Below are 1,067,529 nucleotides of genomic sequence, written 5' to 3'. Positions count from 1 at the left end.
CCCTTCTCCTGGCTGCTGATGTGGAGGTGAACTACTGCAGTGCCAGATACCACACAATGTGTGTTCTAGTCATGGACAGGATTATATGAACTAGCTGGAATTCTGGGGGGGAAATCTGTGACTTCCGCGGAAGTTTAGGAGCAGAGGAAAGGTAGAAAATTCCAGATTTAATGGGAGCTGCCTTAAAAACACACCAAGCAGGTGATTAGCCAGAAGGAGCCGTGTGAGTGAGTGCTACATGGCAGAACCCAGTGTTAACAATGCTCCCAAAGCACGAGTCAGGCCCCAGAAACCAGATTTTTTACAAATAATCAGTGTTGGATTCTGTTTCTTGGCTGTCTGACTGTTACACCTATCAGGAGTCAGTTTCCAAGCTGCCCTCCATGCCCTCCTAAGGACGGCCAGACGGGGCCAGACCAATGGCCCATCTAGCCCAGTGTCCTGTCATCGGACAGGGCCAGAGCCAGTTCTCGCACTCCTGTTTGCAGAGAACGGGACCCCAAATGCTTAAAAGCACAAAATGAACAGAAAGACACTCCCCCATCCTTTTTACTGTCCTGCAGGCTAGGGGCCTGACTCATGTTTTGTGAACCCCTGAGCCGGACAGCATGGCCATGATGTTTTCCTAAGCCAAGTACCTGGAAAGCACAGCTGGGATTGGAGCCTGTTGTGCTAGGCTCTGTCCAGAAACAGGACAAGGCCTTTGTCTGGAAACACAAGTTACACCAAGTTAAGTCCATATCTAAAGCACGAATGAAAACAGTGCACCTGTGTGAAGACAAGGCCTTGGAGACAATCCCTGCCCTGCCGAGCTCGCAGTCTAGCCAGACAAGGGGGAGGAGACAAAGCATTTACCTGGCTGGTGTCTGACACCTTACACTTCACAGCATCAGCACTAGCTGGGGTGGTGCCTCTGACCTGAAATGTGTTGTCACCTGGTGCTGCGGAGGGATTGACTCACCCTGACCCAGTCCTAGATCAAGCCAGCCAGCAAGAAGAAGCAAACAGCAGCATTGAGGCACAAAGGCAAAATACCCATTGATGCTGGAGCGTGACATGCCCCATAATAACAATGCCCAGCTCTTACGTAGCACCTCTCATCCCAAGAGCCTGGTCAGCACCATAAGCCAGGGCAGGGGAGTGACCTGCCTAAAGAGAAGGAGCTGAGTTGAGAGCTCAGGTCTGCTGACTCCCTGTCCGGTGCCCTGTCCACTGGACCATTCTGCCCTCTGGAGGAGGGGCCCAGGCCAGGCTCGAGGTCACCGGCAGGACACACTGGGCTGAAAACTGGAGGAATTGCAGTCTGTATTATCCTGGCCCCTTGCCCTTAACCACAAACATGCACTAAAAACAAAACACCCTGAGAGTGGAAAATGTAATGGGAAATGTTGCAGGGTTTGTGTACCATGCAGCCCTCTGGGATCTCAGGTTGAGTGCACAAAGGGCCGCATCTGTCTGGCTGTGCAGGGAGAGAGCAGAGAGCGGGTTGCTGGGTGTGGCACACAGATCCCCTTTGCTGGCGCACCTGTGCATGCTGCCACCAGCCGGGGGGAGTATCGTGGGCAGTGAGTGACGCACAGATGAGTTTCCTTTGGAAACCCGCCTGCCTGCTTGGCTTCATGGACATTGGTACGCAAGGGGCCCGATGCTCCTCTCAGCCATGCCAGTGTCCATGCCATTGTTAATGGAGCGAGGGGGTAAGACCAGTGTGAGGTCAGACCTGGACCCACAGTGTTCACTCTCTAGCCAAGGGGTAGGCTGGCCAGTTCAGGCACTGGGCCGGTGCCCCAGCATGCTGTGGGATACTGGGATCTCCTGCCGCTTTTAGAGGGGCTGTTGGGTGCTCTGGGATGGAGGTGTTTGTGCTCTAGCAAAGGGCTGGGAGTGGAAGAATTCTTTCTTGGTTTTCCTGTACCGCTCTGACCCAACGCACTGTGCCCTCAGGACAAGTAGCTGGCCTCCCTGGGCCTGATGGTCCTCTTACACTGGTGTGGAACTGGTGTCACCCCTTTGACTTCAGTGAGATTACTCCCAGTTCACAATGGGGTGAGTGAGAGAAGAATTAGGTCCCCTGCATCTCACTGCACCCAGCAAGAACCTCTCCTGGTGAATAATAAACCAGCCATGGGGCTATGTGTCTACTCAAATTTTCAGGGGCAATAATCCGAATGGCAAGGAGGAGGGGAGTGGGTCTCTTTCTCTGCATGCGTCTGTGTGTGTGTGGTGGGGGAGGGATCCCCAGTGCTGGGTGCAAATAGGATTTAATCCAAGCTGTACATGTCAGGAACCAGCATTAACCCCCCTTCCCTGAGAAGCATTAGCCGCCTGTGTGATTAGATCCTATTAGGAAAGTGGCAGTGAATGTGCATTTAGCCTTGAATTTTCCTCTGCAGCCAGAAAGGTTGCTTGTAATTGGCTTTCTGTAGCCCATCTTCTTACTGCTGGGAACATTAAAGGGTGACGTGGAGGACTCGGGAACTCACAGCTTTCTTTGTAATGGACTGAAACACTCTCCTCCAAGCTGCCAGTGTCTCCTTGTCTTTGAGCTGCAGATGCCTGGAGGATCCCAGCCCTCCCAGTGGAGTAAGAGATTTGCTGTAATTCACTGGGGCATGATGACTCTTCCCCAAAGAGTGAGGACCCTGCCTGCCCACTAAAGAAATTAAAAAAGGGGTGCAGTATGTGGGGGATATCCCTGGGCCGCAGGGCATGCCTGTGCAGCTCAGCTGCTGCTGCTTGGTCCTTCACAAGAGCGGTGGGAAGCCAGCTACTGAACTGAGCTCGGGAGAGCTGTCTGTGATGCACTGCCCGCCTCTGGAACCAGCACCGGGCAGGGCTCTGGCCGGGTCACGAGTCTCCCTGTTGGCTCATGGTGCTTCGCACCCTGGCATCTCAGAGCACTGTACGGCGTGCTGCCAGCAGACCAAGGTGCAGTCACTGCATGCTTCAGCCTCACAAGTGGATTGGCTTGTTTTGGAGGTAAGTGTAGGTTCTGGAATCCACCATCCGGCAGGGGCTCGGCTGGGACCCTCATAAGCTGGGGCACTGTCGGAACCAAACCCAGATCCCACATGTGAACGATGAACGCTTGAACCACTAGCCACCTATTCCAGGATACAAAGGGCAGGGGTTGAGCCCACTCTGGAAGCAGCCCAGTGGATCAGTGCCAGTGGGAGCCCCATCCCAGGTCCAAAGTGCAGTTTCCCATGGGCTAAAGGGTGGGATCGCTTTCTACTTGTTCTTGACTTTGGCTGGTAAGTTTCTATCAAAATGTTTCTCCTGTGTGCAGCTTCTGCAAAAGTTTCCCCCGGTTGAACCATGACGCTGCTTCGTGGGAGTCACCAGACCGCAGTGCATCATGGGAGATGATGTAATCCAGCCAGAGTGTGTGTGCTCCTGCGGGTGGGTGTGTGTGTGTGTGCACCTCCGTGCAAGTATCTGTGCATGAGAGAGCTTGGCCTGGGCGTCAGTCCACCCCTATGTGCGTGCGTGTGCCCACGCGTTTGTGTGTGAGCCACTGTGACTTGTCCTTTAATTAAACCCAGAGACCGACGTTCTCCGTCGCATTATAACAATGTGACGGTGATTCACATTTGGGGCCTGACGGGGTCCCTTTACGAGTTCTGCTGCACATCAGCGCTGTGGCCCTGTGCTCGTGACACAAAGGCAGAGCCTGTCTGTTCATCCAAGCGATCACATCCAGGTACACCCCGGAGTAACAGCCGTTCAGCTAGCTCATGCACCTTCCCCGAAGGGGTGGCTGACCGGGCTGACATGCCAGGTCTGCTTTTCCCCTGCCTGGCATCTCATGTCCTCACTTACACCTGGGCCAAGTGGGTGTGCAATGCAGCCAGACCAGAACAGCAGCATGCTGCACCGGCTTGTCACAGCTGTGAATGAGGGATTCGGCTCAGCACCTCAGCCCGCTGAGCGCGCAGGGCCAGCGAGTGCTGCGTGGGCAGGTGCTGGGCAGCGCCCAGCTCCGGGGAGCAGGGCCTCGGAATTCTGGCACTTGCTCTCTGGTCACAAGGTGGGTGAGCAACCCCAGGGACAGAGTGAGGGAGGGAGAGTGGGCTGGCGTCAGCAGGGAGAGGGTTAACTCTCTCTCCTGAGTAGGGGAAGGCCACAGCTGTACGCCCTGAGTGTGGGGATTACCAGGGGGCAGGGCTGGTCCAACTGTGGTGAGTTAGGGATTTACCCCAGATCACTATAAGGGGCTTGTGCTGGGGCTTTCCAGCCCTTTAAGAGCAGTGGTTTTCCAACAGGGGTATGCAGAGGTCTTCTAGGGGGACATCAACTCATCTAGATATTTGCCTAGTTTTACAACAGGCTACATAAACAGCCCTAGTGGAGTCAGTACAAACTAAAATGTCCTACAGACAGTGACTTGTTTATACTGCTCTATATAGATGCTGAAATGTACGTACCATGTTTATATTATGATTGATTTATTTTATAATTGTAAGATAAAAATGAGAAAGTCAGCCATTGTTGAGTACTAGTGTGCTGTGATGCTTTTGTCTTTTGTTTGATTTCATAAGCAACTAGTTTTTAAATGAGGTGAAACCTGGGGTTATGCAAGACAAATCAGATGCCTGAAAGGGGTACAGTAGCCTGGAAAGGTTGAGAGCCCCTGTGCTACAGGGAACATGTTAGCAGGAGAAGCTGCCTCTGGTGCACTCAAAAGGGGGGCTGTGCAAAGGCCCTAGCCTACATGAGTAAGGGTTCAAATATGTGTAGCTACAGGAGGCTCCTGGAATCTTGGTTTTAAACCCAGGCTAGGCACTTGGGGAAGGGTCTGGGAGCTCTCCTGTGGCTTTAGGGATGCTGGGGGGTGATGTACACACCAATGCTGCACCAGAGCCTTGGGCTGAAAAGTGAAGCAGAAGTATCAGGTTGAAGCTAGAGGGGGGATTTAGGGAACCAAAAAGTCATTATCTGGGTTAGAATTTGGCCAGGCCACTGACCTTAGCAAACTGATTCTTGTGAAAAGCATCAGATCAGACTAAAAATGCTCATCACACAGCTGGGTCAATGAACATGAATAGCCTGTCTTAAAATTACAGTGTTGGAGAGCCTTTGATTTAAAGCTGTTTTTAGCAGCCCCTGCCACTTTGAATTTTGTGGAGTGGCTGGAAAGGGGGGGCTGAGACAGCAAGGCTGGCTGGCAGGTTCACATCACATCCCTTGTGTGTGAAACCCAGGGACTATTCACTACTAGTGAATTAAGCCAGGTATCCCATTAGACCCCCAAATTTATCTTCAGGAGGCTTGTGCATGACAACTCTGAGCTGGGCTATCAAACATCAGAGAGGAAATAGCTAATCATCACTAAAGCTGGTGATCCATTAGCTAGGGAGTCCGATATATCCTAGGGGCACAATTAATGTATGGCTGTCACAAGATAAAGGTAGCGTTTTTGTTTGAAATAGGTCAGGCTAGTTGCTCTTCTAAGGTGCTAGAGAATGATACAGACACTGGACGGCAAGCAAAGGAGAAACAGCAGCTGTACACCTGTTCCATGGCTCTGTAGAGAGCACACCTGGGGTGGGGGTGTGACCACTGAGCTCTTTGAAGAGAGGACACCATGTAACACCGCAACCAGGAAGAATGAGCATGAGGCTAGGAACTGGGAAAGTCTCTGTGTTTATCCCAGATCTACAACTGATTTGGTGTGTGTTTGTGAGTTACTAAGATTTTGTGTGTCAGTAATAAAGCTCGCTGGGCCTGACAGATGTAACTGACAGCAGGTTTAGGTGCTGTCCTAACTTCACTGACCAGTGAAATTACACGGGTACATTCAGGGGTTTAAATGAGAGCAGAATCTGTCCCAATGTGTTTGCCAGCCCTGCAGGTACGGTGTAGATCCATTAGTTAAGGGCTGTGAAGTGCCATGTAAGAGTTTGCATTCAGAATCTTGCCGTTTGTGTCACTTCTGCACACGCCCTGCAGTGGTGGCAGATGATGAAGGCATGGGGCTGTGTGCGCAAAGTGGAGATGGTCTGAGCCTTGCCAGCTGCTGGGGGGATGTAGTGGTCATGGCTGCTGTCCTACAGGGAGGAGGGGAGGTGATGCTTCCATTGCCAGGGGGCCATGCTAGAGATGCTGGAGACAAGGGAAAAACCACATATGGGTGCCTGGGCTCCTCCTGTGCATACAAATGCATTTGCACACACACATCTGTGAGGGTTGTGTGAACACTGGATAGAGGCGAATAGAAGAGCCATGTTTCTGTATGTTCTTTTAATCACCCTATATAATTCAGTCAAGGGTACTGTCTCAGCTGTAAAATTCTATAGAATGTCTAAAAATAGAAATGGATCATTTTCTATCAAATTCTAAAGACTCTGTCATTTCTAACTAACTCAATTATATAAACTCTATAGAATCATAGAAATGTCAGACTGGAAGGGACGAGTGGTCATCAAGTCTAGCCCCCTGCACTGAGGCAGGAAAAAGAAACCTAGACCATCCCTGACAGGTTTGTCCAACCTGTTCTTAAAAATCTGCAGTGATGGGGGTTCTACATCCTCCTTTGGAAACCTGTTCCAGAGCTTAACTAGCCTTGTAGTTAGAAAGTTTTCCCCAATATCTAATCTAAATCTCCCCTGGCTGCAGATTAAGCCCATTACTCCTTGCCCTGCCTTCAGTGGACATGGAGAAATCTCGATCGATCGCTCTCCTCTTTGTAACAGCCCTTAGCTGAGTTGAAGGTTGTTCCCAGGTCCCCCCTCAGTCACTTTTGCTAGAGACTAAACATGCCCAGGTTTTAACCTTTCCCCAGAGGTCAGGTTTTCTAAACCATTTCTCAGGTTTGTTGCTCTCCTCTGGGCTCTCCCATTTGTCCACAACTTTCCTCAAGTGTTGTACCCAGAACTGGACACAGGACTCCAGCGGAGGCCTCAGCAGTGCTGAGTAGAGCAGGACAATTATTTCCTGTGTCTTACGTACAACACTCCTATTAACAGACCTCAGTGTGATATTAGTCTTTTTCACAATTGTGTAGGACTTTGCCATAAGGGAAGAGTGAACATATGTACAGCTCCATGAGAGAGCCTGCGTGTGGCTTCACGCATACACAAGAACACAAACATACACACATTGCAAAATAGCAAAAGTAGATGGTTGATGCAAAGATACCAGGCTCATGCATGGACTATGGCAGTATCTTGACAAGCTGTGCTCCTGGTATGTTCTTTGTATTAAAACTGGAATAATAGATCCTTGCATCACAAGCGTGCTATCTTTGTACTCTTGCAGGCTCAAGCAAGCATATTGACACACACACACACAAGAATATACTCTGTGCAGAGGATTTAGGTACCTTTCGGTTTCATTCTGGGCCTGATGAATTTTGTAACTGATTTTTCTAAATGTTTAGCAGAGAAGGGAAAGTGCTCTTCTGGCCAGTATGAGTGGTTAAGAAAGATGGGCTCTCAGTAGGGTCCCCTGTGGCCCCCTCCATTTTATATTAGTCTGATTAGATTAGGGATTCCGTGGGTATTAAATCACAGACTGAGCGTGCATTTGTCCAGATGCTATTTCCTGAATCTCTTGCCTTCTGCCCATAAAAGCCCTGGTGTGCAGCAGAGAGCAGCAGGCCCATCATATTTTATTGCTCTGAGATGACATGTTGGAAAAACAAATAGTTTTTAGAAGAACAAACCAAAAATTGTAATCTAATAACAGCTGATCTTCTTGAAACAATATTCCTGCTAACTGCGCAATTTCTGTGCACGGCGGAATTATGCATCTAAGAGGGACTTCATCTTCCAGGAGGTTATTGCTCCTCTGGGCCCCAGGAACATTGTCTCTGAAGCAGATAAATAGCTTCAGATCCCTAATACAAATTTAATTTATTTCTCCTAAAACTTACATCCAACAGCCATTCCACTCAGGCTAGAAGAAGGAAAGGTAACATTTCCCCTGGAAATCAAACTTTGAACCAGATTAAAAGTGATTATTTCCTCTTGAAGCCGTATGGACAATTTTGTTGGCTTTTATGCTGTTTACGCATTTCCAAGGAAAATTCCATTCAGAAGAGGCGGGGAAGATGGTAGACCCAGTTTCATTCCTGTTCCCAAGCATTTGAGCTACAAGTTGTTGCTCTTTTTAATCCTAGGCAGGAAGATAGAAGGATAATTTAAGTGGTGCTGGAGGGAAGGGGGCATAGATGTGGAGAGAGAAAGAAATAGATAAACATGCACATGGGGCAGTCGATTCACAGCAGACGCATATTGCTGTGGAAGAGACAGATAACATTTCCTCTAGGAACAAAGAGGCTAATGGGTTCCTAAAAGCATTGTGAAGAAAGTGATACTTGGTCCCACATGTGAAATAAATCCCTCTTGGTGGCCATAGTCATAAACTTACCCCAGTTTACTAGAGAGGAATGAATACCAGAAAAATTTTCCGAAAAACATTCAGATCCAAAAGCAAATTTCCGTTTGAGTGGGTCTGAACCCTTTTTCATAGATTTAAGGACAGAAGGGACCATGATCATCTAGTCTGCCCTCCCACATAGCACAGGCCAAAGAATTTCACCCAATAAACTGCTGTGTCTCTTTTAGATCAGTGGTTCTCAACCAGGGATATCCCTGGGCATATGTAGAGGACCTCCAGGGAGTACATCAACTCATCTAGATATTTGCCTAGTTTTACAACAGGCTACATAAAAAGCACCAGCGAAGTCAGTACAAACTAAAATTTCATACAGACAATGACTTGGGGTACACAAGGCAAATCAGACTCCTGCAAGGGGTACAGTAATCTGGAAAGATTGAGAAGACACTGTTTTAGGTTATGCGTTTGCTCGTTTCCTGGCAAGTCGTTCCAATAGTTAATTACCATCGCTGTTGAAAAGTTTTGTTCCCTTTGTATGAACACTTGGGCAGACACACTTAATTAGCAAGAACACTCAGAACAATGGAGGATTCGTTTTGAAAGCTCCTCAACTGCCAACTTCAAAAATGTGCATATGATTCTAATTGTCAATTTCCAGCTCTGTTAGCCATCCAGTCCCGGAACAGAAACACTGTCATGTGACTTGGGTAACTCACACAGTGTAACTGTACTGTTGGAATACTAAATATTCTCAACTCTCAACGAAATAGTCTCGGTTCACAATGGAATTCTTCATCTTTAGGCATTGGACTTGCCTGGAAATACTTGCTGGCTTTCTATCTTAATTGCTTGCTTTCCTGCACATTTTCCCTTTTTAATTTCCAAAGCTGGCAGGTGTCTGGCACTGGTGCAACCACTGCTGGAATCCTGTGTCCGGTTCTGGTGTCCACTCTTTAAGAAGGATGCTGATAAATTGGAGGGGTTCAGAGGAGAGCCACAAGAATAAATAAAGGATTGGAAAACAAGCCTTTTAGTGATAGACTCATGGAGCTCAATCTATTTCACTTAACAAAGAGACGGTTAAGGGGTGATTTGATCAGTCTATCAGTACTTACATGGAGAACATATATTTGATAGTGGGCTCTTCAGTCTAGCAGAGGAAGGTAGAACACGATCCAGTAGCTGGAAGTTGAAGCTAGACAAATTCAGCCTGGAAATAAAAATGTATATGCCTTACCAGTGAAGTTAATTAACCTTTTGAACAATTGACCAAGCGAGGCAGATGATTCTCCATCACTGACAGTTACTAAATCAAGATTGGATGTTCCAAGAGAGCTGCTCTGGGAATTATTTTGGGGCACGTCTCTGGCCTGTGTGATACAGGAGCTCAGATGAGATGGTCACAATGCTCCCTTCTGGCCTTGGAATCGACAAATCTATGAATGAATCACGAGCCTAAGACTTGGGAGACCCAGGTTCAAGTTCTTACTACGCCACAGACTTCCCTGTGTGACCTTGGACAAGTCCCTTAGTACCTCTGTGCCACAGGTCCCCATCTGTAACTGGGGATACTAGCCCCTAATGATGAATGCTTTAACACCTGTGAAGTCCTCAGATATGGCGCGAATGGGAGCCATATAAGAATTTGAGAGAGCTCCGTAGGGCTCAGTGTGTGCTTAATGGACAGTTCTGGACAAATAAATCCTTGGTTAATGCACAGGGCAAAGCAGGAAGCAGCAGTGCAGTACGCTCAAGCCTGCTGACATGCCCCATTCCGCACCCCCACAGGCGAACTTAGTCAGGCCTTAGCCTCTCAGCTACAACTATCCAGAGACAGGACACATGAATGCCAAGGGAGTATTGTCGATTGGGAACAAGACGGAGACCCAACGACCTCATTTCATATAGGCCTCCCAGGGCCACTTTCAGTCGCTCCGGATACAGGCTGGATTTGAACTGGTGGCCGCAATGCGAAAGGCTTTCTAACCCCTCCTGATCTCCAGAGCCAGCCAGTGCCCAGCCCAAGTGCTGTTCTTGATGCAGTGGAGATTTAAAACAACCCCCCATTTTACAGCTCGGTGTTGAGTTTCCACACCAGAGCAATGGAAATTTTTAATGCAAAATCTGCATGGTCCTTGTTACTAAGTGACGGGGACAGGTAATGTGTTCTCGCAGTCACTAGGGCAACTCTTCTGAGCAAGAGACCCAAACCCAGTTCCATGCCTGGGGTGTGCTGCAAAGCCTGAATGACCCTCTCCAGGAACCCATTTTCACAAGGGACTTGAACCAGCTCTGCATTGACTTTCTATAGAATCCGTCTTTTCAATCCTTGTCATGTCACTGTCCCTTTGGGAAGCAGATGGACCCTGCTCTTGGCTCCATTTCCACTGGTGGTACCTTTGCTTTAGCATTGTTTGGTCTCTCAGTCTCACCGTTTCTCAGAACGAAAGGGTGTAATTTCCTGGCAGGGAGATAACTACTGGGGAAGCTGGATGCCCTCCCCCATGAATTAAGGGTGCAGTAGCTACCCAACTCCTTACAATCATCTGATTGCTCAATAGCATACAGCTACCACTTCCAGACCCCTGAGCATTCTTACTTCTCCTCGGAGATGGTCGTGCTTCCAGGGGGAAAAACAAACATCCTTCCCTGCCCGTTATTTGGACAGTTAGTCATGCTGCCCAGAATTTCTAGTTGAGATCATCTCCCTTCGTCTCATTCTTTCTCTGCCCCACTTCCCTCTTTACTCTCTCCTGATGTATGTGTGCGTGTAAATCTCCATCCTGCGCTTGCAACCCTGAATCACAGTGATCAGTTACCATGGAGATTACCGTGATGCAGCACTGGTGACTTTATCCAAGCGCATGAGGAGGCAGAAAGGAGAGATGGCTGTACACACCAGTAATCAAAAGGAAGCCCTCCCCTCATTGTCCTTGGCCCAGTGATCTGGAAGTTCACTGGCTCAGTGCAGGGCATGTGAAGTCCGCAGAAGGGTTAATTTGTATGAACTACTGCAAACTCCTAGCCCCGGGGTCCTGACCTCCGGTATGACCAGCCCAAGAGTTTGTTCTGGTGATTTAATGCTTCCATCTTGCTATTATGCTGGAGGGTTCTGGTGGAACAGGAGTGTTCAGCCTGCTTCTCAGTTCAGCTGATCACTTATTTTGTTCCCAACTCGCCCCCAGCTGGTTGGGAAATGGAGGAGGGGGAATCAGAAACAGTTTTGCAAATTTTGTTTGTGTTTTGTTGGAACTTTTTGATTTTATTGAACGGTTCTGAGCCGCGATACTCGCCAGCGCTGCTATCCCATGCACAGGGATCAGGACGGTACCTGCATCGGGAGAGGCTGAACCGCTAGGGAGAAACTTCCCCCAGAGGCAGGGTATTCCATAACTGCCTTGTACCTTCTTCTGAAGCACTTGGTTCAGGGCATGCCGGAGACAGGACATTGAACTACATGGGCCACAGGCAATTCCTATATTCTGCTGTATTTGAAAATCTTTAGCCAATGCCATCCAAGAGGATATAAGTTATACTAATACAGTCTGGGAGAGGCACCATATAAGCTACCACTAATTAGTGGTGTCTTTCCCAAACTCCCCTTTTGTAACCCTTTATTCTTTTATTTGTTTGGATGTGTTTGCCTGGCATCATAGATGATGTTATTCCATCAGAATATTTCTCTGACTGCAGCAAGTTTCATCTTTGATGGGTGATTTTGGGTTTTTTTCAGGCAATTGTTAAACTTGACCTCATTACATTATTACTATGCCAGTGATGCTCAGTTAGTGTACAAGACCTTCATTCATTTAGCAGTTTTAATTCAGTATGTTCCCTTATCCATTACTCTCTGAATAAGCAAGGGCATAGAGAATGAATTAGTTGGGTCTGAATTAAGATTTAATTGATTTTTAAAACTGCCATGTGGCTCTATGCATTTGTCCCTGTTCTTTTGTCTCTTGTAAATTCTGGTCGGGTTCTCACGTGGCACCTATCTACAAATGATCCAGTGTGGCTAGCACCAAGTGCTCAAATGGTGCCACTTACAGGTGGGGTTGTGTGTAAGCAAGATAAAGACAGATGCCAAGAATTAACTCTGACACCTCTGTATAACATTTCTTGTTTTTATTTACAATAGCACCTTGAGGACTCAACCAAGAGCATGACCCTGTTGTGTTAGGTGCTGTACAAACCAAATAAAAGAGCCCCTGTCCTGATGAACTTGCATGCTAACTATGTAGTCATTAGACTTCTCCAGTACATTTCACTAACCAGGGCTTCCCTAACTTAACTTCTCCTACAGATCAGTGTCCCTCCAAGAATTGCAGTTTATTGTTCTCACATTAGTTTTAATGAATCCTTTACTTTTATCTAGCACCTTTCATTCAAAGAGCTCAGTGTTTTTACAGACCGGAATTAAGGACTTGCATCCTCTCCCAACCCTATAAAGTAGGTCATTATAATAATTCCCACTTTACAGGTGGGGAAATGACCTCACAAAACAGGGATGTGGCTCTGGGTCACACAGTGCCAGGAATATAAGTTAGAACTCTTGATTACCAGTTGCCGGTTCAAAGTAATTCATGCTTCCTCTCTCTGCTTGTGTTAGACACAACAAAGTCTGCTAGTTTTTCTTTAAGTGCTGCTTTGCAAAAGAATTAAAGATTTCAAAGCCCAAAAGGTTGGCAATGCAGCGCAGAGGAGATACTGTGGTATTTGGACATTTGAATTGTAAAGTTTTAGTCAACTTTCACACAGGCAGGATGACCACAGATTTCTTCTGTTTTCACCAATGATTGTGCAAATATTAGAGTTTGGGACAGGTTCCGGAGCCAATCCCTGACAACCTGGGATCATTTTGTTGTATTTTGTTAAACTGGTTCACTGTCTGGCTGCCAGAGACAGACAAAGTGGTCCTTTTCCTATCAGAGATCTCATCACACCGCAGCCTTGCCAGACCGTGGTGAGCCACAGTTAGCAGAGTCCAGGCTGTAAAAAACGTCCCAGGGAATGATCATTCAGAGGTATTAAGGGGCAGTGACGGAGTTTGCTCCCAGTGTGAAGCTGTATCTAAAAGGGCTAATGTGTTCCTTGGCTCTAAGGATAGTGAATAGGAGCAGAGAGAGGCTTTTACATCTGGCATTGGTGAGACTGATATTGGAATCTTGCATCCAGTTCTGGTGTCCACATTTTTTAAAGTATGTTGAAAAATGGGAAATGGTGCAAGCAGGAGGCACAAAAAATGATTTGATGGCTGGAGAAAATGCCTGACAGCAAGAGACCTTAAGAGCTCTATCTGTTTAGCTGATCAAAAAGAAGGTTGAGAAATGACTTGATTGTAGTGTCTGAGGACCTTTATGGAGAGAGAATACCAGGTCCTAAGGTGCTCTTTAGTCTAGCGGAGAAAGGCAGAACAAGAACCAATGGCTGGAAGCTGAAGCCAGAAAAACTGAAATTAGAAGCAAGGCCCACATTTCTAACAGTGAGGGTGGATAATCACTTGAAAAAACTCCTAAGGGAAGCAGTGGATTCTCCATCTTCCAACGTCATGCCTGGAAAATGCTTTGGCCAAACATAAGTTATTGGGCTCCTTACAGGGGTAGCTGGGGGAAAGGTAAGGCCCTGTGGCATGCAGGCAGCCAGACTAGACGATCTAGTGATCCCTTCTGTCTTCACGCTGCTAGGAAGCTATGAAGAGCACGTGTGGGGCCCCAGGACTGCATTAACTGGGATGTGCTGCAGATCGAGTGGCAAGCGTTTGTGCAGGGCCAAGCATGGATGAGCAGAGAGGGCTGCAGGTCTGAAGTGTATTGGAGTGTTTATATGATGCCTGCTTGCACTATGCCTGGGCCCACCTACTGCTGCTGCTCCAGGACTCTCCTAAGGTCTCGGTTGCCAAATAAAACATTTTGTTTTAGGATTAGAAAACCTAAAAGTAAGTAGAACTGATGGCTCTGAGGCCTGTCTAGCACTCTGCTAAATAGGCAGCCAGAGATGAGGAATCAGCTGCCGCCACAGCTGCCTGTGTGCCTCAGTGACTTATTTCTTGGCTTCTTGTTCTGCTGACCTATTCTCATGGGCACCAGTCTGCTCTATTCTGTACTGGTGTTAGTAACAGATGAAGCTAGCTGGGGAATCAGATGACGGTTACACCCTTCTGCATCTTGCTGCCATCTGCGAGGTGGGACAATGGCCAAAATCGCTTAACAGACAGACCGTGAAATCAGAGAGGAAAAATCTGAGCCACAGCCCTACTTTTCCTGTTTGTTTTGAGAAGTTTTTGCCTCCGTGCCACCATGTGAACATAAGAACGGCCATAATGGGTCAGACCAAAGGTCCGTCTAGCCCTCTGTCCTGTTTTCCGACAGTGGCCAATGCCAGGTGCTTCAGAGGGAATGAACAGAACAGGTAATCATCAAGGGGCACGTTCGGAGGCTCTTTCCTTTCCACTTTCCTTTACTGGAATCGAAAACAGAAAAATACCAAAGGCCAGGGCTGAAAACCTGCTCGCACTGAAGCTAACTGCAACACTCCCATTGATTGGAATGGAGCCATGAGTGTCACTGAAATCCTCAACGGGGGTAAATTGGCATGGCTCCTTCGGCTTCGGTGGAACTATGCGGGTTTACACCCGCGTTAGTGGAGCTATTCGGATTTACACCAGCAAAGGGTCTGGCTCAAAATGCAGAGGAAAAAGAATCCCACAAGCAAATTATTGGACAGACAAATGGTAATCAGTAAAGATCTTTGCAGCGGTAATACGTGTTGAGAGCATGCATTTTATTGCTGTCCGCTGAAATGATGCAAGAGGCTTCCCGTCTGCAGACGGGGCCTGTAATGGACTCTCCTGGGAATAAATACAAGGTGTGATCTGCCGCTGAGCTGGGAAAAAGTTAGGGGTTCTCATTTTTTTTATTCTATTGTTTCTAATATAAAATAAAACATTGAAATGGAGAAAAATTCCAGTGAAATTCCAGCAGAGAGCCCTATGGCTTAAGCTTTCATGAGCGAATACCCACTTCTTCAGATGCATGCATCCGACAACGTAGGTCTTCACCCATGAAAGCTCATGCTCCAATACGTCTGTTAGTCTATAAGGTGCCGCAGGACTCTTTGCCGCTTTTACAGATCCCGACTAACACGGCAACCCCTCCAATCCAGTGAAATTCCAGTTTGCCTGCCAATCTGCCAAGGCTTTCAGTAATGGTGAGTTATAGGACTATTTACATTAAGTCTCCTCCTCCTCTCCAGAGACCCAGCAAATCTAAATGTCACCCTGAGATAATGGTTACGCCAGGATATTTTATTGCACAGAAGAGACAATAACACAAAAGCATAGGACTAGTTACAGAAGCCCTAATCTGGTCCCATCCCCTGTTTACAGGGTCCGGGAGGAGACACAGTGTAACTGATTAAGGTGTCATGTCATCCCTAACAATAAAAAAGACTGGATGTTTTCTGGTCATGCATGTGGACCCATTATTTCTCAACTCTTCTAAGAACTTGTCTTGATATGCCAATGTCAATTTATCTCCCCTCCCCACTTTTTTTTAACTGGAAACTGCCAAATGAATGTGTATCCGAATATGGGACATTTTTCCAAACAACTGATTTCCATCAAAGATCTATGTGAGTACTGAAGGCAGTACAGTTAGGTAGTATTGCAAAACCCTGCCAGGATTTTCTTTTAATGAGGAAAGAGCTCTCTGGAGCAGCACTTCGGGACAGGGGTGTGTGTGTGTTTTCAAAGGGAATGTGTACCCATGCTGTCTTTCGAATGTCTGTGTTCAAAAAGGAAGAGCGTATTCATGCTGTCTTTTGTTTGGCCATAACACTGCCATTTTTATTGTTCTTCTGTCCAAAAAGGCAAAAGTTGGCCTTAGGATGCAAACAGAAGAGCCCTTACTCCTTCCACCTCGCCAGTGAAACTTAAATGTCTAGTGCCAGATTCTGCCTTTCCTTACAACCCATGCATCCCAGAGGGGTCCAATGGGACAAATTCTTCTTAGTTACCCTGGAGTAAATCTGAAGTTACCCCACTGACCTCAGTGGATTTAGTCTAGATTTACACTAATGCCACTGAACACAACTTGTCCCAGTGGCTTGACATGGGGTGTAAGCCAGAAGAGAATACAGCCCCTGGTTTTTAATGGGCCCATTGGTATCTAACCCTCACCTAGGCTCTTAGAAAAATCACATGAATCATAGCAAGCGTTGATAAAAATCTTTGACTTTTATCTCAGATTTTATCAACACCAGACAGCTCCGTGATTTCTTTTCTCTCCCCTTGGGGGCTTCAGAGTGTCAGGGGCCCAAGTCCAACCCCACCTCTTCCCATTTGCCTCATCCTTTCTCTGCATTACTGGTGCACAAACCCAGAGCGCTGCCTTAACATTGACCAGCCAGCCTGCAAACCTAGCCACCAAATTCTGTGCATGAGACCTTGTAGGCCAGCTGGCATGGAGCTGGGGCCAGGATCCCAGAGAGCAGCCTTTTCCCCACTGGCTGTCCAGCACTGGAAGGTCACAAACCCTAGGACTTTGGAATAAAATAATCAGAATAACACCTTGTTGTGGTTGTGTTTGACCCCTCCCTGCCAGTTAGAAGCTGGTCAGGAACAGACCTTCCCCCTACAGTGTACTACCAGAAACACAGCTACCCACTGGATCACACAGCTTGACTCCTCTCCCCGCGTGGTGCATGCAGCAAAGCAGAACTGGACCAGACTCCTAGTGTAAGAGGGGTGTAAATTTGGCCTACCTCTGTCCACTGTGGCACTATGGTAATTTACACCTGCAGAGGATCTGCCTCCTTGGTTCTTGTGGTGCCCTTGGGAGTTATGCAGGTTTTGGTCCATCGTTGGCTCAAAGGCCAGGGGCTGATTTTTCCAGGGGCTGAGCCCCTACAACACCAGATTAAGCTCTGGGTGCTGCACACTTCTGAAAATGCACTCTGGCTCTTGCTGATTTCAGGGGGAAGAATTTGAGGCATTCCAATGCTGTCTAGCCAGGTGCCCCCCAAGAGAAAGCCTTTCCCTGAGCCCCTCTTCACTGTTTTATTCCGTAACGTTAGTGAGATGAACTGACACCTCCCTAATCCCTCTTTCGCTCTGGACCCTGTATTGTCCTCGGACAGTGGCTAGGCAAGAAAAGCCTTTATAGGACATTTACCAAGTTCTTTTCCAAAGTATTTTCCTGACCTCTGAGGAGCTCCTCAGAACATTTCCCAGCTGACTGCTTTTCCCAGTACCTCCAAACCAGAGATCTGATTGGGGGCAGTTTTCCTGAGGGACTGAACCACATCTGCTGTCTAGTTTGAAAAGGGCTCTTTCAGAGCGGTTTATAAACATTCCCTTTTTACTGAAGCATCCTGAGGGCTAATGCTGCTTTTAGCAGAGGCTCTCAGAGCACTTTATACACAGTAAATTAAGCCTCACTGTGCTTGTGTCATTTGTGAAATAGATACTGTTCTATCCTTTTTGCTGCTGGACAAACTGAGGGTAAGAATCATAGAATCATAGAATCATAGAATATCAGGGTTGGAAGGGACCCCAGAAGGTCATCTAGTCCAACCCCCTGCTCAAAGCAGGACCAATTCCCAGTTAAATCATCCCAGCCAGGGCTTTGTCAAGCCTGACCTTAAAAACCTCTAAGGAAGGAGATTCTACCACCTCCCTAGGTAACGCATTCCAGTGTTTCACCACCCTCTTAGTGAAAAAGTTTTTCCTAATATCCAACCTAAACCTCCCCCACTGCAACTTGAGACCATTACTCCTCGTTCTGTCATCTGCTACCATTGAGAACAGTCTAGAGCCATCCTCTTTGGAACCCCCTTTCAGGTAGTTGAAAGCAGCTATCAAATCCCCCCTCATTCTTCTCTTCTGCAGGCTAAACAATCCCAGCTCCCTCAGCCTCTCCTCATAACTCATGTGTTCCAGTCCCCTAATCATTTTTGTTGCCCTTCGCTGGACTCTCTCCAATTTATCCACATCCTTCTTGAAGTGTGGGGCCCAAAACTGGACACAGTACTCCAGATGAGGCCTCACCAATGTCGAATAGAGGGGAACGATCACGTCCCTCGATCTGCTCGCTATGCCCCTACTTATACATCCCAAAATGCCATTGGCCTTCTTGGCAACAAGGGCACACTGCTGACTCATATCCAGCTTCTCGTCCACTGTCACCCCTAGGTCCTTTTCTGCAGAACTGCTGCCTAGCCATTCGGTCCCTAGTCTGTAGCTGTGCATTGGGTTCTTCCGTCCTAAGTGCAGGACCCTGCACTTATCCTTATTGAACCTCATCAGATTCCTTTTGGCCCAATCTTCCAATTGGTCTAGGTCCTTCTGTATCCTATCCCTCCCCTCCAGCGTATCTACCACTCCTCCCAGTTTAGTATCATCCGCAAATTTGCTGAGAGTGCAATCCACACCATCCTCCAGATCATTTATGAAGATATTGAATAAAACCGGCCCCAGGACCGACCCTTGGGGCACTCCACTTGATACCGGCTGCCAACTAGACATGGAGCCATTGATCACTACCCATTGAGCCCGACAATTTAGCCAGCTTTCTACCCACCTTATAGTGCATTCATCCAGCCCATACTTCCTTAACTTGCTGACAAGAATACTATGGGAGACCGTGTCAAAAGCTTTGCTAAAGTCAAGAAACAATACATCCACTGCTTTCCCTTCATCCACAGAACCAGTAATCTCATCATAAAAGGCGATTAGATTAGTCAGGCATGACCTTCCCTTGGTGAATCCATGCTGGCTGTTCCTGATCACTTTCCTCTCATGCAAGTGCTTCAGGATTGATTCTTTGAGGACCTGCTCCATGATTTTTCCAGGGACTGAGGTGAGGCTGACTGGCCTGTAGTTCCCAGGATCTTCCTTCTTCCCTTTTTTAAAGATTGGCACTACATTAGCCTTTTTCCAGTCATCCGGGACTTCCCCGGTTCGCCACGAGTTTTCAAAGATAATGGCCAGTGGCTCTGCAATCACAGCCGCCAATTCCTTCAGCACTCTCGGATGCAACTCGTCCGGCCCCATGGACTTGTGCACGTCCAGCTTTTCTAAATAGTCCCTAACCGCCTCTATCTCCACAGAGGGCTGGCCATCTCTTCCGCATTTTGTGATGCCCAGCGCAGCACTCTGGGAGCTGACCTTGTTAGTGAAAACAGAGGCAAAAAAAGCATTGAGTACATTAGCTTTTTCCACATCCTCTGTCACTAGGTTGCCTCCCTCATTCAGTAAGGGGCCCACACATTCCTTGGCTTTCTTCTTGTTGCCAACATACCTGAAGAAACCCTTCTTGTTACTCTTGACATCTCTGGCTAGCTGCAGCTCCAGGTGCGATTTGGCCCTCCTGATAACATTCCTACATGCCCGAGCAATATTTTTATACTCTTCCCTGGTCATATGTCCAACCTTCCACTTCTTGTAAGCTTCTTTTTTATGTTTAAGATCCGCTAGGATTTCACCATTAAGCCAAGTTGGTCGCCTGCCATATTTACTATTCTTTCGACTCATCGGGATGGTTTGTCCCTGTAACCTCAACAGGGATTCCTTGAAATACAGCCAGCTCTCCTGGACTCCTTTCCCCTTCAAGTTAGTCCCCCAGGGGATCCTGGCCATCCGTTCCCTGAGGGAGTCGAAGTCTGCTTTCCTGAAGTCCAGGGTCCGTATCCTGCTGCTTACCTTTCTTCCCTGCGTCAGGATCCTGAACTCAACCAACTCATGGTCACTGCCTCCCAGATTCCCATCCACTTTTGCTTCCCCCACTAATTCTACCCGGTTTGTGAGCAGCAGGTCAAGAAAAGAGGTTAAAGCAGCTTGCTCAGAGTCACACAGCAAGTGGGTGGAGCTGGGTATACAAGTCAGGAGATCTGACTCCCAGTCCCCATTCTCCTCCTACACTGATCAGACAATTATTGACTATTTATTATTGGATTTCCTTAGCAGCTAGGAGCCCCAGCCATGGACCAGAACCCCAGGGTGCTAGGTGTTGGACAAACCAAGAACAAAAAGTCTCTGTCCCAAGGAGTTTACAATCTAGCTGTAAGACGAGAAGTCAGATGGTTACAGAAAGACGGCAGAGTACAAGGAAACAATGACACGATATTGATCACCATGCCTGACAGTGGTCTTGGCACACCAGGAGCCTTGCGGTTGTCAAATTTTCGGTAGGCACCACAGCAAAGGAGGGATTTTAAGGAGGCTTATTCAGTAGTGTTGCGGGTGTTTCTGGGCACCCCTGCCAGGTGGGAGGGGCAGCCTGGGAGAAAGCACAAAGGTGATTGTTTGGAAATGTAACAAGCGGGTGCTGGAGCTGCCATCAGGGAGGCTTGGCAGAGGATGTGGCTTTGTGGCCATTCCTACACAACGCAGCGTTTAACAGAAAGGGCCGTTCTTCTGTGCAGCCCTGGTGTCATGTTCTTGGTATCATAAATAACATCCCAAAGGGTTGTCTCATGAGCCTCTGCCTGCCACCTTCAGTCTGTCTGAAAGTGGTACTGTTCGTGGATCCCACAGGTACTATCCAGCAGTTGTGTTCATTAGCAGAGCTAACCTCGGACTGGTGCTGAAGCAGAATGTCTGACCCTCAGCCTTCACCAGCCTGGTCTGGATTTCCTCCATTTCACCTGGGAAATGTAGTCATGAAACCACTTTCCCTTAGTGCCAATTATAGCATAAACTCTTCAGGGAAGGGACGGTCATTTACTCTATGTTTATCCTGCATCTAGTGCAGCGGCACTCAGAGATGGTGGGCCTGGGGCTTCACAGATGTTCAGAGGAGTGTAATTTGGCTCTAAAGAAGCCATTGTGCTTTTTGTATGAGAAGGGGAGGGGATGGGTGTCCTTGACCAAAACTCCCCCTCCTCTTATGCTCCTTGTTTGCCAGCCCCTGTTAGCCCCCGAGGTGGCTGCAGGTCAGTGGTGCTTTCCGTTGGAAAGGACTGTGGACTCCTGTGGAAGGAAGGATGCTACAGAGCTGCAACATGAGCTCTCTAGTGCTGAATGCAGGTCCCATGGATGTGAACTTCGTAACTGGCCTGGCTCTTGGTGAGCAGGAAGCCTGTGCTGCTCTCCCACGCCCGCACAGCTGGGTGAATATTAGTTGATTTGCAATGGTCTCGCCTTAGTTTTTTAATTCACTGACTTCACCGAGTTTCATGTGCACTGTGCCTGGGTGGTGCGTGTCCCATTCCTTACGGAGGTCAGTGGAGTTACCTGGGCACACCACGGGCTGCACTGATCGCTGTTCTTACACTTCCTTTCACACACCCAGAGGATTACACAGACAGCCCAGGGCCCGCCTAGGAACCCAGGAGAGGCTGCAGGGCTGCAACAGGGCTGAAGGCCGTCGTTTTCCATTCCGGTCCCTGTGAAATGATCCTTCTCTTTTCCGGAGGAGGGGCTCGACTGCTTTGCTCTCCAGAGTATCCCCCCCACAGTCTCCCAGCGCCGGAGCAGCCTTGCGTGAGGCGCACAGAAGCGGCCCGGGCAGCGGCCCGTTCCCTCCGTTCACGGTCTGGTTTCTGCTACATTGGTTTTAAAGAGGGGAACGAAGGAGGGGCTGCAGGGTGTGTAAGAAGCCATCCACTCTGCCAAAATCACACTCTGGAGCTTCCCCATAACTGTAGGGTCTGTGGTTAGCTCCCTCCTTTGGCTCCGGTCACTTTTTTCCTAGTTGGGGCGGGGGGGGGGAAATCAATGTTTCCTTCTTTTCTTGTTTCCTCCTTTCTCCCTCGCTCACACTCCCCCCCCCAGCGCCAAGCAACAGATTATTGCAAATTCCTCCCACCCCTCCTTGCGAATGCCCCTTTGATCCGCCTTCCCCTTCCAGCCCTCCCTCCCTCGCTCGCAGACTGACAGACGCGCCCGTGCCCGGGGTACCCAGCCAGAGGGGCCGGGGGCTGCGTGTTTGCAGCCAGCGAGGAGCCATTCGGCAGCTGACGCCGAGGCAGCCGGGCTCCCCATGTGAGCCGCTCGCCCAGCCCGGCTCTCTCCCGCCCCGCGCACACGCAGGGCGCCGGCCCGGGGGCTTCTGCTCACGGGAGAGGCGGCAGCAGCGGAGCCCCCCACGGTCCCACCCCGGATTCGGTCGGGGACTGGAGGTAAAGGGCGGGGAGCCCGGGGAAGTTTCCCCGCGGGTTCTGGGTGGCCCCGGTTCGCCGCTGTTCTCCGGCCCGGTGCTTCGGGAGCCGGCCGGCGGCGGGGCAGGCAGTGGGGCTGGGCGGCGGGGGTTTGCCTGGAGAAGGCGCCGCACGCCCAGACCTCGGGGCGGGGGCCGCGCAGGGAGCTGGGGGCGCCGGGGGCAGCGGGCTCTGCGCCCCCGTTCATGGGCTGAGCCCTAAAGCCAGCTGGGGGGGTCCGAGCCGCCACCCCCAGGGCGCCGCGTTCGGGGGGCTGGTGCGGGGGAGGAGGGTTCCTGGGGATTCTAAGTGGGGAGCCCCCCGGGTTCCGGAGGCCCCTGGGTTCCAGAGCCCGCTGGGCGGGGGTGGGGAGCCCCCCGGGTTCCGGAGCCCCCCCGGGTTCCAGAGCCCGCTGGGCGGGGGTGGGGAGCCCCCCCCCGGTTCCAGAGCCCGCTGGGCGGGGGTGGGGAGCCCCCCCCCCGGTTCCAGAGCCCGCTGGGCGGGGGTGGGGAGCCCCCCCCCCGGTTCCAGAGCCCGCTGGGCGGGGGTGGGGAGCCCCCCCCCGGTTCCAGAGCCCGCTGGGCGGGGGTGGGGAGCCCCCCCCCGGTTCCAGACCCGCTTCCAGAGCCCGCTGGGCGGGGTCAGTCCAAACCCATCTCCCCTTGCTGGTATTTTAGCTTACATGTAAGCAAGCCCCCCGCCCCCATCGGGGTCTCCCCCGCCCACCATGGTCTGTCTGTCCCGGGGGGCAGCCCCCCATGGCGGATTGTCAAGCAAACTCTGGAGCCGCGGCTGTTTACAAGTGGCGGGGAGGCGGCTGGCTGCCGCGGTCCGGCTGCCGGCGACGTGACCTGGGAGTTAACTAGGAGCAGCCAGGGCCCTGCTGGCCATGTGTCCTGCCCCAACACCCCGGCCCCCACTCCCCCGCAGCCCCCCCCCATTTACAGCTCCTGCCCCCAGTGGGCAGAGCTCCAGTTCCCCCTTTGGGAGGCATGGGGGGCATGCATTGTGCCCCCTACCCCTGGTTGGGAGTTGGGGGGCATGCCTGGGAGGCGTGCATCCCTCCCGCTGCCCCCCTTGTCTGCAGGGCAATGCTTTGTCAGCAGCTTGGCCTGGGCTGGCACAGGAGGGCGCCGGGTGCTTGGAGCAGGCAGCTTGCCGGAGCCCCATTGTTCACGGTGCGTCCCCCTGGCTGCCGCCCACCCAGCTACTTGTTGGCGCTGCGTGTGCACATGTCTCTGTCTCTTCTTTTCATTGTGAGTCCTTCCATTCCAGGCACGTGACCTGCCTTGTCGTTTCCATGCCAACTCCCTGGTACCATGATTCCCCCTCTCTCACATGGTTGCCTGGATACCGCTTATCCCTGCCTGGTATGGAAGGATGCTCTTGTCTTGCCTGCTCCCCTTCTCCCCTCTTTCACAGGCAGCCACACAAGCGTGTGGACACCCGTACAATCCAAGGGCAGAGATACCTTAAAGATATCAGTGCTAGGTGGATAGTCTCACAGGCATCCTCTAGTGCACACGTACAGTGTGATCCTCTTCCACGCACTCATACGAGCATGCACACACAGTCACTCTCACAAACACAGGCACCGTCTTGCACAGTCTCTCACACACACACACACACATCTTGCATACTCATCCAGACATATGCACAGACAGCCTCCCAGACAGCCTCCCACGTGCACACAACTCTTCTCACAGTCACAGACATCACTTACACACCCTCACGTCCACTCACACGCACCTTCCCATACGCACAGCCACATCTGGAAAGCAGTCCTTTTAATCTGATTTAAAAAAAAAATCCTCCTTGTCTAATTGGGTGTTGTAATGCCCATGGATTTGGAGAAGAGCAAAGGAGCATCTAGTTGTGTATATCAAAATGTTTTGAAATACATTTTCTTATGTTATTAAATATTTTAATGAAGCTGCAGTAATATAAACAAATCAAACACTTTATCCCACAGAGGAAAAGGGAGGCCCTATCTATCTCTAGCTACATCTTTAATTAAAGAGTCCTGAAAATTGTATCTCTGAATCCATCCAATAGAGTTCAGATCCGGAAGGAGTGATTTGCAGGAGGGGCAGTGACAGGTGGCATATCTGGATCTGTATAAGCTTTACAACATGAAAGAGCAGCCTCTGAAGAAATGTTTTCAAAGCTGCATAAGGATTATGACTTATGTTAGCTTTCCTTGCACCATTTCAACGTTGTTTGGAGGTGTCATTGTAACCCCTGTTCTCAACACGACATGAAATTTCTACTCCTGTAGGTTGTTTTCACTAGCACCTAACTCTGTGTTGAAAACAAAAAGAAAACCTTATTAAACAGAGGGAAACTCCCGAGAATTAAATTCCTTTTCCCATATGGAAAATGTTTCTGCAGAAATACTGTGTGGCTTTGAGTCGAGCAGCAGGGGAACAGCAGCTGAGGAATGACAGATAACATTTTAGATTCAGAGCTGTTCTAGACGCTGCAAACCAAGGACAGTAGTTGCTAATTCCAGGCTGAGGGGAAATGTATAAAACAACATTCGTGTTACAATGTCCTCTGTAGACTCGCTGAGGAATCTGACTGATGTGGGGTGAGTTGGTTGCCATCTTGTTGCTATGAGATTTTTGTTTTACTTTTACGTTTTATTTACATGTGATTGCTTGACACATGCCGGCCTGGATAAAATATCGCACATAGATGTGAATTTGTCAGTAGTTTAAACTTCTGTAGTGGGGACAACTTTCATGGGGGATAAGTCCATCAATGACTATTAGCCAGGATGGGCAGGGATGCAAAACCATGCTCTGAAGTGTCCCTAGGCTCTGTTTTCCAAAAGCTGGGAATGGGCGACAGGCGACGGATAACTTGATGATTACCTGTTCTGTTCATTCCCTCTGAAGCACCTGGCATTGGCTGCTGGGCTACATGGGCCATTGGTCTGACCCAGTATGGCTGTTCTTATGTTCTTAAATATGTCAAACTAGAAACTTAAATCTGTTCCTCTCACATGTTTGCCCTCAAGGTGTTTCTTTCCATAACTGCAAATTATCCAAGGACTGTCCTGGCACTTGCTCAGGCTGGGGTGCGAAGTGCTACTCCTGAGGGCATTCTGTGCCAAAAAATAAAAATTCTGTGCACAGTATTTTAAAATTCTGTAAAATTCTGCAAATTGTATTTGTCAAATAAATGTGGAGGATCCACCATGGCATTGGGGACCACAGGCCACTGGATGAACAGAGATGGGAGATCACTGTGCAGCTCCCACCAGGACACGGACTCAGCAGTGAGGCTGCACCCATCTCTGACACAGCGCAAGGACCCGACCTGCCCCAGAAACATTCCAGGGCCCTGCTGCTCCGTGCCAGGTGCAAGGCAAGATCCAAGTCCGGAGGGTGTTAATGTGGGGGGATCCAGGTGTTAGTTGAGAGGGTTCTGTGTGGCGCAATCTGGGTGCAGGCGGCTCAGTGAGGGGTCTGGGTGTGGGGGGAGATCTGGATGCACAGGGGCTTGTTTGGGGGTTCTGGGTGCAACAGTAATGGGACTGTGCAGCGGGTTCACATGAAGGTGGTTGGGAATCAGTGGGTGGGAGGGTCTGGGTGTGGGGGGGTTAGAGCTTGGCTGGGTGTGGAGGACTCAGTGGGGGGGGTCCAGATGCTGGGGGAGTGGGGTGGGGATCCATGTGCAGCTGGTTGGGGCTCGGTGGGGTGGGAGTCTGGGTGTGGGTGGCTTGTTGGAGTGGTCCAGGTGCAGGGGGAGTGGGGCTCATCGGTGGGGGTGGGGGGTGTTGCTGAGTGTGGAGGGTGAGGCTCGGTGGGAGGGTCTGAGTATGTGTGGGTCTGGATGCATGGGGGTTGGGTGCATGGGGAGCAGTTCCCTGTATAGGGATTCCTCCCCCTTCAGCTGAGGAGCGATGGGTGCAGGAAGCGGGGGTGGGCGTTGTTTGCAGGGCCTCCTGCAGCTGGAGGAGAAATCTTGGGGTGAGTCCGACCTGGCCCCCAATGCCGTGCAGGGCAGGAGGAAGTTCCGTCCTGCCCAGCCGGGACTAGCAGCTGAGCCCAGCGCAAGGGTAGGAGCCACCAGCCGGGTCTTTCCCAGTCTCGCCCCCTGCTCTACAGTGATTTACCTCTCTGCGGGCTGCCCTGGGCACCTGAAACATTCCGCTGGGGAGGGTCATTCTTGTGGCTTCCCTTTGCTTCCCTGCCAGGAAGTCATTTTTCTGCGGGGAAGCAAATAAATCTGCAGGGGACATAAATTCTGTGCATGCGTAGTGGTGCAGAATTCCCCCAGGAGTAAAGTTCAAAGCATGATTATAATCAGAACCAGCCAGAAGAACTCAGGAATGAGGAGATGTGTGTATCTGTCTCTATGCTGGCTGTGCTGCCATTAATGCTAAGGAGATGGAGTGGGGAACTGTCTCTCTCCTCTGTCTGGTTTTGTTTATGTACATGCAGTTAAAAGCAGCCATTCCTTTTTAGAATGAGAGCAAATCACTTTGGAGGGGGTGGCAAGAGTGTGGATTCTTTGACAGGTTGTTAACTAAGAAAGTATTCCAATATTGTCAATATCAGCAAGGGGGTAGAACTAGCATACCTTAGGCCTTTACTTCACTGCTTCCCAGGACATAGATATCACAAACCAGACTGTATCAGGTAACGTTTATTAGTATTATTTATTTATCCATTATTGCATGACACCAGCAGTTCGTGGTCCAGAGATCTCACCATCCAGGATTTAGCCAATATGCAACCGTTGAGTAAACAGACAATAGCAGGAAAAGATAGAGGCAGTAGAGGTGTATTTGCATAAGATAGTCATTACAGTGGTCTCAGTAGGTGTTGAACAAATGAATAGAGGGAACGTTTATGAAAAAAACCTAAACAGAATCTCCATTCCCAGCAGCAAACTGTACAATGTATTGGTTTGGCTTCGTCGAGAGGCAAGTTTTATTTGTCCCGCTCACCTCCCTCGCAGCGGACGCTGTTAGTTCCCAGCCTGGCTTGCTCCACGCAGCCTGCCGTTAGCGCAGTGATAATCCCATTTGAGATACTCCTCAGAGAAAGGACTAGCTTGGCTGTTTTCGATCTGCCAGGTTCTATGTTATGAGATGCACGTCATGTTGACGAGCTGAGGACTGAGGGCCAAGACAAATACCTCCAAACTGATTTGGCAACCATTCCTTGATGTGTTAAGACATGACTGCCTGGAGCCAGGGAAAAAACCTGCAGAAGACTTGTTTTGTGTGATCTTATTAGTAAAGGAAAGGGCTTAGGGCCAGGGGAGGAGGAACAGAGCCTCGTAATTTTGTCCAGTGTGATCTGTGATCATTCTTGTGATCTCATTGTTCTTGATTGACCCTAATCACAAGTGATCCATGTAGCTTCTGGCCTTTTGGTGGCATCTGAGATTAGATCACTCAGTGGAAGCCTGGATTAAGGTTTGGATCCCCGGGTCTCCTGAAAAGCACTAGGATTCCTTTGAGCATCTTCTGCTTTTGGCAGAGATCCCAAGCCTGCAAGTGACAAATTAATCTTAGCAAAAGCTGTCTTGTGTCTCCCATCCTACCAGCATATGAATCAGCACAGACCTGGAAAGTCTTGCATGTTACAAGGGTGTAGGCTGGAAATCTATCATGTAGGAACAAGAGACATAATAACAACAATTGCATGAGAAGCCAAATTGATGCTGACGTGAAATGGCAGAAGAGCACATTATACGCATAGCTGCAAATGTCCATTCTTACACGTACACTCGTACTTCCTTCAGGCAACTGAACAGACCTGTCAAGGGCTCGGGGGCTTTGCAGGGAAATTGGAGATTTTAACTCGGTCTGAGTTTTGGGAGATGTCCCGAGGACACTTGAAGGAAGAAGGCGACTGCCCAGCGTTAATTCTGATGGCTGAGTCTTGATGGGCTGATCTATTTGAAACAATTAAAAATAAGCATTTAATTTTTTTTTCAAGTCTCTGACAAATCACCCGTCTTGTTCTTGAGGAGTTTTCAGAGTTGTTGAGGGGCTGATCAACCTGCAGAAGAGATTGTGTTTGTCTGTCTGGCTTTCACCCTCCCCGCTTCAGTAATATGAGGAGAATGAAAAATTACAAGGGGGGATTTTTGAAGAGAAACAAGGAAATGGGGAGAGAGATTTATGACTTTCATTATGTTCTGTATAGGGCGGTTCTGAGGGTGGCATGTAGGCTAGAGGTACAGAGAGCGCAGTGACCCCGTGATCATAAAGTTGAAAATATCTGCCTGCCTTGGGTGTGGCTGTGTGAGAGGTGGGGTAGCGTGTGTGTGTGAATTCTGGCTGCTGTCCCATGTAGGCAGCGTTTACATGTGCTCTGCCCTGACTTTGCATTGGTGCAGATGATGGCTCCCATGCCATGTGCTGGGATGAGAGCCCCATTGCTAGGTGGCCATGAACAGCTGAGCTGCAGGAAGGACATTGCAGACATAACACACGTCCTCCCCTCCTGCTCCCCATTAGCCCTCTGCTGCCACACAGCATCTGCTAGCAGATGCTAGGTAGTGATTTCCCCTCCGGCTGGGGAAGATTGTGCAGCGTGGAGATAACCTCTCGCTAGTGCTGTCCTCTCCCTGAGAGATGAAGGGTGACTGGGAACTGGAGGTTTACCTGTACAGGCAGCTAGTCCTTCTCTGAGAGCCAGCCCGAGCCTACATGCATCGCCACTGAAAACATTAACAGTGTATTTATCACTTGGGTTATGGCAACACCCAGAAGCCCCAGCTGAGATCAGGGCCCCTGGGCCCTATGCGCTATGTAGACAACCCCTGCTCTAAAGCTCTTACAAAGGCAGGACTGTTATCCCTATTTTACAGTTGGGAGAGAGGCGCAGAGAAGACTGTGACTTGTGCAAGGTCACCCAGCGGGTTAAGGGCAGGAATCGAACCCAGATCTCCTGAGTCCCAGTCCAGTACCGCTCACAAGGCCACGTGCATCCTTCCACACCCTGTTGCTTTGTGAGCTGGGGGCCGAGTTTGAGAGCGGATAAATTCCAGGCCTGGTGACTGTGTGGTTCAGCATGTTGAGGGAGCCAGGCCTCTGCCAAGTAAACAGCCAGCGGTGGTTACTGTGCATTGGTGCCTCCCGCTGTAAAGCCAGGGTGAAAGCAAGGCTGCCCAGGCTGGAGGGTGGTAGGTCCCTGCGTAGCTGGCCAGGGCCCTGCACTGCACCAAGGGGAGGGGCTCCTGCAAATGTCAGATTTGAAGAAAATTCAAGTGGGGCCCAATAAACGAGGCCCCCCTGTTTGGCCAATGATTTGTTCACCAGATGGCCAAGCTTTACTTCAGCAGCTCAGCTCCTGGCCCTGTGTTAGCGTGGGGCTGGATAACATACACAGTGTGGCCTGATGTGTGATTAAGGCCCGTAGGCACTACTGCAACGCAAAGGAGAGTAATGGTAATGACCCAACAAGCACTGTTAATCTCTTGTTTCTTTGGTGAATGCTGTCGCAAGGGAGTGTGAGATTTTTTGAAAGCAGGGCAGACAGCACGGGGAGACTGTGTTGTCTTGGTCACAGTAACTAGGGACTGGAAGCCAGGACTCCAGGGTCCTATTCCTGATTCTGCCACTGACATGATGTGTGACATTAGGACAAGTCGCTTCACCTCCCTGAGTCTCAGTTTTTCCCATCTGTAAAATGGGGATAATGGTACTTACTGGCCCTACAGGGTATCCTGGGAGTCCTTGGCAAAAGATGCTGAAGAAGGGTGAGTTACTATGATTTAATATTAACAGCAAAGCAAACAAACTCTCTCACCCCTTCCAGAGAAACAGGCAGGATCTTCACTCCTGGGGATTTTAGGGGGAAGTCACTATCGCAATGAGTGTCATGGAAATAGCTAAATGAATGAAAATGTCGTCAGGATTACTGGTGATTGGGCATGGTGAGCACAGGGGAAGCTGGTCCTTACAAATACTGGCTGCAGTGTCTCACTGCAAATGGAAGGGCCTGATGCAAATGCCACTGAAGTCAACAAGAGTCTTTCCATCAGCTCCAATGGGCTTTGGATTCGACCCTATTTGCGGAGTGCCCTGGTTTGTTTCCGGTAAGATATTGTCCCCCCAAAGCACCCCCATATTCTGCTCCCTGGACCAAAACTTCACCCACACCCAAGCCACGAAACACCTCCGCCCTCCATTGGCTGGGTCTGTAGAATGGGATCTCACGGCTGCCTTGGCTCAGGAATTTTCTCTCTCAGCTGCCTTGTGCCCTCGTATCTCCCACCTTGTTACCACAAGGAACCAGTGAATAGTCGGAGAAAGCAAGAAGCACTGCGTAGGTGACTGTGGATTAGAGGGCTCTGCACTGGCATATCAAGATGTTCTGGTGGCTAACTGATTGCGATGGCATCAGAATGCTGGTGCGTGCCTGTGTGTACATGAATGTGTGCGTATAGCCCAGGTTGCAAAATTGTCACAAGCATTTATCAGTCCAGGCACAAAATCTACTTGCCTGCTGTTTCCATGATGATGACAGTGAGAAAAGTGAATGACGTTTTACTGCTCTCTTGCAAATTGTGGCTGGCTGTAGGCGAGATGGAAAGGAGAATGTCGTCCATCTGGTGTAGCTCTGCTCAGTTTTCCCATGTGTCTAGATCTCTATTTATAATACAACAGGGAAAAAACATGTTTTGATTAAAGTCAGAGGGAACTACATTGCCTTCCTGACTGGTGGGGATTTGTGTGTATGTGTTTTAGCAATATTTGATGGTTACAGATTTAGAGTTACTGAGGGGAAAAACATTTACAAACGGTGTTTATTAAACTTACAGTTTGGCTTGAAGAACCCAGTGATGGATGGGGCAGTTCTTCCTGAGATAATTCAGACACTCCTTCCGCAGCTATACTCATTATTTATACAGTGCCCTACTGTAGGGATGCCTGTACCAGAGGCAAATAACAGCTCCATGGCTTGGCCAGCTTAGTCTAAAGTCTAAAGGCAGTGCAATGCAATCAGGCTGTAGAAAATGTTTGCACAACCGTTGACATTTTTGCTTTTCTCATTTTATTTCAGTCTCACAAAAACAGCTGTCTGTCTGATTTTATGAAAAGCCTATGACATTTCACACAAACATACTCATTTGAGGGAGAAATGGGCTCATTTTTCACTCCAAAATGGTCCTGTTCTTTCTCTAGTGAGAACCATGACAATTCTGCAGTTTAATCGGTGTGAAGATGACTTTTCATGTGCGAAAAATCAAATTTTAAATTATGTTTCAATGTGAAAAATACCCAATTTACTAAATGTCATGAAAAAAATGGAACTTTGGCGCAAAACCCCCCAGGAACCAAATGGAGAAAAGAGGCACAAAAAATGTTAGAAAACAGGTTTTCCCATTTGTCAGAGCCAGTCCAGACTGGTGTAGGTTACCAGAGCTGGGCTGCTCCCTAGGGTTGCAATACAAAGTGTACACTGCTTAAACCAATGTGGTCTTTCCCTAAGCCCTCCTTCCTGGCTGCGGTGAGTTCAGACAAAGCGGGAAGATATTTATGTATGTCCGTATTGATCCAGTATGTGCCAGTTGCACAAGCCTGGGGGAGTGTTTGCTTCAGTAAAAAACGTTTCAGAAGCCCTTTCTCAGTCTTTACACGCAGTGTGTGGAAGCTTTGCCCGAGCCAGGACTGAGTAAAATCTGACCGTACGTCCTCTGGGATTTGGCCCGTCACCGATATGTAAACTAAATTCATTCATAATGTGCTGCTCACGGCAGTCCTGTGGCATGGAGTCTCTCAAAAGCCACAGTCCGCACTGTCACGCAGCCTGCAGTTAAAGGGATGGGGCCTCTCGGGTAGGGAAGACTGCTGCTTTGGGTCTGCCCGCTGCCCTTAGGGCTGTTGCTGTAGTTGTGAGAACTGGAGTCCATTGACTTCAGTGAGCTTGGGCTCTGGCCTCGACGGGTGCTGTGCAGCGAGTCTGAACTGCCGCAAGCAGGAGGAAGAGGAAACCCACGCAAAACGTCTGACTTATACAACTTTTTTTTTTTTTTTGTTTCCTGGCTTCGGTGGCCCCCCGGGCAACGGAGAGCGAGCTGTGCCCTTAATGCGCGTAGCAAAACCTTGCTGCTCGCGGCGCGTAAGAGAACGCCCCCTTCTCCAGAGCTGCCAAGTTACCGGAGGCTGTGCCTCAAAGCTGTAGAGCACAAGTCTTGGACACAACCTCCGCGGTGTTTTAGCCAACACAAGCACAGCGTGCGCAGGCCCAGAGCTGGCCTGTGCACGTGGCAGAAGACAACTGTTCTGCACTCGGTTACGTGGGTGTAAATCGGGGCAAGCAGGGGCGCTCTGTAGGGATGAATTACTTTTACTGACCTCGTCCCGTCCTTTAACTCCCCTCCCTGCACCCCAGCTACTTTTAATTTCAGATCAAATTGCAAGTTCAAAGTATCTCATCAAGTGTCCTCTTGTCCGAGAGGGTTTGCTGCAGAAGGGCCAAGATGCAATTTCTGTGTGAGGTTAATCAATGTTTTTTATTAAAATCTCATGTTGCCTTTCAAATGCACAAATCACAATGCAGCAACACTGTGAGTGTGATTGGACCTACTGGGACCAAACTTAAGGTTGGTGTAAGTGGGTGCACTCGCTCGCCCAGGGGGTGTGTGTGCCCCTACACCCTTGCAGAGATCTCCCCTGGTTTTAGTTCAGTATCTGACCTCTTGGTTCCCCCTGGCCTGGGCTTGCATCAGCCCCCACATTTCATTTGCAGTTTTGGATTCAAACCACAAACTGAAGCGCCAGGCAGGCTCACCTGAAGCCGTTATGTGTAAGGGCAGAAACCACTTAGCTTTGCCTGGGTTCCACCCATTAATATTACTTACTGGCAATGCCCCAGTCAGGATCGGGGCCCCATTGGGCTGGGTGTGCTCTACAATGAGATAGGGAGAGACAGCCCTGCCCTGGAGAGCTCTCAGTCTAAAAAGACAAAGACAGATTGGGATGTGGGGAAGGATGCAACATACAAGCAAAGTGACCAGGACGGTGATGGGCACGTCTTGCTTATTTATGTCAGGTTTCAGAGTAACAGCCGTGTTAGTCTGTATTTGCAAAAAGAACAGGAGTACTTGTGGCACCTTAGAGACTAACCAATTTATTTGAGCATGAGCTTTCGTTGAAAGTGCATCCGATGAAGTGAGCTGTAGCTCATGAAAGCTTATGCTCAAATAAATTGGTTAGTCTCTAAGGTGCCACAAATACTCCTTTTCTTATTTATGTCATTTATTTATTTCCATATTAAATAACTGATCCTTACTTGCCACTCTGCCTAGCTCTTCTCGGGTCTTTCCCCTCACCAGCTAAAGCCATAATTCTGACTGGAACGGTCTGGGGAGGTTGAAATGTCAGTGGAGCTGTTGTGGGTTTGAGTTAGAAACCAGGTGGAAACGGACCTGACCGTTTCCATGGCTCATCTCAGGGCTCTGGTGGTATCACAATTTCCCCTGGGCTTGCCATGCACAGCATAGATTTGTAGACTGTAAGGCCAGAAAGGTCCATGATCATCCAGTCTGACCTCCTCCGTAGCACAGGCAGGGAACCTCCCCAGGGATTCCTGCATCAGCCCAGAGCTGCTGGCTGAGCGAGAACGGAACGTCCGGAGAGACAGCCAGTCTCGATTTAAAGACTTCAAGTGATGCCTGCGTCCCTCGGGAAGTTGTCCACATGGTTAATTACCCTACTAAAACGTGTGCCTTATTTCTAGTCTGAATTGGTCTAGCATCAACTTCCAGCCATTCAGTCTTGTGTGGTCTTTGCCTGCCAGAGCTTCCTGACGTGGGTCTCCATGGACGTACTGCCCTGTAGTTCCATTACTCGTGTGGTGAGAGATGGGATGAGAAAACACGTGTGAAACCAGATGGAGCGTTTCTTTGCTTCCTGGCCAAGGCCCTCAGCACAATGCTGGCCTGCTGCAAGATTGGCAGGTACCTACCTACTCCCTACTCTTAAGGATCAGCAGTGTGAATATGGACATGTTCTCCACACCAGCACCTTCAACCCTAACCTGGATGCAGTTGCTACTATGCAAAATCTGGTGTGCTGTAATCACTTGGGATATAACAGGTGTCATCAACTCAGTGCACAAAGATACACCAAAGCCCAAATCTCAGAGCCTAAGGTAGTAAAATCTCATTCCTTACACAAGTGCGTGATAGGGAAGGGAGGTGCCATTTGATTTGCAAAAATCAACAGTCGCATTTGCGTCACCCTCTGCTGCTAACAACTTGCATCTTCTTGGAGCTCAGTGTCCCCTGGATCTCAGGGACTAGACACAATGAGACAGATTTTCCAAGAGGCCTCAAAGGTTGCACTCATGGTTTTGTATCCATGTGTCTTTGTCCAAACCTGTTTCTATGTGCACAACAGCTTGTGTGTGTGTGTGCAAACTATGTTTGAGTGTGCAGATCCTGAAGTGAGACACCAGCCTGATCTTCGCATGCAATTACATGAGCATAAAAAATTGCATGCAGCTCTTTGCATATGCAAAATATCTGGCATCATTGTAGAGGTTGCTTCAGAGAATGTGACCCAGCATGTCATTCTCTTTCCCAGAGCTTTGTTCTCTACAAATCATTTTGTTACCAGCAATGGGGCTGTCTTATGCTGCAAAACACCCCCCCAGACATACATCACTGACTGTGTAGCAGGAATCACAAGGCCATATTGTTTGTTTTCCATGTGGGACACTTGTCTTGCAGCATACTGACTGTCGGACTCAGCCTGAAGAGATGTCTCCTGAGAACTGAGGGCCTTTTTCATTTCACCTGTAACTGGCTCAGCAGAACCACAGAGAGGCATGAATTTAAACAGTGTCTCCCCGAACGAATATGCTCCCTGATTCCCCATGCCACCCTCTGCCGCCCATATAGCTATAGCCTGTCTGTGTAATGGCTATAGCGGAAGCTGATTCACAGGGCAGCCCCGTGCTAGTGGGTAGGAAAGTAAGTAAAACTGTATGTGGTGTAACTGGGCACATAGGACCCATGGCGTCACTGGCCTGCAGCCTGGGGACTCAACCCTGTAACTTGCTGATTTGCTAGAGTTTTGAGCCTGCTCTGCACTGGTGTGAATGGCTGGGGCAGGGCAGAACCAGGCCCATAGCATGTGGTTAATCTGTGACAAACTGGGGTGTGGCTATCCCACTGCTGAATTGCTCTTGACTATAAAGTGACTGTGTCATGGAAAGCCTCTGTGTAGTGCGTCCACCATGAGTTAGCAGGCGTGTCACCTCTCTGCTGGGCCCGAGACGCTGAGCGATCAGCAGTCAATCATCATCTATTCAAAATAAGCCCCTTGGGAGTGCTGGGAGAAGATACTTGCTCCTCTTGTCTGCAGGCAGGGGTGTGCGAGAGTAATGGAAAGGTACTAGGAGCCTAGAGAGGGACTCACAGGAGGATGGGAAGGGATCCAGCATGGAGCTCGGGTGGGATTTCAGGCCACAGCGTTGTTGTTATTTTTTTTTTTAAGATAAACTTCAGACTTCTAAAAAGGTCAAGTAGAAAACTCAGCCTGGTTCACAGGGGCAGCCATGGTGCAAGCGTCCCTCCAGGAGCGATGTGAATTTGTGTTGTGTGCACAGAGAGATGCTGGGGTGGGGCTGCCCAGCCATGTGGCTCCATAGCAGGTCCTGTGTCAGGGTCAGCGAAGGGGTCGGGCTGCAGCCTCCTGTATGAGCCTGTTAGTTTTTCTGTCTCGGCCACTTTCTTTAAGTTTGCTGCCTAGTGCTGGCAGAGCTCTGTGCTCAGGTGCTCTTCCATATTTATCCTTTTTAAAGGGCTCCTGGAACCATGCTCAAAAAGAGCCCGTTGCTTGCCTCCTGTTGCCTTCTAACTGCCAGGATCAGAGCAATTCCTGGAGAGCCACTGGCTTATTTATAGTCCGAAATAATGACTCTCCAGTTTCTCTCTGCGGAAGGCGGATAAGCCTGGTTTCTTTGGCTCCTCCCATTGAGCCCTTCCCCATCTGTATCTGCTAGTGGGAGAATGGAATTGGTTCCTTGGTAAGCAGAGGAGCTGACTGTGCTCTCAGTGCAAACCTGGAGTAACTCCAGGGGAGCGAACTGGATCACAGCGGGGCCCCAAATGATTTCTGAAAGGGAGGAATGACAGCACCAGGGCTGAGCACTCCTCCTGCTCCGTAGTGCCGGGGAAGGTGAAAATTAGGAGGTCAGGTGCAAATTGCAAATCCCTGAAATAGAAAAAGCGCCAGGGACTTCTGGCGAGAGGCTCGTAGGTTGGTGGTGATGTGCTGTTAGATTTAGGGCTGTTAAGTGGGAAAGTCTCTGAATAGGTGTAGGAAATGCTAGGATTAATTCACAGGTACTTCCAGTATAAAGCATTATGCCAGTCCCAGAACAGGTAGAGGTGAGACACCAGATGCAAATATCCAAGCAGGAGGCTGGAGGTTTGCTCTCCATGAACCCAAGAGGAGCTAATTCATCTGCAGAACCCTGTATACAAACTGCCTCTATAGTGTTAGAAAGCATTTTCCCATAGGCTTGCTATAAACACACACATACACGGAGATGAGAAGACATCTACGCGCATTAAGCATTGTCAGCTGAAGTTTGAAAAGTGTTTTTTTCCCTCCTTTTGCGAAGACAGTAGAGGCAGGGCGGGGTGGGAAGTTGTAGCACAATGTTCCTTATGAGACAAGCTGGTCACTTTGCAAGTGTGGAGCTAACAGGCTGGTGAAATGGAAAGTGTTATCTTGTAGCAATTTTTAGGTCATTAATGAGATGCCAGCATAGGAGAATTTAGAGGGATAATTCTACTTGTTAGATACTGTTGTTTGTAGCTTGCCCAGAGCAAAATGAGATAATGACAGATTCATGACTGAATGATTTTCCTCCATAAAAAGCAAAATACATATATACAAGCAAGGGTACATATCCTGCCTACCTGTGTCATGCAGGCAGTTGCATTGAAGTCTATGGGGGGCTTTGAGCCTAGCAAGGGTGAGTTTGGGGGCTCTGGTAATGGAGGAGGGCAAAAAGGACAGCATGGGCCAAATCCCATGAGATTTCCAGCTCACATAGGATTTCTGGGTGGGCGGGAGCCCTTGCAGGATTTGGCACAAGATTTGGAGCCATGTTAGGAGCCCTGTGCTCAGGGCCACGTCCCTTTTGCTGGATTCCAGCAGTCAGCCCATTATCTAGGTGGAGTCACCACTTTGGGGCTGGGAAGGAATTTTCCCCATACCCCCGGATTGGTGAGGCAGGTCAGGTTTTATTGTCTTCCTTGCAGCACATCCTAGGGGTTGGGTTCTGGGCAACAGGCGGGCTGGGATTCTCCCCCTCCTGGAGGGCACAGTCTGGCCCTGTGGGAGAGTTGTCGTTGCAAATGTTGGCAGGTGCCCAGTGCGGGAACGAGCTGATTTAGGCCCTAAAAGGTACCATGGCGGGCATCCTGAGGGCTCCTTCTTACATAACGGGGGCATTGTGCTAGGCCCCTGGGGGCAGAGGCAAACCAGGGGTTGGGATGCTACCCGGGGGACCCCTTGCAATGTGTTGTATGGCAGTGCTGGGGGGCGGGGGTTGAGGTCTTAAAGGGGGCGGGATGTGGCTGGAGGCGCCCAGAGAACCTCCTAGCGTGGTGATTGGCTCCCTCTGTGGTGGGCGCCCGCCAAGAATTGGCAGAGGCTCAGTGGGGTATGAGTGACTGTGCAGGGCCATCCCCCGACGGGAGTCGAGGATGTAATGTGACTCTCAAAGGAGCGGCTGGTTAAAACCCATTCCCCATGTCCCTGCTGCGTCCTGCGCAGTGAGCACCCCGGGACCGTTTGGGCTGTGAGGGTGGGCAGGGCTTGGCTGACAAGCGGTGTGATGACAGGCTGTAATAGGGTTAGTGACACCTGATATCACAGCGGTGCCTGGGTCCGAGTCTGCAGTTGCTGCCTCAGTGAGCTCCCCAGCGCCTGAGGTCTGTTTGTACTCGGGCTGCTTTGGGTGTGGAGGGTGTGGAGTGGGCTCAGTGTAAATGAGAATCAGGCTGCACGGACTTTCGTGGAGTCAGGCTGGTGTAACCCTGACGTGACCAAGTGGAGAACTGGGCCCACTGGTTCTGGGGTATGTCTCAGCCGTAGTATTTGTCAGATGATATATTCAATGCGTAATAAATCATTGACGGGCTGTGTCTTTCAGTGAGCATGATCCATCGACAGAGGGAGTCAAATCATGCAAAAAATGTACCTGATGAATAATTTATTCTACAAACAATGGCATTATTAATAGAACATCAGATTCAATTAACACGATTCATTCAGCTCGACTTTTGACTCATGAAAATAAATGGTGTGTTGTGCTCTGTTGTGTATTTTGCACGATGCACACTGTGCAGTTTGAGTTTGATAGTTTCCACGATACTCTCAGAACAGTATTTGATATTTTTAAAGTATTTTGTTTACTTACCACCCATACAGAAAACAAAGCCACACATTGCTGGATCATCAGCTGCTGGGCTGGCTTGGTGGTCTTTTTAACCCAATAATTGCGTGAAATGAAGGTGTCTCATCATATAACGATAACGGCCTGGGCATGCTGCACCAACTGATCCCCATGTTTTGCTGCACAGTCGAAAGTAATGAACCCGGAGCCTGGGAACAGCAGCAGTGGGAGCTACAGGGAAGGGAAATTAAACCAAAGCCTGTTTGGATAGAATGTGTTTATTACAAAATGGCCCGGTCTTTGTGCAGGGAAGAGACGGATCATGATGGGATGTGGGTTGTTATGAAGAATGGCTATCACTCCGTCAGTGCGCACTGGGCTTTTACAGCACCGAGATAAACCAGGAGGCTGACTCTGCTGCCCTTTCACATCCGCCTGAGGTCCCTGCTCTGAGGCGCTGACCAGCCAAGGCCCTGAACAGGTGGTGGGATCCCAGCAGATCGTCCCTCTTTCCTGGGCTGAGTCCTGCTGGCTGCAGGGGGATTCCACACAATCCTTTGTGGAATTGGGCCTTAACAAATGAAATTCTTAAAGACTGAGACTCAATGGCCAGCAAACAAACTCTGAAAATGCTCCCTGATACCGACCGTCCCTGTCCCCTCTGTGCTGCATTGGGAGATGAGAGAGCTCAGCACCTCACAGGACAGGGCTCAGACGTTTTAAGGGCTGGTGTTGTTTTCTTTTTTTAGCTAAGAGAGAGATTTGTGAGTGGAAGGAGCTGTCCCCACTGAGGTCAGCTGGGTCACGAAATAGCTGAGGAAGGCCCAGGTGATGGCATGTAGCTAATTCTGTTTGGAAAGGATGAATCTAGGGGGAGTGAGGGGCAGGGTGATGGGGCCGTGCGGGAGGAGAGCATCCCGCTCACTGGCTCTCGTAAGAGCTGACATCCATGCAGGGCTGGGAAGTGTTTCTACCCAAACTAAATTATGCAGATTGAGTGATATGTTCCCCTTGAAGAAGAGCTCAGTGCTTTGGCTGAGGAGTTATTCTGTGGTGGTGGTTACTTACATTATGTACACTGCACTCGCCGCCTTCCCTTCGTTTTGTCCTGGTATTTGCCTGGTCTGTCTTCGTTTGAAATCCGCTCTCTTGTTTCTCAGACCCCTCGTCTGGTATCCAGGAGACACCAGCTGCTAGGGCAGCCACGGAGGTGCTTGCTCTGAGAGACCTCTGGCTTTAAAACACACACATACGCTGGGCCAAACTTAACCTTGGGGTAACTGACATCGTGAGGTTCCACCCGAGATGATCCTGGCCTTATTTTCTTTGCCCCCTGGCTTTGTTTTGTTTGGTCTCTTGGTTCCAGTAACTGCTCTGCATCCCTTTCCCCTCTTTGAGGCCCAAACTGGAGCTGGGACAGCAAACCCCAGCAGGCTGCATGTTGGGAGTTGCAAGGATCCACCACGGCTGCCAGCATTTAGTGGATCCCAAAGGTAGCCCTTTGGGTTAGGCCTCGAGTGAGCCTTGGACAGGTGGCTTTGTGTCCTGACACCAAACCCCTATCAGGTGGATTTCAATGAGCAGGTTTCATCAGTTCCCTATGGTGGCTGAATGATTTCCTGCTTAGGGGCAATCCCCCAGAAGCCAACTGTGAAAGAGAGGGAGAAATGAAATGGCTCTCAGGGGATATAACTTCACCTTCCTTCACCCCCAGCTCTGCCACTTACGGCTGAGCCACCAGCACCTTCCATCCTGCTAAAGAACCGACAGACGTTTCACGTGGGCATTCGTGGCAGATGCCACGACGTTTCCTGAGGGTGTCTGGTGACCTTGGTAGGAGCCATAGAACGTCACAAGCCTCCAGCCTCAGTGGGACTCATGCTAAGTCATGGAGCTATTTTGGCTGATGAGTGTGCGTGCCTCCAACTGGGAGCTATTTATTGCGGGTAGAGACTATTCAAATGTTCCCTTCCCTCTGCTGAGAAGAAGAGTACCCCCGACTTTCTCTAGCAATGCACACCCCTCCGCTCTAGGTGTGGGAGGTCTGACGGGGGTGCTGATGGGGCATTTCTGGCTGGGAGTGTATCTCGGCGTCTGACCAACTGTGGTGACTGGTCACACCAACGTGACATCAAAGGGATGCTCATGGTGGGTCAGCGCTTCCAACCTGAGCTAGGCAGAAAGCACATAGCTTGTGCCCCGCAGTGCCAGGGGAGGGGCACAGGCCTCTTTGCTGGCCCTTCTGGGCATGCATTGCGTGAATGCTATTCTGGTGACTGGTGGGAATGCAGTTACCAGGCCAGGGAGCGTCTCCGTGGCAAGCCGGGGACAGCAAGAGGCTGTGAGGTTATCATTGACTCTCAAGCCACGCAAGCCACTTTATGCTCCTGTATCTGGGGAGCTGTGGCTTGGTGCCCAGCTCAGCCCTCCGGATACTGTGCTCCTGGGTACAAAGCAGCACCATGGCCCTGCCAGTGAGCACACTGCTCCTTGATGGAGGAGGCAGGGAGGGAGCAGAGAGGAGAGGAATATGAGACTTAGGGAGAATAGGACCCAGATCCACCATGGGCAGCCCTGATGCCGTTCTGGCCAGAGGGGCATCAGCAATGCCAGGAGAAGGAGCCCTGGGGAGACGTCTCTCCAAGGCCGTGGCAGTCGTGGGAAGGAAGGGGTGTAACCACGGCTCTGGCTCGACAGAGGTTCAGTCTCCTGAGTCAGGGGAAGGCTTTGTCAGGGCTGAGCCACTCAACACCAGCATCTCTCTGCATCTGTCACCCAGGGAATTGAATTGCTGCTCGGAAAGGGCTCCTTTCTTGTCTGCGTTATTCCAGGCCAGCAGCGGCAGCTGTGTTCCAGCTGTGTGTATCAGCACTGCACAGAGCCTCTCTGTCTCCTTTCCCCCGAAGTGAGCAGCTCTCGCAGCCCAGCCCAGCTACTGCCACTGCTATACCATGTATGGTAATATAGTCCGACGGGGCTAGGGGCGGGGGGACGGCGGACTGTGCTCGGTGCCCAGAGGAAGGGCGTGGAGATGGTCCCACAGGCCCTGCTGTGTTGGGGGGCTGGAGCAGTGCGCAGTGACTCTCCTGACCCGGATGTGCTTTGCCGAGCTACAGCAATGGGCGGCTCCAAACATGGGTGCCACACCCAGACGCAGGCCAGCAAGCGCTGTGCAAGCAGATTGATGGCCCTGCCGAACGCTGAAGCGTGTGCGCGTGTGTGTGTGAGGGGGGTAATACATCCCACTTTGCAAGGCGAAGCTGGGCCCCTCTCCACACTGGCCTCAGAGCCACGCTAGGTCCAGCATGTCTGAATGCAGCCCTGGCCAGCAGGGGCATGGGGATTTTTGTGCTGAGATGACCCGTCCAGGTTGTCTGAAATGTGGTTTTATTCCCTAGCTCCGACAAACTCCCTCCCTCTCCTCGCTGATTAGGAACCCAGCTGGCAGGGCTCTCACCCTGGTGGGGGCTGGTCTGTGGGCAGGGCTTCCTCTGAGGCCAGAGGGGGAGATAGGCATTAGCACTGGCATCTAAGCTTGACTCTTGTGTCATGCGTATGGGGCTGCATCTGGTCCAGTGTTTGATTCTCAGCACTGGAAGGTCCTGCCTGGCCACTCCAGGGGCTTGCTGGCTAGCATTACTGGGGGAGTAAGGTCAGGTGGGCTCACCCCCACTTTGGGCACTGCCATACGGCCACTAGGGACTCATGGTGCCATGGCTGGGGTCCCATCTAAATCCAGATGAATTGCCTCTAAGTCAGCGATGAAACCCGCAGCACCAGCCCAGACTTGAGCGGAGCGCTGCAGCCAGGCCCTTCCTGGCATGTCCTTGCAGCCCAGCGTTGGCACCCAGTGGCCGGCCGAGTGAGTTGCTGAGAGGAGGTCGGAGCCAGGGAGGGTGCCCATTGCAGGGGTTTCTCTACGTCAACCTTTGGGGAGCCAGGGGGATGTGTCCCCTCATGGAACAGGCAGACATCTTGCCCTTCCACACCAGTCCTCAGGGTCCCTGCTCCCTCCTCCTGGTCCCTGGCAGCAAACAGAGCCAGGAACTGCCCACACTGGCTGCAGGAGGGTCACAGAGCCAGTGCAGCCTCAGGCAGCATTGTGTTCTGGTGGGCTCCTAGCCTTTTCCAAAGTTGCACGCAGACCTGCAGGCTCCTCCGGGGCTCTGGTCGCCAGTGGGGAGGGAGCTGGGTGTCTTGTCCAGAGTGTTTTGGAAGCAGCTGAAGGAGACCCCAGCAAGGTGAGACTTGCAGAGCTTAGTGCAGGCCCTCATTCTTCCCCCATGACATTCTCCTCTCAGTCCTCCCTGCTCGGTTCGTTCCGGGTGAGTGTGGTGCTGGTGGAGGGTGCCGAATCACCTCCTCTGTATATTGACCTCCTGCGCGTCCGCGGTGACCCATCGGAGCCATCTCGTCGCGGGCTGTGGCCCATGCAGACCTGGCCTCTGGGCACAGGTTGCCACTCTGGGGCTAATTGTGGTGGTGATTTTTCTGATGTGGATGCCTGGCCACTCACAATGGGATTGAGAGCTAACAAACTCACTTCACATGGGGCCCTGAACAGGCATCTGGTGGGGGGACTCTGCATGGTGAAGCCCGTCTCCCCTGCACATCTACTGGTATGGCTCATTTTTACATAGGTTCACTAGGGACCCACCTCTCTGCAGAAGATTCATTCGTTTGCGGTTTCATCATTGTGTCCCTTTTTGTTCCAGGTGGATCCATGTTCACCACTCACCAGGCATCCACAGGTGAGCTGCAGGCCCTGCAGGGGCCGTCTTTGTTCTGGGTGTGGGGTCCTGGCTCATGACCGGGCTCCTAGGTGCTACAGCAACCCAAATAATGAATGGTTCTAAGGCCAGAAGGGGCACTAGGCCGTCTAGTCTGAGCTCCTGCCTAGCACAGTAACAACAAGCTCAGAAGCCAGGCTCTCTGGCCAGCAGCGCTGCCCATCTGAGTGCACCGGCTAGTCTAGTGCTGCATCTGCTCTGCAGCCATGACGCCAGCTCCGGCCAGCATCACTCCGGGCAGCGAGGCGGCATCACCCGCTGACTGATTTGTTTCTGAGCTGGTGACTTTGTAGACGGTCCCTGAGTGGGCAGCTCCCTTCAGCCCTGTGCATTCTTCCCAATGATCTGAGGTGGGATCTGGTGGGATCTGGCCTTGTCACAGTTATAAACCATCCCTTCTCCCATCCCGCTGCCCTCCTGCTGCTGGGCACTGCCGGCTCACCAGAGGGGCACCAGGGACCCCCTGGCTGGAGAACTCCGCTCCCTGTGGCTGCATACAGAGCAGAGCTCAGGCTGGCTGTGCATCCTTGGAGACGCTGGTAACTAGCGTGACAGGCTGAGCATGGAGAGCTCCTTGAGGCCAGCAGCTACCGGCTATAGCAACCCAGAGCTCTTTGGTTCTCAGCACTAAGCAGCTCGCTCTCCATGCTATGCAGATCCAGAGCAGGTAACATCATACCTGCATTTCCTCCTGTACCAGGAGGGCTGAGACCCCCGTGCCTGTGACTGCAAGCCTGGCAGCAACATGTTGAGCTAGCCCTACCTATGGGGACCAGGTGACCCCGAACCGGGCTCCTTCCCAAACACCCCCCCGCCCGTCGCCTGGTGGATGTGCATGCAGGACACAGGTGTCGTGAGCGTTCTGTGGAACGATTCTGGTGTGAGTGCCCTGCATCCTAGGAAACGGAGAGAAAGTTTTGCATGGATTCTTTGCCAAGCTTCATCCTCTCAGCAGTTTGCAACGAGCTCAGTGATGCTCCGTGACTTCCCCATGGAAATTCTCTTAGTGGCAACTTGAAGAGAGAAATTCATGGTAATGGCATACGAGGCTTGGGAGGACTTTTAGTGCCTTCATCCTGCCAGGCACGAGGGCCCGGGTGTGTTTGTTGCATCTCCAGAAAGACACGGTACAGTGACATGGATTCTAAGGGCCTTTGTGGTGGCTATTTTTTTCCCCTTGTGGTTGTGTTTTGTTGGTGTATGGATTTTGGGTCTAACACTCGCCCGCTGCAAATTCAGCTGGCCGAGACTGATGTGGAAAGGACTCTGCCCTCTAATGATATTTTGTTTATAGCTCTGCACCAGTCAGCACCTGAAATTAACAAAGAGGAAGTGAGAGGGGCTAGTTTGTAGCCTCTACAGATCCATTTGGTGTGACCCTTCAGCAGCAGTTCTCTAACAAACCCTGACCCCAGTGCTGCGGGTGCACCCCTGGTGTACTCACACACTGGTGACATTCCCCATGGCTAGGTGCTGTGTACCACGGAGAGTTAATTCTAAAGTTCACAACCAAGAGCAGTGTTGAAACAAAACTCATGCAAATGTAAAGGTGCCAGACTGACGTCCCTGGAGACCAGCGCCCTCTGTTTATCCACGGGGCAGGTGCTGGGCAGTGCCTCGTCACGCTGCCCTGGAGGCGTGACTCCTGGGAGGGAAGCAGAGTTCAGTCCCTGGAGCCCACTCACTCCCTGGCCAAGACTGACAACCTGGGGACAAAGCCATGGTGCTTTTAGTGGTGTGGGCATTTGCTGAACTGAAACCCACCACGCTCGTGTCACGCAGGCCTCCTGCACCCGTCAGACCTGCCAGCACAGCTGGCCTGGCCTGGCTTTGGTACCCACCCTGAGTTCGATGGCTGGGAGGCCCATTTCTCGCACGCGCCACACGGCACTTAGTGGGTTTCATTTGCTAGCAAAGGCAGCCATGTCGCTTGTCACAGCGGGCAGCTGGGGAAACCAGGGCCACCAAGTGAGAACGAGTGGGGTCAGGAGGAGAGAGGACTCTGCAGACAGTGGGGAGTGAGCAGCGACAGTGGGAAAGAGCAGCGACAGTGGGAAAGAGGCATAGTCTGACTGGGGAGTGCATGTCCCTCTGACAGCCTGTAGGGTTGTTCTTTTGATGGTGCATCACAGTCCGAGCAAGTGGTTTCTTCCCACTCCCCCCGTTCTGTCCCTCCATGGAACAGTCGTCAGCTGACTGTGGGAGTCGGACTCTGGCCCTTCAGAGGCGCTGCGGCTGCTTTTTGGAGCCATTTGATTATGGGTGAGCCTCCCTCGCTAGCGAGGCTCCCACCTCCGGCTGGGCAGAAGAGCAGTACATTGGTATCGCTCCGGAGCACTTGCAACTGTTGGCCAGCAGCAAAGCGGATAAACAAGCAGACGGACCCGAGAGAGAGAGAGAGCTGCTGGCAGGCTGCAGTGTCAAAGCAAACTCTCTTTTCCTGAGCCTTTGAGCTCATCCTCCCTGGATGGAGCCTCCATCTGCAAAGAATCAGAGCCAGGTCGCTCTGGCAGGAGGCATCCACTGCCTCAGGAAAGGGAACAGCTACGTCTCCTCCCCAGATGGAAGCAGTGGAGAGGGCCTCCTGCCATTCCCCATGTGCTCAGTGAAAGTTAACAGGCAACTTAAGCATCTCTGGGCACTGCAAAGTGCTCCATTTAAATCCACGCACCTCGCAGCGGTGATTGGCGATTGTTGCTTCTCTTGTGTAGCAGCGTGCTGGCTGTGACTCTGTGGATAAGCTAGTTCAGGGCTCTCAGCCAGATTAATCCCCCTCTTCCAAACCAGTCAAATAAACAGCAGCTCAGGAGTGTGGAACCTCAAACCCAGCCAAGGTGCTCTTCCCATCCGATGGCTGTTTGGGGCTCTCTGTGAAGTGAGTTGGGGGGTTCATATGTTCCCCAAATGTCTACATCAGGTGCAAAGAAGGGAATTTGCTACAGTCCCCATCTCAGCACAGCTGATCTCAGCTGCCCAGCAAAGGTTTTCCATAGTTACAGATCAGCTGTCTGTCTAGCGCCCATTGAGACTGACCGTGACTTCGCTGTGCTTTGAGACAGGCCTTTGTGTGCCAGGCTCTGCGGTAGGGAATGGGGGCTCTGGTGGGTACTTGCTCCTTTTCCTTTTTGGGACTGATCTACAGTGGGAAACTTTGCAAGCCAAACAGGACTCTTGCTGCAGTCTCCTGTGCAGTGAGCCATGGAGACACCCCAGGGTCATCTAGGCTGCCTGGTGACACAATCCACAGCTGGAGAAGGGCCATTTCATCTTGGGAAGCAGTGGCATCCAATGAGATTAGCATAGGAATGAGGCAGACCCCTCATCTCTGGTGTGGTGTGTCCAGCGGGATCTCCTTGTGCCTGGGTGTGCTTGCACCACAGCCCGACCCTGTCTCATTTCCCTGCATTCCTGGGGTGGGGCGGGGTAAGCGTCCCTCAGGGAGGGAGAGTTTGCATTTTCCTCCCAGTCCAGGGGAACCCACTGCGGTGTCAGGTCTGTCTCGCTGTGCCACTCTCCGCAGCCTTGCCCAGCCTCTCACAGTCCAGCCTGGAGCCTGGCGCCCTTTAGCGGAGTGCAGTTCTGTGCAGGCAAATTGCAGACTGATAGCAGCAGCTGTATCTCCCTGGTGGGAGTACCTTGTGCCTGGGATGAAGAATCCCCAGGGAGGTCTTTGAACTAGGAGCTGACAGTTTCTCGCTGCCATGGTGCCAGCAGCAAGTCCCCTATTCTAGCAGCTCAGAGAAGCTATTACAGCTCCCCGCAGCATGCCTGGGACGGGACTCAGGGCTCCTCTGGGCTAAATGTAGATGGCGGCTGTTCCAGACAGACCGAACACGACAAGGCTGCTGGTCCTTGCTGCGGCTAGCCCTGGAGCTGCCTGTGTCATTGTCCTCCTGCATCAGTCATGTGCCTGTGTTGGCTTTAGTGAGAGCCTCACCGCAGAGGCTAAAACAAACCCCAGAGTGCCTGGCCTGTGCCCTTGATCGGAGGGGGGCTTTCCAGGTTTGTCTGACGCCTCATTGGTGGAGCTGGTCAGACAGTTTCTGTCAAAATGTTCTTTCGATTGGAAGTGGCTTTTTCAACCAAATGGGAATGGGAATGAAAAACGTGCATTCTTTTGATGAAAAATCAGGGGGAGGAGGGGCGAATCAAACCCCCCCCCCCCACACACACAAGAAAATTTCAAAGAAAAACTTGCAAAAAAAAAAAAGAAAACATTTTTGTTTGTGTCGGAAATTTTAGAAGGAAAAAATCCTTTCCCGGCCAGTTCTGCTCACAGGTCCATGGATTCAAGGCTAGAAGGGACCATGGTGACCATCTAGTCTGACATCCTGCACAGCACAGGCCAAGAGAAACCTCTCCTGTGATTCCTGCATCCTGCCCAGAGTTCTGGCTGAGCTAGAGCATCTCACTTACAGAAAGACATCAAATCCTGATTCCCGAACTCCAGGGGACAGAGAATCCCCCATGTCCCTCGGCAGCCTGTTCCACTGGTTAGTTACCCTCGCTGTTCAGACTGTCTCTCTGAAGTTGTCCCAAGAGCTGGGTGTGGTCTGTGCAGCTGGCACCTTAGCTGTGATTCGCCAAAGATGCAAGAGCCAGCAGGGCTCACACTCCTGTAACCATGTTGCTCTTGCTCGGCCGACAGGAGGAGAAGTTAGCAGTGATAAGTCAGAGATGGTTGGGGAGCGGAGACAGACGACCCAGGGGCCGTGTCTCAGGCTCGCTTTCCTGGCCGCTGCTGCACTCCCAGCAGTTGTTCGGTTTCTTGTATCTCTGCTTGTTATTTCTATCAGAGGGCTTTTTAGTTCACCTGCAGGCAAGAGCCGTGCTTAGTTGGCCCAGGTGAGGGCAGCAGTGGTCATTCATCTTCCTAGTTAGAGCCTGGAAGTGGGACTCCGATTCCTGGGTGCGACACTGGAGTGAGTCAGTCCTGTGACGTGCTTGGATAAGTGTGGCCTGTTGCGTTACTGTTGGTTTTCAGGGCGGGCACCAGCAGAGGCTAGAGGGCTGCCAGCCAAGCGGTGACCTTGCTGGGTTTTCCCAGGGGTTGGGGAGGTGGGATGCTGACATTCAAAACTGATTAGCATGTTGGGGCGCAGAGGGCCGGCTCCGTCGCTCCCGAGCCAAGGTCAGGGCAGCGTTATCTGCAGGAACGGGCAGCAGTCACTATTGGGGCGCGCAGGGCCGGCTCCGTCGCTCCCGAGCCAAGGTCAGGGCAGCGTTATCTGCAGGAACGGGCAGCAGTCACTATTGGGGCGCGCAGGGCCGGCTCCGTCGCTCCCGAGCCAAGGTCAGGGCAGCGTTATCTGCAGGAACGGGCAGCAGTCACTATTGGGGCGCGCAGGGCCGGCTCCGTCACTCCCGAGCCGAGGACAGGGCAGCGTTGTCTGCAGGAACGGGCAGCAGTCACTATTGGGGCGCGCAGGGCCGGCTCCGTCACTCCCGAGCCAAGGTCAGGGCAGCGTTGTCTGCAGGAACGGGCAGCAGTCACTATTGGGGCGCGCAGGGCCGGCTCCGTCACTCCCGAGCCAAGGACAGGGCAGCGTTATCTGCAGGAACGGGCAGCAGTCACTATTGGGGCGCGCAGGGCCGGCTCCGTCGCTCCCGAGCCGAGGACAGGGCAGCGTTGTCTGCAGGAACGGGCAGCAGTCACTATTGGGGCGCGCAGGGCCGGCTCCGTCGCTCCCGAGCCAAGGTCAGGGCAGCGTTATCTGCAGGAACGGGCAGCAGTCACTATTGGGGCGCGCAGGGCCGGCTCCGTCACTCCCGAGCCGAGGACAGGGCAGCGTTGTCTGCAGGAATGGGCAGCAGTCACTATTGGGGCGCGCAGGGCCGGCTCCGTCGCTCCCGAGCCAAGGTCAGGGCAGCGTTGTCTGCAGGAATGGGCAGCAGTCACTATTGGGGCGCGCAGGGCCGGCTCCGTCACTCCCGAGCCGAGGACAGGGCAGCGTTGTCTGCAGGAATGGGCAGCAGTTACTATGCTAATGGGGCCCATTAAAACATGCTCTGGTGAAGAGCACAGTGCTGACCCTGGCAGCGATGGTGGGAGCCAGCAAGGCCCCCACAGCGTGAAGTGACCTTGGAGCAGCAATGGCCCTCGCGACCAGTAACCCCGCAACCTGCAGCAGGCTGCTCGCTCCACTTAAGGCGGCCAAGCCAGGACCACAGCGAAGGTGCCAAGGGTGCTAGAGACCCTTTTTCTGGGCTGAGCCCCACAGCCTTAGGGCTAGGGGTGGAGGTGCCCCTGTAGAGCAGGCCCCTCTGCCTGTTTGTAGCTAGTCTGTGCAGGCCGGAGTCGAGCTCACTGCTGAGGTAGAACTGGCTCCAGTACATGGAGAAAAGGGTGGGGAGCCTGGGAACCATGATGGGGAGGAGGGCTCAGGGTGGGCAAAATGGGGTCTTGTGTTTGATGATATACAGTGTAAGGGCAAGAACTTTCCTCCATCCGTCCCTGGTGCCTGCTGCCCCCAGCCCTGATCCTCAAAGGGGACCATGCAATGGCCACCATCCGTCCAAGCTGGGAGTCCATCTGAGTATGGCTCTTTCAGCTCTCCCCTAACTGGTATTGGAAACCAAAGTCACCTCCCGCCCATGCCCAAATGGGGTCCCAGCTCCGGCCAGTCTGGAGAACAAGGGGCCAAGTACCAGGCGTGGCTCCAGGTTATTCACCCACTAGGCCAACACTTGACACCTTTAACAGCAAGCATGATGCCAGCCTTCCAGTTCTTTGGGAAAGCGGATGGTGCCTCGCAGCCGGCCTGCCGGGAGTGTAACGCTGCAGCTGGGCTTTAAAAGAGGGTGAATAATTCTTTGAGGTAAACTATTAGTAGTTGAGGGTCATTAGTTGTCAGGCTTCAGGGTGCAAGCTGGTTCCCTGCAGGGGTCAGGAAGGAGTAGTTCCTCTACACAGACATGATTGCACTGTTAGCCTGGTGCGCTGCCGTCCCTGCGCAGCATCAAACACTGGCTGCTGCTGGAGCCAGGGTATGGAACTTGATGGGCTGAACCCAAGCGATGGAGTTGGATTCTGGTTCTGAACTTCTCCTGACGTTCCAGAGCTGTTGGATCCAGTGTCCTGGTCCAGGCGCAGCTACTGTCTGATCTGCTGGAGTGAGTCTGATGCACCTAAGGCAGCCCCCTTGCTCCCTTCCTTGCTCCTTTGCTCTGCTGCTTTTGTCCTGCCTATTGCAAAGAGTAACTCCTGTCCTTCTCTCTGTTCTAGTGGCCATGGAAACAGCGCTGATCTTTCTGTGCTCTCTGCTGGTGCCTGTGGTCGTAGCAGACGGTAGGTATCAAGAACCACACACCTTGCACTCTGGAGGGGGAAGGGGCACAGCCAAAGGCCTCTGGGACCCAGGCAGACAAAAGCAGTTATGCATCCAGATCGGGGTGCTGGCCTGTGTACCCCCCGGGCTTGGAGCTGGCAGGGGCACAACTGATGGGTGGAGGAAGCATCAGGACTTTTAAAAATATAACTCACTCACAGCAAACAAACATCAGGGGAGCTGCTAAGGGAGGGCACTGGTCCAGCTTCAGGGACACCTGTTTGGCCAGCCGTACACAGTCTGAGTGGGAACATGGGGCCATAAGCTCGGGTAACACAGCCACTGAGAAAAGCACTTAGCAGGAGTCCATGAGAACCTGTCCGTATCCACCCTGCTTTACCCTACAGCTTCCTCCACCTTCTGCCTGCACCCACTCACGCTGCCTTGCATGTGAGCAATTGGCCTCAGGGCGTCTGACTGTGGCCACATCAGTGCTGGGAGCTTGGGATGTGTTTCCCCAGCTCGCTCGCAGTAGCTCGATGGGAACTAGCACTAATAGAGAGTTGTGTCCCCACGGTAGCGTGGGCAGTGCAAGCCACACAGAGCACAAACACTCCTGAAAATGGTGAGTGTCTACTTGGCACAGCTAAGCCGTGCCGCCGTCTCCCTGCCGCCTCTTTCTTGCCAAAGAATGGCTGCTTGATAGGGGATGGCCCATTTGCTTTGTTGACACCTGGCTGGGTTGTCCACTTCCCTTTGTCTTTGAGAAACTGGTTTAGCCCCTCCCCAGACTTATCTGGGAAACACGCTTCAGTCATGGCTTTAGCTTATGTTCATGACTTCACACATGACATTGCTCCATACGTTTTGCCATGATATTACAGATCAGCAAGTTATGCATTTTCAGATGATCCCTCAGAAGGCATGCCTTGTACACCGATTATTACAGTGTGTCTAGGGTGTGAATATAGGGGTGTGTTCTGTCACACCTCCCCCCAGAGAAAGCTACAGCCTGGGAGCCACTGGCTGACCTGGAGGCAACAGGTTGGGGCCCTCTCTCCTGAATAGGGCATCTGCCACCATATTTTCTTTTCCCTTGATATGCACAATTTCCATATCAAATTCACATAGTATAAGACTCCAATGCAGAAGCTTGGCGTTTGAGGCTTTAATTTTGTGCAGCCAGATGAATGGAGAATGATCTATTAATACCCTGAACTTTCTGTTGACAAGATAGGGCTGTAACTGCTTTACTGCCCACACAATGGCATAGCATTCTTTATGACAGAATAGTTTTGTTCAGTGGGTGTCAGTTTCTTACTTAAGAAAGCAATGGGGATGTTTCTTGTTGTTCTTCCCAGACTGCCTTAATACAGCCCCTAAACCAGGGTCTGATGCATCCATGCACAGTTCAAACTTGTCAAAATCTGAGCTAGCTAGAATAGGCTTTTCAGACAAGATTTTCTTCATCTTATCAACCCCCTCTGGACATGCCTTTGTGCATACAGCTTCATTAGGCTTTGTCTTTTTACGTGGATTTGTGATTGCAGACATGAGGTCACTGAACCCACACACACACCTTCTGTCACAGCTTATAATACCAGACCTATGAAAGATTGGACCTGCTTCTTTGTTTGGGGCATAGGCCAATTCACTATGGCTTCAACTTTGAAGAGATCTGGGGATATTTTGATCTCCCCTACCCAGTGTGCCAAATAAGGAACTCCGGCTGGTCAAGTTTTACACCTAGAGGCTTTTACAGTTAGGTGTGTTTTGTGATCAGCCCCGGTGTTGCTAAACACTGCTGTATCATCCACACGGGCTCTTTCAGAGTCCTGCAAACTGTTTAACGCTTGGTTGAGCAGCCTCTGAAAGGTGGCTCCTGCATTAATTAACCCAAATGCTAATGTTGTGACCCCACAGAGACCCATATCAGTCATGAAAGCAGATTTTTTCTGTGCATCCTCATCTAAAGGAATCTTCCAGTTTCTGTTAACCAAATCGAAAGAGCTGAGATATTTAGCTTTGCTTAAGATACCCAGCATATCATCAATTCTAGGCATAGGATAAGCATCTGGTATGGTGACAGCACTGAGTTTTCTGTAATCAACACATAACCTTACAGTGTTGTCTTTTGTAGGGCCTAAGACCACAAGTGATGCCAAGAACTATCAGACTCTTTAATTACTCCCAGGTATAACATGCTTTGTGCTTCTGCACGAATTTGCTCTTGCACCTTGCCAGGGGCCCTGTAGGGTCTGCTGGGAGGTGGCTTTGGTTCTTCTGTAACAATTTTGTGGGTGAGCAAGTGTGCCTTCCCTGGCTTGCTAGAAAACACTTCTTTGTGCTCTTGCAGCACGGACAACACCGCTGCCTTTTCAGCTGGTGTTAACGCATTGCAGATATTGATGCTTTCCAGAGACCGAGTCAGTTTGGCATTCAGCCGTCAAATCAATGAGGTGGCGTGCCTCAGTTTCCCCTTCTGCACAGCAGATCATGTTTACCATGGCTCCCCTTCTGTGATAGGCTGTAAATCTGTTTACATGCACCAGCTGTGGGACAGCATTCCCATGAGGCTTTTTCCCATGGTCTGTATCTTCTTTCACCTCTGTCACCTCAAAAGGTCCTGCCCAGATTTTTTGCATTTTGTATTTTGTTGCTGGGCTTAGGACTAACACCCAGTCTCCTATTTCAAAAGTGTTTCCAAGTATGTTTATCATACCGTGCCGTTCGTTTGTGAGGTTAGACCCATCATGTCTTTTTTAACTCTTTTTCTGAACCTTTGTACGTACTCAGCTACTGGCTCTCCCTCTACCTCCATGTCCCCTTCCCAGGCATCTCTGATGAGATCTAGGGGTCCCCTCACATTCCTTCTGTATAGGAGATCAAAAGGGGAGAAGCCAGTTGATTCTTGGGGTACGTCCCTGTAAGCAAACAGCAAATATAGTAGCAACTCATCCCAATCTTGGACCCTCTTATTCACATATGTTCCCAGCCTAGATTTTAGGGTCCTACCTGGACACATGCAGACAAGTCTCTCACCTTACACTTAGCCTGTAGCTCACCAGGGCAGGGACCGTCTCCTTGTGTGTTTGTCCAGCACCCTGCACAATGGGGCCCTAATCCCTGATGGAGAGTCCTCAGCTCTACAATAGCACAAGTAGTAATTCAATGCAAGTTAAACCTTGCATGCCTAGAGGGATTTGGTACAGTGCTTGTAATCACAATGCTCATATTCACAAACTTTTTGTCTGTTTTGTTTCCAGCAGCCAATCAAGAGAAGGAAAAAGATCCTTTCAACTATGGTGAGCATCAGAGTCCTTAGTGGTATGCGCATGGATGAGTGTGCACAGTATATACCCTCGTGGCGCTAACAGGACTGTGTGTGCGCGCATGTGTGAGACCTGACCATGTTTGTCTGAACACTGCAGCCCACTTGGAAATGAAAACTTCCCTTGCCTTTTTCCCCCCTAGATTACCAGAGTTTGAGGATCGGCGGTTTGGTGTTTGCCGTGGTCTTGTTTTCTGTTGGAATTCTCCTTATACTCAGTAAGTTGGTGAGGGCTGAGTCAGTGGCCCAGTGAGATGGTGGGAAGAACCTCATGGCTAAGAACTGGCTGCCCAGGGACGTACCTCGGGTCTCGGGACTGTGCTCCAGTGGCCAGCCTATGCCACAGCCCAGGCTGCTGCAGCCACACTGCTTCTTTCATCTCCCCGAGCTGGAAACAGCCCTGCCAGCTGCAGTGTAGACGGACCTTAGTGTAAATGGGAAAACCAACATGCTTTGAGGGCCATGTTTCTGCTGAAGGGCCCTTATGCCCCTCTCAGTTCACTGGCGGGGCTACCCTCTTCCCCTGTCCCCCCTTCCCCAGTGGGATGCTGCACACTCTGACTCCTCAACGTTTGTTTTGAGTGCTGTTTCAGACAGCACAGGAGGTGACTTTCTAACCTGTGGCGTGGCTCTGGGTCCTTTCCGCCACAGGCAAGAGCTCTGCGGCATCCCCCTGCCTGTCGTTCACCACTGCTGCATGAGACTCGGGAAGGCTGCGGGGAATGCTGCAGATCCATAGCGTACCTGCAAACGCAGCCCGCGAAGCATGGACCCATGGCCGGAAGGCTCGGGAGCTCCTGGGTAGTGAAGTTCTTGGGGAAGCACCTGGGGTGAATGGCCGCAACCTGTTCCAAAGAGAGGGTGTCTCTCATACGCTCATGGTGTTTTCTTACTCTTCCAGGCAGGAGGTGCAGATGCAGCTTCAACCAAAAGCCCAGGTACGCGTGCGAGTAGTGGTTAGCCGGTGGACTCTTTCTGCCTGGAATTGGAACGCTCTTTAGACTCTTGACCCATAAATAAATCCATAGGTCCATAGCAGCTGCTAGAATGTTCCCGCTAAATGAGGATCCACGCTCCGTACTGCTTCCACGTGCCACAAGGTTTCTTGAGTAGCAAGGGCAGGATGTCTGCTTGGGGCGGTTACCCCAGTGGGGGCCGAGCTGTCTGGGGTGCACTTCCCAAGGGCCAGGACTCGAGTTATTAGCCAATCAGGAGAGTTCTAATGCCCTCGCCAGCCTCGCCCGACTGGGACACGCTTTTCCTTGCACGTTCCGATTGCTTTCCTCCTAGGGAACCTGCCAGTTCACTGGAGGTCGTAGCCTATGTGTAGCACATCCAGGAGCCCGGCATGCAGTCCCCTGGCCCCACCAGCCATCGTATTGCAGGATGGTGCAGTGGTGTGCCGGGGGCTCGATGGGGGCCTGCTTTATTTCATATAGGGCCCTGCAAGGGCCAGAGAGGCTTGTGCAAACTTAGGCTAGTCAAGAGAGCCAGCCACTGTACAACGGATCCTTTTCCCCTCACACCTCCCTCCTTCCAACAGACTGAGAGCATCTCCTCCCCAGTGCGCCGAGAGCTCACAGCCACCCCTGACTGCTGCTCTGTAGTACCCATATCTCTGAGTTGCTGGGGCTCCCACCCACCCCAACTCCCGCCCTGGTCTGAGTTGGTTTGCTCTTGGTTTGGTGGTTATGGACGAGAGTCCACGCTTCTTCACTGGGGTGCATTTGGGTCATAAAACGGAGGTCCTAACCTGACAGGCATTGAGCAGGCATAGCCCACCTGGTCTCTGTGCTCAGCCCCTCCCAGCATCATGCACTGTTAGCGGTGTCCAAACTCCTGCTCTGTGCACTGGCAAGGGCTGGCGCCTCGCAGTTCTCACTGTGCATCTCTCGTTGCAGAGCCCCTGGGGATGAGGAGGCTCAAGCGGAGAACTTGATTGCCTCAAACGGTAAGAACCTGGTTCCCTTGCTGCACACATGTTGTGTTTCATCGAAAGATGGCCCCTGGCTGCTTGCGGGGCAGGTGGCTGAGGCCTCTTGGTTGAACTTTTAAAGACGTTTTGCCATTTTCTTTGCAGCAACAGGGGCGCAAAAGGCAGAGAACTGAACTAGAGCCATCAGGTGAGCCACACCCAGCTTTTCGTATGTGCTGCTTCTCCGTGCCGGACAGGGTGAATGGCAGCTGCACACAGGGCTGAGGTCAGAGCCTCGCTTGATGTTAGCAGGGATAGCGTGGGGTAGGGGGTGCAGTTTGTTCCGAGTAGGGAGCACAGGACCCCAGCACAAATCGGGGGGTTTACATGTTACTCGGTTGTGCTGCAGTATTGGGTCCATTCCAGGATCCGGTCCCTGAGGCCTGTACTCAGATAAAGTCCTCGTGTGACACCTGCAGAAAAACCCAAGGGCCTGATTCTGGTCTCCCATGCCTGTGTGTGAATCTACCGAAGGTGAGACTGATGGGCGTGAGAGCCAAACAGGGCCCGACGCGGCCCTCAAGATCTGGCCCTGGGGCTGGGAGTCAAGCGTCCTGTTGTCACTCAGATCCGGGCTGGTTTGCGGCAGTGCGATTTGTGAACGATAAAGCCACACACGTGCGATCTGTGCGGAGCGCAGCGGCGCGTCGGATTGTCTGTGTAACCTGCCTCTGTGCTGCCCGGGCAGGGCTGACACTTTACATTCCTCAAGCCAGTGCTCCCTGGTCTTCATGTCTCTGTCCCTTCCTGACCTGTGTCCTCAACACCATGCAAGCCGTAAGGCCACTGGGTACAGGATGGCTAGCTGGGGAGTTTCCCTTCTCTAGGAGCTCTACATTACTGATGCTCCTCCTACTTTATAACCCACCTTAGAGGCATGGTCTTTCTGGAGATTTTGGGTTTTCACTGTACTCTCTGAACGCGGCTTGGTGGATCAGTTACACTTAAGGTGGTGCTTTGCTGCCAGGGAAAGGTGCTTTGTGCCTCTGGCAAAGTGGGTGCTTAGCATTCATGACTCTAGGAGCCCTGTTGTTAAGATCTGTGGCCCTTCTGCTCGGGCTGTTTATTTGGAGGTTGAGTTCTAGTTGGTTAATTTGGGATGGAACCTCAAATACCAGGATGGGTCCTTGGGCTCTCTTAAGACATTACAAACCCTGCAAAACCAGGCACTTACCCCAGTAACTTGGCTTACATTTCCTTGCTTCCACCTGCTGGTGTCCTGTTGTGCGTGCTGCTTGCGGCTCCATCTGTATTTCCTACTGGTTCTATGTAGAGCTGAGTGAATTCGCGAAGCACAGATTCATTTCCCCTCTGTCTCTGCTCAGGGACTCCCTGCTCACAGATGGAGTTTTCCTTGAATGTTTTTGTTGCAGTGACATTTTCTTAAAGTGATGGGTAGATTGCGAACCCTTGTCTGAGAGTGTTCACTGTCGTGCTCTTTTGGGTAGCGGGAACTGGTCAGGCAGGTCAATGCCATTGTGTCTGTTCTCGGATTGCATAAGTGCAGATGTGAAAATGTGGCACCAAAATACAGGATTTTTTAAAAAGAAAATGTAAATTTGGGTCCCAGAAGTGTCTGCTGCAGTGAACAAGCACCTGCTTCTAGTTAATCTTTGCCAGACAAAGCAAGTGGAATCTGCCTTTTTCTGGCTTTTTCTTAGTGTCTCCTCTGTTTTCTTCCCTGATGAGGGGTTGAGTAGCAGGAGCCAGACTGACTCATTGTCCTCCCTTCTCACAGATCAGAGACCTAAGGACAGACACTTGGACCACAAATGCAAGCGACCTGCAAGAAAGCAAGAATGACAGCAACAGGTCCTCCTGAGGAGATGCAAAGAAGCTGTGTCTGTGTTACCCACTGTACTTTAATACTGGTTCTCTGTATAAAAACCTAACTAAACTCCACACGCCATACTGTCTGCCTACACTGTAATGTGTAACGTTCATGTATAACGACCATCACCTCTAAGGCTAGCTGTTGACGATGTCGTATTAGTAAGTTTCTCTTCATTTTTCGAGTGCTGTTGAGTGGTGCGCGGCTGTATGAGATTGTCAGGATGTGCTCCCCATGGCCTTCGCTTGGCACCACGTTGGGGGTGTGGTTCTTCATCCTTTCTGGGGGGGGCGAGGGGGGGGTTGGGTGGCTGCCTCTCAGACCTAGGAACATGGCTCATACGCCACACTGCTAACTGAGGAAGGGAGGAGGGTGGGAATGGGAAGGGGGTTGGAAGGGGGTATTATTTTCACATCTGGGCTGATTGTGTTTTATTCTCTTGGCGAGGCAGGAAGTCTGTTAGAACTGGAGATGGGTCCAAACCAACCCCCTGGCTCCAGACTCTGCATGTTTGACGAAGGGGTGGGGGGTCTGAATCTGAACTCACATCCAGAGTTCTCAGGTGGCCAAACCCAGAGCCCAGGCCCAGACTCCCTCCTGGGCTTTGGGGAGTTGGAAATCTGAATCCTGGCCCAGGCTCTGCACCTGTGGCTCTTGTGAGAAGCCCGCGGCCAGTGGTGCCAGTTGAACCAGAGCTCAGCTCAAGGCCTCGTCCCAGTTGTGGCAGCCAGTTGCTGCAGCCAGTGCTTGTGCTGTGGATGGCTGGGGTGTGCACACGTGCAACACAGACAGTGCACGCTCCAAGCATTGCACGCAGCAGGTCTTGTTCTTGTGATGCAGTTTCTGTTTAGTTTAGACGGGGCTTCAGGAATCACTTCAGTTTTGTTTTGGTGAAACTGAATCTGCAGATAAAATACAACACGGTAGGGCTGGAAGAGACCCTTGGGGAGCAGATTGCAGTTGCGTTTTGCAGCATCAGCAATAACCTTCATGTGCCCCCGGAGCACGGCCCCAGGGGCCCTGGCTGGTGAGGAGAAAGCAGAAAAGCCAGATGCTTTTATTTCTCAGACCGCACCTTCCTGCCAGTTCAAACCCCGGAGAACTCTCTGCAGCATGTGGCTTGTCGCTGCAGCACCCTCCTCTCTGAGCTCACAGCTAAAATCGCCTCTCCCCCCCCCCCCCCGGAGATGTTATTTTAAATGTGATCTCTGTGAAATGCCCCAGCACAGTGACACTATGCGGGAAAGCTGGCGGTGCAGCCAGTAATCCTGCTCCCCGCCTTCCATTCTGTGTGACTCCGTCGGTGGGGGAGGAGGTCAGACTGTCTCTGAGGACTAAACAGGTCTCGTCTCAGACATTGTCTCTGTTAAAGGGCCAGTTCTTTTTTGTCTAAACTAGCAAAGGGATCCATGGAGCACTGCAGGAGAGTAAACGCAGCAGCTCTTTACCTTGAGTGGCCACACCTTTGTTAATTCCTTTCCAGTGCCCTGTGGTGGGGTACAGGGGGTTGAGTCCTTGGCATTAATGTCATGTGTAATTCCATAACCCACTTGCTGTACAACACTCCCCTCTGCCTCTGCAGAGAAAACAGAGCCCTGAATGGTGCTGGGTGACCCTCCAGGGCTCAGAGGGCAGCTCTGATAGGGTGGAGGCTGCCCCCATGCAGGTGGGCCATGCACCACTTATTTCTTATGCTGCCTTCATAGAATCATAGAATATCAGGGTTGGAAGGGACCTCAGGAGGTCATTTAGTCCAACCCCCTGCTCAAAACAGGACCAGTCCCCAACTAAATCATCCCAGCCAGGGCTTTGTCAAGCCTGACCTTAAAAACTTCTAAGGAAGGAGATTTCACCACCCTCCTAGTGAAAAAGTTTTTCCTAATATCCAACCTAAATCTCCCCCACTGCAAATTGAGACCATTACTCCTCTTTCTGTCATCTGCTACCACTGAGAACAGTCTAGATCCATCCTCTTTGGAACCCCCTTTCGGGTAGTTGAAAGCAGTTATCAAATCCCCCCCTCATTCTTCTCTTCCGCAGACTGAACAATCCCAGGTTTAACTAGGAGTAAGTGTTGCCTGCCTCTGTGCTGGCCCAGGGCACAGGGTGAATTTCCCCCCCCAAACTTCCCAAAGTCTGGTCACTTATCCAAACCTCTGATTACCCAGGAATATGTCCCAGTCCTGTCGTCTTTCCTGGTGACTTATGCATTACAAGGGGCAAACTCATGTGATCAGGTTACCTCGTAAGATTCCCTGCACTTGCCAGGCAGATGCACAAACCCAACCTGAGATAAAACAAGGGGAAAGAAATAAAATTAAATTCAAGGGAGATGAAGATTTCAGAACATCAGTGTAGGTCCAGATCTGTTCCAGGAAGATTTAGTGAGCAGAAGGAAGGTTTGTTTGGGATCCATGACTTCAGGACACAGTATTTTGTTTTCCTCCAGTGGTGTGTGAGATGGGAAGTGTCTCCTGTCCCGCAGCGTGAGGCAGAGTGAATGCGTGTTGTGCACCTCCAGACTCTTTTCTTCGTCCAACCTGTAGCAGGCAGTAAAATGTTCTTTTTTTCTTGGTGGCATTCTACTGATTCAAACAGGCAAACAAGCAAAACCCCTCCCAGTCCCCCCCGCCCCCCGAGTGTTAGCTGTACGTACACCATGAGTTCTGTGTTCAGAGTAACTTCAGTGTCTGTAGTGTGCAGTCAGTATAAAAAAAATTAAAATCATATATGTAGAAAATGGCAAAATCTTGAATGTTGTAAAATAAAACCAACTGTCGTGTTTTTATTTTAAATCAGCAAAAACCTTGCTGCCGTGATAATGGACTGTTGTATTCTGTGTTGTGACCCAGAATCTATGGGGAAAACAAGGAATAAATATCATTTCTATCTCAGTGATTCTCTAACTGTTTTGCACCATAATGCCGGGATGTCTAAGGGGAGGACCAAATCCTCTTTCCTGAATGGAAGTGAAGGCCGGTGGTTAGCAGACCCAGCTGGTAAGGGGTTTGGGGCATGCACTGCCTTTTTGTTCTGTGTTTGCACAGTACCTAGCGCAATGGGGTGCTGGTCCGTGACTGGGGCTCAGAGGTGATATCACAATACAAATAATAAATACGATTACTCTTAACAATCATTCAAGTTCACAGCTACAGCTTCCCAGGATGCAGTGCAATCTTCCCCTGCCCAAGCAGCATGGTGCATCATGGGAGATATAGGCTGTCCAGAATAAGGGTATCGGGCACTCCCTTGAGGCAGTGCACCACCACAGGGAAATGCAATTTACCGTTGAACTGATTCGAAGTGAAACGCTTGGGGTCAGTTCCACTAACCAAAGGGAAAGGTTTTGCTCAGGAGCGCTGAATCATGTACCCGTTTCGGAATCAAAGTATTTTGGAACTTTTCGTTCTGAGGTAATTTCAGTGTCAACTTCTCACCCCAATTTGGGCCAAATGTTTGTTTTGTTTTTTAATTGTTGGGATTTCCTGCAGGATGGCCGTTCTGCTGCTCGCATTGCTCTGGGCTGAGCCCAGCTTGGCCGGGCGGAGCAGCAAAGACAGGGGGGTGATTTTGACTTAAATCCTGGCGGGCATGGGGAGGCGGCGCAGTCAGCGGAGGATGGGGATGGTGCAGGCGCACGTGGGGGGAGGTCTCTGCATGCTGCGGAGGGTAGTATAACCGACTGTGAAGGCTAGAGGTTAGCAGTGGGTGCACCCTGTCGAAGAGCTCTCTGCAGCTCGAAAGTTTGTCTCTCTTACCAACAGGAATTGGGCCAATAAAAGCTATTACCTCCACCTGGTCTCTGCCCTGGCTCTGGAAGACTTGGAGTTAACTCAGCTCAAGTCACATGCCCCCCCCCCCCCCACTCCCCCACAAGCATTGGGATAAGGAGCCAGTGTTCCTAAGGGCTGCCCCTGGCTCCCTGGCAGTGGATTTTGCGAGCCCTTGGCAGCGTCTCTCTGCAGGATGTTTCCGTTGCAGGCTGGCCCCAGCAGCTCATGGGGGGTAGAGCTGTGTCAGAGTCACGAGGCTCCCAGACAGTACAGTGTGTCTGTGTCTGCTTTGGGGGCTGGCTCAGACGGTGCCAGGGCAGGAAGCTATTTATTTCTGCCCGCCGTCAGCGGAGGCCCTGCCCTCTTCACGCAGAAGCTGGATGTAGTTTAATGCCCAGAAGTTTCTGAGACCCCCCCCATGAGTCTTATGGCAAAATCAAAATTCTGCTTATTTTAATAGAAAAGCTAGATTTCCAGGTGTGTGACGAGCTTCTGGTAGCGTCCCACTGGTTCCTGCTGCTCGGGAGGGGAGGATGGGTAGGGACTTCCTTGTCTCCCAAGGGACAGAGGCGGCTCCAAGAAAGACGCCTTTTAACTGTTGAATATTGGCTTTAGGTTTCTATGCTCCCAGCCAACATGCCATGAATGAAGCCAACCAGCTCTCCAGGAGGCAGACCCTGTTATCCTGGGGTAAACTGAGGCACAGAGCAAGCCAGTGGCTGGGACTGAGGTGGAGATGGGGACAGAACCATGGGTTGTTCCCTCCACTGCCTCAAAGCACCAGAACCATGAAAGACATTTTCCCTTGGGCTTATTTTACTTTGATGAAATAGTGTCACCCTCCATCTAAGCAGAAACCCTGGTAAATTCCCTTTGGTTTCATGGCTCTCTCCTTAGCAGATCGGCACTACAAGGTCACCCACTGGGCAGGAAAGATCACGCACTGTTTCTGGAAAGTTTTGTTTTCACTTCAGCGTCTCCAAGACTTTTGTGCTTCGCTGCTCCAGCAGTCTTGAAAATGCTTAAGAAAACAGCGCCCCTGGGGCAGGCCTTTTTTACAAATGCAGAGGCCACTTGGAAGTTTCCCTTGAAGCAAATTGCCGTGGTTGGAGACAGAGCCGGCATGGCGTGAGCAAGGCTTGGGGACAGCTCGGTGCAGCGTAGCTGGTGCACCCACCGCTCGGGAGCGGGTGGATTCCAGGCAGTGAGTTACTGTGTTTGCTCTGCTGTGGATCTCCCCTGAGTCAGGACTCGCTGGCGAAGGCCACCCGGCAGCCAACCTTTCCGCTTAACACCGCATTGCGTGCTGACTGGGCGTGCATTGACTTCTTGCTGGAACCAAAGCATAATTGAAGCTAATTTCGTCCTGCAGCTGGGCTGTTAGGTTGGACCTGCAGCTTCATCTGCTGAGTACGTCTGAGTTTGGATGAGTTTTCCTCATGCTCACGAGTTGGGTGAGAAAAGTGAGCTGCACCTGACCTGGCGTGACGAAGGCAACACTGCGTATGCTCTTGCCACAGGCACAGCTAGATGCTGGGCCATCCCAGGGCATTTTCAAGGGCCTCGGAACCTCTTGCATAAAGCTGCTGCCTCTCTGAAAGGCAGTAGGGAATGGCAGCCTTGCATCCAGCAGGCTCCCCGGACTTGAGCCTGGGGGGACTCTCAACTCCCAGTGGAGAGAGAGGACATTCTCTAACGCCAGGGAGCTACTGTTCTGCTCACGTCGTCGTTCCGAAGGACGCACGGCTCAGTTCGGTATGACAGCCTCCGCCTGGAGATGCTTGCGGCTTTTGTACGGGCAAAGGCTGTGTGTGGGCCTCGTCTGTGGTTAGACCACAGGACTGGGAGTCAGGACTCCTGGGTTCTATTCCCAAGTCTGCTGCTGGCCTGCCATGCGGTGTTGGGCGAATCGCATCATTCCCTGCGCTACTTTGGTAAAGCGCTTTGAGACTCGCCGGTGTGCAGAGTACCAAAAGGGCTCCACACGGCAGAGCTGAGTATCTCTGCAGCCACCTCTCTCCCTTCAACTGATCTTCACTCAGCTGCAACTGCAGCAGGTTTTCCAGGGGCCTCAGATCCACCTCCAGTGTGCTTCCCTCCTGCAGCAGCCTGTGGGGCAAGGGGCGAGAGATTCTGCTGTATGGCACTTTCCTTCCTTTACTGGGCTATCTACAGCAAAATCAAAGGGACACTTAGGCTGTGGGATGGGTCTCCAGAACAGGGCGCTCCCAGGCCCATCTCAACAGGCTAGCGGCTTGATCCACAGCACAGGACCACCTCCGGCCTGTCTGGGGAAGGATCAGACCAGCCTGGAAGTGGTTACTCCTTTCTGCATAGGTGATAATACAAGAAAGAGGGGGAACAAACCCACGCCCGCTCCTAAACTTTAGAACGACAAAGGCAGATGAGAACAGAGAGGAAAGCTGGGTTTTTTTAGGATTCCTGGTGAATCTTAGAGCCAGCTACAGGGTGAATGTGACTATGGAGAGGACTGAAAAGCCACCTCCCGTCCCGTAGCTCTCCAGTGCTGCGTGCAGGGCCAGACACGAGCCAAGACAGGCAGTGCAGAAACCCAGGGATGGCTTGGTCTGGCATCGGTAAATTCCAATGGACAGAGGTCGTGTTCTGTCTCCAAATGTCTCAACTTCTAGCCAGCTCCTCTGTCAGGAAATGGTTAAACCCCCAAAGCCTCAGGCACTATCCTGGCTGAGTGGAGGGGTGACTAGGAGAGAAAGCCAAAGGGCCACGCTCTGCTGTGCAAAGCCAGACATGCTCACTGAGCCCAGGGTTTAACAATCTGCGTGAACCCACAGCCAGATGGAAGTGATGGAGGAAAAGGTCCCCCAGCCATGTACCGGCAAAGTGTTTATTGCCCCAACCCGTCGTTAGCAGAAACTCTGCCGGAGTCACCCTTCTGTGCCCTGGATGTCCGTGGACAGCTGTGATGTGACCCTATGGCTCAGACTGTAAGTACTGGCTAATGACGGGAATATTTGTCTGTCTGCTTTTTGGGGCACAGGGCAAGGTCACCACTGACCAACCAGCAGAACCCCAGTTTCCCACAGTGCAGGCAGCCGACAGAGCATGCATGGAATGGGGTGTAATGCACCTGCCAAGACGTCCCTGAGCACTGAGCAACGGTGTGGGGCTAGCTCTGGAGTAGTGGCGCGTGCTTTCAGCTGGCGGGTAGATCCTGCAGCCTGTGCACTAGGGCAGCTATGGGGCCTGATTGTGCTGCAATGAAACCAGGGGTTTGCTGTTTACTCCAGGGGTCTCTGGGCCCCAGGGGATCCTGAACTGAGCCATCAGTTTGAGGCAGGGCAGCATTGCTGAGCCTGTGATGGGAACGTGGAAGGAAGAATCGGGGCTGGGAGTGTTTGGGCTGGGAGAAGCCTGAAGAAGAGCCGGAGGATTTGCTGGCTCCTGGCCCTGGTCTGCCTTAATCTGCCCTTGCCTTGTCTCTGCTGCACCCTCTGGCTGCTGCTTCGCCAGGCTGGGGAGCTCTGTAAGATGTCATGTTCCTTTTGAATTCGCTTTCAACTTTCTATGTCTGCACTTTCGTCAGTAAAACTTTTGTCGGTCAGGGGTGTGAAAAAACAGTGTGGACAGCGCTTTGTTGGTGGGAGACGCTCTCCTGACGACAAAGCTACTGCCCCTCGTTGGGGGTGGTTGTATTTTGTCGAGTTACCTCCTGCCAACAAAGAGCAGCGATGCTGCGTGCCTTAGAGCAGCCTGGTTGCAGAGGCACAGCTGTTCCGCTGTAAGGTGTGCAGTGTAGACATCGCTTTAGTCACAAGGAGGAGGACTGTGCCCTTTCCGAGCTGAGTTCAAGCTGCAAAATTTGGAGCTTGTGTGTGTGTGTGAGATCTGTAGAACCTCTGCGCTAGCTTTGTGCTAATGTCAGCCAGGGAGGCAGGGTTCCTCCCCTGGAAGCTTGTAGTAAAAGAAACCGTGGGAAGCTGCCGCCGCTGCTCAGCTGTGGTTTAGTGCCCATTTGCTACAGCCCTGTGAGTGGCCAGTGCAAACAGCAAACAATGCCTGTGCTCAACTGGTGAGGCGCCAGGAGGGAGCTGACTGTGTCTCCTCACTAATGACAGGCAATAAAATCAGTTTTGTGCTAGGAGGAGGGAATCCTTCCAAGTCACCTTTCAATGGCCCCATTTTCTGCAGCAATTTTAACAATAACCAGAGATTTTCAGAAGTGTGTGTGTGTGTGGCGAGCCAGCCACTTTGCACTATTGAAGCTGTGCAATAAGAATCTGGGTTCAATGCATCTCAGTTTTCTCTTGCACAGCCCCTTTCCTAAAAACTGCAATCCCAGATGTGTCTCAGAGTTAAACAGGTTGCAAAGTCAGAAAGTGGGGGATGGGGTCGGGGGAGAAGGAGTGTGAGGTCTGGGCCAGAGGAGAGATGTGGTCTGAAATGAGCGTTGAAAACAGAAAGCAAGTGTGTGCATGTGGCAGTGAGAACAGGGAGGCTGCATCACAGGGGCTGCTGCAGAGGGGGAGATTCTTGCACCCAGAGTGTTAGTGAGCCGGGTCAGAGAGGGCGTGGGTGCTACAGGGCCAGAACAGTGGCTGAGGTTGATGCAAGCCACAGAAGTAGGATTCAGATTTCCAGTACCCCAACATTTGGGCTTGATTTGAGACTGTCTCCAGTCAATGATGCTAAGATCTGAATTCCAGGGGTGATACCTTGGGCTGCTTTAAAGGGACAAACAATAGACCTGGTGTCAGTAAATAGCCTGTAACCCTGGCACTCAGACATTGTGCTGATCAGCACCTGGCATAAATCCACAGACAGACAGACAGACAGACAAAGGCATGCTGTCCTCCCAGCCCTGAATGTTACAACTGTTGCTTCTTGCTTACGAAAAGCATGAAGGGGAGCCATTTCATAACAAAGACAAACATTCTGAAATGCACCCCCGGAGCAGTTCCTCAGGGCCAGGGTTTTAATACAAGACCTTGATATCACTGAGGCTGTAGTCAGAACTGATTAGATTCTCAGAGCTGACCTGGGATGGTGTTTGTCAGGCTATTATTCAGCTAGCGAGGTTCTTATTTTGCTGCCCAGCACTGTGGTGTCGGAGTGTGTTTCCTGTAGGCTCTGGGAATCTGGGTCAGAGAGAATTCCCTGGGGCAGGTTCCACTTTGTAAGCACCATAACAGTAATCCAATGGGCTGCGTGACTTGCTGGTCACTCATTGCCAGAACAGAACAAACTGCACTTAACAGACTGCTCAGCACTTAGCCTCTGGCTGCTGCGGAGGTGGGAGGTTTACAGACCTGGGGGGGGAGGACAGGGGACAAAGCGATTTGTGTATGGAGACAGCATTGGCAAAACCAATGGCATGGACTGGACTGTACTGCCTGCTACCCTGGGTGCAGGATGCTGCCTTTGCTGAGACATGTGTTGATTACAGTAGAACCTCAGAGTTACAACACCCCAGGAATGGAGGTTGTTCGTAACTCTGAAACGTTTGTCACTCTCAACAAAACATTATCATTGTTCTTTCAAAAGTTTAGAACTGAACATTGACTTAATACAGCTTTGAAACTTTACTATGCAGAAGGAAAATGCTGCTTTCCCTTAAATTTTTTAGTAGTTTATGTTTAACACGCTATTGTACTGTATTCACTTCTCTTTTTTTGTTGTTGGTCTCTGTTGCTGCCTGATTGTGTACTTCCGGTTCCACTTGAGGTGTGTGGCTAACTGGTCAGTTTGCAACTTTCTGGTGTTCATAACTCTAAGGTTCTACTGTATCTTTTCCGAAGGACTGGGATTGGGGCAGGCTGCCCCATCAGCAACTTAGACATTGGGCCTGCAGGAGGTCCAAGCAATGCTGAACTCTGGCTTGGCCTTAGTAGGACCCCTCTCTCCCCACCAAGCTGCCAGAGTGGTGGTGGGGTAGGATTCCCCTTCCCCTCCTACTTTGCTAGCCAGTAGCCAGCCAAGAAACATGATCAAGAGATCAGAGCCAAGGGCCGGAGCCAGGAAATAGGTCTGCCACTGACTCACTGGGTGACCTCGGCCAAGTCCCTTTCCCGCTCTGTGCCTCAGTTTCTCCCCATAACATGGGGATAATGACAGGGCACAGCAGGCAGAGCTTGTGGGGGCTGAGTAGGAAGGTCTGCCAAGCCCCTGGAGAATGAAAAGTGCCCTAATTAGTTATTAGCCCTTCCCCTCACCCTGCTGGGCCTGTCAGAGCTGAGATGCCCCTCGCTGAACTCCATGACACTCCCACTGGCCTTTCAAACAGAGGCTGAGGGTGCGTCCGGCTCAGCCCCTGCGCTTCGTGTGAACTGGAGAGAGCTGGTTGCAGGGGTTTGTTCTTTCCTTTGCCCCTCAAGGTGTCTGATGTTTCCAAAACCTGGGTCTGGGCCATGTGCCTCACCTTGTGACTGGGATAAACATTATACCGAGGCCGTTAATGTTTAATGGCGTTTGTCCACCCGCCCCCTATTAATATGCTTTCCCGGTGGTGCACGCGCCCAGGCCAAGGCACCGCTGGACGGCTCACTGGGAAGATGGCTGACGGTAAGGGTCTCGCTGCTCTTCAGCTCCCAGGGACAAACTCGCTCCTGTTGGAGACAGGCTGCACTCTGCCGGGCTGTACCTGGGAGCACGCTGCCATTCATTTACCCTCTCTGCAACTGGAGTTCAGGTTTTGCTGGCAGGCGTGGCAGGCAGACAGCACTCTATGCTTGTGCAGACAGACAGACCTGAATGGCTCTTTAGCAGGGAAGTGTTCCCAATGCTCTGAGATGTGGGGGCCTAACGCCCAGTTAGACGTCTAAATCAGCAGAGTGGTTTGATTGTCAAAGGTGCTGAGCACAGGCTGCTCCTGCCCCACTGGCCTGAGGATGCTCAGTGCCTCGGGAAGCCAGGCTGCTCTCTGGGTGGAGCTTCACAAGGGATCAGGAGCCGGCCATTAGGCTCTCAGGTGGAAAGTTTTTGGCTGATGCTTTTAGATGCCTTATCCTAGTGCTTGGAGTGATCTCATCCTCTCACAAGAAAAGAGGGCTGTGCCCAGAGGCTGAGCTGGGGAAACCTTCGAAGGATTCAGGAGAGATACCCAAATACCCCAAGAGCTCTCCCCTCAGCAGAGGGAGTACTAGTTCTAGGAAGGGTCAGTATTTTTGTAGAGGGATTTTCCCTTCGCAGTTGTTCTCACCGTAGGACTCTGTGGCAAGGGAAGGGGACCTCGAGCAGAGAAAAGCTGCCAGGGGACAGAAGGAGGGGTCAGCGCAGTGTATTATTGTGTGACCCGTCTGAGCAGAAAGCCGTAGTTCCAGCCTGGGGCATTTGTGCTGTGGTATTGAGGAGTCAGGAGGCCAGCTTCTGCCCTGCCATTTCACCAAAGGGAGTGGGAATTGCTGGCCGCCTCAGATTACAAGCGGGCACTGTGTGAAACCGGGGTGTCGGTGATGTAACACCCACAAATGGTGGCTGACTTGTGCAAACACAGGTTCCTTAGGAGGAGTTTGTTCCACAGTCCCCAGACACCCTGGAGCCATTCAGGGGGACACAGGCTAAGCAGTAAATCTGCCCATGGTTAAAATGGAGATTTGAATCTGTGACAATTCTTGCGCTTTCCTTTTTATCCCTCTTTTCTGTCTTATTCCCCCAACCCCCATGTGCCCTGTTTGAAATAGGCAGTGAGTAACAAGGCCCACCCACCCCACCTACAAACAAAGCCAGCACTGTAAAAGGCAAGGTGGTGGCAGGCAGATGAATAAGAGTCTGAGTTATCGGCTGTTTTCTACCCAGTGCTCCGCGCGTGTTGAGAAATAATTGAGTTGGAAAGGCAGGTTAGAAGGTGAATATTGAATGTGCCAGTGACTGATTGCAGCTGTGTAACGTTACTCTACCCAGGTTAACCTTTTCCTCCTCCTCCTGAACACATTGCTTTAGACACGGTCGAGATTGGAACTTGCCCAAAGTTTTAGGGGTGTTTGGATCCACCCAGGAAGTTTGATTCTGGAAACCAATTCCCCTGCCCCCCCAATCCCAGGGACCTGGAATCCAACCTATCTCTAGCTGCTTCCAGTGATGGAAAAAATGGTCTGTAAAACATAGGAGTTTGCTGAGGACTCTTTGGAAAGCCAATCATGCGCCCCAAGGGAGACCTTTGTGTTATGTAGCCTGTGAAATCAACCGTGTCCTTACTCCACCCCCACTCCACTCTCCATTGCCCTCACGACCTGTTCCCTTCACAGAGCTCTCTCTGGGGACCAGGGATCCTGCTAGGTTTTAAGACTCCCCCAAGATGCTGCTCCTGGCGCACTGGGTGCTGGGCTGTGCAGGTGCCTGGCAAGCAGCAGCAGCAGTTACAATCTGTCCGTTCAGAGCAGGTTTTGGTGATCTGGGACTGTAGGCTTGCAGAGTTTTGGGGCTATACACGTGCCAGTAGCACTAGCCTGGGAAGTGGAGCCCTCCCTAAACTGGCTGTGAAATCCCAGCATGGAAGAGTCTCCAGAGGTCGTGCTCAGGATCGCCTGGCCCTGGGCATGAGTGCTGTGTGCCCTGATCGGAGTGCCCAAGCCTGCCACTCTCAGCTGATCCCTAGGTATTTATGTGGCCCTGGTGAAGGTACTATTTAGGGCCAGCAAGCAGTTATACGTAGAGCGAAAGTTTGGCTCACACAGCATGATTATAGGTTAGGACTGTGGTCCTTTGGCGGAGCTATGGGAGGCCAGGACCAGGATAGCAGGCCCTGGTGCAGGTTGGACCAGAGCTGCATCGGCAGATCAGTTTGGGAGACCAAAGACGGGACTAGCAGGGAGGGCCTGTGGATCAGAGAGGAAGTGCATTGGCACAGATGTTCAAGAGAGAAAGGGCTGGAATAAGGTGGGGTTGGGGGAAGAGAGGGCTGGAATAAGGGGAGGTTGCGGGGGAAGGGTCTTCAGGTCTAAGCTGAAGGGTAGATTTAGAAACATGCTGTTGAAAATGAATCGCACCCACATTGACCTTGGGCAGGTGGGCAGAGGGCGGGGAGGTACACGGGACTTGCAGACTCTCTGGCACTGGGGGCAGGTGTGTAATGGTCGCTGTGGAAGCCACTGGGAGCTGGTTTTGTGGGCTAGGTTAGGATCTATCCCCGGCATTCCCAGTCTCCACTGCCAGCAGCCCCACAAGATCCCACAGGGCTTCACCGTCAGCCAGTCAGAGTGTGGCTGCTGTAGCCTGGGATCACTGTGCTGGCTTGCCCCGAAGGCTCTTCTTGGCGGCCATGGGCAGGGACGCATCAGCTGTTTTCCCAGCTCTCCCGTGGAGCCCTGGGCACTGTTCAGGAGACCTGCCCTCCCTGGGGCAGCTAGGCCCGGAGTCTGGGGTGCGGGGAGCCCGATCCATAGCAGCTCCCTCGTGTCAAGGAGCTACGATAAACCAACAGCTTTGGGACCCCACCCCATTGGCTCCTCACCGAACTGCTCCCTCTTTTTCCAGAGATCGTCCCCGAGCAGGTGCCTGACAAGTTCACCTATGGTAAGACTCGTCTCTGCACCGTCCCACGAGGACCCGGCTGCCCCGGCCTTTGGTCTGTAGTTCTTTGTCCAGTGGTTCGAGTCCCCCTGTGCTCCAAACACGGTGGAAGAGATGGCCCCTGCCCCACATCATTACCCTATCAATAGGACTGAGGGGGAGTGCTTTTGGCCCCTGGGTGCTGGCGGGGAGCTGAAGCAGATTCAGTGGCTCACCCCTGGTCACACAGGTCACACAGGTCTGGGATGGGCCAAGGATTGAGCCCAGATCTCGACATGGACCTTAGCCCCCAGGTCACCCTTCTGCCCCATGGTTAGCCCATGGATCTCTAGGCAGTGCCAGCCCCAGTAACCATCCTGTAGCCAGTCGCGCAGCTCGGTGAGCCTGTGGGTAGCTGCGTGGGATGCCTTTGGTGGCACGCAGACCTGTCACACGTGTGTCACAGGGGGCCTGACACCAAGCTGCGTGGCACTGGGAATCAGAACAAAGCCCCTCAAGGCGCTGCGATAAGGCTGTGACCCAAGCCCAGCTGCCATTGGCTCTGGAGCTGCAGTGAAGGCACGGGCCACCCCAGCGGCAGATGATAACTCTTGCTCACCCAAGAGCTTCAGAGCTCGGTGAGATGCGACTCTCCCCACCCCGGCCCGGCTCCCTTTGCTCCGCCAGGCTAACAGGTGTCTCTCTCTCGTTCCGAGATTACGAGACCATTCGGAATGGGGGGCTGATCTTCGCCGTGGTGGCTTTTGTGGTCGGACTCCTCATCATCCTCAGTAAGTGTCACTACTGGGGGGCTGCAGACTGGTCTCCCGCAAGCCCAAAGGCCGGGGTCACGTGGGGGCTCTTCTCTGCCCCCCAGCTATGCTGCACATGGCTGCCTCGTTCAGGGGAAGGGAGGGGAGGGTGTGTCCGTGCTGTGTGCACAGATACAGGCAAGCAGAGCCCTGCCTCAGTGTGCGTCACAGACGGCGGGGTCGGAAGGGCCTGCTAACATGCCCCTGCTTTGTGGCAGGATGAGGTCCATTATCCTTAAACCATCGCATGGCTGAGGGGGCTAGGGGCCTAGGGCCTGAAGGACCCCAGCAAGGGCAGTTCCATTTGTCAGCTACGCTTAGAACTTAACTTTCCCTGAAATGACAGGTTTCAGAGTAGCAGCCGTGTCAGTCTGTATTCGCAAAAAGAAAAGGAGGACTTGTGGCACCTTAGAGACTAACCCATTTATTTGAGCATGAGCTTTCGTGAGCACTTCATGCTGCATACAGTATGCATCCGACGAAATGAGCTGTAGCTCACGAAAGCTTATGCTCAAATAAATGGGTTAGTCTCTAAGGTGCCACAAGTACTCCTTTTCTTTTTTCCTGAAATGTTTAACCTGGCCTCCCCTGCCCTCCCTGCGCCCTGGGCTTGGACATCAGTGAGAACAATGGCTTCTATCTCTCATATCTCCCCTCTTCTTTGTTCTCGCTGCAGGAGGCCCCTCTGAGGTGGGGGCCAGAGGCTGGGTACCTGGTTCAGAACTTAGATGCAGATTTGGGTGCGTGTTAATCTTTAGTAGAAGCTGGTAGGAAAATTTCCATCAAGGCAAGAGTCCGACAGAAAATGGGGGTGGGGTGGGGAGGAGATTATGCAAATATTTGCAGAAGCAATTTTGCATTTTCCTGCCAGCTTTGAGGCTCAGGGTGAAAAGGTCACCAATTAAAATTGGAAGCAACAATATCTGACATTTCTAGAGGCAGAAATCAGGTTTTCCAAAATGCTCCGCTCCTGCAGACTCACTGGTGACCCAGCATGCTGGGTTGTTTTGCAAACCTAGCCACATATACCCAGGGGACACTTTGCCCACGGCTGACAGGCAGCCAGCTCTGGGATGAAACACAATAACAGTGCACAGCGCTATAGGGAAGAAAGGGAAGGAGAAAACTGTATGCACTTGAAACTGCAGCAGCAGTTTAGCAAGAGATGCAGAATGGAACGACCTGGGGTGGAGTTGGCCAGAAAGACTGGGTCAGCATCCCGGCCTCTGTGCAAAGTGCCATGGGCTCTTTAATAACCCACGCTATGAGTCTCACCCACTAACCCCAAATGCTGCACACTCTGCAGATGGGAATAACAGCGTATTCCATGTGGGTGCCAGACGCTCGGCTGCTCTTCATTGCTGTGCTCAGGGCAGCTCCCAGCCCAGGCTCTCCCAGCTGGTGTCCGAGCCTGGCTGGGCCTTGTGGGAGCGTTTGGCTGAACAGGGCGTTTGTTCAGAGAGCTCAAGGAGGCTGATGTGTCCCATTGGCACCCACAGGCCGGTGGGGGAGAGCCCAGAGCACGTTCCCAGAGTGCACCTCCCTCCCGGCTGGGCAGGGGCAGGCGGCTGCCCAACGTTGGAGTCAAACAAGGAGGAAAATAACTACGGGACTAAACCAAGACCCGGTGGCTCAAAAAACAAAGCTGGGGGTCAGTCCAGAGACGGGCACGGATCTGACCCTGCCCCCATCCCCACTGCCCTGGGGCGGCCGGCCTCACAGCTTTGGGGATCCCAAGCCAGACTCTGGTGCTTGTTGAACCAGGGCTGTGCCTAGAGTTCCCACCACAGTGGGTGGGGTGGCCTTGGTCCCTACGCGATGGCTGCAGAGGCCATGCGGAGCTGAGAAGGCAGAGGCTGCAGGGGAGGGGCTCATTGTCCCACAGGGGCAGCAGGATTATTGCATCAAAGAGACAGGAGCAGCAGAAGGTGGGGTGGGAGACTGAGAGCAATGAGGGGGCGTGTTGGCCAGGGAGCACCGAGATGGGGCTAGGGAGCACTGGGATGGGGAGGGGCAGCATCAGCCAAGGCGTAGGAGGCCTCAGACTCTATCTCTTGTTTCCAGGTCGGCGATTCCGCTGCGGAGCAAAGAAAAGAAGGAGGTTGGTGTCATTTTAAATTGTCCAAGTCAGTCAGCCCACATCTTCTCTTTAGTGGGAGTCTGTAGATGTTCAAGGGCCGGGGACATTCACTTTCCCCTTGGCTGCTTTGGTTCAGGCTGATGCTACTTTCTCTCTCTTTTCCTTCTGTTTCCTTAGACAAGGTGACGATGATGAGCTGTAGCTGCAGGTACGTGGAACAGAGGGAGAGCAGTGGGGAGTGGGAGGCAGCGTGGATAGCTGGGCTGTGTGGTGTATCAGGCTGGTGGTGATGCCGGATGCACCGCACCATTAACACGTGTCCATCCTGCTAGGAAAAGGTTCAGTGGGCTCTGCTGACTCCCTGGGGCAGGAGGCTCAGTACCCCACCAGGACATAAGGGAGATGGGAGGGATTCTCTGGGAGGCAGAGGATCTAGGGTGTGGACTGAGCATCCTAGAGAGAGGAGTCCTTGGAGCTTCCCAGCCTGTGGAGAATGTCTGAGTCTGAGCTTTATGCATGTATTTATTGCTTAGGTAAAGCCAGACCCGAGGGAAGGGTTGGGGCTGGGCTCTACACACTGTGCGGGCTGTGTCTGTAGAGCAGTTTGGGAGAGGCCAGGACGTGGGGTGGGGTGCGGGGGAAAGGATCCAGGTGGCACAAACCTTTTGGGTCTGATCCAATGTGAGGAAACAGCATTGACATCCACACAGTGCAGCAGCACTCTGGGACGAAAATTTATCAGCCAATCAGATGGCTCAAGGGGCTGAGAATGGGATTGCCCGGTAGGTGTGGCCTATCCCCACTGTGGGGTGTGTGTCTGCAGGGTGTGTTTGTGCAAGAGGAGTGCTGTGTGCACCAGCAGAGGGCGCGGCACTGAGCTGAGAACTGGTCTGCAGGTCTCTACTTCCCGGCTGATTTAACCCGTTGTATTTTTTCTTTCCAATTCCAGAGCTGCCTGGACTGTCTGGAAAGAGGCTTCCTGCCCAGTGCTCTGTCAGAGTCGGGGGAATTCTCTCCAGGAGCCAAGCCCCTTGCACCGGAGACATTAACCCTCTCAGCCCTGCACCTCTATACAAATCCTTTTCATGGCTTTCCTTTGTAAAATCAGTTCAGTACTACTTTGCCTCAATAAAGCTCCTGCTGAGAGAGGGTTAAAGCTTGTACCAAGGTGGGTTTGAGTCAGCCGGTTTCTCTGCCCTGTATCAGTTTCTTTTTCTGTCCAGAAACATCAGACAATTCTGAACACAAACCCAGCAGGTAAAATTCCTCCCCCTCCATCCCCATAAGCAAAAGGGGTTTGAACTTTAACCTTTTAAGTGAATGGCCTAAGTGCCAGAGGGGGAGGTATTCTGAGCTGGGCACTCCCTCAGACTTTCCTGTTGAAGCTGGTCCACCTTCATTAAATGATAATTGGGGCAGTCCCAGTTGCCCAGTGGTTTGGGTACCTCCCCCCAGATCAGTGAGCTGCTGGTTGAGATGGGATTTGACCATTGCTCTCTAACCTCGCAAGTGAAGGGTCTAAGTGCTGGACTGGGACATATTCTGACCTGGGGCTCCCTCAGTCTTTTCTATTGATGCTGGTCCACTCTAACTACATAATAACTGGGCTAAAACTTGCCTCTCGGGTTTGGGGGTTAGAGCACTTCTCTGGGATGTGAGTGACTCTGGTTCAAATCCCGCCTCTGCCTCAGTAAAGGGGATGTGGTGCCTGCGGTGCAGGCCCTTATAAATCCACTGTGGACTATACAGAGGAGCTCATGCTGGTTTAATTAATGAGTAATTGGGGGCCATACAAAAGACCCAAATCACTCTTTTGTCCCCAGTGGCTAGGATACACACTCAGGCTGTGCGGACCCCAAGTCACTCCCCTTCTCTGCTGAGGGGTGTGAACTGGGGACTCCCACCTCCCAAGGAGAGTCAGAGGTGGGCAAGCCCTGTCCAAATCCCCTCCCTGTCCCCAGAGGACAATGGCCTCCTGAGAAAGGGAGGGGGAAAGGATGTCACACCCCAAAGGGCAATCAGTAGGAAGGCAGAAAATCCCTGTAGAAACCCCTGCTGACCAGGCAGAGGAAGTTGAGCCAGCCTCTCCTACAGCCCACGCAAGCACCCTAACCACCAGACTATAGAGCGACTCTGGCTTTTGGCGTGGCCTGAAGGACACTTAAATCAAGTGAAACTTCAGAAGGCGAGAGTGAGGGAACCCCTCACTCAGCACTATCCCTCAAAGCGCACACCCAGGCTGCAGGAGAGCCCTCTTCAAACTGCTTCTCAGCAGGGGATTTGAACCTGCCATAGCCTAACCCTGGGTCTGTAGAGGGAGTCCTGGCGCTGGCCCAGCCCAAAGAATAGTTAATTCAATTGGAACAGCTTCAAGAGGCAACACCCTGAGCACAACACCCAGGAGCTCTCACTTCAAACTCCTTTACAGCAGCCCAAGGGGGAGATCTGAACTATCGTCTCCCACGCTCCAGGCCTGCAGCCTAACCACCAGCCTGCTGCCAGAGGCTTGTTTTGCCATTGGCTCAAAGAATAGTTAAGCCAAGTAGAACAACTTCACCAGGCAAGCGTGAGGGAGCCCCTTGCCCCCAATTTCTGTGGCCCATCACCCGGGCAGTAGGAGATTCCTCCTCACATCCCTTCTCTTCATCAGGCAGAGAGGGATATTCAGGGCTGGCCTAAAGGATAATCGTGCCCCTGGCCACCGCTGCCTCCCCATCCATCACCCCGGCCCCCACGTCCATCCCCCCACTGCCGCTGTCTGCTGCTGCCTCCCTGGGCTCCCCACCCCCAGGCCTGCTACCTCTCCTGCCCCATTGCACCAAGCTGCCTTCTGTGACCTTGCACCCCTCTCCCGCCCCTCTCCTTGCCTCTTGCCTCTGCCAGCTGGAGAGCAGCGGCTGCTGGCCGGGAGCCCACAGGTGCCAGGGCTATGAACTGCCGAGCTGAGAGGTGTCATGCCTCAGCCCCAGCAATCCCCGGCACAAATTAAGCACTGATGTTTCCACCCGGGGTGGTCACCCACCCCTATGCTGGTCCTGTCTATTTTTATTTCTGCGGGGGAATCACAGGCTTCTTAGAGGGAATGAATGGTGCCCCTGTCCTGTGCATAAACACACCCTGGATTTTTGCATCCATCCCCCCTTTTGAAGCCAACTGATCTGCCCTTCTGATGCAGATGGGAAATGTCCCATTTTTAAGAAAGGGGTGAATAATCTAAAACCCCATGTTGGTCCCTCTCTCTCTGGGCTCCCCTGACTCTCACACTGCAGGTGCATTCTCTGCTGCGCCCTCCTGCCCTCACCATTCTGGCGCAGTGTCTTTGAACACAATGCCTCCGCTTGGTCATGGGGAGGGAAACCAGACCAGGCAAAGACAGGGTCTGCACAGCTAGGTTCAGGGCAGCAAATCAAGCGGCCTCCAGAAGCCAGGCAGGAGTGGGGAGGGATGCCTGCCCTGGCCCCTGTAGCAAAGAGGCATGGCTGCCCTTGGAGATTGACAGCGAGGGCCTGCCAGACGCCCCCTGGTGGGTGGAACCAGGAAGGCCACACCCATGGAGCAGAGGGGCGGGGCAGGGACGGGAAGTATAAAAGGCAGGCCCTGCGCCCCAGTTGGGCTGGAGCTGTCAAGGGAGATGGCTGTGTTTTCCCTGCTGCAGGAGACTGCAGAGGACTTCTACTGCCCTGAGGATTCTCCAGAGCTGCTAGACCTGGCTGATGCTGAGCTGGGATTGCCCCTGGCTGTGTATCCTGGGGAGGTGGAGGATGACCCTAGGATTCAGGTACAGCTGGAGGGGAGGGGAGGAAGTAGCTCAGGGACAGCTGATGGTAGTCAGGCTGTGTTGCTGCCTGAAGACAGGTCAGTGTGTTGTGGGTAGATCCCTGCTGACCCAGTGGTGGGACACTTTGCCACTGCCTGGAGTGGGACCCAGGGAGTTGGGTGGGCCTGGGTCCTCCTGCCACCTGGGGTGGTAGCCTCCCCACCTTAGGCTGGGAGGCCTGTGTTGGTCTCCTGTCTGCTGAGCTAAGATCTGCAGACTATCTGGTTTCCTGCCTGGGCTGAGGGGTTGAGTCCTAGAGATAGCTAAATTCCCCCTTGTTTAAGTGTGATAGTGGAGAGGTGTGGCTGCCCTAGGAGATTGAGGGGGGGATGGCCATGCACGCCCACATGCGTACAACCCCTGTGATATCTTGGGGATGAGCACTTTGTTCTCTTCCCTGGAATGTGTGGCTCAGTGGGATATTCCTATGGGAGAAGAAGAAAGTCCCATGAGGCTGCTGGAGCTGGGCTCCTAGGGACATGGTGAGCTGGGGTATATTTAGCAAGGGCTATGCAGCTTGCAGGGAAAGCACCCTACCTGGCTGGAGAGTCATTGATCCTTTTGGAGGGAGTCTGGAGAGGAGTTCCCATAGCCTGTGCAATCTGATATTTAGTGGCATGTAAAAGTGGCACATACATTGTGTGGGCTTGGCTGGACCAACAGGGACATCTATTGTCCAGCTGGTGTAATCCAAGCTCTGGGTTACCTGGGAATCCCCACACTTGCACGTCTCTGGAAACACAGCCGTCTAGATACTGAGCGGTTGCCCTCAGTAGAGCTGGGGTGGTCGCTTTGTGCCCCTGACCACCAGGTGCAGGACGTGAACAGTGCACTGTTTCCTAAGCCTTGTGCTGAGAATTGGTTAGTAATTAATGAGCTCATTTATTTTATTCTGTTCGGAGGCATTAAAACTAGGACTGGGGAGATGAAAAATTAATCTTTTGATCGTGTGCCATTTATTTACATATTTGGATGTTTTCTACATTTTCAAATATAGTAATTGAAATTACAACACAGAATACAAAGTGTACAGTGCTCACTTCATATTTTTATTACAAATATTTGCACTGTAAAACAAAAGAGAGTATTTTTCAATTCACCTAATATAAGTACTGTAGTGCAATCTCTTTATCATGAAAATTGAATGTACGAATGTACAAATGTACAAACTCTAAAGTTTTACATTGTTGTTTTTGAACGCAGATTATTTTTGTACATAATTCTAAAAGTCCAATCAATCCTGCTACTTGTTCAGCCAGTCACTCAGACAAACAAGTTTATTTACATTTGTGGAAGATAATGCTGACTACTACTTGTTTACAGTGTCACCTGAAAGTGAGAACAGGCATTTGCATGGCATTGTTGTAGATGGTGTTGCAAGATATTTACGTGCCAGATGCACTAAAGATTCATGTCTCTTGATGCTTCAGTCACCATACGTCCATGCCGATGATGGGCTTCGCTCAATAATGATCCAAAGCAGTGCGGACCGACGCATGTGCATCTGCATCATCTGAGTCAGATGCCACCAGCAGAAGGTTGATTTTCTTTTTTGCTGGTTCGAGTTCTATAGTTTCCGCATCAAAGTGTTGCTCTTTTATGACGTCTGAAAGCATGCTCCACCCCTCATCCCTCTCAGATTTTGGAAGGCACTTCAGATTCTTAAATCTTAGGTTGAGTGCTGTAGCTATCTTTAGAAATTTCACATTGGTATCATCTTTACATTTTTGTCAAATTTGCAGTGCAAATGTTCTTAAAATGAACAACATGTGCTGGGTCATCATCCAAGACTGCTATAACATGAAATATATTGCTGAAATGCAGGTAAAACAGAGTAGGAGACAAACAGTTCTCCCCCAAGGAGTTCAGTCTCAAATGTAATTAACGCATTATTCTTTTTAACAAGCATCATCAGCATGGAAGCAGGTTCTCTGGAATGGTGGCCGATGCATGAAGAAACCAACTTGTTTCTTTTAGCGATTGGCTGAACAAGAAGTAGGTCTGAGTGGACTTGTAAGTGCTAAAGTTTTACATTGTTTTGTTTTTGAGTGCAGTTATGGAGCACAAAAAACTACAGTAAGTTGCACTTTCATGATGGAGATTTTGCCCTACAGTACTTGTTTTTCAATTCATCTTATACTATGGTGCAAATATGTCGTCAAAAATAAATATAAAGTGAGTACTGTACACTTTGTATTCTGTGTTGTAATTTGATATATTTGAAAATGTAGGAACATCCAAAATATTTATTTCAATTGGTATTCTATTGTTAGTGTGATTAATCACTATTAATTTTTTTGAGTTAATCACGTGAGTTAACTGCGATTAATCGACAGCCCTAATTAAAACCCCTGGCAGGAAGAAAGCAAACCAGCAATTAATGTAGAGGCACTTGAGATCCTCTGGGGGGTAGCTAGTCTGTATGGGGCCTTGCACTCCCAAGGGGCGTCACAGAAAAATGCCTGGAGTAACTATGGGACACAGCCACAGCTCAGGGTAAGGCCAAGGATGCAGGTATGCTGCAGCAGGAACGCATGCCTCACTGCTGGAAGGAACAGCAGGATGCCTATGGAGGGATAAGACCCTGGCGTGGAGTGTGAAACCCAAGGAGTGATTCTAGGTCCATCCCTGGGTCAGCTCATCCCTACGTGAACCTATGGCTGGTTCATCTTTCTTATCCCACTCCAGCCCATCTGGAAGGCTCCCCAGCAACACAGCTAGGCATGGGATAAGGGCCTGGATAAACACAGATGTGCTGTTACTGCCATCTCGTGTCCAACTCTGTTTGCATGTATAGGTTCTGGCTGTAGCATTATTATTATGCAAGTTGAGTTGCATGTTAAAACTGTTTCTCTCTCAGGAGCACTGTCAAGTTCATGTTCCAGTGTTTCACAGCAATATGGTATAAATACTACAGAACTCAAGATCACTAGAAATATTGTTATGCTTTCTGTTTTAAATCCCCTTGAAAGATGGCTTTTGTTTAGATTCAGACATTTCCTCTGGAAGGTTTGAAACTCAAACATTGCAGCATGTTGCTAAAACAGGAGATCCCTACAATGAAAGCTGACTGTCAGCAAAAGTGAAACTGACTTGGTTAATTTTTGCAATAGATTCAGCTCAGATAGTGAGACTGAAAAAGGGTTCACGGTGAAAAGAAAATGTAGATGTTTAAAATCTTTTCATGTTTATAATCTAAGGGGCTTATTAATAAGCACAGACACAGAAGCTTTAAGAGAGACTCTGTACAAATGCCCATTGCACCGACAGCAATCAGCATTCCGGGAGGATGGGAATAAAGTGCCTCACTGTAATTTCACTGAGGGCCAGGCAGACATGACTGTGCTGTAACTCACTATCACGGAGTAGCTTTAAAGAACTGATATGCTGTAATATTTTCAATGGCCTTTTAGCCATTGATTTATATTTTTGGCAGTGTTACAATTTATACAAACAAGGGATAGCTCAGTGGTTTGAGCATTGGCCTGCTAAATCCAGGGTTGTGAGTTCTTGAGGGGGCCATTTAGGGATCTGGGGAAAAAATTGGGGATTGGTCCTGCTTTGAGCAGGGGGTTGGACTAGATGACCTCCTGAGGTCCCTTCCAACCCTGATATTCTATGTGCTACTGTGCAGTGCATAGGCTAGTACAGTTTGTAAGGCCCTGTTAGGTCCTGTTAGTGGTGCCTGTCACCCATTTATATTTTAAATCTCTCCCCATCTGAGCGTTTTAGTTATTTCAGTGGCTAGATATTTGCTTCATCGCTTCAGATTACCAGAGTATAAACTAGTGCTCAATGAGTTGCAGCGGGGAATTCTTCCCCACACAGTAACAGGAGCTCCTGTTTTCCCATCCATCTACTCCGCCACCCCCACCCCCCCACACCTTGCTTTTCCACTGACATCCCACAGGTTGGGTACAAGAGGACTGCTGCTTTCTGAAGTACCCCTGTGCTTGGCCCTGCAGCAGGATTGCAGCTATTCCTCTTTCCCCACTCTAAACAGGATTGCAGGCTGTGGGGTCCTATTCAGCAGCCCACCAGGTCGCTGTCCTTTCTGAAATCCTCTCCATTCATGCTGCCTCCCTTAAATGTTCATGCTCTAGCTGGAGAAAAGCAGGGGTGGGTGCGGGGGAGAGTCACTTTCTGTAAGGCCTCGAGGGAGGTGCACGGTGTTAATTTTGACTACACAAATGCAGCCTGTTTGCAAAAACCCAAATTCATTTCTCCAGTGCAGAGACTTGAGAGAGTCTGAAAGAAGTGATAGGGTGAAGCTGAAGTACCATTTTTATCTCTGGTCTAAGCAACACCAGCTTTGTATTAAAAGTCCAGCCTTTCATACAGTCCCAGAAGTGTCGAACTGGAAGGGACCATGAGACCTCATCTAGCTCAGTATTATCTAGACCAGCCCTGACAGGTTTGTCTAACCTGCTCTGAAAAACCTCCCATGATAGATTCCACAACCTCCCTGGGTAGTTTGTTCCCATGCTTCGCCACCCTGACAAGAAGTTTTTCCTAGTGTCCAACCTAAACAGCCCTTGCTGCAATTTAAGCTCATTTCCTCTTGTCCTGTCCTCCGAGATGAACAAGAGCAAACTTTCTCCCTGCTCTGTGTAACAACCTTTTCAGGGATGGTTTGACATGGGCTTTAACACCTTGGGCGATGTCTTCTTAAGACAGGAACATAGGAGAGGTTTCAGCTGTAACACATCCCACTCCTCAGGCAGGTGCTGTTTTTCCACATGGATTTTTGGCATGTGCCATCCACCCAATGGCCTAGTTAAATCATAGCATCACAGGAGAACTGAGTCCATGATCTGCTAATTAAGAGATCTCGACAAGGTTGTGACATGCCACCTTGGGAGCACCTGAGTAAATAATTAAGCATATTGGCTAATACAATCTATACAGAATAGACAGGGCTACTGGGATCACTGCCATCCAGTGTGCCAATTCTCCAGCAGCCCGTCACTGCTGCCATGCTAAGCTGAGGCCCTGTCTATTGGCCATGGCTGGGGAACATGCCATCAGACAGAGGTGAAGGCCCATGGGATGCTCCCAGGGGTGTTTGGCATGTGGTGGTAGAGCCCCTTTAAATCTTGCTCATTTTAAAATCCCCTGGAATGTGACTCTTAAGTCAGACTGGCTCAGTCACTCATGGGCGGGGGGGGTGCTGTAGGGTGTTGAGAGCTCCAGTCCAGCTCAAACCACTCCAGCAAAGGGGGAGAAGCCCGCGCACTCCGGATACGCAGGAGAAGAAATGTTCTGTCCTGTCAAGGTGCCTTCCCCACTCTGAACTCTAAGGTACAGATGTGGGGACCTGCATGAAAACCCCCTAAGCTTATTTTTACCAGCTTAGGTTAAAACTTCCCCAAGGTACAAACTATTTTACCTTTTGCCCTTGGACTTTATTGCTGCCACCACCAAGCGTCTAACAAATACAGAACCGGGAAAGAGCCCGCTTGGAAACGTCTTTCCCCCCAAAATCCTCCCCAAACCCTACATCCCCTTTCCTGGGGAAGGCTTGACAAAATTCCTCACCAATTTGCATAGGTGAACACCGACCCAAACCCTTGGATCTTAAGAACAATGAAAAAGCAATCAGGTTCTTAAAAGAAGAATTTTAATGGAAGAAAAAGTAAAAGAATCACCTCTGTAAAATCAGGATCGTAAATACCTTACAGGGTGATCAGATTCAAAACAGAGAATCCCTCGAGGCAAAACCTTAAGTTTCAAAAAGACACAAAAAACAGGAATATACATTCCGTTCAGCACAGCTTATTTTATCAGCCATTTAAACAAAACAGAATCTAACGCATATCTAACTAGATTACTTACTAAGTTCTAAGACTCCATTCCTGTTCTGTCCCCAGCAAAAGCATCACACAGACAGAGCGAACCTTTGTTTCTCTCCCTCCTCCAGCTTTGAAAGTATCTTGTCTCCTCATTGGTCATTGTGGTCAGATGCCAGCGAGGTTATCCTAACTTCTTAACTCTTTCAGGTGAGAGGGTTTTTCCTCTGGCCAGGAGGGATTTAAAGGTGTTTACCCTTCCCTTTATATTTATGACTTGTCCCCTGAATGCATCCTGAGCTCAGGGCAGTGAGATTCCTCCTGAGACTGCCAGGCCTGGAGGCCAAGCAAAGGAGGATTTGGCTGGAGAAGGGCCTGAGCTAGAAAATGTACAGTAGGGTGAGGGTGGAGATTTCAAAGGAGCTAAATTTGGGGCCTGAACTAACACCCTGGCTCCTAGAGAGCAGGTACAGGAGGTAATATCTGTTGGGGGTGGGCGCGGGAGCGGGAGACACAAGCTTTGGGGAAGAGATGAGCTTTCCAGCCTGAGAACTCTCCCTTAGGTCTGCAAAAGGTACTCGGAGTGTCACAGCTAAATACAGGGTGACACTGAATGTTTAGCGGAAGTAAACACCTTTGAAGGGACCATTCAAGGTGAAGTGGCCCATTAACCCCAGACCCTGATAGTGCATCCCTGTGTGGGGATAATGCTAGCCCAGGGCCCTTTTCCAGACAGCAGATTGTTTTGGTCCCTTGTTCATGTCTCATTTCACTGACCACTTACGTGTGGGACCCAAGGGAAAGAGCAGGGGTGTGAGATGAACCCTGGGCCATGGCATGGCTGCAAATCCACCCGGATGCCAGGGCTGTCTCACTGGGGGGCCCAGCTATTTCAGCACATGCAGGTACCTCCCATGCCATTCTGCTCATGGTGTGCATGGGGGGCGGGTGAAGGGGAGAGGAGACGGGTGCTGGGATGACAGAACGCCAGGGAGAGGGTTATGGGGTGGGGATTACAGTGCAGTTACTCCAGTCAGACCTTGGGTCAAATGCTCAATTTTTCCCATAATCTTCCCACCATCCCTAAGCCCCGCCGTGTGTTCCTGAAGGGCCAGCACAGCAGCCTCCATGGCCCACACTAGGGCATCTGCCTTGTTTCCATTGGCACCTTGTCAGCTCCTCATCCCTCATGCATGTTAGTGGAGAGGGTCACACAGATGGGAACAGCCCATTCCCCGAGTCCCCCGTGGCTGGAAGTGAACAGATTAACAGGCACAAAAAGCCATGTCTGGATTTCCTAAGCAGGAGATCTGTCTGGGCACCAGATGGCATTAATAGCATTATTCTGCACTTTGTGCAAATGGCCCAGCAGCCTCTGAGCCAACCCCATGGAAAAGGGGGCACAGGAGCACTTAGGGGGCCTCTTCTGGGTTCAGGGCAGGGGGCAGACCCAGCTGCCAGCACCTGAAGGCTGTGAGCTGGAATCTACTGGTGAGCAGTTGGCTGGGGGCAGAGGTTAAACTCCAAGGCAGGCTATTATTAGAGTTAAACTGGGAGAAGCCTAACTAAGCCCTTCAAGACAGGGCCATGGGAATCCTGCCCTAAGCTGCAAAGTCCAAGGCGAGGGGCCAGGGAATGCAGGCCTCCCTGGGCAGGAGCATACCGGCTGCCAGCACCTTCTGCTCTGTCCTGGCACCCAAGGCAGCACTTCTTCTTCCCCCCCCCGCACATGGAGGGGATTCCCTACCCACCAAGGAGAACCCACCTGCCCCCAACTCCCGCCTGTGACAGAGCGTCTGAGCGACAAGCCGCTGAGATTAGAACAACCCCTCGTGTCACCTTCCGGCTCAGGAGCGAGAGAGGGCTTTACAGGCCATAATCAAGCCAGCCTCCCAGTGAGCAAGGAGCAGCCCGTCTAGCTCAAGCTGGGGACAGGGAGGTGAAGGTGCTTGGTCAAGGTCACCCGGTTAAGTCAGGACTAGAACCCAAGTGGTGTCCTGTTGGGAGAGCCCTGTAGAACTGAATAGGGTCTAACCCCACTCCCTGGGACCTATAGACATTGCTCTAAACCCTACAGAACTGGCCAGAGAATGGGCGTGATTGAGGGGGGTTTGTTGGGGTTAGAACTCTAGGGCTGGGCTATCCTTCTCCAGACTGTTAACAAGATCCTAGCCCGCTACAGGCCTTCTCCACACAAGCAGCCTCCCAGCTGCCTGCTCTAGCGCTGCCCAGGCTGGGGTAAGCGATCACAACACAACCATAGTGCAAGCAGCAGCCCCATGCTGAGTGCTCCTGGAGCCTCCCCAGCACGGCAGATCTCAAGGCCCCTGCATGCTGCCTTGGCTTTGACTCTGATACATAAATGCTTCTGTGCAGCATAATGAAGCTGCTGCCCTAATTATCCATAAATAAATAAATGATCATGGCTGCTGTCAGAGGTACTGACAAGGATAACTCCATGGTTTCCAGCACCGGGAGCCTACAACGTTTATTTATTCATGCTCCTTGGGGAGCGTAGCCAAGAACTCCCCACTCCCTGGCATGACAGCAGCTCCCACAGGCTCCGCTTGTTCCTCTCTGGTGCATGCAGCTCCAGAGCTTGTACCGGAGTTCAAATCTGACTGCAGATCTCCGGGACAGCAGTTCTGAAGCCACAGACCAGAGGTCAGTTCTGGGCCACGCTCCGTCCCCTTCATGCTGCTTCAGCAGGCCAAAGGGAGTGAGAACGGAGCCCATCTCCCCAGCTGGGCTGGCCCCCAGCAGGTGTAGAGTAGGTATAGCTGGCACCTTTGGCAGCCATCCTGCAGCCCCTGACCTAGGGAGCAAGGAGGGGAAAGCGTGTGGCCAGAGTGCACAGAGCCTAGAGCAACCCTCAGGTTGCTCTAACTTCCTTTGTGGCAGAGGGACTGTACTCAGGGGACCAGCTCACAGTACAGATGGAGTCAGGCCTGCACTTTTGGCTGCTGTATCATTTTACTGTTAACTTTTTGTCAATCACATAATTATCAGGGAAACGTCTTGAGTGGACCCACCTACTTGGATGGGAGCCACAGCTCATGGGCCAATGCCAGAGGGTTTTCTAATGCCCTCTGGCCAGCACGGTGCATGGGGAAACCTCCCCCAGGGAAACAAGGGGAGCACTAGGAATAGCAAGGGGAAAAGGCACAGATGTCTGCAGGGATCCTGCAGACACATGAGAGAGAGGAGCAAAGAGAGAGAGAGAGAGATGACAGAGGGGGAGAGAGAGGGCTGGGGGCAGGGTGGGGAGAATGAGAGAAAGGGAGATAAGAGAGACAGAGGAAAGGAGGATTTAGATTTAGAGGGGGAATATGAGAAAAAGGAAGTGAAAGACACTGAGGGACAGAGTGAGAGGGAGAAAGGAAAGATGTGTGAGGTAGAGGTGTAAGATCCTATAAAATGGCAGGAGAGATCCTTGCCAGGCACTCTCCTCCCCACCCCTGCTCTCGGGCCCTCCCTTGCTATCAGTTCCCTGGAGGCCCTTCTGCTGCACCCAGGATCCTGCTGCCCCTTAGCTGAGGCAGTTGGGGATATAATCCTGAATAAACAGCCAAACCTTTGAGATGTGGAAGCCCCTAAAGCCCCTTGGTTAGCACTGGGCCAATGACACACACAGGTCAATTTTCAGTTGTATTTTAACCTTGCGGGGAAAGGAAACTTTTTGTTTTCAATACCAAGCAGTCCCTTGGGATTTCTCTTGCACTCCCCTGAGCCATTAATCTTCTCAATCTAAATCTTCCCTGTGACATAAAGGAGATTGGGTAAATAATACCCCTTGGACAACTGGAGTATCTTTCTCCTCTGGGAGGATCTTAAAGGCACCTCTCCGCTTTTTGTGGAATCTAATGCAGCTCCTGCTGCCATTGCTTGACTTTGTCTGCCTCTGACTGACCTGGGGACAGAGCCATGGGGCATGGGACAAATTATTTTCCAGGGGAGATCAGAGTGAATAAAGGCTTGGGTTTAACTTGGGCTCAGTTGTGATTTTTATAAAACTCTGAGGTGCTTTTCTATAGGAACTCTTGACATTGGAAACAGAAGTGCAAGAAATACCCAGGGTTATCCTCATTCTGCAGATGGAAAGCAAGGAAATCAAATACTAGGCAGAGACTCAGGATGCAAAAATTACTGAGCCAAATCCTTGAGCCCACAATGAACTAAAATTCTCATTGAGTTTTGCCTGACAGGATTTATTGAAAATTGAGACAAGACTTCAGGATTTGGCTTCTTGCCTTTAGAAATGACCTTTCTTGTGTTACTAACACCACCTTAGCAAATTAGAACTCAAAGAAATAATAGCTAGACTTTTGCTTCTAATCACTTGCTTTTTCTGGGTGTCCTGCACTAGCTCCAAGAGAGACAGAAAAAAATAATAAATTAAAATGATTTAATTGAAACTTTTAAAAAATTATGAACTTCTCTCTATACCTACTATGTTTTGTAATATATCAGGGTAAGCACATAAGGTTTGTAAAATATTTAATATAGGTGTAAAATCCACTCCCCCTCCGTACAGAGCTGTAGTACATATGTATGCACGTATCTATGTATTTTACAAACCCTAAATTTTGGGCATAAACTAATATATAACATGGTCTTGCCCTGAAGAGGCACAGTAGAACTATTCAAAAATGACCAAAATCCTAAGCAGCAGAAGAAATTCTAGGTCATGACAACAGCACAAAGCACCTCCCTGCTTGGCATGCCGGCTGGTCGCTGTTTGAGGGTGATGGCTCAGACTGGAAGAGGAAAGTGCGTTCTGGGCTGCATGAAGATCTGCAGACCTCCACAGGCACCAAGGGTGAGGCTGGAGGAGAATGAGCAGAGCTTCAGTGAGGGACGCTTTCCAGCCCTGCCTGGGCTGTGCCTGGCTCTAGGCCATGCTATCCCTCATCCTTTGCTTTCATAAAGGTCTAAGCTTCCCTTGACCAGTCAAATCCGCAGGGTAACTCCATTGACTCTATCTCAGGGACTCCACAGGGGCTGCACTTGGCCCAGGAGTTTCACAGAGAAACGTCAACACAAAATGTCTTCTGATTAGTTAAAATAGCAGAGCAATAAACGGTGATGAATGCAGCCCAAGAGAAACACTTGACAATGCAGAGGAGCTGAGGCCAGGCTGGTGAGGAGCCAGGCGCATGCTTCGTTCTCCCTTTGTCTGGCTCCCTGAATGCCCCCACATCAATCAGTAACAAGGGGGCTGCCATTAAAGCAGCACAGCAAGGTAATAAATTGTCCCATTGCCCAAAGCAAATAACCTTTCAGTCCTTAGTTCCACATTACACATGCCCCACAGCAGTTATTACACAATAACTGATTGCACCTAAGATGGATGCCTTCCCCTACTGCAGCCAAGGGGTTCCCATGAGCAGCAAAGAATGCTGAAGCCCCAGGGACGTGCCTCGGAGAGAAGGATGGAGTGTGAGCAGTGTGTATTCTGTACCTGGGAGACCTGGATCTCCTGTCTCCGGTCTTAGCTACGTAGCCTGAGCAGTGGATGTGTCCCTTGGGGACTGGAAGCTCCTTCACAAATGAAGGATCCTCATGCCACCATTTGCATTTGCTCTAGCCTTGCTCATGGAATTTGGCCCTGGTGGAACAGCAGAGTAACTCACCAACCCTCTCTCCCTACTGCATTCAGCCTACGGCTGGCTGCACCTCCATGCACTCCAGTCATTGTCAGAACGAGTCTTCTGCCTGTGGCCAGCAACTGCAGTCGGGACCAGATTTTTCCAAAGAGCTCGGGGGGGGGGGGTTTCAAACGTGCCTAAGTGATTCAGGAGCACAGATCTTGTTGAAAGTCCCTGGGAGTTGTGCTCCTAAATCATAGGCATGTTAGAAAATCCCACCTTTAGCCCTCATTTAGGCACCTTAATAGGTGGCCTGCTTTTAGAAGGTGCATGGTGGGGGCTGAGCTCTGGGACAGTCGGCTCCAGATCTCTGTCTCTTTGACTTGCCATCACAGTTCAAATCTCAGAAGAAGCCCTACAAATTCTTCCCCCTTGTCTGTGTATCTTCATGCTCTTCCTCTCGGCTGTTGTGTACTTGTTGTCGTTGTACAGCTTTTGGGATGGGAGGCTATGAAAAGCACAGTTGTATTGTATGTGCACGTGCGCCAGTGGCCAAACCCCTCGTGGAGCCGAGCTTGATGTTGTAGATGTTCTTTGCATGCTGCAAAGCGGAAAGTCCCTGGCACAGACCTGCTTAAAAAGCCATATATATGGCTAAGGGCAGAACTGGGTCCTGGACACCTGCCTGTTACTGGAACAAGATACCCCGCCCAGGAGCGGCCTGTGTATCACCGTAAAGGAAATTGGCACCCCAAATGCAGAGCCCATTGCTATGAGCTCCTTAGGGATGATTTGGGGACATCCACAGACCAGTGTGTTCTCTTTCAGGCATTGCTGAATCACGAGTGATGGAAGCTCTGAGATCTCCCAGGCCTTTGTTTGTTGCATGACAGGATTGTGTATAGAGAGAGCAGGTGGGTGAGGGAATATTTTTTATCTTTTATATACAAGATACAGTCTCACTCCGCTTGCCTCTCTAATCTCCTGGGGCCGACACAGCTACAGCTAAACTGCATAGGAGTACTGTGCATAGTTTGGTCCAGGCTCTTCTCTTCGCTGTGGTGCTCAACAAACACTAGGGGGAGGCATGAAACAAGCTTATTTCCTGGAAAGATTTCCTTGGGCCTGTGAGGGAGGAGCCACACGGAGCATTCTGAGCCAAGGGGATGAATGGTCCCAGCCTGAGAGCACCTGTCCTTTCCTCAGCGCCAGAGCCCAGGGCTTGGCCCCTCACTGAGCTGCCTGTGCTCACCACACAATGCACCAGTGTATCAAGTTTATTTAAAGAGCACATTTCCTTGAACTCCAGATACTCTAGTCCATTTGCACAGCGAGCTGAATTTCCAGGTCTGGTCTCCAACTTTACCCTGAAGGGACACCAAGCACTTGACAAGCTATAGGGATAGCTCACTTTACCCCCTACTGAAAACCAGCCATTTCTGGGGTGGAACATGGCAGGAGGTGCTCATTTAGGATCCAGTTCTACAGCCCACCAGGGGTAGACGGACTGCTGCACCCACACTGAGCCTCGCTGAAGTCTGTGTATCTTTGGCACTTACCTGGCCCCCATCTGAGTGTCTCACAAGTTTTAACGGATTTACCTTCACAGGGCAGTGCTATTATCCCCATTTTACAGATAGGAAGCTGGGGTAGAGAGAGACTAAGGCCCAGATCTCCACAGCCCCTTAGGAGCCTAGCTCCCGATGATTACAGATTAGCCCGCTCATAGGAGTTTTCTCCCCAGCACACGTCACTAAGAGCTGGCCTTTAAATCTGGCAGAGGCCGGCAGGTAGTTGCAGCCCCCTAATGGCCATTTAGTTACAAGCTGCTGCAGGCTGTATGTCTCTCCTCCCCTGCTGTCAGGGCTCTGAGTCCCTCCTGCTGCTTTCTGTTTGTTGTGGCTGGGGCAAACTGGCGATTCCTGCACACCATGCTGTGGCCTGGAAAGGACTCTCCCAAAGGGGAGAAGTCTCCTCACCCCGCTGTGCAGAGGGGGAAAGGGAGACAGAAGAGAAGGTGCTGTCCCAAGGTCCCACAGCAGGTCAGTGGTTGGGCTGGATTTAGGCTCACAGCCCCGGTCTCTCAATGTTGCATCATCTCCTAATGCCCCCAGCTTATCTCCACATGCCCTGCAGAAAACAACCTGGGCTCTGCATGTCTAGGAGGGTGCCACCTGGGCACCCACAAAGCAAGGCGTGATCAGCACACAGCCTTGCTGCACTGCAGGCTGGGCTGGGGAGTGCTATCTAATAATGGAAACCATAGGGGGACTTGAGCTCAGTGTGGCGTTTGGTGCCCTGGAGGGGTTGGGGAAATTGGGCAATGGGAATACAATTGCGCCTTTTGGACCACTCAGAGTTGAGTGAAAGTTCCGTACTCTGGCAAGTTACACAGCCTGCCGAGACTTTCCATTTTATGGTGTATTGGGAGCAGTCACTTTCAATTTCAGGAATTTTTCCTGGTCCTGCTTTCAGGTGAGGGGATTCTGGGGAAGTGTGTGAGCTGGGCCTAGCTGCGAGCCATTTGCAGCCAACAGTAAGGTGTAGGTGGATTGAGTCCCTGCTTTAGGGAGCATCCTGCTTTGTCTCTCTCTGTTTTGGGGTTCTCGTGTGCTATTGTTCTGAATTCTAAGCAATCAAGTAGTATTATGTCCCACCCTTCCACCAAGAGTATTCTGTGTTTTCATCTAACTTGTTTGCTGTGAAACATAACAAGTTTAAGTCCATGCGCACTGCCCCTCTCTGCTCTGGTTTGGATTCAAACTTGCCTGACCCTTAACAATGGAGCAGCTCTGGGGTGAAGCTTCCTGCCCTAGTGTGCTTGTTCCACTGTCAGCTAAGTGGAGCCTTTTTTAATCCCAATAGATGGTTCCAAGGCACTGTCTAGTGGGTACAGCAGGGGCTGGGATCTAGTCCCAACTCTGACACTGACTTGCTGCCTAGCCTGTGGGAAGTCCCTTATCTCTCTGCTACCTCCCCAGGGTGTGGTGAGGCTAATGTCGATAATGGCAGTGAAGTGCTTTGAGAGTGTCTGCGAGCAAGGAGGGGAACGTATTCCTCTTATCGTAATTAACAGTGCCTCTTTGAGGGTTTCTTGTCCGGGGATGTGTCAGACTGTTATTGGCCTTGGAACAAAGGCTGGTGAGGGTAAATGTGGGGGCTGCCTCTGGATTGCTGGGCTGCTCTCTTTGGCCACTGGGAAAGCTGCTCGCTTGGCACCAGGGCATAGGTGCAGTTTGACTTCTATATTTGGGGAGGCAGCTCTGGTCAGGCCAAAAGGGCCACGCGTGGGGGAGGAGGGGAACAACAAATTCAGGGCCTGCCTGAGGCTTGCAGTTTTGGCGGGCAACATCCTCCCATTCCCCCCTCCTCCAAACTACGCCCATGTGCCTGGGTGCTTCTGGCCCAAGCCGATGAACTGGGGCTGGCAGACCTTTTCCAGAGACCCGCCCTGGTGGGCACAGATGCAGTTGGCTCTCCTTGCACTAGAACATATTTCCAAGGGAGGCTGATGCTGGGGGAAAAGGGAAATGGAGAGACTCTGCTTATCCGCAGAACAGCTACAGCATGGGCAACAGCAAGGCAAGCTGTCCCACTAGCCTGCCTCAAGCTTGCCGTGAGGAACTTTAGTTACCATGGGCCATTCTGCCATTGGCTTTGGCACTGGGCTGCGAGCAGCCCCTGGGGCAGAGGCCGTGGCTGTGATTGGTGACTGGAGTGAGACCCCTGCAAACAGACCACCCAGCGTCCATCAGACTGCAACAACTTTCAGCCACTCACTGCTGACTGTCAGGCTCAGTGTCTGAGCCTTTCATCAGGCCAATCTGAGCCATTGAGTCCTCGGCTGGGCCCTAGTCTGAAAATTACACCCCTGGGTTCGAAATCGCATACATTGTGCTCAAGTGAGTGGTGTAAAATGTTGTTTGTACTGGCTGCACGATCCAGAGGGAAATCATTTGCAGTGAGAAAATGGAGAGTGTCTCAGGGCTCTGAGGGATAGAAATACATTTGGGTCCAAAATGAGCAATGAAGAGATGAGTTTTTGCAGTAATTCCTCCCCCCAGTGTCATCAGTGAGATACGAACCAGGGACCTTCAAAACAGCAACACAGACCTCCACCACTAAAAGAATAACTCCATTCGCTACTGTCAGTGATAGGCTGCTACCTGCTAGTGGACCAGTCACTAGAGGAAGGCTGTGACGCACACTTTTCCCGTGTTGCACTTTTACTGTCTCACTTTCACGGAGCCTCATATGTGCTACCAAAAGTGTGGATTAGACCTGAACAAATCATGTATTGGATGACTTTCACCTTTGTCAGCTCACAGCTGTATAAAACCCCGAGGTGTCATTCTAGGTCCCTGATGGGGTAATACCAGCTGTCCGGTTTGAATGCTTGCAGAAAGGAATTTTAAAAACGCTTCCCATGAGTATCCCAATGGGCAAGCTCCAAGAATATCTAGGCGAGTAAAACCCATTTGCACCAATGTGTGTGGGGTGTGAACCCCGGCAGAGCACCCAGGCGCTGGCTTGGCAGGAGCCAGCTCCAAGATGTAGCGAGCAGAAGCCAGAGGGCCCGTAGCGTAGCGTGTGTCTGAGTGCAGGGAGGGTGGAAGCTGAACAGCCTCCTCTGAACGATCAATGGGAGGAACAGTGGGGCTTCAATGAAAGGTACCAGCCAGCTGAAAGACTGGACCAGAGCTGTCGAGAGCACAGGCTTGTGCCTGTCACCCAACTTGCCCAGCTGCCAGCTGTTTCTCTGCCATCTCTCTGGCTGCTTTCACACTGGCCAGCAGAGGTACTTTTGCCCTGCAGGGAGGGATGCTGTTTAATACCTTTCTAGCCCTGCTGCCTGGGTGGGAGTGACCAGGGAACTTACCAGCGATGCTGAACAGCAAGGGAAGCTAAAAATGAAACATGGAGCAGTGTTTGCTCCCCCGCGTCATGCGCTGCGAATGGATATCTCCAAGGCCCTGACCACGCTGCCAACGTGCCTCCCTCCCGACAGCGCTGTCTCCTGCGCCTCCCAGCCCACGCGCCCCGGTCTCCTTGGGTGCTTGGGGTAGGAGTACCACAGCTGCACCTGAAGCCGTGTTCGCACCTGAAGCCGTGTTCCTACACAGAAGAGGGAGCTGTTGTTGCAGGTTGGATGGCCAGCAGATTCCCGCTGTCAGCCTTCCCTTGGCTGCCCTCTTTGTAACAGCTGCCAGCCGGGAATGAGGGCAGGCAGCCAGCATGCGTCCGGGGTAGGAGGCTCCCACTCTTGCCTCAGTGAGGGGTTTGGGGGAGGAAATGGGCTGGTTCACCAGAGGGATGGGGGAGCAGGCTGGAGGTTGGATAACGCCTGGTTTGCAGAGGGTAAAATCCTGACCCCATTGAAACCAATGGTAAAACTACCATTGACCCCCACAGAGCCTGGATCAGGGTTGTTAAACTCATTTTGCGAATAGGGAGGCTGAGGGGAAGAGATGTGCCCAGCAAGCCAATGGCAGAGCAGTGAATAGAACCCAGGTGTCCTGCCACTTGACCACTAGGTAACGCTGTCTCCCTGAGACAGAATCCCTCCCCGCTGGGCTTCAGCCTAGTTACTGAACAACCTGTCCAGAGGGTCCGATGTTCCGTAATGTGCTTCTTCCACTTGGCTGGATTGGGATGGCAGAGAGAGGCTGTCCTTGTGGCATTGCCGGCTGGGAGCAGAAGCAGAAGGATGATTAATCTTGCATGTGAACCTGTTCTTGCAAGACTTCCAGCCTACTTCTGCAGGCTCAGGCTAGGATGAGAACCCACCGTTTGGGTGCTTCTCTGGGCCCAGGGTCTAGGGACCGCTTCAGCTCGATCAGCTGGTTCAGGTCCCAACCGCTCTTCCATTGTGGTCAGTGCTGTAGCAGGGCCCCAGCCTGGTGCCGGGAGGTGGCATCGGTCAGGTGGGACGTGACACTGAGGCCCTGACCCCTTGTCCTTTGCATCCCTCTTTAAAGCTCACCTCTGCCACGATGCCTGCAAAGCATTGACCAAAGGCTGCTTGTTATGCTGATTGCAGGCATCTCGCCATTGTTATTGTAGCACATAGGAGCCCCAGCCACAGCTCTGTACACACTCAGAACAGAAGGACAGTTCCTGCCCTAAGGAGCTTACAGTCTGAGTAGAAGACAAGACAGTGGCTGGATACAGGCAGACCAATGGATGAATACGAGGAAACAATGAGGCAATATTACCAGCATGGTAAGCAGTGATCTCAGCACCTTAGCCATTGTCTTTGTTCTTCCCCCGTCTGTCCGTTGTACCCACCTGGCACTTCTCATCACATACTTAGCTTGGGCCCTGCCACATGGAACTTACAGCTTTTTATTTTCAGCGCGTGCAGTGCCTAGCACATTGGGCCCTTGATCTCATTTGAGGCCTCTATGGTTACTGTAATTCATATAATTAATAATAGTTTGTGCGCGTTATGGATCTCAGGGAGTTCTCTGCTGCAGTAAAGATATTTACCCTGGTACCCTGGCCAGTCTCCAATTCAGGGAATCACATTCTGCCTCCCTAAATTAGTTACTTATTTTATTGATATTTTAAGGCTCCTGAGGCTATAGCAAGCTCTACCCTGCAGTTTCAATTGGATAGGTTATTTTTCATTTGCTGACCTAAACTATTGTGGCATATTAATGGTGCAATATTAAACTGCTGCTGCATTCTATTCCAGAGGTGGCTGCATTTCAGTGGTAGGTGAAGTGAACCTCCATATATCACTTAAATTTACCTCATGTGAGTGTTGAGTGTTATTTGGTTAAGGGGCCATATTTGGTTCTCAGTTACACTGTGGTAAGGCAGGAGTGAGCCCACTGGCTTCAAGATTTATGCAAGTGAGAGTAAAATAAAGCCCAATGTCTGTAAAGTGCTTTGAGATCCTTGGAAGAAAAGCACAAGTGCGTAGATAGCGAGAGGTGCAAAATGTTGTTCTTACCAATTCAAGCTGCCTGCATGACTGAGAGTATTCGCAAGGGGCAGAGCTGTTTCAGAATGGGGCTTGCCACCCAAGGGTGTGGGTTCCCCAGTAGTGCCCTGCTAGTATTCAGACTCAGTGGCCCCCTGCACTATCTGGCTCACCTTCCCCAGCTGTTGGTGAGTTCCTGACTGGGGAAGGAGGTGACAGGAGCATCAGGTGGGTGAGCTTGTTGTCCTGGGGATGGCCGGGAATATCAATTTCTTCACTGAGTAGCCAACGTGCCGAGGTTGGCTCTGAAGCCAGCAATTGACGTGCTCCTCCACTCCCACGGGAATGACTGGAGTGGAGCCTGCAGCACACTCTGTGCCCTGGCAGCCACAGCAGGGTCTCCGCCTTGGCTTCTATGGCAGGACAGGTGGGCTGCAAAACCTGGGGCAGCGAGGAACTCTGGGAAAGTGTGGACTCCGCACAGGGGTAATGGATGCCAGGGTGAATGAGCAAAGAGCTTCCTGTGTGTGTGTGTGTGTGTATTAAATAGACACACACCCGTACAATACACATCACTGTTATAGAAATTCCATCAGTGTGCCGTAGAAGCTATGAGAGATGAACAGTAGGTCAACACGAGAACCGCTACCGTGTCACAGCACTGCTGTAGCTTTGTAATGTAGACACTCACCACAGTGACAGAAGGGGCTTTTCCGTTGCTGTAGAAAATCCCCTTCTCCAAAAGGCAGTAGCTAGGTCCACAGAAGAATTCTTCTGTCAGCCTAGCGGTGTCTGTACTGGGGCTTAGGTCGGCTTCATTACATCACCTAGGTGTGACTTTTGTCAGCCCTGAGCGATGTACTTACACTGACCTAACTTTGTAGAGTAGACCAGCCCTGAGAGAGCTTTCTTCAAGGAGCAAAGTCACTAGCTGAGGGGCTGAAAGGAAAACAATGACACACAGTGATGGAGTAAAGGAAAAGGAAAGGAATAGGTGGGATCATAGACTCATACAATCGTAGGACTGGGAGGGACCTCGAGAGGTCATCTAGTCCAGTCCCCTGCACTCATGGCAGGACTAAGTATTATCTAGACCATCCCTGACAGGTGTTTGTCTAACCTGCTCTTAATAACCTCCAAGGATGGAGATTCCACAACCTCCCTAGGCAATTTATTCCAGGGCTTAACCACCCTGACAATTAGGAAGTTTTTCCAAATGTTCAGCCTAAACCTCCCTTGCTGCAATTTAAACCCATTGCTTCTTGTCCTATCCTCCGAGGTTAAGAAGAACAATTCTTCTCCCTCCTCCTTGTAACAACCTTTTATGTACTTGAAAACTGTTACCATGTCCCCTCTCAGTCTTCTCTTCTCTAGACTAAACAAACCCAATTTTTTTCAAACTTCCCCTAGGTCACGTTTTCTAGACTGTTAATCATTTCTGTTGCTCTTCTCCGGACTTTCACCAATTTGTCCACATCTTTCCTCATATGTGGCACCCAAAACTGGACACAATACTCCAGTTGAGGCCTAATCAGCGTGGAGTAGAACAGAAGAATTACTTCCCCTGTCTTGCTTACAATGCTCCTGCTAATACATCCCAGAATGATGTTCACTGTTTATTTGTTTGTTTGTTTGTTTTTTGCAACAGTGTTACACTGTTGACTGATGTTTAGCTTGTGATCCACCACGACCCTCAGATCCCTTTCCTCCGTGCTCCTTCCTAGGCAGTCATTTCCCATTTTGTATGTGTGCAGCTGATTGTTCCTTCCTAAGTGGAGTACTTTGCATTTGTCTTTGTTGAATTTCATCCCATTTACTTCGGACCATTTCTCCAGTTTGCCCAGACTGATGAAGGACTGTTTTCTCTAGCAGCTGGAGGATGGGATAGGGGACCAGGACTCCTGGGTCCTATTCTGGGTTCTACCACTGGCTTGCTGTGTGACGGTGGGGAGGTACTACACTGTGCCTGAAAGTCCTTTTCCATACAATGAGGGCAGGTCTTTACCAGTCCGCCTCCCCGGAAGGGGGTCGGGGGCACACTGCACTCACAGAGCCCCTCTTATGGCCAGAGCTCGCAGTACTTTGCAAAGATGGGCAAGGATTATTTCAAGTCTGTAACAGGCTGGTCTGCCCCTTTAAGGGCCAGAAGGCCTGTGGCTAATCAGCCGGCTTCAAGCAGACCCACCTGTTCCATAATTAGCGGCCTCCCAGCAAAAGGAGGCAGGGCTAATTGGGGTCAAGTGACAGTTTGAAACACCTGGGCATCATCAAAGGGCTGAGAATTCAGTTTGGCAGCAGCAGGCCCCCAAGGAGCAAGGTGGGTTCCAGTGGAAGGGTTCTAGGAGAACAGCAGGGGAGCTGGGCTGAGGCTTACAGGTAGGCCTGGGAGGCCAGCCTGCAGAGCGGGCTGAAGAAATGTTTTGTTTGGACTCTTATTGCTTGGAAGAGGGTTGAAATCAGAGTGACCTAGCTGGAGGGCTGAGCCCTCAGGAGAGGCAGCAAATGCTGGAAAATGGAGGCAGAGAGCACCTCTAGTGCCATGCTTGGCTAGAAGGGCTGCTCATGTCTGCAGTGTGCTTTGAGATCTGCAGACAAGAGGCTCAGTGAAGGTGTAAACAGCTGTTCTCCCAGACTCCATGAGTGCTGGGGGGGGGGGACGACAGACCCTTTGGGAAGATAGATGCTACCAAACTGGATGCTCCAAAATGGGGAGGGAAAGGAGAGTGCAGGCTGTGGCTCCCAGGGGATACGGGACCAGGAATCCTGGAGTTCTGGTGTTGCTGACTTATTGGGTGGTCTTATGTCATGTCACCTCATAGTGTCTCTGTCTTCCCCAGCTGTTCGGTGAGCATAATGCTTACCTGCCTCCTAGGAGCACTGTGTGCAGTTATCTTGCTAGTGGCTTTCTAGCATGTACAAAGAGCTCTAGAAACGTTAAGAATTAGTAGGAACTAGAGCTGGTCAAAAAATGCCAAATCACTTTCATGAGAATCTAGGTGTTTTTGTTCTTTTGGGTTTTTTTTTTTTTAAATTTCTCATGAAAAATTTCAGGTCTTCAGTGAAAACCCTAAAATTTTTCTTTGAAAATCCAAACCTGAAAACTTTTAATTTTTTTGTCAAACTGAAAAACGTCAAACTGAAAAACTTCAACCATTTCCCCATGAAAGCTGTTGGGTTTTTTTTTTTTTTTTGAGTGAAAAACCCTTTTTCTGTTTTTAGGGAGGAAAAAAAAATCCAACTAGCTCTTGCCTTCTCAGTTCAACAGTGCTCCTAGTTCAACAGGAGTGGTGGAATCTCCTTCCTTAGAAGTTTTTAAGGTCAGGTTTGACAAAGCCCTGGCTGGGATGATTTAGTTGGGGACTGGTCCTGCTTTGAGCAGGGGGTTGGACTAGATGACCTCCTGAGGTCCCTTCCAACCCTGATATTCTATGAACAGGGCTGTAAATAGGCCAGTTGCCCAGTAGGGTTGAACTTGGCCATCTGTTGGCTGGAATGGGATCTGTTTGTCCTAGGCCCTGTACTGGTAACAAGTTGAAGAAGAGTTTACTTGAAGTGTAAACAGTAGGGGCCTTTTTGTACTGGGGGAGTTGAGTTCCCCCCCCCCCCCCCCGCAGCTGTGCAACAGTGACAGCTGTAGGCAAAGCTTGTTACAGCCTACATGGGAGACAAGGTGAACAGAATGGACTACAAACAGGCAACGCTATTGATATGAATGCAGCTTCCAGGGATGAATAAACAGAAGTGTGTATGTGTGTCTATGTACACACACACACACTTTAGAGAGAGAGCTAGAACTGTTTGTTCTGAATCACTCTACTTAAGTGCAAAACCGACTTACTTTTGTGGGGCACAACCACCATTCCCACAACAATCTGTATCTTGCCTCTCACTGTGCCCATATGTCTAGGCCCTGATTCTGTAGCCTTCTGTGCCTGTTTAACTTTACAGGTGCTGGCAGTCCCAGGCAAGGCAGGGGCCATCTTAGGAGCTACCTCTTCAAAGGGCAGGTGCATTTTGGAGTGCTCCCAGGGCTTGGGTGGGGAAGGATGAATGTGTGTGCAGAATCTGTTTGTCCAGTTACCAAACCCCCTGTGCATGTGCAAGCAGGTGTCTCCCTGTGCGCTGGTGAAAGGCTGGTCTGCACAATTAGAGCCAGGGAGAGGAGTGTCTTCTCCTTTATTAAAGAAGCTCTATTGTGTGTATGCAAATGACAAGCTTTTATACATGATCAGGTCCCCTGGTGCAGAGAGATTGAATCTGGAAAATGTCCCCCCACTGTTCAGATAAAATAGATAATCTCTCCCCACACTGTACCAATTGGCAACTGCAAAGGGCCAGGCTGCTCCCCCCAGCGCATGCCGAGCGTGGGCGGGGAGTGCACAGGCAGCCCTGCCCACCCTCCGGATGACACTAGCTGGGGAGAAGGGGAAGGAGGAGCTGCTGGGAGCTCAGCTGTGAGCATCTGAACCGGGAGAGTCCTGGGAAAGGCAGGATCACGGCACGTTGGGGGCACGGCACGGCAAGGAATTGCACTGCATCCCAGAGAAAATAGGTGCTCTTTATGGCATGTGGCTGGTAACTTTTTTCCTGCTGTACTCTTTGCAGAAAGGTATGTCCCGTCCTGGGGCGGGGGCTACGGGGGGGGGGTGTGACTCTTTGGCCAGCGGGCTCGAGTCCTGCGCCTTCTGCGATCTTTGTTAACAAGTGACGGGACCCGCGGTGCGCTCCGGCCCAAGGGGATGAGGGGACGGGCTGGCCCGGGCCGGGCAGAGGCGTGTCTGCGCCCAGCCCACCGCTCCGACCAGTCGGGCTGCAGCCCAAGCCCTGTCCCCACCTGCGCCGAGCGGTGCCCACGGCCGGCAGGGGGTCCGGGCAGCAGCCCCCCAGCCGCTTGCTCTGCTGCCCCTCGGGCTCAGGAGCCGCCCCCGGCCCGGCCCGGCCCGGCTCGGCTCGGCCCGCCTGTCAGCCGGGGGGTGAGCGGGGCAGGTGCCAGGCTGATGCCGGGGCCGGGGCGCAGGCAGCTCCCCTGGGGGCTCGGAGTTTCGGGCTCTCACGAAGCGGATCTGTAAGTCCCCCCCCCATCCCCCCCGAGGATGCGGAGCTGTTTCTGAGCCTGCCCTGCCCTCCCGGGAGAGGGGCAGCTCCCAGCCCTGCTGCAACGACCTGGATTATTAATTCAACAATTAATGGTTGTGACGGTGTAATTGCAAAGAGCAGGACGTTGGGCGGGGGGCAGGACACGCCTCGCCAGCTGAAGTACCCACGGGGCTGGCTGGTTCTGCACGCCCGGGGCCCCTCTGGGCTCAGGTTGCCATGGGGCTAATCGAGGTCCAGGTGACGGGCAAGCCCAGACCTGCAGCTCCGGCTGCAATGCACCTGATTCCGGGGCGGGGGCACCCCCCGCTTTTCCGGGCTAGGAACGGGTCCGTGGGGCTGGAGCAGGCAGGGCTCAGCCCAGCCCAGCCTGTCCGGAAAGGATGCTGAGCCCGGGGCTGCAGGGGGTGTGTGGGGCGGGTAGCGGGTAGCGCTGCATTTGGAAAGACGCCCCTGCTCATCGCGGGGAAGGGTCTCAACTGAGGGGGGTCGTTGCTTCGCTAAAATAAAAAAAATCCCCTCGAGACGTCTACCCGTTGTTGGGTGGAGGAGGGAAACCCGCAGCTGGGGTGCACATTGCGGGGTGCACCCCCGGGCATGGGGGCCCTGCCCGCTGCCTTCCGCCTCCTTGCACCCCCGCCCTGCAGCCTCCTTCCCCCGGGAGAAGGCAGGGGGTGGCAAGGGGTGGGGGCGCCGCCTCCGGCTGGAGCCAGCTGCCGCTGGGCCCGTTAACGTGGACCTGGGCTTTCGATTCGGAGTGGAGGAGACGCCGCTACTTCTGTGTGAAGGACAAAACAAAAGCCCAGGAGCCCCAGCTCGCGGAGTTTGCTTGTGGAGGCGTTTTAAGGGGGGCAGCGGACCCCTGCCGCGGGAGCCGACCTGATAATTAGCGACCTTAACTCTCCGCAGCCGCGGAGATCCCTGCCGTGGCGGGGGGAGCCCTGCTAAAGACCCGTTCCCCGCACAGCTCTCCAGCCCCACAGAAGCGCCTTAAGTACATGGAGATTAACATGTTTTCTCTACCTACCCAGCGTCTCTTTGTGCAGGCAAGATTTCAAAGGCTGAAGCTCGTAGGAGTACTTTTAAAAAGCTCTGTTCCGCTGTCCTTACTTCTCGGAGACGGTGTACGGCAATATGCCAATCCCTCAAAACAAACTCAATCCGGGGATGCTTTCAAATCGCATCCTCTCCTCTCGGAATGCTACATTCAGTGTAACCCACTGCTCTGATCCCTCGGATTGGGGCAAAAAATTACTGTCAAGGAGCCACCACACTGGATTAATTGTAAATGGGGAATTGTTAGCATCATCCCAATGGGTATGCCAGGCGCTCTAAACTGAGGTCCCCAACGATAGATGCAGTCTAAGAGGAAAGACATCCGCATGTAACATTGGTAGCTAAATTACAGTCCATTTGTAATAATATTTGATTGGGGTTAGCTAAAAAAGTGACCCTATTCTGATTCTGCAGGGATTTTTGTAGTCCATTACCTTTTTATTATCTGGTCCATGAATGTAATAACAGAAACGTCCATGTTATGGAAAAGGAGCCACTTTCAGTTTACAAAACATTTTCTTTAATAATCACTTTCATCATCTGAAAACAGCAAGAGGCAATCTTAGGAAAAAGGTAGTGAAGGAAACAAATTGGTAGTGGGCTGCAGCCTAAAATATGATTATTGTATATTAAATACCCTTTTATTTTAATGTTAATATAATTAAAATATTTGCGGAGGTTTAATGGTGCATTCTGAGTGGTTGTGACAGTCAATTATTTAATCAATTATTAAATATGAAATAGTCTTATTACAGCTGGAATAAATCTGTGTTTGGGAGCTTTAGACAAAATTGCTATTGTTAGACATGCTTTTAGGAGCTGCTGTACTGAACATGGAAGCGTCTGCTTTGCATATCTTTGCATGTTTCCTGTGTAAAAAGGAAAAACCAAAACAAATAACCATCCAAGGAACTAAAATGATCATTCTCCCCCAACATCGAACATAATAAATCCAACACAGCTCATTTTCAGCCCCAGCCTCCCATAAAAGAGTCTCTGCTACCGAGCTCTCTCTTCTGAGAAGAGCAAATTAAAACCCTCCATTAGCACTATACCTTATGGCCTCATTATTTTTTGTCTCTTTTCAGTTCAAGAGAGATTTTATTTTGAAGAGTCTCTGTGCTGAAAGTGTTAAAGTGGAACAATTCCAGAGAGAGGACAGTAATACAGTGGAAGTTTCATTATAATAGGATAAAAAATTGAATTGCTTAATGCATGATAAACCTTTCAGCTACTTAATATTTCTAGGTATCAAAGCACAACCATTTAATACATTTCTGCTGTAGAACAAGAGCTCAATTAGAAACAAAAAGCAAATAAACATTTGATCCTAGTAAACTTTAGAAATCCCTCAATAGACTGTAGCTGCTTATTTTTTTTTTTTTAAGCTTATAAAATAAAATAGGCGGTTAGCAAGCGAGGAGTTTCACGAAAGCAGGCTTGGTGGTTGATTACACAAATTAAAGAGCAGCCATAGCAAGGGGAGGGAGGGCGATGTAAATAGGAAGCAGTATGATCAGGAGGAGCAAAGAGTCAAAATCTTGATAAACTGGGGGAATAATCTTGCTGTATGATTTTGCTGGAGTTCTCTGCCTGCTGATTTGTGATGCTGGCATTTTGTGTTTGCTGTGTTCAAATATGAGAAGCAGTGAAATATGTTGCTTGCATTTTTTAATCTCTCCCCTCTGCCCCCCAGTGTGGTACGGTGCTCATTTATCTTGGAAATGAAACGTGGAATCCATGAAATCCACAGAGGAAGAGCTTGCAGTAGTGAAGTCCTGGCAGTGCCCAGTGTTGTTGTTTTACGACACCAGGGCCATGATGGCAACTTGTTAAGAGAGCAGCCTCTACGCCTTGCTCATGTGTAAAGCTATATGTGCCTTAAATGAAGAATTAACACACGCAACCCTAATATTTTCTGGTACTTGTGTTCTTCAGAAGGGAATTACAATCACTGCTTGTCAGTTTGCCCGTGCTCAGAGCCTTTGTCCTCACCCAGCTTGCATATGTTGGCAGTGGGTTGTGAATTTAGGAATCCACTGGCCATGCTTTGAGCACCCACAAGACACTATATGCGTCCAATGTGGTGCCCTCCTTTCTGCCCATGTGGCACTGAGGTGCACCTGCCTCGTTTGAACCAGCTGCTGAGTTCATTGTGAGAATCAAATTGGAGGTGTCTTTGTGGAAAGAATTCTCCTGACATGGAAGCGTGTGAATTTTGAGCTGTATGTTGGATAATGTGAATTCAGCAGACTCCGGAATAGGCAGGCTGTTACATGCAACTTCCTAGGAGAGAATGAAGCACAAATGTATTTGGTTATTTCAGGAGACTTGGAAGTACTCTGCTGGTGCATTTACAGGGTGGCTAGTTAAGGCCCAAAATTTTATGTACCTTGAAATTGTGTGAGGGAAATTGACCTCAGCTTGTAAAAGTGTGCTGGCAGGCTTAGGGCTAATGAAAGTCATGGCCTGCTGGCTCAGGACAGAGCTTAGCAGCTGATGTGCACGCTCCTCAGATGTACCATAGTCCGGACCTTAGTCCAGTCCTGAGCCTCCCTTGATTGGACACTTGACATGGTCCTGAAATGTGCATTGGCTCAGTGATGTTGCCAAATGTCCAGTGGAGACTCCGATGAAACTTGCCAGAGTTGCTGCATATGTGACATAAGCAGAACTTGAAATCAGGTCTCCACAGATGAAAGGCTGGTGCCAGTGTAGAGGGAGGAGGGGGAGGATTGCATTTCAAGCTCCTCTTTTGGTTTGGTTTGCCTTGCCGAGGTAGGGCACCAGGTAATGTGCATGTCGTTGATGTGTTTTCTGTGCAGGGATTTAGGGTGTGCTTGTTTTATCAGAACTTGGTGTACGTGCTCTGTCTGGTTTGGGTGTGTACAAATGGCACCTGCAGCAAAGGCTGCAGAGACTGTGACTTTTCAGCTCTCTGGAAGATGGGAATTGAGTCTGCTCTGCCTTCGTGCTGATTTGGGCTGTGAGCCCAGCATCAGATCTCACCTCTAGGTGCAACTGGGACTAGGATTTGGGGTTCAGTGGGTGGTGCTCTGCCCTCTTAACAAGCGCACAGGGCCTCAGTGTGACGGAGGACGTTGTGATGCTGGGGTGTCCTGACCACTTGTGGATAATGTTTCTATACTATCCTGCGAAAGGGTAGGATGGCAACTCTATGTGCATTTGGAGTCATTGCACGTTACCCACTAAATTCCTCTTGCATTGTGACTTGGACTCCATATTCTTTCACTTTCTGTCCTAAACCTCTACTTAATGCTGCTGTGTACATCTCATCTTAGAGCTGGCTGCGCTGCAGTATGCAGAAGTGCGTGGCTTGTGTGAAGTGCCTTGGGAGGAAAGGTGTTGTGTAAATGGTTAGTGATCACCACTTCTCTGAGCTCTTGGGTCATGTATAGTGGGAAAAACCAATGCTTTGGGCCTGAATCATAGAATTATAGAATATCAGGGTTGGAAGGGACCTCAGGAGGTCATCTAGTCCAACCCCCTGCTCAAAGCCGGACAATCCCCAACTAAATCATCCCAGCCACGGCTTTGTCAAGCCTGACCTTAAAAACTTCTAAGGAAGGAGATTCCACCACTTCCCTAGGTAACGCATTCCAGTGTTTCACCACCCTCCTAGTAAAAAAGTTTTCCTAATATCCAACCTAAACCTGCCCCATGGCAACTTGAGACCATTACTCCTTGTTCTGTCATCAGCTACCACTGAGAACAGTCTAGATCCATCCTCCTTGGAACCCCTTTCGGGTAGTTGAAAGCAGCTATCAAATCCCCCCTCGTTCTTCTCTTCCGCAGACTAAACAATCCCAGTTCCCTCAGCCTCTCCTCATGAGTCATGCGTTCCAGTCCCCTAATCATTTTTGTTGCTCTCCGCTGGACTCTTTCAAATTTTTCCACATCCTTCTTGTAGTGTGGGGCCCAAAACTGGACACAGGACTCCAGATGAGGCCTCACCAATGTCGAATAGAGGGGAACGATCGCGTCCCTCCATCTGCTGGCAATGTCCCTACATATACATCCCAAAATGCCATTGGCCTTCTTGGCAACAAGGGCACACTGTTGACTCATATCCAGCTTCTCATCCACCCCAGGTCCTTTTTCTGCAGAACTGCTGCCGAGCCGTTCGGTCCCTAGTCTGTAGCAGTGCATGGGATTCTTCCGTCCTAAGTGCAGGACTCTGCACTTGTCCTTGTTGAACCTCATCAGATTTCTTTTGGCCCAATCCTCTAATTTGTCTAGGTCCCTCTGTATCCTATCCCTACCGTCCAGCGTATCTACCTCTCCTCCCAGTTTAGCCGCATATACTCTGCATTAAGCTTTTAAAACTGCACCTTTTTAGAGGAATACAAATGCTGAAAACTTTAGCTTGCAAGGTTTGTTGCGCAGGACTTCAGGTGGTTCAGTGGTAGGGTTGGGATGAATTTATGGTCACTCTGCCTTGGCTTCTCATTAGAGTAAATGAGTGCTTTTCATCTAACGCATCTTTCTGCGGTGCTGAGAGTGGCTCTGCTTCTAAAGATACTGCAGTTTGAAGAGTCCAGCGAACAAGACTAGTAAATATTACGAAGGGATGATAACAAAATGACTCACTTTTCCCAGCTGAGATGGAGGTATTTAATATTTCAATACCCTAGGTTGTAATTTACTATGATTTAAGAAGATTGCACTGTGATAACTCAAAATATATACTCCTCAGTGCTGGCGAGGCATGGTCCATCTACGTATTAGTCCACTGTGCAGCTCTCATCCAGCAGAGTTCAGGACTCCAGCACTCAATACAATGCCCCTGCCAGTGACATATTGTCTCTCCATAAGAAACTGCTCCATTTTCACCACGCCCATCCCAGCGTTTGAGGTCTGTATAAATTAATGTCCTCGATATTTAGGTTAGGGTCAACGCATGTGACCAGATGCCAGCAGCGATTTCTGGTTTAAAAATATTGCAGTGCTATTTCTAAATTTTTAATCTCTCTGTGATTTGGAGACAGTTTTATGAAACATGGGATTAGGATGGTGCTCAATGTTAAATGGTAAAGGAGATTATATGGATTTAACTCTATGCGTCTGTCACATAACTACTACCAATCCCATAACTTCCATTTTCTATTAAAAATCCATTTTCCCCTTTGACCTGAAAAAGCTTTGCTGGTAATCTGAATTTCTCTTGTTATTTATGAGGTATTTTTCCATTCCTCCCCCCACCCACTCTGTGTATCCAGCATGCAAGGGTGATGTCTGCAGAGAAAATTGTTCTCTAGCAGGATGATATCTGATCATTGCATCATACAGCTGGCAACGTGTCCTGCAAATTGTGGCTTCCACTAGAGCAGGGATACTCACTTGGGGGTCGGCGCTGTCAATTCTGCCTGCTCTTGGGCAGAGCAAGTGGAATTCTCATTGGGACTAGTGGAGAGGCCTCCAGCAATGAGGGGTGCTGAGAAAAGGGACGGGATGTGAAGGAGTTACTAGAATCCCCCCTCTTCTTACACACAGCGAAAAGGCACCTCTAGGATTCTAGGAGGGGCTGTGAGGTGCGGGGCTGGATGAAGTGGGAGACGGACTGTGGCATGGACCAGAGTTTCAGACAGCTTCAGAATCTTCATGGTTCTAGGTCCTTACATGACACACATGGCTACACAGTAGAAAGGATGTTCTATTTTTTGTGCACTCTGCCTTTAAGGTAGAGCAGTCTCCATGCCATCTTGCGTTTCAGGGAACATGCAAAATGTTACCACGATGGGTAGCACATGAATGCTTTCTCTCTGCTTGTTTTCCTTCATCGGATCATAAAGACATATTTTGCTCTCGTGTATGGGCAGGATGAGTGTCAAGACGTTCTGAACGGCAGGAGTGCTGATTCATCACAACAAACGAGCCTTAAGACATTTATTTATATTTGGATTGCTCTTTTCCAGTCATAGACTAGGGCCCAATGTTCTCGACTCTGCCCTGCCACAGGACAAAAAGATGGCCACTGCTCCAAAGAGATTAGCTGCCCCAATGTGATTGGTTAGTGGCACTGTGCCACGGACAGCCCAAGTAGCTTTTCAAAGGCCATCCGAGGATCAGCTGTTGATTGTCTTACCCCGTCTTTGTCATGAGTCTCCCAGCATTTGTCAGCCCAATAAGAAAAAATAAATAAATGTCTTTGTCCATTTCTGTCTGTGCCTCGGCTCGTTAGCTGTGACTGTACGGGAGGGGGCCTGAAGCTTCTTTTCTTTACCTGTAAATCTGTTGTTTAATCAGCAGTAATGTTCCCAATCAATTTATCGTTGATACCTGCCAGTTTGTAGCCACAAAACCGACTGCTGCATCCTCGACTTGGGACAGTAGAACTCTGGGTAGTTTGAGAGAGGAAATTTTGTTGTCGTAGTTGATGTTCCTGCTCAAAACATGGAGAGGAACAAGAAATCGGCTGTTTAATGGGTGCTGAGAGAGACTGAGATTATATTTCCATCTCTGGAAGGATTAAATAAGAGGGGGAATTGTTTAGTGGGTAGAGTAGAGGGCTCCTTGATTGTATTCCCAGCTCAATGAGAGAGCATGTTCTGGTGGTTACAGCAGAAGACCAGAGCCAGGACTCCTGGGTTCTTCCCTTCCTGGGTTTCCCTTTGATGCACTAAGACCCCTTGGGCAATTTGCTTCACTGTGCCTCAGTTTCCCCATCTCTATACAACAAGAATACCTAAGTCAAGTGCCATAATGTTTTATCTTCTATAGAATTTATCAAAGCGACTCCACAGAAGTGTCGTTCCATTATTATTATTGTCACTGAGAGGGAGACCTGCCCGTTAAAGATTCCGTTATGTAAAGTAAAATAACATTCCAATGTTTGCCTTCCCCCTCAGCTCAGGAAAGCCTGAGCCAGCTGGCGACGTGACACTTACCCCGGGCAAGGATCGTGGTTCCAAACACCCGTCCTGACGAAAACACAAATGTTGTTGTTTTTTCAGAGGAGGCGGGTGCTGATAGTCTCATCACGGCTTTGTGATGTTAGTTGTTCTGGCCAATAACGGGTTAATAGCCTTTCCTCAAATGAGCAGTCATGAAGCATTCTCCCTGGAGGGGCAGCTAAAAGCTAAGCTAAGAATATTAATACAGATGAGACTCTCTTCCCTTCTTCCCCTCTTCTCCCTCCCCCCAAAGTTGAAGAAGTTGAGGTGATGAAAGGTCCCCTGTGACGCATTCCAAGCCAGCGGTAGAGTAGTTATTTGCTTGTGGCCCTGCTGTAGCACAAGCAGAGGGATTGTGCTCTCCGCTAGAGCTATGAATACTCAAACACCGATCGCCGCTTTCTGTATTAGCGTCCTTTTGCCTACGTAAAAGTAGCGCAGTTAAAAAATCGGCTCTAAGCCACTTGGCACCTTGACGGCAAACTTGTCCCCTCCCCTTCCAGGTGTGAGGTGTCAGTGGGAAGGAATCGGAGTGGAGGAGCTGGGAGGGAAAGGCCTTTCTGCCTGCACTGGAGGAGGAGGAAGGTTGAGGGAGGCTTTCCTCCACTTCCAGACCTTGGCTGCAGTTTGGGAGACCCAGCTGTGAAGAGCTGCTCCCTTGCCCCCTCTTTTTGGAGGGGGAGACTGGCAAAGCCCCGCTTCTCTCACACAGCTTCCTGTCACAAAACCATCCCCACGCTTTAGAATTCGGCCTGGCTGTTTCTGGGGCCTGTTGTCTGAGGAGACCTCTCAGGAGGTGTCCGATGGTTCATGGCTGCCTCTTCGCTCCCTAACTCAGCTGGCCCAGGGGAGGGAGCAGACAGGTGACTTACCTGTGGGGAGGTTCACACAAGGGCATCCTGGGAAATGTAGCTTGTGTTAGTCGTAGGCGTCCTAACAATTGTGGGAAATAGCTGTCCTGTGAAAGGGCTGGGGTTTCCAAGGCATCCCCTCAGCCCTGGCGCAGCTGCTGAGGAGAGCAGTGACCTAGGTAGCTAGGAGAGGTGGGAAGTACCTGGCCACTGTGTTCATACACCAATTTGCCCGCTCTGTTTGGGGCTGTTTGCCGCTGCCTGAGGAGGGCTCCCAGGGCATGTCATTGGGAAGCCGTTGCTCTGCAGGCAAGAGGAGTTGGATATTTGCAGTAACTCTCTGCTGTTGGCTCTGGTCTCTCCACAGCACACACTGAAGATGTTGGAACCAGTCTCTACTTTGTGAACGACTCTATCCAGCAGGTGACCTTCTCCAGCACAGTCGGGGTGGTGATCTCCTGCCCCGCAGCAGGGTCACCCAGCGCCGCCCTTCGCTGGTACCTCGCCACAGGGGACGACATCTATGATGTACCGCACATCCGGCATGTCCATGCCAATGGGACTTTGCAGCTCTACCCCTTCTCGCCATCAGCCTTCAATAGCTTTATCCACGACAATGACTACTTCTGTACCGCGGAGAACTCAGCGGGCAAAATCAGGAGTCCCAATATCCGTGTTAAAGCAGGTAGGGTCATGGGCGGGGGCCGGGTCTTGGAGGTGTTGGTGAGGTGCTGGTGTTCTGTGTTTGTGACAATGATGAGCCCATTTGTGTGTCCCAACTGATTCTCTCCAGTGCCATGGAATTGCCTAAAGTGGCTGATACAGTGAGCTCACTTCATCAATTAACCACTAAAGAGGGTGGCATCAGGGCTCACTGGTGATTAGGGCTGGAACTCGGGGTGCTTGCGTCCTATTCCTGGTTCCGCTGTTAACTCTGCGTGGCCATGGGCAAGTTACTTCACCTCCAAGTGAATGAATGCTGTCCCCTGCAAAGCATGCTGTGCAGACGTGTGTTCGCTGAGCCTCATGGCACTTGGAGAGCCTCTGGGTAGCCAAGTGTGGCTGTTCCTGAGCTTGGAAGGAGACCTGAGGAAGTCCTAGCTGAGAGTGAGCTGTAAATGTAGGGCCTGCTCCTGCCAAGGCTTTGGGTGCAGTGCCCCAGCCTCCAGCGGGCCGATGCGCACAAGTCAGCGTGTGAATGGGAATAACCATTCACAGGATCAGGCCCGGAGGCAGCGCAGTGGCCAGCAGTGAGCTCCGGGGGCCTTCTGCCTGCATCTTCAGATAATGGGTTTAGAACAGTATCTAGCACCTTTTGCCACCTGAGCACGAGCCTCTGCAGAGAGAGCAGGTAATAGCAAGGGCCCAAACTGGGCACTGCCTTGTGTGCCAGCAACCAGGATAGACAGGAACTTCATTTTTACCTGGTACCTTTTGTATTGCCTCTGCCTTGCGCCCTTCACTCTAAAGGTTCCAATAGTGCAGGCAAAGGCGGCAGCCTCTGGGCTCAGCATTAGCTCACACTCAGCCGTGGACGTTAGTCTGTTTCTTTGCCAGGGTGCTTGGGTATTGTCTTGCACCATTTCCAAGAAATGGGATAGAGACTGCAGAGTCCTGTGGCTTGGGTACAGGAGACCAAGGTTCTAGTCCTATCTCTGCTGCTAACTCTCTGCATGACCCTGGGCAAATCACTTAATTTTTCCTGCCTTGCGTCCCATCTGTGATATGAGGGTGATGATACTTACCTGTCTCTCAAGAAAACAGACTGTTCCAAGAATGTATTGTGTGGGCTCTGTAGCTTGGAAGTGGCCCATGGAAAGCACAAGGGTTTAGTCTCCTATTAAGCGTTTAACTTTTCTCCCTAAGTATTGTGCCAGAGAGCTGAGCAGACAGCCTGGGGTGAAACTTGAACCTGTGACCTCTGGGCCTGGAGGTGAGTTTTACCGAGTGAGCCTTCCTGACATGATGAATACCGTATGGGGATGTTATTGTCGCTCCCACAGGAATTGTGCCCTGTGGAGCCTGTGAACATGTAGGCTAAAATGCAGCTGCCACGTGGTTTTGCGTGTTGGAGACGCTTTTCTGGCAAGGCCGTGGAACTGGGACTGTAATAGTCTATTGCAAGAGGATCGATTGATATCGTCACAGACAGATAGTAGATATGAGGGCAGGGTGTTGGATAAACAGGAGGCGGAGTGTCAATAATGTTTCAAAAACTGCATCCTACCCAAGCCAAGAACAAACAATAATTTAGGCCACTTGCTGGTAGGGAGAGCTCTGCAGAGTGATTAGCGGGAAAGAGAGCTGAGGGCCATCCTAGTGCTGCACACTGGGGATGACTCTGGGGGAAGCTGATAGTAACAAGAGAGCATGGATCTCCAGGACTAATCGCTGTCTGGCAAAGGCCAAGCCCCTTCAAATATTAGGAGAGCCAGGCCCTGCCATGTCCCACTGGGACAAAAGCCTCAGGTCCATCCACCTGAGAAAACTTCCCCAGAGCAAGGCAGGTGGGGAATGGTCATGGGGCTTTTCCAGAGGGGTGTTGTGTGGGTACAGCCCAGCCAGCTACAACAGTAGGTCGTGGTTCTAGTGATGACATTGCAGGTAGGTAGATTTGGAAGAGAAGATGCAAAAGTGACTTTTTCTTCAAGAAGGGCATAAATCCCATTATCTTCCAGGGACTATGACCTGCCTGCAGTGGAACAAGAGGGGATGCTTTATTCACTGCGATCTTTGAGCCCTTCTGGAGGTGGGATGTGGGTACAGAAATCTTGTATCTTGGCGGGGTTAGACTATATGACCCTCGCCATCCCTGCTAGCCCCCTATGGTTCTGTGATTCTATGGCTGTTCACATCCAGCACCATAACAGGCCAAAATGATTTGCTAACCAGACGTGTGTCTCAGCCATTGAAGTAGCAGGACAGCAGGCTTGGTTTCCACGGCTAGGGAGGAATGGAGAAAGCCAGGGGTGTCTTCTCTTCAACACCCGGTCATTCATACCACTGAGATCTGGAATTGCCAGACTGCATCAGGCCTGTTGTGAAGACCAGATGCTGGACTAGATGGACTAGTGGCCAGAGCCAGATGTTTCAGAGGAAGGTGCAAGAAATGATGCAGTAGCTAGCAAATGTGGGATAATCTGCCCTGTGAAGGTCTCATCCATAGTCAGAGATGGACTCCAGCTTTGCAGCATGAGGATTTATCTCCGTTCCCAAACATCTGTTAGCATCAATTTTATAGTAACTCCTGGATAGTCTTGTATAATTGCCCAGTCCTTCAGCAGGTCTCCGCAAGGGGGGAACCCCCCTGCCTCATTAACCCCCCTTCCGAAGACCCTATATCTGCAATGCAGGCTCCAGCTCAACCACCCCAAGACTTCTAAGAAAACAAAAGGAAGAGGAATATAGCCAAGTGCTGCTTTCCAAAGTGATTATAGTAAATTATTGACCAGGCTGAGGAGGGCTAATAGCCCAGGAATGACTTCATTATGTAACCTATTAAAAACAGGGCTCGCACAGAGAACACAGCCGAGCAGACTAAAGGGTGTTTTTTATTTTAATTCATTATACTGCAAAGTAAACTGGCATGAAACCCCCTCCTGCCCAGGGAGTGAATTATTTACCAGCATTAGCAGTTAAGCTATAAACCAGAGCAGAGGGGAGTGAGCAATAAGCTGGGGTGTATGTTTAAGGGAGGGGAATGTAAATACATGTTGTTTGTGAGACGTGTGACATGTTGCAGCTCGGGTCAGCCCCGCTCCGGTGGAGGCTGAGCTTCCCATCGGAGTGGAAGTTTAACTGTTGCTAACTACTAATTAGCTTATTACTAATACGTAGTAATAATACCTAGAGACACAAGGTGGGTGAGGTAATATCTGTTGTTGGACCAACTTCTATTCCCTCACCCACCTTGTGTCTCTAACATCCTGGGACTGACACAGCTACAGCTAGCTACATTGCATACAACCAACACCTGGCACTTCTATACAACTTCTCATCCGTCCTACAAAGGAGTCGTCATCCCTATTTGACAGATGGGGAAACTGAGGCACAGAAGTGCAGTGGCTTGCCCAAGGTCACCCAGTCTGCCAGTGGCATCCAGGTCTCCTTAATCACAGTCAATGCTCTGTCCAGTAGGCCATGCTGTGAAATTGCTCCCAGCAGGGATGGAACCAGTGTGGGCCATGTGAGGCTGTGGAACCAGGTGGTGGGCTCTGTTAGCTGGCATGAAGCAGGCAGAGGGTGCTGTTGTAACTGATGCTTTCCCAACAGCCAAGATGGGTGGGTGCCTGAGAACAAGAGCAGCTCGCACAACTCTGCTGGCAGCTGCCTCACTGCTGATCTCCCTGCTGCAGGACCCCCTCTCCCAGCTTTCTGAGGGTATCCAGCATTCCAGCTGTGTTGCTTAGTTTTCATCAGGCATGGTGGCCACAAGGTCCTGGTTTTGCTCTCCAGCTGGATGAGCAACACACTTGCAGTCAGGATTCCATAGTGAATACTCAAATCTGGAGTCCAACGTCCTTTTCCTGTTTAACCGCGCCCCCTCAAAAAAAACCCCTTCCAACTCTCTAGTAATGACTTAAAATGTGCTGTTTTTGAAGACACTCTCGCCAGGGGCCAGCTGTGCCAGGGTGTTCACGGGAAGCAAATGCTGGGAGTGGCAGATTCAATTTTGTTGTTGTTCCCTAGGAGGTTTCTAGAGGTGAAAATTGATCTCTGGTCACAGCTATCTGGTCCTGCAGGCCAGGGTTCTTGTTACCTCCCTCTAGACACTGAGGTGAGGTGACATGCCCAGGGTGATGCAGTGAGTCTGTGGCAGGGCTGGAGCCCAGGAGTCTTGACTCCAGCTCCCTGTTCTAAATACTAGACTTACTGAACCTCATGGAGTGACTGCAGGCTGCTGCTATACAGTGCTGTGGCTTTCATCTCTTGTTTGAAGGTGGGCATTGCAAGTCTGAATAAGCTTTCAGTTGCTAGGCCTGGCTGGTAGTTCATTCCTGTGCCACCCCTTCTCATTCAGTACGTATCCATGGGACCTCCTCACAGGATTCCTTGGGATGTTACTGGGACAGCTCAGTCCATGGCCATTAGAATGAGTTTGGCTTTAGGATAGTTGGAAACACTTGGAAGTTGGGATTTTTACTATTTCTCATGAGCGTGCTTCTGTTCCCACCTGCTTCCTGTATGCTAATCAATTATCCTCTTGTCACTGAAATCCTGTCTCCAAACACTCTTCTTCTGTAGCCTTGTAATGGCAATCCCTGAAAAAGGCCATTTAAACCACGTAAAACAACAAACACACAATAAACTGAAATGTAAAGTTGAAAACTTTAAGAAGAATTTAGAGAAGAGGCACCAGGAATGATTCGAGGTCTGTATAGTGTGCCTTCTAGTGAGGGTCTTGCGACGCTCAGTCTGTTTTTAGTTTCCCCAAGAGAAGGGATAAGGTGAGTTGATCACAGTTTTACAAGTACACGGGGCAGAAATTTCTGATAGAAAACAGCTCTTTAATCTAGCAGGCAGAGACAACATGATCTAATGGCTGCAAGCTGAGACTAGACAAGTTCAGACTAGAAATAAGGTACAATTTTTAACCCTTGGAACAACTTACCCAGAGGTGGGCTAGAGTCTCCAGCACTTAGTCTTTAAATCATGATTGGCTGGGGTTTAAAAGGTCCAGTCTAGCTCAGGCAGAAGTGAAGGGTTTGATACAGAGATTCCAGTGCAAGGTTCTATGTCTCTGCTAAAGCAGGAGGACCAGCTAGGTGAGCAGAAGGGACACTTCTCTCCTTTAACCATCTAGGAAGGAGTAAGGAAGCCCCTCCTGTGTAACTGACGAGGCTCCTGCAAACCAATCCACTTTGCTTCCTTGAGCTGCTCTCTGCTGCAGAGCAATCCATGTGTCCTGTTGGGCCTGCCTCCACCAGCCCTCTGCCTTCCCCCAGACCCCGGTCATCTGCTATGTTTGTCTGTAGTCTGCTTGGCATGGGATCTCCTGGGGGCAGAGAGCATATCCTCCTATGGACCTGCAGAGCATCGCGCACATATGTACGGTGAGAGGGAAGATTGTCTGAACTGTAGCCCCCTCTCCGCCCTGCACCGTTCATGTGAGGGCGGCTTGTCAAGCCAGCTGGTGCCCTGGAGCTGTTCTCTGAAGGTGTGTTCTCTGCTGACAGGCGGTCTTCTCAGGAACTGCTCGGGTTGGGCCAGCTCGTCACCTATTACTTCACTGCAGTTCAGCACCTCCTGCACCAGACTGCTGTTGTGAGGAGCCTGCTGGCAAGTTTCACCTGGGCTTCCTGAGGGATGGGCTGCCATTTGCCTCCAGCCTGTGAGCAGTTTTCTGTCTTGAGCTCTTGCAGTGAAGGCGTGAAGTCTGAAAGCTGGGCACTTAGAGGGGAGGAATAGCAGGCAGAAGCAGCATCACTTTCTGTTTTACTTATTAAATACTCCTTGGGCCTATTCAGAGGAGGCCCAGTCTGCACCTGCCAACAGATGCGTTGACTGCTGGAAGCAACTCCCCCATGGCTGTTGAAACATGCCGTGGATTGTTGCTGTTCTGGCCAGTGAGGGAGCCGCAGATGACCCAGTGATCGATATCTCTCTCTCTCTCCCCCTCTCCAAGGCGGTGATGAATGAGAAACCAATGTCCTTTGGGGCAGGCATGTTGTCATGACAAGATTATGCACCCACGTGCTAGGCTTATTTTAAATGGAAAATATTTAAACTTTAACGATTCTTGGTTTGTCTGCCTGCGCTCCTTATTGGTTGCACTGACGTGTCTCCTTACCAAAGAGACCTTGGGATGTTCAGCCGATCAAGCAAACTGACCAAGTGCTTCGTAGAGTTCATTAGGGCTGCTGCCAGTCTGGATAATCCCTCGATATTTCCCAAGAGAGAGAACGCTGAAGAGCTGCCAGGGCAGGCTGTGGGTGTTGCCGGGTCACCCTGCAAGGGGAAGGGCTGTCTGCCCTAGTGCCCTGGGCAGACCCCACTTTGCGGAATTGCGTTCCTCCTCCCTTCAATTTCAACAGGGTATCGTTTTCTACCTCCCTCCCTGTGCCCTAGTGCTGAGCAATGCTGATGCACGCTCAACTGCTGCCCAGACCCAGCTGCATTTCGGCAAGAGGAGAAATTATTCTTCCCTGCCTTGTGGAAGGCCTGCCCCACTGAGGTGCTGCCTGCATCTAGAGAGCTCTGGGCACCCACGGCCACTGCAAATGGGAACCCAGGCACGGCAGGAAGGAGGGTCCCTTCAGAGGAATTTGCCCAGAGAGAGCAGGGATTGTCAGCTCCACACTCGCTAGAAGTGTGAAACGTGCACTATTGCTGTGGGAATCTGCCAGTCCCTGCCGCGCTCTGGTGCTAGAGAAGAGCCATTTCCCCCTCCCCAAATGCTGCCCTGTGCCCTGATGGGCTGGCACAGAACCCCCACGTGGTGGGGAGGGGTGCTGGGAAGTGCTGCTCTGCCCTGCAGCGAGGGTGTTTCCCACCCCAGGAGGGCTCTTCCCATGACTGGACAGCAGCGGGGTGGTGGAGGGAAGAGGCTGGGGGCTGCGAGTCCCTGGGATGTGATTTGTTGCAGTGAAGGGATTGCAAGGGCCGTGCTGCTTGCAGTGGCGTGGTGGCACGGGAGGAAGTGACCGCTGTTGCTGTGCTATAGTCTGTTGATACGTCCCGCTGCGGGTTGTACCGAGAGGTGTGGGTTGGTGTTTCACCTCCTTACTGGCCAACGCAGTCATTTAAATGCCCCACTTCAGAGCCGTTCCCAGAAAACGATACTTCTTGGCATTTCTCTTCTGTTTGGGCCCCGTGAGCACATGGGATGTTGAGACCCCCAGACACATGTGCATTTGTGAATTTGCTCTCTCTCCAGCTTAATTCCTTGCGGCAAACGCTGGAGCTGCTCAAAATGTTGGACAAAAAATAATCTTTGGGAACTGTTTAAATTAATGTGTTTGTGCCCGGTGCAACTTGGCATTGGTGCGTTGATCATTGTGTGATCATCTGCTTTTCTCTCTGCAGTTTTCAGGGAACCTTACACCGTCCGGGTGGAGGATCAAAGGTCAATGCGTGGAAACGTGGCTGTCTTCAAGTGCCTCATCCCTTCTTCAGTGCAGGAATACGTTAGTGTTGTGTCCTGGGAGAAAGATACTGTTTCTATCATCCCAGGTAAGAGGAACAGGAGGGGGACCCTCCATTCTCCCAGCAAATACTAACTGCATTGCCATGTGCATGAATTGTTGTACACAGAGCTCTTTGGTTTTTCTCTCTCCCTGGGCCCCAAAAGCAAGGGGGGTTTGCTGATGAATCATCTTGGTACGAAAGCCGAGCCTGTGGGCTGGATTGACAGTGGAAATGAGCGGTGTTTGACTGTGCGACGTGGTGCCTGTCGTATTTGCCAGGTTTGCAGTGTGTGCTTTGAAGTTCCTAGGTGCATAAAACTGAAGTGTGACAATATGTACGTGTCTTTTGGGTTCTCCCACCCACTGGTGACCTTGCCAACCTGGAGGCGTACGTGACAGCGGGGAGTCAGGCAGAGGCACCCTATGCCCTCCATCTCCATGTATTCCTGCCGGGAGTGGGGCGTGACGAGTAAATAAAGGCTCTCTCATGACTCTTTACAACCCTTCCACTCAAACACCCCTTAACTCCTGCCAGCACAGATGTCCGTGGCCCACGTGCTCCCTGCCTTCCCCTGTGGCCCTCACAGGCTGGTATTGCGCCCAGGCAGCATTCCAGTTAATGCTACCGTTGCTGTCCATTAAGGCTTGTGAGCAAGGAAATGCCATAGAGGAGTAATTCACTGTGGTCTGCCTCTGGGGAGGTGATGGTGCAGAGACCGTGTGCTGCCAGCCCATGTAGCCTGGCAGGTGGCTGGTGCCGACATCCCTGCTCGTGGGGTCCGGGCCGGTGGCTGCTGCAGCTTGGGGAAAGTTTTGCTTAGCTAGTTTTTGATCACAGAGGCCATGCTCCTGTGGCACCTGGTGCTGAGGAATCCAGCTCCTGGGGCCAATTCTGCGAGGTGCTGAGCACCCCTGACTTCCCAAAAGCCTAGTAGGAGGCGCTCTGCTCCGTGCGGGATTGGTCCATTGCGGAGCAGAGTTAAAGCCTCTATGGAGAAATGCCAGGCACTGCTGAAGGCAGGTGCAGAATGAGTCCAGGCCCAGGTTCTGGGGTGTTAGGACCCAGAGTTTTGGTGTGGCCCACTGCAGTGATAAGGGCCTGCTGGGAGGTTAGGATCCAAATTTCCCTGGCACTGAGGGCACTGGGTTTTGGGTCCATCTCGGTGAGCAGTGGAAAGAGGCAGGTGTGGTGATTAGCGCTTTCTGCTCCTCGGTGCTTGGCCTGATTCTCATTAGCGGAGGAGTTTTCTGTGGGTGGGCCCACGCGCCTGGGTTGTGCCAGCCCTCGTGTGACCCTCTGGAAAGGGTGCACTCCGCAAACTCATCAGCCCTGCAGCCGGGCCCAGCGCTTCGTGCACAGATACTATTATGTCGACTTTTTGGGCAAAAACGTGCAGATTTGGCAGCATCAAAATATTTCACAAATTCGGGTCTAGTTCACCGGATTGTTTTGGTTGGAAACAAACAATTCTGAAGAAATAGAAATATTTTGTTTTGACATTTTCAAAACAAAATGTCTTGGTGTTTTTGGTTCGTAGTGACATCATTTTAAAATGTCCCTTTTAAGTGTATTTAAAACTCCCCCAGAAGCATTAAAAATGTGTGACAGTGGAATGAAATGTCCTGCGCTGCAGAAACCCTTTAGTTTGACCCGGAGTTGCCACTGAAAAATCTGTTGTTTGCCCAGCTCTGATCCAGATCATGCCCATTTCCCTTGAGAAGCCCTGGGGAATTGTCAGGGGGTGGCATGGGAAGTTACCTGGAAGAGGAGGCTAGTGCCCCCTCCCCCCACGGTGACCTTTTTAGTGAGCGCATTGTTGTTTGAGCAGGAGAACACAAGGCTGTATGAAGTGCTCGTTGATTTGTGAGCAAATTGCGCACAGAAACAATTGCTGCTTTGCTTCGTTGGCTAATGCTCTTGTTTTGTAGCTGGCTCTTGGATTGACAGCGCAGCATTTGCAGTGAGATGTTGGAGGGCAGAAGTCACTGGGCGATGCGCAAAGGGCTGCGGTGAGCCGAGCGTTCGCCACTGGGTATGTTTCAAGCTGCCACCTATCCTGAGATTCGTTGGTTGTTTAGCAGAACGTATCCCTGCTGCTCCCGTAGGTTCGGCTCCCCCAGTGAGTGGCACGGTGGCACCCAGCACTCGTGGTGGGTATAGGCTGGGCTCTGGGGGGCTCCTAGTGCTGGGATGGTGACCCGAGCCTCTGTTTGCCAGAACCTGGGGATGGCGACGGGGATGGATCACTTGAGGATTACCTGTCTGTTCATTCCCTCTGAGGCACTGGGCACTGTCCACTGTTGGAAGACCGGATCCTGGGCTGCATGGACCTTTGGTCTGACCCAATACGGCCGTTGGTCTGAGTGTCCCATCTAACCCTGTTTGCAGAAGGCCTGAGACATGGGGGTTCACCACTGGCCCTCTCGCACTCCTGCTGGTGCTTTCACTGCGGAAGCGGAAGAGGAAATTCTGAATGTCACCGAGGCCTTGGCATGGTTACTGTTAGGTGGGCGACCTTGAATCTCAGAGTCTGGTGATGGTGAGGAGGGTCCCAGGCGGAACGGGTGGCTGAAGAGGTCAGTGTGGACGTTCCTCTGTACCGGGATGACCTTCTGGCTCTCTGCTCGGAGACGGTATCGATGGCAGTGCTGGCTAGTAAGCAAGTAGTAAAGCCATCAATACTGGTTCCCCTGGGGGATCCGGAAAGAATTAAAGGATTTTGCCCAAAGCGAGTGCGCTGTGTTTGATATTTGCTCACAGGTCAGTAAATCCTAGCAACCCTCGGGAGCTCAGGGTTGCTGTAGCTGTGATGTTGCGAAGGGGCTGAGCGTTTTGCTGCTTGGCAGTCCAGCTTGAGGTGTTGGTAAAGTGGTTCGCACCCCGCACGCTCGGGATGCCACCAGTTGAGCCTCGTGTGCAAACCTGACATCGTCCCTCGTAAGAGCAGGCGCTGGCTCCGCCTGCGAGCTGATAGGCTGAACCACCCTCAGAAGGAATGTTTCCGTTAAGAGCTCACTTGTTGAGTGGCATGTGGTTACTCTGAGGGCTAGATTCAGCCAAACTGGCCTGGGGAGATGCATTTTAAACCTCTGTGCATTATCTTCTTCACCCCCCACTCCTGCGTCCCATCTCCTGGGAGGGCAGCTGGCTTTCCAGTTGGGATTCCATTGACTCCAACCAGCAGACCCAGCCCAAGGAGTGCTGTTCAATGTGGTGGCCCTGTATCAGATTATTGATACAAGGGACAGGAGCTGGCAGGTGGAGGTCAATATTTTTACACACTCAATATCCAAAAAACCATGAATTTTTCACAAAAATCTTCATTGTGATGTTTACCCTGTTTTCAGTCAATGGGAAATTTCGATAAAGCTTCTAAGATCATGGGGACTGGGAGGGAAGTGGTGGAAGTCAGACAGCAGTGTTTCTCGTTTTGGGGAGTGACTGGATTATACTGAGATGGTGTAAGCCCCGCTTTGGTCTGGGCTGATTAGGGGGTTGAGCTGTGTGTATACATCAATGCTGTTGGAGTGCGGTGCATTTCTTTAATGTAAGTGGGACCTATGGGAGGTTAGATTATAGGGGAGACCCTCCGTTGATGTAAATAGCTGCTGATTTATGCCAGTTGAGGATTGGCCCCACAGCACTAATGCACGTGCATGCCTGCCTAGTATAATCCTGTTGCATTAATATTCTGCATTCTGGCTTCTTGCTGGCTTGCAGTACTGCCATTAACTGGTGCATTAATCCCATTGCTTCCCATAAATGCTACCCGGTGGATTCTAATGCTGCTTTCCATTGCCTGTAACTGGTGAAAACTCTGCTCTTAAAGATCCCTGCAAAGTGGAATCGCCCCATGCAGCAGTGCCATGTGGACAATGACTTACACACCAACTGTTCGTCCAAGATTTCTTAAGCTACTTTCTGTAAACAATAAAGCAAATTGGACTTTCCCAGAGAGGTTGGATGAGGGTTTCAGATCTAGCCTTATCTAGCACCTCTTCCTGGAAGATGTTCCAGCTGGGACTGTGGTGCGCTACGGCTGTCCCTGTTGCAGGAACATGCAGACGTCTTATGGACCCAGTGTTCGCATCATAGCGAAACTCCTACCAACCTTACAAGTGCAGCAGAGCTGCAAGGCCCTGTAGCAGCATGGTTCTGTTTCTATAATGTAGATGGGACTGAACTGTCTATGGTTTGGCAATGTGTCTAGCTCCGAACTAGGCTTCCCAATGGAGCAGGGACCTGGCGCAGCTGGGGCTCTTGTGTCAATGGGCCCTAAACAGCAAACCCTTTCACGCTGGTTTGTAGCCCACCCTCTTCAGGTACAAGCTTTTCCCGTTCTCCCCTATAAATGCTAGTATGTATCCCAAGTAACTTGATCTGAATAATCTTTCCTTGCAAATCTCTCACACTCCATTTATACCTTCAGGGCCGCACTAGAGCGAAGGAACGTCAAATTAACTAGTTTCAGTTAAACTTCCCTCTGTAGTTACCAGCGCAGATCCAGCGCAGTGAGTGATAGTTGTCGTCTGGTGGCTTGTCAGGGTCCTGTCAGAGGACAAGGTCCTGCTAGGAGCTGGAATGATGCGAGTGTTTCTGTCACCCAACTGTCTAACTCAGCTGGCCCTCTTAGCAAAGACTCCAGAACTAGAATGCATCCAGGAGAAGAGTCTTGTCCATGCATAGCTCCAGGTCTGGGTCGGGGCTGGTGGAGGAAAAGCTTGTTCTGCAGCTCCCCTGGCGTTATTTGCTCCGTTGGGTAGATGGAGCAGAGCAGTTCAGTCTGCAGGCTTGAACTTGGACCTCCTTTACAGAGCACTTCAGTTTGTTGACTTGACATCCTGCACTTGCACGGTTTTAAGCCGGGCTGGTACTTAAGTTTTGCAGTTGTGCTGGATTTTTAAATATGGTGATGTAATTAAAGTAGAACGATTTTAACATTTTAAAGCAATAATTACCCTAAAGACAGAATATAGAGACAATTTATATGTAGAGTCAACACTAGCAAACATATTTGCTGTTGGATTATAAATATTGCATCTGCCCAAAGCTAATTTTTAAATTTGCTATGGTGTTAGAGGTAAGACTGGATTCATGTCTACAAAAACAGGGTCTTTGTTTTTGACTTCTTGTGATGCTTTGATTCCATCCTAAGTGTGTGTGTAGAAGGCGGGGGGGTTCTTAATGGCAGCGGGGGGAATGGACAATTGAGGGAGGGTTCCTGTTGCATTCTGTGTGGCTAATTAAAACCAACCAACCAACGAACCAAAATTGGTTCTGAAACATCAAAGCCATTTTCTGCCAAAAAATCTGTGGTGTGAACTGCAGGTCAAACAAACCTACAAATACGTCACTGCCGTGCTCTCCTAAAGTCGTCCTTTAAGAAGAAAAGATCTGTGGAAGGACAACTGCTTTAAAAAGTATATCTAAGCAGTAACATGAGGCTAGCTGTATAACCTGGTGTGTGTGTTACCATGAGCCTGTTTTGCAGCTGTCCTCCAAAACGTTCCTTTGGCCTGCAGGGAAGGTATGTCTGTGTGTGACTGATAGAGACTTGCTCCTGTTCTTGGTGTGTTTCAGGGGACCAGCAGGATAGGCCAAGTCCTAAATCTCCACTCGGTCTGGTCAAAACAAGTTTTGATGGGAAAATTGCATGTACGAGAAATAAACGTTTTAATGGGAAGTGTCTGCTTCTGTAAAAATTCCCGGTTTTTCCCCCTTTGGAAAATTGTTTGAAATCCGGAAAAATTCTGACTTTCTGACCAGCTCTGCTTTCCAGGGCTCACAACACACATAACGTGTCAGGGAGCATATAACTAGTAGGAGGGTTGGAAAGAGTTAGTTTATTTATTTCCCTCCTCTCTCAAGCACAGATAGCTTCCTCTTAACAGCCCACTTGCTGCTGCTTTGCTTTGGGTCCCTGGCTAGAGCCATGTAACTGGAAACCTCGGATAGCTACTGGTGGGCTGAAGAGGAGTGTTGGGCTTAGGGCTTGGTGTGGGGGTCTGAGCATGAAGCCAGAGCAGGCCCCAGTGTTCAAACGAAACAGCACCAACATTGGGAGACCAGAATGGTGGCAGAGTCACCAGAATGGCGACCCTTACGAGACTCCAGCTGTCTGGGGTTGCATGCCCATGTCTATCGCTCCCCAGCTCAGAATGGGAAGGGGGAATGGGGCAGTTTGGCCCTATCTCTAAAAATAACTGTCCTCTCTGACCTAAAATCCCGCCTGTTCTGAGTTCAGTGCTGCAGCCGGCGGCAGTGTCTGCACTTGGCTTGTTCTGCCTTTGGGCTTCGCGGCCATCTGAGGTGGTGACCTGTGGTGTTGAACTCCCCTTGGCTCCTTCCTTTGCTTCTTCTGCATGTTAATAATGAAAAAGGGAACATCCCGAGCAACTACGGGCAGCAGGGTGGGTGCAAGAGAACAGGATGCCCCCTGACGCGACTGAACCAAATTGCCCATGGGCGTTTCCCTTTGCAGCGGTACTAACCGCTGGGGCTCTCCTGCCCCAGTTTGTTTTGTGCTTGTGGTGGGGCTGGGTCCCTTTTGGGGCACGAGCGGCAGATCTTGCTTGTGGAAATGCTTCCTTTGGGTTAAGCTCCAGGGGGCTTTGCACCTCATGGAGTTCGGGTTTTTTGTTTTTCCATTTTATGCTCAAATAGACACATCCCCATGGTAAAACCTTGGCCAAACTGCTGCATTTCAGTGGTTTTGTGTCCAAATGTTGAAATTTCTACAGAGGCTCCACAGTTGGATCTGGACTGGAGGGTGTGACCCACTGAATTCTGGCGGGGCACAGAGTTTGAGGCTCCTATCGAACTTCACTGCATCAGCTGACCTGGGCATTTAAATCTGTGTTCAGTTTCTTCCTTAGCATAATGCAGTGGTTTTCAAACCTTTTTTTGTGTGTCCTGCGGACCACTTGAAGATTGCTGAGGGTCTCTGCGGACCGATTAATGATGTTTCCAAATGTCGTTTGTACCATTAACTAACTATTGTAAAGCGCTTTGGATAAAAGCGCTATATAAAAAAACCCTTAATAATAATTTTCTTTTTTTGTTCTACAAGTAAAAGCACACAACACCTATTTTCATCTCAGTAGTTTTGCCTTTCTAATGTGATGGATGTGCCCTCTCTCCCCCGCTGCAGCAGCCCCCGAGCTGGGGCTGGGAAGGAGGGTTGTCTCTCCCCGGCAGCTGCAGCCCTGGAGCTGGGGAAAGTCGCCTCTTTCTCTGGCCGCTGCAGCCCTGCATATCCCAAATTCCCCCCACCCCTCTTTTCACCTCACTGCTCCCTTCCCCCTACTTCCTATTGCCCCCCAGGCCACCACCTCACCTTACATGTGCTTCTTCTCCAGGGTCCAGGCACCTAATTAGTGGAGCCCCGCCTGTGTGGCTCCACTAATTAGGTGGGTGGCCCTTCATTCTCTCGTGTGTGGCCACCCAGGTGTGCATCTTAGAAGGAACTATCCGCAGACCACCTGAATGGAGCTCGTGGACCACTGGTGGTCCATGGGCCACAGTTTGAGAACCTCTGGCATAATGAGTGGGCGAGTGCTTATGCTTTCTTCTACCCTCTGCCAGACAGAACCAGAGCTGCTGAACTGTCCTAGACCCTGTATTTGCAGCAGCTAATGAAGATTTTCCTGTAGCTCAGGAGGTAGAGGCCTGTGCTGTCTGAGGACAGCAGACCCCACTTCGGTCTTGCCGCCACCATGGGGTGCTAGCTAGCGGCTCTTACATGCCGTGCAACTTGACTAATGATATCGAAGGTCACCACTGATATAGAGGGGTGCAGGCAGTGCCTAGAAAAGGATATTTACGTGGTGTTTTGTGGGGGGGGGGGAAGTGTCCCTTTTAATGCTGGGTAATGTGTCTTTTGGGTTTAACCTTTTGTCTTTATGGCTATTCCAAGTCATTTTAATCAAATGCAATAGGCAGAACTTGAGGCTCGTGGCACGTTTCATAGCCAGCTGCTCTTGTTCTTAACTGCACAGAACTGTTTCATTTGCAATGGGTGCCTCTGCCTGACTTGTTCTGGTTAGTTCCCAACAAGCATCGCTCTTCAGGAGCACCTACTGCGTGTATTTCAGAAGATATTTTAAAACAATTGCAGAAAAATGCTTGATATCTGTATCCTGCTGCTGCAAGGGCTTTCTGGCTTTCTTTTTTTTCTTTTCCTAGTGAGCTGCGTTATTTAGTTAACTTGGCAACACTGTAACTTACCCTGAAATCAAAGATAAATTCTTTATAAAAGGTTATCCTGCACATAAATCATCATTAGTCTACCTCATTTTTGTTTAATGCCTACCTAACTGTGCTGTAGTGTAAAAATGTGTGTTTAGTGAAGTCAAGGGTTGCAGAGAAATTATAGGGTTTTCAAAAACCCATTTGCTTTGCTGGTGCTCACATCAAAATCAATCTTGCCTTTAGTTCTCAACCTCCTAGCAAACATGCAGCACCACTCACTGAGTTTGGCATTTAATGTAGGGTAGCAGTTATTCAGAATAAACCAACAGTGCTTGCAGAACGGTGGACCACGTATAAGATTGCACTTCACACCAAGGCTGTGATTTTGAACTCTGTTGCTATCAACAAATCTTATGGGGTTTTTTGGAAGGGGGAACTGCAACTGAGCAGGACCTCCCCCCCCCCCCCCCCCCCCCCCAGAACTGATCTGTGGAAACTCTTGCGCAGTAAAATTTCAGTTTGAGAACTGAGTGAGGTATTTTTTAAAAGAGAAAAACACCCAACAATTCTAGATTGGATCATATTGAGAAGTCTAGGAAGTAAGTACAAATTTTAATTTGTTTTTAAATATGGATCGTATCCTTTGATTTTATTTCTCTTGGAATCAAGTCTCTGGTGTGAGCAACTGAAGCTGCTTTAGAATTGTTGTGCTCCAATATCCTGGCAACTCATTAGATGTCAACAAAATCCTGACTTTAAAACATCAAAAACTGAAGCTAGAGCTGGTCCCGACACAGAATGCAAGTTTGTTGCAAAAACTTCATCTATTTTTAATAAAAATTTCAATGAGAATTTTTGTCAATTGTTAATTTTGAAAATTTTTGACCAACTCTACCTGTGGTGTTGTAGAGCTGGGATTTAATTTGATCTAAGCAGCCCATTTCTGACCCCCTTCCCCTCAATCTCCTATGTTTGGCATGTGTGTGGGGTTCTAGAAATCTTCTTAAACTCCTCTTAGCATTGTTTTTTGTGGCCACGTAGGAAACAAAATTGACATGGCATTTTAATGGTTAAATATGCCCACTTTTATCATGTGTGTTTTAATCTTTCGTCTGTTGCACCTTGGAACATCTGTCACATGCTCTGTTTTCTCTCTAATATTGGAAGTAAATGTAACTATATTAAAATTCCATTTTAATCTGTCTCAAAGTGTAATGAGAGTCTAGAGACACAGCATGAGGCTACCGAAAATTAAAAACACCCGTAGTATTTATGGGTCTAATGTTCCTCCAGCATGTCCCTTTATATTCAGCTGTATTGGAAATGAAACTAGCATTTGCATTATAGCTCAGCTCAGCGACTAGTGGCAAGCAGGTGCTATTCATCTGCTCCTCCCCAAACAATATGCATGCACTGCAAAACAGAGGGCAGCACAGAAAGATGATCTAAGGCACAGAATAACCAGAACCTAGATAATTAAGCATTGTCCTTTATCAATAGGCTCTTTTTCAGAGAACATCAATCTCGTGTTATTGGAGAAAGCTGGAAGCCGGGACAGAATAAACACTGCAATAGGAGGTGAAAGGCAATCCTTGTTTGTATGTTTATCTTTGTTGGGGTGGGGATAGGAGATAACTTACAGGGTGTATTTACCAGCTGCTATCTTCTGTTTGTTTTTGCTTGAATACAAAATAACCCTGGCTGGTGTAATTCTAACCATTGCAACCCCCTCCCCTTTAGTGGGCAGCCTGTGGTTTGGAATTTGTCAGAACGAAGAACAATGCATTTGTATTACCTGCCTCTTCCTAGGTGGTCACCTGAGGAGGCCAGTGAGTTTGTGCATCACTTGTGGCTGGAACCTACCAAGTTTCCATTACACAGAGAAATCTGGAAAGGGTTCAGAGTGCTGGTGTGGGGTGGGCATTGGGACCCCCTGCTCCCTGGGCAGGGGGAGTGCCAGCCTCGAGCAATCTTGTTTTGTTTCGTGCGCACCCCCCCACCCCCATTTTTCAACATGCACTTGATAAGGTCAGGCACCATTTCTGTGCATACAGAATCCACATTGGGCAGGCTGCTGCCTGGCTGGTGAGTGTGCCTTGCCGGCTGAGCATGCAGCGGCCGTTGGTTAGCTGCCCGCAAGCCCATGTGTGCAAGAGGAGAGGCTGAAGCTGAAACCTTGAAGGGCCTGGCAAGGTTCTCAAGCCCTGGGGTTGATTGACGGCTGAATCCCTTCCCGATCCTGCTGATGTTTTCGAAAGCCAAGGGAGGGTTTATCCATAGTGGGAAGGCAGCCCATTTGAAATTGGAGGGTTCGATGTCTGCTGGAATTGGGGATACTCAGCACCATGTGGGCCGCCCTTCATGCCTCATGAAATAAATGGGAACTGAAGGCGCTCAGCCCCTCCCAGGATCAGGCCCTGATATTGGACTAGTTTTAAAAGAAAAGTAGATCTGAGGCTGACAGTTCTGCATGCCCCGCCCCCCTCCCCCATCTTAATAACTAGTCCTACCTCTTAAATGCTTTACAGAGAGGTGCCTCTGTGGCTGCTGTTTGCCACCTTTACCAGGAGGTACTGTAAATACAGGGCTGCTCCTTCTAGGCCTGTCAATGAACTGAGCTGAGCAGATGAGTTGTCATTGCTGGCTTTCATGCATCTTTAATTTTTCTGCATGTAGCTGAGTTATGAGATTTGTTCCCTTCCCTTTGGGATGACGTGGACTCAGCTCCATAAGTCATGGTGCAGTCCGCTCTAAACTCAGAGGTGGGGCCCACCTGGATCTCTGGGACATCACGGCCTCTTTCTCTCACTGAGTTGTGCAGAATGCAAACTGCCCTGGCTCTTCGCACTTGGTACAAGGTGGAGAAGTTTGGTGCTGGTTCTGGTCCTGAGCTCTGATAGTGTAGGGATGAGAGCCACAGCCCTACCTAGAGAGAGGCATGAAGACCTTTGTATTTAGTGCCTTGAATGCCATCTCTGTTGACCAATGCTTTATGGAGTGAATGAGACCAATGGAGATGTGTCAGCAACAGGGACATGCGATTTCCAGCCGACCCTGGGAGGGATACCAGGGAGCTGATCTGGACAGCAGGTGCTGTGGGACGGAGGGGTGCAGGGGGCAGCCAGGGGAATGGTTTGAGTGAAAGGTCAGTACTTCCACAGCAGCAATGATTGGCTTCCATTGCTGCATCCCTTGACGTGGTGTTTTTCTCCTTTCTGTGATATTCCTGGTACAGCAGGAAATGCCATATTGGGAAGGACTCCACCCACTCCTCAGCTGCTGCGACTGTGACCTCCTCCACTTTCTGAAGCAGCGATGGTGCGTGGTGTCAACCATCCTGCCGGTAGAGCCTAGGGACCGGCTGAGAAGAGGGCTTCAGAGCTGCTGTTCAGAACAAGCAGCAGAGAGCCCCTGCCCCCAAGAGCTTGCACTCCAATAGTCGCAGAGACAGGAAAGGGATAGCGCATGTGAGCAGTGAGCAGTGTGGTGGTGATAAGCATCTCTTGGGCAGGGAGAGGCTCTGGGTTGGGATGGTGGGTCCCCTGTGGTGTCAGGGACGCCAGCCTGACCTATCTGCAGATTATCCCTTTCTCTCCTGGAGTCCAGGCTTGTGCCACGTTGGCCTGTCTTCTCCTGATGCTCGTGGAGCAGTTGGTTCCCATGCAGCCCTCGCAGGCATGGGAGGACGGCCTGTGAGCGCTTGAACTTGTGTGCTGAATTCCGCTGCAGCTGTGAGCTGGCGGGGCTTGCCCCTGCTGTGATATTTTTCATTTAAAACTCATGACCTCTTTAAAATATAGCTATTAAAGTTGCTTAGTGCTGTTAAAGTCACGATGGTGAGACAATGGGTAAGTAAATGCAAATCATTCTGTGCATTGTGCCTGATGCTACTGATCACCTGATCCTGGTTCTGTTCAGTCTTACTGCAGTGCCTGTCTCTTTGGAAACTTCCCTTTGACTGTGACTGTATTGTTTGGGCAACTAAGCAAGAACCTCTCTCTATAAAGTGTCTTCCCCTTCCCCTCTGGGGTAATGGAACCTTTGGTTGTCTACGCGTCAAGCAGCCTGCAGTGTACATCCCCAGCTGGAACAGGCCTAAACAGCCGTGCAAATGGGTAGGCAAGTAGAGTACAGCTATGTCAAACCTTTGGGCGCATAGACCCTACACAGCTCTCCACACCCCTAAACGGGGCTTCCCCCATCTGTTTTTAGCAGGACCGTGTCCTACTGCCAGAGCCTTTCCCTGCTGCCTCCCCTTTGCCAGAGCCACTCACAGTCTCCTGTAGCTCCACACTGCAACATGGACACAGCCTGCTTTCCATTGCGGCGTGTCGCAACATGTACCCTACACGCTCCTGCCAGTGTAGACAGCTGCTGGGTGCGCACATTCCATACTGGCTCCGGGGCTGGTGAAATAGAACACGTCCATTTTGCCACTGACTTGCTACGTGAGACCTCAATTCTGCAAAGACTTAAGCACATGCTGGACTTTACATGGCCACTGGTGTCAAGGAGACTGGCATGTGTAAATCGGTGCGAGATTTGGGCCTGCATCACTTAGCTTCTTTTTACCTCCATTCTCCCCATCTGTGATGTGAAGATCAAGCTTGTCTTGCTCACAGTTTGATGTATGAGGACAGCTTTGAGATGGAAGGTATGATAGACGTGCAAAGAATTACTAATAATTTATATTTAGTGTACGATTGGAATTATCTGGCTTGTAGTTGAACTTGCATTGGGATGTTTTGGGGGTATCGATCCCTACCAATCCTAGTGCAATCTTAAAATCATCCGGTGTCCCCTTGGTGTCTCGACAGGTGTCCTGTCCTCCCCCGCTCCGCCCTCCCAGAGTGAGACATGTGCCCAGACCTGTTACTGAGGGAAGTCGCTCCAGGCATTCTCACCAAGTGGGGTGAGATTCTGTCTGAAATAATTCCATCCTTCCCCAGAGAGTTAGCGTGAATTTTATCTAATCGCCATGGCAACAGATAAAAAAAAGGTGTGAGCACATCTCTGTTTACTGTGATAATTCAGATTTATATATTCAGATCAGATTGGAGTTAGACGTTTTAAAGGGACCAGATGCCACAGACAGTGCGTCTGCAAATAACGGGGCACAAACGTTTGATGCTCCTGCCCTTTAATAAGAGAGAGCAATTTCTTGCAGATTTTTTTTGGAATATAATTATTCCAGCAAATCCATTTTAGCAGGACTCATTATAGCCTTGATAATGCAGAGTCATGTTGGAGGCAACTGCACACGCCCAGAGACAGAACTAAAATATGGACATAAAATGCATGTGAGCAGCACAGAGAAGGGTCCTGTCTCTTCCAGATGCACCCCTGGAACAGCAGCCAAAGCCTCAGAGATCAGGCAGGATATAAAGAGTGCCTGGGGTGGCATCGCTTCAGGCAGTGTACAGCCAGACCAGGGAAACCACTGTGGTGAGCTCTCTCCATGCATGTGGTGCTTTCTGTGCACGTCTGTGAAACCTGTTTGCAGGATGGTGCTTCGGAGCTGCCTGATCTTTGAAACCAAAACCTTCCCCTCTTCATTCGGGCAAGGCCTTGAAGGAATCCTCACAGCTCCTTCAGCAGCTCAGAGGCTGGTTGGAACAGTCCTGACTTTCTGAAGCCCCCGTTTCTGACGTGTCAACAGGGGACCGAGTTATTCTGTTTTTACACTCAAAACATTGTGGCTTGTGGTATTTGTTTGAATATCAAAGTGGGTTACAGAGGCCTTCTGCCCCTGCTGTATGTCTGAGACCCATCCAGGGGGCAGGGGAGTAAGGACTAGAACTGGTTCTAGGGCCCTGTAGCTGCCTGTCCAGAAGGGAAAGGAAGGAGGACCACTGACGGCGAGGTTGTCCATGCGGTCGAGGCATTCTTCAGCCTATGCTCAGTATTGCACACGAGGTGTATACTGGGGTTTTTTGCTGCCTTAGGAAGTCACTATGGGATGGTATGACAACCCTCATCCTCTCCTGCCTCCGTTCATGTGAAATACTGAGGAGTATCCACTCCTGGAGCTGCCAACTCCTTTTGTATCTCGAATGTAAATCTTTCATTGCCTGCCGAGTCCTGCAGTAGGGAATGGGGACATGGTGCTTGAAGAGGGGGTCCTAAGATGGCTGAAGTGTGGGGCTGTAAATCTCTCTGCCTGATGCCTAAGCCCACCTAGCACGACACTAATTTAATGTGTCTTGCCATGAAGGAAGTGTCCCTAGATCTGCCTGGCTGCTATAGGCTTGGGATTAATCCTCTGAGTTCAGGGGTGGCAAGGCAAGGCTGTGAGTATCAGAGAGGAGGGGAAATGTTTGCTGTTTGCATTGCAGTGCCTAGGATTCCTAGTCATGGACCAGGACCCCCTGTGCTAGACACTGAACAAACACAACACACCAGATTGTCAGCTCTTTGGGGCAGGGACCAACTTGCATTCTCCTCACCCCGAACATTCCCTAGGAAACCCAATTCCCAGGTATTGTCCCCAAAAGTCCTTTGAAGTTCCTAATATCTCCTAGAGATTACGTTAATCCTGTCTTCTTGCTAAAGAGGTTCCATGTAATCTGACAGTAGTACACAAACATCTGCATTTTTAGTGCAGCGAATTTCAAAGTTAAGCGGAACAGACTGAATGCCAGTGTGCCCTTGTTGCCAAGAAGACCAGTGGCATTCTGGGATGTATATGTAGGGGCATTGCCAGCGATCGTTCCCCTCTCTTCGACATTGGTGAGGCCTCATCTGGAGTACTGTATCCAGTTTTGGGTCCCACACTGCAAGAAGGATGTGGAAAAATTGGAAAGAGTCCAGCGGAGAGCAACAAAAATGATTAGGGGACTGGAACGCGTGACTTATGAGGAGAGGCTGAGGGAACTGGGATTGTTTAGTCTGCGGAAGAGAAGAACGAGGGGGGATTTGATAGCTGCTTTCAACTACCCAAAAGGGGGTTCCAAAGAGGATGGATCTAGACTGCTCTCAGCAGTAGCAGATGACAGAACAAGGAGTAATGGTCTCAAGTTGCAGTGGGGGAGGTTTAGGTTGGATATTAGGAAAAACTTTTTCACTAGGAGGGTGGTGAAACACTGGAATGCGTTACGTAGGGAGGTGGTGGAATCTCTTTCCTTAGAAGTCTTTAAGGTCAGGCTTGACAAAGCCCTGGCTGGGATGATTTAGTTGGAGATTGGTCCTGCTTTGAGCAGGGGGTTGGACTAGATGACCTCCTGAGGTCCCTTCCAACCCTGATATTCTGTGAATTCAGGGGCATGCTCAAAAGCACCTTCCAAGTGGGCACAAAGCAAAGCTTGGTTGTACGCCTGCCCTGGCAGGGAGATGGGAAGCTAGCTGACCGGGTGGATCACATTTACTATTCTATTTTGGTATCTAGTGCCTCTGGGCTCCAATCGGGGATCAGGACCCATGCAAGCAAACAGCAGTGGCTCCCCTCCCCTCCTCTGCTGTCCCCTCTTCCCCACAGCCTCACCTCGCCTTGCCGCCAGCGCTCTGGCCCTCCGCTTCTGCCCGGCAGCAGGGCTGCGAGCTCCTGCTGCTCTTAGCGGCATGGTAAGGGGGCAGGGAGCGGGGGGGGGAGGTGGTTGGATGGGGGCAGGGAGTCCCAGAGGGCAGTCAGGGGACAGGGAGCAGGGGGTGGTTGGATGGGGCGAGGCAGTCAGGAGATGGGGAGCAGGGGGGGTTGGATAGGTGTGGGAGTCCCTGGGTGGCCTGTCGGGGTGTGGGTGTGGATAGGGGTTGGGGCAGGCAGGGGACAGGGAGCAGGGGTGGTTGGATAAGTGGTGGAGTCCTGGGGGTAGTGGTTGGGGACAAGGAGCATGGGGGTTGGAGGGTTGGGGATTCTGAGAGGGGTAATCAGGGTGTAGGAAGTGGGAGTGGGTGGATAGGGGCCAGGCTGTTTGGGGTGGCACAGCCTTCCATACCTGGACCTCCATATAGTTTTGCAAACCCGTTGTGGCCCTCGGGCCAAAAAGTATGCCCACCCCTGGGCTCATACGATGGGCCCCCTGGTCCTTGACTGGAGTCTCTGGCCCTACCTTACTACAAACAGCGGTGTGAATAACCTATGTACAAACCCATCTCTTGGGAGGGGAGACAAGGTGACTAGAGGGACGGGAATATTTACCTAAATTACAGCTGCACTTGCATAAATTACATAGCCTTCCATGTCTATGTTCTGTACCAGTAAGCTAGGCAAAAATGGCACTTAGCCTATTGCTGTTGTGAGGTGGGCTCCCACTGCTGGCTTGAGGTGGATTTCTGACCCCCACCGCCCCGAAGGCTGTGGGGAGCCAGATCCTGAAAGAGCAGCATGTCAGAGGATTGGAGACAGGCTGCATAAAAATTCTTGTCTCCAGAGCCTGGAGCATGAAAAAAAGGGAGAGTCCAGAGGAGAGAGCGGAAGATACTGCAGTTCTCATGCTATCCCTTTATGCATCCCACTGGAGCGCAGGTTGTCTGGAGAGTGTTCCTGGTCAGGCAGAGGGGGACTCGAGCAAAGCAAAGGGACGCTAAGTTGCTGTGCTGGTATTTGAAGCCAATGGGTTTAGAGACCCCCCTCCAGATTCTTAACTGGACCATTCAGTTGTCCATTTGGTGCCCTTGTCTGGTCCCTTAAGCAACAGGATTTGTGTCACTGGTGAGGTGCTTTATAGCTCACCCCACAATGAGCAGAGATCCATTGCTGTACAAGCATGTGACTTACAGGATTCCCCTTCGTTAAGCCTTGGTAATTCATTGAGGATTTTTCCTCCATCATCTTTTCAGAGTTGTGTGAGATGTAAAGGGACAGAGCACTCAGGCTGAGTGTGCACCCTGCCTAATTAACCCCTTGCACACACCACTCCCCTGCCTTTACTCTGTGTATGTATCTGGGCTTTCTTAGGGCAGCTCAATGGCTCCTAGACTCGTGTATGGGGTATCCTGGCTACAAATGTCTCAGTCAGAAGCCTGCTTCTGAGACAAGGTTTGTGTCCAGCTAGCATCCCAGCGGAACTGTTGAATGAAACGTGCGTGCGCATCTCAGAACTCAAAGGTGTTCTGCTGGTTATTGGCTGTGAAACTGGGCACAGAGGGCATGGGGCTTCGTTAAGCTGTAAGTGTTGATTGGGGACAGAGGGAAGGGGTGTCGATTTGCTGTGGCTTTTTAAAAAATGCTTCTGCTACAGAGGACCTGGAGTCTTCTGAGAGAAGGATCTCTAAGGTCTTGGATCCACACAAGACCTGGAACAAATCACAGCTTGGATTAGACTGTCCCCTGCCCTTCCTCTGCTCTTGTCTTTAGACTGTAAGCTCTTTGGAGCAGGGACAATCTGGGTTTGTGCAGGAGGCAGCGCAATGAGCCCCATCTTTGCCGGGGCCTTCGGGTGCCATTGGAATGGAAAGGGGTGGGGGTGGTGGTTCAGGGTGCATTTGGCACTAGATAATGGCTTTGTCTTTGTTTCTCACACTTCAGGATGAGAGAGATGGACAACACGTGTGGTGCAGGGTAAGCTGGACGATCCTGCAGCCTGGGCGCTGGGCTTGCTTTGTGGACGCGTAACAACAGTCCAAGCTGCTATGCTAATGGACTTGGCCCTTAGCGTGTGAGGCCTGTGTCTGGGAGGGAGAGGGGAGTCAAGCCTCTGGCAAGGGCAGTGAATTGTCCTGTCTCCTCAGCTGGCCAAGAAGGATGCTGATGGCACTCTGGTGTGAGGTGGGCATAGGCTTGGAAAGAACATAAGAGCGGCCATCCTGGGTCAGACCAAAGGTCCATCCAGCCCAGCATCCTGTCTGCCGACAGTGGCCAATGCCAGGTGCCCCAGAGGGAGTGAACCTAACAGGTAATGATCTCTCTCCTACCATCCATCTCCACCCTCTGACAAACAGAGGCTAGGGACACCATTCCTTACGCAATAGCCATTAATGGACTGAACGTCCATGAATTTATCCAGTTCTGTTTTAAACCCTGTTATAGGCCTAGCCTTCACAACCTCCTCAGGCAAGGAGTTCCACAGGTTGACTGTGTGCTGAGCGAAGAAGAACTTCCTTTTATTTGTTTTAAACCTGCTACCCATTAATTGCATTTGGTGGCCCCGAGTTCTTATATTATGGGAACAAGTAAATAACTTTTCCTTATTCACTTTCTCCACACCACTCATGATTTTATAGACCTCTATCATATCCCCCCCCTTAGTCTCCTCTTTTCCCAAAAACCCAACCAGTACAAATCTACACATTGGGGAAGTGAGGTTTGGGCTCATCAGCTGCGTCCAGGCACATTTGTAGCTTTCACCGCATCTGAGTCTCTCTTGCTTTGTCTTGCATGTCATTTTTAAGTGGATCACATGAAATCAAGTCTTTGCTACCTCCTTCCTCACCGCCTGAGTGCTCCATCAGGAGTGGCGTTGGCCCTGCGGAAGGGATCTGTGAGCTTGCCTGAACTCAGGGCTTCATTAGAGAGCCCTCCTCTGCTCCCCTCCAGGAATGGGAAACTTAGTTGACTCAGCAGCAACAATTACTTAACGTTCTGTGGTAGCAAAAAAATCAATGAATAACCTACAAACTCACTAGGCCAAAAATAGTTTCAAACCGTGCTTCTGTGAGCTCAAGTCAGGTGCTGCTTGGGACTTACCGGTCGATATAGAGAGGAGGACTCGGAGCTAGATGGAGGGGAACTGAGATGGTGCTGAGCTAATGCCACCTGCTTTATCCAGTCCTCTCTGATGCATTCAACAGAGATGGTAACATGTGCTTGAAATGGAACTGGACAAATCGCGTCTCTAGCTTCTAGCGGGGATGTGCGTGGGCGGTGGGGTTGCTGCACTCTGCTAGTGTCGGTGTGTGGGTGAGTGGGTGGATGTGGGGGTGTGTGTGTGTGGGGGGGTGGGGGGGGTGGGGGGGGTACACCCCTCCTCCCACCATGGGCGCAGGAACAATTGCGGTCGTTATTTCTATTCGGGTGACCGTGGCAGCGGCAGAGATGCCAGCTTCCCAGCACAGCCTCTGCTTTATTTCCTCTCCTCTGGTTTTCAAAGCCTCTTTCATTCTGTGTGAGGAGACAGATGTGAACGGCTGCAGGCTTATAAATTCTTCAGTCTTTTATGAAAAGAGAGGGGTTTTTTGTTACTTCGCCCCCTGACCCCCCTTCCAACAGAGCAACAGTGGCCGTGTTTTTATCTGAAGGGATGTTCTTCTCTCTGTCTTGTCCTTCTGTGAAGGAAACCCAATAGAGACACTGGGCTTCCAACTTGCTTAGTTGGATTGGACTTCTTAAACTGGCAAGGGGACCTGTGGACGTGGCATTAGGCACATGGAGGGGAGGGAGATACATCCTCACTACTCAATAGTCTATTGAGCTGTATTCATAATGCTACCAAATACAAGCTGAGAAACTGAGACCTTGTTGGCTTCGCTCAGTTAGGAAGTGATGTGAACCAGCTGAGCTGAGGTCAGAAGGGAAAGGATTAAACCACCCGTAGTCCAAGAACCAAACTCTCTTCTCCCTATATGCATCTCTGGAGATTGGAAACGGTCGGCTCAAATCCAGAGCTAGAGACCAAGAGCTGTTCCTTTTTGATGGCTGGTTGGTGTGTTCTGGTGGGTGTGTCCAGATGCAAAACTCAGTCTCTCGTCATGGTCCTTTCCCCGCATCTGGCATCCTCCAGCAGTGAAGCCAAGGCTGAACTGCCCTCTGCCCGGTTAGAGCTAGTCCTTCCAGCTTAGGCTGGTGCTATAAGAGGGAGCTTCTATTGCCACTGCTTGTGCTGGCAACAAATTGTGCATCAGCCTCCAGAGCGGCCAGCCCAGCACCATTCACCCGCACGATATTGAGCCGCAGGGCTGTGCCCTTGTGGTGTCTGGTTTTATTCAGTAAATCATCGGGGAAGTGTGCAAGGTGTGACCCAATCTAGACCATGCAGGGCTGTGCTTCCCAAAGCACGCACGCTAAATTTCTTGCCCGCTCCCAGAGTGGGGTGTGCACGGGTACAGAAGTGTGCATGCACTCTTGGCAATAAGCTCCAGGAGTGTGTTTAAAGTTCAGCGCCCTGGATTTGAAAGCAGCTAAGGAGTAGCTGGGCAGGTCTGTGATTGACTTTGTGAGAGGTCTCAGGCTTCTGTTCTTTGTGGCATTCCTTCATATCCATCAGGCTTGCCGTGAGTGCGGTCTTTATACCCCTTGGCTTTTTCTTCTTCTTGGCACCAGCTGACGATATTCCTATTTTTAAAAATAAATTGCTCCGTCTTTAATTGCAGTCTAAATAACTGCTTCATTTTTATTTAAATGTGGCTCTGTAAGGCTTAGAGAACAATTAGGAGAAAATACAGGGCATTGCTCTGGTGCATGTTTTCAAGCATATAATTAATTTTTTTTATTATACTGATGTTTGCCGAATCTGGAAAAAGATCTGATTGTTCCTCATGATTTAGTCATGCGTGAGTTCTACAAATATACCAACCTTCTCAGAGTTCCATTTTGTAAGGCATGAAGCCTCGAAGCTGTCATGCTAGAAATGGGCTCCCCGATTATCATGTAACACTTCTATTGTGGTATGGCACAAAGGACTCACAGCAATATTGGGCCCTATTGTGTTGGTCGCTGTACAGGCACATGACACATGAAAGGCCCTGCCCCAAAGAGCTTCCAGTGTTCAAAGAACTTTGTCTTTCCCCTCCTTTCTCCCTAACGTGCCCTGCATTCAATGGGGTCTCTGCACCTTTTGAGTATCAGGGTGTTGGTTTTGTGCCCTATTCTGCTGTATTAGTTGCAGGGGGGCAGAAACAATGTGTATAGTGGGGGTGCTGAGAGCCATTGAACCAAACGGTAAACCCTGCATATAATGGAAACCACTTCAAGCCAGGCGGTGCAGCAGCCCCCCTAGTTCCAGCACCGATGATTAGTTGTGGTTGGCGTCGATCCTACAGACCCCTGCCCCACTGGTGCTCCCTGCTGAACTGGAGCCTCCGACTTCTAGCTGCTAGATTGATACTGATTCTTTACAGTCTGCTTGTGGTCACACTTGATATTTAGGGTTCATTTATAAAAGGCTAATAAATGATTTACAGGTGCTGGGTAAAATCTTCAAAGGCTCCTAAGTGACTTGGGAGTCCAGGTCCCATTTTTCACAAGTGACTTAGGGCCCTAAATCTCATTGAAAGTTAATGACACTCAGGCACCTACGTGCATGACAATATTGCCTGTTAGAAGTGTTTATAAATATGAGTGGTACGTGTCAATGGTGGTTATGAACTCCTGTTGCAAACAGTCTTTTGGCCTGTTGGACTCTTAAAAATTGATTCATCCATTTATTAAACATCTATTAGCAGCCTTATATAAAGGAAACCTTACTATAAAGTGTGACAAATTTTTCACAAAGGGCAATGTTGCCAATCCCAACTGTCCAAAAATCCTGAGTCAGCTCCCAAAAATCCTGAGATGATTTAAAAAAAAAAAAAAGGCAAAAATAATAATAAAAAAAAGCCCCACACCCCAAATGTTCACAAAAGTTTGGTTAATTTTCTTTGGTGTCTGAAGCCTTCTGGTGTTTTGTCTTTTTTTTCCCCCAAGCTCTCTTCAGCCAGGAGGGTTGGAAACTTACTTTTATTTTTAAGTCAAAGCTGACATTTTCCTATATTCACGTGACTCCATGAGCTGGGAGTTGGAGGGAAAATAATCAATAAAAGTATGAGAGTTGGCATGGGACCCCCACACCTGCCCTGACTTAATCCAGTCTTGGTTTGTTACACACATTCCCTTATTTCAATATTTTATTTATTTTAAGAAGGGGTCTGTTTTCCCTTCCTCAGCTTGGGCTTGTTTTTGGAGAGATTATTTAGATTTACATGGCCCAAATAATTCTACGAAAACGTGTATGAGCTCGGGGGCGCAGTGAGAAGAGAGTGGCTAAAACAAAACATGGACCATGAAAAACATTCTGCCAAACAGAGCTCTGCTCAGCTTGGTTTAGTTTGAGTTGAACCTGGGCAGATGAACTTGTCTTGGCTTTGCAAAACCAAGTTGGGTTTTTTTCAGATCCGGGTTTTTTTCAGATCCAGGTTCCTTCCAGCCAAGCTACGAAAGCTCAGAAGGCATTGGGTAAAAGGCTCAAGTTTTCACCATCTCTCATTTATGCCCTCATGGTGGCATGTCCTCTCCATTAGTGCTGGTTGGGAAAAGAGATTTTCCCCACCAAAAATGTTGGGGGGTTTTGTTAACAAAAAACCCTGAAATGCTTTTTCGTTTTCCTAAGAAAACCTGAATACAAGTTTGCTGAAATATTTCTACAAAAAACATTTTCCAATGAAAATACTTTATCATAAAAAAAATAAAATAAAAGATCGACCGGCTCTGGTCTGCACCGCAGGCACGTGTGTCTACGCGATGTTTATTGCCAAGGTGTAGCCATGCTAAAAAATTAGAGCTTGGTGCAAAGAACCTAGGCACTGAAGAACTTGCCCAGCGGAACCCACCTGCCAAACGCATGGCCCAGACTCAGTGCTCCGTTCCCGAGGAGTGTGAGCCGTTGCCTGGGTTAGAGATGAACCAAACCTTGGCTGATGGACCGTTCTTGGTAAGGTCACTGAGCTAAGCTAATGCGAAACCAGGGCTTTGCTGAACCACTTTGCACAACTCTAGAAGTACTCTTCCGCTGCTCCCCCCCCCCCCACTTCTTGTTTAATAAATTGATTGCAATGAAGCAGACTGGGCAGAATATTGGATCTTAGTCATTAAGGAGTTAAACAATCTGACCAGCCATCTCTGCTTTGAGAACAGTGAGCCGGGTGGGGGAATGCCTGTAATGTGGCCAGATGTGGTTTCACCAAGCTGGTTGTGTCGGAGAATGAAAAGGGTTCAGGGGGTGGGTGAGAGGGGTAAGAGCCAGGTGTAGTTGTCTCCAAATGTTACTAGAACGTGCTCAGAGCTTTTCTGAACCCAGAACCACTGGCAGCTCCAGGAGGAGAGGGGATGATTTGCCCATGGGGAACCACTGGAAGGTCAGGAGTGCAAATTTGTGGTGCCAACCCCAAGTGCTAAAAAATCTCGAATTGGCCTGAAAAATCACAAATTAAACAAGTGAATGCGGGCTCTTGTTCCTTCCTCCTGGGCCTGGGGTCGCATTTGGGTCACATGCTCAAGCTTTTCATCCCAACCAGCACTAGAATTTTTTAATGAAAGTCTGAGGTTCCCAGGCAGTCACGTAACTCTGAACACCAACTATCATGTGACTCGCAGTGCAATCTTGGGTGCTAGCCGCACTGCTATTTCTAATGGCACAATTTGATCAGAAATATCTGTGCTCAAAGCCCGGTCCTGATATTTTTTCCAGTGGCTTTTTCCATATTTGAGAGCTCTCCTCTTGTGTTCCACCTCCCAACCTGGAAACACTGGGCTATGGGGCATGATCCATCGCTAGCACCTTCCTCAGATGACGACTTCCGGGTGCACAAATGGCCTTTAAGTTATGGCCATTGCAAAACAAATTGGTGGGTACGGGACAAACAGCTAGACCTATTTCAGAGTAACAGCCGTCTTAATCTGTATTCGCAAAAAGAAAAGGAGGACTTGTGGCACCTTAGAGACTAACCCATTTATTTGAACATAAGCTTTCGTGAGCTACAGCTCACTTCAGCCAGTAAATGTCTTTGCAGCTTCACCAATGTTTGCAGCGCAGCGGCAAGGAGGGGAGAGGGAGAAACCAAGGGAAGGGTGTTGGAGAGTCACATGGGTGTGGATCAGCTGTGCATACTGAAGAATATTTGCTGTGGGGGAGGAGAGGAGCGTGAATATAACCCACGGCAGAGTTGCCCTCTTTGCTATCCAGCAGTCTTGTGTTCAACTTCTCATCTGAATCTTGCTCCATTAGAACAAAGGAGGAAATAAATGTGGACAGAGGGGAAAGTAAGATAATTTCTGGCTAGCACTCTAGTAGCAGAATCTAATTCAAAGGGGAGCAGAATGCCTGTCTGGGATTTACCAGTGAGCTCCTGTAGTCTGCTCTGGTGTCAGATGGGGGCTCCCTCACTCCGCTAGTTCATTTGGGATAAAGGGCAGAGCTGGAACAGGATTTGTGTCCACATGGAGCTGAGTGGCAGCTGCTGCCCTGGGGAGGGACAGAGCTTGGACTGGATCTCTCTCTGCATGTGTCCTGCAGTGGGCTCCCAGGGCTTGGCAGCACGATGTGGTCATGCCAGGCGAGGCCAGCAAGGATCTCTTTTACACTGTGTTTTTAAATAGCCAGAAATTCCCTTAAGAGAGAGCAGTTCATTTGAATCTCATCTCCATTTCATTTGAAGGCTGCACCATGCTGGGTTTCAGCCTTGTTACAGTGTCTCCTGAGCAATACGTTTTATTTCCGCAGTGTTTAATATTCCATTCTGGAGCCTCTGTTCTCTGTGCTGTTGCTTTCCACTGAGAGCAGCTCTGAAACAATCAATCCTTGCTGAGTTGCACCTGTTATTTCCAACATGTAACACACTGATTCACCTGATTTCCCCTCTGCCCACGCCCCCTGTGTGTTTGTGTATCCTTCCCCATCTCTCGATGCTCCTGCGTTTCCTCCATGCAATTTTTAAAGAGAATTGGGTTTGCGCTTGCTGTGCTGGGCTCAGTCATACAAATCAGGCTTGCAGTACAGGAGACTTCTCTTGCCGGAGACGTCCCTAGTACTCGGCTTGCTCTGGATGAAGATGGATAAAAGGGGCTCTAGCAAGAAAATAAAGGAGCCAAACTTGAATGTGGTTATTGCTATTAATACTGAGTTACTGGCTTCTCCCTTGTCAGCCCACATCTCCTGGGGCAGAGGAACCTCTCCCTGTGGAGTCACTTCTGCAGAAGCTGCCTGCCCCAGACTCTCTGGTCCGAGGTAGCAGAGGGAAGGGCCGAGTTGGGGTTGAAGGATGTGCAATTTAAGTGCAATCTTTCTATGTGGAAAGAGCCGAGAATTGCTATTGCAGAATAGTTCCCCGGGTGAACCCTTAGGCTTGGTCTTCACCGGAGATTTGTGTCGGTGTAACTACGGCGTTCAGGAAAGCCACCAAACCGGCGGAGACAGTGCTGGGTTGACGGGAGGGCTGGTGCAAAATCACTAGGATGTTAATTTAAAGCAGAGCAGCTATTCCGCGCTAGCTCCCCATGTGGAGACACTTATGCTGCCCCGAGAGTGCCTTTGTGCTGGTTAGTCTTCTCTGTGCTGGGGAAATGCCCCTTAAAGGGATGGGATCCTAGAGGAACGAGTGGAGCTGGGGAGTACTTGTGGTAGATGCCCTAGAGCCTGCGGTTTGGGGTCAAATCTTCTCCCTATCCTGTGGATCAGGGTGAGGATGTTTGGCAGCAACCCATGTCCCCTGCAGGGTGGCCCAGAGAGAGCTCTGGCTTTACCTTGGGCTGGATCGCTCCCACCCCAGGGAGCGCATGTTAATGTGGCCTCCACTGAGAAGAAGCTTTTCAAGGACGTCTGTTTGGAGGACTGTAGAGCAAACCTATCCAGGAAGGCCCCGAAGGCACTGACTGAATCCCTGATAAAAAGGAAGAGGAACCTGTTTAAAACAACAAACTCCCAGTGCCATTTGTAAGGTAAATTGCAATAGAAAATGGAGTGGTGAGAGGAACAGATGAGGTGTAACTGTGCTGAGAACCAGAGTGCACATGGGCAGAGGCCTTTACATGAATTACCTTGTTAAGGAAAGTGCCGCTGACTGGCCAGAGTTGTAACGGGGACCGTGTGGCTAAGTCTCTTGGTGGCTCTCGTAAGAGAGCAGGGTGTATTTGCAGGTGTCAGGTGCCGGATCTGATGGCCTCCTGTCGTAAGGGCCTCGTGCCTTGATGCTCTACTGGGTGAGATGTGGTGTGCTTCCCCCCCATGGGGGAGGGAAAACAGTCCCTTGGTGGCCTTGCTGCGGCACACGAGCCACAGCAGCATGTGCTGCGAGCACGTGGAGGCAGTTTATAGAAGAGCATTTCTACAGAGGATAGAGAACGACTTACACAAGCTTCAGAGCAACTAGACAACTTTTCAATCCATTTACCCAAGTGTCTGCCGTTCCCATTTCAAGGCAAGTGAAATAAATACCACACCAGGAAAGGTTAGTCAGTGTCACGGTATTGTAAAGAACAAAATCTTTGAAAAGAAGCACTTGGTGCAGATCTGTTGGAGTTGTTGAGCCTTATTAATATTTGGTTGCATTTTTATTGTGCCCTATGTTTCAGCCATGAAACCTCTGTGAATTAGGTCAGAAAAGCCTCCTGTGTAAAGGAAGAGTATTGGCTAGTGCTTGAAACCGAGACCTTGGGGTCATGACTTTGGGGCTGTATTTCTGATCCTCCCGCCCCACTAATTCACTGCATGGCTTTGGGTGAGTCGCTTACCCTCTCCATACCTGTGCCTCTGTTCCTCTTGGTGTAAAGTGTGACCTTTCCCCTGAGGGCTGTGCTGTGCGAAATCCTTGGACCTAAGGTGCTAGTGAAGTGCAGTAGAACTGAGAGCAGGCATCTTGCTGCTCATGGTTTGGAACTTGCGTAGTTTTCTGCTCCTATTCTTGGGGCCCTTTCTCAAATGATGTATTCAGTTGCTACAGGGAACACTATTTCCATGCGTGCAAGTTTAGAGAGGCAAAATAAATACTGTTCACTAGTGCGGGAGACCCCCCTGGGCCGGCCCACACTGAAACCAGAAGTAGAGGTGCTGGTTTTCCCAGGTGTCATGTCATGGCTTTGCTGGTGTTCAGGGCTATGGTGATACAGCATCAGGGTAGGGGGGTGTGGGTGTGGGAAGACCATCCTGTGCCCACATGACCTTAGGGCTTCTGTACCTGGCAGCTGCAGCTATGACACTGCGGTTTCTTTGGTTTGTGTCTTGTGCCTTTACATTTCTTACAACTCCACGTGAGCTAGGAGACAACAGCCATTTTGTTCTTAGCTTTCTCAGGCATGTTTCAGAGGAAAAATACACTGTTCTCCATGGGGAAAGGGTTTTTGTCTTGTGGCTTTCTGCTTCTCTTACTGTGAGGTAAATCACTCAGACTAAAACTATATTTAGCTGCTCTTTGTGTATTTGCCCTTCCAACTTTGGGGCAGGTTGAATATCCCTATGTGGGCTCATCCTACAGCAGCCTACAGGGCAAAATCTTCTGTCAGGATTGTGAGGTCCAAAAACTAAATGGAACCAAGTTTAGAGAATTTTTTTTGGCACCTCCAAAGAGATGGGGTCCTCTCTTGCTGCTTGAATTAGAGAACCTATCCCAAGGCCCTGCAGATTCCAGTCTTTGTATTAGGTGGGTTTCTGGAAGAACTGGACTGACCGTATCTGAGCCCATAGTAATGAGACTCATGCTGCTAGTTTCTGGAGAAACACAGGTATTCAGCTCCCCCCAACAGTAGCAAGAAGTGGGTGGGGGAATTCTGACAGTGGCTGAAATTTGAAGTTTCATGCTAGTTATTGCTTTGCATCCACCAGGTCCTGTGACCTTGTTCCAGGCTGACTCTGATCACTTGGAGCTACCTCTGTCTGAAATCCCCATCTCATGTTGGAGCAAAGTTCTGCTGGAGGCTGTGAAAAGTGGTGACACCGCTGGAATTGCTTGTTGTGTCATTTAACGCAATGTCCATTTGATTTGAATCTCACGTCTGTTTTTGTTTGCATTCTACTGTGCTCTTCCCAGCATCATGTGCTAAGTGGTGTAGTAATAATTGTAAAAATTAACACAGCAGTGAATGCAAGCAGTTGTGGTGCTTCTATCTTCCCCTTCTACGCTTTCCAAGCTGTGGCATTTTAACATTTTTATTCACAATGTTCTGTGTGTGTGTGTATATATATATATATGTGTGTATATATATATATGTGTGTATATATATATATATGTATATGTGAGAGAAAGAGAAATCTATCTAGGTGGACACAAGAAGTTCTACTTGTACGTTTGTGAGCTCTAACACACACTGGGAATTTCTCCGTTGTCTTCCTAATGTAATTAGAGTAGGCTGTAACATAACAAGCAGCTAGGGTGGATTTTTCAGCAATGAGCGGTTGCATGTTGTTTGCCCATTTTTCTAGTTCAGGGCATGGGGCCAAGTGAACATAAGCATGGCTGTACTGGGTCAGACCAATGGTCCATCTTAGCCCAGTATCTTGTATTTTTGGCAGGACAGGGACACCCGGAGCATAGGGTTGCTTCTCTGCCAGTCTGGGCTAATAGCCATTAATGGACCTATTCTCCATGAGCTTGTCTGATTCTTTTTTTAACCTAGTTATACTCTTGGCCTTCACAGCATCAGCTGGCAATGAATTCTGCAGCTTGACTGTGTGTGTGTGTGACAGAGAAATCTGCTGTCCATTAATTACATTGGGTGACCCCAGTTCATGTATTAGGTGACACAGAGCAGAAAGTGTTGTGAACCTTTCCATGTGAATTCAAGTGAAATAACTGTGGTAGTCACATGGGAATAAGTCTTGTGTCTGTTGTGGTGTTAAAGGATTTGTTGGTGAGTGTTTGGGGAAAAAGCACAAACAGAAAACTGTGAAATCATGGGGGTGGGAGGGAGGGACTGGGATGAAAATGAGGCCTGGAGATCCTCCTACAAGTGGAGTTTACCTAGAAACATATCTGCTCTGCATGTGTGTCATGGGGGTGTTCTCCCTGCAAGAGCTGAACTAGGCCAGGTGGGCCCAATCAGCTAATTAGGCTGCAAGCAGAGACGACTTAGGCTGGAGGCAGCTAATTAAGGACAGGCTCACCTGTGCAGGAACAGGCAGGTAGCTGGCTGTGGAGAGGGGACTGCCTCTTCTGTGGAAGGCTGCAGGAAGTAGGTGTCAGTCGCTCCCTGAGTGGAGGGAGTTGGAGGCTGGCAAACCCAGAGCGGGAGAAGCCAGATAAGTAGGGGGAAGCCCAAGAAAACAGTAGCAAGAGGAGGACTAGACAGGGGCTGTGTCTGCTTGTTACAGGGTCTCTGGGCTGGAACCCAGTGTTGAGGGCGGGCCTGGGTTCCCCTGCCAGCCCCTGGGGAGTGGCAAAGAGCATTGGAGACACCAGACAGCCAGTCTGGAAAGACTGTGAATTTCCCACAAGGGGAGGACTTTAGTGACCTGACCAGAGGGCCGAGCCCCAGAGAGGAAGCTGCATCCTGGGAGTGAGTGGGGCAGCAGAGTGAGACAAGATGGGAGACCACCACACCAGAGGGAGAGTGCAGGTGGGCAGTGCTAACCCCCAGGATGGCCAGCAGGAGGTGCTGATGCTCACAGAGAGTGAACCCTGTGACCATGTGAAAAAATAATCTGGCTTAATTACAATAGTGAATAGTAAGGGTGGGTGAGGAGGAACTGTGTGCTATATCTGCCTGCATAGCTGCACAGCGCCATCTTGTTTGGGAGGCCCTGGGTGCTACTGCAGTACAAACAAAGAATGATCAGCAGCCGAACCTGGGAGCTGGGAGAGCCATGAGATAACAAATCCTACAAACTAGAACGGAATCTTCTTGGAGGGTTGACATCTGGTTCTGCCTCTCCCAGCCTCGGCGTACTGCCTGTCTTTACATTTGTGTTGGGGTTGGGCCTGGACGTGTAGAAATGTATTCAGTATTCTTGTCAGCAAGTTAAAGAAGTATGGGCTGGATGAATGCACTATAAGATGGGTAGAAAGTTGGCTAGATTGTCGGGCTCAACGGGTTGTGATCAATGGCTCCATGTCTAGTTGGCAGCCGGTGTCAAGTGGAGTGCCCCAGGGGTCGGTCCTGGGGCCGGTTTTGTTCAATAGCTTCATAAATGATCTGGAGGATGGTGTGGATTGCACTCTCAGCAAATTTGCGGCTGATACTAAACTGGGAGGAGTGGTAGATACACTGGAGGGCTGGGATAGGATACAGAGGGACCTAGACAAATTGGAGGATTGGGCCAAAAGAAATCTGATGAGGTTCAATAAGGATAAGTGCAGGGTCCTGCACTTAGGACGGAAGAACCCAATGCACAGTTGCAGTCTAGGGACCGAATGGCTAGGCAGCAGTTCTGCGGAAAAGGACCTAGGGGTGACAGTGGACGAGAAGCTGGATATGAGTCAGCAGTGTGCCGTTGTTGCCAAGAAGGCCAATGGCATTTTGGGATGTATAAGTAGGGGCATAGCGAGCAGATCGAGGGACGTGATCGTTCCCCTCTATTCGACATTGGTGAGGCCTCATCTGGAGTCCTGTGTCCAGTTTTGGGCCCCACACTACAAGAAGGATGTGGATAAATTGGAGAGAGTCCAGCGAAGGGCAACAAAAATGATTAGGGGTCTGGAACACATGACTTATGAGGAGAGGCTGAGGGAGCTGGGATTGTTTAGTCTGCAGAAGGGAAGAATGAGGGGGGAATGGATAGCTGCTTTCAACTACCTGAGAGGTGGTTCCAGAGAGGATGGTTCTAGACTACTCTCAGTGGTAGAAGAGGACAGGACAAGGAGTAATGGTCTCAAGTTGCAGTGGGGGAGGTTTAGGTTGGATATTAAGAAAAACTTTTTCACTAGGAGGGTGGTGAAACACTGGAATGCGTTACCTAGGGAGGTGGTAGAATCTCCTTCCTTAGAAGTTTTTAAGGTCAGGCTTGACAAAGCCCTGGCTGGGATGATTTAGTTGGGGATTGGTCCTGCTTTGAGCAGGGGGTTGGACTAGATGACCTCCTGAGGTCCTTTCCAACCCTGATATTCTATGATTCTGTGATTCTATGATTCTATGAAATGCCCATTGATAGTCTAGCCTGCTCTGGGAGGAGGCGCAGTATGAGTGTGTTGTGGGAGACCCTGTAGGCTTGAGCACTGCAGAGTCTCAGGAGGTTTGCAGAAAGGTTGGGTGCTGCACAAGGTCCAATCCAAATCTCTGGCAGCTTTTCCTGTGGCTGGTTATTGCCCTGACTCTGCAATCCAACTGCAGCAGCAAGAACTCAGAGTTGAGGGGTCCTGGCAGAGCTGTGTGTGACGGGAAAGGGCCAGGATGGTGGAAATGAGGATGTAAATACGGCTGGAAGAGAGGAGCTTTAATTTGCTTGTTTTGTAGCAGACTCTGGATGCCTTCGCTAAGGGCCCCACATGCATATGTCTGTCCGTATGATTCGGTCCCCGAAACTTGGGCTCTGTCTATGATCATTGAGGGTTTCCTGTGTGTCCAGAGGCTAGCTGCCCTGAATGCAACACGACTTAGAGTAGGGGACCTTTCATGCCCTGCGCCCACCTTCTTCCTCCTCTTCCCTTAGAAGCGGGTGACTTTCATCTCTTGAGTGAATTGGTGTGTCCAGCACCCAGCCCAATGGGGTCCTGGCCCAGAACTAGGGGTCCGTGGTGCTGTGGTACAATAGACAATATAAGAGTTTGTGGCGAAGTCCCAAGGATGCCAAGAAACTGTCTTACGCACAGAGTGAGCGAATCCGTAAAATGAAAGAAACTGTCCGGGTTACGCCTTGACCAACAGCACAGAAGCCAGTTGAGTGGGTACCAGCTGGGTTAGTTACATCACAGACGCAAAACCTGGCACTTCTGGAGCATCCATCTTGTCCCTTCTCCTCTGCCTAGACAGTGTATTGGATGTCTTGCCCTTACTTTTTATTTTAATTATTTTTGCCCTGACTCCTCCTCCTGCCACAGCAGATGAGGCCTGGATTTGAACTGGTGGACCTGAAGACCGCAAGGATCCACGGCTTGTCTCCAGACTTCAGAGCTATCCAGCTTCGCTTTCCTGTGGGCACGTCTTAAACCTCATGGAACCAAACCAGCAGATTGCAGCATGTGCCAGTCCCTGCAGCTCTCCTGGAGTCTGTATCTGCGGAGTAGTGAGCAACGAAGGGGGCCAGGGGGATCTCTTCTTTCTTTGAATCTGCTAGGCAAATTTCCTGTGACTTGGGACTGCTCCGCTGCGTGGTGTGTGTGTCTGTGGCTTGCTGTCAGGGCTCTCCCGCCAATGCGATTCTGTCCCAGTGGAGCTTCCCTGGTTCGTTGTCTAGTCAATAAAATAAAGAGATGGACAAAGCACAAAGTGGCACTGGTGGTGGAACCAGGACATTTCCTTGGCCCGCGTTCTGCCTGCGTGCACAGTTGGGTGGGATGGAGCCCCTCGGAGCGGTGCCAGAGTGGGCTGGGGAGTGACCTGCCAGGTGGGGAAGTGAGGTGTAGGCTGGATGGAGCCAAGCCATTCTCCTGGCTGCTGGCAGACCACTCAGCGCTCTGCCGGATGTGGTGAAAGACACGGTTTTGGTTGTTAACATTGTGTCCAACCCCATCTATGTCCTAAAGTGCTGACGTTCCACTGAAATCTGCAGGGGCCCCTGCAGATGTGGTTTGAGCGCAGTGGAAGGTTAACTCTGATCTGTGCTCTAGAGTTGGCAGGATTTCTGAGTGGAAGGCAAAGGAGGGTAGCTAATCCGAGAGGGGTGTGGGTATGAATACGTACACTCCTGTAGCCTTTTTGGTCATGGAATCTCGGGGAGACGTTCAGAAACATCAGTTGATTAAATCTCACTCCATGCTTGTGTGGGGTGAATTAAACCATGCACCCTGCTCTACAGGTGTGGAGGTGCAGAAGTGAGCAGTAATTTGCCCAGGGTGTCTCAGGCACGTAGAGAACTCCCTTCCCCAACTACTAACCTGCAGCCCCTTCAGTACCTTCCCTCCTGTGTCATGAGTTTCTACTCTCTCAGCAGCACAAAGTATTTGCTTGCAATGAAGAAATTGAGGAACAAGTCTCCTGCACCTGCAAAAGCCTTTCACTCCTGCCTTTGCAATAACGCAGAAAACTGATATCCTATTGATCCCTTCCCCCCTGTTTTGCATACAGGGGCAGCTTTGCTGCAATCTGAGCCTTTATAAAAATATTGTATTGATTTCCCCTATTCCCCTAGTCTATTAACAATTGATGTGTATTGTTGTGTTTAGATGTCTGCCCTAGCTGTGCCTGGAGGGGAAGCGGTCATTAAAACGTTAACCCTCAGACATATGGCAACTGCTTTCCCGAGAATGTGTGGAACACATGAAGGCTGTTGATAAGGCATCTGGAGTGGGTTTCATATGTGTGTCCCTTGGTCTTTCACCTTTATTTACCTTGTTAAGTGTCCACGCCCCTGGATTGAGATTTCGTCTTGAACTGTGACTTGCCTTGTTTTCTTGGGCTTGTCTGCAATCTTTGTTTTTAAGCCATGCCCATTCTCGTTCTGTGCAGATATAGTTAGAAACTCGTTTGATATAAAGTGCTGCAAACTTCCAGGACACTTTACAAATCAAGGCATGTTCGCTGCCACAAAGAGCATACGGTCCCTCCATATAATGCTATAAATACAGATAATCACCCTCTGTGCCGTAGCTGCTCTTGGATTGTCTCTCTATGGCATTGTGCCCGTATCTCTGTTCCTCGTTTACCTGCATCGTTTCCTTTATTTAATAGCAAAACAACCCTCCGAGTCGCTCACTACAGGGAGATTATTACTGACCTCTGCAGGTAAAGTCACTCCGCCTTTTGGCCTGATTCCATAGATGGGTAGCATCACACAAGCGTTACTAGGGTATAATCAGATATCCTAGCCTGGCCCATTGTTTGAAGAAGAGCTATAGATATGGCATACCATACATGCATCATGCACACTCACTCACAGGTGTCGGCAGTTCATTTCATAGTACTCGCCATGATCTTCCCCAGTGGAATTCCAGCGTGACGTGTCCCGCAATATCTAGCGATTCTATGTGGAGATACGATACCACCGCATCTTGGTCTTTTGGCTCAGACCAGTTGCACTGTATTATGTTGGCTATGTGGGGATTCCACCCTGCTCAGGCAAGGATTGGAGTAGAATCTTCTTCCTCTGATGCGTTCAATGCTGGCGGCAGTAACCGTGCCGTCATTCCTGCTGTGTGGGTGCGAACCGCTGGCTAGAAGCCCTGCTGCTGGTTTCCCTGTTAAAGGGGTGGAGGGTAAAGAGTCTTGGTGTTACACTAGAAGGAGCTTGTGAAACTCATTGGTGACATCTTCACGTCAGTCTGGCAGCCACCCAGAGCTGTGAGGGGACCGCCTCTTAGCATCAAATGAGTTAGAAATGGTGGTGAAGTGCCTGTTAAATACAGAATGGACAACAGTCCTTTTAACTCCACCTCCGCTTGAGTCTCTCGCATACCTTCATTTGGCTCTTTAGGGTGAGGAGCGGGAGTGGCGTGGTAGGAATTGGGCAGTGGCAGCTTGTTCTCATTTTCCAGAGAGTTTAGACTAGAGGCATCTTGCTGTTCTCACTGGTCAGCAATTTTTCTCATGACTGGGGATGAAGTATGGGAGCCCCCCCTCGCCTGGCTTTGGGAACACCAAGCAAAAGGCGGAGCTCGCCCTTCTGTAGGGGCCTGGCAGAACTAGAGTGCTTTTCATCTGGGGCACTCAAAGCAGCTTGTAAAGGTTTTAAACCTCGTAGTTCTCTTGCAAGGGAGAGATCGTCTTTGTTTACTGCGGGGCAAACAGTGTCAAAGGGGGGAAGAGACCTGGCCATGGGTGCACAGGGAATCAGTGCAAGGGAGAGGCTTTGCACCCAGGGAATTCAAATTGTATTAAAATCCTTTACAGGCGGCAATCTCAGTTCTGTTTGTGGCGGGCCCATTCGATGGATCTCATTGGACTTGGCTCAGTCCTTCCAGATGCATGTCCTCTGTGGTTCTTGGCTCTTTCCTCTCCTACCAAGCTCTGCACTCTTTATTTGAATAGATCTCTCTGATTTTTCTCCCCACCAGCTGCCAAAAAGGCACCCCTTTTTCCCCCCCTATTGACCGTGATATGGCAACTGTTACCAAATGCCAGAGACATCTATGGAGATGATTTGTTGTCATCAGTAGCAAATTTAACCAAATGCCTCTGCCTTCATCATCCTGGCAAGGGGAGTGTCTTATTGGGCTGATTTCCTCCGAGATTTGAATGGCTGGATTTTCCCCTTTCAATAAATATATATATAATATTTATGAAACAACAGTGAAACACAATGAATTACAGCTAATGCTGCTGTGTGATGGAGATAAAGCCCTAATTGTTTGGACAGCATAAATCTACACCAAAAGCCTGATGGAAAATAAAGCAATTTAAATCTATTTGCTGTGTCTCCTGGGCTGTGTGACCAATCATGAATTTATATCCTGGGCATGGTTAAAGCAGGTCACTTTGATGTCTCTTGATGTGCTGTCGCAGAGCCTTACTTGGCCTATGTTTCAGGAGAGCTGTGTTTTTTAATTTATTCCTTTCTGGCAGAGGTTAGCACCTCCATGTTGTCTGTCTTGTAAGTTTGCTATTATTGTTATTTATTCTACAGCTAGGATTGTCCTAACATAAACGGACCAATCCAGTTCACTCCAACGCACGCTGTGAAATCCACTGAGGCTTCATTATTCTGTAATGAACTGGCTCTATCTCCCCAGAGGTACACAGCGATTCTACGTTGCGTGCGCATCTCTCTCTCTCAGACACAGACTCTGGTTCAAGGTCCCCTTCCTTAGGAAGGAAATCTGCCATTTAGGAAACATGAGGCAAGAATACAGGTTCAAAAATGTTGTTTCATCGAGCCCCCCCGCACACTTAACTGTCTACAGATGGTTTCTTTCTGCAGTGTCTTATAGGGCCCCTTGCATTCCCAAAAATCCTAAAGCATTTTCCAGCCTAGACTCCCACTGAAATGCAGCTGCCCCCGGGGTGGAATATGCCGACTACGTGCACTTCAAGCAGCAGAGTGGTGGGGATGGTGCCGATGGGGTCAGGGGGCCTGTGGGTTCCTTAACTTGCATGCAGAGCAGATGGGGCCACTCTTCTTAGCGATAGCTCCTCCAGATGTAATATTCTCCAGCCTTCACATTTCCTGCCTATGTCCAGGGAATGCTGGGCACTCGGTGTGCTGGTGGTCCCAGTGCTCCCCCAACGTCTGTCCCTCCTGCTCGGGGGTGGTTTGAGGATCTGCCAGCTCCCCGAAGGAAGGGGTTGAGTGGCCGTTTTAACCTTGTTGGGATGCGAGATGAATGGACTGAGCTGGAGTTGTCACAGCTCTGCATGGGGCACAACTGAACAGGTGACAGATGGTAAATTTTTATATTCGTTGTGTTTGTTTTTGTTTAATTGATCTATTAAACCCGGTCAATCCCTGACCTCCTTTTATAGCCACTGCAAATCCACTCACGCCGTTGCAGGAACCCATGGCTTTCAGGGTGGGGAGTGGGGCTTTCCTCCTGGACCCAAACACTTTGCTGTTTCTCTCTCACACACCTTGGTCAAACAGACATGTCTGGTGCAGCATAAGGCAACAGCCAGTTCATCAGGGTTCCTGAAACTAGAATGCAAGGGTTGGTTTCCATGTTGATTCAGACCAGTTCTGTGTTTGACTTTTAGAGGCGAAGGAAGACAAATCTCTGAGTGCCACTTGCAAACCAAAGAGCCACTTCCAGCTTCTTGTGAACTTGCCTGGAGTCAGTCCAGCCCTTGGCAGGGAAGGTTAAGGCCCCGTCTATGTAATGGGTTGCACCACTTTATTTAAACAAGGATTTTAGTTAGATTTGATTAAATGGGTGTGAATCCCTGTGTGGGCACTTGTAAATCGATTTAACACTGGCTTGTGCTGATTTAGGAGCATCCACATGGGTTTGCACCAGCTTCAAAACATGCTCACAGTAGAGACTAGGCCTGAGTCTCCTCCCCCACCCGTGGACGCTGCAGCCACCCGTATGAGCTCCCCCACATCCCTTCTCTTGTACACAAGTGACGTCTCTCTTCCTGATTTGCCCCGTTGTGGTTGGCGGCGCGTGAGGCCGGTGAGCGTGACAGGCAGGATAGGGCATAGGGATTTCATAGTCTTCTTGTTGCATCTGTTTTAAAATAAACCCTCCAGATGTGGGCACTTCCGGGCCAGAGACCAGGAGATGAGCGAGAAGAGTGGCATGACACATTCCACATAACCAGGTTGGAAGAAAACTCTGAGCCCCCTGCCTTTTTCTAGCCCTCTTCCCGGGATCTCAAAGTGCTCTGCAGACAGGAATTCACCCTCGTGAGCCCCCGTGCAGATCCACAGCACTGCCTGTGGGGCTGAGTGTGCCCATCTATTGCAGTTGCCTAATTGCTGTGGGCGTGAGCAGGCTCCCTAAAGCTTTGTGACTGAAAGAAAAGGAGTACTTGTGGCACCTTAGAGACTAACCAATTTATTAGAGCATAAGCTTTCGTGAGCTACAGCTCACTTCATCAGATGCATATCGTGGAAACTGCAGCAGACTTTATATATACACAGAGAATATGAAACAATACCTCCTCCCACCCCACTGTCCTGCTGGTAATAGCTTATCTAAAGTGATTATCAGGTGGGCCATTTCCAGCACAAATCCAGGTTTTCTCACCCTCCACCCCCCCCACAAATTCACTCTCCTGCTGGTGATAGCCCATCCAAAGTGACAACTCTTTACACAATGTGCATGACAATCAAGTTGGGCTATTTCCTGCACAAATCCAGGTTTTCTCACATCCCCCCCACCCCCATACACACACAAACTCACTCTCCTGCTGGTAATAGCTCATCCAAACTGACCACTCTTCAAGTTTAAATCCAAGTTAAACCAGAACATCTGGGCGGGGGGGGGGGGGGGTAGGAAAAAACAAGAGGAAACAGGCTACCTTGCATAATGACTTAGCCACTTGTAGTGTGTTGCTCTAGTCCTGCCCCCAGGCGACAGAGGTACCTCCCTATCCCAGTGGTTCACACTGTGCCTTCCTATTTGCCACCTTCGCTGTGTCGATTTCAGCTTTCTTTGTGCTTCTAGGCAACTGTGTTTGGAGGCCTGTGTTTTAATGGTGGTCACAGAGAAACATGATTTGTTGTTAGAACAAAGTTAGAAGCCCCTCCCGCCATCACCACTGTCCCCTGCTTCCCGTTTGCAATACTGAGTCTTCCATCTCCTAATTCTGGTGAGTTTCCACAGATCTCTATCCTGCTCTCTATTTTAGTCTCCCTCCCAATGGCTGGGCTGAGGAAGGATGTTCTCAGTGCACTGAAGGTTATCTTTGTGGGTTGAAAGCAAGCTGCATGGAGACCAGCAGATGTGTGCGCTGTGATTAGACCCAGGGGATTGTTAACCAAGACGTGAGACGCCTGTAGAGATAATGGACCTTCCTGAACTGTGTGGCTGAGCCGCTCGGGGGCCAAGCTTTCTAGAGTAATCTGCTGTGATACTTCCCTTTGCTTACTCCCCTAAACCATGTTGGGCTCTTCTCTGACAAATTGTTGTTTGGCAAATCATGTGTGGAGAGGCTGCAACCAAGATCTGGGGCCTCGCTAGGCTATGCATCTTAGGCCACGTCTATGCCGGAGGCAGAGCGATATGTGCTAGGTCAAGCAGACATACGGGCACCAGCTCTGATCAAGCTCGAGAGCTAAAGCCAGAGAGGAGCTGGATGGCTCAAGCAGCGGGACGAACTAGCCATCCAAGTATGATCCCATCGGAGACTCAGGGCAGACACTCAGGGCGGATTGCAGTGCCATGGCGACTCTTCGCTTTTTAGCTTGACCAGAGCCAGTGCGGGTATGTGTGTCTGAGCTGGAAATTCCAGCTCCAGTGAAGAGGGGGTGCGTAAAATCTAAGCAGACAAGACAAAAGGGGGGTTGATTTAGTTGGGGATTGGTCCTGGCTGGGATGATTTAGTTGGGGATTGGCCCTGCTTTGAGCAGGGGGTTGGACTAGATGACCTCCTGAGGTCCCTTCCAACCCTGATATTCTATGATGGGGAGAGGAAATAGGGGCACTTAAAGGATTTGGCTAAGGGGATGCAGCAGGTCAGTGGCAGAGCTGGGAACAGAACCAGTCTCTCTTGGTTCCTACTCTGATGTCTTGTCTGCTAGCCCATGCTTGTTTCCCGGCAGCAGGGTTCCCGAGCTCTGGCTGCAGTGGCATTGAGCACAAAGTGTGGAATGTGAGAGGGACAGTGAGGTGGAGCAGGATGGAAAGGAGTAACAGGAAACATAGGCTATCGGAGGGGGCGGGAGCATGAGCTGTTAGCCTAGGCCATAGTCTTCCTCAGGGCCGGGGACATGTCCCATAGCTGGGGATGCTTTAAAACTAGCCTGGACAGAGCATAGGAGGAGAAAAGGCTGCCGGGAGTGATCCTGGCGGGGTCAAGGGACAGTGTGAGTATAGTGCTGTCTGTAGGAGGCTGTGCCCTGCGCTCTGTAACCGGGCCCATTTTAAAGGCAGGCGAGTCCCCCCCACCTGCCGCTGAGAGGCAGCTGCTAGTCTGTGTTTCGGGTGAGTGGGGAATGTTGCGCCTCGTGTTCTACCCTTGCGGTGTCTCTGAGTCCAGAGCTGTGTTTGCTCTGCTCTGCTCCTTACTCTGAAAGAGTGAGCCAGGTGCGAAAGCCCTGCTGGGCTTTGCAAAAGGACCCAAGGGAGTGAGGTGCTCACCCCAGTGACTTAGGAGCACAAGTCCCAGTGACTGTTGATGGGCGTCGAGTGCCTGAGCACCTTTGAAAATTCCAGCCTTCTCTGTGTGGGCGAAACAGAACCGGGTAGACTAGGCTGTTGCTGATTTCAAGGGCTTTAAATGGAGCCCGAGGGAGCTTGCCAGTTCTCCTCCCATAAGGGCAGTAGGAAGAGTTTGGAATTGCAGGGTTTTAATATTTTAATAAATGTCCATCCCTGTTTTTTAAAAAAGTCAAAAGCGGGTGAACATCCTCCGTCCCAGCGATGCTCACTGCTTTTCTCTCTGAAGACAACCGGCCCTCTGAAGACAACCGGCCCTCTGAAGACAACCGGCCCTCTGAAGACAACCGGCCCTCAGTAAACCCCCGCCCCGCACGGTAACCCCCGCCCCGCACGGTAACCCCCGCCCCGCACGGTAACCCCCGCCCCGCACGGTATTGTTCAGAGTAACCCATGGCTTTTCAGGCTGGCTCTGTAACCCTTCCCCGCCTCCCTCGCCCGGCACCAGCCTTTTCAAGCTGTGCCATTGCCTTCAGAGAGATTGGCGTTTCCCCTTCTGAGTGCAGAAATTCAGCAGCTACTACAGGACCTATTAGCACTTTATCTGCTTTCCAGTTTAAATCGGTGAGAACAAAACCTATTTTGCTGAAATCTGGAGGAAAAGCCCCTCCGCCCCCCCGAAAGAACAGAGTTTTCTTCCTCCGAATCCAACCTAAAACTTTAATACTTCTACCAAAAAGAAGGGGGTTGTGGAGATGAGAGGAATTGTAGAGAGTGGCTACTAGTGAGTTGGGGGTCAGCTAGCGGGAATCATCCGCTCGTAAATGTTCCCCCAGAAGCTTTTATGCCCTGCATAACAAATATATTTATATTTCAACGTAAAGGGGAAAATACGTGTATTATCAGGGAGATTAAAAAATGCAGCATTTTATGGCTTCTAATGCCATGGCTGTTTTTTTTTTTTAAACCACTAAAAGCATACGCATTAAAGCAATTTTCCTGAGTAATATAGCGGGAGGTCTACAAAAGCTCTGCAACAATTGATAATAGTTGCCATCTTCGGCTGAAGATAATGATGTTAACAAATGTAATGGGAGTAATGAGTGGAGATTCAAAAAGCGGCTTTTGTTTAATTTTTTTGTAATGGAAATGAGTTTGGGAATGAAGGAGGAGAGTAAAAAATAATGAAAACTTCATTTGAAATGAATCTTAATCTTCACAGCCAACTGGTAGAGGAGGATGGGCGCAGCTTTCCTGAGCTGAAGGAGGGGGCATTATTTTATTTCACAGTCTGGGGAAGGGAACTTTTTGTGGCGGTAGGGAGTGTCACAGGAGGGGTGAAGCTTATTCTTCCTTTCTCGGGTTTATCTTACAGGTGTGCAAGGATTGAACCACCTGTGACACAGGGTAACTGGAAGTTTCAAGGGCTTTTAGACATCTTTAGTGATGACCATTTAAAAATTCAAATCCCCTTTTGTCCGCAGTTACCATAACTTTCTGCATACTCCAAACAGGAAATATCCCTGGCATTGGAGTTTGTGCCCTTGCTTCACTTTTTATTTTTGTTTTGAGTATTCTGCAGATACCTCACTCTTCTAAGGCACCTTCCAGTAACTTACACTACATTATCCCTCTTAACAGCCGTGCCAGGCAGGAGTTATGGCCCCATTTTCCAGATGGGGAAACAGGCAAAGATTTGGTGACTTGCCCAAGGTCACATAATAGAGCTGGTGAGAGAGTTGAGAGCAGAATCCCTGTCCCTGCACTCCCAGCCTTAACCACACAATCCCACATTTTCATTTTCTTTCTCTTTCTCCCCTCCACTAAATGAAACGTGGGCATGAGCTTGTCCAGAACACGGGACACTGGGAGAGATTGGGTGTAAATATCCATCATCCTGGATCTTTCACTCCAGCCCATTCATTCTGCTCTGACACTCTTCCCTCCCTCTCCGCCCCACAGAAATCTTCCAATTTAAGTCCTGTCCCATTCTTCCAGGGAATACGCTGCAGCTATACCATGACACCTGCCCAGGAGGAAGCTTGTCACTTCTCCCATCTTTATTTTCTGTGGCAATGGCAAATGTGGTGACTGGCTCTGGGCAATGGCAGCAGTGGGTATCTCTGCTCAGTGCATTTGCTTTTCCCCGGTATATGTGAAGTGTGTAGAGCATAGATTTGCATGATGTGGGCAATTGCTCCTCTGCTTTTTGATGACCCTAAGTCACTTACATGGTGGACTGAAGGCAGTGTAAGCTCTTCCTTGAAGTGCATCTCATTTAAGGGGGAAAAAAACAAAACAGCAAGAGGACCAAAAAATGCCACCATGGCTAACCAACAGAGCAAAAGACGCTGTTGGAGACAAAAAGACGTCTTTTTAAAAACTGGAAATCAAATCACATGTGGAAAATAAAAAGGAGCATTAACTCTGGCACGTCAAGTATAAAAGTATAATTAGGCAGGCCAAAAGAGAATTAGAAGAGCAACTAGCAAAAGACCGACCAAGAGCAATTAAAAAAAGCCCCAAAACATCAGACACAGGAAGACTGCCAAACAATCAGTGGGGCCAATGGAGCTAAAGGAGGCCTATGAGAAGATCAGGCTGTTGCAGAGAAGCTAAATGAATTATTGGCGTCAGCCTTCACTGCAGAGGATGTGAGGGAGATTCCCACACCTGAGCCATTCTTTTTAGGTGACAGATCTGAGGAATTGTCCCAGATTGAGGTGCCAGTAGAGAAGGTTTTGGAACAAATAGATAAATTAAACTGTAGTACCTCACCCGAGTTCTGAAGGAACTCAAATATGAAATAGCAGAATTAACAACTGTGGTATGTAACCTATTGCTTAAATCAGTCTCTGTACCAGATGACTGGAGGATAGCTAACATTATGCCAATTTTTAAAAAGGCTCCAGAGGCGATACTAGCAATTACAGGCCTGTAAGCCTAACTTCAGTATCACATAAATTGTTCTTTATTATAGTTTCATGCAGACTTATCAGACAATGAGATGAACATGATATGTTGAGGGAAGAGTCGAGATGGCTTTTGTCAAGGGAAATCATGCCTCACCAATTGCTTAGAATTGAGGAGGTCAGCAAATGTGAACAAGGGTGATCCAGTTGATGCAGTATACTTGGACTTTCAGAAAACCTTTGACAAAGTCCCTTGCTCAAAACTCTTAAGGAAAGTAAGCAGTCATGGGGATAAGAGGGAAAGTTGTCTCCTGGATCAGTAACTGGTTAAAAGATAGGAAACAGAGGGTAGGAATAAATGATCCATTTTCCCGATGGAGAGAGGTAGCTAGAGGGTGTCTGCAGAGAGTTCGCACTGCCTTGCTGCTGAAGGGACACATCCTAGCATTCCCCTTCTCCACACACGCTAGGTTTTGGTCATTACTGGATGATGCAGGAATCTCTCATCCCTTCGGTGTCTGGTGGGGAAACCAATGTATCCTGTAGCGGTTCGTGGGCGGGTTCGTGCTGGACAGCAAGAGGCTAATGCAAGCAGTTTTATGATGAACTAAAGCAAATGGCTGGTCCCCAATCTTGCAATCAGCAGGAGTGAATTTGGTTTTAGATTGACTCCCAGGCCTGAGTGATAGGTGCTGGGTTGGCAAATAAGCACCTTTGTGGCGCTGACTGACTTCTATGCATGTGTTTTAGCTGAGTGTTACCAGGAGCAGAAAATTCAGGTCTGTCAGTTCACGGTCATGTTCCCTGCTATTGAATGTTTAAATTCCTAACCCCTGACCAAGAAATGCATTGCAGGCTGCAGGAAACAGGAGCAAAAGAATTGAGCACCACTTCCCCGTCTCATTTAATCCACGCACAAAGCAAAAGGGGAGAGGAGAATGGAGATGGTCCAAGGAAAACCTGAGCCAGCTGCTGCGGTGTGGAAAGGGCAGCTCTTAGCGAGGTGAGCTGGTCGCACAGTCGCTGACATGGAGGCCAATGTAGCGAACGCCCCTAATGTGGACACCATTGTGCCAGTGTCGGGGGTGATATATTGGTATAGCTATTCCTGTAGGGGAAGAGGAATGATCACGTTGGTGTGTGTCACCTTTACATTGGCACAACTGCAGATTCCAGACCACAGCTTAAATTGGCCCAGCTGAACATGGGGCTGCCCTTCAGAATCCGTCCTAGGTATCCCACTGAGACTGGGGCTTTGGATCTTGGCTAATAACCTTTCTCTGTATAATTTCTGCTGGCTGTCCGTATCCTGGCTTCCTTTTCAAATGAAGAAGGCTGTGCTCTCTGGCGGAAGGGAAGCCCTCACTGATAGAAGGGCCCTGGCTGTCGGACTCCGGCTGGACAGGCTGTGAAGTGCTGAAGCACTAGTTGGGGCTGACTCAAAGATTTTTGAACGCAACTTTTTTCCCCGGGAGCTCCCAGAAAAGCACTTCCGCACCCACGTGTGCTGCGATTGTCCTGTCTGTGATCCAGTTAGTTATCACAAGTGACATGGCTGCAGGCTGAATGAAATGTCTCTGGCATGGGGCTGAGCTATAGAAATAAGATGCTTTAAAGTTCTTTTCATTCCCTTTTTTGGAAGGGTGGGGATGTGAGTTATTGCGGCTGACTTTGCAATTTACAGCTTTTAATTAATCTGAAATTGCGACAGAGATTTTTATGATAAGCAGAGGCATCTCTGCGAGCTGGGAAGGAACCTTAACAATTAACCAAGATGAACTGGCAAGATGAGATATCAATGCGATAAACAGAAACGTAAAATAAAAGAAAAAGTCTGAGAAATCAAAGCAATGATCTATAGATGAGTTTTCTGGAGCCGTTCCCCTGCTGCAGAAAGGGCTAGCCTAGTCTTGGGCACTTGTCAACCTCCCGTCCCACCTCTGTGGTATTGAGGCCTAGGCAACAGCTGCCAATTATAATAATCGTTCATTTAGGTTTGTAATGAACCTCGTCATTTTATTGTTTGTTCTAGTGCTAAATAAGGGTTAAAAGTGAATTAAAATCTTAACTTTCAGTATTTTTCCTGCTACTCAAGCAGTTGCCACAAAAGCATTCTGTGTAGGGGAGGAGGATTTATGTGCAATTAGGAAGGATGGTCCAGTGCTCTGGGCACCAGCCTAGGACTTGGGGAATCTAGGTTCAAATCCCTGCTCTGCCACAAACTTTCTGTATGTCCTTGGCAAGTTGTTTAGTCTCTCTCTGCCTCAGTTCCCCAACTGTAAAATGGGGGTAGCTGTCCCGCCCTGTCTCTCAGGAGTGTTGAGGATAAATATTTAACAGGTTAGGAGGAGCTCAGATTCTAGGATAAAGGACTAGATAATGATTTTTATGATGACCTTAGACACCTCACTAATTCTGTACATTCGTGACCTGGTGTCATTCTGGCATCTGACCTAAAGCCTGTCCCACAGATGTAGCTGCCTGTGTAGAAGTTGGCCTGGCTGTTCACACTTGATTTGCAGTGACTTGATCTCTTTTCCTCAAACTTTTTGTTCCTCTGTCAGCCTCATGAAAGGAATTGGCATTTTCCGTAGAAGGGGCTGGCGCGGGCTCTTTACACGGCTATTCTGGGTTACTCAATAAGCTGCATTACTTTGGCTCCTAGCTCTGCCGAGTTCCCATTAAAACAACCACCCCTTGTTCTTGAGCTCTGTCTGCTGCAGAGCAGATCAACTTCCTCGGCACTGCTTCCTTGTGCTTTGCTGCATCCATCCAAATTTTCCAGGGGAGTGAGGCTGATTTTTTGAGAAGGATTGGCCCATGCCGTGTTGGGTGCTAATAGCCATCCCATTGCTTCCTTGGGGCTGTAGCACTGAGGAGAGAGAATGAATTGGACACTGAACACAAAATTTAGAAGGTGGCAACTCTCTGGATTCCCACTGACCTTGCAACCCTGGTTAGTCTGACCTGCGAAGGCGTCGTTGGGAGTAGTTGGAGTTCTCAAGCAGGGAACTCATCTTGTCCTGTTCCCCAATAGAAGACAACAGAGAATGTCCATCTCGCCAGGAAAATGATAGTAAACAAACCTAGCTTGATGGTCACTGTGTGGGGTCACGTGAACGGGATATTTTAAGGATAAGATCGAGGTGCATAGTGTCACTCCAGCATCAACAATATTTGCCTGGAGGGGACACAAGTAGCAGTAGGTCAGCAAGCTCCAGGTAGACAAACATTCAGGCTGGACCTGTGCAGAAAGTGCCCCCCCAGCTGGTGACGAGTGACCAGGGGACAAGAGAGACCAATAAACATTGTTTTTCCCCTTTGGAGGCTGATACATGGATTCTGTGTGCCGTCGCTGCATTAAAAGTTCCCTGTGTGTCCTCATTCCTCTTTCACGCTGTAAACATATTATTTATTTAATCACGTAGCATTTAAGCTTGCTCTTGCAGAGTTGGCAGTGGCATTCTTCCCCTTGCATGCTTGAGTGCAAGCATCTGCCGAGTTCCTGTGTGGGGAAGTGGCATTAAGGGTTGGTCATGTCAAACTCCGAGCATTGGCTCACAGAAAGCCCTGGATTTACAGGTAATGTAAATCGTTCAATTGCACCTTGAGACACTACTTGAGGGGGAGAAAATACACATGGGCGCACGCACAAAACTGCACACGCAATGCCCCCATGCACTAGTGCTCAGGGGAGGAAAAGTATAGATGGTGCACTTCTTTCCTCTTCTCTCTCCTTTCTGGGCAATCACTTTATCGCTACTGGTGTGTTAAATGAGGAAGGACTGTGCGTGGACAAATACCACAGCTGTGGTGTGATGGGCAGGTCATTGACACTCCTTCTGCAGGATTCTCTGTGGCTAGGAGTGATGCATGAGATGAACTGATGTGGTGACATTTATTGCTCACTCTGTGTCTGTGGTATGCATGTATTGATGTGCCATCAGGGCGGCTGTGTTTGAGCACTTTGGCTGGCGTGTTTTAACCCTTTGCATTGTTGTTCTCGCAGGGGAGAATTTCAGTGCACAGAGAACAAGTGGGCTATTTACTGTGGCCCTACAGCACCCATCAACTGTTTGCCAGGGGACGCTGGGATGATCAGTGAACTAATTGGCTCTGATCAGGAGTTGGTTATTACGCTGATTTCTCTGCCAAAGCAATGCTCAGACCGTGGGTGTGGGGTTGTGGATGCTGGGCTGTAAGGCAGTTGCCTTGGCTGTTCAGTTTGTTTGGAACATGGTTTTTAGAAATGAATGGAGGGCAAAGTGGGGGTTTGGTTTTGTCCAGAGGGGCCGGGGGGGCAGCGTGTGTGTTTGTAGCTCCTGATTATTTATGGAACTGTTATCGTTGGCTCTCTCAGCCATTGTTTGTATTAAGGTGGCCCCCAGAGCCCCCAGCTGACAGCATGATCGTAATGTGCCAGCTTGGTGTGTACTGTCTCTGCCCAGGGGCTGGTCCGCATGGAGGATAAGAGCCTACTATAGCCGTCAGCTAATGTCTCCTTCAGCTGAAGCGGTGGAAGCATGTCTTCTGGTGGTGATGGGTCCTGGGTTCAGACCCTGGCGCTGAGATCACTCTGTGGGCCTGACATGCGCAGGCAATGCAAGCTGTTCTGCATAGCCAAAGATTCTCTGGGGTGCCAGGAAGGTGAGTGGGAACGGAAGCCAAGATGCTGAGGCTATTTAACTGGTTGGGGCAGGAGGCTCCCGATTTGACCTGTGTTTCTTTTTATCTGTCTCTAAAATGGTCTAACTCTTTACTTTTCCTCCCCAGCCCTCTGAATTCTTGAGCACCCTGCAGTAATGGGGGGTGATGCACAGTGGCAGGGCAGGTTTCCATTCTGTGTCTGTAAGAAGCTCTTGTAAACAGAGGTGGGAGAACGTTTATTTTCATTTTCTTAAAACAACCCCATTGTTTGCAGAGTTTTTGAAAAACTGTCATAACTTTCTGCATTTGGACACCCAGCTAAAAAGAGGGGAAATGAAATCAGCATGCTCCGGCATAACCCTCTGTTACGAAATCAAATGGGCTGCTCTGTGCAGTCAGGAACATAGTCTGTTGTATGCAGAGAGGGTGGGTGTGCGTGTGGGGGTGTGTGGGTGCATGTGCACGTGCCCTTCCTTCCGTCCTTCCTTCATATTGGTTTTTGGCTGACACTGAACAGAGGGCCATATGCTCTCGCTCATGTTGTTACCAGCCTGAATTGCTGAGAGGAATGTTAAATTTAGGGAAATGAGAGATACTCAAGAGGTTTCTCGTTCATGTATTTGGGCCACATCAGTAGAAATGACTGGAGACAATAAGGCTGAGTCCTCTTAGGGGAAGCCGTTTATCTGGAATCGTCAGTTTTATTTATTGCACATGTGTATTTGAGGTTCAGGCCAGTTTGCCAAAGGCCCCTTCTGACGTGCGCTGCTTTTATTTTAGTTCAGGGGACAGAAGTGGAGTCAGACCCAGGGTGTATTTTTTCATTTCAGCCCCTTAGCCTCCCTCTCTTACCCTTTAGGAAGGTGGCCCTTGTACTTTTAGTGTGATCTCCATGCCCTGAAGCCAAAAGGTATAAACTCAAGCCAGAAATAGCCACGGCCGCCAGCCTGGCATTTGATGGTCTCCTGCTCTTGTTAGTCCAGGCTTCCTTAATTGCCTGTCGACTCTGGGCTTGGACTGAGGCTGAGACGATTGGAGGTGCGTGGTAAAAACATGTCGCATGTCTCAGCAGCTGCCCTACATCCTGTGACGAGAGGGGTCCTGCCACTGGGCGGTCCCCCCTGCTTGGCAGTGGCTGCGTGCTCTCTCTGTCAGCAGCAGCTCTCGGGTCTGAGCAGGACCTCACCGTGGCTTGCATGCCTCTGGCCACTCAGGTGAATAACTTTCCTGAGGGAGAAAGGCGAGGGGTGGGGGACTGACTGTTCCAGGAAGAGCTGTGGGGACTCCAGACATGGTTCGTACTGGGGGGAAGTCAAAATGCCAGTTGGGGGAGGGGCTCAGTAGTATTTTACACCATACGCTAGGAGCGCCCCTGTGCTCCCTGCAAGCCCTTGATTCAGGGGTAGTGTGACTTATGCTACCGGCTCAGCTCTCCGCTTCCAGGGAACTTAAACCAGCTGACCACTGTAATTCCATAAGCCCCTCGTGCCGCACTCCCCCCTGTTCCCTCTTGCATGGGGCACAGGAATGCAGCAGTTGTGTCTGTATGTGGGGGAGGGCCTGTGGATAGGGCCTAATGGATGGGTGTGGGGCTGGGGTATTGGAACCTAATGGCACCTCTAAACCGGGTTCTCTGTGGCGCAAAGAACTAATCTGAAACGCGCGTGAGGGGCAAGCTGGGAAACGGCTTTTAGCATCAATATTCAGCAATGGAGGGTGTAAATAATGGATTAGCACTGCGAATTGGAGCCCAGCTGTCCATCGTGGTGGAGCAGAGCTGGCTGAGTATCGGGCCCATGTGGGGAAGGCTCCGCTTTGTCCTCGAGGTGCTGTGGATGCTCTGGGCCTTGTGCGAATCTTCCCAAAGGATTCTGGGACTGCTTCTGCTCCAGTGGTGTCATGGGGGGGCTTTGCTTCCAGATTCAGTGGGAGCAAGGTAGGAGCCCCTCTCTGCAGGTGCCAAGAGGAAGCTGGGAGGGAATGCTGGACAGTTGGCAGGGCAGCAGACACACGTCTGTCCTCACACCACCCACTCATGACAACACAAAACCTGCCCCTCTTTGGGGACAGGGAGTGGAGTGTTCCCTTTTTCCACACACAGGGAGTAGTTCTGCGACTTGGAATGGCTTTTATTCTAGATCGAGAGTTAAACCAAACAGAAGGAAAGTCCGGTCTGCAGGAGAGAGCCCAACCCACGCGGTGCATCTGTCGTGGGCTTCCGTGAGCTTGGAGAACAAAAATGGCAGCTGAACTCTGGGGAGGGCTTACGTGAGTGGGAACAGGATCAAGTTCTACCAATGCCTCTGGCTAGTCTCCATCACAGGGTCTGGCCTGTACAGATGCAGCTCCCAGAACAAGCCCTGCTGAGTCCCAGAACTGCATGCCGTGGTGGAGACAAGAGTCTGGATGCAGATCCTACACCAAACCCACAAGCCTTTGCCCTCTTCTCCCAGGACGGACCCCAGTGCAGGAGCACTTACAGGGCAGCTATCCTCTTTGCCATGATCATTCCCCCTGGAAGGGCCGGGCAGGTGTCTGCTGTCCTTCATGGGCTCTAGCCCTGCGTGGACTGGCTGCCTTATTACCTAGGGCTGCCATTATGCAGCTAACTTCTCCGTTCATGGTGCATGCAGAAAGGGAGACCCCGGCACCGATGGCGAGCATGCTTCGCATCCCCGAGTCCAGAGCTATAGTCTATGTCCCAGGGACTGGTGGGAGCAGCCCTGTAATGCCCTGTCTCTGTCCAGGGAGTGTCAATTACAACACCTTCTGGAAAGGTCTTTCTGTATAAAATAACCACACCAGTGACTCCATCCCCACTGGGTGCTACCTAGTGCGTCCTTTCCCGTGTGCGTCTGCCCTGCTCTGAGGGTGAGCTCTCTGGGGCAGGCACTGTGTGCGTTTTATGTCTTTCACCACACTCGGTGCCCTATTGCTGCTTAGCTAATAAGGGAGCTGCTTCTTTGAGTCTTTCCAGGCTGCGAGGACAAATAGGTTGGACTTTACTTTTTAGATCAAAAATAATCTTGCATGAGGCGTTTACCTTTCACTGTTCTTGCTGAAATTCTCCCCGCAAAAGCTCCCCTTCATTCAACAAACAGTCACTCTTTGGTGGGGGTTGCCTTTTCTTCTCTCTCTCGCTTTGCCTGAGAGCTGAAAATGCAGGTTCTTCTCTGTTTCTAGCAGGCAAAAGCTCCTGTGGTTTGTTTGAAACGCTGACAATTAGTGTAGTAGCTGAACCTCCAATGATACTGTACTGTGCCATGTTGTTAATACTCCAAGCAGCATCCACATGTTTTCCAGGCAGTCTGTGCATTGTGGGGGTGGGGAGGAAGGGGCTGGACTCCACAGTAGTTTTGGTCTGAACCCATCCTAAACTGGAATTAGGCCAAGGACTTGGAGGAATTGGTTTGCTGTGATGGGGAGAACCTGTGCTCTGTGCCCTTTGACTCCTCTGTACCCTAACACTGATCCGTTCTCTTGCTATCTTTCCAAGTGGCTACTCTGCCGTGGCCTGGGTATTAGTTACTGATCTCACTAATCGGTTAGATCAGGAACACAATTTGGTTCAGATCCTATTTCTGGCTTGAGCCAGCTGCTAATCAGCTCTTCCTTGCAGAGGTCTGGGTGTCAGCTGAGGCGGTCTCTGTTGCTTGGTGGTGGGGATCCAGCAGAAGGCTACATATGGCACCAGTTACATATGGCAGATATGTATATGTTACAGATTGGGGGAGACTTCCCTGCTCCCCTTACCCAAGAAACAAAGGGCGCATAAGGGATTGGTGACTTTCGTGAAAGCATTCCTGCCATGGCATGGCCTTTCCCAGACTCAAGGGCCATAGGGAGGGATTAGGAATAGGGTTGGGCAAAAACATGTAGATAATTTTTTTCCTGGGGAAATGTTGACATTTTTTTTATTTTTTGGATGAAGGGTAGAAAAATATCCTGGGTATTGAAAATGAGAAGAAAATTCCAGTTTTTGGTTGTAACAAAGTTGATTAGTTCTACTTAGGGGCGTAACGTAAGTTGAGTACGGGTACAAATTTTTCATCTACATTTCTTGTAGCCTGCAGTGACAGAGCTGGGGATAGAATCCAGGAATCCTGATCATTCTTCCCTTGCTCTAACAGGGAATACCTATCAACCCCACAGCCAGCTCGCCTCCTATCCGAACATGGGCTTGATTGCAGCTGGACATGGGGTGCATGGAGCAAGGAGGGAGAGTGAGAGTTGAGAGTAAAGCAGCACTTAAAGGGTTACATAAGGTTTTGTTGCAGAAGTGTGAGCGTGGTGATAGTTTTTCCTCCAAAAAGATTAAAATTCATCCTTTGCCATTAAGGGCAAGGCAAAATAAGTTCATAAAATATTTATGCAGCTTATAACCTGCCTTTGCATGTTTCAGTGTGTGGCACAAACATATTCATTTTTATAAGTTATTGCATTATTATTTATGAAAATGTAATTGTTTGAGATTCCCCCTGAACTAGACCATAAAATTCTCTGCGCTGGGAAGGTCTGGATGGCTGAGGGGATTGGTTATGGGGTCTGAAGCTCTTCACTTTAGGTCACTGGTTCAGTTCCAGTTGGTGGTGAGTGGAAGATTCTTGCCATCTGATGTGACTGACTTCATGTGAAATGAGTTTGTGGGTGTGTGTCTCAGCCCAGTTCCTATGGGTCAGCTGGCAGCTTCATAGACATGCCTGTCAGTCTTGTGAAATGGCCATCTCTGCCGAGTAATGGGAATGGGCTGTGGAGGCTGGACTGGAGGAACTGGACATGACAGGATGGAGGAGCTGTACCCGGTGGAGGAAGCTGACTTCTCTGGCCCCATTCGTGTCACAGCACCCTGGGGGGCAGGGAAGTTCCCTGAGCCCCACTGTGCAGTCCCAGAGACGGTGACGTGCCCCAAGTGTCTCAGGGAACCTGGCAGAGCAGGGATGGACTCCTGGTCTCCCGAGTCCCAGACTATGGCAGGCAGATGGTCCTGTGGGGATTGAGAGGGGGCCTTGGTCTCCAGGACTGTCAGCATTCAAACCTTCCCCACCATTGTTAGCACTGCCTCTGGTCTCTGGCTACTACAGCGTGTCTGCCGCACTCACCCCTTCAAAGCCTCCACTTACTGCATAAAGCGCTTTCATGCTCTTGGGTAGAATAAAATAAAAAAAGCTCTTTACAGCTGAAAGACTGAATTGAAGGGAGGAGGAAGTTTTGAGCCTCCTGCTGTTCTCTCTGAGCTGCTCTACAAAGCAGCCTCCCAGCTTGGCGAGTAAGATACTGTAAGAGGTTTTAAAGTTGTGACCTTAGCAAATGTATTAGATGGGAGGAAAGAGCCTTTTTTTCCCCCTGCCTCTTACGGTGTCAGTGTAGTCATGGCTTTTAAACCACATTACACAGGCTTGTCATCCAAGATAAAATGTTATTAAGATTAAATGCTACGCAGGGAACAGTAGGGGACTTCCCACCGTTGTATTTCAGTGTCGCTGCAGAATTGCCATCCACAGTGCAAGCCTCTGCATTTGCTCGCAGTGAATCCATCACCTGAAATAGGAACTAAAACGTTTCTCACAGCAAAAGCCCCCTCTTCTTCGATACTTGGGTAAGGTGCTGGCTAAAGATGCTTTGCCTTCTTGTGTGGGCTGGCCCATATATGAGATAAGAGCCTACTACTGCTACCAGCTAAGGGAGTAATTCCTTTTCCATTTTGTGGAAGGCTCTGGGTTTTGTTGGTGTGGGCAATATGGTATGTACAACCACCTGACTTCTGGTCTCTTCATGATTCAAGCCCAGGGGCCCAATTCTGCTGGTCACATGTGGCCCTTATTCAGGGAGCTTTGCCTGCATATAATCTGCAGCACTTAGGCCAGATTTCGGGCCTGGGTGGGTGAAATGGGGTAGCCACCTGCTGCTGTGCTCACTGTGGGTTAAACTCTCCTGCTGCAGATGCACCATGGCTGTTCTGCGTGCGTGGTGGGTGGAAGAGGAGGGACTCTGAACCCTGCCATGCACATCAGAGGTGGGAGGCTCGGGAAAGGAGCAGGTTGGCCCCGGGTCTGAGGATCCATGGGTCACATAGCAGCTGCATGCTTTTTGCATGGGGTCAGCTTCATTCCAGCCACGCAGAAGTCAGATGCTGTGGAGGGGGCTATCTGCGGTTCTGTGCCCTGCTGGAGGAAGGGTGGCCTTGTGTGTGAAATCGATGGTCCACATCACAAGCTCAGCCGCAAAGCCCGTGGATGGTAGAGGCACTCGCTGCTGGCACGTGGTGATCCGGAGCCATTCAGGGCTCCCTGAGGACATTGCAGGGCACGGAGGAACTGGACCTACGGGAGAGTCCCCCTCTTCGTTTCACTGCCTTGGAAGGCCACGGAGCCCCCCTGAACACGGGGCGGGCAGCAGGGAATGAGGGACCTGGGGGAAGCTGCTGCAGCACCCTGGCTGGATGTGTGTGACAGGTCCCCTTTGCGCACAGATGTACCCCAGCTAGTGTGGAAGGGGATACGGAGTCAGAGTTCCTCTGTCACCACCCAGCTCCATAGATAGACCCCCCCGTCCCCGGGGCTCTGTGGAGATTTGGGACGGGGAGGAGCAGCAGACCTGTGCCCCATGGCACTGTCATTCGGGAGTCCCTCCGCCCCTCTCTCAGCCCTCCCCTGGAGGGGTGTTCTGGACCCTGCCTGTAGCTCTCCCACTGCCGGGGCTCCCAGACTGTTGTGAGCACTGCTGAGCACAGGGCCTGGGTGTGGTGAGGGGAGGGCAGCGTGGTGCTTGGGGTGACTCTGAGGGGATGCTCTGCGAGCCCCTTTCCTGTCTGTTTTCTCCAGTGCCTGGCTTGTCCGATGCACTGGTGCTCCTGCACTGAGCGCTGCTGGAAGCTGTGCCCTCTCCCCTCGCCATCTCTGGCTGCGTGGAACGGCAAAAAAAGGGGTTCTGGCCGTGGTGAAGTGAGTGGGAGCATCAGCGTCCTGGCCTGTGTGGAGCTGACAGCGAGCATGTGGGAGGCCGAAGGGCCTTCCCGGGGCCCCTCCTTCATGGATCATGGGAATCATTAACTGCATCCCTCTCCTCTGCCTTTTGTTTGTGCCGCTGTAGCGGTTTTACAGATCCAACGCTCTGGGTCATTATCTTCACATATGCTGCCTGTCGCTCCTCCCCCCACTCATGCTGCGGATTCCGTTCCTCTCTCATTTCTTTTATTAATATTATTTTGTCTGGGATGTCCTTGGCAGCAGCAGGCGATGCTGCAACGGGCCTGGGGGAGGGTTACTGCCATTAAGGACTGTGGTAGCTACGCAGTGCTTCCCTTGCTGGGCCCCGGTTGGCCGCCCAGCGAGAACCAGTGAGCCCTTGCATGGCAGTGGGGGTGTTCCTGCAGGAAGCCCCCAGCTGGTGTCTGGAGAGGGCTGTTGTGCTGGGTTTCATAGTGGTATACAGCTGCTTGCCCGAGAGCAGGCCCTGTGGGTAGGACACCCAGGCTAGAGCGCTGGGTTCCTTTCCCTGCCCCCCGTGGGACCTATAGCTGTCATGGGCAGAATTCTTACCTTCTTTTGAATGAAGCATCTTGCATTCCCCTAGTGCCCTCCTCTGCCTCAGCCAGCAGCCGGGTGGGGGAATGAAGGAGGAGAAGGGGCCAGGAGGCCAAAGCTGGGTGAGGGATGGTGGGGGAAGAGAATGGGGGAGCAGAGAGGACTGGCGGGGAGGAGAGACAAGAAAGAGCCTGTTGGTGGGAAGGAGGATGGGAGAGGGACTGGAAAAGAGGTGAATGGTGAAGATAAAAATAAGCCAGCCCTGAAAGAAGAGAGAATCTTAAAGCAAACTCCACACCTGGGTGGAATCAGGTGCTGGAATTTAAACCTGGGAGCTGAGTTATCTCTAACCTGCATCTTGGAGATGTAAGCCGTCCCCTAGCTTATCAGGTGACCCCTGGGGAGTGCAGGGGAGAGCCCCAGAGCCCTGCCCTGCTTACCAGAGCAATGTGTCACATCCCATTTTCCATGCAGCGGGGGAGGGAGAGCCCTGCTATTCTTTCTCCCTGTGGGGATGGGGACTGATCAGGAAGCAATCAGAAGCCTGGACAGTAGCTCAGGCATCCCCATAGTGCTTGATATTTACTTCCACGCTCCCTCCATGGTGAAGCACAGATACTCCAGGATGGAGATGCACATAGACAGCATGAGCTATGCAAAGCTTAAGGGCTCAGCAATAAATGTGGCTGCACAATGTCCTCCTCCGCCTCCTGTCATCCCCTCCCATCCCCTCTCCAGATCTCATTAGATGGAGTTCGTGTCTGGGGAGATGATTTCCTGTCTCTGCCCATCACAGAGTTGTTCAAAGACTCAGCAAGGTAGTGTAGGAATCAAACCTCCAAAGAGAAACCCATGGCAAGTGCCAGCTCCTTTGTAATATGCTGGAGGTGGCTGTTGAGCTCACCTCGGTGTGCAGAACAGGGGGCTTGTTAAGCGCTCTCTTGACTTCTGGCTTTGGCTTTGCTGCTGACTCACTGTGAGACCATAAACAAGTCACTTTGCCCATCTCTAAAACGGGAAATAAAACCCAGTTACCCTGGGGATTTTTTACAGCTTACTTGCAGATGACGGGGACTCTTGTATGTCCTATCCAGTGTCTCGTGGTGGCGGAGGGGCTTTTAATCACTCAAACTGAATGCACTCCCCCTTGAGTGCCCAGTGGGGTCTCTCAGTACTTGTTCATCACAGTGGCACAGATGGGGAATGTAATACCTTTGTCTTTCCTAAGCTGCTGTCCAGTTCAGGTGAGAGGCTGATAACCCAGCTTGTGAATGTATGAGCTAGATATGAGCCAAAGGCAGAATCTTGGAGCCCTTGGACTCTGTAGGTGGCTGGTTGGACTGGGTTGCCCTCACACCCCGACAGGTCCGCTCCAGAACTGGAAGGAGATGTTCTTTTCTTATTCTGATGGGGCTGAAATGATTATAGCCCAGACTAGCTGGGGGCCGGGGCAGCACGCTGGAGAACATTGTGCTGGACGAGACCCAAAGGTCGTCCTGACAGCAGGGGCAGGCGAGTATGAGCCAGGCACAGCCAGTCGGTCCCAGGACGCCACCCCCCAGCTCCCTTTGTGAGCAGGCACGTCTGGGCGGTATTGTAACTGCACCTTCTGGCTGCTGCCAGTGTTGCTCCTGCTTGGGAAACGAATGTGCGTGCAACAGAAATGGGAGGTTTTCCATCACCTCCTGCCCTGGCCCCAGCTCTGCTCAGTTGCACAGGCTTAGACCCTCGCAAGGACCTGCGAGGGGGACGGGGTGTCTCAGTGCAATGGGCACTGTCCCCCTTGCTGGCATTCTCAGCAAAGCAGCCATTTGCGCCAGGGAGACTCCATTGTCATCTCGTCCCTAGACACTGTCCTTTCCCGGCAGGGTTGAGGGATGGTCACAGGGGTCGGGGAAGCCAGCAGTGCCAGCGTTCATGCTGTAGACAGAGACAGGGTTTCGCTAGCAAGTGCCACCAACCCAGCTGCAGAAATTGGTGCAAAAAACCCGCCAAGTCAGTAAGAACAAGACCTGGAAACAGGGAGGACGAGGAGGGGTCTTCCCAGGGTTTACCAGCTAACGCATTTCAGAGGCCTGCTCCCTGCATGTGTCTCAGGCTTGTAGCCGGATCCAGGATGCTTCTAGTTAAGTTTCAAGAAAGGCGGCAGCGTGTGGTAATAGAAAATTGCATGGCAGGAGCTGGCCTGGACTGGCCATTGGCATCAACACTGACAATACTTCAGACTTTTGGGGTAGGAAAAATAGTGGCCAACCCTGAATCCCACCCGCCTGAATTGCCACAGTGGCGATTTTTGCTTTAGTTATTCCCTCTTCCCTCCCCCAGCTACAGCTAAGGCACTGGGGTTTTCTATGGGGAAGTCAGGCTGAAAGGAGCTTCTGTGACCTCAAACCAAGCCTGCGTACCGCTAAAGCCCAGCGGCTCTGTCAGACAGATTGCTGCAAATGAGCTAGTGAGCGGAGCACACTGCAGCCCCCAGATCAATGTCAAGGGTTCTCGGCACACACCCCTGACATCAGCAAAGTGCTGGCAGGGAGCAGGAGGAGGCTTCTTCCAGACACGCGCGCAGGCCGGAGTACATTAATGCTCCTGGTGCACTGTCAGTTAAGCTAGGAAGGTACTGCAGTCCCTAAGTGTGGGCTCTGTGTTGTTTAATAATAGGGAGCTGGATGCGCTGCAGGCCATCTCAATGTTCTGTGCAATGAATTTGCTCATTTTCAATTACCCTTCCCAGCATGTTTCCAGATCCAGTTACTCTCGGAGACAATGCAGTAGCTCAGGAAAGGACTATCCCAGGTGTATGATCCTCAGTTTGGCAGCATCTGAGCATCTCTTTCCTGCACTGCCATGCTCTTTCCCCCCAGTTCTCCTACAGGGGATTTTCAGGGGCCATGAAGCCGTGCAGAAGGGAGAGGGTTGATGCTAGAGAAGCCAGAGGGGTGGGATTATTGCAGGGTATGGATTGAAGGCTGGGGTTCAGACACATCCATGTGTACCAGTGTCTAATACGGGGCCCCCAGAGGTGTGAGAGAGCTGCCAAGCCAGCGTGTGCTCTCTGCCTGCTATTCATTCCCCAGCTCAGCACCCTGGTGCCAGTCGTGGTGCTTCCCCTGGCCTATGTGCAAGGGGGCCTTGTCCGTCCAGGATACGGATTCAGACGAGTGGCAAGCCTGGGATGGGAGAAGGGATCCGATGGCAAGTTGCACCTCATTCTGTTGGTCTGGGCTGCAGCTCAGCCAGCAGCATCATCTCCCCCTGCCCCTGGTCCTGCTTCCCCACTAATGTTTCTTAACTCTGCCTCGAGAGGCCCCCTGGGAGGGTGAGATAGGGGTGCGGTCTCTGACCCACTCCGTCCTTGACATCGCTCCCGAGTGCAGCACGCGGGGTGACTATGGTGAGAAGGACACGCCTGGGTTGGGGCGTGGCTGGCAAATGTAATGGCGTTTTGGCCACTACTGTCCTGGGCTGGGCTGTCCCATGCCCTGAGCCATCCAATATCCTCTCTCCCTCCTCTTTCCATCCTGTTTCCCTTCCTGTCCCTGCCATCCTGGCCCTTTCCCTACTCCTTGCTAGTAGCTGGAGAAAGGCAGCAGCGTCACTGGCAGTGCTAAACTGAACTTCTCGAGGGATGTGCTCCCCGGTGATCCCAGCTCCACCCCCGGCGTGTATAGAGCGGCCTAGTCCAGGTGCATCGCTCCGTTGTTGCTTTATACCAATGCAGTCTTGGAGCCCGGAGTCCTGGCTCTGGCCAATGGCTACCGGGTGCTTTGCCCAGTGCAATAGTTTCAGTAAAAAAACACACGACTGTTTTTTCCAAAGAAAGCTTAACTCCACTTCACCTGATCAGGCGCTTGCAATGGCGTGAGAGCAAGCCCCAGGGGGGCTGGGCACATCTGAGCCCCTCTGAGGCACCCCGGGCCCCTTCATTTTGGGGGGGGGGACACATTGCTTGAAACGTTGAAACTTTCCTCCTTCCCAGTGGTGGTCTTAACCCAGATGTGCCCTCCTTCCTCCACGCTCACTCCCCCTCCCCCCGTGCCCCATGGAGGAGGTGATTTATTAAATACCCCCCTGAGCAGCCTGATGCTGCATGAGTGGTGAGCTGCTGTTGCCACTCGGCTTTTGAGCCTCAGGTTTGTCAGCATCGGAAAGGCCCCCAATAGATGGATGTTGGTTTAACAACTTGTCCAAGGGGAAGGGGACTAGATGGGTTTCCTCCTCTGGTTCCTATGATTCTCTACCCCAGCACCTGGGTTACCTAGCCGGAGTCTGTATAGTGTGTGGGGGAGGGTGCGGGGGAAGGGAGATTGATTGGTTGGTTTCTTTCTTTCTCTGGGAGCTTCTCCTTTCCAACCTGGTTAAGCATTAACGTGGCAGGGGAGGTGGAAAGGGGAAGAGCTCAGATAAGTAGCTTCCTCTTTTCTGGGTAGAGACAGGCAGGCTAAGGACTCCTGTCATGTTTGCTTTTGGGAAGCGGGGTCGCCTGAGCAGCTGATGACAGGTAGATGGGAAAGGGAAGCATTCAAGCTAACCATGTGAACTTGCAGAGGCTCCAGTTCCTGTGGGTGGGGATGGCTGGAGGTAAGACAGCGCCAGGAGTTCATGAGGATGGGTGTGCAGGAGGCTCCCTGGGGAAGTGGGACACAGATTGGCAGGAGAAATACAAACGCTCCTCTGAGCTGAGATGGTGTGAGCTGGGGGGGGGGGGGGGGGGAGTCTGACCTGACTCACCATGGCTGAATTAGCTGGACTACAGGAAGGATACAGTCTCTTAGAGCACACATCAACCAACAAGAAGAGAACATCCAGAACAGCCTCTCCTCCTCTCAGTGATGAAGGAAGGAGCTGGCTCCAGCAGCCTGTTGTTCGGGCCCCTCCTGCCCCCCATTATCGAACCTTCATGCTTCATGTGGGAGTGACTCCCCCAACTTGCCCCATCCCTGGTGGTCTCTGGGAATGCGGGGAGAGGGCAGCAGCCTTCAACACACGGGGCTCTAATGCAATTGCTGCCGTTCCATGCTGGTTTCAGAGTCTCTCAATCTTGTTGACACGGCGCAGTTCCATGGGAGGTTAGTGGGTAGCGCAGGACATAAATTAAACATCTGTGGGGTGGGTTGGAACCTAGCCACTCCTAGGCTGGACACCATGGGAGCTACACAGGGAGCTTGGCATTTATATGCCTTTTCTTTAATGAGAGGCTTTGGTAGGTTGTACTTTATTTTGTGCATGTCTGTTTAAATTTTAGCAACTTTCTGTTGGTCAAAGGGACCTGGGCTGGCAGCCTGGAGCCCACCATTGTGAAATTCTCCATTTTGAAAAACAGCAAAGAAACAGGACAGAAGTGCAGGCTCCATGCTGAGTTCACAGCCAGCTGTGCAAACCCAGGTGGACAGAATGCCTGGCTTCTTCCTGTGTTTTCCCCAAGATGATGTGGTGGGTTTTCAGTACTTAAATGCTTCTGTGTGTTCTCTGGCTTTTTGTGTAATCCAGTCATGGGAAGGTTGTGGAGCACTGAAATCAGCATCTGAAACCAGGTTAGTTTTGCATTCGCTTAGCAGGGCCTTCCCACATAGAGCATGTTAGAGTGAGCGGTCTCTGCTGGAGGCTCAGGCAGGATTGTGGCTTGGGGGGCCCCTATACGGGGGCTCCTGAAGCCTGGGTTCTGGTCTCTGCTCTGCCACTAACTGGCTGTGTGACCTCAGGCAAGTCACTTTCCCTCTGTGGCCTCTGCCACTGTGTCTGTCTACTCTACTTCGAGAGACTCTACTTCGAGAGACTGTCTAGTCTACGTGAGGAGAGACCGCTGCTGCCCCAATGGGTCTGAACAGTGCCCAGCAGAGTGGGACCTTTATCGCAATTGGGGACTATAGGTGTTACTCGAAAGCAAATAATAATTTGTGCTTATCCTCCCCTCTCCCATTCAGTTGAATAGTTAGTGACTTAAATGTGCAGGGTTTCATTGTTAAACGATGAAAAGGAAGGACTCAAAGGTGCAGTTTTCTTTCCCAAAGATGCCTCGCTCCCAGCGTGTTTGAACAGCGCTAACTCTCCTGCTCTTCGGCCTGGTCTCCACGCAGGTGTCCTGCAGACGTCGTTGCTTGTTGCGGCCTGATTGGTTTTTTTAGCAGATAAAGTGAGCTAGATGCAAACCTAGGTGCTTAGACTGTCTGATGATATCTAGCTCTCTTCATTAGTCAGTCTCAAGGCACTTTGCAAAGGAGGCCAGTTTCATTATTCCCACTTTGCAGATGGGGAAATGGAGGCGCACAGATGGTCGGAACTGAATACTGCCCTGAGACTTTCAGTACTTGTCTCTCTCTTCCTGTATGCCACTTCATTAAATGTTCCTACCAGGTTTTCCTTCTCCTTGATTTCCTTAATAAATGTGGGGACAGCGTGTCCTTCCCTGAAAACGAGCATGGATCTGTTTCCACAATGTTACACTAGGAGGGAATAAAGTAACTGTTTAATGCGGGAGAAGTAGTCTGGGAAAGGTGAGGATTTTAAATGAATGTGTTCAGTATCTGATTGTGAATGACCATGTGCATTCCTCCAAACAAAAGAGCTGCACGCGCAGTGTGCAGGGACTCCGGGAATGGCCCGTGGAAGTGGCGCGCAGAAGAACAGGCATGTTGGCCAACACAGCGTTCAGGCCATGGTGACTCTGCCATGGTCGGCACACTGCAGTCCCAGGGCTTGGGCCATGCTCTGCCGGCCTGGAGAAGGCTGGCTGGTGCAGGGGGTGCCAGGCCCCACGAGCTGTGCACCTTTCTGACTCAGCTGGCTTCAGGGGAATTAATACAGATTTACATCAGTGTGAGCAAGACTTGTATCTTCAGCACTGTGGGTTTGGCCACACATGCCTGGGGATTGTTTGCTCCTTGTTGGCACGTGCTGGAGAATAAACCGCTCTTTCTGGCCAAGTGCTCCCTGGGTGAGGTGGGGTCCTAAGGCAGGTAGCTGGGAATAAGGGACAGAGAAGGTCTATCTAGGCCCCACCCCTGCTGGTTCCCCAAGCCCTCACCTGCCCGGACAGGGTTATTCCCTGCAGCATGTCTGATTTTCAGTCACTCAAGCGATGCCCCCCTCACCCCCCACGCTGGCTGAATGCACCTGTCGGGAACAGTGAAAATATTTAATCCTTTCCATTGACTTTGCTGGAACGAGGGAAGGTCTTGTGGAGCCAAAGCGATGGAGGCGGCCCCAAGGTGCTTATCTGATCTACACAGCAAAGCAGGATGAAGAACAAGGGGAGGGAAGAACTGCTCCGACCTGACACCAAGGAACAAAAGAGAAACAAAGAGCCGGCGTGTGCCGGGGCTACCAGGGCTGATAATCCCACTATTGAACCGGAGAGCACTGGAGCATTAACTTGTCCTGTGCATGTGCATTGAGTAGGGGGGATGAATGTAAAAGCAATGCTCTTAGCTGCCTTCTTAAAGGCTCGTGTCTGAGTCAATATGCGCACTTCCCAGCTGGCTTAGGCAGTAATTCCTAAAGCCTCACAGCACTTTGCTAACAATTTTTGCCTTGAGGTTTCTCTGCTTTCATTTAAAGTCCTCCAGCTCCTCTTCCCATCCTTATTGTCTGATTTTTTAATTTTTTTATCTTGTGTGAAGGGTCCGGATTGATAGTTACCATGGGAGGGTGAGGGAGACCACATTGCTCTTTGCTGTCAGCCAGGTGGGCATCGGCAGAGACCCAGCCGCTGATTTGGTGCTTCCCACTGACTTGTAGGTGACAGCTCGCAGTTCAAGGCAGATTGCCTTCCGTAGAATGATAGCCTGTTATCGCTGCTGGATCCGCGGCTGGCTAACAAGGTCAATCCAGGGATCTTTTCACGACTGGGGCAGACATTTCCCAGTGGATTGTGACCTGGAAGCGTTGAAGTAATTTGAGTATTCCCATGATCCTGAGAGCAATGCTGCAGGGAGTCTCGCACTCCTGGGAGGTCACCCAAGGAGGCCAGGTCAAAGGTGAGGTTCCAGACAAACAGCAATCCAACCCGCCCCCCTCTGCCTCCATGTCCTCAACAGCAGAGCATGCCAATGAAGAGACAGTCTCTCAGTGACTGGGAAGGCAGATAAAGGCTGCAGCAGGATGAAGGTGTCCAATCGTTGTCCTGTCACCCAGTGTGGACACTGGTGGGCAATGGTGTCTCCATGTTAAAAGAATTCTCGCACACATGTCTCTCATATCCCTGTCCACTCCCTATGGTGACCGCTGAGTGGGGACTGGAACAGGACAGTGATGACAGGAAGCTCCTAGTCACAAACTGGCACGCAGGTGGGGGCTGGCAGATGGTCATATTTTGCATTTGGAGAGAGGTAGGAGTGCAACTCGGCAGCAGCAACCGCGCCTGAGCAGCCCTTTTTAGGATCCCCTCTGCTCACTCTGCATCGGGAGTGAGGCTAGAAAAGGTGCCCTGAACATAGTCTGCCTCACCTCTCCTCACCTGGATAACTGCATCCAGAGCGGTCACCTTACTGTGGGCAAAATCGAACAATGGAATTTGGAAAGCGCTTCAAAGACACCCTCAAAGCCAACATGAAGATGTGCAGTATTGACACACACTCATGGGAAACCCAAGCTCTTGACTGACCACAGTGGCAAAGGACTTTGTGTTGAGGATCTCAGTACTTCGAGATCCAACAGAGAACAGGAAAAGGAGAAAAGGGAAAGGAGGAAACCACACCGCAGCCTGACAGATCCTTCCCTTGCCACTGGCTAATTGCATCCTAAAGATGTAAATACTCGTACTTCCTGCCTCATGACACCCCTGCGCTCTGTTGTTTGTGAATTAGCTGATGTTCTCCCAGATTCAGTAAAATGCAGGTGTGTTGTAATGAACCAGCCATTTCGGGCAGGTGAGCATGCATGCATTTTTGCATGCACTATTGCTTGCAGGTGGATGGAATTGGAGCGTGTCAACTCTGCTTCATCGGCCCTGACCTGCTAAAAGCAAACAGCTATTTGTCCTTCAGCTTCTGGACTTGGGGCCTGTGCTTTCGAAGCAGGAGGCTCGAATGTCTTTTCCACCTCCCCAGCGCTCCGTGCAGCCTAGTGACAAGCATGGCGTCCTAGGCAGCCACGGGTTTGTTAGTTGTTGTCTTCAACCTGACTCTCCCAGCTCTAGCTTTCTCTTGTGCTCTTCCAGTACATCTCGGCCTGTTTAGACTTTGGTTTAGATGCACGAATGTGGTAGCTGGAGTCTGTCTGAGTTGTTGGAAACCAAAGCCAAAGGTGGGTGGGAACCTGTCTCGGTCAAAGCTGAAGGAAATGTTCATGGGACTCCCTCCAAGCCAGAGCAGCTGGGCTTTGTGCACCTGCCATAAGGCCTGCTCTTTGGGCCAGGAGGTGACACCACGCAGAATAGTGGGGCTGGGACCTATCGCACGACATGTACCTTACAATAACGTTTGAACTGAGATGAGGTAAGTGGCATGGGTTGGATCCAGATTTCACACACGCACTGTGGGGGAGGGGTTGCATTTTGGGGTCTGCACGTTAGTGACAGGGTCACACACAATTTGGTTCTAGATCAAGACTTGGGTATTTTATAGTTTGTCACTGCACTGGCAGAAGTGCACAGCTCCCCTCTGCAACGCTGCTGCTTGTAAAGAGTGAGATTATGAGGGCTCCTGACATGCCAGGCCCGGTTTGATTGAATGGGCTGGGTGGTTGAGCCGTAAACCAATCGTATAACCTTTGGTCACCATAAAATGTATGAAGCCACCAGGGCGTTGATTAAATGTGCACATGGCACTGAACATTTATCTCTCATCTGGTGGATGCAGGAGATCTCTTCCCTGGTTAGCAAATATTTGTTAGCGGAGGGAGATAATCCTTTTTATAGACCTGTGTTCTGCCTCTTCCTGACTTCCTGCCTGAAAGGCTGAGGGGATAAACCGCACATTGTTATTTATATGTATCCCCAGCCCAGCCATGAACTGGGAACCAGGAGCTTTTCATGTGCCTATCCCCCACATCCCCAAAAAATGGCCTCTGTTCCAGAGAGCTGGCCACCTGTGTGGCTTGTCCTCATTTCTCTCTCTGTCCGGGAGATTTCCTCCCTTGAAGAATGAACTTTAATTTAAAAATGACCAAGTTATAGTTTTAATCCAACTGAAGGGATAAAAAAGGAATTGTAGCTGCTAATATGGGCACAAAGCCCTTATCTAGGCAAAGCTCTCATTTATGCCCATGCAAATTTTCAGGTTTGTTTAATTCATCCCCTTGCAATGTAGTATAGTGTTTCTGTGTACTGTTAAACAGCAGCTGTGTTCCACCCCAGAGGGACCCGCATTTCCATGGAGTGGAAAGGTGCCCTGTGTACCTTTACAGGTGTGTTGCGGGGCTTTCTTAAATCCTCCAATGAAAGGCGCCCCACAGGCTCCTCCGTTTTAAATACATAAGGGCTCATGGAAGCCTGACCAAGTGTTCCCAGAAGAGTTCCCAGAAGTCACCAACTACAGGACAGGCCTAACAAAGAAAATAACAGAACGCCACTAGCCGTCACCTTCAGCCCCCAACTAAAACCCCTCCAACGCATTATTAAGGATCTACAACCTATCCTGAAGGATGACCCAACACGCTCACAAATCTTGGGAGACAGGCCAGTCCTTGCCTACAGACAGCCCCGCAACCTGAAGCAAATACTCCCCAACAACCACATACCACACAACAGAACCACTAACCCAGGAACTTATCCTTGCAACAGAGCCGGTTGCCAACTGTGCCCACATATCTATTCAGGGGACACCATCACAGGGCCTAATAACATCAGCCACACTATCAGAGGCTCATTCACCTGCACATCCACCAATGTGATCTATGCCATCATGTGCCAGCAATGCCCCTCTGCCATGTACATTGGTCAAACTGGACAGTCTCTACGTAAAAGAATAAATGGACACAAATCAGATGTCAAGAATTATAACATTCATAAACCAGTTGGAGAACACTTCAATCTCTCTGGTCACGCAATCACAGACATGAAGGTTGCTATCTTAAAACAAAAAAACTTCAAATCCAGACTCCAGCGAGAAACTGCTGAATTGGAATTCATTTGCAAATTGGATACTATTAATTGAGGCTTAAATAGAGACTGGGAGTGGCTAAGTCATTATGCAAGGTAGCCTATTTCCCCTTGTTTTTTCCTCCCCCCCCCCCCGAAGTTCTGGTTAAACTTGGATTTAAACTTGGAGAGTGGTCAGTTTGGATGAGCTATTGCCAGCAGGAGAGTGAGTTTGTGTGTGTGTGTGTGTCCCCAGGAAAGGCGGGGTGTGTGTGTGAGAGAGCCTGGATTTGTGCTGGAAATGGCCCACCTTGATTACCATGCACATTGTAGGGAGAGTGGTCACTTTGGATAAGCAGGATAGTGAGTTTGTGTGTGTGGTTTTTGGGAGGGGGGTGAGGGGGTGAGAGAACCTGGATTTGTGCAGGAAATTGCCCACTTTGATTATCATACACATTGTGAAGAGAGTTGTCACTTTGGATGGGCTATTACCAGCAGGAGAGTGAGTTTGTGAGTGGGGGGGGGGCGGAGGGTGAGAAAACCTGGATTTGTGCTGGAAATGGCCCACCTTGATGATCACTTTAGATAAGCTATTACCAGCAGGAGAGTGGGGTGGGAGGAGGTATTGTTTCATGGTCTCTGTGTATATAATGTCTTCTGCAGTTTCCACGGTATGCATCCGATGAAGTGAGCTGTAGCTCACGAAAGCTCATGCTCAAATTGGTTAGTCTCTAAGGTGCCACAAGTCCTCCTTTTCTTTTGACCAAGTGTTGGGAGATCAGTGGCGGAGGAGGCGATTCTTCAGGTGTTTTGCTTTTGAAATCTAGAATTTCTTGGTGCTTTGTTTAAAGACCCAGAGATGAACAAAGTTGTTTCTATAAATTAAAAAAGGCAATGCATTAACACAAAAGCTTTCAGTTTGGATTTAAACATTGTTGAGCAAGGGGCCTCTTCACACACTGCAGAGAGCCCCACGCCCTTTCTTGGGGCTTGGCAAGGTTAACAATAGAGTAAATTCCCGTCAAAGCTTCCGCCTTAGGCATGGCTGCTCCTAGGGGTTCTTTCTCTAGTGCTCTGAGAACAGAACTCTCCTGCAACTGTGAGCCAACACACACCTATTCGCTTCTGCCAGCAGCATCCCAACACTGACCAGCAGAGTGGGTCAGCGGACGCGCTTGGCCATGATCCCCCTTTGCAAAGCAGGCACTGCAATGTGCATGCACCGGAGAACCAGAAAGTGAAATGGACTCTGCACAGAAGTGAAAGTGACTATTTTCTCCTTAGAAGTTGAAGGTAGCAATTGATGTTAATGGTGCAAAAGTCTCAGCATGAGGGATGTTCTTTTAAATCACAGGTTTTTTTTATTTGGTGTCCCTTCAAGCTCGTGAAAATTAGTATAGGCTGCGTTCTTGTTTCTGTTGCGTTTATTTGTTCACTCTTAGGTTTAATTTACCTCTTAGTGTATAAAAAACAAACAGAACAAGCCAGCCAACCACAAGCCTTACCCACCACCCCTTTTCCTTGAGTTTCTGGGCCATGTGAAAGGCTTGCAGATGAATTGCTGGTTTCCTGGGCAGCTGTAGCGAACGGAGTGTAATGGTTATTAAGGGCTGATTGCACACACGCACAGCTGGTGCCAGTGAGCTGAACAATCAAGTAGCCACTCAGGGCTGATCGGGCTAATTCGCACTGCAGACCAGGACCTGTTTTCAGTATTTTCATCCAATCGAATTAGACTGTTAGATGACAGATCCAATTAAACCAGAGAAACCCCGAGAATGTTGCCCGTTGCCCGACCATTGGTGAGTGTTGCCTTGGGTCTGGCAGGCCCCAGTGGCTTTGGTGGCAGCACTGGTAGCCCCTGGCTGGGTCCCAGATGGGAAGGAAGGATCTTGTTTCCCATCTCAGGTGCCTTGCTCATTGGTGGGGGGGCTTCTTTGGTGCCTGTCTCCGGGGCCTTCTGTGAAGGTCAAGGTTCCTTCCTGAAGGGCAGGCAACCCTAGCTGTTGTGCTGGCTTGCTGGCAAAGTGACGGTAGAGCTACCCTCTTCTAGACCAAAGCACTGAGCTGGCCAATAGTCTGTGCTTTTCTAAAACCAACCCTGCCTGTCTGCCCCCAGGGCAAACCCAGCTGTGAAGCTCTGTATGGGGCTATTTGAAATGCAAGGAATGAAGGATTACACCCTTTTAAATCCATCTAGCTCATCAGAGACCCCACGCCGGCTGTGACTAAAGATATATGTAATAGGATTTGTACCTCCTTGCAATTTAATTACTGGTAGCAAATGATGGATCAATCTATTGATTAACTGCTATTGATTTGCCTGACGTGACTTTGAGACAGTTAAACTACATTCTGAACATAATCCACCGGTAATTACTTTATCCTGCCACCAGAGCAGCTGCTGTTCAAATATTTTGGTCAGTGATTGAGGGTCCCGTAAATGGTGGTTTTATTTATGAAATTGCAGAAGTGCTCTTGGGCCTCTAGTTAAGGAGCTGCTGCCCATCCCCTTTATTTCCCGGCTGTACGGATTAGTTTATAGTGGGGCACTAGACGCACACGGTTCCTCCTGAGGTGAGAGCCCCTGTTGAGAATTTTGTTTTTGGCTTGTAAAACAGCAAACATCTTACGTACAGACTACTACACATGTAAACCCACTTCTCTTAAGCAGACAATGGTCCCTGCTTCCCATTAGCATTGAGGATGTAGGGTTTTGGGTAGTAGATGGAATCAGTTTGTTAGGCTGAACTGGTACATCTAACAACCTGGCAGGTGTGTGCGGGTTTGTTTGTTGTTTCCTTCCAGTCTGTGGAAAGTGACAGCTGTCAAGGGGGAAAATAATGGTTACCCTAATAGTCTCATTAAGCACTCCTCCAGCAGCTAGGAGAGTGCTGCACAACTACTGATTGCTAGGGCCTGATTCGTCTGCTGGCTCCGCTGTGTGAATTCAGCACCTGGCAGGAGTGGGTCCTGGAGGAATAACGTTCATAGGATATATTGGGTGACAAGAACTTCCGGGTTCCTGCTGTAAAGTTCAGGTTGGAGGGAAGGGGAGGGGAGGGAAGGGGCCCCAAATATACACGTGGGTTCAGGAACTCCTATTCTGTAAGCACCCTGTGGAAATCTCAAGCCTGGATTTCTGTGTGCCAAAGCTGAATGTGAGGTCTTACTGCTGTGATGGGACCTAAAGGATGACTTCCCTAATGTGCACGAACTCCTCCTTGTATTAGTGCAAACGTTGGAGGGGCCAGGAGACTGACTATTTTTAGATTTGAACTTCTTCACTCTGATTCCTCCAGCTTCAAGGCTGGAATGTCAGCCCGGATTGAGAATCAGCCCTGTGCTGGGAAAGTGATTTTATGGTGCTGTGATGTCTTTAAGCCTGATGGAGGACAGAGGCAGTGCAGATGGGAGGGGAGACAGTCCTTAGAAGCGTAATTAATATAAATTCCAGCATGTTGCTTACTGATTGATTATGGAGTCGTCTTGTTCAAGATATTGCTGAGTGTTCCAACACTCCTTTCCTGTTGTTTCATCCTGTTTGCACCAAAAACTAGGGGAGAAAAGGCAATGGGAGCACCAGCATCAGAGCCAGACTAAACCAGACACCCAACCTGCCAGACTGGAAGTACAATGCTGCATTGTAACATTTTGCTTTTCCACTTCCCCTCTCGAACTGATATACAGAGGTGCTGAGCACAACTCCCCTTGAACTCAGCCTGTAAGCACCTCTGAGAATTAGGCCCTATGCTGACATCCTTGCTACTGAAATGCAGCCACCTGTAGGAAGGAGAAGGGCAGATGACATGGCTCACAACATCCATGGGGAAGAAATATTTCAGTCCAGGACACTGGTGGTAAACTATCATCTTGGGAGAAGTGCCATGGGGGGCTAAGGCTCCCACAAGTTGGATGGGATCTAGGGGGTGTAAGGTCTCCTTAAAGATCCCCTTTTGGCAAACCTTGTGGAATGTGTGTGTGTACCTTGGAAGGACAAAAGGCTAAGTTGGCTCTGCTAGGGATTGATCAGTAGTTCTAAGGAGCATATAACGATTTCATAGCTAATACTTAGCCCATCGAGTCATCCCCTCTGGTTTGTGGAGCTAGTATGAGGACTGTGTTGTGTATTGGGTTCTGTAGTGGTGTGTAGCAGTCATAATTTGTGACAACCGTGCTTCTGGTCCAGTTGCTTCCCCCCCGCCACCCCCTCCGTGCGTTGTGCTGTTTTCCACAAAGCACTGTTTTGCTTCAGACAGTTGGTGTTAGGGTTTGAAGGGACAGGCTCCCAATCGAGCTTCCCAGCGCTTGTTACAGCTCAGCACAAAGACGGACGCTCTTGGTAGCGAGCGCAGTGTAGGAATAAATGTTTCAGTTGTGCTATAAATAATGGAGTGGGGAAAGATGTTGTGTAAGTGGTGCTCTGGGTTTTGCCAGAAGGCGCGCGCGCGTGTGTGTGTGTGTGCTGTTTTTTTTCCCTTTTTCCCTTTTTTTCAGTCCAATACAGAAAGCTTCGCACCAGGGAGTTGAAGGAAAGCAGCTCTGCTGCAAGGGAAGAGGAGATTAAACTGTTGAAACTGAGTAAATCAATTGAAATCAGGGCACTTTGCCGTGCTGTGAAGTAAGTGATGGTGCTGCCACTGAGAGCAGGACTGTCCTTTTCAGAGACACACGGCCCCTTTTATGCTGGGCTGACACACACGGCTCCGTTCAGAGGGAGAGCACCAGCTCTCAACACTACCACTCCAGCTCTTGTGAGGGTAGTTGTGTGAAGGGCAGGTGGAGGAGGTGGGTGGAAGAAGGCAGAAAGCAGAGGAAGGCGCCTGTTTTGTTGTAAGCAGAAAAAGCCTGTATGAAATTGGCTTTGTAATAAAGGTAACTGAATTGAAATCTAATTGTACTTAGATGTCTGGTATGTCATCTCTCTGATCAGTGCAGGCTTTGTACCCTGCCATGTGGGTTTTTAAGAGCCGGATTCTCAAATATGCAGATGTAACACACTTGAAAAGTGTCTGTGTTTGTCCCCTGTTAGTGGCTGGTCTACATGGAAGATAACAGCCTACTGCTGCTAACATCTAGCAGAGGTATTCCTATAGTGTAGGTAGAAGAGGTTTGTGCTTCAGTGCAGATGGTTCTGGGCTTAGACCTTGCTGATGATACATGACAGGGCTGTTATGCTCCAGGTGAAATCACTATGGGTTTTGCACTTCTGGAAATCAAGCCCAGAATGTTTCAGGTAATGTTGGTGGAATAGCTCTCACCATTAGGGTGTTTACTCCCAATAGCTAACTGCAGTCTAAATGTCTTGCCTTAATGTTATCCCTTGGGTTAGGGGGGCGACAGAGAGAGAAGCATCGTGAAATTCTCTGTTGCTGTTGTACCTTGGTAACACCCAGAGTTTTCATTTGGGATCTGGGCCCTATTTTGTTGGGCACGGTGGAAATTGGTATAAGGCAGTCCCTTGCCATGTCTATTTTAAAAGGTACCAGTTTATAGTAAGTCCCAGTTTATGCCACCTTGAATGATTCTCTCTATCTCGTGCCGTTAGAAGCTGAGGCATGAACCCTTTCATTCCATTGTCCTCCTTGCAGGCTCCTGGTTGCTCTTCCTTTCGCCGCTGTCCTGGCCATCTGGTGTATCTTGAGTGAGGTGGAGCAGAGATTCTCAAACCTTTCCATGGTGCATAGGCCACATCTTAATACAGAGAGAGTTGTGGCCTCATGGGCTCTTCCCTTCCCATTCTTGAATTGCAAGAGCCGTCTCCTGTCCACTAGTGACCGAAATGATTCAGACATACTGAGGTGGCCTCTTTGTGCTTCTCTATGGCAATACGAACAGGGCACCTGTTAATGCTAATGAAGCTGAATGGCCTCCAGTCTTCTTTTGCTGGCTGAGGGATGGAAGGTGTTTGTATAGTGAGCGTTTGCGTTTAATGCAAATCCTTCCCTGCATCTCCTGGGTCTTCCAGGCACTCACTGTGTGCTGCTGCAGCCTTGTGTGGGTTTGTCCTTCTACGACGATCGCCCTTTACCAGCAATATCACCAAAAAATAAAATGCTGCAGTTGATTTGCTCTGATGTCCCTGTGCGATTAGGGAAGCAAAAACTTCCTTCCATTTCCCCTTGGTGCTGAAATCCAGTGCTTGCCTCACTTATGCCCTCTGTACCTTGGAGTGTGCTCACCTATCTGTATTTTGGATACTCCCCCGCTGCTAATGAAGGCAGTTCAACCCATGGGAAGAGCCACACTGTGGAAAGCTTCTTTGTACAGTATTGTTTCAGTAGTATTGAGATAAGGTGTCCCTCAGCTGCCCTGTTTTGAGAGGGGGTGGGACAGCCTTGGAGCACAATAACTAGGTAAAATATTGCCCAGAGGACAGGGCTCTGTGTGGGGGGGGAGGGGGACGCGGGGAGGCTACTTGGATAACTGCAGACTGAAGCTAACTTCCCCACCCCAAGAGCAGTATTATTAACCCCAAGTGTTCAAAAATGAGTCAAGCCCTACGAAAATGATTGCATTAAAGATAATGGGATTTTGGGGGGAAATGTTTTGTCTTTGCCTTCTGTTTTCTGAGCTGATAGGGTCCCATGTTCATGCTGTTCCTTGAGGGCTAGAAACCGATTTAAAAAAAGAAAAGGCGAGCAAACTGAGATTCTCACATAATCTCGTGACTCCAGAAGCTGGGCCCTTTAAGAAAAGCATCAAATATTCCTACCCACAATAAAATCACAAGTGTGGGCAATACTGCACCATTCTATACTGCAGTAGCTGAAGAAAAGTCGTCATTTTTATTTTTTATAATTTTCTATCTTTTAAAATGAAATATTAATGCAATAAAATATTTTGAAAGGGAGTTCCCAGAAATGGGAGGTGTACTGTGCTGGCTATTTTGGTATTGGAAAGCAAAATGCTGCTGAGTGTACATAGTACACAGAGCTATGTATTCTTTCATACTAACGACATTGCGAAGGACAGATGGGGTTAGCTGGCATTTACAAACATCTGCATTTCTAAAAAATTATAAGTCATGTATCAAATGGTGTGCGTGAGCACGTGTGCATAGAATTTGGTTGTTTCTCTCATCCCACAACCTTCCTATGGCACTTGTGTCTAGACTGTAAGCAATTCAGGGCAGTTGACATCTTTCTGTTTGTAAGCAGTGTCAGGATGAGCTCCACCCTGACATCTGGTGGTGAGGTGTGGCAAGTTGTGGAAAAGAACTTCAGGGGCAGATCTCATTTGCATAGGCACACCCACCACGCCTAGAATGAGACCATAGCTGCCCAAATGGTCACTTTGGCCGCTGTGGGATCCCCAGTGTCTCTGTTATTGGGGCAGGAAGAATAAATTGTTATTACCCTGATTATGGGAACTGTGCTTGGAACTGTACGTGGCCTTTTGTTACGATGGAGGGATTCACCATCATCTAAGTAGCACTCGCTAGGCAAGGGTCATGGGTTCCAAAACTGTGTGAATGGAGAGAGGCTGGGGACAAGTATTAATACTTGGTGGCATGGGCCCCTTGGTGAGGGCCTTACATGCTGATTGTACTTCCTCCTCTCTCCACTGTGGAATATCAGAGCTAATTTTGATTTCATTAGAAGTCTAGTTATAGGCTGCTGAGCTCACTTTGGGCTGACAGTGCACCAGCACTGGGGCTCCCCTACTATAAGCTGAATTCACCTAAGAGCTGAAATCACTGAGTGTTGTGTTAAGTAGTGGGGGAGCCTGAAGATATATTGTGGAGCAGTTTGCGGGACGGCTGGTGAAGCAGTTCGACGCGGAGCAGTGTGTGGATGGCAGGAGCTGCTTGTGGGCCGTGGAGCTGAGTGAAGGAGTTCGTGGGGCGGCTGGCGGAGCGGAGCGCAGCTGAGTGAAGGAGTTCGTGGGGCGGCTGGTGGAGCGGAGCTCAGCTGAGCGAAGGAGTTCGTGGGGCGGCTGGTGGAGCGGAGTGCAGCTGCGCGAAGGAGTTTTGTGGGGCGGCTGGCGGAGCGGAGCGCCGCTATGGAGCTATGGGGCGGTCAGCTTCAGATCACGTAAGGTGCCTCTTACCCCCGTCCCATTTCCACCCAGGTTGGGAGGTAAAGCTCCGCCGATAAACTTTCGAACTCTGGGGCTGCCCTGACCAGGGACAGAGACTTTTGGGGCATTGGACTTTTGGGGTTGCTGGACTCAAGAACCAAAGGGAAAAGGGCATGCCCCAATTTGCCTGGGGTGGGGTTGTTTTTGCTCATGGGTTGTGTTATGAATCCAGTTGGTGGTGTTTCCCCAACATAATGCCACATTGTTTCTCTCTGTTATTAAAAGACTTTTGCTACACTCAGACTATGTGCTTGCGAGAGGGGAAGTATTGCCTCTTGGAGGCGCCCAGCGGGGGTGGTATATATTTGTCCCAGGTCGCTGGGTGGGGGCTCGAGCCGGTTTGCATTGTGTTATTGGAATGGAACCCCTAGATATTGAACCCGGCCCTTGTTGCTGCCAACTCTGACGGGCAGAAGGGTTACATTTTTGGGGGCTCGTCCGGGATCGCCTGGGTCAGTACCCCTCGCAAGCACCTGTTGAGTGATCCACTACATTGGGAAACAATTTATATATTTTTTTTGTTTGTGCTTATATTTTGAGGAAATTACTGTTTGTATAATGGCTAATATGTCAGGTTTGTTGGGCCCTGGCTCAGCAGCTTCTAGCTCGGAGGCTGCAGCCTCGGCTGATGATTGGACAAAAGCTCTGGGGCAAATATTGGAAAAGGTTGTGCTGCCCCATGCTGAGTCAGACTCTTGTCGTAAGTTAAGATTATTTGCTGGGGAGGAGGAGTTTGAACCCTGGTTAGAGCATACCACTGAAATGCTGCAAGAGTGGGCCGTACCAGATGCAGAAAAGCGAAGATGCCTTATAGAGAGCCTTGGCGGCCCAGCATTAGATGTGATTCGCACCCTGAAGCTCATTGACCCTGGGGTCAGTGTGAAGGACTGCCTAGAGGCCCTTGAACACAACTTTGGGAGCGTAGAGGGCCCTGAAGACAGCTACTGTAAGTTCCTTAATTCCCGACAACAAAAGGGCGAGAAGGCTTCAGCCTACATACAGAGACTGGAGAGACTGCTTCAGAGAGCTGTCATGAGGGGAGCAGTGACTGCTGAGCAGATGGATCAGACCAGACTGGCTCAAATTGTAAGAGGAACTCAGTATCAGAACCCGATTCTACTTCATCTCCGGCTAAGAGAACGACGGGAACATCCCCCAAGTTACTCCCAGCTGATAAAAGAGGTCCGAGAGGAGGAAGAAAGGCAGGCTGCCAGTGAGTTTTGGGAAGCCCAAACATCGGAGCCAGCCAGCACAACACCACTGCAAATGGCCAGTGTACTGATGGTGAGCACCAGAGAGGAACTTGCCCAACAAATGCAGGTCCTGACGGAACGGATAGCTGAGCTGCAAAGTACCGTTGACCGAGTTAAGACTTCTAGGAATAAGAAGCCTCAAACTGTGGCGATTGAGAAGCCCGCACTTAGAGCCACCATCCCCCCCAGGCGAAGGGGGAAAGGTCAATTCTTCTGCTACCGATGTGGTCAGGATGGACACAGTGCTGCCAAGTGCCGTAATGAAGAAAACCCCTCCTTAGTGTATGGAAAGCTGAGGATCAGTTGGGAGAGATCCGGTAGCTGCCAGAGGGTCTGGGGACGGGGACCCCCCAGGTCTGCAGGATTTGAAGATTCCCCCAGAAAAGACTTTCCAGCTGGGATCCCTGCAGGACTGATAGGGCCTCGAGCAGAGGTCATGGTGAGGATCGAAGGGGTGGAGTGTAAAGCAGTGCTTGACACTGGATCTCAAGTGACTATTATATTTCAGTCATTCTACCAACAGATGCTTAGGCACCTGCCTATACAGCCACTGACTGGCCTTGGCCTATGTGGCCTCAGCATGGATGAATACCCCTATCAAGGGTATGTCATAGTGCACCTGGAATTCCCAGAGGAGGTTGCTGGGGTAAGAGAAGAGGTAGACACAGCTGCCTTAATATGCCCTGACCCTAAAGGGACTTCTGATGTGTCTGTGCTGATAGGGACCAACTCCAGTCTCTTCAAGGTACTCGCGGATTACTGCAGAAGGCGGGCTGGAGACCAGTACCTGAATACCCTGATGATCCATACGCTTTGTGCTGAAGCCTATAGGAAAATTGAGAGCGCTAAAAGGGACACATCTGAGCTACCGCTTGGGGCACTGAAGTACGCGGGCACAACCCCCTTAGTAGTGCCTGCAAGGACGGAGCAAGAAGTGCTTGTCATGAGTACCTGTCTGAAAGGCAGTAAAGGGACGTTAGCAATGATAGAGCAGCCGATGGGAGGAGAGCTCCCTGAAGGAGTGCTGGTCCCCAGTGGAGTCATAACCCTACCTGCTGAAGCCCAGGAAAGGGTGACTATACTGATTGCTAATGAAACGAGTCGTGATATTTTTGTGAAGCAAGGACAAAAGATAGCAGACCTCTTTGAGCCTGAGTCGATTGTAAAACCCCAGTATGAAACTCCAGTTCCGGCAATAGACCCAGCAAAGTTTGACTTTGGAGATTCACCAGTGTCCGAGGACTGGAAAGATCGCCTGAGGAAGAAACTTTGTGAAAGATCCAAGGTGTTCTCACTGCATGAGTGGGATGTGGGATGTGCAAAAGGAGTAGAGCACAATATCAGACTACATGACTCTCGACCTTTCAGGGAGAGATCTAGGAAGATTGCTCTCTCTGAGATGGAAGATGTGCGACATCATCTTCAGGAGCTGGCTGCGAATGGCATCATTACAGAGTCCCGCAGCCCATACGCCTCACCCATTGTGGTAGTCCGCAAAAAGAATGGGAAAATCCGGATGTGTATTGACTACCGCACCCTAAACAGCCGTACTGTGGTCGACCAGTACACTATGCCTCGAGTGCAAGACGCCTTAGACTGTTTGCTGGGAAGCCAGTGGTTCTCTGTGTTGGATCTTTGAAGTGGATACTACCAGATCCCTCTGGGAGAAGAAGATAAGGAGAAGACAGCCTTCATCTGCCCATTAGGGTTTTATCAGTTCGAACGCATGCCCCAAGGGATTTCTGGAGCACCTGCCACTTTTCAACGTCTCATGGAGAAAGTTGTGGGAGACATGAATTTACTGCAAGTGTTAGTTTATTTGGATGACCTGATTGTGTTTGGAAGAACCTTAGAGGAGCATGAAGAAAGACTTCTTAAAGTGCTTGATAGGTTGGAGGATTATGGTCTGAAGCTTTCAATTGACAAATGCCAGTTCTGCAGAACCTCAGTGAAGTATGTGGGTCACATTGTGTCCCAAGAAGGTGTGAGTACTGATCCTGATAAAATAGAAGCACTCACTACATGGCCACGTCCAAGTAACTACAGAGAACTCAAGACCTTCCTTGGATTTAGTGGCTACTACCGCAGATTTGTGAAAAACTATGCTACGATTGTAAAGCCTCTGAATGATCTTACCAGGGGACATCAGTCCAGCAAGAACAAATCTAAGTCCAAGAATAAGGGGAGGTCCCCAAAGCCTCCTGTGCAGAGACACAATGGCCCCTTTGCACCATTTGGGCCACGGTGGGATGAGAGATGTGAAAGGGCTTTTCAAGAAATCATTACTTGCCTAACTCATGCTCCAGTCCTAGTTTTTGCTGACCCAAGCAAACCATTTATCCTGCATACTGATGCCAGTTTGGAGGGTCTGGGAGCAGTCCTGTACCAGGAAGTGGAAGGCAAATGTAAACCTGTAGCCTTTGCCAGCCGAGGATTGTCTGATAGTGAAACTCACTATCCCACCCACAAGCTGGAGTTTTTGGCCTTGAAATGGGCCATCACTGAGAAATTTCGAGACTACTTGTATGGTGCTCAGTTCCAGGTGTGGACAGACAACAATCCACTGACTTATGTGTTAACAAGTGCTAAGCTGGATGCTACAGGGCAGAGATGGGTGGCCGCCTTGGCTAGCTATGAGTTCAGCATTCAGTACCGATCAGGGAGAAGCAATGTAGATGCAGATGCATTGTCCAGGCGTCCGCAGGCTCCAGAAGTTGCTGTGATACCCACAGATGGAGTGAGAGCTATTTGCAGTGTGAGTCGCCGAGAGCCAGAGGCCCGTGAAGACTTTCAGGGATGTGTTGCAGAAGCTTTGGGCCTGCCCCCTGAATGCATGCCTTCTGCTTCGGTGAACTATATTGCATTAGACCAATCTCCTTTGCCCATGCTCAATGCGGCTGACTGGCAAGAAGCCCAGCGGCAAGATATTGACATTCGTGATACACTACTTGCCAAAAGGGAGGGGCGAAGCCCAACTGCGGTTGTCCCACCTAACCCGGAGGGTAAACTACTATTGAGAGAATGGACCAAACTAAAACTGATTCAGGGAGTGCTACACCGAATGACCACTGACCCTTTACAAAAACAACGAGCACAACTAGTACTGCCAAAAAAGTACAGAGCCCTGGCCATGAGGGCCCTGCATGATGACTTTGGGCATTTAGGGATGGAGAGGACCCTGGAACTTATTCGTAGTAGGTTCTATTGGCCCCGAATGGCTGAAGATGTTCGCAGGAAATGTGAGACTTGCGCTCGATGTGTTCAAAGGAAAACTCTGCCCACGAGGGCTGCATATCTCAAGAACATCACCAGCAACAAACCTTTGGAGTTGGTATGCATTGATTTCTTGTCTGTAGAGGTAGACAAGAGGAATGTTGGAAACATTCTAGTAGTGACTGACCATTTTACACGGTATGCACAAGCATATCCCACACGTGATCAGAGGGCCACCACCGTTGCTCGAGTATTGTGGGACAAATATTTCTCAGTCTATGGATTCCCGGCTCGGATACACTCTGATCAGGGGCGGGATTTTGAGAGTCACCTTCTGAAGGAGGTGCTGAAGATAGCAGGAATTAAAAAGTCTAGGACAACGCCTTATCACCCCCAAGGTGATCCTCAGCCAGAGAGGTTCAATCGAACCCTATTAGATATGTTGGGAACTTTGCGACCAGAGCAGAAGGCAACCTGGAGCCAGCATGTCGCATTTCTGGTGCATGCCTACAATGCCACAAAGAACGATGCTACGGGAGTCACCCCATATCTCTTGATGTTTGGGCGAGAACCAAGATTACCCATAGACTTGTGCTTTGGTGTATCAGAGGATGGAGATAGCTATGAAACTCATCAGCAATATGTATCCCGACTAAGAGAAAAGCTGCGGGATGCTTATCGCTTAGCTACCGCTGCGGCTCGGAAGAACGCAGACCGCAACAAACATCGATATGATGCTAGAGTGCGTTCGCAGGAGCTCCAGCCGGGGGACAGAGTCTTGCTGCGAAATTTGGGTATTGCTGGCAAACACAAGATAGCTGACAGATGGAAGGCAATACCTTACCTGGTGATGGAAAAGCTGGGAGATCTGCCGGTCTACAAGATCAAACCTGAAGACGGTCCAGGGCAAATAAAGACGGTGCATAGAAACCTTTTGCTCCCTGTGGGGGAATTGGTAAGCACCCCTTGTGAGATGGGCCACGGCAGGGCCGCCGGGCAGAACAGAGGTGCTAGACCAAAGCCGCCATCCAACACAGACAGTGGGCCCCCTGCAGCTAACTTACCCCTATTCTGCACATCTGAGAGTGAGTCTGAGGAGGAAGACACAACCCTGGTGTATCCTGGGATGGAGACAAGATTTCAGTCTCGATCAGCTGAACCAAACGAGAGTTTTCCCTCTTCCGCCCTAAACCCAATGGCGGAACTATTTAGGCCCCTTTCTGATACCCCGGTGCTGCTGATGAGACCCCCCTGTGATGACACACACAGGTTATTGGACAATGGGGACAGACAGGTAGAGGATGTCCTGGGCACCTTGGACCCTCCAGCGTTAGAACTAGGAGTGCAGGGGCCTACGCCAGTAGCCGAGGGACCCTCCAGGGAAGCCTCTCCATCCGTCACTCAAGAGGATGTTCCCCTTACTTCGGCAACAGAGATTCTCAATAGACGAGACAGGGTGATAAGACCAGTGAAACGGTTAACTTATGATGCACCTGGGGTGACTAGTGAGGAGCCAATACATTTAGCACACAGGCTTGTGGAAGCTAAAGTGGGCTTCCTGAGGCCCTTTGGAGGAAACCAATGAGTTGGTATAAAGGGAGTGTGATTTGTCGGGACGACAAAGTCTTGGCTGGGGGGAAGATGTAAGCAGTGTCAGGATGAGCTCCACCCTGACATCTGGTGGTGAGGTGTGGCAAGTTGTGGAAAAGAACTTCAGGGGCAGATCTCATTTGCATAGGCACACCCACCACGCCTAGAATGAGACCATAGCTGCCCAAATGGTCACTTTGGCCGCTGTGGGATCCCCAGTGTCTCTGTTATTGGGGCAGGAAGAATAAATTGTTATTACCCTGATTATGGGAACTGTGCTTGGAACTGTACGTGGCCTTTTGTTACGATGGAGGGATTCACCATCATCTAAGTAGCACTCGCTAGGCAAGGGTCATGGGTTCCAAAACTGTGTGAATGGAGAGAGGCTGGGGACAAGTATTAATACTTGGTGGCATGGGCCCCTTGGTGAGGGCCTTACATGCTGATTGTACTTCCTCCTCTCTCCACTGTGGAATATCAGAGCTAATTTTGATTTCATTAGAAGTCTAGTTATAGGCTGCTGAGCTCACTTTGGGCTGACAGTGCACCAGCACTGGGGCTCCCCTACTATAAGCTGAATTCACCTAAGAGCTGAAATCACTGAGTGTTGTGTTAAGTAGTGGGGGAGCCTGAAGATATATTGTGGAGCAGTTTGCGGGACGGCTGGTGAAGCAGTTCGACGCGGAGCAGTGTGTGGATGGCAGGAGCTGCTTGTGGGCCGTGGAGCTGAGTGAAGGAGTTCGTGGGGCGGCTGGCGGAGCGGAGCGCAGCTGAGCGAAGGAGTTCGTGGGGCGGCTGGTGGAGCGGAGCGCAGCTGAGCGAAGGAGTTCGTGGGGCGGCTGGTGGAGCGGAGTGCAGCTGCGCGAAGGAGTTTTGTGGGGCGGCTGGCGGAGCGGAGCGCCGCTATGGAGCTATGGGGCGGTCAGCTTCAGATCACGTAAGGTGCCTCTTACCCCCGTCCCATTTCCACCCAGGTTGGGAGGTAAAGCTCCGCCGATAAACTTTCGAACTCTGGGGCTGCCCTGACCAGGGACAGAGACTTTTGGGGCATTGGACTTTTGGGGTTGCTGGACTCAAGAACCAAAGGGAAAAGGGCATGCCCCAATTTGCCTGGGGTGGGGTTGTTTTTGCTCATGGGTTGTGTTATGAATCCAGTTGGTGGTGTTTCCCCAACATAATGCCACATTGTTTCTCTCTGTTATTAAAAGACTTTTGCTACACTCAGACTATGTGCTTGCGAGAGGGGAAGTATTGCCTCTTGGAGGCGCCCAGCGGGGGTGGTATATATTTGTCCCAGGTCGCTGGGTGGGGGCTCGAGCCGGTTTGCATTGTGTTATTGGAATGGAACCCCTAGATATTGAACCCGGCCCTTGTTGCTGCCAACTCTGACGGGCAGAAGGGTTACATGTTTTTACAGCACTCAACACATTTGGTACCCAGTCTTGATTGGGGACTTTGGGTGCTACTGTCATGTCAATATTTAATAATCATCCCTTCCCTGAGAGAAAAAATAAATATTGCATAAATGTGACTGATGATATGGTCATTAGAAAAGCCTGGGTGCGCTCTATGTAGCGAATGCAGGATAAATCAGAGCCCTGGTTTGAAATAAGGCTACGAAGACATTGAGGTGACTGGGTTTCCCCTTTAGGTTGTGCAGAAACCCAGGTAGAGCTGAGAGTGGAAGTATTGGGCAAACCTGAGTAGAGACAAATCTCTCCCCTTGTATTTGTGTTTATTTTTCATTGGCTATGTGGCATAATAAAAACTAACCCCAGGAACCTGAGGCCTGGTTCTGCTCATGGCATTTCCCTCATCCCAAAGTGCCCTGGCTTGGCATTTCATGTAGCTAGGAAAACGCACTCTGGCTGGGACCCACAGCACCTCCCCATTATGACACCGGCTGTCCTCCTCTTACCGGCGTCTCCCCGCACTGCCCGCTCAGCGCTTCCTGGCATTGCTTGAACGCTCTGGCAGTAGTGCTTATGATGGGCCTAAGGGCACAAACCCCCAACATCTGGTCAAGTGAGGCTCTGCTTTTGTGATCTGTTAAACTTGAGGTCAAAACCACCCTGTTTGCAGAGGACTGTTGTTCCCGCCTCTGCTGCATACTTCTATCCACTCCCATTTCTCCAATACGGAGACCTTGTTGAGGCCAGCCAACCATTGCTTTTGGCCATTAAAATGTGTGGCCGGGACTCTGGTCCAACCCTCTTGGCTCAGCCAATGGGAAGGCTTCCTTGTGATCGCTCCGCTACATTGGCTGCCTATGGACCATGGGGAATCCACTGTCCATCTCTGCCGTGCTAACTTGTAAGATGCAAACAAGAAGCAGAGTGATGTCAGAGTGTGGTGGTGAGTTATTACCTGGCAGGAGTGTCCATGTGCATTTCCCTGAGATCAGAAAGCGCCCTGCCCTAAGAACAGGGATGTCCGTGCTCAATGAGGCATGTTCCTCTTTCTTGCAGGATTGGTGGCTTGCCATTGGGATCCCTGTTTTAAACAGACCCAGCCCTGTCTGAAGTGTTATTGAGATGCTGTCAAAGTGGGAGTTGGTTTAAGTCTGTGTCATAGGTGAAGGCTGTATTGAACAATGGGGAGGAATGTTGGCTCTCAAAGGCTGTTTTTCACTCTGAGAGCAGATGTTTGCTCCACCTTCTCCCAGCCCTCTGCATGCCCTCCCCCAGAGTCCTGCTTTAGTGAGCTTTGCTGCCCATAAGCTCTTCTGAGGAGTTAGTGGCTTTGCTTGAAGCCAACCAGCCCAGCGTTTAATGGGTGAGAGGATTATAAGGGGGATTTGCTTTTCCCATAAATCAGTGTTGTCAGATGTTCTTGTGTTGATGTGGGTCTTGGTGAGGATAAGCCAAGTTCTCAGACAGCAGGTCGTCTGGAGACCCTGGATTTGGTTGGATATATACTTAGGTGTTGTAACAAACAAAATCTGAATTGATTTATCTTTGTGCATGGCTTTTAATTTTGCCCTAAAGCTGAGAATCTCACACCTAAACCAGCGTGGGAACTTCAGCATCCACAAATGGAGGAAGTCCAGATTCAGCAACTGAAATTGGTGCTTGGCCAGTCATAGCTGTCTCGGTAGGGAAAGGAATCACATGCCCTAGCAGCTTGGATGATAGCGCGCACACACAGCCATTCAGGTGTATTAGTTTATGGAGGCTGGGGAGGAAACAGCAACAAACAGACCAGAAAGTAAAAGGTACAATCAAGGATTTATGTTCAGATAGCTATGTATAAAAGTGCAGTGTATCAGGGAGGGGTTCTTTGAAAACAACACGCTGCAGGAGTTTGCTTTGAGGGTTTCCAAAAAGCAGAAGGGCTCTGTCAGAATGCACGCTCTTTCTAGGGATGTCTGTGATGCTGTGGTTCTTCCAGGTTGCTTGATTGGACCAAGTCTGCGGGCTGCTAGAATGCCCAGAGGCAGCGTATGAAGGCAGAAGCACAGAGGATAGCGGAGTGGGGAACGGTTTGCACGGGCTGCTTATTCCTCCCCTCTCCCTTGATGCTTTTAGCTCACTGCTGCATGACATGTATGCTTTGGTCCTTTTCCCCCTGATCAGTTCAGTCGTCTCCTTGGACACAGAGTTCGGAAGCGCAGAGGAACCTTGGGGGACGGGTTAGTTGCTTGTTCTTTTCTAAAAGTCATGGGAGCTTTTTGTGTGAACTATAGGAGGAAGAAAAGGGGTCAAATAAACTGGTTTGCTAGAAATAGCTAAGGAGACACGTTGTATTAATTTAAATGGAATGCATGGGCTAAAGGTGTTAACTTAGTCAATGCCCAACATTAAACAGCGTTAAACAAGGTCCTGGGCTTGGTACACTGAGACCTCAGCCTGCTTAATCCCATGGCAAACCCACTATTAACCATCCTTTTAACTGTTAATTAAAGATACAGAAACAATGGGAAACCAGTTAAAGCCTTTGAAATGCAAAGTATTAAATAAGGCTTTCACTTTAACAACATCCCTTGTTCCCTGTCTCTGTAGCTGTAGAGCGTTTTCCGCCCCTGCTCCTGTTGACAGTCTGATTTGGTAACAATGGGAAGACCAGTCTTTATGGGGAGAAGAGCAGAAGTTAGTTGAGAGGTCATCGCTTCTGGTGGTCCAAGGAAAAGTCCCCTTGTGTGACTGTCTCGTGGACGGTACCAAAGATGGTGGTAATTGTTATCCCAGGTGGAGTGTGGGGTTCAGCTGGAGCTGGTGGGGTGGCAGCGTCCTCTCTCTCTCAAGCTGGTCGGGTCAGGACACCTCTTGGGTCAGGATGATGAAGGTGCAAGGTCCTGGAAACACTGGGCGTGGTAGCCCTGATGGTGAAGCTCACTCCTGGAGCGTTGGTCTGTTCTTTTGTTCTGTGTTCTTCCCCACAAAATCTTTCTTTGAAGGCTCCAAAAAGGGAGGAGGGATGGAGGGAATCATCCCCTGGTTTGGTTATTTTGTCCACCAATTAGGCCTAATATCCAAAATACTAATTTTGGTTCATTAATGTCCCGTTCCATATCTCCTGTTTTTAACTAGCATAATTTCAACACAGTCCTTGACTCGTATCAACTTGGCCTTTGGGTTTAGACTGTTTCAGCTGTCCTGTCTCCCTATCATGCCGTTTCCCAGCAATCTTGGTTGTTGTAGGAGATGGTGACATCCTGTGGACCGTGGCATACGTTTTACAGCTGAGCACACAGTCTGGGTAAATTTGTAGGCACAATTGTCACAACAGGCTGAAGTGGGTGATTTTGCAGCAGAGGCAGCTAGAGCAGAATTTGACCCATAGAAATGCAGTTTTGCTGTAAGTTTGTCTGCCAGGAACAAGCTCTCCATTAGCATACCAGTGCTGTAGGCAGCAACATCTTGTGCACCGAACCTTCCTGCCCTATTTCTAGCTTGGGCGCTAGCTGACTGGCTGTGAGCACGTCCCTTGACTCTTGCTGCCCGTTTCCTGAGCTGTCATACATGGATAACACTCACCTTAGTAAAAAGCTTTGTAATCTGTGGATCCTAGAGACACCGATGGAAGGCACCTGAGAGAGAGCGGGTGGGGGGGTGAATGAGACTTATGATGTGATTGCCATTATGATTAATACATATTTGAAGTTCTTGAGTTTGGGCCTCCTGACTCCCACTGGGCCCTGCATACATTTGATTCCAGTTCGGTCTCTGATCTCAGACTTCCTGTCATGTAGCTGGCATGCCTTTCTGGGTAAACAGGTCCTCCAAACAAGAATGAGCTGCATTTAAAACCAGCTTCCCTGCTAAATGCAGAGGCCTGGCTCCTTGCTCTCTCAGCATCTGTTGGGGCGCAGCTAATGTGTGCTGTTCTGGCCCCACTGAAATCTGCAACGGAGGCTTTCTTTCTACCTCACTGCACCTCTAGGACACACCTGCATTTCTTGGCTCTAACTTCAGATGTGAAAGCTGTCACTCAGGACTTGGGGGGTGGAGAGAAGGGGAGTTTTTATGCAAGACCCTTTTCTGCATTGACTGCGTTGAACAGCCCTTGCTGATGCATGGGGCTTCCCATCTTGCTGCAACTGCCAACTTGAGCAGTGGCTGAGCGGTAATTTCCGAAGTTTGCAGAGTGTTGCGCACCTTCCTGTGCCCTGTCCTGGCTGGCCTGCCTCCCCTCAGCTCTTTTCCTGAAGGCTGCTTTGAGGAGAGGACATCTGTGCTGCTTTTATTCAAAGATGGAGTTAAAAAAAAGTGAGATGATGAGACAGGGCCTTCTGATATGGGTGACAGAAGGCATGAACTTTGAAGAGCTCTCCAGGCCTGGAGAGCGTGGACATGGTTATACTTCTGCTTGACAGATGCTGCACTTTTAAAGCCCCTTCTCCCCACCCTCTTTCTGAAACGCGCCTCCGGGGTGAGGAGGGAAGAATCGAGCTGCAGGCTTACAGCATCCTCATGCATTTAGTTTGGTGTCAGGCCAAGTAGAACTCCACCGTCTGGAGGCTAATGAGAAGTGGGGGCAGGGGAGTGTCAGACGGACTTCTCCCTGTGGAAAAAGCTTATACAATGGAATAGAGAAAACGTGCCTTTCTATAGGCTACTGAGGTTTCCATCCCTGCTATAGAATTCTATAGGCTGCCAAAAATCCTATAGAAACTTTCTCGCTGTCTATCCAATTCTATAGACTGGTAGAATAATTCCTATAGAACCCTCTTGGTTTCCTTCCATTTTAAATCACCAGGGCTCTTCCTGAAGGATGTGCCCGCACTGGGCGAGTCCACGTAATATAGTCATGTTATTGGGACTAGAATGAGAGAGAATTTCTACTGCCTGGTGGTGCAAGGCAAGGGAGAGAACTGACCTGGGGGTTTCCAGTAAAGATGTCAGCTGTTTTGGGGGATTTTCTGACTTTTTTTAAAATCTTGTTTACTGTATCGGACATGTTTGATCCCAGAGGTCTTGGGCAGCTGCACAACATGTACCGGTAGTAACATCTAATGATGGAGTAAGAAGAAAAGACAGTTCCCCTATAACCCCATGTCCCCTCAAATACCCACTCTTCCCTCTTCCTGCGTCTTGCCGCCTGCTCTGATGCCAGCGGCTCTGGGCTCGTCCATGCCGCTGGAGAAGCTGATTTGGGAGTCACCAGCTTTCCACTCAACTGCCCCCCTTTTTCTAGACCCCAGATGTCAAGATCTAGGGCTGCTTGGCAGAAAGGGGTCGTTTGATCTCAGCTGCTTCTTGCTGTCACTGCACAACGGTGTTCAGAGCCAGGCCTGTGTTCGTAAGCCGCAGAGTACCAGCTGGGTTGGAATCCATGGTCCGACTGGCACGTTGAGTCTGGGCATTGGTACCTATGGTCGGTGCACGGAGGTTGGGGGAACTGGGAAGATAGCAGGATTCACAGGTAAGGGTCCATTCGAATGGTTCTGTCTCTCCCCCTACGCTTCTCTTTCTGTTCTGTGTGAACAACTGTCTCTACGCAGCTGACCAAGCTTCCCCAGGAGTTCCCAGTGTCATGGAGCGGGTCAAATGGGATCCTAGCAGGCCATGGATGGAATGTGCCACGTGCCTGTCTTAGGTGTCCCGACAGCCAGCCCTTAATGAGCATTCTCCATGTTGCTCAGCCTGGCCTGAAAACACCTGTCCCACCAGTCATACTGCCTGGGAGTCTCCTCCTTTTTCCTCCAGCTTCCCCAGAGATAACCAGGTGCCTTGATTTTATTTGCTATAGAGAGAGAAGTGACTCTTAAAATTCCAGACTTCTGCACTCTCACCTCTTGCATGTTAAGGGCCGTTACAAAAAGGACAGTGATAATTTATTCTCCGTGTCCATTAAAGATGGGACAAGAAGTGATGGGCTCAATCTGCAGCAAGGGTAGTTTAGATATTGGGAAAAACTTTTTAATGCCAAGGATAGTTAAGCTCTGGACTAGGCTTCCAGGGGAGTTGTGGAATCCCCATCACTGGAGGATTTTAAGAACAGGTTGGACAAACACCTGTCAGGGATGGTCTAGGTTTCCTTGATCCTGCCACAGCAAGGGGGTCTGAGCTAGAGGATCTTCTTGAGATGCCTCCCAGCCCAACATTTGTATGGTTCTATGATTTGGAACAAGATAACAGGCCATTTGAGTTACTCATGAGCTGGTTCCCTGAGCATGAACGGTGAGCTTGGTGCTGCATGGGCCTCAGATGATATGGAATTGACCAGCCAGGCACGTACTCAGAGTCTGAACGGGGTGGGTACCACAGTGCAGTGAACCTCGTTGCTATAATGTGTGAGTGAATAATTGCATTGCTGTGGGGGGCAAGTTCTGGCTTCTAGGCAGCATGGAGCTGCTGGGCTTCGGGGAGGGGATCTGAAAGAGATTCTCCGAGAATTGTGCATCGGAATGAGAACAGCCAGGTGACCTGGGGGCCAGGCTGGTAGATTTGGTCTCCAGGCCACTGACTGTGAAACTTGAAGTACCTCGGGTCCGTTCCTTCTCCTGACCCTGCAGCAGAGGAGACTTTGAAAGAGAGATGGTCAGCCTTAGCGTAAGTGGAGTGAGTTCCTGGTGTCTGCCCTCTGTGTGCCAGCTGAGACTGTGTTGCACTTTACACACATTCAGATGCTTGACAATGATTTTTTGTCACTGTCTGCATACCACAGGAATAGCCAGCTCTGCGTGGCAAAGGGGATGGTGGGGCGAGGCTGAGAGGTGGGGTTGGTGCTACTGCTTTGCACTTATACTGTTACAGCCCTTCTTATCCACGCACTTCAGTCATGCACAATGGGGACGGAGTATTGTCCCCCTACCTGCCTGCCTTTGTCTGGGCAGGTTATTCCCCAATTATCCACTAGTGGGTTATTGTACGCGCCTCTGAAGCACCTGGAAATGGCCACTGTCAGACCAGATACCAATCCAGATGGGCTGCTGGTCCGATCCAGCTGGACAGACCCTATGTTCTGTGTTACACATGGAGATGGTGTGGGAGAGGGAGGACAAGTGACTCCCCTAAAGGTCACCCAGAGAGTCATTGGCAGAGTTGGGAATAGAACCCAGGTCTCTGATTCCCAGTCCCTGGTCCTGTTCATGCACCATCAGCAATTTCCAGCTGGTCCATAACCTCAGATAATGCCCCAGGCCCTGAACTTTATTTCTTAAACCAAGGTGTTTTTTTAGTGAATGCTTTTTAAGAAAATACAATAGGAAGGTGGGTGAGATGGAGGAGTCGGTTCCTTCTGGGGAGGCCTGGAAGCATTTGACTCCACAAGAGCGGGGTCCCAGCAGACACACCTGGGGCAGCTCATTTCCCTTCTCTGTGCCCTGCTTGTCCCACCTGTGAGATGGGGCTAGCCCCGCTCCTTTTGCAAAGTGCTTTGAGTTCCCTGGGTGAAGGTGCTTCAGAAGGGCAGAGTGTTCTCATTTACATCAAAGCTTCTGTAATCGTAGGGCAGTCACCCCTGGGCCCCTCTCTGCAGCAGAGGGGTACTTGGGGGGCGGGGTGTGATGGCCTCTTGCAAATTCCCACTGGGAGCTTTGGGCTCTTCACAGGAATATTTGCATCTCTCTTTGCTGTTGCTCCATTTGGCTGTAACTCACTTAGCAGTTGTCCCCGTCCATCCCTGTTTCTTGGCTCCCTCCCTCGTGTCCACTCTCCCCTTGCTCCTCTGGTCACCTCTGCTGCTTCCCCTCTCGCTCTGTTCCATGGTAAGCCCAGCCACAGTAAGCAGGATCCAGAGAGCTTATCCTTGTCTGTCAGATCGTGTGCTTGTCCGGGCAGCTGGCGGACAAAGGGAGGCAGGCTGAGGGGTTCATCAGCCAGAGACAGCTTTAGAGAAGGCATCAGTCTGTCCTCCATCACTTCCTGTAGCAGATCACTTCACTTACCCAGATGCGAGTGTACAGACATGCTGCCTTCAGGCTGCCCTCCTCTCTCCCCACAAAGCCGGAGTCTCTTACGCAAATCGCTTTTCACGCTCCCTTAATTGAAACTGTCAGATGGGCTTTACCTTTTCTTTTTTTTGCAGAGATGCAGACATATTAATTCCACCACGGAGATCCCAGCAGCTACGAGAGATCAATAAAATGAGGTTGTATCTGTGACATATATATTACAGAACCGGCATCAGCAATATTTCATCTGGGAAGCAGAGCTAAACACACACAATGCAACCCCCACTTAGCCACATAAAGGGCTAGCAGTTCGGGGGCTTTGCATCCTCTCCGGGGGGAGGCCCATGCGCTGTGCAGCGCAAGGGGCGCTGTGTTCCTCAGGATTTGAACAAGTGGCTGCTAGGCCCCGCTTTTAATATATTAAAAAAAAATCCGTTTCTGAACGGATTAAAAGCTCCCCCTAGCCCTCCCCAAAGCGGGGTTCTCCCACCATGCCTGTTCTTCAATGCAGCTGCCCAAGAGCAGCACAGAGCCACTCATCCCCCCACCTCTGCCCATGTCTCTAGCTTGGTGCTTTTCAACTTTGGTCATATCCTGACCCATGATACAACAGGAAACCTGCTGGGACCTGCTTCCTCTCTGGCCCTCAAGCAGGGGTAGTCAATTGGTGGGCCGCAGGCCCAGTGTGGACCGCCAGGCGCTTTTGAACAGAGCGTGAAATCTTTTTATTTACTTATCATTATTGCTGGTTTTGTCCTTTCTCTGGTCTGGAACTTGACTATACCTTTACCAAGAAATTTGGACTTTGACAAAAGAGAGACTCCCCCTGCCCTAAAGAAAGTGAGGGTAGTTGTGGCATCGTTAGACCTGTACATGACCCCCCCACGGGTCGTGGCCCCCAGGTGAGAATCCATGTCTGAGCTGATGGCTGTGGATGCACGCTCACTGAACGCTGGTGAAGTAGTCGTCGTGGCGAGAGAGAGGGTTTCTCTGAGGGAATCTAAGGGCAAGTCTACACTGAGAGTTAAATCAGCTCTGAGGCAGCTGCGCTGAGAGCTGATGTAACGCTCCGACGGGCGAGAGTGAAGCCACGCCGACGGGAGAGCTCTCTGCATAATGACTCCACCTCCTCTGTCGGCGGGAGAGCATCACATGGGTCATGTAGGATGATGGGTGAGAATACCATTGCATCTCCGCAATCTGAAGACTGACGCTTCACATAGAGAATGGCCTGCACTGTGTGTCTCACATGTATTTGGCCGAAGTTTGTGGGGGAGGGATAGCTCAGTGGTTTGAGCAATTGGCCTGCTAATCCCAGGCTTGTGGGGGCCGTTTAGGGGGTCTGGGGCAAAAATTGGGGATTTGGTCCTGCTTTGAGCAGGGGGTTGGACTAGATGACCTCCTGAGGTCCCTTCCAACCCTGATATTCTCTGATTCTATGAAAGTTAGCTCCCCACGGTGATCCAGGCTAATTGGCTTTTCAATTTGGGTAAAGATTGTTTAGTATCGATGGGGTATTTTGGGGCATGTCAGGAAATGGGCAATATATACAATTTCCCTCTCACACCCTTAGCTCTGTAATGTACATTCCAGCATCAAAGCATGAGGTGCGGACCCTAAAACCAAATTTGAGAGAGAAATTTAATTCAGCCAATAAAACACAGACATACATATTTCTTTTTCCTGGAGGAGATAAGGAAATTGTACGACAATGAAACTTGGGTTTTCTGCCGTGGCGGCATCGTAAGCTTGCCCCTGGTTAATTACTCTGTACTTCATTATGTGCGTCTGCTCCGGACAAATAGCATGATTTCCTCCTGCAGAGTACAGTTTGGTAGGGAGCGTCTAGCAGCAGCAGAGCAGGGATTTAAGGTGCAGCATTAGTTTTTTGGGAATGTGTAATCTTATCCTGCTGGATGTAGCTGATCTAAACCGATTTGATTTTCTCTATATTGAACGACGCTGTGAACACTTCATGGCACTTCCATTCTGGGCTCATGCTGCTGCTAGGGGCTGTTTGTGTCTGCCTCTGTGCTGGGAAGTTCCCCGTACCATGGGGAAGACGGCAAATGGCAAGTAGTGTAATTAATCTCTTCCTCCACAGCCGTAGCCCTATCCTGGCAGGGGACTCAGCCCAGACCACACAACCCTTCCTGCTTGAGCACGCTCAGCCTGCAAAAGGAAAATGGCCTGATCGTCAGAGGTGCTATTGATGTCAGGGGGGAGGGGCGGTTACTGCACATCCCTGGTGTTCAGCCTAAATTGCTCCTTGTGGCAGGGCGATATGCAGCATGCTGTGCCTTTCCAAGGGTTCTGCTTGCTCCTATAAAATAAGAGGCGTAGGCTTGTTTGCCAGTGCCTTGGCCTGTTGGTCTGAAATTGGTGCTGATGCAGGGGTACGTGTTTGGGCTGCGCACAAAGCACGGGGCCACTCTGACCAACCCGAGTGAGTTTGTTGGGAGAAATCACCACCAAGCCCAGGGACCAAAGGGCAACAGAGACTTTGAAAGGGGCTTTAGACTGAAGGTTAAGTGTTGACGGTTTGGTGTGGAGCGTGAGAACCAACTGGCTGTTGTCTGCAATCTAAGCTGCCCTGCGATACAGAAGAGACAGTAACAGGGCCTCCAGAGAGGGAAGAGCCCTTCAAGGCAACCTGGAGCATCCCTTTGCCAGCACGAGGGGTCCCCGCTGCGTGTGCAGGACACACCTGATGGTGAATCGGCCTCTGCTGCTTCCCTTGGGAGCAGCCCGCTTACGATCTAAGGGAGCTTCGCGTCTGTGGTGCTTCCCTTCGTCTCCATCTGAACTCGTTGGCGCTAGTCAGACCCCCTCATGCAGGTTCGTTAACAGGTAGCTGAAGTTTCCTTGCAAGGGAGGAGTAAAGAGGAAGTGCAGCCTTGTGGTTAAAGCCCAAGACTGGGACCTGGGTTAGAGTTGCCAACCCTCCAGGATTCGCCTGGCATCTCCAAGAATTAAAGATGAATCTTTAGTTAAAGATTGTCGTGTGATTAAATCTCCAGGAATATGTCCAACCAAAATTGGCAACTCTAATTCCTGGGTTCACTTCCTGACTCTGCCATGACCTTCCCATGTGACCGGGTCTATCACTTAGTCTCCCTGTGCCCCAGCTCCCTGTCCTTGAAAGGGGAAAGTGAGCCCCTCCTCTCCCTTTGCCTCTGTTTGCTGGTTAGTTTGGCAGCTTTTCGAGGGAGGGATTCTCTCTCGCTTGGTGTGTTCTGCCCATGACACAGTGGGATACTGATCTCTAGGCACTACCAGGAAACCCGTAACAATGGGAAGGCTCACAGATCCCAACAGCAGAGCGAACTGCCACTGTATTTTCCCCTTCTCCTATCCTGTACGCGCCATGAGAGCTAAACGCAATGGGGTCAGTCTCGGATGAAGTTCCTTTTCATGTTTTGGGGTCAAGTTGTACCACAACCTTAACGTGGCTTAAATTGAAGGTGTGGATCAGGCATGGTGAGGTTGCAGGCCTTGTGTTAATCGATGAAATTGTTCGCAGACCGGGCCAGGCCTTTTCAAATGACACAGCTTGCTTGGCTGTAGAAATGACCGCCCCCCCCATCCCCCTTCCCTTTCAGTCCATGGCAGGGATTTGTGCTTTGATTATTTTCAAATACTGGTTTGTGTAAAATTTGATTTGAGGAAACATTTTTCTCCCACATGCTATAGGATTGCGGGCGTGTAATCCCCCCTAAATCGCCTGGACGAGGTTTGTATTGCAATGTCGGTATCCGCTAACAAAAGGGGATTATACATGAACATTCTGCGGGAAAACCTGCCACTCTTGCAGGGCTTTTAGTGCAAAGAAGATAAGATAGGTAGAGCAGAGCCATTTTAACCCAGTTTTTAAAGCACTCCAGGCTTCTCCTTTCAGAATGGGGGAAGGGGGCTTCCATTTTAAATGCTCTCCCTTTAAATCTGGCCTTTACGTTGACGTTTTCATGTGCTGTAGGGAAACACTTGTACAATTCAGGAGCAGCTAAATGCTCTGACAGGGGTTTGCCTTGTGCATGGTGGCAGAAGAACACTGTTTAGGGGGCACTTGTTGTTGGCTCTTGCTGTGCGGGGGCTGCTAGGCAGAGCAGCACTGGGAGGCTCCACCAAGCGTGACGTTCCATACAGCTGTGGTTTGAACATGGTGCAAGTGGGAGCTTTGGCCATGCGCTCTCCCGGACGGAGCTGGCCTGTGCTGAGGGCCACCCGCTGTTTACCGGTGCACTTGATTGTATTTTTATATTGTATTTCATTGAGTGACAGGTGCTGGACTGACAGCCTAGGTGAGCCCCGGAACAGCCTCTGGAGGGCACAGCGCTTTCGTCCTTCCCTGGCAGGGTCTGCTCTCAGGCTGAGGGGGTCTGGCCTTCGATGCCCATTTTAAGGTTTGTTCTTTCTCCCAAGGCAGTCGCAAACATGCCCATCAGTGGCGGACCCAGGTGGCTTTGCTGTGCTCATGCCTGGTGCTAGGAGGCAGGGCTGGGGTCCCTGGTTCATCTAACCAAATAGACACCACATGGGACCCACTCTGGGCCACCTGAATTGGACTAGTGACCTGGACGTGACAGGCTTGGTCCTCTGGGCCTGGTCCCTGGAGCCCATCTGCTCTGCTGGGCTGGTGTAACTGGGAAGGAAAGAGTCTAAGTGTCTTCCCTTCGTGCCTTGCTGTGAAGCAGGAAGTGATGTGCTGTGTGCACAGCTCCTTGTGGATGCCTGAATGGGGTAGAAAACCATGGCTGTTGCTAGCCCTGAGTGGGCCAGGCAATCGACTAGCTCTGTTTTGCCAAACCAAGATAACCCCACGGGGTGAGTATGTCTACACAGCAGCTGGAGGGCACTTCCCAGCGTGGGCAGATGGACACGCTCACTCTGCTTGAACCAGAACGCTAGCAATAGAGTGTGGCTGCAGCCGCGTGGGCCATCGCTCGGGTTACCTGCTTTAGGACGTACTCAGAAGGCTGGGGAGGATTCGACTCCGGGGGTTAGTCCGAGCCCCACCTCTGCTTCCGTGGCCATGCTGCTGTTTTTAGTGCATAGCTTGATCAGAACTAGCGCCTCTGAGTCCGTGTGCTGGGAACCATACTCCCGGATGCAGTGTAGCGTATCTCCTTCAGCTCGGCAGGGCTGAGGGGTAGCAATGGCTGCAAGCCAGTAACTGTCTGATGGGGCTGCTGGCTCCTTGCACCATGACATTTGTTCGCTCTTGTGGTGAACAGTGATGAGCATCACCAGTGGGCTCCAGTAAACAGACAACAATGATCCTGCTTGACATTAAGAGCTGATATCAAGAGGTTCACGCAGAGCACAACAGGTGTTACTGGTCCTACGGAGCTCAGGAACTGTGCTATGCAATCCTGAGCCCTATCTATTGGCTTCTTGTCTAGATGCTAACTCCTGACATACAAACAGCCACAGAGCACACTGGTTACTCTTTGTTTTGTTTGTTCTACCACTAATGTGCTGCAATAAATCTCAAGTAGCATTGCCTGTAAAATTTACACACACACCCGTCTGGGGGAGAACATTCCCCAGGATTCTCAGACTTAAAAAATAAACTAACAGAGGCCTGCTGCCTTCCAGCCACTTTTTCTTCCTGAAATGGCTGCGCTTCCCCAAGCAACGGGGTGGATGCTGTGAGTGTTCCAAGCTGCGCCATTGTGCGCTCTGTGACAAAAGGCTATTTCTGCCTTTTAATGGGGGCAGTGAAAGGGGGAAAGAGCTCTTTGTATGCAGAGAGGTTTGTAGGTAAACTATTGCATGTAGGTGGCTAAGCAGAGGGTGGGTTGTATAACCCAGCGGGCACCATGTCCCGGAAATACCAGCAGCGTAGCCAGGCCTGCTGGAAACAAGCTCAGGATTCCAGTGCCCAGAACTGATGGTTTGTTGTTGGGCTTTTTGGGACAGAGAATGAAACTGTCTCCAAGGACGTTAGACTGAGCAGAGGCATAATCTGAAGATCTGTTAAAGCCAAACAAATGTGCAAAGTGTTCTGGCACGTGGGGTCCTTGTCTTTGCTGCATTCTTGAATTTGGCTTTGATTTTGGCTATGCAGGGGGCTGTCCGTGGGAAGCCAGTGGGAAGTGGAGGGGGGAAGCAATGTGTGTATAAGATAAAAAACAAACACACAGCCAAACAGTTGATTGATGTGAAAGGTGTGTGTGAAAGACACCAGTCAAGAAGCTGTGCATTCTGCTGCTGATCTGTTCATTCAGATAGGCTCCAAATAGCATCCTAAGTTCATCTACCTCCTGCTGCTGTTTGCAAAGTCCATCATTCCCTGAGGGTTTTCCCTCAAAAAATCTTTGTTTAAACAAACAAACAAAATCCTGTCAGCCTAGCACAAACCCCAACTCAAGTATCATACAGTAGATTGTCCAAATCAAAGAGGGGAGGGGACAGGTCAGTATGGTCATGCTTAGGGGCCCACATTTAGGGGCTTTAATCTGTATTCCGAAATTGAAGCAAAACGCCTGGTTTTTTTTTGTTTTGTTTTTTGTTTTGTTTTTTCACCAAAGGTGCTGAGCACCCAGCAGCTCCTATTGGCTGCATCTGGAGCTGTGGATGGTCAGCATCTCCGAAAATCAGGCTGGCTTTTAAGGTGCCTTGCTAAAAACTCCTGTGTCTGAAAATGGCGTTGCCACAGACTTGACTTTCCCGTTCTCCAAAGGTTGTTAAGAAAGAGCAAATACGTGCCTTTCTGCAGTGTGCCCAATACCTCAACAGTGCCTTCTTCACTCACCCTTGCTGTGTTTGAGATGAGGTCGCTTTTCTCTCAGACTGACGTGGGTGGGAGGGGGTGTTTTCACAACCCAATTGACTGTGCTGGCATTTTCAAAGCTGCTGCAATGTCTTGTGGAGTGACAGTTTTGTGTATTTTTTCACCTTAAGCCATTGCCCTTTGTGTGGGGTCAAGCTGGCTCTCTCATACTCTTCGGGATTTGCGTTAACATCCAGATGAAAGCTTTTTCTTCAGAGCAACATGTTCTACGGTCGTCAGGGTGGTTTAAACCTCAGCATATTGACTTGTGTTTCAAGACTGAAAATTAATTCAAGGGTCTGACCCTGCACAGTGCTGAGAAGCCAGGTCTGGGGATTTCTCTGGGAGTTGTGCATCTCTTGCATCGGTCACGTGCTCTTTGGAGCAGGGACTGTCTTTCCGTTTGAGTGTGCGTGTGTGTGCAATCGCACGTGTGTGCCTTACCGCTCCCCAGGTGATTGCAGATTGGGGGCCACTAGGTGTCCCTGCGTGCAAACAGCCACCTCTCAGCACTGGGCCACCCACGAATGAGCTGAGAGCATTGTACCTGCCACACACGCCTGCTTTTGCTCTGAAGTGGTAGCCCCTCAAGTCAGACCAGCTTCTCTTCTCTTCCTGATATAAGGGGCCATGTTAAACCAGCACAGATCCTTCATTATTGCTGATTGCTCATGTGATCACCTTTTGTTTTTGTCCCGCTGGGAGCTTGTGGGAAGAACAAATGCAGGCACATTCGAACACCTGCATTTTCCACTCCTCTCTCCAGCATGCCCCTCTGATTGCTTCAAGCCCTCCCAAAAGGAGGAGCCTGCCTGGTGTCCCAACGGCCTGCCAAGGGAATTGCACTCTTCCTGCTTCTGCGTCCTGCTTCTGGCTAACTGCCGGTCGGAAGGCGGCGGTTGTGACCCGGCGCTCTGAGACATTCTGTCTGTTCCAGGCAGCTGAGGATCGCTGACCTCCTGCGAGTCAGGGGGCCGTGTCATGGCTCCAGCCAGGGTGTCAGTCTCACATCACGCAAGGGATGGTGTTGTTACAGAGAGGCTGGCTATCAATGCTGATGTGTGTATAGGTTTGTACAAGTATGTTACAGGCGCACAGCAGTTGCCAAGTCACATCGGACCAGTGGGTCCATCTAAGCCATTATCTCGCTTCTGACAGTAGCCAAATCCTTGAGAGAAAGATGAAAGAAACCCCGTAGTAGAAAATGTGGCATAACTTGTCCACAGAGGACACTTCTTCCTAACCCTCATCAGTTAGTGCTTGGCTCATGCTTTAAAGAAAGAGGGTTTATATCCCTTAGGATAAATATTCATTGGGGATATAACAGTAGGTATTTGTATTTAGAAAAATGTCCAATCCTCTGAGTCCTGGCTAAGCTTTTGGCCTCTGAATTCTTGTGGCAGTGAGTTCCACAGGTTAAATATCAATTGGGTAAAAATAATGTTCCCTTTGTTAGTTTTAAATATGCAGCTTATTAATTTGATCAAGTGTCCCCTTGTATTGTTAAGGGAGTAAGTTGAAGCTCATGTTAGTATGCTTGGAGGTCGGCCTGTCTCTTTTCCCTCTTCCCCAGATACATAAGCCCTTTGGTGGGGTGGGGAGCTGTGGGTATAGAACACCTCCGAAAGTCAGGTTAGCTCATGTTCCTTGTGGCAGGATTTAATAAGATGTGGATCTTCTGAATAAAGGATTGGCATTCTTGAGAGAAAGTGGGTGGGGGGCAAGAGACGAGGCATGCGGTGGAATGGAAACCCGTCAGTGGAGCAGAACACTGTTAGCAGGGGTGTTTCACAGCAGCAATGCACAACTGTGAGGGAGAAACAGACTGAACTGCCTTGTTAGTCCCCATCTGTCTGCCATTTCCAATGACAGTTGGACTTAAAGCATAATATTCCACTTACCAGGTTGGAGATACATGTGTGTTATTACGATTGATTACCACTAAAACCTGTCTGATACCCAGATTTACAGTATGGATATAGAGCCAGGCTGCTTCCAGCTCCAAGTGAGCGGGAGTTGAGCTCTGGCGTTCTCTCTTCCCGCTGGGGCAGGTTGTCAGCGTTCACTTGGCTGGGAATAAACACTTTCTCCTGTTTAACCCTGCAAAAAAGGAATTCTGCAAGAATTACAAGATTTGAAGGCAATGAAAAAAACCCTGAGTAAAGAATGAGAAGCGGCTCATGTGTGGTGCCTGGTCCTTCTAAAGCCACCCCCCTTTTCCTCTGCTTTCCTGTTCCACCCACTACCTCTGCTCAGTCCTGCCCTCCACCATGAACCTCCAGCTACTCCCTTCTCTCTGAGCATAGTAGGTTTCTACCATCTGAGTGTGATGCCTTAGACTCCCTACTCCAGCTCTGTCAGGAGTGGAAGGAAGGGAAACCCTTGTGAGTTCTGGCTGTGCTTATAATGACAGCGCAAGGTCCCCATAACTGTCCAGGCCCAATGCAGACTCAAATAAAACTTGAGCATGTCACCTTCCAGCTCCTCTTTCACATGCGATTTTAGTCTGGGTTTCTCACCCCAGCTCTTGTCAAGTGGAATTCTCTGTCCATTGTACGGTGCAAGTATCACAAATGTAGCCGACAGACAGGCCTTTGCACAGCTTCCCAGCATGGGCTAGAGCCGGTCACAGCTGACAGGTACAATACTGAAAGAGAGGGCCTCCCAGAGAGCCAATTCAGGGGCGGAGGACACTAGGCAGGAAGTCAGAGGAACACCTACTGCAGAGATTTTGCCTGTGGGGAGGCAGGATGTCTTTGCTCCCAGGCTGGTGCTGGGACTGGAAGGAGCCAGGCTGCAGTCATGACCAAAGTGCATTACTTAACTTAGTGCCATTGATGTGTGCAATATTCCTCCCTGCACAAGGAGCAGCCAAACGGCTGCTGAGGGCAGCACCAAGACAAGGAAGAACAAAAGTAAAGTCTCCAGGCCAAAGCCTTTGAGGGGCCTAAAGTCAACCTCCTAAATCCCTAAGGTGGCCCGTCAGAGATGCTGAGCTCCCCAGTCTGTAGCAGGATGTGGGTCAGCAATGTCAGTGGAAGCGGCTGCTGTTCAGCCACTCTTGTCCTGTTAAAGAAATGGTGATCACGTCCCCAGGAGTTCTGCTTTCCATGGCCCTGCCCCAGGGCCTGGTGCTCCACTCTGCCGTCCTGCTTTGAGATTGGCATTGGGCACAGCCTTTGTCCCACTGTGGGCCTGAGGCAGCAGGCAGAGGGTTCTATAGCGAAGTTCTTAGCCCGCTAAGCTGGCAGAGTTTGCCTGGAAAGGTTGGCAACCCCTCCTGTCGGCTGCATATCCATTCCTGAGAAATTACAGCAATAAAACCAGCCCCGGGGCAGTAGATTCGTGCACCTAGCAAAAGCAGAATTACTGAAGGCAGCATAGCACTCAGACACCTGTCTGCTTCTGCCCATCAGACTTCCTTTTCCTCCTGGAAAACAGCTTTGCCAAGTGCGTGAATTGCCACTGTCCTGAAAGGAGAGAGCTTCCAAAGCTCAGGATTGCGTGGAGCTGGTAATGTATCCCACGTGGTGGGAGTGACTAGTGGTTAGAGCTGGGGGGCTAGGAGTTAGTCCTGGGAGCAATTCCTAGCATGCTGCGTGAGTGTGGGCATGGCACAGTGGTGACTAGGAACACCACCCCACCGCTATAAAGCACTGAGAGATCTTGGGGTGAGTGTGGAGTGCCAGGAGAGCAAAGTGGGGGAGGGGGTCTTTAAGGTTGTGGATGGGGAGAAGACGACGAAATTCTGAGAGCTGCTGAGTGCCAGGTTGTCTTTACTCTGCCACCTGTCTGAGAGGTGCCTGGGCGCATAGCCCTGTGGAGCGATAAGACCCTGCAGATGTTCTTACTTGCAGGCTGGGTTTTGTAACAATTGCTGCATCCCCAATCTGCTGCACGGGAAAAGTCGCCAGCGGGTTGGCCTCTTGGAGGCGACGTTTTCAAAGTGGTGAGTTTAGGGATTTTTTTGGCAGAGTGCACCCAACCCAGCCGAAAATCCTGTGCCGCTCTAGGACTGTTACTTGGTGCCACTGTGGGGTGAGATTTACAGCGCAGGAGGGTTGAGGGAGCCCAGAAGGAGGGGACGCTCCATGCACTGCAAAAGCTCAGACTGAATCTCTGATAAGAACTCAGTGCTGCATAGGCTGGAAGTGGACTGGAGCTGTACAGAAAGGGAGGGGTATCTGGGCTGAGAGGTCCAGTGGGCCCCTGGAGGGGTCACTGTTGGCTGTGGCCATCCTTAACATTTGCATTAGAAATCTATAGAAAGGAGCAAACTCTGCACTAATGAGATTGACAGAAGATAGCTAACCTGGGAGGGGTTGCAAACACCTGGGAGGTCCAAAGTATGGTACAAAGGGACCAGGAGAGACTCGAACTGTGGGGAGAAAATGAACAAGATGAGACCTGGCTGGGGGAAAATGAAAATCCCAGGTCTGGGCTTGTAGCGGGAAGGAGGAAGCTGAAAGAGACCCAGGAGTGACAGTGAACAGCGGCTAGATCCCAGTGCACTCTGCTACGTGGCATGAGAGGCTCGGGCCGGTTTGGTGCGGCACGTGTAGAGGCTTGGATGAGGAAGCAGGAGCGACCTGGCTCTGAGACACTTAGACACAGGCAGTGATGGACACTATACAAAACCCTTTATCCAGACAGGTTTCAGAGTAGTAGCTCACAAAAGCTTATGCTCAAATAAATTGGTTAGTCTCTAAGGTGCGACAAGTACTCCTTTTCTTTTATCCAGACAGACTCACACAGGCTACTGCCTTCAGTTCTGGGCGCCTCCTTAGTGGCTGACAAATTGGCAGCAATTCAAAGAAGAGCAACAAACCGGGCTTAGGAGAGGTAGAGATTGAGTTAGATATTCAGAGCTCAGTAACTAAGTGAGGACAGAGCTGCAACTACCTGGAGGGTATAAACAGCATGGCTGGGGGGAGGGATTATTTAAGGGAGTAATAGGATGAAATGAGGAAAAGCTTAGGCCAAGTATTAACAACAGGTTCCCGACAGCCAGGTCATCTGGGCTGTGGAACAGAGGGAAGGTGACATGTACAACCTCGCGAGGCCGACTGCTAAAGTTACAGATGCAGTTGTGCTGGGCTAGGGCCCAGTCTGGCCTTGGCAGGGAGAGGGGCTAGTGGTGACCTAGCAGGGCTCCCCCGTCTCTGAGCTCTGCGGTGCCTGCAGAAGAATGGAGAGTGACTGGGAAGCTTGTTGATTTTATCCCAGGTCTAAATGGAGAGGGTGGAAGCGAGGAGCTTGCGAGTTGCCCTGTCTTTGCAACTGCTCAATGGCTGATAAATAATTTGTCCCAGTGTTAAAATCCTGAGGCGACCTGGGGCTAGGGGAGAGGAGGGAAAGCGAGGTCAGAATTGCATGAAAAAAATAATGAATTGTGCTCTCCTTGTAATATGCAGCAGTCTAACAAGAATTAGAAAATTAATTATCTTCTGTAATTAGTGTAATGACCTACACTATTAGAGGTTATTTAGAACTGGAATAAAACTTCCCACTATAAATGTCATACTGTGCTGTCTGAATGTAAAGGCTTGTGGTAAACCGCCACTGACAAGCCTGGCCAATTTTTTTAGGCAGGGAGCTGTTAACGTGTACTTAATAAGCTGTGGAGAATGTGGAAAACAATGATTTACTTTCCTCTCTAATCACTCAGCAGGAAGGAGCCTGTGGAATGCAAAACCACCTACCACACCTTCCCCTGCACGTGGCTTTGCTCCTCTCGTCAGAAGGGGTGTGTGTGTGTAAAACTGGAGGTAGCTCTGGGCTGCTAGCTGAGAATGGACCTGATATTCTGGAATGGCGTGGACGTACAGCCTCGTCCTTGTGTCTCTTTTAATGTGTGAATATAATTGTCCCTGTTTTGCAGTTAGATGCAGAGAAGTGAAGTCACTTGCACGAGGTCGCCTGGGAAATCCATGACATGTTGAGAACCCACTTCCCTTGCTTTATTCCCTTGCCCTGTCTTTAATTATAGTGAAAGCCATAGCGTTAGATACAGGCCCATCGGCGAGCACCTTTACGGTATGTCTACGCTGCAGCTGGGTGGGAGGTGCGATTCCCGGTTTGGGTAGACATACATGCACTAGTGTGTTTAAACATGACTGTGTGGCGGCATGGGCCGTAACTGAGGGGCAGCAGCCTTATGCAACAGCACTTCGCCTTGCAGCTTCCCACTTTCCCACAGGGAGAATGGAGGGACCAGCCTGATGCAGGGAAGGGAGTTATTGGTGTTTGCCACTGACCTTCTAGATTTGTTCTGTCTCATGATAATGCAGCTCTGGCACTAGTTGGAGTGAGCTCTGCTGGTTTGTTCTCCTATGAAGACAGCGACCAGATATATTGCCCACTCTCTCCTGCTCCCCCACAATTAAAGAAAAAACATAATCTGAATCTGGGGAAAGTTCTCCAGTAAATTATAGCATCTTTAAGGTTTGTCAGCTTTGAAGCTACAGCTACTTCTCAGCATGGCTGGCAGTTGGGAGCAGGAATGTACCAACAGTCACCCCACAGAGTGTGCAGAACATGTCGCAAGAATGTAGGGTTGGATCCAATCACTGGTACTTTCAACCTGGTGTCCTTCCTCTGCTACTGATCCAAACCAGATACTGCAAGGAGAGGCAAAACCATCCACAGTGCATTTGGCCAGTTGCTTTGGGTTATGTGGGGGAAGGGGAAAGAAACAGATAAATGGGAGGAAAATCCCCTCCAAGCCAGAGACTGAAAATGCAAATGGAAAACCAGGTTTTCTGCAGTCTGGGACTCTCATTGGTTCATTGGAAGCCATTATGGGGTCCTACCATTAAACAGTGCTTGCTTCACTCTAGAGTCCTGAAGCTTAGTAGATACTTCTCCAGTTCTGAATAGCCAGGGGTCTTATTTCCCCTAGAATTTTCCTTCATTCCACAATGGAAGCTTGTCTAGCTTGCCTCTTTGGAGCAGGTGCTTTGCCTTTCCTGATGCACAGGCCAGCAGCGAATGCCCAGACCAAAATGGGACACATTATGCTGCTTTTGCTTTGCTGCCCCAAAATCTTTGTGGCTCTAAAATGGCCCCTTTTCTCTGATCAGGCCATGCTGGGCTGGTTTCTGGTGTTTCAGCGTGCTGCACACTGAATTAAGCCAAGCGAAGGGGCCTATGTGATGCACTTTCCTTCCAGGGACCATTCTCACCAGAGTGACTTGGGTTTGCAAACCCAAGTTAAAGCACAAGAAGGTTCTGCCCCAGTCTGAAGTGCGGGCAGGCGGGTGGGGCCTTCCACTCAGAGCGCCTGAGCTGGGGTTAGATTGCCAGTCATAATTAAACAAGTTTTGGCTTCAGTGTGTTGAACCAACTTTCATCTTGTTAATCCACCCCACTGTCTGCAGAGCACCGTGGATAAAAAGTTGAGGGAGAGTCTCCGATGGGGAGTGAATAGCACGAGGGCTGCTGGTTGGAACAGAGGGGTGTTGGCAGAGCTGTAGGTAAGACATGGTCCCAGGTGGGGTAGATCGGAATTGAGGGACATCAGCAGAGCCGTGTGAGGGTCTAGAACTGGAATAACCGGGTCTGTGTGTCAGCACAGTGGGGATCACTAGATTTACTGATCCAGTGTGGGTGAGATGAGTTGCCAGAGTTGGTAGGGATGAATCCAGCTTGGAGTCTGCCAGCATTGTACCTCTTCCCAAGTCGGGGTTCTTCCCTGGTGTCCATTTCTCCACAGAGGGCAAATGAGTTATGGGGACTTGTGGCTGGCGTCACTTGGGCATTACGCTGCAATATTCCCTTTGCGTTTGCCATTAGCCGATGGGGCTCCTTGATGTATTATTTGCATTCTGCAATTGTTTCTGATTCGTGGCTTGCGGTGAAAATTCCAGGCATGCGTGGGAATGAGGATTTAAGTGTAACACAAACTTTAAACAGTGCTGGAAACATATTTATTTTCCCCCCAATGAAATAGTCAAATAGCTGTTCCCCACGCAAGGTAAATATTTGCTGAATCAAATCTCTTTTAGAAAGAACTGTAGGAGGAGACTCATGGCATAATTTGCCCTTCAGAAGTATAACGGAGCGGGTCTTGGAGCTTGTACTGTGAATTTATCTTTGTACAGAGCATGTGCAAGGGTAGGGTTACTGCCTGCATGAAATACGCTAATTTAACCAACCCCTCCGCTCTGGGAGAATCCTTGGGCCGGGGGTTGGGGTGGGGAGGGGAACAAATGGATGCTGAGTGCTCTTTCGTCGGAGAGCCAGCGCATATGAGCGTTCCCCTGGAGTCAACTGGATGCTGAACAAGGTGATCTGGACTGGAGCCTTGAAGTCCACTGGTGCTTTCCATTGACATTTAGTTTGGGTTTAAAGTCCAATAAAGTTCTACGGGTTTTATCAAAAACCTACCATTGATGGAAACACTGTCATGATTTTAAAAGTGATTTTAGGGGGACGACTTATCAGCATCCCAAGGGCTGCGTTGGAATCTCCATCACTGGAAATGTTTAAATCACGCCTGGATTTTTTAAAAGAGAGATCCAAAGCTTCCCATAGGGTGCTCAATGCCCGTGGGGTATGGCCCCTCCCCCAGGGCCATGTTCTGCTGCATTGAAAAGTCATGCCAGAAATGCAGGGGGTTTGTAGAGCTGTGTGTGGGCCTGCTTTGGCAGTCCTGGCTACAAGCATGTGTGCCCAGAACAGATAGGGCCCTGCACAAGATCCCTTAGCTAGAACACGAAAGGGTAGTATGGGGGGACAGTTCTCTGCGTGGCCAGGGTAACTGGAGGTGACTTGATGTTTTAGTGTGAAGTATCATGAGTCCTGCATTATTAAAGACGCTGCAATAAAATGCTGAACCTGTTACTCAGACCGTGCCAATAATTGACATTGGCACCCGGTGATTAAAATGGAATAAGTGCTGACCCAGTTCCCCTTTGGGATTGCACTCCCATTTCTAGTGTGTATCCATTGCGCAGAAGTCCAAGCTAATGGTGCTTTCCAAACCTGCACCAATCACAAACCAACTGCAGTCCGTGATTTGACTCTGCTGTTTAATCGGGATGCTGCTGCAATGAGCAGGGAACATGGATTCTCTAGCATCATTTTGTGGTGATAAGACAGGGACGTGGGGGGAGGATTTTACAGGTATAACATTGTAAAATGCAGAAAATACATGTTAAACCCTCTAAAACCTTGGACCAAACCAATAAGATGCACAGATGAGTTGCCAAAGCAATGGGGTGGCCTTCAGTTACAATTTGTCTCCTCTTTCCCCTGCTCCCATTTTTGTTTTCCCTTTTTATAAGATTGTAATTTCTTTGGCGTAGGGCCCATGTCTTACATGAGACGTTCCAAGTACACTTTGGGGGCCAAATAAATGTGTGTATGGCACTGCAGTGTGTCAGAGTAACAGCCGTGTTAGTCTGGATTCGCAAAAAGAAAAGGAGGACTCGTGGCACCTTAGAGACTAACCAATTTATTTGAGCATGAGCTTTCGTGAGCTACAGCTCACTTCATTGGATGCATACTGTGGAAACTGCAAAAGACATTATACACCCAGAGACCATGAAGCAATACAGTGTGCTAGCAGATGTGCACATGTATACGTGTGAAAAATGAGAATCCCATGCACCGGGTCACTAGGCTTGTTCCTGTGTCAGCCCGGCAGCCGGTGGCCTCACCTTGCACACTTGCTAAACCAGTCATCTGGTTGGTGTGCATGCCTGCACACCTGTTTGTCCATCAGGCAAATGTGTAAGACATGAGTGGTGTGTTGCTCACGGAGATGCAGAGACTGCTGCTGCTAAAATGCATCTACCTGATGTCTGACGTCATCTCAGATAAACAGAGCAGAACCGCACTCCTGAAATCAGGAAAACATTCCTTCCAACAGACCCTTAATGTAATCTGAATGTACAATAGAGGGTGTTATATATTAGAGCTTAATAATTCAGTGTTTGTGGCACATCCTGGAATTTTAAGTGTTTTAAATGTAATTATAGTTAATTGATCACACGATTCTATAAACTCATCCAATTAAAAGTTATTAACTTAAAAAAATATTTGCAGGCATCGCACAGTGCAGTATGTTTGCAGGGAATAGCCGCATGAGCAAGCCATGCTGATGTGCAATGTGGCAAATTAGTGATACATTTTTTCACTCCTTAAAATGCTTTGGAGATTTATTATTTTTAACATGGGGCCCAGACTCTCGTTTATGCCATAGGGCCCTTACCCCACTCTGGCAAGGTGAAAATGACTTAAAGCAGATGTTAATTTTGTGTCCAGGCCTCGTTACGCTGCTGGAGTCATGTACGTGGGCTCAGTGTAAATGAGAATCTGATCCTCTGGGTATAGAGTGAGCAGTAATTTTTTCTACCAAGACAGAGTGGAAGACAATTGACACGGCACTCGGAAGTGGCCTGCACTCTGTGAACCTCCAGCAAAAACCAGCACCACCCGTCCAGGGATCTCCAAGTGCTTTGCAGAGCTGGGAGAATATTGCAATAATAATAATTCCACGAACACTTGTTCGAATGTTTAAACAAGTTGACTTTCCCCATGTCTGAAAGTCTTGTGCTCGCTTCCTATGAGCATTGGTGATTGAGGCTCATTAGCAGGAATGGTCATGGAAAGGGGGTTTTGAGCTTGCACGACTGAATGCTCACCCAAATGAACGTGTAGCTCACTTACCGTGAGCTGTTGTGCTGACCACCATCTTGGCTGTGCCTGGGCGTGGGGACCCTCCGAGTGGAAAGCATGAAACACTGTTGTTTGCGCTGTGGGAGTTGTAACACTCATACTCCTGGGTTTGCACCGCGAAGGGGATTTGTAATACACAGTGAACAGTGGCTTACCCAGCTGAATGAGAAACCTGATTGGCTGAGGGTAATGCTTACAATCCGAGAAGAGAAACTATTCCATGTGGCGAGGCTGCCGGTCCTGCGTGAAGGGCCTGACTCCACTTCTGGATCTCAAGGAGTGAGACACAAAGTAGACTGAAATTGTATGAAAAATTGCCTGGTTTTGAACAATAAGCATCTGGGGATGACACACTGTTAATGGCACAGATAGGGGCCAAGGCCGGATCCTCTGGCTCACAGCCCTGATTCAAGCCATGAGAAAGCGCTGCCTTTCTGTCACTCCCAAAGTTGGTAGCTGCAGCCAACCAGAGCTTCCTCCTATCTCATGCTGTACCTTGGGGTCTGGTGCCACAGTTTGTATCCAGGGTGTTAACTGTCCATCCAAACTGTCTGCAGAAAAGGACCTAGGGGTGACAGTGGACGAGAAGCTGGATATGAGTCAGCAGTGTGCCCTTGTTGCCAAGAAGGCCAATGGCATTTTGGGATGTATAAGTAGGGGCATAGCGAGCAGATCGAGGGACGTGATCGTTCCCCTCTATTCGACATTGGTGAGGCCTCATCTGGAGTACTGTGTCCAGTTTTGGGCCCCACACTTCAAGAAGGATGTGGATAAATTGGAGAGAGTCCAGCGAAGGGCAACAAAAATGATTAGGGGACTGGAACACATGAGTTATGAGGAGAGGCTGAGGGAGCTGGGATTGTTTAGCCTGCAGAAGAGAAGAATGAGGGGGGATTTGATAGCTGCTTTCAACTACCTGAAAGGGGGTTCCAAAGAGGATGGCTCTAGACTGTTCTCAATGGTAGCAGATGACAGAACGAGGAGTAATGGTCTCAAGTTGCAGTGGGGGAGGTTTAGATTGGATATTAGGAAAAACTTTTTCACTAAGAGGGTGGTGAAACACTGGAATGCGTTACCTAGGGAGGTGGTAGAATCTCCTTCCTTAGAGGTTTTTAAGGTCAGGCTTGACAAAGCCCTGGCTGGGATGATTTAACTGGGAATTGATCCTGCTTTGAGCAGGGGGTTGGACTAGATGACCTTCTGGGGTCCCTTCCAACCCTGATATTCTATGATTCTATGATTCTATGATTCAATGGCCCTGTTCTGTGGTCCTTACGCACAGAAGTTATTTAATAAAATCGTGGGTGGAGCTGCTCTGTCTCTGCCTTCATGCATGTATAGAGCGTTTCCAACCTGCTTCTTTGCTGTTTTTCGTGGAGTAACAGTGCTGTAATCCCAGACGCTAATTAGAGTGCATACAAAATGAATTGGGCACTGTAATCCGGTATCCTATCACTGATCGGTATTGCATCACGTATCACACCAGATCCAGTTGCAGAGTCTGGGAAGAGTGAAACCTGCTTCCAGCCCGCTGAGTTTCCACTGTGGCTGGTGCAACAGCCAGTGGACAGAGGGTGAGGGAAATGTAGCATGGTGAGCTCTTTACAAATGCAGTGGGAACAACAGCTACATTGGGAATTTCTTTGCTGGGAGTGGGAGGTGGAATCAGTGGTTTCTGATGGGCTTTGCTCAGTACTTGGATGGGAAACCTTTCAAGGAAGACCCGGTTTCCACAGCCAGCGGTGCTGGTGATTCAGTAGGGAACAACCTAGCCATGCCAAGTAAATAGTCACTAAGTGGGTTTCCCAGATCTGGATTGGCAAGAGACCCTCCCTTTGCAACTGGAGACTTGGGCTTTGGGAGACGGTGTTGGCATGTGGCAGGTAACAGTGAGCTGTCCGCAAACATTGGTGCTAGTTAAACTCGTTCATAGTTTCATGGAGGTTAAGGCCAGAAGGGACCACTGTGATCTAATCTGCACAGCACAAGCCATTAAACACCCAGCTACCCCGTAAGGAGCCAGTAACGCGTCCGACTGAAGCATCCTCCAGAAAGGCAGTCAGTCTGGATTTGGAGAATCCGCCAGTTCCCTCCGCCGTTAATCTCCCGCACGGTTAAACCACTCCAGTGCTTCCCTGCAGTTTGCCTGACCAGTGTCGCCAGGGCTTGGTTTTTCATTTTGAGATCTGCGTTACAGCTGTGAATAAACCCAGGGCAGAGGCATCTGGGCAGGATTAGCTGGGATGAGCTAGGCGAGCGGGACTCCCAGAGGGCACCTGGCTATGCTGGTCAGGAAACATGGGTTGGCATCCTGCCTGCTGAGACCTTGCAGTTGCACAGCTCTTGGTGGTCAGGGAGCAGCCACAGGCTGTCTGTCCACTGGCTCCAGGATGAACCTGGAATTGTTACTGCGAGAGGGTGTGGGCTGCGAGGTCTCCTTCTACCCCACAGACTAGGGCCAGGCCCAGAACCTTGGAGTGGAACACCTGAGCTCGGGGGGTGCTCCAGTCCTGTCGTCACAGATTGCAAGGCTAGAAGAGATGTCATGATTCTCTAGTCTGACCTCCTGTACAGCACAGGCCAGAGACTGGCCCAGAATTGTTCCTAGAGTAGATCAGTTTTTAGAAGATCCAGTCTGTATTGCAAAATTGCCAGTGCTGGAGAATCCACCATGACCCTTGGTAAGTTGTTCCAATGTTAAAAATGTGCCATATTTCCAGTCTGAACTGGTCTAATTTCAACTTCCAGCCACTGGATCATGTTCTACCTTCCTCTGCTAGACTGAAGAGCCCATTATCAAATATTTATTCCCCATGTAGGTACTTACAGACTGTAACCAGGTCGCCCCTTAACCTTCTCTTTGTCTTAAGGATTCTGTACCAGGAAATGGTGGGGGAAAGAATCCGATCTGGAGCGTATTTAATTAGTGTGTGTTAGAAACTGACCTTTGGGATTTGCAGTCAGGTCCTTGCATTTTATTGTCTGTTTATTGCTAAAATGCCTGTAGGTGGGAGTGGTGGGGGAATAAACCTGCCCAGGACTCAGTTACTAATCCTAGGCTCTGGGCTCAAAGGCACCAGCTGGAGCTCTCCACCCAGTGTGTTGAGCAACAGCCCAGCTGCATGTGTTCCCTAACACAGCAGCTCCACTGGGCACTCATCAGCGGCACCCACAACAGTTAGAACACAAATAAGGTGATGCCAGACTGTAGCTCACCGCTGGGTCTGTGCAGAGCCAGGCACGCCCATGCTCCCCGTCATGCTGGGGTGGCAAAAGGCCAGCAACGAGAGCACTGCGAGATGCCCTGGATATATCAGCCAGAAGTACGGGGATGGTACATGCAGCGTGTACGCCGGGATGGGCACGGCGGTGCTGCGCTTCCCCGTCTGCTCCAAGGGATAACCGGGGTTCACTAGCTGGCCAAACTCCTTCCTTCCTTCTGACCCACTTGGTGAGGTTTGTGCAATAGAGTAAAATCTGGTACTCGGGGCTCCCCTGCCCTCTGCGCTGGGGCTGAGTGCACCAGCTCTCCTTACCTTGCCTTCGCTGGCTTGTGGGTTGCTCCGAACGCAAGCTCTGTAACTGGGTAAAGGACGTGCAGTTGGAAGGGGGATGCAGCGGTAACCATTAAAAATCCAGGAGTGCAGGTTGAGAGGTCATGATTGCCCCCCAGGCTCAGCACAAGAAGTGGTGGTGTGCCCCATCTGAACGGCGCCCCGCGTAGCAGGCAGCGTCTCGGAGCTGAACGCAAGGGACACTTCCAGCTGTATCTGTGCGAACCAGCAGCACAAACCACAACCCCTTTCCAATCGTCTCCTGCCATTAAACGTGGCTGGTTTCCTCCCAGGCGACATTGGCACCAAGGTTAATCAAATGTCACCAGACAGGCCTGTCTCACACCTGCGCTCATCTGTCCCTCTCGGGCGGCGGGGGGCTCTGGGAAATGCCATTCATCCGCAGCAGCTGTTAGTGAGAGACATTTGGGGTTACAGTGCTAGCTGGCTTTGCTTGAGTGATTCCTGTCCCAGGGTGTCTGGTACTTGGATGAGAAATACGCTAGGCAAGGCCTGTGTTACTCATGTTTAACGAGCCCGTGTGTGATACTAAAGTGCCATACGCCCGGTGGACTTACCTGGGTCTGCAAACACTGTCAGCTCGGAAGCTCATGTCATTTGCTTTTGGCCTCTTCTACCAGGGCGTGAAATTAAAACTGAAAAGAGAAGAACCTAGAAATAACATGGAGAGCTTGGAGCAGGGACAGTTCCCCCCCGCCCGCGCGGGGTTGTTAATCTCCTCCAGTCTCTACATGCAGCTCTTTTCTTTCAGTCGTAGTCGGGTGCTTGCAACTATTCGGGCACCTGGGTTTTATTCCTGACTCTAGCTGCCTGTGCAGCTTTGGGGACTGGTCATTTCCCCCCCTCCTTGCCCCAGTTTCCCCATCAGTGAAATGTCTAGTGTCCTTTGGGCTCCTATTATTTAATAACAATCCAGGGTGGGTGCTACAGTTAATTTTGTAGAGAGGCATGGCTCTTGCACTAGTGACATTTTGGGGTGGGTGTGTGTGTGTGTGTAGGCGGGCGTGGGGGGCTGGTTTACCCTTGTGACCTGCTATTCCAGGTAGATGTCATCATGTTATGAAATGACTCTTCCAATAACCAGGCGACAGTGAATGTTTATTAACTCTGTGGTCTACTTTTTATTACTCGCTGTTTCTGAAATATCATCTCAGGGAAGAGCTAACTGGATTCCTTTGGGCAGGTGGATGTATGGGGAAGGAGGAGGCTGATGATTAGAGCTGGTCAAAAACTTAGAAATTTCAAATCAAATGAAAAAATTTCCTTTTTCTTCAAAAGTTTTTAAGGGTCTTTTCCCCACTTCTCTCCTTGTTGCTTTCACTCCTTTTCCAGTGGAGGAAAAATACTGCGGGAGGTGGGGGAGGAGAGGAGAGAAAAAAGGAGGCAGAAGGGGGAACCCCACAACCACAAAATTGTACACTGTTTTTTCATTTGAAAAATGAAAAACTTTCCACAAAAATTTGCATTTTGGTTGAAAAGCTGGCCTTCTCAAAGATGTTAGAATGAATTTTTTTTGACTGGTTCTATTTCTAATGTGCCATGTTTTCCATGAAGGCCTTGGGGAGGAGCTACTGCAGGGGCACACGCTGCAAACGTGCTCCGTGAAAGTTGTTTGCAAGTTCTAATTTCTCTGTCCATATCTGCATCCCTTGTGGGTTCATTTCCCACAAGTGTTTGCAAAGCAGATTCCAGCCACGTGGGCGAACGCTTGCGGAACCCAAACTTTATATACACCCTCTGTGGAATCAGTCCCAGGGGCTTGTGAAATCAGGGAACAGACACGATACCACGTGACTTTATCTGACCAACCGCAACTAACCAAGTTCTCTTGAACATTGAGGAACATGAGCAATCCATAGTTTAAATGATAATTTACTGGCAGAATTCTAACAAATTTGGACAGCTGGAAATACATTGATTCAAAGGGACTGCGATGGGCTCACGGATACCTTACATGAGGCTTTGTTCACCAAATTAATGATGCATTATAAATAATACCTGCCCTTTTCTCTCCCGTTTCCCCCTGCCACCTCCTTTTGCCTGCCCAGGGGTGGGTACCATACATGTTCCACGGGAGGGGTCGTGAGTCTGAGTGTGGTGTGGCTCAGCCCCCTCTTGGAATTCTGAGTGGATGCAGGGAGTGCAGATGGATCATGACAATGCGGGAAGAAAAGTCAATGTAACTAGTATTGATCTCTTTATTACCTCTGTGAAGGGCAGCTTCATTTTTCAAGCAAATCAACCTTTTGTATCTGAAATTGATTTGAAAGCAGGGGCTGCCGTGCGTTCGTAGGGAGTGTGTGTCTATCAGAGATTGATAGGATGAGGCTGCATTCGAGAATGAAAATAGAATCCCTCCGAAGTCATGAGACGTGCTGGACTTGTCTGACTGTATTACCTGGGATCTGGAATGGAAATAATACCATTTGAAAGTAGGTAAAGAAACTTCGCTGAAGATTCTTTCTTCAAATCCATTTGAAGCAGCTCGTCTTGTTACTTATCCCCAGCCAGGAGATGGGGAAGGTGAGTGAACTCTTCGCTTCCCAAAGCCAGTGACTGCAGTGAGGCTCTGTAGACTTTCCCTCACCTCCCTACGCAGGATGTCACCCCCTCTCCTGCCCTCCTCCCAAAGACAGTGCTCTGGGCATTGCTCAGACAGGCAGGTGTCCACCAGGCCTTTGGTGATGGGTGCCAGAGAGCACTGGGCCTTTCCTAAGGCCTCTGCCTTTCTGCCAGCCCAAGGAATGAGAAGTGTTTCCTCTCTCCATGCCATACCCCCTGCAAGGCCAGCATGCTGGTTCTGTGAACCCCATTCACCTCGGGGGGCATATTTATAGCAGACACAGCTTAAGGAATGGGGGGTGGGAGAGAGGGCTGGTGTTTGAATTCCCAGACCGGAGCCTGTGGGTTAGAACCAGTTCCATAAACCCAAGTGCAGCCTGTTGTACCGCCAACAGGAGAACAGAGACATGGGGCTGGCCTTTTGCCATGAACTGCCACCCCAACTGCCTTAATTCTAAGGCTAGAAGGAACCATCGTGGTCATCTAGCCTGAGCTCCTGAGAGCACAGGGCATCGGACTTCCCTGAACGAATTCCTGCTTGAGCTAGAGCAGATCTTCCCTCTGAGTTCTCTGTGCCACGTCTGAAAAAGTGCCTTGGGGTGGGGGGAGCCCTGTCGCTTGGGCCATCGTAACTAGACTGTACGATGCACTATAGGATAGGGACACTCCTGCATTGGCAGGGGACTGGGGCTAGCTGGGCTGCTTGGTCTCTCCCAGCTGTACCCCGTGGCTGCCACGAGCATGCTGTGTCTCTCTGGCCATGCTGGGAACTTCGTCCCACGCGAACGAGGAGGGAAGTTTGATGGCAACTGGTGGAATGGTCAATTCCGCACTTATTGGTCCAAGGCGGCTCTCTTCACAATGAGTGAGAAGAGGGGTCTGCGTCACCCTTCGTGTAGACTGTTCACAAAGCATTACTAAGTGATTATAAGCCTGAGTAGTATGTACGATAGATGGCTATAAACACAGTAGTAGAAGGCCTTATAGATGGTTATAAGCAACCTGTTAACCCGCTGTACTCTGTAATAACCTATAAAAAAAAAAGATTAACCAGGTACTAAAACAACATTTCGTAACCCTCTCTGAACGTACGCTTGGCAAAAAGTGTAACCCAAATCTGCATGCCTGCAGCTGCAGAGGAAAACCAGGCAGGATTTATGATCAAATCAAACAGGAAATCACTTGAGATCAGTGAAAGTCCATGTTGAGGCTAGTCCTATCCATTTTGAACAGGTTTCCTTCTTGCAATGGTGGCCTGATCAAGATGGCTCACAAACTGCTCCGTGCATTGCTGCTAAACAGACGCACCTGGGTATCGTTAGCAATCTCCCAGAGAGCACCACGCAGGGCAGGTGCCCGTGCCCACCGGAGAGGGCATTAATAACCACAGAGCAAGTGAGAGAGAGAGAGAGAGATGTTAAGGATATTGGGAAGTAGGTGTGCCTGGGCCAGCTCCTATGGCTGTGAGTATCCTTTGGGGTGTGGTGGCTCACAGAATGGCTGTCTATACCATGCTCTCACCCTCTTGGCTCTTCGGGATGACTGGCAAACCACATTGCTGAGCTGTGTAGCGATAGCCTGTCTGAGATGCTCCTTTACATGGACACGTATGAGGGTTACTGTGTGGTGTAACACAATGCTGAACGAACCCTGCTGGTAACACAAACGACTCCAGAGGAACCAGCACTGAAACCACCTCCGCTGGTTCCCCTTCAGCTGGAGTTCTGGGCTGGGCAGAGAGAGGGAGGTTTGGAAAACAGCGTTTTCATCCTGTGTGAATATTGGTATTTCGAGGTTAGTTTCTACTCCAAGTTGGAATGAAAAGGGGTCATAGGATGGGTGCTCTCTGCCTTCTTCTGGGGAAGGGTGTATTCAAACTGGGAACCAGTGGTCATTGGTGACGCTTCACCTTTAAAGGCCCCAAATTGTTTTCAGCTGGCTCCCCAAAGTGGGAAGGACCTGAAGAAAGGCCACAAGTGCTACCCTGGGGACAGTAATGGTAAGATGTGGGGAGCCCTCGGGATGTGGTGGGGGCACTGGTGGAGGGGCCAGTAAGATGGGCTGAGCTGGCTGTATGGGTGCAAAGGGAAAGTCCTGATTTGGGGGTGGGTTTAGAGCTCTCGCTGAGATATTTGTGTGGCCCTAACCCTGATACCATGAGAAGCATCGCAAGGCCACATGTGTGGCTTGTCACCTTCACCATCGGCAAGTTTAGGCTTACAACTGGATGAAGGTTTCTACCTGTCAGAGGACAGCCATCCCAGAGGAGTAGTGGGGGCAAAAAACCTACCTGGCTTCAAGCCTGAGCTTGGTAGGAGGAGATGATATGACGAAGTTGCCAACAATGGCATGTGGCCTATGGTAGCAAATATCTCCAATGGCCGGCGATGGGACACTAGATGGGGAGGGCTTTGAGTTAGTCCAGAGAATTCTTTCCCAGGTGTCTGGCTGCTGGGTCTTGCCCACATGCTCAGGGTCTAACTGATGACTATATTTGGGGTCAGGAAGGAATTTTCCCCCATCGGACTGGCAGAGACCCTGGGTTGGGCGTCGCCTTCCTCTGCAGCGTGGGTCATGGGTCACTTGCTGGCTTGAACGAGAGTAGACGGTGGAGTCTTTGTAACTTGAAGTATTGAAATCAAGATCTGAGTAACTCAGCCAGAGGTTCTGGGCCTATTGCAGGAGTGGGTGGGTGGGTGAGGTTCTGTGGCCTGCAGTGTGCAGGGGATCAGACTAGATGATCATGATGGTCCCTTCTGGCATCAGTCTATTTGTCAGTCAATGTGTCTGTGTGTGGGGGGACGTACAGGGGGGACTCGGATGGGAGCCATCATGCCCAGATCACTGAGCCCCCCATGCTGGTGACCTGCACAGATAAACCCTTCTTGCTGGATGGCGCGCCCCCATGTTGTTACACCTTTCCCCACTCTGCTTCCTGGCCAGGAGAGTGGGGCTAGACCATAGATAGCGATGACCAGACCAGGGAGGATTGACACGAGCTCTGCTGGCCGTGTGCTAATGAGACGCATTCGGTGTCCGGGTCTGTGGTTTTAAATGTTTAATGAGCAAAATCAATTGGGGAATTCTGCAGGCAGAAGAACTAAGCAGCACGGATTTGAGGCCCTGCCCTTGGCCACAGCCTCTCTGCTTTGGACACAGACGCTGCTTGTGATTTGCACTGATTAGAACGCAGAGAGGGGACATAGAGAGAGAGCTGTTTCCGAACTCTGGGGCAGCCAAGCCGCTTGTGCAGTGAACGAGTGGGTGGTGCAGTCCCTGGGGCTTCTAAAGCACACGTCTCCGCAAAGCATGCAGATCCCAGCACCTGGTGGACTGTGCTCCCTGGAAGACGACCAGTGTCTGCTTCTCCCCTCCCTGGTGAGCAGAGGGTTCACTGAGGGGTAGGAGGGAGGTTTGCTAGAAAGAAAAGTAGGACTTGAGCACTTAACTCACATGATCACCTTTGAAAATCCCAGTTGTACCAGCTAATTTGCTGCCAGGCTGTCAAATGTGCCAGTGGTTGGAAGATGGGGCAGGTGTTATTGGCCTGCGGATAGGATGGTATGATGTGCACAACCAGATCTGTTGGGAAGGCCTCATAACATGAGAACAAGGGGACATTCAGTGAAACACACAGGTAGCAAATTCAAAAGTGATACATATTGTGTGAAAAAGTAACTGGACCGTGGAACTTCTTGCCACAGGATGTCGTGACCCATAAATTAGTAAGATTCAAAGAGGTGCGGGGTGTTTATATGGATAACAGGAATACCCAGAGCTGTGATACTTTATGCTAACATAGGTTTTGGAAGAGAGATTTTAATGTATGCTTCAGGGCTTAAGGTGACTTCCAACTACTCGGGATTATCCCACATCTGCCTGCTGTAGGGTTTCTTGCCCCTCTCTGTGAAGCATCTGGCTCTGGTCACAGTTAGAGACAGGACACTGGAGTAGGTGGACCTGGATCCGATCCAGTCTGGTCATTCCTATGGTGTGAAGAATTCAGAGGTTAGGTTTGAAATTCGGGTGCACCCAGCATAAAGTCAAGCTGCATGGATGCTGGAAGGCGGGGGAGCATTTCCTTTGACACCTGGTGTCAAATCCACATTACCTGCCATAGTAAGCCTTATGGTACAAGCAGAAACAAGAAATGCAGAGGATGGCTTGTACAGAACAAATGCATGCAAGCATTTCCTAGCAGCTAGAGCCCCGGCTTGTGAGCTGGACCTTCTGGGCTCCATCCCTGGCTGTGCGATCTTTCATGCTCATGGTGACCATGGGCAAGTCACGTCACTTGTCTACCCCACAGGTTTCCCATTTCTAAAATGCCCCCTAGCTGGATTGCAGGGGCGAGGGAATTCTGGGAGGAAAAGCGCTGTGTCCCTGCTGCCAGCTGTTGTTACAGAGCAACGCAGTGGCCACAGGAAGTGAGCATTTTGCAGGAGTCTGTGCTCCAAAATTTCTTTGATTTTACTTCAGTCCCTAAGTGGAGAATAACTATTGGGGAGTGGGCGGAGGAGGTGCTAGATGCGAGAGTGTGCCCAAGGGTGCTTGTGGCATGTGTCTTCTGTTAGACTCTGCGAAAGTGCAGCAAAATGGTGGCTTTGAATACTTGTCAGGAGTTAAGCTTACTCAGTAAACTCCAGCAGTGAGGGTGGGACCAGGTGTGTTTCCCTATGCTCAGGGCTGATATTAGCAAGCTTGGCTAGTTCCTGCCAATAAGCAGGGCAAAGTCTCTTCGTCCTCAAATCTTCCTTCCCCCTCAAGCCCTCTGTAGAAAAGACTTCAGAGCACAGAGCAGAGCTGTGTCCATTTCGCTCATTAGAGAATTAAGGTCCTGTCTTTCAGGGGAAAAATTCTCTCGTTGTCATTGTCGCCTAGGCTAAAGACACTAGGATGCAATGCTATGCGCATGTTCTGAGCAGCCTCTTTTCATGGTGTGGTGCTGATGCCAAATGATAATGACAGGTTCAAGCTTTTCTGCATCACAAATGAATTGCATGCAAATGACTGGTCTTGAATGGAGAATAATTGTCACCATTCAGAATCCTGCCTGCAAAGGAGGAGGAAAAAGCCCACAAACCTGCTTTGCCTTGGCAATGGAAAGGCCATTAAATGGTTAATGGGAATTGAAACATATAGATAGTGGGGCGCTGGCATTTCCACTCTGGTAGAGCCTACCCTGTTAGTGCAGAGCTGTGTGAAGAATGTCAGGGATTTGTTCCAAGCGTTATCGAGATGTGGCTTTACATCTGTAAATCCTTTTACGCATCACAGCTCAGCCGTGAGGCTTCCCCACGTGACCAGGAGCTCTTGCTGCCTGGGCCACAGCAAACTGTGCAACTTGGCTTGCTGGATCCTGAACCAGGCGCGGAGGGAAATTTGCTGACTTTAATAATGGTGCTTTCATTATGAATCAAAAACACTCATCTGTCAACGTTTTGGGGGCGCACAGCTCAGAGTATAGTTCTGCAGCATTTTATACAGCTCTGACTAAAGAGAGGTAATTGGCGTAAGTGTTTTTAAAACAAAATATTTGATTTATTGGAGGGCTTTCTATAGTGCCCATTGCTATAGTATTCAAACAGAATGCCTCCAAATTTTTCTTATGCTGATTACTTTATTCTTCGTGGGGCCATATTTCTAAGAAGCAGTGGGCCAGGTTCTCAGCTTCTGTAAATTGACTTAGCTCCATTGACATCAGTGAGCTACAGCCATTTATCCAAAATGAGGATCTGACCTAATATAATTTGAGAAACAAATTTCACTAACTGAACTGAACTTGGAAAAGTATCATGAAAATTTACCAGCACAGGCTGGAGAACATTCTCTTATCATTTGATGATGACGGATGATTTAAAAAAAAAAAAAAGTACTTTGCTTGCCCATCAACAGATAATTAGTACTGTCCTTGGGTGAGTAGAATTTGCCAGTATTACCTGAAATTTATTCAACGTGAATGAAATCAAACAATCGCAATCACTCCTGTTTGTGCGGCTTATTTATTTCTGGTATATGAGTTTGCACAATGAAATACAGACTGCCTTGAGTTTCTAGTCAGTTTCACTTTCAGGTTTTCATGCATTAGCACAGAGTGGTGGTGGCTGAGTTGCAAGCATTGAGGGGGATGTTTATTTAGTCACCAAAATTAAACTGTTTCAGTTGATATTTAAAAAAAAATTCATTGGCATTTGTCAGTGGCACTGAGTGTTGTGTGCATGTGTCTGAGAGAGAGAGAGAGAAAATAAACACTCCTGTTGGCTTTCAAAAGAAGCTTTGTTATTGATCTGCCTTTAACTATATCTTTGTGTGTGTATATCAAAATCTACATTTTTGGCCAAAATTTGAGCTAATCCTCTCAACTCTCTTCGGGCTTTAACTACCTTACTCAGCCATGAGAGGGAGGGGCTGGGGAAGGGTGAGGAGGTGGAAGGCACAAGGGAGCTATGGATTAGGGCTCTGTTGGATGCTGTATGCGATCCCCAGAGAACTTCGCTACCCGTTGGGCCAGCTCCTGTTAGCTCCCAAGTACTTTTGTCACTGGATCTTAATCTCTTTTTCACCTCATCACTCATGTCAACTTTCTTATTTATTTTGGTTTAAATGGGCCTCTGTCCCAAAGAAGGGGCCTGGCAGGAAAGCATAAAGGATCAGAGAATCTGAGCCAGAGAAGAGTGGTGCAGAATGAAATGCTGAGGCTGGTAGCTCTGAACTGTGGTAAGGGATGGTGTGTGAGATACTAATCTAAAGTAGTGTCCTGCTGTAGATATGAAAGGCTGCCCGTCCTATTCAATGGACTCCAGAGTTTGATATTGCTTTACAGGCAAACAGATGAGCCTGTCCATAGTACTATTTGGCACGCTCCTGCTGTTGCTTCAGCAGAGCTGGTTTACATCTATTTCTTTCCACTCTATTCCTGTGAACAGCAGTTTTTCTCTTTGTTTTTAAATGAATCCTTGGCATTTGTCTATACCTCATGGCATCCTCTAAAATGCATCTTATCCTATTGATTTACACGGTGGCTAAACTGTGCTGGCTTATGTTGAATTTCTGCTTTGATGCAAGCCGAGTAAGATATGATCTCGGGTAGTGCTAAACACAGATTCATATTCATGTAAGCAATACTTGAGGAATGATCCTGCAAGACAAGACATGGGAAATGATAACATTTAGCACCACTTGGTTTTTTGCGGGCACAAAAAAAGTGTGAGAGGAAGAGCCTTAGTTTCTACACTGTGGAGTTGTGGGGTTTTTTTGCTTCCAAGATCAGAACTGCAAATGAGAACTCTAGCTTTAATAAAGGGGAGGGTGAGCAAGCCTCTTGTAAGAGCAGTAATGAATCCCTGGGATGTCTCTGTGCAAGGTGGTGGTAAGCCTGCATGGGTCTCAGGTGTGCAGATGTTGATAAAAGGGTGATTCCCATGGCTGAAAGTGAGGGAAAGGCCGTGGTATTTAATGGCATAGAAAACTTGTGCTAAGGAAGGAAATGGTGCTGAAATACACATTACAGTGATAATTCTGCAAATTCCACTGCATTAGTGTTATTAAAATGTCAGAGTGCTATCTTCTGCAGTGTTAAAACTCTTAATGCACTTTATCCTTTCAAACGCCTAGTACTTCAAGTGAAAGCCTGTAGAAACATGATTATAGAGCAGAGAATTAATGTGGAGGGAAAAAAAGGGGGGGGATCCCATGACAAAGCTGTTAAAATAGCTTTCTCTGGCACTCACGGTGCCTTTTAGTCAGTTTAAACATGAGTAATACACACTGTCTTTTGTGTTTAAAGACCTAATACATGTTTGAGTCTCCCTAATGGAGCATGCTCCATGGCACATCCTTAAGAAAAAAAATGGCTTCCAAATTCACAATTGGCCAACGATAGCAAACAAGAGAGGGGTGTGTGTGTGTGTGTGTGTGTACTTGCATCTCTGCAGAGGGGCGGGATGTTATTACTTTTGTTTTTAAAATGAATCTTCCGAAGGCCAAAAGGGTTGATAGCACAGTTGATTTCAACGCACTCTTTCCATACCTGGACTCAGAACCTAGCCTGCTTTATATGTTGTCTTGTGATTGTGGCATCCAGGGGCCGTTGGTCCATATCAGAGCATTCCCCATGGTCTGGAGTGATGCTTGGGGTGATGTGCTCGGAATGAGGCCTGTATTGCACTCAGCCAGGGGGCTGCAAGTGAATCACAAGTGGGAGCTGGGAGGAGCACAAACATTACGTTGATTGAGGGTTTTTAATCTTCAGAGCATCTGGCGTGGCACCTAACTCTCACAGTGCAGCAAGGGGCAGGTCAATCCACATGAGGGATCTAGTACAGAGGGGTGAAGTGGCTTGCACTAGGCCTTGGACGGAAGTAGGAACATAGCTGGGTTTAAACTCCATTGTGCCTGGACCCAGTCATATCCTGGGACCTTTAGACCCCCCTGCTCCCCATAAAAGTATGGCAGCTTTGTCCCAGCATGCAGGAAATGTGTTTAATTTCACGGTCACACAAATTCACCAGCTGCACCTGCCTTTTCCCCCTGCCCTCCCTGCCCAGGAAAATCAAATTATCTTAATAACCTGCTGGCAGTAAGTGGAGTCCCCATGAAGGGGCTGTGCTGCATGTGAATCTCACAGAAGAAATAGTCCCTCTGTCCCCCTCCGCCCATCCCAAAGCCCTTTTCCAGGACAAACTTTAGGACTTCTGTGGGTAAGTCTTGGCCCTTTGTTTCACTGCGGGCCAGCGCACAGTGGTTGTAGGTGAAGTTCCACCGTGCAGGGCAAGGCAGGATTTGGGAAGCTTGTGGGGGGGTTCGGTGTAACTAGATAAAGGCTCCCTCTGCTGGGTTAGCGGTAAGGCAGCAGGTGGCTGAGGGGGCCAGGGCTGATGAATGTTCCACAGCGTGGCTACCTTGGCCCCCCAGAGTGAGAATGCCACAGCACTTGGGGCCGAAGGAGGGGTCTGGTGGGGAGAGCTGGATCCCATGCGGCCTGAAGCACGTGTGCTCTGAGCAAATGAAGACGTTAAGAGACTACACAATGGCCATGGAAATCGGAATATTGGGACCGCCCATCCAATGGGGAAGGCCTGTCCTGGACCGAATGTTTTTCTCTAGCCTGAGTATAGCCTTGGCCATGTGATGTGCCTCTTGTTCCACCCTTTTAGTCTGTGAATGGTTTAAGGGGCCCCCCGTTTGGCTTTCCAGATTGTTGCTGAGGGGTTTGTTTTTTTTTTGTTTTGTTTTTTTTTTGCTTTTGTGCTGTCCCTGGTCCTGAAAAGCAGCTGATTGCTACTTTGGTGATTAAATTGACTACAGAGCTATCCCCTCCAGTCTGCTGTTGTGTGGAGACTAATTTCCATATAATAACATTTTGTTATTTGCAATAAATCATACCCACAGTAAGGTGACTGGGTTATGTCATTATTTGCAAACCTACAGAATGTAATTATGCTGTGTCTGAAAACCTCCGTGCAGAACGGTGGCGTTCCCCAAGTAATACCCAGCAACAATAATAAAAATTTATATCGTACCTTGTGTGGTGGCTCATCACAGTAACCATTCTGTGCAACCACCCCCCAAACCCTCCAACCCCCTCCCAACACACACCAGGAAGAGAGATACTAACATGCAAGACTTGTAAATGCCAAGTGAGTTGATCCCCAGCTTTTAGCTCCACCCCCCTTTTTATTGCTTGTTAAATTAATCAACCCAGGAGCCTAGAGTTTCATTTGCATTCTGAGCATGGAGCTGGGCTTTTTCAAGCATTAAGTACATGTTCATTACACTAGCTTACTATTTGTTCACAATGGAATGGACTCCTCTTAAAATATAACTTGTTTCTCCAAACTATGGTGCTCTTGTCATAGTGGAGTGAAACTGGTTTCCCCAGGCAATGAATTAGGAGGTGGTAGCTGTTCATTATTTCATTTCAGTGATGATCAATCTAATGCAATAATAATTAATTAAAAAAGGCAGCATTTCTCCTATCTTTGCCATTAGGAATGTTCTTTGCCATTGCTCCCTCTTCCCTCTCCCCCCAAGTTAAGGGCTCAGCAATGTTTAAATCTTTTGGAAATGTACTTACTGCTGTAGAGGGAGCAGGGAAAGCTTGACTTATCTTCAAGGCTCTAAAATTTCCAAAGTATTTTGCTTCCCAGTAAGAGCATTATTTTTAATAAGAGATTATTTTTCCAAAGGCAGAGTCTTGAATGGGTCTATTCTTCCCCTCCTTTAGCTTAAGATATTACAACTCTTGGGAGACATTGTCCCATTTTAGTGGCTATAACCTTACATTTATTGTGCATGTGGTGGCAGGAGCCCTTTCAGATAATTTTGTTTAGGGCTGTGAAATTAGCCTTCAAAACTGAAATTGAATCCAGTCCTCTGCTTTCAGTGGTACGATGGGTTTGTGTGTATATCTCTTTCCCAAGGATGTTTGCAGTTATTGATGCTGAGTGTGCCTATTTATCACAGACTATACGGAACAAAAAAGGATTTATTAATAAGTCTCCTACTCCCATATGCTTTCTCAAGGAACCTGAAACCTGCTATTTTCTTCTTGGCCCATTTGTATCTACATGGTTTTGTTCCTGTCCAGTCAGATTAAATGTTTGCTGAAGAAAAGGGGTGACTTAGTGGTATATGTGTTAGATTTAGTGCAAGAATAGTTAGGCACACAGGTTACACTCAAGCAGTAAATAGGGACATAATGCAGAGTGCCATGAGGTGGTCCAGAATAGTACTTGACACCACGATGGTGACCCCAGGCCTGCAGACTGTGTGTGTGTGTGTAGCCAAGGCAATGCTGAGCCTCACTGTGAAGTGCCATTCTTCCCTCAAAGCACTTTTCAAAGGGGATCTCTGATAATTAGTGCAAATATTTTGAATACAGAACTCATCTCGAATCCTTTGTTACCGTGACAGGCATGTCTTCCATCTTAAGGTACCCAGAATAGGTAATTAAGAGGTGACACAAAACCCTTGATCACTCTTCCTTTTCTGATGCGTCAGACGGCAGTGCCATGCTGCCTCTTCCCTGCGTGGTTCCCAGAGAAGTCCCCAGTAATGAGAGCCAGAGGTGATATCCGCAGGACTATTAAAGCTGCATGGCATGATTCCTTCTTTGTCCCAAGCACTGGACCAGGGTCTCATTTAGTCTGGATTTTCAGAGATATAATTATGCAGGAAAGGTCAGCAGCACATATGTGACAACTCGGGTAGGAGTGACTTCGGCCTGTCTGTGACAGTGCTCTACCAAAGGCATTTGCAGTGTTGTTTGAAATGTGTAGCAGAGAAAGGGACACTTGCTGTCAACAGGATGCCATGGATCTGATCTGAGTGCAAACCATGACGTTGGGGGGAGCTGCAGCTGCTCAGCACCTATGAAAATCAGGCCGTAATTGCTCAGAAAAGAACTCCAGCGGAGCTTGGTTCTGATGAGCTCTTTAGCCAGCCTGGTGTGTCAACACAGTAGCACAAGCATTTGATATTTCTATAGAGATGTGCATCCATCATGTGTATCATGCAGAGAAGGATCACGGTTATATTGCCATCTTGAGACAGTGACCCACCAACACTCCCCAAACCCAGTCTGCTTTGTAGCAGTCATATCTTCCTGTAACGCTTGAGCATTTGGCTCCAAGATGAGCCTTTCAGAGTGCACGAACAAGGGAGGCCAACAGAGATGGTGCGGGAAGGTCAGGGAGCACATGAAATACCTGGAGAGGAAATTTCTTAGGACAGTCAAAGCAAGCTGCACTAGTCTTTGGCTTCTTGCTTCCGTGAAATGCTCTCTGCTCCCTTCTTTTCAATCCAATCCCTGAAGCCTTCTTGCAAGAAAAGTGATATGAAGAGAGGGAAGTTGGAAGCGTGTGTTATTGCTCATATGAGAAATCCGTCAGAAAGCTGAAGGAAATTTATGGAAATAAGTCTGAAGAAATGCAGGGCATGGAAGGCAAGAGAGCAGTAGTAGAGACATAAATATCTAAAACAAATGCTTGTGTTCCTGGCTCTCTACATCCTGAGACATATAATATTACAGATCTTGGCTTGCCTGATTTCAGCATATTCAGTAAGTCTCTGATACAGTACAGTAAATGCATTGTGACAGTAGCTGAGTGAATTCTCTGTGCTGAACAGATGTCTTCTAGCAGACGATGATTCTGAGGCTGTATCACATTGTGATTTCATCAATTATATATCACTCCTCATTCAGTAGACAGAAGCTCATGACTGGGTACTGGTAATGGAGACAGAGGACAAGATTCAGAAGTAGAGGAGAAATTTTGAGGGGAGAACTTAATTTTTTCACTTGTTTTTTTAATACTGGGGTAGCCTATGGTGAGCATCTTGCTCTATTACTTCTCCACCATTCAGACCATATTTCTGACCGGTGTGTTTCCAGATGGCACGGTCCATTTTTAATCAGCCCTGGTAGGGCGCAGCCATTCGCACCCAGCAGTGATGAGCCAAGTGTGCAATTTTCACTTCTGTGGAATAGACCTTCACTGGGACCTGTGCTTGCCCCGTTGGCCCTTCATAGCACTGCGTAGACAGGCCACGAGCTAACAGCCCCTGAGTTCTGAGCCCACCAGTTACACAGTGTCGTTTGCAGCAGTGGTTCTTGGCTCGTTACTGTTGAATAGCATCATATTTATTTTGTGTACGGGCTGACTTGCCGGGTGACCCCAGGTGGGTCACTTCGCGCTGCATGTTGAACAGCAGCTTCTAATGTTGGGTGCCACCATTTTTGAGAGCCTATGTTGAGACCCCGACCAGCAGGGCCGGATTTTCAGAGGTGCTGAGCATCGGCAGATCCCAGTGGGTGCTCAGCACCTCTGAAAAAGCAGGCCCCAAGTATCTCAAGTTGCACCCTCCAAGTCGAGGTAATTCTGAAAATATGACTGGCAAATTTCTCTTTTCCCCATCAGTAACAATGGGGCTGCTAGTCCCTCCCCTGTCACATGGGGCTATTGGGTGTATTAATTAGTGTCTGGAGAGCGCTCCTAGTGAAGTTAAGTGCTAAATAATATTATTGTTGTTAGGAGGCATCATAATGAATGTGTGTCAGAGCTGAATTATTACAGAAACTGGCCGCAGTTCAATAGCAGGAGCATGACCGGCTCAAGCCTTTTAACTCTGAAGATCTTTTTAAACATTGCAAATTCGATCCCCTTTTTATTTATTAATTAAACCAGACATTTTACCCGGAAAACCTATTGCATTAAAGAAAATGCAGAGATTTTTATTATGAATGTAGCGCGTAGTCTAGTCTTTGCACTGCCTGTATAATTTGTCATGTATGGGAACCATTTGCAGAATTAATTTTTCTACTGCAAACAATTTATATTAATGAAAATGCATTTTGATATGGGTTTATTGGGGAGGCACACTGCTCCCAGAGAGCCTGCTTTATCGCCAGGATGAAGAGGAGATGGAATTTGCTTAAAAATGAAATAATCTGCTCTGGTTTTAATTCACCATGGCCCAGCAACAGTCTCTGAAGCAGACTGCAATGGCAGCATAAAGCCCTGTCCACAGTATTTTAATACGTAGCAGTCTGTCTCCTTTTTAAAAATTGTCCCTTTTCCAGGCTCACGGATGTGTTACTCGGATGTCAGATGCTGTCATCTTGCTCGGTCACATTTTGATGCTTGAAATTAACAGAACTTGAGATGAATTCAGCTGCCAAGCCCCTTCCCCCATATTAACATAAATATTTTAGAATAATTGATGCTGAATTCATTTGCAGCTGTTCTCCTCTGCAGCCTTCCCCGTGTGTGTGTGTACATGTGCATGGGCATGCATATGTATAAATAAGAATCTTGTCATCTGTCCAGATGGCGCCTGGGTCTCCTGACCCTAACCTGTGCTGTATCACACGGTTCCCCATGCTTCCATCGGCTACGGGCGGAAGGGGTCACTAGTCCGCGCTGGAGGCTTTTCTGGAGCATGGCCTTTTGGTTTCCGTTCTGTCTGAGCAGCGACACTTGTGTTAAGTGTCTTGTGGTCACAGGGACAGATGAGATCCCTGCCTCAAATATCTGAAAAAAGAACAGGAATACTTGTGGCACCTTAGAGACTAACAAATTTATTAGAGCATAAGCTTTCGTGGGCTACAGCCCACTTCATCGGATGCATAGAATGGAACATACACGGCTGCAACTCTGAAACCTGTCAAATATCTGACCATCCAAATTACGAACAGACAGTGTTGTGCAGGCATGTTCGTTGTGCATGGAATGGGTTACTGTGCCAGCAGCATCAGGCCCTCTCCCTGCTCAGACATGTCTCGTAGGCCCTGTATTGCAAGCAGACAGTGGAAATGCTCCATTAGCTGAACAGGGCCTGTGCTTCTGGGGCAGGAGGGTTGAGTTCTAGTCGCATGTGGCATGACTATAATGAGAGTAGTGTCCCTGGACTTACTACAGCTTGTAGGCTGGCAGCTGAAACCTCCCATGGGTGGCTCCAGGGCAGTGCGAGAGAGAAGGCTTGGGCCAAACCCTACATCAGAAGATTCCCCACTGGCCCCTTTCAGTTTTTCAAACAAAATGTTTTGCTCTGAAAAATGCCCTCTCTCCCCACCCCCCCATTTTCAAAATTAAAAAACCATTTTTTTTGCAAACACTTCTGTGATTTTTTTTCTGAATTTTTTTTTTTAATTGAAAATTAAAAAGATTCTGAAATCTCACCACATGGGTCAGATCATTCTAAGGGTGGGATTTAAAAACATATTTAACGCAAATAATAACCACTTCAACAAGAATGGATGCAAAAATAATGGCTGTACAGAAAATCAGTGAAATGGAAATAATGCCAACCTTTTTGGGCCTTTTTTCCCAATGTTTTTGGATCAGTCCAACCCCTGGCCCTCAGGAGATCCTGATACTGACCCAAACGTGGTGGTTTACTCCCTTTGCTACCTGCTCAGGTACCTGGTTCAGTTGTAATTGTGAGGCCTCCGCAGGGCTCGGTCCTGCAAGGTACTGGCCATGTTGTCTCCAAACCAACACATAAGCGCACGCTGAAAGTTAACCCTTTGTCATCAGGGGAACTATTCCTGTGTAAAAGTGCTTTCCTGGGTTGGAGCCAGAGCGTTGAGCACAATACAGGATCCAGCTCCAAATAAGTGGGGATTTAAAGAGAGAGGAAGACTTGATGATGGAGCAGACAGCAGGCATTCTGTGCATGAAGGCTCCAAGAAGAGTGAGAGATGGAAAGATTTGGAACAGGAGGGCGGGAGTAGTGCAAAGAACTTAATATTGTATTTTAATTTAGCTGGCGAATATTTGCCTAATTGGAGCTTTTCCCCTTTTGGGGCAATAAAAGAAAAATCACCTTGCTTTTCTGTATCCTGAATGCTGTTTGAATCCCCTTCTTATCCAGATCGAGAGTTGGTTCCTTTTGCAAAACTTCCTTTGAAACCACAATTCATTTTCACAGATGTTAAGGCCAGAGGGATCATCACTGTGATCACCTAGTCCAAAGTGGTTCCCAAACTTGGCTCGTGGCTTGTTCAGGGTAAGCCCCTGGTGGGCCGCAAGACGCTTTGTTTACCTGAGCGGTGCAGGTTGGGCCACCGCTTCCCGGAGCTTCCATTGGTCGGGAACACTGGGAGCTGCGAGTCGCCATACCCGTGGACGCTCCAGGTAAACAAAGCGTTGAGCGGTCCACCAGGGGCTTACCCTGAACAAGCCACGAAACAAGTTTGGGAACCACTGATCTAGTCTGAACTTCTGCCTAGAACAGGGCATAGAATTTCTCCCAGTGATCTCAACATCAGGCTCAATAACTTGTTGCAGAACCACAGCATATCACTTTTAGGATTACAGCAGGGTGTGACCAGTTTTGACTGAAACTCTTTTGGGCAAAAATGCAGATTCAGCAACCCCAAAATCTTTCCTTTTCCTTTCCCTTTCCAAATCTCACCAAATTGTTTGCGCTGGGGATTGGGAGGAAAAAAACCCCAAAGTTGAAACATTTTGATTTTTAGAGGGTTAAGTTGATGTTTTGTTTCAAAACTTCCTTCAATTTTATTTAAAAATTACAAAAAATGCCATAAACCCACTCAAAATTTAAACACACTGGGTTTTTTTTGTTTCTAGTTGTTAAAAATTTTGAAAAAGTGGTTTTGGATGAACCCAGAATGAATTTTCTCCCAGATTTTTCAGAAATGTCAACAAATCGCAAAATCCATTATTTGCCCAGCTCTATCCAAGCCCCTCTGACCACACAGTTAAAGACTTGTAAAATCTGGGTTATCTGTAGTGTTGGGGGCTGTCAGTGTGGCTGCATACTAGTGTCCTGTGCTGGGTTTCTGGGCTCCTCCTTCAGCCCCGACATAGAGATCTGAGGGTGGGATAGGCAGCTCTGAGCATGCTGTCTGCCCGTGAGGAAATCCACATAGCACTGAGTTCTTGGGTCCAGGGGTGAAGCTGGGGCTCTCTTTGATTGGGGGCTCTATCTTACCTGGTTGTCCTAAAGTCCACGTTGGGCATCAGAAGGGGGTGTGTTCAAAGGTTTACAGTCAGAGTACTTCCTGAAGCATCTGGAGAGACAGGATGTGTCTGAGCACAGTTACCTTGCCTTTCTCTTGGTGTGTGCCCACATGCGTGTGCTGTGCATCTTTAGATGCCCGGGCTTTATGAAATGTAATTGCTCTCCTCTGTAGCTTTCATTATAAAGCTGCAGCTAACTGGGGGCTGTTACTGAACAAACCTGTCACTTGGCAATCAAGGCTTGTATGGTTACTGCGTAACCTCTCCTATTATGTTTATCCCATTCCAAGGCTGTCACCAAAGCCGCTCTGTGCGTAACTTCATTATAGCTCCTTGCTTGGTGCTGTCTTTCATTCTGTCGGCACCTCGTGTACATATGATTATGCTATGCACAGTGGGCATTGCTCTCCAGAAGATGCATGTGTTTTGGCTGTACATAGAAGCTAATATTTGGGTTCAGATTTGCCCTTGCTTCGGACCCATCATGAATAGAAATCTTGGTGGCCTACAAGCCTCTCCTTGCCGCCTCTGGCTGAATCGCTGTGATGGGCCTTGTTGCCTTGATGTTACAGGTCCTGCACCTGGGACATGTTCTCTGGCCTCTCCACTGGGAACATACCGCGTAGCAGGAATCTGGTGCAGGAATGGAGGGAGAAAGGAGCTGACTGTGTGATGATCTAATAATATAAAGTGGAATTTCCAAAAGCACTGGCTGGATTTAGGCGCCAGCTCCCACTGTTAGTCCATGGGAACTGGGAGGAGAGCTGGGCGAATAACGGATTTTTCTGATATCTACCAAGTCTGAAAAATTGAGAACAAAAATTATTTTGGGTCAAACTAAAGGTTTTGTTTCAACATACACTGAAACTTTTTGCTTCTATTGTGACCATTTTAAAACATTTCTGATTAAAAAGATTAGAGGAAACTTTGAAATGAAAAGTCACTTCAAACAGAAAAATCTCAGTGTTTCATTATGAAAATGTCAAAATGAAATGTTGCTATTTTTTCCAGAGTTTTCTTTTTTAATGAAACATTTGGGGGAACTGCCATGAACTCATGAGGCATATTGATGTATCTGGATCTGCAGGTTTTGCCAAAAACAAACGAACAAACAAAAAAACCCAAAAAGCCTTTGTTTAAAATTTTTTTTCACCCAGCTGTAATTTGGGGGCCCTAGCTCCTTTCGATGCTTTTGAAAATCCAACTGTAAACTACCATTCAACTAAAGTTAAGCGTGGGCTGAGAAAACCTGGTCTTGGTACCTTCTGTCACTGTCCCTGGATGTCAGTTCCTCGCTTGCCACCCCACCGCAGAAACGCCCATTCTCCATTGTGATGCTTACGGGGCGTCTTTTGCTCTGAATGTCAACAGTTCGTGATGCTCTTTAACATGACCATGGTGGATTGTTCATTTATCGTATATACATTTTAAAATAATTAGTGTATGAAGGGGGAAAAATGTCGCTTGGTGAAATGGTTCTGGAGTGGAACTCTCAGCTCTTCTGTGATCGGTGCCTTTCCTAATAAAATTAGAGGTTTCTAGCTCCCCCTCCTCCCCCCGCCACACACACGCTTTGACAAGTGTCAAGAGCGAAGGATGACAGCTTCTTTGTTTAATTCTTCTTCTTCCCTTTGTGTTTGTGTTGGCAGACACGGTAAGCCTTCCATGGTGCCTGTGCTGTAGTATGCCCTGCCCTGCTGGTAGGATTAATTCTTAAGAACAATCAAGAGGCAGGGAAGATCATCCCCAATTTTCTTTCCCTGTCTAGGCTGCTCGAGGTCTCTGCTCCCTCTCTAGAGGAAAGAGTCGGTGCTTTAATTATTCTTGCCTTCTGGAAATGCCATGGTAATTAGCACTTCTGCAGAGAGCAAGGACTAGCTGGGCTTATGTGGAACACCAAGGAGCCAAAAGCATCTTATTTTTTAGAGAAACTGGGCAGGCCGAATTACTCTCTGTTCTGCTGATGCGCCTCTGTGCTAGGGTGATAAAGCTGATGAAAGGTTTGGTAAGGCAAGGTAAAGGGAGCTCCCGGATCAATGCAACAGGGATGGCTGGGCATCTGAGAATCTAGTACAGTAAAGGTTTTGAGGGAAGAGATGCGGAAACTTTACAGATGAATCCTGAGAGTGGATGAGATGAGAATGAGACCAGCTACGTGGTGAGAGCATTTCTGTATGGGGCAAGGTCAGAGCAGCCAATTGTTCTTCTCAAGGAAGTTCCAGTAGGAGTTAGGACCCTTGCCTGAAGAGAGGTTGGGGAGACTCCTCCATGTTTGTGACTGGTACGGTCTGGTTAGGAGGAAAACACGGGTTCCATGCAGCCACGACATAGCGTGAGCATGTGTGGGATCTGCTGGGGCAGTTTTTGATTGGTACGAAACCTGGTGAGGAAACATGGCTGGATGGGTAGGCTTGGAAACCTTGAGTGAATGTTGTTGTCCCTCAGCAAGACGTGGGAGTGGGGGGGTGAGGGACTGTTTTTGCACCAGTGACGGTGAGCTTTTTAAAAAAATTGAATAAAATACTTTTATCCAACTAAATACTGTTCTGCATTTGAAAAGAATTATAATTCTCCGAAGAACCAGTGCAGAAAAGGCACTTTCAAGGCAGGGTCAAGTCATGTCAGTGTATCAACTGCCACACACCTTTCAGGATGGGTATGCTTCTACCACCCCTGCTGAAATTCAGGGGATGCTGTTGCGGCATGGTGATATAGGTTGTAATTTACTCAGGAGCATCCCACTTCCTATCCTATTACTGACTCTCATGCTTAGAGCGATCTACTTAGATGATCAGCTCTGTGAGGCAGGGACCCTGTTATGTGTTTGTATAGCACCTCGCACGCTGGGGCCCTGACTGAGGTCTCTAGGTGCTCCCACAATGCAAATGTTAATTAACAATCACCATTTGAAAATGTCCCCATGCTGGGAGGGGCTGCGAGTACTTTGCGGGGCAGGATTAGAGTTCAAAATGACCTTGACAAATTAGAGAAATGGTTTGACATCAACAAGATGAAATTCAGTAAAGGCAAGTGCAAAATACTATGCTTAAGGCGAAATCCAATGCACAACTACGAAATAGGGAACAACTGACTAGGTGGTTGTGAAGCTGAAAAGATCTGGGAGGTCTAGTGGATTGCAAATTGAACATGAGCCAACAGTGTGGTGCAGTTGTAAAAAAGGCTAATCTCATTCCGGGGTATATTAACAGGAGTGTCAAATATAAGACGCAGGAGGAGGTAATTGTCCTGTTCTGTTTGGCACTGGTGAGGCCTCTACTGGAGAACTGTGGCCAGTTTTGGGTGTCACACTTTAAGGAAGATGTGGACAAATTCTAGAGAGTCTACAGTAGGGCGACTAAAATGCTAAAAAGTTTTGAAAACCTGATCTCTGAGAGAGGTTAAAAAAGCTGGGCGATAAAAGAAGTGGGGTGGGGCTGATAATAGTCTTCAAACAAGTTAAGGATGGTTATAAAGATGAGAGTGATAAACTGCTTTCCACCTCCACTGAAAGCAGGACAGGAAATAATGGCCTTAATCTGCAGCAAGAGAGATTTAGGTTAGATATTAGGAAAATGTCTAACTCTCTAGGGGGAGTTAAGCTCTGGACCAGGCTCCCAAGGCAGGTTGTGGAATCCCAGTCGCTGGAGGGTTTTTAAGAACAGGTTGGATAAACACCTGTCAGGGATAGTCAAGGGAGCTGGACTTGATGACCCGTCAAGGTCCCTTACAGAGCCCTAGTTCTCTGATTCTGTGATTCAAAAGTAACACCGCAGTGAAGGAAGCAGGTTACTTCAGTGGCAGCCCTTTTAGCAAAGCTCTTTCCACTCGTACTTAAAAATTGGTGAAACAATAAAAAATCTGGGTGATCCAGAGCATGCTCTGTCACTAAGAAGTGGAATTTGAATGTGGATCCGCTGACTCTGGCCAGCTCCTGTCTTGGTGCTGGGATCAAGATGAAGTCAGTAAAGAGAAGACACCTACGTTATGTCTGCAGGGGAGCTGAGCTGCTTTTACCATGGGCTTCACTGCAGAGTTCTTAAGGCTGTTTCCCCTGAGAGCGTGTACGTGGGTCCCTCTACTGTACCGTTAACGTTTTGCGGGTGCTCTGCTGCTGTCATGAAAGAAGCCTGAAGCGAGAACTTTAATACTACTTCTTCGTCATGTCCCTTTGCCTGTTGTGAGTGGTGAGGAGCCTTTGAAAAATCTCGTTGCTGAGAGGTGGCTGGGAGCGTGAGCCATGCAAAGTGCTCTCTTAAAAGAACCCCTGGGATTGTCTGTGCATGGGGTGAAGCACAGGGCCAGAGCAGAGAGCACCTGGTTCATCCTCTAGGAAACTGGCTACACTGAACCTTTCGAATTCCTTTGCTTGGGATATGTCTGCAGAGATGTTAGTTCCCTTTGAAGGGCTTCTTTGGGCCAAACTCTTCACAGGGCAGGGGAGCTGCTCTCCTGGGTTGGTTTGTTAGGGATTAGCTGGGCTGTCCGGTGGAAACATTCTGAGTGTGGCTAAGGTCCTGCCTTTGAAGATGGGGGTGTGTGTCTGTATCTTTGCTGGCATCAAGAGCTCCAAAGCAGCAGTGTTGGTTGATGTTTGTGCTGCTTGTGCATGGAAGTGCCAAATGGCAGGTGATGCACTAGAGCTGAGTGTGTCTTGTATACATGGAGTGACCCAATCCTGTTTCGGTGAATTTCCACTTACCCGCTGTTGTAGGTTGAATTTCCACTTACCCGCTGTTGGCCTGAAAGACGGGTTGTCCAAGTGACTGTCTCAGGCTGCCTTGGCAAGTCATGGCCTGGTTCTCCTACCTGGTAGAGAGACTGCTGGAGAAGGAAATACCTCCTGACCGTTCCTTGCAGAGAGCTGGGTGTGTCTCAGACCATACAGCCAGCCTTGCGCACATGGCAGGGTGTGTTCAAGGTTGGGTAGTGTTGCTGTGTGATGTTAAACAACAGCTGCATTTCAGTGGTGGGCAACATGAGAGTGGGGAGGGTGGGGGTGGGGGGAGGCAAACGGTGTTTGAAGTGCTGTAGGATGGAAGGCTGTATGTAAATATATGTTGTTATATAATGTACCAAGTACTGGCAGCTGCTCAGTAGGCTAAGCAGAGCTGCTGGAATAATCAATTCAGTTAATTTCTCAGTGAGTTTTTGAATACATTATTCAATTTTTTGTCTCCTTATTCACCTGGCTCCTAGAGGGGCGTGAGTAATCAGTGAATATTCATGAATATGCATGGACATTGCAACATTTTTATGAACATCTTTGAATAACATTTGTTGGTTATTGGCCAAGCCCCAGTTTGAGGTTTACCCTAGCTTATCCCATTTAATGACAATGGAATAGGAACCGATAAATAGCCGCGTGCTACCAGGAGGCAACAGGAACCAGCAGTTGAAGGATTTGGAGTTGTCTCCCGCATTGTCTGAGCCCCTGGTCTCACCTCCATACCGGTCAGATGGCAGAAGTAGAAATGGACTGTAACTGGCAGGACACCCCAGGCCCTTGCTGTGTTGTTCTGCAGACATTTGCCCCGGTTTGGGCATTAGAACGGAGGGGACTCAGTCTGGCCCCAGCTGAGATCTGGCCTTTCCGATCCATTCAGATGGTCGGTTCCTTGGGACAGGGGCTGCCTTTCTGGTGTGTGTGGAGCACCCAGCACAGTGGAGCCCCGGTTGGCGCCTGGAGGTGCTCCTGTAACACATCTTCAGGTGAACCTCATGACTCCCAGGAACCAGGTGTTCTGCTGCATGGACACATGACGGTGTGCAGCTTGCCCCTTCCGTGCAGGGGGCTGTCCGTGCTTGATGCCACACTGGCCTGCAGACCATAGCGAGCTGGTGCTTCCCCAGGGAATGCACCAAGAGCGAAAGGAAATTCATCCCCAAAGTTGGGAGCTGGGAACCTCTTGCAATGGCTAATGCATGGAAAGGGGGGAGGGGGAGATACTTCCCAATTCCTACCCAGCCTATCGATTGAACAGACATTCCCTAGGCCTCATGGTTTGCGATCCCAAATGCAGCTTTGTCTAGCTGGGATTCAAGGTGTGATGCTCGCGTGAGTTAGCTGGCGAGTACTAACACACACCTTTTAGGCTACGTTGACGCGCTGAGCGAGGGATGTCATTCCAGCTCGGGTGCATTGGGCTTGCATTAGCCCCCATTGAGCTAGCGGGAGTCTAATAGCCGTGCAGCCACAGTAGCACAGGAAGTGACTGAAACCGATGGGTATATGCTCCGCTGAGCCTCTGTGACCGTAGCTACAAGGGTATTTGTGCTGACTCGATCCAAGCTAGCTTGGGCATGTCTACACATACTGGAATCGCACCTGTGATTTCAGTGTAGAGACACCCTTGATCCTAGCTTGTGATGGCCACTGTGTGTAATGATCTATGAACCATTTTCCAAGGGCTGCTTTTTGAATTTTCCTCCCCTTTTGTGCGCACTGTGGTTAAATGACACTCATTGATGGTTTTGAATGACGACACCCTCCTTGGTGACATCAGATTCCTTCCCACTCAGTGTCAACGTCTAGTCACTGCTGTGTAGCCCACACTTCAGAAGGACCATAGAGGAATGTACGCGCAGTGTGCGGGATGGTGGGCCACCGTGCTTAAATAGCAGTGATAACAACTGAATTATTTGTACTCCCTTGGTTTTGAAAGACTTTTTTTGGAATGTCGAGCCCTGGCATGGGGGAGGGGAATAGAGAGCACCCGCAGCTGGTGAGGAGAGGGGTGGGGGAGGTCTTCTAGGGCCCGGCCATGAAGAAATGGACCAGTTCTGGAGAAGCAGTGGGAACCTACGCCACTGTGGAGCCCCACAGGTGTTGCTTGCTCTCTGCACCTTCCAGGACGTGGTCCCTGTGATGTTTGATATTGGGCATCATCCAACAAAGACTTTGTCGGAGATTCCAGGTGATCTGGGTGGCTGCCCCAGGGCAGAGATGGGCCCCAGAGACCAGTGCTTGGATGGTGTTCAAGGGCCACTCTGACTGTGTGGGGTTTCAGGTTCACCAATGCTATGAGACTCCTGCTGTTTGGGGACAGGCCTGCCGGAGGATGGCTACTCCCATGAAAATTCACCTCCTGGGGGGAATGGGAGCCAACCTGCAGCCAGAAACTCACAGGAGCAGGTTTGGATCCTGGGAATCGAAGCATCCTTCCCCATACCCTGAAGTCTAAAGGGATTTGGGATCGAGGCTCCAGGCTGGGCCTAGCTTTAGAAACTTGCTTTCCTTGTGCAGCACAAAAAATAAAGGTAAAATCCCACCAGCTGGTACACTCACGCCTTGCTGCTCTCCTGGCTGTCTTATCTTTAGCACTAGCCTAGAGATCTCATGTGCTCCCTTCTCTACAGCTGGATCTCTCCGAGATGTACCATGGGCTCTCCCTGAAATCTGTCTCGGCAGGGCAGGGCATGATTGGAGACTCCGATGATAGTTTAGTGGTGTAGACCAATGACTGGTCTTTCTGAGAAGCCACATGCGTTGTTCGCTTACATAGAATGAGTGTAGGGCTGACCTTGCTTTGTCTGGAATGGTGGGATATCCCTTGAGATACTTTAAGTGTTCATTTAAACCAATGGAGAGATCTGGTATACCTCCTGTAATAAGGCAAACTTTGGGCATCATTGGGACACCATGATCGTGTGCTTGTGTTGGGAGGATTTCGGGGGTAAGTGTGATGTTGTAGATCCCACTTTCTGAGTCAGTGACAAAATAGCAGGTCCTTACTCGCAGGAACCGAAACACCCTTGAACTCAGAGGAGCATAATCAAAGCATGAGGGCGTCGTGTGTCTGCTATTGTGACAGCAAACCAACCCTGTGTCTCCAGGAGTCTGCACTTCCTCAAAATAGAGACCCCAAATGAACTGCCATAAAGTGCTGGACACAGAAGAGTCCAGGTATAAACATTGTTCTTGGAGCACTGAGGACGTATGGAAACGGGGAAATGCCAGCAGCTTTGGGTTGCAATCTTGGCGGGTGATGGGGAGGAGAAAGGAGAGCAAGACAGGGGTTGTACTGTGGGGGCCCTGCTAAGAGGCAGGTCTCTGCCTAGCACGAGGAGCGTTCATGGTCCCTGTTTAATTTTTAGTCTACATTGCAATTCCGCCTCAAACAAGGGGTGGCCTTTCCTCGGGGTACCTGAAGGCCCTTGAAAAATATGTAATTAAGTAAACATTACCAGTGTGTGTGTGAGAGAGGCAAATATACAGCCAGGAAGAACATCTGTGTGAACTGAGGGAAAGGAGCCCGGTCTCCCGCTTCAACCACTTGACATTCTCCCTGCATATCAACCTGTAATATATTGATAGTGCCGAGGGTAGGGGGTTGCTTTGTTAGCATTTTGGTCACCAGAACCACTTGGCTTCAAGCAATTCTCATAGTGGAGCTGCTTCTGCAACTCCATCCTTATCAGAAAAGAGGGTCCCTCCAGCTGAAATGGATTAAGCAATCCTGCAATACTCGAATACTTGTGGCCAATCATGCAGAAACACAGAGGGCAGCCTTGAAGTGCGTTTCTTTTCTAAAGAGATGTTACCTTGTGCCAGACAGCTAAATACACAGACAATCATCCTAAACCAGCCCTGATAGCTATCCTCTCGTCCTTGTGCATCGTACAAGGGAACTCTTCAGTAGGGATCATTGCTCAGGAGCCACTTACTCCTGTATTATTAGTTCACGTACGAGACGTCTGTTCGTGTTTAGATTGTCTGTCTGTGAGGGAGATGGTTGTGCTGGGAGCGATGGTAATTTATGGTCCAGAGGCAAAGTCCGGAGGGGGAGGGGAAAAAAATCATCTTATGAAAAGCTAAATTCAACTGCATGAGCAGGAGTAGAGCATTCAGTGTTTTACAAAACTCCACTGGAAGCCAACGAAATGCACAACAGAATCATCACATCATCAGAATACTTCCTCATTGGCCAACGACGCGCCAAAGGCGGGATATAACTAGGACAAGAGAGACCACAAGGAGCATGGAGGAGAGTCGTGATATTCTCAGTCACCTAGCTGACAAGGCCGTGATGCGCTCTCCATGGTGAAGAGGATGTTGGCTACAGTTGTTAATCCGTGAAGCCCTCATGGATGGATCCCTGGCCTTTGGCCCGCGTGGTGCAGGAGGTCAGACTGGATGATCACAGAGGTCCCTGCTGGCCTTCAAATCTGAGTCTTAAAAAGAAAAATAGAAGTACCTTATAAATACGATCCCACTCTTCGGTACTATCGCTGTCCACGCTCACTCATGTGCCGCAATATCTCCTTCTGGGAACTGTTTGACGGCCCGGTTAATGTACCGATTTGGTGGGAAGTATTTATAAGCATGTTACTCTGTTGGATGTGCTCCTGATTAGGTGTGTGTCTGTGCCATTTGTTTGGGGAAGAGACTGAAAGCAAGACAGTTCCTTCCTGCTCCCCCTCCACTCCTTCCTTTTGGGTGGGGTTGGGAAGGTTGTACATTACATCTCCTCTCCAACTCCCTCCACACTATGCTCCCAAAGTACTCACCTGAGGCTGGAAGGCAGTGTCACGAGCTGGTTCCAGTCCCTAGTACATTTTCCTGGAACAGTGCCTCAAGTTTCAGGAAACGATCAGAATCTTTTTAACATCCAAACAGGCCAGTGTAGTCTGCCCCCTCTCTCCGTTACATTAACCATGGTATCATTAAGTGAAGCAGCCTTATTTATTTATATTCTTAAACCTCTAACTGGGTCAACACACGTTTCTCTTGTCTTAATAATTATTGATAAGATGCAGCAGATCACGTGCCTGACAGGAACCCAGTGCCTGCTGCACTGATCTCATTAGAGACCCTGCATATGCAAAAGATGCTCTTGTTTATCTAATTCCTGGATCAGCTGTTGACAGCCCCCTCTAATTTAACCATTGGGAGACCAAAGCCCAGTGCAATTTTGAGGCTTGTTTTTCCTCCTTTTAAAGCGCATTGCACCCTGATTCCTCTGTGTGAGAAAATATTAGAACGTTGTAGGCGTATCAAATGCTCATAGCTTCTTAAAACCAAAGCAAACAACCCATGGCTTTTGTGACAACCTGACTGTGAAGAAAACAGATGGCTTTACTGATTTGTGCAAGGAGTTGTAATCTATCATCTTCATTATTGGTAGTGAATTGTAGTGCTCAGAAAGCTGATTGGCTGTGCTTTCTCCCCCTTGTCCCTCCGTCTGACACTGCGGGAGGCTCTGCTCTTCTAGTCTTTGGTCTCCCCAGAGCGCTGATGGTCAAAGGGTGGGGCTGTCTGGCAAACCACAGGCTCCAAAAGTGACAGGTTACCACAGCTGAGTGGTTGTGAGGGGAAGAGAGCTATGAGAGGGACACAAAGCAGCTCCCATGAAGGTTGTGGCTCAGCTGTAAGCAGGAGTGTAAATTCTATTGGCCAGATTTCCAAATAAGGAGCAATGGGTGTATATGTATGCGAGTGCCTGTGCAAACAGGCATTTGCCTGCACAAAGCCAGGTTGTTGCAAACTCAGGCTATGTGTTTCTTATTTCTGTGGGTGCCTGTCTTTGCTTTTCTTTAAACACTTGTTCTTTGTGCACAAGTTTTGTTAATAAAAATGTGTGCTGGGTCCAGGGTGAAACACAGAGAACGACTTTGCTTTTCCAGGGATGATGAGCCAGGAAGAAGTTTTTCTTCTCTGTTTTGAAGTTTGTTCAATTATTTTTCCCAGGATAAGTAAGAGAGAGGGAATGTAGGGGGTACAAAAAGTATGTGTGTGTGTGTGTGTGTGTGTGTAAGAGAGAGAGGGAGGCTTGGTAGCAAACGTTGCACAGTATTATCCAATTTTAATTCTGAGTTTCAGATGGCCAGAGCAGGTTTCTTTTGTGTTCTGTTTTCCGCATTGGATCGAAACATGATCTTCTCCACTTGAGCTAGATCAATTAAGCTTTACATTGGGCAATGATTTTCAGTTCTGCAGACTTCCGTTTTTGTCGAATTAAACTTTTGGCAGCTAGACTTCCTCTCAGTACAGAGAAGTTCTTGTTATAAGGATCCCCAAGATAAAGTTTTGGGCTCTGTGGATAGAGCTGCTTACAATATCATGCTTAAGTTTCTGCTGTTTCTCCCTGTAACAAATACAACTTGCAGGTAGATCCGGGCCATATGCGTGGGCTCCACCATGGCCATCCTCGAGTTCCAGGGTTTCATTTAGTACCAGCCTAGTTTAGCCTGTCTTCAGGAAACAGGTGACTTTAGAAGCCATCTTGGGAAATTTTTTAAACTGGCTTCCTGTGTTTACACCATTGTTCCCCCGTAGTTTCAAATGGACACAGCACTCTGCACTTCCTGTCCCAAATGGGGGTGATTTTTGCCTTGAGCGATTTCCTTCCCTTTGGGATGCCGTTTCCCTGGGAGATTTGAATTCCATGGATGTAGTTGAGTTTTAAAGTGATCTCATCCATTCGTTTTGCTGATTCTAAGACCCAGCTGGTTTCTGAGCAGGGGACAATTCTCCTGCTGGTGGGACACGCGGCTGGTTCAGTGCACCAATTCAAAATTCCATCTACAAACCCTTTCCATTGTGCTGGTGAAGTGTCCTCCTTAGCCCCAGTTGCGGTTTTGTGGTCTGGGTTGTGCACACTGCTCCGATGCTTGTGAAAGCCACTTGATTATGTGCAGAATAAAGTAAAGTAAAAAAATGTCTTAAATGTGGATGCCTAAAGTTAGGCTCCTAAATCCATATTTAGGCACCTAAAGAAAATTGGGTAGATTTTGAGAGCAGCTGAGCACAAGGTTCAGGAAAGTCGGTTTAAATGTGCGTTGAGGATGCTGAATTTTACTTTTTTCACTTTTCCAGCCTGGCGTGTGTTTTCTGAATGATGATAAAGTTCTTTGAATAAGTGTAAATAAATTTAAATGACACACAGGCATAACCTTCATCCACCATTAAAATGCAGCCACCTCTGGGGTGGAATGCTGCAGCTCTTCAATAGTGCACAGCATGGACAAGAAGTGAAGAAGGATATTGTATCCATTTATAAAACTGCAGAGGCATTTAGGAAAACAGAGTGTTGCTAGCCTGGCTGGAACAGCTGGCATGCTGGGGCTAGTGCTTCTCCTCGTGCACAGTGTTATAGGGTTATGAGCAAGCGCGGCCAGGCAGGACCTCGCTGGCCTGCCAGCACAGCACCCTTAGTCTTGGTGACTCCCTGTGCAGGTCATAGGGGAATTCGTTGTGTGCTGATGATCTGCGTCAGTGACTGCTTTGTTCAATCCATGACAGTGCACGCTAGTCCTCTCGCTGGTCTATGCTTCTCCCTTGCTTTCTCATGTGCATATAGGGGAACCCAGCACATGGTCAAGGGGACTAAAATATACAACGTTTGGGGGCAGTGGGAGTGAGAGAGTGAGACAGTGGAGTTACCTTTCATAAAAATGTGGCAATGAATCAGAGCCCTCACCCAGGATTCGCTCCAAGTCGGGTGCTCCCCTGACGGTAGCACTCCCAGAAGAAGAGTTGAAAAAGGCTTACAAAGTGTGGTGAGAGCGAAACCTTTCTGTCATGTTGGAGAACACGTTTGCAAGGTTACGCACCCAGGGTGCCCCGTATTGCTCTAGCTGGACTTTAGCCACCGCAGCCTCTGCTCCATAGCCCTCTGCCGACTGATTCAGTGAGACTTCATCATACTGCAGCATGAATATCATTATCTCGTTTGTCAGGGGCCCTCGGAGCCTCAAGTCATTTAATCTGGGAGCAGCTCACAATGGGGATTGAGGTTTTAGTTTACAAAGCTTAATAACCCCCCTTGGCCGTGATCTATAATGCTGGGGCTTGAGGGAGGTGGGGGTGGCTTGGGTTCCTGCTGATGGGTAGAGAGACTATTGGTTATATTTAGCGTGAAGGGAAGGGTGACTCTGCACCCCTTTTGTCTTGTTAGACAGATTTCAGAGCGTGAAATAATGAGCATAGTTGTATCGTAGGGATTGCATGGAAAGCTGTAGCTCGAGCCAGGAAGTTAGCTGAGGAGTGGTGATGGTACTCTTTCCACCTACATTTTGTTTTTCCTATATCTGATCAAGGGGTGATTTACATAGCAAGCTGCAAAAATCATTACAGATGCTGCTAGTGGCCTGGTTAATTAAAATACGCAGTTCTCTGGTTAGGGAAAGACGACCTATATTTACTGTACATAGGAAGACATCTGTCAGCAAAAAATGCTTGTTAACTCAATGCAGAAATAGGTCTGTCCTGGATTTCAGAGTCCTGGAATTGTAACAATTTTTTTAAGCTTTGAGGGTACACAAAACTAATTTAAAGAGGACGATGACTATTATTAACATAAGGGAGGACATATTTAGACTCTGTACTTTCATCTCAAATAGGGGGAAATCCATGAATGTTTCTAGTAATTTTTCCTAAACTGTTTGCTACAAACAAATAATTCTTCTCTGGTTTCCACAAAAGAATATGTTCCAGAGTGATCATAAAATAGATTATTTTAAAATCTGCAGATGGTTTCCACATATTCCTCCCCAGCTCGCTGCGTCTTTCCACTTCAGTAAACTGGTTTATAATTTAGCCAAGGGCTGTGGAGCAAGCGTTCTGTCATCCTGTTTTTCTTGTTCATGTTCTTTATTCCCCCCCCTTCCTCGTTGTCTTCCTCTTTTATTTCCCCTAGTTTTTCTCTCTAATAGGTAGTCGCTGTTCAGATCAGCGCCAAACCACTGCTTAGATTGCTCATTATGACAGGTTTCAGAGTAACAGCCGTGTTAGTCTGTATTCGCAAAAAGAAAGGAGTACTTGTGGCACCTTAGAGACTAACCAATTTATTTGAGCATGAGCTTTCGTGAGCTACAGCTCACTTCATCGGATGCATACTGTGGAAACTGCAGCAGACTTTATATACACAAAGAGAACATGAAACAATACCCCCTCCCACCCCACTGTCCTGCTGGTAATAGCTTATCTAAAGTGATCATCAAGTTGAGCCATTTCCAGCACAAATCCAGGTTTTCTCACCCTCCACCCCCCACCCCCACACACAAACTCACTCTCCTGCTGGTAATAGCCCATCCAAAGTGACAACTCTCTACACAATGTACATGATAATCAAGTTGGGCCATTTCCTGCACAAATCCAGGTTCTCTCACCCCCTTCCAAAAAACACACACACAAACTCACTATCCTGCTGGTAATAGCTCATCCAAAGTGACCACTCTCTCTACAATGTGCATGATACCTCAGCCTGGTCCAGTCCACACAAGAGATCCACTTCCTGGACACTACAGTGCTAATAAACAATGGTCACACAAACACCGCCCTATACCGGAAACCTACTGACCGCTATTCCTACCTACATGCCTCCAGCTTTCACCCTGACCACACCACACGATCCATCGTCTACAGCCAAGCTCTGCGATACAACCGCATTTGCTCCAACCCTTCAGACAGAGACAAACATCTACAAGACCTCTATCAAGCATTCTTACAACTACAATACCCACCTGCAGAAGTGAAGAAACAGATTGATAGAGCCAGAAGTTACCTACTACAGGACAGGCCTAACAAAGAAAATAACAGAACGCCACTAGCCGTCACCTTCAGCCCCCAACTAAAACCCCTCCAACGCATTATTAAGGATCTACAACCTATCCTAAAGGATGACCCAACACTCTCACAAATCTTGGGAGACAGGCCAGTCCTTGTCTACAGACAGCCCCGCAACCTGAAGCAAATACTCACCAACAACCACATACCACACAACAGAACCACTAACCCAGGAACCTATCCTTGCAACAAAGCCCGTTGCCAACTGTGCCCACATATCTATTCAGGGGACACCATCACAGGGCCTAATAACATCAGCCACACTATCAGAGGCTCGTTCACCTGCACATCCACCAATGTGATCTATGCCATCATGTGCCAGCAATGCCCCTCTGCCATTTACATTGGTCAAACTGGACAGTCTCTACGTAAAAGAATCAATGGACACAAATCAGATGTCAAGAATTACAACATTCATAAACCAGTCGGCCAGTCGGAGAACACTTCAATCTCTCTGGTCATGCAATCACAGACATGAAGGTCGCTATCTTAAAACAAAAAAACTTCAAATCCAGACTCCAGCGAGAAACTGCTGAATTGGAATTCATTTGCAAATTGGATACTATTAATTGAGGCTTAAGTAGAGACTGGGAGTGGCTAAGTCATTATGCAAGGTAGCCTATTTCCCCTTGTTTTTTCCTCCCCCCCCCCCCCCCCCCAGACGTTCTGTTTAAACTTGGAGAGTGGTCAGTTTGGATGAGCTATTGCCAGCAGGAGAGTGAGTTAGTGTGTGTGTGTGTGTGTGTGTGTGTGTGTGTCCCCGGGTGTCAGGGGAGGGGTGTGTGTGTGTCATTTCTACTCTGTAGAAATAGACCCGGATTATCGAATATAAAACATTCATAGGACAACTTCCCTCTCTACAACTAGAATGGCTTGTTGCAAAACTCTAACGGGCTGGGAGATCATTCACTGCCTAAGTGTGAACACCGGGTTACCATGGCCTCCATTATGCTAAAAGCATGTCACTCCCAAATGCTTTTAACCAACGCTCAGCAAGGGAAACTTGACAGCACTGACCACAAACATTTTGTGCTCTGTTCAGCAAAATCTTCTACCTCAAATATGGCTTTCAAAGTTGCATTGTGCTGTTTGGCTGTTCGATAATAATTCTAATGTGTCTCTTCGTACTGTTAAAGGTAATCAAAAATCTCTTATTTCAGAGTAGCAGCCGTGTTAGTCTGTATTCGCAAAAAGAAAAGGAGTACTTGTGGCACCTTAGAGACTAACCAATTTATTTGAGTATAAGCTTTCGTGAGCTACAGCTCACTTCATCGGAGCCACAAGTACTCCTTTTCTTTTTGCAAAAATCTCTTATGAGTTGGATGGCATTTAAGATGAGATTTGCATTTCCAATAACTTGATTGGGGTTATTTCTCCACTCTATTAGCGTTTTTTCTTTGCTCTTTGATAGTTCAGCATTATAATTACTGAGATTTCATTAAAATGCCTAAATAACGATTGGACAGTATACATAGGGGGAAAATCCACATGTTCTCCAGATGCCAGAACTGATGGTAACACCCCTGCTGACTTGGATGGGGACACGTGTGGGCAGTATTGTTGCAAATGGTAACTTTCCCCCTGTATGTTTATCATTCCCTTCCTGACACAAGTTGAGGCTGCTGACACGTCTGTCAAGGGACTATGCAATAACTGTTGTTTTTTTACAAGGAAACCTCCATTAAGCCCTTTCCATTTATATTTAATTGTTTAAAAAAATCATACCAAAGTTTTTTGACCAAAAAAGGCCTTTTTTCAAAAACAAAAAAATGTGCAGACATTTTTCACTTGGTAAAAACTTGTTTTTTTGTCTTTTTAATCAAGTGAAACATTTCAAAACGATTTCTGCAAAAAACGATAGAAAATATTTTGGAAATTTTGCCCATTTAGAACCCTGCAAAATGGAAACCATTTTTGGGCAGCCATTTTCCCATTTTTTTGACAGTGGTAATCTTGGTGCAATTTAGTCATTTGCTATTTAAAGGTTGCATATGAAAAAATGGACAAAATATGATGCTAAGTCAACTGGACCGTGGACTTGAGTTTCACTGTCATTGATCACATGCATAATTGCTGTTCAGTAAGGGCCTAACGCATGAAGAGAGAAGTTGCCTTCCCAGCGTCAGCTGATGTATATTCCTGCATGCACTTGCAGCCTGTCTACCCTGCTGACAACACTGAGAGAACTCTCCAGATCCAGGTATCTTTTGCAAACACTGGTCCCTGTTCAGGAAAGAAATTAAATGTGCTTTCCTGGACAGTAAAGGACTTAAGCACATTTTAGGTGTTAGGACCACTGCCCGGTTGTTTGGCACTGAATTTGGCATAGCACTGTTATGATTTTTAGTTCAGCTTCCCAATTCCACCCAACTGTCACATCCTTAGTTATAAACCAGTCTCTGCACCAGAGAATAGCTAAATATAGAAGGGAAACCCTTCATTTTTAGTATATCCCCCAAAATAACCAGAGACAGTTCAACAATATGAAATATTGCAGACATGTTTTGCCCCTTCCCCTACCCTGTCTCCATGATTCTACGTTTATTGTGGCAATTCCTTGCCTGATTCGACGGTATGGGTCTGGGATGGCAGCCACGCTCTCTGGGTTGTGAGGAGCTGGATGCCAGCACAGTGGGTTAAGTCTCTGTGTTGCAGAAAGGGTTATGCAGAAGACTGTTTTCCCCTGTTACCCTGAGGCTGATGAAAATGAGCTGACAGAACAGAGGCAGCATTAGCCTAATTATGGCCATAAATGTTACCAACTCAGTGGTGGATTTTCCTTTCTCAGTGACTTCCTGTTTTCAGCTTTGAGATGCAAATTTTTGCACAATCCTTGATCTGGATTTTCTTCTCATTAGCATGAAATTTGACTAGTTCCACATTTTTTAAATAACTGCTTTCTGAATTTTTAAACTCTGTGTGTGTGTGTGGGTAGGGGGAGAGTTACAGTGGGATTCCTGGTCCATTTTATGGACAGAGTGCGGAGAGAGCTAGTGGGGAAATGGGTGTGTATACGGCTGTAATTTTTCGGGAATAACAAAGCATGATCAGCAATGGGGGTTTGTCATGCCAGCCTCGCTCTTGCATATCTAAACAGGAGAAAGCCATTAACTGTGGAAACCCCCAGATGGGCACAGCTGAGAGATGGTCTGTGCAGATGGGGACAAGCTGCCTTTGCAGAGATGCGCTGAAACCCTAAGTGATTTTCCCCTCTTGGTGGACTCTGGTGAGCGATGATTTCCCTGTACCTCCACCCCTGTAAAAATAGACCTGCAGATTCTGTCTCACTTTCACAACCGCAAAATGATATCAAATTTTTGCTGTGAAACAATTACTTTTGCCTCTGCCTGGAAAATGAAGTTTGTTGTTATAGAAGGTTAAAAACAGCCTGGAAAAATCATTTTGAAATGAGTCTTACCTCTGTGTATATTTTTTTTATGTCTGTCATAATCTGCACGTGTTAAAGCTGTGAGCTGGGAGATAGCTAGTGATAAATGGGAAGCATAAGGCACTATTTTTGGTAAATGTCATTCTTGTAATATTTAACTCTCGTTGGGGTGCAAATACTTTAAAAAGAAAAGTTATGGGTGCAATTAGCCGCCAGGAAGTAGGGGTGCTGGTAGTACTTACGGGTAGGGGAGGCATTGGGTATGCATGTTTCTGCCAACGCAGTCCTTCCTGCTGCGCACACCCAGCCCCTGCCCTCCCCAGGCTGTGTAGTAAACACTCATGTTGCAGCTGAATCTTAATAGCCAGGATAAAAGCCTTCAATGAGTGAGGGCTGCACTGTTTCATGGAGTTCCCTCGGTGTTCTGGAGCCTACCCTGGCAGATAGGATCGTATGACAAACTGGGTACGTCCACACTACATTGTGTGCCAAGGCTCTGAGCTGGCTTACGCCCACTCCCCACTGCTGTCGATACAGGCAGCTCTCTGCCATGCGCCTGCATCCCCTCAGAACATGGGCCAAGGCGCTCATCCCGGGGAACGGGCACAAGCCTGGGTTCTGCTGTAGGGCATGGTCAGGCTCCCCCACTTTGCAGTGAGGATTTAGCTGCAGCTTGTGTCAGCAGGCTAGTGTTGGGAGAGCTGTGTCTGCACGTCGCACCCTTTCCATCACACAATTTCCCACTCACCTCCCCTGAACTGGGAGCAGGCACTTGGCTTAATGCAGCCGCTTGGTGTTTAACCCTTCGTTTCCATGCAGACTGCTCAGTTTTAAACACAGCCAAGACCAGCTTATTCGAAAACTGAGGCAATGCTGGGGTGCTGAGAACCATGCCCCGCAGAGCCCTGCGTGACCATCTCGTGAGCTGGGGCAATATGCTTCTAACCCCAGAGGCAGCGGGGACACGGACATCACCAGAGGAGAGCCTGGAGTGACCAGAACAGACCCCCAAACAGCCCATAGTGCTGCCGCTGGCCTCAGATCAGCCAGCAGACCTCCTGGGCCGAGATTTGGAGGAATGGTTTGGGGATGGCCATGGGGAGCAGCCCACAGAGGCAGAGCTGGAGCCTGGTATGTTGCAATTGCCTCTTTATATTATACCTATTAAAAACGGGAGGCGTTTGCAGGCTACGTCCAATACAATTAGTATTGCAAGCTGGGGGTTATTTTGCTTCTGCTGAGGGCTGAAGCCAGGCTGTCTCCATGGCTCCCCACCCCACCCCACCACGTGGCAGCTGAGATGGATTTCAATCCAGGGCAAAAATTAAAACAAGCAGCTAGCATTAACGTTTTACTAGACGTGCGCATCTTGGCTTAGAAGGGGTCGGGGATTAGCCTTACCAAGCACGAATTCATTTTCAGCGTGCACTGCTCTGTTTGTAACTCGCCTGCACCAGAACACCCTCCTGGTATTGCTGAAATGTCCTGGGCTGGGAGTACCCATCCCAGTGGGTGCCGTGGAAGTATTTCGTTTCCTGAGTCCCTGTATGATCAACACTGACCTGCATGGACAGCCTGGACAACGCACCATGACCAGAGAGCGACTCCAATGTACACCTTCCAAGGCTTGTCCTGCCTCAAAGGAGGTTAAAACTGAAGCTAGTAATGGGGTCCTTCATAGGAACTCCCAGCCCCCAACCATGGGTACAAATTGTGGGGAGATTTTAGAATGAGTGTAATATATAGTTCTGCCCAGAGCACGTGTCTGGGCTTGCTGGAGCTTCTGAACAAACCAAAACCCAGATGCTATAAATATCACAGCCCCTAAAAATGGTGGTATTTCCCCGGTCCCAGACAAATGGTAATGTGCTTTTTGACTTCTTTGGTAGGTCCTTCCGTCTCTGTTGGCAGAGACAAGGAATCAGAACCCTGGGCAGTAGATGCTCACCCGACAAGGGAAAAGGAAAAGAAGTGGCTGAAATGCGTCTGGGCATCGTGGGGGAGCCTGATGAAGAGCTGAAGTTCTGGGGAGAGAGGGAGGTGGGCGGGCAGGGTGCTGTGGGAGATCCAAAGCAGCCCAGCTCGAGGAGAGAATGGTGGCACGAGGGCAGTTCCTGGACCAGTGACACTCTACTGAGCGTGCCGGTTTCCCACGTTGTTTTTGGTGGTGGATGCCACACTCTGTTTTGTTTTGTTGTGTTGTGCTTCTTGATGACAACTGGCCTGCCTGCATGGTTTTGTATGTGTTATTGCAATGTATGTTTCCAGTCGTGCTTGGGTTGCAGCCGAGAACAGGGCTGTTACATTAGCAGGTTTTATGATGTTCATAAAGACGGAATTCCATGGCCCAGCAACGCTACTGCATAAGCTGCAACACACAGCAAAGCAAAGCACAGCAGTGTAATGCAGCCGTGTCTAAGCTGCGCTGGCCCCCAAAATTAATTAGCATGGGATAGTTACATTACTTCATACTCCGTCATTGGTAGCACCCGGCACCCCTTGGCTGTGGGCATACAAAGCACCCCTGTGTGCCCAGGCGCGGTGGCTCCAGGCCCCTAGTGATAAGCATCAAAGCCTGGATCTTCAAAGGTATGTGGGTGCCTAACTTCCACTGGTTTCCATGGGAGTTAGGAGCCTAACTAAGTTTGAGGAGCTGGGCTGCGATGCTCTTACTGGGGTGGTGGGACCTGTCTCTGGTAGCAGGGGCGTGCAGACCTAGAGAATCCCCAGCTGGATGTGTTGGTGGGCTAAGAGCACTTCTGGACCAGTGGTGTGGGATGGAGAGACAAGTTCTCCTACAGTACGTTGTGAGTCAAGCCCTAGAGTGACCACACCAAGCAAGGTGATCAGAACCCTGGGCTCCACCCTCCCCAGCTGCAGCGTCAGGGCATTGCTGGGCATGGGTGCGGGGTGTGCCTGTCCATGCAATGTGGATGCTCACAGACGAGCTTGGAGAACGTGGGCTTCTATGCCCAGCCCTGGGTTCCTGTGTGGCAGCTTTGGGAGCCAGGGCTATGCCTGAGGGAGCTGGTGCATGAGCCTCCTCTCTAGCTGTCCCAACGCCTCCCACAGGAAATCTAGACATGTTCTACCCTTGCCATCTTCGTGCACAGTGCAAGATTCCCCTCTTCCCTCGCGCATTCCCACGGGTGGTGGATCTGCAGTGAGGAGATGCTGGACAGTGCTGTACTCTCCTTGGAGCCCACTTCTCGGGGCAGCAATGCCGGAGAAGGGTTTTTGGGAGGGTGGAGGCATGGGAGCTGCAGCAGAGCAGAGCTCCAGTCAGCCCTGGCAGGATGTATGGCGGTGTCGCTTCCCTGAGAGCATGGGTTGGCCGAGGTGTCAGGGTGAGAGGCAGGCAGAGTTGAATTCCTGCCATGAATCCAGCTGCATCCTCCGCCAGCTTCCCCTTTGCTAAGGGATTCCAGTCACTACCCTAGGGACCCTGTCCATCTCACTAAGAACAAAGGCAGCCCTCAGCCACTGCCTGAAGCCAACAGCCAGCCCTGGGGTTGGGCTAAGCCCCACAGTTTGCTAGGAATATCTTGGGGGATGGGCTGAAAAACCTGTCACCGCTTTGAGGGTGGGATTTCCCACAGGGCCTCAAGGAGCTAGACAGGGAGGGAGACGAGCACAGCCCCCATTGAGGCCCAGTGGGATCCAGGGGTCGCATGGTCCCAAGAGACTGAAGGCCGTTCTCAGGATCACTTTAGGCACCAGGGAGCCTGATTCCATTGGCTTCCATTAGCCAAGGCCCCGATGCCACTTGGAAAACGGGAAAACTTGCCTTGGTGCCTGTCTTCTGTAGGTGATTCTGAAAATGTCATCCCTGGCCCCATGGGCCCAGAGGTGAGTGTCTTGTTGGCTTGGACCTGGCTCCCCCACTCCTGTTGGTCCTCTTGTCCACCTGGGGCTGAGTGGGTCCTCTGGTGCCCCATTGACCATGACCTGGGTTCCCTGGTCCCCACTGATCCTGAGCTGACTCCCTGAGTTCCTGTTGGAGCAGAACTGGGTCGCTCCTTGGGTCGGAGCTGTGCCCCAGTCCCTGGAACTGGGTCCCCTGATCCCCACTGGCCTGTAGCTGGACCCCTCCTTGGCCTCAAGCTGGGCTAGGATTGCCAGTTTTGGTTGGAGGTAGTCCTGGAGGTTTCATCTTGTGACAATCCCGGAGGGCTGGCCAACCCTAAGATGGGTCCCCTGCTCCCTAGGGCACTATGTGCATTCTGGAGACTGCCTGGGGAGAAAGTGCTTCCCTGTCTGAGTTCCTGAGCTTTGCAAATGAGAAATGAGGCATGTGACTCAAATGGTGGTGTCCGTCCCTGCCGCCTGCGCAGGCCTGTGGCTGTACCCTGCGGGGCAGACTCTGTTACTGCGGCTCACAAAAATTCCACGTCCGTCACTTACCATTTATAATTCACAGTCAGGAAGGCATCCGCTTTCTTCCCTCTCCTGCCCCCCAGTTGGCTTTCCTCCCTGCTCCCCCTTCTCTCTCTAGCACATAATGAGTTTGATAAGAAATTGTCTCGTTAACAGGATTAGCCATGGAAATCTCTAGTCCCCTCCTATTCATTTTGTAATGTTCCTCATCCTGTTCTGTAATTTTCTGCTGGTATTGGGCGTCTGTGGACCACCTCGGGGAGATTAATTCCTGCTCGTCCTGTGACAGCGTGAACGCTGATCTGCCAGAACGGTGCATTCTGCAGCTGCAGGTGCCATGCTGTCGTTATGGCTAATTTACATGAAACCCCCATTAACTCTTTCCCTGAGAAGCCTCGTCTCTTGAAATCTGCCGCACCCCTCAGTCCACAAGCTGCCTCCTACACTGCAGCCCTGTCCCCTGTGAGATGCAGGGGACAAGTCTGGCACCCAGGCATGGAGGAGGCAGCTGGGCTGGGTGGGGGGGGAGGCTAGGAGGTAGTTTGTTTTCGTGATAGTGACATCTTTCCCAAAGTAAGTTCTGCATATAAATAAAACGACTCAAAAATACTCTGTCTTGTATTAGAAGGCACCCGCTCTTCTGATAGCACTGTCTCTTTTATAGAAAGCTGTGTAGACAGATGCATTAAAACCTTATGGACCAAATTTTGCTGTCATTTACCAGTGTAAACCCACTGATTTCTGTAGCATAACTCTGGATTTACCCCCGTGAAAATGAGAGCAGAAATTGGCCCCATGATAAATAATTACCCTTAATTTAATAATTCTTTATAACCGGCAGAAGACATGGCCCCCAAGGAAGTCATTAAAAGGAGGTCTCTGTTAATACCAGTTTTAGTGAGTAATGAGCACGTACCTGTAAAGGTGGGTCCAGTTTTTGGTCACGCTCACCCACAACTGGGAGCTAAACATAAAGAAACTTGGGGAAAAAATGCCTGAGGAATTTCCTCAAAGATCATTTTAAATAGGGGCTTTGGGGTTGAATTTAGATCAAAAGGTAGATGTTGAGAAAAAAAGCTTTTAAAAAGCAGAAGACCAATAGCAATGGTTTTGATTTAAATTAAAAAAATCCATGCAAAATTATTTGCTTAAAGATGCCATGTTTGCAGTGCTCATGGTGCAGCGTTTTGCTGCTGCATTAAAACCTCCAGCTGATCATGCACAAAAGAGTTGTTCTGGTACGTTTCTGAGAGGGGCAAAAAGTAAACAAACTGCATTAATGGGGAAGAGATGAGGACACTGGATAGCCTTTTGCCTGTAAACATTTACAGGAATATTTGTAATTTATCGCAGGAAATTTGTGTTTTTCAAAATGATTGTTAACCTGACAGTGTCCTTTTTAAAGTGAATAATTTATTCAATTAATTTTTCTTCTTTATATTCATTGAGTGTCCATGAACAGATTAGTTTCTTCTAGTTTTATTTGCAATTATTTGCCATACTTTTGGTGACTAATTCTTGAAATGTGGCTTGTATCCAAGCAACTGCTGGTGGCAATTTGGTGTACAAGCCATGTCATTTGGTTGGTTGGTGTTGAGTTTTGGCAGGGCACATAAGCTGCATTGTAATGCCTCACTTTCCAGAACTCTTGGGATAGGGTTTGGGATGTGAATAGTTGATTTTACAAAGTCAGTATTTCTTTCAACAAATATTTTCCAAGCTCTGCATGAAAAAATTGCTCCTTTCAGGGATGTTCCAGCTGCAGAACTTGTTTGCCGGTCTTCTCGTTGAAGGTGAATGCTGAAAGGGGTCAACAGACAGGCCTGGCCAATTTGTTTGAAAACCTGAACAAATATTTGCAGGACACTTGTTTGTAAAAACTGCCCAGTTTCCCAATCGCTAGCAATCCTCCAATGAAGCTGAAAAGCCGAATGTTTCCAACAAGTCAGTGGAAATAAATCTTTAAAACGATGTAGAAGTAATTGGTGGAACTCCTAGCCACAGCATAGCATTAAGCTCAGCAGGATTCAAAAATATATTAAAGAAACATATATAATATTTATATATATAAATATATTAGACATTTATATGGCTAAGCAGATCCCCCAGTTGCATAAGATAAGATAGAAATGTACCAGGGCTATAAACTTTTATGCTTCAGGACCTAAGCCAACCACCGACTGACAGGGGTTAGAAAGAAACTTTGCTCTGGGGGAGGATTTTTCCATAAGTGCCCTTTCTGGGGTTTCTTCCACCTTACTCTGTAGCAGCTGGTGCTGGGCACAGATGGAGACAGGAGACCAAGTCAGATGGACCATGGGTCTGATCCAGTCTGGTAAACCCCGTGTTCCTGTGCTGACTAACATCTGTTCTGACCTGCAAAAGCTGGACACCCAATGTGAGCTTTCAGATGGAAAACATTTCCAAATGCCTCTGGCTTGACACGAGAGGGAGAGCGCCACCTGCAGCTGAGGTTAAATTGACCTGGCAATAATTGCTTTGCAAAAAAAGGGGATATTGCTTTGGACTAAGAGCCCCTGTTGTGGTTCCTCAGCTTGCTTTATTTGAATGCAGGGTGCGGAGCTGTGTTTGGTGCAGGAGTGGAGATGTGGCAGATGGCAGCTGGCACAGCAGGGACGGTTCTTTAACTCTTTTTTTACAGCTGTTGGTAGAGAAGAAGACATTGCAGCTCTGTTGGCTCTCCTAGGCTTAAATGCAGTGATCAAAACCGAAACCAAACCTGGAGGCTTGGGGGAATGTGGCATTTTCAATGCTAGATGGGATCCTGCAGTTCTTTTTTAAACCCCAAAGAGCCAATTCCCTGGAAAAGCACCCACTGCTGAGCTGCAGTTCTGAAATGCATGGAATGGGATTTGTTAGGGGATTAGCATCCACAAAATAAATCTGTATTCTCTGGTTCTCAGTAGCAAGCATAGGGCCTGGCAGGGCTATAGTATCGAGCAGTAAGACCCTGCCAATGTACACGATCGCTGTGGAGACCAAGAGCTGGCATGGCCTAAGCACAGAGTTCTTTGGGGGTGAGGGGAGGGGGCGCACGCTAATGCAGGGCCCTGTACAGTGGGCCCTGGATGCTGAAAGGAGAGACTTCCTGTAATAGGGACATTAAGGAAGAACAGAGCATTTGCAAATGATGAGTAATTATTGCCATCTATTAAAGGGCAGAGGTAGATGTGTTAAACCTCACGCGCATCAGATGAGGTGAAACCTGAGATCATATTAAGTGGATTTAGAGGCAGCTTTGGGGATCAATCACACGAGAGGCAGAAAGTCTCTCTCTCTCTCTTCAGGTGAGAGGTGTGTGAAATAGCATCCGTCTTGTGAATGAGCTCAACTTTTCACTACCCAGAGCCATTTCATGGGAGGAAGAGTTCCTGTGAGTCTGGGGCTGGCTGGAAGGCAATGCTAATTAGGGGTTGCTTGCGGGGAGAAGGAAGTGTTGCAAAGCACAAGGAATAAAAGGGCCTTTGGCAATAGCACAGCTACAGACTAGGGACCGAATGGCTAGGCAGCAGTTCTGCGGAAAAGGACTTAGGGGTTACAGTGGATGAGAAGCTGGATATGAGTCAGCAGTGTGCCCTTGTTGCCAAGAAGGCCAATGGCATTTTGGGATGTATAAGTAGGGGCATAGCGAGCAGATCGAGGGACGTGATCGTCCCCCTCTATTCGACATTGGTGGGGCCTCATCTGGAGTACTGTGTCCAATTTTGGGCCCCGCACTACAAGAAGGATGTGAATAAATTGGAGAGAGTCCAGCGAAGGGCAACAAAAATGATTAGGGGTCTGGAACACATGACTTATGAGGAGAGGCTGAGGGAACTGGGATTGTTTAGTCTGCAGAAGGGAAGAATGAGGGGGGATTTGATAGCTGCTTTCAACTACCTGAGAGGTGGTTCCAAAGAGGATGGTTCTAGACTATTCTCAGTGGTAGAAGAGGACAGGACAAGGAGTAATGGTCTCAAGTTGCAGTGGGGGAGGTTTAGGTTGGATATTAGGAAAAACTTTTTCACTGGGAGGGTGGTGAAACACTGGACTGTATTACCTAGGGAGGTGGTGGAATCTCCTTCCTTAGAAGTTTTTAAGGTCAGGCTTGACAAAGCCCTGGCTGGGATGATTTAATTGGGGATTGGTCCTGCTTTGAGCAGGGGGTTGGACTAGATGACCTCCTGAGGTCCCTTCCAACCCTGATACTCTATGAATAATAGGTGGGGAGCAGTAGTCCAAGGAGAGCTCTTTAACGCTGGGAGATGACAGGCCAAAAACAGGTGGAAGGTGTAAAAAGAAGGCAGGATTTACTGAACGGCTGACATTCAAACCAGAGCAATGCAGACCCAGCCTTGAGCAGGGCATGGCATTCGTCCTACACAGTCAAACTCGAGTTCTAACACTCAGCTACAGTGTGTTGGTGGCTGGCAGTTCTCACGTTAAAACACATATGGCCCCGCCTTTAGAAGCCTAGCAAGACTAGAAGAGCTAAGCCTGTGTGGTCTGGTTCCTAGATAGCAAATGAGGTGACAGAGCAGCTCTATGGGTGTAAATGAGGATAGAGCAGAATTATTGTTTGTAAACGCTTTGGGGCAGAGACTTGCTCTGCCTTTGGGCAGTGCCTGGACTACATTTTGGGGGCTGTAGCAATAGAAGTAGCAGGTAGGTGGTTGCACAGAGTCTAACTCGGAGTCCTGGTAAAACAATACAAAAGGAACATGGCACCCATTTAACCGTTTAAAAGCCGGCTCATTGATAGGTCTCAAAATGTAACTGCAAACAGGCAAGCATTGAATGGGTATGTTTCTAGTTGGGTCCTGCAGGGATCAGTTCTTGGCCCTACGCCTTTTAATGTTTTTATCAATGACCTGGAAGAAAACATAAAATCATCACTGATACGGTTTGCAGATGGCACAAAAATTGGAGAGTGGTAAATAGTGAAGAGGACAAGTCACTGATTTAGAGCAATCTGAATCACTTGGTAATTGGGCACAAAGAAACAGTATGCCTTTTAGTTCAGCTAGATGTAAATGTGTGTATATACATCCAAGAGTAAAGAACGCAGGCCATACTTACAGGATGGGGGACTCTATCCTGGGAGGCAGTGACTTGGGGGTCTTGGCGGATAATCAGCTGAACTTGAGCTCCCAGTGTGATGCTGTGGCCAAAAGGGCTAATGCGCTCCTGGGATGCATAAACAAGATAATATCAAGTAGGGAGGTAATATAACCCCTGTATTTGGGATTGGCTGCTACGGGAATGTGTGTCCAGGTTTGGTGTCCTCAATTCAAGAAGGATGTTGATGATTGGAGGAGGTTCAGAGAAGAACCACGACAATAATTAAAGGATTAGGAAACATGCCCTATAGTGACAGACTCAAGGAGCTCAAGCTGTTCAGTTTAGCAAAGAGAAGGTTACACGGTGGCTTGAACACAATGTGTAAGTACCTGCATGCGACACGTGTATTTAATAATGGGCTCTTGTTACACCTGTTCCGCTAGACCCGAAGATCCAATGGCTGGAAGCGGAAACTAGGCCAATTCAGACTGAAAATAAGGTGGACATTTTTCAATGTGAGTAATTAGCCATTGGAACAACTGACCCAGGGTCATAGAGGATTCTCCATTACTGGCAATTTTGAAATCATGACTGGTGTTTTTCAAAAAGGCATGCTGTCGTTCAACCAGGGAAGTCCTAGGGCCTGTGCAGTGCGCAGTGGTCCCTCATGGCTTTACAGTCTATGGAAAAATTAAAGAAGGGCAAATTAAGGCTGAGTATCTGGACAGTGAGTCTTACTTGGCTGTGGACTAGTCTGCCAAGGGGAGAGGCAGGGGGAAGGCTCATCAGCTAGGACATGGCAGAGCTAAGCAGCACGAAGCGCTCGAGGATGTGCTGCAGGGAACTGTCCTGCCTTGGCTGGGAGGAGTTGGCACCTATGTAGTCTTTTCCCTCAGCAGCTTCTCTTGTTCTGCAGTGACCTGAGCTGACCCCCGCCCCCAGCAGCGCATGCATCCCACTGCGTGCCCAGTAGGTGAGAATTTCAGGGGCTGACAGTTGTGGGGGCAATCACACAGCCAGCAGTGTCTGGGCCCTCTGCGCAGCACAGCACCCATGGCTGGCTTGCTAGCGATTTTATCTGCAGGATAAAATCTGCATTTCTCTTTCAGGGGGGTCGCCATTTCTGTTGTAGCGCTTTGGGCGTAGGTGGGCCTCCAGCGGGTGCCACCGAACGACAGGGGCACTGTGATCGGAAAGGGCTCGGAGTCGGGCAGTTCTATTTTCACTCCCCGGAACAGTTACGTCCTGTTTTCAAAACCTCCTCCCTTCCTTTTTCTCTTCTTTGGTGTCATTCTCCTCGCTCAGAAAATCCATTTAAATGCAATTCCATTCTTAAAACGTCCCCTTCATGCATGTCTAATGAATGTCAGGGAGATGCTTTACAATGGAGCTGAGTGGGATCCAATCTTGCAGAGTGTCTACAAGTCATTTGGAGGAAACCCTGGGAGTGCTCCCAGTTTTATTACAGCATAATTAGAAATAAAATCTTGTTGCACTAGGAGAATGAGAGATGAGTGTTAATCCTGTAACAGGGGAAGATAGAGATGTGCCTATAAAAGAGATCAAGGACAGAAAGAGAAAAGCCTTTCATGACTCCCCAATTTTCATCCCTCCTGTTTTATTTTTTTCCTCTCTGGCTCAGCATCTATTCAGTGTCACGTGCTGCCGCTGGTTGAGAGAGGACCAGTTTTTCCAAATGCTCCCAGCCCTGTGAGATGTCAGCACCCTTCCCTCCTGTTGTTCAGGGGTCGAGAACACGGGAATCCCACCTAGCACAGCAGCTGGATCCCGTGTGGTGTTGGGGGTGGGTTAATTTCTGGAGCATTTCTGCCTCCTCACTCAGTCACTGGGAGGTCAGCGGCTCGGCACGTGCGTGGCAAGGGATTCTATTTAGGTCTTCAGTGAGGTCTACATTGCCTTGCTGCTCAGCTGTCTGAGGCAGCTCTGTAAGCAAGCCTCCCGTGCAGGCTTCTCTCGGGCTTTGCACAGGGAGGCCAATGCCCTGGCTCTGTAAGGCACCCCATCCCCAGAGACCCTACCTGCTGCCTGTGTGTATTCTGGCTACTTAGTATGCACAAGTTATTCAAATCCCAGCCCAGGCTCTTCAGAGCAAAAGTGGATCATTCAGATGTTGCGGCCCTCTTTTTACTGTTTAAAATCACTTCCTGGAATGGTCCCTTTCAGACTAAAGTTAAAATGTGAGCACATAAAAGCACTATGGAACCACAGCGGAATTCTTAATTGGAGCCTTAGGTTGTGCGGGCAGAAACTGCATGGTGGAGCAGGGAGCAGAGAGCAGAGCACTGGGCTGGCTTGAGACGGGCGCCAGTCATACGTTGGCAATCCTACAACCCTGGTCTCCAGGCGTAGCCTCCCCTTTCACATGGAGGAAGTTCTCTCGCTCAGTACAAGTCAGGTAAGTGTTTAAATGTGCACAGGTCAGTTTAGTCCTGGTGAAAGTGCCCACTGGAGATCCTCTTCTCCCCACTGTAAGGGGGGGCACCGGCTGTGCAAACTTGCCCTGCTACATGCCGTCAATATGCCTCTTCCCTGCTCTGGGCTGGCCACCTGCTGCTCGGAGTGGGTAGCTCGCTTTCCCGGTGTCTGTCTCGTATGTCTATAGTATACACACTGTGTACCCCAGGGCCCTGCAGACTGAACTACCCTCTCACTCCCAGGAGATGGCCCCTTCAGGCAGGGCTGAGAGATGCACCTAGACCTCAGACTCCCAAAGCCACTGTGGAGGCAAGATGACGTTTCTGGGGCATGTTATTCTCTTTCAAGCTAAGCCTTGCTCTTCCCGGATAGAGGAGGACAGGGAGTCTTGGGTACAAAGCGTGACCCACTTACTGAGCTAGAATCAGTTATTTCGCAGCTGCCCATGAAACTTGAAGGTGGATGTGTTCTGTATGGGCTTTTGGCTGCTCTGTGCTACTCAGCCTTGTACAGCCACACAGGAGAAATATGTCGCCTTGGAAAGGGGTAGGAAACCTGCCACTGCCTTACAACCTTTCTGGGATTATGTATGCAGGGAAACATGTAAATACATCTGTCGTATATCTCGCAGTGCTTATTACATTTGCATTTGGATTAATCAATGGCTTCTATTTAACATCCATTGGATGGATGGATGGATCCTTAATCTCTGTCTAATCTAGCCTAGCTCTAGTTTAGGTGTGTGCAAAGCTACCGACCGGCAGGTCAGCCTTCTAATTACAGTGGCTGTGCAAAGCCCCAGTTGCTGACTTGGAGGGGAGGGCTCCTTGGCATCTGGATTGTGTAGGATCTCAAGGGAAGTAGCTGAAGGGGTGTTGATAGACTGAGACAGAGGGGTAACATGGTCCGGGCAGCAGGCCTAGAAAATAACGCCCGTGCTTGGATGCCAGGTGGCAGAGATTTTCCATTACTGCTGAGCTGGAGAACACAGACTCCCTGTCCTTCCCCAAATGACATCTACGTTGAAAGGCAGGATAGGAAAGCAGAGGTACACTGAAAATCACAGGCTTCGTCTTCGGGGCTTCCCTGCCTCCCTCCCTGTCTTCGCTCCAGGGATATATTCGTTACTTTAATCATGGCCGGAAATAGCTCCCAACAATCACTGACTGTCCAGGATGCCATGGGATGCATATGCTCAAACTACAGCTAATTCTTAAATGCTGGCACCTATTGATTCCCCAGCAGTTAAAACAGAATGCGTAAGGAAATATTGGTCCCAGAGTATCAAGGGAAAGTTATCTCATTAGTCTTATGAACTATACAATGTGCTCTTTCCTGCAGCCCTGACCCCGCTGTTTTTATAAATCTATATTGGATAGAGCAGGAACTGGTAACCTGTATCGATTGTAATTTTTCACTTGAAATTGGAAGGCCCCTGGGGCGGATACTGTGGTTTCTTGGCCATTACAAGCTTCTGGGTCTGGAAATGGGCTTTGGCAATGCCCCAGGCTTGTATGTGCTTTTTTGGAGTTGAGATACTTTCCTAATAGCCTACCAAAACATGGCCATGCATGGAGACTCCTCTGCGATCCACTCGCCTGCTCACCAAGATGCTCCTGTCTCTGTCTAGATAATCTGATCCCAAGACAAGTCACCCAATGCACAGCCAGACTGTAGTCACGCTCCCCCCACTCAGCATTGGCTGGCCATGACACCACGAACCGAATGGCCAAACCCATATATGCCAGGCAGGGAGCTGAAGCCAGTTATCAGATGGGTGTGAAATAACAAGAGTAGCCCTTCGCTGTACCACCTGGCAAACATCAGCTAGCTCCCTGCAGCATCCCTCGGAGGGTGAAGCCGGTTCCTTTGGACAGAGGAGAAACCTGAGGTACAGAGCAGGGAAGGGACTTGGTCAAGGCAAGTCTGAAGTGGCTGCCTCCTTCCCCAGATTTGGCTTTTTAAACCTTGCTTGAGTTGCTGTGTCCCTGTTTTCTACTCTCATGTCCTGCGGGGAGCGTGATGCATTGGATCCACCTTTTGTGATGCGGGAACACAAGAGAGGGAGGATGGAGGAGTAAGAGATGCCAGAGTCCCCTTCCCCCCCAACCATCCCATTGGTAGTGGGATTTTTGGAAGGTTATTTGCAGAGGCTGGTAGTTGTGTCTAGCTCTGAGAGCGGTTAAAACAATGCAGCTTCAGTCTGGCCACAGACCCACTTAATCCTCTGCTTCCTGGAAACCTTTCCCACCTCCTGGCAGGCAGAAAGATTTGACTTTATTCCACAACCATCGGTGTTAATCTCGCTAGAGGAGCTGGCAATAAGTCACTTTGGGGAGGTGTCCGTTGGAGAGGTTCACATCAGTTATCACCCACATCTTTCCCGTCAACCAGTGTAATTCTCTTAGACAAAGTTATTTGCCCCTTTTTTAAAAATTGAAGAGACGCCATCAGGTTCTGTAGACCCTAAATTTAATGTCACGGTGTCTTTAAAATTGTGCATTGCAATGGGCAAGATGCTCGTTACTTCCAGTGCAGAGGGGTTTTGTCTTCACTCAAGAGGATCAACCTTTGAACAGTATTAAAATGGACGAATCTACTGCACACCCAGAAGGGTTTAACATCTAAACACTCTTGTTGCTGTGAAGATAAATGATGGAACATTCATAGAACCCATGCTCCCCATTCCTGGGGAGTGCCCATGGGAAGGATGGCCTGCAGGGTACTGTGTATGCAGGTAATTGTTTCCCATCTTGCACTTACTTTCAGAGATGAAGCTCTTCCCTCCCTGATACCCTGGTCATGGAATCCCTACAGACTTGAGAACAGCTTGTACATAACTCAGTTCATACTGAACTCAACCTGTAGATCCAGGCAGAGCCACAGGCCAGTTATTGTCACTTGATAGTGAGTCTCACAATATTTGGTGGGTTTTTTTCTTAGAGCCCCAGCTTCTGCAGTCATGTGAATATGGGAGAATCTCAGCTTTCACTGAGGAAAATAAGTTTCCAGTCCTCATGGTTGCAAGGAAAAGCTTGAAAAGGTGACCCCTGACAGCTCAAAGGATAGAAGGGAAAGAGAAAGAATGTTTGTTGTTTTTTAAACTCTCTTGGATTTGGGGGTTGTGACTCATTATACTTCAGCCCTTGGGTTGGCAATGTGGCACATACTAGTGACCAGCAGAGTTCCAGGTGTGGACAGGATGTGCCGTGGTCCAGGCAGTCCTGTTCCGCAGAGAGGGCTGGCTTATTAGGGAGTCCCAGGGGTGTCTGTCTCTCCCTCTCTCTCTCGCAGAATGTTTCTGTCCAATTCTGAGCAGTTCCCACGTGATGCAGACCAAGAGGAGTGAAGGACTCGCTGTGCTCTTTGCAGTTGGGTCTATGGAGAATGCTGGGCATTTTGCCTTCCTTAAGCACATGAGAAGCATCAACGTGGTGCTAATGGTCCATGGGCCCTTTGTTCTGAATGGCCTGATTTTCGGGTGTTGATCTCTTGTATTGAGCTCACTGCCAGGCGTGATGCCACTGTCCTAGAGTGACTCCAGGCAGCAGGCTGGGATAAATAGGAGATCTGTTTGCCTGCTCTGCCTACCTCCACAGACCATCCTGCCAATGGTGATTCTGTTGGCGTTCAGGGAACGTGCCCCTGGATCAGGCGTTTGGAGTAGCTCAGGAAACATTCCCACCACCCCAGTGAGTTTGCTCCGGGTTTTACCTGGCACCCAGGGATTGGGGAGTTGAGTCAGGGCTGGTGAGTGCTCACGAAGCTCAGAGTGAGCCGGCAGAGTGCTCTTTGTATGTACCGGTGCCTCTGGGCTTCCATTGAAGCTACTCCCCCCAGCTGGGACCAGGGTCTGGTCGGCTGGAGAGGCACATATCCCAGCTCCCCTTGCTGGCTCCCTGCCTTCTTCCATGTATGGAGAGTACAAGCAGCCTCTTCAACTAGCTGAGCTGCTGTCCCTTGTCCGAGGCAAGCTTCCCCGCTGGAGTCCAATGGCTTGAGGTGGAGCCATATGTGTATTTTCTGGCCCAGCACATGGGTTAAGTCCATTTGCCCTCACAGCACTCCCACCCGGCTTTGCTCCCTGTCCACCTTGCCTCTAGCAGGCTGAACTCCTGTGGCCGGCTTTCTGGCTTGCTCCCGCACCCTGGGGAGCCAGCGCTTTTGCATGGCTGGCAGGGAGGGTTCTTATAAACGTATGGAGGCCATTTTCAGACCTGATGGCAGGGAGGCCAAGTGTAAATAGGTGTCAGGGCTTTATTTGTATTCATTTCATGGTAGGGGTTATTCCCCACCCGCCTCTGGTCTCCCTGGGCTTTTCTTCGCTCTCCATTGTGTGGGCTCAGCAGGTCCCTCATCCATTTCCCCCACAGCAGGCCATAATTTGATTCTCATCAAACATGCAGAACTGATGTTGCAGAAGGTCCCTCCAGAGGTTTGAACATCCTACTGCTGCTGTCTGCTCTCCCTCTCTTGCGCTGCGGGTCGCTCCAGCTCGGGAAGCCTTTGTTTCCTGAGGAGTAACACGGCGTTCTGAAAATGGTACCGCAATTAAATATGCACCAAAAAATGTTGGGGGGGGGGAGGAATGAGGACAGTCAGGGTTGTAGAGCAGCAGTTTGCAAGATGCAGCGACCGCTCGTTGCCATAGAAACAGCCTCCCCCCTTGCTTAAAATTCCAGTACAGCCAATATTCTGTGCTTACTGGTTTGCTGAGAGATGAAACATTAATGATCTATTTGCATTTTATTGCAATTGCACCGGTGGGGCTTTTCTTTCTTTCTTTTCTTTTTTGGATCTCTGTATTAATCCCTTGATACTTCAGATTGACAGCTCAGAGCTGTGACTGCTCTGCAATTATGTGTGTGCTGCGGCATTGACTTTGCCATGTCATAACACAGAGACAAAACAACACATGCAGATTTTGGCTAATGAGCATCTAGCCCCTCCTTGTAAACACGGAGATAGAAATATCTCTTCTCTCTCCCTTCCTTCTCCTCCCCTCCCCTCCCAGGTTTTGCAAACCAGAGTGTGCAAACAACTGATTCATTGATCATTTTGATTCCTTGTCAGGTCTCCTTTTGGCTCCAGGGCCGGACATTGAGTTACTGGGCCTTAAAGACATATTTGCATGTGGCTTTCCAGTCTCTGTGTGTGTTTAGGCATTCTGTTAAGTTAGATGAATGTTAATTGTTTATTGAAGTCACTATTTTTCTCTCTGTTAAGAATCCCTGACACAGAACTTGCTCTTACTACAATTAGAGTAGGATAAATGAATATCTGGCTGATATACAGCTAGATAAATTCATGGAGTATAGGTCCATAAGTGGCTATTAGCCAGGATGGGCAGGAATGTCCCTAGCCTCTGTTTGCCAGAAGCTGGGTATGAGTGACAGGGGATGGATCATTTGATGATGACCTGTTCTGTTCATTCCCTCTGGGGCACTGGTCACTGTCAGAAGACAGGATACTGGGCTAGCTGGACCCTTGGTCTGACCCAGTAAGGCCGTTCTTATACTGAGATGGGAATGTGCCGGCTGGAGTTGGGGCTGACCATTACTCTGCCTTGTGTCGTGGTTTGCTGCTGATATGCTACATGGTAGGAAGCCTCCTCTGAGGGCGGTCTTTGGACTAGCCTGTGAGCGTTGCTGGGTGGAGGGGGATGGGGGGGCATCAGGAAGGATCAGGGAGTGGGTTGTGAGTTTGTGCCAGACTGGTTTCAGATTTCTGGCCCCCTCACTTTAGAAGATCTCTCCTTCCATTGTGAGCATAAAAGATGCTCTTTCCTTTGCCTGAGTACAGAACTGTCCAGGCCACTTCCAAACAGTGGAAGCTGATTCTCAAGCGAGGCCTCATCCTAGGTGCTGGCGGTTCAATGGGTATCGAACCTGTTCCCAGGTCTGTGGCTAGGGGGTGCTGTGCTGATGGACGAGCCATCTTTCAGAGGAGAGAGAAAACTGGGGTTCTGCCTGTAACAAGGCTGGTTCTGGCGGGACCCAACGGAGAGCACCAAGTCAGGACAAATCACTTCAAGCAGGGCAGTTATAGCCCAAGGCTGGGGTTTCGCTGCACACCAAGGCAAACCAAACCAGCCAAACAGAGAAGACTTTTGGTTTTACTCCACTGGCTAACCACAAGTCACACAAGCAATTCCCTTAGATGCTCCAGTTTCCCAGTATCCCCACCAGTGCCACTCGTTATGGGGATGAATGGTTATGAAAACCAATACCCCAGTGAAAGAAAAGAGGTTCTCTCGATCCCAGCGGACCAAGCCCCAGACCCAGGTCAATATACAAATCAGATCTTACCCACAAATCACGCTGTTGCCAATCCTTTAGAATCTAAAATCTAAAGGTTTATTCATAAAAGGAAAAAGATAGAGATGAGAGCTAGAACTGGTGAAATGGAATCAATGACATACAGTGATGGCAAAGTTCTTGGTTCAGGCTTGTAGCAGTGATAGGATAAACTGCAGGTCCAAATCAACAGCTGGGATGGGTCATCAGTCCTTTGTGTAGAGCTTCCACTCGTAGCAAAGTCCCTCCAGAGGTCAGAAGCAGGATGGAAGACAAGATGGAGGAGCTGCAGCAGGTTTTTATAGTCTCTTGCCATGTGGTCTCTGCTTTCTTTGTCCCAAGGACAAGCTGTCCATCACATGGCCTGGAAACACCTCAGAGTTCTGTCCATAGGCAGGTTCCTGCATGCCTGGCTGAGTCACAAGGTGTATCCGTCTTCTCTCAGTGGGTCAGGTGTGTAGCTGATGGTCCTTAATGGGCCATCCAGCAGGCTAGGCAGAGCTGACACCAACTTGTCTGGGGTGTCGCCCAAAAGTACAGCATAAGTTTGAAATAGACAGTATAGAGCCAATATTCATAACTTCAACTACAAAAATGATACACACATATAGACAGCATAATCATAACCAGCAAACCATAACCTCTCCATAGACCCCTTACACGACAGCCTTTAGACAATATTTGCTGCAAGTATAGAACAGTGGTCGCAACAGTGATCTGTACAGTTACAGATTATATCAGTAATGTCACACCGCCCATCTCTGGTCACAGAAGATTCCCATGGCGCTGCTCATTTTCATAGCCAAAATCAGACTCAGGAAATTACATTCTACCAACATTCTCCATGCTTGTGCAGTGGTGCTATGGGGCAGCGCTGTGCTGCTAGTGAACAGCTGCCATGTCCCACTTCAGAGGTGGCTGCATTGCAGTGGTGGGCCCAATCTTTTTGTGCTCTTTGGGGGTGAAAGGCTCTATCTAACCGTTAGGAATTGTGAGCACCGTTAGAGCAGGATGCAGTGTGCTTTCCAACGGGGAAAGCCAACTTTAGCCTCTTTCCAAAGCCATTTGCTTGCCTTCTTTTGCATGCTGCTGCTAAGTTCTTCCACAGCATGGGCGTTTGCTCATTAGTATGTATTAATATTCATGGTGAATTATAAAGCGGGGACCAGGTTAATAAGTGGGCTAATGACTCCTTATTCACCTGTGCACTAGCCTGAGGCATGGACAGAGAGGCCTTACTTTTGTGCTTCAGTGTGGGAATGTCTCCTTGTGGACTCTCTCACCATTCCAGCTGGCTTGGTTTATGCTGCTTGTTACCTGCTGTCCTCTGGAATCTTCCCCCTGGTGTTCAAGTATCAACTTAAGATCCTATTTGTTTTCGCAAGCTTCTAAGTAAGATCAGCTAATTATTGACTTGGCAGTATGGATTCCCTTTTAATTGCCACATTGCAGCACGGCACGCTGAGACTCCGCAGCACGGTCTGAGTTTGGAGTTGCAAGCTTGCCGCTCGCCTGGCCCTGCCTTCTTTAACAAGCCACCATGGAACCACCTCTCACTCTCCTCCCAGGCCCAGGGTCTCTGGTCCCTTTCCGCACGTTAATTGGGCCTGAGAAGGGGTACTGCAGAGACGTACTAGTTTGCCCAAATGGAGTATGATTAGACCCAGAAGTGAGGCCAGTGCCAGAGCTGAGAGTGCAGCCTTAAATTCTGTCTGTCCAGTGCATTTCGGCAGCCAGCCAGCACCACTGCTTACTCCTGTTGAGCTTTTATATTGGGAGCACATTCAATCAGATGAGGGGTATATTTTAAGTTAACTTGAAGATTGTGACCAACAAATAAGTTCTAAAATGGGCGCCGAACACCATTCCTATGGAATGTCACGGTCCGCTTATTGGGGCACCCCGACCCCAGGTTTGCATTCTCAGGCAGATTCATCCACATGCAGAATGGTATCTGCACATCCGGCTTTCCGTCTGCATGTGTCTCTGATCTGAACATATGCTGCAGTGCTCTCCTTTCCTGATTTTAGATCCCCATTTAAAACTGCGGTCCCCGAGCTAAGGGAGGAGTCCGACCCTTGGTTTGTCTGGGCTGCCCAGATGCTGCATTGACCACAGCGGGCTCTCATCCTGTGCTAGCCGTTGTGCAGCTCCCGAGAGGCAGCAGGGCAAGTGAAGGACCAATTTTCCCCCTTGAATTCAGCTTTGACCTTGTTCCTTTCCGTAACTTTATGCAACTTCCTGTGGGAGTTCCCTTATTTTATGGTATCTTCAGTGAGAGAGCCCAGTGGTTGGGGTTCAGTATGTACACGGGTGCATGCTTCTCTGCAGAGCAGGCATTCGCTCACCCCATCCCTGGGCTGTGTCTTACTGCCTGGTGATGCAATATGTTTAGTTTGGTCAAACACAGAGAAATAACCGGACTTTTCCCTCTCTTCTGCTTGTGTCTCCAGAAAATAGGTTTTTTATTACTTTTTATGGAGGTTTGTACATATCGGACGTGCAGAAGGAAGATGCCTTGTCCACCTACAGGTGTATCACCAAGCACAAGTACAGTGGAGAGACACGCCAGAGCAATGGGGCTAGGCTCTCTGTGTCAGGTAAGTCTCTGGATCTGAACCTGCAGCCAGCAGAACTCAGCCATCAATCTGTGTGTGCAAGTCTGTGTCTTTAAATCTTCTTATGTGTCTCCTGTCACCATGATATCAGAAGTCTCCCAAAATGGTAAAGTGTATCCACATAAAAGGACAGCCCAGGAGGTTCTAATATGACTGGGAAGTCCAGCATGAGCGCCTTGAAAGGGGCTAGATTTTCAGATGGTGCTGAGCACCCACCCTTTCTGGCATCTCAAATTGAGAATGGCCATGTTGGGCCAGACCAATGGTCCATCTAGCCCAGCATCCTTTCCTTCAACAGTGGCCAATCCCAGATGTGTCGGAGGGAATGAATGGAACAGGTAAGCATCAAGTGATCCATCCCCTGTTGTCCAGTCCCAGCTGCTGGCACTCAGATTCTCATGACACCCAGACCATGGAGTTGCATCCCTGACCATCTTGGCTAATAGCCATTGATGGACCTATCCTCCATGAACTTATCTAATTCTTTTTTTAAAATCTAGTTATACTTTTGGCCTTCACAGCATCCCCTGGCAATGAGTTCCGCAGGTTTACTCTGCATTGTGATGAGTGGAGTCACTAGGCACTTTGGGAAATCTTGGCCATGGTTCTCTCTCTGTTTCCTCCAGTCAGCAGACAACGGCCTTTGTATTACCTGGGTGGAGAGCAGTTTATTTGCTTTTTCTGTGGGTGTGGAGACGGTGGCAGCACAGAGAGAATGAGGATGAGTGAAAGCCTGGATGGGGCGAGGGGTGGAGAAGTCCTGGAGATGGGAACATATTATCCTCCTGTTCATCCCCAGGAGTGCTAGCTCTTGACGAGAAGAAGCCAGCACAAGTTTCCCCACGGAGGGGCTTGGCTCGGGTCCCGTTTGATTGCTCCTTGTGTGACTCTGCAGACAGGAGCCTGTGGCAGGGTGCTGCAGGGCCCTCTTGGTTCCTGCCCCTTCTGTGCCGACAGGGTCACTCGGAAACCCTGGGGTTCAGTAACCACTGGTGTCGTTGGTTTACGGGCTGTGCTCCTGCCAACCCAGCTTGGGTTCTGGTGAATGCCCCTGGGAGGGAAGAGCTATTGCTCTGCTTCCGCTCCCGTACCTGGCTTCCTTCCTCCCGGCTAATAGGGTGAACAGCTGCCTCCCATTCACCAGTTAGGTGCAGGATTTCTCTAGCCAGCTCCAAATTACTTCCTTTAATGGGTGCTGGCATGACAGAGGGCCGAGTCAGCAATTCTTGCCCAGCACCCTGTCACAGAGCCTGACATGGGACCCACTTGGATCTGTATGGGGTAGATCTAAAACCCAGGCGCTGTGCCCTGGCCAAGCTGCCAGGACCCGTGCTGGGCTCCAGTCTGCTGGAAGGAGCTCTTACCGTGTAATAATTTACGGCTCTTGCCCTCAAAAGGTAGCAGATCATTTATTTACATTGACTTCCATTTTCTTAGCAATATAATGGACTTAACTCCCTCTATATATTAATTATGATCTGGACATTATAGAGTTCTTAGAGAGGCTCTTGGTAGTACAGCAAGTTAATGCACAGGCCGTTCACCTCCATGGGCTTCTGTTCAAATGCCACCAAGGTCATAAGCACACGTGAGTGGTGATTCCAGCCCACTCCTTCCTGAGCATTTTTCCACTTGGCAGAAATGACCATGGCAGTTTCTTCACAGGGTGGCAATTGCAGGGGGTGCGAGCGTTCCGGTCTGAAGGGCATTGACAGAACTGGGGGTGGGGGAGTCCAGGGCTGGCACTGCAGGGGTACGAGTGTTCGGGTCTGAAGGGCGTCGGCAGGGCTGGTGTGGGGACCCCGCGGCGGGAATTAAGTGCAGGGGGTGCTGCAGATGAGCACTGAGGGGCGTGGGCTGCGCTGTGTGTATGTGTGAGGTGTTGGGGGCAGGCCAGGAAAGCAGAAGGCCCTGGAGGTCAGGACTGAAGTACCTAGGCAGAGGTGCATGTGGGGATCCCAGGGCTTAAGAAGGTTTTTGGGGGGTGACAGGTCAGGATTGGAGCCCCCGGCCTGAGCTGCGTCAGGACGGTTGACCCTGGCCTTTGGCACACTTCAGCAATTGTCCTCCCCTTTCCCTGCTGTCCACTGACTCTCCGCAGAGTGACACAGGGCGGAGTGGCTGGAGGCGATTTTGTGGCGGTTAGTGAGATTGGGAGTCAGCTCCTTGGCCAAGGCACAGACGCCCCCCTGCATTCCTGGTCCATCATCAGGAGGTACGGGAAGAGGTGCAGGGGCTTTGGCCAGAGAGGGATCACTCAAGTGGCAGCTCTCCGTGCAGAACCAGATGCAGCCGCAAGCCGCCTTTCATCCAAGTTAGCTCATCTGCCGATTGAACTGCCCACTTGTCTTCCAGCCTCGCCCCGCCCCACTCCACTCCCCCTCCCCAAAACCTGGAAGGGAAGTGCAGCTGCCAGTTGGGTAGCCTGGGAAGCCACGCAGCACGGCACCGGGCTGTGGTGTGATGTGATGTGACAGGCCGGTATGTGAGCAGCCCGATGCGATGTGATGAAGATGCAAGTGATACTGCAGCAGAAAGCTCAGTCTGCATTGCCAGGTGTCGTGGGGAGCTCCAGGCGCCCCTGCCTGCCCAAGTTACTCTAATCGGGAGGGACTTTGCTCGGCTTGAATTCAGATCACCCCTTGCACCAATCAGCTTTGAGTCCCTAGTTCTCGACCACGTTTCTTGGCCTTGTTTGTGTCGGTTTTGGCTCCTGTGTTACCTGGTTGATGGCCGTGCTCTGGCTGTGCAGTGTGAGCTCGTGGTGAGCAGAGGGGCAGAGGGAGAATGGAAACCAGGGCTCCTAGGTTCTGGCACTGACTCGCAGTGTGACCATGGGCACGTCACTTATCTCCAGGCCCCATCAGTAGAGGAGGGATAATACGTAGCTACCCCACAGCGGGGTTGCGTGGGTTAAATAATATTCGCAAGCACCCTGTACTTCCCCAGTGCACCTCTCAGTGAGGACCTGTGCACTGTCATTTCGTATCCAAGAGCTACCACCTTGCTGCCCCATGGCTATTGAGCGAAGGAGCTGTCTGAAGGGCAGGGTCCAGTGGCACCTGTTGGCAACATCTGCCCAGGAGGAGGCAGGCCCGGGGGAGGAGGTGGAGCTGGGTTAGCAGCAGGGAGCGTGGCATGTTGTGCCAGAGTTAGCAGCTGGGCAGACCAGACGTTCAGACCCCTTACTGGTATGTCCCCCCAGCTGAAGGGCATGGACAGGAACCGCCCCTTCCCTAGGCTTTGCGCTGTCCTCTCCTGAAGACAAGACCCCCAAGACCCCATCACCAGGCTTCATATAGTCTTCTCATATGGACAGGACCCCTCCACTCATCCCTCCTGGGCTTTGCGCTGTCCTCTGCCAGGCTGGGGTGTGTTCTGTTTTGGGGCGGGGGCGCTCAATTTGGCTTGGCCCCGTGCTGGCCATGGCTGGTATTTCCATGCCATGGCGTTTTACTGCAGCATGGGAGCAATGAAAACGATGTTTTTCCCCTGGAATTGAATTTCATGCCTGAGACTCGATGATTAATTTTCTCCCCTCCTGGCCGCCTGATGGGCCCCTGTCCTTGTAAATTTTGAAATATACCACTGAATTTGTGTCTTTTGCACCAGTTAGGTCCCCTTGCATAGTTCCTACTGTGCTGTATTTATCTCACCCTCTCATAGTGAGAGTGTCTCCCAGCCTTCCTGGGAAGGGCCGGGGGGAGAGGGGAGGTCAGCCCAGGTACTGCCCCACCCTAGGCCGGTCACCCTGCTTGCTGAGCACATGCTAGGTCCCCACCTGCCCACACCTGTCCCTACCTCATGTATTCATGAAAGCCGTGCTGCAATTGGCAGGGCCCCGACTGAGATTGTAGGCTGGGTGCGTTGCACTGGCCAGCCCGAAAGCAGCAGCATGTGTTCATTCTGGACCCAGGGCCGCAGCTGGCTGTCCCATTCCTGGCCATGCCATGGGCCTATGGAGTGCCTATGTCTGGATAGTTTGTAGCTGAGTTCTGTGGTTGTGGCTGCCCCCAGGTCTCTAAGCACAGGCCTTCCCCGGTATCCCTGTCCTCCTGGGTCCCCAGTGTTTATAACCAAATGCTCTAGTTTGTCCTCCGCCCCCACGTAATGCACCAGCCAGATGGTGCAGGCTGAAGAAAGGGTGTGTTGGCCTTTGCTCCATATCTGCTTCTGAGCAGTTTGTTTTCTCTCTGCTCTTAGACCCAGCAGAATCCATCCCTACCATCCTAGATGGCTTTCAGTCCAGGGAGGTAAAGGCAGGCCAACTGGTGGAGCTTCCGTGCATCGCCTCCGGGTACCCGAACCCAGCCATCCGGTGGATCAAGGATGGGCGCCCACTCCCTGCAGACAGCAGGTGGACCAAGCGTATCACAGGACTGACAATCAGTGACCTGCGTGTGGAGGACAGTGGGACGTACATCTGTGAGGTCACAAACACCTTCGGGTCGGCCGAAGTCACCGGGACCCTCACAGTCATAGGTGAGAGCCGACCAAACAACGGAGAATGTAAAATTATGGGTCGCTCCATTGCACATCTGGGGAATGGGGGTTGGGGCAGTGGGCTCATCTGGGGAATGGGAGGTGGGCACATCTCTAGAAAGGATCCATCCATCTCTTCAGAGACAGTAAGCCTGGTTTCTGTTCATCTCATTTTATTAATATTGGAGCTGGGCGTGGGCCAAGAGGGTGGATCCCACCCCTCCCCCTTCCAGACTTTGGGTCAAGTGGGATTCCAGTCTGGATCTGAGGTCCATGGTTCAGGCCCATCTTTGCTCAGATCAGAAAGGGCCTACCTGGACCTACTCCCCAGAGCCTGAACAGTCAGCCACAGTGGGTGTTAAAGGGGAATCGTGACTGCTGCCGGATAGCCCAGTGCTGCAACCGAGTTTTGATTTCTCTTCTCCCTTGCATGTCAGGCTTGTTGCCCTGATGCCTTGGCCTGCATGGGTTTTATATGCCCTGGGTTACGTTCTGTGTGTTAAAGTTATGGCCCATTTTACTGTCTTCTCCTTAAACATTAGCAATAGTGAGGTGCGCAGCTCTGGATTTCATTGATCATGCCATAGTGGGGGGCATCCTCTCTAACCTCCCAAAGTCCTGGCCCGGCACTCCTTGGCCCTCTGTTAACCTGGGGTGGATTGTCTGGGGGCAGCCCCCTCTTGGGTTGTTCCAAAGTTCTGGCCAGGAATCTGGAGACATGCCTGAGGTCATCCCAGGGCTGTTCGTTTGCATGGGGCAGGTGGTTCTGAGGGATTCTAGCCTGGCTATTGCTGGTCCCTGTTCCAGAATTGCATGAGGTGGATGGGTGATCAAAATGAAATCGCCTTCTTGGCCCCGGCCATCGTACAGTGCCTGGTACATTGAAGGCTCGGGGACATCCCTGTGCTGCGTGCCGGAGCACAGTGCCTTGTTACACGTAGAGCGCAGAGCATTTGAAAGAAGTTTGTTTATTTATATCACAGCAAAATATCTCAGAGATCCCCGGATTTACCATTTTAATGGAGAGAACAGACCGGGACTGGTGGAAAACCAGAGCGCTACGTTGTGTGACTGGTTGGGTTATTAGTGTTAGTTTTATATTAGGGGCCTGCATGTTGTGTTTTGTTTGATTTTATGTTTAATAAACTCCAGCCAAACAGTAAATTCTGTCTGGGGAGGACATATATTTATTGCAGGCTTTGTTCCTGGGGATCTCCTTGGTCCCCAGTAACCCAGATGTGCAGCATGCCCCTGGGGATGGGGGGCATGTTTGCCCCAGCTCCCACAGCGACGCTCAGCATGTTCTGCGTGTTTGTGGAGGGGCTAAAATCCCGACATGCCCAGGCGGGCGTGCATGGGGCTGGATCGGAAGGGGAGGCTCCACCCAAAGCAGCAGCATGCTCAGTGAGCAGCTCCAGGGAAGTCTCTGCTCAAAGCAGGCCTGTCACACCTAACACGTCAGCCCGCCATGATGTCTGCTTCCAAACGCAGCCAGCCTCTTCACACCAGCTCCTGTGAAGTCAGAGTGAAAACGATCCACAGGGGAGGCACTGCCTGGCCCTCCATGCTCCTGGCTGTTGGGCATGTTGCCCGCACCACGCAGAGGAGCGTGTGTGGGGGTGACATTAAGATGAGGGGCCCTTGCTGGAGACTCTGAGGAAGGTCAGGGACACACCTGGCTTATTGTGCAATGACATTTCATGTGCAGTCAGGCTAATACTTCCCCGGGAGAGAGACCACGTTAATCAAGGGACTCACGGAGTGCACTGTGCAAGGAGTGCTCCATCTCCCAGCCTCGCTGGTGCCAGCTGCCACGCCAGCCTTGCCCTACCCCCTGCACTGTGATGGTTTCTCCTGGCAGTGCGGGGTGCAGTTGCACTAACCCCCCCCCATCTAGCCCCCATCAGGGGTAGGTTTTGTGTAAGGCTCCTGATTCCAGCAGGCCCCCTTTCCCCTCACCAAATCAACACTTGCTCTTGACTCAGCGGCTGCTGGAAAGGCTTAAGAGCAGGGTCTGGGCCTCCAGCTGGTCCGCCCTTCCCAGGAGTTGGCTGGTCGAGGCAGACTCCTGACCCCAGCCAGCAAACACACGTTCGAATACAAATTGCCTTGTCTTCACTAGGATTTGAGCGTGTGCTCACCAGCGCCTGTTGAAAACACACCTGATTCCTAGTGAAGCCAAGGCCTTGCTGTGCTCACTGCAGCAGGTCACTTGCAGCGTTCCCGACAGCAGCTTGCTGGTATCCTCCTGCTGCAGCCCAGGGAGTAGAAGGGAGACCTCGCTGCCACTCAGTGTGATGGGCCAGATTCCGCCCTGGTGCAACTCGGCTGGTGCAGTCAGGTTCCCCTGGGGCCCTCCACCTCCTGTGCCGAGAGAGAGATCGCTAGATCCTTTCCCCAGGCCATGAGCCCTGAGTGTTTTTTCTTTTGCCTCTCACCCTGTCGTGCACAGACCCTCTGCACGTGAGCCTCACGCCAAAGAAGCTGAAGACGGGCATTGGCAGCACAGTCATCCTCTCCTGTGCCCTCAGCGGCTCGCCGGAGTACGCCCTCCGCTGGTACCGCAACACAGACCTGGTGGTGCTGGACGACTACATCTCCATCCGGGGGATTAGCAACGAGACCCTCCTCATCACTGCCGCGCAGAAGAGCCACTCTGGGGCCTACCAGTGTTTCGCCACCCGGAAAGCCCAAACGGCGCAAGACTTCTCCATCATTGCGCTGGAGGGTGAGTCGGCTTCTCGGGCGTGACCGTGAGGAGGGGAGTCATTAGACGGTCTCTCCAGCATCCTTTGCCACCCATGGAAGCTCTGTGTGCAGAACAAGTGCAGGGGAGATTTACAGCATCGCTAGGAGAGGAGACTGTTGCCCCTGAATTAGACCCTACTCCCCTGCTTCCTGGCCTGTGTCCAGGCGTGTGTGTACTGGCCAGTGGGCTCCAGAGCTGTGTCCACACACAGCTGCAAGGTTTGCCCATTTTTGCTCCTGGAAGTGAGATTCTGCGATGCCAAGTGCTCCCCGTGCTTTGCCCAAGTGCTTGGACACTCCCAAGGTGCTTCGCAACAATTCACTGAACTACGCCATGCAATGCCCCTGCGTTGTAGGGGTCAACCCTGTACTGAAATGCAGCCGTCTCTGGGGCAGAACCAACAGTTATTTAACAGCACCTAGCAACACTACCCGGTATTTCAGGAAAGGAAAGGAAGGGAAGAAGAATTCCCGTCTGCAGGAGGAGCTGGGTGAGGCAGAATGTAGTTATCAGACACGGTGTGATCAGGAAGTTGCTCTCCCTTAGTGAAGGTCCTAGGGTGCTTTTGATAACAGGTGGCCAGGACTTTAGTGTAACCTGCTGTAGTAACTGCAGGGAGAGAACCACAGCTGGGCCCTGTCCTCTGCAGGAAGGGTCTGTACCAAGAAAGCAAAATAAGCGACAGTAACTAGATGGGGAAAGGAGGAGCTGCCCAGATGGGGCTCATTGTGGTGCCCTGGCCTTGGGTATGGGCCCATCCCCCCCAAAGGCATCCTCCCTCCTCTGCCTCCCAAGCAGTGTCGTTCCCTCGAGTGCATGTACCAGGGTGCAGACTGAGCCCTGTGTCCCTGCCCCTCTCATGCTCCCTTTTATGTCTCATCTGAAAAATGCTACTAAGCCAATGTCCCCCTGGTTCTCACCAGCCCTCTGAAAGCCGCAGCCCTCCTCCCTGGGGCATGCAGGCTGGGCATGGTGGGGCCCTGGCCAGGGAGCATGGCGTGTCAGGTACGTTGTTGTTGTTGATCTGTGTCGCGGAAGCACTAGGAGCCACAGCCCTGGACCAGAAACCCATTGTGCTGGGCGCTGGACAGACAGAACAGGATGCCCCTGCCCCCAGAGAACTGACAGTCTAAGTCGTGTTTAAAACCCACCGTCAAGCTTGTGCCTAAATGCAGCTGCTTGCGAGGGCCCCAGCCTGAAGCCCTAACATGCCCCTCACCGGGTGTCTCTCCTAGATGGGACCCCCCGGATCGTCTCCTCCTTCAGCGAGAAAGTGGTCAACCCGGGCGAGCAGTTCTCCCTGATGTGTGCTGCCAAAGGCGCTCCCCCACCCACCATCACCTGGGCCCTGGACGATGAGCCCATCCAGAGGGACAACGGGCACCGCACCAATCAGTACACCATGTCAGACGGCACCACCGTGAGCCACATGAACGTGACCAGCCCGCAGATCAAGGACGGAGGGGTGTACCGGTGCGTCGCGCGGAACTCGGTGGGCAGCGCCGAATACCAAGCGCGAATAAACGTAAGAGGTGCCTGTCTACTTTTAAATATCAGCATAGGACTCATACTGGGCTTTGTTCTGTTCTGTTTTTTGGTAGAATCTCTCTTCTTTTGTGCCGTTCCACCCAGCTCCCCCACTGCCCTTGCTGTACTTTTAAAGTTGCTTCAAATCATCAGCATGCACTTGATCGAACAAACCTTCCCTGTGGTTCATCAAGTGAGGCAGGACGTGGGGAGCCTACGGAACTCGTTGCCACAAGATTATATTGAGGCCAAAATCTTAGCAGGAATCCCAGAAGAATCGGGTGTTTATGTGGCTATTGTGGACATCTACAGCTATGTTAGAGGATTAAAATCCATGAGGAGTGTGGTGAACCCCCATGCTGCTCTCCCAAAGCCAAGCTTCAGCAGTGGGGAATGGGTTGCACCCTCCTCTGAAGCATCTGGTGCTGGCTGCTGTTGGAGACAGGAGACTGGGCTGGATGGGCCCCGGTCTGGCACTGGCTAGCCATCCCGAGGTGGCCGGCTGTCCCATTCGAAACATTTTGTAGCATATTGAGGCAAACATCTCAGTTTGTAAAGTAGAGCCATGTCTCGTGATCCAGCTCTCGGAGAGTGGCTCCGCACTATTCCTTGGGAGTTGTCAGGGTCACCGTGCTGCAGAGGTGCTGACTGAGGAAAGCCCCTGCATCTCAGTGCCATGTGGTTCCGTGCTCCTCAGGGGTTATGTTCCAGGGCTACATTGGGGCAAACTGCAGATCCAGATCCCCCCAAAGCTGGTGGTTGTCACATGCCAGCGAAGTTCATTGCAATTTCCACCTTAAAGCTGCATGTCCCTTCCATTTCTTTTTCTGCAAATGTTGTGGGAGAAGCTAACGCTCATCAGAGTGAAGGATTTTTGCTGCCAGAAGTTAGGAAGACTATAAGCATCATATGCCCCGCCCTGCCAATGCACAGCAGTTCTGACCTGCAGCACCCCCCATTCCAGGCCTGCCCCATGGCCCCAGCTTTGCCAGTGTAACTCAGCCCTGATCTGCTCCACCTCCTACTATTTCAATCTGGGCAGTGGGGAGAAATCCCTCTTCTCCTCCCTTCTAAACCTAACGCATCTTGGGCCTAACCTGCAGTGTCCTCTGCAGCACCCCCAGCAACACCAGTCATTGGTTTCTGAGCAGATATTGCCAACTTCACCAACCGTTGCCTTTGGGAGGAGCCGCCAATTTAATTCCCACTACAGCCCTGGGAGGATTTGGAGTCCAGCTCCCTGGAGATGAGAGCTAGTGCACGCACCCACTCTGCTCTCCTCCTGTTGATCAAAGTGCAGCTGGTAAATATGTCTGTTCCCCCAGAGAGTGGCTCCAGCTGGGTGAGCAGTTGTGATGGGCAGCGGGAATGTGCCCTGCAAGGCCTCAGCCTAACTTTTCCCTACTTGTTTTAACTGCACAGTGCCTTGGGGCCCTGCCTCACCTCTGACCTGTCCACCTCATAACTCTGACTCTGTCCTTCCTTCCCAGCACTAACTGCCCCTAGGCATTGGAGTGTGATTAAACCCGATGGCGAGCCAATTTGTTAAATCATGACAAATGAGCTGAATTTTCTCTTTGATTTGTCATAGCTGTATTTTCTTTGTCTGCTAAAATCCATTGTGCTGTTAATCATTCCTCTTGTTATGGTTGGAGCATGCTGTTCTTTGCATTACAGGGACTTCTGGTGGGCAAAATTCTAAGACACAAGGTACAGTATTAGCCGGTGACCGTTAACAGTTAAAGCTTCCGATTGTATAGGTATGAACTAGACAAAGCCAAAAATAACATTATTTTATCTACCAGAAGCAAGTTTGAATGGCCATGTTCATCTGTGTCTCCGGTTTGTGATGGTGTTTGTCTGGAAGTCCAGTGAAGCTGGGCTTTGGCTGCCATTGATCACTAAATCTGCAGCAAGTTCATCGCTTAGCAATGGGAACCACTAGCAAAGTTTGTTGTTGAACTTTTTTTTGTTCTTTAACGACAGATCCCTAGATTAGAATGCAGGGTTCCTTAGTCTGGGTACATGCACATCTCTCTGACAGGGCCAAGGGGCTGTTCATCAGGAGCAAGTTTTTAAAACTTTTCCAAGTCCTCTGTCAAATTTACTCCCACTTTTACACACCCACCCACACCCTTTCTTTTCTGCTGGTAAGAAGCCAGTGTTCCACGGCCAGTATAATGCATGGGTGTGTGTTCTTGAGTAATGGCTGCCTTATGTGAGTTAGCTGGGTCTGAAGCTACCAGTGCTGAATTTGATTCAAGATAGAGGCAGGAAGGGTTGGTAGCTCTAGGTTTGCCTGGACTGTTTCCACTACACTCCCAGAACTGTCTGGGGGTGTGCAGCCCTTTTCCCCTTCAGTGCTCAGGGGAGAACTTTGTGGCTGATGCTTCTTATAAGATGCTTTTTTCTTTGCTGGGTGTTTTCTTTTCTGATGGACTCTCTGTTTTTGAAGTTGTATCCCATCGACACCCCAGAGTGAGGGCTGGCAGAAAGAGCGTTTTTAAATCCATTTTTTATATTATTTCCCAACTGCTTTGGAGCATTAGAAGTGGTGGCTTTACAGAACATGAGGCAGCTGAAAACATCACCAAAGCACCTTCCCCCACTTCTGCCTCCCTCAAGGCCCAATTTCATCTTATTTTCAGAGATTCCAGAAAAAACTCCCCCAATTGTGAAATCCCTTCTCAGTAACTTTTGGAGAGAGTGGGTAGGAGAGATAGGAAAAGCATTAAAAAGTGAAAGCAGCAAACTGCTTTTGAATGCGTTTGTTTTACATGCCAAGGAAATGCATCTTCAGTAAGAGTGTCCTGCATACCTGATTAACTCGGAGTTCTGCGGTTCGCCTCAGGCTGGGATCCAAGATATAGTTGATCTTTACACTGTAGGTGGAGTATTAGTTTGCTGTTTCGTTTGGGCAACAGCAGACAACCAGGAGAACAATATGATTGTTGATCTAAGACACATGGTGTTGAAATACTCAAGTGTTGTGTTCTCCTGATCCATAAACGAGCCTGAAAGCCAGAGAGAAACTGCTAAACAGTGCCTTTTCAGCAAAACATGGATCCCTTGCTGGAGGCTCAGGCAGGCTGATTTTAAAGTGGAGGTAAAATAGTTTGCAGTTGAGATTGGCGGTGTGAGGTCCTGCACCTGGCATGTTCCTTTTTAAAGAGGCATGCAGGGCAGCTGTGAGTGTGTTAGAAGCTGATTGGAGCTTAGGGAAGCAGCACAGAAACTTACAGCCTCGTCAGCAAAGCCGCGCTGTCCCTAGCATTACCGGGGGTGCTTTCAGAGGTATGCAGAGAGTGCCCCGTGGACAGAACTTTCACAGCTGAGCGTGGAAGTGACACCCACACAATTTGGCTGTGATTTTAAAAAGCACCTAAGTGGTTCTGGAGCACACGGCCCAGCGACTTTCAGTGGGGGCACGTTCTCCTGCGCTGCGGTGGCGCTTTGGAATATCCCACCCTTTGTGCACAAGTGACTCTGAGGCCAAAGTTTGTCAAAAGCTGGCTCTGCAATTTCTGAGTGCGTGCAGGATGTGGGGAGCTCACCCATATTTGAGCTGTTGCCTCCCCCCTCCCAAACGTGAGCAAACCCTAAGTCTTTATCTTGCCTATGAAATGTGCTCTGAAATAGCAACAGATCTGTGTGCAAACAAATTGCTCTTCGGAATTAACCTAGCCTGCCTCTTTCCTCCTTCCCACAATGTAGGTCCCCCGAGTATCCGAGCCATGAAGAATATAACAGCAGTGGCGGGTAGGGATACCTTCATCAACTGCAGGGTGATCGGGTATCCATACTATTCCATCAAGTGGTACAAGGATGCCTTGCTGCTGCCAGATAACCACCGCCAGGTGGTCTTTGAGAACGGGACCCTTAAGCTGATGGATGTGCAGAAGGGCATGGATGAAGGGGAGTATCTCTGCAGCGTCCTGATCCAGCCGCAGCTCTCTATCAGCCAGAGCGTCCATGTTACCGTGAAAGGTAGGAGGATGGGCGTGCTAAAGCGGCCCCTGGCTTTAGCAGGGGACTCGCTCTCCTACCCTGGTGTCCTGCCAGTTCTTGGAGTCTCTCATGTGTTAGTTGCAGGGGACTTTCAGGGACTTTCAGCAGCCCAGCTGGCTGATTTCAGCATTGTCCTTTTGGCATTTTCTCTCTCTCTTTCACGCACGCACACCAAAGTCAGAGCTATCCCACCATGCCTGGGTTTTACCAAGAGGGACGTAGGTGAGTCGTAACTGAAGAGCACAGTCACCTCAGCCTCGTTTGGTCTGGGGGAGCCCAGCTGTGGGGAGGGGAGAAAGGGTAACCGTCAGGAACGCTGCTGGAAAATCCCCGTTCTCCTGCCTGCAAGATGTTTGTTGCAGAAGCCTTTGCCAATTGCCTGTCCCGCTGCATGCGGCACCTCTCCCCTTCCATGCTCTTCTGGGCGTTTCGGCTGCACTGACTCGTCTGCCTCCCACCCACAGCCCCGGGGCACCAATGGCTCCCAGTGCTCAGTTGCACGTGGACAACAACTTTACCATGGGCCGCACATTTGCGGGCCCTGGCAGAGCAGAGGTTGCACTCGAATAATTGTGAGCAAGTTGCTGCTGTGGGATGAAGATGGATAAGCCAAGCAGGGACGCGTCTCGCTCCATTGGACGCACCCTGGGCTCTTCGGCCAGACGGTGGCCTTGCATTGCAAACGTTACATGGGTCCAAGATCAATTCCCATTGCTCTGGGTTAGCTGCTGAAGCCCCAGTGAATTAGTTCAGTTACTGCTGAATAACTGCCTGGACCTGCCGCTCCCTCTGCTGCCCCTCTCCATAGTGTATCCATTTCCCATTACGGGCAATGGAGCAAGAATTTACAGTGTAAACACAAAGTATTAAAACATCTAACCTTTGCTCAGATCACCTTCATTGAGGTTTTGCTGTGTGTGTTAGCTTTTAAAAAAATAATACACTCAGTCTTCCGAGCGGACAGAACATCTTAAAAGCTTCAACAGCCCATCAATTATTCAGCCCCATTCAGGGAGCTATCAGTCCTAATGAATTGAATCTGATGCATTCCATTCCAGTGACTTGCTGAGATTGTGTTATGAGCGTGTGATGCTACAGTATCTTCCATCCTCAGGGTTGTCGGGGCTCCTCAGCCTGTCGCCAGCTCGGTGGGTGCAGTAAATCATTTAGACAAACACAGCCACAGCAGGGGAGAAGAAGGGCAGTTCTTTCTCTCCGTCTCGCGGAGCCGAGTATTTCTGGAATGCCCTTGAGTTCTGCAGTGGGTTTTGTTCTGATGCCCCATCCTTCATAGCCTCATTTGGAATTGGGTTAGCAGGAGCATGCATCCATGCTGATTATGAATTCTGCCACTTGATTAGCTCGTACTCTCCTCCAAGGCTTTGCAAAAGGAACATGGAGGAAGCTGTGTTCTGTAGATGGCATGCATCAGAGATCTTCAGAAAGGCCTTCTCTGTCATCGGGAGCCCTACAGGGTTGGTAACTGCGCTGGGTATATTTGTTGGCAGGAGCTTTTTTATTTTGGAAGCCACCACCCCTGATTTGAGCATTGGCCTGCTAAACCCAGGGGTGTGAGTTCAATCCTTGAGGGGGACATTTAGGGATCTGGGGCAAAAATTGGGGATTGGTCCTGCTTTGAGCAGGGGGTTGGACTAGATGATCTCCTGAGGTCCCTTCCAACCCTGATATTCTATGAACACAAGCTCTCAAGAGGACACAGTGCATTCAGCAGCACTTGCTAGTGCACTAAAGTTAATGTGTGGCCAGGCATCCTGGCAACTGGTCACGCAGAGTTCAGGGGGATTCCAAGTGAGGATACCTTGGGTGAGTTCCTTGTGCGGTAGGCTCAGGGTGGACAGTTTGGGATTGTGGCAATAAGACACTTGTCCCTATGTTTGGGAGCCCTTGATGTTTGTGTGAAATGAGTAGTAGGAGAGCTGGGAAGAGGGAGAGGACATTTGCATTTCTTCTTCTTCTTGTCACGAATCCCTTCTGTACCTTACACGTCATACTACAGTTCATCTGAGATTTTATTGCTGGTTTGAGTTTTACAAAACTCATTGGGCTCCTATGGGGAGAGCTGACCCTTGTGGATTGTCAGTACAGGTTTACAGTAAACAAAGCCAAACTTGGACTGAAACCATCATGCTTTCTGAGAAAACCATGTGAAATCCTGAGTTTGCACCAAACCCTAAATCTCTCCTTCTTCACTCAGGGATAACAATCTCAACAATGTCCTATACACCTGCATAGTCTAGTGCAGGTGCTAAAGCTCGGGACAAAATGTCCAAAAACTGTCGTGGAGTTTTGGTGCGAAAGGGGTGGGCATACAGGGAGTACCTGGAGACTGCAGCGGAGAATGCCCTGGGTGTCTCTCCAACATGTGGCTGCATCAAGGAACGGAGCCTCCCAGCAAAAGAACTCAGCCTGCAACGGCAGGCGGCAGGAGTCTCCTCCCCTGAGACACTTTGAGAACTATGTTGGCCAAAGCACTAGGAAAAAATTTCAGCGGGGACAGCCCTTCGTTGGCCCATAAGCCTTTCCCACCTCTCCCTTCTCCAGCTGCATGAGGCAGTGTTACGTTTTTGTTCGTGAGCAGTGCAATTTTTCTTTATTTCAATGTGTGTGTGTGAGAGAGCGAGAGCGGGCCTACGTGGGTGTGTGCGCATGAAACATAACATAATTCAACTCTTCTCAATCTCGAGAAGGTGCCATTCGAGAATGTAAGTCTGCTGAAGATGAGCTGCAGACCCGCATATTCTGGGCTCCCATTGATATGCAAACCCTTCTGAGCCTGGATTTACTGTCTTGATCAGCAGTTGGTGGCAGTTGTAGAAAGTTGAGCTGATTTAAATGTTCTCTGGTCTGGCTGACAGGGCCATTCCGATTGGAAGGGAGACAGGTTTATTTCATCTGCAGCACGGCTGGTTAGAATTTATACCAGAATTTAGATGTCGTTTATTTATTTATATATTTATTGGCCATCAGATAAAAGACCCATGGAAAAAAATTGAAAATGCCCTGGAATACAATCCGAGCTGCTCCGAAGACCGGAGTCAATAAATATAATGGTATGTGCATAGAGGCTATGCGATGGCATGGAAAGCTGAAAAGCTTTTATTGCTACAGTCGCCGGGTGACCACATTACGTGCCACAAGGGAGTTCTGCAAGTCTTCCGAAGCAAGTGATGATACAGGCTTTACAGCACCCCTTGCCCCTGTGCCTAGCGTGTTATGCTAGTTTTTTAAAATCTTAGTCCTGTTTTTAAGTCTCCGGCTGCTTTTCCCTCTTTGGGGGCTAGTCACTTTTGAGCTGATGCTGTGGGTGTGCTCAGCATAGAGCTCTCCCCAGGAGCGGCATGAATGGGGAATTGCTTGGGACAGGAAGGACTCTGAGCTGCTTTCTCTGGCTGCTCCCTGCAGTGGTATGACTAGGGGGCATCCAGTGGAGTGGGGAGCAGTAATGGTTTGGGGGACGGCTGCGTTACCCATGTTCCTACAGCGTCACCTCGTATTGACCTCCAGGCCAAGCTGAGGGTGTGGGACCAGGGCTCATCGCCCCGGGATCCGGTTCTGTCAGTAGTGCTGCCTAGACTGGGCTGAAACTAAGGGTGTGTCTACACTGTAGCTGGGAATGAGCCTCCCACCTCGGGCAGACAGACGTGAGCTGGCAGGGCTCCAGTTAGCGAGCTGAAAATAGCAGTGTGGACGTTCTGGCTTGGGCTGAGATGGACACTGTAGGCATCAGAACCCCAGCTCCAGCCCAAGCCAGAACATCCACACTGCTATTTTCAGCTCGCTAACTGGAGCCCGGCTACTGCAAGTCTGTCTCCCTGAGCTGGGGGGCTTGATCCCCGCTTTAGTGGAGAGGGAGCCAAAGGGGCGCTGATCCAAAGTCCTGATTACAAATGTAACCCTCTCACCTCAGGGCAAGGGCTGAGGAGATGGACCCTCTGCATGCAGCCCAGTCCAGGGGTGAGTGAATGGGCCCTGTATTGTGCTAATTAGGGGCATACTAGAAAAGAAGAGAGACAAGACAACCTTGGGAAACAATTGGAAAATGAAAAGCAGTGGGTTCAGCTCAGCTTGTCTCCGCCCAAGTGACAATGTCTTAGTGCCCCCCTGAGGTCAGCAGCTTCTTGTGATCCAGAGGAGGTGAGCATGAGAGAGTCCTTCCACTTGGAGTGATGGAAATTCCCCACCCCCGTGTCCTCCCCATTCTGTGTCAGCAGTTACATTAAAATCTGTTTTGGCTGTAGTCTCTTGGAGTGCAATGATCTCCACGCTCTCCATGGAGTGTCAGTTTTAGGCTCCAACAGTTTTACATTCCAGCCCCAAAATCCTGCTCAGATTTCGTTAGTGCTATTTAGTTTAGAATCCCTGTCTCTTTCGTGGCCCAGCCTTGTTGCTCATCCAAGTTCTTGCAGTTTCTGGGAGACATGGAGCCCTGAACCCGTCCTGTTTCTTACAGCTACGGAAGCCATCAGCTGTCACCATTGGGACCTCTTCTCCTTAGTGGTCTCTTTGTCTCCTCTGACATTACTGTCAGAGCATCCTCCCCCCTGGGATCCACTCTAACAGCTGTGCTCACTATTCCAGGCAGCAGACGAAACCTCTATCTCCTTTTAACCTAGTTTTGTGTGGATTTGGTGCTCGTGATTTAAATAGCGATACTCAGAGCCAAGTCTGGACTGGGCTTACACTTAGACAAGCTTTCTCTGTGAAGGAAACCCTGAACACTGCCGTGTGACCCAGTTCAGTGACTCTCCCAGCCCTGCTGCGTCGCTTCAGGCCTGAACTGCACTCCCCGGCCCAGTTCATTCCAACCCGGGGGCTCTGGCACCACTGTGCTAAAATGACGAGGAGTCTGGGGTGAGACCCACACATGCACTTACTCCACTTGTGAATTACCAGGCTCTGAAACCCAGGTCTGTGGAGTAAAAGGACTCGTGCACTTGTGAGCTTTCCTGAGCTGCCGTAGCTAGGGTGTGCTCTTGCTGAACACACGGGCGCTCCAGAGAGAGAAGAAGTTGTAGTTGTCCCAACATCAAGAAGTTAATGCAGAATATAGAAAACCCTTCAAGAGCCGGCTGTCATCAAGGAGAGTTAGAACATGGGAGGTTCTTCTGCCGAATTCTTGCTGGGGCTGTGTTGTTTTGTTGGTGTTTAAAGAGGCCTGTGAGGTGTGTTGGGAGAGAGCAGTGCACGGATGCCCAAGCCCTCCTCCCCTCTGCAATAGACTGCAGAGCATACACAATTAATTGTTCATTCATTATGGAAAACAGGCACTGCTGGCTCCATGGCTCCAGCTTCTGGCGCCCTTCCTCTGCAGCTGAGCTAATGGAGCGTCCTAGTCCCGTTGGAAAGAGGTTCTCCGGCCCGTATCTGCTCCCAGAGCACCACAGAGGGCTCTGCTGAGAGCGTTAAGTGTTGGAATAAAAACCTCCGTGTTTCCAGCAGTGAGGGCCATCTTGGCTGACGTGACAGTAGATTTGTGTCACAGATGTCGCCATGAGACACAACATCACTCATTGCACAGAGCCACTCAACTTGTGGCCAGGTGCCCCCTTAAAGGCGTGTTAAATTGCCCTGGTGTGGCACGGTGGGTCGGCATAATGGTACTGATAACACCCACTGTTAGTGGGGCCACAGGGAACACTGTGTGGCCACAAGGAGGGTGCTGGGTTCAGTTCCCCACAGTGTGAGTGGGCGCAGCAGCTCCTTGGAAGCCATTGGAGTTGGGTCTACACCCCTCAGGGCTGAATTTGCCCCAGTGACTTCAGGCTTAATTTTTAAATGATTCTGGGTCCTTCTTCCAAACCAGGCTCCTCACTGTTTTGCTCCTTGCCTTGCCAGTCCCTCCCCTGATCCAGCCCTTTGAGTTCCCACCGGCCTCGATTGGCCAGCTCCTCTACATCCCCTGCGTGGTCTCCTCGGGGGACATGCCCATCCGCATCACTTGGCGGAAGGATGGGCAGGTGATCATCTCTGGCTCGGGGGTCACTATCGAGAGCAAAGAGTTCATGAGCTCCCTGCAGATCTCCAGCGTCTCCCTCAAGCACAACGGCAACTACACGTGCATCGCCAGCAACGCTGCCGCCACCGTCAGCCGCGAGCGGCAGCTGATCGTGCGAGGTGAGAGCCTGGGCAGCCCCAGGGGGCGGGCGTGGCTGGGCGCTCGTCGTCCTGTCCTCTGAGCCAAGACCGGCGTCCTCTCTGTGGTTTGGGCGCTTGCAATCCAAAGCAGCCTGTGCCCTCTTTGGGGGTGAGAGAGACGGAGGTAGAGCATGGCAGGAGGAGAGACGTTCAGAGGCGTGGATGGGAGAGAAGAGAGCGCTGCAGGTGGGGTTGGAAATGAGGCAGCGGGACCGGGACCGCACTGGTGAGACTGCAGCAGTGCGGGCAGGAGGCCTGTGCCGCTGAATCAGCGGGATGAGCCCGCCAAGAGCCATGGTGACCGTGCTGTTCTTTAACTTTCCCCAGTGCCGCCTCGTTTCGTGGTCCAGCCCAACAACCAGGATGGCATCTATGGCAAAGCGGGGGTGTTGAACTGCTCTGTGGATGGGTATCCCCCTCCCAAGGTCATGTGGAAGCATGCAAAAGGTAGGTGTGAGCGACCATGTCTCACGCATGTGACGGCTGGCTCGGGGAATGGCCCGTTCGTGGCAGCTGCTCTGCCTGGGCGAAGGACGTGCTTGAGGGGTGAAAAGGCCCATGGCAGCCGTGGCCGCCCCTCTCCCTTACAGGGTCTCTCCTCCACGCTAGTCACGATCTGGTAGTTGCCTTAGCAAGGCGGTGCTAGACAGTATGTGATATTGCTCCGCTGGGATTATAGCTCACTCGGATCCCACCTGCACTGCTAGTGACTGCATGTGTGTGTTCCTCCTTGCACCAGCCTCTGAGCCCGTTCCAGAGGAGAGCTGAGGAGACTGGCCAGGCATTTTAGAAAGGAGATAGCAAACCTCTTCTCCACTGGCCCTCATGGGCTGCAGCCCCTCCTTCTCTCTGGCACAGTATGCTCCAGATGCTGCTCCGCCCTCTGGGCCCATCCGCAAGGGCGCATGGGAGAGAGCTCTGCTGTTTGTAAAATCCCAGCACAGGTCAGCGTCTTGTAACCAGACCTGGCGTGGGGCTTTTCAGCCTGTCCGGCCCGGAAGTTCACTCCTCTACTGCAGCTGCTGCTGACGTGCTGGCGCTTGGGTGCCGTTCTGGGGGTGCCATTGTGAAGCTTGACACATTTAAGTCTCTCCCTCTCCCCAGCAGGCATGGCTGTTTTCCCCTTCTTCTGTGCTGTGGAGGGAGGTGAAGCCAGTCTGGTGCCACTTTTGCTGATGACCTACATCTTTTATCTGCTTGCCATTTGGACGCTGGTGCGAGCCGGGTTCTGAGCCCTGTGTGCGGCAGGCAGCTGAGTGTGCAGACCCAGCCAGGAGCTCACGCTTTCTATGGGACTCTCCCAGGAATGGCGGCTGTCTTTTTTCTTGAACTTCTCTGGGTAGAGGGAGGTCAGGGCAGGCTGAGAGGGAGGCGTTAGGAATCTGGGGGACATTTAAAAGCAACAGACAATAGCAGCCTCAGGCGCCCCTAAACCACCTCTGCCTTAGCTGTGTCCTCTCAGGATTGTTTCTTTGTGTCTCCTCCTAGGAAGCGGGAACCCCCAGCAGTACCATCCTGTGCCCCTCACGGGCCGCATTCAAATCCTTCCCAACAGCTCACTGCTTATTCGTCATGTGCTGGAGGAGGACATTGGCTATTACCTTTGCCAGGCCAGCAACGGTGTGGGGACGGATATCAGCAAGTCCATGTTCCTCACTGTCAAGAGTAAGTAGCTCAGCCATTTCACAGCGAGTCCGAGGTGGGGAGAGCAGGGGAGAACCAGCTGGGGGCAGAGGGGAGAAGTCACCCAGCAAATGGGATGCAGAGAGGAAAGAAGAGAGGAAGCAGGGAACAGACCCAGTGTTCGACATGCCCCCTACTCTGGGTGGCCTGCAATGTTTGGAGGGAGAGAGCAAATGTGCGTTTGTGGGGAAAGGACAGCAGCACGGTGGGGAAGAGACAGGGTCAGTTACTTGTGGAGCATGCTGGGGGTTGGGATGCGACTGGGGTGCCAGGAAAGCTGGGGTGCCAGTGAGCTCAGGAAATTGGAATGCAGAGTCCCTAGAAACGCCAGAGAGAGAGAACAAAGACACCAGGCATTGGAGAGGTGTGTGTGGTAAAACCTAGTGAGCTGGGGAAACCGGCTAGAGGGTCTTCATGGAATGCACAGACCATGGCTCCTGCTGCTTCCCTGTAGGACATTGCATGTACGCTGGCCTTGGAGGTTGTCTGTCAGGTTATTCGATTTTCACAGAAAACTCTTCCAGTTGTGGGAAATTTTGACAAAGAAAGTCATCGAAATTTCAAATGTGTTTGATCAGCTCTCCGCAGGGGGAACTCCCCCCCCCCGAGCAGGGGCACCCAGAGAGCTGAATGGTTGGTACAGAGAGATCCCAGGGCCATCATGGGAGTGATTATGCTGCAGAGTGTAAATTCATTGGGACAGTTGCCCTTGGTGAGGGAATCAGTGGTGGTCTGCGGGGGTGAATGGGACCCTTTATGGGCTGCCAGGATTGCATCTCACCGTCTGGTTTTGGGGGTCAAATTTGCTTAGATTTTAAGCCCTCCAGGGCAGGGGGTGCCTTGTCTCCTGTCTGTACAGCACCTTGTGTGCTGCAGGTGTTGGCAAGCAGAGAGGAGTAACAAATGCAGTGTCTAGGTGGGTTTATGTCCCCTGGGTCTCTGGGCCTGTGTCTCCCCCACTGCCTCATGCCCCAGCTAGGTCTTAAATCAAATCCCCGGGGCCAGGTGGAGGGTAAAGTTCCAAAACACCTGGGTACTAAAGACGACTCATGGTCATTTTCAATCCTATGTATTGCTACCTGGTGCTGCGTAGCTCAGCCCCTGCGTTCTGGCTGCAGGCCAAGCTCTGCTTGCTGGAGCGGTGTGTCTCAGCCAGCTCAGTGCAGTGCCATCTGATAGCTCCCTCCTTTTATATTTGGAGATACTTTATCGCACGCAAAGCCCTTCCCGCCTTGGCAGGCCAGCACGCGAATTTCTGGCAATCAATGCAGAGAGAGCTGAAAGAGGGATTGATTCCTATCCCCTGGGGAGCTGCTTCCCTTACCCTATCAAAAAACACTTTGTCCTTAATAAAACTGGGCAATCAATCTACATCATCCGAGGGGAAAAGAGGAAGGGAAATAGCTTTGCTAACTCCCTGCATATGGGCCTGTTAGTGGTGTTAGACACCTTGTTCACACTGCGCGCAGTATTGGATTCCTCTCTCGCTGCAATCAGTGGAATAGATAATCTCCAGCTCCTTTTTATTTAGTTCGGTTGTTGCAAGAGCTTAAATCTGAAAGAAGCAGCAGACTATCCCAACTGTGCTCATTACTGCGGCGGTTCATTCATGTCACTCGAGTTAAGATCATGTCATGGCTCCGTTACAGAGCGTCAGATGTTCAGGGCTTTATTACCAGGCTGTGAAACAGTATCACTCAGGGCTGCAGTGAGCTCTTTGAGCTATTTATTCACCAAATTTCACAGGTTGGTGCTTCCTGCTTTTAAAGAGTGTAGCGTTGCTGTCCTCTTCCATTCCAGTGCTGAACCCTTCCTGGCTTTGGTAAGCTAATTAACACAAGTAAAGGGCTTTGAGATCCACTGGGAGAAAGGCACTCTGGACAGGCTAACCCTTAATGGCCCATGCTTTCCTCTTACACAGCTCTTAGTGGAGTCAGTGGGAGCTTTGCCCGAGTGAGGACTTCAGGATCTGTCTCTTTGTGATTTTATTATTTAAGATGCATCTTCCCCCAGCTGGTTGGTTATAAAGCCTCAATTCAGAAAATACATGTGAGTAGATCTGTGCATGTCTCATTTACTTCAATGGGACTACTCAAGTGAGTAAAGTTACTCCTGTTCATAAGGGTTCATAGGATCAGACCCTCATGGTGGCATATTTGGGGACTGGCAGGGGCTGAACAGAGGTTTTAGACCCTCTGACTGGTGCAGGCCCAACCCGTCCCACATGTTGAGGCTGTCTGCCAGCATGCTGAAAATGGCTATGTTCAGGTTTGGTAGGAGTTGGGGGATTATTTCCACTAGCTTTAAATGGGGCCAGTCAGCACCTGATGCTTACTGCACCCAGGGTCTCCTATTTGTATTTGTTTGCACAGAGATTTTCGTAACAAAATAAGCATGAGTGAGTCTGCCCCAGCCTGGGCCACGCAGCCACCCTGACTCCAGCTGGGGCTGGCCTCCCTAGCTTGACACTCCCAAATCCCTGCACCCGACACTTATCAGTTCCCAGTCAGGACTCAAACATTAGAAATTGGTCACAAAAATGAAACAAACAGATTGGCTCTGGTTGCCCCTTCACCAAGGTCTTTCCCTCCCTCCCCTCACATGTGTTAATTTCTCTTGTGGATTGATGAATTGAAAAGAGCCATTTCAAACAAAATACTTCAATAAGATGCAGGTACAAAGCATAGACGATTAATCCAGAGTGAATGTGCAGAACTATCCAGAGTTTGAACTGTCGCCTCGTCCCCACTGCCTTGTGTAATTGCATCCCAGGACAGGTTGCTTGCTGACTTGAATAGCACATAACCTTATTATGCATGTGCTTTTACATTTCTCGGAGACCTCTGCAGCCTTTGAAAAGGCTCGACTGAATAGGTAGACAAAGCGCCACAGCCAATTAAACGTTATAAAGGTTCTTTGTTTTGTTTCATTTTTTTAATTTTGTTTAGAGAAATGTCAGGCCAATTAAAGTGAGATCGGTGCGAGCTTTCATTTAAAGGCAGGTCGCTGTGGATGGAGTCAAATGAAAGTTAATCAGAGTCCAAACAAAATGTGCTTGTGCGCGGAAGAGAGACGGGGACTGGCCTTTTAAAGCCACATTGCTGGGAAGGGTCTAGAGGCTTCTTATATGTGGGGAAGGTTCTGTTCTATGTGCCATGTGCCCAGATACTGCAGTGATGGGCACTGTGTTGATCACCAGAATGGAGAGAGAATATCCCATGTAGGGATTTATGGGTGTGGCTTGGGGTTCTGCAAACCCACCAGCCCCACAAAGATTGAACTGCTGCTTTTGTCAGGTGGCAAGTGAAGAAAACAGCTCTGGTTCTAGAGTAACAGCCGTGTTAGTCTGTATTCGCAAAAAGAAAAGGAGTACTTGTGGCACCTTAGAGACTAAGTTGATAGATTTCCACTCCATACGGCTAAATGCAGTGCCTTGCATAATGACAGGTTTCAGAGTAACCGCCGTGTTAGTCTGTATTGGTTCTATCCTCCTTGGAAGTTTAGCCCCTTGGGTTGCCATTTCTCCACCCTTCTTTCCTGCCTTTAACAAACACTGGGTGAGAGTCGTGAGAGCACACCAGTGGGCAGAAGGTAGTACGGGGCTGTGTGTTGGCTCCCAGACTGCGGTACGGAACATATGTGTGCTCATGAAGGAGTATTGTCTTTTGTAGTCAGGACTCTTGGGTGCTTGTCTCCGCTCAGCCTCTGGCTTGCTCTGTGACCCTGGTCCAGTCTCTGTTTCCCCACCTGTTAGATGGGGATAATGCTGCAGGCATCACAGAGATGGTTTGGCATGATTTATGGTTAGTAAAGTCCCTTGGGGTTTGTAGACGCTTTTGTGTAAGGATCCCAAGTAACTGTTGTTAATGTTGGTGTGGTTCTTTCCACAGACACACCGAGTGGGCGGGGCGGGGGGGTATGGGGGGGAGACAGCTGTTCTGTTCAGAACATGAGAGTCGGTGAGTCTCTCTTGGGTTGATTTGAGACATGAGAGGCTCTTAAACCTTGGGGTTTTCCCTCTGGAAGTGCAAATTCAGTACTGTAACTCCTCGCTTAACATTGTAGTTAAGTTCCTGAAAAATGTGACTTGAAGCGAAACGATGTTAAGCAAATCCAATTTCCCAATAAGAATTAATATAAATAGGGGGGTTAGGTTCCAGAGAAATTCTTTTCACCAGACAAAAAACTATAAATACACACACACACACACACACACACAGTATAGGTTTTAAGCAAACAATTTAATATTGTACACAGCAATGATGATTGTGAAACTTGGTTGAGGTGGTGAAGTCAGAGGGTGGGATATTTCCCAGGGAATGCCTCACTGCTCAATAATGAACTAGCGTTCGGCTGAGCCCACAAGGGTTAACACATTGTTGTTAATGTAGCCTCTCACTCCGCAAGGCAGCACCAACAGAGGGAGGGGAGGCAGCCTGGCAGACAGAGACACACACCCTGTGTGTGGGGGAGAGAGAGAGAGAGAGGTGCGTTGCCCCTTTAAGTACGCTGACCGGACTCTAAGTACATTGCCTTTAAAAAAAAATCGGGAAGTTGAGACAGCAGCTCCTTCCTGAGCCCTGTCCTGTCCTTCCCTGCTCCATATGGAGAGGGGTTAGCGGGGGGCAGCAGTAGGGGGAGGGGAACACCCTGACATTAGCCCCCCTCTTCCCCACTCCCCCGCACAGCAAGCAGGAGGCTCCCGGGAGCAGCTCCAAGGCAGAGGGCAGGAGCAGCACACGGCAGTGGGGGGAGGGACAGCTGAACTGGGGGCAGTTGGTAGCCTGCTGGGTGGCTGCTGCACAGGGAACTTAGGGGTGCGGGGAGCTGATGGGGGGCTGCCGGTCCACCCTGGTTCCAAGCCCCCACCAGCTCGCTGCAACGGGCTGCTCTTCCTGCAAGCAGTGGACAAAGCAGGTGGCTGCCAAATGAGTTATAAGGGAGCATTGCACAACTTTAAAGGAGCATGTTCCCTAATTGATCAGCAACGAACAGAACCAGGACGACTTTAAGTGCGGAGTTACTGTACTGATCTATTTTATTCCCTATGCCCTGAACCTAGTCATTGATCCTGCTCCGGAGAGCACCTGTCCTGAGCCAGCGTGATTTTGGCAAGGAAGTTTCATGTTTTCGGGGAAATGTTTTTTTGTAGCAGGCTGAGTTTATTTAAGGGGGAAAGGCAGGTGTTAAAAGTTGCTCAGGTATTTGGAATGTGAGAAGTAATCCTGGGGGAAGGCTCAGTGAGCAGAGTGCCGGTGAGGGGATCAAAGGGGCATGAACACAGTTATGCACCATGCTGGGTGTCGAGAGGGAGGGCCTGATCCTTAGCGGGTGGAAAGTCCATGCATGTGGATGTGATGGAGCTATGCTAGTTTGCATCCGCTGAGCATCCGGTCCGATGCAAATGCACGGCGCTTAAGAGATGTGGCGTCTCCCCTGGGGATGATTTGGGGCTGCTCCTGTACCGTTGTTTCTGTGTCTGCAGTGCAAAGGCCAGGTGCATTCTCTCCCCGCCAGCCCAGGAGTGATCTCCGATAGTCCCGTCTCTGCTGCAGGGTGGATGCTAGCCAGGTTCAAGGAGCTCTTTGTAAACTGAGGGGAGATAAGGAGCAGGTTGAGAAAGCTGTGTCTGTCATTCTGTATGGGCCATGCCTTGGAGCTCTCTCCCAGAGTGTGCATCAGTGCAGCTGTTAAGGCAGCTGTCCCATTACCTTCCTGAGGAACCCCGCCTGCCCATCAGCTTGGAGGGCCTCCATTTTCGGACACAGACTTCTGCTTCAAGATGGCTGCTGCAGCAGAGCAAGTCACACACTGTGCTCTCTTGGGGAGATGTTGCATCTGTTCATTTTTGTTCCCGCTAATCTGAAATAAAAGGTGCAGAGACTTAAAGGGACATGCTTTGTGTGTGCAGAAAACACGGCAGCAGGCGTGAAAACCAACAGTGCTGCGGGACAGCTCGGGTTGCTGTTCGCAAGACACATTTTGGAGTGAGGGGGGGTGGCCTTCAGGGGCTTCCAGACCCTGCCCTAGTCCCCCTCCAGTGGCTTGAGCTCATTTTCCAGCAGTTGCTGCTTTCTCCACCTTTGCTACCTATCCTCCCTCCCCCCAGCCCCATTCCCTGTCAGCTGGTTTGACAATGACATGAGTACAATATTGAAGATTTCAGAGGGCCATCACCTTTCCTTTGGAGAGATGATCAAGTGTCTGGATAATAGGCCAACAATCAGGATGTCTATAGCATTTACAGAGAAATGGGAAAGCATCTGAAACAGCTTCCCTCTTCGGCTGAGCTTGCAGAGCATGATATCAGACGTTCTTAAAAAGTCCACAGGGCAGGGGTCTCATTGGGCCTCCATCTAACTGTCCATGTTCCCCAATCTCTTGGACATGCCTCAGCAGAGTGAGTGGGGACAGGAGAGATGACAAGAGGTGGGAACGGAAGTTTTGATCTGTCGTGCTGCTTTTTGGACTATGGATTTTCAGACTTTGTAAGATAAAAGCATAATTTTATCGACGGCTTCATCAAAGCCTGGACTGTTAGCGCATAGGCCAGCCGCGCTCTCGGGGAGGAGCAGCGCTCTTGGGGAGGAGCAGCACCCTCGGTGCCTGCACACTTGCTGGTCTCACGTTTCCCTGGTCCTGCACCTGCTGAAATACCTATTTTTGTCGCTCTTTAGGCCAGGGAGTGTCTGTACAGCCCCTGCACAATGGGGCCCACGCTTGGCTAGTCTCTAGGCTGTAAGTGTGTGATAATAACATAGTGAATTTACATGCAGGGTTTTCTAAAGAGCATTTTTGTGCTCTGGAGGGAAATTTAAGGTGATGCTGTCAAGTTTAAAATAACGATTTCAAACAAACAAACGCTTCCTTGTGTAAAATTCCAGGAGTTTTAAGAATCAGATTTGCATTTCACCTGTAATGCTTTTTCTACGTTTCAGCGCTCTGTCTTAGCTGGACAGCGAGCAGAAATCCGTCAGTTTTCTCCCTGGCCTTCGTGCAGTGCTTGAGTGCAGATTATAATGTCCTGACTCTGAGTTGTCCTGTCCCCTGTGAGGAAGGCCGAAGGCAATGGGGCTCCTTTGGAGGACGATACTCCTCAGTGTGAGCAATGGTGTGGCAACTGGCCTGCAGCTTGCAAATGCTGCAGGGGAGGTTAACAATCCAACCAGCTGCTTTCGTCTCTATTAGCAAATTCCCAGCATGGGACTATTTCCATATGTTTTGTCCCTTTAAAAGTAGTGCTCAGGAGAGCAACCATTAAAAGCGGTAGCAGGGCACAATTCTGACGTGAGCTGTGTCGATGCGCTGCACTCCAGTTGTTTGGGTACCTGAGCCTCTCCTGACCAGCGCGTGGCTGTCAGGCAGCCAGTCTGTCCCAGCCTGTGTAGTGGTTTAAAGATATTCACAGACCTTCCCTAGGGACTAGGGAGCTAGGACAGGATTGAAAGCATGCAGCAAAAGGGAGAGTCATCCTTTATACAGTCACTTGGAAACCCCTTCTCACCGGGGCTGGGGGACATTGTGGAAACTCTAGGTGTGGCTCTTGCTGGGTACTGAGCTCCTCGTTCGAGATGCTGAGCACCTTCAGCTCCCTTTGAAAGTCCATGGTGCTGGAGGGCGCCCAGCACAGCACCTTGCATGGTCAAGGCTCTAAGATGGAGTTGGGAGACGGTGTGCACACGCACGTGGAATGCGCGTGCCCCCGCTCTGGCACATGCATGCTCCCTGCCAGCAGGCCCAGCAGAGGCACCAAGCTGGGATGTATTTGGAGGTTCGCTGTCAGTACTCCAAGAGCATAACTGATTGCTTCCATGCAATTTGAATTAATCTCATGCTTCAGGTGAAACTCAGCTAATCAGTGTAGACAAGAAGCCGAAATGGGTGCAATCAAATTAACATCACAGAGCCAGCTCTTTTAAAAAAAAAAAAAAAAAAAAAAAAAAAAAAGGATCATTCTTTGTTGCCCTTTTCATTCGATTGTCACTCCAGCATGGTGCTGCTTTCCTTACCCCCGGCCTGGGCTCAGGATGGCAGAACGCACAGCGCATTGCCAATTCCCTTTGGAGCAATCTTATCTCTGCCCACCAGATGGGATCAGTCTCTTGTTTGTGTCTTGTTAACAAGAAAGAGGGACACAAAGGCGGAACAAGAGAAGGAAATGCTGTTTGGGGAGGAGGTGGCTGTTCTGGCTTGTGATTTGGAGGGAGGAGGTGAGGAGGGGTGGGGGGGAATGTTAGTAACTGCCAGAAAAATAGTTCCCAAAGGAAACCTTTAAAAACAGCGACCCTACAATGCACGTTCTGCCGCCGTGTTGGCTGCCCTCCTGACCCTGCCGTGTGCCGTGGTGGAAGCGAACGGTGCATAGATACAGGGGCTGATTTTTCAAAGGTGCTGAGCATACACAGCTCCCAGTGGTTTCAGCGGGTGCCCAGCATCTCTGACAAATTGAGACACCAAGGTAGAAACCCTTCTGTGCCGGCACCTCCCGCACAAGGAAGAGCTCTCTCTTGCCATGATGTTTCAGGAGTGCCTTGAGTACGACAGCATTGTACATCGGGCCTTAGACCCTTCCTACCAGGGGAGGGCCACCCTGCTAGATCCCAGGCTTGTCCGTCTGTCCAGTTTATCATTTGTGTCACGGGATGGCATCTGACTCCCTCATGGCTGGTGAGTTTTGGATGCTGTCCTCCTGCTCACCTGTCTCCGCCTCTCTGTGGCTGCTGCCAGGCTGGCTGTCGGCAGGGGCGTCCGGGGCTTTGCTGGGAAAGCAGGTGAGCTGGAGAGGATTTGACTTGAGACCTTTGTGCAGACGCCTCTCAATGCCCTTCCCGCACCTGCCCTGACACGACTACCGCACACTAAGTCACCGGAAAGTCATAAGGGGCCAGGGGGTCCTCAGCTGGCTCGACTGGCTGCTGCGTTACACTTACCCCACCCCAGTGGTGCTGGGCCGTGCCGGCCTCACCGTGCCTATGGCCTCTCTGTGCTTTCCCTCCTCTCTCTCACACCTCAATCCTTCACCAAGTGCCCTGCACACAGGTGTGCTGGCATCCCTCAGCCTTGCCACAAGCCGAAATACAACAAGGTGCAAGCAGCTCAGAATCCACAATGGGGACTGATGTGATGATGGGGCCAGAGCCATGACATGCAGGTCTGGGGTGGGGATGGAGCTGGATGCTGGTGTGGCCTCAGGCTGTGTCTGCACAGCAATCAGACACCCACAGCCGGCCCGTGCCCGCTGACTCAGGCTCAGGCTGTGGGGCTGTTTCAGGGCCGTGCAGACATACCAGCTCGGGCTGCAGCCTGAGCTCTGGGACCCTCCCACTTCGCAGGGTCCTTGCGCTGGGCTCTAGCCTGAGCCCGAACGTCTCCACCAGCCCAAGCTCTGTAAGGCCAAGTCAGCGGGCATGGGCCAACCCTGAGTGTCTAATTGCAGTGCAGACGTACCTGCAGGCAAGGGTGAGTTCTCTTCCTGTCTCCAGTCAAATTCATGAGAAGTGTTGATTTTGCTTTGAGCCTGTGGGTTCCTTTGAGCCTGCAATCTGGGAGCGGAGCAAACCCCGGACAGCTCAGACCAGATGGGGGCATCACTGCACAACCCGGGCTGGGCAGCACACCGCTCTGAAGGAGAGAACTGGTGCAGTAGGAAACATCTGCCCATGGAGTCTGCGTGACGCCTCAGGAAAAGAGCCTTGCAGGTGAATCAGGCCAGTGGAGTGGATTCTCGGGCCTCTCTCCCCACCGTCTTCGCAGCTCCTCTCCCCCCAGGGACCTCAGTGCAGCCCATGCCGCGGTGGACACTCAGCTGGAATCTCAGCCACTTGTCAAAACCATGTAGGCAGAGAGAGAGGAAATTATTAACAGAGAGAGACCAGGGCAAGAGACGTTGCACGAGAAGGGTTATTAACGTTCCAGCCGCAGAGGGGAAGGGATGCTGCTTGTCTGAACTTTTCCTTCTGAGACTGGTAGAGCCTGGCTGTAAAGAGCAACCTTCTGCAGCCTGAAGGCCATGGGACTCCATTCCTGTGGCACAGAGGCACTGATGCCCCATGCCCCCAATTCATATTGCAAGGAGAGGTTTAGGGAAGCCACGGCAGGGTGGGAGAGCTGAATGATGCTTCGTGCACCCCCAGTTCCCCCAGGGTGTGGCCTTGCCATCAGAGCTAGGAGCTGGCAGTCAGGACTCCTGGGTTCCACTCCCAGCCATGCCTCGTCATGTGACCTTGGGTGCCATTTCACCTCTGAACCACAGTGTCCCCAGCTGCATGCTGGGTCCCTGTAGGACCTGTAACCAGAGAAAAGTTCCCTTGCTGTGAGATCCTTGGCTGGAAGGGGCTGTAGACACATGGACTATTATTAGTCAGGATGTCCAGTGACTTAATGCTGGAAATGTGAGTCCAACCTGGAGCTGTTCCCCTGGGCACACCCGTCCCACACGCCTCTACCGCAGCCGCGCATGCCCAGGGCTCTGTACTCTGGGCGGTAACAGGTCCCAGTGTGTCCAGTGACGAGCCTCTGTGCCACGGTATCCAGCTTCCATAAAGAGGTGGACACTTCCAGGGTTTCCTCCATCAGGAGCTTCCCAGCCATCCCCAGAAAAGGCCGAGAGAGAGGCAGTAACAGCCAGAAGCTGTGTCAGAACTCTTCCTCCCCTTCCCTGGCTGCGCCCCTGCCAGGGGAATTCCTGAAGCCGTGGTGCAGCAAACCTTGCACAGATGCGATGATTTAATTAGCTTGAGTGGAAGCATTTGGTCCTACTCCAGTGTCTGGTGTAAGCCAGTTTCCCTCCTGGCTCCAGCTCAGTGAGCATCCAGAACAGGTGCCCTGTAGGGTTTGAAGTTGGAATGAAATAGGGAAAATTCCAAGGTATGTGGTGGGAGAGGGTGCGTGCGGGTGTGTCACTTTTATTTTATCACCAATTCTCACGTCTTTATCATGAGTCCTGCAGTAATCCGTGTTTTCTAAAGCCCCAGGTCCTGGAGTCCTGTGATGAGAGGAGAATTTCCACTTTCCTTTAAAATAAAAAGTTAATTTCTAGCCTTCCTGTTTGTAGCAAATAGCCTGAAAATGTGACCCAAATGCATCCTAAAGACTCAGACACCAGAAGGCAAAGAAACCCGACCATTTATTATATTTTGAATCTCACTATTTTTAAGCTAGTCTCGTGATATTGTGGCATGGCTCATGACTTGTGGAAGCATGGGGTTAGCTTTGCTGCAGCATGACCCCTGTGCCGCTTTGCGTGGTGCAGAGTCTTTAAAGTGTGACTTTTTTCCTTCACTCCCTGGGGGTTTTTCCCTTCCACCTGTCTTGAATTTGTGGGGTGTCAGTCTGGTTCCCAGGAGGCAGGGTAGACACATTGCCCCTTGTTCTCTAGCTGGTGCCTCAGGAGCAAGGTTGATAGATGGAGGGGGTCATGGGGTTTGATCACTCCCCTCTGGCCTCCTGAGCTGGCCTCTCGGAAGAGTGCAGCCTGGGGGAAGCTTGCCCTGGCCTGCTGGTTTGGCTCTGTTGCTAACCAGGGGCTTCAGTCTAGCACGGTATCGTGTGTAAACAGTCTGAACATGGTGGGCTGCTACCTCACCAGAGTGAGTCACAGGGCCACACAGTGAGCGAGGCTGTGAATCTTTGGCTGGAGTATGTTCAGGAGGGGTGAGTCGAGAGGGTGAGCCCCTGGGTGAGCGATGTGTCCTCTAACAATACTTTGTCCTTCCATGGCCCATCCATCCAGGCCAGGAACTCAGGGCACTTGGCAAGCGTATGTTAACTAAGCCTCCCCGCTCCCCCTGGAATGGGATAAATGTCAGTTTTCCTGTCCATAGAGCGGGTAAAAAGAGTCCACTAACTCTCCCAGAGTCTCGCAGCAAGTCAGGGGCAGAGACCGGACTCTCCCTTTCTGTCTTTCTGACCAGTAGCCCATAGTCCTTTCTAGAGCTAGGAATAGAGCCCAGGCATCCTGGGTCCCTGCACCCCTGCTCTCATTCCTACAACCACTCTCCCTCCCAGAGGTGGGAATAGAACCCAGGAGTCCTGACTCCCCCATCACCTGCCATGCTCTAGTCTCTTCATCCCGTCTCCTCCCTGAGCAGGAGTTTGAGCTGGTCTGCTGGTGGCTGCGTTTCCGTTACTGTTGAATTAAAATGTAAAGCATCTGCCAGGCGGCCAAGCCCCACTCAGTGGCGGGAGCCTCTGTGGAGCCATTTCACAAGCCGGAACAGGTGACACCATGTCTTGACAACTGTCTAGTTTCTGAAATTGATTTTCTCCCCTCAGCTCACTCTCTGCCCCGCTCTCCGTCCCCTGGGAATGGTGCAGCACTTCATTGGTTAGATTGGCTTTCTCCTTCCCTAGGGGGCTCGTCATCCTGGAAAGAGGCCCAAACCGGTGAGAAGGCAGGGGAGCGAGAGAGAGAGAGGTCTCTTGAAGAGGGTGCACAGCCCTAGCCCAGCTCAAGGAGATTTGGTGCAACGGGAAATCCTTTAGCTCCCTGTTTGATCCTCGGAGCGCCAATCCAGGCTGTGGGAAATTAGAATGTAAAATGTACGTGGTGTTGCTTTTGCTGCTTTCCCCTCTCCGGGCAGCACGCTGCTCTCCTGGGAACCCGGCAGCGCTGAGAAGTTGATATGTTTACATCCACTGTGCTGCTTTTAATCAAACATCAATAAGTGCATGTCAGCGAAGCAAAGCTTGCAACAGAGCTGCCCTCTGAGCCCGCTGCTCTCAGGGAAATGGGCTAATTGCTCAGCTGCAGAGCAGCCTTTCCCATGCCCCCTTTGCCCCCCCCCCCATCCTGCCCAGAGACTGGCTCTGGTGGTTTTGCTGGTTGGTCACTTTTCTGTAGAACCAATTTTGGATTTGTAGGGACCGGAATTCCGGGGTGGCCACATTCTGCCTGGGGAGGGGGAGCGGGCCTGCAGGAGACAGGAAAGTGTGTGTGATAACTCAGTTAGGGCTCAGCAGCTGGGCACGCAGGGAGCACTGGCGCTTGGCAGCCTGAGTTGGGCATGCTGTGAACAGCCTCCACGGCAGGCAGTGGAGAAACAGTTTGCACCAGCCCCTGCCAACCAAATGCGCAGCCTTTCCCCTCCTCTGCTCGGGCTGTGCAACCTGGATCTGAATTGCAAACAGCCTGAAGTTTGGGGTTATTTGTAAAGAGCTGGACCAACACCCCGAGGCCAGACGGAGGTTTGGACGTGGCCGCTGCTTCCTAATGAGCTGCGTCCAGGGTGCCAGTCCAGAGGTGGAGGCTGCTCATGGGATTCATGGACCCCCCTTCTCCCACAAAGTTTTGGGTGTGTGGTTCCAGGCTCATCTCTGCTCTGTGCACAGGGCTGTATGTTCTTACTGCTGCCCTGGCATTTAGCGCACACAAGCAGCGCCATGAAGGGGAAATCTGAAAGCTCAGTTGTGTGCCAGATACTTCGGTGCCTGGTGCCTATTCTTTAAAAGTCCTTTTAAACTCTTGACCCCTTTTTTCTGCAGGGGCAGCTGCTAGGGAAGCTGGTGGAGGCTGGCTGGGCCATGAGGCCATCAGCGTGATGAGCGAGGTCTGGGCAGGTCAGCTGATGGCTGCAAAGTTCTGTTAGAAACGAAAGGCCAGCGCTGCCATGATGGGCTGTGGATGGGCAGAGGCGGAGGCAGCTGTGCACTTAGATTGTTCCTGGGGCTGCTCAGTGGGTATGTCTCTCTCTGCGCGTGCTCTTCTGAGTCTTCCCGTTAACTGAACCATGGGGCCACCCGGGAGTGTGTGTCTGCGCAGAGATGTGCCAGAAGGCTGAGTGCAGCGCAGCAGTCCCCAGAGGAGCAGCGTAACCAATGCAAGCACCAGTAACCACCGGAATCTCTGTCCTCTCTCTAAAGGTCACCTGTCTGCAGCACGTAGCACCCTGGCCGTTAACCCCGTTCTGGATGGCCCTGGCTTTGCCTCGCTCTGTTGTGCAACTGTTAAGTCTTTTCCAGTTGCTTCTCTTTTGGGGGAGAGACACGCTTTAGGGGCAGCTCATCTCAGCACCGGGCTCATGCTGCCTAATCCACAGGACAGCAGTCACTGAGTCACTGGAAGCTTTGTGGGGTGAAGGCTGCCTTGAGATCCAAGAGTCTCCCTCTCCTATGCCCCATCTCACTGGTTCAGGGTGGTTTGAGCTCAGTGGGTGCAGGGAACTCATCCACCCCTAATCTTTTCTCCTCTTGGCTCTTGGAAGACCTATGTTTATCAGCTACACAATCCACACGTGGTGTGGCCAGCTGGAACCCAGACCTCCCGCTCCAAACACAGCCCTCTACCCCTTGAGCCTCATTAGCTGCACCGATGCTAGGATTCATACCTCTGTGAACCGCAGCTACTAGAGGGAGATACGAACGCCGTTCAGAAGAGGGTAATGGGGCTTCTGCAATGGCCAGTGATTAACATCTGTCTCCATTGCAGCTGGGCTATCTGCCCACCTCCTGAGAGGACTGTGACTCCAGGGGCAATTGGGCTGTTTCTGGAAGGATGGATGCAATGGAGGCAGGGGCCCAAGCAGGACTCGGGAGTGACCGTTGTCACTGAGTGACCCACCTCACAGCTGGGTGAGGCTGGTGACTAGCACCTGCTGGAATGAAGCATGAAATATGACACCACATTGAGCCCCTCTGCACAAAGAAATCCAGACTCACCACATGCAATGACCAGACTAGTTTACATGAATGTACTGACTAGTGTGTGAACACACCAGTGCTGTGGATTGGATGGAATCAGAACTGCCCAGTTGTGTGTCATGGGGCCTGTGCTGCTAAGAGATTCTCCTTTAGCCCGAGAGCTGCGGCAGCAGGTTCTGTTTCTAGTGGGGCTGTGAAGTTCCCTCTGGCCTGGCATGCAGCATCGTGACAAACAGGAAGCCTAAGGTGGCTACAGATTTGTTACAGTGCTTTGCACTTCTGTAGCCCCTCAAATTCCAGGATCTCGGCGCCGTTCCCAAGGTCCCGGGAGGCAGGGAGGTGCTGCTGTCCCCCTTTCACAGACAGGGAACCGCAGAGGGGGGAAGTCACCCACCCAAGGTCATACAGGATATCAGTGTCAGACTGCAGCCTCTCAGCCCTGTGCTTTAGTCACTAGTCCGGCCATCCGCCCTCCCCCACGTAACACACACCTGCCATGACCCTTTTCCCTTTCTCCAGTCGCCACACAGCCAGCAGTTAACTGCACTAGGGGGCTGGCAGCCCTCCCAAGGTATGGAGCAGCGACCCAGGGAGGAGAGCTCTTGCACCAGTCTCTGAGCGCTCTCCTGTGCCCCCCTGCTTGGCTTCTGTGTCCCGCGGTGACTCACATGCTCCCTGGTGCTTGGGAACAGTCCTCCCCTTCCTCAGTTTCTTGCCATCCCTCCTCCCCTCCTGCTGCCCCCCAGCGTTTTGTCTGCCATCGCCATTGGAGCCACACTGCAAGACTCATGTCATTCATGTGTAAAGTTTTGTGTGGCCACGGCTCCCCTCGGGAGCGGAGTTTTTACAGGGTGCTTTGAAGACTTGTCACAAGGCAGAGACGTCCTTGCCAGCCGTCAGAAACAGTCCCCGCCCCTCCGTGCCCATTCCCCCAAATCTGCTTTGCCTGCTCCACACCCCACTAGCACACGCAGCCAGAGAGGAAAGGTTTCTGTAGCTGTTAATTGAATTACATTGCCATAGAAAGCCGAGAAGTCGTAGCTCATTAAACTCTCTTGTGTCCCATTAGAACAGTGTGTGTTGCCTTTGCGGATTGTCATTATCATATATTACTGCGGGACTCAGCAGTGCTGTTTGTTTATGCATTACGTTTTTTTTCCTGCTTACCCAGCCCTCCCCCACCCCCCCAAGCCTGTTTTTCCTGCATGGTATATACCGCTCTGGGGACTGTGAAGCTGCAGCCTTCCTCCCTTGCTGGATAAATAATGACTTTTTTAGTGAAAGCCAAATTTATTTTCCTAAAGCTGGATTAACTGCAGGCTCAGTCTGTGTCCGGGGCTCTGCGGTGTGTGTTTGTGCTTGCGAGGTGGATGAATGATGTTTACTACAGTCGTGCCATCCCTCACAGCAGGAAGGGGCATGTTGGGTAGGAGCTATCCCAGCACATGACAATGTTGGGTGGGGGGACTGCACGCAACTGGGGCTGATTGGTCAGTACGTTTCCTCAGCTGGGATTCTTGTACTTTTACTGCAATTGGAATGTGGTCTGGAGAGTCGGGCATCAGGCTGAGAGTCAGGAGAAGGGGGGTTCACTGTCCAGGTCTGCCCTTGGCTCATCGCGTGACCCAGGCCCAGTCACTGAACCTCCCTGGATGAGTGTTTCCTCCTCAGTGAAATGGGAGTGTAACCCTCCCTTGCATGGGTGCCATGGCAGTGGCTGCAGGGCAGTGTGCAAAGCCCGCTGGATGGAAGACGCTCTAGAGAGGCAAAACTTTTATTTAGTATTGACAGTGTCCTGATTCTCTTGTGCTGTGAATGGAACCTGGGCACTGGCTGCGGGTGCACAAGCACCTGGAGTGTGGCAGGGCTGAGTGTATTTTATTAACTGGACCCTAAGTATTCTCAAAGGCTCTTTATTGGGAAGGCGTTATCATAGTGGGAGGCCTGCCAGCAGTTCCACTTTATTGTTCAGTCTCTGAGATGGCCATCACTTTCTGTAGCCAATTGCAATATCCAGCAAGTGTTAAATATACAAAGGACACAGGCCAGCGAGCTGGACTCCCATGCAGATTTGCATTCATAGTTCTGTGCCTGATCAAGACTATAAAGAAAAGATTCTGAGGTGCTGGAAGCAGGCCAGGCCAGTGGAAGGGCAGGGACTGAGTGGCCCCCCCCCCCCCAGCAGTGTGCAGATGCCCAGAGGGGCCGGGCTGAGGCCCCTGTTTTCCAGGTTATTGCCAAGAAGCTGGCTGGCTTCCCCTTTCCAGTATTAGTGCAGACAACTCGTTTCTCCCAGAGGCTGGGTTCCCTTGTTAGATCCGCAATAGAGGTCTCCCTGCAGGATTGGGAGCTGACAGATACCGGACACAGTGTTGGTATATAATATTCTAAATGCTGTAGATTACAAAACAAACCTTACTCACTCCACAGTCACACTCCAAACATACTATACCAGAGTCCAAAGGTCAGAATGGTCCTAATGGCCAGTCGAGATTCCTTCTGATCATAAGATGTGAGGAGCCAGTGAAAACCACATTTATATCCACACGGGGCTCTGGATCAATAAACGACTCTGATTTGCTGAAATCATAGGCATCCATTTATAGTCCATTCCATCATGTCATCGGTTTTTTGCCTTTGTTTACTAGGCCTTCCACCCACACAATTCCAGAGACAATCCTGGGCGGGCCGCCATGATCCAAGGCATGCCATCTCCTCCATTTCTGACACAATTTTATATCAGTCCAGCTGGTGTTGTTTCCTTTTCTGCTGATTCTCTATATTGTTTTTCCACAAATAGTTCTAATAGTTCTTGACCTTAAGTTCTTGCTTCGGTTGCCAACTTGCAATGCACATATCCATGTCAAGCATGCGTCATTCATACCAGGCCTCAATGACCTATAACATATTACATGGATATATGAATCACTGTGTGTGTGTGTGTGTGTGTGTGTGTATGTATCTGTATATCCCAACAGCTTTGCTCTGCTGCTGGGTTGGGAGTTCTCAAGAGACACGGCCTGCTCCCCTTCACTTCTTGTCAGCAGGAAGGACTGGAAGCCCCATGTGTCTCCAGAGGGGGGATGCTGTGCAGGCACTTGGAATTGCAGGGACCTTTGTTTGCTTCTCTGATGATTCCCACCTGGTCGCCCTCCGTGGGGTCAGGGACGACTCATCACTATTTTAGGGTGCTCGCTGGCCAAAGCTGGCCTTTCTTTCGGAAGCTTGTCTTCTCTCTACAATGCCACACAGCTTCCCTGTTTTCTTTTATAGCAGTGACCTTTGTCGAACACAAAAGCTGGTTTATAACCTGCAGGCTTATTTTTTGCTCTCTCCTTGGTTATTTTTGGGGCAGGGGAAGGTGGCACTAGGAGTTCAGGAGACTACAGTATAAGAGAAATCTTGCCGGCATTTTCTTTCCAGCATGCCTCTGAATTTTTAGGTCCTTGTCCTCCACTGGGACTTTACTGTTTAGCTATTGTTACTGCACCGGCTGCAAGTTAGATGGTTTGCAGTGACCTAGGAGCACAGGGTCCCTGCCAGGGGGAGCTTGCAAGAAACTGTTCTCCCTTCTTTGCGTGGGAGACCTAGGAGCTGCCTGGGAGAGGACGTGCCAAAGTGGACTTGGAGCAGAGAGGAATATTGTGGTCCAGATGGCTGGGTCAGGGTGGGGGTGCGCTCCTGGCTGAGAGGTGTGCGAGGCAAAAGGCGCAGAGATGGCTGGAGGATGGGCAGTTACAATGATTAGCTATGGAGCAGGGAGGAAGACGCAAGGAGATGGGAACAGGAGTGAGCAGGGTTGTGCGAGTCCTAGAGGGTCAGGACAGCCTTCTTTCAGCTGCCTGGCAGCCTATTGTGTATGGTGTTGGTGTTGGCTCGGCTTCCAACAGCGCAGTGTCCACCATATCACAAGAGCTGTAATGCCCAGTCGCCATCTTTGCTGGCACATCTCGGAGCAAGGAGACTCCACCCCTTCTCCAGTCTTCCCTTCAGGCTGAAAGGAAATCAGGGCTGTGCGAGGCGGGTGGGAACCAAGGCCAAGACCTGTCCTGGCCAACTCGTATATCTCCAAGCCCCAGGAAAGCATTGTTGTTGTCCAGTGATGGTCAGAAACGTGATAGTTGGCCCTCAAAGCTTGAATGACACCCACCAGTAAATGGGTTCGCTCCAGCCTGTGCCAGGGCATACTGGGGCTGTCAGCTTTCCCAGGTAACCTTTTTCAGGTAACTTGCGTGAGGCGGGTGAAAGGATGGGGCAGCTGACCCCCGTGTGACCGCTAACCTGTGTATTGTAGGAAATGTCAGCTGAGCCAAGCCGTAGTTACTGACTCAGTCTGTTCCTTTGTTGGAGTCGGTCAAGAGCTGCCCCTTTTAGCTGGGAAAGAGGCGCTAGGAAGTGAATGCCTTTCTTTTTATTGTATTTTATGTTAATATTCCGTATGGATATAAAAAAATCTCTGGCATCTGCAATGCAAAGCCTGACTTGTTGATGTAAAATCGTACTCTATATTCTGCCCAGGTTTATAGGAGTGAATTATGCAAATTTTTGATGGAAAAATATTCCTCCTCACATCCTTGAGAGTGTAAAACCTTAGTCAATAATTCATAGTTGTGTGTCTCAGACTGGAGGCTTTCTCTTCATTATAACTTGCACCTAGTTATTTGTCTTTCACATTTTATGGTATATGCTGGTGTAATGCTATGCATTATAAAATTTATCTGCTTCATTATTTTATGATCCTGAGTTGTATAATGCAACAAAACTATTCTGTTTCTGACTGCGTGGCCTATTGGCTGTATCTGCAGCTGATAAACTGCATTCGGCCACCTCACTGATGCTGTTTGTGGGATAAACTTTGAGCGTGCTGAGCAGGGAGTTGGGTGCACCCTACCCACGTGCCTGGGGATTGAAGAATTGTCTTTAATTCTCCAAGTGCAGCAGTGGACATTAACCCCTGTGTGTCTCAGCGCATCCCCAGCACGAGGGAAATCTGACTGGTTTGAATGTGCTTAAAAACAATTAAATGCGCCTTGGTGGTGGTGGTGGTTTGTTGTGACTAGTAAGGAAGTTCCTCACTCTGTCGGTTAATACAGAAGTGTGTGTTCACTAACAGCTCCTAATTCTCTAGCTTTTCACCCCGTGGAGCACGGCTGGAATCTGTTTGGCCACGCACGTAACACGTTGTGCTCTTGCTAAATTTTAGTGGGCACACAGTACAGAGTAAGGACAGCTAGCTGAGTACTGCAGTTAGCCAGGTCCTTTCGTGGCCCCCAGAGCCCTAGTGTCCAAGGGCCTTGCCGTGGGGAATGGGTTTTATCCTCGCGACTCCCCACAGAGGCAGGACAGTATTCTCACCGTTGTACAGCTGGAGAGATGAGATGTCAACATCTGTAGCTCAGCTGGGAGATGAACCCAGATCTCTTGAGTCCCATCCACCGCCCTGCCCACTGGACCACCCTTCCTCACAGCCCCTCTTTAATGCCTGGCCAGTTACTAGAGCTGGAGAGCAATGGTCATTAGGTATCTGATTATTGCTGGCTCCTATGGGGCTGGCGGCTCCAGCCACATCAGCTGCTGCTGTCCAGGGCACAGGGATGGTGAAGCCAACGACAGAGTGCAGACCTGTTCCTGGCTCATTTCAGCCTTGGAGCCCCACGGCCTGTGCCCTCTCTGGCCACAGAGCTCCCAGGCTAACTGAACAGTAATCCCCCCTCTTGTGGGCACAGCAGCTCCTGGGGACCCCGGCACTTGGCTCTGACGTGCTGGGCTGTGGGTGAATGACGACTCTCTGGGACAAGTATTGCAGCCTTTGGCAGGCAGCAGGGGGTCATGGCTGGTGGCTGGAGGATTGCTGACCTTAGTGCTCTGCAGCAAGTCTGCTCTGAAGGCCGCCAGTTTAGCCTTGGCCAGGTCGATTTGCTGTAGATGTGAGCGTCAGGACAGTGCAGTTGCTAAGTTCCCCAGGGTCTGTTCTGCCTCACACCTTAGCACGTGTCTCTGAAGCCTCTGCTACTGCACTCATTTCTCCCCCTTCTCTCAGTCCCAGCCATGATCACTTCCCACCCCAACACCACCATTGCGATCAAGGGCCAGATGAAGGAGCTGAATTGCACAGCCCGAGGGGAGCGGCCAATCATCATTCGCTGGGAGAAAGGCGACACCGTCATCGACCCTGACCGCAACATGAGATATGCCATTACCACCAAGGATAACGGTGACGAGGTCATTTCAACGCTCAAGGTGAGAGAGCTCTGGGTGAGATGTGCCAGCACTGAGGTCCATGAGTGGAGCGGTGGGTGCATTTCACACCCCCATGGGGTTGGTTACATTTCTGATAACAAGGGGTCACCCTCCTCTTTCCATTTGCTGCTCCCATGACCTGTCTGTGCCGGGAACGGCCTGAGAGCAGTTTGGCTGCAAGTGCCTGGCATTACTCAGGCTTCTCTGTAAAAAGCATCTTCCCCCTTAGCCAGGGAAATTATGGGGAAATTGTTTTAATTTCTTATGAGAAATTTTTCAGTTTAATTGAAAGGGGGAAAAAAACCCTCGAAAGATGATTATTGGGTTTGTGAGAAAGGGAAAATTTCCAATGAATGAATCTTTTTCCCTCGATTCATCCAAAGATGGAAACTTTCCAGCCCGCTCATGTGTGTGAGCTCCTCAGTCCTGGCTGCCGGGAGCCTGGGTGGCACAATTGTCACACCTGAAGAAGTAGCTTGGGTCCTTCTCTCCAGACGTAGGGCTGAGCTTTCATTGAGTGGTGTTAGAGATTGGCAAGCTCATTTTGCCAGCACTTGAATCCACTAAAACGTAAGTTCAGAAATGTGCCTCGTGTGGATGCTGCTGCTCTGAAGAGACTGCAGAAGAGCAGAGGGGAGAAAAGGAATCTAGACACTGGCCTCAGTTTGGGGTGGGAAGAGAGACCTTGCTTTAGGGTGCAGGCTCCGTAAGGCACGGATGGAGGGCACTTGGGTAGCTGCACCGTTAGCGTAACAGAGGGGAGAACTGGGCCCGTGTGTTTTCTGTTTAGTGTCTGTCACCAGCTGTACAGTTAGAGCATTGTGCGAATAACAAGCACATCTCCCGCATTAAGGCACATTGTGCCCTCACTGTCACAACGGCAGCGAAATTCTGAAATGGCCTCATTTTCTCCCCTTGCATATCCATAGCTTAAACCAGCCGACCGGGGGGACTCCGTCTTCTTCTCCTGCCATGCGATCAATTCTTACGGTGAAGATAGAGGATTGATCCAGCTCACTGTCCAAGGTACTTGTTTTCCACCTGCTAGGTAGAATCATAGAAATGTGAGTCTGGAAGGGACCGGGGGAGGCCATCTAGTCCTTCCTCTGAGCTAAGGTAGTACCAGGTAAACCTAGACCATCCCTGACAAGTGTTTGTCTGACCTGTTCTTAAAAAGCTCCAGTGCCAGGGATTCCACACTCTGCCTTGGAAGCCGGTCCAGAGTTTAACTAGCCTTAGAGTTAGATGGTTTTTCCGAATATCTCACCTAAATCTCCCTGGCTGCAGATTAAGCCCATTTCTCCTTGTCCTGCCTTCAGTGGACATGAAGAACAACTAATCCCCGCCTTCTTTAGAACAGCCCTTAGTGTACTGGAAGACTGTTCTCAGGTCCCCCTCCTCAGTTGTCTTTTTTGCTCAAGGCCAAACATCCCCAGTTTTTTAACCTTTCCTCATAGCTCAGGTTTTCTAAACCTTTCATCATGTCTGTTGCTCTCCTGGAGACTCTCTCCAATTTGTCCACCTCTTTCTTAAAGAGAAACTGGACACCTGAGAGGAACCTGGGTCACCTGGGATGGATTCTTTGTCACTGGAAAATTTTAAATTAAGTTTAGATGTTTTTCTAAAAGATCTGCTCTAGTTCAAATAGGAGTCAATAGCAGAAGTCCTATGGCCTGTGCTTTGCAGGACGTCAGACTAGATGCTCACTGTGGTCCCTTGTGGCTTTATAGCCTAGGAATCTTTGACCCCACAGGGAAGAAGAGATCATGCCTGTTCAAGCAAGCATTTAATCATGTCCCATTTAGAGGAACTTAAGCCCGTGTTTAACGCCTGTGCAAGTGCTTTCCTAAGTCATGGCCTGTGAAAGCATGTTGCAGAAAAGGTGCCATGTACGAGATCATGTGCAGTGCATGCAGGAAAGAGAGGGCACAAAGAGGGCTGCTTCTTACTCCACATGCCACTTACCCATGTGTCTTTGAGTCAGACCCGCTCACTTTGTACAAACCAGGCTTAATGTGTGTGAAGCCTGCACAACCGATACAGCTACAGGAGAGGGAGCTAGGTCTGGTCTGCCTTCAGCATCATCAACCAAATTGTCACCTAAATGGTGACTGCAAGATCTTCTGCCCTGAAATCCGTTGCAGGAGCCGACTTGTATTTTAAGGCCCAAACAAAAGGAAGTAACTATCGAACTTGCTTCCTCTGTGCGGGAAGGGAAGAATGTCACCATCAGGGGTGAAATCGTTTTCATATTTTTGGGAATGGTTTATTCACTTGGCCTCAACTTTTTCTCTCTAAGAGCCTCCTGACCCGCCAGAGCTGGAAATTCGCGAGGTGAAAGCCCGAAGCATGAACTTGCGTTGGACTCAGAGATTTGATGGAAACAGCATCATCACTGGGTTTGATATTGAATACAAGAATAAATCTGGTAGGTGATTGCATTTCCCCTCCCCACTATGTACGTATAATCTAGACTGAAACAAACGTGCTTCTCTGGAATTGTTATCCATAGATACAAATCTAAAACAGTGGAAGAAGACAATAGTCTGTGTGTCAACATAAGAGATCAAGTGTACTATGCTTGAGGAAGAATTTATAATTAGAGCTAGGAGGGAATCTTTCAACACCACGGTTTTTGTCAGAAAAAGCTGATTTGTCAGAACCAAAGCTTTTGGCAGGAAACAGTTGGTTACAACAAATTTTTCAACTCAAAAAGTTTCTGAGGAAAAATGTTCTGAAGTTGTTGAAAAATTAAATTTTGACATTTTTGTGAAGAATTCTGGTTTTCTGGTTCAAACTTACTTTTCGTTTCAAACTTTCAGCAAATTATAGTAAAAAAAAATAGTCAAAATCAAAATGAAATGATCAAAGCAAAACATTGTGATCGGCCCCACCTAACCCTTTTTTGGAGGGGGGGTTGGTTTGCAAATATTTGTTATATTTTGATCTTTTTGGTCAATTCTGGGCAGGATTTTTTTTTTCAAAATCTCAAAATCGTTCATGGAATGGGAAACCTGTTCCATGCCCCTCCTGCCCCCCAGCTCTACTTGGTACTGCCAGTGAGACCCGAACTGCTGGGAATTACCAGGGTAGTTTTTCTGTTTCCTGCTGTAATAGTGGAACAGAATTAAGTTTTGTGTAGAGCCTTCTGTTCCCAGCGCAGCAAGCTGGAGGCTGATCTTATTGTGACTTTGCAAATCAGTACATGCTCTGAAAGGGGCATTTTATAGCCCACGCCTACAAAGTTCTAAGCTCCCTCAGCTCCTACTGATTGCTGTGAGACTCCAGGGTGCTTAGCGCCTTGTAGAATTGAGTCTTAGCTTGTTCTCTTTCTGAGTGGCTGCTCTCGTTTATAAAGACTGCATTCATTGCCGTAGTAACGATTAATGCAGTAGTTCCAGATCCACAGAAGGAAAACCCTGTGGTAGGGAGAGGGACTAGATAAGTAACATAAGGCTCCCATTTTTAACAGCGAGGGTAATTAGTCATTGGAATAGCATCCCCGGGGGAAGGGCGGATTCGCCTTCGCGTGGAGTACTGAAATCAGGAGTGGAGCTCGTTCTCAGAGATGCTCTAGCTCAGCCAGGGGTTCTGGGCTGAATGCGGGAATCCCTGTTTGAGGGTCTCTGGCCAGTGCAGTGTTGGAGATCCGTGTGGATGATCATCATGGTCCCTTTGGGCCTTAGTGTCTATGAAGTTAGCTGGCCAGTTTGATCTTTTCACGTCCTAACCGCTGATGCTGCACAGAGACACACAGACTCATTAGTGTGGGGGGAAGGAGTGTGGCCCCTGGTGCACCCTGCCACTGAGAGAGCTGGGGCTGGCTCCAGCCCCGCATGCTAAGCAGTGGCAGGGAGGGTGCTCGGTTCTGTCCCCCCACCCCAGTCTCTCTCGGGGAGAGGGATCTCCTTCTGGGACTCCTACTGTCACTTCCTCTGCCTCCTGAGGACAGGTGGGGCCATCCCAGGGAAGGGAGGGGATGCAGGCCTCGTCTGCGCATTCTTGCATGGTGTATAAAGGGAATATTCTGCATCCCAGTCCCTTTGATGAAGAAAGGAGAGAGCAGCATTAATGAAATATGTTAATTCATGTTAGATGGGAGCGTTTGAAAGGGAATATTAAAAGAGACAATATTTACAAACAGCCAAACCTGGAGTTATACAAAAGCAAGGAGGGAAAATCCTGGCATCTTGAAACATGGGAGCCAGATAAACAAAGGCCATAAGTAAACAATAAAATAGTCATCCTCAGCCTAGCTGTCTGAGCTGATGGAAATAGGCACTTTTCAGAGACGTCACAGCACCTTGCAGAACATTGGGTCGAATTGACCTGGAAGTTCCTCTGCAGGGCACATTGCCTGGGACACATGGCTAGGAAATGCCCTTTGCTACCAGAGATCCCATTTCGGCCCCCTTGCTGTAATCCAGCCTGGGTCAATGTCCTGTAGTGAGCAGTGCTGCCCGGAGAAACCAGGAGTTTTGTTAATTTCTTCAGCTGAGCTTCCCAGTTCATGTTGGTGCCTCTGCCTGGCATGAATCCAACGTCTATATGTAGTTTGGTCGGAAGATGTAGATTCCTAATCTTCTAGTGGTATTTCAGGTACCTTCTTTTGGAAGCCTAAGATTCTGCCTCTTTCCCACACCTCCACTAGAGTCTGTCGCTTTTCAACAATGTCTCTACAGGAGATGAGCTGCTGACGATTTTCTGAACAATCAGATATGACAAGGAAATATACCAACTCGTGCTCACCTCATTAAAATTTGTCTGTGTCTATTTTGCTTCCAGATGAGTTAAACCCAGGCCAAACACAGAGCCCCAAACACTTCACTCATGTACTGCTCCAGCTCCTCCTCAGGATAAGTTTAGGCATTCAGGGCTCGATCCTGCAGAATACTGAGCAATTCCTGGAGGCGCTGAAGAGCCTCAGCTCCCTGGGAGGCCAGTGGGGAGGGAAGTGCTCAGTGATTTGGTGAACTGGGTCCTAAAAGAGGGAACTGCATAAGCCATCGGCTCCACACTTCAGCAACCCGCAGCTGTGAGTCAGCACGCTCTTGGCAGTAGGTTAATGCATGTCCTGGCATTACCAAGCACTGCTCCTTCTCCATCTTCAGCACTCCCTGCTGTTTACAGTAGGTTCCAGCTGCTCTGCCCTGTGTGGGTGGCATAAATGTGTCCAGGCGCTGAGGAGTTGGCATGTTAGTGGCTCAGTGGGAAGGGAGTCATGAGACAGGAAGATGTGGTGGTGTGTGAGACAGGCAGACACAAGTTCTGGGGCATTGTGTTATTGGGGTCCTACCAAAATGAACTGGCATTCTAGCCTGTGGGGCTGACGGAGCCTCTGCAGAGCCATTAACTCCAGGACTCTTCATAGGATCGCTGTCCTCTTTCACTGTTATTTTTTTTCCAGATTCCTGGGATTTTAAGCAATCTACCCGCAACATCTCTCCCACCATTAACCAGGCTAATATAGTGGACCTGCACCCAGCCTCCGTGTACAGCATCCGCATGTACTCCTTCAACAAGATTGGGCGCAGTGAGCCGAGCAAGGAGCTCACCATCAGCACCGAGGAAGCAGGTGCTTCTCGCTCATGCATTTTCCTCTGCCGGGTGCAAGCCTCCTGCACTCCTTTCTCTGGCTACACAGGCCTTTCCCCCCACTCTGTGTGCTGAGTCTGAGCAGCAGCATTTGTTCGGGGAGGTGATGGGGAGAGGGAGTTACCAGGAGGGACAAATTAAGCTGGATTGCAGCATTGAGCCTATGGTGCTGGATGGGAAAAGCCCGAGGCTTTGTGTGTGGGAGTGGCCGTGCGCAGGCAGGAGTGGATCACTGCACTGCCTGTGACAGCAGGTCCCTCTGGCTTTCACTGCACCAATTAATAGGCAACCACGGTGAGTTGTGCCCAGGCCACAGGAACTGGCCTTGGTGCTGAGCACATTCTTCCTATTGGCAATGCAGAGTAGGGAGCTTTCCATGGTCCTGACCAAGCGATTCAGAAATAAGGGAGCTGAAGGGGACTGCCCCTTGTCCTGGCCTGTGTCCATACTACCGCATGCCACAGGATTTGGGAAATGAGCTGCTCAGGCCTCCCCCTTTGTTGTTAACTTCAGCGCACAGTTAGGGCACTACACACGAGCCGACAGTTAACGGTGCCGTTTGCTCCGTCTCTGTCAGCAAAGCAAACCTTCCAGCCTGGGCAGCTAGCTCAGCTAGTCACGCTCAAGTTCTGCATGTTCCCTGCAGCACCCGTTGAGATTTAGCAGGAGTTTGACCCTCTCACAAGTCTGTTGATGTGCAGGAATGCACATGTGTGTACTTACTGGCCTGTGAGCCTCTGGGATCCAAGATTCCTCAGCTGAAGTTTTTAGAGAGATTTCTGGGCAGAGCATGAAATCTGTGCTGTTAAAGCATAGCTGTTTTTATATGCGTGTGTTTCACCTTTGCTCATTTCCCTGTGTGTGCGAAACCCTGTGAGGAACCAAGTCCTCTCCTCAGACACTCACAAGGGGATTGATTTCCTCTCTGGCTAGGACCTGCACGTGGGCCCAGCCAAACGTGTATCGCAGGAGCGAGACAGCAGGCATGTTGGATAACGTTCTCTAAGTCTGAGATAGAGCAAGCACTCTCTCTGCATGTTGTCCTCTCTCTAGAATGGCTGCATTCATCGCTTTAACCGTCCCCATGCACTCAGCAGTGCTGCATGAGTCAGTGGGAAATAAGAGAGCTGATCTGGGAAGGATGAAAAAGCCTTCATTTAAGGCACAGTTTATTTCAATAATAGAGAAGGCGGGAGGGACACAGGTGGTAGTACCCAAGTGCATTTATTTTTCTCTAGCCCTCTGTTGTTGGTTTTTCGCTGTGATGTTTGCCCCACTGCAGAGTTTCTTTAAAGTGAGTTTTGCTGCAAGGGACTCCTTTCTCTGCAGCTTGTAAACATGACTCCGTTTGATTTGTTTAACCACAGCTCCGGATGGGCCCCCAATGGATGTCACCTTGCAGCCAATGACATCGCAGAGCATCCAGGTCACCTGGAAGGTACATTGTTTGGGGCAAGACAGGGGGGTTGCTATGTGTGGAGTTGTGTTGGCGTGGTGATACCCCTAATGTCGGTGATATATGGAGGCAGGCCCATTGACTGCACAGCACCCTGGATGTCACATTGGGTGCCTTGGGCAAGTCACTTCATTTCTCTGTGCCTCAGTTTCCCCATCTGAAATGGAAATATAATGTTCACATATTTCACAAGGAGGCTTAATCAGTCAGTGATCATAAAGTGCTTTGAGACTGTTAGATGAAAATGCACTAGAGATGTGCTAAACGAGATAGTTGTTTCATTATGGCAGTGATGTAAGGAAGCCGGTTTTAGGGGGAAGAATATCTAGGATCACAATCCTAAACAGCAGCCCTGCTCTTGTGGCTCAGAATGTCTTGGATCGTCACCTTTCACCAGGATGCCCAGGCCAAAGTAAAATTCACTAGACAGAATGAAAACTTCAGGGCTAGATATGTACCCCAGTTCCATCACACGAGGCCTTCCTAATCATGTTTTATAAGATGCTTATTATCTTACAGGATATCCATGCAGGGGGGAGAGGATAAATATGTAAAAATCAAGACACTTGGCTACAGAATGCTTGTGTAGAGATCAATAAAATTTAGAATCAGATTTATTTTTCAGAAGCCACATAATGAAAAATAAAATAGATTATAAAGTTAGGACTTCAGAATGAACCAGCAAGTCAATAAATTTAGGGCTCCATCTTCAATTTCTCCCCTCCCCTTTATCATTGAAAAACAGATTAATGAAAAATAAGATTCACTTGAAAGATAAGTCACTTGGTTTTAAGAGTATTTCAGCTAGATGGATTGCTCTGTCTTTATAACATAAATTTGCAATCAGCCCTATTGATTTCTTAATGCTTCAGAGAAATATTGTTAAAATTGATTTAAACCTGGCTTTGTGCATTTTTAAGGCTGTCAGCCCCTTCCCTCCCCCCGCCATCAGATCATCTGACTTGAGTCCTAGCCCTGACCAGGTGTTGTAAATCGTTACTTCCTCATCAGTCAATCAGCATCCAGTTATCAGCCCCTCTGCCAGGCTCTGAATGGCTCTGGTTTTGTTACTATTTGATTATCAGCATCTGAGCTCTACCTCGTAGAAGCCAAAATGCAGGAGTATTTTAAAAAATCAACCAACAAAGATCTGGTCAGACTGAAAACCAAAGGATAGAGCCCAGGAGCAAAACCTTGTAGCCTGCAAGATGAGCCACTCGCTATTCCAAAGTAGCAGTGTCCCCTGGCACCAAGGATGCAGAATGAGATTACACACAAACAGCAAAGAAATGCAAACTAGGAAGGGGCCCAAAGAGCCAGGATGGGCAGTTCAGATGAATGCGCCCAAGTGTGCCCTAAAGAGTATCAGAGTGGGAGTAAGAAGCCCTTCCCCACAGCTCAGAGAGTCTGCTCTTCATCCTAGTCCAGCATGGACCTAGGGAACAATAGAAGACCTGCCCTGGCTGGGCAGGAGAGATGGGGAGAGCTGAGTTGCAAAGGGCTTTGTAGACAACTAATAAAACACCTGGGACTTAAATAGCAATTTCTATTTCCAAAGCACCATACACATTCTGAGACAGTCTCACAGCCTCTCTCTCCTTGTGAGTGGGGGTTGCTAGGATCAGCCCCAGGCGTGAATAAAGCACATTAAGTATTCACTCCAGCTCTGAGCAGAGCTGGGATTAGAACCTGGTCATTCCTGGCCCCTCGCCTTATGCTCAGTGCACATGGGCACGCTGCTTCAGGTCACTAAGACCTCCCATTTTGCTGCGTGTTGTCCCCGACAGTGCTGGGGGAGTGCTGACGGGCTGATGAGATAGGGGTGGATGCTGCCCATCCTGTGACCCTGTTCCACTTGTATCCTCGCTTCTGCAGGCCCCAAAGAAGGAACTCCAGAATGGGGTGATCCGTGGCTACCAGATCGGCTACCGGGAAAACAGCCCCGGCAGCAACGGGCAATACAGCATTGTGGAGATGAAGGCTACGGGGGACAGTGAGGTCTACACCTTGGACAACCTGAAGAAGTTTGCACAGTATGGGGTCGTGGTGCAGGCGTTCAACCGTGCGGGGACGGGGCCCTCCTCCAGCGAGATCAATGCCACCACGCTCGAGGATGGTAAGCATACCAAGGTGCCCGGGAATACAGACAAGAGCACAGAGCCATCTGGAAGGGCCTCCAGCTTTGTTCTCCGGGTCTCTGATGCAGCCTGATTAGTCTGTGGCAGCAGCAGCCAAAATCTGAGGTGGGGTAGGCCTTGTCGACACGGGGGATTTGCACCATATGTCTAGCATCATGCAAACCCCTAGTGTAGACCATGATTTAGACCCTGCTTACAAGCATAGCAAACAGCGATGGTACAACTAGCAACTCTGGACTGTCTGTCCTGTCCAGGGAGCTGGTCACCCATGGCTGAAACTCAGCAGAGGCAAGGCCCTGGAGCGTATATAGCAGGTGGGCAGCAGTGTCTCCGCCTCTCATTCTGTCACCGTCTGTCAGCCCTTCCCTCTATGGGAATAACATCTTGGTGATTTCCTGAGTGTCCTGCAGAAAGCAATTTACAGCTGCCTGACCCCTCTGCCCACTTCTCATCCGTGGTCAGCACAGAAAACGCTTTTGGGCTCTGCTCCCTTCTGGTAAGGAGCAGAGTATCTGTGATTTGTTCTCTGCCTGATGGACAGGGAGGCTGGCTTTCATTAGATCACATGATTTTTATTTATATATATATAAAAATTTTCCCAAGAACAAAAAGACCTGAGTCAGTGTGCGGGGACCCAAATTACACTGGATTTGTAGCCTAATTAAAGGGACGTCAGGGTGGATTTACACATCCCTGATCATTCTTAAGTGAATGGAGAGCTCACTAATCCTGCAGGAGCTATTATCTGATTCAATATTACCGGCCATTATTGGCAGAGTCCCTGCCAGTCTGGTGTATTTCAAACTACCTACATAGCGGGAAAATGGCGTTTCCTGCTCCAGTCATTCAAACCCAGGATCGGGAAAGCCTCTGTACCTTCCCTCAGTGTCTCATTTCTGAGGTGCATGACACTTCATGGAAAGAATCTGCTTACTCTGCTGAGAGTGATGCAGTTGCAGATCCTCCTCCTATATCAGCCGAATCTCCAGCAGCAGAGAGATCTGAGAGTAGCAGGAAAGGAGCAAATTCCCCACCCCATGACCATCTTTGATAGAGCCTAGGATGCATTTAAATATCTGTCTGTGCCCTCTAAAGAGCATTGGTACCTGGCAAAGAACATTAGTCACTTAAACTGGGTCAAACCCTTTCCCCATCCCACTTGCCCTGCAGAGGGAGGGTGTGGTCTAGTGGTCTCAGCAGGACCCTGGACTCAGAACTCCTGGTTTCTGCGTGATCTTGGGTAAGTCACGTCAACTGGGATTTGCAAAGGGGCCCAGGAAAGTTGTGCACCTATCTCCCTTGTGTTTCACTGGGTCAGATAGGGCCAAATTTTGGGTGCCTCAAATCTGGGTCAGATTTTCCAAAGTGGGCTATGATTCTGGGTTCCTAGCTTGACACACAAAAGGCCTGATTGTCTGGAGCTGTGGGTGTGCAGTACCCCTATCGACTTCAGCTGGCATGGTGAGTGTTCACCACCTCTCAAAATCAGGCTCCGTATGTCTAACGCTAGGAACCCAAAATGAGAGCCCACTTGGGAAAATCTGACCCATAGCCTCTGTGATGTAGCCTCCCGGGCTGTGGAATGGGCTGATGCTGCTCATCTTGTTGTAGCAGTGCTAATATCTGCAGAATGTGCCGAGGCCCTTGAAGGGGAGGGGCTGAAGCCGTGCCAGGTGGTGGCACGTGAATCTGGCATCCTGTTTGAATGGCCACCGCAGACCAGACTCCAGCTGAATTGGCGTAATTTTCTATTAAGCAAACTTCGAAGCCTGGAAAACGCTAACAGCCATGCGCGTAAGGCTGAATGCTGCGAAAACAGCCATCTGAATTCAGGGGACTAGCTCATAAGAAAATAAATCGGTTCCTTTATTATGATTAATACTTACTTCCAGCTCATGCAAATGAGTTGAGACACAAAGACAGTGTGTCAGAGTATCAGAGGTGACTGGGGCCCCCTCTTCAGCAGCCCCAGGCCCACAGCTCTGTGCTCTGAGTTTGTCCTTGAGGCTGGCATTTATTTCATCTTGTGTTTAAAATTTCATGGCTGCATCTCCTCTTTCATGCTCATGGCACGATTCCTGTTTTGCTAGCAGCTCCTATCTTCCCTCTGTCAGGCTGAGGCAGGGAGCACTTAAATGACAATCACAAGGAAGCAAAAGGCTGGGGCGGGGGGTGGAATTAAACAGAAGAAGGTTCTATTTTAAAAAGAAAGAGCTTAGCATGGAGGGTCTTGCTGGCAGGTGGTGCATGAAACACAATCACATGCACTGCAGTCCTTCCCTGCATGTCTGGTGGCACTTGTCCTCTGAAGAGCTCAGAGCAGTTTGGGGGTGTTAATTAAGCTTCATAACAGCCTTGCTAGGTAGGTAGGTATTATGCCCATTTGGCTGACAGGTGAGCTCTGGCACAGAGGTTGAGTGACTTGTTCAGGATCACACACAGTTTGCTATTGGCAGAGTTGGGAATAGAGCCCTGGCCGATGCACCCTTGTTCTCACCACGAGACACACTGCCTCTGCCCAAACAATAGGAGAGCTTTATAAATTCCCTCTGGGAGCAAGGGGGCATGGGCACCCCAGTGCCGCAGTGGGGAGGTGAGGTTCTGTGCCTGGCTCCGTTAGTGACTTGCTGTGTGACCTGGAACAAGTCACGTAACCTCTCTGTACTGGAGTTGCCATGTCAGTAAAGTGGGACTAGCAGTCCTTGCCCACCAGTGTCAGGGGCTACCAGGTCTCTGTCTGAAAGGTGCTATGTAAGTGTAGGCCTTATGGGGTATTTGGGACTGCCCCAGCCTGTGCTGCCCTGCCAGGCACCTGCTCAGCCTCCAGCCTTTTTGAGTGACTGAACGTGCCCTGGAAGCTGCAGGTAGCAGCTGGAGGGGCCCAGCCTGTGAGCTCTGGCAGCTGCTTTACCTGCTCCTTGCTGGGTTGTTTTACAAAGTGCCTTAGATGTTTCCGTTGGGGAGAGATCATGGTTGGCTTCGGAGTCCTTTTAAAAACAAAAAAAAAAAGTTTCACACTGCATTTGCTCAGCAGTTTTTCATACTTAATTAAGGCTCTCATTAGCCTGTCAAAGCATGATCATTTCCTGGCTCTGTTAGCACTCCTCCTGGGGTATTCAAGGGCCCCTGTTTTAGCAATAGTGTCTTTTCCATAATTATATTGCCTTCATTTTGTTCAAACGGACTCTCTGTATTAGTTTATTACACTCAGTCCCTAATTACATGGTGCTTATATTTTTACACCTAAGTAATATGAAACAATAATCATTTTCAAAGAGGATCGTTAGGATGATGTATTATCATCTAAACGCTCATAAAAATTAGAGTTACCTCTTATGGGGCAATGGGATCTAATTACCTTGCATCCAGCTAGCTCTCCCGTTTTTTCCCTTTGTTCTAAGTGCAGTATAGACCTGTTTCCTGGATTACGGGGCTCTAGTTGGTTTTGAGGAAGCTGTGAAGTTTCACCCAATTGTGCTGGCAAAGAGGTTTTGGTGGACTGAATGTTGAGGCAAAACTTCTGGGACTGGGTCAGTTCTGCATCTCCCTGGTGGGTAGGTGTGTGGCCAGTTGCTGCTGCAGAGCAACACATTTCTAGGCTGTCCTTCACACAGCGCTGACCTTGGGCACCCTACTGGTTCTGCAGCACTGCTTGTGTTCTGGTAGCACGCAGAGGTCCCAGCCCTGCTCGGGTCCCCTCTGTGCCAGGTGTGTTTGAAATGCTGCCATCCACAACAGCATCTGGGAAAGCGGGTGTGGTTTTGACTCATAGCTGAGCAGAGGCCACAGTCCTGGAGTGGGATTATGTAACTTCTCAAGAGTCAGATGAGAGTTCCCTGGGAAAACAAAAGCTCCTTTGGCCCTGTGTCTGGGGGTATTTCACAGGTCCGCTTGACAATCCACTTTGTCAGGAGTCAAGAGAAGAGCTGGAGATGGCAGGGGGCAATGTGCAGGTAGGGGCAGGACTTCATGAGAGCAGAGGCAGCGGAGATGTGAAACGACTGGCATGGGTATGGCACATCCCGTGCCTTCCCCTTGGGTGATTAATACTAAGCAATATGGACAAAGCACTGGTGGTTCTTCCCACTCTGTTTACCCAATGCCAGGCCCCTTCTGTAGTTTTGAGCCTCGACTTCAAAAGCAGAGAGAATTCAGGGCTGGTCAGACTGAACCCCCCTCCCCATAGTGCTGTGCCCTCCTCAGCCCTGCTGAATGGCTCAGCAGCTTGAACCCTAACCCTAAATTTTGAAACTGTGTTCTATGTAAGTCCACCTTTCCTGTCGCAAGCTCAGTCTCACGTATGTTATTTTCCACTTTATTTTGATGAAATCTCAGTAGACAGCAGCAGGTCTGCTCAGTTTACAAGACCCTGTGCTGCAAACTCATCCTTCATTTGGTTAATTTCACTTCCAGGGCATTCTTGAACCAGGGCTTTAGCGTCAAGACTGGTGGGAGCCCTGTGGGTTTGTCTGCACTGCAGCTGGGAGCTATCATTCCCAGTAACGGCAGACAGATTCGAGCTAGCACACTAAAAATAGCAGCATGGAATTTGCAGCACTGGTGGTGGATTGGGCGAGCCACCCAAGTCCAAACCTGCCTGACCCCTGGATCTGAGCTCGGGTGGTCAGCCCAAACCCCCATCTGTGCCACACCATCCACACCGCTATTTTCTGCACACTAGCTCGAGATGAGCTATTGCGAATCTGTTTGCCTTCACAGGGAGTCACACCTCTCCAGCTGCAGTGTAAATGTATGCTGTATTACCCTACTCATGCCACAGGCTAGATGCCATCCACCCTTTATCGAAGAACCTTTCTGCTGGGCTCCCTTACTCCAGTGCTGCCTGCCAGTGATTTGGTTTTGCATGTTCTAACCCACATTTGGGCTGCTGCTAACATCACTCTCAATCCAAGCTTTGCTGCAGAATGGAGCCCTCTCTGGTGGGTGGGCAGCTGCCAGGGCAGTGAGAGGTCCTGGCCAAGCTGCCCAGAAAGGCTGGGATTAGAGCTCAGTGGAAAGCAGAAGTTCCAGCCCCTGGGAAATTCCAATATTTCAACTTTTGTTTTTGTCTCAAAATATCAAAAAGATTCACAGAACTTTGGTAAGTTCTGAAAAGGGTTGATTTGCAAATGTCCAAGTGACGCATTCCCTCTCTTCCAATCAAAGTCAAGTGCTCTGATATTGCACAGCGTCATTCTTCACTTTGAAATGTTGATTTGAAATAAAATATGTGGTTTCAGCATGACATTAAAATGACATTTCGAGTCAAAACAAAACGTTACACAAGGCAAAAATTGAAACGTTTCTTTGAAATCATCATTTTTCCTGTGGGAACATTTCGGTTTTGATGAGCCCACATTTTCTGATGGGAATGGTTTTTTCATTGGGAAATTGTGACCCAGTCCAGATGGGATCCAACTACATGTAGCACCCCATTGTGGTCTGGCTTCTCACATGCTCTGAGATGGTGCATCTGCGAGTCTGAAATTCTTACCTGCTCATTGCTGACAAATGCAGCGGGGAGCCAAACCCAAAGAATAGATGCTGTGAGGACTAATCTACCTGAACAGACAGATGGTGAGAGCATTACCGATGCTCTGCTCATACAGCTTTGCATCCTCCCTCACTGATTCATTCTCTCTCTCTCTCTCTCTCCATGGACTCTTCCATCAGTTCCCAGCCAGCCCCCGGAGAACGTGAGGGCATTATCCATCACATCAGATGTGGCTGTGATCTCCTGGTCGGAGCCCCCGCGCAGTACCCTGAATGGCGTGCTCAAGGGGTACAGGGTGATCTTCTGGTCTCTCTATATGGATGGAGGTGAGGGCTCGGATGGGATTCACTTTTTTTTGCTTTCTGTTTCTTACTCTCCTTATTCTAAAATGTTACACGAATTTGCTAGATCTGCCATAATGGAGGCTGGAACTATGCGAGTCCCAACCATGTCCCCTGCCTCACGACACACACGGCTGTAGCTCCACTTAGCACCTGACCTTCAAGGCCCCCTGCTATTGCAGTCCACTGCCAAGCCTGCTGCATTGCTCAGTTCTTTCTGCGACTGTGGACATGTCCATAAAGAGCCAGGATGTCACTTGACACCTGAGCTAACATGTCAGTTGGATCCCGTGCTTGTAGAGCGGAGCAATGGAGCCCATCCCCACACTTGCTCTCAAGGCCCCTGTGTGTTGGTAGGCCATGGAGCCATGGGGGAGGAAGGCTGGGAATCTACCCAGCTTGGTCACAGAAAAGGTCAGAAGCCGGGCCCAGAAGCTGAAGGAATAGCTCTGCAGAAATGAGCTGGAAATCTGGGTTGTAATGCAGCTGGCTTTACTGTCCCTGTGTCTCTGCCTGGCCTGAAAGCAATGAGTGATCTTGATGCCTGGTTGAGACACCTGGAAGTGCATGGCCCAGTGTCCTGCAATGGGAGGGTGAGCGGGAGCAGAGAATCTAGTCCTGCCAAGGTTGCCTGGGGAGCAGGCTGGATCTGGGCCCCAGGCTGATCCCCTTGTCGTGTTTCCTCTGCAGAGTGGGGGGAGATGCAGAACATCACCACCACGCGGGAGCGAGTGGAGTTGCGCGGAATGGAGAAGTTCACCAACTACAGTGTCCAGGTTCTGGCGTACACACAGGCCGGCGATGGTGTCCGCAGCAGCGTGCTCTACATCCAGACCAAGGAGGACAGTAAGTCATGCTCGAGCATGATGTGCCCCTGCTGCCCAGCATGGCCTGGAGCAGGGCAGGAGAGGGTGTCACAGGTCGGGGGAGGGCAAGAAGTTGCTGATACAGCAGGGACGGGGCTCTGGGGCAGCCAGGTATGGCACCCCAGGGGTGCTGGGGCAGCCAGGGCATGGCCCGGGTGGGGATGGGGTTCTGGTTTAGCTGGGGCATGGCATGCCTGAGGTGCTGGAAGGAGATAGCAGGGGGTGACAGGGGGAAGATGATATTGAACAGGGCCGTTAAGCTCCTGTTTAACTGAGGAGCCTCAGGAAATGGCTGCCCTCACCCGTGGCTCCAGCCAGTGCCCCTGCACAAATGCTGACTCAGCCAGACACAGTCAGGGAGGGCCCCAGCTCCTGTCTTCCCCCCTTGCAGAGCACAGCCCTAGATGATGCTTGCTAGCCTAGTGCCTGCTGCTCTGGAGCCCCCTCCCCTGCACCCCGCCTTGTGTCAGCCCTCTGGCCAGCATGGAATAGGATGCTGGCCCCATGACTGCGCCAAGCCAGTGGGGTCTCTAAGGCTGAGCTGGGAACGTTCTTGCTGGTGGCTGGCTTGGGCCAGTCTGAGGGAAGGATATGGGAAGCCCATGTAACTCATTTCCCCCACCCTCCCAAGTACAGTGATGTGCCGGGGTCCTCCAGTGAGATGCCATGAGGGCATAAGCACTGGGCTGGAGTCCTCTGGAGGAGTGCAGGCAGGTACACATGGGGCTCTCCTGGCTCTCTCTCTCTCCCTCTGCTCTTAGTTCCTTTCAGGGGTTTGGTTCTGATGCCTTAATCGACTTGTCCACAGCTCTTAGCCAGTCTGTCCCTCCGAGCTCGTATGCTGAGAGCGGGCTGGATAGCTGGGGCGTCAAGCAGAAAGACTCGGGCGCAGGATAGGGAGTTGACAGCTAGGTTTGGTGTCTGTCCCTTCCAACTGCACTGGGCCTCAGTTGGATTGGCATCCTCTTTTCTGGCTGGGGACAGCCCTGCGGACAGCTGATTACATCCTGGTTGTGTTGTTTGGGGTCCCTGTGCATTTCCTACCTCTGGGCAGTTGATACCTTCCTGTGCTCTTCATAAGGGAACTGCAACCCGAGCAGTGCGGTTGGGTCTGAATTTTAGATACTTTATATAACAATCCCTCCCTCCAAGAGATGTAGCCAAGCTTGCTCTTCTCACCTCAGAGGCTTGGCTCACCACATCCACTGCTGCTACCAGAGAAAATCGGGGGAGGTTACGAATTTAAGCATCTGTGTGTGTTCCCCTTACCCTGGCTGATACACGAGTCACATGTGTTAATTAGAATTAAGAAGATTCAGCTGTAAATGAGTCATTAGCAATGAATAAAACAGCCAAGATGTTTCCTAGACCACAGAATCAAAAAGGAAGACAAATTAGGGCTCACAAAGGATTAGGCAGGAATTTCGGCTGATATTTTGCTTCTCCCCCTTCTTCTCATGTTAAGAAGCGACACACAGTCCCAGTTGCAGAAAGCTGAGCTCATTCCCTGGCAGACTTTGAATGGACTAGACATTTGGCATGTTTACAGTACGGGGCGTGTCGAGAGGGGGATGTATGGGGTGGTGCAGGAGGGTGTGTGTGTGTATGGGGTGGTGAGTGAGACACCCCTGGACCCAGCAGATTGACTGGAGCTGCTTACATAATCCTTCTGGCTGTGGTATATGAAGCGTTCTCTAAATAAAAACAGGTCTTCTCCCTTCTCCTTCCCCTGAGCAGGCGAGAATCAGAGGAAAAGAAAAAGGCAAGGGTGGCCAGTAACTTAGGCAGGCTTTTGGTCACCCCTTAGGGTTCAGTTTCTCTGTGGGTCGTAGGGTCTGTGCTCAGAGTTAGGGACTGCCTCCAGCTCCTCCTTTTCATCATCCCCATCTTATACCGGTTCCATGCACTCTTGGGGCAGTAAGGTCAGTGATGGTCTTGCTTTGCTGATCCTGTAGCCTTTCCTTTTTGAGCTTCCTCCATCCCAGCAGAGCAAGCCTTACAGGTGAGTCTGGTTAGTGCTGTGTGAGCCCACCTCTGTCAGAGAGAGGGCGTGCCCCCTCCCGGGTGAGTACATACACCAAGTACCAAAACCCCATGTGTGTGTTTAAAGAAGCATGTACACACCCACCCCTGAATCTGAATAGGAAAAGAAAGACAGAATGTCTGAATGCATAAGAAATGGGTAGAAGATAATACTGAAAAAAATGTCTTAGGAATCAGTGGTTTGCCTATGGAGTACTGTGTCCTGTTCAAGTCACATTGTCTCACAGTGCACAGATTGCAGACAGAAAGGTTTGAGAGATGGGCAACGAAAATAGCTAGAAATCAGAGTAAACCTCTCTATGAGACAATACATGATCAGATGAGGAGCTGCTCAGTTTAGAGAGGAGAAATGGTAGAGATGTACATAATAATGAATGGGTTAGAGATGGTAAATCAAGCACTTCTGTTCACCCTTTTTCCAAGTACAAGAGCAACAGGGCATTCGATAAAACGGAAAAGGAAGAAATTTAAAATCAAGAAATGGAAACACTTTTTTGCACATTGCAAGATTAACATGTCAAACTCCTTGCCACAAGGTATCCTAGAGGCCACAAGCCCACTGGGATTCAGAAAAGATCAGACAGTGGCATGGCTGATAACATCCAGTTATGCGACCGTTGGGAGACTGGGTTGTAGGCAGTCAGGGCTAGTAGTCAGAGTCCAAATGCCAGAGCCAAGGATCAAAACAGAATTGGAGCCAGGAATCAGAGCCAAGGATGAGAACCAAGTAACCTGGGGGCAGGGAAGACAGAAGCAGGGCTGATTCCAAGGCAGGAGCAAGGCTACGACAGGACTGGAACAAGACTGGGAGCAGGGCACGGTCAACGCAGGGTGCAGGGCAGAAGCAGGGCTTCGAGTGACGGGAGCACATGGAGGCAGAGAATCCATCTTCTACAACTGATCTTCTACAGCTGTTGGGCTTAAGGGGCAAGCCGCCTCTCAAAGCAGTGAAAGCTGTGTGGAAAAAGCGCACAGCGCTCTTCCATTTCCTCCCAGAAAGTCAGTAGAGTGACTGCAGCTTTACACTGGATGAGTGAGATGAGAGTTTGGCCCTAGATTTACAGGAATTTTTCCATCCCTGCGACTGATGGAGAGAGCCTTGCCCCAGCCCGTCTCCTTGCAACATAGCTGCTTCTTCACAGTCTTGAGGCAAAGTGCAAGCTGCTTCGTCTTCAGTGTGGGAAACGACTCCATTATCTTCTGGGCCAGTAGAGACGGGATGCCCAGAATCCCAGACTTGCTTGCTGGCCTGCCTGCTCCCCTTGGCTCCAGGACGGGTTCTGGGTGGAGTTCCTGCCACCTCCTCAGCTCGTCCCCACTCAGTGCCTGCCTCGCTGCCGTCACAATCCAGGCAAATATCGCTCATTTAGACGATGCTGTGAGACTGAAGCACTTCCTTACCCCAGAATGACTTGTTCCGCTAGCCTCTGCTTAGTGACTACGTGCAGAGTAGGCTGTAGGTTTTTTGCCGCCCCAACATCGGAGAGCACAACTGCCCAAGCAAAAACAACAAAAGCAACAAAAAAAAAAAAGGGTGGCGGGAATGCCGCCGCTAGAATTGTGCCGCCCCAAACACCCTGCACCTTCGCAAGAGGCTGGTTTCTATAACTACCTTCCAAATGGCCGTGTTCTCTTGTGAAAGGCAGGGAAAGACCCACACCCTAGTTAGAGGGAGCTCACTTTAGAGCTTGGCATTAAGAGGGCCAATGCAGAGAGGAGAAAAGGGAAACAGACCTGAACCCTGATTACAGGGCGATCCTGCCTTTCTTTAGGAAAATACTCCTCCTTTAAACAACGGGGGGGAAGGAAAGTGGCCAATGTCCAAAGATCTGGAAATGAACAGGTAAGGGAGGGGTCCTGCTGAGTCTCCCCTTTCCAATCAATCCTCCCTCCCTTCCCGACTTACCTTCCTACCCCACCAAGAAAATTACAACTTTGTGCCCCCTAACCTTGACCAGAAAAGACACCTCTTACTTGTGACGCAGCCCTGTTAATAGGGTTAGGTGCACCCACGTGCCGGCTCTGAATACCACCACCTCTACCTACAAGACCCGAGCATCACCACATTTCAGAAAGGACAGCCACATCAATCCCTTCAAACATAGCCCTAGGAATATCCTCTGTCGATCACCAAAGAGACACAAGGCCTGGAATTCGGACACAACTTAGGGAGCTGTCTGAACCTCGACAGGTAACCCTCATCAGTCCGACAGTGTCTTTCTTGTGCACAAGAAAACAAAAGGGTCACAGTTGAGGTTGGCTGAGCAGTGTAAATTGGGCAGGGCAAAAGGAATTGCGGAAGGGTTACTCGGAAGTGAGGGTCTGAAAGGAGCCCCCCACCTCACCTGTTCATTTCCAGCCTTTGTGACCTGTGGGGCGATCTCTTGGCTTTTTTGAGAAAAGGGGCGAATTTTCCACGGCCTCCACCATCCCCTTACAGCCGGCCCTTCGCCACACCATGTTCCGTCCGCCCGGGATAAGTCACGAGTAAGATTTCACTTCAAATCTCAAAAAAGCCAAGTAGAAATCATTCTGGGGGAATTTACTGTGAGTGACCGAAACAGAACCTCAACCCTTCTTAAAGGGGGGGTCGCTCAGCCAGAGGCACAAGAAGGCTCCCCTGGTTTAAGCGTGAGAGGATTAAGACCTTGCCCCCCGGTTACAGGGCGGTCATTTGACCTGGCGTGTCCAAGGGACCTGTGGCTTAATTAGCATGGCAAAGGGGACCCGAACCCTGCTGACAGGGTGGTCCTTAAGCCAGGGGCATTGCGACGGGCCAGAGCGAAAAGCGCTGAAAAGGAGAGACCTCCGTTCCCTCGGTAGAGGGTGGTCTCGTTGCCCAGCAAGTGCCAACGGGCCAAGGCAAGCCGGAAAGGGGAGACCTGCACCCTTCTTACAGGGAGAGGTCAGTGGCACACAGGGCATTTTAAAGGCTAGGTGCTAAGGAGCTCAAAGCCACAGGGACCTCAACCCTTTTTAAAGGGGGGTCGCTCTGCCAGAGGCACAAAAAGGCTCCCCTAGTTTAAGCGTGAGAGGATTAAGACCTTGCCCCCCGGTTACAGGGCGGTCATTTGACCTGGCGTGTCCAAGGGACCTGTGGCTTAATTAGCATGGCAAAGGGGACCCGAACCCTGCTTACAGGGTGGTCCTTAAGCCAGGGGCATTGTGACGGGCCAGAGCGAAAAGCGCTGAAAAGGAGAGACCTCCGTTCCCTCGGTAGAGGGTGGTCTCGTTGCCCAGCAAGTGCCAACGGCCCAAGGCAAGCCGGAAAGGGGAGACCTGCACCCTTCTTACAGGGAGAGGTCAATGGCACAGGGCATTTTAAAGGCTAGGTGCTAAGGAGCTCAAAGCCACAGGGACCTCAACCCTTCTTAAAGGGGGGTCGCTCAGCCTCAGCTTTGGAAGGGAGACCCATAAAGCATTTTGGTTGGCAAGGAATGGACCTTGATCCCTGTTTACAGGGAGGTCCCTTTAGCTGGCACCTGAAGGGGGATTAAACCTGTGCGGAGAAGTGTCGATCCCGAGCCCTCGGTACAGGGGTGCAGTGCGTGCAGCGTTTCGCCGTGGCTTTTTCGTCCCTTTTCCTGCAGTTGCTTTGGTGCTTGCGTCGTCTTGTCCATTTTGTGCGTTGAGTTGCTAGAACGAGAGAGGAAGAAAGAGGGAGGTGAAGCGGCTTAGGTGTGGCTCAGTAGACGGCACGATTACAAGGTCCATTCCCATTAAATTGGCAAGGTAGTCGCCCCTGCTGGAAATTACCCTAATTCCTAGTTTTCGGCACCGATCTCTGGCAGAGAGCAGGAGAGCTTGCAGCAGAAGGGAGGTCCAGGTGGATGCAGAGTACGCTGGCTTTGACTTGGCTGAGTGCATGAGTGAGGAGGGCACGGCACGGCACAGCTAGTAGGACAAACCCGGAACCCTCTCAAGAGGCTGGTTTCTAGAACTACCTTCCAAATGGCCGTGTTCTCTTGTGAAAGGCAGGGAAAGACCCACACCCTAGTTAGAGGGAGCTCACTTTAGAGCTTGGCATTAAGAGGGCCAATGCAGAGAGGAGAAAAGGGAAACAGACCTGAACCCTGATTACAGGGCGATCCTGCCTTTCTTTAGGAAAATACTCCTCCTTTAAACAACGGGGGGGAAGGAAAGTGGCCAATGTCCAAAGATCTGGAAATGAACAGGTAAGGGAGGGGTCCTGCTGAGTCTCCCCTTTCCAATCAATCCTCCCTCCCTTCCCGACTTACCTTCCTACCCCACCAAGAAAATTACAACTTTGTGCCCCCTAACCTTGACCAGAAAAGACACCTCTTACTTGTGACGCAGCCCTGTTAATAGGGTTAGGTGCACCCACGTGCCGGCTCTGAATACCACCACCTTTACCTACAAGACCCGAGCATCACCACATTTCAGAAAGGACAGCCACATCAATCCCTTCAAACATAGCCCTAGGAATATCCTCTGTCGATCACCAAAGAGACACAAGGCCTGGAATTCGGACACAACTTAGGGAGCTGTCCGAACCTCGACAGGTAACCCTCATCAGTCCGACAGTGTCTTTCTTGTGCACAAGAAAACAAAAGGGTCACAGTTGAGGTTGGCTGAGCAGTGTAAATTGGGCAGGGCAAAAGGAATTGCGGAAGGGTTACTCGGAAGTGAGGGTCTGAAAGGAGCCCCCCACCTCACCTGTTCATTTCCAGCCTTTGTGACCTGTGGGGCGATCTCTTGGCTTTTTTGAGAAAAGGGGCGAATTTTCCACGGCCTCCACCATCCCCTTACAGCCGGCCCTTCGCCACACCATGTTCCGTCCGCCCGGGATAAGTCACGAGTAAGATTTCACTTCAAATCTCAAAAAAGCCAAGTAGAAATCATTCTGGGGGAATTTACTGTGAGTGACCGAAACAGAACCTCAACCCTTCTTAAAGGGGGGGTCGCTCAGCCAGAGGCACAAGAAGGCTCCCCTAGTTTAAGCGTGAGAGGATTAAGACCTTGCCCCCCGGTTACAGGGCGGTCATTTGACCTGGCGTGTCCAAGGGACCTGTGGCTTAATTAGCATGGCAAAGGGGACCCGAACCCTGCTGACAGGGTGGTCCTTAAGCCAGGGGCATTGCGACGGGCCAGAGCGAAAAGCGCTGAAAAGGAGAGACCTCCGTTCCCTCGGTAGAGGGTGGTCTCGTTGCCCAGCAAGTGCCAACGGGCCAAGGCAAGCCGGAAAGGGGAGACCTGCACCCTTCTTACAGGGAGAGGTCAGTGGCACACAGGGCATTTTAAAGGCTAGGTGCTAAGGAGCTCAAAGCCACAGGGACCTCAACCCTTTTTAAAGGGGGGTCGCTCTGCCAGAGGCACAAAAAGGCTCCCCTAGTTTAAGCGTGAGAGGATTAAGACCTTGCCCCCCGGTTACAGGGCGGTCATTTGACCTGGCGTGTCCAAGGGACCTGTGGCTTAATTAGCATGGCAAAGGGGACCCGAACCCTGCTTACAGGGTGGTCCTTAAGCCAGGGCCATTGTGACGGGCCAGAGCGAAAAGCGCTGAAAAGGAGAGACCTCCGTTCCCTCGGTAGAGGGTGGTCTCGTTGCCCAGCAAGTGCCAACGGCCCAAGGCAAGCCGGAAAGGGGAGACCTGCACCCTTCTTACAGGGAGAGGTCAATGGCACAGGGCATTTTAAAGGCTAGGTGCTAAGGAGCTCAAAGCCACAGGGACCTCAACCCTTCTTAAAGGGGGGTCGCTCAGCCTCAGCTTTGGAAGGGAGACCCATAAAGCATTTTGGTTGGCAAGGAATGGACCTTGATCCCTGTTTACAGGGAGGTCCCTTTAGCTGGCACCTGAAGGGGGATTAAACCTGTGCGGAGAAGTGTCGATCCCGAGCCCTCGGTACAGGGGTGCAGTGCGTGCAGCGTTTCGCCGTGGCTTTTTCGTCCCTTTTCCTGCAGTTGCTTTGGTGCTTGCGTCGTCTTGTCCATTTTGTGCGTTGAGTTGCTAGAACGAGAGAGGAAGAAAGAGGGAGGTGAAGCGGCTTAGGTGTGGCTCAGTAGACGGCACGATTACAAGGTCCATTCCCATTAAATTGGCAAGGTAGTCGCCCCTGCTGGAAATTACCCTAATTCCTAGTTTTCGGCACCGATCTCTGGCAGAGAGCAGGAGAGCTTGCAGCAGAAGGGAGGTCCAGGTGGATGCAGAGTACGCTGGCTTTGACTTGGCTGAGTGCATGAGTGAGGAGGGCACGGCACGGCACAGCTAGTAGGACAAACCCGGAACCCTCTCAAGAGGCTGGTTTCTAGAACTACCTTCCAAATGGCCGTGTTCTCTTGTGAAAGGCAGGGAAAGACCCACACCCTAGTTAGAGGGAGCTCACTTTAGAGCTTGGCATTAAGAGGGCCAATGCAGAGAGGAGAAAAGGGAAACAGACCTGAACCCTGATTACAGGGCGATCCTGCCTTTCTTTAGGAAAATACTCCTCCTTTAAACAACGGGGGGGAAGGAAAGTGGCCAATGTCCAAAGATCTGGAAATGAACAGGTAAGGGAGGGGTCCTGCTGAGTCTCCCCTTTCCAATCAATCCTCCCTCCCTTCCCGACTTACCTTCCTACCCCACCAAGAAAATTACAACTTTGTGCCCCCTAACCTTGACCAGAAAAGACACCTCTTACTTGTGACGCAGCCCTGTTAATAGGGTTAGGTGCACCCACGTGCCGGCTCTGAATACCACCACCTTTACCTACAAGACCCGAGCATCACCACATTTCAGAAAGGACAGCCACATCAATCCCTTCAAACATAGCCCTAGGAATATCCTCTGTCGATCACCAAAGAGACACAAGGCCTGGAATTCGGACACAACTTAGGGAGCTGTCCGAACCTCGACAGGTAACCCTCATCAGTCCGACAGTGTCTTTCTTGTGCACAAGAAAACAAAAGGGTCACAGTTGAGGTTGGCTGAGCAGTGTAAATTGGGCAGGGCAAAAGGAATTGCGGAAGGGTTACTCGGAAGTGAGGGTCTGAAAGGAGCCCCCCCACCTCACCTGTTCATTTCCAGCCTTTGTGACCTGTGGGGCGATCTCTTGGCTTTTTTGAGAAAAGGGGCGAATTTTCCACGGCCTCCACCTTCCCCTTACAGCCGGCCCTTCGCCACACCATGTTCCGTCCGCCCGGGATAAGTCACGAGTAAGATTTCACTTCAAATCTCAAAAAAGCCAAGTAGAAATCATTCTGGGGGAATTTACTGTGAGTGACCGAAACAGAACCTCAACCCTTCTTAAAGGGGGGGTCGCTCAGCCAGAGGCACAAGAAGGCTCCCCTGGTTTAAGCGTGAGAGGATTAAGACCTTGCCCCCCGGTTACAGGGCGGTCATTTGACCTGGCGTGTCCAAGGGACCTGTGGCTTAATTAGCATGGCAAAGGGGACCCGAACCCTGCTGACAGGGTGGTCCTTAAGCCAGGGGCATTGCGACGGGCCAGAGCGAAAAGCGCTGAAAAGGAGAGACCTCCGTTCCCTCGGTAGAGGGTGGTCTCGTTGCCCAGCAAGTGCCAACGGGCCAAGGCAAGCCGGAAAGGGGAGACCTGCACCCTTCTTACAGGGAGAGGTCAGTGGCACACAGGGCATTTTAAAGGCTAGGTGCTAAGGAGCTCAAAGCCACAGGGACCTCCACCCTTCTTAAAGGGGGGGTCGCTCAGCCAGAGGCACAAGAAGGCTCCCCTGGTTTAAGCGTGAGAGGATTAAGACCTTGCCCCCCGGTTACAGGGCGGTCATTTGACCTGGCGTGTCCAAGGGACCTGTGGCTTAATTAGCATGGCAAAGGGGACCCGAACCCTGCTGACAGGGTGGTCCTTAGGCCAGGGGCATTGCGACGGGCCAGAGCGAAAAGCGCTGAAAAGGAGAGACCTCCGTTCCCTCGGTAGAGGGTGGTCTCGTTGCCCAGCAAGTGCCAACGGCCCAAGGCAAGCCGGAAAGGGGAGACCTGCACCCTTCTTACAGGGAGAGGTCAGTGGCACACAGGGCATTTTAAAGGCTAGGTGCTAAGGAGCTCAAAGCCACAGGGACCTCAACCCTTTTTAAAGGGGGGTCGCTCAGCCTCAGCTTTGGAAGGGAGACCCATAAAGCATTTTGGTTGGCAAGGAATGGACCTTGATCCCTGTTTACAGGGAGGTCCCTTTAGCTGGCACCTGAAGGGGGATTAAACCTGTGCGGAGAAGTGTCGATCCCGAGCCCTCGGTACAGGGGTGCAGTGCGTGCAGCGTTTCGCCGTGGCTTTTTCGTCCCTTTTCCTGCAGTTGCTTTGGTGCTTGCGTCGTCTTGTCCATTTTGTGCGTTGAGTTGCTAGAACGAGAGAGGAAGAAAGAGGGAGGTGAAGCGGCTTAGGTGTGGCTCAGTAGACGGCACGATTACAAGGTCCATTCCCATTAAATTGGCAAGGTAGTCGCCCCTGCTGGAAATTACCCTAATTCCTAGTTTTCGGCACCGATCTCTGGCAGAGAGCAGGAGAGCTTGCAGCAGAAGGGAGGTCCAGGTGGATGCAGAGTACGCTGGCTTTGACTTGGCTGAGTGCATGAGTGAGGAGGGCACGGCACGGCACGGCACAGCTAGTAGGACAAACCCGGAACCCTCTCAAGAGGCTGGTTTCTAGAACTACCTTCCAAATGGCCGTGTTCTCTTGTGAAAGGCAGGGAAAGACCCACACCCTAGTTAGAGGGAGCTCACTTTAGAGCTTGGCATTAAGAGGGCCAATGCAGAGAGGAGAAAAGGGAAACAGACCTGAACCCTGATTACAGGGCGATCCTGCCTTTCTTTAGGAAAATACTCCTCCTTTAAACAACGGGGGGGAAGGAAAGTGGCCAATGTCCAAAGATCTGGAAATGAACAGGTAAGGGAGGGGTCCTGCTGAGTCTCCCCTTTCCAATCAATCCTCCCTCCCTTCCCGACTTACCTTCCTACCCCACCAAGAAAATTACAACTTTGTGCCCCCTAACCTTGACCAGAAAAGACACCTCTTACTTGTGACGCAGCCCTGTTAATAGGGTTAGGTGCACCCACGTGCCGGCTCTGAATACCACCACCTCTACCTACAAGACCCGAGCATCACCACATTTCAGAAAGGACAGCCACATCAATCCCTTCAAACATAGCCCTAGGAATATCCTCTGTCGATCACCAAAGAGACACAAGGCCTGGAATTCGGACACAACTTAGGGAGCTGTCCGAACCTCGACAGGTAACCCTCATCAGTCCGACAGTGTCTTTCTTGTGCACAAGAAAACAAAAGGGTCACAGTTGAGGTTGGCTGAGCAGTGTAAATTGGGCAGGGCAAAAGGAATTGCGGAAGGGTTACTCGGAAGTGAGGGTCTGAAAGGAGCCCCCCACCTCACCTGTTCATTTCCAGCCTTTGTGACCTGTGGGGCGATCTCTTGGCTTTTTTGAGAAAAGGGGCGAATTTTCCACGGCCTCCACCATCCCCTTACAGCCGGCCCTTCGCCACACCATGTTCCGTCCGCCCGGGATAAGTCACGAGTAAGATTTCACTTCAAATCTCAAAAAAGCCAAGTAGAAATCATTCTGGGGGAATTTACTGTGAGTGACCGAAACAGAACCTCAACCCTTCTTAAAGGGGGGGTCGCTCAGCCAGAGGCACAAGAAGGCTCCCCTAGTTTAAGCGTGAGAGGATTAAGACCTTGCCCCCCGGTTACAGGGCGGTCATTTGACCTGGCGTGTCCAAGGGACCTGTGGCTTAATTAGCATGGCAAAGGGGACCCGAACCCTGCTGACAGGGTGGTCCTTAAGCCAGGGGCATTGCGACGGGCCAGAGCGAAAAGCGCTGAAAAGGAGAGACCTCCGTTCCCTCGGTAGAGGGTGGTCTCGTTGCCCAGCAAGTGCCAACGGGCCAAGGCAAGCCGGAAAGGGGAGACCTGCACCCTTCTTACAGGGAGAGGTCAGTGGCACACAGGGCATTTTAAAGGCTAGGTGCTAAGGAGCTCAAAGCCACAGGGACCTCAACCCTTTTTAAAGGGGGGTCGCTCTGCCAGAGGCACAAAAAGGCTCCCCTAGTTTAAGCGTGAGAGGATTAAGACCTTGCCCCCCGGTTACAGGGCGGTCATTTGACCTGGCGTGTCCAAGGGACCTGTGGCTTAATTAGCATGGCAAAGGGGACCCGAACCCTGCTTACAGGGTGGTCCTTAAGCCAGGGGCATTGTGACGGGCCAGAGCGAAAAGCGCTGAAAAGGAGAGACCTCCGTTCCCTCGGTAGAGGGTGGTCTCGTTGCCCAGCAAGTGCCAACGGCCCAAGGCAAGCCGGAAAGGGGAGACCTGCACCCTTCTTACAGGGAGAGGTCAATGGCACAGGGCATTTTAAAGGCTAGGTGCTAAGGAGCTCAAAGCCACAGGGACCTCAACCCTTCTTAAAGGGGGGTCGCTCAGCCTCAGCTTTGGAAGGGAGACCCATAAAGCATTTTGGTTGGCAAGGAATGGACCTTGATCCCTGTTTACAGGGAGGTCCCTTTAGCTGGCACCTGAAGGGGGATTAAACCTGTGCGGAGAAGTGTCGATCCCGAGCCCTCGGTACAGGGGTGCAGTGCGTGCAGCGTTTCGCCGTGGCTTTTTCGTCCCTTTTCCTGCAGTTGCTTTGGTGCTTGCGTCGTCTTGTCCATTTTGTGCGTTGAGTTGCTAGAACGAGAGAGGAAGAAAGAGGGAGGTGAAGCGGCTTAGGTGTGGCTCAGTAGACGGCACGATTACAAGGTCCATTCCCATTAAATTGGCAAGGTAGTCGCCCCTGCTGGAAATTACCCTAATTCCTAGTTTTCGGCACCGATCTCTGGCAGAGAGCAGGAGAGCTTGCAGCAGAAGGGAGGTCCAGGTGGATGCAGAGTACGCTGGCTTTGACTTGGCTGAGTGCATGAGTGAGGAGGGCACGGCACGGCACAGCTAGTAGGACAAACCCGGAACCCTCTCAAGAGGCTGGTTTCTAGAACTACCTTCCAAATGGCCATGTTCTCTTGTGAAAGGCAGGGAAAGACCCACACCCTAGTTAGAGGGAGCTCACTTTAGAGCTTGGCATTAAGAGGGCCAATGCAGAGAGGAGAAAAGGGAAACAGACCTGAACCCTGATTACAGGGCGATCCTGCCTTTCTTTAGGAAAATACTCCTCCTTTAAACAACGGGGGGGAAGGAAAGTGGCCAATGTCCAAAGATCTGGAAATGAACAGGTAAGGGAGGGGTCCTGCTGAGTCTCCCCTTTCCAATCAATCCTCCCTCCCTTCCCGACTTACCTTCCTACCCCACCAAGAAAATTACAACTTTGTGCCCCCTAACCTTGACCAGAAAAGACACCTCTTACTTGTGACGCAGCCCTGTTAATAGGGTTAGGTGCACCCACGTGCCGGCTCTGAATACCACCACCTCTACCTACAAGACCCGAGCATCACCACATTTCAGAAAGGACAGCCACATCAATCCCTTCAAACATAGCCCTAGGAATATCCTCTGTCGATCACCAAAGAGACACAAGGCCTGGAATTCGGACACAACTTAGGGAGCTGTCCGAACCTCGACAGGTAACCCTCATCAGTCCGACAGTGTCTTTCTTGTGCACAAGAAAACAAAAGGGTCACAGTTGAGGTTGGCTGAGCAGTGTAAATTGGGCAGGGCAAAAGGAATTGCGGAAGGGTTACTCGGAAGTGAGGGTCTGAAAGGAGCCCCCCACCTCACCTGTTCATTTCCAGCCTTTGTGACCTGTGGGGCGATCTCTTGGCTTTTTTGAGAAAAGGGGCGAATTTTCCACGGCCTCCACCATCCCCTTACAGCCGGCCCTTCGCCACACCATGTTCCGTCCGCCCGGGATAAGTCACGAGTAAGATTTCACTTCAAATCTCAAAAAAGCCAAGTAGAAATCATTCTGGGGGAATTTACTGTGAGTGACCGAAACAGAACCTCAACCCTTCTTAAAGGGGGGGTCGCTCAGCCAGAGGCACAAGAAGGCTCCCCTAGTTTAAGCGTGAGAGGATTAAGACCTTGCCCCCCGGTTACAGGGCGGTCATTTGACCTGGCGTGTCCAAGGGACCTGTGGCTTAATTAGCATGGCAAAGGGGACCCGAACCCTGCTGACAGGGTGGTCCTTAAGCCAGGGGCATTGCGACGGGCCAGAGCGAAAAGCGCTGAAAAGGAGAGACCTCCGTTCCCTCGGTAGAGGGTGGTCTCGTTGCCCAGCAAGTGCCAACGGGCCAAGGCAAGCCGGAAAGGGGAGACCTGCACCCTTCTTACAGGGAGAGGTCAGTGGCACACAGGGCATTTTAAAGGCTAGGTGCTAAGGAGCTCAAAGCCACAGGGACCTCAACCCTTTTTAAAGGGGGGTCGCTCTGCCAGAGGCACAAAAAGGCTCCCCTAGTTTAAGCGTGAGAGGATTAAGACCTTGCCCCCCGGTTACAGGGCGGTCATTTGACCTGGCGTGTCCAAGGGACCTGTGGCTTAATTAGCATGGCAAAGGGGACCCGAACCCTGCTTACAGGGTGGTCCTTAAGCCAGGGGCATTGTGACGGGCCAGAGCGAAAAGCGCTGAAAAGGAGAGACCTCCGTTCCCTCGGTAGAGGGTGGTCTCGTTGCCCAGCAAGTGCCAACGGCCCAAGGCAAGCCGGAAAGGGGAGACCTGCACCCTTCTTACAGGGAGAGGTCAATGGCACAGGGCATTTTAAAGGCTAGGTGCTAAGGAGCTCAAAGCCACAGGGACCTCAACCCTTCTTAAAGGGGGGTCGCTCAGCCTCAGCTTTGGAAGGGAGACCCATAAAGCATTTTGGTTGGCAAGGAATGGACCTTGATCCCTGTTTACAGGGAGGTCCCTTTAGCTGGCACCTGAAGGGGGATTAAACCTGTGCGGAGAAGTGTCGATCCCGAGCCCTCGGTACAGGGGTGCAGTGCGTGCAGCGTTTCGCCGTGGCTTTTTCGTCCCTTTTCCTGCAGTTGCTTTGGTGCTTGCGTCGTCTTGTCCATTTTGTGCGTTGAGTTGCTAGAACGAGAGAGGAAGAAAGAGGGAGGTGAAGCGGCTTAGGTGTGGCTCAGTAGACGGCACGATTACAAGGTCCATTCCCATTAAATTGGCAAGGTAGTCGCCCCTGCTGGAAATTACCCTAATTCCTAGTTTTCGGCACCGATCTCTGGCAGAGAGCAGGAGAGCTTGCAGCAGAAGGGAGGTCCAGGTGGATGCAGAGTACGCTGGCTTTGACTTGGCTGAGTGCATGAGTGAGGAGGGCACGGCACGGCACAGCTAGTAGGACAAACCCGGAACCCTCTCAAGAGGCTGGTTTCTAGAACTACCTTCCAAATGGCCGTGTTCTCTTGTGAAAGGCAGGGAAAGACCCACACCCTAGTTAGAGGGAGCTCACTTTAGAGCTTGGCATTAAGAGGGCCAATGCAGAGAGGAGAAAAGGGAAACAGACCTGAACCCTGATTACAGGGCGATCCTGCCTTTCTTTAGGAAAATACTCCTCCTTTAAACAACGGGGGGGAAGGAAAGTGGCCAATGTCCAAAGATCTGGAAATGAACAGGTAAGGGAGGGGTCCTGCTGAGTCTCCCCTTTCCAATCAATCCTCCCTCCCTTCCCGACTTACCTTCCTACCCCACCAAGAAAATTACAACTTTGTGCCCCCTAACCTTGACCAGAAAAGACACCTCTTACTTGTGACGCAGCCCTGTTAATAGGGTTAGGTGCACCCACGTGCCGGCTCTGAATACCACCACCTCTACCTACAAGACCCGAGCATCACCACATTTCAGAAAGGACAGCCACATCAATCCCTTCAAACATAGCCCTAGGAATATCCTCTGTCGATCACCAAAGAGACACAAGGCCTGGAATTCGGACACAACTTAGGGAGCTGTCCGAACCTCGACAGGTAACCCTCATCAGTCCGACAGTGTCTTTCTTGTGCACAAGAAAACAAAAGGGTCACAGTTGAGGTTGGCTGAGCAGTGTAAATTGGGCAGGGCAAAAGGAATTGCGGAAGGGTTACTCGGAAGTGAGGGTCTGAAAGGAGCCCCCCACCTCACCTGTTCATTTCCAGCCTTTGTGACCTGTGGGGCGATCTCTTGGCTTTTTTGAGAAAAGGGGCGAATTTTCCACGGCCTCCACCTTCCCCTTACAGCCGGCCCTTCGCCACACCATGTTCCGTCCGCCCGGGATAAGTCACGAGTAAGATTTCACTTCAAATCTCAAAAAAGCCAAGTAGAAATCATTCTGGGGGAATTTACTGTGAGTGACCGAAACAGAACCTCAACCCTTCTTAAAGGGGGGGTCGCTCAGCCAGAGGCACAAGAAGGCTCCCCTGGTTTAAGCGTGAGAGGATTAAGACCTTGCCCCCCGGTTACAGGGCGGTCATTTGACCTGGCGTGTCCAAGGGACCTGTGGCTTAATTAGCATGGCAAAGGGGACCCGAACCCTGCTGACAGGGTGGTCCTTAGGCCAGGGGCATTGCGACGGGCCAGAGCGAAAAGCGCTGAAAAGGAGAGACCTCCGTTCCCTCGGTAGAGGGTGGTCTCGTTGCCCAGCAAGTGCCAACGGCCCAAGGCAAGCCGGAAAGGGGAGACCTGCACCCTTCTTACAGGGAGAGGTCAGTGGCACACAGGGCATTTTAAAGGCTAGGTGCTAAGGAGCTCAAAGCCACAGAGACCTCAACCCTTTTTAAAGGGGGGTCGCTCAGCCTCAGCTTTGGAAGGGAGACCCATAAAGCATTTTGGTTGGCAAGGAATGGACCTTGATCCCTGTTTACAGGGAGGTCCCTTTAGCTGGCACCTGAAGGGGGATTAAACCTGTGCGGAGAAGTGTCGATCCCGAGCCCTCGGTACAGGGGTGCAGTGCGTGCAGCGTTTCGCCGTGGCTTTTTCGTCCCTTTTCCTGCAGTTGCTTTGGTGCTTGCGTCGTCTTGTCCATTTTGTGCGTTGAGTTGCTAGAACGAGAGAGGAAGAAAGAGGGAGGTGAAGCGGCTTAGGTGTGGCTCAGTAGACGGCACGATTACAAGGTCCATTCCCATTAAATTGGCAAGGTAGTCACCCCTGCTGGAAATTACCCTAATTCCTAGTTTTCGGCACCGATCTCTGGCAGAGAGCAGGAGAGCTTGCAGCAGAAGGGAGGTCCAGGTGGATGCAGAGTACGCTGGCTTTGACTTGGCTGAGTGCATGAGTGAGGAGGGCACGGCACGGCACGGCACAGCTAGTAGGACAAACCCGGAACCCTCTCAAGAGGCTGGTTTCTAGAACTACCTTCCAAATGGCCGTGTTCTCTTGTGAAAGGCAGGGAAAGACCCACACCCTAGTTAGAGGGAGCTCACTTTAGAGCTTGGCATTAAGAGGGCCAATGCAGAGAGGAGAAAAGGGAAACAGACCTGAACCCTGATTACAGGGCGATCCTGCCTTTCTTTAGGAAAATACTCCTCCTTTAAACAACGGGGGGGAAGGAAAGTGGCCAATGTCCAAAGATCTGGAAATGAACAGGTAAGGGAGGGGTCCTGCTGAGTCTCCCCTTTCCAATCAATCCTCCCTCCCTTCCCGACTTACCTTCCTACCCCACCAAGAAAATTACAACTTTGTGCCCCCTAACCTTGACCAGAAAAGACACCTCTTACTTGTGACGCAGCCCTGTTAATAGGGTTAGGTGCACCCACGTGCCGGCTCTGAATACCACCACCTCTACCTACAAGACCCGAGCATCACCACATTTCAGAAAGGACAGCCACATCAATCCCTTCAAACATAGCCCTAGGAATATCCTCTGTCGATCACCAAAGAGACACAAGGCCTGGAATTCGGACACAACTTAGGGAGCTGTCCGAACCTCGACAGGTAACCCTCATCAGTCCGACAGTGTCTTTCTTGTGCACAAGAAAACAAAAGGGTCACAGTTGAGGTTGGCTGAGCAGTGTAAATTGGGCAGGGCAAAAGGAATTGCGGAAGGGTTACTCGGAAGTGAGGGTCTGAAAGGAGCCCCCCACCTCACCTGTTCATTTCCAGCCTTTGTGACCTGTGGGGCGATCTCTTGGCTTTTTTGAGAAAAGGGGCGAATTTTCCACGGCCTCCACCATCCCCTTACAACCGGCCCTTCGCCACACCATGTTCCGTCCGCCCGGGATAAGTCACGAGTAAGATTTCACTTCAAATCTCAAAAAAGCCAAGTAGAAATCATTCTGGGGGAATTTACTGTGAGTGACCGAAACAGAACCTCAACCCTTCTTAAAGGGGGGGTCGCTCAGCCAGAGGCACAAGAAGGCTCCCCTAGTTTAAGCGTGAGAGGATTAAGACCTTGCCCCCCGGTTACAGGGCGGTCATTTGACCTGGCGTGTCCAAGGGACCTGTGGCTTAATTAGCATGGCAAAGGGGACCCGAACCCTGCTGACAGGGTGGTCCTTAAGCCAGGGGCATTGCGACGGGCCAGAGCGAAAAGCGCTGAAAAGGAGAGACCTCCGTTCCCTCGGTAGAGGGTGGTCTCGTTGCCCAGCAAGTGCCAACGGGCCAAGGCAAGCCGGAAAGGGGAGACCTGCACCCTTCTTACAGGGAGAGGTCAGTGGCACACAGGGCATTTTAAAGGCTAGGTGCTAAGGAGCTCAAAGCCACAGGGACCTCAACCCTTTTTAAAGGGGGGTCGCTCTGCCAGAGGCACAAAAAGGCTCCCCTAGTTTAAGCGTGAGAGGATTAAGACCTTGCCCCCCGGTTACAGGGCGGTCATTTGACCTGGCGTGTCCAAGGGACCTGTGGCTTAATTAGCATGGCAAAGGGGACCCGAACCCTGCTTACAGGGTGGTCCTTAAGCCAGGGGCATTGTGACGGGCCAGAGCGAAAAGCGCTGAAAAGGAGAGACCTCCGTTCCCTCGGTAGAGGGTGGTCTCGTTGCCCAGCAAGTGCCAACGGCCCAAGGCAAGCCGGAAAGGGGAGACCTGCACCCTTCTTACAGGGAGAGGTCAATGGCACAGGGCATTTTAAAGGCTAGGTGCTAAGGAGCTCAAAGCCACAGGGACCTCAACCCTTCTTAAAGGGGGGTCGCTCAGCCTCAGCTTTGGAAGGGAGACCCATAAAGCATTTTGGTTGGCAAGGAATGGACCTTGATCCCTGTTTACAGGGAGGTCCCTTTAGCTGGCACCTGAAGGGGGATTAAACCTGTGCGGAGAAGTGTCGATCCCGAGCCCTCGGTACAGGGGTGCAGTGCGTGCAGCGTTTCGCCGTGGCTTTTTCGTCCCTTTTCCTGCAGTTGCTTTGGTGCTTGCGTCGTCTTGTCCATTTTGTGCGTTGAGTTGCTAGAACGAGAGAGGAAGAAAGAGGGAGGTGAAGCGGCTTAGGTGTGGCTCAGTAGACGGCACGATTACAAGGTCCATTCCCATTAAATTGGCAAGGTAGTCGCCCCTGCTGGAAATTACCCTAATTCCTAGTTTTCGGCACCGATCTCTGGCAGAGAGCAGGAGAGCTTGCAGCAGAAGGGAGGTCCAGGTGGATGCAGAGTACGCTGGCTTTGACTTGGCTGAGTGCATGAGTGAGGAGGGCACGGCACGGCACAGCTAGTAGGACAAACCCGGAACCCTCTCAAGAGGCTGGTTTCTAGAACTACCTTCCAAATGGCCGTGTTCTCTTGTGAAAGGCAGGGAAAGACCCACACCCTAGTTAGAGGGAGCTCACTTTAGAGCTTGGCATTAAGAGGGCCAATGCAGAGAGGAGAAAAGGGAAACAGACCTGAACCCTGATTACAGGGCGATCCTGCCTTTCTTTAGGAAAATACTCCTCCTTTAAACAACGGGGGGGAAGGAAAGTGGCCAATGTCCAAAGATCTGGAAATGAACAGGTAAGGGAGGGGTCCTGCTGAGTCTCCCCTTTCCAATCAATCCTCCCTCCCTTCCCGACTTACCTTCCTACCCCACCAAGAAAATTACAACTTTGTGCCCCCTAACCTTGACCAGAAAAGACACCTCTTACTTGTGACGCAGCCCTGTTAATAGGGTTAGGTGCACCCACGTGCCGGCTCTGAATACCACCACCTCTACCTACAAGACCCGAGCATCACCACATTTCAGAAAGGACAGCCACATCAATCCCTTCAAACATAGCCCTAGGAATATCCTCTGTCGATCACCAAAGAGACACAAGGCCTGGAATTCGGACACAACTTAGGGAGCTGTCCGAACCTCGACAGGTAACCCTCATCAGTCCGACAGTGTCTTTCTTGTGCACAAGAAAACAAAAGGGTCACAGTTGAGGTTGGCTGAGCAGTGTAAATTGGGCAGGGCAAAAGGAATTGCGGAAGGGTTACTCGGAAGTGAGGGTCTGAAAGGAGCCCCCCACCTCACCTGTTCATTTCCAGCCTTTGTGACCTGTGGGGCGATCTCTTGGCTTTTTTGAGAAAAGGGGCGAATTTTCCACGGCCTCCACCATCCCCTTACAGCCGGCCCTTCGCCACACCATGTTCCGTCCGCCCGGGATAAGTCACGAGTAAGATTTCACTTCAAATCTCAAAAAAGCCAAGTAGAAATCATTCTGGGGGAATTTACTGTGAGTGACCGAAACAGAACCTCAACCCTTCTTAAAGGGGGGGTCGCTCAGCCAGAGGCACAAGAAGGCTCCCCTAGTTTAAGCGTGAGAGGATTAAGACCTTGCCCCCCGGTTACAGGGCGGTCATTTGACCTGGCGTGTCCAAGGGACCTGTGGCTTAATTAGCATGGCAAAGGGGACCCGAACCCTGCTGACAGGGTGGTCCTTAAGCCAGGGGCATTGCGACGGGCCAGAGCGAAAAGCGCTGAAAAGGAGAGACCTCCGTTCCCTCGGTAGAGGGTGGTCTCGTTGCCCAGCAAGTGCCAACGGGCCAAGGCAAGCCGGAAAGGGGAGACCTGCACCCTTCTTACAGGGAGAGGTCAGTGGCACACAGGGCATTTTAAAGGCTAGGTGCTAAGGAGCTCAAAGCCACAGGGACCTCAACCCTTTTTAAAGGGGGGTCGCTCTGCCAGAGGCACAAAAAGGCTCCCCTAGTTTAAGCGTGAGAGGATTAAGACCTTGCCCCCCGGTTACAGGGCGGTCATTTGACCTGGCGTGTCCAAGGGACCTGTGGCTTAATTAGCATGGCAAAGGGGACCCGAACCCTGCTTACAGGGTGGTCCTTAAGCCAGGGGCATTGTGACGGGCCAGAGCGAAAAGCGCTGAAAAGGAGAGACCTCCGTTCCCTCGGTAGAGGGTGGTCTCGTTGCCCAGCAAGTGCCAACGGCCCAAGGCAAGCCGGAAAGGGGAGACCTGCACCCTTCTTACAGGGAGAGGTCAATGGCACAGGGCATTTTAAAGGCTAGGTGCTAAGGAGCTCAAAGCCACAGGGACCTCAACCCTTCTTAAAGGGGGGTCGCTCAGCCTCAGCTTTGGAAGGGAGACCCATAAAGCATTTTGGTTGGCAAGGAATGGACCTTGATCCCTGTTTACAGGGAGGTCCCTTTAGCTGGCACCTGAAGGGGGATTAAACCTGTGCGGAGAAGTGTCGATCCCGAGCCCTCGGTACAGGGGTGCAGTGCGTGCAGCGTTTCGCCGTGGCTTTTTCGTCCCTTTTCCTGCAGTTGCTTTGGTGCTTGCGTCGTCTTGTCCATTTTGTGCGTTGAGTTGCTAGAACGAGAGAGGAAGAAAGAGGGAGGTGAAGCGGCTTAGGTGTGGCTCAGTAGACGGCACGATTACAAGGTCCATTCCCATTAAATTGGCAAGGTAGTCGCCCCTGCTGGAAATTACCCTAATTCCTAGTTTTCGGCACCGATCTCTGGCAGAGAGCAGGAGAGCTTGCAGCAGAAGGGAGGTCCAGGTGGATGCAGAGTACGCTGGCTTTGACTTGGCTGAGTGCATGAGTGAGGAGGGCACGGCACGGCACAGCTAGTAGGACAAACCCGGAACCCTCTCAAGAGGCTGGTTTCTAGAACTACCTTCCAAATGGCCATGTTCTCTTGTGAAAGGCAGGGAAAGACCCACACCCTAGTTAGAGGGAGCTCACTTTAGAGCTTGGCATTAAGAGGGCCAATGCAGAGAGGAGAAAAGGGAAACAGACCTGAACCCTGATTACAGGGCGATCCTGCCTTTCTTTAGGAAAATACTCCTCCTTTAAACAACGGGGGGGAAGGAAAGTGGCCAATGTCCAAAGATCTGGAAATGAACAGGTAAGGGAGGGGTCCTGCTGAGTCTCCCCTTTCCAATCAATCCTCCCTCCCTTCCCGACTTACCTTCCTACCCCACCAAGAAAATTACAACTTTGTGCCCCCTAACCTTGACCAGAAAAGACACCTCTTACTTGTGACGCAGCCCTGTTAATAGGGTTAGGTGCACCCACGTGCCGGCTCTGAATACCACCACCTCTACCTACAAGACCCGAGCATCACCACATTTCAGAAAGGACAGCCACATCAATCCCTTCAAACATAGCCCTAGGAATATCCTCTGTCGATCACCAAAGAGACACAAGGCCTGGAATTCGGACACAACTTAGGGAGCTGTCCGAACCTCGACAGGTAACCCTCATCAGTCCGACAGTGTCTTTCTTGTGCACAAGAAAACAAAAGGGTCACAGTTGAGGTTGGCTGAGCAGTGTAAATTGGGCAGGGCAAAAGGAATTGCGGAAGGGTTACTCGGAAGTGAGGGTCTGAAAGGAGCCCCCCACCTCACCTGTTCATTTCCAGCCTTTGTGACCTGTGGGGCGATCTCTTGGCTTTTTTGAGAAAAGGGGCGAATTTTCCACGGCCTCCACCATCCCCTTACAGCCGGCCCTTCGCCACACCATGTTCCGTCCGCCCGGGATAAGTCACGAGTAAGATTTCACTTCAAATCTCAAAAAAGCCAAGTAGAAATCATTCTGGGGGAATTTACTGTGAGTGACCGAAACAGAACCTCAACCCTTCTTAAAGGGGGGGTCGCTCAGCCAGAGGCACAAGAAGGCTCCCCTAGTTTAAGCGTGAGAGGATTAAGACCTTGCCCCCCGGTTACAGGGCGGTCATTTGACCTGGCGTGTCCAAGGGACCTGTGGCTTAATTAGCATGGCAAAGGGGACCCGAACCCTGCTGACAGGGTGGTCCTTAAGCCAGGGGCATTGCGACGGGCCAGAGCGAAAAGCGCTGAAAAGGAGAGACCTCCGTTCCCTCGGTAGAGGGTGGTCTCGTTGCCCAGCAAGTGCCAACGGGCCAAGGCAAGCCGGAAAGGGGAGACCTGCACCCTTCTTACAGGGAGAGGTCAGTGGCACACAGGGCATTTTAAAGGCTAGGTGCTAAGGAGCTCAAAGCCACAGGGACCTCAACCCTTTTTAAAGGGGGGTCGCTCTGCCAGAGGCACAAAAAGGCTCCCCTAGTTTAAGCGTGAGAGGATTAAGACCTTGCCCCCCGGTTACAGGGCGGTCATTTGACCTGGCGTGTCCAAGGGACCTGTGGCTTAATTAGCATGGCAAAGGGGACCCGAACCCTGCTTACAGGGTGGTCCTTAAGCCAGGGGCATTGTGACGGGCCAGAGCGAAAAGCGCTGAAAAGGAGAGACCTCCGTTCCCTCGGTAGAGGGTGGTCTCGTTGCCCAGCAAGTGCCAACGGCCCAAGGCAAGCCGGAAAGGGGAGACCTGCACCCTTCTTACAGGGAGAGGTCAATGGCACAGGGCATTTTAAAGGCTAGGTGCTAAGGAGCTCAAAGCCACAGGGACCTCAACCCTTCTTAAAGGGGGGTCGCTCAGCCTCAGCTTTGGAAGGGAGACCCATAAAGCATTTTGGTTGGCAAGGAATGGACCTTGATCCCTGTTTACAGGGAGGTCCCTTTAGCTGGCACCTGAAGGGGGATTAAACCTGTGCGGAGAAGTGTCGATCCCGAGCCCTCGGTACAGGGGTGCAGTGCGTGCAGCGTTTCGCCGTGGCTTTTTCGTCCCTTTTCCTGCAGTTGCTTTGGTGCTTGCGTCGTCTTGTCCATTTTGTGCGTTGAGTTGCTAGAACGAGAGAGGAAGAAAGAGGGAGGTGAAGCGGCTTAGGTGTGGCTCAGTAGACGGCACGATTACAAGGTCCATTCCCATTAAATTGGCAAGGTAGTCGCCCCTGCTGGAAATTACCCTAATTCCTAGTTTTCGGCACCGATCTCTGGCAGAGAGCAGGAGAGCTTGCAGCAGAAGGGAGGTCCAGGTGGATGCAGAGTACGCTGGCTTTGACTTGGCTGAGTGCATGAGTGAGGAGGGCACGGCACGGCACAGCTAGTAGGACAAACCCGGAACCCTCTCAAGAGGCTGGTTTCTAGAACTACCTTCCAAATGGCCGTGTTCTCTTGTGAAAGGCAGGGAAAGACCCACACCCTAGTTAGAGGGAGCTCACTTTAGAGCTTGGCATTAAGAGGGCCAATGCAGAGAGGAGAAAAGGGAAACAGACCTGAACCCTGATTACAGGGCGATCCTGCCTTTCTTTAGGAAAATACTCCTCCTTTAAACAACGGGGGGGAAGGAAAGTGGCCAATGTCCAAAGATCTGGAAATGAACAGGTAAGGGAGGGGTCCTGCTGAGTCTCCCCTTTCCAATCAATCCTCCCTCCCTTCCCGACTTACCTTCCTACCCCACCAAGAAAATTACAACTTTGTGCCCCCTAACCTTGACCAGAAAAGACACCTCTTACTTGTGACGCAGCCCTGTTAATAGGGTTAGGTGCACCCACGTGCCGGCTCTGAATACCACCACCTCTACCTACAAGACCCGAGCATCACCACATTTCAGAAAGGACAGCCACATCAATCCCTTCAAACATAGCCCTAGGAATATCCTCTGTCGATCACCAAAGAGACACAAGGCCTGGAATTCGGACACAACTTAGGGAGCTGTCCGAACCTCGACAGGTAACCCTCATCAGTCCGACAGTGTCTTTCTTGTGCACAAGAAAACAAAAGGGTCACAGTTGAGGTTGGCTGAGCAGTGTAAATTGGGCAGGGCAAAAGGAATTGCGGAAGGGTTACTCGGAAGTGAGGGTCTGAAAGGAGCCCCCCACCTCACCTGTTCATTTCCAGCCTTTGTGACCTGTGGGGCGATCTCTTGGCTTTTTTGAGAAAAGGGGCGAATTTTCCACGGCCTCCACCATCCCCTTACAGCCGGCCCTTCGCCACACCATGTTCCGTCCGCCCGGGATAAGTCACGAGTAAGATTTCACTTCAAATCTCAAAAAAGCCAAGTAGAAATCATTCTGGGGGAATTTACTGTGAGTGACCGAAACAGAACCTCAACCCTTCTTAAAGGGGGGGTCGCTCAGCCAGAGGCACAAGAAGGCTCCCCTAGTTTAAGCGTGAGAGGATTAAGACCTTGCCCCCCGGTTACAGGGCGGTCATTTGACCTGGCGTGTCCAAGGGACCTGTGGCTTAATTAGCATGGCAAAGGGGACCCGAACCCTGCTGACAGGGTGGTCCTTAAGCCAGGGGCATTGCGACGGGCCAGAGCGAAAAGCGCTGAAAAGGAGAGACCTCCGTTCCCTCGGTAGAGGGTGGTCTCGTTGCCCAGCAAGTGCCAACGGGCCAAGGCAAGCCGGAAAGGGGAGACCTGCACCCTTCTTACAGGGAGAGGTCAGTGGCACACAGGGCATTTTAAAGGCTAGGTGCTAAGGAGCTCAAAGCCACAGGGACCTCAACCCTTTTTAAAGGGGGGTCGCTCTGCCAGAGGCACAAAAAGGCTCCCCTAGTTTAAGCGTGAGAGGATTAAGACCTTGCCCCCCGGTTACAGGGCGGTCATTTGACCTGGCGTGTCCAAGGGACCTGTGGCTTAATTAGCATGGCAAAGGGGACCCGAACCCTGCTTACAGGGTGGTCCTTAAGCCAGGGGCATTGTGACGGGCCAGAGCGAAAAGCGCTGAAAAGGAGAGACCTCCGTTCCCTCGGTAGAGGGTGGTCTCGTTGCCCAGCAAGTGCCAACGGCCCAAGGCAAGCCGGAAAGGGGAGACCTGCACCCTTCTTACAGGGAGAGGTCAATGGCACAGGGCATTTTAAAGGCTAGGTGCTAAGGAGCTCAAAGCCACAGGGACCTCAACCCTTCTTAAAGGGGGGTCGCTCAGCCTCAGCTTTGGAAGGGAGACCCATAAAGCATTTTGGTTGGCAAGGAATGGACCTTGATCCCTGTTTACAGGGAGGTCCCTTTAGCTGGCACCTGAAGGGGGATTAAACCTGTGGGGAGAAGTGTCGATCCCGAGCCCTCGGTACAGGGGTGCAGTGCGTGCAGCGTTTCGCCGTGGCTTTTTCGTCCCTTTTCCTGCAGTTGCTTTGGTGCTTGCGTCGTCTTGTCCATTTTGTGCGTTGAGTTGCTAGAACGAGAGAGGAAGAAAGAGGGAGGTGAAGCGGCTTAGGTGTGGCTCAGTAGACGGCACGATTACAAGGTCCATTCCCATTAAATTGGCAAGGTAGTCGCCCCTGCTGGAAATTACCCTAATTCCTAGTTTTCGGCACCGATCTCTGGCAGAGAGCAGGAGAGCTTGCAGCAGAAGGGAGGTCCAGGTGGATGCAGAGTACGCTGGCTTTGACTTGGCTGAGTGCATGAGTGAGGAGGGCACGGCACGGCACAGCTAGTAGGACAAACCCGGAACCCTCTCAAGAGGCTGGTTTCTAGAACTACCTTCCAAATGGCCGTGTTCTCTTGTGAAAGGCAGGGAAAGACCCACACCCTAGTTAGAGGGAGCTCACTTTAGAGCTTGGCATTAAGAGGGCCAATGCAGAGAGGAGAAAAGGGAAACAGACCTGAACCCTGATTACAGGGCGATCCTGCCTTTCTTTAGGAAAATACTCCTCCTTTAAACAACGGGGGGGAAGGAAAGTGGCCAATGTCCAAAGATCTGGAAATGAACAGGTAAGGGAGGGGTCCTGCTGAGTCTCCCCTTTCCAATCAATCCTCCCTCCCTTCCCGACTTACCTTCCTACCCCACCAAGAAAATTACAACTTTGTGCCCCCTAACCTTGACCAGAAAAGACACCTCTTACTTGTGACGCAGCCCTGTTAATAGGGTTAGGTGCACCCACGTGCCGGCTCTGAATACCACCACCTCTACCTACAAGACCCGAGCATCACCACATTTCAGAAAGGACAGCCACATCAATCCCTTCAAACATAGCCCTAGGAATATCCTCTGTCGATCACCAAAGAGACACAAGGCCTGGAATTCGGACACAACTTAGGGAGCTGTCCGAACCTCGACAGGTAACCCTCATCAGTCCGACAGTGTCTTTCTTGTGCACAAGAAAACAAAAGGGTCACAGTTGAGGTTGGCTGAGCAGTGTAAATTGGGCAGGGCAAAAGGAATTGCGGAAGGGTTACTCGGAAGTGAGGGTCTGAAAGGAGCCCCCCACCTCACCTGTTCATTTCCAGCCTTTGTGACCTGTGGGGCGATCTCTTGGCTTTTTTGAGAAAAGGGGCGAATTTTCCACGGCCTCCACCATCCCCTTACAGCCGGCCCTTCGCCACACCATGTTCCGTCCGCCCGGGATAAGTCACGAGTAAGATTTCACTTCAAATCTCAAAAAAGCCAAGTAGAAATCATTCTGGGGGAATTTACTGTGAGTGACCGAAACAGAACCTCAACCCTTCTTAAAGGGGGGGTCGCTCAGCCAGAGGCACAAGAAGGCTCCCCTAGTTTAAGCGTGAGAGGATTAAGACCTTGCCCCCCGGTTACAGGGCGGTCATTTGACCTGGCGTGTCCAAGGGACCTGTGGCTTAATTAGCATGGCAAAGGGGACCCGAACCCTGCTGACAGGGTGGTCCTTAAGCCAGGGGCATTGCGACGGGCCAGAGCGAAAAGCGCTGAAAAGGAGAGACCTCCGTTCCCTCGGTAGAGGGTGGTCTCGTTGCCCAGCAAGTGCCAACGGGCCAAGGCAAGCCGGAAAGGGGAGACCTGCACCCTTCTTACAGGGAGAGGTCAGTGGCACACAGGGCATTTTAAAGGCTAGGTGCTAAGGAGCTCAAAGCCACAGGGACCTCAACTCTTTTTAAAGGGGGGTCGCTCTGCCAGAGGCACAAAAAGGCTCCCCTAGTTTAAGCGTGAGAGGATTAAGACCTTGCCCCCCGGTTACAGGGCGGTCATTTGACCTGGCGTGTCCAAGGGACCTGTGGCTTAATTAGCATGGCAAAGGGGACCCGAACCCTGCTTACAGGGTGGTCCTTAAGCCAGGGGCATTGTGACGGGCCAGAGCGAAAAGCGCTGAAAAGGAGAGACCTCCGTTCCCTCGGTAGAGGGTGGTCTCGTTGCCCAGCAAGTGCCAACGGCCCAAGGCAAGCCGGAAAGGGGAGACCTGCACCCTTCTTACAGGGAGAGGTCAATGGCACAGGGCATTTTAAAGGCTAGGTGCTAAGGAGCTCAAAGCCACAGGGACCTCAACCCTTCTTAAAGGGGGGTCGCTCAGCCTCAGCTTTGGAAGGGAGACCCATAAAGCATTTTGGTTGGCAAGGAATGGACCTTGATCCCTGTTTACAGGGAGGTCCCTTTAGCTGGCACCTGAAGGGGGATTAAACCTGTGCGGAGAAGTGTCGATCCCGAGCCCTCGGTACAGGGGTGCAGTGCGTGCAGCGTTTCGCCGTGGCTTTTTCGTCCCTTTTCCTGCAGTTGCTTTGGTGCTTGCGTCGTCTTGTCCATTTTGTGCGTTGAGTTGCTAGAACGAGAGAGGAAGAAAGAGGGAGGTGAAGCGGCTTAGGTGTGGCTCAGTAGACGGCACGATTACAAGGTCCATTCCCATTAAATTGGCAAGGTAGTCGCCCCTGCTGGAAATTACCCTAATTCCTAGTTTTCGGCACCGATCTCTGGCAGAGAGCAGGAGAGCTTGCAGCAGAAGGGAGGTCCAGGTGGATGCAGAGTACGCTGGCTTTGACTTGGCTGAGTGCATGAGTGAGGAGGGCACGGCACGGCACAGCTAGTAGGACAAACCCGGAACCCTCTCAAGAGGCTGGTTTCTAGAACTACCTTCCAAATGGCCGTGTTCTCTTGTGAAAGGCAGGGAAAGACCCACACCCTAGTTAGAGGGAGCTCACTTTAGAGCTTGGCATTAAGAGGGCCAATGCAGAGAGGAGAAAAGGGAAACAGACCTGAACCCTGATTACAGGGCGATCCTGCCTTTCTTTAGGAAAATACTCCTCCTTTAAACAACGGGGGGGAAGGAAAGTGGCCAATGTCCAAAGATCTGGAAATGAACAGGTAAGGGAGGGGTCCTGCTGAGTCTCCCCTTTCCAATCAATCCTCCCTCCCTTCCCGACTTACCTTCCTACCCCACCAAGAAAATTACAACTTTGTGCCCCCTAACCTTGACCAGAAAAGACACCTCTTACTTGTGACGCAGCCCTGTTAATAGGGTTAGGTGCACCCACGTGCCGGCTCTGAATACCACCACCTCTACCTACAAGACCCGAGCATCACCACATTTCAGAAAGGACAGCCACATCAATCCCTTCAAACATAGCCCTAGGAATATCCTCTGTCGATCACCAAAGAGACACAAGGCCTGGAATTCGGACACAACTTAGGGAGCTGTCCGAACCTCGACAGGTAACCCTCATCAGTCCGACAGTGTCTTTCTTGTGCACAAGAAAACAAAAGGGTCACAGTTGAGGTTGGCTGAGCAGTGTAAATTGGGCAGGGCAAAAGGAATTGCGGAAGGGTTACTCGGAAGTGAGGGTCTGAAAGGAGCCCCCCACCTCACCTGTTCATTTCCAGCCTTTGTGACCTGTGGGGCGATCTCTTGGCTTTTTTGAGAAAAGGGGCGAATTTTCCACGGCCTCCACCATCCCCTTACAGCCGGCCCTTCGCCACACCATGTTCCGTCCGCCCGGGATAAGTCACGAGTAAGATTTCACTTCAAATCTCAAAAAAGCCAAGTAGAAATCATTCTGGGGGAATTTACTGTGAGTGACCGAAACAGAACCTCAACCCTTCTTAAAGGGGGGGTCGCTCAGCCAGAGGCACAAGAAGGCTCCCCTAGTTTAAGCGTGAGAGGATTAAGACCTTGCCCCCCGGTTACAGGGCGGTCATTTGACCTGGCGTGTCCAAGGGACCTGTGGCTTAATTAGCATGGCAAAGGGGACCCGAACCCTGCTGACAGGGTGGTCCTTAAGCCAGGGGCATTGCGACGGGCCAGAGCGAAAAGCGCTGAAAAGGAGAGACCTCCGTTCCCTCGGTAGAGGGTGGTCTCGTTGCCCAGCAAGTGCCAACGGGCCAAGGCAAGCCGGAAAGGGGAGACCTGCACCCTTCTTACAGGGAGAGGTCAGTGGCACACAGGGCATTTTAAAGGCTAGGTGCTAAGGAGCTCAAAGCCACAGAGACCTCAACCCTTTTTAAAGGGGGGTCGCTCTGCCAGAGGCACAAAAAGGCTCCCCTAGTTTAAGCGTGAGAGGATTAAGACCTTGCCCCCCGGTTACAGGGCGGTCATTTGACCTGGCGTGTCCAAGGGACCTGTGGCTTAATTAGCATGGCAAAGGGGACCCGAACCCTGCTTACAGGGTGGTCCTTAAGCCAGGGCCATTGTGACGGGCCAGAGCGAAAAGCGCTGAAAAGGAGAGACCTCCGTTCCCTCGGTAGAGGGTGGTCTCGTTGCCCAGCAAGTGCCAACGGCCCAAGGCAAGCCGGAAAGGGGAGACCTGCACCCTTCTTACAGGGAGAGGTCAATGGCACAGGGCATTTTAAAGGCTAGGTGCTAAGGAGCTCAAAGCCACAGGGACCTCAACCCTTCTTAAAGGGGGGTCGCTCAGCCTCAGCTTTGGAAGGGAGACCCATAAAGCATTTTGGTTGGCAAGGAATGGACCTTGATCCCTGTTTACAGGGAGGTCCCTTTAGCTGGCACCTGAAGGGGGATTAAACCTGTGCGGAGAAGTGTCGATCCCGAGCCCTCGGTACAGGGGTGCAGTGCGTGCAGCGTTTCGCCGTGGCTTTTTTGTCCCTTTTCCTGCAGTTGCTTTGGTGCTTGCGTCGTCTTGTCCATTTTGTGCGTTGAGTTGCTAGAACGAGAGAGGAAGAAAGAGGGAGGTGAAGCGGCTTAGGTGTGGCTCAGTAGACGGCACGATTACAAGGTCCATTCCCATTAAATTGGCAAGGTAGTCGCCCCTGCTGGAAATTACCCTAATTCCTAGTTTTCGGCACCGATCTCTGGCAGAGAGCAGGAGAGCTTGCAGCAGAAGGGAGGTCCAGGTGGATGCAGAGTACGCTGGCTTTGACTTGGCTGAGTGCATGAGTGAGGAGGGCACGGCACGGCACAGCTAGTAGGACAAACCCGGAACCCTCTCAAGAGGCTGGTTTCTAGAACTACCTTCCAAATGGCCGTGTTCTCTTGTGAAAGGCAGGGAAAGACCCACACCCTAGTTAGAGGGAGCTCACTTTAGAGCTTGGCATTAAGAGGGCCAATGCAGAGAGGAGAAAAGGGAAACAGACCTGAACCCTGATTACAGGGCGATCCTGCCTTTCTTTAGGAAAATACTCCTCCTTTAAACAACGGGGGGGAAGGAAAGTGGCCAATGTCCAAAGATCTGGAAATGAACAGGTAAGGGAGGGGTCCTGCTGAGTCTCCCCTTTCCAATCAATCCTCCCTCCCTTCCCGACTTACCTTCCTACCCCACCAAGAAAATTACAACTTTGTGCCCCCTAACCTTGACCAGAAAAGACACCTCTTACTTGTGACGCAGCCCTGTTAATAGGGTTAGGTGCACCCACGTGCCGGCTCTGAATACCACCACCTCTACCTACAAGACCCGAGCATCACCACATTTCAGAAAGGACAGCCACATCAATCCCTTCAAACATAGCCCTAGGAATATCCTCTGTCGATCACCAAAGAGACACAAGGCCTGGAATTCGGACACAACTTAGGGAGCTGTCCGAACCTCGACAGGTAACCCTCATCAGTCCGACAGTGTCTTTCTTGTGCACAAGAAAACAAAAGGGTCACAGTTGAGGTTGGCTGAGCAGTGTAAATTGGGCAGGGCAAAAGGAATTGCGGAAGGGTTACTCGGAAGTGAGGGTCTGAAAGGAGCCCCCCACCTCACCTGTTCATTTCCAGCCTTTGTGACCTGTGGGGCGATCTCTTGGCTTTTTTGAGAAAAGGGGCGAATTTTCCACGGCCTCCACCATCCCCTTACAGCCGGCCCTTCGCCACACCATGTTCCGTCCGCCCGGGATAAGTCACGAGTAAGATTTCACTTCAAATCTCAAAAAAGCCAAGTAGAAATCATTCTGGGGGAATTTACTGTGAGTGACCGAAACAGAACCTCAACCCTTCTTAAAGGGGGGGTCGCTCAGCCAGAGGCACAAGAAGGCTCCCCTAGTTTAAGCGTGAGAGGATTAAGACCTTGCCCCCCGGTTACAGGGCGGTCATTTGACCTGGCGTGTCCAAGGGACCTGTGGCTTAATTAGCATGGCAAAGGGGACCCGAACCCTGCTGACAGGGTGGTCCTTAAGCCAGGGGCATTGCGACGGGCCAGAGCGAAAAGCGCTGAAAAGGAGAGACCTCCGTTCCCTCGGTAGAGGGTGGTCTCGTTGCCCAGCAAGTGCCAACGGGCCAAGGCAAGCCGGAAAGGGGAGACCTGCACCCTTCTTACAGGGAGAGGTCAGTGGCACACAGGGCATTTTAAAGGCTAGGTGCTAAGGAGCTCAAAGCCACAGGGACCTCAACCCTTTTTAAAGGGGGGTCGCTCTGCCAGAGGCACAAAAAGGCTCCCCTAGTTTAAGCGTGAGAGGATTAAGACCTTGCCCCCCGGTTACAGGGCGGTCATTTGACCTGGCGTGTCCAAGGGACCTGTGGCTTAATTAGCATGGCAAAGGGGACCCGAACCCTGCTTACAGGGTGGTCCTTAAGCCAGGGGCATTGTGACGGGCCAGAGCGAAAAGCGCTGAAAAGGAGAGACCTCCGTTCCCTCGGTAGAGGGTGGTCTCGTTGCCCAGCAAGTGCCAACGGCCCAAGGCAAGCCGGAAAGGGGAGACCTGCACCCTTCTTACAGGGAGAGGTCAATGGCACAGGGCATTTTAAAGGCTAGGTGCTAAGGAGCTCAAAGCCACAGGGACCTCAACCCTTCTTAAAGGGGGGTCGCTCAGCCTCAGCTTTGGAAGGGAGACCCATAAAGCATTTTGGTTGGCAAGGAATGGACCTTGATCCCTGTTTACAGGGAGGTCCCTTTAGCTGGCACCTGAAGGGGGATTAAACCTGTGCGGAGAAGTGTCGATCCCGAGCCCTCGGTACAGGGGTGCAGTGCGTGCAGCGTTTCGCCGTGGCTTTTTCGTCCCTTTTCCTGCAGTTGCTTTGGTGCTTGCGTCGTCTTGTCCATTTTGTGCGTTGAGTTGCTAGAACGAGAGAGGAAGAAAGAGGGAGGTGAAGCGGCTTAGGTGTGGCTCAGTAGACGGCACGATTACAAGGTCCATTCCCATTAAATTGGCAAGGTAGTCGCCCCTGCTGGAAATTACCCTAATTCCTAGTTTTCGGCACCGATCTCTGGCAGAGAGCAGGAGAGCTTGCAGCAGAAGGGAGGTCCAGGTGGATGCAGAGTACGCTGGCTTTGACTTGGCTGAGTGCATGAGTGAGGAGGGCACGGCACGGCACAGCTAGTAGGACAAACCCGGAACCCTCTCAAGAGGCTGGTTTCTAGAACTACCTTCCAAATGGCCGTGTTCTCTTGTGAAAGGCAGGGAAAGACCCACACCCTAGTTAGAGGGAGCTTACTTTAGAGCTTGGCATTAAGAGGGCCAATGCAGAGAGGAGAAAAGGGAAACAGACCTGAACCCTGATTACAGGGCGATCCTGCCTTTCTTTAGGAAAATACTCCTCCTTTAAACAACGGGGGGGAAGGAAAGTGGCCAATGTCCAAAGATCTGGAAATGAACAGGTAAGGGAGGGGTCCTGCTGAGTCTCCCCTTTCCAATCAATCCTCCCTCCCTTCCCGACTTACCTTCCTACCCCACCAAGAAAATTACAACTTTGTGCCCCCTAACCTTGACCAGAAAAGACACCTCTTACTTGTGACGCAGCCCTGTTAATAGGGTTAGGTGCACGCACCCACGTGCCGGCTCTGAATACCACCACCTCTACCTACAAGACCCGAGCATCACCACATTTCAGAAAGGACAGCCACATCAATCCCTTCAAACATAGCCCTAGGAATATCCTCTGTCGATCACCAAAGAGACACAAGGCCTGGAATTCGGACACAACTTAGGGAGCTGTCCGAACCTCGACAGGTAACCCTCATCAGTCCGACAGTGTCTTTCTTGTGCACAAGAAAACAAAAGGGTCACAGTTGAGGTTGGCTGAGCAGTGTAAATTGGGCAGGGCAAAAGGAATTGCGGAAGGGTTACTCGGAAGTGAGGGTCTGAAAGGAGCCCCCCACCTCACCTGTTCATTTCCAGCCTTTGTGACCTGTGGGGCGATCTCTTGGCTTTTTTGAGAAAAGGGGCGAATTTTCCACGGCCTCCACCATCCCCTTACAGCCGGCCCTTCGCCACACCATGTTCCGTCCGCCCGGGATAAGTCACGAGTAAGATTTCACTTCAAATCTCAAAAAAGCCAAGTAGAAATCATTCTGGGGGAATTTACTGTGAGTGACCGAAACAGAACCTCAACCCTTCTTAAAGGGGGGGTCGCTCAGCCAGAGGCACAAGAAGGCTCCCCTAGTTTAAGCGTGAGAGGATTAAGACCTTGCCCCCCGGTTACAGGGCGGTCATTTGACCTGGCGTGTCCAAGGGACCTGTGGCTTAATTAGCATGGCAAAGGGGACCCGAACCCTGCTGACAGGGTGGTCCTTAAGCCAGGGGCATTGCGACGGGCCAGAGCGAAAAGCGCTGAAAAGGAGAGACCTCCGTTCCCTCGGTAGAGGGTGGTCTCGTTGCCCAGCAAGTGCCAACGGGCCAAGGCAAGCCGGAAAGGGGAGACCTGCACCCTTCTTACAGGGAGAGGTCAGTGGCACACAGGGCATTTTAAAGGCTAGGTGCTAAGGAGCTCAAAGCCACAGGGACCTCAACTCTTTTTAAAGGGGGGTCGCTCTGCCAGAGGCACAAAAAGGCTCCCCTAGTTTAAGCGTGAGAGGATTAAGACCTTGCCCCCCGGTTACAGGGCGGTCATTTGACCTGGCGTGTCCAAGGGACCTGTGGCTTAATTAGCATGGCAAAGGGGACCCGAACCCTGCTTACAGGGTGGTCCTTAAGCCAGGGGCATTGTGACGGGCCAGAGCGAAAAGCGCTGAAAAGGAGAGACCTCCGTTCCCTCGGTAGAGGGTGGTCTCGTTGCCCAGCAAGTGCCAACGGCCCAAGGCAAGCCGGAAAGGGGAGACCTGCACCCTTCTTACAGGGAGAGGTCAATGGCACAGGGCATTTTAAAGGCTAGGTGCTAAGGAGCTCAAAGCCACAGGGACCTCAACCCTTCTTAAAGGGGGGTCGCTCAGCCTCAGCTTTGGAAGGGAGACCCATAAAGCATTTTGGTTGGCAAGGAATGGACCTTGATCCCTGTTTACAGGGAGGTCCCTTTAGCTGGCACCTGAAGGGGGATTAAACCTGTGCGGAGAAGTGTCGATCCCGAGCCCTCGGTACAGGGGTGCAGTGCGTGCAGCGTTTCGCCGTGGCTTTTTCGTCCCTTTTCCTGCAGTTGCTTTGGTGCTTGCGTCGTCTTGTCCATTTTGTGCGTTGAGTTGCTAGAACGAGAGAGGAAGAAAGAGGGAGGTGAAGCGGCTTAGGTGTGGCTCAGTAGACGGCACGATTACAAGGTCCATTCCCATTAAATTGGCAAGGTAGTCGCCCCTGCTGGAAATTACCCTAATTCCTAGTTTTCGGCACCGATCTCTGGCAGAGAGCAGGAGAGCTTGCAGCAGAAGGGAGGTCCAGGTGGATGCAGAGTACGCTGGCTTTGACTTGGCTGAGTGCATGAGTGAGGAGGGCACGGCACGGCACAGCTAGTAGGACAAACCCGGAACCCTCTCAAGAGGCTGGTTTCTAGAACTACCTTCCAAATGGCCGTGTTCTCTTGTGAAAGGCAGGGAAAGACCCACACCCTAGTTAGAGGGAGCTCACTTTAGAGCTTGGCATTAAGAGGGCCAATGCAGAGAGGAGAAAAGGGAAACAGACCTGAACCCTGATTACAGGGCGATCCTGCCTTTCTTTAGGAAAATACTCCTCCTTTAAACAACGGGGGGGAAGGAAAGTGGCCAATGTCCAAAGATCTGGAAATGAACAGGTAAGGGAGGGGTCCTGCTGAGTCTCCCCTTTCCAATCAATCCTCCCTCCCTTCCCGACTTACCTTCCTACCCCACCAAGAAAATTACAACTTTGTGCCCCCTAACCTTGACCAGAAAAGACACCTCTTACTTGTGACGCAGCCCTGTTAATAGGGTTAGGTGCACCCACGTGCCGGCTCTGAATACCACCACCTCTACCTACAAGACCCGAGCATCACCACATTTCAGAAAGGACAGCCACATCAATCCCTTCAAACATAGCCCTAGGAATATCCTCTGTCGATCACCAAAGAGACACAAGGCCTGGAATTCGGACACAACTTAGGGAGCTGTCCGAACCTCGACAGGTAACCCTCATCAGTCCGACAGTGTCTTTCTTGTGCACAAGAAAACAAAAGGGTCACAGTTGAGGTTGGCTGAGCAGTGTAAATTGGGCAGGGCAAAAGGAATTGCGGAAGGGTTACTCGGAAGTGAGGGTCTGAAAGGAGCCCCCCACCTCACCTGTTCATTTCCAGCCTTTGTGACCTGTGGGGCGATCTCTTGGCTTTTTTGAGAAAAGGGGCGAATTTTCCACGGCCTCCACCATCCCCTTACAGCCGGCCCTTCGCCACACCATGTTCCGTCCGCCCGGGATAAGTCACGAGTAAGATTTCACTTCAAATCTCAAAAAAGCCAAGTAGAAATCATTCTGGGGGAATTTACTGTGAGTGACCGAAACAGAACCTCAACCCTTCTTAAAGGGGGGGTCGCTCAGCCAGAGGCACAAGAAGGCTCCCCTAGTTTAAGCGTGAGAGGATTAAGACCTTGCCCCCCGGTTACAGGGCGGTCATTTGACCTGGCGTGTCCAAGGGACCTGTGGCTTAATTAGCATGGCAAAGGGGACCCGAACCCTGCTGACAGGGTGGTCCTTAAGCCAGGGGCATTGCGACGGGCCAGAGCGAAAAGCGCTGAAAAGGAGAGACCTCCGTTCCCTCGGTAGAGGGTGGTCTCGTTGCCCAGCAAGTGCCAACGGGCCAAGGCAAGCCGGAAAGGGGAGACCTGCACCCTTCTTACAGGGAGAGGTCAGTGGCACACAGGGCATTTTAAAGGCTAGGTGCTAAGGAGCTCAAAGCCACAGGGACCTCAACCCTTTTTAAAGGGGGGTCGCTCTGCCAGAGGCACAAAAAGGCTCCCCTAGTTTAAGCGTGAGAGGATTAAGACCTTGCCCCCCGGTTACAGGGCGGTCATTTGACCTGGCGTGTCCAAGGGACCTGTGGCTTAATTAGCATGGCAAAGGGGACCCGAACCCTGCTTACAGGGTGGTCCTTAAGCCAGGGGCATTGTGACGGGCCAGAGCGAAAAGCGCTGAAAAGGAGAGACCTCCGTTCCCTCGGTAGAGGGTGGTCTCGTTGCCCAGCAAGTGCCAACGGCCCAAGGCAAGCCGGAAAGGGGAGACCTGCACCCTTCTTACAGGGAGAGGTCAATGGCACAGGGCATTTTAAAGGCTAGGTGCTAAGGAGCTCAAAGCCACAGGGACCTCAACCCTTCTTAAAGGGGGGTCGCTCAGCCTCAGCTTTGGAAGGGAGACCCATAAAGCATTTTGGTTGGCAAGGAATGGACCTTGATCCCTGTTTACAGGGAGGTCCCTTTAGCTGGCACCTGAAGGGGGATTAAACCTGTGCGGAGAAGTGTCGATCCCGAGCCCTCGGTACAGGGGTGCAGTGCGTGCAGCGTTTCGCCGTGGCTTTTTCGTCCCTTTTCCTGCAGTTGCTTTGGTGCTTGCGTCGTCTTGTCCATTTTGTGCGTTGAGTTGCTAGAACGAGAGAGGAAGAAAGAGGGAGGTGAAGCGGCTTAGGTGTGGCTCAGTAGACGGCACGATTACAAGGTCCATTCCCATTAAATTGGCAAGGTAGTCGCCCCTGCTGGAAATTACCCTAATTCCTAGTTTTCGGCACCGATCTCTGGCAGAGAGCAGGAGAGCTTGCAGCAGAAGGGAGGTCCAGGTGGATGCAGAGTACGCTGGCTTTGACTTGGCTGAGTGCATGAGTGAGGAGGGCACGGCACGGCACAGCTAGTAGGACAAACCCGGAACCCTCTCAAGAGGCTGGTTTCTAGAACTACCTTCCAAATGGCCGTGTTCTCTTGTGAAAGGCAGGGAAAGACCCACACCCTAGTTAGAGGGAGCTTACTTTAGAGCTTGGCATTAAGAGGGCCAATGCAGAGAGGAGAAAAGGGAAACAGACCTGAACCCTGATTACAGGGCGATCCTGCCTTTCTTTAGGAAAATACTCCTCCTTTAAACAACGGGGGGGAAGGAAAGTGGCCAATGTCCAAAGATCTGGAAATGAACAGGTAAGGGAGGGGTCCTGCTGAGTCTCCCCTTTCCAATCAATCCTCCCTCCCTTCCCGACTTACCTTCCTACCCCACCAAGAAAATTACAACTTTGTGCCCCCTAACCTTGACCAGAAAAGACACCTCTTACTTGTGACGCAGCCCTGTTAATAGGGTTAGGTGCACGCACCCACGTGCCGGCTCTGAATACCACCACCTCTACCTACAAGACCCGAGCATCACCACATTTCAGAAAGGACAGCCACATCAATCCCTTCAAACATAGCCCTAGGAATATCCTCTGTCGATCACCAAAGAGACACAAGGCCTGGAATTCGGACACAACTTAGGGAGCTGTCCGAACCTCGACAGGTAACCCTCATCAGTCCGACAGTGTCTTTCTTGTGCACAAGAAAACAAAAGGGTCACAGTTGAGGTTGGCTGAGCAGTGTAAATTGGGCAGGGCAAAAGGAATTGCGGAAGGGTTACTCGGAAGTGAGGGTCTGAAAGGAGCCCCCCACCTCACCTGTTCATTTCCAGCCTTTGTGACCTGTGGGGCGATCTCTTGGCTTTTTTGAGAAAAGGGGCGAATTTTCCACGGCCTCCACCATCCCCTTACAGCCGGCCCTTCGCCACACCATGTTCCGTCCGCCCGGGATAAGTCACGAGTAAGATTTCACTTCAAATCTCAAAAAAGCCAAGTAGAAATCATTCTGGGGGAATTTACTGTGAGTGACCGAAACAGAACCTCAACCCTTCTTAAAGGGGGGGTCGCTCAGCCAGAGGCACAAGAAGGCTCCCCTAGTTTAAGCGTGAGAGGATTAAGACCTTGCCCCCCGGTTACAGGGCGGTCATTTGACCTGGCGTGTCCAAGGGACCTGTGGCTTAATTAGCATGGCAAAGGGGACCCGAACCCTGCTGACAGGGTGGTCCTTAAGCCAGGGGCATTGCGACGGGCCAGAGCGAAAAGCGCTGAAAAGGAGAGACCTCCGTTCCCTCGGTAGAGGGTGGTCTCGTTGCCCAGCAAGTGCCAACGGGCCAAGGCAAGCCGGAAAGGGGAGACCTGCACCCTTCTTACAGGGAGAGGTCAGTGGCACACAGGGCATTTTAAAGGCTAGGTGCTAAGGAGCTCAAAGCCACAGGGACCTCAACTCTTTTTAAAGGGGGGTCGCTCTGCCAGAGGCACAAAAAGGCTCCCCTAGTTTAAGCGTGAGAGGATTAAGACCTTGCCCCCCGGTTACAGGGCGGTCATTTGACCTGGCGTGTCCAAGGGACCTGTGGCTTAATTAGCATGGCAAAGGGGACCCGAACCCTGCTTACAGGGTGGTCCTTAAGCCAGGGGCATTGTGACGGGCCAGAGCGAAAAGCGCTGAAAAGGAGAGACCTCCGTTCCCTCGGTAGAGGGTGGTCTCGTTGCCCAGCAAGTGCCAACGGCCCAAGGCAAGCCGGAAAGGGGAGACCTGCACCCTTCTTACAGGGAGAGGTCAATGGCACAGGGCATTTTAAAGGCTAGGTGCTAAGGAGCTCAAAGCCACAGGGACCTCAACCCTTCTTAAAGGGGGGTCGCTCAGCCTCAGCTTTGGAAGGGAGACCCATAAAGCATTTTGGTTGGCAAGGAATGGACCTTGATCCCTGTTTACAGGGAGGTCCCTTTAGCTGGCACCTGAAGGGGGATTAAACCTGTGCGGAGAAGTGTCGATCCCGAGCCCTCGGTACAGGGGTGCAGTGCGTGCAGCGTTTCGCCGTGGCTTTTTCGTCCCTTTTCCTGCAGTTGCTTTGGTGCTTGCGTCGTCTTGTCCATTTTGTGCGTTGAGTTGCTAGAACGAGAGAGGAAGAAAGAGGGAGGTGAAGCGGCTTAGGTGTGGCTCAGTAGACGGCACGATTACAAGGTCCATTCCCATTAAATTGGCAAGGTAGTCGCCCCTGCTGGAAATTACCCTAATTCCTAGTTTTCGGCACCGATCTCTGGCAGAGAGCAGGAGAGCTTGCAGCAGAAGGGAGGTCCAGGTGGATGCAGAGTACGCTGGCTTTGACTTGGCTGAGTGCATGAGTGAGGAGGGCACGGCACGGCACAGCTAGTAGGACAAACCCGGAACCCTCTCAAGAGGCTGGTTTCTAGAACTACCTTCCAAATGGCCGTGTTCTCTTGTGAAAGGCAGGGAAAGACCCACACCCTAGTTAGAGGGAGCTCACTTTAGAGCTTGGCATTAAGAGGGCCAATGCAGAGAGGAGAAAAGGGAAACAGACCTGAACCCTGATTACAGGGCGATCCTGCCTTTCTTTAGGAAAATACTCCTCCTTTAAACAACGGGGGGGAAGGAAAGTGGCCAATGTCCAAAGATCTGGAAATGAACAGGTAAGGGAGGGGTCCTGCTGAGTCTCCCCTTTCCAATCAATCCTCCCTCCCTTCCCGACTTACCTTCCTACCCCACCAAGAAAATTACAACTTTGTGCCCCCTAACCTTGACCAGAAAAGACACCTCTTACTTGTGACGCAGCCCTGTTAATAGGGTTAGGTGCACCCACGTGCCGGCTCTGAATACCACCACCTCTACCTACAAGACCCGAGCATCACCACATTTCAGAAAGGACAGCCACATCAATCCCTTCAAACATAGCCCTAGGAATATCCTCTGTCGATCACCAAAGAGACACAAGGCCTGGAATTCGGACACAACTTAGGGAGCTGTCCGAACCTCGACAGGTAACCCTCATCAGTCCGACAGTGCCTTTCTTGTGCACAAGAAAACAAAAGGGTCACAGTTGAGGTTGGCTGAGCAGTGTAAATTGGGCAGGGCAAAAGGAATTGCGGAAGGGTTACTCGGAAGTGAGGGTCTGAAAGGAGCCCCCCACCTCACCTGTTCATTTCCAGCCTTTGTGACCTGTGGGGCGATCTCTTGGCTTTTTTGAGAAAAGGGGCGAATTTTCCACGGCCTCCACCATCCCCTTACAGCCGGCCCTTCGCCACACCATGTTCCGTCCGCCCGGGATAAGTCACGAGTAAGATTTCACTTCAAATCTCAAAAAAGCCAAGTAGAAATCATTCTGGGGGAATTTACTGTGAGTGACCGAAACAGAACCTCAACCCTTCTTAAAGGGGGGGTCGCTCAGCCAGAGGCACAAGAAGGCTCCCCTAGTTTAAGCGTGAGAGGATTAAGACCTTGCCCCCCGGTTACAGGGCGGTCATTTGACCTGGCGTGTCCAAGGGACCTGTGGCTTAATTAGCATGGCAAAGGGGACCCGAACCCTGCTGACAGGGTGGTCCTTAGGCCAGGGGCATTGCGACGGGCCAGAGCGAAAAGCGCTGAAAAGGAGAGACCTCCGTTCCCTCGGTAGAGGGTGGTCTCGTTGCCCAGCAAGTGCCAACGGGCCAAGGCAAGCCGGAAAGGGGAGACCTGCACCCTTCTTACAGGGAGAGGTCAGTGGCACACAGGGCATTTTAAAGGCTAGGTGCTAAGGAGCTCAAAGCCACAGGGACCTCAACCCTTTTTAAAGGGGGGTCGCTCTGCCAGAGGCACAAAAAGGCTCCCCTAGTTTAAGCGTGAGAGGATTAAGACCTTGCCCCCCGGTTACAGGGCGGTCATTTGACCTGGCGTGTCCAAGGGACCTGTGGCTTAATTAGCATGGCAAAGGGGACCCGAACCCTGCTTACAGGGTGGTCCTTAAGCCAGGGGCATTGTGACGGGCCAGAGCGAAAAGCGCTGAAAAGGAGAGACCTCCGTTCCCTCGGTAGAGGGTGGTCTCGTTGCCAAGCAAGTGCCAACGGCCCAAGGCAAGCCGGAAAGGGGAGACCTGCACCCTTCTTACAGGGAGAGGTCAATGGCACACAGGGCATTTTAAAGGCTAGGTGCTAAGGAGCTCAAAGCCACAGGGACCTCAACCCTTCTTAAAGGGGGGTCGCTCAGCCTCAGCTTTGGAAGGGAGACCCATAAAGCATTTTGGTTGGCAAGGAATGGACCTTGATCCCTGTTTACAGGGAGGTCCCTTTAGCTGGCACCTGAAGGGGGATTAAACCTGTGCGGAGAAGTGTCGATCCCGAGCCCTCGGTACAGGGGTGCAGTGCGTGCAGCGTTTCGCCGTGGCTTTTTCGTCCCTTTTCCTGCAGTTGCTTTGGTGCTTGCGTCGTCTTGTCCGTTTTGTGCGTTGAGTTGCTAGAACGAGAGAGGAAGAAAGAGGGAGGTGAAGCGGCTTAGGTGTGGCTCAGTAGACGGCACGATTACAAGGTCCATTCCCATTAAATTGGCAAGGTAGTCGCCCCTGCTGGAAATTACCCTAATTCCTAGTTTTCGGCACCGATCTCTGGCAGAGAGCAGGAGAGCTTGCAGCAGAAGGGAGGTCCAGGTGGATGCAGAGTACGCTGGCTTTGACTTGGCTGAGTGCATGAGTGAGGAGGGCACGGCACGGCACAGCTAGTAGGACAAACCCGGAACCCTCTCAAGAGGCTGGTTTCTAGAACTACCTTCCAAATGGCCGTGTTCTCTTGTGAAAGGCAGGGAAAGACCCACACCCTAGTTAGAGGGAGCTCACTTTAGAGCTTGGCATTAAGAGGGCCAATGCAGAGAGGAGAAAAGGGAAACAGACCTGAACCCTGATTACAGGGCGATCCTGCCTTTCTTTGGGAAAATACTCCTCCTTTAAACAAGGGGGGGGAAGGAAAGTGGCCAATGTCCAAAGATCTGGAAATGAACAGGTAAGGGAGGGGTCCTGCTGAGTCTCCCCTTTCCAATCAATCCTCCCTCCCTTCCCGACTTACCTTCCTACCCCACCAAGAAAATTACAACTTTGTGCCCCCTAACCTTGACCAGAAAAGACACCTCTTACTTGTGACGCAGCCCTGTTAATAGGGTTAGGTGCACCCACGTGCCGGCTCTGAATACCACCACCTCTACCTACAAGACCCGAGCATCACCACATTTCAGAAAGGACAGCCACATCAATCCCTTCAAACATAGCCCTAGGAATATCCTCTGTCGATCACCAAAGAGACACAAGGCCTGGAATTCGGACACAACTTAGGGAGCTGTCCGAACCTCGACAGGTAACCCTCATCAGTCCGACAGTGTCTTTCTTGTGCACAAGAAAACAAAAGGGTCACAGTTGAGGTTGGCTGAGCAGTGTAAATTGGGCAGGGCAAAAGGAATTGCGGAAGGGTTACTCGGAAGTGAGGGTCTGAAAGGAGCCCCCCACCTCACCTGTTCATTTCCAGCCTTTGTGACCTGTGGGGCGATGTCTTGGCTTTTTTGAGAAAAGGGGCGAATTTTCCACGGCCTCCACCATCCCCTTACAGCCGGCCCTTCACCACACCATGTTCCGTCCGCCCGGGATAAGTCACGAGTAAGATTTCACTTCAAATCTCAAAAAAGCCAAGTAGAAATCATTCTGGGGGAATTTACTGTGAGTGACCGAAACAGAACCTCAACCCTTCTTAAAGGGGGGGTCGCTCAGCCAGAGGCACAAGAAGGCTCCCCTAGTTTAAGCGTGAGAGGATTAAGACCTTGCCCCCCGGTTACAGGGCGGTCATTTGACCTGGCGTGTCCAAGGGACCTGTGGCTTAATTAGCATGGCAAAGGGGACCCGAACCCTGCTGACAGGGTGGTCCTTAAGCCAGGGGCATTGCGACGGGCCAGAGCGAAAAGCGCTGAAAAGGAGAGACCTCCGTTCCCTCGGTAGAGGGTGGTCTCGTTGCCCAGCAAGTGCCAACGGGCCAAGGCAAGCCGGAAAGGGGAGACCTGCACCCTTCTTACAGGGAGAGGTCAGTGGCACACAGGGCATTTTAAAGGCTAGGTGCTAAGGAGCTCAAAGCCACAGGGACCTCAACCCTTCTTAAAGGGGGGTCGCTCAGCCTCAGCTTTGGAAGGGAGACCCATAAAGCATTTTGGTTGGCAAGGAATGGACCTTGATCCCTGTTTACAGGGAGGTCCCTTTAGCTGGCACCTGAAGGGGGATTAAACCTGTGCGGAGAAGTGTCGATCCCGAGCCCTCGGTACAGGGGTGCAGTGCGTGCAGCGTTTCGCCGTGGCTTTTTCGTCCCTTTTCCTGCAGTTGCTTTGGTGCTTGCGTCGTCTTGTCCATTTTGTGCGTTGAGTTGCTAGAACGAGAGAGGAAGAAAGAGGGAGGTGAAGCGGCTTAGGTGTGGCTCAGTAGACGGCACGATTACAAGGTCCATTCCCATTAAATTGGCAAGGTAGTCGCCCCTGCTGGAAATTACCCTAATTCCTAGTTTTCGGCACCGATCTCTGGCAGAGAGCAGGAGAGCTTGCAGCAGAAGGGAGGTCCAGGTGGATGCAGAGTACGCTGGCTTTGACTTGGCTGAGTGCATGAGTGAGGAGGGCACGGCACGGCACAGCTAGTAGGACAAACCCGGAACCCTCTCAAGAGGCTGGTTTCTAGAACTACCTTCCAAATGGCCGTGTTCTCTTGTGAAAGGCAGGGAAAGACCCACACCCTAGTTAGAGGGAGCTCACTTTAGAGCTTGGCATTAAGAGGGCCAATGCAGAGAGGAGAAAAGGGAAACAGACCTGAACCCTGATTACAGGGCGATCCTGCCTTTCTTTAGGAAAATACTCCTCCTTTAAACAACGGGGGGGAAGGAAAGTGGCCAATGTCCAAAGATCTGGAAATGAACAGGTAAGGGAGGGGTCCTGCTGAGTCTCCCCTTTCCAATCAATCCTCCCTCCCTTCCCGACTTACCTTCCTACCCCACCAAGAAAATTACAACTTTGTGCCCCCTAACCTTGACCAGAAAAGACACCTCTTACTTGTGACGCAGCCCTGTTAATAGGGTTAGGTGCACCCACGTGCCGGCTCTGAATACCACCACCTCTACCTACAAGACCCGAGCATCACCACATTTCAGAAAGGACAGCCACATCAATCCCTTCAAACATAGCCCTAGGAATATCCTCTGTCGATCACCAAAGAGACACAAGGCCTGGAATTCGGACACAACTTAGGGAGCTGTCCGAACCTCGACAGGTAACCCTCATCAGTCCGACAGTGTCTTTCTTGTGCACAAGAAAACAAAAGGGTCACAGTTGAGGTTGGCTGAGCAGTGTAAATTGGGCAGGGCAAAAGGAATTGCGGAAGGGTTACTCGGAAGTGAGGGTCTGAAAGGAGCCCCCCACCTCACCTGTTCATTTCCAGCCTTTGTGACCTGTGGGGCGATCTCTTGGCTTTTTTGAGAAAAGGGGCGAATTTTCCACGGCCTCCACCATCCCCTTACAGCCGGCCCTTCGCCACACCATGTTCCGTCCGCCCGGGATAAGTCACGAGTAAGATTTCACTTCAAATCTCAAAAAAGCCAAGTAGAAATCATTCTGGGGGAATTTACTGTGAGTGACCGAAACAGAACCTCAACCCTTCTTAAAGGGGGGGTCGCTCAGCCAGAGGCACAAGAAGGCTCCCCTAGTTTAAGCGTGAGAGGATTAAGACCTTGCCCCCCGGTTACAGGGCGGTCATTTGACCTGGCGTGTCCAAGGGACCTGTGGCTTAATTAGCATGGCAAAGGGGACCCGAACCCTGCTGACAGGGTGGTCCTTAGGCCAGGGGCATTGCGACGGGCCAGAGCGAAAAGCACTGAAAAGGAGAGACCTCCGTTCCCTCGGTAGAGGGTGGTCTCGTTGCCCAGCAAGTGCCAACGGGCCAAGGCAAGCCGGAAAGGGGAGACCTGCACCCTTCTTACAGGGAGAGGTCAGTGGCACACAGGGCATTTTAAAGGCTAGGTGCTAAGGAGCTCAAAGCCACAGGGACCTCAACCCTTTTTAAAGGGGGGTCGCTCTGCCAGAGGCACAAAAAGGCTCCCCTAGTTTAAGCGTGAGAGGATTAAGACCTTGCCCCCCGGTTACAGGGCGGTCATTTGACCTGGCGTGTCCAAGGGACCTGTGGCTTAATTAGCATGGCAAAGGGGACCCGAACCCTGCTTACAGGGTGGTCCTTAAGCCAGGGGCATTGTGACGGGCCAGAGCGAAAAGCGCTGAAAAGGAGAGACCTCCGTTCCCTCGGTAGAGGGTGGTCTCGTTGCCAAGCAAGTGCCAACGGCCCAAGGCAAGCCGGAAAGGGGAGACCTGCACCCTTCTTACAGGGAGAGGTCAATGGCACACAGGGCATTTTAAAGGCTAGGTGCTAAGGAGCTCAAAGCCACAGGGACCTCAACCCTTCTTAAAGGGGGGTCGCTCAGCCTCAGCTTTGGAAGGGAGACCCATAAAGCATTTTGGTTGGCAAGGAATGGACCTTGATCCCTGTTTACAGGGAGGTCCCTTTAGCTGGCACCTGAAGGGGGATTAAACCTGTGCGGAGAAGTGTCGATCCCGAGCCCTCGGTACAGGGGTGCAGTGCGTGCAGCGTTTCGCCGTGGCTTTTTCGTCCCTTTTCCTGCAGTTGCTTTGGTGCTTGCGTCGTCTTGTCCGTTTTGTGCGTTGAGTTGCTAGAACGAGAGAGGAAGAAAGAGGGAGGTGAAGCGGCTTAGGTGTGGCTCAGTAGACGGCACGATTACAAGGTCCATTCCCATTAAATTGGCAAGGTAGTCGCCCCTGCTGGAAATTACCCTAATTCCTAGTTTTCGGCACCGATCTCTGGCAGAGAGCAGGAGAGCTTGCAGCAGAAGGGAGGTCCAGGTGGATGCAGAGTACGCTGGCTTTGACTTGGCTGAGTGCATGAGTGAGGAGGGCACGGCACGGCACAGCTAGTAGGACAAACCCGGAACCCTCTCAAGAGGCTGGTTTCTAGAACTACCTTCCAAATGGCCGTGTTCTCTTGTGAAAGGCAGGGAAAGACCCACACCCTAGTTAGAGGGAGCTCACTTTAGAGCTTGGCATTAAGAGGGCCAATGCAGAGAGGAGAAAAGGGAAACAGACCTGAACCCTGATTACAGGGCGATCCTGCCTTTCTTTGGGAAAATACTCCTCCTTTAAACAAGGGGGGGGAAGGAAAGTGGCCAATGTCCAAAGATCTGGAAATGAACAGGTAAGGGAGGGGTCCTGCTGAGTCTCCCCTTTCCAATCAATCCTCCCTCCCTTCCCGACTTACCTTCCTACCCCACCAAGAAAATTACAACTTTGTGCCCCCTAACCTTGACCAGAAAAGACACCTCTTACTTGTGACGCAGCCCTGTTAATAGGGTTAGGTGCACCCACGTGCCGGCTCTGAATACCACCACCTCTACCTACAAGACCCGAGCATCACCACATTTCAGAAAGGACAGCCACATCAATCCCTTCAAACATAGCCCTAGGAATATCCTCTGTCGATCACCAAAGAGACACAAGGCCTGGAATTCGGACACAACTTAGGGAGCTGTCCGAACCTCGACAGGTAACCCTCATCAGTCCGACAGTGTCTTTCTTGTGCACAAGAAAACAAAAGGGTCACAGTTGAGGTTGGCTGAGCAGTGTAAATTGGGCAGGGCAAAAGGAATTGCGGAAGGGTTACTCGGAAGTGAGGGTCTGAAAGGAGCCCCCCACCTCACCTGTTCATTTCCAGCCTTTGTGACCTGTGGGGCGATGTCTTGGCTTTTTTGAGAAAAGGGGCGAATTTTCCACGGCCTCCACCATCCCCTTACAGCCGGCCCTTCACCACACCATGTTCCGTCCGCCCGGGATAAGTCACGAGTAAGATTTCACTTCAAATCTCAAAAAAGCCAAGTAGAAATCATTCTGGGGGAATTTACTGTGAGTGACCGAAACAGAACCTCAACCCTTCTTAAAGGGGGGGTCGCTCAGCCAGAGGCACAAGAAGGCTCCCCTAGTTTAAGCGTGAGAGGATTAAGACCTTGCCCCCCGGTTACAGGGCGGTCATTTGACCTGGCGTGTCCAAGGGACCTGTGGCTTAATTAGCATGGCAAAGGGGACCCGAACCCTGCTTACAGGGTGGTCCTTAAGCCAGGGGCATTGTGACGGGCCAGAGCGAAAAGCGCTGAAAAGGAGAGACCTCCGTTCCCTCGGTAGAGGGTGGTCTCGTTGCCAAGCAAGTGCCAACGGCCCAAGGCAAGCCGGAAAGGGGAGACCTGCACCCTTCTTACAGGGAGAGGTCAATGGCACACAGGGCATTTTAAAGGCTAGGTGCTAAGGAGCTCAAAGCCACAGGGACCTCAACCCTTCTTAAAGGGGGGTCGCTCAGCCTCAGCTTTGGAAGGGAGACCCATAAAGCATTTTGGTTGGCAAGGAATGGACCTTGATCCCTGTTTACAGGGAGGTCCCTTTAGCTGGCACCTGAAGGGGGATTAAACCTGTGCGGAGAAGTGTCGATCCCGAGCCCTCGGTACAGGGGTGCAGTGCGTGCAGCGTTTCGCCGTGGCTTTTTCGTCCCTTTTCCTGCAGTTGCTTTGGTGCTTGCGTCGTCTTGTCCGTTTTGTGCGTTGAGTTGCTAGAACGAGAGAGGAAGAAAGAGGGAGGTGAAGCGGCTTAGGTGTGGCTCAGTAGACGGCACGATTACAAGGTCCATTCCCATTAAATTGGCAAGGTAGTCGCCCCTGCTGGAAATTACCCTAATTCCTAGTTTTCGGCACCGATCTCTGGCAGAGAGCAGGAGAGCTTGCAGCAGAAGGGAGGTCCAGGTGGATGCAGAGTACGCTGGCTTTGACTTGGCTGAGTGCATGAGTGAGGAGGGCACGGCACGGCACAGCTAGTAGGACAAACCCGGAACCCTCTCAAGAGGCTGGTTTCTAGAACTACCTTCCAAATGGCCGTGTTCTCTTGTGAAAGGCAGGGAAAGACCCACACCCTAGTTAGAGGGAGCTCACTTTAGAGCTTGGCATTAAGAGGGCCAATGCAGAGAGGAGAAAAGGGAAACAGACCTGAACCCTGATTACAGGGCGATCCTGCCTTTCTTTGGGAAAATACTCCTCCTTTAAACAAGGGGGGGGAAGGAAAGTGGCCAATGTCCAAAGATCTGGAAATGAACAGGTAAGGGAGGGGTCCTGCTGAGTCTCCCCTTTCCAATCAATCCTCCCTCCCTTCCCGACTTACCTTCCTACCCCACCAAGAAAATTACAACTTTGTGCCCCCTAACCTTGACCAGAAAAGACACCTCTTACTTGTGACGCAGCCCTGTTAATAGGGTTAGGTGCACCCACGTGCCGGCTCTGAATACCACCACCTCTACCTACAAGACCCGAGCATCACCACATTTCAGAAAGGACAGCCACATCAATCCCTTCAAACATAGCCCTAGGAATATCCTCTGTCGATCACCAAAGAGACACAAGGCCTGGAATTCGGACACAACTTAGGGAGCTGTCCGAACCTCGACAGGTAACCCTCATCAGTCCGACAGTGTCTTTCTTGTGCACAAGAAAACAAAAGGGTCACAGTTGAGGTTGGCTGAGCAGTGTAAATTGGGCAGGGCAAAAGGAATTGCGGAAGGGTTACTCGGAAGTGAGGGTCTGAAAGGAGCCCCCCACCTCACCTGTTCATTTCCAGCCTTTGTGACCTGTGGGGCGATGTCTTGGCTTTTTTGAGAAAAGGGGCGAATTTTCCACGGCCTCCACCATCCCCTTACAGCCGGCCCTTCACCACACCATGTTCCGTCCGCCCGGGATAAGTCACGAGTAAGATTTCACTTCAAATCTCAAAAAAGCCAAGTAGAAATCATTCTGGGGGAATTTACTGTGAGTGACCGAAACAGAACCTCAACCCTTCTTAAAGGGGGGGTCGCTCAGCCAGAGGCACAAGAAGGCTCCCCTAGTTTAAGCGTGAGAGGATTAAGACCTTGCCCCCCGGTTACAGGGCGGTCATTTGACCTGGCGTGTCCAAGGGACCTGTGGCTTAATTAGCATGGCAAAGGGGACCCGAACCCTGCTGACAGGGTGGTCCTTAAGCCAGGGGCATTGCGACGGGCCAGAGCGAAAAGCGCTGAAAAGGAGAGACCTCCGTTCCCTCGGTAGAGGGTGGTCTCGTTGCCCAGCAAGTGCCAACGGGCCAAGGCAAGCCGGAAAGGGGAGACCTGCACCCTTCTTACAGGGAGAGGTCAGTGGCACACAGGGCATTTTAAAGGCTAGGTGCTAAGGAGCTCAAAGCCACAGGGACCTCAACCCTTCTTAAAGGGGGGTCGCTCAGCCTCAGCTTTGGAAGGGAGACCCATAAAGCATTTTGGTTGGCAAGGAATGGACCTTGATCCCTGTTTACAGGGAGGTCCCTTTAGCTGGCACCTGAAGGGGGATTAAACCTGTGCGGAGAAGTGTCGATCCCGAGCCCTCGGTACAGGGGTGCAGTGCGTGCAGCGTTTCGCCGTGGCTTTTTCGTCCCTTTTCCTGCAGTTGCTTTGGTGCTTGCGTCGTCTTGTCCATTTTGTGCGTTGAGTTGCTAGAACGAGAGAGGAAGAAAGAGGGAGGTGAAGCGGCTTAGGTGTGGCTCAGTAGACGGCACGATTACAAGGTCCATTCCCATTAAATTGGCAAGGTAGTCGCCCCTGCTGGAAATTACCCTAATTCCTAGTTTTCGGCACCGATCTCTGGCAGAGAGCAGGAGAGCTTGCAGCAGAAGGGAGGTCCAGGTGGATGCAGAGTACGCTGGCTTTGACTTGGCTGAGTGCATGAGTGAGGAGGGCACGGCACGGCACAGCTAGTAGGACAAACCCGGAACCCTCTCAAGAGGCTGGTTTCTAGAACTACCTTCCAAATGGCCGTGTTCTCTTGTGAAAGGCAGGGAAAGACCCACACCCTAGTTAGAGGGAGCTCACTTTAGAGCTTGGCATTAAGAGGGCCAATGCAGAGAGGAGAAAAGGGAAACAGACCTGAACCCTGATTACAGGGCGATCCTGCCTTTCTTTAGGAAAATACTCCTCCTTTAAACAACGGGGGGGAAGGAAAGTGGCCAATGTCCAAAGATCTGGAAATGAACAGGTAAGGGAGGGGTCCTGCTGAGTCTCCCCTTTCCAATCAATCCTCCCTCCCTTCCCGACTTACCTTCCTACCCCACCAAGAAAATTACAACTTTGTGCCCCCTAACCTTGACCAGAAAAGACACCTCTTACTTGTGACGCAGCCCTGTTAATAGGGTTAGGTGCACCCACGTGCCGGCTCTGAATACCACCACCTCTACCTACAAGACCCGAGCATCACCACATTTCAGAAAGGACAGCCACATCAATCCCTTCAAACATAGCCCTAGGAATATCCTCTGTCGATCACCAAAGAGACACAAGGCCTGGAATTCGGACACAACTTAGGGAGCTGTCCGAACCTCGACAGGTAACCCTCATCAGTCCGACAGTGTCTTTCTTGTGCACAAGAAAACAAAAGGGTCACAGTTGAGGTTGGCTGAGCAGTGTAAATTGGGCAGGGCAAAAGGAATTGCGGAAGGGTTACTCGGAAGTGAGGGTCTGAAAGGAGCCCCCCACCTCACCTGTTCATTTCCAGCCTTTGTGACCTGTGGGGCGATGTCTTGGCTTTTTTGAGAAAAGGGGCGAATTTTCCACGGCCTCCACCATCCCCTTACAGCCGGCCCTTCGCCACACCATGTTCCGTCCGCCCGGGATAAGTCACGAGTAAGATTTCACTTCAAATCTCAAAAAAGCCAAGTAGAAATCATTCTGGGGGAATTTACTGTGAGTGACCGAAACAGAACCTCAACCCTTCTTAAAGGGGGGGTCGCTCAGCCAGAGGCACAAGAAGGCTCCCCTGGTTTAAGCGTGAGAGGATTAAGACCTTGCCCCCCGGTTACAGGGCGGTCATTTGACCTGGCGTGTCCAAGGGACCTGTGGCTTAATTAGCATGGCAAAGGGGACCCGAACCCTGCTGACAGGGTGGTCCTTAAGCCAGGGGCATTGCGACGGGCCAGAGCGAAAAGCGCTGAAAAGGAGAGACCTCCGTTCCCTCGGTAGAGGGTGGTCTCGTTGCCCAGCAAGTGCCAACGGGCCAAGGCAAGCCGGAAAGGGGAGACCTGCACCCTTCTTACAGGGAGAGGTCAGTGGCACACAGGGCATTTTAAAGGCTAGGTGCTAAGGAGCTCAAAGCCACAGGGACCTCAACCCTTTTTAAAGGGGGGTCGCTCTGCCAGAGGCACAAAAAGGCTCCCCTAGTTTAAGCGTGAGAGGATTAAGACCTTGCCCCCCGGTTACAGGGCGGTCATTTGACCTGGCGTGTCCAAGGGACCTGTGGCTTAATTAGCATAGCAAAGGGGACCCGAACCCTGCTTACAGGGTGGTCCTTAAGCCAGGGGCATTGTGACGGGCCAGAGCGAAAAGCGCTGAAAAGGAGAGACCTCCGTTCCCTCGGTAGAGGGTGGTCTCGTTGCCCAGCAAGTGCCAACGGGCCAAGGCAAGCCGGAAAGGGGAGACCTGCACCCTTCTTACAGGGAGAGGTCAGTGGCACACAGGGCATTTTAAAGGCTAGGTGCTAAGGAGCTCAAAGCCACAGGGACCTCAACCCTTTTTAAAGGGGGGTCGCTCTGCCAGAGGCACAAAAAGGCTCCCCTAGTTTAAGCGTGAGAGGATTAAGACCTTGCCCCCCGGTTACAGGGCGGTCATTTGACCTGGCGTGTCCAAGGGACCTGTGGCTTAATTAGCATGGCAAAGGGGACCCGAACCCTGCTTACAGGGTGGTCCTTAAGCCAGGGGCATTGTGACGGGCCAGAGCGAAAAGCGCTGAAAAGGAGAGACCTCCGTTCCCTCGGTAGAGGGTGGTCTCGTTGCCCAGCAAGTGCCAACGGCCCAAGGCAAGCCGGAAAGGGGAGACCTGCACCCTTCTTACAGGGAGAGGTCAATGGCACAGGGCATTTTAAAGGCTAGGTGCTAAGGAGCTCAAAGCCACAGGGACCTCAACCCTTCTTAAAGGGGGGTCGCTCAGCCTCAGCTTTGGAAGGGAGACCCATAAAGCATTTTGGTTGGCAAGGAATGGACCTTGATCCCTGTTTACAGGGAGGTCCCTTTAGCTGGCACCTGAAGGGGGATTAAACCTGTGCGGAGAAGTGTCGATCCCGAGCCCTCGGTACAGGGGTGCAGTGCGTGCAGCGTTTCGCCGTGGCTTTTTCGTCCCTTTTCCTGCAGTTGCTTTGGTGCTTGCGTCGTCTTGTCCATTTTGTGCGTTGAGTTGCTAGAACGAGAGAGGAAGAAAGAGGGAGGTGAAGCGGCTTAGGTGTGGCTCAGTAGACGGCACGATTACAAGGTCCATTCCCATTAAATTGGCAAGGTAGTCGCCCCTGCTGGAAATTACCCTAATTCCTAGTTTTCGGCACCGATCTCTGGCAGAGAGCAGGAGAGCTTGCAGCAGAAGGGAGGTCCAGGTGGATGCAGAGTACGCTGGCTTTGACTTGGCTGAGTGCATGAGTGAGGAGGGCACGGCACGGCACAGCTAGTAGGACAAACCCGGAACCCTCTCAAGAGGCTGGTTTCTAGAACTACCTTCCAAATGGCCGTGTTCTCTTGTGAAAGGCAGGGAAAGACCCACACCCTAGTTAGAGGGAGCTCACTTTAGAGCTTGGCATTAAGAGGGCCAATGCAGAGAGGAGAAAAGGGAAACAGACCTGAACCCTGATTACAGGGCGATCCTGCCTTTCTTTAGGAAAATACTCCTCCTTTAAACAACGGGGGGGAAGGAAAGTGGCCAATGTCCAAAGATCTGGAAATGAACAGGTAAGGGAGGGGTCCTGCTGAGTCTCCCCTTTCCAATCAATCCTCCCTCCCTTCCCGACTTACCTTCCTACCCCACCAAGAAAATTACAACTTTGTGCCCCCTAACCTTGACCAGAAAAGACACCTCTTACTTGTGACGCAGCCCTGTTAATAGGGTTAGGTGCACCCACGTGCCGGCTCTGAATACCACCACCTCTACCTACAAGACCCGAGCATCACCACATTTCAGAAAGGACAGCCACATCAATCCCTTCAAACATAGCCCTAGGAATATCCTCTGTCGATCACCAAAGAGACACAAGGCCTGGAATTCGGACACAACTTAGGGAGCTGTCCGAACCTCGACAGGTAACCCTCATCAGTCCGACAGTGTCTTTCTTGTGCACAAGAAAACAAAAGGGTCACAGTTGAGGTTGGCTGAGCAGTGTAAATTGGGCAGGGCAAAAGGAATTGCGGAAGGGTTACTCGGAAGTGAGGGTCTGAAAGGAGCCCCCCACCTCACCTGTTCATTTCCAGCCTTTGTGACCTGTGGGGCGATCTCTTGGCTTTTTTGAGAAAAGGGGCGAATTTTCCACGGCCTCCACCATCCCCTTACAGCCGGCCCTTCGCCACACCATGTTCCGTCCGCCCGGGATAAGTCACGAGTAAGATTTCACTTCAAATCTCAAAAAAGCCAAGTAGAAATCATTCTGGGGGAATTTACTGTGAGTGACCGAAACAGAACCTCAACCCTTCTTAAAGGGGGGGTCGCTCAGCCAGAGGCACAAGAAGGCTCCCCTAGTTTAAGCGTGAGAGGATTAAGACCTTGCCCCCCGGTTACAGGGCGGTCATTTGACCTGGCGTGTCCAAGGGACCTGTGGCTTAATTAGCATGGCAAAGGGGACCCGAACCCTGCTGACAGGGTGGTCCTTAGGCCAGGGGCATTGCGACGGGCCAGAGCGAAAAGCGCTGAAAAGGAGAGACCTCCGTTCCCTCGGTAGAGGGTGGTCTCGTTGCCCAGCAAGTGCCAACGGGCCAAGGCAAGCCGGAAAGGGGAGACCTGCACCCTTCTTACAGGGAGAGGTCAGTGGCACACAGGGCATTTTAAAGGCTAGGTGCTAAGGAGCTCAAAGCCACAGGGACCTCAACCCTTTTTAAAGGGGGGTCGCTCTGCCAGAGGCACAAAAAGGCTCCCCTAGTTTAAGCGTGAGAGGATTAAGACCTTGCCCCCCGGTTACAGGGCGGTCATTTGACCTGGCGTGTCCAAGGGACCTGTGGCTTAATTAGCATGGCAAAGGGGACCCGAACCCTGCTTACAGGGTGGTCCTTAAGCCAGGGGCATTGTGACGGGCCAGAGCGAAAAGCGCTGAAAAGGAGAGACCTCCGTTCCCTCGGTAGAGGGTGGTCTCGTTGCCCAGCAAGTGCCAACGGCCCAAGGCAAGCCGGAAAGGGGAGACCTGCACCATTCTTACAGGGAGAGGTCAATGGCACACAGGGCATTTTAAAGGCTAGGTGCTAAGGAGCTCAAAGCCACAGGGACCTCAACCCTTCTTAAAGGGGGGTCGCTCAGCCTCAGCTTTGGAAGGGAGACCCATAAAGCATTTTGGTTGGCAAGGAATGGACCTTGATCCCTGTTTACAGGGAGGTCCCTTTAGCTGGCACCTGAAGGGGGATTAAACCTGTGCGGAGAAGTGTCGATCCCGAGCCCTCGGTACAGGGGTGCAGTGCGTGCAGCGTTTCGCCGTGGCTTTTTCGTCCCTTTTCCTGCAGTTGCTTTGGTGCTTGCGTCGTCTTGTCCATTTTGTGCGTTGAGTTGCTAGAACGAGAGAGGAAGAAAGAGGGAGGTGAAGCGGCTTAGGTGTGGCTCAGTAGACGGCACGATTACAAGGTCCATTCCCATTAAATTGGCAAGGTAGTCGCCCCTGCTGGAAATTACCCTAATTCCTAGTTTTCGGCACCGATCTCTGGCAGAGAGCAGGAGAGCTTGCAGCAGAAGGGAGGTCCAGGTGGATGCAGAGTACGCTGGCTTTGACTTGGCTGAGTGCATGAGTGAGGAGGGCACGGCACGGCACAGCTAGTAGGACAAACCCGGAACCCTCTCAAGAGGCTGGTTTCTAGAACTACCTTCCAAATGGCCGTGTTCTCTTGTGAAAGGCAGGGAAAGACCCACACCCTAGTTAGAGGGAGCTCACTTTAGAGCTTGGCATTAAGAGGGCCAATGCAGAGAGGAGAAAAGGGAAACAGACCTGAGCCCTGATTACAGGGCGATCCTGCCTTTCTTTGGGAAAATACTCCTCCTTTAAACAAGGGGGGGAAGGAAAGTGGCCAATGTCCAAAGATCTGGAAATGAACAGGTAAGGGAGGGGTCCTGCTGAGTCTCCCCTTTCCAATCAATCCTCCCTCCCTTCCCGACTTACCTTCCTACCCCACCAAGAAAATTACAACTTTGTGCCCCCTAACCTTGACCAGAAAAGACACCTCTTACTTGTGACGCAGCCCTGTTAATAGGGTTAGGTGCACCCACGTGCCGGCTCTGAATACCACCACCTCTACCTACAAGACCCGAGCATCACCACATTTCAGAAAGGACAGCCACATCAATCCCTTCAAACATAGCCCTAGGAATATCCTCTGTCGATCACCAAAGAGACACAAGGCCTGGAATTCGGACACAACTTAGGGAGCTGTCCGAACCTCGACAGGTAACCCTCATCAGTCCGACAGTGTCTTTCTTGTGCACAAGAAAACAAAAGGGTCACAGTTGAGGTTGGCTGAGCAGTGTAAATTGGGCAGGGCAAAAGGAATTGCGGAAGGGTTACTCGGAAGTGAGGGTCTGAAAGGAGCCCCCCACCTCACCTGTTCATTTCCAGCCTTTGTGACCTGTGGGGCGATCTCTTGGCTTTTTTGAGAAAAGGGGCGAATTTTCCACGGCCTCCACCATCCCCTTACAGCCGGCCCTTCGCCACACCATGTTCCGTCCGCCCGGGATAAGTCACGAGTAAGATTTCACTTCAAATCTCAAAAAAGCCAAGTAGAAATCATTCTGGGGGAATTTACTGTGAGTGACCGAAACAGAACCTCAACCCTTCTTAAAGGGGGGGGTCGCTCAGCCAGAGGCACAAGAAGGCTCCCCTAGTTTAAGCGTGAGAGGATTAAGACCTTGCCCCCCGGTTACAGGGCGGTCATTTGACCTGGCGTGTCCAAGGGACCTGTGGCTTAATTAGCATGGCAAAGGGGACCCGAACCCTGCTGACAGGGTGGTCCTTAAGCCAGGGGCATTGCGACGGGCCAGAGCGAAAAGCGCTGAAAAGGAGAGACCTCCGTTCCCTCGGTAGAGGGTGGTCTCATTGCCCAGCAAGTGCCAACGGGCCAAGGCAAGCTGGAAAGGGGAGACCTGCACCCTTCTTACAGGGAGAGGTCGGTGGCACAGGGCATTTTAAAGGCTAGGTGCTAAGGAGCTCAAAGCCACAGGGACCTCAACCCTTCTTAAAGGGGGGTCGCTCAGCCTCAGCTTTGGAAGGGAGACCCATAAAGCATTTTGGTTGGCAAGGAATGGACCTTGATCCCTGTTTACAGGGAGGTCCCTTTAGCTGGCACCTGAAGGGGGATTAAACCTGTGCGGAGAAGTGTCGATCCCGAGCCCTCGGTACAGGGGTGCAGTGCGTGCAGCGTTTCGCCGTGGCTTTTTCGTCCCTTTTCCTGCAGTTTCTTTGGTGCTTGTCCATTTTGTGTGTTGAGTTGCTGGAAAAAGAGGTGAAGCGGCTTATTTGTGGCTCAGTATACGGCATGATTACAAGGTACATTGGCAAAGTAGTCGCCCCTGCTGGATATTACCCTAATTCCTAGTTTTCTGCACCAGTCTCTGGCAGAGAGCAGGAGAGCTTGCAGCAGAACTCAGCACCTTTTTCCTCATCTGCACAAACTCCTTAGGCTTCCTTCTTAGCGTCTGTTCCCGGTTAGCTGAAGCCTGCACACAGAGTTGTTCCCTAGGGCCATTGGTCTCTTGAGTGCACGTTGCTTTTGGAGATTCCTTCCCAGTACTTTTTGTCATATCTGTCAAAGACCCTGTTCCTCTTTCTTCCCCGTGTCCCTTCGCAGTAAGGGCATCATCTACAGTTTTACCTGCCCAGCACCTTCTGCTCAGGCCTTGTTGCCGGGTTCTGTTGTTTGTGACCCAGCACGTTCTTTGCTGTCACTGTGAACTATCTCCTTGGTTTTCCCACTGAACGCTCCTGAGCAATCAGCGGGAACCACCAGTGGGCTTTGCCACCCTGCATCTCCTGCCCAGTCATTATTCTGCCCAGCACCTCCAGTGCTATGAGCTCAACCTACCTCTGGGCTTTCCGGCCCAACACCTCCTGTCCAGTCAGCACCAGCCACCTCAGTGATTTTCCCACCCAACACCTTCTGCCCAGTCATCGTAAGTAGTCTCGGTGATTTACTTGCCCAACATCTCCTACCCAGTCAGCACTATCTGCCTCCAATGATATTCCCTCCCAGCACCTCCTGTGCTGTGAGCACGACCCACCTCTGAGCATTCCCACCCAGCGCCTCCTACCCAGTCAGTGTGAGCCATCTCTGGGCTTTTCCCTCCCAACACCTCCTACCCAGTCAGCATGAGCTGCTTCAGTCATTTTCCTGCCCAGCGCCTTCTGTGCTGTGAGCTCAACCCACCTCAGGGCTTTCCCGCCCAACTCCTCCTTCCCAGAGAGCGAGAGCCGCCTCCGATGATATTCCTGCCCAGCACCTCGTGCCCGATCAAAAAAATCCCACTTCTTGGCTTTCCCTCCCAACTCCTCCTACCCAGTCAGCACGAGCCGCCTCCAGTAATATTCCCACCCAGCACCTCCTGCCCAGTGAGCACGAGCACCTCAGTGACTTTTCCCTCCCAACACATCCTGCCCCGTCAGCGTGAGCCACCTCCAGTGATTTTCCCGCCCAGCACCTCCTGCCCAGTCAGCAGCAGCCACCTCCAGTGATTTTCCCTCCCAACACCTCCTGCCCAGTCAGCACGAGCTGCCTCAGTCATTTTCCTGCCCAGCGCCTTCTGTGCTGTGAGCTCGACCCACCTCTGGGCTTCCCTCCCAACACCTCCTGCTCAGTCAGCACCAGCCTCCTCTGTGATTTTCCTGCCCAACACCTCCTACCCAGTCAGCGCGACCCGCCACAGTGATTTTCCCGCCCAGCGCCTCGTGCCCAGTCAGTGAAACCCACCTCCCTGACTTTTCCCTCCCAACAGCTCCTACCCAGTCAGCGAAACCCACCTTTTGGTTTCCGCCCAAAACACCTCCTACCCAGTTAGCATGAGCCTCCTCAGTGATTTTCCCTCCCAACACCTCCTGCCCAATCAGCAAAACCAACCTCTGGGCTTTCCCGCCTGGCGCCTCCTGTCCTGTCAGCACCAACCACCTCAGAGACTTTTCCCACCCAACACCTCCTACCCAGTGAGCACCAGCGGCTCAGTGATTTTCCCTCCCAACACCTCCTGCCCAGTCAATGTAAGCCATGTTGGTGATTTACTCGCCCAACACCTCCTACCCAGTCAGCGCGAGCTGCGTCAGTGAATTTCCCTCCCAACTCCTCCTACCCAGCCAGCGAAACCCACCTGTGGAATTTCCCTCCCAACATCTCCTACCCAGTCAGCGCCAGCCACCTCCAGTGATCTTCCTGCCCAGCACCTCCTGTGCTGTGAGCTCGACCCACCTCTGGGCTTTCCCGCCCAGTGCCTCCTGCCCAGTCAGCACCAGCCACTTCCAGTGATTTTCCCTGCCAACACCGCCTGCCCATTCAGCGCGAACTGCCTCAGAGATTTTCCCGCTCAGCACTTCCTGTGCTGTGCGCTCGACCCACCTCAGGGCTTTCCCGCCCAACTCCTCCTACCCAGAGAGCGAGAGCCGCCTCCGATGATATTCCTGCCCAGCGCCTCCTGCCCAATCGGAAAAACCCACTTCTTGGCTTTCCCTCCCAACTCCTCCTTCCCAGTCAGCGTGAGCCGTCTCGGTAATTTTCCCTCCCAACTCCTCCTGCCCAGTCAGTGAAATCCACCTCTGGGCTTTCCCACCTGGCGCCTCCTGCCCAGTCAGTGCCCACCACCTCAGTGATTTTTCTCTCCCAACACCTCCTACCCAGTCCGCGCGAGCCACCTCCAGTGATATTCCCGCCCAGCACCTCCTGCCCAGTGAGCACGAGCACCTCAGTGACTTCTCCCTCCCAACACATCCTGCCCTGTCAGCGTGAGCCACCTGCAGTGATTTTCCCGCCCAGCACCTCCTGCCCAGTCAGCGTGTGCCATTTCATTGATTTTCCTGCCCAGCACCTCCTGCCCAATCGGTGAAACCCATCTCTGGGCTTTCCCGCTCAGCGCCTCCTGCCCAGTCAGCACCAGCCACCTCCAGTGATTTTCCCTCCCAACACCTCCTGCCCAGTCAGCACGAGCTGCCTCAGTCATTTTCCTGCCCAGCGCCTTCTGTGCTGTGAGCTCGACCCACCTCTGGGCTTCCCTCCCAACACCTCCTACCCAGTCAGCGAAACTCATCTCAGGGCTTTCCCGCCCAATTCTTCCTGCCTAGTCAGCGCGAGCGCCTCAGTGATATTCCCGCCCAGCACCTCCAGTGCTGTGAGCTCGACCCACCTCTGGGCTTCCCTCCCAACACCTCCTGCCCAGTTCGCACCAGCCTCCTCTGTGATTTTCCTGCCCAACACCTCCTACCCAGTCAGCGCGACCCGCCACAGTGATTTTCCCGCCCAGCGCCTCTTGCCCAGTCAGTGAAACCCACCTCCATGACTTTTCCTACCCAGTCAGGACAAGCTGCGTCAGTGAATTTCCCTCTCAACTCCTCCTACGCAGTCAGCGCGAGCCGCCTCCAGTGATATTCCCACCCAGCGCCTCCTGTGCTGGGAGCTCAACCCACCTCTGGGCTTCCCTCCCAACACCTCCTACCCAGTCAGCACGAGCACCTCCGTGACTTTTCCCTCCCAACTCCTCCTGCCCAGTCAGCGCGAGCTGCCTCAGTCATTTTCCTGCCCAGCGCCTTCTGTGCTGTGAGCTTGACCCACCTCTGGGCTTCCCTCCCAACACCTCCTGCTCAGTCAGCACCAGCCTCCTCTGTGATTTTCCTGCCCAACACCTCCTACCCAGTCAGCGCGACCCGCCACAGTGATTTTCCTGCCCAGCGCCTCGTGCCCAGTCAGTGAAACCCACCTCCCTGTCTTTTCCCTCCCAACAGCTCCTACCCAGTCAGCGAAACCCACCTTTTGGTTTCCGCCCAAAACACCTCCTACCCAGTCAGCATGAGCCTCCTCAGTGATTTTCCCTCCCAACACCTCCTGCCCAATCAGCAAAACCAACCTCTGGGCTTTCCCGCCTGGCGCCTCCTGTCCTGTCAGCACCAACCACCTCAGAGACTTTTCCCACCCAACACCTCCTACCTAGTGAGCACCAGCGGCTCAGTGATTTTCCCTCCCAACACCTCCTGCCCAGTCAATGTAAGCCATGTTGGTGATTTACTCGCCCAACACCTCCTACCCAGTCAGCGCGAGCTGCGTCAGTGAATTTCCCTCCCAACTCCTCCTACCCAGCCAGCGAAACCCACCTGTGGAATTTCCCTCCCAACATCTCCTACCCAGTCAGCGCCAGCCACCTCCAGTGATCTTCCTGCCCAGCACCTCCTGTGCTGTGAGCTCGACCCACCTCTGGGCTTTCCCGCCCAGCGCCTCCTGCCCAGTCAGCACCAGCCACTTCCAGTGATTTTCCCTGCCAACACCGCCTGCCCATTCAGCGCGAACTGCCTCAGAGATTTTCCCGCTCAGCACTTCCTGTGCTGTGCGCTCGACCCACCTCAGGGCTTTCCCGCCCAACTCCTCCTACCCAGAGAGCGAGAGCCGCCTCCGATGATATTCCTGCCCAGCGCCTCCTGCCCAATCGGAAAAACCCACTTCTTGGCTTTCCCTCCCAACTCCTCCTTCCCAGTCAGCGTGAGCCGTCTCGGTAATTTTCCCTCCCAACTCCTCCTGCCCAGTCAGTGAAATCCACCTCTGGGCTTTCCCACCTGGCGCCTCCTGCCCAGTCAGTGCCCACCACCTCAGTGATTTTTCTCTCCCAACACCTCCTACCCAGTCCGCGCGAGCCACCTCCAGTGATATTCCCGCCCAGCACCTCCTGCCCAGTGAGCACGAGCACCTCAGTGACTTCTCCCTCCCAACACATCCTGCCCTGTCAGCGTGAGCCACCTGCAGTGATTTTCCCGCCCAGCACCTCCTGCCCAGTCAGCGTGTGCCATTTCATTGATTTTCCTGCCCAGCACCTCCTGCCCAATCGGTGAAACCCATCTCTGGGCTTTCCCGCTCAGCGCCTCCTGCCCAGTCAGCACCAGCCACCTCCAGTGATTTTCCCTCCCAACACCTCCTGCCCAGTCAGCACGAGCTGCCTCAGTCATTTTCCTGCCCAGCGCCTTCTGTGCTGTGAGCTCGACCCACCTCTGGGCTTCCCTCCCAACACCTCCTGCCCAGTCAGCACGAGCTGCCTCAGTGACCTTCCCTCCCAACACCTCCTGCCCAGTCAGCAAAACCCACCTCTGGGCTTTCCTGCCCGGTGCCTCCTGCCCAGTCAGCGTGAGCCGTCTTGATGATCCTCCCGCCCAGCACCTCCTGCCCAATCGCTGAAACCTACCTCTGGGCTTTCCTGCCCAGCGCCTCCTGCCCAGTCAGCGCCAGCCACCTTCAGTGATATTCCCCCCCCAGCACCTCCTGTGCTGTGCGCTCGACACACCTCAGGGCTTCCCGCCCCCAGCGCCTTCTACCCAGTGAGCACGAGCACCTCCGTGATTTTCCCTCCCAACATCTCCTGTCCAGTCAGCGCAAGCGCCTCAGTGATTTTCTACCCAGTACCTCCTATGCTGTGAGCTCGACCCACTTCGGGGCTTTCCCGCCCAACTCCTCCTATCCAGTCTGCGCCAGCCACCTCAGTGAGTTTCCCACACAGCATTTCCTGTGCTGTGTGCTCGATCCACCTCTGGGCTTTCCCGCCCAGCGCCTCCTACCCAGTCAGCTGGACCCACCTCCAGGCCACTCCCGGCCAACTGAGATGAAGCAGAGGCAGGCTGAATCACTGCCCTCCAGCGGCTCGCTTGCTCGCCCTCCCACCCAGCCTAACACTCATGAACCTTTTAAAGAATTTCCATGCAGCTTGCAGGCACTTCACCCTGTCACTGATCCTTTTTGCTGCCAGCTAACTAGCCTCCTGTTTGTGTAGTTCCCCTTTTGGAAAGGGATTGCATTGCTGGGGATATTGCTCAGCTACATTCACCTCTTGGACCAGATCATGTGCAATGCTTAGCACTCGGGCTGTCAATTAATCTCAGTTAACGCACACGATTAATGCCAAACAAATTAACTAGATTAATTTCAGTCCACTCAGTCCTACTTCTTGTTCAGTGAAACACTAGACAAACAAGTTTGTTTACATTTACGGATGATAATGCTGCCTGCTTTTTATTTACAATGTCATCTGAAAGTGAGAACTGGCGTTCAGATCGCACTGTTGTAGCTGGTGTTGCAAGGTATTTACATGCCAGATGCACTAAACGTTCGCATGCCCTTTCATGCTTTGACTTGTAGGCTCTAAAATTTTACATTGTTTTGTGCAGTTATGTAAAAAAAAAATTCTACATTTGTAAGTTGCACTTTCACGATAAAGAAATTGCACCACAGTACTTGTATGAGGTGAACTGAAAAATAGTTGCTTTTCTTTATCTGTTTACAGTGCAAATATTTGTAATCAAAAGTAATATAAAATGAGCACTGTACACTTTGTATTCTGTGTTGTAACTGAAATCAATATATTTGACAATGTAGCTCAGCTCTGAATATTAGGGCCTGGGTGACTGAGGGGCAGGAAGCCAGGCAGTGCAGTTTCCTACATTAGTGTACATTAAAGTGCTGTTGTAGAAGACATTTCTAGCCTAAAAACATGGGCAGGAGCAGATTCTGGCTAAAGATTGTTAGCGGAGAAAGATCCTGAGTGTGTGTGTGGGACGGGAATCCACAGGGTCTGATCCTGCTGCCAATTGAAACCAATAGGAGCTTTACTGTTGAATCCAGCTGGAGCAGGAATCTGCCCAAAGTTAGCTGCTTTGCCCAGGCCTGGCTCTTTTGTATGCATATGATCCTCACTGCCATGCTGAGAGCCTTGGAGTGCAGGAGGGGATGACTGTGGGGACTGGACCACCTGGTGTGAATTCTCTAGGACTCTTGGGTAAATGAAAGCATGGGCCCAGCCCTTCACTCTATGAAGGCCTCTAATCTCCCTGCTGTCGTTATTTCCAGTGAGCCCGCCACTGGCGGCAGGTCACTGGAGAAGCTGAGCTCCACACAGTGTACAGTATTCTGTGTGGGGCTTCAAGGTGAGTCCTTAAAGACTATCTCTGGCAGGTCCTGCTGCTCTTTCTGCAAGAGGATGGGATTTGCCTTGGAAGTCCTTAGAGAAATATCCCTTCCCCCAACCTTCACTGTTCTACAATCTGCTGTTTAGCCAGTCAGCTGTCACCCTGACCCCCAGATGTGGCTGCATTTCAGAGGTGCTCTTTGTGTAGGGTTGGAACGCATTTTGGGATAAAAGGTGCTGTAAAAATATAGCAGGAGCTGCAGCTCTGGGCCTGCTGGGGTAAGCCCAGGGACGCTGGGCGACATTGGCAGTGCACTTGCCAGTGTTGTGTTATCAAAAACCGGACTTTTGTTGCTGTTTCTGCATGGTCCTTATTGCAGTTGATACGTCTGTATTTTCAGCTCAGTGGGCAATCAGTTTACTGGCTGATGTGGTGCCAAGTTGCTCCGTACATCTTTAGACCACTGCAGGCTGCAATCTGTCAGGGGCTTTTTGGACAAGCATATGTTTTTCTACTTATTACGCTGATCTAGTGCACTTTAATCCAGGCACCTAATTCCAAGGAGCTGACAAAGTCAGCCCTGCTCAGCCTGATGACCAGTCCTCCTCCCCCTCGAAGGAAGGGGACCCAGCTAGGCTAGATTGCACCAGGGCAGAGGCAGTGCATTCTCTGCCCTGCAAGAGGCCCCCATTCTGCAGCACATTCAGGCAATGGCAGAGCGAGGTGCATATCTCCCAGAGATGGGTAAAGGGCACACTGCTGTATGCTGGGCATAGCTATCTGCAGCTGGGCTGCCCGGGCTGCTGGGCTGCCCGGGCTGCTGGGCTGCCCGGGCTGCTGGGCTGCCTGGGCTGCCCGGGCTGCCCGGGCTGCTGGGCTGCCCGGGCTGCTGGGCTGCCCGGGCTGCTGGGCTGCCTGGGCTGCCCGGGCTGCCTGGGCTGCCCGGGCTGCCCGGGCTGCTGGGCTGCCCGGGCTGCTGGGCTGCCCGGGCTGCCCGGGCTGCTGGGCTGCCCGGGCTGCTGGGCTGCCCGGGCTGCTGGGCTGCCCGGGCTGCTGGGCTGCCCGGGCTGCTGGGCTGCCCGGGCTGCTGGGCTGCCCGGGCTGCTGGGCTGCCCGGGCTGCTGGGCTGCCCGGGCTGCTGGGCTGCCCGGGCTGCTGGGCTGCCCGGGCTGCTGGGCTGCCCGGGCTGCTGGGCTGCCCGGGCTGCTGGGCTGCCCGGGCTGCTGGGCTGCCCGGGCTGCTGGGCTGCCCGGGCTGCTGGGCTGCCCGGGCTGCTGGGCTGCCCGGGCTGCTGGGCTGCCCGGGCTGCTGGGCTGCCCGGGCTGCTGGGCTGCCCGGGCTGCTGGGCTGCCCGGGCTGCTGGGCAGGGACCATGAATATAAGAACGGCCATACCAGGTCAGAGAGCAAAGGTCTATCTAGCCCAGGATCCTGTCTTCCGACAGCGGCCAATGCCAGGTGCCCCAGAGGGAATGAACGGAACAGGTTGTCATCAAGTGACCCATCCCCTGTTGCCCATTCAAAGCTTCTGGCAAACAGAGGCTAGGGACACCATCCCTGCCCACCCTGGCTAATAGCCATTGATGGACCTATCCTCCATGAATTTATCTAGCTCTTTTTTTAACCCTGTGTGACAGACCCAGACCAATGGGGTACAGGAGTCTGGCAGAAGGCAAATATGCTGGCCACTGGATGAATAGTTTTCTGTTTCCTGAGTGACCAGAACAGCGGCTGTGCTAGAGCAATCAGGAACCTGCTAGAACCAATTAAGACAGGCGAGCTAATTTAGACACCTGGAGCCAATTAAGAACATACTAGAATAAATTATGGCAGGCAGGCTAATCAGGACACCTGGTTTAAAAAGGACCTCCCATCACTTAGTGGCAGGAGTGCAAGGAGTGAGAAGGTGGGCTGCTGGAGGAGTACAAGTGTGATCAGGCTTCAGGAGGAAGATCCTGCAGTGAGAATAAAGAAGATGTTGGGAGGAGGCCATGGGGAAGTAGCCCAGGGAGTTGTTAGTTGTTAGCCCAGTGTTACAGGAGACACTGTAGACAGCTGCAATCCACAGGGCCCCGGGCTGGAGCCTGGTGTAGAGGGCGGGCCCGGGTCCCCCCCATCCCCTGACCCGACACAGGAGGAGTTGACCTGGGCTGTGAGCAACACCAGAAGGGAAGGTCTGATTTGGAAAGGGATCTGGCCTGTCCCCGACCCACTAGGTGGGCCACAGAGACTGCGGGGATTGTTCTCTGTTTCCCCCATGCTGGCTAATGATGAGGTTAGCTGAGTGAATGACAGGTTTGAGTCTCTAGCAAAAGCAGCCAAACTGCGGCCTGTCGTGAAGCTCTGAGGCGAGCAAATCCGCCAGAAAGCACAGGACCCACCAAGGCAGAGGAGGAACTTTGTCTCATCTGTTAGAGGCTTGGCCTTCACAACATTCCCTAGCAAAGAATTCCACAGGCTGACTGTGCATTGTGTGAAAAAATACTTCCTTGTGTTTGTTTTAAACCTGCTGCCTATTAATTTCATTTGGTGACCCCTAGTTCTTGTGTTATGAGAAGGAGTAAATAACACTTCCTTATTTACTTTTCCTACATCCAGCATGATTTAAAAAACCTCTGTCATATCCTCCCATAGTCGTCTCTTTTCCAGAGGCCTTTGGTTTGTCCCTGCTCTCAGGAGGTATGTGGGACTCAAGTGGAGGGATCCGGGTGTGGTCCAGTGCTGTGAGAATGTGTTGCACTGTGCAGTCCTGTGTCAAGAGATGGCCCCTGCGCTGGGGGTGTGTCTGAGGAAGCTGAGAGGTAAAGGAGACAGGCTTAATAGCCACGTGGGCTTCCTGCTGCAGAGGGGCCCTTGAGTTATAAGAACCAGGTGAGGAGATGGCACGGGGAGAAGAGAAGGAGCTGTGGAAATGGGAGAGGAGCCAGAGAGCCAGGAATCACTGTCTCCAGCATTAACATGGGAGAGCTTTGCCAGCTGGGGGTGTGAGGGAGATGGTGATAGCAAGTGCCTCTGGGGAGGGAAAAGTTTCGCTGTGAGCATCCAGCAGATCTCATCTCTCTGGGCCTCAGTTTCCTCCTGTGTTATATGGGGAGAATTCTGATCCACTTGCTGTGGGGGTCAGGGGCTAGAGCAGGGCCTACCGCAGCTGTTCTAGGATAGAACTACGGTTCGCTCCACCTGGCTGGGGGTCGGGGGTAGGATGGGTACCAACACCCTCCACACCAAGGGACGTGGGGAGTTAGGGAGTGTGTGTGTGGGGAGCTCCTGTCTCTCGGGAGATGGAGCCACTGTGATGGTTCTTTGAAGTCCCCAGGCCCAGAAGAGGATCAATCCCGACCAGGGACGAACAACTCTTGCATCCAAAGTTTCTGCTTTCTGTACGTGCCCTTGCTGGCATCAGCCCCCGGCGCAGTGCAGCCCCTTTGCACCATGGCTCTGGGAGTGGAATGAGATGATCAGCTGGCACTCTCTGGGAACTCCCTGTATGGAGCTATCCCACAAGGCAGCATCCTTGCAAGAGGGCTGGGGGGGCTGGCTGTGCAGCAGGATCATCCCCAATGTCAGCCAGTCTGGGGTGAGCTCAGACACCACAGGGGTGAGCAGAGTGTGAATTCCTGGGGATGGATATTTAGGCCTTTAGGAAGAGCGGGATGCAGAGGTTGGATCATTATTTTTCCAGCTCATTTCCATACCAGCATGTGCCAGAGTCATCCCCCCTACGCAGGGCAGTTGAGTGGGGTCTGGAGAGGTCTGTGCTTTGGGTTGTGGAGGACATTTGGAAGCAGAAGAAACAGTCAGTGCAGTAAAAATAACCCAAGCCCGGCCTCCTGCTGCCAAACCCATCAGCACTTGGTGAAATAAACACTTTTTTAAAAAGCTCTGGTTATTTAAATATTTACACTGTCTGCCTGGCCTACTTTAATTCCATTAACGAGTTTGAGTGTTTTCCTGGCTCTGTGCTGTCCTTGGGCTGGGAATAGGAGACAGGGGCCCTGAGCCCCTCGGCTGCCTGTCTTTGGAAAGCACCAGATGCTGGGAAGGCACATTAGGGTAGCCTAAGGATAAGCCAGTCGGGCATGTTAGTGGATTAAGGAGACAGACATTAAAAGCCAATCACGGCTTCTAAATATGAGTGTGAGCTGGAATTAACCCTCCTGCCTCCGGCTTGGCAAGAGGCAGGTGCTGCCCTCCGTTAGATGTGGCGACGCTGTTAGATGTGGTCTCCTGACAGGTTGATGCCCATACGTGAGTGGACCCTCAATCCTACAGACGAAAATCTGCAGGGAGGGGCGCAGGAGTGGGCAGCCTCTACTGTCCCTGCTCCTGGCCATGGGGCCCTCTGCAAAACCAGGATAGGCATCTAGCATTACCAGTGTGTGAGGGGGGCTAGTTGATGTTTAGAAAGTGCTTTGAGATCCTGGAATGATAGGCGTCCGGCAGAATAAAGTGTCCTTGCATTGCATGGTGCCGGGGTGGGAGGCAGGGCTTTGTGGGGCCACAATGTACAGCCTGTATTTCATGGGTATTTCGGCTGCACGGGGTGGTAGAAATGAGCACAAGTCAAGACATAGCACGATGGTGCGTTGTGGGCAGCAGTGATCCTCCCTCGGAAGTAGATTTTAACATGAGGCCTTAGAATCCCCACAATGTTAGACAGCAAAACTGTCGGGCATCACAGCCCAGATGCCACCTGTGCTCTTGTGCTGCAGGAGGGCACCAGCAGTAACAATGTGTTTGAACCAAACCTACCATTTAGGGGCTTGAGTCTTGGTCTGGGCTGAACACTGGCATGGAAGAGAGGAGAGCAACAAAGACGATAAAATGTTTAGAAAACTGACCTCTGAGGAAAGTTTAAAAAAAACAGGGCATGTTTAGACTTGAGCAAAGAAGCCTGAGGTGGGACCTGAGAACAGTCTTCAAAGGTGCTAAGGGCTGTTCCAAAGAGGGCAGGGATCAGTTGTTCTCCATGTCCACTGAAAGCAGGGCAAGAAATAATGGGCTTAATCTGCAGCAAGGGAGATATAGGTAAGAGATTAGGAAAACCTTTCTAACTCTAAGGCTAGTTAAGCTCTGGAACAGGCTCCCAAGGGAGGTTGTGGAATCCCCATCATTGAAGGTTTTTAAGAACAGGTCAGACAAGCACCTGTCAGGGATGGTCTGAGTTTCCTTGGTCCTGCCTCAGCACAGGGGAAGGACTAGATGACCTATCAAGGTCCCACATTTCTATGGTTCTGTGAAAGCCCCAGCCCAGGTGCTTCCCACTTCCCCAGCCAAGCTCTGAACCCAAAATGAAAGGTAGGACGGATTGTCCACCACTGGATTTGCTTCCTTTGCCCCTTGGGCTGACTCAGCATCTGCCCTCCCTGGGATGGGAGGGTGAAAGGCTCAGCCCTGCGGCAGCAGGCGTACCCTGCATGCAGCCTCCAGAATAGCTTTCCTCCATTCTGTGCACCAAAAGTGGTCCTGTGCCAAAATAGCATTTGCATCCAACACCAAGCCAGGGCAGGGTTGCAGGGTTGACTCCTTCTAGAATTGTGGCGTTCCTGGTTATGGAATTCCTCTTAGAACAAGACCTCAAATGATGTGAATGCCTGCAGACGCTGGGTGTGCAGGAAGAGTGGTCTGGCCTTTCCCCTCACGGGGAGGAAGAATCCGTGCCCTGCTCGGGAGGTCGTGGCAGATCTAGCCGGCTTTGCTGAAGCTGCTGGGTCTAAAATGAATTGTCTCTCGCTCAGTTCCAGGCCCTCCCGCTGGGATAAAAGCTGTCCCGTCTTCTGCCAGCAGCGTGGTCGTGTCCTGGCTTCCCCCAACTAAGCCAAATGGGATCATCCGGAAGTATACTATCTTCTGCTCCAGCCCCGGGTCCGGACAGCCCGTAAGTAGGACACAAAGGAGCTTGGGTGATAAGGTGGGTGGTTTGCAATGAAGGATTACCCTTTCTGCTCAGTGGAGACCTCATGCACCCCTGGAGGGCATGCATGAAAACACCCTGGCCCCCCACCCTCAATATGCACCCCCAGCTAGCAGAGCCGCCTTGGGCAAACAGGCACACTTGGCTTGCCGTAGGAGGGAGCTGGGAAACATTCAGCTCCGTGCTCAAGGGGTCAGAAGGCACTCGTGGGGGGGCCCTCAGCTACATGAGCTAATGGGTCAAATGGAAATGCAGGTGGGAAAGCCTGGGTGTCTTCTTATACTCCTAACTGTCACCCCTTGTTTGTTTAACAATGTGCCCCACCAGAGTCAAACCCAGGGCACACGTCCCTGCCACTCGACCGAAACAAGTAACTGTTAGCAGATAGGAGTCGTGGGCTGTTATCCCGTAGAAGGGGACGTAACATTTGTCTAGCATTGTGCATTTATTGCCTCTGGCTCATCTGGCCCTATGCATTCCTGATGCTCTTAATCTAAAGGCACCTCTTAGCAGTGATAGCAGAAGCCCACTGCCCTGCGTATGAAAGCTAATCAGTTGTTTTTACGATGGATTAGTGTATTTCTCTTGCAAGGGTGGATGTTCTGAGTGCACCACAGATGGTTTCTGTCTTAGACACCCCTCCACTTGTACATCTATTGCTGTGGTGTCAGTGGTTTATGGGTGTAGACGCAGCACTGCTGTCAGGGATCGCTTGTGCTTTTAAAAAGCAACCAAGTCACAGGATCTGGTCCCCCCGTCCTTGCAGCCTGCAGGCACAGAGCCCCTCCTGGGAGACTGAGAGCAACGCTGTTCCTGTGGCACAGTTTCTGGACGGGGGGTTTATCTGACCCTGGGGGATTCTCCAGAATGGAAGCAGTCGTTTGGTGGTTCTACTTGGGTGACGCTTTCAACAAACAGGCCCCGGTGTCCAGTGCAACAGCATTTCTTGGGTTTAGAGCTTGCTAGGAGCCCTTGTCTTCTTGCAGAAAACTTGAGGGCAGAAGGAAAGAGGCCAGCGTGTGTGTGAGAGAGTGCAAGAGAGCGCACACATTTGGGGGGTGAGTGCTAGTCTTCAGTAAGACTGTGAGGCTCAGTGGAGAGCCAGGCACACAGCAGACAAGGGTCGCGTCAGCTGCCCGTCAGCCCGGACCTGCAGCATCCCTGTTATTCCAGGGAACACTGTTCTCTCCCGTCCCAAGCTCTGCTGATGCCCCAGAGCCCTGACCCCCACCAGCCCCTGTTACCCTAGTTCTGACTCTCTGCTCCACAGGCTGCTAATTATTCTGAAATGGGCAGAGCGAAAGGACTCCCTCCCCCTACAGAAGTCACTCACCTCCAGCCCCTTCCTGAACGTGAACTAACTTGAATTCCTACTTCTAGAGGGGAGAAGTCCAAACTGTTAGTTACGGCTGCCCTTCATCTTCCATCACACAGCTCCCTGCCTGCAGGCCAGGCAGGGAGATGTGCCACGTGGGTAGAGGGGGCTTCTCTTAAACTAGTAGCGTCAAGTTTAAAAGAAATAGACCAACTCCAGGACTGAGAGGGGGAAACTTTAAAGAACTGAGCTGGGATCCCGGGTCAATTCTAGTGTAAAGGGAAAATGGAGGAACCTGCCCTGCCCCCGTACATCCGCCCTGACATTTCCAAGGAGCCTGGCCTGTGGAAGATTCAGGCTCCTTGCGTCTGGTATCAATCCCCCCGGGGTCTATGCTACCTGCAAACACTTCCACTTCATCTACCATGCCCGACTCAGTCTAAAACAAGCTGCTTAGTGGATTCATGTTTTATAGATTTTCATGTTCTGTTGTTTACAAACCTCTCTGAAGTAAATATCTGAGTGATGTTCCAGCGGCAGGTGTGTGTAAGGGAGGCCGTGTCAGGCAGCGTGAAAATATCCCACTGAAAGCAAAACAACTCGATACTTACCTCAGAAATCGGAGGAGATAGCCCAGCTGGTCCCATTGGGTCCATCCTACTGGGTCAGTGCAGGTTGGTTCTCGCTATGTGTGGGCCGTTGGTTTCTCCATCCTCTCTCTTGGTATCTAAGAGCTGGGAACTTCCCTAGGGGACACTGTTTTATAGGCTGGTCACTCTCCCTGCTGGGAGGCATTGAGACATGATCCAAAATTTCCTTTGCTCAGCTTCATCCCTTGCTCCTAGTTACACCCGCTCCTCTTCCTCCCAACATTCCACCCCCTTCACACAAAAGGAAGCCTGTACAGGAAGTCTCCTAAACTAGCCATCCTCCCTGTCTTAGGGTTTGTGTACACCTGGAAGTGTGAGTTTAAAGCAGACTAGCTATTCCTGATTAACCGCTTGTGTGAGCACTCTTATTCCAGAATAAGAGAATCCACACAGGGAGTGAATCAGGAATAACTTCCCCAAGTAGACAAGCCCCTGGAGCACTACACAGGAGTATCCCATGGTGCATAGAGGAGGGGGGTCTCCTGCACCTTTCAGAAGACCCTGCTCTACTAGGCAGATGATCTTCGTCTGCCCTGCTCTCCATTAAGGGAGGTATCACTTTGTGGGCACAGCTCTCCTGTGCACCCCTTGCTGTATTTTAGCCAAACTCTGTCATGGGGATACACTCCAGCTGGGATTCCCAAAGGAGCCGAGGAGAATTGATGTCCAAATCCCATAAGATTTCAATAGGCACTGGCTGGGCGCCTGCCTCCCTTGGGAAATCCCAGCCTTAAGTAAATGGTTTGAATTTGGGAGCCTCAAAACCAGTGCCTAGATGTCAGTGGCCTGGTTTGTCCAGGTGCCGTGCAGCTAGTAGAATCAGGGCGCTGCATCCTGTCAGGACCTCAGGCTGCTTTTATTCAGGTGCTAGAGTTTAGGCCCTGAGCCCTGGACACTTTGGCCTTGGCACTTCCCCTCTCTCTCTTTGTGGGCTCCCTCTGTCCCTGAACTACTGTTGTTCTGCTCTGAATCTCCTCTGTTGGTCACTCTCTGGTTCTGGGTGCTCTGCAGTATGGGGGTTCGGGCACAGAGTGGCAATTCCTGCTCCTTGATGTACCAGCCCGAGCTCGCCGAGACTTCAGGCTTTTATATTGCATTGCAATCACATGCCCAGTTAGGCCCCTTTAGCCCCTGCCAGCACCCAGGCTGGGTCCAGTTGTGGCAGTTGATCTTCTGCCAACTCCTAAGAGAAGGTGAGGGTTCATGTCCCCATTTCCATGGGGCAGGTGTAGACTGGTTTCTAGACTGATGCCATTTCTACTTTGCCGGGGGAGGGGGAAGGAAAAGCAAAGGATATGAAACAAAGCGGCCGCTCCTGCTGGAGCGGGATTCACAGCAGCAGGACCCAGAACTGGGTGTTGCTCTACATCGAGCAGGGGAGAGGGATTAATTGGCCTGGAAAAAATATAAATAATAGAGCCAAGTGGTGTGGATGAAGGTCGATTTGATTCAGCTCCACACATGGTGCAGGTCCTCACACTCCTGTTACGATGGGGATTGTGCAAACAAACGTGTGTACAATTTGCATTGGATCATAATCTCGCTAGCTGTTTATTATCTTCCACCACTCATCCCACTCCTTGTCCCTGCACGGATTTCAAAAGGGCAAATTTACAAGACGTTTCTCTTACCAGCAGCCGGCCGAAATTAAAATAAAAATTAAACAGGGTCCCATCCCGTCTTCATGAGGGGAGAGGTTGACAGGAGGTCTGCAAACTAGTGCTTATCAAAAGCTCCTTCTCAAATTCATTTCAATATCTGAGCCTCTGGTTTCCAGGGCAACATAATCTTTTCATCAAAGCAACTGGTAAAACCGCTGGGATCTGATATTGTTTCCTTGGCATAATGTCAAAACTGTCATTTGGTTAAAAAAAAATTATGCATACAATATAATATTTATATCTGTATATCTATTTAATGGATATATTTACATATATTGTAACATACATATCTATATATATATTATGTGACTATGTATGTGTATACACACACACATACATGTAAATATGTGTATACACGATTAAGTCTCTATTCTATGGAACGAATAGTGTGTGTGTTTATACACATGCACACGTAAGTGTTTTCACGTATATGGGTCTATACGTGTGTATGTATATCTAAACAAAGCATCCATCCTATAGACTAGAAAATTAGTTGTTGAATTCCCTCTCCCGCACAGCCCATCCCTTCCATTGTGACTGGGATACCAGACAAACGACATATTGATGATGGGCTGGGTGGATAGCTTCCGGTTGTTTGACAGTTGGGGGCGCCGCGTTTCCATGCCCCTATGGTGGCGTGACGGTGAGGAGCAATGGCCCTGGAAGGTGCCTTTTATCCCAGCTTGGCATTCAGCCCCCTCTGGTTTCAGGAAGTCTCTGCCAGTCCCTGTTCATTAGGGGTCTTTTCTGGAGCAGGTTCACTGCCCCAGAGTCAATGGCTTTCATATCCATTGCACTTGGTCATGTGCTCTGTGTGTGTGTGTGTGTGTGTGTGCGCGCACTCTTGCCCTCACCTGGCTCACCCACCAATGGGAGAAACATCCCTAGTGATGTAAAAGCCAGAGATTGTTGTTTAGCTCCAGTGTCAGAGGCATGTGGTTTTGGAGAAGCGGAGGGCCTGAGTGTTAGATCCTGGGGGTTCATTGGTGGCCAAGACTAACACTGCATGGGGCCATAGATCTCTTAGAGCCTCTGCATGCCAGATTTCCTGTGAATTCTCCCTGTTATCACTGCTGGGAGCAGCGGCTGTAACGTGCTGGCTGCCTTGTCTGAGCACAGGATAACAGCCGCTGCACTCCATGAGGCTCCTCATCAAGGATCTCTGTTACCCCTAGTCCAGCCATAGTTTACCACCCTTCTTGTGGCTCATGCATCCTTTATGCCAGGGGCTGCCTACAAAAGTGATTCTGCTGTTCTCTGAGCCCTCCCTCAGGAAGCACTAGAGAGGGAGACGTGTGGCCCGGTAGATAAGGCACTGCTCTGAGAGTCAGGAGCCTTGATTTCTAATACCAGCTCTGTCACTGTGTCCGTCCCACTCCCACCCTTTGTCTGTCTTGTCTATTTAGACTATAAGCTCTTTGGGGCAGTGATTCCCTCTTACTCTATGTTTGTTCAGAACCTAGCAGAATGGGCCCTGATCTCGGTAGGAGCTGCTAGGTGTACCATAGTATGGCTACTCATAACGAACGAATAACGAGATCAACTCCCCATCTTTTATCTCCTCCTCCCATCCCATAATATCAGGAATGTCTCTTGCCCCAGGTTGCCCTCAGTTCCTTAGTGCAAGCTCCTGGAAGTTGCTGTTGCCAAACGGTTCTCATGTGCAACAGCGAGCCCCGTGGTTGCTATGTTGCTCTGCTGGTTTCCTTTCCGTCGGTCTGTTGCGTGGGAGAGAACAACTGGAAACCTGGCTTGGCACTCAGCTTTTCTTCTCTGGTCTGTTTGATGTCCAAAGGGCAACTGAGCCCACAAACAATGTGCCAGAAATCTGCGCAGGAGCAGGGCTAGTCCTAAATGCAAGTGAGACAATTATGGTTGCACTGGGGCAGCTCGTTATGTGAGTGGAGTGGGTTTGGGGGTGGGGTGATTTTATCCATTTATTTATTTGACATAAACCTGTCTCTTGGCTCCAGGATTTTTGCATGCCCTGCAAAGAGGGGAGTGAGGAAGGGCCCTATGCAGTACAGCAAGTGAGAGGGTGACGAAGAATTGTCTGTGGGAGGTGGGGGGAGCCATAACATGGGGTCAGTATTTTTGATATTGAATTTTGGGCTGGATGAGGTGAATGTTTTGTTGCTTGTTTCACACTGAGCAGCCACAAAGCAAATTGCTGGGGGGAAGAGGGGGGTTCACCAAGCCGTCATGGGTTCCTGCCCTCCCATCCTATCCTGCTCGTGCTGTAGATCAGCAGGAGGGATCGTGGGCCCTCGGAAGCGTGATATCGCTGGAACACATCACACCGATGCTGCCATCTGTTCCTGAAGCTCAGAACTGGGCTCTCTGGAGAAATGACGACACCAGCCAGTTTACACTGGCATTGAGAAATGCCAAATGGAGCTGGATTAGCTTTCAGAAACTAGAGCCAAGCAAACCAACACAAAGAGAGAGAGCCGCTCTGAGTGCTACCTGGCCTCTCCAGCGATTGTGAGAGCGGGGGGTGGCTCTCTCATCTCTAACCTTGTGCCTCCTTGGGCTGATGGATCCTCGGCAGAGGAAGGGGATGGAGGGGGGGGTTTGCAGATTTTGCTAGCTTCCCTTTACATAAAAATCATGAGCCTTTTGAAATATACCAGCGAGAGGCCTGGTGTGTTTCCAGAGCTCGACCACACCCACCTTCCTGTGTCTCGCCCGCCTGCCTGCGATAATCCTCCCTCCTCGGGGACATTCGCAGACAGCAGGAAGAGGCACTGGACCACTGAATGTCGACTTTTATTGGAAGTCCTCAGGAGCAGCAGCAGCTGCTGCCCTGCTCCCAACAACCCGTGCTCCCAGCCCATCGGAGTGCGAGGTAAGGGGAACACCTGTGAGGGCACCGCCCCCCAGCCCCAGCAGGTGTGCTGCGAGCTGAGCTACAGGGTTGATTGGGTACGCCATGGGGCTGGAGAAGCAAGTGTTGCTCTCCCCGGGTTGTTCAGAGGAGATGCAAAGGCAGGGATTTGGGGCTGTCCCTTCCATGGGACGTTAGCCAGGAGTTGTTAGAGAATGCATAGACTGGGGCAGGGTCTGTCTCTTTATTCCCTATGCATGCAGCGCCTAGTACAATGGGGTCATGGTCCATTTGCTGCGATAATTCAGGTAATAAATCAGGGTTCTGCACTGCAAGGCCGCAAGCCAGTGGCGGCTCCCATCGACCCAACGTGCGCTAAGTTCCCTATAAATAGCCACGCAGCAGGGACCTGAAGAGGATAAAGGTTGGGGGAGGGGGGAGCAAGTTGGGGCTTGCAGGGCTGCTGTGGGTCTCTCCCCCGGCCCCAGAGCTCCCTGCTGCCAGCAGGGGGGAGAGAGGCCCCTTCCCCGGAGCTAGCTGCTGCAGCTGGCAGGGAGAGGGCTGGGGGGAGTTCTCTGGCCCCAGCCCCGGGGCAGCCTGCCTGCACCCCAAACTCCTCATCCTTGCCCCCACCTCAGAGCCCGCAGCCCCAGCCAAGCCCCTCACCCCCCCCCGCCACATTCCAACCCTCTGCCCCAGCTCTGAGCCCCCTCCTGAACCCCTCATCCCCGGCCCCACCCCGCAGCCCTCACCCCCACATCCCGACACTCTGCCCTAGCCCTGAGTCCCTCCCACACCGCAAACGCCTCATCCCCAGCCAGACCCCACACCCCACCCTCTGCCCTAACCTGGGCCACCTCCCACACTCCGAACCCCTTGTCCCCACCCCATGTGGCTTTCCCTTCAAAGATAGTGAAGACACTGTAATAAATAATAACATATAACAATTTGCTTACTCTAGATAAAAATACCACAAATGCTGGGGCGTCCACCACTTTTTTGGGAAACTTCCCTGGCAAATAGCCCTCCCTGGAGGGCCTGCCTGCCCAGGCCCTAAATGTAGGTGTATTACAGGTCGTCCCTCTGTGCCCAATCCCTGTGGCTTGCTCCGCCCCAGCCGTGGAGTCTGTGCTCATTAGCAAAAGCTCCAGCGTTCAGCTCTGCGGGTCCCTGTCTGATCCTGGGGTCAGCCGAGATGGTGGCCGTCGCACAAGGATAATCTGGGGGGGTCCCTTAAAGTCAGGACTAGTCCGAGCAGGGGTTAGGGTGCCCAGACTGTTGTTATGACTAGTATGGCTGTACTGGGGGTGGGGCGGGGTTGGTGGCTGCATCAAAGCCTGGGCAGGAAGAGGTGCATGAAAGGGGGTTCACCTTGTCCTGGTTAACCAGCTGCATCCCCTCCTTCCCCTGCCAGGCCCCCAGCGAGTACGAGACCAGCCCCGAGCAACTCTTCTACCGCATCGCCCACCTCAACCGCGGGCAGCAGTACATGTTGTGGGTGGCGGCCGTGACCTCGGCGGGACGTGGCAACATCAGTGAAAAGGTCACCATTGAGCCTGCTGGGAAAGGTGCGGCAGGGCCTGTGGGGTGGGGTGGATAGATGGGATGGGGGCAGTGGGGCTGATTGGAGGGGAGCTGGGTCTCTCTCTGGGTAACAGAGTCCTGGGTGGGGTGGGGGAGGTCATCTGGCATTTAGGTTTGGCTCAGTGTAGAGGCGGGGGGCCCACTGCACGTCTGGATTCAGGCTCGGGTTTGACATGTGCCCTGGTGCTGGCTCTGGGTCGGCCCCTTGTCTCCAGGACTCGCCATAGCCAGCACCTCACGAAGCGCTGGCTAATCCATCTGGCTAATCCACTCGGAGCAGGTTCTGCGTCATCAACAAAGGTGGTGAATCTCAGCTCCCGGTGCAGCAGGGTGGGCTCTGCACTGGTGGGATAGGCAGGCTCTGTGTGCGTGGCTCGTCCAGCCAGACTGACATTCCCTTCTCCCCACAGCCCCAGCCAAGATCATCTCCTTTGGCGGCACCGTCACCACTCCGTGGATGAAGGATGTGAGGCTGCCATGCAATTCAGTTGGGGAGCCGGCCCCTGCCATTAAATGGACAAAGGACAGGTGACTAAAGCCTACCTTTTCCCCGCCGTGCAGCCTCTCGGGAGGAGCCCTGATCCCTGTGGCAAAGGGGAAAAGCTCCAGAGGACCTTGTTCCCTGGAGAAGCTGACCTTTTGTTTGGGGGCACTGCCTGGCCGTTGGCCTGTAGAATGGAAGAGCAGCCAGGCAGCGCTACACGCCATCTGGGCGGCTCTTGGGCTCCTGGGGCAACACGCTCTGGAGCCCCATCCGTAGGCGCTGGGAGCTTCTTGCTGCTGGGAGGCACGAGTAGGGATTTACACTGATAAGCTGCTGGCATTTCTCGTTCCTTGCAGCGAGGATTCTGCCATCCCAGTGGCAGTGGACGGACACCGGCTGATCCAGGCCAACGGCACGCTGGTCCTGCGCTCGGTGAAAGCCGAGGATTCTGGGTATTACACCTGCACTGCTACCAACACATGGGGCTTTGATACCATCATCATTAACCTGCTGGTGCAAGGTAAGGGCTGTGCCAGGATACCCAGCCTGGCGTGCTCGGCCATGCGCTGCCTTTGTCCACTTGGCCCATCATTACGAATCTGCTTGTTTCTGGAAATGGCTGGACAGAGATTTTCTGTAGACGCATCTCGGCCTCTGGAGTTGTTCATTCAGCTCATCAGAGCTTGGGATTAGTTGTTGGAGCTCTGTGATTGGCCACTTAAGTTACATGCAGTTGTTTGGTCCCTGATTGGGCAGCCTTCCCTTTTATATAAACTACTGTTGCCCGAAGCCAATCACACTTTGTCACGAGTCAAGTTTTGTTTTACAATTAAATGAGTTTTGTCATTGGGCCTGAGAATTGCTTTCCACAAGCCCATCCAAACACCGCTTCGCCCCGTGAAAGTGCCCACACCAACAATGTAGCTATGCACTGGTTCTGGTCTCACCTAGCCTGGTGCATCCATCCAGCTGAGCCGCCCTGGAGTCTATGGAGTTACATCAGTGTGATGCCTCTGTGAGAGCCGCCGGCATTTCCCTCCCTACGTTGATGCTAATGAAGCCATGAAGTTGTGTGCACTGGGAGGGTGGGGTCCAGTTGACCTGTTGCTAGTGATGCTGTTGTGTTACACTTCACTTTTCACTCACTCTGGAGCAGGGAGGTGAGACAGGATTATTTTGTTTTCTGTTTCAGGACCGTCTTACTCTCAGGTCTTGTGCATTAAACCATGGCTGCTGTCTGGGTTGCTAGGGGGTGTCCGAAACATTGAATTAAAAAAACTCTCATGCAAAAATTTGCCTCCATGTTAGGTTTTGCTGAACACCTTGTAAACTGCCCCCAAATCTGTACCTCAAAGATCCAAACATTAGATTTTTCTCCACACTGTGATGAAGCTGCATGTCTCTTCCCAACTAGATGAAAGGATAGAGGGCCATCCCTGGGCACACGGGGCTCAGTGCTCAAAGGTCATCCATGGGCACGGGGCTTGTATTTGAAATTAACCCTATAAAGGTGCAGATGCCTGGCTCTGATTCCAGTGTGAAATGGGCTCAGTGACTTTATGCTGTTTGATCTAGTTCCCCCAGACCAGCCACGCTTGACTGTATCTAAAACCTCAGCTTCATCCATCACGTTGGCCTGGATTCCTGGGGACAACGGCGGCAGCTCCATCAGAGGTGAGACAGGGAAGGGGAAGGGACTGGAGAGCATCATGAGCTCTGTGTGGCTGGACAGCTGTAGGGCTGTGATATTGAGAGCCCAGGTTTAAGGTGCTGAGATTCCCTCTTTCTGCTCTGCACGGCTTGTGCTCCACAGCCGAGGCCAAGGGAGGAGAGGCAGTGGCATAAATTCTGGGGATTCTGCATGCCCTTCTCAGGAAGGGGCTGGGGAGATGGCAGATCCTGTGTCTGAGCTTAATATTGCTAAATTTTCTGGGAGGGGCCGGGGGGGACTGCCATGTGTGAGTAGCTGGGTCTGCTTCGCCCCTGGGGCAGCAAAGCCAGGTGGAGGCACATAGCCTCAAAGAGGGAAGGCCTCGTGGCTTTGAAGGTGCAGATGCTAGCACATTAGGGCTTAGCTTCTGGAGATCCTGACTGGCCTTCTGAGGATGAATGATGATGAGTTTGTCACGGAAGGTGCAATGGCATGCATCCTTATTTTGAAGGAGATCCTTGCGTGGCTCCCATGGTGGTCAGTTGCTGCTCGAGAAGAAGGCTGGAGATGCCATGTCATTCACATTGCCATGCCCTGACACAAAGCCCAGAGTTCCTCAGTTTGCAGCAGAGATGTAAAAAGGCCATATTTGGCGGTAGGCAGAAGCTTGGTTCAGTTTGGGAAGAGCGCATGGTCCACTCTTGGAGCTGAGAATCGAGGGTCAGGACTCCTGGTTCTACACCCAACTTCAGGAGGTGAATGTAGTCTAGTGGTTAGAGGATGGGAACGGCGAGTCAGGACTCGTTCTGTGCCTGGCTCTGAGAAGGAACGTTAGTCTATGGCTTAGGGCTAAGAACTGGGAGCCAGGAGGACTCCTGGCTTTTACTTCCAGCTCTGCCACTGACCTGCTGGGTGAGTAAATTATTTAGTCTGTGTGCCTTGCTTTCCCCATCTGTAAGAGTGATGCTTCCCAACCTTGCAGGGGGGCTGCAAGTCTCAATTAATTGGCTTGTTACGTGTTTTTACAAGATCCTGGGACTGAAGTGGCTTGCAAAAGCCAAGCTGCTAATTGCTATTTCTGGCTGCCTGGGAGATCTCTCGTAGCTACCTGGTGTCTACGAAGCTTGGACCCTGAGTGACTAGGGCTCATCTCCTGCCTCCCTCTACCCTTCCCAGCAGATCTTGGACGGCTAGAGAGCTCTAGGAATTTCCTGGCTTTCCAAAGCCTCCTTTTTGCTCTGATTCATCTAATGAATTATATGTTGAAACAGCTGCAGACTGGGGGTGGGGGGGAATGGAAACCTCACTTACAATTAATTTAAAAGCATGAAAGTAATTACAAGCAAATCTCCCCAGCCAGCAGCCTTTCACTTCAGCGGACTCTGTTGATACATTTGGTTATAATTGGATTAGAAATATTAAAAACATGCTGCATATAAAAAATCAATAAATAACTAAAGGCCAGGTGTCTTGTCCTGGCGAATCGTGGCATGAGCCTTTAGAACAGGAGTGCACAGCTTGATGAAATCCCCCGTCCCGGGCTCTTCCCTCTGCAAAGGTCCTTGGTGTTGGCTTTGCAGGGGGAGACAGCGCCATCTGATGGAGCTGGTCTGGAAGTGGCAGGACGGAAGTCTGGTGTGAAATGGGCGTTGAGATCAAATATTGTCCGACAGTCAAATCACACAGGCGTCTGAGAGTGTCCAATTGAACATTACTACGTTCATTTGAATATTTGTTCATTTGGCTCATGACGCACATTTGCACAAACGTGGGCCCCTCTTCCTGTTCTATTTTTGTTTAAGAATGAGCGAAGTAAATGCAAAAATAAATAAACCTGTCAGTGCAACACGAAGGTTGAGATTTGCATATATAAAAAAAGTCAAGACATTCCAAGTTATGAATCCCACGGCAACAGTAAGTCTTCCTCATTGCAGGAAGACAGTGACGTGAACCCTATACTCATGATGCGTCAGGTACACCAGCTGCCACCTTTTGACTTTCCTCGCTCTTTTGAGTGTCTAACAACAACTGTAACTGTGTACTGTGTTTAGTTGAGATGAGTGTGTGTATTATATGTATCGGTCCTGTATACGATCATTCAGCTATAAATTCAACATCTTAGATCACCGTGAAAACATCTGTGAAGTCAAGCACAGTCCTGCATTACCTGACACAGCAAATGTTCCTTTGTCCGTAGGTTCTCTCACCAAAGTAACTGAGACAAAAGTTCCTAAGGCGGGAATCCAATAGCCACATGTCAGATTCCCATTAGAGAGAACTACAGTAGCCATGCACGAAGTTCATTGAGCCCTAGGAATCTGCAGTCCATCCTGGGAGTTATAGGTTTTACTCATTAAGATACTTGGCTCCATTGTAACATCAAAGAGCTCCCGTTGAGCAAACAAAACAGCATTTCAGTCCCTGCCTATGAAATGAATGTGATCTGAAATACCCCACCTTGGGTCCCAAGAATTTGTGTCCTGCCCCACTCCTGGAGAACAGGGGTTAAGAGCAGCCAAGGTAGGCTGATTAGGGAAGCAGCCACAGCTGGGGCCATGCCAATCAGGGCCCAGCTGGCCCTGATAAAAGGGCTGTGGGCCAGAAGGCAGAGGAGAGTGTCTGTCTCTCTCTCTCTCTCTCTCTCTCTGTCTCTGTCTCTGTCTCTGTCTCTCTCTCTCTCTCTCTCGCTCTGGAGAGAGAAGGGCCTGGCTGCCTGGGAGGAGCTGAGCAGGGTACCTGAGGTAGAGCGGTGCTTGGGGAAAGGCAAGAGGAGCTGGGGAGCTCCAGCCTGGTAACGCCCCAGGCTGCAGGCCTTGTCCAAGGCCTAAAGAAGGTACTGGGGCTACAGAAGTGCAGCCTGGGAATAGGCAGCTGGTCCTCCCTCCTCCTCCCCCCGCCCCCATTGCCAGTGATGAGTGACCATTACAGGCTGCAGTCTGCCCCAGTGAGCAGGGGTTAGATGATGACTGGCAGTAGCCACTGAGGCAAGGTGGGTTTAGAGGGTTGGGGGTTCCCCTGGGAGAGGAGACCCAGAGAGTGGGGGCACTGCTGGGGCAGAACCCTGAGGTAAAGGGGCACCAGGGTCCGGGAGGGACACGGGGCCAGTGGCAGGCGAGACACTGGCCAGCAGAGGGTGCTCTGAAGCTGGAAAAGAGCTAATTCCAAGATGACCAGCAGGAGGCGCTCCATAGGTGGGTCTCCGCTTTGCTACTGCACCCTACATAATGGTGACCAAGCTGAATGTAGTCCCTAAACCAATGACTCCTGCACACACCGACTGTTATCAGAGGATGCAGAAATAAAAGCACCCACTCAGGCACTTTGCAAAGTGAGCCTGGAGGTTTCTCTGCCCCACATCTTAAAATCTGCAGAGACTGGCAGACATTTAGCGTTCATAGGGTGACCAGATGTCTCGATTTTTATAGGGACAGTCCTGATTTTTGGGTCGTTTTCTTATATAGGATCCTATTACCCCTTCCACCCCCGTCCCGGTTTTTTACATTTGCTGTCTGGTCACCCTAAGCATTCAGTTCAGTGCAGACTATCAGAGGAGAGAACGACACTGTGCTCTCTCTCTTAGGGACGTGTGTTAATCTCGTTTTGTAGTTCTCCAACTCTGAAATAAATCCTTCAGACTGGGAATGTGTGTTTGCTCTGTGTGTAAACAGAATCATAACACAGGGCTTGTGTGCACAGGACACTCTGTTCTAAACTACAGGGTTATGCTGGCTCAAACTGTAACAGTGTCATTATTCCACTATAGCTAGACAGGGCAATTTCTCTGTGTAGAGAAGCCTACAGTTAAAGCAGCAGTAGTGTGTGTGTGTGTGTGTGTGTGTGTGTGTGTGTGTGTGAGCAAGTCATTTGTTTGGGAATCTTGCGTGACACACCTATGGAAGTGAGGCCTTTGAGCCTTGCTGGAATAGATTATGCGTTAGGCATTTGACAGGTGATTCTTTGTTGTGCGTATTCTGGGATTGCAAGGGGATCGGCTCAGAATAATAATCACCTCACTGAAGTGTAACAACTGCTTCTTTGTGTGTATACGAGCCTGCCTCACTCCCCAATAAAGCCCCGAGAGCCATTGTGAGACATGTTGTTGATGGGAGTGTAACAGGTTTATTCATCTAGGCCCCGGTGTGTTTCCTAATACTCTTAATCATGTGAAAGGAGGCAGCATTCAATGACAGAAGCAACTTCCTAGCAGCTTCCCAAGGGAGCCAGTTAATTCTGGCTTTCCTTTTATAGCCTCGCTCCAATCAATCACATTCCCCACTCACCGAACTCTGATGCGGAAACAAGTAATTGGTGAAAATGCTATTGATGGTGCCAGGTAGGACGCTCCGTGCCCCAGGGAGCGAGATCGAAAGGCAGGATGCTTGAAAGAGCCGGGAAGACCGGAGCCATGGGAGTCCCCAGAATTGCTAGTGCCTGGCAGAGGCATCTGCTGAAGGGGCCAGACCAGGCTGTCAGGTGCGGGCATGCGCCTTCCCCAAGGCGGTGGTTTGGAGAGCGATCAGGGTTGGGAGGACCGAGGGGCAGAGGCTAGGGTCCAAAGGGGATGCTGTGTACAGACTGTGAACCCTGTGGGGGAGGGGGCAGCAGACCCCAAGGAAAGCTGCAGGCATGCTGGGGGTGGGTGATAGGGCAGTGTTATGCCTCGCCTTGCACCAGAACTGTGCACCTTGCTTTGTACTGAGTGATCTCTCTATCCCAGCCCTGCCCCACAACCCACTGGGGAACATGGGACAGGAAGCCCATTATCCTCAAGAGCTGTGGTTGTTTCTGTTCTCTGGCATTGCCCTCCCACTGTGGCCCTTCTCCCAAGGAGAGCTGGAGGCAGGGGGTGGAATCTGAAGCTGTATCTCCAGCATGGCAGCTCAGTGCTGGCTCTGACATTTGAGAATCCCTTCTCCCCCCATCCAGTCTTCACACCGCCCCCTCACCTAAGGAAACAGTGCTGAAGTTCCTTGCCTCCTTTTGGTCGGGGGCCCTCCACGCCACAAGTCTCTCACTGGGTTGTGGGGGACCCACTTGCAACATGGCAGCCCTGGCGCGGTTCAGCTCACAGGACACGTGGGAGCAGACCACATTTTCATATTGGTTTTGGACCCTGGAAAGGCCCAAACCTCTAGTGTCATCCCAGACCATGGATCAGGCCCCATCTCCCCACCTCCAGTCCCCACAGCTGTGCTGAAACTGGGTCCTGCACCATGAGGGGAATTGCAGGGTGGAGGGGGCGTGTGTGTGTGTGCGTTCAACATTCCTAGTTGGCCACAGTCCCACTGGGCCAGGGCTGGGCGCTGGAGAACTGTGACGGGCTGCAGAGTCCATGACCTGTATATTCCAGTGCAGGCTTTGGCCCCATGCCTTTTAATCTGGAAACTCCCTTCTCCTGCCTTTTCCCCAGTATCCTGCTCAGACAGCTGTGGGGTCAGTAGCTTTCTCCCCACACACCGATCCAGACGGCAGATGCCCCAACGCACCCACATGTCTGTGGAGGGATTTGGTGCTGGCTGAGAGAGGTGGATTTTCCTGCCCACAGACTCTGTAGCCGCCAAGTGAGCCAGCTTCAAACCCTGGCGCTAATATCAATAATAAAGGGGGGGAAATCTCCCCCCTCGTTCCAGCTCCATTTTAATACTCTAAGAAAAGAGGGCTCCATTTCCATCCCCATTCATATGTATGAAATTAGGCAGGAAGACATGTTTAATGTGCGGGGAGGCAGAGCTGGATTTAAATTGTAAATCAGGGCTCCTTCCAGGCCTGGCCCGGAGGGGGGTAGGAGAGGCTGTGGAGTGCAGTGTTCTGGGGTTAGTCTGTGGGGTCACGCTCCCCCCTAGCGCTGCATGGCTGCTGGTTTGGCAAAGGGGGGGCGGGGGCGGAGCGGTGGCTAACACCGGCCTGGTTTTATTTGGGATGAGAAACTGCGAGTTGGTGGCTGAGAGCTCCCCTCAGAAGGTGCCTCGGGGGGTGGTGTGCAAGGGGTCTGGCAAGGTCCCAGCTGGGATCTGGCCCCACTGAAAACCCCCTTGCAATCAGCACGGACTGGCCGAGGACAGTCACAGAGATGGCGCTCCCCACTCTGCCCTCGAGACGGGCACCGGCAGCAGAATCTGGCAGAGGCCTTTGCCTTCCACCGCTGTCATTTCAGAGCCTCCTGCTGGGGATTTAATGAACCCCTCTCCCCCGGGATGGGTCTGGAGATGCGTGGCCGGGGGGGGGGAGGGGAGCCATTAGCGCAGTCCCTCCCCACACACGCACTGGTGGGGCGGAGCAGTAGTTGGTGCTGGTGCCCCAGGCTGCCCAGGCTGGTCAGCTTTTAGTATTATGCAGGTGGGCCCTTATGCATGGCTGGTGTTGAGCTGCTTTGATCTGGGTTCTTGCTGTGTATCAGGCTCCCACTGCTAGCAGCCTCATGCAATCCCAGGGCTGTGTCACTCTGCATTGGGGGGAGGCAAAGGGGGAGCTGTGGGAATTGTTCTCCTCTGCATTCGTTATAGATGCATAAAGATTATTTTCCCCCTGCCTTTTTGGAGTCTGTTCATCTGGCTGCTTCAGCTCCTGGAACTGCAGAGTACCACCTGGCGGCAGGGGTGGGTTGCACTTTACAATTGTCTGCTCTGAGCCCAAACCAAGGAGGTAGGGAGCTTGTAGGATCGGTCTACCCTGTAAGGTAAGCCCTCTGCAGCAAAACTCAAGTTAGCAGACCCTGGGTTTGTTAACCTAGGGCTTGAGTGTCTACACTCATTTGTAACCCCAGGCTAGGAATTGTTGAACCCTGGGTCCCAACCTGGGATTCCAGGATCTGCACTGCATTATGCAGGCCCAAGTCCAACCACCCATAACCCAGACTTCCTAGCGCCCTTCCAGAATGTGGCCACTCTATCCCTTTGTTCGTGGTGCAATGTGGGAAAACTTGACTGTCCACAAAACTTGACCATCCAGAGGACACAGAAAGTCGCCCTGTGGGATTGTGGGATACTTTTGGTGGATTCCCAGAACACGAGTCATGGGGAGGCTGCATCTACACTGCAAAGCAATAAGGCTTGAACCCAGGGTCTTGGCTTGACTCAGGCTTTGACCCTCCGTCCCTGTGGGGTCCTGGGGTCTGGGTTAGCGTGATTTGTGTGTAGATGGAAGCAGGGTTAGGCTCAAGCCTGAGTTGAAACTGCCGTGTAGACATACCCTTAGTCTAAAACAGTGGGCTAGGGCTCTGGACTTGTGGGTTCTCTGGAGGACTCTGCTGCTGACTGGCTGTGCAATATTGGGCAAGTAACTTAGAACCAGGTTTATGGTTCCAAACCTGAACCATATGCCCGCTGGCAGTGCCTGGGCAGGCTGGGTAACTGCACGTTAAAGTGGCTAACCTTGTACTTTGCACAGGCAGTTAATGCAACACCTTCCACAGCGTTACCTAAAGACGCTGCAAATCTGGCTCCTCAGCCAGCCCTGCCTCAGTGTATCCATCTGTACAATTGGGCTGAGAGTCACCTACCTTCAGACGGGCGGGATTGAGACCTGCTTGCTTGGATGCACAGATTCAGAGCACAATAGACCTGCACAGCCAGGGCTTCTTTGACCAGTCCTTCCCCCTTGGAGAGGAGGTTGTGCTCTGTCCCCTTCTCCCCAACTGCCTCTAGATCTTGAGTGCTAACAGCCCCTGCCCCTCTCCCCCACAGGCTTTGTGCTGCAGTACTCGGTGGACAACAGCGAGGAGTGGAAGGACGTGTTCATCAGCTCCACCGAGCGCTCGTTCAAGCTGGACAGCCTCAAGTGCGGCACGTGGTACAAGGTGAAGCTGGCAGCTAAGAACAGCGTGGGGGCTGGCCGGATCAGTGAGATCATCGAGGCCAAGACACATGGCAGAGGTAAACCAGCAGGGGCCGGCCAGCCACTCGGAATTCGTCTGTACGTCTCAGGCCACCTGCACTGGTTCCCCTCTTTAATGCATCCATTAGCTCCTGGGGAGGGAGGGGCTGGGGCGGGGAGGAAGTAGACTGCCCCTCATTCAGCACAGCACTATGGGCTGCTGCTGGAGGCAGAATAAGGACACAGGGCTTGACAAGCTGGTTCTAGCTTGTCACTAGGGAAAGGCGGAGGGCTTCCCTTTTGCTTCTGCCCTGGACGATGTTCTTCCAGAGCTGCTGGCCATTCCCAGGGCATCCTGCACCAGCTGGTACCCTGGCACGCACTCACCAGGGCCTCCCACAGCCCAGCGAGGAAAGGTCCTGAGGCAACTTGCTCTGCACTGTTCCGTGCCACTGCCCAGCCCCTAGCACGGCCAGGGGCCTCACAAGCCCGGTGCAGAGATTCACCAGCTGCATTTCTTTTCCCTTTCAGATTTTCCATTTGACCTACCCATTGTGGGGTCAGGTGTTGATGCTTTAACCCCTCCCCATCCTCCTGTCACACTGCCACGCACCCTGCCTTCTCCCCCAGTTTGCTCCAGTGCAGTTTGCTGAGATGCAGTTTTGGGAACACCATGAGGAGTGACAGCAGCATGATCTTGGGGGGGTGTGCATGGTGCTTGGCCCATGGTTAGGTGTCCAGAGAGGGTCCAGTAAGGCCAGCGCTGCCTTCTTGCAAGGATCAAGCAAGGTAGACTGGTGGGCAGAGCAGGAGAAGCAGGAAAACTCCTGCCCTCGTCCGTTGTTGCTGGGTCATTTGGTTTTGTAAGGTTGCTGCAGGGGCCACCAATTGACTCCTCTGTGCGACCGTCTGTCCTTTTCTTTGCTGAAATGAGAAACTCCGAGGAGGTGTTTAGAATCGTATTCTGTAACGTGTGGTGCAAGGTGCAGGAGGTCAGTTTATTGGCCTCACATCCTTGACGAGAGTCCTGTTAAAAGTTGGCCCTGGCCTTATATGTACGAGCTTATTTCTGGCTGTGACTGACAGTAAAAGAACTCCACTGCCCTCAGTCAGTTAGCTAAGATGCTGTCGCAACTGGCTGTGACCAGAAGTAGAATTGTTTCCCCTCGCTGCCCGGACAGTGACCTCAGCAGTCGTGTATTACAGAGACCCGGGCTCTGCTCCTCCAGTTCACTTACCAAACCCTATTGCCAGCAACCCAGCCATAAAACCACGGCAGGAGCAGCAAGGCCTCTGCCTGGGAAATGCGGCGGGAGGGGCCCTTTGCTGCGTCTCACTTGCTGGGCATTTACCAGCCTCTGGACAGGCGGCTTTGTGCTGGGGAGCTCCGTCACCAGCTCCGCTTTGCAGCACGAAATGTGGCTGCCGGGTAGTTGCTGGGTCGGAGGGGATTGAGCGCGCTGAGTGTCGCTGGCAGGATGGGGACGGGGTAAGAGCCAGCTCCCATTGACGGCTGGGCTGAGTGAGTGGAGGCCATGTGGGGGGCAGATGGGAAGCTTGTCCTGTAAGAGCTGCCCCCTCCCAGGCCCTCATGCCATGTCCTTTTCCACAGAGCCCTCCTTCAGCAAGGACCAGCACCTCTTCACCCACCTTAATTCTACGCACGCCAGGCTGAACCTGCAGGGCTGGAGCAGCGGGGGCTGCCCCATCGTGGCCATTGTCCTGGAGTACCGGCCCAAGGGCAACTGGGTCTGGCAGAGCCTCAAGACCAACAACTCCAACGAGGTCTTCCTGACGGAGCTGCGCGAGGCCACCTGGTACGAGCTCCGGATGAAGGCCTGCAACAGCGCCGGCTGCGGTAACGAGACCACCCAGTTCGCCACGCTGGACTACGACGGCAGTAAGAGCTGACCCAGCGTGGGGCGGGGGATAGCCGTGGGGCACAGCGTGCTTAGGGGGCCGGGGGATGTGGGGCGGGTTAGGCGGCTGGGGCGGGCCAGCCGTAGGATTCCCGCGCCAGCGTCAGGTTGCACGGAGCACCGGCGGTGTTGCGTTAAGGGGCTGTCTCTCGTGCTTAGCATTTTGCTGCTGCCTGTGGCCCTGCTGAGCCACTCAGCTGAATGCCAGGCAGCTGCAGCACCCAAAATTCGCTGCTTCTGAAGTGCTCCCCAGCCCACCTTCCTCACTTCCTAGCCAGGCCCTCCATGCCAGCTCTCCATGCATGCTCCTGCCCCTCGACCTCCTCTGCCCACAGCTCCCCGCAGCCGGGATCACGTGGGGCTCTGGCGCCTGGCCCAGAGCTGGGAGGGGAGCACGAGCAGTGAGATTTGCCTAAAGTGGGTTAGAGAGACAAGCTGCACAGAGCTCTTCTTCAGGCCTCTGTGTAGCTCGCAAGCTCGTCTCTGTCTCTCCAGCAGAAGCTGGTCCGGTAAAAGACAGACACCGGTCTTTCTACTATCCTGGGAGTGACACGGCTACCAGCACGCTCTGAACTAGATTAGGCTGATGGGGAGAGGAGTACAGGAGAAAGCCAGCTCTCCAAACCACAGAGAGCGTATGCTGGAGACTCCCTGCTAAGTGTCTTCCTAGCTCACCACAGGCCTGTCCTAGCCAGAGACTTCTCCAGGTCTTTCTCCTGCTTTATTACTTCGTACACGTTAGCTCTGGCTCCTGGCTATCCCAGCTCAGGGGTCGGGTTTTAAACACACCCACAGCCTGATCATTTGTGACCCAGCGCCATCTCTGCAGAGTCTGTGCCGGCTGGGGCCTGACCATGCACGGCCGTGCTGCAGCAGCCATTCCTCCTCTCCCATCCAGGGCCTAGGCTCCTCCCTCCTGGAAAGGTGGATTTAATGAGCAGCGTGCTGTCCTTTCTCCACGGGCACCTCTACGCTGTCGCTGCGAGCCTGCGTCTGGCCCAGGTAGACAGACAGGCGGTTGCTGTGCTTGAAGTAGGCATGTGAAAAATAGCAGTGTGGCCATGTCGATCCAGGCGAGCCATCCCAGTGCAATCCTGCCTGACCCCGGGGCGCAGACACAGGCAGCTCCCCTGCTGTTTTCACAGCACTAGCTCGAGCACAGCGAGCGTCTGTCTGCCTCCCCGTGTGCTGTGTAGACATACCCCATCACCCCTTCAGTCCTTGGCTCCCTGCGCAGGCTGTCTGCAGTCAGGGCCGGCTGCAGTGGTCTTGGTTTTGTGATGCAGACACCCGAGAACTGGACGGATACCCCAGCTCTTCTCATGCCTCCTCCCTTATTGTCCAAAGAACATTGAGAAATGTCTCAGTAATTGCCACTGGAGAACCAGCTGTCATCCCTGCTGCTCCCCCGCTTTGGTTCCTGTCCTCCCCTGCCTCCCCCACTCCCTGCAAAGATTGCAGGGGTCAGTATCACTATCTGTGTTATACACATAGGGAAACTGAGGCACAGAGCAGGGGTCTGACTTGCACAGTGAGGGAGTCAGTAGCAAGACCAGGAAATGAACCCTGGAGTTCTGGTTTCTAGTCCCTTGCTGTAACCATTAGATGCTCAGCCCCTTAGTATTCAGCCTGCGGGGGGGGGGGGGCGGTTCTAGCCATAAAGCAAACCCCTCTAAAGTCACATCTGCTTTGTTTCTTCACCTTCCACAAGGGCAGCTTGGGGGCAGGTGGGTTTCTTCCAATTGTACAAAGAGGCCAGAGATCTGTGCTGGCCCCTTCCTGAGCAGCCCCCGAGCCAGGCAGGGCCAGCTGTCAGCAGGGAGTGTGGGGCCAGAGTTGTGGTAGGGCTGGTGTGTTCTTATGACAGATGCTTCTACTCAGAGCCTGGTCACATGTTCGTTATCCAGGGAGACTGCAAGTGCCTCGTTTTTATCAGTGGACTGAGAGGCAGATGGAGATGACACAGGGCAGGTGTACCCGTTACCTACTGAATACTAAAGGAGGACTTGTGGCACCTTAGAGACTAACCAATTTATTTGAGCATAAGCTTTCGTGAGCTACAGCTCACCTCATCGGATGCCTACTGTGGAAAATACAGGGGGGAGATTTATATACACACAAAACATGAAACAATGGGTGTTACCATACACACTGTAACCAGAGGGATCACTTAAGGTGAGCTATTACCAGCAGGAGAGCGGGGAGGCGGGGGGACCTTTTGTAGTGATAATCAAGGTGGGCCATTTCCAGCAGTTGACAAGAACATCTGAGGAATACTTTGCAAAAAGAAAAGGAGGACTTGTGGCACCTTAGAGACTAACCAATTTATCAGAGCATAAGCTTTCGTGAGCTACAGCTCACTTCCTCAGATGCATATCGGTGAGGAATACTGTTTGCCCTGCCCCGCCCCCACTCCCCCTTCTGCAAAGGCCACACCACCCAGCAGGGAAATGAGATTTGCAAGCAGTCTTCTCAGGGGAGCAACAAGGCATCCCAGTGGCCTCGCATCCCCACCCTCCACGCGCTGGTGTCCTGAGGAGGTTACCAGGGTCGGTGGCTGCGGCGGTGACTCCGTGCCAGATAAACTCTGCGGTGGGTCAGATCAGCCACCTCCTCCCCTGCCAGGATTCACGGGGCTGTGCATTAGGAACGTGAATCCTGGCAGGGGAGGAGGTGGCTGAGGCCAGGATACCTCTTAGCTGCCATGTGCGGGACTTGCAGTTGCAGATGCTCTCACGTATTATGCGTGTGCTCAGCGTGGGTTCCCATGACCGACTGCCAGAAGGATTGGGTGAATCTCTGTAGCTTGGATGGGGTGAGCCCCCAACGGCCCAGCTCTGAGGGTAGGTCTGTGCTGCGGCTGGAGGAGAGGCACCCAGCGCGGTAGGTTCACCCGCCAAAGCTTGAATCTAGCTACAGTGGCTAAAAATAGGCCTGAAGATGCAGCAGCACGGGCCGCCAAGCTGAGCGCGCACCCAGGTCTGTACAGCCGATGCTGGGGTCGGTGGCCATGCTAGCTGGAGGAACGCTAGTGTGGGTACGCTGCCATGAGCTGTGTCACGCCTCCCACTGCAGTGCAGATGCCGGGTGAGTCTGCACAAGTGGGCCAGAAACACCCTCATCGAAACACACTTACCGCCAGCCTCGGCTGCAGGTACCATGAGGCCAGCGCGTCTCTTGGGTTCCCAGGCTGGCTGGAAGCAGCGAGAGAGCGAGCGCACACATTTATCTGGGTGTCCCAGACCTCTCCCCCTGCCCCCACCCCGACATCCCTCTGGAGCTGCTTTGCAGTTGGGAGGAAGCTGTTGTCCGCAGCCCTCCCCTGTCAGCTGGGCCTGGCCTGGGCTCTGCTCAGGTCCCCGAGCTGAGGTCTGACATGGGTGTGTTGTCTTACTGCCTCGTGTGTGTGTGTGTGTGTGTGGCTCTGTCCTAGGTACCATACCCCCAATCAAATCTGCTCAGGGGGAGGGGGATGACGTGAAGAAGCTTTTCACCATTGCCTGCCCTGTGATCCTGGCTACGCTCGGGGTGGCCCTGCTCTTCATCATCCGCAAGAAGAGGAAGGAGAAGCGTCTGAAGAGATTGAGAGGTGAGATGTGAATCCGGCCTCCTGTGGGGTGGTGGGTTTAGCTTCACCTGCCATAGAGGAAAACTGCAGCCACCCCAGACTTCTGAGTGAGTCTGTCTCCTCCATCATTAGATGCACAGATTAAATACCAGCTGGTCAGGAGGCTGCGTATTGATTGCATTGGGCAGGGCAGGGCAGGGAGATTCAGGCTTGCCGCTGGAAAGCATGTTGGGAACCTGTGAGTTACACCATCCTGAAAAGACTAGTTCCTCCTCCGGGTTAATTTAACGCTGCTCAGGCCAACAACTAACGGAGGGTGCCCCACAGTCTAGAAACGATAGAACAAGAGTCACGCGGTCCGATTCCCAAGGGGCAAGCAAATTCTGACAGACGGCTTCTGTATTGTGAATGGGGGGAAGGAACGTTCAGCAGCAGGATCTCCATGAGACGCAGGCTCTGCTCCCTTCCCCGAGGGACTGAACCCAGGCAAGCGTTCATAGGAAGCGATCGGGAAGTTCCTTTTTTTATTCAGTTAAATATGTAGGCTGAGGTCTTTCTGTGTGACTCGTGATTCTGGGGCCTTCGCTGCAGACATCACGAAGAGGCGTCGTTCTCAGAAGGGGTGCTCAGCGCTTTTGGGAGACCCCTCCCAGATCACTAGTCACTGTGGACTATCTTGGCCATCATTTCTCTGACTGTCGTGCATTCCGCGCCCCACTGCGCTACGCACTGAACAGACATAGAATGAGAGTCTGCCCTGAAGCAAGTAGCAGAGCCCTAGCAGGTCGGGAGGAAGGGATCTAGGCAGCGTGAACAAGGTAGGCTCACGAAGCCTCATGGTAGTTGCATGAGCTTTGTTGCTATTTTGGGTGGGTTTGTTGGGAGGTGATTAGCTTACACTAACAAGCGTTAGAGGTCTCGCTGGAGTTTTCCTGGAAGGCAATCCCTGCAGTTCTTTAACTGCAACCGTCAAAGGTGGTGTATGCCATTAAACACCTTTGGGCTTTAGAGGGTTTGACCATGGCCCAACTGGTCTTTGTAACTTACATCTGCAGCTCAGCATATGGCAGGGCAGGAGAGGGAGTTGGGGGAGCTATCTCCCTACAAAGTCCAGCCTGCACTTTCACATCTTTGGGCAGGTTTCCTTGTCTCTTTCCCTACCCAGTCCCCAAAGCATAGACAGATGCTTAATGAAACAGAAAACTTTGAGAGGGGGGTTCAGTTAACATGGATTAAACACGTTGCAACAGTTAATAGGAGACCGCAGATTCCTAGCGGCAAGCACAAAGTATGGGCAACAGTCCTGCACAGGCAGGGGAGATGGTATCTGACAGAAGAATCTGTAAGCTGCTCTGCCATGAAGGTGCTGTGTGTGGGAGAAGTAGGCAGACAAAGTGCCGCCATGAGTTTTTGCATCTCTCAATTCTGTGCTCATCCATTTCAGTGTAGATCTTAGTTTAGATCCTGGAGGCTTTCTTGGGCGTTGGATTGTATTGCTCTTTAAGCATGTGCTGAACAAGGCTGAATTTTGGATGGGTGGGTGAGGCCAAGAGCTTCATTGACTGGAAGGATTTTTTTTTTTTAATAGAAAACTAGTTTGCTCGGGTACTTAAAAAATAACTGTGCCTATTATAGTAATTGGATATAGTTTGATGGTAGGGTACTGTGATTGTGCACACCTTAAACTACAGTTAATGTTGACCGTGTCTGTGTGCAGGTCATGTACCCTCCCACCTAGCACATCACACAGAAGGCTGTTCTAGAAACTTGCCTGCTTGCAGAGACACGCTCCAACCCATGCATCAGTCTGCAGTGGGGAACAGAGTCTATCTTCCGTCCTTTTCGTGTCTCTTTTACAAACATCTCTCTCTTTTGTTTTGCAGATGCAAAGAGCTTGGCAGAAATGCTAATAAGGTGGGTGAGCAGTGCCTTGTTTCCCAGTGTAAGAACCTGTCTCGCTTGCTGGTGTAGGTCACAGAATCATAGAATAGAATCATAGAATATCAGGGTTGGCAGGGACCTCGGGAGATCATCTAGTCCAACCCCCTGCTCAAAGCAGGACCAATCCCCAACTAAATCACCCCCGCCAGGGCTTTGTCAAGCCTGACCTTAAAAACTTCTAAGGAAGGAGATTCCACCACCTCCCTAGGTAAGGCATTCCAGTGTTTCACTACCCTCCTAGTGAAAAAGTTTTTCCTAATATCCAACCTAAACCTCCCCCACTGCAACTTGAGACCATTACTCCTCGTTCTGTCATCTGCTACCGCTGAGAACAGTCTAGATCCATCCTCTTTGGAACCCCCTTTTGGGTAGTTGAAAGCAGCTATCAAATCCCCCCTCATTCTTCTCTTCCGCAGACTGAACAACCCCAGTTCCCTCAGCCTCTCCTTTGTTGCCCTCCGCTGGACGTTTTCCAATTTGTCCACATCCTTCTTGTAGTGTGGGGCCCAAACTTGGACACAGTCCTCCAGATGAGGCCTCACCAATGTCGAATAGAGGGGAACGACCGCGTCCCTCGATCTGCTGGCAATGCCCCTACTTATACGTCCCAAAATGCCATTGGCCTTCTCGGCAACAAGGGCACGCTGCTGACTCATATCCAGCTGCTCGTCCACTGTCACCCCTAGGTCCTTTTCTGCAGAACTGCTGCCTAGCCGTTCGGTCCCTAGTCTGTAGCAGTGCATGGGATTCTTCTGTCCCAAGTGCAGGACTCTGCACTTGTCCTTGTTGAACCTCATCAGATTTCTTTTGGCCCAATCCTCTAATTTGTCTAGGGCCCTCTGTATCCTATCCCTACCCTCCAGCGTATCTACCTCTCCTCCCAGTTTAGTGTCATCTGCAAACTTGCTGAGGGTGCAGTCCACACCATCCTCCAGATCATTTATGAAAATATTGAACAAAACCGGCCCCAAGACCGACCCTTGGGGCACTCCGCTCGATACCGGCTGCCAACTAGACATGGAGCCATTGATCGCTACCCGTCGAGCCCGACAATCTAGCCCAACTTTCTATCTACCTTATAGTCCATTCATCCAGCCCATACTTCTTTAACTTGCTGACAAGAATACTATGGGAGACCGTGTCAAAAGCTTTGCTAAAGTCAAGGAACAACACATCACCGCTTTCCCCTCATCCACAGAGCCAGTTATCTCGTCATAGAAAGCAATTAGATTAGTCAGGCATGACTTGCCCTTGGTGAATCCATGCTGGCTGTTCCTGATCACTTTCCTCTCATGCAAGTGCTTCAGAATTGATTCTTTGAGGACCTGCTCCATGATTTTTCCAGGGACTGAGGTGAGGCTGACTGGCCTGTAGTTCCCAGGATCCTCCTCCTTCCCTTTTTTAAAGATGGGCACTACATTAGCCTTTTTCCAGTCGTCCGGGACTTCCCCCGATCGCCATGAGTTTTCAAAGATAATGGCCAATGGCTCTGCAATCACATCCGCCAACTCCTTTAGCACTCTCGGATGCAGCGCATCCGGCCCCATAGGCTTATGCTCGTCCAGCTTTTCTAAATAGTCCCGAACCACTTTTCTCCACAGAGGGCTGGTCACCTCCTCCCCATGCTGTGCAGCCCAGCGCAGCAGTCTGGGAGCTGACCTTGTTCGTGAAGACAGAGGCAAAAAAAGCATTGAGTACATTAGCTTTTTCCACATCCTCCGTCACTAGGTTGCCTCCCTCATTCAGTAAGGGGCCCACGCTTCCCTTGACTTTCTTCTTGTTGCTAACATACCTGAAGAAACCCTCCTTAACATCTCTTGCTAGCTGCACCTCCAGGTGTGATTTGGCCTTCCTGATTTCACTCCTGCATTCCCGAGCAATATTTTTATACTCTTTCCTGGTCTTTTGTCCAATCTTCCACTCCTTGTAAGCTTCCTTTTTGTGTTAAAGATCAGCAAGGATTTCACTGTGAAGCCAAGCCGGTCGCCTGCCATATTGACTATTCTTTCTACACATCGGGATGGTTTGTCCCTGTAACCTCAATAAGGATTCTTTCAAGTATAGCCAGTTCTCCTGGACTCCTTTCCCCCTCATGTTATTCTCCCAGGGGATCTTGCCCATCAGTTCCCTGAGGGAGTCAAAGTATGCTTTTCTGAAGTCCAGGGTCCATATTCGGCTGCTCTCCTTTCTTCCCTGTGTCAGGATCCTGAACTCGACCATCTCATGGTCACTGCCTCCCAGGTTCCCATCCACTTTTGCTTCCCCTACTAATTCTTCCCGGTTTGTGAGCAGCAGGTCAAGAAGAGCTCTGCCCCTAGTTGGTTCCTCCAGCACTTGCACCAGGAAATTGTCCCCTACACTTCCCAAAAACTTCCAGGATTGTCTGTGCACCGCTGTATTGCTCTCCCAGCAGATAACAGGGTGATGGAAGTCTCCCATGAGAACCAGGGCCCGCAATCTAGTAACTTCTGCGAGTTGCCGGAAGAAAGCCTCGTCCACCTCATCCCCCTGGTCCGGTGGTCTATAGCAGACTCCCACCGCGACATCACCCTTGTTGATCACGCTTCTAAACTTAATCCAGAGATTCTCAGGTTTTTCTGCAGTTTCATACCGGAGCTCTGAGCAGTCCTCCTGCTCCCTTACATACAATGCAACACCCCCACCTTTTCTGCCCTGCCTGTCCTTCCTGAACAGTTTATATCCTTCCATGACAGTACTCCAGTCATGTGAGTTATCCCACCAAGTCTCTGTTGTTCCAATCACATCATAATTCCTTGACTGTGCCAGGACTTCCAGTTCTCCCTGCTTGTTTCCCAGGCTTCTTGCATTTGTGTATAGGCACTTGAGATAACTTGCTGTTTGTCTTGCTTTCTTAGTATGAGGCAGAAGCCCTCCCCTCTCATGCTCTCCTGCCTGTGCTTCCTCCCGGTATCTCACTTCCCCACTTACCTCAGGGCTTTGGTCTCCTTCCCGCGGTGAACCTAGTTTAAAGCCCTCCTCACTAGGTTAGCCAGCCTGCTTGCGAAGATGCTCTTCCCTCTCTTTGTTAGGTGGAGCCACTAGGTTAGCCAGCCCCGTGGAAGGAAAAGGCCTAGGTAGGGAGCGTCGAATCGTGGAAGTCAACGAATGGCTACGCAGGTGGTGTCGGAGAGAAGGCTTTGGTTTCTTTGACCATGGGATGGTGTTCCATGAAGGAGGAGTGCTGGGCAGAGACGGGCTCCATCTTACAAAGAGAGGGAAGAGCATCTTTGCCAGCAGGCTGGCTAACCTAGTGAGGAGGGCTTTAAACTAGGTTCACCGGGGGAAGGAGACCAAAGCCCTGAGGTAAGTGGGAAAGCGGGATACCGGGAGGAAGCACAGGCAGGAATGTCTGTGAGGGGAGGGCTCCTGCCTCATACTGGCAATGAGGGGCGATCAACAGGTTATCTCAAGTGCTTATATACAAATGCACAAAGCCTTGGAAACAAGCAGGGAGAACTGGAGGTCCTGGTGATGTCAAGGAACTATGACGTGATCGGAATAACAGAGACTTGGTGGGATAACTCACATGACTGGAGTACTGTCATGGATGGTTATAAACTGTTCAGGAAGGACAGGCAGGGCAGAAAAGGTGGGGGAGTAGCACTGTATGTAAGGGAGCAGTATGACTGCTCAGAGCTCCGGTACGAAACTGCAGAAAAAGCTGAGTGTCTCTGGATTAAGTTTAGAAGTGTGTGCAACAAGAGTGATGTAGTGGTGGGAGTCTGCTATAGACCACCGGACCAGGGGGATGAGGTGGATGAGGCTTTCTTCCGGCAGCTCACGGAAGCTACTAGATCGCATGCCCTGATTCTCATGGGTGACTTTAATTTTCCTGATATCTGCTGGGAGAGCAATACAGCGGTGCATAGACAATCCAGGAAGTTTTTGGAAAGCGTAGGGGACAATTTCCTGGCGCAAGTGCTAGAGGAGCCAACTAGGGGGGGCGCTTTTCTTGACCTGCTGCTCACAAACCGGGTAGAATTAGTGGGGGAAGCAAAAGTGGATGGGAATCTGGGAGGCAGTGACCATGAGTTGGTTGAGTTCAGGATCCTGACGCAGGGAAGAAAGGTAAGCAGCAGGATACGGACCCTGGACTTCAGGAAAGCAGACTTCGACTCCCTCAGGGAACGGATGGCCAGGATCCCCTGGGGGACTAACTTGAAGGGGAAAGGAGTCCAGGAGAGCTGGCTGTATTTCAAGGAATCCCTGTTGAGGTTACAGGGACAAACCATCCCGATGAGTCGAAAGAATAGTAAATATGGCAGGCGACCAGCTTGGCTTAATGGTGAAATCCTAGCGGATCTTAAACATAAAAAAGAAGCTTACAAGAAGTGGAAGGTTGGACATATGACCAGGGAAGAGTATAAAAATATTGCTCGGGCATGTAGGAATGTTATCAGGAGGGCCAAATCGCACCTGGAGCTGCAGCTAGCCAGAGATGTCAAGAGTAACAAGAAGGGTTTCTTCAGGTATGTTGGCAACAAGAAGAAAGCCAAGGAATGTGTGGGCCCCTTACTGAATGAGGGAGGCAACCTAGTGACAGAGGATGTGGAAAAAGCTAATGTACTCAATGCTTTTTTTGCCTCTGTTTTCACTAACAAGGTCAGCTCCCAGACTGCTGCGCTGGGCATCACAAAATGCGGAAGAGATGGCCAGCCCTCTGTGGAGATAGAGGCGGTTAGGGACTATTTAGAAAAGCTGGACGTGCACAAGTCCATGGGGCCGGACGAGTTGCATCCGAGAGTGCTGAAGGAATTGGCGGCTGTGATTGCAGAGCCACTGGCCATTATCTTTGAAAACTCGTGGCGAACCGGGGAAGTCCCGGATGACTGGAAAAAGGCTAATGTAGTGCCAATCTTTAAAAAAGGGAAGAAGGAAGATCCTGGGAACTACAGGCCAGTCAGCCTCACCTCAGTCCCTGGAAAAATCATGGAGCAGGTCCTCAAAGAATCAATCCTGAAGCACTTGCATGAGAGGAAAGTGATCAGGAACAGCCAGCATGGATTCACCAAGGGAAGGTCATGCCTGACTAATCTAATCGCCTTTTACGATGAGATTACTGGTTCTGTGGATGAAGGGAAAGCAGTGGATGTATTGTTTCTTGACTTTAGCAAAGCTTTTGACACTGTCTCCCATAGTATTCTTGTCAGCAAGTTAAGGAAGTATGGGCTGGATGAATGCACTATAAGGTGGGTAGAAAGCTGGCTAGATTGTCGGGCTCAACGGGTAGCGATCAATGGCTCCATGTCTAGTTGGCAGCCGGTATCAAGCGGAGTGCCCCAAGGGTCGGTCCTGGGGCCGGTTTTATTCAATATCTTCATAAATGATCTGGAGGATGGTGTGGATTGCACTCTCAGCAAATTTGCGGATGATACTAAACTGGGAGGAGTGGTAGATACGCTGGAGGGGAGGGATAGGATACAGAAGGACCTAGACCAATTGGAAGATTGGGCCAAAAGGAATCTGATGAGGTTCAATAAGGATAAGTGCAGGGTCCTGCACTTAGGACGGAAGAACCCAATGCACAGCTACAGACTAGGGACCGAACGGCTAGGCAGCAGTTCTGCGGAAAAGGACCTAGGGGTGACAGTGGACGAGAAGCTGGATATGAGTCAGCAGCGTGCCCTTGTTGCCAAGAAGGCCAATGGCATTTTGGGATGTATAAGTAGGGGCATAGCGAGCAGATCGAGGGACGTGATCGTTCCCCTCTATTCGACATTGGTGAGGCCTCATCTGGAGTCCTGTGTCCAGTTTTGGGCCCCACACTTCAAGAAGGATGTGGATAAATTGGAGAGAGTCCAGCGAAGGGCAACAAAAACGATTAGGGGACTGGAACACATGAGTTATGAGGAGAGGCTGAGGGAGCTGGGATTGTTTAGCCTGCAGAAGAGAAGAATGAGGGGGGATTGGATAGCTGCTTTCAACTACCCGAAAGGGGGTTCCAAAGAGGATGGCTCTAGACTGTTCTCAATGGTAGCAGATGACAGAACGAGGAGTAATGGTCTCAAGTTGCAGTGGGGGAGGTTTAGATTGGATATTAGGAAAAACTTTTTCACTAAGAGGGTGGTGAAACACTGGAATGCGTTACCTAGGGAGGTGGTAGAATCTCCTTCCTTAGAGGTTTTTAAGGTCAGGCTTGACAAAGCCCTGGCTGGGATGATTTAACTGGGAAGTGGTCCTGCTTTGAGCAGGGGGTTGGACTAGATGACCTTCTGGGGTCCCTTCCAACCCTGATATTCTATGATTCTATGAGCACTCCTCCTTCTTGGAACACCGTCCCATAGTCAAAGAATCCAAAGCCTTCTCTCCGACACCACCTGCGTAGCCATTCGTTGATGTCCACGATTCGACGGCCTCTACCTAGGCCTTTTCCTTCCACGGTCATGGCACCAGAGTGCACCCTCGGCGTGTGTCTACATATGCCGCAGTCACACCTCCCACTTGCAGTGTAGACAGACCCACAGCGCTCAGGGGGGTGTCACTTCCAAGCTTCCCTTTCTAATGCTGCTTGAAAGCGGGCGTAGCCAGTGACTGTTCTCAAAGCTACTGCTGGCCCCCCTGTTCTGACAGCAGATGAATGTTGCGTGAGAAATGGCCCTGTGATGCTCTGCACCAGACGGGGGTGTTTGAATCCCTCACTGGGAGTCTGGGATCATACCCTGCAGGTGGGAGGCTGCCCTGAAGAAGAGGGGATAGACATGGTGCCCTGACGGGCGCCAAGGCCCAGCACTGTGTGCAGGCTGCGGCTGCTCGCCTCGCCTCGCCTCATGGTCCTGCCTGCTCGTTTGGGGTAGTGCGTGCACACAGCGCTGCAGGGATTGGATCCCTGTCATAATGGAGCACAGCAAAGACGCCATTTTACCCACTAATTTGGGACTTTGTAACGCTGAATATCTCCCCGTGACGGCAGCAGGTCTGGTGCGTCGCTTTCTGCTTGACTTTCAAAGCATGGCAGAGCGATTTCCAATACGTGGCAGGCATCGGGATGTGATGGGGTGACGACTTGTTCTTCATGCACAGCCCTTTTGTTTCTCCCTCCCCGCCAGCAGGAAGAAAGGGGTCATAGACCTGGTTGGTGGTAAGGCGTCAGTGAAGTGGAGACTCTGCTGTATTCATTGGCTTCTCTTTTCTCTGCAGCAAGAATAACCGGAGCTTTGACACACCAGTGAAAGGTCCCCCCCAGGGTCCCCGGCTGCATATCGATATTCCTCGTGTCCAGCTGCTCATTGAGGATAAGGAGGGCATCAAGCAGCTGGGTGAGTGGGGCTCTTGCCTCAGATCTAATGGCACTTGGCCTTATTCCAGTTTAAAGGATCGCTGAGCAAACCCTCCTTCCCCCTCCGCTTCCCTGCTGAGGCCACGGATGCACCTTACCGATAGTCCCACAGGCTCCTGGCTGGGCCCAGTTGGAGTGTTGCATGCCGGGACACACTCCTGCTCATACACCAGAGATGAAGGCAGCTGCAGCAAGTGCTGTGACATGGGTCAGGTGTGACCGTACTTTGAGGGAACCCACAGAAGGGCCCAAGGGGAAGAGAATCTTCCCCCTGCCACACTTCTGGCCAGGGAAATACTATTCTCAGGTCGATATCTGCCTGCCCTGGCTTCTGAATGCCAGCTCCCCATGCCAAGAGCCCATCTTGGCCAGGGCACGTAGTTTCCCTTAGGACTGGGGGGTCTTCCCGCCCCCATCTTTCTGCCCCTTGCATTTATTCCATTTTCAGCCAAGTAGCCAATATTGCTTGGAATCATTCTCACATTCCAGTTCTGGGGGGAACTGGGTTGGAAGCTGAGAGTCCCCTGTGCCCTGCCCCACTTTCATGCCCAGGAAGGAAGAAGTGCCACTTCCCTGGCCCTGCGTGCTGCACCCATACCGCACAGGAGGAGCTGTGTAAAGCCCCAGCTTTTTTGCTTGTATTGAGCCTGACACGGGTAGAGGAGGGTGAGGGAGATCCCCCAAGCAGCGAAGCCAGAGATCGGTCAGGCAAGGAGCTACTGTCAAGTGGGTCAGGGCAGCATGGGCTGGTGATGCTGGTGACTTGCAACAGATGCTTTGGTGAAGCTGTCTGAGCTCAGTCCCCAAACTCTTCTTCTTGCAGGGGATGATAAAGCTACAATACCAGTGACAGACACCGAGTTCAGCCAAGCTGTGAATCCTCAGAGCTTCTGCACTGGGGTATCCTTGCATCATCCAGCTCTGATACAGAACACCGGACCCTTGATCGACATGTCTGACATTCGACCCGGTACCAGTAAGTACTTGAGGCTGTGTGGCAGATCCCTTTCCTCGAGAGGCAACTGATGCAGGCTGTTAGCTGGCTGAGTGCCCCAGCCATCAAGCTGTGTGGTGTAACCAACTCGGGTGGAGTTAGGCCACTTCTGAGCATGCCTACCAGGGCCATGCCTAGGTGCCCAGGCTTTGAGAATCCTGCTGGGGCTCAGGCATGAGAGAGAGGGGCAGCAATTGATGTGCTCACAGTCACCTAGAGAACTATTTGAGCACAAACTTAGGTGCCATGTGAGTTTAGGCACCTACAGGTTTGGGGCATTGCAGTGGTGCCTAAAAGTGGGACTTGGGCACCTCAGTTGCTGTGTGGCTTTGGGGGCTCATCATTGCACCCAGAGATCTGTGCATGGGGCCCCATACTGAGCACTCATTCTCAGTTCAAGCTCCAGCTAATGCGGTGCTGAGGTTCCTGAGGTAGGTTGCCTTATTGTTGGAATAATAGGGAGACTCTATACTCTCGAATTGTACCCCAGACTCTGTTCTGTGTCTTCATCAGGCATCCCAAGCCAAACGGACTGTGTTTTGTTTGCATTTTAGAGCACTTTAATTTTAAACCAGTCAGATGGCAGCAGAGGAAGTGAGTTGTACCTCTGGAGCCCCTTTGCCATCACCCCAAACTTGCCCCATGCATGGGACCCACGGCCGCCTACTAGCATACATGACACATGGTCTGTGAACATTAAAAGAAAATGTGCAAAGCGCTCTAAACAAAAATGCTACTGCAGCCCGTGTGTCCCTCCCAGGTGGCTGTTGGCAGCTGTTGTCTTCCTCTGCATAGAGGAAGCATAGCTGCATAGAACGAAAGCGAAAATCTAATACTGCTTGGATTACGGGGCGTTGGAGCTTTGGGTGGGTCACATCAGGGGAGGCCACAGTGATATGTTCTACGTGAATATGGCTCATTTTCCTGCCAAAGAAAAGTGATTTCTTCCCATCCAAGAACAAGTGTGAAATACCAGCTGTGGTGTGTGTCGGTAACCTAACTGCACCCTGTCATTTATAAGCCTGGTGCTGTCACCTGCTCCAGGAAGCTACCCTCCCCGTTGTGCAGCGTGGCTGTGAGAGCACCTGTACAACAAATGTTGCATGTGACTGAGACAGGGACGAGCAAACATCAGACAGATTCTACGGGGGAGTGAAAATGTTTCAACTATTTGCAAATTACTGGCACTCCATCTAGCTCAAAGGGGTGTTACATTAGACATCCAGTAGCTCATAGTTACATATAGGGATTATATAAGAGTACATGGTCATATTTTGTTATGCACACAAGACCTTCTGCTAAGAGTTATGACGGTTATGTAAATAGCGTACATGGATTAGGGATAAGTAAGGCTAAAGCATACATGGTACCACTGTAATTATCTTCTTCTTATGTCTCCGACTGAGCAGATAGCCCTGGCAATGTATGCTTTATAATGAGGAGGCAGGGATTCTAAATATCTGTATAACTTTGTAAAAACAGACAGACAGACAGAGAGTTTCTCAAATCAGTCCATTTGACAAATATTTTGATGTTTGTACCATGTGATCCCGGTGACTACAGACTCTTGCTCTAATGGAAGACAAAAAAGCACATCTCATATCACCTGGAGCGAAGCGTTTTCCAAAGTACTAGTTTGAGTACTTGGTTGCATTATCAATTGCATTTGGAAGCTTTCTGCCAATTTTCCATCAGTTATGGCTCTCTTTTTGATTTTTACAGATTGGATGCCCAATGAGAATGTTTAAACATCCATGCTGGTGATGACCAGTACATATGTGCCAGCCATCAACTTTTTCTAGCTGATGAGTTAGTTACCCCTTAGTACCCCATATGGGTCAGGGCTGGTAGCCGACAGGCACAAGCGTCTGTCGGTGGACAGATGTCTAGCAATATACACAGACAGACATCTGCGTTTGCCCGTGTCTAGCTGTAGACACACATGCCCACCTGCAGAGCGGTGGGTTGCGGGAAGGCTCTGTGTTTGTTTGCCTCGTGAGAGCACATCTTTCTCAGAGGACAAACCTGACTGTGTTGTGTAACTAACTTTCGTGCTTCAGACCCAGTTTCCCGGAAGAGTGTGAAATCTGCCCACAGCACCCGGAACAGGTACTCCAGCCAATGGACTCTCACCAAATGCCAGGCATCTACTCCTGCACGTACTCTTACATCTGACTGGAGGACCGTGGGATCCCAGCATGGAATTACGGTCACAGAGAGTGACAGCTACAGTGCCAGTTTGTCTCAGGACACGGGTGAGTCAGCAGGATGGGGAATGCGGTGGTGGCGGCGATCACCACTGCCCCAGGGAAAGGCCAGGCAGCTGGTACACCTAGGGGAGTAAGAGAAAAACCAGAGGCTCAGCTACCCCCTCACTCGCTCCTGAGAGCAGCTTCTGCCTCAGCCACCCTCTGCCATGTCTCCAGCAGGAAATGGCCCAGGGTGTCCCCAGAAAGCCCCCTGCCATTTTCTTCAGAGTCCAGGCAGCGCATACTCTGCAGTGGGGTGGATTTGATTGAAAGACTTTATTTAATCATGGATTTCTACATAAAAGTGCATTCTTGTTCTAACCTGAATTCATGTTCTTCAGAGATCAATGTAGTTTTCATTTTTAGAAGATACACACTGTAAAGTGATTTATTTTGAAAACTGTTCAGATGAGTTTTACAGCTATCTATCTCAGAAAACAAATGATTGATTGGTTATTTCATTTACCAAAGGTAATTGAAGCAGTTCACGTCCGAATGACTTCAGAAAGATCTGTCTCCCGTTCAATCGGTTAATCATTAATATTTGGAGGGTTTTCTTGCCATGCTGTATGAGGAGGAGAACATCAGACATTTAAATATTTTATTTATTTAACAGCAAACAACCAACCATATAATAATGTAGCAAAACAAGCATATAGTTAAATGACAGTAACCTCAAATAGTTAGTTAATTTTCTGGCTTTCTTTAGTTAAACAAACTTGCACTCCAGATATTTAAATTGACTGTCAGGCAGGTCAACATGAGAAACTTACTTAAGATGTTGGCTTCTGCAGCTAACTAACTCGATCGTCTTCACCTTCATTTTCCTGTTTGTTCATAATCTGACAAAGACGAACCAGCTTTCCTGCTTGTTTGGCTCCCAAACGATTTCTCAGTTTGGAACGGATTGGTCGAAAGGAAGGAACTATTCTTTTTACACTGGCTGAAGAAGCTACTGCTAAGTGAGATGATCACTTTCTTCCACAGTCTCTGAATCCAAGTGTTTGCTTATGTGACTTCCACCAGTTCACTGGTGTGACTTTCTGTCAAACCTCAGCAGTAAACCTATTGTTTGAACGGTTCACACTTAGCTCTGAAGTTTATTATTATTGGAGGGCTGATTGCTGGATGTCCATGTCATAGCCAACTCCTCCTCCTCAGCAGTTTGGGTTTGACTGTGGTACTGAAACTATTACCAAGAAAAGGAGCTGGAGATCGTGCTTGTCCCATTTGGGTTTCTAATGCTTGAAACTTAACTCTGTCATTTCATATTTCTCTTTTTAAGATCTCACTCAGTTGGCCAGGAGGGTGCCATCATCTGTGTTTATCAGTCAGGATTTTGCTCACAAACTGTTATGTGATTAGGCCAGTACTCTAAACAAACAGTCCACTACTGAGTGACTTCCACTGCACATCTTGTGGTGGAGTTTGCAGCACCGCCTCTGAAAAGGGTGGGAGGAACCAAGCTAAGGGGTTGTTACTGAAGTATTTTGCCACTTAGAATTGTAAACTATCAGGGTTGGGAGGGCATCTAGTCCAACCCCCAACTAAATCATCCCAGCCAGACCTTAAAAACCTCTAAGGAAGGAGATTCCACCCCTAAATTCCTAGTGAAAGAGTAATTCCTACTATGTGCCTTAAACTTCTGCCACTGCAACTTGAGACCATTACTTCTCATTCTGTTGTCTGCTACCATGGAGAACAATCTAGATCCACCCCGTTTTGGGTCGTTGAAAGCAGCTATCAAATCCCCCTTCATTCTTGTCTTCTGCAGACTAAACAAACAACTGCAGTTCCCTTTGGGGGAGGCCTCATCTGGAGTCCTGTGTCCAGGTTTGGGCCCCACACTACAAGAAGGATGTGGACAAATTGGAAAGAGTCCAGCGGAGGGCAACACAAATGATTAGGGGAGTGGAATGCAGGACTTATGAGGAGAGGCTGAGGGAGTCATAGACTATCAGGGTTGGAAGGGACCCCATCTAGTCCAACCCCCTGCTCAAAGCAGGACCCGATCCCCCAACTAAATCAGCCCCGCCAGGGCTTTGTCAAGCCTGACCTTAAAAACTTCTAAGGAAGGAGATTCCACCACCTCCCTAGGTTACGCATTCCAGTGTTTCACCACCCTCCTAGTGAAAAAGTTTGTCCTAATATCTAACCTAAACCTCCCCCACTGCAACTTGAGACCATTACTCCTTGTCCTGTCCTCCTCTACCACTGAGAATAGTCTAGAGCCACCCCCTTTCGGGTAGTTGAAAGCAGCTATCCAATCCCCCCTCGTTCTTCTCTTCTGCAGACTAAACCATCCCAGTTCCCTCAGCCTCTCCTCATAAGTCATGTGTTCCAGACCCCTAATCATTTTTGTTGCCCTTCGCTGGCCTCTCTCCAATTTATCCACATCCTTCTTGTAGTGCGGAGCTCAAACCTGGACACAGGACTCCAGCTGAGGCCTCACCAGTGTCGAATAGAGGGGAACGATCACGGTCCTCCATCTGCTGGCAATGCCCCTACTTATAGATCCCAAACTGCCATTGGCCTTCTTGGCAACAAGGGCACCCTGCTGACTCATATCCAGCTTCTCGTCCACTGTCACCCCTAGGTCCTTTTCCGCAGAACTGCTGCCTAGTGTGTAGCAGTGCCAGACTCTGCACTTGTCCTTGTTGAATGTCGTCAGATGTCTTTTTGGCCCACTCCTCCAATTTGTCTAGGTCCCTCTGTATCCTATCTGCCACGCCTCTCAGTTTTGCATCACCTGCAAACTTGCTGAGAGTGCAACCCTCTAGATCATTACTGAAGATGTTGAACAAACCTGGCCACTGGACTGACCCTTGGGGTGCTCTGCCATCTAGACATGGGGCCATTAATCACTCCCTGTTGAGCCTGAGGAGCTAGCTGGCTTTCTTTGCATCTTTTAGTCCATTCCTCCAGCCCATACCTCTAACTTGCTGGCCAGAAGACTGTGGGAGATGAGATGACTGTCTCAAAAGCACGGTTCTTGGCTTTCCTGGATGGGATGGCAGATAGATAGATGACTCAGTCTCCCTTAGGAGGGAGTCCCTGACCATCCTCACCTGCTGCCTCCTCTTGGGCGTGGTAGTTGTGAAACCCCCATCCCTTCTGATTGGTGGAGTCTCCTGCTCCCTTCCCTCAGCTGTCTCAGCATCAGGACCTGGGGAGAGAACATGAAACTGGGTGCTCACCTGTATCTGCAGTGCTGGTACAGAGATGCTTTGCTCTTGGTCTGTCTGCTTCTGGAAGTCACATGCTGCCAATTGTTGTCACTGTTGTTCTGTCCCTGCTAGGCAGCCTGCTCTGCCTCTTCAGAAGGTTGTGCCTGCTGGAGTGTATCCTGATGTCTGTCTGTCTGTCTGTCTAGGGGATCTTTATGTTCTCTTTGGCAATGCAGGGTTGGTCCTGGGTTCTTCAGTCCTTGAACCTTCTCTTCCAGTTGGGTGCTACGGCCTTTGTGGCCCAGCAGCTGACTGATTGATTGCTCACCTTCCTTCTGGGAGATGAAAGTGTCAGTGGGCCTGCCTGCTGTTTGCAGCAGGTGTCCCGGTGCAAAGCCTTGCCCCCCTCCGCCTCCCCAGCTAAACTCCCTTGCGAAACTCCCCTGTTAGCCATCCCTGTTCGCACGCTCCTCTGGTCGCTTAGGGGCCAGCTTCTTAGAGGCCTGCTGGCCCCACCCCCTGAGCAGGGATTGGTGGGTGCTAACAGGCTTATTGCCCACCACACCACTAGGCTCAGCATTCCCACCCCCCAAACAAACAATCAATCAATCAATCTGAGCCCACGGCACCTGTCAGCCAAGCTGCAGGCACCCCCCAGCCACACATACACACGTTCCCCAAGGCCACATCATCACTCCTCCTGCACCCGGAGACCCTCCCTCCCTCCCTCCCTCCCAACACAACACTCAAGTCTTTGGCTAGGAAGTGCATCAACCAAGCACTACAACCATGTTGGTAGCTTGGGACCCTTCCAATCACAGATACGGTTGCAGCATCATCTGTGACCAAGCTGCATACTAGACAGTTGACCTTTTTGCACAGTGTGAGACAGCTTTCATTGCTGCTACTTGGAAGTATTCTGCTTTCTGTGCATTTCCCAATGCCTCTGTAAGGAAGACATTCCCCACTTCCATTGTCACACAAGCAAATACAATAGGATCATTGTGGCCATTGCTCCACCCATCATAGATTCATAGATATTTAGGTCAGAAGGGACCATTATGATCATCTTGTCCAACCTCCTGCACAACACAGCCCACAGAATCTCGCCCACCCACTCACTCCTGCAATAAACCTCTCACCAATGTCTGAGCTACTGAAGTCCTCAAATCGTGCTTTAAAGACTTCAAGGAACAGACAATCCTCCAGCAAGTGACCCGTGCCCCATGCTACAGAGGAAGGCAAAAAACCTCCAGGGCCTCTTCCAGTCTGCCCTGGAGGAAAATTCCTTCCCGACCCCAAATATGGCGATCGGCTAAACCCAGAGCATGTGGGCAAGATTCATCAGCCAGATACTACAGAAAATTCTTTCCTGGGTAACTCAGATCCCACCCCAGGCCATATTTACCAGGAATAGTTAATTACCAAAACCATGTTATCCCATCGCACCATCTCCTCCATAAACTTCTCAAGTTTAATCTTAAAGCCAGATAGATCTTTGGCCCCCGCTGCTTCCCTTGGAAGGCTATTCCAAAACATCACTCCTCTGAGGGTTACAAACCTTCATCTAATTTTAAGTCTAAACTTCCCGATGACCAGATTATATCCATTTGTTCTTGTGTCCACATTGGTACGGAGCTTAAATAATTCCTCTCCCTCTCCGGTATTTATCCCTCTGGTATATTTATAGAGAGCAATCCTATCTCCCCTCAGCCTTCGTTTCGTTAGGCTAAACGAGCCAAGCTGCTTGAGTCTCCTCTCGTAAGACAGGTTTTCCATTCCTCGGATCATCCTAGTAGCCCTTCTCTGTACCTGTTCCAGGTTGAATTCATCCTTCTTAAACATGGGAGACCAGAACTGCACACAGTACTCCAGGTGAGGTCTCACCAGTGCCTTGGGTAACGGTACTAACACCTCCTTATCTCGACTGGAAATACCTCGCCTGATGCATCCCAAGACCGCATTAGCTTTTTTCACGGCCACATCACATTGGCAGCTCATAGTCACCCTGTGGTCAACCAATACTCCAAGCTCCTTCTCCTCCTCCGTTACTTCTAATTGATGCGTCCCCAGCTTATAACTAAAATCAATTTCACCCTCTAGACCTTTTGCACACTGATCACTTTCTCTTTCAGACACACTATCCAGCAATTTACCTGCAACATCTGCTCTTTTCCACAGACCGTATCCCAGTCTTTCTTACTGACTGAACCATGTTAACAAAGTGTGAGTTCTCAATCCTACAGAAAGGAGAGTTTGTGGCATAACCAAACCAGACAATTGGTTTCATCGCTTACCTACCTCTTTTTGTGATCTGCAGGGTCTTCTCACAAACTTATCTATGGTTGCTTCTGGACCATTGAAAATCCTTGCCTTTTGCTACACAGGATATAGTGTGGCTATGTGACGCGTATGATCTGGCTGAACCACTACCATTGGCTGACAACTCTGACACTATAGGAAATGATGGTGATCTCGAAGGTGGATAGGCTTCAGAATCCTGTATGTTAACAGATTCTCCTCACCAACATAAGTCAATGCAGTTCTTTATTAATTATCATCATAATCATTTAGTGACAGGTTTCACACTAACAGCCATGTTAGCCTGTATTCGCAAAAAGAAAAGGAGGACTTGTGGCACCTTAGAGACTAACCCATTTATTTGAGCATGAGCTTTCGTGAGCTACAGCTCACTTCATCGGATGCATACCGTGGAAACTGCAGCAGACATTATATACACACAGAGATCATGAAACAATACCTCCTCCCACCCCACTCTCCTGCTGGTAATAGCTTATCACTTAGTGTTACTCACTGCAGTCACTGACACTCAGTACTGCTTTCTGGTACTATCAATCATTTTAGGCACCAAACCACTGAAATAGACAGATCTTCTTTTTACAATTTCACCTTTAGCATCACTATATTGTTTGCTCAAACACAAGAATTCAAGAATAGTCCAGAAGGAAGACAGGCAGTCCTTACAAAAGAAATATAAAATAGAAAAGTTTACCAACCTGAAGATCCTGCATGTTCCTTTCATCATCTTCAACACAGCTTCTGCCTCAGAAGAAACACTTCTCACGAGAGCAGCAAAGAGTCCAGTGGCACCTTATAGACTAATAGACTCATTGGAGCATGAGCTTCCGTGGGTCAGTTCCCACTTCGTCGGATGCGTGTAGTGGACATTTCCACAGGCAGGTATAACTATTCAAGCAAGAATCAGGCTAGGGATAACAAGGCTAGTTCAATCAGGGAGGATGAGGCCCTCTTCTTGTGATGTTGTTTCAGTGAGGCAAGCAGGCCTTGCATTTCACATACACGCCTGTCTTGTCCACAGGTAGAGGAACTTCGTTACAATAACCCCAAACTGGATCTCTCTTACAGTCTCCCAGCATTGCAGGTTTTCCCTTCTAGTGAGAGGATGGTACAGTAGATCTCAAATCAATGAAGACTACACTCAGAAAGACCTCAACACTTCCAGACTATGCTGCCCAAATAGCATAACTGTTGCTTCTACTGCCCATCCCTCCCTTCTCTTTGTCCAGATCTATTCCACCCTCAACAATCTGCTGTTCATTGAACTTTCTGAGAGAGGTTAGGGATTGACTCTGTGTAAACCAATTTGCAGAGGGATGATAGAGTTGAGGTCTGTCATTTTTTTCTCCCCTCTATTTCTTTGTGCACAAGCATATTATCTCTGGAGGCACAAATCTACAGTTTGAGAACTGCAAAACTAAGCATCCCTGATGGTATCTTCTAGACAGAGCCCCGTTGCATAGTGCACCAATGCTGGTTCTGGCAGGACCCAATTGAGAGTGCCAATTCAGAACAAATTGCTTCAAGCAACTCAGTTAGAGCCAAAGGCTGGGGTTTTGCCACCTCTAAGGCAAACCAAACCAACCAACCAGACAAGACTTGTGGTTAGCCAGTGGGATAAAACCCAGGTCACACAAGCAATTTCCTTAGACGCTCCAGTTTCCCAGTATCGCCACCAGTGCCACTCATTATGGGGACAGATGGTTATGAAAACTAAGACCCCAGTAAACGAAAAGAGGTTCTCTCGATCCCAAAGGACCCAGACCCAGGTCAATATACAAATCACATCTCACCCACAAACCACGCTGTTACCGATCCTTTAGAATCTAAAGATCTATTTAGAAAAGGGAAAAGATATTGATGAGAGCTACAACTGGTTAAATGGAATCAGTTACATACAGTAATGGCAAAGTTCTTGCTTCAGGCTTGTAGCTGTGATAGAATAAACTGCAAGTTCGTCTCTGGAGTCTATCCACAGCTGGGATGGGTCATCCGTCCTTTGTGTAGAGCTTCCATTTGTAGCAAAGTCCCTCCAGCGGTCAGAAGCAGGATCGAAGACAAGATGGAGATGAGGCATCAGCCTTTTATAGTCTTTTCCAGGTGTAAGAACGCCTCTTCGTTCTTACTGTGGAAAATTACAGCACAATCAAGTTTGGAGTCACATGGGCAAGGCCCTGCATACTTTGCCAAGTCACAAGGCATATCTATCTGCCTTCTCTCAATGGGTCAGTTGTATAGCTGATGGCCCTTAGGGGGCCATCCAGCAGGCTAGGCGGAGCTGACACCGACTTGTCTGGGGTATCACCCAGAAGCAGAGCATAAGGTTGAAATACAGACAGACTAGAGCCAATATTCATAACCAACTTTAACTACAAAAATGATTGATTGATAGATACACACAGCATAACCTAGACCCCTTACACGACAACCTTTAGACAATATTTGCTGCAAATATATAACAGTGATCGACACAGTTACAGATTGTCAACAACATCACAGGTAGATTAGATTAGAAAGATTAACCTAAATAATCCATATGGAAGCCCCTGGAACCCCATAAGATTGGGTCCCTCATCTATGATCTACAAAACTTTTCTTAAACATTACATGAATATATATTCTCATACTATAGAATTAGAATTTATAATCCCTATTCCATGATGAGATAGATCTCTATCTATCTATCTATCTTTGAGCTATAATGTATCTTAACTCAACTAAAATTTTCTTTCTTTAGATAGGTTTTTTCCCTAAAACAAACAATTCTGTTTGTTTGAAATCATAGATTAGATTTGTATCCACCCTGCTCTGCAGCCTCAGTATCATTAGTGGCTGGGGCATGCAGCAGTGGGCAACGTGACTGACAGACACATTCCCATCCACTAAGTGACTTTGCCCCTCACAAGGCATAAAGCTTGCTAACAGAGAACACCACATCAAATTTTGACGTTTTGTTTCTGTATACAATACGCAGAAAGATGCGTGTCTCTTGTTTAGTTACATAAATACACAGCACATAGTTTGAAACAAACATACAATACACAAATTGACACACTTGTTTTTAACACAAAACATATGCACCAATAAGGATACATACAAACCCTACACAAATATTTTAACGTGTGGTGTGGGTTTTTAGATTAAAATATAAAGTTTGGAAAAAAATGCAGACTGCTTCATTTTAATATGGCTGTTTCAAAGGAAAATTTAGTCAAAATCAGCCCATTTTAAACAGCTGTACCCTCAGCATTCTACACCCGTGCCTCCCCGTCCCGGATCTGATTGCCTACCTTGTTTTCAGACAAAGGGCGGAACAGCATGGTGTCTACAGAGAGCGCCTCATCCACCTACGAGGAGCTGGCACGGGCCTATGAGCACGCCAAGCTCGAGGAGCAATTGCAGCATGCCAAGTTCGAGATCACAGAGTGCTTCATCTCAGATAGCTCTTCCGACCAAATGACCACAGGGACCAATGAGAACGCAGACAGCATGACCTCGATGAGCACCCCGTCCGAGCCAGGCATCTGCAGGTTCACCGCCTCCCCGCCCAAGCCACAGGACAGCGACAGAGGCAAGAACGTGGCGGTGCCCATCCCTCACAGAGCTAACAAGAGTAAGTATCCTTTCGCTGGCTAAGAGCGCCCCCGTCACCCATGCAGGAGCGAGGCTGCAGCGTGGCTGCTGCAGCCCCTGAGGTCCCAGTACGGCACTGTCATCCCATAGAGCGTGCACACGGCCTTCCTCGGGATTCATCTTCAAGCAGCCCTGCTGTGTTTGGCCACATCTGCAATGTGAGCGCTCACCTAAATTTGCTGCTACCGTCTCCTCCATTTTTGGTCCACGATTCTTTTGCTAGCTACAACAAAAAACAAGGCTTATTTTACACAAGAGTTTGATCCCTATTTCCCAGGCTTTAAGGACTCATGAGCTCGGAGAGGGAAGCGATTACTTACCACAGAACGTGTCGTATCAGTTTTAGCCCACTACACTCTCGGCCCTTCTAAGGACAAACTGAGGCATGGATGACAACTAGACAGAGCTTCTGCTCTCGAGAGGAGTCAAGGGCCACTGACCCTGTTGCTGTCCTCTAGCTTACGCACACCTACATAATCCTTTCCAGCAGCTAACTTAGGGCCTTCAGGTTCACACTGTAATCAATGCTCACTAAGCCCACTTTCCTTTCTCCCTACTAGCCTTACATGTCTGTTATAAGGATTATTATTCACAGATGATCCCTGGTAATTTACTGTTTGTGGCGTTATGCATTGGGTGCTGCTTTCAGTCCTCACTCCTGAAATTCTAAGGAGCAGTCCACTGATGCGGCAGGGTTAAGGGCTCAGTCCTGCAAACGCTGCCACCCACGATCCCCCACCTTCTGCAAGCTCAAGGGGACTCTGCAGATATTACTCCCCCATCCGTAAATATTTATAGAATTGGACCCTAGAAGAGTAAATGATTTGGTTTGGCTGAGTGGGGACACAGGTGAATCTCACCACCAGAGGTTTATCCCAATTGATAGCTCACAGAGTCTTATTAATTGTTAGTGGATGGACTCAACCCTGCATTCACAGGGAGCTGGGCTAGATAAGCCACTAGCTTCCCACCCCCACCAGGACAGCACTCTCCCCTTTATCTTGTGCATTTAGGGCCTGACCTTTGGATCCTATGGACGCTGTTGCTGCCTTGCTAGCTCCGTGCAATGCTTTTCCATCTAGGGCTCATGCCATTCCAAGTTGCTGAGAGGTGGTGGCCAGCTTTCCATTTTACCTGTTTGTGAGTGAGCTATAGATGCCTTCGGGTGCTGAACTCAAGATAATACCAACCCGGGCCCAGAAATGAATTCTCTAATCTTATAACCATCACTCCACCGTTAGCATTCACCAGGCCTGAATCTGCTGTGATCTGTATAGGAGCCCCCTGCATTTACATTACTTCATGATCTACACTCTCAGGAAGGGTCACCTACTGTCCTAGACCCCTCTTCTGCCTTTGCAGTGATGTTCCCGTGAGGCATAGGTTTCCTTCTCTCCACCCCTCCACTGACAGCTGCTGGGCTGGGGGAAGCTAGAAGGAAATGATCCTCTCGAACCTCAGCCACGAAGCCCCTGGGCGGAACGGGACTCTAGTCCCAGCAAACAAAACTAAACTCCAGCATCTTTCTTCCCCCATCACTATTGCAGTTGCACTTCAGCAGCAGAGGCACCTCAGGTCTCAACCTTCGCTTTCCTCCTGACAACGCTACTTTTCCTTAGGGTCTCCTCACCGTTACTGGGCAGCCATACGTTAGATACTTCCTCTTTTTATAGCATGGGTCCTTTTATCATCCTCAGAGATGAGAGTATCAAATCGTGACGCACATAAAGAACAGGGATCTTTCCTCTCTGATCCTGATAAGAAAAGCGCAAAGGCAGAGCAAGGTTCCTGGCGTGAAAGCACACACCACAAACCATTTGTGCCTGTGTAGAAAGAGGAGACCTGTGAAGAGCGAAAGACAAATGGGTGCTCGTTGTCAGGCACACGTGGGGGGCAGTCGTGACTCTTGCTTCCCACACTCTGTGCAAAACTGCTAGGCGTTTCGAGCACCTTACCTCTGTCTTTGTTCCCTGCAGGCGATTACTGCAACCTTCCTTTGTACATGAAATCAGAAGCATTCTTCCGCAAGCCTGACATCCATGATCCTTGTCCAGTGGTCCCACCCAGGGAAACCTCCATCCGAAACCTAGCCAGGGCTTATCACACGCAAGCGAGGCATATGACGCTAGACCCAGGCAGCAAGCCTTTGGGCCTGCCACACCCAGGCTCCTCCACAACTACTTTACCTCAAAGAACACTCACCATGCCTGTCTCGGCAAACTCCGCTTCTGCTCCCGCCGCTTCTGCTCCTGCCGCCGATCCCGCTCCTGCCGCCAGCGCTGAGCCACGCATGCCCACACACACCAAGATGGGAGGCTCTAGAGACTCTTTACTAGAAATGAGCACATCCGGTATAGGGAGATCTCAAAAACAAGGGGCTGGAGCGTACTCCAAATCCTACACTCTTGTGTAGGAAACTAGAAAACCAATTTAAAAGAAACTGCTGGTTTCCTGCATTATTTATATTGAAATAAAATAAACTCTTGTACATAATGAACTCTTTTGTATAAATGAAACTATTTTCTTCTTCTCCAGAACTGAAAAAGAAGCCAGGGCACAAAGAATTTGATGTTACAGATTTAAAATATATATATATATGTGATCTTATATTTCACATTGTTTTGAAAGGAGCACAAAGAGACTCAGCGATTTTTCCCCCTGATATTATTGGTGGTTTTGAAAAGCAAATTCTCAAAGACATTGCATGCTGTTTACTGTTCTGAAAACAACAGGAGTTGCTTTGATTTGCAAATGCTTATGTGTTAATACCTTTTTCTATGAAAAAACCCAGCGCCGTGTGCAATAAAAGTTATGTTTATATGTTGGAGTTTTCCAGTTGATTCAAGCCTCAGGATTGCACTAGGAGTGGACCGGGTTGGGAGAAGAGCTCAAACAGCTGAGAGAAGGGTTTAGTACTCTTAGCTTTTCAGTAGCTCGTGGCAGTTTGCACGTCTGCCTAAAAACCATGGCTGTAAAGCTTTAGCCAGGACACTAAGCCTGCAGGGAAGCACGGAATGGAGAGACACAAGCCAATCCATCACGGATCAGCAGGAGCCTCTCCCCCACCCCAGAGGGCAAGTGTCAGGCCAGCTGGGGGCACACGCTTTCTTGCCTACCTTTTGTCTTGCTTCTCGGTAGTAGCTGTGAGCCCGCAGCACGGCAGGGAGCAGGCACGTCGGCTGTCTGCAGGCAGAGGCGGTGCCCCAGTGGCTCCGAGGCGGCTGGGCATACTCACTGAGGAAGAAACCAGTGGCAGTGCAGTGAGGTGCAAGGAGGCTGCGAGATATGTAGGAGGCTGTGCAGCCTGGCTATGGTCCCAGTCCTGGAAGGGCATGTGCCAGGGCAGCATCCTATGACCTCAAGAGGATTCCATGCAGGAACGGCTCCAAACGGGGTCCAGGAGAACCTCAAAGACACACACACACACACACACACAGAGCAAATACTTCACTGCCTTGAGGCTTTAGCCCTGGTACTCAGGGCTTCAACTGGGGGGGAAGGGGGGCAGGGCTTCAGCCCCCCAGGAGGGGCCTAGACTTGGGGTGCGCCAGTTTCAGCCCCAGCACTCCCCCCAGGTCTAAAGCCCCGAGCCATGGTGCTCCCAAGGGTCAGAAGCCTTGCTGAAGTGGCTGAAGTCCATAACGTCTTGGTCAGTGTTACCGACAACTTCCACTTCTGAGGTTCTGCTGTAGTTCTCATTTGACGCTAGAGGAGGAGGTGCAGCGTGTGAAGTCCGGAGCTGTTCTGGCCTCCAAATCCGTGCTGTGCACGGCTCTCCCCGCAGACACAGCTGCTCTTCCAGAGTAAGGAGCTGGACTCTCGCAACCCTTTCCTTTCTCTCGACCCGCAGCTGGCTACACGGTGAATGAGATGCCGAACGTAACATGTTCTTCATCAGAAAGAAAAAGATGCGTGGGTGACCTGAGAGCATTACAGTACAGGAGAAGAGCTGGGTTTTTTTTTAAATCCCAGCTACAGTTAATTGGGAGACATTTTCTACATAGACTAAAATCTCTTGAATGTGTAAGGACATTCTGTAGAACCTAATTTTCCAAGGGCAGTTTTGCTCTGAAACATAGATTAACTGTTTAAATTCTATACACAGAACAATGGATCTTGGTTCCTATGTACAACATTGCAACTGTATTTTAAATTCTGCCTTGGGATGGGCGCTGCTAGCAGCTGTAAAGAGAGCCTTTTGGGAGCCGCCCACCAACCGCTTCGAGCACACAGGGGACTGGGTTTGGCTAGAGGAGGAGCAGGCTGGCAGGAGCAGAAGGGAGAGCCGCTTCACATGTGGGGGCTTGGCCGGGATCCATCTGCCAGACAGAGCCAGGAAAGCTTGAGAGGCAGCCTGTGTGAGGAGAGGCTGAACCTGGAAAGAAAAGGCAGGCAGAGCACCAAGCCCCAGTGGGATGGCAGGCAAAGAAACAGCAGGCACTTACTTCCGGAGTTCCTGAAGGAACAGACCCACGTACAACAGCAGGTATTACAGAATCTGACAAGTCCTGCACTGGGGAGGGGGGCTGGGCCCGGGGAGGATCCCAGTGCCTTTGTACTGACTTTCAAAAGAACTGCTGCTGGCGTGAGCTGGGGTAAAGGTTTGTGAGCATATCGTTAGCCCTTACCTGTCGGGAGAAGCCCAAGTGCTTACCTGGCATTGAGCAAAGAGCAGGCCAAGAACTCTGAGGTGTTAAATGCTGCTATATTGAACCATGTAGGTTTATGTCGGCCAAAAGATACTGGCAAAAATATTGGGCAGCCAGGTGGACATCTGGGGTAAGGCCCAGAGCATTTGCACAGATTGGGACTGATTGGGCCAACTGCTGGCTGAGGCAAGATGTGGAAGCAGTCCTGGATGCTGTGATATTACGCAGAGCCTTCCAGAGACCACGAGGGTCTGGAGACACCAACCAGAGACAATGGAGGCAACGTCAAAACTGGCCAAGAAGCATTCCAAGATTTGCAAAGAAAAGCAGCTTGTCCAACACAAGCAGTATGACCTGCAGGCGTGAGACAGGAAGAAAGGAAGGCCACTTGGTCAGACACGATATAACCTGCTAGCAGCACAGGGGAAAAGGCATCAAGTGGGACAGCTCATATATGAAACGTGGTCTGGGGGAATGTTGTGGCTAGACTGGGGTGATGGAAAGCTCTCAGAAGGGAGTAAAAACTGTTCCGGTAAGAGTGGGCTGACAACCAGAGATCGGGTTGTTTCTTCAGAGGCCAGTTACTCACTCTTGCAGAGCAGGCTGGTTACATCACGGTGGTTTTGGGACGGGTACATGCTCTAGGAATGGAGCGTATACACGGGGAGGAAAGCCTTTTCCAGCGGCATCATCCCAATAGACTTGTGCAGGAGGTAGAGGCCCCCCATCCCGGGGTTGTGGGGACTGATTGGAACCCATTCCCTTTAAGGATATGAAGAGCCGCGCACTGGAGGGAACCTCAATGGATGGTAAGACACAGAGGGGTCAGTACAGGACTCAGACCCACAAGCCAAAAACGTGAGGCCCAGATTGGAAATGCCAGGGCAGAGAAAAAACCCTAGACAAATACCAACGAACCCAGAACGTGCGGCCCAGGTGGGAAATGCTGGAGAAAGGGGTGAAGGAGCAAAGGGGGCCTATACAAGGCAAACCAAAAGAAAAGACAGAGCAAACCCCCAGTTGGGGGCCGAGAGGAGGTGGATGCCGGAGGACTCAATAGCTAACAGGGAGCAGAGACCATCAGACTGTGAGGTGCTGGTTGGGGAAAAGGCCACAGTGCGCTCTACGAAGGATGGGACAGACACAGGGCAAAAGTCTGTGGGATGCCCCTGTGGGTCGAAAGAGCCCTAGGGTAGACGCCCACCTAAGGAATGCTCATTCTGTGGATGGAGAATGGGAGACGGTCCACAGGAAGTCAGACTAAGGGGATTCCAGAGGCAGTGTGGGATTGCTGCCCTCCATAAAGAAGGGAGAGCACTGACGAGAAGAAAGCTGATCCCTCATTAGAAAAGGGGGTCCTAGCTAAGGCTGTACTAACATAACACACAGCTCCCCCCAGGAACTCTGTTCTTGCCAGCAAGGGGTGGGGGGTGGGCAGGCCAGGCTTCATGAAAATACCAGAGCAAGCACCTCAGTTGGAAATACCATCAGAAGCACCAGGTCTGTAAAGAGAAGGGCTGACGCAGTGGAGGCAAATACCATTTCCTCCTCTGTACCCTGCTGGGAATGGGAACAGCAATTCTCCAGTAACTGAATGCACAGTTCTAGCAGCATGCCCGAGAGCAGGCAGGAGGCTATGGCGCAGCGGCTTTGTAGAAGTGGTGGGTGCTGTTTCCCTTTCTGTTTTGGGGCTGGAGGGATGTCTCGCTCGTCTCCACCCAGTCAGGTGTTGGGTTTGACTTTGCTGCTCTACAGAGACACTCGGGGCAGCATTCTCCACCTGCAAACCCACTGCCTGCCACCTTCCCACCCTACTTGCTCTCTTGCTGCTCAGTGAAGGGTTTGAGTTCTGCTGTACCATAGGAGGGGTGCTCAGACCATGCATCCAACTGGTATAGATAAATACCTGGTTTCCAAAAACAGATGCCCACAGCACTTGCCAGCTCCTCTGCCTTTAACATCGGCAGCAGCAGGGAGCCAAGTTCACCATCAGCGAACGCCAGGAGTTTGAGCAGGTTGGTCTTCACCCTGAGTTATCGAAAGACGGCAGCCACAGGCTCTTTGTATACCCCTCACTGTGCTGAGAGCCATCTTTTTAGGACTAGCACTTTGTCTATGCTTTATTTACTGATCTCAAAGCACTTTACAGAAGTAGGGAAACTGAGGCAGGCGGCACACAGATGAACACAGGTGCACGTGGTAAGACACAGATTACAGGCCTGCTGCCTACCAGTGCCATGCTCTAACCACCGGGACAAGTTACGTTTTCGCATCCTGGTAGACCGCCACCACGGCAATGTTTGCCGAGCAGCAAGTTCTGTGAGAACCACCCACAGCCCCTACGGGCTACAGCGAGACAGAAAGGTTGTGCCCGATCCTTACTGAGAAGCCCCTCAGTTATCAGAATGGATTATCATACTTCAAATCACATTCATTTCAGCCTGGGTGCTGGTTAGATTTTACACTGAGACCAGTCACCTGCATGTTTCTAGTCATCTTCTGGTTCTCCCCATTAGACCAAGGCAAGAATATTTACAAGCAAACTAACATTTCACTAGCACGGTTTCACAATCTTTAAAAACATTTCTACGACGATTGAACAGTCTGAAACAAGGCAGAGACACAAGTCCTAAAGGGAGGGTCCTGTAAACAAACACCCCTGGCATCGGCACAGTGCTGTAGTCTGTGACCACATGTTCCTCTGAGGTCTGAAATTTCAACCCAGAACCGCAAATGAAAGAGCCAAGAATACTCTCTGCTGTTTGACCAAGTGGGTTGGCAAAATAACGAAAGGCAGAAGACTAGATTGTCACTTCTTTATTATCATGTAGCTGGTACAAATCTCAATCCTACATTCTAACACAAATTCTCCACTGTACTTTCCCATGCAACTACAGGCCATGCTATTGCACAGTTTTATCCAATCTGGCTCGATTTCCACCACTACAGAAAGATGGGGAAATAGATCAGCCCTAGTCCAGCCTCATTTGTTGTTGCTATAACAGGCATATCTGCACAGCTACAGACTAGGGACCGAATGGCTCGGCAGCAGTTCTGCGGAAAAGGACCTAGGGGTGACAGAGAAGCTGGATATGAGTCAGCAGTGTGCCCTCGTTGCCAAGAAGGCCAATGGCATTTTGGGATGTATAAGTAGGGGCATAGCGAGCAGATCGAGGGATGTGATCGTCCCCCTCTATTCGACATTGGTGAGGCCTCATCTGGAGTCCTGTGTCCAGTTTTGGGCCCCACACTACAAGAAGGATGTGGATAAATTGGAGAGAGGCCAGCGAAGGGCAACAAAAATGATTAGGGGACTGGAACACATGAGTTATGAGGAGAGGCTGAGGGAGCTGGGATTGTTTAGCCTGCAGAAGAGAAGAATGAGGGGGGATTTGATAGCTGCTTTCAACTACCTGAAAGGGGGTTCCAAAGAGGATGGCTCTAGACTGTTCTCAATGATAGCAGATGACAGAACGAGGAGTAATGGTCTCAAGTTGCAGTGGGGGAGGTTTAGGTTGGATATTAGGAAAAACTTTTTCACTAGGAGGGTGGTGAAACACTGGAATGCGTAACCTAGAGAGGTGGTAGAATCTCCTTCCTTAGAGGTTTTTAAGGTCAGGCTTGACAAAGCCCTGGCTGGGATGATTTAACTGGGAATTGGTCCTGCTTCGAGCAGGGGGTTGGACTAGATGACCTTCTGGGGTCCCTTCCAACCCCGAGATTCTATGATTCTATAATATCATTGGAGGAAATTACAAACCAGCATTTCAGGGGAGGAGAAAGTTGCCGAAAGGAATTCAAGTCAAACTGGCCAACCTTTAACTCCCTATTGTTTCACGTGCCCTAAAACATGGGAGGTGCAAGAAACTATTGAGTGAAAAATCAAAGTTTAAAAGGACGTGAAGCCAGTGTCCCCTTTACCTGGTGTCTCTGCCGCACCCAGTACAAGAGGCCCTGATCCTGGCACAGTGCCTCCACAATACAAGCAACAAGGACTATGAGGCTTTCACTGGCTCTTGTTTAACAACCCTCTGCGCAGAAGAGCTGGAACCAGCTGTGCAATAATAGAGGGCCAACAAGTTGTCACTAGGCCATGGCTTGGAACGAGTACGTAGGGGATCAGAGTTCAAGAGGCAGATACAGGAAAAGAGGGCGCAGAACTACTGGGGAGAGGAGAGAACCCAGAGACAGTAACCCCCTCACTGAGCATTGACATTGGGCTTTACATATTTAAAGCACTTTACAAGCATTGATTAACAAGCACGCAGCTGGGGGTGCAGCAGCATTCATGGCCATGTGGGAGGGAGCTAGGTCAGCCTGCAACGGGGGGCACGGGGCGGGGTGGGGGGGAGGGCAGGCTACAGCTGTGGGACCAGGCGCTCTCAAGGAGGTTTAAGGGCCAGAGTCCATTGTGGGTACTGCACAGAATCACTGTCAGCTACAGCAAGGAGGCAGCTGAGAACCCTTCTCAAGGGGCCAGAGCAATATAGTTCAACACTAGCAATCTCTTGTGCACAAGACGATTCATAGGTCCCCCCGCACCCCGCCACCCCACCAGGGCAAAGTCTCTCCCACTGACAGCTGTTGGACGGTTGCAATGCACCAGCATATAAAATTCCCTTACGTTTGTTCTAATGTAACCAGCCAATCCATCCTGACCCCTCAACGATGTTCTCACTGCACTTCCTGGGTTACCCAATGCAGGTACACATCCCAGAGCTTGACACCTTTACCCTGCTCCCCATAGATTCCCCGCCCCCCCCCAAAAAAACCAGTCCTCTTACAAAACCCTCAGAGAGACAGGGACTTAGCAACTCCACCCCCACCTCCTGGAAGCACATGCCACTAGCCATATATAACTGTGAGAGCTCATTACCACATCCCCCCCAGTCTATTGCGTGCACTGCTCTGGCCTAATGCCGAGGACACTGTAAACTCCTCCAGGCAAACAGTGGGTCTCTTACCTGGCCGTATGTCACGGACAACTGTGGCCTAGCTAGCGGACAGCAGTGTGACTAGCCCCATCGGGCAGGAGCGATTAGCAGAGGGAACGACTACTAGGTTAGGGTGACAAATCAGAAGGGACAGGAGAAAGGAGACAGGGAAGATCCATCAACCGTGCATCAAGTTAATTGCAGGGGTGGTGGTCAGCATCCACACATGTGCAAGCACCTCCTTTCTATGCCTCTCCCAGCTGCTCAACCTACTCCCGTGACCCCACGACCCCTCCCAGCTTACCACAAACCCTACAGCCCCTGCTGCCAGCTCCCCTTCCCCCAAGTAACCTGGCCCCTCTCTCTAGCTTTTGTCCTGCTAGAAGTACCTAGCTCTCTAAGAGTCAGCACTGGCCCCTGCTGTGGCTCCAGGACACAGACCTGCTCCCACGAGGGCTCTGGAGCAGGCAGAAACAAGCCCTGGCACGCTGGGTTAGTTACTATGTGGACATAGGACTGCTGCCTCCTGCCCACTCAACCGCGGTCACATGGCCAGACGGTGGAGCTGGCCCAAGAGCTCAGCTTCACCATGGAGGGATTCATTCCAGATCTACAAAAGGAAAAGAAGGAGTACTTGTGGCACCTCAGAAACTATTATCTAAGGTGCCACTAGTACTCTTTTTCTTTTGGCGGATACAGACTAACACGGCTGCTACTCTGATTCCAGATGCCACAGTGAACCTAGCTCGGCACTGCACTGAGGGAGGGGTGTCCTGCCCTATGCCAATTTCAGACAAGCCCAGACACTTAGAGATGCCAGATGTGGCCCCTCGGCTCCCTCTCACCCACCTCCTTGGGTGCAAGAGGCCAGAAAGATGGGAAAAGAGCCGTGTGCAAAAACGTACATCCAACCGATGGGCACTTGGACACTCCAGCACTGAAGGTGGCGTGAGAGTGCTGGAGCCCCAGTTAGCACCCACAAATCTGAGATTTGGGCCTGCAGGTCTCAAAGCTGGGCTCCATGTCAGTCTCTGGACTCCAATTCCCACCCAGTCAAACACTTGCTCTCCCTGCGCCCTGCCCAGACCCCCGGCAGGGGCTATGGCATGCGGGGATGGGCTTGCCACAAGGCTTGCAACTGAGGGCCAACGTAGACACCCTGACAAACACGGACATGTCTCTAAATCTCTGCACACAGGGAGCACTAAGAAGAAGGGAGCAGACAGCAGGCGAGTGTGGATTCAGGGAGCCACCACAACAGTGACGGAAAAACTTCTTGTTCACAAGGAAAACCAACCCAACACAAGACAGGGATCCCGGCCACGTCTATTTCTTCTCATGCTTGTGCTGCTGGTATTTCCTGTAGTGAGTCTGGATCGTGACGGCAGCCCGCTCGGTCGGGTCACACAAGGACTGGCTCTTGCTGCTCGAATCAGGAATCATGTTACCTGGGGAGACAGGCAAGCAACACGATGAATCCAACAGTCTGAACGCGTGCTGGTGAAAGGCGCCAGCAACAGCCCTGCAGACTGAGCTCTAGATCCACACGGCAGGGACAGCAGAGCCCTGCCAGCAAATCACCGCTGACCACTCCTAGGGACGAGTGGGAATTCAGTGTACATGGCCCAGGCCAGCCTCTGCCTTACCACCACCACCACCACCACCGGACCCAGTTCGTGCCATCAGCCAGGGGGTCTTCTGGCACGTGGGTGCTTGTCCACCGGGGCCTGCAAGACTGACCGCAGGTGGCAATGGTCAGTCGCTGCCAAACAGAACTGACCGTAACGGAGCAGCCTCAAGGCCAAAGGCTCTAGTGGGCCATTGCCAAGACTTGCTCCAGCCTCCTGCCCCCGAGTGATGGGCAGAGCTCAGAGCTGGGAATTCTGTTGCACTCTTACATAAGCCCCCGCTTATGCTGACAACTCACAGGCCTCCGCTCCCGCACAGTAATGGATGCAGGGCTCTTATCTGCCACCCGTCCATACGACATCCTTAATCTGCTGCTCGTCTCTCCAGGCTAACACAAACAGGCTGCCACATTTCTGCAGAACAAAACCTGCCCAACCAGGGCTGACCTAGGGTTCTTAACCAGACCTATCCCCACTTCCCCCACCCCGTAGGTGGTCTCGTTAGAGTGCGCTGGGGAGTCCCGAATGGACGACAAGGATGGGAATTGCTTCCGGTGGGAGTTCCTCACAGAGGCCAGCGTTCAGGGAACTCAGCACTAAACACAACTGGAAGGAAACCCCAGTTCTCTCTTTTTAACTGTGAATTTAGCCCTGGGGAGAGTAGCTGGGTCGATGACCCTGGAGAGACTCATACCCCTTATTTAACCACAGATCAGACAGCAAAGGCCTCCATGGCCCATTGAATCCTTAGCACTTCTCTTCACATCAGGAAGCCTCCAACAAGGTCTCACACCAAAGGCTCTTAAGCAAAGTAAGCTGTCGTGGGAAAAGAGGGAAGGTCCTCTCCTGGATCCGTAACTGGTTCAAAGACAGGATACAAAGGGTAGGAATGATCGATCAGTTTTCACAGTGGCAAGTGGCAAATAGTGGGGTGTCCCAAGGATTTGTACTGGGACGTGTGCTGTTCAACATATTCATGAAGGAGTTGGAAAAAGGGGTAAACAGCGAGGTGGTAAAATTTGCAGACAATACTAAATTACTCAAGACAGTTAAGTTCAAAGCCGACTCTGAGGAGTTACAAAGGGATCTCACTCCACTGGGCAACAAAATGGCAGATAACTGAAAAGTAATGGAAAACATAATCCCAAATATACATACAAAATGATGGGATCTAAATTAGTTGTTGCCACTCAAGAAAGATCTTGGAGTCACTGTGGATAGTTCTCTGAAAACATCCACTCAGTGTGCAGCGGCAGTCAAAAAAGCAAACAGAACGTTAGATAGCGTTAGGAAAGGGATAGATAAGACAGAAAATATTATAATGCCACTCTGTAAATGCATGGTATGCCCACACCTTAAATACTGCGTGCAGTTCTGGTCGCCCCATCTCATAAAAGACATATTAAAATTGGGAAAAGTACAAGGAAGGGCAACAAAAATGACTAAGGGTATGAAACAGCTTCCGTGTGAAGAGAGATTAAAAAGACTGGGACTGTTCAGTTTAGAAAAAAAAAGAGCTGACGAAAGGGTGAAATGACTGACAGAGGTCTGGAAAATCATGACTGGGGGGCGAAAGTGAAGAGGGACGTGTTATTTACCTATGCACATAACACAAGAACCAGGGGTCACCCAATGAAATTAATAGGCAGCAGGTTTAAAACAAACAGAAGGAAATACTTCTTCACACAACACACAGTCAACCTGTGGAACTCATTGCCAGGGGATTTTGTGAAGGCCAAAGGTATAACTGGGTTCAGAAAAAGAACTAGATACATTCATAGAGAATAAGTCCATCAATAGCTATTAGCCAAGATGGCCAGGCATGAAACCCCATTGTCCGAGCAACCCGAAATCTCCACCATTAAAAGCTGGGACTGCACAACAGGAGATCGATCACTTGATAATTGTCCAGTTCTGTTTGCTTCCTCTGAAGAATCTGGCACCGGCCACTGTCAGAAGACAGGATACTAGGCAAGATGGACCACTGGTCTGACCCACTATGGGCATTCTTATCTCCACCGAGACCAGCACAAGGGGGTCACTTACACCTACTGCAGCACCAGGAACTGTTCACTGGACTGAACCAAGAACCACAAACCTCCTTACATGCAGGCCACGGAACAGCCATCACCAGGTAATCGCTTCTAATCACCACCAACCTAGTCTGGATTTGAACAAGGCGCCAGGCTGCGACTAGCCTATTGCCAGGCCCCTGAGCCACACAGCCTCTCCACCAAGGCAGCATATTAATAGTTGGCATTCAAGACCCCTCATCTGCTATGCAACGCTGTCTTGCTTGGTGTATTTGTACCCCAGTGGCTGAGCCTGGCTTCAGAGCCCTCTTGCTCATCTACAGCCACATCACCACTTACATTGCAAGCAGCTTTGTGCTGCTCCTGCATCTCAGAGGCAGCCAGAGGAAGGGAAGGAATCCTTTTGCTGCAACGGTGTTAAACCACTAGATTTCCAAGGTGTAACACACCCAGCACGCTCAACAGAGCTCGCCCCCGCCTCCAGCAGCTAGAGGAGATGGGAAGGTTACTCCCAGGGGCAGTTAAACCCAGAGATACTAGGCGAGGTTCTGGGTACCCTGTGCTATTCTAACCTTGCAGGCCCTGTTTGCTATATTACACACAGCTGCTTCACAAGTCCATGCAGCATCTGGTAATTAATCACCTGGGCTCTATGGAGCTGTACAGGGCACTTCCAAGGCGAGGGACTCAGCAGGCCTAGAGAGTTTGTTTCACGTGATGAAAAACGCAGCTATGCCAGGAAGATTGCACGCCCCGGGACTGCGGAACCCAGGGAAGCTCTTGACACACTGCACGAGTTGTGTCACTTCCTGGGTGAGGGCCTCAGAGATCAAGAGATCCCAGACTGGTTGCCGCCCCAAGTACTCCCCACTTCCTGGGCTGGGGGGGATAACCCAGAACACGAGGCCAAGCAACCACTGTTGCCATGAAGGAGACGAGGTGCCCAAGACAGTCACGGTCCTGCACGTTTCACATCCCTCCAGAGCACAGACCCTGTTACTCACACTAAACAGAGCCCGCACTCTGGATGAAGATCTCACTACAACTCTCAGGGAGCACCCTGCCCTCTCTGGGGTAGAAAGCTCCTCGAGGTTTGCCCCATTTTAGCAAGAGACCTGGTTTTTTCGGCACCCTGTACATAGAAATGAAAGAAAGCCACAAAGCTAGCTGTGCCCAGCAATGGAGAGGGGTCACTTGAACCCATCGTAGCTGGGGGTTGGAGCCGTGCCTGCAGGACTTGTCAGATGTCACCCAGGTGCTGGGGTAAGCGGAGGAGAATCTGCCTTTGAGTCCTTTGGTCAAATCAGCCCGTCTGCCATATATTCTACAGAGAGGCCATCATCCAAGTCCCTGCTCCAGACGGGGGGGGGGGAAACCCTTTTTCATTACTGACTAAAAATAAATAGCCAGGTGCTACCAAGGACAAAATCCAGGCTCTCAGCACAGGCCACAAGTTCAGAGAGTTTGCCGTTCTCTGCCTATTTTTCAGGCGTCTACACCATAGACTTGTTCCAAATGCACTGTGCAGTTCCCCCAAGGGCCCCAGAAATGGCACACAACCACTCAGCTCGGGTCTGTATGGACAACATCCAGGTCAGAGAAGCGGTGGAGCGGGCAAGTGATACAGAAGGGAGAACCCTCCCTCGCTCTCTGCCAACACTAATCCCACTATTTAGACAGCTGTGCTCCCCAAAGCCCTCCCCGTGTTTAATCACAGAGCGGGATGCTCACTCGCTGGCGCACACAGAGAAGAGTAAAAGGAAGCAGGGCACTGTACAGGAATGAAGCGCTCATGCTGATAAATGGGAGCACTCCCTGCCTGATGCTTAATGTCGCATTAGGGAGGCATTGTGAAATTCAACAGAAGCTGAACCAAAGCAGCCCAGCAGCGTTCTTTTAAGCCAACGTGTCACAGCTAAGCACTCCCCTAGCGGTGCTCCAACAGCCCCGTGCCAGATGCTGCTGTATCAACTCAGCTGTGTCACCTGAACCCATGTTTATTCACATCCTAAAAGAAACGGCAAAGTAAGAGACACATAAAACAGCCCGCATTGGGAATCAGCTCCTGCCTGCCTGCCCACAACGGGCCCCATCTGCCATAAATCCTGTTCTCGGCACTATCGAACGCCAGAGGCCATGGAGGCAGTTGGAAGTGCGGGGAACATGCAGCAGTAAACCAGGAATAAGCCCCATCTCCGTGTGGACTGTTGTCAGCTCTTAAAGAAATACACCAGCCAAAGGATCTCTGCGGGGCTGAGCAGATACTGACCCTATCGATAACGCTGCATTGCTGTAACCCCACAAGTCCAGTTCTCAGCTGGGAAGCAGCCAAAATATTCCTGTTAGGGTGAAAGTCACTTAGGCCTTTGTGGTTTTCACTGTCCATCACTGCAGGCTACAGAACAACAAACAGATGCAGCAAAAACCACCTGGTTGGTAAGTGTGGATCCCTGCACTTGGCACCTCTGACCACAAGGCTACACTGCCCCTCTTCCGTCACAGTGCCCCCATACGGAACTATGGAGAACATTTAGCACTGATATAGCACTTTCCACCTTCAAAGAATCAATTGCCCTGCATGACACCCTGGGAGGTAGGTCAGGATTACCAGCTCCATTTCAGAGCAGGAAACTGAGGCACACAGAGGGGAAGTGACTTACCCACGGCCACAGGAGGAGTCAGTGGAGAGCCAGGAATAGGATTGGAATGGAATGCAGCATGGCATCCTGGATTGTTACACGTTAATTTTATGGCAGTCACACAGGGACCTGGTGATCTGTGTAACTATGCTGGACGTTCGGGACAGAGATGACCGGCAGCTCACACAGGTGAGAATGCTCAGGTGCTTACATCAGACCATGTCATTACACTGTAGCCCTTTTTCAGACACGCGAGTCCTATTCTACCTCATACCAGCCTGGAGAGGAGGGACAACGGGAGGTGCTAGCTACTTAGGCCTCATTTGAACTACAACGTTTGCACCCATGTAACTAAAACCAGTTTAGAAACGAATTTAATTAAACGGGTGCAAGTCCTTTGTATGGACACCGAAATGCAGTTAGGAGAGACTCAGGTCAGTGCAGCCCAGTCGAATCTGTACGAGCTAACCCGACAGGCGTTAGCCTGGTTTAACCAACTAAGTTTCTAAACAGATTGAGTTAAGTCGGTGCATCTTTCTTGTGCAGATGCCAAAGAGCCCTGGAAAAAATCGGACATCCACAAGGCACACTTGGAAGTGCTTCTTAGAGGGTTAGCAACAGGGAAATGTTAACAGTCTATCTCGATTTCAAAGGGCTGGCCATTGGAAAAACAGGAGCTGCTCAGACAAGAGCTGAACGATGAAGCCCCTAAGTTCCCAATGGCTTGTCAAGGCCCCTGCCAGAAAGCAGCAAGAGACACTGGCTCCAAAACACTTGCAAGTCACAGCAGCATGTCTAAAACTTCTGTTCCAGCTCCACGCTGGAGCATTGATGATCTGGTCAGGAGCACAAAGCCACACGGCCCATACCTGCTGAGCACCAGATCCTGCTGTGGAATCCCCTGCAGGGGGCTGTGGAAGGGGTAGGGAAAGGGCACCCACGACCGTGGCAAGAAGCATCGTCTGCTCTGCTGCATGTGGCTTTCCTGAAGGATGCCCATGAGAAGCTGGAATTCAGCTCAGTGGCCCACAGGGACTCCAGACCGGAGGAGTCACCACACTGGATTCCCTGCCAAAGTTCCTGTCCAGAACAGGACACTCCGTCCTCCTCAGCAGCAGCCTCCAATCCCCCTTGACTCAGCACACAGCTCAGCGGCACGTTCCAGCCTCCGCTGCAGAGAGTGGCAGTGCGCCGGCCTTCATCCGATTACAGCCTGAGCTGCGCTGAGAATAGATGTGGACAAATCCTATTTGCTGAGCACTTGACTTCATTAGAGGCAGCAGAATTTGAGGACATTTCAAAGTGGCTCCTGCCAGGCGAGGAGGGAAGAGGATGAGACCCTGAGAAAGAGGGACCTTCTGACACCCACCTCTGTCCATTCTAAAGTCAGCTGGGTGGGTTTGCAGGAGGAGAGGGATTTGCTTGCAGAAACAAGCACATTACAGACCTGCTGCACAGCACAGAGCTCTGCACCAGCTGGACAGTGGGTCAGAGCAGCGAGGCTCCAAAAGGGTACACGGGGTGGGCGTCTGGCTATTGATGCTGCCAGCTATAATTAATACAGCCGCCATCCTGCCTGGGATCCTGTACACACTCCCAGATGCTCTGGCTGGCGGTACATTCTAATCAGCACAGAAATGATTAAAAATTAATTAAAAATGGAGTGTGCCGGCTCTGCTGAGTCGGAGCAGCGCTGCTCGGGGGTGCGAATCCCTCCCACAAACCCAGTCTTGTTCCAGTTAACATCTCAGCGGGTCCCCGATCCCTCCTCCTCACGCCAGAGGCATGCTGCGCACTCACCTTTCCGCGAGTAGATGCTGCCGTGCCGAGAGCTCTCACCTTTCTGGAAATAAACAAAACAGAAACAGGGAGAGAGTTAGTCCTGACCCCAACAAAAGCCTGTGAGGATGGTCCCTGCCAAGGCAGCTAAAAGGAGGCAGGGCTGGTTTCAATGTGCTTTTAACTCTCCATTGCTCACAGTGACTCTGAGACCCTGACTATAGTATAGTGGTCCCCGTAGACGGGCACCATGGAGTAACGCTTCCAGTAATTAATATTTGTGAGAGCACTTGGAAGGCAGAGTTACAGAAAAGGCTCCTGTTACAAAAAAAGAAAAAAAAATCAAGTTTTTGAAAACAAGATTTCTTTAATTTGTTTCCCTGACAGCTCAGGAGATTAAATTTGCACTAGCTAGCCTCATTAATGCCTGAGCATGCAGTTCAGATGAAAGACGGCAGTGAAACTAGCCTGGTCAGTTTCATTGCCTACCGCTCACGCCCTCGCAGGATGCTGCAGTGCCTAGGATGCAAGCTCTGCAGGGGGATGCTTCCATGCAAAGGAAAAGCTGTACTTAAAACCCCCCAAACCTTTCTACCTGGCGCTGTCCCTTTAGTGATGCTCTTCTTTGCCCTTTGGAGAAAAAGAATCTCTCCCCCACAGACTTTGTTTAGAGCAGATTATTTAATTAACAAACACACCCCGCTTTTTCATTAAAAATAAAAATATGCCCATTTGTATCATTACCAACATGGTCACCTGATCCCACATGCAAGAGTCAGACGTTCCACAGCTGTCTAACCTAGAGTCCAGGAAACCTGGCCAAGTAGTCCCCCAATACTAGTTATTTTTCACATTTCAGGCATGGAAGATCCTTAGTTCTAATAAATAAAATAGTAACAAATAGGATGCTGCTGAGGGAACTCTCCCAGGCCTCTGGAATATGGAGGTCAATGGTTTATTGCCGTCCCTTGGCCTACAGAAAGGGCCCTGGACTTCCACAAGGTCTGGGATATTCAGCCAAGATGCAGCTGCTCAGCTACTATTAAATACCTTAGCCAGTCACAACCATTATGGAAGCGATCTGTGCTCAAAGCAGCCGCTGGCTGAGCACACAGCACCAAGTCCATTGGCCAGCGAGAGAAGAGAAGCAGCCTTGAGTGCGGTGCTGCCACTGGGGAGTCGTGGCATGGGCAACCATGGAGCGGAGCTGGAGATCTGCTTCTTTAGCTACAGGGGACTGAGAACCACTTCATGCCCTACCCTAGTATTTCTGCACAGGAGTGGCAAGGAAGAGTGTAAGGGGAGAGGAGATGGTGCTAGGCCCAAAGGTAGTGGAGAGAAAGGCGACTGTCTTCCAGGAAGGTCACTCCTAGTTCCAGTTTCCACCTGGAAACCCGGACCCTCTTAGAGGCAGACTTGGAGCAGCTAGAGGCACTGCACAGGTGCTGCAGCACCAAATCCTGAGCATAAAGTTGTTTGACTTTGTGCAAAAAGTCACAAAGATCTGGCTTCCTTCAGTTGCTCAGTTTACTCAAAAGCGGCACTGGAAGCTCTTCAGCCATGTCACCAGGATAGCAAAAACACCCCCACACATCGTGCTCTCAAGCTTTCCATCGACATCCCGCAGGGCCAGCCCACAGATTGTGAATCTTCTGGATTGAGACAGACCTGGGAACTTCACTACACAACACCTGGTGCAACACCATCAACCGTGGTCATTCTGGCCGGTACAACGGTACTTAGTACCCTCGGCATGTTTGCCGATGAGGGTGTGTTAACAGGAGTGTCATATTTAAGACACGGGAGGTAACTGTCCCACTCTACTCCGCGCTGGTGAGGCCTCAGCTGGAGTACTGGGTCCAGTTCTGGGCTCCATACTTTAAGAAGGATGTGAACAAACTGGAGTCTCGAAGAGAACAGAAGAAGTGATCAAAGGGTTAGAAAACCTGACCTATGAAGAAAGGTTAAAAAATGGGGCATGTTTAGTTTTGAGAAAGGAAGACTGAGGGGGGCCTGAGAACAGTCTTCCAACAGGGTAAAGGCTGTTCTAAGGAGGACGGGGATCAGTTGATCTCCATCTCCACTGAAGGTAGAGGTAATGGGCTTAATCTGCAGCAAGGGAGATTTAGGTTAAATATTAGGAAAACCCTTTCTAACTCTAAGGCTAGTTAAGCTCTGGAACAGGCTTCCAAGGCAGGACGCGGAATCCCCATCATTGGAGGTTTTTAAGAACAGGCTGGACAAACACCTGTCAGGGATGGTCTAGCTGTACCGTGCGGGGGCCTGGACTACATGACCTCTCGAGGTCCCTTCCAGCCCCACATTTCTATGAAGGACAAGGAATTGAGGGAGGGAAAGGGAAAGTGCATGGAGTTTGGGAAAACTCCAATTACTGCGTGAGGTCACTACTTTTCTGGACCACGTTGTGTCGCCAAGTTCAAAAGACTTGTCAGCTGGGATTGGATAAAGTTGGTTGGAGACGGCCCCTCAGAAGGAAGTGGGGTTGGATGTAGCTTGTAAGCAGGGACCCTCTTGCTGTGTAGCTTGAGTCACTGTTGGGTTATTGTGCTCTTGCATTTTTTCCTTCTCCAGGCAGAGGCAGAGAATTATGTTCACGTCTTCACCTGAATTATTCCCTATCACATACATTCACACACCTCCCTCGAACGGCTCTTTTGTGGAGTTCCACTTTTATTCTCTCCAAGAGTCCAGACCCACACTGTTCAGTCTGAAAGTTCACAGATGGTTTCACCTCCGCAAATTCCCCTAGGACCTGACCGCCAGCTGGATTCTCTCTGTCCCATACAGGTTTGCCTTCTTCTCGGTCCTTAAACACCCTCCCTCAAATGTCCCCTCTGCCTTCCTTGCCTCTGTCTCGCTAAACCCTTCCCAACAAAACCCTATCCCAAAAATAAAATAAATAAATCGTAGCATTAAGATGGGGTTTGCAAACTCACTTGGGTCACTTGGCCTTTATGTTCTATATTTTCCACTGCCCTGTCTGCCAGGTCTATTTAGACTGTAAACTCTTTAGGGAAGAGAGCGCCTCGGTTCTCTACTTGTACAGCGCCTTGCACAACGGAACCATGGCCTGGGTTGGGGTCCCTAGGCACTACCACAACTCAGTAATAAGTTCTACTAATCACTGTGTTATCAGCAGCAATGCAGAGTCTGCAGCTGGAACGCTGAACCAGTTGGCTGGAGACGGAGCAAGGAATTCCAGCTCACTACCCTGCAGGGCTAAGAGGAACAGGCACCTGCTTGTGTCAGTGGAGCCAGGAGATATGGGGAGTGACCCAGGGCCGGTTCTCCAGAGTCACAGCTGTGTGATAAGGTGTACGTTCACTAACAATTCAAAGCCTGGCCTTTGCCTCCCGAGACCCACATTTCCCTTCCTGCGCCTGCACTAGCAGGGATGCTGCAAGTGGCATTGGCCAGCACTGTCAAGATACAATTCTGTTCTTTGGCTGCTGAACATCCCCGGCTCGCCCTGTCTCATGGCTCGCTACCCAGAAACACACAGACGACTGGCTACAGATAATAAAAGAGCATGGAGGCGACTCCCCAGCTGTGCTCCAGGAAAGGTCCGAGCAGGTTAGAAGTGCCAGGCATTTCCTCACTAACCAAACAGGAGGGAACTAGTCATTGTTCTGGGTCTGCAGCACCAATGAGGAAACACAGAGCGACCGCTGGATTTGCAACACTGGGCCCAGCTAGCCTGCATGACTGGACTTCCTATCATTGTGTGTTGTGGCAATGCATGGAGGGTCCTCTAAGATTCAACATCCCATAGGCTCCAAGCCCAGAAGGGCCCATTGTGACCATCTAGGCTGACCTCCTGTTTAGCACAGGCCAGGGAACTTCCCCCAAATAATTCCCAGAGCAGATCTTTTAGTAAAGCATCCAGTCGTGATTTTAAAATGGTCAGAGACAGAGAATCCACCTTTGCCCTTGGGAAATTGTCCAATGGTTAATTACTCTCACTGTTAAAAATGCACGTTGTATTTCCATTCTGAATCTGCCTAGCTTCAACTTTCAGCCTTTGGATTGTGTTCCACTTTCCTCTGCTAGACTGAAGAGCCCATTATCATATATATATTCCCCATGGAGATACGGACAAACTGCCCTCTGGTCACCCTTTAACCTCTCTTTGTGAAGCTAATCCGATTGAGCTCCTTGAGTCTATCGCTATCAGGCAGGTTTTCTAATCCTTCCTGTGGCTCTTCCCGAACCCTCTTCAGTTTATCAGCATCCTTCTCAGACGGTGGGCTCCGGAACTGGACACAGCATTCCAGATCAGGAGCCCATCCCGGTGGGCTCTGCACAGAGACATCATGAGAGACAGTCCCTGCCCCCTGGAGCTGACAATCGACACAGACAAAACAGACACAGGGTGAGAGGGGAAACAGAGGCACAGGAGGGGGCGTGACTGGCCCAAAGACACCCAGCAGGTCAGTGGCAGGAGTCTTTCAACACCTATTCCAGTGCCCTACCCACTTGGCAACACGGCCACATCCCTCTCACGAGACACTGCACACGAGCCCACCCTCAGGTACTGGACTGCTTGGCTTGTGGCCATGCAGCATCACGCTGCCATGCCTCTAGCTGTGGGCAGTTGGCCCCTCCCAGTCTAAAGCGCCGATGACTACAAAAGGAGACAAGGAGAGCGACACGTACCCCACTGTCCCGGCGGCTCTGGGTCACATACTGGACCTGCCATGGCAGGGGCTGGTACACGAGATAGGGCAGCGGCTCCTCATGGAACAGGCTGGTTCTGAGCTAGGTTGTGGAGAAAGGCAATGCAGGTCAGAGAGAGAGAGACACTCATCTGTACACAGACCTGCTGCCCACTTCCAGGGAGACTAGCAAGAGCCAGTGCTTATGTTTGCACCGTGCTCTCCTGTGTGCACAGCTCCTTCATCTCCCTTAGGTCCTGTGACATCCTTGCCACATGCCTGGGGGCGGGCAGGGCCAGTACCCCACTGTACACATGGGAACTGAGGCCCAGGGAGACTAAGGGACTTTCCCACGCTCACACAAGAAGTCTGGGGCAGAGCAGGGAACGGACCCCAAGCCCCAGGCTAGCACTTTGACCACTGGGCCTTCCTTTCTCTGGCTAGTTAGATACGGCAGTGATGCAGGCTCAGCAACTTGCGGAGGGGGCCTGGAGAAGTAGGACGAGCAAGACGACAGTTACCTTTACAGTACAATTCGTAACATGAAGGAACGCAGCAGTGCAGATGCCAGGTGTTATTCAGATGCCAGCCCAGGGCCAGGGGGCAGTTTTGTGGCCCATTTGGGATTAGGTTAAGACCCCCAAACCTATTTGCGAGGCCTTAACGTTTGCAAACCCTTGTGCCTGCTGCTTATGCCCATGCCCTGGTTCGGACACAATCTTCCCTTTGTGATATCACAATCGGCTGCTGGGGAGATGGTTACGAGGTCACAGGCAGCAGCTTACGAGGAGAAGATGGGGACTCGACAGCAAGCCCAGTGCCACAGGCGCACATTCACAGCTCAGCGGGATGGCTGAGGTTTGCCATGTGGCATCGGGACATTCCGCAAGGCCCACGGGTGGGGATGGCAGAAGTGGCGGGAGCTTCTTGCCAGGCGTAGTCTGCTCACAGGAAATGCTCTCAAAGGGGAAAATGCAGAGAGAGCTCCTGCCCCCTTTATCTCCTCTGGGGTCGCTCCTGGACAGCTCACAATACATGGAGAGGGAGCTTGTCTGCCAGTAGCAAAGTGCATGGCCTTGGGAAAGTCACTTCCCTTCCCTTTGCCCACCATAGGGACAACACCTGCCTCCTCGGGGCATCACAAGGCTGAATTCATTAACATTTGAAAAGCACTTGGAGATCCATGGATGGCTGGTGCTAGAGAAGGGTCTACAGAAGAGGGACGTAGGGTCAGTGCAGCTAGATTTCCTCCTCCCCCAGTAGTGGTGTTTCCTTACAAAGAGTCAGTAGGTCCAATAATTACATAACGGGCTTGGAAATTGACACAGTCTGAGGGAAGAGAAATTAGTGTATTTTCAGCCTCCGCTGGTTCCCCTCACCAGAGGGCAGCTGAGAAGCTTGACTGCAAAGTAGATAACACAGATTTGAGCTGGGGGACCCCACACGAGGCAGAGCCATAGCCCCGGACAAGGGAAGGGTGGGAATCGGCAGTCTTCCCCTCAGCCCCATGAGCTCTGTCCCCATTATTCAGATTTGCAGAAGCAGCAGCAGCCATCTCCAGCACATAGTCCAGGACTCACACTGGCTCCAGTGTGTGCCCCAGTGAAAAAGGACAGCACTGCTTGGCAGAGCCATCACAAAGGATGATAAACATCCAAATCCACTTTAAGCCAACTCCGTGGAAGACTTGCTTTGGTGCCTAAAGCCACTGCGCTGGAGAGGATCCTGCAGCTGCTTTCTACGACCTTCCCGTACATCGTGTTCTCTCCAGCCACACCACTGGAATTTGAAAAAGGGGGGAAAACACCCATACGTTTCATTGAGAGAGATTAATGGAGCCTAGGGAATAGCGGGCGTCCCCAAGCGTGCGGCGTGTCCCAGACAGCACCAGCTCTATGCTTCACAGCCAGTGCCATCTGCTTTAGGAACCCTGGCCACGAACCCCACCATTCCGGGGTCAGCCGTGGCTGGCAGGAGGCTCCGCTGGTTGCCAGAGGCGGGGGTAGTTCCGAGCCAACAAGAACCAGAGTCCCCGACTAGTTCCCAATGTCCATAATATAGCCACACACACTGAATTAACAGAATAACAAGCTCCCTAGAAATAAAACCTCATTACACCAAGCAAGCCCAAAAGCCCAGCCTGGACTCACCTGTCCAAACGCTCTCACCATGAAAAACAGCGCAGTCATCAGCGTGGCCAGCATGGTCAGACTCTACAATGGGCTCCCCCCACCTAAGGGAAACAGAAAAATTTCCCGAGACAGAGTCCCGATTGTCACAATGTCACCAGCAACTGAAATGTCCCCTTCTCCGGCTGCAACAGGGCAGATGACCTCCCAACCCCTTAATGAGCTTAGCGCTTGTTCTCCTCCTGCCAGAGTAATTGTTTGCTGTCCTTTCGCTCGTCTAATTGCCGGGGCTTGTCCAGCACATACGGCACCAGTGCAGAGCCTCTTCACCCATCCCCTTCAAGAAATGAATGGGCCCACCGAGTGAGGATTGAAAGAAAGAGGGATGTGGCAAAGGCAGGCACTGGTCGGTGGCTTGTGGGATTACAGTAGCACGGCAATGCCTCTAGCACCCAGGAACCATCTGCTTTTCCATTAGGGACGGGGATTTTTCAGGGCTTTGCAATGCTCCCTGCATGGCCAAAGCTGCTGGCAGGGCTGCGGGGAGGAGTGAGCTGACTGCTTTGATTATTGCCATGACAAAGGAACGTGTATCAGACCAAGATGCACCTGAATAGCTGGCAGGGTGCCCCAAGACCCCACCTGAGCTGGAGGGGGGCTAACCCCAGGGTAGACTGCAAGACACTGGCATTTAATCAGGCTTTTAATTGATTTTTCAAATGTAATTAGCAACGGCTGGGGTGAGGGAGTCCTCTGCCAAAGCAGGGCACGGAGCCTCTTACTGAGCCAGCAATAAGCACCACAGCTGAAAGAAACCCAGATAAGGGGCCCCTACAACCCCATGGAACCAGCAGGCCACAAGCCGTCACGGGAATAAAGGAACCATTTACTTCCCCAGATGGAACTCAGCATCACTCTCCTTAACACGAGGTCAGAGAAAACAGCCCGGAAAGCATACTTCCAAAGCACTTCGATACCAGAGTGATGGGTGCTGGACACAGCCCCTCGGGAGACTGAAGCTATCCAGGGAGAGGCAGATAGCCTAGGGTATTATTATTTGACTTACCTCAAGGAGAGAGGACAGCCTAGGGTAACACTCCATCAGACTTCTGATCTGGCTGCCCTGACCATCCCATCCCATCCTATCCCCCTTCCCCTCTCTCTCACACACACACTGTACTTTTTAAGGGGTCTCGACTGCTCAAACCCGTTGTTCAACCTCCCAGCCCAGCAGGCCTTTCATCACAAAAGGATCACAAGGCACTTGACGGAGTGAGTACAGCACAGGAGAGACAGGATGGCAAAGGTGGAACTAGATGGAAGAAGAGAGACAATCAAACCCTTGGAGTAGACTCCCTTTTCCCTCCAGCTTAGTTTCCTGGGCCTTTCTATTGCAGCATCTCATCCCCTATGAATCACTCTCCTCTTGGGCAAAATCCAGGACTTTAGCAAGTTTTACTCCCCAAAAGCTGCTTTTCAGTAGTCGTCAGAGCTCCATGTGGCTCTAATCAGGGCAATGGAAGACGTGGAGCTAACACTCCCCTCTGGATTTCTCCCTGGCGGTCAGTGTCCATGGGAGATCAGCTCAACAAGAAACGTAGGAGTTTCAACAGCACAGGCAAATGGTCTTCTCACCGCGCTGGGAGCACCAGCGGGCGCGGTTCTCTTCTGCCAGCTCCACACAGGACCATGACTTCCCGACTGACAGTGGTGGGAGCAAGGAGAGAAGCAGGCCCTTGGAGAAGAGCACAAACACACCACACTAAACCAACTGCTGGGGGAGTCACCAGGGGCTCTGCAAGGACACCGGTTTCTAGGCAGACAATCAGGCTTCGCCTGTTCTATGCCTCACAGGACATGGCTGGTTTTATGCATCACCATGAGTTTCCCCTTTCCCCTGGTGCTGCCAGCAGCCACTTCACCAGACACTTGAGAGCAGCCTTGAGTCCAGGAGGCCAGGGTTTGGGCATGCCGCGCTTTGACCCAGGGAAGAAAGGAGGAGGCAGACGCAAGTCCATAGCAGGCCCCAGCCAACTGATTTCCGCAGTAGCAGCAGCGGGGGTTGCTGGGGGGAGCAGAGCACAAGGCAACGGCGTGCTGGGGCAGTTGGAGGCAGAAGAAAAGGCTCCTTGTGCCAGTGGTGGGTGGGTGAACAAGAGCCAGGGAGCCACAGACCGGCCATTCGAGAGCTTTCGCACAGCCAACCGTATCACAGTCATCCATGATGCACATCCATGGCCACTCAGGACAACAGCACCATGCAGCCCTCAGACCCGGAATGAGCGATTCTGATGCAGGCTGTCTCTCGATAAGCCCCAGGGCTTCGAGTGGATGGTCAGCAAGCTAAGTCTTTGATGCAAGAGCTCTCCTACGTGGAAAGCCATGCATGGGCAGCACAGAACCAGCCAGGAAGAGCTCAGAGGACAGTCATCTAGCTGGCAGAAGGGCTGGGAGGGGAAAAAAAGACAATGGTAGGAAATGAGAGGGAAAGAAATAAACCACGAGAAAAAAAGGGGGCCCTGATTCCCAAAGAAATGGCTCTCTCAGCCATCCAATCAGCAGACTTCAGTGAGAGCAGGGTGCTGAAATAGCACTTGGGAAGGCATTGCTGTTATAAAATAAATGTAAAAGTCAATAGTGACAGCCAACCCGCAGAGTTACCCAATGTTAACACATCCCCAGGTGCCAGCCAGCTGCCTGGGGAGCCGCCAAGTAACACAGGGAGAGGTGGTCCCCGCCAAGTACTACATAGCACAGACACAGCTGTGTAGAGGCCCCTACCACACCTTTAAAGAGCGTGGTTGTAATTAACTCCACCCCAGCCTTCATCTACTCCAGCCAGAGACACCTCTCCCTCAGCCCTCCAGCTGGTATCACCCTAGTCTATTGCAGCACAACACCCGCCCTACGACCTTGGCACATGCTTGGGAGGAGGGAGCCACTGCAGAGGTGCATGGAAAGGGGTGGGGGAGAGGCCCGGGGGAAAACCTGGCTCAGGGCTGCCCATGCCGAGTTTTCTGCTGGCTGAAAGCTCTGTTTTCTAGCTCTCTAGTACGCCATTTAGCACCCTAACCTGATAACAAATAGACTTGTTTGTGCAGCGGTCTTTGACTTGGCAGAGGCGACCTTGACAGGATAAGAGCAATACAACTTGGAGAGGAGCGAAGGAAGTGTCTGAAACGGAACAGCAAGGTGGATACCAGGGCTGAGTTCGAGGGAGGGAGACAAAAATCTCAGCTGGAAAAAAACAAAGCTGCAAACACCACCATTGTACAAAATAGATCCGTGCCAATTTAATTTGCATACAATCAGGATACAGCTGAAAGCTTCACAAGGGGGAGAAGAGACCTGCGACAGAAACAGTCATTTGGTTACTAAAATAGTCTTTTACCCACACAAAGAATATATGCTCTCTAGAATGTACAGGTATGATTCCAAAGGGGGCACGTCTTCTGCTCTGTGTGTGCTTTGGGTGTAATGTCCCAATGACTGCAGAGGGGTTCAGTGCTGGGGAAAGCCAGGACAAGTGGGGCTGTTCAAAAAAAGTTGAGGGCTGCCATGTGGCAGAGAGAGAGAGAGAGAGAGAGAGACTAAAAGCAAATTCCAGCAGACAAGGATTTGTGTAATCTGGTACAGTGGGCAGGAAACCTACCTAATGATCCATTCTTTCCTGCCGGTTCCCAGTGGTCACTCAAGGCCACTCAGTCAGTCAGTACTGCTAAGTGTGCCCTAGGTAAGGACATCAGCATGCTGTGTTATATCAGCAGTGCCTCTGGGAGTCACCTGCCCTCAGCTTATCAGCAAGGAAAGGAGGTAAGAGATGTTAGTGCCAGACCCTGTGAGCACAAATCCACTCCCCGGGATCTGTCTGCAGAACCAGTCCAAGCCCTTGTTTAAGGAGAACAAAGTCAGGTAGCTTACATTTTAAAGATCAGGTATTATTTTAAAAGTTATAAAGTATAAAAATGGACATTTTCTCTTGCTTAAAAATTTAAGTAAAACATTTTCTGTTTGCATGTAAACAGTCCCCTGAAGCATTTGCAACCCAAACTATTGCAACCAGGTGCTGGCGCACGAAAATCAGAAAGCAAAATGAACCAGACAATGTCACTTTCTATTTTAGCCTATCCTCACTATCCAGACTGAGAAACACAAACAGTATGAAAGGGTGGAAAGCTACAACTTCCAGTCCTTTCTGTTTTATTCATCTCTGGTAGGAACTCTTTGAAGGATGATTTCTCATCCCTTTAATGCAGATTTTTAGTCAAACAAACAATAATGGCCAGAAGAAAATTGTTGTTTAAAAAGCATAAATATCCCAAGCCAGCTTAGAGGAATGATGGCTAATGACACAGCACCACGCAGCAGCTAGAAATGCAGCCTGCCTCTACACCCATCTCTGCATTTCCTCCTCACTGCCCTGACCCAGAACTGAGGACAGGAGAGGAGGATATTTTTTAAAGGCAAATGGGTTTTAATGTCCACAAGGCAACGAAATCAAGCTGCAGCCATGCCAAGGGACGGATCCAACGCCGAGGAAAGCGTCTTACAATGGACTTCACCGGCCCCCAGTTGGGAAGCTGACAGATACTTGGCCGTTTGAATCCTGGGCAGGCGCCCAACAGCCCCTCCCTGCCGTCCAATCCCATGACTCATCTGCTCCGTGTTGCTTCGAGCTGCGCTGTCTCTGGGCTGCCTCCTCAGGCTCAGGCACTACGGCAGGAGCGAGTGCTCGGACACAGAAGTGCCTTTCCCGCCCCAGAAAAGCAGCCTCTCCGGCGTGCTGCTGGCTTGCTCCACACACTGAAACCAGCTGGAGGGGCCCAGCGAACGGAGGGACTTGAAAGCTAGGTGTGCAGCTTCACGACGGCTGCAGTCAGAAAAGCGACCGTGCAAAGCAGAAACGACCTTATCCAACATGTCAGCCTCCTCTCCGGCCCAGTCAGAGCCGTGTCACTGACCAAACCAGCTCTCCCACACAAGTCCTGCAGAGCAGCAAGCCGCTCCTAGTCTGTCTCGAGTATCGTCACGCTCAGCCCTTATTGGAAACGACCCCAAACCAGCCCAAGTCTGGAGCTGGGCCCCAGGGAGCGAGAGCACTCGGCTTGGCCGGGGCTCTGTGTGTTACTGGTGGTTATTCAGGCCACACCCATTGGTAGAGCTCCATTGACAATGGACTCTCTCACGACAGTCTCTGCCCGCCACGTCCTCCAGCCTGGCTCTCAGCAAATCCAGACTGGAGAGAATCCAGACAGACTCCCACCACAGGCTTCTCCAGTCACCCGGACTCGAACCACGCAGCTCGGGGGGAGTAGGGAGGTCTCCTCCATCGCGTCAGCCCTGCAAGCCATCCCCACCTGGCACTGCCTGCTCCTATGGCTTCTGCCCTGTCAAAAAGAAAGTGGGTTTGTTAAAACCCTTCCCAGAGGCTTAGCCTCCACTGTCCCCTGAAGGATCAGCCCCAGTCTCCTAACTCAGACGCGCTGAATACAAAACATTTTCAACTAGAAACAAACTCAACACTGGATATGAAAAAGAATCCTGACTGAACAGAGTTGGTTTTCTTTTCCTGTTATAGTCAGGACGTGGTGCCCAGAAGCTCTGACTACATTGCTTTCGATTGTGCTCTTCCATGTAAAAAAATATAGACAATTGCTTTTCATTCTCCCAAGCTCAAGTTTGTGCCACAGAGTCCAGGTCTGAGGTCACCTGCAACCACTGTTTGTTGTGAATCCACAGTGCATTCTCTTCCTCTAGCAACAGTTTTCTGTTGGAATTCACCTCCTCCCCCGCAACAAGTTATTCCAAGTCCTCAGTGAGCCACATTTCCATCAGGTGATGGCTGGAATACTAATGAGGGAACTGTTGATTTATTGAAGCCCTGACATTTCACCACTGGATTAAGCGGTCTATAAAGTATATTTGGACATATTACAGGATTAGAAGAATTCACTTGGGAAGTCCACTTCCTCCCGCCTCCTGGAAAGATACTTTATTTCAAGGGCAGAGCAAAGAGACAGACGAGGGACTGCTGGGTACCACCGCAACGCAATGTATTGTAAGAGGGAACAGAGTGCAGCTGTGTTGCTCTCTTGCCAGGCTGTCTCCTGGGGCATAGGGCGGGAAGGCTATGCCCCTCTCTGCTGGGGCTCCGTCACCTTTTAGTAGTGATACACTTTAATTTGGTTGTTTTCATCCAGTCCAAGCTGCACCAGGCCAGGGCTGCTGGCAGAAGGCTTCTGTGTGCTTGGAAAGAGAGGACTGGAAGCTCAGTGAAGGAAACGCATTGCTTACATGTGAATTCAGCCTGTGTGAATGTAGACATGGGAGGCGGACAAGTCACAGGAGCAGGAATCAAGCCTCATGCTCACATGTTGTATTCGGACCCCTGCACACAGGTCAAATAGACTTACAGCAGGGTTATGGAACTCAACACAGCCCTGTGCTCAAGACAGATCGCTCTGTCACAGGGACCTGGGGATTTGTTGCCCATATCAACGTGCACTGCAGAGAGAGTTACTGTTGCAGCATAACGCGGTCAGAGAGCACGAGGGACCTGTTACCCCATTTAACAGCGAGGGGAGATCTCTTTCTAGTGGCTCTTCTCCCTTTGAGTCAACTGCCCAGCGCAGGAACCATTGCTTCCCATTCCTGAGCTTCTCATCAGAAATTGCCCACAGCACAAACGTCAGTGCTGCTAAAGGTCTCACAGGGACCAGGTGCGGGAGGCAGTCTCTTCTATTGGACCAACTTCTGTTGGGGAGAGATTGAGAGAGAAACTTTCGAGCTACACTGAACTCTTCTTCAGGGCTGGGATACATATTTAGTGTCCCCCAGCTAAATAGGAGGTGGAACAGATTGTTTAGCGTAAGTAGGTAACACATATGTCTCTCCCCAACAGAAGTTGGTCCAATAAAAGATCTTACCTCACCACCGTGTCTCTCTAATATCCTGGGACCGACACAGCTACAAATACACTGCATACAGGGACAAGACTAACCCCGAGAAACTAAATCCTTCATTTCCCAGCTGCCTCCTCTGCTATTGCGCCCGTGACCACCCAGAGCAGTGCAGTATCTTGACTAGAAGTGGCACCGCTTGGGCCCATCACTGCAGAATAGCGAGGCACAAAGAGAAGGGATTTGTCTAAGGTCAAAGTGAGTCAAGACACAGCTGGGAACAGAATTCAGAAGTCCAGAGCCTTAGTCCACCTTCTGCTCTAGATACACTGTCCCTTGCAGGGACCAAATTCACAGCTGCTGCTCAATGCTTTGCTGCTCCATAGTCACTCACCACCTGCTTTCTGCTTCTACCTACAGCAGCGCCAGGAGTGCAAATAAGACAAGACCAAAGCAAAGGATACACTTTTGAATCCTTCTTGAAATTTTCCAGCCATTTCTTGTTGGCATCTATCATTCCTTGGACACTAGTCCTGTCTGTCTCAGGGCCTCGGAGCTGGGAACGCTGGAACAGGCGGATTTGCTCACTGTCGTGACAGAGAGAGAAAGAAAGATATGGCAAGAAATGAGCCAACGGATTAGATTGAAACTGATGGGCTGCCATGGAAATAGCCACAGATTGATGCAACAGAAAGCAACCGCTTCTTGGCTCAGTGTCCTGCCCTCCTCTCCCCTACCAGACTGGGAAGAAATTTCAGCAGCCACGTTACTCAGCCACTGCCATTCTCCTGGTCTCTCTAGCACCACAAAGCCTCAGTTGTTGGCAAGGACCCAGGCACCCCAGCTAACTCCACAGGAGTCTCCATTTACCCCATTATCCTCTTATCCATTATCCAGCACCATTACACTCTTCTTCAGGAAGAAAGGGGGTAGGCAGCTCCCCACTCGTCCCTGCCCCTTGAGAAAAATGCAGTGTTGTTGGGTAGCAAAAGCCCAGCAGAGAGAGAGAGAGAGACTGACTCTAGGCTGATTTTCCACCTTCTTGAACTGGATTAAGATACAAGGGAGTTGAAGAGAAAGCTTGGGAAATTAAGGTGTTCCCCTCACTCCAGGTGCTGCTTAGCCAGGCACGAGTTCTATGGGCCTGGGAAAAGATTTTTAAAACGGACTGCCTTCAAGGTTCGGAAGAGCAGCTGTTCAGCAAAGGTGAAACACGAACTCTGAGCCTGGTGTAACCCAGACAGCAGAGAGCTGTGCTGCTGGGGTGGTCCTTTGCCAGTCTGGAACTACAAAATACCAAGACTTTTGCAATGGACTAGACTTGGGGGTTGTACCCACGAATCTCACAGAGCAATGAGTTAGAATGAAACGCAGTGATCCTACAAGCGTCCACTTGCAAAATGGTGACTTAAAATCGAGCAGAGCCAAGCAGCTGCAGCCCTATTGGACTAGTCGCAGAAAGGCATTCTGGGAAAAGTTCCTGGGCGAGGGAGAGTCTGCCTACTTGGGGGATCATTACAAGAGGCCAGGGAGCCACCAGAGAAGCTGCTCCTTGGTCAGGGCGTGCTTTGTGGTCATGCCTATCACCACGGCATCACAGTGGGCACTGCACCCCCAGCAATAACTCAGCTGCAGTGCTGGAGATAAGAGCCTCTTTTATTAACAGAGGGACGTGTTGCCTGGGAAAACAGGTTCATCCCCTGCTCTTTACGAAAGGTACCAAAGGATCTTTGATTTCCACCTCACCACCAGGATCTCAACAACTCAGCCAAAAAGACACTGTTGCCCTGAGTGCGGCAGCCCCTCCTACCCAGGCCTGCACTGCAGCATTGATCCTAAGTGTGAAATCACACTTGTTGTGGGACTGGAACCCATAACATTCTGGTCTTGACACAAGAGTGCTATTGGCTGAGCCTTACTGGGAGCACTTTGTAAAACCTGCAACTGAGCATTTAAATGGGGACCTGGCTAATAACTTAAGCTCCGAATCTAACCTATTTGATGAAACAAGTAGATCAGGAGAAAATCATATCTGACCTACAAACCACACCAAACAAAAAACAGCAGCTCTTTGAAACAGCCACACTCAAAAGACCAGGAGTCTTACCCTGCAGGTAAATAACCTAAATTGCTGTCCAGAGGGGCAGGACTTCCACTGAGCGATGGGAACCCACCTGGAAGAGACAGAAACATTCAGTACAGATATAGAAACATACATTACAGGAAAGGCTTCCATCTTCCTGGTCATTGTTTGCATTACAAGCACATTATCCCTGCATGGTGCAGTCACATGCTGTGGCCCTTTGGGCTGTGCTCGTGCGAAAGCTTGCAGCAGGATCTTCTGGTGCTTCCCCCTCTGTTTCCAGTGGGAGGCAGGGAACAAGAAACGTGCAAATTCCCCCTCCAATTCCTGTTATTTATTCTAACCTTACATCCTCCTCATCTCTAACGTCTATTGGGATCCCCCCTCAAAAATGGGACATCCCTTATTTCCACTAAGGGGAAAAATTGAATAGGAACTGCATGATTCTTGATAAGCCTTGAAGCATGAATTTTAATAGTCTATGCTCCTGGTGGTCGCCCTCTTCTGAAACTGCTTTATTTTCGTGTTGCAAGGACTGACGCTTTCATTGCTAACACAGTCCAAAGCCAAAATGTTCCAACATGTTGCCCAAAGTTAGACACCTCAATCCATGTTCAGGCATGTGGCATAATGGCCTAATTTTCCAAAGAAACCGAGCACTGCGGTTCCCATTAATTTTAACACTATCAGGGTAGTATCCACAGTCAAGAGATAACAAATGCAGGAGACACAGTTGTGGTAAACCTGAGTTATTTCAATGGCTCAAGCAACAGATGCAAAATCTGGGAAATCAGAATTTTTGGGGGAGAATAATCAGAATTTCAGATAAACACAAGTACAGTTTCAGAGGACAGTTCTGAATTGTGGGTAATGGGAGTTTACCTACAGCATGAGGAGAACACATTAAAGGCAGAATGACTAAATTCTGCTCTCAGAGTCGCATGCCTTGCCAGGTGACTTCAAAGACCAAGGGCAGTACTCACAACAGACTCTTCTAGGGAAGAGCATCCTCATTGACAAGAAGGAGATTGGCATGCAACACAGGAGCCACTCCAGAGAGGATACAAGTCAGAATGGAGGATGGTATACGCCACAGATGGTATCACACAAACTAAGATGCAATCCCTCCATTCGCACAGATTGTGCCAGAGATACCCTGTCTGTGTTGTGCTTAAAGTTTCACCTCTAATAAAAATAAGCACCACTCTCCCAAAAGAGCCCGAGGGTTTCCTTGCCCCCAAAAGGCAGAGAAGAGGCTCTCACCCACCTGGAATCTTCCAAGTTCTCCAACACCATTTAAATGACACATGAGCAGGGGGCCTGCCACTGCCACAACCACCAAACTCAGGGCCAGGCTAGGGAGGCAATTCCCACCCACGAAGGGAAGCAACATGGCACAAAAAACATCAGTCAATAGGCCCCATAAAAATGCTTGTCTTAAGGCCCCTTAAGGCACTTAACTATATGATTAAAGTTAAACATGGGTAAGTCCTAATGAAGTCAGTGAGACTTAGGCACGTGCTTAAGTGCTCTGTTGAATCTGGGCACGCCGGTCGAGGCCAGGATATTATTGTTTCCTTAGTACATGCACGTGCTTCATAGACGCTGATGCCAGCAGCTGGCCCACATCAAAGCAGACCGCATCCAAAGAGGGCATCTAAAATAGAACGACTAGCAAGAACTTTCAGAGTGAAAACAAACATTACGTTAATCTTGGGGCTGCCATGGTTTTGCTGGCTAAGGATTAGCAGGACTAGGGGCCGGGGATTTTGTCTTTGGTTAAAAGGTTTAAACGGGATACAAATAGAAGAGAAAAATTTGCTCTCCTAAGGAAATTATAAATTGTGAGCCACGTGTACCATCTGTCTCAACACCCCTCCCCATCAGTGTGTTTTCAGCCAGGCAGCGTAATCTAACAGAAAGTTCCTCCTCTTCTTTTGCTGGCTCCTTTAATGACTGCTATTCTTGTGCAAATGTCAGAAGCTGAAGTGCTCTGGAAACAGTATAATGAGATCAGCTTTGCACTTCACTTCCCGGAATGAGCTGTTGTTATCTCCTCTTCTTTTCAAATCTGCCACGTGCCCAAGTCCAAGGAGCTACACACACCAGCTCCTCGGACTGTCTGCCACCGAAGCTCGTTGTCTATTAGGGACACAAAGTCACATTCATCTGTGATTTTCACTCTCACCTGTTGAGGTGAACGGCTGCCCACAGCACAGACTAGTCAGTCACTAGCCCTGAGCTCAGACTTGCGCAGAAGCTCCACTGGTTCTCTTTAAAGAGCTTCCATCACATTGCAGGCAATTCATCAAGCTGGCACCTCAGGAGGAGTCATTCCCCTTCAGAGTGGATGCAGAGCCAAGAGTGGGGAAGGAAGCAAAGAGTGCAGCTCTCTATTATATCCTTGCCTTCTTAACCCTCCATGAGGCCAGTCTGGGTCTATCTCCTGTCCCATCACACTTGCTTGGTCCCAGGTTTGGTTCTGGCCTTCCCCGAGTCAGGCTGCAGACCCCATATTATGCCCATTGTGTTAGCCCAGCCTGCTATAGGGAATGGAATTCTAGCTTCCCTTCCCTTCAGCAGCGATTCCCTGTGGGTATTTTCATATCCAGCACCCCTGGGCCATGTAAACTGCAGAGAGAAATTATCTTCATCTCAGAATAGCCTACACTGGGCCATCTGTCCCAAAGTGCTTCACAAACTACACTGAAATCTCTTCTGAGCAGTGAGGTCCAGCTACATCTGGAAGGGAGAGACAGAAGCCAGCATGCTGTACAACAGGGAGTCATCATGGGCAACTACCCCTCCAAAACTGCCACCAGCAGAGTCCCATAGGATCCACACCCCTCAACAGAGAGCCTCAGAAGCTGGCAAGATCCCCCAGGCCAAAGCACTAGCCAAGTGCGGACAGCACACAGCTCTACGTCTCCTTCATGTAGAACGTCAACAGTTCTATCAACAGCAAGCTGAATTCAGCACCTGGCTACAGCTGAACCCAGACAAGACTGAGGTGATGCTGGTAGAAGAGTGAGAGCTTTAAAGAACTTGACTCGTGTGTAACATCTCTTACTGCCATCGGCACTTACCTGCAAATTGCTAGGTCAGTCAGCAGCAGCCCCACCCCCAGGGTCCTTCTGGATCCTTCGCTGCTACTGGTTGCTCTAAATAGGCCCCTTCCACCTGCAACTGGCCAGCAAATTTCACTCTGTCCTGTCAGAGGCAGACTTGGCCATGTTGACCCATGTGCTCATGTTCACCAGGCTTGGCCTTTGCAGCTTGTATCTAGGAGTGAAGCCGCATGCCCTGACAATTGGTACAAGGCTAGCAGTCCATCTGCTCAGCGTCACAGACCACTGTGAACATGCTGCCCTGGTGCCCAGCTGAACAGAGTCCAGTTCAAGGCCTCTGTCCTAACATTCTAAGTACTCCGTGGGATTGGCTCTGGCTACCTGGGGCACAACTCTCCCTCTACAACCTCAGCCTCCCCCTAAGGTACATTCCTGCAGAGCAAAGGAACCATCAGCCCCAGGGGAAGGCTTGGGATGCAGGACACAGACTATCACGGCAGCTGGACCAAGGTTATAAAACTTGCTCCCAGCAGAGAAAAGAGACCAGGGACTTCACGGTACTCAGAACTGAAACGACACTCACATCTTTGACTTGCCTTTCCCACGAGGTGCCACGCACACACACACAAAATCCATCAAAATGACTCAGGCCATTTCTCCTACAGGCTGGGAAGAGAGAACCTTGTTTCTTACGTTAAATACCTGGAGGAAGCGGAGATGCTATGGAAATGCAGGAAATCACTAGACAGAGCAGAAAAGAAGAACTGTGGCCAAGGACACCAAGATTCCTGCTGACATTATGGGATGGGCCATGGCATCACTAGCATCCGTGCAATACAGATGGGATCTTGTTTTATTTTTAAATAAGCTCATTCATAACATGCCCACGTAGGACTTTTCATGGAGCTCAGTTCATCTGCCTTGGAAGGATGAAGGGTGAGTTGAGTAGATTGTGCAGTGCCAGGGAGTGAGCGGAGACAACTCACTCAGCTTGGTCAAACGGGGTGTGTTCCCTTACTGAGCAGTCCCACAGGACAACACATAAGAGGTACTTTGCTGCACTCTGGCATAGAAGTGACAGCACAAAATCAATGGCCATAGACATGATAAGCAAACCCGGAAGGAGGCGGAACTGCAGCAGACCATTACCTGGGAAATACTTGCGCCATTTCTCTGCCAGCATGTTGTCTACTGACTGACCAGCCGTAGAAGAGAGGCTGGAGTTCAAACCGGTACTCCATGCCTGCTGGTTAACCAAAGGAATCCCAGCAGGAGGCACGATGGGGCCAGCAGCCTGGACTCTTGCCAAGGAGGTGTACGCGGAAAGAGGAACTCCATCACTGGGCAGAGCAGGCATCGGCACCAGCACAGAAGTGAAGAGGGGAGGCTGCTGATGGTTCAGAGAGCCCAAGGTGCCAAGGACCCCATTCAGCTCAGCGGTGATGTGCTGCAGAGTGTTGGTCAAGTGCTGGATCTTGTCGAGCTGGGGGAACTGGACATCTGGTTTCAAATCAACTAGTCAAAGAAAAAGAAAACCCAGATCAACAGAGGGACAAGATTTAAAGGAGACCGTGAGTCTATCCTCAGAGGCAGCACCATTCTCCTGCATCTCCCCACCAAGAGCACCTTATCCTCCCATGCACTCTGTCTCCAGGCTTCACAGAGGCTGAACTTTATACATTCAGCTAAGCGAGTGAGGGAGGTCTGGCTGCAGAGACAAGGGGGCAGTTCAGTTCCATGTCGAGGAGCAGAGAACTTTGGCGAGAAGGCTGGTCAGGTGTGGTGTGGAGGAGAGGAAGTTGGGGAAATGAGATGAAAAGGGACAGGATCCTGGAGATTCCAAGGATTAAACTCTGAAGGAGAAAGGAGGATACCACTGGGATGACACCAACCACTGGGATGGCAGAGCTGAAATATGGCTTGCAGCACAAGCATAAGTGCGCTTCTGTCCTTCCTGCCCACTACAAATTTATGAGCGGGGCCAGAGCAGCGAGTGCACTTCCACTGGGTGCCGCGACAGCCGCCCATTTGTAGGGCGTGGACTTCCCCTGCAAATGGCTAGCTCTTTGCAGAGCAGCACAAAGCCTGCTCACTACACTGAGATGTACAAGAACTCTGAAATACTGGAACAGCAGGAGCCTGATATGTTTCAATAATCAAACCGTACACAAACTGAGCAGGGAGACAGAGTGGACGGATTGCACTCCACAGGCGCACATCACAAAGAAACCTGGTGCTGTGGGAAGGTTAGAGGCAGGACTGTGGGGATTTTATCAATATGAAAACCTTCATTCTAGGGAGGGAGAAGGTTCTAAAACTTTTTGGATTCTTACAGATAGTTCAATTTATTTTTTTTTAAATGAGGGTGAATTCGTAGCCATCAGCCTGGCCAGCACCTCTGGAAAAAGCACAGTCTTCCTGCATGGTTACCCATTTACTGAGCGCTCCGCTATTCACACACACTGCTCTAATCACGGGACAGTAAAGAACTATTCCTTGTGCCTTGCTCCTGTTGGGATTGCAACAGCCTCTCTCGCCAAGGAGACAGGGAGAGGAAAGAAACCCAGTCCACCAAACTGGACTGGCGGATACCAAGAAATAGGGCAATAGACCTGGCTCTAGCATCGCTGGGGAAGGCTGAAGGTTTCTGGCACCACAGTGAAAACCATGTTTTTTAAGCCACATTCATAATCCACATACACACAGTGCTACAGACAGGAAACAATTCTTGGTACAAAATATTGTGCCTCGAGTGCAGGCATAAACAGCACACCTGTCCTACATGCTTTAGAGTTTAACGGGCACAAGCGAAAACAAGACAAGGCAGGGACTAGGAATACACAGTGGGAGGGATGGGTGATGCAGAATGTCAAATATTGGGTACAATGCACAAAGCTCTGAAATGCGGCCCGTGGCATTCTACAAGAGACACTGAACCCTTACATTTGTGCTGAGATACATCTGTGCTGCTCAGGCTGTGTGTGTCTTCTGAATCACTAAGGTCAAAGGTTACCACCTTTTTACATGCAGCACCCTTCAGCGTATCTTCATCAGAAAGCTGCCAAGAGAAGGAAATATTTACAGTAGAGGAAAATAAAATATGATCTGCTACACACTTCTGTCCCTTGGGAAACCAAACCAGGTCTAAAGCTTCTGTGACTCCAAGCTAGATATCCCATAACGGCACTCACAGGCTGCGCTTGGAGTGTTATGAAACATGTGAAGATAGCAGTACAAACGTGGTTCCCTGCTCCTGGGTCAGCAGAGGCTGGGAGTGTTGCAAAGGGAGACAGCTCAGTCTGTGGAGGGGGTGGGTTGTGTTGGGGACTGAACATTACAATTTCGGCAGTGACTCCCTGGGAGTCAGAAATCATAAGGCCCAGCACGAGGTGAGTAGGCAGGGAGGTCTCTCCATTAAGAGCTTGACTTTCAAAGATGTTGTGCTCTTCAAATCTCCCACTGATCCTGGGCCTATGGAACTCACCCAAGTCACTGACAGAGCCGGGAACATTGTCCAGGAGCACTGGCTCCCAGATACCTCCCTTAGCATCTAGAATGGCCTACTGGCTAACAGTACTCACTAGCCAACGTGTCCTCGGCTTCTGAAGACACCAATAACCAAGTATTTTTCCTGCTTACTTACCACAGAAACCCCATGGTCACACAATTAAATGGTGAGCAGGTACCATGCAAGCCAAGGGAATGTACAGTATCTGTAATCTCACCCATGTAGACAGTTAATATAACCTCTGTTTAACCAGCACGAAAATGGGATTTTTCTATGTTTTAGTGCATCAGAGCCAGAACTGACTCACTTCTAGCCTCATGGGCTAATTCTGAAGGAAGAATCATTCATTCTGCTCTAACAACTGTGCTTTTTCCACTCAGCTTCTTAACTAAAAACAGAAGCCTGCCTGGCAAGCTGCTCACATCAGAGAAGCCCTCCATCCCCCAGCCCCTCTTGGCTACACAGCTAGTGAATCATGTGGAATCTTTCCAGTTTGGTTTGTAGTTCCTTGCAGACCTGTGACCAGCCTCCTCTCCCCACTGTGCTCACACACAGGCAAACAGATGCCAGCCAGCTCGCAAAGCAATCCAGCTCCAGCCACCAACCCTCAGCCTTCAACTAAACGTCCCTCACTGGAACCGAAATCCCTATGAAGTCCCCTCATTAGGGAGTGAATCTGGCTTTCTCTGGACGCTGCTCTGTGGGTGTGTGGCTGGTTAACGCCAAGCGATTGAGATGCTGGCAGTTACCTCTTCCAGCAGCGAAGACTCCAGTTGGCTCAACTTCTCTTCCTTCTTCTTCAGCAGCACCTGTCCTTTCCGCATGGCCGACTTCATCTTGTCCAGCTGCTCTGATTCCTGCCATGGAGCAACCACCCAGCCAGGGAGGAGAATTTAATCAGAGTGATGGGAAATAATCGTTTTTTCTGATTTGGATTTTTTCATCATTTAAATAATTTTAACCCAACGCAGAAGATGGTGATCCTGGAGTCGCAACACAGCCCAAACCCCTAACAGCACAGGAGGGAAGGGTGCGGGAAACTCTTATGCTTCTCGACAAAAGAAAGCTACAGCTCCCAACCTGCCCTTTCCACAAAGCCAACTGCTTTGGTTCTACATTTTCAGCCAGCCACTTGTTCTCACTGGAAATCCCATAGCAGCGTGTGGATAACAGTTGAGGTGCTAACCCCCCGGTATCCCGACCAAATTACAGTCTGAGTAATTACATCCTGCAGACCCTAACTTTCAGTCACACCGGAGAGAGGATTCTTCTTCACTTCCTGTTCCAAATGTTATGGAGGGATGCTGAGCACTACGAAGCAGCCTGCAAGCATCACACCAGAGGCCGTGGCATGATCCCAGTCTAGAGTCTGTGTATGAGCTCATTTAGCAAATGCTTTAGGATCCATCCGCAAAGAAGTGTAAAAGAATTGCAAAACCACAGCTACAGAACTGCGGGCACTAGAATTACCATGAGTTGCTCATCCCTTCCTTTGCAATTTGCAGAAGATTCTGTGATGTGGCAACACTCTGGAGGATCTGTCATTTTACAGAATGTCCAAATTCACGTATTTCATCCATTTAGGATGAAATGGAGTTAGGTTTTTATCAAGCTAGCTTCTCAGGTGATAAAAGTACCACATTGCATATTCTAGCAGAGGCTCAAAGGGCTTTACAAACGTTAATGAATTAATCTCTACGGCCACCCTGAGAGGCAGGGGAGAATTTTAATCCCTGTCACACAGGTGAGGAAGATGATGTGCATAGCTGAACGGTAACTCTGGGTGCCCATCTTGAGACACACAGGGACTGATTTCCAGGAGGACGAGCACCTCCAGCGTCAAGTGCAGTTGTGGGTACTCGACATCTCTGAGAAGAGTCAGGTCCTGCCTGTCTGAAGTTGGGCTCCCAAACTCAGGGGCCACTCTCAAAAACCTGAGGCTTAGTGGCTTGGTCAACGGCACACAGGAAGTTCATACCAGAGACAAGAACACGTTTTGTCGCTGGGCCCCCACTCCTGGGCCAGAACCACAATGCCACCCGAGTCTCAGAACACAGGGCTGCCAGCTCACCTCCTCCAAGTTCCGGCGCACGTCCTCCAAGAGCTGAGAGCTCCCCGGACCCTGCACCGTGTCCCGTGCCTGCTGCATGCTGTGACGCCACTGTTGCGTTGCAGCTTTCAGTGCAGCGTGCCTTTTCCTCATGGAGCGAGTCTGACGCACCAGGAACTCCTTGGCATTCCTTATGGAGACTCCTTCTGCAGAAATGTAGTGTCTGACACTGCAGGAAGAAATCGAGGTAGAGAGCTTTCAAAGGCCATTATCCTGGAAACATGTCAGTGCTGCTCTCGGACATCAGGAATTTCCCAGTGATTTTGGAGGCTGGTTTTCCACCCAACTTGAATAAACCGGGTAAGTATGATAAAAACCCTCAGAGTTAACAGGGTTACTTCTCCTGCACAACATAGGCCTCGGAGATGCAGTCAAGAAGCATGCCAGGCCCTTTCTGTAGCTGCAACAGCCTTGCGCACCAGCCATGACCCGCAATTCATTGACTCATCCACTGACGGCTGCACTATTCCAGGTGCTATAAGCCATCAAGTCATGATGCTCTGTGGCAGGGGGCAGCACGGCACTCAGCCTTGTTCTCCTGGGCTGTGCGTTCCATACTGCACCTCTGACAATACCTTCTCCTTACACAGCATCTCGTCGACGTGTTACATTTACACACAACCGCACGGACAGCACTTTTCAAAATGGCCTGTGTGCTGATGCTTACTTATCAAGCTGGAAGTCACCATCCTCATTGCTGTGCGAGGTTAAGGAAGCAGGCTCTCTGGAGGAGTGCTAGAGGGTTTAAACATTTCAAAATCAATTAATATGCGAATGAAGGAAGAACCTCATAAGCCCAGGAGAACGAGAGTATAGAGCGTGAATGACAGCAGCATGCAAACTGCCCTAGGAATAGCCCAGTGCAGAGGAGTGTTTCTCTATGGGAACACTTTAAAAATCAAAGATATCCTTCCCTGCCCAAGAGCTGCTTTCTTCCCCAAGTTCCCCAGCCCACTTTTGAACAAGAGCACCCCAAACCTCCTCAGCCAATGCACAACAAAGGTAACAAAACCAGAGCAACACATTCCTTTTCTATTTTGAAGGACAAAACCCCTGCAAATAATGTCAGCAAAGAGGAGTAAATCAGGAGTTCAGATCTGTTCCTTTGGGGGCTAGGGGAGGGAATGGAACCATAAGGCTCTGGAAAGGGGCATTTCAATGCAACACTTTACTGCTTTGAAGTGACACAAGTGTCCACATCAAAATGAGAAACAAGAAATCTAGTCCCAGGTATCTCACTGCCCTGCTGAAAAGACTCAGGGAATCCTCTGCCTGTTGAAACACACGCAGCTATGGGAATCAAAAAAGCAGCTATCGTTACTGCGTGCTCAATATGAGCATCTTTGAGCAGACACCGATAGCACCCAAGACCTCAGGGAAGCCTAGGACCAGCAGTAATCACCTTGGAAATGCCAAGGATCTAGTGGAACAGGTGACCTTTGGGAGACGCTCTATGATTACATTCCCTGGGGTATATAAATGGGATGACAAAAGCACCAGAGAAATGAACATACAAACTAATAACACCGTGCATGGCAGTGGCTTCTCCCATTCAGGAACCCAAAGCACTGTACGAACAATCATTAAAATGATGAAGTGAGCTGCCTGCCGGGATGGAACAGATCTTAGGCAGAGCCAGAAATAGGATTCCTGGCTGCTGTCCTGTGTCCTCTGTCACTAGACTTTGCTTCCGTTAATTTAATCAAACAAATAACCCTTCCCACCTGCAACAATAACCACCCATCTCTGCATCTATGAGCCGGAACAGGCAGCAAAGAACCTAGTCAGGATTTTCAAAGGGACCTAAGGGAGTTATGTGCACACTCCCTCTAATTTGGGAGCCTTTGAAAGGCACAAACACACACCAACCTCCATGGGGAGCTCAAATACACAGGCTTTTACTCACAGCTCGAAGCGTCTCTCTCAGGTCTTCAATGTGGAGCTCAGCTTCCCTCCTGGGAGACGCCATGCTGTCTTCGGCTACCAGCTCCTTCAGGGTCTCCTGTTGGCTCTTGACTGCGGCCTCCAGTTCACTGTCACAGATGTCCACAATGTGCGGTGGGGGGTGGGGGAACATGCCATCAACATACAGAACAGACAGGGACACAGAGCCATGCTACCCACAAGAATTCACAACACTTTGCAGGAATCAAATCTCCTTGAACACCTCAAACTGGCTCCTGCTTACAATCTCCCAAAGGGAAAATACCAGGGACTTCATGCTCTGCAGATCCAGGCCATTAGGAAGGGTGCCTGGGTATAAGGCTGGGTAGCCAGGACACTGCCTACTGCTGTTTAAACACAGGGTCCTACAGCTACAGGCTGAGAAGTGTTGCTGGATAAACTACTGAGTTTGTGTCCAACAAAGTAAATATCAGGTCTACACGAATATTTTAATGTAATAAAGACCACCGGCTACTTGGGACAATAGCAGGTTTATGCCAATGTACACCCTTAAAAACAGGAACAAGGAAGCATGCCACCCAGAGGTCTCAGAAAGGTCTTTTCTAGAGTCTTGTCAGTCACCCAAGGTTCTCAAAGCATTTACGAACATTTCCTCATAAGCCAGCTTTGAGGAAGATGAATGCTAGATACATGCTTCAGAGGGTGAACCTGAGGCCCACAGAGGTTAAGTGACTTAAACCAACCTTGCACATGAGTCATGGCAGCCCTAGGAACAGAAAGCAGGAATTCTATCCCCCAGCACCCTGCTCTAACATCTAGCAACACTGCCCCTCATAAATCTGGCACAAATCTGAAGCACCACCATTTAAGAAGGTCAGTGGCAGAGGGTGGGGTGGGTGTGTAAATACGAGCATCAGAGACCATCTCTAGGACACCCACCTGATCCGTTTCTGCAGCCTTTGGCTTCGGGTCTGCAACAGATCCACCTGGGACTCCAGCTCAGCTTTCTGGTCTTGAAGCTCCTCCAGAGTCCTGCGCAACTGGTGGATGGATTCCACAAGGTCAGCATGCTCTTTCCTAGACGCCTCTAGGCGGAGCTGAGCAGCTGAAGCAGCTTCCTGGAAGTGAAATTAAAATCACTCTCTCGTTTCCCCAGCACAGAAATACAAGCACACAACATGCAAGAGACGTGAGTGCTGCATGCAGAGCTTGCAGGGCAATGGAAGTTAAGTGTGCAAAAAACCTTCGTCAAACCTGTGTTTGTGTGTGGTCTTTGTCCCTGCTTTTCCATACCCAGAAATGGCCCCGACCTGGAATCTCCAGATCTGAACAGCCATGAGCTTGCTGGGAAATCTGGTTCCAGACCTGGATTATGCCTAGTACATACAACACTTGGATGCTGTTGGCAGCAAGATGGAGGACTCAGGGGAAATTACAAACCTGACTGCAGTAGTTCAGACTGAAGCTCAGCAGCCAGGGTTCCTGCAGCTGTCATGCCCACACTCATCCTTCTCCCTCACTCCCAATGCACTGCAGCCATCTCCTGGCATTGCAGGAGGAGAGAAGAGGCAAAGCCCAAGTAATTGACACAAGCACGGACTCTGTTCTCCATTTTGGAACACGGGATGGGGAGGAGCCTGAACGGCTCACACTGACACCGACCCATTGGCTTCCTTCCATGGAGGCCTTGTCCTCATCTGCCTACAATGCCTATCGCATCTTGTGCCATATGCTTAATGCATCCTCCCAAGAGATGGCCTGACTGGTGTCCGCTCCCCCATGGGTAAACTATAGCACTAGAGATGGAAGAGCTCAACCATGTCCCATCTAGTCCTCCTCCTCCTCCTCGGGGGTCAGCAGAGGATTGCCCCCTGCAGTGCAGTGCTCCCATTGCTCCCAGGAGGAAGCAGCAGTCTGCTAAATCTCAATGTTTGGAAGCTTTCCTCGATACCTCATGCATTTACGTTTGTTCAGATCTACCCCATTACTCCTTGTCCATGTCCCTCTGCCCACTCTAAGCACCCGTCTCCCTCCCTGCTGCGCATGCCCTTCACAGCATAGCAGACAGTTAGGTTACGGTGTAACTCCAGGAGCCATTTCCGTGGTGCACAACCACTCGATTTTGCTTAACTCCTGCCCATACACCTGCAATAACCTCAAAGCCCACACTGGAGTTGCAGCACCATCACCCCTCCATAACATGTGGAATGCCCATCAGCACCAGGCAAAGGCAGGCAGACAGTAGGACATGCCCAGCCCTTTCTGGGAACGTGCAGAGAAAGGGAGTCAACACGCTTCCCAGGAGCGTCCAAGCTACTCCACGGGCTGTTCCTCAGCTTGGCTTTGGAGACTTCTAGCCCCAGTTCAAGCTAGCCCCTCACACTGCATGGTGCCATCAGCCAACCTCTTGGCCTCGTCCCACCCACCCATGGGACGTTCTAAAATTAACAGAGTGGTTAGAGGCTAGAGTTTTCACAACCCAGTGAGATTAAAAAGCAACAGATGCAGTAGTTAGCCTCCTTGTTCCTGGCAAGGAGCATGTGGGTCCAGACAAGCAAACCCTGTTCTCCATAAAGCAGAGCCGTGTGCAGTAACCTCTCCCTTTGCACCATGATGAAATGCACTCCCAGCTAATCAGTCTGCCAACAATACAGTGCTCCTCTCTGAAGCAGAACCGTAAGGGGGGTGTTCAGATCTAGGACTCAAGAGTTATTTCTGAGCTTGTTTTTAAAGCCACTGTGCTGATCTGCTCTAGTGTTTCACGCATACAACGAATGATTGGGCAGCAGCTCCTTCCGAGAGCTGGAGCATACGTACATTTCTCTGCAGCTCAGTTTTTCTCTCTTCATCCAGAAGCTGCTGCCTTTTCTTTCTCATGGCCTCTTCCTGCATAGAGAAGTGAAGAGCAAACCAGTGAATGCTGGAGCATCATGACACAAAGCACAGAAGCAAGTTGACTCTAGAACACTGTTGGTCTTGGGGTCAAGTCTCGGCATGACACAGCCCCAACTTTCAAGGCCACTGGGAAATACTTCAGCAATGTTTCCACTCTTTCACTGATCTCTCCCCATTCATTTTGACCTTTCCCCAGTATCTTGAATGTGAAATTAAACAGGGCTGTTTGGGTAGCTCCCTCCTTTGTGTGCTTGGCCCCACAACACCAACTACGTTCCATGGCACTGAGAGCAGGGCTGGCTAATCAACGCAAGCCCTTCAGAATGTCCCAATGCTCCATTTTCCCAGGGCTTCAGCAAGCATGGAGCCTGAAACCTGCTGTTGCTTGTGGGAAGAGCAGACTGCCCTGCTCAGCTACACAGACATGGAAGAATTCCCCATAGTGTAGTATCTTACTGTCCTGCAGCCACACAGCTTTCCATCTCCAGCACTGCTCAGTTCCCTTCCCTTCCTTTCATAAGCATCCTCTTTCAAATACTGTTTATCAAATCGAGAGATAATAGAAGCAGAGGTATCTATAGCCTTTATAACAATCCAGGGCTTCAGGTTTTTGCCAGCCAAGGACACATAGCCAGAGATTTCTGCCAGCTCAACGGGACGGCCTTCTCTCTCTCTCTCTCTCTCGTACTGAAGAGAGCCCATTTTGCTTTCCAAAAGCCAGAAATTGCTTGTTAGTTTTGCCCTGCAGTACAGGTGGGGAATAGGACCCGGTCCGAAATCAAAAGTGACCCTGAGAATGACATACTTCCATGACACCAGGCTTTGCGCGGCCCCTTACCCTACACAAGTATTCCCCCAAAGCAAGGCAGAAAGCCCAAGGCACTGGCTCTGATAAAGAGGGGTATGATACATGGAGGCTGGGATTTCCAGGGGCATTCAGCACTGACCCAGTTCTGCTCCCCAGTCCTTCCTGTGACTTTAATGGGTGCAGTTAGGCACACTGACCAGTCCCCCCAACAAGGAATAGGGGGAGATGAGAAGTGCCAGTTAGGAAACTTTCAAAATGCCCTGTAGGACTGACTCACCTGGTGATTCAGCTGAGCACATCTGGCCTTGGCATCTTTTGCTCGCATTTCGAGTTCCATTTCCAACTCCTGGACTTTTCGTTCCTGTGCAGAACAAGGAGCCTGACATGAGGGGTTTGCTGAGCCAGACTTCACCACAAGATCAAACAGCAACGATCTCTGAAAATGGATCTTGTGACACGCTGGTCTCCTGAGACCAGCGCACATACTCATGGAGCCAGAGACCATGGTCTATTCCAGGCAGAGCTGACAGTAGCTATGGTAGAAATGGAAGTTACCACTCACCTTCGCCTTGTGGCTCTGCCGCAAGTCACTGAGCTGCTCATCCAGCTGCTTCTGCAAAGCCCGCAGCTCCCCATCATGGAGCTGTCTCAGGCGCTCCAGCTCCCCTTTCAGCACCTCGAGCTTCTTGGCTCTTTGCTTTCTCTCCTCCCAGATGCAAAACCAAGAAAGAAGAGCAAGCAGAGGTGTAGAGGTCTATAGCAACATCACATGCATATGTGCTGTCTCCCCCACCACCTCCACAGACATGCACACACTGTCTCCCCCACCCTGTGGGCAAGCAGCCCACCACCGAACAGTCTGGGAAGCAGATGGATTAATTGGATCGGACCACAATCTCTTACAGGCAAGGCAACATTGAGAGAAACAGGTCAGAGAAAGAGGAAATCACCTTTTCATTGCAAAGGGAGCACACAGTTCTACACATGCCCATTAGTGATTCTGTAATCTGAAACTGGAGGCATAGAGATATTCAAGGCCAAGTTTTCTGATGGAGGCACAACAGATGCATCTGCAAAGAACTGTGCACTTGTTTCTTGTGCAAAAATTCACGTGTGCGTGCACAAGTCAGGTGTAGACACAAAGGAGGCACACCCATCCGGGACACTTTCCTTCAGAGCCTTGGCCCTTGACTCATTCCAGGTTGTGATACTGCTGCTCAACGGAAAAAGACTGGCTTGGCCATCTACCACCTGGCATGGTTCCAACCCTTAGACTTGCTGTACGAGGGGCAGATCTGGACTGTCACTATGGGGCTCCTGGTAACTATTTCTGGGACAATGAGCCAATCGCTAAGGACATCTACGGGCTGACTGTGGCTCTCAGCAGCATTACCTCCTCCTCGTACTGATCCTGAATCCTAGCCAGGATTTCCTGATGTTCCTCTTTCATCCTCTCCATTTTCCGGTCATGGTCTTTCTCCACTTCCTGGCGTTTCTCTTTCATGAGCTCACTGAGCTGCAGTGGTCACAGAGGCAGACCGCATTACATCACGGTAAGGCACGATCCCCCCGCAGAGCAGCAACTCCCAACATGCACTGCTGCTCCAGCAACGCTGAAGCATCTCAGCACTGAGATGAGGGCGGCCCTGGTGCACTCATTGTCCAGCTGGTGGTGCAGGGGTAAGCACAGAGGTAAGAAACTCAGTCTGCAGTGGTATGGAACTTACCTGATCTATGGCATACCTCTCCACCACGAGATAGGAAGACTTTAAACCAAGCTCTCACAACCACGGCTAAGCATGCATATGCGGGGGAGGGGCAAGAGAGGGGAATCGACCTCCAAGGCTGTTGCACAAAAGTAATCACCTCTCGCTCAAACTCTGCTACTCGATACATTTTTTGCTGCACTTTTTGCTCTGCTCTCTCCAATTCCTCGTGCAGCTGGGCCTCCTCACTCCTCTGGGCCTCTGCTATTTGCTTCCGGAGGCTGGAAACAACCTGCCACAAAAGAAACCAGGGAGTCATTTTGGTCTTCAGATATGGCCACCCCACTGTATACAGCATGGCAAAAACCAGTGTACTCAGGCTCGCCTCTCCCTGACTGGAGCATGCCCAAGTGCTGATCCAGATAAGAATCACCTTTCGGGGGTGGAAGAAACTGCACCAATGACATTTAGGGAAGCTATTAAGTGCAGAATTATTACAGATTTCCTATAAGTTTTAGCAACACTGGCTTTTACCTTTTGGTGTTTCTCTTCTGCTGTAGATTTCAGCTCCTGGAGCTCAGCTGCAAACTGCTTCTCTAGCACTTCTGCAGCCTGCAGGAGAGTCAACAAAGTCCTGCTTGAAAAACCCCATTTCATGTGAAGGTGATGTACAAATGCCCTGTTTCAGTCAGCGATTTATACATAACCTTTGAGAACATGCAAGGCTCATACCCTTTCCAGTCTGAGCTGCACTCAAGGTATCTGGAGTGTCCTGAATTTACTGCCACCAATGAGACACACTATTGGAACAGCGCATTGGCTACAAGGGACTAGTTCTCTTTTTAAAAAAGACAAAGCCTATGGGGATGGTAACAGAGTTTCCACCATCCCTCTTGTGGCCTGAGTTTCCCTTCTCACACGGAGTTCCTCGATAACTCACCATAACACTCCAGTCATAATTAAAATACTCCTTTTCTGGCCTTCAATTTATTTAGGCCTTACACAGATTCATACTGCACACCAGCTTCACCCATCTGGCTACTGGTTTCAGAATTCAAAACAGTTCTCTCTCCCCTCGAGACAGGAGTTCCTAGCCTTTGTTCCCAGAGCTGAGTTATCATTCAAACAGTCCCTTTACTATGTGCAGGAGCCGGTGCTGCTCCCTGCAGATGCTTCCTCAAGCTAGCTACAGCTTCCCAGTCTTCTGCCCTGCCTGGGCCTCCTAGCTCTCTGCCACCGCTTCCACTAGCCCTTTCCTGCTCCCCTTTGGCTTCCTCTAGAGCTGCCCTCTGTCAGCTCCCATCAAGGCTGTTAATGAGCACAGGTGGACCTAATAAAGAGCCTGTCACAGTAGCACCCTTAATTTCAATGGCTGCCTGAGCCTTCTGGGGGACAGATAGAGGGAGGGCATATCCAGATCTGGGGAAAATGGCTTGCTTTGGCCAGGCGAGGGTTCATTTCATCTGAATCCGTTTGCCCATGTAAACAGAACTCATGATTAGGACTCGCAGCTCCCGTGTCTTACCTTCAACACTCCTGTTACTGCACCCTAGAATGAAATTAGCCTTTTTGACTACTGCATCCCATCATTGACGCGTATTCAGCCTGTGATCCATTATAACGTTCAAATCCTTTTCAACAGTGCTACCACCTGGCCATTTTGTAGATGGGCATTTGATTTTTTCTTTCTAGGTGTAATACTTTGTACTTGTCTATTGAATTTCATCTTCTTGAATTCAGAGCAATTCCCCAATTTGTCATGGTTGTTTTCCATTCTAACCCTGTCCTCCCAAGTGCTAGTAGCCCCTCCCAGCTTCATGTCAGCCTCAGATTTTATAAGCATTTTCTCCACTCTATTATCCAAGTCATTCATGAAAATATTGACGAGTAGCAGACCCAGGACAGAGCCCTCCAGGGCCTGGCCACACGTGTGTCCCCAGTTTGACAGCAAACCATTGGTAACTACTCTTTGAGTACAATCTTTCAACTAGCTGTGCACCCACCTTCTAGTAATTTCACACAGACCACATTTCCCTTGTTTATGAGAATGTTATATGGGACTGTGCCAAAAGCCTCACTAAAACGATACACTTGAAAGCAGAGATCTGTTATTTAGAATCGAAGCTATCAGAGATGGGAAGAGACTGACTAGGTCAGGCCTAGTCCTTCCAATACCACAATGTATTCTCCATGCTGATTTTTCAACATCAAGGGGGTTTCCACCCACTTCTTTCAAGACTGTTCCAGTCAGAGACGTCTCACCATTACTCAGCTTGTGCAGCTATGCAGGTTAAGCGTTATTTCCAGTTATAGTGCCTAGAGCCCACAAGCATGTTTGGTGCATCACAGAATGCATGAGAGATTCCCAACACCCCTAACCAATTACTCTGCCCCAGCCTACACCCTGCAGCTACTCACACAGCTCTCACAGGTACAGTCAGTCTTCACCTGGCCCAGCTGCAGGCAAGGATTTCTGCCCGAACCAGCATGCACCTCTTACCAAACATAAAGAACAATAGGTCTTGAAACCAGGGAGTCTTTGAGATTGTAAGGTGGTTCATTGCCTGGGCATCTGCCCCAAGGACCATGCATTTGGTAGGAAACTATTAGAAGCATCTCCATTATGTTCCCCAGCACTTTGTAGTATCAGCATTTATAGAAAACTATTGCCCAATCTCATGCAGGTGCTATTTGATCTCATGGGGTTGGCAATACAATACAAGCCTTCTCAGTTTTGACTCTGCCTGGTAAAAATGCGAGTTTCACCTCTTTTCTTTCTCTTTCTAATCTCTCCTTTAACTCATTCAGGACTCGCTCCTTCTCCTGTTCCAGCTCTGTCGCTTCTCTCTGCTGCGCTTCCTCCACTTCCACCTTCAGCATCTCCAAAACACGCTTCTTCCTCTCCTCCAAGCTCTCCCTCTCCACCTTCTGAAGGGACTCCCATTCCTCTCTCAGCTTTTGCAATGCAGCCTCTTGCTCAGCCCTGGTTGATTTGTGATAAGCGGTAAGACGACACAGGGAAGTAGGTCAGTCATATTGCAATACTGCATTTCATTTAGCAACCAAACTTGCAATAGGAATACATGGTACAAGTGAAAATTGCAAGCCTAAAGACATGAACAAAAGCAAACTCGGGTTCTCAAACATGAGTCAAGTAACGTGTTACCTAAAATGTATGCCTTGGCAATGGATAATTAGGCAGCCTGGCAAAGAACAAAGGCAGCTATTAGACTATTTGTAGTCTACGTTTAATATAGGGTGTGTGTGTGGGCGCACGCGCGCCTCTCTCTCTCTATGCATATAAAAAGTAGAGATGAAAATTGTGCTCATGTTTTTTTCAATTCCTGCCCTTGCCTATCTCCTCCAACTCTCATTAGTCTTGATGCCCCTCAAAGAGCTAGAGAAGAGGTCTACTCAATCCAACCATCTCCTCAAGCATCCTAATCACAAGGGACAGTGCAACTCACTTGTGCGGGGAAGGGAAGGGGGTTTCATTCACAGCCCTCAGGTCACCAAAAGAGATGTCTCTATGGGAGGGAGGGGGTAAAGCAGCAGCAGGGAGTCTCAGAGTCGAGGTCAGTTGAGTCGGGCCATGCTGTGAGGCTGAAAAGAGCAGTGTAGACATTCAAGGTTGGGCTGCAGCCCGGGCGCCGAGACCCTCTGCCACACGACCTTTTTGTTTTGTTTTAGAGTAACAGCCGTGTTAGCCTGTATTCGCAAAAAGAAAAGGAGTACTTGTGGCACCTTAGAGACTAACCAATTTATTTGAGCATAAGCTTTCGTGAGCTACAGCTCACTTCATTGGATAATCAAGGTGGGCCATTTGCAGCACAAATCCAGGGTTTCACAAGAATGTCGCGGGGGAGGGGTGGGTAGGAAAAAACATGGGGAAATAGGTTACCTTGCATAATGACTTAGCCACTCCCAGTCTCTATTCAAGCCTAAGTTAATTGTATCCAATTTGCAAATGAATTCCAATTCAACAGTCTCTTGCTGGAGTCTGGATTTGAAGTTTTTTTTGTTGTAATATCACAACTTTCATGTCTGTAATTGCATGACCAGAGAGACTGAAGTGTTCTCCGACTGGTTTATGAATGTTATAATTCTTGACATCTGATTTGTGTCCATTTATTCTTTTACGTAGAGATTGTCCGGTTTGACCAATGTATATGGCAGAGGGGCATTGCTGGCACATGATGGCATAGATCACATTGGTGGATGTGCAGGCGAACGAGCCTCTGATAGTGTGGCTGATGTTATTAGGCCCTGTGATGGTGTCCCCTGAATAGATATGTGGGCACAGCTGGCAACGGGCTTTGTTGCAAGGATAGGTTCCTGGGTTAGTGGTTCTGTTGTATGGTATGTGGTTGCTGGTGAGTATTTGCTTCAGGTTGGGGGGCTGTCTGTAGGCAAGGACTGGCCTGTCTCCCAAGATTTGTGAGAGTGTTAGGTCAAACCTTGGATTTGTGCTGGAAATGGCCCACCTTGATTATCATACACATTGTAAGGAGAGTGGTCACTTTAGATAAGCTATTACCAACAGGAGAGTGGGTTGGGGGGGGGGGGGGAAGAGGACGGACACCTGGATTTGTGCTGGAAATGGCCCAACTTGATCATCATACACATTGTAAGGAGAGTAATCACTTTAGATAAGCTATTACCAGCAGGAGAGTGGGGTGAGGGGAGGTATTTTTTCATGCTTTGTGTGTATAAAAGATCTTCTACACTTTCCACAGTATGCATCCGATGAAGCGAGCTGTAGCTCACGAAAGCTTATGCTCAAATAAATTGGTTAGTCTCTAAGATGCCACAAGTACTCCTTTTCTTTTTGTTTTGTTGGCTATGTAGACATACTCGGACAGGCTGAGCCATCCAAAAGAAATCAGAAGATACACATTACAAAGGCATCCTCCTATATGATGTTGCTATTGCTCATTTCCATACCCACTGACCTCTTCTGCTTTAGAAAGTACAAGGGGCACCAAGAAAGCTGGCCAGTTTTGCCACACACAAACAGATACATTTACCTCAATGTTTGCAGTGTTATGAGTATTCCCCAGTACTTACTATAAGGGAACCCTGTCAATACTGAGATTAAACCATCTAGTTAGCCGGGGCATCATCTACAGTAACTGCACATTTGTAAGTGTGGCCACTCTGCTGCCTGATAGCGGGCCGGGTTTCTATTTACAGGGAGCAAAGGGAAGGCTCACACCCACAGCTTTACACAGCTTGCACTGAATTTTTCACCTTATTTTCTCCTTTTCTGTCTCAGTCTCTGAGCTGATCTGGGCTCGTAGCTTTGAGAGTTTCTCGACCTCTTCCTCTCTCATTCGCAGCTCTTCCTCCTCAGAAGCCTTCGCCAGCTCCTCTTTAAGAGACCTGCATGACCAGCAGCAGGAAAAGAGATTCAGAGGTTTTAACAACCTTAACCAACTTCCCTCTGAGACCCATAGATCAGATGCTGGTTCCTGTAGGTGTTATCAGCCTGTCTGAAGCTCTCCCAAGAATTGGAGTCCCATTTGTTGTCCTTATGCATTAAAATTTGGCTCCTGGGCACAAAAGAACCTGGGAGGGTTCAAAGTTCTGCAGCACTCTTTCAAAATAGCCTAAAGAATCCAAGGTCCGGGGTGGGGTAGTGTGTCCCTGGATTCCAACAGGAAATTCCTGCGACAGGAGTTCTTTTTTCAATAAAGTCATGTAGTGCTGTGAAAGCTGAAAATGAAAAGATGTCCCCAGATGGCTGGCTGGATCCATTAGCAGCAATTTGGGCTTTGTGTTCTCGCAACAAATTCTTTTTATGCTGCTTCCAGGCACCCTTTCTACGACAAATCCCTTGTCTTGTTCCTTGGCTTCTCTCCCCATCTCCTCTGGGTGCTCCATCTTCCACTCCTCCAACAACAAATTATTAAACAATCAATTTATGAGCACTGAGAGGATAATAGGGTTACAAGGAATAGCCAGCATGGATTTGTCAAGAACTAATCATGCTAGACCAACCTAATTTCCTTTTTTGACAGGATTACTAACTTAGTGGATGGCGGGGGAGGGTCAGAGGGGAAGGAGCAGGAAGCAGTAGATGTGATATTTTGATTTTGGTATAGCTTTTGACACTGTCCCATGTGATATTCTCATAAACAAACTAGGGAAACATGGTCTAGGTGAAACTACGACTAGGTGGGTGCAAGACTGGTTGAAAAACTACTCCAAGAGTAGTTACCTCTGGTTCACTATCCACCTGGGAGGGTGTATCTAGTGGGGTTCCACAGGGGTCGGTTCTGGGTCCACTAATCACTATTTTCACTAATGACTTGCATAATGGAGGGGAGAGTATGCTTATAAAATGTACAGATGACACCAAGCTGGGAGGGCAGGAGTTTCAAGCACTTTCAAGGGCAGGATTAGAATTCCAAAAGGATGCTGACAAATTGGAGACTTGGTCTGAAATTAACAAGAGGTGGAGGAAGTGATCAGAGGAGAGGCTGTTCTGGATTTGATTCTGACAAACAAGGAGGAACTAGTTGTGAATGTGAGGGTGGAAGGCAGCTTGAGAGAAACTGATCACGAAACAATATAGTTCATGATTCCAAGGAATGGTAGGATGGAAAACAGCAGAATAAATACAGTGAATTTGATAAAGTCTGCCTTCTTGAAGTGCAGAGAATTGGTAGGTAAGATCCCACTGGAAGCAAGTCGAAGGGGAAAAAAAGAGTTCAGGAGAGTTGGCAGTTTTTTAGAGAGCCATTATTAAGGGCACAAGAGCAAACTGTACCAATGCAAAGGAAAAAATAGGAAATATGGTAAGAAACCACCCTGACTAAACCAGGAGATCTTCAATGACTTGCAATTCAAAAAAAGGAGTCATACGCAAAGTGGAAAAATGGTCAAATTGCAAATTCTGAATATAAAACAAAACACCACAAGCATTTAGGGACAAGATAAGAAAGGCCAAGGCACAAAATGAGATTAAACCAGCTAGGAATATAAAGGGTAACAAGAAAGCATTTTACAATGCTGGGAAGCAAAGGAAGACCAGGAACAGGGTAGGCCCATCACTAAATGAGGAGGAAAGACAACAACAGAAAACGCAGCAATGACCAAAGTGTTAAATTACATTTTTGTTTCAGCTTTCACCCAAAAAGTTAGCAGTGGTCAGATAACACAGTGAATATCAGAGTAAAAAGGGTAGGACCTGAGACTAAAATAGGAAAGGAACAAATTGAGAATTACTTAGACAAATTAGATGTCTTCAAATCAGCTGGGCCTGATGAAATACATCTTAGAATACTTCAGGAATTGGCAAAGAGATCTCTGAGCCATTAGCAATTATCTTTGAAAACTCGTGGAGGACAGGAAAGATGCCGGAGCACTGGACAACTGTAGCATCTATCTATAAAAAGGGTAATAAGGACAAACAGGGGAATCATAGGCCAGTCAGCTTAACTTCTGTACCCAGAAAGATAATGGAGCAAATAATCAAAAACTTTCTATTTGTCAGCACTTAGAAGAAAATGAGGTGATAAGTAACAGTGAGCATGGATTTGTCAAGAATAAATCATGTGAAACCAACCTAATAGCCTTCTTTGACATGGTAACAAGCCTGTGGATATGGGAGAAGCAGTACAGGTCATATATCTTGACTTCAGTAAAGTTTTTGATACTGTCTCACATGACCTTCTCATAAACAAACTAGAGAAATAGCCGAGACAAGGGTTCTCAACCTCTTTCTGAGGGTCTCGCCAACATGCTATAACAACTCCATGCCCACGTGTGCCACAATAACTGGTTTTCTGCATATAAAAGCCAGGGCCGGCATTAGGGGGTTGCAATCAGGGCAATTGCCTGGGGCTCCTTGCCACATGAGCTCCCACGAAGCTACATTGCTCAGGCTTCAGCCGCAGCTGACGGGGCTCAGGGACCTGGTGTTCTGCCCTGGGCCCCAGCGCGTCTAATGCTGGCCCTGCTTGGAGGCTCCCCTGAAACCTGCTTGAGGCCCCCAGACCCCTGGTTGAGAACCACTGGCCTAGACAAACCCACTGTAAGGTGGATGCACAACTGCCTAGAAGATTGCTCTCAGACTAGTCATCAATGGCTCACACACAAGCTAGAAAGGCATCCTGAATGGAGTTCCACAGGGATCTGTCCTGGATCCATTTCTATTCAGTATCTTCATCAATGATTTGGATAATGGCACAGAGAGTACACTTAAAGTTTGTGGACTATGGCAAGCAGGGCAGGGCTGCAAGCATTTTGGATTAAGGCAGAGCTCACAAACAGGTTTCTTCCAGATAGGCGATGAGTCTCAGACAAATGTAAATTAAACATGGTAGGCCAAATCTGCATATGGAGTAAACAGAGGGATGGGCAAAACACCAGAGACCAAACCCCTGGGGTTGTTCGCTCTCTGGGGTATAAAGACAATGAACTTTGGAGGTATAAGAGGAAGACAAAGATGACATTTTGTTATCCATCACTGAGGAGAACAGGACAGCACTTTCTGCATTTGTGAAAGATGGATCCTGGCCATGATGGCTAGTGACACTGGGAGGTTGCAATAGGTGAGAAATTGCTTTAGACGAGGATTTTAGCCGACTGAAAGTTACGTGTAGATGCTAAGAAACGTGTTGTACCTTTTGTTTTAAAAGGAACTTGCTGTTCTTATTGTCTTTGCTCACTATCTCTTAAATCTTAACCTTTGTTAATAACCCTACTTGTTTTCACTAGAAGTAGAGTACAGTGCTGTGCTGTTACATAGGAGCAAATACTCCGCTGAATCCGTTGTGTGTGTACAGCTCCCTTAGGGACAGCAAACCTGCTCATTACTGGGACGGGGCTGGACACTACAGGGGGATGATTCTGGGGAGTTTGGAGAGTGGAGCACACCAAGGGCTGGCAGAGCCCAGAGGAGCATGCTTAAGTGACTGAAGGGCTGTCAGGATCAGGGAGCAGCCACAAGACAGCCTGCCTCACTGAGTTGGGGGGGTGAGGGGGTGGTAACAGGGTAACTCACAGTCCCGGGCACCCTCAGAAAGCGTCATAAGTTACCAAACAGGCTAATGCTCTTAGGTGTGTTAATAGGGAATGTCACACGGGACACAGGAGGTGACTGCCCCTCAACTAGGCACTGATGAGGCCTCAGCTGGAGTGCCGTGTCCAGTTCTCGGCACTGCGCTTTAAGAAAAAAGTGAGTAATATGGAGAGAGTCCGAGGAGCGCAACAAACATGATAAAAGATTTAGAAAATCTGACCTACAAGGAAAGGGAAAAAAAACGGGGCACGTTTAGTCTTGAGCACAGACAACTGAGGGGGACCTGGGAACAGTCTTCAAATACACTAAGGGCTGCTCTAAAGAGGGCAGGGATCAGTGGTTCTCTATGTCCACTGAAGGCAGGGCAAGAAGTAGTCGGTTAATCTGCAGCAAGGGAGATATAGATTAGATATTGGGAAAAGCCATCTAACTCGAAGGGGAGTTAAGCTCTGGAACAGGCTCCAAGGCAGGTTGTGGAATCCCCGTCACTGGAGGTTTTTAAGAACAGGCTGGACAAACACCTGTCAGGGATGGGCTGGAAGATTCACTTGGTCCTGCCTCAGAGCAGGGGACTGCACTCAGTGGTCTCTTGAGGTGCCTTCCGGCCTGACATTTCTCAGATCCCCCACAGCACTGCCCAGGAAGATGCTACTTGGCCTGCTCAGCACCCTGCGAGGAGCATGTTTAACAGAACCAGCACAGACACAACCCAGAGGCCGAGTGCAGAAGCACCACTGAAAGTTTTAAACAGAGAACCTGAAGCTCCTGACAAGGTTCACTTCCCTGGGTAACCTTCAAGCCCAGGCAGCCTGACCGGGCTTTGACATTTAACTGGCCACATTCCCCACTCCTAAAAGCCTTGTTCTGAAGTACCTGGGAATTCAGCGTGTGGCACTCTTGGAGTAACCCCATGTGCCCTGAGGCTCCAATTTCCAATTCGATCACCATCACTTAGCCTAGGCTTGAACATCTGCCGTGCTGTAAACCATTGAGCACAGAGAAGGATACTTTACCCAGGTTTACAACCTGAGAGACAGGTGCATATGCTGAAAGCTACATTTGTGTCGGATCACAGCTCTTCTTGCTGGACTAGGAGGAAAAGGCTTCCTGCTCTATGCTGGAAAGACCAAGAGCTTTATCCAGACACAGATGCACACTCTGCACATACACTTCAAGGATTCACATCACGTTCATAAGCAGTGTTTATGGGGGAACGCTATTGGCCGTGAGATGCACAGACTGTCATGCACAGCACAGAGCCTGAGGAAGCAAAACGAGTCCCTCACTCGTCTCCACCCAAAAATCCCAGCCCAGTCCCCCTGTGCCCAAGGCACTGGCAAAGTGGCACCAGTCTCTTTTGCACAGGAGACACAGTCGCTCGCAGACACCTCAAGATCACAGGGATGGCAGAGTGTGGTACAGCACAAGCGTGGGGTCTCCAGCAATGAGTCACAGCAGGGGAAGGTTTTGGAGGGGAGGAGTTAGAGTATGAAAGGAAATTACCGGAGGGACTTTTCTTTCTGCTGATGAAGCACTTGAGCTTCTTCCTCCTCCTCTTGTCTCAGCTCCTCCTGAAATCGCTGAACCTTCTCCTCCTTTGCTTGCAGTAAACGCATTTTTTCTTGCTCCTGCTCCTTGGCTATTTCCTCCAGGGATTCTGCAGAAAGCCAGTTCAAGGACACCACTTGCTTGATTTCCTCCCCAAGTTGTCTGCCAGAAAAAAAAAAATAAAGCTGTCCTGAAAACAGGATAACAGAGAACTGGCTAATGCAATGAGAACAGTACCACTCCACCTACACAGCAAGGATCTCAAAGCCATGTACAAATGCCAGCTAAGCACCCCTCAACACACCTTGGTGAGGTAGGGAGAGGATTCCCAGAAATCACTGCCACCACCACTGGTATGTAGCCACCTCTGGACTGGAGCACAGCTGCTGCTGACCAGCTGTGCAGGACAAGGGATGAAGAAGAGTGGTGTAGGTGGGTGCAAGCACCAAGGCGGGAGAAGAGATGGAATGTGCTTCGCCATACAACTTATCCTCTTGATATTCCTCTCAGCATGACTGGAGAACTGAGCCATTCTCACATCAAGCTCCCACCCAACGCTCTGTTTGTGATTATACCACTTGCCCTGTACCCAGTTGGGTCAGCAGGGGGAATTCAGGGAGGCAGCATGTCATTACCAAGCTGGAATTTAACCAGCAGCACACCAGGGTTAATACCGCAACGCTTACAAAAAGAGCCCTCGACAAGTATAAAGGACATGCAGCCAGGGCATGAGTTTTCTATTTCCTTCCAAAGACAGCCCCTCCAGCAAGAGTCCCCAAGTACCACGAACTGAATCCAATACTGAGGCAGGGAAGGACCCCTCCTCCTGTAGCATCTAGGTATTCCTTGCTTGTCGCCTACTCCTGTTCTGTACTGGCCCATCACCACTTCGCTTGCAAGATGTGCCAGGACCTCAGTGCACGAGAGTCAGGCCGGGGGGAAAGCGCTTGGTGACCATGCAGCCTCAATTGGAGCTTCCAGGCACTACTGGCAAACAGACAGTAAGTAGCGACAAGGGAAGAGGCAGAGTCTCAGCCCGGCCTGGAGAACAATGGGCTCACTCTGAAAGGCCAAAGGCTCTAAGCTGCAGTTTATGCAGTGACTATAGTATGACAACGTATGTTCTACAGGCCCATTTGGCCAGGGCTCGGAGAATGGCTCACGCAGAGGAGCAGGATTTGGCAGCTGCCTTTTTTTCCCATATAGGCCAGAAAGGTCTCGGCTGAATGGGCAGGATAATAGAGTAACCTCTGGGGAACAATTATTCTGTTGTGAAAAATAGACACACAGAATACCTCTAGCGTAAGCAGGAAACAGAGCAGTGGAAAAGCCTCACAGTCAGATCAGGCAGCAGGGAGTAAGTAAGCAGAACTCCAGGTGGAACACATGGCTTCATAAGGCAGCCCCAGGCGCCCTCCTGTGGCAGGCCACAACCAAACAGGTATGCCTGCCTCAGCTTCCCTCCTTCACGGTCCCCAGTAATGTCACACAAACTCTCTTGCCTCAGAAATACCCCTCCTGGGCGCCAGTTTATTACTAAAACATCATACAAACAGTCCGTAACAAACACCCCAAAAGGCAGACCGTTTGTCACCTCCAGTGCAAGTAGTCCTTAAAGTCCCACAATAGCTAGTCCATTGACTTAGGACTTACTGCACTCTACCGTCTTCCACCACACCCAGGTTCTTCTTCGATCCTCTCCTGTCCTCCTGCCAGGACAGCTGGACTGCAATGCACTCTTCCCAGTGGGAACCCCTCAGCCTTTTTGCTGGGAGATCATCCGCACCAGGGACCGCCCATCACACCCCTTGGCCCCCTCACTGGTCCCCTGGGTCCAGCTCTCCAGTGTGGAGATGTCAGCGGGTAAGCTCCTCCACTGCCCGCCTGCCATCAGCCCTCTCTGGCCCTCAGCTGTAATTCTTTGGCTTAGAAGTGAGCAGGCCCTCTGCTTTTTTTGCTGCCTTCAGCACCAGCGCTCCAGCCCTTGTCTCAGCCTTGGGGAGGCCAACTGGCAAACCCCTCTCCTGCCTTCAGCTTTCCTCCAGGAACCTCCTACAACTCTCTTCGAGGACCTCCTCCCTCTCTGATTCACCCTGATCCTTTATAGCCCCAGGTGCTGCCTTGCCTTCTAAATTGGCCAAACTGAGAGCACCTGAGCTGTCACAGGGCAGCTGGATCTTCACCTAAATGGGCCACCTTGTGACAGGGGGCCACAAGAAAACAAGAACAAAGAGAAAAGCCCATGAATGCAAAACCTTGACCCTCCAGTTTGGTAACCTATACATGAGGTTGGCAAAGTTAGCTCTAGCCAGTGAGCTGCTCCAGCCATTAGGGTTCTGCAAAAAGACCCCCGATCCCCCAACCACAAAGTGGGTTCCTTGCCAGTTCATGATGCAACGCCAGCCCTCTCACTGGCCAGGTGACACTGTGGGAGGAGGCCTCAGGTCACAGGGGACATTAGAAAACAAGCAGGTTTGACTGGGCTGCACCAGTTCTACAGAGAACAGTTACAGGCAGAAGATGATTAACCAAAGTGCCAGACTAATTCAGACAAGGGTAGGGGAAACACCTCAATGTTCTTCCTGGTCTCTGCCATGCCCCGAGATCTAATCTAGTTTGCTTGGACAGCAAAGTCCCTGGTACAGGTAATGAACTAGTCAGTGATTTATCTATAACCCTGGGAGGATACTCAAGGCGAGGACCTCAGAGGAAGCTTGGGGGCTCTGAAACTCAGGCTTCTTCACTCAAGCGGAATGAGAATGCATTGAGACAACCATTACACAGAGAGAGAGAGGGATGAAAAAGCTGCATACCCTTTCTCAGCTCGGCCTGGATTGTGACCAAAAGCAGCTTTCTTGCTTGGGAAGCAGCAAGGACACACTGCTTAGCTATCACTGGGCACAGCACCACAGTAATGCCTCTAAAGAAACCATTAAACCAAACACGACTGGGGCTCAGGAGAGTTGGGTTCTAGTCTTGGCTTTGCTGCTTCCACGCTCAGTGACCCAGGAAAGCAGCTTCCCCTCTTCATGCCTCAGCTTCTCGAACTGACACACAGCACAGCCTCCTTGGTGGAAGGCGTAAAGATCAGCCTCTGGATACAGAGGATACCTAAGTGACTGCTTTTCTCCCTGCACCATCCTCCCACAGCTGCGGGGCTTCTGATGTGACTACCTACATTGGGGGAATGGAGGCAAGGGGCTCTCCCCTTCTCATCCAGCCACCGCCTGAATTTGCTGATCTTCACAAGGACCCCCTGGTCCTCAAGCTTGTGCAGAAGAGGGCAAGGGAGAAGAGTTTCTCTTTCACCTCTTCAAGCTGGGGAAGCACTGGTGTCTGGGTGACGTGAGCTTCCACCAGTTCCAGCAGCAGCACCTTTCCACTGTGCTAATGCAGAAAGGCCACGTGTTATGACTACACATGCTTGTGTGGCCACGTATTCGAAAGAATCCAGCAGCCAGTGTCTTTGGAAAGTCTGGCTCTCCCTCTTTTCCATAAATGAGCTCACAGCCCATGAAGTGGGCTCATGTTTAGAGTTAAAGGAAGGTGAGTGTGGCATGAGTCAGAAGGAAGTCTGCTTATAACAGGGAAAAGCTGAGGCTTCCCCACATATATTCTGGTGAACAGCAATCATGGGGGCAGAAAAAGAAAGGGGGGGGGGAGGAAAACAGAGAAAGAGTCAAGAGTTTAAAAAGAAAATGCAATTCAGTCATAAAGCCGCTTGAGCTCACCAGGTCAAAGCCGGGGCTCTTTAAATACACAAGTAACATGCACAAAAACGGCGCTCTTTGCACTGCACCTCCATTTTCAGAGAGAGCTCGGCCTTCTCTTCATTTGTCTCGTCACCTGATTCTGCAGTCTGCACGCACTCACATTGCCTGCCATGGGAGCACTGCTTATACCAGGACTGCGGGATTGGGGACCGGTTATTTTACGTAGCCAGCTTCACCCCTTCCCCAGCTAAAGCCAACCAACCAGTGTCTGGCTCAAACAAACACGCTACCTATGGGCCAGTATTTTCCTGAATAAGCAATATAAATATGCTGGAAGCTTGCTGGTCTCCAGTAATAGAAAGCAATAGGGTCTCCAAAAATTCAACAGAAACGAATCTGTTTTTAATTCAGCTTTTTCAAAAGGCAGCAAAGTTATGAGGCCTGAAAGAGGCTCAAGGGGAAAAAAAAAAAAAACTGCACTGGTCTCGGTAAAAAATAAAATTCTGCTTCCCAGGTGGTGAGATGGAAAGCTGCAGGCCTTTGTACACTCCGACACCGCTGAACTGAGGCAGAGGCTGCCGGGGAACAGGGAATTCAGCGATGTCCGTAGCACCAGAAAAAGGGTGCAGTCACTACAGAGAAAGCGAGCCGCGTAGGGGCGGGCCCTTGGGGCTATAGATAAATCATGCACTCCTCATACCGCCGTACCACCTCCCAGTGCATTGCCCATGTCAACGCTACATGTAACAATGCCCAAAGAAAACAGGTGCTGCTCATCGTCCTGAGCTGGACAGCTCTCCAAGCTCCTGGTCATTATTTCCCCCCTTCCCCACCTCCATTTTCTTTTTTTAAAAAGCATTTACACAAACTGTTCCCTGTTTTTCAAGGCAGGTATTTTCCTGGACACTGCACTGGGACACCCTCACACTTCCCTGCCAGTGACCACAGATTGTCTCGAAGTTGCATGTACCCTGTGAGGGCACCACCAGTTCTGCCCAGCTACACCTGGTGTTTTTTTCAGTACAGGCACAAAAATCTGCAAGATTGTTTCCACCAAGATCTGTTGCTGTGGTAGGACTGCAGGTATCTGACTGCAAAGGCCACCAGTTTAGTAAGCGATAAGCCACTGGCCTTTACTGGGGACTCTAGTTCTATCAGCTGGGCTGTGATCTCACCAGATAACACAAGCCAAGATGTAGTCCGCTGTTCACGGATGGCAGTTAAATGCATTTGATACTTGTGGCTCTGGTCTCGGTAGTGCTCAGCAATTATACTTTGAGGAATCAGCTCTCTGGCATAAAACTAGACAGGCATGGTTGGCCTTTCTAACCACACAGACATGCTGAAGTGCTCTCTTTCAAGCAGGAAGTGAGCAAATCTTGCTTCAGTCATTTCTGCACTGCCTAGGAATGAACCTGATGATCTAACTCCTCATCTGAATTTTCTACCTCTCAGTAATTAGATCATGAAGCCTGGACTCTAAGGCCCAATGGCTGGGCAAGAACAGCAGCTACCTCATTTTCCCTAATACAGACAATTGACACACTGGGTTATTGGTTGCAGGACTGGCAGCAAAACAGCGCCTTAGGAACATGTGCACTTAGGAGCTGCACACTGAAGTGCTCTTGTTTTTAAACTCATTCTCCCAGTGCCAACTGAGAATCTCAACTGAAAGCACCAAGCCACATCTTCAAATTCAGCCAGGGTCACATATGAGAACCGCATACAAGAAGGCAAGAACTCTCCTGCTCAGAGTGCCAGAGGAATTTAATGCGAGCCCTTACGCCTGGTGAGGGGCTGCAGGCTCTTCCGGATTGGTCAGACTATCCAGCGATCCCTCCTTTTGCTCCAGGGCAGCAGTCTCTTGCTGGCTGGCGTTCTTTAAACTCAAACACTTCTCTTCGGCCATTTCGCAAGCACTGAAGGGGCGCTGGTCCCTCTCACTATGCAGCAGTAAAAAGGTAACAGAATAACAGATTAGTGAAAAGTGGACTCCACTGCTTGCTCCATTTCAACAGGATGGAGGGAGACCAGGATGCAAAGCCAGAGTGAGGGATGCACACATCTGCAACACCACTGCATACCTGACAAGGGTACCAGTTAGTTAGTCCAACACTGTTGTTGCCTAAGGGCAAAACAACAGCTCCCTTCCATCATCCAAACCAGCGTAGGAGTTGGAAGCACTGAAAGACTAATAGGTGGCTGGGGGTATAAGTGAAAGTCTGTCAATCTCTAAATGCTGTATCCCTTCCAAGGAAAATTTCCCTTCTTTTCCAAGTCCTTGGAGAATTTCCCAAAGCATATTTGAAGACAAACCAATTCCATTTGCAGCATCTATACTGTATCTGAACTACAGCTGGAAATACTGGCAGGCATGCCCATATCTACAGTCCTACAGCATCTTAGAGGCAGAAAGACAAGAGACACCAGACAAGTACAAAGCAGCTTTACCAGCAGAGAGGAGGAATGAAGAGAGTGAACACACAGCTCTGGGAAGCAGGTATAGAGAGATAAGATGTTTGCTGCACAGAGGATGTATTTTCAGGGAGCCTTCATATGAGCAGGATCTCAGAGCACAAGTTCACTGGGTTCGCCAGTGTCTACGGCGGGTCATAAGGACTACTGCAGATCAGTCTCTCCATCAGCCTTTTTGGAACAGGGCCATCTTTGGCACTAGGGCACAGGACCATGGTTCCTAAATGCCCAACACACCAGAATACTTTGAAACTACACATGGAAATTAGGTTTCTTACAAACAAAACATTCTTCAGCTCCCAGCAGAGACTTGCAGGAAGACTGAGCTGCTTTGGTCAGAACATTTCTGTATTTTTAAACTTGTCACCACAAATAGAAAACAAGCAAACAGATCTTCTAGTCCCTGCAATAACTAAGTGTTAGGATGCCCAAATTGTTCCTGGGATAGTAAATGTTGCTCTCCAGAATTAAAACTTCAACAGACCATGACACAGAATAGTCTAATATGGATACTGGATCCATTCTGCCTGCTGTAGAAATGTACCCTCATGGAAATAAATGGAGTTGGTCCCACTTAGGTCGGGGCTGGATTCACCCTTTGTCATTACAGGGAGCCGGCCTGTCACTGAAGAGCATTTAGCCACTGATAAGCTAGCTACACAGTACTGATATTCCAACAGGCCCAGTATATGGGAGGGGCTGCTTCAGGCCCTGAATAATCTGATGATATAAATGATATGTAGTGACTGAGACTCCCATAGTTAAATGCCAGGAGCCACAACAGGAGATTTGAACTAGTCCAAAGCATCCTGATAGGACTGCAAAAATGTTAGCTATATTCACCCAGGTCAGCAACACAGAAAAAAAGAAAAGTTTTCTAGCCTCAGAGAAAAGCCAAATAGCCTTAAGGGAAACAAGAAGCTGACTCTCTCTCTCTGGTGGAATTTTCAGGGAGATGAAAGTACATCATTTGCTTGCCTACCCAGCCAGAGGCCTGAAGCACCACTGAACCTGCCAAGACAGCAGGGGAGAGGGAAAAGAGAAGAGAAGAAAGTGAAAAATCTTAAGATAAGCTGTAGAAACCCTGGAGTGTTTAACAGGGGGATTCCTGCAGGGGTTGCAATGATCACACTACAATAGCCTCAGGTATAGGCTGGATAGGAGAGCAGTGGGGATCTCGACCTCCACATCCATCGTTTGTAGTACTGGCCTGTTTATACCATACCTCTCAGCAGCTTTGGTTCTTTTGCTTTGCTCTTCTTCTAAACTGGCTTTGCTTGGGTCCTTTTCCTCTTCTCCCAGCTCCTGGGCCTGCAGGTAAAAGCAAACGATGTGGGGTTTGCAGACTCCATTACTCTTGAGAATTTACAGTCGCTCTGCAGAAGAGATGAGGGAAGCCTGTGCTGCTTTGTCCCTGTAGCTGAGCACCACACTGAAGCAGCAAACAAACTGGCCCTCAGAAAACAGTCCAAGCAATCGCTAAAATCAAAATGCTCTGTCCTTCTCTGGGGCATGAAAGACCTCAAAGAGCTTTATAAACAAACACTAATAAACCTGACAGCACCCTTGCAAGATGCTTTGAACTGTCTAGTGATTTTGGGGGCCAAGTTGACACATCTGAAAAGGTTTTCAGAGAGCCGGGGCTCAGCACCTTGGAAAGTCAGGTCGGGCACCAGACCCACTTGCCACTTTTGAAAATGTTGGCTTGAGTCCCGAGCCCAGTTTTACAGGAAGGAAAACAGAGATGCAGAAGTGAGGCCAAATTCACAGCAGGAGTCAGTGGCTGAGCTGGGAGCAGACCTTTACTCCTGACTCAGTCCTACATCATGGCTTCTCTCCAGGATAGCATCAGATCATGAGGGGCCAGACTCAGGTGCGTACAGGTGGAGTCAGACCCCACCACATGGAGACAAATTGCCCTCTCGCAGGCAACACCCTTGGGACTCTGGGGTAGGAAGACTCTTTCGCTAGCATCCACTTGGAGTGACTGCTGCTGCCTGGTTCACGAAACAGCCTTGCACAATTGCCCAAGGAAAGTGGGGATCTTCTAGCAGGGGAGAGAGGAAACCAGTGAGCCTGCAAGTTTAAAAGGTGCCTAGGAACATAAGGGGAGTGAGAAGCAGACAACTCAGTCTCAGATAAAGAGCCAATGCAATGAGGCCAACAGATGAGAACAAGGCTAAGGCATCATAAACAGCCTCCCCCTCCACCCAGGGAGGGCAAGGCAAGGCAAGGCCCGTTAAAGCCTACATGTCCTGGACCCAAGGCCTCCCTGCAATCCAGCTGTTGCTCCTGTGAGGGGAGTGCCTCTCTGGGAGGGAAAGTGTTAACAGCCCATCTCTTGATCGGAGGCTCCCGCACACTCATTGGTGGCTGAGTGCTCGGGAGCTGAGGCGGTGACTTTGCCATATGGAAGTGCACCAAGGGGCAGGGCCAACGTTTTAAAAAAAATGAAATTATAAATAGCAATGATTTATGCAAATTTCTAGCAAAGCAAAGAGCAGAAGGATTCCCTCCTAGTGCTGTCACTTCTCATCACGTCAACCAGTCAGACCTCTCCCAGGCAGCTCCCGCTCATGCCCTCTCTCCTGCCTGGTGCAATTAATGGCTTCAGGTCCCAAAAACCAGGTACCTCAGCAAACATCCCCTGGCTTCAGATGGGATCCATTACTGTCACCTTTGAAAGCACAAATGGCTATTTTTATTTATAGAAAGATCTCAATCCCCTACTAGAGTAATTGGTGGGGAGTCTACACTTATAGTTGCCACCTGGCTCTCACTTGGTCTCTTTCTCTCCAACTGGAGCAACCTGCACCCCTTGACACTGCAATTAAAGGAATTGCTTCGGTTCATTTTTAAAAGCTGGGGTTAGCCTGTGTCTTCCGCAGGGCATCAGAGTTCTAGCCCCAGGGACGGCTTTGGGCTAGTGGATTGAGCTGGGGGCTGGGAGTCAGGAGACTTAGGGTTTAAATCCAGATTTTGCCACTGACTCACTGTGTGACCTTGGGCAAGTCCCTTCCCCTCCCCATACCTCAGTACCGTCCAGTGGAGATCCTGGAGGAGAGTGAAGTGGTATTATTCGTCTGGTCTCCTGTTCTGCTGGGACGCAGATCTGCGAAACCGCTCAGGATGAAACACAACATTGAGGGTGAGATGGAAGGGGAGGAGAAATGACAAACTGTTCTCCAAGGGGTAAATCTAACCCAATTCCTTTCTAAGGGCATGATCAAAACCCAAAGACGGCAAGATTCCCATCGACTTTGAAGACAATCAGACCAGGCCCTGTGCCTGTTTCTTTATTAGCCTTTTACCACTATTGCTACCATTGAGGCAGCTTCACTGATGGAGCCAAATGTCAGCAACTTAAACACTGTGTCCTCTAAGCCTGCTCAGAGCCAGTCTAGATAGCAAAGGGTTAACATGGCTGCGGCTGTGGCTGCTGGAGCTGAGCCTGGCGTAGCAATAAAGGGAACACCAGGAGGGAAAATGCTAGTATAGATCAGACCGATATGAATAATGTTGTTCTCGGAGTCAAATGAAAATCATCACCATCAACCTGCAGAGGAGAAATCCCCTCCCTTCCAGACCTAAAGAGAGGCCAGAAAAAATATTTCCAGTCTATACAAAATCTTCATCGGAGATCTCAAAGCCCTTGGCAAACCCCAGAGCATTCTACCCTCCCTCCAGGCAGGTGTTTGCCCCATGTATAAAAGGAAGATTCGGGGGCAGGGTGGGGAGAGTGCAGTGCCTTATTCATCGTGAGTGCGGGAGCCCAGTCCCTTACTCTAGACAACAAACAACATGGCCTCTGCTGAGCCATTGGGCTCGTCTACTGCAGATCCCGACACAGGGTACGCACTGAGAAACGCAAACCCTAACACTGGCCGCTCAGCTGTCACACGGACAATTTTATTTAAAGAAACAGGATATTTTGCCAAAGCAAAAGCAGGCCCCTTGTGTAGAAATAAACACATTCTAAGCAACCAGAAGTGTCATTTGAAAACATCCTCTTTCGACACAAAGGAGCAGCTGCAGTTCTGCAGGGGGCACCATTTCAAACCCACCTCTCTTTCCTAGAGACAAGGCTGTAATAAACTCAAAATGTGTCTGATTCAACGAGGAATTTGTATGCATGATACTTATGCCGTAGCAAAAAGGAGAGGGGAAAATATACAGCAGGCACATATTTTCTTTTCCTTTCACACCCGATTATCTTCATTATTAGGCACAAGAGGACAGGTGTATTCTCCAAACGCCACCTAAGCAAACTTGGATTTCTACTCTCTGCCAGACAGGTGGCAAGTTTATCACTTGGGGTGTCTCCCACTTGGCTGATCGACTCACTTACAAATCAGATCAAGGCTGAGTAAACCCCAGCTGGAGCCCCGACCCAATGCTTACTGACACACAGTGCAACACATTCCTTCAGCTGATGCACTGCCAAGCTTACCTCGTACGGTGGGGAAGGTAAAACTGGCTTGTGGGGGCTGAAAAATTGGTTGGGTAACAAACTAGAGAGAGACAGATAAAACCTCCAGAGGCCCAAAAGCCTCCTTCAACCAGAATTGGGCTCAGTCAGTCACTTCCTGGATGTGGTAACTGCACACACTCGCCACACCACAAACACACACACCTCTGTTCACATGCCACATTGACCCAGAGAGAGGGTCTCATTTTCCCAACAAATTAGGCCACACACACAAAAAACGTAAGATGCCGGAGCCTCTTCGTACTGACATCTGTCCGAGCAAGTCAGCCTCTGGTTTTCTTGGAACATTTGTTTATTTTTTTCCCTGCCATTGTTTTCCATTATCCAAATCCCACCCATCCACTTAGAAGGAAGGAAGGAAGAAAGAGAGAAAAACACACACAGCAGGAAAATATAAAATACACTCACCATCCCACCAGCAATCACCAGAGAAAGAGGGACCCAAGGACAGGCAACATGCCCATACACAGACACTACGATGTATGTCTATGCTGGCTCTAAATGGGAACCAGCTTTCCAGCTAAGGAACATATTGCAGCTGCCTCTGCATTTAGCTGTGGTTTGCATTCAGCATGGACAGGGCACCGCACTAGGGCTCAAGCAGATCATGGTTCTAAGCCCAGCTCTGCCACTATTCACTGTATGGCCTCCACACTGCACTTCTGTTTCCCTTCAGACAGCCTCATATGAGAAGCTCAGAGCACGTGCCAGCGTTACATTATCCCCCGTCCACAGCTCCATCGCTGACCGCACGGCCACCACTCACCTCAACCTTGGGGCTGTCCAGAGCAGCAGAAAGAATACACATATCCAGGACCTGCTCAGAGATCTGACTCTGGAAACCAAAGTCCTAAAAGAAAATAAAAGGAGAAGGAGCTGGTTTCAGGTGGGTACATAGGTTCTAACAGAGATCCCCAAGAGTCAGAGCACAGACCTACCACAGCCAGGGATATCCTTCCCACCTCTGCACAGTGAGAGCGAGTTGCTCCGAACATTCGAGATTTGAACAGCAAGGATGGTGTAGAGAAAACAAGAGATAGCCATTGATCGACCTATTAGCCAAGATGGTCAGGGATGCAACCCCAAGCTCTAAGTGTCTCTCAACCGCTGACTGCCAGATGCTGGGACTGGACAATGGGGGATGAGTCACTTGATAATTGCCTTGTTCTGTTCATTCCCTTTAAAGCACCTGGCACTGGCCACTGCTGGCTGACAGGATACTGAGCTAGGTGGACTATTGGTCTGACCCAGTTTGGCCATTCTGATTTTAAGCAGTCTGAGCTCTGTGATGGATCCTGGCTAGTAAAATCTGGAAAACAGACTGTAGGTGAGAGAAAACATCTTGAACAACGAATGTAGTCTTGCTAGATTAAGTTTTAGTCTTCTTTTTTTCACTTTTAATTGTTTATAACCATTTCTACCTTTATCCCACTAATTGAGATCACTTAACCTATGTCCTTTTGTTCATGAACTCATGTTACTTTTGCTATAAACCAACTCAGTGCTGTGCTTTAAGGGAGGGGTGTATACCCCAGTTAAGTTAATAAGATGCAATATAACAATGCTTTAACAGAGCAGCAAACTTAATATCCTCTGTGAACGAACGGTGACAGAGTCTGTGTGTCAAAGAGAACTGTCTCTGAGGAGCTCGGGGGCTGGAGTTCGTTGACTGCTACCTGCCAGGCGAGGTTTGCGCTGGAAGAGCGTAGACGAGTTTGCTGGTGAGGCAGACAGACTGGTGAGGCAGGGAGTGGATACACAGTCCAATCTCCAGCAAAGCTCGCGCATACAGATGCAGAGGGGTAACACATTGGCTCACAGCTCTGGATATCCCCAGAGTCAGAGCTGGGTTCCCTTCCCAACTCTACCACTGACTCACAGCAGGACCTCAGTCCAGACACTTCAGCTCTTGGGGTCTGGGTTTCCCCAGCAGTGAAATGGAGTTATACTGAACCAAGCCTTTAAAAAGTGTTTGGAGACTCCTGGAAGCAAGCCTAAGCAAGTGCAAAATATTGTGTTGGTTTGGGCCACGCTGTGAAGTTCTTTCCCAGCAGTGGGGAGACAGGGATAGGGGACTGCAGGAGGCCTGAGGACTCATTTGCTGAGTGCTCATAGAGGAACACAAGGTCGATGCCCAAGGACTCACCGTCAGACGAAGCAGCTCATGATCCGAACGGTCAGAAACCTGCAATTCTTTCATGTGCTCACTGGCCTCGGACTCCTTTAAAAATCCAAAATTGATGCTGTTACATTACAGTGTGTGTATACATGGCCATTTCCAACATAAAGCAGACCTACAGGTACTAGAAAAACAAATCCAATCTGTACATACCACAGAGACGCACCCAAGTTTCTTAGACGCTACACGAAAGGCATTTCTAAGGGTGTGACCCACAGACAAGCACAAGACGCCACTTTGCAGAGAGAAAGGGCTTTTGGAAGGAGGAGGGGCTGGAGAGGGTAAAGAAGTGCTCTTCAGATGGTCTCCACAACATTTGGGCATCCCCTGATGAATGGCGTTCGTACAGTGCTTACGCTCCCCCACTTCTTCTACAAAGCTCTTCAGAACTCCAACCACTGCCAATTCTGACCATTATTCCCTCCCCAAGTCCAGCCTGCTGCTCTGGCTCCCAACTCAAGCCTTGCACCTAGCTTCGCTATTTCTCCCACTCCAGATCTCACGCTGCCCTGAATGCCTGGAACATACAACTATAGCATCTACCACCATGAGCAGCGTACGGTCTTTAAAAGGGCTATGCTCAGCAGCAAGTTCAACTCCTGGAGGTAAGAGTGTACAGGAACGTGCCCTATGCCCCAGTCCTGCAAAACTTAAACACATGCTTAACTTTATGAACCTGAGCCAGACTGGGGAGGAATTGGCCTTTTGGGATATGCTGTCTATGGACTGGACACTGTGCATCTGTTTGGACCCAGCTCCAAGGGGCAGAGAGTTAACACGCCCTGCTGGAATGGGAACACTTCAGGCTATGACTCTCACCGAGACTGCATTGTAAAACACCTTGCTTATTGGCTTGGCTGCTTTCTGGGGTCTCAATGGAAGAATAGTGGGAAACGTGACATGCGTACCGGAAGGGATCACATTCTGCAGAGTCAATCCACATCTGGAACCAAACCCCAGAGGCTTGGTCCCCTCTAGCCTCACACCCTCTCTTCAGCATCCTTCCTCGGATGACTCACTTTCATATTCCTTCCTGTAAATATCAGAACCGGTAACTCATTTTACACATTTGCCCCATCTCTAAACAAGCCAAGAGAAACCACTGACAGCCGGGCATGGTGTGAACGTAAAATGATAGAATTGTAGGACTGGGAGGGACCTCGAGAGGCCATCTAATCCAGTCTCCTGCACTCAGGGCAGGATTAAGTACTATCTAGACCATCCCTGACAGATGTTTGTCTAACCTGCTCTGAAAAACCTCCAACGATGGAGGATTCCACAACCTCCTTAGGCAATTTATTCCAGTGCTTAACCACCCTAACAGTTAGGAAGTTTTTCCTGATGTCCAACCTAAACCTCCCTTGCTACAATTTAAGCCCATTGTTTCTTCTCCTTCTTCAGTGAACAGTTTTTCTCCCTCCTCCTTGTAACAACCTTTTATGTCCATCCCCCCGCCCCAGTTTACTCTTTTCCAGACTAAACAAACCCAGTTTTTTCAATCTTCCCTCATAGGTCATGTTTTCTAGACCTTTAATCATTTTTGTTGCTCTTCTCTGGACTTTCTCCAATTTGTCCACATCTTGCCTGAAATGTGGTGTCCAGAACCGGACACAATACTCCAGTTGAGGCCTCATCAGCGCAGACCAGAGCAGAAGAATTATTTCGTGTGTCTTGCTAACAACACTCCTGCTAATGCAACCAGACTGTTCGCTTTTTTTGCAACAGTGTTACGTTGTAGACTCATGTTTAGCTTGTGATCCACTATGACCCCAAGATCCCTTTCCACAGTACTCCTTCCTAGGCAGTCATTTCCCATTTTATATGTGTGCAACTGATTGTTACTTCCTAAGTGGATACTTAGCATTTGTCCTTACTGAATTTCATCCTATTTACTTCAGACCATTTCTTCAGTTTGTCCAGATCATTTTAAATTTTAATCCTGTGCTCCAAAGCATTGCAACTCCTCCCAGCTTGGTATCCATCCACAAACTTTGTAAGTGTATTCTCTATGCCATTATCTAAATCACTGATAAAGATATTGAACAGAACCGGACCCAGAACTGATCCCTGTGGGACCCTATCGATATGCCCTTCCAGCTTGACTGTGAACCACTGATAACTACTCTTTGGGAATGGTTTTCCAATCAGTTATGCACCCACCTTATAGTAGCTCCATCTAGGTTGTATTTCCCTAGTTTATGAGAAGGTCATGAGAGACAGTATCAAAAACCATACTAAAAGTCAAGATATACCACATCTACCGCTTCCCCTCTCTCCACAAGGCTTGTTCCCCTGTCAAAGAAAGCTACTAGGTTGCTGTAAAAACCAGCTTACTTACTACAGATGGCAGCACTGAAACCCGAGTCTTATTTCTCTTCTAAGATTTGAAATGTGTATCCCAGTTCAGCGTCTGTGCCTTCTGGATGCTCTGGACAGCACTTCTTATGTGCATTAAACAAGGGATTTTCTAGAGACAAAACTGGGAATTTGTAGAGCACTTGCACCCCAATTCAGGAATGCATTACTACTAGGAAAGCCTTACACACATGCTTCACTTTAAGTCCATGTCACGTCCTATTGCAGTCAATGGGATTTAAGCACATGCTTAAAGTGCTCTCCTAAATGAGGGCCTTACAAAGTGGTAGAAGCTGCAGGCAGCAGTTCTCACAACAAGCCCTGCCCATGCCGGCAGATTTCTTACTTTCCCAGCGTCCAGCTTGCTGTCGGTTTTCAGATCAGTTGCTTCTTCCCTCATTCCATTTACAGTCTTTTCATTGACAGACATGGTGTCAATGGTGACAGCCACACTTTCCATCTGATCTGTCTCAGCAGCTCTAACATCTGGAGACGCAGCTACGGGATGCCCTTGACTGCTGACCACATCTGTCCCCACCGCTGTCCTTTCTCCTGGAGTTCCTGATTGTTTGTAAGCTACAGAAATCACATCTTCTACATCAGTATCTTCCTTTTCTAACAGTTCATTCCCCATGGGTTTCCCATTGGACTCCTCTTTGTTCAGGCCACACAGGCTGCTGTCAGCATCTCTGTTAAGCAGTTCATCCAGAGTTGGAGGGCGCACACCATCAGAATCCCAGGGAAACTCTTGACTTTCTTCAGGGTAACTCACTTTCAAGGACTCCTTCTAGGCAGCAAATTAAACACAATTAGAGCTACATAGCGCTCATGCTTTGCCCCTTCTTTGGGAGGATCCTTTGTACCAAAGTGGGTCTATATTCTCCTACAGAGGACAAGGAATCACAAAGCTTTGGGTGACTTCGGCAAGGCCAGTTTGAATTTGTTTAAATTTATCCCACTCTTTGAGAAAAGGAACCTCATTGTGAGGAGTGTCCTCGTCTCTGGGGGGGGGGGGGGGGGGGATTTGTTTTGCTGGAATTCTGCTTTCATACCCTAGGGATCCCAAGGTGTGCGAGTTAGCGTCTGATGCTGCAGGGACCAGAGGCCAGCACGTTAATCATTACATGCCCCTCACTAGCACTCTCACACAGCCCTAGACATTGCAATCTGTTTAGTAAGAGAAGGTAGTTTGAAAGAAAGAGTGTTATTGCTTTTTTTAACTTCTGCCTGGAGCCGTCACCTAGGCCAGGTAAACAGGATATGCCCACTGCATTGTCTACCTTCAGCACTGGGCCAAGAACAGATAGAGGATTCTAACCCACAATCTTCAGGCCCAGAATGAGAATAAAACTGGCAAAGGGATACTGATGAGAGCAAAGGAGCTAGTCTAGCCTAAGGTCCAATGAACAGGACATATTAGACTTGGAAAACATGATCTGAACAAGCTTAGTCACCCAAAGCTTCAGCAGCATCTCATGGCAGCCAGGCAGCTCAGGAAACTCACAGCAAAAAGTACAACCACCAGGAGAAAGCTGGGAAAGGTTCCCTCATCAGAATGCAAACCGAGTCACTGACAGTTCTTAGCTTCTCACTGTTTTATTAATGCTGTGGTGACTTGTCGAAGGCTTTAGCTAAAGACTTTGTACAGTTTGTACTGTACACAAACGGCATATTTTATCTAGGTATTTTTACCACGGTGTTGCTGGAACAGTGTCACTCTGAAGCCCAGAATGCCAAGACACTGAAAGGATGCCTAGCAGGCTGCCATTCAGATGCGGGAATTCAGCAGGACTCAGGAGATTTATTAGCTGAGTTGGGGAGAGCAAAGAAAGAAATCAAATCACTGGATATTCTCCCCAAACACTGCATCATAACTGTATTTTAGAGTGTCACCAGCAATTTGCCAAGTGATAAAATGAAAACTTGAACCTACTTCAGTTCAGGGCCCCGTTAACACAGGCTTACAAATGCACCATTAGCATGGGTCACCTCTACAGGGCTTTTCAAAGGGATGCATTTATTTGACATGCGAGAAGAATTTTATATTTTCATGTTTCCCGGACATGACCTCATATGATTCCCAGTCCTGAGTAAGTTTCTCTCATTCCTGGATGTTACTGTCTCGGCAGAGATTGGCCACTGATTGATGTATCATATGAGTGAGTCCATTTTGGAATTTGTTTGTTTCACCACTAAACAGCCAAGATACTTAACTTTTAAGAATGCCTAGCGATGGTCGCCCCTTTCCATTCTAATTTCACAGGGTATTTTACTGTGCAGTAGAGTACATACCCAACATGACCCTTCTCCATTCCTAGAACAAAACCAAGCTAAAACAGGTATATTCTTCCCTTTGATGAACACAAACAACTCCCCTCTACATTCACTGGAGTGTCTACAGGTCATGGGCATAAGAGACTTCTCTTTAAGCAAGTTTACATGACACACTGGAATGGTTCAGAAGGGTTGTAAGAACAGACATAGGGAAGCCTAGTTTTTGAATGCTATATCTGAATTATCACTACATGCTGTTCTATAAAATAGTGAACCATGCAAATTACACACGAGCAGAGATGCAAAATCTCCCATTTTGCACGGGTAGAGCAAATTCTACCAGGCATTTTGGTGCTATCTCAAGTCAGTCAGGTAGTAACTGGCTCTAGCGGGTCTTCCCACAAGCTGTAAGATACTTTACCTGCAACTGACTGACACTCTGAATGACGAGAAATTCCTGCCTATCAAGTAAATTGAATGCCCCAATGTTCAGCATAAATCTGGAGCAAACACACCAATACTATTGGGATTGGATTTCATAGAGTAATCCATGATGCACAGAAACGAATGACCACCACAAGCAGCAGTCACTAAAGCTGAATTGCTACTCCCCATGAAAAACAATGCAGCAATGCTGCTTGTTTGTTGGTATTTAAACAAGTTTAACACAAAAGGTCATAATGCTGGGAATTTAGCTCAAAAAAACCCCATACATATGACATACAAAAATCTTCTAAAATGTGAGCTCTTTGGCTTTTGTTGTTTGAAGCCAGACTCTCAAGTTTGGATTGTTCCTGGGAAGACAAGCACACAAAGCAGTGTAGGATCTGCAATGTTAGCCTGGAAAGCTTTCCCATTTGCAGTTCAGGTTGATAAATCTTTTCCATGCAACATTTTAATCACCAGAATAGAACAACAATCATCTGATGCTTTATTGCAGCACTAGCAGGTGACTGTTTTCTACACCATGCAAAGCTTCAGAGACATCCTGCAAGCCAGTGAAAGCAGAGATCCACTGTCACCTCTCTCAGACTTCCAGCTTCATCTTCAGAACTCCTTAGGTGCTGGAGCCCAGGTTCTGCAACACTGGCTAACCGAGTACCGCAATTGTCTTCCTCTGCTCTGCAGCTGCCCTGATGAGCAGAACACCACGTATCAGCTGCCACCCCTCTGAACTGGGGGTGCAAGAGGCATTTCATTTACCTTCTCCCCGCACACCACACAGTGCCAACATACAGTCCCCAAAAAGGAGTTTCACAGCTTACATCTCTCTTACTGATACCATTTAAATGCAAGAGAAATTACATTTCCAGAAAAAAAACAGAGGTCTAGTAGTATTCAAAACCTGGAGATACGTCCCCTCTCTCCTAAAAACTAGCTGGACTGATTTTGATACTTTACAACAAACAGATAGTGTACATGCAAGCCAAGAAGAGAGTCCAGAGTGTTGGCTGCATTTAAATCACCCACTTCACCTGAGACTTTCACAGCGTTCTGAGTGACAGCAACAGATTATCAAGGTGACTGCCAGGAGAGACCGTCTAACTTAATACCTTCTACCAAGCCTCTTCTACCGAGATAGATCCTGGATGTGATGCTACACTGGTAGCAAAACGGCAATGACTGAGACAATCCCAAATGGGGATACATGGTCAGTCATCCTAAATGAATTCATTGCCATAGTTAGCTACTCTAAGCTTCACCTTTGGCTAAAGGCTGAAGCTGATCCAATCAAAGCGGGGAAGGGATAGCTCAGTGGTTTGAGCACTGACCTGCTAAACCCAGAGTTGTGAGTTCAATCCTTGAGGGGGCCATTTAGGGATCTGGGGCAAAAATTGGAGATTGGCCCTGCTTTGAGCAGGGGGTTGGACTAGATGACCTCCTGAGGCCCCTTCCAACCCTGATATTCTATGATTTGTAAGACACAGTGAGAAGCCCCTCCACCCTGGATTCCCAAATGTCAAAAACTGTACCTGCTCAGCATGTTTTACTGCTTCTGCTTTTCAAACTGCTGGTCAGTTTGATTAATTCACTGTTCTACCAAGCTCTCGCTACATCAGGGGCTTGTTCCACTGGCCCAAAGAGAAGGCTAGTGGTTACAGAAGTTGCTAACCATGCTCTTCACTACAATGGAGAGAATAATGCAATGAACAATTTATCTATTCTTACCCTTAAGATAGTCAACACTGTGCCCATGATTTATGGATGTCACATGACTTCCTTGGAACACACAACACTCCCTCCTGCACACGTCTCTGCTTTAATACACATTAGCACACTGTACTGTGCTGCATTTATTTATGGAGATGGCTCGCCTTTCACACATTTCCATCTGCTAAAATATTGTTGCATTTTAATGTTCCATCATATAGATATGCCATGTGATGCCAAATGTTTACCTGCAGATAGACCTTTTTGGAATGCAGAGCGCCAAAGCTCCCTGAACTGCTAGAGGTACAGAATGATTTGCTACGATATGTCATGCACAATTTTCTCTCTCCAGTCACCCGCAGTCAGAAGTCTTCAAGCCTCTCCCATGATAGCCTGAAGTCCTCTTGTACTCCCAGTCATGTTAATATAATCTTTGCCACAGTTACCCTCAAAGATCGGTTCAGAGAATATTTAACAATGACAATTCAAACCCCATCATCTTCACCCTCCTTACCTTCCAAACCCCAGAAAAAAGAGTGTTTCCATGAGCACAAATGTAAGAAAAGCAAATCAAGTTCTCCAACATCTGACTGGTTTGATTTCCCACTCCCCTTCCCCAGTTTTAGTTACTCAGCTTCCAGCTCCCCCCTTAAAACACCTTGGGATTTCTATGAATTATTTTCAGTTCTCCTTCTTTTCAACCAGTTCATTTCATTCTTTGCAGTCTCCTTTCCCAGCAAGCATCACCGCACCACTGCATTTCACTAAAACTATCACCTAGTGTCTCCAAATACGGATTCTCAGTCTTTGATCCACTGAGTGAATTTTTACCAGCTCTGTAGGCAAACTGGCTTAGCACTTCATCCCATCACTTCTCACACATATGGACCTTAGCTTTATTACAAAATCAAAAGGAAGTGAGAGAAGGGCTTGGGATGCAGAGAGAGAGTTGGCTAACATGTTTTCCTACTGCCATCTTATGGCATTAAACATGAATGGTAATTTCCAGTGGGACATTAATAACTCATCAGGACTCAAGGTAACATCCATCTAGGTTACTAGCTCTTAAGAGGCAGTCTGGTTGTGGGGGGCAACTGCCATTTCATAACAGATCCCAAAGCTCTGCCATGGCAGTGGAATGCTAAGCTTTCTTTGTTCCTAGCCACATTAACATTTCAGTGACGAACTGGGCCCCAGCAGACCTCTGGTCGTTCTGGAGATGAAGACCGCTTGGGTCCTTCCTATTCACATCCAATTTAACACAAGCTGTCTTGCACACTATGCCCAGCGCAGCAGGCATTTGAAAGCTTACTTTTCATGTGCCATGAAAAAGGATAATGAAAATACTGCATTGCATTTTAAAATCAATTAATTTGCCTCACAGAAGCTGGAGTGGAATTTTTAAAGCATTGAGAAGGGATTAATGCCCACAGAAACAGTCTGGCTAAATCACTACAAACTGCTTTCAACACATAAAGCATTGTTTCCTTGTCATCCTAACCCTGATTGCTCTTAATTATGTATGGACAAGGAGCACCCCTACCCCATGAAAAATAAAAAAATATATGCTTCAAGGCCACACATGTTTTTAAATCACTGTCGATGCTCAACATTTGAGGGCAACAGTGCACCAGAAAAGGGAGCAGTGACCAAGGTTCTACGTTTATACTAAAGAAAGTGGCCATGTGCCAATATTCCTCTCAGCTTCCACATAACCATAGAACCAGAACACACTTGCCAAAAGGAATGATGAAGCTGGAGTGGTATTTTTTTAAAAGAAAAAAAAAACTGAAGACCTCGCTGAAATATAGTTGCCATATTTCCATATTTGGTTATTTTACTTGCGAATGTTACTTCTGTTCACCCACTGGAAAAGGCAAAGACTAAATGAAATCCTGCCCAATGCAAATACCGCCACTCTCGCAGTAACCTTAACTCTCAAGAAGGGGCTAGATGATTCTGTCCTTGGCCCTCAGATATTTTCCCACTATACGATACCTCTGGGATACCCGTATCCAGCTGCATGAATTCCACGGCCTCCCCAACTGTTGCCCCCAAGAGTTCAGCTGGACCCAACAGTGGCCAAAACCAAGCTCTGATTTCTCCGTGCAAACCCTCACCTGGGAATATCCAGCCAGTCATTACTATCTCAAGTGACCCATTTCTTTCCTAAATGCCCGTGACAATTCCAAGGACATGCTCTTTCTTACCTCATACTCGAAGCCGCCTCCTAGGGTGCTAACATCCATGTGCAGATTTTTGAGCAGTCTCGCTGTCCCACGGGGACTCTATATATTCAAAAAAGGAAAACAACTGCACATGAGTTTGTATCTTTGCAACTGGCCATATTTCAGGCCATGCTTGAGAACATTCTACAATTTAGTAATTGGTGGAAATGGGGCAGGAGAACTGCAAGACAATGTGTTAAAGCAACATGATGGAACCATCTGATACATTTCAGAAACCCTCCTTAGCAGTGTATCGCTTCTGGAATTATTCTTCTTTACAAATGCGAGTGATGACCAGCTACACATGGCAAGCAGGTGCTCCACACAGGCAGCCACCTGGGTAAGGGGTCTCTCTGCTGGGTTGGCAGGATTCTTCCATATTGCTATCCTGAACTGCCATTTCCCAATAGCACAATAAATTCACAAATGAGTGTGCTCATACAGATTTCAGTCTAGTCCACATGCCTGGGATCTTGTACCCAATGAATTTAATGGCAAAGCTGCCAATGAGGTCAAAGGGGCAGGATCAGGCCCACAGAGATTGTGAACGTGTCCATAATAAACACTGAAACCCTCTATACATCTAGGAGTAGAAGAGAGCACAGCTATGCACTTGGAAGGGAAACTTCCCTAGCTGACACATCCATGGCCAAGACCCCCTACAGACAGTAGCACTCACCCTCTTAAAAACCTAACAGTTCAAACCAGAGCGAGAATAGGGTTAGCTACCCTGGGGAAAAGACAAGAAACTTAGCCTAAGTTAAACCCAGAAGCATTGGAACCACAGGACATTCTGGGCTGAAAACCCCCGAGGCAAGGACTATCAGTGTCTATTCTCTTATGGGATCTACGCACAGCCCACAAAAACAACACACGGCACTCATAGGAATCTAACAGGTTTCTCAGCACTCTTGCTACCTGATTCTCACTCTCTTCCTCTTCATTTTCCCCTTCATCTAGAGCTAGGAGATTGAAGGAGGCTTTTTCTTCATGCATGGATCCCAGCAAGCTCTTCGTGCAGCCGGTGGATTTAAGGGTCTGTGGAGGCTGCAAAGTCACACACACACCAAAAAAAAAAAGGGGGTGGGGGGGGAAAGAGTAGTTAGACCAGAGCAAGCCAAACAGGAAAGGGCGCAGGCATCCACTCAGGCATATCAAAGCATGGCAGCCCAATTCCATCCCTAGCAGAGGGACTCTCTCACCAGCTAAGTAGCACACAGCAGCATAACAGTCGGAATATCAAGGACTATGCAGGCTAACTTGACTTCTGAAACAGTTATTTTGCAGAGAATCATTGCAAACATATCTCGACTACTGAGATGGTGACGTCTGCTTTACACAAAACTTTCCATTATAGCAAAGGTGCTTTCACTGTAAAGAAAAACACATGCAAAATCTCCCCACTCAAGAAAATACAAATTCATCAAGTTGGATTTGCAACAGACTTCCCCCTCCCGCTTTTCTTTTTTAAGCTGGATTTGTTGCTGGTAGAAGGTGTAAGATTGATAGCTCTGAGGATGCAAGATCTCTATACCCACCAAACAAGTACAGAAACCGATGGCAACAAAAGTTTCTCACTCCCACCCCCACTAGTGTGAGCTTCTCTACGTGGCAAGTTATTGAAAGACAAGCCAGCATGTGCATCTACAGCCTACCAGCTTGCCACTCAGTAACATCCCTGATGGACATTGCTACCGTGCACTGAAAGTCGTGCCCCACGATTTCCGTGTGCTGCAGCAGTAGCCACAGGGGATGGTCCTGCACAGCAAGCTGGCACACTGTAGATTCACACCCTGATCCACTACTCAGTAACTGGGCTTGTAAACAAGCCCAGTGTCTCAGCTTTCTGCTGGAGGGACCTCCTCTGGAAAACAAAAGGAAATTCAGTCTCTGCAGCCCATTTAGTCTTTCCCCTCTCTGTGGGGTGACCAATGAGGGGCCAGCGGCCATTTTACAAAGTGAACGTTTCCCCTCATGACTGGACTTGAGGCCCAACAGCTCATTTCAACATCAGATGGGAACAGCTGCTCAGCCACTAGTGTGATGGCACCTGTGATATCCTATTATCACAGCAAATGAGTGTTCCATCTTTCCTGGCAGAATTAACACATGGGGGCTCAAATACTAGAATGATGGGCACCAACATAAGAGCTTCCATAGCTAGAAGGCGGGGAAAGAGAGGAGCAACTCTTATGCTCCGGCAGCGTCATTCTGACTGCAGTGGGCTGGAGAGCATCAGGCCCAGGATCAGGGCCACTCTGGACTAGGTTCTGTACAGACACTGGGGCAGGGGGAGAAAATGCAGACGAAGGAAACACATTTCACATTTTTAAGCATGGCTTCAAAGACAGGATAAAAACCATGTACGAGGGACAGGGATACTGCCTTTGAAACACCATTCTAGTGTGTCTGTGGAGGTTCCTGAAAACCTGGCGCATTGCAATAAACACATCCCAAACTGAACTTCCAGTGAAGAGGTAGAGAGTTACCAGAGTTCCTTCTCTGAGCAGCAGACTGGGTACCCCGGAGTTCTCCACACCGGTGCTTAGTGAGCCACGGAGGGCACTGGCTGGACCATCCACGACACCACGTAAAGGAGCAAGACTCCCCAGGGGAGCTTGGACAGGTGCTAGCAGGGAACCTGGAGACTAGGGCATGCAAGGACAAGGTAAGTATCTGACCACAATTGAGATGGATCAAGAGAAAGAGAGCAAGCATCATTTCCAGTCTGCAAGTATAAAACTACAAAAATAAAGAGTCACTCCTATCTAAACACTGCCTGCTACCATTTAAACTACCTCTGCTCAAAAGCTGCTAATGAGACCCAACACTCAGGTGTGTGAGAAATAACAGGTGGATTCACTTGTGCATATAGCCCAGGACCCATATGAACACAGAGTTATTTAGTTCACAACAGCCAGGAGTTTGTCTGATTCACAAAGTTCAGAAAAACACCACCAAAACATCAGGGAGTAGATAAAATACAATATAACCATGTTGGCATACACAAACTTTATAGATGCACATTCACAAACAACATTATATGAATGCCTAGGAGGGTGGTCAGAATCTCTGCATTATTCTAATAAAATCAGGCCAGACAGCATTTCCCATCTTGTACCCCTCTGCTGCTTTGCACAGCACTGAATAACTGAAGTAGAAACCACGGCTGACAAATTCGGTTTCCTCAGCAAAGAAAAAGAAGTGACGTTTATGGTGAATTACTGTCCAGATATCAATCTGTGACTTTTCAAATAAGAACGAACCAAAAGGATTAATACACTCTTGCTGTTACTTGAAACAACCCTTCCCTGAGTTGGGTCCTCCCATGCCAGCCTTGCCCTCACTGTTGAGTTTCGAGCTGCTGGCCAGGAAGAGGGGGAGCAGGGATGCCCATATGAAGTAATAACAGCTCAGCAGCCCAACAAACTGATTGTGTAGGACCTGGACTAACTGTGCAGCTTCCCCCTCCAATTACCCATGAGAGGCTGGGGGGGTTCCGTCATCATTTTCTTGTTGTTACTCTAAGCAGAATAAGGCATGACAGTCTCACTGGGATGGCAAGAAGTCTCCTGCCGTCCAGAAGCTGCAATAAGCAGCTGGGACTGCAGCAATGACTTTGGCTGAGAAGTACAATTGTTCAGTGGCAGGCAATTCTGCTGCAGAACTTCACCAAGGATCTCTTAATAATTTCTACTGAAGCTACTCCCATCTACAGCACAGCAAAAACCTTGAGAATAATTCCTCCCTCCATCCTAGTTAGAGGGGTCAGAGAAGAGCCATGAAAACTGTTAAAGGACTGAAAACATTTTAGAGTGAGAAACTCAAGGAGCTCAATCTATTAAGCTTAATAAAAGGAAGGTTAAGGGGTGATTACAGTCTGTAAGTACCTACATGAGGAACAAATATTTGATAATGCACTCTTCAGACTAGCAGCAAAGGTAGAACAAGATCCAAGGGCTGGAAGTTGAAGCTCAACAAATTCAGACTGGAAATCAGATACATAGTTTTAACAGTGAGGGTATTTACCACTGGAACAGCTTACCAAATGCTGCGGTGGATTCTCTGTCATTGAGAATTTTCAAAGCAAAATTAGATGATTTTCTAAAAGGTCTGTGCTAGGTCTAACAGGAATTAATTTAGGGAAGTCCTGTGGCTTGTGCTATGGAGGTGGTTAGACCAGATGATCACAGTGGTCCCCTCTGGCCTTGGAATCTATAATCTCTAAACAAACGCGAGCCCCATAAAGGGCTGAAATCAAACAGGACAAGCTGGAGAAAATGCCAAACTCAATTGACCTGATCAGAAGAGCCGAAGTTTAAATTGCACTTGTAAAGGTGGGCTGAGAAACTATAGGCTAGCTCGGAAATAATCCCTCTCGTATAGCAGTGACACAAACAGGCCCCCAACCAAGGACCTGAATTACCATCACAGAGCATCTCAAAGCTCTATTTTACACAGTGGAATTTTTTATCCAGTAAGTCATACCTTGCAATACCCAGCCCGAGGTAAACTGGAAACTAATGCATGCTTCAAATACGCCTATGGTTTGCCAGCACAGCTCTGTAGCATTTCTTCAACAGAGCACGTGTGCGTCGACAGAGCCCCTGTGCATCGGTAGAGCAGTCTCCCGTACACTGTGTTTATACAAAATTACAGACTGAAAACACAGTTAATTCACTAGCACACCGGGGGAACGGGAAGGAAGATAAACGCACACTGATCTCTCCTCCACCAAGTCATTGCCAAATCAATGGTTATAGTGTAAATTACACATTCTGGGCTTAACTAGTAATTTTCTACCGATGGCTATTAACTGTGTGTGTGAAGCTGGGGGTGTTAGTTGTCCTTCAGCAAGAAAAACTCACTTCCATCCAGCTAATTAAAACTTCCAGGATAATCTACAGTTTATCTGATATTTATAGTCATAGTTATTATCAGCTAAGGGGGTGCTACCACATGCTGGTAACTGGAAATCGAAGCTAGCAATTCAGTGGAGTCACAGCAGGATACCAGCAATACGGGACCAAAGCAATTCATTAACATTACATACACACACTGACCTTTTATTTTATTTCTTCAGAACACAAGATTTGGCAAGTCGTTATTAAACCGAGGCAATTACTTATGAAACAAAGAACAAGCCAGCCCAGGACACTCTTCACACCGACGAGGCACCTCCCACTGTATGCGGTGGAGGAAAGCACCATGGCCCAAAACTAGTATATCTTATAGCAGTGGGGGACACTCAACTGCTCTGCCTCTTGGGGAGGAAGAGTGAGCTTCAAGCACACGCAGCTGCAGGCCAGAGCAAAACAGCTTGAGCGCTTGTCATCCAACATTAAATACTACCTGGATTTTTGTTTTTAATTAACGAGGCAATTGTAGCCCAGGATAAATGTCCTAATAATGGGATAGCTGGGAGCTCTGAAAAGAAACAAGCATACTTTGGATTGAATTGTTTTATCAAGCTATGAAGGGCGGAGAGTTTGTCCCATGATATTCAAAGCAAAACAGTCGGAGAGCATTGCTTGCCATCTGCTGCATACCCCCATGTCCCCGGGTTCACTGTCAGCTTTGTAGGGAAGCATCACTTTTAATGGGTGCTTTGGAGTCTTTTGGTTTCCCAAGAGCGGAGGCGGAGGGGAAAGAGGGAGAAGACTGCTTTCAGAGATGGCACCATTCCAAGCCCACCTTTGCTGCTCTCCCATGAATTTACCTGGTTTGAGTTTGCCAAGATGTAACATAAGACAATAGCAGTGGTGTTCAGGCCAAAACTGAGGTTTGCTCAAAGTAGTTCGTGCAGCACCTGCCTGTAAAAAGGCCTGCACCGGGGGGCGGGGTGTCACTGTGCTAATGCCCAACTTCCTTGAGAAAACAAGTTCATGCAAGTTTTGTTTTTCTGAGTTCACCAGAAAGGGTGGCCCTGTGGTTAAGGCACTGGACTGAATTCCTGGCTTGTTCATACTCCCTACATAACCCCTGCCAAATCACTTAATCGCTTCGTGCCTCAGTTTCCTGTCTGTAAAATGAAGACACTTTCTTTCTCCCACCATTGGTCTACCTTATCTATTTAGACAGTTCACTCTTCAGGACAGGGAATGGCTCTATGTATTTGGACAGTGGCTAGCACAATGGGCCCTGATCTAAGGTGGAGCCTCAAAGCAAGTGAAAAACAAAAAAGGGAGATGTTCCTAGAAATTACTTTGTAATTAAATGTAATAATCCCAACCCATGTACTGCTCTATGTGATCTGTTTGATAGTTCACAAGACAGAAATAATTATATTATATTATGGTAGAATTCACCCAGGATGTAAGTTATGTAGTGCTTACCATGCCAGGAAGGTCAGCTGCAAGGTATTTTTCATCCTGCACCCCAAAGCTTTAATAAACCCCCCAAATACCTGCCACATCAGCTCATGTGACTACCACCAGGAAGGTAATTTCCCTTTCTCCTGAAACTTCACTTAGCAGAGAGAAAATGCCCACTCAATTCCTCGGATTCATTTATAATGGAACAGCAAACCAGTTACAGAAGGATTTTTAAGTCTAAGCTGCCTACCTCATTATTGCCTGCTCCTTCACAAAGCTCCCGTTTGCTGCAATCCTCAGTCGCTTTCCCGCTCTGGGTCAACTCTCCTTCCACCTGCCGACAGAGCCTGCTGCTTTCCTGGCACTCGGTCTGATAAAGCCAACCAGGAGTAACCTGTAAACCCTCTGTGAACAAATCTGCCTCTAGCCCTCTAGGAACTGGCTCTGTCCTTTGCTGTTCTTCTACTGTTTCTTCTTGTCTGCCCTCATTGTTCGTCTCAGGGGCATCACGTGACCTATTCAGTTTCATGTTAAAACTGACACAACTATGTTCCTGACTAGGCACTTGATCGTTTTCCTGCACATGCTGATAGAACTGCTCATTCTCAGAGTTACAGTCACTCTGCAACTTTTCATTGGCTGAGCTTTGTGGCTGAGTTTGGAGAATTCCTGAGAAAGGATGAGTGGGTAGAGGACCTTTAGCAGCAGCAAGCAGGTCTGTCTGTCTGTCAGACTCATGAGAGCTCTGGAGATCCCAGGAGAAGTTATCAACCTCTCCCAAAATCTGTGATACAAAATGATCAGCTGAACTGCTTGTAACACTGCTATCAGGTTCAGGCCCCAAACCGTTTGCCTTCTCCTTCTCTTCGTGCTGTCCAGCACAAAGAGAAACAGGCTCCGACGCAGAAATTTCAGCTCCTGCTTGAGCACAAACTTCTACCCCTATGGTGTAGGGTAATGTTTCTGCAGTCACTTCAGGGACTGCCAGGTGGCAGTCTAATAGGTCTTTTTTCTGGACTACTTGTAGGCCTGCTCCTTCGGATTCAACAAACTCTGCCTGCTTTGAGCGCTCTCTCTCACACTTGCCGACAGCCTCATTGCTCTTGCAAAGTTTGGTGGCTTGACTCAATGCCTGATCCTGAAGTTTTCTCTTCTTTCTGCTCTCGACTGCTTTGCTGTGTGCCCTCAGCTCCCGTTGGGGATAGCGAGCATCAAATTCCGCGATCAAACTCAGGTCTTCTGGGGGACTGGCATCAAAGAGAATCATTTCACGTTTCCTGCTGTAAAAAATATGGTCAGGGGCACTGGGGGTCAAGAAAGGTTCATTTTCATTGGCTTGTGATAAACCTGGGTCTCTTTCCTTATCACCACCAGGCCCTGTTGATCTTTCTCTGACTGATAAGCGGTCATCAGGCTGACAGACACACTCTCCTGTCATTTCCTCCTCCTTCCAGTTGTCAGACAGCTTTTCCTCAACAAAGAGCATACCTTTGTCCTCCAGAACATTGGGGGAATCAAGGACACTTCTCCCATTTTCAAAGTCTTGTGAACACGATTTCTTTGACACGTAGGAAATGGGCTTTGTCCTAACAACATCCAAACCTCCAAACTCCGAGTCAGAAAAACCAAGACAAGACTTGTCTCCAATTTTTGGGGTCTTGTCTTGGCCCTGCTGGTTGTCTACATCCGATTTGCTAAAAGATGCCGTCCTTCCTAAAATTTTCTCCACATCAGCTAAGATCTGGTGAGTTCTGCTGGACTTTGCTGTGAGAAGTGGCTGCAATTTATTTGGGGAAGTCCCTGCAAACTGTCTGTTTGAGTCACTTGTCTCTGGTGGTCTCCCAGAAGTCTTTCCTTTACCTTTCTTAAGAAAGCCCTCATTCCTAATCTGGCTATCCTGATCTAGATCAGGACTTGCACACTCAGAGGACAGGATGGGAGAGGACATTCGATAAAAGGATGTTGAAGGAAGAATCCCTGGCTCTGGCTGCATTTCCTAAGTAAATAAATATTAGCAGATAACTAAAATAGACAACATGAGATACATACACTCATCTACAGCACGAAATGGAACAGGATATACTTGCAGCATTTGAAATAAGAAGTGCTATCAGAAGTCCCTCAAATTGAAGGCTTGGGCCTTTTCCATGGAAGGTCCCTGCCTGAAAAAGACTTCTAACCCCAAGAGTTTGTTGGCCTTCAAGGTCTGGCCTTCAAGGCACATCTTATCAGCCTGACATTTACTCAGTTACTGATTGAACTGGGAAAAGGTCTCTCTATCTGAAAAGGGAGGAATCGTTTGCCATTGGGAGGACTACTCTTGTTGCCAACCAACAGCAAAACAGATGAATCTGTTGCTTTTAAGGCTGTGCCTGGTGCCTAGATACCATAGCAACAGGTGCACAGTTACTGCATAAACAACATTGGTTGTTCCTTCCAGTGAGAAATACTGCTCCAAAAATTCTACAACAACCCCCCCCCCCCCCACCATCTCAGCACAGCAATTACTCCATCCCTAAAAGGCAGGAAGTAAGAGGAATGGCGTGAGTTCAGAGCTCTGAGCCCATGTTCTGCAAGGGCCTGTGATCAAACGGGGGTATGCAAAGCATTAGGAAACAGGAGGATCCTAGAGACATTCTGGGTGTGCCACAGACCCACTCTAACTCCAAGTCACCTGAGCAGCTTGATACCTTGGCCCAGTCAACTGGGAAGAACAATATGCTAGAAAACCTTGGCCTGCCCTCAGCACAAACAAAACGAAGAAGAGACACCTTTGGGTCCTGCAGTATCCTTGACTTGATTTAGGAAGGGGGCTTTGAACTGCTCATGCCAACATGGGGCCCCTCTGGCACCACAGCAACTCCACAGTCCCAGCTCCCTTTTCTAAGAGCAAGACTGGAGGGAGGGAGCATCCAGTGAGCCCTGTCTTCCTTCCACCTCACAGCCCCTCAGGCCATAAAGTCGTTGGGAGCATCACAGAAAACCAAGTGCTGAGTTGCTGAGGGGAAAGTGAAAAGGAGGACTTGTGGCACCTTAGAGACTAACCAATTTATTTGAGCATAAGCTTTCGTGTGGTTAGTCTCTAAGGTGCCACAAGTCCTCCTTTTCTTTTTGCGAATACAGACGAACACGGCTGTTACTCTGAAACCTGAGGGGAAAGTGAGAGTTCAGGGACCTTGAGGGTGAAAGTGGCAGTAGCTGCTCCCCTGAACAGGCCAATTTCTCCTCTGGCCTCAGGTTACTAAGGGATTTGGCCCAGTTGTTAAAAATTAAGTTAAAGAACAATAATTGAAAAGCGATGCCACGTCTGCCTCTGTCTGCTCCTCTGCACAGCTCCCACAACCACTTCATGCCTGAAGCCAGCCAGGCAGGTCATTCATTCTGCCTAACCTCTAATACCACAATAAGAAGCAGCCATCACCAACTCGTGGCTGGTCACTTATACTCATGCTGGCTCTTCTGGCCCTCCCCAACAAGCACCTCAGGTATACTCACCACAGCATGTTTCATTGGCTCTCTCTCCTTCTTGTCTTTCTTCTCCTTCTTGTCTTTTTTCTTCTTCTTGTCTTTCTTTTTAATGCTGCCATGAGCCGAAAGCTTCTCCCGCTCCTGGATCACAAGTTCTCTGTAATGTTCATCACAAGGGTGGTCCCACGTGGACTGGCCATTAGAAAAGTTAAAGTAATAGATGTCGCCAGTGATATCTTGACTGATGTGGGGAAACAGAACATGAAGACAGGAGAGAGTCAGGGCATCAGCTCTGTGCATGGGAATCAGTACACACAGCTAGCAGCACGGCTGCTTTGTGTGGCCACAGAACCTTTTGTCTCAGGAGCTCATAGGGCTTTACAAATGCTGGCCATAGGCTCCCTTTGGTGCATAGCAGAAGCGGAGCATGCTGCCCCAGAAAAGCCCAAATACACAGGATGGGGGAGCAGCTGCCCCACAGCACATTCCTGCCTCCATCACACACATTTCCCAAACTACTTCTTCCCTCTCCCTAGGGCAAAGGCAGCATTTCTACCATTTTTTAAGCATCACCGCACCCCAGTGAAGTACGGTATTGTATTATCCCCATTTTACAGGTGCATGTACAGACATGGAGGGGAAGTGACTTACCCAGGATCACAAACTGGTTCTGTTGAAGTGCTGGGAATAAAACCCAGGAGCCCTGACACCCAGTCCCCTGCTCCAACCATTAGGCTACTTTCCCCTACTTATTTGACAAGCTCCCGGAGAGGGATTAGCAAGGAGAGGTTGACAATCTACTGAAATAGCTGCTGATTTAGAGTTCTCACCATGGTTTCCACTCTGGAGGTAAAGGAGCCACAATGCCTTCTCTGGCCAGCCACATCAGCTCTGGCTCATTCTCAGGGTCAATCCCTATCTCCCTGGCAAACTCCTGAATTTCTGTAGTAGAACAAAAGCAGAGGAAACAAAAGACAGTAGAAGACAGTGTGGCAGACAAGCAAGGCTGTGCGTTACTGTGCAAACCTGTGCTAGGTACAACCCAGGGGTGCTGGGAAACCCCCTCATTGAAGACACTAGAATTAGGCTGCACAGAGCTACAGAAAACATCCCATGTGCCAGGGAGCATCTTACAATGGGCAAGGCAAGGCTGAACACTGCAGGGGTAGGAGATAGAGGCAGGCACAAACTGCCTGTATATGATGTATATCCATGAGAATGAAAACCAGGAGCCTTATTCTATCATCTCACCGCCGTATGTCAGAATTAACTGCATGGAAGTCAAAAGGAGTTAGTCCAGTGAAAACCAGTGTAAGTAAGAGGACAATCAGGTCCCAAGAACCCTGAATCCTAGTGTCCCACTCTAGCCACTAGATGACACCATCTCCTCTTGACAAACATTTTCCCCTCGTTCTCCTAAAAGAGATTGGCTCTCTTGCTCAGCCCCAGGTGGCTGGTTTCCTCTGTGACAGTCCCAAAGGCTGCAAGGGAATGGAACCAAGAGCCAACGCAGCACCTCTTTTCGGTGAGTGCACTGACTGGACTAATGTCAGCCTCTAAATCTGCCTTGCAACCCCTTCTGCTTGAATTTGCTAGCAGATCAGAATTTCTTTGTGAGACTGGCTATTATTGATGCACTAACTACAGCAGGATGGAGTGCCACTAACACAAGAGCTATCATTTCAACTCTCCAACATACTGACCATCGCTCATCCTCCTGCAATATTGAAGAGCAGCTCCTGAGCCCTATCTTTCTGCTCTGAGGAAGGCAGATACCAGTTACCTTGCTCACTGGGTATGTACGTTTCATCATAATCTTCTTCTAGGATGAGCTGATCCCCAATGCGTATAGCAGGTCCTGCCATGTCCATTCATAAGGGGACACACTGACTGCACCTAGTCGTGAAAACACAACCAATGTCCAGAGCTAGATATAAATGAATTTCACTCATTATATATTAATTAGCAGATATGCATGTGGGGCTTTGACGCTTTCCTGGGGAGCCCAGAACTATGGGTGACCTCGTTACCCTCTCTCTCATCAAGAGAGAGACTTGCTGGAACTAAACTGGTTGACAGCTTCCTGTCAGCCCAGCATGTTAGCCAGCCAAACAATCTCTGCCAAAGCTCTGCCAGCTTTTAATTTGCCTTGCAGGTAACACTTGATGAACCCTAGTCCCAGAAACTCCCTGGAAGAATGTGCCTCTTCCACATCCAGCCGTTACTGGACACCCACAGAAATTACCAGATCCTCTGTCCCCAAAGAGACAGTGCGCACACCAGCCCACTAGGTGAACTGAGGATCCACACTTTAGTATTACAACAACACTGAGGAGAACATATAGTAAAACCAAGAATACGTTTATTACTAAAGAACAGAAATTCAAGCGATAAAAACGAAGCAAAGATAATAGAAAAATCTGGTTAAAAAAAAAAAGAGAAATGTTTCTGCAAGTCTAGAACTTAACTCTAGGAAGTTAATCTTCTCTAAAACAGTCTCTCACCTAAAACTTCTCCTGTAGTGCTTGCTGGAATTCAGACATACCAGGATCCAGACTTTCATGATTCCCCTAAGCCCTACAAAGGGTTTCCTCAGTATGTCGATAAACCTCAGGTCTTTTTTCCCCCTCTTCTTATACGCCAGGACATCTTTGAAATGCATCCTGTGAAGCGTAACCCCAGACAACATTCCTTGTCCTACTGGTTGCTCTTTGAGGTGTAGGTGCCAAGCTGTCGATGTTACCCTTCCGTTAATTTGCGTTTTTTGGTGCCTCAGTATGTGAATATAGTCCCCACTGTTTTTAGCTAATTCTGATTAATTAACATTAGAGACAGGAAGATAACTACATCCTCTCCTGTCTGGAAGAAAACCTGCTTTTTCTCTTTGTTTGAGTACAGACTTAAAGCATAATATCAGTAAGTATCCAAAATTCCTCCTATAGCGTTCACACACACACACAGCTGTTAATGACCAGTGCAGTGTTCGTTTTCATTAGATACCTTGTATGACATTCCTCATAGATAAATGCCACGACAAGTGCGTGTTAGGTGTAGTGCCTTTGCCAGGCCTGACTGGAGTTTGCCAGTAGGCACGGAGGCACTCTGAGGGTCACGGGGGCCATGATCGGGAAGTGAAGCAGGTTCGACAGACCAGGGCTCAGGTGCATCGACAGGGCAGCGATTGCTGAAATCTGCAGCTGCCAATGATGTAGTGATTGCTGACTCGCTCCTCCGACACACAAAGAATCACAAGCAGCCCTGGAATAGGCCACATGGCTTCTCTATAATTGTTATTGATCATGTCCTCGTTAAAAATCATTGGTAGTCTATGGTCATGGATGTACGAGTTCACAATATGCTAAACTTGACATGACCATCAGCTTCTGCTGACAAGAGTGCACCTCCCACTTCTACCACAGCCAGTTAATGAGGCTGAAATTAGTCCAATTCAACCAAAAGGTGTTCTTAGAATTGAGGTATCAGATGACTTTTTGTTCTGGGCTGCTCAAGGTTGTTGAAACATTACAGACGGAAGGAATGGAGTTGTTTCAAGTCAGCAGGGACGACTGTTAGCTCAGGGCTGTGGCCAAAGCCCTTCAAACATCAAGCACTGATTGGGTGAGGAGATGCTCACTGCAGCTGGAATTAAAGAAAAAAGGTACATCTATCATGAGCAAAAGCAGAGGCTGGATGGGTTAAACTTTGGAACAGCATCCAGTCACTGTGTAAGGAAAATCAGGAATCCTAGTGGTCAATTCAGGCAGCCAGTTTTGGACAGGCTGCCACCAGGCAGAATCTCTGCAGTCTCTATGCAACTGTGCAGTGTCTGCAGTGGAGGGTGGTACCAGCCTGTACAGTAAAGAACCAGGAAAGCAGCATCAGCCAGAGTCTGCAAGACCACGTCATGATGTTCCTCAATTATCCACTGCCTGAAGAGGGCCAAGAAGTTCCGGGAGAGCGACCATCTACCAGCCAAAAAGAGATCGGGATTCCAGTCTGTAAGATGAAGTCTGGGAAGGCACCAGGAGTTTGTAACATCACCCCTATGTTGTTGAAGACAGGCGAGAGTATTGTTGTACCAAGGCTGCACAGACTCTTCCAGACCCTCTGGAGCACTAACATAACTGCCAACAATTGGAAGGCGGCATTATTTTTACTCTGTTCCAAAGGGTGATAAGGCCATAGGTAGCAACTCAGAGGTATTACACTTTTGCCAGTCCCAGGGAGAGTCTTCATTTCCATATTAATGTCTTGAATCAACAATGCACTTCATGGCAAAGACCGGGATACTCAGCGTGGCTTCAGACCTGATCGTTCCACTGTCAACCAGATATTTACCTTCAGACTGCTTTTTGAGAAGATGGATGAATTTAATAAGCTGCGTGCAGCACTTTTTATGGACCTCCATCAGGCCTTCGATTCAGCGCATTGAGCAAGTTTGCAGGCTCTGAAGAGATGACTTGGAATCCCTGGGAAGATAATGTCAATGACAGAAGAGCGCTATAAAGAAACAGAAAGCTGTGAACACAGGAGTTTGGCTAGGCTGTGTTCTGTCGTTACCGTTATTCAATATCAGCACCAATTAGTTTATGGATAAGCTTGAGGAGCCAGCTGTCGGTGACAGTGAGCTGAACACCCTTCTGTTTCAAGATTTCAAACATGCCAATCACACTGCCTTGTTGGCTCAGACTGGTGAATCGCTGATGGCTGATCTAGTTGGGCAAGAAGCAGTGCGCATTGGTCTGGTTAATGCTTGGCCATCACCATCAAGCAGCCTCCAGCTCCAAATTACAATCCATTTAGCATTAATCCGTCTACATGGGACATCAAGCAGGTGGCAACTGTCAAATCCTTGGGGAGCAGCAAGGGCAGTGCTGGAGAGTTCTCAAAAGATGTGGACGTTTGTAGAGCAGCCACGTTGCAGGCCCTTCAGCAGCCTCTGTGAGGACCTCGTGGCATCAAGCCTGCCACAAAGCTACAGATCCACAGAACCCTGGTTATACCTGTGCTGTTGTATGGCAGTGAGATGTGGGTGCTTAAGAAAGCTGAAGAACACCAAACTGAGGTTTTTAATTCTCTTTGTCTCTATCAGCTGCTTTATATTAAGTGGCAAGACAACATCAGAAATGAGGATATTAGAAATTGAACGCAGCAACTGCCTCCATCAGCATTGGTTCAGTTTCAGTGGTTTTCTTGGTACAGACGCACTACTAGAATGGAAGACCAATGTATTATGAAGCATGTGCACCAAGGAATGCTGCTACACGGACAGCAATTACCATGGTTACCAAAAGCTTCAGTTGTGTCGTAAGATTGCCGAAGACAGATATAAACTGAATATCCAGCCAGACCACCATAATGATCTAGCTAGAAATGGATCCAGGTGGCACTTGATCTGCAAGGAGACTATGTCCCTTTGGATTTTCCATGATAGTGATCACGTGTCCCAATTATAAAGTTATTAGAAGACTATCCCCAATATTAAACATGAACAGTCACTTATTTGTGATGATTACTTCATAGGTTACCCCACATAAGGGCCAGACAAAAGAACCATTAGTGCCCCGGAAAACTCCCGTCCATTTTTTCTCGGTGATGTTCAGTGGGTCTTCAACTTCCTGTGGGCCTTTGTACCGGTCAGTCATCACTATCAAGGGCAGGCAGCGTACCAGGCAATGTTGTCAACACGCTAACAATGACAGCTCTAAGTGCTAGAACCACACTGCTGCCATCATTGAGCTCTCCTTGCCTTTTCCCTTTCCAATGACCTCAGACGGCTCTGTATTTTTAACTCTTATGTAAAATGAGCAGCAATTAATCCTACTAGGTCCCAGACTGCAGTATTTTCAGGACCACAGGATCAAAGCAACATCACAAATCCTACTCCACATTCTCTCCTGAACATATGCGGGACCTAAAACATCTGAATATGGACAATTTAAGGTTAAGATGCTTCCATTCTTATTTCTTTACTAGTGTTTATAGTCATCTCGCTCACACACAGTCTTTAGCAGCAGAAGATCGAGTCTGTGCTGATTTATTCCAGTTAATTGAATCCCAATTTGTATATGTACCAAAGTGCTTGTGTGTACTGTAAATATCACCACACACGCGTGTATTGTGAAGCCGTGAGCTACCACACTAATCAAGTGAGTATGCTGTTCCCAACTTGGTATTAGTGGCTACAACCGTGCCTTGCTTAATCACCCACCTATGAGAAAATTAAAAAACAACAAGGCAGAGTGCTGGCCAAGAAACAGATTTTCATGCTCTCCTTGCCAAAAGCAGAATGAGGGACAGACTTCACGCCCCCAGCGCACAGACCTGCTCCCTCGCATCCTTTCCACACGCACACTCCCCTGGCACGCCCACGTGCTCTCAGCAAGTGCTCTCCCAACTCCCACCCCCATGACACAGCTTGTGCACACCCACTCACACCAGTGCACACCGAGTCCTGCACCAGCCTTCCCCCTCCACTTGCACACGCAACGCCCACACTCACCCCACCCCCACTCTCCCTTGCACACTTAGCCCCCCTTGCACACCCACGCCCCCTGCAGCAGACGCCCATGACAGGGCGGCCTTACCTTCCACGGGGCCCCAGCACCTCCCCAGCCGGGGCCACCCCCCGCTCCCTACGGGCAGCACCAGAGGGGGGAGGCGGCCCCCGGCCTGGGCTCCCCACCCTCCGCTTCCATGGACGCCTGGGGGTTGCCCTGCACGGGCCAGCAACTACTTCCGGGCTTGGGCTAAGCCTAGCAACGGCAGGGCCCGCCCCAGCCTCCGCCTGATTGGGCGCCGGGGGGGGGGCGGCCGCAGTGGATTGGTGCAGACGTCGGGCCGAGTCACGTGGGTCCTGCCGCTAGCCCAGGGTTTTGTGGGAGTTGTAGTCCGCAATGACCCTCCTTGGGCCTAGCGACCCCCACCCCAAAACCGGGGCCAATGACGCTGCGGGGCCCTCGAGCCCGCAAGCGACATGCCCCCAAACACCAGGTGTCATGACCCCAAGGATCACCCCCCAACACTGCGTGTCTTGATGCCTCCCGGGGGCATGCCCCCCAAAACCTAGTGTAATGACACACACACAGGGGCCCGACCCCCCAAGCCCAAGGGGACACAACCCCCCCAAAACTGTTACTTCATGAGAATTCCAGGGGTCACTTTTTTAAACAAAGCAAGTTTCCAGCCCTCTCTGGTGCAGAGAAAAGCTTGAAAACACAACCCTCTATGGATTTGAAAATCTGAAGGGAAAGAAAAATTAACAATAATTCGATTTAAAATCTCATTATTTTTAAACCAGTGTCATGACTGCCCATCCCTCCACACTTCCATCAATTTCAGCAAGTTGGCCTGAACAGTGCGCAGACAGTAGCTGATTTTTAATTGCCACCTATATCCTTTTACTTTCTTATGGTGCGAGCTACTGAAATGCCCATTAAAGGGGCACTATAAAACAATACTACTTAAATATACTATAAAACAATATATTAAAAATCCTTTGTTAGTACAATTTTAGATCAGTAGGCACCAAACTGTGGCGGCCATATTCTGCTACCTCTCCTCCTCACTGTCTCCAGCTAAATCAGATAGACCGTTAAAAATACACATACATTTCCTAATGTTACTTTTCCATGTATGCAATTAATGTAATTGCAAGATCCTGTGTAACTCTGAGGCCTTCTCGCTGGAGTGGAGATGTCTCGGAGGCCTTCTCTCTGTTAGGATGTAATCCACACTAAGAGAGAGTTGAAGAATCTCTACCTGAGATTATTAAAATTGAATGAATTTTGGGGCCTGATCCTGCAAAGGGAACTATTTGAATAACTCCTGATATTTACACTGAGCCCTGTTAAAATTAAGGGACTTATTTAGAAATTTGGTCACCCGTTCTAACATACTCAGCAGAGGAGGGCTCCCCAGCCAGCAAGCCAGAATCTTTAGCCAGGTTCTTTGAATATTAACCTGATCCTGAATAAGTAATGTACAATATGTTAACTTTTTTTGTAACTTTGCTTTAAAGTTAAAAAAAAAGGGGGGGGAAGGGGACACTCCTATAGGAGTTATTTATGTATCTGAGTAGCCAGATTGAAATCAATAAGGCTACTAGTGCAAGTCCTTGAGTAAGGGCTTGTCTACATAGATAATTTTACCTGTATAAATTACATTGTGAATTTAAACTGCTATAGTTATAACACTATAAACACACAGACACACACACACTTGTGGACACTTCTTATAGTTTAGGAGGACTTTTTAAATTAGGTTATGTTGCTTGGGAAGGGGTTTAAAGTGAACTGAAAATATCCAATATGGAAAAAAGTGTCCACACAGGCAGTTATACTGGTATAATTATACAGGCATAATTGTACTTATACTAACATAACTTTCCAGAGTAGACAAGCCCTAAATGTGTTCTGGATTAGGACACATATGTTTAGACTCTGTGCATTTCACTTTGCTTGCCCTATAGCCCGGTCATTTACTTGCCATGGTTTCTGCTCAATTTCACTTTTTTTGTATGGGTTTTCAGGGAATATAAATTATCTCCAGACAAACTGGTTCAATTCATTTTTTGTTTTATGATCATAAAAATGTTCAATTAATTTTAAACTTTATACACACACAAATAAAAGTAGTGTGCAAACAATGAAGGAAAATGAACTGTTTGGGAAGCAGATTTTTATTCAAGACTAATTTAAACAAAAATGCATGGGGAGGGAAGTAGGGTGCTCTACAGTAGCATAACCCACCTCTTGTGAGTCTTACAATATTTGGTGTTTTTCTTAAAGTCCCTGCTGTTGGAGTTCTACAAGAATCTCAGTTTTCATTTCTTTTTTTAAAAAAAAAAAAAGTACATTGCTGGGTCTTGTAGTTGCAGAGAAAAGCTGGAAAAAATGATTCCCCAAAGGCTCAGAAACCAGAAAGTAAATAAAAAGAACCCCCAATTATTTTTTTTAATCTCAATCTCATGATTTTTTGGGTCATGTCTTGTGCTTTTTTTGAATGGTTGGGTTTGGTAATATTGCTATAAGATAGATGGTTCTCTAAAAACTACATATCCTGAAATCAACCTTGCTTCTTATGACCAGCAGCCTTCTTCTATCCCTCAGCACACGTACTCATAACCCTCTTGAAGGCTGCACACATATTCATGTTGCAAATAAACTTTATACTTTAAACAAGCAAACAGAAACTTCATTTTCTTATGCAGCTTTCTTCTTCAGCTGCCCCCACTGGCTGAAATTTATATGGGAAAAGATTTCTTGAAATGTTTTTCCCTCTCTCTTGGGATTCATAGACTACAAAGCCAGAATTGTGACCATCCAGTCCAGAGAGTGGAGACGCTGTTCTCTTCACCAAAGGGCACCGAAACCAGACACAGCTGATATAGCTGTTACTTGAACAGGAAGCAAAAGTGGAAACTACACTTCCCAGAGATCTTTGGGGGGGAACCTTTGGCTTTGACAGCAGCCGCCACAAGTCTTTCCGCCTCCAAATCTTGATTGCAGAGTGAAGAGATTATGGTGGACTGACAAATGCCGTCTCTGGAGCCTGGAAAGTGACCAGATTGCCTGGTTTTCCCATGCTTCAGCTAACCAAAAGGAGGAGGAGGAAAACAAATCAGCCCAGCATGACTGCTGCTTCCAGGTTCTTATTTGCACTGAATCTCCTCTCTCCTCTCCGAGGTGCTTGATGGTTATTACTTTAGATTTACCAATCAAGATATATTTTCACGCTGGAATGCTCTCTGCCCCAAAGATGCTACTGGTGGCTGCTGGCTTGCTATGAAGGAGCGTTTGGTGATCTGAGTGAAACTTTTACCTGGTCCTTATGCATTCGGCTTTGCAAAGGGAGGGATTTCCTTGAAGAAAACGACTGCAACAGCACCATCACCTCAGGAACAGCAAATTCAAAGGAAGGGCTGGGCAGGGCTTTCACCAAAATGGCCCAGGTGTTGCCTTGGTTGCTGCTGTGGCTGGGGTCTGGCACGGTGCAGGCCAGCCAGCCACATCTGGGGATCCGGGTGCCTCTGAGGAATGGGATGGGGACCCTGCAACAGGCCCCCAGGATGCAGCGCTCCGCTGAGTTGGAGCGGGAGGATTCCAGACAAAGAAACAGTTTTGTGAACATGATAGATAACTTGAGAGGAAAATCTGGACAGGGCTACTATGTGGAGATGACTCTAGGGAGCCCCCCACAAAAGGTAAGGCACGCTATCCACATTCCCTGGCTGTGGGTTATTGGGTTGGTTTGCGAAGCTGAGACCAAGCCCCGACTTCACAGAAGTTGAAGCATGTGGGGTTTGGTATGTGTACCGCTGTGTGGCTGTGCTCAAGAGAGACCACACACTAGTCAAGAGAGAATCTAAACAGACTTTGAGCAGGGAAAATAGTGATTTTAGAAAGCGACGACTACAACTGCCAGAAAGTGAGAAATACAAACTTCACTCAAGGGAATTTTGTGGCCAGAGTACAGAGCCATTATCTGTGTGGCTGCACGAGGCATTACCGATACTCATTTCAGACACAAAAAGCAGGGCCTGGTCTATTAATTGGAGAGCAGTTTATAAAATGCTCTCCATAGGTGTTTGCAAATGAAACACTCCAGGCTGTAGGACTGTGTGTGGCAATTACGTTGTGTGATGTACAAATGAGATGTCTTTTGGTAAATACTCTCCCTATATAGTCACAGAATAGGCCTTCAGTTCTGTTGATTCCTGTGTTTCATGGCAGGCTATTTTGGGCATCTGGATGATGGTGGTTGTTGAAGAACAGGTTTTACTAATATTCAGATCACCAAAGGAAGTGCAGCACAAAGAGGCGAATTCAGCCTCTCTTTTAGGCAGACTCCCAGGATGTCAGAGCCCAGGGCTGCAAGACTTGGCCCCAAATGGATCCTTCAACGCTACAGGATCGTAGTGGTAACCCTGCAGCACTGAAATGCAAAGCTCTGAGCCAGCCTCTGTCCTTAGCTGACATCGTTGTGCTTAGGTTGACCCAGCCCGCAAGTAAGGAACTTGCATTGCTTGTGAACAGCAGCAATATCCAGGGGTTACAATGGTTTTCTGATGCCTTAGCAACTTCATCTTGGATTCTTATGGAATGTAGATGTGCATGAGAAGCGGGTGGGGGGCAGGGTGTGGGGATACAATCCCCCCTGGAGAAACACAGGTCTATTTTAAAATGACAAATATTTGTTTTGAGAATGTCACCACAGCTGTACACCAGTCATCAGGAAGATTCAGAAATGGCAGAATTGCTCTACTGAAAACACAGACTTACGAGAGTGACCAGCCTGGCGCTTGACCAGCTTTTTCTTCATTGTTTCCAGCCATCTATAAATGAAAGTGGGGTGCAGTTGTTCAGGGAACTTGAGTTTCACCCCACATGACAATTTAAAAATAGCAGAAGGATTGGGGGGGGGTGTATGGGTGCACATAGGTGTGCATGAGCATGTAGATATGTTGGGGATTGTATCTTTGTGTGTGTACACACACACACACACTACACAAGCTGGCTTCTGCACCCACTGAAATCAACAGTAAAGCTCCTCTTGACTGCAGTCATGCAGAGTCAGGTGCCAACGGAGTGCATGGGGAGAAGTTGAATGTGTAATCTGTGTGCATGTGTGAGTGGAGCATGCACACATGTGTGCATAGCATGCATGCGTTTACAGCTGTGTGAGTGTGGGTGGGTGTGTAGCGTCTGAGTTTCTAGAGAATATCTCCCAGGAAGCACACAGCACACAGTATATGCATGACAGCACATTAAGCATGTTTATTATCTGCTTGGATTTGGGATGCAATTCCTGACTAGTGCAAACCTTCCAGGGCTTGTTTTGGTTTCAGCTCCTGAGTAGCTCACACTCACATGCAGTATGAGACTTGAGCCAGTGACCTGCACTGGCTATGCTGTGAGCAAATTAGCGAAGTGAAAAGAGCTGGAGTTTGCAACAAACCAGCCCCTCTCAGATTAAATAATCTGGTCAGAAGCAGGGTTTCCTTGGCCCTGGGTGGCCTTGTGTAGCTCCACCCCCTCCTCAGGGCAATGATGCTCACAGGTATCAGCATCCAGGTGGCTGGTGGGCACAGGGGGAAACCTGGGAATGCTCACAGGGGTGTCCCAAGGCCCAATGCTTGCCCCTGGGTGGGTGCTGGATTCCTGCCGACTTCTCTGGGAGTTGGGTGTCCCTTGGGCCAGCAGCTCAGCACGGTCCATTTCCAGGGGGCTGGTGGGAGATGCTACACAGGAAGCCCTGAAGGCTGGAGTCCTCTGGCTGGCTCCAGAAAGCTGTGGGCAGCTGCAAGGTAAGTTGCCCCCTGGTAGCTTGCCCCAGTTACGAGTCAGAGGGGCCACCCCAGGATAGGAGCATGGTCCAGTCTCTGCAGTCCATTCAGCCCTTGGCCTACTACAGGGACAGCCCATGGGTACCAGTTATAAGATGTGGTCACTTGTCCACTGGGAGCTGCAAACGGGCATCCCATGTGGCACGACAGTGCACGTACATGCATTGTGGGTACAGACAATGGAGGGGCTATACCAATAATACTGTAGAGCAGATCTGGTGCTGGGCAAAGCTGGGCCTGGGATAGAGGCACATATCTAGACAGTGAAAGTTTCCCCAAGCCAGTGGCTGCCCTACACCAATCCAACTCCCTGCTGGCAGCCTCGCTGTGCAGCTCCAGCCACCCCATATGGAGCAGCTCTTTAGAATGGCTAATGGGCCAGTGGGAGCCAGGTTCTGGAATAAAGAGCTCCCCTCCCTGCAACACCCTCCAAACGCATGCACACCCCTGCATCCGGCATGCCTGTCCTACCCCTGTAATATTATTATTTGCTTTGCCATAGTGCCTAGGAGCCCTCTGGAAACACAATACAGCAGTAGCCTTGTGCACTCTCCCTGACAGCCACAAGGCACAACGCAGGATCAGCCCTTGTAATACAGCACAGCTTTGGGTGCTGACTGGTCTGATTAGAGCAATTGCCTGGAACCTGCCATATATCCAGACATTTTCAGTGAGACCCTCCCCTTTCCACACGCACGCTCACATTTCTGAAATATTCACTCTTCGGGCAGCACCTTTCATGTTTGGCCCCCGTCCGCAGTGGAATTTTATTTTATGTTTTTAAGTGTAAGCAAAATCCCTTCAGCAGGCATTTTTAGTGGGCATAAAGTCTATATAAAGTGTGTGTGTCTCCACAGGATTTCGCTCCCGACTCCACCGCCGATTCACCGAGAGACCTCAGTCCGTTCCTCATGGGCTGGTTTTCCAAGGCAGTCAGGCACCCAGTTCCCATTGACTCTCCGCAGGGGTTGAGCTACTCACTACCTTTGGAAGATCTCCCCCTCACTCTCTCTGCTCCTCCGTTTCCCCACCTATGAAATGGGGGGGGGGGGAAATTACACTACCCTGCCTCCCAGGGGGAGGGTAAGGCCATGCATTAGCGTGTGCAAAGTGCTTCAAGAACTACATGTGAAGGGTGCAGGGCAGCGGTGATATTTATTACAAATCCCGGGTTACCAAATTTCATACCCTCCTCCATGTGTTCTATCCCCGATCACTGTTCCGTTGGACAGCTTTTGACTCTTTCCCCTAGCCCCTGCCCTCTCTTGCTGCTCCCCAAAGGGAACCCTGCACACCCAGCACCGCCTCTCTACCACCAAAGGGTCCCCAGGGCAGAGCCTGCCATGGATCACTGTACCACGGCAAGCTCCTTTCCCCCAGCACTGCACAGCCTCAGCTTATAAAATACACTTGTTTCTTTTGCAGCTAAGTCCCTTATGGCAGTAGCTCTCAACCTTTCCAGACTACTGTACTGCTTTCAGGAGTCTGACTGGTCTTGTGTACCCCCACATTTCCCCTCACTTAAATACTTACAAAATCAGACATAAAAATACAAGTGTCCCAGCCACACCAGTACTGAACAATGGCTGACTTACTCATTTTTACCAATTATAAAATACATCAACTGGAATATAAATATTGCACTTACATTTCAGTGTCTATACAGAGCAGTGTAAACAAGTCGTCATCTGGAGGACATTGTAGTTCGTACTGACTCCACTAGGGCTGTTTATGTAGCCGGTTGTAAAACTAGGCAAATATCTAGGTGAGCTGCTGTACCCCCTGGGAGACCTCGACGTGCCCCTGGTGGAGAACCGCTGCTGTATGGGCTCCTTAGTCTAAGAGCGATACTGGGTCATGCTCACTCAGACACGAGCACAGAACAAAGCAGGGAAGGGCAGCGACCAAGTACCAAGCTGCATCAGCAGTGCAACTTAAGTCAAATTAATTAAAAAAGAGAAAATCCCTGCTTAAAGAGGAAGGGCCCAATCCTGCAGACTCAGAGCACTCAGCACCCACAGTGGGAGCTAAGCCCCTCACAGGATCAAGGTCAAATCGGCTTCTGAAATTAACCAGGGCAGAAGCTAAGACAGCACTGCCAAGTACAGCCCCACTAAGAATCTGCCTGTTACTAGGCCCGGGCACAAGGACTGTGGCCAGCACCAATCTGTAACTCACCTTCACTCAGCAGCCAGAGCCCTGTCCAGGCAGACGGGCACCTTAGCTCCCTGCTGCCCCACGCTTCCTGGCCAGTGTAGGTGGGGCTCCTTCTGCCTGCCCACCGGAAAGACCTGCAGAGCGCAATGCTCCTACACAGCCAGTGATGCCTGGAGTCCTGACCTTAGCCCATCCTAGCAGTCCCATTGGCCATTCACCAGCAGCCTAGGGCTGCCCCTAATTTGCACATGAAAGCACACTCCCCTGTGTAGGGCTGCTGGAGGCTTTCCCCAGCCCAGGAAGAACTAGCCCCAGGTCTGCTCAGGCCCTTCCTTCAGGCCCAGCAGTTCAACATAAGCTTCTCCAACCACCTCCTGTAGCCCCTCCCTTGAGCTGGGCTCTTTCAGCCTCTATCGAGATCACCTGCCCCCCTTCCCAGCTGGGTCTGATCCTCCCCTCTCAAGCCCAACTCCCGTTCTTAAAGGGGCTCCAGCTCCAAACAGGTCTGGCTAGCAGCTAGCCTCAAGCCCCTTGGCCCTCTCACATCGTGGGATGTGTCAGCCCATGTCTTGACCTCAACGAGCAGGACGCACTCATTGGCTGAGCCATCGAGCAATACTGAGGGGTTTGCCAGGGGTTGCAGACCCAGCCCAATATATTTTATAAGCCAGCCAGGCCAATGGGCGCACTCTAAGCACTTTCTCACCAAAGCTGCTGCTCCCAGATTATGATAGACCCCCAGATTCTTCAGACCCATTAAGCACTGATGTCACTCACTAACACCGGCTGTGGTGAGCTTTGTCCTCAGGCCCTGGCTGCGTCCAGAATGCCTCCTAGAGCACAGCCTGGCTTGGGCATCATGGTGCCTTGATGGGGTCCCTGGCAGCCCCCAAGGGGCGGAACTTGCTCCCCTACAATCAGCCTGGAGGCATTTCCATTGGGAAGGCTGTTTCTTGTCTGAGTCCGGCTGCCTTCCCATCACCTCCCGCATCCCTTCCAGGTTGGCCCTGTCTCCCTCATGAGGTTTCATTTCTCGGGACACTAGATTTTTATGCCATTTCAATTGTGCTGAAATTATGGGTCTGTGCAGCACCTTCCCAGGGAGTCACTATCCATAATGTATTTCATTCCACTAGGATTCTCTGTTCCTGCCATTCCCCGCCCAGTTCTAGGTTCAGCAACAAGTCAGACTTCAGAGCCCATTGCATATTCTGGCAATGTCAGCACGTGAACGCTCCCAGCCACCCATAGGCCCCTCCCCAACCTCTCCCCCTCAGGAGCAGAGATGCCTTTGCAGGGAACCTGGGAGTTCCGTAGACTAGGGCTGCGTCAGACCAAGGGCAGCGGGGGTGAAATCCGGAGCAGGGGGCCCTCCCCGACATACCCGCCTAGGCCCTGCTGGCTCGCATGTCTCCGTCCAGAGCAATGCCTGGGTGGAGTCTCAGGGAGAGAGGCGTCATCCCCACGAAACCCGAATTAACAGGGGCCTGATCCTCCTGCCCTGCACCTCGTGCTGTCGTTTACACCCCATGAAAACCACATAAAATGCTGCAATGCAGATTGGGTGCCATTTCATGCCCACTTGGCCCAGATGTGAATGACAGTGAGGGCCAGGTCCCAGCCTGTCGGACAGCGCCGGGGCGGTCCAAAGCCTTTACTCTGTTACCAGGATGCAGGTCCCAGCTACCCTGCAGATTTTACCCGTGTGCTCCCCTGGGCCTCACTGCTCATGTGCGGATGGGGTAAGGGCTCAGGCTGCAAACCATTCATCTTGCTGGGCTGATCCTCTCTCCCTGCTGCTGTATGTTGCCTGTTTAGCAGGGTATTGGTCCAGCGAGACCTCTCTTAAGTGACCACCCAAGGGACCAGCAAAAGCCAGTTGCCTAGCACAGATGGCCTTTAATTAATGATCGAACGGAAAGGCACTGGAAGCCCTGCAGAGGGGCTGAGAGGCGGTGGCTGCGGACGCCGGGTTGCCTAGTGAAGACGGGGTTCCTTAGCGCAGGTGTTGCTATGTCAGTTGCGATCCAGCTGCTGACGGTATCTCTGGGTGCTCTTAAGCCTATTGATTTACACACACCTGAGCGGGGTTCACCTGGAGGGTGCATTAGGCTGATGTAGAGCTCCACCCTGGGAAACACGTCGCTGGGGGGTGTGAGCAGTGCACCCCCCGCTATTAGCCACCCCGCGGACGAAACCCGACCTAGGACCCAGTAGTGGCACAAGGGGCAGTTTCTAAAGGAGATAATGAGGGGCGGGTGGGGCTGCAGAGCCGGATTGCGGGACACAGGCAGAGCTATGGGAGGTGTAAGGCCTGGCTAACAGGGGCCTACAGGGCTAGACATGGCGCGTCGCACGGCATTGAGGTAGCAGCGCGGTGAGGCAGTGGCGCATCGCACGGCATTGAGGTACAGCGCGCTGAGGCAGTGGCGAGTCGCACGGCATTGAGCTAGCAGCGCGGTGAGGCAGTGGTGCGTCGCACGGCACTGAGGTAGCAGCGCGCAGAGGCAGTGGCGCGTCGCACGGCATTGAGCTAGCAGCGCGGTGAGGCAGTGGCGCGTCACACGGCATTGAGGTAGCAGCGCGCAGACGCAGTGGCGCGTCGCACGGCATTGAGCTAGCAGCGCGGTGAGGCAGTGGTGCATAGCACGGCATTGAGGTACAGCGCGCTGAGGCAGTGGCGAGTCGCACGGCATTGAGCTAGCAGCGTGGTGAGGCAGTGGTGCGTCGCACGGCACTGAGGTAGCAGCGCGCAGAGGCAGTGGTGCGTCGCATGGCACTGAGCTAGCAGCGCGGTGGGGCAGTGGCGTGTCGCACGGCATTGAGCTCGCAGCGCGGTGAGGCAGTGGTGCGTCGCACGGCATTGAGCTCGCAGCGCGGTGAGGCAGTGGCGCGTCGCACGGCATTGAGGTAGCAGCACCGTGAGGCAGTGGCGCGTCGCACGGCATTGAGGTAGCAGCACCGTGAGGCAGTGGCGCGTCGCACGGCATTGAGCTAGCAGCGCGCAGAGGCAGTGGCGCGTCGCACGGCATTGAGCTAGCAGCGCGGTGAGGCAGTGGCGCGTCGCACGGCATTGAGCTAGCAGCGCGCAGAGGCAGTGGTGCGTCGCACGGCATTGAGCTAGCAGCACCGTGAGGCAGTGGTGCGTCGCACGGCATTGAGCTAGCAGCGCGCTGAGGCAGTGGCGCGTCGCACGGCATTGAGGTAGCAGCACCGTGAGGCAGTGGCGCGTAGCACGGCATTGAGCTAGCAGCGCGGTGAGGCAGTGGTGCGTCGCACGGCATTGAGGTAGCAGCGCGGTGAGGCAGTGGCGCGTCGCACGGCACTGAGGTAGCAGCGCGCAGAGGCAGTGGCGCGTCGCACGGCAGTGAGCTAGCAGCGCGGTGAGGCAGTGGCGCGTCGCACAGCATTGAGGTAGCAGCGCGGTGAGGCAGTGGCGCGTCGCACGGCACTGAGGTAGCAGCGGGCAGAGGCAGTGGCGCGTCGCACGGCAGTGAGCTAGCAGCGCGGTGAGGCAGTGGCGTGTCGCACGGCATTGAGCTCGCAGCGCGGTGAGGCAGTGGTGCGTCGCACGGCATTGAGCTAGCAGCGCGCTGAGGCAGTGGCGAGTCGCACGGCATTGAGCTAGCAGCGTGGTGAGGCAGTGGTGCGTCGCACGGCACTGAGCTAGCAGCGCGGTGAGGAAGTGGCGTGTCGCACGGCATTGAGCTCGCAGCGCGGTGAGGCAGTGGCGCGTCGCACGGCATTGAGGTAGCAGCACGCTGAGGCAGTGGTGCGTCGCACGGCATTGAGCTAGCAGCGCGCAGAGGCAGTGGCGCGTCGCACGGCACTGAGCTCGCAGAGCGGTGAGGCAGTGGTGCGTCGCACGGCATTGAGCTCGCAGCGCGGTGAGGCAGTGGCGCGTCGCACGGCATTGAGGTAGCAGCGCGCTGAGGCAGTGGTGCGTCGCACGGCATTGAGCTAGCAGCGCGCAGAGGCAGTGGCACGTCACACGGCATTGAGGTAGCAGCGCGGTGAGGCAGTGGCGCGTCGCACGGCATTGAGGTAGCAGCGCGCTGAGGCAGTGGCGCGTCGCACGGCATTGAGCTAGCAGCGCGGTGAGGCAGTGGCGCGTCGCACGGCATTGAGGTAGCAGCGCGGTGAGGCAGTGGCGCCTCGCACGGCATTGAGGTAGCAGCACCGTGAGGCAGTGGCGCGTCGCACGGCATTGAGGTAGCAGCACCGTGAGGCAGTGGTGCGTTGCACGGCATTGAGCTAGCAGCGCGCAGAGGCAGTGGCGCGTCGCACGGCATTGAGCTAGCAGCGCGCAGAGGCAGTGGCGCGTCGCACGGCATTGAGCTAGCAGCGCGGTGAGGCAGTGGTGCGTCGCACGGCATTGAGCTAGCAGCGCGCTGAGGCAGTGGCGCGTCGCACGGCATTGAGCTAGCAGCACCGTGAGGCACTGGCGCGTCGCACGGCATTGAGCTAGCAGCGCGGTGAGGCAGTGGCGCGTCACACGGCACTGAGCTAGCAGCGTGCTGAGGCAGTGGTGCGTCGCACGGCATTGAGCTAGCAGCGCGCTGAGGCAGTGGCGCGTCGCACGGCATTGAGCTAGCAGCACCGTGAGGCACTGGCGCGTCGCACGGCATTGAGCTAGCAGCGCGGTGAGGCAGTGGCGCGTCGCACGGCATTGAGGTAGCAGCGCGCAGAGGCAGTGGTGCGTCGCATGGCACTGAGCTAGCAGCGCGGTGAGGCAGTGGCGTGTCGCACGGCATTGAGCTCACAGCGCGGTGAGGCAGTGGTGCGTCGCACGGCATTGAGCTCGCAGCGCGGTGAGGCAGTGGCGCGTCGCACGGCATTGAGGTAGCAGCACCATGAGGCAGTGGCGCGTCGCACGGCATTGAGGTAGCAGCACCGTGAGGCAGTGGCGCGTCGCACGGCATTGAGGTAGCAGCACCGTGAGGCAGTGGCGCGTCGCACGGCATTGAGCTAGCAGCGCGCAGAGGCAGTGGCGCGTCGCACGGCATTGAGCTAGCAGCGCGGTGAGGCAGTGGCGCGTCGCACGGCATTGAGCTAGCAGCGCGCAGAGGCAGTGGTGCGTCGCACGGCATTGAGCTAGCAGCACCGTGAGGCAGTGGTGCGTCGCACGGCATTGAGCTAGCAGCGCGCTGAGGCAGTGGCGCGTCGCACGGCATTGAGGTAGCAGCACCGTGAGGCAGTGGCGCGTAGCACGGCATTGAGCTAGCAGCGCGGTGAGGCAGTGGCGCGTCGCACGGCACTGAGGTAGCAGCGCGCAGAGGCAGTGGCGCGTCGCACGGCAGTGAGCTAGCAGCGCGGTGAGGCAGTGGCGCGTCGCACAGCATTGAGGTAGCAGCGCGGTGAGGCAGTGGCGCGTCGCACGGCACTGAGGTAGCAGCGGGCAGAGGCAGTGGCGCGTCGCACGGCAGTGAGCTAGCAGCGCGGTGAGGCAGTGGCGTGTCGCACGGCATTGAGCTCGCAGCGCGGTGAGGCAGTGGTGCGTTGCACGGCATTGAGCTAGCAGCGCGCTGAGGCAGTGGCGAGTCGCACGGCATTGAGCTAGCAGCGTGGTGAGGCAGTGGTGCGTCGCACGGCACTGAGCTAGCAGCGCGGTGAGGAAGTGGCGTGTCGCACGGCATTGAGCTCGCAGCGCGGTGAGGCAGTGGCGCGTCGCACGGCATTGAGGTAGCAGCACGCTGAGGCAGTGGCGCGTCGCACGGCATTGAGCTAGCAGCGCGCAGAGGCAGTGGCGCGTCGCACGGCACTGAGCTCGCAGCGCGGTGAGGCAGTGGTGCGTCGCACGGCATTGAGCTCGCAGCGCGGTGAGGCAGTGGCGCGTCGCACGGCATTGAGGTAGCAGCGCGCTGAGGCAGTGGTGCGTCGCACGGCATTGAGCTAGCAGCGCGCAGAGGCAGTGGCACGTCACACGGCATTGAGGTAGCAGCGCGGTGAGGCAGTGGCGCGTCGCACGGCATTGAGCTAGCAGCGCGGTGAGGCAGTGGCGCGTCGCACGGCATTGAGGTAGCAGCGCGCTGAGGCAGTGGCGCGTCGCACGGCATTGAGCTAGCAGCGCGGTGAGGCAGTGGCGCGTCGCACGGCATTGAGGTAGCAGCGCGGTGAGGCAGTGGCGCCTCGCACGGCATTGAGGTAGCAGCACCGTGAGGCAGTGGCGCGTCGCACGGCATTGAGGTAGCAGCACCGTGAGGCAGTGGTGCGTCGCACGGCATTGAGGTAGCAGCACCGTGAGGCAGTGGCGCGTTGCACGGCATTGAGCTAGCAGCGCGCAGAGGCAGTGGCGCGTCGCACGGCATTGAGCTAGCAGCGCGCTGAGGCAGTGGCGCGTCGCACGGCATTGAGCTAGCAGCGCGCTGAGGCACTGGCGCGTCGCACGGCATTGAGCTAGCAGCGCGGTGAGGCAGTGGCGCGTCACACGGCACTGAGCTAGCAGCGTGCTGAGGCAGTGGTGCGTCGCACGGCATTGAGCTAGCAGCACCGTGAGGCACTGGCGCGTCGCACGGCATTGAGCTAGCAGCGCGGTGAGGCAGTGGCGCGTCGCACGGCACTGAGCTAGCAGCGTGCTGAGGCAGTGGTGCGTCGCACGGCATTGAGGTAGCAGCGCACTGAGGCAGTGGCGCGTCGCACGGCATTGAGGTAGCAGCGCACTGAGGCAGTGGCGCGTCGCACGGCATTGAGGTAGCAGCGCACTGAGGCAGTGGCGCGTCGCACGGCATTGAGGTAGCAGCGCTCAGAGGCAGTGGCGCGTCGCACGGCACTGAGGTAGCAGCGCGCAGAGGCAGTGGTGCGTCGCACGGCATTGAGCTAGCAGCGCGCTGAGGCAGTGGCGCGTCGCACGGCATTGAGGTAGCAGCGCGGTGAGGCAGTGGCGCGTCGCACGGCATTGAGGTAGCAGCGCTCAGAGGCAGTGGCGCGTCGCACGGCACTGAGGTAGCAGCGCGCAGAGGCAGTGGTGCGTCGCACGGCATTGAGCTAGCAGCGCGCTGAGGCAGTGGCGCGTCGCACGGCATTGAGGTAGCAGCGCGGTGAGGCAGTGGCGCGTCGCACGGCACTGAGGTAGCAGCGCGCAGAGGCACTGGCGCGTCGCATGGCACTGAGGTAGCAGCGCGCTGAGGCAGTGGCGCGTCGCACGGCACTGAGGTAGCAGCACACAGAGGCAGTGGCGCGTCGCACGGCACTGAGGTAGCAGCACACAGAGGCAGTGGTGCGTCGCACGGCATTGACCTAGCAGCGCGGTGAGGCAGTGGTGCATCGCACGGCATTGAGGTAGCAGCGCGGTGAGGCAGTGGCGCGTCGCACGGCATTGAGGTAGCAGCACGGTGAGGCAGTGGCGCGTCGCACGGCACTGAGGTAGCAGCGTGCTGAGGCAGTGGCGCATCGCACGGCATTGAGGTAGCAGCGTGGTGAGGCAGTGGCGCGTTGCACAGCATTGAGGTAGCAGCGTGCAGAGGCAGTGGTGCGTCGCACGGCACTGAGGTAGCAGCGCGGTGAGGCAGTGGCGCATCGCACGGCATTGAGCAAGCAGCGCGCTGAGGCAGTGGCGCGTCGCACGGCATTGAGGTAGCAGCGCGCAGAGGCAGTGGCGCGTCGCACGGCACTGAGGTAGCAGCGCGGTGAGGCAGTGGCGCGTCGCACGGCATTGAGCTAGCAGCGCGGTGAGGCAGTGGCGCGTCGCACGGCATTGAGGTAGCAGCGCGCAGAGGCAGTGGTGCGTTGCATGGCATTGAGGTAGCAGCGCTGTGAGGCAGTGGCGCGTCGCACGGCACTGAGGTAGCAGTGTGCTGAGGCAGTGGCGCATCGCACGGCATTGAGGTAGCAGCGTGGTGAGGCAGTGGCGCGTCGCACAGCATTGAGGTAGCAGCGCGCAGAGGCAGTGGCGCGTCGCACGGCACTGAGGTAGCAGCGCGGTGAGGCAGTGGCGCATCGCACGGCATTGAGCAAGCAGCGCACTGAGGCAGTGGCGCGTCGCACGGCATTGAGGTAGCAGCGCGGTGAGGCAGTGGCGCGTCGCACGGCATTGAGCTAGCAGCGCGGTGAGGCAGTGGCGCGTCGCACGGCATTGAGCTAGCAGCGCGGTGAGGCAGTGGTGCGTCGCACGGCATTGAGGTAGCAGCACGGTGAGGCAGTGGTGCGTCACACGGCATTGAGGTAGCAGCGCGGTGAGGCAGTGGCGCGTCGCACGGCACTGAGGTAGCAGCGCGGTGAGGCAGTGGTGCGTCACACGGCATTGAGCTAGGAGCGCGGTGAGGCAGTGGTGCGTCGCACGGCATTGAGGTAGCAGCACGGTGAGGCAGTGGCGCATCGCACGGCACTGAGGTAGCAGCGCGGTGAGGCAGTGGCGCGTCGCACGGTATTGAGGTAGCAGTGCGCAGAGGCAGTGGCGCGTCGCACGGCACTGAGCTAGCAGAATGGTGAGGCAGTGGCGCGTCGCACGGCATTGAGGTAGCAGCGCGGTGAGGCAGTGGCGCATCGCACGGCACTGAGGTAGCAGCGTGCTGAGGCAGTGGTGCGTTGCACGGCATTGAGGTAGCAGCACAGAGAGGCAGTGGCGCGTCGCACGGCATTGAGGTAGCAGTGCGCAGAGGCAGTGGCGCGTCGCACGGCATTGAGGTAGCAGCGCGCAGAGGCAGTGGTGCGTCGCACGGCATTGAGGTAGCAGCACCGTGAGGCAGTGGCGCGTCGCACGGCATTGAGGTAGCAGCGCGGTGAGGCAGTGGCACGTCGCACGGCATTGAGGTAGCAGCATGGTGAGGCAGTGGCGCGTCGCACGGCATTGAGGTAGCAGCACGGTGAGGCAGTGGCGCATCGCACGGCACTGAGGTAGCAGCGTGCTGAGGCAGTGGTGCGTTGCACGGCATTGAGGTAGCAGCGCGCTGAGGCAGTGGTGCGTCGCACGGCATTGAGGTAGCAGCGCACAGAGGCAGTGGCGCGTCGCACGGCATTGAGGTAGCAGTGCGCAGAGGCAGTGGCGCATCGCACGGCATTGAGGTAGCAGCGCGCAGAGGCAGTGGTGCGTCGCATGGCATTGAGGTAGCAGCGCCGTGAGGCAGTGGTGCAATAGAAAAAGCCTGCTCTGGAGAGGTGCAGTGCTGAGAGACTGGTGTAAGCGCTTCATTGGGACAACCCTCCCCGCTGCGGTATGAGTGATTTTCTGGTGAGCACAAGTGCATTAGCCCCTTGGCTCTGCAGATTAAGAGCAGAAGCCCCTCTGGGGCCTGTTTGACAAGGCAGTCTTGGCAAATCAGCCCAGCAGAGGCTCTGGAGTAGAACGATACCCAGTGGAACGGAGCATCTCCCCCTGCCCCATTGCACAGGCTGAGCCCGCAAAAGGGCTAGGGTCCACCTGGAGTTTGGCCGGGGGCAGCGGCCAGATCCCTTTGTGCAAATTGATGGGGAGGAGTCTGGGGAGGCTATGTCACACCTGGTACCAGGGCCCGGAGCTGGTCTCCTTCCCTCTGTTCCACTCGCCCTGCTCCGTGTTGCTCCCCTGGGATGCACAGGCTCCTGCTCGGGGCTGTGGGACTGGGAGGCGTTCAGGGAACACCCTCCTCATGTGGGTGACTGAAGGGGTTTGCTTGGCCTTTGCTCTCATGCCTCTGAATGCCTGTCTACCCCATGCCCGGCACCTTGGGGTCAAGCTGGACCAATACTTGGCACTGTCGGGCATGGGGACGGGTTCACTGGGCTGGACTCTTCCTTCCACATCAGCGCTGGACCCAACGCCCCAAAGGAGTTACAGGGTGGGGGTGGCTGGGGGCGATTCCCAGGGAGGGACCTTTCCCGGGGTGCCTGGATTCCTAGAACTGTCCTCAAGGGGGAATTCCCTGTGCAGGAGCAGGGCAGAGCAGGCCCTGAGCTGGATGACCCTGGTCTGATCCAGCCAGCCATTCCCTGGGCTCTGGGTTGAGCCCCTGGAGGTTGGCTGCACCATGCCTGGCACCCACCAGGGTGTCCTGCCCGAGTAATGCGGAGCCCTTGGTGCAGAGCTGGCTCTCCCGCCCTGCCCCAGAGGGAAGCGGATACATCCGCAGTGCCCAGCCGTGCTGCTGAGTGGGCAAGTTCCTGCAAGGTAACGGGAGTCGGGTGTCCTGCCGCAGCAACCACTGAGCTGATTGCAGGCAGCCACGGCGGGAGAGAGGCTGGAGAGCTGAGGTCTGAGGCTTCCCTGGGAATAGTGGCAGCAAGGACCCGTTCCCAGCTGGCTTTGGCATGTGGCATGGACAGAGGAAATCTGGGCACTGCTGCTCTCCCCGCCCTGTGAATGAATGCAAACGTTAAAAGCTAAGGCGCTAACAGCCCAAAGAGTACCAGAGACCAGGCCGTGGCAGGGGCTGGCTTCCTCACTGTGCCAGGCAGGGGTGGGGGCTGGGTGCCCCGCTGTGCCAGGGGCTGGGTGCCCTGCTGTGCCAGGCTGTGGCAGGGGCTGGGAGCCCCGCTGTGCCAGGCAGGGGAGGGGGCTGGGTGCACTGCTGTGCCAGGAAGTGATGGGGGCTGGATGCCCCACTGTGCCAGGAAGTGATGGGGGCTGGGTGCCCCACTGTACCAGGCAGGGGTGGGGGCTGGGAGCCCCGCTGTGCCAGGCAGGGGTGGGGGCTGGGAGCCCCGCTGTGCCAGGCAGGGGTGGGGGCTCGGTGCCCTGCGGTACCAGGCTGTGGCAGGGGCTGGGAGCCCCGCTGTGCCAGGCAGGGGTGGGGGCTGGGTGCACTGCTGTTTGCTGCTCCGAAGTAACGTGCCCCTGCTCTCCTTCCCCAGCTGAACATTCTGGTGGACACGGGGAGCAGTAACTTTGCCGTGGGGGCAGCACCTCACTCCTTCCTGCGGAGGTACTACCAGCGACAGCTGTGAGTATGGCCGGGGTGCTGTGGGCTGGCGGGGGCAGAGCGCGGCGCTGCACTGGGGAAGCCCAGTCACCCGCCTGGTGGCTCAGCCATGGGAGTCTCGTCCGTCATGGGGCACCCACTGCCCTGGCCCCGGAAAGCGACTCCCAGGGGACCCCCACTTTGCTCTTTCCCATCTTGGGGAGGGGACCCTGCTCTGAGCCAGCATCCCCAGCTGGCAGTGCCGGGGGGCTCCCTGCTGGGCCCAGAGCCCTGGACAGAGCTAGATGCTGAGGGGCCTGTGTTCCCTGAGCTGCGCTGCTGTGAGGGGAGGTCCTGGCCACAGCAGCCCAAGCAGAGAGCGCGGTACCCCTCTCCACCCGCTCCACCCCCAACCTGCCCTCCCTCCATGCGGCCCCATCTGCTGCCCTGGGCTCCACTTCTCACAGAATCACGCCCTGAGCTGACAGCAGCCATCGCCCTCAGACTACAGCCCCCAGGAACACTCCCTCCCTGTGCCCACAGGTCGGGTCGGTCAGTCATCCCACTTTGGAGAGGGCACCTTTCACCGCCTGGGGCCCAGGGGGCTCTCGTGGGGCCGGCTCACTCTGGCATGGAACCCACTGGGGGCTGTCTGGGCTCCCCCCGGGGCAGGGTGGCGGTTCTGTGCTCAGCCCCAGGAGCTGCATGAGGCGAGGCTGCCCCTCGGCCCCTGGCTAGCACTCGCAGAGCCCTGGCTGTCCCCCTCCAGGGAGAGGAACTATGGGCAGGAAAGGAGCCGGCGCATGAGGCTGGGGCAGGGGTGCTGGCAGCAATGGCCAGGTTTATTCGCTGGGCCTGGCCCAGGGCCCCCAGCGTGCTCCCATGGAATAATGAGATGAACCATCGGTTCACACAGCACGAACAGAGTGAGCTCCAGCTCCGGGGCCGGCCTCAGGGGTCACCGGCCTGCATGCACCAGGCGCCAATGCCCAGTGTAAACGTGCAGTGAGCCCATCCAGATTTCCAGCCGGGTGACTGACAGGAGTCTGGCCGCCTGCCTGGAACACTGTTTATCGCTGTTCTCTGATGTCAGACCCCCTCCTCCGTCTGCCGCTGCTCGTCCCCCTCCACCCACCGCCGCAGTCCGTTGGTGTCATTGTTTGCAGACCCTCGGGGTCCCAGCTAGCAGCAGGACCCCGGTCCTGGGCACTGCACACGCTCCTCGTGAAGGCGTCCCGGCTCAGGCAGCCAGCACTCTAGCTAGACCAGGAAGAGGGCGGCCCAAGGGACGTGTCTGCCCTCACCTTGCAGACGGGGAGCAGAGCCCAGGGGTGGGCGTGAAGGGAGGCAGTGGCAAAGGTGGGAGCTGAGCCGCAGTCTGGTGCATCGGCCCCCGGCCTTCCTGGAGCCGGCTCTGAGCGTGTATAGCCGTGTCGCTCAGTGCCCCTCTCTCCCCAGATGCCCCCCTCTGCTGCAGTCTGGAGCAACACACAGCCCCTGGACGTGGGGCACCACCCTTGAGACTGCCTCTGGGAGAGCATCTGGGGTCCTTGTTGCTGAGCCTAGGAATCGCTCCCCAGGCCAGCCGCATGGCTAGCTCCTGTGAGCTCCATCGCTGGGATGCCCCAGGCAGCTGCCGGCCTGGTGGGGAACCGGAGGGGGCCTGTACAGGCCTCTCCCTGGCAGGCGGGGGCAGAGCAGCCCCCTCTTGTGCACTGTATGTGCCGGGGCCCCGGCTCTGGCCCTCGAATCCCAAGGCTGGCAGTGCCAGGCATGGCGCCGGCCCGGGCTCAGGGCCAACACGGCCAGGTGCTGGTCAGCCTCCGTGATGGCAGCGTATGCGCTGGGGCGGGGCTCAATGGCCCCTTTCTGTGCCGAGCGGGGCAGAGGAGATCCTCCCCCACCCCGCCTCTCCTGCCACATTACAACACTGCCCGGCCTCCTGGCCAGTGGGCACAATGTCTGGGCTTGTGCCTTGCCCGCCCCTTGGCTGGGCCCATTGTGCTCCCCTGGCCCTGGCCCAAGTGTCTGAGGAGGGGGAGCTCCCCCACGCCCTAGAATCAGCCCCACGGCTCCGAGTGCCCTGCGCATGGACAGCTACAATCCGGTCCCTCTGCGGGGACCGCGCCAAGGAGCATTTGGAGCTGCTAGCAGGCTCCATCTTGATGGGCCCCAGGCCTCAGGGTGGGGCCAGCAGCAGATGGGACCTATGGGGATGCTGCAGCTCAGTCTAGCCTGGGCACCTCTGGTGTCCTGGGGAGGGAGAGAGGGGGTCATAGTCCAGCTGTGGAGATGCAGGTGGGCTGGGGGCCCATTGTGTGTGTGTGTGTGTGGGGGGTGTTCCTGGTACCTGCTCGTACGCACACCCCGAGGGACGCAGAGTCACAAACGCACCGACATGCAGGCCAGTTCCCACACACACATCCAGATTCACTAGCGTGTAGCCCATATGATGGCTGCTCGCACACACACACATACATGTGAGTTCACAGTCCCTCCACTCGCAGACACACGTGGAGATCTGCACATTCACCGGTTCTCAGCTCCACAGTCCTGGGGGTTCACTGGCCCTGCCCAAACTGCCGTCCCCCGCCAGGTCCCTGCCCACTCCCCCCACTCCCACCCTTCCCCAGCTCCTCCCATGCTCTGGTACAACTAGCCTGACAGCTTTGCTCTTGTCTTCGGCATTCGTTGCAGGTCCAGCACCTACCGGGACTTGCGGAAAGGGGTCTACGTGCCATACACCCAGGGCAAATGGGAAGGGGAACTGGGGACGGACCTGGTCACCATCCCCCACGGCCCGAATGTCACAGTCCGCGCCAACATCGCTGCCATCACAGAGTCAGACAAATTCTTCATCAACGGGTCAAACTGGGAAGGGATTCTGGGGCTGGCCTATGCAGAAATCGCCCGGGTGAGCGTGGCACCGCCGGTCTGGATGGGGTTCAGCACTACAAGACCTAGGAGGGGCCAGGCAGCTACTGCGTACGGGTGCACATCCACCACCTCAAACTCCGCCCCACAGCCACTGGCTCTGTTAATTCTCCCCAAACCCGGCCCCTCAGCCCCCGGCTCTGTCACTGCACCCCATACCCAGCCCCTCAGCCCCCGGCTCTGTCACTGCACCCCAAACCCGGCCCCTCGGCCCCCGGCTCAGTCACTGGACCCCAAACCCAGGCCCTCGGCCCCCGGCTCAGTCACTGCACCCCATACCCAGCCCCTCAGCCCCCGGCTCTGTCACTGCACCCCAAACCCGGCCCCTCGGCCCCCGGCTCAGTCACTGCACCCCAAACCCGGCCCCTCGGCCCCCGGCTCAGTCACTGCACCCCAAACCCGGCCCCTCGGCCCCCGGCTCTGTCACTGCACCCCAAACCCGGCCCCTCGGCCCCCGGCTCTGTCACTGCACCCCATACCCAGGCCCTCGGCCACCATCTCTGTCACTGCACCCCAAACCCGGCCCCTCGGCCCCCGGCTCAGTCACTGGACCCCAAACCCGGCCCCTCGGCCCCCGGCTCAGTCACTGCACCCCAAACCCGGCCCCTCGGCCCCCGGCTCTGTCACTGCACCCCATACCCAGCCCCTCAGCCCCTCGGCCCCCGGTTCAGTCACTGCACCCCAAACCCGGCCCCTCGGCCCCCGGCTCAGTCACTGGACCCCAAACCCGGCCCCTCGGCCCCCGGCTCAGTCACTGCACCCCAAACCCAGGCCCTCGGCCACCATCTCTGTCACTGCACCCCAAACCCGGCCCCTCGGCCCCCGGCTCTGTCACTGCACCCCATACCCAGCCCCTCAGCCCCTCGGCCCCCGGCTCAGTCACTGCACCCCAAACCCGGCCCCTCGGCCCCCGGCTCAGTCACTGCACCCCAAACCCGGCCCCTCGGCCCCCGGCTCAGTCACTGCACCCCAAACCCGGCCCCTCGGCCACCAGCTCTGTCACTGCACCCCAAACCCGGCCCCTCGGCCCCCGGCTCAGTCACTGCACCCCATACCCAGCCCCTCAGCCCCCGGCTCAGTCACTGGACCCCAAACCCAGGCCCTCGGCCACCATCTCTGTCACTGCACCCCAAACCCGGCCCCTCGGCCCCCGGCTCTGTCACTGCACCCCATACCCAGCCCCTCAGCCCCTCAGCCCCCGGTTCAGTCACTGCACCCCAAACCCGGCCCCTCGGCCCCCGGCTCAGTCACTACACCCCAAACCCGGCCCCTCAGCCCCCGGCTCAGTCACTACACCCCAAACCCAGCCCCTCGGCCCCCGGCTCTGTCACTGCACCCCATACCCAGCCCCTCAGCCCCCGGTTCAGTCACTGCACCCCAAACCCGGCCCCTCGGCCCCCGGCTCAGTCACTACACCCCAAACCCGGCCCCTCGGCCCCCGGCTCAGTCACTGCACCCCATACTCAGCCCCTCGGCCCCCGGCTCAGTCACTGCACCGAAACCCAGCCCCTCGGCCCCCGGCTCAGTCACTGCACCCCAAACCCGGCCCCTCGGCCCCCGGCTCTGTCACTGCACCCCATACCCAGCCCCTCAGCCCCCGGTTCAGTCACTGCACCCCAAACCCGGCCCCTCGGCCCCCGGCTCAGTCACTGCACCCCAAACCCGGCCCCTCGGCCCCCGGCTCAGTCACTACACCCCAAACCCGGCCCCTCGGCCCCCGGCTCAGTCACTGCACCCCATACTCAGCCCCTCGGCCCCCGGCTCAGTCACTGCACCGAAACCCAGCCCCTCGGCCCCCGGCTCAGTCACTGCACCCCAAACCCAGCCCCTCGGCCCCCGGTTCAGTCACTGCACCCCAAACCCGGCCCCTCGGCCCCCGGCTCAGTCACTGCACCCCAAACCCGGCCCCTCAGCCCCCGGCTCTGTCACTGCACCCCATACCCAGCCCCTCGGCCCCTCGGCCCCCGGTTCAGTCACTGCACCCCAAACCCGGCCCCTCAGCCCCCGGCTCTGTCACTGCACCCCATACCCAGCCCCTCAGCCCCTCGGCCCCCGGTTCAGTCACTGCACCCCAAACCCGGCCCCTCGGCCCCCGGCTCAGTCACTGCACCCCATACTCAGCCCCTCGGCCCCCGGCTCAGTCACTGCACCCCAAACCCGGCCCCTCGGCCCCCGGCTCAGTCACTGCACCCCAAACCCAGCCCCTCAGCCCCCGGCTCAGTCACTGCACCCCAAACCCGGCCCCTCAGCCCCCGGCTCTGTCACTGCACCCCATACCCAGCCCCTCAGCCCCTCGGCCCCCGGCTCAGTCACTGCACCGAAACCCAGTCCTGTGTCCCTCAGCTACCAGCTCTGTCATTGCACCACAAACCCAGTCCTCCAAAAAGGAGAGCAATAACACGCTGCCTTTCTCCAGTCCTCCCACAAGGCAGCCACCTAGTGCTGCCCCCATCTTACAGAAGGGGAAACTGAGGCACCGAGAGCGGCTGCAGTTTGCCCGAGGCTGTAGCAGCGATGGGACCAGAACCCCTGTGTCCTGCCCCTGAGGCCTGGCTGTAACAGTGACCCAGGACTCGCTGCTCTAGAGATGGGGAATGAGGCTATCCCAGACGGTCGATATTTCCTGGCTGCCATCAGCCAGACCTAAATTCCCGGCTTCAGCCCTCACGGCTGCTCCTTGCCCTGCCTGCGGCACGCCTTGCTGAAGCAGGCCAATCCCCTCTCCTCTTAGCTCTGCTGTCACCTCCCGCCAGCCCCTGTGGGAGCTGGCTCCGGCTTTCAGAACGGTGTCAGCCACCTGGAGCCCGACACCAGGTCTCTCTGTAGCAAGTGCAGGGGAATGGAGCCAGGGCTCCGCGGGGTCCCCGAGGAGCGTCCCAGGCTGCCCGTCTCCCGGGTGCTCACAGCTCTGCGGTTCTGTCTCCCCCATCAGCCTGACGACACCCTGGAGCCCTTCTTCAACTCGCTGGTGAAGCAGACCCGGGTGCCCAACATCTTCTCCCTGCAGCTCTGCGGGGCCGGCTTCTCTCCCAACGAGTCCGAGGCCCTGGCGTCAGTTGGGGGCAGCATGGTGAGTGCACACTCTCAGCTCGGCGCTGGGACCCTGGGCTCGGGGCGGTGCCAGACGCCGGCCACAGCAGTGCCAGGCGGTCGCGAGGCAGAGAGCGCCCCCACCCATTACTGGGAGGGGCCCCTCGGGGCTGGTTCCAGAGTCAGTGTTCTCGCTGGTTCCCCATCTCCTTTTCCGCAAGCCCCTGTGGGCCCTGCTCCCGGGACTGATGGCGGCTCACACCTCTCTCCCGGCTGCAGATCATCGGGGGCGTGGACCACTCCCTCCACATTGGCAGCATCTGGTACACGCCCATCCGCAAGGAGTGGTACTATGAGGTCATCATCGTTAAGATGGAGATCAATGGGCAAGACCTGAAGATGGACTGCAAGGAGGTGATGGGGGTGGCGAGGGGCTGCACGAGCGAGGGCCACATACCTCTGGGGGGCACCGAGAGAGAAATGGCAGGGACTGTTCCCCTGCCCCTGGCACACCCTGACTCTCAGGCCTTCCGTGGCACTGACGGGGCCAACGTATTGCCACAGCAGGGATGGAGGCCAGGGAGGCTGGGCTTAGAGCTCGCACACTACGTGGGTCTGGCTCCCTGCAGACCTGTGGGGCGCATGGGGGGTGCCAGCACCCCCTGGCCCTACACACTGAGGCCCGTTGTGCCCAGGAGAGGGGGGAGGCGGGAGGCAGCACAGGGGCCCCCCACGCAGAGCAGTACGATGCGGACAGTGAATGGGGTGAGTTGTTTGTGTGCAGGTCCGTTCCTCGTCCAGAGCAGGGAGATAAATGCTTCTCCAGGTGCATGCGCTGGCCCCACTTCCGGCACACATGCCTGGCCCTGGATTAGTACATGTGACAAATCCCCTGTGCCCATGCACTGCCGAGGAGCTGCCCGCTGAGCTCTGCAGCCAGACGTGCGCCGTACTTTGCCTCCCCGGCTGCCTTTGGCAGTCTCCATGTAGCCACCGAAGTTCTGCTGGGATTGTCAGTGATGCCAGGGGAGTCACGGGAGAGCTGGCGGCTTGGCAGCGGGAGGCGACCTGCTCAGCTGGAATCAGCCCAAGCCCTGGGCTTTGACCCTGCGTCCCTCAGGAACAGTTGCTGAAGCCTGATGGCAGCCTCCTGGCTTAAGGTGGGAGCAGGGCGGGTGCTGCCTTGGGGGGGCCCATGGAGAAGGAGAGAAGCAGGGGCTGGTGTTTCATTCGCCATGTCGCCCCCACAGTATAATTACGACAAGAGCATTGTGGACAGCGGGACCACCAACCTCCGGCTGCCAAAGAAGGTGTTTGAGGCTGCAGTGAAATCCATCAAAATGGTGTCTTCGGTCAGTATCGCTCTCTGACAAACCCAATCCCCTCCCTTCCCCAGCCGGATCCCTGGTGAATGCCGAGGGCCCCAGAGACCAAGCCATTGTGACCCGGCACTAACAGAGCGCTTAGCAGACTGTATTCCGGGATCACTTTGCCCACCACTGAAAGGCAGCCCCCTCTGGGGTAAAAGGTGGCAGCTGGCTAGGACAGGAAGAATGCTGTTTCTGTTTGAAACTGCAAGGAAACTTCGGAAGGTGAGACACTTACAATGTGAGCTGACACGCGGCTCAGGCGCTGTGGGCAAGCAGCCCTGCCCTTGTGGAGAGCGCCATGACGCCTGCACAGAGCACAGACTGACAGGGCCTTCCTTTCATGTCCCAGCTAAAAGAGTCTCTAGCATGGCAACACCCCACCCCCGTCATCAGCTCCGCCCTGGAGGGAAGGGTCCCCGCACTGACACCCAGCCCCTGCAGCAGTCCTGCACTGACAGTCTAGCCCTGCGTCACTGAACACCAACACGATCTCACCGTCTCTCTCCTTCCCCACGGGGCAGACGGAGAAGTTCCCGGATGGCTTCTGGCTGGGGGAACAGCTGGTTTGCTGGCAAGTCGGCACTACCCCCTGGCATATCTTCCCAGTCATATCACTCTACCTGATGGGCGAGGCGACAAACCAGTCCTTCCGGATCACCATCTTACCCCAGGTGGGTCCCCGGCGGGGCACGGCAGGGCGCTCACGGGTAGCACTCGGATAGGGTGTGAGCAGGAAGGAGCCACATAGCTCACTCCCTGGGGGTCTGCAGGAGCAGCAGCCCTTGGACATGGGCCAGCACCAGATGTCCTGGATTTTAATTGGGAGGTGAGGGGCTGACAACTCAGAGTTGGCCCCCCTCTCTCTAATGGGCTAAGCCAGAACTTGGGAGCCCAGCACCCCAAACATTTTTTGGGGGGGGCAATTTGAAATACAGCTCATGTGGGCCCCTCTCCAACACCAGCCCTGCTGGCCTGGGCATTGTCGAGTGAAGGGGGCTGCCTTGGACTCAGAATGGTAAAGCCCCCGGCCCAGGAACAAGTCCCCGGCCAGTGAGGCTGGAGCTCTCTGCTCCCCGCCCCCAGGGGCTCTGATAACACCCACCCGGTCTCCTTCCAGCAATACCTGCGCCCTGTGGAGGACGTGGCCACATCCCAGGACGACTGCTACAAGTTCGCCATCTCCCAGTCCTCCACAGGCACCGTCATGGGCGCTGTCATCATGGAAGGCTTCTACGTGGTCTTCGACCGCGCCCGCAAGCGGATCGGCTTTGCCGTCAGCACCTGCCACGGTGAGGGGAGGGGCGTGCAGCGCAGGGGAAGAGCCAGGGGCTGGCAGGGCATTCGGGGGCGGGTGGTAACGTCTCCACAGGCCTGAGATCGGGAGTCCTGCAAGCAGGGGGATGGCTGCAGGAGAGGGGGAGGCGGCAGCACCCCCTGGGTCACCCAGCTTCCCCTCTCCTGGTTGCAGGAAGGAAGGGGGCGGTGCTGGTCCCTGTGGGGCAGACGCATGTGCCCAGCTGAGCCGTGGGTCCATGTGGTTAGAGGGGGCAGGGGACAAGAACAATTATTGCTCACAGTTGGTGCAGCCCATGGAGCTCTGCAGCCTGGCCCACAGCTGCCCTCATCCTTTGTTTGGCAGCTCCGGGGCCGCCCCAGGCCAGGGACAAGCTGGGGGCTCGCAGGGGCCCACTCATGCCACTCCGACGCGGCTTCTGAACAGTCAGGCCTGTGCATATAGGGTAGCTCTGGTCTCCCTCCTGGTGCCCAGGGCAGCTAAAGTGACAGCACTTCCCCCTGCTGAGCAAAGTGTAGCCACGGCCCCCACCTGGCCATCGCTGGTGCACTGAACGGGGGGTCCCATCCGCAGGGCACGACGAGTTCCGGACGGCGGCGGTGGAGGGGCCCTACGTGCACCCCAACATGGAGGACTGCGGCTACAACATCCCGCAGACAGACGAGTCCACCCTGATGACCATCGCCTACGTCATGGCAGCCATCTGCGCCCTCTTCATGCTGCCGCTGTGCCTCATGGTCTTCCAGGGGCGCTGCTTCCGCTGCCTGCGGCGGGACCACGGTGACTTCGCCGATGACATATCCTTGCTCAAGTGACGCCCACTCTGCTGGCGCGAGGGAGCAGCCGGCGCGGGGAAGGCAGGGAGGGAGAGCATGAGCTGAGCTCACCAGCACAGGCTCCTCTGCCCACAGAGTTCGGCTGGGGCTGGAAACAGCACCAGCCATTGCCCCAGGCCAGAGCCGGGTCTGTTCTTCCCCTGCCCCCTCCAGCGGCTCAGCCAACACTGCCTGGAGCTGTTGGCTCTGCCCTGGGAGCGCTGCAGGGGTTCTCAGCAGCAGGCCAGGACGCTGGGCCTGTCGGCAGGTTTATATGATCACCGTAGAGTACATTGAAGCTTGCTCGCTGTTTAACTTCCCTCCGTGTGTGGCAGCCCCGGAGAGCCTGGGAATCAAACCCCTTTGCTCTCTGGCCAACGTAGACTCGCTCCCTCTCCCTGTTCGGGATACAGCCTCGCCAAACCACAGCCCTTGTGCTCCAGGATACGCCGAGGCCACACTCTATGCCCGGGCTCTGACTCACGTTTGAGCCCAAGCCCCTCTTCCGTCCACACACAAACCCGTCTGACTCGGGTCAGCCAGCACTCAGGACCCTGCCGGGGATAGGTCTGAGCCCTACAGTGGCTCGGGTCCAAGCCCTGTTACACTGCAGTGTGGACACAGCTCAAACCCGAGTCGGACGGTCTGTGTTGTTCAGCATGGACCCGGGAGCACGGCAGGGAGAGCCGGGTGCAGCAGCTGTCAGCCCAGGTTTCCAGTGCAGCCTGGAAACACCAGATGCACAGCCCAGGTCCACCAGACCCGAGTTTCAATGGAGCGTAGACACACACCCAGAGTCCGTAGGGGAATCAGCCCAGGTCTGAGCATTGCTTGTTAGCCGCTGCTGCTGCAAAGCCAGCAGAGGGAGCCCAAAACATTGTTTTTGTGTAGGGCCTACATAAACCGTGGTCATTACATCTTAACAGTTTGGGTTTTCAAAAATTATGAACAGTTGTAGATTCTAAAATAGCCATTTAAAATCCAGGGGATATTCCTCCCCAGGCAGCCACTAATTTACGATGCCAACAGGTCATGATTTAGGCCTCCTCTCCCAGGAGGTGCCCCTTTCAAATCTCCAAGCTGGAAAGACCTACCCAACAGCACCTTCACTCCCGCATCGGGAGGGACTGGGCCTCTCAGCTAGAGCCCAGGAGCTGTGGTGAGCCTGGCCTCTAGCAGCGAGTCAGCCTAACAACCCAGCTCCCCTTTTCCCTGGCGGGCACTGCCGGGACAGACACACAGTGGAATTCAGGAGGGTCCATGCTGTCCAGTGCGGTGTGTGCGTGTCACTGTCCTGTTTGCTGCAGCCCCCTTCTCCCCACCCCACCCACCCTCATCTGGTCCCCGTGGGATGCCTACATGAGCTGGACTCAACCCCTTGCATCTCAAGGGCCCTGGGCCGTGGTGAAGCGGGAGCAGAGAGAACGGATCTTCCCCCAACTGGCTCCTGCATCTCTTCCGCGCCTCACTCTCCTGGCTCTGGGGGCCCCACTCGGGCCAGCCCCCTCCTCACAGGGGGGTTGAAGGCTGTGGTGTGCAGCCAGTGCTTAATTGGTAATGAAAGAGGTGCTGAGGCTCAAGCCATTTTTCAACTTTCAGAACTGACACAACAAACCCTGAACTGCCGAGCCTCACTCTGCTGGGGCTCAGCCCTGGCAAGCCCCGGCACAAATTAGGCACTGTTGTACGGGGAGCAGGACAGCCGTCCCAGCAGTGAGTGCCGGGGTCTGCTGGTGGGCCGAGGAGCTTTCTCTCCAGGCCAGCTGTCCGTGCCTGGGCTGGAGACGGGCGGCTCGCTGCGGGCTGGAGGAGTGAAGTCCGGGCGCCTCAGGCTGCTGGGGGGGGTCTCTGCTCCAGGGCTTTCAGCTTAGACCAGTCGACGTAGGGGTAGGTCGCTGCCCCATCCTGCAGCTCGCAGGGAACAGCTGCTTTGCTGCACTCCCCAGGAGAAGGGTCGCTAAGGGGGCAGCTCTGGCAGCCCCTGCTGGCAGGACCGGCTCTAGGCGCCAGCAAAGCGGGCACGTGCGGGGGGCGGCACATTCCGGGGGCGGGTTCCGGCTGTCCTTTTCATTCGGGGCAGGGGCGCCCTCGGAGCCGCGCCACTTAGACGGGGCGAGGGCGCCGCGCCCCCGGCCGCAGCGGGAAGGGGAAGCCCCAGCCCCGGGATGCTGAGCGGCCAGGGCCCAGCCGCTCCCTGGGGAGGAGAGGGCGAGTCCTGCCGGGGAGCCGGGGCTGCGCCGCCTTGTGCCACCCCTTATCTGGGGGCTTCTCTGTGCGGCCGGGCGGGGGGCGGGGAAGCCCCTGCAGGTGCTGGGAGAAGGGGACATCCCTCCCCCTGCTTCCAGCACCACCTGCGAGCCCCAGCCCCACCTCAGCTTGGGGCGGCAAAAACCTGGAGCCGGTCTTGGCTGCTGGGGTCAGGGAAGGGATGGGGGAGGGGTACAATGTCCCTCCACTTTTCTGTCTCTTTGGCCCTGGGACGTGGATTGGGGCAGAGCCCTCTGCCCTCCCGTGCAAAGACTGGGGGGAAAGGTGGGGGCAGGGCAAACCATCCATTCCCCTCATCTCTGCCTAGGCTGCAAATCATGGGAAAGGGCCTAACCTCCTCTGGCTCCCAGCTCTCCTGCCAAGCACGGCGCACAGAAGCTTTTGGCGGGCCTCGCCCTGCAGGCACCAGGGGGAGAACCAGCAGCCTCTGCTGGGGCGGGGTGGAACCCAGCCCAAGGACAGGACCAGCAGCCCAGGAAGGTGTGGAAGCCACGAAACCAGACTGTTACCCGGCCTGCTTGGGAAAGCCCCTGGAAAGCCAGAGCGGAGTCCACTGGTCGCCTCCTCCAGGAGCCCCTCCACAGAAGGCGTGCAGCACAAGACAGGCTCGCCTCACACTGCACTGGTCACGAGGGGGAAACCCCTTCCCTGCGCGGGACTTAACCATCCAAGGTGATTCGCTCCTGGAATATCTGCCTCTGGCTGCAGTGGGGGAAGGCCCCAGCCCACCACACTAAATAGCTTATTTCAGGGGGTCAGCAACAGCCTCACCATCATCATTATTAGTGTGTTTGAAACACATGGTTTTACTTAATTTTCCTTGTTTATAATGGCAAAGGGCCAGGGATGTTGTGCTCGAGCAGAGGGCAGCGTGTGTACGTAGCAGGCTGTGCTGTATGTGAGTGTACCAATAATGAATGCTTCTTGCCTGTACAATATATACATATTTTTATAATTTTAATCTAGTGCTGAAAGCCCCTGGTTCATTGCAAACCCAGCCTCAGGGGGTTGGTGGGTTTTTAAGCTCCGTGTTTTGGTTGTGGGCAAAGGAGCCAGGCTGCAAGTCAGGGATGCTTAGCAGTGGTTTGTCTGACGGAAGCACTTTATGGATCGTTGGCGATCTGGCATTTGTTGTGATGGATGTATCTCTTGTAATATATCTGGCGAAGGTGATGGGGACACTGGGTTGTGGGGGGGTGAAATTAGATCACGCGCACAGCAGTGGTTCACAAGCCAAAACAATATATTGCTCAAGGCTGTTTTTGCTTCTGTCCCGTTTCTGTTCAAGTAGGTTTTCCTACTACATAAGAACCCCTCATCCTGAATCCCAGTGACCAAGGCCTGCACATTTTGCTTCAGTTCTGCTACTAATTGTTGCTTTAAAAAGCAACTTTGTTCCTTCCCAACCTGGGTTCTTTTCCTACTTAATCCTGCTGGTGACTCCTCCTGGGAAACTGGTAACACAGCTGTTCCTAGCCACAGCACAAGGTGACGTGTAGGCCTTCATGGTGAGACTGAAAAGGACCAGAGCAGCCTGGGCAGGGGAAGGTGCTCAGCCAAGCACAAATACCTGAGCTTATAGTGAATGAGACTGCCAAGGAAACTAGCTGTTTGTAGGAACATGTGCCCAGCCTGGGAACTGCCTATTACAGAGCTTTGCTAATGCAGCTCCTTGGGGTTTAACATGCCACTAAATGGCCCAGCAAGATAAAGCTGAGCCATTCGGGAGGAATGCAGAACTGTTTCACTTTGCAGAGAGGCTTGGGAGGTGGGGGTTCAGATCCCAGGGGTACCTCACAAATGTATAGTAGCACCACACCCTGCTGTTCTGCAGCAGCTTCATCGTCAGGTGGAAGTGCAGGGGCAGCTGCAACTGTGTAGGAACCATTGACTCCTAAAGAGGGTAGAGAAAAACCTCTCTTCAGTGGAAACCTCTCACCTGCTAGCTGGGATCCAGAGATGCTGTGCTGATGGGAGCAGCATTACTGGAAACTTTCCATGCACGGTGCAAGAACCGTTCCAAGGGCAGCAAGACAGCGTAAGATGGAGGGCAGACTGCAGGGCTCTCCTCTCCCCCGACGGCAAGTAACTGACTATGAGCCCTAGCCCCAGCTGATTCCAATATGTGACCCTAGCTCAATGGCTCCGACAACAGCAAATCTCCCTACCCTACTTTACTTTTCCTGGGATGATTGGAGAGGAGCTGCTGCCATGACCCCCAAGGGAAGGCTCAACAGGGCTCTGAAGAATTTCAAGGGGCAGCAGCAAGGAGCGTAGGCCCAAATTTGAGCCTTTGTGGAGGAGAAAAGAAAGCATAGGCAGGTACAAGAGGGACTCTGGCATGAAGTGTTTTCAGGAATTTTTGCTTTACACACTGATAAGAATCATCCTTGTTTAAAAATGTTAACGTTCCCCAGCAACACAGGCTGGCCTGGCCAGCATGGGAGAACTAACAGTATAAAAAGTGACGAGCAGGGGGCTGAGGCGGTCCGGTGGCCCTTCTATGTAAATATTCCTTAAAGAAAGCAGCAAGAAGTCCCTGGAGTGAGTCACTAGCGAAGGAGCCAGCACTGGGTAGCCAGAAACCTTACAAACAGGCCGGACCAAGTGAACTCTGGCTGTGGGTACAGCTGCAGCACCCTATCCCCTCTCACTCTATGAACCTACTTCGCTGTTGTTTGCAGTGTTGGTCCCAGGGTAGAGAGGCACGGGGGGGGGGGGGGGCGGGGAGTGAGGTAATGTCTTTTATTGGAACAACATCTGCTGGTGAGACAGACACAATTTCAAGCTTTTGGGCAGGTCAGCCCTGCAGAAGAGCTCCGTGTGGCTCCAAAACGTGTCCTCTCATCAGCAGAAGTTGGTTCAGTAGAAGATATTCCCTCACCACCCCCATCACTGCACCGCCCCCTCACCCCCGTGTCTCCCTACTTCACGAGACACAGAGGCTTTGCTTTTGCCAGCACCATCTGGTTCCCATAACTTGCTCCAGTCCTGCACTCAGGGAGCAACCCGACTCCAACCAAGGGGGAATTTATGCAACTGCAACCTCCACACCCCAGTGCCTGCCCAGAACACCTCCGGGACACCACTCAGTTTGGACCACTGCCTTTACATGTCCATGTGTGTGCAGAAATTCACTGACGGGCCAAACCCAGCCATGCTGCATGTAGGTGACACTTCCATTGACTTCAGTGGAGTTGCAGCTGCTTACACCAATGCTGACTTTGTCCCAAGGACTGTGCAGAATCTACAAAGTAGGGGCCAGATCCTGAGAGGTGCTGGGCACCATTAACTCCCATTGAAATCAGTAGCAATCACTCTGGTTATGCCAGCCCGATGTAGGAAGAAGTGCTCAGAAGGGTCAAGTTGGGTCTTGAAAGCTTTGTTATTCTGAGCTGCAGTGCAGCCAGCTTTATCACCTGAAGAACTCCCTTCCCATGGGCCCTGGGTTAGAGTAACAGGAGACTGTGAGGACCACACCATGCGTCCAACTCTCTGTCCAATTATTTGGGGAGCAGGACGAGGACTGGGGATAGTTACTCTTCATGGCTAAATAGACGCCCATACTCTGTAACCCTAATGTCGATGTACGAATAATGAATGTTACACAGTAAATTATTACATTAAACAGAAAAGCCTTGTGTTCAAAGCCTGTTCATTGCCTGGGGGGCAACTCAGAGCGTGCAAGGAAGGAGATGGGGGAGGGTTGGGGCGGACTTTGAGCTGCTGAGGGCTCTTTAGGATTAGGGCGGGTAAGGGAAGTGCCTGACGTGAGTGGAGAACTCAATGAGATGCGCTGAAGTTGTTAGTGAGCACAGACGCCCCACTGGGTAAGGGTGTGGAGTTTGAGTTAGCAGTTCAGTATTCCCCTCATTGTATGTTCTCAACAGGTGGGGATGGCTCACAGGTCAGGCATGGGGTAGGGTGAGGGAAAACCACTGACGTATTACACTGCAACACAAATTCCACTAGCAGCTCATGTTTTTCTCATATGAATTCACAGGTTGAAATTATTTGCTTAATTTCTCCAGTGACTCCTGGGCTGCTGCTCAGTCCAGGTATTTAACAGTGCAGCAGCAGCAGGCAGAATAATGTAGTTCATTTCCATGCACACCTGGATGATCATTAACTCTCAGACTTTGGGACTAATATTTGAAGTTGCTGTTGCCAGCAATCCCCGTGAGTAGCGTAACTACAGAAAGCAAAGACTAGAGTGACTCAGCCAGGGTGAGTTTGTTCCAAGGTTTGAATATTGGCAGGACGTGCTTTGCACTGTTCAGCCCACTCCTCTAGTGAGATAGGAAGCCTGGCTCCTCATCTTAAATCTGGCCCAGGCCAGCAGTAGCTGTGAGTCAGGCGGGGCTCCTGAGAGGAGCAACCTGTTTCAGCTCAGGGAAAGGTGTCTACAGGACAAACAGACTAGCGGTGGGGCTCAGTGGAGGCCAAAGACTGAGCGAACCGTGACGGCAGGGTTGAGACACTGGCAGGATCGAGGAGGGAAGCTTGCATTGCTGCTGTCCGTGCTGCACCTGCTGCGTGGATGGAGGATTGCTGAACAGCTAGACATGCCTCAGGCCTACCCTAAGGTGAAGAAAGACTTGTGGACACAAGGGCATTTCACGGGAGGTTTGAGAACTGCCAATTTAATGGTAGCTTAAGCACCATCTACAGCATGCTAAGTGAAGCCAGTTCCACGTGCTGGGCTGCAATTATTTGTGTAGGATGCTGATGTGTGTCCATCCTCCCACCCGGACTGCGTTCACTCTTCGACACAGTATGCAACATTCACCCTCTGTTCAGCAGTGGGGTCCCTTGGGCTACAGGTAGTTTGCTTGTTTTAACCTAAGGCAGAAGGTACTATGAAGTGACACGACCATAGGAAACCCATTTTGTGAGCAGCCCATGCCTTCTCCCACGGGAGCAGGAAGTGCTGTGGCCTAGACGGGTGAGAAATGGGATCACGGCTGGAGCTCAGGAGGCCCAGTACCAGCCCCTATCAGGACAGTGCTTTCATCCAAGGAACTAAGCACAGGAGGAAGAGAGTCTCTCCCTGTGCATAGGGCAGTGTGATACCTGTGGAGAAAAAGGCAGAGAAGTCACGTGTCCAAGATCACCGGCAGAACAGTGTAGAGAACCCAGGTCTCCCACGCACTAGCCCTGCACTCCAATGACTAGACTAAGCTTTGCCTTCCCCCAAGAAGCCCAGCACTGAATACTCAAGAGCCTCGGCACGCAGAGCTCTTCCACTACAAGGTGTGAGCCTAGACAGCCCAATGCAGTACCGAACAGCCGCGTTTCCCACAGCTCCTTCCAGGCTCCAACAACTGCAGAACAGCTCGGCCCACAGCATCTTGTGACAGACAGACACGAAAGCAACGAAGACAGCTAGGCTATAAAGCATGATCTGAAAAGGAGGAACGATATCAAATCTATGCATAATATACATACTTTTATTTATGAATTTGTATGTATACAGACTTTCTATACACACATTACCTACATAATAAAAATGTACATGTGTATACATGGTTGTATAAATATATAACTGTAGAAATCTCAGAACCGATCCTGCCTATTCACAGCGACGTCTCCAGTACAGATGCTTTGTTTGAGTGGCTGTCATTTGGGACTTGGACAAAAGGGGCAAGTGTCATTTGTGTTGGTTTGGGCCCAGAATTTGATGCACTGAAAAAGAGAGAGTCAATAAGGAGCCACCAGCCCAACTCGAAGGTGGTGTGTTATACAGAGATTCTATCAGTATCTTGCTGGTTTGGGGCGCTATCTCCAAGGGATGGTCTGCTCCAGATTGCATCATTAAGATTTCTGCATCTGGGGGATCGAGTCCACAGCGGGGAGCTTTTTAACATGGCAGGATCACTAAGTTCTCCTAACACAAAAAGCAACCATTCATGCTCTATGTGCTTCCTGTTTCCTCCTTAGCCGCAAAGGGCAGACAACTGGGCTTTGTCCCCCCCGCATTTCACTCTAGTGAACCATGGTTGAGATGTCTCCTGTACTGGCACTAAGATCAGCCTCTCCTCCCCCAGTTAACAATTCACAGCTCCCAAAGCGATGCACACTCAGTGGGGGCCAGCTCAGCAATTCACTCTCTATTCTAGAACCTTCGGCTGTGACCTACTCCAGAGCGGGACACAGTTTGGGTCTAACCCTCCAAACATGGAGAGGGCGAGAGAGAAGCATTTAGAGCACGAATCAGATGACTGTGCATTCTTAAAAACCGCAACGAAATGGCCACCTAAAGAGGGCAAACCTCCCAGCCCGAAGCGAAGACATGGAAAGGCTGGCTCACTGATTTCACCTGCCCCAGGGAGGACTATTCTTTCCTTTGGGAGCCTCATTTCCCAGGGGACTCCTGTCCCTTGCTCTGCATTTCCCACCAGCTCTGTTGGCTCCCCAGCCCAGGGGGAGGCTCAGGACCCTGAACCGCACAAGCCACGTAAGAAGAGCATTTCCTGGCCAAGCAGCTGGTCCCTGCTGAGTGGTAGGAGGATGGTGTCCCAAGCCAGGGCTGTGCACTACACTTACCTCCTTGTGGAGCACGTGAGAACAGGCCATCGGGTGGAGCTCACTGGGCTGCACGAGTTTCTGGCACATTAGACACAGCTTACAGGTAGCAGGGGCCTGGGTCACAGCAGCAAGCGTGCACACAGAAATGAGAGTCACAGAAGCCCGGTCACCAGGCGCAGCTCTAAGTGTCCTGCATCCCCCAGGGTCCACATGGTGCCTCATGTCCCCATCCCCACTAAAGAGGTACGGAGGGGGGCCTTGCCAGGGCTGAACATTTAAGTGGGGAAACCCTGGGGACAGGGAAGCGTACCGGCTATGTGGCACTGATCAGACCGTCTCCCTCAGGGCTCCGCTTGTTCATACTGCGATTGGGCTCTCTCCCGCCCCATGCCAGTGTTGCATGCTTGCCTATCCCAGGCACTGGTATGCCGCCTCAGGCCCTCACCTGTGCCCTGCTGTGGTGGCTGTTTCACTCCTTCCCCTTGTGCTGAGTGCTCATGGCCAGCAGATGGTGAGGTGCCTGGGCCCCTAGCCCTTCCCCCCGTCTCCAGTCTAAGGTTAGAGCCCAGAGCCTGCACTGAGGGTGCCGCCCAGCCTGTGGGGCACATTACAGGGGTGCACCCAGCACCCTGCAGGCCATGCTGGGGAACATGCAGGAACGCCCAGGTAACTAAGAACATCTTACATGTGATGGTGTCCCTGGGTAAGACACCTGAGCCGGTGGCAGGAACATAGGGGCGCTGATCTGGGGCAGAGGAGCAGGAAACATGGGGGCCCTGATTCGGCCAAGTGGCTGTTAGCAAAGATGATAAAAGGTATTAGGCATGTTTTAGAGGGAGCGTTGAAGTCACCCCAGGGTATTTACAGGGGGGTGATGGAGACCAGCAGGGAGGGGACCTGTTGGACTCTGACTATCGCCTCCTTGCACAGGATGGAAAGCTGGGAGCTCCGGCTTTGCCTCTGTGGATGCCATTTGTTTCCTATGGAATGGCCCTGTACAGTAGCACAGATCAGACCCATGCTGTAGTTCGCTCCTGCCCAGCCCTCCTTTGACGAGCTCCAACCAACTGCCACGGGGCTGCCTTGTCCAGGAGCCGAATGCTGCCTCCTTCAATACAACCCCTCCCGCCACCACTTGGACCCTGACACTACTCATGCAGCTGACCCACCTGGGCACCCACTGCTGCACCCTGATGCTCGGCCAGCTTTGCTGCTACCAGCTGATTCAGCTCTTCCATGGTCAGCCCTGCCATGGTTCTCCTCGCTGTCTTTATCTGCTGCAGTATGTTCGTCAGCTGGGCCCTGAGGAGACAGCGAGCGGGTCAGGAGCACAAGTTCTGGTCCCAGGTGCCAGTCAGCTGGAAGGTCTGTTTCTCCGTGGCAACCAGCACCCCTTCTAGCAAGGGACCTGAGATGCTGCCACAGGTTGGAGTCTGCCATGGCCTTTCCCTAACCACACGCTGAGGTCAGTCAGAGGTACCATTTCTTGCCATGCTCTCCTCCAGAGGACAGCTGCAGCACGTGGACGACAGGGCACCAGTACTGTGGTTTCCATGCACTGATCCTCAGGGAACGCCTGGGAGGCAGGGCAGTACTATCGCCCCATGTTACAGGTGGGGGAACTGAGGCACAGAGATCAAATGATTTGTCCAAGGTCACACAGGGAAACTGTGTCACAGCTAGCACCCTACCCCGGGATCATGCTCTCATTGCACTGGAAATACTGGGATACCTTAGGGTGAGGCAAGTCTAGTGGCGCTAGTGAACCCAGAAAATCCATGTCCACCCAGAGAGCCCTGCAGTGGGGGCAAACAGCAGCAGCCATCCTTGCTGTTCGAACACACCAATGCAACACTACTGTGTGCTTTTATTCTGGGTCCCAGACTGCACCTCCCACCACAGCATCTGAGCCCCTTCCAGAAGGGTCTTCGCGAACACCGCGAAGTCTGTAACACACATCATGCACTGGCTTCAGTGCACTTCCCAACTGGTAGCAGAGTCAGTCCCAAGCCCTGGCCGAGGCAGAGGAATAGAGGGATCTCCATTATGCAGACAGAAAGCTGAAGCATTGACAGTGAGGTACTGCTACGTCTGCTGAGCAGTTACGGATGCTGCTAGAGGACCCAAGGTCATTTGCAGAGAATGCTCTGTGCACTGCTCGGCCCTACCCTGGAACCGCTGTCGCACCGCATTCTCAGAGCTTGCTCCCACGCTCCAGACAAACACCTTGGAGCCTTTCCTATGGCACTGTTGACTACACATTTTCGGAGACTCAAGTCCAGCCTCTTTTAACATCTCTGTTGCTACCCCACATGCAGGGCCCCACCCCAGACAGGGACACTCACTTGTTACACTGGGGAAATCGAGCCAAGAGCTTCTCCAGGATCTTTTCCAGCTTATCGACCGGCTGTGGCCTGTGAAACTCATGAGCACCCTTGACTCCTCCGAGCCCTGGCGGAGGCGGGATAGAGGCAGCAGATGTCATGTGAGGGCTGTGGGTGCTGACAAGAGATGCCAATACAGGGCTGTTCCTCCCTTGGGAAGCAGGCAGAGGGGGTGAGGGCTGATTAGGCCTGGAGACGACAGGGTTAAGGAGTGGGAAGGAGAGCGCCCGAGGATCAGCACTGGGCATGACCATGGGAACCGGGACCGGCCCAATGGGGAACGGGAGCCTAGGAGTAAGAGATGGATTGGGCTGAAATGCCGGCATCATGAACTCTGTCTGAGAGAGAGAGAAGAGAATACCGGTTAGAATAGGCTCGTGGGAAACCAGCCAGGAACTCCTTCCACCCAGACCACAGACATGAAAACCAGGGGGAGTGAGTGGCAATGAACCCACACCTCACAGATCCCCAGTTTCATCTCCCAGCCGGCCGATGAGTGCAGCTGCCATGCTATCACCAGAGGAACAAGGGGCACACTGTAACTTCTGAGCAGCCAACTGGCTAATACCATGAACATGTGCACGTGCCAGACCACTACCAAAGCCAGGGTTTGTGACCAGCCTGCACCTCCAGTCTGCCCAATACAGGCAACTGTCTACTGGGGTCAGCAGCGAGGCTCTCTGCTAGCCTTAGAAAAGCCCCGTGCATGAGTGACCAGGAACCCTTCACCCGGAGCATCTGGGCCAGGATTTGGGGCGTGACACTCACTTCTGATGGGGGTGGTGGCAGGGTGGGGGTTGGGATCTGTGGCAGGCTGCTCAGCTTTGCTCCATTCCTCACCAGCTGAATGTGAGCATTGAACTGGTCCTAAGAGAAAGAATGAAAAAACAAAAACAAAACAAAAAACATAAGGGGTGTGTGTTACCAAACACTATCAGCCCAAGAGTCTCCCTCGCTCCAGCATGCCATGGCTGCCTGGGTGAAGGGTCCTAACAGCAAGCACCCGCAGGCTGATTCCACACCCTAACACAGCTACAGTTTTGCTGGACTGGACTGTATGGGGGAGGCAAAGGAATTGTTGCTTATGCAAAAGCCTCACCCCAGCCTCTGCTGCCATGTTGACATACTGGATTTCCAGATACTGGCACAGGGCAAGCTGAGGCGTAGCTATCCACGGTCAGTTCTGAGGGGTAATCTGGGGTCACTGCATTTCTGTGGAGGACCATGTCCCCAGAGTACAGCTCACAAACCAAAAGAAAGAGTGATGATGTACAAACTTTCAAATGCAATCTCAGACACCCACTCAAGTGAATCCTATACACACAACTCAAGATGAGTCAAGTCCAGGACTAAATAGCTTTACTACAGAATGTTGTTCAGGAAGAAAAGAGAAACAAGCCTACAAACCTCTTGGGGAGGTGATGATGCGGTATTCGAGGGCATTTTATGGTTAGACATCAGTCAGACTCCCAGGCCTGCCTGAGTTGTCTTGCTTGCATTTTGTGTTTTAATTCCTAGGCCCTGACCCATCTGGACACGCCCATAATTAGTGTTTCCTATCTAATCAAGTTTATCTTTTACAATGCTCACTTATTTCACTTACTGATTGCATGCCCACCATAGAGTGGCTGGACAAGACAGATCATTTTATAACTGCCTTGCTATAGAAAGTAGTGCAGCTATTCGTGTGAGGAACAGATATATTTTAACAAATGGCAAAGTTATTGCCACAATAACATCACAGACCAAATTTGAGACTTTATTACAAAGGGAAGCTAAGTTTCTTCAGAACAGCACAAGGCAATGACCTTCAGCCCCACATAAAAAAAGACCCTGGCTGACCAAACATATCTTCAAAAGCCCTATGTTAGGAAGAGATTTCATTACAAATAAGATCATACATGTGTATTATAACAGCCTCCATGTATTTTGTTAGAATATTTACATGAAAGCGTGTATTAACAATAGAGCAACTGAACGCCATAGACAAATACAGAGATGGGTTCTAGGTATACAGCCTGCCATGAAGGCAACAAGAACCCAAAAACTAACTATACACCCTATGTCACAGTTTCTCTTTGTCAGAGCAGCATTCTGAATTTACCTGAAAGTTTTCCTCTCTGTGTTTAGCTGTCCCCTAATTCAGTGGGTTCAAACTACAGAAGGACAGATTTAGACTGAATCTCAGGAAAAACTTCCCAATTGTAAGAACTGTAGGACAATGGAACAAACTGCCTATGGCAGTTTTGGAGGCTCCTTGACTGGAGGTTTTCAAAAGGAGGCTGGATCGCCATCTGCCTTCAATGGTTTAGACACAACAAATCCTGCATATTGGACTTGATGACTCTTGTGGTCCTTTCTAACCCTACGATTCTATGGTTTGAGACCATATCTGAGGCACAGCATTGTCAAGGTCATTAACACCTGGCCATTTGGGAATGTCCATTTTCATGCTCATTGACAGAGTTACGCAGTTATTCCTATTACCTGTTTAAGCAGTAAGTGTTGGCAGTGTGGTTGGAGCTGTAGGAGATACAGAACAGGGACAGTATGAGTCCCGAATAGTTTAATCTAATGATTATTTAAGGGCTTGCTTGAGAACACCTGACAAGACTTGCAGAATCAATGAAGGGGGGAAGAGGGAGGGGGAAGGGAAGAGGAGAGAGAGAAATAAACCCAATCTAGTACTTAAATTTGATTCACGTTCCCATTCCTCCCTCCTAAGTATTTTTAGGGGTTGCTTGATGCCCAGCAGAGACCCTACCCGGACACTTTCTTTGGTCATTCGTATCCTGTTCAGCCTCATTTCCCACTCCTGCTCGGGTTGTATGGTCTCCAGTGTGGGTGGCGCTGACCTACTCAGAGACAAGAAGAATTAAAAGCGAAAAGAGGGTTTGAGCCCATGTTGTTTGGTAGCAAAGTGGGAACAGCTACAAACAGAACAGACACACCTGTTTACACGTTACTCCCCATCATTTTTCTCCCAACCCTGCCCCTCTTCCCCTGTCCCTCCATTGCAACTCTAACCCACTTTCTTCTCAAAGCCAGGAAAGGAGGGTCCAATCCACACAGATTCCCCCTGTATAAAAGAGAGCAGAACTTCAGGTGTGGGAGTTAGGGCACAAGATGTGCATCTCCTGGATTCAGGTGAAGAAAACTACAGCACACAAACCTCAATAGATTTGGTGCATGACAGAGGCTCAGCAGACAAGAATATGGAATAGCTAAAGATTAAGGAAAAAACATGGAAAACTGGAACTCCACCATCCAGAGGACCTCAGGGCAGGAAACCTTAACTTGGTTGTAACAAAGTCTCTCACACTCAAACACAGACTAGTTGGGGTTTTAGGAGGGGATGAATAGGTGCAAACGGGGTTACTTTGCTCCCTATTGGCCTATACAGAACTCACCTGAGGTAGGTGAGGTGTAGCTCCGCCTCTTTTTCGGCTTCTTCTAGTTTCAGAACCAGCAGCTCCTTCCGGCTCTCCAAGGACAATATCTAATGGAGAGAGAGATCACACACATCGAACTCATGTACTTGATTATCTCCGCAGGCCATGTTGCTCATCCTCCCAGGCTGAGCTTGTCACTTTGCACAGTGCTTAGCACGACGGGGCCCCAATCCTGACAAACATTCATCAGCAGATCACAGTGCAGTAATTTCTCTTGCCCCCTGTGAAGAGCAAGACCCATCCAAAGAGCCTGACACTCCACTGTTCCTTTCACCCCTTTTGCAGGGAAGACACCCACTGTACCATTCCCAGCCTGCCATGATTATTAACTCTAGGCCAGTGGTTCTCAATCCACGGCCCGCTTGTGGCCAAGTCAGCACACAGCTGCGGCCCATGTGACTTCTCAGGGCCATACAGGTAGTTCATCTATTGTGTGGATGTGGCCCACATAACACACACAGAGCTGCATATGTGGCCCACAATGGTAAATCAGTTGACAACTACTGGACTGTGCACTGTTCTGCATCAATCCATGACTTGCAACCATGTGGCTTATACCAACCTCTGCTTTCCAAGCCCTTTCTGTTTCCTCCAGGATGTTCCTATTGATCTCATTGTGCTGGTTCTTCAGCTTATCTAGTTCCATCTCCCATACCTCCCTAGAAGCAAAAGCAGAACACGTCTGTTTAGGCACTAGTGTGACATGCTGACTGGCAACCTGGGACCACAGAACCGCCAAAATGTTGGGTAAGCTGCCAGTACATTCCTTGGATTGCACCCAGGATTGCACCCAGTTTGCAGACTATGGCAGCAATGACCTTCATCAGACATGTAGAGGCCGTAGATCTCAAGACCAAGCTGGCTCAGTGTATACAAGTGACCAGTCATTTCAGAGCAGGACATTGAACATCTTACTCTGAAATGGAATCAGCCATGGAGATCCTTGCAAACTTTCGTTCCTCAAAGTTACACCTTCTAAGACGGGGTTCAAAGATGGTAGTAATGAACGGTCCATTCTCCTTCTCTTTGTCTCTGTGTGCGTGGGGGGGGGGAAGGGGGGGAAGAGAGAGACGGCTGCCTAACAGTGCTGAAGGTTACTCCTTGCCAAGATTGTGTCCAAGTTTGGCAGAAAGAAAGACCACATGTCTGAACTAGAAAGAGACCTGAAAATGATGTGGGGGTTCCAGTGGATCACAAACTGAATATAAGTCAGCAACGAGCTGCAGTTGTGAAAAAGGCAAATATCATTCTGGGGTGTATTAACAGGACTGTCGTATGAAAGACATAGGAGGTAATTGTCCCGCTTTACTCAGCACTGGTGAGGCCTCACCTGCAGAACTGTATCTAGTTCTGGGTGCCGCACTTCAAGAAAGAAGTGGGTAAGCTGGAGAAAGTCCAGAGGAGAGCAACAACGATAGAAGTCTTAGAAAACTTGACCGATGAGGAAAGGTTAAAAAAAGGGGGCGTGTTTCGTCATGAGAAAAGACGACTGAGGGGGACCTGGGAACAGTCTTCCAATACATTAAGGGCAGGGATCAGTGGCTCTCCATGTCCACTGAAGGGAAGACAAGAAGTAATGGGCTTAATCTGCAGAAAGGGAGATTTAGGTTAGATTAGGAAAAACTTTCTAACTATAAGGATAGTTAAGCTCTAGAAGGGGCTTTCAATGGAGGTTGTGGAATTCCCGTGATTGGAGGTTTTTAAGAACAGGCTGGACAAACACCTGTCAGGGGAGGTCTAGGTTTACTGGTCCTGCCTCAGTGCAGGAAGCTGGACTAGATGGCCTCTTGAGGTCCCTTCCAGATGAATCAAAACCCCTGATCCAAACAGCCCAAACTCTGAAGAAGTTCTATCTTTAGGGTCTTATATTACTGCCCATTACTATTATCTGAGCACCCAAGTTTGGCTCTGGATCAGAACTTTGAAGCTTGAACTTGTCTCTACTCAGAACATAAATACTCCAAAGTTAAAAACAGCATTAGGGCAAAAGTATATGGCATACCTAGTTTGACCTCTGCAAGCACAAGTTCAGTTACAGGTAGAGGTGACAAAGTCATTCTGTATGGCCTAATTCTCATCCACACCAATGAAGCACTTGGCAGTCTCTGCTCATGAGAAGCCTGTGCATAACACAGGTAGGGACTGATGGGCATTGGCAGAGCTGGGGAGGAAACAAAAAGCATGCACACTATCCCACATGCCTCTAGCCCGCATTATCAGCCTCTCACTTGGAGCATCACATTCACCCACAGGGAAAAAGGTGAAGCAAGTCTCACTTTGGAGCTAGTGCATGTGATTTAATGTTTCCAATGAATTAAGGGGAAGGGAATGGAAGGAGAGCACTCCACAGAACTGATTTTATAAAAACAGAGTCCTACTTTTCATCAGACTGCTCTGCGATTAGAGAAACAATTTTATTTTCCTTCTCCTCCTGTTCTTTCAGTAACCTGCAAAAGGGAGAAAGGACAGACAAAGTCACTTACTGCAAATGTGGAGCCTTTCACTTATCACTGCTACAGGGCTCAGAACTAAAAGCACATCAAAGTCAGGAGCTCCATACAGTGATCTACATTGAGAAATCAACCACATCAGTATTTTTGTAAGGATTCCAGTGATGCTTTCAGGGGAGCATAATCTTCGCTATATCATGAAATTGTGCAAAGAAAGCCATTGTCCAAGGACCGGTTTATTTGCAGAGGGACACACAGGAAGTGGATTTGGTACTTGGATTATTATTATTAAGAAGGTAGTTTTAGAAGGACTGTTTAGAAAAATGCAATGGCTGTGCTCTTCAAAATAAGACCTACAGCATGGGACAGTTGATGATACACTTTGGGAGAGAGTTTAAGATCATCCCCTCCCTTCTCCCAAAAGGAACCCAAAGTACTTTACAAAGTATGAGCCAAATTCTGCTCACTTTATCCATGTAACAGTCCCATTGGAACCAGTGAGGCAATTTGCATGAGAAAGGCAAGCAGCATCTGGCCCTAGAGAAGAACAGCAGCTGTTTTACAGTGCATCCCAACTCAACCCTCCACAGCAGCTCGGGGTGAGCAGCAAGGAACAACTCAGCCACCCAAAACTGTTAGCTGTCTATACGGCACCCATCCATGCAGCATCTGAGCAAACCATCCACAGGGGTAACTCTGGGTAGACAGGGAGTCATCAATCAAACTGAAATTGGGCCACAACACCAAGATGGCAAAGCACCAAAGGACTGAGTGACCCCAACTACTCAGGGCTTCAGCTGTATGTCTCCTTTGTCAAGATCAGTCAGCATTTACAGCCAACAACCTTGACATTGTCTCTTGGAAAATACATTCATTTTGGGGAGCCTCTGTATACTTAGATCTACTACAGACAGAGTTGCTTAAAACCTGAACAGACCTCCCCTAATATATTAAAATACATACTGCTAGAGATGCTTTTGACAGTCCAGAAAGGTCGCATGGTGGTGCGGTCTCTATCTAGTGCATCAAACTAACCAGAGGGGGCCCTAGTGTTCAGTCACACACAGTTTTATTTCAATAAACACTTGGTCTCCCAGAGGAATACCTTCTGCCTTTCTCACAGAGCTTCTCAATTTCGGCTTTCAGATCCTGCTCCTTTTGCAAGAATTCTTTCTTCTCTTTCTCCATCTTCTTCTTGGTCTCTTCTCGTTTGATCGTCACATCCTGAATGGCCTTCAAGATCTCCTAGAGTATAGCCACCACCAAGCAAATAAAGAACATAAGCTCACCACAAGATTGTTTTTTTTAAATTCTGAACTTGGTACAAGTAATTATGCACACAATTAAATGTGCCACAAAAGGGTTTTAAAAGATTAATGTTAGAACATTAGTTAAGCGAGGCAATGGGCTGAGACTTATGAACAGGAAACTAGAATCTGCTGTACATGACAGATGAGTGGTCTACGTCACAGGTTTTCATGCAGGGAGGAGTGGGGGGTTCACAAACAGGTGTCAGGGGTTAATAACCTTCCTCCCTTTCTTTAAATCTAGTTGAGAGGATGTGCTGAAGCTTTTTTCTGTTCTGACAAGGGGTCACAGTATGGAAGAAGAGGCTGAGAACCAATGGTCTAATCCAATGGCTCTCAAGCTGCAGGCCACACTGGTCACACAGTGCTAACTCTCCTTGTTCCCAGCTCCTGTGATTCATACATGAAACACTTCCCTAGTGCTATTGCTGTTGTTGTCATGGGGATGTTAGGAAATCATGAATGGGAAGGGACCTGACCACGACATGCTGTTTATTCAGATGTAGTTACATGATTAAAGATTTGGAAAAGTCGACATCTAAACAAGTCCTTAGCCCTGACTCTCGCCGTGACCAATATCTGATGCTTAGAAGAATCCCCACACACTTGGCAAGTTGTGCTATGTTCCCCATAAGAGAAATCCCTGCCTGACCTCTCCAAGCAGCATCTTGTGCTCTGCAGCATAGCACTGGATTACCCCAGTTTAGCAGTACAATTGTGAATGGTGCTGGGCAGGCTGGATGTTGAGAGAAAAAGTGCTTCATCTGATACCTGGTGATTCTTCATCTCTTCTTCCCGACGTTGCTGGAGCTGCTTGAGCTGCACCTGGAGTTGATTCTCCACCTGCCTCTGTTTGTCTAGCACTTCCTGGTAACGTTCCTTCAACAAAGCCCTCTCAGACATCATTTTGCCCTGTAATGGACAAACGTGTAGGTAAATGTTTCCTCTCACCTACTGCATCAAAGAGAATGATACAGACAGACCTGTCATGCAGTACAAAGTGATGATGCATCCGATGAAGTGAGCTGTAGCTCACGAAAGCTTATGCTCAAATAAATTTGTTAGTCTCTAAGGTGCCACAAGTCCTCCTGTTCTTTATACTATATTAACGTTTCCCAACCTAACACGAGTGCTATGACAATTCATGTCAAACTCTTTGGGAACAAAAGAGCTCAAAAAGAGCAAGGGTGAGAGAGATTTGGAAAGAAATAAGTCAGTGGTATTTTAACAGCCTTGTGGCCAAAGTGAAATAAAGGTAGGTCCAAGGTATCATACTGTAAGAAAAACAACAGGGCTTGAACCCTGGGTCCTGGCTTAGACCCACCACCTTATGGGGTCTCGGGACCCTGAGTTAGCATGATTTATGCTTAGACAGAAGGGCGCTAGGCTTGAGCCTGAATCCGGAGCTACACTGCAGTATAGACACACCCAATGTCATTTTACCTGTAAGTAAACAGAGAGGATTTAGGGCCACATTTTCAGTGGTCCCGTTGGGATCCTGAGTTCCCACTGACTTCACTGAGTTGGAAACCCTGATAACAGAGAATGGAGGCCTCCTCAGGCCTGAGTAACTTGCCCAGTGACAGAGTTAGTAAAAGATCTGTGATCGGAACCCAGGAATTTGAGAAGTAGTCCCCTGTTCTAATCACAAGACTGGCTGTTCTTTAGTATTGTACTCACCAAGTTCTTTTCAATATCTTGATCTGTGTTCACCTCCATGTCAGCAGTCTTGAAGTCAGTCTGCAAAGGTAGAAATGATTACTTGTGTTGAGCTCTTTGGAGGTGCAAGCAATAGTTTCATGCACAAACAGTTCCCACTTTTAGAGGAACTTTTAGTTGTCTCCTGAGCCAGCCCTGACACCATTTCATTCATCAGCCTTGAAGAAACATTAGACAACCGGGCAGCACGACTGGGACCAGACTCAGTGCTCACATCAGTTGGTGCTCATAATTCCCCCACCCTCTTTTTTGTTTACAAAAGACAATACGCACATACTGTAACTGATTTTACGAGGTACAGAGGCATGTATTGCTTTGTATCGGGAATGCCTGCAGTCCATTTCACTCATTACTATGCTATCTGCCATTCTCACATCCTTCCCTCCTACAAAATAGCTGACATCTGTAACACCCTACCAAGGAAAGAGCCCTTCCAGGGAGCCTAGAAAATGACCTCTACAAACCAGGGAAATCAGAAACCATTCAGAATAGACACAGAAGCTTTAATTCTTCCTGCTACAAGAGGCATATATCGCATGAACATTTTGGCAAAGGACAACGAGGATTGTTCCAAACCTAAGAAGATTACTGGATTTTAAAAGGGATCCTGTCTCTAGGAAGAGTTCCAGCAGGATCCTCTGCCACATCACATACTGTGGATTGGTGGATTAAAAGGCCCTATGGAGCTATTAAGCATTTACTTGCCTGAAACAAACAAAACAACCAGAAAACCAGAAGAGCTTGCCTGGTGCACACAGCAGGCTCTCAGTTGGGAATCAGTGCTTCTGTCTTCCACCTCCGCAACACTGCCCCCTCCCCCTCCCCCCCAATCAAAAAACCCAAGCTAGAGAAAACTCAAGCTTCATGAACATAAGGAAACTGGTACCTGACCTGCACTGCAATGTTCTGAGAGGGCTTCTGGGATGAAGCTTTCTGATCTGAGTCCTGCGCAACTCTGCTGTTTTCAATCCCATTCTCCCCATTTGGTGGCACTTTCAGGGGTTTACTATCCAGCTCCAGACCCCTATCCTCTCTGGCCTGCTGCAAGTGTGAAGCTTCCAGTTCACCTTCAGAGCAATTATTGGTAGCATATTGCTGTTCTGCATGGACATCAACCTGGAAGTGCAGAGAAACTGTTTGCAGATTTTCCCCAGTCAGCAAGGTTCTTTCTTCTTCCACCACACTGTCTGAACCCTCTGAACCAGACTGATAAAGCTCTTCATTTGAGGAACACGCCTGCGTCTCTCTGGAAACAGCACCAGAGTGTCCTACCGCTCTGGGCATAGGTTCTTCTCCTTTGTTCTCTGCAGCCAGCAGTGATGCATCAGTCAGCAATATCCCAGGATCACTTTCTGCTCCTCCTGAATGAGCATCTCCTGTACTCTCACTTGTTATTGGTTGGCTATGATCGGCAGCTTCCAATGATAGGGGATCATTCTCATTTTCTTGTATAGAAAGGTCACTTATGCTATTCAAAAGAAACAGATACTAATCCATACTTTGCATTCTGATTGCATCTTTCACCCAAGTCTCTAAATAAGTGCTTTAAAAAGTATATCCCACAATCAACCTGTGCGGTAGTTCAATGTTCTCATATTACAGATGGAGAAACTGAGATAGAGGAGAAGCAACTTATCCAAGCCCACACGGCAAGTCTGTGGCAGAGCCAAAATCTCAGACCAAGGAGACCCAAGTTACCATTAGGCCACACTCCCACATTTGCTCTATTTATCGTACACTCTTTAATTGGTTCCATTCTCTTTGCTGGTAGGGATTTTAGAAACTTTCACTCAGAATCTACAACTAGAAGACCATACCCATCACTGGGCTGCAGGGAGAAGAGGACTAGTAGAGAAATGGTCTTCAGTTTTCCCCCACTGTCTATGCCCTCCATATGCTGTCTTAAAACAAACTAGTTCAATAAGTTAACAACACATTGGACTTCTGCCACTAAGGTCCGTGCTGCTTTTGCAGAAGTAAGAGGCCATTAAAAGGAACCATTTGATTGATTGATTTTGAGCACAAACCATCAGCGAGCGATCTGACACATACACACACACACCCCTACACCCTACCTCACAGGCAAACTGTCAAGTTCTTTGTATGGGTCTGATTCTCGCGGGGCCAGCTGGCCAGCAGTGGATTTCTCAGGAACTGGCACCTCATCCTTGGTTTGCTCTGACGCCATAGTCCTTTCACTGCAGTTAAAAATTATCATTAGTATTACAGAAGCCCATAGAGGTCCCTGGCAATATGAGGGCCCCCTTGTGCTAAGGACTATATGAACATGTCATAAGAATCCCCACTGCAAAGAGTTTACAGTCAACTCAGACAAGACAAAGGGTCGAAAAAAGAATGTATCGCTATCAGCATTTTACAGATGGGAAACATGAAGCATTAAAAAGAGATACATTTCCTATTTATTTATAACTTTAAAAGTATAGGACATTACAACAAAGACAAACCTGTTTAAAACAGAATCTCTGGGAACCATTAAAGTGGATATATCTGTATATGGCATCTACAGACATTGTGGGTTATTACCACCAGACATCAGTTAACAGATGAGTAAAGATAAAATCACTAAAATGACAGCTGTACCATCTTCTAATATCAAAGAGATCAATAGGGTCTCAGTGACAACCACACACAAACTATGAAACAGGAAACAAGTAACTGCTGATGACGCATGATACCAGTATCCCTTTTCACCAAATACTCGACCCGTGGGGCTGTCCCACGGCAACCTTGCAAACATGCAATATACACAATACAGGACTATCCAGTGTGACTCATTTCAGAGTAGCAGCCGTGTTAGTCTGTATCCGCAAAAAGAACAGGAGGACTTGTGGCACCTTAGAGACTAACCAATTTATTAGAGCACAAGCTTTCGTGAGCTACAGCCCACTTCATCGGATGTTAGTCTCTAAGGTGCCACAAGTCCTCCTCTTCTTTTTGCAGTGTGACTCAATCACTTTACAGTCACTTTACTTTACTGAGACCAGCTGAAATTCTTCAGTGGATATTTGACAAACAAGTCTATATATTTGCACGGGGAGGAACACATGGATTTCATACACAGCGTTCACAGTTTTAAAAGCTCGTCTACACCAGAAAAATGGGTCGGGGGCATGAACTAACCTCAGCCTGCTGCTTGGTGTAGATGCACAGCAAGGCCTTTTCCCTCAAGGGGCAGGCTGAGTCCCACCCGAGGCTGGTCGAGAGAGGAAAGAGGTGTTGCAAAGCAGCCACGTGAGAAACAGAAGGTGTGAGGAGGCAGAGCTCAGTGAACGCACCCTGAGCGGCCCCCCCTCCGCCCACTCTGACAAGCCTGGACGCCGGGAGCGGGGCCCCTGAAGCGCAGAGCAGAAGGTGACGCTGTGGGAACCAGGCTCCCCCCGGCCGGGGGCACGGCTGGGCCCGTAGCGACTGTGGAGAAGGGGCAGGTCCCCCCCAGGGACAGGTGCTGGAGCAGCGGCTTCTTGGATGGGGGGGGGCCCAGGCTGGGGCGGCCCTGCCCAGGGAAGGGGGGAGCAGCCACTGTCGTGGGGGTGGGGCCGGGGGCTTCTCAGGCAGGCGCCAGGGGGGCTCTTGGGGCAGAAGATGGGGACCTTGCTCAGACACCCCCCATTGGGGCGGGGCCGGGGACCCCCCCTGGGCGGGGAGGGAGAAGGGGGGCCGGGGGGACCCCCCAGGGCAGGGGGGAGAAGGGGGGCCGGGGGGAGAAGGGGACCCACCAGGGCGGGGGGGGAGAAGGGGGCCGGGGGGACCCCCCAGGGCGGGGGGGGAGAAGGGGGGCCGGGGGTGGGGGGACCCCCCAGGGCGGGGGGGGAGAAGGGGGGCCGGGGGGAGAAGGGGACCCCCCAGGGCGGGGGGGGAGAAGGGGGGCCGGGGGTGGGGGGACCCCCCAGGGCGGGGGGGGAGAAGGGGGGCCGGGGGCGAAGGGGACCCCCCAGGGCGGGGGGGAGAAGGGGGGCCGGGGCCGGGGGGACCCCCCAGGGCGGGGGGGGAGAAGGGGGGCCGGGGGTGGGGGGACCCCCCAGGGCGGGGGGGGAGAAGGGGGGCCGGGGCCGGGGGGACCCCCAGGGCGGGGGGGGAGAAGGGGGGCCGGGGCGACCCCCAGGGCGGGGGGGGAGAAGGGGGGCTGGGGGTGGGGGGACCCCCCAGGGCGGGGGGGGAGAAGGGGGGCCGAAGGGCGGGGACCCCCGAGGGGGAGGGGCGCGGAGGCCGGGCCGGGGCCGCGCACCCACCTGCGGCCGGAGCCAGGCCTCGCAGCGCCCCCTCGCCGGACACTTCCTGGGCCGCTCGCCGAGGAGCCGGCGGAGCGAGCGGGGCGAAGAGGCGGCGCCCCCGCCGGCCGGAGCTGGCTCCGCTCCCGAGAGCGCCCCCTGCGGCCGGAGGTCCGGCCCCGGCGGACACGGGACCTGTCCCTGGGCGCTGTTGACAGCGACCCGCTAGAGACCCAAGAGAGCTCGCCCCGGGAACCCGCTAGAGACCCCAGAGAGCTCGCCCCGGGAACCCGCTAGAGACCCCAGAGAGCTCGCCTCGGGAGCCCGCTAGAGACCCCAGAGAGCTCGCCCCGGGAGCCCGCTAGAGACCCCAGAGAGTTCGCCCCGGGAGCCCGCTAGAGACCCCAGAGAGCTCGCCCCGGGAACCCGCTAGAGACCCAAGAGAGCTCGCCCCGGGAGCCCGCTAGAGACCCCAGAGAGCTCGCCCCGGGAGCCCGCTAGAGACCCCAGAGAGCTCGCCCCGGGAGCCCGCTAGAGACCCCAGAGAGCTCGCCTCGGGAGCCCGCTAGAGACCCCAGAGAGCTCGCCCCGGGAGCCCGCTAGAGACCCCAGAGAGCTCGCCCCGGGAGCCCGCTAGAGACCCCAGAGAGCTCGCCCCGGGAACCCGCTAGAAACCCTAGAGAGCTCGCCCCGGGAGCCCGCTAGAGACCCCAGAGAGTTCGCCCCGGGAGCCCGCTAGAGACCCCAGAGAGTTCGCCCCGGGAGCCCGCTAGAGACCCCAGAGAGCTCGCCCCGGGAGCCCGCTAGAGACCCTAGAGAGCTCGCCCCGGGAGCCCGCTAGAGACCCCAGAGAGCTCGCCCCGGGAGCCCGCTAGAGACCCCAGAGAGCTCGCCCCGGGAGCCCGCTAGAGACCCCAGAGAGCTCGCCCCGGGAGCCCGCTAGAGACCCCAGAGAGCTCGCCCCGGGACCGCTAGAGACCCCAGAGAGCTCGCCCCGGGAACCCGCTAGAGACCCCAGAGAGCTCGCCCCGGGAGCCCGCTAGAGACCCCAGAGAGCTCGCCCCGGGAACCCGCTAGAGACCCCAGAGAGCTCGCCCCGGTAACCCGCTAGAGACCCCAGAGAGCTCGCCCCGGGAGTCCGCTAGAGACCCCAGAGAGCTCGCCCCGGGAACCCGCTAGAGACCCCAGAGAGCTCGCCCCGGGAACCCGCTAGAGACCCAAGAGAGCTCGCCCCGGGAACCCGCTAGAAACCCCAGAGAGCTCGCCTCGGGAGCCCGCTAGAGACCCCAGAGAGCTCGCCCCGGGAACCCGCTAGAGACCCCAGAGAGCTCGCCCCGGGAGCCCGCTAGAAACCCCAGAGAGCTCGCCCCGGGAGCCCGCTAGAGACCCCAGAGAGCTCGCCCCGGGAGCCCGCTAGAGACCCCAGAGAGCTCGCCCCGGGAGCCCGCTAGAGACCCCAGAGAGCTCGCCCCGGGAGCCCGCTAGAGACCCCAGAGAGCTCGCCCCGGGAGCCCGCTAGAGACCCCAGAGAGCTCGCCCCGGGAGCCCGCTAGAGACCCCAGAGAGCTCGCCTCGGGAGCCCGCTAGAGACCCTAGAGAGCTCGCCCCGGGAACCCGCTAGAGACCCAAGAGAGCTCGCCCCGGGAGCCCGCTAGAGACCCCAGAGAGCTCGCCCCGGTAACCCGCTAGAGACCCCAGAGAGCTCGCCTCGGGAGCCCGCTAGAGACCCCAGAGAGCTCGCCCCGGGAGCCCGCTAGAGACCCCAGAGAGCTCGCCCCGGGAGCCCGCTAGAGACCCCAGAGAGCTCGCCCCGGGAGCCCGCTAGAGACCCCAGAGAGCTCGCCCCGGGAGCCCGCTAGAGACCCGAGAGAGCTCGCCCCGGGAACCCGCTAGAGACCCGAGAGAGCTCGCCCCGGGAACCCGCTAGAGACCCCAGAGAGCTCGCCCCGGGAGCCCGCTAGAGACCCCAGAGAGCTCGCCCCGGGAGCCCGCTAGAGACCCCAGAGAGCTCGCCCCGGGAGCCCGCTAGAGACCCCAGAGAGCTCGCCCCGGGAGCCCGCTAGAGACCCCAGAGAGCTCGCCCCGGGAGCCCGCTAGAGACCCCAGAGAGCTCGCCCCGGGAGCCCGCTAGAGACCCAAGAGAGCTCGCCCCGGGAGCCCGCTAGAGACCCCAGAGAGCTCGCCCCGGGAGCCCGCTAGAGACCCCAGAGAGCTCGCCCCGGGAGCCCGCTAGAGACCCCAGAGAGCTCGCCCCGGGAGCCCGCTAGAGACCCCAGAGAGCTCGCCCCGGGAGCCCGCTAGAGACCCCAGAGAGCTCGCCCCGGGAGCCCGCTAGAGACCCCAGAGAGCTCGCCCCGGGAGCCCGCTAGAGACCCCAGAGAGCTCGCCCCGGGAGCCCGCTAGAGACCCCAGAGAGCTCGCCCCGGGAACCCGCTAGAGACCCAAGAGAGCTCGCCCCGGGAGCCCGCTAGAGACCCCAGAGAGCTCGCCCCGGGAACCCGCTAGAAACCCTAGAGAGCTCGCCCCGGGAGCCCGCTAGAGACCCCAGAGAGCTCGCCCCGGGAGCCCGCTAGAGACCCCAGAGAGCTCGCCCCGGGAGCCCGCTAGAGACCCCAGAGAGCTCGCCCCGGGAGCCCGCTAGAGACCCCAGAGAGCTCGCCCCGGGAGCCCGCTAGAGACCCCAGAGAGCTCGCCTCGGGAGCCCGCTAGAGACCCCAGAGAGCTCGCCTCGGGAGCCCGCTAGAAACCCCAGAGAGCTCGCCCCGGGAGCCCGCTAGAGACCCAAGAGAGCTCGCCCCGGGAGCCCGCTAGAGACCCCAGAGAGCTCGCCCCGGGAGCCCGCTAGAGACCCCAGAGAGCTCGCCCCGGGAGCCCGCTAGAGACCCCAGAGAGCTCGCCCCGGGAGCCCGCTAGAGACCCCAGAGAGCTCGCCTCGGGAGCCCGCTAGAGACCCCAGAGAGCTCGCCCCGGGAGCCCGCTAGAGACCCCAGAGAGCTCGCCCCGGGAACCCGCTAGAGACCCCAGAGAGCTCGCCTCGGGAGCCCGCTAGAGACCCTAGAGAGCTCGCCTCGGGAGCCCGCTAGAGACCCCAGAGAGCTCGCCTCGGGAGCCCGCTAGAGACCCCAGAGAGCTCGCCCCGGGAGCCCGTTAGAGACCCCAGAGAGCTCGCCCCGGGAGCCCGCTAGAGACCCCAGAGAGCTCGCCCCGGTAACCCGCTAGAGACCCCAGAGAGCTCGCCTCGGGAGCCCGCTAGAGACCCCAGAGAGCTCGCCTCGGGAGCCCGCTAGAGACCCCAGAGAGCTCGCCCCGGGAGCCCGCTAGAGACCCCAGAGAGCTCGCCCCGGGAGCCCGCTAGAGACCCCAGAGAGTTCGCCCCGGGAGCCCGCTAGAGACCCCAGAGAGCTCGCCCCGGGAACCCGCTAGAGACCCAAGAGAGCTCGCCCCGGGAGCCCGCTAGAGACCCAAGAGAGCTCGCCCCGGGAGCCCGCTAGAGACCCCAGAGAGCTCGCCCCGGGAGCCCGCTAGAGACCCCAGAGAGCTCGCCCCGGGAGCCCGCTAGAGACCCCAGAGAGCTCGCCTCGGGAGCCCGCTAGAGACCCCAGAGAGCTCGCCCCGGGACCGCTAGAGACCCCAGAGAGCTCGCCCCGGGAGCCCGCTAGAGACCCCAGAGAGCTCGCCCCGGGAGCCCGCTAGAGACCCCAGAGAGCTCGCCCCGGGAGCCCGCTAGAAACCCTAGAGAGCTCGCCCCGGGAGCCCGCTAGAGACCCCAGAGAGCTCGCCCCGGGAGCCCGCTAGAAACCCTAGAGAGCTCGCCCCGGGAACCCGCTAGAGACCCCAGAGAGCTCGCCCCGGGAGCCCGCTAGAGACCCCAGAGAGCTCGCCCCGGGAACCCGCTAGAGACCCCAGAGAGCTCGCCCCGGTAACCCGCTAGAGACCCCAGAGAGCTCGCCCCGGGAGTCCGCTAGAGACCCCAGAGAGCTCGCCCCGGGAACCCGCTAGAGACCCCAGAGAGCTCGCCCCGGGAACCCGCTAGAGACCCAAGAGAGCTCGCCCCGGGAACCCGCTAGAAACCCCAGAGAGCTCGCCTCGGGAGCCCGCTAGAGACCCCAGAGAGCTCGCCCCGGGAACCCGCTAGAGACCCCAGAGAGCTCGCCCCGGGAGCCCGCTAGAAACCCCAGAGAGCTCGCCCCGGGAGCCCGCTAGAGACCCCAGAGAGCTCGCCCCGGGAGCCCGCTAGAGACCCCAGAGAGCTCGCCCCGGGAGCCCGCTAGAGACCCCAGAGAGCTCGCCCCGGGAGCCCGCTAGAGACCCCAGAGAGCTCGCCCCGGGAGCCCGCTAGAGACCCCAGAGAGCTCGCCCCGGGAGCCCGCTAGAGACCCCAGAGAGCTCGCCTCGGGAGCCCGCTAGAGACCCCAGAGAGCTCGCCTCGGGAGCCCGCTAGAAACCCCAGAGAGCTCGCCCCGGGAACCCGCTAGAGACCCAAGAGAGCTCGCCCCGGGAGCCCGCTAGAGACCCCAGAGAGCTCGCCCCGGTAACCCGCTAGAGACCCCAGAGAGCTCGCCCCGGGAGCCCGCTAGAGACCCCAGAGAGCTCGCCCCGGGAGCCCGCTAGAGACCCCAGAGAGCTCGCCCCGGGAGCCCGCTAGAGACCCCAGAGAGCTCGCCCCGGGAGCCCGCTAGAGACCCCAGAGAGCTCGCCCCGGGAGCCCGCTAGAGACCCCAGAGAGCTCGCCCCGGGAGCCCGCTAGAGACCCCAGAGAGCTCGCCCCGGGAACCCGCTAGAGACCCAAGAGAGCTCGCCCCGGGAGCCCGCTAGAGACCCCAGAGAGCTCGCCCCGGGAGCCCGCTAGAGACCCCAGAGAGCTCGCCCCGGGAGCCCGCTAGAGACCCTAGAGAGCTCGCCCCGGGAGCCCGCTAGAGACCCCAGAGAGCTCGCCCCGGGAGCCCGCTAGAGACCCCAGAGAGCTCGCCCCGGGAGCCCGCTAGAGACCCCAGAGAGCTCGCCCCGGGAGCCCGCTAGAGACCCCAGAGAGCTCGCCCCGGGAGCCCGCTAGAGACCCAAGAGAGCTCGCCCCGGGAGCCCGCTAGAGACCCCAGAGAGCTCGCCCCGGGAACCCGCTAGAAACCCTAGAGAGCTCGCCCCGGGAGCCCGCTAGAGACCCCAGAGAGCTCGCCCCGGGAGCCCGCTAGAGACCCCAGAGAGCTCGCCCCGGGAGCCCGCTAGAGACCCCAGAGAGCTCGCCCCGGGAACCCGCTAGAGACCCCAGAGAGCTCGCCTCGGGAGCCCGCTAGAGACCCTAGAGAGCTCGCCTCGGGAGCCCGCTAGAGACCCCAGAGAGCTCGCCTCGGGAGCCCGCTAGAGACCCCAGAGAGCTCGCCCCGGGAGCCCGTTAGAGACCCCAGAGAGCTCGCCCCGGGAGCCCGCTAGAGACCCCAGAGAGCTCGCCCCGGTAACCCGCTAGAGACCCCAGAGAGCTCGCCTCGGGAGCCCGCTAGAGACCCCAGAGAGCTCGCCTCGGGAGCCCGCTAGAGACCCCAGAGAGCTCGCCCCGGGAGCCCGCTAGAGACCCCAGAGAGCTCGCCCCGGGAGCCCGCTAGAGACCCCAGAGAGTTCGCCCCGGGAGCCCGCTAGAGACCCCAGAGAGCTCGCCCCGGGAACCCGCTAGAGACCCAAGAGAGCTCGCCCCGGGAGCCCGCTAGAGACCCAAGAGAGCTCGCCCCGGGAGCCCGCTAGAGACCCCAGAGAGCTCGCCCCGGGAGCCCGCTAGAGACCCCAGAGAGCTCGCCCCGGGAGCCCGCTAGAGACCCCAGAGAGCTCGCCTCGGGAGCCCGCTAGAGACCCCAGAGAGCTCGCCCCGGGACCGCTAGAGACCCCAGAGAGCTCGCCCCGGGAGCCCGCTAGAGACCCCAGAGAGCTCGCCCCGGGAGCCCGCTAGAGACCCCAGAGAGCTCGCCCCGGGAACCCGCTAGAAACCCTAGAGAGCTCGCCCCGGGAGCCCGCTAGAGACCCCAGAGAGCTCGCCCCGGGAGCCCGCTAGAAACCCTAGAGAGCTCGCCCCGGGAACCCGCTAGAGACCCCAGAGAGCTCGCCCCGGGAGCCCGCTAGAGACCCCAGAGAGCTCGCCCCGGGAACCCGCTAGAGACCCCAGAGAGCTCGCCCCGGTAACCCGCTAGAGACCCCAGAGAGCTCGCCCCGGGAGTCCGCTAGAGACCCCAGAGAGCTCGCCCCGGGAACCCGCTAGAGACCCCAGAGAGCTCGCCCCGGGAACCCGCTAGAGACCCAAGAGAGCTCGCCCCGGGAACCCGCTAGAAACCCCAGAGAGCTCGCCTCGGGAGCCCGCTAGAGACCCCAGAGAGCTCGCCCCGGGAACCCGCTAGAGACCCCAGAGAGCTCGCCCCGGGAGCCCGCTAGAAACCCCAGAGAGCTCGCCCCGGGAGCCCGCTAGAGACCCCAGAGAGCTCGCCCCGGGAGCCCGCTAGAGACCCCAGAGAGCTCGCCCCGGGAGCCCGCTAGAGACCCCAGAGAGCTCGCCCCGGGAGCCCGCTAGAGACCCCAGAGAGCTCGCCCCGGGAGCCCGCTAGAGACCCCAGAGAGCTCGCCCCGGGAGCCCGCTAGAGACCCCAGAGAGCTCGCCTCGGGAGCCCGCTAGAGACCCCAGAGAGCTCGCCTCGGGAGCCCGCTAGAAACCCCAGAGAGCTCGCCCCGGGAACCCGCTAGAGACCCAAGAGAGCTCGCCCCGGGAGCCCGCTAGAGACCCCAGAGAGCTCGCCCCGGTAACCCGCTAGAGACCCCAGAGAGCTCGCCTCGGGAGCCCGCTAGAGACCCCAGAGAGCTCGCCCCGGGAGCCCGCTAGAGACCCCAGAGAGCTCGCCCCGGGAGCCCGCTAGAGACCCCAGAGAGCTCGCCCCGGGAGCCCGCTAGAGACCCCAGAGAGCTCGCCCCGGGAGCCCGCTAGAGACCCCAGAGAGCTCGCCCCGGGAGCCCGCTAGAGACCCCAGAGAGCTCGCCCCGGGAGCCCGCTAGAGACCCAAGAGAGCTCGCCCCGGGAGCCCGCTAGAGACCCCAGAGAGCTCGCCCCGGGAGCCCGCTAGAGACCCCAGAGAGCTCGCCCCGGGAGCCCGCTAGAGACCCTAGAGAGCTCGCCCCGGGAGCCCGCTAGAGACCCCAGAGAGCTCGCCCCGGGAGCCCGCTAGAGACCCCAGAGAGCTCGCCCCGGGAGCCCGCTAGAGACCCCAGAGAGCTCGCCCCGGGAGCCCGCTAGAGACCCCAGAGAGCTCGCCCCGGGAGCCCGCTAGAGACCCAAGAGAGCTCGCCCCGGGAGCCCGCTAGAGACCCCAGAGAGCTCGCCCCGGGAACCCGCTAGAAACCCTAGAGAGCTCGCCCCGGGAGCCCGCTAGAGACCCCAGAGAGCTCGCCCCGGGAGCCCGCTAGAGACCCCAGAGAGCTCGCCCCGGGAGCCCGCTAGAGACCCCAGAGAGCTCGCCCCGGGAGCCCGCTAGAGACCCCAGAGAGCTCGCCCCGGGAGCCCGCTAGAGACCCCAGAGAGCTCGCCCCGGGAGCCCGCTAGAGACCCCAGAGAGTTCGCCCCGGGAGCCCGCTAGAGACCCCAGAGAGCTCGCCCCGGGAACCCGCTAGAGACCCCAGAGAGCTCGCCCCGGGAGCCCGCTAGAGACCCCAGAGAGCTCGCCCCGGGAACCCGCTAGAAACCCTAGAGAGCTCGCCCCGGGAGCCCGCTAGAGACCCCAGAGAGCTCGCCCCGGGAGCCCGCTAGAGACCCCAGAGAGCTCGCCCCGGGAGCCCGCTAGAGACCCCAGAGAGCTCGCCCCGGGAGCCCGCTAGAGACCCCAGAGAGCTCGCCCCGGGAGCCCGCTAGAGACCCCAGAGAGCTCGCCTCGGGAGCCCGCTAGAGACCCCAGAGAGCTCGCCTCGGGAGCCCGCTAGAGACCCTAGAGAGCTCGCCTCGGGAGCCCGCTAGAGACCCCAGAGAGCTCGCCCCGGGAGCCCGCTAGAGACCCAAGAGAGCTCGCCCCGGGAGCCCGCTAGAGACCCCAGAGAGCTCGCCCCGGGAGCCCGCTAGAGACCCCAGAGAGCTCGCCTCGGGAGCCCGCTAGAGACCCCAGAGAGCTCGCCCCGGGAGCCCGCTAGAGACCCCAGAGAGCTCGCCCCGGGAGCCCGCTAGAGACCCCAGAGAGCTCGCCCCGGGAGCCCGCTAGAGACCCCAGAGAGCTCGCCCCGGGAGCCCGCTAGAGACCCCAGAGAGCTCGCCCCGGGAGCCCGCTAGAGACCCCAGGGAGTTCGCCCCGGGAGCCCGCTAGAGACCCCAGGGAGCTCGCCCCGGGAGCCCGCTAGAGACCCCAGAGAGCTCGCCCCGGGAGCCCGCTAGAGACCCCAGAGAGCTCGCCCCGGGAACCCGCTAGAGACCCAAGAGAGCTCGCCCCGGGAGCCCGCTAGAGACCCCAGAGAGCTCGCCCCGGGAGCCCGCTAGAGACCCCAGAGAGCTCGCCCCGGGAGCCCGCTAGAGACCCTAGAGAGCTCGCCCCGGGAGCCCGCTAGAGACCCCAGAGAGCTCGCCCCGGGAGCCCGCTAGAGACCCCAGAGAGCTCGCCCCGGGAGCCCGCTAGAGACCCCAGAGAGCTCGCCCCGGGAGCCCGCTAGAGACCCCAGAGAGCTCGCCCCGGGAGCCCGCTAGAGACCCCAGAGAGCTCGCCCCGGGAGCCCGCTAGAGACCCAAGAGAGCTCGCCCCGGGAGCCCGCTAGAGACCCCAGAGAGCTCGCCCCGGGAACCCGCTAGAAACCCTAGAGAGCTCGCCCCGGGAGCCCGCTAGAGACCCCAGAGAGCTCGCCCCGGGAGCCCGCTAGAGACCCCAGAGAGCTCGCCCCGGGAGCCCGCTAGAGACCCCAGAGAGCTCGCCCCGGGAGCCCGCTAGAGACCCCAGAGAGCTCGCCCCGGGAGCCCGCTAGAGACCCCAGAGAGCTCGCCCCGGGAGCCCGCTAGAGACCCCAGAGAGCTCGCCCCGGGAGCCCGCTAGAGACCCCAGAGAGCTCGCCCCGGGAACCCGCTAGAGACCCCAGAGAGCTCGCCCCGGGAGCCCGCTAGAGACCCCAGAGAGCTCGCCCCGGGAACCCGCTAGAAACCCTAGAGAGCTCGCCCCGGGAGCCCGCTAGAGACCCCAGAGAGCTCGCCCCGGGAGCCCGCTAGAGACCCCAGAGAGCTCGCCCCGGGAGCCCGCTAGAGACCCCAGAGAGCTCGCCCCGGGAGCCCGCTAGAGACCCCAGAGAGCTCGCCCCGGGAGCCCGCTAGAGACCCCAGAGAGCTCGCCTCGGGAGCCCGCTAGAGACCCCAGAGAGCTCGCCTCGGGAGCCCGCTAGAGACCCTAGAGAGCTCGCCTCGGGAGCCCGCTAGAGACCCCAGAGAGCTCGCCCCGGGAGCCCGCTAGAGACCCCAGAGAGCTCGCCCCGGGAGCCCGCTAGAGACCCCAGAGAGCTCGCCCCGGGAGCCCGCTAGAGACCCCAGAGAGCTCGCCCCGGGAGCCCGCTAGAGACCCCAGAGAGCTCGCCCCGGGAGCCCGCTAGAGACCCCAGAGAGCTCGCCCCGGGAGCCCGCTAGAGACCCAAGAGAGCTCGCCCCGGGAGCCCGCTAGAGACCCCAGAGAGCTCGCCCCGGGAACCCGCTAGAAACCCTAGAGAGCTCGCCCCGGGAGCCCGCTAGAGACCCCAGAGAGCTCGCCCCGGGAGCCCGCTAGAGACCCCAGAGAGCTCGCCCCGGGAGCCCGCTAGAGACCCCAGAGAGCTCGCCCCGGGAGCCCGCTAGAGACCCCAGAGAGCTCGCCCCGGGAGCCCGCTAGAGACCCCAGAGAGCTCGCCCCGGGAGCCCGCTAGAGACCCCAGAGAGCTCGCCCCGGGAGCCCGCTAGAGACCCCAGAGAGCTCGCCCCGGGAGCCCGCTAGAGACCCCAGAGAGCTCGCCCCGGGAACCCGCTAGAGACCCCAGAGAGCTCGCCCCGGGAGCCCGCTAGAGACCCCAGAGAGCTCGCCCCGGGAACCCGCTAGAAACCCTAGAGAGCTCGCCCCGGGAGCCCGCTAGAGACCCCAGAGAGCTCGCCCCGGGAGCCCGCTAGAGACCCCAGAGAGCTCGCCCCGGGAGCCCGCTAGAGACCCCAGAGAGCTCGCCCCGGGAGCCCGCTAGAGACCCCAGAGAGCTCGCCCCGGGAGCCCGCTAGAGACCCCAGAGAGCTCGCCTCGGGAGCCCGCTAGAGACCCCAGAGAGCTCGCCTCGGGAGCCCGCTAGAGACCCTAGAGAGCTCGCCTCGGGAGCCCGCTAGAGACCCCAGAGAGCTCGCCCCGGGAGCCCGCTAGAGACCCAAGAGAGCTCGCCCCGGGAGCCCGCTAGAGACCCCAGAGAGCTCGCCCCGGGAGCCCGCTAGAGACCCCAGAGAGCTCGCCTCGGGAGCCCGCTAGAGACCCCAGAGAGCTCGCCCCGGGAGCCCGCTAGAGACCCCAGAGAGCTCGCCCCGGGAGCCCGCTAGAGACCCCAGAGAGCTCGCCCCGGGAGCCCGCTAGAGACCCCAGAGAGCTCGCCCCGGGAGCCCGCTAGAGACCCCAGAGAGCTCGCCCCGGGAGCCCGCTAGAGACCCCAGAGAGCTCGCCCCGGGAGCCCGCTAGAGACCCCAGAGAGTTCGCCCCGGGAGCCCGCTAGAGACCCCAGAGAGTTCGCCCCGGGAGCCCGCTAGAGACCCCAGAGAGCTCGCCCCGGGAGCCCGCTAGAGACCCCAGAGAGCTCGCCCCGGGAGCCCGCTAGAGACCCCAGAGAGCTCGCCCCGGGAACCCGCTAGAAACCCCAGAGAGCTCGCCCCGGGAGCCCGCTAGAGACCCCAGAGAGCTCGCCCCGGGAGCCCGCTAGAGACCCCAGAGAGCTCGCCCCGGGAACCCGCTAGAGACCCCAGAGAGCTCGCCCCGGGAACCCGCTAGAGACCCAAGAGAGCTCGCCCCGGGAGCCCGCTAGAGACCCCAGAGAGCTCGCCCCGGGAGCCCGCTAGAGACCCTAGAGAGCTCGCCCCGGGAGCCCGCTAGAGACCCTAGAGAGCTCGCCTCGGGAGCCCGCTAGAGACCCCAGAGAGCTCGCCTCGGGAGCCCGCTAGAGACCCCAGAGAGCTCGCCTCGGGAGCCCGCTAGAGACCCCAGAGAGCTCGCCTCGGGAGCCCGCTAGAGACCCCAGAGAGCTCGCCTCGGGAGCCCGCTAGAAACCCCAGAGAGCTCCCCTCGGGAGCCCGCTAGGAACCCTAGAGAGCTCGCCCCGGGAACCCGCTAGAGACCCCAGAGAGCTCGCCCCGGGAGCCCGCTAGAGACCCCAGAGAGCTCGCCCCGGGAGCCCGCTAGAGACCCCAGAGAGCTCGCCCCGGGAGCCCGCTAGAGACCCCAGAGAGCTCGCCCCGGGAGCCCGCTAGAGACCCCAGAGAGCTCGCCCCGGGAGCCCGCTAGAGACCCCAGAGAGCTCGCCCCGGGAGCCCGCTAGAGACCCCAGAGAGCTCGCCCCGGGAGCCCGCTAGAGACCCCAGAGAGCTCGCCCCGGGAGCCCGCTAGAGACCCCAGAGAGCTCGCCCCGGGAGCCCGCTAGAGACCCCAGAGAGCTCGCCCCGGGAGCCCGCTAGAGACCCCAGAGAGCTCGCCCCGGGAGCCCGCTAGAGACCCCAGAGAGCTCGCCCCGGGAGCCCGCTAGAGACCCCAGAGAGCTCGCCCCGGGAGCCCGCTAGAGACCCCAGAGAGCTCGCCCCGGGAGCCCGCTAGAGACCCCAGAGAGCTCGCCCCGGGAGCCCGCTAGAGACCCCAGAGAGCTCGCCCCGGGAGCCCGCTAGAGACCCCAGAGAGCTCGCCCCGGGAGCCCGCTAGAGACCCCAGAGAGTTCGCCCCGGGAACCCGCTAGAGACCCTAGAGAGCTCGCCCCGGGAACCCGCTAGAGACCCCAGAGAGCTCGCCCCGGGAGCCCGCTAGAGACCCCAGAGAGCTCGCCCCGGGAGCCCGCTAGAGACCCCAGAGAGCTCGCCCCGGGAGCCCGCTAGAGACCCCAGAGAGTTCGCCCCGGGAACCCGCTAGAGACCCCAGAGAGTTCGCCCCGGGAACCCGCTAGAGACCCTAGAGAGCTCGCCCCGGGAGCCCGCTAGAGACCCCAGAGAGCTCGCCCCGGGAACCCGCTAGAGACCCTAGAGAGCTCGCCCCGGGAGCCCGCTAGAGACCCCAGAGAGCTCGCCCCGGGAACCCGCTAGAAACCCTAGAGAGCTCGCCCCGGGAACCCGCTAGAGACCCTAGAGAGCTCGCCCCGGGAGCCCGCTAGAGACCCCAGAGAGCTCGCCCCGGGAACCCGCTAGAGACCCTAGAGAGCTCGCCCCGGGAGCCCGCTAGAGACCCCAGAGAGCTCGCCCCGGGAACCCGCTAGAAAACCTAGAGAGCTCGCCCCGGGAACCCGCTAGAGACCCTAGAGAGCTCGCCCCGGGAGCCCGCTAGAGACCCCAGAGAGCTCGCCCCGGGAACCCGCTAGAAACCCTAGAGAGCTCGCCCCGGGAGCCCGCTAGAGACCCCAGAGAGCTCGCCCCGGGAGCCCGCTAGAGACCCCAGAGAGCTCGCCCCGGGAACCCGCTAGAAACCCTAGAGAGCTCGCCCCGGGAACCCGCTAGAAACCCTAGAGAGCTCGCCCCGGGAGCCCGCTAGAGACCCCAGAGAGTTCGCCCCGGGAGCCCGCTAGAGACCCCAGAGAGTTCGCCCCGGGAGCCCGCTAGAGACCCCAGAGAGCTCGCCCCGGGAGCCCGCTAGAGACCCTAGAGAGCTCGCCCCGGGAGCCCGCTAGAGACCCCAGAGAGCTCGCCCCGGGAGCCCGCTAGAAACCCTAGAGAGCTCGCCCCGGGAACCTGCTAGAGACCCCAGAGAGCTCGCCCCGGGAGCCCGCTAGAGACCCCAGAGAGCTCGCCCCGGGAACCCGCTAGAGACCCCAGAGAGCTCGCCCCGGTAACCCGCTAGAGACCCCAGAGAGCTCGCCCCGGGAGTCCGCTAGAGACTCCAGAGAGCTCGCCCCGGGAACCCGCTAGAGACCCCAGAGAGCTCGCCCCGGGAACCCGCTAGAGACCCAAGAGAGCTCGCCCCGGGAACCCGCTAGAAACCCCAGAGAGCTCGCCTCGGGAGCCCGCTAGAGACCCCAGAGAGCTCGCCCCGGGAACCCGCTAGAGACCCCAGAGAGCTCGCCCCGGGAACCCGCTAGAGACCCCAGAGAGCTCGCCCCGGGAACCCGCTAGAGACCCCAGAGAGCTCGCCCCGGGAGCCCGCTAGAGACCCTAGAGAGCTCGCCCCGGGAGCCCGCTAGAGACCCCAGAGAGCTCGCCCCGGGAGCCCGCTAGAGACCCCAGAGAGCTCTCCCCGGGAGCCCGCTAGAGACCCCAGAGAGCTCGCCCCGGGAGCCCGCTAGAGACCCCAGAGAGCTCGCCCCGGGAGCCCGCTAGAGACCCCAGAGAGTTCGCCCCGGGAACCCGCTAGAGACCCCAGAGAGTTCGCCCCGGGAACCCGCTAGAGACCCTAGAGAGCTCGCCCCGGGAGCCCGCTAGAGACCCCAGAGAGCTCGCCCCGGGAACCCGCTAGAGACCCTAGAGAGCTCGCCCCGGGAGCCCGCTAGAGACCCCAGAGAGCTCGCCCCGGGAACCCGCTAGAAACCCTAGAGAGCTCGCCCCGGGAACCCGCTAGAGACCCTAGAGAGCTCGCCCCGGGAGCCCGCTAGAGACCCCAGAGAGCTCGCCCCGGGAACCCGCTAGAGACCCTAGAGAGCTCGCCCCGGGAGCCCGCTAGAGACCCCAGAGAGCTCGCCCCGGGAACCCGCTAGAAAACCTAGAGAGCTCGCCCCGGGAACCCGCTAGAGACCCCAGAGAGCTCGCCCCGGGAACCCGCTAGAAAACCTAGAGAGCTCGCCCCGGGAGCCCGCTAGAGACCCCAGAGAGCTCGCCCCGGGAACCCGCTACAAACCCTAGAGAGCTTGCCCCGGGAGCCCGCTAGAGACCCCAGAGAGTTCGCCCCGGGAACCCGCTAGAGACCCCAGAGAGTTCGCCCCGGGAACCCGCTAGAGACCCCAGAGAGCTCGCCCCGGGAGCCCGCTAGAGACCCCAGAGAGCTCGCCCCGGGAACCCGCTAGAAACCCTAGAGAGCTCGCCCCGGGAACCCGCTAGAAACCCTAGAGAGCTCGCCCCGGGAGCCCGCTAGAGACCCCAGAGAGTTCGCCCCGGGAGCCCGCTAGAGACCCCAGAGAGTTCGCCCCGGGAGCCCGCTAGAGACCCCAGAGAGCTCGCCCCGGGAGCCCGCTAGAGACCCTAGAGAGCTCGCCCCGGGAGCCCGCTAGAGACCCCAGAGAGCTCGCCCCGGGAGCCCGCTAGAAACCCTAGAGAGCTCGCCCCGGGAACCTGCTAGAGACCCCAGAGAGCTCGCCCCGGGAGCCCGCTAGAGACCCTAGAGAGCTCGCCCCGGTAACCCGCTAGAGACCCCAGAGAGCTCGCCCCGGGAGCCCGCTAGAAACCCTAGAGAGCTCGCCCCGGGAACCTGCTAGAGACCCCAGAGAGCTCGCCCCGGGAGCCCGCTAGAGACCCCAGAGAGCTCGCCCCGGGAACCCGCTAGAGACCCCAGAGAGCTCGCCCCGGTAACCCGCTAGAGACCCCAGAGAGCTCGCCCCGGGAGTCCGCTAGAGACCCCAGAGAGCTCGCCCCGGGAACCCGCTAGAGACCCCAGAGAGCTCGCCCCGGGAACCCGCTAGAGACCCAAGAGAGCTCGCCCCGGGAACCCGCTACAAACCCCAGAGAGCTCGCCTCGGGAGCCCGCTAGAGACCCCAGAGAGCTCGCCCCGGGAACCCGCTAGAGACCCCAGAGAGCTCGCCCCGGGAGCCCGCTAGAAACCCTAGAGAGCTCGCCCCGGGAGCCCGCTAGAGACCCCAGAGAGCTCGCCCCGGGAGCCCGCTAGAGACCCCAGAGAGCTCGCCCCGGGAGCCCGCTAGAGACCCCAGAGAGCTCGCCCCGGGAGCCCGCTAGAGACCCCAGAGAGCTCGCCCCGGGAGCCCGCTAGAGACCCCAGAGAGCTCGCCCCGGTAACCCGCTAGAGACCCCAGAGAGCTCGCCCCGGGAGCCCGCTAGAAACCCTAGAGAGCTCGCCCCGGGAACCTGCTAGAGACCCCAGAGAGCTCGCCCCGGGAGCCCGCTAGAGACCCCAGAGAGCTCGCCCCGGGAACCCGCTAGAGACCCCAGAGAGCTCGCCCCGGTAACCCGCTAGAGACCCCAGAGAGCTCGCCCCGGGAGTCCGCTAGAGACCCCAGAGAGCTCGCCCCGGGAACCCGCTAGAGACCCCAGAGAGCTCGCCCCGGGAACCCGCTAGAGACCCAAGAGAGCTCGCCCCGGGAACCCGCTAGAAACCCCAGAGAGCTCGCCTCGGGAGCCCGCTAGAGACCCCAGAGAGCTCGCCCCGGGAACCCGCTAGAGACCCCAGAGAGCTCGCCCCGGGAGCCCGCTAGAAACCCTAGAGAGCTCGCCCCGGGAGCCCGCTAGAGACCCCAGAGAGCTCGCCCCGGGAGCCCGCTAGAGACCCCAGAGAGCTCGCCCCGGGAGCCCGCTAGAGACCCCAGAGAGCTCGCCCCGGGAGCCCGCTAGAGACCCCAGAGAGCTCGCCCCGGGAGCCCGCTAGAGACCCCAGAGAGCTCGCCCCGGGAGCCCGCTAGAGACCCCAGAGAGCTCGCCCCGGGAGCCCGCTAGAGACCCCAGAGAGCTCGCCTCGGGAGCCCGCTAGAGACCCTAGAGAGCTCGCCTCGGGAGCCCGCTAGAAACCCCAGAGAGCTCGCCCCGGGAACCCGCTAGAGACCCAAGAGAGCTCGCCCCGGGAGCCCGCTAGAGACCCCAGAGAGCTCGCCCCGGTAACCCGCTAGAGACCCCAGAGAGCTCGCCTCGGGAGCCCGCTAGAGACCCCAGAGAGCTCGCCCCGGGAGCCCGCTAGAGACCCCAGAGAGCTCGCCCCGGTAACCCGCTAGAGACCCCAGAGAGCTCGCCTCGGGAGCCCGCTAGAGACCCCAGAGAGCTCGCCCCGGGAGCCCGCTAGAGACCCCAGAGAGCTCGACCCGGGAGCCCGCTAGAGACCCCAGAGAGCTCGCCCCGGGAGCCCGCTAGAGACCCAAGAGAGCTCGCCCCGGGAGCCCGCTAGAGACCCCAGAGAGCTCGCCCCGGGAGCCCGCTAGAGACCCCAGAGAGCTCGCCCCGGGAGCCCGCTAGAGACCCCAGAGAGCTCGCCCCGGGAACCCGCTAGAGACCCAAGAGAGCTCGCCCCGGGAGCCCGCTAGAGACCCCAGAGAGCTCGCCCCGGGAGCCCGCTAGAGACCCCAGAGAGCTCGCCCCGGGAGCCCGCTAGAGACCCCAGAGAGCTCGCCTCGGGAGCCCGCTAGAGATCCTAGAGAGCTCGCCCCGGGAGCCCGCTAGAGACCCCAGAGAGCTCGCCCCGGGAGCCCGCTAGAGACCCCAGAGAGCTCGCCCCGGGAGCCCGCTAGAGACCCCAGAGAGCTCGCCCCGGGAGCCCGCTAGAGACCCCAGAGAGTTCGCCCCGGGAGCCCGCTAGAGACCCCAGAGAGCTCGCCCCGGGAACCCGCTAGAGACCCAAGAGAGCTCGCCCCGGGAGCCCGCTAGAGACCCCAGAGAGCTCGCCCCGGGAACCCGCTAGAAACCCTAGAGAGCTCGCCCCGGGAGCCCGCTAGAGACCCCAGAGAGCTCGCCCCGGGAGCCCGCTAGAGACCCCAGAGAGCTCGCCCCGGGAGCCCGCTAGAGACCCCAGAGAGCTCGCCCCGGGAGCCCGCTAGAGACCCCAGAGAGCTCGCCCCGGGAGCCCGCTAGAGACCCCAGAGAGTTCGCCCCGGGAGCCCGCTAGAGACCCCAGAGAGCTCGCCCCGGGAACCCGCTAGAGACCCAAGAGAGCTCGCCCCGGGAGCCCGCTAGAGACCCCAGAGAGCTCGCCCCGGGAACCCGCTAGAAACCCTAGAGAGCTCGCCCCGGGAGCCCGCTAGAGACCCCAGAGAGCTCGCCCCGGGAGCCCGCTAGAGACCCCAGAGAGCTCGCCCCGGGAGCCCGCTAGAGACCCCAGAGAGCTCGCCCCGGGAGCCCGCTAGAGACCCCAGAGAGCTCGCCCCGGGAGCCCGCTAGAGACCCCAGAGAGCTCGCCCCGGGAGCCCGCTAGAGACCCCAGAGAGCTCGCCTCGGGAGCCCGCTAGAGACCCCAGAGAGCTCGCCTCGGGAGCCCGCTAGAAACCCCAGAGAGCTCGCCCCGGGAGCCCGCTAGAGACCCAAGAGAGCTCGCCCCGGGAGCCCGCTAGAGACCCCAGAGAGCTCGCCCCGGGAGCCCGCTAGAGACCCCAGAGAGCTCGCCTCGGGAGCCCGCTAGAGACCCCAGAGAGCTCGCCCCGGGAGCCCGCTAGAGACCCCAGAGAGCTCGCCTCGGGAGCCCGCTAGAGACCCCAGAGAGCTCGCCCCGGGAGCCCGCTAGAGACCCCAGAGAGCTCGCCCCGGGAGCCCGCTAGAGACCCCAGAGAGCTCGCCCCGGGAGCCCGCTAGAGACCCCAGAGAGTTCGCCCCGGGAGCCCGCTAGAGACCCCAGAGAGCTCGCCCCGGGAGCCCGCTAGAGACCCCAGAGAGCTCGCCCCGGGAACCCGCTAGAAACCCTAGAGAGCTCGCCCCGGGAGCCCGCTAGAGACCCCAGAGAGCTCGCCCCGGGAGCCCGCTAGAGACCCCAGAGAGCTCGCCCCGGGAGCCCGCTAGAGACCCCAGAGAGCTCGCCCCGGGAGCCCGCTAGAGACCCCAGAGAGCTCGCCCCGGGAACCCGCTAGAGACCCAAGAGAGCTCGCCCCGGGAGCCCGCTAGAGACCCCAGAGAGCTCGCCCCGGGAGCCCGCTAGAGACCCCAGAGAGCTCGCCCCGGGAGCCCGCTAGAGACCCTAGAGAGCTCGCCCCGGGAGCCCGCTAGAGACCCTAGAGAGCTCGCCCCGGGAGCCCGCTAGAGACCCCAGAGAGCTCGCCCCGGGAGCCCGCTAGAGACCCTAGAGAGCTCGCCTCGGGAGCCCGCTAGAGACCCCAGAGAGCTCGCCTCGGGAGCCCGCTAGAGACCCCAGAGAGCTCGCCTCGGGAGCCCGCTAGAGACCCCAGAGAGCTCGCCTCGGGAGCCCGCTAGAGACCCCAGAGAGCTCGCCTCGGGAGCCCGCTAGAAACCCCAGAGAGCTCCCCTCGGGAGCCCGCTAGAAACCCCAGAGAGCTCGCCCCGGGAACCCGCTAGAGACCCCAGAGAGCTCGCCCCGGGAGCCCGCTAGAGACCCCAGAGAGCTCGCCCCGGGAGCCCGCTAGAGACCCCAGAGAGCTCGCCCCGGGAGCCCGCTAGAGACCCCAGAGAGCTCGCCCCGGGAGCCCGCTAGAGACCCCAGAGAGCTCGCCCCGGGAGCCCGCTAGAGACCCCAGAGAGCTCGCCCCGGGAGCCCGCTAGAGACCCCAGAGAGCTCGCCCCGGGAGCCCGCTAGAGACCCCAGAGAGCTCGCCCCGGGAGCCCGCTAGAGACCCCAGAGAGCTCGCCCCGGGAGCCCGCTAGAGACCCCAGAGAGCTCGCCCCGGGAGCCCGCTAGAGACCCCAGAGAGCTCGCCCCGGGAGCCCGCTAGAGACCCCAGAGAGCTCGCCCCGGGAGCCCGCTAGAGACCCCAGAGAGCTCGCCCCGGGAGCCCGCTAGAGACCCCAGAGAGCTCGCCCCGGGAGCCCGCTAGAGACCCCAGAGAGCTCGCCCCGGGAGGCCGCTAGAGACCCCAGAGAGCTCGCCCCGGGAGCCCGCTAGAGACCCCAGAGAGTTCGCCCCGGGAACCCGCTAGAGACCCCAGAGAGCTCGCCCCGGGAACCCGCTAGAGACCCCAGAGAGCTCGCCCCGGGAGCCCGCTAGAGACCCCAGAGAGCTCGCCCCGGGAGCCCGCTAGAGACCCCAGAGAGTTCGCCCCGGGAACCCGCTAGAGACCCCAGAGAGTTCGCCCCGGGAACCCGCTAGAGACCCTAGAGAGCTCGCCCCGGGAGCCCGCTAGAGACCCCAGAGAGCTCGCCCCGGGAACCCGCTAGAGACCCTAGAGAGCTCGCCCCGGGAGCCCGCTAGAGACCCCAGAGAGCTCGCCCCGGGAACCCGCTAGAAACCCTAGAGAGCTCGCCCCGGGAACCCGCTAGAGACCCTAGAGAGCTCGCCCCGGGAGCCCGCTAGAGACCCCAGAGAGCTCGCCCCGGGAACCCGCTAGAGACCCTAGAGAGCTCGCCCCGGGAGCCCGCTAGAGACCCCAGAGAGCTCGCCCCGGGAACCCGCTAGAAAACCTAGAGAGCTCGCCCCGGGAACCCGCTAGAGACCCTAGAGAGCTCGCCCCGGGAGCCCGCTAGAGACCCCAGAGAGCTCGCCCCGGGAACCCGCTAGAAACCCTAGAGAGCTTGCCCCGGGAGCCCGCTAGAGACCCCAGAGAGTTCGCCCCGGGAACCCGCTAGAGACCCCAGAGAGCTCGCCCCGGGAGCCCGCTAGAGACCCCAGAGAGCTCGCCCCGGGAACCCGCTAGAAACCCTAGAGAGCTCGCCCCGGGAACCCGCTAGAAACCCTAGAGAGCTCGCCCCGGGAGCCCGCTAGAGACCCCAGAGAGTTCGCCCCGGGAGCCCGCTAGAGACCCCAGAGAGTTCGCCCCGGGAGCCCGCTAGAGACCCCAGAGAGCTCGCCCCGGGAGCCCGCTAGAGACCCTAGAGAGCTCGCCCCGGGAGCCCGCTAGAGACCCCAGAGAGCTCGCCCCGGGAGCCCGCTAGAAACCCTAGAGAGCTCGCCCCGGGAACCTGCTAGAGACCCCAGAGAGCTCGCCCCGGGAGCCCGCTAGAGACCCCAGAGAGCTCGCCCCGGGAACCCGCTAGAGACCCCAGAGAGCTCGCCCCGGGAACCCGCTAGAGACCCCAGAGAGCTCGCCCCGGGAGTCCGCTAGAGACCCCAGAGAGCTCGCCCCGGGAACCCGCTAGAGACCCCAGAGAGCTCGCCCCGGGAACCCGCTAGAGACCCAAGAGAGCTCGCCCCGGGAACCCGCTAGAAACCCCAGAGAGCTCGCCTCGGGAGCCCGCTAGAGACCCCAGAGAGCTCGCCCCGGGAACCCGCTAGAGACCCCAGAGAGCTCGCCCCGGGAACCCGCTAGAGACCCCAGAGAGCTCGCCCCGGGAACCCGCTAGAGACCCCAGAGAGCTCGCCCCGGGAGCCCGCTAGAGACCCCAGAGAGCTCGCCCCGGGAGCCCGCTAGAGACCCCAGAGAGCTCGCCCCGGGAACCCGCTAGAGACCCCAGAGAGCTCGCCCCGGGAATCCGCTAGAAACCCTAGAGAGCTCGCCCCGGGAACCCGCTAGAGACCCTAGAGAGCTCGCCCCGGGAACCCGCTAGAGACCCTAGAGAGCTCGCCCCGGGAACCCGCTAGAGACCCTAGAGAGCTCGCCCCGGGAGCCCGCTAGAAACCCTAGAGAGCTCGCCCCGGGAGCCCGCTAGAGACCCTAGAGAGCTCGCCCCGGGAGCCCGCTAGAGACCCTAGAGAGCTCGCCCCGGGAACCCGCTAGAGACCCTAGAGAGCTCGCCCCGGGAGCCCGCTAGAGACCCCAGAGAGCTCGCCCCGGGAACCTGCTAGAGACCCTAGAGAGCTCGCCCCGGGAACCCGCTAGAGACCCTAGAGAGCTCTCCCCGGGAACCTGCTAGAGACCCTAGAGAGCTCGCCCCGGGAGCCCGCTAGAAACCCTAGAGAGCTCGCCCCGGGAACCCGCTAGAGACCTTAGAGAGCTCGCCCCGGTAACCCGCTAGAGACCCTAGAGAGCTCGCCCCGGGAGGGAGCTCTACAGAAATCCCGCCTTTGCAAGCATGGGATTTCCAGCAAACCCGGCCACATCCAGAGCTGATCACGGGAACCTGCCCGGGGCTCACAGGACGGGGCAGCACAAGCCCCAGCAGGGAATTAGATCTTGTCAAGAGACAGCGGGACACGCCCAAACCAATACCCAGACTGACTCCCTTCCCCCGCGGTGACTGATCGGTACTGGGCGGGGGTCACACCCTCGCCCGTGGGCCCCTTGCTCTAGCTGCAGGGCCTAGGGGGAGAGCTGCTGTCAAACAGGCGCCTGTCCCCGGGGGGGGGGCTGGTACCCAGCCCCAGGGAGATGCTGGGAGTGAAAGTGACCTGGGTGCAGGGCTGGAGAGAGGAGACACAGCCCTGCCATGCCCCGGGGTTCCCAACCCCTGGGATTGGCCTGGAGTCTCCAGGAACCAAAGATTAACCTGTAGCTCGGGATGAAACCTCCAGGAATACAGCCACCACAACTGGCCACCCTGGGTGGAGAGCGCCTGGGCCCAGGGCTTACAAGGGGCCCGGGGAGCCCCACAGGGTGCTGCACCGTCCCTCCCAGGGGTGCCCCCCAGAGTCGCCGGAGCTGGTCCCACCCAGCCCCTGGCCCCCCAACAGGGGCAGTGGCTGCAGGCCCCAGAGAGCCACCAGCGCGAGCCCCGCCCAGCGGCCCGAGAACGAAGCCCGCGGGCGCTACACGCTGGCCACGTGGGTCCTGGAGCCAGCCCCGGGGGCGCTGCAGGGGAGCGGGGCCCCCAGGACCCCTCCCGGAGCCCCCGGCCCTGCAGCGGGGGCCGGCCGGCGCGGCGCAGCTGGGGGCGGGTTCCCGGGACGGGCGGACGTGACGCACCTGTCATCGGCTACACTGTATCCTGGGGCCGGTGCGGGCTGCACGGGGCGACCAGCCGCCGGAGCCGGGAGGGACCGAGAGCGCCCCGGGCCGCCCCGATCCATGAGGCTCCCTGCACGGTGAGGGCTGCGGGGAGCTGGGGTGCAGAGCAAGGGGCAGCTGGGGGGTGCGCTGCAGGGGCAATGGGGGCAGGGGCAGTTGGGGGGCAGAGCAGTGGGGGGCAGGGGAGTTGAGGGGGTGCGCTGCAGGGGCAGTTGGGGGGCAGAGCAGTGGGGGGCAGGGGCAGTTTCCGGGCACAGGAAAGGGACTAAATCGAAAGCAGGAATGAGGCGAGGCGGGAGGCTCGGGGTCAGGGAGCTGGGCAGGGGGGCAGCATGGGGCGGGCATAAGGTGAGAGGAAAGGAAAGAAGTGGGCAGAGAGAGCTTAGAGTGGGGACAGAGTCCGGTAGGGGGCCCAGCAGAGGAAGCCAGGGGAAAAGGGAGCAAGGGAGTTAGGGGTCCCTTGTCCTGGAGAATGACAGCATTTCATTCTTCCCTTAAAGGAGTTATTTATCCGACTCCCCTCCTCCTCCAGTCCCCCAATAGCTCTCTCTTCCCATGTGTTTAGGAGGAGGTTCTGGGAAAGTGCAAACTGTACCCTCTTCTGAAGGGGCTAATCCTGTCCCGTTTGCTGGGGGCTGGACAAAGACACTTCTGCTGAACTTTCATATATCCCTGAATATCTTGGGCACGCAAAGAGCCAGGAGACTAGTACTGTCCAATAGCCTGACACTCAGTTGGGAGTCACAGTTTCTGGGTTGCTATCCTGCTCTGCCACTGATGTGGCTGTGTGACTTAACTTCCCTGTGCCTCCTTTCCCCCACATGAGTCAGGAATGAGACTTGCGAACAATGATTACTGTGTGTAAAATACCTTGGGATCATCTGAGAATAAGGTCTTATAGAAAATCAAAATGTTATCTATCGTAATTATGTTATTTATTTGAGCATAAGCTTTTGTGGGTAAAAACCCCAATTCTTCAGGTAAAAACCCCACTTCTTCAGATGCATCTGAAGAAGTGGGGTTTTTACCCACGAAAGCTTATGCTCAAATAAATCTGTTAGTCTTTAAGGTGCCACTGGACTCCTTGTTGGTTTTGTGGATACAGACTAACACAGCTACCCCCTGATACTTATTGTAAATATGATTATTCAGCGGCCTTTGTGTAGTTTTATCAGGTGGTCTGTCTTTAGCTGCTTGTTTTCTCTATTTCAACACCACCCTATCTCTTCAGGAAGTGGGGAAACTTTGAAGGTTTTAGCAGCTGGTGTGTTCAGAAATTTACAGCTATCAGTTTCCTCCTTAGAGGAGATCAGTCATATAAAAATACCCTGTTTGGGGTAGGGTAGATCTCAGGATGAAGTAGGATAGAAACCTGGCTAAAGGCATCCCATATGCTGAGTTAGCAGTTGTAATCTGCAATACATTTCCTCCAACTACTATCTACCACTTTCTGAGCTGTTCATACTTTGTTCTCATGCTCCCCAGCTCTTGGCATGTTTCCGTCTCCCAACATCTAGGCCTGTTTGATTTTCTTGAGTGTCATGGAGTCATAGAATTTAAAGGCATTCTAGGTGCTGAGCAAGCAGATGTTGCTGGTTAAATCACCCCCAGGTCTTCCTGCTCTGAGTTGTTTTCCTTTTCTAACCTGCACTACAAAACCCTACAGGTTAGAACAGAACAGAGTGTGAACCAAGATAAATAGGGCCCATGACTAACACTGAGCATGACAGAAATGCAATGATACTTCTTTGGAATAATGACTCTAAGGGTGTGTCTACACACAGAAGTTGCACTAATTGAACTAAAGGCTGGTACTCAACCACTTCAGTTAAATGAGTACAACTTCTGTCTGTAGATAAGTCCTAATAGTGAAGTCTTTAGGGCTGCCAGAGGTCGTGAATATGCTTATACAGACTTTCATGGGGGTACTTCTGATTGTCAATTATACGCAAGGCACTAGAAAACATGAACACTGTAATTCTTGCAAGTGGGTATGCATAAAGAGCTACATGCATGGACTTTTCAAACATACTGTGTGAACAACTCAAGGGTAGATCATGCAAGTGCTTTCCTGGCATAACTATAGCTTTGCTTCAAACAAACCATTTAATAGAGGGTAAATAATAAGTAAAACTTGAGGCCTGTCAATTCAGAGGAACATTCATGTTATTAGTTCTGTGCATGTCCTGTCCACTTGGACGTTAGTGAGTGAGTTTCAAAGTGAAGCTGTTACTGCCTCAGTTAACCATTTACTAAGAATATTCTGTATTTTCTAAGTGCAGTCAAGGAGCATTTCATAGAAGTTAATTAAGCCTCAAAAATCTTTATAGGGTGGATAAATATCCCCATTTTATAGTTGGGTAAACTGAGGAGAAGTGACTATTGAGTGTAACTGATACTTTGGCTCACAAGACAGCTATTGTGCCTTGCAGAAACTTTTAAAAAGTGGGAAGTTACTGATTTGCTAAAACTGTTCACAAAAATAACCTTTGACACAGAGCCCTACTGTTTCGATTGAGCAAGCAATGTCCTAATTGCAGTAGACAGGAATCAAAAAATGAGTAAGCAGCAGTTAGTGATTATGCAGTTGAAAATTAATGAAATACAACAAAGTCTGGAAATGGACTAAAAGTGGCCAGTTGTAGGGCTGGTTCTCACAGACTGTGCTATCTACTCTCTTTCTGTTATGTGTTGTCTAATTAACTAATTATTTAATATATCCAGTCAAGTTGACTTCTGAGGGCTCTTTAATTACTGAACAAATTCAAACCTTACTAAAACCCTTGTTGGAACAGTGTCCATGGCAGAGCTGGGAAAGAAACCCAGTTCTATTCCCTGACCCAGTGGTTCCCAAACTTGTTCCACCGCTTGTGCAGGGAAAGCCCCTGCCGGGCCAGACTGGTTTGTTCACCTATCACGTCGGTGGGTTCGGCCGATCGCGACTCCCAGTGGCCGCGGTTTGCTGCTCCAGGCCAATGGGAGCTGCTGGAAGCAGTGGCCAGTAAGTCCCTCGGCCTGCGCCGCTTCCAGCAGCTCCCATTGGCCTGGAGCAGCGAACTGCAGCCACTGGCAGCCACAATCGGCCGAATCTGCGGACGTGGCAGGTAAACAGCCCGGCCCGCCAGGGGCTTTCCCTGCACAAGCGGTGGAACAAGTTTGGGAACCACTGCTCTAGCCCCCTGATCTGACCCAGTGGGTTGGTTTGGAGTTGTGTCTGCAGCGTGATTGTGTTTTTGTCACTCAGTGTGCTAATGGGAAATACTGGACATGGATCTGAAAGATTTGAGATGGAAAGGGAAGCTGAGGGCAGGATACATAACACAAGAACCAGGGGTCACCCAATGGAATTAATAGGCAGCAGGTTTAAAACAAATATAAGGAAGTACTATTTCACACAACACACAGTCAACCACAGGAACTCATTGCCAGGGGATGTTGTGAAGGCCAAAACTATAACAGGGTTCCAAAAAGAACTAGGTAAGTTCTTGGAGAATAGGTCCTTCAATGGCTATTAGTCAAGATGGGCAGGGGCAACAGGGGATGAATCAAAGTAACAGCCGTGTTAGTTTGTATTCGCAAAAAGAAAAGGAGGACTTGTGGCACCTTAGAGACTAACCAATTTATTTGAGCATCCGATGAAATGAGCTGTAGCTCACGAAAGCTCATGCTCAGACAAATTGGTTAGTCTCTAAGGTGCCACAAGTCCTCCTGTTCTTTTAGGGGATGAATCCGTTGATGATTGCCCTGTTCTGTTCATTCTCTCTGGAGCACCTGGCATTGGCTGCTGCCGGAAGACAGGGTATATTGGACTAGGCAGTATAGCTGTTCTTTTGTTCTTTTTTGTTTGTTTTTGACAGTGGTCTGCTTGTGCAGAGTCTGTGCCTCCTGGAGCTTAAAAGGAGCACTTGGAAAAGGCAGATGAACCGTGAACTTGTGTGACCTTTTCTGACTCAGCCACTTAGTGTAATATTTCAGTGAGCAGGTTGGCTTTGGTCTCCAGCAACATCATGCCACTACGGAAACCCCCCTCTCCCCTGCAATCGGCAGATAGTCTTCTGGATCCTGGCTTGTGGTGCATCACTTCATAATGGCGATACGGGAATGCAGTGGACAATGGAATGTTACCATCTAGCAGCCTATCTGTCTCATGGGGGGAGGGATAGCTCAGTGGTTTGAACACTGGCCTGCTAAACCCAGGGTTGTGAGTTCAATCCTTGAGGGGACCATTTAGGGATCTGGGCCAAAAATTGGGGATTGGTCCTGCTTTGAGCTGGGGGTTGGACTAGATGACCTCCTGAGGTCCCTTCCAACCCTGATATTCTATGATTTGTTCACCCTTGAAACTAAGTGTTGACAATTCATTTGTGTGAGATCTCTTATCTCCATTACACTTTTTAATGAGCCAAAAGCCAGTTACAGTCATTCATGTTCCCTTTTCACAATAGGTTGTGATTTTTTTTTAATTGCCCCTCCCTTCCTGTTCCCTGATCCTTTACCCATCATGAGCATTAGTTGCTGATGGTGTCTGACAGGAATTGCACCCCACTGACGTATTTCACATGCTTGTAAACTGAGTAGGGGGAAAGCTCTTGTGTAATCGTTAACAATTAAACTGCTGGTGAGGTGAAGTATCACAGAGCTCCAGTGACTATTAATGCACTAGTCCAGGCACATGATGGGGTCAGAGGCGGGCGGGGCTGGAGGGTATGAATATTCTCACTCCTGCATGAAGTGGGACTGGCTTTCAGTGCAACATGCCACCGAAACCCAAAGTCAGATCCTTGGTTGTGGAGTTTGAAATGTGGCCTCAAGTTACGAGCAGGTGAGAGTCGGATCACAGAGAGGAAAGCAGTGGGTTCCTTCTGCTGGGGACAGGCTAGGAATATGTTTAAGGAGACTTTCCAAGAAGGATCTGGATCTCAGATGTGTCCATCTGATGTGAATATAGAGGTGTTGTAATGTTTTGTTTCTGTGTAGCTTTATATTGTTAGCCTCATGCCTCTTCCCTGTAGGCTGGGGCACAGCTGTCTGAGCAGAGCCAGAGGAGGAAACAATCAGGCAAACTGTCCTTTTGTTCTGCCACTCAACGGCATTCAAAAGGAAACCCAAGGCTGGAGACTTTTTTCCCTGTTGAGCCTCGGGTTGAATCTGCCCAATGGTCAGTGATCCCAGGAGACAAGTCAGCAGTTTGTCTGGCAGGCAGTAATTTCACTCGCCCACAATGGGTTCATGGCTGCCAGATGACAGGATATTTTCTCCTAGGTTGGGTGTGGCATATTCAATTCCAATTCTAACATTATTGGAAAGGCAACTAACTCCATGACAGTCAGCACACAAAGAAGCCTGGTGCTGCCCTTGCTGTACCAAAGAGTTCTGCAGAGTCCTGGCTTCGTTTTAAGGGCGAGCTTCTCGGAGGGATGTGGGGCTTTCTGGTCCAGAGGATGTTCAGTTATGTGCTTGGGGGTGAAGCCCCCAAGCCCAGCCTGGTCGTGTGAAGGACTCTCACTCTCCGTCTTTGCCCTCTGCAGCCCGCTTGTCTGATGCCGCATTGGAGGAGGAAGGCGCCATTATGGAGTGCTGTCATGGAGGCCACCCTGTGTGTCCACACGTGCCTTTGGCTGACTGCAGCCTGGACTCCCTTGCTAGGGCCAAATGGACTTGCACAGGGTTCAGAACTCGATCCTGGGGCTAAAACCCAGGAGATGGCGCAAGGCTCTGGAGAGTTAACCTGGGCCGTGCACTTGCATGTGCCGGAGGGGCTGGCCTCCCAAGAGGAGGAGCTGGAGCAACAGGCAGACGAACTGGCCAGGACGGGAGGCCTGGTGAACCTGGGCCGGATCGGGGAGTTAAAGGGCCGATACCTCTTCACCCACCGCCCGAATGACCAGACAGAACGGGGACCTGAGGCAATAAGGAGATGGGTGGAGGCTTTTCTTGCACAGCATGGCCGCGTGCGGTGGCACTCTGAGCAGAAGCTTCTGAAGCGCTCCAAACGCAGCCTGCACTTTAATGACCCCGAGTTCCCCCATCAGTGGCATCTGGTGAGTGTCCTTCCTGTGCGAGTGGTTGTGGGATCTCGCTGTGCCAGCAGGGTGAGCCCTGGGATTCGCCTGGAAACGGGGGAGGGAAAGCGGCCTCTTGGAGATCGGAAGGGATTTCTTTCGTTACTCCGAGAAACAAAGGAACTGTTTGGCCCAGTTCCCAGCGCACAAGTGATCGTGCCGCCAAACCGCTGCCCTGGCTGGGTCCCTGGCTGGGTCCCTGGCTGGCATGCTTGGCAGATAGGGCAGCGAGCTCCTGTCCCATCCTTGGAGGTGGTTCCCCTAGGGCAGGGGAATGCCCTGCCTCTCTCTGGGCTGTACTTCCAGCTCCCAGGGCTGGTGATCTAGCACCTTTCACCAGCGGCATGCTCACTTGAAATCAACTGGGCCGGGAGAGTGGGAAACTGACCTGTCCTGGTTCTTACTGGAACAGGGAGGTGGCAGAAAGAACACGAACCTGAGCAGAGGCCAGACAAAGCATTGTGCCGGGAAAATGTCCTGCATTTCACACTGGTATGGAAGTTCCCAAGCCCTCCTGCTGCTGCAGGGGATAGGTACCAGTTTAAGGCCTGATTTTGTTGATTGATTTGGGAGTGCCAGGCACCCTCAGCTCCAGCTGGCCATTGGGAGCTTTAGGTGCTCATCGTCTCTGAAAGTCAGACTCTGTCACAAGGCTTCTTGCACTCCCAGCCATCAGCTTCATGCCCTCCCCTAAGCAATGACTGAGAGCAAATGCTCCTGTAATCTGCCTGGGAGCCAAGATCCCTGTGTGCTCTGACCCTCCTTCCCCAGCCGCTGCCCCGGCTCTGCTGTTGCTCACCTCTCCTTCTTTCTGCCGGCGCTTAGAACAATCGGAGGACCCCGGGAAAGGATATCAACGTGACGGGCGTGTGGGAGCGGAACGTGACAGGCCGCGGCGTGACCGTCGTGGTCGTGGATGATGGCGTGGAGCACACCATCCAAGATATACAGCCAAATTACGTGAGTACCCCACAGCCTGGCTCTGGAGTGGGATGCCCCAGCTGGGTCTGAGATAAGAGCAGCCAATCGCCTAAAGCAAGTGGCTGCCTAGGTACAACCCAGACATGAAACTCTTCGCCTGGTAGCTCCATTGTGGCAGCCGCATGGCTGTTCACAGGACTCAGGGCCCATTAGCAGCAGCACCACTTAATCCCCCTGGCGGTGTCTCGTGTGCCGTTGGTGCAAGTCCTCTCCCGCAGTCCCTCCCCGTCACTGGAATGGGGGAGACGGGGCTTGGAACCAGAGGCTCCTGCTCTCTGGTGGCAGTAGCTGGCTGGCCTGGCGTGTGTCTCTTGTGTGCAGGAGGCTACATGAACACTGCACAGACTGCTAGTGAGCAGCAGATGTCTGGGGCCTGCTGTGCCAGGCGAGCCAGCTGCTCGCCATAGGGCATGAGTATCGGAGGTGCCCACCTGGAGCTCTTACAAGCTGCTCCCTTAAGCAGAGAGGCAAAGCCAGGGCTGCTCACTGGGAAGGAGCTTTCCCTCGCTTGTGGAAGGAGAGGTGGGGGTCATGTTTGCTCCCTTCTCCACCCCTGCTCCAGGGTGAAATGAGGGCACTTTGCCTTTGTTTGCAATTGTTTCTGTTGGCTGAGGTGCCTCTGGCTTTGGGTGCTGCAAACGTTCCCTGTCTCTACTGGCAGGCTGGGCAGAGAGCAGCTACATGGGGAGAGGTGAATGTCACTGTCCGGGAATCCTGGGTATGCTGTGAACTGGCTGGGATGGGGAGGAGGACATCTTTTCTAGATGCTAAAATGTCATTACATTTGACTTTACCATTCCACTGCCCATCAGGACACCAGTGCTGGTTCTGCTAATATCCTTCCACAGTGATACATAATGGGGTTTGGTGACTAACCCACATGGACCCCTGCCTCTGCATTCTTTAAGCTTTCAGCTTATGCTTTCCAGGCCTGCTAATGTGGTATTAAATCTGTTTTCTCCAAAGAAAGGAGACCTCTAAGCTGCAGTTGTTGGTCTGTTTCAGAGCCCTGAAGGCAGCTATGATTTGAACTCCAATGACCCCGACCCTATGCCCCGCCCTGACGCAGAAAACGGGAACCACCATGGGACCCGGTGCGCTGGTGAAATCGCAGCTGTCCCAAACAACGGCATCTGTGCCGTGGGAGTTGCCTACGGCAGCCGCATTGCAGGTATGCCACCTTTGTATGCTGAGTTCGGTGCCTTTTTCAGTCCTCTCTGCTGTGTATTGTCCCCTTGTCTAGTGGGGTGGTTTGATTGGCGTGTGTTGGCTTTGCTCCCGTGCCAAGCTGTTTGAATCCGGTTGGTGAGTTAGTCGGCATTTTTGCAAGGGAAATGCCAGGGGTATCTCATTTCCCCCCGTGTGTTGGGGGGTTTGGATGTTGTGGGTTGGCTTGGACCCATTTCTGTATTGCTAGAACAGCTATTCCCTGCACATGTAAGTTAGGTCGACATTGTAGGCAGCAAGGGAGCTTCCCAAACAGCGACGCTATGGCCTTGTGCACTTATGGCCTCATGCAGGTGTCCAGGAAGCCAGTGTGATGGGACAGGGCAACTGACACGCCCTGTGGTTTGGAGAAAGTCTGGTTTCTGTTCAGCTCTGAAAGTGGCTGGGCCCCAGTGTCTCCATAGCGTGAGACTCCCCACTCCACATGCGAGAGGCTGGCTGGTGGATCTTGCACTGGCCATCGGTGCTTTCCATTCACAAACTGAGCCAAAAGCTTCCTGCTTCGACTGAAATGAGTCTTGGATAAACATGCACTCTGGTGCCAAGCAGTTTGGTTCCCAGAATCCTTTCCATACCTTGTGATTCCAGTGAAGTGAAGCGGTGTCCCATCCCTGCAGACCTTGTTGTTCACCTAGCCCTTCGTCTTCGCAGACATGATGTGCGCAGGCGTGGCTGCACTCCGTTCTGTGCAAAACCAGGGAGCCGGTTCCTGCTGGCTTTACCCTTTGGTTTTAGTAGGTGCTGAAACCACCGTGACGCCCGTTGATTTCAGGGAGAGGATTTAGACCCGCAACGGGGGAGGGTCCCAGAGCCCGGGCTCTCCGCTGAAGTTTTATAGCCCTGCAGTCCAAGCCGTGAGCCCAAGTCAGCTGGTATGGGACAGCCACAGGTGTTTTATTGCTGCACACACACACCCAGTGGATGCCTAGGAACTTAATAGTCCTGTGTTTTCACTCTGTCCAGCAGATGGTGCCGTTCTCCTTAGAATGAACCCGAATGTCCCATGAGCTGCAGTAGGTTAGCACTAGCCAGCATTCTTGGGGTGCGGGGTACAGCCACGGAGACCGTACACTGCGCAAGTAAAACGGAACCGAAAGAGGAGACTAAAATGCAGTCGTGCTCCTGCCCGGTTAATTTGTTCTGTTTCTTGGAGCAGTTCCCCCTGCCCATGGCTTTTCCTGCACAGCCCCTCAGTAAGTGTGCACTGCTGTATGACCCCTCTGTAGTGTGTACCTGCCCGGCTCCTCCCTGGCTTGGAGATTTTGGTTATTGCCATTGGAAAGTGGAGTTTATTTAGCAGAGTGCAACACGAAGGATGGGCTTGTGGTTTAAACCATGGGGCTGGGCATAGGGCGGATCTAATCCCAACTCTGCCAGGGTGACCTCAGGCAAGACACATCTTTTCTCCGTGCCTCAGTTTCCCCACTGGAGAAATGAAGCTCTGTCCCTTGCAGAGGAGGTGAGAGCATAAATGAATGTCTCTCCCATGTGTTGAGGTAAATCTGTGGATGGAAGGTGCTATAGATGTGCAGAATGTCACTATAGTAATTAAATTGGGTGCCAGCAGCCAGATTTTGTTCTCTAACTCAAGAGCATAGCAAATTGAACGATACACAGTGTTACCATCAAATGACCATGGGTTGGAGGGGAGGAAGAGGGGAAAGCCAGCTGCACTCTAAACAAATTCCTGAGGAATAAACTGAGTGAAGAATCTGTGCTTGATAAGAGCGATCAAACCATAATCTGAACCTGCCCCTGAGTCTGTGAATTGGGTACAGCTCAAGCAATGCAGGAACCAGGCAGAGCAGCCTCTGGCTAAGGGGCGGGACAGAGGATGTCTCCCTCTGCCAGGCCTTCACTTGCAGTCCTGAGACCACACATGGCTTGGTGCAAGCCGGCCGATCTCAGACAGCTGGGAGTGGTGCAGGGCCAGTGCTGCCTTCATTCGACTTCTTTGGCACTGGGGCAGGGACTGTTCCACTGTGAAGGTAAACAAGGCACTTGTGCTGCACCGGCCTGGAGCAGAAACTGGTGGGTGTTTCCTCTGTGGTAGAGATTTTAACTCAGGCGTATGCATGGTTTCCATTTGTAACATTGTTTGCTCACGTAAACTATGATGCAAAACCGTTTGACTATCGACTGTTTGGTTCCCTGAAAACATGAGTCCCATTTAAGCTTTCATTTGTTTATAATCTAGCCTCTGGAGGCGGGGTTACTGTACTGTCAAATACTCAGTGTCTCGATCACAGAAATCTGGTAGTTCTGCAACTTCGAAGCCTTTCTAATTAATAATATATTGAGCAGATACATATCCGCTTCTGCCATAACGGATCCCTAAATACTTAGCAACCTATACGTAATGGGATTGTTTCGCCCACTGCTGCATTACAGCTGGGTCTGGGGTGGAACGCATCAGCTGTTTAACAGTGCACAGCACAGCAATTTAGGACAGGTGACTAAAAAAAAATTCTGTCTCCAGCTGAGGCTGTAGGGGGCCTGGGGAGGCAGAATAGAATTGTCTGAATTGGAATTTGGCCAGGATGCCTCAGTCCTAGTGAAAAGCACCAGGGTCTATTTGGGGACCCCAAGGGCACATCTGTGCTGCAGCTGGAATCGAGCCTCCCAGCCTGTGTAGACAGACTTGTGGCAGCGGGACTCACGCTAGCATGCGAAAGATAGCCGTGTTGCTGTTACAGCACTGGTGAAGGCTCGGGCTAGCCACCTGAGCTGGGCGGGGGGAGGTGCGGATTGAGTTTGTAAGACGAGCTGGTGTGAGTCTGTCTCCACAGCTTACTCCCAACTCCAGTGTGGACATACCCCAGGAGGTCAAGACTTTGGCCTTCTGTCTCTTCTGACCCACCCTTTCCCCTTCTCTCATCCCTTTGCCTCCCTTCCCCATCCTCCCACTCCAGCTCCCAAGTTTAGAGCAGAGACGTGCAAATCACCCCAGTGACCTGACACTGCTTCCAGCAGCCCCTCGTGTTTCACTGGCTGACTCCTTATCTGCCTCTCCTTGCCCGGGTGTGAGGGGCTCTGACAGTTTGTAAATGGGAGGCTTGGGCTTTCCATTCACTAGCCCAGAATGAGCCTCTGTGTGGCTTGACTCAAGCTCTAGCCTGAGTCCAGGGAATCCATCTCCGGTTACTGTCTTGGTCCTGGCACAAACGAACCAGTTTGGCCTGATGCTGGGCCCATAGATGTCCCTGCTGGGAACCTGCTGAGGAGTTGGTTCACCCTACATCCATTACAGTAACGCTAATTGTCCTTTGTTGTGCAGGCATCCGAGTCCTGGATGGGCCCCTCACAGATAGCATGGAGGCTATCGCTTTCAACAAGCACTATCAGATCAATGACATCTACAGCTGCAGGTGAGCCCAGAGCTCCGTGCTAAGGTCCTGCCAAAACATATGGTACAACTCCCCTTAGCATGAGTGGTGCAGAGCCCGGTGCTGGGCTACCTTCCCGGGATGTTCTGGCAAAATCAGAGCGGTGGTTGTCTGAGTGTTACAGGGCTGCTGCCCCTCTCCCTCCACACCAGCTCCCTTCCCTCTCTTCCGCTTCTAAGGAGCAGCTCGGCCGTGAGCATCAAAACCCGTAGCATCTTTCCCCTTTCTGTGCTCGCATTTAAACGAGATTAAAATGCTCAAGAGAGGTTGCTCCCTTTGCTCGGTGGGATAATGTCTGCTGGAAGGAACGGCCAGTCTGGGGACGCACCAGCTGTTTGGGGCCGGAGGCGAGAGATTCTCCTGGTGTCTGGCTCAGGAGATGGGGATACCCGGAGAGATGCAAGAGCACTTTGCAGATCTCTGGCACCTTTCATTAAAAGGCTTTGAAGGCCCCAGTGAAGCCCCTGGAGCCTCCCATGAGATGGGTTGGCATTGCTATCCCTGCTGGGAGGATGGGAACTGAATGGCAGAATTCTGGCGCTCTGGCTTCCAGTGCGTTGCTCTGAGTGCTAGCCCACACTTCTGTCCTCCCAGTCCTGTCCTGGGCTTTGGACCTGGGACCCCGCGGAAAGCGCCAGGGGGCTCTTAGCGCTGCACTGGGAGGCTTGCCCTGGTGTCCCGGGGGCTGAGCTTTAATGAAGCCATGTGGTATGTTTCCTCCTGGCGGCAGAAGAGTCCACACCACAAACACAGCCGCCGTGGCGGGGGCCAGGGTCTGTGTGTTCTCAGCAAGGGCCTGTCTGGAAGGAAGGCAGGAGCTGGCCATGGGGACATGGGCTTGGGCCTGCATATCTTTTGGAATCAAGCTTTCCAAGCGTCTCCTGCCCCAGCCTGCCTTGCCAGGAGTCCTGCACAGTTGAGCCAGGTGGAGGTTTGCAGCCCATCATATTTCAGAGGTGTGGCTATGACTTTATTGTTCCTAATAGACATATCGGTGCTGTTGAAGGCTGAAGTACACCGTACTCGGTGCTCCTGGATGGGAGTCCGTCTCTGGGCCTGTCCACTGGGAGATTTTAAAATTGCTCCAACTAAACTGACTGTGAAACCAGTTAGAGCTGTGGGGTAAACCCAGTTAAGGCGGCTTGACCTATTCTTAATCAGCCAGCTTCCAGACAGGTGTAGACCGGCCCCCCTGTGACACCCAGCCTTGTGTGAGGGTGAGGCTTACAAAGGGGAAACTGGAGCCCAGAGGCACCCTGCGTGGGAGGTGCATTGTGAGCTGGAGTGTCTGGGGAGAATAACCTTTCCCAAAATCAAACCTTCCCTCCCTTGGAATCAGACCCGGAGCGTGGTGTGAACATGAGGGCAGGTTCCGACGGCCTGGGGCCCCCTCAGATGGATGGGAAAGTGCCGTATGCTCAGCTCCCAGATGGCTGAAAGCTGGTCCTGTCTGACCGGTGCTTGGGGGCCTCTGTCCAGGTTTTGCATATAACCGGCACTAGCCTGCCCACTGGTTGGCAGATTGGATAGAAGGTGGCCATGGAGACTGAGCTCCTTTCCTGCCCTAGAGGTGGGCCATGCTGGACAGGGTAGGGCTGCATATGGGAAGCTGCTCCTTGACCTGTCTGTGCTGCATCTGTCCTGTGGACAGATAAAGGGCTGCCAGTCGGGCACCTTTTCCCAGCACTGCAGTCACGCATGAAAACTTGAATTCAAAGCAGCGTCCCAAGGTGACTGTGTCTTTTCATGGTGTCTCTCTTCACAGCTGGGGTCCGGATGATGATGGCAAAACTGTGGATGGCCCTCACCAGCTAGGAAAGGTATAAAAGAACTGAGCCTGCCCCAGAGCAACCACCTTGCTGGGAAATGCCTTGCCAGGCTGGAGCCTGTGATTCTCGGTTTGCCTAAAGCCCAGAGCAGGAGGGACTGCCCTGTGGTGCAGAAAGCTCTTGTGCGACCCCATCATGCAGCACACAGCACCCCAGGTCACCGTGCCACAGGGACAGCTGTTGTTGCCTCAGAAAGGGTGACAGCCGGGGTTGTAGGGGATGGTGACTTGAAGTTCCAAGGAAAGGTTCATCTCACATAGACTCTCAGCCCCTTTGATACTTAACAGCTTTTGTAGCGGTGAGCGGCTAGAATCCAAGGAGTGCAACCTCAGAAAGCCTGAGAATGAATAAGGGACTCAGGCAGAGTATCCAGACCCTGATGAGTGGGATAAATGGCAGAGGGAGTCAGTCTGGAAGGGGCATGTAAAGGTTTTTAAGAATCCCCTGCCTGAGAGAAAGAGGTGGCTGGAAAGGAAAAGAAGGAAGGAGTGATTTTTGGATTAATCCACCTGGGGGCTGGCTGGGCTTTCCTCCCCTCTCCCTAGAATGGCTGGTCTGGCTGCTGCTGGAGTGCAGAGGTAATTTGGCCCCTGGCAGACTCTGTAATCCAGCTCCACTGCTTGTTAAGACATTCTGTCAGGTCTATGAACAGCCCCTTCACTTCTTGCAAACAACTATAAGTTATTGTGGCTGTGGGCTGAGGGTTTCTCTATATTTAGTCACTGCTCGGCCCTGCAGCAGGAGAGCCTGCGCTGTTACTGAGCAGCAAATGAAACACCCCCCAAAAATGCAGGCAGAAGCCAAGCTGCTGACTCTGATGGAGATCAAGGCCTGGCCCATTTCCGGCCCTAATGCATCATTAAGACACTGATGCTCTTGGCTTTTGCTAAAAAGTGAGCATTTATCACAGCCATGCTGTGCACTAGCTCCCCATCCATGCGCCTGCCACCCAGTGACTTACTAATGTGAGTAAGAGCTACAGGATCAAGCCCCTAGTTTTTATCCATAGAGTACTTGATGGGCAAGAGCCTGGCTGACCCAGGGACTGCCTCTCCATGGGCCTGATCCAAAGCACATTAAAGTCAGGGAAAATATTCCCATTGATTTCAGAGGTTTTGGGATCAGAGCCCATCTGCGAATCCCTGAGAGTGCCCTGCGGCTGTTCTGGGGAAGGTGTGCAGCGCACCTCGGGGAAGGTCTTGGGAGGCCGAGGCTGTGAGTGGAGCTATGGAACTCCCTGCCTCTGGAGACCGGGATGGACACATACCTCATCTCTTTGCCCAGGCGTTCCCTTGAAAAAGGGGAGGCTGCCCAGTGGCCATTGAACTTGTTCCTTCCAGAGCCCTTTCTGCAGAACAGCCCATAAAATGCACACTAACCAGAGAGGGATGGAAGAACATTGTCCAATTCCCTAACAGCCTTCACCGTTTACTACCTTATACATTGTATTTGATGCCTACAGCGTACAGTGATGGGCTTAGCTAGATGATGCCTCCTTTGGAGTGAGCGCCTAGAAATTCAAGTGCACGGCTCGTGTTTAGCTCTCAACTAACACAGGATGGGATGGCGCTCTCTGCGGAGTTCGTCCTGCAATGCTGTTGCTGCATCTCGGTAACCACAGAACAACAGTTGTGTTGCAGCTCGGTGGCGTGGATACAGATGCCTTACAGCATACATCTCTGTCACGTTGTGGTTCCAAATGGATTCCAGTTGTACCTGTTCATTTATTCTTTCCCAGCATTCATAGGCCGTCCAGAATGCTGAGACCAGCACCTGGCTCTCTAGTAGCTACTTCGCACCTCTGTAGCACAGTTTGTCCCAGGATCTCAGAATGTGTATAACAGACGCAGCCTCATGCCGCTGCTGGGAGGCAGGAGGAATTACATTTGCTTCCTAGTTGGGTAAACTGAGGCACAGAGTGGTTTTGACTGACTTCTGGTCAAACAGTAAGCTGGGAATTGTAGCCAAAGGGTATTGACTCCCAGTTTCCAGCTCTAAGTGCCAGGACACAGTATCTTAGAACATAATGACAGGTTTCAGAGTAGCAGCCGTTTTAGTCTGTATCTGCAAGAAGAAAAGGAGTACTTGTGGCATCTTAGAGACTAACCAATTTATTTGAGCATAAGCTTTCGTGAGCTATGAATGCATCCGATGACGTGAGCTGCAGCTCACAAAAGCTTATGCTCAAATAAATTGGTTAGTCTCTAAGGTGCCACAAGTCCTCCTTTTCATAGAACATAATTGCTCATCAGAGGGGTCCATGCAATTAACTCTTTACTAGGTGCTAGGGTCACTGTCTGTGCCTTTAGAAGGACCGCCACCTCTGGGTTGGAACATGGGTGCTGCGAATGGAATCCAGCAATGTTACACAATAACGAGTTTAAGACAGATTACCTTCTCCAGCTGAACCTGCAGGGAGAATGTAAGAAAGCAGAACACGATTCAGATCAACATAGTCAAAGCAGAGAAATATGCACATCAGAGTCCGAAAGCTCTTTGATGTAAACTTGGTTAGCTGAGTTCAGACCTGGTGTAAGCAGGTTCAACTCCATTGGCTTCAATGGAGATTCATCCTCTTATGCCAAGTCTGAAATTGACCCAGCATTTGCTGGTGGAAATGCTTTATAAAAGCACCTCGTTTCAGCAGGGCAGGGTGCAGAGTTGGGTATTTTATGGTTTCTGGCTGTAATTGTGCCGGTAAGCCTGGATAAGGGAATAACAGGAACTCACTCTTTAGCAGTAACATGTTTTTTCTCTTCCCCAGGCTGCCTTGCAACATGGGGTGATTGCTGGTCGCAGGGGCTTTGGAAGCATTTTTGTCGTGGCCAGCGGCAATGGAGGGCAGCACAATGACAATTGCAACTACGATGGTTACGCCAACTCCATCTACACCGTCACTATAGGTAACCTGCCGTGTGCCTGTAACCCGGCCCCGCTCATCTGAGCGCTGGCGATTGTTGAGCAGCACTGCGAGTTGCCAGGTCTGCTCTCCAGTATGACCCCAGCAAGGAGCTGAGCTCAGAGTCCTCTCCGCAGTCTGTGTGGCTGCAGGCACCGACGTTAGGGCCTTGGCACAGAGGTGTGCATGAAAGGCTCTTGCTGCTGCTTGGAGGGAATACTTGTGCCATGCCCTAGAGAAAGATTGTAAAGACGAGAATGACGACTCTTTTTTAAGGAAAAATATAATCCGGCTTCTCTAGGGCAGAAGCTGAGTGAGGTAAAATCTGTGAAATGGGAAGTAGAATTAAGCTCTTCCCTGTAGAGCTGCCAGCCATGAAAAAATACTTTGGGGTCTAGTTTCTCCTCCATTCCTTCCAGAGATCACCCACGTAATGTCCCTGTCTCTGTCAGAGCTGTTTGCACTGAAAGTCATCATGCAGCAATCGAAACCTACCAAACAGCAGCTGTTCTAATAGAGATCACTGAGCCATGACCCCAGAATGGCTGATTCAGGGGTTCACCCCAAAGCCCAGGTTCATGACGACAACAGCAACCCAGCCCTGTGACAGACTAGCATGCGAGGAGCTGAACAGTAGGCAATGGGCACTGGCTGGCATAGCCTGCTAAACCGGTACCACCGCCGAAGGAAGCTGGTAACTCCTGCCCTCAGCATCCCATTTGGAAATTCCCAGATTCCCTGCATCCCCAAGTTCTGATCATGCGAGGGTCTCCCTCCAGGCTGCCTAGAAATTCCACATCTGACAGGGCACTTCTGTAAGAGTGAGTGGCAGGGGGAGGTCTGAGGCCTGGCTCGCTGTGAAAAGCACTTTGAGATCCTTGGATGAAAGAGAAGTGCTTCTTCAAGTGTGAGAGAGTCTGCCAGAGCCATTACATCCCGTCCTGTCTGATTGCAGCTCTTCCTCAATGCTTCTTTCCCAGATTTAAATACCCATTCGCCTGGGGAGGTGGACCAGGATGGTGGGGGGGGGGGGGGAATGACAGAAGCTATAAGATTATGGGCTTCTGGGACACCATAAACAGTTTATAGCACATTCATTTTGAACAAGTAGCTTTATCTCTTGCAATGAGCCTTCATTTCTGCAGCATCCCTGCTGTGTGGGGTTTTAGCTCCTAACCCCCCCGCCCCGAGACTCTGCCCTAACCATCCCTGCTGTGTGGGGTTTTAGCTCCTAAACCCCCCCCCCCCCCGTTGTCTGCCCGTGACAATGGATGGCTCTGTAAGCTCTGGGGCCCAGGAGGTATGCAGGTGATGTGGGCTCCGCAAATGAAATGTAACTCTGTGATTGATGGCTTCTATTTACTGCAGCTACTGTAGGGCCAGCAGGGAGAAAATGCATATTAAAATCTGTGCTCTCACTGCAGAATGCACAGTTAATGAGACGTCACCAGTATCTTCCCCGCTTGCCTTCCTCCCTTGCATTGCAGGATTTTGCTGCTTTCAGTTTTGCTGAATTACTGAAACTTTCCCCTGCAGGCAATAGTTCAGCTTTGCCCTGCATGTGAGTTAGCGAGGAGGAAGGCAGCATGGTCTAAGGAATGGCACACGGGGCTAGGTACCAGGAACAACTGCCCGTTCTTGCTGTACAGCCTCTGGCAAGTCACTTCACTGCAGCTTTTTCCCCAGGTATAAAGTGGAAGTAACTTGCCTGCGTCTCATAGATGTCGGGGCTGATTAATTGTTGTGAAGGGCTAATTAGTAAGACATCCAAGTAGCTGCCTGTGTTGACGATGATAATACAGAGAAATGCAACAAGTCCTCCCCTCCCTTGCTCCCAATGTATGAGAGGGGTTTTTCCATTCAGTTTAATATCCAAGATATTTCTGAATCCTGGGGAGGGAACGGGTGTGTTAAGGGGGGGGGGGGGCAGGAGTTGCTTCTTCATGAGACTCGACCAGTGTAGCTATGGATAGAAAACTTGCTGAGCAACATAGCAGGCTGAGAGCTCTGCTTCTCGTCATCTGCTGGTATTTCACTGAATAAAATGAGGCTTAATATGGTAAATGTCTCTGGGAACTTCTTCCTGGAGGCCAAGCAGGGTATGTGTTTGCTGTAGGGCCCCTGTTCGGACACTGGAACAGGTTGGCTTTGTGGGAGGGTACAGGCAGCAGCCCCAGCCCTGTAGGCCGCTGGCTGTAGGTATGTGTCCGTGCAGCAGCACCGTCTCACGATTCCAGAATGCACCCGGGCCTGTGTTCCAGACCCGGGCACGACGGGCAGCGTGCACAGGAGATAGCTGTGTGGTAGTCTACCATGCCGGTACTTAGCTCCTGACGAACGGTAATTTGCTGTGGGTATTATTCTCCCCATTATACAGCTGGATAAACTAGGGCGCAGAGAGAGGAAGTAACTTGTCTAAAATCCCAGGAAGTCCCTTGCAGAACTGGGATTAGAATCCTGTTCTCCGGGTGCTGGTTCTGTGATGTCACCGCGAGCCCAGGCTGCCCCTCAGTAGATCCCGTAGTAACGCAGTCTTTCATGGAGACTGAGGTGTTGAGCGAAGACCATCTTGGGATAGTTCTGGTTTTGTAAGCAAATTGCTTTAATTGATATTTTCTGTGTGCTTTCTGAGAAGGAATTTGCCAGTTGTTCAGACTAGACCATCGTGTGTGTAGGTGCATGCCAGATAGTGACTGGTGAAACCCAGAAGGGTTGGAGGCTTGCTTTGGATAAGCCCGTCTTCAAACTGCTGAGCACTGCTCAAAATTCAAAAGTCCTCTGGATTTTCCATCTTACAAACTGCATTGTAAGGGATACCCTCCTGGCCCCATCTCCTTCCCAACGTCCTATTCCCCTGCTTGGCTTCCAGCAGGTTTCCTTCTGGGGATTGCTGGCGATCCATGGTCCAGGCACTGTGAGAGCCAGTGTACTACTAACTATTGAGCTCAGTTGCTCATCTGCAAACTCCCAATATCCTCCTGGTCCCCAACCTGCCCTGGAGGGAAGGGAGCAACCGGAGGGGTGACGTGGCCATGGGGTAACTGGCCTAAACAATGGGTGCCCGTGAGCTGTTTGGACTCCGATAGCCACCTCCCTAGAGGGAGCGTTACACAGAGTAGGACTTCCCCACTGATCAGGGCTCGGGCGAAGGGTGGAACGACCAAGCTTGTCTCAATTTCCTTGGCAGGGTCACAAAGAGGATAAGACTTGTTTGGGCATAACACTATGTGGAAGTTAATTCTGGGCCATTTTGTAGCAGGCCTTCTGCTCACCTGTGAAACTTTCCTGCACAGGCCGGTGTGCGTTGAAACGCAAGGAGTGTCAGCGGTTCGATATGTGACTTGGTTTCTCCTGGAAGTGCGGAGTTCTAGAGTCTATCACTTTTTTGGAGTGAAAAATCCAGCCACCATCTCAAGGGGGAAGGCTGAGAAGTTGCCTAGGAACTGAGCAGCTGGGACGTGTAGTGAGAGAGGCAGCACCCCTGGAGCTTGACGTGTTCTCCTTCGCTTTTTCCCAGGTGCGGTGGATGACGAGGGGAACAGGCCGTTCTATGCTGAGGAGTGTGCTTCCATGCTGGCAGTGACCTTCAGCGGCGGGGATAAGTTGAGGAGGAGCATTGTGAGTAATGCATAAGCCAACTTCTTCCCTCCTACCCTCTTAGCCAGCTTTGAGCGGCTGCCGAGCGGTCTGGCCCCACGGTCTGCTCTCAGCAGTAATGAGCTGAGCCTGGAGGAGCTGGGTGGGCAAGAGCATGAGCACGTCTCCCATCTGGTTGTTCCCTGCCAAGGTGAGCACCCAGAATAAATAGACCAGATTCTGGCCCCTGCTACCGTCCCTCTGTGCCGCTGCAGCCATGCCTGTGAAGTTGCTCTAGCTGTTGGGATTCCTCCAGCTGGCAGGATCCCCAGATGGCATAAAGCTGGAGTAACAGGCCATCCCAAGCCCTGGCCATGATGTTGGGGGTGTCACCAGGGCTGCTGTGCTTGTTCCTGACGGGTATCACAGCCCAGCTGGATGCTGTTAGAGCCAGCACATGGGAGCACAACACCAACTAGAGCAGGGGTGGGCAAACTACGGCCCGCGGACCGTCCTGCCAGGCCCCGGAGCTCCCGGCCGGGGAGGCTCACCCCTGGCCCCTCCCCTGTTGTCCCCCCTCCCGTGCAGTAACGCCGCCTTGCGCCTGCCCACCTCACAGGCTTTCAAATAAGCCTGTCCTGCCCCTCTGAGCGGCAGGGGAAGGGGGAGGTTGGATAAGGAGCAGGAGGCCCCGGAGGATAGTCAGGGGACAGGGGGCAGTTGGATGGCGCTGAGGTTCGGGGTGGGGGGAGGAGACAGGGAATGGGAGGGGAGGGGTTGGATAGGGGAGGTCCCAGGGAGGGACAGGAAGCAGGGGGAGTTGGATAGGGGGTGGGATCCCGGGGGGCAGTCAGGGGACAGGGAGCAGGGGCGTTGGGTAGGCGTGGGAGTCCTGGGGGGCCTGTCAGGGGGTGGGGGTGTGGATAGGGGGCAGGGCAGTCAGGGGACAGGGAGCAGGGGGGGTTGGATGGGAGTGGAATCCCAGGGAGGCAGTTAGGGGCAGGGGTCCCAGGAGGGGGCGGTCAGGGGACAAGGAGCAGGGGGGGTTGGATGGGTTGGGGGCTCTGAGGGAGGTGGAAGTGGGAGGGGGCGGATAGGGGGCGGGGGCCAGGCTGTTTGGGGAGGCACAGCCTTCCCTACCCAGCCCTCCATGCCGTTTTGCAACCCCGATGTGGCCCTCAGGCCAAAAAGTTTGCCCACCTCTGAACTAGAGACCACGGGGATCAGGGGAGTGTAAAGGGGTACAGCCACCTTTTGCCATCTTTCTCCTGCCCCCAACTCCTCCAGGGTATGGGGCTGAAGCCAGCTCAGCAGACCTGTGGCTCTAGCCCAGAGCGGGAATTAACCATTCCCATCCCAGGGCAAACCAATGGTCCCCGTCGTTTGGTGTGCCGTCTGAGAGAGTGGCCGTTGCGGGATATATCAGAGAAAGGCATAAAATCCCAATGCCAGACCGTTGTGGGGGGGCCCTTCGCCAGCTGCGAGTCAAGCATGAGTAATGAAAGCCCTTCTAATTTTCCAGCTAGCGAGCGCTGGCATCTCTGCGACATGCTGTTGTGCCTCAGAGGTGGGCGCGAGCCCGCATTGAACCCACTCTGCTGTTGGCTCCAGGATCCTGGAGCAGGGAGCGTCACATGACAACATGTGTCTGTCTGGGGTTTGTTCTATTTGCTTCTGCTGGAGTGTGGCTGGCTCACTATGTGCACCAGCCTGCGAGGTACCGGTGTGCTCAGGACCATGGTGTGCTGGAGCCCGGGTTCCCCTTGCAGCAGCGGGGCAGGAGGCTGTTGTCCTTGGGGGTGGCTGCCGTCACTAGAGATAAATGGGTGAGTCCTGCTCACCTGTCATGGGCAGCCAGTCTAGATGTAGGAGCTTTGGACCCAGTTCCTCCTCCTGGCTTGCAGCACAGCTTAACTAACTGAGAGCTGCAGAGCTGGAGGAAATACAGTTCACCATCACTAACCTGTCTAGTCGCCCTGCCTGAGCCCACTCACCCACGGGGTCATCTCAGCAGGCATTGGGACTGCTGGTGCCACAGCACAGAAAGCAATTAGGAGAAGCACTGGGGAGAGGGGGCACTTGTTTCGGTCTAGCTCCTACAGACATATTGCCCAGTGGGTGATCTGTTTATTTCCTGTCAGGCAGCCCTCTCTCACCAGCACGTGTGGATCATTGCGTCCGGAGAGTACTGCCCCTCCACATGCTTGCCCATGTCAAATTTTGTATCTCAACAGATTCTTAGTGGGAAACCTAAACACACATTTTTGTCCTAAAGCATCAAGAGGGTGTTGGCTTTAACGGGACTCTGGCTACACTCCAAAGCAGCTTCTTCATGCTCCCTCCTCCCCCGCTTCTGTCACCATCATTAACGGGCTGTGACCACTGTTCCCTCTCAGCTGCGCGTGTGTGCGCGTGCACACAGATCCTAAACTCCGCATACACGGCAAAACACTGTGCGCACAAAAATTTGCACAGAAGAAATCTTTTGCGCATACGGCCTGTCAAAAATTAGAGGGAACATTGGCTATGACCCTATGTTAGAAAACTGTGTTCTGACTTTGCTTTCCAAAGGGGAACACACGGCAAGAGACTGTCCCGTCACAGGTGGATCTCGGCTGTGCGCAGGCTGCCTGGTCCCCGTGGCTGTGCTGCACCAATCACTGAGGGTATGTCTACACTACGAAATTAGGTCGAATTTATAGAAGTCGGTTTTTTAGAAATCGGTTTTATATATTCGAGTGTGTGTGTCCCCACAGAAAATGCTCTAAGTGCATTAAGTGCATTAACTCGGCGGAGCGCTTCCACAGGACCAAGGCAAGCGTCGACTTCCGGAGCATTGCACTGTGGGTGGCTATCCCACAGTTCCCGCAGTCTCCGCTGCCCATTGGAATTCTGGGTTGAGATCCCAATGCCTGATGGGGCTAAAACATTGTCGCGGGTGGTTCTGGGTACATATCGTCAGGCCCCTGTTCCCTCCCTCCCTCCATGAAAGCAAGGGCAGACAATTGTTTCGTGCCTTTTTTCCTGAGTTACCTGTGCAGACGCCATACCACGGCAAGCATGGAGCCCGCTCAGGTAACCGTCACCCTATGTCTCCTGGGTGCTGGCAGACGCGGTACGGCATTGCTACACAGCAGCAGCAACCCATTGCCTTGTGGCAGCAGACGGTACAGTACGACTGGTAGCCGTCCTCGTCATGTCTGAGGTGCTCCTGGCCATGTCGGCCAGGAGCGCCTGGGCAGACATGGGCGCAGGGACTAAATTTGGAGTGACTCGACCAGGTCATTCTCTTTAGTCCTGCAGTCAGTCCTATTGAACCATCTTATGGTGAGCAGGCAGGTGATATGGACTGCTAGCAGTCCTATTGCATCATCTTCTGCTGGGCAGGCAAGAGATGAGGATGGCTAGCAGTCCTATTGTACCATCTTCTGCCGAGCAGCCATGGGATGTGGATGGCATGCAGTCCTTCTGCACCGTCTGCTGCCAGCCAAAGATGTAAAAGATAGATGGAGTGGATCAAAACAAGAAATAGACAAGATTTGTTTTGTACTCATTTGCAAACCCCCTCGCCCCCCGTCTAGGGGACTCATTCCTCTAGGTCACACTGCAGTCACTCACAGAGAAGGTGCAGCGAGGTAAATCTAGCCATGTATCAATCAGAGGCCAGACTAACCTCCTTGTTCCAATAAGAACAATAACTTAGGTGCACCATTTCTTATTGGAACCCTCTGTGAAGTCCTGCCTGAAATACTCCTTGATGTAAAGCCACCCCCTTTGTTGATTTTAACTCCCTGTAAGCCAACCCTGTAAGCCGTGTCGTCAGTCGCCCCTCCCTGCGTCAGAGCAACGGCAAACAATCGTGCATCTGAGTTGAGAGTGCTGTCCAGAGCAGTCACAATGGAGCCAATACCGTCGAATTGTGTCCACAGTACCCCAAATTCGACCCGGCAAGGCTGATTTAAGCGCTAACCCACTTGTTAGGGGTGGAGTAAGGAAATCGATTTTAAGAGCCCTTTAAGTCGAAATAAAGGGCTTCATCGTGTGGACGGGTGCAGGTTTACATCGATTTAACGCTGCTAAATTCGACCTGAAGTCCTAGTGTAGACCAGGGTTGAATGAACATGTGGTAGCTGTTACTCGGGTTGGGTCGTTTAGCTGATTGGCTGCCTCTCCTTCCCGAGTTGGGCATGCTTAACCCCCGGCTGTTTGGGGAATATTTTGTCGACTTTTCCTTTTTTGTCAGAAATGACTTGTCACTGCACTATCCTGCTTCCCTGGGCCAAACATGTGTCCCGGCTTTTGGTGCAGTGCGAAAGCTGGGGCACCAGATCCCCAGCATAGTGCCAGTGAATTTGTGCCAATTTCCACCAGCTCAGGATCTGGCCCAGTATGTTCCCAGTTTGAGACCAGAGCATCCTTGAGTCTTGCCAGCCTGGTGCAGTCTCAGACTGTTGCCCTTACCGGCTCAGGGTGGAAAGAGGTCTGCAAAGTTAACCAGCTCCAAGCAACAGGTGCACGTCCTCTGCATGCATCACCAAGGAAGGCAAGCATCTGCCTCCAGGCCTGCGGATCTGGGCAGAGTCTCTGGTGTTCTGAGCTGGGGAAGCCTGGCTTTTGACCACACTGGCAGGAGTACTACGTTCTCTCTCCCATTCAGCTAGGCAACAGCTAGAGCTCTTGCAGCATTTTACTGTTTGCAGGTAGTTGTTTAATTTGTGTCAGTGCTCAGTAGTCAAACGGCACTGGGGTCGGTGCTTTCTTCTCGTCCCAGGAGGCCGAGAGTGGGAAATCTTGGCAGCGAGAGGGGCCCTCTTCTTTAACCAGCTCTAGCTGTGCCTGCTCCATGACAGCTGGGAAGCAGATTTCCTTCCTCTCTGAGTATTTCTGGGCCCCGTTCGAATGTGCCTTGTGCTTCCTCTCAGTCGTCTGTCGAGGGCCATAGCTCAGGGGAACTTCTGCCTGAGCCATATTACTGGGGAAAGACTCAGCTGAAATTTGTAACAGGAACATGTCCCCTTCTGACCCCTTCTGTTGCTTATCTTTTCAGACAGTTCCCAGTGCCCAGCACATAGCAGGAGCTACCAGCATAGGCATGATGTGTGTGATTGATTCCCGGGCCTAGCAGTTGGCCGTGCGGTCTTGTAATGTGGCACATGGAGAACGTTTTGTACCTCCAACAATTTTGTCATAGCAGCCTCATCCCAAAGTGCACCCGTGCATTGCCCACGACCTCGTCTCTCCCAGCAGAGCTACGTCGGGTCCGTGGAAACCGCACCCTCTGTGTTTTGTGCCATGTGAGCTGTCGGAAGCACAGCTTCCCAGGCACCAGCAGGGCATCTTATTGGAAAGAAAGGGCAGGGCAGCTCAGTACATTTCCAGTGGCAGTGCTGAGTCTGGTGAGACATGATACCACCTTTAAATCAAGCAATGCAGGTAACGGCTCTTCCTCATGCACTTCTGTGTAAGTGGCAGATTCTAGCCATGTGCCTGCGTATCACAGGCAGTCCCTCACCCCAAGCTTGTCCTCCACACTCCCTCCCAAGCTTTTCAATAGAGCCAAAGATTAAACCTCTAGACAGTGCTAGCTTGTCTAAACAACCCTCTGAGCATTCCTGATGCTGGTGTGAGCTTTGGCCCAGCTCTGTATGCTGGAGAGTAAAACAAAATCCCCATTCTCTGTTCGTGTGGAAAAACCAGGCAGTGCAAACCTAACAGATGCTGGTCTTCTGTCCTTCATGGGCTATCTCTGAGCCACCTTCCCACAGCAGGGAGTAAGAGAACCAAACAGTGATTTGTCTAGTGGGAACACACACTGCTGGGTACGTCTTTGACGATGCTAGGGATTGCAATAGCTTTTCTATAGAACAGAATCAAATAGATGGAGTTCATAGACCCTGCTATGGAGGCAGGAGGCAGACAGTTTGCTTGGCTTCCAGTGGGAACAGGCTTCTCCTAATGCTACTGGCACTTCCTTTAGGCCTGCTTGGCTGTGTTATTTCCAAACAACTAACATTCAGCAGCCACAGTAGTTTGTTTTTATGGGCTGCCGCTCTTTTTAAATACAAGCAAGTGGGAGGGGAGAGATTACCCTGGAGACGAGCCTTGGGAAATCTCAGAGTGTTTCCACTAGCATACATGGAAGAGGGGCATGTCAGTTACCCTTTCTCTCTCCCCCATAGCTCTAGTTCTCTTCTGTTCATGATGCGTATGTGCTGTTCCTGGCTCCTCCGAAGAAACGACCAAGTTCTAAATACATCTGGCAATTTTCCATTGCTCAGGTTTGGCAGTAGTTCTACAAACGAGAACTCTCCAAAAGAGCCAGATCTGTAGCTCTGGATCTGTAACCGGATCTTTGCTTTGTAAACCAGACTTTGATAACTAATTGGAGCAATTAGGGGGAATGACAGGGTCCCCAAATGGAAATGGGGAACTTGGGGGGGGGAGTCCAGGAAAATGTAACAATGAAAGAGACCGTGATGAGAGTACAAGTTAACTAGCCACTCAGTTTGTATGCTGAAAAGTAAATGAGCCTGAGAAAGCTTGGATCATTTCATCTCTGAAAACCCCAGGGGCTAGTGCAAAGAATCAGTGTTTCCGAACTAGAAAAGGCCACATCCCCATCTAAGAAAATGGTTAGACTCAGGGTGCTACAAAAGAAATAAAATCTATAATGGAGCTTAAGTTTTCCTTTAAAGAATAACTTGAATTAATTCACACTGGCTTGAAAACCACTGGTGCTAGAGAAAAAGAAACGCTTGTCAATTAGGGACTCTGCTATACTTTTCATCTTGGAGTGTGTTGTAGTTTTCATTTTTATGTCCAGCTTCCTCCAAACCTGAGGTCTGTGAGCTAACTTTAAAAAGTCTGACATGCCCTTTCTCCTTAAAGAATGGCCTCGTATGATGATAAAACAGGCACTACGCTTCCATCAAAGGGTCTGAATTGGCGGCCTGTCACAGCCGAGGAATTACACATGATGTCGATCTGTCCTCTCTTTTTACAGTAACATGACCACTACTCCAATAAACCTGTGTCTCTGTTACATAGGGGCATATTAAATATACCCCCGTCTACAGAGAATATTCTCTCCTCTTTGTGCCTTTTAATTGTCCTTTAATAGTATTGGAGTTAATGGTTTTGACAGCCATCTATTTTTCAGACTATAAATGTTCTGCCATTTCCGTTAATGGGAAGAATTTAATCTGGTCTCTGGCATGAACTGCATCTCTGACTGACGTTTGTGGTGCTCGCTGTATTTTTTGTATAAATTTTTTTGTAGAACATACAGTATCTCAGTACAAATTGCAGCTGTTAGCAGCAGACAAAATGCTTTGGAGTGGAACATAAAAGTCAACAAAGAAAGTCCAGTTCTTGGCAATGGAGGATGCAGTTATATCTCACTGTGAGCGGAGAGGGACAAATGTTTATGCCAGCTTGCCCTGTGCTTTGACCATAACCAAGCTTTAATTGGCTGATTTTATGGCATAATGGAGGACAGAATGATGCACCATTTGGAGCCTTCTCAAGTGAATTTTCTAAGGCTCCCTTGTTTACTTGCATCTTATCTAAGATACCTCTTACAAAGGCCAAATTTTGCTTGGTTACACACCAGGGTAAAGCCAGAACAAATCTGTCGCCTTCAGTGGAGCTAATCTGGAATTACACTCTGCTCTATCCAAAAAAGCAGAACTTGGCCTGGCAGTTTTATTTTCTACCAAGCTCTGACTGCTTTTACCTCTCTCCTGACTGATAGCTGCATTTAGGTAGCTAGGGTTTTGTCCACACTGGACACTCAGGAAAGTTAATCCAAATTAACTAAAGGTGTGAATTTAAAGTAGATTAGTTAAACTGCATTGAACCCCTGTGTGGATTAATTCTTATTCAGAATTAAAGTGGCCTTAATTCTGTTTATCTTAACTCACTTCCAGATGGAATAACGGCCCTCAGTGCACCAGTCTCTGCAGCTGGGCCTGTCTCTTACTTTGTGTTTCAAAAAGAAATAGCATCAGTTTAATTTTAGCAGGGGAAGCATTAACTCTATCGAAGCTTCTGTGCAGGGCTTAATTGACCCCAGCACCCTCCTTGGAGCAGTGCTAGACCAGCCCCTTGCTTCAGCTGGCAGGAATCCATGGCTGATAGTCTTACAAAGAGACGGGCATGGTTGGGGCAGGAGATGGCTGGTGTCTGCACTTAGCCTCCAGGAGAGGGAGGCTCCGTGGCAAAGGTAACTCCTGCAAGTTTTAAGTTCTGTGGCTGCAGGATATGGTGGCCGAAAAGCTGAGCCAAACTGGCCACTAAGCGCTTCCCGGGAAGAATAGGGTGAGCTGGATGGGGGAGAAGCTCCCTGTGTCCCACGTGAAGACTCAGTGCAGGAGGGCGCCAGGTTGGCTGGGTGGTGACCACATGGTAATGACGAGTGCTGCCGAGCCTCAGCCGAGGCCTTTGCTGAGTTCACAGGAAGTGGAAGGGCGGCAAATGGGGGCTTACCAGGGTTTGGTACTTCCGGCGTAAGCTGCTGGGAAGTCTATGAAAAGCCAGTCCCCCTTAACCTGGGCAACGGAGCCGTGGGAAATCCCGCCTGGCAGCCAGGGGGGAAATAGCCGTCCCGCTGCACCCTGGGGGAGACTCAGCTTTCTGGGTTTGGAGAACTGAACTGCTGAGTCAAAAACCATTAGCAGCTCTTGACTGGGGGAGTGAGGGGTGTTCAGCATGGTCCCCAGCAGGAAAAGGAGCTGCAGGAGCAGGGCAGGGCAGGGCAGAGCAGGAGGGTTGAGAGGCGAGCATGCCTGTCAAGCTGCCATGGGGGTAGGTGGGTTATTTTGGGCAGAGCTTGTAGGGTTGAGAGCTGGAAGGTGGCTTGGAGCAATGGAGCTATCTGGTCCTGGGCAGCTAAAAAACCAGAGCAGAACTTTTTTCACAGTAGCAGCCATATTAGTCTGTATCCGCAAAGAGAAAAGGAGTACTTGTGGCACCTTAGAGACTAACCAATGTATTTGAGCATAAGCTTTCGTGAGCTACAGCTCACTTCATCTTGTTGTGTGACCCGTGTGACTCCATCCCTGCCATAAGCCAGGCAAGCCCTTTGTGGGCCAGCAGCTGCAACGCTGCACTCTCCTGTTTGTGTGTAGCACGGGGCGGGGCGGGGGTGCTCTGCGCTTGGTCAAAGTGCTGGGCAGACATCTCCTGCAATCCTCACGCCCCAGCCCTCAGTTTAGGGCTGCTGAAACAACTGTGCTTCGGGTGCCCACGGCAAAGCTGCCTGTGGTGTCATTGCAGGAGCACGGTGTCCTCCTGCATCTACGCTGTACGTACCTTCACGGGCAGGCGCCATCAGCCATCTGCTCCAGGACTCTGTCACTACGGCTCAGCACCTGCCCTGGCCACTTAGAGAGCAGTGAAAGCTGCCTTCCCCTGGCTGGAGAGCCCCAGGGAGCTCAGCATGGGGTGGAAAGCAATCCCAAGAATAAACACAAGAGCCTGTGTTTAGGAGCATGCGCACCAGGCTATGCGTGGAATTACAAGGCTGCAGCTTGGCTATGGTAAGTGCCAGCCCAGTGCTGTGGTCTCCCCAGAATATGCTAGTCTGGAGTCTTGCCTTCTTGGAATTTATTCATCACAAATACAGAAGCTCTTGAGCCCCTACATGGCAGCTGCCGGGCACTGCAGATCCGGGTATGGGTGTGACACTCTGCACATTGGTAAGGCCCAGTGGCACCCAGCCAGAAACCTCCACTAAGCTCTCTAATCTGAACCCTCTAAATGCTCTACCTCAGACCGCAAGAGTCCTTCCCCCTGGGAGTGCTGACTCCTATCCCCAGGGGAAACGAAGCAAAGAGGGCCTGGAACTGAGCCAGGATGTCAGGGTCCCACTCCCAGCTCTGCTGCTCACTCCCTCTGTGACATTTTGGGCCATTCACTCTCCTCTCCAGGGCTGAGTTAAGTCAGTGACCTTTGTAAAGGGCTCCCTGAGACAGAAGATGGTGGGGAGGTGCAATGTCCCACTAGTCAAAGTTTGCTTGTCTAACCTCCTGAAGGTTAATCCCTACAGCGGCCATACTCTTTGTCCTGGTCAATCCTTTCCTGAGCCAGTTGCCCCTTCCATCTCCCTACCACCAGAGCCATTGTGTGCAGCACAACAACCTAGTGTGGCCTTGCCCAGACCGCCCGTGGCTGCTTTTCTGCTTAATCCAGTGGTTTGACTGTGAACTCCCAGGGAAATGTTTCCAGACTTTCCCGTTACTAAATCCTGCCCCTTTGTTGTTGTTCCATTTCTGGCTGCGAGTGAGAATGACAAACCTTCCGGCAGCTTGGCCTGCCTGGCTGCAACTTGGCGTGGGCTCAGCAACCACAAAGAACAAAAGAGTCCCTGTGTGCTGCGAATTCCACAGGCGTCCGGAGAGGAGGTCGCTGGTGCCTTCCTGTGGCTGTTCCAGGGGAGACGGTAGGGTGGTGAACGGATCACACCCCAGCCTGCCTGGAGTTAATAGTGAGCCAAACAGCCGTGGGGACTGCATTTGCAAAAGTAGCCACTTCTTTTGCGTGCCCGAGCTGAGAAATTGGAGGCCAGACACTGGAAGGTCTGAGTCATTTAGTGTCTCAGTTGGGCACCCAGTTGTCCCAGGTGGGGCACCCAGTCACTGGACACACTTGAGAATTCTGGCCCAAGTGCACTGGGGAGGGAGACACAATCTGCAGTGAGGGGAGTGTTAAGGGCAGGGAGCCCTTTGGCCATTTTTTTACACTTTTGTCACTACCAGTGTTTGCATGGGGGCAGGAGTCAGGGCTCCTGGCTTCTAATCTGAGCTCTGGAGCTGAAACAGCATAGCTAAGTCCCGTCACCTCCCCATACCTGTTTCCACAAGCTTAAAATGAGGACTGTATTTACCCATCTTGGTGAATTGCTTGGAGATTCTCAAGCAGCCGCTGTACAAGTGCAAAGCATCATGATTTATTCTAGTGCCAAAAGCCATAAGGTGTGTGTGAAATGGGAAGTGACTCCAAACAAAACTATCTGAAGCCCTCATCTGTGTGTGTGTATCCGTGTCCGTCCCCCTTTAAACAGTGCCCTTCCTGCAGGAGAGCCGCTGCATTGTTCAGATGCTGTGCGAAGCTCCTGTGAGGAGATGCCCAGCTGGTTGGGTTAGTGGCACATGTGCCAACGTTACCTTCTGGCCGGGCTTTCATGCTCTGATTCCCACTCTGACGTTCCTTTGTACAACCGCTCCCCACTTCTCCCCACTCACATGCTTTCCAGTCAGTTTCACGCTTCTGATCACCCTGGGCGGGGCGGGGGAGGACTGAGCGTTTAGGCTGGAATGCATGGCTAGGCTGGTTATCTGAGAGGGCAGGGGGTAATATGCTAGCTACGGGCAAAATGTGCTTGGTAATTGCTGTAGTAATTAGCCCATCCCTTCCTTTTTAGGGCAGACGTCTCACCCCAGTCGAAGGACTTGTAGGGTGGATGGGAGTTTGCAGTCCTTAGTGTGCAAACCGGAGGAAGTTAATGGGCGACATGAGCACAGTCTATAAGTAACTACGTGGGGAACAAATACTGAATAATGGGCTCTTCAGTCTAGCAGAGAATGGTAGAACATGATCCAATGGCTGGAAGTTGAAGCTAGACCAATTCAGCCTGGAAATAAAGTGTAAATTGATAACACAGAGTAATTAACCACTGGAACAAAGTTGTGATGGATTCTCCATCACTGGCAGTTTTTAAATCGGGATTGGGGTTTTTCAATTTTTAGGCCCTTGTGAGGCTGGTCTCTGGGCTGTGTGATACTGGGGGTCAGACAAGGTGATCACAATGGTGCCGTCTGGCCTCGGGATCTATGAATCTATTAAATGATAGCACCGGCCTTGCTTTCTAGGTGTACAGCACCTTGCACTACATGGCTGGGTTGCTCAGAGTCCTTGGGGAGTTAGCAGTCCTGTTCCCATTGAAAATCAGTGGGATTTGGGCTCCTTTGAAAATCCCAGTCTATGAGCACTATGACAAACAAACGATAACCCAGTCCCCCGCAAGCATGCCTGTGAAGCAGCCATGGGGGTAGATGGGTTATTTTGGGGGACTGTAGTGGAGGGATAGACCACAGAGAGGAAGCCTGTTCCAGTGATTCAGGCACTAACCTAGGATTTGGGAGCCCCCAGTTCCATTCCCTGCTTTGCCACGGTCTTCCTGTGTGACCTTGGGCAAATCCCTTAGCCTCTCGGTGCCCCAGCTGTAACATGGGGATGGTCACCCGGCTCTGCTGCCCAGGGTTGCTCAGAGGATAAATACATTAAAGACTGAGGTGCTCACTGTGGTGATGGGAGCCAGACAAGTGCCATAAATGGGTAGACAGGCCCAGTGGAAGAACAGCCCTCGGAATGGCTGCACCCCTTCTGCTTCTCAGTGATGCGGCTCCTTGTCAGACCAGGCCCCTGTGGCCTTGAAGTTGGTTCCCCCAACCTCTGAGCCCTTCCTCTCCATTTCCAACTGTACCTCATGGTCCCTTTTATCTCATCTTGCCCGTGGGAGACAAGGAGCTATCTTGGCTGTGGCGAAAGCAGAGGAGGGCTCAGTTCTGCAGGCCTGTCCAGGAAGTGTCCTGGGAGCCCTTGTCTGTGTGAGCAGTGGGTAAACGTTCAGGTCGGCACCCAAACCTCTGTCTGCTCCTTTGAAACCCTGGGCTGGAAATGTGGCTTCTCGCAGGGTTAGGCCTATTCCCTGGCTGGGACTAGGGGGTGCGTTAAGACGAAACATCATCTGAAAAAGCCCCCAAGTGATGATTTGTCTTCCCTAGTTGCTTGGCTGAGGTTCAGCTTGAGCGTTGGGCAAATGGTCAGGAGCATTCGCTGGGCCCAGTCTGTACCCAGGGCTTTTTTTATTGGATGTGTTACAAGCAAGGTGTAGCCTCCATCGGCCGGTGCTGTAACCTGACTGGAGAGCGAGCCAGGGATGTGAGAGTGATTCCTGCGTGCACAGACCGGTGTGCACGGTGGCTCACGCGTCCTAAAAGCTCTAGCACTCTGAAGGCTGCATCTGACCGGAGACGTCTCTTTGGCTCTTTCTTTCAAGGTGACAACAGACTGGAATATGGAGAAAGGCACAGGATGCACCGAGGGTCACACAGGGACTTCAGCTGCTGCCCCCCTGGCAGCCGGCATGATTGCCTTGATGCTCCAAGTGCGACCGTGTCTCACCTGGCGAGATGTCCAGCACATCATTGTCTTCACAGCCACCAAGGTGAGAAAAGAGCTCCTTCGAGATGTCCCTCCTAGTTCCAGCTGCGCAGAACCTCCAGCCCCTCGGCTTTCTCTCCTTGGCCCCTCTTGGCGCCAGTGCACGCTGGATGGGCTTGAAGAGTGAGCTCACCCGCTATCAATCTCTCCTTTTCCTTGACCCCAGTGGATGGATGGCTTTTCCCCTCGCCCCTTGTTCTCACCAGGAATGTGCCCGAGGCAGACGGTATTCTCTGCTGTCACCGTGATAAATGGAGTATTTGTTCAATGCATTCCTGAATCTGCCAGGATGCAAATCTTCAAAGGTATCCAGGATGAGCCTGCGCTTGGATAGTACATGAGCCGGGGTGGAGTAGGGTGGGGGTGGGGGGTCGAGATGATACACCCGCTGGAGTTTTTGCAATGGCCCCTAAAGTGCTTCGCAATGCGAAAGCAGAAAGGCCTGATTCGTCCGATGCAGTCAAGGAATTCTGAGTCTCGGAGACAGAAAGAGTGGGAAGAGCTCCTTTTGCAAACGTTACTGCTTGCTCGGTTCTTATTCAGGTACAGCTCCCACTGACTTCAGGGGGAGTTTGACTGCAGAAGCAATGAGTAGATAGTGAATCTGAAAGAGGCATCAGGGGTTGGCCAGCAGTCAGGGTTTCTGTTGTACTTGGTGTGTGTGTGTCCTGCAGTTTATGTGACACAGTGAGATAAAACTTGCTTTGGCGCAGGGTAACTTTTTCCACAGTTGGAGACAACCGCTGCCAAAGCGCTCAACCCTGGTAAGTAATGGGACCCAGATCTGATCTGCCCCAACTCGCGCTGATTTAAGTGATTGTATTTATTCCTTTGAAACTGGCCTTTAGACTTTCCCGGGGCTGCAGTCTGGGCAGGGAGGGAGGAAGGGACCGGCTGGGATATTTCAGAGCAGAGGCATTTTTGTCTTTTGCGCTGTTTGTTTTTCTTTTGAAGAGCTAGGAATCCTGGCTCGGTTGGGACTCAGTTTAAACAAAGGGCGAGCTGTCCTTTCTAATCAGACCCCATGGCAGAGCCAGAGTTGGCTTTGTTGCTGTTACCATTCACTTCTGAGTCTCTTCTGCAAAATCTGCTGGTTAGGCAGATGCAGCCAGGTTCCCCCACGTTCCAGAGGGCGGCTTAGGTCTGCATTTGCAAGGTAGGGCCCATAGGTATGTGTGCAGCAAGGATAGGAGGGTGCTTCCCCAGTTCCCCCAGTCCTTGCGACCCTTGTCTTTGCGTAGCTGGACGTTAGCTCGCCCTGCAAGAGGCAGGTGTGTCCCCCACAGCCGAGTCGCTCCAGCCAATGTGGCTCCCTCTGGTTCCTTTTCAGTACGAAGATCGTCGCACCAACTGGGACACTAACCTGGCGGGCTTCAGCCACAGCCACGAGCACGGCTTCGGCTTGCTAAGCGCTTGGAGACTTGTCAACGCTGCCAAGGTAACTCATGGCTGCTGGCGTCAGGCCCATCTGACAGGCAACCCCATGGGCTCCCCTAGACACGCCCTGCACCTGTGTCAAATCCAGCCTAGCAACAGCTTCTTCCCCGTCTCCGGCTCCTGGTGGCCTGGCCTAGGTGTTTCCATAGTGCCCGTTACTGTGGGCGCTGCCCGGCTGGCAGCGCTGTGGCCAGGCCATCCTGTGTACAAGAGACAAGGGCAGAGGCTACAATAGACAGCCATGGGCCTGGGCCAGCACTCCTCAGCCTCAGGACAGCCTGAGATCAACTCCCACCTCCCAAACCTCTCACTCTCCGTGGCCTTCCCCTCTGAGCGAGCATGGGCGTCCTCGGGGCTCTCTTGAGACAGGAAGGTCCTGTCGTTTTGTGGGGAGCTGTGAAGTCCTTTGCTGAAGGTGTGTATGAAGTGTTTCCCTCAGCAGGGCAAAGCTTCTCTAACAGAGACTCATGTAGCCACTCTGGTATGGTCCAGTGCAACAGGGCTCAGGACTGGCAGTCAGGAGACCTGGGTTCTAGTTCTGGCTCTGCTACTGACCTTGGGCAAGTCACTTGCCCTCTCTGTACCTCAGTTTTCTCCCGCTGTCCCATTTTGTACCGTCTGTGGATGGAAAACCCTATATGAAAGTGTCAAAGTCAGATTCAAGACTCACTGAATTTGTCAGACCACTCTGTTTATTAGCAAAGCGCTTTGCCAATGCACCCAGATATATGTGAGCCTTCTGCAAAAAGCTCAAGCCAACCCATTTATACAGACAAGCCAAAGCCAATCCAACACAGGAGACAAAAGGAAGCAGAAACTGACAAATATACATACATAGCTTATTTGCATACTAACGTTTACCAATCTCCTAGCTCAGTAGGAGCTCTAAGTTAATTAGTTTGAGGACCCATTGTCTCACACTCCTTAATGTTTCTCTTCCTGACAACTATATTTCAACAAATCTTTCAAGCAGCATTTCTTTAATGAATTATAATTTCAATATAATTCATTCTACTTTCACAAAAGCTGTGTATTTTTACTGGTAAATTGCAGTAATGGGGAGAAAAGTGCCGATGTAGAAGTGGTCCCTGCTTCCTCAGCAGGTCGGCTCCCTGTGCACAGTCTGGGTTAGAGCTGGCCATTGTGATATCGAATCATAGAATATCAGGGTTGGAAGGGACCTCAGGAGGTCATCTAGTCCAACCCCCTGCTCAAAGCAGGACCAATCCCCAATTTTTGCCCCAAATCCCTAAATGGCCCCCTCAAGGATTGAACTCACAACCCTGGGTTTAGCAGGCCAATGCTCAAACCACTGAGCTATCTGTCTTGCAGACAAGGGAAATAGAGCCCAGACAACCTACTATACAGTGTGTGCACAACTGGCTGGAAAACCCTACCCAGCGTCGTCGTTATCAGTGGTTCACAGTACAGCTGAAAGGGCATATCGAGTGGAGTCCCGCAGGGATCTCCTCAGTCTGTTTCTTTTCAATATCTTCCTAAATGATTTGGATAATGGCATAGAGAGCACACTTATAAAGTTTGTGGACAATACCAAGCTGGGAGGGGTTGCAAGTGCCTTGTAGGCAGTGCCGGCCCCAGCTTTTTTGCCGCCCCAAGCAGCAAAGAAAAAAAAAGAAAAAAGAAGAAGCAGGGCCTGCCGCCGAAGATGCAGACATGCTGCCCCAGTCACGAACAGAATGCCACCCCTTTCTATTGGCCACCCCTGGCACCTGCTTCCTTCGCTGGTGCCTGGAGCCGGCCCTGCTTGTGGGAAGGGATTAGAATTCAAAATGATCTTGGCAAACTGGAGAAATAGTCTGAAATAAATTCAATAAGGAGAAATGCAAGTTTTACTCTGAGGAGAGAACAATCAATTGCACAAACACAAAATGGGAAATGACTGCCTAGGAAGGAGTACTGTAGAACAGGATCTGGGGGTTATAGTGGCTCACAAACGAAATATGAGTCAACAATGTAATATTGTTGCAAAAAAAGCAAACATCGTTCTGGGATGTTGTGAAGGAGCAGAGAGGCGTCTGCCAGACACAGCAGGGGTTAAAGAACACCTGTGGGGTCAGCTAGCCCTGCCCTGCCCCCTCCCCCCTCTTATACCTGAAGCCAATGCCAGGCCTGGAGGGAGGAGACAAGAAGGGAGCCTGGCTCAGTTAGGGGATGACTGGCGAAGAGGCAGGAGCTCTCTGCGTCTCTGCCTGAAGGCACAGATGCAATCTGCCTGCCAGCACATCCACTGGAAGCAAGTAAGAGTTTCCCCTGCCAAGGGGAGTCTACCGCCAAGCCCCAACTGTGGGGAGACTAGCAGGGCCATGCCCCAAACTAAAGAACTTACATAGGGAGCAGCTCAGACAACAGGTCCTGAGGTCCCCCCAGCTGGGAGCAAGATCTGTCTCCCCTGTCTAGGGGTGTGAGTGGCCATGGATTCTGATCTAAGACCTGAGGGAAAGGAGGGCAGGTCTCCCACTCCAGCCCTTAACAATCTAGCTACTAGGCTGCCCTGCCACTCAAGGCCCCATAACAGATGTATTATCAGGAGTGTTGCAAGCAAGGTATGAGAGTAATTCTTCCGGTCTACTCATTGATTAGGCCTCAACTGAAGGACTGTATCCTATTCTGGGCCCCACACTTCAGGAAAGATGTGAACAAACTGGAGAAAGTCCAGAGAAGAGCAAAAATGATTAACAGTCTAGAAAACATGAGCTATGGGGGATAAATTGAATAAAATGGGGTTTGTTTAATCTGGAGAAGCTATGACTGAGGTGGGGGACACAATAACTGTCTTCAGGTATGTGAAAGGTTGTTATAAAGAGGAGGGTGATAAATTGTGCTTATCCACTGAGGTCAGGAGAAGTAGTAATGGGGTTAAATTGCAGCAAAGGAAAAACTTCCTAACTGTCAGGATAGTTAAACACTGGAACAAATTCCCAGGGGAGATTGTAGAATCTCTGTCATCGGAGGTTTTTCGGAACAGGTTAGACAAACACCTGTCAGGGATGGTCTAAATAATACTTAGTCCTGCCTGAGTGCAGAGGGCTGGACTAGATGACCTATCGAGGTCCCTCCCAGTCCTACATTTCTGTGATTTCGATGTGTAGAATGAGTTTCCATGCATTTTGCTCCCATTGGCCCTGCAGAACTAGCCCAGCCCAGGGCGTGGGAGTTGGATTCTAGTCTGACTCGTGTTTCAGCAACAGAATTATTCACTCAGTTCCAGTGCAGCATCTGTAATGCTTGAGAAGAAAAGTGCCAAGCTTGACACTCAGATCCCAGGGGGAGACAGCAGCACTGGCGGTTTAAGACAATAAAATAATAAAAAAAGAAACATTGTCAGAAAAATTTGAGTAGAGATCACAGAGACCAGTAAACACAGACCCCCTCGCACACAGACATGCTGTTCAGAGCAGAGCTGCACTTTAAATGTCTGCTCTGCTGAGCCTTATCCAAGTCTGCCTCTCTCAGAGACTCCAAAGATCAGTTGCATAAAGAGGACAAGACTGTGGCCTTCCTTGTAGGGTAAGTGATACGTTGACTTTGGGGTCAAACTACAAGGATTCCTGCTGCACCACCTCACTATACGGCTGCTTTGGGGATGAAGTCATGAGTCCTTAGGCAAGTAGTGCAAACCTGCCCCTCTTTCAGAGCTCTATATATAGCCACAGGCAAGAGGCTTGTTTATGGAAGCCGTCGGGTGTGATTCACGGCTCTGGGGGGGCGGGTTGTTGGCAGTGCGCAGCAGGATGAGGCTGTCGCACCTTCTCTTTGGGCACCAAGCTTTGTGACATGGCAGGACATCGCCAAATGGCAGGGGAACCCGGCATTCTCGAGGCAACTGCAGGTCTCCAAGAGCTGCAGTCCTTGATTGTTTGTGTGTGTGGCAGTGGAAGGGGAGTGCTTAAAGCAGGGGCCGGGTTCTATTCCCTGTTCTGGAACTAACTTGCTGTGAGACCTTGGGCAAATCCCTTCACCTCCGTTTCCTCGTCAGTCACCCACTCAGTAGCATGTACAAAAACAAGAGCGCTCAGCCAGCCCCACCCTAGAGGGGGCACAAGGTGTCCGTGGTTTGCCAGAATCACACCTCCCCCAGAGTACCGTACTCAGTGGATTCTCTCATGTTAGTGTTCTCAGGCTTGTCTCTCTCCCTGTCGTGCTCAGAGAGGGTATTTAGGTGTCCCTGGGTAGGTGCCAAAAATCTTGTTCTGCTGCCCGAGCAGAGCCCTGGAAATCCAGGACCCGGCTGCCTTAGTCAAGGGCCAGGCTGCTTCAGTGACTGAGCAAATTTCACTTCCCCTGGAAACACCCTCACAGGCAAAGCACCTATGTTTCTGGGCCGCCCCTGCTGGTTCCCCTCTTCCTAGCCCAGCAGGCTGAGGCGTGAGCCAGGGGACGTGCCCCTGGTCACTCGGCGTGTTGGGGCCTGGGCTGAAAATGGAACCTGGGAGTCCAGGCTCCCAATCGCCTGCTCTAACGGATGAATCTGTGTTCCTTCTGTTCTTCAGTACAGTCAGCCGGCCGCCTTTTCTCCCCTAACATGCCTCGACAGCTTCCTAACCCCCCCACTTCTCCCAGCATCCCCAGGAAAGGCCCCAGACTTAGGTTCCCGCACCAACGTGCTGCAGTGGCTTACTGAGCTGTTTCTAAATACTTAACACCCCCGTCCATGAACGCCTGCAATAGATCCATTATTGACGAGCCCAGCCATGGAGAGACTCGTACTTAAAGGCTTATGTGTTAATGGCTAGGGAGAGCAAGGGTCTGGGGAGGATTCGGATGCTTCAGGATGCCAACTCTTCCCCTGTCTCTCCTTCTACAGATCTGGGAATCTGTCCCATACTTAGCGTCGTACATCAGCCCTGTTCTAAAGGAGGGCAGGACCGTCCCCCAGGTCCCTCAGGCATTGGAAGTCACCTGGAATGGTAAGCACACCATGCCCCCTCTATGGGGCCCCGTCCTTGTCTCTCAGGCAACCTGCATCCACACAGAGGAGTACAAGGCCTTGTAGACCTCCAGGTCACCAGCTCAAATCAACAGCTGGGTGCTGGCAACCAAAAGTTGCTCTCGCCTCTGCCTGCTGGCCGGTGTGAGCTGAGAACGGGCCCTAGAGACCCAGCTCCCCTCAGCGGTGTACCACAGCACGGCGGGGCTGGGGCCCAGGGGCTGGGGTGTATGTGCAGGGCTCGCCGTGTCTCCTGGACTGTCAGTCCTCTGCCTTTCACCTGCGCTGAATTCACCTAATAAACCACCCAAAGCATCTGCCTGGGCAGAGGGCTCCTAGAGTGTAACAGAGGGCAGCAGGCAGTGTGACTGTGCAGAGAGAACATCGTCCGGTGACGAAATCGGAGCATGCGGGGTTCGAAGGCCCATAGCGGGGAGATTGAGGGAGCAGCAGGGATCAGTTTTCAGCGGTGCTGGGAAAGGAGCTGGAGATGATGCCGTGGGGAAGATAGGAAAGCTGTTCTGGGGTAAGGCTCTCACCCCACAGGCAGGGTGTTTCTCACAGTGAAATAGCAGTGTTGGGAGCTGCCCTGTTAAGGGGTAGCGTTGTGATGAGCAAGGTCTGTGTGGGTGCCCAGGGGCTGGAGCGATACTTGCTGGCAGGATGAGAGTGCCCCGCGTCACTAGAGGGCTCCGGCATGGCCAGGGAAGAACTGATCAGGGTGAGCTGTCAGGGGAGCTTGGGACAAACCCAGGCTGCAGCCAGCCATTTCCAGGATCTCAGGTCCCAGCGGGGTAAATTCTGCAGGGATGCTGCCAGAGCAGGGGTAGCTGAGCCAAGGAGAAAGGAAGCCAGGGCTAAGGTAAATGTGCCTGCATCATGCTGGTCAGAACGTGGCCCTCGGAGACCTCCAGCCAGATCTGCCCCTGCCCTAGGCAGCAGCTGCCAATCTAGGGACTGCCCATCCCAGTGTGTGGTTCTGTGCAGGCAGCCAGTGCTGGGATCTCCTGGTGGTGGTGTCATGCCACTGAGGATCCAGGATCCCCTCATTGTCTGCTGTGCTGTTTGTTTCTGAAGGGTGCTAATAAGCAGTAGGGCTCCTTCTCGCCCATCCAACTGGAGACGAGAGCAGGATGAAACAGGGAACCCTGGAGAAATGGGGGAGGCAGGATCTCTTGCTGGGTGTTCGCTCATGCAACATCTGTGGGGTTGAAACCAAAGCAGACCGAGTTCTCCCCTGCTGGGCGCTGCACCGTGGGAGGGATGCAGGGACAGGGATGCAGTGCTGAGAGGCTGGAGATGGTGCCAGAGCAGAAGCCTGTCCCGGGGATGGGAGGGACAGATTGGCCTCGCACAAGCCCAGGAATTTTAGATTGACTATGAAAGAGTTAAGTATCCCAAGAAGCCTGATTCTTTCCTTTCTTTTTGAGACTGCTGCTGCTTTTGTTTGTTGAGCTGCTTCCTCCCCCTCCCCTATCCCCTGCGTAGGATTAGTTTAATAAATTGATGTCTTTGGAAAGGCAGACAGGCATTAGCAAGCTCTTACGGCAGGGCCCAGCACGGCGGGGGCTGGGATGCGGCCAGACCTGTTCAGTTGCCTTTGACCATTTTAGGTAATGTTGCAGCTCCTGACTTGGCTGCCCTCTGTCAACATAAACAAGGCCCTTCTCCAGTGCTGCTACTAGTGGGAAGGAGAGGCCCAGAAGTAAAGTTGAGCCAATGTGGTGCAGCCCGGGGTTGCGGGGCTTGTTTTCCTTCCCATACCAGGAGCCCCCTTGCCACGGGCTCACTGGCCAGATGTGCTGGTGTGTTTTAGTCTGGCCTTGCTTTCCTGCTCACCGGCCACCATCCCCTTTCATTGTGTTTTGCCTTCACGCATGATGGGAAATTCCTTCTGCACCCACTGAAATGACTGGCGTTAGCCATGGCTCCCCAGACTCTCCAGCAGGGGGCGAATGTGCGCTTAAACCCTTGGCTCGCCCACTGATCCCGGGAGTTCATCCCATTCATGAGCCAGGTGGGAGCGGCAGGGCACAGAGGAGCAGCCTTCCTTGTCCATTTCCAGTGCCTGCTGGTCCCTGAAGTAGGGACAGGGGGAGCCCCTATTACAGGCACTGCCGAGCAACTGACCTGCCAGACAGCTTTGAATCCTGGTGCTGCCTGTGGCTTCCACTCTCACCCTCTGGCGGGCAGGGAGCCCCCTGCTTTGAACCCACTGTATCAGGCCCTGGTGAGGCGCAAGCTGACTGAATGATTTCCCCTATGGTCACACAAAGGGTGACCTCCCCGTCAAGGGGGCCTCCAGTCTCCAAGTCCTGGGCACTAACTGCTTGGCACAGGATGGGTCATGGGGCAGTGGGCAGAGAAGCTCATCTGAATGGTTTTCACGGCTGCTTGCAGTTTGACAGAGCCCAGCATGAAAGCCTGGGTTGGCCGTGACCCGCTATTCGAAGGTCTCCCTGAAATGACTTTGAAGCATCAGTGGATTTGCCAGTAGACAGGTGTCCCCATCGCAGCTCTCCCTTCTGCCCCAGCCCTGGCCCATGGGGGTCTCTCCAGGCCAGGCCTGAGGCACCTTGGCAGAAGCTTGCCTGGTTAATTTGTGCCAGCTCTGGGGGCGGGGGGGAAGAGTCCGTCCCATGTCCTTTCTGAGCACTGAATTCACACACCAACATGACACGCAGAGACCTGGCTGCCCAGTCCAGGAAAACATGAGTGTCGGGGCAGCCCCTGGAGAGACCTTGTAAAACCGCAAGAGAGAAACTAACCCTGATCCTGGCAAACAGGAGACAGGGTTGTTTTTTGTTAATGGAGTCAGGTTTGTTCTCAATCTGTAAGACCCTTAAAGATCATGGTTAGGAGAGAAAAATAAGGGAGCTCTGGCAGCTCTGAGAGCGTTGCCCTAAAAGGAATTCTAAGTTGAAAGTGCAGCAGCAAACAAGATGCTGGGAAATGCCAGAAGAGAGAGACTTGGGCGAAGTATGTCCGAAGGAATGCATGCTCTGCATTCCGCCCAGGTGCCCTGGGGACTCCCCCGGAGCCTTAACTCTTCAGCACAGGCACAAATGGAGACTGAAACTAGTACCACAGAACTGACCTCCTAGTCACCGTACACGTGAGAGGCCTGCGTTGCTAAGGAAGCCGTGTGTGAAAGCAGCCAAGGAGAGTCCTTAATGCACCCACTGGTCCTGTAGCTCGGGAAGGGGCTAAGGAGGCAGATGCTGCCCTCCTGCTTCCTGGCTGGGGTGGTTCTCGAAGCTAGAGCTGGCCACATGGTTTGGCAAATAGTAAATTTGCCAAAAAATGCATGGAGGGGGCACTGAAACCATTCATGAATTTTTTTCAGAGTAACAGCCGTGTTAGTCTGTATTCGCCAAAAGAAAAGGAGTACTTGTGGCACCTTAGAGACTAACCCATTTATTTGAGCATGAGCTTTCGTGAGCTACAGCTCACTTCATCGGATGCATACTGTGGAAACTGCAGAAGACATTATATACACAGAGACCATGAAACTATACCTCCTCCCACCCCACTCTCCTGCAGATAATAGCTTATCTAAAGTGATCACTCTCCTTACAATGTGTATGATAATCAAGTTGGGCCATTTCCAGCACAAATCCAGGTTTTCTCATCTTTGCATCTGATGAAGTGAGCTGTAGCTCACGAAAGCTTATGCTCAAATAAATTGGTTAGTCTCTAAGGTGCCACAAGTACTCCTTCTCTTTACAATGTGTATGATCATCAAGGTGGGCCATTTCCAGCACAAATCCAGGTTTTCTCCCCCCACACACACAAACTCACTCTCTAGCTGGTAATAGCTTATCCAAAGTGACCACTCTCCTTACAATGTGTATGAAAATCAAGGTGGGCCATTTCCAGCACAAATCCAGGTTCTCACACACACACACACACACCCAAAACACACACACACAAACTCACTCTCCTGCTGGTAACAGCCCATCCAAAGCAACCACTCTCCCCACAATGTGCACGATAATCAAGGTGGGCCATTTCCAGCACAAATCCAGGTCTTCTCACCCCTCCCGCCCCCACACAAACTCACTCTCCTGCTGGTAATAGCTCATCCAAACTGACCACTCTCCTTACAATGTGTATGATAATCAAGGTGGGCCATTTCCAGCATAAATCCAAGTTTAACCAGAACGTCAGGGGGTGGGGGTAGGAAAAAACAAGGGGAAATAGGCTACCTTGCATAATGACTTAGCCACTCCCAGTCTCTATTTAAGCCTAAATTAATAGTATCCAATTTGCAAATGAATTCCAATTCAGCAGTTTCTCGCTGGAGTCTGGATTTGAAGTTTTTTTGTTGTAAGATAGCGACCTTCATGTCTGTAATTGCGTGACCAGAGAGATTGAAATGTCCTCCGACATGGTTTCCAGCCATGAATTGTGGCTGGAAAAAATCGATTCTCTCTCTCGAAAAAGTCAAACTGGTTCATTTCAACCCTTTCAAAATGGAACATTGGGATGTTTTGTTTTGAAATTTAACTATATTTATTTAAAAATAAACAACAAAAAAGGATGAAAAACACCTGAAAAGGAAACACAACGAAAACCTGAAAATAATTCATTTCTTCTCAGGGTCTGGTGGTGTTTTGTTTTCATTTCATCGGAGGTGTTTTTGGATGCAAAATGAAATGTTTTTTTTCTTTCAGTGAGAAAAGCGAAAGTTTTGCTTCAAAATTCAGTTTTGCTTCAAAATGAACCAGAATTGGGTTTGGATTTTTTCAGTTTGGCCCCCAAACTGATCAATTATTCCCTCGACTCTGTTAGCCACCCTTAACTCTGGTTGAAATCTGCTGCTGTCAAACTCTCTAGCTGATTACAGTTTCTCGTTGGTAGCTCCTCTGGGGAGGCAGTATTGACTAGTGGTTGGAACTGTGGACTGGGCGTCCGGACTCCTGGGTTCTACTCTCAGCTTCGATGCTCACTCACTTGCCACTTTAGGCAAGTCATTTACCCTCCCCATGCTTCTGGTTCCCAAGCTTTATTGGAAATAAAGATGCCTCTAGCTGACAGGGAGGTTGTGAGGCATAGTTCACTGATGTTTGCAAAGGACTTGAAGATCCTCGGGCGAAAGGCACCAGCAAGGGGCAAAGGATTATTATTGCAGTTGCTGAAGATGGAAGGGTTCTTCTTGCAGCCCTGAACCTTGACATCAGCTTCCTCCTCTCCCTGCTCTGGAATTTGCAGTCCCTGAGTCAGGACTATGTGGAATTTTTGTGGTAAACTGGCCTGTCTGTCACCTTGAATTCAACCCATCTGTTCCAAAGGCAGAGTGTGTCACGGTGTACCTAGGGACAGGGCATTTGAATCCCTGTGGAGAAGGGCTGGAGCATTCAGCATGCAGCCAGGGCTGGGAGCTTGTGACATGCAGCATTTCGCTTTGACTGCAAGGTTAGGTGAGCTGAGCTTTCAGCACCTCTGACTGTAAGAAGATGCAAGGAAGCATCTTGTCATGGCATGACCATCACAGTGGCACACGCAGCCCTACTAACTTCACAGCACAGGCACACAGACTGTTTCGGAGGGAGAAGAGCATAGATCCAACTCAGGCCATCTCCTGGGCTTTGCAGGAGCAGCTGACACGTTATGGGATATCAGAGAAGCCTCCGTTCTTTTGGGTACAACATTTCTGTTAGTTGCTGCCACTACTTTCTTCAGCAGTTATCCGGCACCACAAAAGCCCTCTCCCAACTCTTCTTTCAAATCTGCCGTTTCCTGCCTTTGCTGTATATAGTAGCCAGAGCTCAGCAGGAGTCACTCTGCTAAATCCATAGAAAGAACAGGAGGACTTGGGGCACCTTAGAGACTAACCCATTTATTTGAGCCTAAGCTTTCATGAGCTACAGCTCACTTCATCAGATGCATTCAGTGGAAAATACAGTGGGGAGATTTATATACACAGAACATGAAACAATGGGTATTCCCATACACACTGTGACGACAGTGATCAGGTAAGGTGAGCTATTACCAGCAGGAGAGCGGGGCGGGAGAGGGGTGGGGGGGGAACCTTTTGTAGTGATAATCAAGGTGGGCCATTTCCAGCAGTTGACAAGAACATCTGAGGAACAGTGGGGTGGGAATAGTTTTACTTTGTGTAATGACCCATCCACTCCCAGTCTTTATTCAAGTGTAACTTAATTGTATCCAGTTTGCAAATTAATTCCAATTCAGCAGTCTCTCATTGGAATCTGGTTTTGAAGTTTTTTTTGTTGAAGAATTGCCACTTTTAGGTCTGTAATCGAGTGACCAGAGAGATTGAAGTGTTCTGCGACTGGTTTTTGAATGTTATAATTCTTGACGTCTGATTTGTGTCCATTTATTCTTTTACATAGAGACCGTCCAGTTTGGCCAATGTACATGGCAGAGGGGCATTGCTGGCACATGATGGCATATATCACATGGGTAGATGTGCAGGTGAACAAGCCTCTGATAGTGTGGCTGATGTGATTAGGCCCTGTGATGGTGTCCCCTGAATAGATATGTGGGCACAGTTGGCAACAGGCTTTGTTGCAAGGATAGGTTCCTGGGTGAGTGGTTCTGTTGTGTGGTGTGTGGTTGCTGGTGAGTATTTGTTTCAGGTTAGGGGGCTGTCTGTAAGCAAGGACTGTCCTCTGCTAAATCCAGTTATTCTGCTTTGCAAAATTGTGCAGAGGAAGGATTTGTCTTTGGGAACAAAGCGCATCTGCAAAAACTCCTAACGCTGGAGGGAAGCTCTGACCAGGTACCACCTGTGTATCTGTTTAGGACAAACTTCCTGCGTTGGTGGGAAGACAAGCACTGCATTCAGGTGGTATGAGAAATTCCCACTGGAGCGCCCACAGCTCAAGCCACACAAGCCAGGCGTGAAAAGGCAGCGTAGTCACCACTGAAGGACCGCAAGCTACGGAGCTGGGTGTACAGCCCCCTTCCCCTGATGGTGGGAGGGGACTGAGAACCCTTTCCCAGGCCTGGCTGTTTTCCCACAGCTGACATGGGTGGCAAGGGGCTGTTAACAATGAAAACGGATCAGTCCGTGGGAAGTTGAGACACTGATTCCAGAGCTTGGTGCCCAGAGCACCCGGAATTCTCTGGCACTTGGCAGAGAGTCCGGGTGAGAGGTGTCCAGCATGTGTCTTTCCCACGTGTCACTCCATTGTGCCAATGCAGCGTGGGGCGGTCTGGGGGGAGTGTGGAGCGCTGATTGTGTGTGTGTCCCATTAACCAGCCTGCTGACACCTACACGTCTTTATTCGTTACCAGTCACAGCAGCCGACCTCACCTTGTCTGGCATGAAGACCTTGGAGCACGTGGCAGTGACCGTCACCATAACCCACCCTCGCCGTGGCAACCTGGAAATCAAACTCCTCTGCCCCAGTGGCATGGTGTCCAAGATTGGGACCACCAGGAGCCTGGACTCGTAAGCAGCGCAGAACTCTGCTGGCGGGGGCCGCAGGAAGGGGTGGGATGGGCTTGGGGGGCAGTGATGGGTGACTTCCCAGGTGCTATAAAGTCTGTGGGTCTGGAGGTGAAAGAGGGGGCTGGGTGGACCATGTGCAGCAAGGGCATTTCCATGTGGGTCGTTGGAGAGAAAGGGGGTAGTTGAAAGCCATGCAGGTAGTACAAGGATAGCACTTTATTAGCTCAGGAGCTTCTGTCCCTATGTGAGCCCCATGGCCCTTTCCAGTCCCAGCATCTAGAAGCCCAACATACTGCTTTTGCTCCACAGGTGGGGAGGGGGAATTTCCCAGGATCTCCCTAATTGACTCCTAGCCTGCTCCTGCCCTGTATTAACACAGACCTGCTGGCCATGGAGAGCTCCACTCCAAGCCCCCCAGAGCCCAGCGAGTCCGCTGCAGGTGAATCTAGACAGAGCCGTTTCTGTCCATCTCTCGGGGGCAATGCAGGGAGTGGGAGGGTGTTAATTAGGTACAGCTCCCAGGTTCCTGGCCAGTTCTCAGCACCACCCTTGGCATGAGCTCTCTCTGGGCTCTGTGTCCCCAGTGAACAGGGCCGGCCTCAGAGAAAGCAGCACAGGTAGGCAGGCAGCACTGGCTGGCCCCGCTCAGCTGGGTTGAGCTGGTACCGGCCAGTGTCCCTCTCTCACCATCCAAGGTAGAGTGGGGAAGCTCACAGGGCAGTGCCCAGAACACGCCTGGCCTGTGAGTAGAATCTCCACGCTCGTGCCTGTTGGCTCACGCAATACGCTCTGGACTGAGGCCAGGGACGCCTTGGCTGCCAGCTCCTGACCTCCCGGCCGTCTCGTTGGGACAGAATCTGTTTGCAGACCTGACGCCCAGACACAAAGCGCCCAGTGGCGTGTTTGTTCCTTATGGGGTATTTTTCTCCTCCCTCTTGCAGAGATCCCAATGGCTTTGCTGACTGGACCTTCTCCACGGTGCGGTGCTGGGGGGAGGAAGCTCAGGGCATGTACAGACTCATCATCAGGGATGTCGGTAAGTCCCTCCCTCTCTGGGAAACAAATGGTCCTGGGCCTGTTGTCGACTTTCGTTTCTGACTCTTTTGTGTGTCAGGTCCTTGCCCAGTCCCAGAGCCTGCAGTCTCCTCCTGCCCTGCAAGGTGAATCCATTGACTGCTGCTGAGTTCCTGGGGGGAAAGGCCCATTCCCTTCCTGCAGGACAGGTGGGGAGTGCAGGCCCCAGGGCTGGATGTAATCCAGGCAGGTGCTATATTAGCTGGTCTTCTACAGCTTCTTCTTCCCCGCTCCTCTCTCCTCCCCCACAGCACCCCTGATATTCAGCCCTCTGCAGCCTGCACCTCAATCCCAAATCTCATCCTTAGCCCTCCCTGCCGTCCCAATCCTGTGCAGGCCATCAGCTCATTCCTGCCCTGCAGCACCTCCTGCTCATCCAGGCTAGGGCCTCTCCAGTGCAGACAGAGGCTGCTAACTGTGGGGAGGGGCTGTGCTCACTTTGGGCTAGTCGGGGCCTGAGTCCGACTGGAGCCCAGGCCTCCAGAGCAGGATGGCTGGGTTGGCTGTGCCCCCAAGGTCTCTCCCTGCTTAGGACCTGCTTTATTGCTGGCAGAGCTGCTGGGTCTAGAGCCTGGCAGCGCATTTTCAGTCTGATGTGGGCACAGATGTGCGTTATCTGGACGCTGTGCTGTGGGCCTTCCCATGAGTTGTGAGGGGAGCAGTCGTTTATGTGCCACCCAGCTGCTGCTGAGACCATGTGCCCACCACATGCTCCGGCCCATAGATTACAGAACAATCCCGAAAACATTGATTCTTTCCCAGGCTAGGAGGCACAAAGGGTTCCCTTCCCCCGTTCTGCAGGCAGGCTGTGTCTGCGTGGAGAGGCCCTGGCTGTGTTTGCAAGCAGGAATGCCGATTTCTTTGGTACGCTGCAGCAGCAGGTGCCATGTGGACCCAAGTCTCCGTTTGCTTTTCCAGGGGATGAGACACTGAAGACAGGGACATTGAAGCAGTGGCAGCTGACGCTTTACGGCTCTTCGTGGACTACGGCGGAGATGAGGGAACGGCAAAGGTACGGGACCCGCTTTCACAAAGGCGCTGTGAGGCCAGGCAGCAGGGTTTTCGTATGCGAACAGGTCAAACAGCCATGGCCCAGGAAGCATCAAATGAGGCAGAGGGAGCTGCATGGAATCTATTCCTAGCCGCTCAGTGTGCAGCTTGGCATTTCTGATGAGGGTTGCTGTAAGCCTAGCTCCCAGGGAGAGAGCCCCAGGGCTCTGTGAAATGAAGGGAAATTCAGGTCTAAAGAGAGGGGGAGTCTGATTTCTTTATCGCCTCAGATATCCGAGCTGCTGCCCTTTGGCTTGCAGCAGTGTCTGTAAGCACCGCAGAGGCTGGTCTGGGGTGCTGAACGTAAAGAAACTCACAATTGAACCTGGGACCATTTCCTGGTGAGAGGAAGCAGGAGCGGGGGTTGTATCAGCCAGGAGATGGAGTCAGGACTCACTGGGCTAGGGCCTGCAGCTGGTCCCATTGAATGATCTGCTGGGTGATTTGGCTGGCTGCGCATGGGAACTTTCTGGCTGCTGAATGGATCCAGCATATGATCCAATTCTGCCTGGCAAGTCCTGGGGTGCACAAGGCCCTCACAGACAGCCTGGCCTCCAGGGCCAGATTAAGGAGCAGCGTGGAGGGCTTTAGGCTGGTGGATAGGTGACAAATCACGTATTTCGATCAATTCAAATATCTTTTCCTTTAACTCTCCTGCTGCCTGTCAGACTCATTACCAAACATGCATTCTGGCTGCTGAGGGGGGCACAGATAGTCCCTGGGAGCTGCCAGTGCTTAATTCTGAGTGTTGGGGAGATCAAAGCCAGCAAATGCTCTGATGGGGGCAGAGCACCTCCCTGCAGGGCTGGTGTCTCTTCTAGGAGCTTAGACCTGAGCAAAATTCGACCCCAGGAGGAGAGGAAACCTGCTTTCCTAACCCACAGGTCAGGGCCCCTGGGATGGTCTCCTGCTTGCTGGTAAAAACCTGTGTGTCCATACATCCTCTCTTCTCGCATCAGTCCTCTTTGTCTCTTGGTTGTATATGTGTTACTGGCCCCATGGCCAGATGGGACAAACAGGAGCAGGGGAATCTGAGAGAGAGACACCTCATCCCATCCTGCTCCTCAGGGCCTGCTACAGCCAGCATATGGCCGTGCTGGAGCCAGCAGCCATTCCCTATACTAGCTGAAACAAGGGGGATACAATCAAATCTTCTCCTCAGCCTCCGTTACAAACCCCCCGCCCCGCCCCGGGCTGTCTCCGGCTCTGACCGCCCCTCCCCGGGCAGGCCCAGGGGATCCCGCGTGCTGGGACCATTCCATCCCATCCCTAGCTCTGTGTTCCTCAGCCCTCTTCCCTGATGGTTCGCCTCTGGGGCCTGTCTGGGTGCAGTTAATTGAATGTGTGTCTTGGCTTCAGGCTGGTGGAGGACGCCATGAGTGGCCAGTATTTGAGCCGTGGGGAGTCCCTGCCATGCCCTCCAGGGCTGGAGATCACCGAGGAGGAGCCGTACACCATCACAGCTAACACCCTCAAGGTAAAGCCTGCAGGGCCTGCCAGGGCGTACACCAGGGGCCCATCTTTGCTTTGGGGAGCTGATTTGGGGACCGGATGGCTCAAGGGGGCAGCAGTGGAATCTGGAGCTTGTCCTCTGGGGCACCAATTCCTGTCCTGTCCAAGTCAGCAGAGAGCCAGAGTACTTAATACTTGACTGCTGGTTGCTGGAATGAGTTGGGGGGCAGGGTATGTCTCAGCCCAGTTCCCACCGTACCCGGACCCACGCGGCAAGAGCCATGAACACACCTTTGGCATGAACTGCCTGGCCCCGCTGGCAGTCTCAGCAGAAGGCCAAGGGCCAAGGCCTTGGAGCCCGAACTCCTCTGTACCCAGAGGGAGGGTCCCCACCACTGGCACTCGCTATGTTGCATTCTACGCGGGGACACTGAACGTTCCCATCGACCCTGCTTGTTGGCACTGAAATGGCGGCCAGCAGCCTGCAGAAGATGGGCTGGGAGCAAAGCCAGGCTGGCAGGCCAGGGGCTATCCGCACAGTGACAGTCACTGTGAACGCTGCCCTGGTCCGGCCCTTTGGGCATCTGCCTCCTCCCTGGGCCTTGTGAGCAAATCCCACACAGCAGCTCCTTTCGCCCTGCCCACGATCTCCGTCCATTCACTGTTCTCCTAAAGGGCTAGCTCTGCCCAGTTCTGCTTTCCCATGCCACGCAGCGGGGAGAGGGATTTCCGGCATGTCTGAGGTTTCTCTCCCCCCAACATTAACACACGGGCCCCACTTTGCAGCCCCCACCCTACTGGGCAAGTTTGGAACGCAACTCCCTGGCGATCTCACGTGCGCTGTTCCTTTGCTGGCTTGAGGGATTGCTGTCCAGAGAGACAAGGCTTCTTCCCCAGGTCCCGTCCTGGAGCCCAGCCACTCCACTGAGCTCAGGCTGCTCCTCGGCTAAACCAGGTGTCCCTGAGAGGAAGGGAGCCAGCTGGCCCCATGCAGGTTACAAATCCTATCAGGAAACAAAGCTATCCTCCTTTGCAGCAAACACAAGGCCTTGAAGGAGGTGCAGGCATGTTTGAGGCCCATCCTTAGACTCTCTCCCCTCTCAGGCCAGCTGGCATGGCACACAGCTTCCACTGGGGTTGAGAGAGGGTAGGAGAGACTAGCTCTTGGGTTTCAATAGGAGGCTTTGGTTTCTAATGGGGTTTTCTCCTTCCTCTTTCCTCTCCCTCTCCCCAGCTGCTCATGTTGCTGGGATGCTTTGCTGTCTTCTGGACTGTCTACTACATGCTGGAGGTTTCCCTGTCCAGAAACAACGTGGTCTTCAATCTGACGTGCAGCAGCTTCCCTGCCTGCCAATGGTACCCCAGGGCTGGGCGGCAGAAGCACGTGGAGAATGGGATGGATATGGAGTCCATCCCACTCAATGCAGGGAAGGACATGGAGGATGTGGAGATGGAGTTGGAGCATCCACTGCCCAGCTCAGAGGCCCCAGAGAACTTAGGGGAAGAGAGAAGCTGGAGTCCCCAAGATCCCAAACCGCACAGCAATGGCCGAACCGCAGGCTTTCACGAAGCAATCCATTCAGGCTCAGCGTATCTTGGCCGGGACCTGGCCTCCGAACTCCTCTCAGCAGACAGGGAGCAGCAGATGTGCTAGCAGGAGCCGAGAGCTTGGGATGCTGGGTGATGTTGGGTCCTGTCCTTCCCTGGGTGCAGGGTGTGGGAGACTTTCCAACCCCCCCACAGAGCCGCTGCTGACTTGGGGGTTGTTGGCGTTGGATGTGGCTCGGATGACACAGGCCCACGGCTGAGAGGATGGACAAGCGTCTTGCTCTCGACATTCCCCATCGCAAAGGCCCGTTTCCCTGCCTTTTATAAACAAAACAAGCCTTAACTCATTTTATAATGGAGTCTGTCCAGTGGCAAAACTCGGGGCTTCCCTCCTTCCTCAGCCCTAGGCCCTGCGCTCCTGCTCCCTACCCGTGAGCACCCAGCATCCGCTGAACTGAGCTTCCTTTCATCTCCCAGGTGCCCCCCACAGGGCCTGCCTGCTGCATGGTGCACTCAGTGAGTCCGAGCGCTCTCCTGGGGCTGGCTTTGGAGTGGCACTTTCAGGTGTGGAGAGGGAAGCCAGAAGGTTTCCATGAGGGCAGCCCCCAGACCCTATGGCTGGTGCCCTCCCCGACATGCGTTCTGCAGGCAGGGCGCAGCCCTGGGGGAAAGGCAGAGATGGTGGAAGGCTCCTCAGGAATTCTCTCAGAGGGGATTTGCCTAGGGAGAGCCCCAGCTTGACTCCTCTCAGCAGTTTGACCCCCGCGCATCTCCATTGCCTTCAGTGGGGTCACTCCTGGCTGACAGCCCTGGGAGAGTGGACAGGCCCTTAGTGTTGGATTAGCGGCAGCCCAGCCCCGCGGCTGCGGTACTCGGATGCCAGGGGTGGGTCATGCAGGGTGATTGTGCAGCGAGGAGAGCCTGGGTTCTGGACCTGGTGACTCTCTGGCTCATGCTCTGGGGTTACACCCAGGAGTGGTTACATGTCCTGCAGGCACCCCCAGACTTTGCCCAGGCCCAAGCCCCTTGCCAGGAGCCCTGGGGCTGCCCCAAACTGCATTAGTTGAGGAGACTGTCACTCCCTTAGTTACAGACCTGCAGGGACTAAGGGCCCAGCCCTTCAGCCAGCTGGATCATGGCCTGGCCACACGCTGTATTGGACACAAAGGTGGCACTGCACAGGCTGCCCTGTCTGGCCGCCCCCAGGTTAACGGCTGTACAGTCCCTTCGGTCTTGTAGGGTTAGTTACTTCACTGAATCTGGGGCTGGATTTTCTGACCCAGAGGGGAGTCCAGCCGCACAGCTGTCTCTCTCCACGCCTCATCTGTCTCTTGTCCTCAGCATGGGCACCATGCCAGCTGGCTTGGGCAGCTCGCTCGGGGTGGGTTTGGTACCCAGTGCACTTCATGCTTCCCAGAGCTCGAACCAAGGGTCAGCACCCAGGCTCTGCGAGTGCTCCTGAGCTATTGGGGGCCTTGACAAATGAGGGCTTGGGGAGGTGATCGGCCATGCCCGCCTGTAACCAGCAGGCTGGGAAGGCGAGAGCTAGGCTGTCCCTTTCCAGAGCCTACTGGGAGGTAGGGCACTGGCAGCCATCAGGTAGGTGCATGAGTTCCTCCCCCTGTGCAGTCATGGTCTTGCACAGGAGTGTGCTGGGCAATGTCTGAAATCCTGGGAGCCCTTAGCCTGTTAGCAGGGGGCAGAGTGAGGCTTCATGCAGAGTCACCTGCCCCGACAGAAGTGCCGTGCACCAGCTGTGAGTTCCACAGCCCTGCACATGGTTGGGTTAGCTGGACGGCAGCAGGGGCCATGTGAGCATAGGGTGTGCTGGCCAGCCATCTGTCTTTGCATCGTGTCCCTTTGGCTTTGTTCCTGTTTTCATGGCACAGGGGCAGGGGGAAGCTCTCACGCCGACCCCCGGGGCCCTGCTCAGCCAGCAACAGCCACAGTTTGGCTGGTGGTGTTTGTCATTTAAGCTCTGAAGATGCTGTCCTCCCTCTTGCCTGCCTGTGGCATCGCCGCTTCAGGACCTGGGCTGTGTCTAAGCCTGCTGCTTAAAGCAGTGGTCCTCCCTGGGAGGAGACCCTTTAACTGCCTGGGTGAAGGCATCCTGCAGCGCGAGAAGGCCCTTTACACAGTGTGTAGCCACTTGGTTGACTGTGTTAGCCAATACGAAATCTAGTGGCCTTGGCTTGGCTGACTGGTGTCTTCATTCCCCCTTCCTCACCCAGCTGCCTTACCCTGCTGTCCGTGTTTTCTGGGCTCTGCCTGCTGGCAGCAGTGGTCTCCGTGCACTGCGCTTGTTTCACCTCTGGCTCTCTTAGTAGTTGGCTGACATTAGCCAGGTAGACCAAATGCTGACAAAAAAATCTGTTTGCCCATTTCCAACAGCAGTAATTGCCCCTTCCTCTCCCTGCTGTTCCGCTCCGGCCGCCACGCTCACCCCGTCCTCTCACAAATTAGCAATTGTCTGGCTAGAGGAAATTAAAGGGCCTGGTTTGTCTTGGGCCTTGTGTGCACATTGAGGCCCGACACAGGGCATTCGCAGCAAACACAGCTGGTTGGCCCACAAGTGCAGAGAGAAGGTGCCTTTCCCCCTGTCTAGTTGCTATAGCTTGTCTGCGTCTGTGATTCCCAGGACAGGGCCCAGAGGAAGGTGGGGTGCAGAAGGGTCTGTGCCCCTCCAGATGCTTGAGGGGAAGCCATTGGAGTGTTCCAAGGATGACAGGACCCCGATTCCAGCAATACATTGCATGGCTGGATGAGCGTGTCACGGGGACCCTGTGTCTCCAGCCATGGCCCGCTCTGCTGCTTAGCACAGTGCTCCTCTGTCAGCTACGCTGAGGGAGCAGATTTTAAATCCTGATGGGTTTTCCTGGTGAGCATTTTAAGCGTTAACATTGGGGTTGACAGGTTGGGGGTTTTAGTTGTTTTTGCAGCAATCCATCACAGACAGTGGGAGCTTTTGTTTTTCTAAAGATTTGGGGTTTTATTTTTGAAACAGCAAAGGCCTTTTTGTGCAGCTTTCCAAAATAAAGTCTTTAAAAACCAGACTAGTAGCCGAAATCTTTGTGTGCCAGTTGGCTTGTCGTTAAACTGCTCTGAGCACTCCAAGCCCTCCCCCCAGCGGAAGAGCAAGGTAACCAGGCACTTGCCAGCAGGCAGGGTGGCGGGGAGCATGGTTTGACTGACTTAGTCATCTCAGGACAGCAGGGCCTGATTTTCAGGGGTGCTGAGCACCCGCAGAGCCAGGGGACGTCCCTGGGACTATGTTCAGGACCTCTGACACTCAAACCCAGCCTGCATGGGTGGGTCTCTCAGCGTTCTGGCTGTTAGCAAGGGGCTAGCAGAGCCATGTCAGGAGGCATTCATTCCTCACTGTGCCCAGAAATGGCCATTGGCATGGCTATTTCCTGTTTAGAACCATACACAAAACAGCTGGCAGACAACTGCTTAGTTACCACAGCTGGCTGTTAGCGACAGCCCTGGTGAAGTGCTGTCCCTCGGACAACTGACAAGCATCACCCCAAGAGTTGTCTGTGCCGAACACTGACCTAACTTCAGAACTGACGGACTCTGATGGAGGGAGGGGGTTGGGTTTTTTTACATGTATTTCCACTGCTGCTGACTGAGCTAAGCCGTGGTTTTGCAGCCTCGTGTTCCCTGCGCTGGCTCTTTGACTCTGTCAGGCATGCCCAGGGCCCTGCAGACACGAGTAAGCAAGCCAAGCTTCTTCATTACCCAAACAAAGAAAAAGCAGCAACTCAGGTCAAAAAGCGCCATTGGCCGAGGCTGCTTCATTCAAACCAGAAGGTGAAAAATCAACAATCAAAGCTCTCTGTTTCCAGCTTCTGAGTGCTTGGACAATGAGGAGTAACTTTGTGTTAAATGTCTTAAGTATCTTTTAAAGATATCAGTGCCCTGCTTTTGCTGGACAATCACATGGTTGCAAAATCAGTCTCATCTGTTTGCCCAGTAGGGGTGAGAACTTGGGTTTTCATTGAGTCATAGATTTTAAAGCCAGCAGGGACCACTGTAATCATCTAGCCTGACGTGCATAACACAGGCCATAGAATTTCCCTGCATTAATTCCTGTTTGAAATAAAGCAGCTCTTAGAAAAACATTCAACTTGCCATCACCCTCTTTTCTGTTGCATTCACTCAAACCATTTGCTGCTTTTCATCTTGAGTTTTTATGAGTGCTCAAGACTGAAAATCCAGGATGAGCTAGTCAGAATTTAAAATAAAAAAACCCTCAGCAAACTGCAATAGAGTCATAATTCTTTTAATTTTGACAAAAATAAAGTACAAAACAGAGGCTAAGTTGACTACCTTCCCATTTGCATAGATCTTTACAGAAGCACTTGGTTTTGCTTGTGCAAGATTTATTGAAAGGCTGGGTAATTCCAAGTATGCTACAGGTACGTGCTTTCCAATTTAGCCTTCTTGGGGGAAGGTGTAACATTGTAGGATGTTTGTAACAACCCTCTCTATAAAACAGTAGAAAAATCTAGCTCACAATACAGTTAAGTCATGGGGAGTGAAGCAGAGAACATGCAAAGGTCTGAGAGGAAAGGCGACATTGGGAAATGGAGCAAGCGGTCAATATTTGTGGCTGAAATAAAGCTGCTCCTATAGAGAAATACTTTGGGAGGGGGAGTCTCCCCACCTCACTCCATGCATCGCCTTGTGGGCTGGGGTTAGGTGTTGTTTAAAAGTTACCGAAATTAATACCAATGGATTTGTGTTCGGTCCAACTGGTGGCCTTTGGCGCTCCGCTGGCTCTATTCACATTGGCTGCAGTTGGGCTCTAGTCAGGAGGGAGCTAAAGACTCAGTTCCTGTGGTGGGGTTTGTTTTCTCTTCTCCATGACTATCTAACTGATGATCTGCCGGGGCCGCCCATAGCCTGTCATGCCAGCCTGCGAGGCCCCCTTGTTGGTGCCCATCTGCAAGCCAATCACATTCTTCCCTTCCTTCAGCTGGCTTTCGGAGAAATCCCGTTTGTACTCCTGCGATTTCCTGGAGAGGGAGAGAATCATTCCAGGCCCCTGCTGTCCTGTGCATCCCATCCTGAAGGGACGCAGCTGATGGACAGGAGGGGATAGAGCAGGGATGGGAGAGGGGTGTTGTGTCCTTCCTCCCTTCCCCTCCCCCCGAGCCCAGCTGGGCTCTGCACACCTCTGGGCTTGTGCAGAGATTTTCCCTGGAACTAGAGCTGGCCCAAACTTTTTGACTGGGGAGTCGTTCTGACCAAAACCACCAGCTTTTCGTCCGAGTGTTCACGGAAAGGTCCCTGCTTCCATTCCGTTTGCGGGAGCAGGGGAAAAGCCTGACACTTTGTACAGAAAACAGATGTTCAAAACCTGACAACTTCTTGGTGCTTTTTTGTGACAAAACAGATTTTTTGGCTGTGGGAAATTTCATCAAGGACAGAGCCACTGAAGTTTCCTGCCCCAGATAACTGATGGTTTGACCAGCTCCGCACACAGCCCCCAGCTGGAACGCAGGGGAAAGGCAAGAGACCCTGTGCTACCAGCCAGGAGGCATGACACCCATTTGGAGGGGCTAGCATTGACCCCACCCCCTACACCTCTGCTCCCGAGGGCCTGTCCCCAGCAGCAGGAGACGCTGAGGCTGGGCTGTGGGGAGGGACACTTTGCTGCTTACTTCATAAACCAGTTGGGGTCCCCGCGGTAATGTCCATCATTCTTCGTGACCGCCAGGCTGCCCAAGGCCATGACTGTTCTCTGCACAGCCGCTATGTCCTTGCCTGCAGAAGGAAGGGTGCGTCCTACGTGACTGCCGGAAACCTCTGTGTGCATGTGGGGTGTAACTCAGCACCCACATGGAACGCTTTCCTCCACCCACGAAGCTGGGGGCGCCTCGCTCAGGGAGGGGCACAAAGAGGTGAAGCGCAGTGCCGGGGTGTACCCGGACCCCAGGAACCTGCTCTCACCACCTCCCCCCAGCAGCACACCCTGACATGTGCCCTGACACAAAAGCACCACCTCTCGCCTGGCGCGTCCAGGAGCACAGCACACCCCAGCGCTCCGGCCTCCCGGAGATCTGGGCCTGGGAAGCCCAGGCCCCATTAGCTTCTGCAGCATGTGTTGTGTTCTTTGGGATTTGGCTGTCGAACACGCCTGCGAAGAGGCGAACGTGTTACCTGCTGGCAACTTAGCAAGTGAGCCACCACTCAGCAAGGGCTAGTCAGTCCTATGCAGCAAGTACGCACCAGGCACAGCAGGGCCTACCCTATTTACACTCCCAGTTCCTGGGGGAAGGGGTGTCTACCCCCCAAGAAGGGGCTCAGGGAGGAAGCCCAGCTCCTAAAGGGAGCGCCACACTTCAGCTCACTGTTCCCTTGGATGCCCCCATCCCTGTCTGTCTCCATCTCATGTCTTTTGGTTTATACTTGGATTGTGAGCGCCAGGCACAGGGACCAGCTCTTTGTTCTGTGCACATGTACAGCGCCTAGTGCCGTGGGGCTCTGGTCAGTGACTGGGGCTCCTGGGGGCTACAATAATACAGGTGATTAAATAGTAATGCATGCCTGGATCTGCCCATCACATGGGCAGGACCAGCTGATGCACCCAGCCTCCTACCCTCACCTTCAAACAGGTCGACCGTCTGGAAGATGTCTGTTTTCACCACACCATAGTCCTCAGCTGCCTTCAGGAACTGGGCCACCTGCTCCATCTGTTTGAAGACCATGGTGGGAGGAGGTTTGGGGATTTTCACAGGCTTTGAGCCTTCTGGGTACAGGCTGTTCACCAGCTCACTCAGCACCTGCAAGCGAAGGAGAGGGTAGACTCAACATTAAATGGCCCAGTGCAAAGGGAGCCAACAGATGGCATGGCCACCGCCATAGAGAAGGGGCAAACAATTCGCACTTACTATACCATTCTTCAGCCAGACCTGGAACCCCAGTCTGCCACGTTCAGGGCGTCCCACGCCAGCCCCGCACTGGACCACGATCCACTCCACCAGGCGCTCTTCCAGTTCATCATCATACTTCTTCTCGATCTTGGACTGCACGTCCCTGCTCAGCCCATAGGAGGGTCCCTTGTTTGCCATGTTCACTGATGGAATGAGTCCTGGAGGATGGGGAGCAAGTTCTGTGAACCCTGCCTATGGCAAACAGAAGCTGGGTTGCACTGTTGGCTCTCTCCTGCCCACTGAGCACCCTCACAGGCAGCAGAGACAAGGGTCACCCATCATGAGGCCACTTGCTGCCCACACTTACTAGCCAATTCCCATTTCAGGTCCTGCAGCTGGATCTGGGAGACACAATGGACCCCGAGTTTTCTTTGCCCTCCCCGGCACCTGCCGAGCTGCTTCTCAGGGGCACTGCTTCTCAGAGTCTGCCCTTTGCACACCACGCAATAATGGGGGTTCCAGCTCTCATGGGCACCTGCCGTCCCACGCCCCATCACGGGAACGTTCTCCCGTACCAGTCGCACGTGTCTGATGTGGCTGTGGGAAGACCCTGCTGGTGGTTTTGACAGCAGGAGGAGGCAGAACCGTGTCACCAGCCCGCTCTCCGCAGAGCACCAGCGTGTGCTCCATGGAGCTCAGTCTGGGAACCTGTGCGCACGGGCGATTCCCATTGGCACACTCCTGGGGCACTCGACTAGCACACACTGCAGCTGGGCACCGCGCTCTGGAGTGGGAAAGGAGCTGGAGAAGACGTGGGTATTCACCAATGCTAAATACAGCCTCTGGAGTGAGTTAGCGAGGATGAGGGGGGTCCAGGTCAAGAGGAGATCTGCTATGCACAGCACCAAAGGGCTCCACTCCATGTTGCGATGCAAAACCTCCCCAAAGCCAGACTCCTGACATTTATGTCCTCCCTGCTTCCACCAATGGTCTCGTGCCCTCCAGTGCACTGAGCACAGTCAGCAGCAGAGATCCGTGGTATGCAATGTTACCCAGCAAGGTTCTGATTTGGGCTGGGGTGTACCACTGCCCTGTGCTCAAATAAAACCAAACTGTTTGCAGAGGAGAGGTCCCCCAGGAGCTGAACTCATGGACTTGCTCCCGTGTGGAGGTCCACGACTTCAGCTCCCAGTCTGTGATGCTGCTGTACGTAACTGCCGGCCCAGATCCAGGCCAGGTGCTCTCGACTCCATTCCACACGGCTGGGTGGTGTGAACACAATCCATCCTACCTTCCGACCAAACCTCCCACACCCAGGGGCCCAAAGCACCGTGCTGACAAACTGACACACAAACGCTATAGAGGGATCACTGCACCCCCACCCCCACTGAGCTGCAGCACCCCTCCTCCCCCAACACAGAATGCAGTAGCTGTTTAACATGCAGAGCAACATTGCCCAGCGGGACGTGGCCCCCAGCTCTGTTTGCCATTGCTCTCAATCCCCCGTGGAGCCAAACACAGCCTAGGAGCTGCATGGTGCAGCCGCTTACAGGCACCTGGACTAGACTGATCCAGGAATGGGGCATTCTGCTTTAGCATCCTCCTCTCTTGGAGGAGAATTTCACCCGCTCCTTTCTATTGGCTCGTGACAGGATCCCTCCAAAGCTGCATGCCTCCAGTGGTGAAAGTGGACTGGCTCCTGTCCCGGGATGGGGAAGATGACAAATTGCAAAGGAAGCCCACCCTGCACTCACCCTGAAGCTCCTGCCCTGAAGGACCTATCCTCTAAGAACTTATCTTGTTCGTTTTTGAACCCAGGGGCGACACTTTAGATTTTGGTGGTGGTGATGGAGGGACAACTTTAACAGTGATTCCAAAGGCCACTTGGGCACCTGAAAATGTTCTTGTTTTTTTGCAGATAATACCTTAGATACAGTATTCCTGGCAGATAATTTCTAATTCCTATATAAAGAAAGAAAATTAAATAAATATTAGACCCACTCAGCTCTAATATTTTTCTGACAGCTTGTGTCAATTAATTTAAGGGACACTGGTTAGATTTTAAAAATTAACGTTTGTTCTTACTTTGTTACTAACTCTTGAATACAACAATTGAAACAATTGTAGAAAAACTCTAGATGACTTGCTATCACTTTTTTGCAGTTCATCAAGCTTGGAATAGATCCTTTAACTTTTGGAAACATCCTATTAGGGCAACAAGGCCCCACGAGAAGTTTATACTGCACCTGCCTGGGGCTCTAGGGGTTGTTACCCCACTACAAATAATAGACTAGAAAATGACTTTTAACAGGAGTGAAAGTGATGCTTTCAAGTCACTTTCACAGTGTGGCCAACCCCAAATGTTCAAAAACCACTAATCAGGCTCACTAAAAATCATGAGATGGGCTTTAAAATAATGAGATTATATAAAAATAGATTTGGGGTATTTTTTATTTACATTCTGCTTTTTGAGCTTTTAAGGTGCACTGGGGTCATTTTGAAGCTTTCGCCACAGCCACAAGGGCTAGAAACGTCATTTTTCTTTCAGAATGAAGGCTGAAATCATCACATATCACCTGACTCCAGGAGCTGGGGCTTTAAGGAAAACAATAATTATCATGAGACTCATGACAAAATCATGAGAGTTGGCAACACTGTTTACACTTCTGTTTAAAGGCTCGTTCCTTTCCAGAAGGCTCTGAAAACACAACACTCCAGTGATTGAGTTGCAGTTTTCACAGGAGCATATTTTAAATCAAACACCAAGAAAATTCCACATTTTAAAGTTGGGGGGAAAATTGAGACTTCTGAGGTATATCAGGGCCCCTGCCGGCAGGAAAGGAAAATAAACAGGCACAGGAGCTCTTGGCAGCTCTTCTTCTTGAAAGAAAGTTGGAGGGTCAAATCTTCTAGTCCTTAAAAACTTCTCTTGCCATCAGTGTCTCCACTCATAGACATAAACATCACAGTGACCATGTGATAACATGTGTGGTCAATAACTGTACACTTCATATCCACAGTTACACATCTTCTATGCATTGCCTCAGGGACCACATTTTCTGATATATTCTGAACAGCGCTGAGTGCCCAGATCGTGCCCAGTGAATTATGCAAATCATGACAGTAATGGTTGACTTTATGGACTCTGTGCATGCAATTTCTGTTTTTTGTTCTGGAACTGGTCTCAATACAGCTGAAACCCTAAGAATTTGATGTATAATCACATCTGATACTCAGACGACACTTTCTCATTCCTTCCTTTTCTCAAACTCAGAACAAAAAAAAATGACAAAACAAAATGGTTTTCAGTTAAAATCTAAAATTGCGCAGTAGCATTACTGTACAGCTCAGCCTGGGGCAGAACCTGCCACCCATTGGCAGGTAAGTGCTCCCCTCATTCTCTTTCTTTCTTCATTTTTCCTGACCTCTGTGCTGCTTTTCATACTGTCAACCATGACCTCTTTCCCAATCCCCTGGGACCAATTGCTGGCGTCCCAGAGAACTGACCACTTTGGCTTTGCTCCCATCCACCAGAGTCCTTCTTTTTGCAGCATGCAGCAGAGAGAAAGGCTGGTCCAGTGGATGGGGAGCTGGCCCTGGGTTCTACACCCCCGGTGCCCCAGGGACTTCCTGTATGACCTCAGGGCAGTGCTTTAGGGACAGCATCTCAAAGGTTTTTAGGCACTCAAAGATGTAGCTAGGCATCTAGTGGGGTTTACAAAGCACCTAGTCTTCTAGGTGCCTAAATACCATTGAAAATCTGGCTGCGAGTCTCTCTGTGCCTCAGTGCCCCACCTGTACAATGGGGATAACAGCACTGCTGTACCTCACCGAGCGGCTGTGATGTGAGGCGCTCAGATACTACAGTGATGGGGCCACCTAAGTACCACAGGTAGAGTGGGAACCTCTCTACACCACTCCTAGCCCTTCCCTGGGTTTTGGCCCCTTCTTTTCACTTCTGCCCCTCCCAGCTTCCTCTTTTCTGAATGTAACCTGGGCTCAGGGGGCTTGGCTGTATTTCTTCTGAGTCCCCTCTCTTTGCCCTGTGACTGGGGCAGTGCTCTGTGTGATGGCACAGCTAGCCAGAGACACCCAGCGCTCGGGAGCGTGCGGCCTGCTCCCAGCGGGTGATCGGGAAGGGCGGGGTCCCCCTGCTCTGACTGCGCTTATCGGAAAGGCTCACACAGAAGTGGTGACGGCAGAGCGCAGTTCTGCAGCACCAGGCGCCCGTTCCCAGGAGGAGAGCAGCCCCAGCTCCTGCTGAGAGCCCCGGGCAGGGCAGTCACTGGCATGAGCTCTGCAAACTCAAGAGGCAGCACGTCGGGCCGCATGGAGCCACCAGTGGGATCCGTGCTGATTACCATGTAAGGGCATCCCCCAGGACAAGATGGCAGGTAGCAGCCCGTGTGCATGCGAGGGAAGCTCTGCCAGCTGGGGCGGTGGCTAAACTGAACTGGCTGCCCAGAGGATGGTCAGTGCCTGGCTCCCATGCAGAGAGGAGACGCCCTAGTGGGTCCTGCCCCATCCTCTCCCACTCGCCAAGGCAGCATCACTCCATCCAGGCACTGCCCAGCCCAGGTCTAAGCTGGCCACGCATTGGGGCTTCCAGAGGCCCAGAAGGCTACTGGCTCATAGACAGCACCCCGATCTCACACACAGGGGCAAGAGCTGGCTCCTTTGAAAGAGTGCTGATTAGGGCCAGGTGTTAGCCGCATCCTGTAGTCTCCCAGCTACCCCGCAGTGTCAGCACCACAGATCCCCTAGGATTTGGCAGGTCCCAGCCAGACGGACATGGCTAGAGACGGCTCTTCCTAGCCTCCACTTTTGGGTGCTCTCCCCCAGTGACTCAGCCTGGCCAACCCCAGACGTTCCAGGAGACCGGGCTCAGAAGTCACAAGACTGGCCTAACCCTCACAAGATGGTTGAAATGGTCAACGCTGGGCCTCGCCCTCTGCCGTCTGGTTTCTGAGCCCTTCGGATACTCCCAGCTCACAGACTCTAGCTTTTCTTTGCAACCATGATGCTGCGCAGCTTGGGTTCTCCTGGCTCCAGGACTCAAGGAGCTGGGGTCGTAAGGAAAACACCAGCTATGGCAGACTTGCAGCACAGTGGCGAGAGCTGGCAGCTGCCAACGCTGCTCTGCAGCTACCTGGCTGGATCTGGGGCTGGTTCTGGGGGCCGCAGGCTGCCTCAGCACAGGGCCCTGCAGCACGCAGTGCTCAAGGCTCGGTGAGCTGGGGGGCTGGAGGGGTTGGTACAGCTGAGAAGGAGGACATTTTCCGAGATGCCGCCATCAGCGGCCAGTCGGTGGCCAGTAGGTAATGGACCCTTCTGGGCCCAGCCAAGCAGCATGTCTGGGTGGCCGAAACCTGAAATAAAGGCCCAGGGCTAGAGTTCTCCCCATGCAACTTGGCTGGCACTGGTGGAGATGCACCAGGGATGGATTTGTCCCTTTGAGCTCCACACTGCCAGAGCCTGAGCCTGAGCCTGCTCCCAGCAACACCCACACGACCCCCTGGTGTCAGCCCAGCTGCCCCGGCCTCGCTGAGCACAGTCAGGCCCCTGGTTACCAGGTGACTATGGAACCGTCAGGGGTACAGCAGCAGGAGAGTGGGACTTTCTGAAGTGCTCAGGGTTGGCTTCACTCTGCTTCCATGCAAGTCGCTGGTCAAACTCCTGTTGGCTGCAATGCAGCTGAGCGTGGCCAGTACTGAGCACTCTCGAAAACCCAGCCACAGTCTCTTGCTCTTCCCTCTGAGCTTCTCTCATGCAACAACGATTATGGCCAGTTTCTGTCTCCCCGGGGAATTCATGCCGCAAGAGGCACAAGTAACCCTCAGCTTGACACTGTCAGTAAATAAACCAGCTCAGGCCCCAGCCCGGGAGCCCCCTTTGTCTTCACACGGCAGCCGCTCGGAACAGTCTATTCAAATTCCACCGCTGCCCATGCCTGGAAGGTGCCCCTCTGGATTGACCTGGTCCCAATTTGTGTGGGGCAAAGAGGGAGGGGTGCATGCAATGGCACTTGGGATCGCTGGGGCTCCAGCTCCCAGGTGAAATGGAGAGATCTGCTAATACACCAGGTGGAGACAGGGAGTAAGAAATACCCACACCTGAGCTGTCAGTGTGCAGAGATCCCACTAGCTCTGCTCGGCAAGCGGACAGCAGCCTCTCGCTGCCTGGGGTGAGTGCCCCTAGATAAGCAGTGGAGAACCTAGCCATCAAGGCCAGACTTCACTGCTTCAGGAAGCTAATTATTGCCTGCTAAGGAGAAACCCAGTGCATTAACAAATCGGCCCATCCTGTCTGGGCGCCAGCCTAGGAAACTTGCCCCTGCTCCAGCGGGCAGCCACTTCTGTGTCTATGAGTTTACCTGCATCCTGAACATCCGCCTGGTCCCTGTACATCCCACAGGGCGAGCAGCATCTTGTCACACTGGGAGTGACAGATTCACAGACCTCAGACCAGGAGAGACCACTAGGATCCAGCCTGGCCTCGTGCAAAACAGGCCCCACCCAGGGACTCCAGGGCTGGGCAGCTCTAAAATGTGGCTTGTAGAAGAACCTAGGTTATCAGAGAACCAGGGTCCTGGCCAGCGTGGGATGCTACAAGGTGGGTGGGGAACAGCCAGCCCTGGACTTTAACCCCTTTCCAATTACCTAAGCAGACACGATTCCAAAACATTCACTGGCTGCAGGTCTACAGGCTCCGGCTGCTCATTAGGTCCCAGGGATTTGCCCTGGGGGCAGGTGTTTCCTGTTGGCCCCCAGCACAGGGAGAGTCCTACAGGATGCCAGTCTCATCACAGACCAGGCTGGAGGGGAGTGTACAAGCCCGATCCCTCCCAGTGGGGCCTGCACAGAGCAGACTCCCTGGCTAGCACCCGCTGCACACACTGGCAGGTTTTACAGGCAATCTGGTTACCCCCTTGGAGCAATGCACCCAGAGACAGCTCAGCCCCCCCCCCTCCCCGGCCATGCTGCCATGTGGGCAGGATTCTGCAGGGAGCAGGGCTGTGTGGGGCTCTGCAGTCTCTTCTGTGATGCAACGCAGCCAGCAGCTCTGCAGGCAGGTGGGCATTTCCAGCATGCACCTGCCCCCAGGATGGAACCAGCCCCACATCCACCCTCTGTTGAGGAGATCAAAACTGGCATAAGACACTTAAGGCCCTTGCTACCTCCTCCCGCCCCCAGAACATGGCTGAAAGGCAAGGGCCGGACTGGACATTTCTAGGAATTTCGGGGATTTCCCATCACCAGGCTGGCCACTTCACAGGACAGGAACAGGCGCCAGACTGTTTCAACGCCTCTGTGTGAAAACTGCAGCTCCCGACACTTCTGCTCACAGGGCCCTTTCTCTGGGGCCCAAATGGCTTCACCACAAGAGGCCGCCGCCAGGCTCCCCTGGACGTGCACTCCTGCAATGGGGCAAGGAGCCAACCCCACTGCCATGTGGGGCTGAGGGCCCCCTTTGCTAAGGAATGGGTCAGCAGACACAGCACTCTCTGCGGCCAGTGTCCTGAGGTCGCTCTTACAAGCGGCCTGTATCATGTTCTGTTCTTTAAAAGCCCCTCAGAGGCGCCGTATGTGGTGCTGGGCCCTGCACCGCTAAGGGCTGAGCTCCCCACCCCACAGCGCCTGGGCCCTGACCCTCTTGTGATGGCCAGTCCGTGGGAACGGGACACAGCGCCCAGCCGAGCTCTTGCAAGCCCCGAGCATCCCTGACCCCCACCCGTGCAGCATTTCCAGTCGGCTTCAGAAAATCCGTCCAGCCCCGGCAGGATCCATGTCACCCCTTTCCTGCTGGCGACGCCCCAGGAGCTGCGGCGGCCCCGCGCCCCACACAGACCCCCCGCGAGCACATCACGGGGCATGGCAAGGGCCCAACGCAGCCCCAGCCCCGGCCCCGGCCCCAGCCGGGGCCCGCGCCGTGGGAGGTGCAGAAATAACTTCAGTGTTTAAAACAAGAACCGGGGCGGGGGGAACCGTCTTCCTTCCTCTTGCAAGGCTGAGCTCCAGGCCCGGGGGGAGCTGTGCGCTCCTGCACCGCGGCTCGCGGAAAGCATCGAGCCGAGCAGCTGGCTGGGTGGGCTTGGGACCCCCCGCCCAGCGCCAATGTACCCTCCGGCGTCCCCCCTCGCAGTTCGGCCTCTGGCTGGGACAGCTCAGCCCGGGGGGGACAGACCCGGCAACAACCGCCCACCTGCCAGTTTAGCAGACGCGGGAGAGGGGAAAGTTCACAGGGGGCAGCCCCGCGTCGGCGAGCCCCAGGAGCCCACCGGGGAATCAAAGGCCCTTCTGGCAGGCTTTCCAAAGGAAAGTTCCTCTCCCCTTCGAGCCCCCGGCAAGGAGAGAGCCCAGAGCAGGGCTGCTGTCCCCAGCCTCCCACCCTGCTGGCTCGGTTTAGCCAGGAAAGCAAGCACCGGCTCCGCCTGCCCTCTCCTTTGCCCTGCGCCCCCCCGGCCGCCCCCCTCCAGGCTCGCAGCCGGAGGCTCTAGGATGCACTTACAAGAAGATGCTCGCGGAGGAGGCTCTGCCGGGAGGCTGGGATCTGCCGACGCTGGAGGCTGGCCCTTGTGCTAAAAGGCCAGTTCGGAGCACAGTGATGTCACCAGCACCCCCTCCGGGCCCCACCCCGCCAGCCCCACCCCGCCCCTCTGTGTGAGAGGCCAGGCCCCTCATCACAGCAATGACCCTGCGCCCAGGCACCATATTTGGGGAAAGACTCCGAAAGACAGTGACCGAAGAGTCTGCGGGAAGCATTCCCCACATGCCTGGAGCGAATGGTTTTCGGGCCGGGACAAAGCAGGGTCCTGGGATCTGATGGAGTAAGTCCTTTTATAGACAGAAGCTCACCAGGCTCCTGGTGAATGTACAGGGAGGTTTTTGTCCCTGACTTCATGGCTGGTTTTCCCGTGTGCTCACATTCCCCATCATCGGCAGGGCTAGAGGTTTGTGAGCAAAGCTTCCCAGAGAGCCTGCCTGCAGCAGCCAGGGGACATGCCAAGCAGCCCTGGGATGGCAGTGGGCTGTGCGAGCGCGTGGCCGGCTTTTCAGCAAATCACCTTCTCCATTTTTATAGAGAAGCCTTCCCTGCTCCTGCACCTAATAACCCCGGTCATTTCCCCCCACACCAAGGCTGTTTCACAGGCTGATAGCCCCTGAGGCCAAGACTCTGATTTCGGGGGCCTTCACTGCTGGGTGCCTGGTAGGGGACACCGTGGGGCCTGTTTTCAGAACTGCAGAGCACCCCCATCCCAGGCACAACCCTGGGTCTCCAGTTGCACATGCAAAAATAGAGGTGCCAGAAGCCACGGGGCCACTTTTGAGAACGTCGGCCTTTGCCGTGGCTTCCCAAATGCTACACGTGCTCGCCAGCCCCGGGCCTCACAGAGGAAGTGAATGCCAGCCCCGCTGAGCGGGGAGTGACCCGCTGCCTGATAGGGCCCGGCAACGTGACTCAACAGCTTGGGAAGGACCGCATCGCCAGGTGTATGTGCAGGGTACCACGGGGCGTGGAGGGAAGTCACCTGGGGCGGGAAGCATGGGGCTGGGTGGCCAGGGCCAGCACCTCACTGCTTACAGAGTGCACCAGGGGTTAATGGCCACAGATGGTCAGGGGCGTGGGGATCTGTCATCCAACGGCTGGCACCTCCAGCATTGGCTCTCACGGCACCGTGGCCCAATGCTGGCGCAGGGAAAGGGGGGCCCTCTGCTGCCTCCCCGGCACCCGTGCAGGGGAAGGGGCTCCTGCCGGTACCGACCCAGCCCAACCCTGCTCCCGCTTGGAGCGCAGGTTGGGAGAAAATGTGATTTGGGCAAATGGCAGGTGTCAGTTACGAGAGCAAAATCGGACCCCGAGCCGGGTCACAGCCCCCAACGTGAGGTGGCAGAGTGAAGCCACCTCTCTGTCCCCTCAGCTGCAGCAGAGAAGTCGGAGTCTCCACCACAGGACTTAGCTCGGCTGGGGGCATGTCGCCCGCCGCACTCTGAGGGAAGGAGAGAGGAAGTGGGTCTTATCCCATCTCAGGGGAGGGGCTCGCTTTAACGCTACACTTGGGTGTTAGCAACATAACCCCAGCAGCTCCCACTGCCTGCCCAGGACCTCTCCTCGGAGCCCGGAGGTGCCCCAGGCTTTTAGTGCCCTGATTCTGGCTGCGCTTGTCTGGAGCGGGATGCACGTCTCGTCATTCTCCCACCAGGTGCCCGGCCCAGCCCCCTGGGGAGTGAAGCAAAGTCACTGGGCCCGAGTCTCCTGGAGCAAAGTGCATGTAAACACCCCTGCTATGCGGCGCCCTAAGCCAAGGCCCCAGGAAGGCCCACTGGCTGCCCAGCGATGGATTTGAACAAACCCCGCACAGACGAGGACAATGCCCCTGGGCTCAGGTGGGCGCTGGTTGTCAGGCCGGGCTGCGAACCCCTTTGCTGCCCTGTGGATTGCTGATGTCGGACAATGAGAGTGGCTCTGAGGTGAGGCTGTGACTCTCGTTCATGCGGCATGGGGGAGCCATGCAACCCTCCTGCACCCCAGGTTCCACTGCTGGGATGCTCAAGGGTTAATGGGACAAGACATGTGGCTATGCAGAATTTGGGGTCTAAGCCACCCCCCCTGCAGCCTGGGGACTGCTCTGAGGGAGCTGCAGGGACAGCCTTTACCCGGCTTGATCTCTAGCTCAGCTTTGAAGCAAGAATTTCAGCAGCAAAGCATTGCAGTGGAGCAAGAGTGACATCGCCTGGTCAGCTGGGTCCTCGGGACCAGAGCAGCTCCGTCAGACTAACAGCTGAGCTCCCACAGTGGAGAGCCCAGGGCAGGGTGGACCCTGGGCCAGTCCCACACAAAGGCTCCAGGATGCACGCAGAAGCCTGGGGCTAGCGGGGTCCCAAAGCATCTGCCGTCTCCTCCGAGCTAGAGAGATGTGGTGACAATTTTAAATAAACTGCTAGCAACGGGGCATGGTGGGCTCATGCGCTTGCCTTCCCCTCCGGGGGCAAACGTGGCTGGGTTGCAACCAAACATGAAATGAATCTGGTGGGGCTTGTGATGTGTTACCCCATGTTCTTTATGAAAACATGCTTATGACATGAACACGACATAACTGTACTTCATGCAAGATGGCTCATGTGAGGTATCATTGGAGAGGTTATGATTTACTGAATGTGATTATCCGATTGTATGCCTGCATCATTTCTGTATCTAAAGTTAGGAATATTGACTAGGTATCTGTATTTCAGCTATGCTATTTTGGGTGACACCCACTGCCAACACTTCAGGTACAACAGTGGAAAAGCCAGACTGGGCGGATGGCCCATCAGCAAGGACAAGGGACTGTGAAATGCTTGGCCTTCCTGTGGACCCTCCATACTGCCTCTGACTCATGGAGGCTGTGATAAGAGTCAGGTACTACCTAAAACACATTACCTGGGACTTCCTGTAAATTTCCACTGTAAGGGAAGGGGGGGGGTCAAGTTTGGGAATCAAAGGACTCCCGCATTATGTCAATCCTATTTACAGGTGGGGAGGAAGACAAACAGGACTCTTCCTCTCCATGGCCTGTCTGCCCAAGTAGAAAGACTGCAAAAGCCACCTGAAGGGAAGGCAAAGTGGGGGGAGTCCAGACTGAGACAGGGGTCCAGTCTGAAAAGGAGCATAACTGGAATTCTGAACCACAGAAACTTTGCAACCTGCCTGCAATAATATCTAGGGTGAGAAATACTATTTGTAACCAGCTTCTTTAATGAAAGTAGCTTAGTTTGCGTGTTTGATTTCACTTGCTTAGTAATCTGCTTTGTTCTCTGTGTTACCCCTTTTACCACTTAAAATCTGCCTTTTATAGTTTGTTTATTATTAAACCCAGTGTCTGTAATTTCTAACTGGGGGAGGGGCAAGAAGCGTGCACACCTCTCTCCACATTGAGGAAGGGGGGAAATTTCATAAAACCTTTGGGTTTGTACCCCTTAAAAGGAGTGACCACCGGAGTGCCGGAGCAAGGGCCGAAGCAGTCTTCCCAGAGCTGAGCGTAGCCCTGCCTGTGTTTATGTGTTAGAGGAGGCTTTAATAGCCTGACTCAGCAAGACAGGTTAAAGGGGGCCCATGCTGTCCGAATAGGTAGACTCAGTGGTATCAACACACCAGGCGGCTTTCTAAGGGGCATAACCCATCACAGGCCTCATCTCACTGGGTGGATACATGTGCACAGCATAATTCGCACCTGATGGGATGGTTGCCAGGCCCTGCTAGAGTGACCCAGCTCTGCAAAAGCTGGGGCTGTTGCAGGTCAAGGCTGAGTGTCACTGGTAGGGGGAGCCCAGCCCTCCGGCAGGCAGAGGGACAACAGAACCATGTGCAGAGGACCCAGCGGGTGCTCCAGAGCAACACTCAGTTGCAGACCCTTCTGAACACCCACAATCCACACCTCAGATTTGCTTTGAAAGGAAGATTTTACATCTGGGGATCTGACTCCCCCAGAGACCCTGTTATGCCCAAGTCATGCCCAGACTCAGGGCATAACAGGGAAGTAACCCTAGATCTCCTGAGCCAGATCCCAGTGCCTGAGCCTCCAGACTCTCCTGACACACAAAACTGAAGCTGTGACACCTTGTGCTCGTTAGAGACCCCCAGCACTTGTCACAAGTGGGAATGCTAACCCCAGCCCCCCAGACAAATGATATTCTGCCTCCCTATGCCCCCCTACAGGCTTCAGATTCATGGCCCCGTTCTCCTTTTCTGTCTGAAGCTGTGGTGTAGCATTGCTGTGTGTCCTTAGATTGCGGGGTCATTGCAGCCCAGAGATGATGGCATTTCCCTGCCATGCAAAGCTCACCAACTGCTCTGGGCTACCAGGTGCTGTACATATGCACAAGATGCTATTTATAGTAGTTATGTGGCCTTGCTCTACACCTGGAACTAAAGTTAACTCTAGTTTTTCCTTTACCAACCCCTGACTCTTAGAATACCCCTTCTTCCAATACCATTAATTTATATGCCTAGTCCTTACTAGACTACCAGACACCACTGACTGAGACCCTTTGAGGAGAAGAGAAGAGCTTTGGAGGGTTGTTTTATAAGTACTGTTCCATGGTGGTTGGCTGACGAGGAAGGGGCAGGGGTGTGGAGGTGGGAAATGTATTGAGAGCAGGTGAGTAAGTGGAGGAGGCTGGTGTGTGGAGTACAGTGGCAGGGAGCAGGCATGTAAGTGGGAACAGGTGTGGTGGCCAGTGGCTAAAGGGGTTGGTGGATGAATGGCTAGAGGGAGAAGCGCACAGAGTGTGAGTGGATCAGGGGCTGGGTGTTGGGAGTGGAGAAATGTGGAGAGTTGGTGGAAGGAGGATGGGGAGTTGAAGCATGGGATGAGTGTAGACAGGGGCAATAAACAAACCACCTCTTGTAGTTCTCCAAGTGCTCTGTGTAGTGGGGCTGTTATTAGCAGCCCAGTTTCATAGTTAGGGCCCAGTGGGGGGAAGTGATTCCTAAGCTCAGGTAACAAGGCTGTAGCAGAGCTGCTAATTGGCCTTTCTCAGTAACATTGAGGTTTTTCTTCCTCTAGCAGCCTTGGAGAAGCCTCCGTCCTCTGACCTGCTCAGTGCAAGTGCCCGCAGTGTGTCTGGGATCAGGGCTTGCTCGTGGCATCCAAATGGCCAGGCTTGTTCTCTAGCCAGCTATTCTCCCCAGAGAGCCCCAAGGACTGGTGCCCCATCTCCAGTTGTCCTGGTGCCGTGTGTTTTGGGCTGGACAAGCGAGCTGGCCTGCCCCTTGAGTTAGAAGGGGGTGAAGTAGAGCTGCTAGGCTCTCTGCGTGAAGGCTTTGGGGTGTGCGCGTGTGCAGGGCTGGGCGTTGCTCATCGGGCAACAGACTGAGGTGCTTTGGCTGCGTGAGTCCTCGCTGTTCTCAGCCGTCCACCCTGAGCATATCTGGCATAAACCCACCACGCTGCTAGCCCTGCTGCCCCTGCACGGTAGGAGTGAGGGTCTGGGCTACCAAGCACAGCGCTGTCCCGCCCTCTGCAGCAGGGGAGCCCAGCATCTGGGCACTCCCGGCTGTGGTGCCTCCAACCCATCGGCTTCATTTGCTGCTCGTCTGCCCGGTGCGCCCCAGACCCCAGCCCAGGTCAAGCAGCATCTCCAATGTAGTTCCCCTGGAGAGGGGCCAGGCCTGGCCTTGCTGTGTGGGTGGGGAGGCCGTGTGCTCCCTGGTCAGCGGCTGGCAGCTGTTGAGAGAAAGCAGGTATCAGCTCACCTTTGGGGTCGCTCAGTCAGGGAGGTGCTGGGCTGCCGTGTGGTTAGCTGACTCCCCACCTGTAGGACTGGCTGGCCAGCCCTGGCTCACGCTGGGGGCCCTGCTGGTCTCAAGCCAACGGCTGCCCGGTGAGTGAACAGGGATCCCCTGCGTCTGAGCTGGGCCACTGTCAGCTGGGAGGTCCCCTACAGGAGACGGAGCTAAGCGGGAGGACGTACCTGCTCTGCAGGCCGCACAGCTCCTGTGCCCAGGCTCTCAGGGAGAGCGTGCCCACATGTGTGAGTGTGGGGCACGTCTGTGCCCTGGGGGGCCTGCTCCTCAGTCCCCGCCTCAGGGGGCTACACTAGGAAGCTGACAATCCAGTGGTGTGGGGAGGGGAGGGGCCCTTGCAGCAAGTGCCCTGTGGAGTGAAATGGTGGAGCCCCTGCTCTGTAACCCGTGGGATGCACAAATGTAGCCAAGCTCCTTAGCATCCCATTCACCCCCCATGGCTACCCCCAAAACAACCAGCGAGGGTTACAAAGGCCATGGCAGCACAATGCACCTTCCTTCTCACAGCAGGGATGCCGTCATTCGCTGCCTAAGGGGGTGTGTGTGTGCGTAGGGCAGGATTACGACAGGATAACGACCCTGCGGTATCTCACCTCAAAGTCCTCATGGGGACAAGGCCAGGTAGCAATTACTCCACTGTAACTAGCTGAGATCAAACCCTGGAGCCCTCTGCCCAGCTGTAGGTGGGTGTAGAAACCCACCTCTTTAGCAGCGATGATGTGGCGGTAACGTCTGCTGCAGGCTCGGGGCTGTGTCCGCACCGGAGGCTGTGCACACCACCCAGGTACCGGAGGGCAAGGTCCACCGTGGTAACAGCCAGCCACGGCCGCCCCATGGCAGGCTGGGTGCGTCTCTTCCGGGGCACCTCGGTGCTTCCAGCCACACCAAGACACTGAGGTGCCCAGGAGCAGGAGGAAAACAACTCGCCGAGCTCCCCGCGGCCTCCGCGAAAGCTGCGTGTTCTGGCTGTAGGGCCGGGCTTGAGCCACAGCCTCTGCACCTGCTGGAACAACACTGCCGTGAGTCTCGGGCTGCAGTTTGCAAACTGCAGCTAGTGCTGGCCAGAAGCTGATCTCCGCAAGGCCCCTCCCCTGCGTGACCGCTGCTGTCTCCCGCTGCTGGCCCCTGCCCTGAGAGAGGCCCCTCTGGCTGGGGTCTGGCCCAGGGGGTGACAGCTGCAGGCAGTCACTTGTCCTTGCCAAAACCCACTGGAGAGGCAGCTGGGCAGACGGCTGCTTCCCAGCCGCTGGCTAGGGCCTGACCCAAATCTGGCCTGGGCCCCAGCCATCCCTTCTCCTAGTGGCCCCAGGCCAAGCCAGCACTGGGACCCCCATGTGGTAGTTTATGAGCAGGATGAAAGGGCTGTGAGTGGGGGAGGGTGCCCACATGGTGCACCACAGGTCCATGCCAGGATCCCTGCACCCTCTGCTTTGGGGTGGCCAGACTGTGTCCCCCCCAGTGTGGGATGGCTCTGCTGCTGCTGGCAGCTGCTAGACACGTGGGTAACACCTCTGCCTCTATCCCCCCTGCAGCACCAAGCTCCCCGGCCCCACCATGGCATCACCTTTATTCTTGTCGCGGGGAGCCCTGCCCCGCTTGGCTTACAACAGGCTGGCCGGTCGCAGCCCCGGCATCGTCTTCCTCTTGGGGTTCAGGGACACCAGAGCTAACCCCAAGTGCCTGGCCCTAGAACAGTTCTGCCAGGAGTCGGGACGGGCTTTCCTGAGGTAGGTGATGGCCCGTTAATGCCAATAGGGCAGCCCATGGGGAATTGCCAGAGCCATTCAGAACAGCAGCCACCAGCTGGGAGCTCCAGCCCCTGGGCCAGAGACCACAGGACTGTACGTCCTTGGTCATCAGTCAGTGCAGCCCCTGGCCCTGCCAGGAGTGGGCTCTCGGCGTGTGTCCTGCTTGCACGGGCCCTGGATGCAGTGCCTCCCGCTCCGCTCATTCTTGTCCCCAGCATGGCCCCAGCCAGGCATGCGCCCTTCCCCAGCTGGGCTCAGCACCCGTGTGACATCCCTCCCCGCCCTAGCCCGGATTGTCTCCTGTGCTGCTTCCCCGCCCATTCCTCTCCGCCTCCCGCCGCGTTCAAAGCAAGGCCTGTGTCTCCGGCAGAGCGAGTGCCCCTAGACGTTGGCCCAGCAAAAGCAATATCGTCTGGACTCTGCCCTGATGGCACAGAGATCTGGAATCCCCTCCAGCCGCCAGAGCCACCAAAGCCAGCTGGGGGCAGGAAAAGCAGGGTCTGGGAGCAGAGCTTGTGAGCTGCTGGGGGCAGAGGGATCCCCACCCAACAGGGAGGTGGGGGACTGTCGCACCTGAACAGCTCTGCACCTTTGTCCTCTCAGCTTCGACTACACGGGCTGCGGCAGCTCGGACGGGTGTTTTGAGGACTGTTTGATCGGCCACTGGAAAAACGACGTCCTAACAGTGCTGGATGAACTCACCAGCGGGCCACAGGTAGGAGGCAAAGCCAGCAGCCCCTTCTGCCTCTGGGTCGGTGCAAAGGGCTTTGCCTGCTGGGGTGCAGGTCCCAGGGGGTTCTTGCAGCAGGGAAGCTTTGCCCAACAGATAGGACTCTTCAAACCCCTTGGTGCCCCCGTGCAGCAGATTCACGATAGCGCTTGGCTGGGCTGTAGGAGAGCAGGCCCTGGGCAGAGGGACGGAGTGGACATAGCACCACGTCAGTGGAGCGTGGATGAGGCAAAGGCCGCCTGCTGGGTGGTGCGCCTCTCTTTGACCATGACCGTTCCCTGTCTCCATCTCTCTAGATCCTTGTTGGGGCCAGCATGGGAGGCTGGCTCATGCTCTTAGCAGCCCTGGAGCGGCCAGGGAGGGTGGCTGGGCTGGTGGCCACAGGAATCGGGGCTGATGCCTTCATAACCCTGTATAGAGAGCTCCCTCCGGAGGTAAGCCAGGGTCCAGCACACAATGCGTTCAGCGTAGGAAAGGCCCTGAGCCCTGTGTGCTGGGCGGGATTGTATTCATTAACCCACCCCTGGGAACAAATGCCTAGAGTCGCCTCCCCAGTATGTGAGCACTGCCAGAACCCTGCTTGGAAGCGAATGCACCTGGTCTCAGCTCTGTCCCTGCTGAGCGGGGAAACAGACACCAGGCCCAGACTGAGTCCTTCCAGCGATCGTGCTCTCCCTAGAGACCTATTCCTCACTGAGCCCAAGAAATCGCTCCTGGCCTTCAGCAAGGAGGAGGGGACATTCCTGGCACCTCTGCTCCCAGTGAGCCCCAAGGAATGGGGGGGAATCAAGCAATTGCCCATCCAGCTGGGGAGAAAGATCCAGGCTGCTGCTGATCTGTCTGGAGTCTCTCCCCTCCCACCCTGGTCTGGAACCAGAAAGGGGCTTGCCCTGCGGCTCTGGCTTGTGGGAGTAGGGGGGTAGGGTGTCTTGACAGCCCAAGGTTTTGTGTAGCTTGTGGGGCAAAAGCATCTCCCTGATCCCAAAGCTGGTGCTGACTGACCTGTGCATTTTCTGCCCGTGGGGGGCTAGGTGAAGGGCGAAATGGAGCAGACAGGAGTCTTTAACTACAAGATGGCTGGGTCTGGGTCTGTGCTAATTAAGCGGGAGTTCTTTGCGGAGATGGAGGAGCACAGTCTGCTGGGGCGCCCGTCCATCCCCCTCACCTGCCCTGTCCGGCTGCTCCATGGCATGCAGGACCAGTTCATACCATGGGGCAGGGCCGTGCAGGTGGCTGAACATCTGGAGAGCCAGGATGTCCGCATCACACTATTCAAGGGCGGGCAGCACGGACTGAAGGGAGCGGAGGAGCTGAGGGTGCTCGTGCGGACGGTCAGGGACCTTGCTGAGAGCCTGCAGAGAGAGCCAGGGCTTGGAGAGAGAGTGGAAGCAGCTGTGGGAACACAGCCTGCTGATGGGGCAGCGGTGACCAGACAAGGAGCCCCTTCTGGGCCCAGATGCGAGGCCAGGGAGCAGGGCCATGCTGAACCTAGCCCTGTCTAATCAGTTAATGAAGAGTGTGTATAGTGCTGGGCCCCCACTGCCCATGGCAGCCCAAAGGCCCAAGCCAACCCCCTTAGCACCAGGAGGTGCTCAGATCCTTGGCTTGCTAATGAGCTCCCTGCAGGGGGTGAGGTGACTGCGCCCAGCTTGTAGGGCTGTGAGAGTCTGCTACTGTCCAGTGAATCTGGAAAGCGGCTCCTGGAAGGATCTGTGGCCACAGGGATCGAATGTGGGTCTCTGGGCCTCGAACAGAAAAATGGCTCAACCCCTTACCCTCCCCCATCACAAACACCTGAGAAAACCTGAAACGGGCTCAGGTTTTTGAGAAAAACATTAAACTTTCCTGAAGAAATGGTTAGTGGTGCTTCGCTGTTCGGGACCGAAGCATCCCCGGCTCGGTTTGTCAGCTGGCAGCTGGGGTGGCCCTAGGGCACTCCCTGGGGCAGAGCCACACTGGGGTCACAGCAGAGTTTGCACAGCTGTCACTGGCCCCATTCAGGAAATACATCAGTTCCCCCAGTTGTTTCTCTGCTCTTGCCCTCCTGGCCTGGGAGTGAACAGGCTCAGGGAAGGGGGTTGGACATTCAGCCGTCCCCCCCTGGAGTTCCCAGCGCTGTTCCACGGCCCACTGCCTGTGAGGGGGGCTGCCAGGCAGGGTGTTGTCAGAAGCATTCTCGCTGAGGGGGCCAGGCGAGGAGAGGCCTGGCAGGTGCCCATGCTTTGGGCTCCATCAAGGCCAGATGAAAGGGAACAAAACAGGCCCTCTGGGTCAGGATTGGCTTTGCTCTGAGCCTGCCGGGCCAGGCTGGCTTTGTGCCCGTGGGTTGGGCGTTTCCCCCTGCAGGGGCCGCACTGCTGCTGCTATGGCAGGTGGGGGTGATATTTTTACCGGTACGTCTCCCAGGGTGCTGTACCCCCCACAGAAACTGCTATGCCAGCCGGCAGCAGCCCTCCCCTGCGAGAACTGGGCCCACACCAGGGGCTGGAACTAGACTGCTGCGGTTAAAATCTCCAACTTTGGTGTAGCCAGGCCCATGGGCGTGGACTGCAGCCAGTCACTGCTTGATGTCCTGGGGCGGGGACAGCCAGGGGGGTTAGCACATGCACAGGCTGCTACAGCCAGGGGAACGCTTGGCTTTGTCTCTGGGGGAGAGCTGATACAGGGGCTTCCCTTCCCCTGAACTATGGTGCCCCCCACCCAAGGGCCTGTTCCTTTCAGTGGGGCAGGGAGAAAGGGCTCCCCCAAACCCTAGCAAGGGGCAGAACTCTCCCTACTTCCCCTTCACTCAAATACCCTGCAGCCACTCCTAGCAGAAGGCTCGCTGTCACGAGGCTGGGCTGGACCTGGGTCGCTCTGGGCCTTGCTGTCAGCACAGGGGGTAACTGTGTGCTAATTGCTCCATGGAAGTTGGGTCCATTGCAGATTGAAGGGGTCAGCAGCAGGTCTGACAGTACTAGACCTGCAGCTGAGTCCCTAATGGGGGTACCTGGGGCCCTGCCTTCCTGGAGTGAGGAGGCAGGAGACTCATGGATAAAGTGCAGATCAACTTTTTTATTGTTTAATTCTCTTCATTTGATGGCCAAACCGGTCTTAGAAAACATGGTGCAACTTGGTTTAGTAACAGTGTGTCTGGAAAGTCAAAATATCCTTGAAAATATTGTCAATGCATTCAAGAAACCAGTAAACTATGGACATTCCAGCGACATGACCCTTCCTCTGGAGCAGGAAGAGGGTGTCTTTCCCTGCAATGACTGAAAAAGCACCATTCTTGGCCTTTCGTTGTGTAACCAAGGCACCGCTGGGCCTTGCACCACAGAACCATCACTGATATGTTATGTGGCCAGAACAAAGAGAACAGAGTCCTGGAGTGGAGTCCAAATTTGAGCCTGAGCCTAAACCTAAACAATTCTAAGATTAGAATACAAGCTCAAACTTGCAATGTAAACAGCCAGCAGGCTACCAGAGAAAGTTGCTTAATGACAACCTCAACACAGATGTGTGTTTTGACACCCCACCTTCAGTACATGTTAGCCAGAGGGACCCCAAGAGCACACAAGTCCTTAGCAGTGGGAGGAACCAGACACAGTTAGACTGGACATACATCTTCCCCCCCCGAAAAAAAAAATAAATAAAATGATAAAAATTAGGCACTGAAGAGAGTCATGCGCCCATGTGCTTCTAGAACCGAAATGCAACTGCCCCCGGCTGCTCTCCCGCTTCTCGGAGGAGCCTCCGCCTGGGGCACGGGTTGGATGTGCTGCACCCACGGGGACGGCGTCACGTTGGCAAGGGGTGTGAACAGCACCCTTCCCCCACGGGAAAGGCCACAGGTGTACGAACGATAGCAGCAGCGCCTTTACAAGAGTCACGTGCCTTGGAGACCGGACAGCCCCTCTTCCGGCTGTGGGTCAGACATGCCTGTGGCCTGTAACATTGGTTATAGCCCGGGCGGAGGGGAGGAAACCGTGAAGACAGCAGGGATGGCAGCTACAGCCCCAGGGCACGAGGGCTGGGAACTCCCTTCTGGGCCTACCTCACAGCTTGTCAGGTGTGGGGGGCAGCAGCCCACACCGAGAACAGTGCTGGAACCACAGCGAGAGCCCAATGCTTCAGCATCGCCTTTGCCATGCCTCAGACCCTACTGTAGGGCCACGAGGGCTTGGGCTGCCCCCTGCTCTAGCGGGCGGGGAGGCTATACAGACTGGCGGGGGCAGTGGCTCCTGTCCCGGGACCAGACGATGGGTGGGGGTGACAGGAGGGAGCCAGGGAGCCTGCAGAGAGGCAGGGCCTGATCTAAGCCTTGGCAGGGACACTTATGCCAAGGCCCAGCGCTCTCGCTAAACAGCCAGGCCTGAGAGGAGCTGCCCAGCTCGGGAGCAGCCTGAGGGGGGACCGACTGAACTGCACAGCTGAGCAGGCCGGTCCCTGGGCTGGGAGAGGGCTGAATATCCTCTTTGCAGGGGATGCCACATTGCTCCCCCATGCCCTGGCCAGTACTGGAGCGTTTTCTAACTTGCCTGACGTTTGTTCTGAGAGGTTCCCTGCCCCCCACTGGCCCCAGAGCTATATGGGATAAACATGAAGGGGGAACCTGGATGCTGGCTGGCTGAGGAGGAGCCAGGCATGTTAGGCAGAGGTGTCCATGGCAGTCCGTCTTGGCATGGCACTGTGGTGGGGACAGAGACGGGAGAACGGCAGTGCAGTGAGAGCCCACCACTTGCCAGGCTGGGAACCTGGAGCCACCCCCACGACACTGCAGGACCAGTCGCCCCAGCAGGGGAAAGGGCAACGGCTTCTGCTGAGTCTGACCGGGCTTCACACCATCCCCACCCCTCTCTGTGAGCCACGTGGCGGCAGGTGGATGCGTCGGGCCTGCCCTGCAGCCCTTTGAGCAGCTCAAGCAAGGAGGTGATGTGCTCAGTTTGGCAAGGCGCTGTCTGAGGGTTGGACGACACCATGGCATGCAGGAGGCGGGCAGGGGAGCATGAACACGACTCCCACCTCCGGAGAAGCCCCCAAACCTGGGATGCTTTGCCATGTCCTCGTGAGCTCCCCACCATGAGTGTCCGCTACACCGGAGACCAGGGCTGCAGGCAGCACCTGGGCCGGATGGAGTCCCCTCCAGGAGGCCCCAGCTAACAAACCTCAGGCCAGGTGGTGTTACGGGAAAGGGCCTAGAAGACATAGATTTTGTCCCGTTGTACGCAGTCCAGGTCATCATCCAGCATCAGCAACACCTGCAAGGGGACAGGGCAGTGGCTAGGCCGGGGCTCAGCTCGAGGACAAACACCTTCCCCCTCTAGTAGGCAGCGTTCCTCCCACACCCCCTGATTGGGGGTAGGGGGAGGAGGACAGGGTGCTGGGACCGTGGCAGGGTGCTGGGGGGGGACGAGGACGGTGCTGGGGGGTGATGGGGGATGGAAGAGGAGGAGGGCAGGGTGCTGGGGGGGGCGGTGGGGAGGAAAAAGGAGGAGGGCAGGGTGCTGGGACAGTGGCAGGGTGCTGAGCGGAGATGGGGGGAGGGAAGAGGAGAAGGACAGGGTGCTGGGGTGGGACGGGGGCAGGAAGATGAGGAGGGCTGGGGGGGATGGGGGAGCGGGAGGAGGGCAGGGTGCTGGGAACCTCTCCGACCCCACATTGGTGTTTTTGGATGAGTGGAGCTGGTGCTGATGGGGGTGGGGTGGAGTTTATGATTCGTTCTAGACCTGACTCAGCCCCCTGCTTTCAGCACAGGGGCCTATGTCGCAGCCGGCAGAGGGGGCCATGAGGATGCTGCAGCATTAGGTGGACAGAGCGAGGCACCTGCCAGTCGGCCCTGGCCTCGCTGGGGCTCTACACGGGCACGGGACAGAGGGCCGTGCAAGACGTGTGCTCTCGCCTGAGGCTGACAGGGACCGCGTGCTCCCGAAGGCAGACCTGGTAGCCATGAGGAAGGGGCTGCCCCTGCCGGCCAAGGCTGACGGATCTCTGGGGAGCGACAAGTGCTTCTGGGGACCCTCCTATGTGCTCCCATCCCAGGCTGGGAAGGCTGCAGCCTGTGGCTAATGCAGCCTCAGGGCAGAGGGCGGGTGGCGACAGCCGCTGATTGTCTGGGGACCGGGCTTGGGGGAGGCTTTCCCTCTGGGTGAGCTGGCATTGCCATGTGTGCTGGGGCTGGCAGGACCTACCAGGAAGGAGCCGAACATGGCGATGGAGGAGAGGAAGTGCCAGATGTCGTGGTCATCAAAGAAGCTGAGCAGGATGCAATCTCTGTTGTGCTGCCGGGACTCGGCTGGTGTTTTCTGCAGAGGAGACAGTCACAGCCAGTGTGTTATCTCCAGCCAAGCATGCTGCCGGCCTCCTCCCTGTGCAGCTCCTGCCCAGGGGCGTGCTGCAGCCTAGAAGAGCTGCAAGTAGGTTGGACCGGGCGCTCGGGCCATGCACAACGCTGCCCCCACTGCCTGCCCCGTACAGTGATACTCCAAGCAGGAGACCCCCCCGAGTGTGGACCAGACACGTCAACCCTGCATAGTCAAGGCCCTGGCTGGCATGAGCCACCACTCACCTGCCAGGTGCTCAGACCCTGGAAGAAGAAGAAGAGGGCGAAGCCCCAGACCACGGAAGTGAAAATGATGCAGAGCAGGGGGATGAGCTTGATGCGCTCGCCGCTTCGGAGCTGGGGAGGAGAGAGAGCAGGTGAACGGTGACACGCAGAGGGCAGGGGAACGGCGACAGCCAGGACACACAGAGGGCAGGGGAACAGGGATGCCCCGCAGACGCAGAGGGCTAGGTACCTGCCTTGGCACACCTGGGGCCTGGGAAGGGCTCTCTGGAGGCTAGGCCCACACGTTGCCCAGTGACAGAGGCTTCTCTCCCCACTACCTGGACAGATAGCGTCTGGAAGGGCTCAGCGGTGCTGCGGGTAGGGGTGCAGGTGCCAGGTCTCTGGGGATGTTGGTGAAAGGACTTATGGGTCCTGCTCCCCTGCTGGGGCCTGACTCTAGGGTAACCCCAAGGCTCAGTCACTCCCTCTTCGCCCCAGAGCTCTCCCGGGGTACAGGCCCCCCTCCGCAAGGCCAGGGGGTCTGTCCAGCCGAGCCCCTAGCCTGTCCGCAGACAGTGATGGAACAGGGGCATCCCCGCACCTTCATGATGATGTAGAAAGCGAAGTAGAGCAGCAGGTTGCAGATGCCGATGGCCAGCAGGTAGGAGGCGAAGTCGTTTGGTCGGACGATGAGTCCATAGGCAGCTCTGGGGAAGGGAGAGGTGGGTTAGGAAGGCAGCAGAGGGGGGCCCCCAGCTGCAGCATAGCAGAGACTGGGGCATCCCCATGCCCACTTCAGCAGCAATTCTCTGTGGCCACTTCTGAACCCTGCAGCCACCAGCAAGATGACCTGGGTCTCCTGGAACTTAACCTGGGGCGCCTGCTGCATCCTGGGCCTTGCCCAGCAGCAGAGCTGAAAGGGGAAAGGCGTTAGCCCGACTGCTGTCCGGGGCAGCCCTCCATGGCTGCTGCTAGCAAGCCGCAGTGCATTCCCTCTCCAGGGCGCTACACCCTGCTTCACCCCATGGTGTTCACAGCTGATGCGAGCGGTGCGTTCTCAGCCTAGCTCCCGGCACGGCTGCATAGTAGCACAGAAGAGGGCTAGCCTGGAACAACTGAGACCATCAGTTCAGGGCCGGGGCTGGCATAGCAGCAGGGGAGGGCCCGGATTGAGGTGCGTTGGCAGTGGTGGGAGGGGAGCTCTCCTGATGCCCCCTTTCCTCATACAGAGCACTCTCCTTCTGGGCAACCTGGGGCTTGTCACACACACACACACACACTTACAGTGACCAGTTGATGATGTTGCCCACGACCAGCAGCACCATTCGATCCTGCAAACACAGACGAGGAGGGTCAGGGGAGGGAGTATATGCTGGGCTAGCGGTTCCGGGGGGGTGGCAAGTCGACAGGACCCCGTTTTCATGGCTCAGAGCCATTAGAGCTGCCATCTCCCAGACCCACTCTCTGCCCCAGGGCACGGTTCATCTGCGTCTGAGACATGGTGGCTCAGCCGTTCTCTGGCTGGGAGGATGCTGGTCGCAGGGAGCAGGTGGAGAAGCCCTGATCACAGCGCGAGCTCTGTGTCCTGCCATGGAGCTCAGATCACCTCAGCTGGGCCCAGCGTCACATTCCACCATGGCCAAGGAAACAGCTTCCCTGGATCCCACTTGGAGGGCAGTGGGTCTGGGCTAACTCTGAGGATGGGGGGCTGAGAGGGGCCATGCTGGGTCAGGAGGGGGAGGGAGGCTTCAAGGAAAGGACCCTGGGGGAGTCGTCCGCAGTGGGGATTGAATCTAGGACCTCGGCTTCCAAAAGCATGGTGCCCTCCAGCTCAGATAGCCCAGGCTCAAGCAGGCCCCTAAGCCCCCTGCGAGGGGACAGCGCTTCATGGGGTGGGCAACATGGTCATTGGCTTGTCACCTTTGGGGCAGACTCTTGGTTTAGCTCCGTTTGTCTCCATCGCAGAGCCAGGCCCAGAGCTGAGTAAACTGGGAATGCACTTCAGAGGGGGCTGGGCAGGGGCCCAGGGCTGTCATGCCCAGGGGCTGCAGGGTTGCACTGGCAGATTTGGGCTTGTGGTCCATCAAAACATCCTGCCCCCCTGCTGGCGTGGTAAGGTGGCCAGATGCGTCCTGAGCACAGCCCCAGGGCCCGCAGCATGAGGCCTTGCTGAAAAATCCACCGTCTAGCACAGAGAGCTCTGGGCTGGCCCCAGGGCACCGGGCCAGGCTCGTGCTGTTGCAGCTAGTCCTCATCGCGCAGCGTTAGCCACTCACAGGCTTTTCCCGAGAGTCAGGGGCTGAAGTGAGCCACTCACTCACCACGTACATGGGCCCACTGCACTGGCGGATGCAATCTGTGTACAGCACGTACACAATTCTGCGCAGTATCCCGGAGTCTGCAGAGAGAGACAGAGCTAGAGCCTGGGGAGGGGGCAGCAGGCCCTTCCCCGACCCCTCCTAGCCCAGCAGGGCATAGATTGCAGCCAGCTCCATCCGGAAGGGAAGAGCCTGAACCCTGTGCTCCCAGAGCAGCAGTCCTGCAGGAGGGAGGCCAATGTGAGCAGAGGTTGACTGCACAGAGCAGGGAGGTGCGGAGCTGCAGCTGGGGGCTCCCCCAGCCCATCACGCAGCCCGGGAGGGTGGGCCCTGCAGCGAGTCCCACCGCCAAGCTGGCTTGGCTTTCAGACCAAGTCCCCTCTAGTCACCAGCGCTGCGGGCTCATCAGAGCAGGGCCGGCAACGCTCGGCCCCACAGACCTCCGAGGAAGTGCAGACATCTCCTGTGAGAGTTGAGCCGGCAGCTCTGACAATGCCCAAGGTGGGCAGGAGCCAGACTTGCTCTGCCGGTGCGCAGAGAGCCCTGGACGTGGGGTATACTAAGCAGGGAGGAGGGCTGGGCAGTCACCTGGGTGCAGGCATTCTAGCACCATGGGACCACGCAGGCCACAATGCAGAGACAAGGACTTGCTGGGCTGGGCTGGCCTGGCCTGCCTGCGGTGCCCATTGGGAGTCTGGCTCTGCCCCCCATCCCTGTCCCGGGGCGGGGCCTCACCGAGTTTCCAGCGGCCCATGTAGTAGAGCTGCGTGCTCAGCAGCAGTGTGGCGATGATGTGGATGATGGAGAAGAAAATCCAGAACATCATGTTGCCTTTGCCAAAGACCTGTGGGGAGAAGACGGGGTGAGCGGGTGGGAGGCAGGGCTGGAGCTGGTCCCCAGGGGCCCGCGACGCAGGCGTCAGAGCTGCGGTTACAGAAGGAGCCATCAGCACCCGGTTGCTGAGAGAGCCACAGAGCCAGGATTCATGCCTGAGTCCGGCCTGGGGCAAGGCAGCCTGAATTTTACTGGGGCAACTGCTGCCCTCTCCAGGTGCGGGGTTTGCTGGCCAACAACGACTCACAGGCTCTCAGAGAGCTTAGTCCTTAGTCCCTCTGCAGATGGCCAGTAACACGCCCACCTGGACTGAGCCCGTCTGCACAGGGGGCACCGGCAAGCTGGCGAGCTCTGAGCCAGTGGCTCCTCCCTCTGGACGCAGCTCCGGGGCTGGCACTTACCACGCCGACGACGGAGAAGAAGATGACGATGGCCAGGCAGGCGTAGGCACTGTACGCGCTGGCATTGATGTCCGGGTGCCGTTTCTGATACAGCTTCAGCATGCAGAGCCCCGCGATCATGTACATGAAGGAAGTGTCTGCAAAGAGGGACAACAGCCTGGCTGAGTGAGGGGCCGGTGAGGAGCAGGCTGGCAGCAAGGGCAGTCCCTCAGCATTGCACAGCCGCAGGAGCCTGGGTCCCGGCTGCCGTGGGAGGGAGAGGAGGGCAGGGACAGCTCAGAAAGGAATGGCGGGAGGAACCTGCACATCTGGGACATGGCCCAGAGCACACAGCTGGAGTGCCGAGCCATGGGGCCAGAGCGGTGCTGCACACCCCTCTGCTGGGAGCACAGCGGCTCCCTGAGCTCACTGGGGGATGTTGGGGGCTGTCTGATGCTGCAGCACAAACCCCCCCAGAGCTCCACCTGTGCCCGTTCTCTGCCAGCACCACAGCCCCATGGCAGCTGGGTAGGGACAGGAGAGAGGGAGTCTGAGGCTGGGAAGGGGGTGAGCTCAGGGGGCTGGAGCAGCCAGCGAACGGGCTACACTGGGCGGAGAGGAGAGCCCAGGATGCTTGGCCCAATAACTTCCCCTGGCAGTCACCCACACTCCAGCTCCGTGCTGGAGCCGGGCAGAGGGTGGCAGCTCTCAAGGGTGGGTGTCATTGCAGGGCCAGGGAGCCCCGAGCAGGCCCGGCCTCAGCACTCACCGAACTGGAAGTTGGTGTAGTTGGGACAGACGTGGTAGCAGGCGCTGAGCAGCCCCTCCATCATGAGCGCCGTGCCCATGGCGTAGAACAGGCCGAAGTGCTTGGGGATGCCACACTCCTGGGGGGGGCGGGGGAAGAGGGAGGTTGGACACGCCTGTCTCAGACAGACAGATTTGGCCAAAAAGCACCTGGCCTGAGCGAGACCCACTCCCAGCTCAGGCAGGGGGCACCAGGTGGCAGCCTCCCCTGGACACCCCCCAGAGGAACTCCCCATGCAGCACCCAGGCCCTGCCCGCCCCCACCCAAGGGCGCAGTCCTGCCCATCCCAGCTAGCATCACAGGGGATGGCGATCGCCCAGGCTTCAGGCACGGGCAGGTCCCCCACCCCGCCTCTCAGGGACGCCCTGCCCCACGGGGGCGGCGGAGCCTGGGCTCCAAGGAGCAGGGCAGGCGCGAGGGGTGGCGCTCACCAGGGCCTGCATGTCGTTGCGCACCAGCGCCCGGTTGCAGCTGATCTCTCTGTGCAGGGTGATGAGCAGGAAGAGCAGGCCCAGCAGCACGTAGCCCAGGTTGCTGAGGATGTTGTTGAAAGCGCTGGCGGGAAGCAGGTCAGTCCGGGTCACCGCCACTGGACCCACGCAGCTCGGCCCTCCCAGGGCACTGCCCCCGCCCCAGGCAGCAGCATCCTCTGTCCCCTCCCCGCCCTGCAGCCCTGCTCACATCCCACGGGAAGGGGGCAGCACAGTTCACATGGGCTCCCCTCCTGGGTGCTACTGGGGGGCCCAGCTCTCCCCCCCCCCGTCAGCCCATGCGGAAAGGCCAGGGAGCATCACTAGGAGCCCCACGCCAGCTCCTACCTGAGGTTCCCCAGTGGGTGGGCACACAGGAAGTTATAGTAGCAAATGTCCTGATTCCCTGTCACGTTCACCACCTGCAGCAGGGAAGCAAAGCGAGACCCTGAAGAGGAAGGGCAGGGGACACCAGCTGGAAGGGGCCTGGCATGGCTCACAGCCAGGACTCGGGGGCCTGAGGGAGGTGTCCCCAATAGAAACGTGCACTCACTGAGGAGGGGGGGGCAGGGCAGAGGATTTAGGGGACCCAGCCACACTGGGCGAGTGCAGGACCCCGATGCCAGCACAGTCTCACGGCCCAGGTTGGGCAGACAGCGAGGGGTGACTCAGGGTTCATGTCTTCTTCTAGCTTCCACCCCTGGGACTGGTTACAGTCAGGGCAGGGATGTGCCCATTTACAGAGGGCATTTGGCAAAGCCTTCCCCTTTGAGAGGCTGCTAAGCGCAGAGGGAGACAACGTGGCACTTCACTGCAGAGGGCTGGGCAGGGCTGATCTCAGTATGCATCTCGCCCTGCTAAGCATGGGTGACTGTGCCCCGTTTGAGAGGGGAGTGAAGGGGTCGTTCTGCTGGGGGAGCACCTGCGAGAAGACTCGGCTGGTTTCTTTGCCCCAGGAGGGAACTGCCCCCCAGCCCATCTCCAATGTTAGCCACGTGACTGCTTTGAAGCCCAGAGACCGACCCTGGGAACTCCCCGAATGCAGCAGAACGTGGAGCAGGACAGCCAGCAGCCCCCAGGGAGTGAGCTGGGATACTGGGGCCGGAGGGGGATGCAGGCAGGGACCGTTCTTACCGTCTGGTAGGTGATGACCAGCTGTATGACAGGGAGGGCGTAGAACACAGCGATGGTGGCAATATTCCTGCAAGAGAGCACGGTGTTGAGCCAGGCGGGCGCTGGCCGGGGACTCCAGCTCTGCCTCCTCCCCGGGGCTCTCCCCACAACTCCCAGTGGCACACATGTTCACCCATCTCCCTGCTGGGAGGCCAGGCTCTTCCACGGACTCTGCAGCACCCACTGGGTCGGATGGCGCGTGTGAGGCCAATGCCTTGGGGGGGCAGGACGCTGATCTGTCCACTGCTCTGCAGCAGGGCAGGGCTCCAGACACCTCCTTAGCTCAAGGGCAACCAGAAGAGTCCCGCAGCACATTCCCCCGCCCTCCAGGCCCTCGTCCCCCGCAGCCCCTGGCCTCCCCTCCCTCCCCAGGCCTGCCCCCACTCACCAGAAGTAGATCTGGTATTTCTTCCGCAGGACACGCTTGTCCTTCCGGGCCAGGTCTGCCACGTACAGGTATTGCTGGGAGCAGAGGCAGGATCCTGTCACAGGCCAGGCGGGGCATGCAGCATACAGGGGCGAGGGCCCTAGCGCTTGGGGTGAGAGCGCACCCCGGGAACCAGCCCAGGCTGCTCTGCCTGCAGGTGCAGAGCTACCCCAGCCCAGAGCACTAGCTAGCCGGCAGCCGGGAGACAGTAGCATTCCCGGGGCGCATACGGGCTCGGTCACAGCACCGGAAGGAGGCTGGCGCTGAGTGAGGGGCACGTACCAGACCAGCCAGCACAGGGTTAATGAGCCCATTGCCACATGGTCCTGGGTACACAGGCCTCCCCGCTGCTCCATCACTCTCCGCCCCACATTACCCTGCTCCAGCATCTCCCCACGGGGCATGGCTGAAGCCTGACACAGGGCAGCCATAGTGGCTGTGCAGTGTGTTTCCATTGCCGAAGCGATGCCCGGGCTGGGCAGATGACACAGGGGGCTGCATATCACGCCCCCACCCCATCAGAGCGATGCCCGGGCTGGGAAGGTGACACAGGGGGCTGCATATCACGCCCCCCCCCCCCATCAGAGCGATGCCCGGGCTGGGCAAGTGACACAGGGGGCTGCATATCACGCCCCCCCCCCATCAGAGCGATGCCCGGGCTGGGCAAGTGACACAGGGGGCTGCATATCACGCCCCGCCCCATCAGAGCGATGCCCGGGCTGGGCAAGTGACACAGGGGGCTGCATATCACGCCCCCCCCCATCAGAGCGATGCCCGGGCTGGGCAAGTGACACAGGGGGCTGCATATCACGCCCCCCCCCATCAGAGCGATGCCCGGGCTGGGAAGGTGACACGGACCTTGGTCCGGATGACATTCTTGTCGGAATCTATGTCCGCCAGCGTGTCGTAGTCGTCCTCCTCCACGGAGCTGAGGGAGTCCAGGCGGGGCCGGCTGGCCACGTTCTCCAGGGTGCGCTCTGCAAGGGCACAGGGGAGCATCAGCATCAGTCCGGGCTGAGGCCCACACACCCTGGGCAAGGCCTAGCCCACTCCTTCCCCACACCCCTGGCGAAGAGATCAAACCAATCATTCGTATCACAGAGTCAATCGGAGCCATTCAATCACACCCTGAGATCATCCCCCTGTTCACTGTCCGTAGCTCAGTGCAAAGGGATCGACAGGGCAGAGTGGGGGCAGCACAGACCCCACAACAGAGACCCCCGCCCCCACCGCTGCAGGAGGCTCCATGGCACCCAGCAGACATTCCCAGCTCTTCAGCACCCAGGTTCAACCCGCCAGGCCCTGGGACAGAGATCCCCGTGGACTGAGCTACCTACGGCCTGCCGGGGTAATTACACCCCCGGGGTCGTTCCGTTCTGATTAGGCTGATCTGGATGTTGATGATACAAAGACTTGTGCAATTTGTGATGCCCCCGGTGCTCTTTCTGAGGGGACAGACTGTCTTTCGGGGCTCACGAGAGAGACACAGCCCCAAATGCACCATTAGAAAGGGACTGGGAGGAGTAAGGCAGCTCCCTCCAGAACAGAGTCAGGGCAGGCAGCTCCACAAGGCTCACACACCGAGTCACCCTGTCACACAGGGCTCGCACTCCAGGGAGGGGCTCACTGGGGCATCAGTGCCCAGAGGACCTGGAGCAGGACTCGTGCTGGGGGGTGGGCGTCACCCGCAGCAAGCAGGAGGTGGCTCTGACTAGACTGAGTTAGCCAGGGGCAGTGAACTCGTCCAACTCAGCCTGCTGAGAACTCAGCCACCCATCTCCTCCAGGGCTGCTAACTAGCCTTCTCTCCCAGCCATGGCAAGGCCACCGAGCTGGTTTTGGGGCGGCATGCAGAGCCGACACCCGCTGCTGAGCAACCTTAGTCACAGGGCGTGGGTCAGGCCTGGCTAGGAAGCTCTGCCGAATCCTGCTGTAACATTAAGTAACTCATGGAGACATCACGCGCTGGCAGAGCATGGCCCCTTTGGCACAGAGCCCTGCTGGCACTTGTCGGATGCTGCCCAGTGCCACGTAGGGCCAGGGTGTCGGGGGCAGAGACTAGAGTAAGACAAGCCTGCCCCTTGCCTAACGCACCTCTCAGCACACAGTCGTCACCCTGGCCAATGCTGCGTGTGGGTCTGGGGAGGGCAGGCAGTCGTGCACAGCTCGCCGGCACAGACACTGTGCTCCTGGGGCTGTTCGGTTGTTGCTCTGTTTTGGTCTGGCCTGTGAGTCACCTGACAGCCACATAAGGCTGCTGCATGTCTGCCACTCCCTGGCTCGCTCTGCTAGCAGCTGAGTGCCCTGCTGCTGGCCAAAGGCTGCCAGCCTCGGGGGCCTGATGAGAGAGGCCAAGGGCAGATGGGGCCATTGTGCCCCTCCCGTCTGCCCCCTGGCGTGACACAGGCCAGGGAAGCTCACCCCCTGTGGAGCCGACAGAGGGCAGGGACACCAAGCCCTGCATGAGGTCAGGGAGCTGTGGCCGCTCTGGGAAGGCAGCTCCTTCTTTCGGTGTGTAGCCTGGGGCTCCAGGCCTGGCCATCACGGCCTTGGCAGGCGGGGGCAAGGTGCTGCCCACACAGCATGAACTGGGCCATTCTGCAGGCGATCCTGCCTCTGCCCCACTGCAACAAGGCCCACGGCCGCTCCCTCTAAATCCACAAAGAACCCCAGCGCCCCCAGTCCCTCAGAAAGTGCAGCCCCCAGCCATGGCAAGTCTGGGCAGGGGTCATCCAGGTCTTCACGTTACCATCTCAGACCCAGGCAGATGGGTTTCTTTGCGGGGTTGGGGGAGGTCAGCCAGTGAACAGTCCAGAGATCATCCCTCCCTTTCCAGGACCCTGAACGGGGCCCACAGAGCCAGGGCTAGGGCGGCGTTCTCGGGTCACACGGGTATAGAGATCGGCAACCACTCCCCGCACTCTGAGTCAGCTGAAACGGGACTGATTTGCCTCCGTCTGGTCCGGGCACCTCACCTCCTCCCCTCCTGTACCACAACTGGCGGAGATCTTCTACCGTTTGCTGAGCTTGTGCATCCCACCCCGCCCTCACGAGGGACCAGGAGAAGAGGATGACAGAGCTTCCCCTGGACCTTTCCACCCCCACCTCTGAAAATACAGCAGGACAAGCCAGGGCTCCCAACTGATGTCCTGTGCTGGTCCTGGGTTTGCCCCTCCCATGCCCTCACATGCAAACCTCACAGTCCAGCTGGGAGCCCGGGCCTGTTGGGAAAGGGTAGGGGGAGACACTGCACTAGGGAGAACCAGCCAGCATGTCTCTTACACACAGCATCGCCAGTGCCCCTCAGTCCTGACCTGCAGCCCCCCTGTCACCCCAGCCCTGGGCCCCCCGCTACCCCACACACAGCATCGCCAGTGCCCCTCAGTCCTGACCTGCAGCCCCCCTGTTACCCCAGCCCTGGGCCCCCCGTTACCCCACACACAGCATCGCCAGTGCCCCTCAGTCCTGACCCCTGCCACTCCATTCTCGCTCTCCTGCTCAGAGGCTGACAAGCAGGCAGAGTTGTGGGGCCCAGGCAGATGGCTGCTCCCAGCGTGACCACGCATTGGAAGATGGGAGCATTATGGGACCGCTCGGGGCTGGAGGGACTGTTCAGTGGCTGTCCCTGGATCAAGGGACGAGAGAAGGGAGCGAAGCTGCGAGTCGAATGCAGGGTCTGTCCCCAGGTAATGTGAAGCCGAGGGCACCCCAATACATTGGATTGATTCAAGTTCTAGTGCCTTTTCTGCTTAACATCCACATCTACCCATAGTAATGCACAGGTGCCTCATCTGACTGGAGGGGACACGTCGCTTGAAGTGGTCCAGCCCTTGAAAGGAAAGCGAGAATTACTGGGAGGGCTGATGGGGACAGAGCCTCCTTCTGAGCGCCGAGCGGGGTCCCAAGGTGCCAGCCAGGCAGTTTCAGTCCTTGTCTGCTGCCCAGGCCAGACAGCAACAACCCGGTTAAAGGCCTGCCCAGTACATTGGTCTTTCAAAGTGGAGCAGAGTTGGCGAGGGTGGGGGGAGGTCTGAATGAGGACGACAGCCTGGGGCAGCCACAGCTCCTGGGGCAAAGTCCTCTCCCCAGAGAGCCTTTCACACTCAGGCCCCCAGGTACGGGGGCAGATGCACACCCCCAGGCTTGATGAGTCCAGACAGCAGGCCTCAGACAGGGTCTCGGTGCATGGAGCATTTGCAGCAGGGATGGCTCCCAGGCTCTGGGATTGCTCTGATGCGGACTCTGCAGTGCAAAACCCAGCTCCGGATTGCAGGGTCCGTCTCGCTGGCCAGTCGTTGCTGGTTTCTTGCGGCTTACCTGTGTACCCAGAGGAGATGTCCGTGGAGCCCATGCTCTCGGTGATGCCCTCAGTGCTTAGGGTGGAACTGTTCTCTGGAAGGAGAGTTAGAACAAGGAGGCGAGTTGAAGTGGTCAGACACCCAGCCAGGAACGGGTTCCTGGAGAGCAGAGGGCAAGGTGCCAGGAGCTCACACAGCAGCTCTGTGTGTGTGTGGTTGTGGGGCGGGGAGACCCTGGCTTGTCACCGTCTGGGGGAGAGGAGAGGAACGAGACTCTGGTCACAGGGTCAGGAATTGGGTCCAACCATTGCCAAGGGACTGGCGACCTGGCCCCCCAGAGCCCACTCCCATCTCCAACTGGTCCCGGAGCCCCATGTGAGCAGGAGAGTGCAGTGCTCCTCGCCGGTGCTTACCCAAAGAGCCATAGCTGTAGCCGTGGTAGGGAGGGTGACCCAGGAGGGAGTCCGGGGTGATGCGCGGATGCCCTGCAAGACACCACAGCACCCTGCGTCAGGCAGGCAGCAGTCTTCACACATCACCCCCAGCAGCCCAGGGGGCTGAGGAGAGCAGGGGGCACGTGTGCTCGGGGGCCAGGGCAGGGTCTCAGTGGGGCGAGGGTGGCAGGCTCAGGCTGTGCCCGGACAGCTGCAGGGCAGCGGAGCACTTGGGGCCGCAAACGGTTTCTGGTCAGGAGAGACCAAGGACGGGGGTAGCTGGGGGAGGAAGGGGACGCGTCAGGATTGTGGGGCATCAGCGGAGCTGGGTGAGAGGCGTTTGCACAGCACCCTGCGTCCCTCTTTTTAGTGGCTGGCGCTTCCTACGGAGCAAGACCCCAGTGCAGCACCCTGCCCCGCCCACTTCCAGCTGGAGGGTGGCTCAGGACCAGTGCGTCAGGGGCACCAAAGGGATCTGTTCACAGACTGTGAAATAAAGGAGGCTGACGCTTACCCAGTAAAGACGCTGGGAATGGAAGATCCCCAGGAGCGATGTGCAGGCAGAGAGAGAGAGAGAGAGACAGAGGGACAGACAGTCACTGACAGCAGCAGTCACTCAACCAGAGTCGCTCCGATCACAGATGACGCGGAGCTTAGATTTGGCACTCTAAGGACCCATTCACCTGTCTCCCCACAGCGCAGGGAGATCTGTGCACAGAGAAAGGGCACGGGGGCTGAACCAGGCCGTTGAGCAAAGCCCGAGCCCAGGTCTGGAGCCAGCTCTCCCGGCCCCTCCTTTCCCCGCAAGGGAGTCCAGGCTGTGTGGAAGGGCAGCGACCAGGGAACCAGGGGTTCAGTTGGTGAGCGGCAGAGCTGGCCAGGGGCAATGGAGAGCGGGTTTCCATTCAAGGGAAATGTTCTATTTCCACCATCCATTGTTTGCCAAACGCCAAACCCCAGAACGTTTGTTCTGTGAAGAGAACCCAGCAGCAGTGTGTCCATGAAAACGTTATTTCACAGGGAGACAAATAAAGAACAAATCCCCAGCCAGCTCTGGTACATACTCCGCCCCCCAAGGGAACTGTGCCCACACAGTCAGCTCCCCTCCTCCAGCACATTATCTTCGCTGCCCCCCGGGCTCTACATGAGGGGGCCAGCTCCCAGAGTCTCGCCCCATGTCAGTGCCCCCTACGGGCCCTGGGGGTTCCATACCAGTGTCCGTGGTGGGCGTGTCCATGGCAGCCAGGAGCCCTTTTCTCTTCTTCTGTTGTCTGCAAAAACGCAACGGAAAACCTGAAACAGAAGGGCCGGGAGGCGCTCCCTCCTGCCGCAGACCCAGGTCCCGTCGGGCAGCCGAGGGCTGCAGAGCTCAGGCACCTCCCAATCTGTGTTAACCCTAGTCAGGGTTTGCCCAGGGAAATCCAGCCCCGGCGTGGTCCCTGGCTGGAGCGCACCACCATCTGCCACTGTGTCTCCTGGGAGCTGCTCACACAGAGTGCAGGAGCCAAATGAAGGGCTCACCCAGCCCTGCCCGAGAACTGCAGCAGACACAGCTATGTCAGAGGCACATGCAGGCTCGGGGGCGAGGAAGGCTGCGTGCGTCTCCAGTAATGGTGACCTTCCCCGTGGCCCTTTGGAGACACGGCCGCGCCATGTTCCAATGTTCCCAGTGTCGGGTGGGGGTGGGGTGGGCGTCTCTGGGACGGACACTGGAGTTGGTGGGGATGCCCAGCCCTTGCTGTACAGGGAAACAGGCCTCCTACCCTGGGGTGGAGGGGAGGGGGATGTCTCATCCCTGGCTGCTTTTTCTGCCGTCAAGGCCCTGGCTCTCAATTCCCAGCCTGATGGACGACAGCGACCCTGCACCGGCAGCTATAAGTCACCGTGCCAGGCCCCGTGGCTGCACAGGCTGGGAAGGGGAGGTGAAACCTGCTCTAGTTTTGCGGAGCCAACCCTGGCTGTGGTGGGTGAGTGAGAGGGAAGCCGGGGAGGAGGTGGGTGAGCTGAGCCAAGCCGGCAGTCCGGTCCCGGAGCACCGTGGGGTGGGCAGAGCGGGAAGCGAGGCCCAGGGACTCACCTCCAGGTCTCCCAGCAGGCGATGAGCACCGTCAGCAGGTAGAAGGAGAGGAAGATCCCCAGGCAGAAGAGCATGGCGCTGACGTAGACCTCCGCTGTGGGGAGAGGGAGCGGGAAGGGGGATTATGGGACAGCAGCTGCCCACGGTGCCCCACCCAGACAGCAGCTCGCTGGACAGCACAGCCTTGCGGGCATGGGGAATCAGCTGGGCACACAGCCTCCCCGGGCCCCACAACTCCCCCACCATGCCTACCATGACACAGCCCACACCATGTGCCCCTCCACGTGGGGGCACAGACCCTGGCTGTACCGGGGGAGGTGGCCTCTGCTCATTTTAGCTGCTGTGTTGGAGCCAGGCTGCTCCAGGATCATGCCCAGCATGTAACACCCAGACAGCGAGGGAGACCCAGGAGTAGGTGTGTCTGTCCGTGCCTGGGCCCAGCAAAGGCCCACTTCAGACACAGAGCCCAGGTGCTGTCCCAGGCCACCTGTGCTCGGGGCCTGCACCACCAGCAGGGTGGAGCCATTTGTCAGAGCCATTCCCATGTGCCCAAGCCATGCCGGGCGCTGTCCCGGGGGCGCTGGGGCAGCCCTGCAGGGACGGTGCCCCATGAACACGGGCATTGTGACCGGCGTTCAGCAGGAAACGCCCCCAGCTGCAGACCTAGCTTCCGCAGAGTAACCTGCCAGCCCTGCCCGTGGGAGCAGCTCACAGGTAATAGCAGGTGACACCATCACATCCAGCGCCTTCTGCCGACTGCCTTGATCTACCGGTTCATCTGGAAGGAACAGAAGGCTGGCGATTAGCCCAGCCTGGGTCTGCTGCCTCCTGTCTCCAGGAAAACTTCTCAAAGCAGATGGAGCAGGCCCTGTAGAAAGCCCACACCCTGGGTCTAGTCCCAGTGTCGCCCGGCCCAGAGGGGGGTATGCCCAGCAGGGGCTGTTGGACCCTTTCCACCCACAGCGCCTTGTTACTGAGAAGTGGCAGCGACAGAGGCAGGGAAAGGGGTCACCACACCCAGGTCAGGCTGGGAACCAGCTTCCACCTGGGCATTACGGTCCCCAGGGCCGCTTGCATGGTCTAGATCCCATCGCCAGTGCCTTGGGGCGGAGGGGACTGATAAAGCCCATGCCTAGATGTCAGAGGGGAGAAGGCTGTAGGGGCGGGTGGAGGAGAGGGACAGGTGAGTGGCTAAGCCCTGTGCCTTCCCAGACCCCTCCACGCCCCCATACCTTTGGTGAGGGGGTAGTAAGGCAGGGACCCTCCACAGGCCTCATCTTCCGTTTTCACCACCACCACGACGTAGAAGCTGTTGCTGGGGAAATCCTTCTTCTGGCATGGCCGCCGGGAACGAGAGAGGAGAGTCAGTGGGAGTGGTGAGTGGGCAGCTCTCCCTACCCGGCCCCGGTGGAGCGGAGAGGCCTGGATGCCCAGGATCCCCCAATGAGAGTCTGGTGAGACGGGCACGTCGCGAGCGACCCAGAGAGACGCCAGAGCTGGTTGCGGAGGAAGCTGCTGGTCTGCGCGGCTGACGCACATGGTGCTATTAGCGTGGAGGCAGCACTGGAGACACGGGGAGGAGCCCAGAGGCCACAGCTTGCCTGCAGGGAGCTGTCCGGCTAGCGCCGTCTGGCACGCGAGGAACGAGGCTGCCAGGCTGAGTGCCCCCTGGCTCAGCACGCGCCGGCAGGAACATCTCCAGCCGGCGCGAACTGTCGCGAGGGCCACAGCAGAGAGCACAGCGAGGCCCAGCACCTGCAGCTCTTTGGTGGGGCTGAGCTTGCAGGGCTCCCTACCTGCACCGTGATGGCTGCCTTCTTGGTCATGGTCTGGTACATCCCGATGAAAGCCACGTTGTTGTCCAGGTCGTAGACGGGGCACTACAGGGAGGAGAGGGGGAAGCAAAGACTCAGCCACATGGAGTCTGGACCTGCCCAGAGGTCACCCTGGGGGACGCTGGGCGAGGGGAGCACAGGAAAGAGGAACCCAGCCCCAGGCCCCACGTACCAGGATGTCCTGGATGGAGACGACGGAGCAGGGGAAGGCCATGCGCGAGGTCACCTTCACAATCACCGAGTCCACACCCTCCGGGAACACATACTTAAAATACTACCGGGGGGGAGGAGGGGAGGGAAGAGGGCACGTTATCACCATGGTGACACTGCTCCCCCCCATAGCAGCCCCCCAAGCAGAGAGAGGCATTACCTGCGGCTGGGCTGCTGTGGCATTAAAGCTGAACTGCTCGCTCGTCCTGTGCAGAGAGAGCGTTAGAACAGCACCGTGGTTCATAAAGTGTGAGCAAACGGCCCCCCATTGCCCCAGCCCACTGGGGCAAAGAAAACCCCACCCGGCTGGAGCCAGCCACTGGCTGGAGCCGCAAATCCCCAGCTCGTAGAGCCATGAGCAGCCGCTCGATGAGTCTCCAACCCTCCCTGAATGCTTGACAGGGAGCCCGGCAAGGCGATGCCTGCCCCAGCCTGGGACCTGGCTGGCCTGCATGGATCTCCGGGAACGCGAGCTCCCCAGCCATCCCGCACAGCAGGCTCATGGGCGGGAGCTGGGGGCGGGGGGAAGGAGGCACAAGGTGTAGGGCAGCGTGTGTATCTGGGGGGGCTCCTATCTCCATCCCTCACCTCAGCACGAAGTTCTCTACGCGGGTGACCCGCAGCTGGTAGGAGGCGTTCCTCACAGACAGCGTGGACACATCCACATAGAAGAACTGTGTCTCCGACTCGCTCTTGGTCTGGGGCTGGCACAGCGTGCGGCTCACATTCTGGTACAGGTACTTCCTCTGGAACCTGGCGAAGGCAGAGACCCCCGGGCCGGATGAGAGGGGGGCCTGGCAGCAAAGGCTGCGCTGCACCCCCCCTCTGGCCTGGCAGCGGCAGCATGCGGCGCTGAACCGGTCCCCACCAGCATGGAGAGCACCCACAGCCTTTCCGGGGCCGCCCAGCGCCTACGGCATGGGGCGCTGCTCAGGAGTGTCAGGCTTGGCTCCAGGACCCTCCGCCTGGGGCCCTCCTGGGGGTCGTTCCCTCGGCTGGCTGGGTCGCTGTCCCCACCTGAGCTAGGCAGGCTCTCCTAGCGGCACGGAGGGTGCCATGGGGGGTCAGCTATGCAGTATCTCCCTTCCCAAAGAGCCCCCCGGGGCCCAGGCCGAGCTAAGGGTGCTGCTCTGGGTTCCAGGGCGAGGGGCAGCTCTCCCCTCTCGTCGGCGCTCGGTAGCTGGACCAGGTACTATGGAGAAGGCTCAGAGGCTGAACTTGCAGCTTTCCCAGAGCCGCTCTGCACCCAGCCAGTTGAGGGAGCAGGACGTTCTGGGGCAGATGAGTCCACACATTCGGGTTTTAAGGCCATTTTCATGCCACGGTCAGAGAGCTGGCCTAGTTCCCATGCCTTTGGAGGCAGGGGGACCCCAGAACTAGGCGGGGCATGGGTCTTTAGCCCCACCTCGGAGGTCGTCTCTGACAAGGATGGAACTTACAGGCCCCTGAGGATCAGCGGCACCTGAAACGACACCACCGCCTCCTTCTGCCTCACCACGAAGAGAAGCGGCATCTCCTTCTGCTCAGACAGCACGTTCACCGTCACCCGGACGCCCTCTGTCTGGGGAGGAGAGGAGAAGGGACATGCTGGCCTTGGCCAAAGAGACCAAAGCCCTCCCCTAGGTCCCTGGGCTCACCTGGAGGACTGTGGATTGAGCCCCAGACTGTTAAATTTCTTTCAGCTCCACCTCAGTGGAAGTGGTGGCCACTGGTGCAAAGGGCACAACAGCTCTGAGCACAGAGCCCTCCCGCAAGGACAGCGCGGGCTCACACTCGGCCCTTTGTTCCCTGTGACTCTCGAGACGTGGGAGCTGCGTGACCAGCCTGGGGCAGAGAACTATCCCGCCTTAGCCCTGCTCACACATCGAACAGTTTACAGGCAGACACTGCATGCAATGGGGAATGGAACTCGTGACCGCCGGACCCTGCTGACTGAAGGGGAAGTTCAGCTTGGCCCACGCCCGCGAAGAGCTCCTGCACGTACTCTCCCCAGCAGAGAGAAATGGTCAAGACGCTGCAAGTCAGCCAGTCCAACTGCACGTGCTGGGATGGGATTGGGGAGTAGGGCTTGAATGCTGGTGTCCAGAGACCTCACAGGCCAGGCGGGGGTTTGGGAAGGGTGTGCTTGGCAGATGTTGACTGTGGGGAGAGGCTGTTACAGACGCAGGAGCACAGAGCTAGGACTCAGCTCTGGGGGCAGTTAGGACAGAGGCTTGGGCAGTGAGGGAGGGAAGCTTCAAAGTGCAGGGCGGGGATGAGCAGCTCAGAGAACAGGACATGCCAAAGCAGAGATGTGGGGGGTGGGGGAGGAGGATTGGCGGGGGAGCAGCTCACTCCATGCACCCTGGGAAGGGATTACTCTCCCACAGGATGTCTCTCCTGCAGATCCAGCCTGGTACTAGAGACAGCCCTGAACTGAACCCCCAGATCCAGCCATGCCAAACTCTGAGACATCTGGGTGCAAACCTTCCCAGTCAGGGCAAAATGCCCACTCTTCAGCTGGGGAAGCCGAGTATGTATTTCCTGGGCTATGTGGCCCTGGAATGGGAAAACAGCCTTTGCATCCCTTCCCTTTGCATCAGAAACAGGGACTTATCAGCTGCGAACCGGGAGTGCCCTTCCAACTCCCACAGCCACAGGCGTGCCAGGCCAGAGCAGCCTTCCCAGTCACAGCCTGACTCAACGCTCAGGGATGGAGTTAAAAGTGAATCTTCAGTCTGGAACCTGGCTTAACAACAGACCCAAAAGCGGCAGTCGCCTCCCACCCTTCTAAACAAACAGCTCAGCCGAGTTTGTGGAAAGAAAAAGTAAAGAGAGTCAGCCGAAGCAACTTCCTTTTAAAGCTGATTTGTGGCTTGCACAGTAGAACACAGAGATGCCCACAAGACACACACACACCCTACTAGGGCAAAATGAATACACATGCCAGACACATCACAGCCACAAGATAGATGCAAGGCCAACAGCAAGCACTGGTCAAAGCCACTGTGATCTCAGCTGGAAGCGATGGGGACACTACCGAGTTGTTTAAACTCATCATGTCAGCTAGGGAGGGAAGAAGGAAGTGAAACTGGGCCAGGAAGTAAGCAGCCTTGCTTCGCTGTCCCGAGCCCCGTGGGAACAGAGAACTAACAGCACAACCGGGGGAGAAGTTTGGGATTTTCCACCTGCTGTCGAGGGCTCAGGGGGCCAGATTCTCCACTGCCCTGCTCCCTGTGCACGCCGCAGGCAGGGCTAAACAGAACCTGATCCATACAGAGCATCCTGCACGTGCTTGGCGCTGGGGCAGGGCAGTGGAGAGTCAGGCCGAAGGACTGTTCAGAGGCACTTCATAGCACCCTCCAGCAGAGCACGAGGCCGGCCCCCCGTTGTGTGCTAGGCAAGGATTATCCCCTCAGCACCCCATCAGTTGTTCTGGGCGTGGCCCAAAGGTGGGTGGAGCAGTTCACATGCCGATGGCTCTGGCAGAGGGACTGTGTCCCCTGGGCTGGCGCTGGGCCTGACTCGGGGGACACTCACTCACCCTGTTCCTCATCACGGTGTGGTTGAAGGTGTAGATGTTCAGTAGCTCGCTGTTCACAAAGTCCGTGTAGCTTTTGTCAAACTCGGCCTCCTTCTGGGAGATGTTCTTGGCAGCCAGGGCCTCGAGGAAAGCACCAGCTCCCGGCGGAGCCAGCAGCAGCAGGACGAGGGCCAGGGCCAACATGACTTGATCCCACAGGCAGGCAGTGCGTCTCCTGGGGCTGGGCTAAGACAGCGGCAGGAGCTTCCAGCATCACCGGGGTCAGCACCCTTTAGACCCTACGTTGGGCAATCCCAGGTAACATTGCCCCCCTCCTCTTCCACGCCACACCTGGCCAAAGGGTGCGGGTGGGAGCAGCTGTGAATCAACAGCTCTGCCACGGAGGCTGCAGGCTGGTCACATCCAGGAGAAGAGTCTACAGGGCCTCCCAGAGCAAGGGTACCTCCGGGCCGCTCTGCCCCATAGCACCGCCAGCCCCACTGCAGTGGTGGGAGCTGCCCTACACACTCCCAGCTCCCTGAATGGGAGCCAGTGAGCAGCAAGATAGCAGCGTCCTTCCTGCCCTCTCCCCCAGCCCACTGCAGACAGGCCTCCGCCTTGCCACTGCACCTCACAGGTGAGGGGCTGCAGGCAGCTGGAGACTTTGTGAGCCTCCTGGATGCAACAAGCCCAGGCTGTAAACAGTGAAGCAGCGGGTGACGTCAGACAGGGAACTGACACACTCTTAAAGGGCCAGGCTGCAGAAAATCCTTAAAGGGGAACTGACACAGACGGCTCCATTCTCCTGCGGCCCCAAACTCAGCACCGGGAGTTCCTTGGGGACAAGATGAAAGACTGTAGGGTCTTCTAATACATGACGGGCTGTTCTAGAGCCCTGTTCTCCAGGCCAGCTGAAGGCAGGACAAGGAGTAATAGGCTTAATCTGCAGCAAGGGAGATTTAGGTGAGATATTAGGAAAAACCATCGAACTCTAAGGCTCGTTAAGCTCTGGACCAGGCTCCCAAGGCAGGTCATGGAATCTCCACCATTGGAGGTTTTTAAGAACAGGTCAGACAAACTCCTGTCAGGGATGGTCTAGACCAGTGGTTCTCAAAGCCGGTCTGCCGCTTGTTCAGGGCGTCACCTCCTTCCTTTCCTCGCTCAGCTACAGCATACCTCTCCTGCCACCCCACTGGCTCCCCCCCACCCCGCAGTCACACTGCTTCAAACAGCGGGAACATTCGTTGCTGGCGGTGTCCCTTTAACAAGAGGAAGGGATGGAAAGGTTCCATGGCTGTTGGCTGTGGCAGTTGGTCTGAGCAGATGCAGGGAGTAGCGGAGGGTCTAATTATTATGGTTTACATTGGGATAGCACCCAAAGGACCCCATGTGGACCAGCAGCCCACTGGGTGGGGCTGAGGCTGGATGCGGAGTTGCTTGAAGGACTTCATTTCTATTCATTTTAATTCCTAACTGTATTGACAGATTTCCTTTAAATGGTCAGAAGATTCATTCTAGGCTGCCAGAGGAAGCTCTATAGGCTGCGGGAGGAGACGCTGTGTTCGATCCTATATCCAAGAAGAGGTTGAATCCCAGTTTCAATGCAAAACTCAACTCAGCCTTAACTACGGTGTCCATTACATCATCTTTATTTACTTACATATTTAAGAGATTCTTGCCCAACTCAGCACCATACACACATTGTCCTCTCACCCTGGTGCGAATCGGGAGGGACTTCACGGTCTTCAGTGAAAGCACTCTACCGAGGGCCCGCCCTACACTGGCTCCATGCACACTGTCTCCTTTGGGAAGGGGCAAGTGACTCTTGTATACCCATTCTCCACCTCCTGAGCTGTGGGGAGGTGTAACTAGCTAACATTCATAAAGTGCGTTGGGATCCTTTTATTCAAGTTGCCATAAACATACAGGCTCCAAACAGTCAGGGCTAGGAGCCAGAAACAGCCATGAACCAATATTGGTAAGGACTTAGGTGCAGTGATGGGGAGGAATTCCCATAGCTCAGCCCTGCTGCAAATAGCTGAGGATTGAGTCTCTGCCCCATTTCATCTTCCCACCCTCCCACAGTCCAGTGCACATCCACAGCCATTACTCAGAGAGGATCATGCTGCAGGTTAGTGCAATGACTAACTATCTTCCTATTCCATCGCACACAGGGATCCTGCACCATCATGGTCGAAGTGCTGTGGGGTGGATGGGAGCATTCGACTCCCACCTGTGTACGATGGCTTCATGGATCCCTCTAGGGCTTCAAAAAGGCAACAAAACCTCCTCTGTTTGCTGAATTCTCCACAGTGAACCTCCCTGGCCGGTTTGCTATTAGAGGGAGAGAGGCAGGAGTGTTTAGTCAGTGCGGTAACACTGCGCGTCTCTAACCTCACAGCACATCACCTCTCTGGAGCATGGAATATTAGACATCTACGTGAATACAGATTCTAACAGCAACTCAGCAGTGCCCTCAATCAGTGTGTTTGCAGAACATTCTGACACATGGCAGAGAGCTGCTTCAATAAACTTGCTGTTGCCTATGTAAATCATAATCCACACCCACTCCCTCTAAGCCTGTACTGGAAACACATCAGCTTATGAAACAAGGGCCTAAGCCTGGCAGATTCTCTGCACTGGGATTGGGTGGTTCTCAGCCCCTTTTAGAATCAGAACCCAATGAGGAAATTTGTCCAAAGCTAAAACAACCTGAAAACCAAGTCTCATCTCTATGGTCTCAATTTGGTTTTGTCTGTGAACCATCCAGGGCCCCAGAGCGAGCTGCGGGAGTCAGACCCATCCAGCATTGTGTGGTGTTTCTGGTCACATTTTCATCTCTGTTTGGAGTCTAGGGGAACTCCAGGGAAACTGGGAAACATGGCTCTGGCTTTGGTCAGCTGGAGTTATTTTGGTTTTACGCCCTCCTCACCACAAATACTAGACCTGCTCCCAATGAGCTTGTCATGGCTAATGAATATTTGTACCGTCCTTTGACAATCTTGCCTTAAAGGGCTATTGTTAATTTCTCTTTCACTTTGTATATTTCAATTCAGTGGGAGCTACATTAGAAAACAATGGATGGAATTGAACTGGGACCAGAGCTTGTGCTGCAAAGAACTCGCAGAGAAGGAGAAACACCAAAGAACACTCTGGCCTCTGAGAGAACTCCCTCTCAATGCTTACCATGCCTTTACAGCCCATCTCGACTGTTGTAACTACATGAGCACAGCTAATCATTGTACACTGGTGTGATACATTGGTAAGAGTTAAAACAGGAAGGGCTTGGGACAAAGCACCATACAATATTGCTAAAGAACAGTGGTACTTTGTTTTATGATTTTTTTTTAAATTAGAGTATTCCTAACCCCAGATCACCACCTGCCCTTCATGCTAATGAAAGAAGGGGGTCATCAAGCAGAATGGAGAGCCATTCATTATATCTGCCAGTTCTGACATTGCAGCGATTGCCCCGTCACCTATAGAGAAGGCAGCAATCAATAAAGTGCCGTTGCTTGGAAGTAAATAGAGAAGAGCTGGAAATCAAAAGGGACGAATGTTTAAAATCTCACCGACTTTTCACTAGTTATACCCTGGGTCTTTTGGAGAGTGGAACTAGCCTAGTCAGTTTCAAAGGGGCCCCAGCTCACTGCTTTGTGCTTGAGGTTCCAGCATAGGACAGTTTAGATCTAGGCTTCTGAAACATTTTCGTCGCACAGACCTCACTGAAGCAGTTTGTCTGGTGGACAGACTCTCCCTTCCCATTTGTGATCTGGACACAAAATCCCTCCAGCAACTGCAGCAATTGCTAGCATGGAAAAGGAACATTAGGGAAATTCTCACTGTATTTATTTTATTTCTTCTGATTTAAATGCACACACCCCACCTAGGCAGAACTCTAGGCCTCCTGACAAGAACTATTATAAAGTCAGGCCATGTCCGCACCACAGGCACTATGATGGCATATAGCCATGGCACCATAGTCACCCTGTAATGGAGACAGGCTACAGTGACAAGAAGGGCTTTCACTACCCTTGTAGGTGCTCCACCTCCCTGAGCAATGGCTCCATGTGCACCAGGCGTTAGGTCAGCATAGCCCTGGCACTCAGCGATGGGGATTTTCGACACCGCTGAGTGATGTAGCTAGGTCAACCTAAGTTTTGAGTGTAGCCCAGGCCTTACAATCCACATAGGAGACACACAAGGAAAATCTAGGTGATCAGTTTTGGGACCAATCTTATTTAATCTTTTTATTACTGACCTGGGCACAAAAAGTGGGAGTGTGCTAATAAAGTTTGCAGATGATACAAAGCTGGGAGGTATTGCCAATTTAGAGAAGGACCGGGATACCCTACAGGAGGATCTGGATGACCTTGTAAACTGGAGTAATAGGAATAGGATGAAATTTAATAGTGAGAAGTGTAAGGTCATGCATTTAGGGATTAATAACAAGAATTTTAGTTATAAGCTAGGGACGCATCAACTAGAAGTAACGGAGGAGGAAAAGGACCTTGGAGTATTGGTTGATCATAGGATGACTATGAGCTGCCAATGTGATATGGCTGTGAAAAAAGCTAATGTCGTCTTGGGATGCATCAGGAGAGGTATTTCCAGTAGGGATAAGGAGGTTTTAGTACCGTTATATAAGGCACTGGTGAGACCTCACCTGGAATACTGTGTGCAGTTCTGGTCTCCCATGTTTAAGAAGGATGAATTCAAACTGGAACAGGTACAGAGAAGGGCTACTAGGATGATCCGAGGAATGGAAAACTTGTCTTATGAAAGGAGACTCAGGGAGCTTGGCTTGTTTAGCCTAACGAAAAGAAGGTTGAGGGGAGATAGGATTGCTCTCTATAAATATATCAGAGGGATAAATACCAGAGAGGGAGAGGAATTATTTAAACTCAGTACCAATGTGGACACAAGAACAAATGGATATAAACTGGCCACTAGGAAATTTAGATTAGAAATTAGACGAAGGTTTCTAACCATCAGAGGAGTGAAGTTTTGGAATAGCCTTCCGAGGGAAGTAGTGGGGGCAAAAGATCTATCTTGCTTTAAGATTAAACTCGATAAGTTTATGGAGGAGATGGTATGATGGGATAACATGGTTTTGGTAATTAAATATTCATGGTAAATAGGCCCAATGGCCTGTGATGGGTTTTTAGATGGGGTAAGATCCAAGTTACCCGGGAAAGAATTTTCTGTAGTATCTGGCTGATGAATCTTGCCCATATGCTCAGGGTTTAGCTGATCGCCATATTTGGGGTCGGGAAGGAATTTTCCTCCAGGGCAGATTGGAAGGCCCTGGAGGTTTTTCGCCTTCCTCTGTAGCATGGGGCACGGGTCACTTGCTGGAGGATTCTCTGCTCCTTGAGGTCTTCAAACTACAATTTGAGGACTTCAATAGCACAGATATAGGTGTGAGGTCTTTTTTAGGAGTGGTGGGTGAAATTCTGTGGCCTACATTGTGCAGGAGGTCAGACTAGATGATCATAATGGTCCCTTCTGGCCTAAATATCTATGAATCTATATTCGGAAAAACTGTCTAACTCTAAAGGGGAGTTAAGCTCTGGAACAGGCTCCCAAGGCAGGTTGTGGAATCCCCATCGCTGGAGGTTTTTAAGAACAGGTCAGACAAACAGCTGTCAGGGATGGTCTAGGTTTACTTGATTCTGTCTCAGTGCAGGGGCTGGACTAGATGAGCTCTCAAGGCCCCTTCCAGCCCCACATTTCTACGATTCTATACCACAACACAAGTTAACACACCAGCCAGTAAATACAGCCAAATATAACCCTGTGCTCTCAGGCCTCCCCCCAAAAGCCATGTCAAACTGATGGCTTTCACCGCATGTCCTGAAAGTCAGCCCATTCGGGCTATTTCTCGAAAGTGCAGTTGAGCAGCTGGAAATGAGGTGGCAGAGAACCCGGGGGCCAGCTAGTTCTCTCTAGACCCTTCCTGGCTCAGGGACTGCACCTGGGGAAACACTGGTTTGGATGTGTGGCTTCCACGGCTGAGGTGAGGAGATACACTCTCCCCCATGCCAGGAGCAGCAGAGGGTGGTACTGCACAGCTCTTGCATAAGCCACATCTGCTTTGGCCCAGCGAGAGCAGAGTGTGAAAGTGGCTATGCTAGGAGAAGCCACGTGCAGGAGCATCACCAATACTGATGCGAGCCAAGTCACCTGCCATCCTGGGCCAAATTTACACCCTGCAGCCACACGCCATTGGCAAAAGTAGAATCTGAGGCCTAAACTACTTGACAAATGTCTGTTTAACTGGACAAAGCAACAGGGGGATATCACTGGGGGAAACTCCACTGAAGTCACTGGAGATGCACCTACCTGCATCAGGGCCAGTTTTGGCCCATAATCTCAAAGTAAGAGCAGCATGAAAAGGGCAAACAGAAGCAATGAACAACCAGGCAATGATGGATGCAAAATCTTATCCGTCCCAGAATTTTTCCTCCCCTAGTTTCTCTCCATTTTTATATACAGAGGGGTCTGATTTACACTCATCTCTCTGGGACAGATAGCGCCAGTTCTTAGCTTGCAGTGAAAGCACCTCTTTCCTGTCATCACGAAACCCATGGGGAGGTTTGTGAGAGCTGGGGACAAAGTGTTCTCAGGGGAGGGGAGCTAGCTGTGGAATGAACTTCCAGAGGAGACTGGACAAATCTAGAGCCTGGCAATTGCTGGGCAAAGCTACAAGGCCTCCCTCGTCATTAAAGCTTTTCCACCACTGCAAGAATGACATTCACAACACTGACTCCCCCACAAACCAAATATACACCCAAAAACCCAATCAACCAACCAGAAATCATTCATGTCCCAAGCAGTTTGTACTCAGAGCTGGGTAAATAATGAGCAAACATCCATGAATCCACACGTACTTCACAAATATCTATCCTATAATCTTATGTTCCCAACCTTGCTGGTTGAGGATCATGGATATTTTAGGGTGCCCTTTCTTTTGCACTCTCTCACTTATCAGGGAACAGCTGGGATTTGGGGGGACACGTCGTACAGCACCAAAGATACAAATACTAAATGTTGCTGCAAATAAGAGCCGGGCACCAGGAACTATACGGAAATTGGAATGGTAGCAGGCACTGCCAGAGTCAGTTTGTGAGCTCTGTGTCTGAACTGTGAAACTTCCTCTCTGCTCCAGGGCCTTGGGCAATTAGGCACCCTAGGTAAATACAATTTTGCCACCTCACAAGGGTGAGGTAAAGTCCATCCAGAAAACCAGAGAGAAAAACAAAGGCAATAAAGTAAATCAGATAAAGGCTTTGTTGGGCTAGAGCAGTCACTGCTTGTCTACTGCACCTGTCATGCTCAAGGACTTGCTGGGTACTTCTCATTGCATGGAGCCAGACGCTGAGAGGAGTGGGAGGGTCTGTGCCAGCCAGCCAACAAAGCAGACAGGGTGATGGTTCACAGGCAGCTGTCACCTACCTCTCTGGATGCTCTCCATACCCTGTCCAGCTGATTATCCACCACACAAACAAAGAGTTAATCAGTCCCCTCTCACCAGTACCTAATTCAGACAGTTACAAATAATAGTGGAATCAGGCAGTGTTAAAGGAGGCCTCCTGTTAGCATACCTCATGGCCAGTTGCTGCGGACAGACTAGATGACTTGCAGAAGCTGTGACTCCACGACAGGGGATGGATCACTTGATAATTGCCCTGTTCTGTTCACTCTCTTTGGGGCACCTGGCACTGGCCACTGTCAGAGGACAGGACACAGGGCTCGATGGACCTTTGGTCTGATCCAGTATGGCCATTCTTATGCTCTTACCTGACTGTTTGTAGTTGATGGCAATTTGATGTTATTAAAACAGTTCTTATAACCAGATGATCATTGGTTCCCTGCAAGGTAGCAGTTCTCAAGCAGGAGTCTAGGGCCTCCGGGGGGCCTTGAGTAGGTTTTAGAGGGTCCACCTAGCAGGGCTGGCAATAGACTTACTAGGGCTCAGGGCAGAAAGCTGAAGTGCCTCCCTCCCCATTCAGGGCTGAAGACTGGGGCCCCAAGCCCCACCACTTGGGGCTGAAGCCAAAGCTTGAGCAACTTTGCAGGACCTTCTGTTTGCTACCCCCTAACGCTGGCCCTGCCTTTGTGGCACAGGTGGACCAGGGAGTTTTTATAGCACGGGCTCAGAAAGAAAGAGGTTGAGAATCCCTGCTATAAGATACCTCTGTATCCTCCTGCAGGGAGAGCGGATCTACTGATTCAGGTTGTTCATGGCTTCCAGTTCCATGCTCTCCACAACACATACCCTAGATGTGGGTTTTTTCCTGTTTGATGAAGAAATGAAGACTCCTGAAACCCAAATCAAACATGCTACCTACTGAGGTTCCTTCCAGTCCTACACTTCTCTGATTCTATGCTTGGCTTATTTCTGGCATTCAGACAGGCTCCACTCCCCGCGGAAGATACAGGCTTCCCCCTCCGGTCTCACCCATACTATATAGTGCGATGCCAAAGGTAACGGCTCTTACCAAGGGCGGCGGCAGCTCTGTTCCCAGCCAGACTAAGCAATAACTGGACTGTAAGTGGTGCCGTGAGAGTTACAGCTAAGATGTTGGTGGTTAGTGGGAGGCCACTTCCGAAGAGAAGCAATAAATCTGCCACATGTTCCTGAACGACATTCTGTGTTTACCATCCAGCTCCCACACGAACTGGAACACGGATGACAGCTCCTCCTCCCCTGCCACCCTCATGCCCAGTCACTCCTGCACAGTGCTGGGGATGTGGGAGCAAACGGCAAGGTTTACAGAGAGGAAAGTAACAAAACAGAGTAACACTAGAGGGCACTACTGGCCCCTTTCAAAGCCCTTCCTTCACTCCTTTCTCCAGACCCGATAACAGTGCAGTGACACAAACAGAACGGAGGGGGTACCCAAGCATGTAACTGCCTAGGAAGTGCCTTGCCCCATTTCCACTCTCTTTCAGGGTCTCTGTGTGGAGACCTCTACGATCTCCATTAATTTATATTTACAGAGTCTCCTTAGTCACCAAGGCTCCAGAAACAAACAACAAATCATTGATTTATCCACAGTGCTTGGCAGCCATCTCTGACATGGAATTATTAGGAAAAGACTCAGAAGCAACAGTACCTCCCTTTATACCTATGAGCTCATGCTGTTCCGAGTCAGATTCCCTGTTTATGTTAAAAGGGCACCTTGACCCCCCCCCCCCCCAACAGATAGCAAATGGTGAGTGCGGGGGGAAGAAGAGTCAACATTTGCTCGGGAGAGACAGCTGCAGGATAAGGAGACAAGAGACGCTCGCTATGCTACTGCGCCCTTGGATCACAAGGCGGGAACTCAAAGGTCTTTTCCATTTTGCTCCATTTAGGAGAGAAATGTGATGCCTTGCCACATGCTATTTAAAAGCAAGCCTCCTGCTAGAGCTCCCTGCAACACGAAGTGCTGCACAGAGCCAGATGGGTTGGGGAAGCCAAGGGGGAGTTTGTCAACATTGTCTTTTAAAAAAAGGGCTTTAGGACCAATATATGATACCATGGGGGTTCTACTCTCAAGTCTCCCAATTGGGCACCTGCAGTCCCATATGCAAAGCCTGATGCCAACTTCTAGACCAAAACTGAAGTGTCAGCGTCTGTTATTAACCTCTGGTTTACACACTGCTGGACAAATGTGAGAAGCCTGGCAGACAACGTGCCAATGCTATCAGGAATTTTATTTCTACACAACCTTTCATCTGAAGATTTGAAAGCACTTGACTGACAAGTCTCACAACATCCTTGTGTATTATTACAGCAGTTTATAGGTGATTGCACTGAAATGCAGAGTGATTTGCCCAAGATTACACAGGGATTCACAGCAGAACTAGCAATATAATCTATGAAAAACTTCTTGGTTCGAAGGCCAGAGGGGACAACTCTCTGCCAGTAGCACCCAAGAGTCTAGTCTCCTGAGGGCTGTAATACTTCTGTTTAATTCTGATTACTGGGGTTGTTGTGTGACTTATTGGTGCCCGGTGATCTACAGGAAGTCAGAGTTACGATCTGGGGGTCCCTTCTGACCTGAAACTCTGTGACCTAGTCTGACCTCCTGCATAACCCAGGCCATAGAACTTCTCTGAATTAAGTCCTGTTTGAACTAGAGAATACCTTTCAGAAAAACACCCAATCTTGATTTAAAGATTGCCAGGGATGGAGCCTCCATGACCCTTCGTTAATTGTACCAATGGTTAATTAGTCTCATTGTTAAAAATGTGCACCTTATTTACACTCTGAATTTGTTCAGCTTCAATTTCCACCTTTAGATTGTGTTCTACCTCTCTCTGCTAGATTGAAGAGCCCATTATCAAATTTCTGTTCCCCATGGGGGTACTTATAGATTGTGATCAAGTCACCCCTTAACCTTCTCAAACTAAACAGACTGAGCTCTCTTGAGTATATTACTATAAGGTATGTTTTCCAATCCTTCAGTCATTCTTGCGGTTCCCCTCTGAACCATCTCCTGTTTATCCACAGCCTTCTTGAATTGTGGGCACCAGCACTAGACACAATATTCCAGCAGCAGTCACACCTATGCTGGATACAGAAGTAAAATAACCTCTCTCCTCTACTAGATATTTCCTCTATATCCCCAAGGGTCACACTGTGAGCTCAAGTTCAGCTGATTATCCACCATGACCCCCAAGTCCTTTTCAGTGACTGCGTCCCATGATAAGAGTCCCCACACTGTGTAAGGATGGGCTACTTTTTTTGATCCTACATGTATAACTTTACATTTGGCCTATTAAAATGCATATTGTTTGCTTGTGCCCAGTTTCCAAGTGATCCAGATCACTGTGTATCAGCAACTTGTCCTCTTCATTATTTACCACTCCCCCAAGTTTGACTCTCAGGCTCTTGCTCAGATTCAGAATACTGCCTCCTTCAGATTGATTTTAAAGCAACATCAGTACAAAAGTTCATTTCCTCTTCCATCTCAGGGATACTGAACCCCCGCAAATAATCACTGAATACTAATTAGTGTTCAACGTAGGCCCCCCCAATCTGAAAACAAAAGAGCAGAGTTTTGGGTGCAAAACCTAAACTCAGTTTTAAAAAAACAGGTCCTTGTTAAATCAGATGAGAACAGAGAATCAGAGTGCATCTCACCACACAGGAAACTAAATTAAAAGTGAAGGTTTAGATGAGTCTTCTTCGGAATACCACAGGGATGAATACAGCCAGCTTTTACCTGATAAAGGTTTTCACCCCATCAGATGTCACCCTTCTCAATGCATTACCCCTGGGTGATGACAGGTTGCCACCATTAGCCACTGTGCATCACTCCACACATTCTGATGAACCCTCTGGACACCTCCCCACCCCTGACGCACACACAGGGAAACCAGAGAGAGACTGAAACCAGAGAGAGACGCACACCAAAACTCATTGGGGTGAAACATTTACATTTATATTGAAATATGCACTAAACATAGTGAGTTCTACCAGTCAATGCCATTTTGCCAAAGCAGAATCACAGCTTTTCCTGGGGAAGGTTCAGTCAGCTCCCAGCAGTGGGCAGCGCCCCCAAGGAAGGTCACCGTGAAGCAGGGCTGTAATTGGATTTTACATACTGTGCAAGCTTCCAGCCTTTGAGGTCCCCCAGCCTGCACCTGGAGTCCCCTTGCTTGCACCCACATACGAGTTCAGAGACAAGGACTCTCTCCTTCCTTTCACACCATTTCCTTTGCATTTTCTTCACTGCAATAAATATAAAATTGGCAATGCTCATACACCACAGCACAGACAAGATTCCAGGCTTCAGCATACAACTGTAAACGTGTAACTAGATTATTTAAAAAAATTAAAAGTTTAGAAAGGGTCAGTTCTTTCACAATCAGCCAGTTACAATGGAAGAAGTCACAAAGGCTACACAGGAGCACCCAGACTGGGGTCTGCTGGGCCTGATCCCAAGAGGTGGCAAGCACCCTACAGTTGAAATTGCAAATACTCAGTACTTCTCAGAACCAGGCTCTAATTTTGGTACAATGAGAAAAAGATTCTTTCCTTGCCTTCCCCAAAGGATATGTGGTTACACTGGGATATGGCCTGGTCACTGCTAGATGGTGGCAACAGGACAGTAGCTTCCATGTCCCAGAGGGAAGAAAGCTGCCCTTCCTTTCCACAGCAGCCGCTGCCATGGCCACACACAGAGGTGGTTAATGCAGCTGGGAAAGACACAGTGCAGACTGGAGATGAAAGGTGGCGAATGCTGACCCATGTATAAGCAACATGGCACCTCAGCAAAACATCCTTGAGCATGGAGAGCCACCTGAGCTAGCCTGCCCCTGCCCAACCAATGTGTATTCAACATGCCAGACCCACACCACTGCAATCAGCACCAAACCAAAGGGCTCTGGCTCACAGCTGAAGATAGCCTCAGCTGTAAACACACTGCACTGTTACAAAGAGTTAGAGCTTTCTATAAAAAAAAAAAAAACCTAGATTGCCAGGAAGTAGCTGTCTTACCAGTGTGGTGACACCATGGAGAGACATTTAGTGCATGGGTCAAACAAACATGGTACCTTTCAACAAAAGCCTACAATCCTCAAAAACTAGTAAAGACCGAAGTCCTGTTTCATCCCCCGACTTTTGCTACAGGTGGGCCCATACCACCCTGCTAAATCTTCTCCTCCCCAACCTTTGTTTTAAAATCTGCTTGCTCTCTCTGCTCCACACCCCCAAGTTCCTGTGCTGAGGCCTCCATTCTTTCAGCAGAGCTGAATGATGTTTCTACCGTTAATGTTTCAAGCTGTTGGAAGGGAAGGCAGTGGTGCTGCTGAACAAACATGATGACTGGGCCCATGGAACACTCCCCCAACCCACGCTGGCCTGAGGAGGTAAGACCAGGATGACTCCTCTCCCACTGAGCACTATCAAACTTGAACCTTTATTTCTGGGAAGTGGGATTCTTCAGCTTTCCTCCACACCTCTGTGTGGATCACATATACTGGAGACACACATACACACACACACGCTATGCATGCAATCCAGGCAGAAATCCTGCTATGACAAATCCTACAGCAGCAGAGAAGCGTGATGGGGACATAAACGCATTCCTTAATGCTAGATTAAAGCCTGCCTTAAACAGAACCTTTTACTAGAATAAAAGGGCAAACAGGCTATATATACTACATATGTACGTCTTTTTGTAGTGGGGTAGAAAAAGCAATCTAGGTAGACCTCCTGTTTAACAAAAATGTAAAACAAAAATCATTTCCTCTTTTATTTACCTGCCAAAAAGCAGCATGACAGTTGAAGGTTGCAGTCTTCATGAACACGTCAACCAGTGCAGAGCCTGCTTTGGCTGTTGTATTTTAGCAAGTGGTGGTGTGACCATTACTAGCGATAACACCACTGCTGAACTCCAATTGTGGTAGGTAAGTCAATGAAGAATAAACTTGGTTAAAGTATTTTTATTTTTTAAGTAGCAAGGCTCTGCATTGGGTCTCAAACAGTTTCTTATTGATAAGAATGTTTTTTTCCTGTTCACCTTTAAATGAATGACAATTTTATATAGTCATTACACAGATTATAATTAGCTCTCGTATAAAAAGCTCTAGCGAGACAGAGTCCCTATGAACAGGCCACTCTCCACACTAACTCCATTTGCTGGAGGGGAAAGGGACAGTGTCCAGGAGAGGAAAAGGCTACAGACTGACTCAATTCTTTACCGTCAAAGGCCTTATTTGCTTGAATAAAATGTTTGTACAAGTAAAACAGAAGCAATAAAGAAATATACACCATAGCACTGGTAAAGCGTTAGATTGGTTCCGGCCTTGCAAAGAGGGGCTGAGTATGGATTAAAAAAAAAAAAAAAAAAAGTGTAACAGTCATACTTTAAAAAAACTGGAACGATGAACATGAACAGCCCTGTGCAGAATCCTGTAGCACAGCCCTCCCCGCGGGATGAACTGTCAACTCTACGCTTCTGACCGGCTTGTGTCTGATGTTTGCTGGAAAACTAAGCTCCTAAACCAAAGAACTGTTAAAAGCTTCCAATACTGTACACAAACCAAAGAACAGGTACTATAGAAGACATGATATTCAACAGCACCCAAATGAGACTGCCCACAGCCCAAGCAACAATGGAATGAAGTTTGTCACAGCGAACAGACTTTGTGAAACAAAACAATATTTTGGGAGTGTTAAATGAGTTCAGCTCAACTAACACTTTGGTTTTTTACATTTCTGAATTCCAGTTACATTTAGTCTCATGCTGCTTCAAAAACAAAGAGCCAGAAAGCAACAAGTGTCTCTTAAAAAAACCTTAGTAAATAAAACTTCTAAAGGTGGGAATGGTTTTTGAAAAAAAAATGCAGTTGTTTTGTTTCTAGTGAGTGGAATGCAATTCTGGTTCCCAAGCTAATACATAAGAGTATAATCCCTAGGGAAAGGAAAAGCTAAACCGAGAACTGCATATGGGTTATTAGAGTCAGGCTAATAGGGTTCTTGGGGCATCGTAGAGGAATAATGCATGTGGAGGGGCACAGAGGTGACAGTCTTGTTCTCATTTTAAATGAGGAATGGTTTAAAAGTAAAAATCTTCTTTAGCTAATTTCTTCCTGCAGTAAAACCAGTCAGCCCTGCCCTTTTATGTACAAGACCAGTTTGACGTTAGCCCTCCCCCTCAAAACACTAGATACGAACATCCAGTAACATTCTACAATGGAAAGTGCTTTAAGAAAGAAGGATTCTGTAGTGCCAGTGATAGAACTGATCTGATGGGGCCGGGATGACGTTGAACACTGATATTAGCTGATCAGGCCAGAGCAGCTTGCTTCTCCTCAGGGGTCTCCTCCAGTAGCTGCATGATCAGTTCATGGAGGGGTTTGCAGATCTTTGCATAGCCCCCTCCCGTCAGGTGCAGAAAATCAAACATGTCATGGCACGAGATGGCGCCATCCGAGTGCACGAAGCCCCCACTGACGTCCAGGAGCTGGACGCTGGCAAGTTTTGGGAGCGAGGCTTTTAGCAGCTGGTTCACCTTGGCATTTTTCTGCCGCAAAGGGTTTGGCTTCTCGCCTCGAGGTAGCAAGCTCTGATATAGGAAGGAAGCAAAGAAGAGAGCTTTGAAGCGACTCAGACAATATAATAACTCTCTTTCTAGGCTTAGACCCTTAAAGCTCAGAATGAGGGTCCAGCCCATGGGTGGCACTCCTCCCCTGCACATCTGCCTCAGCCCTATCCAGCCCCACTTTGAAACATGAATGAAAACAGTCTGAAGGACACTGCTGACACATGGGCAGAATCTGCTCCTCTTTTCACCAATTCTTATTAGCATTCTTATTAGCTACTTATGCCCTCTTTCTATGCAGTTTTAATCGTTGGTAATGCAACTCCCACAGCAGAAGACGACAGTCTATGCTGTTTGAGCACAGGATCAGAACTGGTATTGATCAAGTTCCAGTCCCAGCTCTGTCTCCATCATTCTCATCTCTCATGTGATTTCACCGCTTCCGTTTCTCTGTCTGGGACAAAGATGCCTCTAATGAGAAGATAATACTCTTCTGAAGGGGTTGAGAAAGTTAGATAATGTTGGCAAAGCCCTCTGAACAGGAGAAACCTTCCTACAGTGTTTATTATTGTGAATAAGTTATGACCCTCCCCCCAAAACGTACAGGTAACACCCAACACCACTGGGACAGGGGTGCAAACAGCACACGACATGGGTTGTTCCAACGGTGCTATGTGATCACAACCCTCTGATGTGCATACCAATACAATAACTTTGGCCTGTGGCTGTCGGATATTTATCAGCCGCACGATGGCCTCAATTCCACCTGCTACTTCCTCCGCTGTATTTTCATGGTTATTTGTTCCAACCCAGACGACAATGACCTGTGAAGAGGAAACAGAACCTGGGCAGCAGGTTTACCACTCCACTCAAGATACACAAACAGGAGGGGCAGTAGCAGCCATACTAGTTCTTGTGGAAAGGGCAACAGCTGGGACCTAGACTGTCTTCCACCAATTAGACAAAACAATTAAGAGTTAGGCTTAAATATTAAAAGTCCCAGACTGTCAGCTTTGTTGACTCTTGAATCATTTCTTATCAACTTAAGTCTCCTCTCTCTCACTCAGTACAGAACCAGAGTCACAGCGTTAAGGGAAGCTACCCTGATCAGCACAGGAACAGATATCTAACACTTCTTCTGCACAGTGTTTAGTGACCAATTCAGACCCCTAGAGTACCTTGCATCTTGCCTGTCCTTACAGCATACTAGATGTGTACGAAGCAGACTATAAGCGTCACAGGAGAAGAGGCTTATTTGTTTGTAAAGCACCAGCTACAGTCTTGGCTCTCAAATGAAACCCTTTTACAGCATCTCTCTATTTTTAAGCCTTAACCTCTTATGTTGGGGTCACCAATATGCCTGACAATGGTGACCAAACTTGAACCTGTGCTGTACATTATCTATAGTAGGCATTTGGAAACACCCTGTATGACAACACCCCGGTACACTGTACATCATTTAGAATGTGCTATGAGTTGCGTGAAACCTTGCTGTGGCCTGAGTTACAATCTCATTGAGATGGATAGGTACGAATGCACCCTTCAATTAATATAGCTGTAAAAATTCGACAATCTGAAGGAACAGCTAAATGCAGTGTCCGGCCCTGAAAGAACCTAAGGAGTGGTTTTTGGGTCAGGGTGCAGAATGAAGAGTTAGTTTTTGGTGCTATAAGCAAAAGAAGGTGTTTCTTGCTACTTGATTCCTTCTGTCTTCAGAGGCACAGGACTCTGTACATTCCTTGTAAATAAACATCCTTTAGAGAGGAGCTCTAAAGAAGCAGTTAAGAGTTCATTGGTTAGAGAGGGACTGTATTTTGGTGTCCTCAGCTCCGTACTAGATAATATTCAGAGTTTTTTTCTGAAATGAAAAAACAAACATAAAAGCCAGTTCTGTATGTGTTTATACCTTGGGTTTAATGTTCTCCAATTCACCATTCTTCAATCTCCACAGAACATGAGCTGTTGTGTCCCCACCGATCCCAAAATTCAATGCATGAAGGGGTGAAAAAAGCTCTCGCCATATCTGAAACCAGGAACCAATTCAATATTTTAGCTCAAGTGTTATTCTTCAGCAACAAAAATAAAACGCTTTACATAAAGAGGTAGCTCAGGTAATGATACATTTGAAGTGAGTGAAGATATACTCCAGGGGAGAAGAGGTGCTGCCAGTGGAAGCATTACACATTCTCTGCGCCAGAAGAGGTGGAATCACAGCAGTTAATGAACTCAGTCCTGGCATAGAGAAAAGAGGGAGCTAACAGAGCAATTTTCCTTCAACCCATCCAGGAGGGATGTCGATGGCCCAGGAAGGGAGCCATCTCCAGGCCATCAAGGCCAGAATCAGATCTCTGCTAAACATGGGACTTTGGAGGAGGGAAAGGAACTCCTTTTACTGCCTGGGAAGTTAGAAGTCTAGAACCAAATGAGTCACACGGGAAAGTAACACTTTCAGTGCAAAGCAGTTTGGTAGCCATCACTGATGAAACAGTGGACGAAGGGCTTTCAAAACATTTTATACATTTTTTTAAAACATCCTAGTTGCTGCCTTTCCTAATCTCTGGACATTGGGATAGTCAATAGCACAGTCTCTACACCAGCAGAGGGACAAGCATGCTAGAACACTGTATGCAAGAGGGTTACATTGAAATTCTCTGGCTAAGGAGATACACGCACTAAGTTTCATATTTGTACCATAGTGAGATAAGGAAACTTCATTATTGAAAACCAAGTGAAAAACAGTCACATTGGAGTGAGATGGGCACAATCTAGAATACAGAAGGTGTGGGGAGAAGAGAGGATAGAATTCATTTTAAATCTACAAAAGGGCTCACACAGTGACTGCAGAGAGTGAAGAGAGAGTGACAACAGGGAGACAGAGGGACAGAAATAGGGATGCGTACAGTGAAACTGAGAAGGCGGCAAGTGACCTCAGGGAAAGGAGGGGTGGGGTAGAGGTTCAAAGTGGCTGACGGGATAGGACTGGAGAAGCCTGGGGCAAGCACAGGGAAACGGAAGTGATCAAGGTTTGGAAAGCAGCTGAAGAAGAAGCGGAGGTAAGATTAGAAAGGGCCGGAGGACAAGGAGGCACTGTCAGTATTGCATATGTTCACCAGTTACTGGACTAGAAGTGATAGGGAGGCACCATCTCCGCCATCTAACCCCACAACTTCATCCACTCCAGCCATACCTCATACTGCTGTAGCAACTGCACCATGGAATCACCCACAAACAGCACATCGGGCTCCTTGTCCTTGCAGTCCAAGACAAATCTGTTATGCTGTTTAAAAGAAAGCAGCAACATAAGCTCCAGCTGTCAGTTTCCCTTTGGTATCTGTAGCCCATACACAGAAAGTGAGAGTTGCTCAACCAGTTCCTCTGCTGCCAAACTTTGTGACTTTCCATCCTGTCTGCCCCTCAGGCATGTATCTTTAGTTTAACTCCTTAACTGCTGGACCTTCCTCCCTGCCTGCTCTCTCCCTGGCATAGACAAGTTCTGACATTTTAAATGGCCACTCCTTTACAACACAGAGCCCCTCAGGCTATACTACACACCCCACACGAAGGAGGTGCTTGCTCCAGATACTGTGTTCAGCAGTTCTAAATCTATGGGTCATTCAGGTTGTTGGCTAGTCACAATACAAGTCTCCTCAGACTACTTCACCGCGTCTAGGAGGAGCTTTAATAATCTAGTGGTACGAACAGGAGACTCCAAGTCCAGACACTTGGGTTCAACTTTTCTCAGCTTTGTCACTGCCTGGCTATATTACACACTTCAGTGCTCTCCAGCTTATTTGTTTTTAATAAACTGGTTGGCGATTCTTCTCAATTAGTGAGCCACCTGAAATATCTTTCTGGAACTTTATTTCAAAATGTGATTTTCAGGTCATGCCACAAAGCTGCTTTTTGCCTGTTTTATCGTGGTAGGTTACTGGAACTCATCAATGACGCTGCTAACATCTGGGGGGCTGAGCTGCACCAGCCACAGAATCAGATATGTAAGCACCTGTATTTTGCTCATCATGCACTTGACTGCCTCACAATCTGCTAGTAAAGAGAATTCTATCTAATTTGTCAGCTGTGTTATCAGTTTTACCTGCGACATCCATCTGTCGTCTCCTTGAATATCTTCAGCTGCATGTGGAACTGCTGCTGGGTTTGAGTCTCCCTGGCTCATTCTATTCCTGTTGAAAGAACATTTAATACATGTTAAGCTACACATCGAAGATCAAAATCAAGTTCTGACTCTCAAGAGGCCAGAGCTGTTGTCATGCACTCGTACAAGGAGTCAAGACCAGCAGTGGCTTCGCTTGAAAGAATTGCATTTACAGACATTTATAACTAATAACAATTTGCATCTGTTCTGCTGAAAGCTAATATGCCTGGAAGACTCACTTAAGCAAGTTTTATTCCATGCAGGAACCCCAAATTGTCCCTGCAGCGTGATCTTCTTGAAACCACTCTACCGACTTGTGATCGGTGACATCCAAACAGGTGAAAACAACCTTTTAATAATAATATCAAGTTCATTTTAGTGCAATCTTTGCAGGAGCACCTCTCTCACCCATAAAGAAAAGGAGGACTTGTGGCACCTTAGAGACTAACCCATTTATTTGAGCCTAAGCTTTCGTGAGCTACAGCTCACTTCATCGGATCTTGCCTCCGATGAAGTGAGCTGTAGCTCACGAAAGCTCATGCTCAAATAAATGGGTTAGTCTCTAAGGTGCCACAAGTCCTCCTGTTCTTTTGGCGACTACAGACTAACACGGCTGCTGCTCTGAGACCTATCTCACCCATGTTCATGTTTCACTATAACACAGTATACATGCGAATTATCACAGGATTTGCCACTACTTGTACAATACCCAGACTGCAACTGCAAATACACACTTCAGATGGATTAACTGGTTTCAAAAGACAATGTACTAGCTCCATTGGCCCAAGAGGGTCTAAGCAGAAAACATTAGAATTCCACACGGGGCTGGCACCTCCGAAACGTCTTTAGCTGCAGTTCTGTGTAATAAGACAAAAAACTTTATTCTGAAGCCAGTATGCTGGTCTAGTGTGCTGGCTAATGGTATTCTCCACAGGAAACAGACAGGAATATACCTTGGGAAAGAAAGGAATGGGACTGAAATATGCAGCCCTGAAACAAGTTGGGTGAAAACCTAAGAACCCTTACTTTGGTATAGCTAGTTTTATGTTAGATGCAAAATGTAGAGAGACCAGGGTGGTCCCTTTTGGCACATGCAAATAGGGAAAGAGAATGCCCATATCCAAGTGCCAGAGATCATAAATCATAAAATTACATTTAAAAATATTTGCTCTAAAGTATTTTCATATTTAACCCTACAGACTAGTGCTTCCCTTTGAGTAATGTATATAGAATAATACAAGCTGAGGGGAGAGTAATTTCTTTTGAAGTCTTTTTAGACAAAATATCATTAGTGATAGTTAATGTTATCTTGCTCTGTAAGCTTGCATTCTCTCTCAATTTGTGCTTTATACATGCGCACACATATACTGCGAAATATTCTTAGAATTAAGTCATTTTTCTCATCTAGAAGAGATTTCACTGTTTCCAGAACTGCAATTTGCTCACTATGATGCAGTGAAACCTAGGACATTCATACCATACCATTAGAAACAGAGTGATCTAGTGATCCAAGTTGACTATCGAAGTGGGCTCTACTACAGGGATTGGCAACCTTTGGCCCACAGCCTGCCAGGGAAACATCCCTCGGCCCACGCTGCTTCCTGCAACCCCCATTGGTCTGGGACGGCGAACTGCAGCCAGTGGGAGTTGTGATCGGCCGCACCTGCAGATGCTGCAGGTAAACAAACCGACCTGGCCCGCCAGTAGCGTTCCCTGGCAGGCTGCATGCGAAAGGTTGCTGATCCCTGCTCTATTGTATTATTATAAAAGAACAATTTTGGAATGTTCTTTTATATGTAACAGTCCAACCTGCATAACTGCTTTATCCACAGATAACTGAATCACAACATTTACAAGCCGCTCTATAAAGTTCATGTGCCACGTACACACTGTGCATTACTCTCACTGCTACACATGTACACAAAGAACTCCAAGGCGAGTAACAGGAGGGAGCGCACAGCGCTCCCACAAAGCAAGCCTTTTCTGACACAAGAGGCGACTGATACCAATATTTATTCTAACTTTTTTTGCCTCAAATGACTCTTGCTAAGAAGTCACACACCGTTATGTACACATTTATCCCTGCATTTAGGAGCAGAACACGCACCCTAGCACTGGAAGGAGAATTTGCCAAAACTAGGCTCACACAACATATGCCCTCTTCACAACAGGAAGTGCTAATGTTAATGGCTGACAACCATAGATAAAAGTATTGTTATGGAGAGAAAGGGTTTGACGCACAACAGCACTTACTCATTTTGGTGAAAACAGTTTCAAGTTTCCTGAAGCCTTCTGGGTCAATGTTGCCCTAGAGTGAATGAAGTAAAAGGTCTACTGCACACAAGAAAAGCCTGCCACACCAGATCAGACCATAGCTCCATCCGGCCTTGTGGCTTGCAGTTGCCAATAGCTTATGCTTCAGAGAAAGGAGAAAACTTAATTCACCGATTACAGAACATATGAATTTCCATACTGGTTCAGACTTGTTGTCAGCTCATCTAATCCAATATCCTGTCCTTGGCAATGGCCAACACCAAATGCTTGAGAGGAAGGTCAAGAACTCCACAGCAGAAAGACATAGGATTATCAGACTTCATGAAAGTCTTGTCCCAACCCCTAACAGTCAGAGATTGTCTTAAGACCTGAAACATGAGATTTTATATTCCTTCCAATGCTTTTTTGGGGCAGCATAGTTTATAGAGCCAATATTCTTGTTATCCATATAAACATCCAATTCATCTTTAAATACAGCACAGTACAGGAAGAGGGGAATGAGTCCTGAAGATGAGATCTGAGCTATAGCTATTACTAATGGACATGAAATTAACCAGCTCTTTAAAAATTCAGTCACATGATTTGAATCAGTAACCTAAATAACCCTAAATACACTTATCACTTAAAAGTCCCACCATATCTCCACCAATACCTTTGGCAAGAACTTTGGTCGAAACCCTTTTGGCTGCCGCAGATAACTGTTTCGTGGTATCAAAGTATGCAGGTGTATGTGGGGAATAAAGTCTCACCTAATCAACTGATCAGTGACTTTCACCTGCAGTGGCAAAGAGCATTACAGTGCTGAGAGGTTCAGGTATTTTTCCATGAGTGTATTAGTTTCCACCCACCCCACAACAGCCAGTCCCTCTTCTAGCATAATATTAATGTGCCTAGAACACATAGCATCAGAGACCCAAAAGTGACTTTATGCGATGCTGAGAAATACAAAGTAATGGGAAACAGACATGAAAATGGGTGGATCATAATACAGATGACAGTCTCCCATACTCAAGCATATGGGGTTGATCCTGTACTAGACAAAGGATTTTTACACCTCCAGATGTGTGAGCAAGAAGTTAGAGCTCCCTGTAGTCTGGACCAGGAGACTGCTCTGAAGTATACTACCGGAAGCATTTCAGGAATATAGATCAATTTGCAACAAGGTGGAATGAGGTCTAAGAATTCTCCTCTATCCTTTAACAGAAATTTCTTCTCTTTACCCCTACCACCCATTATGATTACAAAGAACAACATAGTTTCCAGTCAGCTTCCTCCTCTGGAACTTGATCCCACAATGAAGTAGGAACGATGACTTTTTAGACAGCAGCAGCCAAGTTGTGAGGAAAAGTGTCGTCTCTTGAAACAAATATTTGATAGTTACAGCAAAAGGAGAAAAGTGGCATAACTGCATCAGATAATGTCCCAGTGTGAAAGTCCCTCTTTAGAGACATATGGCATCATAACCCGGGAAGGTCCGAAGTTCCATATTCAAAGCTACAGATGTACATCATTTCCATTTTACCCTTGTAAAGTCACATGATGATAATTTTGCTAATAGTGCATCCCTGATGCAAAGAGACTGTGCAAAAAAACCTGAGGTTATACAAAATTTGAGACTCAGTGGATCAGTAAGACTAAATTATGGACATTTATATACCATTAAGGTAAATTAGGAGACAGTTTATACAAATTCTACATTTCTCCTCTTGCCTCAAATAACAATCCCCACTCCCACCCCCTTAGAAATAATTTTATAAAGTCCTGTGCACCACCAGATGGCAACAGGAGCAGAGCAAATAACGAGACCTTGGCTAGACTGTTGGTAGCCTGACAGTCTTATGCTCTAATAAATTTGTTAGTCTTTAATGTGCCACAAGTACTCCTGCTCTTTTTGCGGATACTGACTAACAGCTGCTACTCTGAAACCTGTCATACAGCAAATGAGACTCAGCTACTCTCATCATTTGAAAGGGTTCCTTTCAAAGCTCCGTTGAAACACATTGGCAGGTACAGTTTGGAGAAAGCTGCCTGTTCTTGGGACAGAGGACTACCGTCTCCTGATTGTCAACTCAACATCTTTCACCAGAAGATTCACCTAGCTTTTAAAGAAACACCAAAAGAATAAAAGAAACATTGCCGCAGTAAGTCAGGACTTGTGTGTTACAGTATTCCTCCCCCTTGCTACCCAAACCCATTAGGATTGAGAATCTCATTCCACCCAGGATGTGAACAGATTCTGGAATCCTATCCTGTTATTATGGCTGTGTTTGATGGTAGAGTCTGGCACAGAGTAGATCGAACTTGCTTGTGAAGCGAAGAGGCCGTTGGTCAGACTGGCCACAAGCACAACTCATGGTTTTAAAAAACAATAATCCAGAAGTCCACTCTGCATAACTATTGCCCAGGCCTTCAAAATCCCTCGTGTACAGAGGAAAGGTTTTAAAATCAAGTGTCATGTATGTAATAACCTTCAATGGTTATACACAAAGTGATAACAATGCTTACACTTAATTTCTCACCTGTGTTTTGGGGAAAGACCCTGGCAGGAGGGCGGAGCAGCTCACGGTGAGTTCATGGAGGAGCGGTCCCCTTTCCCTATGCCCCACCCCCAGTTCCCGAGAGCGGCCGCCTCCCTGCACACCAGGGGTTAGTACCCAACGGCCAAGCCGACCCACAAACACACACAACCCTCTCCTCGCTCCCTCGCCCACAGCAGGACACCGCCACCGCCCTGGCCCTGGCCGCGCCGGGGAGCGAGGCGGGGTCCCCGGCGGCAGGACCCTGCAGGGAGGGGGCCCCAGGCGGCGGTCGGGGATGCGGCCCCCTCGGGGCACGGCAGCAGGCGGGGCGCAAAGGCAGAGCCGGAGAAAGACCCGCTCCCAGGCCGGGGCGCTGCGGAGCCAGCGACCAAGCGGCCGCTCCAGGGGCCGGGCGGAGTCTCCCCGCCGCCCGGGACAGACGGGCCGCGGCTCCGCAGCGGAACCGCCCCCGGCCGGCGGCAAAGGGCAGCGGCCGCGGGGCGGGGGCGCGAGCAGGCCCGGCCCCGCGCCGGCCCGGGGGAGGGGAGCGGCTCGACTCGGCTCGGCCCGGCCCGGCCCGGCCCGCGCGCCCCCGGCTGCCTGAGGCGGCGCAGGGCGGCCCCGGGTCTGTCTCACTCACGCTGGCTGCGGCTCCCCCCGCGTCTCCATCTCGCTCTCGGGCGGGCGGCGCGTCCCTCCCCCGCGGCCCCAGACTGCCGCTGCGCCTGCGCACTACGCTGCTTCCGCTTCCGCCCCCCACGCCTACCAATCACGTGCCGGCTGTGCCGGAAATCCCGCCCAGCCCGTCTCCAGGCTTTCCCTACCCCCGCCCGTAGGGGGCGCCGAGGGGCCCTGGCGCGGGGAGAGCCGGGGGGGCTGCCCGGGAGGGCCTTGGTGAGGCGATGGGACATGGCACAGCCTGATGAGGTCACCGGGCAGCATGGTGACGAGACAAAGTGTCCCCGCAGAACGCTGATACGCCTGGTGACGTAAACACTTCGTTGGAGACGCGGCGGTGGCGCAGAGTGATGACGTCACTGCACAGCATGATGAGCAAACCACGTGTCATCACAGAGCAATGAGGCGTGTGCTGACGTGATGACCTCATCTGCAATGAGGCCGTGGATTAACCTGATGATGTCACCGCACTGGGCATCATGATGACAGGCATAGGGGGCTGGGCTGGGCTGCATTGGACCCTGCTGGAGGTCATGTTGCTGTTGTGAGATGACATTTTTGCCCAGGCTGGCGACCCAAAATGACAGCACTTTGATTATCATGCTGGTCCAGAGTCACCGTGTGGAGACTTCTTTTTTCAGTATAACTTCTTGGTGCCATGGTGTGTCAATGTTGTGGTGCAATATGATGATAGTTTGGTATAATTTGATGACCTGTTGTTTCAGTGAGTTCTTTAGATGCAACGCATGGGGGGGCTTCAACCAATATGTTCTGGGTGTCTCTGAACTTCTGACTGCCAGGAGCTGGGCCTGGACAACAGGAAATGGATCACTCGATAAATTGCCCTGTTCTGTTCACTCACTCTGAGGAGTCTGGCACTGGCCTATGTCGGAAGACAGGATACTGGGCTAGATGGATCTTTGGTCTGACGCAGTGTGGCCATTCTTACGATGATGCACAGCATTGCAGTGAGATGATATCATTCAGTATAGCAGTGCTGGGCCTCACTGGACTGGAATTTGTTATGTTTATTATCATAGCATCTAGGACCTCAGTCATTGCCCAGGACCCCATTGTGCTAGGGAGTGTACAAACAAAAAACAGTCCCTGCCCCAAAGAGCTCACAAGCACATAGAGCTTTCAATCTAAATACAAGATTTATTTTATTTAAGATTTGTTTCAGCTGAGGTTTTCATCTGCACTGGTTTGTTATTTCACGTGTGATCATGGACACTGGGTTCTGCAGTAAGGTTTGATCTCCCTCTCTGGTGCACAACATTTTAGTATCTGAGTGTCTTGTTGCTGTATGGTTTCTCATGAGCCTTGGGCTGCTGGCAGTGATTTACTTTTTTTTAACATTTGCTTTGGAGAAAATATTTGTCAGAAGAACTATATACACTTTACATATATAAGAAAAAGGTTTATCAAAACTGGAACTATAAAAAGACTATTAAATATTTTAAAAAATACGTTGTCATTTTTATCCCCATTATTTGTAACACCCTCTTAGGATTATAATGACATTTCTTTAGTTGCCAGTTTCGTCAGTTTGGCAAACATTGGTCTTTCCCCCTGTATTTCTAACGGTGCTGAAATTAAGAAGCTCATTTTATCTACATCATTTTCTGGACATATGCAGCTTTGGTTCTATCAACACTGTTCTATAAAAAAAGGCTATACTAGTTCAGCTGCAGCTTGGCCAATAGGGGGTGCTCACACATCAGTTTACAACCATAGGCCAAACTTTCCAAACGTGGCTGCCTGAAATCAGGTACCTAATGGCCGTTCTTTCAAAAGTGCTAAACCTCCCAGCACCAACCTCTTACTGACTTCAGTGGGAGCTGCTGGGTGCCCAGCACTTTTGAAAATCAGACCACTAAATCTGTATCTAGGTATCCAGATAATTGACCCAGTGATTTTCCATTGAAGACCATAGGAACTGTAGGTGTTCAGCATCTCTGAAAAATGAAGTTGCTTATTTAAATGCTTAACTTTAGTCAAAGATATTTGAAAAAATTGAATCTAGTTTTTAGAGACCGAAGTTTTCTATACACGACTAGGCGCAGGAGAGAGAGAATGTCATTCGGTTTTTGGACTCAGTGATAACAAAGGAGCCAGTTCGTACCTATTCCTGGCTGTGTGATGCGGACAGCTATCCATTGGGAACTGAACTGAGACCTACCACATTCACTCCACGCAGGCCACCATATAGTCATCAAATGAAAACGACTGTTTACCTAGTCTGGATTTGAAAGAGGTACGGAGAGATGGAAACCTCACTATATCCTAACACCATTCTCCTAAAATATCCACTCCCTATGTAGTAGGACAGCCCTAAAGGAGGAACACAGTCTCACTCTCAGCTTACTTGTGGCACAAAGGTTCCCCTGATTCAAGTCCTGATTTCTCAGTGGCTGAATCACACATTGCATGAATACTGTAGCCATTTAAAGAGCTTTATTTTGTTAATCTGACAGCTCAGGGGTTAGCTTTTAAAGAGGGATTTAGGTCCTTTATATCCCTTTTGAAGCCCTGAGGAGTCCCACTTTCTAAATACCATCCTTGTGTCATAGTTGCGATCTTCCTTCTGGCCAAGGTGGTTTGGGAGACGATCAATGCCATTGTTAAATCAGCAAGAGGAAGGTGCTGAGAGTGGTGTAACTGCTCGTAACCTTCTCTTGCAGAGAATGATCCCCAGTACAGCTTCAGGACAGACATTCGAATATTATGTATATTGAGTAACATTTGCAAAAGCACCTAAAACACCTAGGAGCCAAAGTCCCACTAGTCCTAAGTCACTTGGGTGCTTTAAAAAATTCTACCCATTATGGAAAGGACAATTAATTGTTATTGAGTTCGCCAACAATAAAATCCTCCAGTTCATCACCTGTGTCCTTCCCCAGTGGTTAGAAGGAGGATGTGTTTTATGATGCTACGGATTACACTTGGTCCATCAGCTGCAGGTTAGAAGAGAAACTCTACAAGGGAACTAACCATGATACCAGTGTAAGGGAAAGGAAAATAAGGGGAGGCAGAAGAAGTGACTACCAATAATAGAGGGAATGAACAGTGTGAAGGCTTTTACAGGGGCAGAGACAGCTGATCAAGGAGCAATGGCTTAAAATACAGCAATGAGAAATGTAAATTACATACTAGCAAAATGTCAGCAAGAGACAGAGTGGTTCTGGTGATCAATAATGGGATCTAGAGACTTTCACTTTGAAGCCACTGTTTTCAGTCCAGCTGTGTCTGGTAGTGACTGCACATTGTTACATATTCCTGGTGGATTTGTGATGTGGACACCTGCCCACTAGAAACTGAACTGTGATTACTGTCTCAGCTTATATGGAATGCGCCACAAGAATGGCATGTACTGTGTGCTGAATTTCCATATTTATGACTCTGCTGGATGTATGAAATGGCATTTAGGCATCAGAGGTAGCTCAGAAGACCCCTCCAAATATAATGTGCATAAAGGACCACTCAAGAGTGAGAATTTCCTGAGATACCTAAATCTAAAAGTTGAAGATGAATCTGGGAAGGATCAAAGGAATCAAAACTAAGTGTGATTTTCCACACCTGCAAACCATCATTTGGTGAATATCATACAGAGAAAACCCAAGCAGATCTTTATACACTAATAGTGCCATGTAAGTGATACATAATAATAGAAACCTAGAATCTTAAAAGTGAGGTTAGAGAAAACTTTATACACGTTTAAAATAAATGAACTCCATACCATTTGAAACCCTGGCCTCCTCTGTCACATATGTGATATCCCTCATTTGGAAATATTTGACCAATATTTGAAAGCCACGAGGGTGATCTTAGGCTTCCTTTAGTGATTCAAGTCACCTTGGGTACCTTTTTTAAACCTAAGTGACTTGGGAACCTGAGACCAGCAAATATGTCTGTGACCAAAGTCAGACTTTGCACCCTGTGCCCAATCTCCCTATACAAAAGTGACAGCAGAGCGGGGTGCATATCCTGCAGTGGAAATTCCTAGAAATCACCTGTTTATTGAATTATTGTATTATTTATTGCTTTTTCCAAAAAATCAGAGTAAATTGTATAATTTCCCAAGTGTACTTAGAAGATACTGATGAGGTGTTTTTCATTGCTTGTCATTAATCTGGGTGTCGCCCACATTGGCCAGTTTTGATGGGATGGGGAAGGAGAATTAATGTATTCTTTGGTTATGCTGCCTGATGGGGAAGGATATGAAAGATGCTGCCACAAGGAAGAAATCTAAAGAAAGCACTGCATAAATGTTCCTCTGTGACTGTCTCTGAGCTAGAGGTTCCCTTGATGTTTACAGCAGCAATGAATTCTCATCATATCTGGCAGACTTTTCCCATGTACACACAATGCAGGCTGGTTGAAGATTAATATTTATTACATAAAGTCAGGGCCGCAAGCAATTGGCCACTTATTTATTTTTTTAAATATGTAGCTAGCACACCTGTCTCTTGTTTGATGGGAAGATGCAGCTAGAGCGTTGCCGTTAGCAACAGCTAGACCACTTGAGGTTAATTCAGCAGTTTCCCTGGGCAACCTTGACAACAAAGTTCTGTGGAACGTCCTTAATGAACGAAAGACACAGATAAATGAAGATTTATTGGTGAAAAAAAATTTAATGATGAGGTCAGAGCACTCAGCTCCATGTTTACTGACCTAGGAGAGGGTGAGGACACCCTCTGAGTTAAAGGCTTGGGTTTTATTGTAGATTTCATCTGAAAACGGCATCATTTTGCATTATTTACATCTCGTGCCTGAATTTACTCCCTTCAAATCCCACTCCTCTTTCTTTGCAGGACTGCCAGCTTTCTGAAAAATGATATGATAATTCCTCTCTTCCCTCCCCCCCCAAAAAATTATATAGGGCCAGGGATCCATAGACGCTCCTCTCCTCACCTAAATACTCGGGTCAAATTCATCTCAGGGATGTTTGCCCTGTAGTGAATGGAATGGCAGAGTGCCCAGGGATGCAAGTAGACCTTGAATTCTAGGTACAATAAGAAAAGTTTCCATGGTCATTCTACTGTCCAGGTGAATCACTTACTGACAAGTCTTGTTTCCAAAGTCTTTTACTGAGTGCATGGGTGTGTTGGGGCGGGGATGGGGCGGAAGTGTGTTAGTGAGCAGGAAGAGGGGCAGGAAGGAGCCTGGGGTAGAAAACTGAAAAAATTCAAGACCTGCTTCTTTATTACCTTGTCATTTCAAACTGCGAAAAGGGTGCATAAAATGCCACCAGATCTTGCATTCATGAAAATGGCTGTGCAAGGTGCCAGGTAGTGGAGAATCAGGCCCCACATTCTCATCTCCTGTGGATTTTGATGTCAGTTGTTAGAGTTAAAAGCTGGATTCCGTTAACATCTAGAGTGGAAGCATACAAAGCTCTTTGAACCCCAGCCCACACAACAACTGAGCGCTAAGGCCCTGAGCTACCCCTCTTACTCTGGCAGATAATACTGCCTCAGGCTGCTCACTCTTTGGTCACCTGATGCCCATTTTAGTTTCCACCATCCACCTTTTTGGCGGGCTGTTTTACTTTATGCTGGATTCCATTCTCCTGCCTCTGTCTGTCCCAATTAAGGGGCAGCAATGACAAGACCAAAGAGAGGCAAACTGCAACACTGGGCTGCCGCACTTTGGCCTGAGTGCTGTTCACAGTGTCCACACATGAACATTTGGGCGTGTGCTGCTTTGCAGTGCTCTGGGCTGGTAAGCGGTGTGCATGCTTCCCCAAACAGCAGCGCTAATGCACCTCAGTCCTGACAGCTGCACCATCCCCAAGCTGTTCTAATCCAGAGCCTTTCCTGGACAAGGACTGACAGTTGTGCCAAACTGCTCTGAAGTTTTGTGATGTACAGTATATAAACAGGGGCTATAATGAGACCAGCAAACTTTTCTATGACCAAAGTCAGACTTTGCACCCAGTGCCTGATTTCCCTACACCAACTGGCCCCGAAACTCCAGCATCCCTGAAGAGCTGTGGATACAACTCCCAGGATTTCAAGCATCCCAGGACAACTGCACACCTTTCTAAAAGCTCAAAACCGCAATATTTTGCCTGCACTGCAAAAGGAACAAAGCGTCTTTACAGATAAATAAAGTACAAGCCCAGCTTAATGCTAGAGAACTGTTGAAGACTTAAATGAAATGTAGAAAAAGGAAACAAGAAGCGATAACAATGGCTGTAATTATTACTCATTGCACTTGAAGTGTAAATTGCAATGTACATGTTTGTTTGGCACTGACTGTGTCTAAATCAATGAAGTCCTTATAGGTAACTGATTACTAGGAAGTGGTTTTAACTTGCTCTTTCCCTAGCTCTTTTGTACCTGTGCATGCACACCCATTGCACAACGGTTAGTCCGGGAGTTAGTTAGGGGAGGCTCACAGAGCTGGAAGGGATGGAGGTGCTGCAGATTAAGACTGAGGCCCTTGGCAAAGTTTGGATGGGTGGACTCAGGACCGGAATAACAGGGGATGCTGCAGTGCTGAATGGAGTGCATTGGCAGAGCTGTGCTCCCTGTAGTCAAAGCTATCAGTCTCATGCTAGATAAGTAGATATAGATAGGCATGTGTAGATAAGATATAGATATACTGTTACCCCATTTTAATAGCGAATAAGGCAGACTAATGTTTCATTGTAGCAGATCAACTCTTCCTAGTATACCTAACCTATCACAGAGCTATACATTTCATTTACAAGGTGCCAGGGCTCTGAGCACTGTGGGCAAAAAATGATTTGTAATTACATGTTTTAAAATAAAAGTTAAGTGCAGGGAGCGCTAATATTTCCTCCTTGTGAGCAGAATAGAAATGGCCCATCCGGCTGAATTCGCCATCAATAATAAACTGCAATGCTCAGCATTTCCCCTTGGTTGGTGCTGAAAGGGAGAGGGCAGCCACACACCACCGTATTGCGCTCTGAGGGCCATAGTGGTCCATTCAGCTGTACTTTGAGCCCCTTTCTTCTGCAGATTTCTCAGGGGGAGGGGGAGAGAAAACTTTGAATCTCCTGATTTTTAGCAGGACACAAGACTTTTCTGTGGGGGTAATTAAAGAATCAAAAATATATGTGAAAAAATACAAAATCCGGAAAAGTAAAACCTTGGCCTCACTTGCCAGGAATGCTGAGACTCGAACATAGCAGCATACAAGCTTCATGACTGAGGGTAAGGGAAAAGAGATTCTGTTTTGGGGCCCCAGCTTCCTTTTCCTTTTCACAGCAGTGACTACAGTGCTATGGCCAATGGCCAAGCCTGACAGGTAATTTGTTCCAGTGGAGCTTGTTATGCAGTGAATTAAATGATGGATGAATGAACAGAGAAAGATGAAGAGACAGATTGGATTAACAGTTCACACCAGTCATGATTTTGTAGTCGTCTATCATATCCCCCCTAGTCGTCTCTTTTCCAAGCTGAAAAGTCCCAGTCTGATTAATTGCTCCTCATATGGAAACCTTTCCATACCCCTGATCATTTTTGTTGCCCTTGGGGTAGGCCAAGGTTAGTCCTGTGATAGCTACTCTAACCTTGAAGAATGAGAAGTTGATACTTCCTTGTCTTGTCTTCAAAGATTTTTAAATGTTTTTTTTGGAGGGTTTATGTGTCTTTGTTGTTTAAGGCTGGGCTATAAATAGCCTCTGCTGGAAACCTCCCTCTAGCCCTTTTCTTTGGATTTTTACCTTGGGCATAGATAAGTAGGAACTGAACTCTCTAGCTGAATCCCTGTTTCTTGTAATCTTCCAGATAGCTTCCTCTGTCCTTGATTCTCACTGTTCTGTTGCTACCCATCCAGTCTTCTTTTATACCCTCAATATCCCCACCTTTCCTTAGTTTTTCTACTTTCAGACCAACAGGAATGTTTTAGAATTCAGCCTCGATGTAACTTGAATGCCTAATGAATTTATGTTAATGCTCAATTTGACACATTCTACAGATTCCCCTCTGTATTATCTAAACTCATTGCACAATTAAACCTAGTTTTGTTAATACAACTTTACTCCTGGAGCCTCAGTATCCCATCTCATCTGTTATTGTCTTCCTCCAACCCCTCAAAAAACTGGCCTTCCTTCCTCTAGCACAACTGCTTCTAGAATACAGTGTAAGTAGCTTCCTTGTCTCAGTCTATATATGGAATAGAATACGCTGCGCAGCCTTTAGTGAAAGATACTAGACAAAAACCCACACTATATTGTATCAAACCTATTAGAACATCCTGCAATACAAAACACTGTTCTGCAAGAATTAGTGACAGACTAATGTGGAGTGAGGCTTTTCCACATCATAAACCCATGATATTAATTGGAGCAGTTTAGTTTCTGACCAGAAGAGGACTATGAGTGCAACAGAAGGAGATGGAGCAGTGAGAGAATTGCCTGAGCAGCTGAGGACAGAAATAACCAGGAGTGCTGTGGCCCAGAGTAACTGGCAGAGTTGTACTTCTTGTAGTCACTGCTTCATAAGTACTAAAACTCCCACAACCTAGGCAGTGACTTTGGCATAGCGAAGAGTCCTGTACAATTGTAGAACAGTGGAGCACGAAACATTGCAAATATTCCATAAACACAGTGGATCTGGTTTTCAGCAGTGTTGAACAGCTGTGCTTTCCACTGATTTCCACAGAATCTGGAGGTGTTGAGCACTCCTGAAAACAAACAGCATTGCCTCCTCAGCACGTAGAAAGAATCCCACCATTAAAGTCAGTTGTTGTAATTGCAGATGGTGGGGATTTTGTAGTAGGGTTCCCATTGTCAGAGCTCTAAAAAGTTACATAGTCCATTTAAAAACTTGTTTTGTAGAATTCTTGGTGGTGGGATGAAGCTTGGGGGCAAAAATCTGAAGCTAGTGGCTACAAGAGAGCCTGAGGCTCGTTCACCTGCACACCTACCAGTGTGATATATGCCATCATGTGCCAGCAATGCCCCTCTGCCATGTACATTGACCAAACTAGACAGTCTCTACGTAAAAGAATAAATGGACACAAATCAGATGTCAAGAATTATAACATTCAAAAATCAGTCAGAGAACACTTCAGTCTCTTTGGTCACTCGATTACAGACCTAAAAGTGGCAATTCTTCAACAAAAAAACTTCGAAAACAGACTCCAACAAGAGACTGCTGAATTGGAATTAATTTGCAAACTGGATACAATTAACTTAGGCTTGAATAAAGACTGGGAGTGGATGGGTCATTACACAAAGTAAAACTATTTCCTCATGTTTATCCCCCCCCACCTTCCTCACACATTCTTGTGAACTGCTGGAAATGGCCCACCTTGATTACCACTACAAAAAGTCCCCCCCCCCCCGCTGCTGGTAATAGCTCACCTTACTTGATCACTCTCGTTACAGCGTGTATGGTAACACCCATTATTTCATGTTCTCTGTGTATATAAATCTCCCCACTGTATTTTCCACTGAATGCATCCGATGAAGTGAGCTGTAGCTCACGAAAGCTCATGCTCAAATAAATTGGTTCGTCTCTAAGGTGCCACAAGTCCTCCTGTTCTTTTTGCAGATACAGACTAACACGGCTGCTGCTCTGAAACCTGAATAATCTAGTAAATTGTATTAGAGCTGCTGTGAGGAGCCTGAAGTAGTAGTGCGCTGATCACCCAGTGATGGCTGCTGCCGAACAGCACCAATGTGCATCGGTACCGACATGGACCAGAGACAATTTTAGCGATTGGCATTTTCATGATGGGTTGGAGCAACTATCCCTCCAAAACCCACTCCCTTCCTCCTTGATGGTCTCAGCCTTCTGGAATAGAGTGAAAGTCTGGCTTAAATCCTAATTTTGCAGCTGGGACAGGTTCTGGACCTCTGTGGTCAGTACTGGCATGTGGGAGGGGAGACTAATGAAGGGGAGGGATTAGCTTTGGATGCTAGATTGCATGGGATCTTGTAAATGATATTCATGTTATAATGAACAGCCTGTTGGCCAGAGCATCCTGTAGTTGCAATTGGCTGTGCTTTACCAGCTGGGGTCACTACAGTCAAAAGTTCTTTGTGCAGGCAGCTTTTTAGAACATAGGGAAACTTTTCTTTAGAACTTCAGAGGGCAAAAATAAAACCACAACTGTAGCTACATAGGACAATAGGCTCATGTACGTGAATAGTCTGTGACTACAGCGGCTGGCGAGGAAGCACATTTGGTGCCACTGGCAGTAACTTTTACTGACAGATCATATTTAATCAAGAGGAGAGGGTGAATCAAACAGACTGTGTACTTGCCTTTCTCTGGAAAATTAGACTTCCTGGTAGCTATTTTCTGGTGCATGTGTTCTGGTAAACAACTGAAAGTAAAACATCTTTGGTGTTGGGTGCAAAAAGCTGCTTGCCTTGAAGTATAGGGAAAGCTGGCAGCATGGGGCTTCAAAAGCACCAGGATTAGACTTCAGTGAGCATGAAGGGATCACTAACTCATTATTCTTGCTCTCCCTCCATAAATACTGGCGAGGAACTGTTAACAGTACAAATGTAAAAAGAAAAGGAGTACTTGTGGCATCCAATAAAGTGAGCTGTAGCTCACGAAAGCTTATGCTCAAATAAATTTGTTAGTCTCTAAGGTGCCACAAGTCCTCCTTTTCTTTTTGCAAATACAGACTAACACGGCTGCTACTCTGAAACCAGTACAAAGGTAGGTATTCTTGGTATTAATCCTGTTCTCAATTTTAGCTCTGAAAGTTTTGCCTATACCCAGAAATTATTTTAAAGAATTACTTTGATTGAGGCTCTTGGGTCACATTTGGTGCCTTGAATTCTCTTTAAAAAAATATTTTTAGGGATTTTTTGAGAACTTCTCAAATTTCAGGCATGTTTGGATCCAGGGTTCTGGTTTGTCCCCATATAATAATCTGATGGGGAAAATCCTCTAGCTTTGGAATATTTTTAACTTGGCACAAAAGCTTACATTTTAAAAAAAGACACTAAGTCCTAGGAATTGTATCCTACTGGCACCATAGCTGCATTTAGCAGATGTCTCCAGAGATATGCCAGTATGTGCTGGCTTCTCTTGTGAGAGGGGAGCTAACCAGTGGGAACTGGTGAGCATGAGAATCTAAGACAGCAACTTCAGCAGAAATGTAAGTTTCTAGCCCTCATGATTGCAAGGCAGCCTGATTGCAAAGAGAAGGAGATGACAGTAAAGCAATTACAGAGAAACTAACTAGGCTGGTCAATTTCGTAGGTACTCTTCACAGAAACTGTCAAGTATGATATCAGCTTCATGCTGCTGTTGGTTGGATCAGCTATGGACAATGCCAGAGGCAGAAGATAGAGCTATTTATGGGAGAAGACTCAAAAACATAGAGGGGAAGTGGTAGAGTAGTCAAGAACTTCCTTTCAAGTAGTTTGGTGGGAAGGATAAGGAACAGGTGGAGGATGATTGGTATATTCTAGCCCGCAGCTAGATAAAGACTGAAAGATGGAGCCCCGAGCAGGGTCCATGAACTGTAGGAATCTCAACATTTTCCCTATTTTCAGAAGTTGGGATGGGGAGTGGGTGAGTTTCTTACAAGGGTGTGGCTCCTGGACCTCACCATTGAGTCCCATCTCTTGTGGTTAGTTCCTGTGGCTCACAGGTGTTCGATAACATTGTGAAGTCTGTCACTTTGAGTGTCACACCCAATGATTCATATTGGCTATGGAGTAACTTGTTGCATACCGAATGGTACCATGAAACTTGTGCACATGCACGCTCTTGACTGTACATGTTATATGCCTAGTAAGGCATTTGGATATCACAATGATGGATACAATCTGACTAGAATAGAATTCCTTCATAATATGTTTCAGAGTAACAGCCGTGTTAGTCTGTATTCGCGAAAAGAAAAGGAGTACTTGTGGCACCTTAGAGACTAACCAATTTATTTGCGCATAAGCTTTCGTGAGCTACAGCTCACTTCATCGGATGTAGCTTACGAAAGCTTATGCTCAAATAAATTGGTTAGTCTCTAAGGTGCCACAAGTCCTCCTCCTCTGTTTTCATAATATGTGGTGCTCGTAAAAAGAGAAACAGTCTGTAGGACGATAGCAACTCCCCAGTTCTGGTCCCAGTTACCTAAAGCTGCTGCCTCCTTCTCTGATCCTGTTGCACCTGCAGTGCCTGTCCCCTTACACACCCTGGGCTCTGCAGATTGAGTTGTCCCTGAATTCCTTGTCCTGCTGTTGGGCAGTAGGGTCATCCTCCTCCACTCATCCCCTTTCACACCTACCAGGATACCTGAGTGGGCAGCATTTTTCACAGAGGTGGGAGATTCCAATCCTGGGGGTAGTGGTGAGGGGGTCTTTGTGTGTCCCAGTTCCAAAAGGGGGTGTCCCAGATTTAGGAGAAGGGGGGTGGGTCCTAGTTCAATGGGGCTGAGGTGGTCCCAGTGCAGGGAGAGTCCCCATCTGGGAAGGGGGGGCTGAGCTGGGGGATCCCAGTATGGGGGAAGGGCCTGAAGGAGTGTCCCGGTGCAGGGGGTAAGGAGAGGGAACATCCCCGTTGAAGGAGGCACTGAGCTGGGGGGGTCCCAGTGTGGGGGGGTAGGGGCGGGGCTGTCCCCATGGGGGGGCCGAGTTGGGGAGGGGGTCCCGGTGCGGGGGGGGAAGGGGCGGGGATGTCCCCACGGGGGGCCGAGCTGGGGGGGTCCCGGTGGGGGGGAAGGGGCGGGGATGTCCCCACGGGGGGGCTAAGCTGGGGGGGTCCCGGTGCAGGGGGGGGGAGGGGCGGGGATGTCCCCACGGGGGGGGGCTAAGCTGGGGGGGTCCCGGTGTGGGGGGGTAGGGGCGGGGATGTCCCCACGGGGGGGCCGAGTTCGGGAGGGGGGTCCCGGTGTGGGCGGGGGAAGGGGCGGGGCTGTCCCCACGGGGGGGCCGAGCTGGGGGGTCCCGGTGGGGGGGGAAGGGGCGGGGATGTCCCCACGGGGGGGGCCGAGCTGGGGGGGTCCCGGTGCGGGGGGGGAGGGGCGGGGATGTCCCCACGGGGGGGGCCGAGCTGGGGGGGTCCCGGTGCGGGGGGGGAGGGGCGGGGATGTCCCCACGGGGGGGGCCGAGCTGGGGGGGTCCCGGGGCGGGGGGGAAGGGGCGGGGATGTCCCCACGGGGGGGGCCGAGCTGGGGGGGTCCCGGGGCGGGGGGGAAGGGGCGGGGATGTCCCCACGGGGGGGGCCGAGCTGGGGGGGTCCCGGGGCGGGGGGGAAGGGGCGGGGATGTCCCCACGGGGGGGGCCGAGCTGGGGGGGTCCCGGGGCGGGGGGTAAGGGGCGGGGATGTCCCCACGGGGGGGGCCGAGCTGGGGGGGTCCCGGGGCGGGGGGGAAGGGGCGGGGATGTCCCCACGGGGGGGGCCGAGCTGGGGGGGTCCCGGGGCGGGGGGTAAGGGGCGGGGATGTCCCCACGGGGGGGGCCGACCTGGGGGGGTCCCGGTGCGGGGGGGAAGGGGCGGGGATGTCCCCACGGGGGGGGCTGAGCTGGGGGGGTCCCGGGGCGGGGGGGAAGGGGCGGGGATGTCCCCACGGGGGGGGCTGAGCTGGGGGGGTCCCGGGGCGGGGGGGAAGGGGCGGTGATGTCCCCACGGGGGGGGCTGAGCCGGGGGGGTCCCGGGGCGGGGGGGAAGGGGCGGGGATGTCCCTGTTGGGGAAGGCGGGGGTCTCCGTTGCCCAGGGACCCTGAGGCGAGAGCGGAGGCTCCGCCCCATTGCGCTGGGGCCTGCTTGGCAGCGGAGACGGGGGAACCCCCCCACTCCCCGGCGGGGCTTCCCCCAGGGATTGCCCCCTCCCGCGCCCCGTCGCGTCTCCGCTCTAGGCCCCGCCCCGCTCGGCGTGACGCGCGGAAACGGCGGCCGCTTTGCTGGCGTCAGTGGGCCCCGCCCCCGGTGGTTGCCGTGGCAGCGGTGGCCCCGCCCCCGGGCCGATGAGCTCACGCGGTGCCGCAGCCCCGGGAGGGGGGGGGCTTTCTGCTCCTCGTACCAAGATGGCGGCGGCGGCTGCAGCGAGCGGCGGAGCGGGGGGCCCCCCTCCAGCCCCCGGCCCCCGGCTGCCCCCGGCCCCGCCGCCACCCCGGCCCCCGGGCCCCGCCCGCATCGGATACTACGAGGTCGAGCGGACCATCGGCAAGGGCAACTTCGCCGTGGTGAAGCTGGCGACCCACCTGGTGACCCGGGCCAAGGTGCGGGGGGGCCCGGGCCGGCGGCGGGAGCCGAGGGGGCCGCGGATACGGTCCGGGGGGGGCTGGGCCGGGGGCCCGGGCGCAGGGGGCTGGGCCGGGGGCCGGGGGGTGGGGGTAAGGTCGGCGGGGGCGGCACGTCGTGCGTGGGGCTGGGCAGCTGCGGGGGCGGAGGGGGCCCCGGCCTGCTGCTGGCTTCGGGGTCCGATCCTGGCCCCCCCCCGCCCCCCCGCGGCAGGGGGCTGGTGTCACCCCGGGACGCCCTGGGGCGCAGTGTGCCCAGCCCCACACACGGGGGCCCCGGGGGCTGCCCCCCCGGTCTCCCAGGGCTGTGCCCGGAGCGGGGCTCGTGCCTGGGCTGAGCTCCCCCGTTCCGCAGCCTCCGCCTTCAGCTCCCGCAGCTGGACCAGGAGCCGCTTGCCCTGGCTCCGCGCTCCCCCCCCGGCCCGCTGAGGCGGCTGGGCGCAGCCACTCTCCCCCGCGACTGGGTCTCCGCCTGGGTCAGGGCCCCCAGGACCCTGCCGGGCCCTGCGAGCTGCTGGGCTTCAGTGTCGCTGGTCAGTGGCGGGTGCTGCGCTGTTCTTATGCAACTGCTGCTGCACAGGGATGTGTCAGGAGCCCTGCACGATGTTAGCAGTGGCTCCCATGTGCACCTGGTCACTTGTGCAGTATGGCTCAGAACACGCTGATGGACAATGTCCCTGGCTGTGTTTTAAGGGCTTGCTCAAGGGTTAAAATCGGATTGGGCAGGCTGACGGAGAATCAAAACTCTTGAAGGGAAAGGTTCTAAAATTCTATCATTCACTGTCTGTGCTTTGTTCACAATCTGCATTTCTTAATTGCCCTGTTCATCTTGGATAGTGAAAATGTATTGGTCACTTTCACTTTCTGGTTCTTTCGCTGCACTGTTTGAATTCCAAACTTTTCAGGGGGAAGTGTAGGTCCTAAACAAAAACTGTTTATTTAAAACAAAACAAAAAACACCAAACAAACAGTGAAAGCATTTCTCAGTATAAGGTTTTGTGAGACCCTGATCCTCTGTATCACTGACACCAACCAGTGAAATGTCTTGTTTTGTGTGAATGTCATACATATTTTGGGCTCCTCATTCCTCCCTGTGTCCACTTTAGAAGAAGTTGCTGCTCTGAACAACTTGGGTAGGGCTAACACCTGTTGATGTAGCATTCTCAGGCCTTGATGATAGAAAGCTTTTGTATTGATGACCCCTTTGACACACAAAGAAAAGGAGCACTTGTGGCACTTTAGAGACTAACCAATTTATTTGAGCATAAGCTTTCGTGAGCTACAGCTCACTTCATTGGATGCATACTGTGGAAAGTGTAGAAGATCTTTTTATACACACAAAGCATGAAAAAATATCTCCCACCACCCCACTCTCCTGCTGGTAATAGCTTATCTAAAGTGATACAGCAAGCATCTGAATGTGACCCCCCCCCTTATACATTAAAAATGGGGCGGGGATCATTTAATGGGGGCTTGGAGCTGTCAGTCCCACAGAGCTGATAGCTTGTGACCCCCAAGTAACCACCTTGCAACCCCCTGAGAGGTCACAGTCCCCAGTTTGAGAACCCCTGATCTAGCATATGAGTTTTTGGTACAGCCCCAGGTAACAAAAAAAGCTGCAGAAAATGCTCTTTCCCAATTGGATGGTGGATTCTGAACTCTGTTGTCATTGTCTCAGTGTTGGGTTTAGTCAGAATGACTGTTACCTGAGGAAGAGCTCTGTGTAAGCTTGAAAGTTTGTCTCCTTCACCAACAGAAGTTGGTCCAATAAAAGATATTACCTCACCCACCTTGTCTTTGTGATATTGGTGCCATCCTCTTCACCACAGACCTTTTGTCGGTTCTCACGAGTGAAAATAGCATTCTGAAGAGTTTTTACTATCCAATGCCATGCAACTGCTTTGATCCTGACACTTATTTAATTAATTTCACATGGATAAACCTGAAAGAAGAGCTGACTGTTTTGGATAGGAGGGGTTACTGGCGAACTTAATAAAGGGCAATACTTATGTTTCAGTTTAAAGACAAACCTTTCCCCAGATATTTTTTTAAAGAAGAGTTTGAGTCTTCCAGGACTATCCCATAAACTGTAAAGAATAAAACAGAGGAAGAAAAGACTTGTTGACCAAATATTTGCAGTATGCAGGCAGGTCATTTTGAGGTACAGATTAGCTGATGGGTATATCACTTATTTGCATATCAGAAGTCACATTCCAGCAACTAATAAAAGTATCATATTGTCATTTTTAGTACCCCATCCTCTGTCTTCCAGATTTTAGTGCTGAATATGCCAGTACATGCTGCAACAGTGCAGTGCTCTGTGGGTTCCTCTGTAGAAGCCATAGTGTCCTGAAAATCCTAATGGAAACTTAATCAGGGGCCATGCTGGTCCAGCAGGGCTGTGGGTCCTTACCACCACAGACCATCTTTTCTATGCCCCTGTCCATTATATCAGCAAATTGACAGCAAGGGAAAGTCAGCCTGTCTTTTTGGCTTGCACACTTTTTGATTGCCATGTAAATTTCAGGAGTCAAATCCTGCTGTGACACTGGTGTAACTATAAATTAATGCCTCCATTTTCTTAAATTCTGGATTTACACCCATCTGCCTGAGTAGGACTTGTCCCAGAGGCTGTTAAAGTTTAATCTAAAGTAATGTAATGCCTACTGGACAGCATCTTTTAGTAGTGGATTAGCTGCTCTTGTTTATGTAGTATTTACAACATTCAGAGATGCCTCTGCCTTTAATTGCAAGATGCTACAGTCTAGCATTACTTACGGCTTGATCGTTACTTGCCCAGTGATGATAACTAAGCTTCCTGAACTTTGCTGATAGAAGCAGGAATGCTCCCATTTCAGCTGCTTTAAATGCTGAAAACTGAGCATCTTGATTAGAAATCAGCCCTTCAATTATTAACTGAGCTCCTGTTTTCAGCATTCCTAGCTGAGTCAGGCTTTGTATTGAGCATTGTTAATTCTGAAGGTTGTGAAATATTGAAGGTTGTGAGTTGGTTTATTGCATGTGAATGGCTAAAGATCTTGCGAGATAGTGAAAAGAAGAACACAAACTTAACCTTTGACTGGCCTATTTATGACCAGATGGCCAGTAGTGCGTGTATTGAGACTACCAAATGTATATAACTTATGACCTAAGAATGGGTTGAACTTGAATCTCCACTAATGAAAAGCCATTGCACTAAGTTAAGGCCTGTGCCACTTGCATCTCTAATTCTGAAGTTGGTTAACTTAATTGTCCTCTTCCATATAGGAGACATTGTATATATTGCATGGTATGGTGGTAGATGTTAGATGCTTCCAATCCTTAAATCCAGAGAGAGAAATTATAGTGGCAGCTTATGTACTTTCAGGTTCTCCAATAGATGTGGAGCAGGTTTCCATTCTCTAACTGGAAACTGAAAACCTTCAGCACCAGGATACTCTGGGTTCTGAAGAGCTAGTTCACTTCAAAACTCACCTCTGCCTGAGAAGCAGAGCGGGAAAAGAAAAGAAAAATCACTTCATATGTAGGACCTATGTCCTCCCCCAATATTGTTCTTATGCTGTTCTTGCTGTCCTCAGGAGCTGTCAGTAGTTTGGACATTGCTGACTGTGATGTACAAACAAGGGGGAAATCAAAAAGCTATATTTCAAACTCCGTCAGAAAGATGGGGGTTGTTGGGAAGAATCAGTATTAAGTAAATCGGAAATGGCTAACGTGTTATGGAAACTCCGTTGTTTAAGAGGGCATTGAAAGTTCCAAAATGAAACCCATGAAGCGTTTGTTTTCTTCATAGTAATGAATTGTTTGACTCAAGGAAAATTACTTAAACTGAATCTTTGTGAAATCACCCCATTTAGTCAAGTAACTAAAACATTGTTGATAATGAAACTCGAGCATAGTACAATTAGTCAATGCAGCCGAATCAAATTGCTTAACAAATTTGATGCTCTGACTTCTCATTGGAAGAAGCTTATTTTATTCTTCAGTGACACTCAAACTGGAACCATGCCCTTCCAAAAGTAATCACAGCAAATGTCGATAACTTTTAAATGATGATGATTAACCTGCTTGGTACAGTTCAAAGTTTTTTACCATTTTGTGAACTTAGAGATTACCTGTTGATCTGAGATCTTTTTCTGTCTGGTGTAGATATTCTACAAGTTCAGATGACTTTGATGTGACACCTGGGCATGTCTTGATTTAAATACTGTAGATCCCCCTTCCCACCTGAAAAAAGAAATAAACAAAAACCTCATAACCCATTACTTAGGTCAGTGGCGCTCAACCTTTCCAAGCTACTGTACCCCTTTCAGGAATCTGATTTGTCTTGCGTACCCCCAGGTTCCACCTCACTTACAAACTACAGTACTTGCTTCCAAAATCAGACATAAAAATACAAAAGTGACACAGCACACTATTACTGAATAATAGCTGACTCTCATTTGTACTATATAATTATAAAATAAATCAATTGGAATATAAATATTGTACTTACATTTCAGTATATAGTATATAGAGCAGTATAAACAAGTCATTGTCTGTATGAAATTTTAGTTTGTACTGACTTCCCTCGTACTTTTTATGTAGCCTGTTGTAAAACGAGGCAAATATCTAGATGAGTTGATGTACCCCTTGGAAGACGTCTGCGGTACGCTCCAGGGTACACGTACCTCTTGTTGAGAACCACTGACTTAGGTTGAGTATTATAATTCGTAGCCATTTTGAAACTGACTAGGACATATCTTTATTTACATAGCTAGTATGTTCCCACGTTCTGTATACTTCACAACAATGGTCTGGTATGTCTTGCTGACACAAGACTGTAGTTTACACAACTGAATTTCACAACTTAAATATGGGTCAGTAATGTTGGGGACACTTGTGAAAGGAAACATATCATCCTAAAGGGCAGGATGCTTGGGGTCATAATTATCCCTACAGGAATTAACTAAATAAAAAGGCATAGCTTGACAGTTTATATATTAACTAAGCCAGCAGCTTACTTTTAGGCCCTGTTATGCAAACTTGGAATCTAGTATGCGGTAAAACAGAGCTATTCTGATGGCTGGACAGGAACTGGAGTTATTTCCCTGACTAGGATTAATTGGGCACCTGCAGGATATCTTGCTACATCTCTCCATTTCTGTTTCCTGCCTCCTGTCCTCCCTTCCTCTGTCAGTGTTCTGGTGTTTCACAAGAATCAGTCTTTGTTTTTTGTTTTAAAAATCCTCCAAGTGACCTATTGAATGGATTGTTCGCTGCACAATTTCCATTTATAAATCATCCAAGTGACTTTATTAGTATTCTGACTCTGGTCAGACACTGGAGTTTTTTCTAATGCCATGTTCTTTCATAAGAGTTGAATGGTGTTTGCTGATAGAGATGACTGCATATACTGTGGCACATCTACCTTCACCTTTCCTCATATTCTGGATAGTGTTGTAAAGCTTAGTGTATTATTTTAAAATCTGTCTTCACAACAGCAGAGATGTTACAGTCCTGAAAGCTCTTTGCACCTCTTTTGCTCCTTTTTGTCAGCTGCAGCATGCAGTGATCTACTCCAGCTCTGCTGTGAGGACATATAACTACATGCCTTTCCAAAGGCTTTTGAGCAGTTTCTGACTTTTTGTTTTTGTGCTTTAGTTTTTTGTTTTTGACAAGGAACACATCACTATGTAGGTCAAGCCCTCTCTGTAAACTGAGATGTTACCATGAGTTCACAACCCATTGTGATGCACTTACTGGGGTTTTCAATCATCAGTGAGAGTTAGGTGTTAAACTTTGCCTCAGTTTCCCCCAACATGGGATAAGTGGCTTGTCCAAGGCCACAGAAGGAGTCAGTGTCAGGAGTTCTGGCTTCCAGTCAAGTGCTTGATCTGCTAGACCATACTGTCTTCCTGCCAGCCAAATATGTATATTCTTGGGTTCACAGAACTAGATAACATGCAGAGCCCAGAGCAGGTCTGACTCTTTTAGGTAAAAGTATTACTCATTCAAGCATTGTTTACCTAGAGTACAGAAGTTTCACGTTTTCCATAAAAAAAAAAAATTTGATCTGACATACAAATATGGTGGTTGCAAGGTAAATTTAACTCCTTGGCATGACATAGACCTGCTATTTCAGGTACAGAAGCTGGGAGAGTAGTGGAAACGCTAGTGGTGAACTGATGTGTCCATTCTTCTGTTTACTTCTGAGATGCCCCTTATTGTTGAACTGGAACGCCTCTCAAATATCTGCAATAGAAATAACATTTTCCTTCCTTTGTAGCCTATTAAAGATATAGCTTAATTAGATTCTAGGCTTAGACCTATACATGAGTAACTTTGAGGCAAATAAATTAATCTGGCATTGAATTCAGACAGAAGTGGGTCCACAGCACTGAAAACGCAGTATGAGAACTGGTTGGCTGACTTAGCTGGCAGTGGGAGCGGGCTGCCATGGAAAGGGCTTGGTTCCGTGACTATGGCACTGTAGCTCCGGCATGCAAAAGGCTCAGGGAGCCACAGTGATTCTTGCCTGGATTCTTGTTTTCCGTAAAAGGTAGAAAGTAAAGCTGCTCCCAGATGGGCTAGTGCTGAGGAGTGAAGAGTGCTCCATGCTCAACCCAGTTGTTCCCCATCTTGAGCATGTCCATAAGGCATGTGGCCATGGGGTAACCCCAAAGCCTCTGCTCAGAGCACTCCTAATGTTCTGATCATGGAGGGGTGCTGTACTGGGTTCAGTATGCTGTGATTCACCATTGCTCTGAACCTTCTCGAACAGAAACAGGTTAATACTCTTGCCGTTAGCTTCATAATGAACTATGCGAGCAGCTAATATGGTAACCTTGGTGGTCACTTTCCCTTTCATCAATATCCATTAGTACACGTTTTTTCTCCTGCTTTTTTCTTTCAAACATAAGAAACCCTGATTAATTGTGAATCACAAATAATTCCTCTGGCACGCAGTATAATGTTACTCACATGCTGCTGATCTTGCTGCTTATATGTTCCAAAAGAGCCACTGTATTTCAGCCATTGAATAGCCAGGCTTAGGGAATTCCTAAGAGAAGGAAAGGGTCTTCTGGTCCAGGATATTTACTGTTCTTCACTTCCATTGACAACTACTAGTGCTCTCTTCCTGGACACCAGTAGGGTGTGTGTGTGTGAGAGAGAGATGTGTTAAATGTAATGTAGATAGTACCTACTGATTGCATGCTGAATTGATGGCATCTAGCATTTCACTATATATTTCTGAGCTGTACGAAGGAATTTACAAATAGCCAATAGATTAATGCATATACACTGTTGAGCATGAGACCCTGTGTAGCAGGCTCTGTCATGGTGACAGCTTACACTGAAGACCTTGAGGACAGGATTTGTGTATCATTACCAGCTGATAGGGCTTTAACATTCTCATTTTGAATTTGATGAATTGGCCTCCTTGGCTAAAGAACCTAGTGCTTGCTTAGCATTTTTTGGAGGGGATAATAGTCTACTCAGGCATGGCTTTCAGGCAGTCTGCTCTCCCAGCTTGTCACTGGCCACTTGTTAGGCAAGGTTATGTCTTGTTTACTTGTTACCCTTAAGGCATTCCCTTCTCATCTTATAAAACACCTGTGTCCTAGCTGTGTGGATGAGCTTTGCTGAAAAGGAACAGAAGATTTGGGGTGAGGGGTTCTCTTAGACTATCATGTTTTCATTGAAGGCATTTCCCTACTAGGCATTTGTAGTTTTGACTTTTTTTGCCTTAAAGTAACCCAGCATTTCATTGCTTATTCTGTTGAGGCTTTGGAGCTGTGTGCCAAGAGGCAGGAAGGCTGAGTGTGTAAAGAGAAGAACTGATGATCAAAGTTCTATTTCATAGGCTAGGTTCAAAAATAGCCTCCCTGAGGAAGAAAAGCAGGTACTGTGGTAACTAGTGTCCTAATGGGCTAGTGTCTTCCTTCTTAGTACGGGGCTAAGTGGCAGTATTGTTTTTTGTCTTCTCCCTAGTGGCACAGATGTGACGTAGGGTCTTTAGGACTCCTGCCTCATGGTGGAGGAATAGCACTAATAGGAAGTACCTGTGTAAATACCAACTTTTTAAGGGAAGATTAGACTGTGAGAATCTGTGAAAAAGTCTCTAACAGCAAGAAAACACACACAGTACTGCAACTTTGTACAACTCTCCTGTCAACTTGCTAGCCCAAACACTCCCCTCTTCTCTTATCCTTGCCAAAATCATGAAAAAACTAAATTTACTATCTGCAGCAAAGAAAAATTTAGCGAGACCGCTTAAGCATATTTGGTAAGCCCCGTCACCCAAGTGTTAGCATGTCAGAACTCTGATTAGAATTCTCACTGGGCAGATAAATCACAGAAGGCAGTGAAATTCTGTTCACTAGTGTCTTGACTTGATTGTAGGAACTGTAGCAAGTTGACAAGTGTCACTGCCTCCTAATTATCACAATTTTTTTTGCTGTCTCTAGTCTTCTAGATAGAACTAAATAACTAATTAGTAGTGTCTGAGGTGTCATGGAGACAGAACCCCTTTTCCCTTCCCCATCCCTAAAGATTGCTCCTGCAACTCAGACTGGAGACAGTGGTGAAACCATGTAGTAGAGCTGATAGTGTTAAATTTGTCCAACTCATCAGTGAAAGCTCGGAGTGTGGGGACATCATTCTAAACAGCATTCTCTTCTTAATTGCTCTTACAGAATGCCTGCTCATTCATCCAGAATGAACACTGCGTAGAGCTTGGTGTGACTTCAGTGCTCCCAAAATCATTGATGTTAAAAATCACAAGTTTCTGTACCACAGAGATAAAATTGCCACTGATGTGCTTAGGCCTTGTCTGTATGAAAAAGTGGTTTAACTAAATGATTTTTAAAACTCTTCCGTTAAACCAGTGCAAACTTCTAATGTGGATACTCAAAATCAGTTTAACCCTTGCTTATGTCAGTTCAGCGACACCAACTTCGTATGAATTAACATAAGCAAGGGTTAAATTGATTTAGAGTATCCACATTAGAAGTTTGCACTGGTTTAACTGGAGAGAGTTTTAAAATGATCTAGTTAATAGACAAGTGCCATGGATTTCAGACTAGGCCTCCATGCCAGTCTAGGGGATTAATATGCTGCATTAACACTCAAGTGAAGAAACCCCTGAAGGACTATGATTCATTATTAGTCATTGGCATATTTCTGGTAATTGACTCCTGTGTCTCTATACTTGAGGCGAAACCTCTCATTCTATCCAATGTCCATCAAAGGGAATTATGTGGCCTCAGCTAAATTTCATAGTCAAATCATACACAAACACAAACTCCCACACCTGATGGAATTGACACAGTTTGTACTCAAATATAGCACAAAGTTGGCTGCATCTTGGGGAAGTGGGGGAAGAAATGGTTTCACTTCACTAGTCAGTACTAATCAGTGAGGATGGACAGGATATCCCAGGACAGCCTGGATTGATTGAAATGAGCCAAGGAACCAATATATGGCTATGGGCTCTCCATTGAGACATTACTGTACTAGGGTAGAGTAGCCAAATACTGTTGAATTGAAGAACTTTTAACACTAACATACAACGTGCATACTTCACTTTTACTATTGGAACTTTCTCCAGCAGCTTTATGTATTCTGTAATGAAAATTCGTGCTGCGAATTATTAGTAGATCAGCCACATACTTGCTCAGCCAGCTGTAATCCAGTATATGGTACTCTGGTAATATCCAGTTTAAAATTTAATTGGAAAGCTGTTAACTTTTTCCTAATCCAGCAATTCTGGATCTAGTGTTCAGCTTTGCTGTTCTGAGAAGAATGCTGTGGCACTAATTTTTGTCTAAAATCCTTTTATTGTCACAGGAGAGGGCAGGCACTAAGGACTGAGGTGCTCTCTCTATGCTGATAATATGCCCGGCATCTTAAGATCTCCATTCTTCTGGCCAAGCAGGATGGGACAGTGCTGTTTTTGCTTTAGCTCTCAGGCAGAGGACCTGCGGGTGCCAGCTGGCAGGGAGTAGGAGTTGGCTAGTAAGGATGAAGCGTGGAAAGGAAAGTCTCAGTAGGAATGGGACAAGAACTTTGCATCAAAAGTTGTGAGCCAGCTAGGAAGTCTGGGGTGAGTTTGTGTTTCCTTTTGAACTTTGTTAATAAACCCAGATCCCAAGAAGGGCTTATATGTCAAGCATGTCAAAGACATAGGAGTGCACAAGGAGGGAAACCGAGGAAATGGCTAGTCTGAACTCAAGCCAGGGCTAGGTAGCGCTGCTGCCTGCTTCTGTGAAATGATAGTTCTTGAGTTCAAAACCAAGCTCCTGGTAGCCATGGTAACTAATTGGCAATCTTAGGTATGCAGATAGGGTGACTATCGCTTTATATTTTTGATCAACAAGATTTGGAACCAAAATCCTAGATATACTTGTTCACCAGTATCACACCCACCACAGTGCATAAAGAGCACCATTAAGTGTGGTTGGCTCAGAGTGACTTACCTGCTTTGGGTTCAAAAATCTGTGCAATTTATCTTCAGCACCAAATGCTTCACTGATTTAAAGCCACCCCACAAAAAAGCTGGGAGCCAAGAATTGCTAAGAATCCCTACTGTAATAAACATATGCATGCACATGATGAGAAATAACATTTCAGTGACAAATTATCTTGGCAGCTTCAAGATCTGAGAGTTAGCTTTTGTAGAACTGTTTAAAAACAATGGAAGAAGTTCATGGGATCCAATCTGGGGATGAGTCAACTGATTTGTAAATGACGGATCTTACTGCTCTGAGCCATTCTAGGTAGTCTCTTATTTTGATATTATACAACCAAAAGCATCTTGGCTACTAACAGTTGATATAATTGGTCTCTTCACCATACATTTGAATCTCTCAGTTGTTTGCTGTCTTTGAATATGGTTTACCACTTGGAAGCTTTTCCTTCAGTTTTTTAAAGCACCTGATGTAATTCTAGTACGTTGTGTGGATTTATCAGATTTTGGAGATGGGATTGAGGGGGAGGAGGGTGAAAATTTGCATAGGATGCCAGTATGCAACTGAGAAACTGAAGCTAGGGCTAAAGTGATTTGACAAAGCCAGGCCTCAACAGTTGTCCATGTTCATTTAGGGAAACACATAACTTGATATTAATGGGAATAAGACTGGGGTTGAAAAATTGTACCAAGGTGCCGCCATTAAAATATGAGTTTTGAGACTTGAGCGTTACCTTCTGTGTACATATTTACACTTCCACACAAACAGCCCTATACTATCTAGTGCTTCATGTCCCCTTCAGATATCTGTTTTTCCTAGCATGCTTAGCCCCTGTTTGTACCAGACTTAAACATGTCAGTAGCTCTATAACATTTCTAAAGGTTATGCAGTTAAGTAGGAAATCTCCTGTAAAACCAGTTTCCTGCATTAATGTTCCCCATTGTTTAGTACAGTTTCTCTTCATTCTGTCCTGTTAGGGTGTTTAAATACTGAACTGTCTGGTTTTGTCTTTCTTTCATATTCCCTGAGAACTCTGTGTGATGTAGTGTTGGCAATTGGTATAACAGCGAGCAGCATTGAAGGAACAGTAACATTTTCATTGTGCGTGTGACTGGCAAAGGATTGTCAATAGAGTTCAGTGATGCGAAAAAAACATGGCAGTCTTCTAGACAGAAATGCTTCCAAATTTTCTCCCCTCTCATCAGCTTTTGAGGAACTAGGTTCACTGGAATCCTGTTCGGTCTCATCAGCTATTTTCTGTGTGTGTTTGTGGTACCTCTAGAGATGGCAATATATTTAGTTTTAAACTTCTCAATAGACTGCCAAAAGCAGCTGAATTGGAAACACCAAAACTCAAATTTCACCTGAAACTAAGTAAATTAGTTAAGTCTTCAACAGGCTTTGAAGGAATAAGCTTACAAATGAAGATCCTGTTAGCTCTGTGTACTTATGGCTAAGTATAAAAATCTCATAAGATAATATGCTAAATTGCAGTGGATTCTTATTTGTGGCTGTTTTTATCAGTGAAAAAGAGATGCACAGTATCTGAACAGACTTTTGCTTTAAGTCTAAAGGCTTGCAGGTATGTAGTGTGAGACTGATCAGTTAAGCTCTCTGGGGCAGGAACTGTCTTTATTTCTGTGCTTTGTACAGTGGGGCACTGATCTCTAATTTGGGTCCTTAAGTGCCTTTGCTCTAGACAAATATCTACTTTTGGCCAGTTACTGTAGCTGCATAGTTCTGTGTGCACTTAAATTTTAGATTATCTCAACGTTAAGTCCAACGCAGTGGCGTTAACTAACGAAGGGTAAAAAGTCTTGGTCTCAGCACTTCATTTTTTCCTCTTAAGATACTACGCTTGAAGGATATCCTTGCACTAGAATCTTGCAGGCGGCTATCATCTAGCCTGGAGTGTCCCTGATAAATAGTGGCCTTGGTGGTAGGCATGCAATCTCCTGGACTTGAGTAGCTAGAGACATTACTGAATTCAAATAAGCTTTTTCACACTTGCCAAATAGTATGCTGACACTCATAGGGCTGCTATAGAGAATCATATTGGCCTTTCCTAGATCAAAACTGAATGGATAAAATACCACTTGAGTTAGATTGGGTTATCTTGTCATAACAAGGTGACATGAACAGAATAGCGTTCTTCTGCGGTACATTTCAAATTGGACCTTGGTTTCTTGCTTCCTGAGGCTGGTAACAACTGCCTGTAGCTATTTTGAGGTGGTAGATCTTTTCCTGTAAGTTTAGTTAGTACACACTGTGCCATTTTACTCTGCACTAATAAACAAATTTCATACAAATGCAAGTCTGTTATGACCAGTGGCTATAGTGAAATCCATTATTAGCCATGCACAGAGCCTGCTTGTTGCATCTCAAACATTCTGTTTGAACTAGCCAGTTGTCACTAATATATAGCAATTTATTGGTTGCCAGTGAGATCATGGTTTGAAAAGTCAAGTTCATTGCTGATTCTCAGTGCAGATTTAATCTTTGACTTCAAGGGTTTTTTCACAAGAGCTCCTTCGGGTGTTTCAGATAAATCTTTGACTTTCTGTTCTCTGCCAGTTAATTCAGCTGCTAGTAATTTACTTCCAATCATACCAAATTGATGTCGGGAATTAAAGTAATAGTTACCTATATAACGTTCCCTGCTGTTTGGGTGTTCTATGTCCTCTGGAGAAACCCTTGCCCTTGCAGAGAAGCAGGGGGTGTACCTTCTCCCACACTGGCTGACTTTTATATGGGGAAACTTTTGTTCAGTCAGAACAGAATATTAATTTTTTTTAGTTTAGCTAAGAATACCAATTCATAGTTAAAAGCATAGTGAAGTCTGAATGTAGGTATTTTCCCACTCAGCTGCAGTTAGTCATTTGCCAGACATGTAACCTGCATGTAACCTCACTTTTTCAATTGTGTTAGTTGTAAATGTGCTGCTTATTCCAGTTGGGTTCAGGGGATAAAACTGGTTGTCAGTTTCACTTATTGGGCCAATGGAGTATAAAGAGAAGTGACCCATATAGGTGGAGATTGGGAAGTGCCCTAGTTTAGCTGAATGGAAAACATCACTGTTTAGGGGAGATATTCTAAGACTGAAGATTATAGCTACTAACCTTTCAGACCTGCTCTGGATGCCCATGTGATAGTGTGTAATGAATTAAATGAATAACAAATTACTGACTCTCTTTAAATAGCTTTTAGGGGAGACCTGGGAAAACAAATGAAATGTACTCAAAATGGCAACTGTCTCAGGGAAGTATGCTGATTGTTCATCCTAACTTTATTGTGGTTGCAGTCAAGACTCGTACTTGTTCGCCACTCTCCCCACCGATGTGGTCAACTCGAAACAACCAAAACCACCTGGAAAAATGTGAGGGATAAATCATAGCATGCATGACACCAATTTTATAAATTATCCTGCCAATATCTGAAAACTCCAACTCCGTCTTCAGAGCTGTTTAAAACAAAGGTGGGTAGGCAAAAAAAAAAAAAAAATCAAATGTCCTCTGCAAATACTGTCTGGTTTTCCCCAGGACAGAGTTGCCTGGTTATAACATGCTAAGCCCTTTCTCTTGAAATAGATTGAGCAAGTCTAAGGGATTTACTAAAGTTGCCCACTGAACTGGGGAGGGTCTCCATAAGAAGGAGTAGGAGACAGCTGCTAGTGCCTTTTGTTAAAAGTGCACTGAAGGATGGTAGGCCTAAAGTTACTGCTCACTTTGTGGCAACATGCAGTCCTCTAATTGTGAACAAAGGATCAAAATTCACAAAAATCCTGCTCTGTTTCCGTGGCCAGGGATCTTGCGTGTCTCCTACTGTGTCCACTTGAGTGAAGAGACGATATAAAAACGTGCATGATAGCAGGGGACTCTCAGCTTCTGAGGTTTGAGAGGTCAGCAGCAAGAGTTGAATTATTAGTGTTGCACTCAAAATCAGGAGGTCAGATATAAATTATTTTCATTCCAAAGTAGGCAAAACTTTGTATTTCATTTCCTGCTAAAAAGCCCAGTGAAGATTTTTCCTTTTTTCCTTTATAAAATAGACATAGGTTTTTCTTGACTTTTATACACAACCATGAAAGGAAATTCTTTTGAGGGACTCTTCAAATTGGTTCTAGACCTCAGATTTATTTCAAGCACCTTTCAAGTGGTCTGGGCACCTCATGAAAAGTAAACTGTTAAAAGATTAGACTCGGATAATGAACTTCTCGCCTCTTCTTGGGTATTTTATTCAATCATTGATCACAATTGTAGCCAGCCTGCCTCCCAACCTCTCCAAAATGCTTGAAGGAGGCGGCCTTGCAGCAGCTGTGTAGGGTGGTCAAACACTTCTAGTGACTGCCCGAGTGAATACATTCATTTGCAAACCAGCTGCCTTTAACTTAAGGATGCAGGGTAAAATTTTCAAAAGCCCACGGCCATGTCAGTGCTAGGAAAAATGAGCGTTTTTGCAGTGAGAGAGATGACTCATGTAAAATCCTAATGTAGACAGGACAAATTGTGACATTAATTGGTGTAGCTGGGACTACAGCTCCCACAGTGTGGAAATGGAAGGTGCTGGAAAAGAGCATATGGATAAGTCACATCTGACCTTGAGAATTCTTGTGCATCTATACCCTAGTGATCTACAATGAGGTGCTGTACTTCAGTAGCTCTCAGTACTGCAGGAAATCTGTGAGAAAACTAAGTCAATGTGTCAGAGCTTTCACCATGGCAACAGTCTCCGAGCCAAGTGTACAGCCTGACAGCAGGATGAGAGGAAAGCAGGTCAAACATGTGCATGGCAAGATGGAGACCTTTTGAAGATGTGCAGAAATAGTCTGCCTCTGAAACTCTTGCATGAGTTGCAAACATCCCACTTGCAAACAAGACTCCTTTAATGCTTCCTGGACAAGTAAATGTGCCTTGCTATTAAAGGATTAATAAGGCAGCCTTGCACTTCGGCAAGTTGAGATTAAAAGTGAATTCTGCTGATTGGCTCTGACCTTTGCAAAACATCTGGGTTATTTTTTTAAAATTACAATGGATTTAAGTATTAAAATCTCCAAATCCCTCTTCAAAATACTGACCTGATCATCATGATTGTTTCTAAATAAGAGTATGAGTAACAGTAACACTGTTAGTGATTCAGCTCCATCTAATAGGTAAATTTTCAGTATTGTGATCTCCAGGCTGGTAAAATACGCTGCAAGAGAGTCACACAAGGAGATCAGGGATGAACAGCATCATGGGTTTTTGCTTAGAGTTATAACTGTTTAGCAATCTTCATATGCTGCAAGCCAATCAACTCTTGTTTACACGGTTTTGTACCACATGAGAGACAACATTGCCTAACTAGTTCTACAGTTCATGCAGCAGAGTGCCAGGTGCTTGATTATCTAGTCCTCTGTAATGATGGGCATAATTAAATTACTCTCACTAAAAAATTGTGAATAACTTTGAGCTAAGGTACTAATGCGATTATTAGAGGTTTAATCTATTGTAGTATTTACTGGTCTTGCAATCAGCAACAGACTACAAGGAGAACATGGTGACACTGATATCACACTCTAGTAGGTGATAGAATCTTGTCATGTACTACCTATTGTTACCTTCAAACATACCTAGATACTCACTTCTTAAAGGACAATCAATGACCTTGCAATGTGAAGTATTCATTAGCAATTCTTAAATCATTCATGAAATTCTACTTGCCATTTTTGAGGGTCATGCTGAAACTCACTATATGTACTCTGCAAACCTTGGAGCAGGAGTTTCCTAATTGATGTTCGTATGATGCTCTTATTCAAGAGCTTGTTTTCTTCATATTTAAGCAGAGTATTAAATGGATTATAGTTTACAGATAGTTACAGGTGTTGCTCTTTCCAGGCAGAGGTGGAAACTGACACAGCAATTATTGCTAGCACTTGTCATGGACTCTGACTCTCTCATATGCTTCATGGAACAAAAGTGGAATTCATTGGAATGGTTCCACTGGAAAGGCTTTCTGGAGGCTTATGCAGGCTTATGTTCTGAAACAGATACTGTTGTAGTTTCAGGAATAACTACAAACGGGTGGAATTAAGAGGCATGATGGAGCTGCACATGGCATATCACAAGTCCTTTGGAGGATGAACAAAGACATTTCAATCAGGGTTTGACTTTGTGAAACACAAATATTAAAGATCAAAACAGCTTGAGCAATATTGAATAAAAACTGGAATATTTTGTAATCAACTTAGCCTATCTGTTTTCTTTCTAAGTTTACCCTCCAGGTCGCTATTGCAGCTATTGACGATTGAACTGGAATCTTCCTATTAGACCTCTGTGCTACCAGTTTAGTTTGTAAACAAACAAAAAAAACCCCAAAACTTTTAGCCTCTATTTAACAGTGTAGTTCATTTAAAGCTCATATAGATCTTTCTGTGTAGACATTGTCCTGGCTCTTGATGCTAGACTTAAATTACTGGTGTATAATGGTCTGTGTTAAACATTTACTTGCATGAAAAATTCTCTTAAAACTATTCTGAGTTACATAAAATAGCAGGACTCTTCTTGTGGCCAGAACAGCCTAGGTACAACAACGCCTCGAATGACCAGGTCTGTGCCTCTTGGCGTTCAAGAGGGAAACACTGTTTCCTAACAGGCTTGCATCACAAACTCTTAAGTCAGCAGCTTGGGGTGTGGTCTAGCAGGGTGCCCTGGCTTGTTGGAATGAGTCATTATTAAAATAGTCATGGGAGCAAGTACTCTTGTCTAAACAGGAGATGGTGCGTAGACACCTGGCATGTATAAAAGCTTAATTTTGCCATATGCTTTTTTTAAAAAAAGCACTTGGAAATAAGGTAAACAGTAAAATGCTTTCTATTTTATTAACAGTGGAACTTGAAATTTTAGAAGCTTAAGTATTGGAGCTGGTGTAATGCTGGATCATTTGCTTTACGTTGAACTAACTTTTTTGTCTGATTAATTCAAAGGGTGTCAGAGGCAGAGGGAGAAGTTACTTGGACTAACTGTGTTTTGGAGCCTTATAAAGAAAAATACTGAATATCTGAACATGCATGCAGTTCATGGTATCATTCCTCCTTGTGTTGGAAAGAAGGAAACCTTAGTTTTGCATTAGAATGATTGAAGAATGCTTAATTTCAATGCTGTAACCTAGTTATAAACTCACTATTAATAGAACCATTAGTAAGTAGGAGGGCAGAGATGCTGATCTAAACACTGACTTGGTGTGGTTGAGATTTTTGCCTTAGGGATTAATTTAACTAGAAAAAATCCTGACCCAAGGTTCCAAACTAGTATTCCTTTGGGATCTCAAACTCCCAATTGCTTTCTGTGGGTACATAAAATGCAGAGCAATGCTAGGAACCAAAGTAGTGGGGGAGGGGAATGGGGATTCATTTGATTTCATATGTGACTTATTCATGTTCTCAGAAAGCTGTGTTGTTAGTGGGAGATGCTGATTAAACTTAGACGTATCTGAGTGGTAATTCATAGATTTTTCAAATTGATGTAATTTATTTCAGAATTTTCTTACCTCAGTTGAGACTCAGGCCTGGTCTACACTACACACTAAAATTGATGTAAGGCAGCTTACGTTGACCTAGTTACGTCAGGGTACACACTGCAGCTTTGTCCTGCTGATATAAGCGCCCTACTACACCAACATAAGCACTCCACCTCTTGTGGAGGTGGAGTTATGTCTGTGTAGTTAGGGTGAGACAGTGTCTGTGTAGATACTGCCTTACTTACATCTGCTGTTGGCAGTCTTGTCACTTTCACAACTCTATACTGGAGCTGTGAAATTGACAAGAAAGCAGGGCAGCTAGGGACTGGCTGCCCTGGCTCCCCGCTCCCAGTCGGGTTGCTGCTTGGAGGCTCCCCAGTGAGGGAGCCGAGAAGCCCAGGTGGCTGCTCCCGGCTGGGACCAGGAAGCCGAGAGCCTAGGGGAGTAGCTGGGCTCCTGGCAGGGAGCTGCGCAGAGCTGAGAGCCCTGTCTCTCAACACCCCCCACACTGTCCCTCTTCAGTTGGTGGAAGTGCTCCTGTTAAGGATGCACACTACTGACAGTAGGATAGTGGGGACATCAGCCACCACAGTAATTACTGCGTTGGCTGTAAGTCAACCTAACATAGGTCATCTGAGGGCTGTAGTGTATACATGCCCTAGTTTATGATGTATCTTCAGAAACCATCCATTGTAGGACAGCTACTTGCTGTTAATTCAAAAGCTGCTGTCCATCATATCTTAAACAGATTAATAAAACTCAGTTTCTCAAAACATTATGAAATGCACGTTAATGTCACTAAACCAAAGTAAGTTGGGTGACACTTAAAGTTCATTGTTTTAGATTTTAAAGTTGCACAAGTAGGACTACCCTCAGTGGTCCACATGTGGCAAAATTAATCTAGACTAGTTAGGCAATATTGTCTCATGAGGTACAAAATTGTTACAACTCTAAGTGAAACTCATGCTTCTGTTCATCCATAATCTCTTTGTGTGACTGTCTTGCAGTATTATTATATTACCCTGACTTCTCTTATACCCTCTCCCAAACACACCTTACTGTGTAGAGGTTGAAGCAGAACTGACTAGCAGATGACAATGGGTGCTGTTAAAATAAAAATCTTTCACCTCTCTTGCTTTTTGTGCCTGTGAGAGTGAGTTGGCTTGTTAATACATCATATAGTAACAGGGCCAGCAAGTAGCAGAGTACAATGTATGGGCCCATATACTTCTGTTTTTAGATGGTTTATTTTAGTGCGTTCCTCCATGTCCTCTTGGGTGTTATGCCTTGCCTTTGCTGGCTATCACAATGTTTATCTTGGAGATCCTAGTGCATGCATATCCCTAGAGCATATGCCGGTCTAAGCATGAAGCTAGCCACTGTGTTGGGCTTCTTGTAAGATGCTAGCGTCAACCCAAGGCCACTGCAACCTCCACTCACCTTGGATTCAAATATGCAATAACTAGAGTGCAGCAGGATTATTGTTCATTATGCCAATGTTATTTGGACATGGGTATTTCAGTTACCTTGAGGATGCCCAGAGATTATGAAATAGGTGACCCCGTGTGTGTGTGTGTGTGTGTATAGATCTGTGAAATCTTATCTCTCTTCCAGCAGGGGAGTAGAGAGGACAGGACTAGATCTAACCAGTCTGATCGCTAATATAAAAGGTTCTCTGGTGATGAACCTAAACCTTGTGTAAACTTGTAGTGAAAAAATGTTCAGTTGGAAAGAGGCAAAAAGAAAGGGCAGCACATCTTTAGAGACAGATCTGCATAAATGTTGATACGGTCCTTGGTCTGTAGGCACAGTAGCCTGAGTCCAAGTGTTGGGGCATGTTGGGCCTTCAGTATTGTCAACCCTAAATACTAAAAAAGCACGAGTCAGGCCCTGCAACAATTGAGATTTTAAACCATTTTGGGTTCATTTTCTTTGGTTTCTGAACAGTTAAGGTGCAGTTGGGTCACACTTTCTAGCCCTTCTGGTAAGTGGGGGAAAAAGCTTGAAAGGCGATTTCCCCCCCTCCCCCCACCCATGAAAGCTAAAATTCTGATGTATTTACATGACTCCCAGAGCTGGAGCTTTAAGAAACAAAAGGGCCAGACTCTTAAACAACAACCACCAAAAGATTGCCATAGCTGGCAACACGCTAAATGGGGAAACTGTCAGTGAAGTATACAAACTGCCTTTTGGAAAGTAAAATAGGAATGTGGGAATTTCATCTAATTAGCAGTCCGTCTAGTTGGGTATCCTGTGCTGATGCAGACTGGGGTGATGTTGAGCATTAGTCATGCCCAACTAAAAACTACCCTCCCGCTTGAAAATGGGCACTAGTTACAGCTCGCGTTCCATCTTTGGGTTTCAAAGTGATGTAATCTCACTTGCTTTTCTCTTGTGCTCATTCTGTCACAGGCTCTAGCTTCATATGGGAGCTCTCTTTCATAGTTGCGGGGATTCCTAGTCCTCAAACATAACTATTTTTAGTTTACTCTCTTGTGAATTTACCTCTTGGATGGTTCCCTTATGGACTAAGGGGTTGAGGAAGAAGTGACAGGACAAGGATGACAAAAGATGAATCAACAGGAGTAGGGAACATCTTTAGCTGAGCTTTTATGCGGCCATGAGAAATCTATAGGGCTGATGGCACTTGAGACAGGACGACAGATTCTGTTAGGGGCTCACAGTCTATTTAGACAAGAAGTTTAGGTGATAAGGAAACAACCAAAGCAAGAATGCAAGCAATGGATGAGGTAGCGATTGTCTTAATAGTTCCTTGATCCTTGCATTGTGGTGTGTGCACGTTTTTAAAAAGTAAACTAATGGGGTGTCTATACAGGCCTATGTGCTTGGACTGAAGTCTGAATTTCTTCCTATATATTTGATGAGGACATTGCACAGTAATGTTTTCAATGGATGAAGGCCATGGAGGCCCATTTAGTGCCTATCAGGCTGATATTTACTGGCTGTCTTTTACTAGTAGTGGCTGGCCCATTCCATCTAGATAAATGTACAGTGGGAGCCTCTGTTTATGCCTATGGCTGCTCATTACACTTATGTTTTGAGTACAGCTATGTCTGTACTGAATGTTTACTGATACAAAAGGTGGTGGATCAACAGCTGTGGAGTAGTCTTCTGTTTACTTAAAGACCAAGTATGGCCCACTCAGTGGCTGTGTAAGTTTCCACAGCATGCTTCAAGTCTGTTCTGGAAGGACCAGCACTAAGAACGCTTCCGTTAAGAGGGGATAGTTCGTCTTCATGATGAATTTGGTTCTTGCGGTGTCTGCTGAAATTATCAATCAAAGAACCAATTACTACAAAATGTAGTTTTCAGTTTCTGTGACGGGACATGTGTCCACTAGAATTTGCATTGAGAATCCTTTTTGCCTCATATTGACACAAAAAACCCACCTTTCATACCAGCAATCCAACAGTGGAATTTTTAGAGACAAGAGCCTCTTCTAGAGGACAATGCAAATATGAACAAAAAGCAGGAGGAATTTACCAGGAAATGTTTTAAAACTAGAATTGATAAACCTTTGAGTGGACCGTATTTCCCTCAGAACCATTGGTAATCCATGGTACGTGTGAGGAACACTAGATTATGGAGTGTTCAGCTGGAGATGGGGGACTTACTCTATATTATTCACTCTGTAGTAAACATTCACATAATTTACTGCATCACTTTGTGTGTCATAAGCCTGTTTTAATACTTCCTAGGTCATTGATAAAAGAACAGGATTTATTAAGTGGAGTTGATCCACTCTTGTGCCGTATGAACATTATGGCTATGCTAGCTGTTACTAGTAATTCTGTGTAAGGTTGGGTCTGTTGTCCCATAAACTGGTGTTGACTTTTTTTTAAAAAGTGCTCTCGGTTGAAACTTGTCATCTGACAGTCTCAATTTAGAAACTATTTTCCCCAAACATTCATTTGGTCTTAATTTTTCTTTGGATAGTTGGGCCTCAAAATTTTGGAGTGGGGAAAATTACCTATCACTGTGGTGAACTCCTAAATCCCTGCCCTTGTAATCTATTTGTGTCTTGCATCTTGTGCCTTCCCGCATCTTCTCAGTTCCCTCCAAAATAAACTGTACTGAGGGATGTTTGCTGGAGGAATACAGAAGGATGTAAATGTCCCCATCTCCCAAGTTCCGAAAGCCTTTCTCCTGAAGTCTTTTTGTTCTCTTCCCTCCACATGTCTCCCCTGCCTCTTATGCTGGTATGACTGATTCAGGTATCTGTCTGTACAGGTAATTTCCTTGAAGCACCAGCCCTGGGGACCTTGCCTAAAAACAGTTTTGATTGCTGATATCATGGCAAAGCATTGTACAGTTAACTCCAAGATTAGTGACTTTCTCATCAGTTAATTGAGACCCAGGCGGCTCCAAATTTTGTCAGTCACCGAAATAATCTCCTGTAGCCAGTCAAGCTGCAGCTTCATTAGTTCAGCTCACGAAAGCTTACGCTCAAATAAATTGGTTAGTCTCTAAGGTGCCACAAGTACTCCTTTTCTTTTTGTTTAAAAATCATGAGACTTAAAGTAAAAAGCACCCTTTTTTCTTTCTGGCTTCTGAATTTTTAGGGGTGCACTTGAGTCCTGTATTCACACTTTACTTTGCAATCAAGAGGGTCAGAAACGTATTTTTTAAAAACAAAAGTGGAGCTTCTTACCTAATCACCTGTCTCTAGAAGCTGTGGCTTTATGGGGAAAACCCAAATACCAGCAGACTCACAATACAAATCACAAGAGTTGGTGATGCTGCCAAAGGAATCGCAAAAGATGGAAAAGACGTCTTAGGTTGTACATTCAATTATTGGCTTGTTCCTAATCGTAGATTTCATAGTGTTCTTTCAACTTTTGTTTTAAAAATGTTATAAATCACTCCTAATGAAGGTTTTTAAGGCCCGGCTTGACAAAGCCCTGGCTGGGATGATTTAGTTGGGCTTGGCCCTGCTTTGAGCAGGGGATTGGACTAGATGACCTCCTGTGGTCTCTTCCAACCCTAATCTTCTATGATTCTATGATTAATAGCCAGAGTCATTTATTTTCTTTTTCAAATTGGTATTCTGCTATCCCTGGTCTTTCACTTCCTCTCCAGTTTTCCACAGGTTTCTTAAAACCAAAAAACCCCAACAAACGTTGCTATACTAAGTAAATAAAAATAAGCTGATTCTTACACATGTGACCTTCACCAGGGTCCCCTCAAACTAATATATAAAGAAAAATAATAGTCCCCCCCAGATATGAAGAGGCCAAGGTTTGTGACCATAACTGTATAAACACATCTTACATGTATATACCTTAGAATAATATAGTTTGCTTAATGTGCACAAGCAAGGTAGATTTAAGAGTGAAATAATGCATGTGAATAACTTCATGAGTGATGACAAATCCAGCCCTTTGCACAAGAGGTCTCTGCTATTGACAGAAGAGAGAATACAAGCTGGGGGGGGTGGGGCATCTAATCTTCTGCCAGTGTGTCTAAACCCCGATTTTCAGGGACCACTTTTTGGGTGAGAGGAAAGTTCATGCTATAGCCTGTCCATTCCCAGGCCACTTTGCTGAGCTTCCTAAAAATAGCTTTGATTTTGTTGATGTGAATATCTGTCAACAGGAATTTGAATAACACTGGCAAACTCACTTTATGCAGGTTGCTGATGGGTTTTGAATTGATTAGATTGTGTAGCTATTTCCCTGAAGGAACATAAAGTGGAGTTCATCCTGGCTGCTAACTTTATGATTTGAATCTTTAAAACTAGAGAAGGAGTACTTGTGGCACCTTAGCGACTAACCAATTTATTTGAGCATAAGCTTTCGTGAGCTACAGCTCACTTCATCGGATGCATACTGTGGAAAATACAGAAGATGTTTTTATACACTACAAAAGGTTTTCTCTCCTGCTGGTAATAGCTTATGTAAAGTGATCACTCTCCTTACAATGTGTATGATGATCAAGGTGGGCCATTTCACCATCACAGGGCCTAATAACATCAGCCACACTATCAGAGGCTCGTTCACCTGCACATCCACCAATGTGATATATGCCATCATGTGCCAGCAATGCCCCTCTGCTATGTACATTGGTCAAACTGGACAGTCTCTACGTAAAAGAATAAATGGACACAAATCAGATGTCAAGAATTATAACATTCATAAACCAGTCGGAGAACACTTCAATCTCTCTGGTCACGCAATCACAGACATGAAGGTCGCTATCTTAAAACAAAAAAACTTCAAATCCAGACTCCAGCGAGAAACTGCTGAATTGGAATTCATTTGCAAATTGGATACTATTAATTTAGGCTTAAATAGAGACTTGGAGTGGCTAAGTCATTATGCAAGGTAGCCTGTTTCCTCTTGTTTTTTCCTACCCCCCCCCAGATGTTCTGGTTTAACTTGGATTTAAACTTGAAGAGTGGTCAGTTTGGATGAGCTTTTACCAGCAGGAGAGTGAGTTTGTGTGTGTATGGGGGTGGGGGGGATGTGAGAGAACCTGGATTTGTGCAGGAAATAGCCCAACTTGATTGTCATGCACATTGTGTAAAGAGTTGTCACTTTGGATGGGCTATCACCAGCAGGAGAGTGAATTTGTGTGGGGGGGTGGAGGGTGAGAAAACCTGGATTTGTGCTGGAAATGGCCCACCTGATGATCACTTTAGATAAGCTATTACCAGCAGGACAGTGGGGTGGGAGGAGGTATTGGTTCATATTCTCTGTGTATATATAAAGTCTGCTGCAGTTTCCATGATATGCATCTGATAAAGTGAGCTGTAGCTCACGAAAGCTTATGCTCTAATAAATTGGTTAGTCTCTAAGGTGCCACAAGTACTCCTTTTCTCCTTACAATGTGTATGATAATCAAGGTGGGCCATTTCCAGCACAAATCCAGGGTTTAACAAGAATGTCTGCGGGGGGGCGGGGGGAAACAAGGGGAAATAGGTTACCTTGCATAATGACTTAGCCACTCCCAGTCTCTATTCAAGCCTAAGGTAAGGTTACGCAAGGTAACCTATTTCCCCTTGTTTTTTCCTACCCCCTCCCCCTCCTCAGACCTTCTTGTTAAACCCTGGATTTGTGCTGGAAATGGCCCACCTTGATTATCATACACATTGTAAGGAGGGTGATCACTTTACATAAGCTATTACCAGCAGGAGAGTGGGGTGGGGGGAGAGAGAACCTTTTTATAGTGATAATCACCCATTTTTTCGTGGTTTGTGTGTATAAAAACATCTTCTGTATTTTCCACAGTATGCATCCGATGAAGTGAGCTGTAACTCACGAAAGCTTATGCTCAGATAAATTGGTTAGTCTCTAAGGTGCCACAAGTCCTCCTTTTCTTTTTGCAAATACAGACTAACACAGCTGCTACTCTGAAACCTTTAAAACTAGACCGGTCATGCATTGTTAAAGGAAGATTTTGTGACTACTGCTTATTTCTGGATTGGTAAGCAGCCTTCCCTTCCCAGCTCAGTGAATGAGGGAAGGAGGGATAAAACTTGTATTAAAGGACTTCCTGCCTTCGTCTTTGCATCCTTCTTTTCTCTTCCCGTCCCCTTTCCTTTCCAAGTCCCTTCAAGCAAAGGTTACTGTATGGTGTTTTTTGTTTTGTTTTTGGCTATAATCAGCAAAAACCTCTACTTAGTCTTCTATCCTTTCAGCACCAAAACAGAGCTGGGGCCTCCTCTTTAGTAGCATGGAATATAACACTTTGGTTGAGAATTGTTTACTCCCACGGTACTAAGTTTGATTCAACCTGCTGAATCCTGCTAAGCCCTAGGATTTCTTAAATGGCATTTTACCAAGTGTCTTCGACTTCAGCTTTACTGAGACTGAAATAATAATTCTGGATCCCAACCCACTACTCTAGCCTGAGACATGTGATTGTACCTTTCTTCCTGCCTATGCGGAAGGCTGCCCAGACTTGTCCACATGGCTCCAGGGGTTGGCCACATCCCTTCTACCCATATCCAGATTGTCTGCCTCTGGTAGTGCATCTAGAGAGGTGGTTCAATACTCCTGCCTTTATCTGGTAGCATCTGCACTTTCAAAGCCAGTTAGGGCAGCACCAATCAAAATTCTTTCCCTGTCTATTTTATCCACTGACATAACCCCCATTACCATACTATGAGCATCTCCCATTACCCCTGTGAGGTAGGGACATGTTCCCATTTTACAGATGGGTAACTGATTCACAAAAAGACTAAGTGACTTACCCAAAGTCTTACAGAGAGTTTGTGGAGGAGCAGGGAGTTGAACCTGGGTCTCCTGAGTCTAAGATTAGTGGCCTAACTGTTCCCCTCTGGGTTTCGTCATTCTTCTCTGGGGTTCCCTCCCAATCCAACCCATTGGGGACCAACATTTCTAGGCTTTTATCCCCCAAATAGGGCTACTTGCTAAGGCTCCTCTTTGTTCTCTCTGTCCTGAGGAGACCCACAGCAACTCCACTATAGGAGAAGGGACTCTGTGTCTAGGTGACTAGCTAGGGCCTAAGCCTCATCCCTTCCTTCCCCTAACTAGCCAAATTCCTCTGGAATCTGACTCTGCAACTGCATCTGTGACTGTTGAGCAAGTCACTTCCCCTCCCTGTGCCTCATTTTTCTGAAAGGGGTAATTCTTATCCACCTTTAAGTGGCTTTGAGATCCTGTGCTGAAGAGTATGTGTAAATGCAAAGTTGTTATCCTTAGGGCTGCAATGCCAATAAGAAATTGGACAACTAGTGATGGTTTAATTTGAAGATCAGATGGGATAATGGACTATTTATAAATTACAGTAAATGTACACACAAACTGCTTATATTTGTATTTGTACCATCCTTTGTGTGTGTCACATGCCTTCTTAGCTTGTGAATTCTTTGGGGTTGGGGACCTTGTTACTACAGTGCTTAGTCTTGTGGAGGCCTAACACTGACCTGGGGCTTCTGGGGGCTTCTACAATAAAATGGTTTAATAGACCTCATTGTAAAGGTCCATGTCAGGATGGGCTTTGAGAATGCCTTGTGTACCCAAGGGTACTCCAATCTCTACCATACTGGGTCCACCCTTTTGGTGTGAGTATTAAGTATACAGTGGTCTGCTGTCTGTTCGTATACTTTTACCAGTTGATGGGGAAACTAACAGAGGATCCTTGTGGGTTGGAAAAGCATTAGTTAAATCCATTATGAAACTTAAGAAACTTCATATCTCTCATGCATGAAGTTAACTAACCTCTTTAGTGAAAGAGAGAACCTAAATTATGAAAGACTTGCACGATAGAAGGGAAGATACATTATACCAAAACTCTAAACCATGGCTGAGGGCAAGAGAACTGTTTATTTCTACAGTTCCTATCAAAAAGACAATCTGTTAAATACCTGCCAGCAAAGAAGCCCCAAAGAAGAAATAAACACTGGAGCATACAGACCCTTTTCACTTTCTCAAGCACTAGTGTGCTAAGCATTCTCAGCCACTTGATCCTATAATCAAGCAAACAGGGCATGCTATCACAATAAAAGGCTACTAGGTTATTGTTACAGAAAACAAGCCTGGTCCTGTAATATTTGACACAGAGAGCAGTCGTCAGCAAACTAAGGTTATTTAAAAGTACTTGGTAACTAATGAACCGTCTCTGTTCACCTACTTAGTCAGTCAGTTACAATTGGTGAAGTAAATTCTGCTAAAGACAGTGAATGACACTTCCTCCAAAAACGTGAGATGATATTATGGAAAAATGGTGTACTGGCCCAATGTCCAGACTTGCTGTGGGAGAAAGGGGATGTGCGTGGGTTACAGTAAATGAATTGAGTGTTCCTGAAATGTCAGTGACAGCTCATGTGGACATGGGTGTGATACTAAGGCAAGCTGTCCCACATAATGACGCAATCCTGAGCTGCTGGAAGTGTACATCAAGGGGAAGAGGGATGCTAACTTCCATGCCCATTCAGTTCCTGACTTTTCGGCTGAGACCAGCAAGGGTGAAAGCTGTGTTGTACTGTAGACTCTTTCCAGTTGGCAACTAGACTGAGAACACCAGCTTTGTCTCCATCCCTGAAAGGCCATTGGATGATGATACCTTTCAGTTCGGTGCAACTTGAGCTGCATCCAGACCATCGTCCTAGCAGCGAGCTCCATATCCCAATTCCGCCATAAAACTACTTCGTATTAAAGAGGGAAGGCCTGAGCTTTAAGTAACCAAAATCTTTTATCGAAAGACTAGCAGCAAAAACGAATTCCTTAAGAGATGGAGGCTAGTCACAGTAACACATGGATATCAGCCTTCATTGAGAAGAGAAGTAATGTTACTTCTGTAGTGAACCAAAAAAATCTCTGAACTCTAACATTTTTCTTTCAACAGACCACAGGACAACTAGGCCATCTTTATTGCTTCTGAAGAAGCCCTGCTGTAGTTAAATAAACTTGTTACATGTCTACCCCCCGCACCCATACTTCCTGCAGGAAGATAAGGTGGAGCATGCTTGCCTTTGTGGAGAAGTGTGGGTTGTTGTACATTTGTATTTTGAATCCATAAAGTCACAGGATCATAGAATTAGTTAAAGACTTGGAGGTCATCTCCCTGCAAGTATCATTGGTAGCCTTGATAAAGAATGTGTGTGACGCAGAACTGATACCCCACTTGATTTTGGCCAGCTCAAATTCTTTTACAAACCGTTTTACGGACGGGTTAGAAGAACTCCAATTTGGAGATCTACATTTTCTGACCATTGCTTTAAAGGCACATAAAAACAAGTAAGAACTGAGTATGCTACAACCATGCAAGATGTGTAGCGATCTCCCTCTTCGCTCCTCACAAGGGTACAGAATGCTTGTGGATTTGAGAATGGCTTTTTAAATGTCTCAAGTAGACCATCAAGACCATTTTGTGTGTGGGATTGTCCCAACCTGAGGAACCCAGAGACTGGCAAACAAAATCAAAAATAGATACACCGGACCCTTGCTAGAACGCGTGTCTATACAATGCAGATTTGCATATAATGTGGTGGCGGCCATGGATCCCAAATTTAATTACTTTAATTGGAATTCATTTTAACACGGTCCCTGCGTTAACGCGGTACCGTGCATGGATCCCAAATCCTGCGTTTTAGCGAGGCTCTGGTGTATTAAGAAGTCTTAAATCTTGTATCAATCATATCCAGTATGTAAGAAATTCAGTATGTACGGTTTCTCTCTTTACTTTCTAACAAATTATTTTGGGCCATTTTACCTGGCTCTCTCCCCACTGTGTGTGTGGAGTTCTGTGCAGGAAAACTGGGGCTTTGTTGCTATTCCTTAATCTTTTGAGCCCTAGCATGGTGCATGGAATGAATGGTTACTATTTTTCAGTGCAGACACTTACTTTTTATATGTTCTTTAGGCTGGCGAATGAAATTCTTTGTTTAGAGCGCTGTGTACTTTTAGGGTGTCTTCTAATGCGACAATAGGAGAGGATTAGAAAACTATCTAGAGTATCTGCTACCGACAAGGTTCAAACAGGAAGTGACTCTTTCCTGGTGTTGAGCAAATGGGGCCTAATGTCAGTGCTTTCAGATCTTGTTTCAGGTTCTTCATATCTTCATACCCTTGTTGTTTTGGTACCTATAATTAATGAAAGCCATTAATGCTATTCAGCTTTATTCTTTCACATCTCTTCTGCAGTGGAATACATCTGAAGCAAGGATGAGTAATATATTTAAGATATGCTACTATAACCTTTAAACTTGGATGGGTAGATGGAGCATTTTAATCTCTAGATTTTTCCATTGCATCTGCATGACTGAATATTCCTATCAAATGAATCATTTTATTAACATGCATAGCTTTTCTTGTAAACCAAAGTGTATCTCAAGACCCACAATGAAAGTGAACTTAAGCATGAAGCTAATGATATTGTTAAAAGCACCGTTCGTGTTTTCAGTGACTTGAGTGCAGGCTTGGGTTTGTAATGCTGTCCTACCCCTACAAATCCCCCGCCCCCCCAACGCCTTGTACATTTAGTTTTCTCTCACATTCCATTTTCATGACGTTGGGTGTCTTTTCTTTTTCTTAACTTCCCCCTAGAGGCCCTGAGCAGCACTGTTTACCCTCAGTCAGAGCCAGTTTCCCCTTAGACAGACAAAACCAAGGGTTCTCATTTTACAGTAAGATGAATGGAGGGAGATATGAGAGCATCACTAGAGGAATCACTATAGTAACCAGTAAAAAGAAAAGGAGTACGTGTGGCACCTTAGAGACTAACCAATTTATTTGAGCATAAGCTTTTGTGAGCTACAGCTCACTTCATCGAATGACGTCAGCTGTAGCTCACGAAAGCTTATGCTCAAGTAAATTGGTTAATCTCTAAGGTGCTACAAGTCCTCCTTTTCTTTTTGCGGAAACAGACTAACACGGCTGCTACTCTGAGACATATAGTAACCCGTGTATTTAACTATGCTCTAATGAGGTGCTGTGCGAGCATCCTGTGAGCTCTCCCTCTCGCCTTCCTTGTGCTGTCTCAAAGCTGTTATGCTAGAGATACAGTCATTCGATCCATTTATTTGGGAGAAGTTTTAAGAGCAGCATGTTCATAGGCTGGATTGCACACATGGACTATTCTTGCATTTGACCTGGGGGCTCAGTTTGGCTCTGGGTTGGGGAACTCTGCTTGTGAAAACTTGAGACCCAGTAGCATTGACAGCTGGACCTTTTTGTTCCCTGGGAGATGCTTATATGGACAGCATCTCAGCATATGTTGTCTGAATGCTCCATGGCTACAGCTGTTTAAATGCCACCCTCAAATGGGGTATGTTCCTTAGTAACAGGCCCAGTTCAGTGTTAAAGCTACCCCTGCTGAAGCCTGTGTAGCAATACATTTAATAATGCTGGTTACTGTATCTCTGAGAGGCTGCATGAGGGTAACCCAACATATTCTCGAAGTATTGGCAATATTTTCTAGGAGAGGTGTTGTCAAACTCCTATAGTGTGGACCACATCTTATTATAGGGAGAATCTCTTGTCCTGCATTCCCTATCATTTGCAATTGCACAGATCATATCCCCTCTCAAACTCCGAATCAGGATCCCATCTGCAACTACGCAGTTTCCTCTGGCAGCTACAGCAAAGGCTTATGTTCCTCTTTGTGGGCCACTGCTCCTCCTTGTTTCCTACTCCTTTTTGCAATGGATGGTCCTTACTTCTGTGACGAAGCGGGACTGTGCTTAATGTTTCCTCTGAATATTGTGGGGGTGCCTCAGTTTCCCCTATGCAGTTCTTAAGTATCTAGGGGGTGGGATAAGGGTGTATGATCATTGCAGAGCCCTAGAGGGCAGGTATGTGCAGGGGTCTGGACACAGAGAATGGCCAACACCCTGTTTCCTGGCAGCTGATGTCCTGGACCCTTCCCCCTTGCAAGGTGAGAGCTAAAGGGTTGGAGAACAAAGGAATCAGGTGACCTCCTGGCCTGGGAAAGAGACAAAGCCCAGAGGAGGAGGGGCTGGAAGAGTTTCAGTTTGGGGCTGGCTGGGGACATAGAGTGAAGTGCAGACGGGGTTGTCTGACTCACTGCCCCCCAAAATGGACCCAGCTGAGGGGTCGGGTTCTCTGCACCTACAAGCTCTGTGTTAGACCATGTTCCTGTCATCTAATAAACCTGTTTTACTGGCTGGCTGAGAGTCACATCTGACTGCAGAGTTGGGGTGCAGGACCCTCTGGCTTCCCAAGGGCCCCACCTGGGCGGACTCGCTGTGGGAAGCGCACGGAGGGGCAGAGAGGATGCTGAATGCTCCGAGGTCAGACCCAGGAAGGTGGAAGCTGTGTGAGCTGTGTGTCCTGCAGACAGTCTGCTCACGGAAAGGAGACTTCACCAGAGTCCTGACTGGCTTCGCAGGGAGCAGTTCCAGAGCATTGCCCGGGAACTCCGTGACAACTTCTATCTGCTTTTTTCAGACCAGATCAAGGATGAGCAGTGGTCCATGGATCGTAGTTTAGGACCTGCCGATCAAGCAAATTGATTTACAGATACTATACTAAAATATTTTAGATACAAAAGTTATCCTCCATGGCACAGATTGAGAGGCTGGAAATATTTGTATTTAAAATGACAGAAATAGCTTGATTTTACCCTATTGTGAGGTCATTACGTGGGATGTTCTTCACTTTCTCTGTCCCATGGAGTAACTATCAAAGCTGAATGGTGCTTTAGCTACACCAGTCGTACTCTGCCAGTAAGTCACAGGGCTATTTTTGTTTTTATGCTGTGAATCTATCCTTAAGTTTTAACAGTTAAGTGTAGTGTAAATATTAAGTACTTAATTGATTTATTTTTCTTCCTGCTACAGTGTCACTGCTTTCCTTCTGATCTCTGTAGGCCATTTGTATATAATGACAGCACGGTTAGTCTCTTTAAAATCTGATTTGTACTTGTCTCTACAGAGACTGGCTGTCTCATCTTTGGGGTGATGGGCAGAATGAGATGCATAATTATGGGAAACTGTAGCCTGTAATGAGTGGAAGAAACACATTTTTATTAAGACTTGTTGGTGAGAATGACTTACTCTTTAGCAGTGCTGTGGTTATTTTAAAAGATGAACATACTGTACTCTAGCCTATTATAGTTATCTCGGATGTCACTTTTATTTATTTTCTAAAAATCTGCCAGTGGTTAAACCCAGCATTCCATTACCAATGAAAAGTTCTTGTTTACCCAGTGGAAGATACTGTGTTTGAAAGCTGCTTATTACACTCTGGAATAGAAGCCCTTTTTCCATTTTATACCTGAATAATAGAAATCAAACCTTACATGGCTGAAAAAATTCTCACTTCTGGACAGACAAGGGGCAATTGTTTTCCTTCTCATAAACACTTTTGAGACATACTAGTCATTTGCCTCTTCTCTCTCTCTCTCCTCTCTCATACCAAAACCTGTCAAAGTTCGAATGGAGGTGGGTTCATTAATTAGTGGATAATTCCACTGGAATCAGGCACTGTGTACTTGTAAATTGCATGTGTGAATCTGAGGCTGTCTCTTTGCTTGCAGGAACCTGACTTTCGTGAAGTGATAGTAACAAAGGGGTTTCTGCTAACTAATGGAGAGTGTTTAGCTTGCACTGACCGATATGGTTTATATGCTCTGAAATAGAAGCTTCCATGAAGTGAGTGGCCAGGCTGCCCAGTGACTGGCTCTACTCTTCTTACTCTGATGAAACGGTAGGGTTTGGCTAACTTTGCTTGGGAATAGATTGCTTAGGAATTATTTGCAGCTGCTGGGCTTGGCTGGCTTTGGTGAATATTATGGGGGAATTTGGGTAAGGAAAGTAGATACCAGTTTTCACATTCTTGACCCTTTCTGCAGTGTGTAGCTCCTGACCGTGACATTCCTCATCAGGCTGCTGTCCCTAGCACTTTTCTTAAATAAATGTATATGACGGACTTACTGTCAAACTGGAAGATACTCTGGGTACTAAAGCCAGCCATGCAAGCATATGCATTACCATTCAGAGTTCCAAATAAACCTTGCCCAGAAGGCAGGCACTTGGGATACATGCCTGTTCTGAAAGAGATTTTCCTGGAAAGATTGCAGCACATGGTGTGTGGTCATGGTAGCAATGCACCGCTGTGCTCATGCGGTTCAGAAACCAGATTCTGCTCCTCTGAAGTAAGCACAGGAATGAGGCAGTATAAAGCAGGTTAGCTGTCCCTACTCCCCACCTCCCAACACTCCTTGATCTCTCTGTGCTTTCTGGCTTTCATTTTACTGTGGGAGCGAACCTGCCCTGAGGGGTTGATTTGATGGCCCTATAAAGTTCCCTTCAGCCCTACCAGGAAGTTGGGGTGGTTTTTGGCTGGCTGGCTAGATTTTTTTTTTTTTTTTTGGTGCTATCTCGGGCACATTTATTTTACTTGATGTGCTGTAACGTAGAGCTATATAAATAACTGACTTTTTTCTGTTCACTATGTGCAGTGTTGTAGCCGTGTTAGTTCCAGGACATTAGAGAGACCACGTGCGTGAGGTAATATTTATTTTACCAACTTCTGTTGGTGAGAGAGGCAAGCTTTTGAGCTTACACAGAGCTCTTCTTTTGGTTCACTGTCATATCTGAAAAATTGTGCGTGTCGGGGGGAGAGAATCATTTCAAGTCAAGCAAAACTTTGTTTAGATTCTGAAGCTTTTTAGAACCTTTTGAAAATGAAATCACAAGAAATGACTGTTTTGAATCAAAACTTCCTGGATTTTTTTACCAACCGAAGCAATTTGGCAAAATCAACACAAATGTGCAAAATGTTTAGATTGACCCGAATCTGCTGTGTGTGTGTGTGTGTGTGTGTGTGTGTGTAAAAACTTCACCCAGCTTTAGCCTAATGGGCTCAGGACACTGACTTTCATGCTGAATACTTTTTTGGTCAAACAAGACTGGGTGACTCGGGATAGTTTTGGGAGGGATGTTACACAGAATATATATTGTTCAAGAGTTAATTTTTTAAAATCATATAGATAAGTTGGTCCTTGAATGAGATCCTACATGTGGAGTATCATCTAGCACATTACAAAGAATACTCAAAGCATATGGGTTTTTTAAATAGTGCCAAATTGGTGTGACTATCAGACTTCATTGTGGGACCCCCACTCTGAATTCTTCCCCCTCCCCCTTGCACAATTCCCAAAAAGGGGGCTGGGGGGAGTAGTGCCTGCCTTGAAGACTGTTTTACCAGTCAGTGCTTTTTCCCCCACACTATCCTACCCGAAGAATGTAAAATGAAATCCAAGTAATTCTGGTTCTGTCTCTTTCCAGTGAGATCATATTGTAGCTGAAATATTGACATTTTTTGCTTCTCTAGTTTCCAGTCCTGACTGCAGTGGTGATGTTCAACTAGCATTTCTAATCTCTCAACCAGTAAATATACTAGCATTTTGCAGTCTCCATTTCAAGAGGAAAGATTACTAATCCGCCTTGCAAGATACTGGCGTTCTTCTCTTGCTGGTATATGTTAAGTTAATAGAAATCCTGTATAGCTACTTCTGGTAATATGTCCCTGGAGAGCAAGGTCATTGAAAATGATACAAGTGAATGAGTAGAGAAGGATGGAAATGTGATCTGAGATTCCTTCAGGCTCACTCACCCTGCACTCTCCATTTGTTAAGGGAGAATGTATTTACGTCACTGTGTCTTACATAAGGACATTGATCTGTCATGTGGTAGCTCCTGAGGTTGTGTGGGTCTTACAAGGCTCCTGTATAATTGGTTCAGTATGTGCCCCGTGGAGAGCTATGTAGCATTTATGTGCAACTTTGCAGATACGTAGAAAGATCTTGGATTATGGAGTCTGTGTAGCTCTTGAATTCTTAAATATGAACCTTGATTCTGATAATTAACTTTTTCCAGCTTCTTGGACTTTTAGTGCCCATCTGTTTAAGCAAAAGAACACCTTGACCTAACAAAAATCCGACTGGCCACATTGCGTTAGCTAGCAAAGGCCCAGTAATCGAGTTTAGTATCTGAATAAAATATCAGTGTCAACTATGAATAAGCAAGGTATTGTGCTTGGGTTGGTGGCTTTTCCTGGACTATCCTGTAAGGCTGCCATAAATCTTTTCTCCTTGCTCCAGGCTTGTTAAGTCAGTTGTTAAACTGACTTCCTCTCAGAACCCATTATATTCCTTTTGGAAATGGGTTGACCAATGTATAGGTTGTGGAATAAACTGAATCCTAAAAACTGGAGACTTACTGTGGAGGCGCAGTGCTCAGCTTTTGTAGAGGCTGGCTTGTAAATAAAAGTTGATCCAATATAGAAATCCTGAGAATTCAGAACACTTTCTTAAAACCAGGGTCATGCTTTTTGTGCCTGAGGTAATGCTTTCTGAGATGGTGAGAATGATGTAAGTTAATGATTAAGAAGCAAGTGTCCCATTGTTAGCTCTTGGTTTCCATTCAGAACCTAAACAAAGAACAGTGTCTTGGGAACAGAGTACTCAGAACTATGTGAAATGATATCAAAACCTGACACTAAAAATATGTTTTGGCTGTTTGTGACACTTAGAGCACATATAGGCTTGGGTTGTCTGAGCCGCTGGGTGAGAATTGCTGGATTTGTCTGTGTCTCAGTGCGTACAGTACTGACGCACTATTGAGGAATCTGATACAAATGCATCTTTCATGATTGCTTGTCAGAGTGTTAACTAGCAAGCAACAAACAGATTAACTGCTATCCAGTGAACTACATGGGTTTTGACATTTACGTAGCAGTCTTGTGATGTTCCTGGTTTAGAAGGCAAGTAGCTGGTTTTACTGCAACATGTTATCCAATATAGCTGTTCAGTCTGAACCCTTCTTCACTCAAAACAAAACATTTTTTACGCATATGTACAGTAAAAATGGAGCAGAAACTCAGAGCTGAAGCGAAGCTCCAAGGCTAGAGACTGAAGTATAGACACTATGGGTGGGCATTGCATAGGTTTTCAAAGGAGTGCACTATGTTCACTGTGGACTCCCAGTGACAGACAGACAAGAATGAGGCAATGCTGGTAGGAAGAAGGAAGTGCTTCAAAGAATTTGTCTCCTTTGTAATGCTTCTGGCTGCTGAGGGTGTCTGCCCTGTGATTCAGTTGGTTGACAACCTTGATGTTCATTTTGGACTTGTAGGAGTTCAGCTATCTGAATAGCCATGGTGGCAGTCGTCTGTATTCATCTGCAACTGGTGAGAAGATTTTGCCTGTTCCAATCCTGTGTGGCACTGTCCAGTGATGGAAGTTTGTGACTTTCAGGCCCAACTTATTGCAACTTTTTATATGTAGGAGTGAAGCCATGCACCCTGAGAGATCTCCTGCTGATGCTAAGCAGTCAGTCAGCTGCATTTTGTAACGTGGGTCACTGTGAGCCCATCTCTGATGATTTGATGTCTTCACAAGCTCCCTATTAAACTCAGTCCAGGTTGAGGTCTGTGTCCTGGCAGTGAAAGGCCTCTCTGGGATTGGTCCTAGTATCTGAGAGATGACCTGTCTTATGTCAGTGCGTGGGCCTCCCTGGCAGCTTGGTTCTCAGGGAATTGAACACAACTGGGATGTCCTGAATTCATGAGACAGGTTTTTTTTTTTTTTTTTTGCAGGAACTGGACCTAAACTGGAAATCTTTCCTTTTAAGAGAGACGTGACCATGGACTTCACGGCTCTGAGAACTTAATGCAAAACCAATTTATTTGACTTGGCTTTCCCTCGATAAATTTTCCATATTGGGTTGTGAAAAGCTTTGCGTGAGACCTGAAAGCTCCTTCTTAAATTAATTGAGCTCTTTCTCATGTAGGCTGGAGGTGGTGGGGGAGAGAAGAGAGATCTTGCCATGTATTTAATAACAAGATCTCGGTCACTACAGCCATGTGGGTCATACAAGTACCTATGTAAAGAGGGAGTTTTAAGTCTTGTGGTCTTGGCTGACCTAAAGCTAATACCCAATGACACCTTAGGGAGGCCTTTGCCTTGAACTGGATAGATGAAGGCAATAAAAATGCTAAAAATATCTTTAATATTGTTACATTTCCAGGTTGCCATTTGGAATTTTTCAGTTAGAAGTGTCTTTTAGAAAATCCAGTGAATAGGGAGAGTCAAATTCTGACTTGGCAGCCTGTCTGTCTGATCTTTGGTAAATGCAGATGTGCATCTTGGAACAATTTACTCCTGGTAGCATTCAGTGGTACTAGCGCAACTGTAGACTCTGACATGTGGAACATGGCTTCAGAAGGTAATTTAAACAAATGGCGTGCCGCTTCCAATTTTTCAGGCTTCTAATCTCGGAGCCCAAACTGTTCTCATGATTCCAGCTTGCCCATCCTAGTTGTACCAATTCTCACATAATCTGCCAAGTTTGCGAAGAGCCTTGGGAGGTGCCCTTCTCACTCCGGCTGTGCTGAGTTACCCTGTAGCAGCAGCACTTGGAGGTATTTCTGTACGTATAAGGGCAATTTTGTTCAATATCTTCATAAATGATCTGGAGGATGGTGTGGATTGCACTCTCAGCAAATTTGCGGATGATACTAAACTGGGAGGAGTGGTAGATACGCTGGAGGGGAGGGATAGGATACAGAAGGACCTAGACAAATTGGAGGATTGGGCCAAAAGAAATCTGATGAGGTTCAATAAGGATAAGTGCAGGGTCCTGCACTTAGGACGGAAGAACCCAATGCACAGCTACAGACTAGGGACCGAATGGCTAGGCAGCAGTTCTGCGGAAAAGGAGCTAGGGGTGACAGTGGACGAGAAGCTGGATATGAGTCAGCAGTGTGCCCTTGTTGCCAAGAAGGCCAATGGCATTTTGGGATGTATAAGTAGGGGCATAGCGAGCAGATCGAGGGACGTGATCGTTCCCCTCTATTCGACATTGGTGAGGCCTCATCTGGAGTCCTGTGTCCAGTTTTGGGCCCCACACTACAAGAAGGATGTGGATAAATTGGAGAGAGTCCAGCGAAGGGCAACAAAAATGATTAGGGGTCTGGAACACATGACTTATGAGGAGAGGCTGAGGGAGCTGGGATTGTTTAGCCTGCAGAAGAGAAGAATGAGGGGGGATTTGATAGCTGCTTTCAACTTCCTGAAAGGGGGTTCCAAAGAGGATGGCTCTAGACTGTTCTCAATGGTAGCAGATGACAGAACGAGGAGTAATGGTCTCAAGTTGCAGTGGGGGAGGTTTAGATTGGATATTAGGAAAAACTTTTTCACTAAGAGGGTGGTGAAACACTGGAATGCGTTACCTAGGGAGGTGGTAGAATCTCCTTCCTTAGAGGTTTTTAAGGTCAGGCTTGACAAAGCCCTGGCTGGGATGATTTAACTGGGAATTGGTCCTGCTTTGAGCAGGGGGTTGGACTAGATGACCTTCTGGGGTCCCTTCCAACCCTGATATTCTATGATTCTATGAATAAGAGGTAGGGAATCAGAACTGTGGCTTTCAGTCAGTCTGAAGTCTTGAGCTAAATTGTCAGCCCCGTCAGACTGAACTAACCAGTTTGATCATATGTTATATGAAGTTAGAGTTTGTCTAGCTTTCTCAATTTGTGTCTATGCGTCTCCCAGTTCTGTGCTAACATGTTATCTCTGTATTGGAGCCATCTTAAATTGACTTTGGTTACAAAATTCCCATGCAGCCAGCTAACAAAATTAGATGACTAAATTCTAGGTTTTGTTCTGCATGGTTGAGTTTCCTGAATGTTTCTGGTTAGCGTTGGATGCTCAGTTACTGTCAGACACCTCACTCTCTTCTTACTGGATGTACTTCTGCAAGGATAGTTGAGCAAAAACTGGTAAATGGGTTCTTGGCATAATCTGTAGCCATTCCCACTTCCTGTGCTACTTGAAGAAAATACCAATGGCTCTATGGGATGAGGAATGTTAAAATGAATTATACAACAGAGCTCCTATAAGAACTATGAAATATATGGTAAACTTGCCTGCATTAGCACTTAGCATGTGAACAAGAACTTAAACTTAATATATTTGGCCAGCAGAGGATTTTGGGTTCATCCTCCCATTGCTAAATTGAAGGGGATACAGATAGGGCTTGTACAAGTTTTCACTCCCACTAGTATTAATAGGTGACACACTGGCTTTTCTTGGGAAAAGTGATGAGTAGAATCCTCTGTGAGTGGAGAAAGCAGAATTTAACAGTTTGACAGGTGTGGAAGAAGAACACACAACACAAAGTGATTCTTTTGTGCTGTTGAATTTTTTTTGCCCTGTTCACATGCAGTTGTGAATGGATGGAGTTTTTGAAATACAAAGTTCACTCAGTACAACATGCATCTGCAGTTTTGCATTCTACATATCTTGTTTACAGGATTTATTGAGCCGTTGTTCATTGTACCTTCTCTGTTTATTAGCTGGGGCTAATTTGGTTACACGGTTCTTACTTTGTTTTCTGTTTAAACGCCTTTTCCTTATTATGATAGGCTAATTTAGTATCTGTATCAGGTTTTTCTGTGAAAGTTACTATCTTCAGCCTATTAAAGCTAGAATTGGGCATTTGATCAGTCCAAAAATAATTGGTCATTTGAGTGGTCAAATATTGGTTAAATATTGTCAAATATTTTAAAGCATTAAGGCATTAGGTCACTAACAAAAGCGTAAGACTTCATGGTTTATAGTAGGTTTAGCCTTGGATACTTATGCCTAATTACAAAAAACAGGTTACTTAAGTCATTTTAACTTAGAAATATGTGAAGCACAAAGAAATAAAGCTCTAAAACAGAAAGAGGCAGCATGATGCAACCAGGAAGGTAGGCTGCTGCCTACCTCAGGGCATTCTGGCTTGAATACTTGACAGTATTTGACCATGGTCAAATAATAAATGGTCCAACTGACCGGCTTACCAAGTCTAATTAAAACAAAACATCACTAAGTGCATAGTATCAGTACTTGTTTATCTGGTTTTCACCATGATGGATAAAAACCCCAGAAGACAAAACAGGAATAATGCACTACATTTATAGAGCCAAGCTCTCTGGTTAAAAGGCAAGTAAGCAGTGCTCTCACCATTTTACACATGGAGAAATTGAGGCACTCAAGTCGCCTCGGGAAGGACACGCAGTAAATCAAATCCTGATTTCTTGACCTTTACTCTAATGATTAAACCAGCTTGCTTCCTTCATTAATGTACAGGCCAAATATAATCTATTGCTTAGTAATTCCCTGAGTTTTTAGTAGTTAACTGATCTGTAGCAGCATGTGTGCGTAATAGAAAAAATTCACAATCTAAAATTCAAATGTTTAAAGTTTAGTGTTACAGATTTGTTTTGTTTAAGACCCCAGAATGCTTCCTGAGGTGGGATTTATTTGTTTGTTTGTTTTTTGTTTTGCTGCGGTTTGTGTGAGACTAAAGAGGCTTTGTTCTCTGCAAGCTCCTGAGTGTAGGGTTTACAAGGACAGGCATTGAGTGAGTTCCAGGCTGTGGCTTTATACCCACGTGCCCTTGCTGCATTTACCTGTATTTAATGCATGGCTCAGATTCAGTGTTTATCTTTCAGTATTTAAACATTCCCAAGAAATTAAATCTTTTAAGAAGAATATTCTTCACACCAAATGTCTGTGGAAGCCCAGTCTTATTATGCCCATGTTCATGTGTTGGCTGGTGTCCTAGTTCTTCAGAATTTGATTTACAGTAGCAGACCAAAATGGAAAAGCTAAAATTAGATTTTTTTCAAACCACAATTCTGAAATCCACCTCCAAAATAGCAATGTCTCCCAGCTCAGAAAGCGCACACACGCCCCTCACTTTTTATCTTATGGAATTGGTGGGTGTATCAATTGTTCATGCAAGTTGGGAACTATAATAACACTGATGTGAGCCAGACATAGAGAGCTCAGGCACTGTTCTGACTTCCCCTTGAAACTCTCCAAAGGCACCTGAGTCCTGGGCTGCAGCCGAGAGCCAACTCTTCGCAAATAGCATGTATCATCATTGTAACTGTAGAGTGTGCATGAATGGAGGCTACAGGCATTAGACCACGAAATTCATTTCCACTCCTGACCTTGAGCCAGGACACACACAACACATACTTTGTATTTTGCACAAGCATTTGGAAACCAGACACATTGGTTCGGAGTCTGAGAGAGACTTGTATTGGCAATGTACATCAGTATTGACAAGGAACAGAACCTTTTAATTCTTGCAGCCCAACCTGGACCCATTCTGCTGTACACCTTGGGGACCCCAAGCCCAGCGAGTTATGCGAAGGCTGTTAGCCCACCAAACTCATTCCTTCCTGTGGCCATAGTGGTCCTGCATAAGTGTTTGAAAGTGGTAGGGTGTTGAGTATAATGCTATTCCTCAAGAGGTATCCCCTAGTGTCCTCCTCACATGGATGAGCTTTTAAAAGCATTCCTATATAGCATAATTGTGATCCTACAGATTGCAGTGGTGAGTCATAAACACATATCCTAACCTCCCTCCTGTCTATCTGGTAGCACTCTGTATAGTATCTGGGTACAAATAATGATATGGTGCCTCTCTTATAGCCCCATTCATTTGAGGATCAAACTTTCTAAACAAGAAGTAAGCTTTACTGCACCCCATGAGGTAGGTATATAGTAGCTCCATTGTACAGGGTCATGAAACTGAGGCAGAGGGGGAAATGACTGACTTAACATCAGCCAGAACTGATGATAAAACTTAGATTTCCTCTCAGTCCCTTACTCTGACCAGTAGATCAACAACCCTTTCTTTACAGATTGTCTCTTTTCCTCCACTTGGTTTCAACCATTGAAAATAAGGAGAGGGGGGGATTTCTTGCCATCTTGGTTAAAAAAAAAAAAAAAGGTGGGGGGGAGAATGCCTTTCTGGAACTTGCAAACTCTATTCGCATGTGTTTGTGGGAGGGAAGGTACTTTGTATTGTGAGACCAAGTGCCAGCTTTCTGAGTGGGATCCCTCCAGAAGGTGAGAGGTTGTAGCAATCCCGTGAATGTAAAAGACTCTGCCATTGAGATGAGGTAGCGATTTACACAGCTAGTGTAGATGGAAATATATTCCATGTCTACTAAATACTAACCTAAGTATGAGCCAGCTCCATAGGATTTCATTCTTCTTTTCTTATGGCTCACAAATGAAGAGGAACATTTGTTATGTAAGATAGTCCTAAAACTCGTATTAACACTGTGGGTGTTGTGTAACACTCAAATTGACTATGCTTCTCCCAGAGGCTGCTCCTTTATGGAGTTTTAGTTATGTTTTTTCACGTCTAGATGAGTAGCCTACTAGCTGAGTGCTTAAACCACTTCTGATCCCTTGAACTGAATCCAAGTATTTGTGCCAGAAATGGACTGCCAGCTCCTATGAATTAGTTGTAGACCGAAGTGAGAGCCAGTTCTTTAAAAAGATAGTATGTGGAACTCTTGCAGCAGAAGGCTGTCTCTCAAACTTGGCCTCCCTCAAAGCTGGCTTTGTCATAAGACAGATGAAAATTTAAACTAATTTTTGACTTGGGCCTCCAGAAATGTGCATTTAACCTAATTGAAGCTGTCATGAGGAGAAAATGAAATAACAAAGGGTAAAGAGTGAAGCAGACACTTGGCACTGACAACACAAGCAAACTATTAATTGAAATAAGTGTTAGAATCTCCTCTAGCCTGAGGAGCCTGTTTGTGGCTTATTGAGAGGTTTGGGGAGGAAGGACTGAATGAAAATGTGTTTCTGGTTAGGTACCTTTACCCTACAGATTTCTGCTTCTGAGAGAGAGATTGATTCTATGGCTTTGTTTGAACCAAACTTTGTAATGAAACATAAGTTGCTATGAAAAATGGGTGACTGCCATTCTGGTACTGTCCTTTACATCTTATAAATCTTACTGAAGTTGCATTTCTCAAGGTTCAGAGGCAAAAGCAGCCTGTAATTCTGAGCCAAAAGGTGGATGTAGAGCAGCCCTAAAAAGGGTAATAGGCTGTAGTGGGCTTTGACTTGGCCATTACTACTACCACCTTGTCCTTATGGCCCCTTCCCTATTCCAGAGACCTTCAGAAACATTTGGGAGGCAGGGAAGAAGGTATTGCAGGGAACAATGACTGACTGTGGTGTAAAATAATGAGGAAGAAACCAAAACCTGGAAGTTAAATGAACATTGCTATGGATTGCAGGTGATAAACCCATTCCACTGAGGTATGGTTTGGATGATTCTAATGAGTTTCCTGACTTGTTGTGATGGTCCTTTCCCTCTTTTGTCAGGTTTAAAAAGTTCTGAACTCATTTTCTTTTTGTTATCCTAATATTTAGTTATGGATTTTCGTTACCATCTTGCCGCCTGCTGGTTTTGCAGCAGAGAGACTGCTGTAACCTTGTTGAGGTTTCAGTGCAACTCATTTTAATATGACTAGCTAATATACTTCTGGGCCAGTGCAAGTAACCACAATAGATATCTGGTGTGGGGAGAAATCACTTTTCACCACAGATTTCAGGAAACACTTGAGCAATTCTGTATGGCACTTCTGATTTGAAGCACATGTGAGGTATAGGCTGGGCAGGGCTGCAGCTTTCTGGTGCTTTTTTTTTCTTTGAGGGTTAATATGTTTGAAGACTTCAGCCCTTACAATTTAAGTGTTGTTGCCCTTTCTGAAAATGTCCACTTTGTTGTTAAACTCTGGGACCTCTACCTGCTCAATCTGAAAACATTCGTGTGTGTAATCAGAGTGGAGGGATTGACCACAAGATTTTGAAATGGATCTTGTTTGCCAATAATTTTTACCAGGCACTAAATCTGCTAATTAGGAGAGTTCTAATTGAATCAGGGAGTGGAGATGGCATACCGAAGGCCTTGGGTTTGGCAGGGAAATATTTTTGATTCTGTTGCATTCTTGGAATTGTAATTAGTATTGTAGTCTTTTAAACAGATTCGTATGTGAGTAATTTGACCATTTCAATTCTCTCTCAGGGTCAAATGCAGACTAAAGTTACTAGGTTTGGCAGAAACATAAAAACACTGAATTAAATTCGTGCATCTCTGAGATGTAAACAGTGCTGTTTTGAAAAAGTATCTCAAATAGTCAATATTTTGAGGCTGAGTCAGTATCTTGAACAAGTGTGTGTGTTTATAAATATGTCCTTGACTACAAAGGCCTGATTCTGCAAACTGCTCTGTCTGAGTGGACCCCTGCAATTGCTTGGGGCCCCAGCCCTGTGGGCAGAGGGGCTGCACATGGGGTGTACTCCAAAGGATTGGGGCCTGTGTTAGCTCTGGTAAATAGTGTACATGTTTAAGTTCTATACTCCACCAATTACAGTGGCAATATTGGCCTTGTAGTTAAAGGACTCTTGCCATGTTCACTGTGGTTCTGCTTAGGAGCTGATAACTTGATCCTGAGAATCTGCTCTGAGCTAAAATTTGGTGCATGAGATTTGCCTTTTCATATTTTCCTGCTTTATTTGGTTCAGATGCTCTGTCTGCTCTAAAAATACAGGTTTCAGATGTCTTTCTGGGCAAACTGGAGAAATTACTGAGATCTGAGACCTGTCATATACTGGAAGAAATGCTTAGCGTTCACAATGCTTTTCATCTTCAAAATGCTATATAGACATATACTAATTACTGTTTATTACAATAATGCCCCAAATGTGCTACGAAGTATACAGGGATGTAGGAAAGCACATCCCGGCCCTGAAGAACTTACCAAGACAAAGTGGGGAGGACGGAGAGATAACATGCAAGCAGTATGGTCATGCATTGTTGGAACTGTTTTTATTTAAAAAACATTTATCTAGCCATTGCTGGTGTCTTCTTTTGTCTCTAAGGCTTATACATGTGTTTAGGGGGGAGGTGTAGATCCCACTTACAGGTGGGAAAACTTTAGGCACAGAAGTGAGGTGATTTCTCTAAGATCACGCAGCCGGTCAGCAGCAGCAATTAGAACTCAGGAGCCACCAGCTCTGTAACAGGGCCACTCTACAAAGCAGTACTTCTTCACATGCTTGTGTAAAGTATATTCATTCATTAAGTCTCCTGCTCATAGAGCGTGAAGTGTACACTTCAGATCACCTGATTCCAGAGAGCCCGGTCTCCTGCCAGTGCTGCTGCCTGCTCTGTATTAAAGCTGAGGCCGGTGAGGCTGGAAGTCATGACATCCCTCCAGCATGCACAATGCTGTCTGTGAGATCTTCCCCATCCAGCTTTTGTTGGATTGAATGCATAAAGCTGGCGGGCTGGTATGGACGCCAGCATGTGGAGCAGAGGGCCAAGCCGCCTAAGCTGGCGTTGTTATCTGGGAAGACCTTGTAGGCTAGTTGGTTTGATGCCTGACGTCCTCGTTCGTGTCGTGACTAAAATGCTGTATGCCTTCGATGGTTGTTGCTGTTTCATGTTGAAACAGTCCAGTTGGCACATTTGTATGTATGTGACCCAGGTTTCAGAGCTATACAAAAGGATAGGAGTTGATATGTGGCTTTGATGCAATGGACATTTCCAAAGAGTCTGCATGACACTTCCTGATTCGATGCTTCACATCAGCAAGGCAACTTTCCTCCTCTTAGTGACAACAGAGCAAGATACTAAAATGAGTTGACAAATTTAACACGTTGTCCATTGATTACGTAGAGGGGTAGAGGTCTACCAGCCACTTTCTTCAGTTTGGTTTTCTTCCAGTTGACTTGAAGACCAAGCTTACTTGCTTATTCCATAAATATATCTGGGAATTGCTGAGATTAGTTTGGATGCGAAGATAGCAGTACCATTCCCAATATGTGGCTAGTGACAGTTTCCATCATCTGGTCAATAATGGTGTTGAACAGATTAGGGACTGCCATACAACCTGGATGGGCGCTGCTGTTGTGCTCACACTAGGCAGATGTCCTTGTATGTAAGCGCACACAGCTCACTCTTCAGCAGTGCATTTCTATGAGAAGGTTGAGGAGCTTGCCAGACACACCGCTAACTTGCAGGTAGAGCCAAAGGGAACAATGATCAACTGAGTTAAAGGCCACTTTACATCAATAAAGATTGTATACATCTCGTTCTTTCTGTGTCAAAACTTTCGGGTTTATTCAGTAATTTGTCTAATGGTAAAAATCTGCTCTGTGGTTGATTGCCCGGGCATAATTCTTTATTGTGGCCTAACACACTCAAGAAGAACCAGTATGAACAGTTTGCTTGGAATGAAATCAAAGTGATGCTGCTGTGATTGGAACACACCAAAGTATTGTCTTTCCCTTTCCAAAAATAGGAGTGTAATCCCACGGTGCCATAACGTGTATTGTATGTATAAAATAGGTTAAAGTGATTAAAGGTGTTGGATGGGTTGGTTGTCACTGTGAGAATGTGGCTGGCCCTGGTTTGCTGAATCTCCTTTCCTGAAATCACAAGGTCTGGGAAACGAAGATAATTCCTCCCTGATATATAAAACGCTGCTGACTACAGTAGCCTGCCTGATCCTGGGCACTCACAACTGTATGAAATTTACAAGAGTTTTACTGGGTCTGATGCTTACTTGTGTTTCCTTAGAAACTGCTGTCTTATCATGGCAAACTGCAGAAGGTGCTTGTTGGAAACTTGTTTGAATGTCTCTTAAAAACTTCCCTGAGTGGAACAAAAAAAACCCAAAACTGGATTGATAAACAATGAAGAGGACAGGTGACTGATTAAGAAGGATCTGGAATGCTTGGTAAACTGCATGCAAATAAACAATTAGTTTTATTATGCCTAAACATATACATCTAGGAACAAAGAATATAGCCCATGCTTACAGGATGGGGAACTCCTATCCTGGAAAAGATTTGGGGGTCTTGTTGGAAAATCAGCTGAACTTGAGCTCCCAGTGTGACGTGGTGGTCAGAATGGCCAATGCAATCCTTGAATGCGTAAACAGGGGAATCTCTAGTAGAGAGGCAAATAGTCCTGCGACACCTTCTAGACTAACAGACGTATTGGAACATAAGCTTTCGTGGGGTGAAGACCCACTTTGTCAGATGCATGTAGTGGAAATTTCCAGAGGCAGGTATAAATATGCAAGCAAGAATCAGGCTAGGGATAACGAGGTGGGTTCAATCAGGGAGGATGAGGCCCTCTTCTAGCAGTTCAGGTGTGAACACCAAGGGAGGAGAAACTGCTTTTGTAGTTGGCGAGCCAGTCACAGTCTGTGTTTAGTCCTGAGCTGATGGTGTCAAATTTGCAAATGAACTGAAGCTCAGCATAGTGGCTGGGTCATTACACAAATTGAATCTATTTCCCTAAGTTATGTATCCTCATACCTTCTTGTCAGCTGTCTAAATGGGCCATCTTGATTATCACTACAAAAGTTTTTTTTTCTCCTGCCTATAATAGCTCATCTTAACTAATTAGCCCTCACAGTTGATAATGGCAACTTCCAACTTATCTGTGTGTGTGTGTGTGTATATATATCTATATCTATATCTTCATACTATATGTTCCATTCTATGCGTCCGATGAAGTGGGCTGTAGCCCACGAAAGTTTATGTGCTAATAAATTTGTTAGTCTGTAAGGTGCCACAAATCGTCCTGTTCTTTTTGAAGCTCAGCAGTTTCTCTTTGAAGTCTGGTCTTGAAGTTTTTTTGCTGCAGGATGGTAGAGAGGTTATTTTATTTCTGTATTTGGCACTGGTGCAATTGTTACCTGAATACAGTGTCTGATTCTCGTGTCCACAATTCAAGAAGGATGTTGATGAACTGCAGAGGGTTCAGAGAGGAGCCACGAGAATGATTGAAGGATTAGAAATTGTGCCTTATCATGGATTGAGCTCCTTGACTCCATCTGTTTATCTTAGGTAAGAGAAGGTTAAGGAGTGACTTCATCAGTCTACAGGTATGTACAAGGGGAACAAATATTTGATAATGGGCTCTTCAGTCTATGAGAGACAAGATAGAAAATGATCCAATGGCTGGAAGTTGACGCTAGACAAATTCAGACTGGAAATAAGACCTAAATTTTTTAACAATGAGAGTAATTAACCATTGGAACAATTTACCAAGGGTGGTGGTGGAGTCTACATTATTGGCCATTTAAAAATCAAGATTAGATGTTTTTCTAAAAGATTTACTCTAGGAATTACTTTGGGTCAGTTCTATGGCCTGTGGTATACAGGAGGTCAAACTAGATAATCATGATGGTACCTTCTGGCTTTGGAATCTATGGAGTTTATTTTATTTTTTTTAAAGCTGTCATCTGCTTTTTCTTTTCTCACCATTTGGTTGTCAAAATACTGGACTGAAAAGAAACCACTTCCCCCTCCTCCTTTCTGCCAGGTTTATTCAATGTCTAGAAGTGTCATTGCAGATACTTTCCAGTTGTGATCTTCATCACTGGATGATGGAAAAATCCCCACATACACTTTGACAATTGTCAGTGATGAAAGCGCATGGTTATTAAACTATGGGTTTTTTTCCCAGTCATGCCCTAATATTGTATTGAAAAACTTGTCATTATTTTTACTAGTGCATGACCATGTCAATAAATTCTGAGCTGTGATCTTCCAGGTTTAGGACAAATTTCTCCTTTCAAAGCCATTCATGCTCAATATTCTGCACTCATTTCACATGTACATCTCACATTGATCATTTGGTCATAACACTGTCTCAGGTATGACATGTTCTAAATCTGGTGTAGGCTGTTGCTTTAGCTTTGAACATCTTACAGGGCCTGAAAAAACATTTCTTTAACTTCTGCAGATCATGTACAAAGACCTTGGGCAGGCTGCTCAGTAAAGCACCCAGTAGCAATCGGGTTGGCCATCAGAGGAAGCGTGACTAGAATAGCTTTCTCTCTCCAGCTTCATAATTATCTGATTGTTTACTAAACAGCTTTATTAATGTTGACCTCAAGCTCTTTCCGTGTCATCAAAAAGTATTCATTGTTTGAGTCTTAATTTGAGCGAAGAGTATATTTAGCGGACTTTGCTATATTATTATCCCTTTTTAAAAAATCTGTTGTATTCCCAGTATCCCAACAGCTCTGTGCTGGTATTGGGGGGTTAGTCGTTCCCAAAGCATACTTTAAAAAGATTGAGCATGGCTCTTCCTCCATCTTCCCTCATGCACACTGCAGGGAAGCTATTCTGTATAGTTCAGTTACTCAGCAGAGAGACGGGTGGCTGCTGCTGTTCAACATTCTTGGTACACAGCCGGCTGTGACAACTTTCTTCCTGCATGTGACTGCGTTTCCAAAACTGCTGCTAAGCAACTCTGATGTTCTTGTGCTCTAATGTAGTGTCAGTGAGTAATAGTCTTGCTGGGCTGACATTCCCTCCAGCTCTGCTGACAGCAGCGAGAACATTAGTAAGCTAAGAAACATGTTCATTAAGAGACAGGTGATCTTACAAGCTGGTCTTGACACTGGCAGGCGGAATGAATTGGACACATTAGCTGAAATGTTTGGCCTGAGTCCTGCTCCCATTGTCAATTGGTTCTGGTCACGGTAACAGTAAATCAGTTTGCAGTTTAATGGGATGCACTCTTTCTTTTACAGGATACCCTATCACTTTAATATGATATTTTATCACAGTTGTTTCACTGATCTGACCTTGTTAGAGACAGTTGGTTTTTAGTTTTATTAGTATTGGCTGTTTGACAATTTTGCAGTAAAATGCCCTTAAGATTTTAGAAGTGCATCTAAAGAAAGTGTCTTAAATCTAAAGTGCTTCTCCAAGAGTTTAAAAACCACACATAAATAGGTAGTCAGGTGTGAGGAATAATAATAATCTTTCGTTGGAGTGTGAGGCACTCATTAGACAGCCCCTGTTCTAGAGACCTTTTTCAGATGTTCCTCTCTATGTACTTACCTTAGCAGTCTTATCCGTAGAAACAGTAAAACTGAAAAATATCCTTCTTGTAGAAAAGCCCTAAAGTGAAGAGGTGATTGTCATTTATAAATGAACAAATTGATGAGCTCCTTTGTGTACTCCCACCATTACCTGTTCATTGGGATGCCCAGGTCAGTGACGTACACAGGAGTTGAACAGGGCTGCTGGTTTGTTCGTTTGATGGAATTAACCATAATATTATTCAGCTGGAATCCCACCAATGATGGAACGGACTGTGCTTTTCTCATTCTGATAGTGGCTAACTCTCATCAATCAACTACACCAGTACAAATGCTTGGGTGTGATTTCCTCCCAGCCAGTGGATGGAGACAGTGTCTTGTGATTTACAGCATCTTCTCCCAGCATTCTCAGATACATCCAGATTTCAGCATTCATGAAGTGGAATATTACACTAGGTATCACTAACGTTAGCACAGACAGGCCCAACTGACAGAGTAGATGAACTATTGTTGGTCTGCTCTTCCACAGGGTGTTTAAAAAAATAAATAAAAATCAGTACAGTAAAATCCATGTATTCACTTCATATTGATTGCTTAAATGGGGCAGAATAGATCTCTAGACTGGCTTTTATAAACTTGGAGGTCTAGATGTAGACTACATGATGACCTGATAGCTGTTGTCACAGGACTCTGTAACTTTTTATTCTAGACTGTGATGTCATGAGTTATAACAAATGAGTTTATACCGATCCTTCTATTAACTGGTGCGAAACGGAGCAAACCTAAATCTACATCTCACACAGTTTAGTGCACTAACACATTTCACGTGATGATAGAACTGGTCACTGTGATTAATGTACAGTTTGAAATATACTTTTAAAAAATCCGTCTCCGCAGCAGTTGCACACACTTGAATATCTGGAGCCGGGCTGATTAGACTCCCCACAGTGGCCCTGCTGAGGCACAGGTTGAACTTGCTTTATAAAAAGCATTTCAGCTTTCTTCCAACTAATGGCTTTTCCTCCTCTTCTTCCCTGTTCTGTTTCCAGGCAACCTGGCCTCCCGCAGGATCTATGCACCCTGATGACGTCCTTGCACCTCTCCCCCTTCTCTTTTCTCTCCCCCTCAGACGCTCAGCTTTTCTCCACTGATGATGAGGTGCAGAGCTGAACACATGCAAGCTGCTTTTCATCTCGACTCCCACGTGCAGTGTGATGTGCACCTCTGTACATGTGTGGGAAAGACAGCAGATAAGACTTCAGCAACCTGCGTTGTATCACTGATTTACTAGGCCTTTCCAGACATGTCCCATTACCTTCATAGCCAGTGTCATGAAAATATGGGGGTAATCAGAGCACTTGGCCCATGCTCCCTGGAATGTGGGCCAGTGCTGGGTAACTTCCTCAGCGTGATTTCCCTCGTCACCTCCCCTCATTTCTGATTTGTTTCACGTCTCTGCGCCTCAAGTCAGACTGCCAGCAAGCCAAATTGTGTGACGGAAAAATGTCCAGTTGGGACTAGGCTGAGGCACTATGCTTAAATCTGCTTTTGAATGAAGAGTGGGTTTAGGCCTTGTCTGCCCGCAAGTTACACCAATTTAACTAAAATTGGTTTTAAAATTGATTTATGTAGGCTGGTTAATATAAATTGATATGAACCAGGTTGTGTTTGTCCACACAGGGGTTTGCACCAGTTTAACTAAATTAACTAAAACCAGTTTCTGAATCAACCTAGTGAAACTTCTGTGTGTAGGCAAGGCCAATGATTCGTCTTGACTTTAATTTTAATAGAACTTGTGGCAATAAACTTAGAAGTGTTCTGTGTGTGTGTGAGAGAGAGAGACTGACTCACTCTTACCAGTATTATCCATTTCTGAATGTTACTTTCCCTAAGGGCATGTCTACACTTGCCATTTAAAGTGGAAAAAGTCCCTTTTCTGCACAAAAACTGTGGGAGCGTCTACACTTGCCAATGACTTTTTGCAGTGAAACTCAGAAGTTTCATTGCAAAAAGAAAATCACCTTCACGAGAGGTGTACATCTCTTACCGGTGATGCTTTTGTGGTGATGTGCAAGTGAAGACACATTCTTCCTGCTTACAGAGTTTTTAGCCTCCACAGGATATCCCACAGTGCCTTGGTGATCACTCTGGCCAGCAACTCTGCTGCTCTGACGCCAGGTAAACAGACGTCCACCCCTCCCGGTGAAAAGCCCCGGGAACTTTGAAACTCCCCTTCCTGTTTTCTTGGCAAGTGCTCACTTATCTGGCCAGGTGACAAGCAAATGCTGAGCTCCTGGAGCTGATCAGTGTTTGGGGAGAGGAGGCTGGTCAGGGACCCATGAGGCTCTGCGATCCCTCCACCCCCCTTCCCACAAGACCTATCGTCAAAATGGAGAGAGCTGCACTGTGGGATAGCTGCCCTCAGATCGCTGCTCTCCTCCATCATGGAAATGCTACAAATGTAAACACTGTGATGCCTGTGGAAGCGAGTGAGTATGCAAACCAGCACTTTTCTTTCACCAGTCCACTATCACCTTTGGAAACTGGCAGCGCAAAAACTCTGCAAATGTAGACTTTGCCTATGGCTGTCTACACGACAGACCTTGCAGCAGCACAGCTGTACGGCCTCCTGTGTAGCCAGTCTATGCCGAAGGGAGACCTGCAAAGGGTGAGGGTCTTGGAGCCCTGGCTTCAGCCTGAGCCTGAAGTCTACACCGCCATTAAGCAGCCCCTTAGCCTGAGCCCCATGGTCTCAAGTCAGCTAGCACAGGCCTGCTGCAGGTTTTTATCTGCAGTGTAGACCCACTTTAAAAGCATTCACAGATGATACTTCACAGGAGCTTAACTAACATCTTTTTATAAGGGATAGCTGAAGTCTTATAGTGAGTCAGGAGTCCTCATTTGCACATGCATACTCTTAACCATTAGACTGTTAGAGGATACTCCCAAAAGTTTGACCAGCCTCTGAGCTTGACTGTTTCTTTCCCTCTAACAGAGAGCACTAAATAGAAGGGTAATGGGGTAGATTGCATACAATGCAGATTTGTTAAATTGAAAACAGAATGGGATGATTTATAGCAAAAAGTGCAGTGAAATGCTAGATACACCTTTTATTTGAATCCTTCGGATTTGAACATCTAGAATTTGGATTGCTAAATCTTGCCATGTATTTGCATTGACTTTTAGTGTCAGAAAATTGCAGCCTTTGCTATGCCACAGAAGAAACGGTAGCAGCAGTTGGGAGCAGGAGACTTCATACACCACCCTGAGCGAAGAATGTGGTACAGTAGAACCTCAGAGTGAGAAACTGACCCGTCAACCACACACCTCATTTGGAACCAGAAGTACACAGTCAGGCAGCAGCAGAGACAAAGAGAAGTGAATACAGTACAGTACTGTGGTAAATGTAAACTACTAAAACAAAAAAAGGGAAAGCAACATTTTTCTTCTGCATAATGAAGTTTCAAAGCTGTATTTAGTCGATGTTCAGCTGTAAACTTCTTTGAAAGAACAGCCATAATGTTTTGTTCAGAGTTAGGAACATTTCTGAGTTACAAACAACCTCCATTCCCGAGGTGTAACTCTGAGGTTCTACTGTATAAGAAATCTTATACACACTTCCAAAACTTTCTGAGGCAGTGGCAGGGCTGGATTCTGTCACTTGAGCCTCCAAATGTTTTCAGTTCTGGGTCAAACTGTGCTTAGCTGGCATGATTTGACCTGGTCTGTACTGACAGCTAAGTCCTAATCAGTATCATGTCTGCTAACTCCTTTGACCAGTTGTGTTTAATCATGCTAATACTGTGCAATGTAGGCATTCCCTATGCATCAAGTCAACAAAGCTGAGGTTGATTGTCATGCTCCTGGGCAAACTGCTTAGGCTGTCTCCCCTGCTCTGCAGGTAGACCTGCTTCTTGGTTTACAGCTGAAAATTGCCCTTTAGTTATGTCCTTGTTGTAGACTGAAATGACACTTAGCACTTGTATCACCTCTTATCAGCTTTATAAAAGTGAGTGAGTATTATTTGCAGTATGATTAAATGGCTCGTTTATTCCTCTTCAGTGTGTCTCTTGCAATACCTCCCTTGCCTCTTGTGGGGAATTTAGCAGTCATAATTCTGATCCCAGTGAACAAAATGTGTGATGATAGGTGTGTTACATTAGCATTTTTGAGCAGCCGCTGGAGGTAACTTTAAACTCTCCATATATGTTTATTTTTCTTTTAAAGAAATTAAATGGCTGGGGGAAATGGACTGTGTAGAAATGCAGTGCTGTGACTGACGGTGTGGGGTGATTGTGGTGAGCATAGGAGAATAGGGTCATATTGAATACAGACTACAATAGCTCCACTGAAATGAAGGCACAGTTTGGGGGAGAGAGGGCTTATTGTTTGTAGGACATTCTTGACTTCTAATTTCTTTCTTCCAAAAATCTTCAACCAGTCAGTTGAGTGCCCAAGCCTTCAGGATGTTACTGTCATTCCCCAGCCTCCAGAACAGAGAAGCATTTTGCATTTGGCAGGGGTTCTCCCCGCCCCAGACAGTGGAACTCCTCGCTCTCATTCTGCAGGAGCAATTTTATTCAGAGAAACTTTCACCTCTTGCTGTACAGCAAAGTGCAAATTTTCTGGTAATTGGCTAGATGAACTCAGCACAGTGACTGGTGTTCTGGAAGTGCTACATCACGATGAAGATGTCATAGTTTCTGTGCTCAACTGCCATCCTTTCTCATGCTCCACTGCTGCCAGAACGTGGAATGTTATGTTTCTCTTTGCAGACAGTCTACTGTTTTCATTAAGAAGCTGCCTGCTGCCAAAAGTTTCAAAACTCAACTTTGGAATTCAGTAGCTTCAGTTCCATTTTCACAAACATGCACATTCTTGGGGCTTGGGGAAACTTACCAGTATAATTATACTGCAGTAGTTATGCTAGTATAAGGCTGTGTGGGAATAAAATTGTTCACCTCGGGAGTTGTACCAGTGCAGCTATAGTAATATAATTATACAGATCTAATTATGCTGCTGAATTTCCCCATCTAGACAAGTATGTAGAAATTGGACATCTAGGATATCAATGGTTTCCAGTATTGCTATCTCCACCAAAGTGTTGAAAAATCATGTTTTGTTTTTTTTTAAATAAACATTGGGTTCTTTTTATTTGCTTTCTGTTTGTTAAACCTTGAGGGTGCAACTGGGACATTTTCAAACTTTTCTCTGCAACCACAAGGCCAGAAATTAACTTTTTTTTTTAAAGTGGAGATTCTCACAAAATAACAAGACTTGAAGAGCTGGGGCCTTAAGAAAAATACCAAATCATCGTGACACGATAAGATCGCAAGAGTTTACAACACTGGACTTCACAAGTTGCAGTTTTTCACTTATACATCTGGATTGAAGTCTTCCAGCTTTTCACATGCATTTCATCACTTCAGTGGATTGCCATCAGTCCTCATAATAATCAAGTGGATTCAAGTGGCCTGCCACACATCAGATACAAAGAATCTTAACCTGTAGTGAGGTTAGTAGTCACTCTTGACTTCAGGAGGAAGGATTGGTGATGTGAGCAAGGGTTTGTAGGATCAGCCCCTTAGGTTGGTAGCTGTCTTACTCCAGACTTCAGATGCATATAAAATAACTTCCATTGTGGGAGAAGGGAAGTAGAATTCCCCATCCCTGCAACAGTGCATCTCACAAATGGTGATCAGAATTATTTTAACCAATGTTGCTTCTGCCCGTGCTCGCTTGCGCTCTCTGTCTCTCTCTCTCTCTCCCCTCCCCCCGACCTACCTGTGATCTACCTGACAGTGATTCCTGATACAGTAATATTCCTGTGTGGCAGGCAGCATTCAGTGCTGCTGCATCATCCCCCAATAGCTTAACAGCCAAAGGACGCCATCCCAAATTCTGGAGTTTCTGCAAAAGTGAATAGGCGTATAGAGTAGGAGGAAGACAAAGGACTAAATTAGTTCATAGCCATCCGACTGTCAATCCTGTTTCTGAAATCCCTTCACTGTTGATGCTGACTGAACTGCGTTGCTAATAAACTCTTAGAAGGATTTGGTTTTGAATTTTGACATTTAATGTTTAAATAGTTATGCATAAACCAAAGGATTTCTACGGAGCCTGCCATGGCGCTTTTGATGCATTCCATTGTGCCTAGAAATGACAGTGCTATAGGGAGTCTCTCCCAACTTGGGTTGGGATAAGGAACAGGACATAATACAGTCCGCATGCTTTTTTTATTCAGATGTCTCATAAAGCCCCTCCAGGAATTGTTACATCCACTCTGACCAACACAGAAATGCATCCAGCACTGTCCTGGGGTGGAACTTGGTAGTTAACAGCACACAGCCATATTAAGTAGTTTAAGACAAGAAGTGAAGAAGAATCCTGCCTCTAATTAAAACCAGAAGGGGAATTTTGGGAGGAAAAGTAATATTGAGATCTCCCAAGGGCTCATACAAAAAGTGCTGTGGGTTCTCTAATGACTGCAAGGGGCAGTGGGGGGGGACGGACGACAAGGGGTATCTTAATCAGAAGATGCCATGTCTAGCAGCACAGAACTCTTTAGCACAAATCGAGAGCATTATATTCAGTACTCAGAGGAAAGAGTGCCACCAAATGTACTTCTCACAACACAGGTTTTTTCCTTCAAGATCTCACTTCTAAATACTGACCAAGTATGATCCTGTTTAGCTTGTGATTTCTGAGCTCCCAGCACAAATGGAATGGCAGACAGGAATATTGTGTGTAGACTTGCTTGTATTTTAGTTTTGTTTTGCAAAGGAAAGACTGCAAAGGCAATACAGTTTTAATATTAAACTTGAAAATAAAGAGCAAGTATTCTGGTTGTATTTACTTTCTGAGACACCAACCGCTCTACCTGAGATGCAGAGATCCAGAGCTGCTGATAGACGGCTGCTCTCAGGCACCTGAAAGCAATCTCCTTTCAGTGTTTAGCTAGCATATTGAACTGTAGGTCTGAATGTTATGCTTTTGTCATTTGGATAAAATTGATTGGTCCCTCTGCGGGCCAAGAATGGTCACAGCAGAGTACAGAACTCTGACAAGTAGAGTATGAAAGTCCCAACAACCTAGAGGAATTGGCACGACTGACTTTTCTCAAAATGCCCTCAGCATTTTCTTCATGTTCTGCAAAGTACAAGAGGTGGTGTTGGTCTTGGAGAGGATGTGGAGAAGGTGAGAACTTCATTGTTGAGCAAATGCAATTTCTTCATGCACAAACACTTTGGTCCTCAAATTCCCATCTTTCAGGTGTTGGCAATATTTATTTTTGAGCCACCGGTTTGCTATAAAATGGCCTGGGCTGATCTGTTCCGTCATTTTCATATGTGCAATGGAGAATTTTCCTTTTGGCAATTTTATTCTTCTCATGAGATTAAAAATATTTCTCTGTATGGATATGAACTGCTGGAAAGAAGACTACAGAAGGCCAGCTAATCAGTTCCTGTTAGAGAGGAGACGCCTCCATTTTAGCCTTTAATCCTGTCAAAAGAGAGGTTACGTTGGTTCAGTAAAAGGTGCCCTCCTATCTACCTTCTTAGACTGTCAAACTGAAGAGCAAATACCCCCTTTGTGGGACCTTTTCTCTTGTTGCAAATTTCACCACCATTACCTGTGGATAGGTTACTCTATTAGCGGCCTCATAGACACAGGCCGATTTATGGTGACAGCTCACTTGAGAAATGTGTGCACCTGAGCCATCAGACTGACCACTCAAAGACAAGGAGTTGCATTACAGCTGCACACCACAAAGCCAGCATTTGTTATGTAAGGTCACCAACAAAAGCCTGAAGTTCAGCTCTTTGTCTCCAGCATTGATTAATGTGCATATGCCAATGCAAAGTGGCTCCAGATGTGAGTAATATGTGCATTGCCATTTGAATGACTCTGTCAGGGTCGGCAACCTTTCAGAAGCGGTGTGCCGAGTCTTCATTGATTCACTCTAATTTAAGGTTTCGCGGGCCAGTGATACATTTTAACGTTTTTAGAAGGTCTCTTTCTCTAAGTCTATACTATATAACTAAACTGTTGTTGTATGTAAAGTAAATAAGGTTTTTAAAATGTTTAAGCAGCTTCATTTAAAATTAAATTAAAATGCCGAGCCCCCCGGTCCGGTGGCCAGGACTCTGGCAGTGTGAGTGCCACTGACAATCAGCTCGTGTGCCGCCTTTGGCAGCGTGCCATAGGTTGCCTACCCCTGGACTATGTCTTGCTTGTTTATTTGGGCTTTGTTTAAGACTGTAGAGCAAATAAGAGAAGAAACTTCGCTAGTAGATTTGTTTTATGAATGTCTGAAGAACTCTGTGGAAAAAGAACGTAAGAGGTTGAACCTAAACTTTTCTGTGTGGTGGGATATGTGGACAAACCCCAGGGGTTTTTCTACCTCCTGTGCTGTTGTGAAAGCTCACTCCTGCAGGCCCAACTGCCCACTTAAATTCCGGAAACAGGAGAGGCTGTTGCTTTTGCTTGTGCAATGACTTGATCACTGTTGGTTGTCAGTGTGGAATGCAATGGGACTGCTGCATCACCCTCATATTTGTGGTGTTGGGGCATAAATGGTGACATTTGCTATGTCATTAGGACTGAGCAATGGGTAATATGGTACGATATAGCTAGTAATGACAGGTTTCAGAGTAGTAGCCATGTTAGTCTGTATTCGCAAAAAGAAAAGGAGGACTTGTGGCACCTTAGAGACCAACCAATTTATTTGAGCATATGCTCAAGTCCTCCTTTTCTTATAGCTAGTAATGTATCTCTTCTGGAGTCCATGGATCTGAACTGACCAGAGTGCTAATCACATGGGTCCTGCTTCACATGTGCCAGATGCGCTCCATCTCTCTGGCAGGAATGGGTCGATAGTGTAAGCTCTGAGTCAGTGTTACGGGACATCGAAGAATAGTTATTGTTTGTTACTGAGTCTCCATAGTAATGCACTGTGTGCGTATATCGCATGGCATCATCAAACTGATGTACCAGAGCTATGTTGTAGCTCTCCAGCTCTTCCAAGCTTGCTCCCACTATTAATGTCATTTTTTTCTTTGTCTCTGATTTCCTTAAGTTTCCATTTGGTATTATGTGCTGTTGGAATCCAGCGGAAGGCTCAGTGAAGCCCTTGTATCTTTCCCTCACTCCACTGGGAGTTATCTATTCCAAACTGGCTTCCCTCTATCTCTCCAGGGCGTATATTGTTGTTCCCATCAGTCTAGGAGACCTAGTGGAATGGAAAGCAGAAAGAAATCCTATCAAACATAATGTGCACGTCTCAAATATAGAAAACGCTCAGGTCTTGGAGTTGATTAGAAATATCTGCTCTCTCAGGGAGATCTGGCTGAGCGCATCAGTGGTTGAAGCAAATGGCACTGCTGGGTAACCTAATTTAACACTGGGATTTGGATGTAGCCTTTATTAAGCTGCAGATAAAGGATCTGTCTGCTTGTTCTGCACCATTTAACTGAATGATATTCAGGAAGACATCAGCTATGACTCCCCACATAGCTTAGTGCACCTCAGGCTTGACCCTGCAGCATGATCTGGTGCTCCAGTCCTTGGCTTCCCCCACAGCTCTGCCAGCGAATCTGTCTTCATCTGCTGTGCGCACTGTGCTATGACCAGTCCTTGTGACCTCCTGTTCAGACTTCCCTGTGTGGTGATTCCGTGATACTAACACCTCTCTCTAAGATTAAACTGACACCTCTGAACTAACTCGGTAACTAGGCCCCAGATCTACAGTGGTGACAGGTTATAACACTGTTGTACTAGGGCATATACCCTCTTAGTTGATCTTTAGAGAAAGGAATATTTGTGGACTCGGTGTTCTGGAGCAAGAGCACTTCTAGTTCATATGTGACAGGTTTGCCATATGGAATTTGAGGTGGAAAGGAGGACTCCTACTTCTGACCGTTCTGATTTTCCTAAATAATCACATTGTATTCTCACACAGTCAGATCATTAGTTAGAGCCGCCTGTTCTGACTGCTGTTGTGAATAAGGTGAGTTGCTGATACAATGGAAAGAGCTGATGTTCCTAGGGGCTTGTCTACACAGGGAAATTTAGAGGCATGATTAGGCCAGTATAGTTATGCTGGTAAACTTCCCTTGTAACAAACCCTAGAATACAAAATACCTGCAAGTGAAATACAAACTAAGGGCTTTTAGCTTTGGAGGTGTTGTGGTAATTAGGCCTATAGGTTTACTCTAATTGTAATTTCACCTGTAGAAATGTGGAAGTTCATTAGATGTCACGATTACCTATAACAAACGATGAAGGGAAAAGGTACGAAAAGGAGAGAGACTGAATTAGTCTAAACAAAAGGGCCTCCTGATATGGTTCAAGGACTACTTTAAAATCATGCTTGGGGAAAACAGAAGATGTGGAATTGGAAATTAACAAACCAAAATTGGTGTGTTGGATACTAGGCCAGCTGGTGGACAAAATAGTTAAGAGAATGGGCTAGTCCACCCATCACTCCTTTTCTGGGGTCCTTAAAGAAATATTTCTTTAGGGGAAAAAGCAGAAGAACAGACAAAGGCTAGTGGAGTGAGCGACTTCATCGGGACCCTGGCCTTTGTTATCCCGATCCTGAGTGATGGCCTGGCCTGGCCTGGCCTGAAAGTGGGACCCAGATGACATTGCCACTTCTGCCAGCTCCAGCTAAATCCCAAACATCACCTTGGATGAAATGGGGTTGGACTTAAACAGCAACAATAACAAGCTCTAGCCCATCAGAACTCATTTCTTTTTGCTTTCCCCCAAAGGACAGTTATTACCACTTTTCGTACAATCTAAGAGACTGTCAAACAAGGGGGTTTTTTCTTCTAAAAATTCCCCAGCTAAAGGAAAAGGAAACAAGGGAGTGTTAAAATGAAAGCCTTTTTTAACACTTCCAAATGTTTGTTTTAACTGGTTTTTCCTTCTTTTCTTTATCTTTAATAAAAGGTTAAAAGGATGTTTAATGATGTGTTTGCCATGGGACTAAGCAGGCTGAAGTCTCCCTATAACAAACCCTGGATCTTGTTTAACACTGTTTAATGTTGGACAGTGACTGGGTTATGTTGACGTCTTTGGGCCCCTGTATTCCATCTAAATTAATACAACAGAGAGTAGCTTTGACTTTCAGCTTTCCTCACTACAGGTGACAAGAAAATGGTTTGTTTGAAGATGCACTTGCAGTCAGTCTAAAGCCAAAATATTCTTTTGAGATCAGCTGTTACTCTGATGCTGTTTCTGACAGTTTATCACTTCTTGGTGCTGGCCTTTGAAAGAAGGACGGTAGTGTTAGCATCACATCTATAATTTGAATGATCAGTATTAACACTGCTGCTTCTCCAAAAATGACAAGTTGTTCACTGTCACCTGAGAGGCATCATAGGACTAGAAGGGACCTTCTGGGTCATTGAGTCTAGTCTCCTGCTATTGCAGGCAACCTCTGTTACAGAACCACATTCACAAACTGAAGTTTGACTAGACATGGATGAAAATTGCAGGGTTGATCAGACTGTGTCAGGTGGTGATAATTTTCAGCGAGGTAACACTTGGGTAAACAAGAATAATTTTTTTTCTAGATTTACTAGTGTCTTAATTTAGAAGGCTAAACAGTAACCTAGAAGGATAAACAGTAACTCATTAATTTATTAAATGTAGCCTATTCACACTGAGTTACTTGTTCCTCCGGTGTTGGGAGCTCCTTGCTGCACTGAATTTACATAGAATGCATGCGTATAATGTGATTTTTGAAATATTAATTACAAAATGCATCTTTAATATTCTCTTAGGCATCTCATTAGCCATTTGCACCTGCAGATTCCTTAGTGTGCACAGCTGTTGTGCATTCCAGTTGAGCACAAGGTTGCCCCAGTTATTTTTGCAAGTGATCATATGCGTAACTGTTAAAATCTGTCCCATAAAGTACTTAATTCTGGCAAAGCATTTAAAGTGGCATATTCAAAAGCACTGGGTATTAGTCTAACTCTGCTCCCATTGAAGTCATAGGAGTTTTACCATGAATTTCAGTGGAAATAGGCCACTACTGAGTGCTTTTAAGAATACCTCCATTATGTCTGAATTTGTGATATTATTAACTTTAAATCTGGCACAAAGAATTTAGGCATTATAGCTTCCTTACTAATTGTTACTGGCAACTAGGTGTGGCTATGAGGAGAAGACACCTCTAGCCGTGTAAGTACCTCCACTTGCTATCAGAAAGATCAATGTAAAAGCATCACACTGTAAAGCAGCTGCAGTTTAATACAGTAGCATCCACTTGTGAGTCCTAAACTTAAAAAGAAAGTTACTTTCAGCTCTCCTGACGATGAATGATGGGGATAATACTTGCATTTGCTCATTGATCAGGAAATTAAACGAGTGTTCCTGTGGCTTTGAACTGCTTTTTTGATGATCAACCCTTCTGTACTCTGAGAGGGCGGTACCAATATACCCATGTTGGCATATCGTCCAACTCTCTCTCTTCAGGGATGTCATAAATAGGTAATACTATATGAATAATACTTTTTAGAATGCTCTTATCATTTTCCTGTGTAGATAGGCAGAAAATGCTGTGATCCGCATATGGAAATAAATACTCCATGTGGGATTTAATTATACAGACTTGTTTGGTTTTTAAATCTTCAAGTGCTTTTTGCAAAAATATTCTCTGTAGTGAATTAGCTGAGAAGTGCAACATCCTCCGCCATCCTTCTCAATTTGAGCAAGTGTTTGTTTTTTGTCTTTAATTATAGTGGAGCGCTTGCGTACTGGTAGCTTGGTGCTTGGTTAGATGGACTGTAGAGGAGTATCTGTAATGAATGCTACTAACTAAATAGTTATACTTTCGAACCTGTTTTCGCATGGGCTTCCTCTTCAAGTCCCACTATGATCTTTAGTTGCCTCAGCTGGAAAGGTCACGTTACACAAGAAATCAAACAAAACACTTTCTGTTCAGCATCTTTCCATTAAGCAACCAGCTTGCGTGGGCTGATCACTGCTAGCTGTGCTTTGCTTAGTGAAAAACTTGATGGCTGTAGTCTCCCTATTTGAATGAGTAATATGTAGGCAGTGTGTGATCCGGTGCTTTTTTGGTCAGGTGTCTAAGCCTCTCTCTTTGCTTCCTTTGTCTGGACTTGAAGTGCCAGCATGGATTTATTTTCTTTGTTGCATATTGGACAGTATTTGTTTCAAGCAAGCATGTATGAATATTAACACAATCTAAATCGATAAACAGGATGTTTGTATTAATTGTCTTTTAGGGCTTTTATTTATTTTTTTACCTAGAGCTTATTGCTAGTTAATTCATGGTGATTAACATGCTTGTAGCAGGCTAGGCTGGATGCTCCCCAGACGTTAGATCCTGGATACAAATGTTTGTGGTTTACCTCCGCTGATCCATGATACGTGAGCTTCAGACATTTGTATCGTGGAACAAAGGCTAGTTTGGACAGTTTCCAGACATTCAGAAATGTGTTAATTGCCTTGAGTCTACCCTAGAGGTAAAGACTCCCGTGTATCCAGGCCCTTTTGTTTCTTGCTCTAAGGTGCATCGATATAGTGTAGCCTGCTGGTGAGCAAAAACTACCAAATGTAGTGGCAAGGCTGTATTTAGTTGCAAATCAGTGTTTTAATTATCTCAACCTTTCTTTAGGAAAATAACTAAAAGTATGACTGCAAATATGAATGATTTAAATCAAGATTTTCTGCTTGTTTATTTCAATCATGATTAACACTGGTGATTTAAATTACGTTGATTTAAATCTATCAGTCTTGTTAAATTCCAAACACCTGTGTGGTTGGCCATCCTATGGTTGAGGAAGGTGCACAATTGCTAATCAGGAACTTTGCTGGAGAGAGTTTGAAAAAAATAATCTTCTGGCCCCACAAATCTCTGGGTTTGACTATGTAGAATTGAACATGATATTAGTTGGAAAGTAGAGAGGCCAACAAGTGGAGAAACTGTGAGAGGGCTCTGATAGTTCTGGTTACAAGTTTCCCCTCTTTGAGCTTGCTGCTATGCAAACTGAGAGTGTAGAAATGGCACTGACCCAGGGAGTATGTAACATCATCCCATCCTGACTGTTTAACTTTTCAGGTGTCAAATTAATTATTATTTGGGCTTCAGTCACTTAAGGTAGACAGGGCAGTCTATCCTAAGGGGTCAGAATGCTAACTCCTCCTTTCTGTAATCTCAGGCTCAAATGCAAAGATTTTTTTCAGGTTTCAGAGTGGTAGCCGTGTTAGTCTGTGTCAGCAAAAAGAACGAGGGGTATTTGTGGTATCTTAGAGACTAACACATTTATTTGGGCATAAGCTTTCGTGGGCTAAAACCCACTTCATCAGATGCATGCAGTGGAAAATACAGTAGGAAGATATACACACACACACACACGCGCGCGCGCGAACATGGGAAAAAAAAGGTGTTGCCGTACCAACTCTAATGAGACTAATCAATTAAGGTGGGCTATTAGGAGAAAAATGTTTGTATTGATAATGAGGATGGCCCATTTCAGACAGTTGACAGGAAGGTGTGAGTAACAGTAGGGGGAAAACTAGCATGGGGAAATAGTTTTTACTTTGTGTAATGACCGATCCACTCCCAGTCTTTATTCAAGCCTAATTTAATGGTGTCCAGTTTGCAAATAAATTCCAGTTATGCAGTTACTCTTTGGAGTCTGTTTTTGAAGTTGTTTTTTGTAGAAGAATTGCGACTTTTAGATCTGTAATTGAGAGACCAGGGAGGTTGAAGTGTTCTCAGACTGTTTTATGAATGTTCTAATTCTTGACGTCTGATTTGTGTCCATTTATTCTTTTGCGTCGAGTCTGTCTGGTTTGGCCAAAGTACATGACAGAGGGGCATTTTTTCATGTTCTCTGGGTATATATCTTCCTATTTATTTTCCATTGCATGTATCTGATGAAGTGGATTTTAGCCACAAAAGCTTATGCCCAAATAAATGTGTTAGTCTCTAAGGTGCCACAAGTCCTCCTCGTTCTTTTTGCTGATTTTTTTTTCAAGTGGTTTTTCCACCAACTTCCAGTGTCTTACTGGGAAGTTGTTTTTTGTTTGTTTTGGTTTGGTTTGTTTGGTTTGTTTTTTAAACCACCAACTAATAACTGCATATTGGAACTCTAAATGGAGGATGCAGGTCTCTGTGGCTGGAAAATCTCTCTAAATTATTTTAATCTTCCTCTTCAAATATCTAAATTGGGAGACAGTTCCTCTTTGTTCGGTACTGTATACTTCATGATAACCAATAGTTAGTTATTCTAAGATTTTTCTCACACTCTTTAACATAAATGTCAATTTAACACAATTGAATGTTGCTCAGAATTCAGTTGCCCTCTTGGGTATCTAGTCATAGAATCATAGAATATCAGGGTTGGAAGGGACCCCAGAAGGTCATCTAGTCCAACCCCCTGCTCAAAGCAGGACCAATTCCCAGTTAAATCATCCCAGCCAGGGCTTTGTCAAGCCTGACCTTAAAAACCTCTAAGGAAGGAGATTCTACCACCTCCCTAGGTAACGCATTCCAGTGTTTCACCACCCTCTTAGTGAAAAAGTTTTTCCTAATATCCAATCTAAACCTCCCCCACTGCAACTTGAGACCATTACTCCTCGTTCTGTCATCTGCTACCATTGAGAACAGTCTAGAGCCATCCTCTTTGGAACCCCCTTTCAGGTAGTTGAAAGCAGCTATCAAATCCCCCCTCATTCTTCTCTTCTGCAGGCTAAACAATCCCAGCTCCCTCAGCCTCTCCTCATAAGTCATGTGTTCCAGACCCCTAATCATTTTTGTTGCCCTTCGCTGGACTCTCTCCAATTTATCCACATCCTTCTTGAAGTGTGGGGCCCAAAACTGGACACAGTACTCCAGATGAGGCCTCACCAATGTCGAATAGAGGGGAACGATCACGTCCCTCGATCTGCTCGCTATGCCCCTACTTATACATCCCAAAATGCCATTGGCCTTCTTGGCAACAAGGGCACACTGCTGACTCATATCCAGCTTCTCGTCCACTGTCACCCCTAGGTCCTTTTCCGCAGAACTGCTGCCTAGCCATTCGGTCCCTAGTCTGTAGCTGTGCATTGGGTTCTTCCGTCCTAAGTGCAGGACCCTGCACTTATCCTTATTGAACCTCATCAGACTCCTTTTGGCCCAATCTTCCAATTGGTCTAGGTCCTTCTGTATCCTATCCCTCCCCTCCAGCGTATCTACCACTCCTCCCAGTTTAGTATCATCCGCAAATTTGCTGAGAGTGCAATCCACACCATCCTCCAGATCATTTATGAAGATATTGAATAAAACCGGCCCCAGGACCGACCCTTGGGGCACTCCACTTGATACCGGCTGCCAACTAGACATGGAGCCATTGATCACTACCCGTTGAGCCCGACAATCTAGCCAGCTTTCTACCCACCTTATAGTGCATTCATCCAGCCCATACTTCCTTAACTTGCTGACAAGAATACTATGGGAGACCGTGTCAAAAGCTTTGCTAAAGTCAAGAAACAATACATCCACTGCTTTCCCTTCATCCACAGAACCAGTAATCTCATCATAAAAGGCGATTAGATTAGTCAGGCATGACCTTCCCTTGGTCAAGTCCTGTGAGGCCTCCAGTGCTCTGTCTAACCAGCTCAACTGAAATGAGAATAAGCCTACCAATCATAGTAGCAGATATTGCAATAATTGAAATAGAATAATGATAACTAAATGTGCACTGGTAACGTCGTACCACTTTGTCTTTGCCCTTTGAGATTGTTAACTCTTTGGGTAGGGACTCTGGCTAAGTGTTTATGTGTGCACCTTGTGATGGGTTCCCCCCAGGGAGCCACCTGGAACTGGGGTACCACTGAGCCCTCTGACCCACTGACCTGGGCTCCCTCTCACACTGTGCTGCTGTGACATGTTGCAGACCTGCTCCTGGTCCTGCACTTCCACCAGCATTCACACAGGTAAGGACACACCCAGCCTCAATTACATGCAGTCTCTCTGACCAGCCACTGCATAAACCAACAATAGAGAGGCTACAGCCAAAATAACCACCAGCTTCCAGGCCTAGGACCCTATAGGTGTACTGTCCTGCCCTGGTCCAAACCTCAACCAGTATGAATTGATTATCCAGTTCGCCTCCCCCTCAATGTGGAGAGGAAATGTAACAAGCCTATGTTAAACCAAGCTGAGATTTTCCCCCAGACACTTCACTTAAAGGCACACTGGATTTAAATTAAAACATGAAACAAGTTTTAACAACTACAAAAGATATAGATTTTAAGTGATTATAAGGGATAGCAAACAGATCAAAGCAGATTACCCAGCAAATAGACAAAAATGCAAACTAAGCTTGACATACTAGATAGATTGGATATGAATAAGTAGTTTCTCACCCTGAGTGATGGTACAAGCAGATTCTCAAAGCCCAAGCTGCACTTGCAATCCCAATTACAGCTTGGAATCCCTAGGTTTTTAATACACAGGCTAGAAATCCCGTTAGCCTGGGTCCAGCACTTCCCCCAGTTTAGTCTTTTGTTCCTTTAAGTGTTTCCAGGAGTTTTCTTGTGTGGGGAGTGAAGAACAAGAGATGATGTCACTCCCTGCCTTGTATAGCTTTAGCATATAGCGGGAACTTTGTTCCAAAACTTGGTTCCCAGACCAGTTTGTGGAAAAATACAGACATCCCAAAATGGAGTCCAGAGTCATGTGGCCTGGTCACATGACCTTGTGGAGTCATAGCAGCTATTACTTACAGGCTGTTTGGAGCATTCTCAGGGAGGCTCACCAGGTGGGGGATAAGCTTCTCCTGAGGCCTATTGTTTTTCCCAATGGCTCATTGCCCTGAATAGGCTCTTCCCAACCAGCTATCTAGACTTAAAGCATCTTGCCTAGTGCGCATCCAGGTGTAACTACATTTGAAATACAGATACATAGTCAATATTCATAACTTCAGATATAAAAATGATACATGCATACAAATAGGATAATCCTATTCAGCAAATCATAACTTTTCCAATAACATCTCACATGACCTGTCTTATACACAATGCATCATAATTGTGCTATAATCATGTCATCATAATATCACTGTGAAGAATATGGGGTGTAGTGTCACACCCTGCTATGGGTGAAGTTACACCAATAGCACTTCTGTTTGGGAGTAGGATAGGGCCCATCATGCACACTGACGTAGGGTAATTATGACCATAATATGAGAATTCTATACTTAGCACAAATATGCACCTGTGCAGCCGTCCAAGTAGACATCCCATTTCTACATAGCCAGTACACGTGTTTTGATGAACGTCACTGTAATTGTCATTAGAAAGCAAAAGTCTAGTAATGAAGATGTGTGATTTCTTCAACTGGAAGTGAATTAACATTTGCTATTTTAAAATCCTCCCCAGGAACTTTTCCAATAAATGTTGGGAAAAGCACAGCATGTCCTTTCAAGTCCCCAGCCCTGCACTGTTATTTGCTGACATAGGGTTGCATGTAATCCTCTGACTTCCCATTTCTTTGCTTTCCTTTACTGGAAAGGGTTTTAGCACTAACTCAGCATTTGCTATTAGCTGGTTCATGAGCTCATCTCTTTGCAATCATAGCGGGTTATTTTCTTCACTCTCATATTCTGGCCTGCCTTTCTCCTACACTATATATCTGATATGGACTAGTTTTTAAAGCGAATGGCCCTTTTTTGTTGTTCCTCCTCTATATTGTTAAATGTTTTGTGCCTGAATGACAATGGAAGAGGGTTTTAATTTGTTGTAAACCTTATCTCCACTCGCGAGAGCCCACTGGTCTTTAATGCATGCGTATAAAGTGATAGCTGACATTTTAAAGACAGAGCCATTAGTGGTCCCCAACCTTTCTTGTGGGAATAGCATATTGCTATTCCCAGAAGACTGTGGCGGGTGCCAAATACTCCGCTGCCGAAATGCTGCCACAGCGAAGCAGCATCTGGAAGAAGCGTCACCACCGAAATGCTGCCAGCGCCAAGGTGGGCGCCCTGGTGCCCGTGGACACTGTGTTGGGGACCCCTGCATTAGAGCATAGCTGCATTAGGAGACCATGCTTGTGTGTGGAATAGTGAATTGGTTCTGTTCTCTAGGCAGCTATGTTTTTGATGATTAAACAATCGCTCAATAAGATCTTTGGTCTGTTTGCCTTCTGAGATGTCCTTTGAGCACCGTAGGAGCACAAACATTCTTAGTAACACAACTGTTTAAAAGTAGAGGTGGTATGTGCTTCTGAAATTTATTGCAGCATTTTGCCTCAGTTACTACATTCCTGATGGCTCATTGCACTGCAATAAGTTTGAAAGAATGAAAAACCCAATGATGACGTTCAGCCCTGATCTACTTTGGGAAATTATGGGTCAAAAAAGAGCAATTTAAATTTTTCTGGCTGTATACTTGGTAATGACGACGGTGGTTTTTGGAAGCTTGAAAAGGAAAAAGCAAGAGTTAGCCAAAGCCGGCAGTCTCAAGGACTGCTCTTTAAAAAGGAAAACGTTTGGGATGCAATTTAACTTTCTGCTAAATATTTCCATTTCATCTTCATTACATAGCCACAATATGCACATAAGGTCACATCCTTGTCCCATTAAAGTCAATGGGATCAGATGTTTTAGCAGTTCATTTGCAGACCCTGAGATGGGTTCATAGGCCCATCTCCTGGCAGGATGACAGATACCAAGAAGAGAGTTTTCAATGCTTGATTGCATAGTGACTTGCTCAGTTAAGGTCTTCTGAAGTGTGTTGGGAATACTTGAAATGGCTCCATCGCTTTTTATTTCACTATTGTCTGTTCCTTTAGCACTATGTAGATAGTTTGACTTCGTGGATTTCAAAATCAGTCTGAGTTTTCACTAGGAGGAGCTGTTCCTCTCCTGGCTTATTTGACTATTAAGTGTCTCCCACTTTCCTCTGTCTATATGCAGGTACTGCTCTTCCTTATTACTTATCCTGGCACACTGTGCTCCCCTTTCCATGTTCCTTCTGGCTTCTGTCCCGCCCGATTTTGCAGCTGGCTCTTCTTCAATATGCAGGTTCATCAGGCTGTCTCCTCTGCTCCCTGCTCCTGCTTCTCTGTTCACTTGAAGAAAGCAGGTTTTGTATTACTACTTATTCTCTGTTCTGTGCCACTGTTACCACATTTCCAGTCCTTGGCTCACTTAGTACCTGTTCTTGTACCATAATGAAGTCTGACCAGAGTCGTGTTCAGGCCTTAAAACATAAGTAATGGAAATGATGCGTTTGTTATTTTTCAAATTATTTTTTTTAAGTGCCAAGCCTTTGAGTTATTTTATTCTGAGGAGTGTGGCTGCTTTAAAGCCGTCCTGCCTGTAGCTAAGTCTTTATATTTTGGGAGCTGTATGAGCAGCTAGGACAACTATCTGAGCGCTGTGCGATTTGTGAGCACAATGGCAGAGCACTTAGCATTGAGCAGTCCAAGACTTTGTCACCTGTGCTCTTAAAAACGAGTCCTGCTGGATCAGTCTTTGGTTTTTAAACCCATGGCTGATTCTGAGTTTTATAAGTTGGAAGAGTATTTTGCCTTCACTGTGCCATGGAGATAACACTGCAGAGACAGATTCCTTGGATGCAAGGCAGGCAGTTATAAGACCCAAAGGCTTTGGGAGGCCCCAGGAGCTTGGTTTTAACCCTAGGGTCAATGGGTTCCTCATGCTGGATTGCATTAGTTCATACAAACTGAGAGGACTGTGAGAGCTGAAGCACTTCTGAATACTCTACTGCTGCTGCATTAGGTTGGTGGCCCCAAGAGTTAGTATCTTTGTGAACGTTCCATGGTTGCTTGTGCTGCCATGAGGCTTGCACTGAAAATGTTGAGTGGCTGATTTTGTCCTAAATTTAGTTTTTGTCTGGTACGATTTCATGTTCAGCTCAGTGAGTGACTATGTCAATATCGATGATAAGGGAACATTTTTTCTGGGCTTCTCCATGTAGGGTTTCAATGCCTCTCCCTTGAGAGCCTCGCAGTCTAGTTTTCCTTTAATAATGTTTTGCAGTTGAATTTCCAATGCTTTTTGCCTGGTAAATTCATACACGCTTGATATGGCTCTAGAATCCAAAAAATAGAGAGCACCATTCCATTGAAAACCACCCTGAAACCCCTCTCTTTTTGGCTGTTGAGAGGAAGACCCCAAAGTGCAATTCTTAGTTTGAAGAGGTATCTTCTTCACCTGAATTGCTGTCTTGAGCTTAAATAACCTTTCTCCTATATAATAATTTGTTTCTCAAATTACTAAGTTAAATTATAGTCTGATCCAAGAGAGCGAGAAAACACTTAAATGTTTTAGAAATTGAAGGAACACTTTATTAGTTGGTAGCAGCACGTATGCTGTGAGCTGGCATGGTTTTTATAATCTGTAAGCTTCATTAGCTTTTGATAATGGAATTGTTAATTATTCCAATTTATTTTGTTTTAGTGTTTCACTTTTTAAGAAATTAGATTATGGTTTTGTTCCACTTCTAATTGTAGTCTGGTTTACACTTCATTTAACTTACTCCCCACATACTTTACATGGTAACAGAAGGTCTGAAGATGGTGCTTGCCAGCTTTCAGCATGCTGTATAGGGTTCCTGAGGCGTTGTTTCTTTTCAGATAAGTAACGGAATATTGTGGGAGTCTTATTACTTCTGGCTCCTTCACCATGAATGTTCCTTTCTTTTGTAGTGTGAAACCTGAGTTGCCCACACTTCTTCTGATGCTCATTATCAATGTGGGGCTACTTTTGTCTTTGAAGCTAAAATAGCAATTCAATGCAGGTGGAGAAGCTGGGTTACTAGCAGTGGAAACGGATGTGCTGTCTCCACAGCAGTGCTGCTCAAAGTGGTGGTCCGCGGACCGGTGCCGGTCTGTGCGCACATTGGAAAAGAAAATTGCCTGTTCCCCCCGCATCAGATAGCTTGAGAAGTGCTGCTTTACAGCAGAAGCAGCTGCAGTGTAAGCTTCCTCACGTTGCCTAGGCTGTACACCTCTGCTTTGCCCTGGAAGTTCCTCCTCTAAGAATGGAGATCTAGTTTATCATTCTTATTGATCCAGCCTGTGTCTTGTTTCCAGAGATTGCCAACAGGAACATTGATTGCGGTGGGGGGCATTTGAGAGAGAGAGTTGTGATTACTTGTTTATCAAGACCTAGGCTGATAGCGCCAACTCCTTACGTAAGCCTCCAAACTGCCGCGAAATAGTAACTAACGAAGGTCACTACAGAACTTAAGCTACATTTTTGTCAGGGACGGGTGGCTCTGTAGGCAGTGGGCTGGTTAGGGTTATATTCTGCACACAGCTACTCTATATGAAAATGTGCCTGAATTCTCCTATCCTCCATCTTCACCTTTCCCACCTGTAGCATCTGTTCATGGACCAAGATAGTATATACTTTAGGACAGGGAGTGTCTCTTTACTACATGTTTGTATGATGAGGTCCTGATCCTGATTAAGACCTCTTTGTGCTAATATCATATATGTAAGTAATGCCTCCATGTCCCACGACAAATCACCTGAGGCATCCCATGGAAATATTGATATGCTCTTGCAGTATATCCCACTGAAAGCTGAGAGTAAAATGTATGGTGTTGAAGGAGTTGGGGAAGGTGAAAGGCAATGATATAGAGCAAAGACTCTTGGTTTGATCAGTGAGTGTTGTTTTCTTATCACAAGCTTTTAAAATCTCATTAGTTTCTCTCTCTGAATCTCACCCACCCACCCCCGGCTTATTATGTAATCTGTAGGAACCTGCGAGTACGGTTAGGACAACCAGGTCAGATTTTCAAAAGGTGCTTAAGTGACTTAGGCAAAGTTCTGTTAGGCTGGTAGGTCACTTAAGCCCTTTTTGAAATCTTACCCACTACCTGTTCTCCAGCCAGAGTACGAATATAGTTCAGTGCCATGCCAGCATATTAGAACAATATTGGGACAGCTGGGGAAAGTAGGTTAATGAGGCTTGAAATGGTTTCTTATGTAAAACAGTGCCATTGATTGACATTTTTCTTGCAACCCTTCTAAGGGAGCTAACGATCCAAAAATCTGTAAGGAGGATTTGCCATTAGACATCATGGAGAATTCAGTTAATCACCCATTTGAACATTTCATTATGCAGCTCATGAAATGAACAGGCACTCATTAGGGAAATAAAATTTAAGTTTCTAACCTCCAGTATAGATGCAGCTAGGTCAATGGCAGAATGCTTCTCTCAGCCTAGCTACCATGGCTTTAAGGAGGTGGAGTTCCTTAAGTGATGGAAAAACCCCTTCCATTGCTGTAGGAAGTGTTTACGCTACAGATTTACAGCGACATAGCTACAGTGCCTTAGCTGTAGCCTCCTCAGTGTAGACATAGCCAGAGGTAAACAGAAGGCTGCACCTCGTATGATCAGTAGATGGTTCACATGGTAGGGAGTCTATCTCATGGTATAGGAACAATGAATTATTGTTTTTCAGGCTGAGGTTTCAGATTAAGTCACAAGCCTCTTCTGACTTGACTTGTGGCAGGGATCAGTATCCATGTCAATGTCTTCTTTAAATTTCAGCATCATTCTGGTTCCATGAGGTGAGAAGCACTTCCTCCCTGTGTGAATTTTCAGTAGTTGTGCTGAACTAAGGAGAGCTAATTCCCTTCTACACTGCTGCCTTCCACCTTCTGGTGTGCTCAAGGTGCCATGCTAAATGGTGCAATGCTTCTTGTCTGTGCTCGGGCTCACTGGCCCACCATTGTGAAAAGAACCTCCTCCACTCCTTTCTTTGGTGGGTAGTTTTTGATGAGACCTGTCATTCTGAGGGAGGGTAGTGTTGGTTGCAGTTGTTTCCCTGTGACTAGGCCTTGGAGGAAGTCTGCTTGGTTGATGTGGTCAGAGCCAGTTTTGCTGTGGTGAAATCCTGAATCATCTGTAATGAGGAAGGAGATTAGGCTGCTGGGAAACGCCAGCATGGGGAAAACCAACTTTATTTGTCTCTCTGAAAATGCTCTTAATCCCCCAAGTATCAGAGGGGTAGCCGTGTTAGTCTGTATTCACAAAAACGAGGAGTTCGGTGACACCTTAAAGACTAACAGATTTATTTGGGCATAAGCTTTCGTGGGTAAAAAACCACTTCTTCAGATGCATGATGGACAAATTACAGATGCAAGCATAAATATACTGACACATGACCCAAATAAATCTGTTAGTCTTTAAGGTGCCACCGGACTCCTCGTTGTTTAAACCCCCAACTTCCCCCCGCCCTTCTTGCTTCCAGGCTGAGAAAGAACCAAGAAATTTCCCTGTACCAACTTAACCCTCATTGCCTCTTGCAAGCTCCTAGGAGGCTCTGTGTTTTCTGGGTCTGTCGCACAGGTAACTTCCCCCAGACTTTCCCAAGATACAGTGATCGTTTTCTATTATGTACATCTGCTATCGAAGTGTTTGTCTGTGAAGAACCTTCATTTAGAAAGTGCCCAGTCTCTTGTTTAAGGAGAATGTGTTGGTCTGTTGAAGGGCTTTTCCATTGGACTAAATTTTGAGTTCAAGCATTTAAATGACAGCTCTTCTGGCTTGAAAGCATGACACTGTCACCAGCAGAAGTTGGTCCAATAAGAGAGATTATTATCTCACCCCCTTCTCTTGATAGTATCTTGGAACCACATGGCTACCACAGTGCTGCATAGGTCTTCCAGCTGGTATTTTTCTGTGTCCCCTTTGTGACTGCAATTATTTTTTTGTGGTTGATATATTTTTATTAAAGATAGTGTATTAAGCTCACAGCAGTGCAGCTGGGTAATGAGTTCATATCTCACACGTACTGTCGTGTAACATAGCAGACCAGCTCCTGATGTAACCAGTTAGATGATGTCAGAGAGGACAGCATAATAATTCAGTTATTCTTATTTGAGACACTGACCAAAATATACTGTCCATATCTGTCTTGCATTGCACCATGAAATGTCCAGCAGCTTAACACAGCTGTGCTATATGGCTTTATCAGATTTCCCTAAAGCAGATATATAGCTTCTGAAATGTGACTTTAAAAAACATAAAGCTGCTCAGGAATACTCTACCTAGTCCCATGTACAGTGCTTTCCCTTTAAACCTCTGATAGCTCTCAGTGCTATCTTCAGTGCCACTATCTGAAGAAAGTCCCTCTTCGCCACCCCCTTTTTTTAAGCTTTACAAAAGCTTGTTCTTACTGGGAAAATCCTCTTAGTGAAAAGAATGTCATTGTGAGATCTTTGAATCCCATGTGACTCCTTTAGCTTTCCAGTCTGCCATTCAGCGCTGTCCTCTTAACCACATATTGTCGGCTTATCAAAAGTGTAACTAATGAAAATCTGCACTGCTCACATATTTGCTGCACAACATAAGTTACTCTTCTGAAGAATGCTGCAAGCCTAGAACATGACAGCAGCAATTTGTCACCTCATTAATCACAGCTTGTTAGTGCCCTGCAATTTTAGCAAGTGGAGAAAGGGGCCTAATTTTTTTCCATTTCACCCGTCCCTCAGCTCTAACTCCATTTCAGGCAGCCACTTCTAATCCTAGTCACCAGATTGCTTTGCCGGACATTGTCATTTCTAGCAGGAGTGACTTTTGAAACCAGAGCTGGAATTGTTTGTGTGTGTGTGGCGGACTTGCCATTCCATGTGACCCTGAGACCTGAGAATCTGCCAACAGCTTGCCCTGGGTTGTCTGCCATTTTTGCTGTAATAGACACCCTCAGTGACTCTAGGGCATTACTTCAGATTTTAAATTTTAAAATAGTGCGGTTGTGTAAAGTAAAGAATTCAGTACCTAGTTAAGAGACACCCTCCCCCATCCCACCTCGGCTTCCCAGCGATCCAGTGCTGTGATGTTTCTAGATAAAGCACTTACTCTTTTATTCTTTGAAATCCGTAACTTCAAAACTCCAGAGTCTATCAGATTGTCAGGAGTGACCCTTAATAGAACTATGTCCTGACTGCCAGGCTGCAATTCAGATCTCCAGGCTGTGCTTTGAGTCAGGAGGGGACTTACGAAACTTCATAAGAAAAGCAAACCTTTTTTGAGGTGTATGAACCTTTTGGTGAATTGGACAGGTTTGTTCAGTCTTGATCATTTCTCACTACGTTAACTTTCTCCCCACAACAGTCCCCATAGAGACTGAGGGGAGATGACCTCCTCCTGGGCTTGTCAGTGTGAAGGTAGCTGGCTGGCCCACTGGGCCATCTTAATTCTAGGGAATGGACAGATGGTATTGTACTGTCTACCCCATCCTCGTGAATTCTGAAACCACAGCACCAGGTGAGATCTTTAGAAAGGTGTGGTGGACGTTCAGACTTTGAGGACATGGAGGTATGGTGGGTGCAATTACTATGAAACTGAGTGGCTTTAACCAGTAATAGTTTTAAGCAGAAAACTGTAATCTGTATATTTTTTCTGAGGAACTTTAAAAATGTACACTTGAAATTTCTATTCCAGAAATACAGTAGAACCTCAGAGTTACCAACTGAGCAGTCAACACACACCTCGGTGGAACCGGAAGCACGCAATCTGGCAGCAGCAGAGACACCCTCCCCTCCCCCCAAGCAAATATAGTACAGTGCTGTGTTAAATGTAAATTACTAATAAATTAAAGGGAAAGTAGCATTTTTTCTTCTGCGTAGTAAAGGTTCAAAGTCAATGTTCAGTTGTAAACTTTTTGGAAGAACAACAAAAACGTTTTGTTCAGAGTCACAAACAACCTCTACTTCAAAGGTGCTCAGACCTCTGAGGTTCTACTGCATATGGAACAGTCAAATCGTTTTCATAACAGATGGAAGAAAAGGTTTAGGGAACATCCAGGTGACTGGCTGAGTTAACGTTTTGCTAATTATTATTATGATTATGTTTACTATAAATTATAGCTCATTTGCTGAGCAGTGCTGATGTTCTTGCTGCTGTACAGGACACGCAGACATGTTCCTGCCTAGTGGACCTTAAAGTCGGACCCCTGTTCTCCTGGGGTATTTTGGATTCTCCTCTTCATCTGGCTGTTCTTTCTCTTTTGAAAAGTGCTTTTCCCATGATGGAGCAAGTGTTCAATTCCAAGGTAGCAAATGTCCTCCGTTAGGCATGTTCTTCAGTGTTTTAAGCCTTATGTTTACATGCCTGTTTACAGTTTGCTATGGTAACATTCAGTTCCACATGAAATATGAGTCTGTTGCATTCAAGGTGCAAATGCCAGAGTAAAGCCCTTAACTCATGTCGCCTGTAGTGGTGCATGGATGTGAAATTTCGTGCACACGAATCCCTGTAGCTGTTCAGCTAGCAGTTATTTATCCTGATTCAAGGATCCTAAGTCACTGTGGAACATACTCTCAGTATGTTTTTACACTTTCCCCCTGTTTCCCCCACATACATCTCATTCATTCCCCTTTCCAAAGCAGCCGCTGCCCCCAGGGCCTTTTTGCTTTTAAATCAGAGCTAGGAAGGGTGATACCACTGTTTGCTACCGAGTGTTGTGCACGCAGTCATAGGGCTGTTGTGTAACGCTGGGACTTAAAAGCTCTGCCTCTTGTAGGTCGGGGACCAGGGTGAGCTTTCGCGAGCAACAAACAAGGTTGTTCTATCTTATGTAGCTGCGCTCATGGGACTCAGGAGCGTCTTACTGAAGGAATGTAGATTTTGAAAGAGCCTGCAATCCATTCCCCCCCCTTCCTCTCTCCACAACTGATAGCAGCATTTGGTAGGAATATGCAGCTCATAATGTGATGGGGATCTTGTTCTCTGGCTTCCCAGATTACTTCCAAATAGTGAATGTGTTTCAGATCTTGTGCCAGTGCAGTTTTTGTCCATTGATATGGCACGGCCCAGTGTGTGAAACACTTGCCCTCTAAGTGAATGTTGTAGTCTACTACAAACAAGCTGTTGTGTAGTTGGGATTTCCAGGTTCTCCTGTTCACGGTTTTTGATTATTTTTAATGTAGTTAGGTAAGTCACGTCTCCCCGAACAAGCACTTCTGTGTGGTTTTAACATTTTTGTAAAACATTGAAATGAAATCCAAAATGGGGCTTCTTGGTATCTTGCTACTCCCTGGTCTAACAGCCTCCCAGCAAAGGGGCAGGGAGGAATCCATTGCGCTTTCTGAAGCCCAGTCATCCCAGGAATGAGTTCCTGGCCAAAATGAGGAATCTGCAGAGAATGTTCAGTATTGCAAAAAAAAAAAAAAAAAAAAAGTGACATTTGGTCTGCTGTATGGCTGAGGTCTGGTTTTTAATCAAACCTCGGGAACATCCTTACAAAGGTGTTGCTATGTGTGTTTCCATGCCACTCTGACTTGGCGGCTTATGGTATCTACCCTTCCTTGACATTGGCTGTCTTTGTAAATAACACTATAGCAAATCAAAGAAATATCACCACAGATTATGTTGTACTGTGGTTCTTTTCTAGTGTGAAATGCCAGCTCTAAACAAGAAAATTTGTTGGTGGATCCCCAAATCATGGATTCGTTTTTGCTCATCTTCTGTTGGCACGCTGTAGCTGTCACTCTTGCATTGCCAAGTGTCCTGGTTATTTTTTTTAGTAGGGGCGGAGTTTTGGTTAGCATGGACCATGCATATTTTGTGTGTGGATGTGTGCTGCGGAGGGTTTTGACTCGCAGCATTGCTACAGATGCCTGCAGCATCTGTCTGTGGTATTCCTTTCTGTCTTTGAGAGCAGACTCCATTTTGCTCACCCTTTTACTCTGGCCTGGTTTGTGGATAGTGATGCGGTGAGAGCTAGCTTTTCTCTCTTCAGACTATAGCAGTGTGCAGCTGCTCAAACAGTTTGCAGAACAGACGTCTGTCCTTATCCAGGTGCTTTCAATTAAACAATCTGTTTCCATGTATGATGGACACACATTGCTCTCATCCGATCAAAGCCCAGTCCCTTTACTGGCACTCTTTAAAAGAGCTTTTTAATTTTTCCAGTGTAGCTCAATATTTTAAAAATGTAGTTCAAAACTGGGAAAATGAAGTGTTACTTTTCATGAAGTGCCTGCCTATTTTAGTTCCCTGGCATATTTGTGTAGCCAGCACTATACCCTTGTTGGGTTTCCACAGGCAAATCCCTTGAGGGCTAGAGGGGAAGTGTTTCATGATGGGTGTGTTCTTTGGCTTCAGACAATAGACCTGACTCTTGTGTCTGATCTGAACCTTGAGCCTTGTGTGCTCTGTCTACATGTTACTACTGGATCAGATAAGTAGAAAGGAGTTCAAGGGAAGAAACACTACTTCTGTATACATAGACAAGCATGGGACTTTTTAGAAGACACTTTACTCTGGCATTCAAAAAATTAACTTTGTTTTCACCTAATCACTTTTTTTCATTGTTTAAAAATAGCTTAACTTTTTAATGAGCACCTATTAAAATGCCAGGCATGAGATTAAACAGATTTTCATCGCAAACTAAATGTTCTCCATCTAAGCAGAAAACATATCCATCTTTTAGAAGCTGATGGATCATTCACATTGTCTTTGATGCTAGTTTCATAACAATGAAGACCCAGTTTCTATGCAGTTGGGCAGCGTGATCAAACATATCACAGTGTCTAGGTCTAGAGCTGGCATGTGAGCTTAGATAGCTTCTGTGGAGTAAAGTGGATGCAGAGAGTGAAACTCGGGCTTCTGTAACAAGAAGATGGGGATTCAGACTAGTTTGAATGAGGCTAGGGAAGAGGGCAGCTTATGTGTCCATCTCCGACCAATATGCTTTGGATTGTGCAGGTGATGATATATGTGGAGTTTCATCTTTTGGAATGTGATGCACTGTTACCTTAAATACCGGCACATATAGTTGGTGAGGCTTGCTGCAGAGGAGCAGTTTAACACCACTGCAAAGAAGTGATGGGGAAGCAGAGGAAAGGAGGCTGTCTGGGGTGGAAGCAAAGGCATTCTTTGTGATATGGAATTTTTAAAGATCAGCTGGATGGAGGTGTAATAAGGTTTGCTAAATTAGAAACGTTAAAAACTGTAGGTTGCACTTCATGAAAAAGTATCCTACCTGAACAATTAAGTGTCCAAACACTTAACTAACTGGCAACTGCCTACAGTGGGATTTTTACAAACCATCCTGTCCTTGCTGATGTTCACTACTCCACTTATTACATGTAGTAGGGTAATATTTTGTTATGCAAAAAAAAGCACAAAGTAAATTGCACTGCTGTCAGTTTCCTTCTGTGTGGGTTTCTGATGGATGCTTCAGTTGATCATGAATTAATAATCTTTTTGGGAAAACACTAAGATCAAGGAAGGCTTTTTTGTTATTGTCTGCTGAGGTTTTTTTAAATTAAATAAGCCTCCTATCTCCCACCCCCATTTTACATCCTTTCCCCATGGTTTCTGATGATGGGCATTGGAAGGTACCAGTGATTTTTCTCTGGCATGCTGAACTTCTTGGCTGTGCTTTACTGCAGGTGGAAAAGTTTTGCTGGCTTGACCCTGCCAGTCATCTGTTCTCAACTTTGCTTTGATCAAAGCTGGCAAAGTTTGCTGGTTCCTTACAGTTTTCTCACTGACTTCCTACCCCTTGAAGCCTCTCCCACTTCTATACTGAGGCGTTATTCATAAAAATGAATTAAAATAATCCTACTTCTTGGGAGTGTGAAGATTGAGCCTTCCCATCTGAATTATTATTCCCCGGCAAAATTTTATGTTAAAGTAGAGTTAAAGATAAGAGTAAAGATCAGTAGTTTAGGGTAAAATATATTGCAGGGATGTTGTAATGATCCCAAAACTAAGCATTATAAACAGGAAATTCACTATTAAGGGTCAACATAAAAGAAATCAAACATGCTAAGATAAGGAAATGCACAATTAGGGCACCCCAACAAACTTAACTTTGCCTTGTACTGACCCTGTGTCATAACTGTGTGATTAAGACATTGTCAGTGTTTGTGGTGCCAGATAAGATTAAACCAATTTTTATGGGTTCCTTAAATTATTTTCTTTCCCTCCCCCCCATTATAGTTCAGGGATTTGGTAATTATGTGCACCCCTGGTTCAAATCCAGTCCAGATCGGGGGTGACTGAGCATTGCTGGTGGGTGAAGTGTGTGTGTGTCTTGCACTGTCGCTGCCTGTGCGGTTCCTGTTCTGTTGACAAACAGGATTTCAGTGTTCAGGCTGAGTTGGGCACCTTTCGTCAGCACTTAACCAGGCAGCCTTGCTGCTTGTATGTTAATTAAGATGCGGTGTTGACAAGCTGAAAGTCATCTTTTGACTTGTAAACTGAACAAATGGCAGCTGGGAATTTCTGGGGACTCAATCCAGGATTCCAGGAAGCTGCTTTTCCAACTAGTTGCTGATGCTAGGGTGGGCATTCAGATACTATAGGAAGAGGGGAAAATATGAAACGTCAAGATCAGCATTGCACACTTCAGTGGCATATGTACTTTTTTCTCATTAACAATCAGAAAATTAAATACGTCTCCTGCATGTTGATGGAGCATAGTCTGTACTAAAGTGGGAGAATTTTTCTGAGTCAGCTAGACAATTCTTAAACTGGGAGCTCTTTGGGACAGGGACCATATGTTTGTTCTGTGTTTGTGCCTAGCACCAAGGGGCACTGGTCCTTGATGAAGGCTCCTACACAGTATGGTGATACAAATAATTAAAATTAATTCTGAATAGTCACTAAGTGAGTGACCCATTTCTTTCTTTCTTTGCCAGGTTGCTATAAAGATCATTGACAAGACCCAGCTGGATGAAGAGAACCTCAAGAAGATTTTTAGAGAAGTTCAGATTATGAAGATGCTCTGCCACCCACATATCATCAGATTATATCAGGTATGAGCATTGTATAATGGGCTCTTCCCTCCCGGTGCGGGCTGTGCTGCGGGCTGTGCTACAGGCTGACCCTGTGCAGTAGTATCACATATAGGGCGGTCTCTATACTTTCAATAGAGTAAAATGTGGAAAAAAAAATCTTTATTTTCAGGGTTAGAAAATACCTTGATTTTAACCCCCCCTCCCCCCCCAGTCCCTGTGTTTCAGTAGTTCATCCTCTGTTTTACTGGAAGATCAAATGTCCTCTGAGGGCAGCTGGTTTCCGTTTGTTTATGGCTATTGTGCGCCTTTCAGTTTCCCAGTTTAGACCAGCTGTGTTGTCCTCAGTGGATGGTGATCAGGGACAGTAATGGTGGTAACATCACTTCTGTATTTTGTTGCAGTTTTTTCTCCAGCTTTTCTGACTTTCCTTACTTGGGGAAACAAAAGCACCAGGGAAAGGTCCCCGCTGCACGCAGTGTGGATGAGCGCCTCGGGTCTGTGCAATGGTGTGGGTTTGTACACACTGCTTTGGAGGTGCCACTCTCACTTAAGGGTCAAGTAGGACAGCAGAGGGGATCCAGTCCCTTTGTGGAGGCCAGAAGTGATGTGGCACCCAAGTGAAGTGAGTGGAGAACTAATTGGGGACTAAACCCTTGGTGAAACTTTAAATGTCTTGTAAATGGTCCTGGACCTCCTTGATCAGGCCGTTAGTGACATGTGGAAAAGAACTCCCTTCCCTGTATCCTGCCAATATTGCCTGTTGGTTGACAGGCTGAAGCGGAACTGCCTTTCACCTACAATCTGCTGAGCTGAAGATGCAGAAATAGAATCAACAAGTAGGATCCCTTTATTTCCTGCTTTAAAAACAGTGGATTAAATTGGAAAGCAGAGAGAGCTTCTGCATGAGCCAATGGACTGTACTGTCACATTTGCCTGTCTGCCATTCCTGAGGGCTGGATCATGAAGTGGGGAAAATGCTGTTGTCTTCTCAGGCTGGGCATGCGTTAAGGTTAGCCTAAGAAGGGACTGGCTTGCCAGAGATGCGTTAGAACCCAAAGTCTGCTGTGGTGTCTGTAGCTACTTGTCTCTGCTGGCTGGCAACACAGTTTGAACATTTGGGGTATCAGTTGCAATATTTAGGGGGCTTATTTCCCCTGTGATTTAATGGGGGGCTCTGAATGTTTGCCAAGAAGAGAGGACACCATGCGCATCGGTGGAGACTGCCCTCCCCTAGAAACAGCTGCTGTCTGGTTGAGGCAGAGCTGCTTCTAGTTCATGTCTCACTGCAGTCAGTGGCTATTTAGACTCAGAGGAACTAAAACTGAGAATCTTGGGTGAAAAAGGTTAATGACTTGGTATCTGGGCCAAAGAGCCAGGTGAGAGCTGCCTGTGACAGCCGTTGGGAGAATTGTGCAGGGTGACAATGCACAGGCAGTTTTGTCTCTGGAAGAGCTGGAGTCTAACACTTGTTTGAGTCAAAAGCTCTTGTCAACCTATTTTATGCAATAGAAAGCCCCAGGCAGAATACTCCAAGAGATGGCAACAATGTCTCCGCTCCGCCAGAGTGAGAACAGAGCATCCTCTGTGTGGTGTTTTTCAGCTGGCTGTTCTAAGGGGTGCTTTTTCCACAGAAGTTTTATTCTGATTTTTGAAATGGTGCATGGTTGTTATAAAACACCTGCTAAACCTGAAATCAAAGCCCTCTTGTCATTAAAGCCTTTCCTCCCCAGCCATTCACTAAAGATCTGACTGGCACATTTCTTTAGGTTTGTAACACTCAAAGCCAATAAATGCAAGAGGAGAAGGTGTCTCCCTTATCTGAAAAAACGTAAGAGACCAGGTTTGCCTGGAAACAGGAAGATGTAAAAAACACCCATATGTTTCGTTTGCACACATGTGGAATAACTGTTAAGTGGTAACTGTAAACCACATCACATGACAATTGAGTAAAGTTGGATAGCACTTTCTGAATCTAAGGGCTTGTCTCTGCTACACTCATTTATTAGCTTTTCTGGGAAAAGAAACAAAACCTGCTGGTTAAAGAGCTGCAATTGTCCAGATTGGGCATCTTTTTTTTAATCTGAAGGCTGCATGTTTCAAGCCCAAAGTGCTTAGTGTCTCTCACACCATGAGAGGAACTGTCATCCCAAATGTGGCTGACTATTTAGACTTTGTGGAAAAGTTAAACCCAATCAAAATGTTTTTATGACTTTAAAAATCCTGCAGAAACATGGATGTTAAACCAAGCTCACCTGAAGGGTTTGCAGTCCAACTGTTTCAGCATTGAGAACTGGAAAATGAAACTGACTTCCTTAATTTTTGTTGTTCAAGTTTCAAGCAATGTGTAAAATTAATAGCATAATTGAGGCTTGGAAAATTTTCCAGAGACCAGCTTGCCCAAGGACTAGTCTTTGAAGCCATGGTGAAAAGGTGTGCTGCCCTGCCCATAAAAGCTACTGTTGCCAAAGCCAGGGCTTTGCAATTTACAATAGTAACAGATCAATGTATTGCATATCATCATGTGTCGCCAGCCAACTTCCTGTTTAATAAACATTTGAAAGGTAGCTTTCTGTTTCTGGTCTTTCTTAGGCCAACTGTTCCAGTTGGGCGTCTCTCCATGCTTTCTTATCAATCCTAGGAGAAGGGGGTTCACAAGTACGACCATGACTTAGGAGTACAGGTCCATGGGAAGTGGATAGGATTTGTACTCCTAAATCAGTCAAATGCTTTTGAAAATCCCACCCTTGGATCTTGCTACAATGCTTTGAGTGTAATGCTCCCTCTTTCCCTTCACATCCTTATTTCCCTCTCCTTCCTTCCACTTCCCTGGAGATCTCCCTCTCTGTTTTGTGCAAATGCATTAATACTGAAATCCTCTTGGATTTCTGGGGAAGTGGAAGGAAGGAGAGGGAAATAAGAACAGAGAATTACTTTATAATTTTTTTAATGTATCCCCTCAATCGCTTGCCTTTACCGACATCCACCAGCTTACCCATGTGGACTCACCCACACATACGCACTCGTGGGCACACTTCAAAGCTTGCTGCTAGAAGATCCGTTCCCTCCCATTAAACGAGTAGTGGCAACTGGGCTGCTTCACTTTCTGACCCTCGTCCTCCATTCTGAGCAAAAAAGCAGCTGCTCCAGCCACTTTTCTCCCTGGCTTTCCTTTCCCTGGTCTAAAATAGCAGTAGTGGCTCAAGGCTGCTTTGTCCTCTTCTTCTACACATCCCTCCTCTGAAAGGATCACTGCCCCTATGCCCATCTGCACCCAGGCTTGCCCCTTCCCTCATGAGAAGGAACATGGAGCTCCAGCCCCTCGGCTTTGTGTCCCTGCTCTGCCTACTCCGCGTTCAGGTAGGTGAGTGTTTTGAGCCCTGAGCATGAATAGCTAAAAGAACATTTAGATTGGAATCTTCTCTTAGTATTAATGCTCTTAGTGTCGATAGAGGTCAGGAAATTGGCCTGTTTAAAACACATTATTTTGGGCCATGCTCTTAATGAAACTGAAATCCCTTCCCTCACCTCGGCTTGTTTTGGCATAGTCTGGTATCACCAGGGCAGCTACCTCTGCCGGCTCCCATCGGCCGGGGTGATGTTACCATGGTAGGGCCAAAGAGAAACTTTCCGTGACCTGGCCATCTATTCTATGGCTACTAGAGCAAGTCAGCTTTCTAGTGGAACTATCTGACCTTTCCTGGGGACTAATTTTGGCATTTTAATTGACTTGCTGAAAACAGGAGAACCAGTCTTGATACTGTAACTGGCCTTCATTTGTTGGAGAGCTCCGTGTGCATCCAGAGCCCTGGAAGGCTTGTATAAAGATTGGCATTGTCTTTTCGCTTAAATGTGAAGGTTCCCTAGAGCAAAGCTCTTAAGCCAGTCACTTTTATGATGGATAGATCTTGAGTCATTTGAAAGTCACTTACTAATTCTGGAGGTAGTCCTTCCTTTAGAAAAAAGTATTCCTAGTTATTTGAGTGTTTCAGAGTGATGAATGATTAATACCTAAGGTGAACTTTTCAGTCTTGGCAGCCCAGAGATGTCTCTGAGGTTCTTGAAACAAGTGGAGACTAGCAACTGAATATTTTGTGGGTGGGATGCAGAAGGATTTAAGTAGTGTTTAAAATAGTCCCTTTAATAATCATTCTTATTTTTCCCCTCCCCACCCCTGCCATTGCTCTCTAAAGCATTGGAATCCACTTTTTTTTAATTTGCTGAAAGCAGTTTGTATCAAAGTTACAAGTAACAAAAGAAAATTCCAATTAGCTTCATTTCCTTTTGCACTGGGCAGTCTCTTTAGCTGTCACTTTGTATCCTTGTTTGTCCAGGTTATGGAGACGGAGAGGATGATTTATCTGGTGACCGAATATGCTAGCGGAGGGGAAATATTTGGTAAGTATGTTTATTGCATTCTTTAATCTGATATTATACTTGGTCAACTACAGTAAGCTGAAAATAGCTGCCTCCTATCTGTCCTTCAGCCCTGGAAACTTCCATTGACAAAGAAATGAAGAATAAAATCATTTAACTTGCAGGAAAAAAAAGCCATGCCATTTAAAAGGGCATCATCTCCATGTTTTCTCAGGGGGTGGGAGGGGTTCATTCTTATAGAGGCAGTTCCGTTTTTCTTCAGCTGCATGCTGACACTTGAGATTAAAGGTATTGCATAGTGGTTTCAGAACTGCCTTTTAAAGAGGTGCTAAAAACGTCACTTCCTGGCAAGCTGTCATGTGAGATTCTTGGCTGCAGCTGTGATTTTGGTGTTTGATGTTAGTGACGTCTAAGCTAACAGAAAAGGAGTACTTGTGCAGCTCTGCAGTCTTTTATACTTCAAATCATATGATTTCTGAGATTTCTCATATTTTTGTGACCCGTTAGCCTTGCAATCTAGAGCCTAGAAGCGTCCATTTTAAAACTCCGTTTTTTGCTAACAAAGTTCTAGTTGTTTTCTTGACTAGTGTTTGTCTGAAAACCATATTATATAACCGTCTTAAAATCACAAAATTGTTTTTTACAATGATGACTAATGAAACACCTGATGGTATTTTACTCACATGTCAAAGTTCTTTGCCCCGGGTAACTGAGTCAGTATTTTGCAAGGTTGGTCTGTAGCAGTTTAGCTAGCATGAGTCTCAGAAAAAATCCTTGTTCAGTTTGGTCAGGAAAACAGGTCCAAAAATCACACTAATAACTTTGTTTAAACCCAGTTCTAGGTAACGTTGTTCTCATCTCGGTGTGGAGTGAAATCTAGAGACACGTCTGCTAAAGCCAAAGACTTCTCTTTATTTAGTCTTCACTGACTTGTTCCTGTTCAGTCAATACTGAGGTTATTCTATCTCCTTTAACTTCAACATTCATGTTTGCCATAAGATAAGAAAAGGCTCTGACTTTGCTGGAGGAGATGTTGCTGTGTAACAAAGGACAAAGCTCTTTATGAAGCAGGGATTCACCAATTCACAGCAAAGTCATTGTGGCAAAATTACAAACTTCATCTGAAAAGTTCAAGTCCTAGTTACGCCAGCATAAAAGCACCTCCTGGGGGCTGAAATCTGCTAAATGCTATACAATTCTTTCCCATTTTATCCTGAATGTTGTTCCTTTTACCTGGATCCCAGGAAAATGCTTTTATTTGAACTCCTGTCGTATGTGGAAGGGCTATAATGTGTGGTAAGCAATAGCTGCTGCCTGAACAGCTTCCTTGCTATTCTTGTACATGTCAGAGAGGGAAGGCAGATGTTTCAGCAGCAAGTAAAGCAATACTTGGCACTTCTATAGTACTTGTTATCCAAGGATCTCAAAGTCCTTGTGGGACTCTTGGGATGTAGGCAAGTATTACTTGCTGCCTACAGCCGAGGAAGCTGAGGCACAGAGATCTTGAATAAATCACTGTGTGGCCTTGGGATGTTGACTGAGACAGTACTCTGGTCTGTGCATTGTCCCCTGCTCTAACTGCTAATCTAGACAATACTACATCCTTTAGAGAAAGCAAACCAAAAATCTGTGGGTACGTAACCAGAGACTTGAACGATAAATAGCTGGTAACAGTTCTGGTAACCTAAAAAGCGCCTTTAAAAATAAATAAAATAAAAAGTCTAACATCGTGACATTTTCTAAATGTCTTTGTAATTAATAGCTAATGACTCAGTAATAATGGAAGAAACTACATCCATTACTTCTCCCATTATACTCCACTGCTCCTTTGATTCCTGCTTCTCCAGAGAAGGGGCAACTTAAGTAGGGAAGAAGTTATAACTGATAATCAACAAGTATAGATTGTCTGAAAACCTAACTTTGTCCGGCTGAGCCTTCTGTTATCTCTCCAATGCAGCAATTTTCAAATTGGGGGTGGGGGGCACAGCAAGCCTTCTAATTCATGATGGACAGGTGGCTGGGCCAAACTTGCGTGAGTGGCGTTGAGACTGAGTGACAGATTTGGGGTGTTTTTATAGTACCACTTGACTTACATTTTGATTTAGGCAACCTGCCTTGTCTCTGGTGTAGAAACACATTAGCAGCGCTAGGTGGCAGTATCCTTCTCACTATTATTAAGCGGCAAAGAGTCCTGTGGCACCTAGACTAACCTAACAGACGTATTGGATTCACCCACGAAAGCTTATGCTCCAACATGTCTGTTAGTCTATAAGGTGCCACAGGACACTTTGCCGCTTTTACAGATCCCGACTAACACGGCGACCCCTCTGATACCTGACTATTATTAAGGTGGGTGGCAGACTCCAAGTTTAAAAAAAAAAAAAAAAAAAAAACCCGCAAAGGTGGGGGCATGATTCAAAAAATGGTTGAGAACTCCTACTCGAAATATAAGTTGCCATTAATTAAGGAGTGTCGGATGCCCCATAATTCTGCAAACTTGTGAAGTTCAGCTTACTCTTTGTAGGAGGTGCTAATGACAGCAAAGTATTGTGTGTGTTCTTCACACGCACACAGTGGGAGGCTTTGCTTTTCTGTGGATCACTGCAAAGAGGTAAAATATCTCTTTACTCCCTTCCTCCTGTTGAATTTGGCAGATATAATCCAAGTATTTCCCTTTTATCCAGAACTGTGTACGTACTAGCAAGCTCATATGCAGACTTGGAAGAATTCTGTTGGCTACAAAAATAGCCCTGTAAGTAAATAGAAAGTGAAAATCTAATTGTTTTCTAAAATATTTCATGCTGTAGTAAATTCAGATAATTAGAATTGCTAATTTACAATACATTGCCCCGTACTATATCCTCACTTGTGGCTGACAGCAGATGAATTCAGAAGTCAGTTATGTACTAGACGGTAAATGTCAATTTCTACCTCTATCTAGTAGGTTCTGGCAGTTTTCAAACTTCACACAAGGTCCATTAACTCCAACTTTATATCTAAGAGAGTGAATCCCAGCAAAGTTTCCTAAGTAGCCAGTGAGACATTTTGTTCTAACATGAGAAGCAATTTATTGTGTGTGGGGGGAGGGGCGGGGAACCAAACAGAAGCCCATGTGGAAAACAATCTTTCCTTGCAATCATTAGCATTTACAACTCTGAAGAGGATCTTGCGTCTTCATTTTGTCAAGAGAAATAGTCTGTGTACTGTGGGCTGCCTTCAAATCCCTTTATGCTCTGTGTTTTGGGTCATTCTGAGGCTGGAAATCAGAAGGTGTAAAACAGAACTTTTTGTAGGCAAAATTTGCTTACCAGGTTTCCTTTCATTCAAGTATCTGCCGTTTTTGGAGTCATGAACGTCTTTGGAGGAGTCTTCCTTCTCACAACAGCTATAGTGATAACTCCCTGCTATTCATTTACAGTGAAGCTACTGTAAAAAGACTAAGATGTTTTTGGAGAAGGGGAAAGGTTTCACTTATTCAGTGTTTAAAGTGACTTTTAATTTCCGTTGGTAATCCAGCCAAAATATGTGGGTAAGCAGGCTCGGAATAGGCTGCATGCTTGCAGTCCTAACATGATCTCAAGAGCTACGCTTCCTTCCTGCAGCCGTATGAGTAGAATATTTTTCCATGCACATAACATGGCAAAAATCACAGCAGGGTACATTGGTGGAACAGCCTCATCAAGAATCACATCTACTGTTGTGCAACACCAAGGAGACCCCCTCTGTGCTAAATGTCCATGTTGTGAGATTTTTGATTGCTTGTTTGATGCTTTCTGAGTATCTGTGGCCATACAAGCTAGGTTTTAAAGTGAAACCATTGCACTGAACCCCCAAATAAGGGGGCATAATGTTCTGTATTCAGAAAATTTCAAGAAAGAGAAATCTTGCTCTATATAAGGATCATTTCTGTTGCATAATGTCTGAGGTATTGCATAATACATGTCTGCATACTGGAGGTTTTTCTGTATGTAAAGTGACTTGAAGTGATTTTTGAAGTCTTTATATAGATTTTGAGACGTTTTCCAAAATGTAACATTTTACACAAAGTGAGCAAAGGATGCAATTCTTGAACTGGAAAAGGGGTAATAAGTTCTGTAAATGGGTATGGCTCGAAAGGGCGTCAGTATTCAAGAATGTCAAAATTCAAAGCTTAGCTTTTTTTTGTCCTTTATTAGCTCTTCTGAACTATAGTCCTGGCTAGCCCCAGCCAGAGCTGCTGTACTTGTTGACTTGAGCTTTCATTAGACAGGCTCAGTCTGTTCTGAGAAGCCCTCCAAATGGCCCACATGTAAACGAGGTCTTTAATTCAGCTGAGATTGATGTGATCATTCATTTCAAAATGAAACCAGCCAGGCACAACAGTGAGTGGGAATGATGGAGAGCTGCTTGTGGTTTGTTGTAGGGTCAAAGCACTGCAAAGCACATCATTGTGTTTTGTGCCCCGTACACGTTTCGTATGCACATAAGGTGGCAGTTTGACAGTGTGAACAAATACATGTATCTCTTAAAGGTAGGTCACGGTTTTGTTCCACCAGTCTTGACAGCATTCCTTTACCTGAGAGGTCAAACAGATAATAGGCTAAACACATGTTTCAGTTATTTACTCGTTAATATTAACCAAAAGAAATACTCTGCAACCCTCAATTACAAAAATGAAGTTAAGAGATTAGCTTAAAATAACTCACAAGATTCTTTTCTTCAAATATTTACTATTAATAATACCTAGCTCTTACATGGGGCTTGCCATCAGCAGATCTCCACAGCAATTTCTAAAGCTGGTGAAATATCATTATCCCCACTCTACAAACAGAGAAACTGAGGCACACAGAGAGAAGTGACTTTCCCAGGTTCTGAGCATGTCATCAGCAGAACCAGGGCTAAAACCCAACCCCCCAGGTCTTGTGCCCTTATCCATGGTCATCTTATTTGTTGACGTAAGATAGGTGGATAATATGGCGGAATACTTTGGAACTGTCTGACTTTTCCAGTTACAAGCTTGTGTTCTGATTAATAGGATTTATCTCAGTGACTGATATTTACTCTGTTTTTCTATGAAAAACATTTTTGCAACTGATTTGTTTTCCTAAAAGGTTTTTTTTATCCAGTTTATTACACTCCTTCAGAGTGCTCACATGGCTGGAATTAGCTACATCTATCTGAGGATGTTTTGTTTCTAATTGGTCATTATGACAAATTGAATACTGTGTGTTGAGAAATCATATAGGAAATGAAGGAGACTTGAAAAAATATGGAATTAGTGGAAAAAAATGGAAACTCTAGGGCAGTGATTGAAGGAGAATGGGTTATTGTCTAATAAGCACTGGAATGCAGAGATGCCTTGGCTAAGGGAAGGATGCTCATTTAGCCTGGGAGAGAGCGCACAATGGATAAGGGACTGATAACCACGGGGGGGAGAGCTGCTGTGTATGGGGAGGGCGGTAATGTGTGAGCTACAGTTCTCCTGGGTGAACCACTGACTGTTCAGAGCCTGTCTGCCCGTCAACCCATCCAGAGGTAGCTGCTGAGTGATGCAAGCTGCTTCCTCCATGGAATGAGCCTGCAGTTGGCACACAGAACAGCAACCCAGGCCGTCCCAGAAGGGTTCTGAGCATCATCAGTAAGCTCACACGTGCTAGTGAATGCCTCACTGGTACTGGAGGCTGTTGGGCCAAATGTGCAAAGGGAGCAGCACAAGTTGGCTGCTCAGAAGCAGCCTCAAATTGTTTCTCTCTTTTTAGAAAAGGGAGCCAGCTGCTCTGGGTGGGTTCAAGGTCTGCCTGGAGAACTTCAAGGGTTTCTGGGCAGTGGAACTGGGGTGAACTTGAGCCCAGGGCTGTTTTTTGGGGAAAAAAAGAAATCCATGGCAGAGAGGAGGTGGCAGAGTGCCTTCCTGTTCCCTACCCCAGCACAGCTCCAAACAGGCAGCACAGTAGTGGAAACAGCTGGATGAAGGCTGCCTAGAGTTGGGGGAGAGGCCAGTAGCCAGTGAGTCAGTAACTGGCATCAGAAAAGAAGGGGTGCAGGAAGTGGGGAGCCAGAGGATAGGGACAGTGGGGCTGAATTGGGTCACTGGGATGCCAGGAACAGAGCTGAAAGGGAGAAAGTCCAGTTCAGAAGGGACAGGAAAGACAGATAGTAGAAATAGTAGGGACAGTACCCAGAAGGAGAGAAGACAGTGCTATTCGGGGAAAAGAGGAACACAGAAAGGAAGAACAGTGCAGTTAAATGAGAAGGAAAATTACTTAGAGACTCTTCAGTTAACTAAGAAATTTTTAGAAAAACAGAAAACGGAGAGAAAGATAAAGCAAGAATGAAATATGAAGGATATAAGCTATAATAAAAGATAAACTGTAATGAAAGAGAAACGGACAAGAAATAAGGAGGAAGTGTGCTGTAGCAGAAGTAAGAAAACAGTAAGGATTGTAAAACACAATGCCCAGATGGTATCGTAAGGCATACAAGGTGAAGCGACAGGAATACAGAAATTTGTCGGGAGGTGGGGGGTGGACTATGAGACAGAAAGGCGTGAAGGATAAATGTTGAGTCAAGAAGCCAACATGTTGGATCAAAGCATACATGTCTTTATTTAAGCTGGAACTCACAACAGTAAATAAAAATTGCACCAGACAATTGCTCAAGCTATAACTAAACAACCTAAGAATTTGTCCTCCAAACTCTGGGCTTACAGAGGCTGAAAACTGAGAAACTGAATAGGGAGCATATAACTCGGCGGTTTATGTTCTAATGCATTGTATCTTCTCATTCAAAATTCTGTTATTTCATAAATATAAATTTGTACCGACAAAGTGAGTTGAATTAAGATGACAGTATATAAAGCTCTGGCTGGGATGATTTAGTTGGGGATTGGTTCTGCTTTGAACAGGGGGTTGGACTAGATGACCTCCTGAGGTCCCTTCCAACCCTGATATCCTATGATACAGGAGATAACAGTAATAATTTACAGTAGTTTACGATAAACCTAAATAGTAGCTCCTGCTAAAACAACTAACTCTGATTTACTGGTGACTATTCCCCACTTTGTTGATTTGTACTGTACCCCAGTGGATTTCAAATAAAACATAATTTGGCATCTAGATTGCCTCTACTTCTCTTTTTTGTTCTGATTCAGAATGCCCCTCATTATACTCCTCTAGAATTATTCAATCTGCTTTGTAAAATCCCATTGAGGGGCACCGTAACCAGTGACAAGAAAAGGAGTACTTGTGGCACCTTAGAGACTAACCAATTTATTTGAGCATGAGCTTTCGTGAGCTACAGCTCACTTCATCAGATGCATGCCGTGGAAACTGCAGCAGACTTTATATATACACAGAGAATATGAAAAAATACCTCCTCCCACCCCATTGTCCAGCTGGTAATAGCTTTAACAAGCACTGCTTGACAATATAATTTTATACGTTAATATACTTCACTTAAAGCATGTTCCGCTGTGCAGAAAACCTAACTTGGTTCGCCTCTTTAGTGCCGATAATCCAAGATGCTCATTCCTGCAGTTAGGCTAAAAATGTCATCAAAGCATTTTCTTGCATATTGACTGAAAGTCAGTGGAATGTCCTGGGAAATGGAAGGAACTTAAATACACCTGAGTTAGCAGCTCTTGTAGTACAATCAAGAGGGTGTTTCTTGTATCAGCCACAAACGCAGAATGTCTTGAGCGTGCTGGCTATGAAAATGGCTGGAAGGGGACTGGGTTTTCTGCAGAGAGTGGAATGCCCTCAAAAGCGAAAGGGCAGGAAAGGGAGCCTGTCTTTACTCAAGGTAACCAAGGTGCTGAAGGAGCTCCCAGAAGAAGGGAGCTATTGAGGCATGGCTTACGTAGCTGCGCCTGGCACATTGCCCAAAGGCTCACAGTTCTGAAGGAATCCCTGTGCTTGAGTGCTGATAGACCTGCAGTTCATGAGGGAGAACGTGGCTTTTAGAACTACCGGATTCCTGTGTTGCATGGAGTCTCAGACACAAACTATCTAAACTGGCTCAGTTAAAAACATTCCTAGCCTTTTCTCTAGAAATGCAACAAGAGGTCCGTGAGAGCGAGTGCAAGTTGGAAGGGCAGGGCATTCATGTTTCAGAACATTAGTAGAGATGTTCATGTGTTTAAATGCATACTATCCACTTTGGTTTGAAAGGGTGAGTTAAAGAGTCTCAGATCCCACCTGTTCCTGAGTCTCCCTGCCAGTGGCTGTGATGTTTGAAATCACTTCAGAAAGATTCTCTCTCAGACTAACCACAAAACAGGAAATGGACTGGCTATGCAGGGGAAAGGATGAAACTGACTACTCAAAGTGCTGTTAAATGCATAGAGTAAGCAAACTGGGGCGGCGGGGGAGGAAGTGGAGAGGGAGAGTATTCCCACCCCTAATCTTAATTGAAAGGCTTTTTAGCGGACGTAACAGTAATACGTGCCACACTGGTGGAGTCCGTGTAGTGGTGTTTTGTACTTTTAAGGGAAAACTGTCTGAGGCAGCATGCTCAGTGGTCAGGATACTGGATTGGGAGTGAGGAGGCTTGTGGCCTTGGAACCAAACTGCTGTGTGACCTTGTGTGAGTCACTTGACCTCTGTGTCTCTGTCTCTGCTCTTGTCCTGGGTCTATCTGGTCTGTTGAGATTGTGGGCTCTTTGGGGCAGAGACTGTCTCTCACTATGTATACAACATCTAGCACAAGTGAACCCTGAGCTTTCGGTGCTACCATTATACAAATCAAGATGACACTCCTGATGTGCCAGTCACTGAAAGGGGGTTGGCTAGAAGGTCAGGCTCTAAGACCTTTTTATCACAGGGTCTCCAGGTATCCTGCACACTTTATTAAAGTGTCACATGTCCTCTGTGTGATAGATGACCCAGGAATAGAATTTGCTGAGTACCAATGCTGTGCCTTATGCGTTTTCCCTTGGGGCCTGATCCTGTCTCTGTTTGTCAGCAGCAGCAGGATTGGTCTCTTGATATTAGAGCTCTGAAGGGCAGATCCTTTTAGAGAAGAACCTGAAGTGGAGTGTCACATGGCTTTGTGGTCAGAAGACCGCACTTGAGGATAACATTGAATGCTTGGAACTCAGCAGCAAGAGCCTCTGCTTCTGGACTTGATGCACTTGGGAGTAAGGTGGCTGGGCCCCCAGTTCAAGGTTCAGGCATCTGTGACCTGCCTTGTCCAAGAGATGTTCTGCAGACTAAGCTGGCAGTGGTTAATCTCAGAATACAGTTGCCTTCAGTGGTATGTGAAGTATTCTGTAGCTTCATTGTTTTTATTCTTCTAGAGCCTGTGCAGCAGGTCTGCAAATGCAGTGCCTATGTGCAAAGCTCAGGGATGGGCCTCCACTCTGGCTTTCTTAGTGGAAGTGAAATTTCACATCTAAGTCTAAAGGAATTTGTGCAGTCTAATGAAGCGGTACGTGCTGAAAGAGGAGACAGTGCTATGTGTGCCGACAGGTCTGGGGGAGTTTCATCTGAGAATCAAACTCTGAAGTGTTCATTAAACCAAAATGTGTGAGTAAATCTGAATGTTTGGGTAGAGTTCTGAGAAATGACGCCTAAGCAAGCTGAAAAACAAACCGTAAAGATGGCAGTTGTCCATAGCAGAAGCTGACCTGATCGTGGGGTGATAGGAGACTGCCTCTTGTGCAATCCCAAACTCCATCCCAAAATCTGTGTTAATAAACAAACTATGGTCTGAAATTACAAGTCCTGTCATCCCTCCAGTCTGTTTATAAGTGGTATTACCTGGTTGATATAGTTAAGATTGATTAAATTTCTTAGAACCTGATTAGAAGAGCTGAAATCTGTACAAACAGAAGTCCTGAAATGGCAATTGCTTTCTAGGTTGTGAAATGTGGTTTTAACAATGACCAAAATACAGTTTCTGTTCTTGCATGTTTTCATCCTCATTGGTATTTGAATCTGGATAGAGCATAATATGTTCATGGGAACCTTCCAAAAATGCTTGAGAACCCTTTTAAAATTCTCTTGTGGATTTTCAGTGTTGAGAGACCAGAATCTGGAGTTTTGCATTATCAGGTGTGTTTACTACATTTGCAAATGATGTTCCCAATCCTGCAAAGACTGAAGCACATGAGTGATTTGATTTGCTTGGGACATGATCCATAGCCTGTTGAAAACTATGGGAGTGTTTACATTGAACCAGGCTCCATTTGTCAATGTGACAACTCACATGAGTAAAGAATCTACTGTAAAGCATAGTGCTTAATGGGATCTGTGGGACTACATGTGGTAATAGGCACTGCACTTGGTAGGAAATGTTTGAAGGGTCACATCGTAATAGGGGACACTGCAGATGTGCTTACTACATACATGGCTGTAGGAATAAATTAAACTTAAATAGCAATTTTTTGGGGGGGAATTAATCCAACTCTATCCAACTGCCTTAGAAATCAGCCCCAAAAGAAATTAATTACTCTTCATCAGAAGCAAGTAGAAGTGCTTTGATGTATCTTTGTAATTAGTATTTATTGTAAGACAATTATGTCTCTGGTATTTTAATTAATGGGTGGTTTGGCAAAGCAGCCACCTGATGGGAAACCTTCAGAAGTGGTTTGTATTTATTCTCTAGAACGGACTTCTCTTTCAAGCTCTCCGATTTAATGCAGTTTATGAAGTAAAATATATTGAAGCAATCAGGCCTTGGGCTTGGGGCCTTTTGAGGTCAAATCAGCAGCTCACTTAAAATAAATGGCCTCTCGAAATGCGGGAGGATGTGATGTTGAGTCTTCATTTGTTACATTTCTTTGCATTGTACATTCATAAAGCATCATTACAAGAGGTCAGTGATTTCTGTCTTCTTTCAAAGACTGTGTGATTCTGGCACCCTGCTTCATGGGGGTGGGGGATTGGAGAGCATTCCGGTAGCCTATCACACTCTTTCTGAACTCCTTCTCAAGGCTTCTAGGTGTTAACAGTTATATGTTCTCTCAAGTATATAGAGACAGGAGTAAGAAGAAAAAGTACTCATGGGTTTTGTTTGGTGCTTGGTTAATCTGTTCCATAACTTGATTTTTAGCCCCACTATGGCCTAAAGTGCTATGTAGCTAACCTGGACGATATGAAAGATAATGGGCATGTCCTTAACTTTCTTATTGTTTTGAACCAAGAAAGTTACAACTTTAAAGTTGAAGTCCAGCTAGTGAATGAATGCTCCAAATGTTTCAGAATTTGAGGTAGTAGCTTGTTTTCAGTAGGTGCGATGAACTGTATGCCCACTTAGTGTTAATTTACGGTAACTTTTTCATATCTCAAGCAGTAGCTATCTGCCAGCTTTTAAAATCTGAAACACATGAAATAGATGCATTATTGTGTAGTTGTTCCTAATGCATGCTATTGTAGATAGAGAATGGGCCCAAGTTAGGATAATGGTATAGGGTTGTGTGTGGAGTTGCTCTTCCCATTTGTAAGGGAAACATGACAACTTGTAAATATTGGGATATTTGGTTAGTGTGCCTTAAACCAGGATTCCTCATGCTTTTTCATAGCGTGGTCCCCTTGTGGGAAACTCCTCCTACCCCATTTGCAAATCATGCAACACCTAGGGCCATTCCTCACAGAGCAAAGGGATATTAGGAAACTGCTTCGTTATTTCTAATGCTTCTGATGGAGGCTCTGGCGCTTGTTTCCTCTCTGTCTCCTCAATTACCTAGATGAGCATGGAATGCCTGTAGTAAAAGATAGAAGCAAGGAGGTGGAGCCAGCATAGTATAACCTGCCAGGTGTTCAGACTGTCCCCAGGTGCTCTGTGGACACTGAATGATCCATGGGTCACAGACTGAGAACTGCTGCTGTAATAAAATAGGAGAGGTAGATTTTGAATACTGCTTTGCTTGGCGCAGCCTCAGGGAAATCTCTCTTAAGTTCTTGAGAGATGCTTGCCCTTGACAGACTCAATTACCTACAATAATCTAGCTGCTTTCTCCATCTCATTGTCCACCTTTCCTGCCCATGTGCACGCTTGTAGAGAAGCATCAGAGTACTTGGCTAGGCCTGTGGATTTGGGTTTGTATTTCTGCCAGTTGAAATTCTCTCTCCAAAACTGAGAACCAAGTAGTTTGACACAATTGCTCTTGGGATAAATCCTGTCTTTTTAAAGCTCTGGCCTTGTAAAGGTATTTAAATGTAAAGTGTACTGATTTAGCTTGCAGTTATGCCGCTTCCCATTCTGATCTTATCAGCAAAGTAGGGTCCAGTTGGGTCAGTACTTGGACAGGACGTTTTCAACAACAAGGCTGGCTTCAGCAGATGTTACACTGAAATGAAATTATTTTTTAAAACAAATTAAGGTAATATTCCAACAAAATGTCTAAGTACCCAGACTTTCTCCAGGAGCAGTATTTACCTGACTTTTGCAGTAATGAATTAGATATGCAGAAAGTCTTACTCCATGACACTTGTGCAGATATATAAAAAACATGAATGTCACTTATTAAAACAGCAAACACCTAGACATTTGAGCAAGCATTTAAAGTACAGGGTGGCAAATTCCTGGATACACATTTTAAAATGTCCCTCACTTCATTTTTGCAACACTTCCTGAAATACATCTGGGCATACATTAGGGAGTTGTATTTCTATTCTTCCTCTGTGTTGTAGGGTTTAGTCACTAGAATCCTGTTGATAAAATATGAACCTTTATATTGTAAGAAAATGGATCTGATCTAGTCTGGCAATTCCTAAGGTCCATGCAGTTTAGGATCCTGTTTCTGATGCTGGCCAGCACCAAATGGTTCTGTAGGGAAATGTCTGCCAGTCTACCCCCCACACACGTTAAATGGTATCTTGGTCTCTAATAGAGATTGGATTGAGCCTTGTACAGGAGGTTTAATACTTCCAAAATGTATCTTTACTTGTACAGCTGAGTGTAGTTATCTAAATGTAGACCAATCTCCAGTCTTCTGACACTTCTCTTGCCTTGCAGACAGCATGAGTAATGACACCATTTATTAGCGCTAACACACCTCCCAATCTTGCACCCGTTGAGTCAGGAGAACCCCGGACTAGGCCCAACCCCTTGCTGGGTGGTTTCTTCCTTTCCTCCTCTGGTGTGTGTGTGTGTGTGTGTGTGAAAGTGCAGGAGTTAGTCTTTAGTTCTGAGTATCATCTGTCCCATGAAAACTTGCCCCTTGTAGCTGAAAAATGCTCTTCTACCCTCGGAGTGAGGTTTAGCACTCTCCAGTAACATAAGCATTAATTAGACTGAAGCTTGTACTACTTAATGGAGGGAGATTATGTCACGGTGAAATACTGCTCGTTTTATTTTTCTTCCTCTACGTCTCTTGTTAGCTGTACACCAGATGCCCATTTCCTGCCTGTCTTTCCTGAGCCAATAACCATTTTTTCTTTTCTGGTCCCCTACAGATCACCTGGTAGCCCATGGACGGATGGCTGAGAAAGAAGCCCGGAGAAAGTTCAAGCAGATTGTAGCTGCTGTCCACTTTTGTCACTGTTGTAACATCGTTCACAGAGACTTGAAGGCAGAGAATCTGCTGCTGGACGCTAACCTAAACATCAAAATAGCAGGTGAGCTGGGGGCTAGCGGAGGGGGAGGAAGGCAACCGCTGTTAGAAGTTGTTAAACGGAGGCACTTGCTGTTTATGCTAGTCAGAAAGAAGGAAGCACAGTTCAGTTAAAGGAAACTTAAGATTTCTGCTCGGCCCAAAGCCAGCAAATGATAGAGTAATGAGGAGGCCGGTGGCACCTTAAAGACTAGCAGATTACCTGTTAGTCTTTAAGATGCCATTGGACTCCTCATTGTTTTTATGGATGCAGACTAACATGGCGGCTACTCTGATAAATTATAGAATGTTGATTTATATCCCGCTTCATGCTGGTAAAGACTGGGCTTTTACTCTACAGGCAGGCCTGGTGTTACAAAAGCTATGGTGTTCCAATCCCCTTTCCAATGGGCGAGACACAACTAGAGGCTGACCTCGAGGCTGGGTCCTGTTGTCAGTTTAGGGTTTCTCTGAAGTGAGGCAAGGTGAGTGAGAGGCAGGGAGTGTGGAAAAATAAAGATGGCAAAATTTAGGGGTAGAGAGGTAAGAGAAAGTAAAGAGATTTTGATCAATTCCTTTCTATTTGTGTGGAGGAGAGAAAATCACCCCAGTAGTGTCTCGCTTAGCAGTATATCAAGAATGGAGCGGAAAGCTGAAGACGATCCAACAAGGCCACGTACACGTTTCCAGCAACGGGCTCGTTGCACAATGATAGGTGCCTCTATTGTTCTGGCACGCATCAATAAGTCCTGGTAGAATGGGTGAATATTTTGCAGCTAGCTTGGCCGCCAGTAAAGCCCGCGTTTCAGGCACTCTCTAAACTGTTTCAGCGCAGACCTTCACGTCTGTATTGCTTCCCCGTATGAAAATGTCTGCTCTGTCCAGCTCCACAGATTTGCTGCCAGAGAGGCTGAGCTCAGTCTACAGCCTAAAGTCTCTGGGCTTAGATCAGGATACACCAACTAGTCCTTAATGTCACATAGATACATGTGAATGGTGAATGTCTGCTCAAAACAAAAGCAGGTCTTGTATCCATTTGGCCACCTCACCATACAGGCTTTCCCTTTGGGACGGCTAATAGCGATCCATTGAGTTCCATTGATGCATGGATCCCAGCAAATGCCAAAGTTGTGGAAAGAGCTCCATGCTGTCCTGATAAATAGGCATCCATGGAGAGCGCCTCAGTTTCATCTTTCTCTCCTAGCCCAGTGGCCGGAGTGTAATGCTAACAGCTGCTCTGGTGGTGGCACATATGATTGCTGTCCGATGTGAATGATTCCTTTCTCTTCTTCCCTGTGTATTTATTTTTCCCCTCTATAGTGTGCGCGTGTGTGTGTGTATTTTCCTTTTCAGTGGCTAGGTGAATATCCGTATTGTAGTACCTGGCAGAGCTGAAATAGTGAAAGGTTTGTCAGCATTTTAATTATAGAACCCATTTTAGAAGGATTTATAACTTGACTGAAACTTGCTTCAGGCTGTGACTTGGCATGGAACTAGTCAGGCTGGAGCAATTTTAATACTGACCTGATTTACCAAGTTTAGTAACTTCTTTTTATTGAACCAGCATCTCAAGATGTACATTTTCTAGGTTTAAATCGCAGTATTTTGGTCACAAGTGTGGTAGAGGAATTTAACTTTCTTTACAAATATGTTGTTCCTAGTCTTTTTGCTTATCGCTATTTAGAATTAAAATTATTCTTAGAGCAGACAGTGGCATGTGAGTGGCAGGCTGATGGAGACGGAAAGGTGAACAGCCCAAACCTGCATACATCACAATGCTTGGAGCAGGGAGCCAGAGGTGTTGCTACAGGGCTGGGCTCATGTTCCAACACCCCTCTGGGGGTGGACTTTCCATGACTAGAGGGTCTCCCCTTCTCCCCCCTCCCCCGCCCCCGCACCTCTACCACGAAATTAACTAAAAATGCATGACAAAATCATAGCCTTATTTATGATTGATGTATATTCTTATGTCTGCCGTGTGCAAATACACTTACAAATGATTTTAGGCCTCCTCTTTTATGATGAGTGGGAAAAATTCCTGCATGTACAATTCTTTTTAAAAAGCTCTTCAGAAGTAACTTTGGCAGAATCTGAAATGTGGCTGGATTCCCTGAAGAAATGTCCATATGAACATGCTGACAAGTTATGTGAATGTTTGAAAATTGTGGAAACTTTTTTTTTTATTTAAACCTAAGGAAGCTGGAAACTATTCCCCTTCCCAATCTCTGCTCCCAGAATGGTCTAGAAGATAGTTCCCACCCCTGTGGTAGTGTTGTTTTACTTGGCAGGGAGACTTGGTAGTGATTTGAAGAACAGCCTGGAAAAGCTGATTTACAGTACAGGATTTTCCAAGTAGTTAGTTTTGTCCCTAGACCCCATCAATTATAATTTGACACTGGTGATTCTGTTCTGTCAAGAACAAAAAGTGGTAGCAGCTGATCTTTTTTTTCTTGCAGGACCCCCCAGAAAGAATACTTCAGAAATACATAGAACTGTACAGACAAGATGAAAGATAAGCAGAACCTTACTTCCAAGCCTTACTTTAACAATCTCTAAATTTAAAACCTCTTCCCTGTGAGGCAGATATTACTTCTGTAGCTCCCCTCCACTGAGTGTTTCAAAGGGCTTCCCAAGCCTGCATGTGGTAGGTCTGTTCTTTCTTCATTTCAGAGACCTGGACCGAGGCACAGAAAGCTGAAGTGACCTATCCAGGGAGACAGTGTCACTGGCAGAGCTGGAAATAGAATCCAGAAATCCTGTTTCCCAGTTCCCTGTTCTGAATACCAGACTACACTGCCTCTCAAAGTATACAAGATAAAAAGGAAGCAAAGGGGTGGTGTTTTGTGTAGTTCCTTTTGTGCTGCTTGTGTAGCTCTGTGGGAAGCAGCGTTCTGTGAGATGGTTAGTATTGTTGAAGTGCATTATGGCTGATCTTTGGCATTATGTGCAAAGCGATCTCCAGCTTCTGCAGTTTTACAGGAACTTGCAAATCACTCATTGGAGGGTAATGGGAAACTCCCCAGATCCTGCCAGTGTGAACTTCCCAGTGAGCTCCTATTGCTCTATAAGCGGAATATACCCGGAAAGATAATGGAGCAAATAATTAAGCAATCAATCTGCAAACATAGAATCATAGAATATCAGGGTTGGAAGGGACCTCAGGAGATCATCTAGTCCAACCCCCTGCTCAAAGCAGGACCAGTCCCCAACTAAATCATCCCAGCCAGGGCTTTGTCAAGCCTGACCTTAAAAATATCTAAGGAATAAAACATCTAGAACATAATAAGGTGATAAGTAACAGTCAGCATGGATTTGTCGAGAACAAATCTTGTCAAACCAACCTGATAGTTTTCTTTGACAAGGTAACAAGCCTCGTGGATAGGGGGAAGCGGTAGATGTGGTATATCTTGTCTTTAGTAAAGTTTTTGATACTGTCTCGCATGACCTTCTCATAAACTAACTAGGGAAATGCAACCTAGATGGAGGTGGTATAAGGTGGGTGCATAACTGATTGGAAAACCATTCTCAGAGAGTAGTTATCAGTGGTTCACAGTCAGGCTGGAAGGGCGAGAGTGGGGTCCCGCAGGGGTCAGTTCTGGGTCCAGTTCTGTTCACTATCTTCATCAATGGTTTAGATAATGGCATAGAGAGTACACTTATAAAGTTTGTGGATGCTACCAAGCTGGGAGGTGTTGCAAGTGCTTTAGAGGATAGGATTATAATTCAAAATGATCTGGACAAACTGGAGAAATGGTCTGAAGTAAATAGGACGAAATTCAATAAGGACAAATGCAAAGTACTCCACTTAGAAAGGAACAATCAGCTGCACACATACAAAATGGGAAATGACTGCCTAGGAGGGAGTACTGTGGAAAGGGATCTGGGGGTCATAGTGGAGCACAAGCAAAATGAGTCAACAGTGTAATGCTGTTGCAAAAAAATGAACATCATTCTGGGATGTATTAGCAGGAGTGTTGTAGACAAGAGAAGTAATTCTTCCGCTCTACTCTGCACTTAGTAGGCCTCAACTGGGGTATTGTGTCCAGTTCTGGACGCCACATTTAAAAAAAGATGTGGACAAATTGGAGAAAGTCCAGAGAAGAGCAACAAAAATGATTAAAGGTCTAGAAAACATGACCTATGAGGGAAGACTGAAAAAATTGGGTTTGTTTAGTCTAGAGAAGAGAAGACTGAGAGGGGACATAACAGTTTTCAAGTACATAAAAGGTTGTCACAAGGAGGAGGGAGGAAAAATTATTCTTCTTAACCTCTGAGGATAGGACAAGAAGCAATGGGTTTAAATTGCAGGGGGCGGGGGTTTAGGTTGAACATTAGGAAAAACTTCCTAACTGTCAGAGTGATTAAGCACTGAAATAAATTGCCTAGGGAGGTTGTGGAATCTCCATTCTTGGAGATTTTTAAGAGCAGGTTAGGGATTGTTGTCAGGGATTGTTTAGATAATATAGTCCTGCCATGAGTGCAGGGGACTGGACGAGATGACCTCTCAAGGTACCTTCCAGTCCTATGATTCTATGATTGATTCTGTAATGGGCTTTTGTATGTGGCTTTGTGTTCTTTTTATGGTTACAGATTGGTAAGTGCAATACTGTTAAGTAACTGCCATTAAGTAAAATGCAGTAGCAATGACTGGAAGTTGGTAGTGTGGCTATTCTCACTTGCAGGTGAACAGAAAGCATGTTCTTAAGCCTGCAAATGTTTTCTGCCTTGCTGCTTAGCTTTCTTCTTCCCATGGAGGGTTTTTCTGCAGTATATCTTCTCAAAGGGTGAGAGTCAGAAGTTTTTGGCAATGTGCTTCTCTTTGCTTGCAGTCAAAAAGTTCATCCAGGGGTTGCGACACTTGGTAAACCCCTGGGCCTTCCTGGGAGCCACTTTCAGAAGAGGATCTCATCTGTAAGGCCATCGCTTAACAAGAATGCATCCTCAGCCTCTTCTACCTTCTGAAGGCAAAAGCCAGTTATTTGTACAGATGTTATGTCCCCTTCTGCTTCTAGTTCTGGTGCTCTGTGGAAATGGAGCTAGAAAATATCACAGTTAATCCATCTTGGAGTTTCCCCTCCTGGCCTATTGCAGGGTTTCCTCTGCCGTGCCAGCCATTGGGTTAGTTAACTGCTAGCTGATTCAGATAATAAAAATGGCTTTCCTAAGACCCCTTCTCCCAGCTGCTGTGGCTACATTCAGTCCTAACCAGTGGTAAGAGTGCTCTGTAAGGGTTTTCCCTTTCCTTCTGTTTGTGGACAGCGAGCGTCCTGGTTGTGCTCTGGTTGGTGGATCTGTAGGCAAACAGGTATTTTTCCTTAGTCTGTGGCAGTGCTCATAGACTATAGGTATGTTTGTTTAAAAAACAGTGTTTTGCTTTTAAAATCCTCACACACACAGATATTCCTTCCTTGCTCCACACAGCTTTAAGAAGACTGTTTCCTCCCCACATTTGACCTCAGTTCATTAAGCACAGGTGGGTTCTGGAAAACTATTTCCAGCTGTTTAGCAGGACTTCATATCAAAGAGAGCCATCTGATTCTAGTTCACCACAGATCATGGTGGGGTCTGAAATGCTGTGCAAAGAGGAAGCTCTTCAAAGTGAGCTATTTCCCCCTCTGAAACCTAGCCACAATGCAAAATGAACTCCTAGGCTCCAGCTGGCTGCCTTACCTACATGTCTGACTCCAGAGTCCTGAGTCGTTTCTTCTGTTTGTTGTACTGATAATTTTGGTTCAAGAGTAGCAGCAAAGGCTTGCAACCGTGAGCTTCCTGATCCTGCTGTTGAAGCAAAGAGGCATTTGTGGTGTTTTTAGCCCCAGTTACATATGTGCCTGGGACTATATCCTTGCTAGAAGAGACAGTTATGATCACTGTTTCTACAATATCTGGTTAGGTGTTCAACTAGGACCAAATCTATTTGAAGCCACCTAAAAGTCCTACTAGACCTAAGTTATTCAACAAGTGTTTCTTCTGTCAAATGAGATGCTCTGATTTAAGATGTTCTTTGGGGAAAAAAATGTATTAAAAATGTACTGTGAGCAGAGAGGTGCTGGCATTTAAAATCTGCCATCAGTGCTGGGTGGAGTACTGAGACAGCTGATTCTCTGATTTGTTCATACCTATTGTTTGTGTCTGAGCTATTCCATGTCATTGAGTTCTCACCCACCTGTCACTCGCATACGTGGCCTGAGTCTTTTATACTTGCCAGTAGCCTGTATGCGCCACATGGCAATGTGCATGTTCTGCGTGTAGGCTGGGATTGTCAGAGGACCCCCAGGGGTTAGAGCTGAGTTCCCAAGGCCATTTGGACAATCCTAGCCAGGGTGGCTTCGCCAAGACATTCTCCGCTTGGACTTGGTTGTAGTTCTGGTTACTTCCCGTTGAGGTTGGCTGCAGCTTGTGGTGGAGATGATAGACTTGTTCATGTTAACAACTGGGTGGGGAGGAGCTTGTTTCAGTTCTTCCTTTAACACTTTGAGACAGGACCTGTGGTTTTGTTGTCTGTCTTCTTGTTTCATTTCCTACTGTTTCACACCTCTGTGTGTCTTCTGTCTCTTCTTCTTCCCCTCCACACCAGCCCCCCTCCCCCCCAAATTATCAAGCTGCAAAGAGCTCACTGTTAATATGGTAATGGTTCCCAAGAATGCTCTAAAGCTCTTTGGCGCACATTGACTTCCTGCCGAATGCTAGGGATAAAAAACCAAACCATATCAGCTTGCTCAGAATGTCAGCTAGCTTGCCTAGGTTTCAGCACATGCCTATTCATTTGAGGAAAAACTTGCATTTAAACTTGATTTCACAGGGTTTGTTGTTAAAGGTGCAGCCTAGTTTTGTAGGCTTTGGTGCTTGCCTGGCAGTCAGAATTCAGTGACTTGCCAAGCGTCCCACTGTAAGCACGAGAGCACCTTTCAAAGGTTTTCAGAGGTGGACTAGAGAAACTCCAAGCTGTGTGCTGTTTCTGTGAATCAGCCTCCTCGGGCTGAAGGTTGTTGTATTTGCCAAGCCAGAGTAATTTATTTAGTTCCCAACATTGTGCAAAACCCAAGGAATTGGCAAGTGATGGGTTTGAAATCAATTTGTGTTTATTATATTAATCCGTTTGCTGATTTTTGAAGCAGTTCTTGGTCTTGAACTGTACTATTTGTGCGCTATGCACAGTGTACTACAGTAGCAACCACAATGAGCCAGGCCCCAGCCATTAAAAGGAATACAGCCCTGGCGTTTTTAGTCTCTGTAAGATGACGAGCAGTTTCGTGAAGGCTGGGACAAGGATAAAGTGAATGTACTCTTTCTTTTTAAGTTAGTGTAAACTATCGTCAGCTATCCCCTACCATGGCCAGCCCCCATCAGTTAGCTGGCTAATCTTTTTGTAGATGTCATTGTAGGGATTTGAAAGAGAAGAGGGTAGTAGTCCCATGGACCACATCCTGTAGAGAGCTCTCTGAATAAGGGTCAGCATGGAAAAATGCAAAGATCTCTGGAGAAGCGGAAACACTTGGATTGGGATTGGGATGGGGAGGAAGGTTGGCACCGAGTTGGAGGGTATGGAATAACATGTTACCATCAAAGTTAAGTAGGTTTTTTGTGCAGGCTTGAGATACTCTGGCGATGGGAGCTCTGGGAGTCCCTAAGATAGCTGCTTGCCATTGTTGGTTCTTCTCATAGTTCCCTCTTTGAAATATGGAAGTCTTGTCTGATACGCTTGGCAGTTGTGTGTGTCTATCCAGATGCTAATGCTTTCAATGTTTTAAGCCAGACTTGCATAATTCTGCTTGCCCACGGGGAGTAACTTTTTTGATGAACAAGTCAAATAAAACTTTTTTTTTTCCCATTATCAATCACGATTTTTAAGCATGGGTAAGTAGATTATGTGCTGGGGTTGGGAAATGTTCGTGACAGTTTTGCAAAATGAAAGTAGAAGAAAAAACCTTCACAGTGTAAAGAATTGAGCTCCTATCTTGGTATCAGACATCAAGAATTATAACATTCAAAAACCAGTCGGAGAACACTTCAACCTCCCTGGTCATTCAATTACAGACCTAAGTGGCAATTCTTCAACAAAATAACTTCAAAAACAGACTCCAGTGAGAAACTGCAGAACTGGAATTAATTTGCAAACTAGACACCATTAAATTAGGCTTGAATAAAGCCTGGGAGTGGATGGGTCATTACACAAAGTAAAAACTATTTCCCCATGCTAATTTTTTCCCCTACTGTTACTCACACCTTCTTGTCAACTGTTTGAAATGGGCCATCCTGATTATCACTACAAAAGTTTTTTTTTCTCCTGCTGATAATAGCCCACCTTAATTGATTAGTCTCGTTAGAGTTGTTATGGCAACACCCATTTTTTCATGTTCTCTGTGTGTATATATCTTCCTACTGTATTTTGCACTGCATGCATCTGATGAAGTGGGTTTTAGCCCACGAAAGCTTATGCCTAAATAAATGTTAGTCTCTAAGATGCCACAAATACCCCTCGTTCTTTTTGCTGATACAGACTAACACGGCTACCACTCTGAAACTTGGTATCTCTGCATCTTGAATACACCTTGCCACTTCCATAAATACCATAGGCCAATTTCTTTTCCATTTCTTCATATTTGTACTGGTCTGTTAGAGAGCAGATTTTAACCTAGCAAAGTGCTAGGTTGAGACTAATTCTGCTTGAAGTACAAAGCTTGGAGCCTGTGTTTCGTTAATGTTATCCCCCAGTGCATTGTAGTTAGGGAGTCAAGGTTAGTCTTATTAAATTCTTCATAAGAAATGTTTATTTTTACCAGCTGTACTCTAGCTCTTGCACCTTGGTGCCATGCTTTTGTTTTGTTCACATCAAATTCGTGAGATGGGTTATTTCCTCACTGGCTTCCCTACTTTTACACCATCTCTCTCAAAAGGCCTTTGTGGAGATTTGCTTCTCATGCAAATCTTATGAAAACTGTGTGTTGTTGATGTGGGCCATGGTTGGTGTGTGTTGGTGTCATTTGTGCTAATACTGGGGCATTATTAGCATAACATCCAAAGGCAAAGCAATTTGCAAATAATCTTGGCTGTGTGGCCCCTTTGATAGTACTCCTGCATCTTGCTACTTGGTTTTCTTTTCCTTGACTGAAGAGCGAAAAAGGGAAGAAATGGTTAATGATGCCATGTTCTGGGCAAAGCTCTTTTTGCTGATGCAATGGGGGAGGGGAACCCTTAATATCCATTGAGCTGAAACAGTGTTGTATGTATGAGATGCAGACCTTTGTCTCCCAAATTCCACCCCTTTCTACACACACGTGCAGACACACGCAAAAACCACCTCTGGGATTTGGACGGCACACTGGAGGTGGCAAAGCAATCAATGTGGAATGCCATCATCACCCCAGAGCGCAAATTCTGTTTGAATGGTTGGATGGCTGGCCACAGCTTGCCGTTTGGTTACCGAGACTTTTCTCTTAACTTCAGTCTCCGGGTTTACTGTTGGCTGCTGCTGAATGGCTGGATTAGTCTGGAGAACTGTCCTCTATGGGCTTGTCTACCCTGGCTCTTTACAATGCTGCAACTTCCTCGCTCAGGGGTGGGGAACCCCCCCCCCCCCCGAGTGCTGCAAGTTGCAGTGCTGTAAAGTGCCAGGGTAGATGGTGCGCGAGTGCTGGGAGCTATTCCCCTCGTGACTACACAAGCCATGTTAAAACGCTGTCACAACCAGCACTTGAACGTTGCCAGTGAAGACGTGCCCTATAACTGGGGCTTCCGGGTTGCCAGAAGAGAATCAAGCACTTTCTGGCAAATGAAAAACCCAGTTTTCCCATTCTCTTTGCTCTATATCTTCAGCTTCTCTTGGTTTCAACAGCTCTAGCTGTAATACCCGCTCTGATCCTGAGAGTGAGATTTTTGAAACTGACAGCTGGGAGGGTGGAGACTAGAAACCAATGAAAAATCTTCATGTAGCGTCTTCTGAATGTAAATTGAAATCCTAATGCTAAGTCTAATTGCTAGAACATGTGTCTCCTGCAAGAGCTGATATGTGTATCTGATAAATGGAAGAAAAACACCTTTTGTAAGAACTGTGTATATAATAAGCGAGATGGCTGTATTTGCAGATTCTGACACAGTCCTAATAGTGCTAAGTTCCTGGCATTTTTAAGGAGGTTAAATAAATGGTGTGTATATTTTATGAGGCAAAGATATGCTATTGTCAGCATTCTGCCTCTATTGTTCGTTTGTCCCCTGTACCCCCTATTAGAAGCTGCAGATTTGCTGGTTGGGTTCACTTTAGTGCACAGATCAGCAGCAGCTCTTCCTCCCTCCCGTTTTCCCTGTCGTGGTCCAAGGGGCAGTCAGCCATTGTGGGATTGCACGTGACTTCACTGGACTGTGTCTCTCAGCCGTTTGCTTACACAAACACCATCCGATGCTTACAGCAGTTGGAATGGGTCATGTACTCCTCTTTTAATCGAGTCTCTCATTGTTCTTTCAGATTTTGGGTTCAGTAACATCTTCACACCTGGCCAGCTGCTTAAAACCTGGTGTGGGAGTCCCCCCTACGCAGCCCCCGAGCTCTTTGAAGGGAAGGAATATGATGGGCCAAAGGTTGACATTTGGGTATGCGGTGAACATATCTGTATTTTGCTTTGATCTCATATCGCTGCTTTTTACATGTGGCTTTGCTTCCAAAGCACTGAATTCACTTCTTGTAGGAAGGACCCATTTGTGGAAATAGTGTTATTCAAAGAAATGTAGCTTTATTCCAGCTATTAAATTGCATGCTTCTTGTTATAAGGCACTGTGCTTAATATTTTAGGAGTTGTGTAGAAATATATGTACATTTTGATTTGGTCTTAAGAGAGTTAGATTCTCTTAATACTTACCAGTGAGAAGTTGGCTATTCTGCTTGTTGTCTGGTTTGACCTGGTGTATTTATTTGTAGCAGGTAGAGATCATATCCCTCAGAACAGAGCATTTAAAGGGGCACAATGAAGGCAAAAGGCCCAAAAGAAGAATGCTCGCAGCTGCCTGCCCATCCCACATCAATTAGTAGTTTGAAACAGTCTCCCTTACAGGCATTAGCTGTTTGGTAACAGCTCTGCAAAAGCACGGCTATAGCAGTTTTACAATCCTAGTTCGAAACTGGGCATGAGGTTTGTTGCCATTCTGGTGTGGCTGTGCGATTCCTGCCATTCCTCCATTTTCCTGGCCGGATCGTCTGTGCGCTTTAAGAAGGGGTCCAGGAGGGTGGGCGAGAAGCACGGCATGAGTTAAGCTCTGCATGTTCTGTGTGGACATACAGTCGCCACAGAGCCACAACTGAATTTAACAAACTGTGTAACTCTGTTGAACCAAGTGGATTTACACTGGGGATGATAGTTACCCAGAGTCTCCCTTTGTGGTGATGGAGGGCTGGGATTTTAGGATTGTTGCACCCTTTGTTTTTGAGGCCTAAGAGCAGGCCTATCTCAGGCTTATTCAACAGATGTCTTTGGGAGGTTGAGCTGGGATTAGTTGGGGGCTGCTAAACCATGACAATATCCTAATTTTGTTTGCATTCTTCCAAAAGCTACACTTGCTGCTGTTCTCTGCAGTTTCAGAGCCTCTCATGTCCCCTTTGACGTTGCTAATATGTGTCAAATCTTTGTTTTTAACACAGAGTCTTGGTGTGGTCCTGTATGTGCTGGTCTGTGGTGCTCTGCCCTTCGATGGGAGTACTCTGCAGAATCTGCGGGCAAGGGTGCTTAGTGGAAAATTTCGCATTCCATTTTTTATGTCCACAGGTAAGGCCAGATTTGTTTGCACTGAGGTTTCTGAAACTGTTTGTTCGCAGGCACTATCTGAAGCTTCCTGCTCTGAGTGTCTTTGGAACAGTTCAGCTTCAATACCAGCTGGCTGAATTTATTTATTTTGTTTCTATCTTCAGATAAAGGACATTTCTACCCATCTAGTAGCTGTATGGGTTGAGCACTAATATCTAACATGTAAGCTGTATGGATTTCTGAATTCCAGAGAACTTCTAAATCCATTTTCTTTTGAAAATTTCAGCTCCCATCTATTCTAACCTTGCATATCATAGACTGCTGTCAATACATGACTAAAATATTAGTGAGGGCAGGTTTTTAGTAGCTCTTGTAAGGTGGAAAGTCTGAAAACACACCAGGCCCTAGGAATCTGGAACCTTTTACCATTTCTCTCTAAGACAGGAGAGTTTTGCAGGCCCTCTGGTAAGTTCTGTTAATAATCCTGAATTTGTCTTCATTTTCTGTACGAACCCCCTTGGGTACATGTCTACTTACTGGACACAGATACATGGGCTGCTGGAATGGAGCATGTTCTAGGCTCAACAAAAAGAAATTCTCCTGAAAGATTAGCTTGATTCCATTTAAAATAAAACCAAGTTCTCTCTGAAAATGGCTGTGTGTTGGATCTCCTTGTCTACAGCTCTGTGAGTAGAGAGAGGCCTGCTTTTCTGACGGCTAGTTACTGAGCAGCTTGATTTCTTTCTATTCTCGTTCCTTTACAATAGGTTCGTAGTTAAACATAGTATAGGGCTAGTACAGAGCCACATCGCCATAAAGCCGAGCTGCATTTCATTCCTCGAAGAGCCTCACCTGTGAATGTGTAAAAGGGCTCCAGTCTGTTTTTGTGCTCAAACATTTAACCTTTAAAAGTCAGTTAGATCTAATTTAAATATGTTGTTGACTTTATGTACGTACCAATATAGCGATTGGAAACCAGGAGATATCCGTAAATTGATCTTCACTTCCTTTGACAAGTGTAGGAGGCTGCAGGGATTTTTTAAAAAATCCATTTCTTCACTAGGTAGATGGGACTGAAGTGCTGAGCAGGAGTTTGCAGATAGTGTTTTCTTTTCTTCTCCTCCTTTCCCCCCAGCTTTCTCTCCACACATGCACATTAGCTGTGTGAAACTACAATATCCTGCTTGCAGCTAGGGACTGCTCTATGCAGCCGCCTTCAAGGGCTGCTGCTAGTATAGCACATTCTTGTGCATAACTCCCATCTGTCTCAGGACTGGCCTCATTTGGTTCTCTTTCTCACTGCATTTCAGTGACCACTAGTGACCTGGTTCTCAAGAGCAGAAATATCCCTGGCGTTGTGAAAGCTCAGGGAGTGTCATGCTTCTGCTGCAGTATGTCCAGAGCGGCTTGTTGTCTTAGCAAGTCTGCAAGATAGTGTCTAAGTGAGCCTTTTGCATACATCAATCCTGTAAATGACACCTGTACAGTACACAGATGACACAGACATGAGCTTTCATTATTAATAAGCAGTGCTTCCTTAACAAAGCTGTGGTGTTTAGTGTGTTAATTTAGGGTTGAATGTTCCTTCTCAAAGACGCCCTCAGGAGACTGGTTTGTAGATTACCACATTTCTGTTTGCTGTAAATTCTTAATGTTAGTTGCTCTGAGTGCATTTTAAATATTTTTTTTAATGCCTGTCATCTTGAGGTCATTCCTGATCTTCCCACGGTACCAGACAAGACATAAAAATACTGAAGTGCTATGCTGTTTCCATCAGTTTTTTCATCTTGGCAGGGCATGCTAGTTCTCATTCATGACTAATTGTCTCAAATACACTGGTTCCTTTTCAAGTACCAGAGGAGTCATTTGGATACATTGGGGAGAGACAAAGAAAAAGAAATGCATACTTCCTGCCCACCCTGAATCCTTCTCTTACATGCATGCACAAAATACTTTGAAGGCCAAGTGGGTGAGTTACTTCAATAGGCTCTCATCTTTGGGAATCTGGAGTTGAAAGATGAGTTGAAAGGCCGTATCCTAATCCTGTGTACATATTTGCTTATCTCACATCTTCCCTGTGCAGTTTGGCACCATTGGCAGTTGCTGCTTACGCGGAAGCCAGGACTGCACAGTCAGAGTTGTGGAGGAGATTAGTGCAAACATGTCTGCCCTAAATTGTAGGCAGCTTGTACTTAAGAGCAGCATAGAAAACTGTTTGACTTCAGTAGTGAAAAGAACAAGGGGACATAAAGTGAAGTGTTCAGCATCTCCTGTAACTTACATGTTCCTTAGCTAATGCTCAGGCACTGCTGAGGCTTTGTGTGCTTGTGCAGCCACGCTGAAATGCTGCTGTAGGGTGTAAAATTGAGGAGAATAATAAGCATGTTGCTCTTTCTAGTCTGTTGCTTCATGATTCTTTGCCATGGTAGCGTAGGTGGATAGATAACCTCGCTGTGGTCCTAGCTCTTCAGAAGATGATGATGATGCAATTCCCTAGCCTCTCTCATTCGGGAATATGGAGGAAGGTTTTATACAGGTCACTAGCTTTACATAACCACTTCAGTTTCCAGGAAAGCAGCATCCATTTTTGCATGTGTGCTGTGGGAAGGCATGTTACCAAAGCCCCTTCACGTCAATCTGAATGTTTCACTTAGCTTTAGACTTTTTGGAGGTTACTGAAACCAACATTAGTTATAAGCTGCACTCGTGCTAAGGGCGCTTTCATGGCCACTTGTGCTAGGCAATTCCATCAACATATCTGCCTAAAAACGGGGCTGGACTGGGGGAATAGGACGTGATTTCAGATTCCTTTGCTCTCGAGGAGGAAGAGTGGAATTTAATTTCTGCTTTTTGGTTGGGCTGATTTTAGCAACGCAATCCCTAAATGATGTAGTCTGTCACTTCTGGAGACCTGGGTCCAAACCCTGACTTAGGTTCCAGTTGAGGAAGGTTTGCTGATCTCATCAGAGTTCCCCATTTTTCCAAAACATCTCATTGCTAGGCACAATTCACAGTGACTGCATATAAGAGGTTTAAGCCTGGAATAGCAGCAGGTGCTGCAAATCCAGACTAAGGAGCTGTGTCAGAATTTAGGAGAGAAGCTCAAGAACAGTGCAGACCAGCTGTAGGCCAGGGCTGGGAGAGGTGGAAGGTACATTGGAGGAGGGACAGCCTGGGCTGGGCTGCAGGTCAGTGTGTGTGGGTAGGAATAAACCCAGCAGGGGCTGCTTTAGTGCATGATCAAAGTGGATTGGCAGAGTTGTCGTGGGGAAGCTTTCCCAGTTCCTGCGTGCACTGTGCCTGTCTCAGATCAGCCTTCTTGATGTACTTGTGTGAGTGCACAAATAATCTGATGGAGAATGCTCAGCGTGGTACTGTACTCAGCCTCTAAGAGCAGATCACCACCTTCCTTTGTTTAGATAGATTTCCTAAAGCAGTTTTCTGCTAGGCTCTTAAGCCATAATACACTGGAGTTGTGCTCTGAAGAGCTTGTGGCTGGAGACAGGGAAGCCATTGACTGTAGCTCTATGTGAATGGCTTTCTCATTTGGACCCTTTAATTCTCTTAAACAAAAAACCCCTTCTCCCTGTTCTGGTGCAATATCTCTGCAGGATGGGGAGTCCTGAGAAGCCTGCCTAGTCTCTGTGTCCCATACAGTTTAGCTTGCCGGCTAAATCTGAGGCTTTCCAACCTGAAGCTTTGAGTATCCAGAGCTTAACTGCCACCAAACCAAAAATAAGCCAGTGAATTCTAAACGTCACTGTCAGTTATATCACCCCGCCACACCCCACCGGCCCTTGATTCTTTGGCATGGACTAATCAGTGACTTCTTCAGTTATTCCTTTTGGCCCACTTACATGGTATGTCACAAAAACAAGGGAAAGCAGGGAAATTAGTCTAATCCGGGAATGATGCATGGGATAACACTGCCAAGCAAGAAGCCATGGAGAGCTAGTTAGTCAAGGGACCTCTGTAGGGAGGGTTCACCAAAGACGTGGATTTGGAGACGAAACCTTGGCCCTTGCATAGGGAGTGGCATAAAAGAAGGTGCAAAGCCACCTTTATGTCAGATGTAGGAGCATCTGATGGTCTGAGATCTTTGCAGTGCACAGCTGGGTGAGGAAGGTACAGGGTGGCACCCTTAACTACATTTCCTTGGTCTGGTTGATTTAAGTTAGAGCCTTAATGTTGTTTCAGTATTTTTGTTTCATGAAAAATAATCCCCTTTGCCAGAAGCAGATGTTCTAGAGATTTCATAGAGGCTTTATTTCCTCTTCCTTCTGGGCTTTCTCCAGACTGAGGCCCTCTTTGAAGTCTTAGCTCATGAGTGACACATTGCGGAAAGGGGGAGGGCTGGAATGCCTGGAGGGGTGGCCTGAGCCATTTGAAAGGGCATGTTGAGCAGCTCCATGAGTCTGAGAACAGAAGTGGCTGAAGAGCTGTGTGTAGCTAGTATTGCTTTACAGGTGCTTAAACTGCCCTGGTTTCTGGCTTTCCAACAGATCCCTTCTGAGCCTCCTGGTTAACAAGTGCCTTGCGCTTTTGCTAAGCACTGTGCAACTTCATGTGACCATGAAGAATTCATGACATTCTCTGCCCTCAGCCTGCAACACTTGAAGTGACGGTTCAGCCACACCAGCTGTCTCCTGTTAGTTGGACAACAATGAAGGGTTTAAAGAGAGTTAATTTCACCCTCTGCCCCTCCTCAGTGCCTTGCTTTAGGAGTCCTAGGAGTTCTCGTTGGAACATTCCTATGATGGCTGAATTTGCAAGGTCTTGTAATGCGTATGACTGTGCTGCCCTTGGTTGCTCTTCAGTCTCATTAGTTTCATGTCTATGGAATGGCTGTTTGTGTCTCTGTTAAACTCCAACAAAGCCCCATTCCGATAAAAATTCTCTTTAAATCCACTAAAGCTGTAAAAAGTGTATCATAGGAACAGGACTTGCCAGACTAGATCAGACAAGCAGTCCATCCCTTCTAGCATCCTGTATCTAACAGTGACTAACACCAGCTGATTTTAAAGATGGTGCAAGAAGCTCCAAAGGGGGCAGTTATGGAATAACTTTCCCACAGAGGCAGCTTCTTCCTAACGTTCTTTACTCAGTGCCTGATGCCCTAAGGAATGAGGGTTTATTTCCCTTTTAAAAATGTTCTCTTATCCCAGGTGTTCCCATAGTCCTTATAAATGCCTAATCCTTTACTTTAAATCATCCTGAGATCCTCACCTTTGAAACCTTGACGCAGTGAGTTCCACAGATTAATTATGGATTCTATAAAACATTATTTTATCAGTTTTAAATTGCTTGTTTTTCATCTTCATTGAATGTCCTCATGCACTTGTATGTTGTCCAAATGCGGAAGTAAGTCTCCTCCTGTCCTTTCCTGCCCCCCTCCATTGTGCCAACAAGCTGAAGTAGCTCTGTGTGCCTTAGGGACTCTTAGAACAATAGTAATATCACAGTAATTCCTAGCATTTTAATAGCAGTCTTCCTCACAAGTGCTTTTCAAAGGAGGGGACGTGTCCTCTTCATTTTACACATGAGGAGACAGGCCCAGACTGCTGTAATGCCTCCCTACAGGAGGATCTGGATGACCTTGTAAACTGGAGTAATAGTAATAGGATGAAATTTAATAGTGAGAAGAGTCAGGTTATGCATTTAGGGATTAATAACAAGAATTTTAGTTACAAGCTGGGGACGCATCAATTAGAAGTAACGGAGGAGGAGAAGGACCTTGGAGTATTGGTTGATCATAGGATGACTATGAGCCGCCAATGTGATGTGGCCGTGAAAAAAGCTAATGCGGTCTTGGGATGCATCAGGCGAGGTATTTCCAGTAGGGATAAGGAGATTTTAATACCGTTATACAAGGCACTGGTGAGACCTCATCTGGAATACTGTGTGCAGTTCTGGTCTCCCATGTTTAAGAAGGATGAATTCAAACTGGAACAGGTTCAGAGAAGGGCTACTAGGATGATCCGAGGAATGGAAAACTTGTCTTATGAAAGGAGACTCAGGGAGCTTGGCTCGTTTAGCCTAACGAAAAGAAGGTTATGGGGAGATAGGATTGCTCTCTATAAATATATCAGAGGGATAAATACCGGAGAGGGAGAGGAATTATTTAAGCTCCGTACCAACGTGGACACAAGAACAAATGGATATAAACTGGTCATCGGGAAGTTTAGACTAGAAATTAGATGAAGGTTTTTAACCATCAGAGGAGTGGAGTTTTGGAATAGCCTTCCGAGGGAAGCAGTGGGGGCAAAAGATCTATCTGGCTTTAAGATTAAACTCGATAAGTTTATGGAGGAGATGGTACGATGGGATAACATGGTTTTGGTAATTAAATATTCGTGGTAAATAGGCCCAATGGCCTGTGATGGGCTATTGGATGGAGTGAGATCCGAGTTACCCAGGAAAGAATTTTCTGTAGTATCTGGCTGATGAATCTTGCCCATATGCTCAGGGTTTAGCCGATCGCCATATTTGGGATCGGGAAGGAATTTTCCTCCAGGGCAGATTGGAAGAGGCCCTGGAGGTTTTTTTGCCTTCCTCTGTAGCATGGGGCACGGGTCACTTGCTGGAGGATTCTCTGCTCCTTGAAGTCTTTAAACTACGTTTTGTGGACTTCAATAGCACAGATATAGGTGTGAGGTTTTTTTCGTAGGAGTGGTGGGTGAAATTCTGTGGCCTGCGTTGTGCAGGAGGTCAGACTAGATGATCATAATGGTCCCTTCTGACCTAAATATCTATGAATCTAGTGACTTGCCTAGGCAGAGTCAGTAGCAGACTTAGGAACAGACCCATATCTCTGGATTCCGAGACCCATAGGCAGACTGCTTTGGGGTACCATGTGACAACTGGCATGCATCAGCCACATGAAAACCATCTTATCTCCTGATGTGCTGATCACTCCTTGCCCTGTACATGCCCTGTGATGTGCTGTCACTTGGCTTAGCTGTTAACTGCTATGCTTCCATCCTGAGTCCTTGGGACTTCACTGAAAGAAATCTAATACTTGCACTGAGGCAGAAATGTTGTACTAAAATGTGTAGTGCATCTAAAGCACTCCCAGATCTGTCCAACCTCTGGGACAGCCACAATGCTCTTCACTTAGAGAGGAGACACAGTAACAGCCTTTCCCCCCTCCACCCCAGGATCCATTCATAACTTAATACTTCTGCTGTCGAAGGGCTGGTGCCTTGCATTCTCCATTGAAAATGATCTCTGTGTATCTTCTTTCACTGAAATACGTTGAGGTTTTTCTTGCTCTGAAGACTCAGCTGGCATAAGGTGCGAGCTAGATGAGTGGTGTGAGAAGTAGCTGCTGCAGTTGGCAGAGGCTCCACAAGGGGAATTCAGTGTGGTGCTTGGGCATTTTTAATGGCTGCGATAAGAAAGATGCAGTATTTAAAAATTAAGCAGTTTATGGCTAGATCTGATGTGAAAGGAACAATTTGCGTTTTATTCCTTTACATCTGAATTGCTGCTTAATTTATTGAACCAGTTGTGATAGTTTTTTAAAAAATATCTGCCTGTGAATTTGCATCTTAATTTTATGCTGTGTTCATTCTTTTTTAGAGATTCTTGTGTTGTAAATAGGAAAAATAATGTTCACAAAAATGTATAATTTGTAAACTGCAGACAAGGCTCCATCTTTATTGGGGGAGACGCCAGCTCCTATTTTATAGAATGCTTTAATGGAAAATTTAATTTGAAAATAAGACATTTTCTCTGGCTTCAGGTTGCACTTGTCATCAGTTTACATGGTGTAAGCTTAAGTCAGGTGTGGTGGTGGTGCTTGTTATTGTAAGGAAGTTGGGGAAATGTGTTTTCCTGCATTAAGCCTGCATTTGGTAATCCTGCCTTGGCAGCCTGTTAGATGGTGATTGTGGTTTGCCCTTCAACCCTGAAATATGGGCTGTATTGCATTGCCAGAGTAAACAAGTATGTGGAGAGTAGACGAGGGCCACCTACAGGCTGTAACAAACATCACAGGGTTGATTCCGATGGTTGCTTGTTGAATGAAAGAGGGAGTTCATATTTCATTCAAAAACTGGACTTCAGTGTTGGCTGGTTTACAGGGGAGAAGTATACTGAATTAAAGGTGTATATATACAGTGGTGGTCTAGTCATCTGGTCTCAGGATATTTGAAGTGGTGAGATAATGTCTTTTATTGGACTGACTGTTAGTGAGAGAGACAAGCTTTTGTGCTTACACAGAGCTCTTCCGGTCTAAAGATATACAGACAGACAGATTTGGCCCCAAATATCAATGCTTTCAAAGCAAGCTTCTGCAAAACCTAAATCCAATAAAAATGTTACCATAGACTTCAAAAGTTGATTTTTGCTGTACGAACACAGGGTCTGCACCAACATTGTCTTGCACGTCGCTATAAGGAAAAGAAAACCCATGCTCTTGAGTGGTAGAAGCCATCGATGTCCTTTGGGAGTTGGGGTCTTTCTGCCCTTGTGCCTTGCAAAACCTCCCGCAGTTACTAACTTCTGATCATCTGATGACTGAGGGCTATTGTGCCACAGTGCCGCATGGGGTCCCTTTAACTCTGCTGAGCTGGAGATCTTGTTTTAATTTTGCTTTGCGTGGAGCGTGTGCCTAGTCCTTGTAGATGCTAAACTCAGACATCAAATGTCTGGAATTTAATCCCACACTTGCGTCCAAGACTGAATCAGGCCTGACACAAGGCATGTGTATATTTGCTGTTCGTCAATGACCCTGTAGACAGAGTAGTGTTGTTGTCCGTTACTTTGAAAAAATACCCTTGTTCCTGACACAATGCAAAGCTGAGTCCCTCGGGAGGTGTTGCCCTTTGCTACTGAAATACTCATTTTCTTGTTGCTCTCTTGTAGAATGTGAGCACTTGATCCGCCACATGCTGGTGCTGGACCCAAGTAAGCGACTGTCAATGGAACAGATTTGCAAACACAAGTGGATGAAGCTCGGGGAAGCTGATGCAGAGTTTGACAGGGTGAGCAGGCAGAAAGGCTCTGGTGTGTCTACATGGTGAAAGGGTGTGGGGAATCCAGTATGCGGGCTCTAGGGAGGAGGGCTGAGTACTGGCCCTGCCTGTGCACAGTACTGGCCGTGTGTGCACATTGGAGACCATTAGAGTGGCTCAAAACTAAATTAATGTCCTGTGTTAAGAGTTCACGATTCCCAAGTGCAAGTATGCTGTTATTTCTTTCCCCCCGCAAGGACTCGCTGTCGTCCTTGTCTTAGTGCCCTCTCCTCTCTTGGACTCCAGATCATTCATCATCATTATTTTAGTCTCTGTATCTCTAGGCCATTGGGTTTCTTTGATTGCCCTGCTGATACCATACCTGGAATCCTGGTTTCCGGTTGCGTTGGCTATGGGCCATAGCTGGCCCCCAAGATCTCATGCTAGTGTGGAGTGAGATGCTGTTTCTGCTCCTGCTTTGTCCAGGCAGGCCACTGTACCCTCAGTGTTTAGATACTGTGCCGAGCTGCAGCATGGGTTGCGGGCCCCCCAGCTGTAGGCTTGTGGCACTGGTGGTTTATGGCGTGTTCCACCTAGTGAACGTTTGCTGCCCTTGGGGTGCTGAGCACTGACAGTCTTTCTGTGCCCTTGCAGTTAATAGCAGAATGTCAGCACCTCAAGATTGAAAGACAGATGGAACCACTGAACGAAGATGTGCTCTTAGCAATGGTGGAGATGGGGCTGGACAAAGAGCGCACGCTACAGGTAACTCGAACCAGCTTGCAAGTGCCTCTGTTATCGGGCTGTCGCCTGCAGCTGGTAAATGTCATGTTGGTGGCTGATCACACCTGCCAATTAACACTTTCTTCTGCAGAGTGGGTATGGAGAGGAAGGGGATGTATTTTCATTACTAGAAAAAAAAATTGATTTCTTCTTATCCTTCCCTTGCTAGTCACTAAGGACGGATGCCTATGATCACTACAGTGCAATCTATAGCCTGCTCTGTGACCGATTAAAGAGACACAAGAATCTGCGCATTACAGCACCTCCCAGTATGCCACGGACCATGACCTTCCCCACACCAGCTAACATCCAGGTGGGTCTCAGATAGATGGGGTCATTTCATCGCTGCAGGTTTAGTCGTAACTTCCCCCAGCCTTGCAAAGCTCAACCTGGTCAGAGCTTGTTTGTTTAGCTGGGTAAGTAGAATAACTTGAGTTCCTTCATGACCATCCTCACCCTGGTAAGGAGAGAGGAGAAGATTCTTTGCCTGAGTGGTAAGTATTTTCATGTGTGTCCATGTTACTGTTCTCTTGGGGTTTGCAACTTTCTGGCCAACGTGCTGCTGGAGCCTAACCCTGTTTTGCTTTTCATGAAAATGCTCCAATTTCTGCTGTGCAGCATCTGGGAATGCATCTGAGTTTCAATAGCAGGAGTCTGGAAGGGAGCATGGGTGGGAGAGGTGGAGGAAGATGTAGTTGAACCTGGAGTTGGGATCCCTTCTGCAAGTGGCTAATGTGTTCGGAAGAAGGCGATCCCCCCTGAAGAGCGCTGTGCTACCTGGGCTGTTAGTGGCTGACTAGTAGGAAGAGTCACAACCCAAAGGATGTGGCTGCAGATTTTAAAAGGGAAAAGAAACCCCCCAGTTGCTCATTGTTTTGATTCCTTCTGCTTTGCAGGCGGAACAGGCAGGCAACCCCGTGAGTATCAATGTGCCACAAGTCCAGCTCATCAACCCTGAGAACCAGATCATAGAGGCAAGTTGCTTTCCATTGCTGACTCCTGTGAGCGCCCTTTCTTCATGACACTTTGGGCTTCTGGCACCTGATTTCAAAATCTCTTGTATTTTTCCCCACCCCAGACTGATGGAACAATGAACTTGGACAGTGATGAAGGGGAAGAGCCATCCCCTGAAGCCCTGGTCCGTTATCTCTCAATGAGAAGGCACACTGTTGGAGTCGCAGACCCACGGTTAGTATCCGGCTCTTTCTCCTGAGTAGGAGCAGAGGGACCTGCTCCTGCCTTTTTAAGGGTCCCTCTCCACCCCAACGGCATTCTCTATGAATCCATGGATGATGTTCCTCTGGCTTTCCATGGCCTCTTGGAGGTACCTGAGTACGGGATAGTGCTTTGATTTGGAAGTTGTAAGAAGCTCTTACACCTTTGGGTTGCTCCTGTTGAAAGGTCAGAGGTTTTATATAATCTATTAAAATGATGGATTCATATCTTAATGGGAAAAACACATCAAAACCCCACCCTTCAATATTTAGGAGTGAAATCCCTTTGCTTTCCTGCTCCCGTCATATATAGCTCTGTGGTGAATGGGATGGCAGGGTGGGATTCTTGCTCGAAAGCATGATCTTGGCTGGGTGGGGAAGGGAATCGGGTGCCACTTGAATGGCAGAAATCCATGTCTTTTCACTTGAAAAATCCACTTTCCCAGTGGCCTGTGTGGCAGGCCTCTCCGGCAGGGACACAATTTCCTCTTTATCTCAATGAATCAGTTGCTATTTCTGGCTGGCTTTGCTTAATTGGGGGCCATGTTGGCCAGAGAGGCAAAGGAGATCGGAAAGCTATGAGCCACTTTATTTTTAATATCTTAGTGTCTAGAGACTAAGTATCATGGTGCCAAGTACAATTTTATTTTGCATGAATGGTTAGACCTGGAAAATCCCAATTCTGAGAACCTTAAGGGCACATTAAAAATGAAGAACTTGCTACACTTAGGTCCAGGCCCCACTCCTGAGCCGGAGAAATCCACAGTGATAGCCAGTGAGAAGTAGAGCTGACGGTAGCAAGCATGTAGATTGGTTTGCTTGGCTTATTTCTAAGTTCCATGTTTCTGAATGTGATTGCTCAGCACGGAAGTGATGGAAGATCTCCAGAAGCTCCTGCCAGGCTTCCCTCGTGTCACTCCCCAGGCTCCATTCCTGCAGGTGGCTCCAAACATGAACTTCATGCACAATATGCTGCCTATGCAGAACCTGCAGCCGACTGGCCAGCTGGAGTACAAGGTACCATCCGCTGTGTATACTCCACAACTGGAGCCAGTGCTACGTGGAGATATAGGCTGCAGCTCTTGGAGAATCCCCGAGTCTGCTCCATAGGTTTAATGATCGATTTGATCGCTGAGGCTGGACCTTAGTTCTATTTGATGTCGCTTACCGCCTGGGATTGGCCCTCTTGTAGTTCTGAGTAAAGACAAACACCCCACAATTTGAAATTCAGAAACTTGTTTGATGGGGCGGGGGAGATCAGTGATCTGAGTAGCAAATCAGACCGGGGACCTTGGTTTCCAAGCGTGTGAAACCCAGAGGCCCAGCCTGCCTTATGGCTGAAGCTCAGGGCTGTAAGTTGGAAGATCTGGGTTCTACTCCCAGCTCTGCCACTGACGGAGAGAGTTCGGGCAGGTCATTCCACCACTCTGCTTCAGTTTCCCCAGGAGTAAGGTGTTGAAGATCCTTCGCCTCACCCAAGGCCAGTTAGGCTGTTCCCTTGGTATTTATACAGTGCTCTAAGATCCTCCAGGAGGCACTAGAGGAGGAGGAATATTCGGTGATAACTCCCCTGTGTTCTTCCTAGGAGCAGTCCTTGCTGCAGCCCCCCACTCTGCAGTTGTTGAATGGAATGGGCCCTCTAGGGCGGCGGGCTTCAGACGGTGGAGCCAACATCCAGCTGCACGCACAACAACTGCTGAAGCGTCCTCGAGGCCCTTCCCCGCTGGTCACTATGACTCCAGTAAGTAGCAAAGGAAGAACAGAGTTGGTGGCATGTTTACAAACACGTCCTCTTGCTGGCAGAGCTGGCAGTGAAAGCTGGGGTTTGGAGTGGCATGTGCAAAAGAACCGCAGAGGCGGACAGGGAATGAAATGTCAGTTTCCCAGCATTGGCAGGGACTCGCCACCTGCCATTTGCTTTAGCTTTCCCTCCCTCGGGACATTCATCCTACAATAATGTTCCGTTTTGGGAGCGTTTTCTCACCGTTTTCCTTGGCCCTCTCTACCCGCCTGCTCTCCAGAGGCAAAGCCGAAGCAGGATTCAAAGGAACCTTTTAAAACAGATGGTGGCTTCACTGCCAGTATCAGCAAATTCCTGGCCATGCTGTCGCTGGTGTCATCTCCTCGGTGCAGCGTATAGAAGGGCTGGTAGCCTCCCTCTCCCACGATGCCTGTGGTCCTGGAACTTAAACTACTTTGGCCCTTCAGTTACCACGTGCATCACAAGCACCTCTCCTTTCCTGGCAACCCTTCCCTATCTCACAAGATCCTTGGACACTGCTGCTTGCCTAGCATCTGGCTTTTGGTCTCCTCCTTCGTGACACTGCTTCCAGGGAGACCCATGTTCAGAATTGGCATGCCTGGCTGTCTGGCTTTAGCCCCTATCTGAGCAGTGCTGACCATTGGGGGCACATGTGTTCCTCAAGCCAGCCCCCCATTTGATTGTCTGCTTCCCACTGGAAGTGTCTGTGTCTGGGGAGTAGCTGTATGTTTCCAAGATTAATGTGCTGTTCACTGTCTAGGTTTCTAATCTTTGTTCCTTTTTGTTGTCTTGGGATCTTCCTGGGGTTGTCAGCTGGAATCTGCCCAGTTGAGTATCTTTCTCCTTCCATTAATGACCTGCACAAACTTGCTAGCACTAGAGGCCAGGCGTCTTGCTGCTGTGAGGAATGTGACCTGCTGACGGGCCTTTTATTTCTCATTTATTAGTAGCAATTTAAATATTTCTCTTCAGAAGTGCTGAGAAGAGCATGATGTTTGTAACTCTCTCGCTAAGGTTTCTCTGCCACTCTCTTGCTTTATTTATCAGAGAAAGGAAAATCTGCCAGTGTTAATCTCCAGGGTGTTAATGTGGGCAGTGCTTCCCCCTGGAGGTATGTGTGTTACTGAATTTCCTGCTAGCACCAAAAGAAGCCGCCCCTATATAGGTTGCACTGTGTAAGGGTGAGATGGTGAGGGTGTGTTTTTTGGAGGAGGATTCTGAGTGCCCCCAAATGTCTGGTCCTTAATTGTTCTTCTAGAAGGTCAGGTTTCTGCAGCCCAAGATAGTGTTGAATAAGCCACCTTCTGGAGCCCATGGTTCCCCTTTCCTCTCTCCTCAGGCAGTGCCAGCAGTTACCCCTGTGGATGAGGAGAGCTCCGATGGGGAGCCGGATCAGGAAGCTGTGCAGAGGTAACATCCCATCTGTTGGCCTTTCCCCTTGTGCTGCTGGAGAGGCTCACCCTATGGTGCCCTAAAGCTGATCTAAAAAACCCAACAAATCAACCTCGTCCCAAGCTGCAGGTGTTGATTTATGGTGAAGGTTTCAACTTTTCCTTTATGGGTGCCTGTTTACGCCAGGCAATTTACTCTACGTGACACTAACAGGCAAATGAATAACTTTGTAAAATAACCTGACAGCATCTGAAATTCTGCAGGCTGTCTGAGCAATAGGTTATCCAGAAACTCTGAGCACTAAACTCCTTTGCTTAGGGTGTACCAGCATGCAAACCAAACTAACCTGCATAGTGAGTGCTAAGACACTGCACCCTCCCTCATCCCTGCTGAGTGACTGGGGAAGTGGTCTCATTTTGTCTGTGCAGCTTTTGGACCGAGACCTGCAGTAAACATCCAACTCTGATGCCTTGAAGTGAGTTTGATAAAAACTTGGGTATCTATAGTCATTTAGATTTCTAGCCGTAGCAGTAGGTCCCGAAACAGTCTGCTCCAACACGTGAGAGGTGGTCCAATATCGACTCTGAAACGTCACTTCTCTCCCCAGCCAAAATACGTCCCGGGGTTCTTCCTCCAGCCGAAAACACGAACACTGTCCTTGCCAATACTTGCAGAACAGTTTTTGTGTAGCTACTTTTTCTGCTAAGCAGCTGGTGCAGATGATCCTCCTTATTAAGTTCCATGGATTTTCCCCAGTCCTGGTGGGCAGGAACTTGACGAGAACAGGCTCTCTCTCAGCTATTACGGATATTGTCCTTCCAAGAAAGAGGCAAATAACTGCCGGGTGGGCAGCAGGCAGGTATAGAGGTGAGGGAGTTGCTGCTAAAGCCATTTAATTCCCCATAATATTCCTAGAGCCCTTGTAAACTCCACTGGTCTCAGTGCTGTAAAACAGAAGGGTTCTAATGGCAATGGGAAGTTGGGTACAACAGTGGCTTGTCCAGGGCATGTGCCAAGATTCCCTTGTCTACTTGGCCTTAGAAAACAGCCAAACATAGTACACATTAAAGAATGCCCTGTGCTTCCAGTGGCTAGGAGTCTACACATTCTGGGTAGCCGAAGTGTGGCCCAAGGAGCTATACAGTGCCACCCATGGTCATTCTCATCTTCATTATGGAGGCATGGCCCGCGGACACTGCAGGCCCCAGCATGCCATGCTGTAGCTTGACGAAGAAGACTGGCCTTCAGTCCATGCTGAAGGTTGTATCGTGGCGTCAGAACTCTCCCGGGATGGCACTGCTCAGATCTGGGACCTGCAGACTCCATGGGACGCTGCTCCAAACTGGAAAGCTGAACAAACCTGCAGAGTTTTCCATTTTGGACAAATAAGATGCAGCCCTGCGGCTCTTGGCAAATTGCCAATGTGTCCTCATCTGGCCAAGCTTAGGGTGCCCATATTTTAAAATCTCTGCTTCCAGCTGAACCCTTTAAGGTTCCGAGAGTCAGGCTTGGCAGGTAGGGTTTTGAGACCAAGGGTAAAACTTCCAAAAATGTATGCAGGACTTAAGAACCCAAGTCTCACTGTAAGTGGGATGCAGTTTCTGAGGTACCTAAGTCACCTTTGAAAATGGGGCTTAGCTACTTTTGAAAATATTACCCCCAAATCCTCCTTGTGTGCGCTTACGCCACATTCTTCATAGCCGCTGGACGGGACCAAGCTTAAACTGTGCTAATGAGTGCCCATTAACCCTCCATCTCCCCACCCTCTTACGCTGTGACATGCCACTAATCACCAGGAGAAGAGTAAACAGTATTAACACCAGGGACAGAAGCTAATATTTATCTTTTCAGAACACTGGTTTGAATGCCCTCTGCAATGACCGCAGAGCAACTTTTGCCCTTGTTTGTTTTAGATTGCCTGACCTTGAAATAGTGTGCATTCCATTCCCCATGCCCAGGGCACAATCGCATCTCTTCAGAGCTTGCAAAACGTTATTTTCCACCCAAACAGTTGCAGTTCATGAGTGGATTGTTCCCTGGAGCCATGAAATAAAGTGACTGTAGCAAACCACAATTGTGAAGCTCTTTGGGAAACTCTCCCTGTCTCCATCAAATGGATCTCAAACATTTAATGGCTCAGATTTTGGCAAGTCACCACACCACTAAGTATTCTTCATTCTGTTAACTTGCTGCTTTTTGTGTCAATGGATAATGCTTTTTGCAGAGCCATAGTTTTAAGTGCTGCGGTTTCCCCTACTGTACAGGTTTTAGTTACAGACACAAAAAAGAAATCAACTCAAAGTATTTGTAACCCCCATTTTACCCTCTAGCTTTGTGTAGGCCAGGAATCTTTGTAGCCATAACTCATCACCAGAGCAGCTTCACCTGCGTTAGCAATGGTGGGAGGGTTAGTCTAGTCCAGGTACAGGCATTGATTCCACTCTGTCCTCAAACCTTGTCAGCATTTCCACCATTGCTAGCACCTGAGAGCGCTGCCTGCCCAAGAGTGAAGAATATCCAAGGATAGCTACATCCTTTGCCATCTCGCTGAATCAGGCCCTTCCTGCCTTAGCGTCCAACACAAACACAAAGGGAACAATAGGGCTAAAAATCCCCAAACCAGCCCTGAACTTGTCTACAGCCGAAAGTGGAAGCGCTTAGACAGCCGGGGCTCCTGCTCCAGGAAGGGAATGGGCTGAATTAGCTCCTCACTTTCCCTCGCCATTTTTGCTTTAGGCATCGTTGGTGCAGCCTCCGTACATTGATTCCCAGACTCTGCTCGAAGTGTCCAAGAGTGGGGACTAGATGGCGCACTCACACACATGCTGTTCCTCCCTCAGAACCTACATTCAGATCTGGGTTAGATCACACACACAGTGCAAAGAGCAGGCCACAGCTAATCTCCAGCAGTGGTAGCAATGTCGTAAATGCATCATCTGATGTGGGACCATTCGACGTGCTGATCTCTGCTCAGACTCCAGACTGAGAACGTCGCAGGTGAGGACTGAAGTGCGCAGGCTGAGCCAAGCAGGGAAACGTGCACAGCATCTGTCTGCACTGTGCCGAGCTCTCTGGCCAAATGCTGTAAGCGTTACTCACGCAAACAGTCCCATGGGCATAGTGCATATTACGTAAGGCAGACAGTGCTATTACCCTTCAGACTAGCACCACTTTAGGGGAAAGAATCCCTACAGAAACTAGTCACTGGAGCTAGATCTAAATGAATGTGCTTGAGAATTCCCCATGAGATGAAGTAGAGCTTTTCTCCTGAGATGATTGGCCATTCTGTTTCTTACCAAGTTTGGCATTGGAATAAAGCTGGCTATGACTTCAGTCCTCCGCTAAGCAGTTAACGTCCCTTTAACCTGACAGGCATTGGCAGTACGGTTTGCTCTTTCATGGGTGTTCTACAACTCACGGCAGGCTCTGAACACTGCAGCGAGCATTTTTCTTTCCTAATTACTCTGGATTATCTGCTTCTGCTCCCTTCTTTTGGAGTATTCCCATCAGTCTCTTCCATTTATAAAATGTGCTCCTGCTTGTTGCAGATACTTGGCAAATAGGTCAAAAAGGCACACTCTGGCAATGACCAACCCTACAGCTGAAATCCCTCCAGACTTGCAGAGGCAGCTAGGACAGCAGTCTTTTCGATCCCGGGCTTGGGCTCCACACCTGGTACCCGATCAGCACCGGTGAGTAATGGCACCGGCCGTTCGGGCAGCTCTGTGCCAGGGAACCCGCTCAGATGTCATCTGAATGGAGTGCAGAAAAAATCCAGCTTGGCATAAAGGGGTTAAAAGAAGAAAGGAGCAGACCCCAAAGCAGAAGCTGGCTGGCCCTGTTGGACATGCTTCATTTCTGAGCAGATATAGGCTCCTCACCTGCTAAGTGCATGGCGCACTCACGGGCAGGGATCAGTTGGCTCTTCCCCTCCAGTCCCACTTCTGTGGCTGGAGATGATTTGCCAGGATGGCTGCCTTAGCCCTGGGGCTGGGATTAAGATTAAGCGATCCAGATTAGTGGAAAGATTTGTTAATGTACTAGTAGGCTCAACCCTGTAGTGAGTAGTAAATCTGCTATGGAATATTCAGTAGTGGAATGCTGTATGAAAGGCTGCACCGGGAGTAAACTATACGTAGGTTTAGAAACCTCACTGCACCAGAGTTGTGTGTTTCCACTGCAGAATCTCCATGCAAAGCTCCCTGTTTGTCATTTTGTTTCTAATCCAATCCTCTGGTGGAGAGGGTTGGGGGAGAACAATTATAACTTTTGTGACTGAGGGAACTGCTGCAAAACTGGATCCAAGTGAGCTAAAATTCTGGAGGAAGGGCCCTCCTGACTTTGAGAACTATTAATTCTACAGAGTCCTTCAATGCTGCAGCAAACTTGATGCTACTGCCACAGACACCCCTGCACCTCGACCCCAAAGCACTGAGGGGATGACACACATGTGAGCAGTCGAGCTCATTTCTCTTTGGTCTCAGTTGCTGAACAATTGAGAAAGCAGTTACCTAGAAGACCAGATTTGTGCTCATGTTAAGTCCTCTCACCAGCTCTCCCTGGCAAGCTTGTCACAGCGCTCTTTACTGCGGCCAGATCCCTGCTGAGTTGAGTGTTGGTGGAATCAGCAGAGACAGGCGAACGCTGAGCAGACTGAGTCAGCACTGGTGCCATGCTGGAGCATAACCCTTGCCTTCTCCTGGGTAGAAAGAGAGGCGGGAGAGGAGGAGTAAGATTTCCTGGGTCACAGAGCTCGTTATAGGAAGAGAAGAAAAACAGTTGCAAATTAAATAAACAGAAAATATTGTACGTCCTACTTCCAGGGTCACTTCAGAATGGAGGTTTAAATGAAGCCATTGAGGTATTGTTATAAGGCTCTTTAGACCAAGCCCACCCTGCCCCCCTCTGGCTCTCATCATGTGTCTGCTCCTCTGTTTTTACATGCACAGGATAGCATTGGCTCATTCCAGATTCACAATTTTACATGTCGCAGCAGAGGCCTGAAAGCCTGTGGAACTACAGACATGCCTGAGATCAAAAGAGAGGAACTTGAAAATCAAATCTGGCCCCAGACCAAGCGCCTGGAAGTCTCTGTACACCTCAGACATAGCTAGCGGAAGGCTGTGTCTTGTAGTGTGGCAAAACCTGCAGTAAACCACAAAGTACTGGCTTGTGGACAGCTGTCAGCTTTTATTCTGGTGCTTAACTTAGTCTGTTTGAAACTGGTTTGTACTTAAAAAGGTCTCAAAATACGTTAGTCTAGAAAGCCAGTCTGGAGCCAGGGGCAGTGTGACTGTGCATCATCCTAGCATGCTTGGGAGCCTGATGCACAATGCTCACTTTCCTCGTTTGCTTCTGCTGCCCATTACGGAGTTGGAAGGTCAGATGGACAGGTTGGCTTGCTGACTGGCAGAAAGGGAACATGGGAGCCAGCCACTTCTAGCTTTAGTTGGAACATATTTCAAATTGTAATTAATTAAAATATGTTTTACCAAGCAGGGCTGAATATGTGAAAATAACTGGAACTAACATCCTGGAAATGTTGCAACATGAATGAGAATCTTACTCCTGCAAGGGGTAGCTTCTCCAGCAGAGATTCAGTTTTGTCTTTCAGAGCAGGCTTCAACAGAGACCTCTGTACATACATAAAATATTTAAAGTACCAATTGTCTGTCTAACGTAATTCCGTTTGAAGCACTACTATAGACCGCCGGGATCTAATGTGGATATGAATAGAGCCCTTTTTCATGTTTTTAATAAAGTAAATACTAATGGAAACTGTGTGATCGTGGGAGACTTTAACTTCCCAGATATAGACTGGAGGACGAGTGCTAGTCATAATAATAGGGCTAGGATTTTCCGAGATGCGATAGCTGATGCATTCCTTCATCAAGTAGTTGCTCAACCGACTAGAGGGGATGCCATTTTAGATTTGGTTTTGGTGAATAGTGAGGACCTCATAGAAGAAATGGTTGTAGGGGACAATCTTGGTTCAAGTGATCATGAGCTAATTCAGTTCAAACAGAACAGAAGGATTAACAAAAATAAATCTGCAACTAGAGTTTTTGATTTCAAAAGGGCTGACTTTCAAAAATTAAGGAAATTAGTTAGGGAAGTAGATTGGACTGAAGAACTTATGGATCTAAAGGCAGAGAAGGCCTGGATTACTTTAAATCAAAGCTGCAGAAGCTATTGGAAGCCTGCATCCCAAGAAAGGGGAAAAAATTCATAGTCAGGAGTTGTAGACCAAGCTGGATGAGCAAGCATCTCAGAGAGGTGATTAAGAAAAAGCAGAAAGCCTACAGGGAGTGGAAGATGGGAGGGATCAGCAAGGAAAGCTACCTTATTGAGGTCAGAACATGAAGGGATAAAGTGAGACAGGCTAAAAGTCAAGTAGAGTTGGACCTTGCAAAGGGAATTAAAACCAATAGTAAAAGGTTCTATAGCCATATAAATAAGAAGAAAACAAAGAAAGAAGAAGTGTGACTGCTAAACACTGAGGATGGAGCCTTTAATAAGGCTCATGAGGATCTTAGGGATAATGGTAGCATGACAAATGGGAATGAGGATATGGAGGTAGATATTACCATATCTGAGGTAGAAGCGAAACTCGAACAGCTTAATGGGACTAAATTGGGGGGCCCAGATAATCTTCATCCAAGAATATTAAAGGAATTGGCACCCGAAATTGCAAGCCCATTAGCAAGAATTTTTAATGAATCTGTAAACTCGGCGGTTGTACTATATGACTGGAGAATTGCTAACATAGTTCCTATTTTTAAGAAAGGGAAAAAAAGTGATCCGGGTAACTACAGACCTGTTAGTTTGACATCTGTAGTATGCAAGGTCTTGGAAAAAATTTTGAAGAAGAAAGTAGTTAAGGACATTGAAGTCAATGGTAAATGGGACAAAATACAACATGGTTTTACAAAAAGTAGATCGTGCCAAACCAACCTGATCTCCTTCTTTGAGAAAGTAACAGATTTTTTAGACAAAGGAAACCTAGATTTCAGGAAGGCGTTTGATACTGTGCCACATGGGGAATTATTAGTTAAATTGGAAAAGATGGGGATCAATATGAAAATTGAAAGGTGGATAAGGAATTGGTTAAAGGGGAGACTACAACGGGTCCTACTGAAGGGTGAACTGTCAGGCTGGGGGGAGGTTACCAGTGGAGTTCCTCAAGGATCAGTTTTGGGACTAATCTTATTTAATCTTTTTATTACTGACTTTGGCACAAAAAGTGGGAGTGTGCGAATAAAGTTTGCGGATGATACAAAGCTGGGAGGTATTGCCAATTTAGAGAAGGACCGGGATATCCTACAGGAGGATCTGGATGACCTTGTAAACTGGAGTAATAGTAATAGGATGAAATTTAATAGTGAGAAGTGTAAGGTCATGCATTTAGGGATTAATAACAAGAATTTTAGTTATAAACTGGGGATGCATCAATTAGAAGTAACGGAGGAGGAGAAGGACCTTGGAATATTGGTTGACCACAGGATGACTATGAGCCGCCCAATGTGATGTGGCCATGAAAAAAGCTAATGCGGTCTTGGGATGCATCAGGCGAGGTATTTCCAGTCGAGATAAGGAGGTGTTAGTACCGTTACACAAGGCACTGGTGAGACCTCACCTGGAATACTGTGTGCAGTTCTGGTCTCCCATGTTTAAGAAGGATGAATTCAAACTGGAACAGGTACAGAGAAGGGCTACTAGGATGATCCGAGAAATGGAAAACCTGTCTTACGAAAGGAGACTCAAGGAGCTTGGCTTATTTAGCCTAACGAAAAGAAGGTTGAGGGGAGATAGGATTGCTCTCTATAAATATATCGGAGGGATAAATACCGGAGAGGGAGAGGAATTATTTAAGCTCAGTACCAACATGAACACAAGAACAAATGGATATAAACTGGTCATCGGGAAGTTTAGACTAGAAATTAGATGAAGGTTTTTAACCATCAGAGGAGTGGAGTTTTGGAATAGCCTTCCGAGGGAAGCAGTGGGGGCAAAAGATCTATCTGTCTTTAAGATTAAACTCAGTAAGTTTATGGAGGAGATGGTATGATGGGATAACATGATTTTGGTAATTAATTGATCTTTAAATATTCATGGTAAATAGGCCTAATGGCCTGTGATGGGATGTTAGATGGGGTGGGATCCGAGTTACCCAGGAAAGAATTTTCTATAGTATCTGGCTGGTGAATCTTGCCCATATGCTCAGGGTTTAGCCGATCGCCATATTTGGGGTCGGGAAGGAATTTTCCTCCAGGGCAGATTGGAAGAGGCCCTGGAGGTTTTTTGCCTTCCTCTGTAGCATGGGGCACGGGTCACTTGCTGGAGGATTCTCTGCTCCTTGAAGTCTTTAAACCACGATTTGAGGACTTCAGTAGCTCAGATATAGGTGAGAGGTTTTTTGCAGGAGTGGGTGGGTGAGATTCTGTGGCCTGCGTTGTGCAGGAGGTCGGACTAGATGATCATAATGGTCCCTTCTGACCTTAGTATCTATGAATCTATATGGAGCTAGATTATCTTCTGTTTTGTTTTACAACCAAACCATCCTCAGGGATGCTCTAAAGACTTGTTCCCTAAGGGCCTTTCACAGACAAAGACCGTTGCTCCAGCCATGGTGGTGTCCGCTCATTTTCTGTCTGGATTGAATTGGTACAAAGCTAAACCCATCTGGGCAGAGAAGCTAACTGGGTCCTCACGTGTTAGTTTTTGCTTTTGGGTGGAGAGAGAGCAGTGTTTTGTAATACCCTTAAAGAGGTACTCTTGAGGATGCGTGTGCTTGGGTTTGACTCATATATGGGAACCCAGATTGAAAGGGAAGTTTGTTCCTGGAAAAACGTCTTCTGACCTCCAGTTCTGGAAGGGAACTGAGAGGGAACTGTCATAAATTCCTCTACAACCATTTGCCCTGGTACTAGGCTTGATCCATTTATTCTCTGATGCGTGTTGCATGATGGCATGGCACCAAACATTTAGGCTGCTGGTTGACTCTGCATTCAAGGTGATGGGATGGGTGGGGAAGAATCTGAAACAAGACAGCCCCTAGCAGTGAAAGAGGGTTCCCTCTCTGTGTAAAGTCATCACATTTCTTTCCCCCCCCCCCCCCACCACTGGGTTTAGTGCCTTTCTGAACGCGGGATGCCAGCCTCTGCTCTGGCTCAGAGTGGCTACAGGATAGACCCTTTCCTGCCCTTGCGGTGTTAATCTTATACACCCCCACCCACTGGTACTGTGACACGGCAGGTTTTATCTGCGCGTACTGGAGACTTAGAAGTGTTTTAAAAACTTTTTTGTTTTGCCATTATTGGTTTTATCTTGAGGCCCCCCTACAAGTGCAGCTTCCTTGTTTGACCCCCGTCCCCCAAGTCCATCCCTATGTAGTCACATGAGGTGTAGCATTTGGTAGAATACGTTCAGATCAAAATTCCCTCATCTTCAAGGCCCGATGTATGTTAGTGCTTGGAATAAACCAGTCTGACAGGTTCACTAGCATGTGTCATCTAGGAAGCCGAAGATCCTGGAAGCCTGTGTGTGTGCTGAGAGAGGGCAGGTCTTGCTGCTAGGTGGTGGTCTAAGCTTTTTTGGCATTCGAATGGGAAGCCTCCATTCCACACACATGTCAGGGTTACTGGTGCCCCTTTTGATGCACCAATTAGTATTTTCCAGTTTTCCTTCTTTCCCAGGTATCCATGGGATATTCTTGCCTTCTCTCAGTGAAGTCTCTCTCTAAGTGTACCTGCAAATAAAGCATCTGGGTTAGGAATGGGGGTGAGGTTGTTATGCTGGTCCTGCTTCTGGGCTTGTTTCAATTAGAATTCCTAAGGTGCTGGCCCACTGTATTTTAGAGTTAGACTCAGCAGGCAAGCTCCAGCTGAGCTTTTTAAGGTCTCCTCTTAGAGAACAGGCCTTGCCATAGAGAGACAACTGTTCCTAGCAGCAGAATCGCCTTGTCTAAGGCAGCAGCATTCCTGATTGGCTCCTCCTTCACCAATTCAGATAGATGAACATGCAACAATTTTTCTTAGCACAAAGTATTCCCATCCCACTGGAATATAGGGACGCTCCAGCTTAGCAAAATGTCACCGTGTAAACTCTGAGGCACGGTGAATGAAAACTGCTCTCGGATGGAGAAACGCCTTTCCGTTCTTAGCTGTTGAATGGTTTCTGCAGGTCGGTGGAACCAAGTGCCAGGCCAAGTCATATGGTCAGTTACAGACTGGTGCCCCAGTTATAATCTAGTTAGGATATAAATCAGACTGGCAAAATTTTAGAGAAAATATACCTACCCCAGCACCAAATGGACTTGCTAATCCTGTACCCTGCTGGTGATGAATAAACTAATGGCACTTTACTTCTCACTCTGAAACAGAACTTCTGGGCAGGCAGAACTTGGCAGAGCTGATGTAAATGAAATGTCTCTGTAGCTGAGTTTGTTTTTCAGCTGACATCACTAACCTACTTCCCCATGTGTTTAGCTCCGTTTACAAGGACTCAAACACCCTGCATCTCCCCACTGAGCGCTTCTCTCCTGTTCGCCGCTTTTCCGACGGTGCTGCCAGCATCCAGGCGTTCAAAGCCCACCTGGAGAAAATGGGCAATAACAGCAGCATCAAACAGCTTCAGCAGGTAAAGGAAGGAAGCGGGATGCAGTGGATCAGGTTAGATCACTGACTTACTGGCAGAGGAAACAAAGGAGGAAACCTTTCCTACTGCATTGTCTCCTGGATCCAAACATTCTTCAGAGCTGCAGCTGGGAAGCTTATCCTCCCCCTTCTGCGTATTTGAGTGTGCTTTGTAGAATTGCCATCATTCTCTTTATCTCTGCTGCAGCCTTGGGGGCTTCCCCCTTTTCTGGGGACTTGACATATCACTATAGAAACACGCACAAGGTCCGAGAAGTCAGGCTCAAGTGAGGAATGTGGGCCCTGATACCTGTGCTCCCTAGACACTGTCTCTGAGTTTCTTCCCAAGACTTGCACACATTGAAATCAGTCCCCACAATCCCATTTCAAAGTTGACATGGTTGGTTCTTGGTCCTGGCCTCCTTGTTTAATTGGTTTGAATGACAAACCGTGGTGCTGCACAGAGTAACCAGACTGAAGAACACTCTTGAAAATCCTCTTAGCCACTCCAGCTAAAAGCCACTGGTGCCTTCACCAGTTTTTAATGGCAGTGAAGTTCCATCGCCGTCCCATAGCATGCCATGCAACATTCATTGAAAGGCCATTTTGCTCTGCTGTGGCATAAATTGCATAGTCCTCTCTTTGACCTCAGTCGGAGTCTTGTAGTTGATTTCAGTTGGAGCTGGATCGGGCCCTGAGAGAGGAATTTCCCTGTGCAGCACAGCAGGAGCACGAGATGCTAATTTAATCTTGGGGTTTTCATGTCTGATGCTTTTCACTTGCATTCCTTGCAGTTGCAGTGTAAGAAGACTAAATAGCCCATGAGTATCTATTTCTTTCCCACTGTAGGAGAGAGCTGGAATGACCCTGGTATTAGGCACACACATGCTGCTAAGTACATGGATTAGGATTTCTATCCTGCAGTTTCTTCTTTTTCTCTGGCTCTTTCAGCCAAGGAGACTGCAGAGTGAAAGCCCTTTTGCACAGCAGGGTTGCTGTGCAGGAAGAGATCACGTTGTGGGTGTATTGCATTCATTACAGGAGTGTGAGCAACTGCAGAAGATGTACGGTGGGCATATGGACGAGAGAACGCTGGAGAAGACACAGCAGCAACACATGTTGTACCAGCAGGAGCAGCATCATCAAATTCTCCATCAGCAGATTCAGGTACTGGAACTGGGACCATGGTCCCTGAACCCTAACCAGGTTTTCCTGCAGTGTCACAGGTAGAGGTATTGAATGGCCCCGTGGGACTAGGGAGGAAAACTTCTGTATATGTGGCAAGTTAGATTGCTCGACCTGCTGTAATGAGGAACAAGGGGGAAGGCTTTTCATAAACAATGCATGTACAGCTGGTAGGATAGTGAGAGCTTCTGTCTCAGGTTGATTAATTTATTGGTCCAAACTCTCTCAATCCAGATGGAACTGACTAATTGCAAATAACTTTTTGTTCCCCTCCTTTCTGGTGCCTGGCTCAGGATTGTATTCGCCCACCTCAGCCATCTCCACCCTTGCAAGCTCCTTGTGAAAACCAGCCAGCTCTGCTTACCCACCAGCTGCAGAGGTAAAGAAAGGGGTGTGCTTTGGCAAAGTGCTGTTGGGGGGGAAAGAGGGGGGAGAGGGTGAAGCTGTCACTCAGTGATGCACTGGGGCCTGTCCCAGAGCCAGCTGGGAGCATATAACCTTAGAGAACTGGTCCTCATTCCTAGAGGCCTGTGCAGGCTGCAGCTGGAGCTGTTGGAGCACGTCTCTGGCAATCAGGCTCTTAACATTTCTGACCAAGAGAACCTTGAAAGTAACCTGATGACACAACATTGTTTTAAATTGACATGGAACAGCTGCTTGTTGGCCAACTTGAAAACAAATGCTTTTCAATAATAGCATGAGCACTTTCTCTAGCACCTTGTATGCCAAGCCATTTATAAACACTCTTTAGACCCTTCCCCATCCCCTCTGTTGGCTAGCAAATATCATCCCATTTTACAGATGAGGAAGACTGAGGCAGAGTGGGAGAGTCTTGCCATAGGTCATGGTGAGTCAGGAATAGAATTCAGGATTCCTGAGTCCCAGGCTTGTGCACTAACCACTGGGCAATACTCCCTTATCCAGATAGCTAATGAAGATAAAATAGAAATTATGTTGCAAAGCCTTTAAGATTCTAAAGGAGTTTTTTTATATTTATTTGTTTTTTTTTGAAAAGCACTTAGAGTTCAGTTCTAAAACTTGGACAAGCGTCTTTATCAGGAAGAGTGATTTACGAAGGTGCTTATTTTCTTGTGTAGGTTACGGATTCAGCCATCTAGTCCACCCCCAAACCACCCTAATAATCATCTCTTCAGGCAGCCAAATAGCAGCCCCCCTCCTGTGAACAGCAGCATGCTACAGACTCATGGTAAGCACTGAGTATACCAAGCCATCTGTCATCCTATTGTGCAGGCCACTTGTCAGAACCTTATGGTTTTAAAGCACTTGGGAAAACAGTTCATGTCTTTTCCAAATTCTAGTGCCTGGCGCAGATAGCCAATGTAAAAGATTCTCCATCTGGCACAAGGGGCTGGTGTTATCTGAATACTTGCAGTGGATCTTGCCAGCTGGAATATGTTGTTATATTTCATGTCCTGAGATCCTTGTGTATAATTTCTGAGGGCGGGGAGGAGGGATATTGTTCTCTGATTATGCAGATAACTTTACACTGGTATTGTTTCTTTTGCCTTGCAAGTATTTCTAGTTGTGGCTATAGTATGATGAAGTTTTAGCTCCGAATAGCCAGGAAAGGCCGCATCTCATCACCCACTGAAATGCAGCTTGGTTCTGAAAACCTTTCTTTTGGCCCTGATAGCGTCAGACGCTATATCTGTTAAACAGAACATGCTCTCAAGTCTTGCAATAGCTCAGTGCAGTTACTCAAAGGGATTGTTCTTCATAGGTGCAGCGTCTCAGTCCCAGTTCCAAGGGATGCCTTCCCACAGTGCGATCTTCCAGCAGTCTGGTAACTGTTCCCCGCCCCCGAACGTGGCACTGACATGCATGGGCATGCCGCAGCCATCGCAGCCGCAGCAGGTCACCATCCAAGTGCAAGAGCCCGGAGATATGCTCAGCAACAACCTTCTGCAAGGGGCAGCTGTGGCAGGGCAGGGCATGTCCCCTCATCCACGAGGCATGTCCATCAACCCGAGTGCCAATCAGATCCAAATGCAGCATCGAGCTAACCTGATGGCCTCTCTCACGTATGGTCACAGGCCACTGTCCAAGCAGCTCAGTGCTGATAGTGCAGAGTCACACAGGTAAGGCCATTCTCCAACTGCTCTGCTAACCTGGGGAGGCGCTGAGGGGAGAAGGGAGGAGAAAAGAAACCGGGCCAGTCAGAGTACTTTCACCATGGCTCCGTGCGCCGAGGCTGTCTCTGTCTCCTGAGCACAGTACTCGCTGCCAGCAGCAGGCCGTGCACTGGTCATGCTATGGACTTAGCTGTGATCCTAGTCCAAACCCTTAGACTTCAGGGCTTTGTTAGTGGGATGGGTGCTCTGACAGCCGGGGGTGAGGATTGTGTGAAGTCAGCACAACTCCTGAGCCATGCGGGATAGGAAGCCAGCTTTCTCTCTAGGAACACAGGTTGCTGCTCAAGTAGAGTCTTGTGCTTTAGTAAGAGGGGAGAAATAAAAAAGTACAGAGACTGTTTCTAATTCCCCTTTGTGCCTGGTCTGGTCGGAGCCTACACTAGCTTCAAGAGCTCCGACAGACGTGCTCTTCCTCTCACAACACCTTCTTCCCCATCTGCCTTCCCCCAGCTCTCTCCAGAGACTTCAGCCATTCCTTCTTACCTGGCCCTGCGGAGTCATTGATGACCTGGGGCATGTGCTCTTCTTCAGGGTCTGAGTGCATTGTCTCTGCCGCTCTCCCAGAAAGAGCTGCTGGGTGACAAACCTTGGTCCCCTCTGCTCCACTCCAGCTAGGCCCTCAAGCCACCACCCTGCGCGTGTGCAGCCTGCTGGAGTTGGCTGGGAGATTGTGCAGAGCGCCTGAGTGGTGGTGGCCTCCTCTGCGTTCCTGGCTTTACTCTTGGCTGCTGCAACACAATCGCTGTTGTTTCTTCCTTGCAGCTTGAACATGAACAGGTATCCCCCTGCTAACTATGACCAGGTGCACTTACATCCCCACCTGTTCTCAGATCAGGCCCGTGCATCCCCCAGCAACTACAGCCCATCAGCAGGGGTGGGATTCCCCGCAACGCAGCAAGCCCTGAAAGTCCCTCAACTTGACCCGTTCCCCAGCTTCCCTCAAAGTGCGCCGCAGCCGCAGCCCTACACGGCATCAGCACTACAGCAGGCGCTGCTGTCCCCAACTCCGCCGGATTACAGCCGACACCAGCAGGTACCGCACATCCTCCAAGGACTGCTTTCCCCCCGGCACTCGCTCACGGGGCCCACGGACGTGCGACTGCCCCCGGCAGAATTTGCACAGCTCATCAAACGGCGGCAGCAGCAGCAGCAAGAATTTCAAGAATTGTTCCGGCATATGAGCCAAGGAGATGCTGGGAACATGGGCACTAGTGTGGGACAGAACCTATCGGAGCGTCAGTCGCTGTCTGTGCCTTATCCGAATGCTGACACGTACCATCACAGCAGCCCCCAACATCTCCTAAAAATCAGGGCACAAGAATGTATCCAGCAGGTATCTGCGGCTGCGGCACCCCATGGGTATGCACACCAGCCAGCTCTGATCCATTCGGAGAGCATGGAGGAGGACTGTGCATGTGAGGGTGCCAGGGACAGCTTTCCGGACAATAAGCGTTCAAATACATTGACCAAAGGTGGCCATGAGAACCCACTGCTTTTAAATGCAGGAGGGCATGGGGACCCAGAATCTCTGCTAGGAACTGTTAATCAGGGGCAGGAATTGGGGACGCATCATTACAGACATCAGCCAGCTACCGGATTCAGTAGGAATAAGGTGCCCAGCAGAGGTAAGACTTAGTGCTACTTGTGTACATGAAACAGCCTCTTCCAATTGCAGATACACCCCACATGCAAGCAGAGATGACTGTGTGTATCAGACAGAACTAGGAGTTTCAGTGACAGTCAACTTAGGGCAGTATTTTCTGGAGCCTTTTGGCTCCTAAGGCTGTAAGTAAATTGTGGACTCATACCAACTTTGTACCAAACAACGAGGAGGAGAATTGTTAAATAATAAAGGGACACTCCCAGACTCTTAGGACTTGGAATTTGATGATTCTAACCTGCAGGTAATGAGAAAAGACTCTGGATTCCTGTTTTGCCTTTAGAGATGAGCTGCAAAGTTTTGGGTGGTTTATCTGGTTTGTTTTTTTTTAATTAAAAAAATCTAGTGTCCCAAAGTAAGGGAATATGTGTGTATTAAATTATCCCTACTGCCCAAAGCTGTGACTGGTTCCTCCTTCGCAGTTCGGGCAGTGCTACAAGGGTCAATGAAATGTAGCCAGTAGTGCACAGTGTCATTTCTTGGGCCAGCTCCCTCCACTACAGTAACAGAGAGCACTAACTGGTAGCCCCAGAGGGAGCTTGAATGATCTGCTTGAGGAAAACTGGTTGTTTAAACTTGCTCCTAGTGAGTCCCTCAGGCCTGTTTTTGGTCCTGTGGAAAGTACTGTCCCCTTTCCTGGTCTCCGCACCCACCGTAACTATGGTGACAGAGCAGCATGACGAGTGGTCTCTTCAAATGACTGTTCTCCCTGCATTGTAGTTCCGTGTGTTTAGAATTCATCTCCTGCCTACCCATTCAAGAGGGGCGAAGGCTCTGAGCAGTACCACCTGGCAGGCCTGAGCAGGATAGAGCTATATCTGCTGTAGGAATGAGATGCATCTTATTTGAAGCCACCCGCTTTCTCTTGACTCCCTTGCTGTGCTGGTGCTTTGCCCACTCAGGAGGCATGGCTTAATGTTGAGACAGTAACCGCAGGTATTTTGTCATGTTGTGCGTTCAAGCAGGTGTGCATGTGAGATGAAAGGGGTCCTTCAGAGCGAGGACTAGGGCGAGGAGTGGCCTGCCGTCACTGTGCATTTGGTGATTTAGACCACTAACGCGCTGGTCCTGTCAGACCTCCGTTTTTCTGCTGTGCTGCAGTTTCCAGGCATGGCCCTGGTAAAGGACAGAGCTGTCCGAGTGCAAGCAGGCTCCGGAAACTCCTCTTTTTTGAGTTCCTCATTTTACTGACCTGGGTCATTTTTATTATTGACACAGCTAAATAAACTCCATGTAAAATGGTGCGAATGACTAAACAAGCCAAAAGCCATGCTTGTGCCCCGCTAATTGCTCTGTTAATATCATGATACACAGGAGAGTAGGACTTTAGACTGCAAGACTTTGTAAATGAGTAAAGAGAAGTCAACATTTACCATGAATTGTGCAAGCTGTTCTGAAAGAGGGAGGGAGTGCGCATGTGGCTGTTTGGAGTGTTACTATAGTAGATTGTACTCAAAGGTGTAGCTACCCTGACCTTTATTTTCCTCCTGGTGTTTAATAACCCAGTTGGAATCTAGCCTACACTCTTCCCGCTCCAATTGAGCTGCCATTTAAGTGACCCAAGCACTCTTATGTACAAATTAAATGAAATAAAACCTCAATGTAAATAGCACTAAAGAGTTCACTTCCAATCAGCTGCATACAAAACAACTCCAATGTTATCAGCAGCTCTGTGCACGCGCCCCTGAAGATCAACTGGGGGAGTATGGCCGGGGGGGTATTTAAACCCAAACAAGTGTAACTGTGTGATGGTTTCTCTTGAATAATTTTTTTCTCCTCCCAATCCCCCCGCCCCGCCTCACCCAAAAGGTTAGACTTTGTCTTTGAGCTCCCCTAGCTACATTCACAATGTTGTTTGAATGGATTTTAAATTGTAATTTCCCTTAAGAGGAAAATGTATTGTGGAAACAATAGAGTCGATATTTTTGCTTGAGAGATTATGAACCACTTCCTGGTCACTTGCACGCCGGTATATAAACTGAGGAGTATGCTGTTCCTGGTTACAGTTCTCTGGCGTGCCCAGTGAGTACTTTGGTCCACGTACTTGCCTGACAGAAGTGTAATTGTGTGTTGGGACGTTACGTAGCGTTTTGGGGCATGCCACCACTTACTGCTGCCTGTCACCTAAATCCTTATGAAGGGTCCCACCAGCTGCGGCCCACTAGGTTTGGATTCAGTGACTCGCTTGTGGGGCATCGCTGTGCCCCAGATGCTGTACAGCTTTGGAAACGCTGCCCAGCCCAGGGTGCCAGCCCCAAAACACCTTCAGTAGCCCTGGAGATTACTCACTAATTTGGTGGAGGAATAAATCACCGCTGTGTCTCCCGTGTTGTGTTAAAGCCATGCGGGGAATTGGAAACCAAGCTGTCTGTCTTGCACACATGTGGATAACTGACTCCTGCCATGGAGCTTTACCCTGCTCAGGTGGCTGCTGGGGGACGGAAAGAATTCAGATTGGGGTTTACAATGAAACGTGGATACAAATGTGAGCCTCCCAGGCTCTGTGTAATCTGGGCCTAAGCATGAGAAGTGCTGACAGCAGTGGCAGCTGCAAGTGCTAAATGGTTTTCTTGCTCCGTGTGCGGTTTGTATAGAAGGGAACTCCTCCCTTCCCTGGAGCCTCAGGTGTATGGGCTGCCCTAGTGCAGGCGGGCTACTGGGCTTCACGGGCTGCTAACTGTGCTCCTCTCTTGCTCCAGATTTGTACTGACGTTCTTTGTGCAGCCCTTACAGGCTGGTTGCTGATAGCTGCAGGCTCTTGTGAGCTGCCCACTCAGGCAACCGCTCCCACAGTTTGAACAGCAGCCAGAGCTGTGGGTGGGTGGCAGTTCTTTCTCACTGCCTCGTTCCAACCGTTTGTTTTCCAGGGTAACTCAAGTTTTGTTTTGTTTTTCTAGGAAAGTGAGATTTGTAACTGAACTTAACCTTGTGGCCGTGCAGAGGGAGGCAAAGCCAAGACCCAGTCTTGTATTATTGCAAAATCTGCTCTCATAACACCACAGCATGGTGAAGTACCATGTAACTGTGATATAAAGCAGCATGATCAGTGCATTTCAACTCCCTCCCTCCCTGCCCCCAAAACACCGGGGAGGCCAAGTGAGCGGGGAGGCGATACACTGGAGGGGCTAGTGAACTGGCATTGCTGAGGAATAGTACGGCTAGACAGTCAAGTTGATCCACATGCAACACTTGTCTCTGCCAGCTTAGTCGCAAGCTGGTTTGATCACGGATAATGCCCGTTAGATCGGATTGGACTGTGGGCAAAGGGAGTGCTGGCACAAGAGGCTGCCAAACCCCATTCTTCATGCGGAGGGAGATGTGAACCCAGATTCTGTACCTAGTGATGAAAGGCTACAACTCGTCTGTGAGAGCCAAGACGTGTTCATGCAGAGTGACCTGGAGTCTAGACCCATTCGCTGAGCAGGAATCCCAGACTCTGAGGGGCTGTTTGGCTGCAGAGTGAGACACAGATGTTCTCTACTGGGAATGGGGAGGCCCCATTGTTGCTTTTGCTAAAATGTGGGATCTTCCTTAGGACAGGTGCAGGTCCCCCCGCATGCCTGAATTGTGTTAGTTTCCTGGGGCAGTACAGTTTGGGGCCCAGTCCGGATGGCACTGAAACGAATGGATGTTCTGCTAAAGGCTTTGTTGGGAGCAGGGCCATTTACGATAACTGCCAGGCATGACATCTTGCCAAAGCAAAGAGCCCACAGCTATGCCTGGTGTAACTCCATAGGCACCAAGAGTGTCACGCCCAGGTTGGATTTGTCCCCGAGTGTCCAGTACCGACTCTGGAAAGGGCCTCTCCAGAGCAGTGCGGCGCCTCGCAGCACCACCAGATCCACCACCGTTTCCCCCAGGCAAGGAGGTAGGAGCTCTGTAGCCCTGAGTCAGCCGCCCTTGTGCCCAAGGAGACATGGAGGAGCTACTCAGTGCAGCTCCAGAGTTGTGCTTGGGCCTTTCCTCTGGCCCGTGAGTTGTCACGTTGTCCCTGAGTATTCCCAACAGCTGGTGGTCTGGAGAGCAGGAAAACCGAACCAGGGCCTCTTCATGGTGCTGTGTGGTGCCGCACAGTGGCCTGGATAGACATCAGCTGAATGCCTGGTAGGCCCCCACCAGAGGTTGTGTATCCTGCCTTTGCAGCAGATTCGCTTGATGATCTGACAGGTGGATGCTCCCCTTTCAACATCACTGATCCCCATGATTTCACCAGGTATCAGGCCCCCAGAGCTGTAAAGCTTGTGTAATGAGCAGCGGGCTTGTTCTGCCTGCCTCAGAAAAAGAGAGGGCTGGAAGGTGGAACAGTCTGCTCAGTGTGTGACAGAAGTGAGCGAGGATAGGCTTCCAGGCTTCCTCGTTCATTCAGAGTCCGATGCGACCTTTAGTAGCATGAGTTTTTGCTTAATATAAATGTAACTTTTGCCCTCAGACACAGCAGCTCCTGCAGCAGGGTACGGATGGACTTTGCCAGGCAGGAACTTGCCCAGATATTCAGCTTTCTACAAACATGTTTGAAAAGGGCAAGGAGCAGCGGTTTGATACAGATTTAGTATCGGTAACTCCCTTTGCCAAGGTTATGCAGAATGGCCCTTCTGGGACCTTCATTATATGGAAATCATAAGCATCTCTTTCTGGAGTGGTCTCTTTTGGAGCATCTGACCCATTCAAATAAGTGGGAGCAACAGGCTGTCTTAGTACTGGACAGGAATGAGGTTTTGTGGGTGTCTCCTGGCATTGTGATAACGTTTTTCTCCTCAAATATTATGTATCTGATTGAGACAGAAATTGTGCTGTCTTCCCTCTGAGTTCTCTTGAAGTGATTCCGGTCTGCTGCGAGCTGTGACTGGGATCAATAGTCGAGCTGGTCGCGAGAGCCTCTTGAATAGAGCAGCCCAGACATGGTCTTTGGAGTCAAGGAAAAACAAATCTGTGCTTCTCAGTCAGGAACAAGAAATATATGTCCAGTTGATATCCTTTTTGTACAGTCCTCATTGGCTAATGGATTAATTCATCCCCCCTGACTTCTGAGATCCTGCCAGAGTTCTGCATTAAGGCAGTTACTCCATGTTCTGTACCATTCAGAAACCGCTGGCTTCTTTATACTAATCCCCTTTCTCTTTTGTCTAACTCCCAAGAATCCATTGTAGGGAATTGTATGGACAGAAGTTCTCCAGGACAAGCTATGGAGATGCCCAGTCATAATGGATTGGGTTATTCTGCAAGACCAGCTTCCATTGAACACCACAGAGCCAGGACTCTGCAGAGACATCACACCATACAGAACAGCGATGATGCCTATGTAGGTTTGAGAAGGTTCATGGCTGCCAGGCCTTATGTACTGTGTAAAACTTACTATGAAGTGTGTGTTCTAGGGCTGAGCAAATAAGCCATTCACTAGCCAAATACAGACCCGCTTGTAACCCTGTGGGCTAACTTGGAATCCAGTGCTGTGCAGAGCAATGCTTCCCCCTCTGCCTTTTGGAACATCTCAACTGCATGTCCGTTGTGTACCGTGCAGTGTTTCAAGTGCTTTTAGCAGAGACCAACCCAAAAGTGAAATCTCCTACCTGTGGCTAAACAAGCATTGCCCAGTTTACCCACATACACCCAAGTCCATATGAAATTTTCCTGCAGGGTCAAGTGCACCCTAGGGTGCCTCTGCTGAAAACATTTGAGTTAAAGCAGGGATGAATACAGCCCGGAGTGTCTTATAATCTGCAAAAGAACCAAACTTCCAGCCAGGCAATATTGGTGAACAACCTAGCAGTGCGGTCTCAGCCATTGAGAGATCAGCGCAAGGACAGCTGCACTGCGTACGGGTACGTCAGCCCTTTGGGGATTTGAAGCAGTTCTGGCATAGTAAAGCCCTGGGTTAACTCTCCTTATAACTTATTAGGGTGCTGGAAGAAAATGTGCACTTGTGACTGTCTCCTTTCATCCTGGGGGAGCCCTGGGGTGTGACTCTGTCTCCTTCTGCCGTCTCCTCAGGTCCAGTTGGATAACTTGCCTGGAATGAGTTTAATGGCTGGAAAAGCACTAAGCTCTGCTCGGATGTCTGATGCAGTACTCAGCCAGTCATCGCTCATGGCCAGCCAGCAGCTACATGCCAGGGAGAGCGAGGGTAAGGACTTCCCTGGGGCTGAAAAGGCATCTTTCAGAGGTGATTGAATTCTGCTGCAATCTGGTTTGGGTCAGAAGCGACGCTGATTTGTGTCATCCTGGTCTATCAGATATGGGTCCACACCACAGAGTCACTTCCCTTGGTGGTATTCCTGTGCATGGAGCCAGCAGTGTACTAGGCACGTTGTAATACTGTCGAGTACGGTACAGTTGGCATTCTCTGTTTAAGCGTGGCCAAGGGCTGGAATAATAGATCTGCATTGGCAGAGCTGTGGAGGCTGAAAGATCAGGAGGAGTTGCAGGTCAGAGTTGAGGTGTATTGGCCTTTTGTGTGTCGAAAGCTTGCACTGATTGACTCTAGGCACTGTTACCAACCTCCCCACCGAGCATGTGCTGGTGCTTATTTCTGGTGCAGCCCTTACAGACGCTTGTCATTCTGGGTTGTGCTGCAGTTTCAAGCACATAGTGGCTTCCGTGTATAGTGACGCTTGTCTTGGATTCCTGTGAAGCACACACTACTGGCTGGAATCCTTTCCAGGTAAATTTCCACACACGCTTCTCGTCTCCATTCTTCTCAAGGTCTGTTGTCATCTCTCCCGTACTCTCTGAGCAGCAGGGAGACAGCTGGGCTGTAGCACGTAAAGCACAGTGTGACTTCTTAGGTAGTTGTGACATCGGCAAAGTCCTGGATTTGTGTCATGCTCACTGCAACGACTTTCTGTTAAAATGAGGGACAACCCTGCATGCCAGCCCTGACCCACACTCAGCACCTCAGGCCTGCCTGAGCCCTCTGCCCAGAAGCTTCAATCAACTTTGCTCTCCTGGGCCCTTGGTAGACTCCAGTGTCCCAAGTAGCAGTGAGAGATTTCTCCCATTCGCCTACAAACTCTGATGTTACTCTTTGGTCTTGCAGACTGTGGGGAAAGTTTGGAAGGTCAAGAGCATCCAAATCTAGCTGATGGCAGCCAGCATTTAAACACCTCTTGTTATCCATCTACGTGTATTACAGACGTCCTCCTGAGCTACAAGCACCCGGAGGTGCCCTTTGGGATGGAGCAGGCTGGGGTGTAGCAGGAAGGAGGGAGTGAGTATTCTTCTGTTTCTGTAAGTTCAGATCTTCCCTTTTCTGCCTCTAGGGTAGATCTTCAGTACCAGTAGCCCATGGGCTAGATCTCCCTAGACAACTCCTTGCCCCTCCCTTAGCTGTGGGTCTGAGAATGAAGTTTAAGATAGAGGATGTCCTTGCTGAGCTTCCAGAGGTCAGTTGTTTGCACTGCGGACAGTGCCGCCCTCGTAAACTTGTTGCTGGTGACCTTCAGTAGCTACTCGGCGCTTCTGCTTTGTAGAGTCTCTGGGTGGGAGTGCAGGGATTGGCGAGGGAAGGACTTGGCTGCTGGTGCAAGAACAAGCCCAAGCAGCAATGTTTCCCATCTGTACGGTGGTGTGTGTGGGGAGAGTGGACTCCAGATGGGGGCAGCCAGGAGGCAGCTCTCTGAACAGCTGTACAGTGACTCAGGCCTCTCTGGCTTGTCCCCTTTCTGTGGAGGGGCAGCTTTCAGGAGCCGCTGCTGCTGTTGGTAGAAGGACATGGCACCTGAAGATGGTCGTCTGTGGACTTGCGTGATCCTGTCAGCTACATGGAGCAGTGGGCACACCTCCATGGGGCACGCAGCCCCTCCTTGTGCACGTCTCCCTTTTCTTTCAAGCCCCTTGTGGCATTGGCAGCATGAGCACTCGGGGCACGTAGCCGGCTTTGTCAGGCTGGAGCATGGGGCGGGCAGAGGGATGTTTAAGGAGAAATGTCTGTCTCTTGTCCTGGCCTTTAACACCCCTCTTCTCTTCTCTTCTCTCCTCCCTCTCTCTCTCTCTGTCTCTTTTTTCCAGGTTTTTTGTACAGCTTTGAAATGAAAAGGTCCATTTTAAACCAACAGTATCTAGCAGCATTGCGCCAAATCGCCATAGTATTTCTCACTGAAATATCATGGCTCTTTTCCTCATAATCAGTTCCTCAGTGTGTCATTCTTTTGGTTTCTTTCGTTTTTGCCATATTTGCCTGTAACTCCAGCTATCACAGAGCTAACCAGAGAACCCGAGTCCTACACCCTGTGTGAAAGGATGGATGGAACTTGAGTTTTGCATTTGGTTTGGAGGGGGTTTTAAATGCCAAGGTCCAGGCCATCATGGATGGTGCAGACTCAGGCGTTCTCCCCTTCATCCAACTCTGCTCTTAAGACTGTCCAACATCATCTTTTTCTGGGGACAAGTAGGAGAGCATGGGACAAATGCCTTCCAGGAGCCTGCCTGAATAGGGGAAGCAAGGGGCAGGGAGGGAATTTGAAGCTCTGTCCTCTGGCAAGCAATAAGCAGAGCTCCTGAAAACCAAGTCCAGAACCAGAGTCGTTTTTCCAGAGTTCCAGCGCACACCATCAGCCCCAAGGGCAGAAGACGGCCACGCTGTAGTTTTATTTCCATACCCCTCTTTGCATCTGCAGTGATAGTGGGGCCAGAGCGACGCTGGGGCAAGGGCAACTCCAGTCTCCCTTACCGCGATGCTAGCCTGTCCAACCCTCCCCATCTGACCTGCGGAGCAGATTGTGTCCCCGACCCCACTGGTTCTTCCAGTGGTGCAATACGCTTTGTCTCTCTCATCTTTGTCTGCTTTTCTTTTTGTCTGTTTTTGGTCATTGTGCTAAAAGGATCATTTCCCCCTCCTCCTCCTTTTTTAATACCTTTTCCTTTCAAACCCATGTACGACCCTTTTTTTTTTTTTTTCAGTTTAAAGTAAAGAAGACAAGTTGTTTCCCTTTGTCTTTCTAGCTTTTCCTCCTGATCATGTAGGAATTGTTTTATGGTAAATGTTGTTGTTTTTATTATTGTTGTTGTTATTATTATTATTATTATTAATAAAAGACAAAAGGAATTTCTGTTTGAGAGAAATTTTTAACTAGATTCTGTTCTATTTGAATTGTGACTTGCACCTTTTGTTCAAAGTATTTTATTTCTTTTTAATGACATTGTAATTGTGACTGTTTTTTTCTCTTGTGCCAGTGGCAGAAGTGATGTTCTCCTTTATACAAATTCAGACATGCATAGATCTCTTCTTTGTCATTCTTTTTCATTTCTTCCCTTGACTGATAGAAACCAATGCCCCCTCCAGTGGTTGGGGCTAAGGGAGTATTTTGTGTCATCGTTGCCTTTGGAACTTTAAAAGCTACAACTGAAAATTCCTATTATTGACACTTTTGGGGGAATTTTTTTTTAAATAAAGGAAAAATCAGTCCAACCCTCCTGAATTTGCACAGAAGGAAGTGTGAGACCAGCATGGCAAAGGTTAATTTGCTATCACCATCTCTTCCCCAAAGTCCCCCAGCAATTGTCATAAATGGACCTGCAATTAGAAGAAAAGGAGAGGGGAGGGGAGAGAAGAAATCTGCAGCTGACAAACAGTATCTCCTAGGTTAATGTTTCTAGAAAGCCTAATGTCACTCTGGTTTTATTGGTGTGTAGTTGTCAAGTTACATTTCTTTAACATGTAAAATAGGTGGTGTGTGTTGGGGGGGTGGGGGACCCAGACAGGGCTTGCCGGACTTAAGTGAGAGGGTACCAAGAAACACTGAAAGGCTTTTTGACATTGCTCTGTATCTTTGATTTGTTTTCCTTTTGTTTACATGACGTATTTCTGGGAGAGTTGACAGCCGCCCTACAGTAGCCATCCAAAAGAAAAGCAAGGACTTGCTTAACCGTGCCATTTCGCCGTATCACACTTTTTTATCATTGCTTTGTATTGTAGTAATCAATACGCGCAGTATATGTTGAATGTATATTAATATACTTTGCTATTATTTCTGTTTTTTGGAAATGTCCGAAGTATTTTTTCTTCCTCGTTTATGCTGGACTAAAAACAAACAACTTTCAGTAAATCTTTAGTCCATTTTTTTGTGGGTCACTTGCAACTAGTAACTTAGTTGGACAATGGGATCATGACAAATAAAATCATGATTATGATCTTGTGATCTCTTGTTTGTGTTGTTGCTCAATATCTGATGCAAAGGAGAAGCCAGCCCAACTTGGATTCTCTGAATAGCATCCCAGAAGTTGAAAGCTGCAGTGTGCCAGGTTTGGCTGCTCTCCAGTTGCTGCATGTTTCGGTCTGTTATCCAGCCTGCTATATGAAATCACCCTTGCCGGTGGTGATCTGACTTTTCAAAGCTGAAATGGACAGAATGGGGGCTCCTGCATAACATGTGGAAACAGACTCCCTTGACCTGCTGAGCACCACCTGAGTTGAACACCTCAGGATGAAACTTACCAACACAGTGGTTTTCAACCTTTGGTCTGCAGACTGTGCCTAAGATTTCCAGACGGCTCCGCACCTCCATTCAACATTTTTTAGGGGTCCGCAAATGAAAAAAGGTTGGAAATCACTGTACTAACACATTGCTGGAAGGCGTGTGGTCAGGGGCTGGGCATAGGAAATGGCAGAGGCTGTTGGGGAGTGGGAAGGTCTTTGCGGTCTTTGCCCATTTTTTCCAAATGGACAAGCACTTCCCTAGGTTAGGTGACCTTTGATACATCGACTGTCAACGGATCGACTTCACTGGGCATCCACATGTAGCCAGTTGTTTTAAAAGGCAGCACAGACCTCACTTAAGAAGCTCAAGGGCTTCTGGTATGAGATTTTATCTGCTTTGTTAATAATAAACTCACTCAGAAGATACGGGCAGGATTTGCATGTTCTGTCTCCCTGGCCAATTTATCCCAGCTTCAGATGATTAAATGAAGAAGTGCCTGAATTTTATAGTGCCTTCAGGTTCCTGGTAATTGTACTCTGATCTTTTCTCTGAAATCTCTCATTTACCCGCCCTGGCCTGCAGAGAAGATACAGCCTAAAGCAAAGGGATTCCGAGTGGGAATTGATGGTGCCCTGTCTAAAGCTCACATTGTGGATCTGTAAAATCACTCACTGAGTCTAAGCACCTCCTGTGCTTGCAAATGAGTCCCTACTGCTCTGGGGACCTCAGCAGAGGTGAAAGTCCAGGTGCCAGGTTTCATTCAGATACTCTCACAGCAGAACTGTGCAACTCCTATTCAGGGTTTGCAATGCAGAGTGTAAGGCCGGGGCTCTGCAAAGCACTTAAGTGTGTGCTTCAAGTTAAGGCTGCTGTGATCCTTGACCCCGTCCCTGTTTTCCTGTTAGAACTACAGTAAATCCATCAGGGTCTCACCCTTTTAGTGGCTTATTGATATTGACCAGATGTGACAAAGCGGGACTGTTCTTAATGTTTCCTCTGAATGGTGTGGGGGTGCCTCAGTTTCCCCTATGCAGTTCTTAAGTATCTAGGTGGTGGGGTAAGGGTGTATGATCATTGCAGAGCCCTAGAGGGCAGGTGTGTGCAGGGGTCTGGACACAGAGAATGGCCGACACCCTGTTTCCTGGCAACTGATGCCCTGGGCCCTTCCCCCCTGCAAGGTGAGAGCTGAAGGGTTGGAGAACAAAGGAATCAGGTGACCTCCTGGCCTGGGAAAGGGGAAAGCAAGAGGAGGGGGGACTGGAGGGAGTTTCAGTTTGGGGCTGGCTGGGGACATGGAGTGAAGGGCAGACGTGGTTGTCTGGCTCACTGCCTCCCAAAATGGACCCAGCTGAGGGGTCCTGTTCTCTGCACCTACAAGCTCTGTTTTAGACCATGTTCCTATCGTCTAATAATCCTTCTATTTTACTGGCTGGCTGAAAGTCACGTCTGACTGTGGAGTTGTGGGGCAGGACCCTCTGGCTTCCCCAGGAGCCCCGCCTGGGCGGACTCGCTGTGGGAAGCGCACAGATGGGCAGAGGATGCTGAATGCTCTGAGGTCAGACCCAGGAAGGTGGAAGCTGTGTGAGCTGTGTGTCCTGCAGACAGGCTGCTCACAGAAAGGAGACTTCCCCAGAGTCCTGACTGGCTTCATGGGGAGCAGTTCTAGAGCATCGCCCAGGGACTCGGTGACACCAGACCTTTAAGCTTGTGATGGGGGTCACTGCTGCTTTTTCCTCCGCGCTCCCTCCATTATCACGTGCTTTCTCTCCCCAGTTTCTGTTCATGACAAAGTCAATCCTGGGGGCTGCTTGTCCTATCCCAGCAAGACCAAACTATACCTCTGTTGTTGCTCTTCCCCCTCCCCCCCTTGAACTCACCTGTGATCGCTCTACTCTGTCACAGCTTCGGTAGGGGGCGGTATCCATCCATCCTACCTGTCTCCTGTACCCCCTAGTCTCACTTCCAAGCCAGTGTGTGAAGAAACAGAACAAGCTGCCAGTTAAATGGCATCTCAGTGAGTCCAGTGCCCTGGGCAGAGAGATTTAATCCAGAACTGAAAAGGAACCACCTGGGGAGTGGAGCAAGGCACCTGCTTGGTACCAGCAATAGGACCCCCTCATGGAAGGAGAAGGGAATTACATATACAGCAGAAACTGCAGGGGGAGTTCAGTGATTTGGGATGTAATGGCCCACTGTGGAGTTGTTGCCAGGACACTGGGGTCTATTCCTGTGGGCTGTAACAACTCCTTGGTGTCCTCTCCTGACAGGACGGCCCCCCTGTTCCACCGTGTCCCTGTGCTGGTGGAAGGAAGTCACTTGGTGAATCACCAAAATCCCTTCCTGCCCCAGCCGGGCCTTGCCAAGAGCGATCTGCCGGAGCCTGCCTGGACTGCTGGATGGGTGCTCACAGCTGGAGGGGGAATGAGGTCTACAGGGTAGGAATAAAGAAAGGCCTTAGGACTGAAAACAGTGTGTCCAAAACTCCACCAGGGAAGTCTGACTGGGCCAGGGGAAAGGGACTGACTTGTCCCAGAGCATCCCCAGCACCGGTGTGGCTGGAGACCAGCAGGTGCCTGTTAATTATCTGTCTGGGGCAGCTCCTGCCCTGAGTGCCCCAGCTCCGCCCTGTCCCAATGCCGTTTCTCTCTGAGCCAGACCAGAGCAGCCGGAGCTAGCTGGACCAGCCATGTGTGATGGTGAAGCAACTGGTGCAGTAAGTCCAGAGCATGCTGGTGTCTTTCAGCAGGAGCACTTGCTGGCCCCATGTTCACATCCCCTGGTTGCAGTTTGGGTGAATTCTCTGGCTCTTTGTCTCTGCTGCTGGATTATCCCAGCAGCTCATGCCCATGTCTGTGAAGAGCAAATCGGACAAATTGCACCAATTGCCAGGTTGCTGCCCAGGGCTGACACAGCCCCTCGCTGCCCCACCTCCACACTACACGTCCTGCAGCCCGTTGAAGTCTGGGTCCTGCTGTCCAAGGGGCACTCCACAGGTAGGGCTGCCTCCTGCTACAGCTGTGAGGAATCCTGTCCGTTTAAATGGCCCAAAAACGGAGTTGATTCCCTGGCCTGATGCCCTCTTGTCCCCTGGCCCCATACAGGCCAAAGGGGAAGCGCTCTCGGGTGAGCCCGATGTTCTTCAGGTTATTGCTTAGGTAGGTGGCTTGGCTTAGGATGGTCTCTGCTCTGGAGGTCATCCTCGGGGCTGAGCCATTCTCTTGCCAAGGCTGGGAATTGAGAGAGTTTGTCAGAGGCCGTGGCAGGGTAGTGGGAGGTTAGAGCATTTGGTATTCCAGACTTCGAGCCCCATCTCCATTCCAGTGGTCCTACACCCCCCATTGCACACAGCACCACAGGGCTGAGCGCTGTCTGCCTGGCAGGTTCCCATTTGCGCTAGGCACCCGGGGCAACCTGCAGGTGGTTACTTTAGAGCTGGGATGGGGGGGGCACATGGTGGCTAGTGCAAATTTAATTGTTTCAAAAGAAAAACACACAGGCGTGAGGTGTCCTGGGAAAACAAGGCTGAATCCCTGAGGATGCAAATCTTGCTCACTGGCTCCCATCGAATCTCAGGGGCTTCTGAAGGGCCAGGGGTAGGGAGGGGTCCCAATGTGGCTGGTGGAAAATCTGGGTCAGCCGAAGTAAACAAACAGCCTTGCTGGTCTGGAGGCTCCCACTGCAGGAGCCTGTTTATTCTGGCCTCTCCTCCCAGGCAGTTGCTCCTTGATCGCGCCCGTCCACAGCGGGGATGTGTTCGATCCTTGAACTCTAAGCGCCACATAATCAGAACTTGGGAGTGCTTTCACGAGCTTATCTCCAGGATAAATCCCCTCTCCGGTATAAATAACAGCACTGGGGACACACAAGCCATACTCAAGAGGAGGAGCAGCAGCAGCAGCAGGAGGCAGTGAAACTGGTAAGTGCCTCAATCCTTCTAGGGGTGTGATTTGCTGGGAATTGTTCCTGGGGAGAGCTGGGGAGTCCTGCCCTGTCTTGGAGCATTGGCCCTGCTCTGTGCGGCCTCCCTCTGTCCTGGGAGGTTAAACCTGCCCTTGAGCGTAACTGCTGTGAGAGGTGATGGAGGGGAGGGGATAGCCTCACCCCACCCTGGGAGAATTAAATCAGCAGCAGCACAACTGGGAAGCAGAAAGATCATGAACCCTTGACCCATTGCCTCTGTCTGGGCGCTTGCTCGCCCTGCTGTAAAGGCACCTAATGGCTTCTGTTACATGGTCTCGCCAGTCAGGCTGATGCAAAGCCCTGAGCTGCCTTGAATGGGCAGGGGCAGAATGGGGCAATGCCAGGTGGGTAAGTGGCTCTCCCCTGAGGGATAGTGACAGAAGGAACAAGGCTTGTCCCAGATTGTCACCGTCCTCCAGCGATTAATCATCAACTGGCAGCTCCTCGCTCTGTTAAGCAGTTTCTGTTTGTTCACTTGAGCCCCAAACTCTTTTGCCTTCCCCAGGTTGAGAGACAGCCGAAGATGAGAGCAGGCGTTGTGATCCTCGCCCTGGTGTTCCTCACAGGTAGGGCCAAAAACCAGCACAAAACTCGAAGGCGGGGTGAATCCAGACACCCCTGAGCAGGGAGGGCGGAGGAGCTGTGTTCAGCCCAGGGCATGTGGTGCCCCAGAAGTCAGAGCCCTGGGCAGGCCCGCGTGCCTTGCTGTGCAAGGGGCCAGGCCCAGCAGCCTCTGCAGAAGGCGTCCAGCTTAGAGTGACTCTAAAAGCGGTTTGGAGACGAGGGTGCAGTAAAACAGCACCCAGAGCCTCCGGGCTCCTGTCTAGGCCAGGGAGCAGAGACGAGGCTGTGTGCAGCAGTGGGAGAGCGTGGGGATGTTCAGGGGTCGGAGAGAGGGGCAGGGTGGGCCAGCGAGCTGAGGTTTGGGAACCAGGAGCTCCGGAGCTATAATCTGGTCTGGGCCAGGTAAGTCCACTGCCCCAGTTGAAGGACCCAGCCTGTAACCTCCCCAAACCAGAGACATGTAAAACCAGCCAGGCTCCCCCAGGAAACCCTTCCTGCCCGGGGGGGCACCGTCTGCCAAGCCTGCAGTTGGTAACACAAGCAGCTTCCAGCTCCAGCCCAGGGACTGATCTGGGCAGGAGGTGCCGCGTGGTGAGTGTCTCCGGGGTGGGATTTGGGGAGCTGGTCCTGAGCCCTCTTGTGCTTTCCTTGCAGGGACTCAGGCCCGCCACTTCTGGCAGCATGAGGACCCCCAGACACCCCTGGATCGCTTCAAGGACATGGTCCAGGTCTACCTGGAGACAGTCAAGGCTAGTGGCAAGGAAGCCATTGCCCAGTTTGAGACCTCTGCAGTTGGCAAACAGCTTGAGTAAGTAGCTGACTCTGGGGAGGAGTAGGCTGTTAGGAGGTCAGCGCCAGGCCCTATAGCCTTGTGCCACACACTTGCAGGCTGTGATGCCCCTGGCCCTGAAGCCGTCTCCCACGTGCTGCCACTGCCCTCTGCTGGTTGCAATGGGAACTTCTCAACTGTGTGTCAGGCCCTAGGACTCAGCAGCTAAGGGTGATCACAGATCCTGCCCCTGGAGCTAAGGGGGGACTTTGTCCCTGCTGGCGCTGTGGGGTGCCCAGTGGCCTGCACTGCACAGCAGCTGGCAGCTGTGACCCCCCCCCCCACCTTTGTGGTGGATCTAGCACTCTCCCTCCTTCCACCACCAGAGAACTGAGTGAGCCTTGTCGTCCCCAGGTTGTCTGGGGAAACTGAGGCATGGAAGAGGTTAAATCTACCATTGACTTGACCCAGACCTGAGGTGTCAGCCACTCTGAGGCCCCAGGCATCTCAAGCTGGGCACCCAAAATGTGTGAACCCTTCTGGAACTGCGGGGTGAGGTGATTGGCCAGAGGGAGTCAGTGTTAGAGCTGGGATTAGAATGCAGGAGTTCCCAGCTCCCAGTGTTAGGCCCATGACAAGGCAGTGGCTGGGAGCAGAGCCCATCTGCTGGCTGTACCGTCCCATCCCTTCTGGGAACAAGGCTGCATCCCCAGGGCCTCCCTGGGCTTTGCCAGGAGAGAGGCCGTGCAGCGGTGTGTAACCCCGGCCCCGCTGTCTTCCCCTGCAGCCTGAAGCTGGCTGACAACCTGGACTCCCTGACGGTGGCGGCACAAAAACTGCAAGAGGACCTGGCTCCCTACTACAAGGAGGCCTGGGGGCTGTGGGTGAAGGACACGGAGGCCCTGAGGAAGGAGCTAACCAAGGAGATGGAGGAAGTGAAACAGAAGATCCAGCCCTTCCTGGAGCAGTTCTACAAGAAGTGGACGGAGGAGCTGGAGGTCTATCGTCAGAAGCTGACCCCCATCAGTGAGGAGCTGAAGGAGATGACCAAGCAGAAGGTGGAGGTCCTGCAGCAGAAGCTGACCCCCGTGGCTGAGGAGGCCCGGGACCGGCTGCGTGGGCATGTGGAGGAGTTGCGCAAGAACCTGACGCCCTACAGCGATGAGCTGCGCGAGAAGCTGAGCCAGAAGCTGCAGGAGATTCGGGAGAAGGGCATCCCCCAGGCTGCTGAGTATCAGGCCAAGGTGATCCAGCACCTCACTGCCTTCCGAGAGAAGGTCACGCCCCTCGTGCAGGATTTCAAGGAGCGCCTGACCCCCTATGCTGAGAGCCTCAAGACCCGCTTCCTGAACCTGCTGGACAACCTCCGAAAGAACTTGGCCAAGGGCAACTAGTGGCACCGGGCCAGGGACTGACACCCCCTCCCCTAGCCCACAATGACCCCCAACTGATCAGCCACTGCCCTGTATTCCACTGCTGCTAATACGCATCTGGGCGAAGGCACCAGGTGTGCTCGCCTCCCCCTTCCCCTGCCCCCCGGGCGCCCCCAGCGCTGGGCCAAGCTGTCTCGGCCCTTTGGGGCTCAGTCACTTACTGTCTGAGTAATTGTCAGTCACAATTGCTGTCGAACGAGGGTCTCTCTGCTGGGGGGCGGGGGGGAGCTGGGGTAGAAACCAGCACAGGGCAAAGGCCAGTCCACTGGGAATGTCCTTCCCAGAGCTCTCCTCCCTGTTCCAGGCTCGGGGCGCTCACCTGCCCCAACCTCCCCCCCAACACACCCACCCCGCAGAATTCTTCATTCTTGTTTCTTTGTTTTGTCAAATAAAAGTGATTTAAGTTACTGGGAGCTTGTGTTTGCAGGGGATTTCCCGGGGGGCAAGAGTGCACTGTGGGGGGCAGGGAGCACCAAATGGGAGGCTGAGGGCCCTGTGGGGCGGAGAAGACATAGGAGCTCCAGGGGGACTCATGGGGGTCCATGGGCTGCAGGTTACTGAAGGGAAGGGCTGTGCAGACCAGGAGGGATGGTGGAGGGCAGGAAGAGGAATGGTCTGCAGGGGAGAGGGGGTGAGGGGACCCTGTGGGGAGCCCTCCCAGGTGCTCACTTTCCTGCAATCCTAGTGTAGGCTTGCAGAGCACCCTGAGCTGAGCCGGGGGGGGGGGGGGTTGCCCCAGGGTGGCTCTTTCCAAGAGGCGTTGATCGGAATCACCTTCCCGCAGGACCCAGCCGCTGAGGAGTCTGTGCGCAAAGCCCAGCCCAATCGGAGCCTTCTGGGAGCCCCAGGGGGAGACGTGGCTGTGGGGCTGGGGTGAGCTGGGCAGCAGACATGGCGTGCGAGGCCATTGTAGCTCCCCAGGGGAGTGAGCCCCTCCGGCTCAGCCCTGTCCCTTGTGCAGGGGATGCCCTCAGCCGGGCTGTTATAAACCTGCTGCCGAGGGGAGCATCAGCCGGCCAGGGCTGGCAGCTCGGGGGCAGGCTCTGGTCCTGGCTGGTCACAGGGGTTGTCCAGAGCTGTCGTAGCAGGTCAGGGCTGAGGGCTGTTAGCAGAGCTGGCTGGGAACAGAGCGGGTCAGGCACAAAGGGTTGATTCGTCCAGCTGAGGCCTCACCAGAGCTGAGCCAGGCGGGACGGTTAGCTTGGTGTGAGCTGGGTCCTGCAAACTCAGGTGTTTGTGCTCCTGTAGCCATCTTGGTGGTTAGTGTGCGTATGTGGGTGTGCGCCCTCACCCCCCCCCCCCCAACACACACATCCCAGCATCGCACCAAGATGGGGCATCAGGCCAGGCCCTGCTGCCCGCTGCCCCCGCTGTAGCAAAGCGGAAGGGCTCTGTGCGCTGCTCTCCTCGCTGCTGTTGAGAGAGCATCTGGCAGCCCTGCAGTGCTGGCTGTAGCCTGAGCCTTTATGCCCCCTGTTGGCCTTGTTTCCGTCTGCTTTCAACCTGTTGGTGCCAGAGCCAGGCCGCAAGTCCATTGTGGGGGTCTGCTTCGTGTGTCTGCAAGGGGAGGGGGTTGGCTGCATTGCACAGCTCTGGGTTCTGCGTACAATAACCGCCCACCCGCCTACGCTTGCTGAAGGTTTAGACAAACCCACATCTTGACGCTAGCCGGGAGAACGGCCACCCTGCGGTCTGACCCAAGATTTGCAGACACCTTGAAGGGGCCTGATCCTGAGCAATTTCTGAAAATCCAGCCCCCTTTCCTGTGTCTCGGGTGAGGAGCCCCCAACCACAGCAGTGGCTTTGTTCTCTACCTCAAAGCATATTCTAGGCTGCCATTGTTAAAGCAGCATCTTCCCATGGGGCCAGGTTTCCACTAGGTAACGAGCAGCCAATCCCCCGTCGTCCTTTCGCTAGAAACGCAGCTGCGGTTCCTAGGTACCAGGGAAGCAGGTGCCACAAAGGGTGGAGGGGGGCATGCCTGGAAGGCCTAATGCTGACTTCGTTCATTGCCATGCAGCGAGTTGGGATGTGCCAAGCATGGGCGTCTGCGTGCGCCCAGCTGGAGGATTGAAGTCAGGGCTGGACTGGGAGCCAGAGCACTCACCTGAGTCCCAGCCTGGGGGGTGGCGGCTCATTGGCCAGTAAATCCCATTCTGGGCAATTGTTCCCGAATCCTAGTTGGTTCCGATGAGTCTTTCTCCCTGACCCAGTGCTGAAGTTGTAATGAAAGGGGTCCTGGTGTTCAAGCAATTTTTTTATTCATAACTGATGCAGCAAAGCCCAGAGGTGCCGGGCCTCAGCCCTGCCCACATCAAGCACTGCCTCTACCCGACGATGGGTATTGCACGGAGAATGCATCCAACTTCTCAAAGGCTGTGCTGCTTGCTCCCGGCAGCCAGTTTACTGCATGCATGCTGTGCACACACACGCTCTCTCTGCAACACTCCAGTAAAGGCCACCACATGCATCTCAAGTTTACTTCATTTTATTGCAAGACACATGACAAACTTTGAGTTAGGATGTTTTATAAGGGGGGAAAAGCCCAGCCCCTCCAAACCAACACACTAGCTGGAACCAAAACTCCTGTGCCCCAGTGGAAGTAGAATATGACCACGCCACGCTGAGTGGAGATTGAGTCACTGAACAGACAGGCAGCTGGGAAAGCGCTTAGGTGGACGGATGCTGGGCTCTCTGCCCAGAGCAGGGAGTCGCTCTGGTTACAATTTGCATTGCGCATCGTGCACCTGCCCTCACTCAGCTGAGAACCCGACCAGAGCTGCTGATGTGGGGCTCACTGCCCAGGCGACTGCTGCTCCCAGAGCGCAGCGAACTTGTCCTTTAGCATACCCCAAAACTCGTGTACGTCCTCAGCACGCATACTGACCCAGTCCCTGAAGGGTTAAACACACCGGGGAGGGGGGGGCAGAGGAAGAGGTTATATTAAAGGGGGGCCTATATGCAAAGGTTGAAGATAGCCACTTTAATAATATGACTCAGTGCAATCAAGCTGGGAGTTACACCCGCGGGGGGGGGCAGAGAGGGAAGGACAGTTTACTGGGCATTGTGGGTCTGTGCTGGTGCTATAAACTGCTGCTTTAATAAGCAGCGCAGGGTCAGGGCATGGCTTTTATAATCCTGCTGCCTCGCCTGAAATGCTGAGAAACCCGCTGTTCCCAAGGCATCCCCCTGTGGGCTGGGGAACATGCTGGACTGATGGGACTGGTGCACTTAAGCCACAGAACAAGTGTAGCAGGGGTAATGGCAATGCCAGCTTCCCCCATCCTGTCCTGGGGTCACAGAGGGACCATCTGTCCATGGCCCATTCAGTCCTTGCCCTTCACTGAGCTGCCAATTAGAAGACAGACTCATGGGGTATTTTGTGTCCTCAGAGGGACTGGCCTGAGCCTGAGACCTGCTCTGTCTCGTGCCTATGCCCCTGGATTAACCAGTTTGCATATTCTGTTTTTTACAATTTTGCATATTGCAGTCAGAGTGCTTGGGGTTTGCTGCACCCCATTGCCTCGATGTGACAGCTCCCTCCCCCAGCTCCTGGCACAGGCAGTTGGGTACAAGAGCCGGCCAGGTGTTTGCCTCGTGGGAGAGGCACTGTGAGCAGACCAGCTTCTAGGGGGCCTCAGCCAGCACAGGTGTGACTTGGGTGCTGACCCTGCGGCGCCCATGGCCCTCACCTGGAACTGTGGGACACTCAAGGTCCCAAGAGCTTTGTCACTGGCTTCCTGGGCCCAGGGTTGTACCCCAGCGTGTTCCACACTGAGGAGCAGGGGCCTCCTGCTCGCTGCTGCACTGGGGCAGACCTCTGCAGCTCCAGGGGCTGCTGGGCACTGCCCAGCCCTGTATCTGCCCCTGGCCTGGTCGCCAGGGTTCTCCGTATGCTGGCTGTGCCTGGGCAGGCATGGGAAGGGGAAGGGCTTGTGGAGAGAGGTGGGGGAGACCCCTGGGCCAGAAGGGATGGGGGGGCGCACCTGGCCTGCTGAGCCAACTCGGATTCCTGGACCTTGCTTAAGGTGTCCTTGGCCGTCTGAGTCATGTGCTGGACGTAATCTTGCACCTTCTTCAAGACAGTTTCCTCCTCCGTGGGGGCCTCCGCCTCTGCAAGCAAAGACCAAGCCATGGGTGTCGGGAGGGGCGGGGGGGAGGTTCGGGGGGGTATTAACAGGAGTGTCGTTATGTAAACCAAGGGCGATAATTGTCCTGCTCAACTTGGCACTGGGGAGAGCTCAGCTGGAGCCCTGTGTCCAGTTCTGGCTGCCCCACTGTAGGAGAGATGTGGACAAACTGGAGAGAGTGCAGAGAAGAGCAACAAAAATGACCAAAGATTTAGAAAACCTGGCCTACGAGGCCAGGTTAAAAACCAGGTTGTTTAGTCTTGAGCAAAGAAGACGAGGAGGGACCTGATTTCAGTCCTCAAATATGTTAAGGGCTGTTATAAAGAGGGCGGGGATCAGTTGTTCTCCATGTCCACTGAAGGCAGGACAAGGAGAAATGGGCTTAATCTGTAGCCAGGGGAGATTTAGGTGAGATAATAGGTAAAAATGTCTAACTCTAAGGCTAGTTAAGCTCTGGACCAGGCTCCCAAGGCAGGTTGTGGAATCCCCGTCACTGGAGGTTTTTAAGAACAGGTCAGACAAACACCTGGCAGGGACGGTCTAGGTTCTCTGGTCCTGCCTCAACACAGGGGGATGGGCTAGGTGGCCTCTCGAGGTCCCTTCCAGCCCCACGTTTCTGTGAGTCCCTCTCTGTCTCCTGCTGCCTTGTAACTAGCAGCAGTTCCGTGGGGCTTTCCTCCAACTCATGGGCTGCGTGATGCCCCTTCCCTCGTCCCCACCTCACCCTGCAACCTGCTCCCTCCCCCCACTCTTCCCATCTCTTGCTTATACCCGATTCCTTCCTCCCCCCCTTCCCCTCGCCCCTAGATGGGGGGCGGCTCTTACGTGCCACAGCAGCGAGCAGTGCCAGGCCCAGGAGCATGAGGAGGAGCTGGGCCTTCATGGTGCGGGCTGAGGAGAGAGCAGCAGAGCGTGAAGGGCTGCAGGGGCCATCCCAGTGACAGCCCCCCCACCCGGCGTAATGGCACCTCCCTCCCATGCCTGCTGCCCCAACGCCCCCGGGATGCAAAGCCAGCCAGCTCCCTGCTGGGTATGGTGCAGCGAGCCCCCCTGGCTTCAGGGCACGTGCCCGCCCCCAGGCCTCTTGCTGTGCCCCTCTGGACACATGGGCGCAGCCTACCCCGGGAGCCAGCGGCTGCACACCCGGGGCTGTACAGTGTCAGGGCCGGTGCTCACGCCCCAGCCCACTCCAGCCTGGCACGCGGAGAGCCAGGAAGCGAGCGGCTGCCGCGAGTTGAGCTGGGGGCAAAGCGGCCAACAGGGCTCAAGGTGGCTCAGAATAGACAGGCACCCCCTCTGTCCCCCCACGCAGGCCCCAGCCCAGCACCACCAAGCTGGGGGGAACGCTGGCCCTGCTAAGCTGGGCTGGGACTAGCCCACAGCCTGGGGTCTCTGCCTGCAGCAGCTCCCGCCAGTGCCCTGATCTCTGAGTCCACAGGCTGCAGCGTGTGTGAGCCAGGGAGAAAGGCTGGCAGCTTCCCCGGCAGAGGGGGCTGACGGCCCCAGCCAGGCCAGGCCCTCTCCAGCCACAGCAGGCAGAACATACAGTCCCTTCAGGCAGACTGGGTCCCATCCTGCTCGCCCCAGCATCGCTGCTCGGAGCCGGTGACGTGGGCTGTTCCCACCGCCCCTGCCCTGCTGCCAGCCTCAGCCTGGCCGGGCACGCAGGCCCCGGAGCAGCGCTTCGCAGCTGGCTCAGAACACACGCAGGAAGGTTTGATGTCCTGTCTGCGGGGGGGGGGTCGTGCCATTAAGCTGCACACACCTCCCGGGGGTGGAGAGTGCCCCTGCCCAGGGCAGACCAGGCAGCCGCCTGCACCCGCTGCACGTGGGTGTGCACAGAGCTTAGCGCGAGGCAGCAGCTGCTGCCCAGTGGCATTGCCAGAGCATCCGACTAGGACTCTGGAGGCTGGTTCACCGAGGGCAGGACTGGCTTTTCCCTGTTATCTCCTCCCCCGTTGCAGCTGGGCCTGCTTTTCCTTTGCAGTGATGCTCTGCGGCTTGAAATGCAGCTGACTCACCTCCAGGTGGGCGCAAGCCCCAGCCATGGCCCCCCGGCCCCAGAATCTACCGTGTCAAACTCCAGGCTTACCTGGCTGCGTTGCTTCCTGGGCTTTGCTAACCAGCTAGTGCCCCGGCTTCACGCTTTTATACCCGCCCCAGGAAGCGGCCTCCAAGGGACGTTTGGGCAAAGGTCAGTGGGGTGGCTTGGCCAGACCAAAGAGGGGGGTTGCATTTATGGCTCACTTGCTTGCTGCCAGGCATACTCAGGGTCAGGCTGCCTCAGGGAGTTGAGAAATCCCTCAGCGAACCAGGGCCAAGGCTGTACACACACCCACACCCACACTGCAGTGCGAGGCCCTGTGGTGATCAGTGCAGAGCAGTGACAGGGCTCCTATCCCTGCTTTGCAGAGAGCCTAACTCCCTGCAGCTGCTGCCTTATCTGGCTCTCCCCTCCTGGGGGTGGGTCCCAGGTGAGTGCTGCCAACAGAGATGCTCCACTCCCCAGCCTGTCCTCAGCTCCCTGACCAGCCGGGCCCAGGGGAGGCTGCAAATCACTATGTGGCACAAGAGTGACCTCCAGTGGCCTGCGTCCAGCTTGCATCGGCGGGCAGGGCACTGGGGCCAGCCACCGTCTGCCCTGGCTCTGGGGGCAGGCAGCGTCTGGGCTAGCTGCCCCGAGGGCCTGGGGCAGGACTGCCCTGCCGGGTGGCACGCTGGCCCTGTGCTCAGCAGAGCGGCTCCTGAAGGCACCAAGAGCTGTGGGAGGCCTGGGCTGCTCCCCCATTGTCCTGGCTGGCGGGAGGGAGGCGGCACCAGCACCTCAGCAGCGGGGAGAGGGCAGCAGGGCCCACGTGGGAAGCTGGATTGCTTGGTTACTGACCAGTTTTCTGGGCCTGGGCCAGCTACTCCCCCATGGAGAGTGGAGACCCAGGTCCAACCTGCTTCCTCCCAGGGCGGGAGAGGAGGAGCAGGGTGACTCTGTTCGGATGACCCTCTGGCTCTGGCCCAGGTGACAGCCCCCAGGGCTCCAGGCCAGTCATGCCCCAGCCACACTGACCCCCATAACCACCATACAGCCCTGCGAGCTTCCAGGCAGGGCCTCGCTGCTGGAGCATGCCCAGCGGAAAGGAGCCCAGGCTCCAGCAGAGCTGAGATGGGTCGCGGTGTGGAGGGGAGGCCCCTGAGGCATATTACAGCAGCAAACAGATGTCCCAGTCCTGCGCAGACACAGTCCCTGCCCCAGGAGCTGGCAGGTTAAGCAGATAGGCTGGCCCAGGAAGTTCCCCCTTTTCACAAGTGGGGAGCAGAGAGACTTGCCCACAGGGGGAATAACTGGTAGCTCTGGGCATTGAACCAGGACACCTGGGTTCCCCACCAGCACTGTAACAAGCAGCTCATCCTTTCTGTGTCTCCAGGCTTGCTGGGTTTGGTAGGGGAGGGATGGTATGAGCCACTTGCACTGACCAGCCCTGCCAGCCTCCCACTCCTCAGTGCAGGTTTGCATTTGCTTTGCTCTCAGCATGAGCCGGGACATCCTGCTGCTGCTGGCACCTTCCTCCCCGAGGTCTCCTGGTTCACAGCTACCTGGTGTCGTGCACACGGGCCTTCTACAGCCAGGAGAGCAGCCGGGGCTCTTTGGACTCTGGTGGTGTCATCCCTCCTGAGCCCTGCCGCAAGCCCGTCACCCCAGTCACCTTGTACTGTGAACCGGTGATAACACATCACAGGGGAGCTTCAGCCTGAGCCAGGGAGGTCAGCGGGGTGCATCTCTGGGGAAGCTCTGGGTTGCAACCGGCTGGGGGACGAGCTGTGGGGAGACATTTAAACGTGAACTAGGCAAAACTTTGGGGGGGAGGGGCCTTGTGCTGATGCCTGCAGCTGTGCCCATCTGGCGCTCTCCAGGTCTCCCTCGGCACTTTGGTCGCTTGTCTTACGCTCAGGCTCCATTGCCTGCTTTTCAGGGCCTAATCACACCCTGTGACATCATAAGCGGCCGCCATGGAAACAGCTGTGATGTCACAAAGAGAGGGCTATGATGTCAGGTGGGGGAGAGTGGGGGAGCCCATTCCAAGCCCTGTCTCAGCGCTGAGCAGCTACTCTCATCCCGCAGCCCTGAGCCAAGTCTCCTACAAGGCAGGGTGCTCTACAGCACAGGGTGAGGGAGGGGAAACTCAGCAACTCAAGCAGGCAACAGCAGGACAGCGAGTGCCATCCAGGGGGTGGGAAATAGCTCTCCCCCCAGCCCACAGGCCCCCCATGCGTGCTGGTCACGAAGGAGACCCATGGCTGCAGCCATGTGTGGCCAGGGGAACGGGGCTAGTCTTGCACTGTACACTATCTAACTGGCCCCACAACTGGGGAAGCTCCCAGAGGGCTAAAGGCACATTTGCCCCCAGTCTCGGCTCTGAGGCCGGGGGGGGGGGGGCTGTCTGTTTGCAGAAGCTCGTTTTGCCAGGTGCCCAGGGCGGTGGCAGCAGGAGGAATGCTTAGCCAGGGCACTGGCTGTCTCCCAGCCCAACGGGGACTCTGTGCTGGGTGAGGGGACCCTGTTAGCCATGCCTGGTTGGGATCCTGCTTCTGAGCCTGGTTACTGGTGGTTGTATCCACCTTACTATCAGGAGGGGGCTCGCCCGCTCAGAGAGGGCAGAAGGGCTGTGGCCAGCAGCCACGTCACAGACATGCATGTCCAGCCTGGACTCACCTTCCCAGTGGGGGGGTTGGGACAGGCCCTCAGCCTTGCAATGAGCAAGAGAGGAAAGACTCGGCACAACCTCCGTGCTGCCCTGGGAGGGGCCCTACGGGAGCGTTGTGTGCAATTGCCGCTCTCTAGGGCTGCACTGGGTGCCCCAATGCCGGCCAGGATTCCCAGGGGCTGGGGCTGGGCTGAGACCGAGCTGCAGAGCAGCAGGTGTGTCTGGCTGCGTGGAGCGATGAGGATGCTCTGGGCTGGCAGGGCGCTGTGGGGCGTGCTGGGCTGGAGATGCTGTCCCAGGGGCTGGGGCTGGGCTGGGACCGAGCTGCAGAGCAGCAGGTGTGTCTGGCTGCGTGGAGCGATGAGGATGCTCTGGGCTGGCAGGGTGCAGGGTGCTGTGGGGCGTGCTGGGCTGGAGATGCTGTCCCAGGGGCTGGGGCTGGGCTGGGACCGAGCTGCAGAGCAGCAGGTGTGTCTGGCTGCGTGGAGCGATGAGAATGCTCTGGGCTGGCAGGGCGCTGTGGGGCGTGCTGGGCTGGAGATGCTGTCCCAGGGGCTGGGGCTGGGCTGGGACCGAGCTGCAGAGCAGCAGGTGTGTCTGGCTGCGTGGAGCGATGAGGATGCTCTGGGCTGGCAGGGCGCTGTGGGGCGTGCTGGGCTGGAGATGCTGTCCCAGGGGCTGGGGCTGGGCTGGGACCGAGCTGCAGAGCAGCAGGTGTGTCTGGCTGCGTGGAGCGATGAGGATGCTCTGGGCTGGCAGGGTGCAGGGCGCTGTGGGGCGTGCTGGGCTGGAGATGCTGTCCCAGGGGCTGGGGCTGGGCTGAGACCGAGCTGCAGAGCAGCAGGTGTGTCTGGCTGCGTGGAGCGATGAGGATGCTCTGGGCTGGCAGGGCGCTGTGGGGCGTGCTGGGCTGGAGATGCTGTCCCAGGGGCTCGCCACTCTCCGCGGGCTGAGCTCGTGGAACTGCAGGTGGGATGGTGCCGCTCTTTCCCTGGCCCACTGACGGTTTCTCCAGGCAGATATATTTTTAGCTTTTCCTTTTTCTGGGTCCAGTTTGTTTCCAGAGAGGGGCAATTCCAGGGGTAAACATGAGCCTCTGGCAGCTGGCTGCACCGTGCCTTAGCGCACAAGGAGAATGAACTTCCCGAAGCTCAGTCTGTTCCCTGGTGCAGATTTGGACACATCACAAAAGCAAACTTTGATTTCATACCATGGTGCATAATTGTCAAGAAGAGGGTGGGAGACTGGTGCCGCGGCAGGTCAAGACTTGACGTGCATCAGCAGATCCAGAGTGCAGGGGAAGGGCTGGAGACGGGGGTGCTGTGGGTGAGGGGTGAGGTGTGTTGGCAGAGCTGGGCACAGGGCAGGGCTGGAGACGGGGGTGCTGTGGGTGAGGGGTGAGGTGCGTCGGCAGAGCTGGGCACAGGGCAGGGCTGGAGACGGGGGTGCTGTGGGTGAGGGGTGAGGTGCATCGGCAGAGCTGTCTGGGAAACGTGGGACGGACAGACAGTGCTTTCTGTAAATCAGGACTGAGGTGCGTGAGCAGGGCCAGGTGGTAGCCGTGTGCACCTCTGCTCTGGCTTGCTCTGGTTCCGTCACACCGCACACACCTAGGCCCCCTGCCCTCATTAAGGAACCGTCTGAGAGGCGGGAGTGGAGCAGAGCTGAGCCTTGGTGCATCCAATGTGCACTCAGACTTTGCCTCCCGCCCAGCCTTGGCAGTACCACGCTGGAAGCCAGGACTTTGACACCAGCGTCTGGTTAGCAAACACCCACAGACCATGTTGCTCAATCCAGCCCTTCCCGAAGCCAGCAGAGCAGTGGGGCATGGCCACGGGAGACTGACCCTGCTCTGGGCAGGAAAACCAAATAGCCACTTTGCCCATAAACAAACCTGCCCTGCCCTGGAACACAGCTGGAGGTTTGGGCCAGGCTAGATTTGCTCTGCACCCATCACTGGCCCGTGGCGAGCAGGGCACTGTGCCTGCTGCCTGGAGCAAAGTGTCTTGGGCCTCATCCTGCAGTGTGCTGAGCACGGCCCCTCCTGGGTAGGTCAGTGAGAGCTGGGGACACTCAGCACGTGGCCAGGCCCTGGCTGAGGCAAAGCTAAAGGAAATGCTAGACAAGCAGCACCTGCATGCTATGCTAACGATTCCTCGGGCTCCCTGGCCTTGTGCAGCAGGGAAACATTTCCACCTCCTGGGGGATCCTACTGGGCCATTATTCTTTACTGGGTGCTGACGGCTTCCTCTGACATGTGCCCCTCGGCCCCTGCCAGGCTGGACACCATGCGAGCTGGGGCCAGGGGGCGGGAGGACTTCCAAAATCAGTTTCTTTTCGTACTGGGCTCCTGAGACCTTGTTGTGCCCCTGATCCGCACCCTGCCCCCAGCCTCCTCACACACTGGCCCTGAGCATGCTGTGGGGTTTGAGTGGGGCTGGGCCTGCGTCTGCCAAGGCCTGTCCAGCGCCAACGCCTCATACGGAAATCCTGGGCGTGCTCCCTCCTCCAGGCTCCCTGTGGCCTCCTCGCACAGGATATGCAGCAAGTCGCACTGGTCCCAGTGTTCCCAGAACCATTACACGCCCCTTCCCCCCGTGCACACACTGCGTGCTTGTCTGCAGCTCCAGGCACACAGGCATTCAGCACTCGGGTCCGGCTGGGCACACGCTCCGTCCCTAGCTGCCCGTATCGGACCCGGGCGTGCACGGCTAGCACCCACCCTGCTGGGCAGCTGGAGAATCAGGCCTGGGCTGTTGACTTCTTGGAACTGGTTTCTCCCTCCTCAGCTGGGACCCTTGATCCAGGTGAGCTGGGGTGGCAGCCCATCACCTGGCCACCTGCAGCCTGGGGAGCGGCCAGGCCTGCTAGGCAGTGCCTGAAGAAATGGCCCATGGGGTGGGGGAGAGAAGGACCCACACTGAGTTTTGGCGCTTGGTCACAGTGACCTCTTTTTGCACGACATGTCGTCACGCATGTCCCTCCCCCCCTCCCCCCCACTGTTTGGAGGGTGTCTTGGAATGACAAACAACGGGTTGGATCCCCAGTGGGTGGCGCTCGGTGCAGATCCAGCGGAGTCACTGCACTGCTTCACATCAGCTGCGGCTCTGGCCCAGTGGACCCTGTGCTCTGTAATGACCTAGCGATGAGCCGAGCTGACGCCCAGACGCCCTGGGGGGGGGACTCAACACAGAGACTTTTCGTCTCAAAATCCCAGGACGGATATATAAGAACTGGGCCCCTTGCTAGGCCGTCTGGAGCCTGGGTGTGGTGGCTCTGGCAGGGTTTCAGTCTGGACAGGGACTCCAGTGCACCTGGGAGCTGGGCTCCATGAGGGCAGCGAAGCTGGCTGGGGAGGGGGCAATGAGGACCCAAGGGTGGAACTGACATTAAATGTACTTTACCCATGTTACAAGAAGGGGAAACTGAGGCAGCGAGCCAGGTGATGAGCCTTGCTTCAGGGCCAGTGGCGGAGCCAGGAGGAGAGCCTGAGTGCTCTGCATGCCTCCCCGCCCCGTTCTTACCACCATGCAGCAGCTTCACATCCCCCCTGCAAGCAGGATTACGGGTGTCTGAGCTTCACAGCGATTTGTTTCAGCAGGCGCATCTGCAAACGGTGCTGGAGACTGATGGCCAGGGGGGTCAGGGGGCAGGCAGGCTCTTTCTGGGAGCATTTTCTCAGCAGAGGCTGCCAGTGATTTTCCTGCCAGCTGAGAGTTCCCCTCCTGTATAGGCTGGGAAGACAGGCAGCCCGGGACTCAGCCTGGCCTCTGTGCCTGGCTGGGCAAAATGTGCTTCACTCTTGGTCCTGACCCTGCGAAATAAAAAGCGCTTTCCCAGTGCACCCTACCAGGGCAGCTCCCTCCCAGCTGGGCAGAGCTACCTGCTGTGTTGGGCTGATGAACACACACCTGTCCCCAGCTGCTGAGGAGGAGGGAGACAGGATCCCCCTCAGGATTGGTCCATATCGGACACTGTTGGCCACCTCAGTGGAAAGTCCCAGACACGAGCCCAGCAAATGGCCCGGGCGGGATCCAGTTCTGCATTTCCCTCTCCCGTTTCCACACCCGTTGGCTGCCGTGCGGTTGCACCTGGTTCCCTGCAGTGCTCCCCCGCTATCTCCAGCATCGCGTCCCAGCAGATAACGACACACCCGCGCACACGTCAGGAGCTTCCACGTTGGGCCCTTACTAAAGTCCAAGCACTGGGGACTGTGTCACCAGCCTGCGTGGAAGCGGCTGGGGGCTGCTGGCTGCGGTATAAATACAGGTCGGCAGGGCACAGCCGAGGAGCAGCACAGCACAGGTCAGTGGGCTGGGAGGGGGAGCAGCAGGCAGCCTAACCCCTCTGGCAGGGAGCTGCGCCAGGAGCCCTGAGACGGCCACAGTGGTCCCTGTCCCTGGCTCTTCGCTGCACAGTGCCTTGCGGGGGAAAGGCTGCAGGGGTATCCGACCAGGGGTGCAGCCAGGGAGACGGATGGCTACTGGTCTGTCCAGAGGAGTCAGTGGGTGGGTGAGATGGGCACTGGGATCCCAGCCTCTGCAGCAGTTCCCAGGTCAGCAGCAGCCATGGCTGAGCTGCGGGAAGCTCAGCCCGGCAGGAAGAAGGGGTGCTTCGGGGGGGACAGGGACAGGGGGGACTGGAGGAGGGGCAGAACCTCAAGCGGACCCTGCCCTGTGACAGCGAGGGGCTCAGCTCAGGGTGGGGGCACTGCGGGAAGAGCAGGGTCAGGGTGCACAGGGAGACTGACGCATCTTGTTCTCTCTGCAGCGTGGCTCACTTTGCCTGGCCAGTCCCTGAGCACAAACAGCGCAAGATGTCTCTGAAGGCTGCCATCCTTGCTCTGGCACTTCTCGCCATCACAGGTAAGGGAGAGTAGCCTCTCCTGCTGGGCCGGTGCAGCCCTTGGGGCCGGGGGCCCTCTGGGGCTGCCTCCTGTCCCTGTCCCTGTCCCAGCATGCTGCTCTGCAGAGCCATGGCCATTCTGGACTCTTTGCTCCTGCCCTGCTCGGGTTGGCTCCAGGGAGTGAGGAGGGCCTCACCTGGAGACATGGCCTCAGGCATGTGACTGGGCTATCCCTGCGAGTCTGGATGGAAAGGAAACCCCTGGGAACAGGAGGGGAGTGGGGCAGGCATAGGGCTGGCTGCACATGGTATTGAGTGCTGGCGCTCTTGTTTCTCCATAGGGGCCCAGGCAGACGTCAGTGCCCAGCAGGTGGCCGATGTGGTCTGGAATTACTTCACACAGCTGACCGGCAATGCCAAGGAGACCATGGAGCAGATCCAGCAATCTGAAATCAGCAAGCAGCTCAAGTGAGTGCACTGGAGAGCAGGCCCCTAGCCCCCACGGGGGACTGTGGGTGGGTGACGCCGGGATCCGTAGGGAGGGATCCCGTGGGAGGGATGGGACCTGAGCAGTTCCTGGGGCTGGCACAGGTGGAGAGAGTAAAGCTCTGGTACCTGTTTCTCTGCACTGGCTCTAGGAGCTCCAGCTAGAATAAACAGTAACACCAGAGCACAAAGTAGCCGTGAAAGAGAAGCCGGCTGCCTGACGTAACAAGGGCTTATGGCCTGCCAGACCCACTGCCCCTCTAAGCGGGAGAGACCCACTCTCATGCAAACCAATGGGGACAACAGGCTTGCAGGGAAACATCACCTCCCCCCAAAGTCAGGAGCAGGGTAGCTGGAAGAGGCAGGGTTCCCTAAAGGCACTGAGAGGCAGGTCTGCAGCCAAGGGCTGCTCCAACAGGGGTGAGAGCACAGAAATGGGTGCCCTGGAAATGCCGCTAGATGTGTGAGGTGTAGTTGCAAGGGCACAGGGTAGGGGACAGGAGCTGCGGGGGCGGGCAGTGCTTGAGTGGTCAGTGAATCAATGAAAGACACTTAAGGTGCTGAGCTTCATTTCCCCTGCTCCCGCAGCACCCTCTTCCAGGACAACCTCCAGAACGTCAACTCCTACGCGGGGGACCTGCAGAAGAAGCTGATCCCCTTCGCCACCGAGCTGCATGCCAAGCTGAGCCAGGACTCGGAGAAGCTGAAGGAGCAGATCCGGAAGGAGCTGGAGGACTTGCGCCTCAAGCTGTCCCCTTATGCCGACGAAGTGCACCAGCAGATCAGCAAGAACATCCAAGACCTGCAGCTCAAGCTGAGCCCTTATGCCGAGGAGCTGCGTGGCCAGGTCAACCAGAATGCGGACTTGCTGCGCAAGCAGCTGGCCCCCTACGCCCAAGAGCTGCGGGACAAGCTGCAGGAGAATGTGGACGGCCTCCAGGCAGCCCTGGCCCCCTATGCCGAGCAGCTCCAGGAGCAGATTGACAAAAACGTAGCAGACATGAAAGAGAAGCTGGCGCCCTTGGCTGATGAGCTCCAAGTCAAGATAGACCAGAACGTGGAGGAGCTGCGCAAGCAGCTGGCCCCCTACGCCCAGGACGTGCAGGACAAGCTCAATCGCCAGCTCGAGGGCCTGTCCTTCCAGATGAAGAAGGGCGCAGAGGACCTGAGGGCCAAGCTCTCGGAGAGCGCGGAAGAGCTGCGCCTAAAGCTGAACCCTTATGCTGAGGAGCTGAAGGAGAAGCTGCGCACGGATGCTGAGGGCCTCCGCCAGTCCCTGGGCCCCTACGTGGAGGGCCTGAGTGGGCAGATGGAACAGAAGATTGAGGAGTTCCGCCAAACCATGGGCCCCTACGGGGAGGCCTTTAACAAGCAGCTGGTGCAGAAGGTGGAGGAGATGAAGCAGAAGCTGGGCCCCTACGCTGGGGAAGTGGAGGATCATCTTGGCTTCCTGGAGAAGGACGTGCGGGACAAGGTCGCCTCCTTCTTCAGCACCATCAAGCAAATTGAAAACTGAGGGGGCCCCTGAGCAGGCTCAGCTTCGCTTCCTATCACCACCTGCTCACCCTCACCTCCACTGCACAAGACAAGCCGCTGTCTACCTCAGAGCCGGGGCGAAGAGCACGGGAACCAGCCCCAGGACAGGCTCAAGGGCATGCTGGCTCTTCTGCAGCTCAGGCCACAGAGCGGGAAAGGGACCCGGAGCCGTGAATGCCAGGGGACCTGCACATGCTAGATGACTGTCTGTCTGTGCTGCTACTGACTTTCCTGCACTTGCCCTCACTCCAAAATTGCACCTACTGTATCTGCTGAAATAAAACTGCAACACAGCAATGCACATTGCGACTCTGTCCCTCTCTTAGCCTGACCAATAAGGCACTCATTCTGCTCCTACTGGTTCTGCAGAGGCCATAAGTTCTTCCTTGGGAGCACGGTGGTGGAGGGGTGGGGAGAGAGGTGCTGTCCCTTCCAGCTCTAGTGGCTTGAGGAAGTGCCTAATTTGTTAAATTAATGAGCCAAGTGCACTCCAGTGAGTCTGAACAAGAAACTGGGGGATAAACTAGGCTGGATGAGGGGAGAGTGAGAAAGATTGGCTGGTCTTTCTTTCTTTCTTTCTTTCTTTCTTTCTTTCTTCTCACCAGTTGAAAGCCCTATGCTGGGATGTCCTGTGGATACCCCTGGGTGATTGCCAATGGGAGGGAAGCAGGGTCTGGGCAGTGGGGGATGGAAAGGGACTTGCTCCAGGCAAGGTGGTCTGCATGGCCATGAATAGTGTGGGGCGTGGGGCTGGGTGAGGGAAGCAGGGAGGGGAGGTGTGCACAAGACAGTCTCTCTGTTAGGCTGTGGTCCACACATTGAGCTAGTTGGAGCACACTTGCTGCAGTGTCTGGGTACTTTAAATCCAAGGGGAAACACTTTCAATTTGGATTAACATTCCCTTGGCTTGCCCACCTGAGAGTGACACCCTTACAATCGCCTCCTGAGCCCTGGCAGCCACCAGCCAGCTGTGAGCTCTAATGCATCCTCCACTCTGCCTCACCCCACTTCCCTGAGCAGCAGATCCTGTGTCCCAGGATTGGGTGGGGTCTCTCAGGGTCCTCTTCTGTCAGGCTAAGACGCTTGCTGCCCTGGGAACAGGGAACTCTGGTTTTCCCGGGCCCCACTTCCTAGTCTAACAGCGTGTCATTCATCTACAGACAAGGGGCCAAACCCTGCACTGGGGTAAATCGGTGCAGCTCCTTTGAGGTCAATGCAGTTATGCTGCTTTGCATCACCCGAGGACCTAGTCTGAGGGACCATGGAGCACCCCCAGCTGAGGGAGCGTGGTTTCCGGACACATGAAGGGCTGCTAGCTACAGACAATGGTGGTGCTCCCTCTCCAGGGGGGAGAAGGGACTGCAGGCTCCATTGTGCATTCATCCCCTTGGCCGAGGCTGCTAACAAGGAGCTAGTTAGTGCTGTGAGTGATGGAGATGCCTGTCCTGCAGCAGAGACCCACCCACCTGTTTGTTTCAACGAGGCCTCTCAATGGCCAATGCATGGAAACCATTTTGGGTGCGTACCAACCCGTGGTCGCTGTGATGCTGTAATCTAGAGGGGTGGATTGCCTACACTCTGGAGCCATCCAGTCCCCATGGCCGGCGTGATAGTGATGTAGCAATGGAAGCCCTCGAATGCGTTGCTCTGAATCCAAACTATATAGCCACATTCCCAGCTTCTGAACAGTACCGAAACAAGGAGGTGCCTTCATAACTCTGGGTAGGTCAGCCCAGCTCTGTAGTTTTGTTGGCCTCTGTGTGTGTGAGTGCGTATGCATGTGTGAGTGTGCACTGGACTTCTTACGCTGCACTGTCAGCAACGAAGGAGGAGCAGGGCTTTGTCTCTTTCAGACACCCCAGGAAGGAAGCCGCTGAAGCAGGTCAGTTTTATTTTACAGCCACATTGATTTCCTCTGGGGAGCTAATCTGACACCTGTGGGTGGAGGACTTCTCCTGCTGGCTGCTAGCAATCCTCAGGCCTTTATCATCATCATCATCATCCCCATTTCTGCAGGAGATGGAAGCGAGGGGAAGCTTCATGGCACTGCACTGGCTTTAGCTCAGACTGCCCCTTGCCTCTCTAAGGACAGCCCTGCTGAAGTCCAGGCCAGCGTGGTGCTAGGCAAACAGCATATTGTGTTATCTAGCTCCCACTAGGCATTCCCGTTGCCCAAGGGCCCCCAGAAGCTGGGCCTATCTATTAGCATTCCATGAGGAGGGTCAAACGGGGATTAAGGTGATTGGCCCTGGGGTGGCAAGGAGAGGGCTTTCTTTGGCAGCAGCAAGCTAGCTCAGGCAGTTGTGAAGACAAGTCACGATAACCCACATCCCCTGTGAAATAATGGTTGGATTTCTGCTGAGTGCACAACCCACTCCCCAAAGTGACTCTGAATCTATTAGTCTTTAAGGTTGTTTTTGTGGATACAGACTAGCACGGCTACCCCTCTGAAAAGTTACACCGAATCTGTTGTTTTGACCTGCAGCCAGGCTGCTTTCACAAACGAAGCAGTGTTAGGCTGACTCTGTATTTGCATGGGAGACTCCAAGGGACACCTCACTGCAGAGGGAAAGAGTGATGCAGGGGCCCCAGTAAGCTCCTGCTCTGTGCTTGTACAGTGCCTGGCACAATGGGGTCTCAGTCACTACTGTAATACCAAGAAGAAAAGGAGGACGTGTGGCACCTCAGAGACTAACCCATTTATTTGAGTATAAGCTTTCGTGAGCTACAGCTCACCTCATCGGTTCCACAGTATGCATCCGATGAAGTGATCCATAAGCTCACGCTCAAATAAATGGGTTAGTCTCTAAGGTGCCCCACGTCCTCCTTTTCCTTTTGTGAAGACAGATTGACACGGCTGCTGCTCTGAAACCTGTCATACCAGCACTACAGACCAGTTATGTGGTTTGGATATCTGCGACTCTCAGTGTCCTGCTCCTGGCTGGGCTGCCCTGATCATTAGTGCCCACACGAGCCACCTTCATCCGTCAGAAACACAAGTTAACTCAGCACCAGAATCGATTTCATGAGGTGCAGGGTGCAGGTGGAGCTGTAGGAGAGGGATGTGGACGTGGGGGCCACAGGGCAGAGAGAGACAAGCCCACGCACATCACTGAAGGATGGGGAAGGCCTGTGGGAATGGCACATGAGACCTAGGCTGTGAGCTCTGTGCAATGCCCAGCACGGTGAGATCCTGCTGTCAGGTGAGGGTCTCTGAGATCCACACTCCTGCATCAATAAACAATAAACATCTTCCCTCTCTGAGCAGCTTTTCGGCTCTAGCAGGTAGAGGCGGAAAGTTGTCCCCAGCTCCTGGCTCTTTGGTGGCCTCGTTCCAGTTCCCAGTGGCCGATTCTGCATGTCACCAAAAACACCAGCCTCATTCTCTGCACTAATTGGCCCCCTTGTGGGCAGTCTCAGGAGTGAGGTGAGGGGCTGAATGGACCCTGGAGACTGAACGCCTCTCGCAGCCCTAAAGGGGTCAGTGTGAGGCTCTCTGTTAAGGCTGCGGAGCTTTCCCAGGGCTGCTCCTGTCCTGGAGATGTGGAGAGGACCTAGATCCAGGCCACCTCGCCCCAGTGCTACATTCACATGAAAAATGTTTTAAATGGAATAATGATAATGGAAGAAATTGACAGACTAGGGCCAAGTTCCTCTGGGGGCTGGAAAGTGCCTTATTAGAGGGAGTTATAATAGCATCACGCAGGAGCAGCTCCCCAGCTACCTGTCCAGGCTGGAGAGTGACTTCAGGGTCAGGTGTAGAGGAAAATGGGGGTTCAGCACAGCCCTGTGCCCTGTGAGCCACTCCTGTTTGCATGGCTCAGGGGAGAGAGGTGAACTTTGGTGTCAGAGGAGGGACAGTGACTGCTTGGAACTTCACTCTTGCCTCAGGCTGGACTTTGCCAAATACGTGGATTGTCACCTCCTCTGATCTGCATGCAGATAACATATTGTCACTGGGAATGAGGCTGAAAACATGAAGTACCCTGTCTGCTTGTTTCCCAGAAGGGCCTTAGGCACTAATGTGATACAAAAGCTAAATGAGGTAAAGGTTTGCAGATCAATTCTCGGAATAAGCAAATCAGAGGTGGAGTGACAGCGTCTGGGGGGTTTACTCCTGTCACTGTTTACAGAGATTGGTTCATTTCCCTCAAAACAAATATTTCCAAGCTTTTTTTTCTATTTCACATGCAGTGCCAGCAGCCCAGTGCTTGTGAGCAGCCCTGCACTAACACACCAGTGTGCCCAGACCAGAGTTCACCAGCTCTTACGTTGCTTTGGTTTGCTGTAGCAATCTGAGCCCAGTGGAAGCATATAGATAACCTATATATCTTAGTAGTAGTGCACAGTCTAGAAATCAGCTTGGAGATCAAAGCACCTTCACAGTTTATGCTGCACAGAGCCCCGTGGCTCTGCATCTGGTTGTATTAGTGAAGCTCAGGTAGGATCCTCATACACCTCCGTGGATCACCTGTGTGCTGGAGATGTCTTGGAGCCATCAGGCTGACTACTCTTGCTGGCTCCTTCCTGCCTTGCCTGGCTGTGTTCGGTGTGCTGCTGGTCACTGCTTCTACATCAGTACAGACACAGGGGGATGTCAAATGGGGTGACGGGTATGAAATGACCCTCCTGAGTGCTGGGCATTTCCTAACCTGCCAGCCTCAGGAGAAGCTCTGGGTGGAGAATCTGAAATGCCAGTCAAAGGCGCCTGCAGCCTGGGGCTTACAATTTGTTGTGAATGTTTGAAAATGGCTCAGTTTTCGAAAACGCCCTCAAACGTGAATTTTCACTTTAAACTGGCCCCACTTTCACTCAGCATGGCTGGTTTTTCAGTGACAAACATGTTTTTTAAAATACTGTTTACAAAATTTGAAATTGTTTCAGCGGTTAAAATACATGAATAAAACATGCAAAAAAGTTAAATTTGGGGTGTTCTGGATGGAAAAATAGCCATTTTGCTGAAATTAGGCAAAAGATAAGCTGTCTGGGTTATGAAATGGCTCAGGACACAAAGGCACCATTTTCCCAAATCTTTTCCCCCTTTTGTTATTAATTATTACTATTTCATGTTTATATTCACTAGGCTCCAGCTGGGATCAGGGTCCCATTGTGCTGGGCATTGTGCAGACAGATACAGAGAGGTGGTTCCTGCAAAGAAAACCTACTGTGGCTACAGCTCCGGACTGGGACTCAGGAGATCTAGGTTCAGTTCCTTTCTGTCAGAGACTCCCTGTGTGACCATGGTCAACTCACTTCATCTCTCATTGTGCCTCTGATTCCCAGCTGTAAAGTAGGGACAATAGCCCTTCCTTTCCCCCACCTTTTGTCTGTCTGTAAGGTCTTCAGGGCAGTGACAGACAGACTCTCACTATGTGTTTGTAAAGCATCCAGCACAATAGGTTGTCTGGCACATACATTTCTGCAGCATGCAAAGGGTTAACTTTGTTTGTAAGCCACTGGGGAGGGAGGTGGTTGGCTGGGAAAGCTGGAACTGAACTGGTCTGGCAGATGGGTGGGGTGAGGTTGGTGAGTGATCTGGGAGAGCCAGTCAGATGACTGGTACTCACGTCATCCCCTGAGAATGTCTTTGAACCTCCACGTTGTATTTACATGGAGTGAGGTCCAAAGCCACTGGCTCTGCAGAGGCATATGGGACCTCTTGTCACCTGAGCACTTCTGCCTAATACGGATCCATATATAAAGGAGCAGCATATGACGGGCTCCAACTCACAGAGGACAGCAGGTGAACAGCAGCTAGGTAAGGTGCAGGTGATACAATTCGTTAATTCTGCAGCAGCTCAAGGCATTTTCCGGGGAGTGTTGTGTAGAAGTTAGAGCAGAAGTTTGTGAGCCAGGACTCATGGGTTCTATTCCCACCTCTTGAAATGTTACCTAGTGCTTAGGGACACTGGGAGTCATGTTTTCTGGGTTCCATTTCTGCATCGGAGGGGATATGGTTTAGTGGTTAGAGCAGGGAACTGGAAGGACTCCTGAATTCTAGACCCAACTCTTTCACTGACACACTCTATCTAGGTCACATCTCTATGAGCCCTAGTTTCACCAGCTATAAAATGGGATAACAATGCCGACCTACTGTGTGCTACAGTGGCCTGTGATGCTGGATTACTTAGATTGCAAAGCTCTTTGAAAGCCTTGGATAAAAGATGCTTTAGTCAGGTATAGTGCTCTTGTATGGATTTCCACAAGGGCCTAAACCTGTGAGGTGTGCAGGTGGTCTCATGTTAGAGCACCCTAAGGAGTTTGGAAATGAACCTCTATCAGGGCTTTAGAGTTTTCCATGACGTCAGTGGACGGATCTGTTAAAATGGTTTTCCCTGAGGTTGTTCCCAGACACCCAAAGCTGCCTTCTGAGTTATTGTCTTGAACACAGTGCCCAGGGCAGAGCTGAGCTCTCTGATCGTTTGGAAAAACTAATTTCAAACCAACGGTGATATTGACACAAAGGGGTGATTACCATGCACGAGTGCAAACTGAGGTCACCTGTGCTCTTGTCACAAGGACCACTGAACTTGGGTTATTATTTATTTATGTGTATTATGATAGTGCCTAGGGAGCCCTAGTCATGGACCAGGAATCATTGCTTATGTGCATCATTTGCTCCCACTCAGAGGCAGTTTATCTTGCTGACCAAGGGGGCCAGTTTTTGATACCCTTACTCACACTGAGACTACCCTACACCTTGAGCGATCCCGCTGAAATAAAATCAATGAAGTGGTCAGGTGCTACTCAATGGGAGGGTATCAGAATCTGGTCTCTTTGGCTGTATTTTACATTCACTATCTGGATTTTGTGCCATCCAGCTGCAATTTAAATCACTACCTGAAATGTGTTTGAATCTAAAGAGAGTCACTGCAAAAAGCAGAAATCCAGAAAGAAGATCCAGGCATTGGAAAATGAACCTGGCCCCACCCGTGAACCGATAAAGTGAAGGCAAAGCCTGGGTCGTGGCAGGAACTCCACTAACTGCTTTCTGGTTGGTTTCTCTCCGCAGAGTCCCCGCCCAGTGACCAGACAGACCATGCCTCACAAAGCTGCACTTCTGGCTTTGCTCCTGGCCACCTTCTCAGGTTGGTGGTCTTCTCTATAACAATGTGCAGGGACTCAGTTCCTGGCTCTAGACATGAAAGGTGAAAGGTCTCCCTGCCCTGCTGGAGATTCAGCCGCGCGGCAGGGGTCCCTGGCTGCTTACAAGAGGATACAGCTTAGCGAGATAGTATTTTGGAACAGGAGAGGACAAGTCCATTGACCCATCTTGACCCAAACGAGAAAGGTGTTGCAGTAAGATGGCCCACTCACAGGTCCCCAATGTGTTGCTCCTTTGATGTTCTCGCTGTACCCCAAGGCAGGGTAGCTCTGACCCTGTCACGGGAGTCTCAGGCGGTGTTCCTTTGACTCTGCCGCTGGACCCAACATGTGTCACTGGCCTCCACTTCCGTTGTGTCATGTGAGTCAGTCCCCCGACGAATCCTTCTGGTTATGCTGGGCCTGGCACCCAGAACTCCCACTGAAGTTAATGGGGGCTGCAGCTCTGGAAATCAGGGCCTTTATTACTTTGGGGAGGGGGTGCCCCTGGGACTTGTCAGTGTAGAGAAGACTCCTGACCATCCCAGGGATAAAATGTTGTCTCAAGGATTACAGACTGTGAGCTCCATCAGTTTAAGAGCAGCTCCCAACACTAGGTCTTCCCTTCACAGAGCTCCTCCATGCCACCTCCCTGCTACCAAGCTCATGGTTTGCCACCAAGGCTCTCCCGAGGTCATTCTGTTAAATACTCTTGTTCCACCCATGCAGCTTCTCAGGCTGAACAGGCGAGGAATGGGTTCTGGGATTACCTCAGCCAGCTCACTCACGACAAGGACAGCATGGCACATACCCAGAGCATGAAGCTGGACCAAGAGATCAAGTGAGTACCTCATTCTCTGGGGTTAAAGAATTAGTAGGTAGTACCCTGAAGCCCCTTGCCCTGTCAGAGACCCAAGCACATCTGGCTCCTGCACTATGCCTTCCAATTGCTTCCAGGCTGATTGGTTTATTGATTGATTTTTAGAGAGGTATAGTGTCCCTAAAACCTTCACATATATATAGGCATTTTGGCATTTCCAAAAACAAATAACAAATGTCGTCAGTTGACTCAATACTATCCATGCTCCTTATGTGGCTGGAGATCTCCCAGCTGGCCCTACCCAATAATGACTGAAATAAAACAAAGAAAAGCCCAGTGGAAACCGAAAAGTGATTCCTGCAGCTCGGCGAACATGAGCTCTGGCCCAGCAGCCAAGACCGGGAGTGAGGACGGCAGGCAAGGGCTCTCTGCTGCGACAGGGCAGCGAGACTGGCGTGGCTAGTAATATTGGTTAGCCCAGCAACACCGCAGGCAAGTGCTATGCAAACAGCTCTCTGAGGGCTCTCTCCCTGTACTCCTCTATTGCAGCTGTGATACCCCAATTCAGCTCTGCCAGTGCCCCTCATTCCTGACCTGCGTCCCCTCCCTGCTGTTCAGTCATAACCCTTACCCCAGCTCTGCCAATGCGCCTCTTTCCTAATCTATCGCACTACCTGCTTGCCTCTCCTGAGCTTAGACTCATGACGAATTCTGCCATGCAGTTTTTGTTCTATGGGCAAAGTCCACAAGGGACTAATCTAAGATGAGACCCACCAGACTCATCTTCACTTATGACGCAAGGCCCAGGTCTCAAGTGGTGAAAAGTTAGTGCTTTATATATCCTTGAGAGCCCCCTTTCTTAATGCAGCACTCAACTGTACAGCCATTATTTCTAGTAAAGTGACAAAAGTGTTAGGACGAGGAAGCAGAGCTCAGGCAGTTAAGTGTGCGTCTGTTGCTTCTTACAGAAAAGTGAAAGAAAGTATCCAAGAAGGAGTCAACTACATGGGAAATCTCCTTGAGAAACTGGCCCCACTTAACAGAGGACTTCAGCCACGGTTCTACCAAGACTCCGACAGCCTGCGAAGGCTCATCAGGAAGGAGCTGGAAGGCCTGAGAGTGAAACTGTCTCCTTATGTGGATGAGGTGCACCAGAAAATCAGCAAGAACCTGGAAGCACTTCGCTTCCAGCTGACCCCATTCACCGAAGAGCTCCTGGACCAGGTCTTGCTGAAATCTAGGGAGCTCCAGCAGCACCTCACCCCAACTCGAGACATGAAGGCCCAGTTCCTGGAAGGCGTATATGAAGTTCAGAGGTTTGTGGCTCAGTATGCCAATAAAATAGCCTTTCATACTGACCAAGTGAAGGAGGTCTTCCATCCGTACGCTGCCAGACTGGTGACTGAGATCCACCGCAACATGGAAGAGCTCCATAGAAACGTCACCCCACACACCAAAGTCAGCCCAGAGAAATTCAATCAGTACATCCAGGAGCTCTCTGAGAAGCTGACCCAGAATGCCAGGGATCTCCACCAGAAGATCCAGAGGAATCTGAACCACCTTAAGGAGCAGCTGCGCCTTTACCCCAGTGGCCTCAGGGAGCACATTGCTGGCACTACTGTAGACCCTAACTGGGCTGTGGACCCCTACATGGAGGGCCTGGCTCAAGAAGTGCAGCAGAGAATCGAGGAGTTCAGAAGGGACACGTTCCTCCAGATAGATGACTTCACCAGGACCATTGACCGGGAGACAGAAGAAATGAAGTTCAAACTGTCTCCACTGTCCTCATACTCAGAGGAGTTTCAGGACAGCTCTGCACCTCTGGAGGATTTACATGTCCGGCTTGACTCTCTGTGGAAGGATATTTCCCAGAGTTTAAATGAGAAAAGCAGCGATTTACAATGAAATCCTGTACCTGTGTATAGAGAGGGGTGTGCGTGAGTGTGTGTGTGTGTGTGCTCGTGTGCATGCTTAAACCATGCCAGTGGGAAAGAAAAACTGTCAAGAAGTCATGTCGTACTCTATTGCACTGTTGGCTAAGGACACCTGTGGCCATGACTTGGACAACTATAACAATAACATGCCATCAACATGGCTCCTCGTGCCACATAAGTACAGCTCTGTCCAGTTGCAGTGCTAGTCCAGAGTTCTCAAATCTGATGGGAGTTCAGCCAGCCCCTCCATCATTGCCCAGCAGTCCCCTGCGGCTGAAAAAACACTGCAACCTGCTCTCTCTTAGAAAGATAAAGCCACAAAGTCACCTTCTGTCAGAAGGATACAATTCTGTGACTCCTTATCAAATCATTTGGCAGGTTTCAGAGTATCAGCCGTGTTAGTTTGTATCCGCAAAAAGAAAAGGAGTACTAGTGGCATCTTAGAGACTAACCAATTTATTTGAGCATAAGCTTTTGTGAGCATGAAAGCTTATGCTCAAATAAATTGGTTAGTCTCTAAGGTGCCACAAGTCCTCCTTTTCCTTTTATCGAATCATGCAATTTTACTAAAATAATTCCACAAACCATCTTTGCTGCGGTCTTTTGAAAGCCAAATGGTCAGAGTGCTTATCTCAGCAGCAGGAAAGAGGGAATAAGTACCACACCTGTAATTACCTAAAGCAGTGATTCTCAAAATTCATTGCACCATGACCCCCCTTCTGACAATAAAAATTACTATACAACCCCAGGAGGGGGGACTGAAGCCTAAGCCCACCCCAGCCCTGCCACCCCGGGCTAGGGGAGGGAGGCAAAGCTGAAGCCCAAGGACTTATGACCTGGGCAGGAGGCATGTAACCGTAGCCCCTCGGGCTTTGGCCCTGGGTGGTGGGGCTCGGGCTTGGGCTTCAGCACCGGGTGGTGGGGCTAGGGCTTTGGCTTTGGCTCGGCCCTAGGCCTCAGCAAGTCTAAAAACAGCTTTGGCCCCAACCCACAATTTGAGAACCTCTGACCTATAGCATACACTATATATGTATATATGTATATAAATATACATTTAGATATATGGCCCAGTTTTATAAACCTTACTCACATTGACTTCAGTGAGACTACTCAGGTGAGTAAGTACTAGTCAGTGGGAGTAAAAGGTCCAGAATCTGGTCCATACTGTATATCTTTGGATTAATACAGAGTTGAAATGTTGAATTATTTTTAAACTCTTGAAGCTGGACTTCTAGACTTTAACAATCTCCAGTGTGTTACTAGAGTGAATAGTACAAGCTGCTAGTGTACTGCACCCTATGTAGGTTACTCCACAGTGTTAACCCTTTCCTTGCACATTCTGTGTATATATAAAATATCCCTCTCTATAGTCACAGCATTTTTTATGGAACAGTTGATGGGAAACATTCAGGTGTTTGGATGTTGTAAGTCACGGCCACAACAGTACTGAGAGGCCATTTGCTATATCAGTTTTATAGTTTCTTCCCCTGCAATTTAAACGACTGTCAAATCTGCTTCAATAAAGTTACGTTAGATTTCTTTGGAGTTGGTTTTTCCTTTTTTTTCTGTTGAAATTGTACAATGAATACATTATCACAACGTGTAGACTTTTAAAGGCTATGTAGGAGTCACATTGTTTTGTCTCTCTCTACTACTTTGTGCTCAGATATCTGGGCTTCAAAACCCAGCTCAGCATCTGGGCACTCGGTATAACACAAGAACATAAGAATGGCCATACTGGTCCATCTAGCCCAGTCTCCTGTATTCTGGCACTGGCCAGGGCCACATGCTTCAGATGGAATGAACAGAACAGGGCAATTTACTGAGTGAGCCATCTCCAGTTGTCCAGACCCAGGTTCTGGCATCAAAGGCTTATGGACACCTGGAACATGGGGTTGTGTCCCTGACCATTTTGGCTAATGGCCATTGATGGAGCTATTCTCCATGAATTTATCTCATTCTTTTTTGAATCCAGTTATACATTTGGTCTTCACAATATCTCCCGGCAATGAGTCCTGTAGGTTTACTGTGAGTTGTGTGAAGCAATTCCTCATGTTTGTTTTAAACCTACTGCCTATTAATTTAATTGGGTGAGTCCTGGTTCCAGTGTTATGAGAAAATAACACTTCCTTATTCACTTTCTTCACACCACTCATGATTTTATAGACCTCTATCATATCGCCCCTTAGTGGTCTCATTTCTAAGATGAACAGACCTAGTCTTTTTAATCTCTCCTTATATGGAAGCTGTTCCATACACCGAAGCATTTTTGTTGGCCATTGCTGTACTTTTTCTGATTCAGATTTTCTGATTCAACTTTTTTGAGATGGGGGCTGCATGCAGTATTCAAAATGTGGCTATACTAGGAATTTATATAGTGGTATTGTGATATTTTCTGTCTTACTAGCGATCCCTTTCCTAGTGGTTGCTAGCATTCTGTTCGCTTTTTTGACTGCTGGAGCACACTGAGCGGATGTTTTCAGAGAACTACCCAGAGTGACTCCAAGATCTCTTTCTCCAGTGGTAACCGCTAATTGAGGCCCCCATCAATTTTCTAGGGATCATGTTTTCCAGTGTGCCCTGCTTTGCCTTTATCAACATTGATTTCCCTCCGCCATTGTGTTGCCCCGTGATCCGGCTTTGCGAGACCCCTTGGCAGTCAGCTTTGGACTTAACTACCGTGGATAATTTTGCATCATCTGCAAACTCTGCCACCTCCCTGCTCACCCCTCTTCCCAGATCATTCATGTGCATCGGTTGGTGACGGTGTGCGCTCCCCCACCCTCCTGCCATCCCCTGTGCCAGGCGGAGGCCTCCGCCCGACGCTGAAGCCTGGGTGGGAGTAGCCCTGCGTCACGTGGCCTCGCCGAGGCGCTCCTCCCTCCCCACGAGGCCCGCGGAGCACGCGCCCCGCCCGCCAAGGAAGTTCCGGGTCAGAGGGCGGCAAGGAGGCGGAAGCGGAAGCGGGAGCGGAGGGGAGCGGAGCGGAGCGGCGCGGCATGTCGGCGATCGGGGAGCTGGAGCCCGTGCGGGGCGGCCCCTTGTTCCGGCCCCTCAGCGCCGAGGACGAGGAGCAGCAGCCGGACGAGATCGAGTCCCTCTGCATGAGCTGCTACCGCAACGTGAGGCCGGGGAGGGGCCGCCCCGGGGCCGGGCTGGGAGCGGGGTACGGGAGCCCCGCGGCTCCCCGGCCCGGGCGTGAGGGGGGCCCCCGCCCCGCCCCGCCGGGTCCATGTTCCCTTGGCTTTGCTCTTCCAGGGGGTGACCCGGCTGCTGCTCACCAAGATCCCCTTCTTCAGAGAGATCATCGTCAGCTCCTTTACCTGCGGCAGCTGTGCTTGGTCCAACACCGAGATCCAGCCGGCGGGGCGGATCCAGGAGCAGGGGGTGCGCTACACCCTCGCTGTTACTGCGCGGCAGGTGAGCCAGCCCCCCCCCCCCCCGTGTCGGCCTCTCCGGGCGGGAGGAGGGGGCAGGCCCAGACCTGGTGGTGTGGAGAGCCCTAGCACCCGCTGCTGGGTGGAGGGTGCCCTGGCAGTTCTGAGGTCGCCTCGTTGCCACCTGCCGCTTGCTGGCCTTGTCTGGATCAGTCAAAACGTAGTTGCTGAAAACCAGCAAAGCTGTCAAAAGCCTCCGCTTGGGGGGATACCAATGGCCTGACTTTAAGCGTTCAGCGCTTGTGATATAATAGGAAGCCCCCTGAGTATCTTGTTGATAGTGGAGACTGAATCTGGGGCCTCATGCTATGAAAGCCTGAACACCTACTTCCTGAGCTAGTAGACCCACTTCTCCTAGTCAAGGTTGTAGCAGGTTCATCAACCTGTGTATTGCCCAGCCACTGAAGGGGGAAGGAGTGCCCCACTGAATAAGCACAGGGTACACTTCCACTGCCTGTTGAAATTTAGTGGCTGATCCTGGGCTGTCTGCATCTCTGAAGACCATGCTTGTGCCTGTGCATCCTGACTGCAACTATAGTGCGGGTTGAAAGGGGTGGAATGTAGGTAAGCAGGTTCTAACCAGGACCCTAGGACTGTCACTACTTGTGGATAAAGGACAGCTGTCCTCAGAGTACAGTATGGCAGCAATTCTGCTTGTCTGACTACTATAAAGTAACTAATATTTAATGAGGCACTATCAGCTGCTCGTTAATGGGATGCTGAGTCTCTGGGAAGTACTTTGGTGTAAGATGTCCACACAGCATGCTAAAACAGGCTGTTCTGTGGAGATGTTGTGGACATTTGAAGAAGGGAGAGCCAGTCAGTGGATCAGTGTTTTCCCTGATGCGTGGCATCAATCTTCAGAAAAGATTGTTCCCTTTGTCAGGTTCATTGATGCTTTGATGTATCTGCACTTACAAGGTGGGCAGAGGAGATGGGGGTGGCTTAAGGTGGCCACCATTGAAGCGTAACTTACACTTATGAACTTAAGTTGAATGGGCAAATAACTGGTGGGAGAGGCAGCCCAGGGAAACAGTGAGTGGAAACATTGGTTTCACTGGCTCTGTGTGCGAATGATCTTCTAGTGGGAGGATGCTACCACTGTGTTCCCAATGTGCTTCTCAGGGTTGAATTCATTCTTACTTGCTTAGCATGTGTAGGGTTCCTGGCCTGTTGTAGCTTTGTTTTTAATCTTCCCTATACATTGTTCTGTCCAGGATATGAATAGGGAAGTGGTGAAGACAGATTGTGCCACGGCTAGAATCCCAGAGCTAGACTTTGAAATTCCTGCTTTTTCTCAGAAAGGAGGTAGGTGTGTAATCTGAGCTCGTTTGTGGCTTGGGGTGGCTGGTAGCAATTTAGCAGAGGTGTTGGTACAGCAACAACTTTTGGCTACTGGAATAGACTGCTACCCTGTATCTGAGTATGACCTAGCCTAGACCAGGGTTTGGATCTTGGGGCATAAACTGATTCACACCAGTACGGCTTTACTGAGATGACTGACTGGATGATGGATGGAGGTGGGTAGAGCTAGGCTCTGTGGTATTACTGTCTTGTACTCTGGACCCCAATTTATCCTGCTGCTAGTCAGTGTCTAGCATGGAAAGCTCGCTCCCCCAAATCCTGCAGTGTCTTGGAGACGGTGTCACAGCCTAGCCCTGAGGCGCCTCTTCCTTCATGAATGCTTCTCATGTTGGCAGCAGCAGCTTCTTCTGTTGGAGGTCTGGGCTTCTGTCCACTGACATGTGCATGGTGAATCTGCAGCTGGATAGTGCTGCCCGAGTAGGGAAGAGACTAGAAATACCAGGCCAAAAAGCAGGAGCTCTTAAGAGTTCTTGTTTTCCCATCTGTGGGAATAAATAGTTCTAGGAAGGATTGGTGGGCTAGGGATGATAAATTTAGAAGATTAACAACATTGCTCTAGTGTACTTAATATTGTAATTAGGTCTGCTTTCTCCCTCTATCAAGCTCTTACCACAATCGAGGGAATAATTGACAGAGCTGTCGCTGGCCTGGAGCAGGATCAGCCAGTCCGCAGGGTAAGGTGCTTTAAGAAGGTAATATCAAAACAGATGTCCGCTTACGGATTACGCTTGTCTACAAATTCTGTAACTATCACAGTTACACATCCCCTACTAGATGACGAGCTGAGAACGCTTCTTGGCTTGGCATTGTGTGCCTGTGACAGGCCTATCTGAAGGTCTAGGCTGGTACCAAAGATCCGATCTGATCTTGAGTATCTCTCCTTTCACAGGCAGCAGACAAAGGTGTGGCAGGGAAAATAGATGAGTTTATTGGCAAACTCAAGCAGCTGAAGGAAGTGGATTCTTCTTTCACCTTTGTAAGTATTAGCAGGAGGGTGGGGAAATGCATCTGCCCCTCTCTTTGGGGGCAAAACAAGGAGGATTCCTGAAGACTTTTCTTATACTTCCCTCTGTCAGATCATAGACGACCCCTCAGGTAATAGCTTTGTGGAGAATCCTCGTGCGCCGCAGAAAGATGATGCTCTTGTGGTTACTCATTACAGGAGGACTGCCCAGCAGGATGCTATGCTTGGCTTGGAGGTATTATGTCTGGGTGGGGAAGGTGTCTTAAAGTCAGAAGTGAGGGGAGGCCTGGCAGGTGTTAGTTCTTCCCTCATTCCTACCCTCTGTGGCCTATATTCAGGTGCTAGACTTCCATAATGGAAAGGAAAATGCCCCCTTCAGATCCTAATCTGTGTCCTCCTTTATATGCCAGAGGGGATGCTGCTGAGTAGCAGAGGCATTCTTCTCTTCCACCCTGTCCCAAAGAGTCTGTTCAGAGATCCATGAATGGGAAGATGTATCAGGTATAATTATCTGAGCCTCTGAGTTGGCATACTGATATTGGCCTCTATGCTGTTTCAGACAGAGGAGACTGATGAGAACCCAGCTGACTCTGTGGAGGATCTGAGGAATGAAGTGAGTAATGTTCCTGGTTGGCCACCTGGAGCTCTCTAACTGGATTGCAGCTGTGTCCTGATTGCTCTGAGGAACATATGGTAGTGGGCGCACACATAGGGATACCGATACCTAAACTGCCCCATTTGCTGGACTAATTTTTTCCAAGCTACAGTGATCAGGGCCATAAGTATTGAGATGGAAGCTAAATTCATGTATTGCTCCCGGTTACAGTAGTCTTTCTGGTATCTGTCTTTAGACAAGTAAGTGCCCATAGTGCAACAGATCAGACCCTTCAGCGTGTTCTTGTATTGTAGGTGTTGCAGTTCAACACAAACTGTCCTGAATGTAATGCCCCAGCCAACACTAACATGAAGCTAGTGCGTATCCTTCTGATGGGACGGTGTGACAGTACAAGTTGACCTTTTCCTGCTGTGCTGAGAGGGGGTGGTCAGTATTGTGCACAGGCCTGGTGCTTTATGGCTCTGTATTCTGCCAGAGAGAGGCTTAAATGTCTGACCCAGGATAGCAAAGCCTTTGACTCTGGAGACCTATCTGAGAGCTACTTATGGCTTGGAAACAAGCTCATGTTTTGAATCTCAATGGATGATCCCATTAAATAGGAACAAAAGGCTGGAAACCTATTGGTGTCTGTGAACAGGACTCTCTGAATTGGTGCTCAGCACCTGCGTTGGCACTGACATGCTAATCTCCTTTGACTGCTCTTCTGAACAAAGTTGCATCCTGTCGTCGGGAAGTAGCTTAGTCCTGTGTAAGGAAGACAGAAGTTCTTTGTCTTGGAGGTTTCTTATTTCAGGCAAACTTCCCTAACGGTCTGTCCCAGAAATTCCACACTTCAAGGAAGTGGTCATCATGGCTACAAACTGCGAGGCCTGTGGACACAGGACGAATGAGGTGAGCTGCAAACCTGACCATGTCTTCAGAACATGCCAGCCTTCTCCTGTGCTCTCCAAAGGGATGGACTTTTCTGTCTGTCCCTTGCCTGCACCCCACTCCTGATCATAATTTGGCTTCCTGGATTACATATTGGACAGAGGAGACTGGAGGAGATGGGGGTTTGTTAAATGTCTTTTAACATTTAACATACCCTCGGGTGGGTAGGACCACAGCAGCTGAGTGGCTAGCATTGGAACAAATACCTGCAGCTGTAACATGTTAATCCACTAAGTAGCTGACTTGGATGACTAACTCTTCTATCCCCCAAAATCTGTCCTAAACCTAAGGTTGAGGTACTGACCCTAAATGACCCTAGATCTGGCTGGCCCAGTGCAGAGTCTTAGATGCAAGACATACACACCAACTCTTAAAGCACACTGTAGTGGCAAGAGGATTAAAGTATTCTGAATGCTTTGTCACTTGTAAACTAACTCTAACAGATTGTTTCTAGGTTAAATCTGGAGGAGCAATAGAACCGCTGGGTACCAGGATCACCCTTCATGTTACAGACCCTTCAGACATGACAAGAGATATACTAAAGGTAATCTCTTCCTTCAGATACCTGATAATCTTTAAATGTGTGTGTGGCTACTTCTTGGGACCTCTTCTCTCAATTTGGCCCTACTGATGAAGGAAGTGGGGTCTGGCTGGGGCTTCTGGGATTTATTCCCAGCTCACCATAGACTTTCTGTGGTCTTGGCTCTTCACCTCTGAATCCCTCAGATGGAAGCTGCTCTCTAGCACATCACCCTTTTGGATGACCTGGAAATAAGCATACCATGTGTCTCTCTGCAGTCAGAGACGTGTAGCGTGGAGATTCCAGAGCTGGAGTTCGAGCTTGGCATGGGAGCGCTGGGGGGGAAATTCACCACCCTGGAGGGGCTGCTGAAAGATATCCGAGATCTGGTGAGTGGTGTATATTAAGCTCCTGTTTAGCTGAGGTTTGTACCTGTAGCTGCATTTGGGATGCATAGGACTCCTCCCCACCCCCCCGCCAATGAACTGACTCTAAATGCTGAGAACCTGTAGCTTCCTGTAGACTTGGGTATGTACCGCAAGCGTGCAGCACCACTGAACAGTCATTCATGTTATGCTGCAGCCTTCACTCGCCCTGCCTGGAGAGGGGGGAGCATGTCAGCCACAGTGGCTTTCATGCTCTTCTGGGGAGAGGTGGGTTGTCCTTCAGAATTCCTCTTCCTCCCTCCCCTTCTTCATTTTGCACAGTAACTGTTCTTGTAGACCCTACTCCCCTGAGCTAGTCAGTGCATCTATCAGAGGGTTACTTGGGAGCAGCATCAATCACTCCCTCCTTAGACTCTGGATGTGTTGCCATCCCAGCCTCTCTCGATCTGAACAACTGAGGGTAGCTCTGATATGTGGCAAAGCTTAATGCCTGCTCTGTTCTGGCGCACGGATGCCCACAGGAAGGCAGGCAGTAGAAGCGGGTTTCTGAGGTCATAGTAGATGGAACGGACACTGTCCCTCTGCCTTCAGAACCTGATCTAGGAGCTAAAGAGATCTCAGCACATTGGTTCCAGCTTACTCTGTACAGGGCCTCTTCACTGTAGATGTTGATTCTTAAGATACCCCGCTGAGCTGAGGACTTCCCCTTGACTGATGTAAAGATAGGAACAAGCCCTTTGTGTCTAAAGGAAACAAGGTTTCAAAAGCCTCTTATGGGTTGCCTAGAGCAGCTTGCTATCATAGCCGGCTGCCAACTCCTATTAACTAGTGACTTCCCAGGGCTCCCCGAATGTCCTGGGCCAGGCTGGGCGTTGCTCACATGCAGGTACCACGAAGTATTCTGCAATAGTAACTCAGTGTGGCAGAATGTGAAGGAGCCTGTTTTCTGTTGCAGATTGTGAAAAACCCCTTCACTCTGGGGGACAGCTCTACTCCAAGCAGAGTGGAGAAGCTCCAAGAGTTTGGTAGGAAGGTGTATCAGGTTAGTAGCTTTGGTGTCCTATTCGCACTGAACCTGGCAAATGACCTGGTCAGATGTGTTCTTTGGCAGCATTGCTGCAAGTCTGAAGTGTGTAACTTTGTGGAATCTCAGCAGGCATGTAAGTTTCCCCTCCTTACGCTGCCATCCTGTTCAGTTCCCGCCTTCCACCAATGTCCTGTGTAGCCATGCTATAAGCCTTCTGCAGGGAGGGGGCTTGTGGCTCCTGCTTCAGGACCACTGATGTTGCACCATATATCATTAGGCAGGGAGCATCCCCTAACACAACATGCTTACACCCAATGAAGGCAGTAATCCTGAAACTTTCCCTGACCTCAAACCATCACACAAACTAGACTAAAGATGTTTAATATCCCTCCTCTGGCCACCTAAGTGTTGGGCAGAGCTTTCCTGTCACTGAAATGAGACAAACCTGCCATGCTGCAACACAGTCCGGGCCAAAAGGGGCGAACTGTCCATGTACTTTGAGCTAATGCTCTGTGGCACCTCTGTACCATAGGATCTCCAAATCTTGTACATATAACGATATACATCATGGACATAGATCACATCACTGGCTGTACTAGTATTCTGATAGTCAGTGTTCAGAAGAGTAATGTAATAGGGCTTTGGCTCTGTCTGCCAGCATTCAATGATTCAACTGATTGGGGGGTCAAGATGGAGCACTGCATGCTGGGAGATCAAGGCACAGCCATATTAGCCATATTATCCAGTGTGGACAGCTGTGAGAAGCTGCACTTCTGTTTGAAGATTACCATTGGCTTGTGTGTTTCCTGGATGATGGAGCTGGGACACAAACTCTTCATTTGTTACACCAGACTCCTCAACCTTCAAATGTTGCAACTGTTCACAATATGAACAGGGACTAGATAGCATGACAGCAGTGCTTTGCTGCTTCCTATGCCTGGAACTCTGTCCAGCTCTAAGCCTCCTCACCTGAAGCATGTCCTGTCTTGAGTGAATGCTGGTATACACAGGAAATGCTCTAGCTGTCTGTAGAGCACTGCACATTCTTAGAATGGTGTATAAAGTGTCTGTAGCTCCTGAGGTAGCATTCTCTGCAAGGTTGAGTGTGATGTTGACAACCTGCAAGATGCAGCAGGGACTTGGATTTTAGGTTTGATTGATCACTGCTCAAATAGAGCATGTGGGGTCCTGGCTGTTAATCTGTCTCCATTTCCTCAGATTATGGAGGGTCACATGGAGGCTCACTTCATTCTGGATGATCCTGCAGGGAACAGCTACCTTCAGGTAGAGTATTGAGCACTTAGATGAGACTTCCCTTTAGGGTCTTCTGAATGCAGTAATCCACAGATGCACCCCCCACCCAATGCTATTCAAAACAACCAAGGAACCACTTTGGGGATGTCCTGAGGTGGGAAGAGAATTGGTTTTTCACCTCCATGTACCTTAATGTCGGTCAGCTCCATTCCAGGAGGCAATCCCAGCGGTGGTGGTAGGAAAAAAGCAGATACATGGTTCTTCAGGGGCTGAGAGTTAAGAGCCTAAGGTCTCTTTCTCTCTTCTATTGACTTGTGGGAGCTTGGGCAAGTCACTTGATCTCTCTGCCTCACAGAATTCACTTCTAAAGGGGGCTGACCCTTGCCTTCCTAAAAGGGAGGGTAAGGCTCAACTATTGTATGTAAAATGCTTTGTGATCCTTTGGCTGAAACTTGCTGGAGAAGTGCAGCGCATGTAAGTATGTGAGGCTCTGACCATACCAAAGCACAACTAACTTTCTCTCTCTCTCTCTCTCTCTCTTTGAACCAAAGAATGTCTACGCTCCAGAGGAAGATCCAGAGCTAAAAGTGGAGCACTACGAGCGCACGTTTGCACAGAATGAGGAGCTGGGCCTCAATGACATGAGAACTGAGGGCTATGAAACTGGGCTGACCTCTGAGCAGTAGCAGCACATGGAGGGACAGAAAAGCCAAACTCTTCTCACTAAGTTATTACTATTGTAATAGGGCTAAGGACCTGGCCTATCTTGCACTGGAAGCAAGCTTTTTGTGCTTAATTTACATGTGCTTAATTTACCTTTTTGGAAGTTGGCAGGTGGACAGACCTTAAAGTCCAAAGTTGAGTGTTAATTACCTTATTTTGGAGGTTTATACTTGCATAAAGAAAAATGTAAAAAACCTGTTTGCTTGGGTTTCAGTTGTGTTCTTTGTCTTCCTGTGCATGCACTAACTGGGATCAGTAGAACACCCCTCCTCCAGCAGCAGTTGGTGCTAGATCCTTGAGTAGCAGCTGGCTCTGCAGCTAGTGTCTCCAGACTGATGGTACACTTCTGTTTTTAAATGAAAACTACCCTCACCTTCTCTACACTGTGTTCCAATGTAAAGTATTAATTAACAAAGTGTTGCTTTTGCATAGTTCCATGCCCCATTTTTGTTTTTTTGTGCATGTCCTCAAGCTCACAGCTGAGAACTCCAGGCCCAGAGAAGCTTGGGTTTGAATCTTGGGAGGAAAAGCTAACAAAACAATTAGTGGTGGATCAACACAATCTCTGATTATGGCTAATACTTAACCAAGTGAGGGGTTTGGCAGTGTAGAGGCAGTTGAGTGTACTCTGAGCTGTGCTCAGAATAAAAAAGGAATAATTTGACAATAGATGGGTTTGTCTAACTTTCAGCCTGAGAAAGTGGGGCAGCTGTACTGCACTATTATATTCCACTTGCAGCAGTAAAGGGGGAGGCAGCCTTAATTATAAGAAGGCAATGATTTTTTCATGGAGGTCGTGTAAGTCACAGAATCTGATTTCAGCCCTTGGGAGCTGCAAGATCCCCCTGGTTGTAGATGGCAGCCCGCAGGGGCCCTCCACCGCTCCTTACCCGCTGCACGTACCCTGTAGCTAAGCTCCCTATTTTGTCCTAAACTTTTTTTTAAAAAGCAGAAGTCAGCCAGGTCCTGACCTGCTGTGAGTTTTAATTTGTTACAGGGGCCCTGACTCTTACTAAAAATACCCCCAACACCATCTCAACCTTCCTCATCCTGCAGTTCAGCGGCGTGGCCCCCAGCTCCCGATCCTGGTTCAACTCCAGCCCAAGCCTCCAGCAGGGCCCTCGGCCTGACGGGGGCGTTTAATGTCCGGACAGGCCGTTTTAATCCTTTACCCCGCTGCGGCCTAGGGCGGTCCCTGCGCCCAGTCCCGCTCCCCCGCTCAGCGCGCACCAGCAGGCGGAGACCAAGGGAACTCCTCGCTGCAGGAGCCCCGCCGCGCGCCCCACACCCCTCCCCCGCCGGAAGCGCCCGCGCGCCCCGCCCCACGTGCGCCGGCCGGGGCCAGGCGGTTTCCGGTGCGCGCCGCGCGCCGTTTTGTCCCCGTCGCCGCCCCGTCCGCCCCGCCCCGCCATGGCGGCCCCGGGCCTGTCCAAGGCCGAGTACCTGCGGCGCTACCTGGGCGGGGCCGCGGCCGAGCCCGAGGGCGGCAGGCGCAAGCGGAGGAAGAAGCCGCCGGGGAGCGGCGGCAGGGGGTGAGTGGCCCCGCTTCCGGGTCTTCCCCGGGGGAGTCCCGCCCCCAGGGCTCCTCGGGCCCCGCGCCGCTGCCCCCGGCTTCCCGAGCTCCGCGGTGGGGCCCCCCTGGCTCCCAGGGACCTCCCTCCCAGGGCCCCCCCTGGCTCCCTGGGCCCCCCCTGGCTCCCAGGGACCTCCCTCCCAGGGTCCCCCTGGCTCCCAGGGACCCCCCAGGGTCCCCCTGGCTCCCTTAGCCCCCCTGGCTCCCAGGGACCCCCCCCAGGGTCCCCCCCCCAGGGTCCCCCTGGCTCCCTGGGCCCCCCCTGGCTCCCAGGGACCCCCCCCAGGGTCCCCCTGGCTCCCTTAGCCCCCCCTGGCTCCCAGGGACCCCCCCAGGGTCCCCCTGGCTCCCTTAGCCCCCCCTGGCTCCCAGGGACCCCTCCCCAGGGTCCCCCTGGCTCCCTTAGCCCCCCCTGGCTCCCAGGGACCTCCCTCCCAGGGCCCCCCCTGGCTCCCAGGGACCCCCCCAGGGACCCCCTGGCTCCCTTAGCCCCCCTGGCTCCCAGGGACCTCCCTCCCAGGGTCCCCCTGGCTCCCAGGGACCCCCCCAGGGTCCCCCCCCCAGGGTCCCCCTGGCTCCCTGGGCCCCCCCTGGCTCCCAGGGACCCCCCCCCAGGGTCCCCCTGGCTCCCTTAGCCCCCCCTGGCTCCCAGGGACCCCCCCCAGGGTCCCCCTGGCTCCCTTAGCCCCCCCTGGCTCCCAGGGACCCCCCCCCAGGGTCCCCCTGGCTCCCTTAGCCCCCCCTGGCTCCCAGGGACCCCCCCCCAGGGTCCCCCTGGCTCCCTTAGCCCCCCCTGGCTCCCAGGGACCCCCCCCCAGGGTCCCCCTGGCTCCCTTAGCCCCCCTGGCTCCCAGGGACCCCCCCCCAGGGTCCCCCTGGCTCCCTTAGCCCCCCCTGGCTCCCAGGGACCCCCCCCCAGGGTCCCCCTGGCTCCCTTAGCCCCCCCTGGCTCCCAGGGACCCCCCCCCAGGGTCCCCCTGGCTCCCTTAGCCCCCCCTGGCTCCCAGGGACCCTCCTCCCCGCCCTAAGGGGTCCCTCTGGCTCCCTGGGCCCCCCTTGCTCCGAGGGACCCTCCTCCCCACTCTAAGGGGTCCCCCTGGCTCCCTTAGCCCCCCCTTGCTCCCAGGGACCCTCCTCCCCACCCTAAGGGTCCCCCTGGCTCCCTGGGACCCCACCCCCCACCCCACCCTAAGGGGTCCCCAGGCTCTCCCAGCCCTTAGCTCGCCCTTGCTCCCAGGGACCCCCCCGCCCTAAGGGTCCCCCTGGCTCCCTTGGCCCCCCTTGCTCCGAGGGACCCCCCTCTCCCGCCCTAAGGGTTCCTCTGGCTCCTCCAGACTTTCCCCAGGCTCCCTGGACCCCCCCCCCCCAACGATTTTCCCCACAGCGCTTAGGGATGTGATTAAAGGGTTGAAAAATGTGCTGTATAGCAGCGATTCTCAACTAGGGGTACGCCAAGGTCCTCCAGAGCGTATATCAACTTATCTCGATATTTGCCTAGTTTTACAACAGGCTACATAAAAAGCCCAGACAACGACTTGTTTACGGTGCTCTATAGACTATACACTGAAACGTGTGTACAGTATTTATATTTCAGTTGATTATCTTACACTTATAAGATAAAAACGAGAAAGTCAGCCATTGTTCAGTACTGGTGTGCTGTGACACATCTATATTTTTATGTCTGATTTTGTAAGCAAGTAGTTTTTAAGGGAGGTGAAACTTCGGGGGAACGCAAGACAAATCAGACCCCTGAAAGTGGTACAGTAGTCTGGAAAGGTTGAGAGCCATTGCCTTATAGTGACAGACTCAAGGATCTCGGTCTATTTGGCTTAACAAAAAGAAGGTTAAGGGGTGACCTGGTTACAGTTTGTAAGAACCTAGGTGGGGAATAAATATGTGATAATGGGCTCTTCAATGTAGCAGAGAAAGGTAGAACTGGATGTTTTTCTAAAAGATCTGCTCTAGGAATTATTGTGGGAAAATTCCCTGGTCTATGCCATATAGGAGATCCAGGTTCTCAACCTGTTTACCTTTGTGGGCTGCATCCAATACTACCTGTGTGGCCCATAGGATGTCACATGGGCTGCTGCTCTGTGCTGATTGGGACATAAGCGGCCCATGGCTGCAGGTTGAGAACCTAGATCATCACAATGGTCCCTTCTGCCCTTGGAATCTATGAATCTGAGAGACCTCCTCCACTTCCACTCTGAAGGATCCCCAAGTAACCCCTTAACCATGGGGGCCCACCAGGCATCTCCTCCCTTCTGAGACCAGAACACTTGTGTCTACCCCTATCCCCAGTGTGTGTTTGGGGCTAGGGGCTTGTGTAGCTTTTTTTTCTTGCTCCCCCTGCCCTGTTCACTGCATATGGGGAGAGGTATAGCTAGAGCATCACCCCTAGGTGGCTGATTGGGGGTGGTTGGTCTCACAGCAGTAGACTATGGGGATGCAAAATGCAACTGCTGTGTCTCTGAGGGTCCATTCTTTGCCTGCCACCTGAGTTGCGTACATTGGACACACATGCCCCTTATTGCTTCATTCATTTGCTTTGTACTCACTCCCATGAGCCATGGTCCTTTCCTAATGCCACTACCTTTCTCCCCCTCCTCTCAGGATGCGAATAGTGGATGATGATGTGAGCTGGAATAGCATTTCTGCTGCACAAGAGAAAGAGGAGGAGGAAGAGGATGAAGGGGATCTGCCTGTGGTGGGTACTCGAGGGTCGGGAGGCTTGTGCTATCAAAAACCAAAGTACTGATTTTATTGAGCACCCTTACAAACTTCCTGCTGTCATCATGGGGGGAAACACTTGCCAAGCAGTGCCCGGGGGAATGGCTGCCTGTGTAAGTGGACAAAGTGAATAACTTGTCTGGTTTAACTGTAGAGAGATCTCATTAGCATCCTAGAAAGAATGATACTTTGCATTCAGATTTTTTATATATGCATTGCAGTAGATCTAAAAGCTTAAAGCAAACTGGAGCCTCGTTCTGCTCAGCCTTGTACAACTGTCAGCAAAGGGAGCATTTAGTTTGTAAGCTGTTGGTGATAGGGACTGTTACTTACTACATCTCTGTCTTGCATTAAAAAAATTAACAAAACAACATTATAGCAAAAGGAGAGAGCAGCTGACCCTGCAGTGCTGCTGTTCTGTGAAGATGTTTCAGAAATAGGAAGTAAAATTGACCAATGGCATAAGTGGGTGCAACTCTGTTGGCCTTAATCAGTGTCAGATTTGTCCCAGAGCACGTGTGAAAGATGTGGCTGCACAAGGGCTGTGTTACACTACACGTCCCATAGAGAATCCAGGATGCGAGTGTCTAAAAGTAACTGAAAAGCACTTAGAGACCATTATGCTTCATGACTCATGTCCCTCTTCTGGGGTAATTGCTTCCGAGAGCAGAGATTCTCAACCTTTTTCCTTTGTGAGGCCTCCCAGCATGCTATAAAAACTCCCCGGCCCACCTCTGCTGCAACAGCTGGTTTTCTGCATGTAAAAGCCAGGGCTGGCGTTAGGGGGTCACAAGCAGGGGAATTGCCTGGGGCCCCATGCCACAGGGGCCCCTGCAAAGCTACATTGCTCAGGCTTTAGCTTCAGCCCTGGGTGGTGGGGCTCAGGGACCTGGGCTTCAGCCCCATGCAGTGGGGCTTTGGGTTTCTGTCCTGGGCCCCAGTGAGTCTAATGCTAGCCCTGCTTGGAGGCCTCCCTGAAACCTGCTCGAGGCCCCCTTGGGGGCCACGGACCCCTCGTTGAGAATTACTGTGCTAGAGCATATTTTCCTGTGCTTTGTCTAGTTCAGGTTCCAATGACACACTGTAAGTAGACAGACTGTAACTAGCAACTTTTAGTAGGATGTTATTGAGTTAACAATCATATTTTTAAAAGCCTTTGTTTGAGTTACTAACAGCACCTGAGATACTGAAAGATTTTTAATGAGACTGATCAGTTTCACTTACTGCTTCTTTTGCGGTAGCCCATCTTCAATGTCTTGTGAACAGATACTGTTTAGATTTAAAACTTCCCTTCAAACAAATACAAACAAACAAAGTTCCCATTGGAATTGATAATTTTTTTTTTTTTTGCTAATTCCTGTTTTTGAGCCAAATCTAAATTTTGATCTGAGACTGCTTGGCATGGTGGGTCTTTAGAGATTGATTTTTAAATGAAAAAGAAGCAGAGGAGAGCTGTTCCAAAACAAAAGCAACAGATGAGAGAAATATTTTGAAAAGTTTTAAAACAACCTCTTGTAATGAAATCAAATAAGCCTGTGCAATTGATGTTGTGAGCTAGACTTTGCAACTTAAGTAGTAAGGGATGTGTTCTTTTCTAGAGTTACAGAGAACAACCCAGCATTTAATACATAGTCAGAGGCTTTAGCAATATTGTATGTTTTGATATCAATGTACAGGAAGTCTGTGCAGCAGAATAATGGAGGTTTACAGGCAAACCACATTAGTTGCCTGAATGTGTTTATTTTTGAGAGTAAAAAATCTCTTTGGTTCTAACTCTGCTACGTTACATTCAGGTGGCAGAGTTTATTGATGAGCGTCCAGAAGAAGTGAAACGGATGGAAGAATTCCGGACAAACAATAAATGGAAGCTTTTAGGAGGTAAGCTTGGAGTGGTGGTTGTGGTTGTTTTAGCCCCAGTAAAGTTTTCAGCTTGGTACAATACCCACAAATGTAGTAAGTCCTTGTTCCAAATAATTTACAATTAAAGATAGATATGTAGGAAATAGGAAACACTCTGTAACCCAGAGATGGAGAAGTCTTAGGTTTTATAGGGTTTTCATTCCATATTTCAATACATATGTCTTATGAGCCTTACAGAAGAAAAGAGCTTTCAGGAGGAACTTGACCAAAGAGAAGTGGTTTGGCTTAGAAGGGGTGTTCCACAGGAAAGAGGCAGCATGGAAAGTTGCATGTGGAAAGTGATAGAAGGAAATGAAGAGAGATTCAGGACTGGCATTTTACAGAGAACAGAGGGGCTGATGGGATACAGTGGGACACAGGATGAGATGCGGATGGGGGGACTTGTGAATGGGTTTGAAGATAAAGCCAAGACCTTCAGCTTGACTTCAGCAAGGTGATGCCCTGCAATTGTCAGGTTGTCATCGATGGAATTGAGGGTGAAAGTGAGCATAGGCATCATCTGCAGATGATGTGAGGGCAGGGGCCCTCTTAGTTGATTGCAGGGAGCCCTGTCTGACTTCATCTAGGGAGCACATCTGGGCTAACTTTCCGATTCCCTTCCCCTGAGTATATTGCCTCTGCAAGCTGAAAAATAAAACACCAACAGAAAAAGCATATACCTCACAAGTCCTGAGATGTGCTCTCATTTTAGGGAGAAATCATAGGACTGGAAGGGACCTTGAGAGGTCATCTCGTCCAGTCCCCTGCACTAATGGCAGGACTAAGTATTATCTAGACCATCCCTGACAGGTGTTTGTCTAACCTGCTCTTAAAAATCTCCAGTGCTGGAGATTCAACAACCTCCTTAGGCAATTTATTCCAGTGCTTAACCACCCTGACAGGATGTTTTTTCTAATGTCCAACCTAAACCTCCCTGGCTGCAATTTAAGCCCATTGCTTCTTTTCCTATCCTCTGAGGTTAAGAAGAACAATTTTTCTCCCTCCTTGTAACAACATTTTATGTACTTGAAAACTGTTATCATGTCCCCTCTGTCTTCCCTCATAGGTCATGTTTTCTAGACTTTTACTCATTTTTGTTGCTTTTCTATGGACTTTCTCCAATTTGTCCACATCTTTCCTGAAATGTGGCGCCCAGAACTGGACACACTATTCCAGTTGAGGCATAACCAGCGCAGAATAGAATGGAAGAATTACTTCTCTCGTCTTGCTTACAACACTTCTGCTAATACATCCCAGAATGATGTTCGCTTTTTTTGCAACAGTGTTAGACTGTTGACTCATATTTAGCTTGTGGTCCACTATGACGAGAGTCTAAGTGATGATCTTTTCTTTTTTTAGATCAGAATGAAGATTCACAAAGCTCAGACCTTTCTCTAGCTGCCAAGTCTATAGCAAGGTATGGGACTTTGCCTGGGGTCGTGGTTACCAGGTTCTTTTTTATTTTGTATAATACTTTGTTTTCAGTGTTGCCCCTTTTATCACAGGGTCTCACAGTACTTTACAGTTAAGCCTTATGATGTAGGAAAGGGATATAGGAGGATTGCTTTATTCAGTCCTAAAATGCATTCACCTCTGGGGGAGAATGCAGTAACTGTCTATTACAGTGTACAGAAATACTACACAACACCTTAACACAGGAAGCAGATTTATTCCATAGTCATTTAAATATGTAGAGAAAATGTTGGTGACTGCGTGCTGCCAAGCAAAGCTGGAATGCGATGAGGACAGTAGAGTTCCCTCGTTTTCATAACAGACTTGGGATCTTTATATTCTCGTATGACTCCTAAAAACATTCCGACTGCCCATAATAGTGGAAGGGGCTGAAACAGATTTTAAGTATCATGTTGGTCATAAAGTGATTCTGGTAGAACTTAAATGCCAACACGGCCGGAGCTCAGAGGGCCCAGGTATAGGAGCCCTTTTGGGGTTTTTGTGTGGTAGTGACAGATCAGAGGTGACAAGTGCAGGAATTAATCTGTGTGAACGTCTGTCTGTGAAACTGAGAACGAAATGTGAATTGGTAACCAGCGCTCCATTCAGGAGAGCTATTAACACCCTTTAAACCCCCGCTGGCTGCTTTACAAACCCCTTGTTTTGTTTTTATTTCCAGTTCAGAAACCACAAAACAAAAGAAAATTAAACACTCGTCTGAGCCATCACCTCCCAGGAGAGGTCGCCATGATTCACCTGAGAGCTCTCCACCCAGGAAGCAGCGTCATGATTCTTCAGATGAGTCTCCATCCAGGAATCAGCGCCGCGACTCGCCGGACCTGTCGCCGCCCCGCCGGGGCCGCCGCGACTCGCCGGACCTGTCGCCGCCCCGCCGGGGCCGCCGCGACTCGCCGGACCTGTCGCCGCCCCGCCGGGGCCGCCGCGACTCGCCGGACCTGTCGCCGCCCCGCCGGGGCCGCCGCGACTCGCCGGACCTGTCGCCGCCCCGCCGGGGCCGCCGCGACTCGCCGGACCTGTCGCCGCCCCGCCGGGGCCGCCGCGACTCGCCGGACCTGTCGCCGCCCCGCCGGGGCCGCCGCGACTCGCCGGACCTGTCGCCGCCCCGCCGGGGCCGCCGCGACTCGCCGGACCTGTCGCCGCCCCGCCGGGGCCGCCGCGACTCGCCGGACCTGTCGCCGCCCCGCCGGGGCCGCCGCGACTCGCCGGACCTGTCGCCGCCCCGCCGGGGCCGCCGCGACTCGCCGGACCTGTCGCCGCCCCGCCGGGGCCGCCGCGACTCGCCGGACCTGTCGCCGCCCCGCCGGGGCCGCCGCGACTCGCCGGACCTGTCGCCGCCCCGCCGGGGCCGCCGCGACTCGCCGGACCTGTCGCCGCCCCGCCGGGGCCGCCGCGACTCAGTGTCAGGAAAAAAAAGCAACAAAACTATGGACAAATCGCTACCAGGAGGAATCCAAGGAGAGCGATCTAATCTGAGATCCGGCTTCCCACACAAGTCCTCATCGCGTCATAAGCAGCAGATAACTCCAGATCTTTCACCCCCCAGGAAGAACAGAGACAATTCTGACCTAGCCACATCACCATGTCAGAGAAAGAGAACTGGATCACCTAATGGGCTGAAAAAACAAAGCAGCACAAGAGGTGAGTGTGTATGAGATCATCCAGCGCTAGCCGGGTGCTCTTGGGAACAGCAAGTCACTCAAGTTCGTGTTATTTCTAAACGTTTGTCAGGCCCCAGTCTGTGACCATGTTTGAATACTGCTGCCAGCTGTGGGATTTGGAATCAGTGTTTTACACTTTCCCTTGGTAAGTTAAAGATGGTAGGACTTGGACTTATCTTACAACAAGTACAAAAATCCCCAGTAACGAAAGTTTTGTAATGGTAAAGCTAAGTCTCTCAGTCCCGTTCTGCACAGACTTAGCAAGGAGTTACAAATCAACTCAAAGTGCCTATATCAGAGGCAAATTCAAGTAAAAGGAACCTCACGGAAAGAGAAGAATATTTCCAACACGTGTTAGTGAATGTTAATAATATCCTTTTTCCCTGCACATGAAGAGATGGCCTTAGGGACAGCTGACCTAGCCCATGCTGATGGGAAATAGCCTCAATCAGGAACGAAGCTGTTGGAGCAATGCTGATTATACCTAAGTACTTACCAGTATTTTTATAGGTGTAGAAGAGGGATTTTCAAAATAATGTCCAGGACCAGTTGGGGCTGTTCTTAGAGTTTGATATAGAGTTCTAAAAGGAGTGTTCAGGCAGGGCGTAGCTGTCTGTGTACCCTATTATCACATGGCTTGTTTAACATCTCTTCTGGTTTCCAAAACTGGCTAGTTTAGCTCTGCAGAGATGCATCACAGACGCTAGCGTGTCCAGGCTTTTACAGGGCTCCAAATTGTATTTCTTCTGTGATTATAATTTGATATCTCTGTATTATTGCAGGCGTTTCTCCAGCCAATAAAAAGCCTAAACAGGCTCTGTCGCCTAAAAGGCGCAAGAGGCATGACTCTGATTCTTCACTGCCACGGAAAAGTTCCCAGGATTCCTCTGATTCTGACCTTTCCCCCCTTCGGAACAGTCGCAGACCAGGCCTGCTACACCGTGACTCCCACTCCAAACTCTCTCCTCCCAAGAGGAATCAGAACACATCTTCGGATTCTGATTTATCTCCTCCCCGAAGGAGTCAGGCAGCTGGAAAGAAACTCCACAGTTCAAGGAGCTCTCCTGGCCTCTTGCCTCCTCGTCGAGGCCCAGATTCTAAAAGATCTTTCCAGGGGGAGAGAGGAGAGGACCAGAGGGTAAGCTTGTAAGGTATACGTTTCCCACGCTGCCCTCCTTACATGCCTCACCCCGTCCTGCAGTGAGCATTGGTAAGGATGAGTGATTAGCTTTGTCCTCTTGGCCCACTCAGTCTTTGTGTGTCTGCTGAGAGTGCCCACAAGGGGGCCAGTTATTGCCCTGGGGAGGGAGGTGGCTTGGTGATATGGGCATTTCTCCTAAGAACTGGACTGAGATCACCAGCTCATTACATGGATGGGCCTCCACAGCCTTCAGCTAGTGATAATGTGTGGTATCCCTTTTGGATTTGCAGGCCAGCCAGATGCTGTCTGGGGGTAAAGCTGGCTTGGTGTCAGCCGACCTGCTGCGGAGAGAACAGCAGGAGCACAGGAGATATGACAGAAATAACAAACACTTGGAAGGTAAAGAGTTAATGAGACTGTAATGGGCATCAACCTTCCTTCAACCTACAGCCTGGTTCCTACTGCTTTTTTCTGTGCTAGTCGTAGGGGTTTTGGGTCTGGTGGGCCCTGGCTGAAGTGATTCTCCGTGGGGTAGCATCTAGGCACTCTGAAAGGCCTTCGAAGGGCCTGTAAAGCCCCTTCATTTTCAGTTTAAATCGATTTTTACTAAAAAAGTCGCAGGTTTTACAAAAAGTATTCACTTTTTTTTCTCATTTTCACCATACTTTTGTATCATTCAAATACATAAAAAAAACTTGTTTTATTAGGAAAATACAAGACATTGCATGAGATATATGTATTACGATAATACAATACTCTGCGTGTGTGTACATGCAAAATTGCTTGTTGAAGTAAGGCTACGTATTAACCTAGATAAGGTACACACAATAAACAAACAGGCACGCATGCAAGCTCTGAAGTGCGTGTGTGTGCATCCGAACATACTGATAAATCTCATGCCGACCATGTACACATTTCAAGCTGTTAGCAGCTAACGGTTTAAAGATTTGACACACTAAAATGGGAAGAAAACTAAAATCTATATCAGAATACATTTCAGAACACAAGGAGGTATTCAAAAGTTTAAAAAAAACCCAAAATCAGGAGAAAAGGATGAAGTTGAGTGTATGCGCGGCAAATGGTGTAGCCCAATTATTAAATGTAAATATTTATAGGTTAATAGTTCTAAGTCTACAACAGTAAACTGTTTATTCAAATGAAAAGTTTTGTTTGGGGATTAGCAATATATTGTTTTCTTAAACTCAGAAGTGGCATTGTGTTTTGAGTTCTGTTTTAGTTCTGTAGCAAACCACATTGAACGGAATTCAAAGCAGTAATCCATCTACTGAATACTTTTTTCCCATCTTTCCGTTCACCAAAATAAACCCTGATACTTACCTAGAAACATTATTAATAGTTTTTTGCACTGATTTTCACCTGTTTTTGGTGTTGTGGTAATAAACACTGATAAATTCCTGGGAAAAATTAAATAAAAACTGAAAACAAAGGGCCCTAGGCCTGTAAAGTAAATGAAATGTAAATGGTGGAACCCTCCCCACCCCCGAGCACTGCTCCCCATGAAATAATAATAGAGAGGGGGAGCTTTTGGGACTTGCATCAGGGTGCTAGGCAGGCTCAGGGAGCACTTCTTAAAAGAACAGGGTCAGACTGAGATTTGAAGAGGCCTACCTACAAGGACAGTTGTGGTCAGTGGCTAGAAACTGGTGGTTGTGGTTCTGTTGTTATTGGTTGGTGACCTTTTTCTGAGGCTGGAATACTTTAAAAACAAAAAAAATACATCAACCAACCAAAACACAAGGCTCTTGAAGTACGTAGAAGTGATTAACTGAATTGACTAAGATCTTGGAAATGTTCTAAAATGACTAACCTGCACCTTCTCATGTCTTCAGATGAATCCCAAAATGCTGAAACAGTCTTTCGAGACAAATCAGGCCGCAAGAGGGACCTTACGCAGGAACGACTTGAACAGCAGAAGAAGGCGGAGGCGAAATCTGAGAGAGATGAGCTGTATGCCAAGTGGGGCAAGGGGTAAGAAGCCCCAGAGTTCAATAGCAAACTGCTCAGTCCTTCTGTTCCATGGCATAATATCCCCTCCCCCTAATGATGTAACACCTCTGTTTCCAACAAAGATGGCCATTTTGATGGTGGTTTGAGTGATATGGATGCAGGCCCACTTGTGACTGGAGTGAGATCACTGGACTCCTTTCCCAGGGAGCACTGACCAGGCACTGAGATTCTGGATTTGAACCTGTGACCTGGACACCAAATGTTCTCTGTCATCTTAGAGATCTCTTGAATCTTCCTGTCCAACACTGGTGTGTGGAGTGTGAGTGCCGTACAGTTGTTGGTAGCACAGGATTGCAGTCAGCCAAGCACACTGAGCAAGCAGTAGGATGTGCCCTGGGTCTGACTTGCTCTAACATAAGGCTTCGTATGTTTCTTTTCAAGCCTGGCTCAGAGTAGGCAGCAGCAGCAGAATGTGGAGGATGCAGTAAAGGAGATGCAGAAGCCATTGGCTCGTTACATTGATGACCAAGACTTGGATCAGATGCTTCGAGAGAAGGAAAGAGAAGGGGACCCCATGGCTAACTTCATCAAAAAGAAGAAAGCCAAAGAGAGCAAGGATAAGAGAGGTTGGTTTGTATTTGTTATGGCAGTTCAGGGCTCCAGTGATTGCACTGGTGAACAAGGCTGCTGTGAATAAATACACAGCACAAGACTCACCGTAACAGATCAGTCTGTTTCTGGTGGATGTTCGTGCAGTAGTGGTAATAACTCACTGTACTGTTGTTTGCCAGCTGTGGTCTGATTGGCTTAGAGACCAGGTGAACAACAGTGCTATGGTCTTATGAACCAACAGAGTTAAACTAGATTAAAGGTGGTATTTGGAAGTTGCCTCCATGAATAATGGTCAGTGCTCAGCGGGCTGGCTCAGCATTCAGCACTTGTGTGTGTACACTGGTTTCGATTGATGTTAACATAGCCACATGGTTGGGCTGAAATAGTAATGGATTATATTGTTGCTTTTCTCTGTCTCTAGAGAAGCCCAGGTACAATGGACCAGCACCTCCCCTGAACAGGTTTAACTTATGGCCTGGGTATCGCTGGGATGGAGTGGACAGGTAGGCATTCCTGTTAAGTTTGCGGCGGTAGAGGTAGTAGATGGGCCTCTGCCCTGAAGAGCTTACCCTGAGCTCAGGGGATAACCCAGACAAAGGCATGGGGGAAGCATGCTGTACTGCCTGCACACAAAGGCGTTTGCACACAGTCTCTTGGCTTAATGAGCTTCCAAAGCTTTTTTTTTTTTTTAATGATGTGAATTTCATGCCAGAGTGAGGTGCTGGCTCAACGCCCCGAAAGACCAGAGTTCTCTGTTGATCAGCACAAGGGGAGCAGCCTGGGTAAGCAGCACTGCAGGCTTCTCGTTAGAGCTGCTTGAATTTTTGGGGCGTGAAAATGGCTTTTCAGTGATACCGAAAAATGTTTGCCTTGGCAATTTTACAAATCGTTGGTCAAATTGAAATGACCAACTATTGGGTTTCAGGTTTTTGCAGGTGCATGCCCCTTCCTCTTTTCCCCTTTCCCATCCTCCCCCTCTTTTTTCCCCAGTGAGGTGGGAGGAGGACCCCAACCGGTCTTTTTTGTATTGATTATAACTTTTTTTTTTTTTTTTTCATTTTTAGATGAAAAAACAAAAACTTCCATGAAATGTATGTTTTTAATTTTTCACAGAAAGTACTTGCCATTTTCTTACCATCTGTGCTTTCCACACCCTGCTCTCCCCCTTGCTAATATGCCTCAGTGCTGACATTTGCAGACCCTTGCTATGGTGAGCTGGGAGACCAATCTCCATAGTTTGTCCGTCTTGCCAATGTGGGGATACGTGGCTTTTGCAGTCAGGACATCTATCGTTAGAAACTGGAAGGAGTCTCACCTAATTTGCTGTACAGTGGCCACTGAACTGCCACCAGATGGCACCAGCTGTTGTTAACTACGGATGGATCTGAAACTGAGCCAGCAATCTAGAAATGGAGGGGAGCTTGAGCAATCTGGTCATTCCAAAAGGTTTCATTTCTCAGAAATGGCTTGGTAAAGTATATTGTGCACCAACCCACACTCTTGTTGATGTTATTTTGTAGGTCCAATGGGTTTGAACAGAAGCGCTTTGCCAGGCTAGCCAGCAAGAAGGCAGTTCAGGAGCTTGCATATAAATGGAGTGTTGAGGACATGTAAACAAAAGAGAGAACCAAATGGAAGACTGCTCCTGGCTCCCTGGCAGGGAGGAAGAGAGACCTCAGTACACCTAATGCCGTTGCAAGAGCTGTAAGAAATGGCTTATTCTTCCCTGAACACCTCTTCTCCATAGCATTTAGTGTTAAAGAGGACTACCTGGGGATGATAAGGCTGCCTCTAAAGGAAAGTTCAAGATGTTCCTGGAAGAGGATGAAAACAGGTCACTCTGTCCAGGCAGGCAGAGAGGAGAAGGGGGAAACTTTGGGTCCCTTGAGCACAGAGAAGAATTTCTACAGCTTTACTGCGAGCAGCCAACAGGTTGAATGCAGAGGCAAAGTGCAGTATCCTGCTACCTGCAGGAGCTGTTCTGCTCTCTTGGACCTGCTGTGAGATGCAGAAGAGACACCAGTTTCTGGCATTAATATTTTTTTAACAAATTATATATAAATACATTTGTAACCCTATTTTCAGCCAAACTCCTGGTCCCCTGGAGGTGTTTTTGGGATCTGTTGGTTTTCAGTTGTGTCCCAAATCTCAGGTGCTTCTCTGGGGTGCGGAGAGGATTAAAGAAAACTACTTCATAGAATAATTATGCTTTTGCGTGTCAAGATTGTAAACCGAAAGTTGAGATTTCAGCTGTGGGGAGCTCAACAGGTATTTGTAGGCAGTGGTGGCAGCTCGTGCTTTAATACCATCAGCTGGCTTGTCGCTGTTGTGCCTCAGAAAGTCTGCCTGATGTCATTGCTAAGGAGCCTGAAGTGGCTTTTCTGTCCCGCAATGTGTGGATTCCTCGACTGGCAGTGAAAGTTATAAAGCAGAAGCCCCTTTTGCTCTTAGCTGTGAGCTAAGCTAAGTAGACGAATATTTCCTACAATGCCTTGTTCCATATGGTGTTACATCACTATCTGGTCCCTTCCTAAATGGGGTTTTTTGAGAGAGGGGTGTGGGGGAGAAACTCTTTTGTTATATTTGACAAAAAACCCATCCTGGCTAAAAGCTCTGGCAGTTGGTCTGGGTTAACTGCTTATGGAAAGATGCAGGTAATGGTGGGTTTAAATGTACTACGCTGAATGTGATTTTCTTTTGAGTATCTGATGGCAAGGGGTTGGTCTCTATCGAGTGGTCTGATAGTAACAGCTAGCTTGGCAGTTGCATAGTCACAGCCTTGCTGTTTGCACGTTTGTTTAAACCTGAAATCTAACTTTCAGAATAGATGACCACTCTGCCAAGACTCTGAGCCACAGTTAAGGGAGAGACAATGTGGCCTGGTCCCTCCTGTTGAGAAAGCACCTCTGATCTCACAGGCAGCTGGAGTTTTCTCTTGTTTACTTTGCAGAGAGAAGGTGTTGAATGCCCCAGCTGTTTCCATGGAAGGTCCTTACCTTAGTAGCAGTCTGGGTCTTGGGATAGGAATTAGGCTCCCATGGTTCTCATGCTGCATGAGAGTGCTGGGTAGGAAGTATAGTGCAAACGTTTTCTTAGGAAATGTGATTCTTGGGGTGGTGCTTTCTCCTGGTCAAAAGGTCATGCTCCTTTTTTATTTAAATTTCTAGCAGTCCTGTAACCTGGATGTACAATTGTAAATAATAACTTTGTTTTTTAGCTGGCTCTTTGTGTGGGGTGGTTTTTTTAAACTTTAAACCTACAGCAGGGGTTAAGTTGGCATAGGTGTGTCTCTCAGGGGTGTGGATTTTTCAGACCCCTGAGACAAGTAGCTCTACCGATTTAAGTTCCTGGTGAGGACCAGCTCCAAACACAAATACATGTATAGGATAAATGTATGCATGGCACAGACATCATATTATAATCGTTCACAACAGTTACAATTAAGTTTGAATTGGTGATTAAAAAAAAATTAACCCTTGGATTTTTTAAGTCAATGTAAGTTGTAGGCCTTTGCCCTCTTGAGATAGACGTATATAAATAGACTTTTGTTTTTGTCGTCTGATTTTTCTGATAAGTCACGTGCTGCTGGTGCTCCTCTGTTACTCCAGCTTTGCAGAAAACTACTGTTTGGCGTTGTTCAGATAGAAAGTTGGAAACGCTCCTTTTGCTGAGGAATGCATATCTGTCTAATCAGGACCATTTAAGTGCTAACACTAAGCACAAACAATTTTTATTTTCTTTAAAATAAAATGCAAAATAATAGGCTAATGCACTCTGAAAGCTAGTGTTAAAATATTAAAAGTTATTAAAGGTAAAATTCCTACAGAATCCTTAAACAAACAGGAAATACAATGAAATTAGGTACAATTATTGTGTAATTTCAATGGATATTACATTTGTATTGCTGTATCTTAAGAAACAAATACCACATCCATGCACAACAGCCAAATTAATAGTAGCTATTCTGAGTGTGCATCTGCACTGTGATCAGAGGTGATTGCTTACCCGCGCTAGCTTTAATCTCACTAACCTGGCTAAAAGGCAGCGAAGACATGCAGGCTGTACAAGCCTGCCAAGAACCCTTGGTATGTACTTGTGTATCTATTCTGTGCTGCTGCGTCTTTGTTTTTAGCCACGCTAGCTAGATTAAAGTTAGCATGTGTACTTCTGTGTGAGCTGCAATCACACCTCTGCAGTATAGGCATACTCAGTCTCAGAGATTTAGATGATGCCATTTTAATGTTGCTAAGATGCACAAAAAACAGTTTATCAAATTGTCTAGTTAGTAATTGTTTGCCCATTAGCATCCTGGGGACAGAGTTGATTTGGCTGAGGGACCTGGATCTACACTGCATATCAGGCTTTAACGGGCACAAGAGAATTCATTGCTTCTCTTCCCTGCTGTTGTTGCTGGATCAAGTACGTTTGCAAACAACAGACTGGGAGCGGGATTGGCCTGAAAGAGAGTGTGGAGAATCCAGTTATGTGGATGTATGCCTAGTGCAAGCGAAGCCGTTGTTGCATGGCAGCAATCAGGATGCTGCCATGGCCTGCCTGGACTCAGTCACCGAAAGAAGCCGTACCTGTAAGACTCCCTGTGGACGGTGGAGAAATCCTGCTTTCCCTGTGCTCGGATTGGTTTCTGCTCTGGTTTGCAGTTCTTCACCTTCTCCGCTCTCTGGGGCAGGAATGTGCTGTGTGTGGTAGTTTGGCTTTCAAACTTGGCCTAGAAATCCAAACAGTCACAGAGTTCAGTCCCTTTTTTTTGTATTTTACACTGCAAGGTGTTGGGAAACGCTATCAAAGTGGCCCCTGCCCCAACCATGGCTACATTAAACATGAGGCAACTGCTAACTAGAGATACCGGCAACTTGTCAGCTTCTTTTCCGTTCTGAATGCGGAGCAGAGGTAATTACATTTGAAAAAGAAAGAAATGGAGAACGATAGGAAATTGCTTTTAGGAAATATTAAAATGTGTTAGCAAGGAAGCAGGGTTTTTCCCCTGTTGTTGCCACGGTCAGTTGTAGATGCTCTGTCACTGCCAATGTCACAGAACAGATGAGGTAAGGCACTTGTAAATATACAACAGGCTGTGTGAGGGGCAGACAGACGTGGCCTGTCTGGATTCTGCCGTCTATATTTCTGGATGTTCCTGAATGCTGTTTGCTAGGGGGTCTGGGACATAAAGTAGCATGTGTGTGCTGCCAGGGTAGCAGTCAAAATACCCAGGTTTAACATGGTGAATGTTTGCCTAAGGGCTGCTTTCCTCCACCTCTTGCTGTCTCAGATGTGCCCCTTCTTGGGGGGAGCAGTAGAGGACCTAGACTGACTGGTGGCAGCAGTAGGGTGCCCAGCTCCAGCCCTACCCATTGCAGCAAGAGGGCTGTCTTTGTTCCGGTCATTGTTTCCTCACTGGATGTTTGCTCCAAGCTCCTGTTCCACTCCCTCATTCCCTGCCCACCAGCTTCCTCTCCCACACCTCTTTGGCCCAGGTAACAACTCCCTTCCTCACCTCCCATCATGTTAGTGCCACACCTCTTCTTTTAAAGGTGATATCTGCAGCTATCCCGCTGCCTGTGTCTTGAATCCCCATGTGTCTCTCCATGTGTCTATTCAGATAATAAACTCTGCAGGACAGGGACTCTGCATGCCTGGGGAGTCTGTGCAGCACCTGCCATGGTAGGACCCTGACTGAAATTTGGCTGCTGTTCTCTCGAGCACATTATCATTCATGGGACAGTGGCCTCTGTCTTTGTGGTACCCTGTGGAATTTGTCTGGTGTACAAGGCTGCGCTGAGGCTATTGGATGCACTCTGCTTTCACAGGACCATCTGTGTTGTGTGAGGGTACCAGCCATGGGCAGCCCTTTAGCAGGAGCTGTCTCCTGGCCCCATCGTATTACCAGAGGTCGGATGTAGACTCCATCGTGGGGGTCGCCTTGCCGGATTCGGGGCTGGGCTCCCCAGTCTCTGAAGAAGAACTTGTGGGCTGTGGAATCGTCAAACTTTGCAGGGAGGGATCTCAGCACCGTGGGGGGCCACTGGATGGTCTCCAGAGGCCTGTCCAAGGGCAGAGGAGGGTAAGAGAGCTGGAAAGAGACAGAGAGAGTCAGAAAAACAACCACAAGCTTTTTTATAGTACTTTTCATCTCTAGATTGCAAAGAGGCAGAGCCAGATTTTCAAAAGAGTTTTGCACTTTGTAGCTCCTATTGAGAACACGGCAGAGTTTTTTAAAAGTCTGTCCCTTGGTACTTAGAGAACGTGGCGTTGGGAAACACCACTTGCTGTTCCAGGTGTGGAGCTGGGAGTGGAATGGCTGAGTGCATGATTTACACCAATGGTTTACTACTGGGTCACAATGACACCAGGGCAAGAGGGAGCCAGCCCATTTCTGCCATGCAGGGGCAGGACAGGACAAAACTGTGGAAAGTGACACTGATACCCAAGGGTTGGGGGAGGAGGGGAGGTTCAGGCAGCATTCCCTCCATCTCATTTTTTCTTTAGCTTCCTTTTTTCCCCACTGGCAGGATCACTGCAATAGGGGATTCTCTGTCCATGCTGCACAAAGCAACCACTGCGCCCTCGGCACAAAAGCCAAGGGGTGCCCAGATACTGGTCTCATCTGACCCTGCACGCTGGCTTAGAGTTACTGACTTACTGAATGAAAGCAAAATATAATTATCCTGAACTTCTGGCATGGCTTGTCCAAGAATCTCCAAGCAATTCATCAGTGGGAACTGCATGGACCACACCCCTTTATCCCTTTACAAACGCTGGCTAATTAAGGAGATTTTCAAAGCTTCCCAGCCTGTGGGGCGAAGAAGTGTCACTGTTCCCATTTTACAGACAGGAGGGGAAGAAACTTGCCCAAGCTCATAAAACAAGGCAGTGACAGAGCTGGGAATTAACCTAGGCACCCGGACTCCTAGACCTTGTGCTCTAATCACTAGATTTATTCCCACTGTGTCAGTGAGAATCATCTTTATTCATTCACTGAAATTAACTTTGCTCAAAGAGTCCCTTGATCTCCATATAACCCCCCTTTCCTTCCCGTTACCTTGGTCACCGTGTCTCCACTGAATTTTCCATCCCACTCTCTCCCCAAGTCTGCCAGCTCCTCTTTCAGCTTGATAGAGCTGGCACGAGGGTATCTGCGGGTGTCCCAGCCATGGTAGCTTTCCCTCTGCACTGTCTGAAAATCTGTGCTGGGTGGAAGAGGGAAACACTTCAGCTGCAAGGAGGTGAATCAGGTGTTCCTTAGAGCTTTGCACACCAGCCATCACTGTGCATCTCCTGCGTTCTATTTGTGGCTGTGCCAAGGACTTGCTGTGCAATCTCAGACAAGTCACTTCATTGCTCCATGCCTTAGTTTCCCCATCTGTAAAATGGGGTCAACACTGAGCTACTGCGTTTGGTAAGTGTGTGCGTTAATATCAGTGAATGCCCGCCGGGCACTGTTCACTTGAGGATCTCAAAACCCTTGGCAATGTTGTTTATAGGAACAAAATCTTGTTTTCTTCCTCTTCCCAAAACTTGTTGCTGGGGTTGGATGCAGCATTCTTCTGACTGAGAGGAGGGGAGGGCCCTTGTGCTAGATCTCTGTCAAAGGCTCAGCTTACCTGCTCTGCCGCCTGAGGGATCCTTGCTGCAATGCTGAGACAAACCCCTCATCTTGCCTGGGGTTTCCCCATTCCAAGCACTGCCCATGGGCGTTACTTGGTGGCTGCACTCACCTGAAGCCCTGGTTGATTGCCAGGTTGTCCAGAGGAGGCTGAGCAGGCCAAATCCGTGCAGGTAACAAGCTGCATGCTGGGAAATCACTCTGGTACTTGGTAATGTATTCCACCTGTGTTCGTTTCCTTGCTGGCACTACTCCCTTACCGCTTGACTGGGCTACCCGCTTCCCTAAGGGCACGGACTGGTAGGTGCTCTGGTGGGTTGTCGTCATGTCATGATCACCTAGCAGAACAGAAAGCAATGTACTGTCCCGTGCCATGGGGGTGGGGGTTAGTCTTTGGAGGGGCTACCCCTCTCTATAGGAGCAGGGTTTGGCTGGTTCGCCAACCCTAGTGAGAGGGGCTGCAGAAATCAAGAGCATCCCGTGTCTTAGGCCAGATTAATAAAACGATACATCTCTCAGCTAGTCTCAAACTTGTTGGACAGTAAACTCAGGCTGCAGAATGGGGAAGCTTTTCCCGGTTCTGGTTTGGAAAGTACCCCAGAGAGAGCTCAGCCCAGGCTTTCAGTGTCGTCTCAGCACTCCGACAGCCCCTGGGCTGGCAGTTGAGAAATGACATGGAAACGAGCCCCCCCCAGCCGGTAAGCTCAGCTCTGCCATGCTCGTTAGCCTCTGAAACTTTGTGCTGCTTTGTCCATATGGTACAGCCCTATCCTGGCCTTCCTGCGTAGTGTCCTCACACCTCGCCGTGACCAGCCTCCTGGGGTGTGTCTACGCTGCAAGGGGCAGTGAGTCTCAGAGCCTGGGACTTCAGGGCTTGTGCTACAGCACTAAGAATCATGTGGAGCTGTTCAGACTTGGGCTCAGGACCTGAGGGACCGGGGTGAGGGACCGGGGTCAAGCCGCAAGCTCCACACAGCTGGTTTTAGCACCGAACGTGAGCCCAAGTCCGTAGACTTGCTGCCTCTTGCAGTGTAGATGTACCCCTAAACCGGGGGCTCTCAACCTTCCCAGGCTGCTGTACCCCTTTCCGGAGTCTGATTTGTCTCTCGCACCCCCATGTTTCACCTCCCTTACAAACTACTTGCTTACGAAATCAGACCTAAAAATACAGCTCTCTCCCAGCACACCAGTACTGAACAATGGCTGACTTTCTTGTTTTTACCACGAATTGTAAAATAAATCACTTGGAATATAAACATGGCACTTACATTTCAATGTCTAGTCTACAGAGCAGTGTAAACAAGTCGTCGTCTGGGGGACATTTTAGTTCGTACTGACTCCACGAGGGCTGTTTATGTAGCCTGTTGTCAAAGCAGGCCAATATCTAGCTGAGCTGCTGTACCCCCTGAAAAACCTCGGTGTTCCCCTGCTTGAGAACCTCTCTTGCCCTAGACCAGTGGTTCTCACCCTGTTTACCATTGTGGGCCGCATCCAATACTCCCTGTGTGGCCCTGCGGCTGTCACATGGGCCGCAGGGTGGGCACCGCTGCCCGAGACTGTATCACCTGGGAGCCGCTGGGGTGGAGGCAAAGGGCCCTGTGGCAGGCTGGCCAGTCGGCCCTGTAAGGGGAGCTGGGCTGAGCCCTGCTGTGGCCCGGCGGATGCAGCCCCAGCTGAGGGTGCGATGGGGCAAGGCTAAGGATGGGTCCCGGGTATCTGGAGCTGGCTGCACACCGGGTGCAGGACGCAGCTGGGAGGAGCCCGTGAGAGAGGAGCTGGGACAGGCTTGGCAAAGGCAGCCCCGAGTGAGCTGGGAGAAGGGCCTGGAGGAAGGGGGTACCTGGGGCGACGCAGCCCGCAGCCCGTCAGGAAGAAGGTAGGCACAAGCGAGAACCAGCGGTGAGCCCCAGGAGGGCCCAGCGGGCCTGGGGAGGGCAGTTCTATGAAAGTGGCAAGGCCAGGCAAACCCTGACCAGGAGGATGTTTGGGGGACGGGCCTGTGCCCAGCAAAGCTGGTTAGAGGGAGCCATAAAACCAGCAGGGCCATGCTTGAAACGAGGGAACGTGTTGGAGACGGGCTTGCTAAGACGCCAACAGCAAGCGCAATCCCGGCGAGGGCGGCTGCGTGCCGCACAGCCTATGCGGGGGCAGCCCTGCTTCCGGGCCCATGTGGATGTGGGGCTGGAAGCTTTCATCCTCTCTGTTACCTTCGATGGTGAGCTGAGCCTGGAGGCCTTTGACCAGCTCCGGTCTGGGGACGCATTTCTCCGTGAACTCTCGCTGCGTGGTGCTTTCCATCTCGGCCGCCTGGTCAGGGGACAGGAGAGCGCCTGGGGTGGAGAGAACGGGGCTGGTGCTGCTCAGTGTTCCCAGCGCAGCGGGTCGGGCTGAACCCTGGGTTTTGGGCGTGCTCCCGGGCACGGAGCCCAGCCCAGCCCCATGGCAGGCACTGTGGGCCCGGTGTCTGGCATTGGAGAGGCCCTCCTGGCTTCTGTAGCACCGGCGAGCACTCAGGGCGCTATCCAGATCCAGGACTCAGGGGTGGGGCACGTGGACTGCGGGCACCCCAAGTTAATGCAGCCCCTTTGGCCGATCTCAGCCTGGGGGGCGGGGCGGGGGGGTCCCAGCGGTACCTGCCAGGGCTGGCGGCTCTCCATAGCAGGCTGGGCGTTCCACTCGCCATCCCTTGTAGCTCTCCTTGGTGGTCGTGGTGTGGGGGAAGCCGGAGCCGTCGGGCTGCCTGTGAGTCGGGGGCCGCCGGAGGGTGGCCACGACCGGCTCCCTGGGCGGGAAGTGGAGGCGGTACAGACTCTGGCTTTGGAAGGGCTCCTCTGGGCACTGATACGCCTCCTGCAAAACATGACCGCCCCGTGCTTTGGGCTAGAAAGGTCAGCCTGTCTCCTCCCCGGGGGGCAGCTGGGCCCACGCCACTCCCAGGGAGCGACCCGTTGCGCTAACCCGGGCTCAGTGGAGAGCAGGCAGTGCAGCCCCCGTTGGCGCTGACTGGGTTCCAGAGTGTCCAGCCGCAGAGGGCGCCTCCCCTCGTGAGGGGTGACTCGTGGCTTAATTCACAGAGCCCCCTTGGCCTGCAGGCCTTGCCAGGGCAGGTGAGTGGGTGGGGTAGAGCCCTGGCCTTCTCAATGGGGGGCGGGTGGGGGAGAGAGGGGTTCTTCTTTCTCTCTCGGGAGAGGGGGACGGCAGGACCCTAGCCTGGATCAGCTGCGGTGCTGGCGTTACCCGGACGTGTGCCTTGGTCCTCTGGCCCAGCTCCCAAGGGATGAACTCTGCCCGCTGCGTGGTGCTGAAGGCCATGGCTGGGGGGTTGGGGTGTGGAGGGGTGTGGAGTGGCCTCTTGCTGCTTCGAGGATGCACGTCTGGAGGGGAGGAAGAGTGAGGAGGTGACCGGGAGGCGCACGGGGCATGTGTAAAACTAGGGAGACTGCTTTGGTTCCCCTCGCTTACTTGGTGGCTGGGTGTAAGTTGCCTTGTAATGGGACAGCTGGGGCCGCCTGCAGTCCTGAGGCGCTGGCCGGCTCCGCTTCTTGCAGTTCTTGTGGCGCTTGTGTCGACTGAGTGTGACAGAGAAGCAGCTGAGAGAGAGGAACTGAAACCAGGCTCCCCTCCCATCCGGGAGCCTTCTCCACATCCAGCCTGTGTGCCCCGGGGGGGTGACTGCTCACTGCTCAGGCAGCCGGGTCTGCTCACTGGGAGCTGTGTGCTGGGCAGTGGGGCGGCAGGTGCTCAGCAGCTTTCAGCACCCCCGAGAACGGCTCCCCTCCACCTGGCACCTCCCAGAGCTTCTGGGGAGACGGATGCTATTGGTAAGAGGAAGAGATCTCTCCTGGGGTGGAGGTAGGAGCTGGAAGCTACCAAATACTGTGAAATGACCCAGCCCCCCCGCCTGCTACTGCCCAACTCCCACTCCCAACAGGGCTCAGGGCACAGCTGCAGGCCTCTGTCATGTTCTGAAAAGAGGTGGTTAAAATTTGTAAGTCCCCAGGGACATGGGTAAACGCTACAGAATACATCCATGCACACGCACATGGATGGTCTGTGGGGCCGAGACTTTCTCATGCCTCTGGGTACCGCTGCAGTACAAGTGATGATAGCTCTTTGTAAAGCTGCTCCATACTAACACCGAGAGAGAGACAGCCCTACAGCGAGAGATGTAGAGCAGGCTGCTGTCCTTCTCTGTGCTGCCCATGGCTTCTAGCCTGCCTGCACTCCTCAGTGCCAGCAGCTTTTGCTTAAGATCAGGACTAGTGTGTGTGGAGTGGGGAAACGAACCAATTCTTGCTCTAGAAGCCTTAAGCAAAAATAAAGAAAGGGCGTGTGTCTGTCTGTGCCTGTTCGGGCGCTCACTTACCCACAGTCGCAGAGTTCACAGAGACAAGCAAACTGCAGGGACTCCATCTCCCAGGCTTTGTAGGTCAGGCAAGCGGAGGGAATCCCTCCGCCCCCCACCTGTGAGATGCAGTTTCTGGTTCTAGAGATGACGGGCTACAGGGCTGGTGGTACGGACCCAGGAGTGCTCTGAGCAGCTGCTTCTGGGCTCTATGGAGTCTCTGTTTGGGCTGAGCTTAGGGGTTTAGTGTGTGTTGCAGGTTGCTATGGTTCCTGGTCTCCTGCCTTTCACCCAAGAGTGATTTGAATGTGAATGCTGCTCTAGCAACCCCACGAATGCCAGGTTACCAGGAGTTTAGAGGAGGGGAAGGGCTGCGCTGTGTTTCCCAGGCTAGGTTTGTAACTGAGACAGGATTGGGAGCAGCAGGGCTCCACAGGGCCGCTAACAACCATGGGAAAGTACGCAGCCCTCTGGCAGGGGACAGTCACTCGCAGGCGGGGGCCCCTAGGTGCTGTGCACACCTGGTGAGCTCTGGGGCAGGGGCCTGTCTGCATAGTGAAAGGAAGGGAGGGGGAAAACAGGCCCAGAGAGAAGTGGCTTGCCCAGTAGAGCTGGGGTTAGACCCAGGGCTGCTGACTCCCAGGCCAGTACCTTCCACGCTGCTTCTCTAACGCTAGCTAGAACGTCCCCCAGGCTTGGGGGACTCTGGAGAGCCACTGGCCAGCACTGTTCAAGGCGGGTCTGCATCTCCAGAGCCAGCTCTTTGGCATGGCTGCAGGAAGCTGCCTGATCCGGCCAACGACTTCCCTGGGGCCGGAGCTGCTGAGGACCCGTTCAAGGCTGAAGTTGCCACCAGCAAGAAGCTGGCCAAGCCAGCACCAATTAGCTGAGAGGCCAATCAGCGTGTTAATTGAGTGTCATCAGTCATTTAATTGTTTGAAGCACTGTTTCATTAACAAGTTGAACGGTCCTGGCAGATGTTAATGGAAGGATGCAGAAGAGTCTCCTTCTCACTGGTTAATAAGGGGGTAACTGCTCAGTAATTGGAGACAAAGGTTATTTTTATTTGCTTTTGGGTTCACGTTTTCAAGCTTTTCTCCACAGCAATGAGCAACAGGAACTTAGCTGCCTGTCTGTCTGTCTTTTTTTTTTTAAAGTGGGATCCTCAGCTAATAACCTGAGTCCCAGGCTTGGGACTTTTAATAATAAATTTACAGTGTTGCCAACTCTCGGATGTTTTATGAGTCTGACAGTATTTGCTGTTCTTCTTAACTGGACTGGATCCGAGAACAAACAGAACAGAAAACCATTCCCTTCCAGCCCTGGAGACTTGGCCAAGTTGAACATAGGTCATCTCTCTCTCTCCCCACCCTTTTGAGCCCATTCCCTCAGGAGTTTACCAAACTCCCAGCAAAATGCATTAAAAACCCCTAAGTTGCCTCGGGGGCTGGTCTCTTACAAGTCCTGTGAAGGTGAAGGAGCAGTTCAGTGGTGCTGATGGACACAGGGCTGCCCACCCTCTCCGGTAATGATGTTTGGTGAGCGTGTGTCTGTATAATTTACTTGCTGTTGTGACTTGACCCTGCACAAAGCGTAATGGGGTCAGTCCCCGACCGCCACCCACTCCCTGCTGCAGGAAATACCCATTTCCAGCTGCTCAAAGACAGGCACATCTCCTCTGCTTTAATTCCAGGCCCTCTCAGGGCTGAGGGAGAATGTCAGTCTCACCTCCCAGCTTCTATCGGACTTGTTTGGTTTTCTAAGCATTTCTGAAACCAGCCCAGGCTGCCCAGTAGCCAAGCCGGATCCTACACTCACCCAAAGGGGGTTGCTGTATAACAACAACAGCCCCACAACAACAAACCACCACCCAACAGGCAGCCCAGCCCTCAGAAGCCGCTGTGCGGTGTGCATGGCCCGTCAGCGCCAGTGAGCAGCCCTAGAGCCAACCAGCGCGTCATGCGAGAGGGACAGCACACATTTCAGGTGATGACTCAAGTATTAAATGATGCAGCTAGAAAAAAAAGGGAAGCCCCTGAAATCTCTCTGGATTCCAGTTGAATTTATGACCAAGAACTAGTTCCCTCCCCGGCACTGAAGAATTGGCCTCGCGAGCTGTTAATTCAGGTGTTGAAGCTAAAGGTTGGGGCTGCTGCAGGGCTCAGTGACATATCTCATGGCAGAGCAGGGGCCAGGAAGGGGATGGCTCAGCCCACACGCCAGGCTGAGCTGGGGAGGGCAGGGAGGGAACTTGCACTCAGAAGTGGACAGTTGCTGCCCGAGGGGTTTCCAACATGTGCATGAGCCTGTCCCATCACACCTTTCTGAGGCTGTTTTGGTGGGGGGCTGACCCCAGGGTGAAGCAAGGCACAGGAGGCCCCATGCAACTCGTACCCCAGCCAGGAGCTCAGGAGGGGGCATTATCTCATCATGGGGGGAAGTGCTGACAGCAAGGGGCCAGGAGCTGTCCCCTGCCTGTTCTGAAAGCCTCCGTCAGGACGGGAATCCTCTGTTCAAACACTTCAGGTGCTTCCTCCAAGCTCAGTGCACTGTGCTCAGGGGGGGCTGCAGGACAGGTGGAGCGTGCATTGCTCCTCTGTGCCGGGTGCTCTCCTGGCTGCTTTTGGGGGGTGAGGAGCCCTGCTTTCCCCTCCCCCAGTTAGTTTCCTTGCCCCAGAGAAGTAGTAACAATGGCTGCTGCATGGAGATGCCTCTCTCCTCCCTGCCTGGCGGTGTGTGTGTGTCGGGGGGAGGGCAGCTCCTGAGGCCTCTGCTCCCCCTGAGCCAGGATGGGTGGGGTTCCTTGAAGCCCTGTTCCCTCTGGAACCCATTTCAGTGCTCAGTCTTCATGAGCCTCAAGTGGCTCTTGCCAAGTAGCCCACGCCCCAGTTATTGCACTGGGCGGTTTCCCTCACAGATGACCTTGGCTCCCCAGGCTGGAGGTGGGTTGCCCGAGGGTGCTCCCCGCTAATTAGCTGGAGGTGCAGAGCTATATTATAGTCTCAATAGTCAAGGTGCTGCGGGCCCACCAGAGGGCACTGTGACACCAGCTATCTGTGCCCTGGGCCTGCAAGGGGCTGGGAGTGGGGGGTAAGTGCGAGTCTGTCATTGCAGCCCTGCCCCCTTGGCATCACTGGCCTGGAGCATCTAACCAGCCCTAGAGCCACAGCTTGGGGGTGGGCATCACAGCTCCCCCTGTGCAGGGTGGCCAGGTCCCATGGCAGCATGGGCCTTTCCGCAAACACCTGGCATGATGTTATTTAAAAATACAGCTTCCATGGCCATGATGTCCAGTGCTCAGCCCTCCTGGGATGGACGGAAAGGGCTTTATAGGCTTTCACCTCCTGGGCTCTATCTCCAATTTAGAGGTGGGGAAACTGAGGCACAGAGTAGTGGTCTGCTTGGGCCTGACCTGGATTTAAGCCCACCTGAGCTTGAGAGGGTTGTGTCATTTTCCACCCCAACACAAACCGGAGTTGCCCCTGGGGTTGGTGTGGCTGCATGCCCCACTCCCTCCAGAGCGAGAGGTGCTGCTGTTCTGGACCTAGGGCAGTGAGGAGGCCGTGGCTGCCCCAGGCTGATCCCAGGAGAAGGAAAACTGCCCTGAGAGGGTCTGCTTGTTTTCTCAGCACTTGTGGCTGGGTTTGGGTCGGGTCACAGGGTTCTAGCACAGAGAGGGGAAGTGACTTGTCACCCAGCAAATCAGTGGCAAAGTGAGGGCTAGAACCCAGGAGTCCTGTCAGGGCTTCTCACTAGCCCTCAGACTGGTCATGCCTGACCACTGTAAGTGTCCGTACACCTGCTGCGCTGGGAGGGGCAGCGATGGGCTTCCATCTCTCTGGCTTCTCCTTCTGACCCCTCTCTTCCTGCATGAGCATGAATCTGTTGCCTGAGAGCTGCCAGGCAGGAGTGGTGGAGGTTCACGGCCCTCCCAGGAGACTTTTGCTCCCCTAACACAATACCAGGTAGCTGACATCACAGGTCATTTGCCTTCAGAGAGTGAAAAACTCTCACCTGACAGTTTTCAGAGTAACAGCCGTGTTAGTCTGTATTTGCAAAAAGAAAAGGAGGACTTGTGGCACCTTAGAGACTAACCCATTTATTTGAGCATAAGCTTTCGTGAGCTACAGCTCACTTCATCGGATGCAACACCTGACAGTGTCATTAATCAGGTGGCACTGAACAGAGCTGCTAATGTTTGTGCTTAATTAGTGCTAATGCAGCTGGGGGCCTTGGGATCATTTGAGGGAAGATTTCACACACACCCCTCATCTTCTTCACTGGAGCTGGCAGTAGCTGGCCCTGCGGTACCTTAAACGTGGTGCCCTTAGGAAAGTGTCCAGATCTTTCATGACAGGCTGGAATCAGGGCAGGGCTGGGTCCCAAACCAGTCCCCTAGATCCAGTCACCTCTGGATATCAGGGATATTTGGATCCAGAATTGAGGCAGTTGTGTTATCATGCACACCTGCTGTATTCTTTGTGAATCCTGCTCCCCACATTTCCACCTCAGGTGTGTGATGTCGTCCCCACCCCCGCTCCAAAAAAAGCCACAAAGCATTATGGGTTGGTCTGTGCAAAACAGAGTGGCCTGCTGTTTCTTTACTTGCAGGTGCAGAGTTCTGTTTTTACAGTACCCACATGCTTTGGATCTGGTTTTTGCTGTCAGAAGGCCCTGGTCTGAGAGAACTGTGCTGGGCTACAGAACAGAATGGAAGTCGGATCAGAATGTGCAGAAACAGATCACTAATGGGTCCCTGCTTCAAACAGCTGTGTTGCTGAATGTATGGTGCCTGTGTGCTATAGCAGTTTTAGGCATGCATAGGCTGTGTGTGTCCTTATTGTGTGCTTTACTGTGTCTGCATCCATTGTTCCCAGGGGTTGTGTATATCCATGCTACACGGTGTTCATTCCTAGCTCCCTCTAGGCATGGGATGAATGACACCAGCTGTTGCAAAGCTGGTGAAATGTTTGAGGGACGACCCCTTTCAGTGGCCGTTACCTGAGGATATCTGGATGCAGGCCAGAGACGTGCTCATGCCGGAATGTAAGTGGATGGACTCAGGTGGCCTGCGGGGACACTCTGTGAAGAACCCTGGTTCTAATGAGCCTTAAAGAGAGACGCTGTGCTACCAAATGGCTGGCTTGGCAACGTTTAGGGTTCCCACATGGACAGGACATGTGCCTCTTGCTCAGCCAGCCAGGCAAGCAGATGTCCTCTCTCGCCAGGCTCGTATTTCAGGGGTAGCTGCCTGTGTTCAGTGGGGCAGCGGGTGGATGAGCCGTCCTGGCGATAGGGATGGTAAGCTACTCCCTGATTATTCCCTTGGGAGGGGTTTGCAACAGAGGAGGAGGTCTGGGGTGAGGTGAGTGCATCACATGGCAATGGGGTTCTTCCCATTGACTGTGGTGGGCATTGGGTCGAGTCCCTAGAGTACAACAAGGAGCTGGGGGCTGTACAGTGTTAGAGGGCTTTCTCTTCACCCCCTCCCCTGGTTCTTGTCATGCAGACAGAGAGCAGAAGAGCAGAAGTCCGAAGTGCAGGCAATGCGATGTTTATTGGGGTTAGTTCCAAGCAAGCATGTCCAGAGCTCTATACGTTGGCAGAGTCTATTTCCCAGTGTTCCCTACCAGCTCTGATGCCACAGAGCCTTGCCTGTGTCCCCATTCCCACCTCCTTCTCCTTAGCAGGCCCAAATACATCTGCCATGCACACCCCTAGACACGCCCCTGACAACTTACAGTCATGTTCTGGTTTGGAGGGTCGTGAGTCTGGGGTCTTTGTCCCACCCTTCTTTTGTATCCCATGGGAGGGGTAAGGAGTGAGGTTGTGTTCTGGCCAAGGCCAGGCTTTTCTTTGGCTTTTAGTGTTTCTTATGCCTCCCCTCCTCTCCCCCATCTCCCTTTTCCCCTCCTGGCTGATTGCTTATCTTAGGCTTGAGAAAGGAGCCAGGCAGCCTTTCAGTGTATGCTCATATTACACTCCCATCATTCCCTCTAACACTTTCGTTCTATCCCTTATCTCTTCCCATTATACTAGCAAACCCATCTGGCCAGGCAGAAGCCACACACACAATGTCTTTGTCCTTTGTTTACACATATTAATATAAGAGAGAGAATTTTGGGTTTGACTTTTGGATACTTTTATCTCAGGTGGACAAACAAGCCTAGCTACTAACATATGGTACTTCAGCTGCCGGCTCACCACTGGCTCTCCTCAGCCCAGCAAAAGGGCTTGTGCCTCCCACCTCCTTGTGCCCCAATGATGTGTGGGTGCGTGCAAAGGTGCTCAGGCCGGGCGAGTGGCAAAGGTTAGAGCCCTGGGTTCTAAACTAGAACCCAGAGCCGCAGAGCATTCCAATGACCTTGGCTAAATGTCTAGCTCCTCATGGCCAACATACCCAGGGGTTCCCATCAGGCTGGGTTTGGCCCTTAATCCTGCCATGTTCCATGCAGTTTTCTGTGTCTGTGTCATGCCTGGGAGGCCTCTAAAAGGCCATCAAATCCCCATGGGATGTCTTGTAAGAGGGTCCTCAGTTTGTGTCCTGCTTGGCTGCCAGCCTCCATCCCAGAGCTGTTGGCTGCAGCGAGGCTGTAAAATGCCATGGGAACCTCTGGGATAAAGCAAACAGCACCCAGGAGTGGATCCCTTTATTATTGCTTCTAGAAGGGCAGTGGCCCCGGTCTTGGCGTCACAAGGCGACTTTGATTAGCTTAAAAAAAATTAAAATCTTAATTTAATTTAAAACACTGTCATTCACAGTCATGGCAAATGCTGAGCAGACTAATTATTATGCAAATTAGGCAGATAGAAAAATGATTAATAATTGCACAAATTAAAAATTATTGTAAACATCCTGTGACTAGTGATAAGTCCGCACGGAGTGCGTGTGCAGGAAGGAGCGTTGCTTAGCCGGCTCCTGAATCCCGATTTTCTCATTAGGGGACTTAATTAGCAAATGACACGAAGGAGCCAAGCAGCAGTTGTGTGGTTCTGGGCTCAGGACAGGCCAGCGTTTGGTTTCAGATGATGGGGGAGAGGTGCCAGTCTGGTCATTGCCACTGCCAGCATGAAGCTTGAATTTCACAGCTGAGAGCTCAGTTCAGTCGAACACCCATACAGTAACTTTGCTGCTCAAGGGCTCAGCCAGGGTTGATTGGCCCCAAAAGGTCACTGCCTTCACTGCGTCCTGTCTCTTTGCAAAGTCCCTGAGACTCTGATGGGAATTCCCCTTCAACGACTCACACAGCCGGGTTTGCGCCTTTAGAATAGAAGGAATCGCCCGCTGCCCTGCCATACCCCACCAGCAAGCCCAGTGTTCCCATGTAACTCTGCAGTAACAAACCAATTGCCCTGGCCTGGCATGGACTGGGGATGAACAAGGCAAGCGTCTCGCCCACCCCCTTGATGATGACCTCAGCCCCGTGCCGAGGGTAATGCGCAGAGAGGCAAGTTGGGTCTGATCTTTCTGCCGACATGGCCAGCCATGGTGCCTATTTGGGCCAGGGGGTCTTCTGTTGCCTACGTTCCTGCAGAAGAAACTGAGATTAGGGGAGGGTAGATGGATGACGGATGGACAGAGAGACAGTCCAGGTGGGGTGCACAGAACCCTCCACTGCGGATGTGCCTTTTGTAGGCTGCATTTGAGACAGGACCTGGAACAACCCGCCCCATGTCTGGACAGTGAGAGGGATCGTTGAAGGTGTCCCTCCGGGCAACAGCATGCTCTGCCATGGGCATGAGTGCTCCTTGTTGGCACTGTCCTTCCAGCGAGAATGGGATGCAGAGACCTTTTTATACCAGTGGTGGAGGTGGGAAGGTCTGGGAGACACTAGGTTCAGCCCAGAAGATAAATGCGCAGGTGAATGTGTCCCAGGTTGCATGGGCCCCTCATTGGCCACCTTGGCAGAGAAAGCCCACGGAGCATGGATTGCCCTCATCTCCCCCCCCCCAACACCTCAGCCCTGTCAGGACTAGGAGGGAGGCTGTAGGGAAGCTTGCCCCCAGTGCTAAGGACCGGGCTGGAGCCTGGGGCTCTCTGGCTCTTCTCCACCAATGGGTGATGGGGAACTTCACAGCGATGGGGCTGAAGGGGAGGATCCCAAGCCCCTTGGAGCATTTGGGATTGTGTGTGGACGGGGCAAGGCTGTTTTAAGGTGGGGCAGAAGGCCACCATGGATCCATGGGGCACACTGACTGCACAGACCCCCTTCCAGGGATAGCCCCCGGGGCTCAACCTGGGAGGAGAGGGTCAACTCACAGGTAAGGAGGAGGAGGGGGCTGGCTTGACACTATCCTGGCAGCCCTGGACTCAGGGCTCTGCTTCCTTGGGCTGGCTTTCCCCAGGAGCAGGGCGATGCTAACAAGATGACTGACTTTCAGAGCCAGGCCTGCCTGGGTTGCACAGCAGCTGCGGGATGGCTAATGACCCTCTGTCATGGTGATCGATTCCCCTTTATCTCAGTGTGCAGAGCAGATGCGAATAGCTATTGGACCCCACTACCTGGACCACTGCTGCATCAGCCCGGGTGAATGCGTCTCATCTGGCAGAGCTGTGTGCATCAGCCCTCGGCTGCATGCCCGCACCAGCTCTTTCTGCCCCGTCCTGCTGAGAGGGAGGTGGCAGGAGGAAGGGGAATGCTGCCGAGAAAGGCTAGCAGAGCAGATGCTGTATGTGATTTGGGGGCAGCTCCCGCAGCACTAGGAACTGGGTGAGCCCAGGGGACCACTCGGGTCTTTGTGGAATACTCCTGAAACCCAGCCTCCGACAGTGTCGAAGGGAGGCATGTAACTCACTTGCCCAGCGCTCCCCCCAGCATGCAATCAATAGCTGCCCCACGCTGCCAGGGTGTCCTTTCCCACCCAGCTGCTTAGCCTACCAAGCCCCCACGCTAGGAGACAGACTGGTGTTCGCATTGGCGTTGCTGCAGGTGTTGTGCCCAAGGCTGGACTGTGGGGGCTGTGGGTCCACTGACAGCGTGGCGGGACGGGGCCCAGATCTGTGCTACCAGGGCTTGTGTAGTCAGGACTGAAGGGCAGCAAAAGAGGTGTGCGAGGTGAGGGCTGCTGGGTGCTGCTGTGCGGAGGGTCCCATGGCTTGACTAGCCCAGGGCGGTGCAAGTGGAATTGTGGAGGGGCCATACATCTGGATTAGTAAAAGAGCTCAAGGCTGAGCAGCCCTGAAAGAGGCACCAGTGCCCAGAGCTGGATTAGCTGGGGGCTGCTGGGCCGGGCTGGGGTGCCTTGGCAGAGCTATGGATCCGACCTAGCAAGTGTCACCAGTCCCTTGCTCTCAGGAGGATGTAAAGTTAGCAGCGCTTCTCCACGCCTTTAACACATGCCCGCTAGGGGCCAGGCTGGCTGAGCTGGGGCCCATGTGCATGTTAGCGGCTGTGTTGCAGTCCCTCGGCGTGGGCATGACACACTCCGGCCCCTGGGCTTCTTGTCTGCTGCCACACAGATGAAAAGCTGCCTTTGGACGCAGCAGCCTGACAGTGGTGTGAGGAGGAGGGGTGGGGGTGGGACAGCGGCTTTGTTCCATGTTATCCCTGCTTCCCCGCGGGGGTTAGCCAGTCTCATTCCGCCCTTCTGCTGTTGACAGCTCCCGTGTCAAAGGGAATTGCGGCATCCTGAAACACCTGCTCATTATTGCTGCTCTACAGAATATCCTTACAAGGGGGATTCGGAGCCGGCTGGCTCAGATACGAGCTACCCACTTTGGGGCTTTGCTCATTTCCCCAAAGTCAGTGGGAGGCTCAAACAGATAGTGACACATGATGTGCACCAGGGCGACTGCAGCATCAGCATGGGGAAGGGATGGGGCAATTATCCAGTTCTCTCTCTCTCCCATGCCGTCATTCAGAGAGAGCGAGTGCATGAGCCCCTAGGCAATGCACAGGAGGTGGGTGCGGGGTGTGATGGGAGGCCCCTACCCCCTGCCAAGGGACAAGTGCAATCACTGTGAGGATGGGTTACTGTAGAAGTTAGGTAGTTAGAGAACTGGTTATCTCAGGGAAGTAACCAAACCCAGGCCAGTCCACTCCTTCTCCTGACCATCACACACTGGGGACGGCACATTATGACATCAAGGCCATGGGTCCAACCCAGTGCAACTGGCCAGATCCTCAGCTGGCGGAAGTTTGGCATCACTTCCTGGAGATCAGTGGGGCTAGTTAACGCCTGCCTTTGTCCGTAGCTTAGAACAAAGAGGCTGGTTTATACAGGAGCTGTGGTACCTCTCTGGGGTGGAGAAAAGCGCCATGCCCCAGGGACTTTGGTCGCACAAGCTGTTCCTCAGCCCTTTCCTGCTGAGCAACACTTTACTTTCACACAGGGGGTGAAGGAATAAGGCAGGCCAGAGAGGCCAATTAACCCACCTGGTTGCATCTGGAGGGTGAGCCAAGCCTAATTAATGATGCAGCCCAGCTGGGGAGGGGCTGGGAGTGCTATAAATAGAGGACATTTGGAGCACAAGAAGCTTGTGGGGGAGGAGGAGAGTTGAGCAGTTACTCTCCTGATAGTGAGGTGCGAAGAAAGTCTGGTGGGGTGAGGAGAAAGCCCAAAGGAAAAGGCTTGGTAGGCAGGATTCTGGTGAACTGAATGTTGACAACCTGTCCTAGGGTCTCTGGAGTGGAGCCCTGTGTAGCCGTTGGGCCTGGCTTCCCTGCCAGCTGCTGGTAGGTGGCAAGGAGCATGTGAGAAGGGGACAACTGGGAGTCCTGAGGAAAAAGCGCATGGACCATTGGTCTCAGAACTGAGGGCGTGAGCCTGCATGGAGGGAATGGACTCTGTTGCTGACCTTTGTCATGCTGGTGGGGGATGATGACAAAGCATGACCTTTCCGGAGGGCTGAATTACAAGAAGAGGTAGACCACTATGGGACTGCAGTGACTGTCGGCTGTGGCTGCTAGAAAAGGAGAGCCTGCTATACTGTGCCCAGCCATGAGGGAGTGTTCTAGGGGTGAGTACAAACATTCCCCCCATGACAGGGCTCTTAAGGGGGAATGTTTTAGGGCAGGTGACCAATGCAACCAGGGAAACCCCTTATGCTCCCCTGACATCAGAAAGCAAATGGCTTCTTCTTACATGCTGATGGTCAGTGTTCTTTCCTTGCTCCTCAAGTTCCTCCCTGCAATGATAATGCTAGAAAGCACTCTCATGCCCTGTTAGTGGCTGGGGAGGTTTGCATCCCAATCACCCCCAGCCAGGAAAGCCATAACCTCAGTCTCCACTCTGCTCCAATAAAGCAGCTCACAGCATGGGCTGGCCAGTGTGAGACCAGACCCAAGTCCCAAACCGCTCTGGGCTTCTTTCAATGGCAGAACGAATGTGTTGTAGAATTATGCCAGGAGTGGATGAGAATTGGATCCCTGTGTTCATGAAGGGGGTTCATCCCCTGCCCAGCCCCCAAATGTACATCTAACAATCACTGATGGTGCTCACTTGCTTTAAGAATTAATGAGCTTGTTTGTCTGGCATTTTGCTGCTAATTGCGTAACATTATTCCCTCCTCTCCCCCCCCCCCCCCCGTTTGACTGTTTTTACTTTTATACTTTTGACAGTGAGTGTGATAATAACAATAATAGGCTTACACTGGGTAATAGGCTTATGTGGTGCATTATTCATGTCAAGGACAAGCAATTAAGATTGGCCTCACACATAATAATTAGATTTTTGTTGATGAGCGGATCTGTAATGTGCTTAGTTGAGATTAAGAGCTTAATTCATGGTGTGACCTTTCCCCCTCCACTTTCTCCCCCCATCTGCTTGCAAGGCTTTGTCTGGTTCCACTACCATTGGGGTTTCTTGTTGGCTTGGAGGGGACTTCTTTCCTAGTGGGGTAATACATTTAATCCTTTCTTCCTCCACCCCCTGAGGTGCTTAGCTGGCCTTCATCCAATACTCCACCGTATACGCCCAGTGGGGTCATACACTCTGTGCCTCCCTGGCACAGCTATTGCACGAGTGGTCTGGATGGGCTCAGGGGGCTGGGGATGGACTACAAGAAGGAGCCTTTTACTTCTAGAGCATTTGAATTTGCTCCAGGTGCATAATGGTCAAACATTGGTACTCTGATAGCTGGCTGGCCCCTCATGATAGGAGATGCTGGTCTCCGAATACCTTGTGGTAGAGATGCCCAGGGCGGAATGGGCCAGGGGCACTGACCCCTCCACCTCGGCTCTAGAAATGGGGGGGCCAGCTACAACTTTGGTGTCTGGTTAGTTGGAGGACTTGGGTGTCTAGAGCTGCCAGCCAGACAAGTTGGGGTCTTACCAGACCTTGCTCCCAGTGTGGCGTGGAGGTTGTTGCTGATGCACAAAGAAGGAAATAAACAAAAGCAGAGTCACAATCCCGTGAACTTCATGCTCAGTTTGTCATAAACTTGTAGGGTCCTCAGCATGGTATTCCATGAGTTACTCAATCTACTGCATTTACCTTCAAACAGCCCTGGGAAGTAGGGAAGTGCTACTAGTCTCCCTGTGCCTCAGTTTCCTCTCTGTGAAATGAGGATATGTGACTTGCCAAGGTTTGCAAGTCTGAGGCAGGACAGGGTGTTTAAATCCAGTTCTTCCAAGCCCCATGCTAGCTCCTAACCACTAGACTATCCTTCTCCATCTTTACTAGATATGTCTGTGGGATTTTCTTAGTGCAATCGTATCCAGGAAGAGTTTCTCCACAACTTGACAATAGCTCTTTTCCGGTTCTGTTCTATCTTGGATAATTTCAGTTGGATAGTGTTCTTTACTTCCTGCTTAAAATGTAGTACAGTGTTCCTGCATGCAGTTACCTGCTCTGTTGTACCCCAGAGGTGGCTGCATTTCAATGGTGGAAGAAGCAGCCCTTGGTACAGTTTGCATGTTGCACTGGGGTCCTTTGGGGGGTGGGGAGAAGGTACATTTATAGAGTTCCATTAGACAGACTGAACGTGTTGCAGTGGAAAACAATTTGTCCAAACAGCTTTACGAATTAGAAGGAAGCTAGTAAAGTGCTCACGACTTTCTATTTTTGTAGATGAATAGGGAGACACTTGTAGAAGACACATGCCTATAAATATTTCATGTTGAGAAATGGATGAAATTGTTCCCTGTAAATGATAGCATTTACTTAGGAATATCTGTATTTGCTCAGTTCCTGACAATTATAAATACCTCCAAACCCTGTAATATTCTAAGGCTGTATTTTTATCTCTGGAGCGTTGAGATTTAATAGAAACCCTCAGTATATATAAAGGCTGGCAAAGCACTTCCCTGGCTCCAATGTATTCTCCTTCTGCCTGACTATGCCTGCTGGGGTCCTTTTTGTATCGATCAATGTCCTTTCCAATATTCCACGCTTGCTTTTCAGCTGTTTGGTTATCAGTCATTTCCTTGTCTGAATCCTTTGAGCAGATGCTCAGCAATTACAGACTCAGCTGTGAGCCGTGGGGAAGTCGAATTGGTTGCCAAATGCTCCGGATTGTCGTCCAAAATATCAAATGAACAACCTGAGAAGAAATAAACCGCTTCGATGATGGGGAAGGGAAGAAGCAAAACTGCTCAATGCATTCACTGCGTGCCTTCCCACCCTCAACATCAGACCCATGTTTATGTGCAACCTCTCCTGCTTTGGATTCTGGGGGGCAGGGCAGCCCCATAGGGCATTGTGCCAGGCTGACGGTTGGAACTGAGGGGTCCTTTGTCCTTGCAACAGGAAGGTGTCCCCTATTGTTTTTTGTTGCCTGTACCTGCTGTTGTGGGTGCTGGTGGCAGAGGAGGGCTGTGTTTGGTGCAATCTCCATTCGACCCTAATGTTCTTCATGCAGGTGTACTTGGCATCACACGTGGGAGCCCGTCGCATCTGTTGATGCAGTCACTGTGCAGAGGCCCCCCTGCCACATGACATGCAGGCTCGTGCCAAGGGCTGCCTCTGACCCTGCGGCCCAGGCACTGGATCTTACCCACGGCTGGGCATTCATAAGCAGAATCTTCCTGGGCTGAAGACCACTGCTTTACCAGCTTCTCCAAAGGGAGTGTCCTCAGCTGGGCATATCTGTGGGGAGCTGGGGTCAGACCCTCTCGGCTGGCAGCCCCTTGCTAGAATTCTAACCAGACTCTTCCAAGACCTAGGCCAGCTGCACAGAGCATGGCCTGTACTCCAGCCCTGCTACTCCAGAGCCAAGACCAGCCCTTAGGGCTGGCAGGAACTCTCGCTCCCCCCTGTCACGGTGTCCTGCTTCACCGTGCCACAGTGCAACCCCTGCCCCCGGCTCCCCCTGAGGGCTCCCCTCCCATGCCACTGGCCTGGCTCAGTGTGCAGCACTCACTCGCTCTCCAGCCTGGCCAGCGCTGCTGTGTGCTTCAGTGAACTTCGTACCGGGTGGGCAGGAGGAGTGAGGGAAACCTTTAGCCTGGTAAGACGCTTCTGGCTGGCTTCTGTCTCCAAATGCCATCGCTCATCAAAGGCCAGGAACAGCAGTGAGGGGTCTTTATAAACTTTAACAACTAACATTGTCAACAGGTGGAAAGAGCAATGCTCACAGAGAGGCAGGGGCAGAAAGCCCAACTGCCCCTCTGCACCTCTGACCCACCAATGACTGGGGGGATTTATCAGGTCAGGCAGTGCTGCTCGCTCTGTGCCAATTTACCATCCCCTAAACACTAATGGGGCTGTTGAAGGAGTGAGACTGTCACCCCTAGGCTGGCTCCTCTGGCACCTGCATGGAGTCTGGGCACCAGAGCAGAGTGGCAGCTGTTGCTGCTGCACATTATGCATGTCAGGGTCTGTTGCTTCCTTTCCAAGTTGGCTTTGTGTCTGAGAATTGCAGTTCCTCCTGCGGCCCTGGTTTGCTTCTAAACAGAAAAAAGGGAAACCATGAGTCCAAAAAGGCTGGTGAGAAATGTGAACAGGGCAGCCGGTCTGGAGATAAGTCATCATCCCGCCTGGGTGTGGGGTTGACTCAGCACCCCAATGCAACCACCTCTGAGGTGGAGTTCAGCAGCTGTTAACAGAACTTGGTAGCTGTAGAATTTTTTTTGAAGCTCCAAGGGAATTCTAGATTGGTAAAATACAAAGGATAACCAGCCTAATTCTCCAGGAAAGAGCCAGCAGGGTCTGTAACAAGCATAAGGGAGACACTTCCTTCCCCAGCAGTACGGTTGGGGCCTTTGTCCAGTGTAGACTCTGAGAGAAGAGTAGGATTCACATGCAGCCCTGAGAAGAGGGCTCCTGTCCCTGCACTCACCAACCTTGAGCTGTGCTCCACCGTGTCTCTTCACTGGTCATCTCTGGGTCGAGATCAGATATTTGTCTCTAGCTTAGCGTGGTAGTACCCATGAAGCAGCTGTTTGCAGGAGGGCTGGAGGGAGTGAGTATGGAGAGGTCAGGGCTTGAGGCAGCTTTGAGGATACAGGGGGTTCCCCTCCTACTGACCTGCTGAGGCTGTCAGCAAGGGCATGTCTACACTGCAATTAAAAACCTGTTGCTGACCCATGCCAGCTGACATGGGCTCAGGCAAAGAGGCAGTTTAATTGTGGTGTAGTCCTTTCCGCTTGGGCTGCAGCATGGGCTCTCAGACCCCGCAAGGTGCGATGCAGCCCAGATGGTCAGACTGGAGCCAATTAAATGGGTCCATGACCCCAAGTCAGCAGGCACAGGTGTCTGATTGCAGTGCTTACGTACCCAGAGAAGCCGAGAAGTGCGATCCGGGGGAGGTCCTTGCAGGGCAGATGAGGGGGCTTGGGGCAGTCTGTCTCGCAGCTCTCAGGATCAGCAGAGGGCAAAAGGGCTTATGGCGTCTTGGTGTTTCGATATGTAGCTGGAGAAAGCTGCGTGAGGGGGCTGGGGACATCAGCTCTCTGCTTCTCCCCAGAGCTGGCACAGCAGGGGCAGGGAGCTTGTAGATTCCCAAGGCCAGAAGGAACCACTCTGATCCTCTTGTCTGACCCCCTGCATAGCACAGGCTAGAGACTGTCCCCACAATAATTCTGCCAGCAGATCTTTCAGAGAAGTGTCAACTCTTGATTTAAAAATGATCAGTGACAGTGAATCCACCACAAGCCTGGGTAAATTGTTCCAAATATTAATGACTCTCCCTGTCAAAACATGTATGCCTTCTCCCAGGCTGAATTCGTCCTGCTTCCAGCCTTTAGTTGTGGATCATCTCCTGCCTCTGGGGTTAACTTCTTCTTTGGCTCTTCTGCTGAGGCCGCCCACAGGCATGGTGGGGAGCTAGGGCCCACTCTGGTGGTTTTGCTGTGTCGTTGCCCACCCCAAAGGAACTGACCTGAGGGTCCCCCCTTCCTGCTTGTGCCTCATGGGCTGCAGAACAATCCTCCAATGGCAGCTTTCACTTACTGGGGTCTGCCCAAGTCTCCTGTATCAGGGCCCCAGGCAGTGTTTCACTCAGTGACTCTGTTTCTGCTGCTGTGGTTAGCCCTAGAATGGCTCCTGTACATCTGGCTGTTTGACACACATTCAGATGAAGGGACAGAGCTAGAAATAGACCACTTCCCCTCCTCCAAGGGTGCCAAGGAGCCAGCCCTGGGCATCTGTCTCTGGCAGCCATGAGGCAGACATCAATCCATGAGGGTCACTGGAAGTAAATGTGGCCTTTCCAAGCTACCAGAGTCTTTTTTTTTTTTTTAAAAAAAAAAACCCCAAACCAAAACTCCAGTACAGTGGGTTTGAATGAGCAACCTCTTCAAGTAGCTCTTTCCTGCTGAGGTCTCCTATTTTGGAATTAAGAACCACCAGCGCTTTGTCACTTTTACTTCTCTTGAACTGGCAGCAGGTCCAAGTCACAAGTACTTGGCAAATCCTGATGGCTCCATAAATAGTCCTGGGCTTTCAGTGCCAAAGCCTCTGGGGAGGCCAAGCTGCCAGTAAGCCATGCGAGGCTGTGCAGTTACTTACAATGAGTGTGTGTGGTCACAGTGCACTACTCCTGCCCTGGGGGCTGACACACAAGGCCATAAAGCATCCAGACCTAGCTGCAGGAAGGGTTAGGGGTTTGCTTTACAGGTTTGGGGGGTTTGTTTTTGTTAGTAGTAAAGGGGGAACTTCATGAGCTCAAGGCCCTATTGGGCTATTCACACTAAATGCACATGATAAGAGTCCCTTGCTCCAAAGACCTGGCACTCTAAACAGCCGAAGTGTGCATCATTAGCCAGAGTAAGTGACCTTCCCAGGTCACGCTGGGAAAGGAATCCAGCCCTCCTGGGTCTAGGACCATGCACTAACCACAAGGCTGCCCTTTTATCCCACCTGAAAACATTTTAGACATGGTTCCTAGATAGGGCCCTTTCAGAGACTTCAGCTACTGTTCCTCTCTCCTCTCCCAGCTGGAGACTGTGTTCCTGCACAATTCTCTCTCTCTGGTCAAACTCTGGTGGTTTTGAAGGGAGGCGGCTGGGGGCCTGACTCTGGGAGTTTCCTCAGCATTTCCCACAGGTGTTAGAAGGGTGGGAACACTAATGTAGATGGCCATGGGTGTTTTCGCCCTTCTCCGAGCAGGAGGCAGCTGCTTTGGAGCAAACAAGGGAGGGGAAGTTGGTATTGCACACTCAGCAACTTATCCAGGGAAATGGCTTTTTTTTGTTTTTCCACTGGTCAGAATATACTCTCTGCCCCAAAACCTTGTCCTCCATCTGTTCTTCTCACAGTGCAACTTCTCTCTGGTTTCAGCAGCCTGAGCGATGCCCCACGACAGCCAGCAGATGGCAGTAGATCTCGACCCAGGTGGGCTCACCTGGCGCAGCTATTCGAACCATTTTCTCTCAGGCTGGAGGGCCGCGTCCCTCCCGCACACTGAGGGAAGCGGCCACGGCTGGCAGTGTTAGAGCCTCATCCGGGTGGTCTGCTCAGGGCGCTGCTTCTCCGCCGCTTCGGAGAGCAACCACCCTTTCTTAAAGAGCTCTTCGAGGGTGCTGCGCTTTACCCAGGGCTGGCGTGAGACCAGGTGGCACCCGAGTGAGGAGCATCTTCGGCACCCTCCCCCCATTTGTTAAATACCTCATTTTTATGGCATTTGGAGCCCATCTCCATGGGGGGAAATGGACCCTCTTAGGGAGAGCAAAAGTCTCTGTTCCATGGTCTTAGCAAGTCCTCAAACCTGATGGGTTAAGCATGGCAAGAGAAGTTTCTTTTCTATTAGTGCATAGATGGGGTTTGACGGATATCTCCGCCATCTCATTAAATATGTCCTTTATTAGTTGCTACTTATACTCTTCAAGTCTTAAAACACAAGTCCAGTTTCACAATTCCACGCTAAAACAAGGTTCACAATATGGCAGCGGGGCTCTGACTTCTTCCTTATATCTCACTGACTGGCGCCTGCCCCTAATACACCCCCGAGGGCCTGGCTGACAACCTTCTACACTTTAAGGACATTTTCCTCAAACCTCCTAGAAGGTTCCACAAGATTCTACAAAAGTCCAGAACATTCTAGGAGGTGAGCACACATATGGAATACCCAAAACATGTTAGTTCGAACAGTCTATTTTCTCTTTTGTCACAAACAACAAAAACGGCACCCCAAGTGCTCGCCTGCTCCTAAATCCAGCCCTGCCTTTACCTACCTGCTGTCTGACAGAATTACCTCCCAGGCATGGAGAGCAACACAGGAAACCTGGGCTTGCTCTCTGCCTCTTGTGGGGATAGCTCCCAGCAGAGGAAACTTGACAGAAGAGCCCCAGAAAATGACACATCTCTTGCCCTTTGTGCACCACCCTACTCCATGTGGTGTCTTCCCTCCAGCTCTTGCCTTTCCCAGGGAGGTGCCCGTCGCTGAGAACACAGACCTCTTGGGAGGCAGTAGCCATGATCCCAAGTCAGCAACAGTCTGGCAGGGCTATGTCCCAAATTTCCTGCTGTGAGAATCTCAGAGCCCATGAGCTCATGTGGTTTCCCACTGCAGACCTCCCCCACACTGAAAGGGGCAGGCCTGGGACTTCAGGCATCTCTGCTACTGGGGGTCTGTGGGGTCACCTCTCCCTCAGGTTCCTAAGGCCTTTCCTCTTACATTCCCCTACCCTCCTTTGGAAGCTGGAGGGTTTGATGAGGCAACAGGGACAAAATATCCTTCCCTTGTAGGTAGGAGCTGGTTCATCTATTGGCAGGTATGTCTATGGTTCTCTTTGTCAATGCAGGCCACTTTTGGCATTTACCCTTGGAGCAAAGTCTGTTAACGCTATGCAGAAGGTTAGGCAAGATGAAGAGAAACCCAATTCTGATGCAATGTACTTAGGAGTTTTGGGAGGCAGGTTGCATCGCCCCCCGCCCCGTTGGAATTTGGCTACAATACAGGAGTTCCCACCTGGACACTTAGGCAAAGCCCTGTGGAGATCTTGAATGACCACAAGTGGTCAGCACACATTTTACATCTCAGCTGAGAAGTGGCACCTTTAGCAGAGCCCAGAGCACCACACTAGGGTATTGGCTCACAAAGCAGAGCCTAATACCATCCCTCAGCACCAGTTGTTTCCATATCCTGCAGCATATTCATATTGGGGAGAATAAAAGCATCTAAAATCCAGCTCTGTCTCTCAGCTGGTGGCTGGGGTAGGAATGAAAATCAATAAGACTGACAGGTTAGTAATTACATATGCAGATATGCACTTTTCCTAATTATGGAATAATTAGGGACATGCAGAGATAAAAATTACTGATAATATTTACTCTAGACTCTTGTGGTTTTTTTTAAAATAACCTCTCTTTCTCATACTTTCTGTCTTGGTGGAAATAACTTAGGAGATCCCAGTTAATGAATATTTGTAAATTCAAGAGCATTCAGCATCAGAATATCCACAGGGCAGCCTCTTTTCTTCCTTGTAATTTTTTCTTACAAGATACTTAATATTTATGGCTCCATAGCCTTGTGAATTAAAAATAAAAAAGCAGCCACCTCAAATCCCCAGGAGCTGAGTCGGAGGATATTTATGGTGCTTCCGCTTGTCAATTACAAAGACACCTCACATAATTAAGTGCTAATAACCTTGTTAATCTAAAATGGATACTCTTTCTCCTAGCCATCTCTTAATAGAATTAAAAACAGATTAATAATCAACTATAGGAGCCATCGTATGCAATTATAGACGCAGGAGTGGGTGATGGGGCAGTGATGCAGCATCTCAAACTTATGGCTGCTAGGATTTTTTTTTATTCCTCTTCTTTCATGAAAGAGCCAACTCCAGTTTGTCATTCTGGTTTTGAATGTGGCTGTGGAGGGGAGGCCGTGTGTGCCACTGGATTAGTCTGAATTGATGACCTCTGCCCCTCCCTGGTGGCCACTTGGTACAGCTCCAGGATAGCCTGTCTCAACAAGCTCCCAATGGCGAGGGGCTTGTGCCAAGTATTGTGACTTTGGTCATTTTCAGGTCTGGTCTGGAGAGTGGCTCTAGACCTGTCACTCAGAGAAGCCACTTGCCTTAGCTCTGGTACCCTAGTTATTTGTATTCCACTAGAGGCCCCAGCTGAGATGGGGACCCCTTGCCCTGGGGGGCTGAGCAGACCTGCTGAGAGATTGGCCCTGCTCCAAGGAACAACAGACAAGGTGAACCATGGAAGGATGATTGTTGTACAGATGGGAATGAGGAAGAGATCCTGGGGTGTGTCTGCGCTGCACACTAAGCCTGAGTCTGGGGGAGCCGGGCTGTGCCCTTGCGGTTTCCAAGCCTGTGCTGGAACGACCATGCTCTACTGTATAGCTGGGTTGACAGCTGCTGCACCCGTGACCCAGCTCTCCTAGCCGTACTCCCAGTCCATGCTGCATGACACAGACCGTCTGACTCGGGCCTGAGGCTTTGAGCTCTGTCCACACGGCAACGTGACAGGGCTTAGACCCGAGTCTTTGCAAGGCTCGGACCCACCCTCCAGCTGGGTCCTAGGACTGAGTGCTTGCTGACTGGAGTCAAACTGGTTTGTGTGTGGATGGAAGTGGGGCTTGGGCTCAAACCTGAGTCAGAACCCAGGCTTAGCATGCTGTGTAGATGTACCCAAAGTGGCTTTTGTAAAGTCACCCAGGGAGTCCACAGCAGAGCTTGGACTGGAGCCCTGGTCTCTTCAGGCTTGTCCTTTCTTTGTCTGTGCCTTACGAAGGGTTCTTTTGAGACTACCGTGTGGGGGACTAGACTGGAACATGCTCTGTACAGACTGGGGGGGGGGGGCTGAGCCCCCACTGCTGCATGGCTCCTGCCTTGGGAGAGCCATTCTGCCACACTAGCAGCAGCAATTGGGATGAAGGCAAATTTATTACCCTTTGGCCTTCCTCTGCTTTTAAGAGTGAGGCACACAGAAGCAGCTTCGCTGTGCCCCCAGCGGGTACCTGCTGCTGATGGCAATACCAGCCAGAGGTGCTGCTGGTGTGCCCCCCCCCCACACAGCTCCCAGGCTACAGCCGTCACGGACGCACTTTGAAAATAAGCTGAAAGCAAAGACGTGTTTTTCCTTGCTCTCTTTACACAGTTTAAATTTTTAAGACAAACAGCCGTGTAAAACCATCTCCTAATGAAACTGTTTTATGTTAATTAATTATGTATCCGGCTCATTTTCATGCACAGCTTGGCTTTGCGTCTCCTGCACTGAGCCTTTGATCTGTCAAAGGCTAAATGGGATATAAATAATCAAATTAAAAAGCAGTCTGGATGGAAATAAATACCCTTAGGCTGTGTCATCCAGTGGTTAGTGCGAGGCACTGGGAAATTGGACTCATGGGTCTTGCTCCCTGCCCTACTGCTGACTTGCTGAGCAAGCCACGTCCCTGCTCTGTGCCTCAGTTCCCCCCTCTCTAAAATGAGGATGATAGGTAAGCTTGGGAATGTTTGAGATGAAAGGTCCTAGCTAAGTGCAAAGTTCTGTTACCATAGACACATGTCTGGGGAAGATCGAGTATTTATATCCTACTGGTGTCAGTTTCCATGGATTTGTGTGCCTCTGTAATATTTAACATGCATTGTAATTGGAATTATGATCATGTTCCTTGCAGGCCATATTCTCTGCTGGTAGAAATCAGTGCAGCGGCACTGGAGCTGTCCAATTTATGCCAGTATGGAATGGGCCCTGCGGACGTGAAACTCATTTTATGATGATCTATATATGCAGGCACATAGGGAATAGATCATCAACTAAATCCCCTTAGGATTGCAAACCTGAATGGAAGAAGGAAACACGAAAGATGCTTAGTTTACTCTAGTTTATTTATATTGCTGTAGCATGTCGGGGCCCCAGGCCTGGACCAGAACCCTATTGTGGTAGGTACTGTACAGACCCAGAGCGCACAGAGAGAGATGGGGGAGCACAAGGTAACAAGGAGACACAACTGCTCAGCATCCTCACCATTGTGTGTGGTGTTTGGCAGGCTTCATGCCACGCTTGGCTTTGAAGGAGGACAGTGAGGTGGCCTTGGGGCAAGGGTGCTGGAACAATTTGGGTAGTGGGGGTGCTGCTGATGGAAACCATGTATTCGATGTTTGTTACTGCTTCAAGCCAGGGGGTGCGGCAGAACCCCTAGTTCTAGCACCCCTGCCTTGGGGATTTTTACAGGGGGCTCTTTTATGTTTATGGGGTGGAGGGGGAGAAAGCATGAAGGTGCTTGCTGGAAAACTTGCCAAATGCATCTGTCTCCAGCCTTCCTCGCAGCACTCCAGCTAGTGGAGACTTGGGCACAGCCTAGCCCATAAGCCTCTGTTCAGAGAGATGCAGCAACCTTGCTCCTGTTAGACCTGGGACCCTGCAGAGTTGTGATGCACTTCAGTCCTAGCCTGAAGCATCCTAATTGCTACTCCAGTCTTGAGCCCCTATGCCATGGTGCCAGTGTACTGACCGGCCGCTCCCCTGCTCTAATATTCCAGGTTACGCCCGGGAGGATGCACATGTTCATGTATCCGCAGTGCTGCTGAATGTCCCAGCTACATGCCAGGTAATAAGGAGGTGATGGTCCCGTGGGTGCAGTAGAACTAGGGAATATTGGCAACTTGGCAGCTGCCCTATAGGCCCAGCGATGACAGGCTCCTGCATTCTAAGGGCACCTTGATTTCCTGCAGGCCACGTAGGTTGAGCTTTTACTCCCTTAGCTCCTTGGCTTTCTCACTTGCTAAACCAGAGCCTCATTTGAGCTACAAGCACATCTCAGGTCCATGCTGTCTGGAACCCAGCCTTCCCTCCGGGGCCCCTGCTGCTGCTCGTATCCCTGATGCTGTTGCGATGGTAACTGTTTGGTTTAGTATGGTTTTTCCCCCTACTCAAATTAAGTAGACATGGGGGCATGCAGAAAAGAGGAGCAGGGGTGAAGCTGCTGCCAGATTTCTAAGTGTGAATCGGCTGAGATTTAGGTTTTGTAGCTCTGTTGGAAATGTTCATGTATCCTATAGTGTCGCCTAGACATTCAAACACTCCTGGGTGTCTTATAGATTCCAAGTCCCAAAGGGACCACTGTGATCATCTAGTCTGACCTCCTGTATGACACAGGCCAGAGAACTTCCCCAGAATAATTTCTTGATCAGATTTTAGAAAAAAAATATCCCATCTAGATTTAAAAATTCAGTGATGGAGAATCTACCACAGCCCTTGGTAAAGTATTCCAATGGTTAATTAGAAAGACCTAAGGGAAGAATATAATTCTGCAAGCAGTTTTGCAAGCAATCTACTACATGACATTTAAGGTAAAATGCCATATTTTGAGGCACATGCTATCACTTGCACTATTGCTTAAAGCACAAAATCGTGCTTATAAAGATTATATGATGAAGCTAAACCAAACAGGATATAGGTATACAACCAACCTACTCCTGCTGTGAGTTAAGGGGTCAGAGGTGGGAAGCAGCAGGTCTGATGCAATCGGTGTCTTACACACAGTGGAAAGGAGGGAGAACTACACAGTAGCTACAGAAGTGAAGACTTAGCAGTGGGTCAATCAGTAGACTAGCCCACCATCTGTGAATCTGCAATCGCTGAGCCAACTAACTGCTTCTGGACCCTGATATAATAAAGCCTGGGGCCCAGGGCCTGTCCCGCTTTAGCATGTGTAAGACCCATCCAGATGTCCCCTCTGCTTTCGGAGTTCCTTATGAAAGGACAGCTTGTAAAGTGAAGCTGTCTTCGTCTTGGCTGGACATAGGGTGCAAGGCAGGTGGCTACTGGCTAAGGCATGTGGGGCTATGACTGCTGCTGCTCGGCCGGCAGCGAAGGCTGTTTCTCCTGCCTGACAAGCCCAGAACTGAACAGCCTGTACTTCAGAAAAGTTTCGAGCTGAGCTTTGAAGCTGGAGCCCATCTCTAGCTGTGCCCTCAAATGCCAGCACCCTCCCCAGTGCATTGTAGGGCCTAGCGAATGCCATTTTCCCCCCTGCCCTCCGCACCATACTCATGAACTTCGCTTCAGCCTGCCTGCCACAAGCTCCCTCTTAATGGAAAGTCTATTCATATGCACACAGAATGAAATTCAATAAAACTCATTAACCTAACACCAGGCTGATAAGATGAAAGGCTGAGATGCTGCTGTCTGAGACACACAATGCCTCCTCTCACTCTGCCAGCAGCCAGATAATTGCTTCAAAGCCTGTGACACAATGCATCACAATGGAGGGGGCTGATAGGGCCTGGACGCTGCAGACACAGGAAAGGACAGAACCACCAGTGCCTTTCCCTGAGAAGAACTCCTGAAGGTGAATGGACCCACCACAGCCTAGGGTGGCCATGGGTCTGGAAATGGAGCTGGAATGCCTCTGGCTCCTGGGGATGGCATAGAGAGCACTTGGGTCAATGCAAAGGGGGATGGTTCTTAGTTGGCTCCTCATTGGGAGAATTCAAGGCTGAGCATCTTAAACAAGGGAAATTGGTGACTGAAAAATCAAGTGTAAAGAGATCAGTTCCCCTCTGCTCCCCAGCTTTAGATACTGGCTGGGGAAATGGGCTGGAGCCTGAAACCATAACCTCAGTGGAGAGTCCCATTCAGCATGGAGTGGGCGTGGTGATCCTGGCAATACAAGTAAGAGCAAGGCATTTGCTCATAATGCAGGACCAACATCCTGCTACACAGCAGGGCTCCACAGAATGTGAGCACCAGCATCTTCTCAAATCAGCAGTCCTCTAGCCTTGTCGCTCACCCTGGGACCTCGACAGATGATGGCAGAGTGATCCAGGGGCTGGCATGCTCCTGAGTGATGCACCGTCAATGCAGGAAGCCAGCAGCAAACCTGTTTTCAGCTATGCACTAACCATTCTCCTTCCTGTCTGTGCACTGCAGAGATGTGTCTCTGCTGTAGCCATTGTCTGCTTGGAAACAAGGGCCCAGGGAATTGTCAGAACAGCACCAGCCCACCTGCACCTGGGTCCCCTACAAGGTTGGCATCTCCCTGCCAGAGTTCCCATCTGTTTCCTGAAAAGGGGCTGTGCCCCAGGGTCGGTGTTCTGAGGAGCAAGACAGAGTGAACGTGCGGGTGACATTGTTCCCTTGGCAACAGTAACATAGGAAAGTTCTCAGTCCCTCTACCCTCTCCTGTGACTTGGAAAGTGCAGGTATTGAATAAGGGCCCCATTTCCAGCCTTGTTCTTTATTCCGGTACACGTGCCCTTGCTGTACCCACGCAGCGCATTAGCACCGAGTGCATGCAGATGGCTGAGGCTAATGCTTGTCTAAATGGGCTTTGAGCATGAAAATCCTCATGTGCAAGGGTTAGAAAAAGCGCCAGCTGCATGCCCATGTAGTGTGCCAGAAGGGGCTGGGTTGGTGCCCCGCTGAAAACAGGGGGTGGATGGAATATTGGCCTGGAGAGAGGGAGTGGGTTGTTCGGGGAAGTAAGACCATCACCCTGAACCCTGTTTGTGTCAGACTCTAGAGCAGAGCCTCTGTTTTTTTCATAGACGCCAAGACGGGAAGGGGCCATTAGATAATCTGCTTTCTAAACATTTTTACTTTGGATAGTCCCAAAACCACTCTTTTTCCTGTGGTTTTTTGTTTTGTTTTTCTAGTTTACCAAAAAATCTGGGATGGGAATGAACGATGTTCCCTGCATTCATGTGACATGGGGTGGTGTGCAGAGCTGTGCAAATAACAATCCTTTTTGAACAGCAGAAGCTGTTGGAAAGTTCCCTGAAGCCTCTCTGATAACAGCCCATGCTGGGGACACGATCTTCTAGCAAAGGAATTTTGTCTCAAACTACTTCCCTCTAAGAGGAAGCTTTGCTCCAAGAGGAAGTGCGGTTTCTGCTGTGTGATAAATGGAATCCAGGTGGGGCTTTTACTGATACAGTGTCTCCCTCTGTCTGAGTTCACTGGGAGCGTTCCACACGATTTACAACTTACGCGGTGGCAGGCAGTGTTGTGAGAACAGTTCAGTCTCCTGCTTTTCTTTCCCCACAGGCATTGGTGTACAGTACTGGACATAACCAACTTATTGGCAGGACAGGAGGGTCTCCAAATTCCCTTCTTAACAGAATTACTCGCTGCTCCTCCTCCTCCTCTGGTCTAGTTCACCTTAACTCAGGGGTCCAGCTGTGTATAATCTTCAGAAAGGCACCCTTATAAACTTCATGTTACTTACCCCTCCTGCCTCTCACCTTGGCTTCCCCTATACAGGAGCAGGAGAGGGAACAAACACTGTTAGCATTAGCCTTGTGGCACGTGGACTGGACACATCAGTAATGGGATCAACCATCCTTGTGCCTCATTGCAGTGGATACAATGTTCCCCTCTAATTAAAAGAACACATGGCAGCTCCAGCCAGCTGTTATGAACCAGCTTCCTTCATTCACTCATTGGATAGTCCAATGAGTTCTGACCTGCAGTGACGCTGGTAGATCAGGGTAATGAAATCTCACCTGTGGTTCAGGGACAAGCTGATCACTGCCAGGGACAGGAAGGACTTTAATTGTCCAATTAGCCAGGTGAGGCTATGCTCTGAGGTATCTAGTTTAGGCTACTGCTTAGAGGCATGTGTGGGGCAGACAGACCAGTCAAGCAAATAGGACTGGCAACACTTTTGTTCCTAAAATACCAGCTTGGATACAAAGAGTGCCTTGGACAATGCCAAGCATTCGGCTTTGTTTCAAATCTGTACCCAGAAGGAGTCTTTCCTCATGTGCATACACTGCAAGGGAGTTACAAAGACCAATTGTCTGTCAGTAGCAGAAACTTGTCCTGCACAGCAATGAGGAAAAATGCAGTGTGTTGTGGTGTTTTGTTTTTGTTTTCTTTTTGGGGCATGCCGTGTATCTTGGCAAATTCTGACCAGGGCTGAAAGGAACCCAGGGTGCTTGGGATCTTGGTGGATGCAGTTTTAGGATAATTTAACAAAATCGCTATCAATTTGTTACATCTAAGTGGAGACAGATGTGCATCCATATTCATTTTGGATAACTTTAGAAATAATAACTTTATAACTTTATCAGCCAAGCCTATCTTAAACTGATTTAATTTAATTTTAATTTTTAGTTTGTTTATCAGCCACGCCTGCTCAGCAGCCCAGTATCCTGGCCTCCAATTCAAGGAATAGCAAGTAGGATGGAGTGGAAATCAGCAGGACTCGTCTCTTCCCACTGGAGATCAGATTTCTCTCTTGTTGTAGGCTCTGCAAAGACAGATGATGAAATGATCCTTCTCTTCCTGAGAAATGTGGGTTACAAGGGGGAAACCACTGCATCCAGAATCCATGACAGCTGGGATCAGAAATGCATTCCAGGTTCTTCTCATTCCAGGAGGGTACAGAAATATCTGTACAGAAAACTACTTTCCTCCTTCGATAGCTTTGCCTAAAGACCATCCCAGGCAGGAGCAGGAATTGAGTCCAAGGTCTCTTCCCATGGTCTACATCCGGATTTCATTCCAAAAGGACACAGAAATCCAACCCAGGCCTCTCTCCCAAGGGTGCAGGGGCACACATGCATGCATGTGTGTATTTCATTCCAGCTCTGCAACTCACTGGCTTGGTTTTCTTACCATAAACCACAGACCTCTTAAAAGCAGGAACCTGCCTTCCCCTGCCCACATGCCTGTTTTACTTGGTTGCTCTTGTTGCATTTAAATGTTGCAACTTTGGCAGAAGTTGGGACCTGAATTGCAGTGACTAAGATCCAAGAGCAATTAAAGAAACCTCCTGTCCTGTGCCTGATTCTCTCTGCTTGGCTCTTGGCAGCATAGCTGCCCTTGCTCCTGGGGCCAGCCTTCGGCAGTGACATAAATCAGGTATTCTTCTGACGGTAAACGCCAGACCGCAGAAACTACACGTTATAATTGTGGCATGGCTTATAGCAATACCAATGTAATGTTCTAGCCAGCATGTAATTACTGCCCAATAGATTTCTTGTCAGAGGTGCTTGATGTAGAGCCTTAGCTATCTTTGTTTATTGCTGGAGGCCAGTATAGGCATCTGGGCCTTTGCACCCTGCTTCGACGGGCCATGGTGTTTCTGGACGGTGAGAGGAAGGGTGAGCTAGCCCCAGCTGTGTACACAAAGGGAAGCACACTTTTGTTGCAGGGGGCCTGGCTCTCCCCGGCCAATCGTGATTGGATGGGGTGCCTACCAGGACAACGCTGTATCTAGGCAGTTACACTGTGGCTGTCATGGCAGAATCACTGTCCAGGGACTCAGTTCATTGAATTGCTATAAAGAGAAATAACGTGAAAAGCGCCTTTGTCTCTCTGAAACACTGAGGCTCTGCCTGGCCTGTGACTGAACGTGGCAGGCCGAAATGCTGGTGCAGGTATCTCTCCCATAAGATGGCTCCCTTTCTTCATGCAGCAGATGTGGGGTGCAGCCAGAAAGGTGCAGAAGAATGCAGCCTCCTTGAGAACGCCTCCTGCAGCCTGTCACCACATCTGGCCAGTGCTCTGTCAAGAGCCAGCTGATGGAAGGCAAATCAGTGGTTCTCATAGCCCTGCATTGGAACATACCACCTAGTGGGTGTGCTGGAGCTGAGACAACTGCACATCCATATTTATCAGAGGATCCCAGCAAGCCGGTCTGTTAGGGTCTCATGCCAGCTCACAGCTGTTCACACCTGTTGGAATTCCCAGGGCCTTATTATCAAACCGGCCGTTTCATTCCCCTATCAAAGTTGCATGTGCTCCTTTTTACTTGATGTCGTCCATTAGAAAAGAGAGCGCGGGAGCGAGCATGAGGTGTTAACGTGGCAGTAGGGAGCAAAGACGCAGAAGCAGCAGCGCTAAAGTCTTCAGACCAAGTGCCCTGCCAGCGTGGGGGAGATGCCACAAGCTCATTTCAGCAGAGGAGCCATGCTGCTTTCAGGCCTAGCTGGCTGCTTAGGTGCACAGATGAGCCATGATAATTGTGGGAACACTTCTGTTTGAGATTAAGGCAAACAAATGGAGGCCGGGGAGAGGGGGGAGTGGATTAGGCTGCCTTCACCTAAGTGCTAACAGCAGCATGGCACGTGCACCACTGTTGTCTATAAGTGAGCGAACAAGCCCAGGCCCTGTGGGTTTGAGTGCAGGGGGACCCTGGGCTTCCTCTTCCTCCTTGTGGACGGTGGCTGTGAAACCGCTTCCAGTGAGATCTGGACTGGCTACCAGAGAGCGAGATCTCCTGCAGTTTAAGCCAATGCTCGGCTGAGTGCCCAGAAGCCTCTGCATCCCTCTCTGTAATGAAGATGTTTCCTAGCAGCAGCAAAGAGATTCCAGGGAGCAGGCTTTAGCATACGTCAGCTCATTTAAGGGAGAGGGATTGGAGTCATTCTGCAGCATCTCAGGCCTCAGCCTTCCTGGGGCTGCTCATCAGCGTGAGTAAAGAAGGTCCTCTGGCAGGGGTCCTTGCCAGGGAACGCTGCACCCTGAGGTTACTCGGCAGATTAAGAGGGAGGTCGCTATATTCTGTCAGCTCCTCTTTGGAGACTTTTGACGGTGTCATATTTATCTCTGGGTGCACCTGAGGCAGGGCTCCTTCGCAGAATCCTTTGCAAGTAGGAATTATGATGCAGCCAAGGATTTGTCTACCAGCTCCTCCAGTGAAATAGGTTTGCTCTCCAAAATGTTCCCATGGGAACCCCAGCCTCCTCAGTGCAATGAGGAATTGGAAGAATCATCTATCAGGGGCTGCTTCTGCTGGCCCAATCCCCTGATCACTGGGGGATGTCGATCTGAAAATGAGATGTGGACCATACAAGTAGGAGCCTCTCCTCACTCGAGATGGGCTAGTACCTCAAAGGCCAAACCCACTTTGAATGTTAAAGGGTTTATTTATTTAACAGTCCAACCCCTATTCCTGTGTCTGAATCCATACAGGACACCACTGTGTCGATCTCTGTAAATGCCATGTAAACAGCATGTGCTTTTGATATTGGACTCATTTGGAAGGCATCCCTTCCATAAATACTTGACTATACCCAGAGGAAACATGATTTAAGGTACATGAATCTCTTCTCATGGTTCTGGTTGCAGGTCAGATCAAAACCTGGAAGGTTCCTTTCCCCTCCCCCTGGTTTTGGCTCAAAGCCTTGTGAGAAGATATGGGAAGCCAAAGTGACTTGCCCAAGGTTATGCAGTGAGTCAGTGGCAGAACCAGAATTAGAGCCCAGGAGCCCTGATGTCCAGGCCTGTCCCTTAACCACAAAGCCAGGCTGCCGGTGCATTATTTTAGAGCTGGTCGAAAAACAGGGAGGAAAAACTTTTGTGAAAATTTCCATTGGAAAAACAGAGGGAAATTTTCCGACCAGCCTTCATGAATTTGAGCTGCCCTCCTGAGCTCCCCCCCGTCTCGCTGCAAGCGAGGACCCAAGAGGCATCCGGCCCAGCTATGCTCACCTGTGAACGGTGGGTCTGACTGCTGGGCTGTCTGTGGCCCCTGCAGGAGGGATAGACCGGCCAAGTGCCAGCCTTCAAGTGGGCACCTAAATGACCTAGCAGCCCAGAGGAGAACCCACTTCCCTTTGCTGGCTTTACGTTGTACCTCGCCTCAGGGCAGACTCGCAGCCTCTAATCCTCGCCCTCTCTCCTGCTGTGGGCCTCGGACCGCAAATGCTTCTGGCCCCTGTTTAGCAGCCCCACCCTGCTGTTGGGAGGCAAATCTGAGCGCTGAGCAGTCAAAGGGATAGCACAGAGCGTGTCGTGTCGCCCCTGCCTTTGGGCTTCTCATGGCGTGTCCCAAGCATTGTCAGTTCTTGTTAATGTACACCTCAAAGTCACAGCCACAAACACTGGAGAGATTTTACAGGCTTCCTAACTGGAGTCACAGGCAGCAACCACCTAGGTAGGGGGGTGTGTGTGTATGCACGCTCATGTGTAAGGTGAAGGGGGTAGGTATTACATTTCATATGGTTTTTACAGTGACCGTTCTGTCCAGACAGGTGAATCCTGTCCCAGGCCAGTCAGGATATCTCAGTCCCTTGCAGGGCAGGAATCCGGCACTGTTCTATATTTTCACATTGCTCCTGTCCTCTGCTTGCTCCAAACTCTGGCTCTGTGCCCCTTGTCCACTCACAAGCAGCAAGGCTGACTGCTAGGAACTGGATGCTGCTGCTGCTTCCTTATAAAAATGCAGCAAAAGAAACTTTTATCTATCGGTTAGAAGCAAAAGCCCTGCTTGCAGCATCACTCGCAGGCAGTTTGGATAGCCGCTCGCCAGGCTGATCAGCTCAGCCCTTATCTCTGGTGAACAGTCTCTCCCTGGCCCTGCCTCTCCCTGGCACGCAGGCTTGTGGCGCCCTGTCACGGGGAGCTGGGATGCTCCTCTTGGAGCAGTGATATTCAGGAGTGCCGGAGCTGAGGAGCAGATTACTGGCTGTGAGTAGAGAAGCCAGTACCAGGCAGCTCTAAATTGAGAGAGGTCTCCTGCAGAAGGAGCTATCACAGTCCTGGCACCTTTACAGGCCTTGGGAAGCACAGAGGTCTGGCAACTTTCACCGAGCCGGGTTATTTTTCTGGACATCCGGCCTAATTAATGTCAAGCTCCATTCGCCCCACCACCTCTCCTGGTCGCTGCTGACTGGTCACGTGCTGCAGTTCACGAGAGCCCCAGCTCCTGGCTGTCGGGGATTGTTGCTGGTTTGTGAGTGAAGGGGAGCTTTGTGAAAATCCTTCATGTCCCCTGCAGCAGGAACGGGCCCCAAGGCTCTGACAGTGCACCTCTGTGCTGACCCACAGTCTGAGCTCCCTTCTCTCAATAGCTCTGCCAATGCACACCTCAGTGCTGACCTGCAGCCATCCTGCAATTCTAGTGCTGGGTTTCCAACCCAACCCAGCTCTCCTGGTGCAACTCAATTGTGCCCAGTGTTCTAGGATAGAGTTTGCCTCTTGGAACGGTGGATGGGGTTGAGACCCATCACACTCATTTCACTTGTGGCTGAACCCAGGACATCAGAGCTGAAATGCAAGTACCTGAGGTGGCTGAATTCTTTTAATCAGCGCCTGCTTCTCTTCCATCACGTCAGCTTTGCAGGAAGCAGCAAGCCCATGAACCATCGGAGGGTTGAGGCTGCAGGATGGAGGTGGAGCTGATGAAATGGGCACGGCCACTCTTTGTGTCACTGCTCTGAATGAATGAAGTAGCCATCAGAGCAATCAGCGGAGACCTGAGAGCCATGAGTGCGTAAGAGGAGTGACCATGATGGGTGGAAGCCAACCCTTGGCTGTCTGTTGGCTAATGCTGGCAATCATAGAATATCAGGGTTGGAAGGGACCTCAGGAGGTCATCTAGTCCAACCCCCTGCTCAAAGCAGGACCAATCCCCAATTAAATCCATCCCAGCCAGGGCTTTGTCAAGCCTGACCGTAAAGACTTCTAAGGAAGGAGATTCTACCACCTCCCTAGGTAACACATTCCAGTGTTTCACCACCCTCCTAGTAAAGTTTTCCTAATATCCAACCTAAACCTCCCCCACTGCAACTTGAGACCATTACTCCTTGTCCTGTCCTCTTCTACCACTGAGAATAGCCTAGAACCATCCTCTCTGGAACCACCTCTCAGGTAGTTGAAAGCAGCTATCAAATCTCCCCTCATTCTTCTTTTCTGCAGACTAAACAATCCCAGTTCCCTCAGCCTCTCCTCATAAGTCATGTGTTCAGACTCCTAATCATTTTTGTTGCCCTTCGCTGGACTCTCTCCAATTTATCCACATCCTTCTTGTAGTGTGGGGCCCAAAACTGGACACAGTACTCCAGATGAGGCCTCATCAATGTCGAATAGAGGGGGACGATCACGTCCCTCGATCTGCTCGCTATGCCCCTACTTGTACATCCCAAAATGCCATTGGCCTTCTTGCCAACGAGGGCACACTGCTGACTCATATCCAGCTTCTCGTCCACTGTCACCCCTAGGTCCTTTTCCACAGAACTGCTGCCTAGCCATTCGGTCCCTAGACTGTAACTGTGCATTGGGTTCTTCTGTCCTAAGTGCAGGACCCTGCACTTATCCTTATTGATCCTCATCAGATTTCTTTTGGCCCAATCCTCCAATTTGTCTAGGTCCCTCTGTATCCTATCCCTACCCTCCAGCGTATCTACCACTCCTCTCAGTTTAGTATCATCCGCAAATTTGCTGAGAGTGCAATCCACACCATCCTCCAGATCATTTATGAAGATATTGAACAAAACCGGCCCCAGGACCGACCCCTGGGGCGCTCCACTTGACACCGGCTGCCAACTAGACATGGAGCCATTGATCACTACCCGTTGAGCCTGACAATCTAGCCAACTTTCTACGCACCTTATAGTGCATTCATCCAGCCCATACTTCTTTAACTTGCTGACAAGAATACTGTGGGAGACCGTGTCAAAAGCTTTGCTAAAGTCAAGGAACAATACATCCACTGCTTTCCCTTCATCCACAGAACCAGTAATCTCATCATAGAAGGCGATTAGATTAGTCAGGCATGACCTTCCCTTGGTGAATCCATGCTGACTGTTCCTGATCACTTTCCTCTCATGCAAGTGCTTCAGGATTGATTCCTTGAGGACCTGCTCCATGATTTTTCTGGGGACTGAGGTGAGGCTGACTGGCCTGTAGTTCCCAGGATCCTCCTTCTTCCCTTTTTTAAAGATTGGCACCACATTAGCCTTTTTCCAGTCATCTGGGATTTCCCCTGTTTGCCACGAGTTTTCAAAGATAATGGCCAATGGCTCTGCAATCACAGCCGCCAATTCCTTTAGCACTCTCTGATGCAACTCGTCCGGCCCCATGGACTTGTGCACGTCCAGCTTTTCTAAATAGTCCCTAATCACCTCTTTCTCCACAGAGGGCTGGCCATCTGTTCCCCATGTTGTGATGCCCAGCGCAGCAGTCCGGGAGCTGACCTTGTTAGTGAAGACAGAGGCAAAAAAAGCATTGAGTACATTAGCTTTTTCTACATCCTCTGTCACTAGGTTGCCTCCCTCATTCATTAAGGGGCCCACACTTTCCTTGGCTTTCTTCTTGTTGCCAACATACCTGAAGAAACCCTTCTTGTTACTCTTGACATCTCTTGCTAGCTGCAGCTCCAGGTGCGATTTGGCCCTCCTGATTTCATTCCTACATGCCCAAGCAGTATTTTTATACTCTTCCCTGGCCATATGTCCAACCTTCCACTTCTTCTTGTAAGCTTCTTTTTTATGTTTAAGATCTGCTAGGATTTCACCGTTAAGCCAAGCTGGTCGCCTGCCATATTTACTGTTCTTTCAACTCAGCGGGATGGTTTGTCCCTGTAACCTCAACAGGGATTCTTTGAAACACAGCCAGCTCTCCTGGACTCCTTTCCCCTTCATGTTAGTCCCCCAGGGGATCCTACCCATCCGTTCCCTGAGGGAGTCGAAGTCTGCTTTCCTGAAGTCCAAGGTCCGTATCCTGCTGCTTACCTTTCTTCCCTGTGTCAGGATCCTGAACTCAACCAACTCATGGTCACTGCCTCCCAGATTCCCATCCACTTTTGCTTCCCCTACTAATTCTTCCCGGTTTGTGAGCAGCAGGTCAAGAAAAGCTCCCCCCCAGTTGGCTCCTCTAGCACTTGCACCAGAAAATTGTCCCCTACGCTTTCCAAAAACTTCCTGGATTGTCTGTGCACCGCTGTATTGCTCTCCCAGCAGATATCAGGAAAATTAAAGTCACCCATGAGAACCAGGGCGTGCGATCTAGTAGCTTCCGCGAGCTGCCAGAAGAAAGCCTCATCCCCCTGGTCCGGTGGTCTATAGCAGACTCCCACCACTACATCACTCCTGTTGCTCACACTTCTAAACTTAATCCAGAGACACTCAGCTTTTTCTGCAGTTTCGTACCGGAGCTCTGAGCAGTCATACTGCTCCCTTACATACAGTGCTACTCCCCCACCTTTTCTGCCCTGCCTGTCCTTCCTGAACAGTTTATAACCATCCATGACAGTACTCCAGTCATGTGAGTTATCCCACCAAGTCTCTGTTATTCCAATCACGTCATAATTCCTTGACATCACCAGGACCTCCAGTTCTCCCTGCTTGTTTCCAAGGCTTTGTGCATTCGTATATAAGCACTTGAGATAACCTGCTGATCGCCCCTCATTCTCAGTATGAGGCAGGAGCCCTCCCCTCACAGACATTCCTGCCTGTGCTTCCTCCTGGTATCCCACTTACCTCAGGGCTTTGGTCTCCTTCCCCTGGTGAACCTAGTTTAAAGCCCTCCTCACTAGATTAGCCAGCCTGCTTGCAAAGATGCTCTTCCCTCTCTTCGTAAGATGGAGCCCATCTCTGCCCAGCACTCCTCCTTCATGGAACACCATCCCATGGTCAAAGAATCCAAAGCCTTCTCTCCGACACCACCTGCGTAGCCATTCGTTGACTTCCATGATTCGACGGTCCCTACCCAGGCCTTTTCCTTCCACGGGGAGGATGGACAAGAACACCACTTGCGCCTCAAACTCCTTTATCCTTCTTCCCAGAGCCACGTAGTCTGCAGTGATCTGCTCAAGGTCATTCTTGGCAGTATCATTGGTGCCCACGTGGAGAAGCAGAAAGGGGTAGCGATCCAAGGGCTTGATGAGTCTCGGCAGTCTCTCTGTCACATCGCAAATCTTAGCCCCCGGCAAGCAGCAGACTTCTCGGTTTTCCCGGTCAGGGAGGCAGATAGATGACTCAGTCCCCTGGAGGAGAGTCCTTGACCACCACCACCCGCCAATGTCTAACCAGGGGGAGTTACGGGCAGCAGAGGCAGAATGCAGGCCGGTCAGTGGTCCAGTTGTATTGCTGTGGAGAAGAAATGCACACTGCCTCAGGCATAGGGTGATTGGACCACAGTACTGGCCTCCCCTGGTGCTACCCCATGGGGTGAGCCTGCCTGACTCATCCAGATGTTTTCCCAGGTACCAGGGATCACACATGACACAAGGGCTCTGTGCAAGGGGTCAGCAAGGAGCTGGGTAAAAGCAGAGCTCCCCCAGGGCCATTCCCCCTTCTCAGGAGGCAGAGTGTCTGAGCGGGGATGTTAGCAGCACTGGTCCATTGGCCCAGTTGCTGTCTGGAATTCTTCAAAAGGCCAAAGGAGGAAACAAGAATTAGAAGGGAGAGGTTCCAGATGCTGCTCTTGGGTGCAACAGGCATCCTAGCGTCTTGGTGCCAGGCCATCTTCGCGGACACGGCCCTTGATCAGCTCTGGGGCTGGAGCTGGGGGAGATGCTGAGGGTCAGCTTTGCTGACAGAGCTACATGGGCCCTAGGTTGGTCAGAACAGGTTGTGAGGGAGGAGCAGCAAGTCTTCTCCACCCCTTGGGAAGGGATTTCTGTGGAGAGAGCCAATTAACACAAACAACCCAACCCTGATGGGAGGGGAAAACTCTCCACAAACTAGCTGCATGCAGTTCGTTAGCCATCTCCCAACTGGGGATGCTCTGTCCTGTCAAGAAGCTGCCTTTAGCACATGCACTTGTACAGAGAAAGCTGACGTGTGGCTAGGAGGCGAGCATCACAGGTTCTACAGCTGAGATGGGGCTGCACCCTCATTGCCATTTGAAAGACCATCTCACCAGTGAAGCAGGGGGCCACAAAGGGGCTTCAGCGGGCACCACTTCCATTCACAGCATGGCAGCTGGCAGTAAAGCACCAGCAGCAGTCACTCTGCTACCATCTGTCTGGACGTGGCCAGGGGCTTGAATACTCTTATGTAACATTTGCAGTGGGGTAGCACCTAGAAGGTAACCAGGCGTAGACCCCAAGGTGCCAGGTGTATTAAAAACAAAGTTAGTGCCAGCCCCTGCCCCAAGGCACTGACATCACAAAGTCAGTATTTGGGGGTGGTGCTGATTTGTTGTGCGCTATGGGGCAGCGGAGTCACTGCCTTGGGTTAATGCCTAGGTCTCCACCCTCCGGGCACTTTTCAGTAGCAATGCAGAAAGGACACTGACAGGAAAGCAGCCATGGCAGGGTCAGTGCGCACCCTCCTTTCCACCCTTCTTACCGCAAGGACAGGGGTGCAGTGTGGCGGTAATAGCATGCATTCTGCAAAGCTCCCGGAATGAACAGTGACCTGAGCGAACGTTGCTAGGGAAATATTCTGTCACCTGCACAGCTCAGGGGACTGATGAGAGGGGCCAGAGAGCCCTTGTACCGCCAGCTCACGGGTTCAGATCCAAGCCAGTAGTGACTGACTGTTAGCTCCTCAGTGGCTGGAGTGAAGTGAACTTGGTGCTTCTCAATGCAGCTCTGAACAAAGAAATTCCAACCAGTTTAAGGCCAGAAGGGACCATGAGATGATATAGTTGGACCCTCCGGGTTTCACAGGCCACCAGCCTTTCTCTGATACCACCACACTCAGCCCAAAGACGCTAGTTAGACCAAAGCACCTCTCTCAGGAGAGTAAACTGTGTGCCATGGGGAGAGCCCCAGGTGCCCCTCACAACCACGTGTGCACCGAGATCAACTGTGTACCTCATAACTGGCTCCTTTTCAGGCAGAAAGCCCAAGGGCTGAATGAGCAATGGAAGCTGAGGCTGAACCCTTCCCGGCAGGGTTGAGGCCCGTTAGCAGGGCAGCCTGAGGGAACCATGCTGTGCCCGTTCTGAGGCTGACCAAAGCATTCTCGTCTGCAGGGCTGCTAAGCTGCCACCGGGACAAATTGGAGAGAGTCCAGAGAAGAGCAACAAAAATGATTAAAGGTCTAGAAAACATGACCTATGAGGGAAGATTGAAAAAATTGGGGTTTGTTTAGTCTGGAGAAGAGAAGACTGAGAGGGGACATAACAGTCAAGTATGTAAAAGGTTGTTACAAGGAGGAGGGAGAAAAATTATTGTTGTTATCCTCTGAGGATAGGATACAAAACAACGGACTTAAATTGTGGCCAAGGAGGTTTAGGCTGGACATTAGGAAAAACTTCCTAACTGTCAGGGTGATTAAGCACTGGAATAAATTGCCTTGGGAGGTTGTGGAATCTCCATCACTGGGGATTTTTAAGAGCAGGTTAGACAAACACCTGTCAGGGATGGTCTAGATAATACTTAGTCCTGCCATGAGTGCAGGGGACTGGACTAGATGACATTTCAAGGTCCCTTCTAGTCCTATGATTCTAAGATTTTTCCCCTAGCACCAGCTGCTCTACACTTGGGGCAGTTTGTTTTTAAAAGGGAAGAAGGCTTCAGGGTGAGGTTGGTGGCCAGGACAGAAGGTTAGCCTATAATTAGATAATAGCCAAAATATGTTAGCTGATTGTAGGTCACAGGCAGCGATTATCACATAACAGGTGAATAAACACAAAGGGCTGATTTGTGTAGCCGGGTTTATCTTTTCCATTAATGGGTTTCTAAATTGGTGGCAGTGGAGCAAAAAAACCCATTTTGAACTCAGAGCATGCATGATTACTATTGTAATAACCTTGGCTAATAAGAATATGATGTGGTGTTAGGCTGGGAAAGAAAACACATTTCTCATTAGCTTTTTGATTAATTACTCTACATAATTTCCTAGGGGGACATGCCTAGGACTGATTGCCTTTGCTTTTGATGCATCGAGGTGGTTTACCTTAACTTAATTTTCTCAGTGACATTTTAATGGCGGGCTTCAATTCATCTCCTGTTGACTGGAGACTGACTCAAGGTCAGGAGGCCAGGCATGCTTCCCCAAGAACGGAGTGCTGATACAGCAGCCTGGATGGGATTCAGCTAGATTGACTAGCATCTTCCTCGGGGCCCATGTGAGAGGCAAGGCCCTAGTGGCCTCTGAGCTCTAATCTCGGCTCTAACGTTGAGTCTCTTAGGGATTGACCCAGCTTCCCCTTCTGTACAATGGGGATACAGGCAGTCCTTGGACTTACAACACAATTGGTTCCTGAAAATTGTGTCGTAAGTCAAAACATTGTAACTCAGAACTGCAATCCACTCCATTGCAGGACCGAGTGTTGTAAAGTCGAAACCAATTGTTGTAAGTCGAATCAGGGTGTCAGTTCAGAAACTGTTTATCGTAAGTCAAACGTTGTAACGTTAAGGATTGTCTGTATTGACCCTCACCTACTTATTTCAGAGGGGAAAGGTGAGGACTAAATTAAGTTGAATTGTGAAGTTGAACTGTGCTCTGTCACCTACCAGGAATTAGTACTGTGTCCTGATCCAAGGACTGACCCCTATGGAACAGGAGGCTCAGGGCCCAATGATTTAAGTTAGGGGAGACACAAAGCCCCTCTCATAATTAGGTTTCTATTCCATATAGGTTCTTATGTCATGCTCATCACGGTGGTATCTAAGCACCACCCAGCCATGGATTAGGCCATGCAATTACACATCTTTCACACATTTGTTCTCTCTGCGTGCAGTGGAGAATTTTGTTTTGGGACAGTTTTAGGGTTTTTTGTCTTTTTAAAATATACTCATCACTATGTATCTATGCTAGAGATGACTAGGTCAGATAAATGCACCTTGCACTTGGCGTGGAAGCAGGGAGGTTTGTGAGAGTCCTTGGTTTCTGGGGGAGTTTGTTCTGTAGTCTCTGGCTGGTCCTGAAGAAAGGTCTGTCTCCTTGTGTCAGAGGAGCAGAGTTGCGACCGAGAGTTTTCATCCTGGAGCTGTAAGTGATACCTGGTTAGATAGGGAATAAGCCCCTGTCTATCTAGGCTTTGGTAATGGGATCATCTAAGCCTTGAGACTTGATCACTGGTTTTATAGGATCCAGGCATTAGACATAAACCAGTGGCTCAGCACTATGTAAAGGTGATGAGAACAATCTGTTTCCTAAGCAGCTAGAACTCCTTGGAATTTCTGCAGGACCAGAGATCTCTAGTCACTTCATGCACATGCGTGAATGGTGCCCCACTGCTCTGCTTGGGGTGGGCAGGCAAAGTGACTGACTTCCCCAAAAGGGACCACTTCACAGGCATGAGATTCTGCTGTGCTGGTACATTCAACAGCCGATGGCTCTCTTTTAATAGGCCCTGGGCTTTGCCTCGGTACCCTTAGCCATTTGCCCCGCATTGCTCCAAAGGGCCTCTCACCCCAGAGATGGCTGCAGCTCAGTGCAGCCAGGAGGATATAGATTGTACTGGGGCTTTGGGAGGTGAAATGTGAACTATCCTCATTCGGGCACACCCCGAATCAGGACTGGAACCACGTAGGGCTCTTATCAGCTGAGACGGCTCCTGGGAAAGAGATGCAGAACAGGCATGGTTTTTAGGCTGACATCCAGAGGGATCTATTCCAAGAGGCAGAGGCCAGGCCTGCATATAGCAGCGAGCATAGACGTTGGTGCCATGTGCATGGCTTGTGGTCCCCATGGAGTCCTAGAGGGCCAAAGCTCAATCCCGCCTAGAACTCTAGATAACCTCTGTCTTTGCCATGCTGCAGGCTTCAGAACAGGGCCGTCTTGCTTTTTATTTCAAAGCTTTCCTCCACCTTGCAATGTTCAGAAATGCTTTTGCTTTTCCCCCTCCCTCTTTCCTTTGTCCCATTTGACCACTGAACAAGGGTAGGGGCAGGAAAGGAAAATGATGGACTGAAAACACACCCCCATTTTTCATTTTCTAGCTTTGTCAAAAAAGCAGGGGGAAAATTCCTCACAAATATTCTCATGACGGGGAGGGGAAGGAGCCAATTTTAGATGAACAATTTCTTTCTGTACAACATTTCACCCAGCTCTATTCCCTGCCTGGCCGCGTCTGCTTCACCTGAGCCGCAGGCCAGAACCACTGCTGCATTCATTGTTACCAAATCGATCCAGCTGGGGAGGTGGGATAGGGACACTCCTTCCAGCCATTAGACAGTTAATGGCTTATAGCCTTGGCCAGCCAGGGCTGGATTCAAGCCAGTGACCTAGAGGTTAAGGGCTCTATGATCCCATCCCCAGATTCTTCCAGTTCCCCTGGAGATCTCTTTTCCTATGGAGCAAGACTGACACCCAATGGCCAGTTAGGGCACTCCAAACAGTTTTTGCTTTGGCTAAAGCTGACATCCTGCCCCGGTGGCTAGGTGGTGTGAGGCCTAAGGGAAGGCAAGGAAAGATGGGGAGAGGCAGCCCAGAAATGGAGTCCATGCCTTCTACCCAAGGAAGGGTTAGAGTTAATCCATCTCCTCATGGCAGGTGTGTCCCATGTAAAAGTGGAAGAGGAGGGGTCACCCCTTATGTCTAATATCTTACTTGCCTTCCCTGTCTGTCACAATAGTTTCCTTCCAGGGACTGGCACCCTCTGACAAAATGGCTTTGCTGCTCGTGACCTGGGCCTCCCGGAGGATCCATTTGTTACTCGCTACAACTCCTTTTTGAAAAGCATCCAGGGGCCTGGCACAGACCCGGGTTTTTTAACTGCTCACAGATTCCTGCTGTCATTGGGAGTTTCTGGTCCCCGATAATGCTCGTGCGAAGTGGTGCCAGGTGCGAGGGCCAAAGGCTGTAAGTGTTGCTGTAATTCCCAAAGAGCTACCTAGAAACCACGAGGATGAAACTGTCTGATAGCTTGGCGAGGCCGGAACATGAGCATTTGAGCAGGATCTCAGCATGGTGAGCAGACTAATAATTAATTAGCAGCGCTGATTAAAGGATTAAAGAGAATAGGATAAACAGAGCTGGATTGTTTTGGCAAGTTTATCTCCTAGCTTTACTCAGGAAAACGTAGAGGTCACTGTGGGGTCTTTCTACCTCCCATACCTGCAGGAGGGAGATATGCTGCAGAAATACTTGTGTGTGTTTAGCGGGGCCAAAAAGTAAATGGCTGATTATTAGCATCTTTCATAAAGACCAGCTGGAGCCTCTCTTGCCAGGCACCCAGCTATTGCAACAGCATTTCCAACAGGCGACGGGAAACGGCAGCAGCTCCAGGCTGCGAGTGCTTTGGTTCAGCTCCGTTTAATGGAAGTTGCTGTATGGGATCAGAGCAGTGGTCTGATCCCACAGGAGCCTATTGCCTGCTTGTATTGGAGCCAAAGAATTGTCCCTCTGAACTGTGAGCCAGTGGTTTGTTTTGCCATCTGCCCCACACTCCTGCCACACCAGATCACCGTGTTAGACCTTCCCTGTGGTGAATGATATCCGGCATGGAGCACCTCTGGCTCTGAGCAAATAGTAGCCTGCCTTTTTGGAGCAGGTTGAGTCCTCTCACCTGGGATGCTGGCTTACTGCAGTGACTGGGGAAACCAGAGGGACTAGTGGCCTTGCAATGGAAATACTGGGGGGGAAGATGTATGTTTTCACCCTCAGTGTTTTTGCCCACCAATATCTTGTGAAGCAGGGGGAAGAGGGGACTTGGCTATGTTTCTGCATTCATGGGGGGTGGTGAAGGCGAGAGTGGGACTCTAAGGAGGGGCTGGAGTGGCCACCACATGCATGAGATCAGGCTGGGTGCTGGGGAGCAGGAAGGAACAGCTGTGCTCTTCCAGCGACTGTGGGTCCCAGGGGAGACAGCTGGCCTAGGGGAGGGGCAGGAACATTTATCCCTCAAACCCTCTTCTCCCCCCCCCCCCAACTTTTCATGAAACAGAATGGGACCAAGGTTTCTGTTTGCAGATTGGAAAGGTCAGGCTCCAGATTAGTTTCTCTGGGATGGAGCAGAGTCCTCCCTGGACCTCCCAACCCTTTCTTGAAAACTTCCTTGCAGTTGGTGCATCCCTGGTAAAATGGTTTGGGCTCAATAGAACAGTGTAAGTCACCCAAAATGTTCCAGCCTGCTCTACCCACTCACCCTGCCCTCCAGGGAACTGCTGGGACTGAAATGCAGCACCCAAAGACTCTGTTAAACACCTTCGCCTTCAAGCATCATCTACCCAGTGACACCAATCTGGTATACCACTCCTTGGAGGTTAACCCATCAGCATCCTTCCAGTTTAGATGAGATTTCATATTGCTGAAGTGCTGTAGGGAAATCATCTGGGAGCAATAACTCCTGAGCACAGTTGGAGAGGGGTGGGGGTGGGGGAGGAGATCAGAGGCAATCTGGTGATGCTGTGGGGCAGGGCTGAGCCAGGGAGCAGGGAAGGCTATTTTCACATGGCTGCATCAGGGCCTGGGTCCTTGAAGAAGTAGGACAACAGGAGCAAATGCTGCAGAACAAGCCTGATCGGACTCCAAAGCAGCAGTTTTTTCTGCCTCCGAGAGTGATGGCTTTTATTTACACACGGAAGCAGCAGTTTTGTTCTTTAAGTGAAATTGCAAGGAAGTAATTTTTTTTTTAAATTGTGGCCCCCCTCTTTTCCCTGTGAGATTTGGGGAACAATGTCTCCATCTCTTGGGTAGCTGTCAGTGACGCAGGTTCTCAGACTGCCCCTACCCCCATCATTTGCTGAGGGACTGTTCTCTGCTGTACAACTTGTTTTAAGTAGGCGGCTGCAGAGCAGTTGCCATCTTGTTTAGAATACCTAAGGGTACAACAATAGCACAATCTCTTCCTAGCCTTGCGACTGGCACTGGGAATGCCACTGTTAAAAGGCATATGTTTACATGAACTGGAAGCCACTAACTTCCTTCCTTGCATTATAAAATAAATATTTTACAGGAGCTAAAATATTCACAGAGTATTTGATGTGGCCACATGGAGTGGTATCAAATGAGGGCTGGAGAGAGGAAAAGAATGTGAGGGGAGCAAGTAGAGATTCATTTGTTGCCATTCCAAATGGAATTATGCTTCATGTTTCTGAAGCATAAAATTACCCCGAACATTGATCTCTGCTGACTGGTGCAGGAGGAGACTCTGGGATTTTGTCATTGCAGGATAATAATCACTTGGGTGGGGAGGGACATCTAGGGAGACATCCACCATATAGATTGTATGTGCTTCAGGACAGGGACCTCATCTTCATGCCAGTTTGGGAAGGGCCATGCCCACTGCTGGCCCCCAGCTAAATAATAATGAGCCTCATCTCTTGGTAGCAGGGAGGACAGATGTCCTTATACCTAAACCCAGCCTTGAAATACATACCCCTCTCCCCCGGGGGGAGATGCATGTGAGGACAGAGGTGCATCTGTGGAGCGGTGTGGGGGCAGCTCGGGACTGGCTGGTGCTAGAGTAGGACAGTCCAGTGGCACTGGAACAGCTGTGGGTGAGAACTAAGGATTGCAATAGACATGCAGTGGGCAGGGTGAAAGATGCCCCACAGACTTCTACCATGATACCAGGTGACCGTGTCATGTTAAGGCCACTCACTGCTGACTAGCAGTGGGGGGATCCACATGAGTTGGGACATGAAGTCTTGTGCATGGAGTCCTGTGGAGCAGGTGCTCAAATTTGCTGAGTTTCTTTTTAAAAGACAGGAGCGCCCCCTACAAACAGGAGCGCCCCCTACAAGAAAGATGCCTTTCAGCTGAGAGCCAGTGGCTTTTATGGTATAATTAAAACATTGGCAAGTCCATACAAATCTCCACTAAATGAAATGTCAGGGTAATTCCACGTATCACCCTGTTACCTTGACATTTCTATGGCTATTGTTTGAGTGCTAATTGCATGACAAATCATGCTGCTCTAAGCTATTTTCTACAAATCTTATTTGCCTTTGCTATTACTTTGGAGATGTTTAGAACCTTTATCCCACTGTTCACAGCTGTTTGGTCCTGGCTGCTCAAGACATACATAAAAGTAAGGCCTGGAGCCTGCCTTTTGTCTGAGATCAGGGTTAGTAGCATGCTGCTCTGTATCCAGGTTGAGGTGCTACTCTGTGAATTGTAGAGGACAGAGGTGTGGGGAAGACCTTGTCACTTTGAAGGTGGGAAATACTGATCTCCTTCAATAACTCCTGCAGTCACAGTGGTTTTTGTAAACCCAGGAATTAGGGGGAGTGGGACCTGATGGAATACCGAAGGGGATTGGGTTGAGTAGTAGGATCTAAGCAGGTGGGCAGAGAGGCTGGAGGAGAAGCACAGTCCAGGGATATTGTGAGCTGTCTTGGCCTCAAGAATGGCTGCGATGGTACAGTGAAGCTGAAAGCCTTGTGATCGAAGCAGCTATTTGATTGTCGGAGTTAAAGGGTCAAGGGGGAAAAAATTAAATGACAGTCAGGCCTTCCATAACTTGGCCTGGATTAGCTACAACACATGACTCTCAGGAAGGAGGGTCATGTCCTCCCTGCTGGAGGACAAATAAAATACATTGAGCCCTTCCCTGCTTATTCAACTGCCCAGATACTGGAGCTGTTCTCATGTTGTCTGCTGGTCTGGATAAGGGAGGAATGACTAAACGGAGCTGGGGTGGGGTGGGAAAGTTCAGCCTGGATGGGAACCTCTCCAAAGCCCAGCCACACTTGAATTGGGAGCTGGTTCTGGACTTTCTCTCTGCAGTGGGCCAAACTGAAGCCCCATGATCAAATAGCTGCAGATCATTGGGCCTGTTGAAGTCCATGTGCCCTGTGGGGGGGAGAAAATCAGGATTAGCCACCCCGGTTGGACACGGGCTTTTCCAACCCTGGGACCACTCTGATTCCATCCGTGTGCTCAATGGACGACGTCTTAGTCGAGCAAACGCTCCAGCTGGTGGAGCAGTCCTTCCGGCGCCACCGTTGTGGTGGCTGTTCTGCAGCTAGAACCTATCTGAAAGGGTTTGGATGCGTTTGGCGAGGGGCTGCCCTACGCAAGCGGGGGAAGTGGGAATGAAAGGCCTGTTCGGTGGGCTAGTCTCTTGCCCTGTCTGATGCAGGCATGTCCCCAGCTGATGTAACCGTGTGTCAGGTTATCGTGTGCTGCCTTGGCAGGGGCAGCTGAGCCTGCAGAAGGTGGTACCAAAGATGCTCGCATCGCAGCAGTGGGAGGTGGGCAGCTGGAACAGCTGAGGGTCCTGCGAGAACAGCAATGCAACCCAGTACATCAGCGTGAAGGGAAATTTCACCGGAATAACCCTGCTTGATGGCTTAATGTGAGAAGGATTTGCTCTGACAGGCTGAAAAGCATCAAGTCCACTCCTAGATGCCTGCCAGTTGACGAAGGATGACGTAATCAACCAAGCGTGTACCGAGAATAGACAGGATTACAGTCCAAATCCCCCCCCCCCCACCAATCATTCTCATTGCTCCCAGCCTCCTAGGATTGTGCCTTTCCCTTGCACTCTGGAACATAGCATTACTGATCACCAACTCTGCTGGCTTCTGGTGAAGCATTTAATCCTCATAGCGGGTCATCAGGCTTTGATCAGTTGAGTAAGAGTCCTGGGAGACAGCTGGAGGGGGTGACTGCCTCTCTAATCCCTTTGAAACACTGAGCTTGGGAGAACCAAGCATTCTGGAACATATAGAGACAAAACCACAAGAGACCAGTGTTGTCTATTAGTTAGAACAGGCAGTTGGGTGTCAGGACTCCTGGGCTCTATTCCTGACTCCACTGCTGACTCATTATGTGACCTTGGCCTTGTCACTTAACATATCTGTTCCTCAGTTTGTCCCTCTGTAAGATAGAGGTATGCTATTTCCCCATTGTGTTGTGTGAGCCTTAATTAATTATTTTGAAATGTGCACAGATCCCCAAGATTAAAAATGTTACTGAAGTGCAAAGTATTAGGTTTTGTTGGAAGACTTGTATGATTGTCAAGTTACAGGATCCTTGTACAGTTGTTTGGGGAGCATTCTCAGAGTTAGCAGGGTATCTTAGGGTGAGAATCCGCAGCTTGGCACACACCATTCTGGTAAGATCAGCTTGGTTTTCACCAGTCTTTCTGTTCTGGGTTTAGTTTCCTTTTGCCCATTTTTCTTCTGTTCTGTAAAGTGTCCATTTTGCATCTGGGCCACTGAGCACAAGTTCTTTTCAGGTTTCAGAGTACTCTGAAACCTGTCATTATGCAAGGCACTGAATTTAGCCGTATGGAGTGGAAATCTATCAACTTCATGAAAAGACTTGTACAGATACAGACAGGCATCATCTTCCTTTCCAAATGCAAAGAGATGGACATCATAGCAAAAATGCTCAAATAAATTTGTTAGTCTCTGAGGTGCCACAAGTACTCCTGTTCTTTTTAAGTTCTTTACAGTTGCTGAAACTTTAATGCAGGTACTTTGGGATGGGTAGGCACTGTCGTGAACGATGGAGATTCTGTTCTAATTTTATTGTAGATTTACACAATAAATGACTAACAACCATCGGAGAGTGCCCACGTTCAACCAAGCATCCCTGTCAGTTTCTCAATTGAAATGCTTTTCAACCCTGGGAAAAGCTTTTATCCCACCCCGAGCTACTGTTTCCATATGTGCAGCAGTCATATTAGATGGACAAAGCCATCTGAAAGAGGCAGCAAAAAAAAAAAAAAAAGCCTTGCTGAAATGCAGTGGGATTTGAATGGCAAGAAGGTCATTCACATGCATTATTCTTCTGCAGTTGGGAAGCCTCCGTGATGGGCAATGACATCGCTGTCCATGGTGCTGAAAGAATAAGTGACGGCTATATTTATGTTTCCATCTACATGCATGGATCAAAACAGACACTTTAATCTATTCAACAACAACTCAAGGATTAAAAAGTTGCAGGCAAATCACAGTCCTAAATTGGTAATATATTTTTGCTTGTCGGTTGACAAATCATTTAATAAATCTACTCTACAGCTTTGTGGTCCTTGTAAGGGTAAGGAATTTACCAACTTTTAACCTGCAGTCTTCCTGCAGCTTATTCCACTCACCTCCTCAAGTGGGAAAAACACAGCAGAGGCACATTGTAAATGTAATTTTCTCAATTGCACCAGCTCTGCTTATTTTGTGTACAGTCTTAGACGCGTTGTACAGCAGGGCACCAAGTTGTTTGATATTTGTGTTGAGTATTTTGCTCAAATGGCTGTTTCTTTGAATCTCTCACTTTTTATTCTTCTTTGTAATGAAGCCCCAATAATAGCCCTTCCATCTGTAGTTTGTGGTCTGTTCAGTTTTCAATAGTCCACAGTATATTATTCCATTTAGGCGGGGGTACAGTCACACCCAGACCCCACTCTCAGCCGAGCTTTGGGGAAATCGGATGGAACGGTTGCACTTACAAAGTAAATGCAACTCCTCCTATATGTGTAAAAGAAAAACATCCCAATTTATATTGTCAGGCTCCAAAAGTCCTGTGGTACTTTCTCTGGATCCCTTCTCCACAGTTCAAATCTTCAGGAGCAACTCTTAGACCCAAGTGTCTCAGGGTCAGAAGAGCCTGCTCCAGGATATGCTGTGATCAGTGGACCAATTCTGTGTTGTTTTGTGGTAGCACCTGTATAAGTGAGAGCTGAGGGCTGTTGCACAAAGTGCTGTACAAGCACCTAACAAGAGATGCTCTGAAGATGCTTTGCTTTGAAGAGATGACGACGATCTAAATAGAAAAGACAGATAAAGCATGGGAGGGGAAACAGACACAGAGGGGAGGTGACTTGCTCAAGGTCATATAGGTCAGTGGCAGATGAGGTGACACTAACTCCAACGCTTTGCATAGCTTCCCTGGCACGCAGGGCATTCTGCACCTCGTCAATGTGCTGTTAATCAGATGGGGAGGAAAGCTAATGCTGTCTCTCCATGTCAGTTGCACATCGCTGCAGAATGCCGTGACTTTTATTTACCAGAATGTAGGTATGTTTTTCAAACAAAGTAATTGCTAATTAATTGGCAAGGAGCTTGATTTCTAATCCCTTCACGCATATGAGGCAAATCTGGCCATTTTGTGTGTGTGTGTGTGTTATGGGGGTAGAGTTTTATGACTGCACCATCTGGCAGTTTGAAAATAATTAGCAGGTGTCCAGTTCTGGGAGCAGGTAATTGCCAATGTACAGATCTATATATTTCTGCATATGTTCCAGGAACTAACAGACCCTCTGAGCAGATGATGGAAGGAGGTGCATTGTTCACAATCAGGAAATAATCCGCAAATATTCAGAGTAAAGGTTAACCCCGCTGGGTGAGCGTGAAGGGGGGAGAGCTTTAGAGGAGGCTGGTGTGGGGAATTTCAGCAGGGAGTGCTAATGTCTAAGTAGAGGCTTCCTTTTAGTCTCTTGCTGGAGGGGTAACATTTGAGTTGGATTTATGGCTTGGTACGGTAAAGCCAGAGCGCTCTCAGGAGGCCCAGTTTGGATAAACAGGGATACTTTCTTCTAATACATCTGCCCATTCAACAGCATTGCCTTTGTAGCAAATGCTCTGTGAGGTAATGGGGGTGGGGTGGCTTCTCTGCTGTCTCTAATGTTTCCAAGGTTTCGCTTTAAATAGCTCCCTGCCTCCCTGTGAGCTACAAAAGGCAGAAGCAGCTGTGTAATGGACCGAGGCAACTCTTGCCTAGAGAGAGGCAGAGGAGTCCTGGCAGGGCTAGATGGATGCTGCCCTCTGTGGCTCTCTGAGTGCAAAAGGACGGGGGAAATCCTTCTGGGGGGCAAATTACTATCTGACTCCCAGTCACTGAGGTGAGAAGAAAACTGCCCTACCCTGTCAGTTTCTGTCTGTGGTAGGAGTGGGGTGTTATAGGGCATAAGAGACCCCAGGGGGTGGTTTGATTTTTATTTAACATGCACCCTACGTGTTGCTCTGCCTGTCTGTGTGTTCAGTGTGTGGTTTGCAATGGTCTCCCTTGCATGTCCAGGAAGTAAAGGGTTCTATTCTGTAAGATGTCTTAGCTGGGGCCTTTTCCTCCATTGTTCTTCATGCACATGGCTACCTTGCACTTCCCGCTCCCAGCTTCAGCTACAGACTGGAAATACCAGGTTTCGGTGCTATGAGCACGGCAGCCAGGTTTTCATTTGAGCTGCTGGGTGTTTTCCACATGGAGCCACCCCAGCTCTTTCAGGATGGCTCATGACTGGGCTGGAGAGCAGCTCTAGCATGGCCACCTTGTTGGGGAGGAAATAGCACCTCTGGGGAGACAGCCCATTGTGCTGTGGGGACCACTCACCAGGGCATGTCCAACCTGTGAGGAGAGCAGGGGATGGGATGGGGCAGAGACCAGGCTGTGATGGAGAGGGGAGAGAAGCAGGCCTTAGACATGAAGCTGGTGATTAACACCTGGGGTGTGAGCTGAGTGGCCTGAGCAGGGAGCAAGGGCAGCCTAGTGTCTGCCGCTCCTCCCCATCTACCCCATTTTCCCACAGATGACCAAACTAACCCCTCCCTCCTTCCCTCCCACTCCTTGGCCTGCCTTTCCTAGCTCAGCCTTTCCTCTCTCCTCCCACTTTCTCTGGCCCATGGCTGTGCCTCTAAAGACTGACCGTCTCGTATCTCCTGGATGTGATGCTCCATCCCAGCAGTGTCTCAGGCACACACGGGTTACGCAATACGCTGTGGTGAGCCAGACAAGAGCATTTGTCTCGCTTTAGCAGATCAGCTTCCCGCGGCCGCCTCCTCCCAGCAGCTCTCCTGATCTGACACAGGACCAGAAAAATACAGTCTGCTTTCAACTTTGGGCATATTTTCCAGCTCTCCAGATAAAGGCTGAAGTCTCCTTTGTGGGGGGACAGGGAGCGAATTGGAGGGGATGGATAGAGGACTATCCGTGTAGTAGAGAGTCACAAATCAGCTGAATTAGACAGCTGCATCCATTGGAAGGCAGGGGCCTGGGCTATGTCCCTTTTTCTCTGTGGAGGGGGTGTTAGCTGCGTAAGGTTGCATCTGTGTTTACGGTCCCTGTCGTGCACCCCATGTAACATGCCGTGTCTGCAACATAGGCTGTTGATGGTCAGAAGGTATTGCTCAGGGGGGAAGAGATGAATTGCAGAGGTGTGGGAGCTGCCCCTCCATGTGGGAAGCCAAGGTAGAACGCTAAGGACAGGTGTGATGGCCTGTGTTGCTGAGGAGATGCACTGCAGTGTTCTCTACTAGTTGGAGTTTCCTAATGGATGATGATTTCATGCCCAGAACTCCGCAGCCACACTGAGCCTTAGCTCCCACGCCTCCCCTCAGCCACACTGAGCGGCCCCTCCATGTGGGAGGCAGCTCAGTGTGCGCAGCCCTTCTCATCTGGCTGGGGCATTGGCTCAAGGCTAACTCAGAGGGCAAAGCACCAACCTAGCTGGGCAGAGAAGGAAGAATCACTGGAGGGGCTGCAGGACAGATGCCTTTGGTTGCGTGACCTGGAAGGGTGCTTAGTAACCTTCAGGCCAGGGTGCTGAGCCAATGCCCAGACGTGTTCATTGGAAACGAATCCCATCACGCAGAGACCAATCCGCCAGAAGCAATGTGACTCCCAGATGTTTGTGCTGTGGGTATTTGAGTTCTCCATTTGGCAGGGGAAGATTTAAATGCAGGAAGCAAAGACGCGCACACCGCTGGCAAAATATTACTCCGTCTGTTTCACAGGTCAGCGGTTTTATTCCTTTTTAAGCTGAGCGTGTCTCTGGAGGGCAGGCCCTTTTGCCTTCAGTCTGTTCAGAGCTAAACTAGACTACCAGGGATCTTATTTACATCAGCCTCTTCTGCTATTAAGTGTGTATCCCGCAGCCTTCAGTTGCTAGGGAAACAAAGCCAGGATGGCAGCTCTGCAGCTGGGCTCATTTGTCATAGAAGTGGCTTTGGGCTTTACCTGTTGGTGAAGCGTATCACACTGGTGGCAGGAGAGCAGTCTGTGGCCTTTCCCTTGTTTTCTGGGCCTCCCAGACACTCAAGAGAATGGTTGGCCAAACCCCCTCTGGGGTCTGAGTTCCTGGTGTAAAGTAGACATGATCAGCCTGTTTGAATGAGGGAGAGGGGTTCAAATGCTGAGCTGCAAGCAGCCCACCAGGAAGGAATGCAGGCCACAGTAAATGGGAAAAGTCTATCACAGTGAAGGTAATTCATGCTCTTTGGTATTCTGGGGTCACTCTAAAATGTCACCCGCTTGTCTTTAAATGGTGCCTACGTGCTTGTCCTGTATCTGTTGTTAATTAATTCTAGCATGGTAGTACCTAGCTGCCATACCCAAGATCAGGGCCCCAATGTGCTGGGAGCTGTACAGAGACTGAGCAAGAGACAGCCCCTGTCCTTTGGAGAATAGTCTAAATAGACATGACAGACAATGGGGTGGGAGGAGAAAGAGAGGCTGAGAGGGAAGGATCTTGCCCATATCACTGTCCCTGCCCCTAGTGTTAATCAAAAGGATGCATATTCTTGGGTAGGCAGCTGCTGCATTCTGCACCAGAGGTGGCAATGTTGGGAGAAAGCCCAGCCTGTGGGATAGGCATGGAATATATACCGGGAGGCTGTGAGGCGGAGTTAGTGATTGGCTACAGTGGTCAATGAGATGCTTGCATTGTGTGGTTACATCTAGGTCCTGATATGCCCATCACCATCGCATCTGAGAGTCTTATGTATATCTGTGACTTTCACCTCTGCACTGCCAAGAGCCACCGTTCTTTAACAATAACTAACCTCAGCATTTGCTTGGGATGTCCCACTCTGAACTCGCCTTCCAAAAGCTTCTGTTTGGAGGAGTCTCCTCTTTCTTATGCACTGAAGTAAATACAGCTACCCCCAGTGAAACTCCCCTTCTCTGAAGCCTCCTCTCTCAGCATCTTTAAGAACCTTAAGAATGGCCATACTGGGACAGATCAATGATCCATCTAGCCCAGTATCCTGTCCCTGCTTCAGGGAGAGTGCACAGAACAGGGCAAGTCTGGAGAGAGCCATCCCCGTCTTCCCCTTCTGGCAGCCCAAGGTTTGCGACCGCTCTGAGCATGAAGTTCCATCCCTGACTGTCTTCGCTAGTAGCCATTGATGGGCCTATCCCCCAGGAACGTATCCAGTTCTTTTTGAACCCATCCATTGCAATGAGTTCCACAGGTTAATTATGCATGGTGTGGAAAAGTGTTTCCTCTTGATTGTATAAACCTGCTGCCTGTTAGTTTCATTGGGTGACCCCTGGTTTTTGTATTGTTGGAAAGAGTAAATAACACTTTTTTTTTCTACACCAGTCATGATTTTATAGACCTCGATCATATTCCCCCATTGATCTGAACAGCCCTTATCTTTAGTCTCTCCTTGTACAGAAGTTGTTCTGTACCCTTGATCATCTTTCTCTGAACCTTTTCCAGTTCCATTATATCCTTTTCTGAGATGGGGTGACCAGAACTGGATGCAGTATTCAAGGTATGGGCGCACCATGGATTTATATAGTGGCAGGATGATCTTTTCGGTCTTATTCTCTACCCCTTTCCTGCTAGACTAACAGAATGGTAGGGACTTTTTGACTCTTGCTGCTTGTTGAGCTGAAGTTTTCAGAGAACTTATCCACGGTGACTCCAAGATCTTTTTTGAACGGTAACAGCTAATTTAGAGCCCATCATATGCGTGTAGCTGGGATTATGTTTTCCAATGCATATTAGTTCACACTTACCAATGCTGAATTTCATCTGCCATTTTGTTGCTGAGTCACCCAGTTTTGTGAGATTCCCCCTGTAACTCCTCAGTCTGCCTTAATTTAATAATTTTTTATTATCTGCAAACTTTGCCACTTCACTGTTCACCCCTTTTCTAGATCATTATTAAATATGTTGAACAGCACAGGTCCCAGGACAGATCCCTGGGGGACCTTGTTCACCTCACGCAGTGCTTGTGGGACCCTAAATGAACCTGGCACTATCCGCTGCTCAATGGATGAAACTTAAGAATGTGCTTAAAGTGCTTTGCTGAATTGGGGCCAGATGCTTGGCTCCTGGGTTCCTGTTCTCATGTGTCAGAGACCTTCCCAGCCTCCCTTCTTAACACACCTTTCACAGACTCCCAGATGCCTGCAGCACTCGGAACCCGCACCACCTTTCAGTGCATGGGAGAAGATGAGGTTTCTTGAAGCAAGGACCTGTACTGTGCTGGGCCAACCAGCCCATTGTACTAGATAGCGTAGACTGGTGTCTTCTCCATGGCTGTGGATGGCACAAGGGAGCGGCAGATGGCATTAGTATGCGCCAAAGCAGAGATGCTCAAACTGATGGACTGCTCTGCCCTTGATTCTTCATTACTGTTTTCCTCCTTTAATTCTAGTGGGAGGAAATGGATGAGGAAGCATTTGGAGACACAAGCAGCTAATGGGGGTAAACACAAAAACGAAAGAACACCTTGCCACCCCAGCTGCATGTAATCATTCATCTGAAAGGGACTAAGCAGCCTCTGCAACTTGTGTCTTTCTGACCTTATTCTTGTTTGGGGTTTGTAGCAGGCTGTTTAATAGGAAACATAGTTTTTGCTTTCTTCCACAATGCTGACACAGCCTTGTGTGTGTGTCTCTCTCTTTCTCTAAAGCAAAATTAATTGCTCTGGCCAGCTCCATTCCTTTTGGTTACATCTCCATCAGGGTATTATGTCCAGGGGCAGGTTTCTGCCAAGAATTAAGGTGTGTTGGAGGGTAGACAGTCAAGGAACACTTAGATGCTGGAGTAAGTAGTGTGGGTGGTTCAGCAGGGGGTGAGTCTGGTGCTAAGGAAGTTCTGCTGGAGTTATTGTCCATCAGATGAACCAAAAGAGGGGTCACTATTGAGTACCTTGCATTTTTCACAGGAGTGAGCGTTCATAGCTCTGGAATCCTGGCCAAATTCTAACTTGGCTAATTGTACGTTGTGAACCTAACCCTGCCCCCCCTCCCATATTCCATTAGATATGGGATAGTTCTCCTAACCCATTGCATAGTGCTCTCCTCTTCTATTAAACAGCTGCCACATTATGCACCAGAGGTGGCTGCCTTTCTATCTTGGATAGAGTGAGCCCCAGCAGAGTTTCTGGAACAAAGGTATTTGAACACACGGTGTCATCAGTTTTCATTTAGCTCAGTGTTGAAATCTGATGTTTTACTAGCAGACCGGTGTAACTCTTAAAAAAACACCTTATGTGGAGAATTCTGCTTTCTGTGTGACAGAAATGCAACAAATAGAGTAAAAACCAAGATAGACATTGGAAAAAATGAAGAGTAGTTGTGTAGGGAAGAGAAATTCCCAGGGTTGTCATGATATGGCAAAATGAGCTGGGAAGGAAGGAAGGGTGTGTGTGAAATGCTTTTGTCTGCTTACGTGTGTATATCCTTTAGGCAGCACCTCTGTACTTGAGGAATGAACCCAGTCAGAGACACAGTGAGTGCACATACTTATACTTGGCTCCACGTACAAAGAGATGGGTGTGCCATAGCTAACAATGAGCATTTCTCCATGATCTGGTTTTACATTCACTTCAACAGAACTTATAAGAGTGTCTGTAATAGCACTATCTAGTGCCACCCAATAACGTTACCAGGTACTGAGATCACTAGGGTCAGGGCCCCTAGTCCATTGTCTTCCTGGGTGTGGGTCATTTGATCACGGTCAGAGTTGCTGTTACCTAGCCCCACCATAACTCGCTACCAGCGATGCTGTGTTTGGAGTGTTGATGGGAAATGCCCAGTCCCTGCTCTGGAGGATTGGCTTTTTCTTTTGCAAAACAACAAAAATCAGTAGGAAAAAAATGAACTGAGTTTGATTTCTGGCATCAGTGGAGAGTGGAGCCCTTCATTGTGAAAGACCAGATCATTGCTGTGCTGGTTCATGCTTTGGGTGAAGCTGGCAGCAGGACCAGAAAGCTGCCTTTTTATTTACTTATTTCAGAGGAAGGAGGAGGAGTTTTATTTCTCAGGCTGCACTGTCTGACGCTTCTCCTCTGGCGACCGGGCTTTGAACTGGATACAAAATGTGTATGGGGGCCTCGGGCATGCCCCTTAATGAACATTTGACCACATCTCAATATGACCACCCCAATGGCAATCTCTGCCTCTCAGAAGCAGGGCACTGGAATAGCAGGGGGCCTGCAGGTCAGGAGTGGGGCGCATTGGCAGAGCTGTGTAGCGTGTGCCATGACTGGAGTACTGCGGGACACGCAGATTGATTAGGAGTCAGGCATATCAGCAGAGCTGTGGGGGAGGTTTTTACTGGCTCTTCCCAGCTGTCCCTGTTCTGCAGATAGCTAACAGGTTTCAGTCAATGGGGCTGCCAATCTGGCTACTCTCCTTCTAGCTCCACAGGAACAGTCTGAAGAGACCCTAATAAACACAATTCAGAGCAGAATGATATGGGGCAAAACAGCACTAAATGCAAAAGGGTTTTTCTACATTGGCTTCTTTTGATTATGATTCTATTCCCCCCTCCCCCACCAGTGCCAGGCAAGTTGATGAATTATTCCAGTATATATTCTGTCTGGAAAGAAAACACACAACCTATATATCTTTGACAAGTTATTATTTTTCCTTATCAGAATATGTGCTCATCCAGCCCCGCCATAACTCACCCTTTGCCTAGCTTTTGTAGCAAGACAAGGGAAAAGCGGCAGATTCTTAAAACTCCTGCTTCCCCAGGCACAGGCCTGACAAGTCCTAAAATAACTTCAAGGAGTTCAGGACTCTGTCTGCCAGCGCTGGCATATTCCAGAGTAACCGAGGAGTAATTAGAACACTGGGTAGTGTGCGTAGGAAGATCAGCAGCAGGAGCTCTCGGACCCAAAAGGGGAAGGAAGTGCACAACAGACTGGGGTGTGAACGTTGGGGTTAACCCTTGCTTTGATTTAACGCTAACACAGATTTTGGATTCCTGCTTCAGGGCTTAAGCCAATTAATAACTATTAAGATCAGCATGAGTCCTAGTTATGGGAAGGAGATTACCTCACCTTCCTCTGGGCACTGACTGAGTCAGGACACTGGGCTAGATGGATGCCTAGCGTGGTCCATTTGGGCAATTTCTCTGGCTTCACAGGGGCCACCTGAGTAGTAAACTTTACTCATGATGTGTAGGACTTGTCCATTATGAAGGCAATTGGGGCCTCGCTCGCTGCTGCCGTGGCAGGTGGTTCACCAAGACAGCCAGGGTGAAAGGGAGATGCACAGGCCCGTGAGCGCCTCGGGTAGCCCTCCCTCCCTGTCTGTAAGGGAGACAGGGAGCGGCATCAAAGGCAGATGGTAAATGAGAGGTGAGTTAATGTTAGCACTTGGCATCTGGCCAGAAGGATCCCAATTTGTCATGTTTCCAGTGGTGTTGCTGCGTTTTCCCCAGGGGTCAGGCTTCCAAATAGCAGGGTCCCTAGTTAGGAATATAAATGGGGCACCTCGCAGCACCATTTGCAAGTCGGGAGCAGCTAATGAGGGTGTGTGGGAGTGGGTCTGGACCAGCTGTGGTCTCTGATGGGAATGGTCCCATTGAGCAGAACTCTTGGAAATGGAACTGGCAGCTGGGAAACGAATCCTGCAGGGAAGTGCGCTATTCACCTGTGCTCCTGCTGGGGCAGAGTAAAGGGAGCCGGGGCTCTGGCGAATGCTATTGGCTTGGCTCCGGGGAATGGTGTTCCCCTGCTAACATCCCTCCCCCAGGAAATCCTTTCTGCAGGGCAAAGACCCAGAAGGACATGAAATTAACATGTCAAGTTAATTCTGAGCCTGCCTCACCTCCAGCTGATCGTCACAAATCAAATTTCATGCCCTGAGCTGGAGGCGTCAGCGCCTGAGATGGCTGTGGGGGAAGGATGCTGGCTGGTGGACGTGCTCCAATGGCAGAGAGTCGTACTACTGCTCCCGCACACAGCTCCTGGCAGCTGCATGGTCAGTTTCCCTGAGGCTGGGATTCTATCGGGCCGCTCTAGACCTCATCCAGCCAGGCCGTTCCTATTGCCCCGGCCTTGCAGTTACCCAAGGCCTGGACTAGTTATATTCCCAGAACCTCTCCCGTCTCTGGGATCCTGCTCATGTTCTTTCTGCTCAACGCGCATGAGTGAGCACATCATCCTGCGCCATTGCACAGGGGGCAGGGAGAGGACAGGCCTGCTCCTCACTCACTCTCATGCTGGGCCGCTCCAACCAGGCTGATGGTGCACAAGGGCTACTCCATCTGCTCTGTGGGGTGCAGGAGCTCCCTGAGGGTACCAGAGACTCTTCTGGCTCTAGGATGTGCATGGAACTGTGGCTTCCCCGTTACATGGGTCAGGCGTGACGCCGAAGGAGTGAAGGACGCATGCAGGCGATGACAGAAGGAACACTCGGTGCCTGACACAGCTCCAGGTTCCGCTTCCATTAGTCGCAGATCGAGGCCAATTAGCTCGCTGTGTGTAAGTGATGTGAGACAGACGGCGGCACGCTAAAGGCTGCCTGTTCCCTGGAGGACTGGTGACAGGAAAGGTCAGAGCCTGCAGCAAACCAGGCAGCTGCGCCCATATGTAGCAATGGTACTTACTCTTCTCTTCAGGCCCGTGAGCAAGAGATGCCAGTGGGGTGGCTGTGGCACGTGCCCTCTCCCTGCCCCTGCAGCGGATGGCACGGCGCTATGCTCCGGGGGCTCACGCACTGTGTCATTGGCAGCCTGCTGCAGCTCAGCCCCATCTCTGAGTCTCTGAAGGGCAGTACTGGCCTAAGGCAGACTGTGCGCGAGCTTTCCTCCCCTCCCAAGCATGCACTGATCTAGCTCACTCCTGTCTGGTTATACCCCTTTGTGTTCCAGTCCTGGGATCCTCCACAGCTCTGCCGATGCACCTCAACGCTACCCACAGCTCTGCCTACAACCTGGAGTCCTAGATCCCCCAGAAAAAGCACCATCCAAGGCACCCGAATCAGAAGAATGTGCCCTCCCTGCCAGGGGCTGAGCTGGCAGCCCTTGTGTTGGCCATCGCTCAGTGCCGCCGTGTCAGACACCTGGGAGGATGGTGCCGTGTAGATAGCACATTCAGGCACTTTGCGGCGCTGTTCCAGGGAGTGCTCTCGGGTCTGAGCTAGGAATGGGAGGGACGGGGGGCCAAAGGGCATCCCGGGTAGCACTCCTTGCCCAAGACTGAGATGGAGTATCTGTAAGGACAAGATCTTGCATACTTGCGGAGTCTCCTTGAGCCACTCAGAGGGATGGCCGTAATAAGGGCTTGTACGTTTCTGGTGTCAAACAGACGCACGCAGGGCCTATCTATGCAGAGAGACAAAGGTGTGTGGAGTCTAATAGGCCTCAGGAGCAGCACCCTGAGAAAAGGATTGGGAGGTTTGGAGGAAAATTGGTGCACAGATGAGTGAGCAAACAGCTATTTTTTCCCCCTGTAATGACAACCCTGGATTCTGAAATGAAGCCCAGCAGGAGGGCGAGTCTGCCTGGACTTCAGAAGAGACAGCATGGCTGCAGCCAGGAACTCAAGACAAGCCTGTGCCTGCAGCTAGGGATTCAAGGAGAGTGCAGGCAGGCTCTGTGTAAGCTTCCCCTCCATGCACCCAGCTCTGCTAACATGCCTTAGTCCTGACATGCAGCCTTCCTGGGCTCCCCGCACAGCTTTTCTGATGTCTCTCAATTCTAGACTTTCAGCCCCTCTGCTGTTCCAGTCCTGGCTTCCCCACGTGCATGGTTCTGTCACAGCCCCCACCACCTCCAGCTCTGCCAGGGCCACTGGTCCTGCCCAGGGCCTCCCACAAGCTCAGCTGTGCCAGATTTTGAGGCACCCTTAGAGAGACCCTGAGTCAGGATAGGAAGAGCTGGCCTCTATGCACATTAACTCTCTCACACAATTAGGGGGCTCCTCTTTCTTAGCAGGCAGAGACTCTGCACTGGCTCATGGCAGCTGTTCAGTAATGCAGGGCCTTTCTTCTCTGGATCCCATGCATATAGCTTTCTGCTGTCCAAGGGAGAGTCGGGGATGGTCTGCTCCTGGCAAATCCTCCATTTGCCCTCAGAGCAGGAATGCTGGGCAGGCTCCGATTCCCGTGTCACCGTGGGCAGTGCAGGCACCCGTAGCTGGGGGTGCGGTTCCATAGGCCCGGTGTCTTTTTTCCCTGGGACACTGAATATTGGGTCTTTTGAAAACAGAATCTGAGTGAAAGGGGCACAGTTGTGGTGCTTTGTTTCATGGGGGCACAGACGCCCTGCACTTTCTCTTGGTCTAAGCGGCGATTTCTTTAAGAATCTAAGATGTCCCCATTCTGTAGCATGTTGCGGCTGCGCATCTTAGAGAACATTTATAGATCTTAATACCTACTTGAGAGTCTTGGTGTTAGCTCTCTGAGTAACAGGTTTGGGGAAGGGGTTAAAACAGCAGAGCCAGGGATCGAACCAAGAGGCCTGACGCTCAGCTCCCTTCCCCGTCCCCTCACTCAGTGCTAGAGCATGCTGCTTCCACTTGTGGTAGGTGTCTGCCGACCAACATCAGCATCTCTATCCCAGTACCAAGGACAAGCCTGTTGCAGCACAGGAGACCTGGAGGGGCTCCCAGAGTTTGGGGAGCTCATGTGCTATTGAGACGCAGTGGGTGAGTGGAGTCAGTATGCTTTTAGTATTCTACCCACGTGTAAGGAGGTGGCTGGGAGCTGCCTGCTCGTGTCTTTCCAGGCCTTGTTATTTCTATGTCTTCGGTGCAGGCTGGCTGCCTTAATTCTGTTTCTGGTCTTGGAAAGTTTTTTAAATCAGACCCTTAACTTTCATTTCTTTAGTTCCCAGCAAAGGGGAGCAACTTTCAGAGATCAGCTTCGCATAGCCCACTCTGTGCCGCTGAGACACCCTGGGCATTGTGTACCAAGATTTGGTCAGTTAGGATAAGGGAACACAGCACAGTGGAGGCAGGAAAGGTTATCGGTTATGCTGAGGACCGTGAGGATCTTTAACAGCTACCCCAGCCATTTGGTTTGATCAGTGCCCCCTCCTTGTCTAGTCATTCCTGAGCAGCAGAAAGCCACCCTGCCCATCTCTGACCCCTTCTTTTGTGTCAGCCACCTTCCTCCAGTGGGGTGGGGGCGGGGGTGTGTGTGTGTGTGTGTGTCTGTGGAGCCCTGCCTCTGAAAAACATGGCTTGGCCTCAAGCAAGGGTTCTGCACAAATGTCTGGGCTCAGGACGCTTCCCGGGATACCCCAGTGATAGGAATTTGTGAGATCTCTGACCAGCTCTGTGTCAGGAGAGCACAAAACAGTCCCCTTGTATCTCAGGGATCTAAAGCAGGAGAACCACCACCTGCTAAGTGGGGTGACATCATTTTGCCTGGAGGGTCCCAGCTCTCCCTGTCCATCTGGAGATTACATCCATTGCCCCGGCTTTTGGTTTTCTCCCCTCCCTGCCAGAGTTGTCACAGCCAGAGCTCTGGGAGCCTTCCTCTGAACTGTGTTCCTGCTCCCAGGGCTCCGCTTGTGGTCTCCACAGCACACCCAACACCTCCGTCCTGATCCTGGACTGGAAACCAGACCCATCTCCCAAGTAGTCACACAGAGCACTAACCACTAGACTAGAGGATACTCCCAGCTCCTAGTCCTCCAGGGAGTGGGCAACTTGCAATCCTAAGCAGCACTAAGAGCCAGCCTGGACCCAACCCCTTTTCATCAGTGAGGGTGAAAAATACAGGGTGCCAGAAAACCAAACTTAGATGCTTATCACTGCCTCATCAACTCCAGCTCATTCCAGCTCTCTGTGGAAAACATCTCCTTTCCCTTTTGCCTCCCCATCTTAAATGACAGCAGGCGGGGAGAGGGGCATTATCTGCACAGATCATGCCAAGCCTCAGTGTGTATGAAAGATGCTCTAGAAAATATAGCTGCCCTGGAATAATATTTAATAACAATTAAGATAGTTTCATTGAGAATCCTGATGTATAAGTGATCTCTTAATGTGCATGTGTATTTTAATATGGCTGCACCTCTCTAGCTCTGTGGATATATTTGGGTCTATATAAAACAAATCTCTAGTTAATGTATATTAAGGGCCAGTTCTGCATTCTCTGGGAGATGAACTAGAACTGCATTTCCCAAACCTTTGAAAGCTCATTTTCCTAAAGGAGGGAGCAAACACATTGCATCCGCCCCACCCCCCGCCAATTCATGTGCTATTAAAGGTCCACCAATAATGTTAGACCTTCCTAATCTCCTCCTGCACCTTCCTGATGAGTAGTGAAATAGTTAACAAGGCTGATGTTTAAACTGTCCCCTTTGCAATTCTGAGTTAGCACCCACTGAAGTGGACAGAGCAGTTCACACCTCAAATCCTGTTTTAGGCTCGTTGCAAACTCAGGCAGAAATTGCTGTATCCGTTACATTTAGGTCCTTTTTTGAAAGTTTTCTTTGCAACTGTAACAACTGGAGACTTGCTTTTTCTTTTAAATGAAGGCTCAGACTCTAGAGAACAGTTGTGGGGGGTCTGTACCTCCTCTCAGCTAGCCCCACAGGTGTGGAGATGCTGGGCTAGAAGGCCCATCACTATCTTCTATGTGAGTGGATTGGTGTGGGTTTTAGTATGCAAAAAAAAAAAAAAAGTGTCTCCCCATCCCAGGACATGCAGATACATTCTTCTTGATTAAGCACTGTCTTGGACCTGTAATACAGCAGAGGGTTTTTTTCATTGTACAATTATTGCTTTGTCACCACTTCCTTGGAAGGGCATTGAGTCTTGTTTCCAGCATTGCAATGGTTCTTGATGTTATAACATCACTGGTTGGAATTAATCGAAAAGCCAAAATGCCTGATTTTCAAGGCAAGGTCAGTTGGAGCTGCCAGTGCTCAGCGCCTCTGAAGATCAGGGTTCAAGTCCTTGTTGCCCCTCTGGATCTAAAAAGAACATCTATTCCCTGAATGAAAGACCAGATCCATTCGTTCGGAGACAGCAGAAGGCTCCTAAAGCCTTTCTGTTTGGTCTAGCCGCTAGAAGGAGTAAAAGACCCACAGAATATTAGCACGGGTTGCCTTGGCCTGATGCAGCTGGGAGTCTTTCCATTGCAGTCAATTGGGGTCTGCCCAGAGGGAGGAAGTGGCAGCTGCCCCTCCCCTGGACTGGTCTTCTGCGCCCATGGTGGTGGAAAATGTGGGATGCTACAAGCAGGTAAGCTGGACTGGTAGGAATGGTTCCGAGCAGTTCTGCCAACAGCTGCTGCAAGAGAGCACCTGAGCCATGGCGTTGAGCAGAACAAACGGAAATTTAAAATGATAAAGCAACCAAATAAAAAAAAATGGGCCAGGCAGGCTCTTTGAAAGGCATCACAAAGGCCTGGGCTGTGGGAGGCAAGCCCAAAGCTACCCTCTTGAAATAGTCACACTATTATGGGCAAAAATCCAGTTCTCCCATTAACATTGCTCATTGGTCGATGATAAGTGTAACTGACAGGAGGTAATGCTTTTCCTGCTCCGGTGATTGAGCAGTGTGATGGGGAAAGGAGGCTGTGCATGCCCTGATGGTTTGTTGTACCCTAGCAGGACAGATGTGCATCCATATTTATCACAGGAAGCTCTTTGGGAAGGAGTGGAGATGGTAATTGCAGAGAGGAAATCGGCTCAGGTGGCTCCATCTGGAAGCTTCACTCCCCAGCCTCTTCTCCTTGCCCTGATGATGCCACACAAACTTCCAGAACAGCCAGTAAAGAGGGGAAATGTTGCTCTAAAGTTTCCCGTTCTCTACTGCTGGGCATTGGATGGAGACAAAGTCTGAGCCAGGAAGCTGGGATCGGAGTTCCAGGTACCCTGTATTTGATATTCCGGTATGGGTCCATTGCAGAGGCTGCCTATGAAATTGGGATCTGGTGCTAAACTGAAGCGTCTCTAGGCAAGGGTCTGAATCCTGGCTTCTGATTACTGTCTTCTCCTCCATGGAGGACTTTGCAATGGTATTATTGCCTGACAGGCATACAGTGTGCACGGAGGAGCTGCCTGCTGGTGGGGAAGCCAGTTTATTTGGAAGCAGATAGGTGGTGAAGGCCCAGCAGCCGTTATCCCAGGCCGGTCTGTGTGACAGGAGATTGGAGCAGGAGTCCAATACAGGTGCTGCAGCTCCCCCCCACCCCCGGAGGCCCTAAAGGGAAATCTGTAAGGGACATCTTCAGGGGTATTTCAGCTCCCTCTCTGGGAGAGCTCCACTAGTCATGATTCTGGAGGCTGGCTTGGCACAGCGCCCCAGGGCAATCCAGGAGCTGTCTGCCCTGCTGCTGGGAAATCACTCCTTGTCATTCGAACATCGGCTACCTCCAGAAGACTGAACTGTCTGGTGCCTCCTGCCACTGAACGAAAAGGAGGCATTAGGGTGCGTTGCGGAGAAATGTCAGCCAAGAAGACAACGGTGCTGTTACTCGTACACGTCAAGGGTAATCATGATAACAATTACCAAGACAGGCTGCAGCTGAGCAGGTCAGATCAGCTGGCAGTGTCTCTGATAGACTGCTAGGCCCAGGGATATTAGAGCATGCAGACCTATTTAGGCCCTTCCTGCCCCGTGGGATGCTCAGAGCTGGCTAATGACTCAGGGACATTAGCATTTATTTCCCCCAGAAAGGAGGAAAAAAAGCAGGTGGTAGAATACATATTTAACCTTTCTGTTGCAGTTGTAAATTCTTTTGTGGAAGATCCCTGACCAGGCATGACTGGGATAGACGGACTCACCCCTTTCCGAGCACTTCGTGAAGCCATTCTAGTCATGCAGACTGAGCTCCCTGCCTCTTTGACTTGGGGTTAGCTTTATTCCCAGGAAACTTTATTTTATTTCCTTTAGTCCATACGGAGGGAGTGTTGTCCAGTGGTCAAAGCAAAGAACTGGCCAGCAAGACTCCTGAACTTTAGCTCTGAGTCTGCCATTGACTTGTATGAAACCTTGGGAAAGTTATCTGACTTTCCCTGGGCTTTCGTGTCCCTGTCTGTAATATGTGGGGATTCACCTGCGTGTGCGCGTGCGTCATGAAGACTTTGCTAGTTAATACTTGTAAAGAGCTGTGAGATCCTGTGATAAAAGCGTTCTGGAGCAGTTCATGCTGTGACGACACTTTACCTCTTGGACCAGGATCCAGATCCAGATTAGGGTCCTAGGCAAGTAAAAGGCAGTGGACAGTAGTTGTTTGTCACTAAGCCCTGCCCACAGTTTTAGTGGATTAATTGGCAGGTTCTGCTCAGGAGGAGACCGGGGCAGAATGATTTTAGTGGAAAAACACCTGGCTTCAGGTTTTGCTACAAATCAGAACCTCAGGCTAGGTGTGCTGAAGGTCACAAAACTTTTATCAAGTCTGGATCACCGAGTTGCAGTTCTAGGTGGAAACCAAGAGAAAGTAGGTAGTTTTGATCCCAAACTGGGTGACATTTGGCATTGTTCGTTGAGTTTCACTTTGAGATTTCATAGAATATCAGGATTGGAAGGGACCTCAGGAGGTCATCTAGTCCAACCCTCTGCTCAAAGCAGGACCAATCCCCAACTAAATCATCCCAGCCAGGGCTTTGTCAAACCGGGCCTTAAAAACCTCTAAGAATGGAGATTCCACCACCTCCCTAGGTAACCCATTCCAGTGCTTCACCACCCTCCTAGTGAAATTTCTGGGTTCCAGCCAAAGCCTACCTCAAGGAATGCACAAAGTCATGCAAGGTTCTCAGGACCCAAACTGCTGCATTTTGCACAACTTCACTAACAGGGTTGAACTGTTCCTCAGCCCAGGAAGAAATGGTTCTGTCCACACAGGGTTAGTGTTTTTCGCTGGGATTAGCCTGAGTTTTCACCCATAGTTTCCATTAATAGTTGTTCCGTATGCATTATGGTCACAACATTTTGCCAAGCAAAATGTACCCCTGAGCTAACCCAGAGGAAGATAAAGATCTTGTTCATGGCTTTAATAGTTATCACTTCTATCTAAGCACTGATATCCTCATTGTTTATAACTTGAGCAACTCTGAATCATCCATGGATTTTTATCCTCAACAACCCCGTCAGGTTGGGAGGTGTTTTGAGCCCCATGCTACAGAGCAGGAATCTAGGCACATGGCAGATAAAGGGACTTGCCCAAGGTTACACTGGAAGTCTGTGGCAGAGTCAAAATTTAAACCAGATTTCCAGGGTCTCCATTTGATGCTCTGTCCACTAGACTATGCTGCTTAATTGCAAGACAAGAAATCAGGAAAACTGAACTAGGAATCAAGTATCAGAGGGGTAACCGTGTTAGTCTGGATCTGTAAAAGCGGCAGAGTCCTGTGGCACCTTATAGACTAACAGACGTATTGGAGCATAAGCTCTCGTGGGTGAATACCCACTTTGTCAGACGCATGTAGTGGAAATTTCCAGAGGCAGGTATAAATATGCAAGCAAGAATCCGGCTAGGGATAACGAGCCTTTCTATTCCCACTTAAAATGTTGCTCCCCAGCTCAAAGCAAAAGCATCTGCCCTGGCACAGACATGCAACACGTGTGGGCACATTCCAATCCCTGCCAACCATCTGGCATGCTCAGTATTTGTCCAGATCCTCTGTCATACAGGACCTGTCGGAAACAGCCCTTTGTGAATCTCCATTGGCAAGCGTGCCTGGGAACAGAGTCAATTCTGAGTCCAGATGCTGGATTTCACAGCTGCTCCGTGTGTTTGATCACAGCCTAGTGGGTGAGGTAAGCAAGGACGAGAAAACCCACCAGCTTTGGGAACAAGACCCAAGTCTATGGATGTGTAAAGAGCGTGAGGGGAAGGAGAATGACTCTGATCATTTCAGGGGGAAATGCTCCTCTTCTCTTCCATCCCCACGTCCCTCCTCATGTGGCCTCTAGTCCTTTATTAGTCCCATTTTACAGAGGTGGGAATGGAGACACACAGATTAAATGATGTGTCCAAGCTCACGCACTGAGTTGGCGGCAGAGCTTGGAAATGAGCTAAGGTCTCCTGAGTCCCAGTCTGGTGCCTTAACCACATGACCAACTTCGCTACTTCCTGCATGGCTCACTAGTGCTGCCTAGTGTCTGCTCTGTGCAGTCTTCCCCAGCTGCCCTAACATGCAGCCTTTGTGCAGTGATCACAGGGGGAAACAGCAGCCCTCGTGGAGAGCAAGAGGTTAAATACCTTTTGAGTGCCCCGGTTAGACCAGCTAACATCCCGAACGCCTCCCTTGGGACCCATCCCAGCAAAGATCAACTGGGCAAAGGAAGCCTACGATGGGATCTTGTGACCTTCTCTTGGAGAAATGGAATAATTAACAAAACCAAAACTGAGATTGGCGCATGGGGGAGAGAGACACAATATTGGCAAATACTTGTTTTCCTTTGTTGGGTTTGTCAGTCAGCTGGTGACGCTTGCAGATACTGGCATAATTCCATCAAATACGGAGCTGCAGGAACTAATGGAGAAGGCAGAAATACCAGCAGCAGAAGGGCTCTTTTCCCGCACTGTGCCAGACCTGGAAAATACTGCAATACTGCTCACTCAGTCTTAGGCCTGCAAGTTCTGATGGGTCCATAGAGCAAGCCCCGATGAGCAAGGATTGTACTGGGGTGGAACGTGCCTGTATTTCCATCAATGGCCTTGTTAAGACTCAGGGCTGGGACTCATGAGCCCTGGATTTGGTTCCTGGCTGTGCCACTGACTTCCTGCGTGAACTTGGGCAAGTCACTTAATCTCTGCCTCGGTTCCCCATCTGTAAAAAAGATAAACCTTCTCTCCCTGCTACTTGCTCTGTTTAGAGTGTTGGAGCCAGGACTATCTGTTATGTGTTCACACAGGGCCTAGCTCAACGAGCTGTTCGTTAGAGCGAGGTGGTAATTTTTTGATGAAACCATTTTTTTTGGTGAGGAAATACTAATTTGCCAAAACAAACTTTGCATAGAAATGCATTGGTTTTGGTGAAACTTTCATTGGGAAGGTTTCCCAGGTCCAAGATGGAATTTCTCTTGAGTTAACATGCTAAGCAAAGAGAGAGCCTCACCTCCTCCCAGAACAGCCTGGTGATTATTGGCAATTCTGGGGTTGGTTTCCTTTTTTTTTTTTTTTTTTTTTTTTTTTTTTTTTTTTTGCAAAAAAAACTGTTTTCAGAAGGTTCCATTTTCATGTTGATACAGAACAACAAAAAAATTTCAAAACCTTGAAATTTTTTTCACTCCATGGAAATCTTGTTTTTTCAGCCAGTCCTCTCCCTGACCTCAGATGGTGACTCTCGGCACTATGATCAGTTCATTCTTCCACCTTGGGCATGGATTCTTTCCTTTCTTGTTTTCGTGTCTGCACAGGTGTGGCATTTCTGTGCACATATCTCTGTATACATTGGTGTGCATACATTGCAAATACACATGGTAGGAGTCTGCATATGCATTTGTGTGTGTGTGTGGGGGGGAGGGTAATAATGCAGGCATCTGTGCTCAAAGCACTGGGTAACAACACCCAGCCATTCTTTGCTAAGCTAACATTACAGAGCATTGTGGGAGATAAGTCCATCTCCAAGACAAACACGATTCCATTGTTCTGTTGGTTAGTCAGCCGAGAGGCATTGGTAGGATGGAGTTTGGGGTGGAGAAGGTTGTCCCTGTTTTCTGTACCCTGGAAATCAGTCTATTCACTATTCCAGAGGCTTCATTTTGCCAGCTCTGCCTTCAGATTCTATCAGTAAAATGATATTTCTGGATAGGAAAACTTGATCTTTTAAAGATGCTGATAAGATTTTTTTTTTTTTTTGAAAGAGATAGGCATGAGAAATGAAGAGGAACATGCGAGGTGTGTGTGTGTGTGTGTGTGTGTGTGTTTTTTTTCCTGCAGTTATCTCTGGCGCAGCCTTGCAAGAAGAAAAGCTTGTGGGCATCTACGCTTTATATTCTCCTTCCCCAGGGGCTTATCAATATGCGGTGCCTCTTGCCTGATAAAGGGTCTTTAATGTCTTTGTGCCTTCAAGGTTACCACAAAAGTTCCATTTTGCAAAGAAAAGCCACATTGTTCAGGTGCAGCCGCTTGTCTGTGGCCAAGCGAAGGGGAAGCTCCTCCAGGTTTTCCTCTTGCAAGCTACCCACATCTCAGCAGGTGCCACCTTAAATGCAAATCTCAGCTGAAGAATCTGGATGAGCTCCATGGAAGCTCCAGGGGATTGGTTGCCTGGTGCTTTCACTTTATTTTGTTTTTGGGGTTTTTTTATATGCTTTCTCCCTTGAAAGAGAACAAGCATGAGAGTGGCTCTGTAGCCTGGTGGTTAGAGCACTCACCTGGACAATAGGGGACCCAGGGTCCAGTCCCCCTGCTCCCATGACTCTTCCCCTAAATTGTATGTGGAGCCACTTCAACAGGAGAGATTGAGGGCGCCTCACCCCAGAATATCCCCTAGCCCAGCAGTCAGAGCACTCACCTGAGAGTTGGCAGATCCCTGATCCCTCCATCGCCCCCTCAGGGAGTGGGTAAATAGTTCTGAGGGAAGTCTTCCTCCTCTGTGTGAATTTTCAGTGGGCACCCTCTGAGCAAACCTACAGGATTGGGCCCCACACACGATTTAGGGGGAGGGATGCCTCTCTTTTTCCCCCCCCCCCCCCAGGCCCTGCATCACTCTGTGGCTTCAGGCATCCAGCAGGGCGCACGCTCAGAGACAGAAACACAGGTGCTGAGGGAGCCTTGACTGCAAAAACGCTAGGTGCTGATGCGGCTGCAGTGGGAGTTTTGTGCACTGCCGTGGTTCCAAAACAGGGCCTTGGGGCCTGTCCCCTTCTGGGCATTCATGCTCAAGTTGTCTCTCTGCGGCTCAGTTCCCTGTCGCACTGGTAGGGATAATGCATCATCTTCCCTATCGCCTTCCTGTATTCTCTGTCTGCTCTCTGGGGCAGGGAACGTCTCTTACTATGCATCTGTGCAGCTTCTGGTACAATGGCATTCCAGCCTTGGGTGAGGCCGCTAGGCACAATTGTAAAACAAACCATACAGCGCATCGGAATTGGGGAAAAGCTCCCTATCCCACTGCCCATGTCCGGACCCTCGGCTGCCTCACTGTTTTAGAGCTTTTCTGAAGCAATACCCAGATATTTGCTCTCATTTGCCGTACAGTGCCAGCTGAACTGGTCTGGATAAAACAAACCTCCACAGAGCATCTCCCAAGCTCAGGCTAGTCCTGTAGTGGTCCTTTTTTGAGGTTTGAATCAGGGCTTGTCAGCTCCATGCAACAGGGTCCATCTCTTTGTTCTGTAATGGCTCCTAACGCCAGGGGGTCCTGGCCTGCGACTGGGGATGCTGCTGCAGTGCTGCAAAGAAATAATAGGTTTCAGAGTAACAGCTGTGTTAGTCTGTATTTGCAAAAAGAAAAGGAGGACTTGTGGCACCTTAGAGACTAACCAATTTATTTGAGCATGAGCTTTCGTGAGCTAAATAATAGTAATTAAAAATATTTTATTAAGGCTAATGTTAAAATTATATAATACACAGGTTGAGAAAAGGGTCTGTACATCTGGGTATACTGCTCAGATTATCCACAAATATGAAGTTTGTTTAAAAACTCATACAATACATATAGTACATAATCTGCAATAACCCAAATTTAGATACATTTAATGATACAGTTTAGATCTAAGAATCCGAATACTCGGGTACATCACTTATGAAAAGTTATACAGAGAGTTGGTTGTAAAAAGCAAATATAGAAATGAGTATAGATTGTTCCTCGGTAATTGAGCATTTAGGATGGGTTGTCCCTTAGTAGATATAATCCATTGGAGAAGTATTTCAGCTACTTTCCGACTTCACTTCTCATCAGCACTCCAGCTCATCCCTCCTGGTATTGCCGATGTCCGGTGATGTTTTTCTAGGTTAATGTAATGCTAACAGACCACCTGATGGTGTGTGACACTATGAGTTGCTGCATCAGCCGAGCATAGGCTTGATCGATTCCGCATTCCCACAACACTCGCTCATTACGGGGTCCCATGTGCTCAGGGCGCCAGCGATCAGTGCGTGTGTCTGGGCCTGGTAACCCTTAGCTTTCAAGGTTTCAGCCAGAGAGGCGTATTTCTCCACATTTCAAGCTGGGGCATCGCAGAAGGCTGGGGTTCTGTTCTCAGGGGGCACTTCTGGTCTGCATTGGTAATGACCATGTCTAGTCCCCGGTGGCTGTTGGTTCCAGGGATGGTGGAGTTCACGGCCACCTTCCCTACAGGTAGTAAAAATAGTACACATGGAGCTTTTTCGGCTTCAAGGGCACATCTTACCTTCGCTCCAGAGTGCCCGGCATGTGTAGACAAGCCCTCAGTTTGGCTAGTCCCTTCCCCCCACTGTTTTTGATGTGTATGCTTTGGATCCTGGGGAGCACCTAGGTAACACATGGCAAGACTGTTGTAAGACTCCCACCAGCACAGTTCGGCAGGCTTGGTTCAGCATGTACATTAAAAACACTCAACTTTTTGCGGTTTTATCTAAAACGGAACTCCAGCTGAACTCTGTTCCTTCAGAGATTTGCCCCTCACTAATTACCCATCATTTTGTGCTGATGAGGATGGTCTCTTAGTGAAGCAAATCAGACCCACAATAGGTTTGCTCTGTCACATTGTGCTTATAATATTGATCATTGAGAGCAGTGAATTAGCATTGAGGAAAATCAATGAGTTGAAAATCCTCATTGGTAGAAACCCAGAGATGCTCATAGGAATTTCAGAGATTTGTGGCTGGGCCCTCTTTGAATGGGGAGTGTGGCAGGTTGGATTTGAAGTGTGTTGGCATAGCTGTTTGGGAGAGTGAGTGCTATGGACCATTCAGTGTATGAGCATTAGAATCACTCGTAAATTTTGGCATTTTAAAAAATTCTCAATCAATTTTCTATTGTTGGTCATTAACCTTCTTGTATCGCTGAAGAGTGGGGAGATGGCTCAAACCACTGGAAGTTGAAAAGAAGACCTGTTAGTATGACCATATCAAAAATATATACATACACATAGACCTGCTCTTAACATGGTTACGATGGCAAATATTTAGAGAATAAAGGAGTCAAATTGCTTAGCATTTCAGTTGGAATCAGACTTTCTAAGGCTGGGATTAATTTGAAGAAATTTACTGGCAGCGTTGTGGCAGATAAAACAGTTTGCTTATTTCACACTTGTATGGCCACCTGCGACGAACTGTTTGTTCAGTTTCAACTTCTTTAATTTAAAATCAACATAAACCAGATTGAAAACATCCCAAGAAGGGGATGGTTGATTTGCTGGAGGATATTGCAGAAGACATGCCAAAGTGGTTAAAAAAACTTTCTCCTTTGAATTAGTGTGTGTGATGTGCATTGGTGGGTGTATGTGAACAGTTGCATATAATTCTCTGGGTGACCCTATGTGTGCTGTGGTGTGAGGTTGTTGTGATGTGATGTGAGTGTGTGTGTGTGGTGTGACACATAACCATTGTGACTATGATGCAGTGTGTAATGGTCTCTGTGTATACACATGACCGTGCTGGAATGTCTGTACATTGTTTATGACTATGATGTACTAAAATGGATTATTTGCTTGGAACGAAAACCAGTGCTTAGGAGGTTACATTAGCGTCAGATGATCAAACCACTGTAGGAACATTACGTGATCTTTCCAACCCACCAGGAAGTTGGTCAGTTATGCACCGTTATCCCAGTTGTAGATGATGAGGGAACTGAGCTGTCCAGAGGTCTAGTCATTCTTGCTCTTAGACAGCAGGCATGTTCTAGACTGCAGGATATTTAGGGTGAAGATGCAGCATCCAAAAGGTTACCACGCTGGTGGTTTATGTAGCAGGGTTTGGGCTGCAACAACTAGTGCCTGGGACCACTTGTGCTTCATTTGTCCCACCCCCACCTGCCATCTCCTCCCTGCCCTCTCGTGGACTCTGCCAGCCCCTGGAGCAGACATGCTCATTTCAGACCAACGCTCCTCTCTGGCTCCAGGAAAGATCCTTTTTTTATTTTTATAAATAATATATATATTTTACCAGGTTTCTCCTTCTGGGCCTGCAGCACTTGCCTATCCTTGGCACTGTACGGCTCCGTGCCGCTCTGAAGCTAGCCATTTCAGTACCCATGCATCTGATGGACTGGAGACAGGACGGCTCCGATTGCTGGAGAAGTCCACTTATGCGGGAGGGGTCTGTGCTTGCTGCTATCTGGTGACTGTGTCTAAGCCCTCTTGCCCTTCATCCACTCGTCTTGAAAGCCAGTCTCCTGTATTTTCTTTTGATGCGCTCAACTGCAAACCAAGGACCTGCAACGCCTGCTCAGCCCTGAACTCATATACGCTGCTAGGAGCGAACAAGGTGCCATGTATCAGCTCCTTTGTTGAGCTGATTAGAGGCTTCCTCCAACAAACATCAAAGCTTCAATTAACACGGGGCCGCTTGCAGCCCTCTTGCAGAACTCTGATAAGAATAGAATTTTCCCTTGGAAAATGGATTTTGATTTAGTTGTGTGTACCGCTCAGTAAATGACCTACTCTCTACAGTGGCAGAGTGATTCCGGGGACAATTAGGGTGCTCACTGGGAACCGGTTATCTGAAGCCAGCAGCCACGCTGCTATTTAGCTGCCTAATATCCTGATGGGAGGGGCAACAAAGTTTTAAAAATTGCCTCTCCTTTCACACACACACCCTTTTTTTTTTTTTTTTTTGAATCTGCAAGAGTAGTCTAGTTGTTGTTGGGTGGCTTTTCATGAGAAGGTTTTTCCTCCCCAAATCTCACATTTGTGTGTGTGGCTATTTGCAGCTCAGCAGCACTGAGTGCAAAAGGTGGGTGTGTCTGGGATGTGGGAAACCTTCACATCGGGCCCCACGCTCTATTCCCTTGGGTTGCCCACCACTGGTGCCCTGGAATGGGAGCTACTGAGCAGTGCTGAACTGCAGGAAGGGCTGGACTCTTTTTCCCTCCCATGCTGTGCCAGGGGTCTGCGTTTCTTTCCTTGCCACGCTGTGTGGCCAGGGCTGGACATCTTCAGTTCGGGATTGAAGAGACCTCTGAGGGCTTTGTCAGCAATGCTGGACTGGCATAGCCGAGAGCCTTGCCATCCACAGGTCATGTTCATGTTCCCCATTGCTGATGGCACTTTCGCTGTGTAGACAAGCAGGTAGAGAGTAGAGTCTGTCCCCTGGGCAGGCCAGGGTCCTGCTCCTACCCACTCCGGCTGAGGACATACCACGTAGTATAACACTGCAATTGGCCTTCTCCAAAAGGCCAAGAAACAGCCACTCTGGGTGCTGAGTCCCGGGTTCTCCCCTGGTTGGCTGTTGGGCAGGCCAGGAGGTAGCACAATTAAGCTCTGGGCCATTGGGAGGGGAAAGCTCCATGTTTGTTTTTTCCCAGGCACACAGTCTGGTCTAGGTCCAAGGCTGTTCCAGGCTCCCCTCTAATCCCTGCTGTAAGTCTTACAACTGCACCAAGTCACAGGCATTAGCAGGCGGGCCCTCTGGGATTCACTGTGGTCGGACTGTCCAGGATGAGAGTCAGGAATCTACTCCAGCCTTTGCCACTGAGTCACTCTGGGTGGCCTTGAGGAAGTCCCTTACCCTCCCTGGGCCTTTCTACACCTGCGAAATGGATGTGGCTGTTGGTCCAACAGAGTCAAACTTGCCAGCCTCTGCTCAGCCTTCCCTGCCTTCGTTAATTAACATCTGCAAAGAGCTTTGTGGGTGACAGGTTTCAGAGTAACAGCCGTGTTAGTCTGTATTCGCAAAAAGAAAAGGAGTACTTGTGGCACCTTGGAGACTAACCAATTTATTTGAGCATAAGCTTTCGTGAGCTACAGCTCACTTCATCGGATGCACACCGTGGAAACTGCAGCAGACTTTATATATACACAGAGAATATGAAACAATACCTCCAGGACAGTGGGGTGGGAGGAGGTATTGTTTCATATTCTCTGTGTATATATAAAGTCTGCTGCAGTTTCCACGGTGTGCATCCGATGAAGTGAGCTGTAGCTCACGAAAGCTTATGCTCAAATAAATTGGTTAGTCTCTAAGGTGCCACAAGTACTCCTTTTCTTTGTGGGTGAGAGATCCACAGAGGGCAGCAGCGCTTTGATAGTTAGTACAACTTGGGTGGCATAAAGTGCGTTCGCAGGTTCTGGGGTCTGGCTGGGAGCTGGTTAGAAAGGGAGGAGCATGTCATGGGTATTGTATGGCATTGTCACTGCACTGGGACGGGGTAATGCGCTGAGGTTACACAGCCTTGTGTGTTGGGGCAGGGTTTGGAAGAGGAAAACACACCATGAACTTGGCTGTCCAAACCCTCAGTACCTGCATCTTCCTAACAAACTACCTCTCCTTCTCTATTGACTCCCATTTATCGGAACAATTCTGGGGTGGCCCAAGCTGGTTGGCTGAATGAGATTCTGCCGTAGAACTCCCCTGTTCCCCAGGGCTGGATGCACAGAGGTAGACTTGTAATCCACTGAAGAGCCCTGTGTAGTATGTTACACAATAGCATCTCAATGGAGGATATAAAGCCACTTAGGGAACCTCTGCATATATTCATCCAAGTGCCTGCATCTCCCACTCTGAGGCAGAGGAAACAATAGCAAACTCACAGCGCAGAAAGTTAATATGGAGCCAGACAAGCATTTTAATAACTGGAAAGGTGAAGAAAACCCCACCTCCCAGTCTCTGGGCTGGCTCTTGCCAGCTCTTGCTCCTGAGAGCTCGGGAGACCCAAAATACCATGATTGTATTGATTTAATTATTCTCTACAATGTAATACTCTGCATTTGTTTGATAGCAACAAACAGAGTTGAAAGACGTACAAAAATAAATGATCTGAAAGTTAATATGGCTGAATGAACAGCTCTGAATACGAGGAGAGAGAGCGGTTTGGTTTTACATTGTTAAATCAATAACATGCAGAACAATGTCCTAACTTTCTCCAGAGACCTGGAGAGGACCCGCCTGAATCGATCACTATGCAAATTAATTGAATTCATGAAATCCACATTGCTGGGTAATTGATGCTTCTTATAATTACCTCCGACTTATGAGCTTTTAGGGGATTGCATTGATTCCAGCAC

At 50.6% G+C, this 1,067,529-nt stretch overlaps 19 protein-coding genes and 1 long non-coding RNA gene across 40 annotated transcripts; 11 read left to right on the top strand and 9 right to left on the bottom strand.

Annotated features, from left to right (window-relative positions):
• Nucleotides 1-21,718: 21,718 nt before the first annotated feature.
• LOC311511242 (uncharacterized protein) lies at nt 21,719-75,361 on the top strand. Its single transcript, XM_084611656.1, has 14 exons — nt 21,719-21,873; nt 23,755-23,849; nt 43,589-43,624; nt 50,889-50,951; nt 54,198-54,236; nt 54,406-54,480; nt 55,164-55,200; nt 56,164-56,213; nt 68,277-68,381; nt 71,292-71,330; nt 72,023-72,097; nt 74,183-74,219; nt 74,376-74,406; nt 75,148-75,361. The coding sequence occupies exons 1-13, from the start codon at nt 21,734-21,736 to the stop codon at nt 74,398-74,400; spliced, it is 816 nt and encodes a 271-aa protein (XP_084467782.1). The 5' UTR covers nt 21,719-21,733; the 3' UTR covers nt 74,401-74,406; nt 75,148-75,361.
• A 25,400-nt stretch (nt 75,362-100,761) lies between these two features.
• DSCAML1 (DS cell adhesion molecule like 1) lies at nt 100,762-461,923 on the top strand. 2 transcript variants are annotated; one of them, XM_084611980.1, is made up of 33 exons: nt 100,764-100,929; nt 110,603-110,920; nt 118,261-118,407; nt 286,184-286,330; nt 290,552-290,830; nt 293,283-293,558; nt 294,815-295,111; nt 298,821-299,093; nt 304,971-305,249; nt 305,598-305,717; nt 306,759-306,935; nt 327,631-327,830; nt 328,760-328,856; nt 330,130-330,258; nt 333,238-333,405; nt 334,793-334,863; nt 336,757-336,997; nt 342,693-342,839; nt 343,545-343,700; nt 413,852-413,991; nt 421,895-422,048; nt 422,475-422,592; nt 422,905-423,068; nt 424,124-424,222; nt 431,882-432,070; nt 433,624-433,911; nt 437,364-437,519; nt 439,382-439,412; nt 446,598-446,716; nt 447,560-447,712; nt 449,791-449,985; nt 458,767-459,078; nt 461,075-461,923. In XM_084611980.1, exons 1-33 carry the CDS (start codon nt 100,887-100,889, stop codon nt 461,509-461,511), a joined length of 6,120 nt encoding a protein of 2,039 aa, XP_084468106.1. In that variant the 5' UTR covers nt 100,764-100,886; the 3' UTR covers nt 461,512-461,923. The 2 variants fall into 2 exon arrangements, with proteins under 2 accessions (XP_084468107.1, XP_084468106.1); XM_084611981.1 differs by lacking the exons at nt 304,971-305,249; nt 305,598-305,717; nt 306,759-306,935; ... (20 more) ...; nt 458,767-459,078; nt 461,075-461,923 and having other exon boundaries at nt 100,762-100,929; nt 294,815-295,104; nt 298,821-298,935.
• On the bottom strand, nt 449,974-453,521 carry LOC311511410. Its single transcript, XR_014709280.1, has 3 exons — nt 453,177-453,521; nt 450,446-450,544; nt 449,974-450,062 (listed from the first exon to the last, which is right to left on the bottom strand). It is a non-coding gene; the product is annotated as an uncharacterized lncRNA (long non-coding RNA).
• Nucleotides 461,924-466,561: 4,638 nt separating the features above from the next.
• Nucleotides 466,562-486,161, bottom strand: LOC311511409 (uncharacterized protein). 2 transcript variants are annotated; one of them, XM_084611983.1, is made up of 5 exons: nt 483,587-486,161; nt 481,438-481,539; nt 476,782-476,824; nt 469,979-470,129; nt 466,562-469,291 (listed from the first exon to the last, which is right to left on the bottom strand). In XM_084611983.1, exons 1-4 carry the CDS (start codon nt 483,638-483,640, stop codon nt 470,008-470,010), a joined length of 321 nt encoding a protein of 106 aa, XP_084468109.1. In that variant the 5' UTR covers nt 483,641-486,161; the 3' UTR covers nt 466,562-469,291; nt 469,979-470,007. The 2 variants fall into 2 exon arrangements, with proteins under 2 accessions (XP_084468109.1, XP_084468108.1); XM_084611982.1 differs by having other exon boundaries at nt 466,562-470,129.
• A 672-nt stretch (nt 486,162-486,833) lies between these two features.
• Nucleotides 486,834-557,489, bottom strand: CEP164 (centrosomal protein 164). Of its 8 annotated transcripts, XM_084611973.1 has the most exons (34): nt 557,357-557,489; nt 552,553-552,665; nt 551,600-551,711; nt 550,797-551,010; nt 547,552-549,297; nt 543,477-543,635; nt 541,906-542,034; nt 540,970-541,047; nt 534,681-535,121; nt 531,947-532,021; nt 530,567-530,650; nt 528,343-528,423; nt 526,537-526,622; nt 524,621-524,779; nt 519,079-519,285; nt 513,798-513,929; nt 511,314-511,530; nt 509,082-509,159; nt 508,708-508,839; nt 508,235-508,357; nt 507,404-507,547; nt 507,119-507,202; nt 505,956-506,024; nt 504,078-504,256; nt 503,140-503,266; nt 501,901-501,968; nt 501,195-501,402; nt 499,873-499,980; nt 498,559-498,673; nt 496,765-497,130; nt 492,572-492,638; nt 490,929-491,051; nt 489,724-489,826; nt 486,834-488,952 (listed from the first exon to the last, which is right to left on the bottom strand). In XM_084611973.1, exons 2-33 carry the CDS (start codon nt 552,638-552,640, stop codon nt 489,727-489,729), a joined length of 6,099 nt encoding a protein of 2,032 aa, XP_084468099.1. In that variant the 5' UTR covers nt 552,641-552,665; nt 557,357-557,489; the 3' UTR covers nt 486,834-488,952; nt 489,724-489,726. The 8 variants fall into 8 exon arrangements, with proteins under 8 accessions (XP_084468099.1, XP_084468098.1, XP_084468100.1 ...); XM_084611972.1 differs by having other exon boundaries at nt 486,834-489,826; XM_084611974.1 differs by having other exon boundaries at nt 486,834-489,826; nt 534,681-535,118.
• A 2,763-nt stretch (nt 557,490-560,252) lies between these two features.
• Nucleotides 560,253-591,429, top strand: BACE1 (beta-secretase 1). Its single transcript, XM_084612087.1, has 9 exons — nt 560,253-560,973; nt 576,037-576,125; nt 578,781-578,997; nt 581,950-582,087; nt 582,327-582,461; nt 583,298-583,399; nt 583,939-584,088; nt 584,535-584,706; nt 585,285-591,429. Exons 1-9 carry the CDS (start codon nt 560,713-560,715, stop codon nt 585,524-585,526), a joined length of 1,506 nt encoding a protein of 501 aa, XP_084468213.1. The 5' UTR covers nt 560,253-560,712; the 3' UTR covers nt 585,527-591,429.
• Nucleotides 591,430-593,224: 1,795 nt separating this feature from the next.
• Nucleotides 593,225-610,040, bottom strand: RNF214 (ring finger protein 214). 3 transcript variants are annotated; one of them, XM_084612084.1, is made up of 17 exons: nt 609,885-610,037; nt 608,776-608,848; nt 607,710-607,832; nt 606,526-607,102; nt 605,596-605,655; nt 604,687-604,827; nt 603,714-603,853; nt 602,537-602,605; nt 600,721-600,817; nt 600,117-600,205; nt 599,471-599,561; nt 597,475-597,573; nt 596,668-597,044; nt 595,492-595,624; nt 595,008-595,115; nt 594,341-594,436; nt 593,225-593,479 (listed from the first exon to the last, which is right to left on the bottom strand). In XM_084612084.1, the coding sequence occupies exons 3-17, from the start codon at nt 607,820-607,822 to the stop codon at nt 593,414-593,416; spliced, it is 2,256 nt and encodes a 751-aa protein (XP_084468210.1). In that variant the 5' UTR covers nt 607,823-607,832; nt 608,776-608,848; nt 609,885-610,037; the 3' UTR covers nt 593,225-593,413. The 3 variants fall into 3 exon arrangements, with proteins under 3 accessions (XP_084468210.1, XP_084468211.1, XP_084468212.1); XM_084612085.1 differs by lacking the exon at nt 608,776-608,848 and having other exon boundaries at nt 609,885-610,040; XM_084612086.1 differs by lacking the exon at nt 595,008-595,115 and having other exon boundaries at nt 609,885-610,038.
• Nucleotides 610,041-631,246: 21,206 nt separating this feature from the next.
• PCSK7 (proprotein convertase subtilisin/kexin type 7) lies at nt 631,247-687,893 on the top strand. The gene is made up of 16 exons (XM_084611855.1): nt 631,247-631,730; nt 637,182-637,694; nt 638,541-638,675; nt 639,702-639,867; nt 643,201-643,291; nt 645,075-645,129; nt 647,903-648,041; nt 651,555-651,655; nt 664,674-664,841; nt 666,168-666,275; nt 671,100-671,202; nt 678,489-678,645; nt 679,587-679,681; nt 680,638-680,731; nt 682,129-682,246; nt 683,456-687,893. The coding sequence occupies exons 2-16, from the start codon at nt 637,194-637,196 to the stop codon at nt 683,873-683,875; spliced, it is 2,451 nt and encodes an 816-aa protein (XP_084467981.1). The 5' UTR covers nt 631,247-631,730; nt 637,182-637,193; the 3' UTR covers nt 683,876-687,893.
• A 145-nt stretch (nt 687,894-688,038) lies between these two features.
• On the bottom strand, nt 688,039-699,282 carry TAGLN (transgelin). The gene is made up of 5 exons (XM_084611699.1): nt 699,159-699,282; nt 690,669-690,868; nt 690,383-690,560; nt 689,439-689,541; nt 688,039-688,790 (listed from the first exon to the last, which is right to left on the bottom strand). The coding sequence occupies exons 2-5, from the start codon at nt 690,846-690,848 to the stop codon at nt 688,646-688,648; spliced, it is 606 nt and encodes a 201-aa protein (XP_084467825.1). The 5' UTR covers nt 690,849-690,868; nt 699,159-699,282; the 3' UTR covers nt 688,039-688,645.
• A 6,255-nt stretch (nt 699,283-705,537) lies between these two features.
• On the top strand, nt 705,538-709,265 carry LOC311511366 (palmitoyl-protein thioesterase ABHD10, mitochondrial-like). 3 transcript variants are annotated; one of them, XM_084611911.1, is made up of 5 exons: nt 705,539-705,717; nt 706,466-706,660; nt 707,285-707,396; nt 707,708-707,845; nt 708,443-709,265. In XM_084611911.1, exons 2-5 carry the CDS (start codon nt 706,488-706,490, stop codon nt 708,911-708,913), a joined length of 894 nt encoding a protein of 297 aa, XP_084468037.1. In that variant the 5' UTR covers nt 705,539-705,717; nt 706,466-706,487; the 3' UTR covers nt 708,914-709,265. The 3 variants fall into 3 exon arrangements, with proteins under 3 accessions (XP_084468038.1, XP_084468037.1, XP_084468036.1); XM_084611910.1 differs by having other exon boundaries at nt 705,539-705,952; XM_084611912.1 differs by lacking the exon at nt 707,708-707,845 and having other exon boundaries at nt 705,538-705,952.
• Nucleotides 709,266-709,400: 135 nt separating this feature from the next.
• On the bottom strand, nt 709,401-733,397 carry SIDT2 (SID1 transmembrane family member 2). Of its 2 annotated transcripts, none has more exons than XM_084611908.1 (27): nt 732,724-733,397; nt 730,640-730,761; nt 729,789-729,953; nt 729,361-729,406; nt 729,163-729,264; nt 728,952-729,035; nt 728,388-728,487; nt 727,868-727,933; nt 727,156-727,249; nt 726,291-726,349; nt 725,593-725,604; nt 725,058-725,129; nt 724,664-724,738; nt 721,206-721,324; nt 720,309-720,382; nt 719,882-719,948; nt 719,096-719,169; nt 718,709-718,832; nt 718,239-718,356; nt 717,491-717,627; nt 716,991-717,099; nt 716,259-716,335; nt 715,222-715,268; nt 714,539-714,644; nt 713,959-714,069; nt 713,582-713,695; nt 709,401-712,651 (listed from the first exon to the last, which is right to left on the bottom strand). In XM_084611908.1, the coding sequence occupies exons 1-27, from the start codon at nt 732,904-732,906 to the stop codon at nt 712,589-712,591; spliced, it is 2,520 nt and encodes an 839-aa protein (XP_084468034.1). In that variant the 5' UTR covers nt 732,907-733,397; the 3' UTR covers nt 709,401-712,588. The 2 variants fall into 2 exon arrangements, with proteins under 2 accessions (XP_084468034.1, XP_084468035.1); XM_084611909.1 differs by having other exon boundaries at nt 730,640-730,757; nt 732,724-732,781.
• A 10,721-nt stretch (nt 733,398-744,118) lies between these two features.
• Nucleotides 744,119-757,451, bottom strand: PAFAH1B2 (platelet activating factor acetylhydrolase 1b catalytic subunit 2). Of its 3 annotated transcripts, none has more exons than XM_084612081.1 (6): nt 757,333-757,451; nt 751,840-751,927; nt 750,934-751,023; nt 749,653-749,769; nt 748,448-748,570; nt 744,119-747,770 (listed from the first exon to the last, which is right to left on the bottom strand). In XM_084612081.1, exons 1-6 carry the CDS (start codon nt 757,359-757,361, stop codon nt 747,492-747,494), a joined length of 726 nt encoding a protein of 241 aa, XP_084468207.1. In that variant the 5' UTR covers nt 757,362-757,451; the 3' UTR covers nt 744,119-747,491. The 3 variants fall into 3 exon arrangements, with proteins under 3 accessions (XP_084468207.1, XP_084468208.1, XP_084468209.1); XM_084612082.1 differs by lacking the exon at nt 757,333-757,451 and adding an exon at nt 756,693-757,012; XM_084612083.1 differs by lacking the exon at nt 757,333-757,451 and adding an exon at nt 754,153-754,195.
• A 13,925-nt stretch (nt 757,452-771,376) lies between these two features.
• SIK3 (SIK family kinase 3) lies at nt 771,377-922,925 on the top strand. 3 transcript variants are annotated; one of them, XM_084611968.1, is made up of 25 exons: nt 771,377-771,531; nt 853,335-853,451; nt 857,765-857,828; nt 871,184-871,345; nt 881,783-881,907; nt 882,950-883,073; nt 891,921-892,039; nt 892,664-892,774; nt 892,962-893,105; nt 893,689-893,766; nt 893,871-893,980; nt 894,870-895,023; nt 895,592-895,747; nt 897,108-897,178; nt 900,709-900,852; nt 907,648-907,798; nt 908,836-908,961; nt 909,273-909,358; nt 910,077-910,186; nt 910,721-911,078; nt 911,895-912,757; nt 917,928-918,091; nt 918,781-918,913; nt 919,922-919,996; nt 920,797-922,925. In XM_084611968.1, exons 2-24 carry the CDS (start codon nt 853,410-853,412, stop codon nt 919,981-919,983), a joined length of 3,657 nt encoding a protein of 1,218 aa, XP_084468094.1. In that variant the 5' UTR covers nt 771,377-771,531; nt 853,335-853,409; the 3' UTR covers nt 919,984-919,996; nt 920,797-922,925. The 3 variants fall into 3 exon arrangements, with proteins under 3 accessions (XP_084468094.1, XP_084468093.1, XP_084468095.1); XM_084611967.1 differs by having other exon boundaries at nt 919,826-919,996; XM_084611969.1 differs by lacking the exon at nt 900,709-900,852 and having other exon boundaries at nt 919,826-919,996.
• Nucleotides 922,926-926,925: 4,000 nt separating this feature from the next.
• On the top strand, nt 926,926-930,337 carry APOA1 (apolipoprotein A1). 2 transcript variants are annotated; one of them, XM_084611971.1, is made up of 4 exons: nt 926,926-927,120; nt 927,670-927,730; nt 928,383-928,536; nt 929,285-930,337. In XM_084611971.1, the coding sequence occupies exons 2-4, from the start codon at nt 927,688-927,690 to the stop codon at nt 929,889-929,891; spliced, it is 804 nt and encodes a 267-aa protein (XP_084468097.1). In that variant the 5' UTR covers nt 926,926-927,120; nt 927,670-927,687; the 3' UTR covers nt 929,892-930,337. The 2 variants fall into 2 exon arrangements, with proteins under 2 accessions (XP_084468097.1, XP_084468096.1); XM_084611970.1 differs by lacking the exon at nt 926,926-927,120 and adding an exon at nt 927,409-927,508.
• Nucleotides 930,338-932,402: 2,065 nt separating this feature from the next.
• APOC3 (apolipoprotein C3) lies at nt 932,403-936,247 on the bottom strand. Its single transcript, XM_084612048.1, has 4 exons — nt 936,153-936,247; nt 934,886-934,951; nt 933,917-934,043; nt 932,403-932,824 (listed from the first exon to the last, which is right to left on the bottom strand). Exons 2-4 carry the CDS (start codon nt 934,941-934,943, stop codon nt 932,725-932,727), a joined length of 285 nt encoding a protein of 94 aa, XP_084468174.1. The 5' UTR covers nt 934,944-934,951; nt 936,153-936,247; the 3' UTR covers nt 932,403-932,724.
• A 6,513-nt stretch (nt 936,248-942,760) lies between these two features.
• On the top strand, nt 942,761-945,925 carry APOA4 (apolipoprotein A4). Of its 2 annotated transcripts, none has more exons than XM_084611689.1 (4): nt 942,761-943,062; nt 943,528-943,622; nt 943,944-944,070; nt 944,677-945,925. In XM_084611689.1, exons 1-4 carry the CDS (start codon nt 942,776-942,778, stop codon nt 945,602-945,604), a joined length of 1,437 nt encoding a protein of 478 aa, XP_084467815.1. In that variant the 5' UTR covers nt 942,761-942,775; the 3' UTR covers nt 945,605-945,925. The 2 variants fall into 2 exon arrangements, with proteins under 2 accessions (XP_084467815.1, XP_084467816.1); XM_084611690.1 differs by lacking the exon at nt 942,761-943,062 and adding an exon at nt 943,136-943,265.
• A 5,298-nt stretch (nt 945,926-951,223) lies between these two features.
• APOA5 (apolipoprotein A5) lies at nt 951,224-956,971 on the top strand. Its single transcript, XM_084612021.1, has 4 exons — nt 951,224-951,382; nt 952,637-952,712; nt 953,437-953,548; nt 954,496-956,971. The coding sequence occupies exons 2-4, from the start codon at nt 952,664-952,666 to the stop codon at nt 955,430-955,432; spliced, it is 1,098 nt and encodes a 365-aa protein (XP_084468147.1). The 5' UTR covers nt 951,224-951,382; nt 952,637-952,663; the 3' UTR covers nt 955,433-956,971.
• Nucleotides 956,972-958,411: 1,440 nt separating this feature from the next.
• On the top strand, nt 958,412-966,870 carry ZPR1 (ZPR1 zinc finger). The gene is made up of 14 exons (XM_084611964.1): nt 958,412-958,583; nt 958,720-958,881; nt 960,116-960,206; nt 960,867-960,937; nt 961,153-961,239; nt 961,340-961,462; nt 961,787-961,840; nt 962,137-962,203; nt 962,664-962,734; nt 963,228-963,317; nt 963,572-963,682; nt 964,635-964,721; nt 965,925-965,990; nt 966,512-966,870. The coding sequence occupies exons 1-14, from the start codon at nt 958,461-958,463 to the stop codon at nt 966,644-966,646; spliced, it is 1,338 nt and encodes a 445-aa protein (XP_084468090.1). The 5' UTR covers nt 958,412-958,460; the 3' UTR covers nt 966,647-966,870.
• Nucleotides 966,871-968,033: 1,163 nt separating this feature from the next.
• Nucleotides 968,034-981,940, top strand: BUD13 (BUD13 homolog). Its single transcript, XM_084611945.1, has 11 exons — nt 968,034-968,215; nt 970,870-970,963; nt 972,780-972,864; nt 974,245-974,302; nt 975,017-975,996; nt 976,799-977,154; nt 977,448-977,556; nt 979,008-979,146; nt 979,567-979,751; nt 980,159-980,240; nt 981,258-981,940. Exons 1-11 carry the CDS (start codon nt 968,094-968,096, stop codon nt 981,349-981,351), a joined length of 2,304 nt encoding a protein of 767 aa, XP_084468071.1. The 5' UTR covers nt 968,034-968,093; the 3' UTR covers nt 981,352-981,940.
• Nucleotides 981,941-983,566: 1,626 nt separating this feature from the next.
• Nucleotides 983,567-991,881, bottom strand: LOC311511390 (uncharacterized protein). The gene is made up of 10 exons (XM_084611946.1): nt 991,725-991,881; nt 990,821-990,927; nt 990,596-990,732; nt 989,992-990,208; nt 989,566-989,688; nt 987,471-987,696; nt 986,795-986,942; nt 985,640-985,825; nt 984,321-984,463; nt 983,567-984,193 (listed from the first exon to the last, which is right to left on the bottom strand). The coding sequence occupies exons 1-10, from the start codon at nt 991,769-991,771 to the stop codon at nt 984,094-984,096; spliced, it is 1,434 nt and encodes a 477-aa protein (XP_084468072.1). The 5' UTR covers nt 991,772-991,881; the 3' UTR covers nt 983,567-984,093.
• Nucleotides 991,882-1,067,529: the final 75,648 nt, after the last annotated feature.

The sequence above is a fragment of the Lepidochelys olivacea genome, assembly GCF_965140295.1.
Source record: "Lepidochelys olivacea isolate rLepOli2 genome assembly, chromosome: 22".
Taxonomy (NCBI): domain Eukaryota; kingdom Metazoa; phylum Chordata; order Testudines; family Cheloniidae; genus Lepidochelys; species Lepidochelys olivacea.
Note: the sequence above shows the minus strand (reverse complement) of the source record. Positions and strands in the feature narration are given on the sequence as shown.

What these genes read in the sequence shown, in the direction of transcription:
- APOA5 (XM_084612021.1), top strand. Translation starts at nt 952,664, where the DNA reads ATGCCTCACAAAGCTGCACTTCTGGCTTTGCTCCTGGCCACCTTCTCA. An exon ending in GCTCCTGGCCACCTTCTCAG is followed by an intron (nt 952,713 to 953,436) that starts GTTGGTGGTCTT and finishes CCACCCATGCAG; the next exon opens with CTTCTCAGGCTGAACAGGCG. An exon ending in AAGCTGGACCAAGAGATCAA is followed by an intron (nt 953,549 to 954,495) that starts GTGAGTACCTCA and finishes TGCTTCTTACAG; the next exon opens with AAAAGTGAAAGAAAGTATCC.
- CEP164 (XM_084611972.1), bottom strand. Translation starts at nt 552,640, where the DNA reads ATGGACATGGCAGGACCTGCTATACGCATTGGGGATCAGCTCATCCTA. An exon ending in AGCCAATGAAACATGCTGTG is followed by an intron (nt 549,298 to 550,796) that starts GTGAGTATACCT and finishes TTATTTACTTAG; the next exon opens with GAAATGCAGCCAGAGCCAGG. An exon ending in TGCTCAGAGAAGGAACTCTG is followed by an intron (nt 542,035 to 543,476) that starts GTAACTCTCTAC and finishes GTGACTTTGCAG; the next exon opens with CCTCCACAGACCCTTAAATC.
- TAGLN (XM_084611699.1), bottom strand. Translation starts at nt 690,848, where the DNA reads ATGGCAAACAAGGGACCCTCCTATGGGCTGAGCAGGGACGTGCAGTCC. An exon ending in TCTGGCTGAAGAATGGTATA is followed by an intron (nt 690,561 to 690,668) that starts GTAAGTGCGAAT and finishes CTTCGCTTGCAG; the next exon opens with GTGCTGAGTGAGCTGGTGAA. An exon ending in GACCCCAACTGGTTTATGAA is followed by an intron (nt 688,791 to 689,438) that starts GTAAGCAGCAAA and finishes CTCCCTCTCCAG; the next exon opens with GAAATCGCAGGAGTACAAAC.
- PAFAH1B2 (XM_084612081.1), bottom strand. Translation starts at nt 757,361, where the DNA reads ATGGAGACGCGGGGGGAGCCGCAGCCAGC. An exon ending in ACGACAGATGGATGTCGCAG is followed by an intron (nt 751,024 to 751,839) that starts GTAAAACTGATA and finishes TCTTTTAAACAG; the next exon opens with CATAACAGATTTGTCTTGGA. An exon ending in AGGCCAAAGTTATTGTATTG is followed by an intron (nt 747,771 to 748,447) that starts GTATGCACATCA and finishes TTCCTATATCAG; the next exon opens with AGCTTGCTACCTCGAGGCGA.
- SIK3 (XM_084611967.1), top strand. Translation starts at nt 853,410, where the DNA reads ATGAAGATGCTCTGCCACCCACATATCATCAGATTATATCAG. An exon ending in TTCTCCATCAGCAGATTCAG is followed by an intron (nt 908,962 to 909,272) that starts GTACTGGAACTG and finishes TGCCTGGCTCAG; the next exon opens with GATTGTATTCGCCCACCTCA. An exon ending in ACATGCCAGGGAGAGCGAGG is followed by an intron (nt 918,914 to 919,825) that starts GTAAGGACTTCC and finishes TTGGTCTTGCAG; the next exon opens with ACTGTGGGGAAAGTTTGGAA.
- RNF214 (XM_084612085.1), bottom strand. Translation starts at nt 607,822, where the DNA reads ATGGCGTCAGAGCAAACCAAGGATGAGGTGCCAGTTCCTGAGAAATCC. An exon ending in AAGATATTGAAAAGAACTTG is followed by an intron (nt 604,828 to 605,595) that starts GTGAGTACAATA and finishes TGTCCATTACAG; the next exon opens with GGCAAAATGATGTCTGAGAG. An exon ending in CTCACGTGCTCCACAAGGAG is followed by an intron (nt 593,480 to 594,340) that starts GTAAGTGTAGTG and finishes TCTCTTTTTCAG; the next exon opens with TGCATCAAATTCTGGGCCCA.
- LOC311511409 (XM_084611982.1), bottom strand. Translation starts at nt 483,640, where the DNA reads ATGCTGGCCACGCTGATGACTGCGCTGTTTTTCATGGTGAGAGCGTTT. An exon ending in TGGTGAGAGCGTTTGGACAG is followed by an intron (nt 481,540 to 483,586) that starts GTGAGTCCAGGC and finishes TCCACAACCTAG; the next exon opens with CTCAGAACCAGCCTGTTCCA. An exon ending in AGAGCCGCCGGGACAGTGGG is followed by an intron (nt 476,825 to 481,437) that starts GTACGTGTCGCT and finishes GTTTATTTCCAG; the next exon opens with AAAGGTGAGAGCTCTCGGCA.
- BACE1 (XM_084612087.1), top strand. Translation starts at nt 560,713, where the DNA reads ATGGCCCAGGTGTTGCCTTGGTTGCTGCTGTGGCTGGGGTCTGGCACG. An exon ending in CGTCAGTTGGGGGCAGCATG is followed by an intron (nt 582,088 to 582,326) that starts GTGAGTGCACAC and finishes TCCCGGCTGCAG; the next exon opens with ATCATCGGGGGCGTGGACCA. An exon ending in TGAAGATGGACTGCAAGGAG is followed by an intron (nt 582,462 to 583,297) that starts GTGATGGGGGTG and finishes TCGCCCCCACAG; the next exon opens with TATAATTACGACAAGAGCAT.
- PCSK7 (XM_084611855.1), top strand. Translation starts at nt 637,194, where the DNA reads ATGCCGCATTGGAGGAGGAAGGCGCCATTATGGAGTGCTGTCATGGAG. An exon ending in TCCCCCATCAGTGGCATCTG is followed by an intron (nt 637,695 to 638,540) that starts GTGAGTGTCCTT and finishes GCCGGCGCTTAG; the next exon opens with AACAATCGGAGGACCCCGGG. An exon ending in ACCACCAGGAGCCTGGACTC is followed by an intron (nt 678,646 to 679,586) that starts GTAAGCAGCGCA and finishes TCCCTCTTGCAG; the next exon opens with AGATCCCAATGGCTTTGCTG.
- APOA1 (XM_084611970.1), top strand. Translation starts at nt 927,479, where the DNA reads ATGGGCAGGGGCAGAATGGGGCAATGCCAG. An exon ending in CGCCCTGGTGTTCCTCACAG is followed by an intron (nt 927,731 to 928,382) that starts GTAGGGCCAAAA and finishes CTTTCCTTGCAG; the next exon opens with GGACTCAGGCCCGCCACTTC. An exon ending in GCAGTTGGCAAACAGCTTGA is followed by an intron (nt 928,537 to 929,284) that starts GTAAGTAGCTGA and finishes CTTCCCCTGCAG; the next exon opens with CCTGAAGCTGGCTGACAACC.
- BUD13 (XM_084611945.1), top strand. Translation starts at nt 968,094, where the DNA reads ATGGCGGCCCCGGGCCTGTCCAAGGCCGAGTACCTGCGGCGCTACCTG. An exon ending in TATGCCAAGTGGGGCAAGGG is followed by an intron (nt 979,147 to 979,566) that starts GTAAGAAGCCCC and finishes TTTCTTTTCAAG; the next exon opens with CCTGGCTCAGAGTAGGCAGC. An exon ending in AGAGAGCAAGGATAAGAGAG is followed by an intron (nt 979,752 to 980,158) that starts GTTGGTTTGTAT and finishes CTCTGTCTCTAG; the next exon opens with AGAAGCCCAGGTACAATGGA.
- APOA4 (XM_084611689.1), top strand. Translation starts at nt 942,776, where the DNA reads ATGGCCCGGGCGGGATCCAGTTCTGCATTTCCCTCTCCCGTTTCCACA. An exon ending in CGAGGAGCAGCACAGCACAG is followed by an intron (nt 943,063 to 943,527) that starts GTCAGTGGGCTG and finishes TTCTCTCTGCAG; the next exon opens with CGTGGCTCACTTTGCCTGGC. An exon ending in GAAATCAGCAAGCAGCTCAA is followed by an intron (nt 944,071 to 944,676) that starts GTGAGTGCACTG and finishes CTGCTCCCGCAG; the next exon opens with CACCCTCTTCCAGGACAACC.
- APOC3 (XM_084612048.1), bottom strand. Translation starts at nt 934,943, where the DNA reads ATGAAGGCCCAGCTCCTCCTCATGCTCCTGGGCCTGGCACTGCTCGCT. An exon ending in ACTGCTCGCTGCTGTGGCAC is followed by an intron (nt 934,044 to 934,885) that starts GTAAGAGCCGCC and finishes CTTTGCTTGCAG; the next exon opens with AGGCGGAGGCCCCCACGGAG. An exon ending in GAGTTGGCTCAGCAGGCCAG is followed by an intron (nt 932,825 to 933,916) that starts GTGCGCCCCCCC and finishes TTAACCCTTCAG; the next exon opens with GGACTGGGTCAGTATGCGTG.
- LOC311511390 (XM_084611946.1), bottom strand. Translation starts at nt 991,771, where the DNA reads ATGGAGTCCCTGCAGTTTGCTTGTCTCTGTGAACTCTGCGACTGTGG. An exon ending in AACTTACACCCAGCCACCAA is followed by an intron (nt 990,733 to 990,820) that starts GTAAGCGAGGGG and finishes CCTCCCCTCCAG; the next exon opens with ACGTGCATCCTCGAAGCAGC. An exon ending in GAGTCTACATCCGACCTCTG is followed by an intron (nt 984,464 to 985,639) that starts GTAATACGATGG and finishes TTGGATTTCTAG; the next exon opens with GCCAAGTTTGAAAGCCAAAC.
- LOC311511366 (XM_084611911.1), top strand. Translation starts at nt 706,488, where the DNA reads ATGGCATCACCTTTATTCTTGTCGCGGGGAGCCCTGCCCCGCTTGGCT. An exon ending in AACTCACCAGCGGGCCACAG is followed by an intron (nt 707,397 to 707,707) that starts GTAGGAGGCAAA and finishes CCATCTCTCTAG; the next exon opens with ATCCTTGTTGGGGCCAGCAT. An exon ending in ATAGAGAGCTCCCTCCGGAG is followed by an intron (nt 707,846 to 708,442) that starts GTAAGCCAGGGT and finishes GTGGGGGGCTAG; the next exon opens with GTGAAGGGCGAAATGGAGCA.
- SIDT2 (XM_084611908.1), bottom strand. Translation starts at nt 732,906, where the DNA reads ATGTTGGCCCTGGCCCTCGTCCTGCTGCTGCTGGCTCCGCCGGGAGCT. An exon ending in TGGTCATCACCTACCAGACG is followed by an intron (nt 719,170 to 719,881) that starts GTAAGAACGGTC and finishes TCCCTGCTGCAG; the next exon opens with GTGGTGAACGTGACAGGGAA. An exon ending in CATGGGCCGCTGGAAACTCG is followed by an intron (nt 716,336 to 716,990) that starts GTGAGGCCCCGC and finishes CTCTCTCTGCAG; the next exon opens with ACTCCGGGATACTGCGCAGA.
- DSCAML1 (XM_084611980.1), top strand. Translation starts at nt 100,887, where the DNA reads ATGTGGCTGGTAACTTTTTTCCTGCTGTACTCTTTGCAGAAAG. An exon ending in CACGCTGGACTACGACGGCA is followed by an intron (nt 433,912 to 437,363) that starts GTAAGAGCTGAC and finishes GCTCTGTCCTAG; the next exon opens with GTACCATACCCCCAATCAAA. An exon ending in GCGTCTGAAGAGATTGAGAG is followed by an intron (nt 437,520 to 439,381) that starts GTGAGATGTGAA and finishes TTTGTTTTGCAG; the next exon opens with ATGCAAAGAGCTTGGCAGAA.
- ZPR1 (XM_084611964.1), top strand. Translation starts at nt 958,461, where the DNA reads ATGTCGGCGATCGGGGAGCTGGAGCCCGTGCGGGGCGGCCCCTTGTTC. An exon ending in AGGATCAGCCAGTCCGCAGG is followed by an intron (nt 960,938 to 961,152) that starts GTAAGGTGCTTT and finishes CTCCTTTCACAG; the next exon opens with GCAGCAGACAAAGGTGTGGC. An exon ending in TGGAGGATCTGAGGAATGAA is followed by an intron (nt 961,841 to 962,136) that starts GTGAGTAATGTT and finishes CTTGTATTGTAG; the next exon opens with GTGTTGCAGTTCAACACAAA.
- LOC311511242 (XM_084611656.1), top strand. Translation starts at nt 21,734, where the DNA reads ATGATCCTTCTCTTTTCCGGAGGAGGGGCTCGACTGCTTTGCTCTCCA. An exon ending in CACTCACCAGGCATCCACAG is followed by an intron (nt 43,625 to 50,888) that starts GTGAGCTGCAGG and finishes TCTCTGTTCTAG; the next exon opens with TGGCCATGGAAACAGCGCTG. An exon ending in AGCTTCAACCAAAAGCCCAG is followed by an intron (nt 55,201 to 56,163) that starts GTACGCGTGCGA and finishes CTCTCGTTGCAG; the next exon opens with AGCCCCTGGGGATGAGGAGG.